General features: G+C 48.6%; 37 protein-coding genes and 4 non-coding genes across 99 annotated transcripts; 20 read left to right on the forward strand and 21 right to left on the reverse strand.

Moving 5' to 3' along the window:
- The first annotated feature begins 205 nt into the window (after positions 1-205).
- On the forward strand, positions 206-41,975 carry BRD3 (bromodomain containing 3). 2 transcript variants are annotated; one of them, XM_048325285.1, is made up of 12 exons: positions 206-340; positions 22,371-22,697; positions 23,331-23,468; positions 24,396-24,543; positions 26,049-26,263; positions 27,780-28,151; positions 32,445-32,573; positions 32,943-33,134; positions 33,469-33,704; positions 34,213-34,505; positions 36,290-36,418; positions 36,983-41,975. In XM_048325285.1, the coding sequence occupies exons 2-12, from the start codon at positions 22,497-22,499 to the stop codon at positions 37,096-37,098; spliced, it is 2,169 nt and encodes a 722-aa protein (XP_048181242.1). In that variant the 5' UTR covers positions 206-340; positions 22,371-22,496; the 3' UTR covers positions 37,099-41,975. The 2 variants fall into 2 exon arrangements, with proteins under 2 accessions (XP_048181242.1, XP_048181241.1); XM_048325284.1 differs by lacking the exon at positions 206-340 and adding an exon at positions 6,226-6,355.
- Positions 41,976-43,661: 1,686 nt separating this feature from the next.
- On the reverse strand, positions 43,662-47,282 carry BRD3OS (BRD3 opposite strand). Its single transcript, XM_048325287.1, has 2 exons — positions 47,224-47,282; positions 43,662-46,985 (listed from the first exon to the last, which is right to left on the reverse strand). The coding sequence occupies exon 2, from the start codon at positions 46,407-46,409 to the stop codon at positions 46,140-46,142; it is 270 nt and encodes an 89-aa protein (XP_048181244.1). The 5' UTR covers positions 46,410-46,985; positions 47,224-47,282; the 3' UTR covers positions 43,662-46,139.
- A 5,018-nt stretch (positions 47,283-52,300) lies between these two features.
- On the forward strand, positions 52,301-177,664 carry VAV2 (vav guanine nucleotide exchange factor 2). 8 transcript variants are annotated; one of them, XM_048325276.1, is made up of 30 exons: positions 52,301-52,967; positions 80,722-80,838; positions 131,101-131,159; positions 142,579-142,647; positions 151,157-151,259; positions 152,791-152,805; positions 153,456-153,554; positions 154,987-155,055; positions 155,641-155,741; positions 158,838-158,937; positions 160,174-160,269; positions 160,848-160,916; positions 163,052-163,138; positions 164,013-164,098; positions 164,345-164,477; positions 165,134-165,148; positions 165,556-165,665; positions 166,434-166,535; positions 166,645-166,733; positions 167,493-167,509; positions 167,850-167,871; positions 169,043-169,170; positions 169,370-169,444; positions 170,022-170,074; positions 170,751-170,867; positions 170,983-171,070; positions 171,165-171,288; positions 172,158-172,244; positions 174,202-174,356; positions 175,067-177,664. In XM_048325276.1, the coding sequence occupies exons 1-30, from the start codon at positions 52,764-52,766 to the stop codon at positions 175,112-175,114; spliced, it is 2,637 nt and encodes an 878-aa protein (XP_048181233.1). In that variant the 5' UTR covers positions 52,301-52,763; the 3' UTR covers positions 175,115-177,664. The 8 variants fall into 8 exon arrangements, with proteins under 8 accessions (XP_048181233.1, XP_048181234.1, XP_048181235.1 ...); XM_048325277.1 differs by lacking the exon at positions 165,134-165,148; XM_048325278.1 differs by lacking the exon at positions 152,791-152,805.
- A 2,838-nt stretch (positions 177,665-180,502) lies between these two features.
- On the forward strand, positions 180,503-203,537 carry SARDH (sarcosine dehydrogenase). Of its 2 annotated transcripts, none has more exons than XM_048325274.1 (22): positions 180,503-180,810; positions 180,883-180,998; positions 181,678-181,999; positions 182,611-182,789; positions 183,294-183,473; positions 183,817-183,940; positions 184,128-184,228; positions 185,359-185,463; positions 185,842-185,971; positions 187,992-188,078; positions 188,194-188,284; positions 190,018-190,159; positions 191,655-191,738; positions 192,744-192,857; positions 193,342-193,480; positions 194,020-194,133; positions 196,011-196,158; positions 196,704-196,797; positions 200,975-201,137; positions 201,410-201,578; positions 202,021-202,156; positions 203,011-203,537. In XM_048325274.1, the coding sequence occupies exons 3-22, from the start codon at positions 181,684-181,686 to the stop codon at positions 203,134-203,136; spliced, it is 2,742 nt and encodes a 913-aa protein (XP_048181231.1). In that variant the 5' UTR covers positions 180,503-180,810; positions 180,883-180,998; positions 181,678-181,683; the 3' UTR covers positions 203,137-203,537. The 2 variants fall into 2 exon arrangements, with proteins under 2 accessions (XP_048181231.1, XP_048181232.1); XM_048325275.1 differs by having other exon boundaries at positions 180,886-180,998.
- A 1,576-nt stretch (positions 203,538-205,113) lies between these two features.
- On the reverse strand, positions 205,114-219,228 carry DBH (dopamine beta-hydroxylase). Its single transcript, XM_048325068.1, has 12 exons — positions 218,864-219,228; positions 216,652-216,798; positions 215,106-215,363; positions 213,551-213,727; positions 212,715-212,817; positions 211,348-211,514; positions 210,502-210,645; positions 210,381-210,419; positions 209,495-209,554; positions 208,710-208,837; positions 208,093-208,252; positions 205,114-205,708 (listed from the first exon to the last, which is right to left on the reverse strand). Exons 1-12 carry the CDS (start codon positions 219,203-219,205, stop codon positions 205,574-205,576), a joined length of 1,860 nt encoding a protein of 619 aa, XP_048181025.1. The 5' UTR covers positions 219,206-219,228; the 3' UTR covers positions 205,114-205,573.
- Positions 219,229-221,336: 2,108 nt separating this feature from the next.
- LOC125336724 lies at positions 221,337-224,665 on the forward strand. 2 transcript variants are annotated; one of them, XR_007207837.1, is made up of 4 exons: positions 221,337-221,891; positions 222,690-222,786; positions 222,909-222,965; positions 223,101-224,665. XR_007207837.1 is itself a non-coding variant. In XM_048325682.1 (4 exons), the coding sequence occupies exons 1-4, from the start codon at positions 222,592-222,594 to the stop codon at positions 224,462-224,464; spliced, it is 633 nt and encodes a 210-aa protein (XP_048181639.1). In that variant the 5' UTR covers positions 222,576-222,591; the 3' UTR covers positions 224,465-224,665. The 2 variants fall into 2 exon arrangements, 1 of the variants encoding a protein (XP_048181639.1); XM_048325682.1 differs by lacking the exon at positions 221,337-221,891 and having other exon boundaries at positions 222,576-222,786; positions 223,101-223,381; positions 224,365-224,665.
- Positions 224,666-230,378: 5,713 nt separating this feature from the next.
- On the forward strand, positions 230,379-253,420 carry FAM163B (family with sequence similarity 163 member B). Its single transcript, XM_048325319.1, has 3 exons — positions 230,379-230,670; positions 250,798-250,913; positions 250,994-253,420. Exons 2-3 carry the CDS (start codon positions 250,821-250,823, stop codon positions 251,495-251,497), a joined length of 597 nt encoding a protein of 198 aa, XP_048181276.1. The 5' UTR covers positions 230,379-230,670; positions 250,798-250,820; the 3' UTR covers positions 251,498-253,420.
- A 481-nt stretch (positions 253,421-253,901) lies between these two features.
- Positions 253,902-282,730, reverse strand: ADAMTSL2 (ADAMTS like 2). Of its 9 annotated transcripts, none has more exons than XM_048325310.1 (19): positions 282,615-282,730; positions 280,171-280,282; positions 279,175-279,317; positions 278,526-278,601; positions 278,039-278,141; positions 276,294-276,439; positions 276,068-276,191; positions 275,027-275,107; positions 273,709-273,884; positions 272,443-272,785; positions 271,370-271,751; positions 266,087-266,190; positions 264,125-264,251; positions 260,614-260,827; positions 258,829-258,984; positions 257,369-257,539; positions 257,104-257,280; positions 255,967-256,111; positions 253,902-254,705 (listed from the first exon to the last, which is right to left on the reverse strand). In XM_048325310.1, exons 2-19 carry the CDS (start codon positions 280,279-280,281, stop codon positions 254,587-254,589), a joined length of 2,898 nt encoding a protein of 965 aa, XP_048181267.1. In that variant the 5' UTR covers position 280,282; positions 282,615-282,730; the 3' UTR covers positions 253,902-254,586. The 9 variants fall into 9 exon arrangements, with proteins under 9 accessions (XP_048181267.1, XP_048181272.1, XP_048181271.1 ...); XM_048325315.1 differs by lacking the exon at positions 282,615-282,730 and adding an exon at positions 281,850-281,885 and having other exon boundaries at positions 271,370-271,718; positions 272,521-272,785; XM_048325314.1 differs by lacking the exon at positions 282,615-282,730 and adding an exon at positions 281,850-281,885 and having other exon boundaries at positions 272,521-272,785.
- A 7,835-nt stretch (positions 282,731-290,565) lies between these two features.
- MYMK (myomaker, myoblast fusion factor) lies at positions 290,566-298,396 on the forward strand. Its single transcript, XM_048325976.1, has 5 exons — positions 290,566-290,700; positions 293,043-293,157; positions 295,667-295,815; positions 296,659-296,775; positions 297,803-298,396. The coding sequence occupies exons 1-5, from the start codon at positions 290,566-290,568 to the stop codon at positions 297,947-297,949; spliced, it is 663 nt and encodes a 220-aa protein (XP_048181933.1). The 3' UTR covers positions 297,950-298,396.
- A 20,978-nt stretch (positions 298,397-319,374) lies between these two features.
- Positions 319,375-324,510, forward strand: SLC2A6 (solute carrier family 2 member 6). Its single transcript, XM_048325049.1, has 10 exons — positions 319,375-319,839; positions 320,359-320,521; positions 320,705-320,911; positions 321,542-321,641; positions 322,164-322,375; positions 322,482-322,634; positions 322,936-323,044; positions 323,279-323,452; positions 323,726-323,871; positions 323,951-324,510. The coding sequence occupies exons 1-10, from the start codon at positions 319,739-319,741 to the stop codon at positions 324,104-324,106; spliced, it is 1,521 nt and encodes a 506-aa protein (XP_048181006.1). The 5' UTR covers positions 319,375-319,738; the 3' UTR covers positions 324,107-324,510.
- Positions 324,511-324,627: 117 nt separating this feature from the next.
- On the reverse strand, positions 324,628-335,985 carry CACFD1 (calcium channel flower domain containing 1). Of its 3 annotated transcripts, XM_048325054.1 has the most exons (6): positions 335,101-335,177; positions 333,825-333,979; positions 330,514-330,586; positions 329,962-330,087; positions 329,745-329,852; positions 324,628-329,339 (listed from the first exon to the last, which is right to left on the reverse strand). In XM_048325054.1, exons 2-6 carry the CDS (start codon positions 333,931-333,933, stop codon positions 329,246-329,248), a joined length of 510 nt encoding a protein of 169 aa, XP_048181011.1. In that variant the 5' UTR covers positions 333,934-333,979; positions 335,101-335,177; the 3' UTR covers positions 324,628-329,245. The 3 variants fall into 3 exon arrangements, with proteins under 3 accessions (XP_048181011.1, XP_048181010.1, XP_048181009.1); XM_048325053.1 differs by lacking the exon at positions 333,825-333,979 and having other exon boundaries at positions 335,101-335,985; XM_048325052.1 differs by lacking the exons at positions 324,628-329,339; positions 335,101-335,177 and having other exon boundaries at positions 329,741-329,852; positions 331,724-333,916.
- Positions 335,986-336,278: 293 nt separating this feature from the next.
- Positions 336,279-356,386, reverse strand: ADAMTS13 (ADAM metallopeptidase with thrombospondin type 1 motif 13). 4 transcript variants are annotated; one of them, XM_048325047.1, is made up of 29 exons: positions 356,019-356,386; positions 355,626-355,692; positions 354,542-354,825; positions 354,257-354,398; positions 353,764-353,903; positions 353,012-353,095; positions 352,810-352,934; positions 352,367-352,513; positions 351,881-352,015; positions 351,208-351,358; positions 350,485-350,589; positions 349,233-349,384; positions 349,070-349,133; positions 348,417-348,543; positions 347,917-348,065; positions 346,469-346,589; positions 345,735-345,815; positions 345,303-345,484; positions 344,740-344,875; positions 343,019-343,148; positions 342,202-342,391; positions 341,846-341,960; positions 341,384-341,513; positions 340,334-340,538; positions 339,566-339,863; positions 338,952-339,098; positions 338,321-338,497; positions 337,809-337,993; positions 336,279-337,518 (listed from the first exon to the last, which is right to left on the reverse strand). In XM_048325047.1, exons 1-29 carry the CDS (start codon positions 356,088-356,090, stop codon positions 337,360-337,362), a joined length of 4,200 nt encoding a protein of 1,399 aa, XP_048181004.1. In that variant the 5' UTR covers positions 356,091-356,386; the 3' UTR covers positions 336,279-337,359. The 4 variants fall into 4 exon arrangements, with proteins under 4 accessions (XP_048181004.1, XP_048181003.1, XP_048181002.1 ...); XM_048325046.1 differs by having other exon boundaries at positions 341,846-341,963; positions 353,764-353,900; positions 356,019-356,385; XM_048325045.1 differs by having other exon boundaries at positions 341,846-341,963; positions 356,019-356,385.
- A 96-nt stretch (positions 356,387-356,482) lies between these two features.
- REXO4 (REX4 homolog, 3'-5' exonuclease) lies at positions 356,483-361,480 on the forward strand. Its single transcript, XM_048325051.1, has 8 exons — positions 356,483-356,783; positions 357,276-357,634; positions 357,918-358,070; positions 358,257-358,450; positions 358,848-358,936; positions 359,170-359,244; positions 359,506-359,580; positions 360,179-361,480. The coding sequence occupies exons 1-8, from the start codon at positions 356,586-356,588 to the stop codon at positions 360,278-360,280; spliced, it is 1,245 nt and encodes a 414-aa protein (XP_048181008.1). The 5' UTR covers positions 356,483-356,585; the 3' UTR covers positions 360,281-361,480.
- Positions 360,569-373,755, reverse strand: STKLD1 (serine/threonine kinase like domain containing 1). Its single transcript, XM_048325984.1, has 19 exons — positions 373,564-373,755; positions 372,805-372,900; positions 372,284-372,328; positions 370,884-370,958; positions 370,171-370,275; positions 369,914-369,984; positions 369,203-369,318; positions 368,731-368,843; positions 368,470-368,630; positions 367,898-368,028; positions 367,184-367,267; positions 365,941-366,057; positions 365,251-365,385; positions 364,235-364,363; positions 363,262-363,399; positions 362,581-362,709; positions 362,171-362,308; positions 361,767-361,846; positions 360,569-360,917 (listed from the first exon to the last, which is right to left on the reverse strand). Exons 1-19 carry the CDS (start codon positions 373,753-373,755, stop codon positions 360,855-360,857), a joined length of 2,118 nt encoding a protein of 705 aa, XP_048181941.1. The 3' UTR covers positions 360,569-360,854.
- On the forward strand, positions 373,667-385,139 carry SURF4 (surfeit 4). Of its 2 annotated transcripts, XM_048325730.1 has the most exons (7): positions 373,735-373,801; positions 374,883-374,959; positions 380,810-380,996; positions 381,898-381,974; positions 382,569-382,612; positions 383,568-383,754; positions 383,996-385,139. In XM_048325730.1, exons 2-7 carry the CDS (start codon positions 374,933-374,935, stop codon positions 384,260-384,262), a joined length of 789 nt encoding a protein of 262 aa, XP_048181687.1. In that variant the 5' UTR covers positions 373,735-373,801; positions 374,883-374,932; the 3' UTR covers positions 384,263-385,139. The 2 variants fall into 2 exon arrangements, with proteins under 2 accessions (XP_048181686.1, XP_048181687.1); XM_048325729.1 differs by lacking the exon at positions 374,883-374,959 and having other exon boundaries at positions 373,667-373,801.
- A 2,025-nt stretch (positions 385,140-387,164) lies between these two features.
- Positions 387,165-390,356, reverse strand: SURF2 (surfeit 2). The gene is made up of 6 exons (XM_048325731.1): positions 390,236-390,356; positions 389,652-389,806; positions 389,332-389,435; positions 388,722-388,913; positions 387,975-388,141; positions 387,165-387,263 (listed from the first exon to the last, which is right to left on the reverse strand). The coding sequence occupies exons 1-6, from the start codon at positions 390,341-390,343 to the stop codon at positions 387,180-387,182; spliced, it is 810 nt and encodes a 269-aa protein (XP_048181688.1). The 5' UTR covers positions 390,344-390,356; the 3' UTR covers positions 387,165-387,179.
- Positions 390,357-390,444: 88 nt separating this feature from the next.
- On the forward strand, positions 390,445-395,044 carry LOC125336749 (surfeit locus protein 1). Its single transcript, XM_048325727.1, has 9 exons — positions 390,445-390,546; positions 391,157-391,238; positions 391,358-391,485; positions 391,839-391,921; positions 392,696-392,887; positions 393,169-393,241; positions 393,615-393,777; positions 394,336-394,417; positions 394,596-395,044. The coding sequence occupies exons 1-9, from the start codon at positions 390,460-390,462 to the stop codon at positions 394,660-394,662; spliced, it is 957 nt and encodes a 318-aa protein (XP_048181684.1). The 5' UTR covers positions 390,445-390,459; the 3' UTR covers positions 394,663-395,044.
- A 595-nt stretch (positions 395,045-395,639) lies between these two features.
- RPL7A (ribosomal protein L7a) lies at positions 395,640-399,773 on the reverse strand. Its single transcript, XM_048325732.1, has 8 exons — positions 399,715-399,773; positions 399,057-399,177; positions 398,482-398,631; positions 397,589-397,729; positions 397,191-397,270; positions 396,725-396,855; positions 396,264-396,333; positions 395,640-395,803 (listed from the first exon to the last, which is right to left on the reverse strand). Exons 1-8 carry the CDS (start codon positions 399,715-399,717, stop codon positions 395,699-395,701), a joined length of 801 nt encoding a protein of 266 aa, XP_048181689.1. The 5' UTR covers positions 399,718-399,773; the 3' UTR covers positions 395,640-395,698.
- Positions 396,930-397,004, reverse strand: LOC125336890. Its single transcript, XR_007207875.1, has one exon. It is a non-coding gene; the product is annotated as a small nucleolar RNA SNORD36 (small nucleolar RNA).
- Positions 397,408-397,484, reverse strand: LOC125336896. Its single transcript, XR_007207881.1, has one exon. It is a non-coding gene; the product is annotated as a small nucleolar RNA SNORD36 (small nucleolar RNA).
- Positions 397,801-397,866, reverse strand: LOC125336898. Its single transcript, XR_007207883.1, has one exon. It is a non-coding gene; the product is annotated as a small nucleolar RNA SNORD24 (small nucleolar RNA).
- LOC125336897 lies at positions 398,699-398,771 on the reverse strand. Its single transcript, XR_007207882.1, has one exon. It is a non-coding gene; the product is annotated as a small nucleolar RNA SNORD24 (small nucleolar RNA).
- A 10-nt stretch (positions 399,774-399,783) lies between the features above and the next one.
- On the forward strand, positions 399,784-405,798 carry MED22 (mediator complex subunit 22). 2 transcript variants are annotated; one of them, XM_048325733.1, is made up of 4 exons: positions 399,784-399,960; positions 400,413-400,493; positions 400,749-400,957; positions 404,459-405,798. In XM_048325733.1, exons 1-4 carry the CDS (start codon positions 399,838-399,840, stop codon positions 404,655-404,657), a joined length of 612 nt encoding a protein of 203 aa, XP_048181690.1. In that variant the 5' UTR covers positions 399,784-399,837; the 3' UTR covers positions 404,658-405,798. The 2 variants fall into 2 exon arrangements, with proteins under 2 accessions (XP_048181690.1, XP_048181691.1); XM_048325734.1 differs by having other exon boundaries at positions 404,465-405,798.
- A 467-nt stretch (positions 405,799-406,265) lies between these two features.
- SURF6 (surfeit 6) lies at positions 406,266-409,463 on the forward strand. The gene is made up of 4 exons (XM_048325726.1): positions 406,266-406,464; positions 406,869-407,084; positions 407,685-407,776; positions 408,618-409,463. Exons 1-4 carry the CDS (start codon positions 406,371-406,373, stop codon positions 409,287-409,289), a joined length of 1,074 nt encoding a protein of 357 aa, XP_048181683.1. The 5' UTR covers positions 406,266-406,370; the 3' UTR covers positions 409,290-409,463.
- A 793-nt stretch (positions 409,464-410,256) lies between these two features.
- Positions 410,257-421,070, forward strand: GBGT1 (globoside alpha-1,3-N-acetylgalactosaminyltransferase 1 (FORS blood group)). Its single transcript, XM_048325735.1, is given in 9 exon segments — positions 410,257-410,765; positions 412,851-413,019; positions 413,731-413,846; positions 415,322-415,384; positions 416,584-416,634; positions 416,733-416,768; positions 418,758-418,849; positions 418,852-418,891; positions 419,613-421,070. Coding segments are annotated over 8 exon segments (1,191 nt in total). The 5' UTR covers positions 410,257-410,765; positions 412,851-412,977; the 3' UTR covers positions 420,364-421,070.
- A 4,744-nt stretch (positions 421,071-425,814) lies between these two features.
- RALGDS (ral guanine nucleotide dissociation stimulator) lies at positions 425,815-481,694 on the forward strand. Of its 6 annotated transcripts, none has more exons than XM_048325392.1 (18): positions 425,815-425,917; positions 473,518-473,628; positions 474,045-474,238; positions 474,602-474,676; positions 474,823-475,016; positions 475,394-475,515; positions 475,649-475,864; positions 475,981-476,084; positions 476,411-476,495; positions 477,149-477,226; positions 477,322-477,408; positions 477,736-477,768; positions 477,921-478,042; positions 478,205-478,300; positions 478,447-478,648; positions 478,862-479,221; positions 479,348-479,462; positions 479,651-481,694. In XM_048325392.1, exons 1-18 carry the CDS (start codon positions 425,900-425,902, stop codon positions 479,824-479,826), a joined length of 2,388 nt encoding a protein of 795 aa, XP_048181349.1. In that variant the 5' UTR covers positions 425,815-425,899; the 3' UTR covers positions 479,827-481,694. The 6 variants fall into 6 exon arrangements, with proteins under 6 accessions (XP_048181349.1, XP_048181346.1, XP_048181344.1 ...); XM_048325389.1 differs by lacking the exon at positions 425,815-425,917 and adding an exon at positions 440,003-440,256; XM_048325387.1 differs by lacking the exon at positions 425,815-425,917 and adding an exon at positions 457,189-457,743 and having other exon boundaries at positions 478,895-479,221.
- Positions 481,695-482,297: 603 nt separating this feature from the next.
- On the reverse strand, positions 482,298-489,577 carry GTF3C5 (general transcription factor IIIC subunit 5). The gene is made up of 11 exons (XM_048325393.1): positions 489,428-489,577; positions 488,551-488,773; positions 488,113-488,311; positions 487,136-487,331; positions 486,699-486,803; positions 486,086-486,200; positions 485,339-485,419; positions 484,736-484,833; positions 483,995-484,077; positions 483,573-483,715; positions 482,298-482,981 (listed from the first exon to the last, which is right to left on the reverse strand). Exons 1-11 carry the CDS (start codon positions 489,575-489,577, stop codon positions 482,824-482,826), a joined length of 1,551 nt encoding a protein of 516 aa, XP_048181350.1. The 3' UTR covers positions 482,298-482,823.
- Positions 489,578-490,150: 573 nt separating this feature from the next.
- On the reverse strand, positions 490,151-495,214 carry CEL (carboxyl ester lipase). The gene is made up of 11 exons (XM_048325921.1): positions 494,991-495,214; positions 494,533-494,683; positions 494,170-494,292; positions 493,627-493,824; positions 493,406-493,536; positions 492,876-492,983; positions 492,542-492,659; positions 491,519-491,705; positions 491,070-491,273; positions 490,758-490,955; positions 490,151-490,407 (listed from the first exon to the last, which is right to left on the reverse strand). The coding sequence occupies exons 1-11, from the start codon at positions 495,054-495,056 to the stop codon at positions 490,203-490,205; spliced, it is 1,689 nt and encodes a 562-aa protein (XP_048181878.1). The 5' UTR covers positions 495,057-495,214; the 3' UTR covers positions 490,151-490,202.
- A 1,987-nt stretch (positions 495,215-497,201) lies between these two features.
- LOC125336841 (bile salt-activated lipase-like) lies at positions 497,202-507,363 on the reverse strand. 7 transcript variants are annotated; one of them, XM_048325917.1, is made up of 13 exons: positions 507,168-507,362; positions 502,656-504,083; positions 501,552-502,174; positions 501,094-501,244; positions 500,731-500,853; positions 500,188-500,385; positions 499,967-500,097; positions 499,437-499,544; positions 499,103-499,220; positions 498,650-498,836; positions 498,201-498,404; positions 497,889-498,086; positions 497,202-497,447 (listed from the first exon to the last, which is right to left on the reverse strand). In XM_048325917.1, exons 3-13 carry the CDS (start codon positions 501,615-501,617, stop codon positions 497,243-497,245), a joined length of 1,689 nt encoding a protein of 562 aa, XP_048181874.1. In that variant the 5' UTR covers positions 501,618-502,174; positions 502,656-504,083; positions 507,168-507,362; the 3' UTR covers positions 497,202-497,242. The 7 variants fall into 7 exon arrangements, with proteins under 7 accessions (XP_048181874.1, XP_048181871.1, XP_048181875.1 ...); XM_048325914.1 differs by lacking the exon at positions 501,552-502,174 and having other exon boundaries at positions 502,656-502,724; positions 507,168-507,363; XM_048325918.1 differs by lacking the exon at positions 502,656-504,083.
- Positions 507,364-510,506: 3,143 nt separating this feature from the next.
- GFI1B (growth factor independent 1B transcriptional repressor) lies at positions 510,507-522,081 on the reverse strand. Of its 3 annotated transcripts, XM_048325929.1 has the most exons (8): positions 521,885-522,081; positions 517,108-517,302; positions 516,786-516,914; positions 515,147-515,293; positions 514,344-514,606; positions 513,933-514,070; positions 513,323-513,488; positions 510,507-512,857 (listed from the first exon to the last, which is right to left on the reverse strand). In XM_048325929.1, exons 2-8 carry the CDS (start codon positions 517,175-517,177, stop codon positions 512,679-512,681), a joined length of 1,092 nt encoding a protein of 363 aa, XP_048181886.1. In that variant the 5' UTR covers positions 517,178-517,302; positions 521,885-522,081; the 3' UTR covers positions 510,507-512,678. The 3 variants fall into 3 exon arrangements, with proteins under 3 accessions (XP_048181886.1, XP_048181887.1, XP_048181888.1); XM_048325930.1 differs by lacking the exon at positions 517,108-517,302 and having other exon boundaries at positions 521,885-522,079; XM_048325931.1 differs by lacking the exon at positions 521,885-522,081 and having other exon boundaries at positions 517,052-517,183.
- Positions 522,082-526,255: 4,174 nt separating this feature from the next.
- Positions 526,256-553,168, forward strand: TSC1 (TSC complex subunit 1). 8 transcript variants are annotated; one of them, XM_048325289.1, is made up of 23 exons: positions 526,256-526,327; positions 533,562-533,624; positions 534,670-534,845; positions 535,703-535,806; positions 536,452-536,604; positions 538,288-538,432; positions 539,442-539,596; positions 539,898-539,971; positions 541,396-541,574; positions 542,015-542,124; positions 542,346-542,469; positions 542,840-542,949; positions 543,182-543,254; positions 544,578-544,676; positions 544,769-545,336; positions 545,557-545,600; positions 546,126-546,292; positions 547,183-547,365; positions 547,732-547,842; positions 548,334-548,456; positions 549,416-549,603; positions 549,710-549,871; positions 550,143-553,168. In XM_048325289.1, the coding sequence occupies exons 3-23, from the start codon at positions 534,740-534,742 to the stop codon at positions 550,621-550,623; spliced, it is 3,459 nt and encodes a 1,152-aa protein (XP_048181246.1). In that variant the 5' UTR covers positions 526,256-526,327; positions 533,562-533,624; positions 534,670-534,739; the 3' UTR covers positions 550,624-553,168. The 8 variants fall into 8 exon arrangements, with proteins under 8 accessions (XP_048181246.1, XP_048181247.1, XP_048181245.1 ...); XM_048325290.1 differs by lacking the exon at positions 526,256-526,327 and adding an exon at positions 526,366-526,469 and having other exon boundaries at positions 533,562-533,673; XM_048325288.1 differs by lacking the exon at positions 526,256-526,327 and adding an exon at positions 526,366-526,469.
- Positions 553,169-553,249: 81 nt separating this feature from the next.
- Positions 553,250-629,287, forward strand: AK8 (adenylate kinase 8). 5 transcript variants are annotated; one of them, XM_048325297.1, is made up of 13 exons: positions 553,250-553,648; positions 564,921-565,005; positions 568,833-568,882; positions 569,575-569,688; positions 575,127-575,195; positions 581,043-581,124; positions 582,679-582,750; positions 583,312-583,512; positions 586,268-586,399; positions 588,625-588,714; positions 602,493-602,634; positions 626,569-626,649; positions 628,682-629,287. In XM_048325297.1, exons 2-13 carry the CDS (start codon positions 564,924-564,926, stop codon positions 628,926-628,928), a joined length of 1,362 nt encoding a protein of 453 aa, XP_048181254.1. In that variant the 5' UTR covers positions 553,250-553,648; positions 564,921-564,923; the 3' UTR covers positions 628,929-629,287. The 5 variants fall into 5 exon arrangements, with proteins under 5 accessions (XP_048181254.1, XP_048181259.1, XP_048181255.1 ...); XM_048325302.1 differs by lacking the exon at positions 553,250-553,648 and adding an exon at positions 562,441-562,530; XM_048325298.1 differs by lacking the exons at positions 553,250-553,648; positions 564,921-565,005; positions 568,833-568,882 and adding exons at positions 576,234-576,296; positions 580,908-580,948 and having other exon boundaries at positions 569,671-569,688.
- SPACA9 (sperm acrosome associated 9) lies at positions 556,759-562,244 on the reverse strand. 2 transcript variants are annotated; one of them, XM_048325303.1, is made up of 5 exons: positions 562,142-562,185; positions 561,394-561,555; positions 558,701-558,903; positions 558,065-558,203; positions 556,759-557,950 (listed from the first exon to the last, which is right to left on the reverse strand). In XM_048325303.1, the coding sequence occupies exons 2-5, from the start codon at positions 561,535-561,537 to the stop codon at positions 557,864-557,866; spliced, it is 573 nt and encodes a 190-aa protein (XP_048181260.1). In that variant the 5' UTR covers positions 561,538-561,555; positions 562,142-562,185; the 3' UTR covers positions 556,759-557,863. The 2 variants fall into 2 exon arrangements, with proteins under 2 accessions (XP_048181260.1, XP_048181261.1); XM_048325304.1 differs by having other exon boundaries at positions 556,759-558,203; positions 562,142-562,244.
- A 4,224-nt stretch (positions 629,288-633,511) lies between the features above and the next one.
- GTF3C4 (general transcription factor IIIC subunit 4) lies at positions 633,512-642,426 on the reverse strand. Of its 2 annotated transcripts, XR_007207803.1 has the most exons (6): positions 642,106-642,426; positions 639,129-640,949; positions 637,286-637,416; positions 636,347-636,435; positions 635,227-635,661; positions 633,512-634,015 (listed from the first exon to the last, which is right to left on the reverse strand). XR_007207803.1 is itself a non-coding variant. In XM_048325216.1 (5 exons), the coding sequence occupies exons 1-5, from the start codon at positions 642,406-642,408 to the stop codon at positions 635,597-635,599; spliced, it is 2,409 nt and encodes an 802-aa protein (XP_048181173.1). In that variant the 5' UTR covers positions 642,409-642,426; the 3' UTR covers positions 634,879-635,596. The 2 variants fall into 2 exon arrangements, 1 of the variants encoding a protein (XP_048181173.1); XM_048325216.1 differs by lacking the exon at positions 633,512-634,015 and having other exon boundaries at positions 634,879-635,661.
- A 242-nt stretch (positions 642,427-642,668) lies between these two features.
- DDX31 (DEAD-box helicase 31) lies at positions 642,669-686,276 on the forward strand. The gene is made up of 20 exons (XM_048325217.1): positions 642,669-642,726; positions 643,285-643,538; positions 643,711-643,786; positions 644,203-644,246; positions 644,597-644,667; positions 644,942-645,006; positions 645,816-645,860; positions 647,123-647,164; positions 647,929-647,993; positions 648,781-648,900; positions 649,169-649,275; positions 649,997-650,232; positions 650,581-650,757; positions 653,176-653,235; positions 659,214-659,264; positions 661,247-661,386; positions 666,792-666,873; positions 673,121-673,232; positions 678,339-678,519; positions 685,847-686,276. Exons 1-20 carry the CDS (start codon positions 642,691-642,693, stop codon positions 685,995-685,997), a joined length of 2,115 nt encoding a protein of 704 aa, XP_048181174.1. The 5' UTR covers positions 642,669-642,690; the 3' UTR covers positions 685,998-686,276.
- Positions 686,277-691,268: 4,992 nt separating this feature from the next.
- BARHL1 (BarH like homeobox 1) lies at positions 691,269-700,062 on the reverse strand. 3 transcript variants are annotated; one of them, XM_048325994.1, is made up of 4 exons: positions 699,733-700,062; positions 697,531-698,249; positions 694,134-694,356; positions 691,269-692,546 (listed from the first exon to the last, which is right to left on the reverse strand). In XM_048325994.1, the coding sequence occupies exons 2-4, from the start codon at positions 697,979-697,981 to the stop codon at positions 692,252-692,254; spliced, it is 969 nt and encodes a 322-aa protein (XP_048181951.1). In that variant the 5' UTR covers positions 697,982-698,249; positions 699,733-700,062; the 3' UTR covers positions 691,269-692,251. The 3 variants fall into 3 exon arrangements, with proteins under 3 accessions (XP_048181951.1, XP_048181952.1, XP_048181950.1); XM_048325995.1 differs by lacking the exon at positions 699,733-700,062 and adding an exon at positions 699,003-699,076; XM_048325993.1 differs by lacking the exon at positions 699,733-700,062 and adding an exon at positions 698,627-698,839 and having other exon boundaries at positions 697,531-698,576.
- A 3,764-nt stretch (positions 700,063-703,826) lies between these two features.
- Positions 703,827-760,990, reverse strand: CFAP77 (cilia and flagella associated protein 77). The gene is made up of 6 exons (XM_048325075.1): positions 760,659-760,990; positions 727,605-727,704; positions 726,859-727,075; positions 714,987-715,089; positions 713,731-713,826; positions 703,827-704,058 (listed from the first exon to the last, which is right to left on the reverse strand). The coding sequence occupies exons 1-6, from the start codon at positions 760,782-760,784 to the stop codon at positions 703,990-703,992; spliced, it is 711 nt and encodes a 236-aa protein (XP_048181032.1). The 5' UTR covers positions 760,785-760,990; the 3' UTR covers positions 703,827-703,989.
- Positions 760,991-761,072: 82 nt separating this feature from the next.
- On the forward strand, positions 761,073-772,121 carry TTF1 (transcription termination factor 1). 2 transcript variants are annotated; one of them, XM_048325859.1, is made up of 12 exons: positions 761,073-761,111; positions 761,804-761,904; positions 762,061-762,903; positions 765,166-765,425; positions 765,777-765,962; positions 767,057-767,135; positions 767,414-767,544; positions 768,027-768,255; positions 769,300-769,389; positions 769,609-769,674; positions 770,072-770,157; positions 770,545-772,121. In XM_048325859.1, the coding sequence occupies exons 3-12, from the start codon at positions 762,071-762,073 to the stop codon at positions 770,703-770,705; spliced, it is 2,121 nt and encodes a 706-aa protein (XP_048181816.1). In that variant the 5' UTR covers positions 761,073-761,111; positions 761,804-761,904; positions 762,061-762,070; the 3' UTR covers positions 770,706-772,121. The 2 variants fall into 2 exon arrangements, with proteins under 2 accessions (XP_048181816.1, XP_048181815.1); XM_048325858.1 differs by lacking the exon at positions 761,073-761,111 and adding an exon at positions 761,238-761,473.
- A 2,088-nt stretch (positions 772,122-774,209) lies between these two features.
- Positions 774,210-801,939, forward strand: SETX (senataxin). 3 transcript variants are annotated; one of them, XR_007207795.1, is made up of 27 exons: positions 774,210-774,307; positions 775,329-775,515; positions 776,623-776,803; positions 778,086-778,296; positions 778,470-778,579; positions 779,049-779,268; positions 779,409-779,528; positions 780,528-780,699; positions 781,285-781,375; positions 781,829-786,064; positions 786,896-786,995; positions 787,412-787,588; positions 788,231-788,460; positions 788,978-789,145; positions 789,273-789,429; positions 790,249-790,350; positions 790,780-790,892; positions 791,588-791,659; positions 791,930-792,079; positions 792,567-792,674; positions 793,355-793,542; positions 794,174-794,266; positions 794,875-795,039; positions 795,502-795,639; positions 797,985-798,072; positions 798,339-798,432; positions 798,536-798,623. XR_007207795.1 is itself a non-coding variant. In XM_048325076.1 (26 exons), the coding sequence occupies exons 3-26, from the start codon at positions 776,624-776,626 to the stop codon at positions 799,553-799,555; spliced, it is 8,409 nt and encodes a 2,802-aa protein (XP_048181033.1). In that variant the 5' UTR covers positions 774,210-774,307; positions 775,329-775,515; position 776,623; the 3' UTR covers positions 799,556-801,939. The 3 variants fall into 3 exon arrangements, 2 of the variants coding, with proteins under 2 accessions (XP_048181033.1, XP_048181034.1); XM_048325076.1 differs by lacking the exon at positions 798,339-798,432 and having other exon boundaries at positions 798,536-801,939; XM_048325077.1 differs by lacking the exons at positions 774,210-774,307; positions 798,339-798,432 and adding an exon at positions 774,940-775,018 and having other exon boundaries at positions 798,536-801,939.
- A 4,779-nt stretch (positions 801,940-806,718) lies between these two features.
- On the reverse strand, positions 806,719-854,191 carry NTNG2 (netrin G2). 3 transcript variants are annotated; one of them, XM_048325079.1, is made up of 14 exons: positions 853,719-854,191; positions 850,089-851,187; positions 832,184-832,827; positions 820,904-821,076; positions 819,290-819,316; positions 817,231-817,395; positions 815,044-815,112; positions 813,093-813,167; positions 812,056-812,103; positions 811,290-811,355; positions 810,738-810,812; positions 808,981-809,148; positions 808,184-808,318; positions 806,719-807,870 (listed from the first exon to the last, which is right to left on the reverse strand). In XM_048325079.1, the coding sequence occupies exons 2-14, from the start codon at positions 850,299-850,301 to the stop codon at positions 807,647-807,649; spliced, it is 2,082 nt and encodes a 693-aa protein (XP_048181036.1). In that variant the 5' UTR covers positions 850,302-851,187; positions 853,719-854,191; the 3' UTR covers positions 806,719-807,646. The 3 variants fall into 3 exon arrangements, with proteins under 3 accessions (XP_048181036.1, XP_048181035.1, XP_048181037.1); XM_048325078.1 differs by having other exon boundaries at positions 812,056-812,106; XM_048325080.1 differs by lacking the exons at positions 810,738-810,812; positions 811,290-811,355; positions 812,056-812,103; ... (1 more) ...; positions 815,044-815,112; positions 817,231-817,395 and having other exon boundaries at positions 853,719-854,097.
- Positions 854,192-882,557: 28,366 nt separating this feature from the next.
- MED27 (mediator complex subunit 27) lies at positions 882,558-966,683 on the forward strand. The gene is made up of 8 exons (XM_048325711.1): positions 882,558-882,799; positions 885,295-885,439; positions 915,405-915,535; positions 939,700-939,793; positions 950,065-950,172; positions 956,529-956,570; positions 963,711-963,788; positions 966,211-966,683. Exons 1-8 carry the CDS (start codon positions 882,594-882,596, stop codon positions 966,343-966,345), a joined length of 939 nt encoding a protein of 312 aa, XP_048181668.1. The 5' UTR covers positions 882,558-882,593; the 3' UTR covers positions 966,346-966,683.
- The last annotated feature ends 27,121 nt before the right edge of the window (positions 966,684-993,804 follow it).

The raw sequence follows: 993,804 nt of genomic DNA on the forward strand, positions 1-993,804 counted from the left end.
ACTGGAAAAGACACCTGTCTGAGGTGTTTGTGGGAGAGCAGCTTCCCATGATGATGAAAGGGAAAGGAAAGCCCCTGTGTGGCTCAGATTGGAAGGAAGTGGCTGCTCTCAGTGCTACTGGGGTCCCTTTGGGTGGCTTTCAGGGTGTCAGGAGCTGAAGCTGTGGCTCCTGCTGTGACCACCACGTGTGATTTTGTCACAGGTTGCACCGAGGCCAGAGCTAACCCAGTGCTGCAGAGCTGATCCAAAGGACATTATTGTTTGTGGAAAAGCTCCCAGGAACTTCACTACACACTGGACCTGCTCTTTAGACCTGCCTGCTGCAAACCAGCTTGTAGTGGTGAGTAATCAGACATGGAGCTTACAAGCTGTGTGAGCCCATGTTTATATTTTGGCACAATTTGCAATCTCAGCTCGCATTTTTATTTGCTTGGGCCCCTCAGCAGACAGAGGAAGTGCAGAACAGACTTGCTGTGTGTTACACTCTGCTCCAGAGACAGGGAGGAAGGACTCAGGAGAGACCTGCTGCATCTTTTAGGCTTCTAAAGAGCAGCTGATCCCTGACACAGAGCTGTTTCTGGGTGGTTCCTAACATGCTGTTGTGGTTTTTTTTCTCTAAATCCCAGATACATCACACTCATATGTTTCTTCTGGGATTTAAAAACAAACACTGAACCTTTTCCAGGATGATATTTCTACCTCCCCCACTACACTCTGAGCCTTGTTTGCATCATTGCCAACATTTGTTCATTTAAAGCTAGGAAATCTTAGCCCAGTGGAGAGCAGGTAGGATTGGAATCATCCTGCCCTGGGAGGGATCTGTACAAACACTTAGTCTAGGCAAGAGAAGCCTATGGAAGTTGAAGAACTCATTTCAATGTAAGATCATTGAACACTGTATGTATCAAACCCCTTTTAGTAAAGATCTGTTAAGAAACATGGTTTTGAAGAGCAGGTCAGACTTCTCACAGGGCTGGAGTCCTGCAGTGTGCTATAAGGCATCATTCAGCACAAATTCCCCCCCAATGCCAGTCCCAGCCAAGTTAATGCGTAGAGGCTGCTGATTTGAGAGCCCCAGCCTGAGTCACACACGCTCTGACTGCCAGACGTGATGACAGCCTGCCTCTCCCAGCCACTTCAACTGGAGCAGCAGGTTCTCAGCACTTCTGTGAATCAGGAGCTTTGTTCTTTGGCTGCAACCACAGTGAATGGACAATTTAATACAATTCACTCACACCCCTGAAATAGTTTTAGGGAAATCTATTTATTACTCATTGTCATTTACAGATCAAGATGTTTGAAAGTGTTACTATTTGGTTAGGGGATCTCTATGCCATTCTCTGCAGTCTTTGTGAGGGGGCAGGAGGAAAAGTAAGGAAACACAGAGGAATCCTTTCAGCCCTTGGCCAGCTGAGGTCTGGCATGTTCCAGTGTCTGTTGGTTTAAACTGCCAGCTCAGTAGCACACACTATTCACTGCCTTGCTTACCTGTGCAAACCACTGTGTTCACAGCAGGTGCTGGGTCTCCACAATAACTGAATGTCCAACAAAACCATTCACACAGAGGTAATTTCCAAAGGAACATTTTTAACTATGGCCAACGTAGCTATGTTGGCTGGGCAGTTTCTTTTTGATTCCCAAATCTGTGGTCATGCCCTTTTCTTCTCTCTCACAACAGTTTAGGCCTTTGCTCTGCCTCTTTCCATACATATAAATCTTAGCCCACTGTATCCCAGTCTCCAGCTCCTCCAAGTAAAGCTTCTTGCTCCCTCCTAGTAAGACACATCATGGTTAGACAGAATATTTTGTGGGCTCTTCATGCCCTTCCTATCCATTGCAGTAGAAGTCCTTCATCTCTGCTTCCCTGGTTGGAGAACTTCCAGTCTGGAAGAACTTTATTTAAATCCACCCTGGACCCTCCACTGGATGTTGGCTGTCTCCAGACCACCATTCAGATCATAATGAAAACTCCTCTTTGCAGATGAACACTTACAAGATCCTTTAGGTCTTGGGTTGCTCAATTCTTTCCTGTCTTCCCTTCAAACAGCACAGTGCTGTGCCTTTTGGGGCTTGTAGACATCCTGGCCCCTGGCTTCCCAGTCTGGGGGCTCTGCTCACCCTTTTCCAGATGAAGAGTGAACACTGAAGATCCAAAAGCCCTGCAGCCGCTGACAGATTCCCGGGAGCGCGGAGCCAGGGTGGCCTCACCAACTGGTGTGTCCAGGCTCTCAGAACTACAAAGAATGAGTCAGAAGAGCTGAGTCCCAATTCTCCCTCTGCCCACGATTCTCTGCATCATCATATTCCCTCTCAGCTTCCTCAGCTGAAAAACAGGAGTCATAATATTTCCTTACCTACAAAAGCTGTTAGGAGGATTATTGAATTGTTGTGAATTCCACAGATGAAAGGTACTACAGAAAAACAAACTGCAATTATTGTTTCAAACCTCTGCCCTAATCCTGTCATCCTTAACTTACTGAATAACACTTACTCAGTCGAGGAAATCCTGCCACTACACTGAAGAAGATCATTGGAAAAGATGACTCTCTGTTGTAATAAGAGCATTTATCCCCTTTTGTTCAACACCCTTCTGCCTGACACTGAAGTGATCCGAGTCATATAATCTCCCCTTGCAGTGGGGAACTGTGGTTTTGATGGTGGAACAGGCACAGGTGAAAATCAGAAGCTTGCAGGAAGAACCTATTGCAAAGATCAGAAAAATTGGTGCTCCCAGCAGTCCCTGATTCCTGCCAAATACTGCTGGGTGCAGTCACACAAGGCACTGAGTGTGGCCCACCCTCCCAAAACTCATCTGTCCCACACAGACAAGTATCTCCTTTTGTGCTTCCATCCCCTCTTGTTTTCAAAACAATCAACACTCCAAAAACAGAGAGGCAAAAAGTGCCAGTGTTTAACAGCCCTGAAAACCACTCTGGTTTTGCATAAATAACATTTTTCTTGTTGAAGCCTGGGCACAAAGCTTCTGAGAAGGTTGTAGGTACCACTGGGCATTACAGGTTAAAAGTACTGCAACAGCCAGGAATAAATACATGGCAGGTGTTCGTTAACAAGGCACTAATTGGGTAACTGGAGGTGCAGCATAAAAGACCACAGAGGCCAATTGAGAAGCTTTAGGTGAATCCCAAATGCTCCTCTGAGCTTGGGGAGCAGGAGGAAATAAAGAGCTACTGCCGTAGTTTTGCATTTTATGGAAAAGCTGGTGTTAAGGTGTCTCAGAAGAGGCAGCCTGTTACATCTTGTGTATGAAACCGTGTGACAAAATCAGTTCAGAATTTAATTTAAAGATTATGACTCTCTTTTCCTCGGTTGAAGTGCTTTTACTTTGGCTTTGGTAACTTGAGCTTAAATTGTTCTGATTTGATTTCACTGTACCTCCTAAGGGGCTTATTCAAACTGAGTCAGCCTCTGCCTGTTTGGCTAAACCATTATCTAAACTCACTGCCTTGCATAAAGAAGGCTTTAGGGATCCCAAAATATGTTTTCTTTCTTAATCCCTTGAAGGATGCAGTGGGGTTCTTCAAGCATAATCTGCAGACCTACAGGTAGGTGTGTGAGTGACTGGTGCATTCCAGGTTAAAAGCTGATAGTGGTGAAATCTCTGGGGACAGTTTCCCACGTGAATTGTTATGCCTGCTGCATAATGAATGTGACAATTTGGGATGAAACTCTCTTACACCCACCCTGGGTGAGATACGGCAGGGTAAGGTGTAATTGGAGACGGCTTTTGGGTTGCAGTTTTGATGCACCCTTCATCATGGTGCTCCTGAAAGTGGATTTGCAGTGAGGCTCAAGCTCCAATATTGAGCTGTTGCACGTTCACTGTGAGGTGAGTGCCCTGCTAGCTTGGAGAGTTTTTTTGCTCTCACAGAGTTTCTGCTCTCTGGCTTCTCTTGTCTCTGCCTTTTTGCCTGCACTCCCTAATTTCTCTCTGCTCTGCTGTTGTGCTCTGTGCCGGTTGCTGGGGTTGCTGAACACTTTGCATTAGGAGACCCCTGTTCAGTTCCTTGTGGCTCTGCCAAGTCTCACATTGCAGCCAACATTTTTTTGTTGTTGTTGCAGGAGTTTGTCTTAAACTAAAATATAAATGCTTTTAAAACCTGAGCCTTCAGATTATGATTTAGCTGAAAAGGAGTCTTTAGAGTGCATGGAGTCCATTTTTCCAAGTACTCACAATGAATACTCAGCCCATTTCTCCCTGCCCCCTCCCTTGGAAAGCTTCAGCTGCCAACTTTTCCCAGCCCCCATGCCTAGAGCTGTAGCAGTTTTCATTTAGGGGCTCTTTGGTCATGCTCATGATTTGGTGTCTGTGTATGTTATGGCATTTAGGAATTCCTACTCTGGTTATCCATGTGGATCAGGCACATCCTAGAGCAGAACAGTTCAGTCAGAAGAACTGCCCTGGTTCTCTTCAGCTCTTGAATGCTTTGATACACGTGTGGTCTTGTAGATTGCCTTGAAAATGGGCTTAGAGTAGAACAATGGTAAAAAGTGCTCAAAATCCAGTCCTTTCCCCCTACTCCCTGGTATCTGGTGTTCAGGCTGCTTGTGGGCAGGGCAGAGTTCAGGTGGTGTTTCAAAAGGATTTCCTCTCTGTGTGGCAATCAGATTGGTGAGCACCAGCTCATGAAGTGTGGTGATTCTCAAGAATTCCTAGAATTTACTTTTTTCTTACTGCTTACCTGTTTTGTGCTCCTGCAGTGAACACATGGTGCTCCTGCAGAGACCGTGTGGAGGGTGGGGAGGTGACTTTGGGCTACCTGATGGTCAAGTCAAAAGGGTCAGCTTGCAGGAGGGAAGCCTAAGTCTCATACACTGTGACCTAGAGTGGGGTTTGGGTGTTGATGCAGATACATCAAATGCTGCCTTAGCAAATGTATCCAAGAGTGGTTGTGAGCGAGTTTCTGGTTCCTGAATTTGCAACAAGCCTTGAAGTTGAGTGCCAAAAAGCAATTTTTTGGGAGGGTTTGGTTAAGGCACGTGCACAACTTTGGTTCCATCCTGAGGCAGCTGCAAGCATGGCTAAGTGGAATTCTTTCAAGCCTGTATAACCTTTCTGATTATATCATACCTCTGGAGAAATTTCAGTCCCATTGGTCGTGTTTTTCTGAAGCTAATCTTCTGGAAATAAGGTCTTTTAGTAAAATTGCTTTCACCTTATGGTTATAATAAACTGACTTATTAATTGGCATCAGCATGTGGCTGTCTGAACCAGCAGCGTGGCAGCCTCTGCTGGCACACATGTCCACAGAGAAATCCCCTCATTCTGCTTTATTCCACATTGGCACTCAAATGTTCCCCTCATTTATTTTCCAATAGTTCTATTTTTTTTTTTTTCTGCAGCAATTCAATCATTCTTTGGCTTATAACAATTTTTTCTTTTAACTTCTGTTTGCAGCTGTGGATTTGCTTCAGGGCATAGGCTGTGTGGGTCTGTTACTTGGAAGTGTTTGTAACAGTGCTGATGTTTGTTGATGCTTTTATGGTGGTGTGCTGGTAAAATTCACATTGTTTCTATTGTGTACATTAGATTAATTTCTGTTGTTTTCAGCAGTTGACAATGTTATGAAATGCACCAACCAGTGCAAACTACATCGGGCTGTGGGTTTTCTTGATGGACTTTTTTTGGCTGCTCACTACTCCAGCGTGCATCGGCGGCGGGCTATTTTTACTGCAGCTCGTATTAGTTGTTGCGTAATAAATGCGAGAGCGCATTACCCAATGCAAACCGCGATTTAAAAAAAAACACACACACAAAAAAAAGGGGGCGAGAGCAGTTGTGATTTCCAGCTCGGCCTCCCGCAGCACGCGTGTCCCCGCGTGGCTCCCACGCGCGTTTCCAGCCGCACTTTTCAGGCTCTGGTCGTACCTTGGGAGCCGCGGAGGCGCGACGCGGACGGAAGGGGGAAGCCGGGATTTCCCCCGGCCATGTCTGCCCGGGGGACACCCGCCAGCCGCCACCTCCGCGCGGCTCCTTGTCGCGGCTCCCCCGCCCCGAGCCCCGCCAGGCGTTTCCCCCGCCGGGGACACCGCGTTGGGCGGCCCCGCCGCCCGCTGACCGGGGCATCACCCCTGCCGTTCCCGTCCCCTGCCCGCCGCTCCGAGGAGGGCGCGGGGGGCCGGGGGGGACCCGCCGGCTTCTGGGACTTGTAGTGCGGGCTGCGGCCGCCGCTTCTCCCCCGGCTCGGCCCGGGACTACGCTGCCCACATGGCCTTGCGCCCCGGCGCATGAGCGCTCGGGCGCTGTAGCGCATCTATTATACTGCCTTGCCGAGGATAAAAAGAAGAGCAACTGGAGGGACTATAAGGCAAACGTTGCTGGAGCTGCCGGGGCAAAGTAATCTATTTAATCTTTCCCTTTATTTGTTAGATGCTTGGGCGTGCATTGCTAGCACTGGGTCATGGTTTCTGGAGGGAGGGGGGCCGGGGAAGAAGGGGGAGGAAAGCAAAACCCACTTGGGAAAGGCCAATGCTGATTTTTTTTATTTTTTTTTTTCCCTCCTCTCTTCTTCTGCTCCTTCTTGTTGCGAGAGCCCCGCGTCGCTCCCCGCGGCCCCGCAGCCTTTGTGCGCCGCCACAATTGTAACAAAGCGCGGCGGGGCTGGCTGCAGCCTGGCCATTGATTTCCTCCCGGCCCCGCCGCTCCTGCCCACCCTTTTCTTCTTCTTCTTCTTCTGCCGCTTCTTCTCCATCTTCTGCTCCCCCCTCCCCTTCTCGCCGAGCGCCCGAAGACGCCCCGGCCGGGCGCAGCCGCGGCCCCGCCGAGCCCCGCGCCCCAACGCAGGACGGGCTTTCTTTCTTTCTCTTCTCTTCTTTTTTTTTTTTTTTTTGTTTTTCTTCTGCTTCCCCCTCTCTCGCTCGCTTTCCCTCGCTCTCTCTGCCCGCCATCTTTTGAAGGGGAAAATTAGGGGCGAGGAAAAGGAGGGCTGCAGGCGCTCTTGAAAACAAGGAAAAAAGAAAGAAAAAAAGAGGGAGGCAAGAGGGGGAAAAAAAAAAAAAGAAAATTAAAAAAAATAGCGCGGAGGAAGCGGGGGGACTAGGCAGCCTCCAGCCCCCGGTGCCGGCGGTGCGCGGGTCCCCGGCTCCGCGTTTGTCGCGGCCGCGCTCGGGTGCGGGGCGCGGAGCGGAGCCCGGCGGCGGCCCCAGCCCTGGGCCAGCGCCCGCCTGCTCCGGCCATTTCCCCGGCCCCGCCGCTGGCTTGGGAGCTGGAAAAAGGTCTGAGCAGGCAGCGGATGATGGGCTGGAAAGTGCGCGTTTCGCGTGTTGTCCGTGTCCGCATGCATTTATTTGTGTATGTGTGTGTGTACCCAGCTGCTCCGCTCGTGTAAATATCCGGTGTTTACCAAACTTTTGCAAATAAATGGAAACCCAAGGGTTCGCTGCCTAAACTTGATATGCTTTCTAGGTGTAAAAAGAAACGCAGATCCGCAGATTTATATATAGAAGTGTCACGCTATAAATAATGCTACCGATAATAAAAGTAAAACTTCAAAACTCAGCCGTCCTTCTCCTCCGTTTATACTTCTTGTTTGGGTTTGGCACCTCCCTGGGCGCTGGGGATAGAGCATTAATTGTAGCCTGCTTGGTTTCACTTTCAAACAAAGCTGTAGTGTTCGGGTCGCGGGTCTGTGTGCGTCTTTACATGGTTGGGTCTTGCAGGGTGTTAATTCAGAACGTGTTTTCCTCCGGAATTGACTTTTGACAACGTGGAGAATGCATTCTGTAAGGCTCGGGATAAATATTCTGCGACAGTCCCAGAGCATGGATGTTCCTTTCTGTTGATTTCTTCAGGAGTCCAAAGTTACTAAAATAAACTTGTTTGGATGAGCAAATATGATGGCTTCACTAATATTTCAAGCTTTTATATGTAGGTTTTGGGCTTTTTGTTTTGTTTTGTTTTTTTTTTACATCTTAAGTTCCCTGACACTGGTAAATAATAACAGGTTAGGAGTTGGCATAATTAGCAAAGCACACCTGCTGTTCCTTGCTGGGAATAGAGAAGCATGTTTTTAATATGCTTGTTAATATTTTTAACGTGTACAGTGTACGTGAGTGTGCTGGGGGGGTCAAATAAAACTGGAAGTTTAGTTTTAAAGCTGAAACTGATGTCTTTAGTTCACACAGTGCTAAGCCAAGGTATTAGAGGGGACTTGGTGACTACCATATGTGCTGCAGGATCTGGGTGACAAGTGCAGAATAAATATGCATCGATCAAAACAAACAAGAAGTCCCCAAAGCAGTTTGGTTGCTTTACAAGCAAAAAAAAGCCGTGATCTGTATTGCTTACAACTCCCCAACTGCTTGAGTGTTCTGTGAATGCAGGTCCTGCCTCCTGATCTGCAGATCACAGCCCTGGCAGACTGCTGGGTGGCTCACTTTTTTAGGACTGAAGTTTGGGGAGTTTTTTAATAATACCCTGGGAGGCTCCTGCTGAAACAGAGTAACTCCAGACCTCAAAGCCTTCCTTTTTGGAAAGAATAAATGCTAAGTTTGTGTATTTCTTTCTCTTTAGTCTGCACTGGATAAAAATACTCACTCATGCTTATTTAGTGTTTTGAGACAATGTTTAATAAAGGGTTTGGGCAGGGGGTAACAGTCTTACACAGTGTTCCACATAAGCTTGATTGCAATATTGTCTCTTCAGTGCTGAGACAGTAGCTATTCCAGTGAAAGACTTTTCAGTTGTAGTGACCTGTGCATGCAGAGTTTAAATTGAGAAAGAATGCACGTGCAATGTGAAGTGTCTGAGGGTTGTTTTCAAAACTGTCTCTGGAGTGTTAGGTCTCATCTTCAAATAAAAGCTAGGCTTCTGGAAATAAAACTGGTGTCATTTAAGCACCAAAGTGCTTACAAAAACTTTAGTTCTTGTCGTTTAAAAAGTATTTAGAGGAAAAGCATGTTGAAGTCTGATGTTCCAGCTCAGCAAGCGTGCTGGGCAGCCTTGTCCTTGCACTATGTGTCTTTAAAGAAGGCTGATTTTGTTATTAGTCAGTGTCTGCAAATGCAAGTGTTTCTGTGGGCTTGGTAGCTGGTTGTTTCTTTGCTCTGCTGGGTACAATGACTTAAATCACAGTTCTTAATAATCTTGCAAAAGGCCTCTTTGCCGAGTTAAGAACTGTGTGTTTAAAACTCATCTCTTAAAACGGAGTGAGTCTAATGGGGGTTTTGGTATCCTCAAACCTCACTTGCAGGCCAGGGGTCCAGCCTGCCTGACCTGAGGGTCTCTCCCTGTGAGGCTGAAGGCAGTGCACACATACAGAGCAGTTTCCCCTGGGGAAGGCTGGGGCTTCCCAGAGTTTTCCCAGGAATGTCTTTTACTTGGTGCAAGTTCCGAACGATGCTGTTTAATGTTTACCTTTTCACTTCGAGGGGAGGCACTTGTGCAGTGGGGTGTGGGTTTCCAGCCAAGCCCTGCTGCACTCCTAGAATCTCACTCCTCCTCCCGGGAGTAATCTGGGAGCCTGATCGCTCTTGTTGACAGCACAAACAACTCGGGAGTCAAATCCCTCTCCTCGGCAGCAGCTGAGTGATGTACTGAGGTCTCATATTTCAAAGGCTTAATTACTTTTACAAAATATATTACTGTGTCTCCTTTGGTAAGCTATCAGGTGCTTTCAGCACAGGCAGAACTACACTTTGCTAAATAAATGAACAAAGAGTGTTTTGCATCTCAGCGTTGTTGATTGTTTCTCTTTAATCCTGGTTGCTCTTTCTTTGCTAATTTGCAAAATTCATTAATCCACAGTGGGTTTCCCAATCATTACCATGAGCCATATGTTTTGTTTTGTTGGATGTGGTGTTGGTTTTTTGGGGGTTTGTTTTGTTTCATTTCAATTTGCTACATTATTCTTCCGTAATAGCCCAGAACACCGTTGTGAGCAGCAGATTTCTGGGAGTTGGGAGGGAGGCATTGTATGCTGTGCTGCTCAGTGAGCTGTCAGGACATTTTGGAAGGATCTGTGCATCTCGAGCTTTTCTATTCCATACAATCTTACTGTGACATCGGGGTTGTTTTATCAGTCATTAGTGCTTGTTGGAGGTGAACAACTTTGTGTGGGGCAGCCTAACTCCTTAACCCACTTGTTGCTAAAGCCAGTGTTGGAAGGATGTAAATTCTTCTGGAGAGCAGTGCAGAAATTCTCTGTAATGTGCTGTGTTTGCTAGTAGTCCTTTTCCCATTCTTGATAAGATACTGACTGAAGAAACTACTCACCTCTGTTTTGGATTCCTTATGTACCTTTTCAGGCCTTGGTCTCTTTTCAGCAGATGTTGTCATATTTGGAAGTAGTTCAGCAGCATGGATAACCTGGTCAGAGGAGGTCTTTTTTCTTCTTTCCTGGGAGCAGGGCTCTCTCCTCTCTACCACCAAAGACAATCTGAGGTGAAATTTCTGTGCTTGAGGGACCAGTCTGGAACAAATTTCCCGGTCTGCGCTGATCCCATTTACTGTCAGACTATGAGATTTAGACTCAGGTGTGTTTGACACCGGTCTGCTTTGGGAATGATCCTGTTTGCTCCTGTCTTTCCTTTAAAGAGAGAGAGGCAGGGACAGGAAAGGATTGTTGTTCCACTCTAGAAGTTTACACTTGGAGAACTTTTCCTGACACAGCTGCACTGCCATCCATGCAGAGCATGCACTGACACAGATGTACAGGCAGAGATGTTCTTTATTGTGGCTGACTCTCCTGTTATAACCAAACCCTACTTGTATTGAAGAAAATGTACATTTTTCCTTCTGGTATTTTGTCTTTTCAACTGCTCAGCTTATCCTTGTGTAACATCACAGAGGGTGCCTCTTTGGAGATCTCCCTTTCTCAGAACCCATCGATATGGCCATGCTGAGATAAATCTGTTTTCTAAAACTCTCCTGGTCCATTGGTTTGGCTATAAGCAAGTGCAGAGTTTGCAGTCCAGAGCTTTTTGCTGGGAGGGGCTGTAGGATGTAGCTGCCTTTTTGCTTACCAAGGCTGGTTTAGGAACTGCGTTGTGCTGTGAGCTGTGGGGGAAAGTGATAATCTGAGCACGTGTGTGTGTAAGAATTGTCTGCGTTTAGTGGAGAATGCTGTTCCTTCCTGGAGAGCATTGCTTTTTGCTGTTCCTTCCTGGAGAGCATTGCTTTTTGCTGTTCCTTCCTGGAAAGCATTGCTTTTTGCTGTTCCTTTCTGGAGAGCATTGCTTTTTGCAGCTTTTCTGTTGCTGCTACAGTTCTCTTCAGGGTCTGTGACATAATGTTGAAGTGCAGCTCTTCAGTGAAGAAAGAGGGAATTTTCCTCCCACTTTTCCCTGGAGCAAGCGCTTGCCTGAGTGGGAGTGTTATGGATCAGCCAGTGTGCTGAAAGTGTGTTCCTTTCCTGGGCTGGAACAAGCCACATGGGAATCAATTGGGATATTTATGTCCACCCTGTCGTGGTCATATTTCCTTTGACTTGAACTTCATCCATATGCAGGAGCTCTGAGCAGCTTAGGGCTTGTGTGCTCTAAGCCGTGGGTGCTCTCAGCAGGAGCTGTGCTGGGGAGGCTGAGCTCCTCCTGTCAGGAGCCTGTCCATCTGCCCTCAGCACTGGTCCCTGGGTGTCTGAGGCAGTAGGGAGCACCTTTCCCCCTTCTCCTGAATCAGCAGCCTCCCTTCCCTGCATAGGGAGGGATGATAGATTTTAAGATCCAAATTTTTCCCCTTTCTCGAAGACCGTTCGGGGATTTAATTCAAACTCACTAACTTGGAGAGTGGAAACTGCTTTGATGCTGTCTGAGGGAGCAACAGCAGCTTAACTATCACAGTTTGTTCACACCTCAGCTGACCTGGAACTTCCTTGCAAAGCTGAGCAAGTTTATGGATCTACCCAACCTTAGCAAAATCACTTTTCATCGGAAGTAGTAGACCCCATAGAGCCTTTTGTACTTGTGTGGCTGTGTTTGCTTTCAGTTAACACACGGAGTTGTTCTGGGACAATGTGCTTGTTCAAACACAGGGCACTTCAATTGGTTTGGAAACAGATAAAGCCGAGCTGGTGGGAGTGTGCACAGAGGATGAGTGGTGGTCTTAAATGGGAGGGTGACTGGTGTAACAAGTGACTGCTCTGCCTGCAAAGCTGCAATAATTCCCGTGGTGTGTGGGGGCTCTTACTCTGCCCCATTAGCAGGTCTAATGTTACTGTGGCTCAGCTAACAAGCAGTATATTTATGTCATGGTAATTCAATCCCTTTCATTTCATCCTTCAACCCCTTAAACTGACTTGATTGTCATGTATCGATTTTGGGTGGACTTTGCATGGGAAAGGTGCAGTGCTGAATTTGTAAACCCAGAGCATGATTTAAACCAGTGGCAGCTCATCCATTTTTACTACCCTTGTAATGCTTTTTGTCCTGAAATTAATCAGTTTTCAAAATAGTAACTTTAGTAATTTAAATACATAAAAACAAATCTAAAAGTTAAGTAGGAGAAAGCGTTGGAGCACAAGAACTGTGCCAAGGTAGGTTGCTGATGAAGATATTTTCTCTAATGAATCACTTTGGTTCTGCTCTGTACAGTGAAATGCTTCAAACAAGTTAACAGACGGATCTGGGTCTGTTTATTAGAAGTCTGTCAATGTTTGCATGGAGCTGCCCCTAAGGAGAACATCTGTAGCACTTGTAAATCATATTAATAATGCTGATATATGGCCTTGCAGAACTGGTGGTGTAAGGGAGAATTGCAGTGTAGGTTATTAGCTACACAGAGCAGGAAACAACCCTTTAAATAGGTAATACAGAGGAATTAAGTGCTATTTGCAAGGGCTCTGTATTTTATACTTTGCTCAGAGTACTTTCTGTACTTAGTTTCATTAAGAGGAGGTAATCTTCCTGTTCATGTAGCCTCTTAAACTCAGCTGGAAGTGGAATTTGACTGTATCTAAACCCCCCTCCCTAACAGGTGTTAGGACTTCTTGGGTGTTGTGGTTTATCTTTTAGAAATATGTTTAAAGAGCGCTGCAGTGTGGGCAGAGGGATAAAGCAGATGGCAGTTTTAGCTTTGCACTTTCTTCCAATGACAAGGAGTGTTGTGCTTAGTAAAGAAGTTGTTTCCAGAAACCCTGGTGTTGGTATTTGAACGTCCTGTAAATACAGGTTCCTTTGTGCTCTTGCTTCTTTTTTTTTTTCTTTTTTTAAAATTTGGGGCCCCTGTAATACTGAGAAGGAGTTAGTCTATAAATGTGTGGGAAAAGGCTAATGACTTCAATTGCAGATGGCAGTGGAAATACTGATATCCCCGTTTTCCAAGTGGGGCATAACAAGCCTGCAGCCTGGGGTGTGAGAACTGTCAGCAGGCTGGTTTGTAGCGGGGGTTTTTGTAATTCTGTGCAGGTACAGCAAACGCTCGGAGATGCTCCGCCCAGCAGGGAAGTAGTTTGAGCTCTTGTGGTTTTTTCTTTCCTTTTTTTAGCCTTTTCTTCAAAAAGCTTTGTGTCCAATAATCTCTCTTTTTGGAAATCAAAGTGCAGAAAAAGAAACAATCGTGACAAAACCTGTTGTGGAAAGGCTCTGTGCCATTTATTCACTGTATGCTGAATCAAACAGAGCGAGTTTGAGGGTTTTCCTTATGCTGTAAAAGTATACAGAGCACTGTATGCTGATTAAAAAGGGGAAGGGCTGACTTTTTCAGGACACAAATGTTTAACTGTGCAGATCACATCCTTTAAAAAGCAGAAAACGAGGGTGTAGATGTACAATAATCCCATTAGGAGTTCTGGACCCTGTGTGGGTGTTGCCACGTTCTGCATTACTGGGTGTACCTAAATGCTGCTGCTGTGCACGTATTGGCTGAAACTTGGGTCAGGGCCAGAGTGTGGGGGGGGTTTTGTTCTTATTTCAGTTAGCTTGGTTGTTTTTTAATAATTTAACTGAAATATGGTGTGTTGACCTGAAACTGGCAAAAGTGTTTGCTGGAGTCACAGGATGAATTGTCAGGAGTGTCACTTGTTGGACAAATCATGCTTTGGAGAAGGAATAGGAGAAACATGGGAAATCGGGAGACAGAGCCTCAAAGGAGATGGGTTATGGTGCTTTAGGCTGTAGTTCAGAAAAGCAGACTGGGTGTGATCCAGCATTTAACAGCAGCCTGTGGTCAATCACATTTTCAAACTGCACAAAATAGGGAGCTTTCACTTCTGTCTCCTCACTCCCTTCATCCCTCCTTTCTTTTCCTGACTTTGTTTCTGTTTTGCTTTCTCCCAGAGGGTGTCGGTTAGCTGCCTGTTTCCTCTTGCAGTTTATCTGCTCAGTAGTGTTTATATCTGTTTCTATCCACCAGTTTTGTTTCCTGAAGGAATACAAGCAGAACCAGCCCCAGGCTGACTTCTGCTGAAGCCACTGGGTATCAGGTTAAGACTATTCAGCATTATCATCCAGTACTAAAATGATTAACAGCCTCAGCCTGCTGCTTGTCACTGGGGTGGAGTGTCCGGGATGGACCTGTTGCTCCTGCACTTTTAGCTGGGTGGTTTCTTCTCAACAGCTCTCAGCAAGTGAGATTTTCTGCTTTTGCTCCATGTGCTGTGGCAGCTCCATTGTGTGATGGCTGGGCAAGCAGGAATTCAGAGATTCCCTGCCCCTGAGATCTGTTACAAGCAAGTTCAGGCTGAAGGAACATCAGCTTGTCACACAGTTTGTCTCCCACTTTCAGAGCAGTTGGTGATGCTGACATGAAGGATGCTGAGAAAGGGTGACAGTGGTTCAAACCAAAGCAAAGAAATGGATTTGTAGTTCTGGTTGTTCTTGGAGTATGGATTTGAATGCGAAAACAGGGGTGAGTAGAGGTGGAGCAGTAGATTTGGTCCTTCTGTGAAGCTTAAAGCGATAGTAATTCCAGAAACACAGAGAGGTGGAATAACAAAGGCGGCATCCAGCAGACAGCATTTGTGCCAGTTCTGAATTTGCAGAATTGCCCAGCCTACAGAAGTTGTGACTGAATCTGTGGAGTCTTTTGCCATGTCCATCAGCAAGGCTTGAATTTGGGATCACCAAACTTTTTTTCCCCTCCTTGGCCAACTTTCCTGTAAACATGGAGATTCCTCTTCTTGATTAGGTTGCGATTTCTTTTTGTGCCGTTTTAGGAAACGTGATGGAAGAGAACAGGATCTCCATGCTCCTGCACCCCTTGCCCTTGTGCAGTGGGATTTCTCTGGCTAGGATCCCATTCTGCAGCATTGCTGCAGGGAGAGGATGCTTCTCCGGGGCTGGGTGGCACTGACCTCCCCCAGCTCTCACAGCTGTTGAAACTGAGACAGTGTCAGCACCCACATGTCTGATCAGTCTGACAAGAATCTCCAGCCCCAGATATGCAGCACTGAACCTCCATTGTCATTTTACCTCTCTATAACAGGCAGCTGGAAAAGGAATTGACTCAGAGAAACCACAAAGTGTGGCGAGCTTAAGTTTGTTCCTCTCTGTGCTTAAATCTTCCTTAGAAAGAGGTTTATCTTGACTGACCAATTTGTTGTACCTTGCAGGTGATAAGTCTGCAAAACCCTCTGTGGTGAGGTGCTGAGCCACAGAGACCTTGCAGCTTATTGAGAGGGGAAAGTTGCTGAGCACTTTGCAGGATCAGGCTTGAAGTGGTTCCTCAATCCCAGAGGACTGGGCTGCTGGCTGTGTTGTGGTTTGTTCTGTACTTCCAGAGTGCCCTCAGCCAAGTTCCTGCCTCCCCGAGCTCTCCTGCCCCCCCATCCTGCTCCTGACATGTTGAGAGTGTGGATGGTATGTGGCCACGTGCCAGCACCTTCCCAGCACTTCCTTTTTGCCTGATGTCCCAGGCTGCAGGGCTGCTGCTGCACGTGGGCTTTTGGGGGACTGCAGCCACCCCTACAAATGGTAGAAGTTGCCAAATAAGTGTGCAGTGCACTGGATAAGAGAGGAAATCTGCTCTGAAGCAGGATCTTTTCCGTGTAACTTTTGGGTGTCTGGTTTCTCCCTGGCTCTGCCCTCCATTAGGTGTTGTGGGTTCAGCCCTGTGGGTCACACAAGGTAATTCCATTGCATCTCCACCTTGCCCCTCTGGGGAAAAATGGCATGAGCAGAGTCTGCCCAGACATGTGGTTATCCCAAACACTTCACTTGCTATGCCAAATCTTTCTTATGTAAAAGCCCAACAATTTTTTTTCTATTGCCATAAAGGTGTAATTTGTGTATCTTGTGAGAGGCACAACCACGAGCATTTTCCTGTAAAGCACCTACTCATTCCCATCCTGTTGATTTGGATGTGCAAGCCACCAGCTGCTCCAAGTACTCTGGAACCTGTTCATAGATCTTATTTATTACAGCTAAGCATTTGTTAACTTTTTCATGATAGGCCACCCAGTTAATTTGCTGAAGTACCTCCTGGCTGATTTTTTGCAAGTGCAGTTCAGCTTATCTCAGTCCAGACCTTACTGTGGAGTCAGGTCTCAAAGCTGGATAAATTCCTTCAGTCAGGAATCCAACACAGAGCAAGCTCTGTACCCACTCACTTCTCCTTCCTCCTGTAGCCTTTTTAACAAAACTCTGTAACTCAGGAGCTTGTACAAAACCAACATAGTCTGAGTTGAAATTTGCTGCCTCCATGTTTCCAGGGGACCACAAAAAGCAGGCCTGGAAGAGATGTCCAGAGGTCATTCTGTCCTCCCCAATGCAAAGAAAGGTCAACCGTGCCTAATTCATTACTGAGATTCTTAAAACTGTTTTTAAAACCAAATTCAAAGCTATGAAAATGAACTTCGTTTAGTGAGAAACATCACTCCCTGCACTTGAAACTGCAGCCTTTAGAAAGCAGTCAAGCCCCATTTGATTTCTGTGTGACATGCAGCTAAATTCCTGCTCAGACTTGATCAGAAGGTGCTTCCTGTGGCATTGGTGACTTGGAGGAGAGAAATACTCTGGCTTCTGATTATCAGAAAGTCCATCACTTTATTTGAGGTGCCTAAGTGTTCATAAGTCTCCAGTGCTTTTATTAAAGTGACTTTCGGGTACTTCTGGGTTTGAAGTCAGCTTGTCAGAGATCTTACAGCAGCGTGATTTGCAGGGAGCACTGAGTAGGCATCAAAACTGAAGACCCTTGAAATTACCAGTTACTCCTGGCTGATTCCTACCTACTGGTTAGGAACCCACAGGCTCCTTACTGAGGAAACACCTGCTCTTATAATAGCCAAGGAGAGACCAAGGGTGGGAAAGTCATCTGCATAATCTGATGAGCATTAAACCAACCAAGTCAAAAGCCAAGGAACTGACTTAATCTGCTGTGATCTTTTCCCCTCCCTCATGCAGAGGTGAGCTCAGGACACAGTTGCATCTCCCAGTCTCAGGATGTTATTAGGGCGGTGCTCAAAATAATATGCATGAAAAGCAAATCTCTGATGTGTGGAATTAATGATTTGGGAGACAGCAAGGATGGCTGAATGGACTTTCAGAGTGCTGCAGTGTGCCATAGGGGCACCACAAGCCAAATTCCCAGCTCCTGCAGTGAAGCCGAGTGTAAATGCCTCATCCTGGTGTCTTGAGGGGGTGGCAGATTGTGTGTAGTGTGTCTGTCTGTCAGGCCAGGGCTGGCTGATAAAGCAACTCATCTGCCTCAAGTCTTGCTCTCAAATTGCACATCCCTTGAGTTTAAAGACAACATCCCTGCTGACATGTTAGTAGGTACTGAGAGCTGCCTGAAGTTGTTTCTGTGTGGGGCTGGGAAGGGAAAGGGAGGAAAAGGAGGCATCCACCAGGTTTATTTCCTTCTGAGGAGACTAGAGGAGTGCTGGTGTAGCCCTTACTTTCCACAGCCATAGAATGAAATGGGTACAACTCTCATTAATAACCTTATCTGACTTGGAGGTTGTATGGAGGTTTAGTAGTGCTAAACCTCTCCTGCAGAGAGAGCCTGAGCAAGACAACCAAGGTTGGGCTGCTCCTCTGACCAAAATTCCAACTGTTGGGAAAAAACAGACTGAGAATCTGCTTTGGAGGCTGCAAGGAGCCGATGTGGGGAAGCAATGCTTGGAGCAGCAGCTTGGAGGACACTGCTCTGACTGCCCAGCTGTCAAATTTTGGGTCCGGCTGCTGACTGGGTGGCTCTGGGCAAGTCACCTCACCGTGGTGTAAAGTGTGAGTTGAGAGCAGCAGCCCTTGGAGGAAGGAACAGGGCTTTGTGTGTGCAGAGGGTGAAGTACCAAGGGACCTTGGTCTGTGCCCAGCCTCTGTGTGCTACTGTAATGTAAATAATAACGTGCAGATAACAACGAGGTCAAGGAACATCTCTCAGACATGATAATTTTCCCTGATGGGAAGATTTATGTGGCTGTTTCTGGCTGGGCTGGAATTGTGCCAGATTTTGATCAGTGTCCAAGTAACCACGCAGAAATACTCTACCGGGGGGGGAAAAAACCAAGGAGTTGTTGGACTGCCAGGCTGACATAAAGCTTGCTGTAACTTTGCAATCAAAACAAACACCATCGGGTCCTGCATGGGAGCAAAGCATCCGTTAAATGTTGGGCACTGCCAAAGGAAGTGGCAGAGCCGTTGGCTGGAGCAGCAGGAGTGCTGGCACCCTGCACGCTTCATGGGGCTTCAGAGCTGCTTTTAAAATAGTCCCCACCACTGCAGACAGTAAAATGTTATCTTGCTAGTGCAGGGAATTATTTACATGTTTTCTCCGTGCCAACTGTCTCTCCACTGACTGACCCCATGCGAGAGACTCAATGGAAGAAAAGTTTGTAAAAAAAGAATTCATCCAATCTAGCTGGATTTTTCGATGCCTGGTTTGCCACACTGAGGTTGCAACTTAGCACAAAAGGGCTTAAACTCCAGAGAAGCAAGGTTTCTTTGAGGTTTTGGGTTTTGCTTTTAATTACTATCTCAGACTAAATAAGAACGAGAAGTGTTCGCTCTTCATGTATGACAGCACTTAAGGGTGTATTTTAAATTTGCAGTATCAAAACTACTTGTGCAGACAGAGAAATCAAGAACAGCTCCTGCTACTTGAACATTACAGGCCTGAGGAACAGGATAAGTGGTGATTTAAAAATTAAAATTTAAGAAGTTACTACTGCAGGGCTAAGAGAAGTCTCACCTTAGCCCCTCACTGGAAGGTGCACATGATGTCTGGTTTTGGTAGTCTTTGCTCCAGGCTAGTACAGTACCTCGAACAGTGATGTCCTGGGTCACTGTCCCTAATAGTTGAAATATTTATTGATACCAGTGCAGTTTTGGTAGGTGCTGGAGAGCTTAGACAAGAGCTGTGTAGTTCAGTTCTGCCTGTAGTTATGGGACAATTTGTAGAAGCTTGCTTGTTTTTTGTCTGTGGATCTACTAAAGTGTCCTCTTGGATGATTTGTCTGGCAATTTGGGATGTCAGATGGTCAGGGCCCTCACTTGCCTCAATAAATGATGTGTCACATGGAATAGATTTCTCAGGCATTAATTTATCTTTGATTCAAAGTCATTGTCTTTTGGACATTTTCAAAGCATTTTCACCCTCATCTTCCAGATTCCTCGTAATCCTGCTTTTTACATTCTTAAAAATGATACCATTTTGAATCTTTAAAGGTAAAGGAATGGCTGTAGAAACAAATTTTTAGTTTTGAAGATTACAAAGTGATCCAGTATCAAAGCAGCTTTCCCCAGCAAAGGGTGAGGAAGCTGCTGGACCAAGAGTTAAAGGTGCAGTGAGGCACAGGCACATGAAAGCTTTATTTATGGCAGGACAGTACTTCCAGTGCTGCCAGACAGTCCAGGTAGCTATTTCTGTCTTCTGCAGGATCCAGCAGTTCAATGCCAGTGCTGCTGGGAGGTTTGTAGCCACTTTTGGGTGTAAAAACCAGTGAGGTGGAGCATGGAAATTAAAGAGGAGCAAGGAACTGACCAAGTTGGCTGTCATGGTTCTGCCCTTCCTTCTTTTGGTAATGTTCTTAATTAAAATCCTTTCTGAGTTGTGTCACTGATGACTGTTCCATCATTTATGTAGACTGTACAAGCCTTGTTTAAGCTCAAGGATCAGAATGGCCTTGTGGAGAGGCAGTGCCTGTCCCAGAGAGTTTTCTCTGCTGGGTGGGGACAGAAAAGAGCTCCCACTATCTCCATGGCACAGATGAGGAGCTGTGGGGTGAAGATTCTGAAAGCCTTGGCTAAGGTCAGGGAGTCTGAGAGAGGTAGGAGCTATGGATCTGTGGTTTGTTGAATTACAGTTCTGGGATTTAATACAAATTAATTAAAAATCCTTATCAAATTGGAGTTTGAGAGGTAGGACATCAGAAAATTCAAATGAAAAGAGAATCATATTTAGCCTCAGGTTATTTAAAGGGAAGACTTAAGTTATACTGCATAGTTTCAAACTTGTGACCCAAATGCTCACTAGCAGTAGGAATTGTTCTCTGTGGGTGTTTTATTTCCCCTCAATCCTTGCACTGGATTCAGTTTGTTAATCAAGAAGACAACGAACAAAATGCTTCAGTGGTGGTCACCGGGGGCCTGCAGCCAGCATTGCAGACTCTGGGATGATGGATGTTGCTCAGAAACCTGAATCCATGCAGGGAGCTCCCCAGAAGGAGACTGAGTGAAACTTCCTAATTATCTTTTTGTTGTTGTTTTTAATTCTTTGTCTATTTATTCCCCTTGATCTGAAGATTGAATTTTGCAATATTTCTGCTGCTGCTTTGACTTGATGGAACACCAGGAGAAAATGCTTCCCCAGTGTCTTCCAAATCTGAAATCCCAAGTAACATTCTAGTTTCGAAATCCCTTGTCCAGAGGATGCCAGCGGCTCTTTTGTCTGCTTGGTGATCACCCTGCCTGTCACCAGCAGCATGATCAGATGAGAGACCATCCTTTTTGAACTAAGCTGTGCTCCTGAGTTATCAAAGAACAGGGACCAGAAGCCTGGTTCTGGATCTATACTTAAATCCGTGGCACAAGAGAGTCCTGCAGTCATTTTTCTACATCCTTGGAGTATAGTGGGTGTTGTGAACAAATGGTGGCACCATCATAACTGGACTTGCACAAATAATCACATGTTTTCACACAGGGGTCTGGGTTAGGTTTTTAACAGTTCCCTCCCTCTACGCTGCAGATCTGTTTGTTTGTGCATAGCTATTTTGGTAAAATTTCCCCAAGTTAGGTATGTGTTTACTTTTTGCCTTCATCTAATCAGCAGCTCACAGGGTAAGTTGATGTTCTATATTTAGTCCAGATATTCAGTAGAGATGATTAGGGCTGTATCAAAGCAGAGGTTTTTGAGTTTTTCCTAGGATGTCTCTCTGCTTTTTCCTTCGTGTGTTGCTGCAGCTTCTGTCCTTGCTCGTGTTTCTCTGTTCAACCAAGAAGCATATGTCAGAGTATTTGTATGGCTTTCTAAACGTATTTGAAATAATTTGCCTCTAGAAAGTGATTGTGGTCTGTTTGCCGTGAGAAGAGTAGCTGCAGTCCTGATGTGAGTTGAAATATCCAATGTTTATGGAAGATGACATAGCAAAGCTGTTTACCATATGCTACACAAGGCACAGTGATACTGGGCTATTTTTACGTCTGCAGTTTGCAGGGGAAAACCAGAATACAATAATGCAATTTATGTATTCTCCTCTGTTTCAAATGTGCCTTTGAAAGAGAACATGACAGCACTCTCTGAACCAGGTCATGGGTATAACACCAGTTATTATTTGAGCCTGGATCTCAAAACTGTGGTACAAAACTGGGCTCAAAACCACTCAGGTACATGCAGTAAGAGGCAGAATAAGACATTTATGAGATTCAAAGCGCAGATCACTTCAAGTTAGGCTGTTTGTGGTGACACCTTTCACTCACAGCAGTTCACAGCATCTTCCTCTGCCCCTTCTTGCATTTCCCTGGATCGAGGTCCTCTGGCAGCTGTCGTCTGCTCTTCGTTATGGGATTTCAGACTACCCATTGCACCAGAGCAGAGCCTTGTGAGCTGACTCAGTGCCAGGCAGCATGGGTCTCGAGACAATGCAGTTCAGTTTACATGGAGCTGGAAGCTATGGATTTAGCAGCTTGCATCAGTGCATTTATGGAAGTCTGCATTACATCTTAACTGTATTCCCTGACCATATTCTTAGGTTGCCCTGAGTGTTTTCTTGACATGAAGATGCTCTCTGAGCCAGCTAAGGCAAGAACTAGTCCCATGAAGTTTGCCATCTCTCTGCAGGCTTTGAATTTGGGAATTGCTGTTCCACTGTCTCTCAGGTCTTGAACTGTGCCCATCAAGATAAACTGTGTTTCAGGCATGCAGCCCATGGGGTAAAGAGCCTGAGTTTGAGTACTGTCCATAGAAGAAGTGCCTCAATCTGCCTGCTTCAAAAATCCATATTTACACCCTATTCTCTCTCTCTCTCTCTCTCTCTCTCCAGTTTGCTCTAGGTTGTATGGTTGCACCCTGGAAATGGGATGTCAGTCCCATTCAGGGAGCATAAAGGAAGAGAGAACACCTCCCCGTTGCTGCTGCAGTGACAGCGAGTGAGAGCCCGAGCAGGAAGATGTCGACGGTCACGTCAGCGATCCAGGCTCCTCAGGGCCCTGTGAATCCGCCGCCTCCGGAGGTGACTAATCCCAATAAACCTGGCCGGAAGACCAACCAACTGCAATATATGCAAAATGTTGTGGTGAAGACCTTGTGGAAGCATCAGTTTGCTTGGCCTTTCTACCAGCCTGTTGATGCAATTAAACTGAATTTGCCGGTACGTACCTGTCACCTTCTCAGTGGTGCCTTCCTAGGAAGCTTTGTGGTTTTGGGATCAGTTTTTGGGATTGCTTAGAGTGGAAATATTGGTGCCTGGGATGGTGTGGGGCTCAGCCAGTGGCTTCATGTGCAGTAAGAGAAGCTTTAGTTCTCTAATCCAGAACAAGAAAATGACACTGCACAGCCCTGCAGCATCCCCAGACTAATCACAGCCTCTGCAGGTGCTCCAGACCAGCCCAGGGAGAAACTGGGTTAACAGGTGGAAACCTTTTAAAGGCCTAAATGCTCTTAAAATAAGAGACTGAAACTTTGAGCACAGTTTTAGCCAGCTCTGGTAAACTTCTGTAAGTGCCAGAGGCAGCTTTTTAAAAAGGGAGGCAGAAATGCTGATTCCCAGCATGAAGGTTGTGTGCTTTGGAGTCAGGTTCATAATAATGGTAAGACTAAAAAGTTACAAATTAGAAAACAAATTGATATATATTTTTACATTTACAATTTCCACAAAATTTCAGTGGTGTTTTTTAGGAGGGGGGATGAGGAGAAAGCAGGGATTAGAGGGAGATGTGAACAAAATCACATTAGAGGGAGATGTGACTCAGGAGATGTAACATCTTTCCTTTTTTTCCAACAGGATTATCACAAAATAATAAAAAACCCCATGGACATGGGGACGATCAAGAAGCGTCTGGAACACAACTATTACTGGAGTGCCAGTGAATGTATGCAGGATTTCAACACCATGTTTACAAACTGTTACATTTATAACAAGGTAAAAAAGACCAGAAAAGGCTTTAGAAAAGACCCCCCTACCCCTGTTACTGTGCAGGTTTTGAACAGGGTCGGCTCCGGGCCCTCCTTGCAAGAATTTGAAATGCCACTAATTGCAGCCATGTTACTTGAAATGCACAAAGCTGTCTTTGTGCTGCCTCTTTCTTCCCCCAGACTAGTTAAAATGGCAAATATGCCTTTTAATTATAGGTAGATTTCTGTTCTGGGGTTATGCAGCAAGTTTTTACTCCTTTTATTTTCAGTTAGGAGTTCTCTGGGACGAGCTGTACTTTATGCGGCGCTCTGCAGGTGTTTGGAGGTGCTTTGGTGATGTGTGTTACTGTCTGGCACTAAATAGTGTCTGTTAGCAGCAGAAAGGAGTTCAGGAATCATAACTCTGTTCTTTGACTCTGTGTCCATATATATGTTCATACTTACACACATTTAGATTGCTTATTATTATTATTATTACTACTATTAGTATTTTGGGTTTGGCTTGTTTGCTGTTTTGTTAGGTTGTTTGTCATCACTGACCCTGACTGGAGAACAGCTGAAATAAACTAATTAATTAGTTTGAGCCACAGAATGTGTGTTTAGACTCTTCCCTTAGACCTGCTGGCAAGCAGGGAAGGACAGCTCATCCGTTCCAGTTTGCTGCTTCCACACTGCTGCACAGGATGCTGGTTTATCAGGCTCCTACCGAAGTCCTGATAATTCTCTGGATGCAGCACACTTAGGAGCTGTAATAATTGCATGCTAGAGCAGGAGAGTGGCAAGCAGGGAGGGAGAAGAGCTAATCTGTTTATTGTCAGAGTTTGAATATCATAATTTATTTGAAGGGCATCAGTGTTTTCTAAGCCTGATCTTCAACCTCGCTGCTTCAGATACATGAATGATACAACAAAGGCTCATATTCTTCTTTGTGCAGCCCACAGATGACATTGTTCTCATGGCCCAAGCCCTGGAGAAGATATTTCTGCAGAAGGTTGCCCAGATGCCTCAGGAGGAGGTGGAATTGCTACCCCCAGTTCCTAAAGGCAAAGGTCGCAAACCCTCAGCGGGCACACAGAGCGCAGGTACGGACCCCATCCAGGGACAGGGAATGTTGGGAGCTGTTCCCGAGGCCTGACCCACCTTCCAAGCTGCTGGACTTTTCAGATGGTGAAGAGGCTGGGAAGGGAGAGCGTGGTCTCACAGTTAAAGCCGTGAGGAGGAAGGTGTGAGATGCCTGGGTGATGTTCACTCAGGGTTTCAGGGCTCTTCTGTCTCAAGGCCACTCTGCATTTGCCACACAGATCTTGCCGTCTGTGCCTTGCCCATCCATGCAGCACTTCAGTGAGGGAGGGCAGTGCTGTTGCTTCTCTATGCAAAGAAGAAACCAAGGCAAGAAAAGACAAGGTAGTCAGAAATGCCAGTTTGCTGCCAGTGCCAGACCATGGCATGGAAAGTCTTTACAGATTCGGGTTTATACAGCTCACCCTGGGTCCTGGCAGAAATCTGACACAGCAGAGACTTGGACTCAAATTTTGCTAATCCCCCAAACCCTGTATACTTTTCTTTTGCATGCATGGTTACAACATCATAGAATTAAAGGATTTATTAAGCCATTGCAAAAGGCTATGTAGACCATTGCATATCAGTGGAAACTAAGTTTAGTTCAGCTTACCTAGAACTGATTGTAAATGGATTTAGGACTAAAATGTCCAAGCATGCTAAAACAGTTCATAAAGGAGCTTGTGTGGGCTGAGTTAAATGATTGCAGGGTTGTTTTTTTTTCTCTAAACAAGGTCTGATTGTTGCTCTGGGAAAGTCAATTGTTCCTCTGTTTTCCCACATTTCAGGTGCTAAATGGGGCTATAACTCTATCCAAGCTCAGAGAAATTAGTAATGATGTATCTTTTCAACATCCTTTGATAAACATAGAAAAAGGACTGCTGCTCTGGTTATTGGGTAGTAGGTTTGTCTCCCTTTAATGTTACACCAGTAGGCAGGTTTCTAGCAGTGCAGGTGTAGCATCACAGACATTGAGGCCATCAGGAGACTTAAGCTCTACTGAGAGTCACAGAATCATAAAATATGGAGTTGGAAGGGACCCACAGGAATGAATCATTGAGCCCAACTCCTGTCCCTGAACAGGACAACCCCAAGAATCCCCCCTTTGCACTTGTGGCAAATGTGGAGTGCTTTGGGCTCCTGGGTGTTCAGGTGCCTTAGGGCAGTGGTTGTTGCCATTTGCATGGTATGAACACCTTCCACTGTCCCATCTCCTTGAGCTCCTGCTCTTTTGCTGAGCTCAGTGCAGCTCTGGGAGCATCAGAGAGGTGAAGACTGTCCCAGAGCAACACACACTCCACGTGAAAACCTGGAATTATTTTGCATGTGGCTGACCTAAACTCGTGGTGCAAGGACTTAGATCAGAGATTCCTCATTTTTGTTGCACCCTGGGTGACAGCACCGAGCAAATCACACCGTGTCCTTTGTGCTCTCCCCGTGGCCCTGGCCTGGGAGCCCTTCAGCATCAGTTTGCTCCCAGCTCGCTCCCAGCTCTAACCACCAGCGCCTTTCCCCTCTCGTTTGAAAGGAGCGCAGCAAGCCGTGGCCGTGTCTTCCGTGTCCCCGCCGGCCCCGTTCCAGAACGTCCCTCCAGCCGTGTCTCAGACGCCCGTCATCGCTGCCACCCCCGTGCCAACCATCACCGCGACCGTCCCGCCTGTCGCCGCCCCTGCCGCCGCCGCCCCGCCGCCGCCCGCCGCTCCGATCATGCCCGTGGTGCCTCCCACGCCCCCGGTCGTCAAGGTAAATCCGGGCAGCCCCTTCCTCTGCTGAGCGGGGCTGGGCTGCCAGCCCTCGCTGCTGGCTCCGCGCGTTCCTGCTTTCGTCGTTGGCTGTGGAGTTGGAGAGGGTTGAGAACAATTTTGCCGGTTTTCACACACTCCAGATGAGGTGATGTCACCTGTGTTTGCTTCAGCTCAGTTCCAACCTCTCCTTTTGTAGCGTTCCCCTGTGCTGCTACTCTGGGGCTGTTGGAATTCCCCCCATTTTACACCAAATAGCTCAAAGCATCTCTTCCCTCTCTGACAGCTGATTTTACTGGGGCTGTTCCTTTAAGGTTTTGAGGCTCCAGCATTAGGAATGTTCCTCTCTGCTTTAAACCAGTTCAAGACAAGCCTGTCACTCCAGTTGGAGGAGACTGATGTTGCCTGCAGGTTTTGGGTGCATTAGTTCTGTCTTCCTTACTGAGTAATCTTTTGGGAGTTGTCACTGGTGTTTTGCTGTTTATTATGTTAGTTTATGGGTAAATGGAAATGTTACCTAAATAATTGAAATTTTCTTAGCAAGCTGTGTATTGCTTTAAAAATGATGAAAGCAAAGCTCAGAGAAAGCTGGGTTTTTTTTAAAAATCTAAACTGTGGAATTAACTACAACAGTATTGGTTGTGAGTTTGCTTGGACCAGCAGAGGCACAGAATTGTTTTGCTTTTTAACCCAATTGTTTGAGAATTGCTAGAGAAATCGTGAGTCAGATCTTGCAGCTAAGCTGTCCTCGAGGCTCAGAAACCTGTCTCATGTTTCAGTTTCTGTCCAAATAACTTGCTTCCGAGAATCAATTTCATTTTAAAACTCAAGGATGAACCCAGAAGTGAGTTTGCCAAATACACAGTGCAAAATTAATTCTGCTTGGCATTTACTTAAGATTTCCCTTAGATTTCTCTAAGGAACTTTTTCCCCTTATCTCCCTCTCCAGAGAAATAAGGAGCACGAGAGAGCTGACTGGACAGTCACAGCTTGAATTTATGTGAGAGGGTTTGTTTGCTTAAGGCAAAATCTACCTTTGCACACCCACTAAATACAGGGGAGTGAGGGCTCACGGGTCTTTGGTGATTAATATGCTTTGGTTCAGAACTTATAGCCTGATCCTGCCACTGGGGACTCAGCCATGTGGTTAAGTTACTGACACTTGCTCAGTCCCGATGCATCAGCTGAGCTGCAGTAATCGACTGGGCGCCCTCCTTTCCCTTGGCAAACACGACGTAAGAGTCCTGGCTTCCCTCTCAGGGAAATAACACATTTTGCAGCATGGTTGGGCATGGGTTGGAGATGTGCAAATGGTTGCTTACTGTGGCTCAGGTGATGTGCAACGTTGTAGCCATTGTGTGTTGGAGCCTCTAGTCACAAATCCCATTTATCCCGGTAAAATAAGTGGGGTTTTTTTCTGTCAGAGGTCAGGCAAAACTAAGGATGAGCTGTGCTAGGGTTTCTGCTGGCTGAGAACTGGGCACGCACTCACAGAGCCTGTCCCTCTGCTGTTTCAGAAAAAGGGAGTGAAGCGGAAAGCAGACACCACCACCCCCACCACCTCTGCCATCACTGCCAGCAGGAGCGAGTCCCCCACGCCCCTCTCGGACCCCAAACAGGCCAAAATCATCGCGCGCAGGGAGAGCGGCGGCCGCCCCATCAAACCACCAAAGAAAGACCTGGAAGATGGAGAGGTCCCACAGCACGCAGGGAAGAAGGGCAAACTCTCTGAGCACCTCAAGTACTGTGACAGCATCCTCAAGGAGATGCTCTCCAAGAAGCACGCAGCCTATGCATGGCCCTTTTACAAGCCCGTGGATGCTGAGGCCTTGGAATTACATGACTATCATGATATTATCAAGCACCCCATGGATCTCAGTACTGTGAAAGTACGTCCTCATTTACCACCTCTTTTTGCTGGGGGTCCCTCTGGTTGCAGAGGACTGGCTCCTTCTGGGGGAGGGGGAAGGGGAAAGGGTGGAAACTGAACCTTTTTGGATATCAAGTGGATATTTTTATGTTTTGTTTCCGTCCCCTCTTCCTTTTTTTGCCATAACCTGGGGCAGCTTTTTTTTTCTGCCCTGCAAAGCAGATGTACAATGGCATCCTCTCCTCTCTGTGGGTAGTCCAGCTGTTTAACTGGTGTTCTTGGCACTCTGTTGCACTCTGAAGAGGTGCTTTATTTCACAGGATTCAGTTGATAATATCCCATTTCCAGAAGCTGCTGCCTACCTACTTGGTGGCGGTGGCAGATAGGCTTACACTGAGTAATTCCAGCTGGAATGTGATGGTACTCAGGGAGATGTATGATGGTTTTGTGGTTCATGCTTGGCTTCTCAAGAGTTTAGCTTTGTATGGTCCAGTATTCTTGTTTTTCCCAGTTGGTTTGGAGGTTTGCTGAATCCCTCCGTGAAGCAAAGCCATGTCTTTGTAGTTCCCATCTTCTGCTTGTGAGCCAGGCACTCGAATCTGTGTTGGTGGAGGGGAGATGTGATGTGCAGGAGGTGAAGATGTTGCTGGCTTTCACTGGCATTTCCAGAAGGGTTTTACTGCCAGCTGAGCCAGTGCCTGGGGTTGTCTGAATACCCGGGTGACAAAAGGGCAGCTGTGGTTGTGATTCCTGTCATATTCCTTGGCAGATCCTATGTGGTAGCTGGGAGTAGCATGTTGCACTCTGATGTGCCATGCATCCATCCCAGGGATGCTGTGGGTCTCCAGAGATATCTGCAGCCTGCTAGATGAAGTCCCAGGTGACTGCAGGAAGATTAGAGATGGAGAGAGTGAAATCCTGTCCCTCTCAAGGCTGGTATTTCCATCTGTGCTTAGGTGATTTCTTATTGCAAGAGATCCTTGTGCTGTGTTCTGAAAAATCTAAGTGCAAAGCTGTGATTTCTTGGGTTGGTGACTCCTTCATACTTAAATGTCTTTATAGTCCTCACTTCATTCTTTTAAAATTGTACACCTCTGCCCTTTTCAGGCAAGTGCAGGTGATATCCTCCCTCTTCACCTGAGTAGTGTAGGGCAGAAAATTGGAGACAGGTTGATGGCAAACCCACCTTTTACACCTAAAGACTCTGGGTTTCTCATTCCACGTGGTAGTATTTTTCTTAATAAAGCTGTTTGAAGTGCTGTCTGGTATTGGTTTTTTATGGAGTGTTTTATTGTCATTGCTCTTGGCCTGTAGATCATAGTGTGACTTCTCAGAGATGCAGCCCATAATACGTTCACTGCGTGGAGCAGAAACCTGCCATTTGCAGGCAGTGTCATTTTCTAGTGTCAGGGACTTCCTCTGTGTCTCTGAAAGGTTTTTAGATTTAATTCTGCCCAAATCACAATGGCTGTGATAAAGCAGCACAACTAATGGCCTCCAAACTAACCAGGGAGGGATTATGTGAGAAAGTAAAACACAGGCATTGCTGCAGCTATAACACATCCTGTCTCTTTGCTTCTGTTGCTATGTTAGGTTTTATTTTCCTCTGAGAATATCCTTCACATCCAGGAGCATTTTTTCCCTGGCAGAGGTGTCTCCAGGAGGATTTGGAGGTTGTTTTCTCTGTGTGTGGTGGAGGAGGCAGGTTGGCTGTTGTGACTGTGCCTGGGGCAGGTGAGATGGAGGGGCTCTAACTGAGCTTGTTGCAGCCAGGAGCAAAGGGATGTGCTGGAATTTTGTGCTGGAGCTAGGACTGAGAGTGGGAACAGCTGAAGGGACAGGATCTGTGAGTTCATCTCCACCTCAATTCTCTTTATCACAGAGAGGGAAAGAGCAGAACTGCTTGGAGTAGGAAAGGATGGAAGTGTGAGGAGAGAGGGAGGCACTGAGGCTGGAGCTGCTGCTGCCCTGTCCCCAGGCAGGCAGGGACCACGTGCAGAGCATCCCTGTCCCACTCTGTGGTGCTGGGGAGGCAGGACTTGGGGGAACCTGGAGCACCTCTTCTCCTGCTCCATCCTCTGGCTGCCAGGTCCCAGCAGTGACATGGATGTCTCTGCCTTTGTTTTACTCTATGGTGAACAAGCAACAGGCCTTGCTGTACAAAAGGATTTCCACAAGGTGGTTGCTTTTGGAATAAAGCACTTCCTCCAGGGATGTAACTGTGCTCACCCCTTAATTTTCCTGCAGTGAACTGCTGTAGTTTCAGAGCAGCTGAGTCCAGGGTCTTAAAAGTGAGGAACATTCTTTGTGTCCTGCCCAGAGAGGAGGCAAAGAAAAGACTCACCTTAGAGCTGGAGGCGCGTTAGACATGAGGAAACAAATTTCTGAACATTAAAGATGATTAAACAATGGATTGAGGGGGAAAATGAGATTGCTGTGGGTAAATGCTGTGTGTGGGACAGAGGATGGGCGAGCTGGCCTGCCTGCACCTCTGCCAGCCCCGCCTGTCTGACTCCTGATTTGCAGTTGTAAATGTAATCACTTTTTTTTTTAAAGCAGCTGGATATGTCTAAGTGTATTTGTAACCAAAGATATTCCAGCCCACCGATTTAAAGTGCTTTTCTTTCTTTTGTTAAGCTAATTATTCTTTATAAGAAAACAAAACAAAAATCCGCGGATTAAAACTGTTGGGCTAGAAAACTGTTGAGTTTGGATGAAAAGCAAAGCCTCAGACATTGGAATGTATTTCATAGGCAGTAATCAAGCCCTGAGTATGCCAAACAAATATAAAAAGGCCTTTCATGCAGTAAGATGTATTTTAAAATAAACGGGCCCTTTGGTTTCAACATATGTTTTGCTTTGGCATTGGCCTGAGAGGCTTTTCAGACAGGAGCACCAAAACCTATTTCCCTTTCTGCCTTTGTGCTGTGGCTCCCAGACTGTCTCCTGGTTTATTCACCAGGAAAATGAGGTCTCCTGACAAAAAGTTTGACAGATGTCTGTCTGCAGCACAGCAGGGAGCAAGGCTGCAGGGACATCACCACCCTGCATCAGGTCCCTCAGAAGCTGTGTCCCTGGAGGTGAAATTCTGCCCTTTTCACAACACAAACAGCTCCAGGAGTCATTGCAGTGTTTCAAGACAGTTCCAAGGTCTATCACAGCTGTGAGATTTCTGTAGTTCCATGAACAAAGGGGAATTTTGCTGGTGTTAGGGGTGGGTGACAGACCCTGAGCATCCCTGACTGCTGCTGGGATGGGGGGTGTCTGTCCCCATCATGTCCCCTGCCTGTCTGCCAGTCAACCCTTCTCTTCTCTGGGGATACAGGTGCCCAAGACACACAAAAGGGAGGCCTGTAAGCACTTGGCAAATAGAGAATTTCTTTAAACCCAGGTCTTTTAAATGCAAATGAAATGTAGTGTTAGCTTCTCTTTCCTTTCAGCAGGAGTAATTGGAGCTAAGGTTTTATACATAGTAGTAATATATGCATAAAATCAATTAAGTGCTGGGAATGCTATAAACTGCTCTCTAAACCCAAATCATTCAGTCCCAAACAGCAAAAGAAATGGATGGAAGTGAGAGCTGAAAAATAAGAGAAAGGAGCAAGGTACAAATATTTGATATTTATTCTCACTACTCTAGGAAATAGCATTATGAGTAGGTTCATAAAGGGTGAATTCTGTATCCATTTCTATCAGTTGGACTTCTAAATTGAGAGTGGGAGTTGTAGTTTAACTGTAAATGCCTATTTTGCTGTAGGAATTGCTGAGCAAACCTCCTGCCCCCTGTTAGCAGCAAGTCAGATTTTCATGATCTTTTCTGCCCTTTCAGATTTACAAGGCAAATATATCCAAGCATTTGTAGAAATACACACTTAAGGTACTGCTGTAATTGTAACTGGCTTGTTGAGTCTTGCCCTTTCAAACCACGACCCTTGTTTCTATTAGCTCCTGATCCATTTTTCTACATGATTTTTCTAATGATTTTTAAATGTTTTCTGGTAGAATGTGGACCCTGACAGATTTATACTTTACTACTTAGAAAACAAGTTCAATTTAGAATCTTAGTGTTTAAACTGCTATGAAATATCAACTTCTTTGGTTGCCTGGCGTTTATTTGCCTGTTTTACAAAGTAGGAACTCTAATGTTATTTAGGAACCAATAACCCTAATCAAACTTCCATTCTCCTAGATGGGATTTTTGAGGCTGTCCTGTCTCTGAGGTTCACATGTCCTCCATGCAGTTGCTACAAATGCCTTTTGCTTATGGCTTTTTTTTTTTTTTCCCCTTTCCCTTTGGCTTGTTTGTTTGCAGAAAAAAATGGACAGTCGGGAATACCAGGATGCACAAGGTTTTGCAGCAGATATTCGGTTAATGTTCTCTAATTGTTACAAGTACAATCCTCCAGACCACGAGGTGGTGGCCATGGCCAGGAAGCTCCAGGTAAAGGTGTTGGCAAATGCATCTTCGAGAGTGTGTTTAGTTCAGGTACAAGGTGAGATCCGGGTGCGGATCTGCTCTTGGCGCCAACAAGGGAGACTCCTTCAGCCCTTGGCAGGAGCCTCGTGCTCTCTGCAGGACTGTTGTGCTCTTCACATGGCGTGGGCCCAATGCCATGTTCAGCTCCTAAAATACTATAATCCTTGCTGTTAAAGTCAAGGGGGAATTTTCTCGGGCTTTCCAGATATTCTGTATATTACTATTTACTTGTAGTGCACAAAGACCCTGCCCCTGATGTATTTAAGAGACCAGAGTGAGCTGTTTGCGGCCGAGGCTCCTTTGGTCACCCATTTTTTTCCTCCTTTTTTGCAGGATGTCTTTGAGATGAGGTTTGCAAAAATGCCCGATGAGCCTGCAGAGGCCCCCCCTCCACCTCCCCCAACAGCCCCAGTGGTGAGCAAAAGCACAGAGAGCAGCCACAGCAGCGAGGAGAGCTCCTCCGACTCCGACAGCTCCGACTCCGAGGAGGAGCGGGCGACTCGGCTGGCCGAGCTCCAGGAGCAGGTACTGCCCCATCCCAGCTGTGTCCCCGTGCATTAGACAGAGCACAGCAGCAGGAATTGTGTCCTGAAAAATCCCACCTAGGCTGGGATGCAGGGAAACACTCCCTGCTAAAGGGGAAAAGCATTCAGCTGTGCCATCAGCGTGTGTTTAATCTAACGGTAATTTCCCTCAAGATTGTTTTTCTCAGTGCTGATGCTTTCTACTTCCTTCTGCGATCCCAAAATATGATTGATTTTTGACTTTAGGATATACTTACACCTTGGGATGTAGAGGGAAGGATTTGTGGAGGCATCAGTTACCTTGCCTTGATGGATTTTCCCCTGTTTCCCCCCAGCTGAAAGCCGTCCACGAGCAGCTGGCTGCACTGTCCCAAGCGCCAGTGAACAAACCAAAGAAAAAAAAAGAGAAGAAGGAGAAAGAGAAGAAAAAGAAAGATAAAGAGAAGGAAAAGGAAAAGCACAAAGTAAAAGCCGAGGAGGAGAAGAAACCCAAGGTGGCTCAACCACCAAAACAAACGCAACAGAAGAAAGCCCCAGCTAAGAAAGCAAACAGCACAACCACAGCTAACAGGTGAGAGCCAGCCTTCCACAAGGTGCCTTGAGGGGACAGCCAGGGGCTTCCAGCCTTGTCCTTAATTCCTGGGGAAGCTCAGTAGTAGTTAATTTGCTGCTGAATACTGTTGCCATTCCCAGACAGCTCCAGGGAGTCTTCAACTTGGAGCTGGCAGTGCAACCATCATGTTTTCAGTGTCCAGCTCTTTGAATCCCTGCCTGATTGCTCTCAGATAAGGTTTTGGGGGCTGCCTTTTGTGCAGCCACCAAGAATGTGCCATTTCATAGCTGCCCCCCTGCTGCTTCTTGGGCTTGTTGTCACACTTCACAGGGCTAAAATATAACAGGAACACAACAGCTGATCTCAGGCTGCTGAACTTTTTCAGCACTTGTGATGCTGTTCCAGCCATCTGACGAGAGCTTCAAAGCCAAGAGCATGGGGATGTTTGTTACAAGGGAGTTGGGGGAAAAAAAAGAATTCATTGCTGTGTCCCCATGAATGTTTTCATGCTTGACAACCTCCTCAGGCAGCCCAAGAAAGGAGGCAAGCAGGCATCTGCAACCTACGACTCGGATGAGGAGGAGGAAGGGCTGCCCATGACTTATGATGAGAAACGACAGCTCAGCCTGGACATCAACCGCCTGCCCGGGGAGAAGCTGGGCAGGGTGGTTCACATCATCCAGTCCCGGGAACCTTCCCTCAGAGACTCCAATCCCGACGAGATTGAAATAGATTTTGAAACCTTGAAGCCCACAACGTTACGAGAACTGGAGAGATACGTGAAATCTTGTTTACAGAAAAAACAAAGGAAACCATTTTGTAAGTTACCCTCCCGGGGCACGTGTTCCCCCCAGCAGCTCTGGGGCTCAGCTGTGGAGTCAGGGCATGTGTATTGAGGTTCTCTTACCCACCTGTTGGCTATGTGATGACAGGAATTTTTAGAGATTCTTTTCTCCCAAGGAAATGTACAGAAACTTTCTATTTTTTCTCTGTTCTTTCTTCCCATGGTGTCCTGCTGCAGAGACCTGGAGAGTCAATGTGCTCCTCTGCAAGACCTGTGGGATGCCTTTGTTACTTACCCAGGCTCTGGAAGGCCCTGTAAAGGTTTCAGTCTCATTGTGTCAGGTGTTACGTGCCCACATCTGGAAGGATCAGTTTCTTATCCTGAATAGTTTAGCATCTAATTAGGAAGGAAACAAAAAAACGTGGTTGGGATCCAAACCACCAAGGCAATAAATGATTTGCACAAGGTTACCTGTGGATTCTGGGTGTGTCTGAGCTGTTTATTCACCCCAAAACTGTTCATCCTGCATGGCCTGATCACCACGTTGCCTTCACTCTCTATCAGATCAGAGGATGAATGTCAGTCTGCTGCTGAGTGTGTGGTTCGGTGTGGGACACACTTCGTGCCTTGTCCACAAAGCAAATTCTTGCAGCTCCTTGGGAGTTTAGCTCCATCTGGACAGCAAGAGGATCACCTACCTGAAATGCTCCTGGCTCTCTTGGTTAAGGGAGTTTTGCTTTTAAGATTGACACAAAAGCTACTCCCTGCTTTTGTACACCACCTCCGTTCCTTCCCCACAGGATTTTCAGGAAGGCCTAAGCAAAATACAGACTTTCACCTTTCTTTTTGCTTTGATTTATTTTTTTTCCCCTCCCTGAATCCTTCACTGTTGGAATATCTCAGGAAAGGACTTTCCAGAGTGCTTAGGAACAGAAAGCATCCTTTAATTTTGGAACCAAAGTGTAGAGTAACACAGATAACCTCAGATATCCACCCTGTGAGCCTGGCATGCCTGAGTCAGGCTGGGCTCTTGTGCTGGGTGTTCCCTCTTAGGACTGCACTTTACTTTTCTTATTTTGGTTTTATTTTTTTTAAATCATTGCTTTAAAACAGCTCACAGAAATGTAGGTATTTCCTTGCTGGATCAGGCAAAATATCTGGCTCCTGTTTTGTGCTTCCAATCCTGGCCAACACCTGTGTTCAATTACTCCTCCTTTGGAGGAATATTTCCTTTCCTTGGCAGTAGGAGTGTTGCTGGTACTTCTCACCCTTTCCATCCTGGTGCAGTTACATTCCTGTTGTCTGCCAGCCTTTGCTTCAGTTGGGTTTTAATTTGCCTCTGTTTTGTTTTCTGTTTAGAGCAACATAAACCACAGTAGATTCTTGTGTGAGGGGATCAGAAGTTTTAATGGCAGATGCTTTACTCCTGACAACCTTTAATGGGACACTTTATTTTACAGGGCAGAAAACCCATGTAACAATTCTGTAATTGCAAATCTGTAATTATTGACCATATAACTGGCTGGTAAGTAACCTGTAATGGCAAGGTTATTACATGGATATTTCTATCTTCTAAAATACTTTCCAGAAGATCTCTCTTAAAAAAAATTGCATGTTACAGGATGGTGGTGATTTGGTGAGCAAGGCAACTTCAGGTGTTGCCTTCTCTCTGGGATGTGTAGTTGCTGTGTGAGCACTGGATCTTGGCAGTATCACTGCAGAGTGTGCACACAGATGTACATGCCCTGTAAAATAGTGATGTCCACTCTTTTCCCCAGCATCCCTGCACTTTCAGAAACTCTGCCTTCCTCCTCCACAGCTGCCAGTGGCAAAAAGCAAGCAGCAAAGTCAAAAGAAGAGTTAGCTCAGGAAAAGAAGAAAGAACTAGAAAAACGGTTACAGGATGTCAGTGGGCAGCTAAACAACAACAAGAAGCCTGCAAAGAAAGGTAATGGCTTTGGTTTTATGTGAAAACAGTATCCAAAAGTGGGCAGACTTTGTCATAGGGTCAAAACCTCTGCCTTGGGTTTGGTTCTGTGACAGGAACCCTCAGAGAGTTCCTGCTGGGCACTGAGCTACTGTGTGGGACTGCTTTGGTCCATGTCCAGGTGGAAACTGCTGGGTGGCAAATGGGAGCTGTGTTGGAGGCAATTCCTCCTTCAGAGGGAGGAGGATCTTCCCTGTGTTAGCCTGGTGTGCAGCCCACACCACAGAGCATCTAACACACGTGCGGTCACAAAAATCCCAAACCCCCACGTAGCTCAAGATGCTCCAGAAGGTTCCCCCAGAGCAAACAAAGCTGCTGCCAGCTTTCCCAAGGGGGTTTTGCTGTGCTCAGAGATGGACACTGCCCCACAGCAGAGCTCCTGGGTGGATCCCACCCTTCCATGGTCACTGGCAGTCGAAGGAGCCCTGTCACCCTGCGGGTCAAATTGGGAACGAAGGCTGTGGGCAGCCCTTCTGTGTTTCAGTTCCTTGCAAGTAACCACATCCCTGCTTTGTTCCCCTGCAGAGAAATCCGGCTCCACTCCCTCTGGAGGCCCTTCCCGGCTCAGCAGCAGCAGCTCCTCCGAGTCCGGGAGCAGCAGCTCCAGCGGCTCCAGCTCGGACAGCAGCGACTCGGAATGAGCTGGGGACACTCGGACACAAACCCCCAAGGGACACCCCCTCCCTCCCCATGCTCTGCAGTGTCCCTTCCCCTCCTTAAACCCCTGCTCTCGGGCCACGGTGGTCAGGTTTTATCCCCTCTTTCTTTCTCTGACTTGTTTTTTATTTTATTTTTTAACTCAGTGTTACAAAAGGTCTCTTCCTTTTTTTTTTTTTTTTGTTGGTGGGGGGGAGGGGCTCTCTTTTAATAGGTCAAAGATCTTTGAGTGTGTGTGTGTGACTAGACTTTATGACAAATAGTTCCCTTTGCATAAAGTCTCTAAAATTTACATTTTATCTGGAGAAAATTGGTCGAAAATGGAAGAACTTTGAGCTCTTAGCAGGAGATAAATAGAAAATTCTGCAAGGTTTGTAGTACATTTCCCTCCCAGCCCTTTCCCTCTCCCCAGAATATTCTCTTTTAATAAGCCTGCCTGGCTCACACAAGGTAAAAACCATCTTTTTTTAAAGAAATCTCTGTAAAATGGTACTGTATCTGAAAGATGTTAGCTTTTGAACTAGTTGGTGTATTTGTTATTAGCACTAGTATTCTTAATCTCCAAGTCTACAGTGTGATGAAAATGTCAGATGCTATCATCTTTTTACATAAAAACAACAACAAAAAAATCCAAAAAAATTCTCATGTACTGTGGATTGCTAACATGCTTTTTTTTTTTAAATCTTGGTAGAAGCATAGGCACCTGTTCAGGAAGGTCTTGAAGCATGAATTTAACTTTTAAGCACGCGAGCAATAGAAGTGGTTGCATTTCTTGGTTTTCCACTCAAAAGCTTCACTTTTCCTGGGGATTCATTGGGAAGAAGGGAGCAAGGGACACACTCAAGTTTCTTGGGAATGGTATTTTTAACATTAAATAGATAATTTCCAGGAAATGGACGCTCTCTGTGAAAGTTTTCATGGAATTGAAAGGAGTTTTTTGGCTGGAAGTTGTCAGCTGGAGCCTGGAGTGATCCCTGCAGTGAGCAGGACAAGTCATGTGCCCATTACTGGGCACATCTTCGGGATTTTCTTCATGACAAACACCTCAGTCTGGGCTTAAAATAAAGCAGCACTTGAGCTCCAGCTGAGGCTGAGCTGGCAGGGGAAGTGGAGAGAGGGATTTTGTGTGCGTTTGGGCTTCTTGCTTTTGAGTTTGCTTTGTTTTTCTCCCTTCTCCTCATCGTTCTGGTAGTGAGCTCCTCGACAGGGGATGCTCCTCCTGTGTCAGGCAGGGTGCAGGTTCCAGGCACTGAAATGTTTTACCTCAATGAAAAGGAAAAAGAGGGGAGGGAGAAGAAGAAAAAAAAAAAGCTAATTTTTTAAAGCTTGCTATTTTTTTGACCTGCACTGCTGCAATACACCCTGGTTTCAGTGTCCCTAATTTCATGTATATACCATGACTTTATTTATTAAACACCATCAGTCATTTAAAAGGTAATAAAACCTAACAAAAGCCAAGCTGCGGTTCTGCAGGCCAGCAGACAGGCAGACTTTTAATGAGGTTTGAACCAGATTTAAAACAAACAAACAACAACAAAGCAAATAAAAATCCATGAATTTATTTATATACCTTGGACTTTATACCTACAGGTGCTATAGTCCAGTCTCTTGTGTGTCTGGTGCTCTGACATGTTTGGTCTGTTCATTTTTAGATACTTCTTCCCTCTTCTTTTCACCCTAGCCCCCTTTTTTCCCCATTTTGTACAGATTTTGGAGACATACAATTTTGATACAATTTTATTTTCTCGGTGGTCTTCCTCCCCCCCCCCCCCCCCCCCCTTTTTTTTTTTTGTGGAACAATGGGGGTTTTATCCTTTTCTAATCCAATGTTAGGAAAACACCAGTTCTATAAAGATACAACATTTGTAATCAGAGGGGCAGAAGTTTTATTGTAAATTCTTTTTATTGTAAAGAAAAAAAATATACAGAGTTTGACAGAAAATTCTGCCTTTCCTTGTCCAGCACCAGCCCCTAAGGCTGCCTCTCTCCTGTGGGGTAGCCCTAAAATTCACCTTCCTGTGCTCTCCCAGCGGTGCAAATTGCTCCAGATTTTATTTTCCCCACAGGTGAGTGGCCCTGGAGCACCCTCAAGGCCAGCACAAGATTTCCTTTGCGCACACAGCCTCCAGGAGCTGGGACAGGAGATGCTGTGCTGGGCTGTGGGCTCTGGTGGATGTCCATGTGCTGGGAATCTGGGAATCACTGCCTGTTTTAGCATTCCAAGGTTTGCACTTCCAGCTGCATCCATGCTCAGTGCCAGTCACCCACTGCCCAGCAGCCACGGGTGATTTGCTGGATACTTGGGCATCTGCCTCTCAAAATCTGCTGGTGACCAGAGATTGTTTCCCAGAGCATTTGAAAGAAAAACGTTCTGGTTTTTACTGAAATTCATGATTTTTCTTTCCCATTAACAATGGAGTTCAGTTCTGATATTTTTTTTAAAGTTCTGCCCTTATAAATCCTTCCCCCAGACAGATCCCTGGTAATATATTTTCAGAATTTACTTTGAGGAAATGTAATATTCACCTAATTAAGAGCTTGGGTTTCTTTTTAACGGGGTTGGGTTTCACCTGTGTTTCTCCTGTTGCCTGCGACTCAAACGATCAAAACCAAGGAATATTTTAATGAATAATTGCAACCAATTCACTGCCACGGCATTTGGATAAACAAACTCCCAGTTTTCCCTTCCTGGGACCTTTTCCTGCGTGCTTGACCCTGAGCTGTGGTGGTGGCTTCTGTGGCGGGGACAAACCGGAGCTGGCGTCGGAGGCAACAGCATCACTGCCACAAAAAAACTGGGAATGCGGCTCTGTCACCGTCCTCTGATGTCAGGAACAACCCCTGGAACACACAGACATCCCTCAAGGAGCCACGGGGCTGTCCCACCAAAATCAGTTGGAGCCAGAGGGTTGAGAACCACGTGTGAAGTGATGGGAAAAGGCCCGGCCTGAGACCGGCTCAGCGCTGGAGGAGGATCCCTGTTTGAGCTGGAAAAGCATCCCAGCCTGGGGATTTTCAAGGAAAACAACCTGCCAAGGCCACCACGGAATGGGAAGAACCACCTGCACAGCTTTGATCCACCAGCTGCAACCTGGGCTTCCACTTATTGGGAAACTTTTCATGGGAAGTGAGGTGTTCCCAACAAAATGGAGCAAGGAGAAATCCATTTTGGCACGACCCAGGGAATCCATTGATGACTCTTCACTTCCAAACGTTGTCCTTACACTTTTCCATTCTCAGATCGTTCGTAGTGCTCCTCATCCCCACCATGTCCATGGGGGTGCCTCTTGTACAACCCAGGTTTCTCCAGGAGAGATGTTTCCAGTCCAGAGTAAGTAGCAGCAGCCCTAAATGAGTTGGGAACTGAACCAACAGAGCATTTATTTAACTGGGTTTTATTGCATGACACGTCAGTCCAGATGTCACGAAATAACTTTGAAACGATCAAACACACAACGTTTGAAAGAACATTTTTAAACTTAAGAATTAAAAAAAAAAAAAAAAAAGGAAAAAAAAATTTTTATGGTAGAATTTTTCTTGAATGAACAAAGTTTAACTTTGTTTTCCAGGGGAAACTTCACTGAAATCAGTATGATTTCATATGTATGCACACACACAGAGTTTTATTGAAACTGCTTTTTCGGACGAATTCCTGTTTTAACAAAATATCTGACCAGACCTTTCTCAATCAACCAGCATTACTGCACCTTTTAAAAACTTTGTGAACCTTTTCTCTGATTGTAAACTCAGCCTGTCTCGTGGCTCAGTGGGACCAGAGGGAGATCCCCATCCTGGGGGCTCAGGCCCTGACCCATCGACCGAAGGAATCTCTCGGCTCCAACAGCTCTCTGCACACCAAATGTGTCGTCTACACACAAAAATCACTGCAATTTTTGTACTGATGTGGTTTGAACCTTGCCTACCCCCAGGGTTTGTAACTGTAGGAGTGATGTTTCAGGACTGTGGCACTGCTGGGAGGGTGGTGATCCCCCAAACACACCCAGCACTGTGTGTGTGGAAATGCACAGCCGAGTTCCCCCTGAGGTCTCTTCCCTGTTCTCCATGTGGTAGAAGCAGACTGCAGTTACCTGATCTAGTTCTTTCTCTGCTTTGGGGACTTTTAGACCAGTTTTTAATTTTTTTTTTCCTTGTTTTGAAAGGAATGATGTTTTTTTTTTAAAGCTGGGGTTGAAGCTGAGGGGCAGGGATCGGGGCATGACAAAGACAAACCACAACCTTTTTAGTACTGAATTTTAAATTCTCAGTCTCTTCTCAACCCTGAGCAGTTACCACTAGGGCTAACTGTGGGCAGGCTCTGCATCATTAAAGAGAAATTTAGGATTCCTTACACAGCAGCATTATCTTGCTCGAGCTGCATTTTGTAAAGAAAATGGTATTTACATATCTTTTTAAAATGTCATTTTTAAAAAATAAATTAAACCACCAGCTAGGATTTGACACAGGCCACTTAGAACACAGCCCTGATACTGGCATAACCAATCCAGAAAGATTTGTTGTTGTATTTTTGTTTTGTTATTTTGGGGGTTTTTTTTAATATTTAAAGAAAAAAAAAGAAATTGTTACTTTTCTGTATGATGTGCATGCAAATTTACCGTAACTCTTTTTCTTAAAACTTTTTAGTGCCATTTCTAGTATATTCCTGTAAATGTCAGTTATTCAAAAGAGTCAATGTAAGTAGTTTAGCTTGTTTATTGCAAATTGCTGGCCTCAAACAAAACAGACTTAAAAAAAAAAAAAAAAAAAAGAGTTAGAAAGTAATCTTTGATGTTACTGGTAATCACGGACCCTGGTCCTGGGGCATTCGTTTTGTTTTCATAATAAAAAGAAAAATTGTTTTGTGTGTGCAGTTTGATCCCGTATTTTCCCCTCTCCTGATCTTTTCCAGGTGTGGCACTCGTCCCAGTCCAAACCTGCACTGAGCAGTGCCAGGAGCCAAACAAAAATCTATTGAGTCCTGGTGCCACGAGTCCTGTGGGATAATTTTGAGGTCATTTTGTAAGTTTTGTGGAGTGCCACACTCAGGGGCTCACTGCCCTCAGAGTGGGGGCAGCGCCGGGGTGTCTGAATCACAGCTGAGTACCTGGAATAAAACTGCTTTACTTTAAATCCCCCTTTTTTTGGTGAGGGGAGTTCAGCTGCTCCCGTATCTGAGGGCAGCCAAGGAAGCGCTTGGACTCCTCCCAGGATCCTGCAGTCTGCAGGGTCTTAAGTTCTGTGAGAATTGCTCCTGGCTGAGGTAAGTTGGGCTGAAAGGAGATCAAACTTCCCCCAGGTTTGCCACTGGCTTCTCTGAAGCCACCAGGACCTGCAGGAAGCAGAGGGACTTTGTCACCTGCTGCAGCAGCCAGGGCTGGCTCTGTGAGCTCAGGGTGACCTGGAAGGCACAGCTTGAAAAGGGGGGGCTGGAGCAGCTGGGCCCAGTCCCAGCAGAGTCCCAGCATTGCTGTGTGGGGCCAGGATCTATTTTGGTCACTGGAGAGGCTTGGGGTTGGTTTTGCTGTTTGGTTTGTGTGCAAGGTGGGGTTACCACAGCCAGGCTGCCCCAGGGTGGTTAATCTTTCTCTAACCCTGTTCCTGCTCACTGCCTTTCCAAGCCAGCATCTCCAAGGTTTCAGCAAACCTGTTTCACTCTGCTCTTGTATCAGGGACACTCCCACAGGGGCTGTTTGTTCAACCTGTCCTCTGAACAACCTCCTGTGAGGCAGCTGAGGATGTTTCTGTAGCATTTACAGGTGAGTTATTTCTAGGGGTGGCAAGCAGAGCTGTTCCTTGCAGGCTGGGAAGGGGTTGAGGACAGGCAGGACATGATTGAGGTTCAGCTCTCACTGGTCATGCCTTGAATCCTGGGGCCAGGTCTGGGCCCCTCACTGCAAGATGGACAGTGAGGGGCTGGAATGAGTCCAGAGAAGGGAAGAAAAGGGTCTGGAGAGCCTGTTTTATGAGGAGCAGCTGAGGGGACTCAGCCTGGAGGAAAAGGAGGCTCAGGGAAGACCTTGCTCTCTACAGCTGCCTAAAACAAGGATGTGAGGTGGGGTTTGGCCTCTCCTGGGCAACCAGTGACAGGACAAGAGGGAACAGCCTCAAGCTGCACCAGGTGAGGTTCAGGTTGGACATCAGGAGAAATTCCTTCAAGGGGAAAGGGTTGTCAGGCCTTGGCAGGGGCTGCCCAGGGAGGTTTGGAGTCCCCATCCCTGGAGGTGGCACTCAGAGCTCTGGGCTGGTGACAAGGTGGGAGGATTGGTCACAGGCTGGATGTGACAATCTCCAAGGTCTTTTCCAGCCTTGATTCCCTGATTCGGTGTGACATCCAGAGGCTTTCCTCATCCTGAATGCACTGCTGAGACTTCAGAGCTGCTGGCCTTGGGGAGCTGGAGGAGCCTCCCCTGCAGCTCCTGGTCCAGGGTCTGGGGCTTGGGAGCCCCACCAGTAACTGAGGGAATTCCTCCCTCGCAGGTGGGGAATGCCAAAAGCTGTCACCTGTGCCAGAGCCGTGGGCATGCAGGGGAAAACCAGCCGCTCGCAAAGCTGCATTCAAATCATTTTAATGCACTTTATCAAAGAGGCTACAACAGTGTTTGAAACAAGTGCATCACCACCACACAACTGGCTCACAGAAACGGCCACAGCAGCCACTCCCCAACCCTGCTGTGACCAGTGGCACACAGAAATGGAAAACTACAGTCACATTCATGGAGATGGAAGGACAACTCATCCTCTTCTTCCTGTACTGTCACATCCAGCCTCCATCCTGGAAGAATTTATGCACATTCTTACGGGTTTAGTCTTGTATAGTCCAATTAACACTCTGCAAAATAACTCGATTTTGGTTTACCAGCCACATTAACAAAAAGAGACTGATTATACCCAAAATAAGCATCTTCCTCACTGAAATGAAAAAGAAAGTAAGTGTTGCATTTCTTTTTCTATAAGAAAAGAAAATGAACAGCTGGTTTGGGGGATGTGCTGTTCCTCAAACTCCCAGAGTTCACATGCTCCCCAGGGCTGGCCTGGAACCCACCTCTCCTGCTTCTCCAGGTGACTCCACCTGCAGTTCCCAGGGGAGCTCTGGGCCCAGCCTCCTGCCTGTTTGAGCAAATAATCTCCTGTTCACTCAGCCAAGAACTGGAGGCCCAGGTGGGTCACACATCCCTGGCACTGCTCCCCCGGCACCTCGCCGAGCCTCGCTGGGTTTGTGAGTCTCATTGAACGCTTGCACCCGGTTGAAAAACATTTATTCACTGGAATATTTCTCTTCCAGAGCTACTCCTGACAAAACCAAGAGGGTTATTTGTGTGCAGAGCAATGCACGGGTCTGCAAAGCAGCGAGGTCCAGCAGTAGGTTTAAATCTATGGGCACACACACAAGGTATCAAACACCAACACATGCAGAAATAGTGCTTTTAAAAAACAACGAGCTGCCTACTGTTTGCAGGGGTACGGAGCAGGGCTGAGTACACCAAACCTCTACGATTTCACTCTAGAACAGGTGTGTTCTGCTCAGTGCATGGATTCAGCAAGGTTGAGTGTCTGTGTGTTTGTTGTAGTGTTTCACCTGCACGGGAGAGGTGGAAGAGATTCTTTACTGTATTTAAAAACAAAACAAAAAATAAATAAATAAAGTGCTTGAAAAATGCAAAGGAGGTTTTAGATAAATAGAAGTAATGACTGTGCCTGATAATAGGCAGGTAAATAATCCATCCTGAAGCTGACATCAAATACTGATTTGCCTGGAGTTAAGCTGTGCCCAGGCACTGCTGGGTTGGACACATGTCCTAGGCAGGACAGAAAGGGCAGAACCCTGACGAAGAACTTTCATGCTGAACCCTGGGCATGTAATTCACACCCCTGGAAGTGGCAATTTTGTTTTTAACAAAATTCAGGTGCTTGCTGGGCTGAGTTTCTCAGTGTGATCTTGCCTTGAGCAAGTCAGGATTCAGCAGAAACTTAAACCTGAAAGCAGCAGCCTCTGTGCCCAAGCAGGGCCATGCTTCTCCCTCCTAAAACCCTTCAGTTCATCGAAACAATCCCAGACACAACTTTTAAAATACATGCACCAAACCTACAATCCAACCTGAACTAGAAGTTAAACCCCTCCAAGCTACTGCATGCATTAAAACTTGAGTGCAAAGCAAACTCCAGTGGCCTCTCTCCTTCTGTAACCCACCTCTGGAGTGGGTCTGTGCTGCGTAGGAGTTTCCTCATGTCCCTTAGGACATCGTGAGTATTTACAGGAGTTTCTTCCTTGCTTTCCTGGGCCTGTCCCTCCCTTTCTGGTTGTTCCCTGGGGGATCTGTTCCTGAAGCTGGGCCAGGGATCTGCATGAAAGGAGTCAGCTCCCCTGACTCCAGAACTCCTGTTATTTCCACGATCCCACACTGTGGGATCAGAGAGGGCCCTTTGCTTTGCATGAAACTCCAGCACACCTCTCCTACCAGGTGTTTGGAAGGCTCTGATTAAATCCTGAACACATTCTCTCCCTATTCCCACAATAAACCACTCCATTCCTGGGCTGGAAGAGACCAAAGGGAGACAGAGCAAACAGAACAAGTAATGGCCAGGTGGGTTTAGAGATGAACTTCCTAAGACCACAGCCTCGATGGGAACGGATCTGTGCTCGCCTCTGTCCCACCAGCATTCCCAGAGCTCTGGAAAAGCACCAGGACTGGCCAGTAAGGGTGGCTGGGGATGGTGCCCAAGTGCCAGCGGGTGTTTCTCAGGGCACACAAGCCACTTACAAGCAACACATGGCCCAGCACAGCCCCTGCCAAGATGCCGGGCAGCAACAGGCTTGGGAGCTCCCCAGCGAGACTGGGGTTGTTGTACACACTCAGTGACATGCAGAATGTGAGTCTATAAACAGCAAACTCAAACAGAAACAATCAAACTTCAGCCTTCCCGGCCTCTCCTGGAAACGCTGCTTCCTCCGCAGGGCTGTGAGAGGATGGTGCACGCCCACCTCCCCCAGCTCGATGCTTCCTCTCCACATGTGGGTTCCTATGGGAAATTACATAATAGCACAAAACTTGGACTGCCCCGTGTCCCTGGAGACATCCAGCTTGTTTTTGTCCCGCACCAGGATGGCTTCATTGCCGTACTGCGAGTACCACATGCTCCTGCTGCGGCTCAGGTAGGTGTTGGGGGGAGCTGACTCCAGTTTCTGCTGCTGCTGCTGCCAGATGAGCAGGGAGGTGTCCCTGTACCTCAGCCGGGCATAGCCCTCGGACAAGGCTTTCTCGGGCAGGGGCACCCTCCCGTTCATCACCGTGTCACTCATCTGCCCGAGGAGAGCTCCACAAACAGGAGCTCCTTCCCAACAGCTCCGAAATGAACCCCGCTGGCTGGGTCCAGGTCGATGGCTGCTGCTTGGAGCTCAAGGCAGAACATCCCAGGGGATGGCTCTTGGGATCCACGAGCTGCTGGCACCACCTAGGAGAGGGAGCAAGGCCCCAAAATCACAGCAGGCAGCCTGGCCTTGCTTAAAAACCACGCCAGGACTTCGGAGAGCTTATCCAGTGGTGACACCGCTGCGTGTTTCATGCTGCGAAGGGCCCACACGTGCTGTTTGTCGACAGTCCATGAAGCATCTCCAGAGGTGCGAGCGGCGGCGGCTCTGCAGCCAGGCAGGACAGGCTGAGCGGGTCGGGATGAGCTCTACTCCCTGCAGAACGGATCCCGAAGCCGTGGGGAGGTCAGAGCTCAGAGGTCAGCGGTGCCCAGGCCCGTGCATGGCCTCTCCCCCGCTGATGGCCGGGAGCCCGGCACGTCACGTGCTCAGGGATGCAGGAGAAGATGCTGCTCGGCCCTGCTGTGGTACCCGAGCTGGGGGGCCCCCGGCACCTCCCGACGGCACCTGCGGGACACAGCGGGGTCACCCCACGGGCTGGCAGCGGGGATCCCCGCCCTGCCAGCCTCCCTTTCCGTGCCTCCCCTCCCGCCCGCCCCCAGAGCCCTTCCAGCGGTACCGCGCCCCGTCCGCGGCCGCCCCGCACCCCCCGGCCCTGCGCGCCCCGCGCGGGGGTCCCACACCGCCCTCCCCACGCCGTCCCCCGAGGGTCCCCCGCGCCCCCCGCCCGCTGCCCAGGCCCCACCGTGCTGCGCTGCCCGGCCCGGCCCGGCCCCGGCGCCGCTGGGCTCGGCGGAGCGGCCGCGGAGGCTCCGCCCGCCGTGATGCGCTCGGGAGGAGCCACAGCCGGGGCGGGGGCACCGGGGGAGGGCGGCAGCGGCGGGGCCGAGGGGATGGGACACGGCGGGGGGGGGACCTCGAGTGTGTGCGTGGGTCCGGGTATGTGGGAGCAGTGGGGCTCCCCGAGTGGGTGCGTGGATATGGGGCACGATACTGGGCTCCCCACTTCGGATGCGCAGGTCTGGACTACGGCAGTGGGGTCACCCCGAGTGGGGTGAGTGGGTCCGGGCATGGCAGTGGGGCTCCCCAAGGTGGATTTATGGGTCCGGACTATGGCAGTGAAGCCCCCCCAGTGGGTACGAGGGTCCCACGGGTGCCCCCCAGCACTGGATGTGCGGAGTGTTTTAAAGGAGCCCATACTGGGAGCCCATACTGGGAGCACTGGCGCTGAACTGGGGGAGTGCCCCCAAGTGCTGTCCTTGGGAGAGGGGCTGTCCTGGCTGCCAGAGGTGCTGGGGGGTCCCAGCCCTGGGATTTACAGCCCACTCTCCTTTTTGGTGGGTGACTGGGGGGCAGCCGTGTGTGATGGGGGGGTGCAGGGACCCTTTGTGCCCCTTTGGGCTCCCCAGTGACCGCCCATCCATGGGGTGAGGACAGGCAGGGGACACCCCTGTGTGCTGCCAGCCTCATGCCACCGTCACCGTGCTCTGCGTGGGACAGGAGCGTGACCGAGCAGCCCCTCCTTGACCTCCGCTCGCCATCTCTCTCTACCCCGGCGCCTCTCCTTATCCCGCCTGTCCTCCGGCCAGCACAGTACGAAATATGTTTTGAAGAGAGCTGCAGGGCTTATTCTTTTCCTGATGATGCTAAATTTAAGCTCTCAATCTTCTTATCTCCTGCGAAGGCAGCGCCATCTAATCTCCCGCGAAGGACCCGATGCACTTATCCGAGCAGAGCTGCCCCAGGCGCTGCTCCCGTTGTTCCGCTCGGCCCTCACGGACACAAACAAGAGGCTGTGGTTTACTTCGTCAGAGGGAAGGCATGCTGCAATTCCCTGTTCCCAGGAGATTTAGGCCAAACGCAAAGAAGAGGGGAGCAAAAAAAGGGAAAAAAAAAGAGGAATGACCACACTATTAAACTGTTTATTGTCAGAAATATCCTGACTGCTGCTTAATCTGCTTCCTGCTAGTGCAGAGAAGCCAGCCCTGACCCAGTCATGGAACAAAGTGCAAAATCCTTCAGTGGACAAGATTTAGGGTTTTTTTAAGGTTGTCTTGGTATTCTCTGTAAAATTACTGGCTCTGTTATCACCAAAGTAACAGAAGTTGGGAAGGGGGTGGGTGCACTGCCGAGGTGGGGCAAGGAGAAGGGTTGGAACCTGCCGAGCTCCAACTGCTCTGACCCCTCCACTCGACCCTTCGCTGTGAGTCCCTGAGTTACCTGCCAACAGGACCCTTCCCAAATAAACCATGGAGGCAGCAGCAGTGGAATGGATCAGGTGAAATCCAGGTGCTACTCAGTCAATGGTTTGCTCCTCTCCTCCTTCCTCCGAGGAAATCTCTGCTTTGCTCTCCCTGAGCTGCCTCAGGCCGTTCCTCTGCTGTGCCATGGCTGCAGTGAGGGGCTGGGCGCTTTTCCCCTTGCCCAGTTCCTGGGGCTGTGAACGCTGTGTCTGTCTGATTTTGATGGGAAACCGGTTGGGATGGAGCCCGGTGGCGGATCCTTAATCAGTGAGGGTGTCCCAGCAGCGCAGTGATGGCATTGGGAGCTGTTAACTGGTGGTTGCTGGTATTCAGCACAGCTGGGGCATCCCAAAATGAGGCTGTTCCACAGAGAAACGCCCAGGGAAGTGCCTGGGGTCAGAGTCCTTTTCCAGTGGAGTTGTACTCTCAGGCTAAACAAAGAGCACCCGTGGCTGAACGCTCCCGTTGCTCCAGCACAAGAGGAGAATCCAGTTCATCCCTTCTGCCTTGCACTGAGCTGTGCCAGGTTAATTTTCCTGCTCCTTCCCATGGTGACAGGCAGTCACCTCCGTGGGCAGCTCCAGGAGGTGGCTCCTGCGGGAAGGGCAGGGACACGAGCTGTGCTGGCAGCACTGCAGGCCCTTAGCAGGAGGATAATTGCAGGGAGTGTGGCAGGGGGCAGGTGGAGCAGGTGTGTGATGAGCCAGACACAGGATTCTTGTCTGTACCCTGTAGCTGAACACTTTGGTGGCCCTGTGATTTCCCCCTCGCTGATAATCGAGCAGCGGGTTTGCCGAGCTGGGGCTCGCACAGCTTTCCTAAAATAGTTGGTGAAAGGAGATCACAAAATCTAAGGGTGTGTTGCAAATGGCACGTAGGCTGTGTGACAGCTGCCGTGCCAGCAGCCGGGCCGGCTCCTGCTCTGGGGACCCTGGCTCCGGCTGGAGACACGTCTGTGTCCCCTGGCAGCCAGCACGGCTCCGGGACAGGCTGGTGCACGCTTGGACTAATCCAGAAGGTGGCAATGGCAATCCACAGACACTGGCTGGCTGGGAAAAGAGGATTTCCTGGCGGTGTGGCTCTGCTGTTTAAGGGATATTTTCAGAGGGGCTGCCCCGTGGCTGCTTCTGTGCACGCGGGGAGTCAGCTCTTCTCCCAGGAGTGACACCAAGCATTGCAGAAAATGCACATTACTGGGAAACGTGGCCACGTCCCAGGTATGTTTGGGTTGATGTGTAAGGTATGGTGTCCTCACACATGTTAGTGCATTTAATTTTCTTCCTTCTCACCTTCCTTCATTCTCTCTTTCCCTCCTCCCCTCCTTCCACTAGTTTTCCCTATTCCACGCTGGACTGGGATGTCTCCAGCCTGCTCTGTTACGTTCCCAAACTGCCACCACTTCACCAGCCAGGTCCCCCTCACACCCCCTCTGCATTGGGACCCGCTGCCTGCCAGGCTCCTCGTCTGTACACCCTGAGACATTTGGGGCTGAAAAAGCACAATGTTCCCTCTGGCAGCATCTTCTCGGTGCATCCAGCCACCTCTCGGGCTCCTCTCCTGCAAGGAACTCAAACAAAAGCACACGGAGCAAAGTCTGCGAGCGGAGAGAAGCTCCACGCTGGGTCCCCAGCAGAGGGTGGTGTCAGCCTCTGCCCTGCCCGGCTGTCATTCCCTGTCATTCCCTGGCTGGCTGTCATTCCCTGGGTGCCCGTCATTCCCTGGGTGCCCGTCATTCCCTGGGTGCCATTCCCAGCAGTGCCAAGAGGCAGGAGAGGGGAGCACCAGCTCCAGCACAAAATCCAACCTCTTTAATGTATTCAAGGTCCCTTTTAGCTTTAGGTCCATCCTGAAAACAGCATCTGGGTCCTCTCCACACCCCTCCATCCTCTTGCAGGACAGTTTGTACAATCTGGAGCTCACAGCTCACCAGCGTGTGCTGGAGTCAAGCTCTTCCCGAGCCTGGCTGCACAGGTTTTGGTTGTTTTGATTTTTCCTGCTCTCAGAAATACCTCTGCCATCAGCCCTTTGGGTTGCTGCAGAGGTAGGCGAGGAGCGTACTTGCTCCAACACCTCCCACGCAGAGCCTGGCTCTGCAGCTGCAGGGATTGTTCCCAAGTGTCCAGGGGCCAAGAACGCTTTTTATTACTCAGTAAAAAAGCCAGGCTGTGGCTCGCAGCTTTAATTATGCACATATAATAAACTCCTCTGTTGTCGTCTACCTACAGACCTGACCTCACACGGCAGGCTGGTACTGAGTCAACCAAAATTATCCCTGGCACGACTCCACCACTTTCAGTAGCCTCGTGATTCCTGCCTATGGGTGCTGTTGGAGGGCAGAAACGCTTCGTGAAGAACTAAAAGATCGAGAAAATCACTCTGAGAAAGCACCTCCTCGGGGTATGGGGAGTGTGGGCTGAGATCTGGATTCACCCGGGGCAGGGCGTAGCTCTGATGGTGAGACAGGAGCGTGTGGATGCTGCTCCCTCTTGGATCGCACTGTTCGTACCCTGCCCTGGCCCAGGGGCACAGCCGGGCTGAGCTGTGGACAGCCAGCACCTCGGCATGAAAGCATTTCTTCTTTAAAAAAAACCCCCCAAACTTCCTTGGAGTATTAAACAATTATTTTCTGTTCTTCGGAGAGATCCTCCTTCCTAGATTGAAAATGAAGGCTCATGGCTGTAGAGTTGCTCCTTCTCCTTTATCTCCGCTCGGCTCCATTTGGAAGAGATTAGTGTTGCATTTGTTTGACATCCAGGTTAATAGCTTCCCTTCGTCCCAGTCCCGGCTTCCGGTTTTGGCTATCTGGAAAGGCGGGCTGGAAATTAATCGGCAAACTCTGGGGAGAGGATCTCGGAAGAAAACTCAGAACAGATTTGAAAAGAGGCTGTTCTAAGCCGCGCTGATTTGGATGGAAGCCACCGGTGAAAATTAGAGATTTTTCAAGAGTTTGCTGCCAAGGAGTTAATGCGTGAGAGTTGAGGTTTTTAATAAATACACTGGTAATTAATTATAGGAGTTGTCCTCCCGTTTGAAAGTCAAGGAACGCGATCGCTTGTTTGGGTTAAACATCTCCCCTGCAGTATTTGCAACCCAAACACGGGATGACGAGTGGCAGCGAGCGGTCAGACAAAGCGGGGTCTGTGTGTGTGGGGGGAGGCGGAGGAGCCCCGGCACCGCTCCTGCTGCTGCCCGCAGGGCTGGGGCCGGGGGCAGCGGGGCCAGGGGGAGCCCTGGGGCGGGGGGACCCCACAAAGTGCGGGGGAAGCTCTGCCAGCGGGGACAGCGAAGCAGCACCGGGGCTCCGGACGGCTTTACCGGAACAGGGAGAGGAGCGGCAGCGGCGGGAGGGATACGACAAGGGAGGGGGGAAAAGGAAGGAAAAAAAAAAAAAGGAGGAAAAATAAAAATGGGGAGGGGGAAAGGAAAAATATAAAGGGGGGGGGGGGGGGGGGGGGGAAGCGGGCTCCGAGCCAAGGCATCACGAAGCACCCCCCGCCCCCGGGCTCCCGCAGACAAAGGGGCGGCGGGGCGGACCGGGGGCGGGCCGGGGGCTGCTCCCGCTGCCCGGGGCGGGGAGAAAACTCGCACCCACGGCGGCTCCCCGGCTCGGCCGCGCAGGTGGGGTCCCTCGGCGGTACACGTTCCCGCGGGGTAGGGCGACGGAGTTGCGCGGGGGTGGCCTCGCCGTACCCGGTGTCCGCCTGTCTGTCTGTCCGTCCGTCCGCCGCTTTGTTCCCGGAGGATGCGGCGCGCCTAACCCCGGCCGAGGCGGTGGGGCCGCAGCGGGGGCAGGGGCAGCCCTCCGCCGGAAAACTCCGCGCCGCCCTCCTTCCTCCTCCTCCTCCTCTTCCTCCTCCTCCTCCTGCTCGGAGCCCCGGCGCGGAGCGATGCTCTCGGGGGCGGCGGGCGGCGATGGAGCGGGGCGGTAGCGCGGAGCCGCCGAGCAGAGCGGCCCCTCGGGCAGCTGCCCGCGGCCCCTGAGCGCCGGCAGGAGGAGGAGGAGGAGGAAGAGGAAGGCCGGGCGAGCGAGCAGAGCGCGGCCATGGAGGAGTGGCGGCAGTGCGGCCGCTGGCTCATCGACTGCAAAGTTTTGCCCCCGAACCACCGGGTGGTCTGGCCATCGGCGGTGGTCTTCGACCTGGCGCAGGCGCTGCGGGACGGGGTGCTGCTGTGCCAGCTGCTCCACAACCTCTCCCCCGGCTCCATCGACCTCAAGGACATCAACTTCAGGCCGCAGATGTCCCAGGTAGGAGGGCAGCGATGGATGGAGGGGTGGCTGCGTGGGGAACCCCCAGGAGCACGCCCGTGCCTGGATGCGGCTGTTGCTCTCGCAAAACTTGGTGGGATGAGGGGATGAGATGAGTGGGACACCCTCTGTTTCAGCCCCCCCCCGGATGCCCGGCAGCCCCTCCCAGGCTTGATCCCCCGGTTTCTCGCCGGTCCAGCGCCGGGGGAGCCGCGGCCGCACGGGAAAAGCTCCGGGGCGGGGAGAGAACACCCCAGGAAGGAGGGAAACATCCCCCTTGTGTTTACAGTCATGGCGAAACAAAAGCAAATAACAGGGCTGAGAGCAGGAGATGGGATTGTTCGGGGGTTTTATGGAGGCGCTGGTTCGTCTGAGATGTGCGGGAGGAGCGGGCGCCGGGACAAAACTTTGGCTGGCAAGACTCAAAGCAAAATAAATGAATAAATTTATGAAAACACCCGAACTCTGATGCTCTGCGAGCCTGCCCCAAGCCCGGCTGGGCAGGGAGCGAAGCCGTGCCCGAGCCCTGGTGCTGCATCCCCGCAGCTGCTCTGGGGCGGGGGGTGATGGGGGGCTCGGCTCAGGGACCCCAATTGCACCCCGGCCCCCCTGCCCTGTCCTGTGCCCTGCTCTCATCGTGGCTCTCCCCTTTGGGTACTTTAAAAGGACTCCGTCCTTGGAAGTGTTTCCAGTTTCTGGTTGGTTTGGTGGAAGGAGGCTTAGACAAACGGAAAAAAAAAAAAAAAAAGAAGTAAAATCAGCTCAGGTTGTTTTGGGTCTAAATGCGCTGCTGATGTTTTTGCAAGCTGAGCTGCAGGTATTTGCATGGGAATCGGGAAGTGAAATCGATTAGAAACAAGCTAAATGGGGTTTGTGCCCTGCCCGCCGGCAGCCCCTGTGTTGACAAGCTCGCTTTAGAGTGTGGGCTTTTATTTTTGAACAACAACAGGTTCTAGTGGTGGAACTGAAGGGAAACTTTTCTCTGTTTAACTTCGCTGAAGCCTTCAGAGATAAATAACCTCCAGTGCCCACGTGAGCTCTGTTCCTGTGCTGTGCGAGCATGCTGCTCATCCAGCAAGTCCCTTTCCCTTTTTCCACCGAAGTTTCGTTCCAGGACAATGGCTTTTTCGAGCTGTTTGTCACCCAGCGAGGCACAACCAGGTGTGCTGGGGTGGCTGCTGTGGTTGAGGACAGCCAGGAGCTCCCAAACGTGGAGCCCCTCTTTGGGGAGCAAAGGGCGCTTTGCTGTGAGGATGTCCTTGACCCTACAAAACACCGGAATGGGAATCCCCAGCCCCGTGGTGAAACCAGGCCGAGTGCTGGCCCAGAGTAAATAACAACACGTCCTGATGCCTCTGCCCAGGGTGGAACAATGCTGCGAGATTTCCTCTTGGCTTTCCAGGCTATGAACTGATCAAACTGTTTTCCGCTGATGTTTCCAAATATAAACTGCCGTGCAGGAGCTGTGCACGGGGAGGGCTGGAGCTTTCCTAGAACGTGCTGAGAATGGCACACTGTGTTTTGGGGTTGGTTGATTTTTTTTTTTTTTTTTTGGTAAGGAAATACTGCAATCCTACCAAGCTAATTTTGGTGGGGTATTTGCCCTGTGGGGAGTTGAGAATGGGTTTAAAGATGTGGCACTTGGGGATGTGGTTTAGAGGCAGATTTGGCAGTGCTGGGTTATCAGTTGGACTCGATCTTAGAGGGCTTTTCCAACCTCAGCTCTGGTTCTGTGGCACCTGTGATCAGAGAGGATCCCAGGGGTGTTTTGGAGAGGAGGCTCTTGCTGCCCTTGCCGAGGCAGGTGTTGCTGGTTGGAGGGGAGAGTTTACAGCCCTGCTGTCTTTAATAAAACTGCTTTCTGCTTTCACCACCCAGCTGCTTTCACAGCTTTAGGAGATGTGTGAGGGGACTGATTGGGATGGGTTTGGTGGCTCTCTGTCTGAAAACCAGGTCATTAGAGGGGACCAGCACAAGGCTGAGCCCGAAGGACGTGCAGAGCATCACCTGGTGTGGGAGTGGATGCTCTGATGAGGCTCAGCTGATGCTTGTCCTCAGCCAGGATGGGACCCAGACCACTCTGGAGTGAGCCTTTATACGTGATGTGTTTGGTGCTTCTCTGGCAATTCCTAGATTTGGGAATCTGGCTTCTTCCCATGGTGGTTAAAGGCACCTTCTGCTGCACAGGCAGCCAGGTGAGGTGAGAGGGGAGGAAGGGGCTGAGCCCAGCCACAGAGGGGACAAACACCCCTGGGATGCCCCAGCCCTGCTGTGGCTCTGGGTGAGCAGTTCTGTGTCTCCAGGCCGGATTTCAGAGGGATAATGCAGGAATCCATCTCTGTCACCCAGCTGTGATGTGCTCAGACACGGGGTAGGGATGTGCAAGACAGAGCACGCCGAGGAACTTCAGAGGTTGTTTTTGATGATAAATGCACATTTTGCCTGGCTGGCTGGACTGGCTAACCAGCTGTCTGCCTCACTGCAGAGCTTATTTTGTTATTAATCAGGTGAAGTGCCAGGGGACAAGACACTTGTGCTAGACTTGAAACACCCAGTAACACTCTGTCATCCACCTTTCCTGCCGAATTAAGTGGGGCTGTGCAGGTGTGTAATTTTAATAAACACATTTTTGCCCAAGGTGAGCAGCGTTTCAAAGGCCAGAGGTGAAATCACATCTCTGCAGAGAAGAGCTTTAAGATCCAGACACTGGTGTGTTATTTTTTGAATCCCTTTCCATGCTGATTTGTTCTTCCTTGCAGCTGTTGGAGGTGTGCTGCGAGGCGAGGTGGGAGCGCTGGCAGCGCAGGGAGGCTGCAGGGACTGGTGCTCCTGCTGTGGAAAGATGAACTGGTGTCCCTGTCCTCCTAAAAGCTTCCCCAGCCTCATAAAACCTCCCTGTGCTTGTTCAGTAGAGAGGCCAGACTGGCCACACAGCAGTAGTTTAATACGTGATGCTTAATTAAATAAACGAGGCAAATCACCCCGTTAGGTTGCAGTCTGACGTTTGCTTCGTTTTCACGTTCAGTTCCAGAGACCCAAATCTGGTGTTTGGTGGTGCCTGGGAGGATGGGATGACCCAAAGCTACTGAACTTCCAGAGTGGCCAACAAAATAAACAGGAAAAACAATCTTGAACTCCAGCTCTCTTCTGAGAGTGCGTGGATGTGAGGCCAGTTTCAATGAGCCTGGAGTAAAACTTCAGTTCTGCTCGTTGCTTTTGCTGTTGGGGCTGTTTCTGGAGAGTTGGGAAGTGGCATGAAGGCGATTGCCCTCAGTGGTTATTGATCATTATTGTGTTGTTGTGGTTGGATTTTTGGGGGTGTCATTCAGGGTGATTTTCCAGCCAGCTGGGAGAGTGTGATGCAAAGGACATTTGAATTTGCACGTGGGAACAGAGGTAGGAGCCCTCTGGTTTGCATTCCCTGTCCCCCCCCCCCCCCCATGCCCCAGAACCTCACTCCTCTCCCCATTCCCCTTCCTAATTCCAGTCCTCTGTCATTTTGTGGTACAGCTGCTCTGGTGAGGGAGATGGAGATCTTTGAGCTTTGCATTTTCATCAGTAATTAGGTTTGAATCTTAATTTTGTTAAGTCTCTGGTCAAATACAAATTAAATGACTCTCCACATGTGTTTCAGCATAAAAAATACGTGCAACAAAACACCTGCATGTTTGGGCGAGGTTGATGTTTGGTGGTGTGTGTTCTGTGAGGTTTTCCTTTTCCTTTCTTTTTTTTTTTGGCGTTTGTCTTAGATAAAATTAATCCTTCCAGACGCCTTTGCAAGTGGGTGGGGTTGATCAGGAATTATCCAGGAAAACTGGAGGATCTGGGAGCTCCTTGCAGAGTTCCAGGTCCCTGTCCTTCCTCTGGTGGTTCAGTCCCCTGGTGTCTGAGCTCAGCCTCGTGGGGATGCTGTGAAGGGCATTTCTGCTCCCAATCTCTGCAGCTGAAGGAAAATGGGTTAATTCAAGGGGAGAAAGAAGCAATAACCCTCCAAATCCTGCCCCATTGCCCTGTCCTGGTTGTCTGGGCACCTGCTGCAATCTCAATGTTCCTCGGTGTATTGAGAGGTGGAAAGTGGTGCCTACACAAAGCTGTTGAGATGTGATTGAACATCAAGACTCCCATGGATACCACATTGTTTCCAGCCCTCCTCTAAGGCTGATCTGGACACTGCTAAACATCTTTATATTTTCCCTGCTCCAGAACCCGCTGCATTCTGGAAGTGAAGCAGCCACAGCTTTTAAGTGTCTGCGTGTGCACAGACTCCAAGTCAGCAGCAATGGGCAGCTCGTTAAGGCTTCTCATTTTGAAGCATCTCCACATCTCTCCAGAGGGAATCCACCCTGCTCTGCAGTGCCTGGAGGTTCGGCTGGGGCTCTGGAGGCTGATGAGACGCAGCAAATGTCATTGGAGCGATGGCTGGGCTGCCCACTGCTCTGCTTTGCTCTTACCAAGGCGCCACGCAGACAACTGACTGCCAGGATTGATGGCTGCACCGCCCCACGCCTGGCTGAGCTGTCAGGTGGCTCCGTGCCTGTTGTTTTTCCTCGAAGGTGGCACTCATTTGCTATCAAAACCCTGTTTATTGGTGATGTAGGTGCTGTGACAGCTGGGAGCAGGTGGTTTGGGGCCTCCCCCAGGTGTGGGGGAGATGAGGGCACGCTGGAGTGTTTGGTGCAGGTAATTATTCACAAGGCTTTGGGGTTTTTAATGTGCCACTTGAAGGCTTTATAGCTCCAGTGCTTGTAATTGCTTCCACGTGTCACGATAGTAGTTAAATTTAATTCAGTGTCATCGGAGCTGCCTGGGTTCTTTGAGCAAGGTCTGCGTAGCCACTCTGATTTTACCCTGCTCAGGTCCTCCAGCTTTTTATTTACTCTCTGCTTCTTGAAACTGAGTTCTGTTCCAAAAAAAAGGGCTGTAAAAAAATGGCCTCATTACATATCCCTGTTTACTGTGTCTCACTGACTTCCCGTTTGGATGTGCTGAGCCTCACAAAGGGAAAAAAGGTGCTCTGTGTGCTCAGCCAGGCTCGGGAGCTCCTTGCAAAACAGGAGCTGCTCCCACTCTTCCTGCCCAGCCCCACTGGGTGCCTCCTGCATGTCAAGCAGAACCCTAAAACCTTGTGTTAGCCAGAGGTTGGACCCTTTTTGTGGCTGTCTGAGGGTGCAGGATCCAACTGAACGTGCAGCTGAAGGCTCATAAGTATTCTGGTGGGGCAGGAGAAGGTGGAAAGTGTTGGATGGATGCTGTGGGCTGTGCCAAGCAGCATGAAAAGCAGTGAAAACGTTGGGGTTTTTTTTTTTCCCCCCTCACCCCTTGAATGATTGATGAGAGTTAAATACCTGCATTAAACACCTACCAGCAACTGGGCTCTTGAATGAAAAGATGCCTTTAAAAGCACAAGGCCAAAGCAAACAAACAAACAAAAAAAAAGGCGATTTGGTGGGTTTTCAAGCTGGGACCGGGCTTGGAAGCTGCCTCCTGTCCCAGCAGCCTGTTGATGAGCTGTAAAAAATGCTTGGCTGGTCCTTGCTGCTCGGTGGTGATCCGGGTACCCCGCCAGGAGCAGGGGGTGCCTCGGTGCTGGGTCCCTGCAGGCAGGAACAGGAGGATTTGTGGCAGTGGCCCTGGCGATGCCCAGCTGCTGTGGCTGGGTCTGAGGGGGCTGTTGGGTGAGGAATCAGGGAATTAGGGAATGTGGGGTGGGTTGTGAGGGAGGGTTGAGCATCCCCACCTCAGCCTGGTGGGATAGGACCCACCACCACCACCCCCCACTTGTGGGTGTGGGAGCCCCAGACTTTTTCTTCAGCTCCTCTGGACCCAGAAGGGACCTGATTTTTGGCAGGGACAGAAATGTTGCTTCAGACTGACCCGAGGGCAAATTTTTGATCCGTTTCTTTGTCGTTTCTTAAAGAGACAAAGCCTTTTCCCAGTGTTTGAGCTGTTTCCCTTCTCCATTTGACGCCCCTCAAGCTGTATTGAGAAACGGATCGAATGTGCTCATCCCAAAAACCCCAGCAGCCTGGACCGGGCCTTTTTGGGGCGGAGCTGGGCTGGGAGATCAGGATGCCATTGATTTAGGGTGCAGTGTGAATGAGTTGGGTGCAGGGCTATGAGGTGCCTGTGTTGGGGTGATGGAGGGATGGTGGAGCTTGGCAAATGCAATGAGCTTGGCAAATGCAGTGAGCTTGGCAAATGCAGTGAGCTTGGCCACGCCTCTGGGAGCTGAAGATTCTCCTTGATTTTTAAAGCATGGATCCACCTTCTTTGAGCTGTGCAGCAGCTTTCTAAAAAAAAAAAAATTATTTCCTCACACCACTCTCAACATCAGCTTTTTCCTTTGGACATCCAGTGATCCTAAAACGATCTTGTGTCTGCTCCTCCAGCTTCCCAGAGCTCTGCTCCCACCCCAAGGCTTGCTCAGTGCCCATCAGAGTGACCCCGTCCTGTTAATGCTGAGTCCATCTGTCTGCCCAGCTGTCCCTGCAGCATCCTGACACCCCTGGGGCTCCTTGGTGAGTGCTGGCCACAGGCACTGTCCCTGCTGCCAGCCTGCAGTGTCACCCTCAGCTCTCCTGTCAGGATGAGCTCCAGGGCTGGAATTTGGGCACAGGGTGACTCCTGTGTTACCCACGAGCGGCCCCCCAGGTTCACCTGCCAGCCCTGCCATGTGCCCTGCTGATTCTGAACCTCGATGCTCCTTTTACAGGAGGGGAAGGACCTTCCTTCTCAGGGTAATTTCGTCCAAGTCTGCCTTTGACAACTTCAAACTCGGCGTTGATGAAATTACTTTTGTATCTCCCCTGCAGAAAGGTCTGTTCCTAATAAAAGCGACTTTTCCTCCCTGCTTTGTGTTTTCCTTGGTTGCAGCTCAGGGCTGTGCTTCACCCCATGATACAACTCTGGTCAAGCATTCCCTGCCCTCCACCCTCTGGAGCCTCCCAGGTGTCTGGGGGATGGTCAGGCGGGGCTGGGCTCTGTTTGGGGCAGGTGGAGGCTGCCAACAGGGTACAGAACTTTGTATAGAACAAATCCCTGCTGCTCTCCAGGTGTCTCAGACCTGGGGTTTGTGACTTTGCAGCTGCTGAGCCCTGTGGCTATGAGCTGCTAATTCCAAATACATGGGGATTTTGTGCTTCTGGGAGTGTTTGACTGCGATCCCATTCTGGCCTAGCCCAGCCCTGGAGTCCAGTCTATGTTAACAGTAAGGTTTAGCCAAGGTGCCCTAACCTGAAGGGGTTTTTTAGGGTTTACAGCTCTGATGGGTGTTTGGACTCAGTCCCCTCCTCCTGTGTCAGAGGGTGTTTGTGCTCTGCCAAAAGTAGAAGGAATTGTAAAAATTCAGGTGTTGATGGATCAATTTACTGGTCTGTGGAGACTGAACAAAAATCAGTTATCCTCAGGGAGGTCGCTGCAGAGCAATCAGATTTCCCAGCCTTGTCTCACAAGTCCTGCAGAACAAGTTTTTGGACACCTCTTTGGATCTTCCTTGGACAGTTTTTGGATCCCTTTTCTGAAGTTCCCCAAGCAGTTGTTTCACCCTGATGCCAGCCCTTCCTGTCACAGGACAAAGGATGTGCCTGCCCCTCATCCCTCTTCTGCCCAACACCCGTTGCTTGGAGGAGGTGATGTGGAATCTATTCCTGTTTTGTAACCCATGGGCCTGCCCTGTCTGGACAGCCAGGATTCAGCTGGAAGATCCTCCTTTGCCTCCTTGGAAAGCCACCAGCCTGACTCACATCTTGACTTGCTCCTCGTGGGTCTGGTGAACTCTGCAGTCAATGGACTCCGTGGTGTTGCCCGTGGTACAGACCCACCAGTAAATCAGATTTTATTCACTCTGTTGCCCTCTTGGCTTCTCAGGATTGGATTTTCCGGGCTTGCTGGACCTGGGAAGCATCTCCCATCTTGTGCAGTGCCCTCTCCCAGACCGTGCTCCAGGTGATGAAGGTGGTTTGGCACAGGGAGATGCTGCCAGCTCCCTTTGGATGTGATGGGAGTGGGGAGGTTGGGAGGGGTTCGTGCCTCTCTGGGGTGTCCCTTGGTGCTCCATGAGCAGCTCCCTGTGCCTGCCCCCACTGAGGCCTTGCTTTGGCCCCCAAACCCCCAGGATTTAGTAAATGAGGAGATGGGGAAGGTTAAAAGGTTCCCATAGAGGAAATTTACTCTTTCTCTCTCCCAGCATTCAATGCCTTAATGCTGATGGAGAGGGGGGAGTAAATTGGCCCTTTTACAGCATTCATATCTTTTGTTGTGCTTTATAGTGGTTTACAGCTAAATGGAACATCTGGTATTTGAAGGGGGCCGAGGAGGGAACAGAGGAGGTTTGTGGCCGGCGAAGGGGAGGAGTGATTTGTGTTCAGCGCCGTGAACACAGAATAGCTGTGAAATCCGCGCAACTCGGGGGCACTCAGCGCCTGGAAAACAAATGTCCAGCCAGGCTGGGAGCTCCTTGTGCTCCGTGGCAAAGCTGTGGCAGCAGGGATGTGCTCCTCCATCCCTGTGGGAAAACCCCATGGCAGGATCTGTCACCGGGTCCTCACCGAGCACCTGCCCCGCAGGGGGATGTGCTGCACCCGCTGGTTCTGCTCTCCAGGATGAGTTGTTTGGCTCCTCTGGGCCTGTCAGGTGCTTGGAATGCTCCTGGAGCTCTCAGGTTCATGGGGGGATGCAGGATTTTCCTAAAGCAGAGCCGTGCTCCTGAGAGGTTGGGCTTTGTGGTAGAAGCAGCGAGAATAGGAGATGGATCTGTGATGGTGTAAATATGTTTTATATATAAAATATGGGATAGAAGTAGGTGTGTGAAAGAGAGGAATATATGTATATATAAATAAAATTGTATTTCTTTAAGAGCTGGAGTGTGTTAAGCCCTGGAAATCCCAGGCTGAGTGGCATGGCCCCAGGACAGGAAATGTGCACAGCATTGGGACAGGCTTGTGTGCACATGGAGAGCCTTTGTGTTTATGGGAAGCACTTTCTCATGTGAGTGATCTTCCAAGAAAATCACTGGTGAGTCTTGGAGAGGGGAGGAGACAAAAAAAGAAGGAGACAAGGCTTTTCCTCCCATAGTTGTGGGAGAATTGAGGCTTTAAACAGAAAATAAACCAGAATTTTCCTAGCAAACCCAGCAGAAGAGTTTATGATTTTATTTTCCCCTTTATAGACCAGCTTCTAGATCTTTATTTTCCTGCTGCTGCTGAAGGGTTTGGGGCTGTTTTCTGGGAATTGCTGCTGGAGCAGCAGCTGTTCAGCACAGCATGGCCCTGGGTGGCTGAACTGGGGCTCCCTTCAGTGCCCCTCTGGCAGCAGATGCTGCATCTGCAGGGTGTAAATGGCTTTATTCTGATGCCTGGCACCAGATGAGCTGGTGCTGGGCAGAGCCCAGGTGATGGCAGAGCTCTGTATTTTGGGGACAGGACATTATTGTGGTGCTGAGGCAGCTTCCAGCTCTGGGGTGATGCCTGCAGGACCAGTGGGGTGGCTGCTCCTGGTGCAAAATTTTAAGTTTTCAAGGTGCAAAATAGGCCTAAGGATTGCCAAGGGATTGGGAGCGTGGAGCCAGCCCAGCAGGAACCATCCCAGGAGGAAAGCTGGAAGTGTGGGGCTCCCTCTAAAAAGGTGGATTTCTCAGGGTGAAGTTGCAGGACATGAAATGTGACCTTTGCTGACCTGTCCACACTGGTCTGTGCTGGGAGTGGACATTCCCAGGCAGGTATCCCTGCCCATCCCTCCCCATGGCTGAAGGGTTTTCTGAAATCATTTCAAGTTCAATCTAGAATCCTGCCAGATGTGAATCATCCCTGAGTGGGTTTCCAGGTCACAGTGCTGAGGGCAAGCTCCTGGGTGGCATCACAGATTTGTTACCTCGCTTTAACCCTTCCTCATTCATCGATTTCGGGTTCTCCAGGGACAGGGATGCTCACACTGATGGAGTGAGGACACTTCCAAAGGATTTCCCAGCTTTAATCGCTGCCACTCCCCGCAGCTTTGGCCACTTCGAGCATGATGCAATCAGTGTCTCACTGGTGAGAACTTCACCTGAGATGCAGAAAACGTGGCCAGATATCCTGAGCCGCCAAACCTGTTCCTCTGGTGAGAGGGTGAGAGGTCAGACAAACCTTTTGCTTCTCCCTCCCTGCGTTTCCCACCCTCGGCGTGCTCAGCTGCACGTCCCCACATGGAGAACACCTAAATATTTTTTTCTTAGAGGTGACAAAGGTTAGAAGTGAATTTTCCTTGTATTGATAGCTTGGTTATCTCGGGAAGGGTAATGAGGAGGCTTTAATGAAGCTCCAGTATCTGCCTGGGAGTGGGGTTTCAGCCAGGTTGTTGCAAGAAGCATTTCTAATTAGGAGAGATTTAATTCCAGATTTTTGTCATCACCCCCCCCCCCCTTCCCGCTTAATTATATTTGCTAACGTGTTTAACAGCTTTCCCTTCAGAAAAGAACAATTTATTCAAAGGTCATAAATAGATTCTGGCATTAATTACTCCAGGAGTCACACTGGGCTGCTCTGGAGAAAGCAACTCCATGGGGAATGCTAAACCTTTCGCAGTTGGATTTATCTGTGGTTGGAATGACTTTGTTTGCACACACCCCCCCCCAACAGAGACACCTCCAAAAAAACCCCCAAATAGCTGATTGCATCCACATTTGTGCCCAGCTGAAAACCCAAGGGGATCTTGTAGCTAATTTCCCCAGGATTTTGGAGCAAGTCTGCAAATCACAGCATCTCCCTTGATCTCTCCGTATTTGTTTTACGAGATTTGGGGGTGTTTTTGTCAATTAGTTTTGGATCCCATCGTTGCTGTGGATGCTGAGGTGGAGCAGGGAGAGCAAAGCCTGGCTGGAACCAGTGGCAGAAGGACAGGGCTGAGCTGTTCCCTCCTCCTCACCCCCTCCCAGGCTCAGCCGAGCGCCCAGCTTAGGTTAATAGTTTTTGTAACCTCCAGATTTTGGAGTGGCTGCAACATCTGTTCCAAGTGATAATAAAGCAGTGCTGAGGGGGAATTAGCATACAGCTGCCAGGGTGGGGGAGAGCCTCTATAGAAAAATAAATGAATTTATTGATGGAAGATGAAGCCTCACTGCGTTTTCATAGTTCCTGGTAATTTTGGCACCGTGGGCAAAATCTGTTCCTTTGCAGTGGGAAAGGACGGGGCTGGCATGTGGGACTCTGATGTGTGTTTGAGTGTCCTTTGTTTCGTCATTTCACCCACAGCCAAGAGCACTTTTTGCTGGCTTTAGGCTCTTTTTGAAGGTTCAATCTGCCTGATGAGTCCTCCTGCCTGCGTGGGGCTGGGCTGGCTGTGTGTGGGGGAATATTTAATATCCCTGAAATAACTCTGCTTGCCCGGCGACCTGATCCCGTGGGTGGCATCCCTGCACATTGTGCTCATAAAAGTCTCTTTTTCTTGCCCTTTGGCTCTTGCTGTGGTCACCAGGAGCTGCTGGTTTGTGTTGGCACTTCCAGGATGTGTTCCCTGTGCTCTGGTCCCTCTCCATCCCTCATCACCCTCAGGGATCAGGATGCTGCTCGCCCTGGCCACGTGTCTGACCCACAGCTCTGCACCACCAGCACTGAGGTTAAATATTTCTGTGACTCTTCCTCCCCTGGTGTTTTTCCTGGGGTCCTGTGACGAGGCAGTTTCATTTTTCCTTGAGGGGAGGCAGACAAACAGGCGCTGCTTTCATTGCTTTGGGGAGACGCAGAAGAACGTGATTGAAACGTTCTCTGAAGCCTCGCAGACTTGAAAGTGAATTTAAAATGCCCAGGTTTTAAAATTTATAAACCCAGAATGATGACTGGTGATATCCTGAATTCCCCTCCTTGTAAAAAGGTTAAAAAAAATTAAACTGAAACCAACCCACGTTGAGCTTTGGGCTCCACCAGCAAGAACTGAGTGAACTGAATTACCTGGTTTATGTGGGGAGAAAAATGATCTTAAACATCTGATTTAACTGGATGGGAATGAAAGGAGTGAGAGTAAAACTTCAAGAGGTAGAAAGCAGCCTCATAAATCTAGAGGGGCAGAGAGGAACCTTCCAAAGATGGGGCTCTGTGTGTGCATGGATTTTCAACCCCCTGAGCCAGGGGGGAGGGAAGGAATAACCCCCTGTAGCCACCAGGTTTTGCAGGGTTTCTTCACAGGAAAATCTGAAAAAAAAAAAAAACCAGTTTTTTTTCTGCTCTGATTTGGGTTTTTCTTTGAGAGACAGCTCTTCTAACAGCAGTGTTATGGCGTGAGGATCCTGTGTGGCACAGATGAGGCACCTGGCTCCTTACAAACCCGTTATTCGGCCGAGCAGGGCTGTCATTACCCGGTGCTGGTGCTGCTGAGGCAGGAGGAGCTGCTCCCACCGAGCACGGCAGGAACCCGCACACAAAAAGAGATGTTTAACCTGTCTGTGCTCAAGGTGCCTTAATAACTGCTTGGGTTTGTCTTTGGCACGTCAGCAGCCAGGCTTTGAGAGCTGAAGGATCAACGTGGAGCTTCTCCTTCCTCCACCCACTGAGGGTTTTGTTCAAAAATTGGACAAAAATCCTCTTGGCACTGGCTGATCATCCCGCCCGGAGCTGGCTCAGGTCTTTGGGGTTTGACATTTCAACTGAAATGGATCTTCAGCCTCCCACCCTGCTCTCCTCAGCTCGGACATCCTCATGTTTTGCTCCCTGGGATCCCAGGATAACAGGGCTGATGCAGCTGATGCCCAGCCTGGGGTTCCACACGCTGTCCCTGGGTGTTTTGGCATCGTTATTCCTGCTGTCTCTGGGAAAAAACTTCTGCAGAACTTCTCTGGGAAAAAAAACCCAACAAGTGCTGGATTTTTACAGTTAGATGGGTTTAAGGCAACTGTAAGAAACCAGCTGTGGGGAGGGTGCTGTGGGCTGCTTCCACACCCTGGTTCTTTAGGAATCTCCTTTAGCAGTGGATGTGAATACTCAAAAAAGCCCCTTAGATGTTGCTGTTTGCACTGCTTTGGGTCATTTGCACTGCTTTGGGTTATTTGCACTGCTTTTTGGATTTTTTTTGCATTACTCGTAGATTCCCAGGTCCAAGCTCCACTTGGTACCAGGCCCTTTGCAAACAGAGGCCCTGATCCTGGGCAAAGGTTATCCAGATAATCTGGGAATGCAGAGCACCGAGATCTCATTCTGCCTCAGCAGAACCACTGGGCAGAGTGATTTGTTGTCCCTCTGCCTTCCTGGGGCCTGAGGGGAGACGCAGCTGGGCTGGATTTTGTAATCAAGTATTTGTTTTTGTCAGAAAGGACTCAGTTGCTGGGTTATTGCTGGGTTATAGCTGTGCAGTTTGTGTGTGGCTACGTGAAGGGAAGGGGACAGAAGTGTGTGTTCCTCCTCTCCTCCTCCTGGGCTAGGCCTGGGTGCTGCTAAGGATCCTCTTCCAGCTCCAGGAAGCTTGGGGAGAGCTGTGGGACAGTTCCCACTGTTGCTCCACACCATTCCATGGATGCTGTCCCTTCTCCATGCTTCCCAGTGGGCGCTCCCAAAGCCCAGCCTGAAGAGAGCTGGCAGCTGGGGAGGAGGTTGTGGCTGCTGGAAGGGAACTGAGCTGGATTTCCAAACCCTCCAAAGGGTTTGGGAGCAGATTTGGGGCTGGTTTGGTGTGAGACCTTGGAGCTTCTTGTGGAGGAAATGAGCTGGGTAAGGAATGAAGTGGTCCAAGGTAACCCCAGCAATTTGCAGGTGTTGTGACTGTCCCTCCTGCCTGGATGCTGACCAGAGGGACCTCTGCTGCTTTCCTGGGAGCTTGGGCTAAATGGGAGCAGTGCTGCTCTCAGGTTGTGGGATCTGCCTGACGTGGGCTGGGGAGGTGGGGAAGGAGGATTCCATCCTGGTGATTGTGTAACCGTGGAGTCCTTCCCTGAGGATTCAGATCTGTGGTTGACCAGACTCTGGCTGGGCACGGAGCAGCTGGGAGCTCATTCCATGTGCTGGAGGAGGGACAAAAGTTCAAAAGTTGAGTGTCTGAGTATCTTCCCTCCATACCAGGGAAGAGCTGACACGGCTGGAAACCAAAACTGGAGCCGCAGTTGCTTTGCAGATCGTTGCATCACTTTTACTGGATGTTCCCTGGATTATTCAGTGCAATGTGAAGAAAGCTTCCTGGGGTTGAAGGAGGCATTTGGAAGTGAAGCAGGATCAAAACCTCAATGAAACCCCTTTGGTCCCTTCTGCCAAGCTGGGGAATGACAGATCAGAAGCGTGAGCACCTCCCGGGGTGTGCAGGGCCAGGCTCACTGCAGGGTCAGCTGTCCCTGGGGCCTGTCTGTGCCCCTTAGCACACACCCAGTGATGTGGGATCTGGGAAGAGCCACCACGGGCTGCCCTGAGGTGCTCTACCTGTGCCTTCAGGTCCCAAACCCAGAGGTGGAAAGGCTCTGTTCCCTGGAAAGCTCCATTATCCATCGCAGCAGCAGAGGCTGCGCAGTGCCTTGGCTCCCTCGCCCTCTCCCGGGATGGGAGCCCTTTGCCAGAGGTCCATCAGACAGATGTTGGTCACTGCTGGAGCCCTGGCCAGGGAATGCTGTTCCTGGTGGAGTGTGCTCCAGGAGAAGCCTCCGTCTGCTCGGTGAGTGTAAGCAGAAGTGACGGCTCACGATGACTTTACATGACATGTTATTTCTGCTCCCCTCCCCGAGGCACTCAGCAGCTGGAAAGCCTTTCCCCCACGGAGCTGCAGGCAGCACCGCTTTGAATAAGAGCTTTTTGCATTGGAAGCTACACCTTAGGAGAGATGTTTTATTTCCCTGGCTGTTTATAGCCCTGTAAAAGACCGTGGAGCCTTCATTCTCCCTCTTTGCGTGGTCTCCCTTGCATTATGCAGAGGAGCAATTTCTTCCTAACAGCTCAGCCTAATGCGTGCCACAGCCATTTCCACAGGAGCCAGACCTGCCTTAATGCTTGCTGTATGGCTTTTTAAATGCATCGTGCTGGCTCCTAAGGCAGAGTTTTTAATAACTCCTGCTTGGGGCTGAGTGTACAAAAGTCTGACGAAAACCTCCGTGCTTGTTCTCGCACCTTAATTCTGTGCTCAAAAAATCTCTGCCCGAGTTCTGCACTGTTTATGTGTTGGTGGAGGCAGTTGCTAAGAGAAGGGATAATTTAAAGCAGGAGGAAGTAATACATGCAGCTGTACTAAAAATTAACTTCAGTTGGGTGGTACTTGGGAAATTAGAGCAGGGATGCTGCCAGAAAAAAAGGGGAAATGAAGAGTCTGCGTTTGACTGCGTGTTGATTCGGTCTTAACTGTGTCAATAAAGTCACTTTAATTCGTGGGTCAGTGAGCTCCTTTAGGGCTGCTGCCTGTTTAGACTTATTGATCCTCTCCCATTAAGCTCCAAATATTGTCCTTTCCTGTCCAGACAGTTCTCAGCCCACTCCAGCAGAGTGGGTGGCTTTGGAAGGAGATGGAGTGGAGCAGCCGAGAAGGAATCAGATGCTGCTGCCAGTTCCCCTCTTCACCCCTCTGGCTGAAATACAGCATTAATGGTCCAGCCCAACATGTCCCTGGGGCCTTATCTGCATCCTCAAATTGTACCAAATTAATTAGCCCGACACAGCAAAAGCAACCCAACCTTCCCTAACGCTCTGCAAATGCAATTACCCTGGTATCAGAGTTTATTTGAGATATTCCAATTAACAGTCAGCTTTGCTTGTGCGCTGTCTGGCGGAGCTGCTCCTGTCTGGCTGGTGAATAGCTCATTAAATCCTGTTCCATGGGATCCCAGACTGGTTTGGGTTGGAAGGGACCTGAAAGCTCCTCCAGTTCCAACCTCCTGCCCTGGGCAGGGACACCTTGCACCGGAGCAGGTTGTTCCAGAGGAAATGATGTCCTGGGGAAATAGCTGTGTTTGACAGGACCCAAATCGATGCAGGGGATGGAGGGAGGCAGAGTTGGCTCCCAGAGACACCTGGATATTCCCATTGTCTCTCAGGGAGACTTTCCAGTGGAGTTTTCCTGCTTAGGTGAGTGTAAATCAGTGCAGAACCACAGGGGTGTTGATGCTTGTGATTAATCCCCACACCAAACTTCCCATTAAACAATTTACTTCCCATTAAATAATTTAATAATTTCTTTTTGTTTGAAAAAATATAGAACCCCCTCACAAAATACAAAACAATGCTCTTCCGTATTTTTAGTAGAGGTAAAAAAAAAAAAAGGATAAAAAATACAAAAAATATTTCTCTGCTTGTGTGTGTTTAGCCCCTGTTAGACTGGCTCAGAAAGGAAGACTTGCCTTATAGAAATCTGAAACCAGATCTGGAAACGGTTCAGTCAAAGCATCCAGGAGATTTTGGGAGGATTTCTAACCCCCTCTAGCCCCAGGTGCCAGCTTTGGGTGCACGCCTGATGTGTTGCTGTAATAAATGAGTGCTAGGAGCTGCCAGGAATGGGATGTGGGTGTTAAATTAGAGGGTCCTGTTATCTTGTTATCCTTCCCAAGTATTAATTTATAGAAATATCCAGAGCCTTGTTTCCTGTAATCGCTGGGATCTGTTCTCAGTGGTGGTTTTTATGAGCTGGGGACCTGACCTTTTTAAGCAGCTTTACAAATTAAGTAGCCAGTAGATTAATTTTCTGTAGCCTGTTTTCATCACGCAGAGCAGGAACTGTTCTGCATTGCTGTGGCAATAAATTCTACTTTTGGAGCTTGGGAAGGGAGGGAAAAATCTTCCAGGTACGGTAAAATAGTCACATCCTCAAGAAGAGATTGAAATAAATTGGGTCAGAAATGGAGCTCCCCTTGGTTTAATTCAGGGGAGGTCAGGGATGGCGTTGTGCCCAAATCCAGGCAGGCTTGGAGTCTGTGGCCAAAACTGAAGCACTGCCCACTGCAGAAAGATCTTTAATTCATCGTGATAACAAATCTCTCGATGCTTCAGGAAACTTCACAGAACCAGACTCAATTCTGGCCGGAGTCTCTCGTTAAATTCCGCCTTGCAAAAATAACTCGAAATGGGAAGTGATTTCCTTTTTGCTGCCTGTTTTCTTCCTGTGGTGTGAATTGGGATAATTGAGCTGTGCTGGGCACCTGCAGGGGGAGGCTCTGTGGGCAGAACCACTCGTGGAGCAGGTTGGGACAGCCCTGCCCCTGCTGGGGCTCACAGCATCCTTGCCAGAATTAGGGTTTCCTTTAAAATACCGTGCCAGGATCGAGGAGTGATGGCTCTTGTACTTTTCACCTGGCTTTCACCGAAGTGGCAGAGTGATTGCAATGGTGCTTGATACTCTCTAGTAAGGAATTAAACCTCTCTCTTTCCTCCATAAGGGCTGAAAATGTTTAATTGAAATCTTACTGATGAAATAACAGCCTCTAATCTTTAAAAAAAACCCCAACCAAGCAACCTCTGATCAAAGTTCAGTCTGATTTTTATCTCGTGCCTACATTAAATGTGATGGTTAACCTTCAGATTTCCTGTCTTGGCCTCCCAAGCTTTGTGATACTTACAGTTACTCTTCAGTTAATTAATTTCCTTGCAGTGCTGAAAGGGAGAGGAACTGATACCCTGAATGCAAATTGCCCAGGGCAGCACAAGTGCTTTAGGGAGGAAGAAAAATGGGTGTTCGTGTCTGGGTTTGTGGGTGGGTTTTCCTTTCCTGGTGCACAGGAATGGATTTGGGGTTGATGTATTTGGACAAGTGGGATTTTGGGACATGGTCTGAAGCGTTCTGGAGTCTGCTGGAGACTCATGGGGGGCTTCTCCTGCTGCCAGGGGAGTTCTGAGCACCCAGTTGTGGGTTTATCATGTGGAACTCTGACATTTTCCTGTTCCTGGCAGGAAGGTGCCATGCAGGGGGTTCATCCCAGCCTCAGTTAAACTGCGGGCATTCCCAAAAACCCTTCCTGTTCCCCAGCTCCCACTGTCTGTTCCCAGCACTGGTTCTTCCCAAGACTGAAATGCAACAGAAACATTCATTATTTAAAGCTGAGGAGAGGAAGAAGCCCTGAGCGACCCCGGGGCTGCCTGTCCATCCTCGGTCCCCAGGCACCCCCGCCTGCTTTCCCCAGCTCTGCCAGCCTCTGCTTCAGCTCCTGCTACTGCCCAGAGCTGGAGATTGGTGCTCAACTCTTGCCCATCACGCAGGAGGCTCAGAGGAGCTGCTGGGCAGTGGTTGCTCCCTCCCCAAGCGAGGTCTGGCTCGTGGGTGCTGGGATACGGGAGAGTTTTTCATTCTGGGGGAGCAATGCACAGCTTGGTTGGCCCAGGGGCACCCCACGACCCCATTTCTGCTGCTTTTTGGGGTGAAGAAGGTGCTGAGCTGTTCGAGCCAGCCCCATCTCTGCCCTGAGGAGCTGATGGCAGTGCAGAGCCCTGGTGTGGAGCCACGAGCATCCAGGGACCTGTTAAAAAGCACATTTTGGGCTCAATCTCATGAAAATGCAGCTTGATTTCATGTGCAGGTCTGCAGCAGTTCTCCAGCATGTGAGAAGTGTTGTGGTTTTAATTCCTTCTCTAGGCAGGAGCTGGGGGGTGTCTTTCAGCATCATTACCTGGTGCCATTAAGAGAATGTTCTGCATGTTTGTTGTCTGCTTCTAGAAACGCCATCCTGGCCCCTGGGGTGACATTTCGGGGCTGTTTCTCTCCAAACCCACTGGCCTGGTTTTCAGCAGGGCTCTGGGGGTGGCTGGCAGCCTGGGCAGCAGTCCAGGAGGTGTCACACAGCCCAGTGCCTGTCACTGGGAGCGGGTTGTTTCCATCTCCTGGGCTGCAGAACTCCTCTGCCAGCTCCAGCTTTGGCTGCTCCGGTGATCTGAGAGCTGAACTGTTCCCTCCACGTCTTGTGTGGTGGGACAAGGCCCTGCAAATCTCACCACAACAGACATCTGCAGGTTTTTCCAGGCTTTTATTTCCTCCACCACCCATTTAAAAGGTAAAAACTTGGCATTACAAATGTTTTTCCTGGCTGAGTGTTTGCTTTGCAGTGGTGATTTCCCTGTGGGCGATGCTCTGCTTGTGCTCTGTGGGGATGGATGTGGCAGGAGTTTGTTTGTTCTGCCTCCTGGCAGGTACCCTGGCACTGCTTGCACTGAGGAAAACAACACACTATTTGTAGTTGTGGAGGCTTTGTGAAAGTGAAGCGAGGCTAATTGGAAGGGAGTCACCCCTCAGCGTGACTGTGTGCAGAAAAATTGCATTTCCCCACAACGGATGAATAATGCCATGGCAGTCATACAAGCTCTTCCCAGAAAAGCCTTTGGGATGCTGGAAGATTCCACGCTGTTGGTCTGGTGGCAGAATTTCTAAAATCAGATTTTGGGGATGTTTTAAGAAAGCAGAGTCTGCAGTGGGGCTGCAGTGTGCCCTGCAGTGAGGATGTGCCTCTGTCTAATGCCAGCTCAGGGGTGTTTGGGGATCATAAAATCACAGATTTTATGGAAGGGATCTTAAAGCTCATCGGATTCCAGCCCCTGCCATGGGCAGGGACGCCTTCCTCTAGACCAGGTTGCTCCAAGCCCCATCCAACCTGGCCTTGAACACATCCAGTACTTAAAATCTGCTCAGATGGGGCTCCTCTATAACTGATACAAAGGTTTTTAATTCACCTTACACGTTTGGTTATTATTTAACTGTTTTGACAATTTTGCATGATGACAATGGGGTCTCCTGTTGCAGGCACCCTCCAGTCCCACTCTGTGGTTCACAGACATTTCAGAGCTTGGCTCTTCAGCACTTTCACGGGGCAGCTTGGTTTTCAGGAGACAAAAATGAGTTGTGTGAATGTCTCGAATGAGCCCAGGCTTGCAGGCTGCTGCCTGCCCTGAATGCCTGACGTGACAGGGCTCGATTTGCTGGCTTGGCTGCTATTGACTCATCTCAGAGCTGCACCAGAGCTTTTCTCATCGCTGCCCTGTCAGAAGTTCATCACGGTTCCATTCGCTGCGCCAGCCTGAGGAGCAGGAGGACAATGCCTGCCTGGAAAGTTCCCTGGAAGCGCAGCACTGCAGTGTAACTCTATCTGGGCTTACGCAATTCCTCCTTTTCCTCAAGAGCAGCTGAGTGGTCTGTTATAATTTGATTGTCATGGTTCAGGTCAAGTCCTGTCTCAAAGCTTTGGCTTGGCCAAAATGTTTTGAGTTTTCTTTGCAGGAGCCTTCCCACGCACGGAGTTATCTCATTTCTTGATTGAGAATAAAATCCTCTCATCAGGATTTATTTTTCACATATCCCATCTCTTATCTGCGGTCGTGTTTTCAGAGTGAAGTGTGATCCTCAGTTAGGACTTCACAACAACAGTATGAGCTACGACATCTCTTTTTTCATTTTTTTCTTTTTCCCCCTCCTATTTTAACTGAGCTCCCCTGAGGGAGCTGCATTTCTTCCAGCAAGAAGAGAGAAAGGCTGGGTTTGAGGAGTGTGGAAGGGAAATCTCCATTCAGGGTGCCACATGTGGGCAGATTGAGCAATGCCTCCAAGCTCTCCTGCTCCCAGGCTTTCTGCAGCCTCGGATCCGATTGCTCAGGAAAGCCCAGCCTGGATTTGTCAGTGTGCTGTGGAGACACCCAGATCTGGGATGCAGGAGTCTGAGATTCCTGGATTCCGTGAGAAAGCCCAAAAGAACCACCTTGGATGGATTTGCTGTGGTACTGATGAAGCTTGGAAGTTTCTGGGTCTCTCCTCTGGAGCAGGCTGGTGACCCTTGGTGCTCCTCCCACGCTCAGGAATGCAAAACCTCTGCTCCGTGCCTTGCCATCCATCCCCCAGGAGCTGCTGCCAGACCAGGGCTGTCAGAGAGGGCTTGTGCCCACCTGATTTTGCCAGAAGTTCTTGCTATTCCCAGGATTGGCTCTGCAGATCTCTCAGGGACACCCTAAAAAATCGACCTCTGCGTACGATCAGCGACGCAGGGCTTTGACCAGGGTTTTCTAAAACCTCAGTGGGAAGGGTTTGGGTTCCACACACCTCAGACCTGTGGCTGGGGGTTGCAGCAGTGCTCAACCTGTTGGACCCGCCGGATTTGGGGTGGTTGGGGGAATTTCAGCCCTTGGAAGCGCCACGGGTGAAACCCTCCCAGGCATTGCAGTTAAAGCCTTAAGACCTCGACAATTCCGGCTTTCCCAGCGTTTGCAGGCCCGGGAGGGCTCCACAAAGGAGGGAAGTACTGTCAGCAGCAGCAGGTCCAGCGTTTTCTTCGGGAAGTTGCAGCTTCCTTCCTCTCATTTAGAGCCCCCGCGTGCCGTGGGGTGACCCCTGGATGGACAGACGGACGGAGCCCAGCGCTCCCCCGGGAATGTGGGATCTGCTGGCTCCTGGCACGGGCTCTCAGAGCCTCTCCTGCCACCAGGGAGTGGTTTTGGGCTTTGGGGAGGTCATCACTGCTGGTGGGAGTTCTCCTCAGAGCACACAAACATCTGGGCTTGCCTGTGACGTCTTTTCCCTCCTCCAGGCTCACGGATGTCACCGGATCCTTGACCCCTCCTCCAGCCCTGAGTTATCTTGGACTCGTCAGCTGCCTGATGGGGGTTTAGCCACACTTACAGCCTTTTTTTTTTCATTTTTTTTTCCATATTTAATGGAGGAAACGAACCTGGCAGTCCTCAGGAGGAGTTCAGGAGTCAGGAAAACCTCCCTTGGATAAAATAGGATGAGCTCCTGGAGCGCTGGGCTTGGCAGGGTGATAGCAGCCCACTCAGAGTGTCCTCTGCCTCTGGGGCTGAGGTTTGGGACCTCTGGGTATTTAACAGGTTACTCCAGAGCCTCTCTTTGTTGTTTTTCTTAATTTTATTTTGTAGTTTTAAATTATTTTCACAATTCTTTGTACATTCTGGTTTCCAGTTGATGAGTTTAATACTGTTTACTGAGAGACCTCTTCCCTTTGAGAGCCCACAGGCCGTGATGGGAAGTTCCTATGGGGTAACTGGGGGATCTTTGTCCCTTTGAGCCGTGCCAGGGCGATGATGAGCGAAGGTGTGAGGACCAGAGCAGGGCTTGGCAGCCTGTCCTGGTCTGCTGCTGGATGCCTGTGTGCTTCTCTTGAGCAAGGTGGAAGCTCCTGGTGAGCTTGTGCAGGCGTTTTGCATCCCCCCGGAGCTCTGGCTGATTCTCCTCCCTGGGAAGGACCTTTGCTTGCTGTAGGTTTTGTTTTCCCCAGTCTTCCCAGTGCCCAGCTGTGGGTGTCTGCTAAAATACACGGTTGCTTTCCCTGAGGTGCTTTCCTAGGGATAAATCGTGCTTGTGAATGGATGTGAGAGGGAGAAGCTGTGGAGAGGTCAGCCCTCATCAGTGTTTCAGGCTCATTAATCAGCCTTCCTAAGTGGAATTTGCCCAGCCTTGGAGTGCTCAGCAATGAGAATGGCTTTGGAAGGAGGGGGGGGTGGGAATAATAGTGCTAAACTGTTTGAGAAATAATTTCATTCTTCACTTCTCAATAGATAAATCTGCTGTCCAACAACCTGAAATTTAATCTGTCCATCTGAAGTAATTGATGAGCTGCGACTTGAATCCAAATGTGGAGGGGAATTCTCTGCAGAGAGGTTTTGTGCTGTCTCTGCACCAGAGACAATGGGGCGAAGCTGGGGAGGAACAAAGCCGGGAGGAACAAAGCCACAGGAGATTTGGCGCTGCTGGGGGCGGTAATACGAGCTCCTCTGGTGCTTTTGACTCATTGCTGGTCCCAAAACTGTCCTGGTGAGCCCTTGATGTGGAGGGGAGCTGGATGAGGCAGAGTCATTTGGAGAGATCAGATACAGGTCGTGATTTTCAGTTGTAGATCAGAGAATGGTTTGGGTTTGAAGGGACTTTAAAGACCACCTCATCCCAACCCCTGCCATATGATGCTGCAGCCCTGCAGCTCCCACTGGATGCTTTTGGACTTTCTCCCCACTCCTGATGGTGGAGGAAGCCAAGGGAGTTTCGATGCCCCTTTGCAATGTCAGAGTAGCACAGGGGGACTCGCCGCCGTGGCTCAGAGATGCATCCTTTGGCTTTCTGCAGAGGTTTGTGCCATGGGGCACCTGTTTTCCCGTTGTAAACGATGTGTTTTCCCAAGGAGAGAGCCTCCCTTGCCCGTTTGCAGAGCCTGTGATCAGCAGCTGCTCCCAGCTCCCGGTTGAGGACTCACTTATCGCCCGGTGCTTTCGAGCGGTGCCGGCAGTGAGATAAGAGGAAATCTGACATCACAGCCAGGAAGTGCTAAAGAAAGTCCTTTTCGTCATTCATCAGTGGGGTTATCTCCCCCAGCAGAGCTGCAGCATTCCTTGCACGCTGCAGGACACATTCCAAGCCCACGGCTTTGGCCACGCTCAGCGCGTGGCCGCGTGCCCGGTCACCCCGTGTGCCACTGTGTGCTCCCCCCACAGCCCCAGCCCCTCTCCAAAAGGACTTTTCCAAAACGCTGTGAGCTGCTGGATGTTCCTGCCCTTCCAGGCAAAATCATCCTCCTCATTTCTTTCCTTTTCTTGTGCTTTATGGCATTTTTTAAAAAGTCTCCTGGAGATTCCCAAGCCTTGCACGTCCCTCCCTTTTGCCATCCCAGGTGTAAGGAGCAGAGGCTGCTTTGATGCTCCTTCAGACCCCACCTGGGATCCCAGTTTGGTTGTTGAGCAACTGCTGCTGCATTCTCCAGCTTTTTGTCAGTGAAAGTGATGGAGTCCCCACCCCTGGTGGGATTTAGTGGGGTGTGGATGTGGCATTTGGGGACGTGGCTTAGTGAAGGGCTTGGCAGTGCTGGACTCGATCTTAGAGGCCTTTTCCAACCAAAATGGTTGTGTTTTTTCCTTTAACAAAGCAGTTTTGGTGGGTGTCAGGAGCATGTGTGGCCTTCAAGCCTGTGGGGCTGGGGAGTGTTTCCAACCCACCACGAGGAGCTTGAGTAGTTGGCTCTTTTCTGATGAATTTGCATTGGAAATGGCTCCTGTCTCAGCAGCGCAGGTGCCACGGGTGCCCAGTCATTCGGGGACTGCAGGGAGGGGCCTGAAGTCGGGGTGTGAGGAGGGGTGAGGGGCTGAGTCACCCACACCTTCCCACAGGCTCCTCTCCCACCCCCGGAGCTGGAGTTTCCACTTGCAGAAACATCTGACCTGCCCTTCCTGCTGTGGGGTGTCTGGGCATGGCCCTGCTGGGATCCCAGTGTCCCTGTGCAACGTGGAGTTATCCCAAGTGCCAAATCATCCCTTTTTTGACTTCCCCTGAAGGCATCTCCAGTGCATTTCTGAGTTGGAGTGGCACAAAATACTCAGCGGCACAACCCTTCGGATGCGCCGTGATCGTCTGAGGAGTCTCTGAACTCACTGAATCCAGTAAAAGAGACAAAATCGTGAAAACTTTCTTTAAAAAGCAGCATCCCAGAAGCTGCTGAGGAGGTCCCAGTGCGTCCCAGGCTTTGGGGCTGTTGCCACCCCCTGTGCAGCCAGCAGGGTGGCCGAGGGCTCGCAGTGGGAGTTTAGAGCAGTTTATTCACTGTATGACTTTGCAGAGTGGTTAAAAATAAATGGAGCTCTTGTGAAACTGGCTGAGCGCAGGTGATGGGGCCCTTCTGCTGCCTCTCTCTAGTGCTGGTTCTTCACAACCTTCCAAGGGCTGGGGCAGAGCTGACCACGCTTTTCTCATCTATTATCAGGCTTCAAGGCGTTTGGTTTTACCGGACGAGTTTCTCGCTCCGTTTGGCACAATCCCATCCCTGTTCCAATCGCCTCTTCCCTCTCTGATGAGCTTTGCAGTGCCCAGGATGTTCTCCCCACCCAAGGACTCATGCCGTGGCTGTTCTGGAGCCTGGAAATGTTGGCATCCATGGAATTTGCTGGGCTCTCAGGTCTATTTCCAGAGCTGAGCATGGTGTCTGGGCCCAAAAGCCACGGCTGGTGGCTCCCAAGGTTGTTTTGGATGCACAGGAGGGTGGCGGCACGACTTGGAATTGGTGTTGCACCAGGGGAGATCTCAGGGCCCTGCTCAGCGCCAGCCTCGCTCCAAGCAGATAAATGACACCATTGATTTTGGGCCTGACAGGTGCTGAATGAGCCCCATGGAGAACATCGATTTCTCTCTCTTTTTTTCTCCTGCGAAACATTTGCTTGTCCAAAGGTGTGATTGACTGGTGAGTAAAGTGGCCTCGGCACAGCCCATATTAAATTGGAGCTAATATTAACATGTGGCCATTGAGTAACAGTCTTGAGCCAAGAATTCATCGTCTCCCATCAGCAGCGACCCTGAAATGCCAGAAAAAATCAAAAGCACAAGATGACACTTTGCAGATTGGCCACAGAAATAGTGCCAGGGGTGAACTGTGCCACCAACACCCACACTGGGTGTCCCCACGTGGACTTCTGGTGCTCAAAGAGGGTGAAACACCCCTGCAGTTGTCATCCTGAGTGGTGGCATTTCTTGTGGGCAGTGTGGTGGCCTTGCTCTGCTGCCAGCTCCTCGCTGGTGGAGGAGGGCTCTGGTTAGTTGTGTTTGTTGTGTTTTCCATCAGGCCTTTTTCAGCAGCTCTTTAAATAGAATATGGCTTTTTCCTCGGTGTTTGTCACCTGCTGGCGCTCAGGGCCTGGCTGGCGGTGTGGTGGCTCCTTGCTGATGTCAACTGGGGCTGCAGGAGGGCACTGCCGCTGTGGCAGGTGCCTCCTACTCATTTACCAGCTGTGGCGAGGTGGTTTCCACATCTGAATTGGATGAGCAAAATCAGCTTTGGCTCCTTCACTGGCCCAGGGTGCCCAGAGAAGCTGTGGCTGCCTCATCCTTGGAAGTGTCCAGGGCCAGCTTGGAGCAGCCTGGAGTAGTGGGACTGGATAATCCTGCATGTCCCTTCCAGCCCAAAGCATTCTGTGATTCTGAGTGTGTGATTCGGTGCTGGGATGAGCGGGAGCTGGGGAGGGAATGCTGCGGACGTGCAGGGCGGTTCTGCAGAGGGAGTTTGCATCCTGCTGTGTGTAATTGTGGCTGCACCCTGTGCTGTTAACTTTCAAAACTGGAGGCTTAAAAAGGATTTAAAATAAGCACATGCTGGAACTTTGGGATCAGCGGGACTGCGGTGAAGCAGCACACACACAGCCCGCGGTGTAAATTCTTGCAGAGACCCAGGAGATAAAGTTATGAAATAACCTGTGTCAGCAAGAGAGGTTGTAAAGCAATTCCAAAAAAAAAAAAAAACCAACAAAACCTCACAGCCTAGACACTTACATTTACTGCAGTGTTTATGTGAGATAGAGGAATGCCCTAGAAGACCAGATTTGTTTGCAATTCCTGCCTCTGGCATGAGCTTGTCTCATGAGAAGGCTCTGATGCGATGGGACTGTCCTGTGCCACCCTCCCATGCTGGGGAAGCTCTGCTGTCACTCGCTGGCCCCGTGGCGTGGGGGAGAAGGGTAAAAGGTTATTTCTTGCTTTGTGTAGGTGAAGCAGCCAGTTGTTAATGAGGTGGTTTTGCTAATCCATGGCTGGAAACCTCGTGCCTAATCCCCAAAGCAGCGATAACGAGCTGCGCCTGGGCCACGGCTCCGGAGATACCACAGCCCCAAAGACTCTGCTTTGATGCTTTTAATTAAAAGAAAATTAAGCTATTTTCTTTTGCTTTGAACCCTAGGTGAAGTTTGCAAGTGGTGTCTTTACATGGGGTGTGTTTGATGACAGCTCGGGGAGCCGAGATTGTGCCGTGTGACAAAACCAGGCCAAGGGAATCCACCCAAAGGCAGCTTGGCTCCTCTGCCTGTTGATCCCATGGGGGTGATCCACCCCTTTAATGGATTGATTTCCTTAGGATTCTAACATGTTTGTTAGGTATTTGTAAGGAATTTGCTGAAAAAGTGAAGAGTTGCCTAAAGATACAGTGATAAATTGAAGGGATTTTGCAGTGAGGAGGCAGAAGGAAGGGAAGTTCATTGGCCGGATCAGCAGATGAGGGGTGTAGGTGACGCAGCTGCAAAAAAGAAGCAGATTTTTATTTCTCTCTTCTTTAGCCCCTGTGCTGCCAGGCAGCACCGTTGGAGTGAGACCCTCTGGAGTCCTCAGGCTTCAGAATCCCTGATGATTGTGGATAAACAACCTTCTATTGCTATAGCCAAAGACAGGATTTTTAAAAAGAGAAACTTAATGTTGCTCTGCCAGTCGACCACGCTGGATAACCAAGGGTTTGGTTTGGAAGGGATATTGCAGATCATCCAGTTTGACCCCTGGGCAGGGACACCGTCCACTGTCCCAGGTTGCTCCAAGCCCCATCCAGCCCGGCCTTGGACACTTCCAGGGATCCAGGGGCAGCCACAGCTTCTCTAGGCACCCTGTGCCAGGGCCTCCCCACCCTCACAGCCAGGAATTCCTTCCCAATATCCCATCGAGCCCTGCCCTCTGGCAGTTTGAAGCCATCCCCCCTTGTCCTGTTGCTGTAACACGTGCCCCTTCTGTAGGGAACCAAATGGGATCATGCTGGAAATGGTAAAACGTTCCACACTGGGCTTCTGTGGAACATCAGCTGTAATTTATCTTTGCCTTCGACCTTGAAAGGGAAACGTCCTGGCTTGAGTTTTGCAGCCCTTATGCAGCGTTACCTTGGGAGAAACTTGTTTGTCAAAGGGGCGTTGTGTTCCTGGTGTGCAGCTGAGAACACAGGAGCCCTCGCAGGGCAGCCAGAGCCTGACATCCTCAGAAACAACAAATAAACTCCTGCCTGGCTTTGCAGTGCGAGTTTCTCAGTCCCTGCTAACTTGTCTTGCATCTAACTGGGTAAATCTCAGTTACAATTTGTGCCTGTCTCGCTCACTTTTCCCCTCCTTTTCTCTTTTTTATTCTCCCTCAGTTTCTCTGCTTGAAGAACATCCGAACCTTCCTAAAAGTGTGTCACGACAAGTTTGGGTTAAGGAACAGCGACCTCTTTGATCCCTTCGACCTCTTCGATGTGCGGGATTTCGGAAAGGTAAGGCTTAACTCCGGAGCTCCTGGGAAGGGATGAGTCTGGCACCGGGGCTGTTCCCTGGGCTTGTGCTCTAGGTTTTGGGTGAAAATACAAAGGTTTTGTGGTTTTCTGAGCAGCTTCTGCATCCTTAACCTGGATCCTGTTCCCCTGTGCTCGTGGTGTGTTTAGGATTCTGCTGTGTCCTCAGTGTATTTAGGGGTTGATTTGGTATATTTGGGGGTTGGTTCTGCTGTGTCCTCAAGGGAGGGAGACCAAGCCTTCAGGCTTTCTGCTTTAGATTGAGAAGTCTCCGGGATCAATCTCTAAAGGACATGTCCAATGTGTTTTTGATTGGAATCAAACCTTGCACAGGGTCCACACCTCGCACAGTCCTTCCCCATCTGCTGCCACCTCTGCAGAGCAAAATAACTTTGCTGAAATCACCTCTGATTTTCGTCACGTGGCCAGTGAGTGTCTGTGGGGTCAGGGAGTTTCAGGGCAGGGTGAAATGAGTGCCCTGAGCTTCCCAAAAACGTGTTGCTGTAGGTGATAGTTGGCACCAAACACTGAACAAGGATAACTCTGCCTGGTTTTGACAAGTGGCTCTTGTTCTGATCCCCTGACTTTGACACCAGCTGCATCAGGGCTGATGGATAAAGGGCTCAGGGAAGCCATTACCCAGGACAATTGCTATATTCTTCAGCAGAAAAGGTGATAAAAGATTTATTAAAGCTCTGTATTGTTTTACGTGTTTCGAGCTGCCAGACATAAGCTGCTGGAAGGCATCTTCCCTCCTGATTATCCAAGGAGTAGATTTTCACTGCTGATGGGGATATATTATTTGATATTTATTGCCTAATTTATTTCTGGACCATTATGTGGAATGTGCAATTGCAGTGCCTTGTTTTATGAGGTTTTTTTTGATTTATGGAATATAAGGAGGCAGTTGTTGTTCTGGGAATATGAATGCACAGAAGGAACCTTTTGGGCTGGGGAAGGAACTGCTGCTAATTAAAATGCTGCTTTCTCGTCACATTGTCTCTTGCTTTGTGCAGTTTCAGATTGCCTCTGATGCCTGTTAATAGGGCCTGGTGTTAAACACTGCTGGAGCACATCAGCTGACGAGCAGAGTTTGATTTCCTTTCTGGTCTGCTTAGGGAACAGCTCTTCCCTCCCCCTGTTCACTTTTTGGGGGTGCATTCAGCTTTGTGACCTGGGGAGGTGATTGGCCACTCCCTCTTTCCTCATGGCAATCTGGTTTTTTTTGGAGACTTGGGAAAGAAATGTGTCATAAACTTCCAAGAGACCCAAATGTGCTTTATTGCCTGCGTCGTGCTTGTTTCAATGTCGTCGTCATCCTCAACCAACCATAGAAAATGTGGGAAGCACAGACTCTCTATACAAAAATCTCTTTTTTTTTTATCAGCTTGGTGAAGGTATCAGCTGTCCAGCTCTGCACCACCCTAAATCCCTCTGGAAGCCTGTCAAAACAATCCCATTGTCTTCACCACCTTTCATTCCCACATTATCCTCAGATCTGTGTTCAGCAGTGGCAAAGCAAATAAACAGGGAAAAATCTGCTGTTGACCAGAGCTCCTTTTCCGTTTTGAGTCACGGCGAGAGCAAAAGGAGTCTCAAATCCACGTCCCCACTGGCCAAACACAGACTTCACACACAAAAAATTCTTCCAGGAGCTATTCACTCCTCAGATCAATAGTATTTTTTTGGGTACAAGACACTTACACCATGTAGAAGGAGTTTCTGACAGAGCACAGTAACAGCCGAGCGATTAATTGCAGGGAGGCTTTGGTGGAGTGGTGTTGGGTGTTTCCCCTCTGGATGCCACTGGGATAATTATTCCTCTCCTCCAAACCAAAAGGCCACTGGGACAGCAATTACCAGCAGCTTTTGGGATGGCTGGAGGGTAATTACCGAGGAGAAAGGCGGGGACTGGCGTTTTTGTGGTGCCAACCTCTGCGTAAAGGGCCTTGGATCTTCGGGGTTTTTTTAGTGTTAGAAAACCACTGGTGCTTTAAAAAAGGATGAAAAATCAGATGCCTCAGTCTTGCCTTGCCCAGCTGTTATTCTGAGAGAGGTTTCCATGTTTCCATCACTCCTTTTGGCTCCTGAGCCAGGGCTTCTGCAAGGAGGAGCTGCCGTGGGATCGATGGAGCCCCTCCCACTGGAGCGACTGTGCCTGGGGGCTCCTGGAGTCCAGGAACGTGTGGGGTTTGCTTCTTCCTTGAGTTTTAAGCTTGGGAAGCTACTTTTTGCTGTCAGCAGGGTAACAGCTGGTGAAATGGGATCGTGAACCATGTGGGCTTCTCCAGCCCAAATCCCACTGGAGCGCGAAAGCTCCGTCTCTGGCTCCGTGGGACGCTGGGAATGGGCTCCTGCCAAATGCATGCGTCACCTTCCCCGCAATCTGCAGTGTCTCCCAGCTCCCCAGGGGAGCCCAAAGGCCACTTCCAGTTGCTCATGGCCAGTTGAAATTGCTCACAGCCAGCTCTTTTTCCCCATGTCCAGTTATTAAGCAATCCTGTTGTGGTGGGGGCCGTGCTGTGTTTCATGACAGAGGTTTCCAGAAGTGATCCCAGATGCTGGTGCCTGTATATCTACCCATGCCCCTTTAAAAAAATGTGGTTGTATTGCTTTCTACCAATTGGCTCTTAAATATTTTTGAAAATTTGATCCCTTTAAAGTGGCTCAGAGCTCTCCATAAGTCACCAGTGGCATCTGCAGAAGTGTTTTCTCCGTGGCTGCAGGATGCAGAAGTAAAACCCCAGTTCATATTTCCTCATCCCTAATTAGGGTCTGATTCTGCAGGGTTGCTGTGCCCAGTCTCTGTTAGTACAGCCTGGCTCTTAAAAAAAGAAATGAAATAAAAAGCTGGTGCTCGTGTACTGTGTGTTGTTACACATTTAGTAGCAGTGATGGTATAAAATCAAACTCTTATTGGACTTGCTAATTTATTGGCACCAACTGTAATGACAAAAAATGTACATAAATATGGATTAAACTCTTTATTACTCTATTAGTCAGCGTGATGGTAGCCAGGTTCATTAAAAGGAGTTACTCATTTTAAATAACTTGCAGTAATGTACTATTTTTTTTAAAGAAATATAGTTCAAATATTCATAAACCTGTGGAGCGTGCCATTTATTGGCCTCCCGCTCCTCTCTGCCCTCCTGATGTGAATTTAATCGTCCCGAATTCCTTTTGAAGTTCTTGCTCTGCTTGAAAAAGGCTTTTTTTTTTGCAAGAAGAGGGTCTTCCCTCCCCTGCCCCACGGATACAAAACGATGCTCTTCTAAAAATGAAAAAGGGAAGTGATTCACAGGTCAGCTGAAAGAGGAGGAGATGCTGGTACTGAGATTAAAGTTGTGTTTTCCACTCTGGTTCTGGTCCAGAGGTTGGGGAGAGAGTGTTGCACCCACCTCACAGCTGGAGCAGGGTCTGGAGCAGGGTCTGGATCAATCCTCCCTCTCAGCTAAAGCCACCAAGATTTTGCTGGTGTGTGGCTGGGGCAGGGCTTGGCATGGCTGATCTCGTGTGTCTGAAGTGCCAGGGAGGGGATGTGGGTGGTGGGGAGGTGGCTGCGAGCCTGGCACGCTCCGGTGGCTGTGCCAAGAGCTGCCTTGGAGGTGGGAGTGAAATCAGAGTTGAAGTGATGGGTGCCCTTTCTAAATTCAAAGAAATTGTATTCAGGGTGTTTTTTAGTGTAAGGGTGTCCCCTTCCTCCTGCTGATGGGCTGGTGTGGATCCCTCTTGGAGAGCTCTGGGGGGATCCAGCCTGTCCTCACCGGATGCTTTGTTTGTCCCCAGTTCCATCCCCAGCACTGGGGCTGGAGAATCTTCCAAGTGAGGGATCCCACCTTGCCATCCATTTGGGTGGGTCAGGACAGCTCTGGAGGGGCTCAGCTGCCACAGTCCCCCCCATCCCTTTGTGTCACACCCCACCTTGCTGCCAGAGAGACAGAAAACTCCGTTTTCTGCTCGGTTTCAGTCAGGAGGGTGGGGAGCACTGTCAGAATTATTTAGGGGATTCATAACTGAGAGTTGGTGGCTGGCGTTTCTGTTTCTCTGCTGAGAATTCCCCTCCCTCCAGCATCTCTAACGTCATGTACAAGCCACTAGCCCTGCAGCAGTATTTTTAAGGGTGCCTTTTTAACACAGTTTGGGCAGAGAGAAGGGGGAGATTTATATGAATTAATATAGGTAGGTGAAAACTGCAGAGCTTTCGGATGAACAGCTGCTGTAATGCAGCAAACCCAGGGCCAGCTGTGACCTGCTGGTGGTGGCAGCAGCTCCTCTTCTCCCATTTTGACTTTTAGGGTTTTTTTCTGACCTCCTGGAGCCAAGAACCGCAGAGTGCATGAAGCTATAGTGTCTGGGAGCGGCGAGCAGCGCTTGGCAGCCATGCTGGACGTCCCATCCCAGCCCTGTCCCTTATTTTGACAAATCCCCGGAGGCCCAGGCAGCCGGACGGGGCTTCCCATGTTGTGGCCCGCTGTGCCAGCTCCTCAGATGGCTCTGTGGCACTGGCTGTGTGCCCAGGGGGATCCTGTGGCAGCTGGGAACATCTCGGATAGCTGTGTCACTGCGGCGGGTGGGGAGGGAAGTGAGGAGAATTCTCCAAAAGAAGGGCGTGTATATTCTATGTATTTTTTTTTCAAATTCCCGAGGGAGCAGTGGAGTCACTGACTTGCAGAGAGATTTTTATGTGTGTCATTGCCTGGAAGAAACCCACTTTAACCCCTTGCCTGCCCAGTGCTTGCTGTCACTTGGTCCCCACTGAAGAAGGAGCCACGGGTGCATTCTGTGCCCACGCCAGGGTTTTTCCCAGAGCCTTTGGGGTTGCAGTTCTTGGCTGAGGGAGAATGCCCAGCTCTGGGGTGGGGAAGGCAGCCCTGGGTGCCTGTGCAGGGCTGTGACTGTGCAGGGTTGATAATTAACCCCCCATTGCAGGAGCTGTGGCTGATGTTTCGTCATCGAGTGTTTGGCCACCTGTGTTTTGATGACCTTGCTGGAGTTGTTCTGGAGATTTGGACATTGGGATGAGTGCAGCACGGGTTGGGTTTATTCTTCCCTCTTTTTTACCAGCTTGAGGGTTCATTTGGGCTTGGGAGCTCATGGTTTGGAATCGGGGTGCTGCAGGGACCCTCCTGCTCCTGGTCACCCTGAGGACATTGGTGGGGCTGTGCTGGCAGGTGCAGTGTGTCCAGCAGCTGTTCCCAGATGGAACACCACAAATGTGTGCAGGAAATCCCGATGCTGAACAGGATTACAGATTTCTTGGGCCAGTCAAGCCTGAACCAGACAGTGCCTTTGGCTGTGCTGTGCCAAGGCCATTCCCGGGGTGATGTTTGCCGTGAGGGATGTGGTGGTGCAGCCACTCCTCCAGTAATGGACATTTTTAGGCTCCAAATCCTGGTAATTTCTCCCTGCTCTGAGCATTGCCGTGGTAGGGACTGGATCTTCCCAGTTGCTTGGGGCAGTTGGTGTTGTAAGGGCTGGGTCTGGTGTGTTTTGGGGTGTTCAGGGCTTCAGAAACAGCACCACAGCCTCAAACCTTGCTTAGGCAACAAACTGCTGATAAAAGCCAGTTAATCGTTCACTGCACCCTGAGGCCAGAACCTCTGTGACACTCCTGGGCTGTGCCCAGGGGGGCAGCTGGGAGCTGAGCCACCAACCTGTGGCCCTGGTGTCACCTCCAGGTGGTCACGCTGGAGCAGATGGAAATGCCACATCCCAGCAGCTGGTGGCCCTCTGGGATTCCCTGCAGGAGCAGCTTTTAGTTGTGGCAAATTCTCTGCTTTTCCCCCTCCCTTTCTCCCCTACTTGAAACTCCAGACTGTTTATAGATGTGCAGCTTCTCAGCGCAACTGAAAGAGCCAGAAATGTTCAAAATGTTCATTCTGGGAAGTTTTGCCTTTCCCCCCCCCCCTTCTTGGCTGCTTTCCCCAGTATTTTTCCAAGGGGTCACACTAAGGGGTGTTATGTTTCAGATCAAACAAGTGTGGGCAGGATCTTCTGTAACTCTCACAGCCTTGATGGGAGAATTCTGCTGTTGGGCCTCGAGCAGTGATGGAAGCGCTTTAACGTGCGAGGAATCCGAAGTATTGATCAGGACATGGATAAATGCATATCCTTAATGTGTATGAAATTGATTTTCTTGTACCTTCATGATTTGTCTTGACTTCTCCTTTTAGACAATATCAGGGAGAGAAGGACTTTTTTTTTAACTTTGGAAAAAACTGAGTGTTAAAACAGCTACAAGTGTGTCTCCATAAAGTGGGGAGGGAAGATGCCGGGCTTTTTTTTTGGGTGATCCAACAATTTCTGGCTATTGTCTGGTTTCGTTTGAACCTCCTTGATTACGTCATGGGGTATTTGAGGCTTAATGATACAGTGAACATCATTGTGGGTGCAAGATGCCAACAGGCAAAGCCAGGCTTTGTGTGCCTTGGTGCTGTGAGTGCATCTCTCATCACTTGAGCTGAACTGTTCAGCATCATGTGCTCTGGGAGAGGAAGGAAATACATCCCAGCTAATATCACTTCAGGGACTCTTGGAATAAAAGGAATTTTTTATTCTATAATGAGCTCTTCTCTTTCTTCATTAAAACCTTCAGCCTCTTGCAGCAGTGATGGTGAGACTGTCCCAAGGTTACAAATACCAAACGCTTTGGTTTTTGTAAACAAAATAATTATTTCTTTTATGTAATTGTTATATCTAATGTATTTTTATATAATTGTTTTAAAATAATTATAATTATTATTTGCAAATAATAATAATCATTTCTTGAAACAGATTAACATGTGGGTGTGAATGCAGTTTAGTAAAAAGTGAAACCATCAGGCTGGAAGTTCTGGAGTGGCTGAACCCCACAATCCCCAGTGCTCAGAGCACAGCATCACCCTGTGAAATGGGGCAAAGAAAAACGAGGGGGGAAAAGCTTCTGTAGGAAATTGTGATTTTTCTTGGGGCAGAGATGAGTTGGTGCAAGGTAATACAGTGAAATATCACACCTGAACATGAACATCCTGATGCCAGGAGGAGCCTGGGTGTCCCATGTCCCATCCCCAGGATATCCCAGGACCGGGTGCTCTGAGGGAGATGGAGATGGGCTGTGGCTGCTGAGGCTGGGCCCTGCCATGCTCCTGCCAGATCCATGTTTTACCTTGGAAAGTCCCTCGCTGGAAGGGAGGTGTTCATGGTTCACAGTAAGTAAGCAGTGCAGACACAAATGTGTTGAAACCTGTGTCAGCAGAGTGTGGGCTTGGTGAGGTTTGCTGTTTGCACCCTGACTTCTCACTGAATTCTCCTCTGATTCTCCTGTATTTGGAGAGACTTAAGGGTGTGGGGACTGTGCCAGGCAGGGACAGCTTTAGAAACCAGGGATGGTGGGGAGGCTCCTCATCTCCCTCCCACGCTTCCTCATGGGAGAAAGCTGAAGGGGAAACAAAAAACCATCTTGGACTGTTTTGTTCCACTGGCTGTCAGAATGGGCTGCCTGTTTGTTCTTGGAGGGTTTCCAGATAGGGGATTTTTTTTTTTCTCCCTCTTTTTCCTTCAGAAATTAAAATATTTCTTCAAGAACTCCCTGTAGGTTTTGTGATTCCTCCCACCTGCCCGCTGCAGGATGGGTGTGCACATTGAGGTGCACTCACAGGAGGGGCGGAGAGGATGGTGAGGGTGAAAAGGGTGGAAAATTCCAGGAATATCCTGGAGCTGCAGGGTATTGGGATGCTCTTTCTGTGCTGGGTGCAGCACGCAAGGTGCCAGGTGATAGCGCAGGATCCCAGGGCTGGTCAGGAGCAATTTGATATGAAAAGCTTCTTTCTAAACATCCCAGGGGAGGCTGGAATGAGCAAGACACCTGCAAGAACATCTTAAATATCGATCTCCCCTTGTTTTCCAGCTTTTCCTTGCCTGGTTCCAAACCAGGGAGGTGATGGTTGGACATCCTTTCCCATCTGGAGCAGGACAACATCCCTGACTCACCCTCAGTGCTTGGCTGCTCCACTTAATGAGCCTCAGATGGTGCTGCTGCAGAAAGTTCATTTACACTGAGTGTTAATGGTGTGGAAGCAAGAGTTCCCCTCTTCCACATCGTTTTCTTCCTGCTAATTAGGGATTAGAGCATAATCATGGTAGCAGGACAGCAGCCACCACGCAGCCTGCGTGAAGCTAATGATGTGGCATTGCACTTTGTGGCCTTTGTCAGGGATTCTTATTTCTCCTTCCAGGCCTCTCTTGTTTGTAATTTTAGGAATTCCTGAGCCAGCATGGACTTGAGTGATGTTTGCAGTCGTTCCTTGTAATGAGTGAGGCTTGTGTGGGAGTGGCTGAGGGAGCTGTGGTGGGGATTTCACCTCCCTGGCTGACAGTGGGGATTTCACAGCCTGGGACTGAAGTTTTTGGTTAAAAAGGGGTTCAGTACCTCGGGAAGGAGCGATGTGCAAACGGGCTGGAAGGTGGAGCCAGCAGCGTGCGCGTCCTCGTGGAGTTTCCCTTCCTAATCCTGGGGCAAGGCTTCATTTTTTGGGCATAATTTTGATGCCAGCCAGTGGCGAGAAGCAGTGGCAGAGCTGCTGCTATCCCACACCTCGTGGGAGCAGGGAGACAGCTCCGGAGCTGCTGGTGTTGTGCATTCCTTGGAGGTGGGGTGGATGTCACCCCCACACGGGGCAGGGGTTCCCATGCAGGTGAACACTCTGGATTTCGTGCATGTGATTGAAAACACGCACATCTCTGCAGAGAAGGGATGCAAAAGTGGAGCTTTGTGGAGTTTTCTCAAGGGAAAAAAAAAAAAAGGATATTTTCTTCCCCTTACACAGGCTTTACACAGACCTTTCAGAGTGCACGGAGAATTAAAGTGGGAGGATTTGGAGCGCAGTGTGATCTCAGGGGTGTCCGTGTGACAAACGGCTCAGGGCACGCACCAGAGACAAAACAACTGGAGATGGTGCTGAGGGAATGATTGAAATGAGCGCTTGGAGAGCCAGGGTGTGAGACAGCAGCTCCCTTGCCCGTACCTGAGCCTGATGGAGTGCAGCAGCTCTCTGGCAGGAGAGAGAAACTCGCTCTTCCGAGCCAGTGGACTGCAAAGATTATTGAAAAAAATTGAATATATTTCTTTCATGCGGAAATGGTGCTGCAGTCCCTGTACAGAGAGATTTATCAAAGGGATCTCTGTGCTCCAGCAGCAGGGCTGAGATCACAGCTCGCCGCAGATGTGAGTTGAACTGACTGAGTCCCACTTTCAGCAGCTCTGAGTAACCATTGTGCAGTGTCCTGAACCCCACACACCAGCCCTGCTCCCAGGCTGTCCTCACACAGGCCAGACTGGCACAGCAAGTGAGTTTTCCTTCAAAACTGAGTTTTCTGGCCCCTGGAAATGCCCCAGTGAAGCTGGCTGTGCGGGCTCTGCACTGGGCACTCCAGTGTGGGATGCTGGAGGGCAACCAGAGCCCTCTAGTTCCCTGGAGAGGATGCTCCAGTGGCCAGGGAGGTGTTAGAGAGGGATCCACTAGCATGTGGGTTTGTCTGGTTTTGTTTCCTTTTTCAGCCGGGATGTTCCATCCTGTTTCAACAGAGATAATTTTAAGCATATTCAGATGATGTAACAATTTGGGGGAGGTGGTTCATCTGATTTTTGTAGACCTGGGTGACAGCTCTTCTGTGAGAACCTGATTTTTTGGGACTAAGTGCTCAATGAGATTAGACTTTAATGATGTCTCAGAGATTTATTACTCACTAGGAGAGTCTGTAGCAGGATCTTGAATGTGTTGGCCTGGAAGCAGAAAAGCCCCATTGACCTTGATGGTGTGTTTGAGGTACAGAAGGCAGCTGGGTCTGGCTAATCAGCCCCATATTTGATCTTGAAATAAGAAATTTCATTTAAAACCACGCCTGCATAGAAAAATGGAGAGCTGGGAAGTGGAGAAGCTTTTGGTTGAAGTCCAACCTGCAGGGATCCTGTGAAGGACTCTTGCTTTGGGGCCTCACTTGACTTTGGGTGTTTGCTCAGCCCCATTCCCTCCTCCAGCCAAGTCCCTGTGAGAGCCCTGCTGCCTGCCCTCCCCCTCCGCCCTTTTCTTTCATAATATTGTTCTAATTACTGGAGTGTGAAGAATTGACTCTTAAAACGCCTCTTGGCAAATTCCAGTTGTGCATTGATGAAATGTCCAGCCCGTCCTGCGATCGCAACTTCCCCGTCTGTCCCGGCCAGACTGGGACATGGTGGTTGTTCCATTGGCTGGGGATCCTAAATGCCAACGGGAGATGGAAAAGGGAGAAGAAAAGGAGGGATTTGGGGGAGGGAGAAGGGTTAACACTTGTTTGCTGGCGTCCTGCTGGGCTGTGTTTTCACAGGGCTGTTTCTCCTGGGGAGCTGCCAGATGTGGTTTTTTTGGGGGTAAGCTGGGACAGGCTGGGACAGCTGTGGGTGCAAAGCTCTGAGAAGAAGCTCAGGTGGTAGCTCAGGAAAGAGGTTTGCAGGAAAGTTGTGGGGCTGGGGGTTTTGGGGATGTCCAGCCCTGAACCCTGCAGGGAAAAGGGATTTTTGTGGTGGTTCTTTGGGGTCACATCCTTTGCCTTTTCACCATGGTTGTCCCTTAAGGAAGGGAGTTCCTGGCTCTTCTGGACCTTCTGCTGCCTGGCTGGGGCATGGGCTTGCAGAGGATTCAGGGGCTGTGGTTTAGGTGCTTTCAAAGTGAGATACTTTAAAACCAGCACTACTGTAGGGCTGTTTCTGGAGGGTTGGTTTGTTTTTTTTTTTTCAAGTGAGTAAGGAGCACAAGTAACTTGTGCAATGCTTCAGGCTTTTTTCTGCATTTCCAAGGGCATAAAAACTTGAAAAATGACACTGAAAACTCAGTCAGTGAGGAATTACAAAGTTTGCGGGACTGAGGCTTGGATTAAAATGCCAGAAATGAGGTTTTATTCATAATGGTGGAGACTGGGCAGCTTTGGACCAGGTCCTGATTCCAGAGCCCTTGTGGTGGATCTTGTGCAGGAAAATTACAGGTTGCTCCTGTCTGGGTTCCCCTCACCCCTCAGTTTGCAGCCTGGGAGCTGGACAGGGGAGCAGGGATGGGATGGAGAGGTGGTTTTCCCTTGGGATGCACAAAGGACTGGGCTGGCCTGAAGCACAGTGGCTTTGGCTACGGTGAAGTCTCCTCCTTTAGGATAAAACCCCCCAGGAACCCTCCTTGAAGGGTGGATTATGGACTACAGAGGCATTTGGCTGGATCCTAGTTGATTTTGCTGGATCAGTGTCTCTGAGAGGGAGCCAAAATTCATCCCCATGACTCTGCCCTGTGTGGGACAAGGACTGGTGGCCAGGGGAGGGGACAGTCGTGGTGTGGTGACAGCCATACCCACTGTGGGACCTGGCAGAGGGGTGCCCCAGCCTCAGTCTCCCACTGGGAATGTTCTGGGGGCACCTCTCCCACCTCCACAGCTGCTTTGGGGACATAAAGGGGTTTCACTGTCCCTTGCAGGAGCTCTGGGCACATCCCCTGCCTTATTCTTTTAGTGGTGGGCTTGGCAGCGCTGGGTTAATGGTTGGGCTGGATGATCCTGGAGGTCTTTTCCAAGCTAAATGATTCCACAGGTCGGTGATTTTAATGTGCCTCTCCTCACTCGATGGCTCACAGAAGAGCAGTTATCCTTCAGAGGAGCAACAGAGCCTGAACCTGCACCACCTCATCCCCCTGCCCTGGCAGCTCATCAGTTTTCACCTTGGTAAGGGGGAGAGCTGAAAAAGCAAGGGAAGGTTGGATGGAGGGAAGGAGAGAGTGACCAGGGGAGGGATGGTCTGTGGCCAGGGATGCTCATCTTTGGGATTTGTGTTTCCACAGTGCCAGGGACCTTCAAAATGCAGGGAGAGGGCAGTGCTGGAAAACCTGGAAGCAGCTGAAATGGGATGAAGCCCCTTGGGCTGGCAGGTGATGCTGGAGAAAGGTTTTTGGAAGCAGAGCTCTGTGCTGGGAGCTGTGGGGTTGTGTGAAGGCTCAGCAGGAGCTGCAGCAGACACTTCTGTTTGCAGCCTGGTCTAAAAGGGTGTAAAATGGCCCAAAACCTGTTTGACTCCAGGCACTTGGCTCCTCCCAGATGCTTTTCCAGCTCTGCCTTGCCACAGAAAGGCTTGTAAAGAGGGAAGAATCGATGAAAACGAATGACAGCAAGTTCCTGGTGGTGGGAGCTGTCTGGAGAACAAGCAGATCTTTAGATTCTTGTGGTTTTCCTCCATTCTATTTCTAGGTCCATTAAATCCATATTTTACCCTGTTCTCTTCTGAAACATAAATGAGTAAATGAGGTAACAAGGGCACACTTAAGGAAAAATGAAGCATGACCATAAATACGAGTGACCCAGCTGGAAGGAAGGTCAGATAAGAGACATTACCCAGTTGTGTTCATTAAGGGTGCCAGGCTGTAATTCAGAATCCTGCTTTAGGATTGAGGAACCTGCTGGAGGACCCATGGAGAGAAAGATAAGAGATGCAAGATATGGAGAGGGAAACTTTTTTCCTTCCTGTTGTTTGCAGAGGGTGAAGTGAAAGAGGGGTTTTGATACCGATGATTATCTGTGGTGCGTGATTATCTTGGAATTTTGGGGGAAGAAAAACATCTGAGGGGGGAAGGGAAGGAGCTGAGCGATGGCAGCGTGGCCCTCGTGGTGCTCCTGTCTGGGGGAGGGTAGGGCTCTTTGATTTCCTGCCCCTGGGTATGTGCTGAGCAAAGCTGGGCTGAAACCTGTGAGAACTGCAAAAAGGTGTAGTTTGGATGCTGAAATTTGGATTTGGGGTGCCCAGGCTGGGGCAGAAACTGCCACCCATCACTGGTGGTTTCTGCTGGAGGAATAATGAAGGGAAATACACGGAGTTGCTTCAGAAAACAGAAATAAGTTGGAGACAGGAGACGAACTCCCTGCTCCGTGGGACTGGGAAGGAGTTTCCTGCAGGGTTGTTGGATGTGGAGGTGTTTTCCAGGGCTCTGCTGCCACCAGCCCCAGCACGTTGCTGCCTGTCAGTGTCCCTGCTCCTGCCCGTTTCCCTGCCCAGAGCTCCCCAGGTACTCCTGCCAAGTGTGGAAATGCATCCAAGTGATGTCAGGAAGAAAAGGCAGGGCAGAGAAATTCCTCTTTATGGCAGCAACCAAGAGAATGGGGATTTATCTTGGAGATTAACTGTGCTGCTCTTGTCAGTTTGCTTTTCCTGCCACGAAATTCAGTCCTGTGAGCTCAGAGGTTGCTCCAAGGATCTGCAGAAGGTGCTGTGATAAAACTGTTTAAATCCCCTTCTGGATTTTGGAGGGCCAGTGGTAATTCCCCTGGTGATGAGGTTTATTTTTCTCCATTAATACCTGGTTTTGAACAGTTTCCTTTCTTCTCCTTGCTCAAGGCTGGGCTTTTGGAAAAGCCTCTTCTCGAGGAGACTTAGTGTGTGCACGTGCCACGTGAAGTCAGCAAGGGCTCAACTTCAAAGTGAAGTGTGTGGATAAATATTATCCTGACTTGAGGCAACTATTTATTCTTTTTCTTCCCAAACAAAACACATTCACACATGCCTTCTCAAGACTTGGAATTAATTGTTTTAATTTTTTTGACCACTATGTATTCACTCTGCTTTGCTTGGATGATCACACCTCATCTGCCTCTCTCAGGTGGGTGGGGTTTACAAAAATTTCAGCAATTTTTGAATATTGAGGGAGAAATAGTGTAGCCAGGGCCAAAATCCTCCACTTTCAGGCTCCAAATCCTCTGCTCTTGGTTGTCTGGTTTCCAGGGTGGGATGGGAGAGCCCAGGGAGATGGAAACCTGAAATAAGGAGGATTGGGGGGATATTTGGTTCAGGGTTCAGCTGAACATGAGTTGTGCCAGTACTGGGTAGTTCGCTGTGGGATTTCCTCCTTGGAAGTGCCTGCAACAGGCAAGTCCCTGTGGCCCAGGTGTCCAAAAGAAGCCACTTTCCCTGAAAACCAGCCTGGTTAATTCTGCCTCGAGCCTCAGGACCGAACACCCCGGCTTCCAGACGATTCCTGGGTGCGGCATCGCCGTCCCAGATGCGCCTCCCTGTCTGCTCCGATCCCCCGTGCAGGGGAGAGCCTTCATGCATAGGAAATAATCAAATAAAATGATGCCATCAAATGTTTTATGTATGAGGAGGCACGGGGCTGTCAATAATCTTCCATGTTTTTTAATGCGAGCTCTCCCGGCGTTGCCGCTCGCGGCTGATGACACCAATTAATTTTATTGTTTGGAAATAATCTCGTGCGGCGTGCGATTTGCACGGCCTCAGCCTTATGCTTTCTAATGATTTCTCTATTAATTTCACTGCTGCCAATAAGATGGAGATGCCTTTCAAGTGGAAAGGGAAACATGACCTAATACCACGGATAAAATATTAGCGAGAGCGAATTAAATCCCTGTTAGCAGTGGTGGGACCCCGGCCCCTAAAGAGACAGGAGCTGCTGGAGCGTGGCAGAGAGAAAAGAGCTGCACATGCTGCGTGTGGATGCACAAGTGTGGAGCAATAAGTTTTTGAACAGCTTTGAAATGAGCGGAGACTCGGTGGTTTTGTCCCTTCCTGCTCCAGCTGGCTTTTTCCTGGTTAAAAAAAGAGCTGACACAGAGAAATTCAATGTCCGGGCCCCCCTGTGGGGTGGAAACACTGGGGCTGGGCTTGCCCCTCTGGAGCCGTGGTTGTGCTTTGCCTTAATTCCTGCTTTTTGCTCGGAAGTTGGATATGATGAGCTCTTTGGCAGTGCTGCCTTTGTTACCTCGTGCCCACCTGGAAGGATGAAGCTCCACAGAGGATCTCCCCAACCTGCAGGACAGTGCCATTATTTTTCCTGGTTTTCGGCATCATGAGCCTCAAACTGTCCTCAAGCCTTGTCCTTTCATCCACCCATCTAGCAGAAATCCCAAAAACAAGGTTTATACATGAGGTTTCCAGCACGAACTGGGGTTGATGACTTTGGTACTGGTCATGTGGGAGTCCTTTGCATCACCTGAGCATGGACAAGTGGCCTTGGAGCAACCTGGAATAGTGGAAACCATCCCTGCCCAGGAAATTGGAATGAGATGAGCTTTAAGATCCCTTCCAACCCAAACATTCCATGATTTTTCAGCCTTTGGAAGAGCTCTGTATTCATGGTGTGGCTGGGGCTGACTTTCTTCATCCATTTCCTTGTGAGAGGGAAAAACCACTCCTGTAATGCACAAAGCCATCATCCCATCAATATTGCCTCAGTGAGGCACAAAGCAGGGGGAAAAAAATCAATTCAATTTGCGGCCAAGATATTTATGTGATGATTTATATAAACAGCCAGATATTTATTGCTTTCATGTTTTAGTCTCTGTGCTGTGAAGTTTCTTTTTGCTTCCTGCATAAATAGGAGGCAAACGAGTTGGTAATCAAGGATATGGAGCTGAGGGCTGGGGGGAGATGAGGGGTGAAAACTTGGGAAAGAGCTGGTGGTTTGCAGTGGGGAGGATGGAGCCAGGGCAGCAGGATCAGAGCTTTTCCTTCACAAATTTAGATGCAAATCATGAGGTTTTGGGGGTTCTGTGCTCCACAGAAATGATGCTCACCTTGGCAGGGTTGGTAACCTGTGGGGTGTTTCAGTAATTTCATTTCCCCAACCCCCATGAATCCGTGGTGGTGCTGCTGCTGCTCAGGAAGGATTTTTGGCACTGCTGGTTTTGCATTCCCAGTGGGTCTCTCCTGCCCCACAGCCACTTCCAAGGACTGGACTCCATTCCAGAGGGATCCTTGAGGCCCATCCTGCTCTGTGACATCACCAGGAGGCTGCTCCATCCCCCAGGAGCTGATTTGGGGTGCCTGAGCGGACTTTGGGACGGTGATAAAATGCTCCTGGTGGGATCAAAGTCTGAGTGTGGGATTTGTGCTGGCTCTGGGTTCAGGGTTAGAGAGGGAAGTGCAGCCCTCCTGGAGGGTAACTATGAGCACAAAGCCATTACAGCTCTGCCCTCACAGGGGGACTTACCGAAACTCAGTGCCTGCCCTTCTGAGTCACAAATTAACTGAAAATTCAATTCCCCCCCCCTTTGCTCTTAAGAGGAAAAAAAAAAGGCAAAACTGCCCCAAAAATGTGATTGTCAGCAAAAGCAAAAAGGAAGAACCCCCCAGAAAACCCCCAAAGTGCCACCCACCGTCTCCACTACTGGGGCAGACCCAAACCAGCAGAACTTTTCCTCCCTGTTGGAGGGAGCTCTGGTTCATAATTAATAGTTTTCCAGGCTGATTCTGCAGGGAGAACAATGAGGACATTGAGAGCAGATCCCTGCTGGCCTCACAGAGAGAGCCTGAGCCCCGTGCCTGCTCCGAATCCCTTTTCCTCACGCACCCCAAGCCGGATGTCCCATCCCACCTGGCCTAAAAAATAAACTCCTTTAAATCACTGAGCCACGTTTCCCTCGTGATGCTTTCTTTGCCTTTCTCTCCCTGATGGACCCTAATCTTCTGATATTATAAGAAGCGAGGAGTAATGGAGCTCTTGGCCTTTTTAAATATGTATGAACTTCTCGGGGAGATGAGGAGCGGCGCAGACAGATCACAGATGCGAGCTGGTCTCGCAGCCATGTCATTAACCAGGCGTGGGTGTCTCTTTTCCCCCTGTCCCAAGTCATTACTCACAGGCAAAGCAGAGTGTTTCTGTTCCTTTGGTTATGGATTATTATTATTTCTCAGGATCTGGGCCACGGATCACAGAGAGCTGATGGTGCAGTTCCTACCTCCGGCTCGCTGGGGTTTTTGCTGCTGGCAAGCAAAGCTGTTTTCTGCTGCTTGGCGGGGTCAGGCTGGGTGGTGACTCAGGAAAATGAGCTTTAATCCTGGGATTTTGGTGATAAACCTGATAAATTTATTTCTTGTGCTGGTCAGGTTTGGTTTCTGAGAGTTGGATGGGTTTGTCCCATGTTGTCACTCGGCTTTGTCCCTCCAGGTGAACGTGGTGGGATTTCTCTGGGTGCAGGCTTTGTGTGTGTTATTCCTAAATACTGCTGTAACCCATGGATGTGTGGATCACCTGTGCCAGGATCTGTTCCTCACGCTCTCACAACACAGCAAAGCTTCTTCCTTACTGTCATAGCAGTGGGTTACAGCAGGGCAAGGGCTTTTCTCATCTTACTTAATTCTCCAGACAAACTCTTAACTAAAAATACTCCTAATTTTGGCTGAAATGCAGCTGATAGTTTTGTTTAAAAAGCAAATTATTTGAGATTAATATTTTTCTATTCTCACACAGTGCATTTTGTCTTCATTTAAAACCAAAATTATATTTAATCTGGTGAGTTTTTTATTCTGCGAGCTGGGAGCTGTACAGAGATACAGCAGGAGCAACCCTTGCTCGTGTCCCTCTCTCCTTCCTTCCCTCTGTGCTGCCATAGCATCCCCCCAAAATGAATAATTCAGCCAGCAGGGATATCTGAGAAGGTCACATAAATGAGGTGACACCTACTTTTTACCAGCCCTTTGACCTCAAAGCTGTAAAGGTTATTCCTGTGGGGAACAGTTAAGCTTTGGGATGAGTTTCTTGCCCCACAGGACCTCTCCATGCAAGTGTTTGCAGGATTAGGGCTTCTGGAGTTTCTGGAGTTTGGGGTGTGCTGCACATGTACCAACATGAATTTGTCACCATAACACACAGGGTGTGAATTGATTTTTATTTCTGCTGGGGAAAGGAAGCTGGTGAGGGCAGGAAGAAGAGGAAAACAGGCAGGGATGGATGGGATTTGCTTTCAGGGAAGGCTCCCCTCACCCAGAGGGTGATGGGGTGAGACGTCTCTGTTTGCACAGGGATTGTGTCTGTTACAGGAGTGGCGCTGGCTCTCAAGTATTTGATTTTCTTGTGTTCTTCAGGCTCTGGACCATGGAAAACGTGGTGGTCATTGGCTTTCAGCCTCCTCCTCAGGGCAGGGGATCAATACAGCTCAATATGGGGTTCAGCCTGTGGTTTGTGCTTTTTCCAGAAGGACCTGGGGAGAAAAGATGATGTTTAAAGAAAATTACTGCATTGCCTATCAACCGAAAACAAAAGTCTTTTGTCCTGTCAATCACGGGGAAGCTTTATCTTGTCAATCACTGGAAAATGCTTCCCTTGCACTTCTGCCAGGCTTTGCACAGAGTGGATTTCTCCTTCAGTTGAACAAGCAAGTGTTGGGTGCAGTGGCTTTTAATGAAAAAAATAGATAAAAATTACATTAAAAATAAATATGAATGTTTTACCAGTATTTAGACTTGAGAGAAGGTGCTAATGCAAGTCCGAGGGCAGATCTCTGCTTCTCCACCCCTGGGGGCTCAGGCAGGAGGGAAGAGGCTGCAGTTTGATCCCAGTAACACTCCAGGGTGTTTGCAGAGCCCAGCTCAAGCTGCTTCTGTCACTTGAGCAAGACTCGCCCTGGCTCTGCTCACAGACTGAACTCTGTGGCTTGTTTTGAATCATTTGTGGCTTTTGTTTTGTTCACAAGAGTGAAAGACGTTTTCCTTTCCCTTTCCACTTCCTTTCCCTTTTGCACAGTGGTTTTTTTCCCTGTGCTGCTCCGCAGATGGGCTCTGACTGGGTTTTTTCTGGGAATACATCCACTTCCAGGAGCCCATCCATCCGTCAGTGCACAGCCCGGGCGATGGGAGCTGCGTACCAAACACCTCTCATCCCTGTGTCTGGGGTTTGTAGAGATGCTGCTGTGCTGCTGCCTCTCCTTCTGCCACAGGAATGTTCCTGCTCAAGCTGGGGACCCAGTTAAACTCAGGAGTTGAGGTCACATCGTGCTGACAGCGCTTCTGGAGCTCCCAACCCCTCGCTGCAACTCACAGAATCACAGAATCAACCAGGATGGAGAAGCTCTGGAGCAGTGCAGGATCCCTGATTGCTGCCTGGCCCTGGGGCTGCAGCAGAGGTCTCCCCACTCATGCCAGGAGCAGGATTTCAAGAGCTTTAAACCTGTGCTGAGTGGGCTGTGCCAAAGCCGGGGCTGTTGTTGTGCAGCGGCCGCGTGGCCGGGGGTGTGTGGGTGCCTGCCCTGAGCTCGGGGCCATCTGCTCCCTTCCTCCTGGGCTGGCAAAGGCTTTTTCCTGCACAGAAAACGGTGTCAGGAACTGGTATCATTGTTCTCCTGTTTCCCCTTGTAGCCAGCTGAAGGTATAAAGCTGCTGCATTTGTAAAGCAGCCATATGGAGTTTCCATTCTCTCGGCCCCTCTGTGAGCAGGACACCTGAATATTGCTGCCACTCCGTGCCAGGGCTGTGATGGGGACGTTATGTGACTGTGGTGCCTTTGGCTGATGGTCCTTTTGAAGCCAGGGTGAGATTCATGGCAAATAGGGACATCTCTCTCTGTAGCAGGGGAGCTGAATCACCCCTGTTGAGTGTTTACTTGCAAATTTTATTCTTCTTGCACTCAACTTTGTTTCCACAGCTCCAATCTTGGATGCTGGAGCTGCTGTCAGTGCTTTTCTCAGAGGAAGAGCCCAGGGTGCTCCCCCATCCCTACAGGGGGAGATGATGGAGATGGTGGGTCCAGAGCCAGTTCTGCAGTTGTCTGCCTGGGGAGGTGGTGGAGTCACCATCCCTGGATGTGTTTAAAAGAAGATTGGATGTGGCACTCAGTGCCATGGTTTAGTTGAGATGGTGTTGGGGCATGGGTTGGACTCGGTGATCTTGAAGGTCTCTTCCAACCTGGTGATTCTGTGATTCTGTGATCCTCTGGGAAAACACAGCATGCTGGTGTTGCTCTGCATCCTGAGGCGATGCTCACGCTCTGCTCCGTTGGCTTTCTCTGCTGGGAGGCTCTCCAGGGTTTTACATCAGCTCCAGGTGTTTTACCCTTGTTCTGTTGCTAAAAAAAAGTTGATTTTCAGAGCGTGGAGTCATCAGGGCTGGCTGCTGGGTGTGCTGGAGCAGAGAGCAGGGACCAGTGCTGGTAATAACTCACCACCTTCTTTTAGAAAACCTGGCTCATGCCCAGAAATTCTCCTCATTCTTTACACATCAGTATTTTATAAACCCCAGGGCACCCAGCCCTGGAGAGAGCTGTGGTGTGAGGAATCACTGGGTGGTTTGGAGAGTCCTGCCCTGGCACCCACCTCCTCCCACCCAGCATCCCCCCCTCCATGGACACGGTGTGTCCGTGCCAGACAAGGACAGATGGGACCTGGCACTGCCTTTCACTCCCCTGAATGCAGGAGATCTGTCTTAGCCAGGCTCCTCTTAATGGAAGACAAATTGGAGTCACCCTGGTGGTTTTTCATACCAGTCTTTTGTTCCTTTTCCTTCTGAACTGTAACAAAAGCTTCAGTGCACTGGGACCAGTAATTAGTTTCGCTCTTATTTTCCACAGAACTCACCTCTGGAGCACGTGTGTGCCGGGAGCCACATCCAGGAGAATGGCCCCGGGGTTGAATTTGCATTTCTGATACAGAAATTCAAATTAGTGCCATACATCAAGCGATTCCAGTGGTCAGAGCATCATTCCTTATCAGGGCCTGTTGGGATCCTTGGCTGCTGAGCCTCAGCAGCTGCCAACTCCTTCGCAAACCTGACAGAAATAACCCCAAATGCCACATGGGATGTGTGCCTCTGGAAGTGGCTGTGTCCTGCTCTGCAGGGAAGAGGAGGAGGTGTTTGATCCCCACGTGTGTCTCTGAAGCTGTGGGCTGAGGGGACATGTGTGAGGTCTCACCTGGGCTCCGCTTTAATCAGTAATTTCACCTTCTTGTGAGTTTATTCAATTATTATCTCAGTGTTTGCTTGGAATGAAACAATGTCTGGTGGTTCCTGAGCTGATTGCCAGACTTTGTGTTTGGCTTTTAATCTTTGGCAAGAGTAAAAGTGGATGATTTTACATCCCTCACTTTTCCTCCTCGAGTATCCCAAAGCTCTGCGTGAGTGGAAATCTCTGTGAAGGAGGCAGTGCCAGGGATTGGAGAGGCTGGGGCTGCTCCTGCTTGGCACAACCAGGAGCAAGAGCGACCCAAGCACCAGGAGAATCCTTGAGGAACCCATGAACTCCCTCAGGTTTGATAAACAAAGAGTTCTGTCTCTGCCCATGGAGCTGAGGCTTCCAAAGAAGAGCAGATGGCATTGAAAGCATCTTCTTGCTGACAGCCAGGCCTTCTGCAGGGTCGCACACAGGAGGTCACACGTGGATGATTTTCAGGTTTTTGGGCAAGGTTTGCAAGTTGTATTTCTCAGCTGGCTGTGCTCCTGTTGATACAGAGCACTGCAAAACTCCTTATCCCCCATTCGCCCACCGCTTTTGGGCCTAATGCGTCGAAAAAGGAGATTCTTGTGACATTTCCAGTGCTGTGTGTGAGGAGGGGGGTGTGGTGCATTTAGTGTCCCACGGTGCTGTTTCTCTGGCTGGATTTGGCTGTGAAATGGCATTTGCCACCTGCACAGCCCAAACCTTGAGGGAAATGAGGTGCCCCCGATGAGGGGAATCCTCAAACCACAGCAATACAGGGCAGAAACAAGCAGAGGGAAGAGTTATCCCGCAGGAAATTGCAGTTTGCTGATTGACCCCAGGACGTGTTTGGGAGCGATGGCTGCATTAGGGGTGGCTCTTTGCAGCTGCTCTTCCTGTCCATGTCCAACCCTTCCCTGCTCAACCCTCTCCTGCCATCCTCCTGCTTTCCAAGAGCCTTTCCTGCCTGAAATCGCTCGGACACTCATTACCCACATCCGAAATTGCTGCTCAGCTCATCCCCCTCCAACAACGATGAGCTCCTGTGGAGCAGTTGCTGAGGGGAGGAGAGGACTGAGCATCTTCCGTGGCTTTGTTTGGAGGAGGAAGATAAAATAAACAAAAAAAGACAGAAAATCGGCTCCTTGTTCAAACTCCTGCTCTCCTTTGCCTCGTCACTTGGGTTCTGGTAATTGCTTTAATCCACACTTGGGGTTTCCTGGCAGGAGAAGGATTTTTCAGTGACTGTCATTTCTTTGTTACTGGTTGTTTCCAAACTCATTACTCCTGGCATTTATTCACCCAGGCTGGAAGCAGCTTGCACCAGGGGCACAGAATGGAAATTGATTTACAGCGACGGTGTGTGATCTAGAAAACGTCAATTTTTTTTCCCCTCCTGAGTCTATAAATTAGTTTTGATTCCAATAAGGTTTTCTGCTATAGTTATAAATCAGATCCCAAGGAGCTGTGTGAGTTGGGATACTAAAGCAGCCAAGCAGCAGCCCCTGTATCCCAATATTGCTGATGCCCAGAGGTTTGTGTGGGATAAACTTGGGAAAGGGGCTTTTGTCTGGGGAGAAGAACCAGCTGCTGAAATACGGGTGGATCCGTAATAAATCAATTTTAAAATGGTATAGGTCTAAGTTTTTAAGAAGATAAGGGCCTGGAATTGCTTGTGATTTAAGGAAACAAGCCGCACACTTGAGTTTTTTGGGGAATATTGATGCCTCAGCAGTTCTGAGCTAGCAGAACTCTACGAGGCCTTGCCTCAGGCTGCGGAACCACTGATGGCTTGGAAAATTTAGGGTTGTTTGGATTTGAAGTCTCAGCACTGGGAGGGTTCACAGTGTGTGAGCAGCTAATTCAGGGCAGCACTCTCAGGCTGCAGCTGATGGGCAGGAGGGCTGGAGGGAGGCTTGGAAGGGAGGAAATCCACTTTTTCGCTGGTGTTTCCCAGGATTGGTTTGACCTGCTGTGAAACTGGAGAAAACTGTGGGCAAACACCGTGGTGGCTCCTCACCCGGTGCTCTGCCAGGTCCTGCAGGGCTGATTCTCCTTCCATGGGTGTTCCTGGGGGAATCTCATGACCCCCAAAGCTTTTCCTGGACGAGCTGAGAGCCCTGGCTGCAGTGCTGTGACAGATAACGACCTGACTGTGAGCGAGTCTCGTTTCTGCTCAAGAGCTCACTGGAAAAAATCCTTCTGACCCGACACCAACCCTCACAGGAGGTGATAGCGTGGTGTGATGTCACCCTCATTGGTTTTTCCATTTGCACAGCCATTAAAAGGCCACAGCAGCAGAGAGCATCAGCCCCCAGAGCAGCTGGGGCTGTGCTGTGCCTGCTCTCTGCTGTGGCACCCAGGGCTGGGCGGTCACCTCCCAGCCCAGCAGGTTGTCACCGTGCCCCTTCCTGTGCCATCCCACCCCGCTGGCTTTCTTGTAACCTCCAGGACTTCTCTGAGCTTCCCAGTGCCAATATTTTGAGCTGGTTGGAAAGAAAGGCATTTTGTGTATGTGTGGGGATGTTTGCTTCACTTTGGGTTCATCTAGCAAATGTTGGTGGGTTTTTTTAGCTCTCTTCTTTTTTTAATTTTAATTAGGGAGATTTAAAGCTTAGAGCAAATTTGAAGCAGATGGAGCTGGTGACATAACTCTTTGTTTTACTCCTGTTAGTGCAGATTAGCTACTTTGGGGTAAATCCTGGAGAGAACCTTTCCATGCTTAAACACCCCTAGTTTCCAGCCTTTTCCCATCCCTTCTGTCCCCGCTGTCCGTCTGCTTTGTCCTCTCCTTGTGCCCCCTTCGCTCCCCCCAGGCCTGCTTCCATCAGATGCTGTTTCCAGACAAAAATCCCATGAGCTTCCAGCTGTTCCTTGTGCTGGAGATGAGCAGCCAGGCCATGCAGGGAGCTCTGTGGGGTGGTGGTTCCCTTGGTGTGAGCGCTCAGGTGTTGGTGCTGGTGCAGGACCAGAGCCTTCCCAAACCTACCCCATCCTCGATGTGGAGGATGTGATTTCGGATTCTTGCATGGGGACTTGCTCGTGGATCCATTCCAAAAGTTGGAGTATCCACACCAAGGAGCCAGCAGCTCCAGCTCGTGCTGTCCTTGTCTGTCACTGCTGTGTCTCTTGGATGGATCCCCTGCCTTCAGCCCTGACTTGTCTCTGTATTTTCCTTCCATCATTTGCACAGGAATTCCAGGCAGGGCTCAGATCTCCATGGCTTTTTCCCATGGCCCATCTAAAGGAGCGCTGGTTTGAGGTTGTCCCCAAACCTGTGTCCCCCAGGGCTGGTGGCAGCAGCCCTGGTTGTGTGGAGTGGCTCCTGTGGCTCTTTTCCTGCTGTCCTGGTGCTGGCACTGCCTCGCACCAGGCGCTGCTCCCTCCCCAGCCGGCAGGAATTCCCTTTATCTCCCTGGCAGCCGATGAAAAGCCCCGGCCACAGGATGTGTTTGTGCACATTCTGCTGGGGAAGGCGAGGGGAGGGAGCTGAGCTGTGCTCTGTATCCTCAACTCTGGTTTTTTTCTGCATTTCTTGTTCCCCCTCCAAGGAGTTAAAACTCTTTTCATCTCCCCACCCTCTTTCCCCAGCGATGCCCTTGGAGATTTATCCTGCCTTCTCCAGCAATAACACCCCTGGGATCCTGGCCCTGCTGCTGGGCTCTGGGGGTTGGGGTGATGGTGAAGGTTCAATTGCCAAAAGCAAACACTCCCCGACCTCTGTGACTCGCTTCCCCCACAGACCTGATGATGCAATAAATGAACACACTCGTGTTTTCCCACTGGGAATCTGGATGAGGGCGCAGGAGAAAATATCTTTAACAGTCTGTGTGTCATCTTCAACTTTATTTCCCTTTTTGCCTGGCATGGGTGCACAGAGCTGCCCGTTCTGAAGCCATGGACCACTCACTGCAAAGCCCACAGCACGGAATATACCAAATATTCCGTAAAAGTATGGCTGTGGATGAGCCCCATTTCCCCTTTGAGCAGAGCTGGACTGGATCTCTGCTTTTATACCTGCTGTTCAATGCTTTGGATATAAATACAGCTCAGTTTTTCTTGGCTGCTCCAGGCATGGCTTGGCTTCCTCCCTGCTCCGGGCCTTGCAGCATGACACGTGCAGAGCACAGCCCAGGCATCATCCTGCTGCTTTTTCTCTTGGTCCCATTGCTCAGGTGTCTTTGGATCTTGGGTTTTCCTTTTGGAAAATGGCACTGTTTGCAGGGGTTTCCTGGGCATTTGTTAATGGCTGTAAGGATTGGTGGGAATATCAGTGCTAAAGGTGTGCAGGGCTGAGCAGGGTCCATGTGGGACCTCTTGTTGCACAGGGTCACAGAATAGTTTGGGTTGGAGGGCATCTTAAAGCTCATCCAGTTCCAACCCCTCCTGCACACCTGCCACTATCCCAGGGTGCTCCAAGCCCCGTCCATCCTGGCCTTGGACACTCCCTGGGATGGGGCTGCTCTGAGCAACCTGTGCCAGGGCCTTGCCTCCCTCACAGGGAGGAATTTCTCAGAGCTGCCAGTGTCTCACTGGTGCCAGGCTGCCTGGCTGGGGCTGTCCCAGCTGGAGCCAGGCTGGGAATCTCCAGTGGAGCCTGACTCCTTCTGAGCCAGGTAAAATCTTCTTTTCCCTCCTTCTCATTGATACCTTATCGATGTTTAGTTCAGAGGGTCCCTTCCTGCAGTGCTGCCTCTATCCTGCCATCCTTTGGCTTAGGCCAGTGTCTAGGGAGAGGTTCTTTCTTTCCCTGTGTTAGATTTATGTCCAGTATAAACCATTGTGTCCCGAGCTGTTTATGGAGCACAGAGGCGCTTCCTCTTCTCATTGCTCATTTTTAATCAATGGTTTTTGCTTACTCACCAACAGCAAAGCCACAGAGGGATCATTTCTTTTCCTTTTCTCCTTTATTAACTCAGAAACTCTGTTGCAGGTACCAAAACCAATCAGTTGCTTGGAAAAAAAGCCCTGATTTTCCTGCATGGATGCTTTGGAGACAATCAGCTGTGCCATTATTGGGACCAATTAAAATCAAATGGCAGCAGCAAAGTGTGTGTCTGGTTCCTGGTGCTGGCTGTGAGCAGGGCTGGGGGTTGCAGCCTCTGGGGTACTTTGCAGGTGAGCTCAGCCTTGCAGCAGCAGAACTGGATATTTTAAAACATGAAGGGCCCTTTCTGCATCCAGCCAGGTGCTCGGAAGTGTCCAGGTGCCTTTTGATGGTGGGATTAGCTCGTGGATTGAAGGACTCTGCGAAACCTTTGCTCTTATGAACAGTCCAAGCAGTTGGAGTGGGGTTGTCAGGAGGTGACACAGGGGACAGGAGAGGGTCCTGACTTTTTGGGCAGTGACTTTTTGAGCCTGGCAGGTAACTTGGCATCAGAAAAAAACTTTTGCATCAAAGCTTTTGCTCTCTGCCAGTGGCTTCACCTTTGTGTCCAAGAGGTTTTCCACACACCAAGCCTGGAAGCACAGCTGGCTCCAGACTTGGCAAGGTGTTTGCTCAGTGTGGGTAATTAAGGTCATTTTTGCTGTACCTAATTGATACCACAAGACTTTGATCCTGCTTGGCATGGTGGCAGTCCCTGGCAGGGATGGGGACATGTCTGCTGTGGCCGTGGCTTCACTGCCCAGTGCATTTTTTGTGGGAACTGTGGTGTTTCCATGCTTATCCTGCAGCACCTGCAAATGAAAACTGGAGTGGCCCCACTGCTGGTGCCAACCAGGGCAGGGCAGAGCTGCAGGGAAGGTGCACAGCCCCCAAATCCAGGGCTCCAGCTCCCTGTGTGGCAGCAAAGCCAGGCTGCAGGGAGGTGCTGGCTGATGCATCAGAGCCTCTGGTGGGAGTTGGAAGCCTGGAAGTTTTTCCCTGCTCCTCCCTGCGTGGCAGCTCTTTTGGGGCAGGATGATCCTTGTTGGAGGCCCCTGTTTATGGTGAGATTCCCTTGTGCTCCCAGCCTGGAGCCTTCACAGCCAGAGCTCCCAATTACCCCCCTCCCTTCAGCACCGGTCGTTTGGGGTCACGGCTGCCGTGGAGAGGATGCCTTTGGAAAGGATGTGGTTCTGCTGTGTTTGCTTGCAAAGTTTCCTGTTTGAGTGTGGTTTCTCTTCCTCTGCTCATTCCACGAGCATCCAGGGGCTCAGCCCGTTTCCTGCTCCCAGCCCGGGATGTCCCCAGTGTCACCAGCAGGACCTGGGGCTTCAGGATGTGTCTGAAAAATCAGCTCCACCAGTGAGGATGGGTATTTGATTCAGTCTGCTCATGTTTGGGTTTAATTTATAAACTCTTAAGGGGTGATGAAATTAGGGTTGGATTTTCTGGTGTGGAATAAGAACATTTCCCATCACTTCATTCCCTGGGAAAAAAGAGGAGAAAGTGTGGCTGTGGATAGCTGCATGAGGAAGGCTGTGCACAATAAAGACATTATGAAAAATATTACACTCACCCATATTGATTTTTGCTTTGTTTGCTGGCTGGCTCCTTTATTACCCTGGCAGAGACATGAGCAATGTCATCCCAGCTCAGCTAATGAGAAAACATCAGCTGCTGCTGTCAGGCTGCCTGGAAAAGCCACTTCCATGGTCATTTTAAAAAGAACAGTTTGGAATGTCCAGCACAGGGAAATGCTGGGCTGAGAAGGGGCTGCTCTGATTCCTGGCCTGGTGGTGATGAGATGGATGGTGTGACACAGAAAGTGTGGCACCTCCTGGGGATGGGGCTGCACTGGGGGCAACCTCCACTGTCCTCCAAAACCAGTGCCCCAGTTAAAGGGGATTAAACACCATCCTTGCTCAAATTTTGCAGGTCGCCTTTATTCAATGACCTCTCCTTCACCCTCCTGTCCCCCCCAGTAAGGAAATGTTTGCCAGTGCTTCATTTATTTTAAACTGACCTTGGTTCCCAGCAGCCAGGGCTGGAGTGAGCCCCAGGGTCTCTGGTGGGAAGAGACTGGAGCTGTCACAGAGAGTGACGTGCGTGGGGTTTGAATACCATTCATTAATTAGGATTTTCCAGTCCCTTTTCCAGGCTGGAGCAGCAACTCCCTTCATTAGCAAAGAGATAAACGCTCCCTGCAGCCAGCTCGGTGTGGTCCCAGAAACCTTCCTGGCTCCTTGCTGGAGAGCACGTGCTCAGCTGGGACTGGATTTACGGTACCATCATGTATTATTCATCCCAAATAATACATATTCCAGCCCTGCCATTGTTCAGGGCAAGGCAGAGTGATTTGAGGGATATCTCCAACCTATAAATCTTAATATTCAAAGCACTGACAGATTTCATGCGTGTGTTTTTGAGGGGCACACAAGGAACTGTTCCTCTTATCAGAGAGGAAGGGATGCACCCAAAATTAAATGTTTTACAAACAGCGTTTCCCTCAGGTGTTCATAAGTGGTTTGTTACATCAGTTCTGGTCTGGTCTAAATATATCTGTCGGAAAAAAAGTGAGAGCTTGCAGTTTGAGAGCATCTTGTTGGACTTGAGGTCATGATACTTGCTTTAAATGATGGTTATGGCCAAGGTAGAACCTGTTACTAAGTGTGGATTTCCTCATTTGTTAGTGGGGTTATTTCTGGTTGGGGAAGAGGAAATAATCTTCCCAAACCCCCTAGTATTTAATTTAAAAATTATGTGTAAGTATCTATTAGGAAATTAGGGCAGTGGAACTTTTTAAAGGGGGCGTGCATTGATTTATCTTAATCTTACAATAATAATTGATGTTAAAGCAAAAACCAGCAGTGAAAAGCCACCTTCTTTGCCATGGTGAAATCTCTGTATTTCTCATAATGTCGTATTTACCCCTAGGACTAAATTACAGCTTGTGCAGCCCTTTTCTTTAACTCAGTAAATAAGATTTAGCTCCTGTGTGCTATCCACCTGTTTCTATGGAAACCAGACTGGAGTGCCAAGCGAGCGGATTCGGCACCGGCCGGAGCGAGGGCGGCTCTGAAACCCACCCCAAGGCCTGGGTGGGCTCCCACTGGTGCCTGGAGATGCCAAAGGAAGGGGGTGCAGCTTGTTGATGTGATGCTGAACTTGCTCATGTGATGCCAAACTTGTCTGATCCCCTTAAAACTGATGATAAGTTGATTTTTTTGGCTGAAACGAGGATCTCGCCTGTTTTGGAGGGGGAGAGGAGATGCTTTGGGCCGTATCTGCACACAGGGAATCCTGATGCTCTGTTTATAAATGTGTGTGGGACATGGAGGGGTGCAGAGCTGGGGGGGCTGGTCCAGGGCATGATCCCTGATGCTCCAATGAGCCCTGGGCTGGATCCTGGATGAGATGAACAAGGGGGAGTGGAGCTTGCATCAGGGTTTCCCTTCAAGAGCAGAGCAAGCCAAGAAGACTTGCCTTTTGTAGTGGAAAAATGATTAAAGCATAATTAATTTCTTAGACTTGGATAATGAAACATCTTTCTCTGCAGGCCTGAGGGCCCAAATAGGAGCATTTTTAATGTTATTTTTCACAGTGCTGTTTTTTACATGTCTCGACTCCCGTTCTCTTCATGCTCAAAGTGGGAAAAGCTGGGCAGTGGGATTGGTATTTAAAAAAGTGGGATTGGTATTAAAATCTCAGCCTCTTTTTGCCATGTTTGAGATTAGATGATGCAACAAATCTGAGGCCTGCCCTGGAGACGAGGGCTGTGTGGAGAAAATATCAGCTGGCTAAAACCAGATGGCCTCTCTGGTCATCCTCCTCTGGTATCAAAGGCAATTTAGCATCCTTTTTTTATCTTCTAATGAAAAACTGGGGTGGAGATTGGTGTTGCCTTACTCAGGGCCTGGATATCCCATGGCCTTTCCGAGATTATTTCTGTAATCCTTTAGATATTTTTTTCACTGCTTTCCAGGCATTTGTCCCCTCTCTTTTACTGTGCTAGGATTTGAGATGTGGGAAGGGGCCGTGCCTGGGTGGAAAACAAACCCAGTCTCGCTTGCACACCGAGATCTTGATGATAATGAGCATTAATAACATGCCACGGTGAGAAAATTGGAGCAGACCCAAGGTTTAGCAGGAAGGACCAGGGAAGGATTTTTACTGGCAGCTCTTGGGTGATAAGGAGCATCAGCCAGCTCTTGCTGCCAGCACAGGAACCCTCCTGCTCTGCCTGGCTCTCCCAGGGAAGATGTTCCCTCCTTGCTTGCTGCAATTCCTGCCCTCGACTGGCTGTGGAGCTTATAAAAGAGATTTTTCTACAAAATGGTCTAGCTGGAGGCTTCTGCCAGGCTCTTGCATTCCAGTTTGGGGGTTTTTGGGATAAAAGATGTCGCGTTCTTCACAGCCAGCTGTGTCCAGCTGTGTCAGAGGGGTGTGTGGAGCAGGGGAGATGCTGGGCTGGTTGCGGAGCCTCTCTTTTCATCGCCCTTTATTTTTTTGGCATTTCCTTCTTCATTTCCATCATCCAAGTGCCTATTCCTTGTCTCAGCTAAGCCCCCCGGATGACTGGTGGACCCTCCAAGTCAGAGAACCACCCCAGCCTGTGACCAGTTCAGATCCTGGTGCTCGCTGGGTGCCTTAATGAACGGGGCAGAAACAAAATCCTGCATCTGGAGGTTTTCCCTTTCTTTCTGCCTCAGGCCCTTCTGTAATCTTAATGGAAAAAAAACCCCTCCCTCCCCATCCACCTATCCTTTATTGGAAGTGCTAAACAGCCATCTTCAGCGACTTTTTCTAATAAAAGGATGTCTGTTAAACAGAGCCCCAGAGAGCTGAGCTGCTTTACAGGGAGCTGTTTGAACTGCTTTCCGTGCTGGCTTTTTAATATAGTTTAATACAGTTCTGGCCCTTTTTCTGCATAGTTTTTCCCCATCAAAGCTTATCATTTCCACTCTGTTGTCTGACTGTCACGCAGCTTTAGAGGGGGTTTGGGAAGGGGAATGGCACATGGAGCAGTGGAGAGCTCCATATTTACATCCCAAATGCAAATTCACGGGTGACTCGTCCGTGTCCGGGTGGGGAAACGCTCTGAAATTAAAATCCCGGTGACAGCAAACGTGGAGCACCCAAGCTGTTGGCTTAACAGGTTGCACTGGCTTATTTATTTATTTGTAATTGTATTTGTTTGCAGTTTTTCCTGCAGTGAGGCATCAGTTACAGCCCGATGGCACCGCGCAGCGCAGGAGCAGCTCCGGGGACAGATGTGGCCCCGGGCAAACAAAGGCAGGAACACAGATGTGCTGTAGGGCCAGCAGCCAGAGAGGAGAGGTGGGGATTTCCACAGGTCTGAATCCTGCCTCGGAGCTGGTGAACAGCACTGGGCTCTCCGGGATCATTCGGGAGATGCTGTTGGAAAGACACCATTGGATGCCAGGTTGCTTTGTGGGATCCATGGATGGGCCTGGCCGGGCTTCCTCTTCTAATATTTCATTTAAAATCCTCTCCCAAGCTGTGGGATGTGCATTTGGTTGAGATGAAACACAGAAGAGCCTGTGCTGCTCTGGGTGACAGCAGCTGGGACCTTTTGTCAGGGTGTGGGGTGATGTGACAGCCTCTGCGTTTGTGTTTTGGCACCTTCATTTCTCCCACACAAAAGGTGCTGTGGTTTCTTAGGATGGGCAGGGAAAGGTTCTTGTGTGGAATGGAGCAAAAAAAGGCAGGGAAGGGGCCAAGGGCACTTGAGAGCTCTTCTCACAAGGGGCTGGAGGAGAGCTGGGACCTGCCCATCCCCTGGGAACCTTCGGCAGTGCAAAAGCTGCTGGGAATGCTGTCAGGAGCAAGAGAGGGGGTGGATGTTTAATTAATTTAGATAATTTATATCATGAAGTGATTGGTTTGACATAGGGGCAGGGAGGTTGGTCTCAGTATCTCTGCTGGAGTCCCTGGAGGGGAGGTGGCAGGGCCCTCACCCCCAGCAGGCAGTACACAGCCCCTGGGAGAAATTCCCATCAGAACATCCCAGGGGATCTGTGGGGAAGCAGCTGCAGGGAGTGAAGACATCACCGAGTGCACTCGGCAGATCCAGGGAAACATCTCCAGCTCTGTGTGTGTCTCATTGCTTTAGACGTGTCCCATCCTTGGCTCATCCACCATGGAAGCATTTTCTGGTGGAGCTGTGACCCCTGACTAGGGTTGGGATGAGCAGATGAAGAGATCCCGTATTTTATAGGAGCAGAACGCAATGCACAGCACGTGCTGATGCCAGGGCTGGATGAGAAACTGCCCATACTGGGGGCAAACTGGGATAACCCTGGCTCAGACCCACTCCCACTGGTGTTTAGGTGTGAGGAACGAGGGTGAGAGGCAGCAAGCTGGGATCGTGCTTTTTAATGGAGGCATTGCAACATAAATAGCTTGGATTAATGGAGGTCTTAATAAACACTGAATTATTTTGGTACAGGGCTCGTCAGCTCTTACCCAGAGCCTTACAGATACCAGAGCCACCACCTCCTACCCTGCAAACATTTATTGCTGATCGTACTCCACGCCTGCAGCAGAATAAAGCACTTGATGAAAAGTGCATCAGTGGGACCTCTGTTAGCAGAGGGCTGCCTCGGTATTCCTGCTATGATAACCAGCAGGGACATTCCCCTGGGTTTTCCCTGGATGGATGCTGCAGTGATGACAGTTCTGTCTTTCTCTCTCTCTCTTGACCCATCAGCTCCCTCCTCTCGTATCCTGGGCTCGCTGAGCTGCTGCTGGATCCCAGTGGGATCTGGGGACACAGGACTGGGCAGTGTGGTCAGGAAAAGGCTCCATGCCCTGGGCATACAGTTGGAAAGGAGCAAAACAAAGGACGGGGTCCCAGGAAGTTCTGGGGTGGCAAATTCCCTGCTGGGTGCTGATCGGACATTTGGGAGGGTCTTTTTATTCCCATTGGAGCCCATTTGTTCCCTGTCCAGAGGCACCACCAGGACGCTGCTGCTGCGAGAGGAAACTTGGCTTTTGTGTGACTTTCAGGGTGCCAGTGAACGCTCTAAGGAGAGCCCAGATCCCTGTTCACTTCACAGGTCAGCACACATCACCCCTGGGATGCTTTTTCCTTCGAGGTGTGGCTGGAAGTGGGGTTGGATGAGTGGTGGGAACATGGAATTCCGAGCTGGAGCAGCTCAAGGACAGGCAGCTGCTCCTCCTGTTTGCACCCAATTCCCCAAATCCACAACTGTAGCTCCTCACTGACCGGTCCCACCACCCCAAATCCCATTCCCAGCCAGCGAGGGGGAGGGAGTTTGCTCAGCTGAACGTTCTCTTTGCAGACGTAATTTCCGCATAAATATCCATACATTGTCAAACCATCTTTTATTATTTTTTTTTCCCTTTTAGCCCCTCAAACATGTGATTTTTATTTCTCCAGCTGTAAAGCCAAGCGTGTGAATGTTAAATTGTTAAATAAGTCAAACATAATTATTCAAGTACCCGGCATAATGCGTTTCAGGAGCGCAGGATCCGAAATCCGACACGATGCGCGCGGGCAAACGCTTTTGTGGGGATTGTACTCCTGAGGGGGATGTCATTTTGACAAGAATATATTTTCCCTCTTTCACAGCCTGTCTCGTACTGTCTTGATGCTTTGGTGGAAGTCTCATCCGAGTAGGGTTGATTTTGATGGGGAATTATTCAAACCTTTCAGATCCGTCCCTGCGGACTGGTTTGCTCCGCGGGCTGATGAGATGATACTGGTGAGGAGCTCGGGGCTGAGGGCCTGATGTGAAATAAAAGGTTTTTCTTTTGCAAGGCTTGGTCTGAGCCTGGTTATCTCTTGGTAATGCTATCAAACGCTCTTTTCTGCAGTCCAAGCACATCATCTACATCTGGCCAAAATATGGCATGAAAGAAAGATGTTTTGAACAAAAAGTGGCCTTAATAGCAGATGGGGAAAAAAGTCATTAAAACTCAATTTTCAGGGACTTTTTTTGGCGTTTTTTAAGTCCAGAATTGGAAAATATTTTGTTTGTTTGTGGATATAAAGGAAACATTGCCTTTTTTCATTGGACAAAGCTAAAATGCTCCTCAGTATTGATCAGAGCAGAAAGCCCTTTCTCCTTTTTCTGTCCCACTCCTCAATTTTGAGTTTTACACCAGGCTGAGCTTTTCCTCATTCCAGACATTGCTGCCATCAAGCTCATGTGGTTATTTGCAGTGTGGATTTTCATGCCCCACATGAGGCACCTGAGCAGAGGCTCACCCTGATTTTTGGGGATTCTGTGCTACATAAAATGTTCTGTTCAGTGATAACTCAGTGGTGCTGGTTGTGAAGTTGATGCCTTAGGTTTTAACTTTTCTGTTTTCCAATCCTGCACTGCCTGGTGTGTAACTCTGGAGTTTCTTGGAGCCTGTTCATTTCTGCTCTCTCATCCCAGGCAGACGTAACAAAGCCTCTCCAGGCCTGCTCTCCAAGGACACCCAGACTGTCCTAGGCCCTAAAACTATAAACCAAAAGCCTCTAAAGGGAGGGCAAGCGGAGGGAAAATTACCTCATTAACTGAAGCTTTAATTGGAGAATGAACCCTGCTATGCAAATGAACCAAACCTATAAAAGTGTGAAGAACTCGTGCCCTGCCGTCCATCTCGGGGTCCATTTTGAGAACAGCCTCAGGGTCCCCAGGGGTACCTTTGAAGGCCTTTCAAATAAATACCTGCCTTTATTCCCTTACTCCTGTCTCGTCTCTGTTTCTAGGAGGCCTCTTAAGGCATCAAAGTCGGTAAGACTTTAATGTGCTCCTACTGGCAGTCAGAAAATGCCAAGAGAGCCAGCTCAGAACAAATCCCAGTTTCCTGTTCTCTTCCCACAAGTAAATACTTGTCAGGCACTTCCAGGAGTTCCATCGGACAGAAACCAGTTTTACCTGTTTTACTACAAAATCTCTTTGTTCTGGACAGGAGCTCCAGGGAGGAGTTTTCCCTGACCTGCTCATAGCTGAGGTGACAGCAGTTATTTCTCTGATCTCGTGCTCAGATTTGCATCGGTGGCCTTTGGGATGCAGTTTTGGCTGTTGACATTTATTGATAACGCTGCCCAGAGCTCTGCCCTGCTGGCACCAGTAATTCCTGGGTTTTTTTACTGTTTTCCCTGCTGGGACCCTCATTCCCTCCTGCACAGGGCGTTGCCAAGGACTCTCATCCATCTTGATGACCTTTATCAACATTCTGTGTTCAAACCTGAGCCCTTAAAGCCATCAGGGGGCCGTGGTGATGGGAGCCTGCATTAACACATGGATAAATCCCTTTTTTTCCCCTCCCCCTGCAACCCCAGGCTGACCACAGTGCACAGCCCAGCTGCTCTTTGACTCTAAAGTCTGATTAAAGGCTTGGGAGAAGGAGCACGTCGTGGTTCAGGCCACGTTTCCCTTTCTCCCTGTGATGATGTGTGAGTGTATTTTGGGCATTTTCTCTCCTGTACCAAGGCTGGCTCTTCCCAGCCCACCCCATTTGAGCGGCTCGTGTTGAAATTCCTCAAAGCTCCTGCTCGCTGTGTGTTCCACACTTGCTCAATCTGTTCCTATTAATTTTTAAACGCGTTTTTAGCGGCAGATAAACAGCTGGTGACACTTTTGGAGCCGCTGAGGAGCTGCTGTGATGCTCCCAGCGCTGCACACCGAGCTGGGGGATGCGGGCACAGCGCCGGGGGCATCGCGATCGTGTTCCCTTGGGATGCAAACACCCTCTGTGTGCTGCTTCTCTCCCCTCCCCAGTGAGGATGGAGCTCTCCAGCTGCCTCTTTGCTTTCCCCGCTGTTTTAAACCATCCTGGCTCGCTGCAGGTCCTGAGCAGAGCTGAGCTCACACTGGAGGATCCAACCGGGGAATCTGTCTGAGCATCCTTGACAAAGCTATTTACATTCCTTAAATCACTGACTGAAAACATCATGCCTGACTCCTTTTTTTTTTTTCTTCTTGGAGACAGCCAAGATCTAATCTATGATATTTTTTTCCCTTTTTTTTTACAACTGTATGGATTTGTTAAGCCTGAAGGGACCCTTAGATCATCTTGTCTCACCCTCTGTTCAGTAGTGACCGTGGAAATCCATCCAGCTTCCCTTTCCACCCTGTCATTTGTGAGCTGTGCCCGTGTACACCCTGTCAGGGCAGCCAATATTTTGGATGTCTTTTCAGTGCTTTTCTAGCCCCCCTTGCAGTGTGCTGGGAGTGCTGCACGTTTCAGTCACGCCCGGAGCAGTAAATGTGCTGTCTGCAGAGGCAGAGCAGCGACTAAATTTAACATCCTCAGTCAAATCAAAGCACTTTGTGGGTATATTTATCCCCTGTTACAGGATGAGAGGAAGGGAGGTGGTTTCTGAGCATCTCTGGAAAATGCCTTGTGGGTTGCTGCTCCCTCTGCCCCAGGCTCCTGCCTTCCTGCAGGTGGAAATGCATTAATTGATACCATAGGATTAATAAACAGAAAAAACGTGGCTGTGTCAGAGGTCTCTGTCCGACGTGCCATCCTCCTTGGAAAGCCCAGACGAGGAGTTTGCCTGCCCCAGGGGTAGGAGAGTGCTCCAGATAGTGAGTTGTGTCTGGAAGTCTCTTGATGCTTCCAGTTAATCATGGATTTGGGAAATTCAGGGCTTGCTATTTTGAGAACTGAATCAGAGAGGAAACGAGGGTTGTTTCTATGCTCAAGATATGATTGATGGAAAACCCTTTTTTTTATTTCTGAAATAACATTTATTTCTGGAAGGTATTTCACCAGCGAAGCAGAATCTATAATAAAATAAAACCCAATCCTTTTATCTCATTCAGGGAGGGCAGGAAAGAGGAGGAGCAGCACCCTCACTGCACACGCATGTCTTGGCTCTGCTGCTGCACTGCACAGCCTTGAGAGGCTTCATTTGTGTCAAACATGGAATAATTGCAAAGAGAAAAGCTCTTGGTAGTGTTTGTTTGCCTGGCAGAGCCAGGTTCTCTTTCCCAGGTTCTCTTCCTTTTGAAACAGTTCTTGGAAAATCGGGCAGGAATTGTGCATTGAGGAAGAATAAAACACCCAACTCAGGAGCTCTGATGCTCAGCACTGGCCCCTGATTGTAGCTCTTCTTACAGAATAAGAATTTAAACATTTGTAGGTTTTTTTGCCTTCCCAAAACGATGCAAACTCCCAGAAAAGGGTGAGCTGACCTTGCCTCAGGAGCTGGGAATTTCTCTTCTCTTCTCTGCTCTGAACTGCTCCTTCCTGCCCTCAGAGGTCTGAACATCCTGGTTTAGTTCCTGCTGGCTGCCTGTTTTTCTAGGAATTTGGAATTTAATATGGTTGTTTTCCAGGAAACCCAGAGGTGACACTTTTGAGACTGACAAGAAGTGACTGAGGTGTCCAACTGGGTAACGCTGATGGAAGGGTCGAGCCAGCAGCAGAATCTTGGCACATCCCTCTGGTTTAGGTGTGCAAGACAGGGGAAATTAGTGGATAGAAACAGTCTGGTGAAAATGCATGAGGAATTTCTCCTTGTCATCAGGTGTGGAGCAGCTAGACGTTCAACCAGAGCATTTTTCAGCTTTGGATGTTTTTTTATTTTAATTATTTCAAGAGCAGTGAATTCCTGTGATAGCTTTGCGTGGCTCTCAAGAACCTGGATAAATTAGACATTTGTTTCTGATGTGAAATCTTCCATATCCTCTGGACAGGAGGAGGGAGCAGTGGGAATATTCTCCTGCCTGCCTCCATGAGTGGCAGCCTGCATCACTCCTTCCTTTCCTTAGAGAAACTTTGGAAGGGGCAATAACAGCAGCTAAATTGGCAATGTTGGAGGGCTGAAGTTCATGTCAGTTATTTTCCAGACTTGCTGGACGCTTGCAGACATTCACAGAGTGGTGCAGGAAATGGGTAAATGATTCCCTGATTGATTACGTGTCTGAACGTGGCTTTGTGGGATTTGGGAGCCTCTTCCAGCTTGGGAGGAAGGGGTGGGAGTTTAAGTCATAATCTGAACCCAAGTTTCCTGGGTTTAGAAAGGAGAAGTTTGCTGCCTTGTGCCCCACACCTGAACTGTTGTAGGATTGCTCGAGGTGATCTTATCAAGGGTTTTTAGTTACTTATGAAACCAGGAGCTTGTACTTGCAAATGATCCAGGATGAAGCTGGAGCTCAGCAGCACCAAGAGATGTCTCAGTTTGAAGAGCAATTTTGAGGGTCCTGGAGCAGCCCCTGGTGATGTGATGGGCTTTGGTCGTGTGTTCAAGTGTTCCCAGTGCCTGGAAAATGGGTATTTAACAGGCTGAGTTAAATATGAGTTAAATGTTAGTGCTGATCTGGGGCAAGGAGGCAGCTCAGACCTGGGTGGCTTTGGGGGAATTTTGCTTGTAATGATAATAAACGCCCACAAGTTTACAAGGTGCTTCTCCTCCTCCCCGGAGTCTGGAAGAGGATTAGGGCTAAGGAAATGAACTTCATTCTGCTTTCCTGTGCTTCTCTTCCTGCTTTTCTTCTTCCTGAATGTTTCTGCTCAGTGTCACTCTGTGTTTTGAGGTGCTTGGGAAGGGGGGTGCAGGCAGTAGAGAGCCCCAGCCCTCTCCTGGTTGTGTGTTCCCAGAGCTCCTGGGCTGTAATTCCCAGCATATCATGTTCTTTTGCACCTTCCTTCTCTTCTGGGCTTTTTTCCCCTCATTTTGAACTTAAAGCTGTGGAGGTGAAGACGTTTCATCCAGGTGGATCTGTGCTTGTGCAGGAAGCTTGGAGCAGCCCCTCTATCTGTGGAGCCAAGTGGGATTCCTGCTACAAGCCCTGACTCCGTGTAGCTGCAGGGAGAGAAACGGCAGTGGGAAAGGTCTCCCATCCCTGCAGACACAGCAGTTCTAGGGTTTGAACAAATCAAAGCAGCAAATCCCAGGCAAATTCTAAAAGCTGCCTTTTACAGAGCACTTCAAGAACTCCTGTTTGCTTCCTGCCTCTTTTGTGTACCTTGGAATTACAGGAATTTCTTTGAGCTTAAACGAGTTTTTCTCCTGATTTGTAAAACACAGCTGGTCTCAAATGGCTCGTGATGGTTAAGCTGCTGCTGCAGGAGGCCTTTAGGAGAGACTTTGCTTCCATGAGGCTCCCTGGGGCAGAGCTGATGCTTTGCAGGTAGGATGGGGGGAGTTAAGTTGAGCTGCAGGATACATCCAGGGCTCAGAGCCTGAGGAATCAATGGAAGAGCTTCGTCTGCCTTCAGGGCTGGGAGCAGGGAGGTCTCTGAAGCGTTAAGCTGCAGGTGCCTCCCTTGAAGTGGGATATTTTCATTCAGTGGGATGGTGACACTCCAAAACCAAACCCCTGGATGTGGCAGGGAGGGACAAACCTGTCCTTGCTCTGTCCATCTGCAGATGGGCTCTGGAACTGCTCCTGGCCTGGGACTGGAAGGGATTTAAGCTTCACTGGAGGAGCCTATGCTGGAGGTTGTGGCCCTGCCAGAAGTTGGGGACTCCGCAAAATGCAGAAAAAATGTCTTTTAAACATTTTCCTTCACGTTGTTTTTATACACGGCTGGATTTTTTCCTTTAGCACCTGGGATAATGATGAAGGAAATCAGGCAAGGAGAATTTTAAGGCCTCTCTCTCCAATAGCTAAATTACCCTTTGTGCAAGTGGATTGGTTTCATATGGATGCTTTCAATTTCTCCTGCACATGCAAAATATTCCTAAACCTCTTTTGTTTTGGTGCTCCATATGTTTTGCTCTGAGCTCCCAACTCCCTTTCGGAGCCAAGAGGAAATGGGAACCCAAAGGTATGTGAAAATCTGTAATTTTTTTTGTTTACATCCCAGGCCTTGATCGAAAGGGATTAAACTTAATACAGATTAAAGCCAGTTTCTTGGAAGCAGGTTTGGATATCCGTGTTTTGCATCTGACTAGCTGTTTTTTCCATCTGTTTCGACAAATCCAATCAATACTGGGGGAGGGTGGGGGGATGTTTTTGCAGGAGAGCCTCTCCTTGCAGCATGCAAGGAGCCCTTGGCAGTCCCCTTGGCTGGAATTCACTTGGAATTCCTCAAGGTAGAGCTGATGGAAGGGCTGGGATGGGGTGTGCTGGCTGAGGTGGCAGCTTTTTAATTTAGAGCCTGGTCATGGAGTGATAAAACCACACAATGGTTTGGAAGGGACGTTAAAGCTCATCTTGTCCCACTCCCTGCCATGGGACACCTTCCACTATCCCAGGTTGCTCCAAGCTTCCTTCAGCAATGACAGGGATGGGGCAGGCACGGCTGTTCTGGGTGACCTGTGCCAGTGCAGTGCAGAATCTCAGGTGTGGGGACAGCCCAGGTGACAGCTGTGAGCAGAGCCACGCTCCTGTCTCATCTTCTCCCACCAGGAATGAATGTGAGCTGCTCCTTTTCCGTGCTCTGCCTGTGCTGAGCGGTTCTTTATTAAGTGTGCAAATAATCCCTAAGGAGCTGCTGCCTCTGACAGGGGATTTTCCCTGGAAAAGTTTGGGTGGCTCTTCTTGAGTCACAAGATGGGGGGGTTTGCTCATTTTTAAGCACCCTGAGTTATGGGCTGGGGTCAGAGAAGGACCTGGAGCCCTTTAGCAGGAGGAGGGGATGAGGTTGTGGAGCAGGTGACCCATAATTTGGGGAGGAAACTTAATTAAATCTGACTGAATTCACATGTTTAGCAGGAGCAGCTGATTTCTGGACAAAGTTTAGCCTGTCCTGCTGTTCCCTGTGGTGTAAGACAAATACTGGAGCTGGTTTTTGGGTGGTGTGGCCATCCTGTCCTTTTGCACCAGTGCTGTGGGGTCAGGAGTTGCCGGCAGGACCCTTTCCCCTGCAAATTCCTGGTCATTATATCCATGAAAATCACAGATACAGTGATCATAATCCCCCTGCTTAGCATGGGGTGAGCTCTGAGCCTTTTCTAGGCTCTTCAAAGCCTGCAGAGATCCATCCAGAGCATCATGGCCAGGGTTTGGACCACCTGGAAACACAGAGGCACGGTGAATTCTGCTCTGAGTGGCTGCCATCCCATGGGAATGATCTTGCTGGTGCTTTCTTCGCACACACCTTGGTACAAGGTGACTTTGTGGCAGCTCAGTCCCATGCTCAAGGCTTTGCAGACCACCTGTGTAAACCTATTTAGCAGCATTTGAAGCTAATTAGTGGTTTTAGGGATTTTTTTGCCTTTTTCCTCCCTTCCTGCCCCTCTTTCCGGGCCAAGTGCCCAGCACAGCTTGGTGGCTTTCAGCAGGGGCTCCACCAGCTCCTGCAAGGTCGGAGCTGTCAGCACCCACGTCCTCCCACGTGTTTCACACCTTCCCACGCTCCAGCTCCCTCCTCTGCTGCTCAGAGCTCGGCATCCTTCCAGGTTCATTAGGGAACGGCTAATTAGGGGCAGAGGGAAGGAGCTGGACAGAGCAGAGGGGCTGTGTTGGGGTGTGGAGCGAGGAGCTCCGGCCTGATGGAGCTGCCACAGCCACCCGGGCTGTGCTCACCTGAGCATCTGCTCCAGGCACCTGAGCCAAGCTCCTGCTGGAGCCAGTTTGTTTGTGGTTTTCCCCACTCTAGTTTGTAGGGAAAAGCACAGTTCCCTGGCCTCGGTACCCTCCTTTCCTGAAGGACACGCTCCTTTTGTAACCATCACAAAGCCATGCAAACGAGCCCTCTCCAGTTACACACTGGATTTTTTCTTAAGAGGCAATTTTGTAATATCTCGAGTCTAGAGGGAAGCAGCCAGCCCCCTCAGCTCAGACTTCCAGTGCTCAGGCGTTTCTGGGAATCCTCCTTGTCTCTGGGAATCCACTGGGAGGATGCTGAAATCCCAGCTGCAATAAAAGTGAAGCTCTTACTAGTTTCTTCTCCCTGCTGGCTCCCTCTGCCCAAATATATTCCATTATTGCTCTGAGCAAAGGCAAAATTTGTCTGACTTGTGCTTCACAGGTCAGCAATTCCCAGCCTCTGCTGGGGTGCACTGGGATTGTGTGAAAAATGAGGGATCAGTGTGCTGGGCAAAGCTGGGGGAGGTGACACAGCACCCTCGGGCAGTGGTGGCACCTCAGAGCCCTGGAAAGAAATAGGGAAGTATTTGCAGAGGGAGAGAAACGAAACACAAGGGCAATTCTCCAGAAGGCCTTGGGACTCACAGGGGTGGGAACATGTGAGTAAAATGTAAAACCTCAAGATCAACATGTGCAAAAGATTGCATCCTTCCCAGCACCTTCAGAAACCTGGGGTTCTGTCCAGGAATTCTTCTGTTAAAATCAGTCTGGGCTGGATCTCCTGGGCTCTATCCCATAGGGATCTCTGACAAGACCAAGGTGCTTTCTCCTTTCTTTTATGGAGTGCCACGGAGGTTCAATCCCACACCCCTCTGATCCCTGGTTTCAGTTCCACGTGTTGCTGCTGGAATAGTTTCGCTTAATATTTAATTAATGCTGTTTTGTGTCATGCAGAAATGGGAGGTGGGCTGGGGTCACCTTGAACCCCAGCGTGGTGGCACAGCCTGGTGACTCATTTCCAAATCAGCCTTCAGAGGTGCTGCCAAAGCTTGTCCCAGAAATGGTTTTTGGATATCAAGGCTTTTGATTTTCCTTCCTTTCTTGTGTGAGTGCTGAACAGTCGCTTTATTTTCTGGCATTGGCAAGTTCTGGGCATATTGACAGGGCCAAGCTGAGCCAGGGGAAGTGGAGGTGTGGGAAGGAAGGAGGAGGAGGAGGACATGGCCACTAACCCCTGCACCTCTAGCTGAGTACTTGGGGTTTTTTTCCTGTTCAGGAGCAGATCCTGGGGACCTTCTTGTCACCTCCTCATCGTGCCACCCATTCTTACCCAGCAGCTTTGCCGCAGCACCAGGTCTCTCCTGCTCAGTCCCATGCTGGGTGCCTAAAAATGCCATTTCCCCATCTCTCCTGTTGAATTCTCCTCTCTGGCAGAGATGTTTGCAGAGGCAGCATCTCTCCAAAACCTCATGGGGGGTGGGCTTGTCCTTGCCCCAGAGCAGGGGTTGTCTGTCCCCTGGCAGGACGGGAGCACGTGGGGGCTCCCAAGCAGCTGGGTTGGGCTCGCATCAGGCCCAGCCCATCGTGCCCTGTGAATCCCCTTTATTTACAGGAAAACAGTTGTTTCTTCTCTCCCAGAGTCTTTTCCAGGCCATGCCCTTGCCTTGGCTTTGTCTGCACATCCCCTGAGCGCAGGGTGTCTGTGCCAGCTTGCTGAGCTTGCCCCAAACCCATGGCTTTGCTGAATGTGGCCCTCACAATCCTCTCACCCAGTGCCCTGAACACTCCCAGCACCCGTGGGTGCTGCTGAGCCCTCCCCAAGGGCTGAGCTCTCCCCATGGGCTGAGCTCTTCCCAAGGGCTGAGCTCACTGCTCCGACTATTCCAGGGCCATCAAATGAATCTCTGCACCGTGTTCAGCTGGAGGCTCTTTCCCAGCTCATCTCTCTTGGCTTTGGTGTTGGCTCACTTGAGAAACCGCTGGGTTTCCCCCCCTGAGGCTTTTAAAGTCCCATCAAAGCCAGCTCCTCGCTCCAGTCGCTGCTATCACATCGAGATAATAAAAGAACCCGAATGAGGCAGCGGCTCAGCAGCCGTGGCAGAGGAGAGAGCCCATTAAGGAGCAGAATAACTCTTTATTGCTGTTGTATTAGAGGAACTCGGCAGCACAAAGCAGGCACTGGAGTTTCAGGGCATTAATTCCTGCGTTTGGGAGCTGCGGGAGGCACAGGGAGCGTGGCTGTGGCCCGGCTGGTTTGTGGCTTTTGGTGCTTCTCCGTGTTAGGCTGCTTTGCCTCTGCTCTTCTTGCCTTTGGATCCTCTCTGCGTCCTGGGAAAGTGAGGGACCTGCCCTGCCCTGCCCCTGGCCAGGGGTGTTTGCTGTGGGGTGGGGACAGAGGAGCACAGACACCTCTGGATGCACACACACGTCTGGGCGCACAGACATCGGGGTTTAGGGACCCTAAAGACATGTGACAGTGCTCCCTTTATTCCTCAGGACAGTGTTCCCTTTATTCCTCAGCTGTTCTATGATGGGAAAAGACAAATTGGTGTCTTAAATACAGGAGATGGGGTGTGTCCATCTGGGTAACTTACGGTGGTGTGACAGAGTGCAGAGATTTTCTAGCAGTAGCCATAAATCCACCTGCATCGTTCTTCTCTCCTCCTTGTAAGGGAACAGTGCTGGTCTCGCAGTGACTGCTCACTCTTGAAAGGCTTTGTGATTTCAAACATGATGCCAGCCCCAAAGAGCCCCAAATAAATCTGTTAAAATCCTACACAAGGCCTGTTCCCACTGGAAATCAGCAGTGGCTTTGCCCAGTGATTTAATATTTGCATCCCTAACATGTAACGTGTAACCCATACCATGGATTTAATGCAAAACAGCGACGGTTTAATAACGTTGCTTTTAAAAGCCCATTCAAACACATGCTGTAGCTTAAAGCAGCACTTTGCAGCTCATGGGCTTCACCACCCTGTGGGGCTGGGGAAGAGGAGGAGCTGCCAGGGCTCTGGGACCAAATGGAAGTGGCAGTCAAGGATCCCTGGTATTTGTTGGAGGAGGAAAGAGGCTTTACCATGCCCAGACTGCCCCATCTGTTGCATGGTCCTTGTGGTGAAATACAGAGACAGAAGCCCGGACACGCCATTCCAGCAAAACTTCCCTGGCTTTGATCTGAAATCCTTATCAAATATGTATCAGCCCAAATCTCCTCAGCTGGCACCTCTCCAGAAGCTGGATGCCAGCAAACACCACACCTGGCATGAGTGGGAATGGGAGGAGAAGCCGTGGCATCCCCGGGCCGGCGAAGTGGAGCCACAGGGGAAATCATCCAGGTAGGCACTGGAAAGGCTCAAACCAGTTGTCCAAACCAGTTATTATGGAATAGCCTCATCCTCAGCAGGCAGCTGGGTGGATGTGGTCCAGGTGAAAGGATGAGTGTAGGAAAATCCATCTGATTTGATCCCTTTGTGGGGCTGTGCCCACCCTTGGCATCCCAGGAAAACATCACACCATGTCTGATTTCCTCCTGCCCAGCCAGGGCTGATGCTCTTCTCAGGTACCAGGTTGTATCAGGAGGTGTTGATTTAAGGAATTCCCCATCAGATTCCCAGGATGCAGGCCTGGCTGCTGTGTCCAGGGAAAAGGGCTGCTTTCGTGTTTGCTGCTTAGGGTCTTGCAGGTTTGTGCCCCAGGCAAGAGCACAAAGAACTGATCCAGAGTGAGCAGGTTGTGGTTTGTGTTCCCCTCACACTCTGGGCTGTTCTGGTTTTCCAGGGCTGGTCCAGCCAAGGTGCAAACCACGGGACAGGGATATGCAAACAGAGGAGATGGGAGGCTGGAAGCTGCTGGTGAGACTTTGGTTTGCCAGTCCCAGGTTGTGCCCAGCCCAGGGGGGTGTGCAGGTGGCTGGGAGGTGCTGGGAAGTGCCCAGGTGTCCAGGGAAAAGAGCAAACAGGAGCTGACCTGCCACGTGCACCAGTGGGAGAAAATACAGGGTTCTCCAGCACCTCAGGCTGGAGGCAGCTGGATCAAATCCTCCTTGCTCTCAGGACTGCTTTCCTTTGAGCATTCCTGTCCCTGGGACTGTTCCTGTCAGTGTTTTTATTGTGGGATGCCATTATCCAGCTCGGAAATGGTATCTCTGGGTTCCTCCCATGCCAAGTGTTCTCCAGCCCAGCAGGCTCCGTTTGTTTTTCAAACCTGAGAGAGTCGATTTGAGAGTTTTTCTGGTTGCTCAGAGATACCACCAGTTTGTCTCTGATTTTGGGCTCAGCTTTCTGCCTGAGGCCGGGGGTGTTTGGCCTGAGGATTTGTTTTGCCCTTCATGAGTTTAGGGGCAAAGCAGAAAATGATTCCATGGAATTCCAGGCTGTGAAACCTTCTCCCCCTGGCAGGGGATGTGCAGAGGTGGCACAGAGAGGTCTCTGCCCAGAGTTATCAGTGTTGGGCAGAGCTCCTGATTTGCTTAGAAGCAAATCTCTGTTTGTTCTGGGAATGCTCAGTGCTGGCTGTGAGCCCTCAGCTCATTCTCGCTCTCAGGGTCACTCCTGGAGTGCCCAGAACTGGGAAGTTCCTCCTATGCAAAGTGTTCTCCAGCCCAGCTGGGTCAGTTTGTTTTTTCAAATACAAAAAAGTTTATTTTAGAGTTTTTTAGATGCTCAGAGATACCATCAGCCATAAACAACGCCGGAGGAAGTAGAAGAGCAGTGAACATAATAATTTATTTTCTATTTGGCTTTGGTTTATTTTCAAATCTGTAATTCCTAAGAGAAAGTGTTGGTAGTGAGAAAGAAAAGTGGTGAATGTCTTATTCCAGTGGTGTGACTGTTGTGGGGTTTTTTTATTCTTTTCAAAAAATCCCACTTCTTTTCTCATCCATTTTTTTTTTTCAAAGTGACCAGGGAGTGTGAGGAACCCACTTTGAGTCTTGAATATTTTATTTTATTTTATTTTATTTTATTTTATTTTATTTTATTTATTATTATTATTTTAAAATTTAAAAAAAAATTTTATTTGCTTGCTTTTTCCCATGAAGTGCAGAACTTGGGGCCTTTTTAAACCTGAAATCACATGCAGGGCCCTCGTGCCTCACTTTGTGGTGCTGTTGTTGTGCAACAATGATCTCTCTGGTCAGTAAATGACCAGCTGGGTGGCTGGATTTAACTCATGCCCATAAATGCAAGGCACACTGGAATTTCAGGAATGTGAAGGGCATCCCTCACTTGTCATGGCAAAACCACCAGAAATTTCCCACTAACCCTTTGCTGGTAGAAAAAAGTGTCTGTGCATCACCTGCATTTTGTACCTTTCTATTCCTATTTATATTCCTGCCATTTTATTGTCAGAGGGATGTTATATATAGCTTTTATGGTAATTTTGTCTGCTGAATGCAGTTTCCAGGGAGGAAATTGCATTGAGAAATGGGTGAAGAAGTAATAATAATAGCAATAATCTGCATAAACCCCTGTTGTTAAAGCCCACAGCCCTACATCTCCTGGAAGAAAAATGCACAGATAAGAGAATAGTTCTCCGAACAACAACTTCAAATGACTTGGAGAGGGATTTTGGACAAGGGCATGGAGTGACAGGACAGGGTGAAATGGCTTTAAACTGCCAGAGGGCAGGGTTCAATGGGGTATTGGGAAGAAATTCTTCCCTGTGAGGGTGGGCAGGCCCTGGCACAGGGTGCCCAGAGAAGCTGTGGCTGCCCCTGGATCCCTGGAAGTGTCCAAGGCCAGGTTGGAATATCTGTTTTAGGTATGTCCTGGTATTCCAGAAGCAGGGAAGAGCCTCAGCTGAGATCAGGGACCCTCGTGCTGCCGTGTGGGTGTGTGGCAGATCCTGCCTGGCCTGACCGAACACGAGAGCCAGAAGTTAGGCCTGGGTTTGCCTGCAAATACAAAGCTGTTTTACAGGGGAAAATGAGACAGAGTTTAGCAAACATTTAAGGGCTGACTTACTTTTAAGAATGTTGTTTAATCCTGTTGAAATGGAGAGGATTACTTATCGTTAAATGCGTGCTTAAGCACTTTCCTGGCTGGGGGCTGGGATCTGTGAGGGGCTGGGATCTGTGAGGAGCTGGGATCTGTGAGGGGCTGGGGTCTCTGAGGGGATGGGATCTGTGAGGGGCTGGGATCTGTGAGGAGCTGGGGTCTCTGAGGGGATGGGATCTGTGAGGGGCTGGGATCTGTGAGGAGCTGGGATCTGTGAGGAGCTGGGATCTGTGAGGGGATGGGATCTGTGAGGAGCTGGGATCTGTGAGGGGATGGGATCTGTGAGGGGATGGGGTCTCTGAGGGGATGGGATCTGTGAGGGGCTGGGGTCTCTGAGGAGCTGGGGTCTCTGAGGGGATGGGATCTGTGAGGGGCTGGGATCTGTGAGGAGCTGGGGTCTCTGAGGGGATGGGATCTGTGAGGGGCTGGGATCTGTGAGGGGCTGGGATCTGTGAGGGGATGGGATCTGTGAGGGGATGGGATCTGTGAGGGGCTGGGATCTGTGAGGAGCTGGGATCTGTGAGGGGATGGGATCTGTGAGGAGCTGGGATCTGTGAGGGGATGGGATCTGTGAGGGGATGGGGTCTCTGAGGGGATGGGATCTGTGAGGGGCTGGGATCTGTGAGGGGCTGGGATCTGTGAGGAGCTGGGGTCTCTGAGGGGATGGGATCTGTGAGGGGCTGGGATCTGTGAGGGGCTGGGATCTGTGAGGAGCTGGGATCTGTGAGGGGATGGGATCTGTGAGGGGATGGGGTCTCTGAGGGGATGGGATCTGTGAGGGGCTGGGATCTGTGAGGGGCTGGGATCTGTGAGGGGCTGGGGTCTCTGAGGGGATGGGATCTGTGAGGGGCTGGGATCTGTGAGGGGCTGGGATCTGTGAGGGGCTGGGATCTGTGAGGGGCTGGGATCTGTGAGGAGCTGGGATCTGTGAGGGGATGGGATCTGTGAGGAGCTGGGATCTGTGAGGGCATGGGATCTGTGAGGGGCTGGGATCTGTGAGGGGTTGGGATCTGTGAGGGGATGGGATCTGTGAGGAGCTGGGATCTGTGAGGGGATGGGATCTGTGAGGGGATGGGATCTGTGAGGAGTTGGGATCTGTGAGGGGATGGGATCTGTGAGGGGCTGGGATCTGTGAGGGGATGGGATCTGTGAGGGCATGGGATCTGTGAGGGGCTGGGATCTGTGAGGGGCTGGGATCTGTGAGGAGCTGGGATCTGTGAGGGGATGGGATCTGTGAGGGGCTGGGATCTGTGAGGGGATGGGATCTGTGAGGGGATGGGATCTGTGAGGAGCTGGGATCTGTGAGGAGCTGGGATCTGTGAGGGGATGGGATCTGTGAGGAGCTGGGATCTGTGAGGAGCTGGGATCTGTGAGGGACTGGGATCTGTGAGGGGCTGGGATCTGTGAGGGGATGGGATCTGTGAGGAGCAGACCTCGCACTTGGCTTGTTGTGCTCTTAGTAGGAGTTGGTGATGGAAATAATGTTCCCTGATATTAGGACAGTTGCTGTTCAGCCTTCTGGAGATGCTTCAAGGAGGTTTCTTGTGCCTGATCCCTCACCTTGGGTCACTTTGCTTCGTCACCTGAGTGTGGATTTGGGATCCTCACTGGAACCAGGGCCCAGGCTTTGATGTGCCAGGATGTGCAGAGTTTGGGGCTGTTCAGCAAAGAACAAAGGGAAACTTGTTGGTGAGGAGAACATTGAGCTCTTCTCTTCAATTTCCCTGGAAGTCAAACCCTGCGGTGGAACTGTCTGATTCATAAACTGGATTTTTACTTCGGAAGGCTAAAAACAGAGCACGGAAGAGACTCAGTCAGTCAGTCTAGGACTTCCCTGGGGCTATTTTAAGCCCCCTGGAGCAGGGCTGGGGGTGCCAGTGGAGTCTCTGTGCCCTGTCTGGGCTCGGTGTTTCAGGCACCACTCGTGATGTTTTGTGCCATGATGAGCCCTGGAGCCTTTCAGGGGTGTTCTGTTCCCTGTTTTTTATGTGGAAATCACCCACTAAGCACCAAAGTGTGGCAGTTTTGTGGTTGCTGCCCTGGCTTTGAGTCCATATGTGGGGCACCAGCAGCCAACAGCCAGACTGGAATTCATGGCAAATGAAAAATGAGAGGGATGAAGGTTGCAAAAGTGTGGAGGAAGAGGAGGGTCTGAGATGAGGCTTTCATTGATGTCCTGGGATAAAAATGTGTGAGGGAGAGACGTTCTGAGCACATCCCAGGAGAAAATCCAGGCACATGGTCCCTGGGCGGGTGGTGTGGAGGTGGCTCAGCAAACCAGGGGAGCATCCCAAAGTAAAATCCCAAATAAAGGGACCAGAGGGGTCCCTCGTGGCTGGGTTGGGTGCAGGGCAGCTCCAGGCAGCAGCAGCCCCCACGGGGCTGGGTTTGTACACCTCGAGCTGGGGCTCCTTGAGCAAGAACCACTCAAGAAGCCCTTTGTCCATGTCTCATCCAGTGGATTGGGAACCACTCCAAAAATAACAGGTTTGTTTTTACCAGTCCAGCTTTGAAATGGTGAATGTGAACAAGAGAAAAACACGGTTTAAATCTACAAGGGACTCAAACCCATTTTCTTGTTCCTCTTCATTGAAAATTCCCCATAGCAATTAAAACTTCCATCAAAAACGGGAGTTTTGCTGAAAAACCTGGTGGTTTTATTGCTCCTGATTGCAAATGCTGATGAGAATATTTTCGTGTTGAATCACTCCTGGCTGTTTTCTGCTAGAAAAGGGCGATGGTCTGCCCTCACCTCTGACAAACTGATGATGCATCTTCATTGAATTGCAAGAAGTCAGAGCTGTTCGGTCTTGGCAAGTTTGCCTCAATAAGATCATTTTGCGTGAGGAGAGACACAAAAGGAGTTGTAATCCTTTTGTAATAACATACAAAGTAAGAGGGTTTTCTCAATGCTTCTTAGTGCTGCATAAAACCTGTCAGGGCAGGTCTGGGCTCATTAAATGAGTGTGGGGATGGAGTTTCCTTGGATGAAGCTGTTCAATAATACCTTTATAGCTGAGGGTTAAATGTCTTTTGTGCTCAGTGGTGCAGGGTTTGCACTGGCAGTGTCCTCCCAGCCCTGGTGGTGACACTGTGACACTGAGGGGGGGACTGGAGCACTTTCATTCTAGTGGGGGTTCAGGTCCAAGCACCAGGCTGGGGGTCCTTGGGCTCCCACCAAACCTTCCTGTGTCCTCAGTAAGCACAGCAGCATCTTTTTCTCTCATTTCCAGGTGATCTCTGCAGTATCCAGGCTCTCCTTCCACAGTATTGCTCAAACCAAAGGAATTAGGTAAGATCCCTTCAATATGATGCTTTAAAATGACATCTCTCTCTCCCTCTCTCTCTCTCTGTCCATATTCCTCGTGTTTAATCACATCAGACTCTTCAGAAGCTGCACATAATGGGGTTAAACAGACACCAAGGGTGCCTTTGGGATATAGGTAGGATCATTGTAAAAGCACCTTCCAGACTGCTTTGGAATAGTTTCAGATGAAATAAGTGAAAATAGGATGAACTGTGTGCACTGTCCCTGCTGGGGAGGGCAGCAGGGTGAGTTTTGGTGTCTCTTGCTGGAGGTTTTTCTCAGGTTCATGAGGAATCCCAGGAAAGCCAGCAGTGCCCAGGAGCTGTGGCATCACCCCACTGTCCCCACTGTCCCCTGCCCCTGTGCAGGAGAGCCCAGGGACCTTTCTGGCCTAAGCAACTGGGAATTGTCCCCCTGGCTTTGTCAAAGGCAAATCCTTGGTGAGGGGGGTAGGAGTGCCTGACACCCAGGGTGTGCTGGCTGCTCCTCCGCTGCTCACTGAGGGAGCAGTGGAGAAGGAATTAAATCCAGCAGACAGCCCCTGTTAGGCAGAGCTGTTATCCTGCTCTTTGTTCAGCTCCCTGCAAAATTGCTTTCCAATTGCTTTCCTTGTTAGTGTGCCTTTGTATTATTAATCTGGGAACATCTCATTAGGACCACAGCTATAACAGGGATGAGTTTGCAGTCTAAATTACCTTTCCATGGTTTTGGGGGGAGAGTGTGTGTGCTTTCACCCCCCAACTATAGAACACATTTGATTTTCTCCACAGCATGTGTCCTGCTGCTGTTCTGGGTGGGGAACTGTGGTGCATCCCAAGCTAAGCACAGCCAGGAGGAAGGGATTCAGGCTGGATGGGGTCCCTGCCCCACTCCCAGCCCTGCCACCCATCCCCAGCACCCCCTGCCACGATTCCCAGTGTTGGAACATATTTTCCCTGCCTTGTCTGCACTGAGATTGCTGGAGGGGAACAGCTTTTCACGTGTAAAACCAGCTCGGAGCCTTCCCATCTGTTAAACACGGAGCCGACAGATCCCAGCAGGGCTGGGGGGAGACGCAGGGGGCGAGGGTTTCAGGAATAAAGATGTGCTATAAGTTAAGGACTGTTTGTTATGATGATAGCCCTGAGTCCTGGAGGAGCCTGCAGTGGTTTTTATTTTAAGGGAAAAGAACATCCAAGGGGTTTGGAGGCCAGGAGCAGTGGGGGATTCACCACACAAACTGCAGTGCCTTGGCAAGGGCTGGGTTTGAGTCTTGGGGCATCACTGAGAGGGGTTCCAGGGTGTCATCCCTGGCCAAGCCCTTCCCAAGGCAGGGAGGGAGGTCTGGATCCAGCTCAGAGGATGAGGGAGCTGCCATCCCCTCCTGGGAAGGCTTTGGCTGAGCCCCTGTTGGTTGTGTTGAGGGCTGGGCATAGCTGGGATCCAGGGACAAGGGAGGCTTTGCTATTCTCGTGGCTATGTGGCTTTTTCTCATTCATTTTACAACTGGTGTTCCCACTAAAATCCTTTATCTTGGAAGCCTTTGGCACCATAATTACACAAGAATAGCACAGAGCTCAGCGAGCCTTTGCTTCTAACTCTGTTTTCCTGTGTATTAACCCTGTTTCTCCTCCAGCTCTGCAGGAACAGAAAATGCTGTCACTCCTGTAGCTGGAAAATAGAACAGACTAGACTAGAAATGAATTCTGTAATTCCAGGAAAATACCCTCCTGGGAGTGTCCCCTCCCACCTCGCTGTCCCCTGCAGCCACAGAGCCCTGGCTTTGTCCATTGCTGCATCTTTTTTCCTTTAAATTAGGTGATTTCTTGCTGCACCATTACAAACCCCTCAATGACAGAAACTAATCTCAGATGAATTAATCTGAATTAATCTAATCCTGTGGGAACCAGCAGCAGCTCTGGCTCCCTGAAGGGACTGCTCACATCAGCTACCACTGCCCCTCAGCTCATTGGGGTCCATCCTCTTCCCTCTCCCAGTGAAGATGCTTCCATTGGAAGGGGGAAATATCTTGTTGGCTTAGGCACAGCGCTTAAAACCGTGGTAAAGACAGTGAAATTCAAATGCTATGTGGATTGTATGGTCTTCAGCCCCACAGCACGAATGTGGCTCTGCTCCAATCCCTATTTTAGGGTCTGAGAATCAGGATCACGGAAATGAAGAGTGAAATAAATCCTAAAGCCTATTACTTGTCCTTAAATAAGTTTCATGGCGTGTAGAAAAATAAAAATCAATCTTGTGTGCTGTTCAGTGAAAAAAAATCAGTCTTTCTGTCTTAATAATTTCTGGCTACAGGAACCTTGGCAGAGGAGCCCTGTTTCCCAGAGTACTCCAGATAGCTATCAGGATAGCTCTGTGGAGATGACAGAGTGTTTCTTCCAAGAAACAAGCAGCAAAAACAGGGCAAAAACTCGATCCTGAATGCAGTGTTTTATTTGCAATGCGCTTAATGTGCAGCAGCTGTAGCTACAGCCCTGCTGTGACCATCCTCTGCCTGCCTCATCCCCATCCCAGGGCTGCTTCCACAAATCCTGCAGGAAACAGGCTCTGTGCTGATGGGATGGGAGCTTTTTGCTGGGTTTTTCATCCCTCTGTTGTCCCAAAGGGTTGTACCTAGGGACGAAGAGCAGATCCTCATGTGCAGCATTGCCCAGGAGAGGAGATTCATTTGCTTGTTATTGGTTCTCATCCTTCCCCCCATCTTTTTGGAGGACTGTCAGCACTTCCAGGGAGAAGTGCTCCATCCTTGGCTGTCCCTGAACAAGGAGCCTTTATTATCCAGCCAGGATTTTCCACTGCAGCCCCGACCCGCGCCCGTTAATTCCATTACCCCATTCCCACTCTGCCTGGCACTTCCCAGCCAGCCTGGAGGATCCTGCAGCAGTGTGGTCTTTGCACAGGGATGTCGTGCAAAGCTTCTCCTGTGCTTTGGAGCAAGAGTTTTCATCCCCTTTCCGACTTTTCATTCCAAGTTTTCTTGAGCAAACTCAGCTCTCTAGAGGACAGCAAGACTTCTTGTTGCAGGTCCCAATAAACCAGGATTAGAATTTTTTTCTTAAAGTCTTTTTTTTTGTTTGTTTCCCTTAAGACTTTCCTGCCACAGCCACGAGTGCTCCCTGCTGCGTGTGGCACATCCTGGCGTCCTCTGGGCTCCATCATCCACCTCGTGCTCTAAGGGCTGAAAGTGAGCTCTGAGCAGAGGAGGGGGCATGTGTTTATTCATCTCCCTGAGATCTATGTTTTTGCTGGAAGCAGAGTTCTGCAAGCAAAGCAGGAGGTTAAGGAATATTGGCTTGTGCTGCCTGCATGCATTTCTAATGTGTGCACAGAGAAGCCCAGCTGAGAACGGGAAGGGGTTTCCATGTTCAGAGGCCTTTATGGAGGCCCTAAATCCGAGTAAATCCTTTCTGTATGAGCTGAACCTCTCGGTGACTCTCCTCAGAAGCCACCACAGTCCATAAATGAGAGTTTAAAACATTTGCAGATGGGCAGGAGGGTGAATCCTGGTTGTCAGAGGAGGTTTTCTCTCACAGGAGCAGTGGTGATGCTTTGGCTGGGTGGTGGAGGGAAGGACACAAGGATGAGTTTTCCCCATCTTGGGGCCAAGGCAGGACCTTTGGGTCAGTGGGAAGAATAAGTGACCAGTCCAGATCCAGTGGGAGTGGGTGTCAGGGCACCCTGTCTCCATTTTTTTGGAACAGAGAAGCTGTGGATGCTCCATCCCTGGAAGTGTTCCAGGCCAGGCTGGATGGGGCTCTGAGCAACCTGGTTTAGTGGAAGTTGGGTTAGGGAGATTGGAACGAGATGATCCTTGTGGTCCCCTCCAAACCATTCCAGGATTCTGGGATTTTTCCTATCTCCACAGTGCAGACAGTGAGAGGAGAGGAGATAAACTCAACACTGGGATTAGCCCAGGTCAGAGCCACCTCCAGGCACGTTCGGGGCAGCCAAATGAGTACCAGCATCCTGCCACCAGTGAGGATTGATGCAGAGGAGACTCCCTGCAGCCCCTGCCTGCTGCCAGGGCTCATCACTGCTCCCCTTTGCCCAGGTGAAGCATCGAAAGGGCTCGAAATGAGGAGTGCAGCATTGTCAGCCGTGGAGTTTCGGTACTCAACAGCTGCCAATAATATCAGGATGTGTGTGGGGGGGGAAAGGGGGAGGAGGGATGGGAAGGGAGAGGCAGAGCAGCATTCCTGGCAGGAGGTGCCCAGGATGCTGCATTCAGGGGAGGAGCGGGGGGCACAGGGAGCTGGACCTGCAAAACTTGTGTGTCTGTGATCTCAGTGTGTGTCACTGGGTGATCAGGAAATTCCTCAGCGATTCAGCCACCAGTTCGGAATTAAACCTGGAGTTTTGTCCAGGCTTCATGACTTTAATCCACTTCCCCATCTGACTGAGCCCCAGTGTGGTGTGGGGGTGACCCTGCAAAGAGGGCTTTGTGATCCCACCAGCAACCCCCACTTCTTGCAGAAGATGTGGTGGCACAAGCTGGAGCTGATCGGGATGTTCCCCTTGCTGTCCTGAAGGAGGGAAGGGAGAAGGGGGAAATCTTTTATGGGGTTTGCAAGGATTCTCCAGCAGGCTGGAGGCTTCCTGCAGGTCAGATTTGGTCTCCGCTCCCCCTGCCCCTGGGGATGGGAGGCGGATCCAGCTGGGTGTGAAAATGGCAGGCAATTAAAGGCGACAATTAAGTTCTCAAGTGTCTTTTGGTGAGGAGGTTGTTAGGGAACCTCTTCTCCTGAAGGCTGGTTTTACAAGGACTGTTTTATTCCCCGCCAGGAGTTGCACTCTGCCCATTATTGTTTTAGTGCCGTTGTGTTTTCCTTGTACACACTTTAAGTGTTGCTATAAAATGGAGATGGCGGAGGCTGGGGGAGGATCCGTGTCTGGAAATACATACAGTTGCTGTGCAGAGCTCTCCTGGAACTAGGACCAGTCCTGGAACTGGTCACCAGCACAAACCCAGAGAGGCTCAGCACAAACCTCACCAGCAGGCGGTCAGGTGGAGGTTGTTTCTTGTGACACCAACAAACCTTTAGGAGCCACCATAAAGCTCCTCCATTTGTTGATAAGCAGAATCCTTGGCTGAAAAGCAGCTCCTTTCCCACTAAAAACCGTTCTTAACACATTTCTTTTGGCAAGTTTGTATCCTCACAGAGAGCCTGAAAAATCTCCCTGACATGTTTTCCTGCGCGGCTGCTTTGCAGGCTGGGGGATGCTGAGGTCACGCCGTGAGCAGCTGCTCACAAAGCAAAGGCAGCTTCTGTCCCCCTCCCCACCAGCAGCTTTGCTAATGAAGATGCAGCTCTGATGAGCTCAGCTCTGCTGGGTGGGATCAGGTGGGGCTTGCTGGGCTTTGGGGTCACCTGCTTGGTCGCTGTTCATCGGCTTTGTCCACGTTGTGCTTTCCTCAGAGCTCCTCCTGTGCCACTGCCTGCCCTGGGAGACCTTTCCAGTACCTCTGATTGTCTCTCCAAAATGCAGTCTTTGCCCCAAGGATGCTCCAAGGATGGAGAAGGGCTCCAGGCTCAGCTGGTCCAAAATAGGGGACTTGGGAGGCTCCCCTATGGGCTGTGCCTGGAGAGGGACACTTGGATGCTCTGGGACAGCTCTGCACCTCCCTGGGGAAGGGATTCCTGCTGGCCCTTGGAATGGACTGTTTGGAGCTGGTTTATGCTGCACAGTTGGGCCCCTCTTGGCTGGGATGTGCTGGTGGTGCTTCCCTGCAGACAGCAGTGCTGGGGCTGGCCTGGAATCAGGCAGAAAAGACCCATTTAGGTTAATTATTTATTTTTCTTGGCGCATGTTTCATAGGATGGCAGCTGCTCAGGTAGAGCAGAAAAACTCAAGAGTGCTGAAAAGTCACCTTGTGCTGCTCTGCTGCGAATTAAAAATGGGGATTTCAGGATTTGTGTTTTCACCAGGTGTTTTCCAAAGTGAGGCTGTTGATGTTGTTGGATGCTGTGGGATGTATCCCAGGTCTTTACTGCCGCAGTCATTCCCTAGTGGTTGGTTGTGCTGTTACCCCACAGGGTTTGGGTTCTTTTTTTTTCCTTTCTCTTCAAGAAAGACATTTCTGGATTCCCCTTTTGATTTTATCCATCTGTTCTCATCAATGTGGAGCTGAAGTGAGGAGAAAAATCATCCCTCTTGCTTAAGCAAGGCATTGGTACACGGGGGCTTTTTAAAAATGCGATAATGTGTTGAAACATAAAATTATACGAGCTGTTATTTTCTTGTCTTCTCATCTCCAGAAATGCTCGGTTCAGATTTGAGCTGAGGATAAAGCAGGGCCTGCAGCTCACCCTTGGGCGCTGACACTGCGCCGAGTGCTCTCCTGCAAAATCATCAGCATCATCATCATCATCTTTGCGTTATCTGGTGATGTAACTCGCTCTTTCCCCGCTGGATTGCCATCAGAATTAATCTTGTGAGAATTTCTGCCAGCTCCAGACCACAAATAAAAGCAAACCGTAATTTTTCAGAGGATGCGTCTAAAATTTGGCGCCGCGTGAGGTGCTTCTTTCCAGAGATGAGTAATGTAACACAATAGTGTGATTTTAATTAAATTCAGCAGCTTTTGGTATGCTCTGATGTGTCTCGTTCTGCACGGGGAGAATTGATTCTATTCTGTTTTATATAAATGGATTTTGGGGCATTAATAGTGTGGGTTTATGTCACAGCATTGGACCAAAACCATTCCCTGACGCTGCTCCTGTGTCACAGATGGGAACCAAATCTTGGAGGTGCTGCCTGGGTTGAGGGCAGGGCTGGAGAAGCAGCTGCAGGTCACCTCTTTGCTGGTCCCTGGTCAGCTCACAGCCACCTCTTGGTAAATTAATGCTGCTTTAATCTGCCTAATTCCATGAAGCCGATTTCAGTGGTGTGCCAAAATCTTGGAAAAACACCTGGTTATCTTTGGGCAGCTCCAGGAGTGCTCAGGATGGTGGGCCCGGGGTTCCAGAACTGATTGCTGACAGGGGACACAGTCACAGGGGTGGGGTGATCCCATGCTCACAGAGTGACTTTTCCTCCTGGAGAAAAAGAGGAGGAAAAAAGAAAAGGGGAAGGTTGGAGCTATCAAAATGCTGTGCTGGGAACAGCCAAAGTCTGAAATTTTGGGATTGAAGCAGCATTGAACTCAGCAGGACTCTTCTGGAAGCATGGGAGCTGTAGGGCTGTGAACCCCACACCCAGACTTGCATGGAAAGCACAGCCTGAAGCCCAAAATGTTGGTGAAATCAGTGTCCTGGGGGTTTTCTGTGCATTGCCACGATGGCCCCTTCAAAACAGGGTTGTGGGGAGGGCCTGTACACCCAGCCTGGGGAGCTGAGAGTCCTGCAGGGTGTAATTCCAGGCTGTAGATTCCACCCCATGGAGATGTTTTGCTGCCACATTCTGGGCCAGGAGGATTCAGCACAGCTCCGTCCACCCCAGCAGAGCTGCAGAAGCTCCTTTGCACCAGCTTGGGGCTCTCTGGTCCTTCTCATTCCAGAAGAAATCCCTCGCAGAAGGGACAGCAGATGGGAGCAGCTCAGGTTTCCCGGGTGTCACACACTCCACCTGCTTTTTAAAACACTCAAGTGTTATCCCTGGACTTAAAAACAGGGAGATTATCCTGCTGGTGCTGGGAGGCTGGAATCCCCCTCCAGAAAGGGATAAATCACCTCCTTTAGACTCCTAAGGGTGTTTGTACAGGTCAGGAAAACTTCCTTGCAGATCTGCCTGCCAAACGATCTCCGCCGAGAGCAGCCTCAGGTGGGAACAGCTCCTTAGGATGGAGAGCCCTGAGTGGGACATTTCCACCCTCCCTGCTTCCCAGGGCTGGTGTTTGGAAATTGCTGAGAAATTGGAATGGAGACTGGAAAAATGGTAAATGAACCATGGCAGGTCCTCCTTGCTCTGCCCCATGTGGATTTGAGGCCAAGGTGCTGCTGTACAAAATGACCAGACTGAAGCTGCCCCATCCCTGACCCTCAGCTCTCTGCAGTGGTGAAGAGCTGCCTTCAGTTGCTAGAACAAGGCACCTCAGATGCTGAAATATGCTCATAAATAAATAAACCTCCCTGTTTATTGCTGTTAGAATTGCAGCCTACCTGGCTCTTCCCATTAAATAATTCAGAGGAGAGAGCAGCCAGGCAGTGCTGAGAGATTCCCTGTGCGGGGGTGGACGGTGAGGATGCGGCGTGGGAGGGATCATGGGGCGACCTGAGAGCAAGGGAGGGGTTTTTTTTGCATGAGGAGCCTCATGAAATATAAACTGATTGTCCCCGTGGGTGATGTGCTGTGGCTGTGGTTGGCTCTGCCTGTGTTCCATTTGCAGTGAGATCCAGAAAGTGGCCAAAATGTTTTGTAAGATCAAGGGGGTGCTTTGCATCACATGTCAAGAACCATCACCTGCTGTAAGTCCTGCCCTCCAAAAGAGCAGCTCACTCTAAACTTCACAACAAATTGCTTGGTCTTTTCTCCCCTTTTGGGCTCTAAAACAAACACATCGGATCGATCCCACTTCCCTTCCCTCCTTTGATCTCTGGAAGCGGTGCTGTTGAGTGCTGTGGGGTTTGTCTGTGAAGGAGTCGACTTTGGGAGCTTTATTATCTCTAAGAGCCTGTTCCAGCTCTGTTTGATGGCACTGGCAGCTTTTGCTTTTCATCTGAGCAGGATGGGGCTCACAGCAGCCCAGGCACGGGCTGGGAGGATGAATGGCTCAGCAGGTGGTTTTGCACAGTGGTGGAGTAAAAAAAGCTGGTGCTTAGCTAAAGATACGAAGTATCTTAATTTTCAAATGAATTTTAATAAACTGGGGTCTCTGCAGACCTGTTGGGTTTCAGTGGACTCAAAATACTCGTTACTGTTGGGCATTCCCAGCTGTACTGTGCTTCTGCATAAGAAATTGCAACGTGCCTGGAGGTCTGTTAGAATTTCCCAGGGAATCAGGAGCTTTTAGACCTTTTCACTCGCAACATTTTTACTCATTTTACCAAAAAAAAAGGGCACAGAGATTGGTCCCAAACCAGGTGTTTGCTGTTGGGGAGCTCATGGCTGGGGAAAGTGCAGCACCTTCACCCACCTGCATGGAGATGCTGCTCCCTGCATGGCTGGGGCCAAGGGGGTGATCTGTGGGAAGGTTCTCAGTGAAACCCCTGTGCTTGTGAGAAATACTGGCTTAAAAGATCACCCAACTGGCTTTTCTTTGTGTTGCCTTGATGGGGATCTGGTGGGGTGGGACTGAGAGCAGAACTCTCCTCCCCCAGTCTGTCCCCACTGCATCAAATCCATTCCTGCAGCCAGCTCAGGTGTGTTCAGTGACAAAAACATAACCTAAATGGATGTATAAGGGACCTTGAGTCAAAAGTAGGGAGATATTCTAAATAGTGGCTGTTGGTAGAGCTAAATTAAATTAATTAAAGTGTGTTGTTGCGCTTGGAACTCTTGGGGAAGAGCAAGGGATGAACAAAGGAAAAACCCAAGGCTTTGTCCAAAAAGCCACCCTTCAGCTCCAGATTTTGGATGGTCCATTTAGTAATCCTCACCCTGGTGTGACTTCTCCCTCTAATTGCATTCTGTGAGTCCTTATTTAGCCATTAGCTGCCTCTGCAGGGACACAGGTTATTAATTCCTCCCCTGCCCTGACTTTCACTGCGGGCCTTCACCAGCGGTCAAGGTGAAGCTGGGAGGGCCAGCAGAGCTGCATCCCCATGAAACTCGCATTAGAAGCTATTTTTCTGCCTTTGCTGCCTCCTTGTCTTACATGGGGGGTTGTATCAAATTACACCTCAAGCCCAGATTTACGGCTGGAGATGTGTCCATGTGATTTTAATATTCTTTATGGCTCTTTTACTCCTTTCTCTCTGGCGTGGTGAGCACTGGGGAAGGAAATAGTCAGGGATTAAGAGCAGAAGATGCAAATAAAAGGAGGTCATGCCTTGTGGTGGATTTCTTTTTATTGTTGTTGTAACAAGTGGTGTTTAAACAGAGGTCACCTCTGAGTTCTGCTTTCCTGCCAGAGCTTTGCATCCTTTGCCTTCCTCTCTCCTGTTGGGAGGAAGGACATGGTTGGACATGGTTGGATGCACCTTGGGTGCTCCTTGTTGCAGAGGCAGGGCAGCTGTGATAGCTGGTGGAGCATGGAATTGTCCTGCTCCATGGCTGGGGTCACCACAGCTGTTTTCCCCCCTGGACTCACCACCTGGTCGGGGTTTTAATTGAACTCGCTGCAGGTCTCAGCACTTTTTCAAAACGCTCGGTGTGGAGCTGCTTGCCGAAGGAAGGGTGAGGTGTAGCAGGGGAGAGAAAGCAAATTAATGCCAGCGAAAGGATCCAAAAATAGCAAATTCAGGGGCTAACCAGGCCATGTATTAAATCTTTCAGGAGAAGCAATCTATCATGGACAGGGAGGGTGGGAGGGAAGAGGAGGAAATTGCTCTTGAGGGCAGTTAGAGGTTCACGTGTATCCAGCTTTGCTCCTCCACAGCATCAATGTCCCATCACTGTGGTTCACAGCCTGGGGACCCCCCCTGCCTTCTCCAGGATGCCCAGGAGGGATGGGCAGAGCTGCCCTGCTGCCTCCTGTCCCTGTCCCTGTGCTGGGGCTGGAGCAAGGCTGGCTGTGCCCGTGGGGACACCCAGCCCGGCACAGCCCTAGCCATAAAGGTGCATCCAGCCCCAACAGAGCCACAGCCCACCCTGGCCCTATGCCAGCAATAACACGTGGGGTTTAATTAAAACAGTATTTTTCATCTCCTTCATACATTATTTGGTTATTGCTTCAGAACGAGCCAAGGAATTCTTGTTTCCCCCCACTCCCTCCCTCGCTCTTTTAATCTGCTTCCTCCCCTCCTTCAGTTTTGCCCTTTTGGTGTCCTTTCCCTCATCTCCGAGGGTTTAACTTTTTTCAGCTGTCACAAAGTTGTTAAGATGAGGAAGCCTGGGGTTCCTAAGGACTCATCCATTCCAGTGGGATTGCTGGGAGGTGCCAATGGGAAGGAGCTCACAGGTAGAAACGCTCCATCACTGGAGGAGAAGGTGTTTCTCCATCCCAAAAAATCCAACAGCAGGCTGGAATTAAGATTCCTGAGTTTTGTGCAGCACCAGCTCAGCAGGAAGAGCTCAGCCACGGGGACTCTGAGGTGCTGTCAGACCACGCAGCTCTTCATTCTGGTGCCCAGGTGCTGCCCTGTGTGCTCAGCCAACCTCCCCACCTGGATTCTTGCCCTGCCCTGCCAGCTCTGCCCTCGGGAAGCAGCAGAGGTGGTGTCATTCTGGGACAAAAATGGATTTGCAGTGAATATTTTGTTCCAAAACAGCCTCTGCTCAGCAGGATGCTCAGGGCTGGGCTGAGTTCAGGGGCTCTGCTGTGAGGGGTGAGGCACCAATATAACCCTGTCATTCCTTTCCTTCCCAGGCCCTTCCCTTCGGAGGAGACCACGGAAAATGACGATGATGTGTACCGGAGCTTGGAGGAGCTGGCGGAGTGAGTGGCCTCACCTTCTGCTGGGAGGGGACACTGGGAAAAGTTGCCGTGGGCTTCCAGCAAAGGCAGATAAAGTTTGACAGCAGGGCTGGGAGAGCCAGAACGGCTGCTTTGATCCTTTTGCCAGCAGATTTTTGTGCTCTGACAAAATTCCATCTTTTTCTCATGTAAAGCCCTGGGAGATGTCACTTTTAATCAGGTTCAGTTGATGAGTGGCTTGGTGGGGGGTGAAAGGGGCCAAGCCCAGGGGATCCCCTCCTCCTCCTAAATCCCAAAGCCCTGGGACATAATTCATCCTCTGAGGTGACCAAAGCCAGCCCTGGGAGTGGGGTACCCATTGCTGACAGTGCTGGTTCCTCCATGGCATTTTTTGGGTGCTGGCACATGGATCTGCCTCTCCCATGTGTGATTTTGGACCACAGCAGCTGGCCCCAGGGCAATCAGAGAATAGTTTGGGTTGAAAAGGACCTTAAAGAGCATTTCATTCCACCCCTTTGCAATGGGCAGGGACACTTTTCACTCTCCCACCTTGCTCCAAGCCCCATCCAAGCTGTCCTTGAACACTTCCAGGGATGTGGCAGCCACAGGCCCCTCATCCTGCCTGTCCTTGGTGGGTTGTGGGTGATGCTGCTGCTGTCTCTGTCTGTGTTTATCTGGTTTTTCTGCCCGTGCTGATGATGTAACAGGCTTTTTAAATCAACCTTGAACTACAACACACACGGTGAAGTGCAGGCACTATTGGAATTCAATGGCAGCATTCCCATCAAGCCAGGGTTTTGCTTATGAAGTGCAGTCTGCTTCATCTGGAGGGATGGACTGGGTGGGTGGATATGTGGCTTTATGCAGTTAAATATTATTGTTCCACAACATAAATAATAAGACTCCTTAATCCAATGAGTTCCTTATGGCTTCAGTTATTACAGAAGTAAATCATAAATTACCAGTGGAGGGAATGGAGTACCCTGGAATTCCCTGCTTGCTGTTGGCTCCCAGCAGCTGCAGTTTAATAAAAGTTTAACTTGGAAAGGGATCACTTCAGGAAGAGCATTTTTTGTGCCCCCTCTCCAAAAGTTCTCAAAATCCCTTTAATTTTGGGGTTTAAAATTCCTGTTTCTCACACACAGATGTGCTTTTATCTGGGGAGAGGCTTGTGTGGGGACTGAAACACGAGTGCTGGTGGGGATGCCAGTGCTGGCCTTGAAAGGGTGGGTTTGGGATGCTGCACTTGGTTCTTTGGTGCTGGATGTGGGTTCCCAGCTTTAACTCTGCTGGGGACAAGGTGTCCAGGTGAAAGCTTCCCAAACTGTTCCTTGTCCCTTGGTGAGAGGGGCTGTGATGCCCGTCACATAACTTGGAGGTTTATTTCAAGTGGTTGCCCTGTTCTGTCCCAGATCTCCAACTTTTAACTTCCCCTGTTTTCCCGTTCTCTGCAAAATCCTCTTTTTTACATCCTATTTAGGACTAGTGGGGGAAAGGCATGTTGAAATCAGCAGGGATTGCACAAATTCCCTCATCCAGGCCTGCCCTCCCAGTGCACGGAACCACGGCCTACGAAACGGTGTCGGAATTCACCCGTAGCTGTAAAAACCCCAGAAACGCCCTGGAGAACCCCTCAGCACGAGTGCTGCTGCTCCTGCTGCCTGCAGCACAGCAGCGACAGTGCCCTTTCTGCCTTGGACAAAGAAACTCTGACTGGGAATGTGCCAGTGTCAGTGGTGTGCCCTGGGCCCCGCTGCTGGGCGCTGGCAGCCCGTGGCACCGATGAGAAAGCTCTTTCTTAGTTCCTGCCCTCTCCAAACAGCTCAACAAGGGCAGCATTCACTGCTGGGGATGATTCAGTCCATCCAGCATCTCTGCCTTTAATATTGCTGATGATCCAGCAGCCTTGGGAAGATCTGACTGCAGCCAGAATGCTTGCTTTGGAGGCGAGGAAGCGATTTCCACAGCAGGCAGGGAAATGACCCAATGTGTGGAAGGAGCTGCTCCAGCCCTGCCTGTAAAACCAGCAGGGATGTGTCACCTCACGGTGCCGCTCTGCTGTCCCCACAGGCCTCAGAGGGATGGGGGTGGGTGAGGAGGGACAACCCCAGGAGAGAGGAATCTCCCAAAGGGAGCTGTCTTTGGATGTTGTGCTGCTGGGAGAAAAAGCTCAGGATAAACATTGGGTTGGTTCTAACAAGACATTTTGGGGGCTGGTAAAATGAGGTTTTATGGAGAATGTCAAAATGCTTCGTTTCGACTGTAAGTATTTAAGTGGAGTGGTTTGGTGTCCCCAGGATTTTTGAATTCCTGTGCTGCAAAGCATTTAAAATGCAAAAATATTTGTGATGGAGGTGCTGATTTGGGGAGCAGAAGGAACCAGGCTTTGCCCCTGTTGTCCCCATGATGCTCTAAAGAGTGAGGACCTTTATCCTGAGGATTCTCCCAGCACGGAGGAGCTGTGGGACAAAAGCCAGTGCCAGGGCTGGACCATGGGGCTGCAGGAACAAGCTCTGTGTGCCATCATGGGGCAGCCACGGGGTACTGGTGTGTTTAAAGGGTGTTTAAGCCTTGATGACCCCATTGTGCTTTCACCTTTGGGGTGTTGCAGGGATTAATCCCAGCTCCAGACAGATCCCCAGCCAGCAGATCAAGGCACATAATTGCCTGGAAACAGCTATTTAGTTTAAAAAAAAAAAAAGAACAATTGATGATGGAAAGGGGAAGGGAAGCTAAAAGGCTATCAGGGGAGCTGGGAACTTCTCAAATTCCCTGTTTTCAGCCCTCTGGCCCCTCAGTTTGCTGTGCCCTGGGCCAGATGGCAGCTTGCAGCCAGCCAGGGCAGATGGCGAGGGCCGCTCGCATTGCAAGTGGTGCCTGATCGATGCTGTGAGGAGCAGTAAAGGGACATTGTCCTCTGCTGCCTGATTTATTCCAGCCCGCCCCGATGCCAGACCCTGCAGCAGCAGCCGGTTCGGGGGCAGTTTATCCGTGAAATGAGCTGGCTTTGCAGCAACAACGTGTGGGTTCATCCTCTGGAGCCTGTGCCCCCATGTCAGGGATATCACAGTCCTGAGGAAGCTCCTGCAGATCCATATGGATGGGAGCTGCTGCTTCCCACATGGCTGTGGCTGCTGGGAACTGATGTCAGGAGGCAATTGTCCTCCTAACTGCTGAGCATCCTCCCTGCCAACTGCTTTTCCATCCCCCTTTATGGCTCTTTCAGCTGCTCCAAGCCATCCTGGTACCTCAGAGTTATACTTAACATTTCACCTGAATTTCCTCCGCTGCCACTTGAACTCTCCCGAGTTATTTTGTCTCATTAAATTTATGAGAGCCATTAATCCTGTCCCTCTTTACAGCCCCAGAGCCTTCTTTATGATGAACCTTCTCCACTTCTTGGCACTGTCCCTCTGCAGTGGCACAATCAGGTAGATACACAGGGCAGATTTTGGGTTATTTGTTGGCTGTTTGAAGAATTCAGGGTCAGGCAGAAGTTCTGTGAGTGGTTTGACATGAAACATTTAATTTGCATAACTTTTACCTTTCTTTTCTTGTCTGAAGATAATTTGTTTTGAGGAGAGGAGTTGTAGGGTTGCATAAAGGACCAAAAAAGTGTTTTAGGCAAAGCAGGTCCCCACAAACCCTATCCCTGGAGAGCTTTGTCACACAGGTCAGTGCCACTGTCCCCTGCTCTTGTTTTGAGCTGCAGCTCACTGGGAATTGATCCCTAACAAAAATATTGAGATAGCTGTGTATTCCCTAACTTTTCATCCTAGAGAAGGGGGAAAGAAAATCTTCCCAGCCTCAGTTTCTCAAGGGCTGCATCTTCTGGGCAGAGCTTCTTGCTGAATTTTCTCCTTCTTCTCCCACTACTGTCACCAGCGTTGCCCCCCTCACATCTTCCAAAATACTGCTGTGATCAGCAGAATTTCTCAAATGCATTGAAAAAAGTAACGAGCACAGGAGCCAAGGTGAGATGATAAGTTGGCTGCCACTTTTCTCATTATTTTTGCTGTGTTGGACAAACGAGGCACAACAGCCCCTGAAATAAATGGCTTGGTGGTGCAGGGCACTTGAGCCAGAGCACTTGTAAACGTGTCTGTCCTTCTTTTGTCACTGGTATTGATTTTTACGTCCTGCTTGTGCCACTTCTGGGATCAGATTGGTTGCTGTAACTGTGTGAGGCTCTTTCTTGGGATCAGAATGTTCCACTTGGAATGGGGAGTATAAGACCCAAGCAAAATAGGTGGGAAAAGGCTTCTCCTGCTATTTCCAGATGAGTGTCTCCATCCAACTACAATCTGGGTAATTAAAACCCTGCAAGATCTCGAGTCCAGCAGCTGCCCATCTTGCACTCCCTCACCCTGAAACCCAAGCCTGCCAGATGTGCTGCAAATTTAGGGCTCTGCTTGTCCTCTCTGACAGAGCCCCTGAATGAGGGGTTTGGCTGGTGTATTTATAGCTGTGAGTGCACAGTGACAGTGAGAAAGTGGGAGGTTACTGGGACAGACTGGAGCCTCCCAGCTGCTGGGCAGCTGCCTCAGAGACCCTGCAAATGCACTCCCAGCCTGGGCCTGTGGTGGCTCTGAGATCTTTTGGCTCTTAACCTTGGTCACAGGACTGGAAATTTGGGGTTGTCTCTTGGTTGTCTTATTTTAGCTCCTTCTGTCCCGTCCTCCTCTTCCTTTTGCTATTGCTGGTGGTTCTGGCTCTTTCCTCAGTGTGTTTTGGATGGAATTTTGGTGTGGTGGCTTTGTCCTTGAATTTCTGAGGCTGGTACATACTCATCAACTTCCCACAGCAGTTTTTATGGGTGGAGAGGCTCTTCAATGGCCCTGAAATCCATCAGAGCTTGCCCGCTTACCCGCAGTGTCAGTGCAAAGATGATGTGCAGGGTTCCTTTAGCGTGGTGACACCTGCTGTGTGTCATTTACTGGGGCATCAGGGACTGTCTGTGCCCATGGTCTTTAAGGTCCCTTCCAACCCCAACCATTCTGTGATTCCATGAACTTGCTCCTTCCCTTTCCCTCACTCTGAGGCAGCATCCTGGCACCAGTCCCTCTGTTCTGGGAGCTGCTCCTTGGCATGGCTGCTGCCTGCCTGGGTGGGTGTTAGTGCAGGGCAGGCATTGCCAGCGAGGCAGAGCTCAGCCAAAAGCATTGTTTTTGCCTGAAATTGCCTTAGCTATGAAAAGCTTTATTCATTATCAGCTTTTCTGGCTCGGCAAGATGCTGCCAGCCCAAAGCTGGTTACATCCATCCTAATAACAGGAATTGCAAATGCTGGCGTTCACTCTGAAGGGTGGCTAAAATCCCTTTCTTAACCCCAGAGCTGTCAATGAATCTCCTAATCCAGGCAGAAGATCACAGGCTCTGATACCCACGGGTGACTCGCAGACTCTGCTGCTTTTATTGAAGGAGTAAATTGCTTTTCTTTGTGAGGAACGAGGCGATCTGGCTTTCCTTGCTCAAGTTGTTCCGTCTGCCCGTGACACGCTTGGAATGCTGAATTTATTGCCTGAATTCGGTGTGTCCTGAGCTTGCCACTGGCTAAAATCATCCCAATCCTTGCTCCCTGTTTTAAGGACAGGGAGGGTGCGTGTTTTCACCAGTGTGGGGACAGGTGAGGATCGATATATGCAAAGCAGAGATGTCAACATCCATACGGCACCGCAGGAGCTTGGCTGCTCCTGGGCTGCTCCAGGAGAGGCTGATCCTCATGGTTTACTGCTCTCCATAAAAACTGGCAGCTTCTGGTGTTTCTCAGAGATGCACTGAGAATGTGTTTTAATAAATAACAGGCTGCTGGACGATGGCAATGTTGTAATACTGCCACAGCTGTCAGGTTTGAGCATCTCTAGTGCGTCTCCCCAAAGCTCTGGAGGGGAGGTGTCTTTCTGGGTGTCCCCAGGATGCGGGAGTTGTTCCTATTTTTTTCCCAAAGCCAGAAATCAGGGATGGGAAGGGCTTGTTCTGGTGTTGAGGAGCAGGAAGGAGTGGAGCAGCGAGGCTCGGCCCCTTCACTAGAGGAAGGGAAGTGGTGAGGTGCTGTCAGGATGTGGCCCCACGTGGTGGGTGCAGTGGTTGTGTCCAAGGGCTGTTCTGTGGACAAATCTCTGGGATGTCCCTTGGGAGGCGTTTCTTTCCTGGTGATCCAAGTGGGACATGCATCCCTCTCCAATCTCAGCCCACGATTGAGCAAAACCCATGTTGCACTTGGGGACATGGCTTAGGGTTGATTGTGGTGGTGCTGGGTTCAGGTGGAGCCAGATGATCTTGAAGGTCTCTCCCAACCCTGATGATTCTCTGAAAGCCCTTTCAGCATCACATGCTGCCACCTGGGTTTCTCCCAGTGCGTGCCCACCACGATCCAGAGCTCGTGGCTTCTTGGAGAGGGAGAAAAGGAGAGTTTGTCTGGGCTGGAAACAGCAGCACCAGGCTGGGGACGGGCAGTGCCTCTGAGGCTTGGATGTGGCACCTGCTTGTGTGGGAGAGGAGTTCCAGGTGATGCTCAGGGACACCTCAGGATGCCACCTTCTCCTCTGCACCTATCCCAAAGCAGTTTCCAAGTTCTCCCAGGGATGGGGATGTTCATCCCTCACTCCAAGCAGGCTCTGCTCCAGCAGCAGCACCACCCCAGCCCTGTCCTGATCATCCCGCACCCAGCTGGGCTCCTGCTGTGACATAAACCCAACCACACGTTCCCAACAACCCTCCAGCCAGGGAAATGATGTATGGAGAGACAGCCAGCAATCCGAGAGGTATGGGCAGGGAGATCCATCAGGAACTGGGAGTGACTGGCTCTGGATGAGGAGCGGAGCCGAGAATATAAATATTGGTGCAGATAATAACGGCGACGGCAATGCCTGGGAGGGGGAAGATGGATCACCAGCTATTAGTGGGCATTATTGCAGCAGCTGCAATGCATCACCCGGGAAGAATGGGATGGATACATCACGCCAGTGTATTTATTTAAAATCCCCAAACTTTTATTAAATAAATCTGTTTGTAAAAATAGAAAGGGCTGTGTTTAAGCAGAGAAATAAAGCCCGGTTCTGCAGGCAGATGTGCTCTGCTGCTCCCTGATATATAATGGAGAGATGTTGAGTGTCCCACTTGGAGCACAGCTTTACACCTAAATTTATTTGTGTGTAATTAGTGCCCCTGTTGAAAGACACAGCTTGTAAAATATGCGAGCACTCTTTGATATTCCAGCGTTTCACGCTGTCCTGATCCTGTGGGATTGACTTCAGTGGGAGCCGTTAGCAGCCAGCACCTGTAGATTTAAGCACTGGAATTATTATTGTTAATTGGTATTTAATATGGGCTGAATTTTCAAAAGTATTCCAAGGCTGAGGAGCCCCTGGGAGGGGTGTGAAGGCTCAGATGATAATTAATTACTGAACACCGTCACCTTTAGCACAAGCAGGGCACCTCATCTCTGGGATGCCTTTGAAGCCTGGGAGTGCAGGGGCAGCTCCAAAGTGATGGGGCTGGTCCTCAAAATGAGATGTTTTGCTGCTTAATTTCTCTCTGATGTAAATGTTGTTATTGGCCTCTGCTCACTGAGCTGTCTGATGAGATTGCCTTATGGTGGTCAGGAGAGCCTCCTGTTCCTCTGGGAAATGCTGGATTAAAACTCACCCAGTTGCCCATCAGGGCAGGGATTGGGCTTTGTGGGAGTTGGTGCATCACTCATAGAAACCAGATGCAGAGCGTTTAAACCTGGATGGGATGCCCAGGGCTGGGACAGCTGCCTGGTCCAGGCTTTGCTGTGGGTCCTGCACAGCCCAGGGAGTGTTGGTCCATCAGGACTGGGATGCTTCTCCTACTGCTCAGAGACGTTGGATGATGTTTAATATCTGCTCCTGTTTTGAGTGGATCTGGGCTCCTACAGCAGTTTGGAGCTCTGACTGGGGGAAGAAGATGATTTTTTGGCACAAAGGAAACCTCTCAGCGAGGAAAAGCAAAATTAGATCAAGAGCAAACACAGTGCCTTAAACAGACCAAAATCCAACCCTTGAAGTGAATTCTCTGAGCGTGCTATAAAGTCACTGGTGCAAGAGCTGCTCCTGGTCCTGAAGAGGAGCTGAAGAGGGGATTGTGGGCATCTTTGGAGCAGGTGGAGCTGGAGCTGGTGGCTCTGGTGGCTCAGATGGTCCCACTGGACTCTTGGCTGGCGGATCCATCTCAGCTGGGCCCATTAGTGCCGAGTAAAAGCCCTGCAGGGGCAGAGCTGGCAGCCTGTGGTGGTGTGGGCATCGTGGGCACGCCTGGCACAGGGCATGGAGCAATTCTTGGCTGTGATCCCCGCTCGTGTCAAGCAGCATTCCGCCTTTTCCAGCCTCCAGCGAGCGGAAAGAAATGTGCAGCAGGCACTGATCCGGGAAAAACAGAGAGCATGGGCTGAGCACATGAATTTTCACAGGATTTTCTTACTGTGGTTCTCCTCCCTGCTCGGTGCCTGCTGAGGTGACAGTGAACATCCCCTCATTATTATCTCTGACTCCTTCTCCTTCTCGTTGCAGCGAGCACGATCTGGGGGAGGACATCTACGACTGCGTCCCCTGCGAAGATGAGGGCGATGATATCTACGAGGATATCATCAGAGTGGAAGTTCAGCAGCCCATGGTAACAACTCAGCTGCGTTTTTACAGCTGCACCTCGGTGGGAGGGGAGGGGAGGGAGGGATTCCATGAAGGAAATAACTCTGTGCCACTGGCAGGTGATGCTGCAGGGAAAGGAATCGCTAAAACCGAGCGCTAAGAACAAGCGCAGCTGGGATGGCACCGGCCCAGAGGGGCTCTCCGAGGAGGTTCCCAGCCCAGCCTGTCATCTGAAGGAGTCTGGGGAGGAGGAAGGGAAAGGGAGACCTAATAAGCCCTAAAAGATAAGCTAAAAATAGGACTTTGCTGCTGAGCCTGTGTCACTCCAGCCTTTCCAGGGAGGCTCCGCCTGCTCCGTCAGGCAGAGGTGCCGCTGGTATTTTTAGATCGGGGCGAGCTCTGACAGATCTGTGTGTGAGGGATCCAGCAGCTGTCTGTGCCTGCTGCTCCTTCCTACCTGGGTGGCTCAGAGCAGGGAGATGTTTACAGGGAGCTTTCTGGGGCAGCAGGGACCTGTGTGGCATTAGGGACAAGCAGCCATCCCTGTTTGTCACCTCTAAAAAGCTTTTGCTGATGGGGAAGCCAGAGTGTGAGGCATGGACAGCATCATGGAGGGACTTGGATTATCTCCAAGAGCTCTGGAGCAAATGTCACACTCATGGACGAGCCAGGGAGGTGTTGGTGGCCTTTGCACCTCCCCAAAGGTGCCCACAGCCACCCCCCTACCTGTGTCCCCAGCGCTGCTGCAGGGCTGGAAGGGACCTTCTCCAGAGTGTGACCTTCCAAATTTTCTCCCCCCCTCCAATATCTGCCACCCTCAGGCTTTGTTCAGACTCTAATTACTCTCCCCACATTCACATAGTACACACCTCCCTGGAACAAAGCAGGATCAATGGACAAGTTCACTGATCAATTAAATCCCTGGAGCAGGACATGACTGAGCCAGACACGAGGGGCTGGAGCCTGGGAATGCAGGGCTGCATCCATGGATGCCTGTGCTCTGATTCCTTCCCTCTCCCAGCTTGGTTGGGAGTGGGACAAAGACAATGAAACCCTAATTCCGTCCCTTCACACCTTGTCTGCAGCCGGAGGAGCTCCCTGCACACCAAAACCCCCTCTGGATCAAGGAGTTGGGGCCAAAAAATTCCCAGTGATCCCGCCAAAGTGCTTGGATCTGAAGTCAGCACGGCTCGTTGGCCACCAGTGCTTTTTGCCACCAGTTGCAAAAGGCACTTGGCCCAAGAGCTGCCCCTCGGGAAAGTTTTGGGAGGAATTTCTTGTATAAATGGCAAAAAAGGGGGGAAAGCTCCAGCAGCCAGGTAGGGATAGGATTAAGGTCAGTGGAATTGGCAGTTTTTCACTGTCTCTCCACAATGTTTTATGTTTTCTTCTGAGCAGTGTTGGAGTTGAGAGCTGTAACTCCCTTTCCCTCCCCTTCCCTAAGCAGAAGAGTCTATTTTTGATATATCTGCCAAAACATTGAATTTTTGGGGTAGGATTTGTTGCAACAGCACGTGTGTGATGCTAATGGCTTCTTGTATTTCTGCATGCTTCAGATTAGATACATGCAGGTAAGATGAATCGATTCAAATCTGGGGTTTCATCCAGCTGATAGGTCCCAGCCGTGAGTTCTGAGGGGGTGGACAGAGGGTCTCTGTTCCTGTGCATGATCCAGAAAACCCCATCACTGCACCCCCTCCCAAATTCAGATTCTGCAGCAGCTCCCAGCACGTGTTCCCAGCTTTACAGAGCAGAAGTGACTCCAGGAGCTGGAGCTATGGGAAAAGCACATTTTATCAGATTTGACCTAAAATCGTGAGAATTGGCAACCCTGGCCAGGGATTTGTATAAGTCTAACGTATTATTTATGACCCACTTAGTATCTGTTATGAGCTTCATCTTAAGCAACAACAAAAAAATACATAAAAAAGGGAAAAACCAACCTTTATCTCTTATTCTTCTTCTTTAGCTGATAGTCTTCGGTGGTGTGGCTGTACTAAATGCAAAAAACGCAGTGTTTTCCATGTTGAAACATATTTAATAACACAGCCAGGATTCCTCCTTACTTTTTTTGGGTAAAAATAGTTCCCTTTAACACAAACCAGTAGTGGTTCTCTCCTGACTTTCCAAACTTGGTTGCTGGAGGCTGAAGTGGAGCCCCACCAGGTTTCTGGACCACCCTTAGGTGTATCTGACCATGTCTTACTTTTCCTTTCCCTAGAAAATGGGAATGACAGAAGATGACAAAAGGAATTGCTGTTTGCTGGAAATCCAAGAAACTGAGGCCAAATACTACAAAACACTTGAAGACATAGAAAAGGTAAGAACTGAGCCCTCTTTTCCACAGCCTCCCCTTCCCCACCAGCCCTGGATCCCACATTAACTGTGCCAGGTTGGTCCTTGCTCCCGGAGCTGGCAGATATGAGGAGGCAGGATCGAGGCATCCACATGGAAACCGGGAGAGGAGGGGGATCCACAACACCCAGGCTGACAAGCACAAATGTGCAGCCTGTAGGAGCCAAACCCAGCACCCTTTTTTCTGACTGCTGCAGGTTAGAACCAGGCCTAAAACCCTCCTGCTGTGTCCCCCCTACCCTGGCGTGAGACTCTCCCACTCCTCACTCAGCCAGGCCGGGTTTGCTGATAAGAGCTGTGTTTGCAGATATCTCTTATCACTCTGATTGCCACAGAATAATTCCTTTATTCCGCGTGCTTTTCGAAAGTGCTGAAGCTGTGCTGACTTGCCGTTGAAGCTAATTGGATTAAAAGTAACATTCTGCTGCCTAAATTTGCGGGGTTTTAATTGGTTTTGATGAATTATTGTGGTGCCTTTCTTTTAAAAACAAATAAAAGCGAACAGCTCAGCGAGGCGGCGGCGGAGTCGTGGATGGAGCCTGGAGGTGGCTCCTGCTCCGAGGAAAGGAAGGAAGAACAATAGTGAAAATCAAGCTGCCATTTCTAATCACCCTGATGCTTTTGTTTCCTCCCCTTTTCCCATTCTTTCCCTCCGTCTGCTGGAAGTTCCCCCGAAAAGCTGTGAGCAAAACTGGGGAAAAGGAATAACAGTTCCCATTTTCCAGGAAAATGTCCCAATAAATGTGTCATTTATGTCTGCAAGGAACCCTTGTTCCTTGGAAACAGCCACAGCCCTCTGGCTCAGTAGAAAGGAAGAGTTAAATTATTGCTTTCATATCAATTAAAGCTTGCAAAGGCTTTGCAGGTCCTGGTGGTGTTATGGGTGGAAATTCCCATCTTGGGTGTGCTGTATTTGGGGTTTTTTTGCAGTCCCAAGTCACGTAGATGTTCCTATTAATATGGATTTGTTCAGAAAGGCATTGCCCGTGTAATCACATCATCGGTGCCTTCTCAAGGGCAAAATTCCAGGCAGATAAAGAGCTGGGAAGATGCTTCAGTGCAGCCAAGGACTGCAGCAAGCTGAGTGCATTTCACCCCCCTGTTGCAGGTTTAGCAGGGGAGGGGGCTGTGGGCACCCACAGCAGAGTCTTGCACCTTCCCACCCCTGGAAGTGCTGTGGGAGCCAAGGGGACCTTGGGGATGATGCACTCATGGCAATTCCTGCCTCCCACTTCTCTCCCTGGTCGTTCTCTGCTTTTGCAAGTGCTTAAACTCATTAAAACCTGCCCAGGTAAACTCAACTGGTGAAGCAGAAAATACAAATCCCTTGTCCAAACCCCCCTCCTTGTCGCCTCCTCTCCAGTACCTCAATCCCTTTTTCCATTTCCCTCTTGCAGAACTATATGAACCCCCTGAGGCTGGTACTGACTCCCCAAGACATGGAAGCTATTTTTATCAATTTGGAGGTAACATCGTGGGCATTGTTGTGCCTTAAATCTTCGTTCTTTTCACAGCAGCTCAGCCCTCTCCCTGCTTAGGAGGAGGTTTTCTGATTTCCTGTTAGATTTGTGCATTCACCTGGAGAGCTTCAGCTTTTCATGTGCTGTGGAGCTTAAACTGGTTCAGGAGATATTCTTTAACACTCAGTTTTAGAGGTGGGGAATATATGAAGTCTAGGTAAGGAAAAAATTCTGTCCAGTGGATGTTCCAGGGCTGGGGTTGTGGGTTTTAGCTGGTTTAGCTGGTTTGGGCACAGGGTGATAAAGGGATTTGTTTCTACTCTGGTTTGCACAGGGTTTGGGTCCAAACTTGGCACTTCCTCCACTCCTCCCTCCCCATGGTGGGGCGTTTCTCACTGTGTAACCTCAGAAGAATTACACCCCTGTCCTCCAGGCCAGTCAGGGCTGCATCCCACTAGAATAACTTCCTTTAAGAACACCTAAAAGAGGGAAAAACCCTGCCTGATGAAGGAGCGGATGTGCATTTCTTTAGGCTCTGTTTGCCCACTTGCTTTGAATTTGTTTAAAGTATTGACTGTTGCTTGGTTTTAGGACCTAATTAAAGTGCACTTCAGTTTCCTGAGAGCCATCGATGTCTCAATGATGTCTGGAGGAAGCAGCCTGGCAAAAGTGTTCCTGGAATTCAAAGAGAGGTAAAGGAATTCCTGGCTTCAGGCTGCTCCAGTTTTAACAGATTTGGGTTAATATTTCCAGAGATTGAAACAGACCTCTTGTTACTCTCTGCCTTCTCACTCTCTCCTACTGCCTGAAAGGAGGTTGGAGCCAGGTGGGGATCTGTTTTTTCTCCCAAGTAACAACAACAGGACAAGAGGGAACAGCCTCAAGTTCCACCAGGGGAGGTTTAGATTGGATATTAGTGAAAATTCTTTCACTGGAAGGGTTGTCAAGCACTTGAACAGGCTGCCCAGGGAAGTGGTGGGGTCACCAGCCCTGGAAGTGTCCAAAAAACGTGTACCTGTGGTGCTTAGGGACATGTGGCAGTGCTTGGCAGTGGTTGGACTCAGTGGTCTTAGAGGTCTTTTTCCACCTTAATAATTCTGTGATTCCAGAAATGCCTTTCACAGCAGCCCAGGTTTGCATCCTCCACAGCAAAATGCTCTCAGGCAGCTGAAACATCCCTCAGTGCTGACATTAAGCAGCCAAATCCATCCACAACTGTGTCAGGTCACCCAGGGCAGAGGCTGGGACATCTCCCCTGTGACCAACCAGGCTCAGCCGTGTGGCTCCCGTGGATCCTTGTTCCTGCAAGCCCCTGGCTGCACCTGGATTTTTCTTGAGCTCAGCATCCCGTAGGAGACTGAATATCCAATGTGTTTGTGGGGACACATTCGAGGGGATGAAGATGGGATTTGATTGTGGTGAGCTGGAATGGAGCAAAACCTCACTGGCCTTCAAGGGTTTCTTGTGGTCTCCTGCAAGCAGCAGAGGGCTGTGATGTGGTGGGGTGACTCCTGGGCAGGGGAGACTCAGCCCTGCTGAGATCAAAACGATTCCTCACTCTTAAAGAATCTCGTATTTGGCACAGAGCTCATCCTGCACCTTTTGCACGATGAATAAATGTAAAAGTTGCTTTCACCAACAGAATCGGTCCCGAGTTCTGGCAGCTGCAAGCAGGAGCACCCCAGCACACGGAGATAAGGTTGATAAAAGCCTTTAATATCCTTAATACTAATCAAAGGGTGATTCATTGTGGAGTGGTGCCAGGCTGTTATTTCACTGTGATTAAACCAGTGTCTAGACACAGAAATGCCATTCAGAAGTCAATAACTCCAGAAATACCATCTGCATTAATAACACGCCGTGAGGTCACATATTCCATCATCCCTGGGGCCTCTTGTTACAAAGGACATTTTTTTCTGGATTAAACTTAAAAAAAAAAAAATCCAAAGAAGAATGCAAATAATTTAAAAAATACTCATAAAACTCAGGTGATTTTGATCTCCTAATTCCTGGCTCAGCTCCATGCATGCCAGTGCCATCCCTGGGGCCGAGCTGTGGACACAGGGAGCAGGGAAGGGACACAGGAGGAGTTGTGGAGGTGGCATTGCTGCCCAGGGAGATCCCATGGCTGTGCAGGAGCACGAGGCTTGGTTTTGAGCTTTTAAATCAATGTTCCATGCAGGTGGGTGAACAAACTGACCCACTTCCTAAGGGAGCTTGCAGACAACTTCCTGAAGCACCTGAAAGCCTTGGAAAGATGTGAGTGAAGGAGCCACAGCAGCTGTGAGGTGGTGATGGTGGGTCTGAAGCTCTGTTGAGTCCATGGGGATTTTGAGGCCCTCAATGCTGTGGGAAACTGCTGCTCGAGGGGGATTTTGCCGTGGAGAAGTCCTCAAAGCCGGATTCTTGAGGATGAAGAGTTTGGAGCAAGCTGATGTAAATAGTCACATCAGGAAAGTCAGGAATACCACATTTTACAGCAAGGAAATCGAGGAGGAGGAGAAAGTGAGCTTTCTGTGTTGCCCTACCAGGGAGGGAACATGGACCTCCAGAGTCCCCACTTGGTCCCTGAATATGAGACCTTCCTTCATCAAATCTATCCATGACAAACAGCTCCTGCTTCCCTCCACATCCTTGGAGACATTCTGGCAAAATGATGCATTGCTCCTGGGCTTTGCAGGGGCTTTTTAAAGGAAATAGTTTGTAAATCTCTTTCTCTGGAAGCCAGAGGTTTGAATTTATGCTCCTGAAGCCTCTTTGAAGCTCTCCCCATGCTGACAAGGTGGATATTATTGTGCCTGTGCAGAAGCTGTCAGAGGGAAAAGGTGGAAGAATAATCTGTACTGGCCGTGGCTCTGCCGTGGCTGTGGCTCCATAAATCTCTTCATTCGCTTCGCTGCGGGGTGTGAGTGTCCCATGTTTATGGAGCAACGCTGGGTCAGTGGCTCCCAGATCATCTCCATGGAGAGACAAGGCCCCCAAATAATGGATGAGTTGCAGTGTGTGATGGAAGATGTGTCTTAGCAGCAGCAGAGCAGTTAACGGCCAGGAAGGGGGAGAAAACCCAAACCTGTCAGGCAGGATTAATGAGAGAAGTGAGGGAAAAGGGGGAATCCACCACAAAACTGCTCTCTTTTGTCAGGTGTTTAAATTTATAGCCCAGGGTGTCCATGCAGAGCTTCACTGTGTTTCCAAAGGCTGTGACAACCTTCTTTTCCCAATTACCCAGGCTCTTGACCTCTAGGTCTCTGTGGCTCTTTCAAGAAGGAATGTTTCTAAAATCTGTGAGAGAATCATCATAGAATGGTTTGGGTTGGAAGGGACCTTAAAACTCATCCCATCCCACCCCCTGCCATGGGCAGGGACACCTTCCACTGTCCCAGGTTGCTCCAAGCCCCATCCAACCTGGCCTTGGACACTTCCAGGGTCAGCCACAAATTCTCTGGGCAACATTTGACAGTTCCTCACCACGCTCACAAGGAAGAATTTCATCCCACTATCTCATCTAACCCTCCAAAAACAGGCTCCTCTGCTCTGGCCACCTGGGCTTTTTGCTCATCATGAGCTGAATCACCTCCACAGGTTCTGGAAACTTCCAAATGTTCAAGTGCTGAAAATTTAAATGTCAAAAAGCCACACAATAAAAGAGTGTTTATACTTTGCTAAGCAGTTAAATGGGGGAAGAGCTGTTTGCCTGGTCCTCTCGCTGTACACACATTTATATATCTTTTATAACAGGCTATAACTGCCAGCATTTCCAGTTAAATCTGTGATTTCCCCCTCTCCAGGCTGCTGATTTATGGCAAGTACTGCAGCCACATGGAATATGCCCAGAACACCCTGAACCACCTCCTTGCCAACCGGGAGGACGTCCGGCAGAAGGTGGAGGTGAGTGGGCGGGGGGACTGAGTGCTGCCCCCCACCCCTTATCAGGGGTTTTGGAAGGACTTTCTGGAGCTGAGAATGGTGTCTGGGGAATGTTTGATTTAGCAGAAGAGGAGAGGGCTGTGAGTGTGAGCATAGAGAGAGCAAAGCTGGGGGTTATCCTGTCCCGACCCCCTCGTTTTTCCCTCATCTCCTCACCAGACCCATGCTCTGTCCTTCCACCCCAAGTTTCTCTGAGTTAAAACAAGCCAGTGACTTTATTTGAGTGGGACTGGCTGGGACAAGTTCTTTGAGTCGTGCAGGCCCTGAGCATCCCCAAGCCAGGAGCCACGTGGTTTCCCAAAGCCACCGGCAGCATCGGGGACCCTCAGAGGCGAACCCAAGTCCCCAGGCAAACACCGGAATTCCTGCCCTGGCCTCCTCAGTGTGAATAGGGGCCGATCCAGGTATTAAGGGAATCAAAGGAGCCCCAGAAGGGATGCATTGTTCGAGCTGCTGTTTTTACCCAGCTCTAATTCCTGCTTTGCTCTTGATGCTAATCGGAATTTGCCAGGCTGTCTGTCCGCGTTACCTCGCCTTCCGCAAACGCGCTTTGATTCCCCGTGTAAACCCAATTCAGGGATAAAACTGCGCTTAGGAATTGTTTAAAATGTGTTCTCTGGGTCTCACATCAAGGCTGGAGCATCCAGTGCTTTTCCTGTCTGTCCCTCCCTCGTGGCAGCTCTGGCAGGTCACACAGCAGGGCTCAGCCACGTCACTGAAATGGGTCTGGGCGAAGGTAGTGGTGGCAACACTTCCTGCGACCACAATTAGCTCATCTTAGTGACTTAATGCTCGTCAGAGCCACAGGCTGCCTGCTCAGTGCCAGCCCCTCACAAATCAGCTGCTTTTAGTTTGGCCCAGCCAGGAGGTGGCTGAGGCAAATGTGTTTCGTTTGACATTTCCCCAGGTCTGAGAGCATTCCTGCACTGCCCTGATGAGCAGCATCTCGTTAGGCTGGAGTAGCTCACTTGTATGGCAGCAGTGGCTGTAATTTAGGGTCCAGCCCCTGGGATTAATTCCTTGATAGCCTCCATGGTGAGAGCCCCAGCCCTGGCTGGGTGGCTGCAAGAACCACAAACCCATGGGCATCAGAACTGAGTTTACAGAAACCAAACAAACATTCTCAAGACTTTAGAGACTTTTTTTGGGTGGGAAATTGTTGTTTTCTCACTGCTGATTTATTGATCTCCGTCCTAGGAATGCACGCTAAAGGTCCAGGATGGGAAATTCAAATTGCAAGATCTGCTGGTGGTTCCAATGCAAAGAGTTTTGAAGTATCATCTCCTGTTAAAAGTAAGGTTTTCAGCACTGGCACTTCTCTCTCTACTGTAGCATCTTTCACCTCTGTCAGTGGAGGGTGAATCTTTGCCAAATGCCGAGCAAGGGTTGGGGTTTATATTCCCCTTCAAATAAAATAATTACTAGAGCCACTTAACACGACATAATATTTGTGCTGTCTCCTAAAGTACGGTGACCCAGGATAATTCTGCACTTGTTATCCATGAGAGGCACTTAATGAATATAAAATAAGCTTGCATATAATCTGATTATGTGTGAAATTCCTCCCGTCAGCTCCATGTAACAGATCTCTCAAGCAGCAGCCCTCGGTGTGTTCCCTGTCCTCTGGCCACAGCTGCCTGCCCGGGCATCCCTGCATCCCTGCCACCTCCCTGGTATCCCTGCTGTCACCCAGGCATCCCTGCCACCTCCCTGGCATCCTTCCAGTCACTCTTGGAATACCTGCAACCACCCTGACGCCCCTGTCACCATCCTGCCAACACTCAGGCAGACCCAGCCCGGTGCAAGCAGGGTCTGGGCATCTTTCCTAGCACATCCAAACTCTTCATTTTCATTCATTTATACTTTTTCAGGAGCTGCTCAGCCATTCCTCAGACCGGCCAGAGAAGCAGCAGCTGAAGGAGGCTCTGGAGGCAATGCAGGTACAGGAGGGTGAGAGTGGCGAGGGGGCTGTGCTGGGTTTGGGGTGCAGCTGAGCTCAGGATCCCTCTGCTATGTGAAACAAACACTTGGATGGAAAAACCAGCCAGGAACAGCTCGAGGCAAGGCAAGGTCTCCTCCTTTTGGCCACACCTGTGTGTATTGATTGCCATGTGATGCTACGGCCTCACAACAGATCCGTTGTCACCCGCTGTCCCCCTCCCCCGGCAGCTGGGGGAGCTGGGGTTTGTTGACAAGTTATGACTTCTCCCTGATTGCTGTTGTGTGCACGGAGGCTGTGCCAGATCCGGCTCTTGTTCTCACTGGGAGGGGTTTGGAGGAGCTCCAGAAGGTATCAGCAAGTCAGGGAGCATGGCAGCAATGAGAGCCTGCGTGTGTGGAGCGTTCCCTGTGTGCAGTTAGCCAGGTGCTGGGTGGGAATCCTTTAATCCACCTTTTTTTTTTTTTAATCAAAACGAAGATGTTTTTTCAACAGTTGATTTCTTTTGGCATCAACAGTTTGCTTTGTTTAAAGTTTTGTTTTCAACTTTTAGCTGAAGCCCCCAAAATCTCAGGAGAACAAGAAATAAAATCATAGGATCATAGAGTCATCCAAATCTCAGATGTGTCTCCCCACACACACATTCACACCACATCCCTTGTCAGCAGAACCTGACTGGATGGAGGATGCTCATTAACTCCAGGTTTTTCCACTGGAGAGCACCTCGGGATTCATCCCTGTGCTCGCAGTCACTTTGTTTTCCACCTCGGCGCTGCATTTCCTGGCACTTACATAAGTTGGGTGACCTTTCCAGCCATTACCCCTGCCAGCCCACGGATCCAGAGCTGCTGTGTGGCTCGCTGTAGAGTTGAGGTTGTTTGAAGGATGTTGCATTCCCAGCCCGCTGCTGTGGCCTCAGATGAACGCTGGACCTGGTGACAGCAGCTAAACCCCGCTCGTGGCCTCATCACCCAGCACCACTGCTGAAAAAGAAATGTGTATTTGCTCTGGCTCTGCTGCAGACTCAGCAATTTTTGCAGGAAGACACTGATAACCATCAGGGAGGTTTCTCTCTTCTCCTCCCCATCACCAGGAGAGTGTGGGAGCAGTTCCGACCCTGCTGGGCTCGGGGGGCTTTGGGAGCCATTCAGTTTGGTTTTAATTGATCTGTAAACCAAGGCTTAACTTGCAAGTGATGTCTTTCATCACAAGTCCAGCCTTTCTGTCTGCTGTGCTGGCAGGCAGCAGACATTGCTGCTGTCTGGGCGAGAGCTGTGTAGGGGGGTGGATGGAGTGACATTCCCAAAGGGATTCAGCTCCCTTTTATTTTGCTTGAATAGTTGATTTTGCAAGGTAAGGGCAGGATTTGCACCAAAACAATCGTTTGTGGTGGGGTTTTTTTGGTGCAGGTACCAACCCTCTGCCTGAGAATGCAGTACCAAGTCCCCAGTGATGGTGGGGGAAAGGCAGCTCCCAGTGAAATTCCAGAGCCAACGTTTGCACATTGTTGTCTGAAGTCGTGGTTGATCCTGGGTTTGTGTTTCCTTGGGATTGTGTTTCCCTGCTTCAGAAGGCTTTTAGTTGTCATTCCTCATCAGCACCCCTGCCGTCTCTGTCTCAGTGATGTTACAAGTATTGTCACGTAGATCTGCGATTATGGGCTGTGATTAACCCCTCTTGTGTTGGGGAGCTGAGCAAGGTCTGACCCGGGGGGGATGTCTTAAAGAATCCCCTGCTCAGATTTAATCCAAGTTGACAAGAGCCGTTGTTGAGGTCAAGGAGGGAGCAGATAAGAAGCAAACAGGCACAGCAAATCCACTCTGAAAGGTACAAGAAGTTGTTCCAGTGGAAGGGATGGTTCTTTCTCTTTGATGGATACAAATTTGGGGTTTGGGATGGCTGTGCTGCGCTGGATTCACGCATTGCCATGGATTCACGCATTGCCATCTTCTGGGAAATGGAAAACATTGCAGCACCTGCCTGGCTCAGCGCTGGGAGCACCAACAGCCTCACCTGTCCCAGGCTGCCCTGGAGTCTTGCTCAGGTTCCTGAGGGATTCAGGGAGCCAGGCTCGTGTTTGTGCTCCTGGGTAAGGTACTGGTAAAGTAAAAATCAATATTCACCCTTTTTTTTAAGGACTTGGCCATGTACATCAATGAAGTCAAGAGGGACAAAGAGACTTTGAAGAAAATAAGTGAATTTCAGAGCTCTATAGAAAACCTGGTAAGCTGGAAAATATTGAACCCAATTTAGTCTGACTATTATTAACATATTTGCTTTTTTGGGCAATTACTACTTATTCTGATGTGCTAAAAGATCCCCATGTGTTCAGACACAACTCTCTCATGTTTTGCTGATGGTTCAGAGGTGGATGCTCCATCACAAAGCTGCTTTGGCTGTGGTGGAGGGTGACTTCTCTTGTTGGTGTTACACTAAAAATGTTTCTCCAACTTTTCATGTTATTGGCGTAGGGAGGACTCAAAAATTCCCCAAGCTGGCTATCTGGCTTCTATTTGAAAAGAGGGTTTCTTTTGCTGTTAAGAGGACAGAGGTAAACTGAAAGTGGAGGAGAAGGGCTCATGTAAAAGGGCACCTAATCCCCAAAAATCCCAACCAGGAATTTTAAGGAGAACTCATCCTCCAAACTCCAGAGGTGTCAAACACTCAGCCCCATTGTTGTGCATCAGCAGACCTGGAGGGGCACTGGGTTTGGGGACTTTAAGCCTTGACTTCATTTGGAAACGATGAGCTTTTAATTGATGGTTATTTAACAGGGACAAAATCCTTAATTATTGTGGAAACCTCTGAAAAATAGCTTATTGGAGGTGGGAGGGGATTGCAAACGTGCTTGGACTGCTGAGCCTTGTCCTGGGGCACCAGTGCTGGAGCTCCAGGGATTTCCTGGGGTCCTGTACCTGTGTTCATGCCCAGGCTCCCCTTGGAGCATCCTCCCTCCCCTCGCTGAGGGTGATGCCGCTCCCAGGAGCTTTGGCAGTCTGATGCAGGGCTAGGGGGTTGGATGAAGGCAGCTTTGGGTTTCCCAAAAGCATCGTTCCAGGCCTGGCTGTGGGTCTGAGCGCTGCTTTGCTTCCTGCAGCAAGTGAAGCTGGAGGAGTTTGGGAGGCCGAAGATCGACGGGGAGCTGAAGGTGCGCTCCATAGTCAACCACACCAAGCAGGACAGGTGAGTGGCAGCAGAATGTCTCCACACTAAATGTGCCCTCATTTAGCAATTCTCCTTGAGCTCATTTATTTAATTACTGCCTGGAATTTCACTGACATAGCCCAGCATCGCTGTGAAATCACAGCAGGGGCCGGGCACTGAACAGCGCTGGCTGGGGAGCTCTGCAGAGCTTTCCAAATCCTTCCCCTTGGATTTTTTAATGAGGTGTTTGACTGGGTTGCTTGTTTATGTGCTTGCTTTGGGCAGGTATTTATTTTTATTTGATAAAGTGGTGATCGTCTGCAAGAGGAAAGGATACAATTATGAGCTGAAGGAAATTATTGAGCTGCTCTTCCACAAGATGACTGATGACCCCATGAATAACAAGGACATTAAGAAGGTAGGTGAACCAGGGATTAGCTCTGGAGAGCATTTTGGAGCTGTTTCAGGGTAGTATGTTCCCATTAGCCTTTTAAAATAGAAACAGGGCTTGCAAAAAGCTGGAAAATAAACGCTCAACTTTCAGGGCAGCCTTAAAGAGCATTGGGAACTGTTTATTAACGTGGGGCTGGGCTGGATCCTTGACCTCTGTCCTGGCAGAACAGCCCTGAGGAGGCTGGGATGGTTGGAGTTAGGAGGGAGGAAGCTGCTCCCTGCTTTCTGGCCCAGTGTCAGGGAGCAAACATCAGATGGGCAGGAGAGGAGGGCAGGGAGGGAGGGAAGGTCCAGGATGTTCTTGCTCCCACAAGCTGCGGGGTGGAGGAGCCTGGAAAGGTTTTGCACACCAAAACTGGCACTCGAAGCACTGAAGGAACATCATTTTCCTGTGGTTTGATGCTCACTCTGCAGCTGTGGAGGAAAAACCTCCCAGCTCTCGCTTTAGCAGAGCCCCGTTAGCTTAATCCACTTCCATGCCATGGGAAGAGCTATGGTGCAGATGGGATAAGGGCCACTGGGGTGACAACAGCCAGTTTTGCCACTTGGCTGCTGAGGGAATGCTGCTGGCTTTGTGTTTTAATGAAATCTGTTTCCACTTTGCTCTCCTATGCTTTCTAGTCTCACGGAAAAATGGTAAGCGGAGCACCCCCCTCGCTGTCGTGTGTTTGTGTGCAGTGTGCTGATCAGACAGGCCGAGCATATGTGCAGTGGGCAGGTCAGATGTTCCTCCTGGGCTGTCACTTGCTGTCGGCCACAGACAGAATGGCTGGGCAGGATCCAGTGGAGCAGAAGAACCTGGGTTCTCTTGTCTGCCACCATGAAATCCTGTTTGGCCCAAGTGCACAGCGCCGGGGCGGTTCAGGCATCACTAACTGCGATGTGTTAGAGAAACAGGGAGCTCTCCTTCCTCCTCCCCTGCTGGTCCCTGGCCACAGTTCAGCAGCAAGGGCAGGGGCAGGCACTCAGAGCAGTGGCTGAGGTGTGTGGATGGAAGTGCGGTGTGTTCTGCTCTGAGATCAGCTCTCTCTTTTCTCTTGCAGTGGTCGTACGGCTTCTACCTAATCCACCTCCAGGGCAAACAGGGCTTCCAGTTCTTCTGCAAGACAGAGGAGATGAAGAGGAAGTGGATGGAGCAGTTTGAAATGGCCATGTGAGCATGAGTGGCTGCTCTAGCCCTGGGTGCAGTTCCCAGGCGTGGGGGAAAAGTGTCTTGTGCCATCAGGTCACTGCAGAGCAGCTCTGCTAGCAAAACCTGTGATGAGGGAGCTCATGTGGGCTTGCTGGATGGGTTCCTGTGCAGAGGGAGCTTGGAACCATTCTCTGAGCATCCCCACCAAAGCAGCTCTGAAACTGGATTTTATCTCTGACACTGAGATGGGATATTTGGAAGGAATTCTTCCCTGTGAGGGTGGGGATGCCCTGGTGCAGAGAAGCTGTGGATGCCTCATCCCTGGCAGTGCCCAAGGCCAGGTTGGACAGGGCTTGGAACAACCTGGGATAGTGGAAGGTGTCCCTGCCCCTGGCAGGGGTGGAATAGGATGAATTTAAAAGTCCCTTCCAACCCAGACCTTTCTGAGATTCTTGAAAGGACACCTCACCGTGGTGCTGGGCCATGGGGAAGCAGCAGGCTGGGGCTGGAGGAGGGTGAAGAGGGAGCAGGTGCTGCAGGCCCTGGTTCTGAGCAGAGCAGGGCTTAGCCCCGTGCCACAGCTCTGGGCTGATGATTGACTCAGGCAAGGGCCAAACCCGTGACTGTTGTCCCAGGGGAAGGTTGATGGACAAAATCCTCTCTCCACAACCCAGCCCTGATCTCCTTTCACATTGGATTTCGTATCTGTCCGTGTGGTGTCCAAGCTCGGACTGAAATGCCAGCAGCCCCGTGGGGACAGGCTGATAACCCCCAGGTCCTTTCCCTCAGGTCCAACATAAAGCCAGAGAAAGCCAATGCAAATCACCACAACTTCCAGATGTACACATTTGAAAAGACAACCAACTGCAAAGCCTGCAGGATGTTCCTGAGGTGAGCAACAACCTTCCTGCTGTTCTGCAGTAAAACATAGAGAGAAAAATCGCAAAGCTGAGGCTGAATTAGGATTTTCCGACTTTTTTGTTGTTGTTTTTTGGTGCAGAGGAACCTTCTACCAGGGCTATCTTTGCCCCAAATGTGGAGCAGGTGCTCACAAGGAGTGCTTGGAGATCATTCCTCCCTGCAAGATGGGTGAGTTATTTCATTTTCTGAGCAGCTCGTTGCTGCATGTGAACGATCTGAGAGATTCACTCTACAAAGCACTGATGTTTGTTAATGCATAAAACAATACAAGTGTGCTCCCACCCACCTCCCAGGGCTGGAATTCATGTTGGCTGGGGGTTTAAAAAACAGACAAAGCAGCTGAAATCCTCCAAAATGCAGAGCTGCATGCCATGGGTGGCATTGGATCACGGCAGCGCTGTGCAGTGGGTGGGATGCTCCAGCTCTTGGGGATGGGCATTTAAGAGACATGATCAATTCTTCATCATTTAACAGTGAAAGCAGGATGGTCTGCAGCAGGGAGAACATTTCTGATGAGGAGAGAGCTCGTCTCTTGACCCCAGATGTCCCAAAATATGGCCAAAATTTGTGTTCTTGGTCTAAACTGGGTGAAGCTGTGACTCACCTGTGCTCACTCTTGGCAGAACCCTGGTGATGCTCAGTCCAGGGGGTGTCACAGGGTGGCTTTGGAGAGGTTTTGGGTGGGGAGTGGAGGGAGGAAGAAACAAAACTGCAGAACTTTGTGGCAGTGAGGAAATGCCCCTGTCTGGCTGCAGTCACTCCCCAGGAGCAGAGAAATGACTCAGGTGACCCCAGCTCTGCTTTGGGCTTCCTCCATCGAGTTCACACCCTGATGCCAGTCTGTTGATACTCAGAGCATCAAGAGGAGTAGAAAATGGGGTTTGTTGCCTGTTAAATTAACCCCTTATCCCACCATTTCTCTTGCAGGTTCTTCAGCAGAGCAGGTACGTGGTTTGGCCCTTCTCCTCACCCCCCGTGTCTTTGTCCACTCTGGGTGTGGGCAGCTCATGAGAAGAGCCAGCACTGGCCTCAGAGGGGTCCCAGCAAACTGTGGGACAGGACTGGGGACCAGTGGCCTCTTCTCCAGCCTAAAACTGGCCCAGTTCGAGCAGCACCAGAGCCCTCAGGAGGTGCCAGCACCCAGCTGGGGTGAGCACCAAGGGCTGGGGGGTACCAGGGGGGTCTGGGGAGAGGTTTTCTCATCCCAGTGGCATCAAGTGGGTGCTTGTAGAGAGAACTGAGACTAATGTGTCCTCACTGAGACTTTTTCCTCTTTCCTTGCAGGATTCACTTGGTGCAGGACCCGGTAAGGGCATTGCTGTGTGACAGGAGGGCAGGGAGAGGTTGTGGCTGCAGGAATCCCCAACACCGAGTGTGTGGGAGGGGGAGGCTCCTTCCCAAACCAGAAAAGAGCTTTAGGACCTGCAGAAGGGTCCTGTGCACCCTCATGGCCAGCGATGGGGCGCTGGGGGCTCTCCTGTCCCTGCTGCCACATCATTTCTTTGGGTGCCCTCGTGCCCCTGGCCAGCCCTGCTGGGCCAGTAAAGCTTCTGCCCACCACACCAGTGACCAAGGAGAGCCTGGCACAACATCCTTGTGCCAAATCAACCTTCAGAGCAGGCCTGGCATGTCCTGGCAGGGAGATCTGTTGCTGATGGGGAGCATCTTCCTGCTGGCATGTCCAGTGTGCTCAGGGCCTCTGATGGGCCATCAATCACAGAGGTTACTGCAATAATTTTTGACCTTCCTGTGTTTAAAGCTTGCCTGGACAGAGCTCTGGGCCTGCCCTGCCCCTGCTCTGGCTCAGAGGACAAGAACAGTTTGTTTTTGTGCTGTTTCTGATGGAAGAAAAGCCAAGCCTGGCAAAAAGAAACCTGAATCAATTTTGTGGTTAAAAAAAAAACCCAACAAAACAAGCACAGAGTGCTCTTGCTGGGCGGGGAGAGGCAGAGGTGGGGAGACATTTTGAGGATAAACACTGTGGGTTTGGTGCAGTGGGGGAAGTTTATTTAATGTGCAGTTGTTGGCGAGACAAGTGGACTTTGACTGGGAGCTTCAGGGGCGTTTGAGTCCCAGGTCCAGCTGACACTCAGTGGTAGCTGAGTGTTCCCTGGTCCCTTTTGCAATCGTGGTGTCACTGCTGAGCCTGGCAGGGCTTGGTGCTGGCCAGGCATTGCCTGGCAAGAGCTCCTCTGCCTCGGTGGGGCTCAGATCCAGGTGCAGGGCTGGGAGCTGGAGCTTCAGCTCAGCTCGGTCCTGCCTGGGTTTATTTTTGCTCAGGGAACTCAATCATCCATGGAACTGCAGGAGCCAAGAACATTCACTGTGGACACCATTCCTCCCTGCTTTCACGTTTCCTGCCCCCAAATCCTGCCTTATCACAGGATAAGGAGTTACAGGCTTCAGGAGGGGTGGTTTTGTTTGGGTTTTTTTTTCAGCAGGGACGAGGTTGTGAAACTGTTTTGCTTCTCTGCCAGGTCCTAAAATGGTGGCGGTTCAGAATTACCATGGTAACCCAGCCCCTCCTGGGAAGCCAGTGCTGACCTTTCAAATTGGGGATGTGATCGAGCTGCTGAGGGGGGACCCCGACTCACCGTGGTGGGAGGTGAGAGCAATTCCCCTTGGGAAACTCCTGGAAAGTTTTAAACCAGTGACTTCTGCATTATCCCTTTTATTTGTGGGTTTTCCTGGTGCAGGGGTGTGCTGGGGGTTGGGAGGCGGGTTGGGGCCTGTCCCCACCCCTGCACAGTGACACCAGTGCTCCCAGTGCCCGCCCCAGGCTGATGCCCAGCTTGGCTTTGCAGGGGAGGCTGCTGCAGACGAAGAAGTCGGGTTATTTCCCCAGCTCCTCAGTGAAACCCTGCCCCGTGGATGCCAGGGTAAGTGCCAGAGAGGAGATGGAGCTGGGAGTGCCAGGGGGGTGCAGGTGCTGGGGTTGTCCCTGTCACTCTCCTCAGCCTTCTCCTCGACACCTCAGTCCTTCCCTGGACCTTCAGTGAGGCCTCTGCCTCATAGGGGAGGTGGATCCCTCATCCCATGGGTGCAGGGGTCAGGTCAGGGGGTCCCAGCCCTGTTCCCAAGGCTGGGGTTGGTGTGATCACGTCCAGACTCTGTTCCTTCTCCGCAGGGCTGACTCGGGTCAGAGTGCTTGAGATCAGGCCCAGTGCAGGAAAACTGCATTTGGTTTATTTTAATTGCTTTTAGCTGCTTGCTGTAATGTTGTCAGCTGCTTCCCAATTAAAAACCACTCAGGTAAATGAACAAACACAGCCTGCTCATCCCAGCTGGGAGCTGGGAGGCGAATGCTCAGCTACAACACTGCCCTCCGCCGCCCAAGCCCAGAATCCAGGAACAGCTTGGCAGAGGGAAGCCTCCCGTGGAGAGGAGCATCCCACACATGATCCACAGCCCGAGGAGCTGCTGGTTCATCACTAACGAGCTATTCTCAATTTGCAGCCCCCCAACAGCCGACCGCCCTCGCGGGAGATCGACTACACGGCATACCCGTGGTGAGTGGGCAGGAAGACAAAGCAGCCTTGCCTTTCGGTGGTTACCTCCTCAGGAATCCACTCCAGCAAGGAATTCCAAATGCAGACCAGCAGTGCTCTGCATCTTGCCTCGCCTGTGGCTGTGGAGCAGCTGCCACAGTGGCGTTGGGGTGTTGAAAGCCCTGGCAGCAGCTGTGGGGATTTCTTCACTGATGGAGAGGGTCAGAGGCAAAAAGAGAGATGCTGGTCTCTCTTCCCGTTTTCTGTGCCCAGAAAATGATTATGGGAGGAAGGAGGCAACTCCTGCCTTGGCACGAGAGGCTGTGCTTGGCTTGCCTGCTGCTTGTTCTCTCCAGCTCCAGCCAGGTTTATGAATTCATGGATATAAATTATCCCTGCTCTCCAGCTCTTGCTGAGGCCTCATTAACCCGGGGACTGATTCCCAATTAGTGGGATTTTCCAGGTGTCAGGTACCTCAAAGGGAAGAGGCTGCTCTCTGTGTGATTCAGTGGCTCAGCAGCTTCTTGTGTACCCCAGGGCACTTTCCTTCCTGCTCGGGATATTTGGGACATTTCTCTCTCTGCCTTCCAACCTTCATGCCTTTAAGAAAGAAGTATCTTTTTATCCAAAACATGCCTGTTTAAGGATACGAGTTTGGTTTAATGAATTAATTGAACTAATTGACCTCTGGGCTCAGGTTTGCAGGGAACATGGAGAGGCAGCAGACGGACAACCTGCTCAAGTCTCACGTCAGCGGCACCTACCTGATCCGGGAGCGGCCGGCTGAGGCCGAGCGCTTTGCCATCAGTATTAAGTGAGTGATTCCTCATTTAGGAATTTAATAATTCAATATTTCTCACTGGCAGAGGAGAAGCCAGGGCTGGACCACGTGGCTGTGTTTTCTTGAGTGCCTTTGCTGTCATTGGCAGGTTCAACGAGGAGGTGAAGCACATCAAGGTGGTGGAGAAGGACAACTGGATTCACATCACGGAAGCCAAGAAGTTCGAAAGCTTGCTGGTGGGTTTTGGTTCCCCCTCGTAGCACATGCCCTGTCCCTGAAAGTCATGCAGGAGGTGGCAGAGACAGCCAGGTGCCTCTCCCTCCTTGCCAGGAGCTGGTCGAGTACTACCAGAGCCACTCGCTGAAGGAGAGCTTCAAGCAGCTGGACACAACGCTGAAATATCCCTACAAATCCCGGGAGCGCTCTACCTCCAGGACCTTCACCCGCTCCCCAGGTAAAGCCCAGCTTGGGTGTCATGGAAAACCTGCCCCTTCCAGCCAGCTGTAGGAGCAGTGGATGAAGGAATTTACAGCTTTGCTGTAGGGCTTGAGTTCCTCAGTTTGCAGCTAAGTTCTGCTGGGCTGGTGGCGTTTTCAGGATGGGTCTTGGTGGGATCAGGGGGGTCTGGCTGAGCTGGGGCTCTCTGGCACTGCTCTCTGAAGGGACAGTTTTTGCTGGGACGGGCTGGTTCCCCTCCAGTGGTTTTGCACCCTGAGGTTTGCCCACACTCTGGCTGGGAGCAGGGATGTGATGCTCACTTCGTGGGATTTATCCAGTCTTTCTCACCCACGTGAGGTTTTTGTGTTTTAATGGATCCAGTTCCAGTGTGACTTGTGGTTTGAATCCTAGTGGGACTCCTTTAATGGAGGTGATGGGTGAAAGGGTAAGTCTGTAAAGAAAAAGGAAGGAAAAAAATCAAAACAAATGGAAAGCAAAATGTGCAATAATGGAAGATGATGTTTTGTCCAAAAGCCTGAGTGCAGAATTAACTGCTTTGTGGGGAAAAACACATGTTAAAAATTTTCCTCTGTGGTATATTTAAAAAAGAATACCAAAGGAAGATAGGGTTTAAAAGTTGATTAAATATCTTTTTGCATTAAATACAAGCCTAGGATGAATTTTGAGCCCCCACAGTGGCTGTGGGGCTGTGGCCAGACCTTCTGTCAGCTGTCCCAGCTCCGAGCCCCTGCACAAGACCCTCTGCATGCTTTGCCCTGTATTCCTCCATCAGCTTTTAAAGCATTGTGCCTTATAATATTTTATTTTCATTTCCTTTTTAATGCGTGTTCTGCCTCTTTCTGTTTCTCTCTAACCTCTTTGCAGCCTCCTGCGCTTCCTACAACTTTTCTTTTCTCAGTCCTCAGGGCCTCAACTTTTCTTCTCAGAGCTCCTCCAGTCCCTTCTGGTCAGGTACCAGTGCCTCTCCCTGCTGGAGAGACCTGCCACCATCCTCAGCTTGAAAACCATCACCAGTGGGACCTGCGGGGTCCCCCCTGAAATAATTCAGTGAATTAACCATGGCTTGGCTGGCAGCAAAATGCTCTCCCTCCCCTCCCCAAAATCAAGGCAGGGAGGAGATGGACTTATTGCTGTTTGAGAAAAGGGGATAAAATTAACAAAAAAAGTGGATGTAGCACTTTGGGATCTCATGATGTACTTCAAGCTCCACCTGGTTACCCCGTGTGTCTCACCCAACGAGCATCAGCATCGCACCCTCTCCCAGTCTGATCCTCCTTGTCCTCCAGGAGAACATCCTAGTGTCCTGCAGGTTTTGAGCTCTGGTATCTGAGGCTGCTCAGGAGCCCCTTGCTGAGGGGACAGGGACACATCCGTGCTGTCAGCTGTGTTCTGGGGCTCGGTCTCCCTGCAGAGAGTGCAGTGGTGCCCCAGCCTTTGGACCCCGTTGATTTAATGTCTTCCAGGCTGGTGTCATCCTCCCCACTGATGGGATCAGAGCAAAATCCTGCCAGTTTTAATTCCTGTTTTAGTTTTTTTCTTACAGTCTCTCCTTTAGGCTGGACAGAGAAAATCAGCAGCAAAGCCACGTGTGCCTTCCTTGGTGCTGTGTTTGGGAAGAACGCTTGACTTTTCAAGCATAAATCTGGGAATTTGGGATTCTCTAACTGCATAGAAAGTATTGCAGGAAGTGATCTGTGTAGCAAGGGGCTCTGAGCAAGCTCCTGATGACAGAGCTCAAAGCTGCCATGATTTTTGTGCGTTCTCCAGCCTGGCTGCCTGGCCAGGCCGGATGAACCCTCCAGTGATTGCACATTGTGTGTCCAAACCGCCTCCATCGCCATCCTCATCTCCTCCCACCCCGAGAGCTGAAAACCTGGGCAAAGCTTTGCCTCAAACTTCGTTCAACCTTGGTTTGCACACTTTTACAGTTGAAATTAACCCTTGGAAATCCCGGGGCAAAGAGGGGAGTGAAGCACAGCATCCCCTCAGGATGTTTATTTCTTTTTTTGCAAACTGCAGAGAAAGTGCATTTTTCTGCTCCTCTGCCCATCCCATCCCTCCCACTGTTGCTCTCCAGCCTTTTTCCCTCTGCCCAGACCTTGGGGCAGGAATGCTGAGTGCTGCCCCTGCCTTCCCCCCCTCCTTGTGCGTCCCCTGAGCATCCCCTGCCTGAAGTGATGGAGATCTGTGGGGCTGGGGCTGTGCTGGTGCTGGCAGAGGTCAGCTCCCAGGATGGTTCCTGGGGTCATCTCCTCATCACAAGGTGCTGGTCAGTGGTAGGGTTTGGCACCATGTGGTCAGTAATGGGATGAAGTTCCCAAGACAGGAAGGGACAGGAGCAGGGAGGTTCCAGGTTAGGAGCTTGTTGCACCTCATGGCAAAGCACACGGGATTTGCTCAACACCTCTGGGAGAATCCATTCCCAATAACTCCATTTTTGAGGTACCTTACGTCCAAGTTGATTTACAAAGCCTTTTGACCAGGTGGCTCCATCAGGTGCTGGGAGCTGGGTGGCAGCTCCACAAGGCAATCTCCCAGACCTGAGATTGAGAGCTGAACAGGATTTTTCCGTGATTTCATTGTTGAAGACTGTATATTCCTATAAAATCCTTTCTTTTACCACCCCACAAAAGTACCCTTCACCCCAGTGATCCCCACCAAGCCCCTGACCAGCGGAGAGGGGCTTCCCAAACCCACAGAGCCCTTCAAAGCCCAGCAGGAATCCAGTTTAACCCCGACCATTCCACCCTTGCGAAGCCGAGCAACTCAGGCGATGCCACCCCTCCATCCCAGCGGCTCCAGCTCTTGGTACCATGCTGGAAAACCCAGGTTGAACCTCGCCAAGCTTTCCCCAGGCTTCAGCCGGTGTGGAGCTGCTCCCAACACGCTGTGCTTTGTCCCCTGGCAGTGTTCACCCCCCGGGTCATAGGCACGGCAGTGGCTCGGTACAACTTCGCGGCGCGGGACATGCGGGAGCTGTCGCTGCGGGAGGGGGACGTGGTGAAGATCTACAGCAGGATTGGAGGGGACCAGGGATGGTGGAAGGGGGAGACCAATGGAAGGGTGAGTGTGTCCAGAGACATTCCTGTCCCGTTCATGCAGTGCCAAATCCTCCCTGCTGTCAGGACAGCAAAGGGCAGGGGGTGTGTCCCGCTCCCTCTCGCTCTTTCCTGGGTTCTGGGTGGGCTGTCACCTCATGTGAGCCACCCTTGCGTGGCCATTTGGTGTTTTGTGACAGTGACAGCGATGTTCAGGGCGCACAGGTGGATGGGAGCCTGTGGTGGGAGGGTCTGATCTTCCCTAAAGCTGCCCGTGGGGGATGTGTGCAGGCTGTGCAGGGGGAAGGCTCAGCATCCTGGGAAAACCAGCGGGCTGGTGGCATGGCCTGGTGGCCCACGGGGTGTGTGGCACTGGGGACAGATTCCTCGTGCCCTGATCCCTTCTCTATTGCAGGCAGTGTGTCCAAGGGGATGCGGGGGAGTTAGCTCATCCCGAGTGAGGATGATGGCTGACACCATCGGGATGTGGCACATCCAGCACTGGGAACAGCACATGATGGCAGGGGGATAACCCCAATGACAGGACAGGAGCTCCCTTACAGAACCACAGAGCTCAAAGGGCCCCACAACGATCATGGATTCCAACTCCTGCACAGGACCCTCCAACAATCCCACCCTGTGCTTGGGTTGTCCAAATCCTTGAACTCCAGCAGGTTTTGTGCTGTGTCCCTTGAGCTTCCCAGCCCCCAGCTCACCTCTCCTGTCCCCCCACAGGTGGGCTGGTTTCCCTCGACGTACGTGGAGGAGGAGGGGGTGCAGTGACTGCGGCCAGGGCCGGTGGAAGTCGTCGAGCGCCCAGAGGCAGCAGCTGCAGCCCGAGCACACCGTGACACGCTGTCCCCGTGCCGGACACCTCCCAGGACTGCTCCCGCAGCCCCTCACCACCCCCCTGTGTACAGCCGAGCCTTGGGGCCGCCCGGCCTCACCCCCGTTCCGTGTATAGAAGATTGCTGGGCTGTGGGATGGCGTTGGGAGAGCCCCGGGAGAGCCGCGCGCTCCCCTGCATGGACAGAGCTGAGAGACTCTGGGGAGCCCACCGGGGATGGGCGCCGCACCCGCCTTTGTCAAGGTGTTTTAAAAGCCACCCCAGGATGGTGGTGGGAGGGTGAGGCTGAAGGGTTGTGCCTGGGTGAGAATTTGGGGGTTTCCAGAGCGGGGAGCCCCAAGGAGGTAACGCAGACCCCCTGCCACACCACTCGGGTGGTTCCCCAGGTCGGGATTTTGGCCGTGGCCCTGGCAGCCATGGGCAGCACCGTGCTGTGGCCAGGGCGAGGGGCAGGGTGGGGACACCTGGCCCCGGAGGAGGAGAAGGCTGTGACCATTTTGACCCTCAGGTGCAGGCTGGAAGTGGACCTTTGGGTAAAACACGAGGGGAAAGAGCAGCTTTGGCACCCCCAAGCCCATTTTCTTTACAGCCACCTCAGTCCCACCAGCCTTGCTGCGGGCAGGGGGGGTGCCCAGGGAGCAGGCTGCTCCCACTGGTGAGCAGGAGGTCTCAGTGCATTGCAGGACTGGAGATGTGCTTTGCCACACAAGGTTTTCCAAGGCACCAGGCACATGCAGAGGATGTGTCCCTGGGTCTGTCCTCCCCTCGCTCCCAGCAGGATTCCCCCAAGCCAGGCTGATTTTTCTTGCAGCCGTGACAAATCCCACCTCATGAGCTCAGGGCGAACCCACCTGAGTAAGGGCTACGGTGTCAACTCCTGACTGCTGTCCCCGAGCTGTGAAAGCACCTCCTCTTCCCAGCTGTGTGCACTTTTGGGGGCTGGGAGCGTTGCCTCCCTCTCTTCCTCCCACAGGCTGTTCCTGCTGCTGCTGTCAAGTAAAGGTCCGTCTGTTGTGACATTCCCACTGTGTCCTGAGCGCCGTCTGTCCGAGTCTGCCCTTCCCAAAGTGGAAGGGAGTCCCAGCCATCATTTTCTGGGCACTGGCTTCGCTCTCCAGCTCCAGAATTCCCTTCCAAAGTGCAAATCCGAACAAAATCCACCTTTGGGAGCGTGACAGGGAACAACTTCCCTGTATCTGAGCCCCAGGAGCTGCCTCTCTGAACACGTGGCATTTTGAGCTGGTGCTTCCATGCCCTGATGTCGTTCCCCTGGGATTTGTGGTGGTCCTGCTGTGCAGCATCGTGTTCCTGGTGTGGGATCCTGGTGCAAGTCTGGGAGATGCCAGCGTTGGGCTGGTGAGCGGTGCTGCTGCCCTCAGTCCCTGGCTGCACCCTTGCTGCCAACGGAGCAGCAGAGCCATGCTCTGGATAAGAAATGGAAGAGTTTGGTTCTCTCAAGGACAAGGGAATGATGCGAACTTGGGAATTCCACACTGCTGCTCAGTGGCAAGCCCACAGTCGCCCTGCTTGCTCCCTGTTCCTCCCGGAGCTCTGGGAGTGTCCCCGCTCATGGGGGGTGTGGGGTGGGTCTGGCTGAGGCAGGTGGGAGGTGACAGGGACACAGGGGGACTCAGGGCTTTCCCAAGATACTGTTTGGTGCTAACCCCTCCCAGCCAGCCCCTCCATGCTCAGTTTGAGGGGAGTAGCCAGCAGGGAACTGGCAATTCCCTGCTCCTTTGCAGAGCAGAGGGTCCCATTCCCATTCCAGAGGCTGGGCTGGAGCTGAGGGGGCGTTTGGGTGGACGGGACACACAAACTCCTGATGGCTCATGTGATGCCTCAGATCCTAAAGCCTTACAGCCCCTCCTGTTTAACGTGGCCAATTTTGTAAGGTGGCAAGGGCACCCCTTGGGAGAGCACAGCCCTGTCACAGGGACCAGGGCACCTCTGTCCCTTCCACCCCAAAAGGACCCCCACCCTCTGCCTGCCCTGCCAAACCCCCTCCCCCCAGAGAGAGCTCTCCCTCTTGTGTTTACTGGTGTAAGAAACTTGTTAAAGAGAGATTGTTCTGGTTTTAAGTAATTATTCAGCCATTTGCCACAAATATATCTGTGAATAAGAAAGGGAAATGTTTTTTTATGATGATGGCGAGAAAATTGTATATATTATTTTAGTTCACCGCAGGTCACTCGGAATTGCAATGGGATACGTTGGAAAATAATATGTAAATTCCTTGGGTTTCTCCTTTGCACTGCACTAACTGGGGTAGGGTGGAGGGGGTTTAAAGATGAAACTGTTTGTTTATGGAATAGTTCATAGCTGCGAATTTGGAAAATCATTTGGAATAGCTTGTAATGCTGGAATAGAAACTTTAGCTGCTACTTAGAAACCCTTTTGCATGTGGTTTTTCCAGGCCTTTTTAAGTTACAATTCATCAAAGTAAATTCCCCAATGGAAAAAAATGAAATAAAGTGTAATTTTGCTGATAGGTTTTTTATTTTTTCCCAGCCATGGTTTTTACTGTGCCAGAGGGCTCGGGATTGTGTCAGGGTCCTTGTCACTAAAACCCCCTTGGCTGCACTGGGGCTCAGGGGTGGCTTGGGAGATGGGTGCTCACAGGGATGGATCCTTCCCCATTCCTGGCATGAACAATGTTTGTACCCCTCCAAAATTCGGAGTAGATCCCTCCTGTGGTGCCTGTCAGGTTCCTTCTCATTCCTGGAGCAGCTGCCACTCCAGTTGTCCCATCCAGGAGCTTTCCTGCGACTCCTTTTCTGAGCTGAACCCCTGCTCAGGGATGGGCGAGACAGGCTGATTTTCCATGGCTTTTAATCACGCCTGAATGCCACAGTCCAGAATCCCACGTGGCCCTGCAGGCAACAGCAGATTCCAGAGCAATAAATAAAATAAATAAATAAAGTTGCACAGTTGCTTATAAAAACCTGAGGCTTCACCCCGAGCAGGGCTGTGATGTCCCCGTGAGCTGCCATGTCATTTAATTAAGAGCATTAATTTTTTCCTGCCCTTGGAGTCCCCAGTGCTTCACTTTTCCCAGGGTCAGCTGGAAGGGGCTGTAGCCGTGAGCAGAGGGGTTTTACTCGGAGAATCGGGATGTGAGCTGGGCCCTAAATTCTGGATGCTGGTTTGGGAAGGTGCTGCCCAGCCGGGTGTTTAGGCTTGGTCCAGGTGCTGATCCTGCCTGGGATACGCTTTCCTTATGGCTGTTTGGTCTCAGGGGGTCTCTCCAACATTCACCACGTGCGAAATACCAGGGTTTGGTGCCTGGGCCCTCCCCTGCTGGTGATGAGCCTCAGCCTGGCCCCGGGTGGGTGGAATGGCCGTGGCACAGCTGGGCTGCCAAATGCAGCACTGGAGCCTGGAACCAAGAGCTGGGCTTTGCAAAACCCTGCTCCCGTTCTGTCCTGCCTCTGGGGACACCCCTGCCAGCCCAGGGGCTGGGGACACTGAGCCCTTGGGGAGTGGCTGGAGCTGGCAGCTGGGTGCCTCCACCGAGGCTTTGCTCGGCTTTGTGCCAAAATCTTCCCCTGGGGGTTCCTCCAGTGCAGGGTCTGACAGCTCGGGAATAAATGGGGCATTGTTCCACCGTGCCCAGCCACGGCCAGGTGCAGTAACCACACCAGGAGCAGCATTCCAGGGGCATTAACAGGAGAATAACTCTCCAGCCACGGCCAGCACAGCTGGCTCCAGCCCTGCGCAGCCCCTGGCCCGTCCCAGGAGCAGGGGGGGGGCACACACCAGGCACGGGGCTTTATTTATTATTCTGGTTTTTTCCCCCAGCAAGAGCAGCTGCTGCCAAAATGCCCCTCATGAGCCGGGCTCTGAGCTCTGAGCAAACACGGCGTGGGGGTGGCTGTGTTTGCTGGCTGCCCTCTGCCAACAGCAGTTCCTGCTCCTGTCACAGTGTGACAGCCACCTGCCCTGGCCCTGGGGCTGTCCCTCGAGCCCTGTGGCCACCGGCCAGTGCGTGGCCACCTCCCTCTGCCACGCTGGGGGTCAGCTCACGTGCTGCCCAGTGCATCCCAAAACCAGGGTCCAAACTGCTGTGCCCTCAGGGTGGGGAAACTGAGGCAGGGGGTGGCCAAGAGGAGAGCTCCGAAAAGCTCTGCTCAGCAGGACTCTGTGGGATCCGGCTGCTTTGGGTTCGGGGTCATGTGCTGGTGGTGTTTCCCAAGCCCAGATTCAGGTCGTGGGGCAGAGCTGAGCCCACTGCTCTGATGAGGATGAGGATTGGGGTGGCAGAGGCAATGCTGACAGTCTGCAGCACGCCTGGCTGGCTCATCCCTGCATTAACCACGTTTTCTGTGACCTAGAAAACTCCAGCTGGCGCAAGAACCACTGCGCTGCTTTATTTTAGAATGAACCTAAAAATTATAGGGGCAGATTGAACTGTGTGGGCTCCCTCTACACTGGGCTGATCATCCCAACAAATAACCCCCCTCATTCCTGCTCTGGGGGTCACATCAGCACCCCGAGGAGCTGTAGCAGCTGCCACGTTTCCCCACTGTCCGTCCTGAGCTTGGTGAAGGGCTCAGGCTGCTGAACTGGACTTGGGCTTGTATTGTTCTAGGTCTGGTCTAACCCAAAGGTCATATTTATAATTAGGACAGGCTGATGAAATGGTTCTGGCCTGTCAAACAGAAACCCCCCACTGCAAATAGGAGTTTAGACTTGTTTGTAGCTCTGTGGTTATTCTGAGCAATTCAGTCCATGGAGAAGCCTGCGGGAATTGGGGCTCTCTGTAAAACTGAGAAACCGGTTTTGGCTTTGGGAGAAGGAGGGGAAATGCTGCTGGAGACAGGGGCTAAAGCTGGAATCAGTGAACCCCACGGGTCCTGTTCAAACCCTTCCCAAACTGGGCGAGTCTGGATGCACACTGGGTACCACAGGGTGTCCAGCAGGCAAGAGCAGAGGGACTGAGGAGCAGCAAGGGGGCACTTCCAGGGTCAATGCCGGATGCTTAAAGCCCCCCAAAAATCCATCCCTGTGCTGCTCAGAGCTCTGCAGGGGTGGGTGATGCTGCCTGGGGGATCATAATGCTGCTGGGACCCCAATCCCTCCCAACCACCAGCCAAACCCTGACTCCACCCCGACGTCTGCTTCTCTGAGATACCGGCATGAGGCCCTTCAGCAGAGCCTGTGCATCCTGCCCAGACAGGCCCGAGTTCCAGGGGTGAGCCCTGAGCAGAAGGAACAACGAACCTTCAGGTTTACAGATCGAAATCAAACCCTTCTTTTTCTACCCAGCTCCAAATTAATTTTTTTTTGGTGTTGCCACCTTCCCTTTGAGCTCTCGGGTCTGGCCTAGGAGAGGTGTAAATCAATTTTAACTCTGCTCTTCAACTGCAGCCGCTGGGAACTGTGGCAGGAGGGTCAGATGGTGCCTTTCCTCACCGTGTTTGCTCTCTGGCATCCAGCTGACAACTCCAGCCAGCGCCGAGCCAGCCCGGGAGGCTGCAAGTCCCCCTGGCCCCAGCTGGGCTGTTTGTTCTCTGCTGGGCACCGAGCCGGGGAGAAAAGCAGCATTTTCCTCCCTGTTTTGAATTTCTCTGCTCTGCCGGACTTTTTGTCTCACTTGGGAAGCAGCAGAGCCACAAGAAGGGGGACAAGGGAGGTAAGTCCCTCTTTTCTGTCTGCTCAGGCTGGCTCCGCTCGCCTCCGAGTGCTGGTTAATATTTTTTTGCAGCAGGGGCCAAGGTGACGGAAGAGGAGGAGGAGAAGGAGGAGGAGGAGAGCATCGGAGGAAGGCAAGGGCCCCACGACATCCCGGCAGGGAAAGCCAGCCCGGAGCGAGCCTCGCTGGTGAGTGGAGCCTGGTGGGAATGTGCCGTGAGCTGTCCAGGGAACTCCTGCAGTGTCAGGATTTCCAAGTGGGAGTTTGAAGCTTGGGGTGACACTGTGGGGACACCGTGGGGACACCGTGGGGACAGCGGGTGCTCTGGTGGCCGCGTGGCAGCAAGAGGGGGGTCTCAGTGGGGTGACCCCCGGGGCAGACTCTGGTCATGGCCTGTGGCTGGTGTGGGAGGGGCTCTGTGCTGGACCCACTGCACCCCTCACGGGCACCCAAAATCCTGTGCCGGGAGCAAATCCCGAACCGTGCCCTCGGCCAGGACCCGCGCAGGGGTTACGGTGTCTGCAGGCTGGATCTGTCCCCGTTTGTCCCCAGCAGCCATTGCACCTCCCTCTGACAGGGAGCAAACCTGGCACCTTCGATGCACCCAAACAGCTCCTGAGCTCCAGGGGGGGAAAATAAAAGCGGTTTCTGGAGGCGTGAGCGAGCACGGGGTGGCCGTGGCCTGGGAATTCCCAAGCCCCTTCTTTAAGGGGGCCCCTCTGGAGGGTGTTTGGGAGCTGCACACTGGAAAGGGATCCCAGCAGCCCACTCAGGGACGTGTCCCCAGGGCTCAGCATCCAGAGATGGGTGGTGAGGTGAGCAGCGGGGCTGGCCAGGGATCCCCTGAGCTGATTTTGGGATTTGCAGGTGGAGATGTCCTACATGAGCCGTGCCTGGCGGGCAGCCGCCCCCCGCCGCCTGCCAGCCCCCTGGAGAAGCCCCCGGCCCTTCAGCAGCGCCTCGGGCCCCACGGCCAAGAAGAGCGTCCCGTACCAGAAGACGCTGCAGGAGGAGGGCCCCGGGAGCGGCGAGCCCAGCCGGCCCCCGCCCGCCTCGGCACAGGTGGTGGTGGTCGGCGGGGGCAGCCTGGGCTGCCAGACCACCTATCACCTGGCCAAGATGGGGGTCAGCGGCGTGGTGCTGCTGGAGAGGGACCGCCTGACCTCGGGCACCACCTGGCACACGGCGGGTGAGGCGCGGGGCGCGGTTCGGGCGCTCCCCGAGGTGCGCACGGGGATGCTCAGGGCTTGGGATGAGCCGCTGTCCCTGGGGTGGATCCATTGCACAGGCTGCATCTGGATGGGCTGGAGAGTTTGGGCTTTAAGTGTTGAGAATTTCTGGTTTTCTTTCCGCCATAACCTTTTTTTAAACGTGTCCCCCCTCCCCCACCCCCCTCCCGAGATTTAAAATTTAAAATTTAAAATTTAAATTTAAAAAATTTCCTTTTTTTCCCCCCCGAGATTTAAGCGGCTGCAGGAAAAGGAAACACTTTATTTCCACAATTTTCCCCCCCTTCTTTCAGCCACTTTTCTTTGGCAGAGAGGGAGAGCTATACAAGCTCTTTCTTGGGGTCACTTTTGGGGTCCATCCCCTCCATAAAACCCTTTCCCCCATTCATTTGCCGCCCGAGGAGGACAGAAACCGATGCTTTGTAGCTTTGCCGCGTATCCACGAGATGGAGCACGAGCCCCGCAGGGTGGCACAGGACACGCGCAGGACATGGGGACCCCCTCTGCACCCCACTCGGGGTGATGGAGAGGTGACACAGCGTCCGTGCCACCCTGGCCGTGTCCCCCGCAGGTCTCCTGTGGCAGCTGCGTCCCAGCGATGTGGAAGTGGAGCTGCTGGCGCACACGCGGGATGTGGTCAGCCGGGATCTGCCGGCCGAGACGGGGCTGCACACGGGCTGGGTGGAGAACGGGGGGCTCTTCATCGCCTCCAACAAGCAGCGCCTGGATGAGTACAAAAGGCTCATGTCGGTAGGGAGGAGCCCCGGGGTGTCCCCGGCAGGGTGGGCTGCAGGAGGGGGGCGGGTTTTGGGAGCAGGGCTGGAGATCCCAGGGCTGTGGAGCCCCCAGGGCTGTGGAGCCCCCAGGTCTCTGAATGTCCCATCCCTCACTGGCTTCCCACTGAAAAGCAGCAAGTGGCCCTTCCAGGGCAGCCTCCTGATTCATAAGGCAGCAAAAATCCGTCAAACTGCTCCAAAGTCGGCAAAATTAAATCCAGCCATGGATTTTTGACAGTTCAAACAATGGTAGCATCATTTTCCCCATCGTGCAGCATCATTTTTCCAGCTGCACAGGCAGCTCGAATGCAAATCTGAGGCCATATTCCCTGAAATCCGAGCATCACCCCATGCTGGATTTAGGGTTTGCCTCACATGGGAGATAAACCTGTCCTGGGATTCTCCTCCTCCTCCTTCAGCAGCAAGTGATGAGCAAATGTTCCTTACCTGAGCTCCCGGATTTCCTGTCCCTTGGCAGCTGGGGAAGGTGTATGGTGTGGAGTCCCACGTCCTGACCCCATCACAGACCAAGGACCTGTACCCTCTGATGAACATCGATGACCTGTATGGCACCCTGTACGTCCCCAAGGATGGCACCATGGATCCCGCTGGCACCTGCTCAACTCTTGCCAGAGCAGCGACTGCCAGAGGCGCTACGGTAGCTCTTAATTAGTAATTACTCATTAATGCCCGTTGGTTTCATCCTCTGCCTTCCCCATCTCGTCCTTTCCCACCAGGGCAGAGCTGCTCCTGCAGATTTGGGTCTTCCCCAAGAAGGGTGTTGTCCTTCTTGGTTGGGTCACAGTGACGAAGCTGGCAGGAACCGTGAGATCCAGGGGAAAGAGAGGGTGGAAAAAAGACTTTTAGGAGCAAGACAAGGTGCTCAGAAGGCTGCTTAGGTTCACTTTTCCCCGATTTGGGGGCTGCATGTCAGGTGAGGTGGGTTGTCCTCCCGCCCTTGTGACCCCGCTGTGACTCTGCCACCTTTCCTCTGCCACCAGATCATCGAGAACTGCCCGGTCACGGGTATCCAGGTGAGAACTGATGATTTTGGGGTGAAGAGGGTGCATGCAGTGGAGACAGCCCACGGGACCATCCAGACTCCCTGCGTGGTGAACTGTGCAGGTACAGGGGGCAGGGCACGGGGGAAGATGTGGAACAGGGGCAGCGGCCACAGCTCACAGGTGGCTTTGCTCCCGTGAGGCAGAAACTCTGTGCCAGTCCTTGTCCCCGGTGTGGCTGTCACCTGCAGCTGTCTGGGGGTGTGGGGGATGGAGAGGGGCTCAGCTCGGGGTCGTTGTTGTCTCTCCAGGAGTGTGGGCACGGGCCCTGGGCCGGCTGGCGGGCGTGCACGTGCCGCTGGTGGGGATGCACCACGCCTACGTGGTGACCGAGCGCATCGAGGGCATCCAGGTCAGTCCTGCACGACATGCAGCTCGGCTCCTCTACCCTGGGGGACAGGGCTGGAGAGGCAGAAAGACCCCTGACCCTTTCAGGAACCCCCAGACCCGTGGGACCCCCCCCCTCCTGCCAGGCCAGGCTCTGCTCTTGGGGGAGTGCACACCCTCAGCAGGGCTGGCAGACCACCCTGAACAGAGTCAGATTTAATATTTAACGAGGGTACAACTGGCAGGATAATTTTTTTTCCTCAGGATCTCTGTGTTTGGTGTCTGAAAACAGCCCTCATAAAGATCCCAGACCCTTTCTGAGCAAGCCCCAGGCCCCGCAGGCAGAGGTGTAGCTCTCCAAGCGTTCCTAAATCATCCCTAATAATCTGTTCCTGCCATCTGGCTGTGGAGAATTGCTCGGGAGTTGAAGGAGGCTTCATTCTCTCAGGCCCCAGCACTCTGAGGGTGACACATTAATTGCTTTCCATCCTGCTGACACGGTCTGTGTCTGACCTTTCAGCACGAGGTGCCTCGCTGTAAAAATGCGGTGGTCCACGGTTACATTTCTGTCCCAGTAACTCCACGGTGCCCTACGCAGCCAGGAAGACTTCAGAGGAGAGGCTGCAGCTCGCAGACCTCGGTGCCTCCCGTTCAATCCACTTAATTCCACTTGTCAACACGGCTTGCAGCAGGCCCTACACCGATTCTTCAGTGTTATCTAAATGTTTCCCCATCCATTATTCACGAGAACAAATCCCTCATTCTTCGTGCACCACTGCCTGCGCGTGGAGCTGCCGCATCCTCCTGCAGAGGCGGGTGGCAGAGGAGTGATGATTCCTGAGCTAGGATCAACCACAGGGGCTGCTTGCCGTCCCCAGGGCACCCCTGGGTGCTGCTCAGGTGTCTGTGGAAGCTGCTCTGCGCATGGTTTGGCCAGGTTTGCTGGAGCTGAGCTGGGTGTCTTCCTCTCGGGGCAAAGCAGGTGCCCAAATTTCGGTGCTGAGGGAACACCCAGAGCCACTGCTTGTGCCATCCTCGGCAGGTCACTGCTGCAGCTGCCCACCCTGTGCCCTGGACCTCGCTGGGTGCTGCAGGGGTGTCCCCACAGCTCTTGGCCTCCTCTGACCCCTGCACTCCCCCCTCCCCATTTTTCAGAACATGCCAAATGTTCGTGATCACGACGCCTCGGTCTATCTCCGTCTCCAAGGCGATGCCCTTTCCGTGGGTGGATATGAGTCAAACCCCATCTTCTGGGAGGAGGTGAGTGGAGCCGGGAGGTTTTCTGGGGGAACGAGGCAGGTTTCCAGGGAAGCCACCTCGGAGGAATGGGCGCAGGCGTGAGCGCTCAGCCCCCGCATTCTGTGGGTACCAACCTCCGGTGGCTGGTGGGGAAACCAGGGGGGAGCATCTTCCCTTTGGGGCTGTCTGTGGCACAGATATGCAGTGCAGGAGAGCCAGAAGCCCCTGTGCCCATCCCTCTATCCTTAATTCAGACTTCTGGTTTGTCTGGATTGTTCATGAAAACCCAAAAACCGCAGAGATTCAATGCAGCCTCGACTTATCTTCTCCGAGGCTGCCAGACATGAGAAGGTCTCACACCATCTATTCTGTGTCTTGATTCGTGTTTCTCAACTTTAGGTATCTGAAAAATTTGCTTTTGGCCTCTTTGACCTGGACTGGGATGTTTTCATGCAACACATTGAAGGTGCTGTCAACAGAGTGCCAGTTCTGGAGAAAACAGGAATTAAATCCACCGTCTGTGGGCCAGGTAACGTGGCTGTGGTGGCACCGTGGTGACACCGTGGTGACACCGTGGCGGCTGGGTTTCTCCAAGGATCTTGCTGGAGGCAAAGGGCAACTTTATAACCTGGGGAGAAGAAGAACTCTCTGAACACAGAGGAAGTGCTGCTGGTCCGGCTGCAGTGGTGGCATCTTCCAAGGGGTGGCATTCCAGGCCCAGCCTGGGTGGAGGAATAGAGTCACACATCCAGAGACTCACAGAATGCTTTGGCTTGGAAGGGATCTCCAAAGGTTATCGAATTCCAACCCCCTGCCATGGGCAGAGACACCTTCCACTGTCCCAGGCTCCTCCAAGCCCTGTCCAGCCTGGCCTTGGACACTTTCAGGGATCCAGGGGCAGCCGCAGCTTCTCTGGGCACCCTGTGCCAGGGCCTCCCCACCCTTGTTGGAAATAACTTCTATCTTATCATTTCCTATGACCTTATAGATTTCTTATCATCTCAACTGACCCTCTTTCAGTTTAAAACCATTTCCCTGGGGAGCTGATTGCCTTGTTCCAGTCTGGGAGTGAATGGATTTCCAGCTGATGTTGTGGCTGCTGGACTGGAAAATTAAGGGGCAGATGTTTTTAAGCAGTGGCTGTTATTTTACCAAGTGTTATCTTCTCTAATTATTTTTACTACTTGCTCCTGGTCCAGTGACATGAGATTTACCCAGATTTACATCCCAGGCAGTCTGGTGTGGAGTTAAAGCCATCCTTGCAGTGCCAGACATCGAGCCTGAGCCCTGCACGCTTGGTTCAGCCTTAAAATCCACTGTACACGAAAAAAATCAACTGTAATAAAAGCCCTTTTTGCTGAGGCACTTAAAGGGAAGCTCTTTGGGTTGTATGAGGGGAAAGTGTGGCACATCTCCGGCCCTGCAGCAGATCAAACATGACTGGTACAAGGTGGAGACCTTGGCCCTGGGTCCAGTGGTTTGATTACACTGTGGTGTGAGCAGAGCAGAACTGGCTGCTGGTAGATGAATGTCTCCTCTTTGTGGTGCCATAATTGTCATTTCCCAAGGCTCAGCTCTCCTCCTCTTCTCCTTCTTGATTGAAACCAGCAGCCTGTGGCAGCTGAGTCACGCTGGGCTGAAGCAAATGGCCAAGGCTTTGTCCCCTCTGCTGTGGTCACTGTGCCAAGGTGCCTGGAGCCCTCACCACCCATCCCAGGGCAAAGTCAGCCGTGCTGGCAGGGGAGGTGCTCTGGCTGTTGCTCCATTAACTCCCTGAGTTTGTAGCCTGGAATGTGTGTGCAGGGGTGCTGGCACGTGAGGAGCTGCTCTGGTGACAGTGGAAATATTCTGGCTCTGCTCCTGCCTTCTCTGGAGCAGTGGGACCAGGGGACACAGACTGGGCATTGCTGAGTGGGGAAAGACCACATTGAACTCAGTCTTCCCTCTCTCCTTCCACATGGATGGATGGATGGATGGATGGACCATCATCAAACAGGGAGGAGGATAGCACACCTCTGTCAGGGGCTTTGCTGTCCTCCCTGCTGAGGATTTGCAGAGGGATTTCCAGGGCTGATGGCCCTGTGGAAAAGCACTGGCAGCAGGAGACATTATGAGCACAGGAGAGACATCCCCAGCAGTCCCTCAGCTGAACCAAAGTCATGAAATCTCCCAGCAGGAACTGATGAAGGTGGAATACAGTCACCACCAGGAAATAGGGCTCAGAGGTTGAAACAGCAACAAACAGATCAGTGTAGCACCCTTGACTGGGGGATTGGGAAGGAAAAAAGAGCCCTCACAGTGTCTCGTGCACCTTCTCCTGCGTGCAGGGGAATTCATTTTGCTTCCCAAATTTTCAGTCTAACTCCCAAAACCTGTGCTGGGAAGTGCTCAGTGTTGGTCCAGTTCTGGCCCCACTGACCTCTCTGGGAGCAGGACGGGGTCAGCACGGGAAGCTGCAGGAAAGCTGTTTGTAAAGCGTGTGACACATCCCCAAGGTGTGTGATCCCCCTGTCCTGGCCTCGCTGGCACAGCCCCTCTCTGTTTTTCAGAGTCGTTCACAGCTGACCACAAACCCCTCATGGGAGAAGCTCCGGAGGTCCGAGGGTTCTTCCTCGGCTGTGGCTTCAACAGCGCCGGTAAGAGAGACCTGAGGGGATCACCACCTGCTGGCATCGGATCCCAGGCGGATCCTGGCATTCCACAGCCGTGCTTGGCCTCCTGGCATCATCTGCATGCCCCCCTCTCCCCCAGGGATGATGCTGGGAGGCGGCTGCGGCAGGGAACTGGCTCACTGGATCATCCACGGCCGCCCGGAGAAGGACATGTACGGCTACGACATCAGGCAAGTCACCCGCACTGCCCCAGCTCCCTCCCCATCGCTGGTGCTCCTTGGGGACGCTTTCCAGGCAGGGCTGGATGCTGGATCGGGAATGGGTGCCCAGGCAGTGTCTGTGTCCCGAGTGCCCACGTGGGGTTTATCCCGTGTGCCTCACTCCGCTCCCACACAAACAACTTCCAGCAGGCGCGAGGGGATGGCGCTGATGGGGCAGGACGGGGTGATTACCTTTGGGTTTTGCTGTTCAGTTAGTGCCGTGCCTAATCCTCTAAGTTAATAATCGGGGGGATGATTTCAGCAGCACAACGATCAGCTTGGCCCCCCCTCTGCAGCGCCACCCGGGCTGGGGGTTGTGACTGTGCAGATGTTGGCTCAGTAATTGCTTTTGGCTTGCTTGATTACCTTTGATTGGGTTTGGGCTTCCTTACAGGGCTGCAGTGACAGCAGCCACCTTGTTGGGGACAAAGCTTTGAAAATCTCTCGTTGCTTTAGTGGCCAAGCTGGGAAAGGCCACATTGGCTTGGGCTGGGGGACTGAGGGGCCTGCAGAGATCGGGGGGAGATGCCTCCAGCTGCCCCCTTCCACCAGCTGGGCTCGGGATGGGGATGGAGAGATGGAGAAATCCCAGACCAGCACAGCCCCCCTGACCTGCACCGAGGGACCCCAGCCCTGCTCAGAGCAGCTAGGAGCTTCCCAGCCCTTGCATCTGCATTACCCAAACATCTCCCGTGTCCCCTGTGCCCTGTCATCAAGCTGTCAGTCCCATTCCTTCCTTTTGGTGACAATTACCAAGCTCCTCTTTAAATAACTCCCTGTTCCTCACATTTCAGTATTTATCCTCTCAGAACATTTGCTTGTAAATATTTCATCTGGCAGCTGTTGCCCGCTTGCCGCTGTCAAGAATTCAGCTCGTTGGTGGAGGGGCTGAGGCTGATGGGGCAACCAGGGGTTGCTGGTGACATGCCATGTGTCACCTTCTGCCAGCAGAAGAGGCAGCTACTCTCAAAACTCTTGGGGAGCATCCCTTGTATCCCTTGCAGGGCTCAGCCCCACTGCTCTGCCTGTTTTCTCCACCCAAGCAGCAAGAAAAGCTGAAAGTATCATTTTAGAAGTGCCTAGAAATGACATCTTGTCTTTCAAGCCCTGCCTGGCTCCCTTTCTCCAGCCCTGGGAAACGTCCCACCTGTGCCCAGGGCTGCTCTCCCTGAGTTACAGGTCTCTGGGAATAACAACCTGGCCATGGGCTGAGCTGGCACATTCCTTCAAGGAGCTTTTCTGTTTGAAAGATGAAAATACGTCAGATGAATTGAAAATGATTTGGGGTGTATTTATATTTCAGCCTGGGGAGAATTGGGTGAAAAAGGTAAGGAATGTCCAGGGCTCATTCCCTCATCAGGGCTGTGTTTAAAGCTGGAGTGTGCCCTGAGGCCGTTCCCATGTTGAAGTGGGGCAGAATTAGCCTCAAGGCTCATTTTTTTTCTCTTTCCACTGCTCAGCAGGGCTGTCTTCTGCTCGAAGTTGCTCTGGGGTGGGGCTGGGAGCTCGGTGGGGGCTGCAGCTCCGATGGTCAGCACCATGGCACGGCCAGCACCAAGCCCTGCTTGGCTCTTTTGCTCTCCCCACGAAACTGGAGCAGGAAGAGCAATTTTACACCAGCAGCTGCACCCACATCTGGGTCTGGTCAAAAGGGCCATGACCTGGGGGGCTCATCCAGATGTTGCCATCTCCCTGCCTTCCAGGAGGTTTCACCACTCCCTGACCGACAACAACCGCTGGATCCGGGAGCGCAGCCACGAGTCCTACGCCAAGAACTATTCCGTCGTCTTCCCCCACGACGAGCCGCTGGCAGGACGCAACGTGAGGAAGGACCCCCTGCACGAGGTGAGGGCACGACCTGGGCTGGCCCTCACAGCAGCAAAAAGGAGCTCACAAGGAGTGGCTGCAGCTGTGTCGCTCCCCAAAATTGCTGTGCTCCCATCCATCCATCCATCCATCCATCCATCCATCCCGGGGAGATCCCTGCCGGATCCCAAAGCTCACTGTGAAGGTTCTGGGGCCATGGGCAGTTTAATGGTAGAGATGCTGAGCATTCCCATGATATTGAACTCAGCAGGTATGGATCGAGGCAAGGGAAGAGGGGAGAGGAGGGCTCCGAGGCTGAGTGGGTGCCAGGGGCAGCTGAGAGGGTGCTGAATGCTCACAGGAATCTCCTGCGCCTGCTCTCCGTGTCCTGCTCACGGTTCAGCAGCAGCTTCTCCCCAGAACAGCGTCTCTCAGTGTGGATGAGGCTGGGACACAAGGAGGGATGTGGGAAGAGGGATGTGCCTCTGGAGATGGTTTTGCCAGCACCCCCTGAGTGGTTTTGCTCCCAGGGCTTCCTCCTTCTCCTGCCTTTCCCAGCCGCTTCCTCACACATATCTCCATAGCTGGATGCTCTCAAGATGCAGCAGTTGAGAGAAAAACCTAATTCCCAGGATTTTGCTGCACCAGCAGCTCAGAGGCCCCCAAATCCCTTGAGGTGCTCAGGGTGACTCAGCTCCAGAGCCTCATCCCAGCCCTGGCAAAGCCACCTTTCCCAAGCCCATTCCTGCTTCTGTTTGCCATCACACCGTTCCTCTTCCAGCTGGAGGGCAGAGGCTCAAGCAGTAAAACAGACACCCCTGCCCACCGGCCCCCGGTGTTTGGTTGACAGCTCAGTTGTTTTCTGTCACTGAGGATGCAATTTGTTTTTTAATAGCACGTCTAATAAGCGATGCCCACTTGACTGACAGCCTGGCATTTATCCGTGCAGCTCCAGAACATGTGCTGTGTTTTATAAATAGGCACTGAATGATTTCTGAGATGTTCAACAAAATCCATTCTTTTCCAAGCTGAGGCTCCAAACAGAAATGTCTTAATGGATCCCTAATTAATTGCGTGCAGGGAGATTTTCCTGAGAGCACAGAGGAGGAATGAGAAGGTTGCTGTATAAATATTAGATGTTGTTATATAATTACTCTGTAAACATGGTGGGGAATCCTGCTGTCTGCATGTAGCATCTCCTGGTCACTAATTTGGGCACCCTAGTGCAGGTTTTGGTGGGGTGCACAGCTGGGCTGTGAATCTTTGCCCCTTGACCAGCCTTGAGGAAAATATCCTTCCTGAGTGGGACAAAAATCAGGCAATTCTTAGGTTTGACACTGTTCTAAAAGACAAACTGCAGGGCTGATTTTGGCTGTTGATAGCCAAAGCCAAGGGGTCACAAGTCTGGTCTTGAGCCCACATTTGCACCCAAGGAGGGCAGCCTGGGTGCTGCTCAAAAAGCAGTGAAAAAGCTTTTTAAAAAACCTTTTTGCTCCTGGTTTTTGGTTTTTGTTTTTTTTTTTTTTTTGTGTAGGAGCTGCTGCGACAGGGCTGTGTTTTCCAGGAGAGGCACGGCTGGGAGAGACCCGGCTGGTTCAGCCCTGGGGGAGCAGCTCCGGTAAGGACAGCACAGGCTGGGGGGGGTGTTCATCCTGGAGGGACCAACTGTAGTGGGGATCCATCTCTGAGGGCAGGGATGCTGTGGTAGGAACCCTCACCATTGGCAAGGATGTTGGAGTGAGGATCCATCACTGAGGGCAGGGATTTTGTGGTGAGGACTCATCCCCATGGGCAGGGATGCTCTGGTAGGACTCATGATCATGGACAGGGATGTTGGAGTGAGGATCCATCTCCATGGGCAGGGATGCTGGGGTGAGGATCAATCACTGAGGGCAGTGATGTTGGAGCGAGGATCAGTCACTGAGGGCAGCGATGTTGGGGTGAGGATCCATCACTGAGGGCAGGGATGTTGGGATGGGGATCCACCTCCATGGGCAGGGATGTTGGGGTGAGGATCAATCACTGAGGACAGGGATGTTGGAGCGAGGATCCACCTCCATGGGCAGGGATGTTGGGGTGAGGATCCATCACTGAGGACAGGGATGTTGGAGCGAGGATCCATCCCCATGGGCAGGGATGCTCTGGTAGGACTCATGATCATGGACAGGGATGTTGGAGTGAGGATCCATCACTGAGGGCAGGGGTGTTGGGATGGGGATCAACCCCTGAGGGCAGGGATGTTGGGGTGAGGATCCATCACTGAGGGCAGGGATGTTGGGATGGGGATCCACCTCCATGGGCAGGGATGTTGGGGTGAGGATCAATCACTGAGGGCAGGGGTGTTGGGATGGGGATCAACCACTGAGGGCAGGGATGCTGGGGTGAGGATCCATCTCCATGGGCAGGGATGCTGGAGCAAGGATCAATCACTGAGGGCAGCGATGTTGGGATGGGGATCCATCTCCATGGGCAGGGATGCTGGGGTGGGGACCCATCACTGCCAGGATGGGGACCCACCACCACAGCCAGCTCTCCTGGAGTGGGGTGAATATGGCACGGAGCCCTTTGGCTTTGGCCTCACATCCTCTTCCTCCCCATCCCCGTGCTCCCACCGCTCCCCCAGGTCCTGGACTACGACTACTACGGCGCCTACGGCCGGGAGCGCCACAGGGACTACGCCTACAACCGCCTGCTGGGGGACGAGTACACCTTCGACTTCCCCCCTCACCACGACATCGTGAGTGGGGCTGGCAGCCCCTCCTGCCCTGCCAGGGCTGCTTTGGGTGGATTTGGTGATGCTCAGAGGGAGGGGAAGCTCCCAAACTGGGAAAAATGTTCCAAAAATATGAAGAGAAATGTGTGGCCCGTACTCAGAAACCTCGGGGGAGAAGCCATGGGAATTATGCTGCTGCTCTCCTAAAGTGTTGAGACCAGCTTGGGGAAAAAAACCTCAATTTGATGAAATTCAGGTGTTATTAATGATAACTGTCACTGAGTTAGTGAGGTAAGGAATGGGATCAGGCACTCAGGATGGCCTGTCAGGCTCGCTCCAGTGAATACCTGATTCTTTCAGGAGCTGTGTTTTGAAGCTGTGCAGCCTTTAAAGGCACCAGGCGAGTGTCCTGGTATCATTTCCCGTTATGTAAATGGTTTGATTTGTGCTTCCCTTTGTGGGCTCAGAGCATGGCTCAGCCTCAGCGCCGTGTTTGCTTTAATTGCAGATCAAGAATGAATGTTTAACGTGCAGGAACACCCTGGCTCTCTTCGACATGTCTTATTTTGGGAAATTCTACCTGGTTGGGCCTGAAGCTACGAAAGCAGCCAACTGGCTGTTCAGTGCTGATGTGAGCAAAGCTCCAGGTACAGGCTCAGCTCCTCGTTTTGTTGGGGAAATCACACCCCAGAACAACCCAGGGGAACCCAGACTGGCTTTTCCTGTAAATGCTGCCTTTGCAGAGGGTATGGGAAGGGTGTGGGAGAGGCTGCTCTCCCTGTTCTCACCAGAGTCTGGGTCCTGCCTCGTTTGTACAGGGGCTCAGTGCTCGGAGATGCTCCCTCGGGGATGAGGGAGAGGGTTCTGGCCCTCTGGCTCCAGCTGTGGCTCACATCTGGAGCTGCGATGGGTGCTGGAGTAAATCAAGCACAGCCCCCACCAGCTGTGGTTCGTTGTTCCCTTTTCCGAAGCAGCCTTTCCAAGGATGCAAGTTCAGCTCCTCACACAGGAAGGGGGAAAAAGCCTCGTTCCTTTCCCCTTCCTGCTGCTGGCACACCCAGGGTGGGTCAGGGCAAAGCCATTTAACGATGGGGACGCATCTTGCTGCTGCTGCCCACCTCCCTCTGCCCCACGGCTCCGTGCCGGGGCTGGCTGATGGGCAGCGGTGCCCGTGTGCCCTCCGCAGGCTCCACCGTGTATACCTGCATGCTGAACCGGCAGGGCGGCGTGGAGAGCGACCTGACCGTCAGCAGGATCAGCCCCGGGGCGCCGGGGTCCCCCCTGGCCCCAGCTTTTGAAGGTAAAAGCCCCGAGCCCGAGGATGCTGCAGGAGGGAGCGTTCCTGCGGGCGCTGGCTGCGTTCAGTTCCCAGCCTTTCCCGCTGCCTTTTCAGCTGTGTCAATGCACACAAATTTTGGGTTTAACTCCTTAGCTACAATAGAAATGTTGGGGTTTCTAACAGGTGAAGGTAGCTCTTGCTGTGTGCAGCTGCCTCCTCTCAGCTCTGCTGCCTCAGGAAAGGGAATTTTGGTGTTTTTCTCCCTCTGAGAGGGAGCCACGTTGTGCAAGTCACAACGTACCCTTTCCAGTCCTGGGCAGGTTCGTTCCAGCACCTCCTCCATCCCTGCCAAGCTGGAGGGGCTGCAGGCACCGGGGTGATTGCATTTTCCTAATGGCAGCCACCTGGCTTTTTCCACCTCTATCCTCCAGTCCCCGTAACCCGATTACAGCCCCTGTCCCCGGGGCCCTGCACTGCTCATCGCTGTTATTGGGTTTGTCCAGCCCCGGCTGGCGGCTCTGACCTCTGTCCGAGTCCTTATCAGCTGCAATTAAGGGGGATTGAAAGGCAGCAGAGCGGCCCTGGGGGCAGAAATGGCATTAGGCAGCTGCGGAGGAGGATGCTGAGCTCGCCTGTGGCCAAGCACAGGGTGTGCACTTGGGTGGCCGGTGTCACAGAGCCCTGTCCCCACGCTGTGTCACCTTCAGTGCTCTGGGGCAATCTCACCCTGCTTGTCCCAGCAGCGTGGGGTGCCAGTGACTTCATCCCTTCCTTGTGGGAGAATCCTTCTTCCCTCCTGTCTGGGACCCTGGCACAGGAAGCAGGGTGGGAAGTGGCTGGCGGAGCTGCAGGTTCTGTCGGGCGCTGGAGGAGTTTAATCACAGCAAAGTCTATTTTTCCAGTTACAGTAGGTGGCTGCACTTATTACCATTATGACAGAATACCAGAGAGCAATTTCGTAGTGGCAGGAAAGACAGCGGGAAGATTGATTACATATTAATCAGCTCTCAAACACCATCCCTCGGGATTTTTCCACCCAGGATTACTGAGGAGATGAAATTCTTCCTTGTGTACAGTACAATCCCCACACTGGTTATGGGCTGGTCACTTCAGTGATGCCTTAGGTTTTAACTTTTCTGTTTTCAAATCCTGCACTGCCTGGTGTGTAACTCTGGAGTTTCTTGGAGCCTGTTCATTTCTGCTCTCTCGTCCCAGGCAGACGTAACAAAGCCTCTCCAGGCCTGCTCTCCAAGGACACCCAGACTGTCCTAGGCCCTAAAACTATAAACCAAAAGCCTCTAAAGGGAGGGCAAGCGGAGGGAAAATTACCTCATTAACTGAAGCTTTAATTGGAGAATGAACCCTGCTATGCAAATGAACCAAACCTATAAAAGTGTGAAGAACTCGTGCCCTGCCGTCCATCTCGGGGTCCATTTTGAGAACAGCCTCAGGCTCCCCAGGGGTACCTTTGAAGGCCTTTCAAATAAATACCTGCCTTTATTCCCTTACTCCTGTCTCATCTCTGTTTCTAGGAGGCCTCTTAAGGCCTCAGCAGCATTCCCTGCTCCCACCTGTAGCTCACAGCTCCCCCCCCACTTGAGGCTCTGTTCTGTACTGGGACAAAAGTGCTGTTGGTCCCACAGAGTTTTTTCCTGTGATGCTCACACACACTCTCACTTTTACTGGTTTTCACTGTGCTGAGCCCCACAAAAAGCAGTTAGCAGAGCCCCAAAGCCTTCCCTAATCCCACTACTCTTTAACCCCTGCTTTTTTTGGCAGTCCCCACTCGGGGCTGTGCAAGCTGGAGAGACTCAGGGCTGCACTTCAGGCTCTGCAGAGCAGAACCCACCCAGCCCAGCACTCTCAGCCCTGAAAGGCTGCCCGGGGCTGTTTTCCAGGGGACGGCTACTACCTGGCTATCGGCGGGGCCGTGGCCCAGCACAACTGGTCCCACATCACCACCGTGCTGCAGGACATGAAATTCCAGTGCAAACTCCTCGACTGCTCAGAGGAGCTGGGCATGATGAGCATCCAGGGCCCCCTGAGGTGAGCGGTGTGGCCCCCTCCCTGCAACCTGACCGTGGGGAGGTGGAGGGAGGGATGCAGGGAGGGATGCAGGGAGGGGTGCAGGGATACAGGGAGGGATCCAGGGATGGAGGGAGGGATCCAGGGATGGAGGGAGGGATGCAGGGAGGGATGCAGGGATGGAGGGAGGGATGCAGGGAGGGATGCAGGGAGGAGTGCAGGGATACAGGGAGGGATGTAGGGGTGGAGGGAAGGATTCAGGGATGGAGGGAAGGATTCAGGGATGGAGTGGGGTTTGCCTCAGGTGCAGGTCCCCACGTTGGGCAGGGGTAGGTGTGAGCCCCATGACAATGAGTGCTGATCCAGCTAGGGTAACACTCCATTTTCCATGGGACTGAAATTTCTTTTGAGGCTCCCACAGCACTGCACATCAGCCAGCTCAGCTCCTCTTTGGAGTGAGAAGTCTGTCTTGCCAGAAAGATGAGGGAGAAAGTTTTAGGGATAACCCTCAGGGCAGGCTGGGAACTGAGTCCCTTCACTGCACTCACTTTGCTGTTTCCCCACAGCCGTGTTGTCCTCCAAGAAGTGCTTGACACCGACCTCAGCAACGAGGCCTTCCCCTTCTCCACACACAAAATCACCACGGCTGCAGGATGTGAGGTAGGAAGGGGCCATTCCTCGAGCTCCCAGGGAGCTCTGGGCTCTGAGAACCCACCAGCCTGCACAGCCAAGAGTAGAATCCCAGACTGGTTTGGGTTGGAAGGGACCTGAAAGCCCCTCTCATTCCACCCCTGCCATGGCAGGGACACCTTCCACTGTCCCAGGGTGCTCCAAGCCCCATCCAACCTGGCCTTGGACACTGCCAGGGATGGGGCAGCCACAGCTTCTCTGGGCACCCTGTGCCATCTCCCTCTGTTAGGAATGTGTCCCCTCATTATTGCAGAGGTTTTGTTGTGGTTTTTGTTGGAAAAGGTCAAAACCCAGAGTGGGAACGGGGTGTTTCCCTCCCTGACTGCCTGCCAGGTGCCATCCCACTCTCCCAGCCCTCCCAGTGGTGCCACAGCCTGGGCTGAGCTTGGGGAAGGGATGGGGTGACTCATGGCTTTGCAGTGATGCCAGAGGAATGAGAGACGTCTCCATGGATTAGGGTGAGCAGTGCTGATGAGATCTACCTGACACTCCAGACACTTTCCATTTCCCCCTCCTCATAAAAAAAAAGGGGACAACTTAATGTAAATCTTGTCAGGTACTGGCAGTAGGGACTGGGCAGCCTGGCAGCTGCTGTGTTTGGTCACAGGAGAAGCCTGACAGCCCTAAGCTTCCTGTACAGGCACAGATCATCCTGCTTCTGCTCGGGCTCCAGGGCTCACATAGGCCCTGAAGCTGCTGACTGAGCCTGCTTAAAACACCCTAAATAGAAGAGTCGGTGACCATGAAGTGTTATTTTCTCAAAGGAGAAACGTTCTGGGAAAACCTGCACCTGGCAAGTTTGGGTATCGGGGAAAAGCTTTTGCAAGGTTTCCCCCAGAAACTCTGCCTTGCTTTCTCAGTGACGTTTATCCCACATGAAATATTCCTATGGCTGCAAAAACACTTTGGAAGAGAGGGTGGAGTTTGTACCCCATCCTTCCCATTGGAAATCTGGGAAGGCCTTGATTCCAGGGCATCCTTCTCCTGCTGGATGAGCCAGCTGGGAGGAGGGACGGTGCCCAGGACTCGCTCTGGCTCTCGGGCTGGTGCCTGGTGGGGGATGAAGGAGGTGAAGGTGAAGCAGTAAATCTCATAAAAGGCAGCAGGAGAGCCGGGAGCTGCAGCAGGCTGGATGTTAAGGAAATTGGGTTAAGCCACGTGCGGCCACTTTTCATTCAGAATTAAAATGGCTTTAATTCGACTGCAGCTGCCTGCTGAAGGGATTGCTGCTAAATCAAATTAGGGTGTCTTGATTTATGAGCAAGAGCCTGGCCAGGCCTTAAGGTGGTTTAACTAAGGCACAGACTTCGCCCAAGTCAATCTCCAGACCATCTCCAATGAGTGCACCCTGAGCTTTGGGTGCCCAACAGCTCAACCCACAGCAAGTCCAGGGTCCCTTGGAGGGGAACCGTGGCCTGGGGGACTTCAAAGCCAATCCACTGGTGCAGGTTGTCCAAACTGCTGGATTTTAGTCTCCATTAATCCTCCCCACACCCTCCCTAGTCAGCCTGTAGCAGGCCGATATCATCTTGTAATAATCTGCTTATCCCCCAGGAAAGGAGCAGAAATGCTTCAGTCTCTACGGGTGTGATGAGTTTATTTGCATTTCACCTCAAGTTTGTAAAAAGTAATCTGGTCCCTCAAGGGAGACAGAGCTGGCAGAAGTTTTGTGGGTTCTTTGGAGTGTAAACTCCCTGATGGACAGAGAAAAGCTTTCCTGCCTGAGGGGTGTGGGCTGGGAGGGGACTCCCTGCCTGCTGCCAGGGCCACCCTTCAGGAGGTCTCCTTTGTCCCGCTGGACAATGAACACCAGGGACTCCATCCCACGCCAGAATCAGAGTGGGAGGATTTCTCAGGGCAGCAGGCTGAAGCCCTTGCTGATATTATCGCCTTCCAGGGGGATTAAACTGAACCCAGCATCTTAAAAAAGTTATCACTGAGATTTCCCTGCATTAACTCGTAGTTGAACAAAATCAGCTGGAGTCAAAGGAGAGTTCCAGCAGCGTTAATGACTCTGGAAATTATGGATTGGTTTGCGAGTTTATATATAGAGTCTCTCATTGTATGGAACAGCAGAGAAAGGTCCCCCTTTGAATCTCACTGCTGGAGACAGGGGAAAGTTCAGGTTTTCCTATTCTACAATACTTAGAATGCTTTTGAATCGCTGCACAAAAACCCAGGAACTGATTCTATTTCACAGCTCCAGCTGAAAAACCCGTTCCTATGGGAATCCAGCAGAACTGCTGAGTCCAGCCCTTGGCATTCCCCTCTGTGGTGGGATGTGAATCCTGCCTGGGGTACACACACGAGGGGGCAACCCCAATCCCTCCCTGTGCCGAGCTGATCACTGGCACCCCAGTTTTCCAAGGATACCTCTTTTCTGCGGGGCACTGCTCTTGCTGGGATGCTCATCCTTACCGAGCAGCAGTGGTTTGAGAGGAAGTTTCTCCCAGGAGTAACTTGCTCTTGGTTGTAAAGAGCACTTTAGCTGCAGTCACAGACAGGGTTAATGAGCCAGGAAGTTGCCTGTCAATCCCCAGAGCATCTCCTGCCGCAATGAAGACAGAAGGTGGCTTGCAGCAGCCTCATCCCTGGCTGTTCCCTAATTAGATGACACCTTTGTGTAGATGAAAAGCCTCCTCTGAGCCCCCTGTGCCTGTGCCCCTGGGGAAGGGATTGCCAGCCTTTGTGCCTGGCTGTGGGGCTGTGCCAGGACCAGGGCAGGAAGGGGCTCCTGGCATGGCTCCTCAAAATAAATTCCCCATCCTGTGTTCCCTCCTCCTCTCCACTCCTACTGCAGAGGTTAAAGCTTCTTACAAGCTGCCTTAAATTCTGCTTGAGGACCTGATTTTTGTGCTTGGGGAAGCAGGAATGGGTTTGGGTTCCCAGCCATGCCCCCTGGCCATGCTGGCAGCACAGAACCCAGGCAGCCCTTGGGCACTTCTGCCTGCTCTGGGCAGCAGCTGCTGGTGTCTGTTTGCATTTGTCCCCGGGATTAGAGAGCACAGCTGGCACCAGAGCTCAGCAAATGGCAAAATGCAGCTTCTGCCCCAACCATGGCCAAGCCAGCCCCAAGGCCACCAGGACCAGCCTGGAAGTGTGTTCTGAGCTGAAAACTGCTTTGTTAAAAGGCCAGGTCACAATCCAGAGCAAAACTCTGGAGTTAATCTCTCTCCCAAAGCGAGCTCTGCCTTTGCAGGGGATGTGTATCTGAAGGGATGAACCAGAGGGGGTTTGTGGGGGAGGAAGAGGAGAAATATGATGGGATGAATCAGAGGGAAAGGCAGCTCAGGCTCAGGGGCTGTCTCCAGGGAAGGTGCCTGCGTTGGGGTGGTCCCAGCTGGCCTGGAAAGCTTTGGGAATGGAGATGGTTTCATAGGGACAGCAGGAGGGTGCAGGCAGGGCTGCCTGGGTGAGAAGCTGGGGGAACACGGGCCTGTAGTGCCAGCATGGTCTGTTCCCTGGGATTGCAGGCAGGCTCCGTCCCCGGGAACGAGGCTTCCCTGGAGAAGCACTGAGTCCCTCGTGCCGATCTGCTCATTCCTCCTTGGGGCTTCATGGATTTGGTGAGGAGCCAATCTGGCAGCACAGCTTTGGGACACAACCTCCGTGGGGAAACCTGAGCATTCCTGGTGGGAATGGGATGTGGGTCAGGACACTGGGCTCAGCCCCTGCCCAAGAGTCTTTGGGTGCCTCTGCTGTGGGAGCACTGTCCAAGAAGGGAACACCCCTGGAGGAGGGACGGCAGTCATGAAGTGCCCTAAAAGTAGGACAGTCCTGCTGGGGACCAGCTTCCCTGTCTCAATGGATCAGCAGAGGGAGACAAAAGCCCGGCTGGAGCTGGAGCATCACATCTAACCCCAGCCCTGGATTCCGTAGCCAGAGGATGCTGCCAGCAGCCACCTCTGCCCACTGGCACTGACGGGAGCTGGGTTTGAGGTGCCAGGCATAGGTTGTGCAGAGATGAGAACTTCAGTCCGACCCTGGCTTTGTGCATGAGGGAGAGCACAGAGCTGCCTTCCACCACAAGGTTCCCACAAGGTTCCCAGGCAAAGCTGGCTTTTCCCCTGATATGGGAGCATGTGGCCTCTGCCACCCTGCCCAGCCCAGCTCCACTGCAGGGATGTTTGACCTCTTGCCTTTGCAGGTCCGTGCCATGAGGCTGTCGTTCGTGGGCGAGATGGGCTGGGAGCTGCACGTGCCCAGGGCTGACTGTGTGAAGGTTTACCGGGCGGTGATGGAGGCGGGAGCCCGGCACGGCATCGCCAACGCCGGCTACAGAGCCATCGACAGCCTCAGCATCGAGAAAGGTCCTTTCCTCCTTCCAGCAGCACTCTCTGCTTTCCCTCCAGCAGGGGAACCAGGGCAAGGAGCTTTTCCCAGCTTCAGGGTGGGTCAGTGTGGCTGGAGGTGCGGCAGAGTCTCAGAATGGTGACACTTGCCCAGTGTAGGCTCCTCTCGAGGGTGTTTCATCCAGGGCCAAGTGAATGAAGGGCAGCACGTGTCCAGGGGGCAGGGCTGATTTCTCGGTGTCCTGGTGCTGTGACAGAGATCAGTGGGTGACCCTGCTTGCTCCCTGCAGGGTACAGGCACTGGCACGCAGACCTGCGCCCCGACGACACCCCGCTAGAAGCAGGCTTGGCCTTCACCTGCAAGCTCAAGTCCAGCATCCCCTTCCTGGGCCGGGAGGCTGTGGAGGCTCAGAAAGCCAAAGGCATCTTCCGCCGCCTCGTGTGCTTCACCACGGAGGAGTGAGTACCCTGCTGGGTCTGCTCCCAGCCCAGGAGCACCCCTGGAGCAGCACCGAGCCCACCCAGCCCCGTGTGCGCACACACACACACACACACACACAGGTGCCACACCTGGGCGCACGTGGGGCTCAGCTTCGAGCCAGCTCAGCTGTTTTCCGTGCTCTAATTCCATCTCTAATTTAAATCCCACCGCAAATCCCCTGGTGGATGTTTAATGGGAGCTGTGAGCGGTGTGACGGGGTTGATCTTGTTTCGCCCCGAGCAGCGGGAGGCTTTGCAGATCGGGCTGGAGGGACTTTGGGTTCAGCAGGGAGAGGTGAATGAGCCTGTGGGCAGCGGGAGCCCTGGCACTTGGGCTGGCCTGGGGCAGAGCCAGGGTCCCCCCAAACCCCTCCGCCCCGTGGTGGGGCTGCGCTGTGGCAGCTCTGCCCGTGCCTTGCAGGAAGGTGCCCATGTTCGGCCTGGAGGCGGTCTGGAGGGACGGGAAGGTGGTCGGCCACATCCGGCGGGCAGATTTTGGATTTGCCATCGACAAAACCATCGCCTACGGCTACATCCGTGACCCCGCGGGCGGCCCGGTGAGTGCGGAGCCCCGGGATGGCCGAGCCCCGCTCCCTGCAGCGACACGGACCCGCTGCTCTCACCTGCGGGGGGATGCGGGCCAGCAGCTCCCTCCTGCTTCCCCCGTGCCGGCTGCAGGGTGAGGGGTGTCACGGCTCGCTGGCAAAGCTGGTGTCACCCACTGTCACTGTGTGAGGTCCCAGCACGGCTCAAGTGCTGCCTCGGGTGTTAATTGCGACCGAATATTTAATTGCAGTAGTGGATTAACTCACGTTGTAGGGAGCAGTGGGCAATAGGAGCAGGGCAGGCTCTTAATTAACCCTGGGAGGCTCCTGGGTAATCAGTTAGGTGCCCTCATTAAGCGGTGTGCTGTGGGCAGAGGTCGGGGTGGCATCTTCAGGGTCTGTCTCTGTGCCGGCCAAGAGCTGTGTGTGTGCTGTGATTCCTGCTCCTGCTTGCCTTGACTTTTCATCCTGCATCCCTGCAAGAGCCCCAAGGCAAGTGGGTTTGTGGGCCGGTTGCCCCAGGGAACCCCCTTTTCTCCCAGTTATGAATGTTCCTCCTCTCCCTCTCCCTTTTCATCTCCTTTTTCCCTTTTCCCCTTTACTTTCCCCTTTTTCCTTTCCATTGTGTACCTCCACAGGGGAAAAAAAAAGAAACCTAAAAAATTTCAAATACTGTTTGTTTTTTTTTTTTTTAAACAGAGTGCTTTTAACAGCTCTTTTCCTCCTTTCTGCACATCCTCTTGGGATGGTAGAGCTGGGTTTTGTGCAGGGAGCAGATCTGTGGGGCGGGTGGGAGCTTGCCCAGGGATGGAGATGGGATGCTGGCACCCTACAGGGGTTTGTTTTTCCATGGCTCTGCCTCACAGGTTTCCCTGGATTTTGTGAAGAGTGGCAGCTACGAGCTGGAGCGGATGGGAGTGACCTTCCCAGCCCAAGCTCACACCAAGTCCCCGTTCGACCCCGACAACAAACGCGTGAAGGGCTTTTACTGAGGCTGCTGCGGGTGCCGAGAGGGAAGAGGAGCTGCCGGCTGAACTCCCGGCCCCCGTGTGCCCCAGCTGGCTCCGGGGTCAGCTGCAAGGGCCGGGCACCCGTCTGGAACTCGCCAAGTAAATTTGAGTCCGATTAGAGGGCAGAGGAGGAAGAGATTCCAAAAAGTCCAAAGGCTCTGATGCTCTCTTCTCCAAGCGAAGCGCTGCCACTGCAGTAATAATTGTTTTTCCCGGGTTAATTGGCCTGCAAACAGCGTTTGGTCTCACTGCACATGAAGTGGTTTCAATTTTTGACTTTGCTGGAAACGCTTTTCCCCCCCCTGCAAAATGTAGTTTCAGGCTGCCTGGAAATGAATTTTTTTTAAACCAACTCTGCTGTTATTACAGCTGGAGCCTCCAAACCTGCCGTCCCTCTGCTCCCTTGCTGCGTCCGTCCCCACTCCCATGGGTGTCACCTCATCCTGGCTGTGCCCTGGGGCTCCGTGCTGGGGTGGGGGCCGTGGAGGGAAGGGGCAGGAGCACAGGGTCATTGTCCAGGCTCACGATGTGGGTTCTGCTCTGCCAGTGCTGTTTGTGCGTCATAAAACCATGGAATCATGGAATTGTTTGGGTTGGAAGGGACCTTAAAGCTCATCTCATTCCATGGGTTCCACGGGCAGGGACACCTTCTGCTATCCCAGGTTGCTCCAAGCCCTGTCCAACCTCGCCTTGGACACTGCCAGGGGCAGCCACAATTTTTCTGGGCTGCTCCTGGCACAGGCTATGGTGTAAGGTGGCCAACGGGGGCACTGACCCCACAGCTGCCCTTGGCCCCATCCACTGGCAGCTCCCTGGTCCCTTGTGGCACCTTCCCGAAGGTCACCTTGGAGGTGGCTCCTTTAATTCCTGACGGAGAGGGGGATGCTGGCAGGGGCTAAGCCCTGAGCTCAAACCCCTGCAGCCTCTGGCAGCTCAGAGCCAGCCTTGGGGGCAGCAGGGAAGGTTTGGCCTCACATGCACACGGCCTGGACTGAAGGGAACGATCAGCAACTCCCAGCCCGTGCCCATCACCATCCCTTGCTCTGGTCCCCTCGCTGGGCTCTCTGCCGAAGCTTTCACCCGCCTGAAGGAATAATCTCACTCCCTGCTCTTCCCTTTATTTCCCTTGACTAGGATTGCCTGGGTCATACCCGCTTCAGAGCTGATTTCAATTCCTTACCCTCGTGCCACGGGCAAGAGCGTGAACTCTGGAATGCTTTGGTTTTACTGAAAACATTAAAAAACAAGATTGAGATGAATTTCTCTTGAATAGGAGGTGACTGCCCTCCCTCTGGCAGGCAGAGGGCCAGGGAGGGGTGGCTGTGGCCCTGTTCTGAGGGAAGGAGCATTCTGCCTCCCTGCCAAGCCAGGCATCTACTCTGTGCCTGGAACATCAAGTTTTGCTTTCAAAAATCCTTTCTGATGTGCAGTGCTCTGGCTTGAGATTTCCCTTACACCTGAGGTGGCTGGGAAGGCGATTTTGGGGGCCACCTGGCCTTGCTCCCACCTGTCCCAGGGCAGCAAGGACAGGCACCAAGCTGGGATGGACACGGCCTCTCCTGCAGCACCTCCAGCCTCTCCTCTGCTCCTCCTGAGTGTTCTCCCTTTGGACCTCAACAGCAAAAAGCAATTTATTTTACATTTAGTTATTTAATGGAGCAATTTTTCCTGACAAAAGATTTGTCATTCCCCCTCCCCCCCTCCCCTTTCCTAAACCCTATCCTAGAGGCATCGTTTGGTCCCAGCCACTGGCATCTGGTGGCATCAGAAGAAAATAATCCCGAGCATGGAGGAGTGGGGGAGGGAGTGTGGTGGGGAGCTGCAGTCCCTGCGGGAGGGAGGAGAGTGCTGGGTGGGTGTTGTGGCACCCCTCCATCCCTCCCTTCCTCCCTCCATCCATCCCTCCATCCATCCCTCCCTCCATCCATCCCTCCCTCCATCCATCCCTCCCTCCATCCATCCCTCCATCCATCCATCCCTCCATCCATCCATCCCTCCATCCCTGCCACAGCTGCCAGCGTGGGGGAGCACCTGTGGAGCCATCCTGAGCTAGATGGGACCGTGGGACACTGGCAAGGCTTTTATGCTGCTCCCACGCATTCCTTTGCTCCGTGCCTCAGTTTCCCTGTGGGAAAACAAGCTCCTTTCCCCCGCTCCGGGCTCGGCACAATAGCAAACCTCGCTGTTATTATTCCGGGGGTGGGAAGCAGCATTACTCAGAGCCAGGATTGCTAATAACGCACTAAATATAGCTCTCCCCATCCCCGGAGGACTTTCTGAACCCCGGCTCATGAGCCCCAGCCCCCTCCGGAGGCAGGGCCAGGACACCGGCTGGCATCGCGGCGTGGGCAGCGCAACGGGATGTTCCCCATGGATGCTCCTGCCTGGAGGCGCTTCCCGTCCTGCTGGCAGCACTGTGTCAGACCCTCCGGAGCTGGCCCAGCTTCAGGGGCACGGGGGCAGCAGGCTGAGGCCCCGGGGCGGGCGGGCAGTGAGGGACGGGCTCCGGCAGCCTCTCGGTGATGCTGGGGAGCGGCTGCTTCTCCCACTCGCCCTGCAAGAGAGAGCAGCGCTGTGAGACCACGGCGGGCCTGCAGGTGCTTGGAGGCTCGGTGTTTCTGCCTGCTCGGAGAAATGACGTGAGCTTTAATGTTTGAGGTGGTTTTAGCCCAAATCTGGGTGTTTTCACAAGAGGCATCACTAATTATTCGTAGTGCAGAAGCACCTACACACCCCCTTAGCGGCGCAGACGTCTGAGGTGCTCCACGTTCCACAAACCCATTCCAGCTGGGGTGTTTCCACCTCAAAAATTGTTACCTGCCAAATCAGGTGGAGACAGCTCAAACCAGGGAGTCCCACAGGCCCACCATGCTCTGGAAAATGCTTCCTACCAGATATTGGCTGGAATTTCCAGCATGGATATGCCCGTGGAGCAGGAAGGATGCAGCAGCCTGGCTGAGGGGCCATGGAGCAGAGCTGGGGAAGGGCTGTCACAGCCATCAGGGCTCATGGTGGCCACAGCCAGGACAAATCCCCCCAGCTCTGTGCATCTGTGGAGGCACCTTGTCTTTGGGGATGCTCCCTGCAAAGAGCAACCTGCCAGGTGCAGGCAGTGCCCGGGGCTGAGCCTGCTGAGCAGGATCTAACTCAGATGTGATGTTGGCCTGGCCTGGTGGCCGGTGGAGACGTGGGCAGGAGCTGGGAGGGCACGGGGGGCTCAGCTGCGGGGCGGTGATGCTCCGGTTCGGCTGCCGGCTGCGTGTTCATGCGGAAATGTCAGCGAGAGGCTGAGGCGCAGCGTGAGCAGGAGGAGGGAGGTCTGGAGAGGAGAGGTAGAGCCATGAGTCATCAGCGAGATGAAAGTGGAATTTATGTTTTCAGCTGAAATTTCTCCTGGTATGTCAAGCGAAACGGGCCAGAGCCTGCACCAGCAGCGGGAAAACCCTGGGGAAAGATGGAGTGGGATGGAGGGACCTTTCCAAAGCTCATGGGGAGTGACCAGCGAGGGGACAGCATTGCAGGGGAGCACCAGCTGAAGAAACAACTCCTTTCCTGTGCCCTTATGGCTTAGGGGAGCAGTTAAGCATCTTTAGGGTGCTCCTGCTCCAGGGCTCGGCTCCAGCCCCGAGCCCATCTGCTGCGGCGTCTGCCCTGCTGATACATCCCGAACCCAGAGCCTGCTTTTTGGAGAGATCAAAGACATGTGGAGTGTCTTGATAGTTGTTGTTTTCAGTGCTTTCGAGTGGAAATCTGAACAGAGAGAGTTTACTGCGAGCCCTTGCGGCTGCTGGGGACTTGAGGACGGCACCGTCCCCGCTGCCGCTCACAAGTGTTATCTTGAGATTTGGCTCGATAATTAACAGCACTCAGTTCCTTCCAGAAATCATCAGATTTGGGATCACTGAACTGCAAAAACCTGAGCTTAATTAGAAGCTGGTGCTTTTCTCTTGGCAGAAACAGTATGGAATAAATGAGATGTCTCCAAGTTGGGCTCGCTCTGAAACACCAGCGGAGCAGAGGCTCCTTCGCCCTCGCTGCGATGCTCGTGACCCACTTCGTGCCAGCATCAGCTCTGCTCTGCTCGAGTCCCTTCCTGACAGCTCCCCAGACCTCTCTGAAATCAAGGGAGTTGTCTGGGTCATAAATTAAGAGGTTTGACTCATAATTCTGCTGCTGCACAAAACTTCTGCACCGCTTCTGTCCCTGCAGCAAAGCTCTGCATGGCTGAGAGATGCCAGATCTCCAGTTCCAGAAAACTGGAAAGGTTTCTGCCCACTCCAGAGTGAAACTTTGCTAAAGGGAATTTACTGTGGCAGAAAGCTGATGGCGATCCCTTCAATCCAGCTCAGCATCCTCCTGTGCTGCAGTGGACAGCACTGGATCCAGGAACAAGGTATCATCCAAATTTATTACACTGATAAATGGCATTGGAAGCTGATGCCAGCAGTGGTTTTAAATCTTCCTCACCGTCATCATCATGTCCCTCGTCACACTGGGCCTGGTTTTATTTTGAAGACCTCTCCATCCTTTATCCTTCCCCTTTTGCTGGATCACCACGTTCGGAGGCCGCACAGATGCTGTGCATAATGAGCTCACTCTGCTGGGACCTGGGGTGATTTGCCAAAATCCTAAAAACCACCTCACGTTTCTCCTTGGATCTGGCCCTACTTTAACACTCAGCAAAAGCAGCCTCCAAATCACTTTATGCAAATGCATCTCCTAATTGGATCTGGCTGGAAGCATCCACGGTGGGCTCCAGATGTATTGTCTGAGCACAGGGCTGGGCTGGGCTCCGTGTCCTGCTGATGCCAGCGATTTCCTGGCAGCTCCAGCCCCCTGCCCTGAGCCTGCTGGCTTTGGATGTGTCCTGAGCACCGCAGACCTGACCCTACACCTGGGAATTTTGTCGGGAAGCTTTGGGAGTCAGGCTGTACCTACCGGGAACTGGACGGCAGAGGATTTGTTGCAGTGCATGGAGATGGGAGCAAAGCCGTAGAGGGATTTCAGCACATCCCTGTTGAACGTGTTCCAGGGGATGGAGTAAAACTGCTGTGGGACGGAGACCTGTGGGCACATGCAGATCTCCTCGTCGTTAAACCTAGGCGGGAGAAAGGCCACGCTGAAACCCAGCAGTGCTGTCCCCTTGCAGCGCTGGATGTGACTAATTCCTCCCTGCCTGAGCAGTGACCTGGAATGGCTCCGAGGTCGGCGCTGGGCACAGGGAGAGCCTGGAGCAGCCAGCACCTGCAGGGCAGGATTTGGGACCAGCCCATGGGTAGGACACCCTGTGCAAGGTCAGCATCTCCCCTCTCCTCATGGGTGGATGGGCTGCAGCCTCCTCCTGTGGTGTGGATCCTTGGTGTCTGCCTTGGGTTATAAGGAATATTTTGCATTTACGCACTTGGTCACACACTGATTCTTGCTGAGAAGCCCCTCCCCGGGATTGCTCTCCCTTCCTGGTGGCTCTCACTACATAGACATCCTCAAAACCCTGGGGTTGGCTTTTTTACCAGTGCTCCCTGTCCCCCCAGCCCCGCTGTGCAGGGGCTCTTTACCTGTTCACGAGGTTGAAGTACCGGTGCAGGTAGCCCGGATCCACGGCGCTTTTGCACAGCTCCAGCTGGGTCTGGGGGTAGTAGTGCACGTAGTTCACACACATCTCTTCCAGGATGCCAAACCCTCCCTGTGGCACAGGCAGGAAGGTGATGGAAGCGGGCTCTGGCTGGGGCTGCACAGGGGCAGGGAGGGCAGCAGGGCACAGAGCTCACACCCCTGTGTGCACACTCACACGGATCTACATCTATAATCTCTATCTGTTATCTATATCTTGGTATCTGGATATCTAGAGAGATAGAGATAGAGATGATAGAGACAGAGAAGGGTATTCACACCCCTTCAGGTGCATGGCACGGGCAGCTCTCTGCTTGTCTGCCCTCTGTGCAAGGACAGACTTCCAGGCTAGACCGTGTGGTTTACATTAAAATGCAGATTTCCTATAATCCCTCTGCTATATTTAGCCTTGTCCCTGTTGATGGTACCTCTGACAGGCTCTTTTATTTTTTTTTTTCACTGCCTATGTAAGGAAATAACATGCACTGTCAAAAAATGCCACTTCTCTTTAATTACAATTAATCCCTGGTGGAACAGTTTGTGATGGGAATTAGAGTGACACATGCTACTTCACAATTAGCACCTTCACATCCCCGCTGCAGGCAGCAGAGCCTTGTGAGTTCCCTTCTTCCCACCCTCCCTTTGCTTCTGGCTGTGTTTCAGCCTGGCTTCATGCAGGTGCCCACCCTGGGGTGCCCCACAAAGGCAGGGGAGCTGCCCCTGCACTCACCACGGTGGCTCTGCTCCGGTCCTCGGTGTTGTACGTGCACGTGGTGATGAGTTCGTCGCCCTGGGGGGTTCAAACACAGGAAAATTTAGGGACTGGGGAGTGTGCCACATAGAAATCCCTGCTCCCCATATCAGGAGCCTGTTTGCCCACCAGCACTGCCTGCAGCCCCACAGGAGCCCTTGGTAAACCTGCATCCCCTGCGGAGATTCCCCAGGGCTGCATCCCAGGGATGGTGTTTCCTGCTTTCCTCGCTTTTTAAGAATTTCTGCAGGGTTGGAAACACCTTAAAAATTGCACTTAGCAACAGTTTGAAGTGCCAGATCTGGAGCTGACTTGATGGCACAACAGCCTCCCTGCCACAGTCGCTGCTGGGGACCACGGGGACACCCCAGGGCACAGCCCTGGGCATGGTTCCAGTGGGTGCTGTTTTGAGCAGCCTCATGGGGCACGGCAGCTCCAGGAGGTGCCTTCAGCTTTGCAGCCAGGTCCTTCCCCATCTGAAGAGCCCTGGGGCACCACCCCTGTTTTCCCACCCACTCCCACTCTGATGCTGAATCTCTTCCTCTCCTTCCATCAAGCAAGGAGAAGGGGCACCACCATGGTTCAGCCTCACCCCCTGAGGAGCCTCCCTCTGCCAGACGAAGCCCAGCTGAATTAGGAGCTTAATTTAGCTCCTGGCTGCCCACACACCAATTCTGTGCCATATGAGAGGGGGCCCCGTGTCCCCAAAGAATCTGCGTGGAGATGGCAGATATGACCCAGGGACCCTCACTCCTGCAGCCCTCCTGGGAGTCCCCAGATGGGATAGGGTGATGGAAGGAGGCAGGGGACTCAGGGCCATGGGATCAGGATGTGCTGTTTGAGAACGGTTTTTGGAACAACTCACCGGGAAAACTGCGACCACCTCCTTCAGCATGCGGATCTCCTGGGAGGGGAGGGACGGGGACACATCAGAGCAATGCTGTGACATCCAGCCAGGCCCCCAGTTCCCCTGCAGCCCCCTGTACCTGGAAGTGAGGGCTGTAGTGCCTGTCAGCGTTCACAACCTGCCGCTCCCTCCCGTCCCGGGACAGCACCGTCACCACTTTCCTCCCTGCCAGGTGCGTGTGGAGCTGGGAGGCGAAGATGCGGATGCCAGCAGTGGGCAGAGCCTGGGGGAAGGAAGGACAGCTCAAGCCCCCGTGCCCAGCCCTGTCCTTCTCCCCTCCCTCACATCCCCTTGCTGTGTGCTGGGAACTCGCTGTCCCTGTTCTGGCTCTCACACGGGGTTTAGGGGATCACTGTACCCCTGGAAAAGCATCTCAGTGAGCTCCTTGCCATGGGACAGACCCTCATTGCTGCCAAACCAACACTCCAGGGCAGCAGGAGCAGCTGAGCCAGATCCTGATTCCTTCCCTGCCCTCGTTAGTGGTGGCACAAATGATTCCTTGTGGGTAGGCCCTACAAAAACACACACCAAAACTTCCCTGAGAGAGCAAGGTGGGCCCTTTGGAACCATCTTCAAGAGAGTTCTTGGCAAGCTCCCTGGAAGCAGGAGCCAATTTTGCCATCCCTGGGAGGGAAAGCACCACTGGGACACGGCCAGCTCGGCAGTGAGTTTTATGGGAATGGTACCCCGGGGAGCTGGAGCAGATGGCTCCCCAGGAGAGCTGCTTCCAGGGGGATTCAGCGCATCCCAACCAGCTGCTCTCTGTTTATTGTACACAGCAGATTTTTCTTTCCAGCACTGCCTCACGGTGAGTTTAAAACTTGGAATTGGGAGCCCGGAGATTGGTGCTGCCTGGGACTTGGGAAAAACCACGGGCAACCTTTCTCCTCTGAGGTGCAGCCGGGTTGGAGGGGACAGCACTCACCAGCTGGGTGCATTTATCAGTGCAGTACCCTGTGAGGATGAAGTTATCCTCTCCAGGGGGAATGGCCATCACTGGCGTGTACACCAAGCCCAGCTCCATGATTCCGGCGTCGTAGGGACGCAGGGTGGCCGTGTAGTACAGCCGGATCCCCGAGGAGTCATGGCGACCTGGGGGACCAGAGGACAAAGACAGGTCACTGCAGGGACAAGGTGAAAGGTGAAAAACACAGACAGGTGAAAAACGATGCTGTGCTGCCGTGGGGAGCCTCTCACTCACAGCGTCCTTCATCTGCTTGAAATTGTTTTAAATCCTACAGATTTTCGTGCGAGTCTTCATGAGTGGCCCCAGATGGTTGCCTGGCGAGGGCACTGACCTGAGGCTGAATCGTCCCAAGAGAGTGAGGTAAGGGGTGCCTTTGGGGAGGCCAAAGCAGCAGGACAGAGCATGGGGTGCTTTGGAGAACTCCCTCAGGGATGAGACTCATTGCAGCTTCTTTAACAGGCACATCCCAAAATCCCAAAAGGCCATGCAGGCAAAGGGAAAGAGCAGGGTCAGTAGATCAGGAGGGGTTCAGGCCAGCTCTGGACTCCCTGTCTCCAGGCTGGAGCCCACCCAGGGATAAGAATAACGGGGGAGACACTATTGGTTAACAGAAAAAAGCAGCTAAATGATGGAAGACGTGAACTTCGTATTTATAGCCGTGTTTCTTCTCGAGTTGCCGAATATGCTATGACTGATCCACAGTACATATGCTCTGGCCTCCTAAAAATATACTTGGGTAGTCAAGAAGCTGCTTGTTTTTATGGTAATGAAGAAACTGGGTTGTTTGGAATCCTTCTTTTTTTTCCAATGTGTCTCCTGACAATGTTATCGAAGCGGGAGAACAGGAAAACAACATCCACATCCCCCCCCTCCTCAGCCATTCTGGTCTCTCTGGTGCCTTGGCACCGCTGTCACTCTTGCTCTGAGCTCAGAGCCAGCCCCACCACCTTGTGTGGAACCTGGGGGGACCCCTGAGACAGCCCAGCTCAATGCTGGTGTTGCCCTGGATCACATCCCTGCAGGAACTCTGCAGGGGCAGTTTTCTGCCTGCAGACTCCTTTCCCAAGCATCCTTCCCCACCTCTGGGCATGCACTTGTCAGCCTTCAGTGAGGATGACTTTGCTGAGACCAGAAAAGGTGGCAATTCAATGTATTCTTCCTGCAGGGACAGATCTGGACCGTCATCTCTCCACAAAGTTGAAGACAGGGCCACAATTTAGGCCAGAGGGCTCCTCAGAAGGCATCAGTCCTTTCCTGAAATTCCCCCAGCTCTCCTGCCATGGTCTAACAGGGAAGGCAGTGGGCAGCACCACCCAGCCCCTCACCTTTGAACACCAGGGGATTGTGGTAATGGATCTCCAGGCGTAAATATCTGGAGGAGCCTGGGCCACCAAAGGCAAGACCTGCTTCTTCAGGGTAGTAGAAAGCCTGGAAGCAGAAGGGAGGGTGTTAGGGAAGCAGTTTCCTGGGAACAAGGCCGAAAAGCCCAAGGGAACGTGTGGGGATAATCCTGCCCCACACCATGGGCTGAGGGACATGACTTGGGCCCTTGGTTGTGCTTGGAGAGCTGCTCTTGCTTCCAAAAGCTCCTCTCGTTCCAGATGCAGTGGCACAACACCTGAGTAATGTCACAGAAGCACAGAATACCCTGAGTTACAAGGGACCCACAAGGATCCTCAAAGTCCAACTCCTGGCTGCACAGGACAGCCCCGGGAATCCCACAAGTGCCTGAGAGCGTTTTCCAAAGCTTCCTTGAGCTCTCTCAGGCTTGGGGCCATGACCATTCCCTGGGCAGCTGTTCCAGTGTCCCACCCCATTGATTTATGGCACCAATGAGGAGGAGGGCTGGGGTGAGCTGGGAAATCAGAGACACCTAGGAGGGGCTGGGATGGTCAGATGGGGCTGGGATGGTCAGACGGGGCTGGGAATGTCAGACGGGGCTGGGATGGTCAGACGGGTCTAGGAAGGTCAGACGGGACTGGGATGGTCAGACGGGACTGGGATGGTCAAACAGGGCTGGGAAGGTCAGATGGGGCTGGGAAGGTCAGACAGGGCTGAAGCCAAACCCCAGCAGAGAACAGGGTGAGGGCAGCCCCTGCAGGGCAATGGGATTGGGAAAGGCAGTTGTCACCCAGGGGGACGTGTCCCTTGTCACACCCACCTGTGCCCCCATGGCCCAGGCTGCCAGCACGTGCCTGCAGTAGTTGAGCCGGTCTGGCTTCATCTTGGAATCGCAGGGCCCGTTGTAGTGGGGGAAGCTGTCGAACTCGGCCGCACACTGGAAAACCTCCATGTGGTGGACAAGAGCCTCGTTGCCCGCCGTGACCACTGGCTCGTACTGCAAAGCAGGTCCCAGAAGGAGAGGACACTCTGAGAGCCCATCCCTGGGGCCTGCAGGCTCCGCGAGGAGCCAGGGCAGGAATGTCTGTGACCTGGCACCGGCTTCTGCCGCAGGACGGGGAGTGAAGGTTGCTCTGGGCGTGAGGCACCAAGGGCCAAGAGCTTTCAGCTCATATTTTGGCTCCCAAGAGGAGGTTGTGCCAGAGTTAGGCATCTGGGTGCTCCAAAGGGGGACCCACATGTTATTAGTGCCCAAGGAGCATTAGGTCAGTTGTGGAAACATTTAGTTTCTTGGCTGGCTTAGGGACCAACCCAGAGCCCACCAGAACCCACAGAGAACCAGCTCATCCTTTCCCCAGCAACAGATGGGGATCAGCAGAAGATCTTGGTCTGGTTTGTGATGATTGAGTCCTTTACCAGTTTTGCAGGGCTGAGGTGGCCCTGGGGATGTTGCTTTTCCCTAAGAGAGTCCTGACAGTGTTGTTGTTGTAGCTCTGCCTGCAGCTCTTGGGGTTTTGTTTCTATCCAACAGCTGCTTGGGGCACGGGGAGGGGAATTTGGGGTAGAGAGAGTGACTCAAGCCTGAGGAATAGCTCTGGCTAAAAGTGCCAGCTGTAGAAGTGATCTGCAGCAGCGGGAAGGTATCAGGAGTTACACACTTTGTGCTCACACACAGATGATTCACTTCACACCATCTGTTAGAGAGAAAATCCTCCTTCTGAGCCTTCCTTTGCAGCGCCGTCTCTCCCCTCGAAACCACTGAGCGCTCGCTGCAGCTCCAGTGTCTGGAGGTTTTCCTTCTCCCCGCGGCGTGGGTTTGACTCTGGATGTGCCAGGTCACCTCCTGAGCCACCCCCACACCTGCTGGGTGCTCTCCCAGCAGCTCCTCCTTTCCTCGGGGTTACCAGCAGGTTTTTGCCTCTCCTTTCAGGAGGTGGCCCAAGCAACGCGTCTGGGTAATGCCCACAAGTTGCATTTATGTCTGTAACTCTCTTTTTTTCGGTCATTGCCTCATCTTTTAGGAGCCAGTTCCCATCCTGGCTCACTCTGCCCTGCTCTCACCAGCCCTGCTCCTTTGTTTCCCATGTTTGTATGCTCCTCATGGCTCTCTGTGTGCCAAAATCCTGCTGTGGGTCCGTCCCTTCCGCAGGGAGTCAGCTCTGAGCCTGCCCTGGAACCTGCTGGATGTGCCAGCTGGGAAGAGACCTCCTGGCCACTCCTGCTGAGACACTCTAGGAGACATGAGGATGCTACTGACTGCTGGGGTGGACCTGGAAGATGTTGTTTGGAAAGTTGTCTGGGTCTGAAAGCCTCCCCGTGACATGGCATTTGCGGGATGTGAGCACAATTACTGCCCTGCCCCCTTCTCCTCTTACCATGATAATGTGGTGTTTGGGGAAGCCTGCTGGGAGCTCTGCCATGTAACACCAGTAGGTCGTCTCCTGGCTGGGAATGACGACATTTGGGGCCGTTATCTCCATGGTCTTCATGTCGCTGGGCAGCTCAGGGATGCTGACGTTGGGCTTGAGCAGCTGCACCCTCTGCAGCCCCCCGTGGAGGGCAGAGATGTTGATGGCTTGCAGGGAGTGCACTGGCTCCTCCAGGATCCCATAGATCAGGTGCACGGTGCCATCCTGAAGCGAGAGCAGAATATGTCAGGTGGTTTTCAGGAGCTGCATGGACCACTGGGGACATGAACCCAGAAATGGGTGTTGTGACCCCACCCTGACTGCCCCAGCAGCTCACTTTGCTGTGCTGTCCCAGGAAAACTGGGGATTCCAGGGTATTTCTCCGGCTGATGTGGTCACTGAGGGTTCTCTACCAGGTGGGAAAGTGTGAAAAGTTTTCCCCAGGTAGCATCAATCCCATAAGGGTAACACATCCTCTCTGCTCCTTCAGAATCCCTCAGGAGCTCCAGGCTGGGACAAACCCATCAGTGCAGGGCTCATCCCACCCTGCAGCCCAGCAATGGCCTGGGGAGCCACAGCAGAAACAAAACTTCTCCCTGAAAATCCTCCCTTTTCTCCCAGGTTCTTTTCAGGGGAAAAGTCCCACAAGAAGCTCTGCTGAAAATGTCTACTGCCAACAAGAACGCAGAGAGCTCTGGACAGGAGATAAGAGAGAAAGGAAAAAGAGAATAATCTCTTCCTAAAGGATCAGAGAATAAAGACCAGCGAGTGTTTTCCTGGTTCGCACACAGAGATTTTTCCCTCCAGGGCTCTCAGCGTTTTGGCAGACGGCAGACACTTCTCACCACAAGACAAGCTTTTGAACACCAGCAGCAAAAACTCGAGGACACTCTGTGCCCACGTTGGCTCTAAAATATCCTGCCCACAAAGGCTTTCATGTGAGATGAGCCTCGCACAGATTCCTGCCTGCAGCCAGGGCCTGTGGCTGAGACCCTGAGCTGTTTGACATCCCCCACTGGGAAAGTTTCCCCCAAATCCCAGCTTGCAGGGGAGAGGTGGATGCAGAGCCAGGGCGATGTCACCGAGCCACGCAGGAGCAGGGAGCAGCACCTCTGTTTGCTGTCCCTTTGTCCCAGCCCCTGTCACAACCCTCCTCTCTGCCTCCTGTTGATACACCAACCCCTCTTGGTAACACTCCCAACAGTTGGCTCCAGACTGCCGAGCAGAGTGATGCAGGAGGGATTTATATAGACCCAACGCATATTCAGTGATGCAAACGAGCTAAAAGCTACACTTCAGAGAGCTTTCGGAGGGGTTGTGAATAGATGGTGCCAAACATTACTCATGGCCCAGGGCTGACACCTGCAGCTCACTTCCTCTCTGCCTCACACAGCACCAACACCTGATGCTGTGCCCACAGCCAGGCACAACCCTGCGGGATGGGTTTGGAGCCGTGCCCCAGGGCTGGGATGGGGCTGGGAGGTGCCATGGCAGGGTGAGGGCGATGCCATACCTCTATCAGGTAGTCCTTGGGGTCACAGGTGCTGAAGGCTCTTCTGAAGAGGAGGTAGAGCCCCTCAGGAGCCCTGCGAGCCCCGAGGAGCTGGTAGTCCTGCTGGGAATCCATGTGGAGCTGCCCCTTGGCATCGCTCCAGGCATCCTGTGAGAGAAAGAGCAGCCTGCTCAGCCAGGAGGTGCCTCCATAGGTACCACAGGTTCTCCTCCTGTCTACCCTCAGCATCCCAGAGCTGGAGGAAGCCTGTACTTTGGTTGCTCCATGCATTCCCTGGGCAGATCCATGCCGGAATGGCCTCTGCCACAGGATCCCTGGTGCTCAGGCAGACCTGTGAAATACCTGACCCAGCAGTAAGGGTCTGCAGAAAGACCTTTACAAGGTGTGATGTGAGGGGGGAAAGGTCGGGAAGGGAGGGAGGAAAGCCCCCCGGGACACATGAAGGTGTTGCATCAGTCTGTGTTGCATTTTGGGTGTGTTTGTCTCGGGGGCACCCTGTGGACGGGGGTGATGGGCTCTCCAAAACCCTTGGCATAAACCAGCCTCCCACAATTTAAGATCAGACCCTTGCTGGGATGTAATGTCAGCCCTAGAAATTGCAGCCCCTCTGCAAAATCCTTAATTTTTTGTGGTCAGATTGTTCTGGCAGCCCAGCACCACTCATTGTAGAGGATGGTGACAAAGCCACCCCAAGAAGCAAAGCAGTAGGTTATTCCTGTGCCTCAGGATTTGAAGGTTTGGAGCATAAAATCCTGTGATAATTTGGATTTGAACAGGGTTGTTTCTTTGATCTTTTGTTTCTCCTGTGGGTCTCTCTTGTTTACTCAGAAAAGGTACCCAGGAAGTAGCTGGCTGTACGTACACAAGTGGCACTGGTTCTCTTATCTTGAGAGGAAAAGCCAGAAGATAGAGGATAAAGCAACTTGGCATCATTTCAGCCAGAACTATAGAGTCATATTTCCAGAACATATTGTCCTTAGAGGGGGAGAGGGAAATCAGCTCCGTGGAGCTCGCATGACATTTGTTTTCGTAGGAATATGGAGCGCAAGTTAATCTCATAGTACATGGGGGGGCTGAGCGAATTTGGATCTTTTTAACAGCCAACACGCTTATCCAGAAGAAAAGCTGCTGGGAGGGAGAAAACCAGGGCTGGAAAGATTTATTGAGATCTCCTTGCAGGATGCTGTTCAGTGAAAGAGAAAACCCCAGCGCTGCCGGGTGTTTCATTCAGGGCTGTTTGTCTTTGGGCGAGCACACGAAGGCAGATTAGAAATGATCCTTTATGTTTTCTTAACAGGGTGCTGTGAAATCCTGGAGCATTCGGGCCACCACAGACCCTGAAAGGCTGGTAATTAGCAGGAAAACAGCGCAGATAATAAACCTCTCTTTTCATGCTTTCGTTACACTGCGGATCACATTGCGGCTGATTGCAAAGGAATGTGTTTTATGGCTAATTTGAAGTAAGCAGAGAGGTAAAATTTAACTTACTGGAAAGCCTCACACGGGGAAAAATGGGAATTGCTTTCTTCAGCTGAGCACAAGCACAATCAGCCCAACGTGGTGGGCTGGGGATAGGGCTGGAGAGCCCAGGGGTGGGAAAACAACCCAAAGAGGAACCCAACAGCCAGCCAGTGGCAGGAAGGATGGAGTTTGCAGCAGCAGCAATAGCAAACAACACAACTGGAAATGAGTTTTCCCCCCACTCCCATTTACATCTCACCCAAATACATTTGCACCTTTACTTTCTGACAGCATCCCAGGCTGCCCTGTTATCCCACTGATCCCTGTGGATGCAACTCTCAGCCGGGTGCTTCCTGCTGGCAGGAGCAGCCTCTCTGCCTGGTGACTTTTGCCCTGTCTCGGAGCCATTAATGGGAGCTGTGGTTAATTTTTAATGTGACTGAGTGAAGCAGGGTGTTGATGCACCCTCTGTGTGTGTCTTTGCAGCTAAACACATCCAGCTCCGGGGTCCCTCAGCCTTGCTGATGTGCTGCTGTGTTCATTCTTTTCTCTTTTGGGTTAATCCCTGTGTCAAACCACCTCATCTGTGGGTTTCTCTGGGGTAGAAACCCCCAAGACCTGCTGGACCCAGAGCAGTGGGGCCGGTCCAGCGTGTGCCGTGCCCTGTACCCCACTCTACCAAACCACGAGCCAGGTTCACCCGCAGGGGGGGAACCCCAAAAGCCTCCAAGCAAGCACACAAGTGACTCACCCCAAAGTAGGAGTTGTGCCCATCGCTCCAGAGCACAGCCAGGTCGGCGTTCTCAAACTCGCCCCTGTCCGACATCCCGAAGAGGATCCCGAACTGCAGCTCCCTGATGAGGAGCTGGAAATGCACGGCTTGCTCGGGATAGCTGACATTCCAGGAGAGCTCCAGCAGCCCCTGGGGATCCAGAGGCACCTTGTAGAGGAAATCACTCTCGCGGGGCGCCGAGCCCTGCAGAGCCACCACCAGGATGACCAGGAACGCCGCCACCATGGTGAAGTACATGGGTGCCACCTCCCGCAGCTTGAGGCTGGGGCAGGAGCAGGACTTGCTCCTGGAGCTCTGCATCCTGCCAGGACGGCACCCGGCGCCTGGCCATGCCCATTTATGTGCTGGCCCTTCTGGGCAAGCCGGGTGAGTGATACTCTTTAATTGCATTTCGTTGTTGGGAAATTGGGCTGGTGTATTGACCCCCGTCAGCTCCTGGCCAAACACTTGTCATTTGCTGTCTCCCCTTAATTGGCTCTAATTGCACATGGACATTATCAATAGCAATTGGATTTGACTGGGCTGATGTGATTCGCTCTTAAATCTTCCTTAGTGGCTGAGAAGGGCTGTTTGCTCACAGGCTGCTCTGGCTGAGCCCTCATGGACATGCTCTGCTCGTGGTGCCTTTGGCCTGGCTGTCCCTATAACCCAGCCTGGGATCACCCCAAAGGTGGCCAGACAGCGAGACCAAAGGACCCTGAGCCTTGTCTGAGCTCCCAGGCATTCAATAACATTGATGGGGTTTGAAATATTTTCCCTGCAAAGCTCAGTGCCAGAGGAAATGCTGATTTCCCCCAAACAGCAAGAGAAGAGATGTCTCCTCTCCTCTCTCCTCTCCTTTCTGGCCTTTGTGGGATTTAATTCTGGTGCTTTCAAATCCAGCAAAGCCCAGCTCCTCTCCCACGCCACTTTACATCCACTGAAGCTCCCACCTGCCCAGACCTCTGGATGTGTTCAATATTTGTTATTTCTTTGCTCTTGTAGCAGCCGAGACTTTGGCTCCGGTTTAAAGACACCTTTAGTCCCTGTCCCTCCCCCTTCCCGTTTGTTTAAAGTCTGATGGATTCTCTTTCGGTTATTAACTCTCCCACGTTAATTGGAATTATAACGAACTGCCTGGAGCTCTTTGATGCACACACACACCGCCTGGCTTTGGTCTCCGAGTCGGTGGCGTTGTTTTATTAATGCCACCTCACGTGCCGGGCCGTGCTCTCGGATCCCCCCCGTGCGGGGTCCCCTCCGGTCCCCTCCGGGGCTTGGGTTTCACTCCTGGTCCTTGCAGCAATGTCACAGGGGCAGATCCGCCTTTCCCAGCCCTGTGTAATGAGAGGAAACGGATTCAGCTCGGCGTTCTAATGAATCATCAATGTGTGCATCTCGACGTTAAACCCAAGGAGGTTTTACTGTCCTAAGACACAACCATTACTCAGGAATGCGTCAATTGATCCCGGCCGTCTCTCCTTGTCGGGTGACCTGCTGCTCGCAGGTCTCTCATTCAGCTCCGCCAGGCAAAAGGCCAAGGCAGAGGGAGGGATGGAGAGCTGAGCTCTCCCAGATGAGCATCCCTCAGCCCCATCCCTGCCCCCAGTGACTCCAGTGCACAGCCCGGTCCCACACCAGCCCTGCCACTGCTGCTGGTGTCAGCCTTGAAAGCCTTAAAAGCCCTGGATGGATAGCAGGAGGTCACTGGAGCTGCCTGGGAATGCTGCCACCATGGCATCTTTGGGGTTGTGTTCACTGGAGCTGTTTCTGGGCTCTGCCCGAGGAGCTGGATCTGCACCTCACCCCATCCATGCCTCTGTTCACCTTCCTGAAGGAGGATGCAGCATTTTCCCCTTTTCCTGAGGCTCCTGGGCTCGTTCCTGGAAGCACTGAAGGCATCAGATGGATGTCCCTCATCCCCCAGCCCTGGTGCTCGAGCATTACAGAAGCCTGGCTGCCTTACAAAAGCCCCATAGAACAGATTTTTGTCCTTCCTCATCCCTGATCTCCTCCAAGCAGATTCACCCACTTGTCCTCCTCCCTTGGCTTCATTTCCTCGTTGTAAAGAGAAGAAGCTGAGCTGCCAAGCACGGCAGGAAGGCAAAGTGATCCTCACCGGGGGCAGGAGGGGGTCCTCAGCTAACGAGTTCTGTCTCCCTCTATCAGAGATGAAACCCCAGGTTGCTGGCGTGTGCAAGTGCAGCTCCTGAGCTCTCCTGCACAGGAGGAATTTGCAGTGGAACAGCAGAACACGGGCAGGTCAGCTTGAAAACAGCTGAACTTTGCAGATAAACGGTGAGAATTTATTTGAAGAGAGGAAAAAAATTATGTACATCTCTCTCCACCCCCCCCCCCCCCCCCTTCAGTTTCTCCCGAGTCGTGGCTCATAAATCCAGGCAAGGAGCGAGGATCCAGCTTTCCACTCACTGCTCGGGGTGTTTATTTTAAGACTTCAAGGAGATGCAGAAACGCCAGAGTTTCCTGACTCGGAAACTCGGACCATTCGGTAGCAGCAGTGGGGTGGGAGCCGTGGCTCCTGCCCCTTTCCTCGAAGGCAGAGCAGCCACTTTGTGCCCGTGTGGGAGCTCCTGGGGAAGGGAACGCCGGCTGGTGCCAGCACGGAGCAGCCCGTGCTGGAGATGGGACTCGGGTGCTCCCGCACACCCCATGTCCCTCTCCCCGAGCAGAAAAGATGCCCCTGGAATACCCGGAGCGGGCTGTGAGCCCCAGGGCAGGGCTGGCTTGGGCTGGCTGGGCCCCGGCAGTAGCGTTCATCCCCCAGCGGGTGCTGCTGACCCCATCTCTGCAGAGCCGCACATCCAAACCCTCCCGGTGACTCCCCTTTCGCTGCCACTCGTGACCCTGGATGCAAAGCTGGGGATAAGCGGTGGCTTCCAGAGCCCCCGCAGCAGCAGTGCCTGACATGGGTGGCAGGGAGCGGGGAGCAGCCGCCTCCGTCGGCGGGAGCGAGGGCTGCCCGCCTGGAACAACAGCTGACTTACAGGTAAGCAGTTTAAACACAATTGATGCGCCAAATTAGGGGCTGAAGCAGGCAGCACCCCTCCGAGCGATAATCCATTGCCTCACTAACAGAAATGGAAATTCAATTTGGGCAAGGGCAGCGAGGGGAGGGGAAGGGGAGGGGAAGGGGAGGGGGAGGGGAAGGGGAAGGGGAAGGGGAAGGGGAAGGGGAAGGGGAAGGGGAAGGGGAAGGGGAAGGGGAAGGGGAAGGGGAAGGGGAAGGGGAAGGGGAAGGGGAAGGGGAAGGGGAAGGGAGGGAAGCTTTCTGTCTGCTGCCGCGGCCGGTGCAGCTCTCCATGCCCCGGGGGCTCTGCTATCCACAGCCCTATCCAGCCCCAGGATCGAATTTGCCTCGGTGCTGATGAGGTTTGGCAGTGCCTGACTCAATTTTAGCCACCCTGATGTCTCTGTGTCCCTTACATCCCACCTCCATTCCAGAGCAGCTTTTTCCTCACATTACATGATTCCTCCGACTGTACAAAAGGGACTTTTTGCACCTGAAATGGCACAAAATGAGCCGGCATGGTGTGAGAAGGGGGAAAGGGGGGCTGGCACACAGGGGGGATGCACACGTGGATGGGTGACCCTGCAGGGCCACAGGGACCCCTGCCCTGATCAATGTGTGCGATTTCTCCGGCCAGATCCACCCTTAACCCTACAAATCAGAGCCGTGGAGCAGCCCCATGACTCCCAGGAGCTGTTCCGCTACACCCCAGGGCGGGGAGGATTGTTCATCATCCTTCCCAAAGGATCGCTTTGCCCACTCCTGTCCCCATAACAGGTCAGAAGGGATCTGCAGGCTGCTCGCTGGTTCTGCTGTGCACCAGGAGGGCACTGGGGCTGCCAGGCTGAGTTTCAATTGCCCAGCAGAGGCCCAGGTGAGTGTCTGCCCTCTCTAAAGTGTCTTTGGCATCCCTGTGTCACCTGGGCCGCAGCGAACTGTGTGGTTTTGCTGGGAACCTCCTCTTGTGACAGCAGCCTGGGCTGTTTTAACTCACAGATGTGCCACGTGCCAGCCAGGACAGGACACTTGGAGGTGACTTGTGATCCAGCAGAGGTGGGTGGGAAGAGCCGTTCCTTCCTCCTTGCGCTGCGTTTGTGCCTTACAGCCCGAATGCTGTAACATCCCCCAAGCCAAGTCTCTGCTTTTTCCAGCTTCTTGCTTTCTCCCAAACTGTTTTGCTTTCCTCAGGACCAGATTTTCTTTATCTTACACTGTGGAAGAGAACTTTTGCCTCATTCCCCACGAGGATCACATCCAAAGGGGAACCAGCCCCAGCTGGGCAGTCAGACCTCCCCACTGAGCCAAATCTGGGACAGAACTGGACCTGAGCTGCTCTTTACAGCTCAGTCTCACTGCTCCTGCTCTGGCACTGAAGGTGAGGACTGGGCTGACCTGACTGAGAAGCTCCAGCTCTTCTGCCTCTCCTCCTGCTCCAGCCATGCACCCCCAGATCTCCTCCACAGCCAAAGGTGGGTGGTTGGGCTGTGCCACGGTGATGGGACAGCGGGAGAAAGGCCAAAATTAGCCAAAGGAAAGCACTGTTTGCTCTTTGGGAGGTGGCACTGCCCCGCCAGGTGCTCCAGGCTGGGTGGGCAGCCAGGCCCCTTCCCAGCAGAGCATCCCAGAGAAATTCCCTCCCCAGTGCTGCCGCAGCTGAGCCACCTAATGAGATCTCCTCGCCTGTGCATGCTATATTAGGGTTTCCATGGATATGGTGTCACAAACACTGGGCTGTGGCTTTGTTATATAAACAGGAGAGATTGCCACAAATACCCAAAATATCTGAAAAGGACAGGAAGACACAAAAGCGTTCTCTGGGTGTGTTTATAGAGCGTTGTGCGATCCAGGGGATGGTGCCAGTGGGAGGTGGGAGAGGTTTGTGTGAGCTTTGGGAAGCAGAGTTTATCCGAGGGGTGGTCTCTGACTCAGGAGCTCTGGAGATTCACCCTGATCTTCCACGGGATGTTTTTAAATGTTTTTAAACAAAAAAGGTGCTGCTGGCTGGGCAGTTCCTGCCCTGCTCCTGCAGCTCCTGCTGTAAGAGGCATCCTTCTCCATGTGCAAGTTCATCCTGGCTGAGCCTCACACAGAGCTTGGTCCTCCCCTGCTCCTGCCATATGCAAGGAAATCCTTTTTCCTGCAGCTGGTGGGGACCAGGGCTGGTGATGGTGGTGGGGACACACAGCCATCAGCTCTGCCAGGACTGCCCACACCTGACCCTGCTCTTCAGGACCAGCTCATTTTGTGCCATTTCAGGTGCAAAAAGTCCCTTTTGTACAGTTGGAGGAATCATGTAATGTGAGGAAAAAGCTGCTCTGGAATGGAGGTGGGATGTAAGGGACACAGAGACATCAGGGTGGCTAAAATTGTATTGCACTCCCACTCCCCTGCCAATAACAACACCAGAAATAAAGTGGCTTTGCAATAACCATCTCCACGCTTTGGAACACAGATTCACGTGTCCCCGCAAAAGATGCTCCAGGCAGGATCAACTCTGCTCCAGCCTTGCTCTGCAGGAGATGCATGGGGAGCTTGCTCCAGCCCTCCCATGAAGATGACTCTTCGCCCAGCAGGTGCAGCCCCAAGCTCCCAGTATCCACCAGCGCCTTCCTTTTCCCACCCTCCGTGCTCGCCTGTGGGTGACATTCCAAGCCCATGGCTGTTTCAGCTCACTCCTGGCCTTCCCGATGCCTTCCACCATGGGATGAGCATCCATCCATTCATCCACCCATCCATCCACCCATCCATCCATCCATCCATCCATCCACCCATCCATCCATCCACCCATCCATCCACCCATCCACCCATCCACCCATCCACCCATCCACCCATCCATCCATCCACCCATCCATCCATCCACCCATCCATCCACCCATCCATCCCTCCATCCATCCATCCATCCATCCATCCACCCATCCATCCACCCATCCATCCACCCATCCATCCCCCCATCCACCCATCCACCCCTCCATCCATCCATCCATCCATCCACCCCTCCATCCATCCATCCACCCCTCCATCCATCCATCCATCCATCCACCCATCCACCCATCCATCCACCCATCCATCCATCCATCCATCCACCCATCCATCCATCCATCCATCCATCCACCCATCCATCCACCCATCCATCCATCCATCCATCCACCCATCCATCCATCCATCCATCCATCCATCCATCCATCCACCCATCCATCCACCCATCCATCCATCCCTCCATCCATCCCTCCATCCCTCCCTCCATCCATCCCTCCATCCCTCCATCCATCCACCCATCCATCCCTCCATCCATCCACCCATCCATCCATCCCTCCACCCATCCCTCCATCCATCCCTCCATCCCTCCATCCATCCATCCATCCATCCCTCCATCCATCCCTCCATCCACCCATCCATCCATCCCTCCATCCAGCCCTCCATCCCTCCATCCATCCATCCCTCCACTTATTTTCTCTCCCCTCTATCTCCCTGTGAATCCAAGCTGCAACCTTTCCATGCTTCATCACCTGACATGTGATGGAGAATCCCAAATTCCACAAGGAAAGATCTGTTTTATCACTTAGAAACACACCAAATCCAGTTTTTCCCTCTTCAGATACCAGACACCCTGCACTGCCTTCCTGCATTACCTGCCATCCCTGATTTCTCAGGACCCATCTTAATTTTCCTGAAGTGATCTCTCCCACCTCTGGAATGGCAGGGGAGAATTCTTTGGTTGGAAGTAACAGCAAAAAGAGCTGGAACCTGCTGTGGAATCGCTCCAGGGCTGCCTGGCACATGAATTTCCAGGGGGGTGGGTTGGTGGTGAGCCCTCCTGTGTGGGGCTCTGTTCTGTGGTGCCAGCCTTTCTTCTTGCCCTTCCTCTAACCTTCGCTTGCTGGCACTGAGCTGCTTCCCGAGGAACCCATAGCAAGCTGGATCAGCGTGGAGAGGAGATCCAGGAGAGCACACAGGGCCAAGAGAGCCTGAGGAGTTTGTGGATGCAGCTTCATCACCTTAGCAAAAGGGCTGGAGCATTGGATGGCAAAGGCTGCAGGCCCTGCCGCTTGAGGTTTGTGATGGACAGCTTGGGAGAAGGACTAATTAAGAGTAGAAATTGTGGATAAATGAGATTTCCTTCAGAAAACTCAGCATGGCTTCTGCACATGGAAGCTTGAAGGGGAAGGTGTTTCCAGGGACCTTCCAATTTCCAAGGCTGTGACAAAAGGCTCTGCCCTCTTCCCAACCTTGCCCAGATACTCATGGAAGGATTATTCATTCCCCCAGCACCTCCTGCACCCCCATGTGCCAGCAGCCCCTCGAAATCCACATCTCTGCTCAAAGGGATGTGAGGGAATCCATGGTGAGCACCCTTAACCTCCCCAAGCCCTTCCATGAGCAGTGGCTGCACAGGGTGACATTCCAGCGCGTCTGGCACGTCCTGCCAAGTGCAGAGGCAGGAGCTGACGGGGGAGATGTGATGGGATGTGCCAGGCAGGGCCCGCCGTGGATCAGCCTGGGGTATGTGTTCCCTCAGAACACCTCTGACCCAGCTCTGAGGCTGATGTCACCCCAGGAGCCTTGGCATATGGAGCTGGTCACGGACTGGGGATGTTTAACAGGGCCAGGGTGGGGCACTGCGTAATTCACCTCTTTGGGTTAAAAACACTGATTTAAGGAGCAGCTCCTCTCTGCTGTTTCTTTGTTAACTCTTAAGCAGACTCATCCTTTGGCACCCTGAGGTTGTCACGTTCAAGGGCAGAAACCTCTCAGAGTAACAAGTGGCAGATGTGTCCCCAGGGCACCTCCAGCTCCTGCCTAGAGCCACGGCAGTGGCTGCAAGGGGGACACCAAGCAGGGTCCCAGTTTGGGGCAGTTGTCGGGGCTGTGTTAAAAGCCAGGTGGTTCTGCCATCGTGGGTGGCTGAAGCAGGTGGAGAAAGGCAGCTGTGGATGAGCACAAACCTCTGTGCTCGTCTGGGTATCGCTGCTGTTCTCAGCAATATAAAATTCTGCATTTAAATCCAGTGAAGGTGACTGAAGTGCTGCAGACAGGAGGAGGAGGCAGTGGGGACTTTTCAGGCTGCTGCAGAGAATATTTGGGATGAGCTTGGAGACCACCTAAGAGAAGGAACCTCCTTAATCATGGGGAAGAGGCAGAGAAAAGCACCTGGTCCTTCCTTCAGGACCAAGGGTGGCTGGCACTGTGAGCTGAGCCTGCTGCAGCCCCCTCCGGCAAAGCTGCACACACAGGGCCCTGTCACTGCCAGGGAGCTCAGGGTAAAAACAAATGCCAGAGAGAAGCAGAGGAAAAGGCTCTGTCCTTAGGAATGGGAAAAGAGAGAACCCACTCCCAGGGTCTGCCACGTGCAGGAGTTGGTTTAGAGAGCCCTAACTCCATGTTTCCCTCTTGGAGCAAAGCCCTGCAGTGGGATCCTTCAGCAACAGAAGAGCCCTTTTGCTGCCCTATTCCAGGTGTGTGTGTATTTTATTGCATCCCCAGGGCGCCACGCACTTGGCGTGTGTCACATCCACCAAGCTGCAGCTGCCAGAGGAGTTTTCAGGATGAAAACATCACCAGTGTCCCCCAGGCCAGTGTATTCCACTGGGAATGCACACAGGGAGCTGGGCAGTGTTCCAGCAGCCCATTGCTCCCAGCAGTGCCCAGGTTTGGCTGTGGGTTGTGCTCATGGATCAGTCTCACATGGAAGACGCCTCCAGGATCAGGAAAACCAAAGGGAAACCTTGAGGATGGAACAAGCTGAAGGTGGGGCAAAAAAAACCCGCTAGAGAGTGGCCCTGGATGCTGCGTGGTGGAAATGCCATAGAATATTCCTGGGCAGTTTGATCCCAAGTTCTGGAAGGATGAAACCAGGAATTTGGGGTTGCAGGACTGTGAGTGCACAAACTCGCCGAAGGGTTTACACTGGGAATAACCCAGCGGTGGTGGAGGAGGGAAGCAGGTGAGCACAACCTGAGCTCTGCACTTAAAACCTACAGATGATCCGGCTCCTGGCTGCTGCTGGGTCTGTTTATCCCACAGACTTGGCAGGCACAGGACACTTCCCAAATGTTGGGGTTGATGAAAGTTGTGGCTGGCCAGCTGCCAGGTCTTGAGGCTATCAACTAGCTCCCAAACTGTGGATGTTAATTAGCACTTCCCTTCTGTAAAAACTGCTGTTGCAAAGTCTGGGGAATCCGTGTTTGTACAGCCCCCGGCACAGCCAGACCGCTTTCACCACGGAGGTCTTGCACACCACTGCAATACAGAAATACATCATAAAAGCATTTTTCTCCTTCACAGAATCCTGATCTTCCCAGAATTGCTCTTAGAGTAAGCAAACCTCATGTTGAAGTCCAAAAAACAAGCTCTGCACCCGCACAAGGCAGCCCAAGCTTTGCTAAGTCCTTGTTATAACATTGTTTTTCCTTGCATCTTATCCTGGGCTCGGCTCCGTGAGAATTGCTTTGACATCTCCCTGGGCAGCAAGGAGGATGTTTGTTGCAGTACCAGAGGCCAGGCATTGAAACCAAAATGAATGGGCCAAGCAGAGAACCTCCATCGTTCATATTTCTGAGCAAGGATACGGTGACAAATTGCCAGACGATGACGTTTGACCTGGGCAAGCAATAAAAAGCTAAAATTGGTTGGGATTTTTTAAAGCAAAGCCCTTCAATATCTTCTGCACGTGGTTCAGGCAACCTTGAAGAAAAACTCAACAGCGACCACAACACAGACAGCTCTGTATTAAGTCATTTGATATAATAATTAAATAATAATAGTCTTAAGTAGACTCTCTAAAGATAAACTATGGTTTTTCCCTCTCACCTTCATTCCTTGTCATCACAGTGAGTGCTTTTCCCTTCAGATCTCTGCACAGGCTTTTGAACTGCGTGTAAAGTGTGCTGGAATTGCTGGTGGTGATCAGTTTATTTGGGGAGCAATTAATTAAATGCAACTGTTTCCCTCTGTATAGATTAAAGGAGTGCTACGAGCGATACCATCTTAAAAAGAGCAGATGTGCTATAAAAACACTGATTATTCTCATCGGTTGAGAGGGACAGGAAAGTATCGGTAGGCTGGAACTGCTGATGAGAAAAATTAAGTTAGTTCTTGGGAATGAGTTTCACTGCCAGGGAAATGAACGCTGCAGGACCAAAGTCACACTTCCAGATGGACAGGGGCCTGCAGAAGAGTCCCTGCTGCCGGAGGAGTCTGACAGCTTGGGTGACAAGAGCCAAGGATGGTGGCAGGGGATGAGGCAGAGCTGGCAGAGCCTCCTGAGGCACACTGAGCATCCTCTGTGCCCAGGGAAACTCTGCAGGGAGCCCGGGGACTGCAGAGCTCAGGGAGAGCTGGGGCAGTCTGGGCTCCCCTGTCACAGCAGCTTGGGGCTGGGGGACAACCTCCACGTGTCCTGTGGTGGAGCTTCTGCAGGTAGCCCACCTGCCAGAGGGGTAATGCTCCTCCAGGATTCAGGGTTTGTCCCAAGGTTTGCTTTTTCCATCTCTTAGGGGTCACCACTACCCCACCTTTAAGGAAATCTTGTAAATCAGCGCAGGTGAAAATCACCACCTGGGAAAAGCTGTGCACAAGGGCTCTGAGCTGAGGTTGTGCTGGAACGGGAATGCATTTGGGAAGAGGAGAGGCATTCCCTCTTCTGTTAGTAAAACCGTAGCCAGCTGAAACCCCAGCACAGCTCCTGAAAAACAGAGCAGGGAACAAACTCATGGCACCTGCAAAATGCCCTGGGGGCCTTGTGGGATCAAACAGGGGGTGCTGTGGGGTTTGCCTCGACTTTCTCCCTGCACTGGAGATGGGGGCTCTCTTCCTGCACCAGCACTGGGGGTGAAGCTCTCTTGTCCAAACCAGCATTCCCTGGCTCCGTGGTGGGTGACCCGGCTCTGTAAGGGGGTGATGTGGCAATAGAGGGGGTGACCCCACTCTCTTGGGGGGTGATCGGGGTATAGAGGCGGTGACCTGGCAGTGGTTGGGCTATAGAAGGGGTGACCCGGCTCTGTAGGGAGATGGTTGGGCTATAGAAGGGGTGACCCGGCTCTGTAGGGCGGTGGTTGGGCTATAGAAGGGGTGACCCGGCTCTGTAGGGAGATGGTTGTGCTACAGAGGGGATGACCCGGCTCTGTAGGGCGGTGATCCGGCTCCGTAGCGGGATGACCCCTCTCTCTTTGGGGATAACCCAGCTCTGTGCGGAGTCACCCATCTCCCAGCGCCGCTCTCCCCCTCCTGGATACCCAGAGCAGCCCCGCATCCCGGGGCGGGGACCCTGCGGCCGCATCCCGAGCCGGGAGGGGGGGCCCAGACCCGCATCCCTCCCGTGGCGCCGCATCCCGGGGTGCGGGGCGGGGGGCGGCGGGCGCGGCGCTGCCCGTGCGGGGCCGGTGCGGGGCTCGGGGGGCGCCGCTCGGCTCGGCCCCGCTCCCGGCCCGTCATTGGCGGCCCCGGCGGCGCTGGGAGCGGGGCGGGGAGGCGGGAGCGGCCCCCGCAGAGCCGCCGGCCCGGCCATGTGCCGACAGGGGTGGCTGCTGCCGGCTGCCTGCTCCGCGCCCGCCGCTGCCGCCCGCCTCCTCAGCCTCGTTCCTGCCGTTTATTTTTAATTTTTTGATCGTTATTTTATTTTTAATAATTCTCTTTAAAAAAAAAAAAAACCACAAAACAAAAAAACCACCGCGGTTATTTTGGTATTGATGCTCTCCGAGCGGGAGACTTCGGAAGACGCGGTCCTCACCTGAGCGAGCCGGCCCCATTCCCCCGTTTGAAGGTAAGCGGAGCGGGAGGAGGCACCGGCTCGGGGGAGCTCTGCGGGACCCCCCCCCCCCCCGGCTCTGCCGGGCCCCTTCTCCCCGTCTTTCCCAGCGCTGGGGTCTCTCGCGGTGTTTTTTCCCTGTTTGCTTCGCTCCCGCCCCCGCCGCCCGCTTCCCGGTGCATCCGAAACTGCCTGGGATCGCTGCTCCGGGGGAACCGGCAGCGAATCCCGCACGCCGGGGGATGCCTGCAAGGACGGCAGCAGGCAGAGGATAGCCCCGGCTGCCGGGAGTGGGGCTGGGATGGGATTTGGAGGGGGAGACAGCGTGAATAGGGACATGGAGAACTGCACGGCATCCGCTCCCCCCGTAGCCTGCCCAGAGGGACCGGGCAAGTCCCGCCACCTCAGACCTGCATGGGAAATACTGAGGTGCTCCGAGTTTGGTTTTCCCTCATCCTACAGCGCCTTCAGCTCCAAAGCCTATGAGGGATGTCATGAAAGCACCTCTCAGGGATGCAGTGGGAAAGCTGCCCCCATCCCATGCCTTTCTTGGGTGTGCAGGTCGTGTCCTTCTCTGCCCCAGGGACACCTCTGCACACTCAGTGTGGGACTGGAACTGGCCTCTCTTCACTGTCTGGACATCTCACCTGGAGCCATGTGTCTGGGTTTGTTCCCACCTCATGTGCTGGCCCCAAAGGACATCAGAATCCCCTCCTCCATCCCAGTGAGTTTGTAGGGCCACCCCAGTGCTGGGTTAAGCGCCAAACCATCATCCCGTTAGCTCACGCTCAGCAAAGCAGTGGTGATGGAGAGGGATCCAGAGCGGAACGCGAGGAAGGTGATGGCACAGTCACCTGTGGGTTGTTTTTGTCACTCTGAATCCAGCAGCCATCAAGGTCTGTGCTCTCAGAGCCACACGGATGTTGTTCAGCACATTAAAGGTAGCCTGAGGGCTTGAGGGGGGGGCGGCTGTGGGAGGAAGAGAGAAATCCCCCAAGGGAAGATGGCTTTTCATTTCCCCATATCGACCGCTTTCAGACAGGATTATTTATATTTGACATAACACATCACCAAACTTGGGAGGTAGTGGGGGTGTGCTCACACTCATTAAGGTAGACAGTTTTCTGGCAGAATAAATTAAAGGTAAGAGAAGACGGCACTTTGAGGTACAACAGATTGTCTTCCAGCCTGAAAGGAGCAGCGAAATCAGCATAAAACCTAGATGGGAAAACTCTGCACTTCGGTCTGTCATGATGTATGGCTGTCATTTTAGGGAACCTGGCGGGGTATCCCGATTTTCAGAGTGCAGATGGTGCTCCTGGGTGACTTCATTTGAGCAAAAGTACCCAGTAGGATGGGTTTTTTAGTCATCACATCTTCTCTTCGCTGAGGAAGCATCTAAATTATAGCGCTGTGAGGGAAAGTAGTTGACATGAATTGTGCATGAAGTGAGCGCCTGAACTATCCCACACCCGTGCCGACTCAACGAGGCTCCTGCCCCGTGCCAATGGCTTGTGAATAACTGGAGGTTGTTTGCAGTCTCTGTGGTTGATTTTCTTCTTGCCTGAAACGAGCAGAAAGGTGCATTAGGGGCTGTCAGTTGGTGAAAAGAGATTTTTAAACACCTCAAAGACTGTGCAGCCGTAATTAGAAGTGTAACCTCCTTCCTCTGCGTGTCAGGATTTCTGTGCAGAACGATGACAGGACCTCTTAAGGAATGGTGCTGGTGCTCAGGAGAGATAAAGAACTTCAACAAAATCCCCTGCAAAGCCACAGATGTTGATTTATCACTGCACTACATTGATTCTCGTTCAGAAAGGATGTGGGGATTTGAGGGGAAGGAAGGAAAGAGCATTTGTTCCTTTCTGGTTTGTTGCCAGCGGGCACAGATTACAAACACAGGCAGCTCTGAAATACCTGTGCCTACCTGGGCACAACGAGTGGCAGAACATCACCAGTGCTGGGGTTCCTGACTGTGTCCTGGCTGTGTCCTGGCTGTGGCCATCGCTGTTTTCCAGCAGAGCCTGGTGGGTGGGTCTGGCTGTCACATCTCCTGATCCTTCTCCATGGAATCTGTGGCAGTCCCTAAACCCTCGTGGAGGTGACACGAGAGTCAGGCCTGAAGGTTTGGTCTCAGGGGCTTTGCTCTCTGAGGAAAACCTGTTCAGCAGTGGGTGACTCTGACCTGTTCAGAGTCACTGCCCGTGGTTTATTGACCCAAGCCTTTCTAAATGTTTCCCACTCTGAAGCTGAAGAACACCCCTGACCCTCCAGCCATTCCTGAGCACCCCTTTAGGATCTTTAGAAGTTTTGCTGGGTGCCAGATTCAAAGAGATAAAGGTGCTCAATTCCCTCAGGCATTCATGTGCAGCCCAGGGAACTTCGTGCAGCCTCGAAGGGTCCATGCCACTGACCTTTAGGATGTCAGGATGTGTTCTCAGTGCCCAGCATGTGGGGCAAGGAGGGCTTTTGCAGCTGGCCAAGCTCCAAGGGATTTGCCTGACTCAGCCCTTTCCCTCGGGCTGCGCAGTGCTGGTGTAAGAGACAGGGATGGCTGGGTCCCTTCTCGCTCGGCCTGTTCTGGTACCTGTCTGCCGTGTTGTCATGGATATGGATAAGGACATGGCCAGGGAAGAGGTGCTGCATGCTGGCAGGGCTCCCGCAGGCACGGCTGGTGATGCAACTTGTGACATTGAAGAGATGCAGGGAAGGGATGGAGCAGAGCTGGAGATGTGGGGCTGAACTTACAGCTCATTCCCGGTCTAATCTGCGTTTTCTCCCAGGTCATCGTGCGTTATCTCCTTCTCTCCTTGTGATCTCTTATGGAGGGATCGGTTCCCCCTTTGCCTGAGCAAACAGCCTTTATCCCAGCAGTGCACATGGGCAGAGGGATGACAGGTTGGGTGATGGACTCTGACCTTCTGCAGACCTTTCAGCCACCTTCAGCTCACAGCCAGGACCAACCCAGGCAGGACTGGGACCTCAGGAACCTGCGAGAGCAGCCCTGGGCAGAGGGCAGCTGGAAAGGTTGGGGAACAAAATTAAAGGTCAGAATAACATTTTGAAATATCCCTGGACCTCTTTGTCCCTGGAAAGGTTAATAACAGCTGGGACCCATAACAGCAGTTCAGGGCAGCAGCAGGAGGACCAGGCTCCATGGAGATGTGGCTCTCGAGGGGTCAGAGGCAGCACTGAGGGAGGACAGGACTTGATTTAGGCCAGAATCACAACAATGATGATTTTACCCCATCCTACATGTCCAAGAGTACAGATTTCTCTCTGGAGCTGAGGGTCAGCAGGGACAGTGTTGGGTCCAGCACCTCCCTCAGCGTGAGCTCCCCTTGGCAGGACAAGCAGTGGAGACAGGACATGAGCCAGGGGCTGGCGAGTTGTTACCCTCTCACCTCAGAGCTTTCTCCTGCTCGTTGAACAATCACTTGTGATGGCTCAGAGCTGACGTTTGACTCTGCTCCCAACTCCACTCCACTCCCACAAGACGAGCTGAGGCATCACCAGGGCAGCTCAGCCCCTGCTCACCACCTCCAGTGCTTCTCCGCCATCTCCCTTCTGCAGGACAAAAGCCACCTTGCAGCCACAGACCCCCCCGGCGTGGACGCAGGGAGTGTGCTGAGCTTCTCTGGACAGCAACACTGATGTTTTCCTGAGCTGGAAACTGGAAAACACGTGCCATTGTCCACAAGGAGGGAGGGGTGCAGCTCCTACACGGGGCTGAGTCGAAGGTACACGCGGCTCTGCTGCCCTGGGAAATAACTCTGTGCTCCACAGCTTTTATCAAGGAGATGGAAACTTGTCATATTCTTTTTGCAACAATATCTGACACTATCCAAGCAATTTGCCTTTGGTGTGTTTCCAGAAATAGTTAGGCCTACGGTAGGCAGGGGTGACATCTGGATGCATTACTGTTGAGTTCAGAAACATTCAGTAAACAAGACAGGATCTATTGTTTAAAGGTTATTTCAAAAGGCTCCCAGCGACTTATCTGGCCGTGCAATGGTGAAAGCTTTAATGGCTCTCTGGTAATTACCTTTTCTGAAGGACGTTTCAGAGGGAAGTTACCAAAAAACCAAAAGTCTCAGCCCGTCCTAGCCAGGTGAGGGACCTGATCCAACCTGAAAATGTGAGGGGGCTTGCTCTTTGCTTAAGTGCTGGTGGGATCAAACCTGGGAAATGGCTGAAGGAAGAGCAGGCTGGGGGGCACAGGCAGGGCGTGCAGGGGAGCTCACCAGCAGTTCAACAAGAAAGAAAAGTCTCAGATCAGCATAATAGGGCAGCAGGATTCACATCAGCAGGGAGGGCGAGAGAAAGAGCCCTCCCCGAGGCACTGAGGGGAAAAGAAATGTCATTAGGCATGGATAAAGCAGCCGCCTGAGCACCTGAGCCGAGGGTGGGCGGCTCTGCAGGGAGAGGGGGCTGGCGGGGGCTGCCACGCTCCGGGGGCTCAGCAAGGCCACAGCAGGAGCCACTCGGCGCCCACGCCTCTATTCAGCATGTCCCAGAGCAGTGAATAACCCCTCTATTAAGAAAAAAAAGGAAAAGGAGGGCAGGTAAATTCCTGGCAGGAGCCAAGTGCCAGCCGTCCTCCCCTGCCCTCGCCCCGGTGCCAGGGATGCTGATCATGTGGAGAAAGGGGCGAGCTGCGGCTCTGCTGTCGCTCACACATCTGCACCTGGCAGGAGCCGCTGCTGGCTGCTCTCCTCGGCCCCAGGGCAGGCAGAATTAATGCTCACTGATAATTTCCAGCCCCTCAGAGCGGAAGTCATGTCGTGGGTTCACACATCTTCCTGTTTCGCCAGTGTTTTGCTCCTAGGGGCAGTGGGGGTGAGTGAGTTCCAGAGATGCCCGTGGAGTCCTGGAGTCAACCAGAGGGCTCTGCCTGCAGCAGGACCATCCTGTCCCGCTGGCTCCAGCTCTCCTCTGCCCCATCAGGTGCTGCTGTGAGGCTGTGTCAGTGCTGCAGGGCCTCAGTGCTGGGGGACAGCTGGTGGGAGCCCTCTGGAGCTGCTCAGACCCCACACACCCAGCCTGCTGCCCATCCCTGCCTTTTCCCTTCTGTTCACCCACTGCTGCTCCGGCCCTGCCCTCCTGCTCCACAGCCCCGTCCTCTTCAATCACAAAATCCTCAGGTGGTGAGATAACCATCGGAAACTGCCTGAAAAACAGGCTTTGGTGAGAAAGCGTCTTTTCCCTTTGAATTGCTACTGAAGTCCAGCTTAGGTCTTTCCAAGGCTGAGCTGGTTGGCCTCTCCTGGGGAGGGGATAAAGGAGATGATCTTGCTCAGCAGCGGATGGAGCCCTGTGCCCCACCAGCTTTAGGTCTGGCTTTGAGCCGTGGCTTTGCTCTAGGTACGAGTTCATCACAGGCTGTGAGCCGCAGAAGCTCATAAGCTCATTACACTGGGGGAGTTGCGAGTGGTGAGGAGGCCACAGAGCTGGGATTTCCTTCCCTTCTGCTGGAGGGGACTCTTAGCAAACCAGGAGGAAAAGTCCTGTGTGGTTTCATTTTTTTCACGTGCAGAGCTGTCCCCTGTTCCTGGGCTGCCTGAAAGGGCTGGACCACTATGGGCACGAGTGGCCTCTTGCAGCTCTGCCTTGTCCCCACAGAGCTGGCACCAGGCAAAGCCAGCTCCTCTATTTGCTCACAGAGTGTTTAGGATTAAAGGGGGAAATACCTCAGTATAAATGCCAGAAAAGTGGCTGCCGGGGGGAGAGAAATCCCCAGATTGCTGGGTGATGTGGCTGCTTTGAAACCCTCTGGGGATCACCTCAGCCTTGTGATGGATTCCTCCTCTCCCCAGCCTCTCCCCAGCTCGGGTCGCTTCAGCTGAACGGGATCAAAATGCCTTGAGGTTCAAAGATTCACGGACTGGCATCGATCAGAGCAGGGAGATGTCGCGGACTTTGTTGTAAAAGATGATACAGGGGCTCCATTGAGGCTGGAATTCGCTGTGGTGCTGCGGGAGCGTGCCGGGAGCGAGGGGGATTTCACAGGGAAGCGCCAGACGAGTCCCCGGAGCGGCTGCAAAAATCACAGCTCTGCTAAAGCATCACTCACAGGCTCGGCTTCCTGCGAGAAAAACAACTTACCTAGAGATAGCTTTGCTCATTTCTCTTCCAAATATTCCACCTTCGCTCCTCTGGGGTGTTTGGGTTTTTCTCCCTGGGAATGCTGTGGTATTTTCCGAGCTGCCCGGCAGGGACAGTGCAATCCCGACACAGAGCTCCTCTTTGGAAACCCGCGTCTGCTTCCCGATTTAGGCAGAGGGTGTTGCTCGGGCTTTGCCATGCCATTTGCATCTGCATTCCCTGCGCCCTCAGTGTGGATTTGGGTTTAGATCCATCATGGATCTTCCTGCCTGAGCTTTGGCAAGCCATTAACTCTCTCCTTTACCTGCTGCCCGCCTTCTCAGCGAGGCGACAGCGTGTGCAGGGAGGCTCTCTGAGTTCCTGCATCATCCCTGCAGGCAGCGATGCTCCTCCTGCCTCCCGCTTTCCCACCCTGGCATCCACAGAACAGCGGCGTGCACGACGCCACTCTTTACTTAACACAACGTACAGGGGTTACAGGAGAGGAAAACGGAGTTACAGGGGGAAACAGGAGGCATTTTGTGGCAATCCAAGCTGTTTCCTGGGGAGGAAATACAGCCAGGAGGCTCAGCGTGGAGGTGTCCCAGCTGCAGGAGGGTGGCTGAGGAGATGCACGGCCTCGCTGTTGGGGATTTCTCCCCATCTTCTCCACAAGTGCAAGCAGGGATTTGCAGGGATGCAGGCTCTCCTGTGGAAGGGAAAGGTGTCTCGGCATGATTGGTGTTGCCTGCTGGGAAGCTAAGCTCTGGAAAGATTAGCAGTGGGATCTGGGGAAAAATAGCTCTGCTGAGGGAGTGGGAGTGGAGTTGGGAGGGGATGGATAACGAGCGCTGATTTGCGTTTGTTGTTAGGAAAAATTAGTGGGTTTATTGTTATGTTACACAAAGGAGCAACCGGGGTAATAATTCGAACTCAGGCTGTCCCCTGGGCTTCCTGTGTGACTTCTTCCTTGTGCAAACAGTGACGGGCACGAAGCTGTGGCTGCCACTGCCAGGAGAGCAGAGCCAGGCCCCCTTCCACATCCAAATGCATTGAAGTGCTTGAACGGTGTTTCTCAAAGCCCTCCAGGTGATGTCTCCCATCCAGCTGTCACCAAAGCCATTTTCTGAGTGACTGTGACAGAGTTAAGGTGCACCCAGAGGAGGGAATGTGCTCCTCGCGGGGCGTTGGACTTGGTGACCTTTAAAGGTTCCTTCCCACCAAACCCTTCTGTGATTCCAAGGGCAGCTCGGGTCTGCAGCACTGGCATCACTGAGCTCACTGGGCTCGGGCAGGAGCTCTCAGGAGTCTCCTCTTTGCAGGGGAGACCTGGTGGGCTCCAGGTTGTCCAGAGAAGCTGTGGCTGCCCCATCCCTGGCAGTGTCCAAGGCCAGGTTGGATGGGGCTTGGAGCAACCTGGGATAGGGGAAGGTGTCCCTGCTCACGGCAGGGGGTGGGACTGAGATGGGCTTTAAGGTCCTTTCCAACTCAAACCAGTCTGGGATTCTGGGATTCTGTGATCCCCTGTGGCCAGCACTGGATGTGACATCCCAGCCCCCCGAGATAAAGACAAGCACAATGAATCTTAGACAGCTCCAGATGATTTTTTTCTGATTTGCAACACTTCAGCTTTGCTGTTTTCTCAAGAGTTATTCCTGATTCTCACAGAAGCTCGTGGGAGCAGATTCAGCCCACAGAAAATGGAGTTTTCTTAGTTGCACCTCTTCTCCCTTGTGTTTCTGGCATCACATCTTTGTTTATGTTGTACTTTCAAAGAAAACAACACAGGTTACAGAAAACACAGAACAGTGATACCGGTTTCTGAGAAAACAACACTGATCTTAACCTGTTTTCTGGATACCTTTATAAATATTCTCTATATTGTTGAATGTTCCAATTGGCAGGCAAAGGGTTGGTCTTTAAAACACTGTCTGACTTGATTGGTAGTAAATATAAAGTGTGAAGATTGCTGGGCTGTGGCAGAACTGTTGCCTGCAGAGGATTAGAGTTGCTCAGCTCCAGGGAGGCCGAACTCTGGCACATTCTGCTGCTGGAGTTTCGCTTGAAAAGAGAAGATTCCTAAATATTAAGACAGGTTTGCCAGGACCTGAAATGAAAAGGGCTTTGTTTGATTGGGCTGTTAACATCACCTCAAATATCACAGGCTTGAGCAATTCCATGGTAATCCCAACTAAACCAGCCAGAAGCAGCACTGAAGCATCCTGGGCTCCCAGCAGAAATTCCTGGGCTCCCACATGCTCCATTCTCTGCCATGTCAAGCCCAAGAGCAGTAGCAGCCAGGTTGGAGGATGTTTTTTCACCAGACCTGTGAATGTATTCCTGATTCCCAGAGGAGATTTCTGGTCTGTTGAACATTCCGAAGGGGCATCTCCTGTGGGAATAGCTCCATCGCACATTTTGAGGGGCTCTTCTGTGCCCAGGGATGCTCCCAGGCACTGGGCAGGGAAGATGCTCACATTTTTACAGGTCTGGGTTTTGTAAGACTCAAACTTCAGCTCTGTGTATGCTTTACATTGAGGCAGGATGGCAATGAATCCTCCATGGAGGGGGTGGTGCCTGGAGAGCTCAGAAAATCAGCGTCAGTTCAGTAAAGGTTTTGCTAATTCGGTTCTGGGCTTCCAGTTCATCCCAGTTCAGCCCAGAAAATCAGCAAAGTTTTGCTAATTCGGTTCTGGGCTCCCAGTCCAGCACATTAACTCTGTTATTTACCAGCAGAACATTCCTGCTTCCTAAGGAGTTCCAGTACCCGTGTTCAGGTGAAGTGAACTTGCTGTGCAAGGGAACAAAGCTGAAATCCACTCGGGATTGGGAGGTGCTGTGTGAGCCTCCTCCTGCTTCCCAGGATGGATGGAGGCATTGCTGTGGGCTCATCCCTGGGCGTTCAGGGCCCTGACCCCTCCCAGGGCAGCTCAGAAAAGCTCAGGGGTGGTTCAGAGCACTGGTCTGAGGCTTGGCTTTCCAAGAGAAGGCCCTTGGCATTTTCTGGTGCTTTGAGGTGCTGCCAGTGTAAGGAAGGAAGGGAGCAGCTGCAGCCTGCCCAGGAAGCGCCAGCACTGAGCAGAAGCTTCTGATCACATCCACCCTTCTCACCTCGCCTGCCTCAGTTTCCCACATTTTGGTGCCTGTGGCAGCATTTCTCTGGCTGCTGGGCACAGCAAGGAGGTGGCAGATGAGGCTCATGAGCCACTGCCTCTCTCTCTCGGGCCTCCCCACCACCAAGGAGTCATTTGAAAGGCAGGGCTGGTGTCGTCCTGGTGCTGACGAGAAGCAAGAAGATCCCTCACACATGTTCTGCTTTTGGAAGATGCTGTCCCTGGGAACGGTCGATATCTCAAACATTTGATCCCGGCAGTTCCCACCCCACGTGGGCTTGAGCTGAGCAATTTGTGTGAAGGTTTTTCTCTGGTTCTTTATTCTCCTAATGAGGGTTTTCAGCTGAGCTCTGTGAGTTCCTTTATCTTTTCTGCTCTTTCTCTTACGATTTGGTTGTTGTGGGGTTGTTGTTTTGTTTTGTTTTTTTTTTTCTCTGAGTTGAATCTTTCCCTCTCTCATCTCCCAGGAAAAGCTGTAACAATATTAAGGTGAGGAAAAAAAGGCAAAATTTACTGGAACTGCTTCATGGTGAGTTGCTGTGAATCTGAAAATTACCCTCTCAGACGGTCTGTATTAATTCCCTGATGCAGCAATGATAAATCCTTATTGAAGGGGATAACATAAGGAGATTTTACTGCCTGGAGAAAAACTCCAGGGTGCAAACAATGAGGAAGCCCATCTGCCTCTTGTTCATGATCCCTGGAAGTGTCCAAGGTGAGGCTGGACGGGGCTTGCAGCAACCTGGGCTAGAAAAAGGTGTTCCCGCCATGGGAGGGGGTGGAATGAGGTGAACTTTAAGGTCCCTCCAACCCGAACCAGTCTGGAATTCTGTGATTCCGTGATCAGTTGGCAAATGCACGTGTGACAGTGCTGACACCAGCCCTCAGGGGGTGACATTACACTGAACAAAGGACATGGATGGGCGGCCAGACAAGTCCCCTGTCCCGGAGCCCCAAACCTCTGCCCATTCCCTGCTTGCAGCAGCTCCCCGAGTCCCTGAGGTCCAGCCCTGCGAGCACCAGGCAGGCAGGAACTGAAAAGCAGCAGGTTTTGGCCTCAGCCCACGTCAGGCAGCGTGAAGGTTCATCTCCCTCCCCGAGTGATGAGGGGCTCCTTCCCTCGCACCCCAAGGGCAGCTCACACCCTGCCCCAGCAGCAGGGCAGGCATCTTGTGCCAGAGGCCACCTCCTGAGCCAGTCCTCAACATTTATGCGTTATTTCCAAAATCCCCCAGCTCCCTCTCTCTTCTCCTCTTCTTTATTCATGCGCCACGCTGCCTTGCAGGGCTGGAGTGGGAAAAAACACTCTGCTTGTGCCTCACTGCACGGCCTGAGCCGGAGCCTTCGCCAGAGCAATGTAAAGCTGTAGCTATGGAAACTCCCAACCCTTTTTCCTGAATTTTTTTTTTTTTTTTTTTTTTTGAGAACAGCAACGTATATCTCTTTGGAGATCCCAGACAGGGCTGCCTGCAGCACCCAGGGAGTCCCCTGGTGTCCCACAGCGGCAGCAGGAGCTGCAAGCACAGACCCAGGTCTGTGTCCCCAGGGCACAGGAGGAATAAGCGGGTTGCATGGAAAGCCAGAGGCCAGGACAGCTCAGGGACGCTGGTGGGGACAGTGTGATGCTGCTGGAAGTGTCACCAATTGCCAGACACCCACCCACAGCTGGGAGGGGTGGGCAGGGACAGAGGGGCGCTGGTCCATGTGTTGGTGGCCGGGTGGAGGGTGTCCCTGGAGCTCTCAGGTGGCTGCATTTAATTTTAAAGGAGCTCCCTGGATCCCAGCCCGGATCTGTGACTCCTGAGCAAAGCAAAGCAAAGCAAAGCAGGGTGTGCAGCTCGCAAAGGCTTTGATCTGCCGAGGATCTGCCCATCCCACGGAGCCGTGTTCACAGCCCTTGGAGATGCAGAGCTGTTGGATTCACTGCTTACCAGCAATGTGCACCGAGCGTGCCCTTCCTCCCGCCCTGATCGATGGCTCCTCCACCTCCCGGGACATCTGTGGGGTCACCGGGCCAGCCGTGGGGCTCATCCTTCCCAAACACCGGTGTAGGGGGTGGTGGGAGCATGGAGCTGCTCCCAGCTCGCTGCTCACCCAGTGGAAGCCACCTAGTCTGGAAATGGGCTGGAATTTGATGGATTTCAGGCAACCTGGCTTCAAAACAGAACCGTGACCAACTTCCCTGTATGAAGAAGGGGCACTGGTACAGCAACACTTCCCCTCTCAGGCACTCTCCTGCCAGGATGAGAGAGTGGGATGAGCCAGAGGTCCTGGGATGAGCCAGGAATGTATCCCAGCTGTGCAGGGTGGCTGAAGGCGCAGCTGGGGCAGGCTGCCGGCTCAGTGTGTCTCAGCAGGGCTCCGTGTGGTTTTGGGCCTGCCTGAAGCAGAAGCCAAAAGGTGCAAACAGAAGCTTTGGAGCATGCAGGGCTTCTGTTAGCCCAGGGCTGGGTGGCAGCAGAGGTGACTCAGTCCATGTCCTCCCATCAGGATGATTCTCCAGTGATTCTCCAGAGCCGCAAATCCCGGGAGCTGAAGCAGCCACTGGCAGGAGTCACAGGGAGAGTTGCTGCTTCTGCTGCCTTTGCGTGGCCATCAGAGGGTACCAGAGCCTTGCTGTCCCTCTGTGCAGTGTCCCTGGCCTGTAAATCCTCATTCCCAGGGGGTGCTGAATGCCCCTGGGAGCAGGAGGCAGCTCCAGCTCCCAGCCAGGGCTGTTGTCAGCTGAGAGCTCCCCCGGTGACTCTGTGTGAGTGTTTTCCCATCCTTGTGCCCCAGCAGCCACATCTGAGCCACAAAACCCCATTCTCCAGGCATTTCCTGGGAGATGGGACAGTGGGAATGTTGGTGTGAGCTATTGGTGGCAGGCACCAGCTCCCCCAGAGCTCTTGGAGCAGCAGCTTCCGGTGTTCGGCGTGAGGAGCTTCCAAAATCCATGTGAATTCTGGGAAGAGTCGCTCTTTCAGAAGAACAAATTCCTTTTTTTCCCACCTTCAGTGCATTGGTTCAGCAGCGTTTTCTGACAATTAAGGGTTTTGATCTCTGTGGCTGTGCCTTTCTGGGGGACTGCAGCGAGCTCTGCTGATGTGAGATGTGGGGAACGAGCACTGCCTGCTGAGTGAATGCTGCAGGAAAAAGTCCTAATCAGGAGTAAGGTTTATAGCTGGCTCTCAACAAGCTAATCCAAGCTTTTCAGGTTGGCCAAGGAACGTTTCCAGTCCTGGGCTGGGCAGTGGGTGCTCCCCACTCCCTGACCTTTTCCCCACTCAGAGTGATTGCAGCAGCTTATCTCAAGCTGCTAATTCCCAAACCTGCTCTCTCTAATGTTTAATATCTCAAGCTGCCTAAGCCATAACTCAAGAGGTGATTAAATGATGCAGGGTGGAAAGACAGCACATCTTTCTTTTATCTTTTTTCTTTTTTTTTTATTTGGATGGAGTTTAGACTGCTTATGAGTGTTTGGGATTATGGCCTGCTTCCCAGCTGATGGATGGGAATAATTCCTGGTGCTTAAGCAGACTGTTTGGGCAGTGAAAGGTGGGACTGGGGAGGGTAAAGCCCTCTGGAGCAGTTTGACAGCAGTTCTGAAATCATGACAGAGCCTGGCTGTGGCAGCTCAGGGCAGGGGCAGACCTGGGGGCAAGTCCATCACTTCTGCACCAGTTCCTTGGGCCTGGCTATTGGGATTTACCTGTCCTGGACTGATGTCAGTGTAGGGTTGGTGTGCAGCAATGGACAACTCTCTGTCGATGTCTCCAGCATCCCTGTCATCATCACCAGCATCTCTCTCAATGTCACCAACATTCCTCTTGCTGTCACCAACATCCCTGCGGATGCTTTCAGGATGTGGCCGTTCATTTCCACAGAGCAGGGTGAACACTTCATCTGTGCTGAAGTGTCCCCAGCCACCTTCCCCAGTCACTCTGGGATGAGGACAGCAGCACCTTCAGGATGGCCCCTGAAGGGGACATTCCCAAGGGCAGCATCCAGGTGATTCAGCGGTCCCCCCATCCCTCCCCAGCAGCACGGCCTCTCTCCACGGAGCATCTGCAGCCACTGAAATTCCTGCCGGGCGCTGTGCTGAGCAAGCCTTAACGCCGCCGTGATGAGCTGTGCAAATATTTATTTCTGTGAGGCGTGATCTGGTTGTGCTAAATGCCATCAGCGCCTCATTACTGCAGAGCACGCATTCCCTCACTGCCGGGACGCTGCCGGGACGGGCACCCCCTGGACCTGAGGAAACCTGCTTAAATGTGCTGGGAAGTCAGACTGAGAGCTAATCTCTGCTTTAAAAACTGCTGGGAGAGGATCCCCCGATTCTCCCATGAACTTCTGCTTTTTTAAGCTCCAGGAAGCCCCACGATTCGAAGTGGCTGTTGCTGTAGGATGGATCTCCAACACAGGCTGAGCCTCCTCTGCTGGGTTTTGCTGTCAATGAGCTGCTGTCACACAGGAATCCAGCCTGGCTGCTCTGGCAGGTTGAGGGGGGTCACACCTGATGACCTTTAAAGGTCCTTTTGATCCAAAATACGGTTCTGTGACAGGAACACCTGCAGGGATGAGTATACAGCGTGTCCTTGGTACTCGGAAAAAGCTTATACAACAAGGAGTTGTTGGACTGACACGTGAGATTTAGCAGAATGCTTTTCATTGTAAAATTCGGGGGTTAATTATCTGTAATACCATTGTAATGTGTGGTTATATTGAATTATAACAGCAGCAGACAGAAGGAGCAGCTCACTGTGACCCATTTCCCATCTCAGCACTGCTCTGGCAGCACTGGGGGAGCTTTTCTGGCTGCAAAGGGCTGAGCTGAGAATGGGCAGAAAGGAGAGGAGCAGTCCCTGGTCCCTCCAGCCCTCTGGAGGAGTTTATTGCGGGTTATGATTGATGCAGACATGGGGGATACATCCCTAAATCAGCCCAGTGCTCACCTGTACCTCCAGCCTTGGCTCTCACTGCCAGGGCACTAAAACCCCTCCTGACCATGGTGTTGTCCTGCCCTCAGCCATTCCCGGGTGTCCCCTGAGCCCTGCCCAGGGCTGGGGGTGGCTGGGATCCTGTTCTGCAGAGCTGAGCACTATTCCAGCAAGGTCCTGGCTGATAAATCATTGACCAGGCTCTGGGTGTAAGTTGCCTTCGCAATGTGTGGTTTCTGCTCTGGACATCGGTGGGAGCTGAAGCATCGAGGGCTCTCCCAGCTACAGGAGGGCTGGGGGTGTTGGTGGGGGACAGTCACAGGAGTCAGAGCTGTGGGTTATCCCTGTACCAGTGCCAGTGACCTCTGTAGCTGGCTTTAAGCCAGGTAAGGGCTCTAAGGCCACCAGAAGGGGTCAGGTGGATGTGGAATGTTTTTGTTCTCTGTTCTGTTTGCCCATGCCAGTGTTACAGGCATCTCCCAGCTGGTGGAGCCCTCTCTGAGGTGCCACAGGCTCACAAAACTCCTTTTTAGTCCAGGGATTATCAGTAGTGGCACCTTTCAGGGTAGGGGAAGCCCCTCCTGAGTGCAAGGAGCTGCTCTGCCAAAGGCGGTGTCTGAGCAGAGATGGGATGAGCACGGTCCTGGCGGGTGCAGGGGGGAATATGGGGCTGCTGGGATCTCTGAGCCATCTCCAGCACCCAGGAGGACCCATCTGCTGGGGATGAGCCTGGGAATTTGTGAGTAGCTCTCTCCCAGCAGGGCACAGCAGAGAGCCAAGTGCCCTCTGCTCATAAAACATTCAAAAACCCTTGGAGCACCGAGTGCCTGGAGATGGGGGCTCCCATGGGGCCAGCACTGGTGCTGGGATGGGGAAGCACGGGATGATGAGATGTGTCCCCTTGTGCTGAGGAGCACCCAGGTGGTCTTATCAAAGCCAGGGGTCTGCAGTGACCCAGCCCCAGCCCACCCGCAGCCCAGCCTGGCTGTCCCCCGGCCAGGAATGCTGCCCCCCGGCCAGGAATGCTGTCCCCCAGCCAGGAATGCTGCCCTCAGGAGGGGACAGGGAGCACACGGGAGTGATGCAGGCCCTCTGCTTGAAGAGTTTTTCATCTGGAAAGCCTCGTTCCTGCCTGTGTTTCTGGCAGCTGCCCTGCCCGCTGGCTCCGGCCGTGCAAAGTCTTCTGCTGGCACCTTGCCCGGCCATTCCCAGAGCCTGGCTCTTATTCATTGACTGGGTAGGATTACAGGAACTGGGGGAAATGCACCAGGAAGGCTGGATTTGCCACCAAACTGGTGTTGGCTTCTGGTTTATTTGCTGCTTTCCCACTTCCCAGGCTGGTGGTAGTGGCTTTCTGTCACACCGATGCTCTCTGGTGTTTACCTCTGGGCAGAGCTGTGGCACTTACAGGCTCCAGTGTGGCATCAGAGGAGTGTAAGTCAGGCTTATCCTGAACTTTACAGCATCAAGGGCTTGGATCCAGTCTGCTCTGCCCTGGACAGTTAATTACAGAGGGATTTCTTGTTATTCTGATTTAAGGTCCTGAATGCTGCCTGCAGCAAGACCCAGTGGCTCGGGGTAGTGGCATCTTGGCCAGCCAGCATCACTCATGTGCTCTCCTGTTTCCCTGGCATCATGCTGAGATCTTTTTCTTCCTTCTGAGGCAGGGCCTGACCAGCAGTGTCAGCATCAGGGTTCAAGGCACATGGGTGAGCTGGGGAGTGGCTGCACTGCCCACCCAGGGCAAGACCTGCAGGGCTCCTCTCCCCCCACCACAGAGGCTCAGACTCGTCCTGCCCCTGCTCAGCTCCCACTTTCCACACAGAACTTAAATCTTCCCAAGCTCATTGAGGTCTCTCCCTTGGGTCTTTGCCTTGGAGTGACCCAACGAGCTGGTCCCCCCCCAGCAGCCCGGATGAGGGTCAGCCTGGGGGCTGTGCCAGGGTCAGTCCCCCCTCAGAGGCCCTTCCCGGGTGCCAGAGGACACCCACGCACGGCAGCACTCGGTGCAGAAACAACTTGTCCAAGCACAGAGCGGAGGCAGGGATGTGCTGGTGCGGAGCAGAGCCAAGTCAGGCAGGGTGGTGTTACTTCAGGACACGGCGCTGGCCTCCCCTGCTCCCTGCGAAGGGTGGGATGGGTGTTTCTGCTTTTTTTCTCCTTTCCTTTCTCCATCGCGGCTGTTTGGAAGCGCAGGGCAGAGCTGAGCCCCGTCTCCCCTGCACAAACTGAGCGGTGAGGATGAGGGGCAGGGTCTCATGCTGAGGTTTGAGCTGTGCCCCTCGAGCAGGGGCTGTTCCTGCCTCTGTTTATCCCTGGGTGCTCATTAGGGTGCGGTCTCAGCTCCTGCCTGCTCCAGTGCTGGGCACCGGGCGGGATCAATCCTGCCAGCACTGCTGTCTGTGCTGCCAGTTGTCACCTTGTACCCAGGCTGGCTGTTTTGTTTGAGTCTCCAGCTCCTGGAGACAGGTGGATATGGGCAATTCCCACATTCCATGTTGAACAGAGGGCTGGGCTGCCTCTGGCTGCAGAGGAAGCAGGTCCAGGGCTGCTGGGGGATGCAGGAGCAGTGCAGTGGGACAAGTGTGGGATACAGCTCTTTGCATGTGAGACACGAACTCCTTGTGCAGGCGCAGCCTCAGCGGGACCAGCATTCCCTGGTTTTTAACCACTTGCCACGGCAGCACTTCCAGCTGGTGCAAAAACTCTTTGGAGTGACTTTGCTGCCCTGCAGATGGGAGCTGGGGTGGGATGGGATAGCTGAAAGCTGCATTTATTTAATTGTCCTCAAGATTATTCTTAATACCTCTGAATCCTGAAAGCTGCCTTAACTGGCTGCTAAGAGAAACCTTAGAGCCGTCTCCTTTTCCATCCCTAGGTCTCCCCCAGCTCCAGCAGGCAGGGTTAGGCCAGTCCACATGAGCCCTCCAGCCCCTGGACCTGGAGCTCAGCCTTTCAGAGCCGGGTATTCGCTGGAGCCTTGGGCTGGGCTGAGCTCAGCCCCCCCAGCTGCTCGGAACCTTCCTCCCACGCAGCTCTCCCGAGAGGCAGCGGCTGCAGCAGCCCTGTGCAGGAGCCAGGGCAGCTGTGAGCAGCCTCTCTCCACACTGGGCACCCGCGGTGGTCCAGGGGCCGTGTTCAAGGTGCTGGGGGGGGGGTGAAATAGGATGATTTCTCATCCCACCCCTTCTCCGTTGCTCATGAGAAGCTTCCCCCAACGCCTGGGTTGGGCTGTGAAGGTCGGTCAGCTCCTCGTGGCAGTGCACAAGGGAAGGCAGGAGCAGAGGCTGAGGCAGAGCCGGCCCTTGGAGAACAATCCAGCCTCCAAATCCACATCCTCAGCCATGGCAGGGACAGGCAGAAGCAGGCAGGCGACACAGGGTTGTGTTTAAACCAAGCAGCTCCTGCAGGAGCGGCATGTGGGAATTGTGAAGTGGTTTTGGTTTGTGGCAGCACAACCCGTCCTTTGCACTCTGAGAAAGGAGAAATCTTGCATCGATCCCTGCGTGCTCCCAGTAACCCCAGGGCCACCATGCCCTGTCACCCCGTGGCACTGGGGACCACGTTCCTACAGCAAAGGGCTGCTGGGCTGGGGGCAAAGAGCCTGTGTGGGGTTACAGCCCCCTGCAGCCCCTTGCTGCTGGCTGGCAGGGACAGAGGATGTGCTGGGGGCTGGATTTGGATGGGTTCAGCCATCCTTAGTAGCTGGAGGGCTCCTAACATTGGAGGAAGGAGCTGAGGTCTCCCAGGACTGAGTCTCCCATGCCTGCGTTCCTCAGACCGGGGCTCCCTCCCGCATACCTTCTCCAAGACCACAGCGGAGCTGCAAAGCACTTCCTTTTAGCAGGATATTTATTGCTAAATATATGAATCTGGGAGCCTGTGGAGCGTGAAATTAGGAACAAATGTAAAAAAGGAGGTCTAGACAGGAATTGTTCAGCTTATGGGCCTCCGCATGCTCTGCTCTCCTTCCCCTGTGCACGCTGGAGGGTTTAGTGCTTCCAGGTATGCGGCTTTAATCAGAGAAGCATGTTTGGGGAGGGGAAAAGGGAGAAATGCAAATGGTCCCGCTCCGGAGGGAGCAGTGGCTACGATGCCACGTCTGGCTGGGCGCGGCTGGACAGGAGCCGTGGAAATTGGCTCAGTGCAACCCTGGCTGGTGCCCCGGGGCTTAATTAATGGGTGGAAAAGCCGGAGAGCCCTCCCTGGCAGAGCTCTGCCTGCCACCTCCCACCTTGGGCCGGCAGGGAGATGCTGATCCCTGTGGGATCACAGAGGTGCAGCGCCCATCGCCGAGAGCCTGCAGGGCTGAGTGTGGCCACCCCAGAGCCAGGCTCCTGCCCCAGCCCTGCACCCTTGGCTCCGGGACAGCGTGGGGATCGCAAAGGGGAGCAGCAAAGGAGCCAGGGATGGGCATTTCCAGCTGGCACCTGGTCCAGCCAGGCACCTCCATCCCTCTTTAAACAGCAGCCAGAGTTTCTAAATCACTAATGCATCGTTGGCAAACCCTTCCCATGGTTGTGTTGCGCCCCCTGAGCCTCCTCAGAGCGTTTTCCCCGAGGAACGAGGGCAGGATTTGGCCCAGCTCTTGCCCCGTGGCCGCGCGGTGGGAGAAGCCGTGGAGCCGTCGGGATAAATTCCCTTCCCTCCTCCCGAGCTGCTCAGCAGCAACACAAAACGTGACGCTGCTTTATCCATTCAGCACTCACCCAACTTTAGCAGGACATTAAGTGCCTGAAAATATGGCACGGGTTTGTTTTCTTTGGGAGCCGGTTAAATCCCTGACACATACAGTTGCCTTTCCTCGGGTGCTGAAGTAATTTGGGGCTGGGGTGGCTGGGTTTTGGTTTAACCTGATAGCACGAGCTGGGAGCCAGCTTTGTTAAAGCACTTGTGGAGTAGGTGGTCAGGGTACGATTTCTCTCTTAATTTATGTCGCTTCTCCTGTTCCCAGCCCGAACTAAAAGGTTGCTGGAGCTTTATTTGTGCCAGTTTTAGTGCGGCTGTCTCGTAGCTGCTGGCGGGTGTGAGCAGGCAGCGCACCTCTTTTCCCCCCAGCATCCTTCCTGTGGCAAAATGCTGTGCCTCCTCCCGGCATGGAGAGGAATTCCAGGCCTCCCGTGAGCGTTCAAGGGAGGGATGCTGAGAGCAAGACCCGTGGTGGTGTTGTAGGGCTCGTGTGCTGTGCGTGATACACAACATCTGCCCTCTGAGTGAGCCCAGCAGGGACAGGGAGAGGGACCTTCCGCTGCTCCCAGTGCTGTGGCAGCTCCCAAGGGGCACTCCAGGAGGAGAAGGGTGCTGGTGGTACCCCAAAATGTGAGCACAGTGGCCAAGCTGAGCCACAGCACCTCTGTGATGTCCAGTGCCCTCTGTGCCAGCCACAGCTCACCTGGGGCTGTCAAGCATCATCCTGGGGTGCCCCCACAGCCCCCCAACGCTGTGGCTTGGCCGTGGTGATGTGCAGGATCCTGGTGCCTCGGATACATCCCGCTCTCAGGGAGGGCAGCACCCCGCTCCCTGCAGTCGTTAAAGGCTCACTTAGCAGCTCCGGTTATTCCAAATTAAAATACCACGTTGTTTTCCTGGGGAAAATGGATTATAGGCTCAGAGAAAAATGAGCACAGCTCAGAAATCCGTACTGTAAGGCTCCTTCTCCCATCCCTGAAGCTCTCTGCCACCTGGCAGGAGCCAGGAGGGTGCCCTTGGTGCCTGGTTTTATTTCCCTTGGCTCCCCCTCCTGAGGGCAAACCAGCCAGATGTGACCCCAGAGCTGCTTCTCACTCAATCTCTCACCCACTGCCTGAAGTTTTTTTAACCCTTGCAACTGCAAGGTGAGATTTAAGGGGAAATAGGGACTCCCTGATGACTTTCCACATGTGTCCAGTGCAGGAATCTGGCCTGATTCTGCCCTACAGAGCCCTCCTGGTTTCTAGCCCGCTTCAAAGGGGGGTGAGCAGAGGGTTTGGGGCTCTGCAGCCGAGCCCCTCACTGCACCCCCTCACCCGCTGCACTCAACTTTGCAGGCTGTTAATGGAGAAGAGGGCGGATGACAGCCGGGACCGTGGTCATCACAGGTGGAATATTAGCGACTGTCATTTTACTTTGTATCATCGCCGTCCTCTGCTACTGTAGGCTCCAGGTAAGGCCAGGGGATGCTGCAGTGGGGAGGGCTGATGGGGTGGGAGCTTTGGGGTGCCAGCTGAGCCCCTCCTGTTTCAGTACTACTGCTGCAAGAAGGATGAATCCGAGGAGGACGAGGAGGAGCCCGACTTCGCCGTGCACTCCCACATCCCTCCGCTCCACTGCAACCGCAACGTAGTGCTGACCAACGGGCCCTCCCTCTACTCCTCATCCCCCTTCGCCAAGAAACCAGCCCAGAGCCGGCCCAGCTGCCCCAGCTGCGCTCCCTACGAGCCCCCCACCTCCTTCCTCCAGGAGACCCCCACCTCCTTCCTCCAGGAGACCCCCACTTCCTTCCTCCAGGAGCCTCCCACCTCCTTCCTCCAGGAGCCCCCCACCTCCTTCCTGCAGGAGCCCCCCACCTTCTTCCTGCAGGAGCCCCCCGAGGAGCTGCACAACGGAGGCGACAGGGTGAGCTACAAGACGGTGAGCCAGGAGGATCTGGCTCTGCCCGTGTCCAACCTGCAGGCGCTCAATCCCAACCGGCTCTCGGCCATGCGGGAAGCGTTCTCCCGCAGCCGCAGCATCAGCACCGATGTGTGAGGTGCCGCCTGCCCGCCCGGCCCCGAGCGTCCTCTCGCACCTCTGCGGGGCTTTGGACAGCGGGAAGAGCTGGTTGGAATTCCTGGAGGAGTTTTGAAAAGGGGAGGGGGGGGAAAAATGAAGTGAATGTATATCTGCGGGCTGGTGATGTAAAGGGGGAGCAGAGCAAGCCCAGGTGGGGAGCGCGGGGGTGCAGCTGGAACGGGAGGTTTTCCAGCGCTGCGTTGTTTGCTCTTTTCTTTTATAAAGAGGATTTTGATATTGAGCATCCTTTTGTACGGAGGAGTTGCCCCTCCTCACCATTTGGCCTGGGGATGATGAGTGAACGATGGGGCTCATGCTGCAGGTCAGGCATGACCTGGGGGGCCTAGGATGCACTCAGGTGCACAGACAGACCCCAAATGTCCTCTAGAAAAGCAGGGCTGTCACTGCCCACCTTTCTGCCACCCTGTCCTTCACTGCTCCCTGCTGCAGCCGTGGGAGTGTCTGTGGGTGTGGGTGTGAGTGAGCACAGCCCTGCACTATTCCCAGCCCATGGCACTCCTCAAGGCAGGCGTTAATTCCCGGGTGCCAGGCACAATCCCCTCAGGGTTAGGATGGTGGCTGGGCACACGGCCTGTCCCTGGAGCGCCCGGAGTGGCCTCGTGGGCCCTCGGAAGGAGCTGGGCTGGGGGTGCAAAACCCCTGCATTACCCAGCTATGGAAATGACACACAGCACACTTTGGGATGGAGGAATATCCCTCGGGATAATCAGCACCCCTGCTCCAAGTAATGCCATACACAACGTCTGACTGAGGGCTCCGTGGCGCAGGGGTCACCGTGTGTGTGCCCACCCTTTGCATGCACATTCTTACACGCATTTATTTGTTTGAGAGGGGTTTTTTAAGGAAAATAAAAGTAAAAAGACACTTTTCCCCCATCCAGGAAAGTGTCAAAACACTTCTAAATTTAGGCAAAACCTCCGATTTGCATTTTCCACTGAGCCATTTCCCATGGCCGGGCAGCCTGGCTGTGGCACCGGCTCTGTCCCACGCTGGATCCTGCAGGGACAGCCCTGGCAGAGCAGCAGGGACAGAGCTGGTCCCTGAGCGTGTCCCTCTGCACCAGACGTGCTGCAAAGGAGCCCTTGGGGGAACTCAGAGGTTTAGGAGAGCAATTTCAGCCATGAGGGAACTCCTGCTCGGGTTTCTCCTGGCTGTCTCCATTCCTCCCCTCTGACCTCACCACTCTCCAAGTGACAGAACACCCTGTTTCTCCTGGATTGGGCATTATTCAGGTTAAATCATCACCTGGGGATGGCTGGTGAGGATGGACTGGCTGCACAGAGACTCTGCTGCCCTCAGCGCTGTGCTCCAGGGCGATTTTCCTTTTTAAAGATGTTCTGGGAAGAAGCAGCCCTGGCTCCAGCCCCCGGGGATGTTTGGACACTGTTTGCAGCCCGGCTGGGTATTTTACTTCGAACCACGAGGGCTTTTAATTCCACAGGAAACCTTTTGAAGTACAAGTCAGTCTTTGCAAATGAGTATCTTCGACTTTCTGGGGGGGTTCTCTTTGGGGTGGGGAGGGCTGGGGTTGGTTTCTTACATGTTTAATATTCCGGGCTCGGTCCCTGTGATGCTGCACCCCAGGAGCACAGTCCCTCTGCTCCAGAGGGGTGCAGCCATGCAGACCATGCTCCCATGTACAGTCCTCACTGGGGTTTGTTCCCATGCCTTGAGCCCTTCTCTCCCCGTTTTTCGTGATTTTTCCCACCAGCCTTCCCTTCCTCCGTTTTACCTTGTTTCTTTCCCTTGTTGCTTGGAAACTCAGCTTTCACTAACCCTCACCTGGTGATCTGTTGTACAGGACTTTGGGAATCTCAGATGGGGGAGGGAAAAGTCAAAAAAAAAAGAAAAAAAAAGAAATAAACTACTTTGACATGGGTTTTGAGGTTTTGGGGGTTTTTTGTCCCTGCATCTGCAAACTTGGGGTGGTGTTTGCAAAGCTCTCAGGAGCTCCCTGCTGCTGAGGGAGTGATGCAGCAGCACTTGGGGTGTGCACAGCAGTTTGAGGGATGCTAAAGGGCCTTTGGCTCAGTGTCTGGGGATCACACCAGTAAAAGCACAGAGCAATAACCCCTTGGGAGCTCAGGAAGGCCCTTTTCTTACTGGCACCATATGAAATCTCTTTGCTCACAACCCCCTGAGGAGCTTCAGGGATGCAGCTTGTAAAGCTACAGAACCCCAAAGGGCCCCCAACACTCCCAAAATCCCCCAACTGTTGGGACTTTTCCTTGCATCACTGTCCAAGGAGCTGTAATTCCCCTGATTTCAAGCTGCTCTGCTCTCCCTGGGCACCAGCAAAACCACAGCCCCAATTCCAGTGTTCCTAGCACTCCACTACAAACTGGAGCATAAAACAAAATACCACCATAAATGTGACAACTTTATTAAAATATACATATGAGTACAAATTAATGATTATATGGATAAAGTTCACTGTCTGTAAACAAATATATTAAAAAAGAGCACGTCTTTTTTTGTGATATAAAGTGCAGTTATGTTTCCATATTATATACAATATGTCAGCATCGGGGGGGGGGTTGTAAGGACTATGAAACTAACGTTTGATTATAAGATAAAATTCTCTGAAAAAGTATACACCTACATATTACAAAAAAGGGCTTGAGGGTTCATTTACCAAACGAGGACCAGCTTCCCACCACGTTAATTCAGCTAACGAGAGTGTGCAGGTCTCGGGATAAATCAGGAGAGCGGCCCCAACCCCCCTTTGTGAAGGGAAACTTGCACTTCCCAGAGTTCACACCTTCCCCTCGCCAACCCCAACCTTGCACAGAGGGAGGAAACCAAAGGACAAGAGCTTGGGTGTAGCTGGAGTTTGGGGGGGGGAATCAAATATACACGACTTTATGTACAGCTCTGATCCCGGGGCGCTCCCAACGTCCAGCGGCGGCGTCCCTCTGCTCAGGACCGGGAGAGGGGTTCTGCTTCGGTGGGGACACAAAGACCAGGCCAAAAGCATCCTTGTCAGCAGCGTGTGGGACGTGTGGCTACGGGGAAGGAGGAGCCCTGGCTCGGGAAGGCCGGCTCTAGGAGTGGGGAGCGCGGCAGGAGCGGCAGCAGGCTTTGCTGTAGTACCAGTGGCTGCACAGGTTCACCTTGATGGCCAAGGCGCAGTTGGTTCCTGCCTGGTCCTGGCAGCTGTCGTCTGGGTGGGGAGAGAAAACACAAGGTGTGGCACAGAAAAGGAAAAGGAAGTGAACAACTGGGAGCTCACGAGCTCATTTTGGCCCCTACACAGCTCTGAACACCATGGGGTGAGCAACATCATCCCAGCTGTGGCTGCCACCTCCCTGATGGCTGGCAGAGCTGGAAAACACCATGGAGCTTCTCCATAAATATCACTGTCAACCTGGGCAAAGGCACGAGCAGGTTGATCTGTTCCTTCACATCTGGCCTGGTTTGGGGAGTCTCATTTGGTCCCAGCCCTGAAGCTCAATCTCTTTGCTGTAAAACAGAGGTGCCCAGGGATTGCTGGAGCCACCAAGGCACTGAGTTGTCCCCAGTTCAGGGGCCTCCCCTGGCAGGGCACAGGGTGGCTCTAACATACTCACAATTTCAAACACAAAGAGGGTAGAAATTCCCCAATTCCCTTGAGAAGGGGAATGGGAATCCAGCAGTGTCACAGTCAGAGTTAGGGGCAAGGAGATGCTGGAGACAGGGATGAGGCCAGAGGCTGCTTTAACACTCTCCCAGCTCCATTTAATGCAATAGTTTGCTTCAAACCCACAGGATTTATACTTTGATTTTTTTTTTTTTTTTTTTTTTTTTTTTTTTTTTTTTTTTTTGCTTAAAATCCATAGGATGCATAAAACCAGGCTGCTCCCAGGGCAAGGTGGCCACGAGGCAACTCCCAAGATCCATGCCCCATCCCAGATCCCAAGGGAATGGGCAGCCGAGAGCACCCAGAGCTGAGCCAGGAGCCGGCCCCCAAATCTGTCTCCCATTTTCATGCTTTTCTCCCACACTGTCCTTATTCCCAAATCCTATTAAAGGATTAGAACCGCGTGTTTGCTAAAGATCACAGGGACTCTGAGCCAGCAGACGAGTCAGATAACGAGATAGTTACAAATCCCACAGGATTTGTAACCTGAAGACCAAAAATCATTAAAATAATGGCACAGATGGAACTTCCTCGGCTCGAGCTGGAATCTTACAGAAGCAGCACCCAAATCAGCGCTGCAAAGGCCCCTTTTATCTTCAGGTCAGAGCATGTTTCTCCTGAGCTCTGCCCTTAATTTATCTCCAGAAAGAGCTGGTGCACAGCCCCCCATCACTTGGGCACAGAGCTGTCCCCGTACATCCTCCCTGGGATGATTTTCCAAATGAGGGCAGTGGAAGATAAGATGCTGGCGGTGCTGCTTGGAGTGATCCAGCGAAAATCAACGCTGTGGGGCAGTGGGGCTCACCTGGGGGCTCCGTGGGGCAGGGCTGCAGGTCACAGGTCTGTTTGCCCACCGGCTTCACCAGCGGGTCACAGCCCCGCACGATGTCCTTGCCTTGGTAGCACTTCACATCCCGCATCCTCACGCCGATCCCACAGGTTTTTGTGCACTGGGGGACAGAGAGAGGGGGTGAGGCAAGACCCTGCCATCCCAGGGGACTGTGCTGAGCCAGAACCTGCTTGCTGGGGGTGTTAGGGCAGGAGGAGAACTCGTCCCCTGGCTGAATGTCACATCTCAGTGCCACACCGCTGTCCCCGTGCTCTGTCTTTGCTGCCAGCACCATCAGCTTCTGCCCAGGGATAGGTGGATGTGGCCTCATCCCCTGGCACTGACATCCTCCCTCCTCCTGCTGCCCTTCACAAGGGACCACAAATGAGCTGGCCCAGTCCAGGGGATGCTCTGTAGGACCAGGGTGGCCATGGAACCCCCCAGAGCACCTCTGGAGTGGGGTTGTGGGGTCTCTGTGCATCCGCTGTGGGTTTGTGGAGCTGCTGCTGGGCCCAGCCCTCGCTGCCTGCTGCCCTTTGGATGCCTCGTGGAGCTGGGATTACAGCAGGGCTGCTTTGGATAATTATAGGCTGTGGTGATGGTTTGCCAGACTAAACACAACGAGGCTCCTGGAGCTCGGATCAGGGAGGCTGCATCCAGCAGGGCTTGCAGGAAGCCCACGCTCAGTGGGCTTGGCCCCTTGGCCACAGAACCCTGGCCGCCTTTTGGGTTGTGCAGGGCACTGGGGCAACCCATGCTCTCACAGCATCCCCAAATTCTGCATCCTCCGGGCAGCCACCGTGTGGGCTCCATGCACACCCCCAGCCACACTCCCAACAGTGCCACCGGGGAAAAAATAAAGAAAAAAAATAAAGCTACAGCTGGCCCCAAACACCCCAATCCGATTCTCCCTGGGCACAGCCAGTCCCAGCAGCACCATGGCAGGGCAGAATCTCTGCCCTGAGCTGCCAGTGCAGCAAAAACCCCTGGGGTGCTCCCTCAGGAGCCAGGCCCTGCAGAGATTCACCCATCTCCTGGGGGATTCTGCAGGCAGCGTGACCCTTGGTACAAAGGGATGGGGCACCACACCCTTGGGGCTCCCTCCCCGCTCACCTCGGACCAGGGGGTCGTGTACCACTTGAAGCAGGGCCGCTCGAAGCACGTGCTCTCCTCCACGGGCTTCTTGGCCACGTCACAGTCAGCGGCGTTGCGGGTCTTGATCTTGCCATTGACAATCTCCAGGCAGAGCACGATCCTCTTCTTCACGCCCCGGCCACACGTCGTGTTGCACTGCGGGGTCACCAGCAGGGCCGGCTGAGACCTGACACCCCATGCCGACCCCGCTGAGGGCACCCCAAAGCACGGGGGCTGCACTTACCCGCTCCCAGTCCTGCGCCAGCCAGTGCGAGGGGCAGTTCTTGTCCCCGCAGGGGTGGATGGCCAGGGGCTTGGTGTCCAGGTTGCACTGGGACTCGGGCACCACGCGCCCATCGCTGGTTTTGCAGTACACGTGCCGGATCATCCTGCCCTGCCCGCAGCCGCCGCTGCACTGCAACCACAGCGGGCACTCAGCGGTGGGGAGGCACCGGGGAGCCAGCCCTGACCCATCCCACAGCGGGGACAGAGCCCCCCCAGGGCTCTGCTGCCTCCCCACACCCACCTTTCCCCAGATTTCAGGGGGATTTTTGGGGCTTGGCCTAAAACAAGCACAGGGAAGCTCAGCGGATCCTTCTCGCAGCCAACAGAGATTCCATTATCACGGAACCACAGAATGGTTTGGGTTGGGAGGGACCTTAAAGATCACCTTATTCCAACTCCCTGCCATGGGCAGAGACACCTTCCCCTATCCCAGGTTGCTCCAAGCCCCATCCAGCCTGGCCTTGGACACTGCCAGGGATGGGACATCCGTAGTTTCTCTGGGCACCCTGTGCCAGGGCCACAGCCCTGACACCCAGCATCTCTCAGGGCAGGCAGAAAGGGAAGCAGCACGGGCAGGGAACCCCAGGGTGGCTCCCAAAGAGGCAAAGGGGACCAAGGAAGTGGCTGCAAATATTCAGGCCCAGTGCCCGGAGCAGCTCCCCGGCGCTTCCACGGCCGCTCTTGCAGAGACTCTCGGTGTTTCCTAGCACTGCTGCTGCCATGGAAACTACTTATTTTTAGCTGATGTGAATGTATCAAAACCTGGGTAAAAATAGCTTGGGATGGAGGGGGTCTCTGGAGCAGAATTGTGCAGGAAGGGAGAAAACCGGGGGGAGGGAAAACAAAAGAAAAAAGAGCAAAAGAGAATAGAAAATAAGGAGGAAAGAAAAATAGGGAAAGGGAGGAAAGGAGAAAGGAGGAAAGGTAAAGGAGGGAAAGGGAAAAGAGAAAGGGGAAAATAAAAAAAGGGAAAAGAGTTAAAAGGTTCAATTTCTGGGCACGGAGCATCAGCATTGCCAAGGAATGCTGTGCAGCAGACAGACAAGAGGATTTTGACACCCACTAAGGCCCTCAGCCAGGTCTCTCAGGGTTTAACCCCTCCTATACCACATCCCCCACACGGCAGGAGCCTCAAGGAGAGCCCGGGGAAGCAACAGGATCCACTGGGATGCTGGATCACCCCCAGGGTGGCCAGTCGGGGTGACTCAGGTGCCAGCAGAGGTGACACGGGGAGAAGCCAAAGCAGTGGAATTATTTGGAGGTCAGCTCCCACCCAGCACAGGCTGCCTGCGGGTTTGTTGGAGCTGAGAGCTGCCTGGGATGATGAGCCCAACCCCACAACCCCCCCCCCCGTGCCAGGGACAAGCCAGCCTGTGGTGGGGCACGACGGCCACTCATGCGGCCACCGCGGGGTCTCACCGGTCCCCAGTCGGACACTGTCCACTGCCGGTCACACGGTGGCCCCGTGCAGTTCTTCTCGGCCAGGGGCCGGGCGCTGGCATCGCAGAGCTTCTCCTCCTCCGAGCAGCGGATGTCCCTGGTCACCACGCTCCGCTCCCCGCAGCGGGCCGAGCACTGCCGGGAGGGGACAGGGGACAGCGTCAGCCGGGAGGGGACGGGGGACAGCGGCAGCTGCGAGCTGCTGGCTTCGGGGCTGGTTTTTGCACATTTTAACATAAAACTCTAAAAGCACGCACTGCAAATGCATAAATGACTCTTCCCCAAACCCCCAGAGCAGCTGGAGGTGCGGGAGGGCTGCATCGTGCCCCGGTGCTCTCGGACAGGTGATGCCAGAGGATGGAAACTCCAGGAATGCCTGCTCGGAGCTGAGCAGTTTTAGCTGTCACTTAGAGACAGGGTGAGATCTCCCTCGCCTCCTTCCCAGGAGCAGCCAGCTCCTTTCCACCTCTTCGGAGAATGTTTTCCCCCCACCCCAACCGCACAACCGAGATTTTTATGCTGTGGATAAATTTGGCACCGCGCAGCCCAGTGACATTATTTAGAACTGGATTTGAGTTACTACAGTCTCACATACACATTACATTTGCTCCATGCATAACGTAAAGCAGGGAAAAGTGTCAACAGAGCTGGGCCCAGACGCACCGTGCCGAGATGTTAATCCTCAGAGCCCTGAAATGCGCTTTTTTTAATGCCTATTTCCCCAGCCAACTTGGCACCCCACCTCTGATGGGATCCAAAGGAGATTAGCTTTGCTGCTGGCTAAGAACAATCCACTCCAGCACTGTCTCAAGCAATCTGTCCCTGACAAATGCTGGAGGAGAATACAGATTTCTGTAAAATGAACCACTCCAGCTTGCTACGCCGGACAAAATAACGCTCCAGCACGTGCTCGGGGAGCTCCTCTCTACCAGCTGGGAAAGTCAAAACATCCTGCACCACCAGAGAATGCACCAGCCCCTCCGTCAGCTCCAGGGAAATGATGCACACCAGCTTGCAGGGGAATGGAGACATTTAAATTATGACTAAGAAGAGTTTTTGGGAGCTTCCCAGGAGGAAGAGTCATATTCCTCGTGATGCAAACCATGGGGCAGGTTGGCACCCACGGAGAGCTCATCTGCTCTTGCTTAGATGAGGTCTGTGCTTGATTTGGGAAGAGGCACCCCGAGGAAGCAGCACTGGTTTGGTTGTTTCCATGGGTTTGTGTTTGGAAGGGATGTGCTGGAGCACTGTCCGTGCCTGGAAAGGGATTCCGGGGCACAAACCCTTTCCACAGGTTTTCCCAAGCAAACCAATGAGCTGGAACAGGGGCAGCACTGCGCCTCCTCAAACTATCTCCCAGCAGCTTTGGGGACTGGCTTAAGGCACAGCTAGGAGAAGGTTTCATTCTGTTTGTGGTGCAGAGGAGTTGGAGGTGAGGAAGGGACATTTATAGCAATGTAATTCATGTGTGAGTTGGGATCGCCTTCCCGGCACGCTGGGTTTGAAGAGGCTGCCAAGGAAGTTGAGCTGGGAGGATGTGAGCCATGGGCTCCTGCCCTACCTGTGAGTGACCAATGGCAGTGGCCTCCCATCCTGAACAGGAGCCAGGGCTTCATTTTAGGGAGAAAAATACTGATGCACATTGATCCACAGGCAGGGACTGCAATCAGCGTGTCCTGACAGGCCAATGGCTACGGATGGCTACGGATGAGGATAAATCGGAAAAGGGAGAAGCCCAGGCACAGGTGGGCCAGCAGGACTCACCTCGGACCACTCGGACATCTCCCACTGGGGCCCGCAGGCTGGGTTCTTGCAGACCTTGCGCTCGTCGGGCCGGGCGATGTCGGCGGACTCGCACAGGTCGCTGTACACGGAGCTGTCGAAGCCCGGCGAGATCATCTTCCAGCAGCGCACGATGCGGAACTGGTACCCCTCCCCGCAGGTCCGGGAGCACTCGCTCCAGCTGCTCGTCTCCCACCTGTGCAGGGAACAGAGGCCATCACCCGGCTGGAGCATCCCACGGGAAAGTGCCAGGTCCTGCACTTTGGCCTCAACAACCCCTGCAGCGCTACAGGCTGCGGGCAGAGTGGCTGGACAGTGCCCAGGCAGAAAGGGACCTGGGGGTGCTGGTCAACAACTGACTGAACATGAGACAGCAGTGAGCCCAGGTGGCCAAGAAGGCCAATGGCCCCTGGTCTCTCTATTCTTCTGGAATAGTGTGGCCAGCAGGACCAGGGAAGTCATTCTTTCCCTGTACTCGGCACTGGTGAGGCCACACCTCGAGTGTTGTGTCCAGTTCTGGGCCCCCAGTTCAGGAAGGACGTTGAGATGCTCGAACGCATCCAGAGGAGGGCAACAAGGCTGCTGGGGGGCTTGGAACACAAGAACGGCTGAGGGAGCTGGGGTTGTTCAGCCTGGATAAAAGGAGACTCAGGAGTGACCTTATCACTCTCTACAACTCCCTGAAAGGTGGCTGTAGCCAGGTGGGGGTCGGTCTCTTCTCCCAGGCAGCAGTGACAGGACAAGAGGACACAGTCTTAAGCTGCACCAGGGGAAGTTTAGGTCAGACATCAGGAAAAATTCTTCACTGGAAGACTGATTGGGCATTGGAATTGTCTGCCCAGGGAGGGGGTGGAGTCACCATCCCTGGACGTGTTTAAAAAAAGCCTGGCTGTGGCCCTCAGTGCCATGGTTTAGGTGATGAGGAGGTGTTGGGTCATAGGTTGGACTTGGTGATCTCAAAGGTCTTTTCCAGCCTCGTTCATTCTGTGATTCTGTGAAAACCCTGCCTGCGCCTGGCTGCGGGGAGATGCTGCAGTGAGTGAGCTGCCAACACACGAGAGCTTTTCCCAAGGGGTGGGAAGCAACAGCATATGTTGGGCTCACCCTGCAGACCCCAGTTCATGCCTGCAGCTGAAACCAGCTTGTCAGGAGGAAGGGTGGCACGGCAGGGCCTGGCCCAGTGTCCTCGGTGACAAGAGAGCGTTTGTCACCGCGGGCTCTGCCTGCACATTTCTCTGTCAGGCTTTTTGCCTGCTCAGCTGAAGTAGGGAGAGGACACAGCATCCATCACCCTGCAGATGCCAGCAATAATGTCACACAGAGCTGCCTGAGCCCTGGTGGGACACACGTTCATGTCCCACCATCAGTCTGGCTCTGCTAAGCACATCTGACAGGCTGGAAGAGCTGGGATCTGCTCCAAGCACTGCCTGTCCTTTACTGTCCCCTGCCACCTCTGTCCTGACAAGAGAGGAGCAGCTTGCAATCCAAGGAAAAAGTCATAAAAGGACAAGTTTTGTGCAGTACGGCAACATTACAGCAACTCAAGAATGAGCTAAAAATCTGAATGGATCAGAATTCCCAGCTCCTCTGGATGTGGGCAGCCCCCAGGTCCCCACTGCTGCTGTTCTCCGAGCAGGAGAGCCCCAGCCCCGGCTGCCCCCAGGCCTCACACCCCATGTGGGGCTCCAGGCACAACAAGCAGCCGTAGGGAGATGTCACACATTTGGAGATGTCACACATTTGGAGATGTCACACATTTGGAGATGTCACACATTTGGAGATGTCACCTAAATTCATCCCGCAAAATTAACGTTTTCTCTTAGGAAAGCGTTGCCAGCCCAAGCATCTTCCTGCCTGCCCAAGTGCTGGTGGCTACCCCATGAGTTCCCAGTGCTGCCCAGTTGCAGTCACCGGTAAATCACAGAGCAGCTCCTCACAGCGCAAGCCCCTGGAGCTGGGACAGCCCAGCCAGAAGGAGGGACAGTTTTAGGACAGACTAATTGGAGAATCTAAGCATGAAAAGTACCAAATGCTTGTTCTAAAAAATGACAGCAAACAGAGCTCCCAGTGCCTGTGGTGCCCAGGGTGGGTGTGTTCCCTGCAGCATTCACCTCCCTGTGTTTCTCTTGCCTCAGCTGCAGCCTGCTCTAGCTCTCAGACCTGACATGAGAGTTTCCAGGAGATCTTCTACTCCATGAAGAGTAGAAGGCAGTCACCCAAGCGCTCTCCAGGAGCCATCCCTGGTCCCTGGCATCACTGGGCTCTTGCTTTGCCCTGTTCACACCACTCCAGGACATGGATCCCTGGATTTACTCCTCCCTTTACTCCTCCCATAGTCTGACACCATCACAGTCGTGGAATAGAATACCCTGGGGTGGAAGGGACCCACAGGGATCATCGAGTCCAGCTCCTGGCCCTGCACAGACACCCCAAAAACCCCACCCTGTGCCTGGGAGCATTGTCCAAATGCTCCTGGAGCTCTGGCAGCCTCGGGCTGTGCCCATTCCCTGGGGAGCCTGGGCAGTGCCCAGCACCCTCTGGGGGAAGAACCTTTCCCTGATATCCACCCTAAACTCCCTGACACAGCTCCAGCCATTCCCTGGGTCCTGACATTGGTCACTGGAGAGAAGAGATCGGTGCTGCCCCTCCATGACCCCTTGTGAGGAACCTGTAGGGTGCAATGAGGTCTCTCAGCCTCCTCCAGGCTGAACAAGCCAAGTGACCTCAGCTGCTCTTTGTACGACCCCTCTCCACCCTTCACCACCTTCACAGCCTTTCTGTATCACTTTCTTCTATGCTAGCACCCAAAATTTCACAGAGGACTTGAGGAGAGCCTGCTCCAGCACAGACCAGAGCGGAACAATCCCCTCCCTCTGCCAGACAGGGGTCTGTCCCGCCCAACCCTCTGTGACCTGCAAACTTCCAACCTCCACAGCAGCAGTGGAGTTGTCCAGAGCTGGACAGTGTGGCTCTGGACAGTGTGGCTCCGGACAGCCTGGCTCCGGACAGCCTGGCTCCGGACTGTGGTCACTGTTTGGATCAGAAGGAAAACTTTCCAAAGGACTTCCAGCACAAGTTCCCCTCCGCACCAGCTCTTGCCCCAACACAAGTAAACCTCAGTGATGTTTGGGATGCTGAAGGGATCACAGGGCTGGATTTGTGGCACAGTTTGCAAGCCCAGCCCCTCCACCCAGTTCTCACACGTTCTCCCCGTGCCAGGCAGGGCAGGATGATCCTGCACTGCTCGAAGCTGGACTTGCTGGGAGCCCCAAGTGCCAGCTCTGCCCGGATTTATGGAAGTTTTAAGCTGGCAGCTTGAGCTGAAGCACTCGGGAGGAAATTCTTGCTGCATCCCAGATGGAGCTAAGGGAGGAGGGATGGGGGTGCTATGGGCCATCCCTGCTGCCCCCCCAAATCCACACCAACCCTCCCCTGAAGACATCCAGCGCAGAGAAAGCACAGAGACTCCAGGAGTGCCCTGGTGTGGCGGTACCTTGGCTGGCACTCTCTCCCAGCACAGAACTCATGGATGGGCTCGGGCCGGGTCATGGCATCACAGTACGTATCGTCCACCTCGATCCCATCATAGCGAACACACATCGCATATGTGGACATCACTCCTGGGGTCAGAGAGAACACACACACACAGCAGGACGCTTGGTGAGTTGGACATCCAAACTGGGTTGGGTTTTTTTTTTGGTTTTTCTGTTTTTAGCTGCATTTCTCAAAACTTCCTCCCGCTGGAAAGCGGCGAGCTTTCTGTCCCGCGGGATGGCTGCTGCTGGGAGGGGAGGATCACACTGGCCACCCCGCCAATCTGAGCAGTGTGGTTGAGTTTGGCCAGCTCAGAGGAGGGCATGGCCACCCCTGCCAGGGCTTGCCACCAAAACCAATATATGACTAACACATTTTTATAGGAAATACTCAGGGCCACGAGTCTGCTCGGCAGCTCCCACCCTGCCAGGCTTGTGGGTGGAGGCGACAGCAAACGGCCCCCAACCCCCTCCATCCCCCCACCCTCCCTGTGCTTTGCACCCCCTTTGCACCAGGTGCTCCCCAGGTGCATCCAGAATTCTGGGCCAAGGCAGGGATCCTGGAGGTTTGGCAAGGAAGGCCCTGCCCCTCCTGCTCCCCCTCCAAGGCAGCGGCAGCCGGTGTCGTCAGAGCGAGACCTTTTCCCCCGCAGCCTCCCGTGCCAGAGTAAATGTTGGGAAGTCCATTCTGGGACCTGGCTGGGGACCAGGAGGCTGCTCTGGCTGCAGGTAACAAGAATTGCAGCTCTGAGGAACATATGGTTTACATGAAACTAAAAAAAGATCTACAGCTCTTGACACGGCCTTGCCTCTCTGCGATATGTCAGTGAGAAAAGGCAGTGAGGAAGGAGAAATTTGAGTTAAACCTCTCCCGGCTTGCTGCAAACCAGGGCAGAGCAGGCTGGCCCAGCCAAGGGAGAAATTTGTTTCAGAGGGGATCAAAGAAGTCAAAAATGTCCCAGAACACATGGATGATGGGATCTTGGGGAAAGGGGCAGCTCGCAAAGCTCCTGCTGCAGGCATGAGGCTGCTGGACAAGAGCAAATGCTTAAAATGTAAAATCCTCGTGTTTGATCTTTTAAGAGATGTCCCTGAGATTGTAAACTCCTCTCTCCCCCTCCTTTCCCTCTTTTTAATTCCAGAAGCACTGCGGGATCTGGATAATTTCAGGGGCAGCACAGACAAGTGCATGACCCAGATGCCTGATTCATCCCAGGGGATGGGCAGGGGCCAGGACCCCCTAACCAAAGGGTGAGGGAGGAGATCAGGTGCCTTGAAGCTTTTCAGGGGGCAAAAAGGGAGGAATTTCTGCAAAAAGAGGGAAATTCTGCCTGAAGAATAGAGGCTCAGTTTTGATATCCCTGGCATCTCTGTCCCTGTTCCAGATTTACACCCTCGCAGCCAAGCTCAGGCTCCAGGGTTGAAGGAGTGGGAGAAACAAAACACAATCAAAAAGCCAAATGCTATTGTGTTTCCTGCCAGAGCTGAACAATCTTCCAAATTTCCCTCTGCAGGGAAGCAGCTGAGCTGTTCAAACCCCTTGAAGCTGTCAAAGAGGTGAGGAAGGGGAAAAAAAAAAAGGAGGCTCAGCACAGCTTTGGGGATCCTGGGGACACAAAGTGATGGGAAGTGAAGGCAGCGCTCAGAGCTTCCCAAAGGGAGGGTGTTTTGAGGGATGATGGACACGCTGGGCACCAACTCCTGGTCCTCAACACACCTGAGAGGTCGGTGGGCTTTGCATGCTCAGCCCCCGGCTCCTCTCCCCACCCCGGGCACAGCAGAGCTGGGGTCGTGCTAAAGCAGAGATCACGAGATCCCCTAAACACCAGCAGGTCCTTCCCATCCCTAACAGACATAAAATGGACTCACACACCAGGTGGTTTCAGCAGGCTGTGCAGAATTTGGCTGCTTCTTATAACTACCTGTGGTGCATGTAGAGCTGCAGGGTTCATGGGAGGAAAGCTTCCACCTGTACATGTCAGCAGCACTCACACCTTGGCCCTTTCTTAACAACTTCAATCTGTTTCTAGCGATAAGCAGACAGAAAAAAAGAAAAGAAAAGAAAAGAAAGAAACAAAACAAAACAAAACAAAACAAAAAAAAAAAAAAAAAAAAAAAAAAAAAAAAAGGCATTTACAAGGCGAGCGGTGACAGCCCACGACAGACACACACATCTGGCTGCAGTTCGGTTGGGTTCGGGTTTGGGAGGGGATGTGCTCGGTTTGGCTTTGGTTGGGTTTGGTTGTTCTGATTTTTTGGGAGGTTCGTTTGTTTGAATCAATTTTTAATTTTTTTTAGTTTCACAACATACCTGTCCTGAGCCCCAAGTAGAATCCCCAGCCCGGTTAGAGGCAGAGCTTCCACTGTCTAGAAATAGAGAGAATGGGATAAAAATACCCACAAGTAGAAACAGTTCAGAATTTAACAAAGTTTGCATTTTCTGCTCAAATACACCTGGCCCTCGGCACACAGTGACTAAAGGTGCAGTATCTCCTCCCCTGTGTCTCCAGGGCTGGGCAAACCCACTCGTGCTGCTCAGTGCAGCACAGATTTTGGCTACTCCAATCTCCAAAAGCCAGCACGTGGCACTGGAGTTTCGGAGCTCAAAGCCCACTGATTTTGCCACTCTGGTTTTAGTCTGATTTATTTCTCTTGATGTCGGGTGGGGAATTTGCATCTCTCAGATCCACGCTGTGCTCAAACACAAAATGCCACGGGGAGAGGAGTAACAGAGTCAGCCTGGTGTGAGAAAAAGCATTCATCCAACCAAGAATTGCAGCTGCTCCCCGTGCTGGGAGGGGGTCACACCTCAGGGATACTGCACCTTTACAACAAAAGGCTTCGGTTCTGTTCTCATACCTTTGTCCAAACCCTCGAAACAGCTACACTGGAATAGTGCACAAGGTTGTATCCTCACATCCAGTTGTCTCTGGCCTGGCAGGATATGCAGCTTGTATGATTTCTAGGCAGCAGAAGCTCTGAAATTGCCTTATTTAGTTGTTTGTAAGAAAAAGTTGAGGTCCAGCCTATCAAATCAACCTTTAAAAGGACACTGTTGAGAATCCAGCCGTTTCCTTTCCGACCCACCCTCCTTCCACCACCAGCACTGAGCCTCCAGAAGGATTAAAAACAACAACAATCTCATTTTCCCTGTTGATTTTGCCTCTGTCAGTTTGGCAAATGGTCGCTTCCTGCGCTTGAAATGGAACTGAAATGAATGTGACTATTTTTTTTCTCTTTTTTTTGGTGGAAAAATAACAACCTCAGCTCACTATAAATAGTGTTTTATCTGCCACAGCAGCTCTGCCTGGGGACCCACAGCAGCTCCTGATCCCTGCCGTGTGCCACCAGCTGCCACCCGGCCAGGAGAGGGCTTACAAATGACAATTGTCGTTAAAACATAGCCAATATCTGCTTTTTGTACTTTAATTCACCTGGAAATATAACCCAGATCCTCCAGTCTATTCCCTGCTTTCAGAGGCACCAAGTAAACACCAAGTTATCCTGTGACCAGGACTCCTCTCCCTTGAAAAGGAGAAAAATCTTCAAAATAAGCTTTATCCCACATCTGAGGACAGTAAATCTTTCAACAGTGTCCCTTTAATGTATGTGATCCTGAATAAAGAGCTTCTATGCATAACAAGGTCCCAGGGACAAGACCTTTCCAGAGGAATCAGATGTTTGGGCACAGGGCAGTGTCCAGCTCATTTCCAGCAAAGACAGAACTGTCACTTTGTTCTCCTCTAAATGCAGCCCATTGTCCAACAAAACTGGGGGCATTTTCCCTTTTTTTTTAAATTTTATTTTTCCTCTTTATTAGGAGCTAAATAATAAAGTCACGCATTTGCTTCCCTGCCTGAGCTTTTAATCTGCTTCTCAAGCAAGAAACAGCACCAAAAATGAGCACCAGTCCCCGACCCCTAACTGAGGTCTGGGCTGCCCCTTTTCCCAAAACAGTTCCCATAGTAGAGGAATAACCCTGACAAACGCAGGCAAACACCACAGATCAACATCCACAGTCCCTGGCTCCCATTTCTGCATTTTATTTCAGTTTTTATTTCTAAGTAAAGGGGCAAACTCATGGCTCCTGTTGCAGGCTCAGCCCCGGCTGCACACTGGGATGAAGGCTGGAGGGTGCCTGGATCTGTCCCAGCACAACCCAGAAAGGTTTTTAGCTGCTCCAGGAGAGGAAAAGCATCACAAGAGCCACTCACCCACCCCAGTTTGTTTCCAGAGAGGAAATAGGACACCCCACACTGGTGTAAGGTGCTCCTGGAACTGGGTGCCTCCACCCACACTACAACAGTTCAGTAAGAAATAAACTCCTCCACCTCTAACCAGCACTGTCCCACATGGACAGACTGGCTCCAAAGAGCTGAGCTTCCCTTGCCTGTTCACTGACAGGGAATGAAAATGAACAAAAAGCCACAATCCATCCCAAACTGATCTTGGGAAGGATTTGGGAGGTCTCAAGTCCAAGCTCCTGCCCCCAGAACTAGGCTGATCCCAATAACAAACTGGGCCCACAGGACCTTGGCCTTTCCCAAGGATGGGAATCCCTCACTCTGCCCCACACCAGGACAAGAGATATTCCTTGTGTCCCATCCCTGTTTCCTCCAGCACAGTTCTGGCTGTCCCCTCCAGCTCCCTCCCTCCTGATGGGACAGCTCCAGTCCCCAGAGCTCCAGCCCAGGGCACACCAAACCCCACATTCCACTGTCAGTATGGGCTTTATCCCACCGTGCTGCTGCCAGCAGGAGCATTAATCCTGACCTCAGGGAGCTGAGCTGGAGCTCCTCATCCCTCCTTCCCACCCAGGAGATACAGGTCAGTGATCAGTGTTACAACAGCAGCTGGGCTTGATAAATAAACTAGAAGTAAATAAAGGCCTGGGGACAACCAGGATGTCCTGACCCATCCCACCCCACCCTCTGGAAGTCAGGTGCAAGTTGTTTTGTTACCTTCTTCTCTTCCTCTCTCTTTTTTTTTGTCTCCAAACAGAGGCACCCCAACTGCCCCCAGTCTGCCTGCGCTGGCTTTTCAGCCCCCCACCAGCAAAGGATGGAGCCAGAAAGGACCTGAGCATCTCTCAGCCTTTTGGCTGGTGCAAAACTAGTTTGGAAATCAATGTTTTGATCTGAAAAGTTTGTGTTTTGTTCCAGAGAGAGCGAGGGGCAAGAACAGGGGACACTGTAGAACAAAACCAAGGGAAGCATAGGTGGAAAAGGATGTCAGTGCTGGGTGTCATTCCTGAAGGGGTTTAAATCACTGTTATCAATGGATGGGCAGCCAGGGACACTGCAAGGAGCTTTGAGGCATCCAAAAAAGCTGCACTGGAGCCACCAAAAGTATTTTGTGATTGCCCTGTAAGAGCCAAGCTGCTCCAAGGTCTAAAGCTCCCTGTATTCCCAGGAGGTAGGAAAGCACTGCCCCCATTTCACAGCTGCTGGGGTAGAGCTTTGGGGTACAGGGTGGCAGCTGAGGGAGTGTGATGGGGCCTGGGGGAGCCCCAAGGGGCAGGGCAGGGCCTTCGTTGCCCCAGGGTAGGGTAAGGGGAGCTGAAGGCACTGCCCTCTCCATCAGAGGACGGATGAAATGCTTGCTTTGGCAGCTGAAGGCAGCACTCCCAAGCCAAGCCACGAGGAGAGATGATAGATTCACGCCCTTGGCAACGTTTTCATGTTCTTATCATTGAGAAGTTTGTTGATCCATTTGGCTGCATGGCCATTTTCTTTAGCATGAGTGTCTTTAGCATAACATAGTGGCAGTTGTGGGTAAATCCAGCTGACTCTAACCTGAGGGAGCATCTGCTCAGGGCTTTGCATCTCCTCAAGCTCAGCACCTTATCCCATGTTTTACAGATCCAGGAGGAGGCTGACACGGGGCTGGGGTGCCGTGGGTCTGCACAATGGGACCCAAATGCACAGCCTGGCTCTGGGACCTGGATGCTCCCAAGGCCCCAGTGTCAGCTCAGGCTGCCCAGAGAGTGCTCTCGTGTGTGGCTGACCATGAAGGAGGACTACTTGGAGACTAATTGGAGTGCTAATTTTTAGGCTAGACGTTAAGAAAAAATTCTTCACTGGAAGACTGATTGGGCATTGGAATTGTCTGCCCAGGGAGGGGGTGGAGTCACTGTCCCTGGATGTGTTTGAAAAAAGCCTGGCTGTGGCCCTCAGTGCCATGGTTTAGGTGATGAGGAGGTGTTGGGCCATAGGTTGGACTTGGTGATCTCAAAGGTCTTTTCCAGCCTCGTTCATTCTGTGATTCTGTGATTGCTGCTCTGAGCACTGGCCCCATCTCAGTCCCCATGGGCCCACACTGGGAATGAGCTCCAAGCTGGGAATCAAGGCTGCTCCCCAGAGAGCCCTGGGACATCTCAAAGGGGATAGATACAGGCTTGGGGATCAGCACTATCCCAAGACTTCCTTCCATCCTCCCCCAGAACAAAGCCTGCTGCTAAATCTATATTAAGCCTTTCTTTACCTCCCCACTCCCACTCAAACCAGCCATCTAAAGGAGTCCTGAAGTGATGGTCCCAGTATCAGTCACTGAGCTGCTCCTGCAGAGCTTTGGATATTGCTGCCCAAACTGTGACTCCCTGTGCTGCTTCTGCAGCTGCTGAGGCAACAAACCCAGGCAGTTCCTGCAGGACCTACAGTGGAGCTCCCAGTGTCCTGCTCTGCCTCTCCAGCAGCTCCCGGGCAGGGCCATGCCTGGGAGCTGCTGGAAGCATATTCCTGCCATCCCAAGTGAGGAGGATCGTGGGTGGCACTCAACAGGGTGGGTGAAAAGGGGCCAGGACCAACTTCTGCTGCATCAGAACTCGGAGCAAGGGGCTGGGGAATGGGAGCAGGACGTCAAGAGAAGGCAGAAGGAAGAGGATTCTTTATGGCCATGGCTCTGACAAGAAGATGTGACAGCAGAGAGCAAGGTCTCAGCTGACAAATATCAGCTTGGACTTCCCAACCGAGGCCCACCAAGGGGGACACTGAGTTTTCCTCTTGCTTAAATGCTCTCATGACTTTCTGCTCCCAGACCTCTGGCCCTTCCTTCCAAATTAACTCCCAACAGAGAGTTTTCACCATCCCACCCCCGACTTACCTCCTGCTTCCAAAGAAATGGAAACAGTGCATGGAGCACAGGGCTATTACGGGTCGAGAACAGCAATAAATTGGATTTACTGTAATTAAAGGCACATCTCCTACCTTGCTTTGTGGGTTCTGTTCCCTTGAGGGCTGCTCATGGTGACGGTGGCGTTTGAAAACGGTGTCTCTGCAGAAGTGTTGGTGGCTTTGCCGTTGCTCAGCTCCATGTAGGTGCTGTTGACCGAGTAGGTCATGAGGCCATCGGTGTCCTCGTAGTCCACGTAGAGGCTGTCGATGGGTGACCCCACCGAGTTGATCGGGTCTCCCTGGGCAAAGATGCTGTTCATGGTCATGTTGAGCACCAGCTCCTTGGAGTCCGAGGTCTTGTCCAGCAGCTTGTCCGTGATGGCGTTCTCCAGAAGGAATTCCCTGGAGGTGAGCCTGGGCTCCAGGTCTCTGTCGTCATGGTCTGTCTGGTAAGTAGACCTGGTTACGTTTGAATCTAGATTGGAGCCAACAGGGGGGAAACCACAGTGACAACCACAAAATGCATCGAGGCTGGGAGGGAAAAGCAGCCCGGAGCAGCGGGGACACGCCGGAGCCTGAGCAGCCACACGGGGGGCAAGAGGCAGGGGTTGGCTTCTGGGGAGGGGGAATCTCATGGGGTTCTCAAGGGTGTGCAGCTTTGGGAGGGCTTATCCCGCTATGGTGTGGCCAGAGGGGAGCTCAGCACCCGCCAGCACTGCCCAAAGCAATAGCAGAGGTGAAAGGAAGGTGTCCTCCTCGCCCCACAGCCCATGCAGCCATGCTGGGAAAGCACTCCAGGCACTTTGGGGGTGGGGTGACCAAGGGACTCGAATGGGAAGGAGTTGCTGGGGGCTTTGGAGGAGTGGGAGGTGATGGGAGATGTTGTGACAGGGAGTTTTGTGCACCCAGGGCTCCCTCCTGTCCTTGGCATGAGGCAAAGCACAGCAGGGCACCAGCAGGGAGATCTCACCCGGTGTCCACCCCCCGCACGCCCCCACCAGAAACCAGAATCTGAAGGGCAAAGAGGATTTGTGAGCAGAGATGTTTTAAAGAACTTTCCGAAGTTTCCAAAACACAAACCAGCAGAACCACCAGAGGTAGAAACAGAGCGTTTCTCAACAAGAGCTCTGAGAAGCAGAACAGTGAGGCCCAAGTCTCCTCCTTACCTTGGGGTTGTTTGCCCTTCAGTTTTGGCTCACAGTCAATTGTTTCTGCTCTTTCATAGACCTCATTGGTTTCCTGACCTTTGCTCAAGTTTAAATCTTCCTCCGTGTCCTGCCTTCCAAACACCTGGTTCTCCAAGTCTATCCTTTCCCTGGAGATTTTCCCAAAATAGGTTGCATTGTGCTGGATAAAGCCCAATGGCACGTCTCCATCGAACTCCCGGCTCTCTTCGCTCTCCGACTCGGAGAAGGTGTAGTAGATGGGCTGCAGATTTTTTGAGTGTGGCTTCCTCAGGAGAGTGTATTCAAACGTGATGGATGGGTTCTTGCCATTTTGATTCCAGACCTAGCAAAGAAATGAAGCTCTTAGCGGGTGCAGGGAATTCGTGGCACGCAAGGCACAGGATTCATCTTGGACCTGACAGTTGGGGAGCATCTATTTTGCTATTTCCAGTCTGTTTTCCTTCACAGTGCCAACTTCTTCCTGCTGGAGCCCAGCACCATTTTCCAAGGGTTGTTTGGCGGTGCTGCAGTGGGGATTAACCCCAGCTCAGGAGCCACAGGTCACACTTCATCCTCGGCCACTGAGTGACCAGAGGCTTGGGGGAGCAACTTCACAAGTCCCTGACTATCACGTGCAAAGCCACTTTTTGTGGCTTTATGAGGAGCACCCCTCCCCTGCAGCTCCTACATCCCACTGGAGCTGGGGACTCCCAGCTGAGACAACCTCATAGTGGTCTAAAGCTTTTTAAGCACCCAAGCAACCATCCTTTCCCCTTCCAGAAGAGCCTGGGGCTAACATGGAAGATGTTGGGAGCTGGGCTCTGGCTGGCTGCCCAGAAGAAAATTAAGGGCCTTTTCTCCAAATACCTGGTTTTATGTGGTTTGCTTTCAAGAAAGAATTGGGGTTAAAGTTTTATGCACTTGTCTAAGAAACTGGCCCAGTTTCTTATTTTTGCTTTTCCTGCCAGGTAACTTGGATAAAAATGCCAAGGAGTAGGAGAGAAATCCCCTCACAGTGCCTGAGGCATCTTCTCCCTGCAGAGAGGAGTTACCAAGCCCACGTTCAACCACTCAGAGCCCTGCCTAAATCCAAGAGCACTGACACAAGTAAAATAGGGTTGGGTGAGGAACTGGGAAGAGTCACTCCCCTCCTCATGTGAAACCATGGCAGGATTCTGCTCCCAAGCTCACCCCTTCCTCGATCCGAGGTGGATTTTCTCTTTCCCATCACCCCCAGGCTTGGGAACATGAGAAGTCAAAGCTCACCATTATGTTCAGCCCTTGGTTCGTGGGTCCCTGGGCAACAATGTACTCGATCCCGGTCTCGTACACATCCATGGGCCGGCGGTACTTGAACACCGTGCCTGCAATGTTGAAGTTCTTTGGACTGTCAACTTTATAGTTCCCGTTGAAGAAATAGTACCCGGCTTCATCAGCCACAGCTTCAAAGGAGAGAGAACAGTCAGTGCCGTCACGTGCAGGAGCAAAGCTCTGGATGCTGCCCCTGGTTCGTTCAGGGGGTAAAATCAGAGTGTCACAGGAATAAAACAAGGGATTCTCCTACGTGACAATGCGCTGGTCACCTGTTTGCAGCACGCACCATGTGAGGACGTGCCCAGAGTTCTGGGCCGCGAGTCCCTCCACACTGCAAACTCCTGGGTATGGGGCTCACACTTGCCCCTGGCTCCTGTCACCCTTTGGGAACCAGCCCAGCATGGACATTGAACAGTCCCAGCTCTGCAGAGAGCCAAGGGCAGGAGCTGCCTCCTTGGGAGCTGATGCCCCCTGAGCCAGCAGTGGCCCAAGACAGGTCGCCCCAAGCTAGCCCGGGAGCTGTTCACCACATCAAGCCTTTTTCTTTCATAGAATCATCCTAGAATGGTTTGCAATGGAAGGGACCTTAGAGCTCCTCTCATTCCTGCCATGGGCAGGGAAACCTTCCACTGGACCAGGCTGCTCAAAACCCCATCCAACCCAGCCTTGAACACTTCCAGTGATGGGGCAGCCACCTTTCAGAGGCCACAAGCCTCTGAGGCAGCAAACGTGCTTCTCTTTGGCAAGTCTGGATTTTTCCACACTGCCCCTGAGCAGCTCTGTCACCTCCCCTGTGAGATGGGTGGTGTGGTCACCAACACTTCAGCAAGGCCACACATAGCTCACATCCCCTTGGTGCTGTTGTCATTGCACATTCCCCAAGCGAGGGAAAGCCAAGGGGATCACGAGAGAGGTGAAGTCACTTGGCCATCTGTGATCCAGCACCAGGGCGTCTGTCACACCCCACTGAAATCCCAACAATATTCACCAACATTTTCTGCATTAAAGCAATCAAAATGTTGACAAAAACAGCCCAGGTGTTCAGACTGCAGAGAGGAGCAACACCCTGGCTTGGACAACACGGTTGGATTTACATTGCCTACGGATTTAGCTCATGTCTGCAACAAATGGACTCGATGATCCTTGTGGGTCCCTTCCAACTCAGGATATTCTGTGATTCTATGACAAAACTACATCCAGCTCCGCATTGGAAAAAGCATTAACCAGCATAGGCATGCATCCTAGGGAAGTACCAAGAGGTTATACACACCCAGAACATCTGCAGACTTTTTCCGTTCCACTATCTGGATATCCCTCGCTCCGGCGGGAATGTGCGTTACCAGGGAATAGCCTATGGATTAATGAAAGGATCTTTGGAACCAGCGATCTGAGCGAAGCACTGCTCAGGCAGAGCTGCAACCTATCAAACACGCTGGCCTGGACCCACACTTTTAATGAGTTATGGATTAAAAAACCCCAACCCTTCGTGTTTTGGTCTGCAAACAGGAGCTTATCGGTGATAGAAGAGAAAAATGTGTGAATTGTGTCCTGGTTTACGGAGGGAAAACACATCCACGGGGGGAAAGGATTCAATCCTTACATGCACGAATATCCTGTTTATCTAAATTGGTGTAAGAGAATACATCTGCAGATGGTTTTATTAGCTAGAGAAGCTGCTCTGTGGTTCAGTATTGATCCCTGTGTTAGCCAGCGTTCCCAAAACCCCAGCAGGAGCTGACAGCTGGTTCCTCCTCTGACTCCCCTTTGCTTAGCACCAGGCAAGAGATGGGACAGGACAAGCCCTCCCACAGCACTGAAGTTCCTGCAGTTTGCTCCATCTCAGAGAGCATTAATCATAATTCCTGAATTAGATTGTTATATTTAGGACATGTAGGTTCTGCTGCTTTACATCACACCAATTTTTGAAATCCTGGTCTTGCAAGATATTGTTGCTTCCTGTTATTACAAATAGTTTATTTCTAGTTTTACTGGGTCATGAGTGTCCTGGTTTTGGCTAAATGACTAAAAAAGACTAAAATAGATACCAGCCTCTTGCATAACCCTTTTGCACCACTCATCATCAGAGACCTCTGGTTTCTGACAAGCACCACGCAAATTTCCTGTTTTGGTTTTTTTTTTTTTAAAGAAGGTTTTCTCTGCCCAGATTCACAAGTGGCATTAACACACATAGAACACGTGGGAAAAACTGAAGCTGGGCAGCTGGTAAGAGCTGAAAGCAATTTACCAAAAAAAAAGAGTCCATTTTAAACCCAGCCCTCTCAACTAAAGCCCTTGGTCCCCAAAGCCTTACCAAGATGAGAATTTCCTTTCCGGTAACTGCCGGTTACGTGGGTGCAGCTGCTCCCATCTCCTTGGCAAACTCCACATTTATCCAAGGTGTGGGTGGAAAAGAGAATGCCATCGCAGCCAATGGGCTAAAAAATGCACAGACAGAGCACTGAGGGTCAGGCAAACGTCGCACCCACTGCGATTCTCTGAATGCTACTAACAATATTTTTGCTATAATGTTTAACAACCTCACATTTTCCAGACACGCAAACCCCTCGGAAATCTGTGTATTTGCAGGATGTTCCATCCCTGGCCTGAACCATTAACTGTCTCTGGCCATCCACAGTGGTGCAATGAAGGTCACAGGGCTTGCTAGAAATGTGAACATAGTCATCTAAGGGGAAAGGATATAAAGAGAGATTCAAAAACAGCAGAAACACCACAACTTTCATCCTACCCAAACCAGTGAATCTCTGCCAAGCTAAACAACAACAGCACCAGCACAACTGCAGAGCAGTGAGAGTTCAGAAGTTGCCATCTCTTGTGTTTCAGGCTAGATGGGAGATGGCACTTGGACAGTGTGACAGCCTTTGCACAGCCTGGCAGGAAGAGATGCCCCAGGGATGCCAGGGGCATCACCAGCACCAGCCCAGGGCAGGCACTGAGGCAGCAGCCCTGCTTTGTGCAAGGACTTGCAGTGTGATATATGTACCCCACACAGCAACATGCATGTTCACAGAGCAACGGGAGTTAAATTAACAGATGCGTTGTTGGAAATACTGGTGTAAGACTACATTCAAAACCGTAGCAACTTAGAGCCTTTTATAATCTCTAACTCTTCCATAAACATTCACCCGAGATGGACTTAATTCACCCTTTGCTTTCTGCAGACAACAGCTGGCTGGCAGCACCCACCAGCACAGTAATCCCACATCTTATAATATCCACAGGAAGCAAATGACAAATGCATATTTGCATCAGGAACCCGATGCCATGTGTTTGTCTCCACCAACTCCTGAGCAACCAGAGACCCCCCTGGCCTGCACGCCCAAGCAAGGCAGCATCAGTGTCAAAACATTCTGCTGCAAATCTCCCAGGAGCCACATGAACGCCTGCTCGAACACAAAACAATTCCCTGCAACATCTCTGGTGAGTCAGCTTGAACAGCAAATGTGCTTAAGGAAATTGTCACCTTCAAGGGACAAAAGCCACCAAGGAGAAATAGCTCATGGACCAAGTTCTACCTTGTTGTCCCTGCCAAGGCTGGTGAGCCAGGGGCTTGGTACACAGGGAAAATGATTTGATGAAGATAATCGTTCCTAGGTGTGTACAGAAACCCCTAAAATACAGTTGCAGTAGATCCCACCTCTATTCTTAGGCACCCGAATGTGAATCTGAAGAACCAGAGCTCAGGAGCCTGCCCAGGAAAAGGATCCTGGGTTCCCAGTAACTCTAAAGCTTGGCCTGGTTTGTGTTTAATGCTTGATTTTGATGGGAGTTCAGTGCCTGAAAGTTCAATAAAATCTCAGTCTTTGAGTCCCAAGTTGTTTCTGCAGTTCTTGCTCACCCCAGATGACCAAAGTGACTGACTGCATCTCGGTGACATTTGACAGAGCACACAGAGGGCGTGGGAGAGACAAATGTCACTGAAAACAGCACAGCCAGCAAAGGCCCCAGCTCAAAGGACACTTGTCTGGGTGAGCCCGACTGTCCCTGCCAGCACAGCCCATCACCCCTGCTCTCACATCCTCCTGCAGCCTCTGGTCCCTGGGAGCTGTGACCAACACAGGCTACAGACATGAACTCATGTTGTTATTTAATTTTCAAGCTACCCCGCAGGTTCAACGAGCCTTTGAACTCGGGAGACAGCTGATTGTGCCTCCAAAACACCACTTTAAAACAGCAGAGGAGGAGCCTTCCTGCAGGCTGTAGCATCATAACTATCAAAATATTTGGCTGAGCATTATGAAACACACAAAGAATGTCTTGTTACCAGGATATAAAGGTTTCCATTGATACGTTCTGCCATTATACACATGGGAGTTAAATGACGAGCACTGCTCCTCTCGAAAGCTCCTTCCGTTCACAGGGCACTCCTAGAATGGGATACATTAACATCCTGACGGAAACAAAGTGCGGGAAAGGTTTCTGGCACATCACCACCAGCTGCAAGGAGAGTTTCCATCACCTTCCCCAGCCAGGGCCACATCCTCCTCCTCCTCCTCTTCCTCCCCCCACTGCAGGAACCCCCTGAGAAATGTTGCCAGAGCCACTCTCTGGTTTTATGGCCCCCAGCACAGGCAAAAGGCTCAAAGCCCAGACACTGCTGATGGGCACCAAAGAAGGGAACTCCCAGCTGCTTGGAGGGGCAACAGGATGACAGCTACAGGACAAGGGGTGCTCCCTCTCCAAGGGACCCAGAAATGCCATACATGACTTTCCACACCAGGTGTTCCCAACAAGACAAAGGATATCCTTACTTGGACTTTGCAGAGCTGGTATCTTTTGGATGTTCCAGTGCAAGTTTTATTAGCCAGCCCACTCACTGACTTCCTTCTGAATAAAGACATGATGGTTAGACAGGGGGCAGAAATCATTTCCCCTTGTTTAAATAGATTTATCTCTGCCTCAGTAAGGTCAGTGTCCACACAGCAGATGCACAGAGAGATCTATCAGACTCCCTGGAGCTGGCAGCAAAGGCCTCTGTGGCTTTGTTCCCTGCATCATCAACTATTCCAGGAGGTATCATGGGATGAGGGCCTGGGCACAAGGTTTACAAAGTGGCTTTTGGCAACTGCAGTGCCCAGAGAGGGCAGAGCCAGGCACAAAGCAGATGGAATCACCAACCAGCCCTGCACCAGGGGGTCCTCACTGCTGTGCCCCAAAACCTTGAGAACGGCCTCAGTCTGTGTCTGCTGCCTCTCTGCACTAATCCGTGCTGGAGAAACTGCAGGGCCAGCACAGGAATTCCTCAGCTGGTTTCTCCTGGCAGGGATGCCCAAAGCTCAGGGAATCACCTCCTGCCCAAGCAGGCTTTGCCACACACCTTTCCATCAGTGCTTCTCTCTGAGTGATGACCTTTGGGTCAGCCAGCTGCAGACCCCCCTCCCCAGCCCGTGGGTGCTGTACCTCTGCCTCAGGCAGTGCCTCTCCTGGGATTTGACACCTCCCCCACAGGTCCTGGTGCACGCTGTCCACTTGGTCCACTCTCCCCACCAGTAAGCAGTGACATCTGACCCCTCCTCCAGGCTGTTGGACGTCTGTGTCAGGTCCTGCTCGGAGCACGGGGGAGGAAAGAGGAGCAGGAGTCACATCCAAACCTCAGAGCCTGTGGTGGGACACTGAGGGCACTCCCCCCTCCCGGCCTGCCCCACTCGACCCGGGCATTGCCTTCTCCAGCTGAGGTCAAGCCTGAGGTTTCCATCCCTGCATTCTTGCAATTGTGTTTTCATTACAAAATTGGAATGAAGTGGCAATATTTGGGATTCCTCAGGAAAGGAAATTCTCATTGTTTCGCTCAGTTGGCAAAACTGAGTTCCCAAACAACCCTAAACTCTCTGAGACTTTTGGTGCTCTCTGAGTTTTGCTCAACAGAGAATTCAGGGAGCTGGAGAGACAGCTGCAGCTGAAAGCTCCACTGGGAGCTTCAGCAAACCCTTGCAAAACCCCTCTGCAGCAGGAGAGCCCGTCAGTGGGTGCCAGGGGATGCCAGCAGGCTGGAGGAGCCCGTGTGCTCTCTTTGCAAGCACAGGTTTGTCACTTCAGGAGGGTCCCTGACACCCCCACCTCCCACCCCACATTGTAACCATGCATCAGAGGGCAAAGGAACTGCAGATGTTGCATGCAAAGCAAATGAAAGCTCCAGGCACTGCAGGGAGTGCGTGATGCTCACCCAAGAGCAGGGCATGGCTTTCAGAGTCCTTTAAATGCTCTGTGAGTGCTCTGAGCCATGGACAGTACAACTTAGCTTAAACCCAGACTAAAGAGTTAAGGCAAATCGTAAGCCCTCACAATTTTTGGAGACCTTGTGCATGCACTGAGCAGCTCTGCAAGTCCAGGGGGTTCCCACCCCAGATGCCAGAGCATTTTAAAGCCCAGAGACCCCCTGAAACGTGATACCATTACCTGTGCTATGACAAAGACAACATTGCCCACAAGAAGAAGGGCCAGAGTGCCTTTCAGCTGCAACTGAGCACTGAGGGAGATGCTGCTCCACCTCCACTTGGATATCTTCATCCTAGAAAGCAACCAAACACTGCACTGAGCACAACTCCCACCCAGCCCCATGACCAGCAGCAGGGGCTGCTTTGCCTGGGTTCCACAGCTCCTGCCTGCTCCAGCATTCCTGCTCAGCTCGGTGACACCGACCACCAGTGACTGCAGGGGCTTGAGCCTGGAGTTTTATTTAATTAATAGAAGCATCAACATGGTACAGGTTCACTTCCCAACTCGGTTTTGATCTGTCAAACCACAACTTTGCACTGGTTTGCAGTGGCTGCACCTGACACCGCTCCAAGCCTGTCTTGGAAGAGAGCCTGGCTCACACCGAAGCGCTGCACAGTGAGTAACCAGAAGTGTTCCTGGATCTATAAAAGCAGTGCATTTAAATATCCCTATTTACAGGACCGCTCCTGGAAGAATGACATGAAAGGCTTCAAAAACAAAAAAATGCAATTAACAGCCATTATTTCTCCTTTTTTCATTTATTCCACTCCAATTCCCTTCGGTTCCCAGGGGAGAAGAATTTTCTTATAGAAAAGACACGACCCACAATTAAAGAGCAGAAATTAGGTATCCCAAGTGTCAGCCTTTCATCTCTTTCTCCATCTGCCTCATGAAAGAGAGTAACCCAGAATGGCATTTTCTTAAATAAAACCCAGCTCAAAACCACAATACGTTTTATTGTGAACCTCCCTGCAAGAGCCAGAAAGGAGCAGGTTTCAGGAAATCATGCTTCCAGGCAATCAAAGCAGCCCATGTCCGTAAGAAAAAGAAAGAAAAAATATCCTCCCCTAAGCTAATTTCCCTTGAAAAGCAGCTAGACAGTATCTTCGGGAAGCAGGGGGGTGGGAGAGGTGCTGCTCCTGGGGAGAAAGGGCAGGACTGCAGACCTGCAATATAAAGAGCTTCTTTCCTACCCGATTTTTTGGGGGTTTTTTGGTTGTGTTTTTTTTTCTCACTGCAAAGGTTTTTGTAGCGGTTTTGAAATCACAGAATTGACGGCAATACCAACCCTGCTTTGCTGCCTGGCTTAGAAAAATTACCAGAGGGCTTCCAGGTCCCCAAATCCGCTCTGTAATCGCCCTGGGGGAGAGGTCCAGCATGCTAAAGAGACTTTCCAAGAGGCAGATCCATTGATTAATGGGAGCCCGGAGCGCTTGGCCGGGGATCCCGCGGACAGGTGGCTGAGCCTTGCCTTACACTTGGTTCTCATTAAGGCTCCCAGACACTCCTGACTCGAAGCCAATACCAGAGCGCGCTCGGAGTTTATCCTACAGGCGCTCGGGGCTGCGTGGTTAAATGTAGGAGGAAAATTGAGGGAGGGGGCAGGGATGTCGCCGAGCAGCATCGCGGAGCCGGTACCGGCGCAGCCCCGCACGGGCGGCGGGAGGGCGATGCGGGGCGGGGATGCGGAGCCGGGATGCGGAGCCGGGATGCGGAGCCGGGATGCGGGGCTCCATCGCCGCGCGGCGGGCAGCGGGGAAGGGTCCGGCGGGATGAGACCCCCGCGGGGCCGGGATGGGACGGACAGGACGGGACAGGGTGAGACAGGACGGGACAGGACAGGACGGGACGGGCCGTACCTGACGGCGGCGGGGCCGGGCAGGACGATGCTCCGGGGCCGGGCGGGAGCAGCGGCGGCGCGGAGCGGAGCAGCGGCGGCCCCAGACGCTCCCTCCCTCCTTCTCCCTCTCCGACTTCAAAGGGCAGCCAAAAGCGCCGGGGCTTCCAGCGAGGAGGAGCCGCCGCAGTGGCTCCCCCCAGCCCGCGCCGGCCGCTCTTATAGCGGCGACGGGGGGGAGGCAGGGGGGAGAGCGGGCGGAATTCACACCTCTCGGCCCGGGATGCCCCCACCCCGGTTAACCCCTCGCCTCCCCCGGCGCCGGCCCGCGGCCGCCAGCCGGTTTCCTGAGGCGAGACCGGGGGGGCACAGGCGGGGGGAGCCCGCACCGCACGCATGCGTTCGCGCTGGTCCACGCAGCGCCGGGCCCCCCCGGGCACCTTCGGGAGGATGCTGTGCTCCCCCGGCCCGGGGACCCTCGGGAGGATGCTCCGCTTATCCCCCGGGGAGGATGCTCCTCCGCTTTCCCCCCTGCCCGGGCACCCTCCGGAGGATGCTGTGCTCCCTTCCCCGGGAGGCGCGGGAGGATGCTGCACTTCCCTACCCCGGTAGTCCCCGGAGGATGCTGCTCTCCCCTCCCCAGGACCCCCAGGAGGATCTCGCACTTCTCCAGCCCCGGCACCCCTGGAGGATGCTGCGCTCCCCTCCTCGGGCGGCAGAACGGTACCGGCTGCCCGCTCCCCTCCTCCCACCCCATCATCGCAGGCCACCAAAAAGCTCCCGGTACCTCCATGGGCAGTGTGCAGCCACATCCTGCCTCTGGGATGGCCGGGGGAATGGCTGGATATGGTCTGCCAGGCTTTGAATTTCACTTCCTGCTGAAAAATGAACCAGATCCTCAGGGTCCTGTGCTTTTGGTGCTGTTTGCTAAAGCTCGCTGCCAGTCTTGCTGCTTGAAACAGTTTTCTGCCACGCAGAAAATGGGGTCAGAAAATCGGTTTGGGGCACGTCAAGAGCCATTTTGGATGGAGACAAACCCCCTGGCTCAGCACAGCCGAGCACGGGTTGTGTCTGACCCGTGTTTGTGTGTCAGGGAGAAAAGCCTGTGGGAGAAGAAGGCCACAGCTACAGTGTGTGCAACCTATATTTGATATATGATATATGAGTCTGTTCTCTGAGGTCTGTGCATGTCAAATGTGGTGACACACATTCCTGTGCACACCCCAGCAGCTCTGAGCTGCCCACCTGAACCATTCCTCCGTCCCACCAGAGATGCTTCAGCCCCAGCCTTTCCTCCTTCCCTCCCAGACCTGCCCTGCTCAGGGCAAAACCAGTGCTCCCAGCAGGGCACTGCACTCAAAGCCATCACTGCAGGTTGTCCCACTGCCTGCTCCTGGCCTTTGGTGAAAACATTCAGCCCTGTCATCGTTTGCCATAGGCCAGGAGCACCCATCTGCAGGGCCCTGAGGTGACTGTCCGCCCACCATGGGGCACAGTGTCCCTCACAGCTCCCAGCACCCTGCAGAAACCACGGCGTTGTGAATTTGGACCCAGTCCTCGCAGGGATGTCTGTGTGACAGAGAATCCGTCCCAAAAAATTTACATGGGAAATGAAGTCTCCTTTTCTGTTTGGCTAAATGTCTGCCAGCCTGTTCTAATTTACCCAGCCAGGTTGATTTGCAACTTTCAATTTTCCATCGGTTGGCTGTGACCAGGACACTGGGAAAATTTAGCACTTGAGTTCACCCAGCTCCTGCATTTCAAAATATCCCAGCCCGAGACATGCAGGAGAAAACCCTTTCCGTTTTGGAACAACCAGGAGGGAAAAGTCTGAACACGAGAGGTTTTAAAAGCATCGAATTATTTCACATTGAAAACGCCAGAGCAGCCTGGGTCCCTGCGAGCCCCGGCATCCCCCCAGCCCTGGGGCTGGGCAGGAGGTGGCACCCCAGGAGATCCCATCCCTGGGTGACCCCGCACCCCGTCCTGCTGCAGGGATGCCCCAGGCTGGAGGAGGAATGCCAGAGGGTGGGAATGCTGATCCTGAGGCAAGGGCTGGGGGAGCCGGCAGCAGGCGAGACACATTCAGTCTGTACTTCACCAAAAGTTCATCAAAGCCAAAGGATTTTTTTTTAATATACTTTTTTTTTTTTTCTATGAAACAGTTGAGATGACTCAGCGGTTTCTGACGCAATCCCCGTTTCATCGGAAAATTCCTAACCAGCTCCTAGTGGCAACTGATTGCTCCCATAAATCACAGTGTTATCCCTGGCCGCGGCAGCGCAGCTTACGCAGCCCCGGCCCGGCCCCGTGAAATCAGCAGGAGCGATGCCATCGCCTCGATGAGAGCAGAACCAGCCCCGAAAACAAGCTTCAGCAGAGACCAGACCCGAAACACGAGTTCCACATCAGCCAAACCCCGCAGCTTCAACTCCTGCTCCCCCAAAATCCCCAGGGACAGCGCTGTCCCCAAAGCCCCGGGGCCGTGGGTGCCGCTGCCGGCAGGTACAGCATTAATCACGGCTGGCCAGGCTCAGACAACAGCGGGTTTTATCTCCCGGTTTTTGGCAGGAGCGTTCAAAATGATTTGCAGATGTTATTTACTGCTTTTGGGCTCGCAGTAAATTGAGACAAGATGCACCTGCATGGACAGCGAGAGGCTTTCCCACCCGGGACGGTCACTGAGGGCTCGTGTTGGACTTTCCCAGGGAAATTTAGGATTTGGATGAGAGTCCCTTATGCAGCTCTGCTCCCTGCATCCTGCACTTCAGTGGATTCGGTGGATTGCACTTCAACCCGGGTGCTGGGCATTCACCTCCAGCACTGCCCCAGGACACGGTGGGCTCTTGCTCAGACAGCCACCCCGAGGGACACAGAGCAGCCCTGCCCCAGGCAGCTGCCAGGCTTTTCCATCCCAAACCGGTGCCGTGCAGAATTCAGAGTGCAAAAAAAAAAACAGCGACAGACACTCCAAAATAACCTTCTCCAGTCGGGGGAGCGTTGCCGGCGACTGGCTGCTGGTTTGGCCAGAGAAGTGCCTGTGGAGGAAAGGAGTTTCCTTGGCTGAAAGTTCAACAAAGCGCTGGGTTGGGCACTGGTGCTGCTGGTGGGAGCCAGGGATGCTCAGCTGAGCGGAGAAACTCGGGGTTCTGCAGGATCAGGACTGATGGAGGCCTGGGGGATCCCTTTGCTGGGGCACTTTCACCGTGGCAGAGGGATCTCCCTCCTTAGCCCAGAGCAGAGAGTGACAGCAAGCTCTGATCCAGGCAGGACACGCTGACCTCCTCCCTGTGCTCCCCATGGCAGGACACTTTCTCATCCTGACCCAAGCATGAGCCCTTGGACCCGCTGGAGCTGCCACCCAGCACCCCTGAGCCCCTGGAATAAGCTCTCCATGAACTCCGTACCACAGGACCTGCTCTTGGTGAGCCAGAGTCATGGATATGGAGTTCTAGCACCACTTCCCAGCCAAATAGGCCCTTTCCTGGCTCAGCCCTTGTGCTGGCACAGCAGATGGGATGGCTCTGCTGTAGCCAGGCCTCCCAAAATGCCTGCCCAGGTCCAGGAGCGTGAGCGTGGTCAGGAGTCTGTTGGCCCAGGATGCCCCAGCAGCTCCATCTTCCCTCAGAGATGAGACAACTGATTGGTTTTCTTCCTTTTTAAGCCCGACTGCCAAAGTGATGCATTTGTTTGACACCTCTGCACCGCTACACCAGTTATTTCCAGGCCAGACTGCGGTGGCATGGGCAGATTTAAGCTATCCATGGAGTGTGTGAGGTCCCTGCTCAACCAAAACTTTTCCAAGGGGATCAAAGCCCCCAAAACCCCCTGGCAGCCAAGAGCTGCAGCTGTGGCCCATCACTGGGTAACTAAAACAAGCAAGAGGAGACCAAAAGATTTAGGTCAGCTTCTAAAGAAAGGTTCTTTAGAGGCAGCAGCAGTGTTCCTCAGAGCTGGCCCCTTGCAGAGTGACCTGCGGCGCAGTGTTGGGCAAGGCAGCTCATCCCTGCGTGTCCCCACGCACTGGGGACGGGGCTGATTTATGTCATGTTAGCGTGAGGGTTTCATCCGAGGAGATTTGCAAAATGTTGAGTCAAACTGAACCAGCCAAAGCCACCGAGCTGCTCTCGCCATCAGATTCCTGTGAAAAAGACCTCTGGGCAGTTTGAGAGCCACAAGCGACCGCAGGGACCCCAGGTACGGTCACGCTGTAGAGTTTCAAGGGCTTTTAAGAGCCTCTTTTTTCTGCTCAGACTTTAATTTTACCTGTTCCCCAAAGGTTACACATTCCTGCAAGAACCTGGAGGAGCTTCCAGGCCAGTCAGGCTCGGTTCGAATTTTTAGCTATGCAGAGATTGAAGAAAAAGAAGTACAAAGGCTTTTCTTTGAATGGAATGAGTCTGACATGGAGGTTGAGCTGTATTGTGCTGAGGGCCATCAGCTATGCAGCCCTGCCAACCACAGGCATTCAAAATCCGTGAGTCAGACTCCCCAAAAACCCTAAGACTGGTTTCATTCCCTTTTTGGATTCTGAGCCTTGAAGCATCACAACTTCAAGCGTTTCTCTGCAGAAAATGACATTTTTTGGACCAACGGGGTGAGAGCTGAGACCCTCAACGTCGTTACTGGGCTCCAGGAGTTATGACTGTAAAAAAAAAACCCATTAAACACCATGAAATGAGCAATAAACCCCTGCACTGCCTCCATGAATTTGGCAGTGGGGGGCCACACTGGGACACCCCAAAGATAGGAGCGATGGAAAACTGGTGGCAAGAAATCAGAAGTCTTTATCATTAGTGGTGACATGCTTGTCACAGGCTGTGACAGGGCTGAGAGGAAAGGGAAGAGTGAAAAAACCCTAAGGAAAACAGCAGCAGGGATACCTGTGAGGAACATGCATAATAGGTTTATTCAACAGGGAGACAGGAAGGGGGATTTTTTTTTAAGGCTAAGTATTCGGCTAAAGCTGCCTCAGATGGGGCCAGGCCTTAGGGAGAATGGATATTTTAAGTGGCAATTTATTCCACTAATAAAATGAGAAGGATGCAGGTGCTTTGGCAGGGCTGGGCCTGGGTGATCAGAGCTGGGGCTGCAGCAGCGGCCGAGCGAGGGCTCCGGCACAGCCGGTGGCTCTGCCTTTATGGGGCTCCTTTCCCTGGTGCCAGGGCCCGTGTCTGGGTTCCAGCTGGCCAGGAAGTGTTCCCCACATCAGGATCTCAGCCCTGACCAGAGGCAGCAGTGGGTGGGGAGAGGTGTTTTTATCCAGGTGCTGCTGCCATCCCTTCTGCAGCTGGGCAGGGAAGGACTCGTGCCCGTGGGCTGCTCCACTCCTGCACCAGGTGCTTCCACACCAGGAGGACTCTTGATCAAAAAAAGACAGGAAATCTTCACAAACTGGATGGTGCCATGCTGGTCAGATCACTCAGGGCTCCTCAGGGCTCTGCCACATCAACCTGCTGAGACCAGGCCACCACCCAGCTTCTCACCATCTGAGTGCACAAGCTGAAGGGTTGTGGGGAAGAAAAAATCAACTCTGAAGTGATGGCAGGGGTAAGAAACAGTGCAGCATCGCAGCCCTTCAAACTGCAACCACGGGTAGAACTGCAGCTTCACTCTTTGTTTTTGGGTCATTGTCACCAGTATTCCCAGCCTGGCAGTGACTGGTGACACGCAACAGAGCAGGTTTCAATTCCGACCCAGTCTACACCACAGGCAGAGGAAAGATCATCCCATACTTATCCCAAGGAGAAAATACTCTCAATACTCTCAGCTGGCACAGCCCCCTCATCCCCTGTTCCAACATACACTGCTTTCAAACCATCACCCTCATATTAAAAATAAAACAAAACTCTCTGTGTCTCTTTCCTTCACTGCAACATCTGAGTTGAAAGGGTAGAAGTGCTTGCAGAAAGCCATGGTTAATGTTACCCTGGAAGGATCCAGGACAGCATACCAGAACCTGGGTTTGGCATCTGGGAGCCACTTTTCAGCCATATATATCACCGTTCCTGCGTGCACGCCGGTCCACACGAAATTAGCCCTGTGGAATGCAGATTTAAAATCCCCTTTCCAGCAGCACTTAAACGCAGGAGCTAAAATTTGCTCTTTCTCCATTTCCTACCTGTTTAGGAAAGAAGGAGCAAAGTGCTGGCCCTTTGTTTTTTGGGCTCCTTCCCGGGAAGGTTTGCCCAACCCACGTCTGCACCGCAGCGTTCACAGCCTGAACAAAGACCTTTTAAGCAGCAGCAGCTCCTGCCAGGAGCTCACCACCTGCCTGCCCCTCTCCTCCCCGTTTATTTTGGGGGCTCCTTTTCAATATGAGCTGACACACGTGTGCAACCCGCTGGGAGCTTTTCCCCCCCATGCCTACAGCGCTGGCTGCAACCCAACCGCCAGCCCAGGGTGTGCAGCTGGGAGAGAGAAAAAAAAAATAAGAAAGAATAAAACCCCAGCAACCTGTGGAATGTTTTCTTGCTCCTGAGAGCTCCAACACTTCCCTGCCTGGGGAGCGCCTGCCATGGCTGGCACTTGCTGCATCCAGCAGCCAACGGGGTTTCCTTTCCAGTGGGTGCCAGCTGGATTTTGGGCAAAGACTGGGGGTGAGGGGGATGTATTTAACAACTGCCCAATGGTATTTTTCACCTGATGCCGTTTGCCTTGTGCACAGCCACCACCCTTGTACGTCCTTTTTGCACAACTGCTGTGTCCTCGCGAGTGGTGTGGGGGCTGCTTGGCACCCAGACGTGGAGGTTTGTCCTCAGCAGCAGGTTTTGAGCTGTGCTTTCACCTCCCTGACACGCCCATCTCACGGCCACAAAAGCAGGGCAGATGCTGTTTTCACAGCCAGGAATCCAGAGGGGTTTGTGCAACCTCTTAACCCCAAATCTGCCCAAAACCCCCCTGAGGACAAGCCCCGCTGTGCCCCACAGCACTTTGCTTGGTCCAAGCAGATCATGCAGGAATAGCACAGAATAATGGATTCATCTGAGGATATGGCCCAGAAAAGGAGCAGGGTACTTTGGGGTGTGCTGGAGCTCTGCTTTCAGCTCAGGGCTGGACACCTGGGGAGCATCAGGGTATTTATGTGCTGGCTTGGAGGGATTCATTTTCACTGTAAATAGGGACACCAGAGTTTTCCAATATTTATTGGTCAAGATTCAGTTTTGCAGAGTTTTGTGGTAAGTTTATAGCCTGCCCAGGCGGGAGGGCGGCTGGAGATGTGGTGTGGGCAGCATCCCGCGGAGGGATGCTGCCTGCAGCCAGCCAGGGAATGTGGACGGTTCCTGCAATATCAGCTAAAAACGGGAGCCCTACCCAGCTCATCTGAGCCGTGCCCCGGGGAAGGCTCTCGGCACAGAGTCAGTGCTTTAATGCCCTGTGCCATTCCCTGCACAGACACACACCCTGACTCCCCCTCCAGAGCCTTTTCCAACGTACTGGAGTGGTTTAAAGAGGATTTTTTTTTATCCGTGCGTGCCTGTCTTTCCTCCAGACCCCCTCCCGGGGGACAGGCGAGCCCGTCCTATCAGCCCCAGAAATGGTGGCTCCTATCACAGCTCCCACCCTCCTCCCCAAAGCCGCAGCCACAAAGGCGCTTGCTCAAGCGTAGCATTCCTGCTCCCTGTGTCCCGGGAACAGCTGTGCCGAAAGGATGCCGAGAATCCCTGCGAGGCTCCAAGGAAAAGATATTAACGCAGGGGGGGAGCAGCAGCGATATAATAAAAAGTCATAATAAAAGAGAGAACCACTGAGTGGATTAGCAGCCCAAACGCCGCTTGGCTTTTGGTTTGCTTTCCTCCAGCTTTTCTGCGCCGCACGACAATCCGCTCAAATTCCTCCAGCCCGGAGACGCTCGGCTCCTGAATTTCAGACAGAACTCCTGGAGGTGGCCAGGCTGCAAAGGCTGAGGGCACGGCTGGGAAATCTAACTGCACTGAACTCCACCGAGGGCACGTAGGCACCGGCAGCAGGCGCTGGGTGCTGTACCACACCAGCTCCTCGATGTCTGCACCCACTCCTCGTGTGCCCCCGTGGGGAAATAAAAGGCAGGTTTGGAGCTTGGTGTGTATCTCTCAAGTACATAAAGGTAGTAGGATACATCCCACTGTTTCGAAAAACCCTGGTGCCTGCCCCATGCCAGTTCTTCCTTCGTGGAAGTGCAGAGCAGAGAGTAATAAAATAATGCAAAGGATCCTCAGGGATCATCGAGTCCAGCTCCTGACCCCGCACAGGACAGCCCCAGGTCCTATCCCCGGGCACCAGAGAGGACAGATCAGTGCCTGCCCCTCCACTTCATCAAGAAAGAGGATGGATTTTCCCTGCTGGACTGCTTCAGCAGCCCGGACCCAGGCTCGGCACCGGGGCAGCGGGATGCAGGGGTGGGATGTCCCCATGAGGAGCGAGCAAACCCACAGTCTTCACCCACCGTGAATCCAACTCCAACACCCAGCACAAGGTGTGCAAGGACAACTTTCCCTTTTACTCCTTTAGAAACACCCAGGACCATTTTGGGGGCACAAAGCATCTGCTGCCCGGAGCCGCCGGCTGCGTCAAGAATTCGGGATGAGACGGGAGCGAAGGCGGCGGCTGTGGCGGTGGCAGCTGTTCCCTGCCCGCAGCCCTCCTGCCACGCAGGGCATTTAAATGTTAAAGCACACTCCCCACGGCTGCTTTCTGCACCATTCCTGCCCAGCTCACAGACACCCTGCTCCCGGGAGCCGCCGGCCCACGAGGCACCCATGGGCTCGCTGGTGGCCAAGCTCCTTCTGCCCACCCTCAGCTCCTTGGTCTTCCTCCCCACCATCAGCATCGCGGCCAAGCGGCGTTTCCACATGGAAGCCATGGTTTACTTCTTCACCATGTTCTTCGTGGCGGTAAGCAGGTCCCAATTTCCCCTCTCCCTGCATGTTTTATCCCCCCAAATGCCCACCGTACCACTGGGAAGCTGATTCACCCGAGAGCAGCCAGTACAACCCCTGAAATATCCCTTTTCAGCTATTTCCCACTGTGTGTGGTGCCAAGCAGCTGATTCTCCAGTTTAGGATGTCCTACAGTGTGGTCTTACAGAGATTTAGTGGTGTTTTATGACCATGAGGTTAGGGAGAAGGTCTGGGTGCAAAGAGCCTTGACTGATTTGCAATGCTTTGGAGCTGGCTTTGCTCTTTGTTTTACAGCTGCTAAGTGGCCATGCTGAATTTGGGCTTTAAATTGCCTCCAGAATCTCTTGCTCTGCCTCTGTCATTTTAGCCAAAAGCGCATAGTAGTCGAATTATTGATTTTGCAATTGCCAGCTGGGGATGGGAGCAATGCTGGAGTCAGGGGAGTTTCTGCACTGGGAAAGGAGAGACTAAAACATGCTGCTGAGCTATTAAGAAAAATAATTATTAACCCTTTGTGGGTTGAAATGTGTGTTCTACCCGGCTGTGATTCCCTGGCCTTCCTCTGTGTGGAAATAACAAGTGGAAAAATGTCTGTACGTATACAAACTATTCCTATTCCTGCTCCCAGCCACGTGCTGCCCTGGGCTTTGTATGCCTGCTAAGTCACTCCGTACAGACACCAGCTGGGCACCCAGAGCAGCATTCCCACTGGAAAAAATCTCCTGTTTGACTACATGGCAATGATCTGCTAAAGAATATGAGGGAAACAGCTCAGCAACCCAGCTGATACTGCATTTCCCACTAATCCCCATCCATCTCAAGGCATCTCGTGAGGGTTGGCACATTCCTTGTACAGAGAAACTGAGGTAGGGAGTAGATAGAGGAACTTTTGTGTCTGAAAAGCTCTTCCACAGGGCTCAGAACCAGGTTGCTCTCCTATTAAGGATCCAGAGAACATCCCTGACCATTTGAGCTGATTAAAGCATGATGCAGGGGGAGAAATTCTGCCAGTTCTATTAAAACCACAGGACCAGTTAATATAAAAACATCCCTGAGTCGCCCAGCCCAGCTCCCCAGGGAAGCCAGACATCTACAATTTCATTTTGCCCTGGGTCTGTGTCTGCTCCGCCTCCCCGAGAAGTCAATAGGAAAATTGGCACGTGTTTCGACAGGAGGTGGAACAGGTCCTCTCCGAAGAGATTGAAGAAGCAAAGTGGGGAAGGGAAGGAAGGGAAAGGAGGAGAGGCAGCTGCCAGCGTGGTGGGGAGGGAGTAGGAAGGGCAGCAGCTGCTGCTGTTGCCTTTCTTGTAGCATCCCACTCCTCCTCCCGCAGCAGAGCTGAGCAGAGCAGTGAAAGCGCGTGGCCACGGCAGACAAGTGCCGCGACGCCGGCCAGGAACGCACTCTTTGTCTTCCACCCTTTCTTCCCCCCGGCTCCAGACTCCCCGAGCCCAATCGCAAGAAGGGAAAAGAATTATGGCCGTGGTGCAATCTTTTCTAGAAGCTGCAGCGAGCCAGAGGGCTCGCAGCAATTCCCATTATAAATAATATCAGCATCCCCACCGGGCCAGGACAGCGAGCAGCGTTCCAAGGGCGCCCTGCCAAGCGGAGAAGGGACTTCTTCAGGAACAGCAGAGCTCGCTGGTGCTGCCACTGCAAAACCTGCAGGGCTGAGGGCTGGCAGGAAAAGGAGAGAGCCAGGCAAACACTGGGAGCATTCCTCTGAGTGCACTGGAAAATGTCTCTTGGCGTGGTCTGCATTTATGTTGCATGACAATGGGGTTTTTTTGCAAATAACCTAATCAATGAGCTAATGGGCAGGAACCGTGGTTTTTAAGGGAATGCACTAATGAGTGAATTCCCCAGTATGCAGAGTCTGGCCATATAAACCCTGTTTAGCCTGGACAGTGACCTGGCATCCATACACATTTCATCAGGACACTCATTTTGAATTGTTTTACAAGAATCTTTCGCAATTAAAACCACAACCCCAGAGTCCTCCTTCGGCTGGAGAGGCCGTCCCCCAGCGCCCGGCTCAAAGCAGCTTGGTCATCAGATTGCAAATTCTGGCCAAGAGGCAAATTAAAGCCTGTCTTAGTTTGTACTAAGAGAGAAGAATGCTGATTCTTGGGCAATTTGCAACTGGGAACGATGACATTATCACTCAAATATATTCATTACTGCATATCAGTGATCCTGGTGTGGCTGACACTGTTCTGGCCTGGCTGGCTGTTCTCTCAGCAGCTACACTATTTCAAACCAGTTGATAAGAGCCTTTACCTTACTGGTATGTGGGTAAAAAACTGGTTTTCTAATACTTTTTTCTTTTTAAATAGTTTTACCATGTTTGTGACGGCCCCGGGTTATCAGTGCTGTGCTTCATGCGCTATGACATCCTGGAGTACTTCAGCATCTACGGAACAGCCCTGTCCATCTGGGTGTCCCTGATGGGTAAGAACTGCTCTGTTGTGGCTCCTGAAAGCTCCAGCGCTGGCAGAAAGGGCTGGATTTGTCAGCATGGCTGGTGGGACAGTCAGTGGGCACAGTCCCCAGAAATGCTGCTCGCTCTGAGCTCCACCCAAGCTGCCACTGAAATTGTCCTTTGTGGAAGTCAGTCTGTGCTATGGATTAATCCAGTTTTGTATCATTAACACCTTGGAAAGCCATTATAATTGGTGGGGTCCAGACATGGAACTGTCCTGAGTGGTGGCTGGGGACGTTTTGCTCCTGGAGATAAGGAGCTGTGGCACCTGGTCTTGGTGGTGGTTGGGTGTTCCTCTGCCTGCACCAGCTCTCCCACATGTCCTTACAACAGCAGAATTATCTCCTTCAAATGACAAGAACACTCTGGCAGCCTTGTGCTGCAGTTCAAGGCAGGACAAGGCTATGAGATGACTGAGTTTGAAACCTCATATACCAGGGAATTTTCCATTTCTCCTCATCTTCCCCATACTGGGCCCATCAGCTTGTCTTGCCTCACTTAGGCACGTTAAGAAATGCAGAATCTGCCACTTCCCTTGGTAGCATGGGAATCAAAGTGTTTAGTCAAAACAAATATAACTTCCTGGTTTATCAAAAGCCTGGGGTGGGCTGATGGGAATAATAGATCTGTTCAGAAAAAGCAGAAATTTATTTCACTTCCTTTTTACTATAAATCCCACCCCTTGCCCTGTTATTCAGTTTTCCTTTTCCCACATCCACTTCACTCTCTTTTTCCTCATTTTGTTCCTTATTTGCCACCGAAACAGAATGTAACAAAAATGGAAAAAAACACAAGAAAGACAAAAAGTTCAAACCTATCATTTTCCCATTTTGTCACCATGACTTTTGGAAGGATGTGAGTATTGCTGGAGGGAGAAGAGAGCAGGTTCAGGGGAGAGAGATGTTCCAACAGCAAAGTTTTGCTTGAAAATTTGGACCATTTCTAACCAGTGCCCACTCCAGACAGAGTCTCCATTTCTCCCCATGATGAGCTGGGATCAGCACTCTGATGTACAGCCCCAAAATGCCCACAAAATTCCCCTCTGCCCCTCAGGGCTCCAAGGATGGTGCAGGACCTCCAGCTGGGATGGGGGTTCCTGCAGCCTCAGAGCCCAGCACAAGCCAGGGTAACACCTCTCAGCTGGGCAGGCTCATCCTGTGGGGATGCAGCAGCATCCCCCTTCCAGGGCATGCAGTAGGATAAATTTTCCATGCAGGGAGAAATGTGTGGGGAAAATATTGCCCTTAGAAATGGCTCTGTCCCCTCAAAATGCGAGTCCCAAGGGGACCCCCCCTCTGCTCACGGCACCTCAGTGCTCTCTCTGCTCAGCTAGAAAAGACAACGAGGCAGATCATTTCCAAAGGGCATTTTCAGTGGATAACAGCGGTGTCAGGGTAGGGCAGAGCTGATCCAGACACTTTGGCTCCTTGCAGCAAAATTCAACTTGATTGCTTCATTACTGCGTTCAAAAACCTCACGAAAAAATACAAATCCTGGACTACGAGGTTTAAAATATTGACCCGCTGGGAAACAACAGAGATTAAAATGCGGACATTATCCCTTAGCCAAACTCCCTATAAAAGCACGATCCAAGGACATGGAAGGTGTGGTGACTGAAGCCCAGGGAAGCCTCTCGCTGTGGCTTGTAAAGCCCGAGCGCACATGTGCGGACGCAGACCCTCGGGCAAACTTCCCGGAATGCAAATCCAGGACAGCCATAACACAGCTGTGCAAGCTGGAAAAGCATGGAGCCCACTGGGATCCATAACTTTTATCAGTTATTACCCCATTCTGTGCTAAACAAAAGCCTCTAATAATTTACTCACACTGGCAACTTCCAGCTTGCAAACCCCGGGCAGGTGCCGGCGCGGCCGGGACCCCATTGCACCAGCGGGGGAGTCCCACTGCACTGGGTTGATGGAGCCTGTGCCAGAGTGACCTGGCAAGTTTGGGAAGGCTGGAGATGCAGGATGAACCCAGGAAATGATTGGGGGCTCGTTGGGCATGAGGGTCTTTGCAGTCACCTCTAAATTCTGGGTCAGGGAAAAGGGAAATCATAGAATCATAGAGTGCTTTAAAGTTGGAAGGGACTTTAAAGATCATGTTGTTCCACCCCCTGCCATGGGCAGGGACACCTTCTGCTACCCCAGGTTGCTCCAAGCCCAGTCCAACCTGGCCTGGAACTCTTCCAGGGATCCAGGGGCAGCCACAGCTTGTCTAGGTAGGGAATCTCCTTTAAGCTTCCCTGTGCAACACTGAAATAAACCCCTAAAATCAGCTCCTGGACCCACCACTCAGATGGCTCAGGAGGGTTCACTTTGCCCCATGTGCCTCAGTTTCCCCAGCAACGTGACATGAGAAGGGAAACCAGACACAGATGGAACGCTGAGGGTCCCCAGGGCAGACCCCAGGAAGGCTTTAGGGGGGCAGCTGGAAAAGGGGGGTATGAGCTGATGCTCCCTGTGCTCGGTCCCTCAGCCCTGGCAGAGTTTGACGAGCCCAAGAGATCGACATTCGTCATGTTCGGCGTCCTCACCATCGCCGTGAGGATCTACCACGACCGCTGGGGCTACGGCGTCTACTCGGGCCCCATCGGGACGGCCGTGCTGGTGATCACTGTCAAATGGGTACGTGGGGCAGGGCACTGGGACGGGCCTCTGTGGGATGCTCCTGGTGGGGAAAGGGCTGAGCCCTGCATGGAGGAGTCCAACCTGTGCCAGTGATTTCCTCCTCAAGATCCAGCTCTCGATCTCACGGTGATTGAACAGCATTTCTCCTTTAACCTGAGCAGAAGGCAGGCAGACAGCAGCCTTGGTGATAAATGCCAGATTTGATTGGTCTGAGCAATCTACTACACCTCCTGTCCCTGCAGCTCTAATCAGGAGGAACGTATTTATGGAGTTTTTACAGCTACTCAGAGGCGGAGGGATCTGGTGAACTGCCCCGGATCTGGGGAAGATGTGGATAAAACACGGTGATAAAGTGGGGAGGAATCTGTCTGCAGTCTGCCTGAATCCAGCTGGGACAGTCGGGCAGAGTGCAGCAATCTGTGCCCCACTCACAGCACGTGCTGTGGACCCAGCCGGGAGGAGGGTGGGGAAGCCACTGGCAGGAGTGGGCAAGGAGTGATGGGATAAAAATTGCAGAAAGATGGTGCCAAGCATCGTGGAAATACAGTGGTGCAAATCCCAATTACAAACTCTCACTAAGCCTGCAGCTAAAAGCAAGTGGCTACCACGGGGAGGGGATGGGCAAGGAGGAGACCAAGGCACGGGAGCACCCTGTAGCCTCCAGTCTGCAGATGCTATGCCGAGATCTGCTCTCCCAGAGACTGGGTTTGTGAGGGCACACACTGCCTGAGCTAGCTTTGGGGCTGAATATTAAAAAACCAGTATGATTATGAGGAATGAGTCTGGAGCAGCCAGCTAAATCCAGGTGAATACACTTGGTGTGCTTCTCCTTCCTCCCAGCTGCAGAAGATGAAGGAGAAGAAAGGGCTCTACCCTGACAGGAGCGTCTACACCCAACAGATCGGTCCTGGCTTCTGTTTTGGGGCGCTGGCACTGATGCTGAGGTTCTTCTTCGAGGTACCTGTGTGCACACTCACCCTCCCCGGCTTTACAAGGTGTAAGGGACATCACCAGGAGAGGAGACTTCCCCCTCCACATCACTGGGCTGCATCCAGCCTTGGACAAACCCCAGCTCAGGCATGGGGCTCCAGGGTTGGCATGCTGGGGTCTGGCAGCAGCACAGTGGTCCCTCCATGCTTGTCCCCATGCCAGCCCCTGCTCCGTTCGGGGCAGGTGTCACAGCAGAGTGATGCTTGGTTTCTTTTTCCCCCTTCAGTGATTCACAAGGACGTGGGATGTGCTTTCCTCAGGCACACGTGGTCCTCAGAATGGCTTTGTCAAGTGCGAGCAGGGTTTTTTGGAAACTGGGCACAGGTGACTTAAGGACACATCGCAGCGACGCGGCAGGGACTGGATCCGACCCAGGCACAGCCAGATCCAGAGCTGGCTCACGCCAAAGAAAAGACTCTCAGTGGCTCCCAGGGGCACTTATTCCTGTGTTTATATCCTTCTGCTCCTGCCGCTGGCCAGTCCCCCCGTCCTGCTCCGAAGGGTCCGTGTGTCCCACCGGGCAGGCGATAACCCCCCGACAGAGCTGCCGGCCGTGCCTGCGCTCAGCCCCGCCGTTACAGCTGCTCTGTGCTTTGGGAGCTGCGAGATACAACCTCACAGGCATCCCCAAGGATTATTTTTCAAAGCATTTAGTAATTGCAAATTCTAGCAGAACATAAAAATGTCACTTAGCAGAAGCCGCCTCCCCGCGCGCCCCGGCCTCGCCGCCGCGTCCTTTGCGGGGTAATGAAACACTTCATTCAAGAATTGGGAAATGTGCAAATTAGAACGTGTTAAATCCACTTTGCTTTAGGTGGTTTTTTTTTTTTTCATTGGAAATCCTTTCTTCTCTGACAGCAAAGGGAGGCAGAAGGTTCAGGAATCTTTTTTATTCCCTTCCTTTTGGCTACTTGTAGAAGTTTAATGTTGCGCACCTCACGCGAGCCCCCGGCCTCGCTGCTCCCGCTTCTCACTGCGCTCTCCCTGCCTGCAGGAGTGGGATTACACCTACGTGCACAGCTTCTACCACTGTGCCTTGGCCATGGCCCTCGTGCTGCTGCTGCCCAAGGAGAACAAGAAGGCCGGGAGTGCCGGAACCCCCGCCAGGCTCGACTGCTCCACACTCTGCTGCTGCGTCTGAGCCCCTGGGCACGCCGGGCACGCGTGTTCCTGCTCCTGGGGTGATTTTCCTGCAGCCAAAAGGAAAATGCCTGCCTGCTGGGTTTTCCTGTGCACATCAGCATCTTTTCCCACCGGCTCGGTGTGCACTCTGGGATTTTCTCCCCCGGGAAGTTTTCTGACTAACCGGGGTTTAGTGGAAGGTGTCCCTGCCCATGGTGAGGGAGTTGAAACGAGATGGGCTTTAAGGTCCCTTCCTACCCATCCTGTGATTCACCTTTCCACCCTCAGCCCCGGCAGGGTTTGCACTTCCAGTTTGGTACACATCCGTATTCTCCCAGGAGGAGCACTCAGCTGGACTGTGACCTGTCCCCTGCCCCAGGAGACCCCTGCACTCCCAGGCCATGTCACCTCCTGGGCTGTCCCTTGCACTGACCTGGCAGGACCCACGTTGTCCCCTCTGTGCAGGTTTGCCCAGCCTGAGCACACAAAGCTTCGTTTGCAACACCCAATTAACAGAACCTGTATTTTTTGTGGGATATTAACTATTTTATTTATGCATTCTCTTGATGTAAATAATACTAACAAAGACTTTGCCAGTGTGCGATGCCAGCATTTCTTAAGCGGGGCAGGAAACTTTCCAGCTCCACTTGGCTCAGTCGAGGGCAGATGCCAAGTCCAAAGCAGGGCTCTGGGCACGGCCACCACAGCCCCTCAAACCTGGAGGGAGCTGCAACACTGGGCACTTTGTCCTTGCAGACCTGCAGGCGCAGGCAGCAGGTGCCTCACTGGTATGGAAAGTACATGGAAAATGAGAGGCAGAGAAAAGAAGCTCCTGGAGGGAGGGGGGAGGGCTGTAAGCCTATAACATCTCCTCTAACAGACTATTTACTATAGCAGAAGTGTATGATTTATTTAGACTGTCTGGGAAAAAGGCCAAGACTATATGTCATGGACAATTAGAGCAGTATTGATATACAGAGATGTCCACAGAAAGCCCACATTAAGCCTGGGTTCCTCTGGAAGAGAAATCCACCCCAGTCATTCATCAGAGCAACTTCCTGCGACGGGGCAACAACCAAAACTGACTGAGCTTCCAACAAAAATATAAATGAATTATGAACCCCCAAGCATCCAAGAGTCACTGGCAAGCGGTGGCACAGCTGATGCAGCTGCACACAGAGGCAGAGCAAGCAAAGAGCTTTCAAAGGGTTCCCCAGCACCTAAACCAACACAGCTCCGTTCCTTCCCAGCATCCAGGCCCCGGGATGTTTACAAGATGCTCTCAGGGTTTGCGTGCAAGGCTGTCCTCGCTGCTTGCACGCTACTGGAGTGCTTTGCCGTGTGAGGGCTGCTCAGGGTGGCCCCAAAAAACAGGCCCGAGTGCTCTGATTCAGAGTGCAAGAGGCAGCTCAGCACTGCCTGCAAGAGATGCCTCTGAGAGTCCACAGCTGCTTCCCAAGGGGCCACCCCCATGGGCCTCCCATGGCCACGCTGGCTCTTCCTGGGTGTTTGTCACCCCAAATGTAAATTCTCAACGCTGACCCTTCCCAGGAGCCTGACCAGCAATGCCAGCAGCCTCCATCGCTTGCTGCAGCCACTGATCAGAGGCTCCATTGCCCCACCAGCTCATTTTGGGACTGTTCGGTCCCTCCTGGGCTGCAGTGATCGGCACAGCCCTGCAGCAAGCCCTGGGGACACGGGCAGCGTGGGTATGGTGAGAGCCTGGTGAGGGTCCAGTGCTGGGAGGAGGGCACTGGCTGACCACGGCACCCAACTGGGACTGAGCAAGAGGGACCAAAGGTTGGCAAACCCCATGCAAACAAGGAGGGCACATTACCTGAGGAGCAGCTGAGTAGATAAAACCTCCTGTTCCCACCTGCCACGTATCCAGCTGCAAAAAAAACCCTGAAATTGTCTTGCACACAGCGAAATCTCAAGCAAGGTTTGCTTTGTCCCCTCCTTCTCCGTGCTGATGCCCCAGGACACTGCTCCAGCTGTGCCAACCATCCATCCCTTGGCACCCCAGTGCAGGACCAGCACCCAGCCTTGAGACTGACACACACCTGGGCACACCCACAGGTTCCCTGCGCTGGCATCAGCCCCGAGCTGATGGCAGCACCCGGCACCCCGACACCAGAGGAAGGTGCAGGGCTGGATCTACTACCCCAGGCAGGATATCCCCTGCAACACCAATGCAGGGAAATATTATAAACATCTACAGCAACGTAGACAAAACAGTCTCTCGTAACCTTTTAGTGCTGCCGAGAGCTTTGCCTGTAAGAGCTCTTGAGCCCCTGCCAAAAATTCTGGCTGTTTTCATAAGAGTAGGTGTTTTCGTCTAAGGTGCAGTCTGAGTGCTGTGACCTTTGTCATGTCTGCTACTGAAATTTCCTGCTTCTCTGTTATTCTCTTCTTTGGTAAGACGATATGAAACCCAAAACTTTTATTGCCCCTTTTAAAGTGTCTTTATAGCTCCCCGTCTACTTCATATACTGTCTTACTCTCCAGTGCTGGGATATTACTTATGGGATCCGGGCTTGATGCTGCAAAAGGCATTTGGGTTTCACGAAGCCCAAACTGCCTGGGCTTTTTTAAGATCAGCCGGGAGGGGGGAAGAAAAAAAAGACAGAAAATAGGAAAAAAGGAATGAGAAGGGAGGGACTGGGCTTTCCGCTCTGGAGGCATCAGCATCTGCTACCAGCGCAGCCTCCCCCGCCTCTGCCAGGCCTCCCCGGGCACAAAACTCAAACTTTGCTTTGTGTCTGGGTCAGCATGGGGTGCCCACAGACCCCGTGGGGATGGCATTGCACAGCATCTCTTCCCCGGCCTCCATCCCCTGCCAGCTGTGCCCTGGAGCTGGCAGCTCAGATGTGGCCGGACAGCACAGCTGGTGCCAAAGCAGTGTGCAGCGGCTGGGGCACATCTGCCCTGGAGCTGGCACTGGGGGAGGCCAGCCCTGCTTGTGGGACTCCCATGCACCCCATTTCCCAGCCCAGTTCCAGCACCAGGACAGACACATGAAGGATGTGTCCCTAGGGAAGGGTTGTGGGTGCCCATGCTCCGTGCTCCCAGTCCCCTCCCTCAGGCTGTTCAGCATGACCTCCCTGTCATCCTAGGTGACAAAGATCCCCTGGGATCTCATCTGCACACTCCCCAGCATCCCCACTGCAGTGGGAGCAGGGATCTGATGTGCCAGAGGGGAGAGGGCTGGTGGAACTGTCCCCTCCAGGGGGACATTCTCCCCCACTTGCCTGCAGCAGGGCTGGCAGAGAAGGGAATTAGGACCTACTCCTGCTGGAGGGGAGGCTTCCAGAGATGTCTAGTCAGGCTCTGTGCCAGCTAATCTTCCAGGCAAACTTTATCCAGATCCTTTTGGCTGCAGAAAGTGAAAAACCAGCCAGACCCAAATATAAGAGCCTGGTTTCTGCTGCCAGCTGCATGGGGTACTCCAGAAAAGGCCTTATCACCACGGGATTTTGAGAGATGGCTTTGGGTTTTTTTCCACACGCTGCTCTTCCCTCCTCACCCTCCCACTGTCATTCCCCCATGCATGTTCGAGTGTTGAACCGAGCCAGGTCAATGCAGATGGTGGGGCTGAGGTTTTCCTCGTGCCCACTTTGAAGCCCTCAGGCCACAGTGACACCACCCCACTTCAGAGAGTGCTGTTGCTCCATCCTGAGGCACCACGAGCTCATTGGGAGCAGACTCCTTCCTGGAATTGCCAAAGAAACCAAAGTTTCCCCTGGAAATTCAGGAGCAGTTGTAGGGGCAGGAGCCCTGTGGTGAGACCAAGGGAGAACTCTTGTCCTCCATCACCCTCCAGTTCTGATGTGCCTGTGCCCTGTGAGAGGGATAAATCAGGTCTGCAGGGGCAAAGGGCAGTCACCAGCCATGTCCTACACAGCCCTGGGGCTCCACAGCCATGGGACATGGTGCAAATGCACTGTGAGAACCCAGCCTTGTCCATCAGCCTGGAAAAAAGGGGAGATGGAGTAACTGAAGCGCCTATATTGGTATCTCTCAGCATCTCTCCAGCTATCCCAGCCCCAATGAACATCCTTTTAGAGCGTACAAAGAAGGTCTCCTGCTCTTCTGAGCAGTAACAGGAAGTGCAGGGTGGAGTTAGGGCAGACACAGCCACAGGAATCAGTAAAGCGGTACCTCCTGCAAGGGTGCGAAGCTGCCTAACCCAGCACTAATGAGAGAAAAAACACATTAATGCATCAGGATTCTCCTTAAAATGCCACACAACGGTCCAGCACGTTTCTCTTCCCTCCACTTTCCTCTCAGCAAGATTCCCAACCAAACTTCCCTGCCCAGTTTTTGCAGGCAGGGCAGCCCCCTCCCGCTGCCACTGGCAACACTGGGGTATTTTTTGGGCACCACAGACAGACCGAGCCACTCAGGGGCACAGAGGAGCTCAGCTGCAGCACCACAGACAGCTTGGGGTCCAGCAGGGAGCCCCTCACACAATCCCAGGTGTCCTCTTCCTCCAGCAGCAGCAGACACGGACACGGCTGTGGACTCAACCCAAGTGACCAAACCCCGGTGTCGGGCAGGGCAGGTGCGGCGCAGCCGGGCCCTCTTGACCCTTCCAGGGATGCTTTCACAGCTGCAAAATCCCGCTCCAGGCCCAGGTTTGGTGTCTCCAGCCTCCCCGCTCCTCCGGCGGAGCGGTCCCAGGGAGCGGCAGTCCAAGGTTTTCGGTTTAGGCCAATCTCCCAGAAATTCTGTCATCATGCAGTGCATCACGCACACTCCCGGATCCGCATTACACAGAGGATGGCTCCGCTCCAGCGCCTCTTAAAGTCAGTGGAAAAACCCTCCCTCGCTACGATGGGAGCTGGCTCGGGCCCTGTATGCTCTCACAGATACCATGAAGTTGTTTTAAGCTGGGAATATCTCGTGGCCCCAAAGTTTCTCCTGGAAAGGGACAGGGCAGGGGGTCTGCAGAGCGGGTGCTCTGAGAAAAGCTCCCAACCTTGCAACCGCCTTTCAATGAGCATTTAATGAGCCCTCGTTATCTGATCCACGTGCTCCAAATGCAAGGAAACCGCTCAGGTTTCCAACTGCACACATCACCTGATGCTCATAAAACGAGCTGATGTGTCTGGGAAGCCCCAGACCCAAAGAAACATTTTTTAAATGGGGGGGAAAAAAAGTCAATTATGCTTTAAAAACACCCCTGTGGGCAGACAGGGATGGTGGTTGCTCTCCCCTGCCTTCCTCTGGTTTTCCAGCAAAGCAAATGTTCACTGATAAAACTCACAATCTCCTTATAAAGGCAGGATCGTTTTGCCTGTAAAAGGGAAGGTTTGGGGGAAGTTTTACACACGTCTCTGCTCTCTTTATGTCTTTATTTGCATTTTCATTTCCACAGTAGTGGAGCTAATCTGAATGGAGCAGGAGCGAGGGTCCAGGTTACAACCAAAGTATCAGGTAGCACCTTCACATCTGGAAGGGATTTTGACACAACTTCTCCCAGACTGTTACAGACAGTTTAAAAGCAAAATCTGATAAATAGCAAATGTTTAACAAGTCAATAGGAAGCTGCATTTGCAAGAACATGTGGCTCTAGCCGGCCTAGCACCGCCGCACTGCCAAGGCCCTTCAAACGCATCCGCACACATCCCCACAGCACGCGGCGAGGGGCTGCCGGGCTCTGCCCCGGCCCAGGCTCAGTTACAGGGGGAGGATTAAACACAGATGTGTCTTTGTATGGCCAGACATCTCCAGCTTCAAAGCCTGAGAGGGTCCCGAGCCTCCCTGCTTTGGTGGTGAGGGACTGGTTTCTCCTTCCCGGCCTAAACAGAGCCCCATTCGTTTCTCGTGAGCCTTCAGCCTCATGTTTATGGTAGGAAGAGGACAAAGGGAGCTGAAGGGCTCAGGAAAGCACCGCAGAACCTGTTGTCACAAACCTCCAGGCGTGCTGGGCACTGCTGCCCCTGTCACGGGTGGTTTTGGGGCTGCACTGACCAATGAGGCCCCACTTAGGTCACAAGCACACAAGGTCTCACCCCAATTTTGCACAGCTTGGGATCCATGAGGGATCCAAGTCCACAAGACAGAGGTGGATTACACCCATTTATACCTGTTTACGCCTTTGAAAATCCTTCTCCATCTCCTGGGAGCCACAGCCTCCTCAGGACAGAGGTCACTGGCCACCCAGGCAATGGTCTCCTGAGGAAAAGTGCCACAGGAGGTGAAACATCCCGACACAAAATCTCTCACAGTGTTGCAACCCTGCCTGGTTTGGGGAAACTTCATTCCCAAAATGTGGGAAGAGGCATTAAAATGGAGAGAATTATGCAAGGAGCGGGGAGCAGAGGGGGAGACGGAGGAAGAAGAAGGGACCAGGAAAACCACCAGAAACCCTCCAGGATGCCTGCCTATATTTACAGATAATGTGTCCAGCCCTCTTGCCAAGTCCCACTCATTTGGAGCTGGGCTCATGTTTTGGATTAATTTTAAGGCAGTTCCTAAAGCATCTCACTCGCACAAGGAAGAATTTTTGCCTCCTTGGCCAAGGTGACTTTTTAAAAAATCTCACTCGCTATTTTTCAACCTCTCACTCATTTAAAATTGTCATAGCCCGGGTGCTGCGGGGGCACTCGGTGCAGACAGTTTGTGTTCTGGCACCCACCAGCACCACAGAGCATGCTGGAGTGGGGTTGGGTGTGAGGATGGGGGGCCAGGGGAGGATTTCCCTGCAAGTCAGAGCCCTTCCCTCATCTGTGAGCATCACTAGACCAAGCTCTGAGGGCAGAAATAGCCCCTCCTGCACACCCACATCTCCCCAGGCATCCACCATGGGCTGCTTTAAAGTTTTCCCTGTAAACTCTTCCACAGAAGGTCAGGCATTTGTTTTTTTTGAAGTAAAATATTGTGTGGACACATGAATGTGCTCTCCAAACCAGTGCCTTTTGTCTGAGGAATTAAATTCCAGATATTTCCCCGAAACTGTGACTGTCCTGTTGCATGTGAGTTCTCTGCTCAGAGCCTCCCCAGAAGGAGCCACCTCAAGACGTGCCCCAGCTTCTCAGTCTCTACTGGGAGGATTCATCCCAGAGCTGTCATTCCCATCTCCCAGCCACAACATGGAGACAGTTTTGGAGGAGAAACATGAGAACAGCCACTCCCAAAACCTCCACCCAGCCCACCTTCTCACCCAGGCATCTGCAGCATCCTAATCATCCCGGAATCCAAAGCACGTCCACGCAGGGATTTCAGATGCTTCCCATTTAGCTCCAACATTTGCAAAATGCTCAGCCACTGACTCACAGAAGGCCAGGACAGCCATGGCCCTCACTGCACCATGGCAGGATCGAGTACACCACCCCAGAGGGGTTTTGGCAAAAAAAAAAAAGGGGGATTTTTGGGAATCAAGCAGCCCTTGGTACTAAGCCCTTGGTACTTTCCCAGCACACCCAGGGTGAACGAGCAGGATGTGGGGCATGGAAGTTGCTACTTTTTGCTGGTGATCCCACATGCCACACTGGGGTTTTGAGGCGCGATCGTAGCAATGGAGGGGAAAAGCACAACCTGAGACGGATTGGGAAGGGGGAGCTGCAGGCACAGCTCAGTGTGGGGCTGCAGAAGGTGCAGGAAGGGAATCCAGGGGCTGCGGGATGTCAGGAGCCACTTGGCTGCTGCTTGGGCTTTTGGGAGCAAGGGCCAGACACTTTCTTTCCCTCACACCTCAAGCCCTAAAGATCAAGTGACAACAGCAGTGATCAGAAATTGTCCCTTTGGCTGGAAAAATATAAATCACAAGATCTCACTGTTCCCTGCATCCAGAGGCACCAAAAGCAGCATGAGGACCCCCTTCCCACAGCAGCTCTGCTACATGAGCATCCCTTAGGCCCTGGGGGAACCCAGACACACAGAGGCAGCCACAAAAATGAGACAGATATTTGGGGTTTCAGTTAAGCACGACCAGCAAGAAAAGTCGAGTTTGCGTTTGACTGGATTTGGGAGATGAAGTTTTAGGGCAGCTCCATAGTTTTATGTAAAGAATCAACCATAACCTCATCCCACGAGGGAAATGCAGAAATTCAAGGTGCCTTTTGTGCAATAGATGCTGCTCCCTACTCAGGCAGGTCTGGGATAGTGCTCAGAGTTTTGCTGCATCCCTGTCCAGCCTAAAGGAGAGACCACACACAAAACGTTTTCAGGATGCCAGCAGCTGTGCACAAAGCATTTGGTTTACATTAATTATGTCTGGACAAAAAAAATAAAAGGGGGAGAGGAGGAGAGCAAGCGAGTGGAGAAGACAGGAGGGATGCAGGGAGGCTTCTGCATCGTCCTGATAAGATCTGCTCTGATCCCACATGCAGGTCACAGCACACAGCGGGTGTCTTAACACCTCCTGCCACCCAGAGCAGGCCTGCATGGCCCCTGTGAATACCCTGGGGAATGCAAAGCACAAACAGAGCCCTTGATGCTCTCAAAGACCCCATGGGACTCTGTCCCCTGGGCTTTATTCCCCATTCTGCTTCCCTCTTTCTTCTTCTCTGAGCAGAAATGTTCCCAAGAAAGACCAAGGCAGGTACAGCAAATGCTGCTGCTGGCAGTTACCAGGGTGGGAAGCAGCACATGAGAGGGGAAGAGGTGGATGGTAAGAGGAGTCATTAAAAACAGAAAAATGCCCTTTGTTCCACAGCTGTGCAGAAACCCCAGCAGAGGCTGAACAAAGCCCTTCCCCGTCTCCTCTCCAGCGAGTGCTGCGAGCAGCGGGGACTCTGCAGGGTCAGGAACTGCCATCCCACAGGGATGGACACCCTATACCAGCACAGACCTGTGGCCCCCCTGTCCCCTCCCCAAGGGCAAAGGAGCCTGGTGAGGTGCAGGCTGAGCCTGCCTTGCCTTGGGTTTGAGCAGCCAGCAACAAGGCTGGATTGATCAGATCCCCACAGAGGAAAACCCACCATGAAGAGCCCATGATGCTGCTCACTGGAGGAGAGGAGAAATTCTGGTCTCACCCTGGGCTGCACCAGCATCACCCCACTGGCCCAGCCCCAGGCTCAGCAGCACCCAGAGGGACATCCAGCCCCGAGCTCCCAACAGAGGACACCTGCCTGCAGGGGCTGGGCTGAGGGCCCACAAGAAGCTGCCTGTGACCTCCAGCAGCTGCACCCCTGCCATGCCCTGCACATCTCCATGCCACATGTGCCCATCCCATACAGCCTCCCTGGGCTCTGTGTGCCCACGGGCCCTCCGGCAGTCCCTGAGCAAGGACCTTGCTGTGACAGGAGCTGCACAAATCCTAAATACATTCCCATCCCCCAGGAGCCAGCAGCCACCCAGCCAGGTCCTTCTGCAAAACAAGTGATGTCAGGTGGCAGCACTGCCAGGCGCAGGCAGCTGGAAGAGCTGTGCAGCCATCCCAGAGAACCACAGTGGTCAAGCCCCTCACTGGCAGCAGCTGCCCCTTCCCAAAATCCGCTGCTCTCCGGGGCAGCCTCGCTGCTTGATGAACTTTCGCGTTCCAGCAGCAGCAGCGTCTCACGGGGCCCAGCCTGCGCACGCCAGAAGCTGGACTGACCCATGTCAGAGGTGATTAATTTATCAGGCTTTTGGCACCCACCGCTCTCCGCCAGAAAAACAATATCCCAAATTCCAGGCCCTCCCGCCCAGCAGATGTGTCTGCGGCCAGGGCGGCCATTCCAGCCCGGCTTGCAGGAGCCGCTGCAGGGACGCAGCGCCCGAGGCTCCCGTGGTGCCGGCTGCTTCCCCATCCCCACTGGGAATCCACGGGAGAGCCTCCTCCGGGAGCAATGCCCAGGGGGTTTGTGCTGGGCTGCCACTCTGGTGGGTCCAGCCTCTCACCCTCTGGAGGTGGCCGTGCTGCCAGGCCACTGAGGAGGACCAGGATGGATGCTCAGTGATGATGGGATGTCACCTCACTGAGCCCTCCATCCCAAGGAGGAGCGGCACCATCGTGTCACAGTGCTCAGCAGCCCTCGGAGCTGCCCGGCATTGGGAGCATGTCTGGGTTTGAACCAAGGAAGCACTGATTCAGGCCTAATTAAATTAGCATTAATCTGTTATCATCAGAAAAACACACCAGGCCTCGAAGGGACAGATTAACGAAGTTGTTATTAGTGGAGAGGGTCAGAGGATGGGGATGGGGCACAGCATCGCTGCAGGTGCTTGTTGAGGCCCGAACTCTCCGTCCCTGCCTCTATCAGGGGTTTATAGCAGGAAGTCAAGAGGGCAGTGATACCATTCAGAGGCTGCAGAGCACTTGGATGTCAGGCAGCCAAGAAATGGGAGATTTTTCATCCTCTCCCCCCACTTCACTGCCTCCCCCTGGGTTTCTAAGCAGGGATGGGAGCCCCTTTGGAGCACAGGAGCAGCCAGTCCCTCTGCCTCCCAGCACTGGCTGTGGGGAGACCTGCTCCTGGCCCAGCTCTGAGCTCGCCCTGACGTCAGGGTGAGGGGTAGACGGGGGGGAGACACGGGCAAACAGCCTATTATTTATCCCCGAAAGGTCACCGAGCACCTTGGAAGGCGCTGGAGCTGGATCCCCACGGCCCGGAGGGGGGCCAGCGTCTCCTCGAAGGAGAAGTTTCACAATTCATCCCATTTGCTCGCTGTGGCATTTTCATCACGGTAGTTCGACTTATGCAATTACATAAAAAACATCTAATGAAATCTCGGTGACACAAAACATGAACGTTTATATTGGCCTCCCCGTGCCGCGGAGTTGATCTTGGCCGGGCCGTCCAGACAGACATTCTGCATTCTTCAGAGATTAAGCACTGAAACGCTCCGGAGAAACCCAGCTGCCCGCTCCCCCTGCAGCCGCGCCGCTAATTCCAACCACATGCTCGCCGGCCGGGAAAAGGGAACGCGTCCCTTACACACACACGGGCACCCCCCGAGTGCATCCCAGCCGTGAGCACGCGTGGATGTCCCTAAATAAACAGAGCAGCGAGGCTGAGAGCTTGGCAGGGAGCGGGTACAAATAAGGTGCTGCCGTGGGATTGTTATGGAAGTGAGAGGAGGAATGGGTAACCTGGAGTCGGGAGGCTGACCCTGCCCGTGCCACACCTCACTGGGTTATCAGCCTGGGAGATCAGGCTCCAGAAGAAATCCGTGAGCCCAAGAGGCTCTGGGCAATGGAACCCTCACCCTGGTTTGGTTGCCATCTCCCCGCCTTAAAAATTCTTTTGCCTCCCATTAAAATTAAGCTCATCTTTAAAATAAAGGAAAAAGAAGGGAAGGATGAGGCGTGGAGGGCAGGGAATTTGTCCTCAACAGCACACCGAGAGCTGGGCAAGGAGTGACAGCCCTTGGGGAGCAGATACCCCATCCTGATATTGCCCACATCACCCCTCAGGTGTGAGCGAGCCCCGAGCTGCCGCAGAGCCACAGCCAGGTGCCAGCGGGTGATGCTGCTTGTGGGTGGCCACAGCACTGACGAGCAGAGCCACCTTGCTGTCACCAGCCAGCACAAATCCCTGCTCCCACCATGGCCATTCCTGTGCTCTAAGGCTCAGGGCAGTGATTCCACTGCAAATCCCATCTCTGTTCCCATTGCATCCTGAGGAACGCAGCTCACAGGTGGACAGGCTGTCCAGAAAGGCACCTGTCACACCAGGTGACACCACCAGAGCAAAAGCCACTGCAGCACTGCTTGCAGTGCTCCAAACCCTGTGCAGGCCCTCACTGCTCTCCCAGGACAAAGCAGGGCAGATCCCAGCCGGCGCCAGCTCACACCACCAGCAATTTCTCCAGATATTGGCCGGTTCAGGGACGGGACCAGCACTGGCTCACTCTGCTGTGGCCACCAGGCTCCTGCCCCACACCACTGACCACAGCTGGAGCTCTTGGAAAGCCCCAAACTGTCCCTTTTGTGAGAACAGAGGGTCTGAAGCACAAAAGCCACCAGCCCCTGTCCCTTGAGCGGTGCCCTCATTTTAAGGGCGAAACTCTTTGTCATCCTACAAACCATCGGCAAAATAAGATGTCAGGGCTGAAACTGCTGCTGGCACCGATCCTGCCAGGGCGTGGGAGGGATCCAGGAATAACAAGGGGGGGGTCAATGAGCAGCAGCCCCCTCCCTTGGGCTGCAGCTGGGGCTCCGGCCCCGTGGGCGCAGCGGCCGCCTGCCCACACGGGATATCTGCACAGGCTCCAGCTTTATCGCCCTGCATGGAAGGAGGAGGAAAGACTGGAGGGGGGGAAAAGGGAGAGGAAAAATAGCCCCTTATTCCACTTTCATCAAGGAAGCATCCAGCCGTCCAAAAAATTTAATGTCATATTTTAGCAAGAAAAACAGCTGTTGTGGTACTTTAAGGCCCAGCATATTTTGGCCAGAGCTTCATGTTGTGGATATTGGCTGAGTCAAGGTTAGCTGTTAAAAGGCAGAAATTCTAGACCCATATGAAGAAACATCGCGTTCCTCTATATTCAGATAATGTTTACTTCCAAGTCTGTTTTGTTTTGTTTTCTTCTCCCTCCTGGAGCGAGGCCTGGCCCCGGGGCTGTGGCTGCCCTTGGCATCGCTGCTCGCTGGGCAGGACAGAGCAGTTTGGGGGCGATGGGGGCAAGGAGAAAAGCAGGGGAGGCACTGCCTGGCACCTCCGACTTGAGCTTCACCCTCTGATTTTCAGCCCTGCCAGGCTTTGCTTGAGCCATGCGCAGTGCACAGGGACAGAGAGCAGGGCAGGAGCTGGGATGGGAGGTGGTGGGTCCATCCCAGCAGCATGGGCACTGGAGGGAGGGGTCAGTCACATCCCCACAGTGCCACAGCAAGGATGGGGACACACGAAATGCTACAGGTCTCATGGCACAGCAGCCACAGGCCTTTCACCACTCAGTTGGAGTCAAACTTTCATTCCTCCCAAGGGGGAAAGACGCCAACAAATCCATGGCAGGAAAAGGGAGAGCAAGATCCCATGCCATCAATCCCCCACCCCCCAGGAGGGGCAGCTCTAGCCTGGGTGAAGGTGCCAATATTAACCCCACTAGAATTTAGTGCAATTTTAACACAGGATTTTGCAGCTTTATCTTGTTATAACTTTGTTCTGTCAGAGTAAATCTATTTTTAAGTTGTCGCCCATTTAAACACCTGTATCCAACGCTGGCCCCCAACCCGGCTGTCAGGGGACAGGCCTGTCCCCACCAAAGGTCTTTGTGAGACAGCTCCTTCCAGCTCCCACCTGTGCTGTGAGAGCAAACAGAGCTCCTGGGGTGACAAAGGTGGGGCAGGGGTGCGTTTCTGCTGGAAATTAAACCCAAAAATACCCAAAAAGAGGCCACGGAGCCCCCAGGTCCCCAGCCCCGTGCGAGCACTGTGCCACCCAGGCTGGAAGTGACTCATCTTCTCGTAAAGCTGGTTTGCTAAGGAAGAAAGAAAAGCCTTTGCCCCGAAACAATTCCTCTGTGCCTGCCAAGCTCAGCAGGAGCAATTCACGCTGTCTCTGCTTCCCCGGAGCACCCCACTGTGCTGCCACCTTCGGAGCCGGGCCCTCATCCCCCTGCAGCTGTGGGGTTTTCCCCTCTGCTTCCTGCCCCATGCCACGCCAAACCCCACTCCACAGAGCCACCAAACACAGCCCCACACGGATCACTCAACCCAGATGCTCAGAGAGGGAAGGCCGTGGGTGAAAAAAAAAAAGGGGAAAAAAAAAGGATTAAAAAAAAAAAAGTCCAAGGTGGAACCGCAATGTTTATAAAATGGGTCACCGAATTATACATAAAAATATTTTCCTTGTGGATGCAATTACTTCCTGGACTTGTTATTCCACAGATGCTTAAGTTCGCCTCAAGCAGCTCCAATAAATGCTTTACAGTCTGCAAGATCAACAGTAGCAGTGCTGGAGCGGATTGAGCAGCGCTGGTTCAAATTTGTCAGAAAACCACACAGTGTTTTCATGCGCACGTTTTAGAAACCCAAACAAAACCATTCCCAACCGTCGTGCTCCCTTTCCTTACGCTTTTTAATGGCTTTCACATGAGCTCCTCCAGACACGGGCACAGCCCCAGGGGCTCTGAACACCCAAAAGCTCCAGGGAGCTCCCAGGAGGGGACAGGGACCGAGCAAGGGGTGACACCCCCCATCCCTGCTCCTGTATTTTGGCATCCCATCCTCCTGCAAGGCCTGGCTCACCCGTCAGGGACCCGGGGGGCAGTGGGATGTGCAATGGGCTTAGGAGGCTTTCCCAAGGGAAATGAATTTCAGGAGCATGGGGTCAGCCCTACCTGTCACGGCGGGTGACCGAGAGTTCAGGGGCTGCAGGGGGCACGCGGCCCATGGGGTTTAAAAGTGCAGGGACGACATCCCCGAGGAGCTGCAGCAAAGGAGCTCTGTGGCAGGGGCACAGGCTCGCTCTGAGTTAACTCCCATGACCAGAACATGTTTTTGGGATTTTTTCTCTTCAATCCAGTCACAAAATTCAGAGAAACTCAAAGTCGTGAAGGTGCCTGAAGATTTCTCTAATGTACGCAGGGCTTTGCCCCAAAGGCCCCTAAATAAAATCCTGGTGCACCCTGAGCTTCCAAAACCTCCAATCCACTTTGGTTTAATTGAAGATATTTAGTGTCCCTTTCAGTGATTTCAAATGGGAACATTGGGGACACCCCAGGATCACAGGACAGGGCACTGTTATGCCATTAAAACAATGTAATATCTGCCCAGAAATCCTCAAGATTCACTGCAGGACTAACAGGTGGCTGCAACAAGATTACCCCATTTACAGATCAGCAGCAGGGCAGAAATGTGCTTTCAGGTCTCTGCTTTCACTCCAAATTTCATCCACGAGATTTTCTGACAGCAGGATAAACAGGTTAAAAGGTGCCTGTAAAAATGGGCTTATCAGAAGCTCCTGATGCTCCTGCTTCGAGGGTGCAGCTGCCTCCCACTGGCCCTTGTATGGGAATCCCAGCTCATCATGGCCTTTTTATAGGATACTGCAGCAGAGGGAGGGAGAAGGCAGCATCAGGTCAGCCACAAAAAAACCCCAAAAAACCTAACATTCCTGCCCTGGATCCCAGCCAGGGGATGGAGCAATTCAGGAGATGGGGATGCCGTCCCCAGCAAACGGGTGCAGGGCCTGTGGGTCTCAGTGGAAAACTCCAGAGAAATGGCTGTGGCCAAAGGTGGGAAAAGCAGGAGCTCTGCACTGTGCTCCTGGGGATGGTCCTGACAGGCTTTCAAATGCCAAGAGCCTTTTTCCTCCCAAGGCAAAGCAGCTGGGAAACACCGCACGAAAGGTGCCCCACAGAACGCGGGATTCCACTGGGGCTGGGCCCCACCCAGCTCCAGGTCCCTAAGCCAGCGGTGCCCAGGCTGGAGGGGTCAGACCCTGCCTCAAGGTGTGATTTGGGGGCGATGGGCAGGACAGTGCAGGGACAGGAGGCCCTCAGGCATCCCACAGAGCATCCCTGGTACCCTGTGCAAACGCGCAGCAGCTCAGGTGTCCCCAGCTCCCAGTGTCTCCTGGGCTCAGCACCCCACACAACCCCCCCGTGGGCTCTCCCTGGCTGCTGGCACACTCCAGCCCCTCTGTGCCATGCCCTGCCACCCTCCAGCCTCCCCAGCCCTCCTGATTTTGCCATTTGGAGGCCACGGCCACGCTCCAATGTGTTCCTCATTAGGAGGGGCAGACAGCCCAGCGCGGAGTCTGAGCCCTAATCTCCTTTCCAGTTGGTATCCGTCAGCAGATGTACAACAAGTGCTGGGATATTTTAGCGGGCATGTGTGGGACAGAGCCACTGGGGTTTTTTTTCCATCCGGGAGGGATGGATAAAATGCCGTGGCTCGAGGCTGTGCCGGACGGCAGGTCCAGGGAAGGCAGCTCTGCTGTGGTTTATTTTACCAAGGGCTTTGCTGGAAGAAGTGGTGATGAAGTTAACAGCCTGTGAGCCATAATTGGCTCACATTAAAGCAAGGAAATGATATGTTTTGTTTTGCTCTTTTTTTTCCCCCCTTTTTAAATCATATTAAACAGGCAAAACCCACACTGAGCCAAGGAAGGAGCAGGCAGCAGCTCTCAGGAATTTAGGGGGGAGATTTTTTGTCCCAAGGGTAAAGAAATCCAGCCCTTGCCATCAAAGAAAAAGTAACTTCAAAATACCCAGCAGAAGTGGGCAAGGGAAGGGGAAACCAAAAAAATCCAGGTTGTGGCATCACAACAGGTACCGCTCCAAAGCCGGGCCCAGCAGCTCCAACTGGACGCTGCAAAAAAAAGCCAAAAAAAGAGTACTTAAAATTTTTCCTCAAATAATTTTATTTATCCTGCCACCTCCCAGCAAACACAGGGTGTCAAAAACCTTGCTGGTGCCTCTGGATGTACAGGATATTTCTTGCACTTGTTCTTAAAATTCAATTTTTAGCTCCTGTGGCTGCATCCTGGATGCAGGCTGAGCCTGGCAGTGGCAAAATCATCATCCCAAGGTCACAGGTCACCATCAGCCTCTCAACCCTGCCCCAGAGACATCCCTACAGGGATTCCCATGGATGTGCAGCCCTGTGATCACCAAGTTTTCACCCATCCTCATAAATACCCAGCACCCAAACCCCATCCTGGCTCAGCACCAGGGCACTGAGAGCCACCAGGGCTCATCCCAGCTGGAAGCAGCCATATGCCAGCTCATCCTGCCCAGCTCTGGGTTTTGTGGAAAATCCAAAAGCACGGCACCCCTGGGGACACCCAGCCCTGCATTTGTCACTGCACAGGTGACCCCAGCCACAGCAGTCAGGCAAGGCAGGACAGATCCAAGGGATGCAAGAGAGGGACCCCTCCCTCTCTCAGGAGCCATCACAGCCCTGGGGACACTCAGGCTCCAGAAGAGCATGGACCTGTCCTACCCTGACATTGCTCACCCCCAAAGCTGTCACAGAACACACAGCGAGTGCCAAAGCCACAACATGGCATAGGAAGGGCAGGAAATCCACAACCTTTGCCCACGTCTCCTTTTTATCCACGGTCCCAGTTTCACTTGTACCCACAGCCACTGGAATTTGTGGGTCACAAGATTTTGTGTGACGTCAAAAAAAGCCCCAGAAGCAGGTTAAAATATCCCACTTCTGGTACATCCCTCACCCACCTGAAGGGCACACACACATCTTCCAGTTTATCCCAGCTCCTGGATTAGCCAGGTTGGAAGCAGGACACCAAAACCCCTCCCTCCAAGCATGGGGAGATGAGCAACTCTTCCATTTGCATGGCAACAAGGAAAAAGCCCCCAAAGTCAACCATTTTCCAACTTATAAACAGCAAAAATCCCCGAATACCCTCAATGGGAAATTCTAATTTTGTTTGGAAATGTCACTTCCAAATGGCACATGAGAAATCACACTCGGACCCAGCCCTGCTGACAGGCAAATATTTATCCCCACAAAATTTCCACATAAACCCATCACTTTTGTCAGTAGCTCTGGGCACTGGGAGCAGAGCAGGAGAAGGGAAGCCAGGAGGCACAGGGAGCAGCAGCCCTGCCCAGCAAGTCGGAGCCACAACGAGCCCCTCTCAGATCACTGCAAACACATCGAGGCTCCTCCAGCCTCATTCCAAGGCAAGATGCAACATTTTCCAATGCATTCACAGCAAGGATTTAACATTATTTCAAAACTAGTTGCACCTTTTTTCCAATACACGAAGCCCATGCCAGCCTCTGCTCCCAAAGCCCGCAGCACTCCATCATTCAGCTCCGTGTCGGAGCGGGAAGGATCCTGTCCCACACACATTTCTCAGTCTATTAGGCAGAGTTATTCCTCTGCTCTGTGTTTGGATACTTACAAAGCCATTACCATCCCTCGCATGCACATCCATCATCGGGCCTTCAAACTCCAGAAAGCCCCAAAAAACTATTTTCCACTCACCACGCAGCCTGCCAGGCTCTGTTCTTCTACTCTGCGTTCCTTCATCCATCGAAAGACGTTTCAGCAAGTTCGGAGTCCAACAAAATAAACAGATGGCAGCCTGAAAGGTGGTGATTTTCTCCTCTGCGGGGGGAGTGGGGTGAGGGATGCAGCCAGGGAAGAGCTGATCTCTGTCTGCCTGGTTGGAAAAGCTAACCTGGGCTCCAGGTGCTGATGCCCACGGGGAGCTGGGGGTGCAGCGTTATTTTGTAAAGGCATGGGGTTTGGAAAGCTGTGGGGGGAGCAACTGGAGCTACTTTCTGAGCTGGGAGTCCCCCAGCTAAACCAGCACCATCACTCAGGGGTGCATCCAATGCCAGGCCAGACCCCACCAAGCACCCACCTTCCCCCCCCATGCGTCCCCAGCAGCCACCCCCCGCATGGCTCTGGAAACCCAGCTGATTTGCAAGGAAAGATTTCATCATTGCACCTCTGCACCACCCTGATGGCTCCTCAACAGGGACCACGCTCCCCAAAATCACCCACTAAGCAGCACCATGCTGCAAAACCCCAGCTCTACTCCAGCCTCAGGATGTGGGGGGATGCAGAGAGAACCACCCTTGCCCCAGCCCAGGGCAAACCAGCCCTGGGGTTGCCCCGACCCAGCACAGACACCGGGCATTCTTCCATCCTGACCCAGCACTCACCAGCTCAGACTCACGGCAAGATTTATGGAAGGATGTGGCCAGATGAGCGATAGAGATGGATAGCCCTGAGGAGTGACTGATTTCTCCCTTACAAGGGGGAGAGAAATTAATTTATGAATTGGGTTAGTTGAGTTGCCAAGTGGCTTTGATGCTGGCTATTTTTTTGCATATGTTCGTGATCTATCTCCCAGCTGTCGGGGCGGGGAGGAAGGTCCTGGGGAGCTGGAGCAATGCATCACTCGGCCGAGGCAGCCAACAGCTCTCAACAAAACCAGATTGCCCTTTAATCAGCCAGGGGTTGCTCTGCTGCTTTCCCAAAGTGGGCACCTCATCCCTTCCCAGTTCATCCCAGAGCTGTTGTTTGCTGCAGACGTGCAGGAGCCACTTCCATGGGATGATGGCCAAGCACAGCCCACCAGAGACAATGCTGCCACTGAGTCTGCTTGCACCTTACCCACCCCTTGTCTCTTTTGGAAGGACCCACAACAAATTACGCAGATCCGGAGCAAGGTGGTGGATCCTTTATTCCTTACCAAAAATGCACTTTTAGTAAAAAACCCCAAATCTCAGAGCGAGGATGTGGTGCAAGGACCTATTCCACCACACCTGAGGGACTCCCTTCCCTCAGGGGACACTCGGGGACAGACCTGCCCAGGGGCTCAGCCCTGAGCCAAGAGCAGCACAGACAGCAGCTCCCCCCTGAGCCTCCCGGCGTTACAGGTGCTTGGAGGGTTTTCAAGACACAAAGTAATTTCCTGCTTGAAGCAGTTGACAAATCTGCACAGAAACTAGAGAACCCTCTGTGTTTCAGGGAGATCTGACAGCTCCAGCTCAGGGCTGCTCTCCAATGTGCTTTTTTCCCCTAAATATAATGGAGAGAGGTTGCAATGAGCACTTCCCTCTGCCCCATGTCCATGTGGCTTCAGGTTTAGGACAGATATTGTGTCCTGTGACAAGTGTGATTATTGGGGTGTCTGTGCAGGGCCAGGAGCTGGACTGGATGATCCTTGTGGGTCCTCCCAACTCAGGATATTCAGTGGTTCTGACTCTGAGTGCATGCAGTGACCACATGCTGAGGAGGTGACCCAGCCCAAAGCAGGCTCCCATTCCCATCCCAAGAAACACTGGAGCTACCTCCAGCCTTCACTGCTTCCTTTCAAAAACCTCCCACAAACTTAGGGGAAAAACCTTGATGATCAAATAGTCACATAAACAGGGCAAAACCACTGAACACACATTTATGGGCTTGATGACTCTTTAGTTAAACATCATTTTGTAGCCAGAAATGTGAGAATTAAATCACCCATGCCCAGCACTGCCACCGATTCCTCCCACTGCAGCAGGACACAGCATCTCCCACAACTTCCCCTTTAGCCTCTGCACACAGGAAGCCCCCAGCCCTTATCTTTGAGAGGTTCAAACATCTAAAGGAAGGATGCACAGAATAACAGATCCATCAACACAGCTGGGTGCCTCTCTCCCACCCACCCTGAGCACACCAGTTTCACATCTCTGCTCTAAATAAATCACTCCCAGCAGGGACCAAAACCCACCACAGAAACCTCTCCAAGAGCTGGTGGGACCCTACACAGTCCCCCAAAAGCATCAGCCATGCAGCTCCACGATGGATAGTCCCAGGGATAAGAACCAGCAAACCCACTTATTCATCCTTGCTGACATCCACAGCAAAAACAAGGATCAGAGAGGGAGAAAAAAGCAAAGCCCTGACCTTGCAGCCATGTTCCCCAGCAAGCACCTTCATCCTTAGCACCTGCAGCTTTTTATACCCAGATGAGCCCCACCAGCATCATCCTGCAGCTCTCCACCCACTCTGCTACAGCACCCAGCTTTGAGGGGCCCTTTTTATACTCCTCATCATCCTGAAAAGCGGCTGTTTGGGATGGAACAGGGCAAGTATTGCGTTGCAGAGGCTCACTGTACCTGGGTTTGGGAAAAAGCTGAGGCCTGGAGGGGTTAGAGTGGATACAGAATAATTTTCTCAATGAATGGAAATTCAAGTTCCTTAAGGAATTTGAAGAGGAAGGATGCTGTGAAATCATGTAGTGGAAGCAAGCCCAAATTCATGGAGCAAAGTGCAAGCAAGGGAGGAAACTGGTGGTGTCTGCTGATGGAGGGGACCAGCTCCAGGTCTGTTGTGACATCCCTGCTCACACCAACATGGTGCTGGAAATTTTTTGGATGAACTGTCCTGCCCATCCCAATATCCCCCCAGTCCATGACCTTTCTTCCTGCTGGGAAATCAGAGCCCTGAGTGCCTGAGTCAGCTGTAAAATCCCCACAGGATCAGACAGTAAAGGCAGCTCTTGGTGGTTGCAGAAGGGGAACCAGTTTGCACGGAGGGAAGACACAGCAGTTCCTGAGGTGTCACTGCAGCTCCCACGCAGGCCTGGGGATGCAGAAACCATCCACGTGTTCCAAAAAGCACCAGGGGCCAAGGGGAATGATGGAAACAAGAGGAGCACCACAGTAGTTTAGGGAAATAGACCTTTTGCTAATTAAATCCAAGTGGCTTTGGGTTCCGAGCAAGCAAGGCCCAAACGAAGCCTTTTCCTACAGCGTGAGTTCGGACCTGCAGCTGTCCCAGCACAACGCTGCCCACAGAGCCCTGTGGGGCTGGGGGGATCAGGGTGAGGGGGTAAAGGCACCCATGGTGCCCGCCCAAGGTGGCAGGGATGCTGCTCTCTCCTTTTCCATCCTCATCACTGCCCTTCATCCCCATCCCCTGCTCCTTGTGCCCACTCCACGTTCACCTCTCTCTGCTTTCCTCTCCTTCCTCTTCCCCATCTCTGTTCTCAGCTGAAAACCCTTCCCCGGGGTGGCTCTGGAGACGCCCACAGATGGAATTTTCCCTTGTAAATAGCGGCAGCACTGGGCCAGTCTGACTGGTACCAGTTCCTCAACAGGAGAGATACGGCCTTAGCAAAGGGACATTTCTGCTGGTGAACACAGCTCTGCGAGGACCATCCCTGCAAGTGTCACTGGGTGGGAGGGTTTGGTTTCCATCTGGACAGGGTGAAGGCTGCAGGACACCACTGTCACCGCCACTGTCACCCCGTGGCTCTTCTCCTGCTGGTGTTCCGGCCCCCCTCAGTTTCCTGCCGAGGGGCAGTCGGGCGCGAGCCCACGAGGCACAGATTTCTCTGATTAGGCAAGGCCAGGCAGCCTCTTCCCTTTCGCTTTCAGCTGCCTCTTCCTCCCCTTCCCCTGGGCAGCCCCAGCATCCGCCCCAAGCGCAGCAGCACCGGCACCGCCACAGCCACGCACGGCCATGGAGCGCAGTGACCGCGAGCCCCTCGTCAGGAAAACGAGCTCCTCGTACCACACCTTCCCCGAGAGCACTGCCAGGAGGCTCGACAGGGAGTACCTGAGGTAAGGACCAGGCTGGGACCACAGGGTGGGCAGAGGTTGTGCCCCCCATCCTGAGGGCAGTGGGCTGGGGGAAGAGCTGTTCCGTATTCCTGCCGTTCCTGAGTTGCCTTGAGGTAGAACCTCATCCTGCCCAACGATGTGAGGTGCTGGGTGAGCCCGCTTGGAAGCACGACAGGTTTGTGTGACTCCCACGGGGGCATGAGGTGCTGCTGGGGGGCACGGGGGCTTTGAAAGAACCTTTTCCTTGCTCTGCTGGGATGAACCGGCTGCCGCTGGGTCCGTGGTGCCACCCAGCTCCAGCTTCTGCTTTTCTTGCTTTGTTGAACCCCCTGAAAACTGCCTGGCACAGAGGGAAGCATCGGTGGAGCAGGAGCTCAGAGAAACCCAACAGCTTGGGGCTGTGCAGGGCCTTCCCCCAGGAAAATCCTTCCATGGGTGTCACCAGAGCCTCGGCAAAGGCTGCGGGAAGCAGGGTTTAAGTTTCTGCCTGCATCCAGCACGTCCTTGTCTCTCCCTCAGGAGCCTCCACAACAAGCGGCTCTACCTGGCTGTGTTTGCCGCTGTCCTGGGCAACTTCAGCTTCGGCTTCGCCCTGGTTTATCCCTCCCCCGTCATCCCTGCCCTGGAGGCTCATCCCAACCCTGCGCTGAGGCTGGACCAGCACACAGCGCCCTGGTTCGGGGTAAGGAGCGGGGTTATCCCCGCCAGGGTGGGCCAGAGCCGGGGGATGCTCGGGGGGGATGCCAGGCTCACACAGCGCCCTGGTTCGGGGTAAGGAGCGGGGTTATCCCCGCCAGGGTGGGGCAGAGCCGGGGGGTACCCGGGGGGATGCCAGGCTCACACAGCCCCTCTCCATGCCCCGCAGTCGGTGTTCACGCTGGGAGCTGCGGCGGGCGGGCTCAGCACGATGCTGCTCAACGACTGCCTGGGCCGCAAGCTGAGCATCATGTTCTCGGCTCTGCCCTCGGCGCTGGGATACGCGCTGCTGGCCGGAGCCCAGGGCCTCTGGATGCTGCTGCTGGGCCGGCTGCTGACGGGCTACGCCGGCGGAGTGACCTCCGCCTCCATCCCGGTAACGCGGCAGGGGAATGCGGGGCAGGAGGTGCTGTGGGTGAGCTGGGGGCTGCAGGGCAGGAGGTGCTGTGGTGCCGTGGATGAGCTAGGGCACCCCGCTGCTTTTCGGAGGCATCAGCAGAGCCCCAGGGCTGTGTCTGGGGCACTGGGGATGGGGAGGATGCAGCAGGTCAGCAGCCAGGGATGGGGAGGATGCCCTCATTTAGCAGCCCTGGCATGGCCAGCCGGCTGAGCCCGTTGGTGCTGGACTTCCTCGCCTGCAGGAAAGACAAGGCAGGTCCTCAGTCCCTGCTCCTCCCAGCAGTTATTTCCTCCCGAACGCCACCCTCGTGTTTCACAGAGAGGGGAAGGCAGGAGTTGAGTAACACCAGGGCACCTCTTTCCAGTAACGGAGTTGCTGGAGCACTTCTCCCGCGCTGGGGGGAGGGAGGGAAGTGGCGATGCCGGCCAGGCTGTCCTGTCCTCTGGCCACATGCAGCTGGACCCATCAGGTCGCCACCCCGAGACCTAATTCCGCAGCAGTTTGGGTTTCCCCTGGTCACAGGGGATGACTGCGAGGTGACAGAGGGCAGGGGGCGGGTGACGAGGGGATGTGCAGCTCTGTGAAGCGTGTGTTGTCCCTCTCCAGGTTTACATCTCGGAGATCTCCCACCCGGGGGTCAGGGGGATGCTGGGTGCCTGTCCCCAGCTCATGGCAGTGCTGGGCTCCCTCGTCCTGTACGCACTGGGCAAGTACCTCCGTGGTGTCTCCGTGTGCAGGGAAAGACTGCGGGGAGAGGGAGTTAAAATAAACAACCTTCTCAGCAAGCTGAGGGCCTGTTCCCCTCGTCCCCACCACCACAGCTGCGCTGAGGGGGCTGGACAGGGTCATTCACGCCCCTTGCCCTGGTGTGTGTGCTCTGAGGGATGAATCCATAGCCCACATGGACCCGTGGCCAGCGCCGTGCCCACAGATCCAGGTCCTGATGAGGCTTTGCCAGGGCTGGAGGGCAGCACATGATGATATTCCTGAGCATCACCTTTGCTGCAGGATCTTGCTGGATACTCCCAGATTTGCTGGAATTTCTCCATATAATACTGCTTGAAACACTGCTTTAGTAGGAGAAAATATGTGCAATTATTTTTTTATTATTATTATTACTATTTTTCCTGCTGGGCTTATTAAATTAACTCATTGGGGTGCCCAGGTGGAGGCAAGGCCAGGACACCCATTCCTGAGTGTTTGCCCCCTAACTGTGCTGCTCTGGCAGGGCTGGTCCTGGACTGGCGCTGGCTGGCCGTGGCCGGGGAGGTGCCGGTGCTTGCCATGGTGCTCCTGCTCTGCTTCATGCCCAACTCGCCCCGGTTCCTGCTCTCCCAGGGGAAGGAGGATGAAGCCCTGGGCTCCCTGTGCTGGCTGCGGGGTGAGGACACAGATTATGCCCGGGAGTACGAGCAGATCAAGGACAGCGTGAGGAAGCAGGTGAGGAAGCTCAGCACGGGGAGATGTAACATGAAAACTGCAAAATGGATGCCAGGTGGTTCCCATAGGTGCTAGCACCTTGTGTTTCTGCCTTTGTCCCCTCCAGAGCCGTCGGGTTTCCTGTGCTGAGCTCAAGGACCCCTTCCTTTACAAGCCCATCCTGATCGCGGCGGGAATGAGGTTCCTGCAGCAGCTCTCGGGGGTCACCTGCATCCTCGTGTACCTGCAGCCAATATTCAAGAAAACATCGGTCATCCTGGTGAGCCCTGGGCTCTGGGCCCTGCTCGGGCTGCCTGGGCTTCAGTGAGGGTTGCCCAATGCTCTCAGCTCCCTACAGACATGAAACCGCCTTTTTTAAAGCACCTGCCCTGCAAAATGCTGCATGAGGATGAGGAGCAGGACAGGCCCCACTGTCTCCTCGCTCTCCTCCTCTGAGCTTCAGGCTCATCTTCTCCAGTCTCTTACTCTGAGAACAGCTCTGGCCAAGTCATCAGCCAAAGGCAGAAGCTGTAGGAACCTGTCCCTTCCCCCAGCTCAGCTTCCCCACTGGTTTTTTGCAGAAACCAGAGTACGACGCAGCTCTGGTTGGCCTGGTGCGTCTGTCCTCGGTGGCCATCGCTGCTGTGTCGATGGATAAAGCTGGGAGGAAGATCCTCCTTTTTGTATCAGGTATGGCTCTCTCTGCTTCTCCCACTCTCTCCCCAAGGGAAGCTCTTATGGAAGGATTTTCAGGAGCTCTGCAAATGTGCAGGAGTGGAAACTTCAGCCCTACAGGGCTCAGGAAGGGAGGCAGGGAGGTCTCTTTCCCTTGGTGGTGGTTCAGCTCCTCCGCAGGAGCATTCCCAGGAGCTTGGCATGGAGGGGATCACTCACCCATCATTCCCACTGTGCCTCTCTCCACAGCTGGTGTCATGTTGGTCTCCAACCTGACCATGGGGCTCTACATCCACTTCGTGCCAGCTTCTCACAATGGCACCGTGGCCAACACGACCCTGGTGAGCTCTGCCAACCTCCCTGCTGAGCCGACAAACTACATCACCCTCATCCCCCTCCTGGCAATCATGTTCTTCATCATGGGTAGGTGCAGAGAGCACAGGACTGGCCACCAGCCAGGGGAGGGTGTTTCTCATCCAAGGCAGGGTGACACGGAGCAAGGAGATTGGGTTTGGAGTTGGAAGGAAGGCAGATGTCCCTGGAAAAGCAAGAAAGATGGCATCTGAAGTCACTTTGAGGAATGACACAAATGGGGGAGATAATGATTGCTGGGGTGGCAGGGCAGGATCACACAGGGCTCTTCTCCACTCCTCAGGGGCCTTCAAAGCCTCACTCCCTTCCCCTCCTCCCCTGCAGGTTATGCCATGGGCTGGGGCCCCATCACTTGGCTGCTGATGTCGGAGATCCTCCCTCTCAAAGCCCGTGGGGTGGCCTCGGGCCTCTGTGTGGTCGTGAGCTGGCTGACAGCCTTCACCCTGACCCAGTTCTTCCTCCCAGCCGCGGTGGGTACTGCCCGGGGCGGGTCCCCTCCTCAGCCCCTCTCTGCGCCAGCTCACAGCTGTTTTCTGCCCCACTTTCCAGAATGCCTTCAGCCTCGAGGTGCCCTTCCTGTTCTTCGCCGTCATCAGTGCTGGGAACATCTTATTCACAGGCTGCTGTGTCCCTGAAACCAAAGGCAGGTCCCTGGAGCAGATCGAGGCCTTTTTCAGGACTGGCCGGAGGTCGTTCCTGAGGTAGGACCTGCCCTTGCCCAGGCTCGAGGGCAAAGCAAACTTGTGCTGCTGAAAGTGGAAGCTGGAGCTCCCTGTGGGAGAGGAAGGGGCAGCAATGATCATCTTGCTCTGGCTGTAGAAGTTGCCAGCGGGAACTTTACCTTCTCTTCCTATCACCCAACACTACCTGTGGCTCTCTGCACAACCTGTCAGTCCCCGGGATGGGAGCAGGCAACCAGGGCCAGGAGACAGAGGTGCCCTGGAAGAATAAAGGTGTGGCTGTGACAGGACACCATGGTTGTCCTCTGAGAGTCTGAGGGCTTGGCAGGGGCAGAGTTTAGAGCTGGAGCCGTTCTGGCAAAAGCTCATCATGTAGCTGCAAGAATAAAACAGCTTTGCTTCCAACTGCAAGACATTGCCTTGATTTGCACAGAAGGCAGGGATGGGAGAGGCAGAGCAGGACTGTGACAAGGAGACCACAGCAGCCTGCAGCTCCCCAGAGGAGCCTCAGGCACTCAAGGACTGTGAAAGAGGCAGAGCCAGATCTTTTGTATAAAAAGCTGCCACATTTTATTGCTCTAAAAACACACATTACACTAGAAGCCTAATGAACAAGATCAAATACAGCTCACAAAGACGACCCAGGACAAAAGAACGGGAACAGACAAACATTCAGCTGTAGTGCAAGTGATTCCCTGTAGGAAAGACACAGTGAGTACTGACAACACCTTGTGCTAGGGTGGGTCCTTCCCACCGTGGGGTCTGACCCACCCACAAAGAGGGAGGTGGATGTGCCTCCACCACGGTTGTGTGAAGCCTCCACCTCCATCACTTTGAGATTTCAACTGCATAGTTAGTAGCAAATCAGTCTTACCCCTTTCCTGTGTGTCCTGAAAGATTAAGGACTTTTTATAAAGTATTTTTTTAGAGCTAACCCGAGGTAAAACATGGCTGCAGGAGGTGGTTGTGGCTGTGAGGAACAAATGGCCTTGCTGAGTCCAACCTGATTCCTCCCAAAAGGGCAGAAGCACAAAGGCTGGGCTGGGACATGATGTGCCCAAGCACTTGTCCAAGCTCCTGAAATGCACTTGGCACCCCGAGGGCTGGTAGAAATGCTGGCATCCTCCCATTCCTGGGACGTTCAGCCTGCTGTCACAAGGAAGCAGGGGGTAAAACAGCTTGTTTGACCCAGCCCTCCAGATGTGCCAGCTGCCATTTCACTCTCCTGCAGCAGGAGACGAGAAATCACCTAAGAGAAGATGTGCTTTATCACAGCATTAATTTAAAACAGCCTAGGACAGAGGGAGAGTGATGGGCCAAAATAAAAAACACAGAAAACATTCAGTATTAAACCTACCCTTTGCTGCTGAGACCCTTTTCCAGAAAGATGTTCAGCCCTGGCTGGAACACAACTTTTTCTAAGCATGGCCTGACTATGAGAGGTCTCAAGAGCCTCTGGTTTCCACTGACCTTCTGAAGATCAGGATTTCTGGCAGCCCTGTGCTTGAGCATTCTCTTTCTCACATGGCTATGGACCAGGTCTCGATATCTTCACTTCAGTGAAACCCTTCCCTGAAGACAGTGGATGTTTTTTCCTGAGGAAAAAATGACAGAGATGAATTGAGCTTCCCAGGGCTCGGCCTAAGGAGGAAATGCCCCACTAGGAAATGAGGTTGGACTCTTCAGCTCCTGCAAGGACCTCAGTGGAGAAGCATTCTCTGAGTGACCTCCTTTCTTCAGCATAGAAAGTCCGAGGGCTTTTGCTACAACGTTTGGAGTCTGAGAAATCACAGTGGCTCTTTCCAGAGGTAGAATGGTCTCTTTATTCACTGCACACACAGAGAATCAATGGGTGTTACAAAAGCAGCTCCTGCCCAGAGCAGAGAGCTCTGCTCTGCTCTTCACGCACAGTGGGCAGCCCCAGGGGACACGGAGCTGCCACGCACGAGTGGCACAGGCGTGGAAGAGTGGCACAGTGCATAAATGCTGCCCTGGTGACTGCTGTGACAGGCCACTGCTCCCCAGGGGTCCTTCCACTCTTGGGGCCAACAACTCGCTGTCCTCAGCGCATCGCCCGCCCTCGAGCTCTCACATCGTCTCCTTTCCGAGCAGAACCTCTTCCACAGAGCCCCTGTTGATCAGCCATCTGGCCTGGATGCCCTCAGCAGGGGTTGGGTTGAGCCTGGGAAACCTCCAGAGCAGGGTTTGAACTTCGTTTGTCCTTGCACAGCTCCAAGCACCCCGAGGGTGCCTCTAAACACAACTAACAACCACCATGCACTGGCATTTAACTACTGCGATGCTACTACTCTAAAGCTCCTTCCTATCTCCACCAAGCAGGCCCACACGGAGGTGAGACCATCCACTGGCTGTCACTACAGCTCTTAAAAGCCATGGGTGCTGTCACCAAGCCTGTCTGCAATGGTGGCAGCATCCAGCTTGGTTCCAGCTGCACACACCAGCCAAAATTCCCAAGGGTTCCCACTCCAGACAGGCCCCTGTAGGAGTAACCACGCTTGGAGCACAGATCTGAGACACCTCCAGTGTGGCAGGCACAGACCCTTCAAGCACTTGTGGCCAAAGGCTCCAGCTTGGCTCTTTCAGAGGAGTCCCTGAGGCCCATTTTCAGCTCAGGGCTGAGCTTTGCCACCCGCTCACAGTGGCAGATTGATGCAGATTGTTCCCTTGCCTCAGCCCCAGGGTCGGACCCTGCTGCCACAAAACACACGGTGACAGCACTGCTGGGACTTCTGCCTCAGTGCCAAGGGTGCAGAGCTGTGTCAAGGAGCACCCAGCACCCAGCTGCCCCAGCCCCAGGAGCCATGGCAGGAGGACAGTCAGACTAAGCCAACGAGGGTCCCACCAGTTCTGTGCTTCCTCAGAGCACCCTGGAAGTCTCAGCCCTTCACCTCTGCTTTGCCTTTCGCCTCCTGTCACTAAAGCTACTGCAGAACTACTCACAGAGCAAAGCTGTCACTACCAGAGACATTTACATGCATCACTCTGCAACATTCCTCTACTAAACACTACAGAACTCCCCACATCCCCCTGAAATCAAAGCACGTGCCCATTCCTGAGGCAGGACGCTGCCCTTGCAGCACCCACAGGTTATTCCCTCTGGAGTATCCCAGATTCCTCCTGCAGCACCCATCCCTGCAGGCAGCAGGAGCCTGTGGGCCAATGGCCCACGCACTGCATTCAGCACCAGGGATCAGCCCAGGGCTGGGGGCTCCAACCCAGCACAGCTTTTATGGAAAAAACCTGCCTTTATGGAAAAAATCCAGGCTGGTGGTGCCTGCTCTGCATCCCAGACAAGGGGTGTCAGAGCAATCCCAGTTCAAAGGCCGGGAGGAATGGGGCTTAGCACAAAAAGGGCCACATCCAGCTGCAAGGGCCTCTGGAAATCCTAACCAGTGTGAATCCTCACAGCTCCTGAGCCCCAGGGCAGAAGCAGCAGCTCACAGGAGCCAGCTTGAGGAAGGGCAGGGTCTAAAAAGAGTTCTCAGCATGGGCTGAGACCCCTCTGACAGACAGCACCCGGCCTCCAGCAGCATTTCTCAGACCACAGCACAACCCCTCTGTACCCAAGGATTCAAATGGGGACACAGAGTGCTGGTGGCTTCCCCAATTCAGCAGTTACAGCCCAGTTTTCCTCCCTTCTCTCTCCCAGAAGAGGGGGGAAACACAGTTTGTCAAGCTTGTGGGCCAGAACAAGACAAAGGGGTCAAAGGACAACACACTTCTTTGGAAGAGTCTGAGAAACACTCTGAAGGCTGAAATTGGATTTTGCAGCAGCCAGGGCTGTCTCTGGATTCAGAGACCCCTGGTGAAATGAGGCAGCCCTGTGAAGGACAGGAAACAGAGCACTCCTTTCTCCTATATCCAGAGAAAATGAGCCCCATCAAAATACTTAAATAACTAGAAATAAATTATTCCCCTTTTTCCTAATCAAAACAAAAAGCAACCATATAAAAATCAAATAAATTAAAATCCCCAGGACGAACTGTGACGAGAAGAGGGGGATCTGGACTTAGTGAGCAGTTTTGTACCTCGTGGTACAAAGTAAACAGAAAATAAAATGTGAAAACCACAGAGAGTGCCTGGAATAATAAAGTAAAACATCCCAGCTGTCCACACTGAAGTGGTGCAGCCACCTCTCTGCTTGCACAGGAAGGATGTGCCACCTTCCCATACAAAACCAGCTCTGGATTAATGCAAAAATTCACAGTCCCAAAGACGAAGGCCGTACCAGGCAAGCAAAGAGCAGGTCCCTTCACAGAGGGATGCAGGGAGGTAACAGAGCAGAGTCCCAGGCTAACGAGGCAGGAATGCTCTTGCACATCTGTACCCTCACACCAGCAAAAAATCCCACCTGGCTCGAGAAGCAACGCCCTTTTCAGCTGAGGTACAGCACACCTTGTTTCCCTTCTCCCCCAGTAAAACAGCGAGGCTTAAGAAATGTGCCCTTATTAAGACAAAGTAATTAATTCTTATAATTCAAGTAAATTGCAGTAACTGCCTGCAGCTGTATCCAGAGGAAGCAGGGACTGTGCTTTGTAGGCCCCAGGATCTGCCCAGCAGCTCTGGCAGCTCCCCTGCAGAGATGGATTTTATCTTTATATGGGTTTTTGCTGGAAGTCCTTTCCTGTGCAGCGACGCCTCCAGTGCCTGGTCTCGTATTAAAACAGACCCAGTGGAAGAAGACCAAGCTAAAGCACCAGGGGGTTTTGCAAACCCTGGTTTAGGTGTTGTGCCTGGGAAGGGCCATCCCAGAGAGTGTTCCTAAACACACAGAACCTGCACTGGCAGGTCCTCTGTCCCTCCTCAGCCATCCAGAGGGCAGTTCCCAAAGGGGCACTCCAAAAAAAAAAAGGCTGGGAAAGCAGCACTTAGAGAGCCAGCACCTCTGCAGCAAAAAAAAAAAAAAAGATTAAAAAATGAGATATTGGGTGGAGGGTTGAGAGAGGAAGCGACGTGCTGAGGTCTGGCTGCTGGTGTGAGGAGAGGACACAGCCTGCCCCAGCCCCTGAGATTTCCAGTTGCTGCAGTGTCCAGGGAAATCGTGGTGTAGCAGGGAGTGGAGCAGACAGAGGGAAGGGCAGAGTGGATTTCCACATCTTCACCATCTCAGTGTCCAGGAGAGGCTGCCCCGAGCTCGTGTCCTTCAGAGAGCCTGTCCCTCCAGGGTCCCCGTGAGCTTCTCTTCATCCATCTGCTTCTGCTGCTGGTGGATGCGGGCGTAGGAAATGGCATCTCCCCTGTGGAGAGAAGGGAGAGCGTGGGGATGGCAGAGATATGGCCCAGCTGGGGCCTGGCTCTCCATGCCAAGGGATTCCAGGAGGGAAACCAGACTTGCTGTCCCTCTCCAATCCCCCAAAGCTGCTCTCTGCCCCAGAGCTGGGTCCATCCACCCAACAGCTGCAGAAAGAGGAGTGGGACCCTCAGGACAACCTGGTCTGGATTCCCAAAAGCTCAGAGCTTCAGCAACCCCCAGGACCTTCCCTCCCAGGGCTCTGAGATGAGGCAGATTTTCTCTGGCCACATTTACCCCTCAGCCCAGTTTGTGCAAGAGGAAAGCAGAGACTTAGAGAGGCAGATGGGGCAAGGCCTGGAGCTCCATCTCCCCCTTCCCTGCCCTCCACGAGCAGCTGGACCTCTCTTACTTCTTTCCAAGGGCTGACAGGCCGTAGAGCACCCCGGTGGCGAAGGCGATGGCGTTACCGAAGAGCGTGGTCAGCGTCAGGCTGAGCATGACGGGGAACACGGCCATCCTGGAAGACAGGGGCAGCCCTCAGAGCCGGGCCCCGCTCCCCACGGGATGCAGGGATGTTCATTCCCCAGGATGTGTGCACCACCATCCCCCAGGAGCATCCTCCTCACCCGCAGTAGAAAGCTGCTTTCTGCCAGGCCCGCAGCCTGTCGGCCCTCGCGGACACGGCGTTGGCGAACTCGATGAACTGGCAGCAGAAAGGGGCCTCACACAGGAACAGGATGAAGGCGTTGAGCCTCCAGAGAGAGCAAACCAGAGTTAATCCTGCTGGGTAGTCACCCAGAGTGAGGGTCAGCAATGCCCCCCAGCCCCACAGAGACCGGACACTCCATGCTCCATGCAGGTGAAGGAAATGGTGAGGCTGGACCCCACTGTGCTCCCCCCTGCATCTTAATAATTTCCAAACTTCCAAGCCCTGCTGCCCCAGACTTATTTCGGACAAGGGTATCTCAGTATTTACCTAAAAATGCGTAAAGAAGTCATATAAATAGAATAACCTAACATTTCAACCTGCCTGATGGAGCAAGATCTGGCAATTCCCAGAGCATGACGGGCATTTCACTCCCATCCACTGCCCACGTAGGGCAGATCTGTCCCCTTCAGTGGGGTCTGGTTAACAACACCTCCCTCCCAGCAGGAAAATGAAAAGAAACTCTGCTCACATCATCCACACGCCGGCTGCAATGTTCAGGGGGTTGATGGTGACACAGTTCCAGAGACCAGCAAAGGCACAGGCTGGAAAGAAAGAGGCTTTCAGTGACCACAAAGACCAACCCCATGCGCCCTTGGTCTGCACTGTGGGCACTGCACAGCAGCACAGGAGGGGGGGCAGAAAGGTCTGGTGGCCCAAAAGGAGCCTGGAACGCTGGGAAGAGCCCTCCTCTGGTATCCTTTTGCTCTGAGTGCTGTTCCAACAATTATTTCCCTTGTGTTGAACAGCATTTGCTTCCACATGGAGCCCAGGACGTGCACCTGGATTTTGTGTGCCAAGGAATTACTGCTTTGTCCCAAGGTGGACAGGCTCCATCTCTGAGCAACACAGGGCAAGTTCAGCACACACAGGACTTGCACAGAGGCAAATAATAAACACAGCAGAGGTGAACCCAGCCTCTGCCACTCGCTGCTGCTTCTGTGCAGCTTCACCAGACACGGGCAGAAAAGAGCCAAGTTTGGGTCTCTGATAACACAAAAGCAAGTGAATAAAGCCCAAAAAAATCCTGGCTCTGTAACTCAGGGAGGGGAATCAGGCAGCAGCAACCAAGCTGAGCTGCATCCACCTCCTTGCTGCCTCATTAAACTTGCAGAGTGTTCCCAGCACCTGATATGGCTCCTTCCCTCTGCCAATGCCGGAGCCGGCACCGGGAACTTGAGCCCAGGTGGGAGGGCAGGAACACGGGCTGAGTAAACTACATCACACTGCAAAACTCCAGCTAAAATTAATTCTATAGCCTTTAAAGCCTGTCTTGGGGATGATGGAGAGCAGCAGAGTCCCTCTCTGAGGACGAGACCAGCCCTGGATTGGGGATTTCAAGTGTATGCTAAGGGCATCCCTGAGCAGAGCTGCTGTGAGCAGCCCTGACCTTCAAAAGCCTGGCACATGCTTGCAAGGTTTCTTTTAAACAGTCAGTGCTGAATCCTCAAAGTTCCTTTAAAAATAGTTATCCTCGTTTACCAGGCTGGGAAGCAGAATTGCAGGCAAGGTCATCGAAGGTCATCCCACAAGCAAATGACCTCCTGGTCTTAGGAAACACCAAAAAATGTTATTTTTTAACACTTCCTAGAACTAATTCCACAGGACCCAAAATCTTTTTGAGAATCCTGCAAGAACAAGATCAGCTAGCAGAGGGGATACACCAGAGGATGTGTTAGTACCTGTGCTCCATGGGCATTTCTCATCCTCCCATCCCACAGGGACAGGTGTCAGTGTCCCCACATTGCAGGGGAAACTGAGGCACTGGGGTGGGATGATCTGTTCATGGTCACACTTGCAAACAGCTGGAGAGGACCAATGGCAAGCAGGATTCCTGGGAGCTGGAAAAGCAATGGCAAGCAGGATTCCTGGGAGCTGTGGGCACAACACGGGGGGTTCCAATTCCCTGTGACCACCAAACCCTTGGATGCTGATGGAAGAGGAGCTTGAGGGAAGCATTTGTTGTCCCCCAGGAAAGGACACCCCTGACAATAACGCTGAGTGACTTTCTGGCACTTTATAATCAGCAGAACAGCAAAGCCTCTCAGCTATCCCCACAACACAGCCAGGGCTGGGGCAGGACCCTGCCTTGCTGAGCAGCACAGCAGAGCACAGAGGTCTGGGCAGTTCCCAGCAGGTCTCCACCACACAACAAACCAAGGGAAGCAGAATGTTCTTTTCCAAGCAAGTTTTTTTTCCTAATCAAACCAACCAGGGGTTGTTTTGCCACGGTTCTGGTTTGGTTTTGTCCTCAAACACTCCAAAACAACCCTGCAGCAGTCCTGGCTCAGCAACCACCCCGCTTGCCAGAGGACTAATGACCCAGGAAGCAGAGCTGAGCAAGCCCCACGTCAGCAGGAAAGGAGTCAAAGGTTTGGGATCACAGGAGCACTGCCCCCAGAGCTGCTGCCAACAGCCACAGAGACACAGAACAACTCGGTGACCTTGGGTCTCCTTTGCAGAGCTGCTCATCCCACAGCAGCCTGGAACATCCTTGTCCCGCCGGGGCAGGATCAGCTCCTGAGGCAGGAACCTGATCCCACCCCTGCCAAGCCAGAGGCTTCTTTTTGAAAGATTTTCTTTTTGAACGCAGGCCTCACAACAGGCTTAAAATGCAGATAATGCTCAGTGGCACGTAAGCTATGGGAGACAGACAGTTCTGCCATTTGTTTAACTGCTGTCCCATCCCGAATCCCTGAGGAAGCACAAATAACTGGGAGCTAAAATGAGGGGGGAAGGACACCCTTCCCTACAAAGGCTCTATTCATTTCCAGCAGCTGGTCACTGTCCTCAACACAAACTTATTTTTGCTCCTAGAGCGTTTTACAAAAGCCACAGGCTCTCCTCGTCCCATTACAAACAGGAACACAAGGGAGAGAAGGGACTTGGCCAAGGTCACCAAGCCAGAGCGTGCAAGAGCCAGAAGCGGATCCTGAACCTTGTCTGTCTGGTTCTTGCTCCAGCCCTCGGATTTTTCTGGCTGAAGCAAGTTGTGGCTGCAGGTGTTTGCATGTGGCAGATGTTGTCTGCTGGTCTCACCTCCGCTAACGATGTTTCTCTTCCTTTCTGAGGGAATTTTTCCTTCTGTAAGAAATAATCCAGCACCACAATCCAGTTGCTCACAATCCTTATAAATTAGTTCTGTTCTTTCACAGCGAGCTGTGAGAACAGCAGCAAACCTTAGCCACGCTGGATTATTCATCACCTCTTCTCCAAACCATCCACCTTCAACAAGGTGATGCTGAACAAGCAGCATTTTGAAGAGGAATGTTGGTAGCATGGGGCACTGGTTGTTTTTTCCACAATCTCCCTTTTCCCTGCTCATAAGGGGAGTTTGTGCCTCGTTCTCTGCCTGATAAAGAGACAGGGCTCCAGAGCAAGCTGTCACTCCCCAGATCTTTGGCAAACCCTCTTAAGAACCTGGCTCTTCTTCCAAAAGCTTCTCCCAGACTCACCCAAATACATAAAACTCTCATCTTTCCTGTAAAAACAAGCCACGAGTTCGCAGAGCCGTGAACAAAAGGTTGGGAAAATAATCCAAGTATAATTCAGCTGCTTTGAAACATAAAGACAGAGAGGGGGAAAAAAATAAACTTGCACTTTGAAGGCACTCAGGAGCAGCTCTAGCACGAGGCTGGCAGTGCCACCAGCGTGACCCATCAGCTCCTCACCCTCCATCCACGTCACCTTGAGCTCTGCACGGGACAGAAGCGCAGGAAAAGCGCCGAGGCTCCAGCTACAGCTACAGCCCGTGGGAAAGATGCTGCTGCTCTGAACCCCCACCTGGGACTGCTCCACAGACACTTCCCAGCTGGTTCTCCTGGCTGCCGGCCGGGCCAGGAGCGCGGGGGCCTCCGGCAGGGCACGGCGAGGCCGCGGCGTTTGGCCCCATCAGAGCAGTCCCACCAAATCCTGTCACACCTCCAGAATTTCAGCACCTAGGACATGAAACGGTGAGAGCAGCACATGTTTTACCAGCCCGGCCAAAAAGGGCTGTCAGGAGCCTGCCCAGCGATAGCACAGGGTGCAAATGTCAGCTCCAAAAACACCGTGGGGTTGTGCAGCCCAGACCCGAGGCAAAAGGCAGGCATGGGAAGGGGCAGGGGGAGAGGGGAATCAGACACAAAGCTCCAGCTGATGGAATAAATCAGGGCTGACTGCACTGGCTGAGAAATCCTCTTGTTTAACTTGAAGTCGTGGACCTGAAGCAGAAGAAATTCTCCATCCTGTGCTCTGCAGGAGATCAGACTAAGCGGTCATAACAGTCCCTCCCGCTTTTAAGAGCTATTAATCTCTCCACAGAATGTAGCAAAACAGCACTCCAGGACAGGCTGATTCCTGGCAAAGTTGCTGAGACTCTTTCCCTGGGAAAATTTTTTTCAGCAGCAGGTAATTCCGAGCTCAGCCAACTCACTCTGCGTCTGCAGCTCCATTCTCTGTGTCCTACTCAACCCCTTAAAAACACACAGCACAAACCAAAAGCATTCTTCGCCTTCAGTAAAACCCACGGGCAGGCCTTCTGCAATCAGCAACAGGAGTAACAGGAAACACGCTCTGACAGTCAGGATGGGGGGGGAAAAAAAACAAGTTGCAGGAACATATAAACACCCAAAAGTCAAATAGGATGAACCAAACCCTGTGGCCGCTCTTCTAGCCCTCACCTGACCCCTCTGGGCCTGGTGCTCACAGTAAAATCATCTAATTTGCCTGCCCACAGCCCTCCTGCAGCAGCAGGGGCTCAGCTGCCGCTCCCATCGCTGCCAGGAGTGCCGTGCCCAAGGAGAAGCTCGGGGATTTGCCCCGGGTGCCAAAGCTCAGCAGGTCCGGTGAGCACAGAGCGCATCCCCCGTGGGCAGCTGAAGCCACCCCGCTCCAGGCACGGCCCCCGCTCTCCCTTCGGCCCCAAACACAGCAAAGCGGCGGCCAGAGCCGGCACCAACCCACGAGCCCCAAAGCCCTTCGCGGCACAGCCGCCCTGCACCGAAGGCGGCAGGAGCCCCAGACGAGCTCTGTCATGCAGGAGGGGGAGCTTTTGGCTGCGAGGGAAGGGGATACTCACACATGCCCCCGATGACCCCGGCAATCCTGCAGAGCCACCTGTACCACCAGGTCATGCCCTCCTCGGCGGAGGCAGCCGCTGGCTCGGGGGCTGCTGCTGGGAACTGCTCATCCTGCGAGCTCATCTCCCCCCGGCTGCCGGCGGCTCAGCGCCCTGCTGCCCACCCGAGCGCCAGGCGACACCCCCTCCTCCAGCCAGCCCAGGGGACAGCCCCTAAAGCCAGGCCTGTCCCCGTGTCCCCATGCAGGGCCCGGCCCCCCAGGGCTGACAATGGAGGGGCTCTGGCTGCGGAGCGATGCCAGCGGCCCTGGAGCTGCTCCAGTGCGTCCCGAGCTGCATTGTGGGTCCCCCCCGGCAGCAGGCAGGGCTTTGCCTTTGATGTCACTCGCATTAAAGGGCTGTGGGCAGAGCTCTGCTGCACGGATTCATCGGCACAGACACCGCCACGCACCCCGCGCCTGGGGCTGCGGGCACGGCAGCTCTGGATGCCCCCTGTTATCCAGGCAAGCCGGTGTTTGCTTTTCCAGAATGGGAAACAGGAATCCTCGCAGTGACGGGAATTGAACGCTGTTACAAAATTGTGCTCTCCAGGTTAAGAGGGTCGCGCGCCCCGGATCTGACTGGAATCAGGTTTTCTCCCTAGAAAATGGGAGCAGAAGTAGCACTTTGTAAGTAGATACCCAAGCTGGCAGCCCGTAGGTGTCCAAACAAATGGGACAGGGGAACACCCTGAATTCTCCTAAACTATGAAGGCAACAGCTGCATTTTGTGCAGATGAACATGGAGCACAACCAGAGCCCGATCTGGAACAATAAATAGCAGTGAGACTTGGGATCCAGAGCAGAGCGGGAAGACAGATCCCATCTGCTAAAAGGTTACAGAAAAAGGATTAAGGAAAGGATGTCTTTTCATTACCATCTCCTGTCAGACAGGAAATGAAGGCCCAGGGCCTGCATCACCCACGCACTGCAGTGGGATAGCTGATGTCTCCAGCTCCTCGAGGATCTCACTTCAGGATTCTACTTTCTGGCTCTTCCAGGAATGGAACATAAATCTGGAGGCTGGCAAGCAGAAAACTCCAGGTTTAACCAGCAAAAAAAAAAAAAAACCAACTGTTAATTAAGAATATTTGTGGTTGTAGAAGGATGTCAGAGAATCCAACTGAGAGAAAGCAGGAGCAGGGTTAAAACTGCCCAGGCAGAACCATTTATTGCATCCAGCGTGAAGAGCAAGTGCAGATGTGTTCAGCCAGGCTCCAGGTGCAGAAAAGACCCCTTAAGCAGTATATTGTGATTTTGAGGAGGATGACAGATTTGGACCAAAGCACAGTCCAATGTCCAAGATATTAAAAAAAAAACCCCAACTAAAAAATACATTTAAATGAAGCTCATGTGAATATTTGCCACTGCTCTAAAATCCCTTTTTCTGCCAGAGCTTGTCCATGCAGCCCCAACCACAGTTCTGTCAAGTGAAGATACAGATTAATAGCACAGCTACTGTTCTTATCTGAGTAAGTCAGACCTGGCATCAAACCTGGCATTAAGAGACAGAATTCTTTTATTTTCTCATAGAAAAGAAGTACTGGTATCACTGTCAGATAGGCAATAGTACAACCACAGAAAGGGTGGCTGGGGAGGCACTTCAGGATGTCATTTAGTCCTCCCATATAAAGCCAGCTGTCACCAGGGCTTGCCCAGGCCAGCAGTGCCTCAGCTCAGCCAACTCCTGAACACATTCAAGCTTTGAGTGACCTGTCCTAGGGTGGCACTGCCCTCCCCACACATCTCCTTGTGCTGGCAGCTCATCTTTGCCTTCTTCATTCCATTCCACAGTTTCACTGTGCCTCAATTTTGAGGGGAATTTACACTGCAAAAGAGTGAATTTAAGGGCTAAAACGTAACTGGTGGTGTACAGAGGTTTATACTGGGCCACCAAGAAATTAAATGACTCTCCTAAAAGGTCCCACCACATTACAGAGGCAGGACCCACCCTGACACTCCAGTGCCCAAGTCACCCCCTGCAGACATGTCAACTGCATTAATGCCAACCAAATCAGACAGAAACTCCGTATGAGAAAGATTTGCTAAATATTTGGGGGTTACACATCTTTTGTATGATCTTTATCAATGCAGAGATCCCAAAGGAGTCAGCAGATATTGTTCCTACTCAACAGATGAGGAAGAAGTTGCAAGAAGATTAAATGTGTGCAGTGAGCAGGCAGCAGTGACTAACTGGGCAGTGCAGTAGCTCTGGCTCCTTTTATTTGGGCTCAATAGCGTGATATTCAGCCCAGAAATGGGTTCTATGATCCTTAACGTTTTCATGGAATTCAATTTCAGCTTGGCTTCCTGTTGACTGCCACAGGAATTGCTGCTTCCTATGGAACACCACTGTCTTCATGGTGCTGACATCTCGGACCTGCAAGGGGAAAAACCAAACCATTTTATCTCAGCAGGCTACAGATGAAATAAATACCAAAAAAAAAAAAAAATACTGGAGACTTGCAGATTGATCACTCAGGGAAAAGCTGTGCTACAAAAGTTAGAAGAAATACAGTAGGTATCAGAAATTCTCATTCCCATCTACATTTACACAACAGAGATCAGAGTCCCTGATTTGTGACTGAACTGTGCATCTGGGTGGAAATCTCTAAAGGGGATGGGTTTGTTCCCATCCAAATCATTCCAGTGAGGTTCCTGCCTCCTCACCAGGATATAGTTGAAGTGTGTCTGGTTGCCTTCAGGGCCCAGGTCAGTGTTCAGGGCACGGATGGAGATGCGCTGCCGCGGAGCCACCGTGATGAAGGTCCGACACACGACCTCTTGCCTCTGATCAGGCAACTGCACAGGATTCACTACTTCACCCTGGGGGCCAAACAGCTGCTGGTCACAGTCTGACAGGGCAAAGGGAGAAGAGAAGATGGTTTAGAGAAGTATCCAGCATCTCCAAGAAGGAAATCATTTAAATTAAACACAGGCAGAAGAGTTTCTCTAGGGATTTTTATCTGGGAACCTCCAAGCATCAGCAAACACCTGTCTGGGGTTTGCCTTTAAAACAAAGGGGTAGCCCACAATTAATACCAATTCCAACACTCCTCAAGAAGGGGTTTGTGAGTTGCTAAAAATGAAGCAAGGTTTCCATAGATTTCCATAGGCAACCACCATTCATGGAACTCTGTGGGCCTTAATCTACAGCAAGAGCAAAGCTCTCAGTACAGTACCTTGGTAATACTTTTTGGCTGCAGTTCTGCTGCTGTACTGCAGAATGACCCCGTTTCCTGGCAGCACAACACGCTGTTTCACAATCAGTGTGTTGGTTCTGGAATTTATCAGTGACAGAGGGAGCTTCCTGCAGCCTGTCCGCCACATCATTCGCCCAGAAAACAGCAGGACCTCACCTGGAACGGATGAGCACAGGGCCTAGAAACACTTTTATTTGAAGTAAAAGCCAGTCTCTCTTATACAGGTCTGGAATCAAGTAATTTCTGCATCTTGTTTCTATCTTATCAAAATCTGTCATGAGAACAGGCCAGTTAACTAATCTAACTGTGCTGATTCCAGCTAGAGGGTACATTGGTTTTATAACAGGCCAAACCAAGCAGCTTCTTTAACCCCATAAGTTCCTTTCATCTCATATCTATCAACAGAACAGGTAAGAAGCCACTGTGTGAGGGGAGGACAAGCAGCATCTTCATTTTGTTCCATCTGGCAACAACTTGGTGGAACAGAAAAAATCAGTGAAATGGTTTCAGAGATTACACAGGCTCTGAGGCAACCAGAATTTTTCAGGGCACCAGAAGAGGTGCAGATTTGCCAGAGGACCAGGCTGGATCCCAGAGCTCCAGGCAGTACCTGCAGTGCAGTTGAGGGAGCTCTCCAGGATGGTCACTGAGATCTCCTCCCTCAGGGGACGCCCGATGGCCACCGTGCAGTCCCTGCTCTCCATGCCTGTCATGTTGATGATCCCAGTGGCATTGAGAAAGAGGTTTCCACACACACCTGGACAGCAGAGACAGGTGAGAAACACACCCAGAAGGAACTACAGGAAGGCAATTCCCTCCGTGGCACAATGAACAGACAAAGTCACATCTTCTGGGTAAAGCACTGGAAGAGTCATAGAATCCCAGAATCCCAGAACCACAGAACATCCTGAGTTGGAAGGGACCCACAAGGATCATGGAGTCCAACTCCTGGCCCTGCACAGGACTACCCCAGGAATAACACCATGTGCCTGAGAGTGTTGAAGCCTTGAGCTGCTGTCCCACAGGCTCCCAAGTCAGAAGAGGTTTGGGAAGCACAGGGAAGCAAGGCATTGCTCCTAGCTCAGGTACCATGGACATGCTGGAACAGCAGGGTTTCCCTCCCAGCCACATGTATTCCCTCCCATGCTGCTGTCCCTGGCTGGCAGCAGGATCACCACAGCCCAGCTGCACACAGGAAGCACCTTTTGGCCGTGTCCTCCTCACCTCCACCAGGCTTTGTCGGCTCCCGGGGCCCAGCAGACAGAGGGACATCCAGGTCCTTGTGTCTGTGGTCTGTGCCAGCTGCAGCTCCTGTCAGGTGCGTGGCTGGTGTCACTGGCTGCAGCTCTGCCCCAGGGGACACGGGTCCCTCCTGCTCAGGACAGGGCCCTGTGGAGCAGCCACGCACCACAATGGCCTTGGGGAAGCGCCGGCAGAAAAGGGGGTTCACGGGCTTGTGGGTCAGAGAGCTGAGGCAGAAATCCTGCCTGGTCTGAATGCCATTCCCACAGGATGTTGAACACTGCAGAGGAACAAACCCACAGAACTGCTTTTATCCCTGCATTCCAGCTGGTATTTGGAAATAAATGCATTGATAGGCTCAGGCACGATCTGGAGGGATTCACTGATGTTCTTCTGCCACTTGCCCTGTCAGTGCTCTTGTTCCATCAGCTCTAAGATGCCCCACCTTCCAGGGGATCTTCCAAACTATATATTTAAATTGCAGAACCACTTCCTAAAAAAGTCCCAAAATATCTGCATTCCAGGAGAAAACATGCCAAAACGATTTCTAGGCTGCAGCCAAAACTTTAGCTGAGGAAGGTGGGAAGCAAACCTACGGCTGCTAAACACAGGGCAGTGGAAAGGATGGAAAACATCCTTGGAAACAGTTTAGCATTTCTGTGGGAAGCCAACAGACAAGGAAGAAGTTGTACTTCTCCCCTGTAGCCTCCAGGGAAGGGAAGAGCTGGAAAACTGAAGGGGAGCAGGTACCTCTGACCACTCGCTGAAGCTCCACTCGTAAGAGCACGTTCGGATGACACAGGGGACACTGGTGAGGGGCTTCTCTGCCACAGGACACAAATGTTCCTCCTGCAAGACCTCCTGGCCGTGGAGGATCTGCACACAGGTGACCAGCTGCACTGCTAAGCCCAGCCCACAGCTGGAGGAGCAGGGCCCAGCTGGGGTTACCTTCCACCTGGCAGGGCAGGGAGGAGAAAAAGTGAGTTAGTGATGAATCCCCACCCTGTCTCTCACTGCAGAAAATGCAATGCAGCTCCCTCACTCTTCAATCCTTCTTCACTCTCTGCCTCACACTCTCTGTGGTACTTGGAATGCAGCCTGGAGCAGGTTTGGAGTTGGATACAGAGGGCATTCCTGTTTTGCCAGGAGCCCACAGATTTCAAATCCACACCGAATCTTCCTCTGTGTCCATCACCGCCCTCCCCAGGGTGACACACACAGGCTTAACTGCAGAAAGAATCTTATCTCCCTCCAAAACACACATACCACTGAACCCTCAGATCAGGATCAGACCCAGAGGCCCTGGGAGTGGCATCCTGTAAAAAAAGTTCCAGTAGCTTTCCAGTCCCACAGCAAATAGGGCAGGGCAAGCTCACCACAAATCCTAAGGAAAGTGCAATCCATTTCCTTCAGTTTTCAGAGCAGCTATTCCAGATTCTGAGAGTATTTAATTCTTGCTACTTTCCTTGATGCTCTGTGGAAACTGTACAGCTGGCAAATGTGTCACCACCTTTTGCAGCTATGGATTTGTTCCTGCTTCCCAGAGTAATAAGGGATCGAGAGGTTTTCGGTTTTTCTCTGGAGTCAGACTCTGAGGACTACACTTAATTTCTGTCTGAGATGTACCAGCCCAGGAAAAACTCTGAGTTTGCTGATATGGAGCAATGCTACAGTTTTTGCAGCTGGCTTTGCTTCCAAAGAAGGGGAGAGCAGCTTGACCCTTCCTTTACCATGTCCCTGGAGACAGAGAGAGGAAGGAAGACCCCTCACTGGCTCGTTGTCTCCTGGTAACTGCTTTACCTTGGTGGGCAGGGGTTGAGATCACAGACTTCCACCCTGCTCTCTGGCTTTGGCACTGGCTGACAGTTTTCCTCCTGGGTTTCTTCTTTGGTGTCAAAAGCCACACAAACATAGTGCAGCTGAGCCTTACCTAGGAAGGGAAGCAATCTGACTGCGTGGTTTGGATGTGCAAGGGTTGAAAGTAAGTCAGAAGTGTCACATCTGTGTACAAACCAAGCAAACTCTGCCCAAGCCATGGCATTCTTACTGCACTCATCACCCCAGCTCTGAAGCACAGCAGCAGCCAGACCACCCTCTAAATTGTTCTGTCTGAGCCAGGCCTCCTTGCCCCTTCCAAAATAATTGTGAACACAGCTACACTTAGAACTGTAGAGGGGTAAAGATCAGGTCCCCGAGGCTCCCAGGCACTGAAATCACACCTAGAGCCAAGCAACATTTCCCTGCAGCACAGAAAGGCCTCACCTCTACCACAGGAGACAGAACACTCCCCAGCTACAGGACTCCAGACATACACAGTCCGATTTTCCAGCTGGATGTGCCCAGGTGACTCCAGAGGCTGAAGTAAGTGTGCATCTTCCTCCTCAGAACAGAGCAAAAAACAGCTGCCCTAAACAAACCACCATGATGAACTGAGGCATCCAGCAGCTTAATTAAAGAGGGATGGAGCTGCCTAAAGTGACAGGATGAAGCTTTAACAGGGCAGAGCAGTGGTGCAAACCACCCTCCGGGCTCCAGGAGTAAGCTGGTGGTTCTTAACTGGTGGATAAAAGCGCAAAGCTCACAGTGAGGTTCCTGAAAAGCCAAGCCAGCAAACTCACTTTGTCCCAGCCCAAAGGGCACACATTGACCACACATGGCACAAGGGAGAGGGGTTTTTCTTCTGCTGGGCACAAGCTGTCATCCACCACAGTCTCCAGGCCATCATGGAACTGCACACAGGTCAGGTTCTGCTGGGCAACTCCAGTCCCACAGACAGCAGAGCATTCATCTCTCTGAGACATCTTCCACCTAAATGGGAGGCAATGGCATCGCTCTGTTTCCCACCTGGATCAGGGAGGTTCATTACTCAGGACACTGGTTACAGAAATGGGTCATGCAGAGGATTCAGCTTCTCTGTTTCAAGAGCTTTGTCTGGATGTGACTGAGAGGACAGTTTAAGTCCTTTCACTGACAGCTTTCAAGGACTAAAAGCACCTAAGCTAAGGAGCTATAGTTCACAGTGTGATGATCACTTTTGATTGAACACTAAAATGTCTGTGAGGGCAGTGTCTGGGCAGGCTTGGCCCTTGGTCCTCCTTCCAGAATAAACAACACAAGGGTCAACCCTCTTTGTTGGCACCATCTTGGAGAGGATGTGAGAGCCATCTCCTTCTGGCCATGCCCTCAGAGTATCTCCATTTAGCAGATTACTGTAAAACATTGGAAGGACTATTTCCCAATCCTTCAGCTGACATCTCAATTACCTCATGGGACCAGGAAAGACAGAACATGGCTTGGGATCTGCTACCCCATTGTAATTATGAGGAAACCACTTCATACTTCTCTCTTTTTTCCACCTTGCACAACACCAGTGCAGAGCCTGGGTTAAGTGGCAGAGAAAAGCAGGAATTCAGCTGAGCTCCCAAGAACACCAACCTGTACAGGCACGGCTCCATGGCACAGGGCTTGTGCTCTGGGAGGGGCTGGGGCAGCTCCAGACACCACTGATCCTCTGCTACTTCATTCCTGGTCTGATCAAAGCACACATGAACCACTGGGAGCACCCCTGGGATACAAAAGGAAAAGGAAATGAAGTTATAACCAGAGTGAACAGCTCCCCTCTGCTATGGTAGGAAGATGCAGAGATTTTGCTTCGCTCAGTCACCTGTGTAAGAAAATGGGGTGTGTGGGAATACAGACTTCTGTAAACACACAAACCCCTTCTTTGTGACATAACCTCCCTCAAGAGTTTTAAAGTGATTTTCCAAGGTGAGCACCCCAGCAGAGGAGAAGTTTGATTGATAATCCCCAAAATGGAAGGGTTGCACTAAACTGGCTGTTTGAAAGAACAAGGATATCAATCATAATTTGGAACAAATTATTTCTAATGATCTGACTGATGAGGGACAGCAAATAAGCTCTAGGAGGAGCTGGTTTTAAATGCCATAGTGTAGAAGTGACCAGGTAATATCATCACACAGCCTTTGTGCTCAGACAGCACCAACCTCCTCAAAGGCATCATCAACAGCCAAAACCAGGCTAGAGGTGCTGGCAGAGAAACTGGAGAATTCCAGTGCCTGCAGCAGGCAAGGAATGAAATATTCATAAGCTACAGCTCTAAAGAAGATTTGTAACGATAACGAACCTAAAAAGCAAAGCAGATGAAAAGTCAGACTCAAAGAAATTACAAGCAAAGCTAAAAGGAGTCTCCTTTCAAGGACTGGGCTACAGGAGAGCCAGGCATTCCTGAATCTCAGGCAGCATGAGAGCCCTGAGCACCAAATGTCCAGAATCAATCAGCAACCTTCTCTTTGCTCCACCCTCCTTGTTTTCAAATAATGACCATTGCTAAGGAGGGCCTGTGCACCACTTACAGCTCTCAAGGTGCAATTCCAGCCCAGATTCTCAGCTTTCTGTTATTTTAAGTCCTGACTTTCTCTTTTTTTTTTTTTTTTTTTTTTTTTTTTCTGTTTGTGATTGCATTAGCTGGAGGCTCTGAAGCATTCTGAGCTCTTTACTTCAGTTCACCTGGGGGATTTGCTGGAGAAAAGCTCTCCAGGCATAACTAGTTGTATAGATTGACTTCCATAAATATTCATTAATGCATTTTCTAAATCCTCATCACAGAAGTCTTGAGAGGCCTGACAGTGTCATCTGAATTATCTGGTAAACGAGATGTCAGGCCATCTATCAGAGTGAACTGTTACAATCTGCATTATGATTCCTTTAGGGAGACAGAAAGGATTAGCCATGGCACAGGAATAGAATTCTAAGAAGGAAGTTTCATAATTAGCTCTGAGGCTTTAGTTAGATACCAGATACCCCTTTGGTCTCAGACTTCTGATGTTTAGCCAACTTCAGATTACAGTCTTCAAGAACTTTGAAAAATCTGAGAAAATTATTTAGTCTTAAAACCAAGAGTTCAGTTAAAACCTGTCTAAAAATCCTCTCCATGATCAAACATTTTCAGTATCATTCTGAGGATTCAGCCCATTTGCTGATTTGTTCATTTAATTCAAAAGCTCCACCACGTTTTTCTTTGGTTCAGTTTAACACCAGCAACTGCAGCAATCATTTCCAGCACTCTGCTTTTAAATTCAGTTCAGACCAAACCAGAAGTCTCCATAAAAAGGGAAGACTGAGTCCTGCTGCCTCACCTTCCCCACAGGTCACTGAACACGGGCCCTGCTGAGGAATCCACACATAGGTCAGGTTCTCCCTGGGGACGAAGTAGCTGAAGGTGATGTCTGGGTTGGTGACATTGCCATATTCTTTTGTGTACCTCCTGTAGACCTGGACAAGGAAAAACTGTGGTCAATGCACAAGAAAACTTGGATTTATTCCTTAGGATGGAGGAAGGAGCAGCCAATCCCCCTCCTTTCCATCCAACCCTGAGCCTCACTGCAACGCCTCAGCCCCGGGCAGATGCAGTCAGAGCACTCACCCTGTGAATTCTGGGCACTGAAAATGATTAAACCAAGCAGAAGGTTTAACTTGGTGTGGGTTTCCCCCACACAATCAACCCCAGACCTGCAGGAAGCCTGCAGGAAGCCCCAGCCATTCCCCAGAAAAGCAATACTATCGCTCTCCAGTGAACACCATCTCCCCCAGCCTTGGAGACAAAGTCACCTGAATCCACCACACCTGGGTTCTGCAGCAAAGCCACCCAAACCTGCCCACTTCTGCCTGGCCCCCTTCCAGCTCTGCTGCTTTAATGTACCTGTATTTCAATTTCTTCCTGCGTTGGCCCATCCACATGGATCTCCTCCAGGCTTGGCAGGTTGTCCTTGGTGAGAAACACTTGGTATTTGATCTGGTTGTCCTCCAGAACTGACGGGTAGGTGACATTCTGTGAGATTTTTCCTTTTCCAGCCACCACGTACTCGCCTTTAACCTTCACAGCTGGAGGAGCAGTGATGTTAAGAGACAAGGTGTGGTCACCAGGATCCCCTGGTGCTGGCAGCTACTGGCTGCCCACTTGGTAGGAACCAGTTTGGCCCAAGTTGGGCATCCCAAGGAGCGTGTCTTCTGCAGCTTCCCACTGGAGAGCATCCCACAAGCAAAACGCAGCACCAAGAATTCCATTTCTTTGTTGGCACAAGCTCCTTTCAGCCCTGCCTGCATCCCCTCCTCTCCTTTTCATTCCACTCACCCAGGTGTGTGAAGAGAGGCCTCCTGTTGGCAACATGGACCGAGGTGGTGTTGTAGGGCAGGGACAGAAATGTCACGTACTCTGGAAGGGTGGAAAGGAGGAAGATGTGGTTCCAGCACTGAACCTCTGTTGGGAAGGCTAGAGATTGCAGCTCAACTCCTAAATTCACACTGACCCTGCTCCTCAGCTTGAACACGGTAACGGTGACACAGCAAACACAACTGAGCTGGATTCTGTGTCCTGTTCTCACCTTTCTGTGGTTCTTTTTAGGTTTTCTGCTAATATCTCAAGGTGAGACTGCAAGAGCCAGGCCAGTTCCCAAATGGACATTGAACATCTCAGGAAGCACAAACAACACTCTCAGGGATGTGGTGGGATTGTTGGGCTGTCCTGTGCAGGGCCAGGAGTTGGACCCAATGATCCTTGTGGATCCCTTCCAGCTCAGGATATTTATGATTCTGTGATCTGATATCACCCCCAGCTCCCAACAATTTGCTGGGCTTCCCAAACAGTTACATTTCTGATCCACATCCAGAGAATTCTGACCAAAAAAGCACTCTGCCTACACGAGAGCTACCTCACTCCATTGGACCACCCAAAATCCATCTCCATATCCTCCATAAAATAAAATCAAGCAGAAGCAGAAGGGAGAAGTCACATACAGAAGATTGTGAACACTGACTCTGCACACAAACAGCAGCACAATGCAGAGCCTGAGGGGGAGGGCTACACACCTTGAGCTTTTCCTTCTGTGTAGGATCCACTCACTTGGGTGCAAGTGGAGTTATCACCCCCACAGACCTTGCAGGGATCCATGACCTTCCTGGAGCCCATCTGGCCGTCACACCCGAATGCCTGAGCAGAGGGGAGAGTCTGTCAGCCTGGCCTGCTCTGAGAAAACAAGTGAGCAAAAGCAACATTGCCTGAATTCCTGAAACTGCCCTTTCCCTTTGCAATTTGGGTTTAGGAAGACATTGAAGAAAAAGATGCAGTTTGTACCTAGACCTACCACTGGGCAGCAGCGTGCAAAGCCAGGGACTGGGAGGTCTTAGCTGAGAGCACAGCTCTCAGTAACTGTGACATTTTCTTTCCCATAAGAAGCAGCCCAAAAAGATCTCTCCTGTGACCTAAACCCAAAGCTCTGTGCTCTCTTCTATGAACTCTTTCTGGAGGGAGGGAGGGAGGGAGGAAAAAAACAAAAGCCCAGGGGGACAGTAAACATGAATGGCAGGTTCTGAAGGAATCTTTAGCTCCCCAAACTCCCAAAGCCAAACCTAGCTCACATCCTTCAGTCCCATGGAACTCAGAAGAGAGATTCTATCCCCATTCCCACGAACAAGACTAATTTACACAAAGCTACAGGAGGATCTCAGCAGGCTTAACAGCAAAACATATGCAACTGCTGAATTTATGCTGGAGGCACTGATCCCAGGCTTTGGAAGCTGCCATAACATGCATATTTATCACTGCTGCCAATAAAACAGCCAAAATCAGAACAGGTTGTGCCTACACCCTCTGCTGTTCATGGGGGGAAACACTTCACAAAACACGGTGAGCACGAGGATAATGAGAAAAACATAAAATTTACAAAGAGTATTCTGGGAATGTAAAGAAACAACAGAAAACATCCAGCCGGGTCAGCTCCGAGCAGTTCCTAAAATGCAGACGGCGCGGGGGAGTTGTATCCAAGGTCATCGGGAAAGAATGCCTTCCTCAGGTCCAACCCAGGAAAAAAACTCCAGTTTTGATCAGTGATATTCCAAAAATCAATCTGTCGACTTGTGATCCCCAGGTTTTGCTCCTTATCTTGCCACTGGCCCAGTAATTCAAGTCATGGAACTTGCCTCCAAGACATTTTGTGGGGCTAATTACAGCAGGCAAACTGAGCAGCTCATGAGGTCTCCTCCACCAACACATAAACCAATTTGCTTCTTGGCTTAGGGGTGAATAGCCCTGTGTGTTTACTGCATAATTAGCAGAATGTCTTATCTAGAGGGCATTGGATGCACAGACAGATCAGTAGATTTTTGGACTCCATCCAACACACCAAGAACAAGACTCTCTTCTGAGAAGAGCTCGCTCTGTTGTTTGGGGCACTGTGTTTTTTCCTAGCACGATTTCCCCTGACTCCTTTGGTGCAGATCACCTGTCAGGGATTCACCTGGACTCCCCAGTCACTTACTCTGCATCTCCCCATCACACACAGATGGAGATCCCCGTGGTGCTCCGTGTCATCCTGCTCACACCTGGTTCCATCCAGGAAATTGTCCCCGCGGCTCACCATGAACTCCTTCCCCACGGCCCTGCACATGTGCTTGCAGAGCAGGTCCCCTGGAGCAGCAGGCACAAGGAAGGAGTTACTCTTTCAGGAAGGCACGTGGCTGCTCATCAGCAATGGGAAAAAGCCCAGAGAAGTTGTGGACTCCCATCCCTGGCAGTGTCCAAGGCCAGGTTGGACAGGGCTTGGAGCAACCTGGGATAGTGGAAGGTGTCCCTGCCATGGTGGGATGAGATGAGTTTTAAGGTCCCTTCCAACCCAAACCAATCTGGGATTCTATGATCTGTCAGAGAGTACCCAGGTTTCATGTGAAAACTGAAACAGTGGAACAGCCTTTCAACTCCAAAGTACAGACAGGTGCATGAGCACTCCCCGCACAAACTGAGGTTTCAGACACTCCTTACCTTTGGCAAAGCCAAGAGCAGAAGTCCAGGTATAAAAGGAGGGTGTTTCTACATCAAGGTACAGTGGCTTTAAATTTGTTGCTGCACACTGTTCAGCCATGAAGTCCTGCTGGGTCATCAGACAGGCCTGGATCCCAGAGAGATTGTTGTGTAAGGAAAAGAAGTGACTGAGCACAGGGTCCCAAGCAGCATTTAACCCTCTAGCTAAAGGCAAAACGCAGTGGCTGCTAAGTAAAACACCCACACAATGCCAAGAAAGAAAACCACTTTAAAGGGAGGCTGCAGGATATGCAGAGAATTGTGCTTGGAAGCTGATATCTTTGCTATTTATACAAAATAAATAGATAAGGAAAACAGGAACCATACAAGAAAGTCCCTCTGAAGAAAACCATCATTGTGAGTCACTGTTTTCTCAGCATCTGTCCTGCTATGGGGGCATAGAGAAAATGCTTCATTACATGTGAACAATGCTATCCAATAATCCTGCTGCCTTCAGTGGCACAAATACCTCTCGTGCTGTCAGACAGATGGAGGCTGTACACCAGATCTTTAGTCCTCTTTCCCAGAACAGCCAGCTGTGGGAAGGACAGTCACAAAACACACAGCCCTCAAAAGGTTCAAAGAGAAGTTCAGATGATGTCGAGCTCCATTACCTGTGTATTGCACATCTCTGCTTGCACGCTGACACCGTGGCACTCCTGCCCCCCAAAAGCAGGCCTGGAAATGACAGAATTCCTCAACAGAGGCAGGATTGTCCCAAGCAAGGAGGAAGACTCAGCCCCGAGGCCCTGAGGACAGCCAGGTCCCCACTCTCACCTGGGGTTGTTACAGAAGCGCTGCCTCACCACGACCCCCCCGCCGCAGCTGCGGGAGCACGGGGAGAGGGGGCTCCAGGCAGACCAGTGCCCATGGACCACAGCCATGGGGTTCAGCTCCTCCAGAGAGCTGCACTGACCCTTGGAGCACCACTAGGACCAAGAACACACAAGAACACAGAGAACTGGCAGCAGTGAACCCAGCAGGGCCAACCTTTTGGTTGGCACAAGTCCCCATCTTTGGCAGCCCAGTAACGGAGAATCCCAAGGTGAATGAGGCAGCTTCTCGCTAGAGGTTGAAAAGTCTCATGCCTAATTAGGGTCTAACATGAGGTTGGGGTTAAAAAACAGAGCAGGCAGGTCATTTCAAGTTGAAGGAGAGCTCAGATATCAGGCTATATGTAGGTTACGGACGGGTTCGGACGGACGGTGACGAGAGATCTCTATAGGCAGGTCTTGGGACACAGGCGGTTTATTGTAAAGGGCGTGGGTATTGGGGCACTGCTCAGAGCTGCCAGACTCAGCTCTGAGCAGGCCCAAGAGAGCAAGAGAGTAAGCGGGTGAGAGAGAGAGAGAGAGAGTGTAAGAGCAAGAGCGGAAGTGAGAGCAAGAGTAAGAGTGGAAGAAGTAGTAAGGAATGGTGAAGTCCTGGTTACAATACAATAAATCATCTTCTGTACTGAATATTCTAATTGTCACTAACCAATCTAATACAAGATACAAATCCTATAGCATTTACATACAGCCTATAAGAGTTCTTATATTACCATAGAGTGTTACATCTTAAACTTCTAAAAACTACTCTTTGGACCCCTTCTGCTGAGCTAGTAGGGTCTGCTCTGACCCTTGGACCTGTTTGCAAGCAGAGGGTATTGTTCCATCAAGAGGGGATTCCCTTCAGTTGGCCATACCATTGTTTTCCAGTTGTTCAGTAACTAAGACTTGGTATTTCAAAAGTGGCTTTCATTTCGATGTTGCCTGTAGTTTTCATATTCCCAAAATCTTTTGTCAGGCAATCATATTTATAAGGCTTTCCTGTTTCATCTTCCCCAACAGCTATAGAACTGCGAAGCAACTCCAGAGATAAAGGCAAGGTGGAAACAGCACGATCAGGACATAATGGTACCAGGTTGTGACTGGTTTTAGCTCCCTGGCCAAGGGGCAGCGAGTGCCAGGTACCCTCCAGACACTGACAAAGCTTCGCTGTCTGAGCTCCATAGCACCACACCCACTGCTGGTGGGAGCCTCCTTACCTTGTTGATCCCACACTCAGTTCCATCCAGGAGGGGAACCAGAAGCCGAGTACAGCTGGATTTGTCTGCCGGTTGTACATGGCATGAGAGAACTTTACAGATGTCCTGGTGTGACAAGAAAATCAGGGAGTCAGGCTCAACAACACAGCAGCCCCAAAAGTCTAAATAGTGCATGTCCCAGCTTTTCTCACAGACACCCAACAGTGCAAGTTCCCTCATTTTTCCTGCTATTGGGCAAAAGCTGTGGGCAAGTCAAAAGACCATCACTGTAGTGATCACCAGCTGTAATGCTGGAAGATGATCAACTGAAGCAATTAAAGTTTCACCCACCTTAGTGTTTCCTCATTAACAAAACATGTCCAGATGGCAGCTATTAAACACGCTGTGTTTCCCAGACAAAGGGATTTGAGCTGTGGCGGGGAAGCTGGAGGAATCCAGTGAACAAGAACTCCCCAAGGCAGGACCCTGGGTGGGTGCACCCAGCACTGCCAGGCCAGCTGTGCACAACAGCACCCAACTGTGCAAACCTTACAGGAGATTTATGTGGAGGAAGGAAGTGATGGAAAGAAGGGAAACATTTTTAAAGCCTTGCCAAGAAATCTGTGGCAGAAAAGCACCTTCAATCCTGTCAGAATAAAAATGCTGCCAGTCCCCTTTCCCCAAATTTTGGCTCCTGACTGTTTCCCTGCTGCCCGTAGCAAGACAGACAAACTTTCTACCTACAACATTGCTGTCAGCAAAGGTGCAAGCTGTGGCCACACTCCCAAAGGCTATTTTACATTGCTCATCTGCTCCGTAGTACAAGCCAGGCTTCCACCCCGGGATGCTGCCGTCCATGTCCGGCAGGTCATTCAAGCAGCTTGTTTGGCCTGTACTGATAGAAACATGAGGAATATCACTTTCCCAGCTGTGGGTAGTGAGGACAATGACATGTTTGCAAACTTGTGCTGAGTTTCACTCTGGGAGTTGGCTGCTGCTTTCCCAGACAACACATGCTCGCTGTGGGCTGGGATGGATTTAGTTGCAGCAGCTGCCTGGAGATGCTCAGAGTTCCCTGCTGCTGGAGTTCTATCCCATTCCTGTCCTGCACCCAGCCAGCACACAGCCTGCAGTGCCTGTCTGAGCCTGGATGCTCTGATGGTGTAAATAAAATGTGCAGGCTGAGCCAGTGTCTGAGAAATCCACCCCAGCCCAGGCACGTCAGGCACCAACCAAAGCCACTTCCAGCTACGCGAAGCAAAAACTGGGTTTAACCTCAGCAACAAGTGCTAAGAGATAAACAAACCCCAAGCTTTTCACTGTTCCTCATTTTTCAGTAATTTTTTTTTTTATTCTTTGAGGTTTTCTCTCCTAAGCTCCCAGCACAGGGAACTGAAGAACTCAACCATTCCCTTACCTGACAAGGGCCAGGAACTGCTCCTGACTGCACGGAGACCAGGTGAGGTCGATGCTGTTGTGGTTTCCTGCTGAGCCCATGATGTAACCACTGCTGCTGCACAGATTCCCCTCGCCATCGTGGGCAATTCCAAGGCTGTAACAGAAGCAGCACAGAGCCCTGAGGAGAAGAAACCCAGAGGCTGCATTCCCTCAGAGCCTCTCTTCTCTAAGCAAGGACTGAGCTCCCTCTGCAGCCCTTCCTTCTACTGTTGTCACAAAGGGCTTCTCTCCTCTTTGCAGCTTCTAATTGTCACAGAGCTTGCAGGAATGCAAGAAATGCAAGGAACTCTTTCCAAAATAATCCATGACCATGACCAAAAGGTTTAGAATAATCTATGGGGAATTCCCTTTTATGTCAAGGGGTCCTTTCGCTTTTTTCCTTGAACTGGAGGATGTGTTTACCTGAATAAAACCTCCTGAGCTGCTCTGGCAGTTTCCTACTGACCTGTGCCCAATCTCATGGGCTATGGTGACTCCAAGGTCAAAGCCAGTGTCCTGGGTAATCACACAGCTCCAGAAGGAGGAGCACGCTCCCCCTAACTGAGTCACTCCACGAAGCTCCTTGTTCCCATCAGGCAACTCCAGGTCAAACCTAAAGTAAGGGAGACACAGAGAGGAAAGAGCAAAGAACCCCCACGGCAAGGAAAGTCAGGTTTAGGCATTCAGCTGAATTGATCTGAGCTTTCCTGGTCTGGAATCCAGCTACCTTTCTTTTGACACATGGAGTTCCCTGGGGCAAGATGGCAGCAATAGGGTCCCACAAGTGCCCACTGCTCAAAATTTATGATGATTCCCCATTAAAAAATCCAGACGTCCTCAGACAAGCAGAACTGAATGAAATGACCTAATCCTATTTCCCAGTCCCTCCCAGGGCAGGGAGCTCAGCACCTGGTGATGTAGAGGACAATGTCAGCATGCTGGGGGTCAGAGTCGTTCTGGGGGTTCACCCTCTTGCTCCACTCACAGACGCTGATGAGGGAGGAGGTGATGTTGGTTGTGATGTTCAGCTCTGCCTGGAGGGAAGGCACACGTTGGCACATTCCAAACAGCTTTGAGCTTGGACAACACTCAAACACAGCCCTCTCCTTACCTCTGGCTCTCTCAAAACCAGCATTTGCATGAGGTGAACCCTGAAATGAGCCCCCAGTGAGGCATCTCTGAGCAGCTCTGCTCCCTGAGAAGAGACAGAAAGGAGTCAGTAAAGAAGGGGTTTGGGGATTCCCACTCGCTGTTCCCCAAGAACTGGGCTGCACTCACTACAAAGGTAACTACAACATTAACATATGCAAATGTTAACACATACAAATGTGAATAAGCCTGTCGAGAGATGAGGTTGGATTTGTCAGACACTCTGAAGCAGAGAGAAGAATCTGCATGAAAAGTTTCATAGGGGAGCGAACGCCAAAGACTTTTTCTGCAGTACACACACTGAAAATGCCAAGCCAAGTTCTTAATAATAGCAAAGGGAGACATGAAAATTATGCAATAGAAATAAAACACTGAAATGTAAAATATGAGATTGATTCAGTGGATTTAGCTCAATCCCCCTGAAAGCAACAGGGTGAGAAAACTCTTTATGTGAGTTGCAACATTAGTCATGAAACTCAGAGCTACATTTTCTACATGGGTTTTAAATCCTCTAAGATCTTCTTTTACTCATGCAGCTCCTTGTGCAAGGGAATTCGGGGAATTTTGTGCCTAGGGAAGCACAGAGCAATGCCCTGCACATGAGCTCTGCCCCAGGGACAGGTGACCCCAACCACCCTGAGAGTGCCCTCCCAGAGGTGCTGCCTGGGACACAGCCTGGAGCCCACTCTGGGGCAGCACCACAGAGCCACTCACAATGTTCAGGTTGGCCAGGACGTATCGCTCTGTGTCCTCTTTGTGGTACAAGTAAACATCTGGCCCTGCCACCACCATCAGCTCCAGATGTTTGACAGCTGCCTCAGCCCTCTTCTGCAGGCGAGGAGGAGCCCGCCCTGCTGAACAGCACAAAAGGGCACGGGGAGGTTCAAAAGCACCATAAAAGATCCTACAGATCCACTCCCTTTCCCCAAAGGCTGCAATAACACAGCTGTGAGTCCCCTTCTCCAGGGGCCAGCTCGGGTTTCCCATTTCTGTTGGTGTCTTCCACCTGTCAGCAGCTTTAACAACACACCTGTGCTATCAAAATAACAACCACCCACATCAAACACACTGGGCACACCTCAGCAAGGTGAAAAATGTTTTTGAGTCTACTCATGTATTTGTGAACACCAATTTTTCCTCTGAGCTCATGGAAGCAATCCCCCTGGAGACAGCTCTTCCAGCAGGGCTCCCTCCCCATGTCTGTTACCTCTCGCTGGCTTTGCCTCTCTTGCAGCACTTTTGAACAGGATGTGAGGGTTGGAGAAGCCAAGGTCCCTCAGCAGAGCCACATCTTTGCTCCTGACTGGCCTGATGTGAATCTTCTCCTCACCCACGGTGACGAGTCCTTGCTAAAGGAGATTAAATTCCACCTCTGAGTTTTTCCAAAGACATTTGCTATCCATGGAGATGGCAAAGATTCATTCAGTGGATGCTTCACACGTTTGGGGCATGAAGCTGCCACCCTCCAAAGGCTCTTTCAGCTCATACTCACCAGCTGCCCTTCACAGAAGGTGACCCTGCACGTGGCCCCAGGAGGCTGCAGGGGCTTTCCACCTGCAAAGCAGTTCCCTGGGAATCTCTTCAGTAAAATAAAGGAAGAGTTCACCACCTGGCTGCTCACAAAGGAGGAGGAAAGGAGGGCGTGGTCCTCTAGAAATTCGAAGGCATAGAGCTGGCCCCAGGCCTGGATGGAGCAATGCTGGACCCGACAGGGCCTCAGCCCAAAATGTTCTTCTTTACAAGGGCAAGTTGGCTCAGCCACAATGAACTCAGGTACTGAAAGAAATGAAACAAGATCAGAACAAGGGGAGCAGTTATGAGAAATGATGACACACAAAACCCCAGTGTAAGGTCTATCTCCCCAGGAAAAATACCCTACAAACGCCAACCGTGGCCTCTTGGGGTCATGGTGTCAACAGTCAGAGAATTCCTGTGCTTTTGGGTATTCCAAAGTGAGGATAATCTGACTGGGAACACACAGCACTGCATTTATTGCTGCTTTTGCTCTCTCACTAAGGAGAACAGTTCATCTAAAAAAGGCTGAGACAGTTTCATTCCTGCAGATTTTACCTATTACTGAGTGGGAATTACAATCCAGAAAAAGACACTGGGATGAGCACTAGGCGAATTCAAAAGGAGACAATACCCTTCCTTTAGGGATTTGAGACTCCAAAACATATCCTTATTCTGAACTATCATCAAATCCAGACCTAGAATTCAAATATCTTTGTGCATTTATCTTAAAAAAAAATTAACAAGTATTTAAAGTTACCCTTAGTCTAAAGCTTTTGTCAGAAGATCATAGAAAAACACCAATGCAGAGAGTGGGGACTGCAGCAGAAATATGCAAAGAGATTGAACACATCTCCTTCAGCAGATTTTACACTCTGACCCAGCTCTTCAGCCACTCTCACACTGAAACCCAGATTGTCTCACTTGCACTGGGACTCAAGAACACCAAATGCTTGTCAGACCAGGGGCTGTTAATCAGTGTTCTCAGCACTGTCAAACACCCAGGACTGGAAATCAACTGACAGATGTGCTCTAAACCGAAGAAGGACTTGAGCCCTGCATACCATCAGGCACTGAGCTGGTTCCAAAGTAAGAGAGAACATCTTCCACATCCAAAGCGCTGAGGAATTTCTGCAAGAAGAAGAAGAGCTTTACATTTTTTTCACGAAAAACAAATGGATACAAGACTATCCCTTCTCTGGACCTAACCTGGAAGGAACGCCAGCAAACAGCTCAGCAAGTCCCAGAGCCAAGTTCTCGTGGCTTTACTCCGCGCTAAGCACGGGCTGCACAACAGCCACCCAGAGGAAACAGCTTTATCTTCGTGATTAGTGAGCTCGGACGCAGTTTGGCTTAGAATCCTGTCGTCTCCTCTTCTTCTTTTTTTAAATTTTTTTTAACTTTTCTTAGAAACACCGAAGCGTTCCTGGAAGGGCTGTTCTGGAGGTCACACTCACCTCTGGGAGCGGCGGCCAGCACAGCCCCAGCGGGAGCATCACGAGCGCCCGCAGCGCCAAGCTGACGGTCATGCTGGAGGAGCCGCGGTCTCCGCGCCGAGCAGGGCGAGTTTTGGGCCCAAGGCATCACGTGGAGCGGAAGCGAAGAGCAAAAACAGCCTCTGAGCAAACAGGCTTTGAGCAAACAAAACAGCCTCGGAGCGGGGGGCCGCGGCCGCACCGGCAGCTGGAGCGCGGCCGCCTTGCGCAATGCCCGCGGCTTCTCCGCAGCGTGCGCCAGCCCCGGCGGCCAAGGGGCGGCTCGGGGGGGATGGGGGCCATGTGGCCCTGGGGACACACCCGTGTGTGGCGGGGGTCACCCCGCGACTCCCCAGCCCCGGAACTCCGGAGCCATCCTCCCCGCCCCCCCCCCCCCCCCCCCCCCCCCCCGCTCCGGAACCCAAGCGCGGGTCGGCGTTCCCCGCCGGGGCGGTGCGGCGCTGTGCCGGTCCCCCTGCGGTAGCGCCGGCGCGGTTGGGACTCGCTGCCCCCTGATCCCGGTCCCGGTCCCACCCCGCTGAGCCCCGCATGGCGAAGCAGAGTCCTGCGGTGGCCCAGGCGGCGGGGCCGAGCACCGCGGCCCGCGGGAAGAGCAAGAAGAGGAGGAAGAAGAAGAAGAAGGCCCTCGGGGAAGCGGCGGCCGTGTCGAAAAGCGCCGCCATGGCGGCCGTAGGTCCCCCCCGCAGCCCCCAGGAGTTCTCCTCCAACTGGAAGGCGCTGCAGGAGGTGAGGGGCACCGGGGGATGCGGTGTGGGGAGCGGGAGACAGCCCCGGGGGGCCGGAACGGGGAAGCACGGGGGCCAGGCTGGCATTCCCTGAATGCGGCTCCACGGTGGGGTTGACACGGAGCGATGGCACGGACATTCCACTGTCCCAGGCTGCTCCAAGCCCTGTCCAACCTGGCCTTGGACCCTTCCAGGGATGGGGCAGCCACAGCTGCTCTGGGCACCCTGTGCCAGGGCCTCAGCACTCTCACAAGGAAGGATTTCTTCCCCATATCCCATCTAGTCCTGCTCTCTGGCAGCTTGAGGTCATTGCCCTTGTTGCCCTGCCACTCCAGGCTCTTGTGAGTAGTCGCTCTTCCTCTTTCTTGAAGGCTCCTTTTAGGTACTGGAAGGCCACAATTAGGTCACCCTAAAGTCTTCTCTTCTCTGGGCTCTTTTCCTTTATATTTTTTCCTTTTTTTTTTTTTTTTTTTTTACTTTAATGTCATTTTAGCTACTGAAACAAAAGGCAAATAACTCCAGCAAACCCCTCTCCACGGGTCAAACAGACACCAAAAAGAAGCAGCCACTCAAAGCAACCAAAAGTCCACAAGTCCCAGCAGTCAATGGGAATGGGACTGTGGTAAAGACCAAATCCACAAATAAAATGGTCACTGGTTCTGCTAAAGACAGTGCTCCTGCAGGCAAGCCAGAATCCAAGGGGGTTACAGTGAATAAGAACTTAAATGGCACCAAAAGCAACGGGAAAGGCTGCAAAGAAAAGAAGAAAAATGGCATTGTTGTGAAGGAGAAGGATGAGCTAAAACATAAGAGGAGGAAAGCTGAGGAACACGTGGAGCAGCAGCCCAAAGAGTGAGTACTTCAAGGCAGCAGCCCTGGATGTGAATATTCATTTTGGGGGGAGCACAGAGAGGTACATTCAAAACAGCTGCACTCTCCCAGACCAAATTCTGGAAGAAATAAGACACACATTGCCCCTACTCCTCAGACACAGCAAGAAACCTGCAGAGGTGACAGTCATAGACTTAATTTTCACAGGGCTTAGCTCTTGATTTAAAAAGTAAACATACTTTTTATACAACAGACACCAGATTGCTTTGAGACTGTTAAATGTAATTACATCTTTTCTTCCCAGGGCTGACATCTGGTTTGATGATGTTGATCCAAAAGATATTGAAGCAGCAATAGGACCTGAAGCAGCAAAAATTGCCAGAAGGAACCTGGGACTTGAAACGGAGCAATCCCAGTCTGTGGAGCAGGTGCTGGTGAAGGAAAAGGCTTTTGATGGGTGAGTGACATTCCAGGGGGAAGGATGGCAGCAGAGGCTTCTGAGAACTGATGTGCAGGTGCACACTGAGCTGACATCTGCCCTCATCTGCTGACAGGCTTTGCCCTGTTCAGATCCATGTGTGAACCTCGTGAGCTCCACCTGGGCCCTGCAGAGGTGTCCCCAAGCTGTCCCTTTGCCTTTCAGGCTGACCCGAGCTGTGGCCATGGACTGTGAGATGGTGGGGGTGGGCCCCAAGGGCGAGGACAGCATCGTGGCTCGGGTGTCCATCGTCAACCAGTTTGGGAAGTGCATTTATGACAAGTATGTCAAGCCTACAGAGAAGGTGACAGACTACAGGACAGCTGTCAGTGGCATACGGCCTCAGAATATAAACACAGGTACGAGGGGTTTCCCCCCAGAATGTTTTTTAAAGAGGGGGAATTCAATGGGTTGTCACAGAAGCCTCACTGGCTGAGCTTGGAACAGTTTGAGACCTAATTTGGGGAAACAAAATGCTGAGATTTATGTTAAACTTAATGCTAAGAAAAACTGTGGGAAGAAGTGCTTTTATGCAGTGATGACAAATGCCCTTGAAGGAATTAACTGGTGGAGTATGGTATTAAAAAAGCGATTTCCTATTCATGCTGTGCTCTATAGGGAATCCTCTATGTTCTAGCAAGCAGGGATTCAGTGTACTGTGCAGTTTGCCTAACTACTGTCCCAAGGATACAGTTACTTCCCAGAAAAGATGCAGTGTTTGCTCATGGAAAATGTTTCCTTGTGTGGCATTTTTAGGTGAAGACTTTAAAACGGTTCAGAAGGAGGTTGCTGAGATCCTGAAGGGAAGGATTTTAGTTGGACACGCCTTAAAGAATGATCTAAAGGTACATTGAAAATTAAATTTCTAATGCATCATTCTGGATCAAGGGAACACACCTGAACTCCTGGAAAGCATGGTCCTGAATCCAGCCTGTGTCTGTATGATCTGGGTCTTGTCCTTTTGTGGTTTTAAAGAGTCTCTTATAATGGATGGAAGGAAAAACCAGGCAGCTGCACATTCAGCTCTGTAAAGTTTCATCCAATAGCACATTTAGTCTGAAAATGTGATTTCTTCTAGGTCCTATTTCTTGATCATCCTCAGAAGAAGATCAGGGACACACAGAGATACAAACCTTTCAAAGAGAGAGTCAAGGTGAGAGACTGCTGGGAAGGAGCTCAATTAACAGACTCCAGAGTTGCTGACTGGCTCCTGTGCTTGCTGTTACCTGACCCTGTTCCTTCTTTCCTACCTATGCACACAAGTCTCATAATGCATTCATTATTCCTGATATTTCACCAGCAGAGGCTAAGATGTGCTATTCTTTGTGGAGCATAATGTTTTTATATATACACCCCTCTCTGTTGTTTCAAGTCCTGTGAGACAGCATGGTTTATGATCTTACTCTGTTTCTAGAGTTCCAGGCCATCCCTGAAGCTGCTCTGTGAGAAGCTGCTCAATGTTCAGGTGCAGACAGCAGAGCACTGCTCGGTAGGTACCTCCTCAGAACATCCAGCTCTGCGTTCTGGAGTCAGTCCAGAATGCTGTGCCTTCATTCCAGTGAAGCTCAGCAAGCTCTGCTTGGACACCAGTAGCAGTGACATTGTCATCTAGGCTTGCTCACTGTTTCCTTATTTCATAAACAGCTTTTGCACAAGTCAGCTCTTAACTCTGAATTCTTGTTATTTTAAAATCCCCAGGGGAAAAGGTAATGGTCAAGATCTGCTTACCTTGAAAGCAGCATTCTGCACTGCTGTACTGTGGCAGGATGCATAAACAGTGTGAGATCCTTTCTTTCAGCGGGCAGGAGGATGGAAAAGAGGAATGAACTGGGGAAGCAAAATTGGGAGGGGAGCTCATAGATACTGTATCAAGAGAATTTTTTCATTATGACTTTCCCAGTGACAATCAGAAGTGCAGAGCCTTGTGGTGGGCCCTGGACTCTAAATACACCATTTATCCCTTTCACTAGGCACAGAGCCTAAATGTAAAGGGAGATCATGAAATGCTAATTGGAAGGATGTATTAAAATGATGGAAGATTTAGCTGCTTATTATCTCACATCTTTATCTGGTCTGTTCTCTTCCAGATCCAGGATGCACAAGCAGCTATGAGACTTTACACCTTGGAGAAAAAGAAATGGGAAGCTGCTGTTAAGAACAAAGCTAACAACAAAAATTGTAAAACTTAAAAACACAGGGTAGAATCTTCCATCTGCAGCATTTGCTGGTTTCATGTTACATTCCAAATTTAGAGATAAGTCAGAACTGACAGCAGCTACTTCATAAAATCAATCCAAAGACAATTCTACAATAACCTGGAAGTACAGGAATGCTGCTATCCAAGAAAGCTGCTGGTATCCCTGCTGGATGGCCCCTGTGCCTGATGCCTGCTACTGTGTTCAAACCACCTTTGTGACAAATGCCTGCAGTTGGGAAGAAACTTCAGTTAAATTTCTTCAAGGGAAACGGACACTGAATAAGTTAAAAGAAATTTAATTATGGTAGATGAAAGAAGAAACTGCCATTGCTTTATCAAAACTGCCCGGACTAAAATCTTTATTTCAAGTATGGTGAGGTGCACAAAGTGAGGTCAACCACAAGGTGAATTCTTAATTATTGCTGTTAGTCACACAGTTCGGTACCTAAACCAACAATAATACCTGTTTTTATATTATTAATAGCCCAATATTCATCTTCCTGGTGAGAAGAATCTTCTAATGGAGGATCCAGGCTTTGGTATCCTGCAGTGCCCAAGTCTTGTTCTCAGACAAAGCATTTTTCCTTCCTCAGTTTTGAGAGTGTGGCATCCACCAGGGTCAGAATCTCCTGCAGGGAAATGGGAAGATTATTTGTGTGTCAAATAGAAGATTACCTTGTTGCTCCACTTATTTTTGTAGTTGTTTATTAATAAAAACAATGTGTCTAACATGGGTCTTTAAAGTGGCTGCTGTTGTTACAACAGGAGAGGGAGCTTTCTCCTCATCTGTGATTATTTTTTTCTGCACTACCCTGTGGCTGCAGTGTTGCTTAAAGTGGTGCAGGCAATGCCTGCAGGAGACCCTGGAGAACAGTTTGTAACTGTCTTTGAAACCAATTCTATAAACACATAACTAAAATCAGCAAAATTAAGACTAACCAGTTTTACTGGCTTGATGAACAAACCTAATCATTGGTTTCTTGCCAGCAAGCCATTGCAAAAGAATCATTAGTGTAACACATTAAATAGCTCTGATAACTTGGCTGGTTTTTTCCTTTTTTCAATGTGACTACTTGGTGAAATTTAATGTATGTTAAATCTTCCCACAAACTGTCAGAAAGTTTTTGTTGGTTTTTTGTTTATTTTGTTAATGATGCCACTTCCAAACCAAAAATAAATTGGATGTAATGTACTTACAGCTTTATTCCTGTAAACTTTAGCCTGGTTTAGCATGAAGACTGTAGTAAATTAATGTCATGTTGCAAGGACATAGGTTTTTTTTTTTTAAATTTCAGCATAAACAACAAGAAAAAAGAACTTTCAACCACTTGTTCTCAGTAGTTAGAACTATGCTTACAAACTCACTCTTCACTCCACATGCAGCTAATTCTCTAAATTTCTGCACTATGATCAAAATCCATCACCAGAAATAATATACTAAGCACCCCCTCTTTATTATCAGAGACACTTCTCCATACCGTGCTAAATGGAAACTGGAGTTTTATTTCAGACAGCAGCTTTTCCATTTTCTGGGACCTCATATCCAGCATAACCTCGTCTGCAGTGTCAATGAACAGGATAATTTATGGTTAAAGCACAACTGCCAATGGAGCAGGAGCTAAAGGAGCACAGGGAGAGGGCAGAGCTACACAAGGAGAAGGCAAGGTAAGATGAAGTTAAAATGTTTTACCACCAGAGTGGCATTTATTGGGAACAAGTGGAGTGAATTCTCAGGAGGATGAATTGGAACTTCCTCAGACACAAAGGAAGTCTTTTGTTAGAACAACTAACATGTCCCTGAGCAGCTGCTGTTGTGGTTTTACTGATTTTGGGGTTGGGATAGAGGAGGAGATTCAGCAAGTAACAGCACCAGCCATCTCACCATACTGAACCATCTCGCTGATCAGCAGGCACAGAGCTTCTGCCACCCCTGGCTCATCGAAGTGAAGATGATACTCATCTTTGATCAGCTCTATTCCACTGCCTTTTGAGTCCAGGAGAATTGCCAAAGCTGCAGTTTCTGCAAGGAGGACAAACACTGCTGGGCTCATTGTAGCTGCAGACTGCGTGATCTGCTTCCCATCCCCTCCCCAGCTGGCACGTGTCATGTTTTCAGGAAGTTGTGCCCATTATTTTCAGTCTTCCTAAAAGCTATTCTGAAGCATTTGGGAACAAGAAGAAGACCAGATATGCAGCTGACACTGTCATGCAGGGCAGAAGTGATTTTAATGATTGTTTTCATATTGATTGAGCTGATTTGTAATTAATAAAACCAGAATTGCAGGATGTTACCTGACAGCCTCACAAGGCTGGCTAATGCCAGGCAGCCATTCTTCACCAGCACTGCTCTTTCTGGGTTCATCCTGAGTGCATCCAACAGAAGTGCTGCTGTGGGTTCACAGTCACTCTCTGTTACACAGTCTTTAAATAAAATAAACAAAACACACAGAAAATCCCAAAATTTCAATGTCCTCCAAGCCAAAAGAATAAAGAGTCCTGAATACTCAACTTATTCTGCTGATGGGGAATAGAAATGAGATTGCTGAGGGTGTTTTGCTCAGCTTTTCCCAGTGGATCAATGCCACAAGGGCAGGCAGAAGGTAAATGTGACAATATTCTGGTGTAAGACAGGACTACTGCAATGATGGGTTCCTAAGTGCACATGATAATGAAAGAGATGATTTCTTTTTTAACATGAAATATTGTTCCAAATCAACCAAGCAAATTGGCTGCCCACCAATGCAGTCCCCATTAGCAGTATCTGGTGATTTAATTGCTGCAGTTCATCACAAATGGCTCCATTAGGGAGTCACACAGCGAGTGCAGGGAAGAGTGACCAAGAGAGGATGCAAATTCCTAACTCTGCTGCCATCTGCAGAGCCTCCTCCAGCCGAGCAGCCTGGACTGCAGGGCTCACCACTGACACACAGACCTTTTCCATGCCCAAGGGACAAGGAGACTGGGAACACCCACCTTGGAGTGACAGTGCCCACAGAGCCGAGCAGGCAGACTCTGCAACGACTCCGTTCTGGAGGTGTTTCTGAAGGACTGCAGAGGTGACGGGGACAGCACTTTCCAGCACTGCTTGGTCTCCATTATTCTCTGAATTACCTTAACAGAAAGGAAATGCATCAGGCAGAGTTATTTAATCAAGTGATAATATCAGTGTATGTCAAATTTTATCAGTGAAACCTTAATGGATGTTGGCATTGGAATAATACAACATTGCTTTAGTCTGGAGGGCAGCAGAGGGAAGGAATCAAAAATGTACAGAACCAGACCAAATGCTACAGGACTAATAAATAATTCTGTTTCTTGGGGAAAGCTGAACTTCTGCAGGAACCTGTGTTCTTTGCCATTTAAATTATGCAGAGGGATCACAGCAAGAAACCTCCAGAAATAACCACAGTTTTGACAGAATCTGGGCTGCAGGATGGAGATTCCCATAAATCCAACGGGTGATTTGTTGTACAGAGGGAATAAAACACACCAAGTGCAACTGTGCACAGTCTGTGCTTGCAGCCTTCCTTGATGATCAGAACACCACACACCTCTACAAGAACACGTCCCAGAAACAAATCAGTAAATATAAAATCAGGTCACATCTTGGCCTGAATGGCAAAAATTTGGCTTTGACACCTTATCACATAAAGGGCTGCTAAAAAAAATCTGCATTAATTTTTATTTTTATCTAATCACTTTGTGATTTAATGGATCACAAAGTGATTCTAGCAGTGCTGTGGAAATAACTCTCCAGAATCACAAAATCACAGACTGGTTTGGGTTGGAAGGAACCTTAAAGATCATCTCATTCCAGTTCCCTGCCAACAAGAATGGGAGAAAACTCCAATCCCAGCGACAGGAATGCCTGAACTCAGTTAGGCACAATACCTGCTGCCCTTCAGTCACATGAGAGCAGGCACAATACTGGCTGTGTTCTACTTACCACTCACAGCCAAGCTCCAGAGAACGGCACAGCAAGAGAAGCAGATCTGGTCATTATGAAGAAAACGTCTTAAAATTGACAGAAGGTCTGGAATGATTCCAGCTTTCCTGAGATTCTCCGCAGCTACTTCTGAAAACCACAGAAATTCTATAGAACCCGGTATTTTTGTCTCACTCACTGGCCTCGAAACAGGCAGCGCTAAACGTATTTAAACTGAGAGAACAAACCGGTAACATGAGCCCATCAGCTGGACAAAAGAAAGCAAGAGCACACACCGAATTCTTTAACAAGATGCACTTAACACAGCTGATCCTTTCAAATGGATGTCTGCCCATCCTTTTTCCTCACAGACTTTAAACTCACCGAGCAGGAAAGGAACCGAGGGGGTGTAAATTACAATTTTTCACCTGTTTCCATTTTAACGATTCAAACCAAGCTTCAGAATTAGGAAACGCTGGATAAAAATAGTTTGGTCTCACACATGACTCTTTGTAATAATTTTTTTTAAGGTTACACCCTTGCTGCTAAATCCTTCTGTAACCATTTCTAAAAACAGTCTTTGATGACTGTTGAACTGACACTGAAAACAACTAAAAATACTACAAATATTTAGCAATTACAAGTTCAGAAGGAAACAAAGCAGAAGAACTAGGTAGAATGGTTTCCATTCATCATGGCACAGTCCAAAATAGAATTCAGGTTCCATGCCCTCATTATCTCAAGCACTACTATTTGCAGAGTTTGTACTTGCTTCCAAACCAAGAGGAAATACAGAATTGTATCTATTAGAGGGGTCCTGTAAGTCCCTGAAGCCTCAGCATTGTATATCATACTTTCAGGGGTGTTCTCTTATCAATATCTGGTCAATCTTACCAATATTACCACTATTAAACTAATACATGCCCACAGATATCTACAACTCTCAGTGAAGCCACCATTTCTGCATTGTATCTTGGATTTGTTTCAGAAAACAAAAATAAATTAATATTCCCCAAAGAATGAGCAAGGTGACCCACCACTGGCTGAAACCATCATCAATAATGTGCAGAGTGATGACAGGAACTCTTCATTCTCAGAGTGTTTTCTCACTGTGTCTAACAGGCAGCTGGCCACACACTCATCCAGGGCCATCATCACCCCGTGTTCCAGAGCTGTCACCACAAACATTGGAATAGAACAAAGATTTCAGTGGGTTTGAATGAAATCTGAACCCTCCTGCCCTGCTGTCAGCATAGCAAAACATTCAATTAACAGCACTACTTCACATAAAATAAGCAAAAGTTACTTTAAACTTTCATTTTCTGCAAGTCAATTCTCAGTATTTTTAAGCTTGTGTCATTATCAGGTTATTTTGGGGTAAATTGCTGTGAAAGTGACAGCAGGGACCACACAGGAGACCCAAAACCACTTTTATGGTTTCAAATGTAAATACCAAAACAATGAGAGTCTTTTATTTATGCACTCTGGTAACACCCTACATAACATGAAAACAAACTTGGTTGGACAAGATCAGTATCTATATTTAAAATTAAGTCTTAACACACAATTCCTGTATGCCAGTCCTGAAGGAAGGCCACAAGAATCCAGAAAGCTGCTTAACTTCCTTTAGTTCTTTACATTCATCCCCTAAAATCATTACTGAACCCATTATCTGCTCCATTAATCTTTACACGACCCAGCAGAAGGAGGAAGTCTTGTAATTGTACCTTGACTAAGAATTTCAAGCAGTAAAGTGCAGCCTTCTACTTGTAAGTCCAGAGAATCTATGTGAGTCTTCATGGCACCAGTGATCACTTCTGTGCATTTTAGCAGACAGGGGAATGCTGTGGGGAAAAGAAATTGTTTGAGACGAGGTTCTTGAATCAAAGAGAACAAAACAGAGTGAATGTTTTAAATCTGTGTGGAAAGTATCTCCTATTTAAGACAGCTGAAGGCTGTGCCAGCCAAGTGTAGCTAACACTGGAATGCAGCAAGTGCTGGGGTGCAGGGAATGCCAAGCCATGCAGTTCAGAATCTGCAGAGCAAAGTGTTTCACCCCAACTCCTATTTCCAGGAACACTTGGAGCTTTCAGAATACCCCATACAGCTACTCAGTGTACCCACAAATATGTGATAAAATGATGAGGAAAACTGGATGGTTTTTAGGGGTCCATTTTGAGCACTTGTGAAGCTGAGAGCATCACTCAGTCATGGTGCAGAAGTGCCAAACAAGCCAGATGTGAGCACAGCCTCGTGTTGCTGTCACCAGGACTGGATGAGAATCCCATAGATTCATTTTGTTATTTACAACCAAAGCCCACTGGATTAACAAGTAAAGCTTTCTTAAGTTGAAGATAAAGGTAAGTCTAATGAAAAACCAAATTGTTCTTTTTCTTTATCAATTAAAGCTATGAATAACCCTAAGTTTTAACATCATAAACCAATCCCAGCACTAAAGTGCTGTCAAAGGACAGAGCATTTTACAACTGATTTAACACAGTGCTTTGAACTATTAACCTTGATCTGAAAGTTTCATTTGAAAAATGTGCAGTTTCTGGGAGAAAGTAGACAGCTTTCACCCTCACAGCTTTGCAAGACACACAGGAATTAGCCAGGTGTAGCTTCCTTTTGCTCTGCCAGCCTTGCAGCCCCAGGAATTACCCCCAAGTCATTCCAGGACTTGTGGAAATCACCTTCCTCAAATGTCAGTCTGTTGCCAATTCAAATATCACTTTTTTTTTTTTTTTTCCAGTGCCCATTTTTCTTATCCAGTAAAACACCTCTGCTGGTTAACAAAAGCATGTACAGAACAAGAACCAACACAATCCTATCAGCTACTGGCCTGGAGAAATAGGAAGAGAGGAATTTCATTTTCATTTATTGACATTAGAAATTTTTTCCTCTTCCTATTATCTCAAAGTGTAAGGAAGGAGCAGAATAAATAAATAAATTGATCAAATAGTGCCTTACCACTTTTATCCTTTACAAAGCTGGCAAGGTGCTGAATGCCTTTAGCCTGGACTTCTTCAATATCCCAGGAAGCCTGCATGAAGTCTAAGAAACCAAGGAAATTCTTCTAACCATTCCACACAAACACAAAGCACTCCAATTGTCTGTGTTTTGTGCTAGATGTGAATTCATATGAATGAAAATAGTGAAATTTGGGATTGTTGAAAAGGGACTGTTGATTGTTTTCCCTCAACTCATCAAACATTTCACTATTACAAAGTGTGATGATTCACAATGTATTTGGCATTATATATATATATATTTGGGGACCTGCTGGAATATTAAATCACAGCAGGAACAGGAGCTTTAAATGCATTATTCCAATAGACTTTTCAGATTAAAAGAACATCTTCCTTTACTTAGAAGGAAAATGATGGAGCAGATCCTTTGTAGCATAAATTGGCAAATACGTTACAATGCAAACAAAGTAAGTGGAGCTCCCAAATCTTCTGAGGAATGACCTCTGACCCTGCTTAACTTTTGCAGTAGGAATGGCTGAGAATCTTAGGAGTTTAGAGAAAAGGCTCTGTAGTGATCCTTGCTCCAAAGAGGATTCCATTTTATTTCAGGTAAAATGAGTGTCCAAGAATTTATTTCCAGGTAGAATCCATCCCGACTGGAAGGGTCTATTTCCTATGAAAATCACCCTGACATTAATCTTATTCTCCTTATTACCTAGAACACTTTCAACTCCTCCCTGAAAGAGCACATCTGTTACTATGGGAGACACAGACTTCTTCAGTTTTATTGAGGTGTCACCAGCAAAAGCCAGGCATTTCCCAATAAATGGAACAGTGACCAGATCCCTAGAATTTTGAGAGACAAAGGCAGCACCAGTAAGTTAGAACTGGTAAGGTAAAAAAGAATATCTACTGGCATTGTTTAATTTTTATATAAAAAAAATCTAATATTACTTCTAGACTAGATTATTTTTGACAGAACTTAAAACAATTTACTTCAAAACAACTAATGAAAGAGCTCACACTGTACAAGCCACACTTAGGTGTCAAGTTCAGGCTCATAAAATTGTGTATAACATGAATTTATAATATAACTGCAAAAAGGGACACCTGTGCATATCAGTGTCCACTCTGAATGAACATCAAGTCTTTAATAACTCAATTTGTTGAGGCAGGAGGATAAGCAATGTTAACTCAACCCTTTCCAACAGCAGCTAACATTCCCAATTTGTGTGTGTAGGAGGGGTTTAGGACAAAATCAATAAAGGGAATGCAGCCAGAACTCACCTTGCTGTGGGTCTCATGCCGGGCTCAATCTGTAGCATCATCAGTAAAATTGGAAAGAAAGGCAAATAGCTGCTTTCTCCACCCTGCATCAGTGTCAGGACTCCCTCAAGGCAGCTGCTGTCCCCTCTGATATCCTGCAGTAAGGAAGTTATCTCTTCTGCCTGGGAAGAGCACAGTGTCAGACAGCTCTCACAAATTCATTTACAGATATCCTGGTGAGCCCAGGACCCTTTAAATCCCTTATAAATCACTCTTACACACATTCAGAACAAGGCAGCTCATCATATCAAGGAGGACACAGCCCAGAGACCAGATGTCAGATTTCTCAGTAAAAGAAAACCCAAATGTTTCTGGAGCCATCCAAGACTTGCTGTCTGTAGAAACAAGAATCACAGGGTGACATTGCTGGCATTGTGCTTCCAAAGACCACAAAACACACTGTAAACTAAAGAACAATTTTCTAAGATGTTTCTGAGTATAAAGCTAAAAGGGATTCCAACTGTTTTGGTTGCAGAGCTCAGAGTCACAGACATATCTGTAATTTTCACTTGTAAACACAATTAATGCTGCAGACAACTGCCTGTGAAAATCCTATTTAGAAGACAAATAGTCTCATGCAGAGAAAGGAGAGGGAAGATAACTTTTTCCTCTTTCCTAATTTTTCTCTGAGGACTAAAAAGATCCACCACAACCACATCTTTTAAAAATACAATAGGAAAAAACAAATACCTACCTTTTTCCACTCTTATTCTCCACTTCAGCTCATCTTTCATAAGTGTTTCAGTACTGAAGTCACTAAGCATGAAGGATGCTCCACCAGTCACAAGGATGTTTGATGGCTTGAGATTTCTGCAACACAAATATTTTCTGTCAGCCTGTGAAATTAGAGTCTAATTACATATAATTACAAATCTCCTGCATCTTTAACCCTCAGAAGGGTTGGGTTGATTTTTATGGTGGGTTTTCTGGGGGGGGGAGGGGGGAAGGATTGGTTTGGACATTTTTTGTTTGTGTTTTGTTGGGGTTTTTTTTAATATACAAGTGATAATCAACCAAAATACAATTATTTTCTTCTTTAAATGCTTTAAAATTTGTGCTTGTGACACAAATTGATCTGAGCATGGAATGCAAGGGTTGTCTCTTATTCAGATACACAAAGTAAACTTTGTCCATCACAGCCACCAAAATGTGAGCATTTACAGAGATGGGCAATTTTTAACATTCAAAAAAACAAGAGCTAATACCTCAGTCAAATGAATATTCCAGACAAAACTCAGGAAGTAGGTAACTTCAGAAGTAAAAGAAAACTAATCTAAAGTCTGGAATTTCTACTCCCTACTTCTCCTCTTGGAAGAGTAAAAATCCCTGCCTCTGAGCACTGTGCTGAACCAACACTGCAAAGAACAAGGGCCTGTCAGACAAAGAGAATGAGATTTCTGCTCACCTGTGCCAAATATTTTGTTTGTGTATGTAAAACAAAGCATCCACCATCTGTCCCAGGAACTTCTGAACCACCTGTGGAGAGGAATAGACATGAAAGTGTCACACAAAGACAGTAACTTTCAAATATCTTTCAGAAGAGAGTTTCCAAAACCACCCTCCTGTGCTTTGAAGACTTTAGGGAGGATTTTCAGAAAGAAGAAATACCACAAAAGCAACAAGTCTTTCAGTTCAAACAGGTGCCTCTTCTGTACTTTTTACCATGTCTGTTATCTTTTCTGACTTCTGCCTCTTTTCCTCGATTAGAGCTGAAAGATCTCCTTGCCCTGAGTGCTGCATTACCAGGCAGAGGAACGGAGATGAGACCTGTAATAAAACATTACACCAAGATTGCTTAATTGTTTGCAGGTAAGAAAGACAAAACCAAACTGGTGGGTGTGATGTTCACAGTACAAAAGGGTTCTGAGATGATTATTCCCTCACAGAAGAGATAATATTTAATTTCTTTCATTAAAAATACAGCATGCTCATTGTTTTAGCAAATGAAACAAACCACCACTATCAAGCATCTTATCTGAAGCTGTATGGGATGATTCAAATCAATTATACATCCACGAAATCATCAAAGATTCTGTTCAAGCACTGAAGAAAACCTGCAAATAAATAAGTCAGGGCTTTCAGCTTCTTATGATCCCCTATAGAAAGGTTTTCATGCAGGCATGAAAATCAGAATTGCACACTAATTCCCATCAGAATCTGGGAGTCTGCCATGTGATGGATTCCAACAAATACATATTCACATCTTTTTAGTGTGTTCATTCAGGAGTCAAAAAAAACCAGGCTTGTTTGAAACCAAATAACCTTCTTTTTTAGCATCTCACCCCAATGACCCCAAATTTAAATCTGTGAATATGCTTATGTGCCTAGAACATAAGCCACACATTCCAGTTTAACCAATCCTGTACCATTCTCACCTCGTTATTCCAAGTCACAAACAATTCCTTGTAAGTACAGATGTGTGAATGGCGGAGTTTTAGCAAATCCATTGCCTGCATAGAATAAAAAAAAAATATAAAATAGAGAGCTTTCTATAGCAGTCCTTCCCTTTAACAGGACCTTAAATAACACCCTAAGCCAGTTCCTGACTTGTTCATGTCACATTTCTCATCAAACTTCTCCAAAGCGCCAGCTCTGTTAAATATTTGCATCCACAAGTGTGGAAAGAAGGAAAATATTTCACTCAGACTCTACTCAGTGCTGCAACAGCCTTGACAGATCCAAGGATATAAACTGATCCACAGGGGGATGATGTGTGAACAACCCCCTTCTTCAGTTCCTAACATCCAAACCTGAAAACACATCTTAGAATACAAGTCAGGACGATTTTTCAAGTGCAGCCATTATTTCCTGTAACCTCCATGCAAGCTCGAGCCTCAGCAAATACAATGACACAAGAGGTTTTTACCTCCTTGAAGGTGGTTTCCGTGTAGGGCTCTAACAAATCCTAATCACTTCAGCAAATTTGCTGATTATGTGGAAGATAAAAAGAACTCAAGTTACTCTTCTGTAGTTGTGTTTGTGGCTGTGCAGACACAACAGAAAAACTAAAAAGAGCCACGCTCCCAGATAGCACAACTGCATTTATTTCAATAGATGGATTTCAATATTTATTTCAACTGAAAAATTGGATCAAGTTTTACTGGTAATGCCACGTTTGGTACAGAAAGAGGTCACCTCTCTGACCAGGATAAAATATCTGCAGAGACATCTCTTGTCACTCTTTTCCAACTCCAGATGCTGTGTGTAGTGGGCACTGTGAGATTCATCCATCATGTGCTATTCCACATATTTCATTGCAACCATTTTTGGTATTTTAAGAGTATTTCTGATGCTTCTTACTCGAGGCATTGCAATAAATTTGCACCAAAAAAAAAAAAAAAAAAGTGCAACAAAGAGAGAAAACCAGTCAAATCATTCACATTAAAAAAGTCCAACTCTGAGAAATGAGCATATCATTAAATATGTTCTCTAGACATTGAGTTATTAATAATAAACCAAAACAGACCAAGGTTCTCCTTCAGCTTAAAGGCCAAAAGCATGAGTTTTGCCTTGGCTTCACAAAACAAATAAAAACTCTAAGAAAGGACTATTCTCCAAGAAGAATTGTCCATTTGAATTTACATATCCAAAAATAACAACAATTAATACAAAATCCTGGCCTGAGCCCAAGCAGAGGGCAGAGAGCACACCCCACAAACAGTCCTACCTGATTTACTTATTATTTACTCAGCTAATCCTTGTAGATAAATGACTTGTTTCTATTAAGACTTTGGTCTTTGTAAGTGAAGTAGTAAAGAAAAGACTGCACCAATACCTCCTTCAAGGCCACATTTGCTTGGTGTTGGTCAATGCATTCAACCTGCACCAAACAAAAGACAAGGATGAGACTGTAAAAGAAACACAGGGGAACTTCAAGCCAGAACACTGTTGTCACGGTGACTGGACTGGAAATTCTGTGTGAGGTGACACAAATTTTCAATGCCAGCTCAAATCTGTAATGTTTGGGGCAGTTTTGGCGTCAGGAGATAGGTAAAACAGAGTTGTAAATGAGTGTGTGGTAGCCAGGGCTTCTCCCACACTGTCAGGGCTGCAGGGAGCTGAGGTGAGAACACTGAGGGGACCTACCTAGGCTGCTGCCCTTTCCCCACTTTGAGCCTCAGCATTCCAGTAAACTGATCTGAATCTCCCATTTTCCCAAAAAGCAGCACAATAACGAGCAAGCCTACTCTTTCACAGCAGCTGAGCTGCCCAGCCTGTGTCTCCCGTTACGATCATGGTGCCCCTGGAGAAAACAAACATGCCAAACTCTTGTTTTCCTAGCAACCACCTCCTCACCTGCTTTATTGCATATTTCTTCTGGACACCCTCATCTGTTTTCAGCCGAGCTGCCAGCATCGTGCCCAGTGCCCCGGGCTGGAGCTGCTCCAGCACCTGCAGGCACAGGAGACCCCCAGAGCACCTGCTCAGCTAGGGCAGAACATCTGAGGCAAAAACCCCTTCCGCTCGCTTCCCCATGGAAAGCTTCCACACAGGGAAGGCCTCCAGCTCCCCATGGCAGGACTAGGGGCACACCCACCTTCACCCCAACTCCTGACTGGGACACAGGCCTTCCCCTCCCTCCCCTTCAGGGCATCCCCTGTGCTGAGAGCACCCCCAGGGCGATCCACAGCCCCTCCAGGACCATGGAACCCCCCCAGGCCCACTCAACTCCCCCTCCCACGGTTGTGTGCTGCTCCCAGGGGTACCCACGCCCCTTCCCCAGGGCCATGTCCCCTCATAAACCCCTCCAGCACCACTAAACCCGCTCAGAGCCACTTACAACATGTCCCTAAAGGGACCTGTACCCACAGTCCCTGCCCAGGGAACACGCCCCTCCTCAGGGCCATGCACCCCACATTGACACCTCCAGCACCATCTACACCCCCACAACGCTGCAGCCACGCGCTTATTGCCGAGCAGAGCCTAAGCCTGGCAGCAGCACCTCATATTTCTCCATGGCGGGGGCACAGCCTGGCCTCCCACCGGGGACTGCGGGGCGGCAGCCCCGAGGGAATGAGAGACCCCCCCCCCCCCCCCCCCACGCAGGAGCGGGGCCGGGGGCGCGGCCCCTTTAAGAGCGCTGAGGGGCGTGTCGGGGGCGTGTCCCGGCGGGGAGGCCCCGCCCCCCGCGCGCCGGCGCGGCGGCGCCTTCAAGGCCCGGCCCGTCCGACGTGGCAGCGCCTGCACCGAGCGCGGCCCGGCCCCGCCACCGCCCCGCCCGCCCAGAGCCAGCCCGGGCCCCGCCATGGGCCACAACGACATTATGAACACCGCCGAGGACTTCGCCGACCAGGTGGGTGTCCGCTCGCCTTCCCCCCCACGCCTGCCCGGCAGCCTTTGTGCGCCGGGGCCACGCTGAGGGGCCCGGCCGAGCCAGGCCGGGGTGGCGGCGGGGTCGCTGCCGCCTCGGGGCCGCGCTGTGGCGGGGCGGGGGGTTTATGGAATTATAGAGTCATGGAGTGGTTTGGGCTGGAAGGGATCCTAAGGATTGTCTCCTTCCAACCCGTGCCATGAGCGGGGACACCTTCCACTATCCCAGGGTGCTCCAAGCCCTGTCCAAGTGGCCTTGGGCACTTTCAGGGATGGGGCAGCCACAGCTTCTCTGGGCAACCTGTGCCAGGGCCTCACCACCCCCACAGGGAGGAATTTCTTTCCAACATCCACCCTAGATTTCCCCTCTTTCGATTTGTGCCCATTCTACTTTGCCTTCTCACTACATGTTCTTGGAAGTAGTCCGTCTGTGTCTTTCCTGTAAGTTTCCTGTAAGTTACCTCCGAGGGGACCCCGGGCCCGGCTCCCACCGCCGCAGGCCCAGCGGCCGCCCGTGCCCTCGAGTGAGCGCCCGAGCCTCTCGTACAGCGAGTTCTCCTTGGGGACAGGGCTTCTCCCAGGAGGGATTAAGTGGAAGGAGAGCAGGAGCCGTCACGGCTGGTGAGTAGGGCACGGAGGGGTGTGGGGAGCCAGTGTGAGCTGGCAGGGATGGGACAGTGACCGGGTTATCCAACCTGGTAGGGTTAGATGGGATATTAGGAAGAAATTCTTCCCTGTGAGGGGGGTGAGGCCTCGGTACAGGGTGCCCAGAGAAGCTGTGGCTGCCCCTGGATCCCTGGAAGTGTCCAAGGCCAGGCTGGATGGAGCTGGGAGCAACCTGGGACAGGGAAAGGTTTCTTAGCCCATGGCAGGGGGTTGGAACGAGATGAGCTTTAGGGTCTTTCCAACCCAAACCATTCTGTGATTTCGTGAAATCCTGACCCATGTCTGGAAGCCCAAACTGGAAAAGGTTGGTCAGCACTGTGGTGCTGTGCTCAGGATTGGGGCAAAAGGAAAGCAAACAAGCTGATGTTGTTTTGTAAACCTTCTTACGTTTATTTCAGTGGAGGCCCGAGTGATTTCTCTCTTAAATAGAAGTTTGTGATCTCTAACAATGTGTGACAACAGGAATATTTTGAGTGTAAGTAGTTGCTCTGCTGGGGATGGTGTTGCAAAGATCTTCACAGTCATGGTGATTCATCTAATCGACAATAAGAGGCAGCGAGTAATCATATTCAGCAAATTGGCTGGAAAATCTGATTCTGCCTGGTTCTACAACTGCTGTGATTTAGTGTGAGTTGTGTGGTGCACGATAAAACGTCACAGCTCTGAGGGGGCTGTGCTGCCTCTGTCTTTCACTGATTTCACTGGGAAAACCTGTTCTGCACTTCCTCCCCACCCCCAGATGGAAGAAGGAAGACTTGATTTAGAGACAGAGCTTCCTGTGGTGTGTGGAATACTCAGTTTAAGGGATGTCTGGATTATCTTGGTCATTCTCTGTTTACCTTGTCCTCTTGCTCCTTTTAGAGGAGAAAGTAAACCATCACTGCAGTGTTCACATTACTTGCCAAAATTTGCAACGCTCGTCCTGACCTTTTTATAACACCTCTCTATTTATTCCTGTGGGGTTATTTCTAGATGTCTTTAACACCCCTTTTTTCACTCTGCTGAAAGCTCTTTTGTCCAGCTTAAATGTAGTTTGCCTCCTCCTGAAGTGAGTTTTAAATGGGACAAATCTACTTGTGCTTGGCCACATCCTGTTTAAAGATGAGTCTTGCCTTTAGCTGCAGAATTTGGAGTTTTGCTACTCTTACCATCAGATTGCAAAACAATTTTTATGGTGTTCTGAGTAATAACTCCTGTGTTAATTCTGCCTTGTAGCTCAATCAGAACCTTCGAGTACTGTCTGTGCTGCTAAAGCTCAGTGTCACACCAATGTAGGAGTGACTTGCTAAACACTAACCTTTGGTATATATTGTGAAGTTAACACTTGGCATTACATGAGCTGTTAGTTCATCTTGGATTTAAAAAAGTGCTTGGAACATTTGGACTGAAATTGTGTTGAAACTCCCCTGGTGGAGGCTGGACAATGGCTGTTCTGGGAGCTGAATGCATTCTCAGTGATGTTCTTGCTTTTTCCACTCTCTGTACTAGTGCTCAACACATAATGAGTCTTAATTTCTGTAGTATAAAAACCCTGTGGGAGAATGTTATAGCTAATTCCACGGCTTATCAGGAAATCCTGAATGTCTCTTACAAAAGCAAGAATAATCTGTTCCTTAAATTCAAACAGTAACGCTTAGCTTTTCTCAGATACTGTAATTTCCCTTTGAATTAGCAAATTATGCCCTAGATGCCAAGATACTCAGCAGTAATAAGTGGCTCTTAATCCAGAGGTGAACTAGTGCACTGTCTTACAGGCAGCTAAGCTTGCCAGACAGCCAGTTGTCAGTGAAAGGGCTTGTCCTACTTCTCCCAAGGCTACATTCCCCTTTTCTCTCTCACCATTGAACTGGGGAGCTGAACTGGCAGGGAAAAAAATTGAGGATTTCTGGTTTTTTCACTTGGTTCAGTTATCTCTGTGTTTAGGTCGAGTGAGGAGCAGTACTGGGGATGGGATTGCTGGTAATAGGCTGCTCTGAGCTGTAAGGAATTCCCAAGGACTGCAGTGGAGGAGACATTGTAACACCAGCCCAATCTTGTTAATTAAATAATTTACATACTCGGAAATTAAGCCCATTTTTAGTGATTTTTGTTAAAATATTACATGGTAACCCCTTCAGTGCAGCCATCATGTACTGAAAATAGCTGTATCTGGGGCCTGCATGGAGTGTTTAGGACTGTCTTTCCTTTGTAATCCCTTCCTAAGAGGGAGCAGATCTCAGGCAACTTTCCTAATGTCTGTAATAATCTTTAGGAATAAATCCTTAGGAATGTGGGTGCTTGGTATTTCTGCTGTTCAAAAAAAAAAAAAAAAAAAAGATTCACGGACAAAAATGCAAGGAGACTATTGAGTCATTGTACAGCAGTGAGAGGGCTGCAAGGGAGAGCCAGACTGGGGGGGTTTATTTAATTTTCCAAGATAAATGCTGATGTATCTTGTCCAGATAAATGTGATATAGAATCACAGAACCATTTGGGTTGGGAGGGACCTTAAAAGCCCATCTTGTTCCAGCCGCTGCTGTGAGCAGGGACACCTTCCACTGTCCCAGGTTGCTCCAAGCCCTGTCCAGCCTGGCCTCGGACACTTCCAGGGATGAGTCAGCCACAGCTTCTCTGGGCACCCTGTGCCAGGGCCTCAGCACCCTCACAGGGAAGAATTTCTCCCTAATATTTAGCTTACGTTTCCCCTCTTTCAGTTTGAACCCCTATTTCTTGTCCTTAATATCCTATTTTGCAGAAAATGGAAGGGAGAAGAAAACATTTCATTGTTAATCTGAACTTTGTCTGTTATATTAAAATAACTGAATTTAGAAATGTTCTCTAGAGCTTCGTGGTGACAGTGCACTGATTGTTTATCATTATCAGCCAAATAGCCTGTTCTGGTTAGGCTGGGGAAAAATCTTCCCATGAACAGTGATAATAAAATGCAATAAGTTACTAAAAGTACCATTGAAAAGGTTTCATTAATAAATAGCCTTTTGGGAAAGGGAATTGGTATAAAGCACACTTCAGAAGGGAAAAGCTTTGAGAAATCTTCCTGCAATTAAAAACTTGATTAATATTGCTGGCAATGCTCTAGTGGGTCAGAGCCCTCATCCTGCCTTTGGAAATAAACGGGAAAGCCTGTTCCCAGTTTTTACAGCACTTTGTAGGCATTGGGCTAATGAATGTAATGGCTGTTGCTGTCCCTGTGATTTTTGGGTGGGATCTCTTTGAGTGAATATATCCAGGTCGGTGAAAGGAAGGGATTTTTCTCTCTGCCATTGGATTGAGCATCCTCTTCCAGGTAAGATCAGTGGTGTCCCAGGCTGCTGGAGGTATTTGTTCTCCCAGAACCAAGCAATCCCTTAAAAGTATACAAGATATTTTGGATATGCTTTATCAGAAGCTCTAGACTAATAATGCTGTGCAGCTCAGGAGGGTTTCTGTGTAGATGAGCAATGTGCTGTTCCTCACCATGGTCACAACTTCCCTGATCCAAGAATACACAGGAAAAGGCTTCTGTGCTTGGACAGGACATACCTGCAAAAATTCCCAACTCATGTCCATTTATTGGACTTTAAATACCTGTAATTGTACCATTGTATATACACTTTTATCAGAGTGGACTTCTGGCAAATTTGAAACTATTGGAGGTGGGGTCAAAATGAATCACTTTATTGCCTCTTTCTTGGTCAGTTTTTATGGGTTTGAATATTTCAGTCCTCCTTTAGAAAAATGGGGGGTTGAGCAGAGCTTTAATTATGGGATCCCTGGATCTTCTTGTACATCCTTGGTTGTTAAACTTAAAGGAGCCTTTAAATCTATCTTTGCCTTTCTAATCCCATTAGAGGGGGAAGTGGCAACACAAAGCCCCTCTGGCATATGTCAGTAACGTGGCTGCCAACACAGAACCAGCTGTTCTTCTTTAAAATAGTTTTATTTAGCATTCTCTTGTCTTTTCTCACAATGTTTCACCTCTTCCAAGGATGTGTGGAGAGCAGTTGATGCAAAGCCCAGAGCAGAAAAAGCCATGCAGTTATTTGATGTCGTGAGTTTAATGCTGCTACCTCCATCAGTGCAAACAGTTTGGATTAGGATGTGTTGTGCTCAGTGCAGGGTGTGTTTCAGGTCCCCTTCCTTAGCTGCAGATACTGAACTGCAGCCACCAAGTTTCCCATTATCTGTCTGTGTGAATCTTAAAGGAAGTGGGCTCAGGATGCAGCTTTTGAGCCACATGGTGCTTGTGCAGGGACCAACCCAGGGTGACTGGTGCTATTCATTCAGTCCCACTGCTGTGGCTCTCATGTTTCTTGTAATTTATTCCATCTTTAGTTAAATTACTTGAGTGATTTACACCCAGATCCTCTAATTGTAAAATCACTTGATGCCTGTTACATTCTCTTCCTGTAGTTGTGGTGTAGCTGTTTTCCTTTCTCTCTGGATCTCCTGGTTCCTTTGGCTTGGATTTTTGTTCCCACAGGCTGTTTCTGAAGCTTATTTGAGCTTGCTGTGTACAGGAGGCTCAACTTGAGTGCAGCTCCAGGAGCTGTGGGTGTCCAGGGATGATGTGTGTGCCATGAGGTTGCTTAGTGCTGGAGCTGCCGTAGGCTGCAGCCTCTCTGACTTGTCTGGAGCCCATTGGACGTGTGCACTCGTGTTTAATGGCCAGTGTTAAATTTCCTCTGTATGCCAAGAGAATAGGTAAATGTTAAGTGTCTTCTTGGATACTTCACCTGGGCTGTTCACGGTTGTTTGGTTCCAGGGGAGAGGAAAATGAGGTCAGCACCTGTGACCCACTTCAAAACAGCAAAGATGGGGCTTGGAGGAAGATACTCTCTACTGTTTGTTGCTTTTTTCAGCCTTTCCACAGCACTGTTTTTATCCTTTCCTTATGGATTCCCAGCACTTGTCTTCTTTCATTTCTTTCTAGACCAAAGTTGCTTGTTCTGTATCTTACAAATGACTTCTGGCTTGTAAGAACTTCATTCTTAGTATTCCTCAGCAAGTTTCCTGAACCTCACAGTGAAACCCAGGAGGGAGGAAAGCTGTAAACCGAGATGTGTCTCATTCAGTGAGTGACAAAGATCAGAAATTCTCTTCTGACTCATTCATCCAACTGTTGACATGGCTGAAAAAAGCCTGAAGTGGCAGCCTGGAGGCAGAGTACAGCTGCACTTAAAATGCACTTGATTAAGGTGAATTTTGACCCTTAGACTCTGGATACAGGCAGTACAACAGCGCAGTTTGTTCCAATATTAACTATTTAATTGACTATTAAGCATGTTTGCTGACTTTTTTCTTGTGATAATCTATAGTTGCACAGTGAGTTAGGCTTGTCATTTGCGTAGTCTTTAGTATTGACTGACTGCTGCTGGCAGGAATAAACTGTCAGAAATGGCTTTTATCTCCTTCCTGGTGGAAGTCCCAATTAAGTAGTAACCACTGCTGCCCAGACAAGTAAACACTTGTCCTAACCTAGTGGCAGTAAGTTTTCCTGTGCACCCCACAGCCCTATAGAACATGACCCTCTAGAATCTGTTTGGCAGTTCTGTATTTGTTTCTTTAATTACTGCAATTGCAGAGCAGACTGCCCCAGGAGCCTGCAGGATGAAGGGGGCCCAGATACATCTTCCATTCCCCAAAACTAAAGCTCAGCATCTGTTGCATGATGATATCATTTCCTTTTAACCACTGCGCTGAACTGTGGCTGTAAATGTCTGTTTCCTTTCTGCAGAGGATGCTCCTTTTTTTGGAAGTAAGAACCTGCCTGGAGGATAGAGGGTGCAATTCCATGCAGTGGTCATGTAGATCTAAGATCTGCTGCTGCTGTTTTTCTGAGCTGTTGGAGGGAAGAAGCTTGGCAAAAAATTGTGTAATGTTTTCTAATTTGTACAGAACTTGTTTTCTATGAGCCTGGCTCCCTGAATCTGGGTTGTTCCAGGGTGGTGAGTGCTGGAGTATGTGGGTGGGAGCAGGATTGCCCTTTCAGCTCCTGGCTATCTGATAGTTGAGCTGTAACATGAAACCCTGAGATAGAGAAACTAAAACCAAGGTCAGCCTTCATTAGCAAGAGCTCCATCAAAGTACAGTTCCTGTTACACAGAAATGTGCTGCTGGATTCTGCTTGTTTCCAAGCTCTAGTCCAATGGAGAATGACAGGTTTCCCCTGCTGCTCCCAGTGGGTGAAGAAGCATTTCCTTAAATCCAAGTCCCAGTTTCTCTCGAAATGTTGGTGACCGTGAGTGCATGAGAACTGCTGACCTCAGTCTGTGGAGAGCAGGGCTCTGTTATCCCTGCAGTATCCCTTTTGCTGCCTTCCCTGCTAATGCCGTGTGTGCCCGTGCAGTTCCTGAGGGTGACGAAGCAGTACCTGCCCCACGTGGCCCGGCTGTGCCTGATCAGCACCTTCCTGGAGGATGGCATCCGCATGTGGTTCCAGTGGAGTGAACAGAGGGACTACATCGATGGCACGTGGAACTGTGGCTACTTCCTGGCCTCCATCTTCGTGTTCCTAAACCTCTTCGGGCAGCTGAGTAAGTGTCTCTGGGGCTGTTCAGGTGCATGGCAGAGCACTCCAGCGTGGCTGCAGCCCTGGCTCATGCAGGCACTGTGAATCGTGGCAGTGTGGGATGCCTCACTGATTTCCTAATAGCCCCTGACAGCTCAGAACTGATAGTACTACATGGGCTGAATGAAAAGAACTGTGAATTGACTTGCTCCAGCCTTTCCTGGAAGCAGTCGTGGAGAGTTTCTTGTGACACACTGCCTCTGAGTCAGAGATGCCAAGAATCCATCAGGACAATCTGGTTTCAGTTCTGTACATGCATCCATAAATACAAACCACACCCAGAGTTCTCTAAATTAAATACTCATGTTTTCTTAAATGGGGCAATGTTGAGACTTTCTAAGCCTCCTGTTTTTATGGGCATTCATCTCCCTGGCAAAGTCTTACCCTGGGGTGGGTGCACTTAAGCCTGAGTGAGGTGCTTGTGTCAGAAATTTTTCCAAAGCCTAGGAATCAAAATAATCCCAGAAGGGAGTGCTCTGCTATATGTGTGCTGGGTGGGCTCAGGCTATCAGAAATGGAGAGAGTTAAAATCCTTTTCTGTTTATATTATGTCCCTGATTTACTGTTCCTGATAGCCAATTTTTAAACTTGTGTCTGGATTTAGATTTTTTGCCCTCACTATTTTGTGTAGAGGGTCACCTTAATTTAATGCAGTTGCCAGTCCTCATGTCAAAGTGACGAAGGTTGTCAGTGGTTTTTGATGGAAGACTTGAGAAAGGTTTTGGGTTTTATCCTCTCAGGGAAAAGCAATACAACATGATGGCCCTAACAGTTACTTCATGAAAGAAAAAAAAAAGGGAAAATCCAAGTTAGCATTCCTGCAGCAGCTTTTCCAAGTGTAACTGCGTTCAATTTCCCCACCTCAGGTGGCTGTATCCTGGTGCTGAGTAGGAACTTTGTGCAATATGCCTGCTTTGGACTGTTTGGAATTATAGCATTACAGGTAGGAGGCTTAAATCTTCATCCCTTCGAAACTGTACCTTTCAAATCCCTCTTAGCCCCAGTATTCCCAACATGTTTAAATATAACTTGGAACCCTGGAATTTTTCTCCACCCTGGCCTAGTGCCAGTCCTTGATGGCATTGAACTATTTTGCTGCTTCTGTTCTCCTGATGTGCCCAATAGATGTAATTGCAATTAGTCAGCTTGGAGACATTCATTCAATACTTGACCTTGACCAATTTAGCAGAAGTAACTGGCAATTTACCTGGATGTCAGTTAATGAGCCAAATGTGGAACTTGCAGTTGCTTTGGCCTTCAGCTGTGTTCCCACCACAAAGGATCCTAGCTAGTAGCATCCTTCCCCTACCAAACCAGGGCATTTTGGGGCCCTAAAGCACAAATCAAATTCTGGCTTCCATTCCCTGTTTTACACAGACTCACTGGAGCATGCTGATGTAACCTACCTTGGTTCCCTCCCTGTGTTGTGTTTATAATTGAATTCTGCTATGGCTGATACAGACTTGAGATTATAACAGAAATTCAGAACTTCAGTGTCATTTCTATGGTGTTTTAACCTGTTTTATTCTTTGCCTAGACTATTGCATACAGCATTCTGTGGGACCTGAAGTTCTTGATGAGGTATGCCTGCTTCTGGAAGTTTTTATGGAAACAGAATGAAAACTGACACTTGGTGGCAGAGGAAATGATAGTTGTACATAGTATTTACTAGAAAGATTTTTACAAACGATGCATTTACATTAAACAAGAAATGACAGCACTTGAAAAATCAGGAGAGTCTGTGTTGAACTGTAGACAGCAGGCTCAGGAAGGCAAAGACTAATCCTAACCCACTAGGATCCAAGTGCTTTTGCTGCTAACCTGGCTGAGAGCTCATCCAACTGTCTACACTGGATCAGAGTTGCTTTTATTCCCTACGTGCCTAAGTAGCAACTCTGCTTCTGCATGACTGAAGCCATTTTCTGAGAAAACTACAGCATGCAGTCTCTGGAGTGGTTTCTGGGATTTTAAACCTCTTAACACCTTCCCTAAGGACAAGACAAGATTATAAACATGAGCTTTCCTGTCAGGCCCTGAGTGATGGTTTGCTGTTGCCTTTGCACCCCTCTGAGGGGAGGACAGCACAACAGCTACACTGGGCTTACTACAGCCCTGTCAATGTGTAACTTTTTAGCAGTGCTGCTGCTCTGTTTTCTCAAAGCAACCTCTGAACTACTTTGGCATATATGGCTAAACCTGAGGTACAGAATAACTTTAACACAACTAAATCTGTGTTGTAACAGCCACTGGAGCAACTCTACCTGAGTGGTGGGTGCTGGACTTCCCTGGAAGGCTGTGTTCCCACAGATCCTTGGTGTGCTCAGTGCTGCTGGGGCTGGGGAGTCTTAACACAGATGAACACATCCCACAGTGCAGAGCAAGTCACTCCTCACTCTCACTCAGATCCTTATTAAAATTGTCAGATAAGATTTTACAGATATAGAAGAGTGCAAGCTGTCAAGCTGTACTAAACTGCTTTTCCTTTTTTTTTTTTTTTTTTTTTTTTTTTTTTCCTCCTTTTTCCCCATTTCTGTAGGAATCTTGCCCTTGGGGGAGGCTTGCTGCTGCTTCTGGCTGAGTCCCGCTCGGAGGGGAAGAGCATGTTTGCTGGTGTCCCCACCATGAGGGAGAGCTCCCCAAAGCAGTACATGCAGCTTGGGGGGCGTGTGCTGCTCGTCCTCATGTTCATGACCCTGCTACACTTTGATATGAACTTCTTTTCTGTAAGTATCCCAGCATTAAAGTATGAGTTGAGCATCTAGAATGTAGTAGCAGTGCCTAGATGGCCTGCAGGATCTGCTCAATGCTTATTGAAATCTATAAATAAAATGAATACTTTAAAAAATGTTATTAGGTTGTCTGTGCCGTGACAGCTGAACTTATCCAAGCTCTGCTCTGATGTTGGTGTATGTGTTTAAGAACTGTGTAAGTAAATGGCTTTTTTCATGGCTTTTCCCCTTGCAGATTCTGCAGAACATTGTGGGCACAGCCCTGATTATCTTGGTGGCAATCGGCTTCAAGACTAAGCTGGCTGCCTTGACTCTGGTCATCTGGCTGTTTGGCATCAACATCTACTTCAATGCCTTCTGGACCATCCCAGTCTACAAGCCCATGCACGACTTCCTCAAATACGATTTCTTCCAGACCATGTCTGTCATTGGAGGGCTCCTCCTCGTGGTTGCACTGGGTCCCGGCGGAGTCTCCATGGATGAGAAGAAAAAAGAGTGGTAACAGGAATAGCAACACTTCTTGGGACATACTGTACTAAGTCCAGAACTGATTCTCTATGGATTCAACAAAAACTGCCAGCATTTTACACGTACATGCCCCCTTCCTATAAAAGGCACAGATGTTTTGAATTTTATTTACTGTGGCACCAGTAATACAATAGATAAAACCCTATTTCTTCAAGGAATGTTGCCTAGGCTTATTCTAACTTCCTAGATTTGGAACTAACCCAAGGAGCCTGCATTTTGCTGATGCTTCAGTGAATTGCAGTAGAACAGTTGCTGTCTGGAATGTCAGCAATGTCTTAAAATTTGCAGAAAGGTGAGCAGATACAGCTGGATCATTCAGTGTGCTGTTGGGTTGTAGCTATAACTAAAAAAGTGGATCCCCTTTCTTGCCCTCATCAAAACTGTCTTGTGCATAACGAGTTCCATTGCTGGTTATAGCATTGCTTATCGAGGTGGAAAGCAGCATCTAAGAAAATCACTGTTATTTTGCTGCTCAGAGGCCTGTTATTCCCTTTTGTTTAGCAGGGAGAGGTCTTTCCTGCTCCTGAACAGAAGGCAGAAAAAACCCCTGAAAATAGTTGTACCCCTTTCTGGGTAAGAAAAGGGGGAGGGTTTTCTAACATGTCCCAGTTCTGCCCTTGAGGGAACAAAAGAGAACCCTGTATTAAGCATGAATCCTGTACTGCTAATCAGATTTAAAGGAAGTGGGGGAGATAATCCTGAAGAGACAGAATGGTAGATTCTGTGGAAATTCTGTGCCAAAAGAATTCTTTATTCTACATTCTTTCCCCAAAGTTGCCCCTCCTGAACTCCCAAGAAGGGAGCCAAGTTGTGCTGCAGATTCCATAATAAAAGCTCCTTTCTGCTATTAACCAGCTTCCATCCATATATGCCCCAAATTCATATTTGAATTGCAGGTTATTGGTGAAAATGTCTTGAGAATTACAGAAATTCCCCTTTTCTGTGCACTCAGTACTTGCCAGATGAGAGCAGTCAATCTCCTGATCTGTAGTCTTTGCTTCTTAGATTCACTACTGTCAGTCTCTTGGCTGTAAAAGTCCCAGCTGACTGAAGAGCTGGGGTGCTGAGCTCTCCAGGACAGCCCCTTCTCTGCCATCTCAGACCACCCAGAGCTGTGCAGGGAGGAAGTGTGGAAGTGGCCCCCGTTCCCAACTCTGCACATGGTTATAGCTGAGGAATGTGAGTGCAAAGCCTGGGCAGTGGAGAAGCAGCCAGGCATGGACCTTCCACAGGAGGAACTCGTGAGGGTGAGGAGAGGAAGGCCCTGTTTGGCCTCTCAGTGCCATGACCATGCTTAGTGCTGCTCAGAGGAGACGTTTTGTCCTCTCTTAGCTAGGTGTGAACCTGTTCCACTAGATTGTGGAGGAATTCTAGACAGCATGAGCCCTACCAACTTCCTACCATTACACTGATTCCTTGCACTGTTGTCTCCCCTGAGGAAGATGCTCAGCTCTTTGTTCAAGGAGGAATGCAGGTGAACATCTCCAGTGGGAGCTGTTCAGGGTCTCCTGATAAGGACACTCACCTGGACAGTTCAGTTAAACAGTTGCTTTTTAGCAGAGAAAACTGGGCTGAAAGAACTAATGAAAAATAGAAGAGCACTGTTGAAAGTTAAACCAGTGATTTCATCACCTTAAGGGGATAATAGCCTCTGTAAGGGCTGCTGCTGGAGGAAGCCAGTTGCTGTCCCAGAATAGTTAGGGTTGGAAGGGACCTCTGGAGATCATCTAGTCTAACTCCCATGTCCAGACTGATGGGAGGCAAATTCAGCATTAAGGTCAGGTCACTGATGGCTTGCTTTCCAAGGAAGTTTTGCAAGAGAAGGGTTCCCTGTGCCTGACTCTTCCGCTTTCCAAGGAAGTTTTGCAAGAGAAGGGTTCCCTGTGCCTGACTCTTCCAGGCTGGACAAACTGGTCCTTTCAGTCACAGATCTGCAGCACAGGAGCCTTTCACTGTTTCACTGCAGGTCTTACAACGGTTCTAGACTGATCAGGCAGCCATTCCCAGATACCTGAACTGCTGTTGATGTTCATAGTATTTATAAATTACAGAAACTACTCCTGCAAGTAGCCCCTTGTCTTTCTCAACTTCCTTGTGTCCTGTCTAACTAAGGAGCTGGATGACTAGTCTGAAGAAAACTGACCAGTTTCCTCCGTGAAAATCAAGTCCCCTTTCCAACACAAGACCCTAGAAAAGGAACTGATGCTGTCCCCTGCAGCAGGACTTCTTCAGTATTCCAGGGGCACAGTTAGGTGGAGGGCATTATCAGATACTTCTAGGCAGCACAATGTGCAGACTTACTGACTGTGAGTCCTGATGCAGAAGATTCTGGTTTCCTACCTACACTGCTGTACTTGTGCATCTCCCAGAAATCCAGTGACCTCTCCCCGTGGCTGAGAAGCTCTCACAAGCAGGATGTCAGCTACCAATTGGCTCTGCAAAGTGTTCTGGAATTCATTCTGAATATATTTTTGCTTTCTATGTGGGGAAAAAAAAAAAGAAATAAGTATAAATTCTCATTTTATGCTGTATTTTGTACCTTAGTTGTGTTTGAAAATGTTTTGATTTTTGAAAACAATCAAAATAAAACAATGGCATCTTTGTATCCACTTGGCGTGTGTGGCTGGTGATGCTCCACTGCAGAGCTGCTGTGCTTTCCTGCCTATCAAAAACCAGCTTTCTGTAAAAACCTGAGCTGCCTGGACTTGACTGCAGCAGACATCCTTCCCTTGCTGTGAGGCTGGCTTGAAGCTCTTGGAATACAACTTAATTCCACCCTATTATTCCCCTCCACACCTGTAACAGTTAACTGGAACGGGCAAACACTTCATCCTGTGCTCCCACTGGAATTGTTACACAAAAGGCTTCAGGCCAGGTATTTATCATAAAATTTATTTCCCATTGGTTGCCTTCTTGAAGTTTTTGGGTTTTCGATGATGGCTCTTGAATTTCTTCTTTAAAGGGCCTGTCTGTTTCTGTAGGGAAGAAAGTTAATCAGCTCATTTCCAACATCCTGCCTGAGACAGCTTAAAGATAAACTGAGTGTGATCTCCTTCAACAGCTAGAATGAGTCCAGCCCTGCTCATGGAGCCAGGATCCTGCAGCTCAGCAGCCCTTTCTGATGATTTCATTAGGTACAAACTGGCAGGCTCCCTGCAGCAATGAATCCAAACTTTATCCAGCCCTAACTTTCTAGTTTGACATAATTATAAAGGATCCAGCCCATTCCACAGTGCCTGCCTCAAAGGTTTATCCCTTTTTATGTATCTAACTCAGCAGGATCAGCGATGTCATGTAAGGCAGTGCCTCAGAAGGGGCAGGAAAAGGGTCTAGAGGGACTCTATGACTGCAAAAGGGCTGAATTTGTGTTTGTGTATAGGGAGGACAATTACAGAACCCACGTGACAAACATCAGCTTTCCTTCTGAGACAGTGTGGGGCAGGATCCCACCAAAGATGAGCTGTTTGTACAGGCAGGAACATCCCTCAGTACCACAGCCAGGATAAATACTGCCTGGCAGGAATTTACACCTCGGGATGCAAGTCACTGTCTGGCACACAAGGAAAGTCTATTCTGAACAGCTTTGCACCTTCTGCTGGTTCCCAGACAGGAATAGCTGGAACTCCTACGGGATGGGATCCCAGCTCCACACCCCCTGCTGCTGCAGGCAGCGGCTTGACTCCCACCTTTCCTCTCTTGTTGCCAACTGCTCTGCTGCCATCCCTCCTTGCCCCGTGCTCTCCATTCACGTCTCCGTTCTGCTTGGCCTCGTCGTCCTCGCTGTCTGTCACGAAGTCATCCGTGCCCTTTGTGGTCTGTGGAGCTGATGGGTTCTTTTCGGGGAAGAGCGCAGCTAAAATACAAAGATTTAGCTCAAAATCAGTTCCCTGTGCACACAGGCTCTGCATCCCCTAACTTTAAAGATGATGTGCCAAGCTGCTTCCAGTCACCAGGCATGTATGTGTCACTACTGAAATACCTGGGAAATAAACACGTGGGTGTTTTATTGGAAATGTGCCTTGGTGCTCTTTCTATTCCCATTCTGGGAGCTTCAGCACAGGTGCTGCCATGTGTTACACCTCTGCTGCTGCAGCAAGGTGGATTTGCACCTCCAGATCTAAGGCAGCAGAACGGCCTGACCACCTTCTGTCCAGCACTTGCTGAGAAACAAACTGGAGATTTCTAAAGCAGCAAATCCCAGTGGATCTCGTATCCCCTTCCCTCACACCTTGCATGATCCAACTCATTCTTACTTAGCATTAACTATTTCTTATTTAGTGGTGGTAAGCTTTTCCAAAACCCAAGGATCCCCAGCTGGATGAAGTCAGGTGCCTCTGGCACAGCAGCATCAGGTAGCAATTGTAAAGAAACCAGGAGAAAATTAACCAACCAACTCCCTGCAGGACATGGATGACACCAAGGTTCTCACTCACGTGGGTACAGGTCACTCATGCTGTCGTCTGTCTCCTCTCCATCCTCCTCGCTGGACTTTGGCTCCCAGAACTCCTCTTTCCTGTGAGGCTGCCTGCTCCCATTTGTTTGGTCATCAGGGTGCTGTCCCCGCTGCTTCTTCTGTCTCAGGCAGGCAGGGACATACTCCACTCCTTCCCTCTGGCATTCCTCATCTAAGAGCGAGGGTCAGGCAGCACTGGTCAGCTGCCCAGGCCCTGAGTCCTCCCATTCCCAGCTCAAGCTTGTAGGAAATGCAACTCAAAAGTACAGCATGCTCCAATCCACATATACATCCATATAATCGACAGCATCACGGATCAGGGAAGATGTTAACACAGATTGTGCTGGACACATGAATCACACTGCATGGGGGAGTTTAAGAGCTGATCCTCTCAAGGAAGGATTTTCCAAGGTATTTGCCTGAGGCCAACTGCTCCCTGCATCTGAGACCTTCCCTCCTAGCTGAGGAGGACACATAGTAACACACTGCTGACAATTTAAACAAAACTGCCCCTTCAGAGAGATCCACTGGAATCTCAACAGCTCAGGAAAGAAATGTTATCTGGTTACAGCTTCAGAAAAGCTACTTACAAGTTTTCAGGGCCTTCTGGTAGCGCTTCCCTTGGACGTGCCGCAGGACATGCTCTGGAAGCTTGTTGATGTGTCTGAGGGTGAGCTTGCAGAACAGCTGGTGTCTGACAGACACAGAAAGGGCCAGCAACAGAGTTAAAGTGTGCTTTGACTTCACAACTTTTCACTTACAAGCACTGTAAGTTGCTCAAAGTTGATAAGACTTTGTAAAGACTTTCCCAGTCTCCCCAAACCCATAACAAAGTTTGTAAAGCCCAACCACTTTATGTCTGAGATTGAGCAAAGTGTAAAGCATAACACACAGAAGGAAGAATACGTACAAATTCTTTGTGCTGGGCACTATGTGGGGCTCAAACGTGCCATAGTCAAACTCTCTGGCTGCCTTTATGAGCCGCTGGTACTTCTTGCCGCTGGTGTAAGCCTGCAGCTCTGACAGGCGACACGGCAGCTCATGTCCTGTCAGCCTGCACCTCACCTGAAAAAAACATTAATGGTCAGGAAACCCAGGGGATTATCCCACTGAACCTCAGAATCGATTCGGCTGGAAAAGACCCCTGAGATCATCAAGTATAACCTATGACCGATCCCCACCTTGTCAACCAAACCATGGCACTCACGTCCAGTCGTTCCCCAGGGATGGGGACTCCATCACCTCCCTGGGCAGCCCCTTCCAAAGTCTAATCATAATCACCCTTCCCGTAGCCATCGCAGGGCAGAGGAGGGCAGGACAGACCAGCGCCCTGCTCCCCGCCTTTCCTCCGCCTGACAAACACCTGGGGCAGGAGCTCGCTGGGGCCGAGCCCATCGGGTGCCACGAGGTCCCGGCCCCATCGCGGACGCTCAGGGAGGCCGCTCCATCCCCTCGGGACCCTTAGGGTGCCCCCCAGCCCTCACACGGGCGCACCTTGCCCGGCCCCGCGGGGCTGAGCAGCGGGTGCTGCCTCAGGAAGAGCCGCTCCGCCTCGGGCACCTCCGGCACGGCCGCGCCGCCACCCGGGGCCGGCGCCGCCATCGCGAGGGGCCGGGCCCGGGCGCGTTTCCCGTTCCGGGCCGCGGGCAGGGCGGGGGCGGTGCGGGGGCAGCGGGGCCGGGCCGAGCTGGGCCGGGCCGGGCCGGGCCGGGGCTGCCATGGCCGCGTTGGTGCTGCGAGCGGGGCCCAAGCTGCTGAGGGAGCGGCGGGGCCGGGGGAGGCTCGGGGCAGCGGGGCCGGGGCGGGTAAGCCGCTGATCCTGTCCTCTGATGCTGTCCCCTGATCCAGTCCCTTGATCCAGTTCCCTGATCCAGTTCCCTGATCCTGTCTCCTCATCTGTTCCTAGATCTTGTCCCCTGATCCTATCCTCTGATCCTGTCCCCTGATCCAGTCTCCTCATCTGTTCCTTGATCTTGTCCCCTCATCCTGTCCCCTGATCATGTCCCTTGATCGTGTCTCCTGATCCCGTCCCTTCGTCCTGTCCCCTCATCCCCTCCCCTCATCCCATCCCTTCGTCCTGTCCCCTCATCCCCTCCCCTCATCCCGTCCCTGCGTCCTGTCCCCTCATCCTGTCCCCTGTAGGCCCTTGTTTCTGTCAAGAGTAGATTAAGCTGGTGTGTGTTTGTTGATAGTGTGGATGGAAGTTCATTGCTGTGCTATAGGCAGCTCTGTAACGGATATTTTATTTCATTTAAATTATAACCAAACCCATAGTATTTCAGAGGCGGTTGCTCATTTGAGACTTAAATCAACAGATAAACAATATTTCATGCAATCATCAAGTTAACTGATATCACCTAAATACAAGTTTTATAAAGCAGCGACATTACAAAAGATCGTTCTTATTCTGTGTAGGCATCGCCGTGCTTGATCAGAAGAACATTGTTTGGATATCCCCTAACTAAAGCAGGTTCTGGTCTGGTTCAAAAGACTAGAGGTAAGAAAATATGTCTGGGCTTCTGCCCTGTTTCATCCTAGTACCAAGATGTAATATTTCGTGCAAGAATTTGGCATCTCTTCTCTATAAATCCTGTTCCTCTTTCTGGTTTTCTGTAGATGTTTGTTTGAGGTTCTGCAAACCACAAAGTTCTACAGCAGCTGCTGACACATCTGGAGAGGATACCTTGCTGAAATGGGGCCTTCTCCTGATCCCTCTGACCACCTTTGGTCTTGGCACATGGCAGGTACAAATAAATGTTTCATTTTTTCTAGAAGTGATCACTTGAAGGCTGCCAAGTTTTCCCATCTGTTTGATCTAGTTCACACCACAAGCAGGGTAAACATTTGCTGTTATTTTACATTTCTGTTTTCCAAGTGTCCACTTGTAAGTCTTTAAAGGAAGTCTTTTTCTTTTACACTTTTTAGTATAAATATTTCCTCAGATTAAATTCAGTAGCCTGTCTTTTAACTTCTCCAATTACCCTGATTTAGACCAGGTCTGATGAGAAAATTATGGCCAAGGTTTTAAGGCTTGCTGGGGTTGTTATATTGCTCTGTTCAGCCCTAAGGTGTTACTTTTGTGTTTGTTTGCTCCCAGGTTCAGCGGCGCAAGTGGAAATTAGATTTGATTGCACAACTGGCATCAAGAATCACAGCAGATCCCATTCCTCTGACATTAGAGTATGGAAACAGGGATGGTTTGTTGTCTACAGAGCACTGACGGTTTCCTGGGAATATTAGATATGGACCATGCACTACTGAGCTTGTGCTGAACTAACCTGCATGAAAATGAAGGGATGCAACGGGGATTGGGATGTGCCAAGCAAATTAGAAAGAGACACTGATAATTTTTTAATTTTTAGTAAAAGGATAAGTGAGTGCTTTCCTATGGGATACTCTAAATGCATGGGGAAGGATGAATCTCTGTTCAGGAGAATGTGGGATCTAGCTCATACTATTTGTAAACCTCCTGGGGAAAGGAGTTGGTAGCTGGTGTCTGTGATATCCCAAAGAAATTGCTACTACAACAGGGTCTTGGATCAACAGCAGGCCCTGCCCCACATGTGGAGCAGTTGTGTCAGATGTGAGAGAGATTTTTAAGGTCACTTGGTCACCTGGCACAACTCTCAGAAGGGCTCAGTTGGATTTCATGGTCTGGGATGGGAAAGAAACACTTCCCATAGCTGGATGAACAGGCAGTGAGTCCACCTGCTCTGTGATACCTGGGTTGAAAAGAACTACTTCCCTGGGTACTCCTGATAATGCCTATTTGATTCACTGTGATAGTAGAAAAATATTAACCCAGCTGCATATTCCATGAGGTGTTTGTCTTCTGCCTCTGCCAACAGGCTCCAGAGTGAACCATTAGGGAAAAGGAGAATCCCATGATAAAACCTCCCGGCTGAACTCGCCTCTCACAGCCATGATTTTGTTTTGCTCTTGTTCCCCATGCAGCCCCATGGAACTGAAGGAGTTGGAGTACAGACCTGTGAAGGTCCGAGGGCGTTTTGACCACTCCAAGGAGCTCTACATCCTGCCCCGCTCCCTGGTGGACCCCGAGCGCGAAGCCCGGGAAGCCGGGAGGATCACATCCCACCCGGAGAACGGAGCCAACGTCGTCACCCCCTTCTACTGCACAGAGCTCGGGTGAGTTCAGGAGAGTCCTGCTCCATGGGAGCACTTGCTTCTCCTTGGAAAAGCTGAATCCTGGTGGTTGGGTTTGCATCAATCAATCCCTGCCTTAAAAGGCATCTCTCAGTCTGTGACATCACTGAGGCTCGATTTGAAATTGTATTTAAATTCCTTTATAATGTGCACTCAGGTGACAGCAAAAGTGGCAGCAAACACGTGGGCTGCTTCTTTCTTTGGTCTTTAATTCTAGGCAGCAGCAGGAATAAATTCCCTTTCATTTCTTTATGTAACTCTAGGGTCATGATTTTGGTCAACCGAGGATTTGTGCCCAGGAAGAAATTGAAACCGGAGACCAGGCTGAAGGGACAGGTACGGGGGATCCAGGGAATTGGGGGTGTTACTTTGTGCCCCTTGGCTACCCAGAGGTACCACTGACCAATCCAGAAAGGCTGGAGCCACATTCAGTAGCATGAGAGGTGACTTAAATAGCCACTGAACTTTTCAAAGACAACAAATCTTTGTTTCCCACCTTTTTGTTAAGTAAATAATGTGTTTTACAAGCAAGGGGCTGTTCTTGTTCTATTTTTTTCCCTGCTGTGTTACAGCACTGCCCCACTACAGGGAACAACCACTTCATTTATGCTCAGACCCTTTAAGTGTCACATTTTCATGACAGGACTCGAAGTGTCAGAATATGAAATCAATCTTGAAAAGATTCCTTTTCTCTCTCTGCACTTCTCAGATTGAAGATGAAATTGATCTCACTGGGGTGGTAAGGTTAACAGAAAAAAGGAAACCCTTTGTGCCTGAAAATAACATTGAAAAAAACCGCTGGCACTACCGGGACCTGGAGGCCATGGCCAAGGTGACCGGTGCTGAGCCCATCTTCATCGATGCAGATTTCAGTAAGTCACAGAGGAACCCAGCCCCACATCCAATTTACATCACCCTCCCTCCCTTTCCCCTCAGTTCTCTTCCTGTGCTCTGCCAGCCCACTGTTTTGAAGGTGACAGGGAGCCTACAAGAGAGCTGGAGAAAGGCTTTTGTCAGGAGCATCGAAGATAGGACAAGGGGGAATGGCTTCAAACTGCCAGAGGGCAAGGTTAGATGGGATGTTGGGAAGAAATTCTTCCCTGGGAGGGTGGGGAGGCCCTGGCACAGGGTGCCCAGAGAAGCTGTGGCTGCCCCATCCCTGCAAGCGTCCAAGGCCAGGTTGGACAGGGCTTGGAGCAACCTGGGATCAGTGGAAGGTGTCCCTGCCCGTGGCAGGGGGGTGGAACGAGATGATTTTTAAGGTCCCTTCCAACCCAAACCATTCTGGGATTCTATGAACTTGGGAACACCACTGCCTGAGGAAGTGCAGGGTATCCACCAGACTTGCCACACCTTCTTCCCCTCTTACCCACAGTGCAGCTCCACGCTGTGCAGACCAAAGATTTACCTTGGCTGTGTTGTCCCTGCAGGAAGCACAGTCCCGGGGGGGCCCATCGGGGGCCAGACCAGGGTGAGCCTGCGGAACGAGCACATGCAGTACATCGTCACCTGGTAAGAGGGACCTGCCCCGGGCTGCTTTGGAATGCCTGCGTGAGCTCTTGAGTTACAAAAGCCCAGTTTTAACCTAAATAGCTTGTGCTAGGTGATTTGACTTGGTTATTGCAGCTGTCCTTAGTAGGGAGGTCCAGTCCAGCCTGGAAAAGTGCCAATGTGTGATTTTCTCTCATAGGTACAGCTTGTGTGCTGCAACTGCCTTTTTGTGGTACAAGAAATTTATACAGAAGCTACCTTTGTGAGGGCTGGGAAGTAACTTTGTGCTACAGTCAAGAGCAGACTTTTACAGATGACAGGAGCCTGATCAGTCCTAAATAACTGAAAGCACCTGGAATTTCAGAGCAGTTTCAGCAAACACGTGCAGCTACCCCTGCAAACTGAGCTCCCACCAGTGTGATTTCAGCTTGGGAGCACTGAACTTCAACATGAATCACAAGGATACGTTTTTCTGTCATGGTTGGTTGGAAGCTACATTTTAACATCTGCACTGTTATTTTCTTTAAGAAAAATCCAAAGGATTTTGTGAATCAGCCTTTTTGCAGCAAGTAGTCATTCCTGAAGTCAGGAATGGCTCACAGCAGTTGCAGCAGAATAAATAAAGGCCTGCAGGTCTTTGCCTTGTGACTTGCACTGTGCATCTTACACAGAACAGCAGCAGACCTGAATTAGAGGTTATTGTGGACACTCAGGTCTAGCTGGGGAAGGCCTGTGGCTTTGCAAAAGGATGAGGGCTGGCAAAAACAAGCACCTACCACAGCTGGCACCTGGGTAACCTCCACACTGCCACCACACCAAGTCAGCACTCAGGAAAGAACAGAAGTGCAGGAAGGTCTTGACTCTTCCCCCCTCAGCCTGCCTTCACTGGAGGAGGCACTGCAACCCTGGAAGGTTTTAACACTGTGCATAACCCACACTGTAACCCAGCCCTAAGTACTAGTGGAGAAATCAAGTACCATTCCCAATTTAGATTTGCAAAACCAAGCCAGGCTTAAAGACAGAACTAGACCAGCCCAACTTCATGATCCCAGAGCATGCTGGGCTGGGTGTTCAAGAGAGAGGAGTTACTATACAGGACTAGTAATTAAGGGAAGTTGTACCAAGTAAATAACGAGCTCTGTGCAGCTGTTTTTGCACAGCAGTGTTCTGTCACTGGGTGGAAGGCACATAGTACAGCAATGCCACTGTGCTACTCCCTGCCCAGAACACTCCCACAAACAGAGACACTGGAACAGCTGGGGTTTATTATGTACAGAAAACACGGTGCAATGCAGTACATCTTCAGCCCAGCTTCGTGGCCAGTTCTTTAGCCTTTGCTTTCTCGAGCTTTGCAATGCGAGCCACCGATTTTGGACCCAGGACATTCCCGCCCCAGTGACGACGGATCTGCAAGGAAGGGAGAACAGGTTAGAGGCCTCATTCCATCTCTTACTGTATCACTCAATTCTGCACAAGGGGAAGAGCTCCCTCAACTAGAAAGTCCTACACATTTCAAGGACTGCACTGCATTTTGGGGTAGCAAAGAGAAAAGCTTAAGATCTTTCCCAGTGAGGGATACTGGATTCAGCTATCCCGTAACTCCTGGATTTGGGGGATGGAGTTTAGCTTAGCAAAAGCTGCTGCCCTCTCTACAATCCTTGCCCTGGGGTTGCTGTTTACTTCTAACCTGGTGACAGCTTTCACATTTTACCCCATCTTCAGGTAAAGAATTTGAGTACACTGTAAGAAAACCCAGGTATAACACACCCAAGAACTATAAACTGATGTCACTATGTCCCATTTCTCTGGGAAGCTTTTGGGAATGTTCACAGTATAAAGACAAGGCCAAGAGCCCAGAGAAACTTACCTCATCATATCTGTCATTGTAGTTGGTCTTGACAGCCTCCACCAGCTTGGCAAGGGCTCCCTTATCCTCCCTGTTGGTGACAGTTTTAGTTCCTTTAGAGTCTCGATTTAACATTTTCTGTTAATATTTTGCCACAGAATTTGAGAGCTTCTAGTGGCAACCCAATTTTTCAGGTTAAGCAAAAGCATCACTTGCAAAGCATAAACACTCAGAATCTTGCACTGCTCAGGTTAAGGCTAACAGTTCTACATAGATTTTAGAGTAACCACCCTTTTGGTAAACCAAAATAATCTGCACCTTCAAGACCTGATAGAGGCATTTTTATCAGACATTACAGAGGTGGTATTTTAACTTTACTACTTTAGAGAGACCCAAGCTGGCCACCCACCTGCTCTAGAGCCTGTGCTTAGGGCAGTTTGCTTTCTCCACAACAGAATCAAGTGAGCTCCCAGAACACTTACGGGTTAACCTGGGTGAAGGCCACGGAGGTGCAGGTCTTCCTGTGGACCAGTCTGCCCAGCCTGGCTTTGCCCTTGATGATGCAGTAGGGAACCCCCATCTTGCGGCACAGGGCTGGCAGGAAAACCACCAGCTGAAAGGGAAGGGAGTGCTGAGGAACTGAGGGAGAACATCCCTTTGTGCTGGGTGCCAGCCTCGGCTGTGGCAATTGCTCAGTGTTAAAAAGCTCGTTTTGCTCTTCACTGCTGGGTTCAGGTGAAGAAATTCAAAACATCATTGCAAGGGCCCAGCCTCGCTGTCAAACCAGGACAACTACAAACATGCATACACATCCCAGTTCTGGTAAATGTGTGGGGTTTTTTTAATGGATTCTCTCTCATGCAATAAGTTTGTCCTAAAATGCATTTTTGCCTTAAAAGCACTTCTGACCCCACCCTAAGTTACACAGGTAGGCTGTAACATGCTCACCTCAATAGGGTCTACATCGTGGGCAATAACAACAAGCTGAGCTTTCTTGTTCTCCACCAGAGTTGTGACAGTATTAATACCTGAAAAACAAGTTCTAGATAAGCTTTGTTTCCTCTCAGTCCATTTTTAAAGCTCTGATTCCACACCACAGCATCACTATGGAAGTTACAAAAACTTTTCACATCAGGGCACAAAGACACTTCATGGACAATTTGCTAAAGCTCAGGGTTAAAAAGCTCGTCTGTTTTGCTCTTCACTTTGAGCTCAGGTGAAGAAATTCATACATCATTGCCATAGCTTGTCCAAGCCTGTCTGGTTGAAGAACCAACTCTTCCATCAGTTTTCTCTCTCACCAAGTGCCACACTCCCATATTCCATCAGCTCAGGTACAAAGTTACCTGCTCGGAGGACCGGTGGCCGCTTGGTTGGAGCATCTCCCTTTCCTGCAGCTTTCTGCTCAGCACGAGCCAGTAGCCTCTGCTTCTTCTCTTGCTTATTTTCAGGCCTGTATTTGTGTGCCAGCTTCAGAAGCTGTGTAGCTGGAAGAGAACACCTACTAATTAGCTGCATGACCTGAAAATCTAAGCATTACTTTTTAAAAATACTGCAGTGCATCAGCGATCTTGGTGGTTGTCATCACATTTCTTTACACAGCAAAAAGTGATCATCATCTGCACAGTCCAAGAGAAGAACACTCAGAGGTGCATCTGCATGCACCTCTGATGGCACTGAGAGCTCCCTGACTGCCTGCATGAGGAAATGCCCGTGGACCCCCACAGCAATTATGGTTACAGGTGGTGCACTGGCTCCTTTAAAGCAAGGAATCTACAAGGAGGAAATTATTATACCAAGTCCAAAGTTTTTTGCATAGACTCATTCACAGAAGACCCCTAAATCCCTTCTTCCTTCAGTGCCAGCCTGTAGGATGCTGGTTTTCCCCCAAAACCTCCCCTTCTATAGATTTCTCAATCTGTTTACACCACCCTGGGCAGTTTCTACATCAAGCTGGAAGAATGGAATCACAGTTAAGATTTAACACAGCGTTTGAATCAGTAAATAGAGCTTTGCTATTTTCTAAATCCCTTTCCAGGGTACACAGCAGCAATCCAAGATTTAAGCCAGCAAATTGATTTTGACACCACCCTGGTCACTATTAAAGCCTCCCTAAAATGCTTCCACAGCTACACCCCAGCTTACCTTTGTTAAGGCTTATTTTGGTTTGTTTCCCCTTCCCTGAAGCACATCCCATTTACAACCCAAGCCAAGAGAACCTTGTGGGGCACATCCTCACCTGTCTGGCGATCCAGGGCCTGGGTGAACTGGTTGATGGCAGGAGGCACCTTCAGGCGCTTGTAGAGGATGGACCTCTGGCGCTGCAGCCGGATGTAGCGTGGCCATTTCACAAACCGGGTGAGGTCACGCTTGGGCTGGATATCCTGTCCTAAAAAACACAGCCTTTAGCTCAGGACTGCCCCAAATCCAGAGCAGCAGCACGGGAACAGCACAGGAGCATCAGTGATCTTGGTGGTGATGTGTCAGCACAACCACTCAGATAGCAAATATTCTTTCACATCATCTGCGCCCCGTACAAGAATGGCACTGCACAAGTCTGGAGCGATTTCCCACAGAACATGAAAAAGGGAAACACTCATCCCAGTAGGATCATATAACAAATCCGTGTAATAAGGGAAATTAGGCAAATTGTCCAATATCACCTTCATATGGACAGTTATTAACTGCAGGCAGCAAAAAAACTGCCTTCATCACCCTCTCCACTCTGCAGCAGTTAATCATTTATAATTCAGATATCTTTCATTGAACAAGAAAAAAACATGGAGAAAATATCCCAAATATCCACATACTCACCAATGCCAAAATTCTTGGGCCTCTTCTCGAAGAGGGGATTGACAACCTTCTTGGCCTCCTGCTTCTTGACTACAGCAGGGGCCGGGGCCACCTTCTTGCCCTTGGCCTTCTTTCCTTTCGGCTGCAACCAAGAAACACACTCTGTCTTCTTTCGCCTCCAAAACTTGCGTGCTTGGACAAGTTACCAGCCCACCCTGGAAATGCATTTATTTTCCTAAGCATTTCACCAGCCTGGCGGCCTCGCATGCTCATCCTGCTCTTCTAGAGAGAGCAAATCCTTCGCTTTGCCTTTACGAGCTTTATGAACCTCCCCGCGAGGGAAAGGATTAAACCGACCGTGCTGATCACTTCTCTCGGCCCGGCGCTCCCCGACAGCAGCCGAGATACCCTCACCGCGCGTCACTGACCACCGCGATCCCACCTACCCCGGGAACCCGCTGCGGCCTGCCCGGGCCGCCCAAGCCGGCAGCAGCCGCAGTTCCCCGGCGCGAGCGGGCAGGCCCATATGCGGCCTTCCCCCATCACCGCAAACCGGGCACGAGACACCGCTCCACCGCCTCCCCCGGCTGCCGAGCACCCGCGCGGTGCGGATGACGGCGGGCAGCCCCGGATGGCGGCGGATGGCCCCGGCCCCCCCCGCGCCGCCGCCATCACTCACCATCTTGGGCGGCGGGAGAGAAAGGCGGAGCGGTGCATGCTGGGAAATATCTACGGGGCGCGAGATCTCGCGAGAGCGCGGGAGGGGCGGGGCCGGAGGGGCTGGTGAGGGGCGGGCGCGGCAATGGCGCAGCCCCGGGTGCTGCCCCAGAGCAAGGAGACCCTGCTGCAGTCCTACAACAAGCGCCTCAAGGACGATGTCAAGTCCATCATGGACAACTTCACCGAGATCATCAAGACGGCCAAGGTGGGCCTGAGTGGGATCTACCCCGCGGGAGCACCCCGGCTGCTAAGTGGAAAAGGGCGGGGGCACTGAGGAGGAAGGGGCTGTGAGGGGAGAGCGAAGCCCGTGAGCGGGGAGGGGAGGACCCTTCATAGAATCTCTGAATGTTAAGGGCTTAAAAGGGACCTTAAAGATCGTCTCGTTCCACCCCCTGCCATGGGCAGGGACACCTTCCACCAGACCAGGTTGCTCCAAGCCCCGTCCAACCTGGCCTTGAACACTATGTGTGAATTGAACTGTAATTCACATACAGATGCGAATTTCGCAAATGTAATGTGCGATCTCATTTCACATCTATAGGAAATTCACACACATATGCACATATATATATTCCCATATATAATACCTTATAGCGTAGTAATTGTCTGTTTGGATTTTAAATACATTGAGGCGGATTTGTGTACTTATTTTTTTAGATCGAGGATGAAACTCAAGTCTCTCGAGCAACCCAGGGTGAACAAGATAACTACGAGATGCATGTCAGAGCTGCAAATATTGTGAGTGGCACTGTCCTGTTCAGATCTGTGGGCAGCACATCCTGCAAGGGCTTTTGGGTTCATTACTGGATCTTTATAACATTCCCAAGGACTGCTGCCAGGAGAGTAACCTGATGTTTGGGGTGACTGGGGAAGGCTAGGTCAGAATTTTGTCAGAATCCTCATGTAATGTGGGAGTTTTTATCCAAAGTTTGGGCTGAAGGAGCAGCTGGGGAGAGCTCTGTTCTGATGTGTGATTTTTCTCGCTGCTGCAAGGTCCGAGCTGGCGAGTCCCTGATGAAACTTGTGTCTGACCTGAAGCAGTTCTTGATCCTCAATGATTTCCCCTCTGTGAACGAGGCCATCAACCAGCGCAACCAGCAGCTGAGGAGTCTGCAGGAGGAGTGTGACAAGAAGCTGATTGCGCTGCGGGATGAGATCTCCATTGACCTGTACGAGCTAGAAGAAGAATATTACTCTTCCAGGTACAAATAGGGCAGTGGACTCTGCCTTACAACTATAGGCCTTTTTGGGGTAGTTAGTCCAGACCATCAAGTAGGCCTTAAAGTATAGGTGTTGAGAATGTTCCCAAAATTTTTTAGTCCTACTTTTAATTAGGTCAAACTCTTTTTCTGCAACTAAAGCAACTGCCTTTTCCTTGTAGATATTCTACAGGGTATAAATGTCCTGGTGAAGGAGTTGTTCACAGCATCCCAGGTTTGATAGGTAATTTCCTTAGGTTTCTGTTGTAATCCTTAGAAAAGGAGATGAATTCCCTTGGGGGAAATCCCTCTGAAGGAGCCTCTGGCTCTCTCCCTAGAGACCAGCTTTCTGAGCTGGGTCCTGATGTCACCACACCTTGGTGGTGAGTCCTTTCACAAGTGACCTGGTCACACATTGTGCCTTTTCCTTCACGGTCCACTGCCTCCAGTCCTGCTGGGGTCAACATTTGCAAGGAGCAAACAAACTTGCTCAGTTTCACTGCATTATGAAGTATTGTGATAGGATTTTCTAAGGAATGACTTATTACTGATTTGTTTGTGGGATTTTTAGTATTTTTACTAAAAAAATAAGCCTCTTACCTAGCAAACAGACTTTAGAGAATTCAGACACTTTATTTTTTATTTTTTTCGTCATGCACTCCAGCACTTCTAGTTAATGATGCAGTAAATGAAAGCAGAAGAAAACAAATGCAAACGTGGTTATTTTGGCTGCACTTTCCAAGCTAAGTGAAGTCAGTGCAATAATACTAGGACTTTTAAACAAAACTTTAAAACAATCTTATTTAAAATTTCAATGACCAGGTTTTCTACATTTCACTTTTCCTTTTTTTCTAAAAATGCTGAATGCCTATAATAACCCCAGCTAAGTCAACTAAATTGCTCAGTATCTTTGAATGTAAGGCCATTGTTTATGAGTAATATATATTTTAAGAGTAAAAAGATAATAATATGACACAGCTTAGAGGTAAAAGTGAAGAGTTGTTTTTCAAACTTTATTCAGTTTTTTGCGGAAGTTGTGATGATCACAAACCCAAGCACCTGTGCAGGTGCTGATAGGTCCATGACATAGCAGTGAGCTTATCCAAAGGGATGTGGTGTGGGATGAGAGTGCCCCACATGTGCCAGGCATGCTTCACTCACCCTGTCCCCAGACTGCCACCACTGTGTGCTGGTCACTCAATTTTGGACTGAGGGGTTCTGACCGTGCTGGCATGGTCTGTTCACCTGCCTGGCCCCAGGTGCCACATAAAGCAACCCTTGCTGACAGAACTGACATGGAAGCACAAATGTTGGTGTACATCAGATGGATTTGCCTTCCAGCTCTTTCTTATTGGTCCTGAGGTGAGGAAACCTGGCAACTCTGCAGAGCTGTGGTCTGACACTTGTGATCATGTAGCACTTGGTCGTTTGCTTTTAGCACTTCCTCCCTTCCTGTGCTCTTTCCTGTCTTTTTCTGCACCAAAGAAATTGTGTCTGTGTAAATACAGAAACAGTGATTTATTCAAAGTCCTTTTATAATTAGAATACTACAATATTTTTAATGAAATCTTATTGTCTAATGTGGGGGAAGGGTTTCTGTTATGTCACAGCCATGTTTCAGTGGCAGTAAACACAACAGCCTGTTTGCCCCCGAAGGGGAGTTTCTTGCTGTCCTGGCAGCCCTGGGATACCTCTCAGTTGTAGGGTCGGGTGTTTGCCAGGCTTTTTATGTGCACATGGGGCTTTTGATGAGACCCAAAACCAGATCCTTGAAACTGGACCCAAGAAGATTGTCCTGAAGGAATCTTTGCTTTCCTGCCCTGTGTTCAAGTAGTTTCCTAGAGCTGTCCCTCTGCACTCAGACTGGCTGGGTGCCTCAGGGGAGTAGTGAAGTCCCTTCCATGCCCTGAGGAGCCCTCCTAGGACAGAGCAGCAGGCTGGCCACTGCTCCTGGGGGCTGTGCAGAGCTGCTCACTGACCCTGACTTCTGAGGAGTGTTACCTGAGAGGTGGAGCTTAGACTCTGAACTGTTCTAACTGGGGCAGCAGGAGAAACAGTCATGCTTCTGACACAGCTAAAATGTGGTTAGTAACTCCCCTGCCATGATGTGTGGATGCTGTGGTCAGGTTCTCCTGGGAAATCGTGGCCTGAGGTCCATGACAGAACAGGAGTTATAGTTCTGGTTCAGTCCTGAAGGTCTTTGTTAACTGAACCCAGCTCCGCTGTGTTGGGGGCTCATCTTCCAGAGGATTTTACAGAGGCCCAGATATAAAACATGTATCCACTGCCTTCTCACTTCTCCTGCAAAGCCAGCTGGGTGATGCTGCCAGAAAAGAGTTCAGCTTGCAACTAGTGCTTTGTGTGCTTGTTCCCCAAAGTGGTAACTGCAAGTCCAGCTTGCCTTCTCTCATCCTAACCCCCAGACCTGCATTTGTGTTCCATTGCTCCCTCCTCTGAGATCACAGGAGCTGTCTTGAGTGTGGGGTTAAATCTCACGTTTCATGTTTGTGCAATATGAACTGTCTCATATTTCTATACTTAAAATATTTCCCTAAGCATCAATCCATACATTACAAATGTAAATAAAGCTGCAACAACAAAATCACTTGACCCATTGGGTTTGTTTTTCTCTGAATGCAAGCTGCTTTCTGCTCCAGCACTCACTTTGTCTTGGGTGTCTCTTGTGTGTGCAGCTCCCTCTTCTCTTTGGGATTTGTGTTGGTTTTGTTCCAGTTCCTTCCATGTTTCTTTTTAGTTTTGGCCCTTCCACATTATGTTTTCCTCAGAGCACGGGGAAGAATTAGCCAATTGTTTAAAAACCTTATTTTCCCACACTGCTGGTTCATCCAGTGTTGGAATCCAGCCAGCTGCTTTTAGAAGCACTGTTAGCTCAGGCTCTGGAAAAAGGCAGGAGCTGTCAGTACTTTATAATCAAACTGGGAAGCTTCAATGGAAGACCCAAACCTCTGGAGCACTTTTTGGAAGGGCAAGGGTGCAAATAAGTTTCTTCTTTATTGTGACAGGGACAGACCCCAAAACAATTGTGGCAGGTTTTTTTCTGTGAAGTGAAATTAGAGCAGGATTTCTATTTTTTTCCTCACATAGGTTGCAGTCTAGTTCCAAGTAAAAAAATTGTGGGTAAGGTCCATGTCTCACTCACCAGTAGCAGAACTGCCATATTTGGCGGTGCCAGGACTTCAGCTCAGATCTTTTCAGAGACTTGGAGTGTCTGGACTAGAATTGAGCCTCTGTTTCATTTTGTAGCCACAGTTTTGTCTCTGAAATTGCCCTAGTCTTCATCAGGCCCTTAGAGGGGGGTGTCTTAGGAAAGGCCAGTGTCACACGACTTGGGATGATTTCATGAACACAGACCTTACATCCAGCATTTTTTTTGCCATTTTCTTAATGTTTTGCTTCTGTCTTGCTCCCTCCACCCTTTCCATCCCTCCCCTCCTCTGTCACCACACCTGCTCTCTCCTCACTGGGGTTGTTTATTCTGGAAAGCTACAGTCTGTGTGACAGCAATGATCTCCCACTGTGCGAAGCCTACTGGAGACAAGACTTTGCCACGCTGTCCCCCGAGAGCCTCTCGATGCCTCTGGCAGCTGCCCCAGCAGAGCAGAACGTTGCCACCTCGCAGAGTTCCACCCCGTCGCACCCGCACGTGAACGGGCACGGGGCGGGCCCCGCCGAGCATTCCTGAAGAGGATCCGCTGCTGCCGGGTGCGGCTCATCCAGTGATGACCCTGCCCCTGCCGCAGCGCCGCGCTGCTGGAAGTCTTCCTCCTGCTGTGCTGAGCAAGCGGCTCCTGCTGTCGGGAGGAGGCACTGGAGCTGTGCTGGCAGATTTCTGCTCCCTGCGTGTGCTTCCTCCACCCCAGGACCTTGCCAGGAGTGTTCCTGTCCCTTAAGAGATAGAGATAAGTAGACACAAAGTGTATCTCGTTATAACAAATTAGAGTCAGTTTTGCTTTAGCGTGATAGTTACGTGTAGAGTTCAGTAGAAGTCCAGTTTGTTTCCGTGTGAGTGTTGGGAGTTGAATTTCTTTGGGATAAACTTGAGCCAAATGTGGGCACAGTGAGTGTGTTGGGGTTTTTACTCTGCTTCCCAAGGTTATTGACATTCTGGCTGCTTTAAAGCTCTCTCAGGATGGCATCCGACAACCTCTGGTCTACTGTAAAGAGTCTTACAGTATTTTTACACAACAGTCTTCACTGTCAAAATGCTTTACAAACTTGAACTCTTGCTTTGGGAGGAGGCTCCCAGGAGACCCTTATGGAACAGCAGTGTTCCCCCCTTGGAAGACGAACAGGCAGACAGGGATCAGACTGAGGGATCAACGATGCCACGTGCTCAAAACCACAAAGAAGCAGTGTCATGCTTTAGTCAGTCGATTCCTTCTTCAGTGTTTACACAGAAATTCCTATTAACAGTCTGAGCTAACACGGAGCCACTGTTTATGTTGGCTTTTAGTTTTGTCTAATGAAAACATCTTGAGAGCAGTGAGGGATACTCGGTAACTCTCCGTTTCCTTCCAAAGAAACACACTTGGTGCTTGGTCTGCAGCTGTTCAGCAGCTCAGCATGCCTTGGCTCGAGCTGTGCAGCTGAAAGGGAGATGCCACTGAACTGGAACACTGTCAGCACAGCTCGGTGTCACGGGCACCACAGAGCCACCAGGGCATTCCAACAACTGAGCTGAGCTTCCCCAGCTTTCTCCTGTAATGTTTCATTTCTTAGGATGTGGATTTTGCTATTATTTTTTTGTTGTTGTTTCTTTTTCTTCTATTCCATTTATTTTTGTAATTAGGTGATTTAATAAAACTGTTTTGTATAATTTTTAAGGCGTGTGTTTTCAGCCACGAGGCTTTGTGGAAGTGTCCCAATATGAGCGTGCACATGCAATGGGATTAAGCGTTCCCTTGCAGGCTGTGAAAAAAACCCTGCTCTGCGCAGCTGTTCCCGTACAGGGGCTGCAGAAACCATCACGAATTTCGCCCGTGCTCCGGGGACCTCACCCCCGTGCAGGGGGAAGCTCGGTTTTGCCCTACAATATAGGGGCAAGGAAAGGTTTGGGAGGTGCGGCGGAGGCGAGCCGGAGGCTGCCTGCGGGGCTCCGGGGTGGTGGCTGGAAAGAACGGGGGTCGCAGGGTGACCCGCAGCCCCCCAGGAGAGCCCAGAGCACCCCGGTGTGGCTGAGGGAGCCTTGGTGGCCGTACGGACCCCGCGGCAGCCCAGGCGGGGCGGCTCCGGGCCCGGCGGCTGCGGCCGCTCCGTGCGCCCCGCGCTGCCGTCACTTCCCGGCCGGCGCGCTTCATCCATCACTTCCTGCCGGGGACTCCACGAGGAGGGGACGCGGTCCCCACGCTGCCCCGGGGAGGGGACGGTGCCTCTGGAACCCGGGCCCGGGGCAGCAATGGCCAGCTTGGCCGCCCAGGACTCCTACCTGCAGGGCTTGGCCAGGAGGGTCGGCGTGCAGCACGCCCCGGAGTCGCGGAAGAGGAAATTTGGTATTGGAGCAGTAACGCTTCGGTTCTGCCCTCTCCGGCCGGTTTGTGGGAGGCTGGGCGCGACAGCCGTGCCCCCGCGGGGTGCTTGGCCCGGGGTTGTGCCGTTTTATAACAAAATACCAGTCTGCTGAAACACGGAGTTCCCGAGCACGTTGTGCACCTTGTGCTGGGAGCCCTGGAAATCAGTGGTCTCCATTCACTGTGGTGATGAATGTGGGAGAGCTGGGATTTTACGAAAGTGTGCGAGGGTGTTTGGTCTATTTAAATAAATCCTCAAACGTACAATTTTTGAACATTAAGATATGTCTTTGCAATGCTGGAACTTTAGTGTTCAGTAATAACTGGATGTTAAGAGTGGGAATGTAGCATTGTCCTCTTTTGTTTAATTTGGTTTTGCCTTCTAGTGTCTAAGCCAGGCCAGCCCGATGATGCTGGCAGACAGGTCAAGAAACAGAAGAAAAAGAAACCCAGGAAGCAAGCTGAGAAGAAGAATGCTCCTTCAGCCAAACAGGTGGTTTCTAACACCAGTAAACCCACTCCAGGACAGAAAGCAGCCCCTCAAGCCAGCAAATCATCTCCACAGGGTGGTACACAGAACAGAAATGAGAGTGTGGCTGCAGGTAAGAATTCCAGCTTTACCGTGAAAGTGACCTGGGCTGAGCTGGCTGCTTTTCACTTGGTTCCCACAAGTGTGGTTTGGAAAGCCTGAATTGAGAACACCTTTGCTTATCCCCGTGTGCCCCAGAAGATTTTGCCTATGGACATGAATTTGCGCCATCACCACTGGGTGGCTCTCTGGAAACGGTGTTTGACTGAACTGCAGAGGTTTTGTGCGTGTCCCATGTAACTTTGGGAATTACGGGTGGATGCAACCCCTGTCCTGCCAGCTCAGCTTTCCTTTATGACAATGAAAAGCCAGATCACAGAGAAACGATGTCCTGAGCCTCTCTGTTCCACAGACTTGGTATTTGTCTTTGGCTTGCCAGGCAGCCCCAGGGCATGCCAGGCCACTGCTGGCAGTGTTGAATGATAAAAGAGGAAATTCTAAAGAAACCGAGGAAATTCTAAAGAAACCAATGAAATAGAAACTATGGGTTTGTTTGGATTTTCCATTCCATTCACAGCATCTAAAGAGTTCCCAGAGTTTTTCCCATAGCCAGAGAAAGTGCTTCTGTTTAGCTGGTGCTGCTTTTGAAGTATTTTTATTTTCTCTCTCTCAGGAAGTAACAGTGAACTGAGTTCCCCTTCTGTTTCTGCAATCAATCTGTTGCGTCAGAGACTCCACGAAAAGATTAAAAAGGCTTCTGGACAGGTATGGGAACTCTGAATGTGTGTGCATATGTGTGTTTATGCACTTGAAATTCTCCCCAGCCTCCCAGGGGGTGTGGGGACAGGATCTCACAGGCTCAGGGTTTGAGCTGACTCCATCTCATACGGAATTGCCTGTAGCTATTGCCAGGTGACCTGTGTGTGTTCTTTGGAAAAACCTGTGAGAAAAGGTGGGGTCAGTATGGAGAATTATAAGAGAGAATTGGGTTGTGAGCTGTAAAACCTGCCTGCAGAGGCACCTGGCAGCACAAAGGAGCACATGGCAGCACACAGACACTTGTCTCCAGCAGACCCTGGGGAGAGGAGGTGTCACACGGCAGAGCCTTACGGAGAGGAGCCTGCCGGGAGCTGACAGACGGGTGAACAGTGAGTGATCACCCCAGAGAAAGACATGGAAAAAGCGTGTTGCTGATGTGGCAACACGGGATAGGTCACACCACAGAAGGAAATACTGTGCCTTGGAAAGGTGTGTAAAACCAACTCACTCCTTTGAATAAACAATTCAGATTCCCTGAATCACGGTGTGGGTCCATGATTCAATCGCCGACAGGTCAGCTGGGATGAGAACATGCCTTTGGTGATTTTTAGGAGAAAGCAAAATGGTGAGAGCCTGAAAGGGGACAGCTACGGACTGCTGAGGGAAAGCAAAGGGTGTGAAGTGTTACTACTGTGTTTAGTGTCTCTAGCAGCTGAGACATCACAGCTTCACATCACAGGTAGTGCTTCTTAGGAGAAGTTTGAAATCAGGAACTTGGGGACAGCCCACTTTTAATTCTGCTTTATCCCTTTTAAGGCTGCTCATTCATGTCCATCCTTTTCCTTAGGATAATGCCAAAGAATTAACTCCTGCAGTCCTGGAGAAGAGGCAGCGAAGGAAGTACGAGAGAGAGAGAAAGAAGCGCCGGCGAAAGGAGTTGAAGATGAAGGCAAAAATGGAGAAGAAAGAAACTGAGGAGGTACCAGCAGAGCCAGAAAACAAAAAGGAGGAGAGCAGAGCTGATATTGTCTTCAACAGGGTTGAAGTTCATGAAGAGAATGAGTTGAACAAGATGCAGAAGAAGAAAGAGAAGAGGAAAGCAGTGAAAGGCAATATCACTCCTCTGACAGGAAAAAACTACAAGCAGCTGCTGAGCAGGCTGGAGACCAGGAAGAATAAGCTGGAGGAGCTCAAGGAGAAGGACGAGAAGAAAGCTCAGGAGCTGGAGACCAAGATAAAATGGACAAATGCTCTCTATAAGGCGGAAGGGGTGAAGATCCGTGATGACGAGGAGCGTCTGAAGGAGGCCCTGAAGCGCAAGGAGAAGCGGAAAGCCCAGCGCAAGAGGCAGTGGGAGGAACGGACTGTGAGGGTGGTGGAAAAGATGCAGCAGCGGCAGGACAAGCGCCAGAAGAACATTAAGAAGAAGAAGAAGGAGAGGATAGAGAAGAAGAAAGCCAGGGCCCGGAAGAAAGGCCGAGTTCTGCCAGAGGACTTGAAAAAAGCTGGGTTAAAGTGAGAGCGAGGCAGCCGCTCCTGGCCTTGGGGTTCCACGGTGGGGTGTCCGTCTGTCACATGGGGCTGTGTGTCACTGTCCCAGGCTGTGGGGCAGGCACTGCCACAGTTTCCCAGCCTCATCATATTTAAAAAAACAGTTGTATGTTTGTTAATAAAGTTTTCTATCCCAAAGAAACCCCCTCTGGCTGATTTCTAATAGGAATTCTTATTTTTCTAAAGGGGGAATGTCAGTTGCTGTCACTTCCTCTGATGGGCAGCGCAGTGTGTTCTTTGCATCCCCTGGGAATGGGGAGGAGGAAACAAAAAGGCAAAAGGATCGAACATGGGATTCATCTCAACACAAAGACACTGCAGGTGTTGTAAAACCATTGCTTAATATGAACTTAGATGATGCCTTTGGAAAGGAAAATGCATCTTGGATACATTTGTCCTCCCCATCACAAGGAAACTGGAAATAATTGTCAATTTTAGGCAATGCTATTAGTGTATCTTTCGAGTTAGTTTTTATCATCATTAGGTCAGTATAGACATAAACACACACATGTAAACGTGCATGGGTTTATTGTGGATCTAACTGATCTTTTTGGATCATCTGTAGGACACTGACTGATTTCGATGGTAGACGGATTTGCTTCCAATCTATTTTTGGCAGTAATAAAAAATTTGGCAAAAAAACCCCAGATTTCTGGCAACCACAGGTGCCTGCAAGGGTTTCTTCTCTGTGCAGTTCATCAGTGCAAAATTGCATTTGGTTGCTACCAATTTTGTCCTTTATTGTCGTTAATACAGAAATACAAATGGAAATTTGAGCAGCTGTTTGCCCAGCTCAGGAGAGAAAGTACAGCTTGGCTGCTGGCAGTTCAGCCTGGGGAAGATTGGTGGGGATAATCCATCCAGAATGTTTTCTGCCCCTGAGATCAGTCAAATCTTGCTGATGTCCTCCTGATCTTGGTTGGTGTGAACTGATGATTTGTACTGCGATCAGAGACGTTATAAATTGAGTCCAATTGAATTCTCGATTCTCTCCATCTGGCACATTGGAAGAAGCTCTTTTTTGCCCTGTCAGTAAAGCTGATGAATGTGCTGTGAGCGAGATGCAGGCTGGGCAGTGCTTCCCAGCTGGATCCCTGCCAGAGCCCAGGTATCTCCGTGGTGCAGCTGTAATCCGAGACTCTGCAAAGCCAGGAGCCCGAGCAGTGGGTTTGTGCAGAAGTTCCTGTTCAAGCCTCAGGTGTGACTGAACACGTTTGTGTCACGGGAGCCAAAGGCAGCCTGTTCCACACTGGAGTCCTGCAAGGAAACCTCTGCTTGGGTACAGATGGAGCCCTCCCCACGGATATCTTCTCTTTCTCCACGTTCTGAGCAGCCCTGCAGTCACAGCTCACCACTTCAGTTGTAGAAATCTGAAATGCACGTTTGGAAATCTGAAATAGTTGCTCTGCAAAGAATATTTTCCATGGAACGGTCTACAAGTGAGGTATTTATCAGCTGTCCAGAATGCTTTCCAAGCAGGGCTTGAAGATAAAGTAGTGCTTTGTTCTGGGAGGTCAAGCAAGTTCATTTGGGAGTAACAGAGCTACTTTCAGCCATATCCCTTTGAAAAAACTCTCTGAACAAATTCGAGGAACCTGAGTAACTATTAAAAATGCTTTAGCTGTGATTTCTATTGGGTTGGAGATTCTTTCATTGGCTGCAACCTCATTGATTTCATTTTTGTTTTCATGGTAAGCTGTAAATCAGTTGAGCTAAATCTCAGTGAGATGGTTTTAGATGCAAAAGATGTTCCAATCTCAGCTGGCTCCAGTGCTCTGGCAGGTTTGTACCACAGAAATTGAAGCAAAGGGTGAATGCATCAGCTGTGCTCCTAATGATGTAATAGTTCAAAATATGTGTATTTCTCTTCCTGAGGGATTAGATGTTTACTCTGTAAAAGACACATGGAAGTACTCTGTGCCCATTACAACAGCTGAAACTGCACCAAAATAACCAGAACAACTTTTTTTATTCTGTGTTAATTTTACTGTCCTATTTGAGGGTAACTGTTAGTCCCCTTTCTTCTCTCTGTTTTTATCCTCTGTCCTTCCCCATCACCCACGTTCTGTGCTATCAGCCTCTGTATGCCATGGAGATAAGAGCATGGGTCAGGTGCAGAAAATGGGAACCCCCAGGAGGCTCTGCTCCCAGGTGGGACTGTTTGTGTGTTCCCTTATGCTTTGGGTGGAAATGTTGAGAGATTATTTATGCAATTGGAAAGTGGCATCAAGCTGGGAGGGGCTGCAAGCCCCAGGGAAAACAGGATTCAGTCAGGGCTTGATGTTTTAGAAAAACAAATAGCCTGAAAACTGAGTTTGTTTTCATGAAGTACAAGGGTTTATATGCCACAGACCTGGCTGGGAGAGGTTCCATAGAAAACATGTGGATTCCATTTGGCCACAGGCTGAATGTCATCCCAGTGCTGGTCCTTGCAAAGTAGGCAAATGTCCTGTGGGAATGTATGAATTGTAACAACATTTCAGTTTGGGGAGTAATCCAGCTTTACTTCATACTGCTGAGGGCTCAGCAGGAGAATTTGGGTTGCTTTGACACCAATTTCACGAGGATGGGCTGATTAGAGAGAGTCCAGTCAGAACTGACAGAAATAATCCCATATCTTGAAGTTAGGGAATTACAAAGAAAGATGGAAGGAGGTCACAGAACAGAAAGAGGGAAGGAAACATCAGAGCCTTCAGGTATGGAAAGAGAGACTGCCCAGACCTGAACTGCAGCGAGTGAGATCCTGGTTGGAAATTTGGAAGCCTGCTGATGAGAAGGGCTTTCCTACCTGCCCTGTGTGCAGCCTGCTCTCAAAGAAGGACTGGAAACAACTGTTTGAACTCCCCTCTGCACATTTGTCTGCTTTGCATGTGCTGGAAGCATCAAGCACAAGGTAAGAAACGTGGCACTGACAAATCCTGGCATCAGCGTAGCAGCTCTCATGACACAACTGGCACAGGAATGAGATAAAACTGGTCAAAACACAGAATAACAGCTTGAGGGGGAAGGCTGTTTGCACTTCCTTCTGTGTTTGAGGATCTGCAGCATTTTTAGGCAAGAATCCAGAACTGCTCAGCATGAATCTACGAAGGCTTTAAGTGGTGGAAGGCCTTAAGACATATATATTTATATATATGCACACACCTACATATATATATGTATATAAAGTCAGTCATTATTTTAAAGTAGGATTCTGTGATGCTTCCTGGTGAAAGCTAATTAGATTGTCTCACAGGGAGGTGAGGGAGAAGCACCAGTGAGGATTTCTGTGTGAAACAGTAAAGCAAATTAAAGAACTTTTGCCACTTGTCTTTTTCCAGCCAAAGAAATTAAAGGAGGAAAATCACCCCTTCCTGTTGAGATCCACTGGCACTGTCCTGTGCCTCACCAAGAGCCAGTAATGATCTCTGGGATTACCTCAGCACTCTCCAAGAGGCACCATGCACCAGTTCCTCCCACTAATAGAAATGCTACCAACTCTATAAACAGAATTGCTAAACAGCCTCTTTCTTCTTATTTTTTCCTGCAGGCTCCAATCACATTCTAGAAAGCAGAAAGTTCTAACTGGAAATGCATCTGGTCCTTCCAGCCGGCCTGGAAGAGCACTTGGTGTGGAGGGTTGGGTCCTGAGACAGCAGCAGTGAAACAAAAACCACATGAGCCTGATCCACAGCTCCCTGCTCGTGTCCTCACTGAAGGTAATAACCAAAGTAATAACAATTAATGTGCTCCTAACGCCTTTGGAGGCCTCATGCAAATGCTCTGTGTGTTCGTCACAGGGACCAAAGTTCACTCTGTGGGCACTTTTCCTTCCTTGTGAACAGAAAAAGAGGTTGATTTCATGTTTTAAGGTGAGGCTGCTGGGCTTGGGAAAGTTGATTTTCATGGCTGTTGTAGAGGAAATTATTTCTTTGGCTCAATGTCTACCCAACATGCATTAGGATTGTGAGATGTTTCTGTGCCAGTGTCACACCTCAGTTTACCTTTCCTACCGGCACCTTTGCAGGGAGTGCCTCTGGCAGTTACTGGACTGTGAAAGGTGGAGTTTATCAGCTCAGGTGATAACGGTGTTAGCTCTCTGATAGAATTGAAGTGGGTGATTTGATTCCATTGCCAAGGGTGGCTGCTTGAGATGAAAAAATGGAATCCACAGAAAGTGGAATCAGATCAGAAAGGCTCCTCACACACTACACCCAGGGCTAAAGCTCCCTGAAATGGAGAACTTGCTCAGACATTTTACAGGTGCTGCCTCAGTGCCCTGGCTCTTACAGTCTGGCACTTTCCATGTTCATCACGTCAGAACTGGAAGAGAAGCTGCTGAGAAGCTTCATCCTCCGCTGAGGAAGTAACCAGTTTCTCCCAGAGCGAGATACCTACAGCTCACTTCCCTTTCTTTTTGTTCTTTACAGAGTGAAAGCTGCTGGAATTCAGAATTTGCCCTTCCTTCTACTCTAGAAGATATGATTTCCAGGAGAGTGGTGGTGGGATCTCTTGTCTGCCTGGGTGTTGTTGCTGCAGTTATCTGGTAAGCATTTGCTGGCCAGCTCAGCCGTATCTAAAACATCCTGTGGATACCCTGTGGTAGAACTCATAGGAGGGGGAAAATAAAGGCTGTGACTTTTATGGGAAGTCCCTGTTCAAGCTGCAAGAATGAACAGCAATTTGTGTAATAGATAAAGGAGCACTGGTAGAGGGAGAAGGCCCTAAGGGAGTGAGGAAAAAAGAACAATTGTGTCCAAATCAGGCTGCTAACACCATAGTGACTCGCAAACTGAAAGATAGATTTAGAAGAAACATAAAGGTTTTAATTATAGGCTAGCTGTGTTGAAATTAGTTAGAATAAGAAGGAATATGGGCCCAGCTAGAGTTAATTAAAATAGTTAAGAGAGCTGGACCTGCAATGGGTTTTAAGATGTTAGTAACTGATTACCAAATAACTGATGATCTGTCATTTGCATGTTTGCTTAGCTGTGCTAAGAATGAGGAATAGAAACATTGATGAGTTGGTGTAGGGAACAAGGACAATTACCAATTTCCTCCCTTGGTGGGAACCCCTTCAAAAGTCACCCAAGAGGAAACGTAGAGGTCACTAAAGTAATTAGGATTGTTAAAGTTCAGAAAGGCAAAAATGTCAAAATGAGGAAGATGAGTTACTTCATCTTTCTTGGGACCACTGACCCAATTCGAGACCACCGACTCCATTCAGGACACACACTATGCATGCTTAATGACATTTAAGCTCATTTCCATATGAAGCAGAGAATGGGAGGTATTAATGTTATGAATATGCATTTGTATTTTGGATATTCATAGTTTTTGTAAATAAAAAGCTTTGTGTTTGCTTGTATCGGGGCCCTGCGTCTTAGGGAACTATCCCACACTGAGCCTGGCACCAAATAAAACATTCACTTTCTAACTCTAAACTGTTAGAGAGTTTTTGTCTGTCTCAGCTGTATATCGATATTCATATTTTGGTAAATCAAACAAATGCTTAAGTATAGAATATTCCAATTACATTTCAGCTCAGGCCTTAACAGAGGTGAGTATGTGTCTCTTCAAACAGTCCAAACTCACTCCAGTGTCACCAGGGACAGGTTTGTAGCTGTCAGACATCACAGCTTTCAAATTCTGTAACTGAATATTCTGATGACTGAGTGTGGCTTATAGATTCTCTGGAGCAAACTCAAACATTGCTGGAAGGGAATCTGAGATAAGGCATTCCATTAATTATTAAAATACTGATTATTAAATTATTATTAATTATCCCCTATTTATGATGTTGCAATTTGCTGTACTTTCACCTTGTGGGTAGTTTTGCCTCAGCAGCAGGACATCATGTTAAAATGTGAACCCAGGAGATCCTACACTAATTAGCAAAGTTGACATGGAGTTAGCCAGTTACCTCTCAAAATCTGTGCCAGATCCTTAGGTGATCTTGGAAAATCCTAGGAAGGTTTCCTTCAACATTACTTACCTTCAGATGTTTCTTTGCTCCCACAGGGCTACATCTGGGAGTGGAAAAGTGCAGTACCTGCCCTACTACCTTCCGTGCCCTGAAATCTTGTACGTATTTTGTTTTGTGTCTAATGAGTAACACAGATCATTGTTACTCACACTGACAACACAAACAGTGATTAACAAGTCGCTTGTTCTTTCTTTATGAAGCTGTAATTAGTCGCTCTCTTAAAACAAAAAGCTAACAATGCTGTTTGGGCCTGCCTGCCCTGCAGGACAGCTCTGGGGCTGCACAGGTGGGGGAGGCTGTGTTTGTTGTGGGTCACAGAGCCCAGGACTAAAGGTTAAAGCTGGATTCCTTATCAGGGTGTAATCACACACCTGCACATGCACAACTGTGCTTTAAGTATCCACTCACTAGACAGAGACACCTAAAGCAGAGAGGTGAGATGAAGAGGCCCAGGAGTGCTGGCACAGTTAGGAATGACCCCCAGTTCTAATCATGCTCTGCTTCTTCCCTCTGCCATCTGTGCTCTCCCTGCACTCTCTGAATGTGTTTGTGCCGTGGCATTTGGCCTCTGGACCTGAACAGCTGAAGGGGAGCTGCTTCTGAGCTTCCTTGCATGCTGCAAACTGATGTGCCTGACCTGGCCTGGGTGCCACGAGCTCTCCCAGAGAGAATTTACAGGGACAGGGACAGGGACAGGGACAGGGACCGGCACCAAGCCCCAGTGACCTCCTCACTGCCACATCGCACCAGAGCTGGGACCAGAGCCACGGCTTCTCCCATCCCTTACCATGACCTACTGTCCTTGTAAAAACAAAACAGAATTATGCAAATAGAAAAGAATTCATGTTTCATTGAGGTATTTCTCATGATTTCAGCCCGTTTTGAACCACTGTGTCTGGTCAGGTGCTTATTTCTCTGAATGCTGTTGGAAATGTGGTGTGTTTCAGGTAGTTCAGCCCTCCAGGTGACCAGGAACATTTACGTCAGGCATGGAGCACATCCATGACCCCTGCTGACAGTCCCATGTGCATTTTGACCCCTAAACCCTGATTTCCCCACAGACTGGGATGGCTGCAGCATCTCTCTGTCCCTATCATGTTGTGTGTCCTGTGCCAAAGCTGTCCCTTGCTTGGCAGCCCCAGGTGATGCCTAATCCTGGGCCAGGCAGGGCAGCATCCACAGCAGCTGGAGCTGGATTTGGACAGCTGTCAGTGCAGCAGCAGGTCCTGAAGCCAAACTTGGTTGATATTTTAGGAAAAGCATAACAATCCCTTTCTTTTCCCACCCCTTCATGCAGCTCCATAAAACTCCAATATACAGAAGAGAAGCTAATCCAGCTTTTCCCCCAGTAAGTACTGGCTTTTTATCTCCTGACCTTTAAACTGCTGTTCCTCTCTTCCAGGCATATTCATGTATTATTCAATGGATATTTCTTCCTTTTTACAGATTATTTTATCAGCAGCCAAGAGTGCTGGCGCCAAAGTAAGTTTCTTTGTTTGAACTTTGTTTCTGCTGAGTTTGGTTCGGGCACTTTGCAGCACTCACAGTTCCAGGGTCCTGGGGCACACTGGGCAGGACCTTGTTCCATGAGAATCCCAACCACAGGGGTGTGTCAGCAGCTGCCTGTGCTGCTCTAAGGTTGGGTTTGGTTACTGCACACTTATTAGCACACTTACTGTTAATTCCTAAATATTACATTAGCACACACACTCTGTCATGGGCAGGAACTCTTTTTGAGATGGGAAATCTGTAATATCTGTAAGATGGTGGGAAATACCTTCTGGAGCTGTGCTGTAGCTGCAACCAGCTGTGGGAGAGCTTTGAGCTCATTTCAGGGCAAAATAAAGCAGGTGCTCTGTGTGACCTTCAGCAGCGGTTTCAGCAAACACAGACAAATCTCTGAGACCCAGCCAAAGCAGGGAGTTTAAGGGAAGATTTGGGAGAGCAGCACCAGGAAGTGGTTTGGACACACTCTCTGTGCAGCTCGGGTTGTTACAGCCTCCTTTGGCTCTGCTAGTGTGAGTTGACTTTTATCTGGAGCAGTTCACCTTCAACAGCCACGTCCTTTTGCATGTTAACAAACACACCCTGTGGGTACACACACTTACTGTTATCTGTTATTTTCTCCCTGACCTTTCAACAGGATGTACTCAGCTTGAATATTTCATTCTTCCATGTTGGAATCAATTTCTGGGCTAGATTAGCTGGTATGTACTGGGCTAAATGGGGAGAATCTTGAACCTGTTTGTGCTCTGTGTCTTCTGGAGAGAGTTCACTGGCACTGAGAGGGTGACCATGACCATGACTCCCAGGGCAGCCCTTGAAAATGAAATTTTAACAGCTTAGAGAAGGGAACATGCATGTTTCCTTCCCTCACCCCCCTCATCCAAAAAAAGGATAACCAACCCAGAAACAGATCAAGTCAGTACATTTTCTCCAACCCAAATTCTTCTTCCTGTATAATTTAATCCTTCAATCACATGCATTGCTGTAGGAAGGAGTCAAACTGTTATTCTTGTATCCTCTCAGACTGAAAGTATTATATCTGGGTTGGAGGATCTAATTGGATCTGCTGCCTGAAGCACCAGGCTGCTCCCCACAGCTCCCCCAGTTTGGTTCTGGTGCTTTTTTTGCCTTGGGACTGTGTCAGGTGGGAGCCTGGCAGCCCCCAAGTGTGGCCACGTGCTGTGTGTGCCAAATTCCATTAGCAGAGGGCTCCAGCTCCTGGTCTGGAGCAGATGTGAGCAGGCTGGGGTGAATTGCACCATAAATGACATCTCCTTTTAAAATCAAAAAGGTAAGAATGAAACACTGAAAACAAAGCAGCAAATTGAAACAGCGTTGCAGAGCTGTAATAGGGCATAATCAGATTCTGCTGCATTTATATTCAGTATTTCCACTTTCCTCACAGGAGATTAAGGATTTTTTTCTAACTTTGTTACACATTTGAATGCTGGCTCACATACAGCATTTTAAATTGTATCTGAATGTGTTGGAGCTATATATAAATACTGGAAAAATAAGCTGTCATGCTGCAAGCTGTGTTTTAATAACACAGCAATGGGGTATATTTTTATAGTAATTTTCATGTTATTACTTGTGCTTTAATCTGCTTGTAGCAATCTGCATCAGGCTGATAGCAAATAGGCACAGCTTCCCATTCTGAGAGTTCAGTGGTCATTAAACTCTCCTCAGCAGGAAAGTCCTTAAATGAGATTTTAGCAGATCCTCAGGTTTTTGCTGATGTTTTAAAGTGCTTAATTTCAGCCCAGGAGTTGAAATATCTGTGTCTGTAACCTCAAATCAGAGTGCAGGGAGAAAATACCTGAGGCTAATACCCTCCATGGTGAATTAATGCTGATTCACACACTCTTCTTGCTGCCTTTTTAGTGCTTCTTTCACATTTACTGGCCTCAACACCAAAACGAGAAGTTACATTTCATCAGCATTTCTTTTTTATTCCCCCTTCAGCCACCAGGATGTGCTGACAGTCACACCATGGCTGGTCCCCATCATCTGGGAAGGGGCCTTCAATCCTGAGATCCTGGACAGTGCCTACAGACCCTGAACCTGAGCATAGGGGTGACAGCCTTTGCTGTTGGAAAGTAAGGGAAGCACTCAGTGGACACAGTTCTCAGGGTGATGCCTTTCCTCTGTGGAAAGATGATTTTGGCTTTTCTTTTCCTGGAATTTGTCCCAGTTTAAAGGGGGCTTTTGTGCCTGTGTAGTGCATCCATAATCACACAAGCCCACGGGATGACAACAATTAAGGAACCTGAAGTGTGGGCAGTATTTTTTAAGAATTAGCAGGTGGCTTGGGAATTAGAGCTGGTCAAAATGGGGATAATCCCCTTATTCCTCATCCTCCACTACACCTGTTGCTTGTGTAGTGTGTGGATTCTTGCAGTGATAATCAGTGAACTCTCTTCACTCCTTGTCCTGCATTCACTAACATGCCCTTTGTAATCCACCACTCCTCCCCTTGGAATCCTGGGATAGTTTGGGTTGGAAGAGACTTTAAAATTCATCTCCTTCCACCCCCTGCCATGGGCAGGGACACCTTCCACTATCCCAGGTTGCACCAACCTGGCCTTGGACACTTGCAGGGATCCAGAGGCAGACATAGCTTCTCTGGGCACCCTGTGCCAGGACCTCCCCACCCTCACAGGGAACGATTCCTTCCTAATATCTGATCTAACCCTGCCCTCCTTCAGCTGAAGGCCATTCCCCCTTTGCTCTACCACTCCATGCCCTTGCAAAAAGTCCCTCTCCACAGAAAGCCCCTCCTTGTCCCTGCAGTGCTCTCCATGGGCTGTGTCTGTGCAGGTACACGAGGTTTGTGCGGCGCTTCCTGGAGTCGGCAGAGTGGCACCTCCTGCGGGGCTCCCAGGTGAACTATTACACCTTCACAGACAGCCCCGAGGCCATTCCCCACGTCCAGCTGCAGCCAGGGTGCAGGCTTGTCACCATCCCCATCCAGAACTACTCCAGCTGGCAGGACATGTCCATGTGCAGGATGGAGACCATCAACCAGCACGTGGCCGGGGTGAGCCATCGGTGCCTCTTCTGCCTGGACATCAGCATGGTGTCCCACAGCCCCTGGGGCCCCGAGACCCTGGGGGATGTGGTGGCAGCCATCCACCCTGGGTACTCCCAAGACCCCTGAGAGCAGTTCCCTTGTGAGAGGAGAAGCTCCTCGGCAGCCTTCATCCCTGAGGGAGAAGGGGATTTCTACTGTGGAGGAGCCGTGTTTGGAGGCTTGGTCAGGAAGGTCTATGAGCTCACCAAGACCTGCCACACGACCATCCTGGAGACAAAAGCCAAAGGGATTGTGGCAGCCTGGCAGGAGGAGAGTCACCTCAACAGGCACTTCCTGTGCCACAAACCTTCCAAGGTGCTTTCTCCAGAGTATATATGGGATGACAGGAAGCCAAAGCCCCCCAAAATCCACCTCATCCGTGTTTCCACAGTGGATAAGAACTACAGAGAGGTCCGAGACCGTCTGATCCCTGCAGAGAGATCATCCACACAATCAAAGCCACCAAAATTAGCTCCCACAGAATGTGCCCCACCATGAATTTTTGTTCCTTGTAGGAACAAACTGGGAAGGGAACATGTTGATAGTTCCTCTGGAGAACAGAGTCAAAATGCATTTCAGAAGCAGCAGTCACAGTGCAGGTGAGACTGAAAAGGTTTCTGGATTCCTACTCTTTGTAAATACATCCTGCTTGAGGCTGTAGCACACAAAAAAACATCCAAAAGGCCAGTTATCCAATGCGTGGCTGCAGTTGCCTTTGCCTGAGTGTTTTCCTGAGGCCTGGCGGAAACTTAACAAGATCAAAATGATATTTGACATTCCTGTGGAGAAGGAGAAGACCTTGAGTTCTGGTAGAGACCTTTTCACTTAAAAAAAAAGAACATTGCAGGGCAATAAATTTTCCAAATTGTGATTTAAACTAACACCCTTTGTCAGAATCAGGAGTAAGCTTGCACTTGGAGTATGTTACCCCTGACTAGTGTGCAGCAGGATTTCTTGGACCTTCTCAGCAGAGAGCTGGTGCCAGGCATTGCCAGTAAGAGCCCTGGTCTGACAGGACAAACAGTGTGAACTCATCTAGCAGTTATCTCCCAAATTCCCATCTGTGCTTTGGAGACCCAAGTTTAGACAGAACTGGCACAGCTCAGAGCAGACTGAACTTCTTCGGGTTTATTTCAATCACAGATGTGCTCTGAACCTTTTCCCTGGGTCACATGTCTCTGTGGATCATGTAATCTTTTCCAACACAAAAAATCTGGTTTTGAGATGTTCGTGTTCCTCTCCATTGCTTCAGCCCCTTCCAATTTTTCTGAGCTCTGTGAAACAAATTGGCGAGAAGCTGCTGGAGCTGACAGCAAACAGGATGATTTCATTCCGTAATGAAATGCTCTGGTGAAGCTGGGAGCTCAGTGCAGAGCTGGAAGTAGGCTGGGGTTAACATTTTCTCTCCTTGGATGTGATGAGGAGCTGAACCAGGCGTTTAGAGCCTGACAGCTCCCTTGGGGAGCCGCCACGGCTGTGGCTGTCAGCTGAGGTCACAGCGTGCCACCTCCCCTGTCACAGCAGGGCTGCCAGAAACATCATCTCCCTTTGCTACCAAAGGGCTGAGCACGTCAGTCCCTGTTCACTCAGAGGGAGCAGGAGAGAGGCCACGGGAGCTGCAGGGAACGGCAGGGAGAGGAGGAGCAGGGTGAAAGGGTGAACAGGCTGTTTCTAAGGGAACAGTTTATGGGGAAAAAAAAAAAAAGGAAAAAGAAAGAAAAGGAAAAAAAAAAAGAAAAGCTCATTTGGCAGAGAGAGGGAAAATGGGGAAGAGGTGCCTGACTGCTCCTGCTTCTCCTCACATGAGAAAATTGCTGTATGGCAGCGAATCAAGTATTCAAAGCTTTAGGGCCCCACCACTGATTGCAGATGACTTAACGAGCCATTTCAGTCCTGTGTGAGCAGGCTGGAAATGGCACTTGCCACTGTCATTGCAGGCATTTCATCTTCCAGAAGACTAATTAGAAAAGCTCTCACGGTACCTGTAATATAGATAAGGTACCCAAAATACCTCCAGCCCCAAAGCCCCACTGGCAGCTGGGTCGGCTGATTTGTGCTTAATCCAGCAAAGGGTCTTTATTACATTTTTTCCAGACTGTTCTTAGGGATGTGGTGCAGGAGGAAGATGCCCCTTTACATAACTAAACCAGAACTGAAACCCCTGCCATTTATGTTGGGTAACCAGGCACCTCATGTAAGCCAAAATGGTGAGGAAAAATACTTACCCAAATATTTCCAGAAAGATACATTTCTAACCAGCCCAGGATTATTACTGTCTGTTTCTTATTTGTTAAAGAGTTAGTGCCTCGAGGCCATGCTGAAACTGGGTTCTCATTATGCCAGTTATACATATATGCATATGGATTCTTTGCCAGCCAGAAGGAGCTGTCCAGTCTGCTCTGCACAGGACAAGCCAGATAATTTTATCTCCTGGTGTCAGAACATGGCTGGGCTGGGCTAGGTCTCGTAGAAAAGTATTCAGATTCCAAGAAAAACGTGAAGTTCCATAGCAGCCACAAATCCATAGACCAGCTGTGGCAATGGCCAATTCCCCTTGTGCCTTAATTCTGCTGGAAATTGTTCTGGGTTTGCAGCCATAGGGCTTCATTCTGCCACATTAATTATTGAATTCCTGTGCAGATACTCATAAATCCTCTGTGAGAGGAGTTCTGCAGCAGAGATGATGGGTGATGGAGGGTGGTCTGTGTGTTCTGGGGTACCTGTTTCGAAAAAATTGTGAAGGGCTTGGTCTGAGCTCTGCATCCGAGCTGCCTTTTGGCCAAATCCTCAGCCCTCTGATTGACAGGGTAATGGCCTGGTTTGTGCTGTGCCAAACATGTTTATTTTCCTGGCAGGCCTGCAGCTTCTCCCCAGGGGAATGGCTTGTGTTGTGTGACACAGTTCTGCTCCACGGGGCTGTGGTTTCAAGCAGTACCCACAAACTCCCAGTGCCTCCAGGGAGCACGAGAATGGCTGCAGAAAAACACCCCCCCGGTGCTGTGTGGGAGATGTTCCCTGAATCAGCTTGTGCCCTCCTCTAATTAATGAAAGGCTGGACTTCTGTTGTCATCTCCTGCTGATTAATCCCCTTCCCCCACCAGCAGCAGCGAGCTTTCCTTCTCCCAGTTTGGATTGTGCAGCCTGGGGCTTGTGTGCAGGAGGGAGGGAGCTCTTGTGGGAGCTTCACCAGGACCTGCTTTCTGATGTGCATTCCCCACCCACACCCAGTGCACAGCAGGGAAACTGAGGCACTCGGCAGGAAGGCAGCAGAGTGTCACTCTTGTCTTCCTCCACTCACCACAGGGGACAATGTAGTCTTAAGCGTTCTTGTGCCAAAGGAATTTGGATTTGGAAATGCAGGGAACTGCATGAGAAGTGAATCACCACATGTAAGTAAACCCCACTGCCTGGGGATGTCATTGTGCTCTCAAGGTATTTGCCAGTCAAGCTCTTAACCCAGCCTCAGATCAGCGGCTTGTTGCCTTCCCAAGGGCCCCTTGTTCCTTCCATCCCTTTCTGCTTGGCTGCAACAGACTCATCATTCATTGTCCCTCTGATTTAAGCACCCATCTGACAGGCTGTTTCTTTCCTTCTCCCTGCTGCTGCCTTGCCCAGGGCACCCACCCCCAAAGGGCAAATTTCTCTGCCTGGTGTGAAACAGAAACTTCCAGCACTGAGTATGATTTGAGGTGGGGCCAGGCTGTGATCCTCTCCTTCTCCCCACTGAGGGCACAAGAATCATTTCCATGAAGCCAAATTAGGACTCTTTTCCACTCCTGTTTGGGTTTCCCCTCCCACAGCTGATGTTCCCTGACATTTTTGACCAGAAATGTCGTTTTGTACCACACAGCACCAGTTACAAAGGGACTGGCTTAGTCAAACTTTCTGTGGGTGAGATGTGTGGCTTTGGGGCACGGAAATGAGATGTTCACTGAGCAGAGGGAGATGAGGAGGGGCAAGAACATCAGTTACACGTTCCCTGCACAACACCAGCTTGTGGAAAAGCCACGTGCATCTGGCTGGCTTCATGCAGCTGAGGCAGCGCGGTGGTGGAAAGGAGCTGGAAGGCTGGGAGCTCCCTGCCAGAGCTGCTGGGTTCACTCCCCTGCCCTTTGTCCCACCTGTTCAGCCTGTGGCTCTCTGAGGGAGGAGCTGTCTCTGTCTCTTGTTCTGTGTTCACACAGGGCCCAGTCTGGGTCACTCCATGGGGGTTTGCTCCTATCTCAAAGGGCAGCTCTTAGCACCAAGGTTATTATTTTCTCACTTGAGTCCCACCTGCTCCGCTTCACCTCCTGCCCCAGCAAGTCCCCGTGGGACCCCAGGGCTGACACACACAGAGCAACAGCTGCTCTCCAGGTGGAGTGACAGTGACAGTGACAGGCCGTTCTGGGGACAGCAGGAACTGGAGAAGGAGTTACAGGAGTGGGTTGGGTTGTACTTTACTCACGGTAAATCCCCAACCCTGCGGTTCTGCTCCACACAATCAAATAATTTAGGGAATCATCACTAGAAAAACACATCTGAAGAGTGACATTTAAATGTCTGCCTGCCCACCAGACTCCCTCCTTTCTCTACGAGTGTTGCTGTACTGACTTGACTTTCCCGTGCTATATTTAGGTTAAACATAGATCCACCAAATGTTGCTGTTTTGTGTAAAACTAGTGTAAAGCCCTAGGAGTAGAAACGCAGTTTTAGCCACAAATCTCTACTGCTCGTATGCCCACCTCATCCCCCTGCTCCCCTGCTGAGCCTTTAGCCAATTTAAAGCGAGCCAGATGAGTACAAATCACATTTAAAAACGGTTTTCGTTCTGGCGTGGTTTTCAGTGAGTTTTGCCAGCAGCAAATCACACAGTTCTAGACCTTTTGAAGTACGTGTTTTTCTCACTGCTGAGCACTGACACCGTTTCTATAATTAGAACGATGTTGCTCTGTAGCAGCATCTAGTGCCAGAGCCAGAGCCCTGGCAGCACCTTTTCCTTTCCTGGCTGCGCTCCCCAGCCAGAGCTGCTGGTTCAGCTGGCCCGGAGCCCCGGAGGAGCGGGACGGTCAGGTGCGATGGGCTGTGCCTTGTGGCTCATTCCCGCTGTGACCCCGGAGAAAGGGGGGTGGCTGCGGGGTGTAGGTGCCCAGGACCAGCACTGCAGCGCCTGGGAGCACTCGGCCATGGACTGACGCAGCTTCTCCCGGCTCCTTCTTCTCCTGCCATCGCTGTAATGGCTCATGTCATCGGCCTCACGATGACAAACGATGCGGACCGGAGCCGCTCTGTTTCCAGGGCAACCCCGCTGGCTCCCCAGCTCCCGCTCCAGCGCTCCGGCCGTGCGCCCGCAGCTCCAGCAGCGCTTCCCGGGGGTGCCCCCGTGCCCCGTTTCGGTGCGGGGCTGAGCGGAGATGAGCAGCCGGGTGTCGGTGTCGTGCCCTGGCTCCCTGCCCCGGCCTCTCCTCCTGGAGGGGTCCGGCTGGGGACAGCCCGGAGGGTCCCGGGGGTCTCTAAGCCACGGCCCCAAGCTCTTCTCCTGTTGGTACCGCACGGCAGCGCCGCTCTCCACCCACACCACCTGCTCCCCGGCGGGGTCTGCACGGTGCCTTCCCGCAGGTCCTGCCAGCCCCGCGGCGTCCGCAGCTCCCACTCCCGGGGGAAAACACACGCGAAGAGCGGAGGGGTGCCCCGGGTGCCCCTGGAGCGGTGCCCGTGCGTGCGCCCACGGGCGCGGGTGGCACCAGAGAGGTGCCCACGAGTGCCCCCGCTGCAGCCGCGCACCCACCCTCCCGGGAACGGGGCCGGGCAGAGCCGGGAGCCGCCCCCGTCCTCCCGGTAGCGGCGCCCGCCCCGGTCCCGCCCCGCGCTCGGCTCTCCCGGCCGCGCTCGGCGCTCCGCGCTGGCGGCTCCGCGGGAGCGGCGGGGGCCCATGGCCGGCGCGGAGCATCGCCCCCGGCCGCCGGGCAGCGCGGCGGGGCCGTGAGTGCGGCCCCGGCACCCGCAGCGGGGCCAGCGGCTCTCGGCGCGGCGCTGGGGCTATGAGCGGGGCACGATGATGATCGACACCCAGGTGAGTGCGCGGGGCGCCCGCCGGCTTTGTCCCCCCGAATTCCCCCGACCCGGTGCGCTGTTGCCGGGCTCGGCCCCCTCCAGAACCCTCGTTAGAGGGGGCTCAGGGAGGCCCACGCGTGTCCGCGGCGAGTGACTGATGCGTGCGCCGTGCCAGGGAGCCGGAGGGCTCTGGCGGGGCTTGCTGGGGGTCTGTAGCTGCAGGTGTTCGTCCCTTGCTGCCTGTTGGGGTCGGGGGACGCTGTACGTGCCAGCAGCCCGCGCCCCTGGTCTGCAGCAGGGGCTTCAGCGGAGGAGAAGCAGCAGCTTTGCCGAGGGACTGGGGGAAGTCTGTTTTTCAATGTTTTTTCTTATTTTTCTTATATTCTGTTTGCTTAATGGGTAAATGCGGCTGGTGGGAGAGGAGGTGGAGGATTGGGAACGACAGAGAGACAGTTTGGGACGGGGTCTGAAGGCGCTGCGATGCTGCAGCAGCCGCTGTGCTGCGATGCTGCTGGCAGGCTGGCGCTGCTACGTGCTGTGCCAAGCCAGGGCCAGCTCTCCTGGCACCGCTCAGGCCAAGTGGCATCAGCAGGTCCCTTGTCTCTGCCTGGTGTGTTTATGAGGCCACAGAAGCTAAATCGAGCCGAGGTGAGCTAAAGCTCTGCACTCCCAAACCCACTGGTGCTTTTGAGGCAGAGGAGGATGGAGCAAAGGCATGAAATTTGGGGGTGGCACCAGAACGTGACTCTCGGTTTGGTCCTGATGCTCCTCTGACTTTTTACTTTCTATTCCTCTTCTGATGTTCCCCTCCTGATCCCAGCCCTGGGAAGGGGGGTCTGTGCTGCTGCCGTTGTGGGGGTGGTGGGAAGGTAAGTGGGCAGCAATGGCTCCTTGGAGACCAGGGATGAATAAAGGGAAGGGCTGATGCTGTGCTGGAGAAGTGGGCTGGGATCCATTTTTGGACTGGAAAATGTGCATTCCAGAGCTGCCTCCTGCACCCTGTGGGTCTGTTTGGTCTGGGCCTCCCTCACCTTGGCCCAGCCTAATAAACAAAAGCTGAATTAGCTGTCTTGGGGGCACGTGTATGAGGCAGGCCCTAGTGCCAGCACCAGCACGTGCTGGATGGATGGTGGCATGTCCCTTTGGCAAAGGGCAACCAAAATACTGGAGTTTGGCTCCTGACCCTGCCACGGGACAAGAACAAGAGTTCTCTATCATTATGGAGTGGAAAGATTGATCTTGCTGGAAGATCTAGAAAATTAAAGGTGTAAGGTTGTCTAGAAACAGATGTCCAGAGCTCAGCCTCCCAGGCTGGGGGATGCACGTTGCATCCTACGGAATGTTTTGCATTAAGGTCTCAGCTTTAGTCTTCCTGTTGCTTTTTTATGCTTACCCCATTTTATATATTTATTTATAGATATATTTTATGTGGGTAAACTGAGGCACGTAGAGATACTTGTTCCAAGCCCAGGATCCTGCGTGGGTGGAAAGCAGAGGTTGAAAGCCCTGATTCTGCCTGCTGAAGAGGATGAGCCACTCTGCCTTTTAAGGGGTGCAATTCATTGAGGTCCTGTTGTTTGTGGCTACCAGTTAAGGGGAATTTCCAGCTGCACCCGCAGCTGCACCCTGCCAGTTCTGAGGGCTGTACAGCTACGTTTTTCATGCCTTGTAAATGTTTCTCTCCCTGGTTGCTACGGGAAAGACCCACAAAAACAACTGGTAAAACTGAGTGTTACAAAGTAAATAAGCTGAGCAAACAAGGAGATTTTTTTTTCATCTTTAAGTGCTGCAGGTGTGTTGTTCCAGGTGTCCTGACATGTGAAAGCAAAGGTTCATGTGCAAGGGTGAATTTTAGCCTTTAAAGCGGAAACCTGCTCTTGAGCTGGGTCAGAAAGTGGCTTCCACCCTGAACCAAGCTCCCAGAGCAGCAGGCTCATCCCCTCTCTCCCTTTCTGGCCATTTGGGCAGGAGAAGGGAGCAGATGGTGGATGAGCGGTCTTGGGGCTGGCTGGGGGCAGGACTCAGAGAGCACGAGTGCAGGCAAGCAAGGCTGGAGCTGGATTTGGTTTTGTCTTTCCTTTCATCTGCTCCCAGCATCTGAAGTGGCTCCAGTGGCTCAGAGTTAACTCTTGGTGTTGCTCTGCAGGGGCAGGGGGGCGAGCTGGCAACAAGTGACAGCAAGCGAGGGTCCAGCTGGCAGCAGGGGCTGGGAGGCAGCAGGTGGAGAGATGCAAAGTCCCTCCTCGGCATGGCTCAGCCACTCCATCTGGAGCTCCCACTCACGCCTGTGTCTGTGCCTGGGCTGATCAGACATGAGCAGAGGATGCAGCGACTGCTGCAGGCTCCAGAATAAATCTCTGGGACGTTGTAATGATGGATCTGACATCCCCGAGCTCAGTGCACTGTATTATCTTCGGGGCCAGTTTGCTCAGAGATGACTCTTTCAGTGAAGAAATGAGGAGCTTTTCAGGGCTTTGGTTATTCTGGGGTTGTGTTTTGCATCTCCTCACAGTGTTTTCACTCTGTCATTCCTTAAACGGTGCCTGGTTGCTGGACCTGATCAGGGCAGTCAGGACTGCTGATCTCAGGTGGTGATCACCAAAGCAATCTGCACTATCCATCACCATGGATTTTGCTTCTGATACCTTTCCCATTGCTATAGCAACCCATCTGACGAGGATGCCAGCGCGCTTTCCAGGCAGTGTGTGCAGGGAAACTGCTTCACCTGCCACCAAGCTGCCACCACTTGTGGGGCAGGGCTGGTTAACTGGCAACTGCACACGGGTGCTGAGCCTGGAGAGGCAGAGGAGCTGCTATCAGCTCCCTCAGGCTGACCCTGCTCTCCCAGGTGCCCCCACCACCTGCAGTTTCCCTGGGATATCAGGGTGATTCAGTACAGGTGGGGGGAGTGCACGGTGCCTAGTGCCAGGATCTGGGATTTCTCTCCGAAGGAGATGCTCAGGATGGTGTGAAGGAGCTTGTCAAGGCCCAGTGAGTGTTCGGGGCTGCTTCCCTCTTCCCCCTCCCCCTGCACGTGGAGAGGCTGGAAGATGGGCCTCAGCTCCAGGGTGCTGATGGAGGAGGGTGAATGTTTGCCTGCTTTTGCCAAGTGAGCCTGTTCCCTCCTCCGTATCCTTCACACTCTGCAGTCACTAGATGGGCACCAGGACGTTCTCTGTTCTGCTCTGCCTCCTCATCCTGCTGTCCTGTGCTTTCCGTGCAAACCAGAGGCCGTCCAGCTGTGAGTGGCCATCAGGACAGCTGGGGGGCTGCCTTCCCTTTGCAGTGATGCTGCTGGCTCGGCGCTGGCTGGGGATATGTTGTGCCCGGTGTGGCTTTCGGGCTGTGTGAGCCCTGCGAGGGCCGGCCGGGGCTGCCCCGAGCCCAGCGGGGCTGTGCAGCAGATGGCACTGTTGTTTTCCCTATGAGTTATTGCCGTGGCTTCGCTTCCTCAGCGCTGGGAAGGGTCAGCGGTGATGGGAGCGTGGACAGGGCCGGCGTCCAGCTCCCTGGGAAAGCCCAGCACGCCAAGCTGGGCTCCGCTGTGGGGAGCAGAGCTCGGTGTTTGGGCACCGCTCACCCAGGAGAAGCCGTGCTTGTCTTCATGGTGATGAGTAACATGAGCCAGCTCCATCCTTGGACACCTCTGGTCCAGCCCCCAAATCCTCTGTGGGTCCGCTGGGAGAGGCCGTGTCAGTCACGGCGTCCCTCCTATGAAAAGAAACCCCTGATCCACCGCTTCCTTTTGCGCTTGTCCTCAGTGTCACCAGCCAAGCCCTCCCCCAGCTCTCCCCCAGCGCTCCGTAAACAGCAGGGAACGCGTGACCTTTCCATCAGCCGGGAGCGAGAGGTGCCGGGGCCGGGAGCGAGAGGTGCCGGTGCCGCTTTCCAGGCTGCCGCATCCGCGCCTCCAGTGTCACGACGGGAGCATTTTCCACGTGCTGTGGCTGGACTGTCACAGCCCTGGCGTTCAGGGGTGGCAGTGGCAGCTGCTGGCAGCTGTTTGGGTGCTCCCAAACAAAATCCATCCCTCTCTGCCCGGCGCCGGCTGCCGCGGGATGCGCTGGCGGAGCCTCCAGATGTTGACAGGTTTTCCTGCTGGGATCGCCCGAGTCCAGCCCGCGTGACCTGCGGTGGGGTTCACCCATCTGTTTTCCTTGAGGATTTGCATTTTTAAGTGGCTGGGTTTCCTGGGGACCTTTTGGCTCCCAAGGCACCGCGGGTGCGCCCGGGGCGGGTCTGTGCGGGTGTCTCCGCGGATATTCGCTGTCTCCGCTGATATTCCGCTGCGCTGCACTCCTTGGCCGCGGGTCAAAGGCAATGTTTGTAGACATGAGCTGACGTCAGAGGCGGCTCGGTGCTGGCGTGCTGGGGGATCACAGAGTTTCCGCTCCCTCGAGGCCCTACAGTGCAGCGGGAGTTCATCCTCTGCAAGGATTTACAGCCCCCTCCGTGCTCCCGGGTTTGCTGTGGCTCCTGTGCTTGGAGCTGCTGAAGCTCACATGCTCCCTGGAATAGGTGTAGCTGCAATTCAGGGTCCTTCACCACCCTGCCTAGAGAGACATTTCAAAGATGGGAGAAAGGGAAAAGGAGAATGAAGGGGCTGGGGGAGAAGGAAGGGATGCGGCAGTGCCCCGATGGGTCAGAGGGTGGAGAAGCCCTTCCTTGGTCTGTCCTGCCCTGTGTGGCATCTGGAGAAAACCAGAAACTTTAGAGGTGGTGGCAGAGCTCTGGGATATCAAAACATGTGGGATGTCAAGGCATCCCAGATCAGGCCCTGCACTTCCCTGTAGGGTCTAGAAGAGAAAGGGAGGAGGAGAGGAGTGAGGTGTGGTGCAGCTATTGCTGTGGGCTGGCCAGCGCTGTCAGGAGGGATCACTGGAGAAGCGCTCCTAGCATCCTGGAGGAGATGTGCGGGTTGCTGGCACAGCCAGAGGTGATGCTGTGCCCAGGATTCAGGATGTGGCCGTGTGAGCCTGGTCTCGTGAGGGCAGATAACACCCTGCAAGCCGAGTCTGGCTCATGGGTTTCTCAGGACATCTGCTGTCTGTTTTTATCTTCCCTCTCCCATGCAGTCCCACTCTGTTTCCCACTCCCTGCCTGGGCTGGCGGCAGGAATCAAACCCTGCAAAGTCCTGAAGGAGCCCGGCCGGCTCCGTGCGAGCCCTCAGCACGGAATGGGGAGGTCGAGGTCATCCCTCAGTGCAGCCAGGAGGTCCCTTTGAAATCTTCAGCAGCCGCCCTGCCCCTCGGCCTCGCTGGCTCCATCCCCCAGCAGATTTCCCACCGAGTGTTTCCTGCCTGTCCCTCTCGGCCGTGTCCCACACAAACACAGCTCTTCACCTCCCCGGGGAGGTGACATCCCCGGCGTCAAAAACAACAAAGGGCAGCCAGGGTGGTGTGGCAAAGTCCAGGGCAGGCAGGAACACCCTGCTCATGGGGACTGAATTACAGGGAACAGGAGCACAGCCATGTTCCTGAATTACAGGGAACAGGAGCACCGCCAGCCCTTGGCTGCTCCCAGCCCCTCTCCAAGGAGGTTGGGCAGCCCCGGGTGCAGAGCCAGTGGTGGAATCTGCTGGGAGGGGATGGAGGAGGCTTCCCACGGTGGTGACGGTGGTCGAGGTGTGCAAAAGCATTGGCTGTGCAGGCCCAGAAAGGCGCTGCTGCCCCAGCTGTGGGGTATCTGTGGGTGCACACTGGGAGAGGGCAGCTGGTCCAGGGCAGGAGCAGCTGAGGGATGGGGCTGAGCCCTGCCTGTGTGGAGGCTGGAGCAGCAGGGCTGGGTGCCCTTTCTTTTTCATCATCATCATCATCATCATTATCATCATTATTATTTTTCTTTTTTTTTTTTTTTTTCACGAATTAAACTGTTCTTATCTCAGCCCATGAGGTTTTTACCCTGGGAGAAGTCCCACGTTTTCTGCCCCACGCCCAGCAGGCCAAAGGGAGCACAAATCTCCCCCTCGTTTAAGGGCCCTGTTTTTCTTGGCAGAGGTTGAAAGTCCCAGCAGGCTTCAAACCCTCCCGTTCAGCATTTCCATGGCGACAGGAAGGCTCTTCTGGTGGCTGTGCCGTCCTCGGTGGCACCAAAATAACGAGGCTGGTGCAAGCACTGTGCCTTGGTGGGGGGTTTGGAAGGCAGAGCCTGTGTCCGGTGTGGGAGGACTGGACACTCTCCTTCCCCAGAGCTTGTGGAGGGCAGCTGATTTTGCCGCACTGGGGTGAGCCCAAAAGGAGGAAGGGGTTGTTCAGGAGACCATGCCCAGCCTCCTGTGCTGTCAATGCGTGTGTGGCACTGCTGGCGGTGCTGTGACACCGTGTCCCCGGACAAAGAGCCCATCCTGTGCCTCTGCATCCATAACCCATCCTGGGAAATACCAGCCCTGGCACTTTGCAGTGCTGTGTGAATAACTAATTAAAGGCAGAGGAAGGGGAGATGGCTGCTAAACGCTCCCGCAGCCCGGGGAAGGTGCATTTCTGCTGCTGGCAAGGCGTTTGAGTCCCTCCTGCCGCAGCACAGACCCTCCTCCCCAGGCTGCGGATATCCCCACCTGCCGTTTGGAGGGATCCCTCAGGGATTTCAGCCGGACGAGGCATCAGCCGGGCATCCAGCCCTGTTGTGCGCGGTGGCACAGCCCCTCATGTGGCACTTGGAGGGAGGTGTGGCCGCAGGACCCGCGGCTGCTCCAGTCCCTGTCCCTGCGTGCGGCTCAGCAGCGTTTCCCTGGAGCTCAGCGGAGCCTGGCAGCTTCTCCCCCTCGCATGGAAATGCAGCATGGCTCTGGCTGCCTGGGACTGGCTCGGAAATTGGGATTTTACATCCCCTGCAAGCTCGATTTATGGCCTTTTCCCCCTCCTCTGCCTGCCGATGCTAACTGGGGGAGAGGGCTGCGCTCTTGTGATGAAATGTATCCCTTCTCCTTAGAAAGCAGCGAGGAAATTCCCATTCTCCCACGGAATGTTTATATATTTTGGCCCAAGCTGTGTATCTTTTGCAGTCAAACACCCACAAGTAGGGCCAGGTGCAGTGATATTTGTCAGTAGTTCAGGGGCCAGCTCCTGTGAGTTTGCCTGTGTGGGCACCCTGTGCAAAGTCTCCTGGCTCAGTGACCGCAGCCAGAGCCTGTGTTTTGTGGTGGCATCCAACTTTTCCCTGTGGTGGCCACCACTGACCCCTCCCTGGCCACTGTGGGTGTCACAGCGCTGCTTTTGGGGCATTTATCCAGTATTTACTGGAGCTGGGTGCTGCACGGGGTGGCTGTGACTGCTTATACAAGTCCCCTTTGCACTCTTCCCAGTGCTGCTTGAACGGGTGTTTAGTTAATAGGATTATAAAGCTTTCCTGTCGTCAGGCAACGGAAATCAATGGAGGGCCCCTGGGAATGAGCTTCATCCGATTTCCAGCACAGCCCCCGCCCGGGTGTGTGCCCAGAGGCTGCAGCGCTGCCCAAGGGGGGATGTGCTGCTCCTCTGTGGTGTTCCCCGCGCTGGTGGGGCCCCCTGGAAATAAGGAAAAAAGGATGTAAAGCTATTGGAAGGTATCCAAAGAAAATGGTGAGAGGGGACTGCACATGGTGGAGACTTCTTTAATCCCTGGAGGCTGCAAAACAGGCACGAAGAGGGAGGATTGGGAGAGCCTTTGGCTCAGGGTGTATGGCTGGAAACCTCCAGGCTGCCAAAGCCACATCTCTTATCTCTGGAGCCTGGGGTTTGCTGTCTGCCAAGTGATGGGGAGCAGTGGTGTGGATCTGCAGATAACCTCTTGGCCATGTGTAATGCGGGTTAAAGCACGTGTGAGGAGCTGGGGCTGTTTTAAACAGCACGAGGAGAGCAAGCTCCAGGGCTGGGGAGACTGGAACCTCCTCCACTGGGTTTGTTTAAGCTCCAGCTAAGCCCTGGAAAATGTGCTGAAGGGAACAGCCCTGCCCAGCGCTGGGGGCTCGGCCAAGTGGGTGAATTAGGGGATGCTCCATCTCTGGCGAATGCTCCAGACTGTGCTGTGCTGAGCACCAGCTCTGGTTGCCTGCAGACATGTGCCCAGAGAGATGCCCTGGCCTTGCTGCCAGCCCGGTCTCACCACAGATGGCTGCTGCTCTGGCCTGTTGGCAGGTGGAATAAATCCCTGTGGAAAAATCGTGATTGGTAACAGTGGGGATTGTCATGGCTTGCTAATACCCTCAGCTCTCCGTTCCCCTGGCTCTTTCTCTTCTCCAGCAAAGATATTTGCAGTGGGAAGCACCTGGTCCTGCTGCTGGGCTGGTGTGGGGACAGCTGAGCCTTGCTGGTCCCTGCAAGGTCAGTGTCCAGAGCTGGCCCTGGAGGGGACAGGATGTGCTGACACTTGGGAGCTTATTCTTGGCCCCAATCTGCCGGTGCTGCAGGCTCCCCTGTCAGGCAGGTGTTCTGGGAAATGATGAGGCCTTTCCTTAGGTTTGGAGCTGCAGGGGACAGCGATGGGCACGTGGCAGTTTGTGGCATCGTCCCACATCTGTGCAGCGCCAGCTCCAAAGCCTGGCGTGTGTGCCCAGCCTGGGCAGGGGGGCAGCCGTGCAGGGACACAGACAGCCCAGCAATCCAGGCACAAACACGTGTGGGCCCTATGCCAGGGATTTCCCGGCAGTACAGCCACGCCCGGGTCTCCCTCTCGTGGTGCACGTGGGGTGGGGACACCGCGGAGGTGTCATCGAAAGGGTTTCATCTGGTGGGAAACAGTTTTGGGGTGAACCAAGAAGGGGTGGTGGGACCAGCCACGGACTGCAGGGAGTCGTGTGGTCCTGTCCTCCTCCTTCCCTCTGGCAGTGGGGTGGAACGGGGGGCAGGAGGGAGCGGGGATCTGCCCGGGGACGCGGGGTCCTTCCCCACCCCACGTGTGAGCGGTTCTGGAATGGCTGTGTCGTGGTGGAAGGGCAGGAATCCCCTCCTGGAGCAGCTCTGCCCACCCGGGGGCTGCTGCAGCGGTGTTCCCATCCCGGGCTCTGTCCCCACCTCTGCAGGAAGGGAGGTTATGGAAACTCAATAAACTGTTGCCATGACAGCCCCGAGCACGGCCCCCTCCCGGTGCCGTACCCACCGTGACAGCTCGATATTCCCAGCTCCCCTGGGACTGATCTCAGGCAGGGGCTGAGGCTGCTGGATCGCAGGCAGGATTCCCTGCCGGTGCAGGGGAACGGTCTGGGAAGCAGGAAGGAGCCGTGTGGGTACCCGGTGTTCCCTTTCCTAGGTGGGAGCGGTGCTCCTGGTCCCCTGTGCATCCTCCCCAGCCCCAGGAGCACGGCAGGTCCCCGTTGCTGCGGTGACAGTCTCCATGGAGACCGGTCCAGCACAGCTGCATCCCGGGGACCACGACAGAGGAGGCCGTGGGGATGCATCCCCCTCCCCACGGGGACACGCTGGCTCCCGGGGTGCACTGTCAGCCCCCAGGCGAGCGTGGAAATGGAAATCCCTCAAGTGGCAAATGTGTGGAGGAATCCCAAGGAAACTAATTGGTTTCCCCCCACCCCTCCTTTAATGCTTGTTGGCTTTCACTCCACGCTGGTAATTGCTGCTCTGCACCTATTAAAAGGCCGTCTCATGCTTCGCACGGGCTTGATTGTGAATTAATTTTGCATACGTGTCTATTCTGGGGAGCATGGGAATTTATTCAGGATGCCGAATGCCAGACGGGCTTTCCAGAGGCGTGAGGTGCGGCACAGGCTGTGCCTGCTCTCAGGAGCGACTTCGAGGGAATGACAGTGGCTTCTCCAAATAAATGCCTGAAAACAAGAGTGCAGATTCAAATCAATGGGATTTATTCCCACAACTAGTTTGGGACAAGACATCGTGGGTGCTTCTGTCTATCCCATTTGAGATTCCTCTTAGGTGCCGAGGTGCCTTTGATTTTCCCTGGGAAATAGGTATCCTACCTGCTCATGGTCTCCTGGAAGTCCCACCAGGTTCCATCTCCATATCTGTGCCCATAACTGCCTCTCTAAATCTACCCACAGGCCTTCTGTAAATGCCACAATTCTCCAGAGAAACGCTGTTGGGTTGGGATTTCCGTGGTTTTGAAACCAGGTTCCCTCTTTCTGTTACCGAGAAGTGTCAAAGGGGAAGAGCTATTGGGATTTTCCATTTGCCATTTACTCGTCATGCTGCTTTCTTTCCCCTTTGCCTTTCTGTCAGCCTCGCACAGTGAAAATAAACCAGCTGGTTTCGTGTTATTTCTCTCGAGTACCGCGCTCTGGCGCGGGATGCTGTGATGTTTGGGCATGGAGTTGCAATTTCCTTCGAAAAACAAACTCGCCATTGTTACTCCTGGGGAATTTCTTTCATTTTGTGGAGGTCTTTGATGCTTGAAATCAAGCACTGGAGTCAGTCTTCCTTAGGGGGGCTTTTGTGAGTCACTGGGTGCAAGGAATTCCCAGCATCATGGGAGAGGTTGGCCGCTGGTTTTTGGAGCATCCCAAATGTTCACACCATTGCAGCAATCCTCCTGTGCATGACTTTGTCCCTGAAAGCTGCATTCACCTGTGCAGAGGTTCAGTCGTGGTGTGCTCAAAATGATGTTTTTGCAAGGTGACAGAGGCTGTTTGAACCTTAAGGAGGGGATGCACTTCCCAGTGCAGGAGCTGGTCTCTCCCTGAGGCAGCAGCGGAGCAGTTGGGGGCAGGATGCACCCAGCACAGGAATTACAATGAATTTGCCCTGCAGTTGCTCTGTTCCTGCCAAGATTCTTACTGGAAAACAGCATTTTCCCAGTAATGGTTGCTAAGCACTGAGGTCTCATGATGGGCTTTATCTGCTCAGCTGGAGCTGCAACAATAAAGCTCCAGTGCAAAATGAAGCAGGGAAACATCAGTGGCTGTGCTGGGGCTTCCCTGTCCTCCAGAGGCAATACCAGGAGGAGATTCCTCCTTCACCCAGGCAAGGCTGGCCCATGCTGCTGTGGGGCTCCAGCAGCAGCTCAGTCCTGTGCCAGTGGGGATGGCTCCGTGCACAGGGATGGTTTTGGTGCTCGGCTGCTGTTGCCGGCAGAGCTGGGATCGTAGCACGGTTTCCACTCACGTCAGCCAGACTGGAGGAGCAGGAGGATGAAGCCGTCATTTAGAAATCTGCGTAGGATCATCCTGTCTGGGCTGGTTTGACGGTGGGGGATTCTTTGCTTTGTATTTCTGCTGCAGATCTCCCAGTGGGAAAGGGTTCAAAGCCACTCTGGCGGTTTCTGCTGAGGGACCGTTACCTTCCCCGGTGGCTGAGGCAGGTGGCCAGGCACACTGGTGGGTGGACATGCATGAGCTGGCCCCAGAGGAGGAGGGGAAGGTTTCACACCATGTCTGGGGCTGGGTGAATGCCCACAATATCTGGCTGGCTACCTTTGACCGAAGCAGTCCATGCACAGCAGCTCCCATGTCCCGTCAATCCACCGTGTCCCGTTCCTGTTGGTTTGAGATGGTTCTCTGGAGCATCTCTTCTTTTGTCCAATCTCTGCTGCTGCTGCTTTGCCTAGTGTCCCTCCTTGCACTTGGAGTTTTGCTTTGTTTCACAGTCTGCCCATGTGGTTTGTGACTTTTCCAGAAGGATTGTCCCTTTTGGCATCTTTATGGCTGCCAGGTGGGATGTCACTGGGCTCTGGGGACCAGCAGAGCAGACTGAGCCCCTGCCAGAGTTGTGTGCTCTGGGGTGGCAACCTCTGAGTCTGTCCCTACCCCTTGAAGTCCAGGGAAGCCCCGGAAACCAGGGCACCAGCAGGTGATGAGACTCCCACACCTGCACACCTCCTCTGCAGAGATTCCAATTCCTGTGGTACAGATCAGCTGCTGAACAGGTTGATGAGTTCCTGGGAATGGTAGCCCTTGGAAATTTTGGCACTTGAGTGTGAAATCTGTGTCCTTCTCAGGATGTTTGGAAGCTGCAATCTCAGCTGAACAAGCCCAGCTTGTTACTGGAAAGTTGTTGTTGGAAAGCCGAGCTCTGCTGACCGGTTGTTGCAGGCAGGTGAGTAACCTGAGCTGGGGCTGAAGCACAGGTTTGAATCACCTTTCCTGGAGCCAGAGCTGTGGGCACTGCCTGTGCTGAGGGCAGGGTTTGGTGCTGGTGAAATATGGGACAGTCCTCCATGGGAATGCGCTTTGCATTGAGTCACCAGGGAATCATGAAGGAGCAGGACAGACTGCCTGTGCCAGGGAGTTTCCAGGGCTGTGGCACTGCCTCTGTGGCATGAAAAGAGCTGCCAAAATTCTATCAGTCAGCAGCTGAGGCATGGCCCTGGAAATTTTGCCTTGTCCACGTGCTCCAGCTGTGATCTCCCCTCTCTCCTCCCCTGCAAATCCGTTCCTGGGGCTGCTGCAGTGCTGCTCATCTCAGCCATATGGTGGATAAAAAATCTGCCTAATTTCCAGTTAAAACTTAATTTATGGTGGGTTTATCCCTATTTGGTCCCGTTCCAGGCTTGCCCATTAGCCCCCATTCCTGCAGCATGTACGGGCTGGTGTTCTCATCCTTGCATTTCTCCCGGGAATGATGGGCCAGACCCCGCTCCAGTCCCACACTCTGCCCCGGCTGGGAAGTGGCACGGAGGGTCCGTGTGTGTGTGTGTGTGAGACCCCTCTAACCCCGGCGTCTTGGCTCTGGCTCCTCCGCGGATGAGTCAGCCCGGCGCTGGCTTGGCGCTGAGCGGGGCTCGCCAAGCCCAGCTTACCTAACGCCGCAGGAATGCCTGGCTCAGCGGGGCTCCTCGGCTCTGCTCCGACACCCGGGCGTGCTGCGAGCCGCGCTTGTGGCCCCGGGCAGCGGCTGCGTTTGGGAAAACCGGGAAAAGTCTGCACGGTCCCAGACCTTTGCCGTGCAAGAGACTCCTCAAAGTAGCACCCACAAAACCACCCAAAAGCGCCTGCCTGGAGCAGGGTCTGTTCTCCCTATTTATGTCGCTCCTGCCGGGCCCAGCTAGAAGGGCAGCTGTAAGGACATAAACTCCTGTTTGTTTGAGGGCAGTGGGGATTTCCATTGGCCTTTCGCCCCGGCCCCTCTGTTGGGTACGCAGCTGGCCCCAGGGGCCCCCCTGGTTGGGTGTGAAGAGATGAACCCACCAAAGTGCTTCTCTAATGCTGCCCCCGCTGGGAAGAGACACCCCTGGGTGTCACCCCTGTCACTGAGCCTGGGCTCTGCAGCTGCTGAGGGTGAGGTGATGGCTCATGGACTTGGCCCCAGGTTCACTCTTGTTTGTGAGAGCAGTAACCTCCGTGTGATCCATGTCTGCAGGTGATACATGAGTTGCTCCACGTCGAGACTCCCATTTCACTGCTACTGTTGGTGAAAATTCTGTAGGAAGGTGCTTTTGATAGCAAACCCACCCCATTTTGTGCCATACTTCCTTTAGCAGAGCTCCGGTTTGGATTCGCAGGTGCTCTGGTGGGAAAGGCAGCCAGGAATGCTCACCTGGGCAAAACTTTCCATGCACAATTGTCCTACAAACGAGGTGGTCGTCAGTACTGATGGGCTCTCAGTGCCATGCTGCATTCCCAGCGCCATAAGGTCCCCGAGCACTCTGTGGATGTGAATTATTTAAGCCTCACTGTGGTCCTTGGAGTACAGGAAGGCGTTGAGCTGAAACTGCCTCTGACAATGGAAAACAGGGATGGGAGAAGAGATGGGAAGAAAAGCGGAGGCTCCAGCTCCGACCATTCATGCTCCCCCTGTTTCACACCCCCTCATCCTTCCAGCTCTGCCTGTTTGCCTGTCACAACAGCCAGAGGGAAATGCTGTAAGTGCTGCAGACGCGGTCTGATCATAATCAGAAACCAACAGCAGGCAGGACCTGTTGTGTGTCTCCAAGACAATGCGCGGGCTTGGCGAGTGCCACGCATGTCGATGAGGCTGGGGAGCTCCCGGCGGGGCCGAGCAGCAGCCGGAGCCAGCACCGAGGTTATCCCGAGAAAAAGGAGAAGCTGGGGGCCGGCAGGGAGCCGGGGCAGGCTGGCCAGAGGCTGCTTCCCCAGCCTCGGGAGCGGCGGCGGCTGCACACACGCACGCACACAGGCGCACTCGCTCACACGCGCGCACGCTCAGCTCCCGGTGCAGCTCCTCGCCGCTCTTTGATTCGCGAGGGAGGAAACAAGACCTCGTAGGAGCGGCAGAAGCAGCAGCTGTTGGCAAGATGCGCTGACAAAATTGGACGGGGAGAGAGATCTCCAATCGGTTTCGCCGCCTGGGCTGGACCTGCTCCTGGGAGAGGAGCGGCGGAGGAGAGAGAGGAGGATGAGCAGCCCCTCCATCCCCGGGAAGATGGAGGCAAAACCTTTGTTCAACGTGCAGAAGGCTCTGGTGCAGCCTGTGCAGATGTGCATGTTGGATATCCCCCTGAGCGTGCAGGATGACGATGTAAGTACAAGGCAAGGGAGCTGCCAGCCCGGGGCCGGCTCGGGGACACGGTGGGTGTGTGAGGGGCAGAGAGGTGCTGTGACCCCACCCCGGCACCATCCGGGGGTGGTGAACTTCTGGCAAAGTTGACGATGCCAAGAGCTGGCACCGCCTCCAGATGTGACCGTTTCCTCTCTGGAGTGGTGTATTTTGAGGCAGACAGTGGCGCTTGCCAAATCCAGGGCACCAAAACGAAAGCAGGGGTTTGGGAGGGAGGGGAAGCCTTTCTGTGTGCAATAAGAGTCGTGTTGTAGCTCGATGCGAAAGGGAGTGTTTGCTGTGCGTGTCCTGGCTCTGCTGCCCTGGAGTGGCTGGCGGGTGTGAAAGCCTGGGAGGCAGCTCTGCCTTCACACACCTTGGTGGCTGCCCTGCCTGGTGTCACCCTCCGTGGGCATCGGTCCTGCCCTCTCGCTCTGCTGCGGCTGCAGGGTTTGGTTCACGATGCAAAAACTGGTGTCGATTGCAGCATTGAGGCAGAGCTTTCCCAATGTGGGTCAGGGGATTCCTGCTGAGGGCTCCCCTTGCTGCCGTAACTCTGCCCCCCACAGAAAGACCCCCCGAATGTGACTGTGCATGAGGGACCGTGGGATAAAGCTACTGGAGAACCCAAAAATCAGGGGCAATGCTTTTTAGGGCTGGTGGGCGGTGAGCAGTCGGTGTTGCACCTGTGTAAGGGTTTTGGGTGTGATCCAGGTGCTGTTAAAATTTGAGGCAAAACTTGCTTTGATTTTTGGAGCAGGGAAAGCCCAGCTCTTGCTGTGTGTGCTCAGGGTGTGTAGTGTCACTGCAGGAGCCTTAAATCTGGATTTTCTCGATGGCCACCAACTGATCTGTCACAATCACTGTTACCTTCTCCTCAGCATTATGTGTGTGTTTAAAGAGGTGAAATGACAGCACAGAAACGAGCCCAGTTCCCTTAGAGGAGGCAGTACTTTCCTGCAGGGCGGTGTGTTGGATCCTGGCAGGGTGGGGAGCCCCAGCCCAGCATCCTGAGTGTCCCTGCAGGCACAGGGGACTTGCAGGGAGCCTCCTATATTTAGAAACACCCCGGGGGGCTTTGCCAGGATCGGCGGTGTTGCTGCACTAATGAGGATAATGAGGATACCTGTGACGGCCACTGCGGAGCTGCCGGGGTGTGCCGGGGGTGGGCAGCGCGCCCCGAAAGCGCAGGTGCCTCCTGCAGCATTCCTGGGAAGGAGGGAGGGAGGGCAGCCGGGCGGTGGGAGGTGGCTGGAGCCCGGGATGCAGCGGGTGAAGCAGCGCCTGGGTGCTTTATTCTCCTTCAGCTCCATTCCTAAGCAGCAGATTTCTCCGGGCTTGCGGCAGGAGATCTCCATTCCTGCTCAGCAGTGCGATCTGGTGCTGGATTTCCCTGCGGCCCCTGGTGCAGCGCGGGGGATCCTCGGGGTTTGCCCGACACAGGTGGAGGTTTCCCTGCTTCCCTCCCTGCTCTGGGCATCGGCTGGGAGCGGGCACGGGGAATGCCCTGGCCTGGGTCGCTCAGGGACCTCTGCTTGCTTGTCATATTCCTGTTTTTTTGCAGAAAAGGGAAATAATTTTTAAGAGGGCTGTGCAATGTGTTAGTGCTGGGGGTTTTTATTTGGTTGGTTGGGTTTTTAACAATTTCTACGAGCTCTCTGGAGGCTGCTGGGTGACAGCAAGTCCTGGCAGTTGTGTCACGGTGAGGTACCAGTTGGTAACTGGCACATCAGGGTGTCCCCAGCCCTCAGGTCATGGCTGGGGCATTAGTGCAGGACAGGAGAGGTTAGTGCTTCCCTGTGGGAACTCAAACTGCCAGGAGTCACATTGGGAATTGATCTCCAGCATCCCCATTTCACATTTCCCAGCCATGCTCACATCTCCCAGCTCTGGGCCCACGGATGCTTTCACCCCCTGCCCTCTCCTGCACTGGGCAGAGTGGGATGAAACCCCCAGGGGCAAGCACTGGCTGGCAGCACCCATGAGCAGGAGGTGGATCAGGGGCTGCTCTGCCTCTCCGTGCTCAGGCACCATTCCTGGAAAGCGGGGGCACAGCGGGCCCCATCGCTGGCAGCTCCGTCTGCTGCAAAACACAGCCCGGTGGGGAAACACCAGCAGGGAAATCCTGAGTGGCATTTTTGTCTGTGGGGTGATGGGGAAACTCCTCTTTCAGAGCTGAAATATTCCCTCAGCCAGGCAGGGTTTGGTGTCTCACACCCACCCGCAGGTCCCTGCTCATCTCCTGCCGTCGCTTCCCCGGTCTGCGTGGGCAGCGGGGAGGGAGCAGTGTTGGCATTTCCCCCTCTATTTCAGGACTTTAATTTCTATTTCAGGCTCATTAATTTCCTTTCTTCTTGGAGATGGCACAGGCAGGTTGGGAAAAGTTATGGGGCTGCGTTACCTGGGGCTCTTCTGCAGGATCCTGTCCGTCAGTGTCCATCACGTCTGGGACATCCCTGTGGGAAGGCCTGGCTTGAGAAATGGGCTTTCCTCCTGCTGCAAATCCATTCACTGAACACACAACTAACCTTTACAGGCTGGATTCCCAGAGACTTTTGACTTCAAAGCCCAGGTTGGGACACCCCACAAAAACATGAACCTCTGGCTCAGGTCTCTTCTCCCAGGGCTGCAACTCTGTTGGGTCAACATCTCAGATTCCTGTTTTTCAGGGAAACTTCTCTGCCCCTGCAACGGACTGCGTCTCCTTTGGGGACATTTCCCCAGCTGGCAGGGGAGCCCTGGAGGTGCTCATGCCTGTGTTCAGTGGGTGGCCAGCTGGAAGGGGAACATCCCCCCCAGGTTCCCCTCAATGTGGTGCTGTGTATCAGGCAGAGAAGGCTCTTGTTTCTGCCTCCCTTGACAGCTTTCAGTGGGGTTGTCAATCCCTCCTTTCATAATTCAGCCGCAGCAGTTGCAAAATTGCCCGGGCTGCCTCTTTTGCTATGATGGGGAGGGATTTCCAAAGCTTTGCTAATAAAAGAGCAACAGTTTCTATGTCTGGGAGATGGGGAAATCAATGAGCAGGCTGTTGCAAGTGACATAACGGCTTTTTGTGGCATCTCAGGCAGTTCCCTGACATGATGGAGCTTTATGGCTCGCTGTTTGTCAGCTTAATTGGCGACATCCACTCCCTGCCAGTGCGAGCCCGCGGGGCTGGGAGGGAGCGGTGAGCCGATGCCCCGCGGGGGTGGGATGCTGCTGCCCGGTCCCAGTGCATCCCTCCTGCCTTATGGGTCGGTCCACCCACGGCTGGGCATCCCAGGGCATCCCAGGCTGGTGCCATGCAGCGGTCACGGCCCTGTGTCGTGACGGAAACCACTGGGAAAGCCCCCCTTGCTGCAGTGCCCGGTAAATGCGGGTCAGGGAAGAGCAGCACAGCCGGGGGCTCTCCCAGCACTGCTCTCTCCGAGCTGGACATTTGGTGACGCTCTACAGAGTGAGAAGAAATCGGGAAAATCTCATTGTCCCGCTTAGGTACTTGCATCCTCCGGAGCCTGTCCTGCCGGCCTCCCCATCTTTGCCTTCTCCCTTTCTCCTCTGTGATGTCCTAGTAAGTGCAGTCGGTTTGACTTCAAAGTGGTTAGCAAGTATTTTCCACTCCAGTGAGCTAATTAGTTAAATTACATTTCACATGCTAATTTATTCCTCTAATATTATTTTTTTCCCCTCAGCATACTGAAATACAGGCGAAGATAAAAGCTTGGTTTGACCTTAGAGCCAGGCTCAGAGGAGCTGGAGATGGGAACAAATTATTAGTTCCCAGGTTTGCCGTAGCACAGGCTTATTCCCTGCCGCATTTGAGACCTCATTCCGTGGAGTTTTAAAGAGTTTTAGCTGCCTGCAACTCAGGTATCCTGGGTGAAATGTTGTCCTCTGGCACAGAGAAGGAAAACTTTCAGATCAGCAGTAACGAGCTACCAATTTCCGGCTTCATTGTTCCTGTCTGCAGCACCGGTATCACCTTGGAGCGCTCCATAAATAGCTAATTAATCCTTGCGGGAGTGGGTGGGAATGGTGTTACTTCCCCCATCGGGGCTGGAAAGGCTTTAACTGGGAGTCAAGCAGGGACAGGGAATTGCTGCTGGTGTCAATCCCAGGTTGAAGCCGGGGTGAAGCGATAGCTGCCAACGGCCCCGCGATGAATCAAAGTCTGCTGTGCCTGTATCAAAGGCTGTTTCTTTTCCACTGCCTGCGTATGGTAGATGTTATCGAGAGGGAGGAGCTGAAAATGAGCTCTAGGACCATTTCCTGACCACAGTTACAGTCAAAAACAGCAAATCCCTCCATCCCTGCCCTTGGCCAAACTTTCCTTTTCCTTCAGGCAAATCATCGCTCGGTTTCTTTGCAGATAATGAGAAACTATGGAAAAAGACTCCCAGGTTTAATTCTCATCCGTGAGGGCAGAGATTTAGGAGCATGCTGTAAAGTCTCGGGATTTCTGGGAGGGCTGAGCCCATCGCTCCCCTTGTGTACATGTGCAGCTCCAAGCCTGTGCATGCCGTGCTGCGGGATGGCCCTGCAGCCCCCGGCGCTGTGTGGAACCCCTCTGCTGATCTGTGCCTCTGGGCTGGTTGTCTGAGTGCTGGGGGAGGGTGCCAAAGCGCTGCCCCACGAGCCAGCTGCACGTGTGAATGTGCGAGGCCATGAACACTCTGGTTTGTGCCTCTGCTGATGCCACCCCAGGAGCTTTTGGGGTGGTGGCAATCCCGGTTTTCAGCCCTTGGCGAGCCTTCAGAGAGGGAAGAATTGATGTGATGGCTGAGTCTTTACACTGATTTAAAAGGGATGGGGAAAAAAGTCCCTGATTGCTGCTGTTTGGGTCACCGGTGCTAAAACATCGAGTCTTCACCTGTGCCTGTGTTCACACACTGAATAAACATGTGAAACACAGCCCTGGGAGTGCCAGGCCAGTAATACCAGGGTTACTACAAATAAGCAGGTAGCAGGATGGTGTTGATGCAGACAAGAGTTGCTGAAGTGGAATGAAAACACAGACCTCTGGAGCCTCAGCCAGCGTCCGACGCAGCTCCCTGGGGTACAGCCTGTCTTGGGGCTCATTCTGGCCGAGGGCTTGTCATTATTGCCTGAACTCTGTCACCTCTGGGACATCCCATTTGCAGGTTTTGAGATGCCCAGTGCTCACTAAACGTCTGTGCCTGGCCCGTGTGTGGTCACACCAGTGGGTCTGTGGTGGATACCTCACGTGTGCCACAGCTCCCCGTGCTCACCAGCACTGCAGGGGCTGGAATTGCCTGACCAGCTCTCACTGCTGCCCTGGTGGAGTTGCTGGTGCAATTAAAGCTGTGCTAATTCTCTGTGTATTGCGAGGCAGAAGGAGCCGACGTTTCCAGTAATTGTTCAGTCAATCTATTTTCAATATATTTTTATAAGTGACCTGGCTGGGTCTGTGCTTGTGAGAAAACGAGGTAAGATACCCTGTGCCACATCCTCGACTGGTGCACATCGAGGTAAACCCACTGAATTTGGTGGCACCACAGCCTGTCTCTAGCTAAGAGCACGATGTTCAAGGTGACCTCCTAGAGCATTTCTCTGCTTCTTTGCTCTTCCTCCCCATCCTTCAGCACCAACTTCTCTGTCTGAAGCTTGAGAGCAATGTGAGAATTTGCTCCTCGTGCAGCTTTTACTCCGTAGATGTGGATCTCCCAGAGGTACACACTCTGCCTCCTGCACTTTCCCTTTCTTCGGTGAAATGGGATCTCTTCCCTGCGCTTTCAGCTTTCTCTCTCTCTGCTCTCAATTTCCATCCCGGGGATCCCGTGGGGACCCTGGAACTCGGCAGAGCCTTTCTCGTGGCTCCAGGCTCTGCCGAGGCAGCTGCACAGCCAGGTCCCGGTGCCCATGTGCTGCTGGCAGGAGCTGGCTCCATCCCTGCCCCCGGGGCTGGGCACCCTGACTCACGGCAGATCGGCCACGGAGCAGCTGCCTCCTGACAGTTTGATTCAATAAGGGCCCGTCAGTGCAATTTGCTGTCATCTGTCACCGTGCATCGGGCTCAGGGCAGCGCCTGCAGAAGCAGCTGTTGCAGGAGTGTGCCGTGAGCGCTGCCAGCACTGCCCGGTGCCCACGTGTGCTCAAATAAGGCAAATCCAGTTTGCTGACTGGTTTGGCACAGCGCAGGCCGTCAAAGGCAGGTTCTTCGCTGCCTGCTTTGGGTCTTTGCCAGAGCACGGGGACAATTTGCCCCTGGCTATCCTGCCGTCCCTAAGTGGAGGTGGTGAGTTGGAGGTGTGGGTGTTCCCTGCCCGTGGCTCCATCCTTCCTCTGCACAGCCTCCCATTCTGGATCCTGCAGCGGGGCTGGAGCAGGGACAAGGCTGTCATCGCTACAGCCATTGGTTTGGAGTGTGCCAGCTGCAAACACAGGGGAAATGGAGGTTCTGCCCCATTCACAACCCTTAACATAACAGCAGAGCATGGGTGTAACCCCGGGCATCTCCCATCCAGGGACTCCAGCCGAGATGGCCCTATTTAATTACCCCGTGTTTCAAGGAGCCCTGGGGCTGTGCAGCAGCTGAGACAGCTGAGAGTGGCAATGCTGAGTGCGCCTGACACGCAGTTAAACGCCGTGAGCTGGACCCTGCCTGGCCTCGGATGTGGCTGCCGCCACAGAGGCGGTGGCACCGCTCCCTGCTGACGCGAGCTCTGCTCTTGTGGTCCGTGGTGTTGCTGAAACGCCCTCCCATCACACACAGTCGCTGCTCCTTGGGCAGTGCCGACCAGCCCCGGGGCTCCTGGCACCGCTCCTAAGCCAAGCCCTGGCTCTGGTGGATCCCCGGCCCCTCGCTGCTCACTGGTGTCCCTGTGCAGGAGAGAGCAGCTTGCTTTCGTTAAGCATTGCCAAGCACAGGTAGGCACTGCTGCTGTGTCCGGATAGGGCTGGATTTAGCCATGGGAGCTTCAAATACTGCTAAGAAACGACCCCGCCAGGAGCCCTGTCTGGTAACAACTCGATTTGGCCACTGCTGGCTGTTAAATGCTGTCGAGGTGCGAGGAACATCTTTGATTTCAGTGCAATTGCAATTGAAACCTCAGCACAGTCGGGGGGGACCGCCAGCTGCAGCTCGGTGATGGCTCTTTTACGGACCTGGAGTGCTTTGGTGGTGTTGTTGTGGTATCAACACTGCTGGAAGGATTGGCTCCACTGCCCCACGAGTTGGTTCTCCCCAGATCCCCCTGCCTGCCCCATCATATGACAGTGGTGTAACTGAACTGGTGGTTCAGCTGGGGCAGAACTTGTGATATTTGGTATTTTTAACTCCTGGCTCCTGGAGTCATGTGCGTGGCATCACTCATGGTGTCTGGAGAGGGCAGCACACGGTGCACCCCAGTATTGTGGTCCAGAGCTCAGGCTTTGGGGCATCACTTCCATGCAGATGCTGGTGAAGGCCTGACTTTAAGAACCTCAAAGGTTGTCTGCATCCAAAGTCTGATTTGTTGATTTTCTTGTGTCATCTCTGTGCAGGCATCTCCTCAGCGCTGTGTCCTCACTCCTCTCCTGATTTCTCTGGGCTTGTGCCAGGGTTGTCCCTGGGTGTGTTGGGGCTGCAGCAGCTTTTGGCAGCAGGACATCGGGTCTTTGCTCCCTCTTGACAGCCCAGGAGTGGGGAATCCCCAATCCCATCCTGCTGACAGCTTCCTTTGTAATTTGGGTGCTGTGAGCTCCCAGAGGACAGCTGGCAGCATCAGACCTTTCACCTGGGGATATTGAGGAGCTGTTTGGGATGACAAGGCTGGTCTGGGCATGACAATCTTGGTAGTGTCTGGCTGTGATGTTGGTGACAGGGCAATGCAGTGCTGAACCTAGATGAGAGGGCTTCCTCTCCTCTCCTGCCTGCCAGGAAAGCAGCACCCAAAACTCCCCCTTAATAACCCCTTTCTGCTCATCCTTCTCCCTTTAGGCTCCCGTGTGCACTGCTCTGAGAGTCAGGGGTTTTTCTTTCACCACAGTGCACCCCCAGCACTTCTCCTTCCCATACTGGAAACTGAGCGCAAGTTAGAGACTGCAACCAAGCGGGGAAGGAGGGGCAATGTGGTTTGTGGCGCCAGAGCCTGGGCTGGCCCAGCAGAGCAGCTGGGAGGCACTTCTGCGGGCTCTGGGGAGAAGAGCTGAGGGCAGGGGAAGCAGGATGGAAGAGCCGTTCCAGCCCTGTGAGATCTGGCAGTGTCGTGGTCGTGGGTCGGGGAGCCCCTGACCAGGGGGGTCCCGGCTGGGTAGCCCTGGAGCTGTCTGGAGGCAGGAAATGGAGACTAATCCCTCCCCACCCTGCTGTGTGCAGAGCAAGAGGGAATCAAAAGCAACTGAAAATCCCGGATTTCCCTTTCTGTTTGGCAGGGAGAGATTCGGGAAGCACAAGGGAGGAGACGGACGAGTTAAGTGTGTGCAGCTCCACCTTTCCCAGATTCGTCTGCACCCACAGCCCCTGGGGGGGAACTGTCCCTCCCAGCCCTCCCCAGTTATTTTGGGGTCAGTCGAAGACCTGGCTGCTGCTGACAGTCCAGCTGCTCACAGAATGGCCCCAGACTCCACCTGAGACCTGCAACACACTTCATTCCCAGGGACTCTTGAGTGCCAGCGGTGCCCAGCACTCCTGCCCTGGGAAGGAGCTTTGTAGGAGGTGACTCTCAGCCAGGGCTGGGGCAAGGAGGGGGAAAGGGAAGCTCCCCAGGGGTTTGGCTGTTGTGAAAGATGACTCAGTGCATGCCCTGGCTGGGTGGCACCGTCTGTGCCGCCATGTGTTACACGCCCACATGTCATGGAAACCCTGACACTGCTCCGTGTGGCACGAGTGGCATTGGGTAATGAACCATCGATACGGGTGCAGTGTTCACTGCTGAGGCTGAAAAAGTCACCCTGCAGTGGTGCTGGCAGCTCAGGAAGGGATGGATCAGGCCATGCTCTCTGTGCCATGGGAGGCAAAGACAGGAAAAGCTCCTCAGGGCCTCGCTGCTGCAGAAAGTCTGGATGAGACCCTCGGGGAGCAGCTTGTTCCACTCGCTGTCTGCTCCCTGACCCTCCTGCAAGAGCTCGGGTCGTGTTTCCTTGCTGTTTTCCCTGCAGTTAGGGGAGCCAGAAAGAACTTAAAGTCTAATTTCTTACCAAAATAAGGCTAATGCTGCACAGTGTCCCTCTGCCCGCGCCCTCTCTCCCCAGACAACTTCTGAACCCGCTGACCTGCATCACGCAGATCTGGCTGAGGGCTCGCGGATAATTAAGTCTATGCAGAGATGATGAAATGAGATGGTTGAGAGGAGGAAAAGAATCTTGTAAATGCCCCAAAACATCTGTAGCATGAGTTCATATATTATTAGACACCAGCAAATCCACGTGGGAGATGCTTCTTGCAAACACTTAACCACAAAAACATTTTCATTCTCGATTTGTACATTTTTAGGCACCGAAAACAGTCTCGAGACACAAAACCATAAGAAGTTTCAGTGCTCATGGGATAACCTTTTCATTTTAATAAAACCTGAAATTCTTCAGCATTCAATGTGATTCCCAGAGCCAAAGCTTGAAGGAAAAACAACATAAATCATGGACTCGAAGGTAAAACATTGGGAGGGTCAGCAGCAGTGTGGCCGGACTCAGCCATGGTGTGACTTGGTGGCACTGCATGAGTTTGTTGATATTTGTGCCACTGTAACTGAGGGACAAACCTGGCCCTCGGCCACTGGCATACAATATTGTTTGGAAGAGCACTGCTCCTCCACGCCAAAACCCCCACAACAAAAAGAGATCTGCTGGCCACGGAGAGAGGCCCTGGAATAACTTCCCCCTCTCAAACAATGCGGAGCGGAAACCTTTTAAAGTGGTAATTACCACAGGGAAAATAATTTTTTTTAAACATCCTTTGTCTGAGCACCTAACAATACCTGGGAATACTAAAAGACTTTTCCAATTCTTAATTGACTTTTCAGCCACATCACTGTTTGTTTCATCTCTGCAACAGCTGGCTCAGAGCTGGGCAGTGAAACTTTCCCTTTCCAGCTCTTGCCAGCCCCTTTTCCTGACTCTCACGTGGCCAACACCAGTAAGTGTGTGCTCAGGCTGCTACAGCAGAATGTTTTCATGTCCACTCACTGCGTCCCTGCCCAGCCCGTGGTGAATTTGGCCCAAATGACTTGGCAGGGGCCGCGCAGTGTCAGCACCGGGGCGCGCTGGCTGCTGGTCCAGCTGCCAGACGTCTCTCCTGCTGCTGCTCCTCCTGCAGCTCCTCTCCCTTATCCCTGCGGCTGTTCTGGGCCCTCTGGCTCCTCTCTTGGCTGCTCGCTTTCAATCACATCAGCTCTTCACTCTGCTGGAGCCTGGCTCCAAGGTTTCACTCCTCACTTCAGATCAAGTCAGCTTTCCTGCAGCTTCCCGACGCGTCTGGGTTTTGATTTATGCTTTCCCTGACGTTTGTGCGGTCAAAGGAGATACAGGACCTTTGCTGGAACATCCTCTTCACATCCCCTCTTAAGGAGCTTTGTTCCTGTTTAACTGGGTTTCTTATTTTCAGTAACCTCAGTTCTTTATTGGTGTTACTAACGCTCTGTGTGTGGAACACCTTGCTGTTGCTTCGCGTATTCCCATGATCTGGCATGTAAATTGTTCCACTTTATTCCTGCACTGGGGTAACTCTTTGTACTACGTGTAAATCTGTTTTATTTGCCTACCTGTAGCTCTTCAGATGAGTTCAGCACCTTGCAGCCTGTTTGGCTCCATTTTTAAGCTGGCCTTTGGATATAATTTAATCTTGTGCAAGGTATCAACTCCATGTGCTTCTTCCCTGTGCCTGTGCTGTGGCATCACTTTTCTCTTGGACTTCTCAGCAGCTCCATGGCATCATTCCCTCCCCTCTACGTGTGTCCAGGCACGTCCTTCCAGCAACAGGGGAATGAATGGTGCTGTTCAGGTTCAAGGAGCTGAGTCTGAGCGCGCCGGGGTGGTGACACAGACGCCAACCTGCATTGCTGTCCCCAGGGAGAACGAGCAGTGTGGGGTCAGAGCACGTCCCCAGGTGCTCGGTGATGCCCTGCATGTGCTGTCACCTGGGCAGAGGGCAGGGGGGAGCCTCTCCTGGCCTTCCCTAGCCCAGGAGAGAGCCAGTGGGAATAAAGCTGGAATAAAGCTGCCCTCCTGCTCTCCTGGCTGGAGCGTGGGATGTGCAGGCTGGTCCCAGTTCCCTGTCCGTGTGTCTGGCACGGGTGAGGTGGGTGTACCTGTTCCCTGCAGCAGCACAGCCCACCTGCACCAGCCAGGAGATTGGGCTGGGATGGGAGCTGAGGAGGAGGAAAAGCCTCTCTGCCAAGCAAAGTTTCTCTGTTATCCACTGGGATTTCTCCATGGATCGGTTGCCAGAGCCTCTCATTTCTGGGATTCTCCTTTTACACGATTCAGCTGAACGTGTCATTCTGGCTGGTTGTTGTCAGTGGAAAATTGTACTGCCTGCCCTTGGACGTGTTTTTGAAAGGTGAGCAGAGCCAGAGCTTTGCTCTGTTCTGGATCCACCCAGGTGGTGGATGTGTGTTTTCAATATAAAATGAAATCTCACTCTTTCATTTAACTTTTCTGGTAGATGAGAAGGGCCGGCTTGATTTCAGAAATGAGTTTCCCTGATCTTCAGGGGCTACACCTATTCCCACCTTTCCTGGAAATTTTTGTGGCTCCATAACCTTTCCCCTCTTTTCCACCAGTGGTTTTCCTTTCCCTGGCTGTTCCGCAGAGAACCAATGCAAGCAAGGATGGAAATTACAATAACGGAGCACCTGGGAGGCTTGAACTCGCCACACACTGATTGCTAAGCAACACGGAGAAATGTTTTTCCTGTTTTCCTTTTGGTTGCAAGCACCTTAGGTGGTATTTGTTAAAAGAGCTGACTGAAACATTCTGGCAGAAAAGGTGATAGGGAGATAAAAGCTGCCTCTAAAGACAAACAGCTCGAGAAATAATAGTCCTTACCAGAGGAGCTCTGGTGTGTCTGCAGCGTGTCAGGCTGCAGCAGCTTAATGCCTGCTGAACTCTGCGCTCCGGGGAGCGCCTGGCTGGCGTGGAGAGCCACGTGGGAGAAGGGAAAACGCTGCAGCTTGGAGCTTTCTCCCGGTGTGGGGATGGTCCCTAACAAAACTCACTGGTGTCTTGTGATCCTCCCGAAACAGCGAGCTCTGGGTGGGCCTTGGTCCCTGCCTCCCCCTGCCAGCAGTGCCCTGCAAAACGCTGTGAGGTCTCTTGGTGCTTTTCACACCTTGGGCCCTGCTGTCTTCGGCTTTCGGGCACATTTGAATATTACCAGCTGTATCTTGCCTCTTATTTTACTGAGTATTTTCTTCTTTGCTGAGAAGGAATCCAGGTGCCTGCCCAAAGTGTGCTGTGGTCACTTCTTTCTGAGAAAATGGCTTCATGTCCCCCCACCCCACGTGTTGTTCTTGTTCTGATGGGCTTTCAGAGGTCAGAAAGCTTGGAAAACACAGATTTGTGTTGTCACTTGCTTTGGACAAGGGCCTGGAGTGACAGAAAAGGGGAAGTGGCTTTAAAACGACAGAGGGTAGATTTAGATTAGAGATTTGGAAGAATTCCCTGTGAGGGTGGGGAGGCCCTGGCACAGGGTGCCCAGAGCAGCTGTGGCTGCCCCATCCCTGGAAGTTTCCAAGGCCAGGCTGGACAGGGCTTGGAGCCACCTGGGACAGTGGGAGGTGTCCCTGCCCGTGGCAGGGGGGTGGAACAGGATGATCTTTAAGGTCCCTTTGAACCCAAACCTGCTGGAATCCAAAAAACCTGTTGGAACCCAACCCAAAAAAGTTCTGTGATTCTACTATGGCCAAGGGGATGGTGTAAGGAGTAGGATGGAGGAGAAATATTCCTGCAAACTCTTGAGTCTCCAAGGCCTGTGGAATAATTGCGTTGCCATTGCTGAGCTCCAGGAGCTGCAGCCTCCACAGGAGATGCCGTAGCCCAGCTGTGCACAGGGGCTGCAGGAAATGAAACACAGAATAGCTGGATGGAGACTTTTAGATCCTGATTGCCCAGGGATTTGCTGTGCTTCCTCTACTAGGAACTGACAGAAATTAGGGGCTTGCCTGGCTGTGTTAATGCTCGGTGTGGAGGAGAGCTGTGCTCCCGAATTAACCCGGCTCCGGATCGGTGGCTGCTCGTGGGGAGCTGTGGGGAGCAGAGGTTGCTGGAGAGCCCGAGCCAGCCTTCCTCCGTGCGAGCACCAAGAGTTCACAGTGCCTGATCTGTCAGGAAATGGCCCCGAAAAAGGCCCAAAACCTGGAGGCAGAGTGATCCAGCTGCCCTGGATCTGAAATACTCAGCAGAGAATCTCCTAAAATCCATGCCTGCTGTAAGCTGTGGCAAGTGGTGGGTGGCTCTCACCTAAAATCTGGTTAAATCAGGGCATTGATCATGCTGCAAGAGAGAGCTGGGTCTGTGAGGGCTGGCTGAGATCAGTTGGCCCCCAAATTTGGGGAGCAGTTGCTGCAATCTGACATCTCTGTCCAGATTGTATGAACGGAGCAGTGACATCGTTTTCCCTTCTTGCACAAGCTTTTCCCCTCGTCCTGAAGTGGAAGAGATAGTACTGGTTGTTTATCATTGTACTATTATTATTATTATTATTATTATTATTATTATTATTATTTAGTATAAAATTCCAGCTGAGCCTGGGCAGTGAAAATGGAAGTCTTTTCCAATTAAAATTAGAATGCCCAAAGAGTTTTGATCTAGCTCGTAATGCCTAACCTTTAGTTATTAATTCTTGTAAATACAGAGCACTTTTCCTCTAAAACACCTTAAAAACAGCAAGAAAAAGGGCTTCCCCAGCTGCACAATAGAAGGAAGTGCTATGGGCTCCATGTTAGAGCCCGACACGGACGCGCCTTGTGAGCTGGTGCCAGAGCTTGGGACAGAGGCCGGATAATGTTGCAACTCCCACATAAAGCAGGCCAGTTCCCCTCAGAGGCTGCTGGTTTGGCTCCTTGGTTCCCTCGCTGGTCCAACAGCGAAAGCTGGAGGTGTGTGATGCTCCAGAGGGGCTCAGCTAGAGGTAGTGAGGGTGATTCCTGGCTTCTCTGCTCGGGGCTGAGATCAGCTGCTTGCAGCTCTTGGCATCGGTCCTGCTGTAGTTTCACTGAGGCTCAAAGGGAATACGGGTTTGTCCGGGCGGTGGCAGTGCCCTGGGGGCGGTGGCAGGAGCGCTGGGGTGTTCGCAGGCAGCTGATGCCACGCAGGAGCAACCCCTGTGGAAGTGTTTGTGAGCCATGCTTTGGGGTGGGCAGCCCTGCTTGATAGAAAAAAACCCCACAGCAACACTGAGCACAGGAACTGGGTCACTGTGAGTTTTGCCCTGTAGGAAACACGCTGGAAAGCCCTGCTCAGCAGCAGAGCAGGGAGATGAAAGCAAAGGAGGGCTGGAGGATGGAGCTGAGGGAATTCTCAGACACCACAAGCCTAGATGTGCCAGGGAGAGACTACTCAGGGTCCAGGCTGAGCCCAGTTATTAACTGAGGTCTGAATCTGCAGGTCCTGAAGGTCCTGACCATAACAGATGGACCCAAATTGATTCCAAAACCAGAAACTGGCTTAGAGTTTCCAAAAGCCTCCCTGTGTTACCCTCTCCACGTTATTGACCATGCAGGAGACTGCGGCAGAGGAGCAGAGCTGCTCTGCTGTTGGCCATGTGGGTTTGTATTTATCCAGCCAAGAGCTGATTTCAGAGCAGTGGAAGGACACAAACTGATGGATTTCTCGCAGCACCCAATTCCTGGGCCTGCCAGAGTCGATGGGACATTTACAGATGACATCAAAAAGCTCAGTGTGTTGTGAAAAGTTTTTCGCTGGGTTTGCCAAGTGCAAATTGATAGTGTATTTTTTTAATGAGTCACTCAAGCATTGATCGTTTTCTTAAATCCCTGAAGTCACGTGCATGTCAATTAATTGCATTTTGCAACAATTTCTAGACCTTCAAGTGTGCCGGGGGGAACCTGAGGGTATGATCCTGCCTATTCCCGTTCAGCTGTGGGCTTAGAGGCAAATAAGAAGCCCTGAGAAGTTATTTGTTTTGAATCTCATGATTTTGAAGAGCCTTGCCCCTGACGGCTGAGTGTTTGGGGTTAGCTACACAGAGCAAACATCCTGAACTTGGGCTCCTGACCCTGCTTTGAGTGTTTTGCTTTTCAGACCCAGAAGGTTCCCAAGAGAGGAGAAAGGAAACTGACTGGCTATTTTTAAACCCTTGCAGTTGCCTTCCTGCCTTATATTATTTATTATCCATTATCAGAAGTGTTTTTCCCCTGAAACCATCTTTAGTGGTCAACCGAGGGACGGTGAAAATTGCCCATCAAACAGAGCTGCATCTTTCTGCAGAGGTCAGACGAAGCTGGAGGCTCTGGGAGGGCTTTGCCAGCTGAAAATGAGTGGTGCCGTTGCTTGTTGTGTGCACTCGAGCGGTGCCAAGCGATTCCAGGGGTGGGCTGTGATTACTCTGCCCTAAGACTCAAACATGAAGCAAAGCAGAGCCTCCCTCCCAAAGACTTCACAGCACAGAGAGGCAACACTGATTTCTGCTGGAAAACCTGTCCCTGGCTCTGATTTTGGCATGTCCTGAGCCAAGTGATGCACGCCACTGAGTTTCACAGCACATCTTGCAGTGTCATGTGGTTCCTTCATGACTTGTCAGTGGGGCTGGTGACAGCTCTGCACGGAGCATCACCGCATCCTTCTGCAGTGGAGAGAGCTCCTGGTGCTGCAGGGTGACCTGGGCAGGGGTCAGGGCTGGATCCCTGTGCCTGGGCAGGATCAAAATGTGTATTGCCCCCAGAGGTGTGGGGCTGCCATGGGCAGTGCAAGGCCATGCTGCTGGGCTGGGTCCCCTTTCCCAGGGTGTCCAGGAAGTCCCCTTTGACCTCTTTGGCTCCAGATAAAGCAGGACAATAGCCCACATTGTCCTGGCTCATCCTTCTGCCTGGTAAACTTTCCAGTTTGAAGCCTATCACAGCCTGGCAGCTTTGTTAATCCCTTCCTGCCTGGGCAGGAGCTGCTGGTGCCCTGGGCAGAGCTGGACGTGTGAGCCTTGGCTCCACGTCCTCACTGGAAATAAAGCTGTGGGGCTGGAAGGCCCTGGGAGGATGGTGTTATTTCAGCTGCAGAGGGAGCTGAGGCATGAAAGTCCAGGTTTTGGTGGTGTCAGCAGCAACTGCCCGGAGCCTGTGATGCAGTTTCTCAGCAGTGTGTGAGGAGGGAAGGGGAAGAGCAGGGGAGGGCTGGAGCATGCTGTGCTCAGCGCAGGGGGCTGATGAATGGCAAACAGTTTTGCCCGTTTCTCTCTGCCTCTGAAAACAAAATTATCTTGCAGGGGTTCTCTAAAGTGGGATCTGCAGCCCCGCTATCCCCCAGGCTCATTTTGCTTTCCAGAGTCCCTGCTGGGCCGAGAGCAGATGCCCTGGTCGCCAATCCCCCCTTTGCCTATGCACGGGGGGCCTGGCACTGACTCACTGTGGGTCACATCACCTCCCAGGGGACACTGCCTGCTGCCCCCGCAGCGCCGTGACCGTGTCACGCCATAAAGCCCAGCTGCGGCCAGCGAGGGGCTGGGCAGTGTCCTGAGCACTGCTGGTGGGGGCTGAGCTCATGGGCTGAGATAATGCTCAGATGAAAACAAGTGCTGATGATACTCGCAGTTAACACTTTTTCTTTGGCTAGCGATGTGTGAGCCCCAGGTGCTTCGTGAGCACCTGGTGACACAAAGATCCTCTCCCAGAGCCCTTGTCACCGGTGTGACTTTGCTCCCTCCCACCAACGGTGACACCCCGGTGTTTCCCCCGCCCAGCTGGGGCTCCGGCCACCCCCGCCCGCCCCACCCCGCAACCCCCCGAGCATCCTCCTCCTGCCCGCCGCCCCTTTTTGTGGCCTCGGGGCTTTTCACGCCTCCCGTGTCCCCGTCCCCCCCTCCCCGAGGGGGCCGAGCCGCGCCGGGCCGGCCCCCGGGGGCGGGCGGAGGCTGCGGGAGGAAATCCAGTGCCTGGTTTACAGCCTCGCCGGCTCCGTCCCGGCCCCGCCGTGACATCAGGCCGCTCTTTCTGCGCGGGGGCGGCTGCGGGCTCCCAGTGCCTGCCCCGCTGCTGCGGGCGCTCCCGCACCGCTCCGCACCGCTCCGCACCGCTCCGCCGCGGCTCTCCCGGCGCGCTGCCCCCGGGCATCCCCTCCACGTCCCCGCTGCGGCTCCCCGGGCAGCCGGGGGGGCTGGCGGGGCCGGCGGCGGGTTGCGGGGCCGGGGATGCGGCGGCCCCGCCGATGGTGAGCCGCCGCCGGGCCCCGCCGCACCATGTCCCCGCCGGCCCCGAGAGGATGTTCGAGGGCTGCCGGCGGGCGCGGAGCCTCTGGGGCGGCGTCAGGCTGGAGGTGGCCGGCGAGAGCAGCCCCGTGGTGCTGCACAGCTTCACGCAGCTCGACCCCGACCTGCCGCCGCTGGAGGTGAGTGCGCGGTGCGGGGGATGCGGCGCCGCTGCTGCGCGGGGTTTGGGGGCGGCTGAGCGCGGGGCGGGCCCCGGTGCGCACCCCTGGCTGGTTTGGGGGGCTCTGCCTTGCTGGCAGCGTGGGTAGGGCTGGCCCGGAGTTTGTGGGCAGGTTGCTAACCCGCGGAGCGTTTCGCGGAATTCTGGTACGTAGAATCACAGAGTGGTTTCGGTTCGAAGGGACCGCAGAGCTCATCTTTCCGCACCCTCTGCCACGAGCCTTCCACTGTCCCAGGTTGCTCCAAGCACCGTCCAGCCTGGCCTGGAACGCTTCCAGGGATGGGGCAGCCACAGCTTCTCTGGGCAACCTGTGGCAGGGCCTCACCACCCTCACAGAGAAGAATTTCTTCCAAATATCTAATCTAAATCTACCCTCCTTCAGCTTAAAGCCGTTTCCCATTGTCCTATCACTCCATGCCCTTGCAAAAGTCCCTCTCCAGCCTTCTTGTAGGCCCCCTTTGGTACTTTAGGTGTTTCATTTTATTGAATAAATGGGTACCCCTGCTTGGCTTTTTTTGCTGGGAGTTCCTGTACCCCGGGGACTGGCAGGCAGCTGCCAGGCTCTGTTGGGAGAAACCAGATGCTCTCCCTCCAGGCACCCAGGGAAAGGGGCAGGTTGTTAAAACTTCAGGCTTTTAATATTTCATTTGAGACTTTGGCTGCAGGAGGCTGGAGTCTGCTCAGATCTGAGCTGCTCGCAAAGGCTTCAGGCTTGTCCAAACCACAAAAGTGTCGTCTGGGAAGGTTACGGGCATTGGGAGGACTTTCCTGGAGGATACAAAATATTTGTGCTTGTTTGGATTCCACCTCGGGTGGTTCGAAGTCAGGCTGGTCCCAGCGAGGCCCGAGCGCTTTGTTGATGGCAGTTGCATGTGGAGGCACCCGAAATAATCTGAGTCAGAGCTGGGCCTTTTATCTTAGTAATGGGTGATCGTCATCGGTGTGGTGGGAGTGTCACTGATTGGGAGCAAACGGTGTGTCAGGAGAAGCTTAGCGGGAGGAAGGTTTTGCTGTTCAGAAGTCGCAGCCCTGGCGGTGCAGGGGTTAACACCAGCGAGGGTCAGCAAGTCTGGCTTTGCTGGGATTTAGAGCCAGCTGCAGATGTGCTGCTCTGGATGCTTCCCGCTGGAACGGCGGCGGTGGAGGGGGGGGAATCACCACTAAAGCCTCTTTAGTTACTGTGCAGATATCCGCTGAGGGCAGCCAGTGCTTCGGGGAGGGCAATGGCTCCTTCTCCCAGTGCCAAACGATCAGCCCCACAACCTGTGATGGAAAGTCTTGGTCAGCCACGGACAGGAAGGGATGAGCTCAGGCTCCGGCTGTACCGGTCCACCTCTGGCCTGGTGGCAGCGGCTCATCAGCCCTGCAGAGTTCATGAAAGCTCCATCCAGCTTGTTTTCCCCCTTCTCCCCTCCCTGCTCCTCTCTCCTGGGGGTGGGCGTACTGACAGGGTTTGGAGTACATCATCTGGTTCGTGTTATGCCTGGCAGGAAGTCCAGCCTCGCCGGCCCGCGGCGCTCCAGGAGGCTGAGGGGCCGCGCTTTTGGCAGGGAGAGCAAGAGCAGGGGGAGGAGAAGAGGGGGTGATGCAGCGTGTGCGCCTCTCATCCCAGGGGAGAGCCTGCCTGGCACGTGTGAGCCCCGATGTACCCCGGCTGGAGGCGGCTCCGGAGTTCAGGAGAGGCTTTGCAGCATCTGGGGCGATGCGGCTGCGAGGGAAAAGTGGCGGGGCTGAGGGAGGCTTTGCGTGGCCCCCGCTGGCACTGAGCAAAGCTCTGCTCACCTGAGCGTGGCACGGGCACAGCTGCCAGCCAGAGCTCCTCCCGAGCTGTCTTTGCCCACGTTTCTGTGCTGGGCTGTACGTGGGTCTGTGCTGTGGAACGGTCAGAGCACTGCCCCAAGCATCCGCTCGCTTGAGCTTTCCTCCCAGTCCTGAACAGATAAATTCCTCCTTTTTTTTTCCCATTTGCAAGTGATGGCGAGAAAATGGGCATCCCAGAGGGGTGCATGGTGACCCATGGCCTCCCGAGCAGCACGGGGTGTTCAGTGCACGACTGGGGAAAGGAAAAAATGTGTCACTGTTGTGACAACTGTGGTGGCCTGGTGGGGTTGTAATCCTCAGGCAGAGTTGTAGATGCACACTGAGAGGAGAAGGCAGATTATTTGAATAAGAACCCCCAGAGACCATCAGTGTTTTGCTGAGCCTCAGTGACAGTCCCCAGGTCCATGGTGGGACCTCTGTCACCTCTGCCAAAGGGAGCTGTGCTGGGTTTTGGCAGAGCTGTGGCAGCTCGTGGGAGGATAGTCTGGTCCCACAGGGAATAGAGGAGCCCTGGAAAGCTGCTGGGCAGGCTGCAGGGAATGTGGCTCACTCTCTGGTCCTCACTCAGCCCCCAGGGATGGCAGCAGGGAAGACTTTGCCTGTATCCCACAGCAACGGTATCGATCACCAGGCATCACTCGGAGGCCTCCTGGCCGTGTGAGCCAAGTGTTCTCACCGTGATTTTAACCACAGGGGATGGAAAATTTAAACTGACTGTCTCAAGTGGGGGATTGACAGAGCAGCTTTGCAGACCTTTTGCTTTGACCTTTTCGGTTCCAATCCATTCCATATCAGCAGTGAGTGTCAATCCTTCCAGTCCAGCAGGAGCCACAGAGTGAATTTTGTGGCCCTCCTGGTCCTGCTGGCCAGGAATGGCCTAAAACACCACTGCAGATGACACAGACTGAAACTTTCATGAAGCTGATGTTGCTGAACCTCTGACAAGGCTGGGCCGACGCTTATAAAAAAAGCCCATGTCCTTGCTATTCTGGCTCTGTTTGTTTTCTGAACAATTAGGAGATTTTCAGTTGCTAAATGCATCCTTGAAAACTTGAATTGCTCAGTCCAGACGCCGTGGAGGTCAGTGCTTGTTCTTTACAGCTGGGAGGGAGGGGCAAAGACATCTCTTAAAAGCCATTTTCTTTTCACTTCCCATGGTGCCTTTGGAATAAGATCCTTTTCTCCCAGCCTGTTCTCCTCCCCCAGGCACAACCTGATATGTCCCTTGCAATTTGCCAGATGAACATCATCTGTTGGTATTTCTTGGATGAGGACCTACCTTCTGGCTCCCTTCCAGAGAGCTTTGGAGCCGCTGGTGAGGCCTGGAGCAGACTGGGATGCTGATTGCTGGTGGCTGATGCAGGGTGGGAATAACAGAGATGGGAGGGATTTTTTTAATTATCATTTGATATGGTTAGAGAGCAGTTGGGGAGAAGCTTCTAAATGTGCTTGTGTAATAATTGTTTTACTCAGAGGCTGCTGTGCCATGTTTCCATAGGGGTGGGGATCCCCATACCGGGATCTTGCTGAGGTTTTAGTGGATTTAGTACCAGACTGGCAGCCCTGGAAACTGAAATCTTTGTTCACAGGCTGAACAGGCAAACCACCCCCCAGGCCACCCCTGTGCTTCAGCATGGCTCAGCTTCACCCCCACCCGCTGCCCCAGATCACACTAATGCTCCACTGCAGCCTCTTTTTTTATGGCTCTCAGGGTGGCATCACCAGGCAGGGGCAAGGAAATGCAGTCTTGGAGTATTTCCCCACTTCCCTGTGCCTGGGTTTGGAGTGTGATGAGCAAAAGGAGCATCAGCCAGCTGAGCCTGCAGGGATGGGTCTCGTTTAGCTGGCACCCACCACTCTTTGGGATCTGGGGAGGCTGGCTGTGCCCATCCCACACTTAGGGCTAGAGCACAACCTGTTTTTAGAGCCACCTGAGTTGGTCTGGCCATAGGAAGGGCTTCACCACCAGCAGCTCCTCCATCTCCCTTCCCAGCTCTCCAATCAGCCACTGCGTCCCCTGAGGGGAGTGTAATTGAAGGAGGAAAGAGCTTATTTAGGTCGCTCTAGACCATGTTTAAAGGCTGAGTATGCCCTGCTCACACTTTCTCTAACGCCTTATCTCCAGAGCTGCCTAATGACTGGCTTTCAAACGGACATGCTCCTTTTATTTAAATAAATCCTTGCAGCAGGGCGGTCTCAGTTCTCAAATATTTCTTCATCTCCCACGGACTCAGCAAGAGGGGGGAAAAAAATGTGGTTGCTAAGGAGCAGGATTTGGATACAAAGCTGGCTGAGCTGCTGGCAGGGGGCCCGGGGGGCTCCAGCACGGCTCATGGCAAGTCAGGGTTTGTGCATTGCTGTGGTGGGATGGCACCTGCGGGGTCTGGGTGAGGAGGATCAGGGTTTGAAACATTCCTTGGGCCTTGGGAGAAAGAGTTGAGTTGTGGGACTCACTCCTTTTACAGGTTAAAGTGTTCATCCCGTGCTGTTTGTGTGGGTTAGATCCCACAGCAGCATCCATGGCTGGTCCCAAATGTGTGTCTGTTGTTCCAGAGGTCTGTGGGACCTTCGATTTGCAGAGAGAAGCATGTGTATGCTGAAAGGTGATGCTGGCAGTGGGGTTTGGTGCCCAGGAAGATCTGTTAAGCACCACGCTGAAGCTGTGTGGCAGCCTCTGGCCGGAGCATTCCTGGGAGCACCAGCAGCAGGGGAAGGACTGGGGTGTTTGGATACTCCAGTTACCAGTTTGTGTCATTGCCCAGGTGGGGACTCACCTGCACGTCACAGCAGCCCCAGCCCTCTCACACAGCCCCAGTAACGATGCATTTGGACTTTGCTCCTGAGTCATTAGGGAAAGGGAGCGCTGAGCTCGGGCACGGAGCACTAATCCCAGTAATCCCAGTAATCGCAGCCGCTCCTCGGGCTGGCAGGTTGGCTGCCCGGAGAGAGTCACGGGGAGGGGGTCGGAGCAGGGGCAGAGCTGCAAGGGCTGCTCTGGGCACTCGGGTTAGCACAGAGGGTTTGCAGAAGGCCTTTTGTGGATGGGCCTTTTGTTCCTTAACACCTGGGAACAGCTCTGCCAGAGGTGTCAGGAAAGTCCTTCCCTCATTCTCAGCATGCAGTGGCATGGGCTGTGTTGGGCAAACGCCGCTCTCCTCCAGTGCAGTGAAGTGGTGACTCTGCAGCTCCTCCAGCCTCCGTCCCTCTCACCTGGTTTTGGTTTGTTTTTGTGATGTTATGCAAATCACCTCTCCGGTTTTCGGTTACGTACCCGCGGCTGTGTTGGCGCGGGTTCTCCTGGGGCAGCACTTTTACATTAGATAACGCGAGTTCCCTCTACCTAAGGGTCAGGAGTTATGTGACAGCGAAGTGTCAGTGGAGATTAAGCACACACAGAGGCTCCTGGCGTGGCCTGTTTGTCTGGGCTGGCTCCACAGCAGTTTGTTTTCATTACACCGTTGGTATTTGGATGAGCTCTGCTGTCAGAAACATGCTGGGACGGGAAAGGGCGGCTTCCCTCCGCACGTGGGGCGCTGGGGGCCGGTGGGAGCAGCTGCCTGGGGAGCCCCGGGCTCAGCAGAGGCAGGATGGGGATGGCTCTGGCTGCAAGGCACCAGCCGAGTCCTCAGAGCTGATGGGAGCAAAAAAAAGTTGGTCGAACTTGCAAACAGAGCAGATTGGAGAGGAAAGTCATCGGAGGCAACTTCATCTGGAATGCTGAGGCATTATTTTTAGAGCGGCTTTGCTTTCTGCTAACCACACTCCGGCAGCTGAGCTGAGGGCTTGTGTGGAAACCTGGTTTGCCAAGGGCTCGCTACCCATCTTACCAGAACTTCTTTTCATGTGATGGAGCAAAACCATGCACCCTTTCCCTGCTCTTTGCAGTGGTTGGGTCTCCATGGAGACTCTCAAGCTGAGAGCCAGCCCCATGCTCCTGCCCCAGCCAGAGTGTGTTTGTGAAATGATGTGTTTGGGTGCACCTCTAGGAGTTGGAACTAACTTCAGGAAACCAGGGTTTAGCCAAGCTGGGCAAAGCAAAGCACCTTGCTGTGGGAAATCAGTAAGGATGCTGGAGCACCACCTTCATGTGGCTGGGGGGTTCAGGACCTTACCTTCCAGTTTAGGCTGAAACCCCGGGGATTTTGTTCAGACACCTGCCTAAAAGGCTCAGTTGGTGGCCTGCTGCTGGCAAGGTCTGGCTCTGTGCACCAGAGCAACAGCAGAGCCCGGGAGCTGAGGGATGTGTGCTTGGGGCTGCTGGTGTCACCCCCAACCCTCCCCTGCCATGACCCCAACGATCACTGCAGACTGTCCAGAGCAAGGCTGATGCTCGGGTTGGTTTATCACCTTAAAGCAGCCCAGCTTTCCTCCAAATGCTGCTATTTGTTTGCTTCTGATGATATTTTTAATGGCTATTTGGTCCCAGCTGCAGTTCTGCTGATCAGGAGCCCCGTGCTGAGCAATGCGTTGCTGGTGCCCGTTGCTGGTGACAGTCACTGGGATTACTGGATTTCTAGACAATGTGGTTTACTCGATTCAGTCCCGGTTGCAACAGTGAGAACTGGCAGGAAGATGGGACAGGCCTGGCTGGTTCTTCCCTCGCAGTGCTGGGGGTGACTCAGAGCGTAGCTATGGCTCACACCAGAGTCATAACAAACACTTATTCCCTGAGGTGCTTCTTGGGGGGGGGGGGTATTCCACAAACTCCATCTCTCCCAGTCCTCATTCCCATGGATTTTGGCGTGTTCCTCAGCAAAACTCAGCTCTAGGAGGATGGGGCTCTTTGAGGCTTGACCTGTCTTAGTCCAGGCAATGTCAAAGGAAAGGAGTCGGGGAAGGAAGGTGGGCACCTCTGCCCTCTCCACACTGATGCTGCCCCATGGTCATTGTGCACCTCAGCTTTTTGGGTATCCCAGGGTGTGCCCCCCAAAGCAATTTTATTAAATGGGAGGGCGAGCTGCAGGAATGCTCACCTGTGGCTGTAATCCCAGGGGATGAACGGGGCAGGGTGGCAGGAACACGAGTTGGGGTGGGAACATGCCTGTACTGGCTCACCAAGGCGCCATGGCCAGGAGGAACAGGCACCTGCGTGGTGTTTTAGCTGCTCTGACATGGTCCGTGGCCAAACCCACGCCTACAGTGCAGGGCTGAGGGTCTGGGGAGGGAATTTGTGCCCCCAGCCTGGGCACCCACATTCCTTTGTGCCACAGGCTCTGGCACACCCAGCGCTTAGGGCAGGACCCGGGGCCAAACCTCACTGCTGAGGCTCCCAGTGTGTGTGTTCAGACACTTGACAACAGCGGGATTTTTATCCTTTTCCAGTTGTTTTCTCCCCAGAGGTGCCAGTTAATCGTAAAATCTCACTTGCTTCAGCTGTGGAAATCACCCGGAACAGGCAGAGCATCCCGATCGCAGCCTCCCCGGGTGTCTGCTTGTTGACACCTGCTCAGGTAGCACCTCCTGCCTTGTTGACACCTATTTAAGTAATGCTCCCAAGGTGAGATTTTGTTGATTGCAAAGCAGAAGCGCTCGCTCCTGCCTCTTCCACCTTCCCACGGGCGCCGCGGGGAGGGGAACAAGTAGCGGGATATCCTGCAAGGGGAGAATCTCTGCGGAGCGAAGGGCACGGCCTGAGACCCGCAGCTGGGATGTGCTGGGACACGCTGGGGCTGCGGGTGTCAGGAGGAGGCTGGGACGAGCCAGGCTGATCCCGGGAAGCACATGGCAGCAGCAAATGGAGGAGCCGCGCGTCATCCCGGCCGGGGTGGGAGCTGGGCGCGGGGGGCACGACCGGAGAACAAAGCCTCGCATTTATTCCTGCCGTCCTTTCACCGTCAGCCCCTCTCTGCCTCCCTGCACTGGATTGTTCCTGCATTTTCTCTGCTTCAGCTGTTTACTGGGTCACCCTGGTGCAGACACGCACACAAAGAGCGAGCCATCGCCGAGCCTGTCCCTGTGCCACCGGCACTGCGAGCCCCTCTGCGGCCCCAGGAGCACAGTGGTGCCATTGATCCGGCTGGCAGAGCGTGCCCGGGGCCAGGCCGGGCTGGGGACGTGCGGAGCCCCCTGGGCATCCTCCTCTGAGTAGGCTGTGGCGATGGGATTTGAAGGAGGAGGCCCCAAAAGGTCTGGGCTTGTCAGCTTTGCCCACGTTCATTCCCCCACCAGGTTTGGTGGAGGGAACGTCAGCTGACGTAAGGCGGAGTAAACACATGGGTGGACACATTTATTTCACGAGGGCTTATTTTGGTTCAGCTTATCTAAGCTAAGGATGTGTCTCAGCTAAATCGAAATTAACCTTGTTCAAATGGAAACGGAGGGGAGAGGTGCAGTTTCTGTCAGCCAGAGTGTGGCCAGGCAAGGCCGTGGCTTTTGGACAGCCCCCAGCCTGGCCACCCCAATATGTGCACCTTCAAAATTCCAGGGAGATGGGACGTTGCCATCTTCTCCCCTCTGCAAGCTGCAGCAGCGGGTTACTGCACAGACATTTACAGCTTAACCAGGCTGCTTGGGAATGGTGTGTGGTGAAACTCACTGGGAATGTCTGTGTGGGGCCAGTGGGATGGTTCAGCATGGTATGGGGGGCTGCAAGCCTCCTCCTGGGGCTGGCCTGGTGTTTTACACCTGGCAGTTACTGCAGTTGTGATCTTTGCTTTGCCCTTTCTGCACATCCCACCTTGCTTGTGCCGCAGGTGTGTGCCCAGGTGAGCATTCATTCATGCAGGACATGGACATGCCAGGGCAAGGGGCAGGTTTGACAAAAGGAGCTGATTTTATTGCAGCTCATACTTCCTAAAATTAATTTTTTTGCTGTCTGAGAGCTGGAGAATATGCAAGGTTTTGTGTCTCTGGGAATGTAGAGACTTTCGTGAAGATGAAGTCACTTGCAGGTCTGTGTGTCCTGGTGAACACGTGTGAAGACAGAATTGACATTTTGTGGTGTGACCATTCCAATCAGTTTCAAGGAACGGCAGCTCCAAGTGCCAACTTCATCTCCATCCCTTTCCCAATACACCTGGCAGCTCTTGCTGCAGCAGCAGTAACACATGTGGTGCACCAGGGCCCTGTTTCAGGGGTGGAATCGATAGAGTAGCATTAGGTCAGGTAGGCTGGAACTCTTCAGGACGACCCCTCATGTTTTAATTCACATTTGAACAAGCCACTGGGGAGCTGTCATGTTGCATGTGACTTCCAGGTGCTACTGTACACTCAGAAAAAAATCAATCAGTTTTTGAACTTGTTCCCATTACGGTTTTTTGCAGATTTTTCTGTTCCATCTCGGTAAAACGCAAACCTTTTGTTCTGAGCTGAAATGACTTGGGATGAGACGCTCGATCTTTATTTAACCTCGCAGAGCAGTATCTATATTAATTTTTTATACACCGTTTTTCGCCAGCCGTGTTGTTCTGGTTTCACTTCCAGTAACGCCCCGGGGCTGTGGGTGAGTCGTGGTGGAGCAGTTGCTCTGTGAGCGAGGGCTGCGTCCCTCTGCTCCGAGCCTGCCCTGCGGAGGCGTCGGCTCTGGGCTGGGATGCTGCCGGGGCCATCGTGAGCACAGGGCTCAGGGCTGTGGAGCAAGAGCTAGATCTGCTGTGTCGGCGGGATCTTTTTTTCCATCGACTTAGAGAGGAAGCAAAACCTGCTGCACTCAGTTTTCTTGGAACAGCCTGCAAGGGGAGCCATCCCAGCACGTCCCCTGGCAGGGGACACAAGGGTGTCCTGCTCCGGTGGTGTTTTCAGATGGGATGCAAATGGCTGGTGGTCATCTCTGCTCCTGGGGGTGGGAAACACGGGGTTGGCAGTTAATCAGTCATCCCTGTTGTGGCTGGCGTTTGCTTTTCCCTGGGGAGTCCCCTGTCAGGCTGATCCCCCAGCACCTGCATCCCCCTCTGGGGTCTGATCCTGCCCCTTGAAGGCTGGGGATGGAGTGGACGTGCAGAGTTTTTGAGTTCTAAACCCTAAAAAGAGCAAAAAAAGTCTCTCCAGGTGGGAAGGCTCTTAGTTTTCTTTAAAAGCAAACCAGGAGCAAATGGGGGAGGAATCCTGCGAATCTGCTCTGTCTCATTCCTGGACCCGAGTGCTGAGCTCCTAATCCTTGCTCCAGCCACTGACTCACTGCATTCGAGTCACAAGATGCCTTTGTAAGCGATCTGCCAGCTTCCCTTCTCCCTGAGCTGCCAGGGTGGAGAAGGCTGCCTTTGGATACCCTCTGCAACCCCTCTGGCTCACAGACACAGGATCAGACTGGCTGTCAGTCTCGGGACCCAGAGAGCCTGAGGGAGGAGGTGTAAGATCCCCACAAGAGGCAGGTATGGGGTGATGTGGCTTCTCTCTCTGCCCCATCCTGGTGCTGGGTGATGCTCTGGCCCCAGGGCTGTTGCCCTGAGACACAGCTTTCCATGCTGAAGCACCTGGAGCAGAGTGTCAGGAAAACCCAGCTGTAGAGCCCAGCAACTGATGAGGAGAGAACAGACCCTCAGCTGTTGCCACTGGCCTGGTGTCCTGGCAAAACCACCCCTTTTTCATGGTGGGTTTAAGTTTAGCTTCTGGCCCTTTTTCTGTTCCTTTCCTGTTTCCCCTTTGGTTGTTGTGTTTTAATGGGCTGTTGGAATCAGTCCTGGTTTGAGGCAGCTCAGAGCAGGCAGGAAGGCAGGCAGAGAGTGTTGAAAACCCAAAGGAATCGTGTCTCTCTGCTGAACATCTCTGCATGAGGAGCAGGGGCCAGGTACAGTCGGGCTGTGGCAGGGACTGAGCTCCATCAGCAGCGACAGGAGCACTCAGGGAGAAAGGAGACAGTGGGAGATCAACTTGCCCAGCTGGAGAGAACCACCCCAGTGCCATCAGGGCCATCACTGGGATGATGTTTGGAAGCAGAAGTGCTCCTGCCCTCAGTGGAGCTGCTGTTCCAAAGGACGTGCCGTGAGTCACCAGCGTGGGCACCTTTCCTTCCCCTGCAAACGGGATGTTTGTCAGCTGCCTCACCAGTTTGGGGTAGTCCTTGTGGTCTTCCTGAGCACAGCCAGGGGAAGGAAACTGCCTGTGAGTGCCAGGAGTGGGCAATCCCTCGAGGCAGAGCCGTGGGGGAACAGCCACCACAGGGCTTTTTGCCTGGAAGTCCCCACGGGGAAGAGCGTTGTGCTGCGTGTGCTTATTTGGGATGTGTAGGACAGAGGGTGCTTCTGCTTTTGCGGTCTTTATCTTCGGTTCACAGAGCTGCGCTTGTTTTCCTTTCACTACCCGGGGGTGACTTTTTTTCCTATTTCCTTTTACATAACGTCGTACACTCGGGTTTGCACAAGAGGTCCCGAAGTCGCTGCTGTTTGTTGCAGGGGTTCAGGGTTTGCTCCTGAGGGTGAAACGAAAGTGAACTCGGGGTTGGTGTCAGCCGTGGGGGACACGGGCCGTGGTGGAGCCGGTTTCTTTAGTTCCCGGAAAGGCCCATTTCCCGTTGCTAGTGGGAAGGGATTATTCTGAGAAGGGGCTGGGGATTGCAAAGACCAAACCCCTACTTGCTGTTTTCTGGCTTTTACCACCTTTCATCGAGTTCTTTTGAGTTTATGCAAGTGTGGAGCTTCAATGGGAAACTCCTGGTGATGTCTCCAAGGTTCAGCTCTGCCTTTTCTTGTCTCGTTAGCCAGTGGGACTGTTAATTCCCAACAGGCACACATTCCTGGCTTCCCATGGGCAGGGTTAATGTCTGCTAAAAGCAGCCCCTTTGAAATCACGGTGCAGAGATACTCTCGGTGCTGTGCTGTACCTGTCTATAGAACAGGCATTTTGTGTAGCTCGACTGAAAGCGAGCAGAGTAACACGAATATCTCGATTGTTAAACCAGCTGTGGTCCAGAGAGCATCAGCAAAAGCACTTTAAGCAGTGGTGCCTCTTCCATGTGTGCTGAAATTAATACCTTTTTCCACTAACAGTTCATTATTTTTGTGCCTTTGGAGGCCAGTGCTCTAACCTGGGGCACGCAGGACCAGAGCTCTTAAGACCTGGTAATTGTTGGGTAATTGTCTGTGTGTAACGTGTGGGGATGCTGTGTGCTCACACTTAATCCTGCACTTTGCTCCTGTCTTACCAAAACCACCTTTGTGACTGATCTCAAACACTTTCCAAAATGCAGAGCCCGAGCCAATGTTTTACTTTGCTGTTTGGCCTTTGTGTTTTCCCCTCCTTTCATCTGTCAGGAAGAGCCGAAGGCAGAGTCCCTGCTGCTTCTGCTGCTCTCTCCCTAGCTCTGAGGGTCCCTCACACCCTTCCTCTAGGCTCACGAACCTTGGCTGCATCTTAGAGCTCCTTATTAATCCTCTGTGTGAAGACGTGGGGTTTGACACCACGCCGAGTACAAGAACATTCACCAGAGAGCAGAAGAGTTTATTGCACGGAGCAGGAATTCCTCCCTGGTGTAGTCACAAAAGCTTTGAACCATCAGTGGGAGCTCCAGGGCTGGCTGCAGTTGGAAGAGGCAGTCCCCAGGCCCAGGGCAGCCATCTGGTGCAGACCTCCCGTTTCATATTTCAGGGGATGAACTCCTGCAGAGTTCACTCACGGCTGCTTCTGCAAAAGCCTCTGCTCTGCACAACTGGGCAGAGTTAAACATGTGGCTTTTCCTTGTGCCCCTCCAGCCAGAGGCCTTTTTCCTGCTGTGTGGAGCGGACCAGGATTGCACACTGAGCTGGGGAAATCAAATCAAACGTTCATTTTCCTGTGTCTTCCTTTTTCTTGGTGCCCATCTTGAAATGTGTTGGATCTCACTTTCTCTGGGCTTCCAGGTCCCGCTCGTATGAGTTTGGTGGAAGGTGCAGATGCCATGACCATCAAATCTTGTTGCAGATGTTTAAAGCACGGCCTGGGCCTGTTGGATTCATCCCTTGTGCCAACAGAAGGGACTGTTCACCTGTGTCTCACCTTCAGGCTGAGGTGAAGGAAGGGTTTGTGTGTTGGCTGAGCCTGACTCACATTCCCTCCTTCTGAGGGGCAGAAAATTCCGGCAGCTGTGTAGGGCAGGCAGTGGGGAGCAGTGACTGTTGCAATATTTACCAGCACTCCTCTGTCTCTTCAGAGACCATTTTGAAGGCGTTCAGCTTTGGTTGACTTGCTGGAAATCCTGGTGTGGCTGCAGGATTCGGGGTGGCCGGCACAAACATAAGCCACGGGTCAAGGTTTTGTGTCTCTCCCACTTCATCTCCTCACCTGCCAGGGGAGAAACGTGTGCTTGGTGCAGGTGTTGGAGCGAGACTCCTCTGGCTCCATCCTGCTGCTGCTTTTTTGCTTGGTTGGTTTTGAACCATCGTGTGCAGAATGCACAATCAGCATCTCGGAGGAGCAGCCGTAGGAAAGAGGAAGCTCACACGGAATATAAATAGCCAAATTTTAGAATGTCCCAGTGTAGCAGCTCTCCTGGCTCTTGGCAGGAGCCTGCAGAGCGCTGGGAAGCCGCGGCCTTCGTGTGTGGTTTGCAAAGGGGGAACTTTGGGGGATATCACACAAGTCAGCAAGACGAAAAATGAATGAATCTGACAGTCTTGGATATGGGAAGGAAATGAAATTTGCTTTTACGCACATCAAAATGGGGAGTATCCCCTGCACGTGACCTGAAATGCAGAGTGAAAACCCTGTGCAGTTGTGGCAATACTTTCCACTGTAGTTGCACAGCAGCTGCCAATGATTCATGGGTTGATCCTGAGATGGTTTTTTCCTCCCATATGATTTAATTTATGAATTTAATTGCATGTCAGCAAGCATCTGATTTTTCTTGATATTTTGGGGTTTGCAACTGCCCAGCCAAATCTCTTTTCTGAGTTAGACTGTACAGGGCTCTGGTCCTGCTGGACCCAGAGCTTTCCTCCAGCCTGAAGGCTCAGCTTAAATGGGAGGTACACGGGGTAGGGCTGATGTGCATTTTGGGTGATGAAGATTGGGAAAGATCCCAGGACAAATTGGGAAGTGTTTCCATGGCTTTTCTTTCTTTTTGTTGGAAAGGGCAAAGTGGAAGAAAGACTACTTGGCCAACTTGGTTAGGTGCTGTCACTGTAGATGGGTGATCCAGAGTGGACACAAAGCTTTGGCTGTGCTGGCAGCCCTCTCCCAAAGTTGTGCCAGTCCCCTGGGCAGTGTACTTGAACACAAATTTGTGCCATAATTTATCCCAGAGCACGGAGCAAGAGTGGGCCAGACGCAGGTGCCAGGAAGGATGTCTGGTGTCTGCTGCCTCGTGTGGGTGCTGTCAGGGCTGGTCTGGAAGCCAGTGAATCCTGGGAGAGGCTCCTGATGCTCACAGCAGAGCTTCACAACTCCTCAAACCCCTCAACAAGCCAAACCTCTCCATAGTCTGGCATGAAGTGAGAAAAGCAGGTTCAGCAGAAAGTGAAAAAGTCAGTAACCCCGCCCAGGGGGATTCTCTGCCCTCATTCATTACAGCCATGAATGAGAGGCTTTTTCCAGCTTCCCCTCAGAGCTGGCTGTGCTTCCCTGCCTTGATTCCCTGTGATTAACCAAGCTGTGGCTTGAGCAGGCTGTGATAACAGAGCAGTGACCGCTGCTGTGGTGGTGCTGCTGATAAAGGATGGTGGTTAAAGAGCATTTGGGTGCACGTTCAATCCGTCGGCTCGGGGTCGTGTTCTGCTCCTGTCTGCTGAGATGTGCAGCCTCTTCTGAGCCTGGGGCCCGGGGTGTGGCTGTCCCTGTGCTCACAGGGGGCAGTTTGGAGGAGGATTTTTTGCAGGGAGCAGCATCACTTCTGGGGCTCCATCCTAAGTCCTTCCATGGCAGTTTCTTCCTCAGCGAGCCCTTGTGTTGTTGTCAATGCTCAGGGCTCTTTGAGGGGCAGTTGCAGGGAAAGCTGTGGGCTGGCTCTGGCAGGAGAGCTTTGTCCCCACAACCCTGTGTCCCAGTGATGGTCACCTCCCCCTCTAACCAGCTTACTGCTTTCAGGCGTTTTCTCCCTCTGCTGAGCTGTGGGTTTTGGTGTGTGTTTGTCCATGTCCTGCCATTTGGCGAGAGGGATGGAGGGCGGGGGAGATCCCCGCAGTGTTTAAAAGGATCTGGATAAATCTTCTTAAGGGAGGCACTGACTCAGCAGAGCGTGGTTAGGGAGGAGGAGGAGGAGGGAACCAGATTGTCCTTGTGGGGCTGCAGCTGCTGCTGAGCCTGTGCTGGCATGTGGTGCTGGGGGAGGCGTGTGCCCTGAGAAGCATCACCCCTTTCCTCACCAAATTTTTGGTGTTCTCCATCCTCCAGAGCAGAAATGGGAGCCTCATAGCTGGGTGCCTGTCACCTAGAGGTGCCTGTCCCCTGTACCCAGACCTGTCCTGGCTGTGGCTGACCCAACCCTGGTGCAGATCCCTGGGATTTCCCCCCAGCTTTGAGCTTTCCCCTGGGATTTCTGCCTCATGCAGTGGCCAGTGCTGCCAGAGCTGGTGGGCAGCTTGGTTTGAGTTATTATTTATTAGGGAAATGCACCGAGGTGCTTGGTTCCTGCAGGGACAGATCACTGAGACCCTGCTCAGACCAGGAGGCAGTGTCACCTCATGGGAGGGGCAGAGGCTTGGGGAGGGGAGCAGCCATGGCTGGGCACTGGGCTGTGCTGTCACTATCCCTTTCGCTGGCTTGTGAGCGGTCCCACCTTGCACTGGCATAGCCTGGCTTTGCTGAAGGGCTGAGATGTGGGGCCAGGGGACATGGGACACACCAAGAGCAGCTTCCCAAAGTCCTGGCTCCACTGTGGGCAGGCTCAGCTGGCCAGACACACTGGTGTCACCTGGCTTGCATTTCTGAGCAGGTGAGGGAGACTCTCACTGCTAGCCAGGCAGCTGCTGCCTTTGGCTCGCTGGGATCCCTTGTAGGAGCCACAAAACAACTCTGCCACACTTTGCTCTCCTTATCTCATGGTGTATCTTGTCTTTCCATGCAGAGCTCCACACAGGAGATCGGAGAAGAGCTGGAGGATGGTGTGATCTACAGCATATCCCTCCGGAAAGTGCAGCTCCATCACACGGCAAACAAAGGGCAGCGCTGGCTGGGGGTAAGCTGGGGGCTCCTCCTGCCACAGGGGAGGTTTCAGATGTTTCCCTGCCATGAGAATCATGTATTTATTTGGGAGCAGGGAGTGGGAGCACCTGCTGTCCTCTGCCACATGGGAAGGGGCACAGGTGACACAATCCGCAGCCCCATTTTGAAAAATAGGGCAACTCTGATTTGTATCTGGATTTTGGCAACCTTGAGGCCTTTCCTGGGATTTCCCAAGTGCTCAGGTCTTCTCAGCTGGGTTGCTGGTGTTTGCCGTCTGAGGAGACTCAGCTTTTCTTTCCCAGTTAGGAGAGCCCCAGGCACTGTAGGGGTCCCAGCCCAGACCTGAGCTTGTGAAGCTGGTGGGAACACTTTGCACTGGATGGTGCCTTTCTTCACCCAGCCCACTGACTTCTGCTCCTGTCCTGGCAGTTTGAGAATGAGTCAGCCCTAAACCTCTACGAGACGTGTAAGGTGCGGACGATAAAAGCCGGGACCTTGGAGAAGCTGGTGGAGTACCTGGTCTCAGCCTTCAAGGGCAATGATTCCACCTATGTCACCATCTTCCTGTGCACTTACCGGGCCTTCGCCACCACCAAGCAAGTGCTGGACCTGCTGCTTAACAGGTGAGGCTGCCCTGAGCCCCACAACACAGCTGGGGGTGGCCAGGAAAGCCCCAGTATCTTCTGCTGCAATGCCTTGGAGGTCTGCTGGCTTTTCCCAGCTCCATCCGCGTGAAGGTTTTGGGACAGGGCAGGGAGGACACAACTTCCCAGAAAGCTGGAGCTCTTCCAGTGAGGTGGTCAGTGCTGGCTGCTTCCCTGTTCCTGTAAGAGGGAGGTTGTGGCAGAGGGAGGGGAGCAGGACACTGCGTAGCAGGTTCATCCTGACCCCTTGGCAGAGCTGGGGGTGGTGTGGAGCGGGAGGAGGCTGCTCTGAGAAGTAGCTGAGTGCAGGGTGCTCACTGCCTGCTCTCTGTGCCCCACCAGGTATGGCAAACTCCACGTGCAGGCGAATGGGGACCACGCCAGGCACACTGTGGACGAGAGGATGGAGCTGAAGAAGTAAGTCTGACTGTGCTGTGGTGGCTCTGGTGGCAGCTCTTTGGGAGGGATGTGTTGTCCCAGCAGTGCTCCTGGGCTTGTGGGGGTGCAGACAGGTTTCTCCTGGCACCTGATCCTCTTTGTCTGTGTTTTCCCCCTTGCTGCAGCACCATCTCCTCCATCCTGGGGGCCTGGCTGGATCAGTACTCAGAGGATTTCCGCAAGCCCCCCGACTTCGCCTGCCTCAAGCAGCTCATCTCCTACGTGCGCCACAACATCCCCGGCTCCGACCTGGAGCGCCGAGCCCGCATCCTGCTGGCCCAGTTCCAGCAGCAAGAGCAGAGCGAGGCCGAGGCAGAAGGTGGAGTCCTCACCCTGCTTGTGGGGTTATTTGGGGCTGCAGGTGGAGGGAATGCTGCTGGTTGGCATCAAGGTCTCCAGAACTTGAGCCACGTGGCTGAACAGCCATAAACCCTGCTTACATGGAGGGACACTGGGAAGCTAATTCAGTTGCAGCAGAAGTGGGATTTTTAAGTGGATTAGCTAATCTGCCTTTAATCCTCTGTAGACACTTGCACCCAGGTTTAAAACGACTATCCTTTTATCTGAGCCTCGTTGCTGGAGGTGTGAAGCCAGATGGGAATTAAGAGCCTGGGAGGTGGGGGGTGGGTGTCTGCAGGGGGCTGGCGTGGGTCGGTGTGGGCACTGCGGTGCTCAGCTTCACCCTGTCTCCTGCAGCTGTGGACCATGGCAGCTGCACCTTCCAGCTGGTGGAGGAGAACGGGGTCGGGGATGGGAAGCCAGATTTCCTCTCCTTCTCCCCAGAGATGGTGGCAGAACAGTTCACACTGATGGATGCTGTGAGTAGTCACCCACCAGGCGGCTCAGCGGTGCTCTGGGCACAGGCCTGGCTATTCCCATCCCTTTTTCCTCCCGGCCTGTTCTCTCCCCAGAGAACCCAAAGAGACCCTTCTCCCTCCCTTTATCTTCCAGGAGCTGTTCAAGAAAGTGGTGCCTTACCACTGCCTGGGCTGCATCTGGTCCCAGCGGGACAAGAAGGGCAAAGAGCACCTGGCCCCCACCATCCGTGCCACGGTCTCGCAGTTCAACAGTGTGGCCAACTGTGTCATTGCCACCTGTCTCGGGGACAGGTCCCTGAAGCCACAGCAGAGGGCCAAGGTGGTGGAGCGGTGGATCGAAGTGGCTCGGGTAGGACAGCTCACCTCCCACCTCACCCAAGGGATGAGGTTTTGCCATGCTGGAATCCCAGCAGATCCTCCAGCTTTTTTTAACCCGAGTCCTGTCACCTCCTTGTCTGTCCCCAGGAGTGCCGCATCCTGAAGAACTTCTCCTCCCTCCGAGCCATCCTCTCAGCCCTGCAGTGCAACGCCGTGCACCGGCTGAAGAAGACCTGGGACGAGGTCCTGCGGTAAGGAGCTCCTGCGGGGCTGGTTCCAAGGGGAAGGACATGCTGTGGGCCTTGAATGTGTAAATGGGATCACCTCAACTCCAGCATTGCCTCTTGGAGTGTGCCCAAAACCCAGGGACCGGTGTCAGGGACCTAAGGAGGGTGAGGAAATAAAAGCATCATCACCTCACCCTTCTGTGTGAAACATCTTGGAATAGCTCCCAAACAGCGAGGCCCAGCTGGAGCTGAGCATAACTGGGGTCATTTGGGTGAGCAGAAGAGAGCCCAAGGAGGAAAGCCCACTGTGGCAGCGTTGCTGACTTTTCCCCTTGTTTCCCCCTGAGCAGGGAGAGCTTCCGCACATTCCATGAGCTCTCAGAGATCTTCTCCGATGAGAACAACCACTCGCTGAGCCGGGAGCTTCTCATCAAGGTAGGGGGAAGGAGAACCTGCATTGCCCTGCTCCTGGCAGGCAGCTCAGGTTTCCATGGTGTTCCAGCCAAAGGATAAAGCCCAGAGCTGCTGGAGTTGCAGGCATGGATGCAGGCAGGGCGTGCTGAGTCTGGGGAGCAGGCAGGGGTTTCAGCAAGGCTGGGATTTCTGTTTCTCCACCCAAAACTCATTACCTGGAGCTGGCAAAACAATCCAAGGAACAGATAAGCAATGGGATGGGATCCAGAGCACCAAGCGACAGCTTCTGCCCAGAGGCAGCTGCATGTTAACAGTCCAGTGCAAAATTCTCTTGATTCTGGGTGGGGTGGTGGAGTTGGTGAAAGGCGGTGGCAAAAATGTCTTTATTCTGTGTGGAGCTTCTCCACAGATCCCAGCCTAGCTCTGGTTTAGGGACTGACAGGAAACAAAATGCAAAAGGGAACAAAATGTCCCGTTGAGGAGACATTTATAGAGAAATGAGAGCAGCAGTTCCTATTCACTAAGGCTCTCCTCTCTGTGAGCCATGAAAAAGCTTTGGTTTCCTCCTCTTTCCTACAAGGAAAGTTATATAAAAAAAAGTGGGTGTGAATTTTAGCTAAAAGGTATTAGAGCTGTTTCCCACCTGTGCTGATCCACCTCTCCCCACCATCCAGGAGGGCACATCCAAATTTGCCACCTTGGAGATCAACCCAAAGAGGGCTCAGAAGCGGCAGCAGCAGCAGCGAGAGATGGTGAGTCTGGCAGGGCTGTCCCTGTGCCCTGTCCCCAGCAGCTGCCCAGGCTGGTCCCAGCTCTGCTGACCCCACTGTCCCTTCTGTCCCCACAGGGAGTGATGCAGGGCACCATTCCCTACCTTGGCACCTTCCTCACGGACCTGGTGATGCTCGACACGGCCATGAAGGATTTCCTGGATGTATGTACCTCCTCCCTATGCTCCCTTTCCTCCCAGAGCCTGGGCTGATAAAAGGCAGGCTGGTCCCCCATGTGTCCTGTATTCCCACACTGCACATCCTGTATCCCACACTGCACATCCTGTATCCCACACTGCATCCTGCACATCCTGTATCTCACACCACATCCCATATCCCACCCTGCACATCCACCTCTGTCCCAAGGAAATGGGCTACTTTTTCTCAGCACGGTTACCCACACTGCAGTGGCAGCAAGACAGAGATAGGGAAGGGTGGGAGCAATATTCTTCTGCCTGTTCCAATCTGACCTTCATCTCTTTCTTTTCCAGGGTGGGCTGATCAACTTTGAGAAGAGAAGGAAGGTGAGAGCTTTTCCCTGGCAGCTGCACAGGCTGACCTGGTGCAATCACAGGCTGTGCCAGTCACTTTGGGGTTGATCCCTCTCTTTTTTTTACTTCATGTTCTTCAGTTTTGGGGGAGGGGATTCTGGTCTCATGGCTTCCATTTGCTGCAGGAGTTCGAAGTCATCGCGCAGATCAAGCTGCTCCAGTCGGCCTGCAACAACTACAGCTTCACACAGGAGGATCAGTTCGTGGAGTGGTTCCACAGCCTGGAGCGGCTCAGCGAGGCCGAGAGGTGAGTGAGAGGGGTCTGGGGTCGTGCTGGTGCCTCGGGAAGTCCCACCACTCATTTCCTCTGACAGCAGCAGCTGTCCCGTGCTCGCTCCCCTCTCTGCTCTGCCTCCCTCACACTTGATGGCAGCATAGGGAGCTCAAACCCTCCTCTCTCCCCTCCCAGCTATGGGCTGTCGTGTGAAATCGAGCCACTGTCAGAGTCAGCCAGCAACACGTTGAAGGCCAAGAAAAACACCGGCATCATCAAGAGATGGAGCGAGTGAGTCCCTGGTGGGAGGTGGGGGCCAGCGTGGGGCATCCTTGGCTGGGCACTGCAGGGGACCAGGTGGGAATGGCCGCTATCCTGCCAGCCCAATGCACCCTCACCCTGCTCCCTTCTGACCTGCCCCACCTCTCTCCGGGCAGCCGGCAGCCACCAAGCACTGAGCCTTGTGCCAGCGGCAGCTCCCACTCGAAATCCTTCGACCAGCTCAAGTGTGGGCAGTACCTGTGCAGTGGGGATGCCACCGACTCAGTGAGCGTCACCTCTGCCGGCTCCAGCAGCTCCGACGTGGAGGAGATCAACATCAGCTTCATCCCCGAGTCCCCCGACTGCCAGGAGAAGAAGGTATGTGGCAGCTCGCAGGGTCCAGGCCTCCCAGGGCTGATGTGGCCATTGTATGGGGACTGTCCCACCTCTGCCCTGGCGCTGGGGCTGGGGGGAGCAGGTGGGGGGCCCGGGGGCTGCTCGGGAGGCCCCCTGCCCTTTGCTGCTCTGGCAGCACGGCAAGGCTCTCGTGCCTCCGGTGGCTGTAGTTGTGTCGGTCCCCCGTTGTCACAGGTCAGTGAGATCCCTCTGGCCTCCCTCCCCCAGCGCTGGTACGCCCCGTCTGTGGCCGATGGAGAAGCTAAACCCACTGTGTCCTCCGCATCCCCTCTCCTCCCTGCCCTCCAGTTCTGGGAATCCACCTCCCTCTCTTCCCTGGACACGTCAGGCATCGGCTCAGGCTCCAGCAGTGCCTCCTCCTCTTCTGTCTCCTCCACGCCGGTGACGGCCTCCCGCACACACAAGCGCTCGGTCTCCGGCATCTCCAGCTACTCCTCACTCTCGCTGCCCCTCTACAACCAGCAGGTCGACGACTGTTGCATCATCCGTGTCAGCCTGGCTGTGGACAACGGCAACATGTACAAGAGCATCCTGGTTAGTAACATCCCTGTGGAAACACCAGAGAGGGGTGGCTTGTCCTGCTTGGATACGGGCACGGCCCATTTTGGGAGGCGACTCCAGTGGGAGGCTCTCTGGGCTCACAGCACTCTGTGCTCACAGGTGACGAGCCAGGACAAGACCCCCGTGGTTATTCGCAAGGCCATGGCCAAACACAACCTGGATGGGGACCGGCCTGAAGACTATGAGCTTGTCCAGATCATCTCGGAGGAGAGAGGTGTGTGCTGGGGCGTGGGGGCTTCCCTGGGGCCATGCAGCCCGGCAGCCTGGGCAGCACCAGGCTGGAGCTGGGATGAGAGGTGACAGTAAGAGGGGTCCCAGCACCTGGGGACAAACCTCGGCCCCACTCTGGTCCCCTTTCAAGGAAAGGGCACCTGACTGACCCTCACACTTGTTCACTTCCAGAGCTGAAGATCCCCGACAACGCCAACGTCTTCTACGCCATGAACTCCGCCGCCAACTATGACTTTGTGCTCAAGAAGCGGGGCTTCTCCAAGGGGGTGAAGATCAAGCATGGCTCCAGCTCCACCTTGCCCAGGATGAAGCAGAAAGGCCTGAAGATCGCCAAGGGCATCTTCTAGCCTCAGCCCCACTGCCACGCATCACCGTCGGGGCCTTGGGGGCAGCTGCTCCGGGCTTGGCTGTGGCCGGTCCTTGTGCCGCCTTGCACGGCAGAGGAGTGACCCTCACCCATGGGGGACAGCCGTGCACCTCCCTTCCGCACCCAGAGCTGAGAGCTGGGCAACTGGTGTGGGCCTCTGCCTCTCTCTGCACAAGCCCCAGTTCCAATCAGGTCTTTTTTTTTTCTACACAGGAAGGCAGCAGTGGGGGGGGATTTGTCTATTTTTTTGTTTTGTTTTGTTTTTTAACCTTCTACGGTGCGACACGAGTCCAGCCCGGCCAGCCCAGAGCTGGAGCCCGCCTCTGCCGTAGGTGCCTTGTGTCCGAGCGAGCCGGGGAGCGGTGACTCACAGAGGGGCTGTTTGACGGGAGCAGAGCAGGAGCCCCCGCCACCCTGGGGCTGCCAAGCCTCCTTCCCCGCTTTCCCAGTGTTACCTCCATGTCTGTCCTCCCTGGGATCACTGGCGTTGCCACCACCGCACAGCTCTGCCCGTCCTTCCCTTGAGAGAAGCCACGGATGCCCTGGCTGGGAGGTGAGCTGGAAGGATGCAGCCCTGCCCCAGTGCTGAGCCAGTGCAGGAGGCTGTGGCCATGCCATGATGGAGTGGGTGCCTCGTGCTCTCCCCAGCTGGAAGCCTGCGTGGTCTCGCTCCTCTCCCGATCCAGCGCATCCTCCAGCTGGACTGGGCCGGCCCACGTTCAAACTTGCACCAAAGATCAAATGCCAGTGTCTCTTCTGCTGAGGGGAGAGCTTCGGGCCGTGCCCCCAGCGCTGCCAGCCTGAGGAGGAGGAGAGCAAAGTTCTGTCTGAAACTGTGTATATAGAGACTTCGGGTCTGTGTGGGCACGCGAGGGGCCAGAGAGCTCAGGGTGCTCCAGGTGCCCCAGCTGCCACTGCCTGACCCACAGAAAGTGCCACTCACCTTGGGCTTTAACCGGACTTTTTCAAACACTGACCATGGGAGAAGCAGCAATGAGACTTTTTTTTGTATAAAACAAAAAAGTTTACTGATTTTTTTTTTTCAGTATTTATTGGTTGTAAATAGAAGAGGCAAACTTGTACATTTTACTAATCCAGCCTCCCCCTGCCCTGCAGCCCAGTCCCTCTCCTGTGCCCCCCTGCTATTTAAGGCTGCTGGGAGGGACGCTGGTAGCAGCAGCAGCAGCATTGCTCTGCTGTGCTCATGGGGTGCACACCCTGCCAGCCACCCCCTCCCAAATTCTCTACCACTAATTGCTCGAGCAGGGGCAGAGATGCTTGTTTTAATCACTGTAGGAAACACTAACCAAAGGGGGACCTTTTGTTGATCCTGGCTCCATCTCTGTTTTTTTAAGCGTTTCATTCCTGCAGATCTTTTCCATTTCCCATCCGCCGGAGTCCCCGGGTGGTTGCGGTGCCTTCCCCAGCTCCAGGACAGGGACCATGCCCCAGGGGCCGGGGCTGGTGGCAGGGGTTGGGCCTGGTGGGGAAGAGGCTGCTTGGGTGTGAGCGTGGCTGGCATTGAGCTCCTCCAGCCCCGTGTCCCCTCGGGTGGCACTGCCCATGATGCACATGATGGGAGCTCCTGGCTCCCTGACGCAGGGGCAGCCTCCTGCCTCCTCTGTGCCCAAAGCCCCTGCCCCTGGGCACCAGCACCCCCGGGAGGGTCTCCCCTCTGCTCCGTGCCTGCCCACCCTGGGACTGTCCCCTCCCTTCCCGCCGGTGCCACTGGGGGGGACTGGCTGTACCGTATGTATTTTGTACCACTTCAATGAAGGAGCACACTGCCCGGTGTGACTTGTACACAGCAATGTAATTAGTCTTTGCAATAAAATACTGATGCTCAAATGTCTCTGCCCCAAGGCAGGAGCTGTTCTGTTCTCCTTCCCCAAAATGCCAGCACCTTCCTGGCGAAAGAGGGATGCATCTGACTGTGGGGGAGTTCATACTTTATGTTCACCCTGGTGGGTTGAACTTTCTTTTTTTCTGGCTGAGGGACCAGGGCTCACTTTTCAAATGAACCTCATTCATTTGAACCTATGAGTTGAAACTGTTGCATTTTCCGAGTGTCATTTGTTGGGTTTACTCCTTTTGTTACAAGTAAAGGCTTTAAAAGCAACAATCCATAGGACCTCCTCAGTGGAGAAGAGGAGGTCTTAACTGCTTTTAAAAAAGCAAGCTTGGCTCTAGGTGTGGTCGTAACACACTGGGGAATACACAAGACCCAGAAAATGCCAGCAGATCTTTAATTTCTGTGACTTTCTTCTGGTGGGAATAATCCAGCTGGCAGTGGCCAACTTCTGTGAACCTGAAGCTCTGCCCCTTTTCCAGCTGCCTTCAGTCCTTGTTAACTGCTAACTGGGGAAGTCAAAACAGACCTGAGAAGTGCATCAGGTAGTGAGGACAGCAAACATTCACACCCCAGGAAGGGAATTATTCACTGACAGAAAGTGTATTTTCCTGCTGGCTTTATTTCCAAGATGACCAGCGAGGCTCAGTGCTGAAGGCATGGCACAGTAATTTCATTCCCTCTGGACAAGCAGAAGGGCAGAACCTGCCTTAGGGACTCCAGGAGCTCTGGAATGCTTCTTTTCCCAGCATCTCCTTGAGCACCTTTTCTATTTTCCACACGGCCACCAACCTGGAGAGAGTGCACGCCCACACACAGAGAGATTTGGGAACGCAGCTTCTCCCCATGTCTGCTGTGTTACCAGCTGGTTTGGATTCTGGGCTCACTCTTGGGAGTTTGCTGAGTCTGAACTTGCTGGAGGGTTTCTCAGCCAGCAATTCCAAAAATGCAGGCACTGGCTCCCAAACATCCAGAATGATGCCCACCAGCAGTCACTGCAGAGAGATCATCATCAGCTTCGTACAAGCTCTGCTTCCCCAGACCCTGGGCAGGGATGCCAAACCCTTGGCTCTCAAGGAGCAAGAGCAGAGACAGTTCTGTCCACAGCAGCCAGACTGCTCACTGAGTTCACACATAGTCCAGAATTTCTGTCTCCATTTCATTTTCACTCCCATCAGAAGGCTTGAAGTCCTCTTCCTCCTCCTCTTCATCATCCTCATCCTCTCCAGACTCGTATGCCAGCTGTTCTTTGCCATCTTCACTGCTTGTTGTATTTGAGAAAAGAGCTTAAATTGGGAAGAAAGAAAGACACTGTGATGCCTCTTTCAGTGCAACCTGGGGGCATTTGCAGTTGAATTCATACATGTGAGAGGAAGGCAGCAGCCTCAGGGGCTCATCTAATGTTGCACATCTTAACAGAATCTGATCAAGCCAGAGCAATCCGTCTCCACACTCCAGGAAGGAGAACATCAGCAGAGCTGCAGTGCTCCTCTCCTGCCTCATTCTGACCCAATTCACTGGGATATTATTGCTTTGGCCCAGCATCATGAAGAAATAATTTCCTCACTTCTTGTTCAATCAATAACATCAATAAAAAGTAAAATGCCAGCAACAGATACATCAGTCAGAATAAAGTCTTGATTATTACTGTGCAAAGACATTTAAAAGCTGAAGGGTTGCTACTGGGAAGATGAACTAGAAAACCTTAACTCCCAGCCATCCCTAATGCCAACCCACATTCCCATTGCAGGCCAGCAGCCTCAGCTCCCACACTGGAATGAGCTACATCCCAAAGAACACACAAAGGAGGGGGCAGACGCAGGAACACTTCTGCCTCAGTGCCAATTACAACATCCTCATGTTCAAAGCATCCTTACCAGGCCTGGTGGATCTGATGATCTGCTTTATCATCAGGGACATGCTGTCCCTCAGGTCATCACTTGTCTTGGCAAGGCACCATCCGTCCCGCTCCGTGCATTCCGACTCCGTGCCGTCATTCCGATGGATGATCTTCTGCAGGCTAAAGAGCAGCAAAAGGGAAGGAAACGTTAATCTTCTGCACTCAGATGTGAGTTTCAGATGAGACAGACTGATTTATTTCCATTTCACTTCACTGAGCTGGAATAGCACAGTTGGTTATGCAGGTAATTGTCAGATGGGAAAGGAAGTTCATGGGTAAAAAGGCTGTTCTGTTTTTATTGAGAAACTGAACACCTCTGATGTTCCTGCTCAAGGGGAGAGGGGTGAATGACGGTATAAACAACAAGCTTTGAAATCTGTCTCTGTCAGTGTGCAGTACCTTTCCACATTTAAGTCACAGAGCTGGTAGAACATCTGTCGGTAAGGGGGTAAGGCTCCTTCTCGGAAAACGTAGACAGATTCCTAAGAGGAGGAAAGAAGGAAAGGATTCATGTGCATTTTATGGTGTAACAGGACAACTCTGGCATAACTGAAAGTACTTCCAATGGGCTGATTCAAGAAGAAGGTACTTCCAAGAGAAACAAGTTCTAAGGCATGGATCTGTACATGGCAGAAGATAAAGCTGAATGAGGAATGCGCCAGAATGTCCCTGCAGCCACAGTCACACCAGCACTGCTGTGCAGAGAAAACACTTCACCTCTCCAACCTGCAGCTCTGTCTGCAGCCTGTCACTGCCTAGCAGTGCAGCATGGGCTTCATTCTAGCAAAAAGGGAAGAGCAAGACTCATTTATTTATTCCACCCTGTTGGATTTTGCAGCATGACCTGATAAAGACATGGTGATTTTTTTGCACTTCGCTGCCCATGAAGTTCCAATTTTATCAATTGAAGCAAAATGCTCGTCACGTCTAAGACTAGGCTGGAGAGCACCAATCCCACTTGCAGCATGTAAGAAATACACTCAGATTATGTCCCATAGTGCCATGTCCAACTAGGAACTTCCCAGATAAACCTGAGCACATCAGCTCACTCACAGCTGATCCCTTGAGGACTGATAAACAAGGAAACATCCCTATTTCACTGAGATATTTCAAGATTTCAGTATAAAAGGTCATGCTTACCTTCAACTTGTACCTGCTGGAGGGGGACTTTTTTGCCCCAGATGTACCAGCTGTACTCAGCCCCTGTTTCAGGCCATGGACACTGACTGTGTGACTTCCTGAAAGGAAAACAGAGAGTCCTAATTAGGGACATCTTTCATATTGTACTGTCACTTCTCTGTTGATTCAACAAAACCAGACCAACCAGCAACAGAGCATGTGCTCTGTTCATTCTTCAGAGATGTTACTGGACAGTCCCAGGAAGGGTGCTGAGTTGGGCAGCTTTTTCCAGAGTCCATTTGTTCGTAACTTTAACCTTTTCCACTCTCCGTTGACAGAGAAAAGAGAACTCCCCCATTCTCTGCACCTCAGTGAATGCTGAATGCCCAGTGTGGCTTGCAGAACTCCCTCCTGCCTGCTAACAGATATTGTGGCTCAGCCAGACTCCCACAACACTTCCCAGCAGGAGATTTTTCTACTGGCTTAACAGCAGCAATGCTATAACCAGAAAACAAGCTCCAGTTTTGTCTCTGCTAGGACACAGGAAGACCCTTCACCATCTGTGACTAGGCTGGGGCAAACAGAGAAACAGAAGAGCCAGGCAGCCCTTCTGGCCCAGCATACCTTGTTTCTTGACAGTGATGGGCAGGCTGTAGTTGTATGTGCTGCGTTTTGCTTTCACAGGCATGTCAGTAGCAGCATAACCTAGAGGGGAAAACCAAAAACCAGTAATGAACTGAGGGTGAGCACCCTGCAGAATATCCCCAGCTCAGGAACACAAGGGCTGGACTGGTGTAAGAAGGGCAGGCTGGTCTTTGGGATATGCAGATTTTAGCAGGGTGGGGAGAAGAGATCAACAAAACCCTTTAACTTGGAAATGCGACTTGATGTCAATGAGTGGATGCCAGCTCTGTCATAGATTTATTAGATGACATCAGAAACTCCTTTTCCTCGACTTGTCCTCTGCAAAATCAGAGCAGGGAACCCCACATCCAAGGTCTGAGACCCAGCACCCTGAAGGAGATGCTAAGACCCTTGAGGAAAAGCTGCTATATGAGCACCAGAATTCCTGCTTGGTGCCTCCCCTGGGTGAGGAGGAGGATGCTCTGCTACACCCACTTGGGCTCGGAACACATGGAGGAGGAAGGTCAGAGTTTAGAATGTGCCAAATGAGGAAAGACATACTGCACACTATGAAAGAAAGTATTACAGGAGTTTGGAAAGAACTGCAGTAAGCAAGGAGCTCAGGAGCTGACATGTTCATCAGAGCAGAACTATGGCAAAAGAGTTTGAAAAACACATAAAAAGAAAAGTACTACCAGGATTAACCAGAAAGCAGAGAGAGCAGCTCTGTGGGTTGGGCCCTTTTACCATATTTCATTCCACAGCGAATTCGGAAGTCCAGTACTTGATAAATCTTTGCTTCAGGGTGTTTTCTGGGGTCATACCCAAACCTAACCCATAAGCTTCTCCAAGGACCTGTTAACTGCACAAACACAGGAGGGAAGATGGTTACAAAAAAGCACCATGGTGTTGCACTTTCCTTCATTACAGAGTTACAGAGTTCTTGGAAAGTTCTAGTATTTCCCCTCATTGCCCAAAGATACTTGTTTTACCAGCTCTTTGTTCACTTGCCATGGCACTATTTATACACTGAAACTTGGCAATCAAAGCATCAAAGCACAAATATTTGTGTGCTTTTACAAACCAACCTGCAAGGTCAGTCTTGTTTGTGTGGAAAAATTCTACCACTGCCAGGTGAACAGTCACTCAGAGTGTCTGACTGACCTGCAAAGGTGATTAGAACCTATGGAGCAAATAGTGACCCAATCCTCCTTGGCTTCAACTTTAGTTCCAAAGCATTTCCTTCCCTCTGTCTCATTACCTAAAATTAAGCTCAGGTACTCGGTGGTAGGACCTCAGAAGTGGTAAAGGACCAGGAACAGCCAGGGGATGCTCCCTTGCTCACAGATGCAGCACTCACCATGTAATAGGCCAAATATGGCAGCAGCAGCTTCAGCTTGTCTGGATGGACACTGATATTGGCCTTCACTGCGTTCCGAGACCACACAGGACGGACTTCAAAGAGCTAAAGAAACACACAAACAACCACAGAACAGTGGGAGGGGGGTTACCAAAGGCAGAGCAGCTTTCCAAGTGGACCTAGTTCTGTATCAGGGCCTTTGGCCCTCAGTTTGAGCTACTGGGTGGTAATGTAAGAACTCGTGGCACAAAAAGGGGCTTAATGTGAACTGGCCAGAGATTCAAACCTTGACTTGCAGAATTGAACTGAACACAGCAGTGTCAGTAGCATCTGCTCATCCTCACTTACAATCACCAAGAATTTCTGGGGAAAAAAATGCACTTTTTCCTCCCCAACTTGCTGCAGGACAGTGCTCAGGTCAGGAGTAAGGCACACACCTTTCTCAGCTCTTCCTCCACCTTTTTATCCACAGGATTGGTGCACACTTTCTTCCAGTTCTGGACAGCAGCATCCAGGGGTTTAGTCGGGATCTCTTCATCATCAAAGTTCACAAAGATGGCATTGTGTGGGCGCCGGGCCCTGCTGAGGCCAATCAGGTTCTCACCAGACACCTGGGGATTGTTGTATCCCTCCCTAAGGAACAGGGAAAGACAAAAGGGACTCAGCTGGGTGAGCAGTAGGTTGGTTTAACTTTGGTCCAACCTCCCTTGATCACACACTGGTACCATAAAACCACTCACGGCACCACTGAAGAAAAGAAAATTTAAGTTTGAAAGAAACCTAAAACCTCAAAGCTACATCCATTTGCACACTGACAGAGCTCTGCCCTGGCTGGCAGAAAACCCTCCAGCACTTGGGACTGATCTGTATGAAATGTGTTGGAGCACTAAAGGCTTCACCCTCTGCATTTGCTCTCCGGGAGCTACTGCAGCTACTCAGTGGGACAGAGGCAAAGCAAGAGAGAACTGCAGGTACCAACTCAATCTGGAAATCTTCCTTTAAAAAGTGCTGGTGAAGGCCAACAGTGAGAACATGAAAGATGTTTCTTGTGGGAGATCTCCCAGATTGTTCTTCTGGCAAAGCCAATCGGGGCCAGGACTGCACAGGAACACATGGCACTGACTCTTGCAAGCCCTGCCCTTGGCTCCAGCCCACTGGAAGCAGGCAGAAGGCTGTATCCTGCATCCCACACTGTGTGAGGTGTGCTGGGAGAGGCATCATCTTCACCACATCCCCAGCTCCCCTCACCTGGCAAATCCTCAAGTGGAATTTTGCTGAGGTTGCCACTGCCAGGCAGTTTCTGGGCATTTTTTTTTGCCTCTGTTGTGCCAAATCAAGAGGGATAAAACAGCACAAGGGAGCAGATTCAACAGGTGAAATACATGGAAGATGTATCATCAGAAAAGGCACTGACCTGTGCTGTATATCTGGGCGATAAAAATAGTCAATGGGAGTGTCCAGACGTGAGAAAATGGGTGGTGGGATGTAAAGAGGTAAGTCCCTATTGAAAAATTCTTCCTTCTCTGGTTTGAGCATCAGGACTTTGTCATACATGGAGGTTGGTTTGCCATCAGGGCCAGAGTGCATTGCCAGGTACTGGAAATCAGACATTCCTGTAAGAAACAAGGGTTAAAACATTGTGAACTTTGTTGTGAATTCAACAATATTTCTCACACTCAACTTTAAGGAGCAGGAATCTGGTAAGTTTATACAAAAGTTTATCCAGCAAGGAGGCTGTAACAACAGGACACTTGATTTTCCTTCCAGTCCTCAACTGGTTAAAGGGAAACACTTCCCTTTCCCACCAAACATCCTCATCTCCAAGCCATGTGCACACAAGCCCAAGGGTTACCTTGAAATTTGTAAACAGTGGTGACAATCCCAAGAATCTCCATCTCAAACTGGACTTCTGGCTGGATTTGTTCCTCGGTGTCCAACTGCTGCTTCTTCTTGGTCCTCCTCCTCACCCTGAGCAGCATGGTGGAGGTGGGGAAGCGGTTGGCACACACGGGGTGGCAGTAGGGGTCCTTGGGGCGGAAATACAGCTCCAGCCTTTTGGCAGGGTCGGCGTAGATCTGTCAGCAAGGGCAGGCAGAGCCCCTGTCAGCATCCCACCCACACAGCCCCACACTCCTGTGCCAGCCTCCAGCCCCACACGCTGCCATGGCACCGCTGTTCCCCTCACACAGTCTCAGGGGGATCATTGCTGCCCCACCAACACCTGCAGCACATCACAGGGGTGTGCAGCCTCTCCCATCCTGGGTATTGGGAAGAAATAAATAAATGAGAAACATAATATCCTGGATGTGAGGAAGAAATTCTTCCCTGTGAGGGTGGTGAGGCCCTGGCACAGGCTGACCAGAGAAGCTGTGGCTGCCCCATCCCTGGCAGTGTCCAAGGCCAGGTTGGAGCAAGCTGGTCTAGTGGAAGGTGTTCCTGCCCATGGCAAGAGGGTGGAATTCAATGACATTTATGGTCCCTTCCAACCCAAACCATACTATGATTTTACCAGACACCGCCTGAATCCCTGCTCAAGGAAGCAGCATCACCCCCAAACCACACGTGGGCCCTGCGTAGGGACATGCTGGCTTGGAACGACTCCCACGTAGGGGCTCGCCCCGGCCCCCTCTCGCCCCCAGCCCCCCGCCCAGGCACAGGCCCGGTCTCGCCGCCCCTCACCCTCTGCCCAGCGAGTCGCCACCCGCCCCACAGCCCCCGCGCCCCCTCACCCGCGACACCCCCTGCTCTCCTCCCAGCGTCCGCAGCATGGCCCCGACGTCCCGGACGAGCCCCGGGTACTCCACGCACACCAAGCGCGGGGCGCGGGGCAGCTCCAGCACGGCCGAGCCCCGCGGGCCCCGCTGCCGCCCCGCCGCCATCGCTGCCCCGCCGCTCTCGCCCGGCGCCGCCCCGCGGGCCGCGGCGCGAAGGTTCCGCCGCACGGCGGTTCCGAGGCGGCAGCGGCGCGCTCGGCGTGTGGGGAGGGCGAGGCCTGAGGGCGGCCTGAGCTCGTCCTGTCCTACTCGGACCTGCGGCTCCTCAGCCCAGCTTGTGACCATAAACAGATGCAGAACCACCTCCCCCGTGTGTTATTTTGTCCTCGTCCTGCCTGGACAATGAAGGAAAACAGCCCTGACTGAGCACACGCTCACATGCATCCGTACGCCGCTTCTCTGATCGTGCAAGGAATCTGGTGTAAATTCTCATTAAAACAAGCTTTTGCTTCCTAAGAACTTCAGTCTTCATCCCAGCAATGTTTGATGCCACAGAAGGTGGCAGATGAAGGAGATAAAGGTGAGGGTGAGAATAAAATTTGCCACAAGGACAGCTTGTCCAGCACTGGCTGTCACAGCCAGGGGAGCACACACTGCCCACAGGATGTTCCATCCTGCCTGACCTTGACATCAGCGAGAAACTCCTGTCATGGCAAACACACAGAGAACCAGAGTCACTCAGTTACAAGCAAGCCTTTAATGATCTCTAAACTATATTTCTTTCTTAGCTTTAGAACATTAACTCCGACTGGGAGATGTTGGCGACCTGCGGCAGCTGCCGATAGACCGAGTTCCAGAAGGTCACAAACCGGGATCTCAGGTCCTGCTTCACAGAGTTTTTGTTCATCTCGTTGTTGATATCCAGGTAGTACTTGCCCTTGTCGCTGTAGGCTGGCCAGGAAACGGGCACGTCCGAATGGCCTTTGTTGGGATCACTGGGGCAAAAGGAGACACAGAAACACAGTTTTGAGGTTTTTGGCAGGAACCTTGTCTGCTCAAGTGAGACTTTAAGTGAGAAAAAAGAGAGAGTTGACCCTGGCACAAGCAATAGGAATTCTGCCTGCCAGGAGGCAGTTGATGACCTGCAATCTCCTCCCTCAGTCCCCACTGGCATCATCCCAGCTTCACATAGGGACTTAAATTTTGTATGAACATTAGGATTCAGGAATAAGAAATACAGACATGGAACACCCTGCTTCTGGGAATGATCCTGAAAACTTACTGGACAAAACCAGCAGCCTGAAATTCTGCATCAAGCCCCAAATGTGGAATAGGAATCACTCACCCGCTCCTGGCAAAATTGGTCCAGTAAGCAATCATGGCCTTTGAGACGGTCCTGTGCTTGGGCAGGTAGCCCAGGGGGGTGGCAAAGGGCTTCCCAAACACGTACTGCAGGTCATCAGCATGGTCTGCCCCGACCCAGCTGGGGTAGACAGGCATGCGGGACGGCTGGGAGAACACGTAGCTGTAGGTCTTGCCACTCCTGGGAAATAAAAGGGACTGGATAAGCAGCTGTGAGGGGACAGCAGAGCCCTCTTAAGCCACTCCTCATCCCCCCAGGTCGGCTTAGGGTTCCTGCCAGGGCTGAGCTGCTCACTGGGCATTCTGCAGGTGCAGGTTCAGTGCCCACTGTGTGGGAATCAGGAAGATGTAGTCAGTGACCAGGTCCACCACTGTCTTCTTCATGACCTCCTGACTGGGTTTGTCACCCCAGCTCTGTGTGTAGATGTTGTAGGTGGCGTTGGCTCCAGCCTCGCCCCTGTCCACAGTGAGGCCTTTGATCAAATCATACACCTGCTCCCTGAAAAGACAAGTGACATTAATTAATTACAGACCAGCAGCTTCAGGTCAGGCAGGGGTCTTGCCTGGTCCCTTCTCTTGAGGGCTCTAGACTTGGCAACACAAGGCCTGGGCACCCAGGCTTGGAGCGACATCCTGTTATGAAGGCTGTGCCCTGTCCGCTCAAGCCTGAGTCGCTGGGGCTTGGGAGCTACACTGGAGAGAAGATGGCTCCTGTTGAGGGCTCCAAGGGCATCTGTCACTCACGCAGTGATTTTCACCAGCGGGCGGTTGATGGCAGGTAAATCCACGCCGGCAAAGATGTGCCCATCCATGTTATTGACCCCGGCCAGGTAGTCGATGTCGGCAGCGTTGGCAAAGAGCTTCTCTGGCATGTCTGGGAGGAAATCCCCATCGACGACAGGAGTGAGGGCGAGGGTGTGCACCAGGGGCACTGCAGCAGGAGACAAGAGCAGAGTCTGTTAGGAGCTGAGGAAACACAGATGAGTGGTCTGGCATAGCCCATGACTCAAATAGCTCGGGAGAAAACAGGCTGAGGTGAATGACAGCTTGAGCAGTGGCTTCAGTATGTGCAGGATGTCACCCAGATGCAGTGTAAACCTCATGGCTATGGCTGAAGGAGAAAAGCAAGAGATCTGCCAGGCAAGCACCACCTGGTAACATCCATAAATCATCTCCTCCTGCAAATCCCTTCCCCAAAAAGATAGGAAAGAGCTGAACTTTGCATCCCACCTGGCCATGCTGTCTGATTGTCAGGACAGCCAGCCCCAGACTGTGCAGTTGCACAGCAGTGGTTTAGACACTCTCTGTTCTGAGCCAGGCTAAACGCTGTGGTTTGTGACCAGGAGCACCAGGAGGAGAATCTTCTTGGCAAAGGAGTCCCCACAGGCAGCAAAAGCAGCAGCGATCCTACACTCCACCCAGCGACTCAAATAGAAATAGCAGGGATGTGAACTTTTTTTTTTAATTTACAAACTGTATTCTGGGGTTGCTCTTGCTGCTTTCACAGAACAGGAAGCCCAAACAGTTGCTCTGAGGCCAAGGCAGAGCCCTTGGATAATCCCTCTGCCACTGCTGCCATTGCATGGTGGGCAGCATTCATCTGCTGCAATGTGCACCTGCCTGCAGAAAGGTGGCTGCAAGAGCTGTCATTATTGTCCCTTTTCTGAAGGGCACAAGTATCACTCCTGGCAGTCAACCCAGTGTCCTGCCAAGAGGTTGGGGAGCCCAGGGTGGGTAATGGACCACATCATGTGCTGGGGGACTTACTGGGCAGGTTGGTCAGCTGCAGGTGGTAGGCCAGTGTCAAAGTTTTGGGATCAGAGCTGCGCAGGCAGTTGGCCAAGATGGTGGTGTTGTCTGTGGAGCAGCCCACCTTTTCTCCAAGCTGCAGGAGAAGAGACAGAAAAACATCCTAGTGTTATCTCCCAAAGCCGGGGGTAATTGTTATAGAGACAGATTATATTTGGTTTTAATCTCAAAGCAGTGACTTTCCACAGCTTTGTCTGGCACAGCTCCTGCCCAATCCCTTCCTAGCCATGCTCTCCTCTAGGGAATTGCTTTTTTGGTTTCTATAGTCCTTCAGGCAAGACTTGCACGTTACCTTTTTAGCCCAGAAGAGCGGGTCCCTCTGGATGGCCCAGCTGCATACCCCAACCCCACTCTGGCTGATGGCTCTCTTGAACAGGCCCTTGTTCTTTGGAGACAGCGTCTGGGGGGCAAAATGGGGACAAGAGGGTTTTGGGTACAAACTCCTGAGGAGACCACAGCCTGCCAAACCAGGCAGATGGCCTTGCGGGTCGTGCACGTGTCCCAGGGAAACTGCCAGGTCTTGAGGTGTTCAGCAGTCTTGGGATTTGAAGTTCAAAGGTGAGATGCTGAGAAGAGGAGCAGAGGAGGGGGACATGGAAGGTAGAGGCTGTTTCTTCCCAGGACACATGGCTGCAGTGGTGGGACTGAGGAAGCTGAAGAAGGAGGAGCTGCTACAAAGCACTGAGGCTGAGCATTGCTGTCCTGGCCAGGGCAGGACGTTCATGGGACAGCAGGTGGGGAGGAAAGCAGATGAGTACCAAGGGGCACTCTCAGTGATTGACAGAGAAGGGGCTCTGCTGTGGTCTGACAAGGACAACTGACCTGCAGGGAGACGCTGACGGCACCGGCCGATTCCCCAAAGATGGTGATGTTGTCTGGGTCACCCCCAAAGGCCTTGATGTTCCTCTTCACCCAGGCAATGGCCATGTGCTGGTCCTTGAGCCCGTAGTTCCCTGAAGGACAGAGAGATCATCCACCAGTGAGCAGGGGCACAGCAAAAATCACAAAGTGGGCATCCAGGACAGAGCGAGCAGCAGAGGTACCTGGCAGGTTTTCATCGCCGGTGCTCAGGAAGCCCAGCGGCCCCAGGCGGTAGTTGACGGTCACCACGATGACGTTGCCCCGCACTGCGATCTCCTCCCCATCGTACAGGTAGTTGTCCAGGAAATTGGCTCCCTGGCTGCCTCCGACTAGGAAGGCGCCACCGTAGATAAAAACCATCACGGGCAGCTTTGTAGAGACTGGGAGGAGCGGAACAGGAGCAGAGTGAGCCCCGACAGAGCTGGAAGGTGCTGCCCCTCCATCCCCTCACCCCCTCCCTGAGCATCGTTCCACCTGGGCAGGAGCTGACTTGATGCTCTGTAAGAGCCCGTGGCCAAAAAAGTCCTTGCTCTGCACAAGAGGCTGAGCCTCCCAACAGGGTGAAGGTGAGGGACGTTGTCTGACACAGTTGCCACCTTTCCCCCTGAAAATCACTGCCCAGCACCTGCCCACTATGGACCATAACTGCTGAGAGATGCTCCAGAAAAATTTGCCCAGGAAAGGCAGGTGGGGATCTCCTGCCCAGGTCCCTGCCAAGCACATACTCTCTCTCCTCCCTTGAGGGATCCAGATGTTCAGGTACAGACAGTCCTCACTCCCGCGGACATCAGTCTGTGTCAGCTTCATTTGCATACAGCGCTTTTTGAATGTTTTTGCTTCCAGCGTTCCTGAGAGGAGAAAGGGAAGACAGCATGTCCCAGTCAAGGGCATCAGCTCCATTCTCTGGTTGCAAGGTGTCTGTCCACCCATCCTTTCCTCTCTGAGTCCAGTGCAGAGGCAGCAAAGCCGCCCCAGCCTTTGTGACCAGTCTGAGTAATGTGCTGTACTGTTTCCCATATGTACCAGATTAAAGAGAGGGGAGCAAAAATAAAACCCCAAACCAAAGGCATTCAAAAGCTGGATCTTACCATCCCAGCCAGGATGAGGTTGGGGATCTTCCAGTCTCTTTGGAGGGGCAGCAAAGGGAATCCCTCTGAAGATGTCGACGTAGCTCCCAAAGAGTCCCAGTTTCTTACTCTCGCCTTCCACAAATCCTCCCTCGGTGAGCACCACCCCCAGCTACAGGTGGTACCATGGAGAAGAGAAAATCCAGTGCTTTGTCCTTCATAACTCTGGCTTCCTGTGTCTCCAGCACCCACACCTTGCCCTGGCCAGGCCCCTGTACAGACCCACTCACATCCCACCCTCCCCATCCACACCCTTGGTCCCTTATGGAAAGCCCCCAGGTGCCACTGGAGCTGTGCAGGTGTCCTGCAGGTGCCCTTTGGAGCAGACAGGCAGCAGCAATTCCCCCACAGTCCCAAAGACAAATGGCAGAAGGAGAAAACCTTCAGCCTTTGGGTGCAAACACAGCCTTTGTACTTACGGTCGCAGCCCAGGCTACCCCAAGGTAGGAGCACAGGGCCAAGACCAGGATGTGCCAGCGAGCCATGGCGAGAGCAGCCCTGAGGACACAGCCCCAGCTGGAGGCCTGTATTTATATAGCCAGGAGTGCAGGTGCGTGCCAATGCCATGGGCCAGGCTTGGCTTGGAGCTGGACCAGGGCAGCCTCCACACCCTTGTCCTTCAGTAGCCTGAGGCCAGTCCATGGCTGAGGTAGATGGCCATGGCTGTGTGAGAGCCCTGCAGGTGCTGTTTGTGTGGGCTGGAGGCCAAACCAAAGGAAGTGCTCAGTCCGACAAAATTCCTGAGAAATTAAACCTGATGGATTCTTGAGAAGCCTCACCCAAGCACAGGTGGCTGAAATCATATTAAGGTATGCAGCAGAACATATTATTGGCAACCTAGGAGAAGCCTTGTACTCGTAACACACTGGGGAATGTACAAGACTCAAACTGACAGCAAGCCTCAAAGCTGCTTCTATCCAACAGCAGCCAGACTGCTCATGAAGTTCACACATAGGCCAGAATTTCTGTTTCCATTTCATTGTCACACCCATCTGAAGGCTTCAAGTCTCCTTCCTCCTCATACCTCTGCAGGCTCATGCCAGCTGCTCTTTATCATCTCCACTGCTTGTTGTGTTTGTCAGAGAGAGAGGGGAATGGGCAGGATGCAAACAATAGCTTTGAAATTTATCTCCAACAGAAAACTCATCTGTCAGTGTGCAATTCCTTTCCACATTCAATCACAGGGCTGGTAGAACATCTGTTGATAAGAGATGGAAAGAAGGAAAGGATTCCTGTGTGTTTTATGGTGTAATGAGAATCTTCATGGGAACACGCAAAAATGGAGTTTGTGTTCCAGACTTCTAAAAAGAGACTCAGCCAGGTGAGCAATGGGTTGGTTTAACTTTGGCCCAATGTCCCTTAATCACACACTGGTACCATAAAACCACTCATGGCACCACTGAAGAAAAGAAAATTTTTTTAAAATCCATTCAAAGCTACATCCATTTGCACACTGACAGAGGAGCTCTGCCCTGGCTGGCAGAAAACCCTCCAGCACTTGGGACTGATCTGTATGAAATGTGTTGGAGCACTAAAGGCTTCACCCTCTGCATTTGCTCTCCTGGAGCTATCACAGCTACTCATGGGACAGGGGCAAAGCAAGAGAGAACTGTAGGTACCAACTCAATCTGGAAATCTTCCTTTAAAAAGTGCTGGTGAAGGCCAACAGTGAGAACATGAAAGATGTTTCTTGTGGGAGATCTCCCAGATTGTTCTTCTGGCAAAGCAAATCAGAGCCAGGACTGCACAGGAACACATGGCATTGATTTCTGGAAGCCCTGCCCTTGGCTCCATCCCACTGGAAGCAGGCAGGAGGCTGGTTCCACTGCAGGGGCTCCCTGACCCTGGCTCACCCCAGGGCTGGGCTCCCCACCCTACAGCTCCTCTGCATGGAGAACCTCAACACACACACACAGGGGTCCCATCACCTGTGACACCCCGTGCTCTCCTCCCAGCAGCCACAGCATGGCCCCAATGTCCCCCACCAGCCCTGGGTTCTCCACATCAGCCATGGCCTGTGGGGCAGCTCCAGCACGGCTGAGCCCACCTGCTCCCACCACAGGGTACCAGAGCCTGGACAGGTCAGGTCCAGCACTTGTGTGTGGATGGCGACATGTGGTGAACAAGGTTTGTGGAAAGTTGTGCTCCTTGTCCTGCCCTGGTCAGAGCTGCAGCTCCTCAGCCCAATTCAGCCCAGCCTCTGCCCTAAAACCAGTGGGGAATCACATCCCCCATGGATTTATTCTGCCCCATCAGTTCCTGAGCAATGTCAGTGCAAGATCAACAGCAGGTCAGGACTGGTTTCCATTCACTTGTTGCACCTTTAGCTCTCTAAGATCTGGTTGATAGCAGCAGGGACCTTGATGGTAACACAGGGAAATCCAGAGGACAGGTCAGGATTGGGGCTGTCCTGCCTGGGCTCACAGGGGCAAAGAGGAAAAACAGCCTCAGGGCCAACAGCCAGCTGGGCAGGGAGAGATTGGACCCCAGCTGACAGCAGCTTCCCTGGGATATCAGGGGGTCACAGCCAGGGAACACACACTGCCTACAGAATGGATGTCCTTTCCTGCCTGACCTTAATGTTGGCAAGAAAATCCTGTCATGGCAAACACACAGAGAACCAGAGTCACTCAGTTACAAGCAAGCCTTTAATGAACTATCTTTTAAGTGTTCAGAACATTAACTCCGACTGGGAGATGTTGGCGACCTGCGGCAGCTGCCGATAGACCGAGTTCCAGAAGGAAACATACTCAGATCTCAGGTCCTGCTTCACAGAGTTTTTGTTCATCTCGTTGTTGATATCCAGGTAGTACTTGCCCTTGTTGCTGTAGGCTGGCCAGGAAACGGGCACGTCCGAATGGCCTTTGTTGGGATCACTGGGGCAAAAGGAGACACAGAGGTTCAGTTTTATATCAGGGCAGCTTGGGGACGCAGTTCAGGTGCATGCACACACAGCGTTTGACACTGGCACAAGCAATAGGAATTCTGCCTGCCAGGAGGCAGTTGATGACCTGCAATCTCCTCCCTCAGTCCCCACTGGCATCATCCCTGGCTCCACACAGGGACTTACATCCTGCCTGAACACCAGGATTCAGGAGTAAACCTCATCAAGTGGAGGCAGAGATCACGAGTTATGAAAATGCCTCTCCCCTCCCCAAGTGTGCTATGGATGAGGAGAACCCAGAGCAAACTCCAGCACTGTGAGACATAGACCCCTGCTCACAACACCAAGACAGAGAACTTCTGGGAATGATCCTGAAAAGTTACTGGGTGAAAGCAGCACCTTGAAGCGCTGCATCACAGCACAAATCACTCACCCGCTCCTGGCAAAATTGGTCCAGTAAGCAATCATGGCCTTTGAGACGGTCCTGTGCTTGGGCAGGTAGCCCAGGGGGGTGGCAAAGGGCTTCCCAAACACGTACTGCAGGTCATCAGCATGGTCTGCCCCGACCCAGCTGGGGTAGACAGGCATGCGGGACGGCTGGGAGAACACGTAGCTGTAGGTCTTGCCACTCCTGGGAAATAAAAGGGACTGGATAAGCAGCTGTGAGGGGACAGCAGAGCCCTCTTAAGCCACTCCTCATCCCCCCAGGTCGGCTTAGGGTTCCTGCCAGGGCTGAGCTGCTCACTGGGCATTCTGCAGGTGCAGGTTCAGTGCCCACTGTGTGGGAATCAGGAAGATGTAGTCAGTGACCAGGTCCACCACTGTCTTCTTCATGACCTCCTGACTGGGTTTGTCACCCCAGCTCTGTGTGTAGATGTTGTAGGTGGCGTTGGCTCCAGCCTCGCCCCTGTCCACAGTGAGGCCTTTGATCAAATCATACACCTGCTCCCTGAAAAGACAAGTGACATTAATTAATTACAGACCAGCAGCTTCAGGTCAGGCAGGGGTCTTGCCTGGTCCCTTCTCTTGAGGGCTCTGGACTTGGCAACACAAGGCCTGGGCACCCAGGCTTGGAGCGACATCCTGTTATGAAGGCTGTGCCCTGTCCGCTCAAGCCTGAGTCGCTGGGGCTTGGGAGCTACACTGGAGAGAAGATGGCTCCTGTTGAGGGCTCCAAGGGCATCTGTCACTCACGCAGTGATTTTCACCAGCGGGCGGTTGATGGCAGGTAAATCCACGCCGGCAAAGATGTGCCCATCCATGTTATTGACCCCGGCCAGGTAGTCGATGTCGGCAGCGTTGGCAAAGAGCTTCTCTGGCATGTCTGGGAGGAAATCCCCATCGACGACAGGAGTGAGGGCGAGGGTGTGCACCAGGGGCACTGCAGCAGGAGACAAGAGCAGAGTCTGTTAGGAGCTGAGGAAACACAGATGAGTGGTCTGGCATAGCCCAAGAACAGGCTGAGGTGGGCAGCATTCATCTGCTGCAATGTGCACCTGCCTGCAGAAAGGTGGCTGCAAGAGCTGTCATTATTGTCCCTTTTCTGAAGGGCACAAGTATCACTCCTGGCAGTCAACCCAGTGTCCTGCCAAGAGGTTGGGGAGCCCAGGGTGGGTGATTGACCAGAGCACAGGCTGGGGGACTTACTGGGCAGGTTGGTCAGCTGCAGGTGGTAGGCCAGTGTCAAAGTTTTGGGATCAGAGCTGCGCAGGCAGTTGGCCAAGATGGTGGTGTTGTCTGTGGAGCAGCCCACCTTTTCTCCAAGCTGCAGGAGAAGAGACAGAAAAACATCCTAGTGTTATCTCCCAAAGCCAGGGGTAATTGTTATAGAGACAGATTATATTTGGTTTTAATCTCAAAGCAGTGACTTTCCACAGCTTTGTCTGGCACAGCTCCTGCCCAATCCCTTCCTAGCCATGCTCTCCTCTAGGGAATTGCTTTTTTGGTTTCTATAGTCCTTCAGGCAAGACTTGCACGTTACCTTTTTAGCCCAGAAGAGCGGGTCCCTCTGGATGGCCCAGCTGCACACCCCAACCCCACTCTGGCTGATGGCTCTCTTGAACAGGCCCTTGTTCTTTGGAGACAGCGTCTGGGGGGCAAAATGGGGACAAGAGGGTTTTGGGTACAAACTCCTGAGGAGACCACAGCCTGCCAAACCAGGCAGATGGCCTTGCAGGTCATGCAGCTGTCCCAGGGAAACTGCCAGGTCTTGAGGTGTTCAGCAGTCTTGGGATTTGAAGTTCAAAGGTGAGATGCTGAGAAGAGGAGCAGAGGAGGGGGACATGGAAGGTAGAGGCTGTTTCTTCCCAGGACACATGGCTGCAGTGGTGGGACTGAGGAAGCTGAAGAAGGAGGAGCTGCTACAAAGCACCGAGGCTGAGCATTGCTGTCCTGGCCAGGGCAGGACGTTCATGGGACAGCAGGTGGGGAGGAAAGCAGATGAGTACCAAGGGGCACTCTCAGTGATTGACAGAGAAGGGGCTCTGCTGTGGTCTGACAAGGACAACTGACCTGCAGGGAGACGCTGACGGCACCGGCCGATTCCCCAAAGATGGTGATGTTGTCTGGGTCACCCCCAAAGGCCTTGATGTTCCTCTTCACCCAGGCAATGGCCATGTGCTGGTCCTTGAGCCCGTAGTTCCCTGAAGGACAGAGAGATCATCCACCAGTGAGCAGGGGCACAGCAAAAATCACAAAGTGGGCATCCAGGACAGAGCGAGCAGCAGAGGTACCTGGCAGGTTTTCATCGCCGGTGCTCAGGAAGCCCAGCGGCCCCAGGCGGTAGTTGACGGTCACCACGATGACGTTGCCCCGCACTGCGATCTCCTCCCCATCGTACAGGTAGTTGTCCAGGAAATTGGCTCCCTGGCTGCCTCCGACTAGGAAGGCGCCACCGTAGATAAAAACCATCACGGGCAGCTTTGTAGAGACTGGGAGGAGCGGAACAGGAGCAGAGTGAGCCCCGACAGAGCTGGAAGGTGCTGCCCCTCCATCCCCTCACCCCCTCCCTGAGCATCGTTCCACCTGGGCAGGAGCTGACTTGATGCTCTGTAAGAGCCCGTGGCCAAAAAAGTCCTTGCTCTGCACAAGAGGCTGAGCCTCCCAACAGGGTGAAGGTGAGGGACGTTGTCTGACACAGTTGCCACCTTTCTCCCTGAAAATCACTGCCCAGCACCTGCCCACTATGGACCATAACTGCTGAGAGATGCTCCAGAAAAATTTGCCCAGGAAAGGCAGGTGGGGATCTCCTGCCCAGGTCCCTGCCAAGCACATACTCTCTCTCCTCCCTTGAGGGATCCAGATGTTCAGGTACAGACAGTCCTCACTCCCGCGGACATCAGTCTGTGTCAGCTTCATTTGCATACAGCGCTTTTTGAATGTTTTTGCTTCCAACGTTCCTGAGAGGAGAAAGGGAAGACAGCATGTCCCAGTCAAGGGCATCAGCTCCATTCTCTGGTTGCAAGGTGTCTGTCCACCCATCCTTTCCTCTCTGAGTCCAGTGCAGAGGCAGCAAAGCCGCCCCAGCCTTTGTGACCAGTCTGAGTAATGTGCTGTACTGTTTCCCATATGTACCAGATTAAAGAGAGGGGAGCAAAAATAAAACCCCAAACCAAAGACATTCAAAAGCTGGATCTTACCATCCCAGCCAGGATGAGGTTGGGGATCTTCCAGAGTCTTTGGAGGGGCAGCAAAGGGAATCCCTCTGAAGATGTCGACGTAGCTCCCAAAGAGTCCCAGTTTCTTACTCTCGCCTTCCACAAATCCTCCCTCGGTGAGCACCACCCCCAGCTACAGGTGGTACCATGGAGAAGAGAAAATCCAGTGCTTTGTCCTTCATAACTCTGGCTTCCTGTGTCTCCAGCACCCACACCTTGCCCTGGCCAGGCCCCTGTACAGACCCACTCACATCCCACCCTCCCCATCCACACCCTTGGTCCCTTATGGAAAGCCCCCAGGTGCCACTGGAGCTGTGCAGGTGTCCTGCAGGTGCCCTTTGGAGCAGACAGGCAGCAGCAATTCCCCCACAGTCCCAAAGACAAATGGCAGAAGGAGAAAACCTTCAGCCTTTGGGTGCAAACACAGCCTTTGTACTTACGGTCGCAGCCCAGGCTACCCCAAGGTAGGAGCACAGGGCCAAGACCAGGATGTGCCAGCGAGCCATGGCGAGAGCAGCCCTGAGGACACAGCCCCAGCTGGAGGCCTGTATTTATATAGCCAGGAGTGCAGGTGCGTGCCAATGCCATGGGCCAGGCTTGGCTTGGAGCTGGACCAGGGCAGCCTCCACACCCTTGTCCTTCAGTAGCCCGAGGCCAGTCCATGGCTGAGGTAGATGGCCATGGCTGTGTGAGAGCCCTGCAGGTGCTGTTTGTGTGGGCTGGAGGCCAAACCCTCTCAGGTATCTTTTCTTTTTTCCACATGGCCACCACCCTGGTCAAACCTTACTACCCACACTTAGAGAGATTTGGGAATGCAAATTCTCTGTTATTCTTCTTCTTCTCTAGTGTATTACCAGCTCATTTGAATTCCTGCCTCTCTCTTGAGAGCTTGTTGAGCTTCCTAGAGGACTCATTAGCCAGTAATTATGAAAATGTAGACACCAATTTATCCACGGGATTGGTGCACACTTTCCTCCAGTTCTGGACAGCATCATCCAGGGGTTTAGTTGAGATTTCTTCATCATCCAAGCTCACAAAGATGGCATTGTGTGAGTGGCAGGCCCTGCTGAGGCAAATCAGGTTCTCAACACAAAACTGGAAATTGTTATATCCCTCTCTAGGAAACAGGGAAGGGATCAGGATTGCACTCTGCCTGTGGCTCACACAGACTTGGGGCTCTCACTGGAACATGGGAAAATGAAGTTTGTGCTCCAGATTTCAGAAGAGAAGGGACTCAGCTGAGTGACAAATGGGTTCATTTAGCTTTGGCCCAAGCTCTGTACCAAGGGGCAATGCAAGAGGGAAATGCCATTAGGATTTTTTTTCCTTTAAAAATTGAAGATGAAGGCCAACAGTGAGAAAATGAAAGATGTTTCTTGTGGGAGATCCCCCAGATTGTTCTTCTGGCAAAGCCAGTAAGGGCTAGAGGGCACAGGAACACATGGCTCCAATTCCTGGTAGAAAGCTGGGCTCGCTGCATCCCAGGATGTGTGAGGTGTGCCAGGAGGGGCAGTGCTCTTCACCACATCCCCAGGTCCCCTCACCTCAACTGGATTTTTCTGAGGTGGCCACTGCCAGGCAGTTTCTCCCTGTGCCTCTTCTGTTGTGCCAGTCTAGAGGGATAAAACAGAACAAGGCAGCAGCTTCAGCAGGCGAAGGTCTCCAGCCCATCTCCCCCCTGTTCCTGAGCTCTCCCTTTCCCATGGGGATCCAGCCTGTGGGACATCTCTGGCACAGCTGAGCCCTGTGTCCCCCACCGCTGTGGGGTCTTTGAGTCAGGGCTGGTGGCTTGCCTGTGTGTCTGTTACAGCTTCTCTTCTTCCTCCTACTCATCCCAGCAAGGTGGCAGCTGGGTGTGTTCCTTCTGTGAGAGCTCTGGGATGGGGTGGAAACAGAACCAGTCCCAAATACCCAGGAGCTAGCCTCACCCCACGAAACCATAAGCCTGGCTTAGAAGTTGTGATTAATACTAAAAGAACTGTTTTCAGCCTGCAGGGTGCAGCAGTAGCACACTTTAATGGAATCAAAGAATACCAGTTTGGAAGGGATCTCAAGGGATCAGCTGGTCCAACCTCCCTTGGCAAAAGCACAGTCTAGATTAGACAGCCCAGCACCCTGTCCAGCTGATCTGAGAAGTGCCCAGTGTTGGGGAATGCACCCCTTCCCTGGGGAGATTATTCCAATGACTGATCGTTCTCATTGTGAAAAATTGTCCTCTTGCATCCAGTCGTAATCTCCCCAGGAGTAACTTGTACCCACTACCCCTCATTTTTTTCGTGTGACTCCTCCTAAAAATGGAGTCTCCATCTTCCCTGTAGCCACCCTTAAACATTGGAACATGGTGATAAGTTCTCCCCTTTTCTGGTGTGCTGGCACGGGAGTTCTAGAGCACAGATGAGTACTGTCAGAGCTGAGGGGAGACTCCCGGACCTGTGAAAGCAGGTGGCAGCACAGCACAGCGAAATGCTTTTAAAGGAGACACCCCCAGCACTCTTTATACGACTTACACAGCAACGATATCCCGGGTGAGCTTGAGGGGAAAGCCTCTGGGTTGTGCCGTGGTTCTGTCTTTTGCAGGGAAGAGCAGCAGGCAGTGTAAGTATCTACCCCAAAACCCTGTTCCCTCTGGGAACAGTTTATTCACCCCATATATGTCCACAGTTCCTGAGCTCCTCTTCCTTTTGTGCTTTTTGTATTGCATTTAATCCAGGGGAAGACTGCATCTCTCCCACGGATATTGGAGGACTCACTTGGCAGAGAGATTCCCCAAACATGGCATGAGCTCTCCACAAATTCCAAACACTTATTTTCCCAAAGATTTCATGGCAGTCTTGGAAATCTGGGCTCTGAGTGGAGTGGGACGCCGTTAGGGGAAATATTACATCTCCTAGCTAAGGTCTGGCTGGAGTTTCTTTTTTATTTTCTGTTCCGTAGAGCTGTTACACTCATCCTGTGTTTCACCTCAAGAGTGGCTGCAGCAGGAAACAAAACCTTCATGGAAAAGGGCTATGATATAAAAATATGGTGCAGTGGCCAAAGCTGTCAGGAGTTAAAACATCACTTCCAACTGCCCTCTGCTATGCCTTGGATGCCAAACGACTTTCAGAGCATTTTTTCCAGGAACAGTGATATTCAAAGTGCCTGGCAAGGGGCTTCCAGATTATTGGAAGTCTTAGTTACAGAGAGCAGAAACTCTTCTGAAAATAGTTTGCTTAGGGGAACTGTGTTCTAGTGTAAACCAGAATGGACTTTTCAGTTCTCATCTATACCAGTAAGAATCCCTATCAGCCCTGTGCAATGCCCAGATAGTAGAGGGTAGAATATGCTTCATTTCCTTCCACATTGTGTTCTCTTACTCTTAGCAAAGTTTCACAGTGTAAAGTATCAGAACTACAACACTTTTTTTCACATTATTATTGCTCCCCTTCAAAACAGCCTTGTCTTTATTGGGCATTCTCACCCTTGGCTCGTGTAACTTCACCAACTTTTATCTCCCTCATTGTAGCCACAGCTTTTCCCCGCTCATCTTTGTAATCTGACATTGTGATTTGTTCACTTGTGTGCTTGTTTTTCTCCTCGAAGAAGATTTGCTGACTCATTGGGGAGGAGGCAAGAGCTGTAGAGGCAGCTGGTGTCCAGTGATAAAACCACAGCCACATCCAGCCTTCAGGGTTTGCAGGTGACAACCCTTCAGTTGAAGGCCTGAGCCACATTCCCTTCCAAGCTAAGATTGCTGGGGACTTTGGGATTGAGGATGAGGAGGTGGTACCCCCAAAACAGGAATTATTGTTCCTGATAACCACAAAGTTTGTGTTGTATCTTCTGCAAAATTAATAATGATGCTGCGAGAACTTGCAGGCTGGGGGCTAAATCCTGCTGACTGTTGGATGTTGTGCCCTTTTGAAATCCTTAGGCACTATGAGCTATTCAAATGCAAAGGATCATTAATCTTGCTGAGTTCTCCACCACCACGGTTGTGGCACTGTGCAGCAGGCCCAGGGACACAGCTCTCTGACTTTCCAGCTGTTTCCCTGCATTCCAGGTAACCTGAGAAACCTCAGCTGTCTCATGCACACTCACTCTGAAACCCAAGGTCTTCTGCCCTGACAGCTCTGCCTTTAAGACATGAGAAACTGAATTCTGTGCATATGTCATAAGCATCATACAGAATTCAGAAATAAAGTCTTACCAATAGTACATGGTACTTTTCCTAAGAAAAGAGTTTTAACTTGGGATGTTCTATTTAGCTTTAATGCTTCAAGGAGGTAAGATAAAGAGTTGGTTAACAAACAAGACTGCAAGTCCAGCTGACCTAAGTTCCATCTCTCACCATCCTACTCAAATTTGGGCAAATATTTTAAGGTGAACAATGCAGGTTGGCAGATCTCAATGAAGAGACCTTGCTTTGATGCTTTATGGGGTTTTTGTGGGATTTTTCACAATGCCACTCCAGTGTATTGCTGTGCATGTGCAGGAATTTTACCTTGCTCTTATCAACAGACCTTGAAGCTGTTACAGGCTGGATCTAAACAAGGAGTTGAAGCAGGGATGTCTGACTGACACACTGCTTCACCCTGTCCACACTCTCAGGATGGGGCCCTTTCAGGAACAGGAATGCTCTGTCATCTCCAACTTCCCCTTCCTCAACTGAGACAAGAGATAACTTCTATTTTATAAAGAGAAAAAACCAGTGGACTTGACCACTGCTAAAAATCCCACCAAAGCTCCTAATATGGAAGAGCCTGGGGTGTAAGATAAAGCCCCATTGCTTTAAAATTCTTCAAGAGGAAGGCAGAATCAATAAGCATGGGTTTGCAAACCCCTCATCCTTCACGAGGAAGCCTTGAATGTCAGAATTGTGTTGGCTGGTGCTGAATGTGGCTGTTGGAGCTTGCTGAGGAGCCCTTGATGCACAGGGGAATTAAATGGCTTAGAGGTTGCTCATGACCTGGAGAACTGTAGATTATGGGCTGGAGCAGAATCAGCTGTGAGAAACTCGGCCTGAGAGTGGTGCAGAAACCACAGGGCTGTGACTCAGCTCATGTAACTTTAGATGCCTGCAGATACTGGGCTCCCTCTCTTTAGGGAGAGAAGTAGGTGCATACAGGGCAGGACTTCAGCCCTGGTTTAGATATGCGCTTTAGGAGCAGAAAAATCTCTTCCTAGGTATGTTTCTTATCAGAAAGGGAGCCTTTGAGTCACCAGCTCACAGCAGAGATCTCCTGAACTACTGCTGAAGGTTTCCTGCCTCATATCCCACGGGGAGCTGGGGATAGCACCTGCACCAAGGCAGCCAAGGATGAGCACATCCTCCCAGCACTGGGGCAGGGCTTGCATCTCTCAGTAAAATCCTCAGGTACAGGCAGGAGCCAAGACACCAGGATGAAGCAAAGGTGGTGGGATGCAGGATGAGGGCTGTCCATATGGTCTGGATGAGCAGTGACCTGATAACAGCGTGCTCTGGCGGGCTAAAGAAATGTGTTAAAGCTGCAGGCATGACACTGGTTCATCCTGCATGGCCCAACCTCATCAGGGAAACCAAGCAGAGGATGTGCCCTGCAGGAATCTCTCTGTCATGGCTGAGGTGTACGTACAGGGAGCTTGCACAGGTCCAGCTGAGCTCATCCAAACACAGGAGGGTGTCCCTGGTATGATCTCAGCTGTACTGATTTAGTTATTGCTGCCCTAGGAGAAGATGTGAAGGGATATTTGCTGGCTCATGCTTTTACAGCTCAGATGGGAGTGGTCAGGATTTTCCCCCTTCTATTCACTCAGGGGTTTTTACTATTTTTCAGAGACAGAGCAATTATCTGTGCACCAAACCTTAGTGGCTGGTGCAACTGTGAAGGGGTAGACCCCCCTCCCAACACTTAGGGAAGGCAGCACAGGGTAGAAGTGCTGCTCTGGGCCCTGAACAGGAGCAGCTGGCTCAGTAAGCATCTGAAATGTTTGTTGTAAATCTGACTCTCCCACTGGGCAATGCTCCTAAGAAAACCTTCCCCGTGCACTCCCTCAGGCCCCTGTGTCCACACTCGCAGCTCCCAGGCTGCACTTACCCGGGTTATTTGCATGGATGAGGGCTGCCTGGGTGGCAGAGGCAAAGGGCTGACAGGCCTTTCCTGCCAATCTGTCTGTTGTTCAGATGAAGTGGTTGGAAAGTGCTCACTCTCCAGTTCCCTCTTTGGCTCAGGCACTCTGATAAGGCCTGGGCTGTCCTATCTTGCCCTGGGAGCTGTTCCTCCTCCCTAACAGGCTCCCTTCCCCTGCTGACAGTTAGCAGCCGGCAGTGCTTGATAAACTTATCAGACCAAAGCTGAGCTCAGTGCATGCTCAGCTCCTCCCCAGCCCCAGATTTCCCCCATTCCTGAGGACTCTTTTCTCTCTGCCTGCCTTGCTAGCTGGTACAGCAAACACAAATCCCCTTTGGGCCCACAAGTCAAAATCAGCCCAAGGACCAGATTGAGAAATGCTCAGATTGAAGCAGCACGTTTAAAGTGAGGGCATTGGGTGGGGTGTTTACAGCATCCATATCGAGCTCTCTCTCTCTCCCTGCAATATTTTTCACCGGTGGAAATGTTCGTGTCTGGTTCATCCTCCCTGTGTTGCTGCTTGCCCTGTTTCTCCGCTGGTTTTGAGTTTAGTGGGTTTAATTCAGGGTCTCACTGTGCCTGCCTGGAGGATTGCTGAGCCAGCTCTGGACTTAGGGTGCTTTGCTGGATTCAGTTCCTATCACTCGTTATTGGTGTCGCAGTTGTGCTCGGGCGTTCCAGCCCAGATCAAGGCTCCATTGTGCGTGGTGCTGGATGTGGAAGATAAGGAGGAGCAGTCTCATTCCTGACTATCTTACTGTTGAAATAAACAAGTGAAATGAAGGGGAGAGGGGGAATTATTATCCTCTTACAGATGGGGTGAAGAGCTTCTGAGAGCTTCATAGCATGCTGAACAACTTCAGAAAACCAGCACACAAGTCTTCCCTGAGGTGATGCAGGAAATGTGTGGCAGATCTTAAGTCTCAGTTTTAGAGCTGCAGCCTTAAGATCAGTGTGTGTCCATGGTGACTGTTAGTTTTAAGATGGTGGGTCAAGAATTCTGCAGGGATCTGTGTTTTCTTCTCACCCAGCACAGATTCACTATCCTTGAATAATTTTTGTGTGGCTGTTCTGGGTTGCCTCCTTAGGATGTGCTATTCCAGATGAAAAGGGGGGAAAAAAATCTCTGCTTTGTCAGCAGAGTAAGTGTTTAAAAAATGGTTTGTGATGTACTCTTTTTTTATTATCCTGTAGCAGCTTTGCAAGCTGAGCTCCACATCCATTCCCACGTTAGGCCCATAATGGCAGGCAGGAACGTTTTCCCTGTGCAAGGAAATGTGTATGCAGCTATTTCTCGGACAGTGCCCTGTGCCTTCAGGTTTTCCTTTGCGTGCTGTGCTGATGGGCTGGAATTAAACTGCTGGTGTGTCTCCATCCCCTGTGACTGGGGAACAACCTGCCGTGAGGACAAGGGACTCTGCTCCTATCTTTTTTCACTGATGACACTTTCTTGTGATGTGTAAGGTGGGAAGCAACTGGATGCAGCAAATAACTTTAACCAGTAAAACCTGCACCCAACTGGAGTCTAATTCTTCCCTGTCCTTCCTTTCAGTTCGTTTTAGGGCTTCCCTAACAATTACCAGCACAAGAAATCTTCAGGATCTTGCCTTCTCCAGGATTCCACTCCGTGAGGTTAATACAACCTGGAGATAAGCTCCAGCCTAACGCTGTGCTAGCTGGGAACACCCCTCAGCTTCCTGCAGGTGTCCCGTGGCTCTGGCCTCATTAGGAAGACAGATTCATCCTCTGTCCAAACTGAAAACCACCCTTAATCATCACCAGCTCTTCTGGGCTGCTGCTCTCAGTGCCTCAGGGCTGTCTGGAAGACACAGAGGCACCTCTCTCCTCCTGACAGATGCCCAGGGTTAGTGCTTTCCATGTCCCTCATTTGCTAAACAAAACAGCCCAGAGACCAGGATTTTTTTCCCCCTAGCAATAAAAGGAAGAAGGTGTGAAGAGGACTGGGGAAGTACAGGATATAGGGCAGGCTCAAAGAGAGGCAAAAACAATCAGCTCTTTCTTCAGCCACAAAGATTAGTTGAGATTTTGCTTTTTGCTATCTGTTTCCTTGACTGACTGACCAGAATGTTTGTGATGCGAGAGGAGGTGGTGGGAAAGGAGTTGTACCTGAGGGATCAGAACTGAGGAGGATTTGCATGTTTGGAGAGCAAGGCCAGGTGTGTTTGCAGTTGGTGACAGCAGTGTCCTGGTCCTGACAGGAGCCGAGCATCCTTGGATACCCATGGTGTAGATTCCAAGGATCAGGGCAGCCCTTTGCCTGCTCTTTGGAGCAGGTCTGCCTGTGGCTGATGCTGTGCTGGGAGTGAACAAGGGGCTGCGGGGCTCTGCCTTGTTTTTCCTTTGGGCTGCTGGCATCCACAGGCCTAAAGCAATGCCAGGGCTTGGGCATTAGGTGATCTGAAAGTGGCAACTGAAGAGGAAGAAGCTGTAGTGTTTTAGTGGAAAACACTGCAAGTTAATTCCCTGTCCTCCTCCTCCTCCTTCCTTGGGTCACCTCCTGTCTCTGGCAGTTCTGTCTTGCTGATGCCTTTGCCAGCTGGCCCCCATCCACAGCCTGTGCCTCTGGAGATAGCTCCCTGTGCCTGTGGGAGTGGGTCAGCCTGGATCCCCCATGCTGCTCTGGCCACAGACACGTTCCCCTGAGCTCTGCAGCAGCACTCTGCCTGCAGCCATCCCAGTGTGCTTCCCCACTCACTGCCCATCCAGCCAAAGCTGTCTCTGGATCTCCTGGGATGTGCTCCCCAGGCTCCTCACAAACACCAGGCTAAGGCTGGCACTGCCTCCTTCAGCGTAGCTGCTCTTCAGGATTATCTGGGCTCAGTAACCCGCCCTGGAGTCCTGGGGAAGTAGCAGACAACTGGAGTGATGTGTGCTGCGTCAGGAGGGAGAAGCAGGCTGTAGGAGCACACAGGAGAGAAGGTCCCAGCTGTCCATTGAAGGTTATAGCTCCTCTGTACCTTGGAAACCAAGGATAGGAATGAAAATCTAATGGATACAGCAGCTCTTCTTCATGAGGCTCAGAAGAACCAGCTGTCTGGTTTGGTTTTATGAGTGGTCACAGGCACCCTTGCCAATTGATGTGTGCCAGCACTTGACTCCAAATGGCCAAAACTGGGGAGCTTTACGTGAGTCGGACACACCTGCTGTCCCCAGGGAAGTCTGTGCTGGTGTGTCCATGTGGTTTGGAGCTGGGGGGTTTTGTTCCTGAGCAATCCAGATGCTGACATGCTCTTCGAATATTTCTGTTTGCAGATTAGTGGAGGACAAGGGGAATAACGAACACGGTTTGCATTTTGGGCAATAGTTTTAATAAGCTGCAATGACTTTACCTTGAGCAAGGCTTGTGCATGTGTGGGTGTTCTCATGAATCTGTGGGGCTGGGGAACGGTTCCATCACAGGTTAGGCACCTTCCCCAGAATGGCTCAGGGAAGGACAGCAGGGATTTAATGGGGGCTCTGGCACTGTCAGTTGGATACAGAGTCCGTGTATCTGCTGTGGCCCTCCTGCTCTGCACAGCTGGCTCTGGCTCTGTGGGGCTCTGCACCAATCTGTCTCCAGGATGAATGTCTCTCTAATGGGAGCCCTTTTCTGCATGTGAATATCCATCTTTATTCCCACTCAAACCATCCTAGACTCTCCCTTCTCCTTTTTTACCCCATCCCCACTGCCTGTGTCCCCAGTCAGGTATGAGCTGTTCTTTAAATGGGTGTTGTGAACATGAAATACACTGTGTTAGCCCACTTACTAAGAAGGAACAGATTTATCAGATAAATCCCAGCAGGCCTGTACATGTCACTGTCTGGTATAGTGCAATAAAAAAATACATTAGAATAAGTATAAATACATATTTACAGTGTACAAGTAAAGCCAGGAGTACAGACTCTGGGTTTGAGCTTCCAGATACATATGAATGACTTACAGCTTAGGCACAGCATAGAAGGGACAAGTACATTTTAGGTCTTAGGAGAATAACTTGCAATTTACACCAGTGGAACTGAGGGCAGTTCTCTCCTGGCCATACATGAATTTTCCATGTGGACCGTTCTGTCTTTGCCCATGATGGCAACTGTCCTTCATAAGCCTTTGGAGTGAAACAGCCACAGCCCATTCCCAGGGTGATTCCCACTGGTGTCATTGTCTGAGGCTGTATGTTCAGGGATGCAGTTATGGTGTGAGCCATGGGCTGCTACAATGCCCCAATTAACTGAAAACACTTGTCTATGTTATAATAATGTTATAATAATACTTTGTCCTTCCTGTTAAGAACTCAGGGGACTCCACAAACCTGAGTGAATGGCCCACGTCATCAGGAGGGATGGAAAAACAAGAGCTCAGTGCAGTGACTTGCCAAAGGTTATAGAGAGAGAATTTGGCAGAGCTTGGAGGGGAACTGGTTCTTTACTTGCTCCAGTGCTTTGCTTCAACCCTTAGACCTGGCAAAAGGAGGAAATACCACTGCTCTCTTTGTATAATATTTGTGAAGTGCTTGCATGCTCTGCCAATATGTACAGGCTCAGTCACTTCCTCCTTGAGGAGAGTGGCTGGCAAGCAGAACTCTGGCCCTTGACATCGATATCCAGGGCCACTCCTGCCCATGCAGTGACCCAGGATTGCTCAGGACAGCTCGAAGTCGGCATGTCCAGCACGCAGTGAAATATTGTGGGACATACCAGCCCCGATTCCAAGAGCTCTCCCATGGTACCAAGAGATGGGGATTATTAGCTCCTGCCTGGTGCTGTGGCGTGGCTCTTCCTGGAGCCTGCTTGGGATCTCTGCAGCACGGTGTGTCTGAGGAATGTATTTAGAGACCCCTGTTATCAGCTAGGGATAGGAGCTGTTTCTTCAGTATTTTCCTCCCACTCCAAGCTAAAAATACAGCACAGTTAACTTGTCATTTGATCACAGTAAATGCTCTGCTGAAAGAAATTACTTTAGGTGTCTGTTGGCAGAATTTATGGCCTGGGCAAGTCTCTGCAGAAGGCCTGTCCAGGTTGAACACAGCTGACTGAATGCAATCTATTTGCATGCCCTGGGCTTATCTTCCCAACCATCGGAGCAGAACATGGTTACAGCACCAGCTTGGCACAGATTGTTGCTGCCACCAGCCCAGGAGTCCCCTCCTCCCCGCTGGGCAGCCTGACGAACCGGATTCTGCTCCTGGTGTAAATCCAGAGTAATAGTGACCTTGGAGGAATTCCGCTGGATTTACACTTGAGCAGGTGATGTCAGATCTGGGCTGGTTCCTGCTGCAATCGAAAAGTGAAAGCTCCCACAGGTTTCTTTGGGCTGTGCAAGGCCCTGTGGTGCCAAACACCAAAGCCAATGGCATGACTTGGCCAGTCCCCAGGGGAACATAGGACACCACAGGAGCTTAATGAGGTGGATGGAGGTGCTGGGGACAGTCTTCTTCTCTGGAGCATGAAGCAGGAGCTCCAGCACAGACCTGGAGCCACCCCTCACTTGAGGCTGTGCTGGGTCTCTCGGTGCCTCCGGAGATCCACCTTGCGCTGGAAGCCCTTGGCACAGAGCTCGCAGCTGAAGGGTTTGAAGCCGGTGTGTTTGCGGCTGTGGGTGATCAGGTTGGAGCTCTGGCTGAAGGCTTTGCCACACACCTGGCATTTGTGGGGCTTCTCCCCTGCAGAGCACAGAAAATGGTTTAAAAAATGCTTTAACAGGTGAAGGAAGGGAGGCAGAAATGCATTTTAGCAGAGTCAAACCTGACTGGCTGTGCTTGGGCATCAGGGTGCTGCCAGCCCAGCTCTCCTGGTGATGTGCCTGGATTGTGATCCAGCACCAGAGCCTGGGAAGAACCAGGGACAGTCCTTTCCAGCTGAGTGACCCATTCCCTGCATCCAGGGCTCAGTACAGCCACAACATGCACCAGAGGCTGGTCAATAACCACCTCCTTGTCAGGCAGATGTGCTTCAGCCTCCTGCTGTCTCACCTCACATGGAATAACGACTTTCCAGTGCCTCTGGATACTTATCCCCAGTCCAATACCTCTGTGTCTGGGGACACCTCTGTGTCTGGGGACTGTGTATGTGCATCAGCATGATGGGCTCGAATTTTCATTTTCCTCTTGGAATATTTTGTTTCTCACCTGTGTGGATGTACGTGTGCTTCTTCATGTCCGACTTCTGGTGGAAGCGCTTCCCGCAGTACTGGCAGGGATAGGGCCGTGTGTCCGAGTGGATCAGGAGGTGAGTGGAGAGGGTGGAGGAACGTTTGAATGTCTTCCCGCACATCTTGCACTCAAAGCTTCTTTCCTGTTGGGGAAGGAAAGTCATGGGATGTCTGAGGCTGCAAGACATGTGACAGAGCTTGAAGAGGGATGAGAATTGTAGATTTGATAAGCAAATCTCCTTGGCTCATGGACTGATAATGCTGGGTGCAGCACAAAGGGAATGCAGGGAGGGTTCATTATGGAAATGGATCACGTCTTGTGATCCAAACTCCTGCACCCTTTAGCAGGAGGTGAGGCACAGAGGAGTGAGCAGCAATGATCCTCCCTTCCCTTCCAAGGAATTCTCAAGGGCAGTCTGAGATTTGTGAGACCAAGAGCTATGACCTGGGGTTTTCAGAGCTCCTGTCCTTGTCACTGTGCTACAGGAAAGGCATCACGTTTGTAATCTAGGAAGTGTCACTTCCTCTGTAAGAGATTAAGCAAGAGCTGAGGTCCAGAGCTGGTTGTCTGGAACCATGCCACCCACCTGGGAGTGAATGTTGGTGTGCTGCTCCAGGCTTACAGCGTGCCCAAAGGTTTTGCCACACACTTCACAAGCAAAAGGACGGGTCCCGCTGTGAGACCTTCGGACATGGACCTCCAGTCCGTGGGGAGTGGAGAACACCTGCAAAATGAAAGGCCAGTGATTTTTTTTGACATAAGGTGGCTGTGCTTCCATCTCTGTCTTCAATTCCTTCTCTTTATTTAATTCTCCCCTCTGTGAGAACTCACGTGAACTGCAGCATTCCCAGTGCCTTTGTACTTGTTCTGACTTTGGGCCCCACTCTGAGCCACACACTTTGGTGTGACCCAGTGAAGAATGGGTTTCATACTTCATGTGTGCGATGAAAATCCCTCCAGGCCCTCCCCATGCCAGAGGTTCTCATCCAACACCCACCTTGTTGCACTTCACGCAGTGGAAGGTCTCCATGTCCGAGGAATAATGCAGGCTGTAATCCAGGGGGGGCTCAGTGCTTGGCAGGAGGTGGCTCCCATACAGGCTCACGGGGTGCTCCAGGAGAGCTGACTGCATGCTGGAAGACATCTGCTGGTAGCTGTATGGCACATGGAAAGCATCCCAGGAAAAGCCAGCTTTGTAGAAGGTTGGGGTGCTCACTGTGTTAGTGCAGTCCTTGATCTGCAGCCCTGGCATGGCCATCTCTGAGTGTGCAAAGGAGAGGGACAAGTGAGTGTCACACCATTGCCTGTAAAAAAGTTCCCCATCTTGTCTGACCTCAGGAGCTGCAGTTGGCAACTTCTCCTTGATTCAAATCCTGATTCCTCAGGTAAAGCTCCTATTACGACTTTGATTTCAATCTGAGGAAATTTTATGGCAAAGAATGCCATGGAAATTTTATGGTTAAAGGAATATTAAGCCCCCTGCTAGCCCTCCTTGACAGGGTGTTGGAACAAGTATCCAGTGGGCACCTGCCTTGACCCCCACAGCACAGAGCTGCATTAAGATGGGAAGGCTCATTCATTGGGAATAACAACATTATCCTTCATTCTTTCTGGTCTAGAAAGGTCTAAAACTGTAAAGGGAAATACAGAATGCTCCTAATTGAGCTGTGCCTGTGACAAGTTTGGCCATTGATGTCAAAATAAGAGCTGTCATTTACTGAAAATGTGGGCCCAGTTTTAGGAGCTCCATAATCAGCTCAGCCCTGACCTCCTTTGCAATTGGGATTTTGGGTGGCCGACCTTGAGCCGAAGGGCCTGGCAGCATCCTGCTCAGGTACTGGACAGGGACACTTTCTTCTTTCAGTTCAGGTGGGTCCTTCTCTTGTCTTGGAACCACACATTCCAGGTCCTGTTTCTTGATGTCCTCCGGTGTCCTGTCTCCTGTGGCTGTAACACAGCAGGGTCACAGTTATGTCACAATGATGTCATTCTTGCTGTTACAGGAAGAGTCTGTTTAGGTGAGTTTTGTACTCATGTGTGAACTCATGCCTGGACACAGCTCATGCTCAACTCCCTGAGGAAGTGCAGAGTCGCGCAATCAGCATTCAAAGTCTGCCCATTGCTGACAAAGGGAAATTCCAAGCAGGGTGAAATTAGGCAAGGTAGAGGGGGGCAGAATGAGATGATAGGATACTTGATACCTGATGTAGTTAGAGAAAATCAACCCTAGAATTACATCTTTAAGAATAATTTCCCTATTTTAAACCATTTCTGTTTGTGTGGGTAACTAACAATCGCTAACTTATTAACCTCCCCACCCGTCTCCTGAGAGAGCTGGGTATTGTTAACCTGGATTTACGGACAGCCAAGCAGGGAAGCAGAGAGGAGAGGCAAGCCCTCAGTGCGAGCCTCGTCTCCTCCTGCCCACACTCCCATTGATCTCTCCATGCTTGTCCCAGCTCTTAAAAGACCCCAACCAACCCTTGTTAAACTTTGTAGTAAAAATCTGAAATGGACAGAGGTCTTACATATGTCTCCTTTCTGCTGGAGATGGGACAGATCTGCTGAAGGACAGTATTTATCTGTTGTCCAAACCTGCCACTGCACCAGAGAGACACAACAAATGCCCGAAGGATGATAGAAGGAATGGAAACTAAAATGTCCCCTCCTTTCTTTTCTATCAAAGTTATCTCAGGGCTAGACTCTAATTTGATAGCCAGGGCTAGAACAAAGGGTAAATTGATCCTAAATTTGAATAAAGAAAATTTGAATGGTGCCTGAAGGAAGAAGATAATACCCTGGCCCTGCCACTGCTTGGATGGCTGTGGGAGAGCGGGAGCAGGGGGAGGACAGCAGGGAGAGGCAGAAGTGTGTTGGGTGGTGTTAGCACAGCACACAGCAGCTGTGAGCGTGCAGGACTCCTCACCAGCAGTGTTGGGGTATCCCCAGTATTTTCTCACTCTGGCTGTAACCTTCCTTGCAAATCCTCAGGAAGAGGTGGTAACACCCTGAGGTAGAGAAGATGCAGTCCAGAGGGAATGTGGGCAGTGAACACAGGAAACTGGAGATGGACATGGCAGAGTTGTGAGTTTGTAGAACACTGACAACCAAGCGCAAGCTCTTTTCCCAGTTATTAGTGGCCTGAAGTTGGCCATTTTTCCGAAATGTGACCAACTCCACACAGCATCTTATATCTCAAATCTCCCCAGCAACCAAGCAGGAAACAAAAGGAGGATCTAAATTTGGGTTCAGTGGGATGGTGTGGATTTGGTGTAGAGAAAGGACACACAGGAAGGGATCAGTTTGCCCTTAGACTGATGCCCCTGTGTGAAAGCCCCTGGATGCTCTTTAGCTCACTCATCCTGCTCCCTTAGCTGCCTACTCAGTTATGGATTTACCTTGGTGTGTTCCTGCAAGCCCAGTGGATGGATTGACTCACCAGGGAAGGGAGAGGTGACCGGACCCCACGTGGGTACTGGCAGGTCATCTTCCACACCGCGGTGCTGGTGATAGGTGTGAGCTTTTTTGCTCTTCACCAAAAAGGAACGTGGCATCTTCCATTCACTTTCTGGGATGAAACACAGACACACAGCAGGTAAACCTCTGTGGCTTGGGGAGTAACTTCCCATTTGTTCAGATTAAGTGCACTCTGTAAAAATCACACTTCACAATCTACCCCAGGCTGAGGCAAAGGATTACATTGACCTTTATGTTGTAGCTGGAGAAACAGGGACAGGCTTAACCTGAGAGCTGTTACAGACCAAAACTCTCTGTGCCAGACATGTTGGAAGCCAAGATCTGTCTCTCGTAGTCCTGCAGGACAGGCTGCATCTCCGATCTTCTCCTCCCTGAGAGGACACAGTGGCAACCACGGGTTGGAGATCCCCACTGGAGAAAGTCTGAGTGTTTGTGCTGCACCTGGAAGGGCCCAGTCCCAAGCCATGGGCTGGGATCTACTGTGAAATTATTATATAAACAGTAATGATAGAAACAACATCAATAATAGGAGAGAGACAGAGGGAAATCCCTGCAGAATGATGTGTGGAGGATTTCCCTCTTGCTTGAGCAGTTTGAGTTCTGGCTGACAAACAGCAGTGGAGCAGAGGCAGAGCAGGAAGGCTGGGTGAGAAGTCACCTTTTGGACCCAACTCAAATATTTCAGACCGTTGAAATGGCGGGTGAGGGACAAACATAAAATGCTGAAATTTAATCATACCAAATTCTCTTGCAATGCAAGTGTTATCTTTGCCACCCAGAACCCAGCCCGCCCTGTGCCCGCTCCCTGGGGCTGGTAACTGCTCTTGTGGAGGCAGGGTGGCAGCAGGGACAATGGTGTGTGCAGTAATATCAGCTGGTGCCTTATTTGCATATGTATTTGCATTTTCCCTTGTAATTGTTTAGGATAGTGGCACTAAAAACAAATCTTGCTATATTTCATTTGAAAAGTCAGCACTAAGTCTTGGCTCTCTGTTGACTGGAAACTGTGTTATTAAGTTTTGTTCCTTTCTGAGAGCAGTTCAGTTGAACCTAGTTACTTACTAACTAAAGAAAACCCCCCAAAATCCATAAAGTTTGCTCCTGTTAAGCAGGAATGACATGAAATGTCTGTCCAAGGACAGAGCAGTCCTGGAATCCCAAACACACAGGGATGGAAAGGTCTGTTTCCCAGCGTTCAGAAGTGCCTGTACTACCCCTTCATGCTAAATATAATTACAGAGCACAGTGGGGTTTTGTTTAAAGGTTTGAGGGCCACATTTATAGTGGTGCCTAAAGCTGTGGGATTCCCACAGCCAGGTCTGCTGGGGACAGAGGGATTGCCAGGGTGCCCCCAGCCCAGCCACCTTTGGATATGCTGCTGTCTTTTTAAATCTGCTCCAGGATTCCCATTGTTCCACCTATGATTTCAGGGATAACTCTTGTTGGCTCTGACCGTTTTTTCTTCTGAAATGACTCACCTGTTTTTCTTCATCTTTTTCCAAGAAATTTATGTGTAGCTTGAGATGAATAAGAGAAAGCTGAGGCCAAGAGTAGATTTTTAATTTAATTTTAGAAAAAGGACAGAACAGTACTGAGGATGAACCATAAGTAAGCCCTTGAGGGAAGGGGCACTGAAGTACACGGCTGCTTTTTGCTCTCCTGGAACTCTCTAATGAGGTTCATTCAAAGTGTTGTGAAGAGTCTGTGCCCAGTGAAAAGCTGCAGGCACAGAAATAGCTCCAGCTCAGTGCAAACATGGGAGTGCTCTGCAGTGGGTTATAACCCTTCAGCAGCTCTGCTCAACCCGTGTCCCTCCCATTCCAGCAGCACTGCTGAGCTCTTGGTCAGTCCCAGCTGAGGTACCTGTGCATGGACCCAACTCTGCCTTATAGACCTGCCCCAGGTTAAAGTGCTGCCTCAAAACCTTCAGACATGGAATTTCCACTCATGTCACAGCGATTTTCCCATGTGGTGGGGCAGGACTGTGTCCACAACAGGAGGTATTCATGCCAGGATTCTTCAGACATCAGATTTCTCTGCCTGAATTAACCAGTTCCTTTCCCTGGGCTTCCTCCACGGTGGAGGAAGAGGCTCTGGCAGTGGGTAACTGGCTGTAGGGTGAGAGCCTGCATCCAGCTGTGCCTGCTGGAACAGCCACTCTCCTTGCCCTCAGGCTAGAGAATCCTGGAGAATCCTGTGCCAGCAGCCGGGCAGCTCAGCCAGGTAAATCAGAGGACTGGAGAAGGGTGGTTTAAGCAATCCAGTTATATGGCAGTGCCCATATGCCAAGTACAGACAGCACTAAGTACAGCCCCTCTCTTCTGGTGGCGGTTGAAAGAAGATGTCCATGAATAAAAAGAATCTTTCTGGACGTGTTTGCCCCAGCCTTTGTAAAAGTCAAATTTGCTCCAGTATCCTGACTGCTGATAAGGGCCACGACTGAGCACAACGATCTTTAATGGACTGAACGTTGCAAAAGGAAGTCACCTTCCCCCACCCCATTTTACAGAAAAAAAAAAAGGAACTGGGAGCCCAAAGCAGAGTTAATTAACAACTGCACTGGACTGGCTTTGTGATTCACACAACCAGGCTAGAGGAAAGCTACAAGCAGAGATTGTGGGAGGGAAAGTACTGTTTTTCCTCGAAACTCCAGATTATCTGCAGCAAGTGATCAGCTGCTCCTAATGGCTCACTGTATTTCCCAGGAAAAGCAGTGCTATGGACAATGGACCCTGCTACGTTTTAGGGTTATTGAAGCTTCTGGCAGAATTTAACTTCAACCTTTTGCTGAAAATTAAACTTTCTTTTTCTGGAGTCTGTTCCTTTCAGCTCCTGTGGCAGCAGTTTCTACCTGGACTGGTAAGTGCACAAGAGAATTACTGCTTGGGCAGGAGTGCCCATCCAAAATGGAAGTGTTCTGGCATTTTTATTCATTCAATATAGGATATAAACCAGTAGGTGGCTAGAATTGACATTCTTATTTGCTTGCCATTCATGCAGCTTTATAATAATGTTATAATGTGCACTGAGGAAAAGACAGCAGGAGCCAAGGGGAAAAAAGCTGCTCCACTATTTTGGGTACCTCACCTAAGCACCTTAGAAGGGTTTCTTTCACCAGTTATAAATTCCCCAGTCAGATCTGAAAGCAGATCCAGCATTTGCATGTTCAAACTCCAAGTTCCTTCATCCTCAGCAATGCTTTTGGGTGATTTTGCAGAGTATCCCAGGTAAACCTCTAATGGGACCCTGAAACACAGTGAATGGGTCCAGTTTTTTTTCTTTAGGGGTGGTTTCTGACTCCAGGACCCTCATTTTACTGGATCCTGTGTTCCTCATGAAGCCTTAACTCTCACTTCACTGCACCCCAGCTCTCAGTACCCAAACCCACAGGACTGGTCCTTTGATGTAATTTAGAGGAAATTCATACTCTCAGTGAATTAGGTTATGAAGCCTTCGGTGGGGGCAGTGCTTGCAGGATTGTGCCACGCTGAACCCAATTTGCAGTGAAAGATCCATTCTAAATCTGACTTGCATTTTTCTCTAAATTCAAGTAATTGTGTTTTCAGATTTACAAGGTTAATTGTAGAGACTAAACACTTTCTCTTGCTACACTCAGTGAAACTTTAAGTTTTAACTGGCATTACATTGCTAGTACTCACCAGTAGTACATTACATCACATTTCAGATAAGTTGATGAGCATACAAAGGTTTAGGCTAAAAAAGGCTCTTTCCTTTCCATTGCTTAACTTATATTTATATATTAATATTGCTTTTTTCTGCCTTTTTTTTTCCTCTTTTTTTTTTTCTGGAAAAAGTGAAGCTTCCAAAAATACAGAATAGCTTATCTTTCAAAAGACTGCATTTTTGAAGAGAAAAAAGCGCAAAGTAGAACACGATGTGTCTGTGTGTTAAGAGCCCAAATAAAATAAGATAAAATAAAATAAAATAAAAGGTTTTATGGACTCCTGACTCTTCAAATATAAAGTCAAATTTGAAACAATTTCAGCTCTTTATAACAAAATTAATCATGTCTTCACTAGTCCACCCTTGCAAAATCGAATGCACTTGGGGAGAGTAATTTAAACATGACTATTTTAGTGGAAAAACAAACAGGACATTTTTAATTCCTGTGGTAAGACTGGATAAATGGACATTATGGCAAGGGCAGCAAATTATGGTGGAAATTTTGCCCAAGAAGTCGAACAGAAATGCTGGTATAGCTGCAACACCCAGAAAAAAAAAGTATTTAGACTGTAATTGCAGCATTTGTTCTCTAGAAAGCTCACGTAGCTCTCTGTGATGTTGGGAATGCCACTGGCTTTAGGAAACTTTGCCTTAGGCATCCATGGATGGAATTATGCAGTGCAATCTCCCAAATTCCCTATCTCCTTAATGTACAGATGCACTTTCGAAGTGAACTTGCAAATCATTTGCTTCCCTGCTTAATGTATTGAATCAATCTTGTGATATGAGAAGCGCCTATAAATAGCTAATTCCATATGCTAAAAATTGTTAGATTAATCAGCCTATATTAAAAAAGGATGGAGAAATAATAAAAGATGGATTTGAAGCAAAAATCCTGAATGGGAGAGACCGAATTGTCATCTAGAAAAACTGGCACAGGTGATGGCAGCCGAGGTGTGCTGCTCTCTGAATGGAAAGGTTTGGCCCTATAAAAGAACAATTAAAAGGAAAAACACAGTTTGCCCTCTCCTCAACAGCAAAATAAAAAACTCTACAGCTAGAAACTGCTCCTGCTGATGGAGCTGGCTGGGACAGGTACCTGAAACCATTGTCACATCTCTTCTATTTTTTTTCTATTACCATTTTCACATGTGAAAGTGAAGTACATGTCGTAATTTTAAAAGGTTCAATTCAAATGAGTCAAGTGCACTATTACCATAAAGGAATCCTCAAGACAAGTGGCTTAGGCAGTGGAATACGTTACATATTTGCAAACACAAGCAAAGAAGAGGAAGGAGGAAAAAAGCTTAGAAAAACATATCAGAAAAATGAGAAAACCAATGCAATTAGAAGTGTTTAAAAGAATAAATTAATCACCTGTTTGAGGGACTTTGCTTTACTGGATTTGCCTTGAAATCTCCCCAGACAAGTGAGACGTCGTCTTCTCTCAGGACTCCTCTTCCACTTTCTCACTTGGTCGCAGTCGGCTGAAATAGATACTTCTCCTTTTTTCTCTCTGTTTTTTTCCCCCTGTTCCCCTCCCTGATTTTTCAATCAGATTATTTGTGTCAAAATCTGGCGGTGAAGAAACAGCCAATAAGAGGCAGAGCCCAGAAAGTATTTGCTTATCAAAACTTCCCAGGACTTTGAAAACTTGAAGAGACTTCACGATGCCCAGCTCGAAGCCCTGGGGGCAGCACCCTTCACTTTTGGGGGCAGCTTTGCCTTCTGCAGGAATACTCCTCTGCCCTATTGACAAAGAACATGACACAAGAAATAATGTACTGAGCAGGCATTTGTTGTTTTGCTTTTTCCTTAAAAAAAAATAAAATAAAAAAAGCCCTTAAGAAACCTGTATTTTTACACACATTCATCCCCGCATCATATCTCTCACAAACAGACACACCATCTGTCTCACACACACACACACTCACATACTTGGGGCTCATAAACAAAACCACCGAGCACATATGCACAGAATTATTTTATTCCAGAATGGATCTTTTATCTCTCCAATTTCCAAGGAAAAACGAATAAATAGTTGCACAGTATAACCGAAGAAGATGTGTGCTAATCACCCTTCATTTTCCCAGGCATATGTGTGTGCAATCCACACATATTTTAGGCGTTGCTCTATCTATATGCAGCTGTATATAGGGTATAAATATAGATTTAAGAAAGCTCATTAAGCAAGCTCATTAACAACAGCTTTGCAAAAAGCTCTTCAAGAGCAATAATAAGAATTTGCACTTCTATCGCTTGCTTTCAAAAAAGGTTTGAGAATGGGTTTGTGAATGTGAAATAATTGAGCGTCAAAGGAGTGGCACAGTGGAAGGAGGGAGGACGGAGCAGAGGCAGAGTGCCTGTCCCCAGGTTGTTCGGTAGCACAGCTGGGAACAGGAGCTGGAGAACAGTTTTTTATTTTAGAATCCTTGGGCATCAGTCTTATTTGGAGACAAACGAGGAGAGCTGCTGTCCCCAAACACTTGGGAGAGAGAGAAGGGGAGTAAATTCCTCGATTCCACCTATTCTCCAATTATCCCAACCCTCCTGCCCGTGCAGGCACAGTGGCATGAGTTGTGTGTGCCCTCGGATGTCCCCTCCTGTGCTCATAGCTCTCTCTGTCCACGGCTGGAACTGGGAGCGCAGAGATGCCTTGCAAGAAGTTTATCATTCCAGAGGTAAATAAGTGTACAGCAGCAGGAAAATGCTTCTGGACATGGAGTTTTCCTGCTCCCTGTGAGCTTCCAAACGCATTTCACTGCTTCCTACAGCTGCATTAACCGAGGGCTCCGTTGGCTCCCTTTTCCTGCTGCAGCTCAGCGTGGCGAACACCAGGAAGCGCCAACCTTTGTTCTGCCCTGGGACCAGCCAGAGGCTGGGGCTTCCCTGGCGAAGCAGACATGGTCCAGGGACACTTGGGGCTGAGAGCCGAGGGATTTTGCATCCGGCCATGGCAGGGCCTGCTGTCCCCAGCGCTCTGCCAGGCCCGGCACGAGTGCCAGCCGTGGCATTGCCCCATGGCACCGGCCGGGCTGTGCAATGGGGTTGATGCAACTCAGAGATAGGAGAGTGGATTTCACCCACATTGAGAAAGATTCAGATTTTGATCTTAACCCATCTGTCATTTACTGAGCATAATTAATTCTTGTTGTTTATAGAAGTGAACAATCCCTTTTCCTGCTCCCTCCTCCCCTCCTTATTTATCTAGCCAGGTTTTGCATGAAAGAAACGTTCCCAAGGCATTGTGCTTAGAAGCTGATTTGCATCCTCTTAAACACAGGCATTTGAGGGATTACATTTCCCGCTACAAAAACAAGCATTGTAACAGAAACCCAAAATGTACATTGTGGCTTCAGGGTTTCATATGAAGACAGTTAACAGGAATTAAACAAAACAGGAAAATGACAAGCTGCTGAAAAGGACTGAGATGTTATTTTATGAAACATTGGAGCTGGCTTCTGCCAGCACCCCTGAGAACAGACTTCCCGTTGATACAAAGTGCAAATGGCTGCAGAATGTTGCTCTTAAACTCCAGACAGTCAAAGTAAGTCAACCACACACACAAAAAAACCCTAGAAAAGGAGTTGCGTTGAAAACTTTAAGATGCCTTCCAACCCAGGCCTTTCTAAGATTCTGTGTTCAGTAAAACCCACCCAGACAGCTGATTTCAGAGGTGTTCCAAGGAGCACTGGGCACAGCCCTGTGCAAAAGGAGGATGACTCCATCTCCAGTGTCAGTAACAGCTGTATCAGCTCCAAGTAGCCACGAGCTCACAAGGCCCAGATGTAAGTGCAGACAAACCCATCCCTGAGCTAATGGCACAGACACTCTCATTTGGGACCTTTCTCACCACACTGGAATGCCTGAAGGGAGATGGGGACACTGCTGTGGTTTCTCCAGCTCTCGCCCACCCCTTCTCCCTTTATTTTATTTCAGGGATTCCTGTGGAGCAAACAGCTGCAGGATGGGAGTGCAGTTGGCTTGCCTTGTTGTGTTCTACTCTTTCCTGGATTTCTGTCTATGGCTTCTGTTCATCTCTCCACTGAAACCACCATCAGAAGGTGACTTACAGAAGCTGAATTATAAACCCAGAGAGCGGGAGGTGCATTTGGGGCTGGAAGAACCTTTGAGCTGACCCCGTGTGGTCATTCTTATTTTATGTTCTTCCTGTTGATATCATTTTCCCTGTTCTGTCTAATTCAGGACCAGCAGAGAAGGGAGAGCCACAGAGAGCTTATCTGGGCTCCCAGAGGCTTGTCCTGGCCCTGACCCACACAGGCCATGGGGGATGCACAGTCCTGCTTGCACACAAGGGCAGTTGAATTTTGTGTGCTGCTGCGAGTGTTTACTACGTGTCATATGCTCCAGTGCATCCTAAGTAGATAGATTTTTAAATGTACAGCTCAGTAATAATAAACAGGTTAATTATAACATAACACGTCCCTTCTAGTGCAGTCATTTTTCCTTTCAAATCCAGCAGCAAACCCCTGCTATAGCATCCATGTTTTCTTTGTCAATTTGACTGTTACAGCAATTAAGTCCCAGTAAAATAACACGACTAATTGCTTCCAGCTCTTTCCTGAAGCCCATCCTAATTTTCACCCTCTTCTGTGACAGATTAAACAAATGTGTCTTCAGCACATCAAGGGAAAAAAAATTACCATCACTCGGTCCAGACTGTAATAAATATTAATTGCCAGGCACAAGGCAGGACTAGATTAAAAATATGCTGGCTCCAAGCAACTCTTATCTCATCATGAGGCAGATGACCCATTGCAGGTGCAGTGGGAAGGAGCTATCTCAGTCCTGCAAGGATCAGAGCTGGGAAACACAAAAACTGCTGCAGAAGTTAAAAATCAACTGATACGTCTCAGATGGGGCTCTAATCTGCTTTTCTGTCCTTACACCTAATTTCCAGCTTGCAATTTTAATGCCTGTGATTCCCACTGGGATCTGGGGACAATTCAGACGGACTCCAGAGTCAGATCCAGCACCCTCGGTGCGTCCCTGCGGAGCTGCTCCTCCTTGGAGAAGGGAAAACACGGAGATCCCCCAGCCTGGGGACTGAAATGCTGAGTTGAAAACCTGTTGCACGTGGCACACAAAACCGAAGGCTGGAGATCCTTCCCCGTGGTAATTCCCTTTCTTCCTTCCTACCCTGCATTTTCCACAGGGAAAGATTAACCTTTATCTGGAAGGATGGAATGTTTGTGTCGTACAGTTGCCGCATTTTAGGGGAGAAAAAAGAAAACAAAAACGAAGACAGAACCCTTGCGCACGGCTTGGATGAGTTAAGTCCTCAGGGACCCAAAAACGGGAGAACGAAACGAGCTTTGCACGTCCATCAATTAAAATCAATGCGATCTGGGGCGCGTGCCCGGGGGCTCTCTCCGGGAGCCACAGAGCCGTGTCCCGACAGCACCACTCCGCACACAGCGGCACTTCCGAGCCCCTTTTTTTATTCCCTTTCAGCACATCCCCGCGCTTTGCGCGGCGCTCCCAGGCAGGACCCCGGAGAGCCGCGAGCCCCGAGCGCCTTTCCCCGGGCCGGGCTCGCCCCCCGCCCGCGCCGTCCCCTCAGGGCCGGGCCTTGTTTACCGCCCGCGCGCGGCCCCGCCCCCCGGATCACGCGACCTCCGCCTGTCGCAGCGCTGCCCCCGCCGAGATCCCTCCGCCGCGGGACACCGCGGGGGCGCGGCGGCCGCTGGCTTGCCCCCCGCTCATCCCCCGCGGCGGGAAGGTCCCGTGAGGCGGGAGGGGCTACCGGGGCGGGGAGGAACCGGGAGAGAAGCCGGGCAGCGAGCGGGGAGCGAGGCGGTGAGGCGGGACTAGGTTGCGGTGCGGAGGGATCCGAGGGGCGAAGCGCTCTGATGGGAGGGGGAGGCAGGGCCAAGATGGCGGCGCCCTGTGGGCCGGAGGAGCCCGGAGTGGTAAACAGCTGAGGGGAGGAGAGGGCGAGGTGAGTGCGCCGGGCCGGCCCCCGCCGCCACCGCCGCGGCGACACCGGGGACAGCCGCGGGGACGGAGAGGAGGAGGCAGAGCAGAGGGATGAGCGGGGAAGCAGGGAGAAAGGGCTGGGGGAGGAGGCGGCAGGAGAAAGGGAAAGGGTCGGGGGGATGGGGAAGTCGGGGGGGTGATGTTCCGTCCCCTTTCCTGCCTCCGTCTGTCCTTTTTCCCTCCTTCCAGACAGACTTGCTCCGGGTCGCTGCCCGGGGGCCTCGGGGCGCTGCCTCCCCCTCCCCCCCCCCCCCCCGCACAGGGTTCCCCCACCAGCCAAAGCGCCCTTTTAATTCTGCGCCTTTTATCGAAAAAGGCTCAGCACCCCCATTGCAAACGCTGAGTAGCGATTTCCAGGCTTCCCCTGCCTCGGTTACTTGCTGAGGAGGTTCCCTTGTCCGGGGTTGGGTATTAAATAAAGCAGTTGTTAAAGTCTGTTCTCTCGGTGAGGAAGGCTTTTCTCATTTCCTTGCTCCTGGGTAGGTAATGTGAACTCAGGATGTTGTTTACTTCTACAATAAAACATTTTGCTTCCTGTTATCACAAAGAACTTGGAAGGCTGCAGTTCTGAAGTTTTCACCCTTTGTTTGCTATGGATGCATCCTCTATCATTGTTTTATCAGTTTAGGCAGAGCTTCTCCCCTTGCTGTTCGGGGTTGGGGTTTTTTTTTAATGAGTCTTTTACAAGGCAGTGAGTGAAAGGAAGAACGTGCCTTAAAGGAATGTATGATTCAAAACCCCTGGAAATGACTCAGAAACCGGGATCAGGTTTTGTGTGCAGAACTCTTTCCAGAACTGCTGTTTCCAGAGAACCTTCCAGTGGGTGCTAATACAGGTTTTCATTCTGTGCGTGGTCTGATCCTGCAGTTTTCTTACATTAATGTCTGGGGATAGTTGTTGGAAATCCATCAGAATTGAAGCACTACTGAAGTGATCCCATTAGGTGAAAAAATTCCTCTTCAATTTACATGTATGAACAACTAGAGACTATATCTTCGAAAACTCTGGAAATTTTAATAATCAGTGCAAACTTTGGGAATCCATCTGTCTACTGTTGTCTTTGCTGAGCAGCAATCAGGTATTCTGCTTATCAGGAACAGCTACACCACATTGAAGTTTAAAATAAAATCAGGGGCTTATAATCCTTTCCTCAGTGAAAACCCTTTTTGCTTTGTTTTTGTTTGTTCATTTGTTCTGGTTTCTTAGTAACCCAGTTCACCCAGCACTACATTTCTTTTATGGGGAATTGCATGGACTTACACCAGTGAGAATATAGTCAGAATATCTAATGTGTCATGAGATAAGCTTTAATTAAAATGATTTTATCTCTGGCTGTGTTGAATTCTGACACCTTAACTCTTTGTTACCTTTATGGTGACTAAAAATGTCGTGGATTCCCATGTGAGATACACTGGCCAACTGCAGATGTTTTGGTGTTTGGACAAATATTTGTCTTCAGTAACTATTTGTAGTTTAAAATGAATGCTGGCTCTATTTGCAGCTGGACTGCTGGGATGTTGACTTGTCCTGATTCCTGAAATTCTTCCAACTGCCAGGCACCTTCTTGTCAGCCCTGACAGGAGCTGGGGATGTGATTCAGCCTCTGTACAAACTGAATGGCCTGTAACACACATGCATGGTGCGCGCACACACACATATCTATTTGGAAAAGATACCTTTTCATTTATTAGGAGGAACTCCTTCCCTGTGAGGGTGGGGAGGCCCTGGCACATGTTGTCCAGAGAAGCTGTGGCTGCCCTTGGATCCCTTGGAAGTGTCCTAGGCCCGGTTGGATGGGGCTTGGAACAACCTGGGATAGTGGAAGGTGCCCCTGCCACTGACAGGGAGTAGAACTTGATGGTCTTTAAGGTCCTTTCCAACCCAAACCATTCTGGGATTCTTCAATAATAAGTGAATAAAACAATCAAAGCACTTTGCAGTGGTGGAAGCAGGGAGGGCACTGGATTTTGTGGCATGTTGCAGACAGGTGTGTATTTAAGAAAGAATGTTACAGCTTAGTGTCTGGTATTGTATGTTCATGTCGTTTAATAAACATAATGAGGACAAGTAATGATGTTTCCTTTCTTAGCATAAGCATTTCTTTGAGTAGCACATTAAGATTCAGAGTAAAGTTCTTGCAGTGGTGAATTGCTGTCACTTTCCTGGGCATTATTCATGTTTTGTTTTTACTTTACAGTTACACATTGTTTGGTATTGTTCTGTGTAGTGCTGAGTTTAATTCTTGGAGCAGTTAAAATGCCTTGATGAGTACATTAGATAGGTTGCAGTGGTTTCAAGGTTTACTGAATTGCTGCCTAACTGTGTGAATATTTTAAAAGGTTCCTCTTGGGGGCAAAAAAAAAATGCTGCAGAGATTTAGGAGTCTCACTCCTTGTGTTAGTGCCAAGTTTAGAGCTCTCTGATCACCTGTTTGTAGTTAAAAAGGTTCCACAGTTGGACTTACTTTCCGTGTACTGTTAATTAAATTGTTACAGAAAGCCAGGGCTTGTTCTTATTTATTTATTTGCTATTAATATATGCAGTTGTGTGTAAGGAATTGCAATAATTCCCTGATTCCCTTTAGTAACTGGCTGGTTAGCCTGGCTTCTGCCAGAGGGTGAAATGACAGTCCTTTCATGTTTGGGCTTTTTATGACATCGATTGTTTTTAAACAATTTTCCCTCTGACAGAAATGTGATGAGTAGCAATTAGCAACAGTGTATTAGCACAGCACAGAGTCCAAAGAATCTTAAATATTGCTGAATATGATTTTCTCTCTTTGTTTGGGCGTGCCGGGGTTTTTGTGATATTCCTGTTCCCACGTCAGTTAAGCACCTGTAACAAAGTACAGGAGAATGGGTATAATGTCAAGTTATAAGTAATGATCTAGTTTAGTTATGGAATCTTGTATCAGATCTTAATATAACCAGGAAAATATTTGCTGTGAGAAGAAGCCAGATACCTTCATTCTTTAAAGATGAATAAATAAATTAAATTGATTGTACTGCTGGTTGTAGTGATCAGTTTGAACGTAGGTTTAGAGTATTTAGAGTTATTATTTCTGGGTGATGAAAAAGGGAATTATCAGCTGCTTGCTTTCCTATGCCAGCAGTGGCTTTTCTCCCTGCTGGAACTTTTCATTCATTGCTTATGTCACTTGTATAATGGCACTGTTTAGTTTAACTGTGAGGGAAATGTAAAACTGAGCATGGTTAGGACACATAAAACAGGCTTCAGTTTTTGTGTGGTGAATGGGAGGGGGTGAGGCTTAATCCTTTCATGACCAACATTTCAAAGATGTGAGTGAAAAGGGCTGCTGTGTTGTCAATCTGAATTTTTCTTTGAAAACAATTGCTGTAAAATCCTTCTGTCCTCGTTCATGGCTTTTGCCAGAGCAATACCTGGGGATGTGACCTGACCTTACCTGCAAAGAAATCAGATGGAAAAGTGTCAATCTGAAGGTTCTGATCTCGTGGTGTTGAAATCAAATCCCCTTTTCTCTCGGGGCAGAGGGGGCAATGACCATTTACTGGCACACCCTAAATTTAACTGCTGGTTGATGAGGAGAGATAAAATACCGATATTGATCCCCCTCAGCACCCCCCAGAGTTGGTGCTCCCGGTGTCTGAATTTGGGTGTTGTTGCAGCAAAGGCCGAGGGTGTGTTTGTGGTGTGTCCCCCTCCTCCCCACCCCTTCGAGCAGCATAACTGGCACTACCAGCTGCTTTTTCATTTGGCTTGAGATAAAAATACACTGAACAGAAGAACATCTTCTCTTGACAGAAATACTTACAGAAGTCATAATCTTTGGGAATACTCTGCTGTCTCTTTCTCTGCTTAGCCTTTTCCAATTAATATTTCTACTGTCTTTCCCTTTGTCTCGAGTTTGTAGCTTAAACTGTTTTGTGTTGGAGTTAAATTGGCTACTGAAAAAAAAATTTAAACTGGGTTCTTGGCTTGTTGGCTTCTCCTTTTCCTTCTGTAAGATGGCTCCAAAGCTGTATTGGCGCTTTAATACTTTTTACTAAGTATATCTTTAAGAAAGCTCTTGAATATAAGAATAAGAAGTGCTGTTGGTGTGATGTTTTCCAGTGAGATTAAAATGGTGCATTTTAAAAGGTATTTAAACAGACTTTTTTCCTACTCTTTAGTGACCAAGTACTTTGGATCTTTTATGTAAAACTAGCTTTAAAAGTTAGTGAAGAGTCAGTGTCTCAAATCACATGGAAAACTTACTTGTTTTAATCCTATTAGTTGCAAGAATGGCTGCAGGGATGTGGAAATTCTTCTGATGAGGGAATGATTGCAGTATCTGCGGATGGAAGCATTAGCGGGACTCATCTTGTAACTATGTATTTGAGCAGAAAGCCCTGGTGGCGATGTGATACTGTAAAGATGTCAGGGATGTCCTGTTCACCACACAAGTATCAATTCCAGATACAAAATACCATGACAGTCAGGGGCTGATCCTGCTGTTTCACAAGGTGATTGGGAGCCCCTTAACCTGGGCTGTGCTTATCTACATGATTTGAAAATCACATCGCAAATTCCTGGTGGGACTGTGATAAATCACGCTGACACCATGGAGCTGAACTTCGTCTGCCAGAACACGGCGTTTTCTGACTAAAAGCCTGTTGCCTGTAAACTACTTATTCAGCTGCCTTTGCCTGAAAAAAAGTGTGACATGATTTAAGACTATTGCTGGAATTTCCTGACTTGTTCATTTGCGTTGGGCACAGATTTGGAGCATCTCGTTCTTACTTAGAGTATAAAATGATAGAGTGACTTTACCTTGAGAAAAAAAGCTGTGATTTGCTTTTTTAAAGTTATGGCCATTTGTGTATAATGGGGTGACAACACTGGCTGGTTTGGTGTAACTTCAGATAAACTTCTACCTTGTGAGGTACCTGTGTGTAACATATTCAGATGCGCTTTGAAATACTTTTATTAATATTTTGAATACTTTTGGAGTGGAGACTGCTCCACTTTAAAATACTCCAGTACACGATTGACAAGTTTAAATAAAAGATGCTGGATTTATTGGCACAAGGTCACTCGAGCCATCTGTTTAGTCAGGGAGCTTGGGAAATGATCCATTACCTACGTGTGTGTATGTGTGTGTGTCCTTATCGGCAGCTGAGCTCACCTTATCAGCCTCGCCCTTATCTGATGGCAGGGTTTGTTCGTGCCAGCACAGTGGCACAAAGTTTGAAATCCTCTTACCTACTCAACATTTAAACCGGGGTTTTCCCCATCTGTGTACAGAGGTATTGTGGAGCCTGACTTCCAGAGCCCATCCATAGTCTCTTCAAAGGTGTGTTTTATGATTTCACCAGGCTGCAGCTTTTCCTCTGGCAATATCAGAATGAATGCAACTGCTGTTGAGGTTTTTACTGGTGCAACAAAGATCTGGTCCAATCTAATGGTATTGCTCAAGGAAAATAAGAAAAAAATCAGTCTTTTCACAAGTATGGAGTAGGAATCAAAGAGAAGAGTTGACAAGGTTTTTATGGGGTGAAAAAGCAGAGACTCGTGTTTCTGCTGCTTTAATTCTAAATACAGGTTTTTCGTGCGGCTGCTCTGGGGGTGTGGTCATCTCTTTTGTTAACAAGACTTTAAACAACTAATTCATGTTGCTTATGAAGCTGGTGGATCTATTGCTTAACCTTAGCTGAGACTGTGTCCTGATAGAAACTGAGGGACAGCAAGGCCTTTTTGAAAAATGTGTTCTCAGAAATAAAGGAATAGATTCCTTGGAGTGAGCTGCTTCCCCATACAGTGTTCCAAATGCAGTCATTGAGTGAATTCAGTATTATAATGATTACTAGAAACTAAAAAAGCAGTTGATACCTCAAAATTACTAACAGAGTGGAAGGTTGACTTCTTAGGTTGCACGGATGTGTGGCTTTAAACTTTTTGAAAGGATGGTTCACTCTCTGAGCATTGTTTGTCTTCTGAACAGCAAGTGCTTTGAGGAAGGAGTTGAAGCTTGGGAGTCTGCACAATGTAGAGAAAAAAAACCCCAACAAAAAACCCCAAACCAAAAACCTAAACCACAACAAATCCCAGCTCTGATTTTATGAAAAGCATAGATCCATTCTGCTTTCACTAAACAGCAACTTCCCTCACCCCAAGTTTCTATTCTATTATTGCTCACACTCCCAGCCAGTTTTAAGTCTGCAGGTTTAGCATTACGCCAGCATTAGACTAGAAAGGAAATAGCATTTCAATCTAAACACTGCAGTGATCAGACTCTGCTGGCTTCTTGTACATGAACTGAAGTTTCATTTGGACTATTCAGTTACAATCATTGAAAACTGAGGGTAGGGGATTTTGTGTTCTGCAGTGGTGATTACTGGAATGCTCCAGCCAGTTTGTTGCTACTGAAATGCCAGTTGTGAGTGTGGTGCCATACTATCACCTTTGAATTTGCAATCAGTGCCAGATTAAGTAAGCTGATGTCTGGTGGCACTAAGAAAAGTGACCTTGGGCAGTTCTGCAACTGCAGAGGGATATGTTGCAAATGACAAAGTTTACTGGTGGACACGTTAACTCCTGCTGTCCAGTAACTTTGTTAACCATAAATATTCAAGAAAGTAATATGTGTATAGGTAATTACAGCATTATCATTTAAAATAGAGCAGTGGTCTGTGGTCCTTGGCTAATGCCTAAAAATGTTTTGAATAGAATTTAAAGGCTTAAATTAATTACTCAGTGTTCAGAATAGAGAAGAATCTTTTCTGTGTAAGATTCTACCTGCCATAAATAAAACTCTTTAGCTGCTTTTGAAGGGTCACAGTACAAATCTGTGGTCTTGTGAAAGCCATCTAGTTTGAGGTAATTGCACAGCTTAACCTGTGGACAGTTCTGGAAAGAGCAACTGCAGCACCCTTTGGTGTTTTTCAGACTGAGGGCTGACCGTTCTCACACAGGGGGTGCTCAACTCTGCTATTCTGTGTAAAAAACTTAGTGCTGGTCTGGACATCTATCTGATGTGATAAGAAAGAAATAAATCGTGCCTTTTCTTAACCTCTTTCTGGTTTTTCTTTATTAGTGATCATGAAAGGTGTGTGGCTGACAGCACTGCAGACAGAAGCTCAGCTCATCCACAGAACTGGTGCTGTAAACACAACTGCAGTAGAAAAACCATTTTGTGTGTAAACTTGGTATGTGTCAGTAGTGCCTTCCATGGGGGAAGTGAAAAATGTGTTCTAGCTCGGAGTGGGAGGGAAGAAGAAACCCTTGCTGATAATATTAGGTGTGATCTAAAGCCACCTTCATTCTCCCACTGGGAAAGGTTCAGCATAGGATTCTTATGGATGAAATAAAAATTGATTCGTTTTGTGGTAGGTAGATAGATGTGACACCTGAATCTCTCTGATGCTGGTACATGGGAAGAAGCCATTTTAAAAGCCTGAAATGGCTTAGATTTGCTCTCACTTAATATGTGTAGCTGACCAGTCATGTTATTTGCACACTGTTGCATTTAATACTTTATGCATTGATGTATTACTCACAAATCACATGAGTGAAGTCAAGGTGTGTTGTGCTGCTCAGCCTGTGTTTGGTGTGCTCAGGCTGCCCAGGAGCAGCAGCTGCAGCAGCCATGCCTGAGTTTCCCAACAGCTGCAGCCTGGCCACGTTGCAAAGTCTTAAAGCCCAAATCTCTCAGTGTGCAGCAATGCAGAGCCCAGGGCAGGGAATTCCTGACCTGGTCACAGGAGTGGAGAAGGATCTGGAAGTGTGTATTTTCTCTAGAGTTTAGTCTTCTATGCAAAGGACTTGAAAGGTGGTTTGAGGAGGAATTGCTGCAAGAACTCAGGAATGGAGGGTTTCTAGGGAGCTTTTTGCATTTTATTCAACACTTTAGCTTCAGTTTGCTGACCTGGAGAGCAAATTAAAAAAATAAGGTAAGAGAGTGCTCTGACAGTCTAGATACTGAGGCCTTCTGCAGAACAGATTAATGTCTTTGTGAAAAACATGAAGAAAACCCTGCTCATGACTCACTGGCTTTTTGGAAACTCTTACAGCTTTTATTGCAGGTGTGGAAACCCTAACAATCCTCTCAGTGTTAAATGGGCACTTGTGTGGAAAAGGAGAGATGAGAGATTTTAGAAAGGGAAAAGGAAAAGTTCACTCATCTGCTGTTTCTTCTCTCCTAGTCTGGTAGAAAGACACCAATGAAGAACTTCCTGCAGTTTTAACGTCCACATTCATGTCAGTACGTGCATCATGGCACAGCAAGGAAATGTTGGTGAGCTCCTCTCAATGCTGGATTCTCCAATTCTGGGTGTCCTGGAAGATATAACAGCTGCATTCAAAGATAATCTCATTTGTGGTATGTATCCTTTTGTGTAGTTTTGGGAAGGGTTTTGCTTTTACATCAATAAAGATGGAATAATGTGGGTATTTTTCTATCAAACACTGTGTTTGCAAATGCAGCTTGAAAGAAACTCTTGATATTTGGGTTTGAAATTGCTTTAAGGATTGAGGCTTCTCTTCAGTCCATTTTGTTTAATGGCATGGCTCCTGGAAGGTCTGTTACATAATTGTTAAAACACTATTACAAAATGACTGGCTTTTCCTGAGGCAGAGCCTCAAGTGTGAGCTGATGAAACTTTCCTTGTCAAGTGTATCCAGAAAGAATTAGGTGTCATCCCCATTATGGGAACCAGTGGGATTTTGTTAATTAAAAAAAATAACAAAAAGCCCTACTCCCAAACAAAACAACAGACTCAGACGTTATGAAAAGTGATTGCTGGTGTTGAGGCATCACTTGTGCTGACAGAGCCTTTTCAGAGCATGAGAGCACTGCCGGTGTCCTTGTCCCTGAACTTGCTCTCCTTTATCTGCTGAAGGGAGGGAACATCAAGTCACTCCTGAACACTTTACTGGGTAAAGTACCCTTGCAGCTCAGCTACCTGTAGGGTTTTATGGTTAGACAGTAATTGTTGGTTGTTAAAAATCCTGGTTCCTTTCACTGAGCCAAATGCAATCGCTTGAATGGTTTGGAACCAGGAAATGCAGTTGAGAGGTCTCATTTTCCCAAAGGTCTGCTAAACACCAAGGACTGCTTTATGTTAGAAATTGTGTAATAGTTGTTTAAAAGTTCTGCAATGTCCTTGTAGCAAGTGCTTCATTTTTAGTGCACTGAGAATGTTTTTGGTTTTTTCCTTGCTGTCCCCAAACTGACAGACCGTGGGCCTATGCTTGTCAACAACCTGGTGGACTATTACTTGGAAACCAATTCTCAGCAGGCACTGCATATTCTGTCCACTCTGCAAGAGCCTCATGACAAGGTAAAAAAAAAAAAAATCTTATTATGGCAGATTTTAGCCTGGTATTGAAGCAGCCTTTAAATAGCATCTGTTAAAACTCTGGGGTTCCACTCTGGTGTAGAATTACCTTGCTGTAGAGATGTAGTATCTCTGTAGTAAGAGTAGTTTAAGCTTTTAAGAAACTTCAGAGGTCTCTGTTTCTTGAGTTGCTTAAACTGACCCAATTAAGCAAAGAACCTCTAAAAAGGAAAGGGCTTGGAGGATTAATGTTGTCTCTTTACAGTGCTCCTTCTGCTGGATGTGTTAGCCTAAAACAAATTGGGTATTTTGAGAGCAAGTAAGGATTTTAAATAGGTTGGAAATGGCACTACAAATTGGCTGCTGCTCAGATTTTTTTTTTTTTTTTTTTTTTTTTTTTTGGTTATTTACTTATAAACATTTTGAAGTGCAGTGACTGCTTCTGGCCTGTATAGTTTGCATTTGTATACCAGTAGTCTCAAAGTTACTGCAGGGTTCTATTTCCTCTGAGATCCTGTATATTTGTAAAATGCTTCGTTTCCATATTGACAAGCTGCTGAATATAGATTGGTGGAGAAGAATATAGAGCAGTTAAATATAAATACATTTCTTTTCCTTTTTCTACTACTCTGCAAAATCCTTTATCAGCATCTACTGGACAAAATTAATGATTATATGGGCAAAGCTGCTACTCGTTTACCCACCCTCTCTCTGCTGGGACATGTGATAAGACGACAACCATCTTGGAAACACAAACTTTCTCAAGCACCTCTCCTGCTTTCATTACTTAAATGTCTCAAGGTAAGAACTGTCAGTGCTGTCCATAAAACACCTGATGTAAACATGCATACAGATGCAAGGCATTTGATTCCTGTTTTGATGTCATTTAGTTAAGCCACAGTGCTATTAATATCTGCTGAATACTCTGTACTGATCCTGTTATTGCTGACAATCTTGTTTCTAAAAGCCACTGTCACTATGAGTTAGGAAAGTTTATTAAAACTTTCCTGAAATACACTAAAGACAAGAGGGCCCTTGGTGAAGCTGATGGATATCTTGAATGTGAACCTAATGAGAAATACAGTAACTTCCCACAGGTGCAGCTTGAATTTGTGTGTCCTCTACTTGCAGTGTAGATGGGCCATGCAATGGACTATTCCGTGGTGAAGTTACCTTGGAATTAGCAGACTTTCCCTTCTTAGCTACTGACATGCTGGATTACAAGGAGGTAGCTGTTCCCCCAAGCTTTGTGGGTTTTTTTCCCCATCTACAGATTGATCAGTTATAATACTGTACAGTACTGTACCAGTGAAGAAGGAGTGGAAAGTGCTTTGAGACCTAGAATGCATTGTCAGTAATGGAATTCATTACGATAGTGAAGAATCCACATTAGTCATGAAGTCACTTTTAAATGCATGATGCAGTCAAGTGCCAGCGCTCTTCAAAACAAAACCACCACAAATTTGTAGCTGCCAAAGGAGCAGCTCCAGCTGCTGTTACTGGAACTCCTGACGTGCCTGACAAGATCTGTTGCCCTTTGCAGCATGACTGAGAGAGAAGTGAAGTGTGTCAGAAAGCCGCTAGGAGTAGGACAGAGACGTGAAGGTGCTGGGGGTGTGGGCAGAGGGTCAGGATGGACAGGAAATGTGCTCTGATAGGTTTGGTGTGACTGAAGGAGAGTAGAGGCTGTAGACACACAGAGGAGGATAAATCCCTAAAAACTGACTGTCCCATCAGCCTGAGTGGCTCCTGGGCCATACCCAGAGCAGCTCAGTGGCACCTGCCCACAGCCTGACCTGTGCTCTGTGCACCCCGTGCTGACAAAGGAGGAGCTACCAAGGAAAATGTGCATTAAACTGGGGTAGCAAGGAAAGAGTTTGAACCTTTTCTGTGTCCTTTCCTAAAATCTGATCCTCTGTTCCTGTTTCATCTAGCCAAAGGTTTGTACTGCCACATCCCTTTCTTGTGGCACGAGCCAAGGTGTTCTAGTCACTGTTTGAATTACTGTCTGGTGAAATTTCCAGCAGCCAGAGCCAGCAGCCCGGTTTAGTAGAAAAGCTTTTGACCTGTGTTGGTAACTTGCCAGTACACTTGAACACCCTGATCAGATCTGCAGTTTCTGATTCTCTGAATGCTGTGTGAGTTTAGCTCTGCAAAGGAAGGAAGGTGGCACATAAGATACTTCACATACCAATATTTTTTTTTACTCAGCTGTGGAACTGTGGTGATGTTCCCTTTTTAACTAAGACAAGTTTTATACAGAAATGCAAAAGAGCAGGAGCAAGAATCCCAAATCTTTTTTTTTCTTCAAGTTGTTCTGTATGAAAAAACTCAATAATCTTGGATCATTAAGTTCTGGTAGGTTTTAGAGGGACTGTTTCAATAGAGAACTTTTTCCATGATGATGATTCAGTGTTCACTTCATCCTTGGAAAAAATTAAGTTCAACACATTTAACTAATGCAGGTTTTTTCCCTTCTTGCAGACTGACACAGATGTAGTAGTACTCACCACAGGTGTCCTAGTGCTAATAACCATGTTGCCAATGATTCCTCAGTCTGGCAAACAGTACCTTCATGATTTCTTTGGTATCTTTGGGCGTCTCTCAGCCTGGTGCTTGCAGAATCCAGGTGAGATTTCTACTTTGTTGCATGCAGTTGTGGTTTAGCAGTATCCTTGTGACTCATGTGCAGTTGGTGAGCACATTCTTTTGTGAGACTCTTAATGGTCTGAGATTATTTAAACACAAAAGATGATGTATTAAGCCCACAAGCTGTTCTGGTTCTTTGAGAGCATGGGGGAGTTCTTTGCTCAGAATTTAGAAGCCTCTTAGAATCTTCCATGTGGTGCTGCTACTGCATGAAATTCACTGAACCAAAGTACTGCCCTGATGACAGTGAAAAGCAGAGATTGATCTTAATGGAGAAAGAAGGGAAAATGCTAATGTTTGAGGCAGATTTTGGGGAATTTGATATTCCCAGATATAAATGGGGAGGGGAAAGAAGCAACGTATATAAGAGTTTCTTTTAATGTGCAACTACCAATAGTCATGAAGGTTGGTAAAACTGGTTTTCTCACAGCCCTGGCTTTGCTGAATTTGTAGCGAGGGGTCTGATACCAGCAGTATCAGTGAGTGTGGCTCGTGGCCGAATGAACAAGTGCTGTGTTAAGCACATAGAGCTGCTATTTAGAGAGCCATTCTGCATTGCAAGTAGCATTGGAACTTCTGAGGTGGAGGCTAAGATTTGTCTGTTGTGATTGCTACAAGCTTTTAGTTTTTACCTTTGGAAGTGAAACAAACCTTAGTTTCCTTTTTTAATCATTCAGTCCATCTTACTCTGGCTCACTATCTAGAGGAGGTTCAGGTTTTAACTTGAATAAAAACAAAGCTGTGCTTTGAGAATGACAGCACACTGGTTGGAATTAACGGTCCTCATCTTAATTTCTGGGTTTCCTGTGAGCTGATGACTAAGTGTTGCTTGTTTTCTGAGAAGACTTCACAGTTTCAGTAGGGACTATTTGTACCCCGGAAGACTTGTTCCATTTAACATTTCAAATTTCAAAGTACTTCGCTTGCATTCTTAGAACTTTTGTTCTTTTCTCCAATGTAATGAAAAAGATTCTAACTGCTTTTTCCAGGCCATGTGGCAGAGATTTATCTTGTCCATCTTCATGCCAGCGTTTATTCTCTCTTTCATCGTCTCTATGGAATGTACCCTTGCAATTTTGTCTCCTTTCTGCGCTCTCACTACAGTATGAAGGAAAACCTGGAGACCTTTGAAGAAGTAGTCAAGGTAAAATGCTGCTCATCTGTGTATTACCTGAGGCAAGGAATTTATAGCTATATATTCCAATTTAATACAATTAATTTGCCAATTCAGCTGAGGGCTGATCAACAAAACAATATAAAAATGAGTAGCTTGACTGAAAGTTCAGTTGGGATCAATTCTTGAAGCTGTGGTGATGTGTATTAACCTTATCTGTTAAATGTAACATTCTGAATTCTTGGGATCAGTAGTTTGCTCATCAGCTTTGTGTGGTTTAGTGCAATCCAAAGGTGCTGCACTGATAACAAGTCCTTCTTCTTCCTCCCAGCCAATGATGGAACATGTGCGGATTCATCCAGAGCTAGTGACTGGATCTAAGGACCATGAACTGGACCCACGAAGGTATTATATGTTCTCTCTGCTATTAGGAAAGGCTCAAACTGAGCAGCTTTCAGTGAGGTTATTTCAGAAGGTTGCAGCAAAACCTTTTCTGTCAGCAACAGTTTGTGTGAGGGTGTTCTGCCACCCAGATTCATAGCTGCACCAGGTAAACACCTAGACTCTTCATCCCAGCTTACAGCTGGATGAATAAGCAAAAACTGTTGTGAAAGGTCATTAACAACAACGTTGGGGTTCTAAATTCATTTTGTGTCTGGGATGGCATCTGTCTTCTACTTAACTTTATCTTATTTTTATGATTTAATGATCAATCACCCTCATAAAGATCTAAAACAGTTTGCCTATAACGAATAAAATGAAACTACCAGAGATGCTTCATTGGCTGGAGGTTTGGGTCATATTCCTTGGGTTTGTTGAAGTATTTGATGGGATTTAAGTGTTTAAAATGGCTTCAGTGTGTCTTGTTTTGGTACCTAGATATTGGTTCATTTAACAGATCAGTTCTTTTAACAGGTATGTGTTAACATTATCAGCTGTATTAGTTTTCTTTAGCAATAGGCTCATTTGCCTGCAGCAGCACCACTTGCTGCTTTTCTCTTGTCTCCACAGGCCCAGCCACTGAAGAGGAGAATTTGACTCTTGTTGCTGCACAGTAGTGCTCTTGCCCTGCTTTTCAGAGACACTAGGAAATCACTCCTAACTGGGAACCCATTGAATGTCACAATGCTCAATTTTGCAGGGGGGAGGGTGGCACCACTCAGGAGCACAATTGGCACAAACCTACCAGTGGAAGCCTTCTGTTTTGGTATCTTGGACAGAGAATATCCTACTTTCAAAAGCAACCCAGCCTTTAATAGACAGCCTTCTGGGCTTTCTCTTCTTTACAGTGAACTTCCATCCCCTGAAATATTGGGCAGATCTAATCTGGCTGCTTAATTTAGTGAGAAGTAGTTTTCAGGGTGAAGGAGGCAGTAGTAGTAAAAAACATTCCCCAAACTTGGGAGGAAAAACCCAGATCTGAAACTGGCGTTGCAGACAGTGTTTGTTTAAATAATACAGATTCCCTCACTGCTGGCATGTCTAAATTTTGACTACCAACATCTGAGTGTAGTTGAGCTGATTTCTACAGCTGCTGAAGCTCAGGATCAACCAAGTCTTCGTATGCTGTTCCTCCTTTCCAGAGTGCTCCATGGCAGACCTTTATGGATCTCTGTGTCAAAGCTGTTTGTCTCCTCTTTGAGACCCCCTCTCACAAGTCATCTGGTTGCAATTTCTGTCTGGTGCCTTGTTCCAGTTTGGCTGGGAGCATGCAAAGCTGTCTGGAACAAATGAGCCATCCTACAAGCCAATTCCTCCTATCTCCAGGAACTCTTGTTTTTAACAATAATTGACTAACTTAATCTTTTGGATCCAAAAACTGTCTGCAGGTGGAAAAGACTAGAAACTCATGATGTTGTGATAGAATGTGCCAAAATCTCCCTGGACCCTGCAGAAGCCTCGTATGAAGATGGTTATTACTCTGTGTCTCGGAAACTCTGCACAAGCTTAAAACATCATCAAACTGACCCCAGTGCCAGCTCTTACATTGACACACAGAGCAGCTATGGTAAGACCTGCCTGATGGCTAATCAATACCAATTGCTGGAGGAGAACTGGCCCTAGAGCAGAAAAACCCATCTTACTAATTTATCCCACTTGATGTCTGATTCTTAGGCACCAGAAAATTAATCATCATTAAAAAAACAAATATATATATATGTGTTTTCTATGTGCAGACATACAGCATATTCATATAAAGTTGTCTCTTCATCCCCCCCCATCCTCCCTACCCCGAAGCAGCAACAACAAAAAAGAAAGCTGTAGTATGTAAAGTATTCAATACTTTCTTAGGCTGGAAGAAAAGTCTCTACCTACAAATGTGTATGTTGAATGGATTTGAAATGCTTTGATTAAAAGCCTTTAAGTCCTAGCCTGAAGAATCCTGGGTTTGTATTTGGTGTGTTGGATACTTTTGAATTTTGATTTTCTATTTTTTTTAACTTTCAGGGACTTCTACCCCATATTCCACTCCTCGGCTAACACTATCACAAATGCCAGGGCAGCTACCTCAGATTCTGAGCCCACAGTCCACGAGGCTGTCGACTGAGCCACAGCAGGTAAAGCAGAAGAGGAAGCCCAGCAAGTTTTCATGCTTTGCACTTTCATAGTCTCTTATGCCAGTCTTCAAAATTCATGGTTTTGAGGTGTGCTGTGAACTGTTCAGAAGTTGGTGTTCATTTCGCATTTAATCCCTGCCTGATCTCCTGTGTGAGAACCTGGATCCAGATGCCTCACACGTTCCTTTTCTGAGCTCTGCTGTGTTTTACTCTGTGCACAGGTCACCATCTGGAGCCCTTCTGCAGTGTGTGGTATGACCACGCCACCGACATCCCCCGGCGTTGTCCCATCAGAGTCATCCCAGTCTGCATCACAGCCCTACAGCAAAGCTTTTGGCTCATCTGGTACGTGCTGCATTTTGGAATTAGGCCTTCAAGGGTTATTATACTGGAAATTCTGGCTGTAAATTTTACTGTCGGTTTTTAAATGGGAATGCCACATCGTGCCAGTTGATAGGCTTGAGTGATTACTCCTGTGAACTGAGTACCTCACCTAGAGCAGTGCTGGTGCAAACTGAGAGTGGAAGTCTGTGAATTCAGTGCCAAAGTCTGAAGCAACTTTTGGGAAACTGCACTTTTGTATTGATAAACAGTTGAAAGATACTTAAGAAGTAAATGCTATGAGGTAGTGTTTAAATGTACAAGTCTTCACATACAATGTTCAGCTGAAAGGAGGAAAGGGGAGCCTGTTGAGAGAACTTGTGCTCCTTTTCAGCAGGGGGGAAAGGAACACCTTTGGGAACACCAGCCACATCTCCTCCTCCACCCTGCACTTCAGATGACTTTGTTTCACTCCCTTCAGCTGCTGCCACACCTCCTAAAAAGGTATTACAAAATTCTTCTGCTGAACTAATGGGGTTTTTCTTTTCATTGACTTACCTTAATTCAGTGACCTTCACTGAGAAAGATCAGCGTAGCTGGTTTATAAAGAATGTTGCATTTCACTTGCAAAAACTCATTTTCTTCTAAGTTTAAACATCCACTGCCATTTCCAGCTGCACAGTTGCCAAAGAAATCTAAGGCAATTAATGTATTCTGGGTTTCTTTTGTTTTCCAGGAGGACAAACCAGATTCTGGGAGGCCTTTACTGTACCGACAGCAAAATGTCACAAACAGCGATAAATCATTGGGTAAACTCCATTTTCCTCTCCCCATTACAACAACCTATTGTAAACAACTCCGGTTGTTATTGACACATATTCCAATTCCCAAACACTTTCCCACAGGATTTTTTTTTTCCCTGAGTTCTTTGTAGTTCCAGGATGCTCCCTTAACCTGTGATTCAACTTCACTTCTTGAGGTGCTTTTGATTTCATTTTAACTATTCATGTTCAGAAATAGTTTGAGATCTTTTTTTACCTTGCTCTTCTGCATATTTAAATATACAAATCTACACTGAAGGCCAAAAAAGGATATTTACTTTTATAAAAGCTGATTCTTTGAGGATGATTATTTTTATTAGAAGCAGCAAATTGTATATTAAATTTTGCTTCAGCAAGTTTTATGTCCCATGTCTGGATCAAACTGTAAGGCTGCACATCAGGGTAGATATGATGCTTCTTCTTAAAGGCCTCTGGAAAAACTTTTCTATCTACAATTATATTGCTGTACTTGGTCTTTTTTTAAAGTTCTGTGAAATACTGAAATCAATAGGTTGAGGAACTCAACTTTTAATAGGTAAGTGTAGATTCCATTTTCCATTCTCTGTCATCTGCATCTGTGACAGCTGTAGAAAGGGATTTCGGCACTGTATTTGAGACCTCTGTGCTGTGAATCTTTACCATCTTCAAAGTGGAGATGACAGTGAAATTTAGAGCTGGTTTTCCATGGTGTACTTGTGTAGTACCACTGGAATCTGAACATTCTGAATTGCAAGTGAAGAACAGGTGAGGTTTTTCACTGAGTTCCTGATCTGTGACTGAGCTGAGCATAAGGCTTCCATCTTGCAGGTTTGAGTGTGTATCCAACAGCTGCTGTCTCAGTTTTGATCAGTAGCCACATATTGGCAAGTTTGTATTACATCAGATTGCTAAACTTCCTTTTTTCAGGCAGGTGCTGTGTCCTTGTGGAGCCAGCTCAGAAGCTAAAGGGGAGGTTAATGTTAATTAGGAAGTAGAGCAGTCACAGTGCGCACGAGCCACCTTATTTTATTTATTTAATGGGTTAAATTGCAAACAGCACATCCTTCCTCACAGAGTTGTGCGGTAGGAAATGTTAAGTTTACAAAATTACGTTTTGGGATCAGGACTGACCTGTGACTGATCTCTGAGCTGTTTTCTCACATGGAATGGAACAGGAGTCAGATAACTTCCTGCTCTGAGGAAGCATCTGAAGGAGGGACAAGCTTTTATTCTAAGGACCTTGCAGCAGTAAAAGACTTGTGTTTTGTGCTGTGCTAAGGCTGCAGAAAACAGCACCTGTACAACTAACTTTCTGTTTTCTGTTTTTTTCAGACATACCCAGTAGTAAAAGTTCAGTAACCTTAAGTGATCTTGCAGAGTTTTTAGGTGGGTTGTCGTTTGAGGATAGCGCTGAGAAGGACAGAGAGGAAGGTAATGTCTGCCCTCCTTAGGTACATCTTAGCTAAGGAAATGTTTGTCTTGTTGAAATACCAAATGCATCATGATGCTTCCCCTCTCCTCAGATGCAATATCTAAAGAGATCTCCGAGATCACGACCGATGCTGAACACATGGTGCCTAGAGGAGGATTTGACTCCCCGTTTTACCGCACAAACGAAAGTCTGTCAGGCTCTCAGAAGAAGACTCACTCAGCAGCCTCCAGTGTTCAGGGACACAGTCAGACCTCTGAGCCTTTAACATCTCTCGACAAGCCTGGGCCTGAGGGTGCACGGGAAACACCCAAACAAACCTTTACTCCCATAGACAAGCCCTGTGGAGGCCCTGGGGAAAGCCCTGCTGGGAACAGGGAAGGAACCTCTGGGGAGCCGAGTATTCTCACTCCCAGCCCTTGCAAAGTACCAGCACAAAGGAGAGTGGTGTTTGGGAGTGGGCAGCCTCCCCTCTATGAGCACCTCTTCGAGGTTGCATTACCAAAGACTGCCTACCTCTTTGTTGGCAAGAAGACTGAGGAGCTGCTAAAGAAAACCAAGGGAACCCAGGATGAAGACTGTACGTCCTCAACTTCTCCCGTGGAAGTGCTGGACAGGCTGATTCAGCAGGGAGCAGATGCACACACTAAGGAGCTGAACAAGTAGGTGACTGAAAATCTTACTTTGCAGACTTTATTGTTACTCTTTTTTGTGCTGGCTTAATTTTAAGCTGTGCTGGAAAAGCAGCTGCACAGTTCCTCCCTAATCTTTTTATACCAACTGACCTTAATTGTACTTTTACCAGGCTATAAGCTCTTTTGAGGTGAACATTCCGTTTTTATACTTAAACTTACCTGTTAATGCTGGATTTTCTTTTTTCAGATTGTCTCTGCCAAGCAAATCTGCTGACTGGACTCACTTTGGAGGTGAGGAAATTTCTCACGTGTTTTGGCAATCTGTTCCTCTATTATTAGACTTGCTTAAACAATGACCTGCATACTTTTTGCTTGTGGGTTTTTAACTAACGCTGCAGAAAGATGATGCACTCCACTAAGTCATGGTTTATCTGCTTAGCAGATAGCTGTGTTCCAAAGAGATGAGCTGCTTTTTTCATCTTTGAAAAGTGCAAAATTCTAGATGCTTCTTCTTTTGACCATTTCAGAGTTACTAAGCTTCAGAGTGCTGCTGGTCATCTGGCAGATCCTTCCACCTTCTCACTGCTCGTTGAATCTAAAACTGATTGGTTTTCTTGCTTATTTATGTGTCTGTATATTAGTTTGGTGCTCTTAGGCTTCTGTGGTGGTGATGGCTTAGCTTTCCTTTCCTTAATCAAAGGAGCAATCCATTTGAGGCGTATACATGTTGCTTTGGGAAAAATGTTTACAGTTTAGTGTTGGAGATAAATAGAGCAGAGAATGAAGCTCAGTAACCTTTTCTGTCTCCTACTCCAGGTTCTCCCCCCTCAGATGAGATTCACACCCTGAGGAACCAACTGCTTCTGCTGCACAACCAGTTGCTGTACGAGCGCTTCAAGAGGCAGCAGCACGCGCTGCGCAACCGCCGGCTGCTGCGCAAAGTCATCAAAGCCACGGCTCTGGAGGAGCACAACGCTGCCATGGTGAGCAGGGCTGTGCTCCACCGGTGGCTGAGACACACTGGTGCTGCAACAAGTGTTAATTGGCCTGTCTGGTGTCTTTTGGTGCCACTCAATTAACAAAGAAGCCTCATTTGTCACCTTATTAAAGTTGGTGTTTGTGGAGTGACAGTGCGCACCAGTTCTGTGCGGTGTCAGTGTTATTGTCAGTACTTTGTAGTTGACTGCAGGCAGCTGAATCCTTCATGCTTGACCCCTGGCAGCACTTGCCTTTGGATAATAGTAGAGGCTTCCCTGTTAATGGAGGGTTGTTCAATGCCTGGCTAAACACCTTATTCCATATTTGATAAAGTGCTGTCCTTTTGCTCCTCAGTTGAGGAGTAATAGCAAAAGCTTTGAAAATTCAAGTGTGCCTTTCCAGAGGTGTTCACTGTAACAGAATTTGAAGTTATAAGTGCACTGAAGGATGTCTCAGGACATATTTAGGTGTATTTCATTCTGTATTTTCATATTATAGCTAATTCCATCAACAGTTTCACCCTCTGATAACTTACTACAAGAGCCAAAAATAGACTTCCAAGTAGGTTTTGGAAGATGAACTGTTGCTTCAGCTGTGAGGCCCAAGAACCTATTGGAAGCATGAGAGGCAGTGGAAAAATAGGTTATTGCTCATTGTGCCTTTGAATATGGCTGTGAGTTTTCAGCCTGTCCACTCCTACCACCATTTCATCTCCTTTTCAGCCAAAACCAAGCCAAACCCCAAAAGCCTTGAGAACATGCTCTGTATAAAATGATGTATGTGTGGAAAAGTGTTTGCCTGCGTGCTGGCAATGACAGCTTTGCTTGGCTGAGGGTAGATGTCCTAACTGCTAAGCGGGTGTCTCATCTGATGCCTCATGTGGGATTCTTAACAGAAAGATCAGCTGAAACTGCAGGAAAAGGAGATCCAGGCCTTGAAACTGAGTCTGCAGAAAGAACAAGCAAGGTACCACCAGTTTCAGGAGGAACATGATAACATTGTGGCTCAGCTTCACAGCCAGATCCGACAGCTGCAGCACGACCGAGAGGAATTCTACAACCAGAGCCAGGAATTGCAGGTATGAAGCATCAACAAATTTGTTGCCTACTTACTGGTTTTAAAAATAACCTTCTTAATAACGAGGCATGAAATACCTGAGAGAAAGCTGCACATTTTTATTAGAGATACTGTCCTGATTCAGAATGAGACAGTGCATAACTTAGTATGGAAGTGCTTAACTTAGTATCGTCCTTTTATAGTTCTGTTTTGTCCTGTCCTCAGCTTGAAAATAGGAAAAGGCAGGTTCTTAGCTGGTTTGGAGGGGTCAGTATAAATAAAATAAATTGATTTCCAGTGCTGGAGGTTTACAGCCTCCCAGCCTTGTGCCCTTGCTGTCCTTAGTGAAGTTTCAGAACCCTGAGTAGTTTTTCTGTCACTTGAACAGACCAAGCTGGAAGACTGCAGGAACATGATAGCAGATCTGAGGTTGGAATTGAAGAAGGCCAACAACAAGGTGTGTCACACTGAATTGCTGCTTAGTCAAGTTTCTCAAAAGGTAAGAAAAGTCAGTGTTGTCAGGTTCCCTTTGTGTCTTTCTGATTATTTTTTATCTGATAATTTTCTTTCTTGTTCTGAAAGAAGCCTGTGCTGAGCTCCATAGAGTCTGATATTAATTGCACAAAAAAAACCCACAGAAAAATATGTGTTATTGAAGAAACTAAATGCAGTTCAAATGCTTCTGAAATTTCTTAGTTTGGCTTTTTCCACAGCAGGAATTTGCAGACTGAGCATTATGAATTTGTATTAAAGTTCTGCTAAATGTTGACCTCTGATAGATATTGTTTATGTCAGAAGTTGAATGGAAATGAAAAGTTCTTTTTGAAAAATATTTATTTAACTCTTAACTACCTATGATGCATTGGATTTTAGCCTTTGTCTCCCTTTTTTATAAAAATACCCTGTGAACACAATGCCTGTCTGAGAGCTGGGACTCTCCTGCTGAACTGTTCATCCCAGTGTTGGATTCTGTTCCATTTCCCTTCCCAGCTTTCCAACAGTGAATCGGTGCAACAGCAGATGGAGTTCTTGAACAGGCAGCTGCTGGTTCTTGGGGAGGTCAATGAGCTGTACCTGGAGCAGCTGCAGCACAAGCACACAGACACTACAAAGGTACCAGTGCAGGGGACTTTTGGGGAGACTTCCCTTGAGGTCATCATGCAGCAGTTCCTAGCCCTGAGTTCAGAAGGAAAGGCCTTGAAAACTTAACAGATTCTTTGTTCTGAAATTGATTTTCAGGGATTTGATTTTATATTTGATCTTCTGTTCAGATATTTTCTGCCCTGTAGGTTGGAGGAGTATCTTCAGTGCCCCTTCAGAAAGCTAAGAAGGGCTTGTTGGGGTACAGCTGGGGTCAGTTTTAGCCACCTCATGTAAATTCTTAGCAATTTCTTTTCCAAAGGCCAAGACTTGACTGTGCTGCAATATAACTGACAGCAGATTGTTGGTAAAATAATGCAGGGTAGTAGTGCCAGAATTTGTGGAAAGATCTTAACAAGGATTTTACGGGTTTTCGTGAGGTGTTACTTTAAAATGAGCATCTCAGCCTTCCCACTCAGTCATTTTCCTATTAAAAGTTACCAGTAACTTCACTAAAACTTCTGTGGTTCATATGGTTTTACTTCCTGACTTCAAAGAAACCTTTTTCTAATTAGAAGCAAGTAACTTACACAACAATATAACTGTTCCTGCGTGAGAGCACGTAATTAAAGGAGGTGAATAATACACTGAGAAAAAGGCTTCTACTGGTATTTAATGAAGGTCGTGTTGGAAAAATGGATTTAAAATGGAGATTGTCTACTCTAATCCAGTGCAGAACTGGCAAGAGTGCTTTGATGAAAAGAGGTTTTCATAAGGAACATTAATGTGCTAATAAATTCCAGTGATGTGTAGTTATTTTAATAGTGTACATCCTCGGCAGGGCTGGTTTTCTATATCTGTTTTTAGAAATGCTGCTTTTATTCTAGCTTGCTTTAAAACATGCCTATTTATAACATCAGAAACATGTCTAAACACCAATAAAAATAACACAGGATCAAATTATACTTTACCATTGTGTTGTTTGCTTCAAGGAGGTTGAAATGTTGCACGCTGCTTTTCGGAAAGAACTGGAGAAAGCAAAGTTGTGTGTTCAGCAGCAAAGCCAAAGGCTTGATGCTTCCCAGAAAAGGATAGCTGAACTGGAATCTCAGCTTGCAAAAAAGGACCACCTCTTCCTCGAGCAAAAGAAATACCTGGAAGATGTTAAAATCCAAGCAAGGTAGGGGCTTCTTATGTAACATTTTAGCTGTGCTTTGACAGATGCACTGTCACAGCTGAGGCAGAATCTGGAGATTTTGGACATTCTGATTTCTCTCTCTGTTCAGGGGTCAGCTGCAGGCAGTGGAAAGCAGGTACAAGGCCCAGAAAAGAATCACCCAGGCATTTGAGCTGGAGATCTTGGATCTGTTTGGGAGGCTGGAGAAGAGCAGCCTACTGAAAAAACTTGAAGATGATAAAACAGAAGCAGCTGAAGCAGCAGAAGAAAGGTGAGGGTGTGAAATCTGCAGGACCCATGTGGGATTATTGTTAGTTTGGGACTTAGAACAGTGGATGTTGCAAAGCTGAGTGTGTGACACATCTGGTTACCCCCTGTCACTCCTGCTTTGCCACAGAGCTATGAAAGGAAGCCTGTTGAAGTACATACCCAGAGGCAGAAATGGAAAGTAATCAAAGTAATCTGCCCTGGCCAGCATTTCCCTCTCCTCGCTGTTTACTTGCTGTGATTTCCTTGACCCTGTGTCCTCTCTCTTCCCCAAGCAGGCTGGATTGTGCTAATGAAGATACAGCAGGACACAGTGAAGAAACCATGGGTAGAAATGGAGAGACCAAACCTCCCAGCACCCGAGGCAGCAGTAGCAGTAAGGGGGGCAGCAGCAGCGAGCTCTCCACCCCAGAAAAACCCCAGAACCAGAGGCTGAGCAGTCGCTGGGAGACATCGGTGTTGCTGGAGCCCTCGACTACTGTCCCACTGACTGTAGGTTCACTCCCCAGCTCCAAGAGCTTCCTTGGAATGAAGGCACGAGAATTATTTCGCAACAAGAGTGAGAGCCAGTGTGATGAGGAGGGGGTCACCATCAACAGGCTGTCTGATGCCCTAAAGACTGAACTATGTAAAGATCCAAGCATGGAGTCAAAGTCTCCTCCAAGCCCCGATAACCTCTCACCTAAGCTCCAGGAAAGCAGTGTTGGACAGCTTCATATCATGGACTACAATGAAACTCATCATGACCACAGTTAAAGAGGAAGATAGTCAATCAGTGTTATTTTCATATTCTTGGCATAGAACAGGAGGCGTGAGTGCAAGTTTAACTAAAAGCTTTTATGTTTCTTTGGTCTGAGCAGTGGCTCATGCAGCGGAGCAGGATCGATGGCCAGGAACGGAAGGAGGCTGCTGAATGAATGCAAAGTGGATTTTTGGGTCTGGAATTGAAAATGCCCAGCCTAACTCTTGCTTCTTTCTCAAATTCAATCCTTAACAGTGTGTACTAATTTGAAGGGACAACTGTTAGCATTTGCAAGTATTTTTTTCCCTTTCTCCCTGTCCCCAGTTGAGTGGCTGCGTTTATGAACTTGAGTGCAATATGAGGCCAAATTAACATTTGTGAGTTTACTCTGAATGCTTTGTATTTCCTTGCAATCTTCCCATTTAGAGCAGCTGGTTGTGCTGCCTGTCCAGGTGACTTCGGTTCCTTTCACTCTGGAAAGAAGCAGCACTAGGATTTCCAGTGCATTCTCTATTTTTGCCTGTCCACTGTCCCACATCCCTCCCTCAGAGCCCAGCCTTCATTGAGTTGGAGTCTGAATACCCAAATGTTTAAAGAACATTGTACCTCTGCAAAATGATTCATTCACCCTAATTCATGATCATTGTTTATATTGTCCTTAACATTTCCTGGAAAGTTACGTTTGAGCAGACAAAAAGGAACTGGAGTTTGTAATGCAGAAGAGACCATAAATGCTGAAGACTTGTTAAAACACCAGCTTCAGATCTTCTTGGTGTTTGAAGTGTTGCCTGACAGACTGTGATTGACATCACATTGGTTCATATGGGAAAGCAATTGGGGTGGGAGAAGAGGGAAGAGGAAGCTTCACTCAAGCAGGGAGAGGATGCAGAACATGGAGGTAGATCTCCAAGCTCATGAAGATCTGCAGAGGAGGATCTGCTTCTCTAATCAGGGAAATGTGCTGCCTCACCCTCCTTCATAGTTCTGTTCTTTGTTCCTGGTCTGAACAAGACCACCATGTTTTGAGTCCAAGAAATTGGCTTCATTCTTCCTGGGAATACCTTTTCAGGCTTGACTTGGAGAGCACGGTTTCCTTTGAGTGCTCTTCTACTTGGATTGCAGCACATTTTCTGTTCAGCAATGTCAGTTTGGCTCTAGGTGTCTCCCCTTCACCCTCATCCTGCTTCCTTAGATGACAAGGCTGAGGAGGAATCCTGCTCACACTGAAATCAGAATCCTGGTGTGAAGCCTTACAGTGTTGGTCATGTTTTAAATCAATGATGAGCTTTCTGTGAAGGAGGATTGTGGGATCAGGGCTTGTCAGTGGTCAGACTCAATCTCCTTCATGACGGAGCAGGGCCTGCTGTTAGGAAGGCAGTGCTTGTTTTAAATGTCCCATGTGGCTGGGTCCAGGCGTACTCAGATGGTTCAGGCTTCACAGTTCCCCTGCATCACACGTGGCCTCTTCTCCTAAACATTCTGTGGGTGGCAGCTGCTGTTTAAGAACCACCTCACATAGAAATCAAGTCCAAGCACACTTGCATTTGTAGTTCAAATCCCTTCTTAGCCCGGGTGGGAACGAGACTCTCAGAGCAGCTGGTGCCCGGCTCACTTGCCCCTGACAGGACTCGTCCTCCCACTTCCGCCTCCTCCGTAACTCCAAGGTCTGAATACATTTCTGCCTGTCTTAAATTATTCTCCGTGTCCTTTCGGTTGGTCAGTCCGAACTCTGAGAGTAGAGGTGAACTTCAGTGGTTGTGTCAAAGCTGACTCTGCATGGAGTAGAGAGTAGAGAGTTGGTTGTAAGTGACAGCCTGGTTTTGTCGGCGTCTTTAGGCTTTCTCAGACGTAGTGGTAGCAAACGTGGTAGCGCGTGTTTCGGTAAGATTTGGAGGTTTCCTGCCCCTTTCCCACTGGATCCCAGCCCTGGGAGTGAACGGTTTGCACACAAAGGGCCTGATGGGCCAGCTCAGCCGGGAATGTTGGAGGAGCTCATTCCCGTCCCGCTCTGCCGAGCCCGGATCTGGCGTTCCCAGGGGAGGCAGGTTTTGTGTCGGTCACAAAAATGCCCTGGCAGCAACGCAAGCTCTTTGATAAGGTGGCTTTTTTCTTCTTTTAAACAGGATTTTAGCACCGGGATAGTAATGGAAACCACTTGAGGTTTGTTTATGGACCACAAAGATTATGGAGGAACAAATTTTGCAATTTTCTTTCGTAAGTCTAAAAATCATGGATCTGCTGTATGTAGTTAACTTGCAGTTTGTTTGAAGGGGTCCCATCAGTGAAGTGGAAACAGATTTTTTTAACTGACTGCTTTTAGTTAAATCTAAAATTGCTGTCTTTGTCAAGTTAATCTGTTCCCTGCCTCGCTCTTTGTAAGCATGTTAAACAATCCACATTAAATGCCATAAATATGAAATACAAGGAAATGGTACAATCGTAAGCTAAAGAGAACTTAAACCAAAAGGAGGTTTTGCTGTCCTTATTAGAATGTTCTAAAATGTCAAGGCAGTTGCTTGTGTTTAACTGTGAACAAATAAAATGTATTGTTTTGCACTAGTCTGTGTTAAATTCCCTGCCAGCCGACTTCTTTGGGACCAAAACACACAGAAAGGAGTTCAGTGTCCAAACATCTTCCCAGAGCAGGTCAGTGCTGCTGCCCCTTTGCACAGGATTCACCATTCAAAGCTCATTTTCTGCATGGAACCAAAGCCTTTTTTCTTCTGTGACAAACTCCCCAACAATGTGCCAGTATAATTCATAAATGAACTGCAAACAGTTCAGTGCTGCAGATCTGCGGGTGAGCTTCTGCATGGCCTTGCTCCCGCAGGCCAGGACTGCCCAGTGATTAGAGAAATTAATAGCTGGAAATGTCAGAGCCTTGTTTGCAAAGCTGGGGCTGCTGTCAGGAGCTGGCTCTGTCCCTGGCTGTGCTTTTCCCTTCCATGCCCTGCTGAAGACCCCAGTGCACACACGAGGACATTTCCTCAGACCACGAGGAATTTTGGGGCCACTTTGTTCTAAGCTTTACCTGGTGAGGTAAGGCTGTTCTCTTGCTTTTTTTCCCCCACACTGGCACTTTCTCACTGGTTTGTCTTCTGGTTTTTGTTTGTTTGTTTTCTTCTTGAAATAAATGAATATTTGAAAGGTTGCTCAAAGCAGTTTAGTAATCCATACTCAAGCCTCAGCATTCCAGTTAAGGACTGAGTATAATTCTTAAATATGAGCAACACATGCAAGGGTCTCTGTTGTGCAAGTGACACATTGTGAACATGCTTTGGCCAAGGAATGATGTTTATGGAGAATTTTACATAGAAATTACCATAAACATCGTCTTGGAGTTGAGTGACACAGGAATTGTTTGGGCTCCCTGCACTGGGATTTGTTCTACAGCGTGGGGTAGGAAAATGAAAACAAAGCACAAAGGGAATTTAACTTGGACTTACACAGAACAGGTTTAAAATAAGGCATCCCTTAAGCTTGGCATTGCAATGCTGCACTTGTCAGTGTAAAAAAATAATTAGATAAAAATTACCTACAGAAGTGGATTACTGGGGTTCAAAAAGAGAAAAATTAAGTGCCTTCCTCACTCACTAAAGCCGAGTAGTGCATTTGGTAGTTCATAACACAGCTAATAAACACACAGGAGACATTAGGGAAGGAAATACTTCAAATTCAGGAAATTAAAATATCTTTGCTGATTGATCTCAATTCGTTGGAACTGCTTAGCTGCTGGCACAATGGTGGATTTTAGAAGTGGTTACAACATAGGAAATCACAGGAGTGGAGTTGTTTCATCCGTTACACTCAGGAGCTCTGCAAAGGAAGCCGGGTTTGCATTCCCACGGGCTTTGCTTTCCAGACAAGACTATTCCAAATAACTGACTTATGGTCGTCATGATTTGGTGTCTGTGGGCTTTACCTGGCTGAACCTTTTTCTCCAGAAGGCTTTTTCACTCCACGTGCACCCTTTGGGCTGGCTGATCTTTGCTGTCTGCCAGACGCTATTCCCGGTTTCTGCGAAGCCGCCTCTGCTCGCTGTGCTCGGTGCTCAGCTCACTAAGAGCTCAAACTGGTGCTGCACCACCACCAAGGGAATTCAAGAGTCCCAGGAAAACAGCTCTCATGCCTCGGGGTGTTTATGATGTGGGAACAGGGTGGTGGTGACAGGGAACAGCCGATGGCTCTTCTGAAATTACAGCTCTGGGGATGGGAGCGGGAGCGGGCGGCCCCGCAGCGCCCTGGGCTGTATCCCAGGGGTGGGATACCTGTAACCAGTGTTAAAAAGGCCCTGGGGATTCAGGACGAGGGGAAAGCGGGATTGTTGGAACTGTTGAAAAGTTGCTGTTGAGAGGTTTGGACACTGATGCGAGGCGGCCGCTAGAGGCCCTGCCAAGCCCATCCCTTCGCTCCGCATCAGCTTCCGCGGCATCTTTGGGATGTTGAGTTTCCTCTCTCCCTTGAATCGTCCTTTCTGGTTCCCTCCAGAGCCCACCAGCATTCCTGACTCTTCATCTTAACTTCTCAGGGTCTGAGCTATGCCCTGTCCTCTCGGCGTGTGAGAGGCTGGAACCACATAGTGAGCATACAAAATGTTTTATCACAGAGTGGTTCATCATGGAATCGTTTGGGTTGTCAGGGACCTTTAAAGCTCACCCAGTCCAACCCTGTACAGTGAGTGGGGACATCTTCAGCTAGAGCAGGTTGCTCAGGTTGACAAAAGCCTGGTTTGACCCTTAGCTGAATCAAGGGGAGCACTGCGATAATTCATACAGATGCCAGGATTCTGTTGAGATCATCTATTACCAGCCCATATCTTTACTTCAGCCTTTGAACAAAAAAGCAGCATTTATTTCCTGGACTAACTGACAGATCTATGGGAAAGTCAGTCTGGTGCCCTGCCTGGTTTCTCAGTGTGTATCTTGCAATTTTATGCTCACCGAGGCTAAAGTAAACTTTATTGCACTTTTGTGTTTGGCATTTACATCCTGTTTATGTAAATTCTTCAAACAGCTTGATTTGTAGTAGAGAAAAACAATTCTTGCTGTATCTTTTTGTCTTTTGAAGTGTCCATCCACTCTGGAAGAGGAGAACTTGTATGGAAATTAAGTAATTTGTCTGGATGTTTTTGTGAGCCTTAACTTTGCAGTCTTCCAACAGATTCTGGTCTTGTCATTATCAAACCTCAGACTGCAAGTTTTATGCACTCATTTTTCTGCTTGGGTCTTAAAATTTTGGCTGCATGACACTGACTGAAAGGATAGGGCTAGGCTAGAAATTATTACTAAGATTTGGGAACTGTTTCTCGTGTGTATGAATCTTATTATTAAGATTTGGGAACTGTTTTTTGTGTGTATCACCTTGGTCAAGTGCAAAATGACAACTGCACTGGGGTTTTGAGCAGCAGTGGTGGACTGGGTTTGGTAGGACTGTTCTGACAAACCATTTGTGCTGTGCTCATCCCTGAAAGCTGAAAGGGAGCTACAAAAAATGCAGGATAATTTTGGTCTCCTCACAGCCTGTGTGTTCAAATTTAAACTATAGGACAGGGCCAAGAAGGTTGGAAACAAGATCTGGGGATAGCATCTCTTGTGTCCCCAACACTTGTCATCATTCAGTCCTCGCAGCTTGTCCTGAAAAGCTTTCCAAGACAGCAGCTGTCACTGGACACTTGTCTGCACCATGGAACACAACACGGCACCTGCCACAACTTGGATTTTTCAGCCTGAAGCTGCCTCTGCACCAGGGATCTCAAGTGAAGCCAGAGAAGGTGACGGTGACATTCCACTGGCTGCGGCCCCAGTAGTGCCCGGGAGTCGCTCTGTGACCCTCTGTTACCATTTTGAGTTCACCACGGTTCAGTTCAGTTGGATCAAATCTCCCTAAAAATAGGGCTCTACTCCAGACTGGGTGGGTGCATTGCAGTACAAGTGGATAGGGGAAAGGAAAAAAGTGCAAAACAATGTGGGGTGTTATGTGAGGAATAAAAAATGCTCCTGAAAATACTTTCCATTTCATCTGAGCTGTCATTCCTTCCTATGCCCCCTCTTCTGTATTAATTCTCCCTTCTAATTTTCGCTTCTTGTTGCCAAAAACCGGTGATTTTAAGGCAACAGCTTTCTCATAATATTAACACACTGAGCCAGGTATGCAAAGGGAAATTGTTTATTCAGGGGTGTCTTCCAGCAGGAAGCAAAGAGCCAGGAGGTAATTTGCCTGTGGGAGGGGAAAAGAGCAGCCAGATACAGGGAGGACACTGTTATTTAGGAAGGGCTTTAGGGTCTGACCACATGCTGCATATTTTAAGCCCCAGGGCCAGCCTGGGCCCGCCCCTTAGGTGGGACATCTGGATAAGGTAATGCTAACCTTGCCTTGAAACAGGGAAAGCACAGACAGTTTAATTTGCAATTTGAACAGGAACCATCTGAACATGATGGTCCCACCACATTCCCATGGATCACATGGACTGGAAATGGCTTTTATTTTGTAGAGGTCTGAGGAGCACAGGGGTGTTTTGTCCACATTTGGCTATTGTCAGTACACACAAACTAAGGGCAAAATGAGCTCTGCTCTCCTTTACATCTCCAGCTGTGACAGAAGAAGAGTCAAGCAGGTGTAAGGGGAGATGTTCTGTGGTGTGAGGAGCTGCAGGAGGCTGCAGCAGAGCACAGCTGAAGCACACTGGCCTCTGTAGCCAGTGGCATATATGGAGACCTCCTTAGTGTGCTGTAAACAGAGATTCTGTGGTCCAGATAACCATACAATTTCTATGGGGGTGAGGGAATCTTAGAGACAAGTCTAAATCTCGAAGATGTGTCTGAATCCATAATGCCAGGCCTTTGCTGCTCTGTATCACATCCTTCACACAGGCAGATTCTTTACCCCGCTGGCTGTGGCAAGGGAGGGGATGTTCCTCAGGAAGGAGGCTGAGAAAATGTAAAATCCTATTTCAAGTATCTTATCCAGGTTTCATTTCTGAGAGATTAGAACTTGATGACTCCTGACTGTTTCCTGCTCCCACTGCAGTGCTGGTCCCAGGGACCAGCTATAGCTACAGCTACCTCTGTTGGGATATGACTTTGAGGAGAAGAGTGGAAATATCAGCAAGGGAGAGTGAATGCATCTGTCCCAGGCTGGCTGCAGGGCAGCTCTTCAGAAAGTGGACTCAGGATGGATCTCTAGTGTTCATTTCATTGTCTTTAATCAGCCAGGTAGTTAAAGATGGTGAGCAGAAGATGCAGGAGCTTTGATCCTTTAAAAGGGGTGTTTGCCTGGTGGCCTCCAGGGAGCTTTTTGTTGTGGACGTTGATTTTCAGCCAGGTATGTCTCGAAATCTTTTTCCTGCAATTGTATAGCATGTTTATTACTAACAGAGGTTGGAGCTGCAAGGTGCACAGCAGATGGTGTTTGGGAAATGGGCGTCTCCTTCTGGGACATGCCACATCCACAACTCACTTTATACAGCACGTGCCTCTTCATGTAAGTTATCCACTCGCTCATGCTGTCTATAACGATGGGGATGAGGCTCACCACCCCTCCATAGCGATGCCTTGCTTCTTCCAAGCTCAGGTAATTCACAACACCGTGGGGGTAGCTGTGGGACAGAGGGAAACAATTGGCAGAGGAGTCCCAGCAGTGCAACCCTGGGAGCCACCCTCAGACCCCCCACGGAAGAGCAGGATTGCACAGCCAGCCATTTCCCAAAAACAGAAAAGCATGGATAGAACTGCATGTTGAGGAATGAGTCCTGCCAAAAACCACCCTGGCATAGATCTGGAAGTCTTGGAGAGGACATACAGACACTTGCCCTGCAGAAATTAGCTCTGTGCAGAGGAGGAGCAGGAGGCAGGAGCAGGTAACCTGCCTGAGCACTGCACAGACCTCAGGGCGTGCCATGCACCAGCAAGAAGGATGGACAAACAACCCAGCAGTCTTTGTGCATGGATATGGCAGTGTTTTCCCAACAGCTGGAACAGGAACCTAGGGAGGACCTTGTGGCAGAACTGGTGGAGAAGCCAGGTGGGAATGTGCAGTGCCAGTCCCGCAGCACTGACGGTCGAGCGCCAGGAGCTGAGCTGAGGAGGCACCTACGTGGCTCGGATGGCAGTGAAGTCGTTGCTGTCGTTAAGGAGCACTTTGCACTTCTCCAAAAGGCCATTGCTCACGCTGTCGCCAGGGTGCACCGTTTCCAGCTTCTGGCAGAGGCTGCGGAGATCGTTGCAGATGGAGATGAACATGTTGAGGATGCGCCTGTCTGTGGCATTGTAACAGTGGTGGTCCTTGTAGCACTGGACCTGCACAGGGGGAAAACCAGGGGTCAGTGGTGTTAAACTGCACTGAATTTGTGCTGCAAAGCTGCTCAGGTTAGTGAGGAGAAGCTGCTGTCTCTTGTGGCTCTGAGTGTGAGCTCAGAGCTGGGATGTTTGCTCGTCATTCCTCGTGCCTGAGGAAGGCTGGAGTAAGGAATCTGTGCATCGGCACACAGAGCCTTCCTCACCTTAGAGGTGTAGGAGTGCACAGCCAAACCCAGCTGTGCTCGCAGCACTGCAGGAACAGGCTGAGTGAGTGTGGGGTCTTCTGTCTGCTCCCTCTGCCCCGGCCACAGCTGCCTGGGCAGAGCAGGGTGGGAAGTGAGGGCAGCCACCAAACTGGGAATGGTTTGGAGTGATGTGCTTGCATCACGCATCCTTCACGGGTCTTTATCTGGCACATGACTGCAAACTCGACCCATTTAACCTGAATTGCCCTGGCTAACCTGCTAGAGCAATGCTATTCCCTGCTTGCCCTGAGCAGTTGTGTTACTCAGAGTGATGGCATTGCATGAGGAAATGTTATGCCAAGGGATTAAGTATCATCTCCAAAGAAATTACAGGCTCTTCAGAATATAAATTCTGAGTGGCTGGTTGGCAGCCAGAGCTGGGCTCCAACACCTTCAGTGCTTTCTGTAAGATTCCAAGACAAGAGGGAAGTAGTTCCAACATGGATACAGTCTCTGCATACAGAGAAGCCATGAACGTGCTTGGCCAAATTCTCAGCAGGTTTGTAAGAAAAATAAAAAATGGCCCCAAAGAGTCCATTTCCATTACAGATTCCTCCTTCCACACTCTTTGCTGAGTGCTGTGTCCTTGCGAGTGGCAGGATTTTTTACTGCTGCTGTGAGCAGAAACAGTCCTAAGGAGAGTATCCATTTAGCCTGGATGTTCACCAGTGGGATAACAGGACCTCTTGTTGTCCACATCAACAACAGAGAGTTAATGCACCTGAGTGACCAGGACAGGGACCAGGACTACAGGAACAACTTGCAAGGGCTGTCCAGCTCTGCACAAGCCAGACTTTATACCCTGCTCCATGTAGAAATCTTTAAAGAGCTGTTGCCATTGCCTGACTGTGGTGTGCACTCCCACTTTTCCACCTTCCTATGCTCTCCTCTCCTCCCTGAGAAATGCCATCACTCCATGCTAAAAATGCTGCCACATAAAACTGCTGGGGGCTGGAAATTTAGCCATGTTCCAGTGCAATATCATTTTATTTCTGTAGTGTCTATGTTTCTATGCAAAGAGAGCTGGCAGTCAAGTCAGCTGTAGGCTGAGACCACACACATTTCTGTGTTTGCTGCTTTTATTCTTGTGCCCTCCCATGGCAAATTAAAAATAGGGAGAATGGCAGTAAACTCAAATGGGTGCCTGCTTTTGTCACCAGTGAAGTTTCTTCGGTAGAGGTTTGGATTCTGCTCAGTGCATCACCAGGGTGTGCTGCACCAATTGCTCCCTGTCCTTCCCAGTAATTTGCTCTTTTCCCTTTCCCACCCTCCCCCTCAGGAGCAGAGTTTGCCACCGCTGATTTCCTGTGTTGTGTCACAGAGGAGGCTGTGCATCCACACAGTTCTGAGGTCACCACCCACCAGGTTTCACCCGCACCACGAGCAGCCCTTCTACCTCTGCCAAGAAGCACCACTGGGATATCAGTGCTTCTAAAAACAGCATAATGTTACACAACATCTCAATGGGAAAAAATGGCTCAGTGCAATGTCTGTCACAATCCTCTTCAATGCAATGAGCAAAGCCCTTATATGAGGGAGAGGCAGCCCTTGGAAAAGATAACCAGCTCATTCTGTGTCCTAATCCTGACAGCAGCCTGGCTGTCACTCTGCCTTTGGCATCCGAGTTTTGTGCCCGAGTTCTGATGCCTCAAATTCACAATTCTGATTTTGTTTAGATTTTTCTTCCCCCTTCTGTCTCCAGGTGGTCTAGGTTCTACCTTTAAGTACACCATGTTATAAAAATTCCAAGACAATTCACTTACCAGCCCAGAAAACCCCTTGCCCACTTGGGACTTTCAGCCCTCAATCCATCATCCTCCCTCTGTAACACAGCCATTATTTTTAATAAGCACTATAGAAAGATACAGCAGCACCGATACCAGGGGGAAGAGCCAGACATGCTGCTTCCTACAAGTTAAGGATTACAGATTCCATGTGTGGCTAGGGAAGGAGGCTTGGTTTGATTGTTTTCTTGTGCCCTACATTTCTGGCTGTGCCCCAGCAGTGCTAAACTAAACCAGAAAGTGCTGCTCAGCAATGAGATTCCTGCCGTGATAATGGGAAGCCCTCACAGGTGCTTCTCTCCTCACATCTCGAGTTATACACAAACGTTACTGGAGAGCTTTTGTCCGTCCTCCCTCAGTAAAAACATTTCTTCGTCCCTGAACTGGCCCCGGGTGCCCGCCAGCCTCGTGTTGTCCCTGTTCTCACGGGCAGAGAGCACTTGGTGCTGAATGCTTTGTACCTGGGTGATGGATGACACAGGTCTGACCAAGTCATGGGCTTCCTCCCGGGTGTGTTCCAGTGCTCTGACAAATGAAAACTGCTGCTGCTGGAAGAGCTTGTAGTTCTGCTCTATCTTTCTTAGGGTCTCCACTACCTCGTTCATGTTTGCTTCTTTCTGGATCTGGGGCGAAAAGGAGAGAAAGGAAGCTGCTTTTTGGAAATTATGCAATTCTACGTCTCGCCTGAGTTGGAATTGTGTAGGTTAGTGGAAAAGTTACAAAGGAAAAAAAAGTAAAAAGCGGGAAAAATAGGAGATATATTGTGCCAAAGCCCTGCAGTCCCAGAGCCCCAAGCAGTAAGTCAATGAGTTAGTAATGATGCTGCAAAAAGAGGCAGAGAACCCAGAGGGGAGCACTGACAATCAGATGCCATAAACCCTAGTGGGTCTATTGTAAAGATAATGCGGCAATGCATCAACCGCGCGGCTGCGGCGGGGCCGCGGGGAGCCGTGGCTCCTCTTATCGCTGTAAAACCATCGCCTCAGCGGCTTCAAAGCTCTCCCGTTCACGGGAGCCGGCCGAGCACGCAGCGCTCGCCGGCGGGGCCGGGGCCGGGGTTAACCTGCCCCTCCTCAGAGGGCTGGTTTGGACCCTGGGGCTGGTTTGGACCCTGAGGAAAGAGCAGGAGCTCTCGGAGCAGCCTCGCCCGCATCACCCACCCTCCTGAGCCCCCCGGCCCGTTCGTGCAGCGAGCCCTGCGGCTCCTACCGGCCGGCGGGCGGGCGGGGGCGGTGTGGCAGCTCCCCGGGCGCGGCCGGGCTGGCAGGGGTGGCCGGGCTGGGCGGGATGACCGGGCCGCCAGCGCTGACCGCGGGCCCTCAGCCCCGCTGTTGCCTCGGCAACCGCGCCGCCGTCTCCCTGGCAACCGTCGCCGCTCGATGACGTTTCCCCGCTCCCTGTTGCAGTTAACGAGGCGGTGGCCACGCCCCCATGTGGAGCGAGGCCGTTCCTCGTCGCGCGGTGATGACGTTGATTAGCAACGCGTGGCGTTGCTAGGGGCGGCCATGGCGGAGGAGGCCGTGGCGGACGAGGGCCGGGCATGGCCGCCGCCCGCGGGCGCCTATGCGGAGGAGCGGGGGCTCTTCCAGCTCCTGCAGGTGAACGGGGACTCCCCGCCAGCCTCTCCGCGGCGCGGGGGCGGCCGGACGGGCACGGGGGAGGCGGAAAGGGGCACCGGCGAGCGCCCGATGCGGGCTCCTGTGGAAACTGACGGGCGGGTGTCCGTGAGCGAGAAGCGGCCGTGGGCTCTCGCAGTTAATTGTTTTAATTGGCAGTTGCTGCGGCTCGTACGTGTCATTTGTTTTGCGGAAGAAAGTGGCAGCCTGAGGAAGAAAGGAGTCGGTGAAAGGCGAGGCGGGACGAGCAGGGGCGGAGAACGGGGAGGAAAAGGGGGGACAGTGACAAACGAGGTGCGGGAAGAACGCGGTGAAGAAGAGCGGGGCCGGTCACCGCCTGCTGATCAGCCCCCGGTTAAAACCCTTCCTCCTGCGTTCCTCTTGGGGCTGTTCGGGGACGGGTGTGTCAAAAATAAAGGGAGAAAATGGCACTTGTGGAGTCGTTGTGATTTCGGCACGTAGCAAGGCTGGTTTCCCTGCTGTAGAGAAGGGTGTGATTTGTTCTGTAGGTTCGGGAAAAGCCCTTGTGTCGTGCGTGGGGAGGTTTGTGTGAGGGACCGAAAGTTCTGGTGCTGTTCTCACAGGAGAACTTGGCGGAGAGCCTTCCCCTGCGTGCTGCTAACTCTTAACTCTGTTACAAAGTCATTTTCACTTGTTCAGATCTCACTGAAATACACTCACGTGTTTATTTCTTTTTTTCTTTTTTTTTTTTTTTTTGTGCAATCCTTTTTTTTCCTCTGTTTATTATGATTAGTGCGGTGTAATAGTTGTGATTTTTTGGGGGTTTTTTAATGCAATGCTGTGTTTTGTAAGCTATGAGGCATTGAATGCAGCTGTAGGAACTCATATTACATAAAATGTTTCTGGGACTTACTCAGGGTCGTGTTTTCTTTTCATGTTTCAGTTGTGTTGGAGCAACATAATGACACAAACACAGCTTGAAATTGTTGTGCTAAAACATTTACAAAACACAAAATGTAAAATTACTTGAGACCCAAAACATGAACCTGCCCCAGAGATTAGCAGAGCTACTCATGAAATTAAACTGAGTTTAGCAGAATTGAATAAAATTAAGGGTTTGAAGGTAGGATTTGGGCAAGAAACATTGACAGTGTCAATCACTGTCAGCCTGAATGTTTTTGAATTATAATAAACCCAGATTTTCTTAGGTCTGTTATTTTTAAAGGTGCTGATAAGTGTAGTGCCAAATCCAAATTTTTTAGTTTAAAGAAATGTTTCTGAAAAGTAATAATTTTTAAATGAGCTTCCAATAAAAATACAATTTTCATAGTTTATGCTCTGTGCTACCCAGACCTTGAGGCATCAGAACTTGCACAATCACCAGTTTATAAACAAAATTGAGTGATTTAATTATTCTAATGAAGTGGATGAAGTAGGAAAAAAAATAGCCCACTCTAATAAAAGACAATCAGTTGGTGAGGATATAAAATTTTATGGACTATACCGACTTTATGGAATTTACTTGCAAATATGAAAGTGTTATGACTGCTTTTTAGAAATAGATGTCTCTTCCAGCATGAGCATTTCTGCAGCTTATCTAAATTAGAACATTAGTTCTGTTTGATGTTTAGTTTTAATTACAGAACTCGTGGCTGTGCTGAAATGTCTTACTAGGAAATGTGTGGATTTCTCAGGGTTGTTCTTTTTCTGCCTTTGAAGCCAAAATCCTCCCTGTAACCAGTGCAAGATCCCCACTGCTACGAGTGGGAACTGAAACAAGGCCCTGTATAAGCTCAAGGATTTAACATGAAAATGGGCTCCAAAGAGACATTCAAGGCAAGGCTTTAAGCCTTTTTATTCTTTTTTTTCCCACCTTCTCCCCACTCCTTTCCATGAAGGAGGCAAGGCTGGCACAGGAACAGGTGCAAAATGTGCTGTTTCTGTGAGTTTGGCTGGTGGGTTGTGTTCTCCACAGCTCTTGTCCGTTCTGTGCTCCTCTGGGTCAGCCAGAAACTCGTGGGAATGTGATGGAGAAGGTTCAACTTGCCCTGCAGAGACACAAATTCAAGCTAATTCTGGTTTCCAAACTCCTTGTGTAGTTTTTATGTCAGTGCTGGCTCAACCATTATCAACCCCAGGCTGCTCGAGCCAAACCTTTCTGGTGTCCATATGTACCACAAATAAGCCAAAGCAAATAGGTTGGGGGGGGGTTATTGACAATTTTATGACCAGCTTCAGTTTTTCAGCATGTAAAATAGGTTCTGAAGTCTCAATTTGGGCTGTGAAAGAAAATAAATAAGCATTTATAAGCTGTTTAGAATCCTCATTGTAACATTGCTGTAGAAATGCAAGATACCATGACTGCAGAGCTGTGTTAAATTTTCCTCTGACTTTGTCCTATTTATTTCCAGAACATGCTTGAAGAGCTATTGATTCATAAGCCAGATGATCCCATTGAGTTCATGATAAACCATTTAAAGCAGAACAACGATGATGGTGAGTGAAAGTGGAGACACCATAAATAGTTCAATTCCTGATTTGTTAACAGCTGTTGGGAACTGCTCTACCGTTGGCAGGTGATGCATCAAACTTTCCAGACTGAGTCTTGGGGAGGGTGGAAACAAAAAAAATGGTGAGCATTTTGGCATAGTTATAGTATGCAAGATGCTTTTAATTTCTTTTTTTAGTGGGTAATCTAATAAAAAATGCACTTTAACAGTTATAACAATGAAACCCTCTAAGGGAATAACAAAGAGTTCTGGTGTATCAATTATTAATGCGTTCTGTGCCCCATCTGATATTTCCTGTTGTCTTTAAGCTCGCTAATTACTCCTTTTGTCAGGTGTAAATTTGGGTTCCTATTCTACCTGGGCTGGCAGATTCTCTGCTTTTTGATTAGTTTGTTACTCGCTGCTGTTAATGAGTTCCACTGCTCAGTGGCATCTCAGCTGAAGGAACAGTGAGTGTGTCTGCTCCTCTGTGTAACAAAACCTGGTAAATTGAATAGGAAGTCTGTATTCCGCACAATAAAAGCATGTACCCTCAATCAAATTATTTGATTTACAAACTGTTCACCCTTAGGCAGATTATATTTGGATATGCACAACTGAACTATAATTTTTGTTCTGCATGAGCTGTCAGGGAGAGCTAGTGTCATGGAGCTTTGATGTTTCTTTAAAACCAGAGTAAACCATTATGAAAGTTCTGCTGCAGCATCAATGAAATCATTATCACTGGAGGTGCTGGGAGCTCTTAGTGGTGCTGATCAGATGGATGTTGACTGAAATGCTGCTAAATACGTTAAAGAAAAAAAATCAAACCCTGCAAATTGTGTCCAGCCTTTTCTAGTGCAGGCAGCATGAATAATCAATCTGGTTTGTAGACCCATGGAAAATATGTGGAAGAACTTCCTGCAGTTTGATAGAATGCTGATAAAATTTCTTCATATTGGGCTAGCATTTGTCCTGAAGCCCCACAGTATTTTACCAACAGAATTAGGCAGGTTTCCATCTTATGACTTCAGTACTTAGAGGCTAAAGATAGAACTACAGCAGTTGTTTGTCAAGGGGAAAATGCTGTCTGCTTTTGGTCTGGAAAACCCTGTTAAGGAAGGAGAGGAACTCCAATTAAAATTAAAGCCTAAATGTTGTTTAAAGAATAAATTATACGGAAAATAACGTAACAGAAATGTGTAGCAGAGTTGATTTTACTTTTTGATCATGGCGGAAGGTGCTGACTATTTAGAAGAAAAAAAAACCTTATTAGAGCCATCAGTAAAGTGATGAATTTTCATGATCTTGCCTTGCTAGACAGTTTTAGCCCTAGAGAAAATTTCAAACAGAGATGTGTGGAAAAGAAGCATCGCATCTCTCCCAGGTGTGAAGTTAGAAAACCTTTTTAATTAATAATAGGGTCTAAAGTACTTTTAAAAATATAAACAATTCTAATGGTGATTATAGCTTACAACTGCCTTGAAAATCTCGTAGGTCAAATGTGTGGCAAAGTGTTTGTGCTTAGGGCTCTGTACTATTGTTCTTTCATGTGTTCCTTCTAAAAACCTTCAGGGGCCACATGAAGACTGATAATTCTTTCATATTCAAAGATGCAAGTTTTCTACATGGTACCTTGGTTTGTGCTAATGAAAAAGGCTTTCAGGATCCAAGTGGCATTTCTGTGAGTTCCTCCTTTACACTCAAACCTCTGAAGGAATGTAAAAAAGTTCTGCAAGAATATTCAGCGTGTACCGTGAGCTTCTCCTCTTTTTGACAAACGATTTCTCTTACAAGTTAAGAAAATTCTGTTGTATTAATATTAGTCATAGAATCTTTTGAACTTAAATGGAACTCTGTGAGTCCAGCTGTTCTTTTGTGTTATTCCAGGATTAATTTTGTTGTTGCTAAAATCATTGTTGAATGTTAAAACTGGCTTTAATTAGACCAGTAAATCCTGTAACATCTCATCAAGGCTAAATACAGAATTAAATATGATTTGTTACTGAAGAAAAAGGCATTTCCCAGAATTTCCTGGCTTCATTTAGCTGCTGGTTTGGAGCTGCAGTATTAAATAGTGACTATTTGTTGATGGGAGGGGTTAAACATTACATCCAGTGGTGTCCTGGTTGTGGCCCTGTGTCATATGTTTGGGGAGAATGCTTTAGAGGAGTCCTACAAGTGTGCAAATGAGTAAATCAGTGAATTACGCTGCCCCATCTGCTGCCAGCCACTAAGCAGAGAGAAAACCAGATTTAGTACAAAGTGAGCATTTACAGTAGCCCTGGGCAATATTAAAGCATGAGATGGTGTATATAATGGTATGTTTCGTTTTTTATCAAACGTTTGTCCAAGAAAGCTGTGTATTAAAGCTTCAATACCTAAGGGCTTTCTTGTGAATTTTAAATCATGCTCCTAGTTAAACCTCAAAAGGATCTGTGGATGGAAAGGTTTTTTGATTTTCTTTGAAGTGGTTTGAAGAAGTTGATTAGTGTTGGCACCCAAGCACTCTTTTATGACGCTGTTTATAAATAATTCCTAAGTACCGGGCTGGAGTTTCAAGGTGTTAGATTTTAAAAAAACCCTAGGATTTAATCACATTACATTTGAAAGAAATTAGGTGATAAAAACAGCTGATGTATCCTTTTAAAGTATTTTTCTACATTGTGTACTAGTTCTGTTGCACTTGCAAGAACCAATAAGGGGGGAGTTGTTCTTAAACCTTCCAAGTCAGATAACTTTGTAAAGATGAATCCATAATTTGGGTTTCATGTATGTTTAAAAATTGCACCTGCCCAATAACTGTTAAGTGCATGGAAGGCCTCATAAAAATACATGTCACATCCTTGCCTGTTTGTTACCATCAGACACGATCTCCCTTGGTTATCGAGAGCTGAGGAGGTTTTTGGGTGAGCACATCCCTCCTCTGCTCTGACCTACGTTACTTCCAGTAAATACTAACCAGTCCCTCCTGCACAGTCTGGTTTGGTTTGGGTTTTTTTTTTCCCCCTATGGTATAGGGGGAAAAAACATCAAAGCTGTTAATATAAAATGACAGTTCAAGGGACTGCAGCCCAAGGTGTATTTATGGAAAAAGTTCCAAATACTTTCCTAAGAGCAACTCCATTTTCTCTTGTTTGTCTTGCCTCTAATTCATTCCCAACAAAGCTTATGGCAGTAATGTCTATTGTGTTGTGTGTATGCACTGGATTAAGAATTCCTCAGAACTGGGATGCATTTTTTGCACCTTGCCCCCTCAGGGAAAGGAGTGGCAGAGAAACACAAGAAACCGAAGAGGAAAATTACTTTAAATGGTGACTAGAGAAATTGAAGGCAGCTGTCAAAAAGCATAGTGAGAGAGTGCTTCATTTTGCAGTATCTAAATCTTCTCTGAACCCTGACACAACCTATTTTGGTGAAACTAAATAGTGAAATAGTTTTTCATCACAAAACGTGTTAGTTCTAAATCAATGTTTCGGGAATAAAAGTCAAACTCTGGTAAGGAAATGTTTGTATCTTATGGCTCACCCACTAAACTCTCCGTGTGTTTAAATGGATTGAGATATATGTATCTCATCTATCTCTCCAAGTGGCATGGTTAGAGTGTTAATCTCATTGACCATGGAGATTAAAGGAGGACCCAGCTGGCACTGATTTACTGCTCCCCATTTTTTCCCCAGTGGAGCCCGATCCTGAAGTCTCCACTCAGGCAGCTTTCCAGCTGAGATAATTGTTTCATGGTGGCTCCATTGATATTATGCAATACAAGAGTGGGAAACTGGTTGGGATTTTTGCTGTTCTGTATCTTGACATTTGCATATCCTTGTTCCATAGCTCCAAGAGTTTGTGTCCTGGGCCCACCTGCTTCTGGGAAAACTACAGTTGTAAGTACCTTACCCTCAGTGTTGTAACACTTCCCACTCACCTTCTTACTTTCTACTGAGCTCAGCATTTGGGAAAATTTTGTTCTGGGAAGAGAATGTTGAGATTTATCCAAGCGATAGATGAGCACAAGACAAATTGAAGGGTAGTGTTCCTGAGGGATACACCTGTGTAGAACACTACAGGTTAAATAGATATTTTCAAGTGAGGTCTGTGAGAAATCACTGGTGTAGTGATACTGCTGGAATGCAACAGAATTCTGCCTGCCTTGTTTTCCCAGCCTTTTAACAGGGCTAATTAGCCTGGGGGAAGTAAGGTAATTACCCATTTGTGCTGTGAATTGCTCCATTTGCATGGTCAGTTGTCTCATGTCCACTGGCACCTATTAAATGCAAAGGTCAAAGTTGTATTTGAACTTCAGAAACTGCAGGTGATGGTGGTGAGTGCATGGCAGGAAGAATGTTTCCTTCTTTAAATTCTGGTTTAAGGTACAGGAGATGAAAAAGCTGTTATTCAAAGCTGTAGACTCTTGAACATCTTTATAAGAAACTACCTAAAGTTGCTTATATATGTAAATGTCTGTATACTTAAATGTATGGCTAGGAAAGCTCTGTCTTTCTGCAACCGTCTGAAAAAAATTGCCTCGTTTTCTTTCCAAATATTTCAACCTGTATTTTTTTTTTTCTCCCCTCAGGCAATGTGGCTTTGTAAACATTTCAATGCCATACGTGTCTCTCAGGAGACTTTGTTATTCAAGGAAGCATTAACGCAGACAGAGGAAGCAAAGGCATTGAAAGAAAGAAACCAGGTGTGTAAGAGAATATAATAACAGTTGTTTTCGCATCACAGAACGGGAATTATGTGGCATTCCCATGATTTCCACTGCTGAGTTGAGCAGATGAGAGTAAAGACTCTCTTCTGTCTGTGTTGTACATTGGTGTGTCAGGACACAGAATAGGGGCAGGAGAGGGAGACAATGCAAAGTAATGGAGGTTTTGAAAATACTAACCTTGAAACAAGCAGCAGAATTGGGAAAAGTCCAGGAATGCACAATTCAGTTTAAAGAATGGTTCATTATATTGTTAAACTCAATGTCTTCTATCTGGGTATGTTTGATAATCTCGATAAAATAAGCATTAATCTCTGAGGTCTCCTTTGGTACAAAATGCTCTGGAAAATATGTACACAAAGAACTTTTTTTGATCTGACAGTGCTACTTAGTTGTGCGTGCTTGATTTCTCTGTAGCATGACACAAATAACTTACTTGGTGCATTAACTCAAAAGGAGGATGACAATCCAGTCAGTTCCTGACAGCCCTAGAAGCTCTCGAGCTGAGGCAGGAGCAGCTGACTCAGATTGTTGAATTTTACCTAATTCCAGATCCCTGAGTTTCTCCAGTCAGGTTTTTAAATCCATTCATTGTGGGCATCCCAACAGATGTTCAAAGGAGTTGGTCCAAAGAACATTTTTTCCAGGTGTCATGACTCCCAGGATTAGTTGATCAGTGATGTAATTAATTGTCTTATTATTGAAAATTAGTGACAGATTGGAAAAATATGTTGAAAGGTTATCTTGATTGCAGAGAAGCATCTGATTCCTGCCTTTTTGGCTGATTCCTTTCTCCAGTGTCAAGGCATTCCATGAGAAATAGAATGGAAGAAGTCTGGTTTGTTGTGACTTCCTCTAACAAGTCCACTAGTTTGAGTTTATATTTTGTACCTTATCACCCATTTTCATAAAAATTGAAGCAATTTCATATCTGTGGGAATTCTATACCCCTGCTAAATCCAATTTAGAATTGGAATTGGCTAACAGATTTGTAATTTGCTGAGATGGCAGATGGTGTGCTACACAGATTAGGGTTTTTTCCTTAAAAAATTAGGCTAAAATAGGGTAGTGTTTATCAAAGCTGAATAAAATACTGGATTGGTGAATGAAGTTTGGAGATGTCTCAAGCAACACACTTCAAGATCTGAGAGGAAAGAGTTCATTGAACTCCCTGAACTCACTGGCAAAAATGTTTGCATTTGGCTGGGGTGATATGGAATTATTCTTACTGAGAATATGTACTTTGAAATCTTAGTTCTAATTATTAAAAATTGTTTTGATAGGTTCATAAATTTATACTTGGAGGGGGAGAATTTAAAACAAAAATTCCCTTTGGTTTAATTACTGTAATTATTAACATATTTCAGACTATACAGATGCACTTTCAAGGGTGTCCTTTTGGGCTTATTTGATTTAAAAAGATGGATGGTGTGGAAGATGAAAGTCAAAAATGTCAAGGCTAATCAGGTAGTGAGGAGGGCCTGCAGAGCAGAGGCTGCTGGTGGTTCAGCACTGTGCAGTTTGCCTTTGGGTTTGATTTTTAGACTCTAGAAGGAGGTTTTCACTAAATAATTTTGTTCTTTTATGTGAGCTTGTTTCTTCAAATGTAACTCCTAGAACTAGGAGGGAACTCCTGGGTTCCTCCAGGTTGGGATGTCTGTTCAGGAGCAGAACTAGAGCTGTTTACATGAGTTTTGATGTAACAAGGGCATTAAAAATTTGTAGTCCTGGCCAAAGCAATTTAATAAATGAAGAAGAGGAAAAGCAGGAGCTCAGGCTGTGTTTTTGGAGAGTCTGGTGTGAAGATCATATAACACAATTTAATGTTGTTTCTCACATCTAAGGCTGCTGTGGCTGCATTAACCCCAGAGCCAGAGTTTGGGCACTTTGAGGTCACTTGGCCAACGTCACTAGATCTGGGCAAACGCTGCAAAAAGCTCTGCAAGTGTTTGTTCACATATTTTACCTACTCATCTTTAGCCAAGCTTTCATCTCTTTTGTGTTCGCTCATTAAAGCATTTGAGTTTCCCTGGCACAGGAAGCCATGGAAGGCATATTTAAAATCCATGATGATTCTCTGAAGCTCCATTTTTCAAGTTGGACAAGCAATCATTCACCCACACCTACCTGGCCACTTACTAATGAGCACAGCTCAGGTAGTGAATTTTAAATATTGAGTGTTCAAAGCAAAATGTGATCATTCTGCTTGTAAAAATACTCCAAGAAGAAGTCAAATATTTTTGAATATTCAGTAAATTGAAGAACCACGAGCTACCAATAAATATTCCATGAACAGAAAAAGAGGCTACATTTTTGGATAAATCATTGCAAATTATTCCCTCATCTCTAGTTGTTATAATGTTAATAGGAAGCATCTTCAGGTTTTCCTATAGTGAAGTCTAATGATGAGCTATTGCATGTTTCACTTTTCCTGTTAACTGGATAAAATAAGAAGTTGAAACAAGTGTGGTAATTGTGGGTTTGTGGGATGGGTGTGCTCTTAATGCTACACTAAATTGCAGTTAAGGTGTTTGCATAATACTTAATAACTTAAAACTGCTCCAGAGTTGTATCATGTCCCTGTGCTTTTTAAAAAGAAATAAAATAGAAGAGAAAAATATTCAAGGTATCCTTAACTCTGCATGGTCAGCATTCCAATCTATTCCAGGATAAGCCACTGTGAAGGAACAAAAAGGAACTGTTCCAGTTTTGTGTATCCATAAAAGACCAAGCTTTCATGTGTATTTATCTGAACAAACTAAATCCAAACATTCGTGCTTCTCAGGATCCTAAATTAAATTTCTTCAGGCTTGATTGCTGTTCTCTCCAAGGTGCCAATTTGGAGAAGCCAGAGGTTTTTAGCTGTAGCTGTTTTCAGAGCAAATATACCCAAAAATTCCAAGAAAAATGTCTAGTGAAAGTGCTTCCCTACAAAAAAAGTGTGGGTTTTTTATGAAAAGATCATTGAAATATAATGCTGAGTAGACCAGGCATGGAAATTGAAGTATAATATCCCTGAAATAACATGGAATATTTAAAATTAATCATGAATGGGTACAGTTTTTCAGCAAATATGGAAATAGTGATTAAACCAGTATGGATAGAAAAGTGGTTTGAACATGACCAAAATCCCACAGCAGTGTTTCCTTTAACTGCACTGAATGTTGGGACAGCTCTGTAGGTGAGGTATGGTTTGGCTGTTATCAAATGCGTGTCACTATCCATTATTGCAGATTTCTGGGAGGTGCAGTCCCATCTACCAGGCTCACAAAGTATCTGTGTGTTTATGAGAGATAAATTATCAATGGACTACCTGATATGTATCAGATACCCTGATTTCTAGTTGAACAATTAGGCATCCTGCAAGCAGCCTATTGAAAATGATTTTGTAGGCCACTGCTCAGTAGGTGGAAAACTGCCCAGGAAATGAGACTGGAATTGAGCCACAGAGAGCAGAAGGAGCTAAACCACTGAAATACCTGAATGTGTGTCCTTGGTTGTTTTTTTTTGTGCAACAAACCCTGCTCAAAAGACAGGAGCAAGAATACCACTGCACAGAGAGAAGTTAGGATAAATTTGGTTTAAATTGATTTGGCAAGGCTTAGCAGAGCAGCCCCCAGCAGTCTCCAGCCTGCCTTGACATGACACATGAAAGAAGCAGCGAGCCCTGGCTGTTCCTGGGAGCAGCGTGGTGCCCCTTTGGAAGGTGACAGGCTCAGAGGCACCGAGCAGGCTCTGGCAGCGAGGGGCTGCAGGAGGCTCTGACAAAGCACCCTCTGGGACCTGCTGACTCTCAACAAACACAGCAATTTCCTTCCCTCAATCTCTTTTACCTGCTTGAGTGTTGCCTCATGCATGGCTGATGTGAGGAGAGGCACTGAGAGCTGGGGACAATAGAGAGAAACAAGCCAAGCAAACCCTGCCTGGCTGGGCCACCTGGGCTGTGCCTCACTGGTCCCTTTTGTGTGTTCTGGAGCGCTTTCTCCACCCTCCTTCAAAGTGCCTTCTGTGCTAGCATTTCCCCCACTCCTGGTGTAATTGTTTCATCATCTAGTGAAGGAGAGTTTATGATCTCTTTCTACATCATCAGCCACATTTTTTCATTGTATGAATTGATGTTCAAAGAAGTTGGTTCAAAGAACATTTTTTTCCAGGATTAGTTGATCAGTGATGTAGTTAATTGTCTTATTATTAAAAATCAGTGACAGATTGGAAAAATATGTTGAAAGGTTATCTTGAATACAGAGAAGGATCTGATTCCTGCCCTATCAACCTCTCCAAGCCTCCAGAAATACTCCTTTTCAGGTTTATACCCTTCAGACTGGTTAGGAAAAAGACATGAGAACCCACAATATATGAAACTACAGGGAACAGAGAGTCCAGCTCACATTGTTCAGTGAAGGATAATTTATCTTAATTGGGAGGTAGAGAATCTGATTGCAGATTTTTTTTTTCTCAGTATTCATTTTACCAATAATGATAGAATGAATAAGACAAGGCATTTAGTGAAATGATTAATGGCTGAGGTGCATGGACAGAAGTTTAGACTTTGAATTAAACTGGCTAACACAGTTTAACCAAGTTCAGCATAGAATGAAAGCCTAAATTAGCAAGATAGTGAAGCAAATTCTTACTAGAAGGAAAGAAGAATATTGCTAATTTCTTGTCAGGAAATCAAATACAATGGTAGAAATGTTGAGGAGTGTTAAATCTGTATAGGAACTTTGTTCTCCTGTCCCATAGCAAATACCTTCTTACAAAACATCTCTAGAGATGGACAAAGTCATAGTCACAGAACTAAACAGCACTTTGAAAATATTGGCAGATGCAGTTTCCATCCTATCTCATAGTCCTGAGTTTAAAAATAAACCAAGTTCAACTATAAAATACATTTTAAATAAACTTTTTGGATGATGAGAGTTACTTGAAGCAATGAAACAAACCTGAAAATCAGACTCTTTGTGTTGTTTGCTCAGTGTCTGAGGTTCTGTTTGTCTCACTGAGAGCTGGCAAGGTCCCTAATGCTGAGCCCTCTGACACACTGGGGCAGTCAAGGGTCAGATACTTGTGGTTAGAAGGATGCTTTGTGGATGTGATGTTCTTATGGATCCCTTTGCAGGTCTGATGTCCAGTGTGTGTGTCAGTGTGCAAAACTAGGCACTGCTTCCATGTCAGTGTGCAAAAACCCCATGGATATTCATGCTCTGTGCTCAACTTCCCTTTAACACTGATTTTTGTGCCCTTATTAACTCTTTGTCATTAACTCATGTTAATGACCCGGGACTCGCACAGAATTATTTATTTCTTTATTTCCAAGAAGACATCTCACTTCACCTTTAACCACAACGTGCCTGCATGGTAAAATTCCTTTTGAACTCAATTGTGAATATTCAGCTTTTTTTTTGTTCTTTCTTTAGAAAATTCCCAACGCGCTTTGGGCCAATCTGATCCAGGAACGTCTGTCAAACGTGGACTGCATCAAACAAGTAAGAATTGCTCCTCAGAGGGCCGGTGGATAAGCACTTACACAACTCGTGCATGGTACTTAGCATTCCAAGTCCTGAGCAGAGCAGGGAATGGGGGCAAATCATCGGGGGCTCCGGAGCCGGTTGCTTTCTTGAACATCAGCGGAGGGAGTTTGGAGCTTTATTAACAGGATAAAGGGAAGGATGAGAGTATGCATATGCTAATCTTCCAGCACAGAGATGATCAAAGGCTGAACAAGCAGAGCTTTGTTGATTGCCTGGGGCAACTGGCAGAGATGGAGTGGACAAAACAGATAAACAGAAAATTGATAAAAATCAATATGTTAAGGTTTTGGCTCTTCTTGAGGAAAGGGGTGGAAAAGCGTCTTAACATTACTAATATCAATTTTATTTATTTCTCCTCGTGCCTCTTTTTTCTTCCTGTGTTAGGAAACGCTGCACTTGAATATATTCTTTTCTAGGTAATAATGAATATATTCACTCTTAGCTTACACAAATAGGCAACTGAATTGGTTTGGTTGTGTTCAGATATGTGGGATCCCGTGTTTCTTGCTCCATGTTTCATCATCTGGGACACTGAAACAACGATTTTTTTGATCCTTAGACAGAAAAAGTAAAGGGATTTGCAGAAATCCTAAGTGGTATCAACTTTTCTTTACAAAATACTGCAGGCCTTACTCTATAATTGACCTATTAATACTGAATTTGCAAAGTAGAATTAAACTTTTGCGTTGCTATTCACTGTGCTTGAATTATATGGGTCTGTCTGGTTTTCCTTGAATGTCTTTTTAGCTGAGCTATTTTACTTCATTTTAACTCATTATAGTTACTTAGCACTCCAGATCAACTATCTGGTAGCACTTAATATATTTTTTTATCTGTAATAAATCCGCACAGGACCTAGGCCCTTCAGCTGGCAGGAGAACCTGTTTAAAACCACACATGGGGTGTAGAGTCCTGTTCATTTTTGTGGTATTTTTAGTTATTTTATAACAGGAGCTCTAAAACCTCTAAAAATGCTCATTTTTTTTCACATAGGTCTCTTTCCTTGATTAAAAGAACACACGTTTTCAACAGCTACTTTCTCCAGTGTTTGTTAAAGTGAGTTTTACTGTCAGTGTACAAGCAAAATCCATTGCTCTCCACAGGCTGCATCCATCTCTGCATCCATCTTATTTTCCACCTTTTTTTCCCTGTGCTTTCTATAATTGTTGGCATGGCTTTAGTTCTCCTGTCAATAATGAGGGAAGGATCTCTCAGTGAGTTATTTTAAGTATTAGGTCATGTATGAGTAAGGTGACATGGTGGTTAAAATGCCAACAGCTGCATAGAGTCCTGCCTCCATTTTATGTTCCTGTTGTTGTCACCAGCAGCACTGAATCAGTGCTGGATGTCTTACAGAACCAGGGGGGAAAAAACCCTTTATAAAGCTTCCCTGATATTCAGCAAGAATGGAGTGGATGGTATCAACCTAGCTGAGGTTTCAGCTGGTTTTAGGAAAAACACATCATTTGTTTTTCAAAGGTGTGATGGTTATTAAAAATCTTTGCATTAATAGATAGACATACACAAAGTGACCACAAATTATTTTCTCCTTTGAAAGCAGATCCATGCATTTTAAATGTAATATTTTCCTCATGTAATTCAAAACAGAATTAATGCTGTAGGGTTTTTACATCATTGACCAGATTTATGCCATTTCTTTCAAAACATGAGTCAGCATGTTTTCACTGAAAATGTTCCTAGATTAGGAGCTGGATGTTGGACCACAGTACCACCAGCTGTTTGTTTTATTTCTCCTTGTGGTGTCATTGGCTTGGCATTAATTGTACAGCTTTTGTCCCACTGACAGTAGGAATAAGGAATTTTTTGTGCCGTTGTTTTGACACTCACGGGTTTATAGATGTCACTGGCATTCTCTAAGGAGAACATTTTTATTGATCAACAGCTCTGCTGAGGCTCTGTGTTATGTGTTCTTCTAACACAAACGTAGTTAGGACTGCGAGGGATCAGATGGGGAGGTCTCGCAGCACACACAGAAAACTTATTGCAAACATTATGTTCGAGCCTGGGACTTGTGAAGCTGATACAGAGACTTTTCATCTTGCAGGGTTGGCTGCAACCCCTCTGACTGCTGGGGTTGCGGAGGGAATTCATGGAGCTGGAGAAAGCCAGGGGAGAGAGATTGCTCAGGATGTGTTAGAGAGAGCGAGCTGAGCCAGCTTCCTGAAGGCTCAGGATCTTTAGAAACTAAGCTTAGGCCAGTGATTCACAGAACAAGTGGCAGAATGACTTGAGATTGGTATTAAACAGCCCAGAAGGGCAGTGGCTGCCCTTGAAAGGGAAGGCAAAGAGAGCAATGGCTCTGTTTGGTTTTGCTTTGATCGGTTCTGTTTGGTTTTACCTTGGTAGCTAAAGATCATTGTGTTTTCCCTGTGAAACTCCCCACAAAGAAAGTGATAGTACAAAGATTTTTCCAAGGAGAATCTGCCCATTCACCACCTTTTTCTGTTTTCAGAGAAGAATGGAACTTTTGAAAACATCTTTGCACCTTACTCAACTGACAAAACTAATGTGGGGCATAAGAGGTTCCTTTCTAATGGGAAATTTGGCAAGGTTTGAGCTTCTTCCAGCATCCATACTGCTAATAGTGATGGACTTCAAGAGCTGGGTTGTCAATATTTCTATTGCACTCCTCAGTCTGCCATGCTCTGAAAATCTCCAGAATTTTAGATCCATACTGGCAGAGCTATTACTGATACTATTTTTTTTCTTATTGTCTGACCCCTTTCTCCATTTGGGAGTGAAAACCATGTACTACTTATTCAAAACCACTGAATAATAAAGTGGAATAGCTGTTGTGACTACTTGTTTTCCTAAAAGCAGCTGTATTCATGACCTTTATGCTTCTGGCTGAGATTTTTTTTCTGATATGCCACAAAATTCAGCATTATTATATAATATATATATAAAACAATATAATAGGTATTGTATATAATATATATTGTATATAATATATTATGTAATATATATATAACAACTTTCTGCTGTTCCTTTTCCTTTATTCAAAGGCAATGTCAATTTTTGGATTTGATAATTAAAAAGAAATATGGAGGATGTACAGGTCAAATAACAAGAGGGAACTTGAATACCCAAGTCATTATTATTGTGGTGGAAAGTGTGAAAGTATGTAGGCTTGGTATCAGAGCTGAGAGAACTGCCAGCAAAGCAGGGAGATTTACATTTGGGAATGACCTTGAGCATTTCCTTTTCTCCAGATTCCTGGAGTCTGGAGAGGAAAGTGATGGCTTTGAAAGTGCTTCCTTGTTGCTGATTTTCAGCATGGCCTGGGTCTCCAAGGAGCAGCTCACCTGGCATTAAGGCAGCAGCAGAGTCTCTGTTTACAGGGTTCATGTAGGAAAGGAGGGAGGTTCCCAGCTGGAAGAGGGGGAGCAGTGACCACAGAGTGCAGGCACCATGGAATTTCTCACTTTTAGCCTTTGTTCCACCCTTGATGTGATAAGGTGCAATCCATGCATGAGTAGAAGGTTACTGCTATCAAGAACCAAAAATAGATGGCTTCTTAAAGAAACAAATTTACCATGTGAAGTTACTAATTACACTTTAATGACAGTCAGGAGGGCAAAAAAAGACCAGTGTTTGCATAAAGCACGATAGGCATATTTTAAGTCAGGTCTTGCTCTGCTGTGTCTCGCTTCCTCTTGCTCCGTTCCCAAGCCACACTCCCTTTTCACTCCTTTTTTTTTTTTTTTCCCTTTTTTTTTTTTTTTTTATTTTATCTGTGACATCTGCTTGGAGCTTGTCCCTCCTGTGATACCACACTACTTGCAGCTGTTCAGACCTCCAGCTCCGAGCTGTGCATGGGGTGCCCTGAGCATACGGCCTTTTTGATGTGTGATAAAACAGAACCAAGCCACTGGGGGTATGGAGAGGGAATGCAGCAGAATATCAATAAACCTGTTCTGAACAAAGCTGCAGCTCTGTGGTGGAATAGACATTTCACTGAAGTGTCAAGTAGATGGATAATGTATTCTAATTAGGGACTGACTGATACCCTGCAACTCAGAGACCTTTGGAAATCAGCTCCAAAATGCTCACTGTTTTTGTACTGTTTCTTTTACATTTGTTTAATGCCTTAAAATATATTTGCTGCTGGAAGCTCTTTATTGAGCTATGTTTTCCTAAATAGCCAAAAGTTTTTGCTATAAAATTGCTTATTGCCTGTTTTAAGGACCTTTGAAATTTGTATGTAAACCTCTTGAAGTTTGCTGTGGATTGTTAAAATACAGTATTGTATTTGCTGCCTGTTGCACATTATGTGATTTGAGCCATAAGCAGTAGTGACATAAGGTTTTGTGGGGTGGTTTTTGGGTTTTTTTTCGTTTGTTTTGCTATAGTTTCCAAAAACATTGGACTAAGAGTGGAAAAAATAAGCCAGATTTGTTGTCTGTGTAAATTGGTATCGATTTATTTGCCTCAGACCTCAGATGCCATTTCTCCCTAGAAGATCTGGGCCTATATATATATATATATATATATATATATTGTACACAATATATTCCAAACTAGTGCTGAACTTCCTGGCATAGCACTACAAACATTGTGCAGCTTTGCCTTCTGCAAGTCCCAAGGGATAAATTGATTTCTCAGCACCTGTGTGACCTTAGCCAGTGGTTCATTCTAATTTGGCAGAGCAAACACTGGGAGTGGCAAAAATGGCTTGCAGATACTCGAATCTTGTATTTTCTACATCTATCAGCAGAATGACATGTTCCTGAAACCAGGCTAATTAAGGAATTTTAAATAGTCTGCTCTATTTTCTTGTGTAATTGGAATGGCCCATTCCCTCCTACAGAAGTCCTGGAGATAGGTTTCCCTGAAATACTTGGAGAACCTTTGGACCCTGTACTCACAGAGCACCAGATTTATGTGGGAGATGATAATGATTGCCAGCTAATGCAATATTAAAATATCTCCTTTATTTCTGTACAAAGCTGGCTCCCAGATTTACTGTGGTATCACAAAGTTATTTTGAGGGATGGGATTTAACAGCAAGGACATGTGTGCTTAGGCAACTAACAGATAAATTAGGGGAAGTTCAGAAGTTTCCGGCTTGAGACTGGGAAGTGGATTAGACTTTGAATACTGCATCAGACAAAAACTGAGTGAGGCTGCATCTCTCCTACGGTATTTCACAGATCTGTAAATGTTTTTTTAAAGATGCTCAATCCAACACTTAGCTGGCTATAACAAGGACTTAAGGGAGCAAAAGGCTCTTTTTTCTTTTTTCTTTCTTTTGCTCTGTTGCTTCATTAGCCCTGGGAACGCTGGTTCCATTACTGTGAGTTTTCCTGTATAATTTAAGAAAATAATGAAAGCGTGCATATTTTCCTTAGTATTCTTGGCATTAAATCTGTCTTTAGGTTTGTTTAGCTCCTTTTTTTTTTTATATACACAGTGTGAGCTGGTATCCTTTTGAATATTTCAAAACTGTAGAAATTGTTTTGGGTTATTTTTATTCAAGATAGAAGTTGGTTTGGTTTTGGTTTGGTTTTTTTTTTTTTAAGATTGAAACATGAAAAAAAAATCATTGCTACAACCCATAAGTTCCCATTGCTGTGTGGCAGTGGAATCAGTGCATGCATTTCACAAAACTATCAGTGCTCCATGTTTGCTTTCTTCTCTCACAAGCATCCATGAGAAATACTGTGCTGTGGATGGATAAGAATGAGGTAATGTTTGTGCAAATAGCACTGATATTTAGTATTAATTTTGGGGTTTTTTCTCTTCCAGGATCAATAACTGTTTCATGTTTTTGTTCAATAGGGATGGATTTTGGAAGGCTTCCCTGAAAATCAGGAGCAGGCATGGATGCTGCAGTCATCTGGCATTTTTCCTAGGCATGTTGGTAAGCAGTACAAGGTTTATGTGTGATTGCATCCAAGAGGAAAGACTAGAAGGGTTTGTCCAAAAAATCCTCCATAAATTCAATACCAATGCTGGAGACAGAGTCACCAGACAGCAGAATGTTTCAGTAGGGTTCAGAGTCACTTGAAAGCCTGAGGTAGCCTGGGAGACCTTAAGCCCTGTCTTTCACACCCTTTTCTCCTTCCACATCAGAGCTCTGTAAATTCCAGACTCTGCACCAAGTGTCTCTGAGCAGCTCCAAGTAGCTTTGCTCCTGACTTCCCTCTCTAAAAATCAGCTTTTATCCTCAGACTAAATCAGTTCCTCATGTATTAAATACAAATTTATGCTTCTGTTGAATTAGGGAATGTAAACTTCACCAAGTGGAAACACGACTTCAAGCTTGACCTTTCAGAGTGTGGGTGGATTCTGGCTGGCTTTGGGTGGAATGTTTTACTGGCAAAGGGCTGATAGACAAGACCTTGACAGCTGCCCTTACCATACAGGAGAAGCCAGTTGTCCCAAATTATCATTAAAAGACCTACTTAGAATGTAAGAAATTACTGCAATTGTGTGGAATGCAGTGTGAAATGGTAAGTGCAGAGCTTGCCAGTGCACAGTGAACGGAGTGTTATCCAACTTGATGAATTGTCACTTTGGATTTGATTTGGATGATATTCAACTGTTAATGAAGAATTCAGAATCACTGCAGTAGAGTTAGGCAAAAATGTTTAATGTCTAGTACTTGCATGTATTTTTAATATACCTAATAACATCTGAAGTTGAGTTTTGCTCACAATTATATCTGTGCCACCAAGACCTGAATGAGAATCTTAAAGCTCAGTCTGTCTAGTTAACCAAAAAGAAGATTGAGAGGGGATGAGATTTACAGTGTGTGAGTACCTTAACAGGGAGAAAAGTGCCTGAAAAAGCCATTTGATACAGAGAAGAAAATCATAAAAAGAAAGGTTTGAAACCTTGAAATTTGTAATCAAATGCAGTGAAAATAGTAATTAAATTACGGTGTTTAACTGTGAGCATGATTAGCCAGAAGCAACCCTGGGATCTGACAGATTCTTCCTCTTTTGATGCTTTCTAACCAAGTTTGAAGACTTTTCTGTGAGATTATAAAAAAAATTAGTTTCACTGGTCTCACCACTGAAGTACCTGGGTGAAAAGTAATGGTTTGTGGTGTAGAAGAGAATCAGTCTTGAGTACTCAGTGGAAACTTCTGTCTGAGGCTCCAGAGACAATTTTCTATTGCTGCTGGTGGTGTTTTTTGGATAATGGGGACAGTTAGTGCCCATGGGTACTGGATTCATGGATATTTTATCCCACTGTATTGTACAGGAGGTGCAGCAAAATTCTGATTAAAAGTGAAGTAAAATATTTGCAGGGAGAATGCTGGGAAATGAGAATGAGACAAATGTGCTTGAGATAAATTCAGCCACCTTTAATCTTGGGATACATCTGAACAGTTACAGGGAATAAAGCAAGTGATTAACAAGAGCTACATTTTTTTCTTTCTTCTTCTTTTTTCCTTTTTGTTGCCTAGTTATGCTTTATGCCCCAGACACTGTGCTGATTGAGAGGAGTGGTGGGAAAAGGCTTGATCCCCTCACACAAGGTGCAGTATGTTTGTTCCTGACTTCCACTACAAACCTGAGTGTTGCTTGGTCTCAGAAACACTGTAGTACTGATGAGGCTAAAATTTCAATGGGATCCCTTTAAGGATCAGTAGGAATTTGTAATTATAAATTTGTTTGGAAATGGTATTTGTTGGCGTTGCATTATTTGCAGTGCCAATAGAATACAGGGAAATGTAAAGCTCAGTATTGAGCCTGCAAACAGTGGACTGTGTCAGTACAGAATATTTGAAGGTTAGATCTGTCCATATGAGTTTACAATTTTGCTGTGCATCTCTGCTAGGTTCTACTTTGTTTCTGAGGTGCAGGGCAGCTTTTAGATTAAATAAAAGCATTTCCATTAAATAAAATAAGCTGTCAAATAGACTCAGCTCTGTAATGTCTGTTGAGTTTTATATCAATCATCCATCACGAGATAAAATCCTGACGTTGCTCAATAAAAAAATCAGGTTGGATGTTTTGAGGGTGAAATTAGGAGGGGCATTCTTAACTAGAGACCTGTTAAATCATGCTCTTAGTTCCTAACCATGTGTTCTCTGTAGAGGTTTTCCACACAACCTTCAACTGGCCAAGTGACCCCCTGGTGCAGCAGAGGTTGGTGAAACCCGAAGATCTCTCTGAGCAGGAGGTGTCCAAGGAGCTGCTGGAATATCACAGAAAGTTCCCAGAGATTTTCCACATCTACCAGAAAGTTCTGAAATCGATCAATGCAGACCAGCCCTCTGTGGATGTTCTCTCACAGGGTAAATACGTGCTTTGTGGCAAGCCTGACAGCTGAGAAAGTCCTGTTTGAGGGGTAGTTCCTGGCTGTTAGAGTCAGTTTGTAGGATTAGGCAACACAGATGGCTCCCAGCTGAGTTGTGCTCTCTCTAGAACAGCATTTGGGCTGTTCCTGGTAATTATTTTACTGGAGTAAGAGCAGATAACTGGAAATTCTTAGTTCACAGTCCTGCCAAGGAACAGCTGACTCAGTAGAGCAAATGTCACCGTCATTCCTGTGAGTCTCCCTTCTAAAAGGGAGCCCTGTGGCTCCATTGTTCATCTCCCAAAGGGCCAGTACCTTCCAGAGTCTGAGAACAACAAGGAGGGGTAGTTCAAAGCTGAGCATTTTAAACATTTCATTGTTTAAAAGCTGCTTGTGCTGGGAGCTTTCCTGTTCAACAATTCTTGCTTCCCTTTGCTTGACTGTAATGCAGTCTGACTTTTAATGTTGATCCTTCTAGAAGAGAATAAGGAAACTGCCAGAAAGACCAATTGATGATGTACTTTGTAGCTGTCAGTCTGCAGATGATCTGTTATATCCCAGTAATTTTGCATCTCAAAAAGGTCTTTTTTTTTTTAATAACAAGTGCTGCACTTTTAAGATAAACAAGTAGGAAGTTTATATGCTGAATTTACACATTAATTACCTCTAAATTACTTAATTAAATTTAAAAGTTCATATCATCATTCATAAAGAATTCATGCCTTGAATTGTAAATAAAAATGTGAGTGCCTGAATATTAATTATTATTAATTAATAATGTAGTGAGATAAATTGAAAACTGGAATGAAAAAATCCTCTCTAGATCTTTTTTCTGCAGTGCATCAAGCAGCCAGATTTTTTTTAAAGAATAATTAGATGTGGAGACTGTCTAGGGGATCATTACTCCTAATTAACTTGGTTATTTACTGCAAATTAAGCATCATTTGTAAGCAGGGTGCTCTGCCTGTAATGTTTGTGCTTTTCAATACACTGGGTTATGGAAAATATTCAGAATAACTGGAGCACTGCTTGGGTAGCTGATACTCAGGGTTTAGGAAGTCATGCAGCAAACACACTATTTTCTGGTAGGATTTTCCAGGTTTTTGGTTACGTATTTTTATTGCCCCAGCTAGAGTTAAAAAAGAAAGAGGAGATCTGTCATAAATATGAGCAGTATTGTGGATTGTTTCACACAATTATAAAATTTTGTGAACTTGAATGCAGTTGCTGCTGTCCTACTGTGGGATGTGACACCCAGTTCAGTTGGTCAGCAGGATTCCAGCACAGCATAAAGAGATGGATACAATCCCCTGTGGTTGCAGTTTTAGTTTCTCAATACTTTAGGTCTGCTGTGTAGAAATTGGAGTTTGCTGGAGATGCTTCTTTATTAGAAAAGATTTTATAATCATACAAAAGTGTCTAAGGGAAGGTTCTCTGAAAAATTGTTGGTACAGAGCAATGTGTTGACAATGGCACTTAAAATCCTGATCCTCAGGATGTTCTCCACCAATCCTTTTGTGCTTTTTTAATATAGTTTATGACTCACACAAACACTCATGTTTAAGCTTGTCCTATTCCTTAGACTAAAATACTTTTCTTTATTACAAGGACTCTCTAAAGAGTCTTTTATTGGAATTGAAAATCTCAGAAAAACAGAGAGAGGCTGCAGCTTGTCTGGGCTCACCTTCAGTTGTATCTACTGCAGTCACAGAGGAATCAAAACCTGTGCAGATGTGTCCTTGCTGCTTTAATCCTGGCCAACCACGGCAGGTGGGATCAGTGCCATAAAGTTTAGTCTTGGAATTTGACTCTCTGATCCCTGGAAAACTTGCATGGTTTGAGCTGCTCCCTTCTCTGGTATTGTCAGCCATCAAAGGGGCACAGCTACGTCCAAATATGATCCCAATTTGTCCTCACTGCCAAAGCTGTGACATCTTTTGGCTTCTTGGTGATCTCTCAGGTTCTCTTTTGAGATTGTAACAAAGTCCAGATCTTTAAAATGTGGCAACGCTGATGATGTTTCACATGTCCTGTGGTCTTTCCAAAGCTTCATAACCTGCAGGTTGACCTGAAGGTGCTATTTCCTGCTTGATGCAAAATTTAGGAGGCTGATGTCCAGCAAATGAGTGGAATCAGGCAGAGAAGCTCAAATACTCTTTACAAGTTACACAAAAATGATGGGTAAAAGAATAAAACATCCACACACTTCTGTGTTGTCAATGCTGAGCAGTGTCATGGCACACTATGCTACAAGTCTGTAATATTGTAATTAGGAGTCTTAATCACACGCAGCTGGATAAATGTCATTAATTTAACATCCCGAGTTTTTACACTTAAATGTTTGTTCAGAAACTGCAGAAAGTATTAAATGTAATTACAGCCCTCTATAATTTGCATGGTAAAATTGTAGCTATCAAGCAAAAATTACTTCTGCTAAAAACAACATGGTAAGAGAGCAATTATTAATTGAATCTGCTCTTTAAAATGGTTTGACAGGCACTGATGAAAGAAAGAGGAGTGTAATGATAGTGAGACTTCTAAAATGCCTCTCAGAGTAAATTGCTGACAGGACAGTTTTATCAGGGTCCTGATCTTGGGTGCAGAGTCTGGATGTTTCACTGATAAAATAAACCATGATTAACATGACAATATTTTTTTTTTTTTTAAAGAGAGTAGTTAATCAATGTTTGTATTTAATTTTTTAAAAGAAATAGGTTAAAACCTGTATTTTTTGCCTTTCTCTCCTGTTCTAGTTCTTGCCTTTGTCCAAAGCCGGCACCGATCTGCCGCCCCCTTTACACCACGGATCCTCTTTTGTGGCCCCCCAGGCAGTGGGAAGAGCCTGCAGGCAGCACTAATAGCTCAGAAATATGATGTTGTCAACAGTAAGTTCTCAGTAAATATGCACTTTGCTCAATTCCCCCTTTCTCTCTTTTTGATCATTTATCTTTTGCTGCCTGTCTTTCTTACTTGCTTATAAAATGTCTCTCTTTGTCCATCGCTGTGGATGTCAAATTTTTGAGGGAAGTGAAAAGTATTTGAATGAAGAAGTGTAAACCAAGTATATATGCTGTGACAAACCAGCTCTAACGTTTTTTTAGTCGTCATTTCATCATTTTTTATACCCTTCACATCTGTATTTTTCTATTGTTAGACTCCTGTAGTGCTCTGAATTCTTCTGTGGATCAGTGGATCATGAGTAATGTCTGCAGTTTCAGCTGTCTGACCAAAATTGGGGCACTTCTGAAATAAAAATCCACTCTGAACTTTAGTGAAGACTCAGGTTCTGCACATCTGGAGTAATGTGTGAGAAAATGAAGGAATTAGTTAAAAGTGCATCATCTTTCTTTTGTAAAGGAGGTCCAAAAAATTCTGCATGACACTTGTTCATGGTTAGCATTTAAATGTTAAAAAGTTCTGTGATTTGAAAGTGCAGATTGGTGATGGGATCAGTGCAATATTTGCCATGCTCTGCAATGGCTTCTAACAGTGGAGTAGCCATAAATTATTTTAAAAAAATGTCTGGTTGGTGTAAAATTTGCAGATTAGTCACATTCTCTTAGTTAAGCAAAAGGCAGGTTGGATAGAATATTTCTGCTGTCAGTTATTGTGCCTTTGCTGTATTTTAAAATATCATGTGAAAAAAGAAATACTGGTAGATGTATTCAAAGCTGTATTTTTAATGGTTGTGTAATTGGCTTAAAGAAAACAAAACATGATTGAATGTATTAAAAATGATTTTGTTCTTGTCCTTTTGAAATTTTTTTTGACTTTCTAAAACTGCAAGTTTCGTAGTGTTCCATCTAGGTCAAAATTTGCATTTTTTTTTTTTTTTAAAGTAACTACTTTATGAGAGAGTTGCAGCTCTTTTTATTAAAAATCATTACCATGCTTTACCCATATGTTGACTTTTATTTTAATTATTCTTTAACCCAAATGTTAGAAGAATTAAGTGTTTAATACAGAGTTGGAAAACCATGATTTTTCAGAATAGTACTCAGCATACACTTCGTTTCTATTAGGCCATTGGGCTTTAAAAATTTAAATCTATGTTTAAATAATCTCATGAATTGGATTGAATTTAGGTGCGTAAATTTCAGGTGTCTTAAACTGGGGTCTGTGCACTGAGTTTCTGTTATGTTTTTACACTGTTTATTGTGAATATTAATTTGCTTCTCCAGGACAACTGGTGACTGTTCAGATTGTCACTTAAACATTGAACTTCTATCAGCTGTGTCCCAGAAACGCTGCTGGGGGGTGGTTCTCACTCCTGGTGGCCTGGCAGTGGGATTAACAGCAATAAACAGGTGAAAGGGCTCCATCTTCTTCCATTCAAGTCGGTGCCTGTTGGTACCATTGGTTCCAGGAAGAAAGGAATCCATGTAGATTATTAATTCAATAATATACAGGGGGACCTTTACCTAATATTTACCAAATTGGAGTTGTAACCAGGATTTGTGCTGTTGTGTGACCTCTCCTTGTCTTGGTTCCCTCTCTGTAAACTCCATCACCTGGGGCAGCCAGTGCTCTCCAAGCCCAAGGCAGCAATATTTCATGTACAGCTGTCCTGGCTCAAACTTGAAATCTGCATCTCCTGGAGTTCTGTGTGTTTGAAATCAATGATAATATTGCATTAGCACAGTTTTTAAAATGTAATTCTTACACAATCATTAAATGATCCAGGGAGGCCTTTCCCTGAGCTGAGCATTATGCTGCACCTCCAGCAGTGTGGTTCAGATGCTGTTCAGGAGCTGGAACTTTATTCAGTAATTACAGGTTTATCAAAAGTGGAAGCCACTAGCAATCCCTTGAGTTGTTATTTCAGAAATACATTTGATTAATATCATTCTCTCCATTTTTAATATGTTCTTTTCCAAATGTATTCTTTTTTATTATTATTATTCCATATCCTCAGTCTCCTTGCTTTTCACTCTGCTTGGCCAAAAAAACCCGAAAATCCTAACAACAAACTCAAAAAACACACAACTTTTATTTTATTCAGTGACCTTATTCCAGTATGCAGCTTCTGGGTTGGTTTTTTTTTTCTTTTCTTTGTTGCCTCCTTTTTAAAATTTAACCTTGTATCTTTTTTGTTCTTCCTTCCTGTTAGTTTGCTGTGGGCAACTGCTAAAGGAAGCTGTTGCAGACAACACAAAACTTGGAGAACTCGTTAAGCCTTACATTGACGATGGATGCCCAGGTAGGGCACGTTGTTGTCTCATTACACTGTAGTTACAAATCTGTAGCAAAAACCAAATTGTGCCTGAATTTTTGTTGGTCAGATTCTAATCAGAGTAACCTGAAAGTCAATTAATTCTGCTCATTCCATGGGATTTGTAGCACTGCATAACAGAAGTTAGATTTCTAAGATTTTTAGATCTTCAAAGGAAATATTCACTGTTCCAGTAAAATTCAGATTTCTCCTGCACATTCCAAATCTGAATTCCATGTTTTTAATCTCTAAATCAAAGTAAGAATTCTGATATCAGCTTAAACTGTTTTTAAAGCACTCTATTGTGTTAAACTGGTTTCAAAGCACAATATTGCATTTCATTTTACATTTGGATGTTGACTTTTAGAATCCTACCATGGTTGCCTCTACTTTCATGTAAATGTTTTAAATTCAAACATAATGTTTCTTTGTACTTCATTTCTATCAGCATTTTTGGTTGTGGGAGGGGACTGCCACAACGAATGTTGAGCATATTTTGCTTTTGGAAGGCTCTGCAGGGATTTCAGATAAATCATAAATACTGTAAGCTCCTCAGGGCAGCAGCTCAAACCTGTCTGCCTGTTACAGGTGTCCTGCTGTCTGTGTGTGGTGGGTGTTGGAAATCAGAGAATATCTGTAGTTAAAGAAGAGAAGTTGTATTGCAGGAGGGTGGAACAATGTTTATTTTGCCAAATTGCAATGGCCTGGAAGACAAACTTTCAGTGCTATTTCTGGCAATAGCCCCAGTGGTTTCCAGTGGTACAAACACAAGGAGGCAATCGTGCTGAAGATGGGGAAATCTCAGTTAAGCTACAGTATTAATGGAATTTTGAGCAAAGCCCCCCTGAGCAAAGAGAAATCTTCACTGTCCTTTATTTTTAGCAAAGAAATTTATTTGGTAAGGTGGAAAGCTTGAAAATCTCCTTTGTTTTTTGCACAATAGCTTAATTCTGAGGCTGAATTAGACAGTTCTGAAACATGAGCCTATGAAACTAACTGAGGTTCTCTTGATACCAGACCAAGAGATGCAGGACTTTTTCCAGGCATTTCCAAAAGATCTTTGGCAGCCTGCAGCTTTGAGGGTGCCATCCCTCTGTTGGGCACTTTATCAAACCACAGGATAATGCATTTTAACTCTGAACTTCATCTCCAGTGAATGGATTGTATTTATTCCTAATGCAGTCACCCAGCTCAATGCATTCATTTCCTGTGGCAGCCACCACACTGCTGGGAGTAGGAGCTGATGTGGGAACCATGGGAATGGGAAGCAGGAATCTCTGCAGGCTGGAAGAGAGAAGTTGGGTCCTCTGGAACAGGCACAGAGATCTAGGAGGGGATTTTCTGAGTTAGAGATACCCAGAATGGCTGTTTAACTCAAAGGTGAGAGATCTCAGAGCACATCACGCAGTGGACCTGAGGTCTCCAGGTGTGGGAATAATTCCTTCCTGTGCAATCTGGTTGACCTGAATGTGGCTGGTTTTGGGTGCAGTTTAACTCACACATGGAGATACTTTTAAGCTCTGAGCCTGTCTTTCATGGTATCCACTAATTTCAGAATCTTGCGTGCATTCTCTAATTTCACTGTCTGCTCATCTCTGTGAAGAGGAGGATTGTAAATACCTCACTCCCTAAATTTCAGTTATGGCTGAGATGGGAGTTGGGATAATCTGTTTATTCCAAGATAGGTCCTTTAAGAGCTTCCTTCACTAAAATGTTCTTTGTATGTTTTATAAACTTCATCTTAACCATTAAAGTTCCTTAAAGGAGATGTATTCCCAGTAGAGTAAAATAATTGCAGAGATCATAATTTTTAGCCAGTCCTAAAAATATGCACATCCTTAGTCCAAGGGAGCTGCTTTCATTTCAGGAAAATGAAATTGAAGTTGTAATTCCTTTCTTCCTCCAAATTAGAAATTATTTCAGATTTAGATTAGTTTTTTAAATACAGCATGCGCAGATAAAGATGTACAACACTTCTGAATGTTAATAGGGATCATAACCATATTTCTGGGCATTATGCTAAAAATTCTCCCTTAGATTTGCTGGTATGCATATATATTTTTTTTTTTATTTGGTGGGACACAGCACAGAATTAAGGGCTGAATAAAGATAAATATCATCTAGCAAAACCAGAAATAATAAGTTCTGTCATTTTGCTAATCCTCCTCTCCCAGGGATAACAAAGAATGAATTTACATTAGTAAACACTAACAAGAATTCATTATTGCCCTCACAAGAGGCTTGGAGAAAATGGAATAACACAGGGTACTGAAGAGGAAAGGTGGGCAAAGAATCTTTGCATCTTTGCTCTCTTGCTGCAGACCAGGTTAAAACAGGGAAAAGATTCTCCTGCTATTATTGACTGCAGTCAGTTTCCAGAAAATCTCACTTGAAAAGACTCAGTGTAGTCAATATCAGACAGTGCCGTAAGTGGAAAAGCAATTAGAACTTCAACCTTTTCACTACATTTCTGGTTGCAAGGAGGCTTAGCTGCTCCTGTGGGTGAGGAATCATGCAAGTGACATTGGCACAGGACAGTGGAACCAAAGGCAGACCCTGGAAAATGTTGTTCTCAAATCATTACTTGTCAAAACGAAACTGGTGCCATAAAATCTTGAGGGCATGCCTCATATATTCTTAAAATGCTCCCCCAGGGGACTGATCTCAGTGTGTTTCCCTTCTTGTGGACACCACTGATTGCATACAATTAGTCATATAAGATGTGCCAACAGGGCGTGTTGTGGTGCTGTAACAAGGCTCAAACCCCAGCCTGTTCAAAGCTGGCTCATTATTGAGTTACTGAGGCTGCCCACTGTCTGTTCTGCTCCAGTTCTGCTTGGCTAACCCGGATCTCTTCATGGCTTTAGGATTCATGAACATTCTTTGTGCTGTCTTTCCTGTACTGCTGCTTCATGTACACATCATGTATTTCAGAACAGCCCAGACAACTCTTTTATTCACCCCAAAAGGCAACCCAGTATTCCCATTTTCTGTATTTCCTGGTATTTCCTTTTTGTCAAAACCCTCCATTTTGTAAATGGTGATTTATTTTGCTTAATGAAGGCAGCAGATATTTTTGAGCCCATTAATTTTTTAATTCCCAGGACGTTCTAGTCTACAGTAGGTGCACACTAGATATTGAAAAATGCATTTTTGGTGATTAGTTCAGCAACCTGACAGCTTTCTGCCTGTCATAAACACAGAGTTGCTTTGGACAAGCAGTCTGAAATGCAGAGACTGTTCCTTTAGGATGTTGTGGTTTCACTGAACACTGGGTAGTTGTTATTAACTGTACTCTGGGCAGAAAATTACCAACATTGGAGTCTGAGACCACTCTTGTGGTCACTAACTCCAGTTAGATTAACTCTTGGCCAATAATGCTAAATTCAGCCCACACCATTTGGGCAGCCTGGGAAGAAATGGAGTAAGAGGTGAGGGCAGTGGCCAGAGCCCTCCCACTGGCAGCAAGACAAGTCCCATAAATCAGTTTATTTGGTTTGATTCCTTCTGAAATGTTCTGAGGAGGCAGTTCCATAGACTTGGCCCTCCCCTGGACAGATCATGCCTGTGTAGAAAGGCCTGAAGGAGACCTTTAAGCAGAATTCCTGTCCCCAGGTTGCTCCAGTTCTGAGGAGGGCTGGACTGCCTGCTGGACCTGTCTCACTGAAAACATGGACACACAGTAACTTAAAATTCCATCTGCAGGATCTTTGTTCACCGTCTTAAAGATGTCTGTCAGAATTTGATATCCTGGGAGAACAAAAAATTGCAGAAAACATTTTTGATTTCCCCACCTAAATGTCCCTGCTGTTTTCCCCTTGAGTTGTTTGCATTTTATTAATGAAAAGACAAGCAGGAGCATTTTGGGGGCATCACAAAGATAGGGAGGGTCATCAGTCAGTTGAAATTTGCATGTCATTCTGTCCAGTTTTTGTGATGAAATATCATGGAGTGATCACTGCTAATCAATATATCTGTTTGTGAGGCTGTAATAAATAGAGCCAAGAAAAGTGAGATGACAGGAAAGCAGCACAAAGAAAAAAACCACTGCCAAACCAGTAAGATTCTGCTTTTCAGCTGGGAGAACTGCTATTAGTTTGGGTAATTGGTTTTTTTCCCACCAAAATGAAGATTCAGGTGGTAAGAGAAGTGACTCGTGGAACACAGGTAACATTGCACTGTTTGCAGCCTGTTAGAGTTGAACACACACAATCTGTGTTGTTTTTTTCCCCTTCCTTTTTCTATTTTTTTAAAGTAGTAATATCTGAAGCTGTCCCCAATGGCAGTCTGCACGTAGGGGGTAAAATCTGGAATTCCCTAATTTCTCCTGTTTTCTAATGAAAACTATTACTTGTACAAATACAGCTTCCTTTTCCCCTTATTTTAAATTGCCATGGTTTTAAAGGGGTGCTTTTTGGTGTAGCCTCTGAAAGTTGGGGTCCCCTGGTGATTGTGATCACAGCCTCACTGAAAACACTTTGCTTGGTTTGGGGTGGGTTGTTTGTTTGTGGGTTTTTTTCGACATCAAATTAATATTCTCATCACTGAGCGTGAAACACAGATTTGACAATGGAGCAGCTTCCTCTTTGTTAAAAACTCACGCAGAGTTTCAGAGTTGAAAGGCTGAGTAAATCTTGATATCTGAGGGGGTAAGCTTGGTGTTATTTCTTGTTTTTAAGAGTGCTGTACTGGCGAGCTGCAAGCTGTCTGAACATTGCAGAGACCCTTTGGGAGCTCCATTGGTTTTCAGCAAGTCTTTGCATGCAGTGTGTTTGTATTGGCTGAAGACAGCGCATGGCTCTCTAAATAATTTACAAGTTGATTAATAGACTCACATGGGTATAATTAGAAGAGGGAGAGACAGCAGCTACAGTAACGGGTACAGTGCTTGGGGGAACTAGAGACTTTATTTTTTTTAAAGAAACTTTCTAGGGTGCTGGGCGTTTGAAGATAAGTTAGGAAGAGCTCAGTGCCTCTTCTCTTTTGAAGTGGAAATAGGACAGTTTGAATCCGTCGAGTTTAATTTTTCACAAGCTTTAGGGGCCCTGCAGTGCAACTCCCTTTTTATTATTGAAAAAAACTCTCCATTTTTCTTTCATTTTTCACACACATGCACACACACACACGCACACACACAGAGAGCCCAAACAGGAGCTAATAAACAAATCGATTTTCTACTTTATTTCAGTTAGTTTTACAGCAATTCTATACCTCCCCTAAATGTGCACCTCTCTCACAAATATACTGTGTAAAGTTATGGAGATATTTATGAATACACCACACTTTAATTTATGCATTTTTAAGAAACCTTCACCTCTGTTTGACAATGCTTTTGAAGTAGCTCCGTTTTTCAAGTCAAACTTTTGACTTTTCCTCTGGGACTGCTACAAAGGTTTTTTTATGGAAAATAGGTAGCAGTCCTTTTTCCTACTAGGAGAAAATTGGTGGTCAAGAGAACATAATAAAATTAAATTTTTTTATTTTCTATTTTAGGTGGCCATATTTCTATACAAGATGCAAGGTTGTAGAATAGAAAGTTTTAAATGCTGACATATTGGCAGTAGGTTGTGATTTTCTTCCCTGAGTTTTAGTTTTCCATGTGTTGAATCGCTGCAAGGTGATAAATTAGAATTCCCTTTTCCTTTATTTGAAAATCTAGAATGTATTTTTCTTTATTCCACAATCCAGGTTGGTGTATCTGTCTGACAGATAGTCAGAGCTGAAGTGAGCCTTGGTCAACAAAAACATTTTTAAAGGCCACCCCACTTAGGAGTAAAAACAAAGCAACCAAAAAATCCACCCTAAAAAAGCCAACCCTGGAAGCCAGACCAGGCAAAATAAACATGATTTGATTTAAGAGAGGAGTGCAGTTGTTTTCTGGAGCAATTGTGATAATCAGTCAGCTAATGGATATGGTTCTGCCTATATAAACTTGTTTTGGAGAGATATTCACCATTCCTGCCGTTGCTGGAGGATCAATGTTCCAATATTAGTGCCACAAACCCTCATGGATTTGAGTGAAGGTGTGGCCCTTGGCCATCTGGGGCCTCGTGGTTGTCAGGGGCTTTTAAACAGCAGAGTACAATATAAATGTGAAGTATTAATCTTTTATGTTTATATTGATCTTCATTGCTGACAGTCATTCTTAAAAATTTGGGAAAGTGGGGGTTCCTTTCCTTATGGCACTGTCTCCTCAGCAAAGAGCTGCTGACTTGAATTCAGTGGGGTTTTGAGTTTGGGATGGAGATACCATAGGAGTTTTTATACAAAGACCAGAAGGAAAAGCACATTGCATGTTGTCAGCATCCCCCTTTTTGGAGTTTAACATAAAAATCTGGGTTTGGCTGAGCATCCTCCCTTCTCATCCCATGGGGAAGCAGTATTTGGTGTAAAAAGCCAAGACATTTTTCACCATGTTTATCAGACCAATTTTTTTTTTTTTTTTAATATTATCACTATCAAAAAGGGTTTGTAGGCCAAATTCTGTTCTGGTTTTCAGTAGAGCTGAACTTTTAGAAATAAGGAGGAAATAGGGAATGTGGCTGATAATGGAGATGATGAGTCCAATGGGCTCAAACTGCAGCTGCTGTCTCATGTTTAACTGTAGTCCCTCCATGGAAGCCAAAGGAGTAAAAAGAAGTACGAATACATATTTTGTTACTGGTTTTAGAAACTTTCAGGGTAGACACATCCCTGTGAGACAGTTCAGAGCAGCTTTTGTCTCCCACACAGGTAAACTGAGGCAGAAAACCTCGTTTAGCTGGAGCCCTGCTGCCATCAGGGAGCGTGAATGGGAACCCAGGTGTGTGGATCCTGACCCTGGAGTCAGCCCACTGCATCATCCCGGGACTCCGTGGGAGCCGGGGCCATTAGGCAAATCCATGGAAAACAGCACAGAGGCCATTCTTAGGGGGGAAAAAAGCTTTTTGTTTGCATGCTGGATCCTCAGTTTGGACTGAATTTCCATTGCTGCTAACAGGTAAAGTAGTGTAAGGGGCTGGAACCTTATCTCGTCACTAAATGTGATCAGATGTAGATTCCTGAATCTCTGGCTTGATACCTGTGAGGAAGCATTTGCTCTCCTTTAACAGGCATTTCTGAAGGTCTCAATTCATCCTGTGTTGTATGATTTATGATGATTATATGATCAATAATTTGCCATCGTACCTGCTTTAGAAATAGTACCATTTCCACTTTAATACAGTCAACTCCTATTTGAAATGACCAAAAACTACAAAAAGAAATAAAAACAAGAAAAGACTGCTTCTAATATATTCTAAAAAGCAAAAATATTTAAAGGTGGAAATTAAATATCTTATTAAAATTTTTTTAATAATATTTAATAATACTTTAATTATTTCTTTTTCTGTATTAAAATAATTACTCCGATTCTTATAGAAGCCCTTCTCAGTGTGTGTGTGTGTGTAAAACGAGCGAGTGGGGACAGGAATGGTGCCTTTGATGGATCACCGCCCGCGCCGTGTTCGCAAACGCGCGGCGGTGCCGCTGTTTGCTGCGCTGCCTCTACGTCCATTCTTCAAACCCGACAAAACCGGGCACGCTCTCAGTGTTTCCGTGCCAGCCCGGCGCTGTCGGGGCTTCGGGAGGTCTCAGAGCCCCCGGAACGGGCGCGTTTTCCCCGAATTCCCGACATTTCGGCGGCGGCGCCGCGGCCGCTGCTGCCCGCGGGGCGGGGACCGGCTGCGCTGCGCAGCGTGGCCGCGGGGTGGCGACAGAGAACAACCAACGGCGGCCGGGCCGCGCGGGGCTGAGACCCCCGGGATAACCCCGGGATAACCCCTCGGGATAACCCCTCGGGATAACCCCTCGGGATCCTGCGGGACCGCGGGGCTGAGACCCCCGGGATAACCCCGGGATAACCCCTCGGGATAACCCCTCGGGATAACCCCTCGGGATCCTGCGGGACCGCGGGGCTGAGACCCCCGGGATAACCCCGGGATAACCCCTCGGGATAACCCCTCGGGATAACCCCTCGGGATAACCCCTCGGGATCCTGCGGGACCGCGGGGCTGAGACCCCCGGGATAACCCCTCGGGATCCTGCGGGACCGCGGGGCTGAGACCCCCGGGATAACCCCTCGGGATAACCCCTCGGGATCCTGCGGGACCGCGGGGCTGAGACCCCCGGGATAACCCCGGGATAACCCCGGGATAACCCCTCGGGATCCTGCGGGACCGCGGGGCTGAGACCCCCGGGATAACCCCGGGATAACCCCGGGATAACCCCTCGGGATCCTGCGGGACCGCGGGGCTGAGACTCCCGGGATAACCCCGGGATAACCCCTCGGGATAACCCCTCGGGATAACCCCTCGGGATCCTGCGGGACCGCGGGGCTGAGACCCCCGGGATAACCCCGGGATAACCCCTCGGGATCCTGCGGGACCGCGGGGCTGAGACCCCCGGGATAACCCCGGGATAACCCCTCGGGATCCTGCGGGACCGCGGCGCTGGAGACCCCCGGGATAACCCCGGCACCCTTCGGGATCCTGCGGGACCGCGGGGCTGAGACCCCCGGGATAACCCCTCGGGATCCTGCGGGAGCGCGGCGCTGAGACCCCCGGGATAACCCCGGGATAACCCCTCGGGATCCTGCGGGAGCGCGGGGCTGAGACCCCTGATAACCCCTGGCCACTCCTGCACCCCTCGGGTGCGCGGGGCTGGCGCCCTCCCGGACCCTCCGGGACAACCCCGGGACCCTCCTGGTGCGCGGGGCTGGAGACCCCCGGCACTCTCTGAGACCCCCGAGGTGCGCTGGGCCGGAGACCCCCGGGACCCTCCGGGACTGCGGGGACGGAGACCACCCGGAACCCCCCCGGCTGACCGGGGCTGGACACCCCCGGGATAACTCCGGGACCCCGCCGGGTGCGCAGGGCCGGAGCCCCCCGGGACTCCCCAGGACGCTCCGGGTGCGTGGGGTCGGAGCCTCCCGGGACTTCCTCCCCTGGTGTGCGGGGCCAGAGCCCCTCGGAAAATCCCCAGAGGAGCCGATCCCCTTCTCCTGGCTCCAACGAGGCAAAAGTCGGTGTTTTCCTCCCGGTGCCGCTGCAGAGCACTCGGCCGAGTGTTTATTTACGGTACCCGAACCGGCTGCACGCAGACCTGCCCATCCTCACCCACCGGCGGCTCGGAGAATTAGCCTAAATTATCGATCAGCCCACGCGATGGTAAATCACTGCTAAATCGTTCTCAAACACATTAAAAACCAATTTACACAATCTCAATCGATACAATCTCTGAGGACCTTAATGTGGGCAAGAAAACAGAATAGAAAAAGCCAGTTACTCATTGTGAATCACCCAGAGTTTCTAGAGCAATAAAATAAGGATGTCTCATGCTTTGCTAAATCTGGGATTTCCTGGACAATTCAGGAAAGTAGCCTTTGGCAGTGGCTTATACTCAGGACAAGATGTTAACTGTCAACTGCTGGGATCAAGCCTCAGGCGTCTGAATTAGCTGTGAAAGTCTTCAGACCTTGCTAAAAAAAATCTCTATAAGCAGGATAAAGGATAGATGGACAGTATTGTCAAAAGGACCTTTTCGAGAACAAAGCTGACAGAATTTATATCTGTAAATGCACTTATGCTGTACTTAGAATCGAGGTTTTATAGGTTTGGAGAAGTGAGCCGATACCTTTCAAACATCTGTTTTAAAGAGAAATATACAGATGAGGTATCAATTTAAATATGATAATTGTATAGCTTGGAACACTGACAGCATTGAAGTTATTGGAGAATAGTGCCCTGTAATCTCTCAAGTGGTGTTTTCCCCTCTCAGACTGTGCCTTTAATGTTCTGTTACTTCTGTCTGGAGCAGATGGTATGATTTTGTAACTGATTGCCTGATTTTGTAACTGATTGCCTGATCCCGGTTTCTATTAGTCCTGCAGATCCATGGATTGGGGAAGAGCTAATAGGCCACACTCCTGTGGGCTTCATGAGGATGTACTGCTCATGAGAAGTACCTGATACCTGTGAAAACCTTTGAAGCTCTGAGAAGTAAATTTATTTTTTAAATGTTCTGCTGGAAGGTGCTGATTTACAGCCCTGGAGATGAAAAATCTCTGGGTGTCCACGCAGCAGTTCCAGCACGAACTGCAGCACTTTAAGCCTCAGTTCCTTGTCCCCTGCCTGATCAAACCCCTGAACTGATTAGATCACTTCTTAGATCCACAGCTGCCAATTCAGGGGTGTGGTCTTGATCGTTAACGTGGTGAAGACAGGCTTGGAGATAAAGGAGACATGGAGTGTGGTGTTAGGCATGAACAAATTACATTTCTGTCTGGAGCTGGTTGTGGCCTCCTTCTGCTGCTATTCCATGCCTGGGGTTCACTGTGATCCTGACCCACAGCTGTTCTATGATGCTCTCAGGAATCACTGCAGCTCAGTGGCTCTGCAGCTTTACTTCTGAGGGGTGAATTTTACTCCTGTGCCTTGATTTCTCACCCTAATAGAGACATGCTCCCACCTTACCTAGCCTGGATATCTCTTTGTAGCAGCACATTGTAATTTTTACAAAAAACCTACTTTTGGACTTCTCTAATGATAAAGTAAAATCTCTCTCGAGTCTCATTCCCCCAACTTTCAGAGTCGGAAACTCACACAATCTTATGTTGAAAAGGAATTGATTATTCAAAGGTCTTGTGCTTCATAATCTCCTTAAAACATGTAGATTGACTGTCTCATCAGGAAAGCTCTATATTTTACTTTGCTATATGCCCATTGGGTCGTGTGCTTGAGGCCAGGAGACCTCTGGCTAGTTCCTCATAGGCTGTGTCCCCCTCCAATTACAGGTTATTAATGTGCCTTCCATTCCAGAGACAGTTCCACATGAGTGAAAAGGAATCCTGTACTGCAGAGTTCTTCATTACCTACTCTGTCTGTACTACAAAATAAGAATAATACTGATTTTTTTTTCTCTCTTTTTTTTTTTCCTTCCCTCTGGTCTGTGGAAGATGTTTTACAGTTTTAATGCAGCTGTTTTAAGTGTGACTGTTCCTGTTCAAGGGCAGCTGATGTACTTTGTAATGCCACCGAGCAGCCAAGCAGCTCTGTTCCCCCATTGTGTTGAAGTGATAGGTATGTTTGCTAATCAAGAGGAGAGCAGAGCTTGCTGTCTGACTTGTTTATGTTTTATTTCTCACCATCAAGCTTTAGAGGGAGGCACAGAAAATATGTAAGCATCTATATTATTCAGTGATGTATATGTGTACATGGGTGTACAAACAGTCTGAAGGGAGTTGCTGATGTGTTGCAGTCACTCCTAGCTGAAGGGAGAGAGGTGTCAAGTGTCCCCAGCATCCCTCAAAACACCCCAAACCTGGCATGTAATTAGATAAACTATTAATTAATTGTCACTGCATCTCGATTTTTTTTTTCCTCTCGTGTGATTGCTTCAGTGTTGTTCCAAAGCAGTGACCACAGTGGAGGATTTTGACCATCGGGATTCACAGAAGGCCTGTGGGAAGTGCTCAGACCCAGGAGATGCTGCTGGGTTCCCATCACAATTGCTTTTGAATTTCCCCATAGGCTGCAGTGTTTCTCCTTCCCCTATGAAGAATGGAAGCAATCTGGCCCCTGGAACTGGGGAATCTCCCAGGATCTGCTGGAAGCTCAACAGCACAGGATGTCCATCGTTCTGTGCCATTCCCAGGCCTTTCAGCCTCTGCCCTGATCCCCTGTTCATCTGACAGGGATGTCAACTCTGGCAGAATCCTACTGCAGGTTTACTCATGGGTTTGTAGGTTTTATTCTAATTCCTTGCAAAACTGTTTGGAGCATTCTGAAATTAAAAAATAAAATCGTGTCATTTGACATTTCTGTAAATCCATGTCAACGATTCCAGTAGGAATTGTCATAAAATAACACACATGGCATAAAATAACACACATGAAGAAAGTTTAGTGCTGCAGCCAGAAATTCAGGACCCAGCAAGCAGAAATTCAGGACTATGGGAAAATTCCACAGGTCTTTGTATGGAATGCATTTTTGGGAAAGAGAATGTGGGGTTTGTTTGTTTTTCTTTATTCCTGCTAGGATGTGTTGGGTTTGTATTAATTCTTGTAAGCTGGAGGGTGTGGAGAGAATTGCCCTGGAAGGAGCACTGAAATTCTCCTGTTATCCCTCCCATGCCTGCCTGCAGCTCAGGTCTTGGATAGAGAAGCATCCATCTGATACAATTCGTTCCTGCTGCTGCGCTATTGTACAATTAATTTTATGAATCCTGTTTTTAACAGAATACCCAGTTTTTGCATTGTCATTTTGCTCTTTGTCAAGTGTGTGGGTTTATTCCATTCCTTTTTTTTCTCTCTCCTTTCAGCAGATGGAGAATATTACTCTCTTTAACTTGTTCTCTTATAATGTGAAGTGGATATCCTCAATTAATACACTAATCTGTTTTCTAATTAATTCCCTGTGGTTTTCCTCCGTTTTTGCTGGTACATTGAATCCTGAGTGCAGTTCTGTAAACTCAGTAATTTGATTATTTAAAGGAGAAGCCATGAATTTCATGATAGAGGTGCAATGCTGAAATTCAGGAAGCAAATGGCTTCTATTATTGCAGTTTAAAACCTGCTTGTTCCTGGGGTAGAACTGTGCACTGCTAATAATTCACTCTGCTAAAATCCAGGCAGATTGCTGTCAGCTTGTGCTGAAGAGAAGTGCAGTGTTAGAAATCTGACACATACACTCTCCTACAAGCACTTGTTGTTGTATTTTTGTATGCAGATGTGATGGCAGGGTGAGCATCAAAACATCAACCTGCCATGATGGGGATTTATGTAGCAATTTCTTTGCCTTGTTTTCAGTAGAGGCTCTGCTGTATTAGACAGGTAAAGGGAAGGGGCTCTCCTTGCTGCTTGGGAATTGTTTTGGCTGCTGCTTTGGGAAGCAGCTCCAGGTGATTTTGATGTCCTTTTTGTGGGGTTATTTGACACTGAGCCCAAGACATGACAACGGTCATTGGAAAATCTATAGTCACTCTCATTGAACTCAATCATTTAATTCTGAGCAAGCTCCCTCCTCCCACAAAAGAAAAAAAAAACAAACCCAAAACTTAAGTATCTTGATTGCAATATTCGACTTTATGAAGACTCTAGTAAAAGTGTGCAGGATACTTCCTTACCACTGTGTCCCACTAAATAGAATTTTAAAAGCTCCATAGTAGTTGTAATCCCAGTCAGCATCTTGCTAATGTTCTCTCTTGCCATAAAGAAAAATAATACCAGAGGAAAAAGAGCTTTTAGCTCTAAAATTAGGGGTTCAAGGTAGTTGAAATTCATTTTGAAAATTATTTTCAGTTACAAAATCTTCAAGCCTTCATTGGAGCAGTAGCACACATAGCCTGTTGTGGCAGAACCATTTCCACCTGCTGAGTTCAATCCAGAATGCTCAGAAATTCCTTTCCTGTTACAGGATTTCTTTTCCACAACTCAGGTCACTGTTCTTGCATTTTGATAAGATTGTGTCACACATGTCACTGTGACATCAGTCCAGTGTGGCTGAGAGGAAGAAGTACATTGCAAAATTATGTAGGCACCAGGTTTTACCAAATACTTTGCTTTGGTCCTACAGTTCCTTGTGAGTTTGGGGGTTCCATGACAGTAAATATGCAGAAGCCAACAATGCCCAATGTCAATCAGTCATAAATGGGAATAACTGCGTGGTTTAGTTCCAGAAGGACTTGTCTGCATCTCCCTTCACTGCAGACTCAGCACACAGAATAAATGTCACCTTTTTCCTCCTTTGCAGTCCCAGACAACCTTGTCCTGAAGCGGCTGACAGAACGCCTGAGCGCCCTCGACTGCCTGACCAATGGCTGGGTGCTCTCTGGCTTCCCCAGGGACGTCGAGCAGGCAGAGCAGCTGCAAAAAGCACAGATTAATCCCAACAGGTAAGAGAGAAATCCAGCCATCACGATACTATAGATATGAAAAATTTGTTTGTGGAAAGATACAGATCTTTATTGACATCATTTATGCTACTGCATCTTATTTATTGCTTCCTTAGCAGGGAAAGGGGTCCTGCTCCTGGAGAGTAGGAAATAGAGCCCTGGCCTGACAAATGCTCCAGATGGCCAAACTGTGGGAGAGAGAAGAGGTCTGTTGTTCTGGTTATTTGTTTGAGTTGCCTCTAAGGCCAAACCATAAGAACTGGATTAAAGTTTGGGTTATATGAGAAGATGTACTTTATTTGCAGCAGGAGGGGGGAATCTACATCTTCTTTCTTCAGCACTGATGTAATACCATGGAAATATATTGGTATTGCAAGGAGCTCATTATGAGACTTTTGGGTTTTGTGAAATAATTAAAAACAACATGAGAATACATTTTATTTGAGCTATAATGAATTGTTCAGAAATGTGATATGAGAGACGTCAGCATCCAAAGAGAACTGTTACAAGTGCCAAGCAAATAAAATAGAGTTACTTTTCACAGCTGGTCCAAAGGTGGTGAGGATTTAAAGTGCTGGTGCACTTATCAAAGCTGAGAGGCTTTTCCATTCCCTTCCCAGGCCTTCCTGGTTCTGTCCATCCCACTGGCTGGCACAGTGGCCATTCCAAAGGCATACATTGGAAATTTGGAATCTTTCTGCTTCCAAGGAAGATGTTCTTATCTGAAAAGTACTGGTAGGAGAGGTGCAATACCCACATCAATGTTTAAGTTTGCAAAGTTACTCTTCCTGTGTGTCCCGTGTGGTTGCCCTGGATCCCCTCCTGTACAGAGATAGGAGAAGGATGGAAAAGGTCGAGGCTGAGTTGGAGAGAGAATAGAGGGGAGTGCAGAGGGAGGGAGCTGCCAGTCATCCATCAAGGTTTAAAAAAGGAAAGTGTGTGAAAACAGCAGTAACTTTATTTATCCAAGGTAAGATGATTTGCATCTTAAACAGGAATCCATTGCATGAAAAAAATGGAGAAAGAATCTCAAAACTTGTGCTGGGCTCAGTTAAACATCATTTCCCACGGATTATTCTTCTTGTGCATGTAGAAGGAAGGTGCTGAATCCCTAAACACGTGTCTGAGTCCCCGAGATCAGTGTGAATACTCGAGTGTGCCCCGTGTGCTCCTTCACAGGATTGAGACCTCATCAAGGGAGGAAGAGCAACTCATTATAGGCTTGGATGTGTGGAAATTCAGCACTGATCCATTTGCTCAGCCTCCCTTCGCTTTAAAGAGCTCTGCACATTCATGTCTGAGTCTAGAATTTGGTCCCTACTGTTTTATCCAGGGGTTGAAGTGAGGGACAAAAATAGACATCGAGCTCCCTGATTGATCTTGGAACTGATATTTCCCATGAAGCTGAAGTAGGAGGGATGTAAGGCAGAGAGGGTGATTATAAACAAAAGGACATATTGCAGCATGGGATAGCAGGGCAGTAATTCAGTTTCAGTTGTGATGCTAGTTATAAAACACTATCTGCAGAGGTGGTGTTTCTGACATCAGGAGAAAAACCTGATAGAATTATAGCCTTGAAATCAATCTGGGAATAGGATGCAGAAATCTATAAATCAGACAGAACAATCTACAAAGTCTCATTTTTAGGAGGGCTCTGTTGATGAAATTAGATTAAAATAAATTTACATATATATCAAGTTTATTATTAAAATCTAGTCACATCAGTAAACAAAATTATTTGTGAAAGAGAATGTTACTCTGGTTTTTGAACTCAGAGTAGACCTCTTTGGCTGATCAGAACACAGAGTTATTGTCTGCTTGTCAAGTCACAAATCTATTCCTTAGAGCTAATAAATGGTTAGTGTTCAAATACTATGTTTTATCTGACTCCCACCTCATAAAGCTACTACACATAATACTAAATTATACAGCATTGAGCAGGATCAGTCTCCTGACTCCTCCATCTTATAGAAAGAAAAACAAACCTAGTAATTGATGGTGGAAAGGAAGGAAAATAAAGTTATTTGAAAACAAACAAAATGGGCTATAAAGTTTGTTAAAATGTAATAATGAAAAAAACTCATACAGCATCAGCTACCACATCCGAAGAACTGCTCTGGAACAAAAAGGAAAATAATTCAATTCCCACTGAAAAAGTAGGGGGGTTTCTTTAAAGTAGAATTTGCTGTAGAGTGAGGGTGTGCTCGTGGACTGGCGCAGGAAATCCTGTCTCCCAAAGAGCCCAGAGAAGACATGAGCTGCTTTCTGTGTTCCCCCTGTGAAGCAGCTCCTGCCTAAGTGGACAGGATCCTCCTGGCATTGAACTGGGGCAGCCTTTAGGGCAAATAAGGAGCTGAATCTATTAATGACCTCTCAGCTGGGGAGTAAAAGACACCATTAACCACTTAGTGCCGACCTGAGCAGGAATCCACAGACAATCACAGGGTGGCTTCTAAAGCCCTGAGCCACTGACACAAAGGACTGACTTCAGTTCCTCACCCAAATGAGTGTTAATGGGTGTTTGGGGTTTTTTTAATTAATGCTTGAGCAACAATAAGAAATGTGTAGTATAGCCATGGATGGTTCTACTGAAAACTCAATGTATTATCCACCAAAATGTTTTTTATCCTTTTTGCTCTCTCCCAAGCTTAGAGTTAAATAAGATGCAGCAGCAGCAGTGTCAGCAGTGTCATGTGAATCTCTGGTTGTCACCTTCAGCTGGTTCCTGATCATTCCTGGTCCAGACCAGCTTAAGGCAATCAGCAGTTTAAGGATTCCCTGAGCCAGAGGATCTTCTGGAAAACTTCTAATCACCCCTTTTCCTTGACTTTATAATCTCTTTTTCAATGCTGTACTTTTGGCCACCAAATCACATGGAAAGGACTTTCACATTTCACTGGGTGTCATATGAAAATACTTCATAATTTTTTCCAGGTGCATTTCTTCTCTTGAGAAACAGTTACAGACATTCCCTGGTCGTGTCCCTCCACACTCCTGATTTTCTAAGCTTCTTGTGTGTGCCCTTCAGTCACCTCTTTCCCAGACAAAGAACCTTGATCTGTTTATCCTTTTATTTTCCTAGAAGTCATTTCACTCTTTTGATCATCCTGTTCTTTCCCTTCACTGGGCATTCCAGCTGTTTTTTTTCCAGAGGTGGGACACCCAGGCCTGCAGTCAGGTTTGAGGGCAGCACTGTGTACTGGAGGTGTAGGTAATAAACATTTTGATTTTGCTCTTAACTCCATTACTCATAATTGCTGATATTCTATCAGATGTTACTGTGATAGATTTTGGAAAAACATCTTTTGTGTGTAGAATGTGGTAACTAAACATTGTCTCTTTCACTGAAAATACACCAAAAATGTACAAAGTGTCAAAAATCTCAGTTGAGTGAGTCCAAACTCAGCAAAGAGTCTAACAAGACCCTTTAACTCAAGATTTCTGTAGTGAAAGCTGCAGCCAGGTTGGTGTTGGAGCTCTCCTCAAGCCCTCCCATCAGTGCTGCTGCCTGTCCTGGGTTTGCCACTTCCCCTGCTCCATTATTTCCTTGGTTTTGTCCCTCTGATCTGAATCCAGGGTCGATTGTTTTACTCTTCAGTATTGATTAATTACATTACAAATAATACAAGTGAGCAGACAAAGCTGGGCAGGGGAGGGATGAGCCAGAGGACTGACCTAACAATACATCTGTAATATATTTCTAATACCCATTTTTCCAAAATTAAAGTTGTTTCTTTCCCAGTAAAGAAAATAAACAGCAACAGCTTCTCTAGTGCAAGCTTTCCAGCAGGGTTCTATTTGGTCTTCAAAATGATGTGGCTGTGTTCCCAATTATGTCATCTTTTTACATAATATATTTAAAGTTTCTTTTTCACCACGCTGCTGAGAACATGCATTCAGACAGTTTAGGATAATGAAGTTCCTAATTTCTAAGGAAGAACCTGTGAATATGTTGAAAAAGGAGAAATCAGAATGGAAAAAAAAAAAAGATTTTTTTTTTCTTTTTAACTATTTGGTCTTTACATGGGGCTTTCATATTTCTGCAGCTGATCCCAGTGTGGATTAGGGGTAATAAACAGCCTATTAATGGAGGCCTGAACTAGGAAATGGAGTTTGAATCAGCAGCAAAATTCAATGGCTGGTGAAGGTTAATAACTCCATTACTATCAGCTCTATTTTTGAGCCGTTTGAAGAGCTGGGTGTTAGCCTTATCTTACTCCTCATTAATTGAGCTAATAGAACCCCAGTGACCCCACCATGCTGCCATTATCTGAGAGTTTACCAGACATGGACTGGAATACTTATCACTGAATATGTATTCCTCAGATTCACTTTTATATCAGAAATATTTTTGTTAAAGATTGGCTGCCTTCTTCAGGTTCCTTTTTGCCTTTGCATTTCTTTGCTGCCTTTTGTAACAGCTACATATTTGGAAATTACATGTAAATGACTTAATTAACTCCTATCAAGGAACAAGCTAAATCCCAAAATAGTTGCATCAAGGAAACATGATAGTGATTGAATCATTCTTACATGGAAAAATCTTACAAAGCGTTTTTTAAAACTTTGACCTAATTTAAATGATGGATATTGTGTATTTATAATAGATGTGGTTTCAGTTGATGACATGCAAAAATCTGATGAGTAGCAAAGAAGAAATGTTATAATTATATCTTATTTTCTCCTCATTTTCAGGCCAAAAAAAAAAAAAACCAGCAGAAAAATGATGTGGTAATCAAGGGGCTAAATCAGTACAATAAAATTTGCCTGCACTAGAGAGACAGAGAAACTGTAGGAAAAGTCCAATGGACTATGTAGGATTTGGATTCATTTGTAAAATAGTAAAAGTAATAGGCAGCACAATTCTCTGTTTCAATCATTCTCATTTTTTTTCTCAGCTCACTCTTCCAGCCATTCTGTGGCTGCTGGTTTAGTGACTCTTGTCCTTGCTAACACTAATTGGTTTGGGGTTTATTTTCCCTTTGCATATCAGTGCTCCCATCTCAGCTGGGACAGGCTTTGGGTAAAAACTATGGGGCAGTGGGAGCTAAAGGAGCCAGATCTTGCAGAGCTCTGTGATGTGCTGACGAAAGAGAAACTGGTTTGGAAAGTGTGGTTTAGGTGATGAATCCTGATCTGTCCTCCCCAGCCCAGCAGGGACATTCCCCCTCTTACCCGTGCTGAGTGTGCAGCCCCAGCCGTGCTCTGAGGGACCACAGCACCCTGGCCAAGGGGGAAGAATAACAGGTTCTGTTCCTCAACCAAAGTCCCAGAGTTTACTGGGCAAAATTAGCAAATCTTCCTCTCACCTGAGACTCATCTGCTTCACTCAATGAATGGGATCCGTTTAATCCACATTTGCTACTCCTGTAGCCTTTTCCAAGCCACAGGACTAACTCAGTCATTGTCTTACCTCTTGATGCAAGTGTTTGGAGACTTGTCCTGCTCATTGACAAGATTGTAATTAAGTGATTTACCTTTGTTTCCTGCTCTGCCTCCATTGAATGAGGCATCACTGGGCATGGAGTAATGGGAAAAATATACCCGGGAATCTCCCATTCTCTCACATGACCCTCTGGCATGAGGGCTCTGTTGAGCACTCCCAGGGGCTACATGTAGTGCAAAAACTCACCCTCACACTCTTTTGTCCCTACAAACCCAATAGAAGCAGCTCCTTATTTGGATTTCTGAGGTTTAGCCATTGGTGGGGAATCCTTATTCTCCATTCTCCTTCTCCTCCTCAGCAGACTGTGCTCTCTCTTCCCTCCTAACCTAACACTAATCTGAATAGAAGCTCTTGCTCTTAAATAATCCAATAGATAGAAAATTGGATGATTACAATAAAAAGATTATGTCACTTCTGTTGCACATTCTGCCTGACCTATATTGGTCCCGCAAGAGCCTTTCTCTCCTGGGGAGAAGCATTAATATGCATCTTGAGCCAGCAATAGCAAAACATCAAATGCAGTTTTGAAATCTTTCTATGGGCTTTCTGTAGGATGCTGCATTTGCTGTCACAAGCTGATTCTGCTCCAACAAGAATAGGAGGTATATTTGGCTTCAGTTGTGGGAGGCAGGGATTATTTTTAGAAGTTACCTCATCTCATACAAGCTCCTTTTGATGGCTGGAGTTTGTGTGGTGAAATCCTGGATGCAGCAATTAAGGAGTGCTCTGATCTCAGCAAGCTTCCAAAGTCTCCAGGAAGAGAAAGAAGAAAAGCTGCTAAGTCAGTATTTTAATTTTTGTTGTTATTTTTAAGGACCCAAACCCACATGCACAACCCTTTCATTCTTTTTGCTGCTGAAAGGAGGGAGATTTTTCTGCAGTAACTCTCTCTCACAAATGAGGAAACATTATGAAACCTGAAGACTTTCTCTCCTGGTTGCCCTTACTTTGGAACTGTTTTTCCTGGAAGTTGCCACCAACATCAAGGCTGCCTTTTTGAACTCAGTACCAAACTGGAGAGGGAAAATTCTGTAAAAGCAGTAGAGTCCAGGGTACTTCTGATGTCTTTGGCACTGGTAGCAAGTTTTAGACAAGACAAACCAAACCAGTCGTGCCTCAGTCCAATGACAACTTTGTGATACCAATCTCTACAAATCAGCAAAGGTTGTTCAGGGCGTTCACCTGAGACACAGCTTTTGTTTAAGGAATGAAGTGAAACAGCCATGGAAATCAAACTGTTATCATTTAAACAGTAGCCAAGCCTAACTCGTGCTTTCCCCTTCTCTCTGCTGAAGTTTTTATTCACACATTTTGGAGCATCCCCAAGAGTTCACTGAACTCTCCTGGGTTCCTTCAGGTCTCTCAGTTTGCTCTCTGTTCATCTCACTCTCCATGGCTGACTCTGGGCTGGCATCCAGCAGTGCTGGGGGTGCTGTGGCATTGCCCTGAGGGGTCATCCTGCAGCTCTGCTCGAGGCTCTCTGGTACAGAGTCCCTCTGAACCAACAATTCTGCTAAGATGGGTACGTAGGAAAAGCTGTGGCTGCAGTCATGCACCATCAGTGCATTTCGTGGTGTGCAATGCTGATTGGTTTCACAGGGTAAAATATGATGTGCTTTGTCAATTCTCACTGTTTCCTCATGGTCCAAAGCAGTCATTTTCAAAATTTCACCTTAATTAACTCAGTAGTTCACACACAAATAAGAATCATGTACATGCAAGGCTGATGGTGTAGCATTTTTGTAATGAAGATACTGGTTTTGAGATCTTCCCAGAACCAGAAAAACTTCTGAAAAATGAGTGAGAGAGGAAAACTTTAAATATAAAGATGTGACAGCATTTTAATTTAATTTACCAATGCATTTACTTTGCACTGGTAAGAGGACACATGTAGATAAAACTGAGGAGAATTTTGCATGTGTGAGAACTGTAAATGAAGACATTTTGTGGCTGAGGAAGCACGAGGGGAAAGGAGGGCTGGCCAGCCTTGTCCAGCATCTCCCAGTTATGTCAATATCTTGCTGATTACTTCAGCAGTGTGGTAGGAAAATTTGGCTGAATATTCTTCTGAATAAATGCAGTAAGGCCACCCTTACATCTTGTACAGGTTAAAACTGAGTTTATGAACTCCACAATCACTAGAATTCAGGATTTCAGGGGTAAAAACATGGACAGGATTGTGCCAGCTGTGCTCTGATTTAGTGATCTCTTTGGATCTGGGACTAATTCCAGAGTAAGGCTTTACTCAGAGCTCATGTGGCAAAATTGGCCCACGCAGAAAACCATCAGCAGAACAGGCATTGTGCTGCTTTTGCTTGGGCTCTCCAGGCTGAAGATCTGGGAAGACAAGTGCATCAGTCTGTAGCAAATATAATACAGTTTTGGTGATTAAAGCTGACAAGTAATATTGCATATTGAATGGAGACTGGTTTGTCATTACCATGAGGATTAGAAAGTGTAATCTTCATTAAAACATCAGTGGATTTACTGCTGTTTGCCTTGGAACAAGATATTTGCTCAGAATTTTCTAGTGAGTAAATTTAGTAAGTGCAGGGCAGTTTAAGAGAGGGGAACTGAATCCTGCCATAGCTTATTCTGCAGGAAAGATATGGGAATGATCCCTGATGTCTGACAGAAGCACTGGATCTGATTCTATGGGCTTGGATCACCTGCAGTCACATAAATGTATTAATCACTATCACGTAAATTGGCCTCCTTTGGCTCAGGTGTAGGAGGTGACCCAGGGCTTTTATGCTGTGCAAGGATCATATTTTCTGTCCCTAAATTCATGATGTTTACAAAATTCCATATTACAGAACGCTGTCCTTTGTAAGGCTGGAAAGATTTTGTGAAAGACTTTTATCTGTTCCACGGAGCCTTTTAAACATTACCCTCTCCTAACACGTTCTGTATCTCGTAGCCCAGTAGGGCACTGTCATGCTTTGATAAAAATAATTCTTAAAATATTGTGGTCTATCATTCTTTTGACCTGAATGCTGATTAATATCCCACTGATAGTCACTGAGTGAACAATCCTGTTCTTTTGAGAGACTGACCAAAGGTCAAGATACAGAAGGTTAAAAGAGTAATGTTTTCATTTAACCTTCTAGTAAAAGCTGCTATTGCTGTGAACTTAATTTAAGCTGATTTTCAGGACACGTCTATAGGAAAAGTTCCTCGTCACATACTTGCAGTGAAATCAAAGGATTCATATTGGCCCTGAATGTGCCCCAAAGTCAAACAGATACAAAATACAGAAATAATGTGTTTTTTCAAGCCTTGGAGTCCTGTGCACTCTTCAGTTTAACTTTTTTTTTTTTTTTTAAACACTTTGCAGCAAGACACTGAACTGTCAAAGCTAAGTGGTGGTGGGTATGGGGAACTTGCCATATTTTTGTACAGTTTGCTTTCTCCTTTTAAAAGTGCAGTTTTCTCACAGAACTCTCTCTCCAGCTGTACATTTCTAACCTCCATGGATGCACAGGGTTAACTGGCGCAGGAACAAATCCTTAGCTTTCATTCCACCAGCCAAAATATAATTTCAGTTTGGAAAGTTGCTGCCATATTTTTTTTATTAGAAATACTACTGCCAGTCCATTATACTGAATCCAGGGTTTTATTAACTTTCTGTGAATAAATTGCTGATGTGCATTTTGCTTTGTGATTATTAAATAATTCAGTGTATTCCAATTAAGTAATTAGGATCACAGAATCCTGAAGGTTGGAGAAGACCTTTAAGATCATCGAGTCCAACCTTCAACCCAGCACCACCACGGTGTTCACCACTAAACCACGTCCTCAAGAGCCACGTGCACACGTTTTTGAGCACTTCCAGGGCTGGTGACTCCACCACTTCCCTGGGCAGCCTGTTCCAGTGCCTGACCACCTTTTCCATGAAGAATGTTTTTTCCTACAATCTATTTAAGCTGCTTTTGGCTCAACTTGAGACCATTTCCTGTCGTTCTTACAGCAAGCAGCTATTACTCAGAAAAATCTTGTGATCAAACACAGCCAACCCAGTGGTGGCAGGAGAGAAGGTTGGACATAATGACCTGGGAAATGCAGAAATGAATTCAGTTCTTAAGGTCTTGTCTGTGGCTGCACATTTGCATCTCAAACCTGGGAATTTTGATCAGCACAACTTCCCAACTGCCCTGTCTGCAAAAGCTTGGAGGAGTTTCCTTGGATTTATTAAGCATCACGTTGTTTCACTGCTAAGGGCAGGAGAGCTCCAGCTTCAGGCTGGATATTTGGGTTTAATTGTCTTGTAGAGAATTTCTCCAGTGGTTCCTAAGTTTCTCCTGATGGTGTCTTCCTTCCCCCCACCCCTACCTGACCCTGCTCTGGGTCTCAACTGTTTTACCTTGTTGATGTTTTGTCTATATTTGCTTTAACCAGATGCCTCTCTTTGCATGCAGCACTGGGACTCATCCCCTCTCTCCTATCAACAATAATTAGCCTTGTAAGACTAATGGAAGAAATCGTGTCTAATTACCCTGTTGAAGGTCCAATTATGTTATTAACATTTGTGGGCTATAAGCTAATGATGAGGAGAGCCTCTCATTTGCATAGCATTAAGTTAATTGAGCTGGAAGCTATGGGGTGGATAGCAGTGATGAGAGCAGGATTCTGTTACAGAATGGATAATGATGACCGGAGCAGGACGATTCACCTGACAGGTTTATTAATTAACAGCTATCTGATTACCTCAAAGAAATGGCAAGTGGCAATGCTTCTGAAAGGAGCTGCAGTATTTTTTTTAATGGCAGGTGCTCTATCACTGTGGATATTCTGGGGTGGTTTATGGTAATGGCTGTGTAAGCTCTTTCCTGGAAGCCGACACAAAAACCTGTTCTGGTTTCCTCCCTGCCCTCAGAAAACCTTCTGCAAAGGGCTGGTGTTTGTGAAAGTGCCTCATTCTTACAAGGTGCACCAAGTCTGTGCTGGTGAGTTTGTGTGGTTGTCTGAACTGTGCATTTGGAAAATCCTTAATTGTTGGGTAACCTGGAAGTTTTGCCCTCAGAAGAACCAGAGGATTTGATTTTGTGAGAAGTGTTTTTCATTATGGTGTTACGCAGGATTCTGTGTTGTATTAAGGAGAAAATAATACAAATATTTAGCTTTTCATATTTTCCTGGTATGTGCAAGCTGCAAGTGGAGGTGAGTGCCCTTTCCTTCAGTTTATTTCTGGGTGCAAACAGTTACACAAAGTGGTTAGGCCTTTCAGGAACAGGAGTCTTTATTTTAAACAGTTCTAAGAAAAATCCATCTTCTTCTTTTTTGTTAAATGTCTGATTAATTCCAAATGCATTGTAATTCACAACAGACTCATACAGTGTCTTGTTTGAGCTAGAGTATCTTTTGGAGGAAAAATCACTCTGTTTAAAAGTTGCCTGTGCAATCAATCCAAGAGTGAATAACTTACTATGCAGTTACTCATCATTAGAATCCCACACCTCAGCTTGAATGTATCTGAATGTCAAATATAGTTTCCAGTCAGCACATCTTTTATATTTTCTTCATCTACTCTGAAGAGCCCATTATTAAATCCCGTGAGCTCCAGGCCTTACCTAATGACTGAAATCCTCAGCTCATCTTCAAAATTCCTTTGACCAGACTTTTCTCAGGAAAAAAGAGAACACTACAGATTTTAACCTTTCAGATAATGACTTTTTATCCATTTAAGTGGCCTGGTGATTAGTGTGTCAACAGTAATAGACTTGTGAAGAGCAGAGAATTCTAGATAAAATATATTCACTGTTATTTTTGTAGAATCACAGAATATCCTGAGCTGGAAGGGACCCACAAGGATCACTGAGTCCAGCTTCTGGGCCTGCACATACAGCCCAACAATCCCACCATGTTCCCTGCTGTCCAAACATTCCTGGAGCTCTGAGGCCGTGCCCATTCCCTGAGGAGCCTGTTCAGTGCCACACCACCCTCGGGGGGCAGAACCTTCTCCTAATTCCAACCTAAACCTTCCCTGGCACAGCTCCAGCCATTCCCAAGAACCTACAAGTGTCCTTGTATTCTGCATCTGGCATTTGTTAGGTAAAAAAAAGCTGAGAACGTTGATCTGATGTTGGTAGAGAGGCCAAAATTTTAGTTTAGTAGCTACATCAAGACTGAAAAATCACCACTTCTGGTCAACAGGAGAAGAGAAAGAAAAGGAAAAATTAGAGATGAAGAAAATTATCTGGGGGAACAGCTCCTGATCTGAGCTCTTCAGTGGTCACGGCTCGGAGCTGCCAGCAGGAGCAGATTCCAAGGGATTGAGGGTCGATGATTCCATGCAGCTGAGCTGTTGAGGGCACCTGTGTGATCTGGAGCAAGCCAGGGAGAAGAATTTATGTGACATTTCCTCCATCTCCTTCCAGCCTGTGATGGTTCAGAGCCTGTGGTTGTGTAGAAATCACTGGAAGAGGTTGTTCAGGAAAACCAGCACAAAGAATAAAAGCCTTTAATGGAATTTAAACCCTCAATCCTCCTCTTCCTCATTAGCTTCCTGTAATCACCAGCCCGTACAGTGGGTGTGGATAGAAATATCTTTACCATATAAATTAGATTTTCTGTAAGGTTCACCACAGTGCCTGGCTGTGTGAAATAGACAAACACAGCACCGAGCCAAGATCTGATAGAGCAGGAATTATGTATTTAATTCACAGTTCTGTATAGAGTGCTCATAAAAGCTTGATCATGATAGAGGGGCCAATAAACATTTGGGAACATAAATATTTCTGTAGGAAATGGCTTTGTGAAGCATTTAGTTGTTGAGTAATAAGAACAACAGAGAAAATCAGACTAGCAGAAATCTCTAGGTACTGATCTGATGGGTTATATATGTTGCAATGATAATAATGTTGAGGGAGAATTTTTATGGGACCAGGAGCAACAAATACATCGAGTCCTGCCAATTTACTAATGAATTCATTTTTCTTGTGCTTGCCCCACTTGCTATCCCCGCTGTTCAAAATTCAGCTTTAAACCTGAAAAGCAGTGGATGGCACCTCAGGATGCTGAGCTACTCCTCTGAGTTTGCATGAGCTGAGTGTTTTGAGTCTTGGGCCATTTCTGGACCATCCATTACTTGTGTATTTAGGCATCAGTCCAGCCAGACAACACAGGGACATATATTTTAGGAAAGCACACATCAAAAAGTGTTTTAAATGGCCAAATTGTAGGACAAAACATTCTGGCAACACAGCTGGTGCTCTGTCAGTCTGTGGGCTAGAAAATAAGAAGAGAACCTGTAAGAAAAATAAAAACAACCCAGGAATAGCTAATCAGGTTAGAAGGGATGTTTTGGCTGCAAGGATTTTGAGGGCTGTAGAGAAAAATTGAATAAGATTAAAAAGTGTTTGTCCATCCTGTCTGACAGATGTGGGAGAAGATGGAATCGTTTGTTATTTCTCTGTTTTTCCTCTGAAAACAGCAGCGGCATTGAGCTGGCAAGCACAGTGAAATGCAGTTAGCAAAAGTAATGGGAGTTGAAAGTTTGACCTTTTGTGATGGAAATTTGATATGAAAAAAGGGTCTTTTGATAATTTCTCTATCCAATCAGATATGGGAGATGTCTTGATCCTGTTTCCTTATTTGCATGCTGACTGATCTCATTTGAAAACCCAATCATTCAGAAATATTGGGACATCAACAGAAATGTTACAAACAAGAAGTTGTTTTATCTGAAAGGTCTGCAGGATGTCATCTCTTGTTTTTCACTCCAGTGGCCTGATCTCTTCTTCATGATTCCATGTTTTTATTGGCAGGATAAGTTGAACATATTGAAATGCAAATAGCCCTTTCCACATTGAACCGAAATACAGGAGGTTTTTTTCAGTATGATTGATTGTATCCAGGGCACTTCAAAAGACACAAAGAAAATACTTTCTGCAGTGCCTCTGATTCCTTGACATTGCCAAGTTCTGACGTTTCCTGTTAGCAATCCCTGGCACAGAGTGATTCCTGAGCTGCTCTCACCCCTGCTTTTCTCCCAGGTAATGCCCACGTTCTGCTGCTCGCTGTTCCTGGGACAGAGTCTGAGCTCACTTTGTCTGCACAAACACTTTTTTTGTCATTAACGAGCACTCTTTGCTGCTGTCCCAGGTGCTGAATGTCAGAAATGTAATCGAATGGATTTTACCAAATTGCAGATGTATTTAATCCTACAATGGGTAGTTCAAAGCCCCCCAAGGTCACATGTTGTGTGTAGAACTGTCCCCATGATTATCTGGAAAGTCAGAGCTCACAGGCAAGGCACTGCCCACTTAGGTGAGTTTAGGATCAACTTTATCTCGCAGACAATTTAACCTTTCTATTTTCTAGAGCAGGCAATCCAATTTCCATTTTCCTCAGCCTCCCAGTGGGCTGGTGACAAGTTTTCCTGCTGTGTCACTGGTGTCATTATCCCTTTTTTTGGAGCCTACCTGTTAAACGAATGTCTTAAGCCAAAGTTTTGCATCACTTAACCCAGAAAATGGGGACACACTGTCAATATATGGTAGTTCTGAATAAAGGGGATTATTTAAAATAATTTTTTTTTAATTTATGTGGTATCTTTTTAACATCAGTGTCAAACAAATGAGAAATCTTTTTTCTTTAATACGCCAATTTTTTTTTCCACCCAGACTGGCCCGAGCCTGCTAATCTGAGTGCTGCCCTGGGAAATGGGATGTGCAGCTCCTTCTTTCTGGGGCCACTTAGGTTTGCTGTGCTTTTTATAAAAGAAAAGTAAGTGTTCACTGAATGTAGGACTCTTGCCTCCCTGCTGAACACCTGCACTGGCTTGCAAAGACATCCTGCTTTCCTGGTGCAGGGCACTCCACAGGGATTGCTTTCCAAACCCAAATCCCAGAGAGAACAGGTGCGAGGAAAGGGATGAACCAGATTATAAACTTTACATAATAACCTATCTTGGAAGTTGCTGAGCTGGTGTTTGTACAACACTTTGGAATGGAAAGCTCCAATTAGGTCAGGATTTACCACAGTGTCCCTCAGGTGGGTGACAAAACACCTTGTCAGGGACACATGGAGTTCTGCAGTCTTCATCACTGCAGAAATCCAATATTCACCCAGCTTGTTGTTTACTCAGTAGATTCCAGGGTCTAACCACAAAACAGTGCCTGTGTGTGATGTTTATCTGATGGTCCCTAATTTCTTCAGCAGTACCTCTGGATATGGGCTGGGGATTTCACTGCTGGAAGAACATGCCTGTTTTGACTGAGGAGTAACTTGACTGATGGTCCCCTTCAAATCCAGAGAATCTGTTTCATCAAACCCTGTGGCCTGTCAGCTGTGGGGGAGTGCTTTGTGAAACAGCAGGAATGGCAAATTCCCCCCTTCCTTGTGCAAAGTGGAGTTGTTGGGATGACTCGCACGACTCAGCAGCTCTCTGAATTAGACACCGAGCATTCTCCTGGATGGGAAATCAACCTTCTTCATCTCTCGTGTGTTTTAGAATATCAAACCACATAAGTTTAACCACGATGTGTTATTCTTGATAACCAAAGCAATCTAGCTCTTCCTTGCTGGATTTTTTTTAAGATACTCCCCTCTCCACCTTCTTCGTTCGCTCCTCAGTATTAGAAAAACAAAAAGCAGCTCAGCGCACCAATATTTTCTCCGTGGTGAAGTCAGCATAGAATATTAGTGTCCAAAAAGTTGTAAAACAAAAGACTATCATATGTTGCACCTTTTAATCATGTAATTGCTGAGTGACATTTAACTCTGAGGCTTTAAGTTACTCCTTTTCAGCCAGCCTTCTCCTCGTGCCCTTCTCGTCCCTCCCTCCTCCCAGAGCAACCTGCTTTTGCAGAGTAGTGCTTTAACTACACTGAAGTTTGGCTGGGCTTCTACATATTACAGCAGCAACACGAAAGCAAACAATTGAAGTATTTGAGAACAATGAAATATGTATGGCTATCTGTGACAGCCCTATAAAGCAGAGCAATTAGCCGCGTAATCCGAGAAAGCCAAAGCGCCCGGCAGCCCACGGTTCCCTATTAGTTAAATGCTTTTTGTACGTCCTCATCCCATCAAATCAACTAACACTTCCTTTAATTGGTTCATGAATTATACAGCTCGGCTGCATTATAATTTAATCACCAGTAAACATTCCTGGGGCCTGCTGTAAAGTGTATAGCGCTCATTAATTCCTTAATTTCAGCAGATGGAAGGGGAGATCGGATGAACGGTGGCAGTACAGAGCGCCTTGGGCAATGGAAGAAGGAAAAAAAGGTGGGGGGCCGTTTAGATTTTTTAAGGGCTGTCAGAAACTCAATCTGTGAGCTGTCAGCAGCCTGGACCCGCTCCCCCCCCGCCTCTCTCCCTGCCTTCACCCCACCTACTGCTGCAAGTGACTGACGGATTCATATGGAGCCTTGTCAAGCCGTCTTTAAACATCAAGCCAGCGGGTAAACCAAGCCCAATGTAAATTAATTCTTGTCTTACGGGCCCCCCTTTCTCTGTCCCCATGAATATTTCATGGCTGGCAGCATAAATATTAATTCTAATAGCTCTGCACAGTGGTTATTATTTCTGTTTTATGACAAATATTCATAAAATATTCAGGACCCTTTTTTAGAACATTTACACACTTGATTGTGAAATTTTCCAGCTTCCTGGGGACACAGTAAACATATTGGGGTTCTCTTGATGGACTTTTTTCTCTCTTAATTAATACTACGCCACATTAATATTTAATCAGATTTAGTTTTCCTTTCCCCAGAAGTGAACCCTATTACATTTGAGGATTTATTTGACAGTATTTAAAGAGGGAATTTTTATTCCCTATTATGAAATTGGTTTCCTTTGACACATATATAAAATGACACATTATAATCCATTCTTTTATTCCCTCCCCTTGCCCCCACATCATACACTTTTTTGGTGTCAGTTCTTTTATTTATTTTTACGTACCAAATATCTTACTAACGACAAAAGTTAGTGTTTAAATCTTGGGGGTGGGGGTTAAACATCATTTACTCTAAATTTGATTCCGTTTATTTAATAAGGACAAAAAGTATGGGCTTCCTTGTTAGGAGCAGGAGGTGCTGGAGCAAAGCTGCAGACAGGTAGCAAAGGCATCAGTCCTGAGATGAGTTTGCTGGTGCTTAACCCTGGAGTTGTTGCTCTGCTCCAGATTTGCTTTGCAGAATCTAATTATTGCAGGGCAGGGTTGCAGGGATCTGAGGAAACACGCCTGCATTTGGGGGAGAGGGCTCAGGTTCCTGACCTCAGGCCTCTGGGGCTGCGGAGGCTGTGGATTATCTGAGAAGGGGTTTGATTAACCTTGTGCAGGGCAGAAATCGTGCCAGCCACACTTCTCTAAAGCACTGCTGGCTGCCATCTTATTCTGTGATTCATAAAGCACCGCTGGAATGAACTCCAGGGGGAATGCAAAGATGCTGGAATAACAGCTGAGAATAAGGAGGAGGCAAAGAATAGAAATGAGGGGAGAAATGTAAAGCAGTTTTGAATGGAGGTATTAATGCATCCAAGCTACTTATTACACATGGAAAGAGTTAATGTTGCCTCCTCAAAAGAAGCTTTAAAAATGCATCGAAGCCACTCCTACAAAGGCATTTGCTGTGTCTCTGTGTGCCTTTCACTGTGCTCTGTAAGGTTTGCACAGACCCGAGTCCTGCAGACCACTGGAAGGGCTCTGGCTGCCCAAAGGCCTGGAGTTCCTTGCTGCTGTGAATCCATGGAGCTGCTTTGCTTTATCCCAGCTCCAGACCCAGCCCATTGTTCTGCCAGACAGGCACCAGTGCCTGTTCCCCCTGTGTGAGCTGGTGTGGCACCTGCTGGGACGCTGCTGAGCCACCGGGCTGGTGGGGTGGGACACGGGAGGGACCCTGTCACCTCGGCTGTCTGCACTGGTGCAGCCCAGCTCATCCAGCTGCGGGTGGAAAACATCTACCAGAGTCATTACTCTGCACTGCTGGTGAAGGGAAGGAACATCTGCAGCCATGAAGGATGTTGTTCATCTCACAGCCCTGGCCAGCAGCCATGTCCTGGGAATAGTGCCCCACTTAGCTGCCTTTTGTAGTTATTCGACAGAAATGCATCCATTTGAAAAGATCCAGTGTCTGGAAATAGCTTGTCATTGCATGAATCACTGTAAGAGCTCGATGAGCAAAACACTTGTGCTGATTAACCTGTGTTTTAGTGTTTATGCAATGTATTTTCCCTTATGGTTGAAGCCTAGAGGGTGAAATTGCTTCCCAAAATAGAATCAAGCATCGTTCATCAGAAGATATCCCAGAGTTTGAGAGAAATCAGTGAATAAAATCTCCCAACAGCTCCTTCCATAAATAAGAGATAAGGATCATTTTATCCATTGCAGAGACATGCAAGAGGAGTATTTAGGGTAGGGAATAAACTGTGATTCATGTCCAATCAGTGGTGCAGCCTCAGCAGGGCCGTTGTAGTGTGGTTACCCATGGGCAAAGCACCTGGTGAGAGCTGCAGTGACCCCTGGACAAGGCTGGGAGAAGGTAGATGGGATCTGTGTAACCAGGTTTAATTTTTAAGAGGGGATTTGGGATTGCAGAATGTAACTGTGGAGATATAACGTGCTTGGGATCCTGTGTCTGGGCCATGGTGCTTGAGAGGAGGCTTAGCCAAGGTTTCAGGTTCAAGGTGTCTTTATACCCTGGGGAAGGGGACATTATTTAGGGGAACTGATTGATCCAAGTCGGTATCTCTGGCTGGAAAGTCAACAGAAACAAAATGATCAGGGTTTTAGCTGGAATTAGGCACTGGGACTCAAATCTGAACCTCCTTGTACCTATCAAGTTGGACCACTAACTTGATTTGTCATGTTGTTGTGATCACTCAGTGGTGCTACCCAAGGAAAAGACCTTTTTGCAATGCAGATGTTTTTTGTACCATGGCCAAAGCTGCCATCCCACTCCTGTCTGGCTTGTAGAATCCAGAAGTTTGTACAGTTTTGTGCACTTTTGGAAACTTTTAAAACCAAAGAATGTGGTCAGTTTTAACAATGAGAGTCTTAGAGTTTGCCTGAATTCAGGACAGTTTCTAGGGATGGTTTTGTCCCTCTGCCAGTTCAGTCCGTGATGCCCCCCAAGGCTTTTCCATGCATTTGTGAGAACTCTGTGATTCCCTTCCCCGCCTGCTTTGGCTGCTCTGTGAACCAGAGGGATGAGCTTGTGTTTGTGCCAGGGATCACACAAGGATTGTACCTGTGGTGGCCTTTTAGGACCTACAGCATCCTTCCACTTCAACGGCCTCATCTCTTCCTCAGCTTTATATTTCAATTACAGAACTCACAGCCAGTGCATTGGCAGAACAGAGTCCTCCAGGAGAGTTGTTTTCCATGGGGAACTGTGCCACAGCATCAGGAACACTGTTGATGTCTCCATATGGAGTAAGATGTTCTGTGCCTTATGAAAGGCACAATTATTTCTAGCCTTGAATTTGACATTTTCTATTTGTCTGCCTGGAAGAGGAGGTAACTTTGTGTCTCTTCCTCTCTCTTTCTTCCACTCTCTCCTTCCTGATCTCTTTGCTCTGATTGAGCTGAGGGTCTGTCAAAGTTCTGGCAGCAAAGTTTGCTGTAACTTTGAGATCACACAGGCATCTGATCTTCACATTCTTTTTTATTTTAAAGCAGACTGATGTGGTACGTTGTAAACTGCCAGGAGCACTTGCTAATTTAGTAGTTAATGACAGTCACAGAGAGTGTTTTTCTTGCCCCTGGAGAGGTTTTAGACACAGCTGGGGTAGATTTGCCACTATCAATTATGCACAATTTTAAACAAGAATTGGCCAGCAGGGGCCTCTTTTTTTTTGCAGAGTGCAGAGCGTGAAGAATGGGAATATGGCAGCTGGTACCTGCCTGCGACAGAGAAGATATATAGGAGTCAAGAAAATAAGGGAAAGATTAATAGCTTACTATTTTTAAAGTTGCAGTTTCAACTCAAAAGTTTAAAAGCTGCATTAAAAGTGGCCCAGTGTTGGCTGGTGGTGTATTTTTGTTTTAATTCAAGCATCCTAACTTTGTTGCAAAGCTTGATCAGGTCCTGGTATAGCCACAAGCAAGTCAGTAGTGCCTGTTTTTAAAAGCCAGGTAGAGATCAGGATCCTGTCTCAGATATCCTGTTGTGTTGTCTTCACATCCTTAAATGAAAACAAGGGATGAATTTGATTTACTGGTATAGATCTAATTTCACAGACAATAGTTCTATAAAAAGGGCTTGGCTTCAGGCTCCACTCCACCAGTGTCAATCCAGAGCAACTCCAAGTAATGGGAAATGCCAAGGATGAGAATCTGACCCCAGTAAATAGCTCAAGTCTAGAACAGCCAACATCTGGATCCATCTAGGTCAGCCTCATAAAGCAGCTGTGCTTAAATGACAGGACCTGGCTCACAGGCAGAGCTTCAGTTCTCTAGAGATGTGAAGGCAGCTGGCAGGGCAGTGCAGCCATCCTGGAAAGGGACTGTCCTTAGCATTCCTTATTCCCTAGCACAGGGATTCCAGGATTCAGGCACACAGCACCTGCTTCTCTTACAGCAACACTCCTAATTTTTCCCTCACAGGTGTTTGAATTCAGTGTCGTTATAGCCAGAAAACAGGAAAACCACCACCAAATAAATTCTTGTGAGGACAGCACTGAGCACTGCCAGTTGTTAATAACTTGGATTAAGTGGGTTGGTTGCCATCTGGAACAAATGCAGCTCAGGATTAGCCGAATGCTGTTGTGTAGGTCACATATCCTTCCTTCACTTATGGCGTGGTTGGGACACATTTTTCCAAAAAAAATGCTGTCTCAGATCTGGAGTGAAATAACACCTCTGCCACCCCTGCTCTTCCCTCTCCTCTCTCCATTTGCCAAGGGGAGCATCAGGATGCCCTGGTGACCTCCAGGCTCTTCGATGACACTGGCTGAATAGCCAGAAGGCAGAAGTGGCTGGAATACTCTTTTGGAATGCCAGATGGCTGGTAGGAAAATGGCGTTATATTCCAGCTGTTAGGGCTGGAACACATTTCATCACCATCCAAAGGCAGCAAGTTCTCATTTGACTGGGTACACAGTGAAGGTGTCATCATCATTATTAATTTGTTGGAATTTAATCTCTCTAATGTATCTGGAAGCTGCACTAGATTAGATAAGTGATGTCAAGTACAGTGAGGGAGAGGCAGGATTCTGACACACAGATTTTTTTGTGCCTTTTAACATTTGTGTTCACAGTTTTATTATCTGTAAAAGCTGACAGGACTGGACCTTTTCCCACATCTCTCCCCTGGGAGATGGAACAAAGGAGAGAGGACAGAGCTGTGCTTAGGAATCCCTTGGTTTCACTCGATGGGAGTCAGAGTTTGTCCTCAGAGAGCTCAGAGGCTGCACCAAGTTTTCCCCACAGTCTCCAGCCAATGCCAGTGATTTTTGGTTGCCCGTAGGTGGATTCTGACCCTGTGGCACAGGAGTGAGGATTGCTGGTGCCCCTCTGCCCAGCCCTCCCCTCACCTTGCTGCTGACTGACACCACTCCCCTCCTGCAGCTGAACTGGGAGCTCTGGAAGAGGAGCTGTGCTGGATGCTAATCCAGCAGGGTAATGTCGTGTACTTTGATATGAGGCTGTGTTTCCTCGCCTCCCTGTCTACCAATTCTGATGACATCTGTTTCATATTTCCCCTTGATAGGACTTGTGACATATTACAACATACAAAGCCTGGCTGATTCCTAAAGTGAGCTTTACAGAGGATGCATTTATGTGAGGAAACCATGCTCGCTGTGTGGAAGGGGCCAAGCTCTGCTTGGAGAGGAATCCAGTGCTTGCAGGGAGTTGTTCCAGTTACTGCTGGATCAAGGTCATGGGTGCAGCCCTCTGTGTTGTGAGGATTTCTGAGAGAAATCCAATAAATGTGTTACCTGGGCAGTTGGAGGGTCAAGTTTGTTATGTGATCAGAGTCACAGCAGCCTGAGAGAGGGACAGAGGCCAAATGTTACTCAGAAATACCTTGAGGAGCTACAGGAGATGTATCAGATAGCCAAGGCTAACACTCCCCAGCCTGCATCCATGTAAATAGGCTTTACTCATGTGAGTAAACCTGCTGGGGTGGCATAATAGACTGTGTGGGGTATGTGTCTCCTTCAAAATGGTAATAAAGCTTTCTAATTGGAAGTATTTTAAGTCTAGACTGTAGTTCTGTCAGTGGTTTTCCCCTTCATCTTTTTTTTTCCTGCTTTTGAACAATTTTAAACTGACAGCCCTGGGGAGTGTTTTCTCTTATCTATGGGAGATATGTGGAGTGGCAGGGTAAGGCATCCCACCTTCCACTGGAAGGACTCTTGGATTGGGAGTTTGCGCTGCTCTGCAGTGAATTCTGTGTGTGCTGTTACACAATGCGTGTGGGGGAAAAAAATCCATATTAGCAGGGATGTCTGCACCCTCCCACTTCTTCCCCCTACACTCCTCTATAATGGTGACACCAGACTGGATAATAAGCAGCATCTTGTTTCAAAAAGAAGAGAGTCTCAGACAAGGCTTTCAGAGTTCATTTTGTTGGCAGCTTTTTAAGTGGAGTTTTTTAGGCTCTTCTGTTTCAAATACCATAATACTTTTTGTGTTCCTAACTATGAATTACGACAAGCTTTCTTGATATGCCAGGTTATCCTTCAGTGGGTTTGTTTATCTCAGGATATAATAGGAAGCCGTATCAATTATCATGACTGTATAAATGTTGTTCCTCTCTACTAGAATATTCATCTTGAGACATATCATCAGATGTTACCTGTTCTGACAATCACGTTTTTGTGCCATTGTTGGGCAACAGAAACAAAGAAAAACAAAATGTTAAGAGTGTAAGGGATAAAAGAGCGTTGAAACTGTTGTTCTTTTCCTGTCTTTGGAATCTCCAAGATCTTGAATGTTTTATTCCTGGCTGTTATTTTGTTACCACAGTGTGAATAGAAGTCATTATCTGTAAACATTTGAAAAGAGAGATGATTTTCATAACTTTAAATCCTACAAAGGATTCTAGTAATCTGCTATGTGCATGCCAAGGTAAAGCTCAGCCTTTCATCTGGTCTGATCCCACCCAGTCAGTGTAAAATGTTCCTTTGGTGAATGTCTAAACCACGCAGTATCTCCTGTGAGAAGCAGACAAAAATGAAAACAGGAAGCCTGGCCTTGAAGGCAGCAGCAGGAGAAGGTGTGTTGTACAGAAAGATGTATTTACAGCCTTCAGGTTGTGCTTCGTTGGGAAAAATTATTTTCATAGGTTCAAAGGGAAGCCTTATTTTTTATTTTGTTCTGAGCTAATTGTTAAATGTGGTCTTTGTGCAGATCTGCTCTGCCTCAAATAGCTGGGGAACAGGGGACTTGTGTCTGCTCAAGATCAGCAGTTTGTCAAGATTCTTCTGCTGAAAAGCTTTTGAACACGAATATAAAATTAACAAGACCATTATAATGAACCAAAAGGACAGGGAATCAATGTGAGATGGGCACAACAGTTTGTGTGCAGCAGTGGGATGTGTCTGGGTGCATGTGGGGCATGTTGTTTTCTGGCTCTGCATCCTTCATCCATGTCAGGGCATCTGTGTCACCTGTGTGAAGTGGGTTGGCAAGTCCTGCTCCATCCCCCGGTGAAAAGCTGTTCCTGGTGTGGAACCCACCCCAGTGACACCGTGGGGCTGCCTGTCTCAGATGCTGAGCAGCTCTCACTCGCTCAGGCTCAATGGGAATTGCAGATTCTGATCTTCAAATAAAGCATTCAGCATTAATATTTCCTTTCAGCAGTGTCACCAGCAAGGCCCAGCCGTGCTGAGCTGCTCCCCATGCCCTGGCAGTGCTGGTGGAAGGGACAGGGAATTGCCAGCAGCATCATGGGGTTTGTGTTCTGTCTTACCACTCATCCTGCTTTGAAGGACGCAGGGCAGGAGTGGGAGAGCAGAGGACCCACCCTGGGGGGAGACAAGGGCAAAAGGAGTGGAAGTGGACTGAAACAGCAAGAGGAAAATCCCTCTTATGGGCACTGGAGGAATGCATAATTCTGGCAGAAAAGCTCTTTCTCTGTCCCTGACAGGAACAGCAGAGTTTTTTATTTACCTTTTGGGGCATGTCATTGTGATTCTGTTCACTGGTTGGGTTGGGAAGTGGATCCAGAGGAGTTCAGAGGGAAGTGCTGGGTGGAGAGGGGGCTGGGACAGACTGAGAGAGGCTCCAGCTGCAATTCCCCCACCGGTGTCCCCCCACAGTGTGTTGTCAGAGCACACAGCACTCACAGTCCCTGTGCCTGAGATCTCCTGCCTTGCTGAGCCTGGAGACCAAACAAAACCTGAGGAGAAGCCACAGAGAAATCCCGTGCTCGTGTTTGTGACACTGCAGGTGAGGGGGGGGGGCGGGGGGGGGGACTTCCACTGCCACAACTGCTCTTCGTTTGGGTAAGGATTAACTCACCCTCTGAAGGTCACAAGTGATGTTCTCAGGATGTTAATGCACTTAATTGTTGTGTTCTCCACAGGGTGTTTTTCTTTAATCTCCCCTACGAGTCCATCATGGAGCGCCTGTCCCAGCGGAGGATTGATCCCGTCACTGGGGAGAGGTGAGCACTCCTGGCTCGTGTGTAACATTTTTCTGACTGTCAGGGAGATGAAAGCACCAAGTAGACTTCTTAGAAATCTAAGGAGCTCAGCAATACTGTACTCCTGCTTAGGGACTCCTTAAAAGAAAACTTCAAACTTTCATTGCTCCTGAAGCACCAGCCCACCTTCCTGCTGCAGCAGCTCCTCAGAACAGGGGGGTTTTAAATCCTGGTGCCTGAAATCTACAGCAGCAAACAGCTCAGCTCTAACATTTTAATGGTAACTAAATTGGTTGGTAAAATAAGGCTGAGGGAAGATGTCTAAAACCTAGCCTAAATGCAGATGGTTTTCGGACATTCCCATGGGAATTTTGAAGGGTTCCCAGCTGGGGAAAATGGAAAACTTGCTGCATTTTACTTCCTGTGATGGTCCTGTCTGCTGGGAGGTATTAACACATTTCCTGCTCAGTAGAGCAAACTCATTTGAGTCACTGAGTCACTGTAAGGTTGGTTCATCTCATTGGTATCACATCCCCTTGTCTCACCAGTGACCTTCAGCTTTCCTGCCTTCTCCACCCGATTTCCAGGGAATAAGTCACAAATAAATTTATCTTCCCAAATACCTGCTGGAGTTGGCATGTGTTCACAACTTCACTCGTGGTCTGGTCTTATGATTCCCCTCACTTAAATTTTAAACCCTTCTTTTGCTTTCGTAAAGGCTGAACACATCCTATTGCATCAAAGACATATCCTGAACCCTCAAAGATTAAGGCCATAAAGAATGGATTTGTCCCAAAGTGGTGGATGATTATTCAGACATCTCACTCGAGGTGCAGCATTAACTTGTGACAGCAGCAGTGATTTGCTGTAACTGCTCTCTTTGCTTTAGTAATGAGCAATGTGGTTGTTCAGCAGAAAGGAACAGGCTGAAGCAAATCATTCCCACATCTTTGCATTTCTTATCATTAGGATTAGGCTGTTCAGTATCTGCTCCAGTTCACACGCTTCCCTCTCACACTCTGGGTTTTATTCCTCACAAATTCTCCGTGAATTGAATTGTTTTAGGTGCTGTGTCTAATCCTTGGCACCGTGTAAAGCCTGCCCCTCTGGCTGCAGGGCAGAGCAGGGAGTGGCCTTCAGCTGTGCCCTAAATCATTCCCATGTGGAATGAACTCCGTGTCCACATGGTTGGATGCAGCTCTGCAGAGACCCAAACTCTGCTTCCCTCCTTGGTTTTGCATCTATCCCAAAAAGTTTCAGAAAATTTGGCTGTACAGGAAGAGGCATAAACTGGTTTTGTGTTGAGGCAGAGGAGACATTTACTCAGGATTGCCAGTTCTAACAGGGAATTTAAACACTTGATTGCAAAGGAACTTTTAGAGATTGATGGGAGCCTTTGGCAATGCAGGGACATCATCAGAATTCCTTTGGTGTCAGGTGAGCTGGGCTGTGGCGCTGCTACAGGACTCTGAGGATGGAAATCCTCTTTCCTGCTGAAGTAACTGAGGGAACCCACAAGTGTGAATTGAGGGAAGCCAAATTCCAGCATTTGGAAAATTAAAAATAACCAAAGCCTCCGGTGAATTAACCTCTTTTTACCTTCAGCTACTACATAAAGATGTTAGCAATCAAATGTCTGAGAGCCTTAAACACAGTTTAAGGTCCCAGCAATGCTGGACACGGGGCTGTGTTTAAGTTAAGGCTTTTTTTGATGCTTTTTTAAAGACAGGAATCAAAGATTTCAAGTAAAAGATCTGGAAATGCTTCTGAACCTGGAGCACTGAACATGTAATAGAGATTTCTCCTCATGGGGAGCAGATAAACACTACCAGTGCCACCTCCAGAGAAACCCTTGGCCTTTGAAGATCCAGGATTCTTGAGGGCAGCAATGACAGATGACTTGCCCTGAAATTTCCAGTCTTTGTTTTAAAACCCCAACCTAGAGCAGAAAGAGGCCAAGGCACTGTGACAGGCAAAAGCATGGAAAATCTGCAGAAGTGGCTGCTGTGTCCTCAAGTTGAGCTGAAACCGTGGCATTTCTTCTCCTCTGCAGATACCACACTACATTCAGACCAGCTCCCACTCCAGAGATCCAGGCCCGGCTCAGGCAGAACCCCAAAGACCAGGAAGAAAATATTGAGAAGCACCTGGAAATCTATTACAGGAATGTCAAGGCCCTGGAGGATTTTTACCAAGATGCCTTTTATGTCAATGCTGACCAAGACCCTTATGCTGTCTTTGAGTTCATAGAAAGCTGTATCATTAAGCCCCTTCCATGTAAAAAAATTAGAAGTTTATAATTAGAAGGGATGGTTTCTGGAAGAGTTGATTTAAAATTTTTCCCTGTAATACTTGCAGTCTGGTTGCTGAAGTGGCAGGTTATCACCAGGGAAGAGGAAGTCAGCCAAGCTGTGTTAAATCTGAAGCTCACCAAGGCTGAGTGAAGTACAGAGGGTAAGAAATTGGGCTTTAGGGGAAAGGTTTTTGGCTTTTGTTTCGTGATTATATGAATGATATGATATTTTGTGATATGAAACACTGTGGCTGGGGAAGTCCTTGTGTTTAATTCAAATATCTTTTTCCGTTTCTGAATAGTAGTTTTGTCTTTACTATGTAAGACCCATGAATCCAAGTTGGAGTATTAAAGCTGTGAGATGTGTTTGTGTCTTAATTCTCCACCAAAACCACCCAGGCACTCCCTGCGTCCCTCTGTCCCTGCAATCAAACCCTAAAGCAAAGAGAAAAACAAAGCTCCCAGCTCTGCAGTGAACTTTCACCACAGTGTTTGAGGTCGGGGGCAGTTTTCACTCCCATGTTAACTCAGATTTCGTAAAAAGTGCTGACAAACCCCTCTGCAGATGCACTGGCTGTCCCCATTCTGCTGGGCAGGAAGACTCAGAACAGCTGGACAGGATATCCAGAGCCCTGGAAAAACTGGCTGCAGGTCCATCACTTTCAGAACCCAGTCAAGGACATAACGAGCTGCAGGTGGGTCACTAAATTCTGTTTTCCTGGGGTTTTTCTGCTCCCAGCCTGTGGCTGCTCTGGCTGAGCTGTGCCTGGGCATGTTGGTGCCCAGGGTTTGGGTTTTTTTCCTTCTCTGGCTGGATATGGCAGCAATGAATACTCAGGTAAGTTTTTTTTACCTGGAAGGTCTCTGGTGAAAGGCTGCTGGCTGTCTCAGACTCTGGCTGTGGAAATGCACGTCCTTAATGCCTGTAGAAAAGGGGAATGATTTGTGCTGTGGTCAGAGAACTGGGTTGGATGCCTCTGTTATGTCTCCCTCTGTTTCTCCCCTGAATTCTTCCCTGAATTCCCCCTGCCAGAGCGTGGGGAGAGCTTCAGGTTTCTCCTGTGGAAGCCTCAGTGTCTGGGAAGATGTGGGCAGAGAGAACAGACCTCCAGAAGCCTTTTGGGTTTAGGTGACTGCTCTGGTCCTGTTGCTGCTGAAGAATTTGGGTCTTTGTTGCTGTCTTTGACTGTGTGTGTCTAAATCTATCTGGAGAAATGAAAAATGTACAGGCCATATTTCCTTCTTGCTCCTGTAACTTCAGGTGGAAAGACCCTGGTTGTCCAGGTGGCAATGGGGATATTGTGTTATTTTATGAGAATTTAAAGTCAAAATTTTCAGTACTTTTGGGAGCGGAGGGGTGTTGATGAATGGGAATTGGACTCTCCAGCCCTGAGGGCGGCTCTAAAGTCTCAGAATAAGTGTCTTTGAAATCTAAGAAAGCCAAATCCAAGCAATCTGAGTCCCTGGTGCCTCTTGAGCTGAGAAACCCAGTCTGTAGCACCAAGCTGATGCAGAGGCTGCTCCCAGGCACAGGACCCAGCCACAAACCCTCTTGTTCAGCTGGGCAAGGACATCTTTAACAGCCCTACCTGTTACAAATGTGCTGCTTGGTGACTGCTTGGGCAGCTGGGTTTTCTGCCATTGCTATGAAGATGTGCTGCAGCATTCGTGCATAATTGGGAGCCCTTCTATTAATAATACATGGGAAGCTCATCTTGCTAATATCACCTTCATCTGAGCGTTCCTACTAAATATTTTGATAGATGAAATGGGTAGAGAGTGTATTTAAATACTGTTTGTACTGCAGCTAGGGTACAAAAGGGACAGTGCATCTTTAATTAGACAGGTACATCTGCTTAATTAATTTAGCTGTAAAGCCCTTTTTCCTCTTCATTCTTTCATCTATATGCGGATGCTATATTAGTTCCGCTCCGCTGGTTCCATAGAAACTGAGAAAAAGAGCTCAGTCTCATTGAGATGCACTTGGCATGTCTGGGTAGGAGTCTCAGGTCAGTGGTCAACCCCCAAGGGTTTGCAGCAGGCCTGAAGTGCAGAACATCAGGGTTAGCAGAACATGCTAATACTCATGTAGAACTCTCCCTCAGAAACAACTAAAACAATTGACATTCATTTAATTACTGTAAACGAAACAGCCCCTGCATGACTTTGCATAGTAAAGCCTGTTAATACCAAAAAGGTTCAGTGGGTGGAAGGAGGAATTAGGCTTTTATAATTGGAATGCAACACTTGAAAACCAATTTGGTAACTAGGCGTGATTTTATTAGCATCTTATTCTGGCAAAACAAATGTTGAGCAATGAGGAAAACAAGGTAAAGAGGAGGTGGTAGGAACACAGCAGGGATCAGATGTTACTGATTGTACAGCTTTGCCCAGGTCTGGAATGGACATCTTCCATCACTCTGCTTCCCAGAGACACTTTGTGGAGAGGGCTGCCTGGAGGTTGTGCTGTACCCTATAAGTTATGCTGTTAATTACGTAGTGTAGCAACAAGGTGAGTTTGTCCAACTGTTCCACAAACTTTTGTGTCCACCAGCTCCAGACACAGGATCCTTCAGTGGTGGAAGGGCACTTGAACACCCCTTCTCCACCACCACCGCTGCAGGGACCCCCTGTAGCTCTGGAAGGATTTCCCTGCTCTCATCTTTCCCTGTGAGGCTTGGATGCTGCTCAGGGAATGGCATTAACCCCAACCTGCTCTGTGGTGAGGGCTCTGAGGAGCAGGAATGGCTCTTCCTCCTCCTCTCTCCAAAAAAAATCAGGGAAATATTTATTGTCATTATGTATGCATTGACAACCATAGTATTTCCTCTCCAGAAATACACAATAGGATTAAGAGGATGAGGAAACACCAAAGGAAAGGGTGGCTGAATGATGAAGTCCCCGAGCCATACCTGAATGGAGGTGAAAGGCAGCAGTGAGGTCCCTCGTTACCAGGTCCAGAGCAGGGGGTGTAATTTGGAGACACAAGCCTGAGTCTGTATGATCCCAAACTTCATCCCAAGTTCCAAGAATGGCACCTAGCACCAAGGCACTAAGACACTGTACAGTCCAGGGCTGTTCCACTTATCCATCCAACTTGGATTAGCCTGGATTTCTTCATCCCAGAGGAGGATGGATTAACTGTTGCCAGCATGAGCAGCAAATTTTAAAAGCTATCAGAAGCTCCTCATCAAGGACAATGACACCTTAGCTCTGGACAAACAAGATCTCTGCCTGTTAATTCTCAGCTGCAAGAGCAAGTATCACAGTCCTTTTAAACAGAAAAAAAAAAAGAGCATCAGGAACCCTCAGTCTCTGCTGGAACGTTGCTCTCTCTCTGGAGATGAGGGTCCTTGAACAGCCAGAGTGTTCACCATCAAATGGCGAAGCAGCTGAGAACCTCCAACTATTCACTTGTTGAAGTATCCTGCAAAACTTAAGCAAAAACTTAGTGAGATAAACTCTGACTCTGTGGGATTTGTTCTTTGAACATTTCACGTGGTGTCTCAAAACAGACTGAGCCTTGATAGATGTGTTAGTTTGAGGAGGCACCTCTGATAATGGCAGAATAACACAAGGATCTGGCAACAGTGTTCATTCCTTGCTCCCCTGCTCCCATTCCCCATGGGGTGACAGCAAGGTTTGATCAGCACAATGTGTGGGACAATGCCCCAAGGTGCTGCTGCTGCCCTGCAGGAGCAGGACCAACCCCTGCGTGCCCAGAGCTGCTCCTTCAGGAGTCTGAGGCATAAAAGGATTCCTGGAGCAGCCTCAGCACTCGCTGGGCAGCCAAACCCACTCAGGTCAGCACCAGGGGTTAAATGTTACTGAGTGAGGTGGGCTCTGCTATTCTGGTTAAAAACGCACTTAAGGACAAGTGCTGGTTTACACAAAAATGAAATCCCAATTCCTCTGTACCTGTTAAGAACAAGTCAGGGTGAGGAGTGAAATCCTTTTTGCTAAAGGATCTCCACTGGCAGACAAAGACAACATCGTTGGCTTTAAAATTCCATTCTCCCAGCAGTCTGAAACCAGGTTAAATAAACTGGCAATGGCAGACTGAGTATCTACTGCCTTGAAAGACAGGGAAAATAAACATTAATGCTGCAATGTTACCGTGAGGTGTGCTAGAGCTTCTCCATGGCAAAACATTAAAACTCAGTCCAGGGACATTCAAGAGAACTGCCAGAAATGATCAGCAAGAACCAATGTCATCTGTTATCATGTGAACCTTTGGGTCAGCCAGACTTAAACATTTCAGCAGATTAGGATATTTTTATGGTTTCTAGACCACAGCCAAAGAAATGCTCTTTGACTTTTTCTGAAAGCACTGGGACATGGTTCTGCAGGGCTCCCTCCCCTCCTCCACAGGCAGGAGAATTTCTAAATTGGAGCACTTACTGATGAGCTGGTCATGACTGCCAGGGCAAGGACTTGCACCTTCCACTTAAAATGCCTTCTCAACCACCACGAATAAACCTCTGCTCAGCTCATATGGCAATAGATGTTCTGTTCCCCCAAACCCCATCAGCACTGAGAAGTTTTGTCCCAGGTACCAGAGCTGGCCCCAAACTCCACACACGTTGGGCATCGAAGTTACTCCTTGTTTTACTGGATACCAACACGAGCTACATTTCCCTTCTCTGCAGGCACACTGAAGTAATTTCAATTTTCAATGCACAGCAATAAAAAACTAAACATTTCTTTAATACAATTATGGTATCACTTCCAAGGATATTTACAAACAAGGCTAATTATTTTACAGATGAATGTGCTTCTGCTGTTTCTAGGCTACTATAGCAATGTTCTTCTTAGTCAATGCATGATCATGCTTAATGCATGAGACACTGAGCAGAAGGACAGCTGACTTCTTTAATGTTCACTGAAAAAAATTTGCTCCTATTAAAGGTGAAGGAACATTAACAAAATATGCATAGTCATTGAATCGAGGAAACAAGCACCAATCACACATGCACTGGTGGGAGACTGATACTGTCAGCACAATTCCATGATTTCTCAACAGCTGTAGAGCACTTCCCACACAGTGAAAGTGTCAGGAATCACAGACAGGGCGACACCTCTGCGATTGGTACTCTGCAGAATGGAAATACACAAACTCAGGATTATTTGACAGCATGGATTGAAGTTAACAAGACAAACTGTACCAAGTAACCACACACATTTGGGAGGTATTGTTCCTCTAACACTGCATAGGAAGTTGAAAAGGATTCTGCTCCCTGTAGGAACAGATGGCAAAAAAAGATGGGTTTTTCTGATAGGGCAGTTAGAAGGCAAAATAAATTTCTAGGCTCGGCCACGTGAGATGGAGAGGGACTTTCTACAAGAGCCTGGAGTGACAGGACAAAGGGGAATGGCTTCAAAAGGGTTAGATGGGATATTAGAAAAAAATCCTTCCCTGTGAAGGTGGGGAGGCCCTGGCACAGGGTGCCCAGAGGAGCTGTGGCTGCCCCATCCCTGGCAGTGTCCAAGGCCAGGTTGGACAGGGCTTGGAGCAACCTGGGACAGTGGAAGGTGTCCCTGCCCATGGCAGGGGATGGAACGAGATGAGCTTTATGGTCCCTTCCAACCCAAACCATTCTGGGATACACAAACAGCTTCACCAGCCTCCTTGGCCTTACCTAGAACATGTCAGCCATAGTGGGGTTGGGTTTGGGGTGTTCTGTTCATTTGGGGTTTTTTACTGAGCTGTTACGAAAAGCTGGCAGCTGGGAGTGATTCCTTGTGTATCAAACTTGTGGAAAACTAATCTACTATATGAGGGAGACTCTCAGTTTAACTGACAGTAGTGTTAGTTGGTAATGCTTTTGGCAACTCAGTTTCTCTGGAAAAGAGAATTCCTGTTGGTAGAGGGTTAAGTGAAACCAAAGGCAAATACATTGGCAAAAGCTGGGAGGGAGTTAGAACTTAGGTCAGAAAAAGAAAGTGGGGCAAGAGACTTAAGAGCATTGGAAATTTTATATATATGTATATATATTAGTGTTTAAGCTAATTGCTATTAGTTTAATAATTATTACATTTAAAAATTGTCCTTACTGATCCCTATTTGACCCAGGCAGTCAGTACCACCCTTCTGACTCAAACATTTCTGAGGCAGTTACTCTCCTAGGCTTTCAGTGAAATTCATGGAATGCCCAATTTCTTTCATATGGCTGTAACTGGCATCTGCTTCTCTGGGCAAGAAACTGGAACCATGGATTATTTGGACAGTTCAGTGTTCTACAGCAAATGCCAGTGTTGGTAAGAAGCAAAGGAGAGCACTGCAAGCTGGAGCCTTCTCTACCCACCAAGACCATTCAAGAGGCAGCTCCACTGTTCCCATCCCAGCTTTTGGGAATTGACACTGGTGTCAGGCAGAAAGGACAATTCCCACTGTGCTCAACCCTTCAGTTCCTTGTCAGTGTCCAGCTGCTGAGGCTTCCATGGGTGCATTTCCAAACAGCTTTAAACTGGCTCTTCCAGGTGTACTCCTGTTTCTGGAGCGTGGAATGGGCTCTGGACTTTAGGAGTTTGTAGAACTTGTGATGTTCTATTTACAGGACTGTGGACAATGTGTTCCCCCTCCAGCAGAGTCTCTGTTCCTGTCTCTGTATCCTCCCAGGCTGAAGGGAGCTTATGCAGTAGAGAAAATACTTTCAGTCTTGACACAGCTTTTCTCTAGAACACAGGAGAATCACAGAACGTGCAAGGTCCTTGCAATAACCTCTTGATCCATTCAGGATCTGCAAACAAGAAAAGAAGTTGTTTAAAGTTGGGGGTAGAGATGGACAGAGGAATGACATATGAGATGCACAAACTAAACAGGAACCCTGGACAGTTTGTATATATTCACATGCAGGAGTGACTGAGAATTCAGTGAAATCAAACTGTTTCTGACCTGAAATTTCAAGTAATGCCAGTTTAAATTCCACCTCAGCAGGGGATAAAATTAGGGTGAAACACTCCATGCTTTATCCTTACATACTCATAGCTGTATAGGAAAAAAATTTAAAGGATCACCATGGCACAACTGCAGCGTTCTCATTTTCTAAACTGGAATTAGATCCTTCACATAACACAGTCCTTGGTTCCTGCCTCTTTATCCCTCTTGCAGAACTGGATGCTGATAAATTCAACTTGTATCAAACTAACTAAGTTAGTATCAAACTAACTGCTGGAGCATTCCAGCACAGATTATGTGTTTACCCAGCTCTCATTAAAATGTGGGATTTATACATCAATTTCTGCAGTCATTAGTTTGTAATTAACACGTCACTAATCCCAGACAACACCAGGACACTGTGAAATGCAGAGCTTCACATAGGAACTCCCTAAAAGAGAAAAGTCAGTGAAACTAACTCAAGCTATTTTGCAGATAAAAGTTAAGAAGCCCCAATCCTGCCCCTTTTGGCCCCAGGAATGTTTTACCTTCTGGGGTTGGGTGCCGTGCAATGCTGTCGTGAAGCAAACACCTCCTGTACACCAAACTCTGGCAGGACTGGTAGGTTAGAAAGCACCTGTGAAAGGACAAGTAGTTTTATCAAGAGGTTTGGGGTGTATTGTTTTATGACCTGCTCCTGTGCCCTCACTGGAGGCTGGGTTCTGCTCACAATCTGCTTTCTGAGAGTTAAGGCAGTAATGAACCACATTAAATATGAAAATTAGTAATTCATTAATTCAGGTACATGAAACTTCCCAAGTGTACCAAATTGCATATGGACACAAAAATGAAAGGTCAAAAATCAATCTATCATTGGCCAAAAAATTTTTAGCATACAGTAGAGGAGGTAAAAAGCTTGAGGCCCTACTGCACAGGGAAGAACCAGGGTTTACCTGACTGTTTACCCAAACTAGTAGATAAAATCTGTTAGGCACAGTTTTTTCTTTGTGACAAACTAGTGACTTGCCAAGGCTCCAGGGACAATCTCCATGTACCCCCCACACTGGTACAGGAAGATTTAATTTTCTAGATGTTCCAGAATTTGACTTCTCAATGTGCCTGTTCTCAATCAGTTCGTGTTAAACTGCTTTTGTTTTCAAATGCTGAAGGAGCTTGAACAAACCCTCCTTCAAGTGATGTTCCAAAGGATGACTTGTCCTTGATTTCCCTTGCTTGCTTTCTCCCTGACCCCATATTCCCCCCAAAATAGACGCTCAAAAGCATTATATTATAAAAACATTGTCCTGCTAAGAGAACCAAATCCAACCTCCAGCACCCTGGCTCTTATGGAAGAGGAAAGAAAAAACTGTAGCATGGATAACATCCTTCATGCCTTTTCACTCCACTGCTAACAAGTGGTTTAGTGAGCTCTCAAAGTATGTTTGAATTATCCAGAGGAGGGGAAAAGCTCTGTAAGAGCCCATTACCTGAGCCAAATGTGGCCATTGGAGCAGACGGCCTGCTTGCGGTCGGTGAAGGGCAGGATCTCCTTGCACAAACTGCAGTGCTCCGGGAAGGTCTGTTTGTTCATCTTCTTCAGGATGTGCCCAATCAGCACCTGGAACACACAGGAGGCACTCACTGACACAGCCCAGGGTGGGAACACCTCACTGTGATTTCAGAGTGACACAGAATTCGCTGAGTCGCATGAAATCAAAGTGTAAGAAATACAAAATATCAGTAAGTATTCATTTATTCCCCTTTTGCTCTCCTAAAGATTCCTGAATCCCCACAGTAAAGGGATACAGACCTTAAAACCAGTAATTCCTTGCCAATTTTAAAAGTACTGAAAGACCTGCTATCACACTACTGACCATTACAGCAGTGCTTTCCCTCATGCCTATCACAGTGAACGTGCTAAAAAACACTCCTGTTCAGAAATTACCTGGATGCCTTCAGCAGTCATCTGGGAGTACATTTATAGCAGAACATTTATGTGATCAAATTTGTCTGTGACATTTCAATAGATATAAACCACATCCCAGGGACCTTTTAAGTGTGACAACAAACTGAATAGATAAAATACAATTTAGAAGTCGCTTTTCATCACCGTAAAAAAGAAACAAGATTCTTCTAAGATAAGAAAAGCAACCTCTCAAACCTTCAATTCATAGTAATTGGATGCTAGAACAACCCAGCAGTTGTGCCAGAGTACTTTCCTAGTGAATTACTGATGGCCACACTTGGCTGTGATGCCATCAGGAGAACACCACACTACATCAGTGATGGACATGTGCTTCCTTCCTGTCTTTCTGGATGCAAGATAAAAGCTGATTTTGAGAGTTCAAGTGATTTAAGGACTTGGGTATGAGAAGAGCTGTTCTCTGCTCATTCTGCTCATACAAAGAGGTGCACAGACACCTGAATCATTTCTGTCATTAAGACCTGGCAGGCTGATGCAGTGTTCCCACCACAGCTGCCTTTGTCTCCCCTCTGTACTCAGAGAACTTCACTGCCCTGTGCAGGCTTCACTGGCCACTGACCTCCTGCCACAAATGTTTGCTCTGTGCATTGCAACAGTCAGGATGCTGTCTGTGCAGTTAGGCTTTGACACTGGTAGGGAGCACTGCAAGTTTGGGAAAAGTTCCTGTCATGGCCAAGCCTTAAGTTATGCTTATTAATTGTAGTGCACTAATTGCCAGTGTGCCTGAAAGCCCTGGCCATGTGTGTTGTAACAAAGGCAGTCAGTCAGCTTGGTTAACTGAATGTCCCGCATGAAGTTCCGAATCACTGGGTTTAACTCATAGAACACAACCACTTTCTGACCCTCTGAAACTGATCTTTGCACTGCAGGCTCAGGGAGTAGTGACAAGACCTGATAGACCACCTGAACAATAATTTCAGAAGAGAGACTTCTGCAGCTCTTAACATTAGAACTGCAGTGTGATTGACTAGAGGAAATAGATCTGAAGTTTAATTGTGTTAAGATGATGGACTAAATAAGCTTAGTCATGAAAGCAAACATCCCTCAGTCAGTTCATGTTCTAAACCCACTGACAGCAGCACAATAACCCAGTGCTCTCCCCTGTTCTGCAAAAACTCGGACATCATTATTCTTTATTGTACCTGATTCAAATTTCAACATCTGTATTTACATTCCCTCTTATTTCACAATATCAAGGAAGGACAATTTAAGCTGAATGCTCTACAGAATCTGACTGGCAAGGCTGACGTGACTCCGGCTCTCTTTCCCAGCCCAGGTGTTTTTTCAGGAGGGGGGAGAAGGAAGTGACTGTGACACAGAATCCCCTGAGCAGAGGTGCCACTTACTCGTGCTGTTCTGTCATCATAGCCATCGTCGGACATTAAGAAGTCACAGACTCCTCTGGTGGGAATGCTGGTGTTTTCTGTAATCCACGTGTGCAGATAAACTTCTCCCAACACCCGCTTCATGTGTTCTCGTGTCAAGTGCATTTCTACAGCCTCAATCTGTGCCTGTATTTCAAGCAGCTTTTCTACCATTGGCTCACGGCCTCCAGTGTCACTTGACTGATGGAGAGAATCCTCTGCATTGTCATCAATGTCCACACCTTTGCCAGTGTCCCCCAGGCTCTGCTTGCTGGCTTGTTTCGAAGTTCCTTCCTCTTGATCATCTTCAGTGCTGCCCATCCCAGGGGAATCCGATATCAAGATTTTGGCATCCTCGTGTGAAGGTCTCCACGTGACCTCGGAGGGGGCTTTCTGCATCGACTGGTACAAAATCCTCAAGAGAAACAGCTTAAACCTCCAGAAGTAAGTGGAACCACAGCTCTCTATCTTTTTATCCAGTGCTTCCTGTAAGAACTGAGGAATATGCTTATCCTTCAAGATTTTCCAGCGTACAAGATCCGTCAAGTCCACCTGCCGGAAAAGGTTCTGAACAGAAGATTCCAAGAGCTGTGCAGCTGCCTCCTCAAAAGTCTTGAGGGTGACAAACTGAACTTGGTAGTTTTTGTTGACCGGGTGCAGCCCGTTGGCCATGCCCTCGGTGGTGATGACTGCCAGGTATGCCCCACACGGGCTGACAGCGATTCCGTGAGTCCTGACGGAGCCAAACACCTCCGAGAGCTTTATCAGCTGGTGCTCAAACTTTAAAGCAACGTCTGTGAATATGGGGATGAGCTGCCTGACCTTGCCGTCGCTGGAGCAGGTGTACACCGTGCCGTTCTGCTTGTCCGCAGTCATGGAGACAATGGGCAAGGAGTGGAGCCCCGTCACGTGGGAATTGTGGACGTTCAGCCCCGCTTTGGATATCAACAGGAGGCACCAGAACACGTAAGGGCCTCTCGCAGCCACCACCAGGCTACAGCTGCATTTCTGGTAGGGGTGGTAGAGAGGGATACATTTGATGCTGTGCACGGGCAGCTGGTCCATCTCCTGCCACAAGACCACAGGCTGTCTCAGCGTGAAGTAGCCTTTGACCGCCTTGAGGTTGACGGGGATGATCTTCACCGGGCCGTACGCGCTCCCCACGATCAGTCCGCTCATCTTCCGGTTGTTGTGCTCGTATTCCCACCAGGACAACACGCTGGGGGAGCTTATTCCTGACTCGATGGTATTGCAGGAAGTGATGGACTCTTGCCCCAGAAAGGGCAGCTGGAACTGCCAAACAGCGATATTCCCGTTTTCGAAGAGCACTGCCAGGAGCACGCTGCCCACGTCCCGGCACTCGTTGTTGTGCTTGACCTGCTGGGTGGTGCAGATGCCCGACCACTCCATACGCACCGGGGTCTGCATGCTGTGCCGCCGCTGGAACTCCGGGAAGTCTCCCAGCTCCCCACAGGGAGTGTCAGCCTTACACAGTTTGTAACTGGCCTCGAACAGGCGCTCGCCGTAGAGCTCGGTCAGGTCCACCAGCTGCACCCACTGCAGCCTGTTGAGGTTGGCATGGATGGTCAGGCGGTTGTCCATGGTCAGGGCTGCCAGCAGGCACCTCCCGTTGGCGTCGCAGCCCAGAGGGGACCAGCTGGAATATTTGAAGCCCCGCATGGGTGTCAGGGACTTCCCCTCGGGATTGAACACCCGGTCCAGCATAAACGTCTGACTGACGGTTGGATCCACTGAGCTGGCGAACTTCTCCTTACATTCAGCCACCTCCTTCTTTGGGCCAACCTAAAAGAGAACAAGAAGAACCTCTAAAACAATTGTACAGCTGGTTTTTTTAGAAAGGCTTTTCTGGAATTAATTCCTTCTTGAAACAGAGGATCCCCAATCACAACCAACACTACACTGTTCAATGGTTTATTAATGTCACTCCTAAAGACTTCAGCTTCATTAATGCCCTGAATTTGCATAGTTTTGACTCTCAGCTATTGAAATTTTGTCTGCTGAATCAAAGAGCCTGTTTTCATACTTCTGTTCTCTTAAAGATACCTGGCATGATATTTAAATTGTAAAGCACTCAATATTTCAACTCCACTCTATATTCTCAGCATTGTTTTGGAAAATCAAATCAGATTCACAACAACAAAAGTATTATTTAATAAGATATTCACCCACATCTCCCATCTTTGTAAAAAATCAGATGTTCCCCTGAAGGCCACAGAAATCCCTGCTGCAAAAATCCTTTAGCTTAGGCAGCAAAACAAAGGAAGATTCCCACTTAAAATTGTGTTGAAATAACCGTACTGGTGCTCAAGTGATTCTCAGAAAAACTGCAGAATTTTAGAATCCCTGGACATCACTGGGATATGGTTTTCTCTCTCTTGTACTTTTAAAACAAATCAATACATGAGACCTTACAGCAAGTTTGGGCAGGGCAGGGGCAGCCCCAGGGCAGCTCCCTAAGAGGGGGATCAGAATCCCGGGATGGGTCAGGCTGGAAGGGACCACAGTTGGGGAGACTCCAGACCCTCTCTGGCTTCTGTTCCAGTGCTCGGTCACTGCACAGGGAAGAAGTTCTTCCTTACGTTCAGGTGGAGCTTGGTGTCTATCAGTTTATGCCCGTTTCTCTTATTGCTTAGCACCATTGGGAAAAAACACAGAATCATTAAAGTTGGAGAAACCTCTGAGATCACTGAGTCCAATCTGTGACCGATCACCACCGTGTCACCCAGCCCGGAGCACTGAGTGCCACATCCAGTCGTTCCCTGAACACCTCCAGGGACGGTGACTCCGAACCTCCCTGGGCAGCCCATTCCAAAGTCTAATCACCCTGCCTGCGAGGAAATTCCTCCTGATGTCCAACCTGAACCTCTCCTGGCCCCCTCTTCCTGCCACCCCCCATTTAGATATTTATACACACTGACGAGGCGTGCCGGCCGCTCACCTTGAGCATGCAGGCGGCGCCGGGCGCGGGCACGGCGGTGCGGTGGATGACCATGTCCTGCCCGCCGCTGTGCACGTCGCTGAGCTGCTCCAGCACGGCGATGCTGCGGGCCGTGCTCACCGACACCCGGTGGTCCTCGGACCAGGCCAGCGGCTCCAGCCCGCTGGCGCCGTGCTGCAGCCGCACCGCCGGCTCCCGCCGCACCGCCGTGAGCCGGAACCCGGCACTCGCCGCCGCCGCCGCCGCCTCCTCCGCGACCGCCTCGAGCCCCAGCGGCGGCTCCTCCCGCCCCGCCGCCGCCATGTTGCCGCCGCCTCACGGGCCGCGCGCACGCGCCGCCGCCGAAGCCCCCGGCGGGCCCGGCCGGGGCTGTCCCGCCGCTGCCTGCGCGGCACGCGGGCCCCGTAGCGCGGGGTGCGGGGGTGGGGAGAACCCTCACGGGGCCCCCGCAGCGCCGCGGGGCGGGCAGGGCAGCCGGGTGGGCTCCGGTCTGTGGGGGGAGCCCCGCAGCCGCCGCCGCGCCGCCCTCACGGGCCGGGCCGGGCGAGGGGCGGCCCCGGGGCCCTGCGGAGGAACGGGCGGGACATGGCGGCGGGCGTGGGGATGCGCGGCGTCGGCCGGGTACGAGCGGAGGGGAAGGGAGGGGAGGGGTGTGGGGTCTGCGGGATATGGGACCGTGACCGAGCGGGGAGGCAGCGTCCGACAAGTTGTTAAATGGAGTCTTTGGCTTTCCCCGGCCCGAGCCGGGGCTGATGCGGCACCGGGGCTCGCAGGTGGCTCCCCAGGCGGGCAGTGGGCAGACGGCGCTGCCCCGACTCACCGCGTTGACCTTTGGCGGGCTGTGGGTGATGCTCTCCTAGCCCTCTGCTTCATCTCCAGAGGCTTGAAAATGCTTTTGAGAGATGTTTTTAAACCATGTTCTGCCCAGTCACTGGAGAAGTTGAATGAAGTCCTTCAAGGATGAGCGCTAGGTATGGCTTGAGATTGCTCTTTGCAATGTCAGAAGTCTCAGGCGTGGTGGTGGATCTGTTGGAGTAGGAGTTGCATGGCTGCAGAAGGCAATTTTAGTTTCTTTAGTCATGGAGTGGGCGATTCCAGAAATAAGGCTCTGCTGTGGGCTGATGTCTGTGTGTTAACTCCCAGTCACTGATGACTCTGGTGTATTTGTTCACTTTCAAGCAATCTGGTGCTCTGAAAAGGAAGCTGCAGCCGCCACATGAAAGCCCACCCGTGAAACGCAAACGTAAATTATCCATAAACACCTTCAGGAAAGGGGCCACAGCAGCTGACAGGAGGGAGGAGAGATACTCATCACAAAAACCTGTTCCTAAGAAGCAGTTGACTGACAACCAGAATGAAAGCCAGAAGAACAAACCTTTCATTAAGACGTCCAGCCTGTTTAAAAACAACCCCGACATCCCAGAAATTCAGAGGTATTTTAGACAAATGGGAGGGAAAAAAACCCTTTCAGTGTCTTGAATTCTTGCCCTTGCTTGGCAGAGCAGTTGCTTGGTAGATGTCATTTCATTGCTGATGAAGTAGAATGCTTTTGTATCATTTTTAACCCTCATGTGTGTTTTGTTTTGCTTGTTTCCCCTAACTCAGAAAAGAAGTGCAGCAGGTGCAAGAAAATGTTTTCACTACAGATTCCTTCAGCCAGCTGGACCTCCACCCACATCTGGTGAGTGGCAGGAAGGCCTACATGCCTCAAAAATGTGCATTTTGGGGTGGGGGCAGGTCAGAGAGCTGAGGGATGCCTCTTTATTCGTGGTGAGCCAGACAGGCTTGCTGGTACTTCACCTGATTTTGTCACTTAAGGTACTGATGTATGTCCTGACCTGTCCCCAGACACAGTCCCAGCACCCTTGACTGTTTGCAGCTGTAATACCAGAAAAACACAGAAAACCAGCAATGGTGTAACTCTGATTAACTAGCAAGTATTTTGAGAACATGAAAACTTTCTATTTTGTTGCCCAGGACCAGTTATGTAGAGAATAAACATAAGTTTTTTGTATTGTGCTTTATCTTGTACTACAAAAAATAACAAAAGGAACAGTTTGACAATAAAACCTTTACTTCTCTTTATTGTATCTCTAGATCTCCACAATAAACACTGTCCTCAATATGTGTAGCATGACTAGGTAAGCAAATCAATATAAAAACTTTGCACTTTACCCCTAAAAGCCATCAGTATGTGTAATTGGCTTGTGAAGACCACAGTACCACTGTCCCATTTGCTGTTGGGTTTGTAGGCAGTCCTGCCTTCTAGTTTGGTACTTGAATCATAAACCCATCTGTTTTGAGTTTATCACATCTGATGCTTATCCAGAGGCTGTGCTTAGAAATCACCTCAGCTGATGCAGCTACACGGCAGAGATGAGTGTGAGAAATTTGGGCTAAAGAGTTTTGAGACAGTCAGTGCATGTTAAAACTGTAGGATTCTATCCTGTGTTGCATGTGCATTTCCTGCCCTGTTTTGTTTGTCACCCAGTGTTCAGAAGCAAACGATTCCTGTGCTCCTGCAAGGCAGAGATGCCCTGGTGAGATCTCAGACTGGTTCAGGTCAGTGTTGAATTGTCACTGTCCTTCTTAGGGTGTGTAAATTGGATTCATTTAGGTAGATCTTAGTGGGGTACCACACCTCTCTTTTCTAATTGACCCTTTATTGAATTGTCAATCTTCCATTCTGGAAATTTCCTACTCAATAGAAACTTTTCCAGACTCTGTCTGCAGTTTAAGAATGGTGGGGCAAATGGTGCTTTGGTTTGCTGGAGTGTTGTAATTGCCACATATGTTTTTTAATGGAAAGTTCTCCTATTTTCTTCCATTTAAAAAGGTAAAACTCTTGCCTATGGGATTCCACTTGTACAGTCTTTGCAAGGAATGGAATCCAAAATACAGGTAGGTCCAACAGCACTAAATATATTTGCTTTTGATATTAAGGAATAAAAATAAAATCCAGTTCTTGTAGTCATTACTGTCTCTTTTCCTTACAAGCAGTCTGTGTTCCCCTTTATTTGTACATGTGTCAGATGGGATTTTCCAGTTTTATTGAGATGTGGATGGTACAAGATCAATGTTAGCCATTCCCCATTGCTCCATGCAGCAGGATACATTGGAAATGGGCTAAATTATCAGGTTTGGAGGAGGCAGAGAGCAGAAGAAATGGTCTGGAAGCTGGGAGAACTGAAAACAAAGGTTACTGCCATGTCTGTAGGGGGAGTAAGTTTTTAATCTTTGGCATGGAGTGGGTTTGGATAATTGCTCCCAATTTGGATCATACACCAGAAAATACTGCTGCAGATCTTGTGCATTTTATGGAAAGAGATCACCCTGAGTGAAGGGTTGAAGCATCTCCAGCCCGTCTTGGATTGTCACTCCCTGCAGCTGCTACCTACAGGTCGTTGCTGTGCATCAAGCAGGAGAGCAGCCCTGCAGCTCAGACACACAGGAGTGAAACAACGTCTGGGTGCACTGAAACGTTGGGTTTGACTGGAGCAGGTTTCCCAGCAGGGAGGAGAAGGCAGTGCAGGATTGATACGTTAAAGACTTGATTTTAAAAGCTGTGGGGCAGAAATACCCTAAAATGTTGTGTGCAAACTTGCACTAAAGCCCTCCAGAATCCTCTGTGTTGGCTGGCAGCAGGGGAGGTGTGGAAAGGCCGCTCAGTGCTGCCTTCTCTGAGAAGCCCTGCTCTTGTGTGTTTGCAGCGCAGTGATGGGCCCTACGCACTCGTGCTCGTCCCAACGAGGGAGGTAGGTGGCTTTTCCTTTCTCAGTCTGTTTGAACACTGATTTTTGGGGATGTAGATGTGGGTCCACCAGGGAAGGTGAACTCTAAAGTTAGAAAACACTGTCAGTCCTTCTGCTGAGATCTTGCTCTCACGGAGAGTTGTCATTTTTGTTCGGTGCCAACCAGAGTGAGAAAGAAGGAGTTTCTAAGTTCTTTTCCTGCAGTTGGAAATCTTTGTGACGGCTGCAGCACCTCTCGGGCTCAGTGCATACCTCATGCCTTGCTCACACAGGGGAATGAGTAAAACCAATTAATTCAGCTTTGCAAATGTGTAGGTTTATACAAACGTTTCATTTTTAAAGCTGTTTTATCAAATCCTTAAACGAATGCTGAAGCTGAGGCCTCCAAGAATTGGTTTCTCCATTGAACTCTTCTATTTAATTTATATTATTTGCAGTTGCAAAGGCAGTGTCAGAGGAGGGTATCAACCTTTTACATTTTATTTTTTGGTATGTCGAATGATAATAACTTCCATGTGGAGAATTGATTGCAGGTATCTCATTTGGGGTCCAATATTTTATGCAACCTGCAGTGCAATATCTCTGCTCTGTTCCCTGAAAGGAGAAAGCTCTGAAGGTATTTAAATTTTTACAGCAACAACTTAGCTGCCTCTTTAGGATGCCATGTGAATACTAAGCATGGAGGAAACTGTGTAAGCTCATTTAAAGGGTTGCCATTGAGAGTACTTAGGAAGATAATTTGTAATTACAATTGGTATTACTTTGTATTGGAAGCAATAACCTTCCTTGAGAAAAGAAATGCAGAGATAGGAAGATCCAATGGCACAATCACTCCATGGGTCAGGTGAGAGAACAGTGAGAGCTGCCAGAAGAGGATTGACCTATGTGTTTCCTTTCTGTGGTGGTTTTTTATCAGAATTTCTGTAATCTTCCCTTTTATTCTTCCTCTGGAGCAAAATCTTCTGTGCCTGTAGCTTGTTTTCTCCCTGGGGCATTCACAGAAGCCTCTCTTGTCCTGAGAGCTGGCTCATGGAGCTGAGCCAGTAGAGAGGCTTTTGAACAGGCCAAAATATAATAAAAGAGAGATTCTTCAAGAGAAAAAAAATTAATAAGTGGTTTCTAAAAAAAATTAAGGATGCATTTAGAATTCTGATGTACATAACTAGATAAATTTACAGATTTTTTGAGCCATAGGAATTTGTAATCCAGCTTTTTAGTCCAGAGAGACTTTGGCAGAGCTCATTTTCTTTTGTTGATTTCCATAGCTTGCACTCCAAAGTTTTGATACAATCCAGAAACTACTTAAGGTAAGAATTCAATGCTCTGTGTTCTTAGCTGTGTAAGGGGCTAAACAACTTCAATTCCTGTGAATTCAGCTGGAGGTTTAAGGAAATGCAGCACCTGGCAAGATGTATGGTCCTTAAAGATAAATGTGTTTAAGTGTGTGATTTCCCTGTGGCATGTTTTAAATTATTACATGAGCAATTAAGTGATTAATTATGGCACCCTAGTTGCACATGTGCTGATAAACAAGCATAGTTGATTTTCACAGCCATTTGCTTATAGAAATACCTTTCATTGTCTCAGGCTGAGTTATGAATGGAAACTCTCGTGGTGACAAGGACCGTTTTACTGAAACTAATACTGGACAGATGGGTTTCAGATGGGGAGTAGGACTTGGTGAACTGCTTTGCCAGCTGAATGACTGGAGAAATGAGAAGGCTTTTAAAATCATTAAATGATAGTGCTTTCCTTGTAATTGGGGTAGAGTATCTTACATTGGGCTAGAAGGTGTTTAAATCATTTATTTATCTGATCCATATTTCCACCCCCTCTTCATTTTTTCCTTGGAATAATAGGGTACTTCCTTATTATTTATAAGTCTTACAAATTTATAAGTCTTAAAAAGAGACTTACAAGTCTTTTTTTAGTGCTGGAGCTGTGATCACATCACATGCACGCTGCTGTCAGCCCCATCCTCTCTCTTTTTGCCATGAAACATCATTTTTTGATTAGGCTTTGTCTTGTTATTAAGAAGAGTCATTGCTGGTCTTGGTTTTCCTGTCTGTAGCCATTTACCTGGATTGTGCCTGGAGTGCTAATGGGGGGAGAAAAGAGAAAATCAGAAAAAGCCAGGTAGGAAACCAACTTCTTAAATTATATTTTGAGTCCTTTATCTGTTACTCTTCTTCAGAGTGTTTTTCTTACTGAGAGGGAGGGTGGTGAGCTTGGATCAAGCTGTGATCCCCTGGATCTTACACAGGCACAGTGGCTGGGTCAGCAGGAAACATTCACTTCCCCCAGTTGGATCTGTTTCTAAAATGTGGATGAGCCTTCTGAGAAGATGATCTCTTGTGTCAGTATTTTTTTTTCCCCTCTCCTGACAAACACCTGTATTTGCTTACCACCAAGTGCTGCCTACAGTATTTGTTATGGGGGAAATTGCTTTCTGGAGAAGAGATTTCCTGGTGTTAAAATCCCTTTTTTTTCCCTTTTCAAAAATGGAATTGTAAGCTGGTAATCCAAAATGGAATTTTCATTTCTCTCTATATAAGCATACACAAAAAGAAGTTTACTCTTGACAGTAAAACAAGTACTCAATTAGAAAAGAAAACCTGACTGGGGTGATTTTTTTTTTTTTAGTGTTATTAATATTTCTTTCCACCTCGTCCTTAGCAATGAGTGTGCCTTTGAGTATCAGAGTATCAATGATGATCAAGGATAAATGTTAGCTGAAAAAAACCTTCAGTTTTAATCAGCGAGGAAGTGCTGTCCCTGAATTTACTGTGGCACTTTTCACCTCTGTAGGTTCCAGCTCCTCACTCTGGGTCCTATTCCATCCTAACCTGCATGGGGTTGTTTTTTCTTTCTTTTTTTTTTTTCTCTTGCCTGGGTTTTATTTTTTGTTTTTAAATCTTCACAGATTACGGAAAGGGATAAACATCCTCATTTCCACTCCTGGCCGCCTGGTTGATCACATCAAGTCCACAGAATGTATTCATTTCCGTTGCACTCAGTGGCTGATTATTGATGAAGCAGACAGGTAAACTTCCAAGGGCTTAGATATGGAAAATTATTACCATACCCTCTGCAGCATAATTCACTAAATATTAAAAAAAAAGTATGAGAGAGAGTGTGATCTTAAGCCATTCATGCTCAGTGGCCTCAGCCAAGCACCAGATGTCTGGGATTAGGACAAAATACCCGCTTTGGACAGATTGTTGGACAGTTATTCATTGCAAAGATGTCATGGAGTATTAAGACTTTCTCCTTCCTTACAGCACCTTTAACCATCTCTCCTGTTCCTGTAGGATCCTGGACCTGGGCTTTGAGAAGGATGTGGCTGTGATACTCAACGCTTTAAACGCTGAGAGAGAGACACGTCAGAACGTGCTGCTCTCAGCCACCCTCACCGAAGGTGGGTTATGGACAGATGGGGGCTCTTGTAGCTGAATAATGCACAGGCAACTGCTGAGTAGTTGGTTGAGTCTGCCTCTGTTACAGCCCAGTGTGAAGCCCTTTGCAGAAGTGGAATAATGCCTGTTAATTTCTTTGGCTTATGGCACTTCCTTCATTACTGCAATTTCCGTCAGTGTATGTACTTCCATGGTCTCCACATATGTCTCCCAAATTCCATTGCAAAGTCACCATGAACCCGAAAGTTCATTTGTTTGCTTTACAAACGCAGAATTAAGGCGAAAAGCTAATGGCAGGAGAGGTGTTGTGTGCTTTGCTCTGTATCATGCAAGCAGTCAGCTGCTGAGGCAGGAGCTGAACCAGGCCTCGTGACTCCTGCACTCTTGATAGAGTGAAGATCCGCTGGGTTTTTTCCACACACGTCTAGAAGCAGGCCTGCCAAATGCTGTCTGTCCATAAAGACATTTATGTACTGTGAAACAGCACAGTCAGCTGAAGAAGTGTCTTGTGAAGGTTCTGGTGGAGTTCGCAGCAGCTAAGCCTGGTAAGCCCTGAAAGGGCTGAGGTTTGCAGTGAGGGGGCTCTGCAGTGTCTGAGGGTGGCTCACTGGGTCCTTGCCCCTCACTCTTTTTCACTGGAATTGCGTTAGTTGGTTTTTTTCTTTGAGCACGTCATCCCAGCCCAGACTGGGCCTCACATATCTCTCATTTCCTGTGGTTTAGGAGTAACACGCCTGGCCGATATCAGCTTGAATGACCCTGTCAGCATTTCCATAGCAGATGAACTCCAGAAGGTGCCTGAACCAGCATCTCAAACAAATAGGGAAGCCAGCAGTTCATCAAACTGCATGGAGCGGGAAAACTTTGCTGTTCCTGAGACACTCCAACAGTATGTCATGATGGTCCCCAGCAAACTGAGGCTTGTCACATTAGCAGCTTTTATCCTGCAGAAATGCAAGGTGAGACTCTGGTTGCATTTATATTACTAAGTAGCCCTTTGTCCTTTCCAACTCCTTTATCTGTTCCTCTGTTGAGGATAGCATGGATTAGATCCAGGGCTTTGAAGTGCGTCTTGAACCACGAGAGAGCTGAGGTGCTGTTGTGTCTTTCATGCTGGCAGAGAGATCCCTGTGCAGCATGTACTCATTCTTCTTTTGTGAACTCACTGTTTGGTGTCAGACTCTGTAATCCTTTCCCAGATAATGATACATCTCCAGAAGTGTAAATCACCTGGATCTTTTCACGATCAGGGAATTGGGAGAGGCCTTTGGAAGCGGTCATGTGCAATCCTCTTGTTTTTCCTGCAGTTTGAAAAGCGCCACAAGATGATCATCTTTTTCTCCAGCTGTGAACAAGTGGAATTCTACCACGAGCTCCTTGTTAAGGTCCTTTCTGGAGGGTCAGAGTCAGAGCAACCTGGGCGTTCATCCCTCTCCTCTGTGAGCTTACAGTTTCTACGTCTGCATGGCGACATGGAACAGGAAGTAAGCACTCTCAAAATGTCAGGACCTGCAGTTTTATTCCTTATTCCATATGATTTATTATGTGGCTATTTTGGGGAGGAGGGCAGAAGAGAGGAGAGAGAATCATTTCACCTCTAGGGGCCTCACTCTTCCATCTGCTAATGAGAATAAGGATATTGTCCCATTTCTGGAAAGTACCTTGGTAGCTGTATCTGAAAAACACACCTGAAGAGGCAAATATGTTATTTCAGCAGAGCAGCCATTCTCTATTCCCAGTGGGTGCACTAAACCATTTATGTCTCCATGCTTCTCTCTCACGCAGCCAAGATAGACTTTTAATGCCGAAGGAAAACCTTATCCAAGCCCCAAAACATTGCTACCTAATAAGTTGCCCCCAATAGGTGAGGCTGGAGCAGTTTGGCTTTGGGTTTGAAGAACAGTGTCTTGACAGTTTGCTGTTTTCCCTGGGATGGAATAATAGCATTATGACAGTGATTACCCCAAAATAGGTTTAGGTTTTAGCCAGTTAGGCCTGAGTGGAGAGGTTGGAGCTTGCTACAGAGGGCTGAGAGGCCAGGAGGAGAGTGTCAGATGAACTGTCACTGCAGAGCTTCTCTCAATAGCTGAGAGACCTCCCTTGGAAGTTCAGCCCCTGATCCTGCCCTTGGTCTGTGATGGAGAGAGTTGCCGCTCTACTCTGAGCTGCACAGCAGAGATGGTAAATGAATAGAGCTCTTCTGATGAAGCAAGAGGTGAAGAGCCATTGTTTTTCTCACTCATTCCCATCCTGTGGAGACCAGAAACATGTGCTTTGCTGTCCCTGCAGTCTGGCCTTTCCTCAACCTGCCTGCCTGAGCAAGTGAGCAGGCCTGGTCTGGCCCAACTCTACCCTGACCAGCTGTTAAGCCAACAGAACACCACTAAGTAGCTGGCACCAGGGGAAGGGTTTTGCCTTTTTAGTACCCAGTGTGTAATTAGTGCTTGATGTCTTCAAATTAAGAGCATTAATGGAGCTAAATTGTGGATCCCATATGGTACTGCTGAGCACGGCTGCTGTCATTGTCAACAAGATACAGCGTGCTCTCTTCTTTAATTTTTGTCAGCAGAGGGTTCAGTGTGTCAGCAAGGCCCAAGCTTCTCTTCTTTTCTAGAACAGCACCTCTAGCTGGGAGTCAGGTGTGAAAGGTTTCTTCTCTATCATCAAGGTAACAGGACATTCACTTAGCTCCTAGCCAGAGCTCTAGGGAAAAGCTTGAAACCTGGAAACAAGGATATTTTGGAAGGCCAGTAGAAAAGGGATTGTAGGTGCAGAGGTGGTATTGGCAAGGGAAGATCAAGTTCTGCTGAGACCTTTGGTTATTGGTGCTCAGAGATAGCAAATATCATTGTGATGTAATGTGAGTTGGGGAGTCAATTTGTGGAAAACAAGTTGTTAGTTAAAATAACTGGAATGTGCTTGGGAAGGTTTGGGGGCTGACAGAGCAGGAGGCTTTTGAAGGGAGCTAAGGGGCTGTACTGGGTGCCTGCAGCTCCCTTCAATGGCTCAAAGACTGCTGGGGGGATAATTTGGGACCTGGGGGCTGTGGGTGGTGCTGCCTGTGGGCCTGAGCTTGTGTTAGGAGTGGGGGCTGCAGGAGTTGTGGTGGTGCAGAGCAGAGATGGGGACAGGGACCTGCCTCTGACCCCAGTGGGAGGGAACAGCCTCAGTCCAGTGTCATCAGCCCCAATGGTGGCTTTTGCCAGTACAAGGGGAAGGCATGGGAGGGTGCCTCCTTTCCCCCTTGGGCAGGGATTTCTGGCCATCTCTCCTGCCCTGTTACTTTGAAGACTTGTCCCACAGCAGTTCACTGTGCAGCTGAGCATCCCTGACACTCAGTAATTCCAGTGTCAGAGCAGTGGCTGTGTGCATGCCCCATTGGGCACATGATGAGGCTGATCTCTTGTGATGTGATTATATCACTGTGTCAACAAAATGGGCTTATCCTGCCCATCGTGTGACTGGACAGACAGCAGTGAACATGTCCAGCTTTGCTTGCTTCTACAAAAGCCTGTGTTGCCCACAAAGCGTGCCAGTGCTTCTGTTGGTGCTGCCTAATCCTTTGTGGATCCCCTCTCCATGTAAAACAGCTCCTGTTTTCTGGCATACACAGGCTATGTTTCTGTGCAAACTGTGGAGGTGTTGGCTGCTCTGATTTGACCAAATGCATCCAGGCTTCCCCAGACACTGCCTTCCTACCTGGGACCACACCTGTGTGCCACAGATTTTTCCATTTGCAAGAAGAGTCTGACTGGCACTCATGAGGCCAATTCCTTTGCTTTTGAATCTGTACATGAGCTAGTGAACAAGACACAGTTAAATTGTTACCTTAGCTAATTTGCTTTGTGTTCGATTGTCATGTGCATAAGCAGTCTTTTAATTCTTCCTTTTCAACCTTCTAGGAAAGGACAGAGGTCTTCCAGGAGTTCCTAAAATCCAAGACTGGCATCTTGCTTTGCACTGTGAGTAACTCAGAGTCCCTTTGCAGCTCCACACTAATGGGCCTGTCTGATCCCTAAGGGTAACCAGAGGAATTGGCACTGAGCTCTAATTCCAGCTCACTGTCTGACCTTGAGGAAAGTCATCTCTTTTTTCTGCATCTCACATGTTAAGTAAGGACTGAGGCCTTCTTTGCAAACTATTAATATGGTCTTCTGCTGAGTTACCATATACAGGAAGAATGTATGTCTTATCTTAGAGACCACCAAGTATTTTGCACGGTCTTATGTCTAGAAAAATCTGTTCCTTTGAAGCTGGAACCTTGCCCTCTACATGCAGCCAGTAGAATGCAGTCCTGATTTGTAGTGTACCCCGTAACTGCCAGGAGAATTGGATGGAATGTGGTATTTCCCATCTTAATACCTACCCCAAGGGTAAAAACAACCACCTGCAGAGGTGGAAGGGGGAGCTCAACCAGAGAAGGGGTCATTGGAAAAGCTCATGCTCTGCTGCTCTCCTCACCTTGTGCCCTTCAAGCTCCTTCCAAGGATGCTGAGGGAGAAATTCTTGTCCTCTGCTGAGGTTTGGTGGCACCCTTGGGTTGTGGTGGCACCTTCACCTCTCGCTCCTGACCTGCTGGGGCCACAGGCTGCTGCAGTGGTGCAGAAGGCTGCACAATTTGCTCTCTAATAGTGGCAGCTGTTGATCTGAAAACGTGTGAATCTTGGCGATTTCTACCCACCGCAAACCTGTAAATTACAGCGATCGGGAGTAATTAGAGCTGAGAAACCCTCTCCAGCTCTGAAATGACTCCTGTTCCTGCTGCATGTTATTCTTAAAGGAAACCAGTTGCAATTTTTTCAGAGAGTGGGGGGCTGAATTTTCTCTTTTTTCTGCCCACAGTTCAAACTAGGAGTGCCATGTATATAGGAGTGTTTGATTTAGCATTGCCAAATTATATATAATGTCACCTGTAAAATTCTACTTGTTACATTCTGGTCCTGCTTTGTGTGTACAACCTTTCAGAGATTTGGTCAAGGTCAAAATGCATCTTTGCAGTGCGTAAGTGGAACTTTAACTTGGTTTCCTTATATACAGAGGTGGTACTTGAGTATCTGAACTAGGGAGGAGAGCAGAGCTTAAATCATTCAGTGGTGTAGATTGTTTTGAAGATAAAAAGTGTTTGGTAAATTCTAAAAAATAAATAGCTAAACTTTGTTGTTCTTGATGCACTTATATGCTGCCTATAACTGAGGAATGTCAGGTACGTGTCTTGCTATTGAAATTCCAATTTAATGGGTTGGGAAAGAAGGTAAATGCTCAGTTTTAGACAAAGAGAAAGCAGAACCATTGCAATCACTGGGCTATCAGTTCCTGGGTGAGAAGGTTTGAAGGGAAAATGTAGCCTGTGACAGGAAAAATCTGTCAGGAAATGTGCAGCTCTTGGCAAGGTAGGAAGAAGAATTTGGATAAAGAAATCTTAGTGGATGGGATTCCCCTCTTGAGACACTGGAGATACGGTTTGATTTCTTGCTGTGCCACAGACTCTGTGCAGGTGAACATGGAATTGGGGTGACAAGGCAAGAAACCACATCTCAGTTGAGCAGCAATAGTTGTGGGTTTGCTCCTGAGCTGTCACAAATGGGAGGTAATGGTCATAAATGGGAGATAGTGTGGAGTAACCTGGATTGCCATGAAGAGGGTGGTGTAAGGTAACACATTTATTGTAACCCTCCTCCTCTTCAATCTAAGCCACTTTGCATTTCCTGCAAGGCAGGGATGCAGATCCTGATGGTTACGGTGACTGCGGCTCAGCTGGCACGTGGTCAGCACGTTAAGCACAGTGAGTTGTGTGTGTGAGTCCAAAATCTCTCTGTGCTTCAACTCCCCATCTGTAAAATGGGGAAAGTAGCACAGTTCCATCTTACAGAGATGTTGGGAGGACAAATGCATTGAAACCAGGAGGTGGCCTGTTACCACAGTAATGGGGACCATATGGACACCTTAATATAGAGATACACTTTGCACCAGTCCCACATTACAGGTGCCTCCCCAACGCAGATGTCCAAAGGGCAGCCAGGCTCTGTGACCACCTCCTGCCTCTAAGGGCATTGCTTTTTCTGACACTCTTCTCCATAGCAGCAAAAAAAAATATTCTGCAGAAAGGTGGTTCTGTTCTTTTCACTATGAAATCACGTTTTGTGCCCACAAAATTTTGAAACCTGGCTCACAAAAGAGCAACACAAATAATGTTGCCGTCCTTCCCTTGTCCCTTATGCCATGTTCTCCACCCATCTTTCCGCTCTAGTAAGCAATGGGACCTGCTGTTCCTTTTATTAATTTGCTCTATGTCATATGTATATTAATATATTCCATAAAATATTTTTGCCAGACAATATAAGCTGGCAGACAAGAAAATAAAGAAGGGCCACGTATCTCAGAGGGTCTCGTCCAGATTTATTTCTCTCTCCTTCACTGAAAGTTCTTTGCAGCTTCCTTTGGGATGTGCCTTTTAAACAAGTTCATCTCTTCCAGGGAGGGAGGAAAGATCGTTTGGAGATTGTTTGCTGTTTACTCAATCACGCTAACTCATCTTGCCAGTTTTCTGGCGGCCCCAGCCAAGAGCTTTCGCCTCTGACAGCTTCTGTGCTCTCCCCTTCCTCCTCTGATTACGCAGCCCAATCTGTCACCCTGCCGACGGGGGTCTCTACCCTGCTGATGGCTTTCCACACTCGGCAGTAATGACTTTTGGCAGGCCGGGAAGGCGCGAGAGCTTCTTCCCCAGCTTGGAGAGCCGTTAGGCCCTCTCTGCCTGTTAGCTAAAGCACTTTGTGAGGTTCTTTGGTAAATAAATGAGTCATTTTAATCCAACTGACAGCCTGGCACCTGAGCAAGCTGCCTTCCATCTGTACTTCTAGGCCTCATGTAGGCAGCCAATTGTCAAGCTCAGGGCCTTCAAGACCTCACCATTGAGTGTCTTTCAAAAGCAACTTTAGCAATTTCCTTTGCCCTAATTAGATCGTGTGAGAGGGACTGAGCAAACCAAGGCCCTTGCAAAACTTTTGTGGCCCTGTTGGTTCTGATCTTCTGCAGTGACAGGACTCGCTTTCAATGTGGCCTTTTTGCCCTTCATTCCCTTTTACCCACCCTCTGTACCCCATTCCCTGGCACCCACCCCCTGTATCCCATTCTCTTGCACCCACCCCTGTACCCCCCAACCACAAGCACAGGCTGGTAACATGAATTATTCAAAGCAGACATTTCAGCCTTTCTAGCATCCCTCAGGTGGATTGTTCCTTGATCCTGTGCCCCTGTGTGCCTTGCAGTTGGGATCAGGGCAGGAACATGGTTAAGGCTTCAGGTTATTGTGTTTGCTTGGCATCTGGGCTTTCTTTAAAACTGCACTGGTGTAGGTTATTTTTTTTTTTGCTCCCATGAGATGGTCACTGAAGAATTTGCCCTTCCACTGCCCGTGGAAAGGAGGCAGCAGTGACCTGCCGAGGTGTCATATCCTTGATTTCCCTGTAATTAAGGAATGGTGGTGTGAGGTCACACGTGGAAAGGGGAGCGCCATCTGAGGCAGTGGAAAAGAGGGGTGAGTGGTATATTGAAAATCTCTTGGGATTCTTGAAAGAGTACTGGCAGCAGGTTAGTGCTTCTGTGAGTGGAATAAATGTAAAACTGGATAGTTGTTGTTTGAGCTGTGTTCTCTCTCCTGGAAAAGTGACCCACAAATATTTTTCTAAAATTCTGAGAAGTTGAAACTCATGGGCTCTGCCAGCAGAGGAAAGCAAATCAACTCAAACTTTTTACCCTAGTCCTACCTTGCTGCTCTCTATCAGGGTCTTAGAGGAAAAGCAGCTAGAGGAGACACAGGTGGACTGATACTGAGGAATCTTTGAGAGTTTGCAAAACACTCCAATTACCAGTAAATCCCAAGAGACTTGTGAAAGCCAAGGGAACCCCCAGGAGAGTAGCTGCTGCTATGTGTCAGTAACAGCTGAGTGGAGTTGGTGGCATTGTGAAAGCAATCGTGAATGCAAGGCTGGTGATGGGAGGAAGCCTTCTCCTAAAATGTTCTCCCTGGCTATTTATGAGGCTTTTGGTGAACCTTTTCAGCTTGGGCAAACGCACATGAAAATGCTGTCTGTGGCAGTGATTTTCCAAGCTGAGATGTTGAGAAAATGTGTCTTGGAAGAGGAGGAAAAGAATCTGGATGGATGAGAGGGATGGCTCCTGCCCACGTTGTCTATTCCTTCCCCTATTAGAGGTGCTCCTGACCACAGGGCTGGCTTGGCTGTTGGTTTATTTTGGGGAAACTGCCCTGTCTCAAGGTCAAAGCCCTCTCCTCAGACAGCATTTCCTCAGCTCCTGGGTGTGAGGAGGAGCACAGAGTAAAGGAAAAGACCAAAGCCTTGTCAGCGTGGAAGAACAGAGCCAGCCAGCTCGGAATCAGACGTCAGCGCTCCTGTGTGATCGCGCTGTAGAGTTTATAGTCTTGTTATCCTGGTAACTGCTGTACACGCTTCCCGACTCCCCTTGATTTATTTCCTCCAACCTCCTTTAAATGGCTTTTTGTACATCTGTTCATTCTGACTCTGGGAACAAGTCACTCCTTAATAAGCGTGTTGGAGTGCGAGTGTGCATTATTTCGGAGTGGGCGCTGTGGAAAGTGTCTCCTCTTTTACTGCAGTTGGAGCCACAAAACAGCCTGGTTAGTGCTTATGGGAAGGCCTTTGACTGCCAAAACATCAGCTTCCCATTCTTTTAACGTGTGTGGGAGTTGCATGAAAACACTTCAGTGGGTGGCTGACACATTTTTAGTACATTAAGCTCCTGCTTACGTCCTTAATATATTCTATTTTGCAACTAGCTAAAAGATACATGTGTTGCAAAACATTTCCTAACGGAGTGAAATCTGCACACCTGCTCTGCTATTGCGCCTGGTGAATGTAAAATCCGAGGAGTATGTGAGGACATTACTAATGAACAGAAAATCAAGAAGGGAGATTGAGATGTGTTTGCACTCTCCATTTTGGACAGGATTTAAACTCTCGTTTCTCTCTGAAGAGGTATGTTTTTGGAGCTATTCTGACTGTGGATAACTAAAGGGTCTCATTCAAGTCCTTCTCCAAGTTGATAGGTTTTCTCACCAGCTGGCACATCAAATAAAACCTTGACAGCAGCTTCAGACTCTTTTCTTCACGGCTGCATTTTGTTTCTCCAAATCAAAGCCAGACTGCAAATCTAAGGCATAGCTGAAGTCCCCTCTCCTTGAGCTGTGCTCCAGATTCCTGCAGATTCTGCTAAATTGTTTATTGGCCTTTTATTTTAGGGCCCCATGACCTGCAAGTCTTCTGCTCCTCAACTTCAGACCATCACCTAGGAAACAACTAATTATTTGTAGGTAGAGATCAGTGTATCTTTGGACGTTCTACCCAAGGCCAGGGATTCTTGACTGCTAGCCTTTATTTTTTTATTTTTCCCTTTTCATCATAAGAAGTCTGGTTTTGGTACTTAGATTTGCTGTGGAGAAAGGTGTGCTCAGAAATCGTGCTGCCTTTCAGAGGTTTAATTCTGCCTCTCTGTGTTTGGGCAGTAGGTGCCCATGAGAAGATCTCTTTTCATCAGTGAAACAAACTGAAGAACCAAAGGTATCGCTGCCCCTTACACAGTGGATTCTGTCAGATATAATGCAAAGGGGCTGTAGGAAATGCTGTAATTCAACACCACCATCCTGAAATAGGTGTTTCTATCCTCCAGGCTTTGGGCCATAGTAGTGGATCATTTTTTATTGTATTAGTCTGCTAACAATCCTTGCATTTTAAACCCTCAGTGTTACTTCTGACCTTCAGTCCATCTTCCCCCAAACTAGACACATAAAATTCCTACTTGCCTAGCCAGCATTGCTTTCAGACATAGTTGCCATCCCAGAAGACTCCTCACTCTGCTGATAGCTCCAAAGGATTTTTACTAAAGTGATTTCCTTATTAATTTTAAGGATGTAGCAGCACGGGGACTGGACCTGCCTCAGGTGACCTGGATTGTACAGGTGGGTTTGCTCTGTGTGTCTGTGTGTGTTAAGTGCAGCCTTGCTCAGATGAAATCCCTTCTCAGTCCAGAACCTTCCTGCAGTTGGCTGGTCCTGGTGCTGATGCCTACAGGTGTGGGAGACCTCCAAGTTCCTGGCTGCAGGACTGGGACTCTGGGTTTTGCCAGGATACAGCATTGCTACCATATCCCTGGTCTGTTTTTCTCTTTAATAACTCCGGGGTTTTCACTGGTTGGGATAAAACACCTTCCATTTCCCCACCCAAGAAGCCAATTTTTGTGAAATCCTGGCCATCTCTTGCAGTTCTGTTCCTTTCTTTCCTAGCTTGCTGGGGAGGCAGTTCCATGAGGAGTTTAAGTGCATTCCTGATGTTAAACATTGAGTAGCCCAATAGTGTCAGTGCAGTGACCTAGAGAAACTGAGTGTTTCCAGTGAGCCTTGGCTGGATTGGGGCTGAGTAGCTGCAGGCATCCAGCTTCCAGTAGAACTGCATGGTTCAGATTTTCCCTGAAAAGAAAAAAAAAAGCCCAACAAAACCCCACACTGCTGCATTGCTGTTGACAGAAATACAGTCTTAGGGAAAAAAAATAAAAACAAAGGAAGATGGATTGAACCTTAAAAATAGCAGCCTGTCGTTTCAAAGAGGAGGCTGAGAGCATGAGGCAGATTTCATTTCTATAAAAGATTTATAATTAAAAAAAGGTTAGTTGAACTGAGGAAAAACTGATCCAGAGATTCACATGTATCAAGCAACACCTGGGTAAAAGGAACAGGGCACAGAGCCTCAACAAAGCTTTTTAATTTCTACCTCATCCCTTCAGGTAACAAATTTGATTTGATTTTTGTGCTTTTTAAAAAAAGAATGATTTTGTAGCAGCCAGCTAGTCGGAGAAGGCTGTGGAAGTGAAGTCTTTAATTCCCAGATCTGTATATTAATATAATTTAACCAAAGATATAGTTGCCAGTGCTAGAACGCAGTGCAAATTACCTAAAGCCCTGGGAGACTTCTGTGTGTCCAGAAGGCGAAATCTCAGCTGTCCTGAGGGCTGTGTCCAAGAGCAAGGACCTGCAGGGAGCAATTAGATTGCTCACAGCATCTTACTCACACCTCTAGCCAGTAGAAACTTTGCCAGAGGGCACAGGTATAAACACTAGAGTGGGCTTTGGTTGTTGGGTTTTTTCCAGTTAAACTGCTGAGGGCTCATTTCTGAGCAGTATCTCTGTGCATGTTCATTTTTTCCAGGAAAGAGAGGAGGGGGGGAAAGAATAGGGGGAGGTTAAAGGGAGGGAAATGTGTCACCCATTATCAGATCTTGCAAATGGCTGGGCAGTTTTGATTCCCACTTAGGTAAATGAGAGGCACTGCTATATTTGGGGAGTCTTTAAGGAACATTTTCATGGTGCCTGGTAGTTGGACAGGGGAAGACAGTTGCTACCTGTGTCATCCACTGCTGAAAGCACTTCCTCCTCTCTCTTAGATTTATTCTACCCTGTACCCAGCCATGATTTGCTTTAATCCAAAAAAAAGCAATTTAGCCCAACTCCAAATTGGCATCAGTTGTTTTTTCTTTTGTGTTTTTTCTCCCAAATGCAGAGCAGGCAGCTCCCCACTCCATGTGGGCAGTCCTGGGCGCTCTTTGCTGTGAGATTTGATTAGATTTGGGGGGCTTTTTTAGGGGAAGCAAACAGGTTTCTGACGTGCCTGTATCGAAATAAAATCTAAAAGGCAGAAAGAGACACTGAGACAGGGAAACTGTCCTATTATCTGAAAGTTGGCCAATGTGTCACATTCACATGTCAAAAAGCTGCCGTGGCTGAGGGGCTGAGTGATGGTTCCGGGGCTGAGGCGCGTTACAAGCAGCCCAACTCCTCAGGAGGTGCAGCGTGTGGGGGTGTGCCTTTTGTTCCAGGTGAGCGGGCTGGGGGTCTCGTTTATAATTAACACGCTGCATCCTGTTAATTCCTCCTTCCCCTTTCCCAAGTACAACGCTCCGGCTTCACCTGCGGAATACATCCACCGGATCGGGAGGACGGCGCGCATTGGCTGCCGCGGGAGCAGCCTGCTCGTCCTGGCGCCTTCGGAGGCAGAATATGTCAGCTTGCTGGCTTCTCACAAGATTAAGTGAGTCAGAAACGCGAACAAAAGTTTCAGCTCATCCTTGCTAATTAACCTTCCGTGGCACTTTCAGCGGGACTGTGTCTCGTGCAGGTTTTAATAAGAATTTATTAATTCTTGTGATCCAGGCCTGGCCCCAGACTAGCAAAAGGAGAAGAGGGGAAGTGTGTGAAAATCATCAGCCTGACATGTTGTGCATGAGTGAATGTGTGTGGTGAGGGGCAGGGAGGAGATGATAGTCGGAGATCCTTTGCACTCCATTGTTTTCTCTCTGGCCCTGGGTTCAAATCGTGACTATGTGGAGATCACAAGTCAAACGAGCCTGTCAGATGCTGCCTGGCCATCTGCCTGCATGGCACACCATATTGGCAGAGACTGTGCTGGCCCTTTGGGAGAGATCTGGGGGAGAAATTGCTGGGGAGCTGTGGGTCATATCTGGCAGATAATTGACGAAGATGTGTTGTTTAAGTGGCTTGTGACAGGAATAGGAGAGGCTTTGGCAAGTGCTGAGAGCCCAGTGTGGTCCTGAAAGGCAAAAAGGGAGGGTGGGCTCTGCAGACCCAAAGTGGGGTGTGCTTCCAAGCCTGGGAAGGCTCCTCTTAACCAGCTCTAGCTTGGACTTGGGAGTAGACAGCAAGGAGAGCAAGCCAGGCTCAGTAAGGACCAGCCCAGTGTGCAGTCAGGTACCTGATGGCCGACACATGATGAGATTTTAGTCCAGCTCTGCTTGCACAGTGGTCTTTTTGTGGAGAAAACCCACAACTGGCTGCTCAGCATCACTAGGCAGGATCTCCAGCCTCCTCAGCAGCCAGCTGGGTGTTTGTGCCTCCCCTTGCTCCCTGCTCTGCTGTCTCTCAGCGTTTGAGAACATCAGCAGAGTCCCTTCAGTGTTGTAGCAGTGTTGATGGAGCCCTGTAAACTCATGCACAAATTAGTTCCCTTTTATTTCTTGTGTTTCTGTCGGGTGGAGCTGCTTGGAATCTAATTTGGTTTTGCATCCTTGAAACAAACAAATGTTGGCAGTAAATACAGGCTTATTCTAGGCTGTGAGCCATTTAGTGGTCTAACAAAGAGCCATCCATCATCCCAGGTAACTATCTATTAAGCAGACACCAGCAAGACATGGAAGGCTAAGCTGACAGGGGTTTTTTTCATGTAACAAACAGCACTGACATTTAAAGGTGAAATCCCACATAATTGTGAATTTTTAACTCCAAGTAGAAAGTTCTATTTTTCTATTTTCTAATATTTTGGTAGTGTTAGAGGAAGGAGAGGGAAATTTCCTTCCTTTTTATTTTAAATGTTAATGCTTTTATCCAATGCTGTTGTTTTTTAACAAGTTTAGGGAAGTGTCACTCAGGCTGGCAATTACATCTGCTAAGGAGACCTGCTGTTGAGCTGGCCATGGTCTTCAGGAATCTTGAAGACTCTGAATAAGCAAGGGAGGTTTATGCGAATTTATTTTTCCTTCACTTTTCAGAGCCAGACAACTCTGGGGATTGCCTTTTCTTGGTTATTTGTTTGTTTTATGCTCTTCATAAAATGCGCTGCCCTGCAGATAAAGGACTTGCCAGAAAGGAGTGTAATTTGCCTTCCTTGACCCCCATCTTCAGAGGGAAGGCAGTGAGTGCCTGACGGGCACGGGGCGATTCGGCCTCTCTGCAGCCGTGTGGCCTCCGCTCTTCCCACGTGGATGAGGAGAAGGGGCACCAGGATAGAGCAGGGAGCTGATGAATTACTGAGAAGATGCAGGAAGGCAGCTTGAAGCTCAAGGCAGCAAGTGCCATCAGCACAAATTGCCGTTACCCTTCATAAACAGAGCATTATGATGATAATCCTGACAATTTAATTCAGTGCGAGGGCGAAAGACAGCGTGTGTTGGACTGTCACTGAGCCTCTTAAGCACTGCTCATTTCTGTTCCTTTACCCTAAGTCTTTGTAGCTTTTGACTTGGTCTGCACAAGTTACTGGAGTTGGCTTTTTTTTTTTTTTTTTTTCATTCTTAGCCTAATTTTTGAATCTCTGGGATTTTTGTCGAGGATGAGAATGTGTTGTGAATCTTTTTTTTAATTTGTTGGGTTTTTTTTTCCTTTTTTAAATGAAATTCCCACTGGGTTTCTTGAAATGTAAATACTTCATAAAATATGTATTTTGAAGAAGACAAAGCATGAGATGTGTCCCTGCAGCTGGTGTAAATGAGCAGTGCTCTGCTGGTTTACAGGGGATGAGGATCTGACCCAGAGTTTTTTCCTAAACCCCTCCACCCACCCCAGCATGCATGGGAGTAAGTCCAGGAATGTTGAGAGTCGGAAGTAATGAGAGCAGACGTGGCTTTGTTCCTGGATGAAAATCCACTTCGGAATTAGAGATGACTGCCTTTGAAATTGGAAATCGCTCGCAATTAATTTTCACCGGTACCTGAAGCCTCTCCTTGGCTTCCAGTGTGGAAAAGCAGCGTTAGCCTTTGCCAAAACGATCTCACTTTGGCTCTGCTGAGATCAGTCATTCCCGTTGGGGCTCAGGAAAGCTGCCTCTCTCTGCAACTTTCTGTTTGGGCTTTGTGTGGCTGGAAGTTGTGGCTGCTCTGCCCAGCTGTATGTGGATGTGCAGGCACGTGCACACTCATGTTTTCTCTGCATTCCCTCTTTCCTTTTTTTTCTTTAAAAAAAACGGGTTAGACTCCAAAATGTTCTGTCTCAGCTCCAAGCACAACTAACAGATTTCCCTTCAAACGGAGGAGGCAACAAGCAGAAGAAATGTGAGGTTCACTTTTTTTTTTCCTTTATGTCTCTTCTAGTCCCTTCAGCTGCAATCTCGCAGTGCCTGCCTCGACAGCTATCAGATAATTTCTTTATCTGCTAACGGCGGCCTAACTAATTTATAAAGGAAGAGGCATCACCGTGAAGGCACGAGTCGTTTCCCTGCCTGCTCTGGGGTTGTGCTGTTCCCCCCTCCCGGCTCCCTCGCCTGCTCCCTGCTGTGAACCCAGTTCAGGGATCTGTTGCTGGCGACGCGCCAGGCGAGGGGAGGACCCGAGAGGGGGTGACAACTCTGACAAATCAATGTCAAAGGTTTGACATTTTCATTCATAGCGGTGTCAAAGCAACCTTTGCAGGGGGAAGGGGGAGGTCTGCTTTCCTCTTGCTTAAGTGGTTGCCATTTATGTTTTAATTTGCTGTTATACGTCTCAAAACCAAACAGAGAAACCCTCGGTTGTCGTTTTATGCTCCATTTCCCTTTCTCCCCCATCGCTCCCCCGCCTTTCTCTGCATCCTCTGCGAAGGAATCTGTGCGTGGGCTGACCCAGCTGCACATGGTGGGGCTGATCTCCCTTGTAGTGTGTCTTATGGCCACTCTGGCCCATCCCTTCCAGGCTGGATGGCTGTTCCTCTGGAGCGTCTCCTTTCCTTATGCTGTGATGCTGAGTTGGCTGAGGTAAAGGCAGATTGCAAAAGTAAAGGTGTTTGTTGCTTTAACTGGGAAGGATGGGGAGCAGGTGAGGATCACAATATCCCATCACATGGTGTGGCAGAGATTCCTCCATTCCTGCTAGCCATGTGTTAGAGAGCTTTGAGTGAAAAGAAAGACGATACCCTTGTGGTAATTTCTTTCTGTACTTTACAAACTGAGTATCAGCAACGCTTCCTTTCAGAAACCACAGGTGTCTTTCTGACCATCTGAGATTCAGGAATCTGAGAACTGTTGGACCCCAAAGATTTCTCTTTTCCTTGCATTGGTTTTAATCCCAAGTGAACTCCTTGGCTTCTTTTCTAGAGATGACCTTTGCCCATTACTGAAAATTTTGGCCCAGACATCAGCTTGTATGATCTGAGTAATTCCCTTGGAAATGGGACCCAGTTTGGATGCAGCTGTAATATTAATGGCCTGGAGCTGCACAGCTGCACCTGTGCTGTCACCTGGTGCATGTGCATCCCCTAAGACAGTGTTAAAGAAGACAAAGAATTTGTAGTCTCCTGTAAATGCACCTTTAAGCAGGACTGCTTACTTGGAAATGAGGCAGGTTTGTAAGCATTTCCATATCTGGGCCATAGCAGGACCCAGCAGTGCCTTGCAATCAAGACTGGAGAATAAATCATCTGGTTGAGCTTACAGGAGGAATGTGAGTCGACAGAATGAAAATAAATGCCCAGTGTGAAGCCTGGCTAGGACAGCTGACTGAGTCTCCTGTATTTAAAAAAAGTGCTGTGGGGTCCCTAATGGGCTGGGCTTTGGCTTTGCACTTCAGATGAGAGGGAAGGTGAGTTCTCAGAGCAGGGAAGGAAATCAAACTGTGTGGCTGGTGTCAGAGGTGGCATTTGAGGCTATAAATGAATTGGAGGGTGAGTTTGTCCATTGGGAAGTGCCTCTGAGCTTTGACCTGAGTGAGGTAGCAAGGAGTTAGAATCATGTGGGATCCTGTGGGAAAGGAAGAGTGATGGAAGACCAGAGGGAAGGAAGCTGCAGGAGAATTGGTTTGATAGGAAAAGTTCCCCCAGGTTTTGTTGTTGCCCTCTGAGCTTGAGTCACTGTGAGAGGAAGGAGCTGTGTCTTTGCACAGCTTTGGTTTTAGCTTTTCAGTTTTGTGAGTGTGGTCACTAACATGGGTGGAAACAAATGTGTGTAAACATGAAAGCATCATCCTTTGAGTGAGGGTTGAGCACTGTGTCTCATTCCAGAGACTCTGGAAGCTAAATTGGAGGAGACAAGATGTAGCAGAAGTAGCAAACTAAGTGGAGCAGGTGTTTCCAGCCTGTGTGTGCCTCAGTCACTCTCCTTCTCCCAGCTGCACAACCGACCTTCTGCTCCTGCCCACGGCATTAAGTGAAAAAAGAAATGTTGGACAACCCCTGGGTTCAAAGTGGAGGTTGCAGATCTTTTTCTTTATAGTTACAAAGCAAATTTACAAGAAGCATTAATGTTATGAGCTGCTTCAACTCTGTCTTGAGTTTCTTTTGGTGAAAAGCATAACCAGGTGTTTCCCAATTGTCTTGCTGCTTCTCAGTGCAAGGAAAGAAAAGTTACGAAAATAATGGAAGTGCAATCCAATTTATTTCTTTAATCAGTTCTTCTTGGTTGAGAGCCAAGGAGACTTTCAGCGGGTGGAAAGTCCACCCTCAGTTATTTTGATGCTCTCCTAGAATTGGAGTGTGTGCTGGTGATTTAAAACAGTGACAAGATTGTGGGTTCCTGTGTCTCTGTGCCACTGAAAGCACTGGTTTGGATTTTACAGTAGTTGCACTTTCAGGGGTGCTGAGGGAGTGTCTGGGCTAAGGCCTCGTGTATTTCAGGAACGAATTCTTAAGCTGAACTGTGAATCTCAATGGTTTTGCTCTCCATTACCAGTCTGTGCCTCATTCCATGCCATGTTTCAAAGTAGGAGAAATAGTAATTTTTTATCTTCGTTGCTTCAGTGTTTCAGAGCTAAAGATGGAGAAGGTGTTAGCCAGCCTGATGAAAGATGATCGCTTCAAGTTGCACAGACCAAGAAGAAAGGTGAGTTATTCTGGTGCTTTGGAATTGCTCCAGTTTTCACTTGCCAGTTAAACATCACAAGTATTCCTGCCTTAGCGTCTGTCTTTACATCCATGATGTCAGGCACTGTAAATAATTATAGAACTACCTTATATCACAATATTTCAGTCTTTTGTTGTTCCCAGAAAGCAGTTTCTTGCTAACTCTTCAGCAAGTATCTTTGTAACAGATAGGGAAGGTTTCTGGATGCAAAAGCTCTGTGCTTTTTCCCACACAATGTTTCTGTTTTTCTTGTGTTTTCTGCACTAAAATACTGTTGGAGATGACAAATGGTTCTAAACTTCTCTGAAGAAACAAGGAAAATGCATTTGGTGATGTATTACATAGGGGTTTTTACCATATGTATTTACTTGGAGCCTAAAACAAAGCTCCCTGGGTCGACAAGCACCTTTTTATTGACCTGGGCAAGCTTTGGGTCTGCCTTCAAGTTGCTAATTCACAGAATTCACTCATTTGCAATTGATGTCTCGGGCGTTGCTGCTCTCTGGCAAATTAAACCCTGCAAGAACCTGCATTTTGAATGGAAGTCAAGAATGTGTCAAGCATGATGCAGCACACACTTTTTTCCCCTCTTGTTGCTGTTTTGCCTGCTCGTGCTTTTGTTACCCCGTGTCTGAGGTGCCTCGTTGCCGGCGCTGGCTGGTGGGAGCCATGGTGTTTCTGGTAAACACGCTTGTGAAAGATGTTCAGTGCTCCTGCACGCCCTGCACCTCACAGAAAGCCACATCTGAGCTCAGCTGAGGTGCAGCTCTATTTAAAGCTCTCTCCCACCACTGTTTTTGGCTGAAATCAGCCTGTAATGCATGTGTTTTAAATGTCTGGATCATGCCTAGGATATGATCTCTTAATTCAACCAAGTTCAGTTGTGCTTTGTTACTGCAGAAATTATTTTAAATAGTTCTGTGTATAAACACTTTCCTTTTCTCCCAAATGTGCTTATAGGGTGGGGGGGTAACTTCAGATTTCCTTTGCAAACTTTTTCAACAATACATTTATGCAAAAATTGCACTTTAAATTTGTTAACTGGCATGGGACAGAATATTCTGTTCTGGACTGGGTGACAAATGTTACTTCATGGGAAGTGGGCAAAAAAGAGAATATGTTTTGCTGCAGGAAATTATGATTTAACTTTTGAAAAGTGGCAGGAGGAAATGCCTTTTTAGCAACAAAAACCTAACCAAGCCTGCTTGCTACCAAAACTGATCAAATCGGTGTTTCTACCATGCTTTCAAACTGTCAGATGCTCTATGCATTTAAGCACAGAATTTTTTAAATACTCTTCTTTTGGCTTTCTCCCTTTCTTTCCAAAAAGCTCTAAACCCAGCCCCTCTTTGAAAGGAGCAGTTGCTGGTTTGGCTCAGCAGGGCTGCTGGGCAGGCCCTGGTGTGCCAGGTGCTGCACGGAGGAACTTGCACACAAGGACTTGGTTCCTTCTGCTTTCAAAGGTGGGATTAAATCCCTCTTTTCCCTCTGCATCAAAGCAAGTGGGATTTTGCTGTTGCCTTCAGTGGAGCTGAGATCCATCCACTGTGGCTGTGTTTTAATCTCCTGCAGGAACTTAGAAATACGGAATAACCAGTTTTATGTGACTCAATCTGAAAGAATTGAGATTTAAGAATAGCGTTTCTCTTCATGGGAAAAATTCTTTATCGTTTAATGGGGATGAAATTACTGCAGTTCTGTCAATATGAAACAATCTCCTTCAGGAATTACTTGAAAAATATGTTAAATGCAATCAAGGGCCCATCCTGTATGTTAGCTCCACGTTTTATATTGCCGTGGAGACTTTGAATGGTCAGCTCAGAAGCTGCAGGGGCATTTCCCAAGTTTTCAGGAGGGTTAATCTCTATGAAATTCCCTACATTTGCCACATGGACAGCACAGTGAGCTGGGAATGCAGCGGGACATTGCATGGGACAGAGGGGGATTGAGGAGGTGTCAGGAGGAGCTGAGACTGATCCCGTTGGGATGTTGCCATTGGAGGGAGGTTCAGCTCTGCTGCTCAGCCCTCCATGCTCTTGAGTCATGTATATATTATAGTCCTCCACACAGGAACCTCATTATGATGCTCTTCAGTCCTCATTGCCTCAACTCAAGTCCATTATAAGTACCACGTTGGAACATGTATTTTTTGGGCTTCTGTGTGCAGCCAGGGAGCAAGCTGAAGTGCCTGTAAAATGTATATTTTATATTTAGGTATATGAAATATATATGTGGCTATGTCTGGGCGTGTGAATGTTCACCTACCTACAAAGAGAATAAATTTGATCTTTCAACTTTTATGGAGGGGGGCATGGGGGACTTGGTGAGTTCTAGAGAAGGTGTGTGGAGGTTAGTAAAAAGTTGTTATTAAAACAAAATCCTTCATTTTGTTTTGAAGTATAATGGAATCAGGAGATGTTACAGCCAGGCTTTTTGGTGGGTTTTCCCCATCTTTCTATTTTTTTCTTTTTTTTCCTGTTTTAAGAATGAACTTTTCTACCTCAGCCTAGTCTTACTGTGATTCAATTTTTCTTTTTCATTATCATGTTCTCTTAATGAAATCAGAAGTTTTCAGTACTTATCCCAACCTCTCACACCTAAAATCTGCCATCTTTATCACTGGAAGTTTCCTTCTTCTGACAGAAACCCATGTGTCTTTTACTGGTGGAGTTGGCATTTTTGGGAGTTCCCCTGGTTGAATCCTGACTTTTTTCCCTTGCATTTCTTCTTTTAGCTTATAAATATTGTTATTGTCCACAGTCTTTCTGCCAGTGGTTTGGGATCTGCCAGAACAGGCTTTTAAGGAATCACAAGGTAGAAGAAGTTCTCCTATCCCACTGTTTCTCCATGATGGCAACAGTGCTGCTTGTTTAACAGAGGGAACAAATTTAGATGGGGAGCAGATCAAGCAAACCTCTGGGGTGGGCTTTTATCTTTGGGGTCTTGGAAAAATGTGTGAGGTCTCAAATTAATTGTCCTGCTGATCCAAACCAGGATTAAAGCTTGCTTGTGTGAGTAAGGCACATGGAATGGTTTCCATGCCCTTCCAGTAGCACTGATTTATTTGATCTGTCCAGACACTCAGTCGTGGGCAGGTTTTATTTTCACAGTTTGCCTCTTGAGTCAGTTTTAAATCTAGGATTTTTTTATTTTTTTTAATGGGGTGGGGTTTTTTTGTTTTTTTAGATGAACCTCCCTGTAAGACAGGAATCAAACACAGGTTTTTTTCGTGCCCATTAGGGTGCAGTTTTAAAATGAGATCTGTCTCAAGGGTCTGAAGGGGATAAAAGACAAGGTGGAGATGGGAGGAGGGGAGAAGCTGTTTTCCGAGGACATTATGTTTCCTGCCATTTGCTTCTTTTTTATTTATATCTCTTGCACTGACCTCACACTTTGGAAATTATGCACCTAGTTTTTTATCCCTCTTTTTTGTCTTACTTTTTTTTTTTATTTTCCCCCAGCACCGGGAAGAAGAGATGCCTCATTTTGAAACCTAAAGGGGGGAATAAGAAAAGTCCTTTGTAATATATTGCCATATTATCACTAAATCCCCTGACAGTTGTGACACAGAAGCAAGTCACCTGTCACTTAAGCTTGAGGTCTCTTTAATTTTCTCCTGGAATTCGCACCAGGCTGTCTTTAATTTGAGGCCTTTATTGGAATTCTGAAACCTTTCTGCCTCCCCGGTGCTCAGATCTATTCTGAGTGCTGTTACAGAATGTATACAATAACCAACACAGGGATTCAGAGGGGGCTGAAGCACTGTTTATTTAACACTCTGGAGGGATTTTCGTGCTTATTCGGTCCTGGCTACCCGGCTTTCAATATCGCTTTGACAACCGTTATGCCCTTCTCATTAATTTTAAACAGTTAAAACACAGGAAAAAGAGAAAAAGTTTTCATTATTAAAGTGCTTTACTTTTTAATAACAGAGGATTCTGTCCGCCAGGGGAAAGGGCAAACCTCACTAATTTCACATTCATATTAAAAAGCGCTGGGAAGGTGACACTTGGTGCTGCCAGGAGGCTTAACAAAAGGAAAGTGCTGGGGGCCGGGAGGAGCAGGCGGGGCAAGAAAGTTTTGTGTTTCACGTCAGTGGAAACTTGGTAGTGACAACAAGGAGTGGCCACTTCGGGGAGGCAGCTCCACTTGGGGCTCATTAAACCTCTGCAGAGGCCCCTGGGCTGGGGATGGTCTCAGCTGATGGACCGGCACACCTGAAGTCAAAGGCACCTCTGAAAGGAGTGTCCAGAGAAGGGCAGCAAAGCTGGGGAAAGGTCTAGAGAGTAAATCATGTGAGGAGCAGCTGAGGGAACTGGGGTGGCTGAACCTGGAGAAAAGGAGGTTCAAGGAACACAACTCCCTGACTGACAGGAGGGTGCAGCCAGGTGGGGGTCAGGATCTGCTCCCAGGGAACAAGGACAGGAGGAGAGGGCACAGCCTCAAGCTGTGCCAGGGGAGGTTCAGGTTGGACATCAGGAATAATTGGTTCACTGGAAGGGTTGTCAAGTGTTAGAAGGGGCTGCCCAGGGAGGTCTGGAGTCCTCATCCCTGGAGGAGTTCAAGTAAAACTGGACGGGGCACTCAGTGCCGTGGTTTGGTTGAGAAAATGATGGTCAGTCAAAGGTTGGAGTCGATGATCTTGGAGGTCTTTTCTGACCTAAATGATGCTGTGATTCTGTGAGCTGGGTTTTGAGCCCTTCTTGAGGGGATTGGGAGACAGCAGGGACCAGAAATCTGGGAGACTTCCTGTGTTAAAATAGCCAGGTTGTCTTTGGACGTGCAGGTGGACAGCCTAGGCAGTGAGTGAGCAGTAGCTCCAGCCCCAAGTGTGTTTGCTTTGTTGAGGAATAACCCAGTGGCTGGAAGCTGTGGGATCCTGAGTTCCAGGGAGGAGGGCACAGTGCAGGGCATTTAAACTACATTTGTGGTCTGTCTCTGGGCACATTTACTGTTGGGTACAGAGTGGCACATCTGGGACAGCAGAACATCTTGTGTCAGGTGCTGGCAGCCCCCATGGTCACTGGGGTTTGTGGTGTCAGTGGGATGTGGCTCCTTTGGACTGGCAGCAGTGCAGAGGAAAGAGGGGTTCGCAGCATTAGCATGCAGATCTGCCAGAGAAGAACAACAGGATTGCTGCCTTGGCACAGGCCTCCTCCAGAATCCCAGGAGCTGGGTGTTTGTATTCAGTCAGCCCTGCTCGGATGAGGGGTCTGACCAGTATCAAGTTGCTGCCTTGGATCTGGCACTCTTACACTTGGATGCTGGTTCCTGTCTGAGTAACCCTGGAGAACCTGTGGCCCTTTTCTGGGAGAGGTGCACATCCATGGATGCTTGGCTTTGCACTTTGCTGTCAGCTTTCCATCAAAAATTTCACTGGTTTTCTGCTCCACATTTCCTTTCTCTGCCTGGATCCCTTAGAGAGGGACAGAGCCTCTCTTCTCCTCCCAGTAACAGCTTTGCTCCCAGGAATGTTTGTTTTCTATTTACTGAACTGCATCCTGCAGTCTGATCCCAGGAAAGCTGGAACACGTGCAAAATTGCTCTCTTGGCCTGAGGAAGTTTATTCTGTCGTGCCTTTGGTGCGAGGGGCTTGTCCTGCTCTAGAGGAGCCAAGTGATGGCAGGTCCAGTCAAATATGTGTTGACAGTGAGAAAACTTCACGTAGAAATCCATGCTGGAATTCATGAGAAGTTCATTTGGTTGCCTTTGTTCACAGGTGCTGAATTTGGTCTCTTCTCTGGAGCTTGGGGGTGAATGTGGATCTCATAGTCTCCTGCCCTGGGTATTTTGGGGAAGTGCCCAGGGGAACTTGGAATACCACTCTGAACCTGTTAGTGTAGGGTCTGGGGGGGAGTTATTCCAAATAACTCCAATGGAAACAAGCAGCGGGATCCAGCCTGTTGAACCTGGAATAAAAAAAAAAAAAAAAAAAAAAAAAAAAAAAGGGAAAAAAAAGCAAGGGAAAAAGATACGTGATAGATGTTAGAAAACACAAAATTAAAACTGATTTGTTCTCCCCACCACACGGCGCTCACTGGCTGCTCTGACTTTAACATCTTTATCTGGATTTTTTTTTTTTCCTCTAGTAATATTGAGAGGATTACCTTTGTTGGCCCCTGGGTAGTTGCTGTGTGATTTTACTGTTATTAAATCTATTGTAAACTGCTTCATTATTCCTGACTCAAATTCTCTCTTTCCTCTAATCCTCCCACCTCCCTGGTAGAAATCCTGTGGCGAGAACCCTCAGGAAGTCCAGGAGAGGGCCACAGTCCTGCAGACAAAATTTGAAAATCACGTCCACTCCAGCGAGGGGACTGTCCGGTGGGCAAAGAAAGGTCAGTGTGTTTCCTTCCACTTATCCCACAGGGGCTCAGATGAGCTGCCAAGGTTTTCTTCTGGGGGCAGAGCATCAGGGAAAAGGCCTGGAAGAAACATTTTGGGGCTGTTGGGCTCTGCAGGGGGTTGAGGTGGGCCCAGAAGGCTTTGTGGTGATATTAAATGTTAATTTCTGGTGTTCCCATATTACGTGCAAATGAGATTTAGTCTTGGCTTTCAATGGGATTCACATCCAAGGGCTCTGACCCAATCACAGGAGCGAATGGGTTGTGTGTGTTATGCTGGGAAGGGCATGGGTGACTTCCTCCACCACATCCTGGTGCAATTCCCATCAGATGCCTTCAGTTCACAGCAGGGGGGTGAATTTGAAGCCTGAAAGACAGGATGCAACTCTGACCAGGAAAGGATATTGGACTGGAGCTGGTTGTGTGGGATGGGAGATAAATGAGAGAGGGGGCAACAACTCAAAAAGGCAGGAAGAATAAAAACTGGGATGGACTTGATAATTGTAACTGTGTGCAGATCTGGGATTTGATCTGCCATCTTTTCCAAGATGAGCAGTGTAAGAGACTTCCTTTCTTCCTCTCAGTTTGGAAAATCCAGAGGAATTGGGAGAAAGATTTAAAATTTGCTGGGGATGTGGTAGGAAAAGAAACACTAAACTGTCTCCTGAGAGGAGCCAAAATGGTGGTGCAGGGTAGGCAGTGTGGGAAGTCAGGCCCCAGAGCTCCTGGCAATTACTTGGAATTTGACTGAGTTCCTGAGACAGGTCCGCACAATGCAACTCTTCATGCAAGAGACTAAGCCATTCTTGCTCACAGTATTTAGGACTGGAGCCTTTCTCCTTTTTTGTGTCTCCCCATATCTCCCTTCCTGATTGTTTTCTTTTTTACCTCGTTGCTCTGAGCCAAGTCCTGCTCTCTAAACTTGTGTAGAAGTTATTTCAGCTCTGCAGCATTTCCAGTTGAGAGGGGTGCTGGTGAGATGAATTTTAATGGTCTGCATCATTTCTGTTTACCATTCTGTGTACCTGCTGTGTGCACCTGCATACAGGTGTGGGACAGGTGTGCCACATGTGCTCAACTTCTGAAATCACCTTCTAAGGGGTCCAAAACCAAATGGGGATATTGCCCTTTGAGCTATACGATGTCTGGAGAAACTGGAGAAGGGAAGGCTGTTCTCAAGATAAAAGTTAAGTTCAGCATGAAAATTATTTGGAATCTTGAGAAGTGATTGTTCAGGAGGTCAAAGGTGCTGTTTTTTCTGAGTGTTGTACTCGCTTTTTAGCTGATGACACAGCAGAGCAACCAGAGCACCTCCTGTGACTGCCTGCTTACCCCAAATGATTCTGCATGCTTTTCGTGATGTATGGCTGTATTGAGGGGCAAGGTATTTAAAATTCTGCTGTTTCACTCTTTGCTCTCTCCCCCTGCTACTGCACGTCCCTAGGCTGAAATCTCACCCCACCTCCAGCAGTTGCAGTGCTGATTTCAGTTCTTTGGGGCTTTCAAACACCTTCCTCATGCAGTGAAAGTGTTGGACTTGCTACACAAGCAGCTTGCACCCATTTTCGGGTGTATGGTGTAATTACTCTTATAGCTGCTCTTTTAAATCCATTTACAATCTTAATACATGTGACTTACCATGATCATAATCCTTCATTCTGCATGGATGAGCTTCTTGTTGTTCCCTTGGGATTTCTTGTACCCCATGCAAACTTCTAACCTGAAATGCCTGTGACAGGGACAACCAATGAGTGACTCTGGTCACACCTAAAAAACCTCTGTGGTTCCTCTCCACTCAGTGTCACTGTGCACACACCCAGCCATACACACTTGTTGCTGACCTCAGCATGAATAACTTCTTTAGCCACAGAAAATACATCAGGAAATGCTGAAATGTTGTGCATCCCATTTATCTTGTACAGGAGCACTCCACCTCTTTTTCCAACTCTGCTATCTACGTATGCAAATTTTCCATTGCTGAGTGGCTTCCATAAGCCCCTCTTCCTCCCCTCTGAGCCAGGCATCATGAATAATTAACATGGCAGCTGGCTTTTGCTTTCATGGCAGACAATCAATTGGAAACTGTGCCAGGGATGCATTTGTTTCTCTCTCTTTTTCTGTTTTTCCCCATTTTCTGACCTAGTCAATGTTAATAAGCAGTGTTTGCACTGCAGCCTGCTTTCAAAAGGCGAGTGGCTCCCTGCCCGCTCTCCCCTTCTGGCTCTGGGTCCCATGTTTTTCAGACTCAAATCAAATGGTTCAGGGAAGGTGCTGCCCTTCAAACTTGATTGACTGATCAGCAGTGAGATGGGTGGGAGGAGGGGTCTGGCTGGGCCCTGCTACCTGAAGGATGAGCCTCGTCAAGAGTGGAGCCCCTTTTGGGAAGTGGAGGATGCTCATCCCAAGGCTTGCATGGGTGCTTCATTTCGGAGCTGTGGGGCCAGAAAGAGCTCAGGAGACTGATCCTTTTTGCCCTTGGGGTTACAGAAAGGATAAGGAAGCAAACCCTGCTTTTCTCCTCCTGGTTACCCAGTTTTACAGCAGTTGAGCATTTTGCCGCCTCCTTTCTGTCCTCAGTGCCCGTGTGTGGAGAGGGACAGCAGAGTCACAGGAGCCCAGTGCTGTGGCACAGTGCTGGTGTCCATGGTGGTTTTGGTGCATCCCTCCCTCCTGCTCCCACCTGCTCTGGCAAAGTGCCTCCCAGTTTATCCAGCCCTGCTGAGGCTGTGCCCTGGGGCCAGTGCTGGGAGCTGGCTGCCAGCTGAGAGCCTGGTGAACAGGTTATGTCACCTGTCTCCCTTTCATATCTCATTACCCTCTCATCCCCTGTTTGAAATAACAACAAACCAACCCTTCTCACCCCCATTTATGTATAGCACACCGGGTTTTTTCTTTTCTCCTTTGATTTTCCACACTTATATTTCCTGTAGAAAAATGGGGATGCACAAGTGCAAAGGACCAGTCTAAATCCTCTGTCTTACATGAGCACAAGTCCAAATCCCACTCCAAGCCAGTACATGTTGCCTTAGACTTGTGTTGGTGTGGCAAAAACTCTGAACAGCTCGGGCAGTTTGTTCTGTGGCATCAAGATGAGGAACCCTTTACTTGAATTATGGCCTGACCAGCTCTGTTACCAGTCTTGTTTTCCTAAAGCTCTGTCTCTTTGATGACAAAATCATAAAAGAATTTCAACTTTAAAAAAAACCCCAAAAAACAATAAAGCTTTCAGTATCTAGCCACTCTAATTGCACATAAAAATCAGAAAACATGTCTCTGGCAACACTGAGAGGTCTAAAGAGCTGATAGTAAAGATTTTAAAAATAATCTCATCCACAAAGGTCTTAATTTCAGTCTTGTGGGTGCTGTAATGAAGCTCTGAGCTGCTTGGAGGTGAGGCAGTTTCCTGGGCTGGGATTTTGACCTGCAGGTCCAGCCAGGCTCTCAGTTCAGCTCTGGGTGAGTGCCTTGCAGCTCTCCCTGGTTCTATGTGCTCTGACTCAAAGCTGTAGCTGATACAGATGTCTGTCAGGACTTTGGGAGAAGGGGAGCCTTTGACACTTTGATTCTCTAACTCTGATCTGGGGAGTTGGTACCAGCAGCTTTTCCTCTCTGCATGGCTGTGGGAGGTGAGCTCAGCCTTCATAATAAGGGGATCTTTAGTATCAGCCATTTCAAATGTTGTGAGACAGGCAGCTATATTAGCTCCAATGGGACTGAATTCAAAGCGGGAGCAAGTTCTTATTGTTCCCTTTGAAGAGTTACATCTTCTCATAGGTGAATTTGACCAATAACTTTATGAAAAAAAAAAAAGCAGCAGAACAGGGTTTTTGAGAGCATTTGAGCAGGTTTATAAGCCCTCAGAAGGATGGCCTTCAGACGAGACACCGAGACAGCATTTGGAATTTAGCATTCTCTTTTTTGGGAAAACACAGGTCTCTCGGTGCTCAGAAGCCTCTAAAAGAGCAGCATTGTGAAATTGGGAAGAAGGTGCAAAAAACTCAATCTCTTCTTCTCATCGATTGGGAAAAGGAGTTCGCTTTGCTCAGTAAACAGAGCTTTGATGGATTCCCTGGGTCCTTCCAGGAGCTGATCTGCTAAAATGACATTTTTATTACTGTTCATAAACTCCAATCTCCGGCTGCTGCCAAGAGATTAGACATAAGCTGTGGGCAAACTTGCTGGTCTGGTGGCTCAACAGGCAAGGGCAGGAGAGGTGAGAGTTTAGAGCATGCTGCTGTCGGGAAGGAGAGGGAGAGGAAGATGCAGGTGGTGGTTTGGAGTGAGGGCTGGGGGGACACAGGAGGTTTAGCAAGCAGAGGAGCAGCAGGGGATTGAAGGGAGGCATTTTCTGAGCTGCCGAGTTTCCTTGCTGGAAGCCCCTCTATTCCCAGAGCAGGGGACAGCCCGGGTGTAGTTAATGTTCCGGGGACGGGGAGGAGCAGAGGTAGTGCTCATATTAGTGGATGATTGTCTTTAGAGCAATGAGCCCTGAGGGAAGGGCATTACAGGAATATAAAGACAGGAAGGGAAATTTGCACACAGTTCTATTATTTTTCCCTTTTGAGAAGGTGAGCTCTGCTCTCAGTGTGCTGATGAGTCAGGAAATCCATCCGGCTCTCAGATATTTATAAGGGACTAGCTGGTAACTGGTGAAAAATGCATGGACTACTGGGACTCTGATATCAGAGGAGTCTTCCTATGCCATCTCCATGCTTCTCTTTCTTTGTCCCTGCATCTCTGTTCCCACTCTCCTCTTATCTGCTGCCACTCAATGACTCTTGAGAGATGTGCTACAAACATCACCTTTTGTGGCCAAAGGGGTAGCCTTGCAGGAGGCAGCCCCAGTGCAATTCAATGGAGCTTTGTTTCAGTTCCTAACACCTCCCCAGCACCTACCTTCCCCTTTTGGGATTGTACTAGTACTATGCAACCTTCACAGATTTTTAACATGCCAACCTCTTCTGCCAGCTGCTGACCAGAAGGTGTCCCAAAGGACCAGACCGATGTCCTTTCAGCTGGAACAGCTGAATCTTTAAGTGTGTATATATATAAAAATGCAGCAGCAAAGGGAATTCACTGGGTTTTTTTTCTTCCCCTCAGCACTGCAGTCTTTCCTTTGTGCCTATACCGCCTATCCCAGGAACCTCAAGCACATCTTCCACATCAAATCTCTTCACCTGGGTCACGTGGCCAAGAGCTTTGGGCTGAGAGATGCCCCACAGAACCTGACTGCTCTTCCAACTGCAGGCTCAAAGAAGAAAACCAAACCAGGACCAAAAAGGTATGTCAGGCTGATGTTCCTGAGCCAAGGAGCACCGGGTGACACGCTGGGCTGTGCTTTGCTCCTCAAGGTGGTTGTGCTTGCTCCAGGAATCGAGTGTAAATCAAAAGGCAGATCTGTTGGTAGAAATGATCCTTCTGCAAACCTGTAGGTGTGAGTAGTTCTGGCAAAAGCATTTCTGAAAAATCCTGTGGGATCTTTGCCAGGAAGAGTCTGCAGCAAACCCAGAGTTGCAGCTCTGTTCCCTCTGGTGTGTGCACGGGGCTGTTCTGGGTACTCCTGTTCTGTGTAAGGAATTGGAGACTCCCCGATGCTACTGGAGGAGCCCTGAGCCCTCTTCTGTGCTTGCAAGGGAGCTGAAGGTGCTCAGTGCATCTGATCCTGGCTCCTCTGAGTTGGTTCCACAGGACAGATAATCCTCTCTTTTGGGATCACAGTGCTAAGGACAAGCTGTCTTCCCTGGTGCAATGGCAGGATCCTAAACCTCTGGCTTGCAGTAAAATCACTGTAATAATTCAAAGGAGGAAAATCTTTTTTCATTATCAGCAACAATTGTGACTCTTTCCATGCAATTGTTGCTACAAACTCCGTTAGCAAACCTTAGCCATTCAATTAAAGCACTAATCCACATAATTGTTCCAGGGCTGGGCACTTCTCTTGCACATGTACCTATCCTGTGAAAAGAAAAAATGCAAGGGGAAGGGATTTTAAAATAAAAAGTTGGAGCCTGCATTGTCCTGCTTTCAGAAGCCACCAGGGACAGGCCACTGCTCTGCCTCCTGCTCCAGCTGACCCTCCTCAGCAGATGGGCAACAGGATGGGAATGCCCCTGTGAGCAGGGGATTTAACGGAGCTTTATTTCGGGAAGAATAGCCTGATTAGCTGATAAAGAGCATGTAAGATGGTATGGGGTGGGCTTTGATGTCTTGCTGGCCCAGCAGGGTGTCAAGCTATGACTGACAGTAGCGTGTCACAGGATTACTTGGCCTGTAACAATGCCTCTCTCTGTTCCTGTGATGTTGCTACTCTGTTAGAGCTACTTTTTCCCTTGTTACAAACCTCTTTTAGACGGGGGTTCCTCCTCCCCAAGTCTTCATCCCATTATAGCACAGACAAGCTCAGGATACAGTAGGTATTTACACGCAGGACTTGTCGGGTTGGGGAATGTGGAGGTGTTGGAACAAATGGTCTGAGAGTGATTTGAGAGCTCATTTGCACGTGGATCATAGAATTGCAGCTCAGGGAAAGTGGGCAGACTTTGCACAGCTCAGTCACGGCTCAGGCTCCAGATTTCAAATCCGGGAGCATCTGGAAAGTTAAGACTCTGCAAAAAATAGCCAAAGTTGTGATGTGCAACAATTGTTCCTGCCCGTGAAACTTGCTTCTAATCAGCTTTCTGTGTGTGTGCTTAAAAAAAAAATAAATAAATAAAGAGAGAGGATATATTAGTATTTATAGGATAGTTTAGAGAAAGTGAATATAGATTCAAATTCAGTCTGCACTTGCATAAATCCAAGATAGTTCTATTAACTTAGAGAATTGCTTTTGATTTCACACTGACAAAGCAGAAGGCAAAACTCAGCCTGCCATTTAGAAGACAAATAGTTTCTAATTGTAAAATGCAAGGCTTGAAATTATAACAGCACAGCCACAGAGCAGTCATTTTAATTATATTTCTCACATGATGCTGTGAGTGTTGGTTGTCGTATTACACATTGTCTCCCAACATCCGATACTGGTTTTTAATCAGGCTGCTCACTAAAGCCTCATCTCTCAGCACCTGCCTAGAGAATAAAGAGCAGGCGCTCCAGGTTGAAAGTGGGGTAAAGGCAATCATTAAATGTTTCCTTAAGAGGACAAAGAAAACTTTTCATTTCTTTTGAAGTCTCCTTTTGTGCTTCGCGCCTCCTCGGGGAGCCTGCTTGGGGAAGGTGAGACAGTGAGAGGGAGCAGCCAGCTGTGTGATGTTTCAGTGCTGAAACGTGGGAGCAGCCCTCTCCTCAATGCCCATGTAAGCTTCCATGTATTTTTCAGAGGTCTTTGTGCAAACCAGCTGTCCCCTTAGCTGTAGTGGATCTTGCAAAACCCAATCTGAAGATGGAACAATAATCGCACGCGATGTTTTTTGAAAGTTGCAATGCTGTGTTTAGGTGAGAGATGAGCACAAGAACCAGATACTGCATATTGAATTACAGTACAGCAGCTTAGTGAGTGTCTGGGCTCATGCTTTGACTGCAGGGTAGAGGCAAGGAAGCTGATCCCACTTCCATTGAGGGATTAGCTGTCCTTGGTTCACTGTGGAGTCGCAGCACGCCGAGGAAGTGGCTGACAGGCCAGATAGACTTGTCTTTTGACTCCTTCACAATGCAGATGCCAAAGACCCACTGCCATTCCACCATGCATCCCTGTGCTGCTCAGTCCTTTGCATTCTGGATCAGTGGGCTTTCATGGGAATCTGTGGCAACTGAGGGAGTGCTTTCCTTTTGAACTCAGGAAAGCCAGTGTGTGCCCCCAGAGGGTTTCACTGCAGGGAGGAGTTGCAACTTAATTTGGCTTTTTTGTGAGTTCAAGCCATTACAAAGAAAGAGATGAATCTTTAGTTCAGCTGATTCTGTGGAACAACTTGCTACAGGAATCTCAGATGCAAGAAATGCTCAGAAAGATTGAATTTACTTGTGAGTATCAAGAATTGCTACAGCATATGCAAAAAGCGATACAAAAACAAAGGTGAAAACCCCCTCGTGCTTCAGAGTTTAAGTCCAACCCTTAACTAAAACGGGCTCAGGAAGAGGTGTCCAGGGTGCTTCTGTTGGAGAGCACTGCTGTACATCATTATCACAGTGCCATTGCTCTGATGTGAGGATGGGCATGGCTTGAAGGCTCTGGCTGCAAGATCATTGTGTTAATTCATTCTTCAGCATGGTCAGATAGAATCAGACAACTCCTGGGAAATGGACCTTGTAGCCCTGTGTCTTCCACGTGGTCAGGGCAGCAGTTTCCTATGGGTGAAAACTTGTAGCCTTTTACCTTCTCTCCCACCTCACATCCTCAGTTCCACTTTTGAACATCTTGGCATGGACAATTTTGAAAAGACTAATACAGGGCTTGTGACTCAGGGCTGCAGCTGGGTCTCCCTGCACAGAAATTGTCTCATCAGTAGAAGCACTTTGCCTGCCAGTTTTTACATGCACATTTAGAGCTTTCCTGGTATCACTGAATCAGTCAAAATGCAAGTTTGGAATTCTGCCCACTGGGAATTTCACTTGGTTTGGGCAGTCTGCTCTAGAAAGCCAAACTGGAGCTCAGGTAAGAGCATGTATCCATGGGCAAATGGAGCCACAAATTAAGAGTAAGAGACATGGCTGCTGTGAAAGGAAACATCACCATCACTCTTCCTTAAGGCAGTCTAGGGACACAGGTGAGACCTGGTTACCACATCATGATGCTGTAAAAAAAGTCCTCTTATGAAATTAAAGTTTTATAGTTATAAAATCCTCTGATTGTTTCCTGCATACAGCAGTGCCCTTTGTTACTGTCCTGTTCCACGGTGGCTGCAGCACAGAGCCTTTGCTCCATCTCTGAGCAAGTTAACAGCTCTGCACAAAGAGCTGGAAAACCAAAAATTGTCATCTCTCTAACTGAAGTATATTCTGTCCTCTAGGCTGGGAAAGGGCCTGACAGAAGCAAGACCTGGGAGGTTCCCAACCTCCCAGTGCTGCTTTTGTCCTTTTTCCATACGGTGAAAACCAAGGCATGAAAGTTCATGGCAGTGAAAGTGGGACTGGGGTTTCTGTGTAGCTGAAATGCATTTGACTTCAGTAGGGCAAGGTGGGCTTTGCAGTTCAGCACGTCTCAGTGTGGAGACCACCCTGCCCTGAGTGTTCTGGAACAGGTTTGGTGCTCATTCTGGCTGGGTAGTAACTTTCCTCAATCTTCTCAAGCGTCTGCATCAGCTGGGAACAGGGGACCTGGGCCATCTGTTGACCTGTCGAGAGCAGGGTAGGATTGCTGATGGATTTCTTGCCCCCACTCTGCAAAAACAACAGCAGCAAAACCAACCCAAACAGGGTTGCATTGGCTGCAGATGGTTCATCCAACGCTGTGAGTAGGAAAAGCAGGTGTTGCAGCAGCCTTGGCCCAGAGGTAACCCAGCTCTGCTGCTGGCACAGTGTCAAGGAGCTGTTGGAGATGCTGTCAGGCAGATTGATAGTGCAATCCACGTTGAAATGTTTTCTGATAAATGGAACAGCCTCCTCGGGTCTCCTCCAAAGACACACCATGAGTTCTGGGACTGTGCGTCAGAACTTCATCCTCCTCCTTCCTCAGCTGGAGCAGTTTGGGAGCCTTTGGTTGCTGTGGGTGCTCTGAGGTGGTTAAAGGTCCCTACACCTGGGCACTGCATTGCAGCAGCACCTCACACAGCAAGACAAAGGAACAGGCAGTGATGCCAACCAGGTTGAGAGACACCTCTAAGAACAAGCTCGCTCACCACTGAGGTGAAAAGATGAGCAGAGGCAGCTTCTGAGCCAGCAAACAATACCCAAGGAACCCTTGAGCAAAGCAGACTTGAGAGTCAAAGGGCCACAAGACCCAGGAGAAGGAGACCAGTTCCAAACCTTTCAGATTTCCTCAGAGATGGGTTGGGCAGCACCAGCATGCCTAAGATCACTGTGGCTCCTGAGTGGGGAAGGGGAGCAGCATGCTGGGAATAGCTCTGTAACTGGGTGTAGAAGGGAACTGAAGCAGAGGAAAGAAGGATTTTACTCTTTCCTTCACTGGACACTTTTTCTTCCAGATGTTCCTCTCCTGCCTTTTCCTCACTCAGTGATGTATTTAGCAAGATTCCCAAGATTCTCATGTTTAAACAGTGAATAAAATAATTCCAGTTTTTTGGAGAAGAATAGATTTTTTTTTTTTTGCCTTCAAAACTTTGGCCTGGTCTTTTCCAGCCTTTCAGGAGATAACAAAGTCATCTGGGGACAGACAGTTCCTCTGTTTCCTTACTGTCTCTCTGCTGAGAGTCTTGGTACCAGCTTTTGGGAGGTTGCAGCTTAATTACAGATGTGCACAGGCAGCTCTAAACCTGAGTCTTTTGTTCCTTCCTCTGTCTCAATATACCGTGATACCTAGACAAGAGATCACAGCAAGAGATGCTGATAATCCATGTGTTTTTCCAGTGATGGGAACATGGGTTCTGTCTGTGTTGCAAATGCAATCTTACATTTACAGCCTTTCTGTGAAGCTTTTTGCCACAGTATCACCACACAGCTCCCTTAAATTAACATCCCACCAGCCCTCAGCAACAGGGAAAACACAGGGAGCTGGGAGAATGGACATGGAGGCCAAAGAGATGAAATACCTTGCCCAGGGATGCTCAGGGGATGAGTGTTAAGGCCTTGCTGGTTCTCCTGGGCTTTGTCTTATAATGTTGGTGAGGAAAGGTGCCCTGTGGTTATCTTGCTGCTCTGGCAGAGCCCCAGAGACTGTCACCAGTTGAGCACAGAGGGGAATTGACAGCTTTACAGCAGAAATCAGGGCTCCTGAGCTGGTGCACTCTCCTGGTGTGCTGTCACTGCAGGCTGGTGCTGGTGCTGTTGCCTGTAGCTCTTCCATCTCGTGGTTAAACGGGGCCTTGACAGCTGTTTTTCTTCTGTCTGTGATGAGCACAGGTTCCACAGCACAACTCCATTGATTTTTGTGGCCCCGGGTTAGAGGGAGAAAGCTCCCTTTTCCCTGCATCCCTGCTTTTCAGTGTACAGCTGATCACCTCAGCAGGAAGTATTGATTTACTAATTGGGCAGCGATTTCACCTGATTGATAATAAAGTGTTGGACAACCTCCCTGCTGAGCTGCAGCTACTGGTGGATTCCTTGTCCTTTTGCAGCAGATAGTTCCCTGTTGTTAAGTAAACTGGTCTGTTGCCTGGAAACCCAGGAATTACTGTAGTAAATGCTTGGAGACAACAATCGAAGTGTCAAATAGGAACTTTACCCACTGGTGGAGGGGGCTGAGCAGAGGCTACACCTGCACAAGCTGTGGGAAGGGAGCAAGCAAATACCCCAGGCAGCCAAGAGTTCACTTCCCTTGTCTTCCCTGTGTGTTTGGCCTGTTGAATGCGTTAATCCATTGCTGCAGCCAAAAATTCTTCCTTCTCCTCAATCCCCAGCATGGGTTTGGACGCCTGAAGGGACTTTTGAGGCAGTGCTGTTGTAAGGTGTCACCTTTAGGACTGCTGAGTCCCTGTGTTATCACCAAAGCACGCTGGCGTGGCTGTGAGGCTGCTGTTCAGTTCCCTCATGTGCAGAGGGACAGACAGATTTCTGTTCTGTTTTTCTGGAAATACTTGAGATTTGTTACAAGTCCTTACTAGAACTTGCTCAGAGAGGGGCACCCTGGAGGTGTTCGAGGCCAGACTGGAAGGGTTCAGGTTGGACCTGGTCTAGTGAAAGGAACAAGATGATCTTTAGAGTCCCTTCCAATCCAAACCAGTCTGTGACTCTGTGATGATAAAGAGGAGGGTGGGACATGCCAACACCAGTAGCTGTGGACACCCCGTCGTGCCCAGGACCATGGGAATGAGGTATGGAATGACTGGTCCTACACCCAAGAGATTGCATTTTAAATAACTGAGGGTGAGCTTTGCCCAAGGTTATAGAGCAGGACGGTGGCAGAACTTGTGGTGGAAAAATGCTGAGTGAGTTTTTATATTTATAGCTGGCAGTTTAGGGCTGCAGGGACATCCATGTTGGAGTTTGGTGGCCAGGCAAAATGCAGCTACCCTCGCAAAAGCCAGTCTCTGGAGCGGGAGGCTGTGAGGTGCATGTGATGGCTGCAGGACACGGCAAGAAAAGATCTGTTGGGTTTAGACTCATGACATTCTAATATTTTCCCTGGTTTGCTTGGGAGGGGGTTGTGTTTTCAAGCTCTGAATTTAAGCTCTGTTTATAAAATGCTTCTATTGTTCATCAGGCTGTTAGGTTGTTGTTTATTATTATTATTATTATTATTATTATTATTATTTTATTTTCAAAGTGCTGTGTCACCTCATTCATCAGCCTTCAGGCACACAAGCTTCCCTCCTTCTCCCCGCCACCCCTGCAAGAGCATTTGTACAGAACAAAGGCTTGCTTTTAAAAACGCCATGATATTTTGCCACCTTTGTGAAAACCTGTCACAACAATACCTAATTTTGCATGAGACAGAATTTCAAATCAAGCCTCAAGGAAAGGGAGCTGCTCCTTCTGTAATGCACGACTGTCAGTGGCATTGCAGGAACCCACCCAGCAGGAGGAGGGGATCTTAATTCCTCTCTCTTCCCTCTGCCCAGGTCTGAGCTGCTCAAGAAGACCCACGGCAAACGCCGCCTCGCTGAGATCCTGCGCTCTGAATATTCCAGTGGGATGGACACCGCTGGAGCCAAGGTCAAGAAGAAGAGGAAAAAGCAGAGAAAAGCTGGCAACCAGCAGATTCCAACATAAGCCAGGGCCTTCCAGTCATTGGCTGCAAAAGCTGCTTGAGTGCCTCAGCCGGGGGTCAGGGTGACCTGCCAAATCAACTGAGGAGTGCTTCAATTTATCAGGCAAATGTGGGAGGGATCCTGGGCATCTTGGCCTCCTCCCCTTCGTTGGATAGGTCCAAATGGAATGGAATCTAGGCGTGTCCTGTTGTACTGCTGCAATCAAGTGTGGCCTCCTGAAGATGCGCCGTGCTCCTAAGGTGGCTTTTTAGCAAGAAAAATAAAAAAAGGTTAAATATGATTTTCAGAGGAGCGTGGTGTGTGTGCAACATAAAAGTGAGGTAAGAGTGAGCAGGCAGGAGGTGCTTTTCTGTTTAAGGAGCACTCCACAATCGCTTCACTTGGCTGTTTCCAACCAGGTGAAGGTGGCAGGAGAGGTGTCCCAGGAGCACGATGGAGAGGGGAGGCTGCCCTGTCCCGTGTCACTGTAAAGGGAGCACTTCTGCTCTTATCTCAGGTAATGAAGCCACATTGCTGCCACCTCCTCTCCTGTCCTCTGTGCACTGGGGCAAGGTCTGTCCCTGGTCATTGTTAGGCAGAATTGCCACCTGCAATGATGCCAGTGGCAGGATTGTGGAGAGCTCTTCAGTGTGGTGACACACGGTCACTTTGGGGCAAAGCTCATGGGCACAGAACTTCCTGTCAGAACTCCTGAGTTTGGGAACAAACATTGTCACTGTGGGAAGGAGCCAGAGTGCAATGCAGCAGTCTCCAAACTTCTCCTTGCCTGCAGCATGTTGTCATTCCAAATAATGTAACACAGAGGGAGTATGAGATGTCTCACCTCTCTGAACATTAAAGCCTTTGCAGGCTCTTGCCAACACTTGCCAGTAGTGACCCAGCCTTTTGGGGTTCTCTGCCTTGCCTGGGCCTATTTTGAGCTAATGGATTTCTCTTCTTGCTTTTCCCACTTGCCATCCATCTTGTTCCCATCAGAGAACTGGGACACTGGATGTCCCCAAATGTGCTGAGACTGGCACTTGTTCACCATAGTGAACAAACTCCCTTGAGTGGAAGTGCCCCCAAAGCCTGCAGGAGATTTCCCAACCCCCCCAGCTCCTACAGGTGAGCACCCACCTCCCTCTTCATGTTCCTCCCTCTGCTTCTTCCAGCCCCTCCTAGAACACAAGCATGAAGCAGGGCACAAGTGAAAACAGCACAAACCCTGCCAAAACACAACTTCCTGCTACCTGCATGTGTCTTCCTCAAGGAAAGGGGTGAGGAAGAGCAGCCCACTCATGACCTGAGCCAGGCATGTTTAATGCAGAAGCAGAAAATGCTCAAATAGTGGCAATTGCAGATGTCAGAAGGAAAAAAAGTACTGGAAAAGGAGTATAAACAGATGAAAATGATGCCTTGTAAATGCAGAATTGAGGGCACCTACTTCGGGCTGTAGTGAGTCATACAAAGGCTTGTAGGAGAGAAGCAATCAGCCCCAAAGTATTTAATTTCTGAAGTGAAGGTAACTTTTGAGAACCAGAATTTTTATTTCCTCCCAGGCAGTTATAAACACTCTGATTTCACTGCAATACTTTTTTGAACGCTTCTGAAAGATTATAAAAAGGCTCCAGTATCAAATTAACCATGAGAGAGAATGAAGTTACAAGCATTTATTAGATTAAAATAAAATCGCAACAAAGCCCACCTGATTTTGTTATGAGAACTGTTTGGAAGAGCAATCAGGTTTAAGGCAAATGTCAACTTAAACAGAAAAGAAACCCCTGAGGATGAAAATGACTCAGAGTGATGCAGAGAGTGTAAGTTTGGGAATGATCTTGTGCATGAGGGGAAAATACATGACCTTCACCTGGCTGACTGTCACGCAGGAATTAATAGGGACTATTGGCAAATTCATGATAGTGGGAATAAAGGCCAACAGCCATAGGTGAGAAACACCAGGAAATCTCACTGCTGCCTGTATTAACTGGGCATGAAACAGTACAAATGGTTATGATGAATAAAGTGATTTTTTTTTTTTTTAAATTTAAGAGTGCCTTTTCCTTTCAGCTTCACCATCTTTAGTAGATAGGGCTGGATTACTTGTGTGATCAGGGAAAGGGAGAGGAGGAGATTGTTAAATAGGAAAGAAAAGTGTTAAAAGAAATGCACATGCACCTCAAGTTAAGCCAAGTTTGCTTCCAATAAACTTGAAGGCTGATGAGCAAAATGTGTTTGAATTGTGGCTGGATGGGCAGGAGTCAAATTCTGCACTTGGGCAGCTCCAGATTGGCTCTGAGCTGGCTTCACCCTTGTGCACCACTCAATTCAGGAAGAACCTGGTAGGTTTGGAGTTGAGTTGTGCTCAAATCATCCTTTCATTCAGGCAGGGCAGGGTGTGGTGCTTGGAGCTGTGAGCTGCTGTAGAGTTCCATCATTTCTATCACCTGTGAGTCTCCACCACCTGCAGATCACCACCACCTGCAGGACCAGGGTGTTGTGTGTGTAGAGGCTCCCAAATCCTCTGAGCACCCTAATGCCAGAGGAGCTGCTGGGGGTGACAGTGGATTGCCGTGGCATGGAGCAGGTGGATGTTGCCCTGAACTGCTCCTAAATTTGTCCCCTCTTGCTCTGAGGTATGTGGTGTGTGCTGAAGGGGTCTTGGCTGGGTGAGAGCTGCCTGCTCAGCTAGCAGGGGAGGGGAGCTGGGTTTGGCAGTGTCGGTGGAACTGCAGCTTTGGTTGTGGCTTTGGTCAGGTTTGCTTGTCTGGATTGTGGTGGAGGGCAGGGGCCTCACTGCCCTGCAGCCTGAAGTCCCTGTGTTTGGTCTGGAAATAGTGGCACCATGTAACTTTTCTACAAAGCTGCCTGTGAGTCAGGTTTGGGCTTAGTTGGGTTTGCCTTCCCTTCTCTCACATGCTGAGATTGCAGGAGATGCTCTTGTGCCTTTTCTCAGCTCTCTTCTGGCTCTGTCTTTTACCTGTTGTAGGGGTTCACATCCTCTCCGCTGCAACTGGAGCATCTTGAGCTCACGCTGCAAGGCTTTGGATTAGGAAGAAGCAAGGAGGTCACCTTGGGGCAGGGGTCACAGTTAAACACCAGGGGCTGGGTCAGACACAAGGCACAGCACTGGTACCCAACTGCTGAGAAGCACCGTAACTAAGCAGGATAGAAAGCACCAGAACGTCCCTGCTTACAACACCATGTTTTCTCCATAAACCTGGGGAGAGGGCAGGAAAAGCAGCAGCAGTGTTCTGGGCTTTCCATTCTGACATGGTTTTGTTTGGTGCTCGGATGAAGCCATGAAGTATCTCAGCTACAAACAGTGCTGCTGGTTGCAGTGACTTTGTGCGTGCTGGCAGGTCCAGCAGAGCAGCTTTTGTTCTGTGTCTGTTCCGAGGGTGCTGGTCCTGGTTGAAGCTGTGTCAGGAGGGGAGGAAGGTGGCCCTCAAGCTGGGTAGAAGCCCGGAAGGGACTTGAGAGCCAGGACTGTGTTTGGTCCTGGCAAACCCAGTGCGCTCTCTGGATCCAGAGCCTGGAGCTGACAGAACCCAACCAGCAGCAGCTTGTCTGTGGGACTTGGTACCCTGGGGGAAATCAATGGAGCAGAACTGGTGCAATGCTCCAAAGGTTTCCTTGCTGATGCTGGTGCTTCTGAACTGTGCTGGTTTTTTGCTTCATAGAATGAATTTCAACACAGCACAGCCTGTCCCACCCCTGAGGCCTTGCCAGGGTTGTGCCTGCCTGGCACCATCCTCTGGAAACATTTCCAGCCTGCTCAGGGGCTGCTGTAGGTGCAGGGCCGGTGCTGGTGGGTTCTGCTGTGGGACACCAGCTCCCATCTCAGTCCCTGCACACAGGCTGGAGGTGAGGTTGGTCCTTCAGCAGGTTTCGAGGCTGCTGAGATCCTCCCACACACGATGCTGCTCATGTGGCAAGTGCGGTGCTCTCTGCTTAGAGCCTGTGGTGTCTTCCCTAAACTGTTTTATCTTGAAGCTTGACTCTGCTATGAGATCTCCCTGGCAGCGACAGCTCCAGCCCTCACTTCCCCTCTGCTCCCTTCCCACCACACCCGGCACTGCCATTCCCCCTTCCCAGAGCAGAGGACTCTGTCCGGCTCTCTCCTATCATCCTCGTAGCACAAACTGGACCCTGGCACTGTGTTATGGTGCTGGCTCAGACCTGCTGGTACAGGGGAGTTTTCAGCTCCTTCCAGATGTGAAATGGCAAATTTAAATATTGCAATTACAAACGTGTAACGATGCCTTGTACTTCATTAATGTAAGAGGAGGAATCTGCTACGGCTACAAGGACAATTAAATATTAGAGAATGTCTTTGATTCACATTCCTGCTGTGTAAATGGGAGGAAGGTTGCTGTATGCTCCTTGCCTTTGCGCTCACAAAATGAAAAGCACACCCACTGCAAGTTGTCCTTTGATAGATTTTTAATATGATTTTAAAGAGTTTTGTTTGGCCTCATTCTTATTCAATGAGATTAATTTAAAGCACTTATCCCCTGGGTTTAAGTCAATCCATGTAGGATTTGGGACGGGGGTTGTTGCCCGGGGAGGGGGTTGTTTGCAGGCCTCTCTGAAAGACTCCTTTCCCACTTCATTAACCCCGAGCTGGGAGCGACCCCCCTTCCTCCTCCTCCTCCTCCTCCTCCTCCTCCTCCTCCTCCTCCTCCTCCTCGCCCAGCCGAGGCCCGGGGATTTACCAAACTCCCCCATTCACATGCAAAGGACCAGCCCCGTCCACAAAGGCCGGGGGCTCTCGCCCCCAGGCGTGGCTGTGCATTTGGCCGAGCCGACAATCGCCCTCCCCGCGGGAGCTCGGGGGTGCCGGGGCAAAGCTCCCGGGACGGAGCCGGCCCGGGGGCACCGGGCTGGGACCCGGCCCGGGGAGCCGGGGAGGGGGATCTGGAGGGTCGGTGGGTGCCGGGGGGGCTCCGCAGACAGCCGGGCCCGCCGGGGGGAGCGGCCGGGCCGGGGGACCCGCAGCCCATCTGTCGGCTCCCCGAGCCGGCGAGCCGCTGCCCGGCTGTCCCGGGCACCAGCTGCCGGGCCCGCTGGCCGCGGCCAGATGAGCGACACTTTTAAAGGGTGGAAACAATCCATTTTCCAAAGCGATCATTTAAAGCACTTAGGCAATTATACACTTAAGATTAGGGTTATTAATTCACCGCAGTCGCGGCTATCGCCGCGCCGGGCAGCAGCGCCCCGGTCCCCTCCGCTCTCGCCGGCGGCCCCGCGGCCGGTCCCGCATGCCGGCACTGGGCCCGAGCCCCGGGGGGACACCGAGCCCCGGGGAGACACCGAGCCCCGGGGAGAGGGGGACTCAGTGCGATGAGAGGTGGGAAAACTCCTCTTCGCTTTACCCTTTCCCTCGGCGGCGGCCGTTCCGCCAGAGCAAACAAGCGGGAGGGGAAGAAGGGGCCGGCGGAGGCGAGACCCGTTTGTTTGTAAAGAAGTTTTATTTCCACATTTAAAAAAGGGGGGAGCGGGAGCGGCCGCGGCGCCCCGAGCCCCCCCCGCGCCCCCCGCCCGGCCGGGCCGGCCCCGGGATACAGACTGACAAGAATCACTTACACAAATACGCCCTCAGGGTTCACAAATAAATAATTCATATACATTTTGCACCGTATTTACATTCCACCGCTTCTTTTTTTTTTTTCTTTTCTTTTTTTTTTAATTTTTTTGGTTGTTTTTGTGGTTTTTTTTTTTTTTTAGTTTAAGTTACGGACGTCCCAAAGTCTCGCTGGGGCCATCGGCCCGGGCCACCCCACGGTCCTTCCCGGCGGCGGGACCGCTGCCCCGGGGTCGGGGAGCCGGAGATAGCGGGGAGGGTTCTCCCCGGAGCCGCCCGTGGCAGGTGTGGCTCGGCTCCCCTGACTGTTCCTGGGGAGGGGGCGGGGAGGCGAAGCCCCCCCGGAGCATCCGACCCCCGCCCGTGCTCCCGGCGCCGTCCCACGCCGGGGTGAGGGGACATGCAGCGGCCCCGCTGCCCGTCGGGGGCACAAGGGGGTAAAGGTGGCGAGTGCCCCGCGGGGTGGGGGGCAGCTCTGCCGCCTCCGTCCTGCCAAGCCTGTCCTTTCTTCTGGCATTCTTTATATATATTTTAAAAAAAGGAGGGGGTGGTCTCATTTATAATTTTATATATATATATATTTGGGGATGAGCGGGAGTCTGTCTCTTGCTCGCGGCCCCGGAGATGTGGGGTGGCCCCCTCGAGCCCCTCGGGCCGGTGGGTGCCGGCGGGGCTGCCCGGGCGGCCGGGGCTCACCGGGGCTGTGCAGCCCGGGGCAGGACGCCGGGCAGCGGGGGCAGGGGCGGCGGGGGCTCGCTGCCGCCCTGCAGTCCGTGGATGAGGATGCGGGGCACCAAGGGTCTCTGTAGGGCGGGGGGCGGCGCGCTGGGTCCGCGGTACAGGTAGAGGGCGGCGCCGGGGTCCAGGTTGGAGACCAAACTCTGCGGGTAGAAGTAGGGCGAGGGGAACATCCTCTGGAGGGCTGAATAGTTGCCAGCCTCAGCCAGCAGCTCCAGGCCCACCGCCGTCTGCCTTTTCCACTTGGTCCTGGGGGGACAAGTCGAGAGAAGAGGTCAAGGAGGGGAGGGATGCTCCCAAAGCCGCTCCCGGGCTCTTTTTACTCTTTGCATATCCCCTTTCCCCGGGCTCTGCTCTCATTGCGCATCCCCGCTCCCACCGCTGGCTCCCAGGGCCAGTGTCCCTCGTACGGCAGGGATGGGATGGGATTTAATGGGATGGGATGTAGACCCCATTAATGGCGGGAGGGAGCTTATCTCCCCGGCATTCCCGGCGTGAGCGCCCACGGAGCTTTCCCGGAGGCACCGGAGCCACAGCCCGGCTGGGATCCGATGGCGGGATGCGAATCCCGGCGACAAAAACCGCGACTAACATTCCAGTCCCTTCCTGGGGGTGCAAGTTCCAGGTTGTCACACGACCCGCGGATGACCCAGGGGATCCGTGAGCTGAGCGCGGATGCTGCGACCACCGCGATGCTCCGGCCTGAGGCCGCGGCGGCCCCGCTCCGCCGCCCGGGGCTCCGGGACCCCCTCTGCGGGCCGGGGCTGCCGGGGCCAGGCTGGGCCGCTCGGGAGGCTGCGGGAGTCCCGCGGGGGGACACGCGTGGGGCAGGGTCCCGGGGAATTCGTTTGCAGCGTATATATGTATCTGTGTCTAAATGTAAGTATATATACACACACACATATATATATATGCATGTATGTGTATATTTGTATATTTTTAAATATGCGTCTATATCGGTATAGGCATGTGTATATATATATATATTTTTATATATTTATATATTTATATGTTCATGTGCGTGTGCCGGATCTCGTGGAGAAGCCCCTGCCCCAAGATCTCGCCGCTGCCGGGCCGGGCCGGCTTGGGAAGGGGCTGGGAGCACTGGCTCGGCTCCGGCGTGTCCTTGCAGGAGGGATTTGAGGAAAGGAGGGATGATCACACGGTCCCTCGCCGCCCCTAAACTTCCCCGAACCCCCGGCTCGGGAGGATCTTTGCAGATGGAGAAGTGGGACTGGAAATGATGGGGAGGGAGGGCAAAACCCTGGAGTGAGCGAGGGGACAGGGTGGGGGCTGCAGCCGGAGGTCCCTCGCTTGGTGGCAGTGGCAATGGTCGGGGCTGGGGATATCCGGACGAGCCCACTGAAGCCACCACACCACCCTTTTACAGATTTGTCGCTGAAGCGCTAAACCTATTTCCACCAGTAAATTATTCATCATAATAATAATTGTGTAATTACTGTAAAGGGTGTTAATTATTGATGCCCAAAGCAGTAATTGGTATCTATTATTAATGGGCCGATGTGTTATGCTGTTGTGTTTAGCTGGAAGCCCGGTCCTACCTCCCCGCCTTGCCGAGGCTGGGGGCACGGATCGCCCCCCCCCCCCCCCGCCCCACACCCGCCCTGCCTCGGCATCGCTTCTCTTCCCTTGACTTTGGGGTAAAAGGCCCCGGGAGAGGCGGGGACGGGATGGACATCGCCCCTGTCCCGGTGCCAGGAGGGACGGGGTGGTTGTGGGGTGCAAAAGCCCTGCCTGGTTTGGGGGTGCGCGGCCGGGGAGGGGAGCAGGGCGGGATCCCGGCGCTGTGGGCAGGAGGGAACGGTGCATTTTTACCTTCTGTTCTGGTACCACGTTTTCACCTGCGTGTCGGTGAGGTTGAGGGAGGCGGCCAGTTCCATCCTGTCCTGCACGCTCAGGTATTTTTGCCTCTCGAAGCTGCGCTCCAGCTGGGCCAGCTGATGGTCGGTGAAGGCGGTGCGGGCTTTGCGCGGCTTTTTCAGCCGCACCGGGGGACTGTCCCGGGAACTGGAGATCTCTCGGTCCCCTTCTTCTTTCACTGAGCCGAGAGGGAGGAAGAGAGGCCAGGTCAGGGCAGGAAGGGAATTACCCTCAAAAGAGAGGTAACCGAGCAGGGGCTCGGGTCCGAGTGGGGCTCGCGGCACATTTGCTCTGCACCCCCGTAAATTTTAATCCCGGCTGCCCGAGGGAATTCAGGGGCTCCCCGAGCCGGGCCCGACTTTTCCCCGTCCCGAAGGCCTGGGATCGGAGCAGGAACGCTGAGCTGTGCCGAGAGGACCCCCGGCCCGGCCGCACTTCTGCCCAGACCCCCCCGCATCCCCCTCACCCCTCATTTCTCACGGGGCAGGACCTTCCTCTGGGCTTATTCCTCCAAATTCAAAAGCTTTATCGATGCTTGGGTATTTTTTTTTCCTTCTTTTTTTTCGCTCTCTCTCTTTTTTTTTTTTTTACTTTTTTTTTGAACCAAAACAAACAAACCAAAAATGAAAATTGCGAGCCCACATTTTTTTGGAGGGGAACGTAGCCGTGCTGGTCCTGCCTCTACCCTCCGCGGAGGAGCCTCCGTCCTCCCGGGGATGCTGCCGGGGCACGGAACAAACCTCCCTGCTCCAGGGCGCACAACGAAATACTGGGGAAATCACTTCGCAAACCCCTGCCCGGGCTGTTATTTATCTTAAAAAAGGCCGACTGAGAGGGGCTGGCGGCTTTTCGTTAGCGCGGTCGGTACCTACGCGCTGGCGGAGCGATGCGAGAATTTACGCCACAAAATGTTGGAAGGTGATGGAAAAATTACTGAGCAAAAACAAAATTAAAGGGGGAAAAATAAATTCCTGCTTGTGCTCGCCTTCTCCACCCTTCCTGGAGGAGATTATGGAGCAAATAGGCTCGATTTATACAAATCGGCGGCGTTTGGCGGTTTTTTTTTTTACAGGGGTTTATGTTAAATTTGCTGATGGCGGGGGTGAGGAGGGACAGGGCTGGAGCCGAACGCGAGCTGATTTCTCTCTGTAGGAAGACAATAATCCGGCTAATTGAGCCACCGGGGAGCGAAACCCTTCAACCAGAAATCCCGGCTCTGGCCGAGCAGGCAGAACGAGCAGGGGACGATCCTTGAGCGGGGAGATCCGGTCCCGGTTCCCGGGAAAGCGGCAGCCCCGACCCCGCCGGACCCGGGCAGGGGGGTCGGTCCCGCTCTCTCCCGGGAACGGCCCGAAAGTTTGTATGGACTTTTCTGAAGAGAAAAGCGGGTCTGGCCTCCAGCATCCCGAGGAGGAAAATCGCCCCCCGGCCCCTGGGCTCATCCTCGGCTCCTAAAAAGTTCCTGCTCGCCAAAGGGCTGCAGGAACGGCGGCGACGGCTTCCCTGCTCGGTTCGGATCTGCCTCTGGCTATTCCTAGCTTTTAAAAAAAAATTATATATACATATATAAATACATATATGGATTTTTTCGGCACTTTGGCCGCTGGGGTTAGGCCCAGCTTCGCAGCCCCTTTGCGGAGTAAATCTGGGGCGTTTTGCCCCCGGAAAGGCTATTTCCAAAGCAGCACAAAAAGGATCGCGCTGGGAGCGGGGATCTTCACCCGCTCCTCCACAGATGCGGGGGTTTTACCCTCTTTGAAACTGTGGTTTCCTTCCCATCTAAACTGTGGGGGTTTTTCCCCTCCACTTAATCAGGTCTTTTTTCCCCTCATTTAAGCAGTGGGGTTTTTCCACCCCCCCCCCGATTTAAGCCGTGTTTTCCCCGCAATTTAAAGGATTTCCCCCCCCCCCCCCCCCCCCCATTTAAACGGCATTTGCAGCGTGGCCGCGGCTGTCCCGCCGCACGGACAGGAGAGGAACCGAGCGGCGCCGGGAAACGACCCCCACCCAAATCCGGCTCCCCCAGCCCGCGATCGGCCGGCTCAGGGGGATGCGGAGAACCCGCTTTTCTTCTCTCCCCTCGCTTCTTTCGCGTCTCGGCGCTTTGGGGCAAGGGGAGAAGAGCTGAAGGAATTCGGGCCGGGTGTAGGAGACTAAAACAAACCAAGGTTGGAATCGCGGCTGTTTTCAATGCCGGCCCTGCAAAGCGTTGGGGCCGATGCTTCCTCCCGGGGCAGTTCCAGCCCCGGCACCGACCCCGGGCTCCATCCCCCGTTTGGAGCTAAAATCCCCCCGTGACGTCCAGAGCCTGCCGCCGCCTTTGGAGGCTTAATTGGGTGAATATTTTTTCTTCCATGAACCAGATTTCAGCCCAGCGGCTCCGGGCTGGCCCAGGGTGCATTTGCAGCCGGGACGGAGCTCAGCCTGTCCCCCTTTTTTCCTGCCAATCCCCTCAAATTCAGCGGCCCCGTAAGGTGCCATCGCCTCCCTTTTCTCCCCCCGGCTGGATACCCTCTCCTTTCCCTCACAAACAGCCGGCGAACAGTTTTCCCGGGGAAAAGTTTTGCAGGGGTGATGAGGGTGGGGTGGGTGAAGGCACTCGGGATAAACTGCTCAGGGGGGTGAGGTCTGACCCTAAATCCTCCCGTGCTGTTCCTGTGCCTCTCTCTGCCCCGACTGCTGCAGGGGGAGGCCGGGAAGGGACTGGGGGGGCCCGGGAGGCCGAAGCCCCCAGGCTCAGGGCGAGCAGCCGCCTCATCCAGCCCCACGCCCCGCCGGCGCTGTGGATGCGGCCCGGGGTTCCCTGTCTGTAATGCTCGGTTTTGAACGATTTCCAAAATAATAATACAAACAACAAAAATCGAATCAAACCCCACCGACTGGCTTGCTCGTTTCTCACAGGAGCAGAAGAAATACCTGGCAAATGCATGATTATTTTATTATGGTTTTGTTTTGGTTCGTTTGCTTTGGTTTTTCTTTTTTTTTTTTTATCCGCAGGCAAAAATCCGTCTCCGGTTCTCCTTTCCCCGCGGGTAGGAACGGCACAGCCGGATCTCTGCGGCGGAAGGCAGCCCCGGCGCATCACCCGGGCGCGTTTAATGAAGCACCGATTGCCCCAACCCCTTCCACCGGGCCGAGCCCCACGGAGCCCCGAACCCCCAAGTTTCCTCAAGTTGGTGCCGACCCCTCGGTCATTTCGGGAGCGACCGATACCGTGACCTCCCCCCCCCTCAGCGGGGCGCGCCGGAGCCGGGTCCGCAGCGAGATCCCAGAGCACCGGGAGACCCCCGGGCCGCCAGAGGCTGTGGGTCCGGGCCGCCCTGCACAGCCCAGCAAGGTGAGCGGCTCTTACCTTTGTACTCCGAGTCCGAGGAGGAGCTGCTGGTGTTTTTTTCCATTTTCTCCCTAAAATCCTCGCCGGGCTTGGTGGGGATCCTGCCCGCCGGCTCCTGCCCGCCGTGAGGTCCATTGGTGCTGGAGTAAGGCGCGCAGGCGGCCAGGGGCTTGCAGTCGGCCAGGATGTCTCTGATGAGGAAGGAGGAGGTGACGGTCCGGGACTGCGAGGGAGCCGAGACCTGCCCCGGCTGGAGATGCGCATCCAGGCCCGGCCGCGGCACCGCCGCCTCCAGGCACTCGCGGCCCGGCGAGCGGGGCGAGGGGCACCCGCTGCTGCCCTCTGAGCGGGGGCTCAGCTCCAGCGGGGACCGGCCGTCCCCCACCAGCGGGTCCCCCTTGGGCACGGCCGGACTGCCGGCTCGGTGGGAGAGGATGGAGTCGATCCCAAACCCGGTGGAGCCCTCCATGGCCCCCGCGAGGTGCCGGCGCTCACACGGGCATTGGCGGGGAGGGCGCGGCGGAAGCGGTTTGATAACGATAATTAACAATAACAGGAGGGAAAAACAAAAAGGCGAAAGAAAAAAAAAAAAAACCAACAAAAAAAAAAACCAAGGTAAAAAGAAAAAAAAAAAAAGAGCAAAGTTCAGTCTGGGATCCGGGCAAGAATTGCTGCAAGGCTCTCCGAGGCGCCGCGCGTTAGATCCAGGGCTGCTCCGTCTTCAGCATCGCGCCCAGCTGTACTCACAGACAGACAGACAGGAGAGGGGGGGAGAGGGAGGCAGAGTCAAACTTTGGCCGCGAAGGGGGTGGGGTGAGGGGGGACGGACCCCAACCTCACCCGGGGTCCCGGCCACCCCACCCGTGCCCGGAGCCGCGGCGGCGCGGGGCTGGGGGGCAGCCCGGGGGCTCCCAGCCGGAGGTGGGGAGACAGCGATCGATAGTGAAGGCTTCGCAGCGCCTTAACCACTTAATGATCCAGAAATCAATGGGGAAGGGCGAGGGGAGGGCGGAGGGGGTGGCCAGTCGCCGGGCCGCCGCGGCGCCCCCCTTCCCCGCCAGCACCTCCGACAGCGCCGGGGGGGAAAGCGGAGTCACTCCGGAGCCTGCGGCACCTCGGACAGCGCCGGGGGGGAAAGCGGAGTCACTCCGGAGCCTGCGGCACCTCGGACAGCGCCGGGGGGGGAAAGCGGAGTCACTCCGGAGCCTGCGGCACCTCGGACAGCGCCGGGGGGGAAAGCGGAGTCACTCCGGAGCCTGCGGCACCTCGGACAGCGCCGGAGCCGCTCCGGAGCCGGCGGTGCCTTCAGCACCTCGGACAGCGGCGGGAGCGCCGTGCCCTCCCCGAGGGGGGGAACGGGGGAAATGGGGAGAAAACCTGAACTTGGGCCGCCCCGGCTGGGGGACCCCGGCACCCCCCACCCAGCCCGTGCGAACGCGCCCATTGGCCGCCAGGCGTTTTGGGGGATGTCACTCCCCAGCAGACGACACCTTGGAGCTTGATTAACGGGAATTAATTGTCGCCCGGATCCCCGCGCTTTCCGGGCGGTTTCCGCCCTCTTTTGCTGTCATTATCCCGCTGATGGGGCTCTTAATGGGATGATTAGCCGCGGAGGGCGGGGGGGTGTGGGTTGGGTGGGTTGTCGAGGGGTTACTGCTTTCTGCGCGCCTCCCCCCGCAATTAGCCGATCTGCCGGTCCCTCCCGAGCAGGGAAAGTTTTGCTGGGCGATAAAATTAAAAACAAAAAATTAGGAGAAAAAAAAGAAGAAATGAAAAGGGAAAGGAAAAGCACCGAAACCCTCCCAAAACCCCCAGCACTGAGGCGGCTGCTCTGAGCCCGAGATGAGCCTCGGAGCTGCGAATTTCGTTGTATGCCCTGGAAATCGGTTGTGGCCGAGCAGAGAGGTCCGCGGGGCCGCCGGGCAGCCGCGCCCCCCGCCCAGCGCTGCCGGAGCGGCGAGGACCGGGCATCGCTCTGCCCGCTCTGCCAGCGCCCAGCGGCGGTACCTACTGGTGCAACTGGGAAGGGACCGCACTCAGAGCGGATTTTTTCTGTCGTCAATCGCATTTTAAATAAAACCCCGATGGCCTCAGGCAGGGCTGCCCCGTCCTGCCCGTTTCTGCCGGAGACACCAACTTTCCTCCCTCTCGCCCCGTCGGGGGAGTTGCTGTTGTTGGTCTCCCAGGCTGGAGAAGGACAGGCTCATGCAGGATTCCCACCTTCTCACGGTCAGACTGGCTGCTGTCTCCTCGAGGGTTTTTTAGGGACTTTTCCCGTGGATAGACCCTTCGCCGCGGAGATAGGAAAATGTCCACACCCGGGTGCGTGAAGCTGCGTCACTTTAAAGCGATGTCGCTGGTTATTTCTCAAATACTCGATTTCTTCTGTTCCCCACCTTCCCGGCCAGTCAGCTGCATCTTGTCCCTCTTCCAAAGCCGCCCTTGGCCGGCAGCTTGGAGGCGACCAAGGAGAGGAGAGCCCCCCTGGGGAAGCCCGGCTGCCAGCTGTCGGGCAGCGGCGCAGGCAGGGCCCCCCGCGCCTCCTGCCCTCGGCCCTGCAGGCTCGGGGCCGGCTGCGATCGGGGCAGCGGAACAAAAGAACCTTAGAGGAGGACAAGCCCAGGAACAAAATCGGCATCAGCCCCGGTCCCAGCCTGCCCCCACCTCGGGGATGCAACACGCCCGTGCTGGGGGTGCTCGTCCTCCCTGTCCCTGGGTGTGGGGTTCCTGCTGCTGCTGCTCTGCCCTGTCTCCCTCCCAGCACAGAGGTGCTGCTCCAGGACCTGGCACTGGGGGCCAGGTCAGTTTTGCAGAGTCCACCGTCCACAAGGCTGGGCCAAGTGTCCCTTTGGACTGGACCGGAGCAATGGATGTGCAGGAGCTGGGCCCAGTAAGAAGCGGTGCCAAGACCCCAATGGGGTTTCCCAGCTATTTGCAGAGTTTGTGTTGGTTTTTGGGCTCTGGCCTCCTTATTCAACCAGGAGACCACACTTGGGCTGGAAATTGGCACTGGGATCAGGACCAGCACTGAGGTTGTATTTGGGACCAGGAATGGGACTGGAATAGGCAGCAGGGCTGGGAGTGGGATTAGAGTTAGGATTTGGATCAGCCATGCAGTTTGGGCTGGTGAGTTTGTTGCTCTTGACCTGCCTTCAAATAACCACAAGGAAGTCCCCAGATCAGACCAACTTCCCGATGATGTGCAGGATTTTGGGGGGTATTTGTGTGGGGGGTACAATCCTCATCCCAGAGCAGGTTCTGTATTGTGCCATGTCAAGCCAAGGCCCTGGGGACAGGGACTGTCACTCCTAGGCCATACTTGGAGCTCCCAGCAGCTACAGATGCACTTGCTACTCATGTTCTAAGGTCAGTGTGGCTGACATTAATGTTATTATTACTATTATTACTATTAATGCTGCTGTTTTTATTAAGTTGTTTCAAAATAAACGCCCCAAGGCAGCATTGTGCCCCATTCTGCCCATATGTGGTGTCTCTCCTACCTCACTGGGCACTGGACAAGTGGGGTTCCAATGATTTTTCTGTGGCTCCCAGCACAGACAGGAAATCCTGTCACACACCAAGCAGTGCACACTCCTTCCTCTGTGTGTCTGCCCTTAAACCCCATTTTCCAGACTGCTCCTTCTCACAAATACATCAGTCAAGAGGAGATCCCTGATGCCATCTGCATTTACAGTCACCTCCTCACAAGCTTCAGTCACAACCCAGGGGTGGATTTAGGACTGTGACAGCTTTGGGAGTTGCTGTTCATCCCACCCCGCTGGGTGCTGCCGATGGACAGGGCTGGGCTCTCCTGCACCTGTCACCAGGGCAGGTTTGGCCCTGGGGTCAAGAGACAGGGCTGACCCAGGTGTGCCCAGAGGTTTCGGCTGCGGGACACCTTCCACAGCTGGGCCAGGGACTGCTGAGCTGTGATGAGCAAGAGTTAATCCTGAAACATCTGCTGGTGATGCACAGCCCAGTGTCCTGGAAGGCTCTGGCTGAATCTGGTCCGGAATTCCCCGGAGGCTCTGCTGCCCTGAATCTCCTCCTGAACGCCGGCTGGGTGCTCAGCAGGCCCAGGGAGGGATGCTCGGCAGCGACAGGCTCCGCTGGGATGCTCGGTAACGAAACGAACAGGAGAGAGAGGAGGGCTCGGGGTGGGGGCAGCAGCAGAAGGGAAGGGGACAAGGAGAGAGAGGAGGGCTCGGGGTGGGGGCAGCAGCAGAAGGGAGGGGGACAGCCGAGGCGGGGCGGAGGCGGGCCCGGCGCGGGGAAGCCGCAGCAGCGGTGCAGCCCCGTTACCGGTGGGTGTCACTGCAGGACAAGCGGCGTCCGCGGCGGCGGGGCCGGGACCCCAAGCGCGGCTCCGCCGGCGCACGGGCAGCGGGACACGCTGGCCCACGGCTCGGAGGGGTCAGGGTCGGGCGGGGAGCGCTGGGTGCGGGCCGGGGCCGGGGCAGGGGGTGCCCCGCGCTGCCCCCGAGCAGCCCCTCCGAGGGGCCACACCGGGGACATTTGCGGCAGAGCCTTCCCCAGGATTTCGGGGGCAGCGGGGCAGATCTGTCGGCTCCGAGCCCCACTGAGAGGTGTCTCCTGAACGCACTTCGTTTATTTGGCTGATGTTTTTTGGGTTTCTGGTCTCTTTGCTGGTTTCCTGGGTCTGTCCCAGCCGGCAGCTCTACAGGGGCTTGGTGCACACCGTTCTGTGCCAGCCCTTCCCAGCCGGGCAGGACTCTCTGGAGGTGCTTCCTTCCCTGAGCACACCCCAGGGACCTCAGTGGCTGCTGCAAGAGGACACTGATGCTGTGGCTGGGCTGAGAGCTGGAGCTGCCCAGCAGGCAGAAGGACAAACCTCGTGCCTGTATTTCTCACACACTTGTAAACAGTGTCATTTTTAGCAAGACAAGTCATTTAAGGCCCAGCTTCTTCCCTCCCTGGGAGGTGGGAAAGGTCTTTGGTTATAATCCACCTCTGCCAGCTTGGCAAACCCTGCTGTTATCCTCCTCATTATTTTAGATGGGTTTTATTTAGAGGCCTGTACTAAAAAGAGGCAACCACATACCAGGGTTTTCCCCGGTGTGGACCAGGTGATTTTGTTCCTCCCTCAGCTCAGGTGTGGGCAGGGTGGAGTTTGTTACAGCGTCTTCCTTATAAAAGGGCAGTTTGAGGTACAAGCTGCCCTAAGGAGGGAATGTGGGAAATGTGGGAGTAGCTGTTGGGGAGCCGTCAGTGTCCTGAGGGGTAAGAAAAGCTGCTCTTGCAGTTTACTTTATTGTTTCACCTTGAGCAATATAGTGTAATGTTGCAAAGATCTCTTCTCTTTGAGGTTTGGGTTTCAAGGTTTGGGTGGAAATCTGAGGGGCAATGAGCCCTGAGCTCAGCATGGGTTCTTCCTGTCCTTTGGCTGATGGTGGCTTTATGTAGGAGGGCTGGGCTAATCCCAGTGCTGAGGTGTGGGGGCAAAATCATGCTGGGCACATCCACCTGAGCTCAGGGTGCAGTTGGGCTGCCCAGCACAGCAGATCTCATCTCCCAGAGCTCTGGGGTGAACACACCTGAGCTCTCCAAGTGCCAAGGGAATGGTGAATATGAAAACTGGGAGTTAATTTGGCTTAAAAAGTTGGTACAATCTGAGCTGTAATGGCAGATGTGAGAAGCAGACTACATAAGAGTCATTAATTATTCCTTTAGCAATAATGGAGATGCACAGTTAAAATAATGACACCTTTTACCAAGTGGTATTTGAGGTGAAATGCTCTGTTGGAAGGAGGTGGATTCCAAGTGTGTTGGTTCCTGACTGAACCTTTGCTGTCGCCTGTGGGTTTGGGTGCTGTGATGTTGAGTTGGTGTTGGTAGAGTTTGAGTTTGTTCAGCAAGTGCTTGAAGAAGCTCAGCCCTGAGGCACTCCAAGCACCAGCAGCTATTGCAGGGTGAGTGTGGAGCTGGCTGGAGCCACCTTCAAGTGAAGGCACTGCCTGTGGTGAGGCCTCAGTTTGGTAGAGCACTTAAAGCAGGTGTTTGGATTCCATCACACAGGCAAGGCAATGGCTTTGCTGAATCAGGCACTGATGGGAAGATTTTTTTTGGCAAAGAAATGGGAAGGACTGATGAGATTTTACAGATTTGATATCAGCCAGGACATGGCTGCATCCAATCTATTTGTTGAGAACCAGCAGTGAAGGTGCCTGTCCTGCCTTCCCTGTGGAGCTGTGATGGTGTGAGCACTGCTGTGCTCCTCAGTGTGATGAGAACTGCGGTGTTCAGGCTGTGTTGTACACCTGACACGAAGTAATGAACAGGCTAAGACACAATCATTCCTCTTACATTTATGATTTATTTGGCTATATCTGCATTAGCATAACTGTAAAACCAGAGAGAAAGTCTATTGCCTGTGGAATCCCAGGGTCCAAGGGCTGTGCCCAGCATGGTCCTTGCTGTGGGGGCCCTCTGGGGAAGGGGACCACTCGCAGGCACTTCTCAGTGGGCGGCACTGAGAGCCTTTTTACGAGAGTCGGGGTCTGGAAAAGTCCTGAGATGAGGCTCAGCCTATGAGGAAAGGAGCAGAGAGAGGATTGGTTACAGCCAGGAGCCAGCCACAGAAAATAGGTTGAAGCACAGACAGGGAGGAGACTGCACATTGCAAAAGGGCTTTTGCCTGACTGGGAGATGTTGCTCCAGCTGAAGTTAAACACTTAACCTGCTTAAGATGAAGAGTAGCTTTCTGATTGACCTCAGCAGATTCTTATCCTGCTCTAGCAACAAAACCCTGTAATTTTATTATGGTGGGGTTTTTTTGGTCTGATGTTTCAAAGGCTGCATGCCCTAAGGTGGGCATTGAAATAAATATGCCTTGTTTTCTACAACACAGGACTCATGTGCCTCACTGAGGGGCCAGGATGGGCTCAGAGCTCCCAGGGAAGCTCCTGGTGAGATCAGGGGCTCTTACACGACCTACCCTAAAAACACAGAAGCAGCAGCTCCCCAGGAATCACCTTTGAGTGGGGACAGGGTGAAAAAATGCCCGTGACCATAAACAAAAGGGAAGTAATCTGGGGGAGAAAGCTCCCAGGGCCCTTTGGGGTGAGCAGAGGGGCTCGCTCACAGCTGTGTGAAGCAAACCTGCAGTGACTGAAACTCGAGTGTTTTCCATGGGGGGCCACAGGCTCTGCCTGCCCCAGCACAATTCCCTGTGCTGTGCATCTGCCTCGCGTGGCTGTGCTGAGCTGCCTCCTGCTTCCCCCCCACCCCCTGCTCAGGCTGGCTGGATGTCAGGTTTTGCATATGTAAAAATACAGAGCAGTCTTTGCCCTGAAAAGCTTGCTAGTGATCTCATTAATCAAGACAAACAAAGCGTATTTAGCTATTCCCCCTCTCTGGAGGAAGGCGTTCAGGTACTTAAATATGCATTTGAGTGCCTAACTTCAGACAGCTGTTTCTGGATGTTTTTGCTTTCTCATAAATAGCAGCAGTGGCATAACTCCTCTCTGGGAGGGAGAGGTGGGGGAGGCAGAACCAGGGGCTGCTGAAGTAGGTGGGTAACCCCAGAGAGCTGGCAAGGACAATCCCTGGTTGTTCCAAGTCCAACCTCCCATTAAAGATGCAGCAGTTTTTCCCTTGGAGCTGGGATTGTTAGAAAAATCCAGTGCTTGCAGGTAAGGACAGCTGAGCTACTTCTCTTGAATGTGCCTCTGTCATGCTCCCTTATCCACCAGTGCTGGGAACTGGGCACAGGGACATTTTTGCCTGGAATGGGGTTGAAGCCATGGGAGAGGAAAGAGCAGTTTATTCACTCCAGTCTCGGTACAAAGCTCCTGGGTGAGAAATGTCACACTGAGCCACAACTGGCAGTAATTAAAATGAGCAGAGCCTTGAGGAAGTTGTGAGGGATGCCAGCTCCTGCCCTCAGCATGAGTGAGTGGGAAGCACCAGGTGTAGGACAGGGGCAAGTGCTGTTTTAAAAAATGAGAAACCCTCCCAGTAATTAGAGTCCAGATAAGGGTGTCCTTGGGTCAAAGGCCTTATTATGACAGAGACTGGTGTTGAGAAGTCAATGCCAGTGATGAATCCTCATCTCTGGCTCTTCTAATTCATATTTTAAATGATGAACCCAGAGGTACCTCCTCTAGAGACAGCTGATGATCTTTGCCATTACTCTGCTGCAGTTACGGGGTTTTATGCCAGGATTTTGTTTGGAGCACTGGCTGCAGCAGGACAGGAACATGGTTTGTAGGAAAAAGCTGAAAGGTTTTCCTTGCAGGAAGATGGAGCTGCCATGGGCTCCAGCTGCTGCTGAGGAGCAATGTTTTGCTGCTGGTCATTGCATTTGTTATTGACAAATGAAAACCTGCAGGACTGTTGCAGCTGGGACATTGTGATGTCAGTGTTTGCTTCACAGAATTAGAGAAGCAAAAAAAATAATTAGCACTCCTAAAACTTAAATATGTATTGTGGGGGGAGATGTTTTCTTTGGGGTTTTACAGTTATAATAATGTGTTAAATTGCAGGATACATTAAAGCATGTGTGCTAATTGAGGGCTGATAAATTGCATGTGAGATGCAGAAAGGCCAAGCTGGTGCAGGGAAGGCAGAGCTCCCCTGATGGCAGCAAACCCCAGAGACTGAGCAGGGTTTTCTGGGTGCTGTAGCTGCTGGGCACTGTGAGCACCCTTGGGTGCAAAATAAGCTCAGCTTATGGGGGGAGTTTTAGTTAATGGAGCTGGGGTTTATGGTCTGTGGATGTTTAATGGATGACTTTTAGGAGGTGTTGAGGAAGAACCCATGAAAAGGCCTGAAACAAGTAAGGAACAGCACCAGGCTCTCCTCCTGGCCTGGAAGGATCCACGGAGATGTGGCTGTTCCTGTTCCTCTCTCAGCACCTGCCTGGTTCTGCCCACCTGCCCCCAGGCAGCTTCCCAGCCTCGCAAGATTTTTCACTTTAACAACAAAGCTGCACCGGGACTCAGCCTCGTTTCTCCATCATCTGTTTGATGGAATCCTTTTACAGAGTGACAAAACACTTTCCTGAGCTCTCTTTACAGGAAACCAATCTCTATTATTTTCTTTTTTTTTTTTTTTTTTTTCTCCCCAAACCCCTCTCATTTACAGGAGTCTAACAAATCCTGGAGGTGTGTGGTTTTTTTTTCTTTCCTTTTTTCCCTCCCCTCCAAAACAACACAAAACAGTGGATTTTTTTTTTTCAGGAAGGGGGGAGGAGGGAGTAAAATAAACAATACAGAGAGGGGTAGGGTGCACACACTGACGCTCAGCGCACCGAGCATCCCTGTACAGACACAAAAAATAAAAACCCCACCAAAACCCACCCCGCGCGCGCGCGCACATCGAGATGCAAATGATTTTCCGCGAAGCTATCGCTTGTAAAGCTTGACAGAAAATAATGAGAAACACTAAATCTTTTATAAGGTCAACACTCAAGCAGCTGTCAAACAAGAAAAGAATTTAGCGAAAGATCCGCAAAAACTTCCATCGCCTCATTAAATCCAACAGGGCCGGGGCCCGGCGTGGTGAGGAGGCACCGGGGCGCCTCCGTTTTGTGTCAGTAATTTGCGGCGGAGGAAGAGGGAAGACGAAACAGCCAACGCCGAAGGGGCCTTGGGGGAGGCTGGGGAATCGTTAGTGCGCCAGGAGCGGCCTCGGCTCCTAATTGGAAGCATTGGGCATTATCAACGGAGGATTTGCCTCGGCTCCCTGACAGCTCTCTAGGCCTGGAATGATAGCCCACTTGTCAGTGTAAAAGACCATTAAAAACAAACCATTTTGATTTAATTGGAGGCGGTGTGCTGGGGGCCCAGGTGAGGCGCTTCATCAGCCGATGTTGGCTGCTGATGCCTTTTTCCCCCTGTATTGATGGCTTTTTTCTTTTTCTCCCCTCCCTTTCAAAAACTGTCTAGGAAAGAGAAAGAGGTGCTGAAAGATCCTTCACAGCCGCATCGAGAGCGGCTTTCAATAGGGTTGTCAACAAATGCCATGACAAGTTAGAGAGAGGCAGGTACTTTTAAAACAGACGTTATTCTGTCCAAGATGAGCTGTGCTCAGAGGTGAGTGTTGGATTATTAGGGTTACAAATAATGTGGCTTTTCCTGCCAGGAGCGTGCTTAACTGGCTTAACGAATGGGGTTGATTTTTTTCTCTCCCCACCTTTCTAAGAACAGAGGGAGAAATGCAGGACAAGGGAGCCTGGGCTAAATGATCTTTATTTGCTTCAAGCCCAGGAAGGTTTCAAACAGTGCTCAGCAATTTTGGGCTGCTGTATTTAATGTCCCATGGAGATATGGGTTGATGGGGTTTTTTCCTTTCTTAAAATAATGGCCACAGATATTTGCTGGAGTTCACTGGTTGTTCGTTCTGGGCAACAGCATGAGGGAAGAAGAATTAACCCACTGGAGCTGTAACCTGGTGTGTGCCCCCCACATCCTTGGCAGATGTTTCAGGGTCAGACCAGAGCTGGCAGCTTTCACACTGACCTCATGTGCTTGACATCTGAATCGTGACCCTTTTCGTTCCAGGCAAGAGGTTTACTTAAAGTTGTATTGATAAATAGCATCTCTGCAGAAGTCAGACCAGGGCCACAAATGAAACCTCAAATCCATTTAAAAAGCATTTCTTTGGAGTTGTGCACTGGAAGCAGTGGAAGGTGCTCACCCATAACCCAACACAGTGTGTGTGGTTTCCCCCTGCCACAAGCTGTGAGCACCCAAAATCTGTTCCCTCATGGGTGAGTATCTCCAAAAGAGCAATGAGAATTGGCTGCCAACTGCTCCTTGTGCTGCCTTTGGATACTGGGGCTCAGGTGTAGGTGGAGCCTGCCCTGGAGATGATCCAGGCTGTAAAGCTGCACAAGGAGTTGTTTTCCTGTGTTAATCAGGAGATGTCCAGAGCAGTGGAAATGGCAGAGGAGTGATGGCCCCTCTGTCTCTGAGGGAGACACGAGGAAGTGCTGAACATGGCAGGTAATGGTTTTTACTAAGAGAGAGGGTCAATTGAAATAAGATATAAGAAGCTTTTTTACAATGAGGATGTTGAAATACTGGCACAGGTTGCCCAGAGAGCTGGTGGCTGCTCCATCTTTGGAAACATTCAAGGTCAGGTTGGATGGGGCTCTGAGAAACCTGAAGATGACCCTGCTCACTGCAGGGGGGCTGGACTAGATGGCACTTAAATATTCCATGGCAGAGGGCAGAATGAAGGCTGAGAAGTTGAGTGTCCAGGGCACAAGGGATATTGGGAAAGCCTGGACCATGAAAATGCTTTGCTGTGATTTGAATAATTGTATTGCTGGAGGATTTGGCTGTGAGATAAAACAGGAAAACCTCCAGAATCTGCAAGGAAATGTAGTGATGGTGACAGGGACCCAGAGCCTGCAGTTAGCCCTGGAATGGCTGTGGTGTGGGAGGTGACATCTCTGCTGTGGTCCCAGAGGAGAGCTCAGGGCAGCTGGGTCTGTGCTGCCTGTTTGGAACCCCACAGGGTGTTGTGGTCTCTGTTTGCATTGTGCCTGCTGTAGGCCAGTGATGCTGCTTTGGATTGTCACTGCAGGGCTGGGAGCCACCAACTCGTGTCACTTGGGCCATTGAACAACCATCAGCTGACACTGATTTTAATTCTTTTTGGTCAGCCAAAATCCCAGCTGAAGGGAGGATTGATCTGGTACTGTAGTGACAGGAAACTCTTGAACTCACTCCTTTATTCTTTAAGCACTATTTAGGTTCCAGGAGAGGAGTTTTATAACACTCCAAGTCCCAGAAGTTTTTCTGCCCTCAGACCCAGGAGGACCAATGCTGCACCTGAACAGCCAGCCTACCGTGTGCTGTGCGTATCAAGCCCAGGTTATTTAAGCAGAATCTGTGGCTTTTCTGACAAGACAACAGCTGCGAGATTACATGAGCTGTGCTTGTCAGTTCAGCTCTATAGACAAAAATAGAGGTAAGGCATTAAAAAAAAATGCGGAACATTTTTGTGTGTACGTGTTAAACCTCAGCTGTTAATTCTGACGAAGGATCAGGCTGTGAGCAGATATCGGATCCCTGGTGAGAATCAAATTCCGGAGCCCAGAATTTTGCTGCAAAGTTTATACAGTGGGGATTCCTCTAATTACTTTCAGTGGAAATTTACCTGACAGAGCTTTCCCAGGTAATGCAAGGCATATGCGGGAGAGCCGCTCAGCCGTTGACAGAGCCTTTGATTTTGTGCCAGGTTGCAAATTAAGTCTTTTGCCAAGGTACCCGAACACTTGCTCGTCAATTGCTTATCGCTTATTCATATCGCGCGCCGCGCGTTTCATCTGCTCCGAGAGGCAGCGCACGGTGACAAAAGTCTTGTCCAAAGTTGCTGCATTTTCTTTCCTTCCCCTTGCTTGGTCAAGTAAACAAGCCACCTTTGTGTCTCTGTGAGCTGGGATTCTCTAATGAGCAAAGGAAGAAGCCTGGTGTGTGTCAGTGACAGGAAGTGCACGGAGCTGTTTTGACACATTGGTGAATTCTGTCCTGTGTTGCTGCTTTGTTGCTACCTGAATCCTTCTTGACTTGATAGAGCCCTGGAAATTTATTGGAGGTGGCCAACATTGATGTATTGGTTGGAAAATAATGACTAACAAACATTCAGATGGAGGTAGCTGGAGCCTCACCCCAGCCTGGCACAGGTGGGGATGCTGCATTTGGGCAGCAATGTCCTTTCCAGAGGTTGGTTGACACCAAGGGTGCTGTTCTGCCTGAGCCAGCAGGTGAGGAGTGACACGGGGACAGGACACATCCACTGAACATGAGGGACTGGAATATTTAAGGCTGAGAGAATTGGGATTGTTCAGTCTGGAAAAGAGAAGGCTTTGGGATGACCTGAAGGGGACTTACAGGAAAGATGGGGAGAGACTATTTGTGAAATCCCAGAGTGACAGGACAAGGGACAATGTTTGAACAAGGATTCAAATTGAAAGAGAGTAGGTTTAGATTAGATATTAGAAAAAATTCTTCCCTGTGACGGTGGTGAGGCATTGAAACAGGTTGTCCAGAGAAGCTGTGGCTGCCCCATCCTGGAAGTGTTCCAGGCCAGGCTGGATGGAGCTCTGAGCAACCTGGTCCAGTGGAAAGTGTCCCTTGCTCATGGCAGGGGGGTTGGAATGAGATGATCTTCAAGGTCCATTTCCAACCCAAACCATTGTATGGTTCTATGATTTATGTGCCTACTGGGTGCCTGACAGTACAGTCCCCAGGGAATGTAGTCCCACATCTACAAATAAATTAAGTTTTGGTGCACAGTCCCAGCCATACTGGCAAAACCTGAGCCCTGGAATTGTCACTGCAGGCAAAGCAAGGCAGAGGCTGTTTGCTTTGGGGGGTGGCTGAGGAAGAGGAGGGCAGTAGAAGCATCTTGCTGAGGTGAGCAAGGTGTTAACATCTGCTTAGTTTAGTTTAAAAAAAAAAAAAAAAAAAAAAGAAACACTTAAATGCAGCAACTTTCCCTAATGAACTGCTCATCAGGACATGACTGGCTCCCTGTGACCTGTTTGTCTTGGTGAGCTGGGGGGCCCAGGAGACCACAGGCCAGATCAGTCCTGCAGAGCTAGATGGAGCAGGAGCACCTGGTGTGGGAGAGCCTGTAAATCACCCAGTCAGCTTAACAGTGTGGGCCATTATTCCAAAGCAGGGGGCTGAAACCTAAATCCAAATGAAAATATAGTCAGTTTGTCCATACTTTACTGACTGAATGACTATGTAAGGCCATGCATCTCTGGCAATGCAGGGAGCAAGCAGATGGAATTAGTGGGTAGGGAAAAGCTCCTTTGTTTTCTTCTCTTCCACTTCTTGGGCAAGCTCTAGCATGGTGCCAGGAAAGAGTCTTGCAGGGACTGAATGGAAGGCCCAGTTTAAGAGTCAGCAGAGATATCCATGCCCAGTTTCTGCACCTCTCTGTATGGGGTCACGGTGGGAATAAAAAAAAATCCTTCATGTTGATTTTTATGGGCCTACAAGAATAATCTCACCTTCCTGCTGCCCCTGTTTTGGATTATAACTATTTCAGTGGCTGGGTGTTCTGTGTTGCTCCCCTCAGTGGCCAGAAGGATGAGTGGCTTGAGATATCCCACTCCTACACCTCACACCAGCCTTGGATCACACAGAAATGAAGTTTAAAGTGAGGCGGTGGTCAGGGCAATGGAGTCTCTGAATATTCTTGTCCAGGGTCTGGAGTATTTCCCAAGTCATGAGCATCTTCTGTACTGGTCAGAGCAGGACAATGTCACCACAGGCTGGTAGGAAATAATATGCAGATGGTGGAGTCTGCTAAGAAGCTTTCTGTGGAGTGATATTTTTGTGGTTGCTTTTCATATTCTTCTTGCACAGTAGGATGAGGGTGTTACATGGATGAGAGTGTTTTGCTCTATTGTCACCTCTGTAAAGGAGGGACTGCCATTGACTCCTGGAGTCCCTGGGTTTAGCTGAAGGGTTAGGCCAGTCTGGCTTTCAAAACCATTCCATCACCTCTGTAGAACCCAGCTTTACAGGGGTAATTAAAGAACAGTTTGGAGACCACCAAATGTCTTTGGGAACCCTTAACTTTCTCCAGGCTGTTACTGATTTTAACTGGGTAAACAATTATGGATGTTCAAGAGGAGTTATTTTTCCATGGAAGAAATCATGCACTGAAGGCAAGTGAGTAACAAATTCCTTGATCCAAGTTCTAATGTGGGCTGTGCCTGTTAGATCTGCAGCTGGGGAAAGGCAAACTGTCCAGGGTAATGCAAGGAGAAAGGAGGAGTATGGAAAATCTGCAGAGTCTGTGCAAAATGAGCTGTCCCTCCTCCCTGGATGCTGCTTTTAGAAAGGAAGGGAAAGGGAGAAGAAAAAAAGGAGAAAAAGAAGAAGGAAAGATTTGGAGGTTTGAGAGCTGGGGTGGGAACCCAACCACAGCCATGGATGAAACAAAAGGGAAAGCACAAAGCAAAACCCAGGCTGAAAAATGAACAGTGATGGAAGGGTCTGGGGTGAGAGGAGCTCTAAAGAGGAGCTTGCCCCAGTATCTCGTGTGACTCTCACAATCTGTTTAACAGCGATCGGTCATGTTCTCTCGCTGCCATCGCCGCAGCAGCAGCTCTGAGCTGACAGGCAGTGGGGATAAATGATTACTGACATATGCTAATCGGGCACTCTTAGACAAGATGTTGGAGGAATACATCAAGGTGGTGCAAAATGCATTTCTTGGGCAAAACTCTCCAACTTGTGCAAGCAAATTACCTTCAGGAAGTCACAAGGCTTCTTCGCTGTTTTAAACTGTGGTTAGAAATCAACAGTGTGGCAAAAAAAATAACCCCATCAGAAGAAGGGCTGGGGTGGAGAGCTGAGAGATCTCTGCAGCGGTATCTATCAATGCCAAATACAATTTTGGCTATGTAAACTCCCTGCAGGGTTTCAGTGCTTTCACTTTCTGGTGTCTCCATTCCACTGGCCCAGCTCTTTCTCTTCTTTCCTAAAATCCCCCCCTAGCTCTTCACTTGAAGTTTCCCTATAATTTATACCATAAACAAAGTTAATGGAATTCTAACAAGTATCCCAGAGCACAGCAGGTTGCACAGATGAATTCAGGGAGATGTTTAGATCCCATCACTAGAACAACAAATCGTCACCTTGGCTCTTATTTGGATCAATTAAAGGAAGTGTCATGCACATCTATAATCTGGCCAGACCCTGTGGTTTGTCTCAGGTGAATATTGTCAATCAGGTAGTTCAGAGAGCTATCAGGAGTACAGGCTTTCTGGAAACCTCTAATCCTGGGGTGAGAGCTGATGAAATGGCAGGGTACCAAAATGCAGGTGTGACTGTCCTGCTTGTGCAGGGCACTTGTAGAGCAAAGGCCACCCCTGTACTAACAACAAGATATAAAACGATGCTTCTCGTCTCATAAAGCTCATGAAAGTGCATGTAAGTTAAATATATTATTATCTGGGCAACTGCTGCCTCTCTTCCAGGGCTTATGGCTGGCAAAAAGTAGCCCACCCTGATGTTCAAAAGGGGCTGATGGTTGAACACATTTGGGACCATTTTAAGGTTTGGGTCATGGGGAGCTTTGAGTTAAGAGCCTCATTCATTGTGTGCTAAGGATGTTACTGAGGCATGTGGGCAAGGTTAGTGTGTCCCTGAGCTCACTCAAGTGCTTGTAGAGGCCTAGAAGAGCTGACTTCAGATGTGGGATGGGGTGTGGGGGGGTGCATACCTTCTCGAAGCGTTGTGGGTGCCAGAAGGACTCCTCCTTCACGGGCAGCGGGTGCGTGCGCAGGAACGTGGTGCGATTTCCACGCACGTCGCTGATCTGCAACCAAAGAGAAACAAGAGTGGGCTCAAACAGCTGCAGAGCCATGCACATCAGCTCTGTGTCACACAATGCAGTGACACTGGGATGGATGATGCCAAAAGTCGCTTTGGGCTGATGATCACAAGTGCCTGATCTGGGGAGTTTTCCATGTCCATGCAGCCAATACTGATAGTTGGAATACGATGATGAGAGAAACACGAGCTGCTGTCAGCTCGCAGTGTCCACTTTATAGAGCATCCCAGCGAGGTGACTGCTGCCCACTGGAAGCCCTGTGCCCTGAGCTACAGCAGTGGCTCATGCCTAACTGGGATGACCAGAGCGGGGTTTCCTGGCTGGCTGGTGTGTGTTGCTCTCCTGATTAACTGCAGCTCACAGTGCTTGATGGTTCCAGCACAAGCCAGTGCAGGTACCTGGTGAATGTTTTGGCCACTTGATGAAGCCCTGGGAACCTGTCTGCTCTGTGGTCTAGGATACAGGTTTGTGTTGCTCAACTCAGTAACTGGTGGCTGCAGGCTTTGGGAGCCTGATGGAGGCAACTTAGTGATTAAAAACATCAGCCTTTAATAGATAAAGTAGGGATGCACTTTCCAACATCCCAGGCTCGTGTATTCATAAAATAGCTGCTAATTAAGCACACTGTATTCCAGCACTTCAACTATAAAGCACAGTTTGTGATGGCAGTAAGCCCATTGAAATTGGTCATTACCATATTAGCCTGACTCTTCTTTGAGCCATTAACTAATAAAACAGTCATTGGCTGCTTTTAAATGGTATTACAATGTTGGTGTGTTTAACAGCACAGCCTTACCCTGCAACAACTGCTGTGGGTGCTGGCATCAACCACACCAGGCTCAGGGCTGGGGCTGTCCTTTCAGCATTTGTTGGCTCTTCCCTTGTTGTGGCCACTGTCACAGGTAACCTGAGCAGAGCTGATGTTCAAAGGACAGCCTGTGGGGCTCCTGGCAGGGGGTTGCTCATCTTTGTTAGGCTTCATCAGCCTTTTAGTAGTCGGGGGGGGGGGGGTGTTTTCCCAGCTGAGAGCCCTTCCTAGGGTTGGGAGAAACCCACACATCCATCCATTGAGGGGTAGGACAGTGGGGGGTTGTGCCCACAAGTGCTGTGCACAGCAGGGGAAAGCATTGCTGGAGTATTCCCACCTTTTTCTTTACCACGTGCTGGACTACTGTCCGGGCCCTCTGGCTCTCCATCCACAATTCCTTGTATCTGTGTTGTATGAGGTCAAAAAAGGGAGTGGAAGGCCTGGAAAACATTGAAAGGACACCAATATAATCCTTATAATATTTACCTCCTCGTGCTGGTTCATCTCTCTGCTACTGGAAAGTGACTGGTGAGCATATGAATAAAGCCTGGCACTGGGAAAGGCTTTCTCCTCCTCAAGAACCCTCAAACTCACATTTATTTGCAGTTAACACACCACAGCCCCCACACACCTGTGGTAACCTGTGCCAGGGCATTCCCCAGAACTGCAACAGTTTCTTTCTTTGCACAACCTGCAGGGCAGGTTTCAGCAGCTCTGTCTGGGCCCTGGTGTGCTGGAAGGACCATGGGGCACCACAGGCTGCAGCTGAACTTTGGGCTGTGCTAGAGCCTCAGGAGAGCACTTCCCAGCTGGTACCCAATGGAGCAGCTCTGGCTGGATTCCATCCAGGGGAAGAACTACTGGGTGCCAAGTGTGTTTTGCTAAAATAAGACTGCTTTTGCTATTAAAATCTCTCTGATGTGGCGCACCAAAGGCTGCAAATATGCAGTGATGGATAGGGTGAGAGGAGTACGTGCTATCCTAAGCAGTATGAATAGGGCTAAAAATGGACCCAATGCAGATGGTCAGGTGTCTGCAGCAGAAAGGGGAGCTGAAATGCTGAGCCCTGGTCTGGTGCCTCAGCTGCACAGACCAGGTATTTGCCCCTTGAAAGAGGATGCCAGGGAGCAAGGAGGAGACAGAAGTAGAGAGGAGCTGCACATGACTCTGGTTCTAGGAAAAGAGTAAAAAGGCAGTTGCTTGTTGGCCAGCGTCCCATTCAGCTGCTCTGAGCTGGTGTTAACCTGACCAGCTTGTGGCAAAGCTGCAGCCTGAAATCTTTGAGCCTTGCTCCTTGCAAGTGAGGATACTTCATCAGCCACCATGGGAGGCAGACCTGGCACTGGCAGGGACAGCGAATCAGTAATTCCTGTGGTTCTGCTGCTATTCCTTCCTCCCAGAAGCAAACAACTGAAGGTGATGAAAGACTTCAAGCTCAAGTTTTATTGGTCCTTGTCCTTGCCCACCTTTCTGAGGAGGGATTTTTCCCATCTTGCCAGCAGCTGATGACTGTGGAGCTCTCACCTCTAGCTCTGCTCCCACCTGTAGCCTGTAGAGCCTTCAGCTGCAGCTCCCACAGCAGAGCCAGTGCTTTCCCTGCCTGTCCAGACCAACTGCAGGACACTGGGGACTTGGGGTAGCTGCTGGGCTGCTTCTGGGCCACCAGCTCCACCTGTTTCTGCAAAGAGCCCAGTGCCACAGAGCGAGCTGGTGTTTTGTGGTTTATGGCAGGACTGGGTCCAGAATTGACAGCTGCCAGCTTTTAGCAGCCTGGAGAATCCTTGATGATCACGGAGGGTGCCAGCACTGTGTATGCAAATAGTAACTCTTCTGTTTCTTGTTCCTTCACCCCCGTGGTGACTTTTATTACTTAATTATTGCACACCACATGCTTCAAAACAGCCTAATCTATGGTCGTGTTTTCTAATGATACTGGATGTGCAATCCAGCAATATACATCCCAAGGGGACATTCATATCAGAGGAGACATCCTTCTACAGGCCTCCTGTTTCATAGATCACATGCTGCAGGGCTTTTCAAGCCTTTGCTTACAAATCAGCTCTGCTGCTCCAGACTGTTATCTGGAGACACCCGGTGCCAAAGGCAACACTGACATTTACCCTCTGTCCCTTCTTCTTTCCCCTCCTTCCCTTCCAGTTTGGCAGTTCATGCTGATCAGAGCTGGGCAATATATTTAAAAGGTTAAAAGACGTGGCAAACCTGTGGTCAAGTGTGTTATTGTCTGTGTGGGTCTCCAGTCTTGTAGTGGGGTGTAAATTGCTTGGTGGTGGTGAGCATTGCTTGTTTGCTCCTGTCCCTTTGCTCTCCAAGGCACGAGCTTTCCTGGTGTGCAGGAATAGCAGGGATGGATGCAGGAAAGCACTGAGCCTTTGTGTGTAGCCTTTGATTATTGATTTCTTTTTTTTTTTTTTTTTGGAAGTTGAATGTGTTTTCACATCTCTATGGAGGTGACTTTTACCATCTCCAGTGGACCAGCCAGTTGGTGACTGATTAGTCCACAGCTGGCTTGTAAGTAAATGCTTGAAAGGACACATTTGGGTTGATGCTCTTCAGAGATCCTTCCCTGCCGTGTGATTAATCACATTTAAGTCCTGATCCAGCAAAGTATAGAATCATGCCTGGAATGATGCACGCATGAACTGCCTCTCTCAAATCAGTGGGAATGGCTCGTGTGCTCGGTTATCCATGTAAGCCCTGGTGGCGCTGGAGGATGTGAGGCTTCATCTGGCTTTTCCTCCTTTGAGAGAAACACTGAAAAAGTGGGGAAGAGCAGGGGATATCAGGTAACACCTCTTTAAGGTTACTGGAGAGATCTCAGCGAGGCGGCTTTTCCTTTGTAGGTCAAAGCCTGATCTCAGCAGAGTGGACGGGGAATTTGGCCCCAATATCGGTGCTGCTTGGCAGTGTGACAGCTCTAAGTTGCAGCTGGCCTTTGGGAAAACGTCCTTTTGCCTTAGTGTTACTTAAGGACAGGGATCAATGGCTTGTGTGTTCCCTTTCCTTTTGTCACCCTGCCCAGATGTCGCTCCTGAACAGGGAGGGTTTTGCCGTTGCTGTCTGCGGATGCTGCGGGGAGAGCAGGGGAAGCATCCACTGGAAATGCTTATTGCACATTAAAACCCATCTCATTCAGAGTAACTCAGATCTCCTTGTTTTGGCTCAAGCACCCTGCCACACAAGGGAAAGGCAAAGAAGTTCTGATAGGATGTAACAAATTATTTATAGTTGTAGGAAAAAAAAAATACTCATCTGCTTCCTTTTATAGTCAAATAGTTGGAGCCACTTCTAATGCTGACATTTTCTAAATATTTTAAAATTTATCTGTGCACATTTTCAAAACTATTATCCTTGAAACAGCTCCTGTCTCTTTAATATAATCTCTCTAATTTACTTTCAAGAGTCAGGGTACAGACCTATTTTCAACTGAAATGACAAGCACCTGCTAACTTGGTTATACGATGTGGAATTCTAGTCTGCCAGACATCTCCTAGAAAAGAACCTGCAGCCTCCTAATAGGCTATTTTACTGTGAAAACAGTGTTAAAAAGTATAATAAAGTATTAACAATATTAAAATAAAACAGTGTAGGCCTTAAATGAGCTACAAACTAGTTAAATCTATTCTATTCAATATGAGCCTTCAGTGCTTTGCAGCTGATACCTCAGAGCTGGGATTTATCTAAAATGAAGGCACCAGGGACATGCAAGAGAAATGGTAATTATAATTTGCAAACATTAGGCTGACACTTTTTTGTGTATGTGTGTATAAATCCTGACAGCTGTGATTTGTGCCAATGCCAAATAGTGCTCTACCGTGCTGGGAAGAGCTCACTTTCTGGCAGGCCATCCTCAGAGCAGCAGCTCATTAAAACTTTGGAGAAGGAGAAGTTGCCGAAAACAGGAAGGCGTCAGAACCATCTGAGGGATTTTTGGTACACGCTTGTTGAAAGGTGTTTGAGAAGAGAGCCTTGGGTCTGACAAACTGGAATTTTAGTACGCCTTCCCGTTCACAGTGGGGCAAAATAATTGGTCATCAGTGACTACTAATTTGGTTTAGTAGCCAGAGGCATTTTTTTTCTTCCCAGAAAATCAATGACAGTGCCGAGGTCTGTTCAACGTGATTCAGCTCAAGACGGGTCCTCATTTAGCTCTTGATGCTTCTTCCACTGGAGACAGCTATTTTGTTAAAATGAAATTAAAATCTATCTATAATACTCAGCTCAGGGAGCCGCACCCGTGAATGCCATGCTGCTCTTGAGGTTTCAAGGTTGTCAGTCTCCCCTCAAACTTCTTTTCAAAGGTTTATCTATCAGCTGCAAAATAAGGTACTTTGCAAAAGTGGATAGAAAGGACTTTGCTCAGGAAGGGGCTTTACACCAGCTTGAAAGGTGCAATCAATTTGATTGCTAAGTTGTGTTGTGAAAGGGTAAAAACTTGACTTGTGAGTGCTTTTTTTTTCTTGTATAATTCAAAAGCGTGTAAATATTTTAGTGCAAAGCGCAGCCCATGGGGTTTGTGTGTGGCTCTGCAGCCAGGGCAGTGCTTTTCCTACTGCTGCTCAGGACGGGCTGGGGCCGGGAGTGGAGCAGGGAGCAGAGGACACACAGAGGCATCGGCTCCCCGGCGGCTGCGCAGCTCTTGGGGCTGTGCCCAGAGCTCTGCTCCGATTCCAGTGGCAGCTTACAGGCAGCAGGATCTGGCCCTGCACTGGTGCTTATGCAACAGATCAGTCACAGAATGGGATTTGTCCACGGTTGTGACATTAAAATTGTATTGCTGCACCACTGCCTACGCTGAAACTTTAACCCCTTCTTGAAAGGTTAATGAGGTTTCAGGGGGGTTTGGTCCTTGCTGGTGTCCTTCCATCTAAGATGTGCTTTTGTTGCACAGTCAGGGTCTGTCTTTGGGGCTTTCAGTCCACAGGGGAAACAGCTACAGGGGCACTACCTTTGTATTCCTTTCTTTTTTACTTCATGCTGGGAAGGATTTGTGCTGTGATAGAAGCGTCCTTACAGAATCTCCCCATGGCTTGTGGTCAGGCCAGCAGAACCCGTTCCCACCAGCTCAGGTTGGTTTCTTACAGAAACATGAGGGTTGGAAAAGACCTCCAAGATCAAGTCCAACCAGTTTTTTACTGGGGAACAGTTTGGTCTGCAGCATCTCTGGAGCGTGGGGCTCCTTGGGGCAGCTACCACAGGTATTAACTTCAGTAAATAAAGCACAAGCTGGGGTCTGTGATTCTGTTTGGGGCCGTGGGGGTACCCCCAATGTAGGCAGCAGCGAGGCATTAGTGCTCAGGTCCCTCCGTCCTGAAAGGGGGCTGAGAGCACAGGAAAATTCTGATTACAGCTCCCTTGTAGCGCTGTATTGCCTCCCTTCCTCCCTCGTTACTGATGGGCTGCAGGTAGCAATCTATCTCCCATTAATTTGTCTCTGTGTAACCCAGCAGGAAGCTGGGGTATGATTACAGCTCTGGCCCTTGAGCGAGAGCCGGCACGGCCCCGGCATCCCCCTGCAAACTGCCGGGCTCTGCCTCGCCTTAATTGTTCCCCTTTGGCCCGTGGACCTGTCTCTTCTAACAAGGGCTGCGAGGAGGGCCGAGGTAATTGAAGCACTTAACCAACTCCCCAGCACTGCCTCCTGCAGCTAATTAGGAAAGAGGGCCGCTGGGCTCTTCATTATTTCTTTTAATTGTTTGTGAGTTTTGCATAACAGTGAATGGCAGAAGAGGGATGTGCAGTTAGTGGTGAATTCTTGACTTTGAAATTTGTATAAAAGGTCACTTACAATTTGTTAAGGCTTTCACAAGGGTGAATTCAATTAGCAGCTCAAAGTCCCTGCACGAGTGTGTGGGTGTGTTTGTGAGGAGAGGGAGACATGGCAAAACAAGCTGGATGTGAGTCCAAAGGCTCTTCATTTTCCTAAGAAGCTTGTGGACTGTACAGTAAAGTTATAGGCCCCTTACAGCTTTATGGTTCTCTAAATAGGTCCTGGCAGTAAACCCATGGAGAGGCCCAAAAGATCATCTTTAAATGATCTCCACTTGTCCTTGCTTTCCATTAACCATTGAAGAAAATAACAAGAGAAAAATTGGTAGAAAACACTCAGGGACCAATTTTTTTTGCAGTCTTTGGGCTGGCAAAACTCTCAGTTGCAATAGTGGGTCTTCCACCCGCATGGCGGCTGCGGGATCTGTGCCTCCAAAGCACTGATTACTCGGAATTTCTGAAGCTTCTTTACAATCCTCGTAATTTGGGTGAGGAAATAACAATATAAATTATTTCACTGCAGGCAGCCAATGAGGCAGTGGCTTCTAAGTGTCAGAGGATCTGTTATTTTGCTCAGAGGGCTCATATGTATAGAACAGTAAAAAGAATAAAATCCATTGTAAACATGCACTTTAAAAGATTTATCAGATGCTCATAGCTGTACTTAGGAGTACACATGGTTACAAGAGCACCAATTTGCTTTACTATTCCCTCCCAGGCCGAGTGAGATGTTTGCTTGCACTGGTCCTAAAAGCACATATGGAAACATGTGTCTTGCAGTGAAGACACCAAGCCAGCTCTTACCCATTAAATAACTGGCTTGACAAGCTGGAATTTGTGTGCTAGCATTGATTTTAGGGTTGGAGATGCCCTTTGGCTGACTTAATTGAAGATTATTTAGGTTTGTCTTCAGCTCATTTGTCTTCTGCTATCTGCTATTATCCTCTGAGAAATTCAGGTGGGATGTGGTTGTGGGACAGAGCTGTTCTGCCTGGAGGTCCAGATCTATGGCTGAGAGTGAACAATGCTCAGTCTGCAGCCATCAACAAATGCAAAACATCCCAACGAGTGAAAAACCAAGAAAAAAACCCCTCCAATGCTGAGCAAAAGAAATCAAAGCACAAGGTCTTTCCCTTGACCTCCATCCCATGCTTGAATCTCTCTGGCTGGGTGGGAACATGACTTTGTTTGAAAGGAAAAGATGTTGATGAGGGCTTAAAAGCTTTCTTTTCACAGAAAGGATTCTGTGGTTATTTCCCCCCCGACCCAGGTTTCCATTGCACAGACAGAAAAAGCAAAAGTTGGCAAAGAAAAAGGTCCACTTGTGGCCAGAAATAGTTCTAGGTGGTAAAATTTTTTAAGAATTTTTTCAGCTGACTGTAATTGATGGAGCTAAACCCACAGACAACAGCCAGTCTGTGTGAGAGTGAATTACTTCCCTATTCAGTGTAAACTAGTTGGTAATCAGGGATCTAAATCTGTCCTTCAGATCTCTTTTTTCCCAGCTCTGGCTGACGTGCAGGACCTGAACCTTATGCCAAACCATGACTTGGCTGTTTATTTTCTCTTAAGCCGTCAGCCTGAAGTAGTCAGAAACTCTTACAGCAAGCAAATAACCACTCTGGAGGGGAATCAGTATCTTTGTGGTGCACTCAGGGTGTTTTGAAGGGCGTAACAGGTCCTTCTGCCCAAGCAGCTGCTGCAGCCGCTGGGCACAACGCAGGCGGACGGGGCTGGGAGCTCTGTGGTAGTGATGCGACCACATACCCAGCCTGGAACATTTCCAGGAGAAGAAAACTACTCTTGAAATAGAAATTCTTATCTTAGCAATGTGAGAATGGTGGCAGAGGCACAATTTCACTGTGGAATTGGATAGGATATGTAATTATCCGAGCTGATGGGAGTCCTGTATTTTTTACTTGCCTGCGTTTTTCTGTCGCCATGAGCCTGACAGTGATTCCAGTCACTGTATTACATTTTTACAATCTGTTTTGTCAGTCCTCAGTGGGTTTTTTTCTCTGTAAAACTTTTGTTTGCCCTAATCTTTAGCATTTTGGTGGCTTTACACTCTCTTTGGCTTCCAGTGATCATGGGTCAGATGCACACTTGCTGTAATATTCAATTTTATTGCCTGCCCATCTTTTCCTGGTGGGTTCTTTCCAGGAACACCCTCTGCTCTCCAACATTATTTCTTTGACATCTTTGCAGCTGGTCTACATCTAGATTAGCTTTCTTTCCACAGCCATATATTAACGACCTGAAATGTTCTTTAAGTATCTCAAAAATAAACCTGTCAGTGGAAATACCTCAGCACCTCTTGAGCAGCTTCCTAAACTTTGTTCTGGCTGTGTGCAAACAGCACAGACACTTTGGGTGAAAAGGCCACTTGCTAAGCAGTACATGAGCATTGATATCTCTCTTCTCAGGGAAGGGGAAAGACTGGGACAATTGCAAATGATACCAATTAAAGAGGAGGTATTGGATAACTGATGCCCTTGGCCAAGTGTAACAATTTGAAGAAGAGAGATTGCAGTGACCAAACGCTTTGGAGAGGTGAGTTTGCTGCAGGAACATGATGAAAACAGCTGCCAAAGGATTAAGAGCTGTTTTAGAGAATGGGAGGTGAAATGGAGGCAGGAGATGAAGACAGAAGGAAAATGGGATGTAAAATTCAGGAAAGGGACAGTCGAAGCGAAGGCAGACGGTGGGGGGGACCCGGCAGGAGCCATGGGGATGACAGAGTGCCAGGGAAATCCTGCCAGCACACCCAAGGTCAGCCCAACCTCCAGGCCAACTGCCAAGTGCATGGCAGCCCGTGGGAGGCAGGGTTATGGCCATGCAGGGTTTGGAGCAGGTACAGGTGCAGAATGGCAGAGGATGGCACGTCTGTGCAGTCCTTGTGTCCAGGAATAGGCTCTGGGACGAAGCAGGCAGAATTAGGATGCTCACCAAGAGGTGACTGGAAGCTTTTCTCTCCGAGCAGCCCTGGCAGTGCTGGGCAGTGTGTCCATGCTGAGGGTGCACTCTGCCCTGCTCATTCTTGGGGAGAGAACTGGTGCTTGGGGTACCAGCTGTGTGCTGGAGTGTTCTGGCTTCAAACTCCTTGTGTGACCTTGCACAGATCAATAGCATCTAAAATCTAGCTGTAGACAGCATCCACATCTTTGTGTTTACTTCTAGTTCCAAAAATGATCCTTTAATGTTGCCTGATTTCAGTGCACAGTGAAATTCAATCAGAAGAGATGGTCAAGAGGATAAATGTGGGTCTGGACATCTGTTGGGGTTTCCAAATGCACTTTGAATAGCAGGCTGGAGTGACACCAGTGAAGATCCTGGAGGACTTCACAGACCCTCTGTGCCTTTAGGTCTCCAGTATTATCAACCCCCAGCCCACTCAGTGCCCTCCAGCCTTCGCCTTGTAAAACAAGGTCATTATTGCAGAGTATGGGGGCTGGATACACTTGCCAGCAGCACTGTGCTGTGGGGCTATTTTGAATGAAAAGACCTGGGAGGATGGCAACCCTCAGCAGCTCTGTCCTGTGTCATGCACAGGGCATGTAGATGGTATTTAGCTCAAAGACAGGCATTTTCCTTGGAAGATGCGCCTGTGGAGCTGTGTGTGGTGGGATGAGGGCTGGGGCAGGTGAAGCTGAGCCTGTGTGCTGTTAGCCCAGCACCTGCACACAGTGGATGTGTCCTCTCCTGCAAAGTGTGGTTGCACACGGCAGCTCTTGCAGAGAGCTGGAGCATGAACTGGGGGAGCCTGGCTGGAGGATGCCCCACGGGAGAGGCTGGGACCCCACCACATCCTCGTTACTGCTGACCTTGGCACGAGCACTGCCTGCTGATGGATCGGCTCCGGAGCTGGACAAGCCCCTGGGGAACCACTGCATTATCTATTATGTCCCATCAGTGCCTCCCCTGACCCCTCCCAGCTCTGAATGCCACAGGCATCAGGGAAGGAATAAATCTCTGTCTGGTACTGAGAGAGAGAAGGGAGCGAGAGCAGGAAAAAGGAGAGATGAAAAATGTCCTTTTTATGACTCTCACAACAAAGCTGGCCACATGATTCGTAGCAAACATTACTCTGGGAAAAGGGAGGGAGAGAATGGGGGGGGAATCAGCAAAAAGCAATGCTGCTTCTCTCCCCTGGAAGGTGCCTGGGGGGAATTATAGAGGGGTATGGGTGACCTTTGAAGGTAAATATCCCAGGAAAAGAAAGGAAAGAGACCTCAAAGCTTCAGAAAGCTCGCTGCAGTGTCTGAGGCTGCCTGGTGAAATGCTCCACACACCGTGAGCAGAAAGCAGAGGCACAAGTGATCTAAGTTAGAGCAGCAGCAGGGCCAGGCAGATATTAACAAGGCACTAATAGCAACCTCAGCTTTTGTGCTTGTTTCTATTTGGGATGATCCAGGAGAGCCCCAGCCTGTGAGCCTGGGGAGAACTCCTGATCCTGGTGTCTCCAGGAGACAGAAGCCTTTAGCAGCACAGCCCAGGGCCTGAGGAGGGGCTGGAGATGAGTTGCCAGGACTCAAGAAGCCCCTTGCCCCTTACCCACCGACCACAGCCGTGGTCCTGTGACAGCTGCTGAGTTATTTGGCTTCCCAGGGAAGCAGCCCAGCCCCAAGGCTGTGGGCTGGCACCAGCTGCAATTCTCACAGTGTGGGATTCCCAGGGCTGTGGGTGCAGACTGAGCAGGATCTGCATTGGGGTTCTGGGCTGTCCCAGAGCACCCCATCATCAGGCAATGTGTTTCCAGCTGCTTCCAGTGCCATGGGAAAGCACCTTTGCTCTCTGGCCTCCTCAGCCACACTGTCTGTGCTGGGGGATGACAGGCAGGCGCTGTTCTTGCTGAAAAACTTCACTGTGCCTGAGATGTTGATCAGATCTGTTATTTCTAAAAGATATGGAGTGCTTGGAGTCGTGGAAAAAGACTATTTGCCACCGTTTTCTTCTGCCCCTAGACAAGCACGTGCCTTACTTGGGAGCAGCTTCCCAGGCAGCAAAACAATATCAAACAGGGTTTAGAGTCCAAAACCAACTTAAATCCATTGACAACCAGGTCATTTTTAGGAAAATAGGTCTTGCTGTGACCAGGGACCAGCTTGTCCCAGGAATGCTCACCAAAGCTGGTCTCTTTAACTTGCCAGTCATGGAAAAGTGTGTTAAACTCCCACTTTTACCAAAACGGCTGTAACGACTCCTTGATAATCCCAGTAATTCGGTTTTATCTATAACGTGCTTTTAAAGTAAAGGGATAAATACAATCAGTCTGCGTAAAAGGTAGCTATTAAGGAGCAGGCAACTTGTACCATAATAACTTTCAATTAAAAGCCCTTTCTCACTACTTCTGCTGTTGTGGGGTCTGCAGATTTTCCTTAAAACTTTTGAAGCATGCCTGGGCTTCTTACAGGCAGCCGTTTAACCTCCGTTTATGAAGAAATAAAGCAAAATTGATGTTGATTTTGGTCTACATTGGGGGATACTTTTGAAACATAAAAGCCCTTTTGCCTGCAATTTGCAGAGCAGCCCTGTCACATCGGTGAGGGCTGATACTGATAAAGATAAAGCTTTATAGCTGGGGCATTTGCAGCTAACAGCAAGCTAATGCTACATTTTCATTTTGATGCAATTAATGTTAATGTCTGCTACGAAAATTGTCATTAAATACCATTTTAAAATCCATTCAATTTGCATATGCAAAGCCCATTTACTATCATGTAAAATACACAGTGCTGTTCATCATGTCTTTTCTCTAGAATTTGTAGCTGTTATTTTGCTTGTAGTGATTATTATCTAGCTCTTAAAATGAAACCTAATGCCTGGTCCAGACGTGCACAGAGCAAGAAACCCCCCTGGGCTCCAGCAGTAGCAGGACTTTTAGAGGCTTTGAGCACCGGTTTGTGCTGGAGTTCCACTGGCAGTGAGAAGTTTCTTTGCCTCTATCCTGCTCTACTACCAATTTCTGCCCAATGCAGGGTGATGAACTAAGTGGGAGAGGATAGGATAAAGAACTTGAACTGTTCTTTAACTCCACCAGAGTATTTCCACCAGTGCAGAGAGGTAGAAATGCTGTTGCTCTGATTTGCTGACCCTGGGATGCTGATTTTCTGGCTGACAGCTCTTTATATTCCTTTAGATTAAAGGGTTGGCATTGAAGATATTTTTAAGAGGCTTCAAGCCCTTAATGCCATAGGTGAAATGAGGCTGTGTCGTGGCATGTATGTTAGATTCAGGTAGTTGATTATCTGACAGAAGTGTCATCAGACACGGATGTGATGCTGTGACATCCAGGTTCAGGACACTTCTGCTTTGGGGACTGTGGTAGCTGAGACTGGGGAGAGATGGAGGTGTGAGAGAGTAGGTGTGAGGGAAGGAAGGGATAATTTCATTCTGAGGAGGGCCCAAGTCTTCCCCCTTACCGTGCTGGCCTGCCGAAAGTCATGCCTGGAGGTATCTTGCAACCATATCTGAGTATCCCCTCATCTTTGCAGCGAATGTCCTTGAACTTGTAGTACAGAGCAAACTCACGGGCTGTGGTGCAGCCTTCATCCACAGCCATGCGGCCCATGGTGACAAAGTCTCGGGGCATGACCCTTATATGAGGCTTGGCCTTCACTGCGTCCCAGTGGCCTATGGCTGGAGATGGAAGGAAATAGGAGAGAAAAAGATGAGGCATCATGGTTAACTCCTGTTTGGGAAAGCAGATTGATGTGTGTGCACCCTGTATGGGGGTCTTGTGTGGCTAAGGTCCATTTTGTCACGACTTCACTGTGCAGTGAACTTCATACCCTGTCCCACTGCATCCCTAATCCCATCTGAATTGGATGTCTTCTCGCCCTCCACCCTGGCTTGCTCAGGATGCCTGATTTCCTGAGAGCACAAAGCAGGAGCCCTGACAAAGTTACAACAGTGGCCAGGTGCATCACCCTTTGCAGGTGCACCCTCCCTGCCTGGGCTCTGTGTGAGCCTCTGAAAGTTTCCAATGTGACAGAGAAACTTCACTGGTCACCAAGCAGTTGGGGTGATATTAATGAAAGTGGGTAAATGTTGGAGTTCTGCACTTTCAGCTTGACGAGAAGTACTGAAGAGCCCTGGGAAGGAGATGAGTGTTGCTACTAGCATCAGAACTTTGTTGCAGGTCTGTGTTTTAGGGGCAGTGTCCTACCTTCAGGGACTCCTCCATCTCTCTTGTGCAAGTACATCCCATAGGTAAAATCAGGGCCTGGCAGGGAGTAGCAGTTTCTCATGGGCTTCCCCACTTCTGGCTGCAGAAAAGGGAAAAGAGAAGCATATAGAGAATTAACAGAGAAGCATAAAGACCTTTTCTGATAAGAAAAATCCCCTGAAAACAGAAGTTTGTAGCAGAACACGGCCACAAGTACCAGGAGTGGCCACTTGGCAAGGGTTTGAATCCCACTGCACAAGTGAGTGCCACAGTGCAAAAAGGAGCTGAAGCCTAAAGGATGCTGAATTTCACAGAAGTTTGTATTTGAGTTATAAAGAGACCTAGCCTTGCTGGAAATAGGGATCCTGACTCAATAGATATGGACTTGAACTCTTCTTGTTTGGTTAATCTCTGCTTTGGTGGGGATGCCCAGCTGTGGAATCTGCTGGGGAGACTGCAGCTAGTCTTAACTTTACTTTGAGTTATTTCATTTCCAAGTTGTGCATCCTCCTAGAAAACTGACATAAACTTCCCCAGGCACAATCACATGGCTGCTCCTGCCTGGGAATAATCAAGACACAAGGCATGCTGCAGGAGGAGGATAAGGGGGCTGAAGAAGGGAGAGCAGAGCCTGGAGTTTATAGCACAGAAGAGAACTAGAGCTCAATAACCGCATTTCTATTTAGTTTTCAAATGAACTCTTCCCTAGCTCATGTGTGTCCCAGCCTGGTGGTGTCTGTGGGATTAACTGACCTCTCCTCACCCCTTTGTCTCCTCCCTCCCATCTCCATGGTGAAGTCACTGCAGGATGTGTGTCTTGGAACCTCACTGCTGCTTGAAAGGGAGGCAGCAGAGGAGGGAAGGGGAGGGAACCTGGCTCTTGGGGCTGTGCGTTCCTGCCAGGGAAGGCTGGAGCAGAGTCAGGCAACAAGTCCCCAGGAGCCCTGAGGGCAGGGTGTGGGTGCTTTGGGACTGGTTATTTTCCATGGGAAGGGTGTTAGAGGAGCTGGGATATTGTAGGTCTTGTTGGGAGAACGAAAGTACTGAAATACCATTCTGGTGCTCCTCATGGGTGAACACCCCGGGCCAGGAGATGCTGAATCAAACGCAGCCCTTTCTGCAGAGAGCCAGTGGAAAAGAAACTGCAAATGAACCATCTCCAGCTTGCCACCGTGGCAGGCTAAGGCTGTGCATGTTGATAAAGGACCCAGCTCACTGGAGCTGCTTGTGTAGGAACATCATCCAAACCCAAATCTTCCTTTTGCTCCCAGTCAGCACTGCACAAATCCTGGCCAGGGCCTCAGAGCAGCCGTGGCTCTCCTGTACACTGACGGCATGGTGGCTGCTTTCCAGTGTGCTCTTCTGCATCACCCTCAGCTCAGGCAAAACTCTCACTGAGCCAGTTTTGCCTGGAGAGTGAAGGTTAATAACCCCTGTCCAGAACTGGCACCTTTCAAGAGGGCTCTGTGTTGAGGTCTCTAAAATGTGCTTGTAATTCCTCAAACTTTTACACTTGTGATGCTCTAAAGCAGGTTTGGCATTCCCATGGCTCTCAGGAGCACAAGTTCACCAGAAAATGAGTTTTATGGACCTGCCCTGTGCGAAACTACAGATCCTTTGTTGCAAACAGCCCTTTCTAAAACCCATCAATTCAGCCACGTGATGCAACCACGGCTGCATTTCCCCACCTGCCTCCTGTGAGCCTCGAGCAGAGGGAGGGACTGTCCCTTATCCAGCACCAAGCATGAGGGCAGTGAGTGGGGTTTTAGTGCCACCACGGCTGCGATGCCACCCGGCAGTGACAAACCATATGTGCCCTCTGTGTGTGCCGGGAGCTCGCGCACAGCGCGTAAACCGCTGCCAGGGATGATGAAGGAGCTTTCACTGCTGATCGATTCCTCCTGTATTTACAGCTATTTTTAGATTAGTTGTCACTGGTGTACAAGGGAAATGGTGTAATGTTCCTCAGAAGCATGAGAAAAGGCGTTTTCCTGGGATCACGTTCTGATAGCGGCTCGGGGAAGTGAGGTCAGAAATCTGCCATGGTGGCAAAGGTGTGGCAGATGGGAGCAAATCACTGAGAAACTGCAGGAAAGGAGAGAGGTTTGTAACCTGTGGCAAAGCTGCTTCCAGACCCTTGAGTGCAGAATTCTAGAATGGAAGAAATTACGGGATTTAAAGAGTCCCTTTTGCAGAGCACCTGAAGTTAACACAGTTGGGTGTTTCCTCCATCACAAAATGAGTGCATGCTCTTTCCTTTTATGATCAGGTGGCATTTTACAGTCACTTTGCACTGAATAAATAAAACTGAAGGTGCTGGATAATTAATTAAAAAAAAATCTGGTCCAATATGTTGAACATGGAGAGAATCTGTGCCTGAAGAAAAATCAAGGAAAGCAGAGGACTCTGGTTGCCTGCCAACATCTTTTACTTACAAAAGCAAAGAAGGGGAAGGATGTAGCAGGAATCAATCTTGCTCGGTGTAATCCAAGATTACAGCCTTTCTCATTCATAAATTAGCAAAATGCTGTTTCCAGCTCATGGGCTGGTTTCATTTGTTTGTCCTGGGGCATTATAGGTGTGCTCTGTCATAAAGCAGTGGGGAAACTGAGCCAAAGTTGATGCAGAAGGTCTTTTTTTTCTTTCTCTCCCAGTTCCAGCACTGTTCCCTGTGTTCAGGTTTAGCCTGTCACAAAGCTGCTTGGCTGGAATACAGATCTGTCTGACAGCTGTGCCCATCAGCAGACAACTTCATTAAACCTCATTAAGATGTCATTTCTCTGCCTTATTTCCCACCTCTTGGCTCTAATTAAAACCGTCTCTCTCTGCATCCCAGGCGGTCCTAATTTTCTCTGGGTACCTTCTGCAAGTTTTCTCCCTTTACGACCTCAGTGAGGAAAATCCAGCATCTTAAATGTTGTTTATCCAGCCAGTTTGGAAAAGACAGCTCTAGACTTTTTCCTGAAGCATTCCCAGAGCACCCAGCAGAGATCAACACCTTGTAGGGCTGCAAGAGATGTGCGCTGAGGCTTTGTTTGCTCTCTCAAACTGTCTTTAAGGGCTTGGCTGATGCATCCTTTCCCCTTGAACGTGGTAATTTCCCTGGTTGAACCAGGTGTGTCTGGGTGGGGTTTGGAGGGTGCCATGCTCAGAGTGGCAGTGTTGGGGGTGTTTGATCAGTGGGGGTACCTTGGTTGGCTGAAAAGTGAGTGCTGTTGGGTGTATTGAGTTATCCCCAGCCTTTGCCAGGTAGTTTCTGATCTGTGCAGCCCTGAGCTTGAGCCCTGGATTTGCGTTTGAGTGTTGGAAAATGTTTGCTGCAAAGGAAGAGGAAGGCTCTGAAAGGTGTCTGTTTCTAGAAGTGGGGGCGTTGCAAAGGTTTAAGGGAGTGCAAAACCTTTAAGGATTCCAGGTTTTGTTACAAGACTTATTTGTGTTCCATCCCCTGGTGTTCATGGCCCAGCAACACACATTGCATCAATTTGCTAAAGATGACTCAGAGAGGCAGGAGACGTGTCCACGCAGAGAGGTACAGAAAGAGACTGAGATGTGGATTTTTAATCCCTGTCTCTGCAGCCTTTCCCTAGGAGGGGATGCTGGGCAAATCCCTGAATCCTCTCTGCTCCGACTCAGCCGGGGCTGCCCGTCCCCTCCTCTCTGGATCTGCCCTGTGTACACCTGCAAACTCTGTGCCGGTGCATTTTCAGCCTGCCAGGCCCTGCCTCCTTGCTACCTTCTGTTCCCCTTTTCATTACACCCCCTTGTACAGTAAAGCCTCCCGTCACGCTGCCATTACTATTATTATTGCAGATTTACTGCACTTGCAGAGTGAAGTGATTGCAATGACAAGGCCCAGCATTTTTCCCTCCTTCCCCCCGCGACAGCTTGAAATCAAGCCCTTCATTTGCATTTACATGATCTTGCTGTGCAGCTTATGAGATCGGGAGATTTATTTGCTACTTAGCTTGATGTTTGATTACACTCTAAGAAGGCAGTGAGCTACAAAGTGCAGGGATACATCAGAACTGAGCTACTGAAAGCCTCTGGGGGACAGTAACTCAACATCAGGTTTAGGTAGATGAGAAAGGGAATGTTCAGTGTTTTGAGAAAGGCAAATTTGATGAGATTTCTTTTTTTTTAAAGGTGTAAGGAAAAACTTACTTTCCTTTTCTCACAAAAAAAAAAAGGGAGAACAAGAATGTTGTTATAAAAAACACACCTGAGAAATCTGGGTTTGTTAGTGCAGAAGAAATCCTAGCAGGGGCTGGTGGCTGCTGGGCTGCCTGGTGCCAACTGCTTGTAACTTCCACTCCCAAGAAGATTATTAATAATAAGTTGGCAGTTGTCTTCGAAGCTTTTCATAAGCATTAAAGGTCAAAGCCAAAGGAAGTTTTGCTTGATGGACCATCACAAAATCTGTCCCTGATTTATTCAGCTTCAAATCATGCCACTGAGCTTTAATCCTCTGTAATAGAGGGGAAACTGAGGCAGGGAATCAGTGTGCCCATGCAGGACAGCAAAGAGAACCGAGTTTGGACTGAGGAGAGAAGAGTGGGAGACCAAATTATCCTAGTGTTCTATAGCAGTGGAAGAGTCTTTCCAGAGAAAAGGGTGATGGTTGGGCAAACTGCTGCCCTTGGAGTCAGGAACGGCAAAGCTCAAGGATCTGGCTGTGAGTTTAACTCTTTTCATTACAAATACTCCAGACAGGGCAGCCACACTGCTAAACCAGAGTACATCTACAAGTGCAGTCTCCACTAACCTGTGCTCCCAACTGACCTGCACTGGGAGCTGCAGCCTTATTAGACACCAACCTTTGAGTGTCAAGTGTGGATTTGAACAATTTTCCCCTCTAGAACCCGCATTTTGTGTAACGCCGGCAGCAGAGGCGTCCCCTCGCTGGCTTAGAGAGGGCAATGAGAGAAGGCAGGCGGCACTTCCAGCCCAGGTTCTCCCTACCCAACCCCTGGCACCAGCCCCTTCCCATTTTCTTGCTCCCAACAGGGCGGTAACACCAACAAGCAAGGGCCACACACAGTGCCCAACACAGAAACCCCAGTCTAGGGAAGCACCCGCTGTCTGATACAGTCACTGCGCATTCCAACTGTTTGCACTTAGCTTTTAGTCTTGAAAATTGCCATGAGATATGCTATTACAATTAATCATTAAAGACTTAAGAAAGAGTATACCCCATTACATAAAAGACTCCAGCGATGATCTTTATCCAACTTGTAAAATGGGCAGACTTGATGCGACTGAATAATTTTCCTCTCATCTGCACAAAATCATGAATGCAAGTCAGACTTTGAGCCTGAAGTGAACACTGCGAGACCAGCTTATAATTACCAAAACTGAAAAAAAGAACAGCGTTTTCTAATGAATGACAAGCCACTAGGTGGAAATCTAATTTGGTCTAATTAAGCAGCCTTTGTGAGGATTTGTCTTTAGATGAAAAGAGGGAGCCAAAGAGATCTAAATGCAAATGAACTCTATCATTTTGGTTTTAAAGAGCCAGGCATATATGAAAGTATTTGCGTACACAATACTCGCATTTGTCTTCGTGGGTGTATTCACCTTCTGGTTTTCCATTGAAAAATCCTGTTTGCCCCAAAATTGTGGGATGCTGAACATTAGTCCCTCTTTATAGAGTTAGTAGATAATGTGCCGTTGGAGGGACAATTTTAGCAGTAGGGCATTGCAACTGTTAAAACTGCCTTTCTCTGTAACAAGGCTGCTTCTTCCTGCTGTTTGAAAATGGTTTTAGAAAAAAAAAAAAAAAAAGATGTTTTTTGCTAAGGAGTCAGATCCCAGGTCTGCCACTGTCGATGTGTGGCACCGTGTAACTCTCAGGTCTTCGGGGGCACCTGCTGGACCCTGAGCTCCTCCTCGGTGCCTCCGTGTCAGGATGAATTACTTCAGCATTGATAAATCACCAACACCTTGCCCAGTTGTGCTATTTCTGCTGATTCTGCCGACAGTCTCCACGCTGGGAGCAGCCAGCCCAGGTACAGCCCCAAAGGCTGAGACTCACCGAGGTGTTTGACTGTAATTGAGATGGAAATATTGAAAACGATCTTCTCCTGCTCTATTAAACCTGCACCTGACTCTAAGATAAATTTGTGTCTGTGTAAGGCTTTTGTGCCAGCGCTGAAGGTCAAAGAAGCACACGTGTTTCTGTAGAGGGTGTCACAGCTTGTGAAGTTCACATCAGCCCCTGCCTGTTCTCAGTCCTGAGGAAGAAATGTGGTCTGTAGTCAGAAGACAAAGCCCTTGGCAGCAGGGATGGGTTATTCAGGCTAAATGAATGTGCAGGTTACAGCTACTGCTGAGTGAGGTCTTACCTGTGCCTGATTTTTCTTGAGCTACAACCACCATTCACCTCTAAGAGACAGAACGAGCCTGGGACAGATTTGAGGATATGTAGGGACAATGGCAGGGAGGTTTGGGACAGCATGGGGGGGTCCTGGAGCAGCTGGATGGAGAAGGACATCTCTGTGTCCTTGCTCTCCCTACAGGCAACATCAGTGGGAAAAAGGAGGCATGGATGGACAGATAGGGTGGGAACATCAGAGTTCTGTCTTGGATGTGGCAGCAGCTTTGGAAGCTCGGCGTATAACGTGGGCAGAATAGTGCATAGCACCTTGGCAAAAAAAGCAATTTTACCATCTTTGCAGTTGACTTCCCAGAGAAAAGTGGGGCATCCAGAGAGGAGATGGAAAGGGTGTAGTGGGGTTGTCATTTCCCAGAGAACCACGGCCTTGGGGATACCTGCTGTGCTGCAAACCCTGAAGTCAAATTCTGCCAGGGAATGCTGTTGCTCCATGACTGGCTTCAGTGAGGGCAATGAGGTTCAGCTGAGAGAAGGGTGTGGGCTATTTCAGAATGAGAGAACATTCTCTAAATGTTAAGGAGAATGGACAATGGCTTTGTTTTTAGGTTTAGTTTTTCTTTTTTTTAAAAGGTTCTGTCCCCTTTCAGCAGTTACGACCTTTTCTTTGTGTTTCATCCTTAATATCTGTTCTTTGAACCTCCCCATCTGCTACTTCAAGAAAAATCCCTTTATGTTCTCAAGGCCAGATGTTGGCCCAGATTATGTTCAGAGCAACTCAGCTCAGTGAAGCTGCTGCTTGCACCATGTAACTCCCTGCTGCTGCTTCAGCTTCGTACAGGTAGTTTTCTATTTAACTCCCCTGCTTTTATTTGGGTGCAGTAGGACACACTAAGCTAAGTGCTGCCAGTATAGCCTTCAATAAGTCACACTGACATTAAAGGAGTTGAATTCAAGTGAGAATTTGACTGTGGGCCCTTCCAAGCAGACTAGATATGACATTTCCTATATAGTAAAATAGTTCCCCAGCAACACTGAACCTCTGATTCTTAGGCCAAATTAAATTCCTGGCTGCAAATGAGATAGTGGCCGCCTTGAGAGCTACCTGTTATTTCACAGCAGAATTTGTCTGAAGTCAATACACTTGTGGTACCTCCTAGAAGAAAATTCAAATATTTTAGATAAGGAGACAACTTGTTAAATTCAGGCAAACCTCTGGTTCAGGAATCTCTTGGCTTTCACTCAAGGAGAAACTCTAATCTCTGATCAAAGATGCAGGAACTTACCAACTTCAGTCACCTCATGTGCAGAATAATCTCCATTTTCATTAGAGAATAGATAAAGTTTTTGCTCTTAAAAAAGGATGCTGTTTCTTTAATGTAATAAAACCTCAGCAGGACAGAACGTCTTTACTAGACTATCCCTCACTATTCCCACAAGAAATCAAATATAATCCTATTTAAGAAGCTTTAAATAATTTTGAGCTTTCATATTGACTTATTAAAATGCAGCTTAAAAAATGCCTTCCTTGCAATCCCTTTACAAGGGTCAGGGATATAAAATTTGAAGAAATATGATTAGTAGATCAGTTGGAAAGATATGCAGCAGCTTCCGATTTTATTATTTAAAATGCCCTTTAAGAAGAAAAGGGGATTCTGTAAAAGAGTGGCACCATCTCCCTGAAGGAATCCCATCCTGGGGCTTCCAGTCCTGTCTCCTGCATTCAGAAATCAGGACTTCTGCCAGGTTTTTCTTAGACCTGAAGAGCCCTTGCAGCTGGGACAGAAGAGCTGGTTTCTGTGTGCTCGTAGTCCAGAGAAATCGAGGCTTATCAGGCTCAGGCACAGAATAAGCCAGGAGCACCTGTGGCCATTCCTGCCTGGTTCAGAAGACAAAGTGATAACAGAGCTGCAAATATGCCCCAGAGGACAGAGCCACTTCAGGGCTGAGCACAGGTACAGTTTGGCCCCCAGAGCCTTTCTTTTAGCACCTGGAAACTTGGAGAGATGAAGAGCTATAAACTTTCAGATGTTGGTTGGAGTGGAATCAGTCCCTTTTTCACTTTCTAAACGCTACGTGTCGGAATAGAAAATTATAGGATGAAACAAGGATCCTGCTGTGCTGACTTGAACTCTCTGCAGGGTGAACTGTGTCTTGAAGCAGCAGCTGCAGACTCCACCTGAATCCTGAGGGGTCCGGGCAGAAATCTCCTTCCAGCAGATTTCAGTCCAGTTGCCCATGTTCACTCCTGTGGAGTTCAGAGGAAGTGCAGTTCCCCTGGGATCAGCAGGCTTGTAGGGATGTAAATGATGAGACAATTTGACCCCCGCTCTTGAAGAATATTAAATACAACGAACACTCAAATCCTGCTGTCAGTTGGGCACAACTCCCATTAAGCACCGAGGGCCTTGTGCTGATGCAAGAACCTGCCCAAATCATTTGCTGTGTCCTACAGCAAAATGTATTCACCCTGCTGAAATTTAACGGCAAAACCCAGGGAGCAAAATCACACCCTGCCCATTACACTTACAGCCAGCTCCTGTGAAATCCTAATGTGTCAGACTTTCCCAGGAAATAAGGTAACTAATAACTTTACTCCTGCCTAAGGCTGGACTTTGGTCAAGGCTGTCAAGGCTTCTATGATTTTCCAGTGTTTTTGAAAAAAATATCCATGATATGGATATGATTTTGACATTCTGTGTGTGTGAACAAGCAGAGAGCTGTGATAGCTGAACTTCCCAGAGCTGTAGTGCTCAACCTTGGGTGCTCTGCAAGATAAACACCAAAGGGTCCTGAGCCCACTGGTGCCTGTTTTCAGCTCCTGAAGAGCTCAGTGGCAGTCAAACGGGGTTGACTCCTGGCAGGATCTTGCCCAGAGTTTTCTCCTGTGGCAGAAAAAGCAGCAGTGACACCAAAGGCAAGAACAGCGAGCACTGGAGACAGCCTTAATCCTCCAAGGAGCTGTCATGAGGTTTTTCCCTGCCCTGTCTTCCTAATTTTCTACATTTATGACAATTAGTGTGAAACTGGGCTGAAATAGCATTGGGAAGTTGCTGCCAAGGCTTAAAAACTCTCATTGCCTACAGGTTGATCTTAATAATGGTGCTAAAAACATGGCAGAAGTTTTGTGGCTTACAAATTAATGCTTGCTTTCTTCTCTCTCTCTATATATTTTTCGAAAATTCCCCATAATTCTACATTTGACTCCCTCATTGCTTTCCACACCAAATTTTCTCAATACAATTCCAGCTCTGCTTTGTTTTGCTGTTTTTCTCTCCAGTCCCATATTTTTTTTGAAAGGATAGAACAGAAGGGGTTGGATACTGCTCAGGTATGACATACCTGAGCAGCCCAATTGCTTTCAAAGGGGCGACCTTCTGAGGCAACCAAGAGTTGGCTCGAAAAAGTCACTTCCTAATTGCATCATATTTGCTAAATCAGACGTTTTTATGTGCTTAAGAATTCTCCATGTTCCCTTCGTGTTCAGCCATTACAAAAGGCTCCTGCTCTGCTGGAGTTCTGACCCATATTTTCCCTGCTGCAGTCCAAATTTGGTTGCTAAAAGGTAAAGGGGAAAAAAAAAAATCTCTGCCTCATCACATCTCTCCCAACCCCTGTTCAGCTGCTGTGGTATTTTCCTTCATTATGCTGCTGCCTCAGACTGTAAACCTCTCTAATTTCCTACATCGCAGCTATTTATTTAAATGCTAACTCGCATTATGAAGTGATAATCCACAAGCGCAGGAGATAATTTATGAAGCATTTAAATTAAGAGGAGCAGCTAATTGGGAGCATGTGTCTTATAAGCCTTGCTAACACCAGAAAACTACAAATTAGGGAGAAAATGGAAGATATTTTTATCTTGCTTTTTTCTTTTGTAATGCACTGAGGAAAAATATTACCATACATCACACAAACACTGCTGCTCTCAGAAGTCTTCTGTTGTTGGCTTCGTAGTTACTCCAACACGCAACACTCTCGTTATTACAAATTCCTCATTATAACACACAAAATCATCTTTGCTCTCAGAGAAGGTGGATCGAGGTGGGGTTTTCTCCAAATAAAGCAGAATAAATTTTCCAGCAAAGGTCCCCTTCTCAGCTGCATGCATTAATTTAAAAGAGCAAAGACTCCCTTGTTATATAGCAATGTTAAAGTGCATTTAATTTAGGACTGCATCACGCTGTAAGAGTTTTATAGGTTTTTGTTGAAGTGAGGATGAGCATAAATGGCTGTGAATCAGGGAAAAGCAAATGAGCTGCGGCCGCAAGGCTGAGGGAATGCGTTTTGGATTCTCTGTTCAGATTTTTGACACCAAAGTCACAAACTTTGTTTTCACTGCAGCTTTGTGGTGGTTTATTCATTAAAAAACTAATATTGACCTGAATGTGAATAGCAATGTGCCCCATGCTGTGCAATTCCCGGGATCCCGCTGTATAATGGAGATGGCTCACTAAATGCTGCTGGGATGGGCTGAGGGGAGAGGAGGGGTTTGACACCCAGGCCAGGACAAGCACTGGGGAAGGTGATAATTATCCCAACTTGAAGGTCACAATCCCGCACCAGATTCCCTGGGAGGCTGTTGCCTCAGCAGGGAGGCGCAAGGCTGGGTGTCTTCAGCAGGCAGTTGCTTTTCCCTGTAAGTGCAGTGCCCCTTTGGTGGGTTTTTTTTTTGGGTGTCGGTGCTTTGATCAGAGGAAACATCTGGGATGTTCTCCCATAGGAGCCAGAGGGTTTCTCTGCACTCCCCAAAGAGCATCCCGGGCATCTGGAGGATTGCATTAGCACAGTTCAGAGGGAGCTCGTGGCACATGGAGCCTGAGGCTGACAGTAAGGACCACCTTAACACAGAGCCCTTTGCCAGCCTTCAGCAACCACTTCAGTTTTCAGCACAGCTGAGCGAGATCTTTAGTAAGGATCCTCCTTTACCCAGCAACCAATTCTTGTGGGTCCCTTGTGTGGCTGCTCGAGACAGATTTGCTGTTAGAGTGAAATACTGTGTGCACACCCTGCCTGGCAGGGTGCTTGGGAACCACAGCAAGATCCTTGGACAGAGGATGCTCTGGAAGTGTGTGTGTGAATCCAACCCCTCTACATAACTGCATATGTGTGCACTGCATGTGTAGAAAATACCTCCCTCTAATCGCTGCATTCCTGTTTTTGCTCTTACAAATCTCCCTTTCTGTATATCCTGTCAGAAAACAGTCAGCAAACAGGCTCTGGCATTATTGGAGTTGCTCCTCGATTCGAAGGAAACCATAAATCTGAAACTTCAATCATATCTTTATAATCATTCAGCAAACAGAGATGGAGGATTTATTCAACATAGGATAGCAAAGGGGAAACTGCAGGGGGTTATTGCAGGAGATATTGGTTTAGCTAAGGCAGAACTGCTCCCTCGGGCCTCTCTAGGGCCGAGCCAATGAACAATGGCGCCAATGACAATAACAAGGCAATTATGGGGAAGAGGGTGAGGAGGGGGTAATGCTTTGTTAAAGATAGAGGTAAGATTCCAGCATGGTGTCTCTTTTGTGTGCTTTCGGAACTAAAGGATGGTCTGTCTGCCTGGGGTGGTCTTATTAGGAGCTGGTGATCCTAAAAACACAGCAAGTGGTTCAAAGTGCCTGTAGCTTGCATGTGATTGTGCTGCTCTTAGGAGGTTATGATGATTTCCTCCCTAATTAAGTAGGGCTGTCAGTGGGTTCCCCTAATCCAAGCTGCACTCCTGGGCAAGAGATAAGTACATAAATCTCTGCAGATGAAGGTTTGTCTCTCTGGCTGTATGATGATGTTGGGTTTTCTGCATTTAGAACTAACCTTTACTCCCAGGAGGGAGTAAGATCAGGGCATCTCCCCTTGCTGGGAAGATGCTCAGACCTTCAGCCAGGTTGGCCACAGTGTTGTGCCACAAGCACTAAAACAGCCCTTCCGCCAATTCGGCCTGGAAAGGCTGTTTGGAGATCACCCAGTGACCTGGTACCCAGCCTTGCACTTCATTTTCTAGATGATTTTTTTAATAACTGTAGCCAACTTCCAAAATCCTGACTGGAGAGAGAAGCTCAATCCTTAGGTTTCAAATACAAAAAGACCTGAACAACAAAAACAGCATCTGCATTTGCACTCATGGGGATCAAAGTGGGGCAGCACTGGAGGGGGGGCTCCTGTGGGACCTCTCAGCTTCACCAAGCAGCAACACTGGGGTCAGCCTTGTCCTGGGGTCCTCCAGCAACGAAGTTTCCCAAGTACAAAGTGGGAACACAAAAGCCCTAGCACAAAGGGGTGGAAATGTTCCTGGGCGAGCTGGATCCTGCCACTGCTGCCAATGAATGGGACCTGCAAGAAATTAGCATCTTTTCAGGGTGCAAGAGACACAAACATCTCTTTTTTTTTTAAAAAAAGATGCAATGGTGCAAAAGCAGGAACCCAGCGATCCATCTCCACCTGCCCTGCCTTCCCTCCCCTTCTTTTAGCAATTTTTTCCTCTCTTCCTTTCCCTTGCGAGCCCCTGGGCGGTTTGTTTTTGCCTGCAGAAGGAAGCTTGAAATATTGTGGAGGGGTGCAGGGAGTGCTCCCTGTGGCCCTGCCCCTGATGGCAGGAATGCAGCCATAAAATAACCCAGCGCCATCCGTAACCTGTCGCCAGAGCCCCTCTCCGAGGTGAGAGTTTTCCTCCCTGCCGTGGCTGTTAGCTGCAATGTATTTCTCCCTGCACTAAGCACCGTCTTTCCCAGGGCTGCATTACAATGATTTATAAACCCCATTTCTGGGGAAAACTAATAGATCAAAGTGAGGAGAAGGAAAAGGAGACATGAGCAGCTGGAAGAAGATATTGAAGCATGAAACAAAAACAGAAATGAAAAAGTAGTTTGTGGCACTAGTGAGTTGTTCTGTGCTGCACTTCTATTATTGAAAAATAATAGAGGGAATCTGTATTTTAATCCATTTTTTAAAGAGATGTTCAAGTAATCTGAAAAGCTCTTCCTAGAGCCAGCTTGTTTTTGTGTGTTTGTGCATCTCTTACAGAACCAAACACTTACTTTGCTGTTTAGCCTTTCCCTGTCTATTCTCATGTCATACTTAGACTTTCCATGTTTTTAAGCAACATCCAGATTTTCTAACAGGGTAACAGAAAGCGTTGCACAGAGGATTGATGCTCCTCTGGACCTGAGCCTAGGACGTGCTCATTCCTGAGCTAAGACTTGGTCAGTTTTTACAAAGGGACATCACAGACTGAGGTCAGAGTGGCCAGTGAGGTGCTCTGCCTTTGTTTCTGCTTCCTCTCCTGCACAGTGGAGATGAATGGACAAGATTCATCATGTAACCCTCAGCATCAGTCAAGTTAAAACCTGACTGAACTGAGCCAGGAGTACAGACCAATGCTCATCTCTTAGTTCTACAATGATTAATGCATTAGTGTTTGTAAGAGCTTTGGTGATACGGAGCTAATTGGGCTTTTGTGTGTGTTCTGCTTGTCTGGTTCAGCACCAGACATCCCTGACTTCAAATGTAGGCAGGGGTGGAGAATTATTATGAAAATAACCATAATCCTTGTGCAGTGCTTCATATATTCACAGGGCTGCACAAACTTTCTACCTACAATCTCCCCATGTCGAGTGGATGTAAGAGCAAACATTACACACCACTGACGAAATGCACTGAGTAGGACAAACAGCAGATTTGACATAAAACAGACATGTGTGGCAAGACCACAGGGGCTTTTCTAGGAGACTGTACAGAGCCATGAGAGGGAAGCTGAAGAATTATCCCCAGGCACATCCCAAACTTGTCTGAGATTTGTAGGTTTCCATTCAAAGTATTTTTCTATGTTCCTGTTCTTTAAGTTTTCACTCTGCAATTTTCTGTTGCCAGTTCATGCCGCAGTGCTGTGTTCACTTCAGCCTACCTGGTTTGCCTTGGTTCCTGATTCTACTCCATCCTTTGGAGTTGGTAAAAGGGTTCCTGGGGGAATGCAGGTGCAGGGGATATTCATGGATGTGCATAATTGATATTTCTCACAGATAATACAAGGAACCAGCACGCGTTGAATGTCCCTGCTCCGTACAAGGAAGGGCTGTGCTTGTTCACACAGAGGAGCTGTGGGGCAATCAAGTGGTGTGTTTTCCTTTGTGAAAACATGGCCTGGAGAAGACACATCCAGGATGGCATCCAGGAGCAAACATCCATGATGTGATCTGCTTTCAGCTGCATGTCTGACTGTTGATAAGAAGAGAGCTAAACATTGCCACTTGCAAGATCAACACCTGTCCATTCAATCAGTCTTATGCGTCTCTTCCACCCTGAGATGTTCTGTAATTCTGTGACGCTCATTGCTGAGCCTGACTTTTGGCTCAGGGCTTTGATCAGTAAGAGCTGGGTGAGTTAAAATGAAAACACAATTAATTTTTTTTTATTTAATTTTTTTGCTCATTCCCTGTGCAACACAGTCTAAAAACATGTTTAAAATGCTTCAAACAAGAGAGGTCATCTTGCTAAAACATTCAACCCCTTCCTTCCTTTGGCTGTGCAGCCCCAAGGAAACACAGCACCACAGAACCACGGTGGTGTCACACCAGGCGGCTGCAGAGGCCCTATTTGGGATCCTGCATGGATCCATTATGCTGCTGACCAGAGCCTGATGCAGCTGCCTCTCCCATGGACCTTGCACTGGTAGCTGCATCCCCTATTACAACAGGTAGAAAAAGCATCCATGCTCTAATAGCTATTGTAACCCTCCTAAAACTATGACAACATCTTTCTTCTGACTCCCTATGGCCCAGCCAGTCTTTACTCTTCTTGTGTTTCCTGTCTGCAGAGAGAGCTGGCAAGATGAAAGACAGCTGGGAAGGTAGGGAGAGCTGAATGTGGACTAAGAGCTGCCAGAGGAATATGAGAAGAGAATTTTGCCCTATAAGCTTTAATAAGGTGGTGGGTTAAGAGAAATGCAGCTAGGGAGAAAAATGGGGAATGTTCTCTCTCCAAATGGGCACTGCTTCAGTTTGTAAAAGCACCAGGGATTCCCCATGTGGCTTAATTTATTATTTTCCCACTCGTTAAATGCCAAAACAATAAAGCAAAATCTATTGTTAGCTTTAAAATGCAGGTGATTTGCATATGGCTGTGATAGTCCTACTGCTGTCTTCATTTAAACTCAGTAAGCCGAGGTACCTTTAAAAATTATGACTTGTTTTACATTTAATATACTGAACTATGTTAACATAATATTAAGGGGCTGACTTCACAGCTTAATTGCTGATCACGTAGAAGGCAGCTTTAGCAGCAGCATTAGTCTGGCAGAGCTGTGCAGCCTGAGATGAGCAGCTGGAAGAGCAGTCTGCACAAAGGGGCTCGGAGCTGCTCCTTCCCTGCCACAATGCCCCCCCTAAGAGCACCCTGGAAACCCAAAATCATTTTTACTCCCTTGTGTTAGAAGGTATTTGGCCTCCTATTGCAAAGCAGAGGCCGTGCAGGGCATGCAGGGCATGACTGCACCTGGACAAAGCAGTAGCAGAAAATCAGGTGGGTATTTTCCCCATGCAGTAGGATTCTGCAGAGGGGGAAGGAATGCACCATACCCTGGCAGAGCTGGACACACACTGTTCTTCCCAGCCTCGGGTCTCCAAGGCTGCTGCAGAGATTGTGCAGTTCTGGTGTTGCTGTTGTATATTCTCATTTTCTGCCTTCCTTCTTTGATCCTGGTCCTGTCAGGCTGAATGCAAAGAGGGCAGGAATGGGAATGGGAACCAGGCCCACGCAGACTCTTAACCTCTCCTTGAATCCAGAGACCCTCTGACAATATTTTGGTCGATACAGTTGGCTGAGGCTGCACGAGGCTGCTTGGGAAGGGTGAATTGCTGCAGTTTCCTTTACGCCATCCGTATTTTCAGCACACTGAACCCTGGGCCAGCACTCAACAGCGGGGCATCACCTTTAAGGAGGCAGCTCCTGCAACTGGCTGACTCGTCCTTGATCCCCAAACCTCCAGCAGGAAAGTGGCACGTGGTGCTACCCTTCTTGTACATTGTCAGAAATGTAATTAGGATCCAAATACCGCACCAGGATGTGTCCAAAATAAGAGGGATCCTAGGCTTTTCAGGAGCTGAAAAGGTATCTAGGCATTACCAGCTACTCCCATCCATGTGTCTCTGACTTCCACACATGACTCAAAAGATTTTGAGGTCTGGACTCCTTAAAAAATGTGCCTTTTTCTCAGTGAGAAAAAAGCATCCAGATTGACAGAGATGTACACCAAGTTCTAGCCCTCTATGATTTAAAAGAGCAAAGTTATAGGCCCCTGAAAATTGAGGTTTATAATAGAAGCACTGGCAAACCCTTAACTACAGAGAAGCTACCAGGCGTTGCAACAATAATTGGGAAGGGAGGGAAAAAAAATCACACTGTGTTTTTCAGTGCTTAGCTAAGAAATACAACAAGAGAGTTTATTGCTTGCAAAACACAGCTGCACTGCCTCAAATTGGATGGAAAAACGAACCCTGATAATTTATTACACCCCTAAAGTCACAAGAATGTACCCATAAATTACTTTTTTGGAGGGGGAGGGAAGTGGTACCACTGTAGTCCATTCTGCACAACCTACTTATTAGTATCATAATTTATTATTATTATGCCCTGCTGCAAATAGAGAGGCAGATAAAACTCAAATCTATTAAAACAACCGCTCCACTTTCTCTGAGCCACTGAGGGACACCATTCCAAAGGAAATGAGATAAATTACTAAGACAAATGTATGAGTCTTGCATTAGAGCACGTAGCTTGTATATATGCAAGAGCAGGAGGATAATTCAAGCAAAAAAGAGTCGTGTTAAGTTTTACCATTCAGGATTCAACACAGAGGGACTGGGATAACATCAAGTGGTCAATTAAATGTTTCTAATGTATAGATTTTTTTTTTTTTCCCCAAGATCCTATGTGTTCACTTGAATGAATGTGCAAAGCTAAAATCACAGCCCTGCTTCTACTGCAAATGTACCTGGATCAGCATGTATTTAAAAATATGCTTTATCCAGCTATTGTGAGGAAGCAGACACCGTATTGGTAAGTCTGGAAATTACATTGATAGAATAGATATGTAAAAACGGATATATCCAAGTGGTGCTTATCAATTGCAGAGCTGATTTGACTTTAAGGTTGGTGAAAGATTGTTTGACATTCCCAGAAGGGCAAAATGGCAGAGCCAAAGGTGCCTTTATCAAGTTCACCATGTGCCTCTGCTAATGGGTTGCTGATATATCAACAGGAATTTTTGTACTATTTTTCCTTCTCTTCATTTCTTTCTGGGGCAGGCAGCTGCAGGAGCAGTTTTTAATGCTGTCCACCCTCTTCCTGCCACATGGATGGATTAGCAGAAATTATAATTGTTTTGGGAGGTTATTGCTCAATTGCACTCTTCAGGACATGGTTATTGCAAAGTCAGGATGAGTTTGGTGCTCTTGGCCATAGTCACTGGGGTGTAATAGAGCCCTGGTTTTGGAAGCTGCTGCTCCAGAATGAGTTTCGGTACAAAACTGCCAGGTCTGAGGATAAACCTGGCAGCAACCTTCTTTCTACACAGCCAATTTGTGGTTTTCACTTTTTTTTTTTTTTTTTTAATAAAAACATTACATGTGTGATACAAGTTCATTTGGACTTTGCAAAGTAGTGTTTACTCTTCATATTGATGGTGATACTTGGAGTGAAAAATGGAAATATATAAAATTCTTTCCTTTCTGAGCTCAAAGGTACATGAAATACACTCATAAAGCTACTTTTGACATTGCTCCAGGTTTGGGCTTGGACATTTTTGCTCCTGTAACTTATCTATTTGTCTATGTAAGATCGTGAGGGAAGAGAAGGTAGGAGTTTGTTCCACCTTCATTTGAATGTCAGTTGCCAAATCCAACAATTTTAGCTTTTTCTTTCTGGCCCTTTGTTCAGATCCAAGGTACCAAACTTCACAGGGAAAGCTGAATTTCCACTCCTTAAATGACATACTGTTGGTATTTCCTTCAGATGTGGTATCTGCCTCTGGCAAAGTCCAGGGATACCACTTGGGCTCTTTTGGCAGTTTTTCCTCCCACTTTTGCCTTTTCCACAGGGACATGCTCCATCTGCATGGCCTGGTAGTTTCTAGCATTTAGTTTGGTAGCTGGTTACCTTCCTCCTGAGGTTTTGGCACTGCCCATTTACAAGCATGTTACTATTAAAGCCAAGTTTCCAAGCCACTATTCTCTCTCCAAAAGGGGAGAGCGTGATAGGAGCCTAAGCAGAGCAAGGATAGTGAAATTTTAAAGTATTATGACACACATACATTTAATATTACATCACATGTAAGGGAACAAGCACATATGATTGCAATACTATATGACAAATATAGGTCCTACAACATTAAATTTAGTGCCTTGTGATTGATGATCCTTTGTTTCCAGGTTTTCCTTTCTGTGTGTATTATTTCTGTGGGATAAGCATCTTACCAGCTGGAAGAAACATACAACTTTTTTATTTTCTAGCATGTAATTTCTGTTTGATTCACAGCTAATAAATAGGTCATCTCGTACTTTTGAAATGCCAACATGCAGTAATTCAGTGAAATAGAGACTCTACATTAAAAAGCTGTCAACCTCAGTGCAATTTTCCTGCACCTTACGCTCCGGAAAGATACCTTGTCACTCATGGTTCAGCTCTGTTTTCCTGAAATATCTCTTCTTCTGCATAAATAATGAATATAGTTGCATGAAAATATCTGGCACAATGTCTGTTCTTCCTACCACTCTAAGGAGCTGCAGTACAGGCTCTGTATTTATTGGTTGATCCTCCCAACAAATCTTGCTGAAATCACAGGGGTGGTAATAGCGTGGCCCCCTCCCAGCTGCAGGCAGGTGTTCTCTGTGCTAACCCCATCCTGCCCGTCTGCCTCGAGGCAGGGAAATGCTGCCTTCAAAAACACTTTGCTGTTTAATTCTTCTCAAAATGGAAAGGCTACACGACACAGAGTAATTTAAAACACTTATTTGCTTTCAAGCTCTTTATATTTCTAATGACACAGGTCTTGCATAGAAAAAGTATCAGTCTGAAGCAGATCCCAATTAGGAGTTTTTAAAATTAATTATATTCTTTAAAAAAGCTTGCTATAAACCCCATCAGATAACTAAGCCTGTCTTCTAATTCATATGATCTGAAACACACAATTTACTGGGTTTTATGGCTTTCTGCTGGTCGCTCGTTAGCGGTGACACAAGGATTGCAAAACCTGGTTCTGAGGCTCTGATTTCCACCACAAACATTGGAACTGGGCTGCCCTGTTTGCTCATTGAAGGAGCCCTCCAATTTTCTATTCTGATCTGTAAAATCATGGTACATTCAAGGGATCTCACTTCCTGAGACAGTTTCCAGATGCAATGCAGGGAAATTTCTGCAGGGCTGCTCTCTCAACCCCTGGGTATTTATAACCCACCCCCACAGCGCACAGACAAAATTTCAAACCAAAGATTGAATCCTGCAGGTGTTGCTCACACGAATGGTTTCCCCTGACCCCAAGCTCAATAATGTGATGTGAGGCAGGGGCAATGCTGTTCGAAACTGGATCAGCTCAAACCATGAAAAATTTGGTGGTGCCTTTTGTGGGTTTAAATTGAAAGTTGAAACTTGCAAAACGTCAACCCTTAAAAATGGGAAAAGTGGGGTGTGCTAAACCCCTGTGAGCCAGGTTTTACAAGGGATAAAGCTGCTGAATCCTCACAGTGAGGTCCAAAAGTAATTTAAATCTCTTCCCCTCTCCCCTTGCTCCCAATTTCCCCATCCCAGTTGTTGGGAGATGCATCAGCTGAGAAGGAAAGTTGGAAAGTGACACTAATAAGGAGGGCTCAGACGCACTAAGAGTATTAAAAGGTTAGGTCATGGTGTGTTCTATTAAATAGAATATTAATTGAATTCTTGACATCTGAGGTGAACTGTGACATGCTCATGGGATAAATATTGCATTTAACAGAGCATCATGACCTAAAGCTGTAAATACTATAGAGCATCAATGCCAATCCTTCACAATAGATCTTAGCCCCAGTCCTCAGGGTACGAATGCTCCCTTGGAGCTTTGGAAGCTTGAGCTTAAAACCAGCTTCACATTTCTTGTTTCTGGCCTCAGTTAAGTCTGAAATTGCTTCTTCCATCTCAAGGCTACAGTCTGTCTCAGACCTTTGGCTACAGACTTAATACAAAACTACAACTGGACGTTTCAAATGCCACGTGCTACGCAGTTCAAGAAAGGTTGAAAGAAGATTTCTCCATTTCCACCCCCACACCATAAAGAAGATTAAAACATTACAAAGACCAATTAAAAATAGGGAATCTCACGGCAACATTTTCATTAACCCTCCCTGGTTCTTCTTTCTGTCTCATTAGTCATCATAGGGAGAGGAAGGATCATTTTAATTAGCAGCATTGTAAACCTTTATTTAAGGCAACTGCCCCTCCTGCTGCTCTCTGGATTACCCTGACGGCTTATAAATACAATACCAAATCATTACCAGCCAAAAACAACAGCACGGAAGGGTTTGGAAGAAAGAAGATCCACTATGGTCAATGTTTAGGGCTCTTTAACAATGTCCTTTCTCCTTATTCAGGCATAATTCAAGCGTAATATTGGGCTTTACAAAACAACTCAATATCCTCTTACAGCAAAGTCCTTTCTAGTTGAGGATACCATGTGTTCAACTCTCTTCCCCTTTGTTTTCAGGGCAGGGAAAGCACAGAACCACATCTGATAGGATAGACATGGTAGATACAATCACAGGTTTTCCAGCATCCCAATTTAGAATTACTCGTTAAATTCCAAAATTAAAGGGACTGTGGTATGCTGACAGCCTTTCAGGAGGGGGTGAGTAAGGAGACCCCAGCTGGGGGAGGCTGGGGAAGCAGTTTAGAAAAGAGGATTTTGAGAGTTTAGGAGGAAAACAAAGCGAGAGCCCACACTTCATGGAAAGGAAATTGCTTTTTCCCATTATCACTTGCTGAATTTAAAGTTTTTGTAGAAATAGCCTGATGGGTCTGTTCTGTTAAGAAATCCTCGGCCAGCATTTCCAGACAGCAGTTTCCACAGCTGGGAGTGCAGTCCAGAGTGCATGTCCATGCAGAAGAGCTCGTTTGCTCTCCCTGACACCCATGAAGGTGTGAGTGACCCCACTGCAGTGCCCAGGTTTATTTTCAAACAAGTTGGAGTCACTACGTTGCAATCAGGGATTTGATGCAGCCCAAGATCTCTCACACATGAAAACATCACATTTCTCAAGATGTAAGCTGCACAAAATGTCCTCCTCCACAGCTCTGTTTGGGTTATTAGGATTCTATTAGGTTTATTAGGATTCACCATTTAGATACATGGCCTACTTTCCCTGACCTGAATATTAAACTGTGGTTTCTTCAGTACACCTGGGTCCTGCAACCTCTAATTGTTCATCACTGTCCAGCCAAGGCAGCTCAGTCTTTCCCTTGAAACAACCTATTAGCTACACGTGGGAGTTTTGGTGCTGTGAGCGCTCTGTGGTGGAGTTCCTATGTTGGGACCACAGCCAGGATTTGATTTTTCAAAGTCAGAACATCACACAGCTGAAGTCAGCTGGAAGATTGAGGTACCTTCTTTGCTGTGGGTGCCACATTGCATTAAGGTGTATTAACTACCAAATTCTTCCATTTTATTGCTTGACATGAAAAAAAGAAAATCAGACCAGATGACACAAACCTCTTAACACTGAAGTGTGAAAGCACAAAGTGCAGTTCATCTCCCCCTGAAAACAACCTCGCCCTGACTTCAGCAGAGCACTGAGCACAATGCAGAGATAATACTGAATTCTTCAAAACACGTGTCTATTCCTTCAGAAAGGTGTAAAAATTACTCTGAGTGCTTGATGTTACCTATGTGAACTATTTTAAGTAATAACAAAAAGGGAGACAGTAATGATGTATCACTGAATGATTAATGCCTTGCTATATAGAGTTTATTTCGTATTAAGATCTGTATCTGTGGAAGTTTACAGGGAGAGGTGATATCTTTTATGGAAGTAACTGCTACATGTCAGACTGTCACAAATGTAAAGTATTTCCACTTAAAACAAAAGGAGGGGGGGAACACCAAAGTTCCAGTTTGGGACTGACCACAAGCTCTGCTCCTGTCTCTGCTCAGCCAGGCTGAGCACGTCCCAGTCCTGAGCTCCTGTCACCAAAGGCTCATCATCCAACCTGGGGGAGCCCTACAGAGGCCAGAGCACTGTCAGGAGAACTGCAGCTTCAAGGGATCTCAGTCTCCAGAGATCACAGATGCTAAACTCACTTAAAACCAGACAGTGAAAAATAGTCAGAGTAGCAGCAATTGTAAAAGTTTATATAGGAGTTGCTTTGTTTGCTATTTATAGCTGCACTGTATTTTTCTTGTAATACATTTTTAATGACTTATAAGGCCTAGTTATTTATTCTCCTGAAGCCAAATACTTTCTCTACCCTGCTAATGCAAGCGAGTGAGCTTTGCACAGAGGAGCTCTGTGGGAATGGCTGGATCTGCTCCATGGGAATGGCTGGATCTGCTCCCTGCACTGGCCCCAGGCTGGGGGGACCCTGCCCAGCCCTGGGGAGCCCCACAGCACCCAAGGCACTGCTGCACCCCAAGCATGCAGCTCCCCACTGCCTCTCTGCACAGGGACTGCCTGTGGAGAGCCCTCCCTGGGCCAGAATATTTTCAAATTGCTGATTATTCTATCTGTACACAAGGGAGTCTGTTTTTGTGGTTATTTCACTTCACATTTCTTAATTAAAAATTAACTTTACTTTAAAAACAACCCCCAAACCTGCAGTGCCACATAGGCAGTGGCCCCTTCCATCTGGGTGTTGAAAAGTTGAGTAGTATGAACAACAGACCAAAAAAAGCAGAAGATGGGACACTTTGAAATGGCAGCTTTTAGCAGAAAATATAATTAATCTGCAAAACCAGCATCCATCTCTAAGCACAAATGCTGATTGCCTCATGATGATTCTAACGAGAACAGTATTAATTCTACTGTTCTTTCTAAATTGTTATATACCCAATATTTTCTGCTGACTCTTCTTCATATTAGATTAATAACTATGTAATCACTTCATTAGTTTATTTAGATTATGTTATTTTAGGAAATGATTGTTTAGATCAGCCTTGTCCTTCCCATCTCTCTGTGCCTTCCCAGAATTAAGTAATATCTGAGGAAACCAATTAATTGCAACTCGACCGCTGTAATGGGGTCTGCTCTGCAGTGTGGCAATGTCTAATGGAGTTTTAATTTCCCCATGGTGAGTCAACATTTGCTTAAACACAGAAAACTCTTAGAGCAAAACACTGCCTGAAACACACACAGCTTCTTCCAAGTCTGGGGGCTGAACATCTTGGGGCTGCTACTACTTTTGTTGGGGGTAAAATTCAGAGGGCCGTGGCTGGGGCACCAAAGAGCATCAATTCCCACCAGGGGCTGAGGTTTCCTGTGGACTTGTAGGATATGGACGACATTCAGCCCAATCCTACAAGGCTCTCATGCTGCACCTCCCAGCCTTGCAGGGTCGTGGGGGCTAAAATGAATTTGTTACCCAGTGAAGCTTTGACAGCCCTTTTTAATGCATGGCCTTCCTCAGGCAATATTTATTTAAGTGTCCTGGGTCCTCAATTTGCAGTGGCACCAGCAAGTCCTGGTCACAGAGCAGAAGCCCATTGTGGTGGGAGGCTGCCAGACACAAAGCCTTATCCCCAGGGAACCTGCTGTGAGACACATGGGACAGCAGAATTTACAATGAGATTTTTCCATTAATTGGCTTGTTCAGAGTATTTAGTACTGCCAGAAGTTACATTTGGGATTCTGGGTGGAGGCAAAGCACCCAGAGCCCTTTGAAATGTCCCTGGAGCCTTCCTTGCTCAGGCCCTGAGCCCATTCCCAAACCTCCAATGCTGTTGACTGAGGACTGTTTTGCTTGGCAAATGCTGACAAACTTCTAAAGTTGGTCTGGTCTGCCTTCCCCAGTTATCTGACAGCCTAAAAGGTTTGAAACAAAGCTACATTATGATACAACCAAATTCAGCAGCATCTGATTAACAAAAAGGAGGCCACAGCTACCTGACAGCAGCCGGTGGTTATTTTTTATTTCTAAAACAAACTGATGGCCTCAAACATTCATATATGTATTTATTTTTTTTTGTTTAAATGTCTCATTTCCTGGTTTGTTTTTCTTCTGCATCATGCAGGGAAATAAAGTTTTGCAATTCTTCTTCTCATAATAAGTCTGTCCAAAAATGATGTTGCTCGTTGTGTTGAAAGATGGTTTCATTTTCTACTCAAAATTGGTATGAAAAATTTGCCTTGCCAAATGAACATTGTATACTGAACTTGTCAAATCCTCTCTCCTGACACAAATAAAAGATAACATTGGGTGGCAGCATGTAAAACAGCACTGACAAGACAGCTAGGATGGAAGCAAAGAAATGCATATTTTTCTCTTTCTCTCTTCCAGAGCAGGGAATGGGAATGATCCAGGTGAGCGAATGCTGGCGTGTTACAACCAAAAATACATCATCTAAAGACTTAACAAGCCATTTCGAGGCAGCTTCTGAGATGAACATAAGCGATTCCATTTCTGATTAGCAAAATCATGACAAAAGCATCAACTTTTTTCTAAGCAGCCAGGAAAGCTGCTGAGTAGGAAGAGTGGCTGGGTAAAAGGGGTATTCAGTTAAAAGTCACAACTCTGCTGTGCAGGCTGTGAGGACTATTCCTAGCACTGCAGAAAATTATTCCAAGTATATTTAAAAATAAATAAGGTAATGATAACACTTTCATTAGATCTGCAGTCTCACCATGCAAGTGAATTGTTTTTTCCTATTAAAATTGTTGATTGAAGGCTGTTAGCTATTTATCAGCCCCAAAATTACATTTCTTCTCTCCTAGGGGTTGCCTCTTAAAAATCACAACAACTGCATAGTTAGTAACAAGAAAAGACTCCTAAAACTGCAGTTTCGGGGGGGGGGGGGCAAGAATACAAGCATGAAACACAGATTGCACCTTCAAATCCCCAATGGCATCACGCTTCTTTGTTCTGCTAAGAAAAATTAACCTCAATCTCGGCTCAAGGTCCCCCGATTGATTATCATAGTCATTTAAATACTGTAATCTCATTTTCAGCATCAGGGAAAGGGAGCGAAAAGAAGAAAAAGAGAAAGAGGTGGGGAAGCGAGGGGGAGAGAAAGAGAAAACAGAATAAATTATCTGACAAAAGGAAAAAAGGCCCTTTCTGCTTACGGCGCCTATTTCAGATCCTTCCACTTGATTGGAAAAGTTGATGAAGTTTAAATGAAGCAGAATTAGAGGCTCAGGCCTCTGAGTATTGACAGGGGCCCATGGAAGAATGTGCAATTCAATAGGCCTGATTTCTGTGGAAAGCAGGGGAAAGGCCTAAATGGTATAATCTTCAATCAAATCTAACATCGACACTGACAAGGCAGGGTAATGAGATAGGCCAGATCAGGCATGTTGGTTAAAGAAATTAATCCCTCTCGCTGCACCAAGAGTTCAGCTTTGATGCCTATTGTACAGAGCCCCGTCCCAGCCTATCTAAATGCTAACTAACTGCAAGTGTGATCTGGGACTGTGCTTTTCATCGCTGGGGCTAAGCTGATAACAATTTTAGCTCCCTGATTACGGTGGCAGAGGTAGGACAGCGGTGCTGGCACCGGGAGTGGGAGCAGAGCAGGGCGAGAGATGACGGATGCAGCCGCCCCTGTGCAGGGAAAGTTGCATTTCTGGTTGTTTTAAGGCTTTAACGCATTGTAATATGTGGTAATTAATGGAGTTACAGTCCTGACCAGCCCACTGGAATCCCCTGGGAGCCACTGGAGGGGCTGGGCAGTGCAGGAGGGTGATGGAGAGAGCAAATGTGAAGGGATGTTGGGAAGTTGAAAAGCAGCAAACAAAGGGGTTCTTCTACCTGGGCGAGCAGCCCAAAGCTCCTGGTTAAAAGCAGCATTATTTTTCAGACTGGTTTGCTCTTTAAGAAGCAATACAAGGTTCACTGTGTTTGCTTTGCTGATTTTTATCCCCCCAGCCTGGGAGTGAGACTATTATTTTTAATCAGGTTTCACTTGCAAGATTTTTAGGCACAAACCTTGTGTTGGTTTGCTTAAACAAATCAAACTAGAGATATTTCCCTTGATATTGAAGTTTTCTTACAGGCTGTTGTTGGAAATCTAGCAGCAGGTCCCACTTGCATTTATCTTTGCTACTTCAAATAAATGTGAGTAGGAAAGTCAGTGTAATTTATCTTATAAAGTACAAATGGTTAAAAAAGAAAATATTCTCAGAAATGCAGGTTCTGTCTAATCTGTACAATGTGAGCAGCCAAGCAAGAACAAAACAATCCCTGCAAGATGAGAAAGGCTTCTCAAATTCAATAATTAGGCATAAGAGCATCTCTAAGAATTTGCATGGAAAGCAATCTGCCCTTGGGGAAAGTGTGGCTAAAAACTCCCAAAAATCAGGAACTGAAAATGCTGGTCTCTGCGACTGCCAACAACGTGTTCTCTTTGCTCTACATTCTGCTAGGCTGCACTCAAAAAGAGGGGAATGATCATAGGAAAGGTTTAAAAATAAAGAGCTTTTCACCTTCTCCTTGGGCAGCTGCCCACTGGTTACCTGCCCAACACCCTCCTGTCCAGCAATATCCTCTCTGAGCCCCCACCAGCTTTTCCTCTCTGCTCAGGGCACTTTCTGATGCCTCTTCCAGAGAAGGAGAATATTTATTGGTATTGGAGTGGGAAGCTGAGGATGGAAAGAGGGCAGAGATATTGCTGTGCTCTTACAAGTTTTAGCTGGGTCTCTGGTGCTGCTCTCAGCCTGCTGGGCTCAGTGTCCCTGGAGAAGGGTTGGTGGGTTAAGGGCACATTAGTGGGATTTGGGATATCCCTGACCTTCTGCGTGGTGTCTTCAGTTGAATTAGTCTGAAAATCATCTCTTGGTTTAGTGTGTTTTGGGGGCAGCTCTAAAAATGGGTGGTGGCTTTCCCCCAAAGTTTCTTAAATCTTTCTGAGAATAAAGCCTGAGTTTTAGGTTCATCATAAAAATTTATAGCCTGTGGCAGCTCTGGATGCACTGTGAATGTATGGATCTATTTGTGACCCTTTTCATTTTAGTTTTTTCCCTATCCTGGCCACATCCTCTCATCCTTTGGCTTAATTTTTGTTTTTACAGCCCCACCAAGTCAGGCAAGAGGCTGTACAGATATTCTCTGCTCTGACAACACTGCTATTAGGGTCATAATGCAACAATTTGGTCTAACCATTATTATTGTGCTGGCTGACTTCAATAATGCACTTTTAAATCAAAGAGCCTTTGAAGCTCTATTTCCATTGTATTAGGCAAATAAACATAGAAGATTTTCACAAACATAAAAGGCATTCACCTTGTAATGTTTCTGGGCTTATTAGTCTCACCAATTTGCATTGTTTTGTTCACATAAAGGATCAAAATGCCCTTTTGCTTGATTTTACATCCTGCCTGTGGATCTTGGGAGTGAGCAGCTCCCAAGGCCCAGTGCTGCTGGGGCTGTCCCTCTGCCTGCTGAGTCACAGCTGGAGCTTTGGAGCCTGTGTTCCAACAACCAGGAGTAAAAACCCACTACTTTCATTCATGCAGAATGTTTACTTGCCTCTTGGAAGTACCTTATTTATTTTAGCAGTGCCTGTGCAAAATATGGGAGGGCACTAAAGCTCATAAGGAGTTTAATTTTTAGTGTACCAAATAATTCATTTAAAATCTTAAATGAGTTCATGCTGAGAAGAAAACCCTTAGAAGTCAGAGCATTGGAAGGAAAGCTCAGAACCAAACCTAATGATTATTTGACTAACCAGCCCTTCATTAGTTTATTTCTCTAATGAATTATTGAGGTACTGCATAGACATTTCAGAATACATTTTTAAAAGCACAACACTGGTCTTAGATTGCAAAAATATAATAATACTTGTGATACAATAATAATAGTAATAAGCACACAAAATGCTGCATAAACACTAATTAAACCTCAGTGTCCCCAAGCAGCAAGCACAGAAGGCAGGATGCTCAGCACACGCAGTGATTTGAGGTAAAGAGTATAATTAACACCAAATAAGACAACCTTGTTTCAAATACAGCTCGTGATAGTTATGGCTACTTTGCTCTGTGTTACAGGGGAGAGACAGACAAACTAAAATCTGCTCTCTGACGAAGTTTCCAATAGATGGATTGATCCCCAACAGCTGTGAGCAGGTTAGGGGTGGGAACGGAGTTATTTAAATCATCATAGCTAACACCTGAGGCAAGGTATCCAAATCCTCTGGAAGCTGCCTCACAGGCTTGTGATCAGCAGTTTGCAGCATGGGGGGGGGTCTGTTCATGTGAAAGCAGCTGTGAGATCCTGGCTGTGGCTGAACCCCAGATCCCTTGAGGGGAACAGAGACAAGGGGACCTGACAGCCCTACCTGGGCTGTGTGGGTGCTCCGTGGAAAGGGAATGATTTTGCTCCTGTCAGTCCCATTCCTCACCAGTGCCGAGTTCACCTTGACTCCTCGGCAGGCTGGTGCCAGAAGAGATAAAGAAGATGAGTGGATTTGGAGAGAATGTTAAAAAAAACCCCAAACCACCCAGGAAGCTGAGGGCTAAAGGCTCAAACATGAAGCACAGCATTCGGGTGTAAAAGCCCTGTTGCAGCCACAGTCCAGGTCTATTAATAAAAGCTTCAGAGTGATGGAAAACCTGCCTTTTCAGTAATTCCTGTTCCAAGAGATGTTTGTGATGATGCAGTTTACAGCTCAAAGTTGTAATACTCTTTTTCACACCATGCACTTGTCCATCTTTGTCTCTTGCTTAATTACAGCTTTTTCTTTTCTTTGTTCCTGATGTTTGACAAAATGCCCCTCCTTGCTTTTGTAGTGTCCATCCTATGGATCATTCCAGAAACCAAAATTATTTTGCAACAATTCTCAGCAGTGTCTTGCTCTGTGACAATCAGACAGCTCAGAAATACTTCATGATGAGCTTCAAGAGGCAGGAAAGGAAAAAGGAAAACGTGGTGGGTGATTTCTGCCTTTACTTGGTACCCATGTGGGGAGTGGAGTCCCTTGGTCACCTGGCTGGTGCCCTGCTGTCACCCACAGGGAGCTGCTCTCCCTGGGCATGGAGCAGGCTCCTGCATGAGCCCAGGGAAAGTTCTGTGCATCCCCTTCAGCCACCAAAAAGGGCAGTTCACTCTCCCTGGCCTGGCTAATCCTTCCTTTGCTGGGAATTCCAAAGCCAAGGCTATCAATGTGCCAGTTCCTGTGGTTTTGTGAGCTGTTAGGATCATATATTTTTCTTCTGGAGATTGTAGCTGCTGGAATTTTATTGCCTGAATCCTGTAGCTTCTGTTCAATCTCATTTGGAATAAAAGAAAAAATTCCATCCCTTGGGCCTGTAGAGGAAATCTTAGGAAAATGAACCCTAAATGCCCTGGCATTCAGACCAATAAAGACAGCCTGGCATCAGTTGTCATGTAAATAACAAGCTTGTAAAACAAATACTGCACATTCCAGTGGTTCTGTTTGTGAAATCTGCTTTTCCTGCAGTCTGGACTGGGACCTGGTGCCAGCCTTTCCTGGCCAGCAGAGCAGCAGCACCATCCTCCTCCTCTTCCTCCTCAGAACTGCCAGTTTGGAAACAACTTTTCAATGCTGGGAGCAGTAGTAGGGGCTCTGAAGGTGAGCCAGATGCTTCTCATCTCTGCGGGCTTTTCGTGGAGAGCAGTTCCCTGCTCTCTGCATTTCCCCTGGCTCCACCTGAACAGGTAAGTAGATGCTTTGGCACATGGATCTGGATTTCCCATTTACCTTCACACACCAGGGAAGGCAAATCCAACTCCTTGCTGGTGACAGTGACTTTGTCAGTGATACGTTGAACTTAATTGTACCATATTTTCCAGAAAATATTACTATGAATGAAACCAAGCTGCCATGGGTGACTATTTCTGAAGTTTGTGTTGAGCATGCCAGGGGTTAAATGTGGTAAACTCATATTTCCTGCCCAGAGCTGGTTTATTTTTGTAACACAGAAGTTTTCAGTAAGTTTGTACTGGAAAAGTGCTTGGCTAAGGCTTTTACTGGTGAAAACAGACCAAAAGTGCTTTGCTCAGATTTTTACTGGCATCAGTAGATGAAATGCTTTCCTCAGTTTTATCCTGCAAGCAAATAAATATTGATAACTAAATTAACTCCTTGCTTAATTAAAACACATCATACACTCTAGCAGAGAAACAGAGCATTCATCCCTAGAAATCTTTTTGTGAGAGGATGACAGTTTAAATCTGTGATAGTCAGTGTGTGTGGACATGTCCTGGTGGGAGGCTGGGGCTGGGCAGAGCTGGGGCAGGAGGCTCAGCCAGAAACACAGTCTGGGCAGGGGTCTTGTTTGGGTATCTAGAAGATATAAAAGAGAATTGAAAGAGAAAGCAGGGAGTCCTGTTGTTGGCTGCTGCAAAGTAGGGGGTCTGTCACACTTGGACCAGGGTTTTGGGGTCTGAGTGCTGTTTGGAGGAAGATCAGGGACTGAGTGTCCCATCCATCTCTACTGGGCCTCAGGTTCTTGTGTATTTGCTGACCAGAGAACCTCACTGGCAGCTGTTGGAGCTGTGTGCTCCTCGTGCCCTCCCTCGGCTGCAGTGGTCTCCAAACCTTTTGTCCTTTTCTTCTAAACTATCTTTGTGTCCTTCAGTTTCAGGTGGCACTGCACAGCATGAGGGTTGGGACCTGCTGGCCATTCTCTTCAGAATGCCTGGTCCCCAGGGCTGCCCTGGGGAGGAAGAGATTCCAGGCTGCAGCTGGAGGCAGGAGGAGGACGAATGGCAGAGGGCCGATGCTGTAAGTGTGTCACCACTGCTGCGTGCAGTGCCAGCGTTTATCCAGTGAACTGCCACCCCACCCTGTCACCTCCTGGCAGATAGGCTGCTGAATTCACCCTGGTCAATTCAGTACTCCCTGGGGCAGCTGGCAGGGGGGCAGCAGTTTGCAGCAGAACCTCCCATGAAGTGGAATTACTGCTGGTTCCAAGGGTAAAAGCATCCCTGTTAACACCCCACTTACTCCATGCTCAAGGATTGCATCGGGTGGATGCAGATCTCCTCACATCCCTACCAGCAGACACCCCCCTGCAAGGAAGCCCTGAGAGAACAGAAATTGCTCAGAAATTTAACTCTATTTTTTTCCCCAAAAACTTGCTCAAATTTTAGTTTCACCAGATTGCAGAAATCCAGATTGTGTCTTATTAAAACATCCCACGATTTTAAATTGCTCAGCATTCCTACCGCCAGGATGCTCTGCAACAGTTATCCTTCCCATCAAACTTAGGAAACAGAGAAAAGAAAGAAAGTAGAAATTGTGGATTTGAAAAAGTGAAGCCACTTCAGAGTTCTGAGGCAAAACCTGCTTTTTTTTCTTTGCCTGACAAAATATCCCGATAGATTTTTAGAGTTTCATAAGAAAACAAAAGAAGGTATTCAATATTGCAAAGTCTCGAATTTCCAGTGATATTCCAAATTCCAAAATTTAACGGCCAACTTCCACGCCTGGCGGTGCAGGGGTGCGATTACTGAGGGAGCTGAAGAGCCGAACTCCGGCTGGAAAGCCGCGGTTTAAGCGCCATCGGCGGGGAAACAAAGCTTGGGAGCAGGAGCGGCTGCCCTGGCACGGAAAGGGCAAAGAGCAGCCGGTCCAAGCGCTCGGTGCCGGCTGCGGGAGCTGCGCCCGCCGCGTTCCCCGGCCCCGAGCGCGGGGAGGGCTCGGGGCTCGGGCACGAAGCCGTTCTGAGAGTGCCATCCAGGGGATGAGAGCCGCACTTCAGCTGCTGCTCGGCGAGCAGGGGGCCGGCGGAGGCGGGGGTTAAAGCGTGACTCGCTGGGGGTGTGAGTGTCGAGGAGGAGGAACCAAACGAAGCGAGATGCTTAAAACTTTCCGAGCCACACCCCGAGCTCAGCCGGTGCACAGGGCGGGGGTACGAGTGGGATGAACAACTTGAGAAGTGCCAGGAGTTTGTGAAGGGACCAGAACCTCCACAGCAATCCTAATTACAGAACCACAGAATCAGTTAGGGTGGAAAAGACCTCCAAGACCATCGAGTCCAGCCTGTGACTGATCCCCACCTTGTCACCCAGACCAGAGCACTGAGTGCAAGGCGTTCCTTGGACTCCTTCAGGAATGGTGCCTTCCACCACCTCCCTGGGCAGCCCCTTCCAATGCTGGTGGTAATTTAGGTGGATACAGTTTGTGTGACCCCCGCCCCGGGACCCCTCTGCTGTGTCTGGGATGGAGAGCAGCCCCAGTGACACCTCGGTCCCCGTCCCCAAGAACTTCCCAAACCGTGAGACTATGGAAACTTGGGAAAACGCCCGATCCTCGGAGGGAGAACCCATTCTCCTCTGTGCCCATCACCAGCTGGGGACCGCCGCGTGTTTAAAACACGACCACGCTTGTGAAGGAGCAGCGGGGAAACACGATTTCCTTGTCAATCAACGGGGAAAAAACTGGTTTTAACCGCTTTAAGGGAAAACTTCTCCGCTGTGCAGCTGCCCGCAGGGACTGTGACCCCCCACCCCCCCGGGGTTCTGTTCGCGGTGGGATGGGGGGTGGCCGTGCCAGGGCAGGGCTCGGGGGCGGAGGGAACGGGGGTCGCGGGGCTGACCTTGAGGATGAGCGGGTTGCGCAGCATGCTGAGCCGGACCACCCCCAGCCGCTCGTTCTCCGTGCCCGGGCCTGCCTCGGCCAAAGTCATCGGCCGCCGCCGGGACCCCGCTCTGCCGCCCGCCATGGCACCGGGGGCCGGTCCCGGTGCGGGGCTCTCTCGGCAGTCCCGGTCCCAGTCCTGGTCGTGGTGCCGGGGGAGGTGTCGGCGGTCCCGGTGCCGGTTCCGGGGCTCTCTTGGCGGTCCCGGTCCCAGTCCCAGTCCCGGTTCCAGTGCCGGTCCCGGCTCCGGGGTTCTCGCACCCAACTCGTGGCGCGCGCGGCGGCATCCGTTTCCAGGCAACGGGCGGTGCGCCGCTCTGATGGGTCCGGCTGGGGTCGCTTCCGCCAGGGGAACGGATGGTCCGGCGGCGGGGCGCGGGGGACCGGCGGCGCGGGCGGACACCGCGTGGAGGTAGCGGGAGGCCCGGCGGGGACGGGGAGCGGGGGGGGTCCCGGAGGGGCGGCGGGTGCCCCTCAGCCCGGGGCTGCCCCTCTGCCCGAGGCTGCCGAGAGCTCTGTGCGTGTGCTGGGAGTCTCCCTCGGTAGCCCCAGGGCGGCGGAGGGGAGCGGCGGGGCCCGGGCCGGCCGTACGCCCGTTCTTAGCTGGGGTTTATCGGTGTCTGGGCTTGTGGTTGGAGCTCCACAGAGCCTTCGGGGCCGCTCGTTCCCCTCGGTGGTGAGGAGGGGATGCCCGGTACCGGCCGGTGGTGCGAACTGCTCTGGGGATGCGAAATTCAAGGGCGCGTGTTTCAAACGTGCCGGGGGTGTTGCGCGGTGAGTGTTTCGTATGTGCTGGCTGTGGAAAATGTGCTAAAAATGCTTCCTGCGTGCTCTGGGTGACTGTGTTCTGCAGGAATTGGCCTCTGCCGGACAGATCCGGCAGGGCTGAGCTCGGCTTGGGCTCGAGCAGAGCCCGTCAGAAACCTCTAATTAGAGAATTTTGGGTTTAGTGCTGATTAGTCTCATATTTCTCAGTTGCTTTTAGCTTGTTGCTGTTTCAGTGCTGAAAGCTGAGTTGAACACAACAGTCTGACACGGCTTAATTATTCAAAATCAAAGCTAGTAATTATTAAATTTATTAAAGTGTGTCTTTTGTTGTTGCAGCAAGGTACCTTGAAGGGTGAGGGCAGCTGTGATGCACATCTGGTTGACAAAGAAGGCATCAGTTTTTCCTGGGCACTTTACAAAACTAGCTGGATTAAAAAGTAAGCATCTAAGATAAAAATGAGTTTTTAATTTAGAAGGTTTTGGGTGGGTTTTGTGCTTTTTGTTGGGTTTTGAGGGGGGTGTTTTGGCTTTTTTTTACTGTATGTAACTGTATAAATTACAACCCTTCAATAAAACTCCTCTCTTTTATTTAAGGGAAAAAAAATGAAAGGCAAAGCTCGTGCAGGTGATTTTCAAGTCCAGGATTTTGTCAAGAAGAAGAAAAAGAAGAAGAGGAAACACAATGGGTACAAGAACAAACACGAAAATGCTGAAAGTGCAGAGGCTCCAGAGCTCGGCCGCGCTTCCCCGCTGCTGTTTGAAGATGCAGCAGCACAGCGTGGGGAGGGCAGGAAAAAGAAAAAAAAGCTGAAAGAAAAGGGTGAGAAGCAGCAGGCTTTGATAGATAATTACTGTGTGAGACTGGAACATGAAATGAGCAATGGGACTGGAGCAGCTGCTTCCCCCAAGAAGAAGAGGAAGCGGAAGGGTAACGAGAGCACTGATGAGCACAGCAATGTCACCTGTGTCCCTGTGAACCAGTACAGCACCCAGGACTGCCAGCAGGATGCTGCTGATTATGTTTATTTTAAAAAAGCTAAGAAGAAAAAGAAAGCAAAGCTGCCTGAAGCGGACGAGGTGTGTGAGCTGCCTCCCTCGGAGGAACACAGCAAGGGCCACAAAGAGAAATCCAAAAAGAAGAGGAAGAAGAGGAGAGAGGGCAGTGCTCAGGATGTGCAGAAAGACACAGATGGAGCAGCTGAGCAGTCACTGCTGTCATCCTCAGAGCAGAGCAGGGGGCACAGGGGGTGCCCTTCACCTGCAGGCGAGGATGGGGACTGTGATGCTGCTTCTGCCATCAGTGAGGTCTCCATGGAGGTCCCTGCTGATTTTTCTACACCCAATAAAGCAGCTGAAAAGACTCCAGCACATGCTAAAAAGGCCAAAAAAAGCAGCACTGTTGTCATGGAAGAAAGCTCTTCGGAGTGTGACATGATGTAAGTTTAGGTTTTGTTTGTGGGGTTTTTTCCTTCCTCCACTCCTCAGATATGTTCCTTTCAGGTTATTTGGGTCCCAGATTTTTCATCATTCTGTTTTGTATGTGTTTTAAAGAAAAACTTTCAGCTTGTACAGCATATTGAGGCATTAGAGATCTACTTTAAATGCTCAGCTTTCTTGTGGAGATACAATAACAATTTTGAGGAATGCACCACCATTGCCTTCCGTGTAGGCTCTTTTCTCCTCTTTAAAACTGTAGGTGTAGAAATAATTTACGTGCAAACAATTCACATTTTAAAAAAAGAAAAGTGGGGGGAAAAGAAAGGGTTTTCGTTTTTTAAACTTGATATTTATAGGGAACGTGTGCATTTTAACCAAGCAGCTAGTAAGGTCAGCTAAACAATTTAATGTTCTATGCAAATAAATGCTCATGTAAGTAGTTCTTGATGCCTTTACAGTGTCTAGAACACAAAACAGGAGCACTAGTAAGAGACAGATGGAAAAAATCTGAGTGCCAGTGGTAGCAAGAGACATTATTTCTTCAGTATGCCCATGGGTGAGAGTTCTTTGGATTTTCAGAACTTCAGAAAGCTCCTTGATTATTTTAAGTATAGAAATTTGGTACTAAATTACAATTTTTCGATTATGTTAAAAGGTTGGAAATGCAAGGCAGTGGATGTGTGAAGTATTTTTTCTTCTGTAATGTTTTGTTCTGTGGTTTGACACTGCTTAAAATGTCAGGCACCCACAAAAACCCTTCACTCACTCTCCTCTGCTGTAGTTGGGCAAAGGAGGGGAAAAAAAACTAAGAGCTCATGAGTTAAGGACTGAGAAAAAACACTTTAAGGGCAAAACAGGTTCAAATTTAAAGGTATAAAGTAAATTTATTATTTTAGAGGAGGATGATGAGGAGTAAAAGAAGCCTTTAAAACACCTTTTTCCCCCAGTCCCTCCCTCCTTCCCACTGACAGTGCAGGGAGACGGGGCCGTGGGGGTTGGTCAGTTTGTCACCTGAGATCTTCTCTTTGCTCAGGGGGAGGAGTCTTTTCTCTGCTGTGCCCTGGGGTCCCTCCCACGGGAGACAGAGAAGGGAGACAGTTCTCTGTGAACGTCTCCAGCGTGGTTCTCATTTCCCAAGCAGCAGTTCTGCCAAATCTGCTGCAATGTGAGTCCCTCCCACAAACAGTCTTCCCAGAACTCTTGTGGCGTGGGTCACTCGTCCATGGGGTGCAGTCTTTTAAGGATAGGCTGCTCTAGTTTGGAAGCAAGGGCCCTCTTTCTCTCTATTCGGGTTTCCCACTGGATTACAGCTTTCTCTGGCATCCACCTGCTCCAGCATGAGCACTTTTCCCACAGGCTGCAAGTGGAATTCTGCACTCCACGTGGACTTCATGGATTACAGGGGGACAGTTTGTTTCACCGTGGTCCTCACCACGGCCTGCAGAGGAATCTCAACTCTGACATTTGGAGCACCTCCTCCCCCCCTTTCTTTCCACTGACCTTGGTGCCACCATGTTGTTTTCCCTCACATGTCCTCACTTCCTCCTCTTTCTCCGACTAGAAGAAAAACTGCTGCTCATAGGCACCATTGCCAACAAATTCCACCAATTCCAAGATTCTTGCAGCATCCTGCAGTGCTGAGGGTTGATTTCCCTTAGGTTCTGCATCAGGGAATTGCTCACCGTGTTTTCTCCACCGGCTTGGCGGGCCCACCACTGCGTGGTGCTGCCGTGGCACCGACGTTATTTAAAGCCTCTCCTCACGTGGGGCACTGGGAAAGAGAAGCCACCACTGCCACCCCTGCCCTTCTGCCCACAGTGTGGCCTGGCTAGGGGCAGCCAGGCAGGCAGAGCTCGCCGCAGGCCACACCGAGATGGTGGTGGCCACAGCAGCACATGGCCACGGCCGGCCAGAACGCCCTGGGGCGGCGGCGGCTCACTGCCCCTGGAATAAACTGCACGTGTGCTGTTTGAGTTCCTTCTTAAATGTGGCATCACAGAGGGTTACCAACCTCTCTAATTGAGCCAGCAGCGTGTCCATCTTCAGAGCCAGCAGAGATTGGCTCTGTCGGACATAGTGGAAGCTTCCAGCAGCTTCTCACAGAATTTCTGTGGCCTTCCCCGCTACCAAAAAATCAGGCTGTGCCTAATTAACACAGTAATTAATGAATGTGTTCACTCTTTTAAGGGTAGAGGTGTTAAAAAAGTCTTTGGTGTGGAGTTCTAGCGATGTATTTTATTTTGTGCCTTTTTTTATATTAGGACACCAAAACCTTCGGCATCAAATAAAAAGAAGAAGCAGAAGAAGCAGAACAGTTCCTTTGCTGAATTGGCAGCCTCTGATGAGGTCAGTCTGGATGGTGAAGAAGGCCTGGACTCTGTCACGTCTTCAGTCATGGATTTGGATACTGCAAGACAAGAACTGGAAGAGTTTATTCCTCATGTGAAGAATATATCAGACAGTTCAATCAAGAAGATGGCTGGAAGAGACCTAATGAGATTTAAGGAGTTTAAAAAACAGGGTGAGCTCTCTGAAATCCTGTTGCAGTGAGGAAGGACTGTGCAGCTGTGCTAATGTTTTGACAGAGGGAAAAGTTTCTTGTGTCATGTCTGTTGCACCCACAGAGTCTGGTTCACTTCATTCCATTGACATATTTTCTGTTTCTCTGTTCGTAGCATCTGCTTCCACATTGGCAAATTTCAGTTCACACTTGTGTGTAGATTGCTCATTTCCAGCTGGTTTTGTCTCTTTCAGTTTTCTTTTTACCCCATAGAATTTGCTGATCTTTTCTTATACCCAAGCTAAAACCTGAGATGTGCAAGAGATGGTACTTGAGGTTTGATTTGTTTTTCTTAACCTTTTTATATTTTAGGTATTGCTGTCAAGTTTGGCAGATTTACCCAGAAGGAAAATAAACAAATCCAGAAAAACGTTGAAGAGTTCTTATCACTTACTGGAATAGACAGTGCTGAAAAACTTCTGTTTACCTCGAGGTATCCAGAAGATAAAGACACCATCCATCGCCTGAAAACAGAACATCATTTTTGTGAAAAAATTTGTGAGTATTTAAATTTATTCTCAGACAGCTGAATGTTGTATTCTACAACCTGGTGATATCATGGCATATTTTGTAAAAGAATTTTTTATTGAAAAGCACTGATGTTGCTAAATTTGGTTAAAAAAGGAGCTGCTGAGATGGTGTACTTGATAATCTGCACAGTCTATTGTTCTTGCTATCTGGTCTCAAGTAGGAAGAGTTTAGAGATAAAATGTGGTCAAGACCAGTAAAGACTTTCAGACTTGCATTTGGGCTTTATGGTTTTAAGTGTGTTATTTGCTAAACTGTAATTAAGGTTATTAATGGCAGCTGTGATTGATTAAGTCCTGTCTGAAATTGTCACCTGTTCCTGGATCACATAAATAGGTGGCAAGTGCAGGACTGAGGGGGGATGGAAGAAATTGAGCCATGTCAGTTTTCCAAGACATGGGGATCTTCTCAGTGCACCAGGAGCTTTATTCTGTGTGTTTGGTGTCATCATCTTAGGCAAGGCAGAGTAAAGGGCAGCCTGTCATGGATTGGGATATTGGGATCAAACTACAGATTTGTTCCTCTGTGATTATTTCAGACACACAATCCTTCCCTCTGCATCGTCACATTTGCCTGATGTTGACTTTCATTCCAGTCTGGGAAGATTTGGCAGAAAGTCTCATCAGTGTTCTGTGACTTGCAGTCACCTCTCCTGGGCACTGCTGGCCAAGGTGGTTGTGTGTTCCCAGGGATTGGTCTCTGTGGATCTTCCCTTCAGGAGAGATCCTCACTTGGTTTTTGCTGGATGCCCCACTGCCTGCTTCTCCCAGTTGAAACAGTCTGTAAGCAGAAGCCCAGTGTCTCCTCAGCCTCCTGCCTGGTGGCTGTCTCATGTCTCTCTTTTAATGGGAGTATTCAGTATGCCAGTTAAATTTTAATTACACCTGGCTCAAATGCACAGCCATCCATGCAGTTTGTAGCTAGTGAGTAGCAAGAGTGAGTGGAAAGAATCTGTTGTTGACAGCACGGTCATGAAAATGTGTGGTGTTGGGTTTTGGGGTTTGTTTCATTTTGGCCTCACCACTGTGAGAAATGTCTGTTAAAAATGATCCTCTACCTTCCAGCTGAGGGCATACCCCGACCCTGGAGGCTGATATATTACCGAGCAAGGAAGATGTTTGACCCAAATAATTATAAAGGAAGGTAAGGGAATACTTTAAAAGTGTTTCTGAATGTTAATATCAGTCTGTGTTGATTATTTGTAAATTAAAAATTGATATAAATGAAGATCATCTCTCCCATTTGTGCCAGTTATTGTGACTTAATTGATAGTTCATTTTCCCTTATTGATTCCTCTGTTCTAAAATGTGACTTGAATTGATAGTGATGATTAACATTGACCACCTGGAGGGGATACAGCTCTTTAAGAGATTGAAATGGTTTGAATTTACAGCTGAAGCTGTGCCCATTTTCTCAACCAGGTATACTAAGGAAGAAAAAGAAAAATTAAAGAAGTATCAAGCTCTGCATGGCAATGATTGGAAGAAGATTTCTGAGCTGATGTCCCGTTCTAACCTCTCGGTTGCTATGAAATTCTCTGAAATCAAGTCAGGTATGTAATTTTAAGAAAAACAATTAATTTTGTCTACTGTTAGTTGAACTCTTACGTTGTAGGTACCCTAAAGATGAAGAAAAAGTCCTTCAAGTATGGGGTTTAAAATTAATTAATTTGTAGTGGTGGTCCTTTTCTTCAGACCACTGATTGCATTGTCATGTAGAAGGGATAAGAAAGATTTCTGAAAGAAAAGAGAAAAGATGTGGAACAGAACTGACATCTAAATAAGATGATTTCACAGGGAGGGCAGAAGGAATTTGGCAACCAGGTTTAAAAAGATAAAAACTGGGGATCAGTCTGTTCTTTAGTGTTTAGGCTGAACTCTCAAGTCTGGTATGCACAAGGGTTTCTAGGAGATGTGTTAAGAAGTTGGTCCTATAAATAAAGAACATGCAAAGTGAATCGTTTGCTCTTTTGCCTTTTCTTCCCTAATCATTTATGATAAATTATGCCTAAACCTGGTGGTTTTTCAATTTTAGCTATTAATTATGGTCCTTGGACAAAGGAAGAGACCCAGAAGTTAATGAATGCAGTGAAGGAGGTGATGAGGAGGAAACTGAAAACAGAAAATCCAAGTTCTCTTTCCTCACTGGAACAGTCAAGCACAGATCCCTGGATTGAACGCGAGAAGCTGTACCAGCAACTGCCATGGACTGAGATTGAAACCAAAGTGGGAAGTCGATATTGGAGACAGTGCAAACAGAAGTGGTGAGGGCTTGGACTAAACTGAGATAGTAAAATGCGTAGTGGGGAGTATTTATTCTGTAAAACCTGTGGTTTTTATCATAATCATTTGGTAGGACAGATAAGACACTGTAGAGTACAGAAGAGGCATTGCAGATGTGTCTTGAGACAAGTAACTCTTTGGTAGCTGGGGCAAGTTTTCTTCTTGCTGTGATAGCAAAGCCTGATTTCTGCCTGATGTGCTGAGGCTGGAGCAGCAGGGCTGATTTACAGGACGAACCCTGGGCATTGTGTGACTAACACCAGCAGTATTATTTAGGTAAAAACAGATGATCAAGACTCTAATGCCAGCTGTTTAACACCAAACCAGCTGCTTCAGAAACTTTCACATAATGTTGTGTAGTTACCTGCAAGAAATGTATCATTTTAAGAAACTTTCCCAACAGACAGGAACAGCAGCTTGTTTGTAAGATATTTTAGGAGAAGCCCTCCCAGCCCAGGCCTAGGCTCTGGCCAAGCCTCTGCCCCTGCTAGCTGGGAAGTGTGCCATCAATTCCAGGTGTTTCCGTGCTAAAAATATAATCAAGTCACTTTGACTTGCTGATTTGGGCCTATAAAAGCTGGACCCACTTTCAGGGTGAATTTAGAGACCTCACCCACAGGTGGAAACACTGTAGGATTTCCCAATTGCTGGGAGGGGTTCTCCAGGTCCTGGCTGTGAAATGGGGCTCCCCAGCGACTGAGGATCTGGGTGATGGTAAAATATTTAGGCAGTTGGTGATGTATCTTTCTCAATCACTATCCTTTCTCTCATGTAGTAAAGAATAGGTGCATTACCTTGCTTTTGCTTGTTGCTAAAGCCAAGTGTGTACTTCTATTGAATGTATAATTTTACTGTTGTAAATTGCCTTAATGTTCATAGCAAAACAAGACTATCCTTTCTATTGGTGTCTGTGTCCTTTAAATCCCCCGTCACTTGGCAGAACATTGCCTCTCTGTGACACAGCCGTATCTTGATGCTTGGAATTTCTTGAAATGATAGAGACCTGTTTTTGTGTGTTTTCAAAGGAATTCAATTTTAACAAGCAAATTGACCAAAGGGCAGCAGTTATATAGAGGGAGCAATGGATTACAGGCCAAGATCAACCTTATTAAAAGGTACAGTTCTGAGCACTGGGATGTTTTTGTATCTTTCACTGTTTGAGCTGTGTTTATAAAAGTTTGCAGGGCGAAAACAGCCTGCTTGCAGCTTGATACATGTTTTGCAATCATTCTTTCTCTGGACAAAATGTCCTGTAATTTCTGACTGGGGGAGCTGGGAGCACTGAATTATGGCTTGAGTTCTGCCTGCAAACTGCTTCTGTCTTACATTCACAGGTTGTATGAAACGAAAGCAGAGGATGCCAGTGAAGTAAACTGGGATGAACTCAGTAATGCTATTGGGTAAGCCTTCTTTCCCTCTTCTTATGGATACAAAGGGTACTGAAAGCAGATGAATCAAAGTTCTGATACCTTTACAGCAATAGGAAGTGTTTAGTTTGGAAACATGACAGTTGCATATCCTGGCATAGCACTGAGCAGGAAGCCATGCCTGCAAGATCTGAAACCCTTAACATTCCAAGTACTGGAGTGTTGTGTATCTGCCTCCAGGTGTTAATCAACTAATGGGAAAAACTATGATTTGATAGTATGAGATAATTATTATTTGAATTCCATCCTTTCTCCCTAAAGCTAAGATAGGGTTTGGCTGGCATCACTCCCAGGAATGGGTAACTCAGTAACAATTAAGCTTTACGATAGCTCCCTGCACCACTAATTCTTTTAACTCTTCTCTTTGCAGAGATGTCCCTAGAGCCTATGTTCAAGCAAAGTTTTATAGGCTGAAAGTGTCCTCTGTCCCTTTATGGAAAAGAAAGACCTTTTCTGGTCAGTATGCCAGCTGTTTGTATATACTCCTTAAGGCTTCGGGTTGAATTTCAGAGGGTGCATATTCTAGTTCAATTTTTTCCTGGTTCGCTTTCTCCTAATTGGCTAAAATCTTCAGCTTTATACTTTATTTACTAAATGCCTTTTTTATAACTTTCAATGTCCTCTTCTTTTTAGTACCTTGGCTTGAAAAGTTTTATGACTGTGCATTTTAATTTCTCTTTGCATGTTTGTGTTGTGTCTGATCTCCCTGCACAGCCACTGTGATCACCACAGAGCAGTACAGAGATTTTGTGCATTTAACACTGACAACCTAATTTCTGTCTGTGAGATGCTGTTCCTCTACACATCCAATTAAAACTACTTTTTTTTTTTTTCCCCTCATAGAAATTATTGACTATCTGTATGAAAAGAAGCTCCCAGAACTTGAAGAAAAGTTAAGAAAAAAGGAGGGGAAGCACTGTAGTTTTGACAATTCAGCAGCTAGTCAGCAGCAGAAGGCTTTCAGACTCAGTGACATCTTTGACTCCAGTGAAGAGAGTGATTAATTGACTTCCTAAAAGCAATTCCTAATATGCATATTTAACTGCAAATGGGTCTGGTTGAAAGTGGGTACAGCCCACCACCTGCAGGTACCCAGGCTGTTGAGTAATGGGAAATGTCAGGATAGGCACTTCTGATTGTCTTGTTTCATATTGAAGACTGAGTTAAACAGAGCTTTTGTGCCACCTTTTATTATTTCAATGTATCTCTGGTTTTATAAGTTTTCATTTAAGCATGCAAGTTGCTTTCTAAATGTCTCAAAATACTTTTTTTCTGTGGAGTTGAAAGCTGCTGTTTTCCCTTTATGAATGAACTTGGTTTTCAGAACTTTATTTTTTTTAAATTATTTAAAATTCATGGGATTGGAAAAAGGCTTTCAGTTTGCTTTTACATCTCTAATAACCAAGTCTTAAGACATCTGTGTTGATGAAAACAGCACAACTTTTCAGTTGGTTTTTTTTTAAAACAGGTATCTTATTCTTAAAAGCAACTGATTTTATTTTTGATGCAGACTCACACTTTTCTCAGCCCTTCTAGAAAAAAAGGACTTTTGTCCGTTACTATTCATCATTTCACGCTAACCAAAATAAATAATTTAAAATGTTTTTATTAATATTTGGAATACAGAGACAAAACTGTGTGTATATATATATACATATATTTTTATTGTGCCAAGGAGAATTTCTGCATTTTAATAAGAAAATTAAGCAGTAAGATGGAGGTTGTACACATGTTTTGTATGATATTTTTAACTCTCTGCCTGAAATGATTATTTGTAGAACGACTGAATGAATGTAAAAAACCCCAAAAATACCTTACTGTGTAAAGTCTTTGTATGGCTTGTTTATATTTCCCATATGCTGAATTAGACAGTAATGCAAGAAAAGTCAGTCCCTGCTTTTTGAGGGTCATTTTGATAAGTGAGAACTTCCCTCTTCAATTCTAATAATCATCACTGAAAATCTAGAACTTTCAATCAGCTTGAAATAAAGGCCTTTTTGGAGGGTCTGGAAGGTGACTTACAGCAAGGAACTTTTAAAGGAGAACTTTCCACCTTTAACTATGTCTGGCTTTAGTCTCTCTGAAGATAGAAAGCAGTGGGATTTTTGTGAGACAGGCAGGACCTCCCCTCTAATCAGCTGCTGCTTTGAGGGTAAAGTTTTCCAGCCAAGAGATGAAATGGGATGGGGGGAAGGAAACATATACCACTTCCACTTAAGTCTTTGATTTGCATTGCTTCATGGGTTTGAAGGTTAAAAGCTGAAAAATTTGAATTTCTGAATCTAAAGTTTGTGTTTTTCAAGGGGTTTTTTCTTGGAAAATGGAGATGCTCTGAATTGTCTGCAGGCAAGAGCACAAACACCTGGTTGTAGAGTTTGTAGAGTAGATCTTGAAGAAATAAACTTCTACCTCCACAATGAGACTTATTTTATCCTTTGCTTTAAAGGACAACTGTTGTGGTTGACTGGAATGCACCTCACTCAAAAGAGAAAGGCAGGAATGTCTTATTGAGCTAGAAGAATAATTTGATAGAGTTCAATAAATTTGATGGAATTTAACAAAGTTTTAACAATGGTTTTCCAAGGCTCAGTACGTTTGATGGCAAAGTTCACCTTATTAATGACTGCATGGAAGAAACATACAAAGGAAAACTGAGTTAAAATCAAGTTAGTGATTCACAAAGAGTTTTGGAGACACAAAGGGTAAGAAAGATCCTCCAGCTGACTCATGAGGTTCAGAATGAACCCCCTTCCTTTCTAACTCCTCCTCAGAGAGGAGTCTGGGTGCAGCTGGATCCAGACGTGATCAGTGCTTTACATATGTCAAGTTTACAATTAATACTGAGTAGGCCCATGAATCAGTGATGTTTCATTATTACTAATTCAGCTGCTCTCAGTCACTTACCAAGGATCTGGTGTGAGTAAGGGATTTCTTGGCCTCGGGCAGGGAAATACCATGGGCTCAGATAAGAGAGGTTTCCCTGCTCCTCTGCAGTCACCTGGCCTGCAATCCAGCTGCAATTCAGAGTTATTAGGGTGAAATTGTCTGTTAATCAGCAGTATAGACAAGATAGATGCCTTTGGTTTAGCTCTGCTATCTCATTCTCCACTCTCATTATCTTGCATGTTTGGGCTTCCAAACCACCTTTCAAAATATTTTTCTGAGGCACTTTGACTCCCTTGTCCAAGAGCCAGGAGCATTCCAGCTTGCAGGGTCACCTCAGGGCATGAGCACCCTGTTACTCCCTCCCAGAAACTACCCAAGGAACACTCTTGCTGATACTTGTTAAAAGCAGTTTCTCTGCAAAATAGAGCAAGCCAGGGCCGGGATTGTAAACTTGGAGCCATCACTGCACTGGCTGCTTTGGGGAAACACAGACCCGAGGAATAGAGAGGCTTTGTCCATCTCCCTGCAGCCCTGGGAATGGAGTAAGGAAATTCCTTCCCTTCATCTCGTTGGGTGAAGTGTGTAATCTGTTTGCACAGGGGCAAGTAATTGCTTGTTGATTATTTCCCAGGTGCTGAATAATGGCACAAGGAAGCAGCATTTCCCTTTGCCATCCTCTTCCCCGGGCCCATGGGAGCACAGGCACAGGGAGGCAGTTCTTTCATGTGGATGTTTCAATATTACTGCAAACAGAGCAAACTGTGCAGAGGTTTTAAAAAAAAAAAACCAAAGAGGCTCCACAGAATGATAAAGGAAATAACTTTGACAAAGCTTTGTGTATCAGACTGCATTATAAATTAGAGCATGACACATCCTTCAAGTGTAGAAGCACTGCAAGGCCCCTAAAAACTTGGGTGTTTCAAGCAGTTGTGTCGCTTCAAGCATTTTTCTGGCGTGTTCATGGCCTGAGCGGTGTTACAGCACAAAACTCTCGTCTGTGTGGCGTTACCAAAGACAGAGACAGACGAGTTCCAAGGGTGTGTTCGCAGCACTTCAAAGTTGAGGCGTGTTACGGTGGCAGCAGCTGAAGATCAAACGGGGACTTGCTTTTTTCATCCCCCTCTCCTGTAAGGTCTTAACCGAGAAGTGGAGGAGACAGGAGAGCGATCTCTGCCGCTTCTCCCACTGCCCCCCAGGCTCTGGGATGGTGTCACCCCTGGGCCCTGCAGGCTCAGAGCCACGAACCTCCAGTGAAGTGGCTTCATCCCCCAGACACAGGGGCCAGGTCTGAGTGGGGAGCAGCCCCTCTCCTGCCCGCTTTGGGATGTGCAGGAAGAGGCACGGGGGCTGTCCAGCTGGATGTCAGCGGCTTCCACTGCACGAGAACCTTCCCCCGGGGGCCGTTACCTCTGCGCTCGGTCAGGGGTTGAGCGACGGATGGTATTATTTTAGTATTTAACTAATTCTGTCCTTGAGCCAGTGCCCTGGCTGCTGAACACCCCTCACGCCCAACCCCGCGCCTCGGTTTCCCCCCGCCGCTTCTCCGCGCCGTCCTGGCCCTTTAAAGCTCTTCCCGCGGGAGGTGGCGAGCGCCCGCTTCCGGCCGCGTCCGGAAGCGCGGGGAGAGCCGCGGCCTCAGGGCGGCAGCGGCGGTGCCGGGAGGGCCGGACCGGGCCGGCCTGTGCGGGGCGGACCGAGGGGCCTGCGGGAGCGGCGTGAGGTGAGCGGAGCGGGCAACGAGGAGAGGGATCGTGTGTGCGCTCGGCGCCGCGCTGGAGGTTGTGCTGCCGCCGGAGAGCCCGCGCTCCGCCCGGGACACCCTTTGTGTCAGTCCCTCACGCCGCCTCAGGGCAGGCGCTGCCCCGCCAAGCTGGGTTCCGCTTGGCGGGAAGGGACGGAGGACACCGGGCAGGGCGGCTGAGGCGAGGGCAGCGCTCAGGTGGAGCTGTCGGGGGGCGCTCCAGGGGTTGAGGTTCGTGTTGGGGTTAGGATAGCGGTGGGATTGGGATTGGGATTGCGGGAGGGCCGTCACCGGCACCGGGGCGGCTGCGGCGGCTCCAGCCGCGAAACCGAAAGAGTTTTCGGTGCTCGGGCGTTCTGTGCGTGGGTGCCGAGGCTCCGCAGCCGGTGCGGGGTGTCGGTAGCAGCGTTACAGGGCACGGTGCTGCTCGCAACTGCGGTTCGTGTACCCACCCGCCCACGCTCCTTTAAGCGACTTCTTTACATAGGTAAATATTTACGCTTTTTCTAAGTGAAAAACGAGACAAACATTGTGTCCGCATTTGAGTGACAGAAGGGATTCTCCTGCAAATCGTACTTATCTCTTCATGAAATGCTTTAATGCAGTTATTAATCTAAATACCAGAGCAATTCTTAAGTGTGAGCTGAACCGAGTTCTGCTGATCTACTACCTGGAAGGAGGTTACAGCAGGTGAGGGTTGGCGTCTTCTCCCAGGCAGTGAGTGACAGGAGAGGACAGAGCCTCAAGCTATGCCAGGGGAGGTTCAGGTTGGGCATCAGTAGGAATTCCTTCACTGGAAGGGTTGTTGAACATTGGAATGGGCTCCCAGGGCGGTGGTGGGGTCACCATCCCTGGAGGTGTTCAGCTGGATGCGGCACTCAGTGCGCTGGTCTGGGTGACAAGGTGGTGTTCGGTCACAGGTTGGATTTGATGATCTCAGAGGTCTTTTCCAGCCGGACTGATTCTGTCATTCAGTGGTTTGATTTCTGTTTTGCTCTAGGTCTTTGAAATACTACCGAGACTTGGTCACCAGGGGGTGGATTGCTGAGGATACACCTCTGCCCTCTGCACTCAGGACATGTATGGCTGAAGGGCTCAGCCCCTTCCCTGGCTGCAGGGCAGCGCTGTTCTCCTTCCCACCATGTGACCTGGCACACCTGCACAGCAAATAGCTCCTTTTTTGAAAGGTAAATGCCACAACTGTTGGGTTTTCCCGGAATATGTGTATGTATGAGGAAACTTAAAGCTTGGCTTTATCTATTTTTGTTATGCCGAATAAAAGAAGTAGTTAGCATCTTTCTTTTTATATCGATAGTTCAAGAGTTCGTGCTTTTGCAGCCTTCCATTATCTGAAGGGGCCTACAAGGAAGCTGGAGAGGGACTCTTCATCAGCATCTGTAGTGATATAGGATGAGGGGAAGTGGATTCAAACTGACAGAGGGCAGGGTTAGACTGGGTGTTAGGAGAAAAGTTCTTCCCTGTGAGAGTGGTGAGGCCCTGGCACAGGTTGCCCAGAGAAGCTGTGGCTGCCCCATCCCTTGAAGTATCCAAGATCAGGCTGGATGGGGCTTGGAGCAACCTGGGATAGTGGAAGGTGTTCCTGCTCATGGCAGGGAGTGGAATGAAATGACGCTTCCAAACCAAACGATTCTGTGAGTCCAGTGTTCTGTTGAATTTTTCAGACTAGCAGGATCTGAGATGATTCTGTTGCTGCTTAGTGAAGAATTTTTGTTTTTAGAGGAAAGCAATCTGTGGTGAGAATTTTAGCACGCTTTCTGTCTATAAAAGTAACAGACAGGAAAGTTCTGTGTAAATATCCTTTGCTTGTGACAACAGGGATTTGTTGACCTACAAATTTTAGCAGGAGATTAAGGAAGAAAGCTAATTAAACTTTGTGCCACTAGACCTAGATTCCAGAGACACCAGTAAAATAATATAAAGAGCTTTGCATTGTAGTTCTGGAAATTGTGCAATGTGTGGGTAAGGAGATTTTTTTTTTTGTATGTAAAATGAGTTTTCATGCTTTTTTCCTGGTTTGCATGTTTGACTTCAGTGCTTTACTTTTACTGTTTGCTATTCCACAGGCATTTTTTTATGTGCTGTCCCTTTAATGCTTTAATCTGTTCAACTGCATGCACCTGTATCTTGTAAGAACACCTGCATGGAGGCTGCTAAGGAGTAACTGAAATCCTGACATTCACCACACTTGAAAATTGGGTCCTGTTATGGCTGAAAGGAAATATTCTGCAACCTGAAGGCTTTGGACTTTAATTCCTGCTTCTTTGTACCCCCAGAATGAGCACATGCCGATGGTGCACACAGAGTGGTGCTGACACCACCGAGTTCCTGAAGCACTATGCTGCTCAAAGACTGTCCCAGGAAGATTTTGAAGGATCCAATGATGACCTCTGTTACTGCCTGGAGTGTGTGGTTGAATACCACAAATCGAGGGAAGAATGTCCAAGGTTGCATGAGGTAATTAAGAGATTAATTAAGAGGCTTCTGTGGTCCAGCCTCAGCATAGGGGGAGTTTTATGCAGGGGTTGTGTTTAATTGGGTTTTGGGAATAGGTTGCATTGCTTTTGAACTGGTTTGGGTTTTTATGTGGAGTTGCAAACTGCTGATTGTAAAACAGAGACCCTCTTGTTTTGCATATATTCAAATTGGCAAGAACTAAAACATTAGTTGTAAGTTGCTGACTAGACACTATAGCTTGGACTTCTTTTGTGCTGTGGTGGTTTGTCATCTGAAACAAAGAACATCTGCCAGACTAACAGCTCTTTAATGTATTTTCTCTTTTCCGCTGGTTTCTCTTCAGCTTTTGGGTTGTTCCTGTTTTTGTTCACTTTCACTTCTCAGTCGTAGTTTTCTCCTGTTGTTTGAATTTCAGAGATCTGACCTTGCAAGACCTTGCAATTAATCAAAACAATTTCAGCCTCCTTTGTAATCCTCCCTTACTAGTATACAATTTTATATTTTTGGAAAGCTTATTTTCCCATCTGGGAATGTGAAGTATGTGTTTGTAGCTAATTGATCATAATACAGGTGTCTAAAAGGTTGCTCTTTAGATCGGTCAGCTAGATGTCTCTGGAGTGTAATTCCATGTGACTGGAAGTTCCATAGACTGGAAATAAGAGAACTTGGACCCTACTGCAAGTTCCTTTTTGTGTCCATTTACTGCAGTGTAACACAGCAGTGAATAAACTTGGTGTCTAATTGAGGTTGGGAGCAGTTACTTAAGATGAGTAATGTTAAGTGAGTGAATCCCTACAAATATCCAGAAAATCAGTCTGTCTTTTTGCATTGTTTATATTCTTTTCCTTCCACTAATTGCAAAATCTGTAAGAAGGCAAGATTTTAGAAATGCTTTTCCTATCTTCCTAAATACGATCTTTTCCTGTATTGTGTCTTTCTGTGTATTGGCCAGTGGAACAAAGCTTTGTGACTAAGCTGTGTCCTGAAATAAGTATTGAAATGAATATGACTATTTAACAGAATTATGAAATTGCTTCTGGTTTGAAGGCTATTCTTTTAAAAGTGACTTTGTAGTCTTAACTCTAAAGTGAGAGATTTGGACTTTGCATAATTGAATTCTGTTTCAAAGCTTTAGTGTTTTGGACTATGCGTAGAAAGAAACTTTTCAAAATGAGATTTCAAGTTTTGAAAGCATAATTAAGATTTCTGTACGTGATAATCAATGTCCTCAATCGCTTTCTTTACAAGTCCACTTTGATGGTTGTTTTCCCCCACTGAATAGGACTTGTGGGACTTGGAAACCTCCCGCCTTGTTGCCCACATGGAGAAATCCATGAATGAAGAAACAGGAGAAGATGATGAGTTGTTTCTGATAGATGAGAATGGGGAGACACGTCTGTCTGGATATGTGGGCCCAAATTTTGAGAACAACCTGCGAGTGCCCCTGCTGGAAATACTGAAATATCCCTATCTGCTGCTGCATAAGAAAGTCAGTACGTATCTGATCACATCCCTTTGGAAGGGAATGGTGGTGTTCTACTGAAGGAGGTGAAAATAAATAGTAGTTAAAAGAGAGTGTCAATGTCTATATTTATTTTGATACTAAATAAATTTTTATGTGAACCTGTAGATTAGTCCTTACTATAACGGTGTCTTACCCTTTTAGGTGAGCTGTGTGTAGAAGTGCTCTGTAGAATGGAACTAAGCCACGACTCCTTTCAGGTCTTTGAGAAATACCCAGGAATCTATCTCTTTTTGGTACACCCAAATGAGGTGGTAAGTTCCTTTTTCTGTTCTGCTGAGTTCCAGTCAATCCTGGTTTTGTGCACCATGTTAATACTGAGGGCATTGAGTGCTGTCTTTGCATGGTTTTAGAAAATCTGTGTGGTGCATTTATCTGTAAATAAAACTTGACATCTGTTACAGTATGCAGTTCTCTCAGAAAATCTTGGTCAGTAACATGTAAATAACATGACATTAGTACAAACCAATTGCTATACTGTTGCACACGAATCCTAAGGAATTTTCTTTGTAGGTATTACCCTGAATTATAGCTTCCTTGTCACCAACATAATCTTGTACGTAAAGCAAGCCTATTTCAAAGATTATTTTGAAGACTTACTTTTAATTACTCTATTAATAAAAATATGCCTTTGTTCCAGTTGTAATAGCAGTGTTTCCTCTTACAGAATTGTGGTTTTATTTGTTCTTTTGATTAATATATAACTTTTATTTCAATCCTTAGATTCGTCGATGGGCCATCCTAACAGCAAGGAATTTAGGGAAGGTTGACAGGGATGATTACTATGACTTAGAGGAAGTGCTGACTTGTTTGTTCAAAGTTATTGAGTTGGGACTTTTTGAGAATCCAGATATTTACAGCTCTTCAATGTTTGAAAAGGGTAAACTCATCCTTCTGCCAGCTCATTTGTATGATACAGCCAACTACAAGAACTATTGGCTGGGTGAGTACTTATGATCAGAAATGAATTTGTGTAGTCTCCCCTTTGTAAGCACTTCTTCCAAGTCAGAGCTCTACAATTTCATAGGTGCTCTGTATTTTTTCAAATATATAGACAGGTTGCTTCTTTTTTTTCTTCTGTAGGGATCTGCATGTTGCTGTCAGTGCTGGAAGAACAAGCCATGGACTCTTTGTTACTGGGCCCTGAAAAACAAAATGATTTCATGCAGTCTATACTTCACACTATGGAGAAAGAAGCAGCTGGTAACTAATTTTGATGCTGAGATTAAGACAGTTTATAGCCCATTTTTCATCTTTATCAAATTCCTGGTTAAGTTCTTGGTAGTGTAATGAGAGGTGATTATAAATGAGTCCTATTTATCTTCTGGAAGGTGCAATATTTGGGTAATACTGGCAAATACTGGAAGATGACATCCAAAGTCTGAAGTGGAGAAGGGATGGCAGTGCTTTTGCCAAGTCTGACTTGGAGGCTTTGAGAGGACAAATCTCCAATTTCTGTCTCTATTTTCATTTAATGTACAGGCTGCATGTGCATAGAGAATGCACGTTTCATTGTGGCATAAAGTTTGAATTTTGAGTCCTAAAGTAAAGAAACTCCTGAATTTCTGCAACTTGCTTTAAAATTTGACTCTTCCATCTGTCTTTTTGAGGGGACTCCCTTTTGCAGCTGTAAATTTAGAATTCAGATTTAGTAACCCCATAGGTTACCATGGCATTGTCTGGGAATGGCCTGTGAGCTCAAGACCAGGATTGCTTCTTAAATGAGCAGATCTTTATAAACTTTGTGTTTATTGAGGATATATTTTCTTATGTGAAGGAGTAAAAACACTTGAAAGAACCAATTGCTTTTATTATAAATGTGAAGTATAAATTAGCTCTGTAAGTAAAAGAATAAACAGCTGTGTAAGTTGTGCCACTTCTTAGTACAGCCCTACAAAAATCAGTGTGAAAGAATCAGTTTCATAGAGTTGGGAAACATCAGTATTATTTAATATTAATAATGAGCATTCAGGCTCCTGTTGATGTAAGACTGCATAAGGAGCAGTGTCTCTGTGTAGATAAGAGAGTTTGACTTTTTAAATTCTTTCTTCAGGTTAAAAAGTACAATTGCAACTTATTAGAATACTTTTATATTGATATTTTAGAAAGATCAATGAGAAGCAGCTCTTGCAATTTCTGCTTAGCCTAAGAATGTCCAGGATTTGCATTTCAACCCTCTCCCCTGTTGCTGTTGTGTTTCAGATGATTCCACTGACCCCTTCTGGCCTGCCCTGCATTGTTTCATGGTTATTTTGGATCAGCTCGGATCTAAAGTTTGGGGTCAGCTTATTGATCCTGTCCAAGCCTTTCAAACCATAATAAACAGTGTGAGCTACAACAATGAAATCAAAAATATTCGCAGTAGCTTTAGGAGGTCAGTTCTTGTCAGTGCTGCTGTAATTTGTGTTGGGGGAGGGAGATGGCAATTAAAAAAATACCGTGTTTCCAACTTCAAGCAAAGAAAAGTTGAAGTAGGTCTCCTAAAATTGTGAGGTTCTTTCAAAAAAAAATATATGCTCACTTCTTTTTGGCAACCATCATGTCTGTGTTAAACTTGTTAGGATTTTTTTCCTGAATTGGGAAGACTGTTAGTTAACAGTGCTTATTTAGTGCTACAACCAACTTGCACTGAAGGGTTAATGGAGATTTTCCATGTCTGGGATTTGGTAAATTTATGGGAATTCCTGAATTTTCAGTTGATGGCATTCTGGGCATTTGTTCTATGTACATAGGCAAATCCATGACTCAGTAGAAAACTTTTTCCTGAGACAGTTGCTTCCCCCACCTCTTACAAGCTGGATAAAACAAGCTTTACACTTTTAAAAATGGTACCTTTTCATAGGTATGGTTTATCACTGACAAGTTCTAATGGTCACTTGGTATCTGAAAAGCAATGTCTATCCTGACTTTTTTAGGGTTTTAATTGTGTGAGTCTGTAATGATTTGTGTTTCTTTTTAGGACAAAATCTGAACCAGAGTCAGACTACGGTGATGACATGATTTCTTGCAGTCAGATTGTGTATAATTATAACACAGAAAAGCCTCAAAAGGTATTAAACCAGCATTTTATATTCCTGTTCTTTGAACTGTAGTCACTGAATGACATTGTCAAGAATAAACATTTCTGAGTGTGTTCATCTCTTGATGTCAATGTGTTGCATTTATGAAATGTCTTTTAAAGGCTTTAAATGTGTTTTTGGTTCTCTGAGGTTAAATTATGCCAGCATGACAGTGTCTTTGAATAGTTCACAATGATTTTTAAAGGAACTACTACTTCACACCAACTTCATAGATAATGTTTTAGGAAATTAGTTCCTTATACATCTGTGGACTCTTTATTTTTTGCATTTTTTAATGACTTACGTTGGGATGTAAGAGATATTACCATTTAATGAACATATATATAAAAGAAAGTAACTTTTATGGCTACAAAAAAGGTGCCATATTACACTGTGTAGGTGTGCATGTCACTGAGGATGTTGTGTGGTGAATGTATTTTTCAGGACACTGGATGGAAGGCTGCCATTTGCCCAGAGTACTGCCCCAACATGTATGAAGATATGCAGTCCCTGGCTAACATGCTTCAGTCTGACATTGGCAGAGATATGCGTGTCCATCACAGCACGTTCCTCTGGTTCATCCCCTTTGTTCAGTCCCTTATGGATCTCAAGGACTTGGGTGTAGCCTATATAGTAGAGGTCATCCACTACCTTTGCTCAGAAATCAAAGACATCCTCATCGAACGAATCCAGCAGTGCGACAAAATCTCTGAGTTCTTCCTCCTCATCTTAGTGTCCATTGTTGAGCTACACAGAAGCAAGAAGTGCCTGCATTTGCTGTGGATCAGCTCCCAGGAGTGGGTGGAGGCAGTGGTGAGGTGTGCTACACTTCCCAGCAGAGCCTTCACGCGGTGCAGTGAGAAGGCGCCGGCGCTGTGTGCCAAGGGCTCGGGCGCGGGGCTGTTCCAGGCCCCGAACTCGGTGCAGCACGCCTGCGTGCAGCTCATCCGCAGCCTGCTCAAGGAGGGCTACCAGATCGGCCAGCACGCCCTCTGCAAGCAGTACCTGGACAAACTCAACCTCCTCCTGCGGGGAAATCGAGCTGTGGGGTGGCAGCTGAGCAGCCAGGAAACCCAGGAGTTGCAAACGTGTTTAAAGCAAGTTATAAGAAGTATAAACGGCAAAGCACTGAGCACCTCTTTGGCTGGAGGAAGCAGTTCAAACTCAACAGCTTTGCCAACCATCTCGATAAAGCACGAGAGGAATGCATGTGATGATGGATACAAGATGAGTGGACATGAGAGAGAGGACCTTTATTCACCATTTGTCATGTCAAAGGAAGGCAGAGATTGTCAAGAGAACCCTTTCCATAGGAGAAAGAATGCCTGGGAAGAGGAATGCAGAGATGCATCTAGAAGTTCAACAGCTTGCACATCCACAGAAGGCCTCTTGATGCGTATTAAAAAGGAACCTGATAACCTGACAGCTCAGGAGTGTATCTTCCCACAGAACTCACTGGCAACAAAAGAAGGTGGGAAAGTTCAGGAAAATAGGAACTATGATCTTGTGGCAGGGAAATGCAATGCGGATGATCAATGCTTTAATTCAAATGCCCAGCATTCAGATTTCAGGAGGGGCAGAGAGTTAGAAATCAAACACGAAGCAGAACCCAGAACGCCACCGCATCTGTCTGCTCAAACTCATCTTGATTCCCTATCTTCAAGGAATTGCAAAAGTATGCAGGAGACAAGTGTAAACAGTGTGTTCCAGTCCACACTGGTCCCTACTAAACAGCTATCCAAGGAAGCATCGCTAGATTCCTCTAACTCTAGAAATGAACCTGGGGTGCAGGGGAAGGAAGATGACAGTACTTTGCTTTTAGGGCGTAATGACGCCTCACCAAAAAAAGTATCAACAGAAGAAAAATCAGCTTCATCATTGATGTCTTTCTTTAGGAAAAACTCTAACATGCAAACTTCAAACCAGGAGCAGCCTAATTTAAAAGACTTGGATAAATATGACTGCAAAAATCAAATTTCTGAGACCTTCTGTAGGGATAAAATTTCAGCATGTGGTTATTTTCCATTTAGCTCTGAAAACAAGAGGGATATGATCAGGCCACTGTCAGTGAAGCGTGAATCAAGTGACAGGTTGTTTGAGTTTTCGGAATATTTCAAGAGGGAGAACAGTTCAGTGGGGAATAAAGAGGAGGATTCTGTGAAGACGGTTTCTAAAGATGATGCTATATCAGACTCCCAGGTTGATAGAGAGCTCAGTAAATTATCTTTAGCTGCTTATGCCAAAAGCATCAATTTTTCTGTTGTGTCCAGCCAGGAAAGCTCAGCGTGCCACAATGTGTCTGATATTAGAAGGAAAGTGAAAGGTACTGTAAGATCTTCCAATGAGGGCCAAAGTACCAGGTGTCCCTGTGGTGCAGATGGCCCTAACAATCAAGTCATTGTAATTTCAGACTCTTCTGATGAAGAAAAAAGCGTGTCTGACAAGGAGGAAACAAAAACCAAGAATGAAAATGTGTGTGCAGAGCAGTCTTCAGCTTCCAGCAGCATTTCAGATAGTGGCACTAAAAGAGAATCAAAGTCTCCAGGCTCTCCCATGTTACTGGATGATTGTGATTCTCAGTACTTTGAATTTGAAACAGAAGCTGAGGTTTTTTCAGCTTGGCAAGATACTCAAGCGTATGCTGTGGAAACAACTCAGGAGTATAAACAAGATCACGTTAAACCAGCAGCTGAGAGGAGTAATTCAGATGAGTTCCAGAACAGTAACTTAGATTTATGGGGTTATGATCTGGATTACTTAAGTGATGACACCATGGAAGAAGCAGCAAGCTCGATAGAAAAGCAGACAGAGGATATTTCTCATCAGAAAGTAGTTGATGATACAAAAGAAGCAACTAATTCAACCTTGCAAGAATCAGTTAGTAAGGAAGATGCAAAAGGTCAGCTGGAGAAATGTGTAGACAAAGGTACTGCTAAAGGCTTCACTCTGGACTCAAAATTGCCTGAACCCAGAGCATCTACATCTCCCCGCTCCTTAGCTTCAAAGTTGGCCCTTAAGAAAAACAGCACAAGCCCACGGAAGGCCACAGCAAAATGTAAATCAGCACCGGCTGTTCAGAGAAGTCCTAAAAAACCTCCCGTTGTTAAAACAGCCAAAAATAAAACACCACTTCAAAGCATGCCAGAGCGTTCTCAGCCTGGCAGGTCAATGCCTGCTGTGGTTCCTCCAAGAAAAGTTCGGCAGAGTCCTGCTCCAGCATCGACTGTGGAAAAGCTGGGCCTGAAGAAGGGCCCCCGCAAGGCGTTTGACTTGTCCCAGCCCTCCCTGGAGAGCCTGGCTCTGCTGCGCAGCCACGGCAAAGCTGCAGGCAGAATTGGAGTTGCACAGAAAAAGAGGACCCAACAGATCGAGGCTCAGCGTTTGTCTGTGAAACATAATAAAAAACTGCTCATCTGCCAAGACCTTCGCTATTCAAGGGAGGCGAGGTCCAAAAGAAGTGCGAAAACTTCTGCAGGAAGTTTGGAGAGCAGAAACAAAGTTACCAAAGCGGGTGCAAAACCTGTGGAACAAAAGCCTCAAAGTTTTGAATTGGCATCTCTTAAAGAATCTGCTGAAAACCAAAGGGAGAAAAAAAGAGAAGAGACTGCTTGTCCCTCTGCCAGCGAGAGAAAATTGGAGAGCCTCTCTATGGAGGAGGTGGCAAGTGCCTCTAAAATGCCTTGTTCTTCAGACTGGAACAGAAAATGGGAGGGTAACAGTGTGGTGGTTCCTCCTGTCCCTATGGATTCAAGTCTCTCTTCCACTGCACTTGGAGATGATAAAAATGAGTCTTCAGGAAAAGGTTGCACTGTCCTGCCTGAGTGTGAGGTGAAAACTTCAAAGCAAAATGGGTGTAAATCAGATGAAAGCAGTGACGAAGGTGATGATAATCTGTTTTTAACTCAGTTAGATCCTGTGGATATGGAGTTATGCTCTCAGGAGGAAAGTGTTCAAGATGCTGCTGTAAGTAGCAAGACCCCAGAGGAAATGGATGCTGATGAAACTCTTCAGCAGAACGAACCCTCAGCTGTTAGGAAATGTAGCTATAAAGACTGTATGGAAAAGGTGGAAGAACCTGGAGAATACTGTAGTAAACACAAAGCCACCAGCCCAGGGGCAGATCACGTGTTTGCCAAGCCTTCTCTCCTGCCACCTAAAATAAGAAAGCCTTCCACTACCAAAATTTTCAGCTCAGCAAGTTCTTCACGGAACGCAGCCTTCAGCAAAGATCTTGAGGATGTCCGAAAGTTACCCCCACCTTCAAAAAGCAAAGTGAATGCGGCCAAACCGGTGGTAGTCAGGCCACCACTGTATCCAAAACCTGCACCAGCAGGAAATCCAACGTGCAAATCTCCAAGTTTCAGTAATGTACCTCAAGCCCTCAGTACCAATAATGTTCTCCAGTCACAAAATAGACGCTATGACAATGCTTCGAATATTTCCAGAGGGCCTGGCCGAGAAACCTACTCCTCCTTTCTTGGTGCTCAGCAGCGCGATTACAGCATTTTTGTTAACCAAGTCCTAAAGTGGACTTACGAAATGTTTGCAAACTTCAGCCACTTTGGAACTCCCAAGAATCTTCTGCAGTCCGTAGTAGCCTCTGTTCCTGTCCGATTTCAGGGCTACAATGACTATTTTAATACATTTTTCCCCTTGATGATGCTCAATGCCTTTGAAACAGTAAGTAGCTTTCTGCCTTTTGGTTTGTTTCATCAACACTGCTAAATTTTATGGAGCGATCAAAACCTGGTTTATGTCCTCTATTTACCTTTGAAAATGTTCAGATACAGATGAGAATAGAGGAATGATTTGGGGTAGATAATCCAAACAGTTGTGTTTAGGACTGGGGACTACCAGAGTTATTCGGCTCAGTGAAGTGTTTCTTTTTTCCTGGGTGTGCACCCACAATAAAAGACGTGACAAAGGATGTGCTTCCTCTCTCTATAGCATATAAAGTTTAAACCAGAAATCTTTTAAGAAACTGAGATCTTTCAATGACAGTGTCTGTAAAAAGAGGATAAATACTAATGTTTCGGTTTCTGTTGAGAAACACGAGAGAATAGGTTAATCCAGGAAGTTTTTTTTTTCCCTAGTCTTTACTGGTTTATAGTTTAATAGTGACAAAACACAGTATTCTTTCAATCAGTGTCTGAATGCTTTCAAGTTCAGTCATTGCATCACTTCTATTGAAATAAGGTAGAAAATAAAGTCAATGCCAGATTAATATTGACATTTTAAGGTGAAAATGCAGTCAGGGAAAACTCAAGAGTAGTTGTGAAGAGCTTTAAGAAAGTACCTTAAATGGGTGAGTGGCAAGGAAGAACTTTTGTTTGCCCTGTGTGTTTATATGTAATGGGTATGCTTTTGTGAAGGAAAAGAAATGGGTAGGACTCTTGGTAAATTTACTTGACAGTCTGATAGTTTCATTTATTTCCCCTTTGAGTCATGATAAGCTTTTCTTCTGATACACTAAACCCTTCAAAGTATTATTGTTTCCTTTTCAATGTGTAGCTGGCACAAGAATGGGTAGAAAACCAGAAAGGAAGGGAGAAAAGTTACTGCTTCTACTTACAGAACTTTTCTGCTGACATGAATACAGCACATTTTACAGGTGAGGGTTTTTTTGTTTAATAAAATCTTCTGATTTTCAAGAAGATGACGCTTTATAATGAGCTGGCACTTGTAGAGTTTTTTTGTGTTTGCTTTAAATATAGAAAGGATTTCAACTTTGCTATTCTACAGAATGCACCTAAGAGAAATATGTATTTTGTAGGGAATTTGTGCCTTCCATATCTTTCATCTGGGTTTTTTTTCTTCAGCATGTTTTGATAAAGTTGTCCTTGGCTTGCTCTGTTTTTATATAACGCTGTGCTCAGGCTTAAGAGTGCAGGATGGAGTTAAAATTTTCACGATAATCTTTTGCTGTAACCTTTAACAGCTTTAAAAGTGAACAGTACTTCTACAGTCAGAAAATAATTGTAAGCGTTTTCTTTTCAATGTTCTGATTTTAATTTGTCTTTTGGGTAGCTCATTTACGAGAGAGTGATTTGGCAAGGCAGCTTCATCCAAAGGAGGATGACTTAATCCTCTTGGTGGTCCACAAGGAGAAGGACACCTTTGGGGAAGAAAGTGGGATGGAGAACCACAAAGTGAATCATGTTGGCCTCGTGACACGATTTTCTCGTCCATCTGGCTATGCAAATAGTGAGTAACTGGGCTTGAAATAAAAATGGGATCCTTCTTGGTGCCATGAAGTGCTTCTTCATAGCTGGCTGTTGGTAGTTGTAATATACCACTCGCCTCAGAGGAAATGGAGTTGTTTTTCCTCTATAGCAGGTCTGTTTCATGCTAGAAGCTTTATAAAAAGTCAGGAAATGAAGCTGCAGCCCTGCTTTTCATAATTTTTCTAGAGAATTCCTTCGGTGCAAATGTTACTGCTTCATGTAAAACCAGCAACTAGTGATGAGGAAGTATCTCACGGCAATACCATCCTACAAGTGCATGCAGAGCACAACGTGCCATGAACTTCTACGATCTCACTGACTAAAATTGTCACTCTCTTGGGAACTGAAACTGTTAATTACCAGGATTACCAAGTACCCAGTACCTGCCTTATTAAAGCAGTGATCTGAGTAGTTGTACAGAGCACTAGTTTTTTTGTTTGGTCTTTTTTTTTGTTGGGGGTGGGGAAGTGTTGGGATTTTGCAAGAATTCACTGTTGATTCCTTAGTACAAGACAGCATCTTGTTCTGCTGAATTCATTGAGTGACTTACTGGAGTATCTTTCAGTTAATAATTTGGATAGTTTTTGAGTGAACAACTTGGTTTCTTGTTGTTCTTTAACAGGACAAAAGGAGCAGCAAACTGCCTGTCATCTTACTGTGCAAACCCGAGGCAATCTGTCGTTCTTCATCCATAAGCAAGTGAAGTGTGTGGTGGTTGGCTCCCTGGTGACCACACACAGAAAGTTCAAAGGTCTTCTGCTGCTGAGCAGGAGCCCCCTGGCTAAACCCATCATAGATCCAAGTTACAACGATTTCTGTCCCAGAGATCTGCCTGTAGCCTCAGGAAGTGCTGTAAGTCCTGCAGCTGGGAGTGCCAGGGTGCACAAAGAAGGCATTTGGGCCTATGAGTTTTGCAGGTCTGGTTTTTCGTGCTGGCTTTTGAGATGACCAAGAGCAAACAGCCAAGTTTTAAAAGCACTGAGACACTGCCCTTCTCAGAGCTGGCTGATGGGGTGGGAGAGGGGTCTGAACTTGCTCTGGTCTTTGTGCTGTATTGTTGTAGGTGTCCTTCAAACTGCTTTCAGTTTTCTTTCCCCTTACTGGGGAAGTGTTCAGGAAATGAAACCTATGATGAAAAGGGTACTGTAAATAAAGGTGTGGAGAGTGAACAAAACCTTTGTTACAACTTTCAAGGGAGGGTTTTGTGCATCTAGATAAAACCTAGAATCAAAAAGCTTCCCTGCCCTTCCAGCTTTTGAGTTATAGCTAGAGGGGTGAGGACATTCTGAAAGTACAGAAAATTGATGTGGAAGGTTGATAGGTTGATCAACAATAATTCATTACTTTTTTGCCCTGTCTATTCCTTCAGGCTTCATGTATGAATGAATACAATGAAGATCAAAAGAGAGCCATTGAGACAGCTTATGCCATGGTAAAGCAACACCCAGGACTTCCCAAAATCTGCCTTATCCATGGACCACCTGGGACAGGGAAATCAAAAACTATTGTAGGACTTCTGTCCCGTGTTTTGAGAGAAGTAAGTGAACGTGATGGGATGGTCATGTGCTGGGGTTTGGTTTACATGAATGTACTATCTGGCTTCTCAATTTCAAATGAAAACAATCTAAGGAGCTTGTTTTGGTTTGTTGTTAATTAATCTACAGAACACTAGGAATGAGAAAACAGCTCGGGAAAAAAATTCCAAGATTAAGCCAAACCGTTTTCTAGTCTGTGCACCATCAAATGCTGCTCTTGATGAACTCATGAAAAAGATCATCATTGCATTTAAGGAAAAATGCCAAAACAAACAGGAGCCTTTGGGTATGGTTTGTTTTAAAATTCTGTTTTAATGTTAAATGGGCAAAACCTGGTGGAGGAATTGAAACAGTTGATTATGTACTGTACTTACACGCTCCTCTGAGCAGTTTCTTCCTCTTGCAGAACATGACTGGTACATCCTTGTACTGTTGTTAATTTTAATGTGCTTTTCTGAAAGGTGTGTTGTGGTTTTTTTAATAAATGACACTTTGTTTTCTATAGACATTGACCCTTTCCTCATGCTGCTGGTTTAAGTTCACCAGTTTTTAAGTTTTTGAACACAAGTCTTTTGCCTTTATTTTGAATTAAGTTGGACTTTGTTGGTCATGGGAAACAGACTGAAAATTTTCATGTGTCAGAACCTCTCATTTTTCCTCCTCCCAGTTTGTGACTAATACGAAGTAGATGAATTCTACATCTAGTTAGTGACAAGGGGGGAAATATCTGCGTTGTAACCAAACATTAATTTGGTATTGACTTACCAACTGCATTACTTGATGGGACTCATCATTGTCCAAGTTGGGAACTCTGGAAGTTTTAGATAAACCTGAGAGTAAGAGGTAGTTTTATTAATTCAAAATAACATTCTTAGTGTTAGCCACCACTAAAACCTGGGCAAAATCTTTATTTTTTGGAGTTTGGAATTACTGATTTTTTTGTAGCTGCATTTAAGTACAAGTCAAGTGCTGAAAACTCCAGATAAGTAGAAAAGGAAAAGCCTTGTTTGTTATCCATGATGTTTACATTTTTTAAACTGTCATAGCAAAGCACAGAGACAGTCGGAGTAATTTAACAATATTTGGACTCTGATTTTGTAAACAGGAAATTGTGGTGATATCAAATTAGTGCGACTTGGTGCTGAAAAATCAATCAACAGTGAAGTCCGGGGGTTCAGCCTGGATAAGCAAGTTGAACACAGAATGAGTAAGTAACATGGAAAGCAGACTTTTCTTCAGTCTTCTCTAAGAGCTTGGTGGTGTTTTCCACATGGACCATGTGTTCCTGTAAGAAGGAAGATTTTTCTACAATAGTATTTCATGAAGCACTGTTTTTCTTAATCTTAGTGGGGAAGTGGTAGTTTATATATGAGCCAGAATCTAAGGAGAAGGAAAGAAATAAGCAAGGTGACTTTTTTCTTTAAGAAATTACATTACATACACGTTAAAGCCATCATTTTTAAGGAATGAAGCATTTGAGAGCTACAGTGGGAAGCAATTCTCATTGTCTTCATTGTACAAGATAAAACTTCAATAGAAAATGGGAAAACCCAGCAAAAAGATCAATTTGTCCAATTTGGAGTTACTGTAACAGTTTTTCTATTCCTCCTGTATGTTCTCCTTTGGTTTATTACAGAACGAAAGCCAGGTGACTATGACCAGGATATCCAGAAGAAGAAAGAAGCTCTGGATCAGAAGCTGGATATGCTTTCTCGAGAGCGTGCCATGCACAGATGTGAGAAGAGAGAGGTAGCAAGACAATTTTTAATCCTATTTGGGTTTTTGTGCTCGTAACACCAAAAGAACTCTGATTTTTGATGTCACCTCTAAGCAGAACTGTCTCTTCACCTATTTTTTCAACTAATGGAAAAGTTGGTAGCACCATGAAAGGGAATGAAGAACTTCACATCAGGAATTTTTTTGTTTATTTATGCCAGTATTTTCCACTGGTTGATCATGCCACTTGTTGCTTTAGCATTCAGTAGTCTTCACTTGGTTCTGTCACCAATTAGATTTTAACATAACCATATTTATAAATCTTAATGGTTTCATTTGATTGTATGTTTCAAAGCTCAGGTTTTGTTTCACTGAAAATATAGGAAGATACCTCGTGATCTAAGATTGTGGAATATGTGTTGCACTTGAAGTTTTCCTTTTTTTTTTTGTCTAAAAATTTGGCATTTGTACTCAAATGAGAGTTTTCTGGTGGTAAACCAATTCCCAGTTGCACAAAAATGTAAGATCTGGTATTGTGTGTTGCAGAGCCTAAGTATGTTGACAACTTTCCAAGAAACTGATCAGCTTCTTCAGACACGTTTGAAATTAACAGACAGTCTGAGCAAGTCTAAATGTTTAGGAAATGATTCAGGGTGTGGGAGGAAAGAAGGTATATGGGAAATGGGTGGTGCTAAAGGTGGTTTCTCTTTAATTTTTCCCCCATCTAGAGTCAAATGTTAAATGATGAAATTGGCAGACTTGCAAAGGAGAGACAACAACTTGCTTCTCAGCTAAAGGAGGTAGGAGAATTTATCTTTAATAAACTTCAGCTGATGTATTTTTATACTTGGTGTCCTTTAATTGTGGTGAAATTTGGTTTTGATGTAGCTGGGAGCATTTATAAAGTAGTGGGTAAATGGATCAAGGCCATAAACTTGAGTAAGTTACGGACAGGCAGCTGTGAAATCTGGGGCTGCTCTGGCTGCATATTGGGAAAAAAGCCCAAACAGGAGCACTCACTGTTGCAGTTAAGGCTGAATTTTAACCAGGGTGTCCTGCTGTGCTTGAAGGTTCGGGTGCACTCCCAGAAAGTGCAGGCAGACATCATCCTGGAGTCTGACATCGTCTGCTGCACGCTGAGCACCAGCGGGGGGAGCCTGCTGGAATCGGCCTTCTCACGGAAGGGGCTCGATCCCTTCAGCTGTGTCATCGTGGATGAGGTCAGTGAAGCTGTTGAGACCTGCAGCCTCTTCCACCTCCACGCCTGCCCTGTGCTGTGCTCAGGCAGCCTGGGGCTGTTTGGCTGCTGCTGGAGTATTTGTGGGTTGCCTGCCCCGTCTCCAGTAGAACCATGAGGAGAAAGAATAATTTGTAATTGATTCTTTTCCTGACTTGTTTGGTGCTGTAATGGGTAGACAGCTTTTATTTAGAACCACACTTCAGCCACATTTTTTTGTTGTAGAGATTTCCAGATGGTTTGGTTCTATTTATATGTTTGGAGAGCTCTGCATATATAATAATAAAATAAATCTGTTGGTAGTTTTTTTACTAGAGAAAAGTCCTTCTTTTTCCTCTTTTTTTTTTTTTTTTTAATTTTTTTAGAAGACTTAAAGCATTTCAGTTATTCTGGCTGTGTTACAGAAAATTTAACATACTTCCCTCCTTTGCTTACAACTTCTACTTTTGTCCTGTTTGCATATCCAAAAGGCAGGGCAGTCCTGTGAGGTGGAAACACTGATTCCACTGATCCATCGCTGCAATAAACTTGTCCTTGTTGGAGATCCCAAACAGCTCCCTCCTACTGTCAAATCACTAGTAAGTGTTCAAGGTCTTTGCTTTTTTTCTTGCCATAGAGTACTTATAGTTTAACAACAGTATCTATAGAAAATATTTAAAGAGGGAGAAAAAGATACATTTCAATGGGGCAATACAAGCTTCAAGCTGGGCACTTGGTTTGTGAGGGATGATGTGTTGTTGGCAGGCTGTTATCTCATTTTGGAAGCTTCAGTCACTACCCTGTTCCTTAAGGAGGATGAAGACTTCCTGTTTGTATGGGGACTTCCTGTCCCTACAGGTGTTTTCTAAGGATAAATGTATAAAAGCATGTCCTTGTATCCACGTGTAAGGACTGTTTTCAACACTCCTGATAAAGAAAGGAGGAAAGTCAGGCTGGCTTCCTTAGAGGGGTAAATTGCCTACAGGTTGTGTGTTTGTGTAACAAGATCCCACCTGGAAAGTCTTGCTTTTCATTACGGTTGGTGTTCAATTTTAGTGTTTTGTGACTCAGTAAGGGAAGTTGTCTTGCTAAAGATTACACACAAAAATTCAGATTTGTGCAGGTGGCCTTTACTGAGCTAATAAGACCAACACACACAGAAAACTGAAGTGTGAGTAGTTGTCACTTTGTCAGCGATTTAGAAGTTTAAAAAACACCAAATACTTTGCCTGCTGGGGAACGAGGTCCCAAATGAAATCTGCTGTTCTCCCTGTGGCAGAAAGCTCAGCAGTATGGCTACGACCAGTCCTTGATGGCCCGTCTGCAGAGGCACCTGGAGGAGCAAGTGCAGAGGGACGTGCTCCACAGCCTGCCCGTGGTGCAGCTGACCGTGCAGTACAGGATGCACCCGGACATCTGCCTCTTCCCATCCAACTACGTTTATGGCAGGACCCTAAAGACTGCCAAGTGAGTAGCTCTCTGTTCTCCTTTCTGGGCAGGGGGTATTTCAAAGCAATTTTTTTTATGTCAGGGTGTTATTGTGAGTTTAAAAACACTTGAGGTTGTGGGAGGGGGAAAGATAGTTAATGGGAGAAAATGTGCATTCCATCTCTATTAGTGCTGGGTGTGATAGATGAGGTGAGATCCCTTAAAACTGAGCATATACAGAGTGCTGAGAGTTCCTTTTCAGGCCTCAAACTATTTGGGTAGCAGGGAAGATTAAGGACTCTGGGGAGGAAAAGAGCTCAAAATTACAATCATGAAGTGGTTAAGGTTGAAAAAGACCATCAAGCTCAAGTGTCAGCCCATTTCCACCATTAAACTATGTCCTCACATGCCAGATCCACGTGATTTTTGAACACTTCCAGGAATAGTGATTCTCACTTCCCTGGACAGTCTAGTGCAATGCTTTACAACCCTTTCTGTGAGAAAAATTTCTTTATATCTAATCCAAACCTCCTTTGGTGAAACTTGAGGCCAGTTCCTCTCATCCTGGAGAGTTGCTTGTGTTTGATAACCATGACGTAAATTAATGAAGTATCAGTTCTTAGAATTTCTTAGTTGTATGGTTGCCTAGTGATGAAAATGTTATTTCCAGGGCAGTAGAGGAGAACAGATGTTCTTCAGATTGGCCATTCCAGCCATACCTGATTTTTGATGTAGCTGATGGTCGTGAGGAGCGAGACAATGAGTAAGTCCTGCATTCTACTCAGCCAAAGTTTAGATTTTCTGAGAATTAATTGCCTACAGAAGAGTTGTCTTCTCTCCTCTGTTGTTCCAATATGCATCAAGTAGCTAGAACTGCATTTTCCAGCTGATACGATTTAATTTTATGAAAAAAAGAGGTTGAATGGTTTGGGCATTTTTTAAAATTTGAAACTGGTTTTAATCCTGGTGTCTCTCTATTAGATGCCAGTAAATGCCTGCAGTCTCTGCTAACTTCAGCAAGAGTTTGAGTTCATGATTTAATCAGTGACTTCCCTTTCCCAGGTGCACACTGAGGAGATACCAGGAGGTGGCAGGCTCAGTCCTCCCCTTCACCTGTTCTGTAAGGAGAGCACAGCTGGGAGGTGCATGGGAATGTGGAAGTGCAGCTTTTCAGTGTCTGCACTTCCCAGGCTTGGTTAGCCCCTCATCAGGGTCTGCTTGCTAAGATCTTTGAGCCTCTGTGTGAAAAAAGCTGCAAAAGTTCGAAACAGGGGCTGTGACTCAAAATCCCCCATGAAACTGGGCCAAAGCATTGAATTGAAAAGATCTCTCAAAGATGTTTCTGTAACGTTTCCATTGTGTCCTGTGCAGCTCTTACAGCAATCCTCGGGAAGTGAAGCTGGTGATGGAGCTAATTAGAACAATTAAAGAAAAAAGGAAGGATCTGGGCGTTCGTCGCATTGGAATAATTACCCCTTACAGTGCCCAGAAAAAGAAAATTCAGGAACAACTAGAAAGTGTGTTTAAGAATAACAGGTAAAGAAACAACAAGCTTTCAAATGGGCCTTGCATATTAATCCTTTGTTTATCCTCTTAAGTAATGGCAAAAAGTCTCCAGCTTCTTTCTGTACTGCTAAAATTTGTACTTGGTTGTGCCTTTAAAGGGGGCATGTAACCCTTTTGCTTAAAACAGGCACAGTCTCCTTGTGCCATTTCTTAGTTATAATCTGTATACATGTTTTGGTTATAGTGCTGTTCTGAATAAGCTGATTCAAAAGACCCTAAAATTCCACGCTGTGTGGACCCAAACAGATTTTCAGTAATGATGCTGATCTCAGAACAGTAAATTCAGCTTTAGGCTCATACACTGAAGGAGAAACTCGCCCTGGGTGGGTTTGACATAAGCATTAAGGATAGTGTTTAGGCTCTTTGCATCACTATGTTGCTTAGAAATCCAACTCGGAATTAGCAAGCTGCTGAATTACATTTCTTCAACAGCCCGGGTGAAGTGGACACAGTGGATGCGTTCCAGGGCCGGGAGAAGGATTGCATCATCGTGTCCTGTGTGCGGGCAAACAGCTCTGAAGGCTCCACTGTGGCATGTGTGCTGGCCAACAGCACCAAAGGATCCATTGGGTACGTGTCCTGCAGTGATTTGCAATCCCATTTCCAGGGACACAGTAGAGAAAGTCATATTTTTAATAGGACTGGTAAGAAAGTTACAGAGAACAAGTCACTTCTACCAGAATTAAAGGGTATCTCAGTGCATGAATTGGTGTTCCTGGTTTGAGAAGTCTGAGCAAGAGGGGCAGGGAAATGCTGATGATGTGCTCTGTATTATGTGCTGATCCCTTTGCACAGCTCCCTTATCCTGCCACTGCCTGCATTTGGCAGGATTGGCCTTGGGATCTTGGCTCTTTGCATTCTTACTGCAGCAGTTACTGTTCTTGTGGCTTTTGGCACACCTTGTAACTTTCTGAATGCTGTTCTTAAAATGAAACTCCTCTTCTGTGGATGATGCTGTCCCGTTAACATCCATAAAGGTCTTGTTAACTAGTTGTATATGTCACTTGGAATGTGATGTAGCAGACTTGGATCTGGGATTTGTAGACGAACGTGCTTATCTTAGCTAGGGGGAGATTGGCAGGAAGTCTTAATTCAAGATTGCAGATTTCCTAATTTTTTATGTTGGTTTTTTCTGTCTGAAACAGAAGGAACTAAACACTGAGTGTGCCGTTTACCCCCAGAGCACTTCCAGCAGTTGCTGATTTGTTTCTCTAACTTGCAGATCACTTTAGTTTAAAAAATGGTAGTGAAAATATGAAATATGCCTTCTTAGAGTTCACTGCCTTTTAAGTTAAACTAGGGGAAGTCTACTCACATAAACAAAAACCTTTGTTTCCACATACCAGGTCTCACTAAGCTGCTTATGTTTCTCTGATTGCAAGAAAAATGGCTTTTAATTGTGCTGATCTGTGATACTTTGGGAAAAGAAAGAATCCAAATCTTGGAGTAAACAACAATAATGCCTTTTGAAGATTTCTTAATTTGATTGAGTTTGGGAATGGAAGGCATCTGGAACCTGCCAGTTCTTGTGGCTGACAAGAGACTAAACCTCTGCTCTTTCAGCAGGAACTTTCCAGCTTACTGTGTTTATACATTAATATATAAAGGTTTATATGTTCAAGCTTTGCCAGTGCAGTGCCTTAGCAGCTGTACATGCTGATGGCTTGGACATCTCTCTTTCAGGGTCAGGTGTCCTTGGCAAGGTGTGATGGGATAAGTTTGCCACACCCTTACCTATGACCTTGTAGCCTGAGTGAAGTATTTTGTTCCCCAGGGTTGCTAGTCCAGCATTAAATTTACTCTGAAAGTAACTGGGAGAAGAAAACACCAAGGGATGACAATCACCCCCCTGCCCCCTTCCTGAGAAAATAATCTTCTTGGCTTTCAGTTGTAAAAGCTGTCAGGAATATTTAGTAGCTTTTCAAGGTCCCCTCTCTTTCATTTCTCAAGATCTAGAGAACTCTCTGTGCTGCTGGATCCACTCCCCTGTTTGCTTCCTGCTTCTCTTATTCCCTGCACTGTCTAGAGTTTTTGAGGTGGCTCGGTGGTTTTTGCAGCCTTCACTGCAGGGTTGTGAATTTGCTGCAGAGGTCTCAGTGCAGTGACCACAGAGCCAGGCACTGATAGTGAACCTGGCTCAAACAAAGTTGGACTTTCGAGCTGTGGATGTTGTTAGAATAAGCAGTGCATTTTGGAAGCTTTTCCATTAAAGTAGAAATAGTTTATATTAGTCTCATAAAGCTTTTTTTGAGTTTTGGTAAATGAGTCCTAACAGAAATCAACCTTTAAGAATACACTCAGCATTTGTTTAGGTTTCAGTATCTTGGTTTGTGATCCCTGAAAACCAAGCTAGGGAATTTTCCTAGTGCAAAACCAAACTTCTGCAAGGATATACTCTCCTCTCTTGAAGCATGACAAAGCAAAAGTCTGCCTTGACGTGCTTCCAGTGCAGGTCACCTTTAAAATAAAATATTCATATGCACTGTTCAGTACCTCAGTAGGGTGTTTTCCCATTAATCATGCCAAATATTATTAATGTATTTCAGTTCAAGTCAAAAAGAAGCTTAAAGTCTTGATAGGTGAAGTGAGGTTGATGTCCTCAGTACTTTGAGGAACGTTTAAGGAAGCAGTGGTTGGCATTAAGAGGGGATTTGCTCTAAGAAAGGAAACATCAACATCAACAGCAAGAGCTGGAAAGAATTGGAATTCCCTGCAAGGAATCAGTGGTGAAAGAAAGAAAACACAGTTCATGCTCAGCCCTTCACGTAAGGCAGGGCTGCTGCCCCGGGGTCTGGGGATGGGGAGGAAGTGCTGCCATTAATTTCAGTGACATTTAGTTTTATGTCTTTTACTCATAACCCTTAAGCCTTGTGGAAGAAGTAGTTTAGGAGCTTAGTTTTTGTCTTGTCACTCAGGTTTCTGGCAAGCCTCCAGCGGCTGAATGTCACCATTACCCGAGCCCGCTTCAGCCTCTTCATCCTGGGCCGGCTGCAGACGCTCATGGTAGGTGCAGTGTCAATGGAATGGGCTGAGCACCGTCCTCAAACCTCTCCAGTGCCAGGGAATAAACTGTGTGTCCCGAGAGTCCTTGATTTCTGTGCTTTCCCAAGGGCGGGGGGTGCGGGAGCGTCTTGGGGGGGGGATGGTGGGGGTTAGTTCGCCGCTAGGGGGCGCTAAAGCCCCACGGCAGTGAGCGAAACCCCTGGAAATTGAGCAATGGTCATTTTTTGGAAGTTCTGATGGTTCAAAGTGCCTTCCCTGTGTTACAGCAGCCAGAGTGTCTGTTGCTGTTTCGCACCTGAAACATAAGATTCTTCCATTCCAGAAGGAACATAACAGTGGTTTCCATGACAGTTGTGTCAGGTACCTTGATTAAAGAGGTTGTGCATCCTCTGACACCTCTGTCCATTTGTGTTGATTTCTTGCTGATAACAGGTTTTTCTTGTTTTTCTTTTTTTTTTTAAAGGAAGATAAAAACTGGAATAACTTGATTCAGGATGCTCAGAAAAGAGGCGCCATTATCAGGACAACAGAAAAAAATTATAAGAAAGAGGCTCTGAGGATTTTGAAGCTCAGGCCACCAGGACAGCTCCCAGCTGTCCCAGGAGGGACAATATCTTCTGTGGCACAGGCTGGTTCTTCCAGTGGCAAGAGGAGTGAGCCTGGAAATTCTGGGAACAGCCCACGGGAACTTGCTGCTGGCCCTGGCCATGCAGTGCCCCAAGGAAGCCGAGGGCCCACACAGCCTCCAGGGACTCCGTCTGCAGATTCCAGGAGGGAAAATGCCCCTGCACCCTCCTGGGCTTCAGCTGCAGATTCCAGGAGGGGAAATGTTCCTGCATCCTCAGGGGCTGCAGCTGTAGATTCCAGGAGGGGCAGTGCCCCTGCATCCTCGGGGGCTGCAGCTGTAGATTCCAGGAGGGGAAATGTCCCTGCATCCTCAGGGGCTGCAGCTGTAGATTCCAGGAGGGGCAGTGCCCCTGCATCCTCGGGGGCTGCAGCTGTAGATTCCAGGAGGGGAAATGTCCCTGCATCCTCGGGGGCTGCAGCACTTGCTGCCATTCCAGAGAAACCACGGGACCCAAGGCTGGCAAGCCTGGCCAGTCGAACTGAAGCCAAAGGGAAAGAGCAGCCCTTGAAGGACGGCCATCCGTCAGCCCAGAGCAATCCAGGATCAACACCACAGCAAGGCCTGGACGTGTCCTCAGCTGCCAGGGATCAGATTTGCAGAACAGAAAATGCCAAGAAGGCCCAGCAAACACCAGGACAGTGCAATGTGTTTCCCACAGCCCCTCCCACAGCTCAGCATGAGGGGGACCAGAGAGCAGCTGTGTCCAAAAGCAGTTCCAAAGCCCCCAGTGAAGGAGGTCAGAGCAGTAGCAGTGAGTGGAACAGAGACTCTCGTGGTTTATCAAGGAGACCATCCCAGGAATCACCAGAGAACACAGAATCAAGCTCTGCCAAGAGAAGAAAGATCTTTCCCTGACTTTACTATTGGCTCATTACTGAAAATCTATTCCCAGATTTCTGTCTAGCAGGGACTGTATTTTAAATTATTTAGCACAGCTGGAACCCCCTTATATTGATACGAGTACTATCAGATCTCTTTCTCATCCTGTCCCTAATTGTGGAGGGACTTAATACCTGACAGATGGTACCTTTGAGGTTTTGAAAAGAGAAGTTGGGTAGCTGCATTGCTTGAAAGAGCAGTGGGTTTAGTCATCTAGGAAGCTGAGGTTGTAAATGTTTAAGGATGTATATTTGTACAGTATACAGAATTATTTTAAGATATTTGGTAGTTTCCTTGTGTAAATGCTAATTTCTTAGAGATGTAATTTTTTATGAAGAACCAGAGTAAAGCAAAAACAAAACCCAACCCCCAAAACCCAAAAGACAGACTTCTTTTCCCTTTGCACTAATATGTCTAATTTATTTCATAACGAAACTGAATGTTGAAAATGTGGTAGCGGTGGTTCTTGCTCATGCTCCACTACTGCCTCAGGAAGGAGTGAGGCAGATGTACATTGGTTGAATGGAAAGAATTCTACTTATTTTGTGTATTTTATTGCCTGTTTTTATAGGAACTGAAGAGTTTTTGTTGTATATAAATGTGCCTTGAGTTTTGCTCTTGCTGCTGCTCTATCAGTTGGAATCCCTTTCTTGTTGCAGTGGCAACACAATCTGCAGATTAAAGCCTGTGAGGTCTGTTTGGTCCCACTGTGTGAGGAGGAATCAACAGCACTGTGAGATCTTGGTCCAAGATCTAGTTAACAGTTATTGGTAATATCACTTGAGTTTCTTTGTATGGAGCTTTTGGAGATCCACAGGGATAAAAAGAACAGGTAGTTCTTTCTAGGTGTTACTACTGGATTATTCCCACTGTGCTGATGAAGAATATGCAGCCACTATAAGAGGACGGCAAAAAACCAAATTATTTTTAAGAAAACCTTCCTCTTGTTATAACATTTCACAATAAAAGTGGAATTATTTCTACTAAGAATCCCTTTGGGTCACTGTGAAGTATCACCTTTTGTTTTCTGGAGCTTGTGCGTGTCTCGGGAGGTGAAGAGCAGCATTTCACATGCACTGAGTTTTGTGTGGAGATAACCTGAGTGCAGCTCTCAGGGAATGGAGGAGCTGCAGTGTTGGTACCAGTTGGGTGCACGGAGTGGGCCGGCTTGTACCATCTCCAGGTGTGTGACACCCTGAAGCAGTGTCCTGCTGTCCCTTGTCACTGACATAAGCAGCGTTGTGGCAGTGGCTTTGCTGGAGCAAGCGAGCCACAGTTGAGCCACAATCCTCAGTTCTGTTTTCTTTATTGCAGGGATAATTCCAGCTTTGTCCTTTGAACCCTCTGCCAGACAGGTCTGTGTGGTCCAGTTCAGGGAGATGCCAGTGCCTTACTGGGCAAAGCACCAGGTGCTGGTTCAGGCTGTAACTGCCAGGAAAACTCACATCCCTAATGCATCCAAGCCTGAAACAAACGTGCTTTACTGGTAGGAGCTGCCTTGGAGGTGTGTGGGGAGGCTTTTATTGCTGGCTGTGCCTGTCCAGCTCATTGTGCTGTGCAGGACTGAATATTTCAATGTAATGGGAAGAATCTGGGAGATCCCTGTGAGGTGAGATCAGCATCTGTGCATTGTTCAGCTTTAGTTATTTGTTTTGTTGCATTCTGAATCGTTCAGTGACCCCTGACTCCTCCTGGCAGCCCTGTGTGCTCTTCTCCAGCTGGTGTGATACTTGTGAGGCTGCTGAGTGACTCTGACCTTACCAAACTGGCCATTTCAGTCACTCCCCATCACAGACTCCATACCCTGTGTGTTATTTCCCTTTATGTTAATAGGAACACTTAAAAACTGTCATCTTCCAAGCCCCTTGGCTCTCGTTGGCAGGGCTGTGCTGCCCTGCCTGCTGTTTGTACTTAGCACATTAAGAGGCTGCTGCTCTGCAAACCCCACGGCTGTGGAAGCCATTTGGACTGTCTTGATGTAAATAAAGTGAAGCTGGCAACAAAATTAATGAGGAAATGCTTTTCTGGTTATGAAATGCAATTTAGTCACAAGAATGTTTCTGTGAAACTTGTAGTTCTCTTTCTCCTTACTCTGCATTTCAGAACATATTCTGAGAGCAGTACTTGCCACGTGCTGGAAGGAATTTTGTTTTAACATCTCATTTTTGTTGTACTCTATAATGCCTGTATTTTTCCATAAATCATCTTGGAGGTGTGTTCAGTGGCTCAGACCTTTTTGCTGGTTTAATACTAGATTTATCTGACTTACATTGTCAGTCTTCAGCAGTGGATTATTGCTGCCATATCAGTCTGTATCATTAGTCCTGTATTTGTCAATAAAAAATGCTTGGGTTATTGCACTTAGAACACTTTTCCCTCTCCACAAACCACTCAAGAGTAGGTTTGTAGCTTTAATTAACTTGTTTTTTCTTTTGTTTTATACCCATGACACAGAAAACTAAGCAAAATCCAGTCCAAAGCACACTTCTCACTGACTCAAATCTGCAATGAAGAACAAACAGATCAGGTACAATTTTCATAAATTCTCTGCTGTTCCTGTTGTGTGTACAAAGTGCTGAGTAGTGATGGGCAGTCAGTGTGCAAGCTGTGAGTAGAGACTTGCTGTAGTAATTTATAATTCCTCAGAGCTGGTGGCCCTTGGAGGAGGCCTTTTGGTGGTTACTGAGTGTTAAAGTTGGAAAAGTCAGTACAGAAACATATTCAACACAACTTTATGTAAACGACTTTATTGGAGGTTGTGCCAAAACCCTTGGGCAGCAGCAGTATCCAGGTTTTTATACAGAGGCTTCCATGCTGCTTCCAAGCTTGGCAGCTTAATGCTCAGTGCAAAGCCAGTTGCCTCTGTGTTCTTGGGAAGGAGGGAAAGTCTCTTCTAAGTGCTGGACTCTGTTTTGTTCAGGGTTTTCAGAGTGTAGAGGTTTTCTTATTTTTTTCTTTGTACACGAAATAGGCTTTGCAGTAAAGGGTGAGGATAATTGTGGTAGTTCCTTTTTCCTTTAAGGTTTGCTGTAATTGTTTCCATGTCATTACCCCCAGTCATGGTGATGTTAGAGCAAGGCCATGTTCCTTAGCTCTGGGTCCCTGTGCTGTGCTGCCTTCCCAGCTGTTCCTGGGCTGTCTGTGGGGCACCAGAGGGAAACCAGCAGTTTTCCAGGAGCATTATCCCCTCTGGGAAGTGCAGGAGGGAGGTGTTGGCTCCTTGGTGGATGGGGCTGAGGGGTGCTGAGAGCTGGAGATGCCACTGGATTGTGCTTGACTTTCACAAGAGTTACGCCAGGACATCAGCCTCTCGTTCCTCCCAGTCTGTCCATTCATACTCCCAGAGCTGGTGGGACCATTACAGTGCTGTCTCCTGGAGCAGCCAAGTGCAGCAGCTAATTAGCAGCTGGCTCTAATGAGTGGTGGCACAGGAGCTGGGAGAAAGGTGTGCAGGCTGGCAAGGCACTTCTCCCCGTGCTAATCCATGGAATGGGAATAGCTCCCACCCCAGCTATACTCATGTGGGGGAAGCACGGAGCAGCCTGGGCTTCCAGAGCAACACAGAACTTGTGACTAAATACATTAGTTTGGGCTAAACAACATTCCCAGTCAACATCTGAAAAATACCATGGAACCCCAGTAATGCTAGAGCTGACTTTTGCTCTTTGGCAGTCTCTGCATGGTGAGAAGGGACAGACCAGAGTAGCCAAAGCTGGAGCTGGGCTGTTCATTCACAGCAATCCCGTGGATGAGCAGAACCACGGTCCCAAAAATGCAAGATGCTCTCTCCATTGTGCATGAATAAATGATGGATGAAATGACTGCTGGATTGTAAATGGAATTTATAATATTAATGATATAATACAGTCTCTTGCCACAACGGGTCTCCTTTCCTGTCTTTTTAAGCTGCTTGGAACGGAGCCCACTGCCTTATTCTTTAGTGCAAATAAATGTAAGCTAAGCAGCCTTGTACATCGAATATCACCAACATGAGACCTCCTGGCCATATGTGCCTGTCTGCTCAGCCCTTGGCTAATCTGCCACCAACTCCCAGGAAAAGCGTGATGGAAATGAAGGTGGTTTTAGAGCACATTACATCTGGTATTGGGAAAAGGTAGAAAACCTGGTTTTGTAGCCTGGTGCAGCTGTGCAATGTTGCCACTGATTTCAGTGTCACATGAAGCAAGAACTCCCTTTGCTAAAGAGAAACCCCATGAGTTTCCCCTCTATTTTAACCCCTGGAGTGACACAGAGGGGTCAGGATGGAGCTTTTGGAGCCTGGCATTGTTCCTGGCCAGGAGAAAAGGCATTTATGTGGTGAAAGTGGGTGGGTTTAGGCTTTCCTCACACGTTTCACCCTGCAGTGAAACTTGTTACAACACCTCGAGAATTGAAATGCCAGAGGAGCCTTCAGGAGGGTCTGCAGCTTTTCTCTGCATCTCAAATCAGGGTGTGATTTTTTAGCCATTTTCTGTGTGATTGTGGCCAAACTCTCCAGCTCCCTGCCAGAAGGGCTGAGAAGATGTGGCTACACAGCTCTTCAAAACCCAGCTCTGCTCTCATTTCTGAGCAAGAGCACTCAGCTCCTCCTTTATACTTTGTTTTATTTACATTTGAGGCTTCTCATGAAAGCCAATTACAGAGCAGAACAGGGCCGTGAGACCATTTTATTCCCACTAAAAAGTGTTGGTTCTCTCGCTCCTCCCGCCTCTGCAGGGCTCCTTACAAATCACTTGCAGATGAGATGTCTGCTGCCTCACCTTTAAAAAAATAACATACCTGGGAACTGCCAATGGAATTCTTTTCCCCCTCCTGCTTTCCAGCTCCCAGGAACTGTAGGTTCAACATTTTACCTGGCAAGTGAGCAAATGTGCATCAGGAAGGTTTTTGTTGCCTTGGGGCTTTTGGTTATTTAAATTTGTCAGAACTCTCAATCGTTAAAATCAGAGTTGCATTTGATGTAAACAAGAAGAATCAAAAGCTCTACTTGTGCTGTTTGGAGAGGTCACTTTCTGCAGACAGAAGTGTAATTTAAAAACTTTTTCAAACTAACCAAATGCTGGTGACAAGATGTACATGGAACCTCTTGAAAGAGCATAAGTGGCTTTTCCCAGAAAGAGAAGTATCTTTTGGTTAACCTTTCCCCAATTAAAGTGTCAAGCTCATTGGACAGCTTCTCCCATTTGAAAGCATTAACTGATGCACAAATGTTTCTGTTTTAAAGAAGATGAACTTTGGGATCTGTGGGTACTTGCAGTGATGGTTTCTCTGTGTTATTTCAATAATGCTCCATTCTCTTTGTGCTAACAGATGTCTGCACTTGACAGGTCTTCAGCACTGAAGCTTTCAGAAGCTTTAAATTGTTTTTTTGAATACCGAGTTTAAGTTTTGTGTGAGAGGTTTTCTTTTCTGCCTTGCAGTGGCTTGCACTCTGTGATTCCAACTTCTACGCTGGACTATTCTATGACTCCAAAACCCCAAAGCCAAACAGCCAACACCCAACCGAGAGCAAATCCCCAAACCCAGAAAGGCCGAGTGTAGTTTTCAGCAGCCTTTATTCCTGGACTGGTCTGAGCTCTGTTGTGCTTTTCTGAGGTTACTTTCTACAGGAATTCGGTGCTGCTGCTTGGCATGTTCCTGCAATAAAAGTGTGTATTTGCAGGGAATCCACTGGGTGTAGAGTTTGTCTGGCTTTATGAAGTAGTAAATTTTCTGTTGCTTAATCTAATATTCTAGAGAAAAACAGTCGTGCAGGGAAAGGAGAATGTTGCTTCACCCTCCAGAAGTGCCATTAGAGATCTTGATCTTGTTACAGTCTTTGCTATTACTTGTAAAACAGTAACATATGAGGATTTAAGGTCTGTTGCAGTCAGAAAGTACAAAGAAAAGAGTGAGTGTCGATACCAACAGAGGGCAAGCGACTGTGCTGAAGCCAGGGAGGCAATGCTGGGGCCAGCCTGCTTCCTCAAGGATCAAATCAGGGTGAGTTGAACCCTCTCTTATTTTATGGTGGGTTAACTAAGCCCTGTGCTCTGCCTCTGTGATGTTAAATCCTGCTCAGATTGTGTGCTGCTCTTTGAAGTGACAATATCCATCCTGCACCTTCACTTGTGGTTTTCTCTCCTTTTCCAAAGCACAGTCTGTCTCGCTGTCCCCTCTCCGTGGTGGTGGCTGGGTTTTGGTGGCACTGGTTGAGTGCTCAGTATCCAGAGTTAGGGCTGGAAGATGCTGCAGGTTCTTGCCCTTTTGAAACACGGGCTGCTCCTGGCACAGGGGCCCTGAGCAGGATGGGCTGCAGGGACAGGGCCACCGAGAGAAGGTGTTGGAACAGAGCAGATGCTGACAGAGAAGCTCTCAGAGAAGAGCTCCACTCAGGCAAGGACACCAGGCCTGGAAATGCCAGTGGAGGCTGAAGCCTGGATTGTGTGGGGCTCCTGGGCTGGCCCAAGGAGTGTCATGGAGCTGGGACTTGGACCAAGGCTTCTCACCTGTCAAAGAAACCAGCCCAGAACTGAACAAGCCGGAGTTGGGGGCATCCCCCATCTTCTAATCCTTCACTCAATCATCTCCTGGCTTGGTAAGTATTTGGAAATGACAACACTAGAGCTCTTGTGTTCATGACATTCCTGTTAATCTGAGTTACCTCTTTTCTTGTCTCTGGTTTCTCCTGCCTTCATTTATGTGCTTGACTGTGAATGCCTCCTCAGACAGGAACACGTTGATGAGCCTTAATGAGTTCATATAATCCCTCTGAGCTCTATATTGCTGCCTAAGAACACTGGCTGTGGCTGCTTAAAAATACAGCATTTTCTGCAAAGGTGCATCATGGCACCAGCTGGAGGCATGGGGGGCTGCAGTGGGGTTGAGACAGCTGAGGTCCCCCTGGAGAAGCATCCCTGCACTGGCCAGCCTTTTCCTGCTGCAGGCTCATTTGGAAATGGCCTTTTCACACAGGACCAGTGCTTAATATATCACTCAGACTTTGCTCATTGTCTACAGTTAGAAGTCTAACCTAGGCTCAGCAAAGTAATTAGGAGAAATAATTAACAGCTCTCAGTGATGAGGCAACCTCTCTCTCCCTCCCCTCTCCCTCACCATGTGGTGCACCTTGGTAGTGACTCAGAAAACACAAGAGGACATTATGAATCAAAAAATAAGTCTTTACCTGTAATTAACTGTGCACACAGAAAGGAAAACGTGGTGATCAAGCAGCCATTAATAGTTGCTTTACTGGAGGAGAATACACCAGAATCAAATGCTCATGGCAAAATGTCCCTTTAGGTCGTGGTTCTGTTATAACATTTAATCCAAACAAAAATAAGTCTCTACCAAAAGAAGTATTTGACCCGTACACCATACGGACATGTGTGGATAAGACACTGCACTCCTCACGTTCCAAGTGCCTCATGGCCCCTGTGTTCTCCGTAAGTGCAAGAAAACAAAACCCAGCCATGAAAATACAAAATCAATGCAGCAACTACAGTCGTAGGCAACAGTATGTGCGTGGCCAGGCCCATGGTGGGATGCGGGACTATGCAGCAGGGATGGACCAGAGTCCCCTCTCCCCTCCCTCCCCATCCCCTGCCTGGTGTGTGGTGGGGCTCTGGAGTTGTCATGACAGGCTTTTCCAAAACAGGACGCTAAGAGGAGGGAAAATAAAAAGAACACCCCAGCCTATACCAAAGTAAATAAAGTAATAATAAAAAAAACATCCCTTGGATCGGGGCACTGTTTGCCCAGGGCCCCGGCGGCCCCGGGCCGCCCTGTGCGGAGCAGGACAGAGTCACTGTGCGCAGGGAGGACGGACGGGCCGTGTCCCGGCACAGGCTGTGCGGTCCCCATGTCACCGCCCGGCCCCGGCTCCGCGCTGGGACACCGGGCTGGCTCCGCGGGCACGAGCCAGCCCCGGGCTCCCTGCGTACCTCTCTGCTTGGAAAGTGGACCGAAAGACGTTGTGCAAGTCCTAGCGTGAAGGAAGGCGGAGGAGGCTGTGGGGACGGCCACTCGTCACCTCGGTGTCCCCAGGTCCCTCGGGTGACGCGCCCGGGCTGGGCTCCCTCTGCGGCCTCAGAGGTCCACCCAGCCTCGCAGCTGCAGGGCGAGCACCCCCAGGGCCACGGTGGCCAGGCTGCAGCCAGCACCGAGAGCACCGTCACAGTCCTTTTTGTCCACTTCACACCTGGACTGCTGGCACAGGACCCCCTTGAAGCCCACGGGGCAGATGCAGCGCTGGTTCTGGTAGCAGGTGCCACCGTTCTGGCAGAGCAGGAGCTCGTCATCGCAGACATTGGCTGCAGGGTGAGAGAGAGGGATGTGGGTGTTACACCCCTTGGTTGCAACAGCAACTAGATTTTAGCTCTTAGGAGTTAAATTATCCAGCCCTCCCAGTGCTAGAGAGCAGTTCCAAGGTCAGCAGAATGCAGTGGAGGGGTGCAAACTCCATGGGCAAAGCTATCAAGTCATTTTGGATTTGGGAGGAATGGCCGGGATCTGCTCACCCTGCACCACGAGCATCATGGGGCACCCGAGCCAACAGTGCTGGAGATCCTGCTCCTGTTTGGAGCGATCTCACAGCTCCCTGTGGCCCTGCAGTCGGGTACTCACGGAAGCAGCCCTGTCTCCAGTAGTAGTTGGGCAGGCAGTCGTCGCACTTGGGCCCCGTGGCACCTTCCTTGCACTCACAGTAGCCGGTCTCGTTGCAGCGGTCGTGCATGGAGCCGATCTGGTTGCAGTTACATTCTGGCCAAAGACAGGGAGGTCACAGCCTGTCCTGCCTCGGGGTCCGTGCATGCAGCTCCCTGCGGGAGGGGCTGGGGACTTTGGAAAAGTCTGGAGATGTGCTGTGGAAGAGAGCTTAGAGACCGAGGGGCTGGGGACTTTGGAAAAGTCTGGAGATGTGCTGTGGAAGAGAGCTTAGAGACCAAGGGGCTGGGAGGATGTGGTGGCCTGAGAGGCCCTGACAGTGCAAATGGCCATGGGTACAAAGGCCACTCCTCTTTGGAGCTGAGCCCCTCCTGGCTGAGCAAGGCATCTGAATCCAGTCAGAAAGGTATTCTACTGTGAGGGTGGGGAGGCCCTGGCACGGTTAGCCCCGGAGCAGCTGTGGCTGCCCCTGGATCCCTGGCAGTGTCCAAGGCCAGGCTGGACGGGGCTTGGAGCAACCTGGCATAGTGGAAGGTGTCTCTGCCCATGGCAAGAGGTTAGAGATAGTTTCCAACCCAAACTGTCCTGTGATTCTATGATATTATATAGGCTTTATTGTCAGGTAAGAGGTGCCTTGGCAGGCTGCAGTGACCGTACCAGCTGCCATCCTTGCAGAGCATGCATGTGGGGCAAACACCCTCCAGAGAGGGGCTGAATGAAGCCCACCCACAGAGTGAGGACCCACCCCGGGTGCTCACCTATGCAGACATTCTCATCGTCCAGCTCGGCCGAGCTGTTGCGGTAGAAGCCCAGGCGGCAGTGCTGGCAGTGCTGGCCCCGCGTGTTGTGCTTGCAGCTCACGCAGGTCACCACGTTCAGGAAGTCGATGTAGCTGCAGCGGTTGGAGTGGCCGTAGCACTCGCAGTCTGCGGAGGAGAGGAGGAGAGAGCTGGGACACGGGCCTGGAGCACCTTCCCTCCGCTGGGAGGAGGAGAGGAGCTGCTGTGGAGGAGAGTCCTGCCTGGGGGAATGCTGTAGGAATGCTGTGGGAATGCTGTGGCCACTGCCAGCATAGGGCTGGGGTGTGCTGGGCAGGAGGAGTGCACACAGTTCTCCACCACCACGGGGGGATAGGGCTGGAAATCATCGCTCAGAGAGCAGAGCAGGGTCAGGGTCCCTGTAATCTTGGGGTGTGGACAGGCAGGAGCCAGCCCCTTGCAATCCCAGGACATAATCTCTTTCAGAAAGTGCATAATCATGGGAGCAGGCAGTGGAGGGGAGTCAGGTGGTAATTACAGAGCTGCCTTGTTAATGAGCAGAGCCTTGTGCCGGGGTTTGGTTCTGGGGAGGCTGCAGGACCTGTGAGGAGCTGGGCTGGGGTGCAGAGCCCTGGCAAAGGCTCTGCCTCTCTGGGGCACAGAGGGGAGTGGCCCGTGGGATGGGGCTGGCAGAGGCTGCTTAAGTGGAGATGAAGCTGCTGCGTGTCCAGGTAAAACCTCACAGCCTCTCTTTTTCCCCTCTGTGTCCCTTCTCAGCAGGCCCATTCCTGTTGTGAAGGGTGGTGCCTCTCAGGTTAAATGTTTAAAATAAGTCTATGCAAGGTAACGTGGCTTTTGTGGGATCTTTCAACAGCTGGTGGACGGGTGTGTGAAGGTTTGAACCAGGGCTTGCCTGGAACAGCACAGCCTGCAAAGGCTGCTGATGGGGTGGGACATGCCACTATCACTTGGCCAAGTGCTCCTGTCCCCAGGGCTGACCTCTCTCAGCTGTGGGCACGTGTTAGAAAACAACCATCTGTGGGTGAATTTGTAGTCAGGGGGATTGGATTATGTGCTTCTTGTGCTTGCTTTTTATTACCATGACTAGGGATGGTGATAACCTTGCAGTGCTGGATCTTACTGGGAGTTTATATGTAAATGTGTTTATGTACTGATATGTGCAACTCTGGAGAGAAGGAGGTGACTTGTGGCCCAGCTGGCCTGGTCAGGAGGTTCCCAGCCAGCAAGGGCAGGGGATAACATGAGCAGAAATTCTCAGCCAGGTCTGAGCTTTCAGAGCCTTTGGAGAGAGGTTTGGAGCTGGGGCTTTGTTCCAAGCAGGACATTAAACATTCAAGGATGGCAGAGGGGTGGCAGGGAAGGGTGTGGGTTGGCATGCACATGCAGCTGGAGGAGGAGATGTGATCAATGACATGATGACCAGGGAAGATGGAGCAGGGCAGAGGTTTCCCCACGGTTCACAGCTGCCTGAGGAGGAGCTGAGAGTGTCTTGTAATCCTGACCCCCTGTGAAAGAACTTCAGCCTCATCAACTTGACATCCAAAGAATTTCAGCTCAAATACTGCCTGCTGCAATTCCCAAGCAGTGTTTCAGACTCGGGAAGCACTGCTACACACAGCTAACAGCTAACCACGACTCGGACAGACCCTCCCCACCTTCTCCGTGTCGGAGTCTGCAGGACCACCTCACCTGAGCGAGGTCAGGGAGCCCTGGAGTGCCGCCCTCCCTCCACTTACCTTTGTACGTTTCAATGGGAGCCACTGGGCCAGAGTTTGGTTTGAGCCGGATGAGTTTTGAGCTCTTTGAGGATGCTTGAGAAAAATCAGAGACAGGCTTTTTCTCACTGCTCAGCACCACCCCGTGTCCTCCCCTGCCACGAGAACAATGCCGAGCCAAGAGCACTGTGCTGGCATCTATTTCTGCACCAGACAGCTGGGAGCTGCTACATTTCTCCTCTTCCCCTCCCCTCCTCAAAGTCTGATGCATGAAAAACTCAATGCACGAAAAACTCAATGCACAACACTACTGCAGAGCTGGGAGGAGCAACTCACCCACGTGCCCCCTTGATTAGGGTTTGGTGGCGTGGTTTGGGTTGTTTGGGATAAGGATCTACAACTTACAAACCACGTCTACAGGCCATGGGTTCGGGCTGATGGAGGTCACGCCAGCTGGCAGCCAAAAATCTGCGAGGAGGACAAGCGCTACGGAGGTGGCACCTGGCAGGAGTTGCTACAGGGTCGTGCAGAGCAGGTGCTGCTCCAGCCTGGCCTGTCCCCAGCAGCACGTACCTGTCTTTTTGCCGTGCTTCTTGCCTGCAGAGTGTGCTGTGCGCCCTGCTTTGCTCTTCGGAGCCGCTACACCAGGATAAAACAGGTCTTAGAGATGTGCTGGGGAGGGGCCTCCCAGGCCAGCCCAGGGCCATGTTTCCTATGTCTCCTCAGGGTAAAGGGCTGTCCCGGCGGGAACGGGGCTCCCTGGGGGTTGTGCTGTCTCTGTCTCACACAGAATGACCCAGCACTGAGGGTGAAGGCCATTGAGCCTTGGGAGGTTTTGGGCTTTGGTGAGCCCAGTGAGGGGCAAGGTTGAGCAGCACTGAGGTCCCACAGGGTGTTTGGAAATGGATTCTGGTTCTGTTGTTTTTTTTGTGAAGCTCAAGCCCTTGCAAGTGCTGTGGTGCTCAGGGAGACCCTGGGTGGGCATTGCCAGCTCCAGCCTCCTGTGTTGGTCACAGCCTCACAGTGACAGTGATGGCAGGAGGTGGCCATGCTCCCCATGGGCTCAGCCATGGTCAGAGTGCGCCCACTCCTGCTTCCAACACCACCCCTGAGGCTGCAGTGGTACCAGGGCCCTGCTGGTCTCCATGGCTTTCCTTGACCCCAAACATCTCCAAAAAGACCTCCCTGGGGCGGGATGAGCGAGCTGAGCTGAGCTGGACCCTCTGAGTAGGAGATTGTGCGATGGTGGGTTGTGCTGAGGGCAGGTGGGTTGTCCTGGCCTGTGGCACCAAGGCAGAAACCTGCCCTGTCCCAGCCTTGGGGACAGGCCTGGCCTTACCTCGCATGTTCTCAGGAGGGTCTGGTGGCTTTGGCTTCTGTCCAAGGGCTGCTGTGTTTGGTGGGTCATCACAGGTGGCATCAGAGAGAACATCAGATTTAAAACAGACTCCCCCCGGGCTGCTTAAAAAGGTGGCAAAGGGACACTGGAAGCTCTAGGCAGGTGTCTAGGCTGGGTCAGCAGAGCTGTATCTGGTTGAGGATATGCTGAAGCAGGAAGGAGAGACAAAGTCTCCTGAAAATTAGCATCTAGAAGTGTGAAGAGAGGCAGGAAAAATATTCCTAAGGGGAAGGTGTGGGAGCTGCCGGGTGGCTGAGTGTTGGCACATGGTCCTGTCATTGCCCAGGCATGGAGAAGCCAAATCTGCAAAGCACTGTCAGGATGTCAGCACACCTGGCCCCTTGGTGTAGCTGCATCAAAGGCAGCTTTGCCTCTCTGTGAGGCCAGACAGCCCCAGGATGTGGTGATCTGCACGGGAGGGATGCTAAAGTCTACGGCTGGAGCGAGCTACAGGAATCTTGGGTGGGAAACAGGAGCTGAGCGCCAGAGGCAGCCACCAAAGCGTGTGTGTGGTGGGAACCCTGAGGAGGAGAAGCTTCAGCCTCAACAGCCAGAGAGAAACCTCCCAAGGCTCCCACCTGGAGTACCTCAGGCAGTCACACAGGAGACCTGAACAAGGAGATGCATTAGAAGGATCTGTGCTCTAAAGGACACAGGCCTATCCACTCACAGGGTAATTCTGCTCTACAAACAGGCTCCATCCTCGGGAGGTGACAGCATTTCCATGATCCTCTCCATTCACCCTAGGAGCAAGCTGTGAACAGTCCCTTCTACCACTCACCACCCTCATCTAAACCCTGAGGCTCAATCCAGCCTCACCGGATTCCCAGCTGTGTGCAGGGCACAGACAGGCCCCGAGCTTTTTCCCAGGCGGAGGAGGAGAAAGGCATGGAAAACACAGATCCAGAGCTAGAAACTAAAGCATTCTCTGAGCTGGTTCTCACTGGCAGGACCCAGCTCAGCCACGTGGCACCTACCTTGTGCTCCTGGGCCAGTCTTGGCCAGGGGAGAGCCCACCTGCAGTGGGGCAGCTGCCGACAAGCTGGGGTAGTCTTGCAGTGATCAAAGGGAAAATTGTGTTACTGGGGGAGCTGGTATCCCATGAGGAGCCCTGCAGCATTCCCACAGGGAGTCAGAGCCCCAAATCCAACACCCAGCCCTGTGCCACGGAGGTCCTTAGGCACTAGAAGGGCTGGGGAGCCCTTGGATTGTGAGGGGCAGCTCAGCACACAGGGGTTTGCTCCTGTGTTTGCAGCAGGATCTGAGCCACCACCCTGCACCCCTCTGCTTTGAAGGAACAGCTGAAAAACAGCCCAGGTATCCTGGGATGGAGGCACCAAGCCCTGGTTTCCAATCCCAGCTTCCAGGCCCTCCTTCAGGCTCTGCTCTTTTCCCTCAGAAATACAAATTAAAGAATTTCCAACCACCGCAGAGAAGTTGAACCAGCAAGAAATTCTATAGCTCACTTGTTTGGTTTCCCTGCAAACCCTCACCCCCACTGGCTCCATCCCCCTCCCCGGCTCCTCAGTATTGGTAACAATCTTCAGGTTTGCTAGAAAACAAACCAGGGACTAAGAATTTTAAAAGCCATATTATTAATTTCAAGCTCCAGTTGGGTAACATAAGGAGGAGGAGGAAAAAAAAAAATCTCTTGATCCTTGCCAAGTTTCAAAGGACAAACCCGAGTAGGAGAGAAATGTGATTTCCCAGCCTCGTCAAGGGGATGATAAACAATACAGAATAAAAAAGAAAAAAAAAAAAAAGATTATTTTTTTAATGACAAGCTCTAAGAGAAGGTGATAGACATTGTCCTTTTCAGCTGGAAAATGGAAACCAATTGATATTAATACGGTGTTAAAGAGAATATGAAAAAATCCCTGTGCAAATTGGCAAGGGTTTAATTAGAGTCACAATAAAAAACAGCCCTGGAGGCATTTTGCTTTTTAGTCATTCACATACACCTCCACTCAATCGCATTTACAGAGCCAAGAAAATTATTAATGCTCATTATCCTGAGAACCTTTCCCTTTGTAGCTCTGGGCCATAATGGACAGTTTTACATTTTGGGAGGGGGAGAGAAACACGTTTTGCCCCAGACCCACTTCATAAAAATGGGAAACGATGGGTGGCTCTGATGGAATTGCTGTTCTGGTGGGCTTCTGAGGAAGTGGAATAAATGGAACCAAGAAGTCATATTTCATAGCAAAAACCATTGGGGAAAACAGCACTGGAGAAGCCTGGAAAAGTCCTTCTCAAAACATAAACATGGGATCCCTTCCTGCAGGACCTCCCCAAAGCCAGGCTGTCAGTGTTCACTTTCTGCTGGAGTTCGTGACCACCCAGCAGGGCTGAGGCTGGTCCTGTTTTTCCCAGAGGTGAACTGGCACTGCTGAGACTGCCATGAACTAAAGGGAGAAAAATTGCAGCAGGAAAAAAAAAAAAGAAAAGTTGGGGCTTTTTTGCTTGTTTTGAACATGGGGAAAAATATAACAAATGGCAAGGAAGAAGCTGACAGGCTTCAAGGAAGGTTTTGAAATAACAGAACTGCAGAAGGCAAAGGAGAATAGCACTTAATTCATCCTCCTAAGGGTAACTCTGCGATTTCTTTTCCTTCCACCCGTTTTGGCAGCTTCCACTGCCTTCAGACCACAGCCCTTGCCCATGAACTCATCCCTCTCTCCCTTCTCGCCGCACGACTGGGCACAAAAAGCATCCTACGAGCACGACCACAGCTCCACCTTGACCACGGAGAACACCACGAGCAGCCAAAGGAAGCAGATGTCTAGCAGCTCCATGGAACCCAGAGACAACCCAAATCTAATCTACTTCTCTAGCCTACGTGCCACGCTGCTTCTGCCGTGCTGCTACCCACTGGTGTGCGGAGGCACCGGGGAGAAGGGAAAAACACGTCGGGCTGGCTTTAAATACCTGATTTTTTCTGTGTTTCTGTCACGGGCACAGAGGAGGCAAACTCAGAGGCTGGTCTGATGATGCTTGCTTATGGTGGGAAGCAGAAATTCAGAGGGCAGAAGACAGTGTGTCAATTAGAGGGTGAAACAGCGTGGGGATGGGACAGGGCTCTGGCAGCACTGGTTTAAATGTCAGGCTTTAAAGCAAGGAGGGATTTTTAATGCTTCTAAAATTCAGAAGGGGGTTACAACAGAGTATCTCACTTTGGGATTCTGAGCCTGCTTGGGGGTCACCTCCTGCAAATATGTCCTACCAGGAGCTCAGGGGGTCACCCCTTTCACAAGGTGTCTCCCTTGAGGCCCAGGTGAATTAGATCTGCAGCTTCTTGGGGATGTCATGGATTTAAAGAAACACTTTATGTTTTCCACAGAGAAGGAGGAACATCTCAGGCCAAAAGGAGATCAGAATTAAGCTGTGCCTTGATTCTCTCTTGCTGGTCAAGGGCACACAGTGGACCTTTGGCATCAAACCCCTCATGCTGCCCAGGTAAGAGCAGGTCCTTGAGCTGCTGGGTGGTCCTGGCTACCCTCTTCTGTGGAGCAGCCCCTCCAGGGACTGTCACCACTCCCAGGCACACCATCCTGGGGTGGGACCTGGCTCTGGAGAAGCACAGATGGGGATCTGGATGGGGGTGAGGAGCTCGGAGCTCAGGCCTGGCTGTATCAAGCCAAGGATCTGGCAGCTGGGCTGCAATTTATTAATTTTGTCCCTTGCCATCAGTTAATGAAAGCGTTAGGAAAACATTTTCTCTGCCCAGGAAGCAGGTTTTGGAGGAGGAATAAACCCTGAGGTGCGTGATGTCTCTCAGGTCCCTCAGAGCAGCCTGGCAGGAGAGGTTACCCCCAGCACCCCAACCCCATAGAGACACTGTCCTGCCTGTGCCAGAGGTGCCACAGAACACTGCAAATCGTACAAGAGACACACCAAGCAGCTACCCACATGAACACAGCAAAAAAAATAGCCCTAAAATGTCACTACAGTTGAGCATGGATAAAAATCAGATGGCCCCAAGCGCATGGTGTGGATGCAGCTGTGATCACCTGGCCCTGCTGGGGCTGTGGGGATGGTGTGAGCTCCAGGCTGGGGGGTGGATGAACCTCCTCCTGCACAGGTACAGCTTAGGTCTGGGTGAGGAGCTCTTCCTAACAGAGCTGAGCCTTGCGCTCTTTTTCCAGGGTCACTCCAACTCTGTGGAAGTTGCACCTAAACCCTCGGCTCCCTGATTAACTCCTCAAGCAGGGTACTTCCATGAATATATCTATATTTGCATAAACATGCAATCAAGTTTCCTCATCCCTTTGACTGGCTTCTGGCAGCTCCCCCAGACAGACTGTTACTAACATGCTGTGGGTGTAAAACGTCCTCCTGGGAAATATCAGGCCCTGAAAGCATGGCAAAGGGAGGAATGCGTGTCTAATTCCCCCATGAGCAGCTTAAAAAAATGTCCTGCTGTTAAGTTTTATCTGCTCATTTCCAAAAGACAAGGAAAAACACTGTCTCCTTGTTCACAGGGGGAGGGAGGGAGGAACCCCCAGAAGAAGGACAAAAGTTTTCCTCCACAGGGTGATTTCAGAAATTAGGAAAGGATGTTTCTGGCGCGTGTGTGAGCTCCAGCCCTGCACGCTCCCGGGCTGCTTGGACAGCGGCCACCTGGGGAATGTTGGAGTTCTGCCCTAGGAAAACTGCACCTGCATTACATCCATGAGTTTGGCCACAGGGACTTGGTGCGGGATTGGGACAACCAGCAAGGACAGAGCAAAGCCTGTGGGCTGCTCTGAGTCTGGTGGCAAGTGGCAGGAGGTCAGGGATAGAGCAGGATGGGGTTCAATTCCCCTCTCCTTCCAGAGAAAGATGTGGTTTAAATTTATTACAGATCAGTAAAGTCTTCATTGCTTTCCTGCTCTGCCTTGTCATGGAGCTGTGAGAGCATCTCTGGCAGCTGTGCCAGAGACAACAGCAAACCAGGGCTTCCTGGAGGCTGGGGGAAGCGAACCAAGTCAGGGTGATTTTTATCCATGTCCCTTTATCATCCTACAGAGCAGAGACCCACAGCTGCCAACACAGCAGCCCCGTGGGAAGCAACTGAAAGAGGAGCCTGGGAACAGAGTCCTGGCTTCAGAGCGGGGCAGGGAGCATGGCACCCACCTGGCTGGCTGGTGGTGGCTGGTAGGGGGGTGCTGCTGGTAGTGGTGGTGGTTGTGGTGGTGGTTGAGGTGGTGGTGGTGGTGGTTTTTGCGGTGGTGGTTTTTGCGGTGGTGGTTTTTGCAGTGGTGGTTTTTGCCGTGTTTGCTCGCTGCGGTCGCTCGTACGCTGACAAGCAAAGAGAAGAGTTGGGAGGCACTTACTGGGGGGAATGGAGGGTTTCCATGCCAGCCTGCACACCCGTGAGGCTGCTGCTGCTGGGCTGAACTGGTGACTGATTTCTCAGCACAGTCACAACTGGGGCACTGGCAGGATTAAGGCGACGGCGGCTCGGTGACGCTGCACGCAGCGAGGGCATGTGTGTGTGAGAGCAGGGGCTGCAGGCTGGGGCTGTATCAGCTTACTCTGTTGGTGCAGATATTGGCTTAAATACTTACAGCTCGATCATAAACTAATTGCCAATTAAGCTGAAAAGGGGAAATGGAGGCATGTCTGGGCAGGGATGGGGCGAGGAGCGGGTGGGAGGTGCCAAGGAGCCCCCAGGCCAAGCTGTGCTCCCGGTGCCCGGTGCCTACGTGCCCAGCTGTGCTCCTTGCACAGTGCCATTCCCTGCTGCCACCCCTCACCAGACTGCCTGCCACCATCAAAGCCAACCAGGACCATTGGCACGTGTTTGTTTCCAGTGGCACCCTTCAAATTTAGGATGGCTTGGGGTCAGCAGAGCCCCCGCAGAGCCGGGTGGGAGCGATCCCACCCCACTGCTCCCCACAACAGCCCCGACTGGAGTAACACTGGGACACAAATTCCTGCTTAACTTACACCTGCTGCCCTCCTGTCCTTGTTTGTCCCACTGCTTCATGCAGATTATCGTGCTTAATTTCATAATAGCCCTGAGCTAGTTTAAATACTTAATTTAGGTCACTTCTAGTCTCCTATGTGGGCTAAATAATCTCTCCTTAACTGGCCTTGGACACAAATCCCTCCTGTCCACCTCCTGCACATCACTCCCAGCACCCTCCTGGCTTCTGCCCCACAGAAAATCTTGATGGGGAACGTTTTCCAGGGAAACAAAAGTAGTGCTGAGGATGCCAAGCTTTGTAAACGGGAAGAAAAAAAATTATCAGAATGATTTTGAACAGAAAGGTGAAGAATATTTTGGACTGTTGAAACATTTATTTTTTTAAATCCTAAATTACTTGAGGGAGACTTTTAATTTTTATTTGAAAATTTCAAGCACTTAACTGCTAAAAACCTAAATATGGTTCATTTACCCGGAAAACCTGTCCTCCACTTTTCTATTAGGTGCATTTTTCTTAATTGCAATTTCATTTGCATTTCCCTGAAACGATTCCTCCTCCAATTCTTTCCACTTGCCTGCAAACCAAAGAATTCATTATTCATTCAGCTCCCTGATTTGTCTCTTCTGGAGGGGCACTCCAAACCACAACACTCAAACCCAGGCTTCTGCTTACCTAAAACTCCAGGCTCTTTGATATCAAACTACCTCCAGCTTTGTTAAATAAGGAGCCCTCTCCTGCCATCAATCTTGCAGCAGAAATCCCCGCTGAGCTCTGCTGCCTTTGCTGCTGACACCTCACAGACATATGTTCATATACATACACGTGTACATACAGATGTACACACACTCTATATGCTTTTTTATTGATAGACCAAGGTGACCCAGCCTGGGTCCTACGCCAAATAATTCACACCCAGCTCCTTCTCAGAGCAATTCTGCAATACTGGGGGGGACAGGGGGGAGTTCACAGGGAGCACTGGTGATTTTGAAGAGTCTTTTTTTATTTCCTTTCTGGCTGCTATACTAACGAACCTCACGGGGGGAAACCATGCCAGAGGGAGAGGCAAAATGAGGCTACTGAAGTCAGAGGAAGAAAATATAAGACTCTTTGACAGGACAGAAAATGAGGCACAATTAGGGAAGACTTATTGCCTGGAAAATGATAATGGATAGAAAATAACCATATTTTTTTTCCTAGTGGCATCCACAAGGATCATGCACCGAGGTGTTAAATGCCAGCGTTTCACTCAGGGTTTTACTTACTGCCAGAGGCTGAGCCTGCAGCTGCACCTGGAAAAAACAAGAGGAAGCCCAGTCACTGGAAGCAGGACACCATCAGAAGATCATACAGACACACAACATGGGACTCAACAGCAGCTAATTAGTGGGGGCTTGCTCACAGGCACATCAGTTTGCTGCTACAGCTTAAAAGCTGCTTTTGTCAAAGCACAGAAACAGCCAGACAACGCTGTCTGGGCTCCTGGCATCTCAAGCCTTTCACCCGGGGAAGGAAAACCAGCGTGGTCCTTGCTGATGGGTTTTTTTCTGTTAACCATTTCCTTGGGCTGCTGTGAAAGCCCAGCAAAGGACAAGCACATCCTTGGAGGAGCACTGGGCTGAGGACAGGTTGTAGGGTCTGAACAGGGAACTAAAGGCCATGGGCCTCCCTGCTGTAGCACGTGGGTGAATCATGGAAAGTCTCAGCTCTGCGTGAACATAAAGCACAGGAGCAGTGATGGAAGAGGTAGGACTACCAAGAGGAGAGGGCTTCAGAGATCTGCCTCTGGGGCAGAGGAAGAGGATGTTGATGTGGGGAGAAGGAAGCAGAGGAGAGAGTTGGGGTGGGGAGGAGGAAGAAGACTGAGTGACAGATGGGAAGAGAGATGAATAGGAAAAGGAAGAGCAGAGGAGAAAGAGAAATAGGAAGAGACACAAGGAATGGAGGGGAGGGAAAAAGAGAGAACAGCATGTCTGTGCCTGTCAACACCAGAAACTCTCCCAGGCTCCTTTGAAGCAATGCAGCCGCTTGGTGGGAGCTGACAAGCTCGTTCCCTTTCAAAGAACCTGCTCGTCTACCAGCCCTGGCACACACAAAACATTCCTGTCACGGCCTTCGGAGCCTGAATTTCAGCTTTGATCATCTTAAAGCACATAAATCTTTCAAAAACTTTGGGGGGAGGGAGAGCAAAGATTCTCTTTGGTAATGCTCAAAGCTGGTGCTTGAAAGGCTGGAGTGGCTACTGTGGCTTCATGACATTTAAACAAGTTTGCTAATGTGGAGTGGACAGGAACCCAAGAGGAACCGGCCCATCTGTGATGTGTCCTGCCCCAATTCCCTGCTCGGAGGATGGTGGGAACGCATCCTCCGTCTCGCCTGCGCGCCGCCGCCGCTGTCAGAGCCGTGTTCCAGCAGCAATTGGAGGAGGCTGGGGCTGCGCACGGGGACCGCAGCTCGCGGCGCTTCCCTGGAACACCGGCACGCACGCAACGGGATCCAGAGCGCAGCCAGCACTCCTGCAGCTGAGCAGAGCCAGCACAGAGCCCCAGGGCTGCTCGACAGCCAGAGCTCTGCTGTGCTGAATAACGCCTTTGTCAAAGGGCAATAACTGGCATTGCCCCGAAGCCGTGGTTATATCTTGGCCCAAGGTCATCCTCCCCATTCTTGACCATCATTTAGATTCACCATTCCTCTACCAGCAGCCAACCAGATCCTCTTTCATTTCTCTCTGTACCAAGACAGGGGTAAGAACCCGTTTCCCTTTGGAAAGCTGAGCATCCTGCACGGATTCGAGCTGGAGAAGGACAAGATGAGCACCCGCTCCCATCTGTGGGTGTTGAGCAGCCCAAGGCAGGGCTGGCTCCCTGCAGGTTACTTACATGCATTGGGGGACCCGTTAGGGAGAGGCAGGTAGGACCCTGCTCGCCAGGACCTGGAGCGAAAGTTCTTCTTGCACTTGCCGCAGTCCTGCCCCGTGGTGTTGTGCTCACACTCGCACTGGAGGCTGCCCTCTTTGAAGGTGCACAGGTTGGCGTGGAGGTTGCATTTACACCTGGAGGAAGAAGACAGGGGAGAGCTGTCAGGTGTTACTGCTGCTCCTCCTTGCCCCCAGCGTAGCGTTGAAAATGTGCTGAAGCTGGGCTGATCACCCCTTCCTGCTCTTCCTGCAGGTTCTTCTCACTGAACTCAGCAGTTTTCCCCAGGTATCTGGTGCTGGGGTTCAGTGTCCACTTCCTCGCCCAGGGCAGATCTGCAGTCTCTCGTCCAAGATGAGACACTTCACTCCCACCATCCGACTGAGGAGCACAGACTGTTTAATGGCAAGTCAGCATCTCCAGCTGAGATACCAGGAAGGCGTCACTCACATGTCAGGCTGTCACAGGAATCTGGGTGACTACCTCAGATGGAAGCTTTTATTGGAGGCAGCCTCGGGCTTTTGGATGGAGGAGCCGGGCTAACCCTGATGGCTGTCAGCCCTTGCCCCCTGTGCACTGTGCCAAAGCCAATAGCATTTTCTCCCGTGGTGTGAGGCTGCCCAGCACAAACCCTTTTCCCTACATGCAGCACAGCCTCAGCCTGCTGTGACCAAAATAACACAGACAACAAGCCACCACCAGAATCTACCAGTTAGTCCCCGCCTCATCAGAGAAAGCAACAACTAAAAACACTATTCAGCAATTTGCAAACATTAAGAAACTTTTAATGAGCTGTAGTGCAGTATGCAGGGAATAATTATCTCCGTGCACAATAATTCCTGTTGCTCAGACTCCGGAGGTGACTTGCGCAGAGCACAGAGGCTGAGCCCATAACTCACACGTGGCTCTGGTGACTCCTGGGCCCGAGCTGAGGCCATCAGACAGAGACTTCAGGGACCAAAACATCTCATTTCATTCCAGACAGTCGATCCCTAGCACAGCCTGACGGTTTTCCCTGCTTTGGGCAATAATTTACACTCTCAGAAGCAGAAGCATTAGAAAACAGTAATGCTCTGCCTTCTGTGCAGGGGTGGAGAAGTCTGATGGGGCAGTGCTTCCTTTTACAGGGCTCAAGAGATGCGGAGCTGGGGGAATGAGCTGCCTGCAGAGAAGATAGAGGAAGCATGGCCTGCTGCTCCTCGTGCTCTGTCTGCTCTGGGATAAACAGCCTGGATCAGGCTGGGAGCTGGGAGTCTGGGTGCTGGTGCTGAGCATGCCTCCTGCTCTTGGTGCCTCTCCCCCTCTCCCTTGGAGCCCCCAAAGAAGCTCCCCAGCCACCTGCCTGACGCGCTGAGGCCTCCTTTGCTGTGCTCCCCTCACGCATGGCTGGATAAGCTGACCTCATGTATGATTTTTTTTTCCTCTCCCTCCCCTCCCTGTCCTTAATTCTAGCAAACCCCGCTCAGAGGCTAAGCATAAGCTGGATGAACAATCTCTCCCCATCTTACAACCCTGCCCTGTCTCTGACCAAGCAGAAGAGGGAATTTTGCAGCCTCTGAAAGGGAGGAAAGAAGAAAATGTGGCCTGGGGAGCAGAGACAGACACTCAGCATGCTCCACTTGGAACTGTATGTTGGTGAGGGCTGGAGATGCCGCGTCACGGCTGAAAGCACTAACAGCCTCCGAGCACTGGTGCTCTGGGAGTAAGCCACGAGTCCCAGCATCCAGGAGAAGGAAGTGGCTTTGGCCGGTACCTACAGCCAGGAGGGATGCTGAATTTCAGATGCTGCAGGTTCTCTTTGGCTCTGGTGAGGAAGGATTTCAGCTGAGCTGTCCCAGCCCTTTGGCAGAGGCGCTGCCCAGCCCCGGGGTGCTGCGGATCCTGGCTCTGAATTATTCAGCCTCCACACTGCGTGGCCTCCTTCTCTCACTTCAAAATGAGCAGACGAGAGCAAAGCAGGCAAGACAGTGGGTTAAAGCAGGTCAAAGCCTCACCACTGCTGCTCTGGGCCCTGCCTGAACAGAGCAACAGCTTCGGGAGCTGCAGCTCTCCTCCCTCCTCCGCTGATGGGGGCGAGGGGATGGGGCAGCTCCAGGCCACAGCCTTGTCATGCAGCATCCAGCCAAGGGGGGTTTAAGAGCCCCAGGGGAGTGGGTACAAGGATGGAAGGGACTGTCACACCCCTTTTTTTGTCAAAAGTTTGGGATGAGGTGGAGGGTGGTGCTTGGCTCAGTGTTTGACCCTGTGAGTCAAGGACCAGTCATAGTGGGGACATAAGCCCTGAGCGGCCACCACCTGCCCTACAGTGGCCTGGGGCAGCCTGTATCACCACCCTCCACACGTAACACATCCTTGCTCCTGGCATCCCCCACCAAGAGCCAAGCAGGCATTTCAGGGTGCTTCTGGCTCCGAGCTGCTGCAGTGCAGAAGGGCGAGACCTGTCCACCATTAATTTGGCTCCAGCCACAAAGCTTCCCCCAGGCAGTGGGACCCAGCCTTGCTGAGGCACGGGTGTGTGCAGGAGGCAGCCAGAAGTGTCTGCTCGTACACAGACGCTGCTCACTTGCTGCTGGGGAGGGCTGAGAGCCCAGCACCAGCTCCTGGTGCAGCCACAGCTGCCTCCTGCCCAGGATGGGAGCCCATGGATGTCCCCCAGCCAGGTGTGATGGAGCACTGCTCTTCCCAGGGGAGACCCTTACTTCCTAATTGGTGTAAACAGGGAAAATTAAGTCAAGAAGAAGCAGAGGCAGGTGTTCACCTTGCCTGCCTGTGCCCGGGTCACTGATGTTTCTCACTGCTAGACTCTTTGCCACTGTGCAAAAGTTTTGTTATCCAAAGGATCAATTTTACCAGGGAATTGCTTTCTGAATTCGACCTTTGAGGATCATCAATCTAAGCAGGGAACTGTAACCCCAGCAGGCTGACCCCGCAGCACAGCACTTTCCAGCCCAATCAATCAGGCTGCATTATTTAATGGTGAACCAAGCCGAGCACCCTCAGCCAGCCCTGTTTTGGGCAGAGGTTTTTGCATCCCAGCCTTCCTGCAGCTCGGGCTCAGTGGCTCAGCTTCAACCCCTTCCTCAGGCTTCTGAGCCTCCTTGTCTGGGCCTGCAGCCCAAGGACACGTGCTCACTGATGGTCTGTGCCTATCCTTCCCCAGCCAAGACTCAGCTGGCGGAGACTGGAGTAAATGGCATTAGCCCAGTCCCCTGGGTGGGAGCTGCTAGTCCTGCTCGCCTCTGCTCATCCTCCTCGGCGCCCAGCCACGGCAGGAAGGAGAGGATGAAGGGAAAGGTTAGGAGCTACTTAGCAATGAGGCTTAAAAAGCAGCAGCGGGGCAGACACCTGCGCTGTGTCCTGCAGAAGGCAGCCCCGGCCCCGCTCCAGCCCTGGGGCTGCTCCAGCACTCTGCTGGTTGCAATATGGTCTCTCTGGCAATGGAGGAGATCTGAGGAGCTGGGAGTGTTTCTCCTCTCTGACTCGTGGGTCAAGGCTGTGCTGACAGTGCTGTTTCTCAGTGAGCATTCAGAGCCTGTGGAGGGTCAGCCATGATGGGGAGCAGCCCCAGAGCACACCCAGCAGGACCCCAGCACCCTCGGGCACCAGGGACACCCATCCTGCACCAGGCTGGCAGTGGGTTACACCCTGCACTTGGCATTAAACAGAAGCTGGCTCACAGTGTTCTCAGCAGGAGTGGTCGGAGCAATGTGTGCCCCAAGATGTTACAGTGTGCACAAAGGGGTATTTATGAGTTTATTTTAGTGCAGGTCGTTCAGCTTCCCTCAGACTGGTGCAGTGTGGTCTGATGCTGCCAATGCCTCCACCAGGGAACATCACAGAGCTTGGAGCGCCAAGGAAAGTTTACAGGAAAGTGTCCTTTTTTTTTCCTTTTTTCTTTTCTTTTTTTTTCCAGCCATAAAGAACACTTTTCTGCATTTCTCCACATCAGCATCCTGGAGGTCACAGCAGCGAGCTGCTGGAGAGGTGTCTGGTGCCAAGCCCACATGTGAGGGAAGGAGATGCCCACACACAGGGAGGGGGTGAGTGCAGCAAACCTGCAGCAAACCTCCCTCTGTGCTGGGAGTGGGAAAACAGCCCCTTTCCCTGAGCTTTCATTAATAATGACGTTTGAACTAATTTTTAAAAGCCATCCCAGCCCTTTGTTTTCCTTCCAAGGATTCTTACTTGTTTTACAACCTCTTCCCTGTCCTCAACCCCACCTGCAGAGCAGAGAAGCGAGGCAGGGAAAGGCAAAGAGCATCTCCTCATCCCTCTCCCTTCCTGCAGGGATGGGGCAGCCTTGGGGTGCTGGCACCCCCCAGGCCCGATGCAGTGACACTGCTGTGCTGGGTAGGGCTGGAGGAACTGCTGGGTGGGGACCCAGAGAGCTGCTCCATCCCCTTGTGCCTCTTGCCCAGTTCCTATGAGACAACACTGTCTGCCCTGAGCTCCTTAGAAAATCCGGGACATGGAGCAGCAGAAGGCCACCACCTCCCCTGCAAGCCTCTTTCCAGCCCAGCCTGCACACTCCTCTCCGTAAGGATGCTCTGCATGGACACAGGGATACTTTGGAAACTGCTGGTCCCCTCCTGCTGGCTCCCGAGCCATCACACTCCTGCTTTTCCCCCCATGGGCTTGGCTTTGCCCCTCTGCTCCCTTTCTGGCGGTGCTGGTGCCGGGGAGAGGCGGCTCGGGAGCGCTGCTAATGACTGCCGGCCAGAGGAAGGCTTATCAGAGCTTTCCCCTGAATTGTTTGCTCTCACTGTAATTGATGAGCCTTTAATGAGTCTCATGGGATGATGTGTTTGAAGGGAGCTCTTTCCTCTCCGTCCCCAAGGAAAACGATGTTTCAACTGATCTGGGCTCTCGGGGAAACATGAATAACTCTTCTCCATCTCTCTATTGTCATCCTCAGCGCTGCTCGCAGCACGCTCCGGCAGCTGCCTGGCCATCACTTACCCACTTCTACCTGCTCTTTTGCAACTGTTTTGGCAGCTCAGCAAAAGCAGGAAGCAAATCTTTTGGGCAAAGCATAACGGGTGCTGAGCTTGGATTGTTTCTGGCCCATCTGTGCGTGTGGAAGCAGGTAAAAATAGCTTCTAATGGCTGGGCCATGGAAGCACAGTCCCTTTGTGCAGAGCATTTATATCAGGATTTGCCTTGCTGGGAGATCGCTCTGGCAGGGGTTTGCTGTTGCCAGTCCTGGAGCAGGGCTGAAGGGGATGAAGAAGGCAACGATGGCTCATTCATGCCAGGAGCAGGGCTGGGAGCTTACCCAAGGCTGTGGTCCAGGGGCTGAAGGAGAGGAAAAGCCATTTTAATGTGTTGTTTTTTTCAGCTTGAACCACGGTGACAGACTTCTGGCTTTCCCTGCTTTGTGCAGAGCCAAAGAACTGAAAAAAACCCTGAGTTAGGTCAGAGGGTTGTGAGCGGGTTATTTTCCTTGTGGGTTTTTACTTTTGGTTGTGTGGTAGGGATGGGTGAGTCCTCCCAGCAGGAAGGAATCCTCCTCACTGCCCTCCGAAATGATTTGAGGTTTGGGTTACAAAGATGAGACAATTTAAAAGATGCCAAAGTGGAGAGCACGCTAGCTGGCTGTTCCCATCCGAGAGGCTATTTATTTTAAATAAGTTGACACTCTCCAGCTGTCAAGATCCTGCTGACTGGTGGAACATTATTTATATTCAAAGCTGTCTTAAAAAGCAAACACGAAACCAAACTTCCCCATTAGGGGGTCGGCCAGCAGAAGGGGAGGAAGGGTGAAGAGGACATCACACAGATATGTGAACATAAATATTTGCAGAGTAATGTGTATAAATGCTCTTGGTCTTTCTCCTGGAATGCAATAATGCCTGCAATTGAGTTCATTGGCCAAATTGAATTTGGGCTCCTGTAGAAGTCTCTTTATATTAAGTGCTTTAACATACATCACCTTCTCAGTCTATCGATGAAATTCTATTATCCGCTCAGGGCCGGACACAACTCGGCAACAAAATCAGAGGGGGAATAAAACCCTTCACAAACTGAAGCCAGGAGCAGGTAATAGGACCTTGGGCATCTGTCTCTGGCTATCGACAAAGTGTCAGCAGTGTCTGGGGGAGGGAGGAGCTCTCCAGGTTTCTTTCTCACTCCCTCCCTCCACTCAGAGAGTTTTCTCCCCACCTTGCTGCAGTGGGAGTAGAAACCTTTGCAGGACTCCAGCAAACAGTTGCTGCACGTTAGCTTAATTTAACTATATGACCAACAGCAAGATTTTGCTTGAACTCAAGCTAATTCCAGCCTGGAGGAATGCCAGGGAAGCTCAGCCATCCAGCTCTCGGGGGCTGCCCAGCATGGAGGCGAGGACGGGCCGAGGAACACGGCGCACGGTTGCCACAGACTTGGCCGTCCTTGACACGAGGATGCTGCTCCCTCCTGGCACCTGAGTTCTGTCTGCCAGGAGCTGCAGGGGAAGGAGCAGGGATGGGCACAGGCAGTGCTTGCCCTGGTTTTTGTGGTCATCCCAAAGCTGCCAAGTGTGGGCATCAGCTGGCTGAGGGCTGCAGGGGCACTGGGCTGCTTCTTGGGGGATGTCTGGGTGAGCCCGTGGCTATTTTGGGGGTGATGCTCCAGCACTGGGGTTGGGCAAGCTCAGCTGGGGAAGCCCACGCTCTCACAGATCATTCACTCCAGGTCCTGCCTGTTCCCCTTTGGTGCAGGTCCCACCCTGCTCCTCAGGGCAAGATGCTCAACAAGGACACCAGCCATCACACAAGGTCTGAGACCCTCAACAAGAGACTCTTCCACGGACTAAACCTTTACTCCAATTTAAAGACAGCTTTTCTGGAGAAGTCAAGATCAGCTGGAGGATCTCTCACAACATCATCAACAGAGCCAGAAGAAGGAATGTCCAACCAGGGCACAGCAGCTCAGGGGCAGCTGGGATGTGCTTTGTGTTGGCACCCCTGGTTCAAGCTGAGCTACAACCACAGGGGAAGTGCCCTGAGCTGCCTTCACTGAGCTGGCTGGGAGGGCAGAGGAGGAGGCAGTGACCAGGAATTCATTCATCTTTAACAGCAATTCAGCATCAATCATCTCCACATCTCAAAACTCACCACAAATGCAGAAAAATATATCCCTTGTGTGTGGGTACCACTGACCATTTCCAGCTCCATTTATTGCAGGAGATGCTTTTGGGGGTGGCCTTGATCTTCCAGGTCTGGAGTGCCTGATCCTGGCTGTTGGCACCAGGATAACAGGCTGGCCAAAGCTGTTCTGCTCCACTGGCACAAATTCTCCAAGTCATGTGGAGAGAAAATCCTCCTGAAGAGCATCTGTGCATGGAATGAAACACGCCAGGGGAAAGCAGGGAAAGAGGCAGGGGAGCACAAAGAGCCTTCCCCTTTAATTCTTTGGTGTAAGCAAAGCAGCAGCCAAGGAAAGCCTAAGAAAACCCTGAGAAAAGCAATTGGTGAAGTGAGTAAAGGAGATGCCGCTTCAGAACTAGAAACCTCATCTTGTTGGTGCCTCTCTGGCCTCAGTGCAGCCCGAGAGGAGGCCCTGTTCCATGGAGCTGCTCAGTGATGAGGGATGCTCCCTCCTCCTGCCTTCCTCCAGCTCATCACCAGCAAGATGGACAAACAGTGCATGCACTGGGGCAGGGCAGGACAGAGGAGAGAAATCCTAATAATCAGCCTAAAATTGATTCACTTCTGCTCAATCTGATTTCTCCTAACTGGATCCACATGTCCTGGCCATGGCACATTAACTTCAATTACAGCTTATTAATGTCTCCGTGATGGAGCGTGCCCTGCTGAGCACGGCAGTGACTGACGTTCTGAAGGGGAAGAAATTACTCCAAAGAGAGCCAGGGTGGAATGGAAGGAGAACCAGCGGCTCTCACCGCCAGCCCCGGCAGCCAGGGAAAGCTCATTCACCCGTGCTCGAGCTCATTGCTGCTCTGAGGAGAAAATTAAGCAGTGAACAGAGAGATCTGTGGGGAAAAGTCCTTCCACTTCCCTTCCCCACCCTGCCTGGCACTCACACAGCACACAGGCCAAGGACTTGCTTGTGTCTATTCCTGTCCTGACTCTTCTGCATCTCCAGTTACTCTGCAGATCAATAGGGACAGGATGGAAGAAGAAAGGGGAAAAAAAAAAAAAAGAAAAGAAAAAGATACCAAGAAGAAAGAGAGTAAAAATAAACTGTCAGCCATGAACGGAGAGATGGACCTGGCTGAGGCTGTGGGAGGAGGAGATGCAGAGGAGACCCTGAGGGACCAGCCCACAGCACCAACACCCAGGAATGAAGCAGTGACCCCCAGGATTCACCAGACCCTGTGGCCTACAGGGCAAGAGAAAGCAGAAAACTCCTTCCCCTTGTCCTTTGCTCTGTCTCTTTCTGCTTTTCCTGAAAGCTCTGGGGGATTGCGGTGAGGGGTTTTTCCTTGGTGTGAAGCTGAGGCATGAAGGATGGGGTATGCTTGGGTGGGGAGCAGGAGTACATAGACTGAGGGGATACCGAAACCTCTCCTAACCCAGCAGTTAAGGCTGCAGCACAAGAAACCACTGGGGCTCGTGGTCTGCTTTGAGGGCAAAGTGTTTTGCTCTTCCTTTGACCATGAGCATCAACTGGAAATGAGCTGCCAAGTGCCTCATCACCCTGTGGGCACTGCCAAGATCCCGGTGCTGTGCAGGGACACAGGCAATGCCACTGTGACAGCACATACTGCTCCTTCACTGTCACACACTGTGGCCAGCACAGCTCCTTCAGCTTCTCAGGGTTGCTCACTCTGCTGTGCAGGTGGAATTTTCTGGCTGCTTTTTGCCCTTGACCCCTCATTTCCTCACAATCATCTTCCCTCTTGTTTCCATGCCCCGTGTAGTGGGTCCCTAACACTACCCCAGTTTTATCTAGGCACTTTGCTCCTGTTCCTCCAACACGTCCTGGAAGAGGCAGTGTGTGTCCATCCCCATTCTTGCCCACTCTTCCTCCCCCCTTCCCTGCACAGTGCTCCTGTCAGGCTCACATTGATTTCTCCTCTCTTCCTCTCAATAACCCATTCCTTGTTGAGCCATACACAAGATTTAATTTGGTTTTAGTCCCTGCACTGTAACTGGCTTTGCTTACAGCTGGAATTAGATTGCTTTTCAGTGCAAAAACCTGCTTGCTGGGACTGGAATGATCACAGGAGCAGAGTTAATTCACAGGGAGCTCCTCCATCTTATACACCACTTATCCACAGCTCCTCAGCTGCTCACCTTCCCTGCCCTGTGCCCACGGGGGCTGGAAGAGTCAGCACAGGACAGGCACTGACCTCTTCCCTGTCCAGGATGAGCGTCCCTCTCTCCTGGGAACCAGCCCAGCAACCTGGAGCAGTGCAAAGCTGCATCTTACTGTAGCTCAGAACTTGGGAGTTTGGGCTGATAAAAGCAGATTTCAGAGTTTTCCCTGTTCCCAGCCAAGGCAAAGCCCTCTCCTCCCAGCGGCCCGGCTGCACTGGAGGAGCCGGTCGGGCAGGTTTCGGCGAGCGGAGGGAGCCGGGAGGGCAGCGGCGGAGCAGGAGCCGCCGCTCTGCAGCAGCCGTGGGCAGGCGGCCACGCCGGCCCCGCGCCAGCCCGGGGAGAGGCCGGCAGGGATCAGCCAACAAACCCCAACCTGTCTCGTGCTGGCCACGGCTAAAAAGCAGCATTGCAGCTTCCACAGGGCGTCCGCAGCCCGGCCATCCCTGGCTCCAGCTGCCGTCGGGGTGGCTGTGGAATTCTGGATGTCTCCTAGAGGTTGTGACTCTCCCAGCCCTGGGTGTGTTTGAAAGGGTTTTTTCTCTCCTTCCTTAGCTGCCTCTTCTCACAGAATTTGTAGGGATTTGATGTCTTGAACCAATCTCTACTACTATTAAATGGTATTAAATTTGGCCAGTGAGTTCAAAAGCTGGTGGGGGACTGGGGAGTGGGGAGGAGGACAGCTGAGAGAGAGGTGCTGGTCTGGGGAGAATCCCACCAGCATGGCCTGAAGTCCGAAGTACTGAAGCAACAAGGCAGGCAGGAAAGGTGAATGGCTCAGAGGAGGAAGGTGTTCACGGGACAGCACGAGTGTTTTAACTCTTTGAAGCATCAGGTATCCCGAGGCTGCTGCGGGGCCAGTAACAAGTCCTTGGTTATCTGTGCTGATCACCGCACTCAGAAGCCAAAGCTCATTGCGCAAGCACTGACATCACAAATTCAGTCCTAATTTACCAGACACACGTGGAGGTGCTCTCCCACTCCTCTGCCCATGTGCCTGAGCCCCCCAGGGCTCCTCCCTGAGCAATCCCAAAGGTGCGCATCCCAACATGCCCCCAGCCCCGCTGAGAGCCACAGCTGCTCATCCCAGACAGGCACCAGGCCGTGAGAAAGACCCTCACCGCTGCCTCCTGCCTGCCCTGGCGGGTGGAAAGGGCTCTCCCATCCCTCACTGCAGCTTCCTTCCCCTTGGAGCCCGTTCAAAGCCAGCCTCAGTGGCACCTGCAAACATTTCTACTTGCAAGTCTCAGAAGCGAACAGTTTGGAACCGATACAAACGGCTCCTCTGTCGCTGTGGAGATGCTTGTTAGCACGGGGTGGGTGATGGGGAGATTTTTCCCCTCTCGCCTGTAAGTCTCGCACAAGCTGGATGGGAAATCAGCCATCTCGGCACTTTTCCACCTTACTTTGCTTTTTTGGTTGATGTCATAACGTAACATATGGCATCGTACAGAGAAATGAAAAACAAAACCCAGGAGAAACAAACCCTCTCCTGCTTCCTCTGCCCCAGATCTGTCGGGGGGTTTACCCTCACCTCAAACTTCGTCTGCCAGGGCTGGGGCTGCTCAGGGTGTGCAGGACTGACTGGGGATGACCCACCCTGCTTGTACTGGCAGGGAGCTGGAGTTTAGTGGGATGAGCCTCATTCCGCCCCCCAGATCCACCAGCATCATCCCTGAGACATCTGGGCAAAGGCTGGCGGTGTTTGCACAGCTGGGACGGGGTCTTGGAGGGAACTGAGACCCTGAGTGTCCATCCAAGCCATGTCCCAGCTCCCCCAGCACCAGCTGCAGGAGGACACAGCCTTGGAGGTGCCCCAGCCATTCCCTGCAAGGACACATCTGCTGCCCTGCCTGGGGAGAAGGGGTATTAGAGGCAGAAATGGTTATCCATCGGTCAGCAGAAGCGTTGATGGCTCAGTTTTCTAGCAACAACCCTCTTCTCATCCGAGGAGAGACACCCAAAGAAATACAGCAGCCATTACCTGCCGGTGACTTCGATGTTGGAGACGGCATAGAAGTACTTGTACAGGTTCTCCCTCTGCACGTAGGTGCCCCCCAGGGCAGGTCTCAGCAGCCTCATGCGCAGGTCGGTCACTGTGAAGAAGTCCTTGAGCCCTTTGGCGCTCTCCAGCCGGGTGTACAAGTTGTCCATGTTCTTGAGGTCAGGGCCGGCGAAGATGGCAAAGCGGTCCCGCACCTCAAACCGGACAGTCTTCTCTTTTTTGGAGCCCGCCCAGCGGGAATACTCCTCCGTGCAGAGGACCCTGTTGGCACTGGTGGTGGAGAGGTCCCGGACCCTCCGTGCTGGCATGCTGAAGGCCTCCATGCAGTCGTCTGCGTAATACTGGTACGGGTGCCAAGTCCTCCCGTTGTCCAGCGACTTCTCCAGCATCATGATGGTGGGGCGCCCGTACTCGAAGGTGATCACGATGTCATCGGTCAGCTCGATGCTCTTGTTCCAGGACAGGGTGATGTTGGCCAGCAGCGGCTCCGGGTACCGGCGCCACGTCACGCTCTGCCAGTACGTGGCCAGCCCCTCGTCCTCGCTGTCGAACATCAGCTTGGGCGGGTGGGCCAGGTCGGGGTTGGAGGCGTCGCACTCGTCGCTGCACAGGTACGGGTTCTCCTGGAACAACAACAGCGGTCACCAGAGAGGAAAGCAAAGCCTGGGCATGGTGTGAGCATCGTGGGCACACGGGCCCTGGGTTTGGCTGCTTGTGTCAAACATTAACTGCTGGGCTGAGCTGGAGGGTGCCAGGGGCCTGGCTCTGGAGGATGCTGATTCTGAGAGCGAGTTTAAGGCAGAAAGATGCGGCTTTGCCTCAGCTCTAAGAACGGCTGAGCTGTTTCCTTTGAAAGGCCCTTTGGGAAAGGACTTTTCAATTTGGCACGGGGGCAATTTTCATAGAAAGCGCCTTCCCTGAAATGGTCTCTGAGAAACTTGGGTTAAGCTTGGCTGATTTACAAGGCTACAGAAAGCTGTGTTCATCCCCGCTGCCTTGCAAGAACTGAATGGCTAAAATCCCCCAAGCACATCCCTGCCTCTCGTGGCTCCTGATGCTGAAAAGTCTGGGGGCACACCATCCCCCCCAGTGCCTTCGAGCACAGCTAGAGGAGGGAAACCCAATTTCTCCAGCTCCAAGCTGGGACAGAACTGAGCAGCAGCAGAGAGAGCAGAAATTTGTGCTTCCTGGTGCCTTGGTCCTCACCTACCCGGAGGGAACAGAGTGGAAGGATGGCTCATCCCATCCAGGTGACAATGTCCACTGCCTGCAGGCCTGGGTTGTGGGACAAAAGGTCCAGCCATCCCATTTTGCCCACAAGTGACAGCGCACAGCCAGGCTGGCGTGTTTTGCAGGGACACACCTCCACATCCACATGTGCTGAGCTGCACTAGGACACACTGTCAAGGTCATGCACCAAATGTTGAAGTTTTGGGGGTGGGCAGCTGGGCCAATGCATTTATTGCTCACCCATACATTTGTTAAAGCCCAACATCACTGCCCTGCAGCCTCTGCCTCCAGGAGTGAGCCTGTGGATCAGACCTGCCTTGGGGACTATGTAGGGCTTTGTTCTAGTGGGTACAGACCACAAAAAACTCTGCAACACACTGCTGATCCTTTTTCTGCATATGAAGCATCTCTTTGCTGTCACTTTGCCTCCCTCTTTGACTCAAAATCCAAAGAATTGGGGAAGCAGAGGGATTGGTATGACAGCGGGCTCTGCTGCTGTGGGACCCTTATCAGGAAGGCAGAGGCACCTGGCAGAGGAGGAGGAGGTGATAAAGCAGCTGGAGCTGCTCAGAGCTGCCGGCTGAAGGTGAGGAGCTTGCTGGGGTGTGAGGTTTGGCTCTCCTGAAGCAGCAGCTTTCAAGGTAAGACTGAGCTGGGTATTGTGCTTTGGTTTGTGGGTGCTTTGTGCGAGGCTGGGAGCCATGGGGAGGTGCTGTGTGTGGGCATCAGCGTGTTCCTGCCCGGCCCTGGGGACTTCCTGCAGCACCAGGGCTGTGCCAGGGTGTGGGGAGCTGCTGCTGGTACTTGGGGGCTCCAAAAAATGAGGTGCAGGGCTGGATCTGAGCAGGCTGGTTGTGTCTCTGGCTGCTGCAGGCATGAGAAGGGGCTTCTCCTGTGCCCATGGCTTGCTTTGACCTAGGGAACTGTTGGAGTCTGAGTGCCTCTGACCTGCTTTTAGGGTGCCCTGTGTACACCCAGGCACAGCAGAGGAGGGGATCTGGTTTGTACAAGTGGCTGCTCTCGGGTGCAAAGTGGGGCTGTGCTTTGAACGTGGAAACCTCTCAGTAACACAGTGTGCTTTGGAAAATCCGGGCTTTGCCACCTCCAGCCGGGCAACCAAAAGTCTTGGAAACTGCTTAGAGCTTCTCCACTCCATGTCTTTAAAATCGGCCTTTGGTGCCTCCTCGGAGCGCAGAGATGTGCACTGAAGGCAAGCAACTGTTTGCACCAGCACCCAGGAGCCCTGAAAAACTCCTGAGGACACGAATAATTCTGTGTCTGGAGCAGCATGTGAGCAGCACAGAGTAAATAAGGCAGGAGGCCGCTCTGTCAGCATGGGACAGAGCGTGGGGGGAAAACAAACCAGCGAGTGGCTGATCTGTACATGAGCACCGGGCTCCTCTGCAGGGGAGGCAGCCCTGGGGACACGAGGGGACTCCTGTAAATACAGCACACGTTGTGTTTGTGTGTGTTTGTGTGCACGAGGCTGCCAGGGAAAGCAGCACATGCTAAAACAGGTCAAAACTCAAACTGTTTCCAACCCTGTCTTGCTCTGACACACCCCTGGCTGATGGTAAAGCTGCAAATGCCGTGCTGGGGTTTGTTCCTCCTGTCACAGCCTCAGCTTGGGCGATGTGTGGCTTTTGCCACCTCTGTGTGTGCTAGGAGGAAGAGCAGGGACCAGAGCTGCTGAGCTCCGGTGTGGTGCCCACCCTGCAGCAGGGAGGTCACTCATAAATGGATGCTTGGGTAGATGTTTTTAAAACAAATAGCTGGATAGTTTCTATTACTTTTTTGTTTTTTACTAGCAGCTGTGATAACTGAGCAAAGGAAATCCATGGAGTGCTCAGGCTTGCTTGGGTGGGCAAGGTCAAGGGGTGAGGGCACCTGCCCAGGTGTGCCCACAACCCCCTCAAAGAGGGGGAGATGCCAGCTGGGCTGTGATGGGGCTCTGAGCCATGCTGGGGGGTCCTCTCCTGCCATAACAAGCTGTTCTGGAGCCGGGATTAAAAAAACCCTGAGATATTGACATATTTAATATGCTCTCCTGACTCGTCACGTTCAGAGGAATTGTTTACCTCTGCTAATGAGACACAGCTTCCTGCTGGGGGATGGAGCTGCCTCTCAGCGCAGCTTTGCAGTGGTGCCTGAGGGAAAAGGCAGAAAAATCCCCCTCAGCTGAAGTACTGGGGGCTCTGAGTGTGTTTCCTGTGCTGAGACAACATATTGTGTTGCAGTATGGTCCTCCTGCCAATGTGGCCATACAGATGGCTTAATAGGACAGTCCTGAAAAGACCATCCTGGAGGTCCATTTTCCCCACTTGTCTGAAGAAGGGTGCAGCAGGTGGAGAACTGGCTTGGGATGGCAGCAGAAAATTCCCGGACAAACCTGCCTTGCTGCTCAGTGGCTCTGTCTGAGCAGAGTCTGTGTCTCAGAGCCATCCTGGCCAGAGGGGCTCTTGCCATGAGCCTTCCTTTCCTTGTGTGCAGCAGCCACAGCCCTTGAGCTGGTGTGAGATGAATCTCGCTGAGTATTTGCCACTTGAGCTGTTCCCAGCATGGCCACAGTGGCCACCTCCAGGGCTGTGGATGATGCTCCTATCAAGCTTTCTTTGGAGCAGCCAAATTAAACAAAGGAAGAGCTCTGTGATGAAACCACAATAAGAAAACATCACCCGGGCCAGGATGGGAGGTGGGACAGGTTTCCCTGGAGCACTGAGGGAAGCAACTGAGTCTGATCAAGCATGATCCCCCTCCCCATGTCCCGTCTGGAGGGACAGGGCTGGCCAGGCCCGTCCCTGGCAGGGGACCTGGCAGGTCAGGAGCAGGGAGAAGCGGAGCGAAAGCTCTGTCTGTCTGCCATATGCTCGTCCCAGGGAACGGAGGTGCACAATCCCTGATGGCTCCCATGTATCCCAACCTGTGAGCGTGCTCAGCTCCACAGGCAGCACCCCCAAAGATGTCTTTAGCCACCCTGATGTTCTGGGGAGGCGCATGGCTCGAGAGGTGCATGGTTGTAATGGGGCAAACACAAAAATAACCTCCAAGTGACAGTGCTGAAAGGTGAGGAGAGCCTCAGAAGCCGCCGAGTGAGTCACATCACTACGGCTTCCTCTGCTAAAATGAAGTGTTCCTTTTTGGGGTTAGGTTTATTGAATTGTCCTTCCTCTGCGGGATGCTCGATGCCTTTTCTGCTGGGGGGTTGGTTTGGAGTCAGCCAGGAGGGCAGGGGGGAGCGGAAACAGATGGCCACACTTTGGCTGCTCCGTTGGTCCTGGTAAGATCAGATATAGCACTATTGAAACAATTCCAGGTATTATTTTTGAATCTGGTTTCCTCCTCCAAGCCGTGTGTCCTCCAAAGAATCTGTCCAAAGTCTCGAGATATTTAAGTCTTCAATCTAAAAGTCAGGATGCATTAGCCAGGCAAACTTGGTCTCAGTGAGCTTAAAATAAACCAGTTCACTTTGAGTCTCACGCTATTAAATCAGTCGTGAGTGTCCTCACAGCAACTAAACATTGCAGATCTCAGGCTCTCCAGCTCTTCTGGTTGTGCACTTTTTGGGGTTGTACCAAAGAGCATTGCAGTCTTGCTTAGCCCCAGCTCAGCCCAAACAGGCAAATCTCCAGGGGACAAACTGCAAGAGCCTCGTTGAGGACACAGTGTCCTAAAAAATGGCATCGTAGTAAGGTTGTGCCTGTGTAAAGCAAATCATAGAATGGTTTGGGTTGGAAGGGACCTTTAAAGGTCCAGTCGAACCCCCTGCCATGGGCAAGGGCATCTTCAGCTAGGTCTGGCTGCTCAAAGCCCCATCCAACCTGACCTTGAATGTTTCCACAGGTGAGACATCCCATGGAAACCTCTCTGAGGTTTTACAGCGCCAGTATTTTACCACACTCATTGTAAAAGTTTTCCTCCTTGCAGCTAGTCTGAATTGGCTCTCTTCCAGTTTAAAACCTTGATCCCTTGTCCCAACACTACAATTCATAATAAAGAGCCCTCCCCATCTTTCCTGTAGACCCTCTTTAGATACTGGGACTCTCAATCCTCCTTGGCAGGGCTGCTCTCAATCCTTCATCCCCAGCCTGGAGTGATACTGGGGGTTGCCCTGATCCAGGTGCAGGACCTTGCACTCAGGAGGATCCCGTGGGCCCAGTCCTTGAGCTGGAAATGCGTCTCAGCCCTGGTGACTGCTGACCCAGCCCTTGGGTTTTGCCTCCTCTTGGTGCCTGGAGCCAGTTCTGGGCAGAAATGCTGCAAAAGGGACTTTCTGAAGGTGAAAGCAGAGACTTGCTCCTTGAGGAGGATTTCTTAAGAAACAAGATATTGGTCTGACAAAGCAGGATGACAGGAATCCAGGATGCTGCAGAGAAGCTGCTCCCCACTTGCTGGGAAGGGGGGGAATGGGGGAAACCAGCCACAACAAAAGGCCCAGTTTTACAAAGCCCAGCTGATTTTTAGGGCTCTTAATGAGTGTAAAAGTTGCCTTTTATTTTTTTTTTCCCTAGCAGATAATACCATTTTTAAGCCTCATAGCATAAAATTATATATTTTTGTAGGTGAAATTGCTTGATTAATCATTAGGCTGTTGAATATTTTAAACAAACTAGACATCTGTTGTGGATGGTGAAAGCTGCACAGAAATAAGACTGCAGCTTTTAGATCTCCATGCCAAAGGGAAGCTGGAAAGCAATTGCAACCACTAGCTGCAGAGTGAAGAAAAATAATAATAATAATAAAGGGGGGAAAAAAAAAAACCAACAAGATTTGAGCAAGGAAAAAAGAGTAGATGATGGGAGAGCTTGTACTGCTCAGCCAAGGATGCTCAATCACAGCTCTCATACCTGGTGTGATTTGTTTAATGGTGTCTTGGGAACCCCCACATGACTTTCTTTGCTTTTGGGGGTCTCTTCTGCTTGACGGAATTGTGTTTAAGCCAAGGCCTCCGCTAAAACCTAGAGCACTCCGGGACCACTTGTTTTTAATTGCAGTCTCCTAATAAGAGTAATGACAAGGTCTCATCCACTTGGATGAGTTTTGGAAAACAAAACTTTGTATTTTTTTAATTGGGGGTGGGGGTTGGAAATCCTTGGTGTTTTATAGGAAGATTTTATGAAAAGGGAAAAAGTTAAATGTGTTTCTTCAGCACAAAGATTGGTGCTGTTGTGTGGGTTTCTCTTGGGTACTTTCGCTGTAAGTTTTTTTTGTTCCTCTATGAACTGGCTCTCAAACCCAACCAGAGACCTCTCAGACCTTGGCTGTCTCCAGGCTCTCCTGCAAGTGCTGATGCTGGTTGGGACTGGGGGCTGTTTGATAGCCCCCCAAAGAGTCTGCAGAGCCACATCTGGCTCCCTCAGAATGAGGAAAAGCAGGTGACAGCACAGGAACCCCCTTCCTTCCTTCTTGGGACTGCTTGTGACTGAGGAAACCTCGGTCTGAACCTCCACCCAGGAGGAGACAATTCCCTCTGTAGCCCCCATCCCATCCAGCTGTGATGCTTAAGAAACTCTCAGGTGCATCCCAAGGCCCCTCTGCCTCCCCTTGGACACCCAAGGCCCCTCTGCCTCCCTTGGGACACCTCCGACGCTGCCTTTGAATTTCTGCTCAAAGGTCAGCAGATGAGGTTCACAAAGTCCCTGCGTTTCCTCGCACTGCAACTGAGTCCTGAAATTGGTATCAAATTTCCTCCAAATCCTGCAAAAAAAGGGATCAGCAAAATCTCCACGTGCACCTGATCCCTCCTGCCCCGGTAACGTCCCCGCCGTGGAGCGGTGCCACCGCAGGTGTCCTGCAGCCTCCCCTTCCCTGAACAGCCTGTCACGGGAAGGGCTGATGGCCACGGAACACGGGGGTCCCAGCCTGCAGAGGGGAGCAGGGCCAGCCCGCTCCAGCCTGCCTGTCCTGTGGGTGTTCTGGAACACTTTCACCCCAAAGTTTTCTTTCCCCCCCTCCCTGCCCCCGTCCAACGCCCCACTGGATCCACTGGCTCTGCAGGCTGCAGGATGGAGCTGAAATGACCTTCCCGGCACATTTGCTTTCCTGCTTGTGCTGGATTGAGCTGCGGGGCTTCACTTCCCTTCCATCCCCTGCCCTGCTCTTCCCGACTCTGCCAGGGCTCGCAGGGATCTCCGTTCTCCTCCTGGCTGGGCTCTGGGTTTGCTCCGCTGTCGGTCAGCACCGGGAAATCATCCACTGAGGGGGGAAGGTGCCTGACCCAGCTCCAGGGCCAACCACCCTTAACCTCCCCACTGACACAGAGTTCAACCTATTTTCTGCAACACAAATTTTTGACAAGGGCCACCCTGAGCGATGCATGTTTTGGGAGACTTCCTTGGCTTTTCTTCCAATAATCCCTCCAGGACGTGGTGCTGCTTCCCAAACAGAATTGCATTTGCCCAGGAGAAAACACAGGCTCGTCCTAATGACATTTCAGGGTGTTTTCACTCTCGCTGGTCCTGATCTGAGGGTTCAACTGCTCTATCTGGATTTATGACAAGACAAGGTGATTTTATGATCAAAAATAACATTTGTGAGTAATTAAATCTTGTGCTTCAGGGCATAAACCGTAACCTGCCAGTGGCCAGAGTGAGACTCTAAGAGAGTTGGAAATACTCTCTGACAATTAATTTTCACTCTATTCATGGGCTGGGAGGGATCAGAAGGGTGAAAAAACCATAATTAATTTACAGTGATTATTTCCAACAGCTGGCAAGTGGCATAACTCACTGCAGAGAGGGCTGGAAGCACGGAGAGGGATCAGGAGAAGTACGAGGCCTCTCTTATGCCGAAGAGCCCCAGACGGGCCCTTCCCTGTGAGCCCAGGTGAAGGTCTGTGCCCTCCTCTGAGGGACGTGGGGGGACACTGGGATCTGCCTGGCTGGTCCACTCTTCTTGCACCGATTCCCCTGTCCCCCAGGTGGGCCATGGGCTTTCCCCACTGCACAGCTGTGACTCGAACCTGGAAAACATCTCAGGAATAGCTTTGGGATGCCTGTCAGTGGGCAGGGAGAGGTCCCTAATGGGGCCAGCACCGCAGCATTGGACTGTGAAGACTCTGGGGATGCTCCAAATGCAAAACTGTGCCTTTTGGAAACAAAATCCTAATAACTTTCTTCAAGATGCTCTGTATCCTCCCACTTTTTTTTTTTTTCTTTCTTTTAAAATCCCTCTTTGGTCAAGCTCTCTATATTTTAGGTAAGACAGAAGCTGTCTCATAAAGTAGAAGATACAGTTTTCCCATGGGCTGCCTGTGCAGCTGCAGCCCGAGATCCACTCGGGAATGCTCTGGCAAGCCCTTCATCTGCACATCCTCCAGGCATCACTCTCCTCTTCCTGGTGCTCCTCCAAAGGGACGGTTTTAGGTGGCCCATGTGGGTAGGACGGTTCTGGCAAGGCACTTGGGTGCTGGTGAGGGGTTATTTCACAGCTTCACCTCTGCAGGGGAAGGGCAGCTCTGGCTGGGCTAGGATAGGATAGGATAGGATAGGAAGCTCAGGGAGGGCTGGTGGGGTGCTTTGCTCGCTCGTGTGTCCTTCCCCTGCCACCTCCCTCCCCCAGCCATCTGCAAGGGGCTCTTATTAAGGCAGAGACAGCAAAAGGGGAGAAAAGCGTCCTCGCTAACAAGCTGTTTGCTGTTTATGAGCAGGTAAAGGCAGAGCTGGAATGAATTATTAATAGGGTGGAAATGGGGTCCCTCCACAGATCTGCTGCTAATTCTGGCTCAGCCGAATGTCACTCCCTCCATCTCCTCCCCGGCCGTGGTTTGGGGGATTGATTGCTCCTCCGCTTCCTTCCCCTTCCTGCCGGATCCGAGGCTGTCCGAGCACAAGGTCACCGCTGGCCGGGCCTTGGGCCGGGCTGTGCCTGCGTGCGGCTTTGGGAGTCGTGAGTCAGCACAAGCGACCCCGCCGGCTCTGGGCGAGACACTGGGACGCACTCAGCGAGACATTTCACTGTTCTGCCTCTTCCCTTTGGCCTGAAGCAGATACTCGTTCACCGAGCAGCGCCGCTCGTTCAAGGCTCTCGGCTCCCTTGGGCCCGTCTCTCCGCCAGAGAAGAGATTCAAGCCCTCCTCGTGGCTGCTCTTCCCCTTCCCCCTCCAGCCTGCTCTGAATTCGAGAAGCATCTCCTTCGTATTTCATCCAGGCTCAGCACTGTGCCCTTCTCTCCACCATCACCGTGCCAGGCAGGGTGGGCTGGTGGCAGTGCAATGTCCTATCTCCCAGTGGGGAAACTGAGGCAGGGAGGGATGTCAGGAGCAGTCTGGGCTTCACTGGGCATTGAGGGCTCCACGTTTCTGAGGAATGAACTCCCCCAGGCACCTGCAGCCGGGCAAAGTAGTGGCTCCCTCACCCAACCTTGATGTGAGGCTCAAGGAAATCTCTGCTCTCATCCCACGCTGTCTCTGAAACTCTCCCTGTGGTCTGGCAGCATCTCATGAAAAGGGTCAGAACTGGTCTGTGCACCGTAAATGACACAACCTCGGCAAAAGGCTGACAGACATCCAGGCAGGAAACATCCTCTACAAAGGGAGCATCCAGAGGGAGATGCAGCTTGTCACGCACAAGGGCTGACCCAAGTCACCTGTCCACCCTCGCAACGCAGCCGGCACCGCTCCTGCACCGACACAAATCCCCTCACGCCCACTCTGTCTAAGCCAGGAACAGAAAATCTGGTTACACGAGGAATTTTAACCTCCAGCCTGAAACCAGCCCAGTCCGTGCGTGACCTCTCCAAGAAGGGCCCCAAGCATGCTGCTTGCAGAGTGACCTGGAAGCAGCACTTCCATTTCCAAAGCCCCGGGATGTCCTGGCAGCAGCCCTGCTGCTGCTGCTGGATGCCCTGCCCAGCACCCTGTCCCGAGACAGGCGTGTGCAGCTGATTTGGGGGCGGCACAAGGGTTAACTCCGCCCGGAAAATTCCACTCCTAAGCAGATAATCTCTTCTGTGCTGGGGATACACACACACCACCCGCAGCAGCCCGGCCTCCCGTGGCACCATTTTTGAGCAGCTCTTTCTTTGTGAACTGCTAATCCCCGGGTGAGCCGCTCTAACCCCATCCCTCCTGCCGCCCTGGGCTCACCTCCACCCCCACCTCCCCGCCGGGGCTGCACCCCTCCGCCTCCCCCTTTGGCAGTGGGGTCTGCAGGGTGACCTAGAGCCTGGGATGAGAGGCTGGTAAACCAGACACCCCTCAGCTGGCAGCCACGGGCACGCGTTCAAAATCGCGGTAGTTTAATCCCATTGACTGCTTTGTAGCTTGTGTCCAAAGCCGGACTTTCTGTACCGGGGAGTCGCAAGCTTTGCTCTTCCTAGGCACTTCCCTGAAGCTTGTTTACAAATTAAGCTGCTTGGATTCCGCCCCATCCCTTCCCTGCCAGATTATTAAACCCTTGCATTTTGCTACAGAAATGTATTCATGTCCGCAGCCCCTAACAGCAGGAGCACAGCAGCAGCGACCTGTGTGCAGGGCTGCGAGTGCATTATTGATTCAGGACTAAGAAAATGCTTAGGAAGTAGGAAAAGTGTCCTGCTCTCTAAAAGCTTGTGCGCCTTGTAAGCTCAATACATGCAGCCTTTGCAGAGAGGCTCGCTACGCCGCTATTAATAATTTATTCTGTAAGAGAGGCTCTGATAGTTTGAATGGGGGAGGGCAGGACGCAGAGCCCGGGGGTGGGAAAGGGGAGGGAGCGGAGGCTCTGCTGTGCTCCTCAAATGGAGGTGCGGATATTCCCCAGAGCCTTTGTGGAGGGGGCACAGTTGGGTGATGGGTACCACGCCAGCCCCTGATCAGGGCTCCTGCAACTGCTGCATTAAGCACTCTGCCCTTGCTGCTGTGTGCAAAGCATTTGGCTGCTTTATGCTCTGTTTCAGGGGAACAATTCAGCAGGTGCCTGTTGGAGGTTTGGACTGAGTTGTGCCAGCGCAAAACGTGTCCTGGCTGTCCCTGAGGGCAGGACAGTGATCCTCCCCCTTGACAGGGCTCCCCAAACCTCCTGACTGGCAGCACTACAGAGCTGAAGCAGCTGACTCAGCCAGCAGATGGGGAGTTACAAACCCTTTGGCTGGGAGTAAAAACCAGTTGAATCTGTGCTAATTCTCCCTTTGGGACATGGAGGTGTCAAGGCAGGACTGGACACAGCGGTGGCAGCGTCCACGTGGAGCTCAGCAGTGAGGGAGCAGAGACCCCACATTGCTTGTGCTGGATGTGCAGCAGCTTGGCGGAGGCTGGAGTGGTGGCACCGTGTGTGGAGCCCCTCGACAGAGGGGAGCAGAGGGAGGGCTGCTGCCTGAGAGGCTCCTGCATGGATGTGAACCAGTGGGAGAGGTGGGAGCCGGCGGGGATGAGACCCAGCGTGGTGAGACCCAGCCTGGTGGCTCTGCAGTGCTGAGCTCCTGGGCCAGCAGCCCCGGCTAGGCCCCTCCTGTGGCTGGAGCCTGCCGGGGGATGGCTGAGAAATGCAGAAATCCACCCCGGAGCCAAAAGGCAGAGGTTCCCCTAAGCCTGGCCGTGTGTGGCACAGAGCAGATGTCAGAGGCACCGGTGCCAAACGCTGGAGCAAGGGCAGGGCAGGGCAGTGGAGCAGGGTGGGAGCAGGGTCAGCGCTGCAATGTGTCCCCTCTGGGCGTGCTGGTGGCCCTGCCTGGAAGGGGGGGGATGAGTGGGAACCTCATGGGACATGTCTGAGGCTGCAGGGGATGGCTCATCTATGTGGGGAGAAGGCTGCAAGTCCAAATTGCTGTTTGCCGGGGCTTTGCAGGCATTCGCTTCTCCCCAGAGGCATCTCCAGAATGGTCACCCAGCAGTGCTGTGCAGTTTGGGGAGGAAAAAGCCTCTTTGGTGTTTTCTAGCACAGAAACCTGTGTTTTGTGTTGAACTACCTGAGTAACTGGGTCAGCTGAAGCTCCATGTCTCAAAAAACTGATGGTAAAAAGGTGGTTTGGGATCTGAAACTAAGGTTAGAACTGGACTTCCACTCAGGGAAACCAGAGCATGGTAGCAGAGCACTCCTTCCAACTCAGGCAGGATTTTCTGTGGGGAGAACTCCTTTTAAAGTTTAGTGGAAAATCATATTTATGCTATAGAATACAATGCAAATTTTAAAATAATAAATAAATAAATAAGAAGGATTTCCCTGAACACCTCTGGCTTCAAAAATTGCCTGTGGAAACCTCTGGTACCTGCTATATGAGTGTAAGGGCTGCTGTAAGATCTGCTCTCCCAGCTCTGACCACACTTCCCAGCAAGTCTTCAGTGTCCGTTCTCTTCTGCTTTTCCCATCTGGACACTGTTCCCTTTGAAGAGCAAAGCTTTTCTTAAAAGTAGTTTACTCTTTGAACACCTTCAAGGTGGGGGAAAACTTTCTGCTCACTGTACCAATTAAATCGGCTTGACAGCTTCATTTTTATCACCGTGCCTTTTCCATCAGCAAGTGGAAATGATCCTCGTTAGGGGAGTAGCATCCCACTTTACAACAAGATGAATCCCGAACTGGGCATTCAAGGAAATTGTTACAGGCTGTTGAGGGAAAATCCCGTTTGCTCAGCATTCCCTAATTTAAAGCTGAATTGTATTCTTTCATTTTTCTGTGAAGCCTTTCCTTTTAAAACACCAAAATGCTGCCACACTCCGGAGTAGCCTCGGTGGCAGGAGAAGAGCAGTGTGTAATTTGCTGAGCAGCTAATAATGTACAACCCAAGGGTCTGGCCCCAAGGGCAAGGAGCCACTGATCCCAGCTTCAAACAGTGTCCTCTGCAGCAACCCTGATGCTGAGGAGTGATTAAGGGTGGGAACAGAACCAAAAGGCTCCAGCTCTTTCTCCCACACTCAAAAGCAGTGTCACAACAGGTGCAAGGGGTGGGTTGGGAAACCTTCCTCTGGGTGGAAATGGCAGCAAGTTGTCTTTTCCAGGCTTTCCTCAAAGGAAAGGGGAGCATTTTCCAGGTGTTATTTTAACATACTGGAGGCTTCAAGGGGGAAGAGGGGCTGTTGGCACTTTGCAGCTGTGAAAAGAAAGTCACATCTTTCCGTCCCTACAACCCTGCCCGGGGTGTCACAGGTGATTTGACAGCAGAGAGTGACTTCCTCGTGCTGCTGAATTTTGGCATAAAGGCAAAGTGATCGTCCCCAGGGCCATATGGGTTCCACAATGAAGGGCAAAGGGGAGTTCCAACTTCCTCTGCTATGGCCAAGGATGGGTTTGCAACCAGCAGTGGGTAGCGCTGATTTATTCAAGGAGGAGGAAGAATATCCGCTTTTCTTGGAAAGGATTTTCCATTGGACTTGTACACAGGCTCTGCTTAGCCCAAAGGATGTCCTTGAGCCCTAGGGCAGTCAAAAGGCTGAGAATACCTTGTGCTTTGCCCCCTGGTTATACTTGAGACAAGATAGAACTCTGGTGGGCTGGGAAAGGGCTGTGGGTCTCTGCTCAGGGTACCAGAAGGGATGAATCCATCCTTTAACCACCAGATCACGCTGCATCTTTAAAAATGCTTTTGGTAGAGCACTGCTGAAGCAACTCTTTTTCCTTTCTTCCTTTAAAAACTTTGGCTTTTCCCTTCTTATTTGAAAAACTTTTGGCTTTTAATCATCCCTAAACCCACAATCCCTTGTTTGCACCTAAACAGGTGTATGAAGATATGGCTGGGTAGAGTTGTATGAGATGGGCTAAGAATGCAGGGAAAAGGGTTCCTTAGCCCAAAGGTTTGTCTGCTTTTTCCAATTTTAGCACCGAGTCCACAGGAGAAATAATCCTTCAGTACAAACCTTATAACCACATGTCATTCAGAAAAGTTTAGCTAAGAATTAAACCAAACATCCAATTTGGCTGCATGTGTAATGAATAAATAAAGCCTTTTCCTTTCATGTACCTGTGCCAAAGTCAACAAGCTCTATTAGCTGATGAAACAATGCTGACGCCAAATAAAAATACCCCTGACCCATCAATATGGGCTGAGAGCTCGGCCCTGCATCAAAGAGTGTTGTCAGAACAAGAAATACTGTCTCAACACCTTTGTGGGGGGGAAAAGGCTCCCATTCCTGCATCAAGGTGGGTTCCCTGTGCTCTCACTGGGATGTCAAGGAGCAGCAAAACCATCCCATAATGACCGCGTGCTATGGACACCTCTCCTTGCTTCTGCTGGAATGATTTGGAAACCCCTTGAGCTGCAAACCTATTTGGAGCTGGGACTTTGGTGTCTGCTTGCTCCCCACTGCATGCCCCGTGTGTGAATTCCCAACAAAACCTGAGGAATTTTTATCCTGTGTGTGAAATGCTGACGCTTGAAAGTGAAACTCCCAAAGGTCCCTGCTCCGTATCAAAGAAGTGCTTCAGCATCTCAGAGTATCTGAGCACCTGGGAGCAGCCTGCCAGCTGTGCCACCCTCCTCCTCCTGCCCAGGAGGGTGGGAAGGTGAAGGAACACCACATCTCCCCTCTGTCCCATGTGGATGTGCAGCTTGGCCATTTCCCAGCTGTGCCTGCCCTGCAAACCCCTCTCCTCTGAAATCCACATTCATCTGCTCCGTGCCATGCCCTGTATGTGATCTTTGAAGTCTCACCACTCCCTCGACATCCTTGGTTAAAAGATCTGTTCCCTATTAGTCTTCAGTCACACTTTCAGTTTCATTCAGGCTTTTATTTACTTATCCATCTGTCTTCCTGCTCCCACCACTCCCCCTGCCCTGCCAGGCGGCAAAGTACAATTCATTTTTCAGGTGACCCTGCCACAAAGGCATTGACATGAATAGGAACAGGTACAGAAACTGTGGAAAAAGGAAACCCCTTGACTTTAATAAGCAGCAAAACGCTTCCCAATGAGAAGGAAGCAGCCAGATGTGACCAGAATTGCTACAAAACACAAAGGACGGTCCTCCAAGTAATTCCTGCCATCTCTTGAAGCCTCCTCGTGCAGGAGTGTTGTGAGCACTGCTGGAGCTGTGGCAGGGCAGTGCGTGGTCCTGTGGGCTGTGCAGCCTCGCAGGACACACTCGCTGTCTGACAAGGTCCTGGCTGTCACCAGGACTCTGCTCCTCGCCTGCCCACAGCGCTGCCCTGCACAGGGATATGGTGCAGCTCATTCCTGTCTGGCTGCCTTGAGCATGGAGGGGTGTTTTTGTGTCTTTAGTTTTGATTGCAGCTGTCTGAGCAGGGCAGGAGCCCCACTGGGCTGTGCTTAATTCTGAGTAACGCGAGTTTAACTGCACGGACAGTCCCCTGCTGTTTTGAAAGACACCTAAGAAAGCAATACAGTCACCGTAAGAACTTCTCTGCTGGAAAGCCAGGCTCCTATGAGAACCCACCTGTTACAAGGAAATAATTAAAACCTGAAGAGAAAGGATAACAGGACACCAAAAGGCACCTGAGCAGGTTGGCAGCGAGGAGCTGCTCCGGGTTTGTGCGAGCTGCTCACCCTCCCCTCTCGCAGCGAGGGCCGGGGCTCGGAGCTTGTAATGATCCGTGGGCAGAGACATCGATTTTTGTCCAGCACTTCCTTAGTGCAGGGGGAGCAGAACTCCGCTCACATCCTCTGCGGGCACCGCTCCCTCTCCCTGCACGTCAATAGGTGTCAAGTCACCACCCAGCACCGGCAATGGAAGGGCCATTTCTTGCTGATTCCACTTTCCACTGACCATAAGGGGATGCTCAGCAGTAAGCGGCCACATGTCATTCTCGGTGATAGAGGCCATGAAAATTTACCTTGATGGCCTCCCAGCCCACACCACTCCAGTCCTAAGGCTGGATTGGAGCCTGGATCTCTCCTGCAGCCAGCTCCTGCTCTGTGCACTGAGTGCTGGGTGGGCTCCTTGCTCACCTCAGCAGGGCTGCTCTTCCTCTGCTTCGTTTTTATAACTCTTTAGTCCTCTGGAGAGAACAGCACTGGTGTAAGATGGGGGAGAAAGGGCCGTGAATACAGTGGGATTTCACAAACCTATCCCAAAAAATCTAAAAAATACCTTGCAACATATTATTCCTGTTCTTAGCCTGGTTCTTCACCAGGGAATTGCTCAGGGATGTTGCTGTGAGTGCTGGTTTCTGTTTTGGGAGGCGAGAGCCAGGCCAGGCTGGGGTGAGGCAGGGACAGGAAGCCAAATCCATGTTTTGCATTTGTGCAGCTCTCATTCACGGCTGTACACGGTGTTTGCAAGTGTTAGAGCACATGGCAGGCGTACGCTACAAGGAAATACTGCTGGTGCCCAGAATAGAAAGATTTCAGCTCAGTATTGACTGAATCAAGAGATGCAGAGAGCTGATTGCAGTTTGTGTCTTTTGCTTCCTTGGAGGTCAGTGGAGCTGAAGTCTGGAGCATCCTTAACCAGAGAGGGTTTGCAAGGAGCTGCACTGAGTGTAGTGGAAGCAATCTGGTGTTCTCCGTTTAATCCTTCTGCAGTCAGTCAGATAAATGGAAATACAGACTGACCCATCAATAGTTAATGGTTTTATTTGCAACCTTGGACTTAATCTTTCTTTTCAAATGATCTTTTAAAAGGAAAAGTTGCTACTTATCTGGAATTAGTGGAAATGTCTTCCCTGGTACTAATGAGAGCCCTGAGGCTGGAGGGAACTGGCTAACTACTGGCAGCATGTTCTGATGGTCATAAATGTTTGGCATTCCTTGGTGTCAAAGAACATTTTTCTCTTGGATTTTCAAGAGGTGCCCTGAGCTGTCTGGGCCCAGGGTATTTATTTGGTGGCAAACTGAGGCATGGGGTAGCCCTGGCAATAGAAAATGGGACTCCCTCCACTGATTTAGAGGGAGAATCCCCCTTCTTGTTATAATAAAACTCTATAAAATAAACTCTTTTAGAAGACACTCCTTGTCCAGTGCTCAACCCAGTGGAAACCCTGCCAGCATGGGCTGGCTTGGTGTCTGTCCCTTAAATGTGTGCTTGGACCACTCCTGGGGGACCTTTGGGAGGGGGCATTACTGTTTTGCTCTTTGCTTTGACCCCTGAACTCTTTAACAATGTAAAGCCTTGTGAATTATAAATCAAATGTTCCTGCTGAGCTTTGTGGTGCACGGAATGAAATGCAATGATTAATATTTAAGAGAAAATAAGTTAAAGATTTTAACTACAAGGGCAAATGTCTGTCCACAGAGCCCTTTCATGTGGAGCCTAGAAGAGAGGGAGAACCACATTTTCAGGGGCTTTAGTGAAATTTGTGGCTGTCAGACCAACTGCCAGAGCTGTGGGTGTGCAGGGGCCAAACTACCCCACTGCCCTGCCCTTCACTCTGCCTCGAACTGAGACCACACACCCATATGCTATGAAATCCCAGTGCTGGAGCAGCCCTTTGGGATGGGACTGGCGAGCACACCCCACACGCTTTAGCAAGTAGAGGAGCAGCTCACGTCGTGTGCTTGCAGGGGCAGGGCTTTTCCAAAATCCAGACCTTACCCGGGACTTGTTCAGTCCTCCCTGGCTCCTCCTCACCCTCCCCTCAGCATGCCAGCACCATCCCTGCCGCAGGACTGGCACAGCACCGGCATGGGCAGCGTGCCTCCTCCCCTCTTTGCAGACTGAGAGCTCCAGGCAGTGGCTGCTGTGGCCACCCTGACCCAGAATGTCCTGACAGTGGCACCTGGGCTGGACACTGCCTCCAGCCACCAGCAGAGTCTGTTCTAAGCCAGCAAATAAGGAGGGAAACACTTACATGGGTGCAGAACCTCTCTGGAGGGTCCCCACAGGTGATTCCTGCCGGGTCCACCCGCACGGTCACGTAATCCTTCATCCGCATGGCCTTGGGCTGACAAGCATAGAACTCCCATGATGGGCCATCGTCCGTGGTCACCCAGGACTTGCAAATGTCATACTGTCCCATGGCCAAGGGGACACAGTGCACGAGGAGAGCAGCCAGGTAGAGCATGGCAGCTGCGGCCAAGCGCGGGATCCCTGGGCGAGGGCAGTGCCGAGAGTCCCGAGGAAGGCAGCTACTGGGCTAGGGGTGGCTCTCGGGATCAGCATGGAAACTCCTCATCTAAAAATGCTCCAGTCGAAGGAGATCCAGACGGTAACAGGGATGACCCCACTCTGCACGCTGTATCTGGATGTGGAAAGTTCCTCTCGGCATTGGAAGCCAACTTTGCAATTCACTTGATTGGGAAAGTTTTGGCCAGAGTTGCTGATCAGTGGTCAAAAATCTTCCTTAACCTCATTTTTCCCCCTTTTATTGTACGAAAGGTCTTCCAAATCAGCATGAAAATATCTAGAGGTGACTCCAGTCAATCAATACAAAGATCAAGTTCTGAGTTGCTGATGAAATTTGATAGGAGTAAATTGGAGAGGCCGTGAGATGGTGCTGGATCAGGTTTTCCTCAACCTTCTGGTCTGCTCCAAATGCGTCGCTGTGGAAAGTGCCTTAACCTGTGTCTGCCTTAATTATTGGGGTGTTTGAACATAGCACATAAAATAAATAGAGCATCTGGTCATGAGTACAACTCTGACAAGACAGACTGCTTGGAGCTAAAATTCCTTTTTCCCGATGGATGGTCGTGTCAGCGTGAACAGCTCGGGTGCCCAGATGCACGGTGGTCCCAGCAGGTGCTGGGTGGTCACTGGGGTGACTGGGGCAGGGCTGGCCTTGGCTTCTCCCACTGCGTCCTGTGGTGGCGGCGAGGATTCCTGCCCCACTCTGCCTTCTGGCGACGGAGCACCAAGTTCCCAAAGCCTTCAGCTGCAAGCCATGGGGCTACCTGAGGTCTCCTCTCTCTTTCATGGTCAGGGCAAAGGCAGAGCTCATCAGCAGGAGGGACCTGCAAGAAATTGGAAGACAAATTAGGTGGGAGCGAGAGGGGACAGTTGGAGTAAGAGGACTTGTACGAACAGGGGTCCCTCAGGAGGCAGAGCCCTCAGCTGGGCTTTCCAAGCCACCAGACAGGTTTTTGTATCAGGGAGATATACAACTTTAATAAAGAGCAATCCATAGTAAGATGCTTATGGCTTTTCTGCTGTCTGGGAGAAGGGAAGGAGCGCTGCCCAATTTAAGGTATCTGCTTTGCAACAGCAGCTGGACAGCAGGAGCTCTAATGGGTCTTCAAATAATATCAAGAAGCAGCTATGGGTCATTAGAAGATGGGGAATATGCAGACACAGAGTAGGGACAGACAGACAAATTGATAGTCCTAAAAAGATAAGCAAATAAATAAGACAGCTGGAGAGACAGATACATTGTCCAGCATCCCCACATATGATTTATCTGAACAATAACATTTAATAAAAAACAATTTAAAGTCCTAATAACATTTAGGTTCACCTAATACAAAGAGCAATGACCTTCCCAGTATTCATTTCAGGTTAGAACAACATTTCTGCAATTTTGTTGTCTTTCCAGTAGAGCTATAAAAATTGTAAGTAATTACAAAACAAAATGACAAAGAACCGAAGCGGGGAGGGGGAAAAAGTCAAACTCTCTCTCAGCATTAGATTCAGGAAGGAGAGCTCATCCGAGAAGGTGGAGGCACATATCCAGAACAGAAATTTACCTTTGGATAATTCCCTCTCTATTTGTTTCCCCAACTTTTCTTCCACAATTGAGGCATGTCTGCTTCAACAGCATGCTTAGCGTTTGCTTTCTCAGGAAGCTCAGTTACTAAAGCTCAGAAACTCCAGGTTAACAGATGCATTGATCCGCGTTTGGGGGCTTCACACCGCTCTGCTACCATCTCCATTTCCCCCCTTTTTGCTTGAAAGATTGCTGATTGAGATGAATGAGTTCAGAAAAGAGAAGCTGTCTCTCACGCTTCATTGCCAGCTCTCAACGAAGAGCCTGTTATAGCTGTGTTGGACCTGAATAAACTCCCAGAAAAAGAATAGACTGGCTGCTATTTTTATATTATGAGTAAATGTAGTAAAAATAATAAGCCAGTGTGACACAGTGTTTATAAGTCCTACTTACATCAAAGCTGTCTTTTCAGTTATAACAAGTCAGTTCCTAATTATTACATCAAACTGGTCACTGCCAAGTGCCTGATGACAGCGGAGAGTGAGAGACTCCGCTATTGTGTAGAAAACAAGCAGGGAAGTTTTAATGAGGACTCCAGTGCTGTTAAGTTTATGGATCTATTTTCATAGCCTCAACAATTATATCTTGCACTTGAATGGCTGTCAGGGAGAAACCCAGGTAGAAAGGATCTATAATATCTATTAGTGTCTTGTTATGCTGGCTAAATGTCACGGATTCCCAGGGAAATGAACATTTGCTGGGAAAAATGCATTTACTGTCAGTCCATCAGCCAGGCAAGCAGGTTTGGGGCGAAGTCTGTGGCTCAACACTTACTTAGCCAGTCCAGTCCCTTTGCAGTTGGAGTGTTGCTCTGGAATGAGCCAACATACTGCAAACGGGGCAGAGAGGCTCCCCGAATTAAAGGTTTCACCCTGCTTGATTTGGTTTGATTCTCAGACAATAAATCTTCACCTGATATTATTAAGAAACTGGAGTTCATGGGAACAAATAGAATCGATGCTCTTTGTTCTCTTTGAAGAGTACTCAGCACTCACTGGGGACTGATAGCCAGAGTATTAAAAACACAAAATTAGATTGTGTCTTGGCTTAGCTGGCTCCAGTTTTTTTTCTTATTATTGGATTAACACCCTATTGAAATAAAGGGACAACGCTGAGCAACAACTGAGCTGCTCTCGGATTAAGAGCAGAAAGTAAACTCAAGGAAGGAGTTTTTAATTTTCTCTCAGAAGTGTTGCTCTCCCCACGAACTCTTCGCTCTCCCCCCGCTCTCATGGAGCGGGAGTTGTTCTCCTCTTTCCCACGCTGACCATCCCTTCCCCGCGCCCTGGACAGCGAAGTTGGGGACACCCGCGGGGGGACGGGAGCCCGAACCCCGCGATAACGCTGCGCGGCTCCCAGCTGAAAACCTGTAAATCGCACTCGCATTCCACCTCTCTCCCTGATGGATTCGCGGTTCCCGGCAAAACCCGATGCCGCTCCCGCTCCGCCCCATCCTCCCCGGTTTCTTTTACACTAAAGGACTTTGGGGGGGCTGCACGGACCGGGGAGGGAATCGGCGGGGCAGGGGGAGCCGGTGCCCCCGGGCTGGGGGAGCCCCCCGGCTTCCCAAACTCCGAAGTGGGAAAATAAACCCCATCCCGCGGCGGGGAGACGGGGATGTTCTGGGGAGGGGGACAGAGAGCGGGACACCCCAGGAAAGCGTGGGAACAACTTGGGAGGCGCGGGGGGAGCCGCAGCGTTCGGGGCTGGGGCAGATGCCGGCGCTGCCCGCCCCCCCTCCGCCCCCGCTTTCCCCCCATCCCCGGCGCTGCGGGTCCTTACCGGGAGGGAGCTCTGCGGCGCGGGGCTCCCGGCGGAGCAGCGAACTTCGGGGCCGGGGGAACCCCCAAAACACACCCTCCAGCCCAGCCCTGCCCTGCCCTGCCCAGCCCAGCCCAGCCCAGCGCGGCGGGCAGGCGCTGCGCCGCCGGCCCCCAAGGGCAGATGGCCGGGGGAGCTTTGTGCAATCCCGGCTCCCCTCGCAAGTTAATGCCGAGGCTGAAATCCCTTTTGCTCTCACTTTCAATCACAATCGGAGCTTTTATCTCCGTGCCTGATCCCGGCTGCGTAACTTCCTCTGTGCAGCTTTAGCACACACCATCCCACCGGCGGCAATGGGCTTCTTAAAGGTGCAGGAGGAAATGCAGGGGGGGGAGGAGGAGGAGGGAGGGAAAACCACCCGAGGAAGAGGAGGCTGCGAGCGGGAGCCTTCAGCCCCGGCGGCCCCGCGGCTCCCGGTGCAGCATCCGCGCCGTCCCGCTGCCCCCGGTTGGATAACGGCAGCCGGGAATGCCGCTCCTCGGGGCTTCTCTTTTATTTTTTTCCTTTAAGAGCTTAAAAAAAAAAAAAATTAAAATCATGAGCTCATGTTTGCTCGAGAGAAAAAAAAAAAAAAAATCTCCAGTCACGAGGGTTTCCCCACACGTGTAAGTGCTCGCTTGGTGTGCCCTGAATATTTTGGGGAGGCTTCTGCTGGCGAAGATGCTGTAAATGAGGCTGCGTGCGTGTGTGTTGGGGGAAGAGGGGGTGGTTGGAATTAATAGGATAAACAAAGCAGGAACTCGGAGATGGGGAAATCAGATGGCAGGGAAATGCTTGATACTGGTGGGATTGTGCTGTGAGATTTAACCGAACCAGGTTTTGCTTTGGAAAGGGGGGGGGGGGGGGATGAACATGTTGGGCTGTAAGGTGTGACAGCACCTTCCAGCACGGGGCTGGAGGAGCAGCTGGGGTTGCTTAGGTCAACTCTGTGGTGTCCATGCTGAGGGGCAGAGGAGGCTCCAGCTGTACACAAGGTGCATACAACTGTGCCAGGTAAAGGTCCCAAGTTTTCCCTGCACCAGGCAGCTGCTGAAGACAGAATTCCTGAGCAGTGACAGCTTTTTGACACGTGGATAAATGACAGTTCATGGATAAACGACAGTTCATTTATGGGGAGGAAAACCAAGGAATCACTACTGCATCCTATGTACATGACCACCAAAAAATGAGTGCTCCTTCCTAACCATGAATTCAATAATTTTTAATCCAGAAAATGTGTTCTCCATCTTACAGGTGGTTTGAACCTCCTGGACTCAGTATTTTGTTACATGGTTTCCTTTCACCCATTGCCCTGAGATCTCTGTGTGGGCTCTCCCATGTAAGAATCCCTGGAAAACACACGATTCATCCTGCAACCAGACTGAGGTGATTTAGAGCTCTTCTGGGAAACGTTTCCCATATTCTGGAGCGTAAGTGAGATTTATGAAATGCTGGCATTGTGTCTTGACTGTGGCCCAGCCTAAATGCGACGCTGAGGCACAGGGTGGTCTTTACCTGCAAGGATGTCTTTGATTCTGGCTCGGTTTCCACTCCAGGACACGGTCTGATACTTTCCACATGGTAACTTCTTCTGTAAACACTTATTCTACAGCAGCAGTAAAACTTAAGTGATAAGCACTGGCTGGGAATCCAGGGCTGGCTAATATTCCTGGATTTCACGTTGTGCCTTTAGGTCTGCTCTGTAGTAATGACTCCCCTGGAAATTCCCCACGTCTCACTTATTACTTCTTTATTAGTTATTATGGTACAGTAACAGGATAAAAAGGAGTTGGTATTTCATTTTCATTCCCTCTAATAGCCACGGCAAAGACCAAGTGGTGTGCTGATTATTGACATCAGAGTTAAGTGATATGCACGCATCATTAGGTTTCAATTGGAAAGAATAACAGCACAGTGTGAGTCGTCACACTTCTAAACTCCGTGGCATTTAAGGAAAAACCAAAGTCGTTTTTCACAGCCCTGCAAGCTCAAAAGATCAGAAGCTGGCAATAATACTTGTATAGACACAGGTAAAAGGCGCTAGCTCCAGGCAAAGCACCGGAATTAACTAATGAGCGTAACCCCCTGGAGAGGCCGGCAGCAGCTGTGGGGTTTGTCCAAGGTTACACAGCGATTCAGGAGACCCAGGAGCAGGCTTGGAGGATGGGAAATCACCCAGCTCCTGGCAGGTCTGGCTCCGATGGTCCTGATGCTGGGAAGGAGGGGGATTGTCTGTGGCACTCACAGAGCCGGGAGCCTGAAGGAAGCGACAAAGCAGTGGCAGTGGTGCTGTCACAGGCAGGAGGCAATGGGGAAGAGTTGGAGTCATCGTTTAATTTTAGACTATTTGCATTCTTTTACCCAAGCACATTTTGCAAATACCTAATGTTGGGTACAGTTTTCTTCTGGATGAAATTTCTGTGAGGAGGAAAAATGGATGTGTTTTTCCTCGAGGGGACAGCTGTGCTCCCTCCCTCATGCCAAGTGCTACCTCCTCACACGAGGAGAACGTGGTTGAAAATCAATGGGTCTGCATGGAGATTTAATTACTCCAGCATAGGCAGGGGTGGAGAATAAGGCCCTTAATATTTAATACAGCCTCTGCCCCCAGAGGGATCCCCAGGGCTCAAGGGCCAAATGTAAGCCCATTAAAATCAGGTGTAATTCTATTGACATATGCGGGCTCGCACCTGTTTATACCAGGGCTATCTCTGGCTCCCTAAATCTAAATGGCAAATGGTGCTTTTGACATGCGCGGAAGACGAGGGAAGTGTTTTCTGACTTGGGATGATAGAGGATGTACTGAAACAACAGAAGGTAAACGTGACACCTCGCAGTCCCCGCTCGCAGTGGCGATGCGCTCGCTAACACCTCAGCTGAGCTGAGCCTGTGGAGAGCGATCCGAGATCACTGCCAGAATAATAACCAGGCTTATAAAGGATCTTTCATTTGAGGATACATATTGCTGTATCCCCTATAACAGCAACGTGTTCTTTTTATGCTCCTTATCTAGCAGCGTGCGGCCAAGGGTGTCAAAGTGCCTCCTGCAAGTGAGTAAGCATTTTATTAGGTGGAAACACACGGCTTGGAATTGTGCTCCGAGCCCAGGAGCAGGTGAGGGACCCCTTTGTGAGGGGTGAGATCTGCCAAGCACAGCTCTGCCCAAACCTTGTTCCAGTGGTAGCTTTCTCCAGCTCACCAGGACCTCTGGGGAGAAGTTTGCCAGGAAAAGGGAGGAAATGACTTAAAGGTGCTTTTGTTTGGGATGTTACAGATGACGGAGGCAAAGCCCAGCCAAGTGAACCTCGCACTTGCAGGGGGGATTTGTCTCATCTCACCACCCTTGTACTGCCCTTTTGTTCTTAGCAAGCTGAATGTGGAGAAAGCTCCCAGCTTGATCAGCATGGGAAGGTTTGTGCTTCCCAGTTCCTCGTGCTTGGTGCAAAGACAAAATCATGGAGTTTTAGAAGGCAGAGAGGCATAATATTTTGTAGTTAGGAGAAATGCTGGAAAACCCACACAAAGACTGAGGAACTGAGCACCAGCCAGCTCTGGCACACGCAGGCCGAGAGGGTGGGTGGGGGGCATTTATTTCCTTGCCCTCCCCACAGGCTGCTCTGGCCTCAGCGCCAGAGCCGCAGCCGCTCCCCGGCCCCGCTCCGAGGCACACACAGACCCGGGGAGCAGGAGAGCCGAATGCTTCAGTCCCTGGAGTACTCCACATTTTTCTTCCTTTGTGAAAGCTGCTGGGGAAATGGCAGGGAGCATCTGCTCTGGGAGGGGAGGCTTCCCCGGCTGCCTCCTCCCACCCTCCCGCACAAGACCTCGGGATGCATTTTCTGCAGCTCAGCCGGTTTCTCAGGGCCCTGAGTGAATTTTGCCCTCCCTGATTAGATAACCAAAGGAGCAGTGACTTACTCTCCAGAGAGAAGATGCTGTCTCTTTCCTGCCAGAAGGACAGCTGGAGGGAGGGTGGGATTTTCAGCATGCAAGCACTTAGCCAGATCAAGGAAATGGGATGCAAAGCATTTTAGGCTAAGAAAGGTTGTTGTGCAGGGAAACATGAGGCTGCTGTTCTGTTCGGGAGATAACGCTTCTCAAAATGCTCCTGTGTGCCAAACTGCAAGCCTTGACTACAGCAGGTCATTGCCTCTTTAAGGAAAACAAGCATGACAAGTCAGAAAAAAACCCCATCACTGTCTCTGCTGAAAAACTTTGATCATTTAAATATTATTGATGTGCATTAACCCCAGCAGAGATGGGCTGGGTGATGGGAAGTGCTTCACCTTGACACAGAGAAAATATGTTGCTTTCTGCTGCCTTGTCTTTTGTTTCAAATATCAAATAGGAGCCCAGCCAAGTGAATCAGCTCAGGAAGCATTTCGGATGTATTTGATTTTTGGGGAAGGTAGAGCTTTCCTCATCTTTACCAGCTGTGGGGGTGTAAGCATGGATAAAAACAGGAGGACTGTTTAAAGGAGGGATCTATAAATAACAACCCCTCAGAAGGGGAACTTTCCTTTTAACTTACTATTAAAGTGGAAGTGTTTGGAGAATATACAGTTTTGGCTCCGGGGATCTCCTTGGCTGAGCCCTGTGAATTCCTCTAATTCCTGCCTTAGAGAGTGTCTGGCTTTAAAAACAACTGCTGCTACCCCAAGGAGGACTCACCTCAATCCTGTGGATGGATTCCTGTGCTCGGGGAGGGCAGCACAGGGAGAGGAGCTCCCTTCCCAGGGCAGGGCTGTGTTCCCTCAGCAGCTCAAGCCCTGTCCTGGGAGGAGACGCCTTCCACAAAGGCTTTTTAACATGAGGAAGGAACATGTCACTTCTAATGGAGCTGACAGCAGCAGGGAGGGGTTTTAGGTTAGTGGCTGAAGAACACACTTGTAATGAGTGAAGTAATTGAATAAATGCTGACAATTTGATGTGGAAAATGCATGATCAGCTCACTGTGGAAGGTTGACTTATTCTTTTTTCCTTCTTTGCTTGGCACTGGGATAAACACATTCATTCTCACCCAAGCAGGTGATGTTTTCAGCAGCACAGGACCGGCAGACCCATGCACATGTCCCCCTCCCAGGCACACACGTGCTGATTCCCAGATAATTGACCCAGTTATGCTAATATGCTATTAATAAATACATATGTAATAAATCTCAACACTTAACATTTTCTTGGGTCACGTGCTGGTTGAACACTCCCTTCAGTCATTTCGCTGGCTCCAGCTCAGAGCACAGTCCCTGTGCTCCTACTAGAGAGAAGGGTGCCAGTCCCTGGGTAGTGCCAAATGAGGCCCACCCCAAGTGGCACCAAGAGCTGATCATGCAGGAATCACTGGGATTTCAACTGGCTTTTCAGATCCCAAGCACAGCTAATAAACTGTGGATGCAGACAGCAGAGCTGACATAATCCAATGCAGTGACTTTCCCTACCCAACCATCATCTCAGCTCTATGCAGATGGAAGCTCAGTGAATTTCTTGTCATCAAGCCCCCAGTTTTAGCGTGACAATGGGAACAGCATCATCTGTGTCATGTATGTTGGAAGCAATGAATAGAGAGCTGAGCTCACTCATCTATTTGCATATTGAAGATATGGAAAAAACTCCTCTTGCTTACTCTGCTGCCTACTCAAATATCTGTGAATCAAGGAGGAGAATAAGGGCCCTTTTTGTACATCAGATCCCCGTGTCCTTGAATAAAATGATTGCTCAATCCAGCCTTCTGGGATGAGTGTGAGGCTCAGAACTAACTGCTGCCAGGAGCTCTCCATATCTGCAGGGTGGTGGATGAAGGAGAGTTCCTGGATTAAGAATGCTCATCAAGGTGGATACTTTGACTTTATGTCATCAGGGCACCTTCTCCCCTCCACATCCGAGTCAGCACTTGCATATCTGGGGCACGGAGGTTTGACCTGCCAACCGTTAAATAAATCACAGCACACTCCCCCCAAACCATTAGCATGGAACAGCACACACCCAAGGGAGACGAGCTAAGGACACGGCAGTGCATGGGAACAATGAGCCATAGGAGCTTTTCCCTTTTGGATAGAGTTGAAAGAGTTATTTATTACAGAGAACGTGGAATAGCAGAACACAGCAGCTCATCCATATCCTGTGGAGGCATTGGGCTATGACTCCATAGCCAAGGCTGAGCTCATGTTTGGGCTTGGCTCTCCCAAGCCAGCTCTGGATTACCTTCTTTTTCACTCCAACAGCTAGTTTTCCTCGATGTTATATATGTCTTAAGCAGTAGAAGTGAGATCCAGATCAGGCTTTAAGGGATGGCATTTACATGTTTTTTCTTGTGCTTCTGGTATTAATTTCATATGCAGTGGAAAAGTAATATCCTGTCTGTCACTAGAGAGGAAGAGATGTGCATGCGTGTATACGCACAGTCATTGCTAACTGTTGAGCTTTTTCACTCAAATTTCGTTTTGGGGAAAATTTCTAAATTAAAATGAAAACCGGCCACAGAAACGACGAATGTGAAATACCAATAAGGCCAAAGCATGAGATGTTTCCTCTTGTTTTCGTAACTCGTGGTCTTTGTGTGTAAGAGTGTATTGCATGGCAACTGCATTCACGCTTCCCTTTAATAAAAGATCCAAGCAGATGGACTCACTATTAACGTGTATCCCTCAGATTTGCATATTTCATATTCATGCCAAGATGGCACTGAGCTCACATGGGATGAACGAGGCTGATATAAACACAATTGCACCAGATTAATGCAGTGATCAAAGAGTATTGTCCCGGCATCCCTGTTAGGAATCCAGTTTAATATTAGTTATTAATATTGTTAAACTCCTACCGGAGTCAAATTAAGGTCTTCCAAATACAGTCAGACAGGGCTCTTAGGTACTACAAGTTGATGAATATGTTATGAATTCCTGAGAGAGAGGGCTAAGAAACAACATTTGCATCTGAGCTGTGAAGAATCCAATGCTGGAAATGTGCAGACCTCGAGCTTTGGTCAAGCGTGCTGTGTAATTAGGACTCGCTTGAAATTCAGATCTTATCCAAGATCTGTATCTGAGTTTCTCAGAATTCAAGTGCAATCGCTTCTAGTCAGAAGACAAGCCTATCTGTAATATCTCATCAAATATTAGGCATTACAAAGTGGTATTCTGGAGCCCAAAATATATTTGATCGCATTGTTCTAGTCCATTAATCAAACACGGCGCTGTACATACTAATAGGATCAAACATTAGGAAATATTTATGAATGAGCGTTGTTGTGACTGCAAAAATTAAACACAGCAGGTTTTAAATACACAAGATCTCAAAAAGGAAAACTTGATTATCTCCTACATATCTGGTGCCAAATTCAGAGTGAATTTTAAGTGAATCTTAGGTAGCTTGTGCTTGAGTAATTTATACCTCCTTGCAGCTCCCTTTAGAGTGTAAATTTTACCTGCTCCCACCTCTGCTGAACTGACCCATTGCTCCAAGAATGCCAAGAAAGTGAGGTAGCACCAGTTTTGGAGAGGGGCTGTGCACCCACAGTGTGATGGTACTCAGGGGGTTCAGAGCTCAAACCCAGGTGCGATATCCCTGATTACGTTCTGCCTCTGCAGCTCTCAGTGGAAATAAACCCTTGCTTACCAACAGGAGCAGTAATGTGATGGTATTTCCACTGCTTCTGGGGCTGGGTGGAGTCTGGACATGGTAAAGTCCTGGATTATGGGAGTTTTATCCCTTACTTCAAAGGGGACAGAATTTTGCTTGCTAGATCCAAAGGCAAGGCATGGCAGTGGCATGAGGGATGCGGTAGCCCCACAAGCTGTGGTTTTGTCGAGGATAAATCATGTCAAACCAATCTAATTTTCCTGTGGCAGGGCAGCAGGTCTCTGAGAGGGGAGGAGCTGCTGCTGTGGTACAGCTTGACTGCAGTCAGGCTTTTGACTCTCTCTCATGGGGTGTTCCAGGAGCAAGGTGGGGGAATATGGATGGGGAGAAATGCTGCAAGGTACCAAACCAGCTGGGCAAACACCCTGAAAACTGTTTGCTGTTGGCTGTCCGAGTGGAAGGATGGCTTCAATACGGCGCTGGAGGGGTCTGTGCAGGCTCTGGCATTACTCAATATTTTCATCACTGACTTGGGTGGTGGAATATGGAGGAGACTTATTGCATCTGTTGACAATACTGAGCTGAGAGGGGCTGTAAGTGCTTTCAGATAACAAGAGAAAGGTTCAGATATCTTAACAAACTGAAGAAACAGGCTGGAAAGAAGAGATTGACGAGAGCAAAGCTGAATGTATGAGAACTATTGAAATGTGTGTCCAGAAATGGCTGCATAGGCAGCATTTCTAAGAGAAAGGGACAATACCATGGGCTAGAAGTTAACCCTGAGCCAACTGTGGTGCCCTGGTGTTAGCAAAGCAAAGCTGACACTGCTGTACATAAAGAGAGTGTGGTGTGGTGCATTGGTACCTTGCTCCCATCTCTGCTGAGTTTTGGGGAGGAGCAGTTTTGTCACCAGACTTCCAGAGAAATACAGAAAATTAAAAGAACGGTCTAGAAAATAAACCTCCCAAGAGGGAAAGAACTGTGGTCCATTGCCTAAGGCTGATGAAGATACAGTAACAATCTCCCCAAATATAAAAGATGCTACAAAAGTAATGAGCTGTTGCTCACAGACAGAATTAGTGGAATTAAACTGCAGAAAAAGCAATTTGGGTTAGACTTTGGGGGAAATGTTCCATCTATAAGAATAGCTGACACCCAGAACAGACCATCTGGGGAGCTTGTGGAATCTCCTTTAAAACCTCCATGATGAACAGGTCAGAGCAACTCTCCTGTCAAGACCGATTTAGGCAGGGTTGATCCTACCCTGGGGGAAGGAGATGGACTAGGTGACCTCTCAAGATGCCTTTTCCTCTTATTCCCTGTGGCTCTGTGTTTATTTTGTGTGGCGCTGATATTGCGGGAGCGGAGAGCTTGATTCTGCATATTGGGTAAACATTTTACATTTAAATTGGGAAGTTGTTTACTTGTCAGCCCATTGTTGTTTCAGTTTAAATTTCACTAATTTAAGTTGAACACTGAATTATAAATTACAGTGATGGTTGTATGAGGACTGTCTGAGGAGACAGGTACTGAAACCTATTAATCTATTGATCACATTGATTGGAGTGTTTAACTTAGAGTAACACGTTCCTGTTTTTAAATATGTTTTAAAAGACTTTTTTTAAAACAATTTTGTTTTATCACAGTGCAGGAACTCTCCTCCTCTCTGATAGGTGTGTATCCTTAATCAGGCATGTGGAAAAAACACAATATTGGCATATAGGGGAGATGCAGGATGAAACCTTTGCTACCATAATGAAAGGAAACCATCAGGTTTTAAATGAAGCCAGGCAGGGGTCTGGCTGCCAATTAATGAACACATTATTGCTAAGTGATAGATTTAAAAAAAAAGTTGCTGAGTTCTCATAATGGTTCTCGCTCCCCTTTCCTCCAAGCCTGCACGTTTACTGGGAGAGAAGCCCGTCCAGCAGTGGGATGCAGCAGTTCACGGCCTGGCGATGAATAAGGATCCCAGACTGGAAGGGGGATCTACGACAGCAGAATGTAATTCCACAAATTAATTTGCTCAGGACCCGGGGGTTGGCACTAATTTTGCACTAAATACCAGGAGAGCTTTAACGACCACAAATAGCAGACACTTCAGTTTTTGCTTCGTCCCATTCGGAAGTCAAAACTGCCAGGTTTACAGTGCCCTCTAGTATCGCTCTGGAGCATTAGCTTTGCTTGGCACCTCCGAGCTGCCACATCGCACAGCATCGCTCACTTACCGCAGTTTTCCTTCAGCGCTTTCGCAGCGGAGCCGCAGCGCTGGGAGAGCGGAGCGGGGCTGAGCCGGGCTGTGCTCGGCGCTGCTGGAGCCAAGGCCCTGCCTTCCAGCCTTTCCTAGGATAAAGAAGCAGGTGGAGTTAAAAATGCGTGCTCTGCTTGGAGGGTTGCAGTGAGCAGGCTGCTTGGAAGAATGAGGCTTGGAAGAATATGTTCCTGCCCATGGCAGGGGGTTTGGAACTAGACGATCATTAAGGACCTTCCCAACCCGAACCACTCTGTGACTCCTTGTTCAACAATTCGTGCCAATTTGGCAAAGTGATGTTAATAATAATTTGCCTTGAAATGGTACTTTGCAGCTGTTGCTGCAGAACCACTAACTAGCAAAATGCTGGGCAAGGAGAGGGAAGGACAAAGGAGAAAAACCTGAGTCATATGAAACCCATTAGACATTACCCAGGACCACAGCCCAGCCAGCTGAGGTCACTTAACACAAGGACTTCTCAGAGCTGTGACCTTCAGCCTCCTACGGATCTCTCCGTGGAGCAGATGCGGGAAAATTCCTTGGTGGACTAAGATGTGGCACCTGCTGTAAGAGTGGGCACATTTATAAAGCACCTCTAAAGATTCCCAGCTGCTGGAGCAGCCTTTGGAGCCTGCCTTGGTAAGATTGAGCCGATGTCGTGCGGGATTTCTGCTGCTCTGAGTGGTGCCTTGGGAAAGGTGTTGTTCCCATGGAGGCAGAGGGGAATCTTAAACTCCTGCTTGCCTCCAAACATGCTGTGCCTGCGAGTTCTTCCTCAGAAAACCCTTTTCACAGGAGTGGAACTTGCAGTGATTTGTAAAAAAGCTGCCTAGGTCGTTGTTAGTCTAAGAAGTCATCCCAGTTCCTGTCAGTGAACGAGCTGGTCCAGATGATGCCCGTGGTACATTTTCCTTACAGGGAGAATTAAGCAGTGAACTCCAGCAGGCACAATCAAGCTGGTGGTACATGGAAGTTATTAAGTTTACGTTAACTATGGAAATTTAGGAAATGAATTGTTAACATCCATCTTCAGATTTTTCATATCATTTTTTATGGCTGCTGATGAGATTGTCACAGACAAAAACTGGCATAAAATGGATCTCCTTTAATACCCAGCAGTGCTTGCACTTTCTTTGGAAATACACAGCCAGAGGAGAAAGCTTCCTGTCAACTTAGGCATCAATTTCTGGTTGCTTCACTCGCTGGGTTATAACTGAAGTCACTTGAGTCACCTCTTCCTGATGGCACTGCAGAGACCAAAATCTGGTTAATAGAAACCATTGTTACTTTTTGAGAAAATAAATAATTCTTCCTGGTTTTGAACCATGTGTGAGGGTATCACACAGATAAAAAATGAAAATATTATGTGAAATAGTAACCAGTGTGTCTAGAGGACTGGAAGAAGGTAGAAAAAGTGTTATTAAAATTAAATCATAGTGCAAGTAGGAGGTGTAAAAGGTACAGAGGAATCATAAAATGAGACGATTGGTGTCTGAACTGAATCTTATTTTTCTTACTGACTTTCAGAAACCAACCATTTGAGATAGTTTTCCCTCTCTTTTGTATTGAGGTCTGTTTGGTACATGTAGGTGGGGTTGTTTTCCATCGTGTCATTCCTAACTGCAGGACAAAACAGAGGATGTACAGGCATAATCTGCATCCCAAACAAATATTGTCCCTCCATACCCCCTCAGATTTGTAGCACACTGACAATTTGTGAAGCACAGGTTCTCTCTCATCAAAATATTTTCATGCCCTCTCACGAACTGTGCCTTCAGATACTGACCTTTCTTTATTGCCAATGTGATTTCCACACTTGGAGCCACAAGAATCTGAAATAAGAGGTCTGGAGCTCTTCTGCTTTAAATTCTTCCTCCTGCAACTGGTGTGCTAGAAATGAAGGACTATCTCATTGTATATGCAATATGTAAGTGGTTTGACAAGGATGTCTCTTTACAGCTCAAGTGTCAGCTCTGGATGGATGGATCAGGGGTCTTGAAAGACACACTACACATCTCTGCATCACTGTTCATAAAAACTTTACCAAGTATCTCAAATTCCTTGCACAGCAATACAAGCAATTGTGTCAGCTTCTCAAGGGCACTACACCTTTTTGATAATGAATATATTTAAACAAAAGCGAACAAAACTTCCCCACCTTTGCTGAATATAATAGAAATGCAGCTTTATACTTTCATATTTCATGGGACATGAAGGTTCATCATTTATTGAAAATAAGATGTGGACCTTCAGTAACATCCTGTCTGGATTTCATTTTCAGAGTGAAATGCCTTTCTGGTAAAATACAAGAAAGTGCTTTTCTCAGACAAAACCTTGTGTTCCAGCTGTGTTGCAGTATTCTCCTGACTACTTTCTCCCTTTTGCTGTGCTCTCTGTTATAGCTTATTTTGCCAGCTAAGAAACTTCCTTTGCAAATCTGTTTTCTCCTTCATATTTAAAAATTATATGGTTCATGTGGGCCAATTTCCATAAGCCTTCAGGGACTTCAGATTTACTGTTATTCCTCACTGGCCAAGAGACAAATTAATTTGATTAGAGCTCAACCCTCAAGAGAGAATTTTGAGGGAAGCAGAGTCCAATTAAGGAATACCTGGGGTCAGCTAATGAGTGAACACCCCCCTAAGGAGTATTTTCTCCCTCTTCCATGAGCTTAGCTCACTGTACATCAGCAACATCTCCAGCTCCAGATGTCACAGGACTTCTCCACGCAGCAGAAGGATGAGGTGTGTTCTGCTGGAGAGCTCATGGTCTGCAGTCACAGGCATGGAGATGAGTGAGCTGATGAGGAGGCAGCTCAACATCAAACCCCAGGCACAAGAACCCAAGGAAGTGGCTAAAAATTTCTCCTGATCCCCATTCTATTGGACAACCAACCAATGCCAAACAATGCTGAGGACTGGGGACATTGAATGAAGAATAGAGATGGCAGACAACACTTTCTAGCAACAGGGAGAGCAGAACAACTGTCATCAGTTTCTGAGGCAGCTCTCTTGCCTGCAGTACTTCTCTGACATCCTCACTGAACTGTGCAATGGATGCATTCCCAGTGGATGAGGATGAGACCATCTAATCCATGGGCAGCACCCGCAGCACCTTGCAAAGTGATATTTGCTGTTCTCACAACTAATGCGAGTGCTGGGTCTGGCTGGAGGACAGATGTCAATGGAAACCTTCTGTGCTGCAAAACATTGTTTGGATGGCTCAGAAGCTCTGTTTCTTCAGAATAAATATCAGATTAATCCAGGGGGATTTGATTGGAGGCAGCATGCTCTGGGAGATGCTGGCTGTAAGATGAGATATGGAACTGAAATGTACTTGTAACACCTACTTGTAATATTTTAACAATTCAGCAACAACTTTGTAAGGCAGGTTATTAGCTGGACGGGACAAAGCAATTTCAGCCTGAGTAGCTGAGTTCTCTCACTATGAACGTTGCCCCTGCATTTTTATTCCTGTATAATATTCGTGACTTGATTTCTTGCATTGTGTTTCTATGCATTATTAAACACCCACTATTTTCCACTCCAGAAATGGCTGCATTTAGATTTAGGTGAAATTTTGGTGGAGAGATTAATCTGCAAAAATGCTATGTAAGTGCAAAGTGTTAATTACTACTCCTGTATTTTCAAGCTCAGGACCCGTGGCTTCAGGAATGGAGTTGGTGCATTGGCTCACTAAGTTACTGAACACTCATTTTCTCCCTTTGGAAGAGCAACTCGCTCCCCCTCTTTTCTCTTTTTCTTCTCCTTTTTCTTCCCTTTTTGCCCAGATGCAATGATCAGATTGTCTGTCCTCTTTCTCATTGCAAATTGTCTCCTGAATACTGAAAGATGGCTTGGGAGGTTTGTTCAGAAGATTAGCATCCCTTCCCAGAGCTGTCCCCATCTGTATTCACATTTATAAATCCATGGAAAGGACCCTAAAGAGCAATACAGAACCTGATGATGCAACAAGCCAGGAGACACCAAAAAAAAAAAAAATTAGGAATAATAGCCTGCTAAGAGGACAAAGATAATCAATACTAATAGCAAAGCTGAAGATTTTAAAAGCCTCTCAATGAAGTCAGGCACAATGCTACCAGGCAGTCAAAGAAAAATGAAGTGTGCCTGCAGAGAGGCTGGGGGCAGGTCAGAGAGAGGGCAGACCCTGTTTTGGGAGGGTCTTGGCTGGGTCAGTTCCCCTGGATGCCCTCACCCCCAGTAACACAGCCAAGCTGGTAAACAGAAGGGAGAGCAGTGATGGGCAACCAAACACAGCCACATCAGCCAGTCCAAGTGCAACCAGAGGAGGGTGTGTAAGTCACAGAATCATAGTCACAGAGTGATTTGGGTTGGAAATGGACCTTAGCGATCATTTTGTGCCAACCCCCTGCCATGGGCAAGGACACCTTCCTCTAGACCAGGTTTCTCCAAGCTGGCCTTGGACACTTCTGGGGATGGGGCAGCCACAGCTTCTCTGGGCACCCTGTGCCAGAGCCTAACCCCGCTCACAGGGAAGAATTTCCTCCTAATATCTGATCTAAACCTACTCTCTTCCAGTTTAAAGCCATTCCCCCTTGTCCTACCACCACATGCCCTTGTCAAAAAAGCCTGAGAGGACAGAGCATCTCTTTGCCCTGTGCGTCAGCACTGGTGCCTGGCTGTGAGCTGCCTGCGAAGAGGAGGAAGGTTGCTCAGCTGCTGTAGTTCTGCCAGTCCTTGGCCCCTCTACTGAAACTGCTACAAAAGCAGAAAATCACTTCAGCCAGAACTAAAGGCAGCAGCAGTGCTGTGGAGCTGTGCTGGGATCGTTAGGGTGGTTAATATTCAGCAGGCATATTGCTAAAAAGGCAGTGCATGCTAAGGAAAAAAGCAACAAACCCCAGTGCTGCACATAGGTCCTTCTGGCAGAGATATCAGCAGTGACAATGTTGTTTGTACAACAGACAACTTGTATCCCCTAAGAGCAGACCCACTGCCACGCCACATCTCACTGAGGTCATGGTTGTGAAAGCAGTCCTGAATAACATGGGACATCTGCAAGCCGATGAAATAGTGATTAAATGCTTTTTACTGCTTTACTGGTCCTCAGGTGACTTCTCTACTTTGGCACAAAATATTCTGGTCAAGCTGATGATGTGGCTTTGGTCAGGGGTCCAATATAAATGGCACTAAGCAGCACCCAAGCCTGTACATCCACATACAGATACATATTTTACAAGAAGCCTCATTTAGTTCATAAATAAAAAAGGGCCTTAAGGAACTCTTTCAGAAGGCCCCCAGTTGCAGAGAAAGGCTGTCTGTCATCATGAATGCAAGGTGGCTGTAACAGGAAATTTTCAATGTATATAGAGGCTCAGTAATCCAAAATGTGTTATCAGGCAGAAAACCCAAATCCCTGTAAAGGGCCATCCCTTGCTATAATGCAGGTCTTTTCTATAATAGAGTCAGCTCTGATATAGGACTATTGCTGCACTGCAAGCTGCAGTAAATATTAATGTGTCAAACTGGATGCCACCTCTGTTTCAGGATGGAGGCAAAAGCCAGCCTGATGGAGGATGAGTCGCAGTCCTGCCAGGGAGCTGGTGCATTCCCAGGGCTTGTGGTAAGGAATTTTTTTCTTTGGAGTGATTGGATCCTGCATTTCTCTAAAGAATCACCAACCCCTCCATTTTACTCTGTAAGAAAGGCATGAGATCTGTCTGTGCTTGGGGCTGTGCCTTGGGGGAGTGATATTTGCACTTCATGCTGCGTTCATTGGAAATCTGCCCTTGTGCCAGTCCAGCATTTTGTAATGCAACCCCCCAAGGTCATTCCCTGCCAGGTGACAAGTCTGATGTTAAAATCCCAACATCTACCACCTTGCAAAGAGATTCTGATGTGTACATTGCATTTGTTTCTCACCGTTTCCACAAAGAAAACTAAATATGTTCAGTAGCTGTGTGCCTGTGTATATATCTTATAAACTAATCCTTTCCTTTTCTTGCCTGCATCATGACAGTGTTTAAATAACTTACTTAAGCAGGTGTCTATGAGCAGTATTACCAGACCAAACATCTGAATGTATACTTGTCCTTAAACATAATATTATTCTAAACATAGGATATAAATGTAAGTAAATATTATACTAAATATTCATGTTTACTATCCCATGCAACAATAGTTGATTAAATATTTACTAGCCCACTTACCTGTGCTCTTGTGGGCATAGCTGCCTAACTACTTATGCTACAGAGTGTTTTTGTGGTTGATTAAAATGCAGTTGTGTGTACACCTGCAATGTTTGGCAGGCCGGGTTAAACAGCCACTTACAGAAACAAGCAGTGAATGCTACTCCTTTAAAAAAAATTTCGTTTCTATTATAGATTCTGAAAAATTCATGAAGCTCTTATTAGTGCCATGCTAGGTATCTGAGGAGCAGCAGGCTGGTTCTGAAGTGTTGGGATGCCCACACAGTGTTACTCTGCAAACAAAAAAACCCCACGCATGACAAGCAGCCTCTGTTTGTAATGAGTCCTGATCATTAGCTTCAGCTCACAACACAGGGATGAAAGAGAACTATTTTTTCCTTTCACAGAAATGTGTGTTTCTATCCAGGAATAATCCTGTTAGGTCAGAAGATAGGAAAGAATTGGAGGAGTATCCCAATATTTTCTTCAGCAGAAAATGGAACAACAGGGCAGATGGGAGGAGGACCCCGTATCACAGACTGAAGAGGGAAGGGGGTTACATACCCCCACTGCAGCAGGATTCAGGCAGCATTTAGTGTTTCTTCCATCCTTGTTAAACTTTCTGCTTTCCAGGCAAGCACTGTTGCTGCTGTTCACTCAATATATTCCAGCAGTAGCAATTTGCCTGCAATTAGTCAGCAATGCAACTCAGTTCCTGGGCAATCTCAAGTGGCAGCGAGCACAGTTCTTACTCCCCCTGTTCTCTCTAAGCAATTTCCACATCCTCATGATGCACAAGGACCACATCTGCCAACAGGAGATGACCAACTCTACTATTTGAAAAGTCACTGTATAAAACTCTTAACAGAAATAACAGCTTTGGCTCAAATTTAACGGTAAAAAGGTACTTAAAACCCTTGTTTGTAAAACTCATTGAGCATTAAATTATCCACAGAATTTCAACAGGATTGAGGAAGAACAACAAATCTTTGCTTTTATGGTAGAGTCTGAGCAAATAACCTTAAAGGCTGTAGGTCGATGTGGTTGCAATGTCTTTTATTTGAAAAAAATTAGCTCTTCTGGGTCAAATCTTAAGCTCATGGCAGGTCGTTATGCTGGAAAACATCTGGTCAACCACTCCACAACCACATAGCATCAACCAGAAGGGCTGGGCAAGGTGAACTTTGTAAGGGAGAAGAGACTGCAATGAAGATGGAAAAAAATTACCTCAAAAGAAAGCCATTACGTGCTTTTTCATCCTAACTAAGTTCATTGTGAAGGGTGGTTGGGAAAAGGGGTAATATGAGACCTTCTTATTGAAAAAAATATTGATTGTTAGGAATCAATAGCATTAAAAAGCTGTGTCTTAAGCACCAAGCTTTGAAGGCCTCCACAAGCTTTTCCGTTCCCTGTCTGTTCTCCTGCCAGAACTTTGATAGATTTAGCCTGCAAACCAGCAAATGCAGTGATTTGATGGTGGCCAATATATATTAAAAAATTAAGGTGTCAAGCATGAATTTTATTACATCTGCAATCAGATGTACTTCCTTCAGTCAGCTCATCTGCAATTAAGTCCAGCTGTTCTCAGTGGAAAGGACTCTTCCAAGGAAATTGCTGTAAAATTTAATGGGAGTATTTTCCTTGGTGCTTTGTTGTAAATATTGTTTTCCTAATAGGCTTGTAAAGGGCTTTGCTTTTTCACTCAATAGGCAGGAGAAGATCTGTAATTTTTCAGGCATTAGAAAATGAGTAGATCAGTAATAGAGCTCATAAAACTTATACAAAGATTCTCATTGTACAGCAACAGAAAGAGTTTTAATAACTTGAAGAGGAAATTTTTGAATACTTTTTTTTTTTTGCTCTGCATAGTTTTTTGTTTACATATGAAGGGCTATTTTTTAACTGACACATCAGACAGTTTGATCAATATCCCTTATTGGGTTTCTTCTGCCTAAAATTAGGTATGACAGCCAGAGAGGGGCACCAGATTGCAGACTTCAGAGGATGATCCTTCATTTCAATATTGCAGTGTAACATCCCACAAGGACCAAAATATTGCACCACGAACCCACGACACTGCAGTGCTTCCGTTTGCTGTCCCAAAATCCTCTTCAGCCTTTAAGCAAATGACGAATATTGCAAACTTTTTTATCTCCTTTGGCTGTGTCCAAAGAGCATCTCTTTCCTTTTTACCACTTAGGCAAATCTTGGATATATTTTTTCCTCTCTTCCAGCAATCTTTCAGCAACATTTTCAATCTGTGTGCTTCTGTCACTTCAGGAGAACAGTGCCTAAAATAAAACAGTGAGATTTGTAATTATTGGCATTATTTTAAGATGTAATGCTGAAGCATTAAATATAACAAAATGAAACTATTTTGAGGGGAAATGTTGAGACATGAATGATAGCAAATGGTGTTACTGTGGATTTATTTTCACCCAACCAAAATCAGACTCCTTCTCTAATGATGAAATATGACCTGGCTCTTGCAGAGAGAGTAATTTGCTAATTTGTTTAACGTTGTTCTCTGTGCAGGAAAGCCTTGCAAGAGAAAGAATTCAGAATGGATCTAAAGTTCAGGTTATTTTGGGGGACAAAATGAAGCCACTTTTTGTTCTTTAAGACAGTGATCATATTCCTTCTCTGGCAGCTGTGAATACTGAGGAGAAAACAACTCACCCTGGTCAAAAGCTGCATTATCACTGCTGCATTGGTTTGCAGTGAAAGAGGTGAAATTATCTATCAACAAAACCCTTCTGCTGAGGCAGTGGAAGTCTTTCTACTAGTACAGTTTATTTGAAGAGCAGGAATGAGCTATACAGTAGGAGAAATATCCTTTTGCTAGCCCACACCCATATAGCTACCTTGGCAAATCCTCATGACTTAGAATCCCATCTCCCATGTCTGCAAATAGCAAGGGTTAGCTGGCACAGTTTGCAACAGTTCTCCAAAATAGTGTAGCAGAGAAAGTTACAGAGGAAGTATCTGCTGAACATGTATGTTCCTGTGTGCAGGTTTCAGAACAGATTGATAAACCTGTTCAGAGATGATTAATCAAAAAGGTTTGGATCAGGAAATGACAAGGCAGCCAGAGCTGCAGAGGAGTGCAAGATTAGGTCTCTGTAGAAGAACGTCTTTCACAGAAGGGATTAGAAAACAAACCTCAGAAAGCTCATGGTTAAGGAAGGAGAGAAGGGCTAGAACACTGTCGAGCTCATACATGATGAACCTGTATATGTGTTTTATTTGTATAGTTGCTGGGCTTTGGTTAAGTTATTGCCTCTCGAATACAGTCTGTGATTTTCATCTTGACATAGTTCCTGCAGCTGCAATGTTTGGGGGTTTTGCTGTTGTCTGAATTAATCTGCTGGGTATCCCCAGCCACAAGGACTAGAATAGCTCTCCTTGTTCGGGCCAGTGCTTGTCTCTCCACTTCCTGACCCATATGGGAAATACCTAAAAAACAGACCCAAAGTCACAGTGGGGACTGTGGATAAATGGCATCAGCAGAATGAGAAAGCTGCAAATAGCACAGAGGCACCATTGTCTGTTCCTTCAAGTTCTTTGTGTGTCTCTTTTCCAGCTTATATTTAAAACTTACACCTGATGTATAGGAAATTTAAAGGTGTCTGGGTCACATTTCAGCCAGTACCTGATAAGGGAAACAAGCCCAAAAGCACCTTTTAGCTCAATAACAAAGCAGCTGCTGTAGGAAGCTGGAGATCTGGTTCTGCCTGCTCCCAACATTAAGTGCCTTTATGGTTTATGAGCAGTGATCCATCAGGAGGTGCATGACAGCTTCTGGAGAAAGCTTTCTGGTCTCTGAAGAATTCAAACATTATTCAACCATCAAATTCACAGCCTCTGTATCAGCATTTACCAATGTATTTGGCTTAAGTGAAGAAGAGCATATATAGAAGTCTGGCTCTGTTTAAAATAGTAGATAGTCTGGGATCCAGTATTGAACTGTTTGAGAAGATGCAGGTTCTACCTTGCATCTAAATGTTGTGTTGGTTTTTTCCCCTTCATCTTCACTCTAAACTCAGAAGGTGACCAGAATTAATCTCTGTGTTTTAAGTATAAAAATTGGTCATGGATCTTTGGAGGCTGGAGTGCTCCGAAGTCTCAGGATAATATTTTCCATTCTCTTTGGGCTTCAGAAAGCAGAAAGACTCTTTCCATGATGTGATGGGAATCCTCATGAGAACACAAGAGAACATCTTCACCACAGGAGGTTATGGGAGGTTTGCTTTAGGGACATGACTGGCAGTTCCTACTTTTCACAAAACATCTGTCCCTTCGGTACCTGAAGTTTTGATTTGCATCCAGTGTCTTGAACCCAGCTCTGGGACACCTTGTAGACTGAGCTACACATGGAAATAGCATTTATGGGCTGTTCTCTTTGTCCATCAGGAAGTGCCTTGTGTCTACAAACAACTTATCTTCTAGCAGCTTGTCTCACCACTTAGAGGGAAATAATTAAACAGCTTGAGAATGAAAACAAGACTGCTTGGCACCTGTCTTGTCCACTCCTTTTGCATTTCTTGTTGGAGTTCTGAAGTGCCACAGCCAGGTCCCTGCACACAGCTCAGCTCCCCACAGGATCAATAGCAGAAAAGATAAATCTGTTGGAATTGACTACAGGATCTTCTGTCACTAAGTGACAATGAAAAATGATCACTACTTGAATACACTGCATTTTTATCTTTAAATCTTTCAATAGAAGCAGTGTCAATAACAGAGCACTAAATAATCTCTAGATAGAAGGAAAATCTTTTCTTCTTCTTTTTTTTATAAAAGGGAAGATGGATGTCACTTTTTTTGGAGACCTTAAATACTGAAGTATGGAATTAGATCTGCAAATTCCAGGAAATGGTTGTCTGTTTAGACAAACTACGTCTCATTTTAGGAAAGACTGGCTGGATTCTGCTTAAAAACATTGCTTAATTCCGTATCATGAATGCACCAGGGTAACTCTAAGTGGAATATGCAGAAATAAAATAAATAAGGATTTTTTTTTTCTCATGTCCTTTGGGGATAATATATCTCTCTGAATTGGATACACCTGCCAGAGATGGCCTTTCTTTGCTTTAAAATATGTCTGACCTTTCCCTGAGCTAACTAGATGCAGTTTACCATATTGGCCCAAGAATAAAGCAAAGTCTTTTTCAGATAATAGCCTTTGGAAAAAAATCCGATCTGTTCTGTATCCACTGCCCACGCCACACACCCCAGCCCTGTGGACACTGTCAGCTGGCACAGAGGTGTGGCAGCAGGCCGGCACCAGCAGCGCACAGCCCTTTGTGTGGCTTTAGGTTTGCTGCTCTCGGTGGGGCAAGACCCAAAAGGGCTGCCCCTGCTCGGGCGTGCTGGAAGCTCTGTGGACCCACTGTGAGGGCATCTGCTCTGGTTCTGTCCTGACAAAAGGAAGCCAGGCTTTTGTTTGAAGCCAGTTTGTTTCCACATCATCTTGTGCCTCCGCTATCTCCAAGTATTGATGTCCCTTTTATGATGAGACAGGAAGGAACACACTGCTGCCTTTGACATCAAATTGGTTAACTTTTATTTTCCCCTCATGTAGGATGTTTTCCATAACAGTGTCTGAGGGGTTAGAAGCTTCTGGCTAAATCCAGTCCAGTGGCAATTCAAGCAGTGTCAGCTGGGTCCTGGAAACGTGCTGAGTGCTGCAGTGACTTGGGGATGCTCTGTGCACTTTTCGGACATGTGTGTTCCACACGAAACCCCCACCAGAGGCAATGCTCTCTTGGTTGTAGACTCTGTGAACTGAGCTTTGTTTAGATGCCCTGCAGATTCCAGAGTAGGGTCTTGAAGCAGGCAGCAGTGCTGTAGAAGAGCTTATCGATTGATTGAACGTACTCCAAGTTTAGTTCAAGCTGCTTTCCTGAGTAAAGGTCAAGATGAAGCACTGAATTTCTGAAATGCTAAAGTTCTGAATAACCCAGAACTTTGGTTTTTTCTGCCTGTTTTGTCTGGATATCTGTTAAAAAGTGTGGCTGTCTGTCCTCTTTGATGGGTTGATGAAAAATAGTGGGTATGGAATAGCTTGAAGAACATAGTGATCTATGCAGTTGCTAGAACTGCTTGACTTGTCTGGGAAACAGCAGGTTTCCATGCCCTCATTCAGCCTCAAGCATATTTGACTATATTTTTTTTTGTTGTTGGCCTCCCCTTTTGACAGGTGGAAAAGAAAAAGGACCTGCAAGAAAAGCAGTAAAGAGTAAAAAACCTGACCTTATTGTTCCAGGATGGCTGGTCCTTTAAGGGGAAATCAGCCAAGTTTCATCTGTTAAAAATCCTGCTGAGATTGATTGGTGTATGGAGAGGTGATTATAAAAGCCAGCAAGTAGCTTAATTAGGATGGAGAGTTATGAGAAGTAGCTTGGCTTTTGTGAGAAGTACTGGAGCAAATGACTCTTGGCAAGTGGCTGGTGGAATGGGGAAAGCTAAGCTTAGGAGTAAGCAGGATTGCTGCTTGGCATGCTGCATTTGTATTTAGAAGCAATAAAGCTGTGGATTGCCAAACACATGCCTGAATCTGGTTCGTGTCAGGCCTTATTGTCCTGAGATTACACTTTGCACAAATAATATTTACTAATCAGGGACTTGAGAACTCTCTGAACTTGTCTCAGGGATTTTTACTGTGTCAGGCTTTTTAACGAGCTGGGGGAAAAGCAGCCTCGGCTGTTCCAGGCTGCAGGTGAGAGTTTGCTCCTGGCGAGAAGAAATGCCATATACTGTACCATGAACATCATAGTGACTGTCTCAACGGTGGGTACAGTGCACACTAAAACTTCCCTGTGCCTGTGCAATGAAGAGCAAGAGCTACTGGATGTCTCAACCAGGTATTGAACAACCATCACTCTCCAAGCTTCCCCTCGCCTGCTGCAAAATCCCTCCGCAAGAACCTGGTAAGGAGGAGAATGGAGCATTATGTATTCAACAAATTCTGCTGACTGCTGCTAGGCAGTGAGGCTGGAATGATTGTGCCAAATCCTGATCTTTCATGATAATGGAAGCGGAATTTTCCCCAAAGCAAGCCAGTATCCGACAGAAAACCCAGGGGACAAGACAGAGCATTTGAAAATACAGCTCAGGCATGGAAAAAAAAGCAAATAGGCTTTAACTAGTTAAATTACAGAATACACGAATATTCCAGAATTATGTACAAGCCTGATCCTGCAGTCTTTGGGTAGGGAAAACAATGTTTAACTGACTCTAATGATGCAGAATCATCAATATAGACAAGAAGAAACAACTGGGTCATTCTGTCTCAGCCACTTGCATATTGCAGAACTACTTGTCTGTTCTTGCTACTATTTCATCCCTGCTAATGTCTTATTTAACCTGCTCAGGATAGTTGTGATTTTGCAAATATGCAGACTATATTAAATTTTAACGACATCATTTAAAAATACTTATTTGTGCAGATTTTTCAAAATGACTGGGATCTGAATGTGTAGGGCAACAGAACACGACTCAAAGCCCAATTTAAAGAAAGTACGTTTTCAGCAGGCATCAACAGATAGACTGAAAAGCAAGGCAAAAGCATAGGGGTTTTTTTTAGATGTTGAGTGGACTAAATGCAATGTGAATTTATCTGCAAACCATCTGTGATTTCTGGTATTTTTTGGTGCCTTCACAGCTCTAATTTTAAGCAGTTCTGTAGCCTTTAAATAATGGTACTTTCTTCCCATTCGGTTTTACAGCAGATTCCCCATTTGATCACTGAATGTTTAAAGAAAAGAAGTAACTGAGTTCTCTGCAGATTGCACACATACAGAATAAAACAGCAGCCCTTTATTTTTGCAAGTAAAATTTGACATATTTTGGGACAGAATTCCTCATGCATAAAATAACACCATGAGTTTTGCTGGGTATGGTTTACTTTTTGTATTTTGCTTTACACTTCTCATGTAAATTCGGTGCTGGAATAAGGTGTTAAGTTGACATCTCCAAGGAACCAAGTTCCAGAAGCAGCACAACACAACAGCAGATCTCTTTCAATTTTCTTAAAACTGATATCAAGAGTGCCAGTTTCATCAGGCAAGAGGGAATCGAAGAGTCATAATGCAGCCAGCCCTTGGTGGTTCTGCAGAAAAATCTGTTACGTGCTGGATCCTCTGTGTGTCATGGGGACACTTTATAACCATAAACTGAAAGAAAACACTCTGGATTACTGAATAGCCACACAAAAATTGTAGTTCTTCCAGTTACAGAGACCCCCTAGGGGTACAGGGAGGCCTCCAGGTCTCTTTTCCATCCACCATGATGTGGGAGAAGATCCTTTTGAATGTGAGCCTGGTCGCCTGAGAGCATGAAACAATAGGAAGCTAACTCTATTCATCCCACAGGAAATCTGATGATAACTACATCATTGTCAGCTCAGTTCATTATTTCACTGTTTCTTCTGGCAGGAGGGTTCAGATAAGATTTTTGCTCACTATTGTTGGATATAGTGGGGGATTCTGATTCAGGGAACAATAGGAAAGAAATAGCACTGAAGAGCAAGTCTCCTCCACATCTGAAAATGTCTTGTCACTCCAGCCTTCTCTAAAAGGAGGCAGGACGCATTCCCTTCTCTTGGCAGAAGCCTCAAACATGAGTCGATAACCCCTCAGCTTCTCTTCTGTTTCAATAATGCATCGTGTAGTAAACTCTGTGGCTAACTGAGGACTGAAAACCTGAAAGAAATTAATAGGAATGTAAAAATAGCAAGAACATCTTGCCAATTGCATTATCGAGCATCACAATTATTTGAACAACAACAACAACAAAATCAGTTTATTATATTTATCTGAAGTGCTGTCAAGAATGTAGCAATGAAGTATAAAGAAATGAAGAGGTTCTGGTGATGAATATCAGTCCAGCTTGCCATAGAATAAATATCAGCATTTATCTCTGTCAGAGGAAGATAAAGATAATTTCTTATGTTATAAGTTATTTCAAATATTGAGCCCTGGTCAGACGTTTTGTGAGAGATTATCTGCACTTGCTTTGAAACCCAATAGTGGCCATTAATTGTCTCTCCTGACAACAAAATTAATTTCTCTTAAATGAGAGTGCATTTCTAATTGGACACTTTCTTCCCTAACAAATTGTTTACAGTACCTCTGCAAGGATTCTGAAGTCATCCCTTTGCTTTGATGTTGCCGATTAATTACAGCCCACGTGGTTCTTAGTAGCTGCAATTTGAGTAACATACTTTGCTGTGAACGGCTCATCTTAATTACACACTCCCCCAGCCAGGCTTCTGCTTGAGAAGGGAATGGAACTTCTCTTGCTGCATGTGATGCCAGGCTGGATTGTTACTTCCCCCCCCCCCCCCCCCTTCTCTCCAAGTGAGTTCAGAGCTTATATACGTTCTGAGACTGACAGCACCCAAAATGAAATTCTCTCTTTAGCCACAGAACAGATCCAGAACTGGCAGCTCAGAGCAGTTTTCTCTCTCCCATCTCGTAGTGTCTCTGCTCGGCACGGAGCAGCAGTGATGGGGAGAACTGGGCTCTGCAACAGTGATGGGAGAACTGGGCTGGCTGGAGCATCACTGGGTTAGCACAGGGGTCTGCCACAGCTAATTAGCCAGGCTGAGACACAGAGTTTATTAGTGTGGGCAGGATGCTGCTCTAAGGGAGCAGGGCTGCTGTTTGCACTTCTCCACATGACACCAAGCTGTGCCATGTGGATATGCCCCCTATGCCTTAAATGTGATTTTTTTTTTGGTGGGAGATCACTAGGTCCTTGAACTTCTAGTGGAGAGGGTAAAAGATACCAGCTCTGATGCTTGCTCAGGTGTGGAAACCTGCCCACATTGAGCCAGATAATTTTGCAGGAGCCCACTCAACAGCTGTCAGATAATAAGATTTTTGGATGTTTCAAACATCAGCTGGATTCTTGCTTTTATGTTTTATTAATGATTTTAAGGCAAGAAGATTTTTATCAGTACCGTGGAGATATGCCTCTTCCACATATTTTCTATCCATAATGTCCCCTTACAATGCACCTATAATGAAGATGAAGTGAACATACTGCCTTGGCTTGGGCAAGCTGCCAGTTAAGGAATATTGCTTAAAAGAAACGAGCAACATAGGCATGGCAATGCCCTACAAATGAGCACACCAAATGATGCAGTCTTTTCCTCCTAGATGTGGCAAAACAGGAGGAATAACAAGGGGAAAAGGAGCTCCTGCTCTCTTCTTCAGCCATTATCTGTAGGTGTTGAAGCAGTGCCTGCGTTGACTCCCCACGGAGCCAGTGGAGCTCTGAGTGCTCTGAATTGCCTGTTGTCTGTTCAGGAGAACTTGGCTCCTCATTTATGCAAGAAAAAGCAGATCCTTGGAGCAAAAAATTGTGAATGCCCTCCTTTGAATTTCTAAGGCAAAGCTATGCGGTGCCCTTTGTTCTATAGGGGCAAGTTCCAAATGGTTCCTTATATATTTATGGCTTTGTTTTCAGGCCACTGTTTTGTCATTAGTTTAAAAATAGTAAAACAACTGTCAAACCTTTTTTACTGTTCCAGCTAGGATGTAAAATCAGAACTCCTTGCATTTGGGCACCGCAATGACAGGGATCTTGGAGATAATTAAAGTAAGTGCAGTATTGACATCTAAAGATATATGTTTAAAAATATTAAATATTAAATGGAAAAGAATCATTCATTTCCAAGTGATAACACATAAGTTACAGACATCTGCAATGTGCACCCAGAGTCTGAGCTTTGTAGAGGGAGGAAAAAAATAATGTCATGCAGGAATGATCTCTCAGCCTGCAAGTATTCCCTTATAACACGGTATCTGCTTGACCAATCTATTTTAGTCCAAAGAAAGGTATTTTATGTTTAAAATAACTAGTATTATAGATCCATAAACCAGGTTTAGGTTGCCAGTCTGGCTGAGATAGTCCTGTCCTTTCTGCCTCTGGCTGCTTTTCTTTGATTCAGTATTTTTTAACACAAAGAACTATTCCTATCTTGTTCCTATTTGCCTTACTAAGTGTGCTCAGTCTGTTGCTGATTCTTTGAAGCACGTTGTTATGTATTTCACTGGCTGTGTAGGCTGAACTCCATTGCTTCAGCCTATATTGCTTCCAGGTTTGCTTTGCCCCATTCCTCAGATAGAACAGCGTCCCTAAGCTCAAGAGAGGAGGAACCACAGCCCTTTCATTTTCTCATTCTTCATGCTAAGTAATAGGGTTTCACTTTCCAATACCTCACATGGTGTTCTGAGAACATTTAATTGATTGGATACAATTTTCAGAATCCATCACCTGACAGACAGGAAAGTGTCACTGAGTGGAGGGTGAAGCTTCGCTTCACTTGGCCACTGACACCTCGGCTGTTCCTTGTCGTATTCATTTCCATTTTACATACAAAAAGAAAAAAAAATCACCTATGGCTAAGGGATCTGTGTGGATTTTGCTTACTGAATTTAATTAATACCTTTATGAAAGGGGTTGTTATTTACTTTAGAAGCTGAGAAAACAAAAGACCCATCCGTGTGCTGCAGTTTACTCTGTATGGAGCAACTATTGGCCTGTGCAGTGCTTCGTTTACTTTAGCTCTATTTATTTTAGCTGCACTCTAAGGGTGAAAAGAGCTGGCAGTGGCATAGGAAACACAAGCAGCTCCTACAAAATCAAACTAGTACTGTTTAGTGCTTGAAAGCACTCCTGAACTTTGCAGTGCTTTGCAAAGGCTGGGTAATGAGGGCCTTGTTTCAGCAGTAATCACAACTGAAATATAGAAACACAGAATCACAGGCTGGTTTGGGTTGGAAGGGACCTTAGACGTCATCTCGTTTCACCCCCTGCCATGGGCAGGGACATCTTTCACTGCTCCAGGTGTCTCCATCACTAAGACAGGAATTATGATATGGGACCATATATCTCCAGTCTCCCCGGGAGCATCAGGATGATGGAAGTTCTCTTGCCTGCATAAAGCTCGGTGCAGTTACTGCAGCAGGACTGGGGCCCTTGCTTCCCGTTCTAAATGGTTTTATTTCTGGTTCTGTGCCTGGAAAACACCCTACAGAACCACAGAACCTCCAAGGGAGGGAATAAACCCTATATATATACACCTCATTGTGGTCTGCAGCTTCCACAAGAGGGGAAATGGAGGTGCAGGCACTCATCTCTTCTCTCTGATGCCCAGTGACAGGACCTGAAGGAATGATATGGAGCTGTGGCAGGGGAGGTTTAGATTGGATTTAGGAAAAGATTCTCCCCCCAGAGGGTGCTGGGCACTGCCCAGGCTCCCCAGGACATGGGCACGGCCCCGAGGCTGCCAGAGCTCCAGGAGCATTTGGACAACGCTCTCAGGGATGCCCAGGGTGGGGTTGTTGGGGTGTCTGTGCAGGGCCAGGGGCTGGACTTGATGTTCCTTGGGTCCCTTCCAACTCAGGACATTCTATGATTCTATGATTTTGTAATTTTGTGATTCCAGGCATCTGGATCTGGTGCTGGGTGATGTGGTTTAGGGGTTACAGTAGTAGTGCTGGGTGGATGGTTAGAATTGATGATTTACAGATTCACAGAATATTCCGAGCTGAAAGGGACACACAAGGATCATCAAGTCCAACTTTCAAGTAAATGACCCTCACATGAACCCACAACCCTGGTGTTACTAGCACCACGGTCTATCCAACTGAACTAATCCCATGATTTTACAGGTCTCTTCCAACCTTGCCGACTCCGTGATTGTTGACGTAAGTGGCCCAGGAAAAGCAGATAAAAGTCTCTAAAAATCTAGTCGCGGCGATCAACAACCTCCCCCCCCCCCCACACACACGCCCGGACTGCATTTCCCAGCGTGCACCGCGGCGGCACGGCGGGGCTGGTCGCGCCGGCCAAGATGGCGGACGGGGCGCTGAGCCCCGGCGTGAACCTGGAGGCGTTTTCCCAGGCCATCGCCGCCATCCAGGCGCTGCGCTCCAGTGTCACCAGGGTCTTCGACTGCCTCAAGGATGGGATGCGCAATAAGGAGACCCTGGAGGGCCGCGAGAAGGGTTTCGTGGCCGCCTTCCAGGAGAGCCTGCACTCCGTCAGCCGCGACCTGGGGTGAGCAGCGGCCCCGGCGGGGGATGCCCCCGTGGGCAGGGAGGGGGTCCCGGGGTGTCCTGGCTCCTCTCAGCGCCCGGCGGGGCCGTTTTCACTCCAGGGAAAAGTTTTAGGCGTATAAATGCGAGAACGCTCCATTTTATTCCCCCCAGCACCGTGCGCGTTACCCCTTCGTGGTGTTCCGCTCCAGAGTCTCCAAAGGGTTGAACGTGCTCGTAATATTTATGAGTTTTTGTTCTGGTTTTTGCTCTCGTTTTGTTTTCACCAAGGACCTCGTTAAATCGGTGGGATTGCATTGACAAGGTTTGGCTGTGTTTGGCTGCAGGGAGATTTTTCTGTGTATTTTGAAGTTTTTTGTTAAAAATTCAAACACTTCCTAGGTGCAGACTATTCAGTACCATCTAAGGGGTTCAAGAACGATCGTTTTATTACCAGAACTTGTCAGGCTGGAAAATTATCCCAGCTAAGTGTAGTTGCTTAGTACCAGCAGGTGTGGGGTTTTTTTAGTAGGGACAAGCTGCTGAGGCTGAAGACGTGGAGGGAAGTTAGGGGCAGAAGAGAGGCTGGCTCACAGTTCCGTTCAGCAGTTTTGTTTATGCAGACACAGGAACCGAGTACTTAGTGTACACTTAGGGACATGGTTGAGTGGTGGACTTAGCAATGTGAGGTGTATCCTTGGACTTAATGATAATAAAGGTATTTTCCAGCCTAACTGACTCAGTGATGGTCCGTGTTGGTCCCACCACTGGGCTGCTGGGTTTGGCTGTATCCTCCTGGGTGCCATCAGCACTGTCCAGGGAGGTGTCCACAGGTGCTTAACCACCCCTTCCCAGAGCATCTTCTGGTTCAGGGTCTTGTGTGCAAGACTTTGTTTCTTGTTGATTAAAAGGCCTTGCTGATTTTTAGTTGTGATCATGGTAATATAATTTGTTACCCACTTCTCTTCTGTTGGGAAAGGTGGTGGATAACCCTTCTCATGAATGATGCTGTACCCAGCTCTAGGGGTAGGTGTTGTATCCCTTTGGTTTTTAGTTTTTAAGCTGAGGAGGCCTCATGGTTCCCTCTGTGGAAGCTGAGCTGTTCCATTGGTTATCCTTCTTGCCTTGCTCTGTGGCCTTTTAAAGAGTTATCAGGTATAACCCCAAAATCTCATTCCCAAACAATAATAGATAACTCAGGAGTTGGACTGGGATCCTTGTGGGTCCCTTCCAACTCAGGGTATTCCATGAACTGGCCTGTTCGAGTAGCAAGGGAATACTCCAAGGTGTACTGAAGTTAATGCTACCAGTGGACTTTGATGTAGTGAAAGTATTGACTGCTGTCTCTGTTCAGCAAATCCTCAGTTATTATGCCTAGTCACACTTATTTTATTGTATTCTTTTGTCAAGGAGTACTAGACAGATTTGTGAGTGTTCCCAGCACCAGAGGCTTGGAAGGAATGTAGGCCAAGGAAACTTGAAAGAATGATGATTAATTTTGTGGTAGTGAAGTGCGGAAGTCTTTTAACTGTCAGTTCCCTGATTGTTGGGAGTTTATTTTTGTAGCCTTTCTTAAATGTAAATTGAGATACTTTGGATTTTTCTTCACAGATATTTTCATAAGCTGCCTTTTGAAAAGTCTGAGTGCTGCATTTAATTTAGTGGAAGTTCTGAAGTTCAGACTAGGGTGTAGCACTGGGCAGTCAGAAGGAAAAGCACTTGATTAGTCATGTCACTTGAAAAACTGCTTTTTATATCTGTGCAAAGTGGCCAGTCTTTCTTCTACAGTTGATTAATGCAAGTTTGAAAAACTGCTTAACTTTTGTTATGATTAAATGTTGTGTTTGACAAATGAGATATGAAGCAATGATAGATCATTTCACAGTGAGGGATTTTTTCATGGGAAAATGGTGCTTATTATGCTTCAGCTGAGTATTTTACATTACAAATATACAAATTCCTCATGGAAATCAGAAGATCCTTCCTTGTCCTGAGAACTTGGAAGGCAGATACTTGATTAGAGTAATCACAGCCTTTGCAGGATTGTCTCTAGGCTTAGGACTAATGCCAGTTCTTGTGTGTATTTGTATGAAGACAATGTTAATTTGGAGTTCTCTAATGAAATGATGAGACATCTGCCTGCTTGGTGGTTAAAAAATTACTTCTAGTATTGCAGGCAATGCTAAAGTCAGAATTTTGTGGTTTCTGAGGGGCTGCTTTGCTCAGGAGGTGCCCTGGGTTGTTAACAGGACCTGCCATAGTCTGACTCTTTCCAGGTTGTTTTCAAAGACTCTTGACTTGTACTTTCTCTCCTAAGAAGAGCTGAGCTTAACAACCAACAGACTGCTTCAAATTGTTTGGGTAATAAGAGTGATTGTGTTTTAAATCAAATTTGGGGCATATTTAAAACTCATTTAGCTACTAAAATAGAATTGGTGCATGCTGCTGTCCCTGGAGGATTGTATGTCTGCGATTCCCAGATCTGACTTTAAAAAATGCCCTTCTGCTTTCTTCCAGTGAACTGGAGCGTCTGAGCAACCTCGTTGGGAAGCCCTCAGAGAACCACCCCCTGCACAACAGTGGGCTCCTGAGCCTCGACCCTGTGCAGGACAAAACCCCCCTTTACAGCCAGCTTCTTCAGGCCTACAAGTGGTCAAACAAGGTAACAAAGTACATCTGTGTGATTTGATTGTGTATTCCCATTGCATGTTGGATTAGTGGTACAGCAGACTTCTGAGTGTTTGGGGCTGTCAGAAGGGCTGGCTTTTTTTAGAATTGAGGAGTGTAATATGTACCTAAATGTACTTTCAAGGATAAAATGATGTTTTAATTAAGAGGAGACTTTTCTGCGATTCCAAGGCGTGCCCTTGATCTCAAAGGGGGTATTAACTCCCAAGCATTTTCACATTTAGCATCTTACGTAGGTATAAATTAAAAGTATGTTATGTCCTTGCATCTGGCAATAAACACTGTAGTGGGATATTAGAACAGAGAATCAACAGCTTATGTCACCTCCAAACTATTTCTAGGAAAGAGTCCTATAGGGAAGTTGTCATCATCAGGAATCTTGAAGCTTTTCCCCACCATTTTCTGCCCGTGGTCTCAAAAGCGACTTTGTATTCAGCAGCTTTGACATTCCTCCTGTTTGCATGCCATATATATGGCATTGAATTTTAAATAGTGTAAAAGAAAAAGGCAGATAATATTAATGCAGTCTTTTACATTAAAAAAAATAGTTTTTGCTGAAAGAAACTTCTTTCTCAGCTACATAATTCAGTTTCATAAACCTGTATGTTGAATATATGTAGGATTTGGATAGGTATGTTTCCTTTTCTCCTCTGAACAATCTACTTGTTGGTCAAAACCACTCCTTTCCTCACCTAATTTTCTTAAATTAGAAAACATGGCATTGCAATTATTGTTGGCCTCTGAGCATTGTTATGTTTCAGGTTGCCTGTTCCCATCCTGATTTTTTTGAGCATGCCTATTAATTTTTATAGAAATATTAAAATGAATAAGTATTTAAAAGTTTTCTTAAAATTATGTTTGAAATACTGTAAGCTGTTAAGAAATATAAAAGATGGATTAATTTCTGTTACAATAATTATTAGTAGTGAGTGTGTCTGGAGTTGTAGCTTTTAATACCCTTATGCAAGGCAGCAGGAGTAAGCAGGAATAGTAAATCTGAAAATATTTAGAGCATTAAAAGAAATAGATCCACTTTAAATTATTTATTATGGTACATGAGCCAAAAAGACTTTGAGAGTTCACAAATACTTTGTAGGCAAATTCTTGCTACACATTGAGCCAACCATTCTACAGATTTAAGATAGGATACTGCAATAATTGTATGAATACCACAATAATATTAATACAGTAATGTGTCAAAATACAAATATGTATTAATGTTTTCTAAAATCAGCAGAATTTGGCATTGAGAGAAATTTGGTATGATTGGAAAATGGGGAACAGGAAAGATTTTTAAATGGAGATTTAGTAATTGAGAAAATATTTCTTGTTTGCTTGTGTTCCTTGCTGTTAGCAGCAGATTATTGTCACTGAAGAAAAAATAATTGATTTGCTACTTTCAGCAAAAGTAAAAGTAGGAAGACCTCTAAACTTGTAAGGCAGTTAAACCTTCAGGGATTTAATTACTTCTTTAGGTCATTATCAGAGTAAACTCAGGCAGTGATGAAATAGCTTTGACAGAGCTATTCTAATGTAGTTTTTTATTAACTTAAGAGTGTTACGGAGCTTTGAAGAGCAATTTTTTGTAATCCTGGATTCTGATGTCAGAAAGCTGGAAGTTTTATTATCCTGTGCACTCATATACACAGTGAAATGTTGCAGGAGAAAAACAGTACCTTTTATTTTAGCTGTAAAACAGAAGTCAGAGACAACAGAGATTTAAAAAAAACCACTGGCTAAGTTGCAGAAGATGTGCTGCCTGTGTGAGGGTGTGAGCTGCTGGATTTACCAGCACAGAACCTTCTGTTCCTGCTTAATTCTTCATTGCTAAATAAGTTTCTTGAGTAAGAGTTATTTCATTACTTCTTCTGGCCGCTTTCTATTCTTATGTGTCTCTTGTTTCCAGCTGCTTCTCGGGGATGGTTTAGAAGTGATGGTCTGTCAATACACTTTAGGTCTGCCTGCATTTAATTTTTAATTTGTGACCCCTTTGTGGCTTGCTTTCTTGTATTTTTGATGAGCTGAGATAAGGGCATTTTCCTCTGCCTTTGATTGTTCATGCATTACTGATGGCATGAGCAGCCCCATGGCTGCCAGGGGAGGAGACTTCTGGGGCTGTGGTGCCATTCCAAAAGAACATTCACGAAATACAAGGAAAATGAGTGCACAGACTGTTGCATGTTTCAATGCATTCTGCTTATTTTTGAGACCTTAGGAGACTGTTAGAAGTCACTTTTAGGACAGTAATAAGTAAGGTTGGTAATAACTGGGCTATCTATGAGAAGCAAATTAGTATTTGGTATATCAAAGCACTCTCCTGTGGTTCATGAGATAGTAGATGTTAGAATAGTTGTTTCTTTCTATTTGCAGCTTTGTTTTGATGTTGGGACCAGCAAATGCCTGATTTCATTCTGGTCTTGGATGCATGGACAAGTTTTCAGGTTGAGTAGCAGTGCTGTGTGTGAAATGGAGTGACGATCATAGAGACATAAATGAAAAATACTGTGTTTAAGATGTGAGTGTTGACATAGGAGATTAGACTAACCTGACACTTATCAGCTTGTTTTGTTTTCCATAATTAATACTTGTACCTGTGCTTGGTTATGTGTTTGGAGAAGACCCACTTTCAGGTGCAGATTTACTGACTCCTTTGGCTGAGTGCAGTAGAGATGAGTTTCATTTAACTGTGATTTTACAGATACTTGCCCTGAACCTTTTTTTATTGCTCCTGTGAGTCACAGCACTGGTTCCTCCATTTCTGATTTTAAATTTACCTGCTTCAGGAGTAAGAAAAAGTCCAGTGGGAAGAATGAAAACTTCCCTTACAGAAGTGTGTTATCTTGGCAGCGCTTGTTATTTATAAGCACCTGCTCTCCTGATATTTACTTACTGTAGTTTATCCAATGGTTTTGCAGATGGTAAAGTTGTCCATGTAATGGAAGCAGCTGTTTGGGAACACAACAGCTTGTCAAATGCATTAATTGCATACACACACAGCTGTAAAGGAACTTTCCTTTTTCAGGTGTTTAACAGCCCTCACCAAGCCATAGCTGAAAACCACAGGAAGTTTAAGTTTATTGTATTGCAAGCAACAGCTAAGTGGCTTTTCTTCTTTGCTTTAGCTTATTTTTATGTATCAGTAGAAATCATGGAAGTGAATTACTTTGCTTCCTGTGGAGTGCATGGAGATGTGTAGTAGCCATGGAGCAGTATTTAGGTCTACTGGAAAAAATTTTTTCCCCTCCTCTTCGATTTTATTTAAGAAAGGAGGTTATCTTTATTACAATTCAAGTGCTGTTTCCCAGAAGGATCCATATGTACTCTCTAATGTAATACTGAAGATACAATATTAGATAAGGTAAAAATGAGCTATCATTCTGCAAAGTTAATGCAGAGAGAGTATTATGGGTAAGATAGGAAGTTTGTAGATAGCAGTAGGGTTTTTTTCTCATGGACTGTCTCTGTTGAGTCATTGTACTTGAATTCTGGGTTTAGTAGTTACGTACATCTTGGCAGTTGATTTTTTTTTGTAATAATACACTGCTGTGTCTGAGCAGGTGAAATCTGAGATGACAGTAGCAGTCAGGAGGGCTCCTGGTTTGTGTGTGTGTGTGGCCTGATACTGCCTGGAACACTCAGGACTGGGTCTGCAGAGGCTCTGCCTTACCCCTCATTACCAGGTACCTGCTTCTTGCATTATCTTGGAATTCAAGGGAAATCACCACAGAGCAGAAGGCATCAGCTAAATTTAGATTAAAGGAATTTTTGAAAGTCACTTTCTAGACCGAAATACTGATTAAGTTTTGACTTTTTTTTTTAAAAAGAGATGTCACCTCAGATTTGTGGAAGAAACTGTAAGAACTCTCTTCTCTTGCTCTTCAGGACAGTTCTATGCCAGGTGCCTTTGTGCCATCCTTCCCTGCTCCCAGTGCTGCTTGTTTTCTGCAGGAGATGAGACCACCAACTGATGAATATCAGCATCCTTTACTAAGCAACTGCGTGTTTCTCAATATTTGTTCTCAATACTGGATGACAGAGAGGTTTTGTGGGGGAAAAATTACTTGTTGGTGCTGTGATTAAGCCAGTGCCATTCTTCCCCACACATAAAGTGTTTAATAAAGCTTGTGGTGGTGTGGTCACTTGATCCAGCTACAGTAATGCTGGTGGTCAGAGTAGGTGCAGGTTTTTGGAGTCCAGGAGTGTCAGCTCATTCTTTGAGTGGTATAAATTTTGGGTTTCCATCTGCAGCTTCAGGGAAGTTATTTATGGCTTGCAGTGTGTACTTGCTCATCCTTTGTCCTTGGCAAAGTGTTCCGTGCCCTCGCCCTGTGGGTGCCCGAGGCAGTGCCTGTTAAGGTGTTTCCATTGGCTCCAGTGGAACAGAAAATAGTGTATTTTATGTCCACTGAGCAAGGAAAATGTTTTTTTGGGCAGGTTTCCCCTCTCTTGCTGGGATGCTGTTAGGTAGTTCATGCCCCACACTTGAGCTTTAATCACTGTAGAGGTTTTTTGCTTGTTTGTTCAGGTGCAGGGTGTGTGCAGAATGGATCAACTCCCAAACCAACACTCCAGAATTACTTTCAACCAGTGAAGGAATGCTGTGTTTGTTGGAGAGCAGCAAACTCAGTCTCCCCTGCATTGCTGAGTGACAGCAGCATCAGCAGAGTGCACTTGCCCAAGTAAAAATAGTCTTCTGCAAGTCATCTTTCCTTCTCCCCCTTCCTTTGCAGTAAAGGGTCTGTGTTCAGACTTTAAATAATATTATTAGCAGTGGTAGAAGTGGGGAAAATTGAGAGCAATTGTAGTCTTGGAACAGGTGATGTTATTTTAAATTTTCTTCTTGATTTTTAACTTCACTGAAATGCAGTGTTGTATTCCCTGCTGTTTTCAGAGTTGGATTTATCCATGTGCTTTACTTCAATTCCAACTCTCCTTGAACCCGTGTGTAGGTGTATGTGAGGGGTGGTGGTATTGTTTTATCTTCATGAGATGCTGCTTACAAAACGTGATAACCACGTGTTTGGGAAGGCTGTTTTCTACTGCTTCAAGCAGGAAGCAAAAAATCAACTTTTCTGACTTGGTAACTTTTTGGGGAAGTAGGATTTATGTCAAACTACTTAATTTACTTATCTGTGAAAAGATGCTTTTGGCAGCTTGGATAAACTTCATTATATCTGTGCATTACAAGTTTTCCAAGTGAACAAAGGTGGACAGGAGTTGTCATAAATTTATTTGAAAGTAATATGCTGGGAAATACAAAATGAAAACAAATTACTGTTGATCTGCATGTGGAAATAGGCTAAAAATATTTGGATTTAAATTTGTTGCTTCATGGCTTCCTCTTGTTTTTACATAAATTTAAAATCGAACTGTTAAGATTACCATTAATGAGTTAAAATGATTTTCTGTCACATGACTGAAGAGAAAAGGTATAGATAGGTTTTGTTTATTAAATTATTTTAATATGTTTCCTGATAAATTATTTGTATAAATTGTGTTTGTTGTAGGGCTCCAAAAAAAAAGAAATCAATAGAGCACGTAGAGAAAGACCAGACTTGTTACAGCTGCACTTGGTAGCTTAGTATTGATTAGACACAAATATTGAGTTTAATGACAATAAATGACATTAAATGTTAACCATGATAGTAGAGAAACACTGCAGAACAGGAAAAAAAGTTACTTCAACTTGATTATAAAAGGATATGTTCATTCCAAGGAACATTAATTTTGAATTTTGGGTGTGCTCAAACATTGTGAATTTATTGTAGTTTTACAGTAGCATGGACAATGCAACTGGATTATTGTGTTGGCACTTCTTGGGAATTTCAGGCAGGTGGCCAAAATTTTGTCCTTTCAGGACTTTTTTTTCTGCAGAAATGCAGCATTATAATATTGTGACATCCTGTTATGTGGAAATCCACAGATTCTGGAGGAATCTGCTGTGTAAAGAGCAGAACCAGAGGTTCCCAGAGGGAGCTGCACTGGAAGGTCCAGCTGTGGGCTCCTTTCCTGTGCAGATCAGCCCCAGGAGTTTATGTTCCTGTCACTGGAGAAATGAATGGCACGTGGACTGGTGGGTTTTGTGCACTGGACACAAAACAGGAGCTGGGCCACTTGCATTCTATTCCTGCTTTTCTTACTAATTGTTGTAACCTTGAACAGGCTGCATGAATTTTTTCTGTGCCTCATTTTTCATGCAGATAAAATAGGATAATATTACTTAACCTACTTCTTGGGAGAGTTTCTAGTCTATATGTGTCTCAAGTGCGTTGAGTTCTTTGGACAGAAATGTTTTGTAGATGCCAAGTATAATATAGCCAGTGACTAATGTTGTTTGCCTGGAAGTCTGGAAAAATGCCCTTTATGGGCTTTTAATTCTGTGTAATTTTGGGCAAATGTCTGGTGAAATGCCCTTGCTGTTCAGAATTACATTAATGTTCTGGTTTTCCTTTTCTTTTTGTTTTTTTTAATATGGCTGGGAAACAGGTGGTTACCTCTCTGCTTCCAACTGCTGCAGTTATTAATTACTGCTCACTTGTCTGCCTGGAGAATACTGATTTTTACTATTTCAGGGTTGATTTTAGTGACTAGCAGTGGCAGGGATGGCAAATTCAGGTAGTGTGCAAATTATCATTGATACTATAATGATGGGAGGGAAAAGCACTGGAAAAGATTTGATGAGGAAGAAAGTGCTTGTACCAAAATGTAATTTCAATAGTCTACATGTGCTTTACTGTAGAAGGAAAAAGGTAGGGCATGAAATTTTTCTGAGGGTCTTGGAGCTCTGCAATGGTAGTTTAAAAAAGAAAGTGAGGTGTGGAAAATAGGGGAAAACCATAAGGAAAACAGGGAAGGTTATAACAGTAGCAACAGTAAAGGCAGAATTACCAGCTGCTGCTTGTTAGGTAGGGTTTGTTTTCCCTAGAGGTCCTGCCTAGAGCAGTGTCTGGGGCATTGGAGATGGATAACATCACTTATGTCCCTCTTCTCTGTGGAAGATGCATCTTTCCTCCACAGCTGTGAATCCTTGGAATCTTCATCTCTTGGGCTCTCTTTACTTTGCCTTTGATTCCTATGTTGGTTTCAGACAAAAGTCCAAGCCAGGGCTATTGTAACTATTTTATTTTTATCTTAAAGCTATAAAAGTGTTTTTGACACCTGATAATCTGAATGAAAGGAAATGAAAATTCCCTGTGGTTTTTTTTTCTATGCACTATGGAAAGTTATCATGGCAGGTGAGAATTTCCAACAAATGCTGACTTGTGCTAGTAGAGAAATTAGTTGGATTTATTTGACATTTTAGTAGACTGAGGTTACTCTGATACTTCAGGAAGAGAAGAGTTATGAGGAGTAACTTGTTGCTTAAAAAAAAAGAGAAATAATTAGCCTTTGATTCTGACTTATTTTTGCTACATAGTTTGAATGTTTTATATCTGTGATCTTCCCAGAGTTATCATAGTAATAATTCACGCCATGATGCTGTTGTGAAGTAAGGTGATATGTGTCCAAACAGAATTGTCTTTCTCACTGAATTTTTTTTTAGAGTATTTTGTTTCAAATCTGAAGCAGCCTGAGAGCAGTGATAGGGTGTTTTTCTATTGTTATGCCTAGTGTTTGTTGTTATTCAACAGTATTTTTCAAGGCTCTGATCAAAATAATGCTGTAAGCAGTACCAGTCTCACTTTTCCTAATTATGGGAAGTGATCTATCAATAACACACTATTATAAATCACAGCTCCCTTGTCAGCTGGTGGGAATTATTTAATGCTTTGCAACACCTTTATTTGCTAATGAGTGGGTTTTTTCCCCTGTTTCTTTGATAGGTATTAATGTCCTAGCTGTTAGCCTATTTCAGGATGGAAATGATTGATGTGGCTCTGTTTTAACCAAAATGCTTCTGCCCACTCCTGGTTCTTCCTCCCCTAACTCCTTTTTTCCCTCTGCAAGAACTCCTCATACAATTCACAGCTCAAATATGTAATTTATAAGTCAGTGATCACTCTCTCTTTCTAAGCTGTGTAGTGTGGTCATCAAACCAAATTAAAACTGCCTTGCTTTGTATTAAGTTTGAATCCAGCTAAGCCAGGCACAGAAATGTGGCCTGTGGGTAACTCCCAGTACAGCCATCAGAGCAGCAGAAGAAGCTTTACTTTCAGAATCTGAGGAATACAACAAAGTGTAACTGGAAATCCATGTTGTCTGGGGATTAATTGATGAATATGCAGGACTGCAGAACAAGAGCAGCCTTGCAAGAAACCCTCAGACCCAGCGTTCCTTTGAATTTCCAGTTGTCCTGCTGCCTCAGCTCTCCATGGCTCAGACTGACTTGCTGCTGGTGATAAAGCCTGACCGTGTCGTGGACAGTGCTACCATGAAAACACAAAGGGTGTTTTCAGAGACTCAGTGTCCTGTCTTGCTTTCTTTGAGGCAAATTAAAGATGTTTGTAAAGCATTCAGTGACCTTCATATGAAGGGCATTCGAAGAATATGAACACTAATATAAAATAACTGATGCAGGTGATAAGCATCCCGCAGATATTCTTTGTATGGAAAAGATTTTTTGTAGCTGCTAGAGGAAATCAAATAAAATGGAAAATTTAATGATGTCACCCTGTTGCTCTCTACTTTTGTTGTTGTCAGGTCTTTCATTGTGACTGCTGTTTGGTTTTCTAATGCAGAAGTGCACTCATCTGTGTTCTTCTTTGGAGTTCTCTTTTGAAGTTACTGAAGTTGCCCCCTCCCCCCCCCCCCCGACAATTCACAGTGGATTTATTTGTTTGAATTGCATATAAACAATGCTCAGTTCTTCCCTGTTGTATCTTAATCTCATGCTGTTGATAATTGGGTAACAAAACATGGAGATGGCCTAACAGCTAATAAAATTGAGACTAGGCTGTGTAAGGAACTGTGTAAGCCTGTAATCAAAACTGCATTTCTGACCACTGGTTGCTGCTTCGTGGCAATGTGCATTTGGCAAAAATATGGCAGCAGATTTTTGTTCAGCAGGAGTTAATACTGAGCTGCTGATGTTGAAGGTGTGTAAACCAGAAGGTCTGTGGTGACCCCCAGCATCTCTTGCCTCTTGGGTTCAATGCAGACTGATTTTTATTTTCCTGAGAGGGAAGAATAATTCTGCCCTGGACAAATGGTGGTGTTTTGTGGCTCTGTGACAGTTGAAGAACGTGAATAAGAAATTACAGATCATGACATCAGGACCATTATTGGATAAGAACTGTAGGCTGTGTAACCCTGTGCCTGGCTGTCAGGCTTCTTGAGTAGTTCCAGAGCCATGTCTTGGCTCTCCTGAAATCTGAGCGGTGCCATGGTTGGGCTGGTTTGGGGGTTGATAGGAAAATAGAGGAGAGATCAGAATATGATCATTACCCTCAGAGCTACTTCACTCCTAACTCCATTTGCTGCTGGTATATTTTCTTGGTATGAGCTAGCATTTAAATCTACTAGAGCTGTAAAATCCTGAAATTCTGGAAATAAAGACGCTTATCAGTTCGTGTTATCACGTCCTTTGCTGATACAAGATTAGCCCAAGCATTTATAGCAGTTCATTTAATCTAATTTTAAGTGCCTGAATGTAATGATTCTTGCAGAAGAAACAAAAAACATGAATAAAATCTTTTAACCACTGATACTTGTTCAGTTACAGTATATGTGGAAAAAGATGTCCTCTGAATTAATGAAAGAAGATTTAATGAAAGCTGATTGATTTTACCAGGTGCTAGTCTTTCACATTTTTGATCTTTTCACAGAAAGATCAAAAGTTTCTGTATCCTGAGCAGCAGTTATCTTGTTGTGCTCTTTTGTGAAGTTCTTGGCTTAGTGTGAAGCATTCAGTCATGCTTTGGAGCTGCACTGAGTGTGCTGAAAACTTAAGCCCTCAAGTTAAAATGCCTAAATCTGGACTGGGTGAGTAATCTGAGAGGAGAAATGGCACATGGCTGCAGTTGCACACTTGCCTGGTCTTCTAGTGAGTTAAAAATGCATTTCTTGGGGTGTACATTTTTTTTATATGCTCATGATTTGCTTGTTCTCAGATACCTCTTCTTCAAAAGCCCATCTACTGACAAGCTGGCAGTAATAACTAATATCCTTATTAGATGGAATTAGCATGAATCATCGTTATGAGAAGTAATGACCATGTTGAAATGCTAAGGGTATTTTCAAGATTACCTCAGACTTGGTTGGAAAGTCGGGTATAATGGCTACATCTTACAGCGTGTAATAAAATCACAGAGGTCTTTGATGTTCAGAGTTGTGCTTTGGAACAAATAGTTCTATTCAAAACCAGCGCAGCCTTGATTAATTTGGTTATTGTATCTGGATTCTCTAAGCTCCTGTAACTGGTAGTGGCAGAGTACTAAAGGTGCTCTGTGTACTGCATGGGCCATTAGACACAAAGGAGTTGTATCTTGATGTGACATTCTACAATATATTCTAAAATAGATGTATTTACTTCTCATTATATGAAACTGCAATTCCTGGGGAAATCAATATTGAAAATACCCACTAAAAGCCTCCCAGGATCTGCAAGCATGCACAAAAAGGAGCTGGATGCATGTGCTATTACCCACAAGTGGTGGGTTAAAGTGAATTATTTTAATCTTTTCATGTCAACATCAATTCAGTATATTTTCCTTATTGCACCAGCCTGTTACTGCTAAGGAAGATGCAGAGAATGTGGACTGGAGCAGCAAGAGTCCTCAGGTGTCTTTAAACTGTTTTAAGCTGCCCATGGTTTGAAAATATTCAAGAATCTGTGATATGAGCTGTTTGACATTTTTCCTATTCCAAATGCTCAAAGGAATAAATCTACATAAAGAGTGTTAAAATGAGAGAGTCTTTGCGACAATGTCTGGATCTCAGAATGTTACTTTATTTCTCTTTTGGCTGACCACCATGATAAAACAGCTGAATCAAATACGTTCTTTTATGTATAAAATATATTTTTTGGGTTTTGACAGCTTGTTTCCAGTTTTAGTCTAATTCAGTTTGAAACAGCTGTTCCTGATCTCTGCAAAACAGTTTTCTGATGGAAATCATGACATTCTCAACTACTGCGGTGTTACTGGGCTCTGTCTCATTTCAGATGGTGGCTTTTCTTTATGGGAAAAGAATTCTTCATTCAGAGAAAATGTCACTTTTGTATCAAATAAGCTGCAGTTAAAAAGATAATGGCTTCCTCCTCCCTCCGAGGTTATCCCTCAGTGAGGGTGGATATATGTTTCTCTTTTGAGAAAAAACATCCCTGTGTGTTTTACCATTAGTTAGATTTTTATTCTAATGTTCCCTGCCCTACCCATCTGCTTTCAGTTGGGTTCTATTTAGAGTCTTCTCTGCAGTTGTCTCTGCACTCAGACTTAACAAGTTCTCTGGTTTGCCGTCTGCTTCAGTTTTACTCTGGAGTCAAATCTTGTATTTTCAGAATTTTCAGTGTAGCATTTTCAGTTTGCTCAGTGCCATCTTCTTTTTTTTTTCTTTTTTTTTCTTTTTTTTTTTTTTGGCTGCACTGCTTGATGCTTCTTCCAAAGCTGTTTGTAGAAATTTCATAGATGACAGAGCTGATCAAGTCTGTGAGCTCTCTTGTGCCTGATAAAGCACCAGCTAACCTTTCATTTCCAGTTTTCTGGTTCTTTTGGACACCCCACATGTAGTATGGAGTGAAGTTAATAACTTTCAGCTTAAAAGAACTTGCTGTGTAGTTGACTCTGTGAGCATGAGTGTATGATGTGGACTTCTCAAAACACTTCTGATGGGGAGGATGAAGGTTTTGGGAGCAGCAGTGTTGCCAAGTTTGTCATGGGACTGGAGGGGCTCTGGAGTTGTACATCCTCCTCCTTCCTCTGTCCTCAGCTTGCTGGATGAGGTTTCACAAGTTGTTCACTTTGTTGTGCGTGTCTTTTTCCATCTATAAAATAAACAACTATAAAATAAGGGTTGTGCTTCAGAGTGAATGCTCAGAGAAATCCGAGATGCTGTACGTGAGTAGGATCTCTGGTGTTGCTGATCCTCACTTATGGACAAATACCATCCTGAAGTCTCTTTTGAGTTTTTTTTTTTTTTGAAGGACAGTTTAGCAGCTGAAATAAAACTACTGTCCAACATGACACCAAAGCTTTAAAGCTTTACTTCCCAAAGAGCTGTTAAATATGTTTTCCGTTCCAAATTCAATGTTTTGCCTGGCAAATACTTTGGAGTGTTTGTAGCTTTCCTTGGTTGTTTTTTTTTTTCCCCACAGTCTAAAAAAGCAGACTTGGGGCTGCATTAGGATTAAGTGAGATTAGAAACATCTTCTTTCCATCCCTCTTGTGTACCTCGTATGGATACATCCTAATTGTATTGATATTGCATTCATCCTGCAAGAATCTAAGACCTTTAGTGTCTGCTGATGCTGCAGTTTTGATGGTGTGTTTTTCTTGCAAGCAAAATCAATTCAGACAAATCTTGGTAACTTTTACAACAAAATAAAATGACTATGCCAGGCAGCTATGGGAAGTTTTTTAAGCATGGGCATGCTCTTAGATCACACACAGGGTTGTTCCAGCAGAATCAATTGGTTGATCTACTAGATTTAAAGGTCAACTGTAATCACATTTCAGGAAGATTGAAGAAGATATAAAATTGCTACTGTGCTTTTCTGGGTCGCATACCCACTTGTGGTGCTCTTTGCTTTTCCCCTGTACATCTTCATTTACTCAGCCAGAGCATCAATACAGAAAGGGCACAAGTCAATATGCTCGCTTTCTGCTGTCGATGAGGGAGCTACTTAGTTGTTATTTCCTCCAAGCCAATACTTTCCCTCTGGAAGAGCTGAAGCAGAGAAGAGTTCACTGCACCCGACGGATTTGGAAGGAACGAATCTCTCTTCCAGGGAAAAGCTGTGAGGAAAGCTGCAGTCTGGCTGTCTTGTTAGATAATCCACGCAATTGCTTGAGTTGACGCATCCCAGGGATGATTCTGTCTGTTCAAAGAGCAGCACAGGTGCAAGAGAGTCAGCATAACCCCCCCTTTCATGTGTGGGGACCTTCAAAAGAACTTCCCATTACTCCTGGTTTTTGGTGTTATACAGATGTCCACAGAGACCACGCAGCTTTGGAATATTCTGTTTTGTAAATACGGTGTTTCAAAGTTGTATTTCCATGTAATAGGCAACAATATTTGCACACACAGGTGAATAAATTTCCTGTTAATTTTTTGCAAGAGCCCAAACAACTGTGTTGCCGTAGCAGGTTGCATGAATTAAAAGCAGCAGGGACATGGAATATTCACCTGCTCAGATAAAATTAATTTTCCCTGCAAAATAAGAGTCTTGGAATGAAGAAGGGGTTGATGGGGGGAAAGAGATTTCATTTTAGTTGATAAACCAAAGCAAATTACTGTTAAAGTTTGTTCCCTCACGAACCATATTATTACTATATCAGTTTGATAGGATTTTATTCATGAAGTTTTGCTCTTTTCCTGTACTGATAAACTTGTGTGGGTCTTCCATGGAATAGCAGGGGAGAAGTGTTTAAAATGGAATAGACATTCATGGCTTGGAAGGTGTTCTGCATTGGAGAGTACAGCATTGCAGATGCTTTTAGCTAATCTTCAAACAAATTTCAAAGTAACTTTATGATTTTTTTTTGTGGCTAGTAAATGCATATTTGCTGATGGTCAGGCTGTGGAAAAGGTTTTGTTGTGTTAGCAGAACATGAAAAGATGATTCTTTTCAAGAGTCACATTCCTTCAAAAAATCTGTTGTAGGTCATGTTAACTGTTCTACAAAGGTTATTTGTGGTAGAACTCTCTGAGCCTAAATTAACTTGGAGAGTACTGTCTTTAGTGCATTTTCATATGTGCTAACTTGCAAAATGTAGTAATTCCCAGATGGATGGAAATCAAGGTCTGTGGCTTTTCTCTAAGCATCCATGACCTGCTTTTAAAGCAGACATGGACATACAGCAGTGGCTGAAGGCTCTGCTTGAGTGGGCTGAGGAGACATTTATTGTGCATTTATTTAAGGTGCCCTTTTTCAGAGATTCTTGCTCTGCTGGCTGCCTAAATTCAGTCTGTGTTTTGCTTTGTCAGCCACTGTGAAGTCTGCAAAACTAATGTCTCATGTTCACTTCTCTTATGGTAAATCCGGAAAGGTTCTTTTTTTTCTAAATAAATAATGGACCAGGGAAAGTTTTCAGAGACTTGCATGATCAGACTGGAGCAGCAGCACGTCCTTTGTGGTTTTCCCAGTGATGAAGTCAAACAGTGCCTTGACAGAATGATTTGGGTTTTCTTTTCTTGAAAGTTGCTTAAATCTGTTTATTTTTTTAACCTTTATTGATGTTTGTTTGTCTTCATTAAAAGTGTACTTAGGGAAACAGTGAATCTTGTAAAGGGCAGAAGTAGTTTGAGAAGGGTACTGCAAATGCAGTTATTAATTTCATGTCTGCAGTTGCATGTCATCCTGACCAGTAGGTTAGAAAGATTCTTGCAGGGACTTCAAAGAGGTTGAAAACAAGAATATGTGACATGTTCATGAAGTTTTCAGGCTAAAGGGAATTGTCAGATTGTAAAAGAATATTTCTGTGTGAAAGGAAGTTTGCAAAGTCAGAAAAACCTGTCAGCAGGATTGTTAGTGTCATGTAAACTTTATGCCTTTTTCTCTTCTTGTTTTTCCTTCAAATCACAGGGCTCTATATCCCTTCTTTCTTCAGTTTGGTAATTGTAGCAGCAGATGCCTCTTGGAATTGAAACAGTTTAATATAAGATCCATCAGTTGCCAGAATAAAATACCCATTAGAAAAGGAGAAGAATAATCCCTTTATTAGCAGGAGTACTTGAACAAAGGTGTTTCATCAATCTTAATAGTTTGCTTTCTTGAGAAGAGCAATGCCAGTGGCCGCAGTCTTGGCAGGAGGATGCTGGGACTGTACCTGCAGGTTCTGTTCTAATTCTGGTACAATGTCTCAGGCTTAAGTCTGGAAAAAGAGAAATATATCTGAAAGCATCTTCCTTAAAAAGAACTTGCTTTGGTTTGCTACTTGATTATTACTTTAAAGAACCGTAACATTTGGTTACTCCCTGAGAGGGATGATAAACTTGTGCTTTTGAGTTTCTTTTACAAGTCTACCCAAGTGCAGGTGGTTGTGTGCTCATGCTGAATTCTAAACCCTTTGGAAAACTGTGCAGAGGCCTTTTACCAACATCAGCAACTGTGTCAGTGAGTTTTGATTTAAGAAAAATAATAGGCATATTCTACAGTAAAACACTAGTTTTAGTGGATTTTTTAAAAATGAAAATAATCCTGTAGGTGAAACAGGAATATGTCAGCATAATCTGTAGCTGAGTAGCATCACCTGTCATGGTGTGCAAGGCAAGATGATATTTCCTCTGCTAAATCCAGCTACTGAGCTTGCCCTTTCAACAACCTGATTTATCACAGGAAACTTGCAGAGGAAGAAGGATCTCATGCTTGGCTTTAAATTGAGGCTTTCACCTGTGCTCTGATTCCACAGTGAGTATATATTTATTTTAAGAGGTTCTTACGGTCAAAGAGTTTATAATGTTTTCGCCTTTCTGAAAAGTTTTGTGCTAGATTTCTAGCTTATTTTAAGTCCTTGCATAACTGGTATATTGCTTAGTCACGATGGCCTTGAAATGCAATACTTTAAAAAAATTAGTTTGAGGTCCTTATGCATTTGTCAAGAACTCCTTCACCTGCTCTTTCCTGTGTTGATGTGTTTGTTGATGTGTTCTCTGCCATTGCCTCTGGGTGTGTCCTCAAGGCTCAAACAGGGCCATTTCCATTTGGAACCAGCTTCTTGTCTCCTCCAGCATGGAGTTGGAAACTTCCTTTGGCAAATATTGGTTTTGTTCCATGTAAATAAGTCTGCCATAAAGAAAAGCAGACCCTAAAATCCCCTCAGCTTGGTAGTGCTGCCCAGTGCAGAATGTGCCATCTCCATGGTTTTGAGCCTTCATTATGCAGCTTGCACTCCACACACTTTTATTTAAAGCAGAGCTAAAAGTAGAACTAAATAGCTGACGTTCAGAGACGTTTGGTGTGATGCAGAATTCCTGGGAGGGGGCCGGGACAGGAAGAGGAGCGCTGCTCCTGCCAGGTGGATGGAGCTCATTTATTTGCACAGAACTGTCTATGCAGGACTCATGGAAGAACTCTGAAGGGCCCACGCTTTATCATGGAATGTAGGCCAACTGTAATAAGAACTTCTGTTTTCTTTTACTCTCGTTTACTTTTCTTTTGTTTTATCCTCTGAAATGATGGAATTTGGTTTGCTGTGGCTGTTACAGCCAAGCAAACTATTGCTACTGAGCTATTGCAGCATCCCTGTGCCGACTGCTTTTCATGGAGCCATCTCCATATTGCAGAGCCATCTGTTTTCCTTACTGTCCAGGCACTGGGCTCAGTCGTATAAATTACTGACTGCTCCTTAGCTTTCAATTGTTCCTGTTTGTTCAGCGTGCTGCCAGCAAGGCTTCAGCTCTCCAGCATCATTTTTAAGTTTTCCTTGCTCTTTTATGTTTTTGTGAACGCCTCAGGCAAAAACTATACTTGAGTGAATTGTCAGTTGTTCATGTTGCTGAATTATTGGCTTGATAAAATGAACTTTGTGAGGTAGGTAGGTAGTGTCCTCATTAAAAACGGTTTTGTAGCTGGAGAAGTGATGGAAACAAGTTCAAAAATCATGGTGTGTGAGAAGCAGTGTCTCGCTCCACCACCGCCCCAGTTTCCTTAAATGCACACCAGTTTGTCATATTGCTGGTGCTATGAGCTCATACAGAAAGATCCTTTTTGGTTGTGTAAGTATGTGCACTGCTGAAGAGTTGAGGATACTTTTAGAAAATTTAATGCTGAATTTATCAGCTCATGTCTGCTTCGAGATTGTATTTGTAATGTAAAATTCCAACTGTAAATGTAATGTAACAGTTACATCGCGTTTTTTTTAAATGTAATTTCTATTTATCTCTGTCTATCTCTGAGACCAAAAGATACAGGTTTGGGTTTTGTTTTCTTTTTTCTCACATGTGTGATGTGTTTTTATGTTCCCACTTGCAGTGGTTCTCCAACATTCTGCACCCACAATACTGCAGTGATAGGCACCATGCTGTGCTCAGCTCCATGGGGAGTTTGCTTCTGGCCAGCTCAGAACTGTTGGAGAAAGAGTTGCTTTGGTTTTTGAGGTGAGGAAAATGAGAATAAATGAGAATTTAAGGTAGGGTATTCTGTGTCTGTTCAGGACTGGGAAGTTTTGGAAGGTGGCAGACCATATATATGGGATGCATTGAGGTTTTTATGAGAAGCAGTTGATAGGATGAGGTTGATATCAGTGCACAATAGGGTGATGCTGAAATTTTGGTACAACACAAACTATGTGTAGGGAGGTCAGTGCTGTTCCCCAGGGTCAGCTAGACTTTTTGAAATCATCTAGCTCAGGACTGGTGAACAGCTATGAACTGGGTGATGCTGGTGCAGGGAAGGAGAACCAACCCCCTCAGAGCCTCCCTGGCTCTTTCAAGAGATAAAGTAATATTGTGATGAATTCTTTTTTTTTAATTTTCCCCCCTTTCATTTTTTTCTTGGTATTGGGGAACATTCAGAGGAAAAGGCCAGTAGTGTTCATTTGTTCTGTAGGGGCTTGTAGGCAGTTGTGGCCTTCAGCAGAGATGGGTGAAGGAGTTAAAACAATCACTGATATTTGTTTATTATGATTGAGGGAGGAAACACAGCCTTGGTTGAATGAAGCTGTGTGGAATCATTTTCTATTCCAGTCCAGTGTTATTCCCTCACTTGTCATGCTCTGGTCATTAGTGCTTTTAATTTACCTTCCAGTGAATGTGCCAGATGAGCCCCTGCGACCAGCCACATTTCTGTTTATTTTTCTGATGATGGCCATCTGAAGCAATAGATTGATGTCTGCAGTTTTTACTTCATTAATAATGAAGTCCACAAAGCAGTGAGAGGAATTTCTGTTTACTTGGTGCCTTGAACTGAGGTACTGATAAATGGCTGGGCTTTGATCTGGTAGGATTTTTGTAGTGATTATCATGATACAGAAATAAGGTATGTCCAGGTTTAAATGAGGATCTGAAATGTCTGTGGGCTAAATGGTAGACATTTAAGTGGTAATTGGATTGTTGAAAAGTGCCTGCAAGACAGCCAGTGCATGGAAAATCAAATATATGTCGGTCTCCTTTGAAATCCATGAAAAATAATAATTTTATTTTCCTGTGGCTTTAACTGTGTCCCACAGCAACATAAAAATGGCTCAATCTCCAAGTCTTAAAACCCTGTGATAACACCAGTGCAAATTCCTAGCTAAGTAATGAATCTCTAATGTTTGTAATTTCCAGAAAGTATTTTCCCAGTTCTGTAGTGGCAGTCAGTGTTAGGAATACTGTAGGGCTGGTGTGGGCGGGGATGGTTTTTGCTCATTACAGTGACAGCTGCAAGTCTGGTCTTCAGAAGCCTGAGTTTGGCCCTGAGTATCATTCTCTGTCCCCTCTGTTCCTATTTTGAGCCCAGTAAAGAGAAGCATATGTTTTCTTGCATCAGCTACATCGGTGTTACCTTGTGAAGCATGACAAGGTCATGTGTTTATATGGCAAAAGAGGAAATCTCAAATTGTGTTTGAGCTGTCTTAGAACTGCTTTTTTCTTGTGATAGATTAAAGTTTTCCATGATGTAGATGGTTAAATTTTGATTCATGCAGGTATGCATGTGTTGATGCTACAGTGTTGCTCCTGAAATTGGTACTGTTATATTATTAATATTGCAGATCATGCCAAGGAGGTGTCTGGCATTTAATACAGAACATAAGAAGGTTTGCCTATCCCATATGAAAATATCAAATTGGAACTGAAGATGCTATAAAAATTTAAAAGGAACAAGGTCAGCCTGCAAATTGCGTATTTTAAAAAGCAGAAAATCATCTATTTTTAACAGCAAATTTCCTTACCTGTTAGTACCTTTACTAATAACATTTTCGATTATTAACACTTGAAAATGGTTTTAAGCATAATTTTAATTGTAAAATCACCTAGTTACCATTTGTCTACTGCTCATTAATACGGGGTTTTCTAGTTGAGAGACAGAAGAACTGAGCCAGAAGCATTTGGGTTCCTGTGCTCCTCCTTTATGATCAAACAAGGTCAATTTATTCCAGTCATGAAAGAAAAGGTAATGGATGGGTCACCTGCTTTGTCCCAACGTATATTGAGGAGGGCAAAGTGGGTAAGAGGGTTCTTCATAACAGCAAACAAAACAAAACAAATCTGTAATTGAAAATAAAAGTTTAACAAATTTGGACTGCTGCTGAGGTGGATGGTTTAAACACCTGTGGTAATTAAGCATGGAAGGAATTGGAGAGGAATAGTCTGGGACTTGCCTTCCTTGGAACTGAAAGTTCAGCTTCTTCATTTTTAACTTGGTTTCAGAGAATATCTGGTGGGATGTGCTTTACTTCCAATTAGTGTCTGGTCCAGACAGAAAGTTGCAATGAACTGCTCCAGACTAATCCTTTATTTCAAGCGATGGAAGTGGGGGTAGAGATTCCTACCTTGCCATGACCTGGCTGAAAGCCTCTTCTGGCTGCTTCGAAGACTTGCTCAGCACCTGACTGCAGTCATTATCTGTAGAAACTCTACTACAAATCTAGTAAGTAGTAAAAACATTTAGTGTTCTTAAAAATCTGAGATTCCTCAGATCCACACCCAGCATGAGTGGAATAAGAATTGTGAAGGTAAATTTAACAGTATTTGTAAAGAAGCAAGATAAAGCAGGGAAATATGGTAGAAGGCATCTGAGAGGAGAAGTGTGGGCATTGTGTGAGATCCTGCAAATAACATTCTGTGCATGAAAACGGTGCTGAGTAACTGCCTCTTCATCCATGAGATCCTGCAGACTGTGGTAATTTGAGGTCTGGAAAGAAGCACATAATGAAAGTCTGAATCCTTAGCACAGGCAGACTGATTCAGATTGCACAGGCATTATGAAGCATTTCCTAGTTACCGAATTCTTCATTTGTAACCTTAATTTTAATGTAACTTTTTTAGCATACCTAAAAATACAGGAAAAACACTATACTTTTTTCCTCAAATATACAATATTTCTTAGGTCAGCACAAAACCTCCCACCTCCCTGTAAATGGTGTGTTATAAATACCTAAATAAATACAATAAAAAGCTTTTGGAGAGGATTTCTTCCTTTTGGTTCCAACGAGAGAGGAGTAAATAAAGTAATTGATGTGCCCTGTTAGCTGTCGACCAAGTTTCATGTCCAAGTTTCGTGTGGCGTGTCTTTCCTTTGGCATGCACAGAGAAGCAGCGGATTTTAGCACCTCGCCTACAGCATCCACCTCCTGACAGCAAAACTTGTCAATAGAGAAGCATTCAGCACTTCATTATTTCTACAACCTGAGTGCATTTGCGAATTAATTGATGTGTGGGAGGAAAGGCATCTGCTATTGTAGAAGCCCTTAACTGTTGCAGCAAAACTAGAAATAAACTGGTTAGCTGTAGTGAGCTGATATGCTGTTGCAGGTGTTGGAGCCTCTGAAGTGGATCTTGTCCTTTTTTCTTGTTTTTGATATTACAAAAAAAAAACCCAAACCCAAACTTCTCACTGAATTGTGACCATGGAAACACCAGCACAATAAAGATAATACCTTGTATACTTCTATATGGTTGCTAGCAAGTCGTTTCATATTTCTTGCTGGCTCAGCACCAAAAGAGAGTTTTAATTAGGCCTGTAATGAATGAGTGGGAGCGTTTTAAAGGCTATTAATCTTGTGGTGTAATTGAGTTAATTATAATATCATTATAAGCTCCCATGAAAATAGGATGAAGTGTATTCCATTTGTTTTACTCCTAAAGTTATTTCTGAGGTCCCCCGGCTTCATCCCAAATGCTCCTACTGCAAGTCTTCAACAGAGGAAACTGTAAAAGCATTTCATGTGTCATTGCACCAAACCTTCTGTTGTGCATCATCCCAGTCCCAGGCTCTCTGAGCTGCCCCTTTACTGTAGCTGCGGGTGCAGAGTGTCTTTAGTTTGCATTTCCCAGAGTAGTATTTCCTTGTTTTTCTGGTTTCCGATCAGTAACTCACCCGAGTGTGGCAGATGAGAGTAAGAATATGTGATCTATTTTCAGAAATAAAGATTACAGCAGCTTTCGAACTGTTACTCTTTGTGCTGTGGCAAAAAAAGTGTGTAGCAAAAGAGGTGGTTTTTGCAAAGCATATGGCTCTTCCACTCGTTCAGACTACAGTAAGTTTGGGATTTGGTTGTAAAACATCTCTGTGCTTTTTGCACTCTCTAGTCAGAGTGTGACATCTCCAACAGATGGACACATAAACTTTCCATAATCCACTTCTTTCCCTTCAGAAGAGGAGATGAGATTCTCATCTGTAAAAGTAGTTGAGGAAAACCTAATCTGTCGAAGTCTGTTGTGTGCTTAGATGTGGGGACGTGAAAATGTGATGGAGACACAGCTCAGCTCCGCACTGGAGTTCGGCTGTTTCTGGGGCTGTCTGCAGCTGCGAGGTCAGCCCTGCTTTTGTGTGTACTTCAAACCTCCTTAGAGCATTTGCCAGGGAGGTTGAGGTTGGATGTCAGGAAGAATTTCTCCACGGAAAGGGTGGTCAGGTGTTGGAAGGGGCTGCCCAGGAAGGTGAAGTCACCATCCCTGGAAGGGTTCAAGAGACAACTGGAGGTGGCACTCGGTGCTCTGGTCTAGTTGACACTAGATTTGGCTGATAACACCATCCTGTTTGCGTTTTGCAACCCTGCATTATCAGGATTGTCTTGGTTCAGTGCTTTTAAAGTCTACAATGAAGAGTAGTTTCCAACCTTAACCCTGCTGGGATAGTAGAACTGCTTTTTTTCTTTCAGGAACTTTGCTGGTCACACTTTTATATTTTCCATCCTCTTGACTATTACAGATTTTGTAAATAGTTTAGAAATGCCAGCTTGTGATGTATGGGCCTCTTTAACATTTCTTTGATTTATGTGCACTATGCTGAAAAAAAGCAGAGGAAGCATATTATTCTGGAAAAGAATGTTGCCAGTCTTCCATTTTTTCAGTCTTAGTTAAAAGCTACACTTTTATCAATCAAACCTGATAGATTCTTTTTGCATTCCCAAAAACATTCATAACTTAACTCTTTGACGTCTAAAGAAATAATTTGCCTAAGACTTTTATAAATGTCTGTTTATTTTTTGGACGTCTAACTTGACATATCTTTTAACCTGATTTTTCAGAAGTTCCAGACACCTGTGGTGATTCCAGGGTTTATCTCTGTAAAAGTCCCTGGTGCTACATGGAAAGGATGAAAGTTAAAACCTCTTACTCAAACTAGTGGGAACAGTGACCTTTAATTTAAGATTTGCTCTTATTTATGGATGAATATTTTCTGTGGGTTGCTTTATAGTATCTAGAAAAAGTGGATAAATTAATCTGATCATGAATATTCTGAAGCTGTAGTAGGAATGTTCTTACAGGGGAATAAGCCTCATGTATTCTGTTCCAAAACTCTCCAGCTTCAAGCTTTAATTGCTTGTTGCTAGTGGGCAGGAAATTAGCATTCCCTGCAGCCTTGCTTCAGGATGCCTGCTAGATTTAAAGAAAGATCGTACCAAAAGTAACCATTTAAGGAAGAATTAGCTCCTAATTTGGCGACTTCGGCTCAGTTTAAACAATATTCCTTCAACCCCTTCTGCTGGTACAGCGGGGTGGTCACCTTGAGTAGAAGAGTGGTGATGTCTGGTGTAGCTGGCAGAGCCTCAGGATGGACTGTGGAGTTGTGATCTTCCAATTTCCCCTTCAGGAAGTCCACAGGAGACTGAGGGAAGCCAGGTTTCCCTGTGCTGGCAGGAAGACCCTCGGCTGGGCTGTTGTCAGACACTCAGTATGGTTATCTGCAAGTCTAAAGATATTGTGCATTTTAATTATTGTGCAAGTGACCAAAGCTAAGGAAAGGCATTTAACAGAAGTTAAAATAATTAAATTTAATGAGTTAGGGAAAGAATAAATTAGCAGCACTAGTACTGGGTGTTGTTATTACTGTTCCACTGCTTACCCACTAATGGGCTTCCCTCATCTCTGCTTTGACTGCCTGTCTCCCCTTTGTCTGGTTGTGCACCTGTGCTGGTTGGATTTACATAAGCTGCACCGTGTAGACATTTTGTTGAAGAATATTAATTTCTTTATTTGTCTGTAAAGTGCTTTGTTTGCTGTAGTAAAGCCCACCCTCAGAGCTGCAAATCAAGGCATGGTGCTGGGCAGTTCGGGGAGTGTTTCTGTACCTGATTGCAGCCCTTTATTCTGCCATTTGGGCTTAAAGTATCTTCCCATTTCTTATCTAAGCACCGGAGCACCCCCTGTCACAGAGGCAGCAGGTCGTTCTTCATACTGACATCCTGCCACCTGAGCCCCTGACACCAAAGATTTAGTCTAGGGCTTTAGAAATATTAATTTTAGCAGGAGAGGAGTGTCTCCAGGGTTCTGGTGGCTGTTTAAGGGGGCACGGCAGTGCTGGGGGAAGGTACTAATTGTGTCCTTATCTTGGAGTTTTAATGATGACTTTCCCCTGCTACAGATTATTTGTCCTATACAAAGATAATGCTTCTGTCAAAAAGGAATTAGGATTTTCTGTCAGATATTGGTCATGTGAGTTCTTGGGTCTTCAGACTTTAATGAAGTCCATTAAAGGAACACACAATTGTGAACACACTCCACAGAGTGACACTAAGACCATTTGCCCATTCTGGACAACCTCTGTACCAACCACCTGCCTTGAGCTCAGGGTTACTTGAAAATGCTGCTGTTTGTTACTGCACCTGATTTTATTTTGTCATTTAGATGCAGAACACAATGTAATAATTCTAGTTTGGTTTTTGTAATTCTGTTATGTGTTTGTGTTGTAGCTGCACATACAATGAAATAAATGCCAGTTCATTTAGTTATCTTTCAGTAAATATGTATGTTCAAACCCTTCAGAGTACCTGGAGGTATAAACATTTCAAGCATAAAATACAGTTATTCTTCTAAAGAGGTAAATAAAGTAGCTTGTAACCCCAGATTGTGATTACTCTGCCTCTTTATCCATTTCAAACACTACATTCCTTTAAAATTCAGCCTGGTGGCTGTGTAGTGTCCCTTTGTGTTGACATTATCCAAAAAGCAAGAATATGTCACTTCTGTAACTATTAAATGGATTCCAGGAGTTTTAAAAAAAGAAACGTGAGTGAGACAGTGGCTTTTGCAGAGACTTTGAACAGTGCAGGTCATTTTATTGGCAGCAAGGATGCAGATGCTGAAGTTTTGACCAATTCCTTGAAGAAAGTGCCATCAAATTTGCTATCTCTGCATGGTAAAAAGCCAAAGACTTGCAAGCACTATTGGAGTGAGGGAACATTCATCAGCAGTCATTCATCAGCAGAACTTCAATGTTTTCGAAAGAAAAGTATGGGGAGAACACACTTTAAGGCTGAAATCTGACACTAATTAAAACAGCACTCTCAGCAAAAACAGGAATTCAGAGACAATGGAACAAAATCCGTAGCAAAGACAAGGTGTTAAAAGAAACAGGGATGTGTATCAATGCATTTCTGTTTGTTGTGTCATTATATAGGTAAATAAAAATGTCTCAACTTGTTTTTGAACTTCCCAGGTCAGGGAGAGAGGGAGGAGAGAGACCTAAGAGAGAAGGCCTGTGCCAGGGCCGTGTGCAGGGCTGATGTTCCCAGCCTGCTCTGTATCCTGGTTCATTGACCAGGATGAGGCCGTGGCATCTCACTGCAGTGGAAGTCCCAGCCCAGGCATGAGAGAGGACAGTGAGAGAAGTATGAGCTCATTATTGTCACAGTTTAGTCAGATCAGGATGTTTAGAAAAAGGTGTAACAACTTTTGCACAGGGATTTAAAAAAGGTGGGATGGGAGCAGCCTTTGTTCCTGTTGTGGATAGGTGTTTCTTGCTTAAATATTCTTGTAAACTGGAAGGTGTTTGGGGGGGCATAAATGCTTTTAAAAAAAATAGAATAAAGTGTCCTCATTAAATAGTAAAATAGAGCAACGACAATGTCTAACTTTGCTATTAATTGAAAAGCCTGCAACCTAGCTCCACAAGAGGAAAACCACTGAGTAAAGAAATTGAAGACTCTTCTTTTGTCTTATTGATGCTGTTTTGGTCAAGTCAAGAATTCAGCTGTCCTAAAATGATCAAATATTGTTTGGAGAAAAAGAGAATTTCCAAACAGGCCTCATTATCTGAAAAAAGCTTAAAGATATCAATTAAGGTGGTATAATTTCTCTCTTGCCTACTTTAGTTTGCGGAGATGAAACCGTGGGAGTGTCCTGCTTGCTTGCTCCTTGCTCTTTTCAAAAGAGCAAGTAGAGTTTTATCATAATAGACAAATCCCTTGTTATCTGCAAGGGAGAAGTAGTTTAATGATGAGGGGCAGAGCACTGTGCATCCTAAAGGAGGCAAATGTGCATCACCAGGATTGGAGTGAACTCAGAAAATGCCACGGTGGGTGAGTATCTGTCAGCCACCTCTCTGAAAGGCATTCCTTGGAGGAATGGAAATAAACTTTACATTACCAAGATCTGAGAAAATGTTTTTCTGTTTATGTATATGGTCAGTAAATATTTACATAAGAATGGAAAAAATAACAGGGTAATGTGATTACAAAGAAAATCATTATTCTGATTTCACTTTTTAAAGTGTTGGTGCTTAGAAAGCTTTAATTAATGGCAAAATGTAATGTGCATCTGAGCTGATGTGATCAGTTGCTAATGCTCCAAGTGATTGGTTTTTTTCTTTTTCTCTTGTTCTTTTTTTTCCCTGATTCTTACCTTCTTTCAACCAGTTTTTGCAACTTTGGATGGCCTTGTCAGTAAGTGCAGTGTACTCACTTGTTTGGGCAGCAGTCAGCACATGCAAAATCTCCAGTCCATGAATTATGTAAACTAAAGACCTCTAGACCCAGCTTGATTCTAATGATGAAGCTTTAGCTTTCAAAGTTTTAAATGCACACTGTGCCCATGTCTGTGGTTTCGTAACATTCACTGAGAGTAACCCTACAGGCTGAGATGGAAACCTGTCACAATATGGTCAGTGCTTTTCACTTGAACAAAGGGACATTTTCTGCAGGGTTCTGGCTGTAGCAGAAGTTTTCTGTCTGCTCCAAATCTTAAAGATATCTGCACAAGACAGGATTTTTTGGGGGATGGGTAGGTTCTTTTTGGTTATTTTCATTGTTTTAGGAGGTACATTACCTTATTTCTGATAAGAAGAGTCACTGGGGTAGAATAAGGAAAAGATATTATGTGATTGACTTCTTTAAAAATATTAATGCTTTCAGAGTTAAATCAATTCTGTAATTCTTTAATACACCTTTTTTTTTGTTTAAATAGTTCATGTGAAAGCCTAACATATCTAGATGAAGAAATTGTTCTCTTTACAATTACAGCTGTGAGGAAAGTGACTCCCAAGTGCTTTCTCTGTTGATGCCCTTCACTTAGTGAGGAAGATTAAGAGCTGTTAATACATGAATATAGTTTTCATGTACTCAGGAACACTGAAAATGGGAACCATTAGTGATAGTGTTTTGTTCTAGAAAATACAGCCATGTGGCCATTAACACAGAAAAATAATTAATCTTAAAAAATAATTTTAAAGTAATGCAAGTTCTGTTTTCATTTGCCTTCATTGTAAAGCTTTTGTGTATATTGCAGTGTTACTTTCAGTACCTTTCCTACATTCCTAAGGAGTCACTTTTGATTTTAAAATGTAGAATTCACACATCTACTTGGAACTGCAGTTTTAAGAAAAATATCAGCTATCATGAGACTCATCATAAACCTGTACAAGTTGGCACTGGGGTATATCCTGGCTGCTAAATGTTGTAAATTGATTTTTGTTGTTGCTAGTTTTGATTTCTTGGGTTTCTGAAATAGATTTTCTGTTTCATCTGCATGTATTAGGGAAAAAGGATTGATCCTATTGATATTATGCAGAAAAATATTTCATTAGGAAAAGCTTAGTCTCACACGAGCCAGGTGGAATTCCCCAAAGCTGAAAATGTGGATGCTTGCTGTAGTGATGGGGAATTCCTTTGCAGCTGATAGGGGAATGATTTGCAGGACTACCTAGTGCTGCACCAGTGCTCATTTCAGTGAGTATTCACCATTCTGCTGGTTTAACTGGACACAGGTGTCAGAAGCAGAGGGAAGGTTATTGGGAATGTTACTGGGAATGCACTCAGCAGAGTAGGTTTGACCATCAGCACCTTGGCAGCTTTTGGCCATGCTGGGTCGTGGGGTGTCAGACCCCTCTGAGGTGCTGGAACACAGCAGCTCCGCTGGTCCAGCCAAAGGCTCTGTCACCCCCTGTCTCATCTCCAGCTGTAGCACGTGCCCACAACGTTCTCTCCAATGTTATTCCAGCCACCAGCATTCCTTGGCTTCAGGACTCCTGGAGCTCATTGTGGTTTCTGTGTATTCATTAACCCAAAAAAGGGTTTGTGTCCCATGAGCTCATCTCAGCCTCCCTGCATGAGCCTTTTAGCACCCACAACATCCTCTGACAGTGCATTTCAGTACTTTCCCCTAAAGTGGAGAGAATGTGTTTGGAAATGGTGTTCTCTTGTTGTTAAGCAAAAATTTGGGGGGATTGGTGTAGTTTTAGCTGAGATTTTCTCTCATGGTCGATGCTGGCAGACAAAGGTGTTTATTCTGTAAGAGGAAAAGGGAACTGAATGGCACCTCTATTATCCATCAGACCATAAATCTCCTGGCCATAGTTTTGATACTTGTGGTCCTGCTTTGGCACTATTTTCAGGTCTTGCTTCTGCTCCTCAGAAAAAGGATTAAGAAACAATTTCCTGATCCCTTCAGTGAACACCCCGTCCCCAAAAAAGAGAGCACTCTGTGTGGTACAGTATGTGATGCTTTAATAATGTATAAATCAAGCTGGACAGAAGCTGCCTGTCAGTTTTATTAACTTTGACCTTTTATCCCATTATAAAGATGGTTTGGTAAATATTTAATGGCCGTTACAGGTTTTGACAGTTGGACCTGCATTCATAAGAGCAAAGGTAGATTATGAAGAAATACTTGTAATTAATAAAAATAACTTAATCACTGGGACTCAGCCTTGAAGGACAAAATTGTGGTTTAGAATCTATTTATTTTTAATTCTTTTTGTAGTTTTTTGGTTGGTGTTTTTATGCCTGACCACTAAATGTCACTAACTGGGAGGTTATAAAATGTTTTTAAGAGGTTGCCTTTAAAATCCATCTCTGATTAGCACCGGTGATTACCTCCATCTCTGAGCAAGTGTCTAAATAATGTTGTTTACCTGAAATACCTGCACAGAGAGCATCAGTGAATGGTGTCACCAGCACAAAATGTAAGAGTAAGAGGTAAGATGCAAGAAAGAAAAGGAAAAGCATATTCCTGGAGTTGAAGGGCTCTTCTGGCAGAGCTATCTTTGCCTTTAATTCCCTGCATATTGCACTCCCTGCACATTCAGGTAGTGAAGATTGAAAACTAAGCCCCTGACACTGAAACATGGCCTTTCAAACATGGACCCTCCATCGCTCTCATTGATTTTTTTTCATTTCAGAAAACTGTCAGAGAAAAACAAATTTGAGCAAAATCCATTGGTTGGGGCAATAAAATCCCCCCCTTCCCTGGTGGAGCTCAGCTCTCTTCCCATTAGGAACACGATGTGTCTTCATGTCGTGCCACGGCTGAGCTCACGTGGCAAAGCAGCCAAGGGAACCAGAAGCCTGTTAGAAATCCTTATGGATGTGCTGAGCAGTGACATCTGAGTCAAACTGGCTCAGGGGATTGCTGCCCTCCTGTTCACAGGTGTTTTTGAGTACATCACTTCCAAGCTTTGCTTCCCTCCTTTTCGCTCAGTCCCTGGAGAGCAGCTTAGTCTAAGACCACTTTGTTTTCTGAACATTTTTAAATCATAGTCTCCTGACCATAACCCATTTTTTATGTGCAGACCTTGGGGTTAGAGGTGTTAACGTGTGAAACAGTTCAGCTTTTTCAGAACAAATCTTTAGACAATTTAAGGAACACAGAGATTCAGGTGCTGGAATGATGCAGGAAATTACATTTGTCTGACACTGAGGCTTCCTCCCCTTTCCAGTTCAAAAATAGGGAACTCAGTATGTAATTGAAGGTGTTCAGAGGAGAATTTGTAACTTGTTGCACTTGGAGGTGGTTGCAGGACAGGCAGAGCCCTCTAGCTGTTCTTAAATCTGGGAGCTGTGGGAGTGCACTCAAAATCCTGCCGATTCATGTTGTGTCCTTCAGAAATTTTTCTTTTATTGGCAAGGAAAAGAAAAGTTTAGAGGAGAAAGCTACTGAATGTGAATTGTTCTGCAGTGCTATGGAGATGTGCGAGCAGGTATTTTAAAAGCAAGATTTTTCCTTACAGTGGTAGAACCTCCTTTGCAAATGTTTTGTTTTTATGTTTAAGAAGAAAAAGAGGAGTGTTTTTTCTAAAAAGCTGGTTTATGTTTTGAAAGGGTTGCATCTGTCTTCCTCTTATCTTCTTCCTAAAGTGAGAATGCTTAGTCCCTAGAGAGGAGCAGCAGTCTCAATGTTTAAAAGCAAGCCCAAGTTTCAATTGAGTTAGACTTGAGAAGAAGTCCTTGATTCATCATCTTACTTGCCCTGATGCACAACTTGCTCCTCGTACCCATTTCACAGCAGACTTTTTCCATGTGCTTTTGTCCCTATTGTCTTCTACCAAGCAATATATCTGAAATACCACACATTAACGTCCTGACTGGCTGTAATTTGAATCAGGTGCCACAGGTAGCAGAGGTCTGACACAGACAGAGTACTGCAGTGGGGTGTATTTTAATATATATATATATATATATATATATATGTTTTTTCTTATCCAGTTGCAGTACCATGCTGGGCTGGCATCTGGCCTTTTGAATCAGCAGTCTCTGAAACGTTCGGCCAACCAGATGGGAGTCTCTGCAAAGCGCAGACCGAAAGCCCAGCCAACAACTCTTGTCCTGCCTCCTCAGTAAGTAATTGGATATTTGGAAGAGTTTCCGTGCTGGGGGGTGGCATATTTCTTATTAACTTACTGGTTTTTTGGTTTAATGTTCAATCATCATAATAGGCAACCTCATGCTTGCAGTTTTGTTCCATACACATTCTCTTTGTAGCAGGTCATTAAAAAACTTTTTGCAGCACGAGCTTGTCATTGAGGAATGATGCTCACCTGATTAGTATGACTTGGAGCTTCAAGTAGGACTTTTCTGAAAGTCCTGAAAGACTGAAGCCAGAAAGTCTTTGGTGTGAGTACTTTCTCGGCAAACGTCTGTTCCGAGTCCATCTGTTCACCATATGTTAATTTTGCATTGGATCTAAACCTCTTTTACAGGTGACAAGCAATTATGAGGACACTTAGAAACTGTTTGAGGACAGAGAGTATCAACACTTTAAGCAGGCTGTATGTAGTGATGCCAGAAACACAGAGATGTACACAACGAAGCTTAAAAATTAATCAACCGCCTGAAATATTTAGTTACATGTAAGAAAATGATTATTATGTAGAAAATGAAGTGCTAAGCAATTGTTCATTGTGCTGAGCATCCTTGTAGTTTGTGGAAACTGCCTGCTTTTCTCCACAAAACAAGAGTCACTGATGTATAAACACTGTGCTACCAAAAACCTCGTAGTTGCAATAATAAAAGTCCATGTTGTCACCAGATTTCACAGGTGTATGTTTAATGTGTTTCTTCCTTAAAGGAAGCGTGAAAAAAATCAGAGTCAATAGAGCTTTCCCCTTGTATATTAACTTTAAAGTGCTGGTAATTCAAGAATCCATAAAATGCTTGATTGTTTTACCAATATATCCGACAAAGGAGAGCAGTTTGAAGGGGCTCCAGCAGTAGTTCAAAACCAGATGTTGTTTCTCTGATATGTGTGATGGAACAGGGGTATCTTGTGGCAAACTGGCTGATTAGTTTTCCTCCTTTGTTGGGGTATCTGGAGCTTCAAATGGACTTCTCCAGGCAGTCTGTAAACTGGAGTACTGTGATATCAGTTGACACAGTTTTTTTCAGAGGTCTTAAAATATTTTGGTGGGTTTTGTTTTATTTCTGAATCATGGCATCTCTAGTTAATAGCAGTATATATAAAGAGCTAACTTCTATTTTTGCGTAGAAAAATCTGTTCTTAAACAGTTGCAGCTGTATAAATCTTAATGTGAGATACATAATACACACATTTAAAAGTATTATATTTCTTGTTATCTGTAGATGATTTTCCTTCAGTGGTGGATTTATCTAGGATCTGCAGATAGACTGAAATTTTAGTGTGGTAGCTAAACTTCCGCCAGTAGTTGAATTATGTTTCAGTATCTTATTACCACTTCCAACATTATTCACAGGGAAAATGTGTTTCTGCTGAGCTGGCCCTTTATCTGTCACTGGGTTCCTCCTCTCTGGCTTCTCTTTGACCTTTCCATATTTGTTCTTGTTTGCTATCTCGGTATGTCTTAAGAGAATAATAGTGATATTAAGGCAAATCAAATACCGGTTGGGCTCAATATCTTGTTTCCAACACAGGGCAGAAGCAGATTGTGAAAAGACTTATGAAAATAGGCTTATGAAAAGTATTTAAAAAAAAAAAAAGGTGTGACAAATGGATTTTAATATCTTGATTTTGCTGTAGTTTCATGCAAATAGTGATGAATCATGCAGTGGTATTTTTTTCCCTTCATTCTTTATAAAATGCAAAAAAGAAAACATCCAGGTGCAAAACTACAGATCTCCTTGAAAGGGCATCCTGCATACTAATATTCCCATGGCAATTCAAGGATTTATTTTTTTTTTTTTTTAGCTTTATTAATTCGTCAAGAAAGGGGTAACTATTTCTTGGTCTATTTTTGCTTTGATGTATGCTATTAAAATTAAGTTCAGTGAAAAGTCATTGGGCTGAGTAACAATGAGTCAAGTGTTTCTTAAATGTTGTTCAGAGCAACTGTATTATCTAGAGCTTTTCTTAAACAGAAGTAGTTGAAACCAGCTGTATGCCAAAATGTCATTTCAGGAAAGCAGGTTGGAGCAAATATCAACACTGCAGTAATTCCTGTCTGCCAGCAAAGGAACGCAGGAAACAGTTGCTCAGGAGGTATCAGAGGTGATGATTTGGGCAAAGAATCTCCTAAAACCAATTTATTCTTATGCAGATTTTGCACATGGCTAGTTTGCTAGTAAACATGTCTACATTTGAGTTAAAGGTAGTATTAGAGGGCAGGTTACTAATCTGTTTATTTATGGTCCTTTTCCTTGAAGAAACTGCATGAGTAACTTTTGCTATTGCGCTTTACGTTCTCGGTGGCAGTGGTGTGAGCTGAGCAATTTTCTTGCTCATCCAGGTCTTTGATCTTTGCTGCTGGGGCGAGACTTGGGTTGTATTCCACAAACTAAACATACCCAAATGGTGTTTCTCCTCATAAAGGGGGTGATACAGCAGAAAAATCGAGTTCAGTGTCAATTCACTGTTCACTTGAGCCTTCAGTCTCTCTCTCTGCTCTGCTTTTCTTCTTTCCTCTCCAATATGCCTTTTTTTAAAAGAATCCAGTCAAACAAAGCAAACCCAAGCCTGTCTCCGAGGCTCAGCCATCTCTTCCTGCTTTACGCTCGCAGAAGGAGCTGGAGAAAAGGTTTTGCTGATGGCAAAAGTGATTCTTGGTGGGCTCTCACCCCTTTTCCTCCCCAGCCTTAGGCTGCCTTCTGATGTGCTCTGGTTTGGAGGTGAGAAGCTTTAGTTTTTCACTAGTAAATATATGAAACAGCAGCAGCAATTTTGAATCCAAAAGGTGGTGTTGCAAATGGAAGTTCTCTGCCCTATGCAACCACTATAAGGAAGATCTACATTTTCTCACTATTTGTTATTTGTTATTTCTAAGGGTGCTGAGGAGTTTTGAAGAGAGGCCTTTTGGTGTTCGGTTTTGCTTTTCAGTATTGGTTTTCCCTGGCTCTGAAAGTGCAGAAAGGAAGGCTGGATTGATGTGTGTCTCAGTCCCAGCCAAATGATCTGTGTGAGAAAATGACTAACTGCTGGCTGCTTTCTCTGCCTGCTTTGTCCCTCCTTCTGTCTTCTATTAACAAGACATCTCCCTGTACGTGCTAATGGATGCGTTCCCTCACATGCCTCTCATCTGGCTGCTGGTTCCTTCCTTCTGTTAAGGAATCTCAAGGCAGTGTTTGCTAAAGTGCTGAGAGCTGTCAGCTCCTTCTGAGTGCCTGGGGAAGCGTCTGCCTGCAGCCCTGCTGGAAACCAGGGTGGCTGCTCCTGCTTGGGAATCAATAAATAAAGACAATAAGAAATGACGGCGTAGCTTTTCTTTTCCTCTTGAAATGTAGTAATTGGTGCAGTTAATTAATCTTGTATTATTTTGCTTGGCACCACATCTCAAAAGCAAATTTGCAGTTAAGAAGTTGTCTCCGAGACCCTGAGGAAGCAGAATTCTCTCAGGGGATGCTGAAAGCAGGGAGCCCACAGATGTAATTCCTGCTGCTGGATCACCGTGCTGGGATCCCAGGGAATCTGGTGTGTCACTGTCCAGCTGGAAAACAACAGCAGTGAGCCACTGTGAGCTGGAGAAGGAAGAAAAGAGGAAGCCCAGGATGTTGTCTGTATTGTTGCAGCAGAGTTCAGTGGCACACACAAGAGGGTCAGTTAGTTTTAATGGGAATTTTTAGGGGTCTCGGTTGCAAACTCCATGACTTTGATAGCTCTGTTGCGTGGGGCTTTCTCAGTGCTCCCAGATTAATCATCTGTCGTCTTTGTCTGGAAGAAAATTGCCAGAACAAGAACTTGATCACCACAGAAGGTACTGAGACTCTTGCCCTTTATTGTGCCTTTTAGGGTCATTTGTTGTCACTTTGTGGTTTTGGAGAAATAAGCACACTATAAACAATAAACAAGTGGAAGTCTGGCTCTTGTTTGACAACTTCAGGCTCAATGAACAGAGAAGTTTGAGTAAAAGAGAGTCCAGTTTTTTTATTTTAAGGCTCTTCAGCTTGTCTTGTAAATCTCTTGTGGTCTGATGTATACCCTAACATGACAGTGAACATATTGTAATAGATTGAGTAAAAATCTCTGTAAATTTGTACTCTGTGGCTAGGAGCACACCAGCAAAATTACTTTTCTTTTCTTTTTTTTTTTTTTTAAATAAAGGAAAAGACACTGCTGCCTATGATACTGTTCGAGATAAATGAGCAAAAAAAATCTGTGGAGATAACTTTTCTTTTAGGAGGTAACTTGAGGATATAGAGACTCTGAATGGCCAGTTTGTTTCTGCTGCTTGTTCTGGGTGAGATGGAGGAGGTCTCTAATCTGCTGTCTACACCTCAGAATTCATCTGGACGATTCTTCTAGAGAAGAAGGATATATTCAAAAGATACATACTTCCTGCATCCTTTGGAGCTGCATTAGCTAAAGATGCTCCATAGTGAGTGGTCTCCTTAGAGAGTTAATTTCCTGGCTCAGCAGGTATTTGTTCATCTGGATTTGGAACAGAACTGTACAGATAATCCCAAACTCTTGTGTTTGTTGGAGCTTGATTCAATACCAGCATAGTCAAAGTGTTGTTCTGTCATAGCATTAATGTCTTACCTGTTTAATGGTTCTGTCATATAATTAGTTCTGTCAGATTCTATTGGCTTTGGTCAAGAGCTTTCTTCAGGATACTGAAATTGACTCTTAAGGAAGGATTTAGTATTAAATTAAGAAGTTGCTGGTTTTATGCTGGTTTTAACATTTATATAGATATATAAAACTATACACCTAGTCATCAGATGTGCCAAAAGAAATTATTTGGAACTTAACTTGTATAATTATCATTTTTGCATTAAAGAAAAATCCTGATGAACCCTTTGCCAAGAGTTTTTTGGAGGAAAGTGTTTTTTCAGCATTTTGTTTTATAAACAGCATCTAATTTCTTCCTATGTTCAGGGATTTTCAGTATGTAAGAAAGAGGCAGGTTATTCTTAAGGTAATGGCAAAGCGTGCTTAAGCCAATAAAGGTTCATAAGTTTTGTATTTTTTAAGAGAACATGTTTAAATTATGCTGTGTTAGTCCCTTCCAACCCAAACCATTGTGATTCCATGAGGAATCTGATTCAGTTCAGTGTGACACCAGGTGTAGGGGTGGGGTTATTTAACATGTCAAATGTTGTTATTGCAATAATTCAGTATCAGGAGCTGGACTCCAATCTTTGGGCCTCCTCCTGAAGTATTCAAGTGTAGAAGAGCAAAGTGTGTGGCTGCATTTTCTGTTTTGAGAAAAATAATTGGAAGTTCTTTGTGCAGTTCTGAAATTCTTCTTTGCCTGTACTGGCAGAGCTGCATTAAGTATCAATATTCATTAAATACCACGGAGATGATAATGTAATAAAGCAATAATCCTCAGGCCCACATCTATACTTCTCTCCAGAAGAGCTGAGGTTGAGAATGTAATTAAAGATTAAAACTCTGTTTGCATTCTGGAACATGGAGATATCTTTTTGTACATGATGGGGAATTGTATTAATAAGGAAGAGATCAGTTTTCAATATCTTTCAATACTGGGAGCTCATTTCATATCCCTGTTCATGTTTAAGTTTCTCACGGAATTCCTTTAGCTTGATTTCAGCAAGACAGTGCAACAGGAACTGTAAAAGAACATGTTGCTGAAACATGTGACCCTTTTGCTCCACAAATTAATCCCCTTTTATATGAAAGAAAAAAAGATTAAAAATTAGTTCTTTATGCTGTAGGACAATAATATTTACAAGAATAAGTTTAATTACTTTGCAGTTATGTATCATGTCGATCGAACATTAATTTTAGTATTTGGTGTCTTGTGTACAGTTTGGATCACATCAATGTGCTGTTTTCTCTTTATCTGTAGTTAATGGTTGAACTCCTGTTGCAGAGCTCTTTTGTGAAGCTGTTGTAGTGGGGAGTTGCAGTGTGTTGCCATTTATCCCTGACTCCCATACTGATTGCAGTTTGTTCGGGGGTTGTGTGGCCAGGGCAGTGGAATCCCAACGGTGGGGAAGCATCTCCTTTGACTGAACCCATCTGTGTAACAAATTATATGGGACAATTCCAGGGTGATAACACACCATTAACGTGTCTTGAACTGAGTTTTCCAAAGGAGCAGCCCTTGGGTGGGTGTTGGATTGTCCTTTCTGGATTTCAGATGTAAAACCAGTGAGTGACAGTCCTTGTCATCTGGTTGAGAGATGAGTCTAAGCTTTTAAAGACAGATTTTTTTTTTTCCCAGTTGCCCATGTCAGCAGCAGGGACAAATGTTCCAGAGCTCTGTGACTGGCTGTTGCTTTATCCTGCTGCTTTGGGTGTGTTTTGTTTAAATATGGTGGGGGGGAGCAGTCTGCTATTAAATGTAATGGCAATCTGTCTCAGTTATGTGGTATTTACTGTTTAGTAGTCAATATAGTGTAACTGGAAAGAAAAAACTCCACAGTACAGTTTTGATTTCATGAAGGGCTTTATTAGGCAACTCCAGAGAGATCAAATCCAGTAACATACCTGGGATATAACAGTGGTCATCTCACTATTTGTAGCCAAAGATACCTTATCAAACTCTTCTCCAAAAAAGGCAGAAGGGAATAATCCAGTTGAAATTTTATTTCAGTGTAACAGGTAAATTTTAAAATAGGTGCTCTTAAATTGTTTGATGTCTCTGCTTTGTTTTCGGTGCTGTTCACTTGGGTTATGTATCATGTTAACTTTGGGACTTCACAGGTACTTTGTAACCTGTTTAGATACCAAAAAACACGAGCTTTGCTGCTCTATGCATCTTTAGAAACACAGTTCTTTTAAACATTTTAATCTTGATTTAATCTCCTAATGTGTTGATATATCTGGCAGCAGGGGCTTCTACAGTAATCTTCTTTGTTTTGTTATGCCAAATCAATGCTTTTTTTTTTTTGGCTGTAGTTATATGCTGAATTTAATTTCATTCCATTAAGTACTATGCAGCTGCATATTTTCTTACAAAGTAGTTACAAAAAACCAGCAGGCATTGATCAACACAGATTGTCCAAAGGAAATACTTTGACTAAAACGAAATGTTCCTTATGATATTCAGTAACAGGAGAATAATTTCTATCCATACAATACAAAAGGATCTTGGATGTTGCTTTATCCGTAGTAAATGACTGAAATATGCATTAAAGAAGCAAAGAATGGTTTGGGTTGGAAGGGACCTTAAAGCTCATCCCATTCCACCCCCTGCCATGGGCAGGGACACCTTCAGCTATCCCAGGTTTCTCCAAGTCCCATCCAGCCTGGCCGTGGACACTGCCAGGGATGGGGCAGCCACAGCTTCTCTGGGCAGGAAACATTGGTTAGTAGGTAAAACTTCACAGTGTATTTTAACATGGAGGAAAAATCTATTTTATTTATTCACTTTTCAACAACTCTTCTAACCAAGTACTGTGGGATGAGAGTGCATGCAATTAAGATTTCACAATTTCTTTACTGTGTGTAGAGCTCTTGTTACGAGAGTGTTGTGAGCCACTGTGGACCAATGTGATGAGCTCTGTGCACGTGCCTGTCATGGAGACATGAGGCAGAAAGCACCTGGGGCTGGTGGCTGTTGACATTTTGTTGTCATATTCCACAAATAATCCCCCAAATAGGATTGTTGTGAGTGTGATGTGGAGCCCTGTGTGACCGAGCACAGCGATTTGAAATCATTGCCATCTACTTCGGGGAAGATTGACTGGAACACTGTATTTAGGAAGTGGAAAAGATGAATCTTTTTGGAGACTCTGGGCCGTGTAGCAGTGTTGATCTGCTGTTTCCAGAACATGCACAGATCCAGAGCAGCAGACCCTTAGTGAGTTGAGAGTTACTGGGGAGCGCAGCTCTGTTGTGAAAGAGCAAATTTCTGACTCTTTGATGTATGTTTGCCTTAAAGGTAATGTTTGTGTGAGAACTGTGCCATTAAAAGGTGGCAATTAATTAAAAGTTGTTCCACAGTCCCAACCATTAGAAGATGCCCTTGCAGCATTTAGAGCAGAACATTAATATTGCACTGTAGGGAATCCCTGTACTTTCAGTAACAAAGAAAGTTAAGGATGAAGATTTTAATGTGTAATTAAAGACTGCAAATACTAGTTTAACTGCTTGTTTCTGTGTAAAAAAAAAAAAAAGTTAAAAAGAACACAAACTACATGTGGTTGAACTAATTAAGACAGTGAGGAACAAGCTAGATAAGAGAGAAAATTTGTATGAATCTAATAATGATATCAAAGCTTTTGCTAAAGCTGTGATTTTATAATAGGATTGTTTTAAACCCACCCCCCCCAATTCCCTTTTTTTTTAGCTTTGCTATTTGGGGGATGGGGATTTGAGGCTGCTTGACTGCAGCAGACAATCAATCTGAAAAGAATAAATTAAAACTGCCTCTTGCCAAATTCAAAAATGTATTACAGCAAATGTTTACATCTGCATTGGTTGTATATTCCCTTGTCAGAGATGAGGAGCAGGAAGAGCAGAGCTGGAATAAGGTGGAGCGAGAAGGTCTTTATATTTTGGTGGCTCAGCCAGACCAGCTTTACTGTATAATCATATTGTGTAATGTGATATAAGCTCTTTGTGGATGTATTAATTAATGACTTCATTTTTGTACCTCTACAAAGTAACCTTTGTCTGTCTGAGAGGAGAACTAAGCAGCAACAGTGGGAGGGGGGATAAAAGTGCTTTCAAATGGGAACCCTGTACCCTTGAGGAGAAGGAAGGTCTAGGTGTGTGTCACAGGAAAAACACTTCAAAAATGCAAATCTTACCTAAAAATAAAGGCAATTAAAGCCCCGTGTAGTTTCAGCAGTAACTCTACAAAGGGTGAAGTTTTCCCAAGTGATGAACTGCACCATGGGGGTGTCCTGAGAGCTCAGGGGGCTGTTCCCATCCCTGGGGACCGTGGTGGTGCCGGGCTCTGGCTGTGCTCATGGCGGGACTGCAGGGTGTGAGAGGATGCCTAAATGTCCCTTCTAACTACAGAGGATGCACAGGAGAACTGCTTTGCTCTGCTTTCTTTACCTGCTGTTAAAAATAACTGTTATTACTTTTTAATTTCACTTTAGGGCATTCTCTGGGTATTTGTGTGTTTACAAGAAACCCTATGGATGGGTTAAATGAAAAAAGCTTGGGGTAGCAAATTCCAGCTGATGACTTCATAGTTTTCTCCTCTAAATATAATCTTCACTTAAAATGATTTGAAGTATTTTGGTACAGTTATTTTCTAGGCCCATTTTCCCAACACACAGTGGGAAAAAATAAATAAAATGGAACCATTAGAAGTTTCGCTGGGTGAAGTGACTCAATTTTCATCCCTTTATAGATGCTGCTCTACTGTTATTTCCATTCTTGATGGGTTAATTTTGGAAGGCACTTGGTCTTTGCTGTGTAGGTTTTACCTACACAGGAGTAACACCATCCTTTCCATTTCAGTGATGTTACTCAGCAGCGTGTGTGTTATTGTGAAAATAAGTGTATCAATAGCGTGATGAACGCTGCTAATTGACATAGATACATTTACCTCATTGTCTGTGTATTGACCCAATTCTTGCCTTTGCATGGGTAACATAGGGAGTGAAAACTGGACAGGGAAGACCTTGTTAACACTGGCAGACTTGGCTTTGGCTTTTTTCTGTGGCTACACACCGTGTCTTTATTGTCTGTGAGTCATGGCCAGGGGAATCCTATAGTAAGCCCTCTAATTTTAGCAACCAAAGGCACCTTAATGCAGCAGTTTTTGCATTGAAATTAAATTTATGCTTTTGTGTTGCTCAAGATTGTTCTTTGAAACTCAGTTTTGGGAAAGTAAGTAAGAGTTTGGCACAGAGTTTGTGGTAAAGTAGTGAATCACTTATTTAACGTTTACTGAGCTTGCCTGGAATGGAATGAAATGAAATGAAGATTGTATTCTGTGTAGGATCATTATGCTCCATTGTTGCATGTAATGCTTTGATTCCAATCCCTGATTGTGGAACAGTGTTCAGCCTTTTCATTCTGTGCCATGTGTGTTTGAAAGCAATTAAAAAAGATGCAGAGCCTCCTAAGCAAGTTATTGCAGAGCAAATTACTGTTTTGTTGAGTTGTTCTGTGCCTCAGTTTCCCCATGGGAATGGTGGGAATTTTATCATCTGGAAGCTGTGCAGGAATGCTGGGAGTGACTCGAGCAATATTGGTACAAAGCTGGGAGAAGAGGAGGCATTAACCACACCACAAGGCAGATGCCTTCATCCAGGGAAAGAGTCTGGACTTCTCCTTTTTAATTTTGGTTATTCAAGACCAAGTAATTTTTTTAAAAATCCAGAGTCCAGGAGTGACACGTTGTGAGGAATGAATGACCAGATAATTCCTATTTGCAAGGCCTAATAGGAAGCTCTGAGTATCCACTGTCAGCATTTGTTGTGGTAAGTGAGTGGTGATGTATTATCCTGTATCCTTTGTGTTCTTGCCTTTAGGTGCTCATTTCAGTGATGGAAGACAAAGTGAAAAGACACATGAAATAATTACACACAAGCCTGGCTGGAGCCTGTCAGTGTGTGTCAAGCTGCCTAAACTTCTGTGGCCTCTGAATTGTTGAGCTCCTTTGCTGATTGTTGTATTCAGTGTTTGGTATTAAAATCAAACGTGCTCTAGGAGTGGCAAAAAATACCCTACGGTTTTGATGCGTTTCAAGTTAGAATGTAGTTTCTGTGTCCAAAATAGCCCTGCAAAGCTGAGCTGCCCTGAAGCCAAAACCCAGGCTTTTCTACTTCCCTGTTTTACATGCAGAACCTTCTTTCATTTTGGCTTTTGCATTTTGACAGTTGCTCAGCAGAGATGATGCTTTTGCTCATGACAGATTTCGTGTGTGCCATGTAGACAGGTCTTGAAAAGAGCTGAAAGCCCACTGCTTGTGAACCCTTGAGAAGGACGGTTTGAGGGCGGTGGCTGATGGAGAAAACAGATATTTTTGAAGAAACTACTTTAAGTAATAATGTAGATTATAGTAGCTTGCTTCAAAATCCCACAGTGAGAAGCTGATGAGTTAATTGAAAGGAGTGGTACAAGGAGGAGTGCTTGGCATTTGAAGTAACAGTTGCATGATTTTTGTAAAATCTGAAATTTGGCTTAAAAACAGTTTCTGTGTTGATGCTTCCATGATCTTTTCTAGTTTGAAAGTTGCTCCTCATTTAGACAAAAGGTTCTTTCTTCAACAACATGATTTTACAGCATAGTAGATGATAAACAAATTTAATGCTTTCTAATCTTAGGTATTCCTAAGGAAGTGAAATGGATTTCTTGACGTGACAGAGCAATGGTGGCTCTTGTATCCCTCTTGTAAAATGAGCCTGTGGACAGAAAATGCCAGGTAGAACTATTTTAACATGTGATTATGCTTTTTAAATGAAAATTTATTTTCAGAGCAAAGATAGCAACTTTAACACCACAGACAGAAAATCAATTATAATTTTTGCTAGTACAACTAAAATATTATCTGCTGCTACTAATTTCTTTTTGTTGTTCCACAATTGCTATCTTCCCTCAGTTTTTTATGAAGTCATCGATAGGGATAAAGATTCTGGTATTGAAGCCTGAGTAGTGTAATATCCTTCTTTCTGTTCTGCTCTGTACTTCTGCATTTCTCAGCAGTGCCGTGATTGAATCATCTGTTTCTATGCTGGTATGTATTAAAGCCAGGTAATTTTTGGTGTCTTAGGCATCACTCTCCACCAAAAAGCTCTTAATGCAAGTGAACAGTTTGCTTTTGCACTAATTGCCTTGTTGATGTGTCAGTAAATAAGTACTGGGTCTTAAAGGTGTGCATTTTGCAAATCTCTCAAATTCTTTCTGCTGAAATTCTCAACATACCGTAAAATGCTGGTGGGAAGAAGGTACACAGAGAACCTGGTTATTGGATGGTCTGTAGATTTCAAGTTGTTTCAAATATCTCTTTATCTCGTAGCCTGCTCTGGTTTGTTTCGGAGAGTTTCAAGGATGAAGTTGTTTTCTCTCACATTAAGGTCTCTCCATAGTTGACTTCTATTGTTTTCAGATCCTAAATAACTAGTTCATTCCCATCTCCTGAGTGTGAAGGAGAGGATGTACTGAGAAGAGTTCAGCTCTGAGTGAGCAGAGCATCTCCAGGTGTCAGGTAGCATTGAGCACTGTAATACTGGGTAGTGTTTGTACACACATGTGCTTCAGGGGTTTTTAAAGCCCTTGAAAAGAATAAAATGAGCCATTTGTTTTGTTTGCCCATGTTTTGGTTTTTTTGCTGTTGCTGACTTCTCACCACTTGACTCAGCTGATGGGGTGGGGTGCAGGACACCAGTTCAAGCAGGGAGGTTCTCAGTGGTGGATGTAATTTAATTTGTTTTGTTCTCAGTTAAGCTTTCTCTTCCAGCTTTCCCATCGTCCTTTTCAGAGTTGTTGTGCAATGTTTGTCTCATTGTGTCTTTTGCCAAATAGTTACACAATACAGTCAATGGCATATATTTTGTCTCCTTTTTAAAAATGCCTCTGAAGTGCTCTTAAGAACGGGTGCCATTAGATGAATGCCAGTGTAGTTTATGTTTTGAATCTACAGGAAACTTGATGATTGCAATTAGGCAAAAAAAGTGAAAATAATTAAATGGTGAAAGAAAAATCAAACACAGAAGTGCACGTCAGTGCACTGAGGAGTGAATGCAAAGTGAGCATGGGTGGGGAGCTCCCTTAAAACATCTGCAAATTCACCAGTGTTTGAAAGTGTAACTGCAGGAACATCTTTTGAGCTACCATTTGGTAATATTTTATCTGTTTCTGTAGGGCATCGGTTTCAACTGGTTGATTCACAGTAGCTATGTGGGAGCTAATTAATCATATAATTTGCTGTCATGTTACTGGGTGAACCCGTATCCTGGTAGCAGCATGAATTTGAGATAATGGTTTCCTAATGATTGATACAGCCCTAATGGCCCTGGTGCTCGTGGTTGACTTCAACGTTCCTCTGGTGGCTTTTAGAAAAATCTTTGATATGAGGTTACCCTTAATGAACGTTCTGTCTGCTAATCCAGGTAGTTTGCAGTTGTGTGGACTAATACAGCTGAGCCCCTTTCTCTTCTTTATCCAGTATATTTTTAATTAAAACAGCATATTAACAATAATACATTGGTATGTAGTGTACATGTATTCAATATCAAACTGTTCTACAGCTTTTACTCTGTGATGAAGCAAATTTGGGTTGTTTTGTTGGGTTTTTCTAATTTTTAATTGGGTATGGGTTTTCAGAGATTTTCCTAGGAAATTACAGAGCTCTGTATTAGGTGGAGTACTTCAGCAGGTTTGCCTAGTGAGTTTTTCATCAGAAAATTACTGAACTCTTCCAGAAGAAAACTTTAAGCTTGGACAGTGTAACTGTAATGTAAAACAGCTGTCTCAAGAAAAGGAAAAACAGAAACAGGATGTTTAAAACAAAAGGAAGAGTAACCTTGCCTTAAAATACACTGTCGTTTATCTCCAAATTTAAGATTTTGTGTGTGTGCAGGGAATGTCTTTAGCCAGTGTAAAAATCTAATTAAATCTTCTCATGGCAGTGATTCAGGGCTGACCCTCTCTTTACTGGAGCACCTTATTAGAATAATAAACCACTCCCTGCTGAGAGCCACTGGCATTGACAGACAGGCCAGACACTGGGGCTGCTGATCAGAAAGGGTTCATCAGGCTCCTGTTGTCTGCAGGGTCTGCAAGAAATGTTTTATTGGCCCTTCCCTGGCAGCACTTTCGAGATGTCGTTTGGCAGAGTACAGATGCTGGCTTTTCACCAAGTACAGTCCCAGGGACAGGTGGATTATTTTGTACCACTCAGTCACATTACAGTGGACAGTCTTCATTTTTTCTTTGTTTGTTTTTAATAAAGGACTGTGAATGCATAGACTGTCCTTATTTTTTTTTCCTAATCTCTGCCTATTTACTGTTAGAAATTATCTGACAATTTAGAATTTTTCTACTTTGAATAACCGATTTGACATTCCTTAAAGGAATTTGCTCTCCACGAGTTTTGAGCTCGATACTCATGAAGTGGATAGGGAAACGTATTTAGGAACTAAGCTAGGCACTGTTAATTATCATATTTGTACTTACCTTGGGAGATCTTCAGTCCTTGGATTTCACTTGGGCACTTCTCTCTCTTAGTTTACCTACATAAACAGAATCATGTTATTTTTTAGTCGGCTGAGCTTTTCTCCCTGATTGCCCCAGACATGGTAGTTTTGCAGGGCTTATTCTACTTTAGATATGTTTGGCATTAATGCTAGCTTAGGTTTTACTTTTTAGGGAAGCTCTGCAGGTGATGTCAAGCGTTGCAGGTATAGGACTACACTTCTGAATTTCTGTATTTCTTACTGTGGTACTTGGCTTTAGTCCAGCTCTCAGCCCCATGAAGGACTTTAAACTCCAGCTCAGAGGCTCCAACATTTCAAAAGCCACAGTGAACTTAAAACCTCTCTGGTCTCTGCTGGGGCTGCACATGATCCTTGTGTGAGTGGAAATAACAAATGAGAGGGAATCTGATTACAAGAGTGGGAAAATGGCCAGAAAGGTGCAGTGAATTTCTGCTGTCGCTTTGCTGCCATGTCTGGACTGTGTTCACTGAGCCCAGGAGTTACAGCCATGATGAGCCCTTTCCTTTAGCCAACTTTCTTGTTCAAGGAAAGAGTTTTTCTCAGAGAATTTCCTCAAGGGAATTCGCCCTCCTCCTCCACGTTGACTTTCAGCGGAAGCCACGCAATTAATTTCCATAAGCCCTATAAAAAATCTCAACCTAAGGAACAGCTTGTCATGCTGGAGGAAGAAGTGATGAAAGCGTATTTTTTATAAAATAATGTTTTTGAAGGGCTTGTCTCTCCTAAATGTTTGTACTGGGAGAGTCTTAAGTTTATAAATGCCTAATTGTACTTGTTATCTTCAGTTTTTCTACTGAAGTGTGAAGATGACCTTGAAGGAGTCTTTTGATAAACCTCTGAGTTGTAAGATAGATTTTTATCTCTGTAGTATCACAGGCAGATCGAAGTACTTGGTCAGAGCATAATTCTGAAGAGCTAAAAACCAGGACTCATTATGAAATTCCCTCAAGAAAACTTAAAGTAAGTGTTCACAAAATTTGAAATGGGTAAACGTTTGTGTAATAAATTGCAGTGGGCTGTACAACGTTTATATCTCATCTTTTCTGCTTTCTTCTTCACCTTTGCTTCCCTCTTAATTACAGAAGAACAAATTGATCTTAAGGATCCTTAGAGGCTGATATCAAGTATCCTAAGTACCCTTAGAACTAGCGATATTAAGACTTACCTGTTCATACCACAATTTATAATTTTAACAAAGTGCTAGATCTTGAAGTGGATGATTTTTTTTTGAGTGGCCGTTTGAAGTCTATTGATGAAGCCTAAAATTTGAGTCTTTACTGGCTAGTTCTGTGTATTTTGGTCCTGTGTATGAAACGGTCTGCTCTGCTCTCCTGTTTTGATATATTAGCTATTCTCTATATATTAGATCCTTAATCCTCCCTTCCTCTCAGCCTCTGGAATTTGTGGTGCCTTCACTAAGTTCTGGGAGTTGATGTGCCTAGGAGAAGTGATCACTAAGATCTCTTCCTGCCAGCAGTGTCTGTCATGGTCAAGCCCAGTCTACTAAAGGTCTAACTGGGCACAACATCCTGTGTTTCCTGTTCATCAGTTGCTGCACCCAAAGATAAAATCTCTCTGCTTCTCATAAGTATAGAATAAATAATAGGTATCATGCATCATCTGTTGCTGTTCATAAAAGGAGGTAAGTACTGTAATTTCTGCTCTGTTGAGGGAGAAATAAAGCACACAGAAAGAGAGTGAGAAGGCTTTGCTGTTGCAGTAAATCTTCAGTAGCAGAGTTGAAAATAGCATGTTATAAAATACTGAATTCTAGCTTGAGAAGGCTGAGCTCAAGTTCAGTGACAGTGTGGAGTAATGCACGGTGTCAGGATCCCATCAGGTGCTCAGTCCACACAGCGGGGCCTTTCCCAGATGGCAGACAGCCCCACTCAATTCCCTTGGGAATCTGGCTGGGCAGGTGGGCTAGAAACCATCCCAGCCCATCATATTGCCTCAAAGCAGGACTGAACTTGATGCCTTACTTTGAGGCCCTTGACAAAGCACCGTCTGGTGTTTACTGAGATCAGCATCAGCTTAACCCCCTGTCCCTCACTGCAGAACTCTGGGAGTGCAGGAGAGGGGGGTTCACCACAAAGCACTGACCCAGCAACCCCAGATGAACCCCAAGAGGGTAGAGGGGCATTATCCAGCTTTGGAACACCATGGGGAACAGCTCTGTGTGTATGCAAAGGCTGTTTTTCCTTTTTAAAGGACTCTGGCTGGGTCTCTTGGCTTGGGTTTCTCCTGAGGAATTCTGAGACAGCTCTGCTGTATGGAAACGTGTGTGCATGTGCAAATTTAGGCTGATGTGTGGGGCACAAATTGCTTGACAAGTTAGGAATAATTCAGGAGCAATCTTTGTAGATAAACACTGATGTAATAATTCTGATTCTTACCCAGGCCGCTGGAAATTACTTCTGTTAGCATTTATTGTTGGGTTGTGGTGCAACATTGTGTTTCATGAAGAAGTGGAAATATAAACAACACGTATGTGCTGTGGAGTTTTGGTTCTGAAATTACTGTACCACTGATGCTGCATGGTTAAGGGAGGGCTGGTTTTCCTCTCAAGGTGTGTATAAAGGAGTTAATGCTTTCTATAAAGCACAGACCAGTGCAGGCTCAGGCAGGATCCTGGTGATGACTGTAAAGTAGATGCATGCTTGCTTTGTTAACCAGTTTTCACACATTCTGATATCCGTATTCCTCTCATGATTACTGCTGTGAATTAAAGGCATTTTGAAGAGCATTCCACATAAGTACAAGGAAAGCTATTTCAGTGCTATAATAAAATAGCCCTGGGAATTGGACTGCAAGGTCTCTATTTGTAACTCCAAGTTTTCCTCATGAAAGCTACATTTTTTAAGGTGGTGCACTGGAATTCAGTGTTGTGAACAGATGTCTTTTTGCTCTGTCTTAAAAAGCAAAGTATGTACCGACAACGTGTGTTTTCAGAGTGTGTTACAGAGGTGTGTGTTCATATTTAATGTAAATGTACAGATGTCCAGAGACTGTTTGATTCAGCGGCAGGTTTGCATTCCAAAAGCCTTCAGCAGCAGAATCTGTGTTCATTTGTGCCATCACTGTCAGCTCAGACTTTTGGGGACATTCCAAGCAGGTCTGCACCACGTCACTTAGCAGTGGACTCACGGTGGCACTGAAGAATTCAGAATTGTGTTTGCTGTATAAACAATGCCGTTTAAGTAACAACATTTTACCATAAACCAATATTTTATTGTTGTAATAGAATGACCCCAGTGTACAGCATTCCTGGCCCATGATGTGTAGTGCCAGCAAGAGCTGTGCTGGCACACGGTGCGTGCAGCCACACAGGGAGTTGAATCATGAAACTGGCTTAGATTTAAACTAATATGTCTTTTTTTTTCAAGCCAGCTCAGTTGTGAGCTCCAGCTCGTACAGCACAGTTGAGGGGGCTGAATGCTGTGCAGGAGGGGATGTGTCAGTGCCTTATGTCACTATTGGTGCTGAAGCCTGAAAATAGTTGAATCACAGCCTCAGGTTTCTAAATGTCTTTGTAAATCCAACCCTTAACCACTCTGTCTTGGCTTCTGGAGAAGTGTCCAAACGATTCCACATGCATCCGTAAGTGCTGTACCAGGTTTGGCCTTTTGTGAGTGAGAAGTGCAGATGGCGAGTGTTTGATACAGCTCTGTGTGCATATGCTTTTGCAGCAGACCACCCTGTGTTTATGTGTAAACACTGCTAGACTATTTAGGCACATAACTTAATCTTTTGCATCCACTCAATAAGAAAGCATAATTCCTCTATGACCGAAATAACATCCGTAGCAAAGTTGAAAACAAGCGGATTTGTAAGAATCCACGGAAGTCTCCCTTCTCTCAGGTTTGGATCTTTCAGTGCTTTCAAATGTGTGTTGTCTTCCTTCTCCTCTGAAGGTGGAGTGGAGTTGGGCACAAATTTGTTCCTTAGGACCTTTGTGTCTTAGCAAATTAATTCCTTGCAGCCCACACATCCTGACTTCTTCCCACACCTGTGGATTCATATTGCCAAGGCTCTCCAGTGCTGAAACTCCCTCCTGCTCATTCTGTGGTTTAGCCTCAAGACTGAAGAACTGTGCACAGCTCAGATTTGCTCCTTCTGCCCTCACCTCACCTCCTGGTAGTTAGAAGTCAGGTAATTATTTGAAAGAACACTTTGCCTTTCTGACGTGTCATGAATAAAGATTTTATAGCAGGAATGGAGGCATTGCAGGAGTAGCAAAGACCAAGTCAGTGTACAGATGAGGAGGGAAGAGAAAGATGAACCAAGAGGATCCTGGCTGGAATCTTCCACCACGAGAAACTTGGAAATTGGGTGAGAAGAGAGAGGAAACTGCTGAAGCAGTTTGTTCAGAAAGGACAAGAGGACGGTGTTAACAACTGTATGAGAAAACAGCCTGGCAAGGAAACTCCTAGCTGGAGGAGAAGTTGCTCAAAACAAGCAAGTTTAGTACTGGAGCCAGGAAACCGTGAGCATTTTATAGAGGTTCTACAGAAGTGAAAAGCAAGGGCCTGTGTTAACAATAATAAAAAAAAAAACCAAGAAAACCTGTGGAATTTGGAGAAGGAGGCAGAGACTTCCAGGATTGTTGTACAGATGTCAGGGATGGTGCCAGCTGTCTAATTTAGTCTCGAGACATGAAGTCACTTTCTCAGTGTGAGTGGTGTTGAATTTCTTTTCACGCTCTTCATTGCCTATCCAAGCAGGAAGTGTCATCTCACCAAAGCTGGCAGAGGTCACTGTTTTAATAACTATTGTTAATTGATGCTTCTGAGCAGCCTTCTATCAACTTGAATTTGCTACCTGCAGAGACTTGCCTAGCAGGTAGCTGAATCAAATTAAAACTTAAATTCCATGATGAATAAATCACACTAGAACTGTGATTACCCTGTATGTGTGAAAATGTACTATTTCTCTAATCAGGCTGCCTGAAAACTATTAAGTCTCTTTATAAGTCTGTAGTATTTTAAATCCTGCTGCTGCTAAAATCTTTAAGTTGTATATTAAGTCTTGTTTCTGCAAAAAATAGCTGTTCCATAGGTCTTGGAATGAGTGCAGGCAAACGCTGTCCCCCGATGCCTCCATCAACCAACCCAACATGTGCAGCAGGGCCAGCTCATGCTTCTGAAATATCACACATGTGAAAAGAAATTATTAACTGGATTGAAAATATGAACTGAAAGCCAAAAAAAAAAAAATTAAAATCTGTGAGCAAGTAAATACTACGTTAGTAAGTGAGAGGATGTGTGGAGAGTTTCCCCTGTTGCTCTCCAGAATATCATGAATCCAGATTCAGCAGAATTGTAGAGTTTATTTTCATCTTATGTGTGGTGTTCTCCGCTGAGTGTATAGGAAAGATTAACCTCTTTCATGTTACAAATGTGTATTTTTCCCCCCTTCTCTCTTTTTCTCCATCTTCCCAAGATCACCTAGCAAAATCTTCTTTCTTCCAAAATAAAATTATTATTATAATACCTATGTTTCTAATCTTTAAATTGTTGTATTGAGTGGAAAAAATGAACAGCATGCAAGTGAAACACTGTGTGGGATAAATGCTATTTAAGTCTTGTCTGAGCTGCTAAACATCACGCTAACACTGGATTGCTGGATCTAATCCAGTAAAAGTAAAAAAAAAAAGAAAAAGAGAGGTCACATTAGAGAGCGAAGCCATCTGTCCAGTGTGGAATTGAAAGGCATTTATAATGAATTACTTTCCTATATTGCTGTCTTTTGGGGGGCCTTAATGTGAATCAAAGAGATGGTACAAGACTATTTATCTACAGAAATGGTTCCTGAATTATTTCTGCATTGTCAACCTGATGTTTTAGCATGAAACTTCTCGGTGAATGTTTTGCATAGATAATTAGGCCTTTCTAAACAGTATTTTCTAACTGGCTTCAAAGGTGTCTTCTGCCTGTTCCAGGCATTGTTAATAGGGACTAAAGGATTGATGTGTACACTTACTGGCAAAATGGCAGAGAGATTTTGCAACTAATACTTCTATTACTTTGTTCTAGTGTTGAATTTTCTGTGTGTTCATAACAAGGCTTCATTTGAAGTGCAGTGTTTTGAATTAATTTTAGTTATTGCTGATGTTCATTAAGTAGATTTATTTTGTTTTGACTTTTGTAGTATTAATCTGGCATGTTTGGAAAAAATCACTCTTCTACATTAAAATAAAAGTACTGATTTATAGCATTGACAGCCTTTGAGAGCATCTGATGGACTGGCTGGCTCTGCACATTCAGATGCAAACCCCTGAATGATACTATTAGCATTTTCTAAGTAAAGATTTTGTGTCTAAAATACAATTTTAATACCTCCTTAAAAATCATGAACCTCTGTCATGAAGTAAAGAAGAAGGAAAAATGGGAGAGGGAAGTTGGTACAAACCTGCTGTTGAAGACGTTTTAAAAATCTCCTCTCAGACCAGTAAAATTACATTGGGGAAATTGTTTCAGTGCTTGTTAAGGTTTAATGAGGTGAAGTCCTGTTGGTTGAGTCTGTTGTTCTTTTCTGAGTAGGATGTTTAGGGATCTGGATTAGGAGGTCCATATGGATCTGGATTAGGATGCAGGCATTGATGAAGTTACTTAAAGCCTTTTTGAATAGAATGGGACTAACTCAGGATGTTGCAATGAGAAGTTGTTAAATGTTTTTTGAGACCTAGGATAGTTCACAGTATGAAATTCTGTCTATAAAGAGTTTAAATTCTGTGCTGTAAAATGGGGATTACTGGCTGCAATCTTTTGCAGTCTGACTTCAAACCTTTCTGAACAACCTTTGCGTCCTGGAGAAGCGATGGGGAGTTTGTCTAGACACTATTCAGCCCTTCATAGGTGGAACAATGCCTGTTCTAGGACATGAAATTCCATCTTGTGTGTAATTCTGAGAATTCCATTAATTTCTTAAGATGAAAATAGGCAAAGTGTCTGAGCAAATCAATTGCCATTTGCTTTTCCCCGCTTTGCGTTATTTCCTCATGCTCATTCCAACCATCATCTTTTGTATGTAGGAGAGAACTGAGATGTGCAAGGGACGTCAGAAGTTAGGAGCGCTTGTTGGCAAAGTAAAATTAGACTTTTCTCCATCCTCAAGTGCTTTGCTTTTCTGAGACTGGGCAAGAGGTTCTGTAACATAAATAGGAACTATCGTATTTTGAGCTAAAACTGGACAGAGATGTGTAAATTTTGTAAGTGCTTATTTTGGCACTAAATTTATGTATTTCAGTTCTACAAAATAAGTTCCAGACAGCAGCTTTTTCTCTGACCCTCTTTCCAGACAGCCTCAGGAGTGCACTTTATCTCTTCTTTTTCATGTGTTTCTCAGTTTTCTCTGAAGTCATCACCAGTTACTCTTTTACATTACTTCTCTGTGTCTGATTTCTCATGTCCATCCCTTCACAAGATGTCTTACCAGATATCCTCTTGGAAGGGCAAATCTACAGAAGAATTTTGCCTTAGATTAGGTTGCTTGTCATTTTATATTTGAGGGCCCAATGCAGTCACACTAATTGAGTCATTATATGTATGTTGTTCAAGAATCTTTCTGTTCTGATGAGTGCTCAGAAAAGCCTGATGTCTGCTTGAAAAAAGGCATAGGGGCACAAAACAATTCTATGTGTGTCAATGCTCTTTTATTCCATTGGTCTGGGATCTTCTCTGACATCCCATTGACTGGGAAGAGAAGCAAAGGCTGCCTGTGTGGATGGTCCTGATAGAGTTCCCAGAGTAAAACATCACATTTCCTGGAGCATGTGGTTTTAACTTTCCTTCTGTCAACTGGTCTATGAAAAGCAGTACAAAATAACAGACATCTAAGCCCAAAAAGTCGTAGTAAGTCACCTTTAAGTGCTTTCAGAAGGTTGTTAATGCAAATTAGAAGATTTCTGCTTTGCTGTATGTGTGATTTCATTTAAAGGGAAGATTTCACAACCCTGTGAATTCCCCGTTCTGTCTTACACTACTCACAAAGTAAAAGGTGACAGTTGGGTTTGAGTCAGATTTTAAGCCTCTTGGTCAAGACAAGTTTTGCATTTAAAAATAATCATATCTAAGAAAGGCTTTGAAGAATTGATTACCTCCAGCCAGCCTGGATCCCATTTTCAAAGGATGCGTGTACGTGTCCGCTGGGATTTTCTGAAGGACGTAAGCAGATTAAATGCCTGAGTCCAACTGTTGTTCACATGATTTAAAATGACTTGCATTTTCCTTCCTTAATGCATTGACTGTGTCAGTGTCTTGTTTGCTGCAACTTCTTATTGTGTTTGTTTTTACCTTCTTACTGCCTAAAGCTTGGCAAATTGGAAAACTTAAGCTATGCAAAAATCTGCATCACGACATGTTCAGAACCACAGAATCTCTCCTTGCCTGTACCACAGCCAGTCACCCCTGGTCCCCCACAAGCAAGAGATTAATTTATTTGCAGAGCCTGGAGTAATGGCATTTATGAAACAGTATAAACTCTCCTGTTGTATGAAATAAGTCTGGGATTCAGCAGTGTTTGAAATGAGTTGGGTTCGTGCTGTCCATGTGTAGCTTCTTCCTCCTGGAGCAGTGTCTGATGAGCCTCTTCCTTCCCCGTGCTGAGGAAGTTCTTGGCTTCTGGATGTTTTTGGCTTTGCTTATCAGCAGCAAGTGCTAATGAGTCATTGCAGTGAATGGGGGAACTTTCTTCTGCACAATGACAAGTGTGGATTAAGGCTTTTGTGCAAAATTGTCATAACTCATTTCATTCTTTGGTTACTTCTAAGAGCTGACTTTACCAGCTGTGGAGGTGTAGCTTTCCTGATTTGTTTTTTTTTTTCCTGATTGTTTTAATCCTTTGCAAAGTAGCAATTGGAGCATAGCACCTCACTGTTGTTCAGGGGGTTTTAGCACTAACATTAGAACCTAATTACTTGGAAGAGCAAGAATTCAACATTTTTTTGCCTTTGTTTAAGCAGATTAAAGGGAAATTATTAGCTTTTTTTTTTTTAGTTTTACTGTTAATCTAACTCAGGCAACCAATTTTTCCAAAGTCTTTTTATTTTTTCAGAGCACATATGTGGATTAGCATGAAATCACTTTTATTTAAGAATTCATTCATGGATCTGATTGAGTTGCAGAGTTTGTAAATGGAGTGCACAGATGATACAGACTGTCCTGTAAACACTGCTAAAGCAAATACTTGGATTTTAATGTGTCCAGAGGAGTGGCTGAAGGATGGGAGGCATGTCCATGGGTTGGGGCGATGTGTCCTGGGAAACAAGGTCTCTGTAAGGCCATTTTCAATGTTAATGGAGGTCAGCTCTTAATTTGATGCCAGGGAACAGGACAACTGTGTGCCAGCTCACCTTGGCCTGCAGAAACAGGGACTATACCCAGCAGAAAGGATGTTATTTTACCTTTGTGTTTGATTGCTCCGGAGAAACATCTGGAATTTACCAGCCAATGTCAGAGTCACCAGTGCATGAAATAAATTGGAACGATTCAGGGGAAAAAAACACCCCTAAGAATCATCCAAAGACTTTGATAAAACCTTTATCTGTTTAGTTTATCAAAGAGAGAGTAAGGACATGACAGCCTGTGAATTCCTACACTGGAAGAGTAATTTTAATCATGTGTCCTTCAACCCCCCGAGGAGAAAGTATAAAAATGCAATGGCAGGAGTTTGAGGCTGACAGATTTGGACTAAAAATTAAGTGAGTGAGTGTTTTTAAGGGCAGAGTAATTGATTTTCGAAACAACTTGCAGAGGGCTTTGGTTTGTTTCCTCTTATCAATAACTTTTTGAATTATTGCTTGCATGTGTTTTTGAAAAATATGCAGGTATCAGAGAGAAATTGATTCAGGGAAGTCCCATGAACAGGGTTAAAAAGGGTGATTTTTAAAAGGATGATTACTAAAAAGGATAAATGTTTTTTAAAAGCATAGTTTTTATAATCTGAGTTTGTGAGAGAGAGCCTGTGTGTTAATGCTGCTGTTTGCTTTGGTTGGTAGATACGTTGATGATGTGATCAATCGGATTGATAGGATGTTCCCTGAAATGTCTATCCAGCTCTCCCGGCCAAATGGAACCTCTGCAATGCTTCTGGTAAGTTGGATCATTGAATTCCTTGAATTCATTTTCTTAACAAATTGAATTACTGTCCCAAAAATGCAGGTTATTAAAGATTTTTTTTTTCCAGAAACATACCATTCTTCATTTGTCACAGTAATGCAGCATCTTCCTTGCTCTTAGGCAAATAAGTGATAAAAAGAATTTCCCCTTTAAACAAGAAATCTATTGCTTTTTTTATTGTTTTTTTGTGGTTGTAGAAGTATGAGCACAAACTCAAATATTCACTGTGGTTTTCGGCAGACTTGGCAATGAGTGAATCTTAATCATGATAATTAAGAAGGAAGAGAATGTTGTGAGGAAGAAAAGAAGAAGGAAACCAATATGATTTAAATTTGTTCACATTGCTCTTGGGTCAGTGAATTTCTGTTGTATGATGAAGTTAAGAATTTGCCTTTGAAGTAAATGAGCAGTAAAGGCTGGATTTGAGATAAACAAGTCCAATACATTCCACTTATTTCTGCCTGACCAAGCAAGATTTCATTGAAGAGGAACCTATTGTTCACATCCATTTTTACAGCTGTTGTGCTTACAGCATAAGAAGTCTTCAAAGCTCTAAGACAGCAAAGTGGAAGAGAAGTCCATGGCGTGGCAGCTGGGAGCTGATTTCCTTCTAGGGAAAGGCAGAAGTCGTGTATTTTGCCAAATTTTAAATAAAACTAGAAAATAACACCACATACACAGATGAAGAACTGAGGCCAGTTCAGTCTTCTCCATCTCACATTTCTCATGGAAATTTCGCTATAGCAACTATTGCTGTGATTATTTTTAATTTTCAAGTATTTTAATTGTATTTAGTTTTAATTAATCAACTGTCTAACATCTCATTATTAACTTTCTTTGAACAGCCACAAACTCACAAGAGATTAACTGAGTCAGAGGTTAAAATAAACAGCTGGCATTAAAACATTTAATCTGCAATTGTTGGATTCACCAAGTGGAACAATATATTCCAGAAAATAATGGGATTCATCAGTGCAGTCCTAAGAAGTTATAAGTCTTACAAGTTTTTGCATTTCCTCTTAAGCTGACTTTGTGTTTTATCTATTTTGCTATAGAAAAAATGTCTGGTTTTGCTTCCTAACTTTGAAACGCTTTCCATTCTCTTGGAGCCCTTCTTTGCATACTGAAGTACCTTCCACTTTTGGTGGCTTTTTGAGGCGGTCAGGAAATAGATGATGTTTTTCAAGACTCAGGCACACTTAGGCAATAAGGTAAATTATCTTGGATGTGACTGCCAAGGAACAAAGTTAGGTGGTAACTAAAGGAAGCGCCCTTCACCAGCAGCAGTAACACAGTGAATTCCACGTGGCAGTTGCTCTCTAAATCAAGGCCATTTTTGTTTCTACAAGATCCCAGCCTCATGCTGAAGCAGTGGTATGTGTATTTTCCTTGGATCAGAGATCAAAAAGATTGTTTTTAAAGTATTTTTGTATGTGATTGTGTGATGGGTTTATCATTTTTTCTTTTAGCCAGGTTTTCCCTCTTCCCCATCTGTCTCAGTTGATGTTGCCAATATGGCACTTTCCATCTGGCCCTGACTGCTACAAAAGCTTTTGCTGTTTTCAGCCACAGATCCTTTAGTGAAAAAGGTGCTGCGGGATGGGCAGTGAGAAGAGCACCTCCCCCAGAAGGAGGGAGGTTTCTTCAGCACTTGTGATTTCTCACTCTGAACTTAGCCCAAGTTACATCTGGAGCTGCTCCCTTGCAGCAGTGTGCTTTTACCACAATGCCAAAGGCTCCAGATAATGCTCATTTTATTTAAAAATACTTCACAGCCACATTGTTTGCCCAGAGTTAATTACCTAACTGTGTAATCTCAACCATGCTCATCCTTGAACTGTTCATAGCACACCTGGTGTCTTAGGAGGGTCCTTTATTCAAAGGTCCAGTTTTTGTAACATCTTTAAACACACTCATTCCATCTACCAGAAAAAAACATGCATTCATCTTCAAATACACTGGTAAGCACTATCCATATCTTAAAAATGTGTAAATTATTGGAGGGAGATGGGGAAGAAGGGGAAAGGAGGCCTGGGAGACTCTTTGAAACTTAAGAAACGTTGGGGCCTTTGCCAAACAAATTATCTTTAGGAAAAAGACCCAAGAGAGAAAGTCTCAGCCCAGACTCTACAACTTCATGTGCACATGGAAATCAGTTTATGTCCTAAGCTGTAGAGGTGGGACCTGCGCTGCTAAGATTCATTCTGGAAGAAGATGTCTTTTTCTTCAAGAAGGACAAGGAGCTGCTGGAGAGGGTCCTGCAGAGGGCACAGAGAGGATTTGGGGGCTGGGGCAACTCTCTGACAAGGAGAGACTGTGGGAGCTGGGCCGGGTTAGTCTGGAGAAGAGGAGGCTGAGAGGGGATCTCATCAATCCACGTAAATATCTCCAGGAGGTGTCAAGTCAGTGCCAGACTCTCTTCAGTGGTGCCCAGTGACAGGATGAGGGGCAATGGCCATAAACTAAAACACAAAAAGTTTCACTTCAGCATGAGCAAGAACCGTGAGATGAGCTCCCCTGGTTAGGGCATGGTGCTAATAATGCCACAGTTGTGGGTTCAATCTCTTTAGGGGCCATTCATGTAAGAGTTGGACCCAGTGATCCTTGTGGGTCCCTCCTAACTCAGAATATTCTGTGATAAACTTCTGTCCATGGAGGGTGGCAGAGCTGTGGAACAGGTGCCCAGGGAGGACATGGAGTCCCCCTCTCTGGAGACATTCCAAACCCACCTGGGCACATTCCTGTGTCACCTGCTCCAGGTGACCCTGCCTTGGGCAGGGGATTGGATGGGATGATCTCCAGAGGTCCCTTCCAATCCCAACAGTTCTGGGGTTATGATCTCCAGAGGTCCCTTCCAACCCCAGCCATTCTGGGATTCTGTAATAATTAGGAGCTGTGTGAGCCTGTTGGTCAGACTCCACTGGTGAGTAACCCTTGTGCTCAGCTGGGCTCTCCCTGACCAGAAGCTGCAAACTTCTGTGAGAAAATTTAACTGCTTCCTCCAGACATTTGAGGAGGAAAAAAAATGAGGTTTTTTATGCTTTAGATTTATACACAGCAATTGTATCTCATTAGTCTGGATTTATGCTACACAGGCCAAACACATAAATAATTGAAACCTTTCAGAGCCATGTGAGATCCTCGGCTGATTTTAAAAACAGTTTATTGTGGAATTTCAAGGTGCTGTTTAATCCCAATCTTCACCAGTGATTTTTCAATTAATCTTTTAATAGTACTATGTATAAAATAGACTAAACATAGAATTATATCAGCTCTAGTAACTGTGTTATGCAAAATTAATTTCCAGCAGCAGCACAGGGAACTGTGGACTCCTTAAGGTTTTTGTGAGATTTTGTTGGTCAAATGCCAGGAATTGTAAATAGATAAACCTTACCTTGTATATCAAGAAAACATTAACTAATTTTTAATGAATGAAAATACCTAGATTTTTCTCCTTGGATAATTAGTTGTATTCCTAGATACATTATTTTTTTTACTATAATAATAGAATTATTTTATGATTATTTCACACACCTTGTTTCCGTTATCAAAATTCAAAATTTTTTTTGTGTGAAACAAATCCTATGTACAATTTATTCATTAATACCAGATATATTTTAGAAAACAGTAAACTTTAGCCCTACTTTTTCAGCTGACAAATATGAATTCCTTAGCATCATTTACTCAGCCAGGCCTACTCAGAGAAGAAGCTTATTTTCTTATCTACATCTGGGAACTACTTCATCTTTAAATTCTTTTTATCCTCAATATTTGTAAAGAACTACTACAGAAATTACAATCACTGGGTAAATATTTTTGCAGATACTGTTTTGCAGGAACCATTTTCTGTAATTTCTATTTCTAAAGCATAATATGTACAAGTAACTTTCAGTCTGAAAAACGGAATTGTTTCTGCCAAACTTAGGGCATAAATCATGATTTCTTCTTTCCAGGTTATCTTACAAATTTTTGCTTATAAAATTTATAAAATGAATAAAATTTATAAGTTTTTACTGCTGCCTAGCTTTTTAATAGATCTGTCATAGAAAAATATGAAGCAGGATTTTATAAAGTTTTATTCATTCTCCTTAAAACCAGGCACATTTGCATTTGAACTTTCAGATCTTGTTCCCGGCATTTGAAGCAGTCTGATTGTGTGGCAGTGGGTTGTATTACTGCAAATAGGCCAGACATCTGTTCCTTGAAACTGAATAATTCCTTGTGTCTTGTTTTTGTTTATTAGTGTTTTACATAAAACTATTATTTTTTTTGTGGGGAAAATGGATGCTGAAATTTATTATTTGCCCATTAGGAAAGGCACCAGACTGATTTCTGTGCATGATGTTGGAGAACTGGGAGGAGGGGTTGGAATTTGCAAGGTGATTTGAAATCAGTATCGATGTTACATTGATTGGAAACAATTCAGTGGTGTTATTTCCAAAACAATTTCTCATTTCCAAAGTGCTTTGCAGTGTAAGCCTTCCCTCTTGCCTGTCAGGTGGTTTATCAGGAAACCAATGCTCAGCAGGCACTTGATTAAAAGCAGGTTCATGGGAGGGATGTAGCTCTGGTGGTCACATTTGGTGGCTTAGGCACCTGATTTTTAGGCCTGTAGGATGAATATTCATTTAGGGATTTACTGCCTTGGAGACAGTAGCTTGGTTTTGGTGTTTGATGGAACTCCTGGGATGTTTCAGGATCTCCTGTGAGGTCGAGGAATCACTCCTGAGCTCACAGTGGGACTCATGACTGCAGTGGCTTCACAGTTTGTGCCTTAAGATGGAGAACCAGCATTAAAAAAGCATTAAAACAAGCATTTAAAGGGCATTAAGTGTTTGAGGTGACATAGGCAGGGGAAGAATGTCTTGAATTAACAAAGTACACAAGCAAGGGTTGGCAAGTAAATTGAACAAGTATTCTCTGCTTGTCTAATGAAGAATGAGGAAGATGAGGAAGAGTCTTTTCCCTTGGGAAAAGGGAACAAGCATAGAGAAAAGTAGAGGAAGACTTCTGAGAAATGGCCTCAGCTTTGCTCCCTCCACAGGGTTACTGTGCCCAAAGCTCCCAGGTGTGTATTGATATTCCCATAGGTTTATATTGTGGAAGATCAGACACCATTTTCATCCGTGTAAAATTCCTGGTGTGCTCTAATTTAGAAAGGAAAAAAAGAGACAAAATCCGTTTGATCTTCTGTAGAAATGCTGGACTGGTGTGACCCTTCCATAAGTGTGACTGGCCACTGGCAAAATCTGTCCTTGAACCTTTGAACAATATTCCTGTGCCAATTTTTTGCCTTATTAAGAGAATAGGGAATGTTACTGGGGGAGAAGAGCCAGCTCATCCTTAATATGGTGGAAGCATTTAAAGCCCTTCATTTATGTTGACTTTTTATCAGGCACTATTGCAATTAGGTTAGACTAATGAAAGGTAAATTCCAGCTCTTGCATAAAAAAAGAAATCCTTGTAAAGAACCTAATTAGTATGTTTGTTTATTTAGACTCTAATGGCTTAATTGCATCTTATCTTGCTATTTACAAATAGGCATCATTAAAGAATAATGAGCATGTGAGGGAAAACGCAGCCATACCAGCAGCAGATGAGACATAAAAAATGAGGGAAAAAACCTCCAGTTGAAAGTCTGTGTGTGTTGGGGTTTTTTTTAAACTTTATTTTTAATGCAAAACCTTTTTTCCCAGCATATATAAATGTGATTTCCATGCATTGTACTGATTAGTAAGAAGGATCTGCGAGTGGGAGGCCGAGCTTATGGCTGGTTCCATGGCAAAGAGCAGGTGTCTGGCCTTTTGCTGGAAATCTGTAGCTTGGTTACATCTCTGGTTGGATGTTGCCTTATTTCTGAGGTGAATAAAAACCCCCCACACACTTGCGCTCCTTTTTATAGAAGCGAGGAGGTGCCCATGTTAACGGAAAATAATGTTTTCTTTCTTTTAGCTCTGCATTGCAGAGCATCTGCAGCTCAAATCAGCAACAAATTCCCTGGAATGCTGAGGGGAAATCTGCAGCTTTGGGAATTTTTCACAAAGTGTTGGAGCTTGGCGTTGTCAGCTTACGTTTTCCTGATACCAAACTTAAATAAATTTTAAGAAAGACCATTTGTTAATGTGTTGCTTAAATGGTTCATAAAAGGGCTTTGCACTTGATACTAGTTTCAGTGAGGAGGCAAAATTAAAGGGGGGATTTCAAACTCTTTCCTCCAGGCAGAGTTCTGGCATGGTAAATTAATTTTGATCCTTTTCATTTTGGAAACTCATTTGGACCCTGCTTCTGACTTACTTGGAAAGGTACTTTCTTCTTTTCCGATTATAATTGGTGTTAAATGGGAATTTTTTTTTAGCAGTCTTACAAGAAATTATCTAAGTCATTCTCCCTGATTATTCTGTTTCCCCCTCTCCCTTTCTTGGCATACTGTGTCTGTCAGATGCTCCTTGAGATTTATCTTGGTGATAGACAAAATATTTTTAAAACTGGGATATTTCAAGAAGATTTTTATTTTATATGTCTTTGTCAGAAAAGCTGCATAATATTGCAGATTTCAGTCAGCTGCCTGTCCTACCTTCTTCTGGGGCTTGCCATTTTAGGAAGCAGGGGATTTATGAATAACTTAACTGTCTGAATTTAGTATACTTTAGTTAAAAGGAAGTTAGAAGTACATTGTTATTACACAGCCCAAAACAGAAGCTGCAGAAGTATTTAACTTGCAACTGTTCCATTTTCAGCTCACAGAACTGTGGGGCATATTTTTTCATTCATATTAATTGAATTTTAAAGTGACCTTGTACATGTATTGATTTGAATTAAAATTTTCTACATCAAGGACGAGTTGGCATATATCCTTCAGGCGAAATATTAAAAAGCCAAGTGCTGTCTTAACAGGATATCGACAGGAGAAGTCAAAATTTAATAGGAAAACTTGGCTTAGAAAGGAAATTGTTGCCTTTTTGTCACAATTGAAAGGTATCTTTTCTGTACAAGGAAAGAAATTTCTTTCAGTTGGTACCGTGGAAATGCAGTGCCCATTAAATAGGGACCATCTGGGTGAGTCTGGACCTCCAGGAGAGACCTGCACTCTTGGAGCTTGGAGTAAAACTATCAAATTACTGGTTTACCAAAGCCATTAGGTTTTTATTACCTTCTTTCAGGTGTTCTGTAGGGACACAGTTGTATGACTATGAGTGTAAATTACATTCCATACATAGAGCTTTCCTCAACACAGACTCCAAGTAGCCAAGTTCAGCAGGGATTGGAATAAAATGGTCTGCTGAAAAACATGATTTGTAAAATACAGTGGAGTAGAACAAAAACATTAAGCCCTGGAAACAGTTACAAATCTTGATTACTGGAGGAAAAAATAAAGGGTATTGCATTTACTGTGTACAATATGGAATGTGCTTCACCCTGAAAATAGCTGTGGAGCATAGTTCTGGCTTCCACATCTAACAGCACCCTCCAGTCTGGTGACAGGCTGTTGTTCATTCTTTGTACTACTACCCTCATTCTTTCAGTGCTGTTAAAATGATGAACTGTAATTTCTGTGAGCTACTCTTTTACGAAATTCTTGCTTCTGTCAGACTTAACTAATGATACAGTCCTACAGAAATCACCTGAAAGTCCCGATCTCTCTTCCAGCCAGAGTAAAATCTACAGGAATCTCTTGTCAAAACAAGAGTGGTACAAAAGAGGGAAGTTTTTGTTCCAGTACCAGGGCACTGTAAGAGCCATTTTAGACAACCCAGCACCGACCCAGCCAAAGTTTGGATTTCCAGGGTGCCTGGGTGCCCCCTGTAAAGGGGGGGGTGCAGCAGTAAGACCTTTCTCAGGGAGTTCACTGAGGTACCCAGCTAGGGTTGGGTTTACACAGCTCCTTACACGTGTGGGAGACAAGAATTTGGAATTTTGATGGTCAGGCAAACGGGGGATCAAGATACTGTCCTGGACATAGTGCAGGATGTGACATTTCAGTGCTGTGTTGGATTCTGGAAGTGTGGAGTGAACCACTGGAAGGGTATGAAGTCAGATCACCTGGAACAGGGCAGGGAGCTAATGCAGAAGCATTTGTGCAGGTAAGTCATGTCGGGAGGTTTGAGGCCAGCAGTAAGTTTATTCCAGCAAGCTGGAGTGCCACACACAGGATTTTTCAGCTTGTTACGTTCCACAGATCACTCTGAGGATTTTCAGGAACATCCCACACAGGCTTCAGATCAACCTCAGATTTATTTCTACCTGGCAGCAAAGGGAGATGCCATGAATGCACAATGTAAAGAGAAAGAGGAAAGAAGGGAGCATCAACTGAAGTGTGTGAAGGCAATGGGAATAGGAAATATTATACATAAAGCTGGATCTGGGTGTTTGTAGGGCAGCCTTATCCTTCTTCCATTAAGATTTCTTTTTCTTTAAAAGGTCTTCTTTTCCTCCTTTTAGTTTTATTATGTATGGTTGATATCTAGTGCGGAGTTAAAATAAGAGTCTGTTCTCTCAGCAGACCAGTATCCCACTGAAGTGCCAATTTTAATAAGGTAGAAAAATAAATTGAAAACTGTTAACTCTAAATGTGCTGGCAACTTTTCTCAAAATTTATTCATTTCCTCCTCTTAGCAATTATGACAAAACTCTGTGATTCCAGTGGATGATCGGCATCATAGCTTAGGCACCTCTGGGTCATGACTTCGCATTTTTACCTTAATTAATACAGTGTCAGGTGCTGAAATAACTCTGCCAATTTTCCATATACGCAGACCAACTAGGTCTTGTTGAAGAGTACCCTGGCAAGATACTGCATTTAAACCAAAACTCAGAGCACCTGATAGCACAACATGGTGTTTCCATACATCTTCACGGTTCCTGGTGTGTGCATGGCTCAGGCCCTGATATAAGTTTCTGTCCTTCAGCCTGTCACATTTTTTTCTTCAGAAATAACCCATTCTTCTGACCCATTTTTTATGTTCTTGCAGTATTATGCCTGGGAGCCTGTCTTTTTGAAGTCTCTCATTGCCTTCCCTTCTTGTTTCCCTGTCCTCTCTCTTGCCCTGAACTTGTCCTGCCCTATTGTTCAGACCCTTCTCTGCTGGAGTTCTCCGTGTCCCATGCCAAAGGCTTGTCATCAGTTCTTTCCAGGGTCTGTGGCTCTGTCCAGCTCTGTAGTGATTAGAGTTAGCTCAGGTTGGGGCTGCTGGTGTTGGAACAAGGTGATGGGTAGGAGTCATTAACAGAAGTTAGAAAGGAATAACATCCAACAGATCAATAAAGGTGCGTATTGACTGATTTCTTTGGGTGCGGATTTGTCTGCTGAGGTCAGCAGTAAAAACACATTTGTTTTAGTGTGTGTTAATCTATACAGGACGAAATGTTGGGAGACAGGCAGAAAATGAGCTGCTGCTGGTTGGGAAATATTAAAATGAACTAATTGTTTATTTTTTATGTCTGTTTTATGCTTTTGTGGGTGAGGAAAAACTCTAATAATCTCTGCATAACAAAATACAAAGACAGGATTCTTGTTAGACACACAGCTGTATTGAAGTACAAGTTCATCTTTGAAATGTAAATTGATTTCTAGATTAAAATGCCTTCATTATTGCATTTGTGTCAATAAGAAAATTTAGGCTTATTTCTGTTGTTATACTGTGACTGACTCTATATTTTCCATTATACTAGTCTTATTCTTTTCATTTTAACACTTTCAAAGAAGGAAATGAAACCTTTGAAAATGTAACATTTTCACTTTGAGCTGTAGTTTCCTTTGAAATAATTTTACATTTTTATTGGACAGAAAATGTTTTCCATTAAACTCATGGCATGCTTTTACAAGCCAGCATTAGGAGAGTCCGATTCTTCTTTCAAATTGTTTTCCTCTAGATCGACTTGTATTGGAGAATATCAAATTCATCGAAAATAATCACATTTGCCCATTGTTTTTGACAAGTTATTGAGTTGTGGTGTTAATAAAATGGAGAGAATTGCTTGGCAGTGTCATGTCTGCACAAGGGAATTCTGTGAACTCATACATTTTCAGTTGCAAATGAATGTTTGTTCTGCACTTTATAGTCTCTCTCCTCCTCATAACACACACTGCTTTTAGATCTTTTATTTTGGTCTCTTTACAAAATATTGAAAACTGAAATTGCATCAACTTAAGCTGTTAACTCGATGGTCTTACAAATTCAGACACAGAATTCAGACACCATCGACTCACCCTCAGCTCGTTTTTGTCCTTCTCCTGTTCTTCACAGGTTACCTTAGGAAAAGTGTTGAAAGTGATCGTGGTGATGCGGAGCCTCTTCATTGACCGCACAATCGTCAAAGGGTACAACGAGAACGTCTACACCGAGGATGGCAAGGTGGGTTATGGCCCATCCAGCAGCACCCTATTGCGTTTGTACCACCTACTTACATGGCAGAAAACTGGGATCCCATTGCAAGTACACTGGAAACATAACACTGGCAAAAGACTCTGAATGTTTGCAGAATGTTCCAGTTAAAATTTGTCTTGCTTTGCTTGGATTTTGCATCCCCAAATCTCTTGACTTCTTTCTAAGCTCTGAAGCCTTTGCTTGAATTTCTGATTTATCACCTTAGACCCCAGTTGCTGTGTTCGTAGTGTCTGCTGAGAAAACATTTTAGCAGTGTACCAGCACATCAACAGCCCAAGGTTCAGCTTTCTCTCTTCTGAGAGCCATTGAGAAATCTTGGGCTGGTTTTTTTTGGCTTCATAAACACAACCGAGAGGATCATTGGTAGCTGCTCCTCAAGAATTCACTTGCCAGCAGCAGCACATCTTGAACAGCAGCTACTACAGCAACTGTTACCTGTTCCCACAAGTGATTTGTTTTGTGAACAGTTCACCCTGCTTGAACCCTGAGATTTCCTGTACCTGCACACACTCCATATGGCTCTCCTCAGCACATCAGGAGATGTTAACGGGGCCTGACGGCCTTAGCTCAGCTTGGGTCTCTTTCCAGGGTGGAATGGTCTCTGTTCCCAAGACATCCTCCAGGACTCTCCGTTGCCAGTAACAGCACTAAATACCTCCATGTTTCACATTGTCTCTCTGGAGCTTTCTCTTCTGATTATGAAGCCTATTAAAATAAAAAGTTCATGATATCAAGATGAGTATTTGGCACCCATAGGCCATGTTATAATGAGGTGAGACTTCTTTTCCTTTCAAAAGTGATAACTGTGTTTCAGCACACAGAAGCACGTTGTGTGCTGACCCAGAGTTCAGCTGCTCTGAGTCTGAGCCTCAGTTCTCTGGGAAAGGCCAGGAGCTGAGCTGCTGAAGGAAATAGTGCAGCTCTATTTCCCGGGTGAGACATTCTCCCTCAAAGGGCAGCAGATTGGCCTAAGAAGTAGTAAAATAAAAATTGCTTAATTTTGATTTGCCTTTTTCAGATAGGCAGGTTTAAATACCAGTTTGCCGCAGAAGCAGCTGCTCTCTACTCCCTGTATATTTGCATACAAATACAGAGTTGCAGCACCAGCCCCTCTTCACCCCAAGTTCTGCATGGAAGTGAAATGATGGTCTGCTGAGAGAGCACTGACAGTGTGTGATGGATTCCTGTGTCACACTTCATTTGGGTGTGCTCGTTTTCTCTGATGAATCCAGTTTCCTTTGAAGCTCCCTTGAAATACAATAATGCTATATATGCTGAAAAGCTAAGTAAGGAGTTCCTTTCTGAAACTCAGCATCTGGCATTGGGATTCTGTTCAGCTCAAGGTGAACTCTCCTGGGAGCTGCACATTGTTCCTCTGCCATCGTTTGCTGCCAGGGGACAGCAGGACTTGCCAAGGCCAGCTCTGGGCACGGGGCACTAACCTTTGCCTGCTGTCAGTGGGGAGCAGTTCTGCTCCTCCAGAGCATTGCTGTTAACACCTGGCTTATTTCTTGCTTTAAGCCAGTCTGCAGGGGAGTCTGTTCTCTACCCATTTAGCTTTCTGTCCCAGCCTGGGCTCTGTGACTGCTCCTGCAAGGCTGCACAAACCTGTGACCTTTACGTGGCACTTCGCTGTTCCAGTGGGCATCCCAGAGATTTTGCAAACCTGAAGGTCTCCGTTTTAGGTATAAATAGGAACATTTCATTTGACTGAAGTAGAATTGGAGCTGGAGCCACTTAAATCATGAGCAAATTTGGCTTGGAAGATTAAATAAATGCGTAGCTTGCTAGTTTTGCCAACTGGAGCACATATTGACAAACAGTGAGCTCCTTTTTTTTTGTCACTAATTAACTACTCTGGTAATTGGAGAATAAGAATTAAGATTGTGCTCTCACAATGATTTGCTTTCCTTATTGTGCCTGCTGGGAATGAGTGATTGCAGTCAGTTATGAACAGAGTCCATTGCAATTCCTTCCCTGTCACAACAGATGCTGTTGGGAAGGTACTTCAGTGAGGTTTCTACACGATTCTGGCTTCTCAGTTGCTAGCCTGATAGCATGAAAAATGCACTAGCATTGAGGAGAAACACACAAAAAAGTAAGAAAAAGATCAGTGAGTATCATCTTTATTAAATAACAGAAATATGGAGAACCCTCAGGAACACAGTAGGAGGTGATGGTTTTTCCAGGGAGCAGTTTACACAGTCATTGTTGATTTGGGACTTAGCTTATGTATTCCTAAGAAACGTTTAATATTTGTAAACAACAGGGAGAAGAGGAACTAGGTGCTAACATGCAATTTGACAATGCTGAAGTGCCTCTTTTCTGTAAGGCACATTGAAGAAGGGACACTGGATAAGTCATTGTACTTTCTTTTCACTGAAATAACTGGATGAGGGTCTGTTGAGTCACCCTCCAAACTGCACACGGTGAAAGTCCTTTAAGTACAAAAAAGGGAAATTCAGTAGGAGACTTTTTCCAAGAAGAGAGGGGCTTGGGGCAACCAAATGTGTTCAGGGGTATTTAAAAAAGGAGAACTGGCCATTACTGGGAGAGTGGTCACACAGACAATAAGTGAGAAACAGACTGTGCACAGAAGTGGCCAAAGATTTACCCTGTGATCAGGGGAGTCATCATTTATTACTGAAAATACACTGGTTTTTAGCAAATTCTGCATTACTGGGAGGAAAAAAGGAAGAGACAACTGCAAACAGCAGGGCTGTTGAGACTCTTCTGATCCTTCAGTCAGGCAAGTCTAGGAAAAAAGCCCAAATCTGTGTGTTTCTCCTGGTTGTGGAGCTGCACAGTGGCACACCAGCAGTTACCCAGGGAAGCTGACACTGCATTTTCTGGGTTGCTTTATCTTGCTGTGTGCTCACACGTTGTGCTGTGCAGGTTGACAGGTGCTTCCCTGAAAGCCTCACGTGGTCTCTGCTGAAGTCTCATTAAATTGGGTGCCCCCTCTTACACACTTAAATACTTTCAAAATTAAGGTGAAAAAGCAGAAGTTTTAAGCTTGCAGTGAGTAAAACAAGACACGCCATTCTGGGCTTTTATTTTCAAGCTTTGCTTATACAGACAGAATCACTGCATTTCTTAAGTGCTTCGTGTACCTCTCGTGAATTATTCACAGACCCTGCAGAATATGTCTTTGCCAAGCTGCCAGCTGCGTAACTTGGACATTTTTGGTGACACTTTGCAAAAACAATGAGTGAGATCTGGCACACTGACATGTCGTGGGTGCTGGACCTGCTCACAGTTGCTCTTGCTCACCATCCTAACCCTTCATGTCCACCACAGACTGATGCATTTTAATTACCCTCATGATTTTAGTGGTGGCACAGTGCCACCCTTAATTTCAGCCTGTGACATGCTTGTTGTGCATTGAAATTTAACCATGGGTAGTAATTAATTACTTGTGTTTTCCTGATTCCTGAATAAATGAAGCTATGCAGCTCATCTCCACAGGGCAGCTGAGCCATTGGCCTGTGAACAAAAAATCATATTGGGATTTTTTGGCATAATAATACCATGCTTTTCCTTGGATGCAGAGACCAAGAACCACCTTGACAGGGCATGTGGGCACATCACTGCCTAGCCAGATTCCTATTTTGCGTCCCTTAGACTTAACTAAAGAAACATAAGTGTCTCTGTTGAATTCTCATGTTCAGAAACTTGGGTTATGTTAATGCTATGGCTTCATTAATTACCCCATATCAATAAGAAAAGGCAGCTTTTAGCCTCCTAGCGTAAGAGAGGAGAAGAAATGGTAGTATCAAAGGAAAGCTTCAAAGACAGGCAGAGCTGTCTCTCGGGTAATTTCTGATCCCTGCATTCTCACCACTTCAAAGCTGGATGCGTGTGTGTTTGGGTGAAGGGGGGGCTGAATCCGATTTCTCTAATAAGTGTTGGCACCGGACCTGTTTGATATGGGATGCAGGGAACATTCTGATTTGTTATCGCCTTTGAAATCGCTCAGACGACCTTCAGCAAACGGCCTCTTGTTCCAGCTGCTGGGGGTGGGTGGGGAGAGGGGCACTGGGGAGAAAAAGCCCCTGTTTAATTCACATGCAAAGGATGCCCTGAACTTGTGCTTTCAGCAGTTTTTTAGTTACAAATGTGTGTCTTGATTGAAAGTGAAAAGTTGAAGAATAATAGACCTATAACGATGCATTCTTTAATCTGCCTCTGCCTTAATCCTCAGTTTCAGGGGGAAAGGTGGGCACTCATTTAGGATGTATGCATGGAGCAGGGGCTAGTAGCTTTTCTCTTTTTTCTTTTCTTTCTTTCTTTCTTTCTTTCCCTTTTATCTTTTCTTTTCTTTTCTTTTCTTTTCTTTTCTTTTCTTTTCTTTTCTTTTCTTTTTTCTTTTCTTTTCTTTTCTTTTCTTTTCTTTTCTTTTCTTTTCTTTTCCTTTTCCTTTTCCTTTTCCTTTTCCTTTTCTTTCTCATGGATAACATCATTTCTGCAAGACAGACGTTCATTACTTTTTCAGCTTTCCCATCTCCATGACAGCTAATGAACATTGTGAACCTGTTGGACTCATCTTAAAGCAGCATCTGAAGTGGACTTTTTTTGAGCCTAACTAGAGAGGATCACATACTTGGTTTGATCACTGGAGATTAGCAAACCATCTATACATTCCAATTAAAGCAACTCTGCAGTCAAAGAAAGCTGTAAATTACATTAAAACAAGGGGTTTTTTAAATAGACATTAATTTTTTATTTTCAAATGTAGACTTTTCTAATCTGGAAGTGCAATGCTGCCTTCCCAGCAAACACAGGTGGGATAATACCATGTAAATCAAGCTTGGGTCCAAGTCTGGGCTGCACCTTATGAGTATTGGTTCTTGATCCCACCCCAAGAGCCAGGAAATGTTAAAAGGTTTGTAGGGAGGTGCCTCAGGGTACTCGTGTCTGCAGCCTGGAAAAGGCATTGAGACCTCAGCTGCCTTTTGTCTCACGGCAAGGTCAGCGGTGCTGAGCCGTGAAACATCGATCCTGGACTGGCTTTTGAAGTTTTAGCATCACAGCCTGTCCACACTGAGCACTGGGGACTCAGGAGTCACTGCTGTGCAGGATTTGGACATGGGCCACTTCACACTGCTGCTCCTAAAAGAATGAGAGCTTTTAGCATTCTGACCGTTTTTAGCATGGTGAATTAATCACTTGGATGCAGCATCCTTCCCCCTCGCTTCCCTCACCTTCCTTTAATGTGTTTTACTCACTTCATGTGACTTCCTTAATTTCAGACTCTCTTTGTGCCTTTGAAAAGTCTCGTACTGTCAGTTGGAATGTATGGGCACGTAAGGCAGAACTAAAATAATCAGTTGTACCAGCGGAAGAGAGAACCCCCCCTTGTGAGAACATGTGTGTCCAACCATGGTTTCAGGCACCAGAGGAGCTACCCCTGCTTCATAAATTCACTCAGAAGTTCTTCTGTCTAGACCAAGATTCCTGAGATTAATGCTTTATCAAACACCTTTCCCGTGACAAGTTCTGTGCATACAGAATTGTTGAGTACACTGGGATCTGTTGAAAAAAAAAAGTGATTTGCAAGTCCAGGATTGATGGAAGCTCCTCTTGTTTTTCCCTGCTGCTTTTCCTTGACAGAGTCCAAAATGTTCCACAGGGCTGGGCTAAGAGAGCATTAACATGTCAGCTGGAATTGTTAAACACGAGAGCCATTGGGCAAGGCAAGGACAGCCCTACCTTCTGGTTTGGGGGCTAATAAAACTTAAATTTCAGTTTTGTCCTTTTACTTTGTATGTAGGTGAGCACACATTTAAGTCATGGATGTGTGCAGTCATCTACAACCTTAAACTTCTCTCAGTATGATTTTTGTCTGCAAATGTAAATGCAGTTTCCTGAGGGATGTTTTATTTAGCCCCAGTAGACCCAAAGCTTTGGCTTAATGCAGCTAAATGCTCTTTGTGTCGTTTGTAACTGAATCACTTACTCAACACAAGACAAGCATAAACTTATAAAAATGCCTTCATTTTAGAAACAGACTCAAGCTGATGAATATTTGCATAGATCAGCCACAACCCCATACAAATGAAGATTTTGCTTTTTTAAAGAGAACTCATTAATTCAACAGGTCTTGTATGTATTTTTTTTAATTGAAACTGTGTTGAACTATGTTCATTTTTCATTGCAATACAAAGGAAATCTTGTGTTATTAATTCCCTTTCTTGGAATCAAGAGGTGAGGGCAAGGGGTCAAAAGAGTGAACTCAGAGATACATCTTTGTTGATCCATTTTCTCTCCAAAGCTGCTTCTTTATCTGTAGTAATATATAACTTTTTTTTTTCCTACTGTAGCTTGACATATGGTCTAAATCCAACTATCAAGTTTTTCAGAAGGTAAGTCTCACATCATTTCTCTCTACCTAAGGCACATATGTGGAATTGATTTTAAATATCTGGGCCGTTATTTTAAGTAATTCAGAATTTATTCTTTGTCATCACAACTTGCAAATAGCAAACAATAATCTGTAATGATGGAAAACTGTGAGTAGAAAAGAAGATCACTTCTGGTGTTATTTAATTTGGATTTATTTCCCATCACAGTTCCAGTCCATGGTTTGGAATAGGGAATTGGAGATTATACTACACTAGTCTTAAAATTTCATGAGGAATCTTTGAGCATTCTTTCTTTAGTTTACATCTTTTGGGGTGGAAAGGACTGTTTCACGTTCATTTGTATTTTGCTTTGTTATTTTCATTGGGGTTGGTTGCCTCACATTCCTGAGGGCTTGAGTTTAATAAATCACTGGAACCCCCTTTCCAAAATGAGTTTGGAAATATTTTCCATGCTGTTATTTTTGCCTGCCCTTCTTCCCATGATGGTGTAAGCAAGAGGAGGGACTTCCTGGAATGAATGTTATGCCATAAAGTGAGAGAAGACGGATGAGAGAATGGCAGCAATAAAAATATAACTGCTAGGAAGGTTAAAGTGTATTTTAGAAAGATCTATATCTTGCTAGTTTCAAGGAAGGGAAGATTTCTCTTTGAAGGCCTCTTGTCAGAATGCTGTAAGTTCAGATTGATCTGAGTTTAAATTCCAGTTTCCCTACCCTCAAGCCCCAGTTCAAAGAGCTGGAGGCTCCAGCTGCTTCACTGGCTCCTTTCATCCACGTTTGTAGTTTGTGAAACAAATGGGGGTCAGGGACTCGAAAGGGCGTAAAAACAGGGGTCAAAAATGTGGTATCTTGGCTGTGTTTATGCAGCTCCCTTCCAAGATTTCAGATGCAGTCAGGAGAGGAGATGTTTGACCTGGGATATTAACCTGCTGGAGAACAAAGGACAGCTTTTGGGGAGCTTGGTTGCTCTCCCTTCTCTGCCTGGCATTAAAGTGAATTTGTGCTTCAGTTGATTCTTTACCCCAGAGATTAGTGGTTTAAATATTCTTTCTATTTTAGCATCAAGTAGGGTAATAGAGCAGGAAGTAAAACCAGCATTTGTTTATCAGCCTTCTTTAAAGTGATTTTTGCAGTGGAATAAATGTAAGGTTCTGGAATGACCTGCATCATCTCAATTTCCCAATGTGTGTGTTTGGTTGTATGCTCATTTGGGCATAAGATTGTCCTCCTGGATGTTTTGGTTTAGAATAATTTTGAAGGGTAAAGTCATATTGCTGTAATTTGTGTTAAATGATAATAAATAACTAGGTTTTGATGATAAAATGGTCTGTAGCAAGATAACAGAGTAGAGTAAATGTACAGTTTGCTTAGATGTCCACATTAAGAACTCGGAGTGCATAAATAGGTGGAGTAAATTTCCCTTCATGTGAAGGTGATGCTTTCAGAGCAGAAGCTGGAGGAGATCAGTGAGAAAACATAAAATACCCCTCTTACTGCTGCCTCTGTGGCTGCAGTATGGATAAATGAGAATCTTTGTTCTCTTCCTAAGTTCCTGTTGTCCAGTTTTCTCTTGATAAATACCAAAGTGTTAATACTTACCAAAAAATTAAAACCAGCCCAGAAAGACTTCAGGGAAAAGGTGTCCTGTAACCAGTTTGAACAACTGTCTGTGGGGCTTTTTAATAGTAGTTTTATAGATTTTGTTGCTCGCTCTGTCACTTTGTTACCTTGGACAACTTCACCTCTCTTTGGATGAGTTTCTCATCCCTTAGGCTGGGGTAATATTTGCTGACTTCACAAGAGTTCTCACTGAATTGGTTGCATAGAGCGCTCAGATTCTTGCCTGAGAAATGTGATAAAAATGCAAGGTGATGGCACCTTCTAATCAATAGATTGTGTAGATTGAGCATATAGTTGAAGAAGTTAAGGCTGGGACCCACGTCAAGTTTTCAAACAGGTGATAGGAAGCACTGTGGTTCAGCATAGTAAATTCTGTGTGGTGCAGTGCTTGGTTTGATTTTCTCTTTATTGTCTAAAGCTGCACTTGTGTCTACTTGTAATAGCCAGGAGCAGTGATTTAGCAGTAGCAAAATGAAGGAAATAGATAAAACAGTGTTACAGAAACTATTATACTCTGTTACCAGGGTAGGATCTGTACTGCAGGATCTTCAGAACAAATGTTTTCATGCCACTAAAAAATCATGAGTAAATGTGTCAGAGCAAATCTGAATGTTCTTGAAATGTGTTTGTCATGGCAGTCACCAATATGGCAATGTGGAAGAAGGAAAAATAGGGATGAGTAACTGCTCCTCCCAAGGAGGAGGCTGGGAAGCCCTTTCACTGCTGCCTCTAAGTGTAAAATCCATTGCCCCTTTGAAGGACAGGGCTGTTCCTCTTTAAAACCCTGAGCAAGTTCCCAAACTCTGTCTTCAATGATACTATAACAACATCTGGAGCTCCCCAGATCCGTGCCTGGGGGAGCTGCAGGCCTGTCAAATTCTCCCAGGGCTGCAGCACGACTTTCTAGGTTAAGGACCTGAGACCTCTGATCTTCAATCCAACCCTGTCAAACGAAGCTAAATTTGTCCTGACTTTTTGTTTGCAAACGTTGGCTGTGTCAGCAAGGCTTTTCTCTCTCCTTTTTATTAGGCAGGATACCTGTGTGTGATTTGATGGGGGCCACTCCCAGAGGGCCCATTACTGTTCAAGTGTACAGTCATTTTCCCAGTTCCCTGGAGACTTCCTGAATCTGGTCCTGGGGTGAATAAGCCTTACAGGCACTGAATACACCAGCAGGGTTAGATCCAGAGAATGGAGCTGGGAAAGAAGGGAAGGGAAGGCTGAAAGGGCAGAAGCACAAGGAGCAAAGAAAAGGTTTTTCAGACTTCCATGTTGGTGTGACATTTAAACTCCACAGGAGCAGCAACTGTTTTCATCTTAAACCTCCTTATTTTAACACCTCATGTCTCATGATCCACTAACACAAGAAGAGGAATAAAACAGGAAATAAGGAAAGATTTGGGGGCTTAAAGCTTGGTATACGTGAAGGCTGCATAATTCCAGCCGTTGTGCAGAGGGTTCAAAATTCTAATTGTAAAGAATGGTGCAATGTTCATAACTTTGCATTCAAAACAGAGGGAAGAACAAAGAATTTTGGAACTGCTGTGAATGAATCAAACTGGGAGATGGTATCAAACAGCTGCTCAGTTAAGAGCAGCATAGCTGGTGTTGCTGGGTACTATGATGAGGTTGGCTATTTAAATCATATGCAAAGGCTTTAAACCCATATATTTCGCTCTGATCTCAGAGTCCCATCCTTATTTTCACCTAGTCTTACCAGTTTTAGCAATGCCACAAACTGGTTGTATTTTGGCTTGATCTGCTTCTCCCCAAAGCACATTTTAACCAGAACTTTGAGAAGCTGCTTATGAGCTGTGTGATCCCAGAGTGATGGCATTTTCACCACCACAAGGGCACATAAGTATTGTAATGTATGAAGATGTATTCTTGTCAATAATCTCAGAGTGAGATCACATGCAGGATGAATGCATGCATGAGACAAACCGTGGGCTGTGCTGCTGCTGCTCAAGGAGAGGAGCTGGGCTGTTCCAGGGTCACCTGCACGGCTGCTCCTGGGCAGGATCAGTCCCTGCCTCTCTTCAAAGACCTCCCTGAGCGAAATGAAACTCTGTGACTCAATCCAGATAAGCAGAACAAGCGAAATAATAACTAAACACTTTGTGAGCTCTGAAAACAAATGATAAATCCTATGTTTCAGAGAAGTGTGGTGGTGTTTTCCTGAACTGGGAGTGGGGAAGGGTGTGTAAAGATTTGTGTGGAGTTCATCAGTGCCTGTTCCATCCATCATCCTTCCCAGCACCTCTCGGGCACCACATTCTGTGCTCCACATTCCCTCCAGAGAGACTCAGATGTGTTCCTGGAGAGAAGATTGAGTAATGGGAATCCTTGGAAATGAACAAAGGCATTCATGCAGTTTTCCATGCTATAAAAGATCTAAACACTAATAAAATAACTTCCTTTTTTTCTTTCCCTTAGTGCTGTGATCAGCCTCCAGAGCTCATTGCTACAGGCTACTGTTAAGGCCATGAACTTACAAGGGTTTAGAAAAAGAAAAAATTAAAAACCTTTCAGGGGATTTAAAGAATCCCTTTATATTAGATGGAGTTGTCAGTGCCATGCTTGAGGGAATAAACCAGTAAGTGGCAAGGAAAGTTGTGGCTCTTAAAGGAAGTTCTGCACCTACTTTCCAAAAGGGTATTTCCTGGCAGTGAGATAGAATACATGGGGGGAGGGAGAGCTTTTATAATATAGTCATGTGATGGTTTTATTAGGCCAGGTGTGTAGCTATGTTCACCTGGTCTGTGGTGGAGCAAAGCTGGGCCTTAGGTCTTTGCTTATCCCAGTTACAGGAAGTACTTGCTCAGCCTTCTCCACCTGTAAATTGTATAACTTAATTTTTTTTTAATGGATTTTCCAGCTTTGGAAATGCTGTATGACTAAACAGTGTCATCAAAGCCCAATAAAGCCATTTTTGGATGTGTCACCTTTGGAAAACTCATTTCAGCAGAGCAGTACTGTTCCAGTGCATTACAACTCTTTCTGTGAAAAATTGAATCTCTTTGCCAGAATTTGTTTTTCCCATGTAACTGAAGTCTCTTTTCCTCAGTCTCCAAGTGCTTAGTTAAACAATGGCTATTTTATTTAGCAGAATTTTGCTGCAGGAGGTTGCCTTGTTTTACCTTTTTTTCAGACAAGAAACCCATATGTTTTTCAATAGATGAATTGTGAAATATTGAGCTCTTCTGCAAGATCTCTTGGAAATCCATTTCAAGGTCCAGAGCAGAGCTATCCCAATCAATGTGTGCTCCCCTGAATATGCTTCCCTGTAAAAAGAGGTAGAGAAATTAGAAAGTGACTGATAACTTAGATAGCAGTAGGTAAGGCACCACAATAAAAGTGAAGTTAATAAAATCCTGAGATGTACAAAATATCATCCTATAGCCAGAATAAATTAGTTTCTGATTCCAGCTTGGCTGGAAGAAAAAGTGTGTCCTTTAAGCGAGCTGGCACATACACAGTTTGTTTTGCTTTGCTTTGGTGTGAAATTGTATTGCCATTAGGAAAGCTGGGTATTGATCTTCTGGGATTTTTTCTTTTTCCCCTCCTCTTTTTTTTCTTTTTCCTCTTCTGTTTTAATCTTGGTCAGTTTGTGTTTTCTCTCATCGTCTTGGGGGGTGTTATTCTCCCTCACTCCCATGCCCTGAGCAGTTTATCCATGGCCCAGCTCTTTTCTGTTTGACATCACGTTCTTTGCTGGGTTAGGAAGGGGAGAGAGGTCATTTCCTTACTCTTCTTCCTCAAATTTGACACCCACTTTGATCTTTTTTAGATACCAGCTCTTGCTTAGGGTAGAAATCGCCTTCTTTTCGCGCAGAAGGCATTATTAGTGTTCCAGCAATGTTGGGATGGCTTTTATCTCCCCAAGGAATCTCATTATCTTTACATTACAATAGGAACAGCATATGGGCAACTTTGCCAACGTGGCCAGTCAATTTAAATTTGTTAATAGCAGTATTTTTTAAGCAACTTCTTTCAGTACCAAGAGAAAACAACTTTGTTGTTCAGGATTAAAAAAAAACAAAAACAAACTGCAGTTTGTTAGAAGTAGAAATACAGCAGAAGGAGAACGGCTGCTCATAAATATCTTCAGAACTTCCTATTCTTTGACATGTCTGCTACTATCCTATAAAAGCACCATCTTAAAAAAATTCAGATAGCTGGTGGGGCTTGGGTTGGCTTCTGAGCACCACATGAGATGTGTTTAAAAGAAATGGCTGGTTTGAGTTATGCTGTGCTATTAATGCACAGTTCATCACATTATTTCTCATATTTATTTTTACATGGTAACACATAAATGGCTAAAACGGGCCGGGGTCCATTTTGTGAATATTTTTGCAAACTCACCAGAATGTGCAAAATCCTGAAAGTTTTCCCTTCCAAATGTCAGAATCACATGTCCCTGCTCATGCTGAACGGAGCCGCTCTCAGAGCCGGGAGTGTGCGAACGATGGCAGCAGATCCTGGGTCTAAAATAGCAGGAAAACTCAAACAGGATTCGGTGTGGGACAGCCTGATGTGATGCACTGTTCTGTGGAGGAAGTTTGTACAGTGTGAATGAGAGCCTGGCTATTCATGGATTTATTCAGGAATATATCCTTTGGCAGATTCACCTCCCTGAATAGCGTTGAGCACGAGCCTCTCTTTTCTCCAGTGAAACTTGGAGTGTTCCAGCTCCCAGTGCTGAATTAGACTGAACTGCAAACAGGGAACAACTGGAGTTAGCTGGGAATAGCAATGGGAATTTCAGTTCTCACTTTCTCTTACTCAGAGTTTGCTGCAGTCTGTAGACTGGCCCTGAGAAGAGCTCCACTTCTCCATGGTAGAACTAGAAAATACAATTTAATCACTCTCTATAAAGTCATGTATTTTGTTGGAAGCTTTGACATTACTGATGAGGACCATTGAGGTTTAGGAGTTGAAATCTGTGAAAGAGCTCTTTGTGGTTGTGTTGTTTTGAGTTCTTTATTGTCCAGCCTAAAGAGTTTTTCCAATAATTCTTGCATTCAGCCTGGAATTTTTAAGAAGCAGTAAGCTGTTGACTGTGCTGGTAACAGTTGACAGGCTGAATACTGCTAGAAAATTGTATTATACCTGCCAGAAACTGCCCCTTCAGAATAATTTTTTAAATGGTAGTTATTTAAAAAAAAATCTGTCAGCACTGGTTAGTTTTCGTGATTTTTCTTTAATTATTCTTGTTACTATAAATACACATTTTATATGTATTGTGTCCACGTGCAATTCCCAGATGTATGATCTTGTTATGGCTCTGTCTGGGAAATTAAAAGGCTTTTTATCAGAAATCTTCTAGTAAGGGAAGTACTTACAAACCGTAATCGTATTAATTGATTCCTGGTTTCAGAGGAAATGAAACTGAGTAATACTTGTACTTCCTGGTTTGCTGCCTCTCCATGGAATTTACAGTTTTCCTGCAGGTTAACATTGCTTTGTCTGAAATGGGGAGTGAAGAAAGGTATTTTCTTTCTCCTTTGGTCTGATGCAGGTGACAGATCATGCAACCACTGCCCTGCTGCACTACCAGCTGCCCCAGATGCCAGATGTGGTGGTCAGGTCTTTCATGGTAAGTGTGGTGGAAAACACATTTTTCCAGTTATATTTGAGGGTGTTTGCGGTGATTGACATCAGGCAGTTCTGATGCAGTTGTAATTTCCCCAGTTCAAACAAGCTGGACAGTGGAGATTGTGATTCTTGGTGTCTCGTACCTGGACAGGGATGAAGAGCTCATTCCCATTTCCCTGGGGTAATTGGTGTTGGAAAACTGAGCTGTGAACAGCTCTTCTGTCCCAGCTCTCAAAATTGGCCTGATGATTCCTGTCTGCAAAGGTCTGGGTCATCTGTCACGACAGGAGGAAAAACTCCCCTCAACCAAACTCTTTCCTATGGCCCAGCCCTTTGCCTGTTCCTTCTGTGCAAGTTCTGGATGGACAAAATCTGCTCCACTGGAAGTTCCCTGGTAAGAGGAAATTCCCAGTCGGTGTATTCCAGCTGAGGCAGCTGGGCCAGTTTGGGAAGGGCTGGGCGCTACTTCCAGAAGGTTCCATTTTGCTGTATCCAAACTTTGTTCCTCCAGCACATCAGCAGGTGTTTGGAGAAGCAAGGAAATACTGGAGTATTCAGATCTTTTCTTACTGAATAAAACTAATCTAATACTATTCTACCTTGATACACAGATTTAGGTTTATCCCCTTTAATTCTGTTTCTATTTAGAATCGTATTTGTGCAATAAACTTGTATAAGAAGCAGCCCTGTTAATCAGAGGGTGAGAACAAGGAATTATGATTCAGAATTCTTTCTACCAAGATGAATTTTGGCAGCGGAGGCTCTTGCTGTTCTCTCTGCCACAGTCTCCCAGTGGAGGATTTGGGGGGAGATTTTCTCTGCAATTCAGGCTTTTTCTTCCATTTCCTTCCCTTATGTTGCCCCTTCACCTGGAGCAATGCAACTGAGACTGAGAAACAAAAATCTCATTTTTCCATTCACTCTTTTGCATCCTTAATTTCCAGTGTGTAATTTCAGAGCAGTCAGGCTCCCCTCCCTGTTGTGCTGGATTGGTTATTTAATAAAAAGGCCACTAAGATGAGAGATTTGCAAAGTGCATCTTAAAATAATAGGTTTTGAAAGGTGAAAGCAACCATTACTGGTCAGATCCATGTTCAACATGGTCCTGAAAATGAATGTTTAATAGAACAAGTCGTTTGTGTGAGCCAAGGCCCTGCTGTATTGATCAGAGAAAACACCAAAACTTCCAACAAAGCAAAACCAGCACAAGTGTCAATATGTTGGGCCTTTCACCTGTCTCTTGTGCAATCCATGTGACAGGATGTTCTAAAGCCCTAATTTTGTGATGGGAATGAAGAACCCATTCCTTTCTTTTCTGTCAAGAGATGTCTCAAGTGCACAATTTAACTTCATTTACCTATTTTTGTATTATGGCTCAGAAAATTCGATTTCTCGGTAGTGCAAGCAAAGCCCATCCAAGCTGAAGTAAATAACAGCAATTTACTTGTAGAGTTGTGTTGCCCTTGTCCCCATATTTACTGCTCAGCCCAGACAAGATCTAGTTCTTCTGGAGGAGAGTTATTGACAGCCCAAGGTTTGGTTGCTATAGAGAAAACTCTGATGAAGATGGAAGGATTTGTTTCAATAAACTCAGCTGACCTCTTCTTCAGAGAACAATTTTCTCTTATCGATGTAATTCAATAGGACTTTATATGACAAGATTCATGTGCATCCTTCACAGGATAAATCTGCTGGTCTGGGGCTTTTTTAGCTGTGTATCTCCTTGAGTGGCGAATTGGGTTATGTAATGCTCATTGCTGCGTGTGACGATGGGAACAACCCATTTCAGAGGCAGGAGCTTCATGAGGGAACGTCTGAACTTACCCTGTGCTGTTCAGCACCACTGGCCTTTTATATATATATATATGTAGTCATCAGTGTAATCAGGTTTAAAATGGCTCCGTGTTTTTATGACCAGTGAGTATTGATCCTAAAATCGCATTAGAGAGGAAGTTCATTAGCTGGATGTGGGAGTCCTTCTGTCTTAGCTCTGAGGAGCCCAACCTGCAGTGGGAGTGCAGCAGGGGGTGATAGATGGCCATGGCAAGAGACAAACCATTGCTCAGCTGGAGAAGGCACCATCAGGAACAATCATATCCCAGTAAAAATAGGAGGCATTGCAGCACCCGCCTTCCCTCACGATTCTGGAGCTGCGAATGCCTGCTGCTCACAGGGCAGGAATTTCTATTAAAAAATTTGCTTAAGTGACTAAAAAAGCAAGAGATGATTAATAAAGTGGAGAATTCATCTCTACAGTGACCTTGTAATCTTCAGTGTGCTTGTGTTTATAAAATCAACCTGTGCCTCACTGGGGCCTGGCCAAAGCACATCCTCTGTCCTTGCTGCTCCTGTGTGACAAGAATGATGACAAAGGGAAACATCCACATCCAGTTTTCTTTAATTTCTCTCCCTTTTCCTTTTAGACCTGGTTAAGAAGTTACATAAAGCTGTTCCAGGCTCCGTGCCAGCGCTGCGGGAAGTTCCTGCAGGATGGCCTGCCACCCACATGGAGGGACTTCCGAACACTCGAGGCTTTCCATGACACCTGCAGGCAGTAGGAGCCCAGACCCTGCCACCACGAGGACTCAGCACTCTGGGGCTTTGGGACAGCACTGATGGTTCCACTCCTGAACCTCCCTGTCCTAAGCAGTGAGATTGCACTGAAACATTTGACTCTGGAGCAGCCATCTGCGAGGCACAAGTGAGACTGATACATCTTGAAGAAGATGGGAAGGAGCTGTGTGTGATCTGAAATGATCTGCCTGGGAAGATGTGGCAGTAATTATCATTATGCTAAGCTTTAATGAAAATATCCATTGTACAGTTTGCATTTTGTGACAGAATTTGCAATGCTGAAGACTTTTATAAGTTTGAAATAAATTTTGTATTCCCAGAATTTGTGCTGTTCGTTTCGTTACTTGGTCAACAAAACCCTCGGGTTTGGTGTGGATTTTTTAGTGCTGCTCTTTCCTTTAGGAAAACTGGAAACATTTAAACATGCTGAAATGTTGTGGGGGGGTTGTTGCAAGGCTGCTTATATGAGTGCTGGGATTTTTACTGTGGAAGAGAAGATTATGGCATTGATTAAACATGGAATTTCAAAGGCATGTGGCAGCTTGGAAGATGCAATGTAACTTTCTAAGGCAGGGGGGAAACAGATGTTTTCCTTTACTAAAATTGTAATGAGAAATGTTAACAAAATCTGCATGTATTAAGTGGTTAGAAAACGTGTGATGAGCAGTGACAGTCATGTTCTACAACTGAAAGTAGTGAAATAATTCAGCCCTAAAGCAGTTTCTGCAGCACAGACATCCAGTGTTTCCTAAATGATTTAAAATGTACATGGAACACGCTGGAGAAGAGCAGGATCCCTCCCAGCAATCCCTGAGCTTGGAAGGGATGGGAAAGTTCATCCTATGAGCCTTGGCTGTTTTTGCTTCCCCCAGACACAGGGAAAGGTCCCTGGTCCTGTCCCAGCCCTGGGGTGTAGTGGGTGAAGTGTCTTCTCTGGTATTTTCTTGACTCCACATCTCTTGTGTCACCCCCTGACAGCCAATTTGATTAATTCCACTGTCATTCTCACCTTGTTCCTCTACAAACCACAAAGGTTTCAGTAATCGGCTGATTTGGGAGCTGGGAAGGGGAACTCTGGAGGTCCCTTGTCACTCCATTAATTGTCAAATAAATTGACAGTGCTGCAGAGTAATTTTTGAGGTTCCTTCTGCCTGTGGACAAGCTTCTGTAGCAGGAGTGGCTTGTAGGAAAGAGACATTGAAAGAAAATGCGTGTTTATGACTGTGGAGGCACAACATTGTGTGTGGAGAATGAGTGTGTGTGAGAATGTTGGTAATGAGATCTCTTTTTTTATTTCCCATATTAGTAGTAGTAATAATACTCCAAATCACCTAACAGAAGAATTACCACAGCAGTGGGATAATGGCCATTTCAAACCCAGCTGCAGTTGAATTACCTAATGAAAACTTTTTGTGCTGTTATTTGACCCAAGTAGCCTTCTCAGTCCAAAGATCAGCCAAGACAGAACAACGTTTGCATCTTGGATGAGCCCGAGCCTTGGAAATAATCGGCCCCCTCTCCATCCCATTGCTGTGCTAATTAGAAGGCCTGGCTTTCTGATAGCATAAGCATTTTTTTTTTGTTACTATAAAGGTCATGATATGATATCCAGCCTGCTTTAGGCACTGCTGGCTGCTCCCTTCTGTTTATGCTTAAATAATGGTGTAGAAAGCAAATCCTGAGGTTCACAAAAGTACCGTGTGTGGAATCGTGTCTTGGCATTTGGAGATAATTAGTTGCAGAAAACAGCGTTGTCCAAGTCTGTTAATTGAGCCTGAAATTTTAAACCTGTAATTGGGGAGTCTGATGGAGAGTCACACAATTCACCACAGGTACCTCAGTACAAAAATAATTTGTCTTACTGAAGTGCAACACAAACCCCTTTGTCACATTCCTTCCCCCAGGAAGCGCAGCAGAAGGATCAGGATCTTCTCCCCTCGCCAGAGCCTTGGGAGGAGCAGAGATTTCTGTCCCCACAAGCCTTTAAGGGCAGCAGGTTGGAGTGTTTTCATTTGGGGCAGTGAAACTCAACTCAGGAGTTCCAGCAGTTTGGATTCAGCCTGTGCTCGTCCCTGCTCGTTGTCCTGGCAGTCCGTGTGCCTGGTGGCAGTGCGTGGTTATCCCTGCGATGTGGATCTCCACGGAAAGCAGAGGCTGCTCTGAGTTCTGAATGTGAGGGGTGAAAACTGGGAGGTCACTCCTAAGTACGGAGCCATTCTCACAGTTACAGAATTCCTGTGTTCCTTCTCAGCTTTGTTACTTGGATGCTGGGCATTCTAATTATTTCTGTCACCCTTAGAAAGGATGGGTGACCAAAAGCAGTTTAACTGCAGAATAAGTGACTTTGCTCTTTACCATTAGAGTTTGTTGCAGTTATTAAAGCAGTCCCAATCTCTAAGGCAAACACCAAGGACCGTGATCCGTAAGGAGTGATTGGCTCTCACCTCTCCCAGAGCATCTTCCAGACTTCCTTACGCTCATTTCTGCGAGGCCAGTGCTGCTGCGGAATCAGGAGCAGCCAAATTGAGCAGAGAAAGAAAAGGGAGGTGGTGGCCATGCAGAAACAAGAGCTGCTGTGGTGGCTCTGGCTGTGTGAGATGGAGCTGCATCATCCCAGCGTGGTTGTTTCTATGCAGGATCCATCCAGCTCCCCTCCTGCTGCAGGACAGGTGCAGCCCCTTGCCCTGGGCACTGTCACTTGGTGTCACCCACCCTGAGCCCAACGTGCTCCTCTGGGAAGAAATCCCGTTCTGTTTTCCCCTGTGCAAACCCCTCCCGCTGTGCTCGTGGTGCTGGCGAGTGCTAAAGGTTACAAAATCCATCTTTTTGCTAAGAAAGCAACGTAATTAATGTGAAAGTTTCTCTGGTGCCCGGAATCCACAGCAGATTCGCAGCCGCTCCCCTTTCCCTCCCCGCACCCCTCCCCAAACCACTTTAATTTCTCTGCCAATATTGGACAAATGTAACAGGCTGACTTTTTAATTTTCTACTCCCAGGTCTCCCTTGTCCCCTCATGCATTTTTCATCACAGCTCATGGCTCCCTCCCTGCCTGCCCTGTGAACAATATTGATCGACTGATTAAGCCATCAAGCCATGGCAAACAACTTTAATTTTCTAACCAAAGCCTGTTTGTTCTCTTTCCTTTCTTGTATATTTGTTGCCTTTTCCCAAAGTTTTTAATGTTGGCTAGGAAACAAATACATTTTTTTTGAATTAATCTCTGGGTTAATTGGTGCTGTGCACCAGCCAGAGGAATCCACAGAGAAGTATTAACCCAGGGGTGCAGTAAGAGAGTGCTGTTGGTGTGTTCCCATTTCAAAGCTAAACCTTTTGGAGAAGGGCTTGAAAAAGACGTAGGAAAAGTTTCCGGTTTTGGCCTCTCACTTTGGCTTTAAATTTTACAGAGCAGAGTGGAATCCCATCACAGCACTGCAGCACCCCTGGCCACACCAACATCTCCTGGGCTCTGGGTGCCTGTCAGGGCTCCTGCAGGTTCTTCAATCCCAAATTGACATCCTTGGCTAAACCCTCTGAAGGCTCACAGGTTTCACCCACCCCACTGCTGCTGCAATGCTCCAAAAGCTGCTGGAATTCTGCAAATGTGAGAGCCAGCTTGCCTTGTAGAGCACTTTTAAGCCCTGATGATGAATCCTAGGGCTGGCAGGTGGGCAGAAGCATCTTTCTTGCGAACTCAGTACGTGGTTTCAGTGAGGCTTGTCAGAATCGCTCTGTGGGTTTGCAAATTGCTTTTCAAGGTAGAAATGCAGCTTAAATATGAGGATATTTGTCTGTCACTGGCAGCCTCTGGGCTCTGTGTTGTGCTGTGGTGCTGCAGTCCTGTCTTGGGTGCTGCTCCTTTGGGTAGCACTGCCCTGTCAGAGCAGGAATGGGGGGGTTCTGGTGTGTGGCAGGATCCCCCATCCTGAGCATCTCCACAGCTTGTTCTGGTGTCTCCAGAGCTGTGAATTCCAAAGATGTGGCAAAACCTTCCAGAGGAACTGGCCACACTCCACGGAGGGTTTGCATGAGGGCAGTGCCAGGACTGGCCCCTTCACACCGCTGTGACTGGACTTTCCAGCAGTATTTACCTGGGAATCCATCGCTCCTTGCTCTACCAACACCCCAGAGCTGAGCCCCTGGAGGTGGGAGATGCTGGCATGGAGGGGATGAGGCAGGAGGCTCAGGGTCCCATTCCAGCTCTCACCCAACACTGCAGGAAAACCTCAAGTGTTCCTCCTGCCAGCCACACCTCCGCTGATGTGACCCCGGCATGGATCTGTGCATGGATTTAGCTCACATCTGTGCAAGAGGGTGGCAGATCAGCCTCAAGATGACTCTCAACACAGGTTTCATCAGTGAGCTTGGCCCTTTGGTCCATGTCCTGGACTCCCTCCCCCAGCACTGAGCAGGAACTGTCTCATGGGGGCTGAATCCCACAGCCCGAGCCGAGGTCTCCGATGCCCCGGACATCACGAACGCACCACTGCAAGTCAGGGCTTCTGTTCTAAACTCACCTGGTGTCCTTCAGAAGAGGAGATTGGCTGCAAGTACACCTGGGAAGGGTCGGCTTCAGCTGGGTTTCTTCACATCAGACATCAGCTGTTTTTCCCATGGTTATTCCCTGGTTGGAAGCGGCAGGGTAAGGAGGGAATTGGTTGTTTTGGGAGCAACAGCCCCAAAACAAAGCTGGCTCTGAGTCACTGGGGTTTGTGTCTCCTCTCTTGCTTTGAGGGACAGTGATTCCAATATCAGATAATTAGGTCTCATAAAGACGTGTGTGTCATGAACTTGTTAGATTTTGTGAGGCTGTCTTTTTTCTTCCCCTTTAAAAGCAAATGATCAAAACAAGAGACATCTCCAGACGTGCTCCTTGTTAACACAAGGAGAGCAGTGACCCTCTGGAAGGGCAGGGGTGTGTCTCTGCAGCAAGCAGGATTTTTTATCATCTGGCATGTTATCCTCTGTGAAGTTCAACAGCAGCACTAATACCTGATTACCGGGTTTGTGTCATAAAAATGAAAGGGGGATTAAAAAAAATGAAGTATGGCATAGGAATGTAAATGGGCTTTTATTGTCTGTTGAGGTGGAAGAACCCAGGGACAGCTGAGCATTTCTCATTTTATTTACTTTTTTATGTTAATAAGGAGGCTAATTTAAAATGGGAGTCCTTGTAGTTGGTAATAGACAGGGTTGTGCTGATTAAAAAGTTGCTCTGAAAACCAGAGGGCCGGGATCAAGGACAGAGAAGTTTTGTTATTCAGGTGCTGAGACTGAGCATTTTGGGTTTAAAGGTGCCCCATGCTCTGGTCTTCAACATCTCCAACAGTTCCTGCAAATCAGCTCAGGAGTATTGCCAGAAAACAACAAATACGTGAAAAATATTAATGGTGAGATCATTTCAAATTCATGAGAACAAATATTTGCGTCGAGGACGTGATTATGAGTGGCGCTCGGGACAGTAATGCAGGCTGGGATTGATGTACCCAATTACAATTAACCCGTGCTACCAACGTCCCAGCTATCGAGTTTCACAACAAGCTGCTCCCTCGGCATCCGCAGGTGAAGAATTATGAGCAGGAAATTTCGGTGTAGCCTTGGTATAAAAATAAAGCTGATGGAGGAGAGCAGCATCCTGTGTCTGTGCAGCGCTGCCGTGCCCTTGTCTCTCACCATCTGCACCTCCTCCCTGCGTTTTGGGTTTATTAAGGTATTTTTAGCCCTTTTTCTTTCCTTACAGCCTCACTACTGTTGACAATTCCTCTTTAAAATGCTGAAAAGAAAGCAGGAGTGCTTTTTTAAAGTGTCTTCAGCTGGGGCTCAGGGGTGACAATGGGCTGTGGGTTCCCCTTGGTTCAGAACAATCCGGAGAGCAGCCACAGGCAGAGGTGACCTGTGGCCACTGCTCATTTTCTGCTGGATGAAAAACTCTGCCAGGCATCGGTTCCCGGAGCTGGAGAGGCCAGAACCCGCTGGGGGACCTGAGGGGAAGGGAAATGTCAGATGAGAATGGCAGCTCGGGAGATTTGCTGGCTGGTGCCGCATCCCAGGGAGGGAATAAAGGCGGTCCCGGAGGGGGACGGAGCATCCAAAGGCGGGTGATGTCCCGAGATGCTGAATTTGAGCAAAAATTGCTAAACCACGACCTTAACAGGAGGCTTAATTAGATTTTGTTTTCTTCCTCCGAGGTTTTACCCAGCTCTCCTGTAAATCCTGCTCTCGTGATGAATTCCTCCTGAGCCAGGAGGTGACTCTGATGAAATGCTCGCGCTCGCTTCCAAACCCTTCTTCCTCAACTTCCCAAACCTTGGTTTTCTGACAGAAATGTGCTCCCAGCTAAGGGGAGGGAGAGAAACTGTGCTGGTCCTTCGCATCAAGGTCTGCTCTGCTGAGGCCCCATGTGGTTCTCTGAGCTTTGGGTGGTTTTTCCTCCCCTGGACCTGTGGATGAAGGAACTGATGCTGCTGCAGGATGTGCTCCTGGCCTCAGCTCAGCTCAGGTGCCATCTGGGTCTGAGGCCGTGGAAGGTTACAGCCAAATTAGATTCATTGTATTAAGTACTTTTCTCCTACAGAAACACATGAGGAAATTAATCCCAGAGTATTCAACAAACCCCGCCAAGAAGCGGAGCTGCCAAGCTCTCCCGGTTTGCTTTTTGTTTTCACTGAGCCCCTTGCTGTAATTACAAACATCCGTGAAATTAAAACTGCAAATTGCTGAGGTAGGAGAGTGGAAAGGCCAGGCTGGTGAACACTTAAATTGCTGTGACAGGACATTCTTCCATCCTTAAAGCAGTGGTGGGGGATCAGGAAGGAAGTCCTGCCAAACTCACCTGCCAACCGTGCTGGGAAAATACAGGTGAGCTCTCCAATATCATCACAGCTGATCCCTGGAGAGTTTGCAGGTGTGCAGGGGCTCCTGCCCTCTGCAAGGCAGAAATTCCCAAACTTGCTCAAGAAGCTCTAAAACCATGAATTTTCCTCACAAATTTAGCTCTAATCTTTGGGTATAATCCCACATTTGACACCTCAGTTTCCTGTTACATCAGTTAAACTGGTTTATTTGCTTCTGTTAAAAATCCTTTTGGTTGTTTTACTGTTAATGGACTGTTACAAAACTCAGCAGAAAAGTTGGTATTTAATTTTCATCTATGAATATTTCTAAGGATTTTCTTGGGGGAGAAAGAGTGGTTCACCACTGCTTAAGAAACTGCCAGACAGGGCAGGCTCTGAACTAGAAAAGAGCTGAGTTATCTCTTTTTTAATACAAGCCACCTTATAGCACAGGGTGGAGAAATCAATACACCCTCACCCTGGTTATCAGAAGTGCTGAAAATATTCAACATTAAACAGTGGTGATATAAAAAAACCTAACACCCTCAGCCCTTGAGATTAAAAGTTGGATTTACTCTATTTTTCACAAGTCTGGTGCCACCAGGGCTCTGCCCAAGCACTGTGTGAGAATTGCTGGATAGAGAAAGCAAAGCTTTTGAAGGGCATTCAGAAGGCAAAGTAATTAATTATTTTAAAAATGAAACAAAACAGAAACAAAAAACCCACCTCAAAGTCGCTGGTCTTTAAGCTGCATTTTAAATTGTTGCTGCCAGCCAGAGTTTTTCTCCTGTAAAGCTCCTAGCATGCAGTAATGTGCTTTTGGTCTGCTCAGATGCCATTTGAGTTTTGTTGTTTTATCACCTTTAGATAAAACTGGTCCATTTAAGGCTCCTGTTTCAAAGAAGTAACTTCGGGATACCTGGCATTTTGTCTTCTCCCCCTGTTATTTCAACGAAACCACAAAAAATAAAGAGTTTCTTGGCTTTTCTTCATTGCACTCAAAGGCCATTGGGGCTGAAGAGTCTCCTGGCTTGTGGCATCCTTCAGCCTGAGTTCTGAGGTGCTTTTGGCACACGTGCTCCTCTCTATCCTCCAGGTTTGTACTCAGATTTCAGCAGCTTTCCCCCTGTGCTCAGTGTCTTCTGAAATCAGGAGAACGATCTCCTCATTTTCACTACAACAAGCAATGCTGGGGTTTTACTCATCATGGAAAACTGCATTGCTTTAAAATGTAAATTTTGAAAAAGAGTTTATATTTATATCTTTCATCCCTCAGGTATCACAGGCTTTACAGCCCCTGTTTAATCATGGATTGATTGATGCCAATGGGAGTTTTCCACTGGCTTCCCTAGATCTTGGACAGGTCCCAGGGTGCAGCAGTGCAACAGGGGGATGCAGCAGCTGTTAAACCTCACGGGGTGATGCTGTAGAACAAGTAGAGATGCTTTGTCAGCCTGAATAAAACACAGGGAGCTCGTGGGTTGGATCTGACCCCTGAAGTAGCAGGAGGTTGGAGATAGGTCTGGGCAAAGAGCCTGGATTCCAGTGTTGATTTAATGACCTCTCCAAGGGCGTCCCTGCAGCCTCTGACTGAGCTTGGGACATTCTGAAGACGGAGGCTCACAGACAGAGGGGACCTGGAGGATGGCCCAGGGACCCAGGTGTGCTCCAAGCAGTGCTGGATGAGAAGGGAGGTTCTGTCTGATGCTCACCTCAGTCATTGTGCGGGAAGGGGAAATGAAGCCTGGAGGGGAGAGAGAGAGAAGGGATCCAACCCTCAAGAAGAGGGATGGGGGGTGATCCATGGGGAGACCCCACAGTCTTTGCATTGTCCCATGGACAAGGAGGTGTCAGGCCCCCAGTACAGGCTGGAGGAGCCCTGGTCTGGCCTCTTCTCCAGCCACAGTTTGCAGGAAGCTGTTTCCCCATCAGGATCTGCTTACAGCCCTTGAAATGCCTCCACACCGTGCTCGTTGTGTGGGGGGCACGTGCTGGGGTTTGCCCACAGAAATATCCATACATGGGGTGTAATATGGACATAAATCACATCACTTTTTGTAACGGGCTTGATCAATCTGTGCTGCAGATCCCCCACTCCCCCCATCCCTAATGATCCGTCTGTCTGTGGCACAAGATTAATAGCAGCCCGTTGGAGAACATTAAGATGACATTATCTGGAAAGAGAGCAAACACCATCTGAAATTAGGATTGGAATGGGATTGACAGTCCCAGTTTCTGCAGGAAAAGGTGAGTGACTCCTTGTTCCCATTAAAAAGCCCCTGGTGCACAGGTTGGCAGCAAAATGTGGGCAAAGTTTTGCTCAGGGTGGCTCAGCCTCGGGGCCAGGATGGGGCTGGAGGTGCCAAACGGTGGCACAGCTCCATGGAATGCTGGAGATTAAACAGAGCATCACCCAAGGGTTTCTGAACACTGGGATTTCACACACATGGGACTAACAGGTACCTTCTCACACACAGCCCTGCATGAAGAACTGATGGATTCTCTTTTAAAGATCTAAAATCCAAGGGGCAAGGCCCCAAGAGAGGCTTCAAAGCCACCACCCTCCTGTCACACGCGTTCCAGAAGCTCAGTGCAAGGAGCAGACGGAATTGTCCCAACCTTCCCTCCTCTCCTCTGCTCCCTCTCCATTCCCAGCTCTGCCCCTCGACCTGTGCCCAAAGGTAACTCCTCCATGTCCTCTACTTGTCCTGCTCTGAACTATTTGGTTGCAGCTTTTTCTTCTGAGCTCAGTACTAAAAATACTTTAAAGGTAAACCCTGGGGTGGCCCATTCCACCGGTTCACTCTGCTCCTGCCTCCTCCTTCCCCAGCAATTTCCCCACAGCCGAGCTGGCTCTTTTATCCCACTGGAAACGTGGTATTGATCTCCCCACTTTACAAAGGGAGGGGAAACACGGCCCCTTTCATCTTCTCCTTGCACAGACTGATCTCCTTGTCCGTTTTGCATCTGATGACGGGAGGGTTTTAATCCGAAAGGATTGGAAATCTTTGCCTTATCAAAGAATCCCCCTGCTCGGTTCAGATGGGGGCTGCAGCTGCAGTGAACAGGTGGGAAAATAGGGAAGCAAAAGGGATGCCTGGTTCAGGAACCACCCCCAGGTGTTTGTGGGGACGGGACTGCAAACCGAGCCCGGCCGAGCATCCTGTGGCAGAAACCCTCATGCAGAATGGCACCAGCCATGGCTCCAGGTGAAACCCAAACTCTGTCTTTGTGTAATTCCCCCCCTCCCTCCCACTTCTTCATTAACTCAGTTGTTTTTAAGCGTGAACGCCGGGGCTGTAAATCTGAGGCCATTTCGCAGGTTAGGTGAACTGTGAAAAGCAGATTTGCACAATTTGCAGATTGCTTGTTGAGGTGAGAGCTAATGCTGCTGACTCACGAGCTGAGCTGATGCTCTTGGCAATCCTTCCCCACTCTCCAGCTATTTCTATGCAGCCCTTCACCCCTCTCGGGTTTTGGCAGCATCCAAAGTTTACTCCAAGAACAGAAGTTTTCTGAATCCGGCAAAACCACCTGTTTTATCCCCGAATGATGCAAATGCACTGCAGTCTCTTCCAGACCCTGGCCCCAAACATGCTTTTCAGCAGTCTTAGCTCAGACCAGCAATTAGTATTCAGGCAGGAGAGCCTTGGGAGCGGCAGGAATGCCTCGCCTCCATCTTTATTCATAATCCAAAGGCGTGTTTGCTCTCCGGGCTGGGGTTGCTGCAGTGCCGGAGCAGCCGGCTCCGGCTGAACCCCACAGGACCTCTTAGGTGCTCCAAGGCTTTGTTGGTTTTTTAGCATTTCTGGATCCTTTCTGAGCTCAGGCTCTTGCCCAGCCCGAGAGGAGCAGAAACCCCTCCCGGCTCAGGGGGAAATGCTCGGGCTGAGGGGCAGCAGCACCTCCCATCGTGTCTGCTTGGTTTTCTCTGCCCATCACAGCCACCTCCTGTTGCTCCTCATCTCCTCTTCACGCTGACATAAAGCTGCCTCCGGGTACGAGCTGTGTTTCCATTGATCACTTGGAATTCTGCAGCAGGGCAGGGGAGAAAGGTTTTCCTGCCCTGAGCATCACTCCCACTGACCCTGAAGCTCCAGGGCCTCCAAGACTGAGGAAAAACACTTGTTCTTCCAGGGCTTTTAGACTGGCATTTGTGCAGAAATGGGGATTTCTTTAATCCTGGCTTCTCACTGTGGTTTGCATCCTCCTCCCAGTGGATAATGAGCTCGGGAAGTTTAGCAGCATCTCCCAGCACCTGCTGTGTCCCTGGGCTGGGATTTTCTGGGAGGAAAGGATGAGGAGATGTGATGCTTTTGAGGAGCAAGTTTTGATCTCCCTGGCTGGGCCACCACGGTGTCCTGAGCTGCCACAGAACAGCTGCCACGAGACAAACACCTCACAAGCTCCGTCCTCGCACTGCCCAGGGAGAGGCAGTGATAGATTAATCTGAACAAAGTTTGATCAATAATTTATGCTGGTGTTTTCACTCACCTGGGGCTTAGACAGACTTTGATATGATTTGATGGGGTCGGACCCACCCTGCTTTAATTAAACATGATGCTGAAAATTAAAAGGAAAACCTATTGGCTACTGGAACTGAAATCAATCTGTGATCAGTAACAAGAGGCTGATTAAAGAGGTGATGCCCAGGAAGGAACGGGCAGGTTCAGCAGACGCCTCCTGAAGGCGAGATTAGCGGGACATATTGAATGTAAATACAGCTATTGGCATTTTGTCACGGCGTGGCCTTTAGCAGCCGAGCTGTTTGTGCGCCTTGATGAATGGCTTTGCACCAGGGAGGGAGCTGCGGGAATTCAGGGCTGCGCTGGAGGCTCTCCCGGAGCATCACGGGGGGGTTGGATGGGGACAGCAGGGAGTGGGGGGAGCAGCAGCAGAGCTGAGCTGAGCCCCCTGTGCCCACCGCCCCCTGCCCGGGGAGGTTAAGGCAGCGAGGAACGCAGTTTGTCTGGGGTTTTGGCAGCGAGTTGCCCACCTTTGTGCAAAGGCAACCCCGTGTGGGACCCCAGGCATGGCAGGGATGGGGTCTGGGTGTCCCGGGTGTGCTCCTGCCTTTCCCTGTGACCTGAGCCGTGGTTGGGCTCTGCAGGAGCAGACCCCGCTCGGACCGGGAGCAGCGGGTGGGTTAATGACGGAGCCAGCGCTGGGCAGGCACTAATTAAGCAGCGTCGCATTCGCCCAGGCAAACGGAGATGCTCCAGGAGGAGAGGAGATACAGGAACGAGGTTGAAACCAGAGCTGACAGCACAAAACTCGGGGTGTGCAAAAAAGAGAGACGGAACGCTGTGCATTCGCTGAGAGCTCCTCACCCTGCAGCGGGGCAGCCTTTCAGGGGGCCCGGGGCCACCCCTCCTGCGGGAGCTGCTCCCACTGCTGTGACGAGGGAAGAGCCTGGGAGCACTCCCGGCCACAGCTCAAAGCCTGGAGCATCCCTGAGAGTGGGGACATTGCCCACCTCTCTTTGCAGGGCTGGATTTTTCACCTGAAAAGCAAAAGGAAAAGAAGCTGAAACGTTTCCTGTGTTTCCAGCCCACCCTCGCCTCTGTTCTATACCAGAGAGGCTGGGCACACATGGGTGGCCCCATGTGTCACTGTCCTTTGCTCTCCTCTGCATGTGCAGCTCCGTGACAGACCCTGCAGAGCCCTGGACAGAGGGGACGGTGGGGACAGGGATGGGGATGGGGACAGGGATGGGGATGGGGACAGGGATGGGGATGGGGACAGGGACACGGATGGTTCCTTCCCTCAGCTGCTGCAATTGCTCTTTTTTAACTTCCCTGCCAGTTTGCAAGAGGAAAGAGGTCCAGGATTTTAAGAGTTTCAGAGGGTGCAGGCAGGAGACAGAGTCCCCTGGGCAAGGCAGAGCTGGGGATAAGGTGCCCTCGAGTTGTGCTGTGCTGGGGGAAATGGCTGCATTTGGGGGCAAGGGGGAGAAGCCTCCCGAGGAACAAGGTGACTTACTTGCCTTGGAGTAAGCCTTTGCCATCAATTATAAATAAACAGGATCGTGGAAGGAGCTCAGAAATGGTTTGTGTGTGATGGGCACCATGGCCACAGGGGGACAGGGACAGGGATGGGGCAGGTGAGGGACCTGCTGGTCACTCGGGGAGTTTGGAAGCTGCTTCCTCGCCCGCCTGCCTTGTTGGGGCTTTGATTCCTCTGACAGCATGCTGAAGGATTGATCTGAGCGGGGATAAATAATTCATGAGCTTTTTCGGGTTTTTTGAGCAGCTGTGAATTCTGAGACGTGAGCTCTGCACAGCAGACGCTGTTGGGACTAAAAGAACAGTTTGAGGAGAAAGCTGTATATTTTTGTTGTTGTTGTTGTCTGTTGCCGTTTATAATTTTTAATCTCCTTTCTCCTTCTCTCCTTTATTTTTTTGTTCATTGTTTTCTTCCCACACACGAGGCCGGTTTGTTCCTGAGGCTCTCAGCAGGCGGCTGTGGCAGAAGCAGCGTCCCACCGCGAGTGGATGGCTCCACCAGCCGAGGGCACTGGGCGGATCCATGCCCTCTGCCTGCAGGGAGATGCTTCCCGAGGGTGTTCCCTGCTCACAAGTGCACCTCAGATCCACCTCTGGCCGCTGCCACCTACGGAGTCTGTGCTGCTCCAAGCCCTGAAGTTCAGGGGGGTTGGATAATGCCTCGATTCCTGTCTCACCATCAGGGATCCCCTGGGAAAATGAGAGTGGGAGCAGAGCATGGAGGGGAGAGAAGCTGAGGACCTTTCCCCAGGGGTGTTTGGGCACAGGGCTAGAAAAGCTGGTTGACAAAACAGCATCTGCCCAGCCTGGGCTGCCAAAACTGCCCCCTGCCCCGGGTGAAACCTCTGTGACAACAGACAGGTGATTAAATGGTATTTAATGTTTCCCAGGTTATCTGGTAGCATTTGTTAGCTGAGACCCCTCCTGAATCTTTACCATCAATTTAAAATCAACCGTGCAAAGATGTGAACGTTGGAAGGAGAAGAACTTCCAGCTTAACCCCCTGATTTCACTGAACACCCATGGGCTGGCTCCAAGAGATCCCAGGAAGGGAAAATGGGGTTCAAAAAGGAAAGGAAAAATTAATGATAAAAATATTCTCTTGCAAGTCAGCCAGAAGTTTTATAGCTGGGTTCCCAGCGGAGGCAGGCGGTGCAGGGAGGCAGCCACATCTGGGGGGATCTGCTAATGCCAACACAAGTCAGTGCGGAAAAATCTTTGTGGTAGAGAAGTTTATTTAGGAAAACAAGAACAAGAGACAGTCCCTGCCGTGCTGAGAGGTCTGTGAAGCTGCCTGGGAGCCCCTGAGAGCAGCGGGCACTGCTGCTGCCATCGGCCTGCTGTGGAGGGGAGGAGGGAGGTGAAGCGGGAGCTCTTTGCCTTCCTGCCCCCCAAACCACCCCAAGTGCTGCTGTCTGAACCCAGAAAGCCCCTTCCTGGGATGCAGGGCTTGCAGCTGAGCTGGTGGGGGGGTTCTGCAGCCTCGAGGAGAGAGAAGAGCTGAGACTGGACATGTGTCCCTCATGCTCTGCACGGCTGAGATCTTCTCCAGGGGCAAACCCTCACCGTGCCCTGGGAAAGGGATGGGGCTGGGCCCTCAGTGGCTCCACAAGCACTGTTTATGCCTTTCACTCCAGGATGGGCTTTTCTTTGTCCCTCCAAGCAGCTCTTGTTGGCCAGAGCAGCAAAACTAGTGCAAAACGTTTATGGGGATGTGTCCATGTCCCAGGGAGGAAGGTGTGGTGGAGGTTTTCACCACGTCACCTGACTCTTCCAGGATTTCATTTGTTTGCTGTAGCAAACATTGGACGTGGGAGGGGATCTTCAGGGACATTGGGGTCACCATTCCCAGGAAGTCCTGCAGGTCCTTGGCTCCCAGGAGCTGATAGACATTTCCCTGCTGCAGCTCCTGAGCGGGGAGAGGATTCCACCCTGATAGGCACTTCGGGCTGAGTCTCATCAGCCATGAGCAGTTTCAGGCTGATGAAAATTATTCATGAACTTGTGCCGAATTGGATGAGGACTTGATGAATGGGGGGGTTGGGTTTTGTGTCAAAATGTTTCTTCATAATCCTTAAAAGATGGAGTATCTTGACTCTTTGTTTTGAAATGATGTGAAAGTAACTAAATTTGGCCAACACTAATTTCATAAAGAAGGAGAACACCTACACAGCGTGAGGCATTAGGTTTAGTGGCAAAACATTCTCAGTATTTTTTTTCAATTGCTTATTTTGACAAGGGATGGAAATAGGAAGCTTGGGGCGATTTGGTTTGGGGTCGGTTTTTTTTCCTGAAGGCCACAGTAGTTTTTATATGCCTGCCTTTTGCTGGGTGGGTGGAGGTGCTCGAGAGCAATAAAGCAATATTTGTACTTTAATTCTTGGCCTGTTCCAGAGAGGAGGAGGAAGATACTTCAGCAACAGTAAGTTATCTCCAATATCAGCCAATTAATTAATCAGTCTCTGGGATCCAGCTGCCAAGGCAGTTTAGCTGGATTTTGTTTCTCTTTGGTGGCTTAATGATGCTCACAACTTTTCCTTTGGACGAGGTGATGGACCTGCGGCAGTGAAAACTTGACGTCAAGAGCTTGGATCTGCCCATTCCCACCCAGCTGCCACAGAGGAGGCACAGCTGTACCAAGTAGAGGAGATAAACACTTGAAATGTGCGATGAAGGAGGCTTCAAACATCTCTGCTACCTGCAAAATAGATTTCTGTTTCCAGCTCCCCTCCTGAAAGCCACAGAGATCACAGGGAGAAGCTTGGAATAGGTGGAAGTCTATGGCGAGACATTACTTATTCATGGCTTAGTGTGTAATCATCCCCGTGAAGAGCTGGGCTGGGAAGGGTCACTGTAATTCAGATGGATCCTGCTCACACATGTCCATGTTGGGTTGGTGGAGCCCAGCACTGAGCAGGACAAGGAGAGTGGGACACTCACATTTCTTGCAGTTGGAAAAACACAGGGAGGGGCTTTTCTTGGAAAACACTGCTTCAAACGTGGTCCTTGTTGAAGAGCAGAGCAGCTGCCTGCTCTGTCCCAGTGCAGAGAGGTGAAGAGAGCACCTTCCCTTGGAGCTGCGTCCTTGAGGGAGGTGCAGCACCACCACGCTGGCTGTGACTGGGAGGCCTTGAAGAGGTTCAACAGCTGAAAAGCAGGAAGGGAGCAGGCTCTGTCCCACATTTCCAGGGTTCCTGTAGGAGCTGAGGGGTGCTGCAGGATGCACACGGTCCCTGGGTGTGCTCCTCTCCCCCACCACTGCTGCGAGCGCCAGGGTGATGAGCACCGGCTGCTGCATCCATCCCGTGCGATTCCCGTGCTCCTGGACAAGTTGTTCCTCCTCAGAAATGGTGGCACAAAAGCCGGTGGGAGAGGAGGCCCGTTGTGGGAGGAGGAAGCCGGTTCCATTAATCAATAGGAGATCAAATGCTCCCGGCCGGAGCGCACGCTGCAATTACGAGTATGAGATTTGCGGGTAGTTAGCACATCGCTGCTAATTAATTTGCTGTGTTACAGGGTCTGGCAAAGGGCTTCCGGCGCCGAGTCTCCTGCAATAATTCACCCAACAGAGAAAATGAACCATAATGAGAGTTGATGGACAGCTTCAGCGGGCAGGACTTCATCCCGTGTGGGAATGCCACTGCATTCCGAGCTGCTCCTGAAGCTTTCCACTGCCCCAGACACCAGTGTGGAAGGAAGGAAACCTCTTTTATTTTAGCCAAATCTGTGCTGATTATTCGGGGAACCGGAATTTATTTGCTGTTAGCACCTTTGACTTTAAAAGTGCCTCATAAACCTGAACAACACCCACAGCACTGCTGTCAATCAGACACGGACACCTCCGTCCTGCAGGTGGGAAGGAATGGTGGTGGAGATGGGATCCCCAAATCCCCCCAGCACAGCAAGAGCAGGGGACTGTGGGGGACCCTGTGTCCTCCTGATGTTGTCCAGACCACGCTGGTTTCTGGTGTGGTCAGCAGAGATGGGCACAGGGTGTCCATGCCTGAATGTCACCTGCCCTGTGCAAGGTCACCTGTGCTGCACTCGTGGTCCTCGACCATCCCAGCTGCTTGCAGCTGTCACTGCACAGCAGATTTTCAAAACAAAAATGCAGGAGAGAACTGATCCTGGATGCTCAAAGGATGTCTGGGAGCAGACAACCTGCTCTTGCACGCCTGGCTGTGGCCTCTCTGGGGCTCCTGTCCTGGCTGGGACCCGGGGCTGGCTGCTGGCACTGACTCCTCCTGAACGGCCCTGGGTGCTTCTCGGGGCCTTGCACAAGTGCCCAGTCTGCTCCTGCCTGGAGCCAGGATCTCATTAGCTCACAGTCCAGCGTTGGGCTGGTGCTGCATGTCTGACTGCATTTGTAATGCTCCTGCCCATCGTGGGCCTGGGAGTTGCTTCTCCCCCCAAAAGCAGAGGATGCTCAGGGGCTCCTGTGTAGATCGATCCAGAGAAGGGGCCTGAGTGCTTCCAGGAATGGGACTGGAGCTTGGTTTGGGGTGAATGTCACCCTGAGGCATTGGGTAGCAGCTATCCTAGAAGCCACTCCTTCCACCCACTCCCAGAGGCTCGTCCTTGCTCCTTTGATCAAACTGAAGTATTTATTCTGTGTGCCCCCAGATGCTACCAGCAGAGCTGTGATGTGCCGTAGCCCAGGTGTTCAGGACAAACCCAGGTCACTCTGCAAAGCTGGGTGCTGGGGGTCTCCATCCCCGAGGGATACCAGGCTGGACCAGGCTCCCTGCTGCAGGCTGTCCCCTGACCTCGGTAAGTCACTCACAAGGTGGGTCCTGGGGAAATTCAGGCTGGACAGGGCCTCGGGAACAGCCTGGGTTCCTCTCCCCTTCTTTTGTGTGCAAAACTGATAAAGAAAAAAAGGAAACAAACCCCAACCATAAAACCAAATCAAACCCAACCAGTTCTTCAGCTTTATTTGGATGGAGGCCCAAAATACAGTCTGGCGAGGCCCCGCATGGCGCAGATGGAAATCCTATCTGGGGCTACTGACTCACAGCACTAAAAAAAACCTGTTAGTCAACGTTCAGAAGGGCTGGAGCTCCTGAAGAAACCCTCCATGGTCCCCAGGGGGATGCTCCACTGGGACTGCTATGGGTAGGGGACTGTTCCCTGGGAGTTGCATCCCCCTGGGCTGCTCCAGGGGTGATGGGTGTTGAGCACTCAAAGCCTCAGCTGGGTAATGATGTGGATGTTATCGACCAAGATCTTCGCCTCCCGCTCTCCTGTTTACTGATTTCCCATCCCTCCCCAGTGCACTGCATTTTTTAATCCATCCAGGTCATGGCCTGCTTGAGTGGGGCCAGCCATGGGGTCAGTACTAACGATATGCTAATGAGGCTGGGGCAATCAATTCCCCCTAATCAGGCAATCGATCCCCACTGCAGGTGCTCCTGATCTTGGGCTGTGCAGGAGCAGCATCTGATTTTATTGTTGAGGGGTTCTTTCAAGCTGTCACAGCAGAAACAGACTTGGAGGAGACTTATAAGGCTTATAATGAAAAAATTATTTCAAAAAAATTAAAAAGAAGGTTTGGGGATTGGGAGTGCTGTCTTGCTGGAGGTGCCTGCTACGATCCAGCAGGGTTTTAGTGGGTTGTTGGTCTCCTGTCTGCTGTAGTAGCCACAATCAGATGCACAGGAGCAAGCAGGAACAGGATTTTTGATCCCCTGTAATATGTTTGAGCCCTCTAATAGGTTTTAGTGTCAACTATTTTTAGCTCAGGGAATTTCCTGAGCCTGGTATTGTTTGCCCCCATCTCATCGAGCTCCTCCTTCACTCTCCCCTTCAGTTTTTTTCCACCCATGGATAAGAATTTCAGCAGCTCAGCTGATATGGGAAAACCCATTTAACCATCTCTAGTCCTTGAAACAGGAAAGGTCACCTGAATCGTCCCCTCTGCACCTGGAAAAGGAGACGGCGTTGGGAAGGCAACTCTGCAAAGCCTGCACACGCTTCCCACTCCTTGGGTTTCAGTGTCTCATTGCAGCTGGAAAGGCTGGAATTAAAGTTGCATGTGTGTAATGTCACACAGTCCCAGCGTGGGAGTAGGGATGTGCATCCACCCCAGGCCTCCAGCACGTGGATTTAATGGCAAACACTCTCACACTGAACCCAAACAGTTCCTCCCTGGGCTCGTGGTGACGCTCAGCCGAGCGACGCCAGGATGGCACCAGGGCTGGACCCGTTCCTGGGCCCCAGCAGGAGCTGCAGCACTGCCACCCAGCAGGCTCGCTGGGTTAATTAGAGGTGTTGGGATTTATGCTTTTGCTTGGGGCAAAACCCTCTCTCCAAAACAGCCCTGCCCTGAATTAATCCGGGCGGCACCCAGAGCCCTCCACGGATCCACACAGACGCGCTCACCGGGGCTCAGATCCCGTGTTCTCCCTCAGTCATGCCCAGTTACTCCCAGGGAAATAAAATAAGGAGCCAAACAGCAATAAATGCACTTCAAAACTGACCAGTACCTCTGAAGTGACAGCAGCTGGGGGCAGAAGGAGAAAACCAGTCCCTGGGAGGGAAAAGCACTGGCAGCACCAGACAGAGCTTGGGAGCAGGGGATGGCCAGAGGTCCTGCAAAGACGGTGGAAGAGCTGCTTGCTTGAATAATGTGGTGGGTGGCAGAGATGGAGGCAGCTCTCAGGGCGCACCAGGAAGTCACCAGTGCTGCCCACGGTGCCAGCATGGGGCTCACCAGCAGCGTTTGCCCTCTCTGGGGAAAGATGGCAGGGAGGTGTTTGTGTTATAGGGAGGTGAATCTTGCTGGACACATCTTCTGGCAGGTCAATTAATTCTGCACCTTTTTTCCCCCTGATCAACCTGTCAGTTCCAATATTACCAGTAATTAGAACACATGTCCAGAGTCCTCTAATGCAGTGTGAGCCGTGAGCCGTGCTCATCCTGGGCTGATCCGGTTGCACATCCTGGCACCCTCACCAGCATTCCCAGTGCCACGGGGCACACTCGTACCTGCGGCGCTCAGGTAACCACGAGCTGCTCCCGGTCCTGCCCGTGTGACACAGCAGCTCCTGCCAGCGCTGCTGAGTCAGCAGGATCCTCGCTCCAGCTGAGTCAGCAAAAGCACCGTCGGTGCCGGGCTGTGCCCCTGGGAAAGCGGGCGTTGCATCCGAGGGGGAACAGCCACAAACGAGCTCTGGCAGATGAAGCGGTGGCAGCAGTGAGATGCTTCTATCTGTCCGATGTCATCTGTGGCCACACAGTGATCCCGGTGTAGCGCCAGCACGGAGGGGACCAGACAAGAAGTCGGCCCCGCAGGCACTTGGTGACAGGGGATGTTACAGGTGAGGTTACAAGTGAGGTTAAGGCAGTTTTGGTCCCACAATCACCCCAGGACTGGATTTACCGTGCTGGGCTCTGAGGTCCCCGAGCACAGACTGAGTGGGTGCCACCTCAGCAGAAGCTGCAGGGCTTTTCAGGGCTTTTTTCAGTGCCCCAGGTGGGGCAGTGGGATCCCCAAACATGGGGGTCACTGCAGCCATCGAGCTTTGCACAGAGGTGCAGCCCCAGCTCAGCCCCTACCCTGGCCAGAAAGCAATGGGGTGTTTGGGGGGCTGAGCTGGGCACAGTCACCTCCCCTCCAGCACCCCCTGTGCCAGCCTCTCCTCATGTCCATCCCCTCCTGCTTCCCTCCAGCATCCTTGTCTTGGGATTGGCGTGTCCCTGGTCTCGCTGCAGCTTGTCATTGTCACCAGTTGCAGCTGGAATTGGCATCGCCCCTCTCAAGGCCGGGAGGAGTTTTGGGGTTATCTCTGCGCTCTCCCCAGGCTCCACTTTCCCACCACCACGCTCCCTTCATCAGCAAGAAAACTGTCTTTTCCTAACTCTTATTAAGCCCTAATTTTCATCTTATTCATTACTACCAAGTCATTAAGCTGGCAAGGAATGGAATGAGGTGAAATGAAAAGAATTGAAAGAGACCAAAGGGTTTGGGGTGGTTGGGTTATTTTTTAAAAGAGAGCAGACAATAATCTCCCAGGATTAAGCAGGTGAGAGCAGCTAACCCTGTGGAAGGGCATGTAGGACTCAGAGACGAGCTTTCTAATTAAAAAGAGGCATTGAAGAACCCCGGGGGGCATCTGTCTGCTCCTCCCTGCTCAAGGAGGTGACAATGAGGACACCGGGCACTGTCGACTCCAGGACCGTGAAGCAAATCCTCCTTCACTTCAATAAAGCTCAAATAAAAGCTGCTAAAATTGGGGGTTCTGGGGACATTGTGAGGCTCCCAAAACCAGCCTCTGCCACAGTCTGTCAGTGCCACACTACAGCCCTGAGCTTTTATATGTATATACACACACCTGTATATGGGGGGGTAAACATTTAGGGGTATTACTTAATATATTGATATGTTAGATATAAACATGCTAATATAGTAATACGTATAAATACATTTCAATATATGTCTGTATGTATAAAGCCATTGCTTTCAGGAAACAATCTTTGACTCAGGGCTCCTGGCACAGACCTGGCTCATCATCTCCTTGCTCTGGGATGGGGCTTGGATTTCCCTGGTGAGCATCTGGGAGGTGCTCACAGCCCAGCTTTGAGAAGACCCGAGCATCCCATCCCTCAATGGGTTCCTAACACCCCCATTCTCAAACCCATCTCCCACACAGGCTCGCAGCCGCTGGGCAAACCCGAGGGATCGGCTGCTGCCTGGGCATGTCACACCAGTCCGTGGCTTTTTTCTATTTTTATTGTTGTTTCCTCAGACTGAATTAAAATAACAGTTCTACAGAGAAATGTCAGAGCTGCCAGAGGAATCCCATCTCTCTGGTGACTTCATTAGCGCCAGTGCCTCCAGTCAGCAAAGTCACGGGGCTTTATTAGCGCGTGGTGGGTTTTTTTCTCTTGCCCTCACATGCAGAACCCTCATTAGTGGGAAGATGGAGCACTAAAGAGTCCCGTTAAGTTTCCATCCAGGTTTGGTTTCATCTCCTCCTTTCCTGACACGAGGCCCCACCACCTCCAGCTTCACTGGCAGCAGGAGCATGTGCACATCTCTAATCACCTCTCTTCCTGGTCTGGACTGGTGTTACTGGTTTTAAACTCACCTGGGCAGAAAGGTCTGAGTTCCTGGGGTCCTGATTCAGCTGGTACCCAGCAGACTGGGGTTTGTTTCCAACCCGCTGCTTCCAGCCCTACTTCACATTCCACACAGCCCTGGGTGAATTGTGACCCTGCCAATCTCTCGTTCATTTTTGATGCATTCTGGATTGTAAGAGGCTGTTATTTTATGATGGATTAATGATGCTGTATTTGCTTTTAGCCTGTTTTATGGTGCCCCAAGTGCCTTGGCTGTAACTCTTCTGTTTATTTGTTTTATTATCCCAACAGGCTGCTCACAGAGATCACTGTGGAAACACCCCCTTTCCCCACTGCGGGCTCCCCCAGCGAGGCTGGAGGAGATATCCCACCCCAGGTAAGGCACAGCTCACCTGTGCCGTGGGAATGGTGCTTTGGAGCTGCACTTGGGGGATCAGGTGTGCTGGTTGGGAGGTAGGGGCTGCCTGGGCAGGGAGGGGATGCAGGAAGCAGTAGCTGCTTTAATTCAGTGACTCTCTCGGTGCATCCACCCATCGCCTGCAGGGCTGGGCGTGGGCACTACCCTGGAGCAAGAGGAGCTGGAGCAAGGAGCCAAGGGCTAAGGAGAAGAAGAGAGGAGCTGTCACTGCTGCAGGTCACATCCATTTTTTGCCATCCCCACAGCTGGAGCCTTTCTCCGTCCTCACCTGGGTGCAGGTGTGCTGCTCCTGACACAGGCTGTGCAGCCAGGTAAGGTCTGAAAGGCAAACACAGGCTCGGGGTTCTCCCCATCTTTGGGGATGACCTTGGGGGTCGTCCCATTGTCCCACCTCCCCTCCCCTCCCCTCCCCTCCCTGGGCGGTTCCCCACTGCCTTCCCTTCCTTCTCCTCCCCTCCCCAGGGGCTGGAACATTTGCACACAGGTATCTGAGTGCTAATAACCCACATTAACACCTTGGGCTGGTGAGTGTCACCACCAGGGGCCAGACTCTATTGCAGCTGAAAGCCTGGAAATTTCCAGTAGCAATTTCTAGCAAATTTCCTCCTAATTTCCAGTAGCAAAGATCAACTGGGAGCTTCAGGGATTAGAGCAGTGGGTTGGAGGGGGAAACAAGAAATGAAAGAGGAAAATAAACATAAAAGTCATAGAAAACAAATAGCTGGCAGTAATTCCATTAAATCAGATGTTTTTAATAGGAAATATTAAAATATTAACTATGTAATTAAGTATTTATTAATTAAAAAAGAAGCCAAGCTGCATTAAACTGAGCAAAGCCCAAATCATGTGCAAATTCTTGTTTAGCTCAGCTGCCAACTCAATGGACCTTGATTGTGTCTCCCAGGGCCTTGGGCTCGAGTCTGTCGAAGGGACAGGGAAGCAGATTTGTGCTGAAGTTAGAAGACCAAAATCCCCTCAGCATTTCCAGTTTCCAGTTCTCCCAAGGTAAGAGCTGCCCGTGTTGGCTTTTCCAGTGGCTCCTTCCTGCAAATCCCCACAGCTGCCTGTGGAGCTGGGCTGGCGATGGTTTCCCTGGCTGTGCATTGCTGCCATTCCTCCAGCTTCTTGGCAATCCCTCCTCTGGTGGCATCCAAGCGTGCTGGGACCCATGTGCTGCTGTCCTCGACCTTCCAAACTGCAGGAGCTGGGTGTGGAGGTGAATCACTAAGGCACAGACTGGGATGTCTCAGCAACTGGTTTGGGGGAGACCTCGGTGTCCTCCTGCGAGGAGCTGGTGTCCCCAGGCCCGGGACTTGCGTGGCTGGAGCTGGTGCCAGGGTCACATTGAGCTCTCCCAGCCTGGGGAGCACGAGCTGTCTGGTGCCTCTGACAAACTCATCTGTCACCGAGTGAGGGCCATGGGCTGCGAGACGCCGCAGAAGAGAGAGAATTAAAGAGGGAGAGAGAAAGAGCAATCAATACATTATTTAGCAGCAGGAATGCAAATGACAAAAAATTAATGAGGCCTCTCCCCCCACCCCGCACCCTTCCCCCAGCCCTCCTTTGCTGTAAGATTGCTGACAAATTCTCTGGAAAATATCAAAACAGCCGGAGGGTGTAACCTGCCAGAGTGATGCACCATTATCTATTATTGATGGAAACCTTGACAAGTTCCCTTTAAAAAAAGGAGAGAGAAAGGGAGGGAGAGAGGGGAAAAAATTGCATCTAATCTTTGTTTTAAAGCTACAGTTGCTCATTTTCTCTTCCCCGAGGGCAGCTAAGCAACAGAAGTTGTCGTGGTGGTGTCACCGTGTCGTGATGCTCCCTGAGCCCCAGCGTGGCCGGGAGCCTCCGGGCTGGGCTGGGCTGGGCTGGGCTGGGCTGGGCTGGGCTGGCAGGGAATCTACAGGGTGCGTATGGAGGAGGAATATTTGTTTCTTCCCCTGTAAAGAGTCTTTTAAGCCTCATTTAAAGATGAAATAGGGCTGAGCTGGCAGAGACGGCACTGGGGATTGTGTCTGGGGAGAAGTTGGGGGCTTGGGGTAAGAGGGAGGGAGAAGATGATCAAAGCAAGCCATGTGGCAAATCAGGAAGGAGAGAGGGGCTGCGGGACAGGAGGAGGAGGAGGAATTCCTGGTAGAAAAAGTGATTGGGGGGAAAAATATCCAGCAAGTCCCTGAAGTGTATCAAACCCCGCCCTGAGCAGCAGAGAGGCGAGAAGCCACGGCAGCCAGCACAGAGCCACTATCAAACAGGCTGCTGAGGGACACACTGCAGGGATTAATACTTAATAAATGTCACTGGCCTCCTGACAGCTCCTCTGCTTTTGGCCTCTTACAGCAAACCAGCAAAACCCTCAAATAAACCATGTGGAGCAGGTGATCTCAGCTGCTCCTGTTGTCCCTTCACCCTGAGCCAGTTGCAGCCTGTCCCTAGTCCTGCTGGTGCCACCGTCCCCCTGCCACACGGGGGGCAGCCGGGCTGTGTTGGCTGCAGACCCCCCTGTCCCACCCAGCCCTGGGGATGCTGTCAGCTGCAGGGCAGGGGGACAAGCCAATGGAGCCCCCCCAGCATCCTTCCCTCCATCCCCTTGCCCCTCCTCGAGCACCCACCTGGCCCTGAATTTATAACCTGCTTTCCTTTCTCTGCTGTGCCCTACTGACATCCCTTGCTGCTGAGGAGGTGTGCAGCTCTAGGGAGGGAGAGCTGTTGTTGCAATGGGGGCAGGAGCTGTGGGCTCCCACCTGTGTCATCGTGCCTCAGTTTCTCCAGGCACAGGCTCTCACTTTGAGGTCCAGGATGAAGGACACCTCGTAGATGCCCGTTATTATTATTCACTGTTGCTTTTTTATAGGTCCTCAAAAGTCTTTCTCTCATCTCACAGCCAAGTCCCTCAAGGATGCTTACGGGATCTATTCCAGGCACATGCTGAAATCCAGCTCCTGTTTCCCCATCAGTAGCTCTAGGCCTGTCCTCAGGCTATTTAATGTGGAAGGTACAGGAATTACCCCCAGAGATTTATTTCCCCACCCCACTGTCCTGTCTTCAGCTGAGTCCATGCCAGAGACCCCAGATCCTGGGCAAGACAGTTTGTAGCTTATTAAATTTAACCCTGGCAAACACTGCTGTTGTTCCAGTTTATGCCCACTGGCCTTGAAGATCCTGCTGAACTCCACATTCCTGTGAATCTTCATGGCAGGGCACCCTGCAGCTCTGCCTGTTCTTGGTTTGAAAGGCACCATCCTCAAATTGCATTGAATGGCTCCTGTTTTGGTGCTGCAGGGGCAAATTTGTGCTCCCAGCCACCTCCTCCACCCCAGTGCTTTGTACGCCTCTGCCATGCCCTCCACGTCTTCACCTCTATCCCGTCCCCTCTTCTTCTAAAACTAAATAAGTCCTAAGTCTTTTTAATCTCTTCTCATGGATTATTGATACTATTTGTTGCAATTCTTTGGATCTTTTCCATTTGTGCTCTATCCTGGCTGAGATGATGGGGTGATGATCAGGCTCTGTTGAAGGTGAAGTTTATAAAGTCACAGCAGCAACATTTGCAGTTTTGCCACCTCTCCCTGCTCTGTCCAAGCCCTCTCGCTTTGGGAAGGTGCAGCTCCTGCCCATCACATTCCCTGCTCCTGGACCTCCCTGCAGCAGTGCCAGGCTGCTTCCGTATGGGTTTATCTTTCATGAAGAGCCCATCCACCTGCAGAAGGATCTGTGGTTTTCTCCGTGTGTTTTGTTGCAGTAGTTGAGATCCGCAGTCGCGTTTCCCAGCCCCTGCTCTTTTTTGAGTTCTCGGTTCCTCAGCCACTGCTGGGACTCACAGAGCTCTTTTGAGTCCCTCCAGGCCTTGTTGCTGCATGGTCCAGAGCCCCTCTGGACCCCCCAGACACAGAGGTGATGCTGCTGCTCCCCGTGGTCCCTTAGCAGCATCCCTGTGTAACGGGGAGCAAACGTGTTTTCCTTCTTTGGCTCGCTCCAGCTCTCTCCCAGCACATCCACAGCCTCAGCAGCTCCTCGTGTTTGCAAATCCAAACCCACCAGGGGGTGGTGCAGGCAGTGCACAGGCTCCCGTTTAACTGGGGAGGTGGCCCAATTTATACAAAATTATTTTGGTCCTTGGGAGATCTTGTAAGCCCAGGGGGTGGCAGGCAGGGCTCCCCACTGCCTTCTCTTTGTGCCCTACTCTTTGGGGTCTTGGGGGGACAAAGCCCCTTTGCCAAAGGGCTCTCCCCACTCATCCAGCTCACCTGGATACTTATTAGTAAAATATTAGTAGTTGAATCACTTCATTTTTTTGTTATTGGAAGGCAACTGGGCTGATTCCCTGATTTTATCCCTTGGGTTTTCTTCAAGTTGGAGTTTGGCTTTTACTGCTTTTCCAGCTTGCTGAGGGGTTATTTTATTCCTGTTGCAGCCAGAAGGAAATGAGTCTTGATGTCCATCTGAAAGGTGCTGCATGCTGAGTTTTCTGCCATCCAGACCATAGCAGTGTCAATTTTATCAGAAACTGAGCTAAACCCTGCCCACCTTTAAGCTGGGGAGAAAACAAGATTTGGTCCCATGCTAATTGTACTGAAGGCTGAGTGACCTTTTTCCTTTCTCTCCTGACTCCTTGGTTAAATCCAGCCACCCCTAAGCATGCAGGAAACATCCCCCAAATACCACAGCCTGCAGGGAAGCACAGAAGGCCGAAAGAAGCAAAACGAGGTAACAAAGCTGGGAAGGCAATTGGAGAGGCGATTGCTCATTTGAGGCTGCCAAAGAATTGCGAAGCTCCAGCTCCTGCAGTGGGACCCCCCCCCCCCCCAGCCCAGGTAGGCAGGCTCTCAGCTGACAAGGAAATCAGCATTTCATGGAGCTGAAGGTCACCCTTGGGCCAGCTGTGGGGGGACAGAGAGCAGCCGCCGTGGTCACCATGGTGCTGGAAATGTCATGTCCAGCCAGAGCATTGGTTTTGCTTTTCTATTGTCTGTTGTGCTAAAGAAAGCTTTGTTGGCAGATGTACTTCATGGGAAGTTTATCTCCCTGCTGCTGACTTTGTGCAAAGCAAAACAAAAAAGAAAGAAAGTAATAATAAAAAGAATCCAACATAAATTCCCAGGTGGAAT

The sequence above is a fragment of the Corvus hawaiiensis genome, chromosome 21, assembly GCF_020740725.1.
Source record: "Corvus hawaiiensis isolate bCorHaw1 chromosome 21, bCorHaw1.pri.cur, whole genome shotgun sequence".
Classification (NCBI taxonomy): Eukaryota; Metazoa; Chordata; class Aves; order Passeriformes; family Corvidae; genus Corvus; species Corvus hawaiiensis.

Coding starts and splice junctions, on each gene's coding strand:
- SLC2A6 (XM_048325049.1), top strand. CDS start 319,739: ATGGAGCGCAGTGACCGCGAGCCCCTCGTCAGGAAAACGAGCTCCTCG. Junction 321,642..322,163: donor CCTCGTCCTGTACGCACTGG/GCAAGTACCTCC, acceptor CTGCTCTGGCAG/GGCTGGTCCTGGACTGGCGC. Junction 322,376..322,481: donor AGGACAGCGTGAGGAAGCAG/GTGAGGAAGCTC, acceptor TGTCCCCTCCAG/AGCCGTCGGGTTTCCTGTGC.
- MED27 (XM_048325711.1), top strand. CDS start 882,594: ATGGCGGACGGGGCGCTGAGCCCCGGCGTGAACCTGGAGGCGTTTTCC. Junction 882,800..885,294: donor TCCGTCAGCCGCGACCTGGG/GTGAGCAGCGGC, acceptor GCTTTCTTCCAG/TGAACTGGAGCGTCTGAGCA. Junction 950,173..956,528: donor TCTACACCGAGGATGGCAAG/GTGGGTTATGGC, acceptor TTCCTACTGTAG/CTTGACATATGGTCTAAATC.
- LOC125336749 (XM_048325727.1), top strand. CDS start 390,460: ATGGCCGCGTTGGTGCTGCGAGCGGGGCCCAAGCTGCTGAGGGAGCGG. Junction 391,239..391,357: donor TCTGGTTCAAAAGACTAGAG/GTAAGAAAATAT, acceptor GGTTTTCTGTAG/ATGTTTGTTTGAGGTTCTGC. Junction 391,486..391,838: donor TTGGTCTTGGCACATGGCAG/GTACAAATAAAT, acceptor GTTTGCTCCCAG/GTTCAGCGGCGCAAGTGGAA.
- CFAP77 (XM_048325075.1), bottom strand. CDS start 760,784: ATGGCGGGCGGCAGAGCGGGGTCCCGGCGGCGGCCGATGACTTTGGCC. Junction 727,076..727,604: donor AGATGGAGGAGTCCCTGAAG/GTAGGACACTGC, acceptor TTCCATCTCCAG/CCATAGGCCACTGGGACGCA. Junction 704,059..713,730: donor ACCCACAACGCTTCGAGAAG/GTATGCACCCCC, acceptor CTTTCCTCATAG/GCTGAGCCTCATCTCAGGAC.
- BRD3OS (XM_048325287.1), bottom strand. CDS start 46,409: ATGAGTGACACGGTGATGAACGGGAGGGTGCCCCTGCCCGAGAAAGCC.
- MED22 (XM_048325733.1), top strand. CDS start 399,838: ATGGCGCAGCCCCGGGTGCTGCCCCAGAGCAAGGAGACCCTGCTGCAG. Junction 399,961..400,412: donor AGATCATCAAGACGGCCAAG/GTGGGCCTGAGT, acceptor TTATTTTTTTAG/ATCGAGGATGAAACTCAAGT. Junction 400,958..404,458: donor GAAGAATATTACTCTTCCAG/GTACAAATAGGG, acceptor TATTCTGGAAAG/CTACAGTCTGTGTGACAGCA.
- CACFD1 (XM_048325052.1), bottom strand. CDS start 332,000: ATGCTTCCCTCAAGCTCCTCTTCCATCAGCATCCAAGGGTTTGGTGGT. Junction 330,587..331,723: donor GAAATGCCCATGGAGCACAG/GTACTAACACAT, acceptor CTTTCTTTCCAG/CCTGTGCCTTTGCTGGTCTC. Junction 329,853..329,961: donor AAAGCAGCTTTCTACTGCGG/GTGAGGAGGATG, acceptor CCTGTCTTCCAG/GATGGCCGTGTTCCCCGTCA.
- RPL7A (XM_048325732.1), bottom strand. Junction 397,730..398,481: donor GGCCCTGGATCGCCAGACAG/GTGAGGATGTGC, acceptor GTTCTCTTCCAG/CTACACAGCTTCTGAAGCTG. Junction 396,856..397,190: donor ACGATGTAGACCCTATTGAG/GTGAGCATGTTA, acceptor CTTCCCTTTCAG/CTGGTGGTTTTCCTGCCAGC.
- BRD3 (XM_048325285.1), top strand. CDS start 22,497: ATGTCGACGGTCACGTCAGCGATCCAGGCTCCTCAGGGCCCTGTGAAT. Junction 28,152..32,444: donor TGGATCTCAGTACTGTGAAA/GTACGTCCTCAT, acceptor GTTTGTTTGCAG/AAAAAAATGGACAGTCGGGA. Junction 32,574..32,942: donor CCATGGCCAGGAAGCTCCAG/GTAAAGGTGTTG, acceptor CCTTTTTTGCAG/GATGTCTTTGAGATGAGGTT.
- VAV2 (XM_048325276.1), top strand. CDS start 52,764: ATGGAGGAGTGGCGGCAGTGCGGCCGCTGGCTCATCGACTGCAAAGTT. Junction 153,555..154,986: donor CACTTGAAGACATAGAAAAG/GTAAGAACTGAG, acceptor TCCCTCTTGCAG/AACTATATGAACCCCCTGAG. Junction 170,075..170,750: donor GACTACACGGCATACCCGTG/GTGAGTGGGCAG, acceptor CTCTGGGCTCAG/GTTTGCAGGGAACATGGAGA.
- SARDH (XM_048325274.1), top strand. CDS start 181,684: ATGTCCTACATGAGCCGTGCCTGGCGGGCAGCCGCCCCCCGCCGCCTG. Junction 182,790..183,293: donor AGTACAAAAGGCTCATGTCG/GTAGGGAGGAGC, acceptor GTCCCTTGGCAG/CTGGGGAAGGTGTATGGTGT. Junction 202,157..203,010: donor GTGACCCCGCGGGCGGCCCG/GTGAGTGCGGAG, acceptor TCTGCCTCACAG/GTTTCCCTGGATTTTGTGAA.
- FAM163B (XM_048325319.1), top strand. CDS start 250,821: ATGACAGCCGGGACCGTGGTCATCACAGGTGGAATATTAGCGACTGTC. Junction 250,914..250,993: donor TCTGCTACTGTAGGCTCCAG/GTAAGGCCAGGG, acceptor CTCCTGTTTCAG/TACTACTGCTGCAAGAAGGA.
- SURF2 (XM_048325731.1), bottom strand. CDS start 390,343: ATGGCGGCGCCGGCCCCGGGTGGCGGCGCGGCCGTGCCGGAGGTGCCC. Junction 389,807..390,235: donor GCCCCGCGGGGCCGGGCAAG/GTGCGCCCGTGT, acceptor TGTTTTTTTCAG/GTGAGGTGCAGGCTGACAGG. Junction 389,436..389,651: donor GTGCCCAGCACAAAGAATTT/GTACGTATTCTT, acceptor TGTGTCTGTCAG/ACACCAGCTGTTCTGCAAGC.
- STKLD1 (XM_048325984.1), bottom strand. CDS start 373,755: ATGGCGGGGCCCGGGCTGGCTCTGGGCGGGCGGGGCGGTGGCGGGGCC. Junction 370,276..370,883: donor TTGTGACTTGGAATAACGAG/GTGAGAATGGTA, acceptor GTTTTATTACAG/GTCTCATCTCCGTTCCTCTG. Junction 362,309..362,580: donor CAGCCTTGTGAGGCTGTCAG/GTAACATCCTGC, acceptor TCCTCCTTGCAG/AAACTGCAGCTTTGGCAATT.
- CEL (XM_048325921.1), bottom strand. CDS start 495,056: ATGGCTCGCTGGCACATCCTGGTCTTGGCCCTGTGCTCCTACCTTGGG. Junction 492,984..493,405: donor CCGTCAGCGTCTCCCTGCAG/GTCAGTTGTCCT, acceptor TTTGCCCCCCAG/ACGCTGTCTCCAAAGAACAA. Junction 490,408..490,757: donor ACCAATTTTGCCAGGAGCGG/GTGAGTGATTCC, acceptor CTTTTGCCCCAG/TGATCCCAACAAAGGCCATT.
- GTF3C4 (XM_048325216.1), bottom strand. CDS start 642,408: ATGGCGGCGGCGGGGCGGGAGGAGCCGCCGCTGGGGCTCGAGGCGGTC. Junction 640,950..642,105: donor GCGCCGCCTGCATGCTCAAG/GTGAGCGGCCGG, acceptor GTTCTCTTTTAG/GTTGGCCCAAAGAAGGAGGT. Junction 635,662..636,346: donor ACGGCACCCAACCCCAGAAG/GTAAAACATTCC, acceptor TCTTGTTTGCAG/ATCCTGAATGGATCAAGAGG.
- RALGDS (XM_048325386.1), top strand. CDS start 457,564: ATGGTGAGCCGCCGCCGGGCCCCGCCGCACCATGTCCCCGCCGGCCCC. Junction 475,865..475,980: donor GGTGGATCGAAGTGGCTCGG/GTAGGACAGCTC, acceptor GTCTGTCCCCAG/GAGTGCCGCATCCTGAAGAA. Junction 479,463..479,650: donor GATCATCTCGGAGGAGAGAG/GTGTGTGCTGGG, acceptor GTTCACTTCCAG/AGCTGAAGATCCCCGACAAC.
- TTF1 (XM_048325858.1), top strand. CDS start 761,387: ATGCCCGGTACCGGCCGGTGGTGCGAACTGCTCTGGGGATGCGAAATT. Junction 768,256..769,299: donor AGACAGTGCAAACAGAAGTG/GTGAGGGCTTGG, acceptor GTGTTTTCAAAG/GAATTCAATTTTAACAAGCA. Junction 769,675..770,071: donor GAACTCAGTAATGCTATTGG/GTAAGCCTTCTT, acceptor TTCTCTTTGCAG/AGATGTCCCTAGAGCCTATG.
- GTF3C5 (XM_048325393.1), bottom strand. CDS start 489,577: ATGGCGGCGGGGCGGCAGCGGGGCCCGCGGGGCTCGGCCGTGCTGGAG. Junction 488,312..488,550: donor CACTGTTTACAAATTTCAAG/GTAACCCTTGGG, acceptor TGTTTCTTACAG/GAATGTCTGATTTCCAGTAC. Junction 486,804..487,135: donor TGGAGGAAGAGCTGAGAAAG/GTGTGTGCCTTA, acceptor GTGTTTCTTTAG/CTCTTTGAAGTCCGTCCTGT.
- SURF6 (XM_048325726.1), top strand. CDS start 406,371: ATGGCCAGCTTGGCCGCCCAGGACTCCTACCTGCAGGGCTTGGCCAGG. Junction 407,085..407,684: donor AAATGAGAGTGTGGCTGCAG/GTAAGAATTCCA, acceptor TCTCTCTCTCAG/GAAGTAACAGTGAACTGAGT. Junction 407,777..408,617: donor TTAAAAAGGCTTCTGGACAG/GTATGGGAACTC, acceptor CCTTTTCCTTAG/GATAATGCCAAAGAATTAAC.
- DDX31 (XM_048325217.1), top strand. CDS start 642,691: ATGGCGGCGGGCGTGGGGATGCGCGGCGTCGGCCGG. Junction 649,276..649,996: donor CTCAGCCACCCTCACCGAAG/GTGGGTTATGGA, acceptor CCTGTGGTTTAG/GAGTAACACGCCTGGCCGAT. Junction 653,236..659,213: donor CTGGCATCTTGCTTTGCACT/GTGAGTAACTCA, acceptor ATTAATTTTAAG/GATGTAGCAGCACGGGGACT.
- MYMK (XM_048325976.1), top strand. CDS start 290,566: ATGGGCTCGCTGGTGGCCAAGCTCCTTCTGCCCACCCTCAGCTCCTTG. Junction 293,158..295,666: donor CATCTGGGTGTCCCTGATGG/GTAAGAACTGCT, acceptor TCGGTCCCTCAG/CCCTGGCAGAGTTTGACGAG. Junction 295,816..296,658: donor TGGTGATCACTGTCAAATGG/GTACGTGGGGCA, acceptor CCTTCCTCCCAG/CTGCAGAAGATGAAGGAGAA.
- SPACA9 (XM_048325304.1), bottom strand. CDS start 561,537: ATGAACGAGGTAGTGGAGACCCTAAGAAAGATAGAGCAGAACTACAAG. Junction 558,904..561,393: donor CTGTGTCATCCATCACCCAG/GTACAAAGCATT, acceptor CCCCCTGTGCAG/GTCCAGTGCTACAAGGACCA. Junction 558,204..558,700: donor TTCACTGCCATCCGAGCCAC/GTAGGTGCCTCC, acceptor TCTGTCCCACAG/CTACCCCCACGGTGTTGTGA.
- SETX (XM_048325076.1), top strand. CDS start 776,624: ATGAGCACATGCCGATGGTGCACACAGAGTGGTGCTGACACCACCGAG. Junction 790,893..791,587: donor ACAGATGTGAGAAGAGAGAG/GTAGCAAGACAA, acceptor TCCCCCATCTAG/AGTCAAATGTTAAATGATGA. Junction 798,073..798,535: donor GCCGGCTGCAGACGCTCATG/GTAGGTGCAGTG, acceptor TTTTTTTTAAAG/GAAGATAAAAACTGGAATAA.
- NTNG2 (XM_048325078.1), bottom strand. CDS start 850,301: ATGCTCTACCTGGCTGCTCTCCTCGTGCACTGTGTCCCCTTGGCCATG. Junction 815,113..817,230: donor AGCCACCACCAGCCAGCCAG/GTGGGTGCCATG, acceptor TCCCACCATAAG/CAAGCATCATCAGACCAGCC. Junction 807,871..808,183: donor CTGGAGACAGGGCTGCTTCC/GTGAGTACCCGA, acceptor CTCACCCTGCAG/CCAATGTCTGCGATGACGAG.
- GFI1B (XM_048325929.1), bottom strand. CDS start 517,177: ATGCAGCCTGTCCTGCAGGACTACGAGAGACAGATCTTGGCTTCCAAC. Junction 516,915..517,107: donor GTCTGGCACAGAGAGTTTTG/GTCTGTAACAGC, acceptor GTTTCATCCCAG/AAAGTGAATGGAAGATGCCA. Junction 512,858..513,322: donor GCACACGTACATCCACACAG/GTGAGAAACAAA, acceptor TGTGCTCTGCAG/GGGAGAAGCCCCACAAATGC.
- LOC125336724 (XM_048325682.1), top strand. CDS start 222,592: ATGACTCCCAGGAGCTGTTCCGCTACACCCCAGGGCGGGGAGGATTGT. Junction 222,787..222,908: donor ATTGCCCAGCAGAGGCCCAG/GTGAGTGTCTGC, acceptor TTTAACTCACAG/ATGTGCCACGTGCCAGCCAG. Junction 222,966..223,100: donor TGACTTGTGATCCAGCAGAG/GTGGGTGGGAAG, acceptor TGCTTTCCTCAG/GACCAGATTTTCTTTATCTT.
- BARHL1 (XM_048325994.1), bottom strand. CDS start 697,981: ATGGAGGGCTCCACCGGGTTTGGGATCGACTCCATCCTCTCCCACCGA. Junction 694,357..697,530: donor CTCGGACTCGGAGTACAAAG/GTAAGAGCCGCT, acceptor CTCTCGGCTCAG/TGAAAGAAGAAGGGGACCGA. Junction 692,547..694,133: donor ACGTGGTACCAGAACAGAAG/GTAAAAATGCAC, acceptor TTGTCCCCCCAG/GACCAAGTGGAAAAGGCAGA.
- ADAMTS13 (XM_048325045.1), bottom strand. CDS start 356,090: ATGACCGTCAGCTTGGCGCTGCGGGCGCTCGTGATGCTCCCGCTGGGG. Junction 354,399..354,541: donor CCTTCTGTGAAGGGCAGCTG/GTGAGTATGAGC, acceptor AATCTCCTTTAG/CAAGGACTCGTCACCGTGGG. Junction 346,590..347,916: donor GTGTGATGGGGAGATGCAGA/GTAAGTGACTGG, acceptor CCCTCTGCTCAG/GCATTCGGGTGTGACGGCCA.
- REXO4 (XM_048325051.1), top strand. CDS start 356,586: ATGGCGAAGCAGAGTCCTGCGGTGGCCCAGGCGGCGGGGCCGAGCACC. Junction 357,635..357,917: donor GTGGAGCAGCAGCCCAAAGA/GTGAGTACTTCA, acceptor TTTTCTTCCCAG/GGCTGACATCTGGTTTGATG. Junction 358,451..358,847: donor GCCTCAGAATATAAACACAG/GTACGAGGGGTT, acceptor TGGCATTTTTAG/GTGAAGACTTTAAAACGGTT.
- LOC125336841 (XM_048325914.1), bottom strand. Junction 499,545..499,966: donor CCGTCAGCGTCTCCCTGCAG/GTCAGTTGTCCT, acceptor TTTGCCCCCCAG/ACGCTGTCTCCAAAGAACAA. Junction 498,087..498,200: donor CTGCACCTGCAGAATGCCCA/GTGAGCAGCTCA, acceptor TTTATTTCCCAG/GAGTGGCAAGACCTACAGCT.
- DBH (XM_048325068.1), bottom strand. CDS start 219,205: ATGCAGAGCTCCAGGAGCAAGTCCTGCTCCTGCCCCAGCCTCAAGCTG. Junction 210,646..211,347: donor CTGATAAATGCACCCAGCTG/GTGAGTGCTGTC, acceptor TCCTTCCCCCAG/GCTCTGCCCACTGCTGGCAT. Junction 208,253..208,709: donor TACTTCAACCTCGTGAACAG/GTAAAGAGCCCC, acceptor TCTCCCGCCTAG/GTTTAACGACGAGGAGATCT.
- SURF4 (XM_048325729.1), top strand. CDS start 373,754: ATGGGCCACAACGACATTATGAACACCGCCGAGGACTTCGCCGACCAG. Junction 380,997..381,897: donor AAACCTCTTCGGGCAGCTGA/GTAAGTGTCTCT, acceptor TCCCCACCTCAG/GTGGCTGTATCCTGGTGCTG. Junction 381,975..382,568: donor TTGGAATTATAGCATTACAG/GTAGGAGGCTTA, acceptor TTCTTTGCCTAG/ACTATTGCATACAGCATTCT.
- TSC1 (XM_048325289.1), top strand. CDS start 534,740: ATGGCACAGCAAGGAAATGTTGGTGAGCTCCTCTCAATGCTGGATTCT. Junction 536,605..538,287: donor CATTACTTAAATGTCTCAAG/GTAAGAACTGTC, acceptor CCCTTCTTGCAG/ACTGACACAGATGTAGTAGT. Junction 549,872..550,142: donor GCTGAAGCAGCAGAAGAAAG/GTGAGGGTGTGA, acceptor CTCTTCCCCAAG/CAGGCTGGATTGTGCTAATG.
- AK8 (XM_048325297.1), top strand. CDS start 564,924: ATGCTTGAAGAGCTATTGATTCATAAGCCAGATGATCCCATTGAGTTC. Junction 565,006..568,832: donor AAAGCAGAACAACGATGATG/GTGAGTGAAAGT, acceptor CTTGTTCCATAG/CTCCAAGAGTTTGTGTCCTG. Junction 581,125..582,678: donor CATTTTTCCTAGGCATGTTG/GTAAGCAGTACA, acceptor TTTGTTGCCTAG/TTATGCTTTATGCCCCAGAC.
- ADAMTSL2 (XM_048325310.1), bottom strand. CDS start 280,281: ATGAAGATATCCAAGTGGAGGTGGAGCAGCATCTCCCTCAGTGCTCAG. Junction 260,828..264,124: donor GGGAGAGAGTGCCAGCCAAG/GTACCGCCACAC, acceptor TTCCCTGCACAG/GTGGGAGACGAGCAGCTGGA. Junction 254,706..255,966: donor CTGCCCCACGGAGCCCCCAG/GTGAGCCCCACT, acceptor CTCCCCACCCAG/ACGACAGCTGCCAGGACCAG.